This window comes from Scyliorhinus canicula, chromosome 5 (assembly GCF_902713615.1).
Source record: "Scyliorhinus canicula chromosome 5, sScyCan1.1, whole genome shotgun sequence".
NCBI classification, from domain to species: Eukaryota; Metazoa; Chordata; class Chondrichthyes; order Carcharhiniformes; family Scyliorhinidae; genus Scyliorhinus; species Scyliorhinus canicula.
Window position 1 is genome coordinate 61845336 of NC_052150.1, and position 1108761 is coordinate 62954096.

At 45.4% G+C, this 1108761-nt stretch overlaps 4 protein-coding genes and 1 non-coding gene across 12 annotated transcripts; 2 read left to right on the top strand and 3 right to left on the bottom strand.

Moving 5' to 3' along the window:
- Positions 1–17106: 17106 nt before the first annotated feature.
- LOC119966019 (inactive ubiquitin thioesterase OTULINL-like) lies at positions 17107–125790 on the bottom strand. Its single transcript, XM_038797161.1, has 8 exons — positions 125679–125790; positions 42642–42798; positions 40757–40779; positions 40569–40660; positions 27873–28022; positions 25454–25579; positions 19050–19319; positions 17107–17556 (listed from the first exon to the last, which is right to left on the bottom strand). Exons 1-8 carry the CDS (start codon positions 125722–125724, stop codon positions 17377–17379), a joined length of 1044 nt encoding a protein of 347 aa, XP_038653089.1. The 5' UTR covers positions 125725–125790; the 3' UTR covers positions 17107–17376.
- Positions 125791–206221: 80431 nt separating this feature from the next.
- On the bottom strand, positions 206222–890758 carry LOC119966020 (triple functional domain protein). Of its 8 annotated transcripts, none has more exons than XM_038797162.1 (58): positions 890477–890758; positions 677867–677941; positions 650913–651027; positions 633307–633499; positions 627229–627741; positions 613782–613904; positions 596806–596997; positions 581893–582024; positions 571203–571433; positions 558225–558347; positions 542263–542454; positions 540730–540899; positions 523454–523628; positions 520546–520581; positions 518316–518511; positions 516912–517078; positions 512357–512476; positions 508298–508489; positions 500790–500939; positions 498910–499024; positions 480221–480336; positions 477696–477818; positions 475943–476131; positions 475723–475838; positions 474468–474534; positions 470136–470245; positions 467422–467491; positions 463845–463934; positions 462452–462544; positions 462011–462122; positions 461010–461200; positions 441723–441824; positions 440868–441007; positions 416756–416855; positions 381277–381520; positions 284544–284839; positions 278295–278465; positions 276326–276421; positions 274565–274719; positions 274047–274113; positions 272965–273068; positions 267635–267704; positions 266985–267074; positions 265797–265889; positions 265431–265481; positions 261497–261574; positions 260369–260560; positions 257921–258101; positions 255486–256219; positions 250911–251158; positions 246841–246979; positions 239401–239428; positions 235706–235868; positions 235487–235608; positions 232978–233056; positions 231303–231503; positions 209923–210061; positions 206222–207742 (listed from the first exon to the last, which is right to left on the bottom strand). In XM_038797162.1, the coding sequence occupies exons 1-58, from the start codon at positions 890541–890543 to the stop codon at positions 207200–207202; spliced, it is 9180 nt and encodes a 3059-aa protein (XP_038653090.1). In that variant the 5' UTR covers positions 890544–890758; the 3' UTR covers positions 206222–207199. The 8 variants fall into 8 exon arrangements, with proteins under 8 accessions (XP_038653090.1, XP_038653091.1, XP_038653093.1 ...); XM_038797163.1 differs by lacking the exon at positions 890477–890758 and adding an exon at positions 889620–889677; XM_038797165.1 differs by lacking the exon at positions 890477–890758 and adding an exon at positions 770827–770872.
- On the bottom strand, positions 290311–290377 carry LOC119966684. The gene has a single exon (XR_005460808.1). It is a non-coding gene; the product is annotated as a small nucleolar RNA SNORD58 (small nucleolar RNA).
- Positions 890759–892947: 2189 nt separating the features above from the next.
- Positions 892948–893489, top strand: LOC119966022 (40S ribosomal protein S14-like). The gene has a single exon (XM_038797170.1). It carries the CDS (start codon positions 892983–892985, stop codon positions 893436–893438), a length of 456 nt encoding a protein of 151 aa, XP_038653098.1. The 5' UTR covers positions 892948–892982; the 3' UTR covers positions 893439–893489.
- Positions 893490–1043150: 149661 nt separating this feature from the next.
- Positions 1043151–1095790, top strand: LOC119966023 (leukocyte elastase inhibitor-like). The gene is made up of 7 exons (XM_038797171.1): positions 1043151–1043306; positions 1049017–1049193; positions 1067628–1067765; positions 1076247–1076364; positions 1083322–1083464; positions 1083549–1083716; positions 1094754–1095790. The coding sequence occupies exons 2-7, from the start codon at positions 1049026–1049028 to the stop codon at positions 1095222–1095224; spliced, it is 1206 nt and encodes a 401-aa protein (XP_038653099.1). The 5' UTR covers positions 1043151–1043306; positions 1049017–1049025; the 3' UTR covers positions 1095225–1095790.
- Positions 1095791–1108761: the final 12971 nt, after the last annotated feature.

A 1108761-nucleotide genomic window follows, 5' to 3' on the forward strand; every position in this document is an offset into this window, starting at 1 on the left:
CTCGGTTTTGAGCAATACTCAGTTTCAAATTGGACTTCCGGCTAATGGTGAAGCTACCTAACAGAGTGTTGAAAATGCTTGAAGTGATGCAACAAGGTCCTTTAGTTCATGAGCTCTGAGAAAACAGAAGGAGTTAATGCTAACAAAAATGGGTAGTCCAGCACAGCACAATGCAACCAAATTATCTTTCACAGTTAATATCTAGGCTTGTGGCTGGAGCTAAGTACACCCAGACTTGACATATTTGAATCAAGGCTCATTTTTAATGACGAAGGTAAAGCATATGGATTTGTTCAAAAACAGCATCCTTAACTCACTTTGTTTCATGGCCATTATTTCAGGAAAGTAATATTTTCCAACTAATAGGCTTTTTCCTTAAGAAATTAAAATCTGCTTATTATGAGTGATGCCTCTTTAGGTCAATAACCCATTCAAAAAAGAATGCTTGCAATATGGCATCATACTTCAATGGATTAATATTGTATGGAAGATGAAACAAGAAAGAATCTAAAGACAATTCCAGAAGTTTAATGTAAAGAATAGCTGCCGATAAACTATTTCCAAGTTGAGAAGTGTCAAGACTTGAGACTTTGGATTAGAATTTTGAGTTGTTTCAGGGAAATTTCATCTGCACACTTATATGCCTTCTGAAATGAACACCCAAGTTCATTTTGTGAGCCATGGTGGTGTGTATGAGAGGTGTGGAAGTGGGTATATTAGAATGATCTGTTCTCCAGCAATTAGTGTAGGTCCCTTAATATTCATTCCTCATTCCCCCCTTCCCGTGCCCCTTCAAATTCCCATGACTCCTCCATATCCCTTCAGTTCCCCTTGCCACCTCCATGCACCTGTGAATCTGCCACAGAGATTCTGAGATCTGAGAAACCATGCAACAGCAATGGGAATATTTTTTAACACATTAGCTATTCCAATGTAAAAATAAGTTGTGAGTGCCTAGTTGGTTTGTAATAACAAAATAATCAAATACATAAATGGCATATTTGAATATTTCAACTTCTTACAAGTTTCAATTGTTCTTGGATCAATTGGCCACCTACTGAGCTGAAGCCATTAACAGCATTGGGAACCCAGCCAAGCATTCATAATAGCTTCAGCTATCATAACTACATTGCATGAAACTCATTATCAGATAGTGCTCCATTTCCATTTCAAAATTGAGTGCAGTGGAGGGGAACTGTTGCAAAGATGTGTTTCAACATTCAAAAGCCGGAATTTTTTGAACATCCAGAATTGTCGGTCAAATTAAGTCACAGTATAAAACTTGACATCAGAGGCTGACAGGTTCTTTTTCCAGAATTTTCTTTAATGCATTCTGGTGCCTTTGTAAATTAGAAAAGCATTTTAATGCATAACAATAATGACACAATGCTGGGTTTAACTTTCAGGACAGATCCCTATGACGAATCACTGGCTCCAGATTTAAAAAAAACATCAAATGTTAAAGTACCTTTCAGAATATTCCAGATTCCCCAGCAGGCTTCTATTAAGCTTTATGGATACATTTTATGAGAAAGGTGGTCTATTAAATGTCTAGAAGACATGGTTGGACTTGTTAAATTTAGAAAGAGTGATGGTTATTTCGCAGAAGAACAAATGGAATTTAATAGATTATGTAACAAATTTCAGAAATTCAATTTCGAAATTCCTTCTTCTGTTCTCACTTTCTAATTGTTGGATTGTGCTAAAGTGTAACATGTGGGTAGGCTTTTGGACTTAAATGGATTTAGTTTGTCAGAGATACGCTGATGGATCAGTTGTCTGATCCTTTATAAAAATTTCCTGAAAGTCATTTCTAGCAACCTTCGAGAAACAAATGGGGTATTGATGGTGGCACAGAAGGTGAAGGATGACTCATTGTTGTGGCTTTCGAGATCATTCAGATATGGATGACAATGTGCAAGGATATAGGGAAAAAGCAAGGGATTGGCACCAAGTCATGGCACTCATTTGGAGAGCCGGTGAAGACATGATGGGCCAAAAGGCCTCATTCTGCTGCATAGCAATTCTGTGGTTTAGTGAAATGTCATTAGCATTTTCATTACTTTTTCCTCCAGTGGTATCTTTAAGTTTCTCACACCCTTTTGCTTTTCTTGGAATGTTTTTGTATCTTCTGCCATGAAGCAAATACTTGTTTAAAACCTATACTATTCCTTCTTTTCCCATTATTAATTCCCCAGTTTCACATTAATGCTCACATTAGTTACTCTTTTCCTCTTTACATGCCTTGTGAAAACTTTTACTGTTTGTTTTTATATTTCTTGGTCATATTCTCTCTCTCACCAATTTCTTCCACTTTTTGTAAAGTCATCCTTTGCCGGTTTCTAAAATGTTCCCATCTTCTTAGCTACTACTAATCTTTGCAGCATTGGATGCCTTTTTCAATGTGATATCACTGTTAAGAACATAGAACATACAGTGCAGAAGGAGGCCATTCAGTCTGCACCGACTTAAGCCTCCACTTCCACCCTATCCCCGTAACCAAATAACCTCTCCTAACCTTTTTGATCATTCAGGGCAATTTGTCATGGCCAATCCACCTAACCTGCATGTCTTTCGACTGTGGGAGGAAACCAGAGCACCCGGAGGAAACCTATGCAGACATGGGGAGAACGTGCAGACTCTGCACAGACAGTGACCCAGCGGGGAATCGAACCTGGAACCCTGGCGCTGTGAAGCCACAGTGCTATTCACTTGTGCTACCGTGCTGCCCCATTAACTTCAATAGTTAGCCAAAGATGATGCATCCTTCTGGTGGAAGCTTTCTTCCATACTGGAATGTATCTATGTTGAGTTATGAAATATCTCCATAAATACCTGATTATGCATATCTACCACCTTACCTTTTAATGTTTATCAAGTCACCTAAAGCAATTTTGCCTTGTGATTATCTTTATTTACATTTAACTCTAGTTGTAAACCCACATTTCTCACTTTCAAACAGAAAATGAAATTCTATCGTGTTATGATCACTCTTGCCTAAAGTATCCTTTACAGAGTTCTTCACTTAATCACATCTCATTACACATTACCAGGCCCAAAATAGCCTGGTCAGTCCTCAGACGTCCAACACAGTGTGGTTATTAGGAAGTAAGTGTAAGTCGAAACATTGCAAGCCGGAAGCATTTTTCCCATAAGAACAATGGCATATATGGCAGGTTGGTTCCTGAACCAAGGCCAGAAATCACTCATGGAGCCCCAGTAGTGTTAAATGCTCTCAACCCTTTCTCTGTCAAGTCACCGAGGCAAGTGTTGAAGCCTGCACATCTTACCACAAGTTCCATTGTTAGTGTAGGGCATACAATGTAGCAATTGATCACTATCAGTTAACTGTTTATCTTGAACTTCTGTAAGACTCAGCCCATATTAAATACAACATAAGCATATAAATGCAGTAAAATTGCAATGATTATTCCCAAAGAATGTTATCAAAATTAAACACTAATTTCCAACCTAATGAAAACGTTGCAATTGGTCCAGTCTAACAGGTGTTCAGCGCAGAACATCAATGCGTACATGACTGTGGCATTGTAAAATTGAAAACAATGTTGTAAGATCGAAATGAGGTGTCAATTTATAAACATTGTAAGTGTCATTCGTTGTAACTTGAGCATCATAAAGTCAAGGACTGCCTTTACTAAGAAACTGTCCCAAATATACTCCATGAACTCAACTATCATTGGCATTTTGATTCGTTCAATCGATAAGATGATTAAAAAGTCACCCACAATTCTTGCAAGCAACCATTATTCCTTAATATATACTATTCTACTATATAGCTACTGTTGGGTAGGCGTGGGGGAGGGAGTCTATAAGCTACTCCCGCCAGTGCCTTCTTTCTTTAGCTACTTCTTATTTCCACTCAGACTGATTCTTCGTCTTGGTGTTCAGAACCAAGATCATTTCTCACAATTGTGTTGACCTCCTCCTTTATAAACAGAGCTTCCCCACCTCTTTTCCCTTTCTTCGTGTCTTTCTGAAGTGTCAAATACCCTTGAATATTCAAGTCCTATCCATGATCACATTGAAACCATGTCTCTGTATGGTTATCCTATCATACTCATTGATTTCTATTAGTGCTATCAATTTATCCATCTATTACAAATGCTGTGAACTTTCAGCCTTTTTACTGTTTTTGCCGTCTGACAGTTTTTCTAGTGCACTCTTATGTTTGTACACTCCGTCCATTCCTGCATTATTGCCTTGTCCTTCCACTTTAATTTACCAAATCTCCTCTCACATGCCCCCCCCCCCCCCCCCCCCAATTTAGTTTAAAGCCCTCTCAACAACTCTAGCTATTCAGTTCAATAATTTACCAGGACACTGGTCCCAGCTCAGCTCAGGTAAAGGTTATCTCTCCTTCCCAAATACTAATACCGATTCTCCATGATAAACAAAATATCAATCTTTCAGCCACCAGCTCCAGCCTTATTTAACTTTTGCCAATTTGTTCATGTTTCAGGGAGTAATCCATAGATTATTACTTTTGTGTTTACACTTTTTAAAACTTAGCTCCTAGCTGGTCACACTCTATTCGTAGATCCTCTTTCTTAGTCATATCTATGCCATTAGTATCTATATGGAGCACAGCAACTGAATCTTTCCCCTCCCATTTTAAGTCCCCCCCCCCCTCAGCCCCAAAGTGATATCATAGATACTGGTATCGGACAGGGGACATAGCCTTCAGGACTCCACTCATGGCTGCAGTGAATGGTGCCTATCTTGCTAATTATACTATCCCCTACTACATTCTTTTTAATGCCCCCCCCCCACTTGAATGGCTCCCTTGAACACTATGCCATGGTCAGTTTGTTCATCGCCCTGCTCTCATCCACACAAGCTGCCAGGAACCTAGGACCTGTTGGAGCTGAGGCTCCTCCTGTGCTATCTTCTAGATCCCCATACCTTCCCCATTTTCAGTCACGTCCTGCTGTCCCCGACCACACACAAACTTCAATGTGCCCAGCCCAAGGAGTGTTACTGCCTTCAGGAACAAGATCTCCAGGTAACTTCCCCCTCTCTGATGCATCAGTGTTAAAGCTCAGACTCCAGATCATCAACCCTGAGCCAAAGTTCATCAAGTAGCAGATATTTACTGCAGGTATGGTTGCTGTGGATTACATAGGTGTTCATCAGCACCCAAGAACTGGTCAGAACAGGACCTCCTCACTGCGCCAAATTCCCTCACTTACCACATTTCCAAAACTCACTCTGTCTGGGGATGCTGCCTTCACACTTGCTTACTCTATGTACTAAGCAAGATTACCTTACTAACAAATTCTACAAAGATGAGTTAATGACTGCTGGTTAGAGAAACTAGTTATAACTTAGCTACCTAATTAACAAACTGTAGTGTCATGAAAGGGAGATATTAGGAACTTGGGTCCATAAACGTCCAAGATGTAGCAGGCAAGATATTAAAGAGTTAAACAGAGCAGCAGAGTCAGAGAGATACACCTACAGCCTGAGTTACCTTGTCTCATTCAGACTTAACCTCATTAGTGGGATTACACAAGATGCCCTGGTTCAGCTAGGATGATCCACTCAAGATGCATCATCATTCAGGACAACCTTGTTTGACCAGCCATAGCCAATCATAGAGTCTGATGACCTATTTGTCTGTCAACGGAAGTTAAGTTGTATATGAAATGCATACCTGTTCTTTGTAGAAACCGGAGTAGGAAATCAGGCAGCCAAGATAACGATAATGGATTCAAATCTGGGCACCTCAGGGAAGAACCTTCAAACCTAGCCTCCTCCGGGGAGAACCTTTGTTTGAGGAAGTGGGCAGAGCGTGTGGAGAGGGAGCTGTTCTGAACAGTTACAGCAGAAGGCTATGAAATCGACCAGAAAGATTATGAAAGTTGCCCCTCAGGCAGGCTTTGGAAAAATGTTCTGAATAAATGTCCCGAACAGAAGAAAAATTGCTTCGTAAATGAAGTATTGCCTTGGCCTGTCTGTATAACTGGTATGGTTATTTAACGTGATGTTTAATGGGAACTAGTGTGTTAAGGTTAAGACACTACACGTAATGTGTTAGTGGTAGAGCATAGGTAAAAGTTTTAAATATTGTTTTCTTTTCTTTTAATAAAGTTTGTTTATAAAATAACCAAGCTCTATTTCTTGTATTATTACACCTGGAACTAATTGATTGTTCCATATCGCTTGAGTTCCTCATATATCTCCTCATCATGACTGTAGCTACCACTCCAGCAAAGTACCAGCCTCCCTGGACAGGCGCCGGAATGTGGCGACTAGGGGCTTTTCACAGTAACTTCATTGAAGCCTACTCGTAACAATAACCGATTTTCATTTCATTTTTCATTTCAAGAGCTTGCTTATTCACAAGAATAAGGAAAGGAATTTAATAATAATTTATAGTTAAATGCTAAATGTAAACTTGATTAATGAAATTAATCCTGAAAATTCCCTTAATTACTAAATTCCCAAGCTCATACTCTGTCACGAGCTGCTACATTCATGCTTGCTTATTCCTCTATTTTTCTATTAACATGCCAACGAGATGTAATGTAAATAACACCATTATGGATATTAGTGACATTTACAGCAGTAGATCTCAAGTCAGTTTTACCTTCATCAAACAAAGGTCTAAATCAAAGTGACTTTGATATGCAAAGTTGGCTTGGGTGTGGTTGCTGGGCACCATATTTGTTTATCAGTATGTGTTGCTTTTAGATACTAATTTCAATTTATCAAATGATGGAGGGTGATGAATGAAACCGAGCCATACGATTCTACTGCCAAATCCTCAAACATAGCAAGATATATATTACAACAAACACAACATGGCACTTCCAAAATACACTTTTCTAGAAGGCTGCTCACTGCCTCAAGAAAAAATGTACAGACTGTTAAGCATAGCTTGATAATATTTATCAGATTTAGTGAATATTCAGGCAAAAGGGTAGCTCCTTGTCACTCACTGCAGGTATGGCGAGAAACATAATTCTCTGAAATCCACTGGCTGCATTGAAATAGATGGGAAGATAAATTATAGAGACATTGCACAGAAAAAAGGCAATGAATGAGGTTGGCATAATCACATTATGTTGAATATCATGTAGACATCTGACCAGGGGAGATTCAGTGTGACAGGTTTTAGGATATTGGCAGATAATGGGATTCAACATCCTTAAAGAGTAATAGGAGTTTGCAGAGTTAGTAGAGAGTGGGATTTGTAAGAAGGACAGCTGTTTTGAGGGAGTAAGATGCCTGAGGGAACTACTGTGGTAAGCAAGGGTCTAGGAAAGGTAATGGAGTGGTCAGAAGTTAGGTCAGCAAGGGACTGAAAGAAGAAGCAGGTAAGTTTCATGCATGTGATCCACTTGGGAAGTGCAGAGGGCATGCAGAATGAAAGGAGATCGAATATCAGTTGGACAGAGGAAGGGAAGAGAAAAATTACAGCAGAGACATCTACATGAATGTCTCAATAATGGGGACAAAGACATGCATTACCTCTTCACACTTGATATTGGATGTGAGAGTGAACAGATCGAAGAGTTTCAGGAGAGTGAAGCCTTGATGCGGCCAAGCTTAATCTGCCACTAAATGATTAAGGTGCCTGGTACATAACTGCTCTAAAGATTGCAGTCTTTGGATATAGGTCAGTGAATATGTCTAGAATGGGAGATGTGTGAGTAATCTGTTAGGAACAAGGGCTTTTAAAAATTCATTCAAATATAGACTTCATTAACAAGGCCAGCTTTATCGCCAAGCCAATCTGACTAGATTGTATGCCACCGTCTATCCTACCAGTTGGACAGGACATGCACTGGGATGAAGAAGAAATCTGAAATGTTGAAAGCAGAGGCAAAGGATCACTGATCACTTAATGTTGAACATGATCATAAGCTACTTTGCCTTGTAGATATCCAAGATATATTGTTTATTAAAAAGAAATAAAATGTAAAAGGATTTTAAAAACACTTTATTGCTCATGGCTGATTTCAGCATGTTAATTCCAACAAATGTTCAAATATACCAATACAAATATTTAAATCGACAATTGAATACAATTTTTAAATCAATATTTATAAAATTATTTACTCAGTTTTATATTAATGCTAAGCTGTGTCTGAGTATCATGTTTAACTACAAAAATCATTACAAATGGCTATTTTTAAGAAAAATGAATTTTGTCTCTTGCAAAACAGACAAGAGCAGCTTAAAAAGATCAGGAACGTGAATTTGATAATCCACTTGAATATCTGTGGAAATCTTTGTACGTTAAACATTCTTCAGTCATCATTTTGATGTTCAGCAACCTTTTTGAAAGATACGAAAGGTCCACAAACAAAAATATTTTTATTTATCGTAACAAAAAGCCCCATCTTATTCTCACCTTTTACAAAGCGGACAATTTAGGGTCTAATGTTTTTTGACTGGAATTGAAGGCGTTTACTTTATGAGTACAGCACCACCTGCCGCCCCTGGAATGTACTGCAGCTGAACAAACCAGCATGCTTTTAAAGGGTTGCCAGCAATTCAGTATCTTAAAATATACAAGAATATCAAATAACATTTCCAACACTTGGATCTTAAACAGAGCATACATACATTTCCATATTCCAAAACAAATAAATCTATATTGAAGCTATCGTTATTTTACAGTACCAATATCTTAATGACTCATCAACATTATAGAATGTACAATGTTTCACAATTTAACCAAAACGAAAAGATCTTAAAACTAGCAAATAATGCCTCTTTCATTATCAGTAGAAGCACAAGCTTTTGTGACCAAAATACACATAAACATTACATGCATAAATGATTTAAACTTAATTTCCCACCACATATTTCTGAGAAAGAAATAGTGGAAATTAAGTTTTACATGCTTCTAATTAATCATTTTAAAATGGCTTTCCTGTCCATTTGTGAATTACTGGAAGGATGCAACAGAATAGTGGAGTTTACATATTCTGCCCGTGTCTGCATGGGTTTCCTCCGGCCGCTCCATGTTCTTCCCACTGTCCAGAGATGTGCAGGTTAGGTCGATTGGCCATGCTAAATTGCCCCTTAGTGTCCAACGGTTAGGTGGGGTTATGGGGATGCGACGGGGGAGTGGGCCTTGGTAGGCTGGTCTTTCGGAGGGTTGATGCAGACTTGATGGGCCAAATGGCCTCCTTCTGCACTGTAGGGTTTCTATGATTCTACGAACTACTTTGTTGTCAACTAAATTTTCATACACTGTACAAAGCTCGTGACTAAATAATGTAACCATAAAAATATAAATCAGTTGTGGAAATAACAGGGGAAATTTAATGGATAAATTCATTTGAGGTGGGTTTTCCAGGGAGAGTTCCCCACCGCTATTCAAAGACACCTAGTCAATGTTTTGGGCCATGGGGAGTTTCTCACCTGTTTAGACCACACTTAGAATTTTTTCATCACTGGGGAGCTGAACATAGAAAATACAGCACAGATCAGGCCCTTCCGCCCACGATGTTGTGCCGAACTTTTGTCCGAGATTAAGAACAAATTAATCTACACCCCATCATTCTACCGTAATCCATGTACCTATCCAATAGCCGCTTGAAGGATCCCAATGTTTCCGACTCAACTACTTCCACAGGCAGTGCATTCCATGCCCCCACTACTCTCTGGGTAAAGAACCTACCTCTGACATCCCCCCTCTATCTTCCACCGTTCACCTTAAATTTATGTCCCCTTGTAATGGTTTGTTCTACCCGGGGGGGAAAGTCTCTGACTGTCTACTCTATCTATTCCCCTGATCATCTTATAAACCTCTATCAAGTCGCCCCTCATCCTTCTCCGTTCTAATGAGAAAAGGCCTAGCACCCTCAACCTTTCCTCGTAAGACCTACTCCCTATTCCAGGCAACATCCTGGTAAATCTCCTTTGCACCTTTTCCAAAGCATCCACATCCTTCCTGCCGAGCAGAAACTCATAGCCAAGTTCCACACATATGAGTGCGGCCTCAACCGGGACCTGGGATTCATGTCGCATTACATTCACACCCCCCCCCCCCCCCCCCCCCCCCCCAACCTGGGCTTGCGAAATCCTACCAACCGTCCTGGTTTGAGACAATTCACACCTCTTTAACCTAGGGTTACCCCTATCTCTGGATCTGTAAAGACTTGATTACCTGCAAATGTTTGCATTCTAAGCATTGTCTGGCATCTTTGAATTTGTCTATATATATGTTTCTGGAACATACCTCTTCATTCACCTGAGGAAGGAGCAGTGCTCCGAAAGCTAGTGTTTGAAACAAACCTGTTGGACTTAACCTGGTGTTGTAAGACTTCTTACTGTAATCTTATTGAAACATCTATAACCAGGAACCTCCAACATCCATTTCTGCCCCTCTTCTATCCAGGTTTCCGTGATGACCACCACATCGTAGTCCCAAGTACCGATCCATGCCTTAAGTTCACCCACGTTATTCCTGATGCTTCTTGCATTGAAGTAGGCACACTTCAACCCATCTCCTTGCCTGCAAGTACTTTCCTTTGTCAGTGTTACCTTCCCCACTGCCTCACTACAAGCTTTCACGTTCTGAACATCGGCTACCTTAGTTGCTGGACGACAAATCTGTTTTAAATTAGTGCCAAATTAGTTTAAACCTTCCCAAAAAGAGTACTGGAAAACATCCCTCCCAGGATATTGGTGCCCCTCTGGTTCAGATGCAACCTATCCTGCTTGTACAGGTCCCACCTTCCCCAGAATGCGCTCCAATTATCCAAATACCTGAAGCCCTCCCTCCTACACCATTCCTGCAGCCACGTGTTCAACTGCACTCTCTCCCTATTCCTAGCCTCGCTATCACGTGGCACTGGCAACAAACCAGAGATGACAACTCTGTCTGCCCTGGCTCTGCCCTGGCTTTTAACTTCCAGCCTAACTCCCTAAACTAATTTATTACCTCCACACTCCTTTTCCTACCTACGTTGTTGGTACCAATGTGTACCATGACTTCTGGCTGCTCCCCCTCCCCCTTAAGAATCCTGAAGACATGATCCGAGATGTCATGGACCCTGGCACCATCCGAGAGTCTCGCTGTTCCCACAGAACTGCCTGTCTGTACCTCTAGCTATTGAGTCCCCTATAACTAGTGCTCTCCTAATCTCCCCCCTTCCCTTCTGAGTTCCAGAGCCGGACCTCAAGTTTCCTCACCATTCAAATTTATTGGGTAATACAAACCTTCCCAGGTCTCCCCACAGACGACTTCCGGTTTCCTGCTCTGAGAAGAAAAAAAGCTCCGAAAAAGTAGGTTAAAAATCAAAAACTCAGCTTACCTTCCAGCTCTCCCTTCAAAAATCGATTCTCTCTCTGCCCACTCTGCTGGAAGAACTCCAAGATCGGGCCACCATTTTGAAAGGGTGCCTCACACACTTGGGCATCCCCCCCCCCCCCCCCCCCCCCCACTCTCATCAAGTGTGGACACCCTGCTATGAGGTCCCTGGGGGACCCCTGTCTTCAGGTCCTCCAGCCCCCATAAAGCTCCCCCTTCCAGCACCTCCACCTGTCATCCTCCCCAAAGTCCCAGAGGCTCCCACTTACTTGCCCTGCACCCGCCACCCATCATACCCCCCATTGCTCAATGCGACCGGTAAACGCGATCAACATTTTCCCAGTTCCTACCAAGAAGCGAAAAGATCCTCTGAGAGCGGAGCGTGCCACTGGTACCAATATCAGGATACCACTAAAGAGTACTCTTAGGTTACTCCTTCAAAAATATAATCCTAAATACAAAAGTATTTTTTCACACCTTTGTGGGAGGAGTGATTGTGTGTGGTTGTATGTGGAGAAGAAAGAAACGGTCTAAGGAACAGATGTATCCTCAATAAGCATAAAGAAAAAGGGAAAGGGAAAGTTACATTTATATAGTGCCACTCAAAACCCTTGGACATCCCAAAGAGCTTTACTGCCAATGAAATACTTTCGAAGTGCAGTCATTTAATCAAAGGCACAAAATTATTTATTTTTCTGTCTTGCATATTGAATCTCTGCCATGTATTATGCTATTTGAATGGACAATGCAACATTAGAAGATGTCTGTTGGTGTTAAGATTTAACATAGGAGGAAAGCCCAACACAGTTATCATTGACATTCAACTGGGTAATTTCAGGCCAACAACACCACAAATACAGAGCAAAACACGTCTTGGGGTAGAATTTTAGAACCACCTGTTGGGGAACCCAAAATTTTCCTTGAATGGCCCTCCTGCCCATTCAAAATCTATCTGCAATTTTATACGGGGGGGGGGGGGGGGGGGGGGGGTAGGTGAGCCTCTTGTCTTTGTCCCAGTCGGGCTACTTCTCAGCTTAATTTTGAGACTGGGTGGAGGAGTTTAGGGGCAGTGGGTAAGCTCAGCATGTGACCCTGCTTGGGCCTCAAGCTTAAAAAGGGGCTGGCCTCAAGGGCTCCCTTTCCATCTTAAGTGACCTGCTCACTAAGTTCTACCGCCTGGGTACTCCCTCCCCACGCCCTCTCCCAAGTTCTTCAAGCCTCACCTCACCTCCACTTCTCACTACGGGTCTCCCCGCACTTACCTCGCCTGGACTCGATGGTCTAAAATCTGGGGACAGCTTGTAGTTCCAGTCTGCGTTGCTGCTGGTACCACAGGGATTACAGAGCTGCTGGTCAATCAGATTGGCCGGCTGCTCTTTGAGGCTGAACTTCTACCCTAGTATTAAATGACTGATCGTCTGCCACAAGCAGTGGGGATGGGTTCCCCTCCAACTTTTCAGGTGACAACCCTGCCATCTGGAAAATCCTGCCCTTGAAGTTTAGTTTGTCCTCGTGGTATTAGAGGGATCAGGACATGGGTAAAAAAGGTGCTCGGAATGTACAGTGGCTGAGATTTCAGTGCAGTACTGCGGGAATGCTGAATTATTAGAATTGCCAAGCATTGGATGAGGTATTAAACCAATTATCCTGTCTGCCTCTCCCTTAAGTTCAGACGTCAAGCATTTCCTTCAAACAGTTCTGCGTTAAAGATAATGGACTCCTCCAAGAGAGACTACCCAGCTAGCAGCCAAGCAAACCTTGACATAATTAGTTTCCGACCGAATTAAAGAATTCCAGCCAATTCTCTTATAAACAATGTTGTCAGTTTTCATACTGGTCACCCTCCTGACAATTAAAAGGATTCCCTTCAAACTACAGCAACCAATTTTTAAAATCACACTTACTATGGGCGAGATCTACCGGCCACGTTACACCTGAAAGGCAGCGAGCAGTAGATACCAGAAGATTCCTATTCCAGGATCTACCCTGCTTGCCGCGCCCAACGAGATCTTGCGAGACGTCGTACTGTGAATCCTTAGCAAATCTGCATATTAGAGTTAGGCAAAGAATTAAGAACAATACAGCCCAGGAACAGGCCCTTGGCCCTAATTTAATAATTCCAGTCAACTCTCATATAAACAATGTTGTTAGTTTTCAGCTAGTCTCACTCTAATATGCATTCCCACGATTCAGCCAAGGCATGGGATCTAACTCCCTCGCCTTGGAGATCTTGGGCATGCGCCTTTCAGTGCTGGTCCTCACAAATGGGGACCAGGCGGAACGCCATTAGTGGGGGTTTCCAAGGGAATTGTAGGCCCCCAGGTGCTTGCCTTCTGGGTAGGTTGGCACCCTGGAACTGCTGATGCCACCCAGGCACACTGGCACTGCTATCCTAGATCCCTGGCTGTGCTGCCTGTGTGCCAGCCTCGCATTGCCAAGGTGGCATTGTCAGGGTACCAGTGCCAAAGTGCCAGGCTGGCATTTTTCCCATGCTGCAGATCGGGCCTGGTGGTGCCCTGTGCTGGTGCGGGGTGGGCCGAGGGGAGTTAGGGCTTGGGGGTCGAGAGATCAGGACGTTTTTTAAAAATGGCGTGCCGATCTCCTTCTGAAAACAAGTCTGTGTAGCCTCGGCTGAGTGTTACTCCTGAGGCTCCCAATCTACCTGAATGGCTGTTCGATTGTGTGGAGCACTGGGACAATCGGATAATTGCGCCACGGGACTCTGTTTGCATTCAAGTAGATCGTGCCTATCTAATATTAAAAACTCCAGAAATGTTCCTTATTTGATGCAGCCTAAATGCTTTTTCAGAAATCATCTTTCCTCCTGCCAAAATTAAAAAGTAGATGTTTGATGCAGTAAGGTTGCTAACCCACAATGTGCCACATTTAAAATATCTTAAAAAATTATACTTCAGGTATTTATTTTGGTAGTGCACAACAATTTGCACTTCACAAGCAACTCTGATGTTAAAATTAGATGGGTAATTTGATATTTCTTTTTTTTAAAAGAGCAAAAGCTGTTGGAGCGACAAATAAGTTTAAAGAGCGAATTAGAGGGGTGGTGAAGGCTCTTTCTGACATTATTACAGTAATAAATATATTCTTTGTGTTTGAGCAACTTTAATACAATATTTCCATTGTTGTATTTGAGCTTGAAAAAAGTTTCCCCGAGTCTGCCAACTCTGTAACTGAAGTGCAGTAACTTATACATCTGCAGAAGGAGTATCTGAGGCTTCAATAGCCTGTTTTACATTATTAAATATAATTATATTCTACATGTCTAGAATTCCAGAATATAGCCCTGAAACCAAATACTGCACCCACTGATATTTCATGAAACTGTCAGAAAATATCTCAATGCAAAACTTTGCTTAGTTCTGATAAGATAATTAAAATCTGTTTATTTGTTTGCTTTTTGTATCTAATTATACTATTACAAATTGGAATTATAGGTGAACATTTGATTTGAGAAGTGTCAAACAGATGATCACCAATAACTCATTTTCTTCTAATTATTATTAATATAACATTAGTTGAAAAAAATGAAAATCGCTTATTGTCACGAGTAGGCTTCAATGAAGTTACTGTGAAAAGCCCCTAGTCGCCACATTCCGGCGCCTGTCCGGGGAGGCTGGTACGGGAATCGAACCGTGCTGCTGTCCTGCTTGAAAAGCCAGCGATTTAGCCGAGTGAGCTAAACCAGCCCCTGGAACCTGGAAGTTGGAAGCTTTGCTTGTAGGGGTTACATTCTCCGAATATCATAAAGACAAAGGAGTCTTATTTTATGCATTGCCTCACATAAATATATGCTCATATTGAGTCAAAATTTTCCATTATCATACACCAGTTTTGAATTGTAATTGATGCTATTAACTTTTAAAATTAATCATTCTGGGATATCCGTGTCACTAACAAGGCTATCATTTATTACCCATTCCTAGTTGCACATGAGAAGTTAAACTACCTTCTTGAACTGCTGCAGTCTATATGGCTATATGTCCAATTTGGATGGTTTGCCACTTGGAGGGAAACTTGGAAGTGAAGGTGTCTCCATGCTGCAATTGTACTTCTGAGTGCTGGAGATTGCAGATTTGGGAAGTGTTGTTGAAAAAGCATCAAGTTGCTGCAGTGTATCCTCTAGATAGTATACGTTACAACGATGGTGTGCCGGTGCTGGAGGGTGTAGTTATTTAAGGTAGTGAACAGACTGCCATTTTTTATCCTGGACAACGTTGATCTTCTTGAATATTGTTGCAGCTGAAATGGAAAGGCAAAAAACGCCCGACTTATTTTGTTGGTTGTGGAGAGGCATTGGGAGTCAGGAGATGAATCACTCACTGTAGAATACGCAGCCTAATCTGGTATTGGCATGGCTGTTCCAGTTGAGCTCTAGTCAATTGTTACCCCAGGATATTGATGGCAATATTGAAAGGGGAGGTGATTAGACTAACCTGTTGAAAATGTTTATTGACTGGCAGTGTACAGCATTAATGATTCTTGCCCAAACTGGATATTGTCCAGGTCTCGTTGCATGGTGGCATATGCTGCTTAATACCCGAGATAATGATGCTGAATACTACACCTGAGGTAATAGTGCTGAATATGACACAATCAGTAGCAACCATCCCATTTCTAACCCTATGAAGGAAAGGCCATTAATTAAGGAGGTGAAAATAACTGGACCCCAAGGAGCTCCTACAGTAATCTCCTGCTGCTAAGATGATTGGTTTGCAACAGGACGAACCATCTTCCTTTGTGCTAGATATTACTCCAGAGGTTCCTGCCAATCTCCACTGACTTCAGTTTTATCAGGACTCTTTGATGCTACACTTAGTCCAATGTTGAGGGTAGTCATCCTTATCTCACCCCTGAAATTTAGTTATTTGTCAGAAGCAGAGAAAAAAATATAAAGGAAAGAGAATGATGTATTCTCCACCACTCCCCGTCCCCTCCACCCAGCACGATTCACCATAGTACTGTCTGAAGTTAGAGAAGACAAGTTTCCATGGTGCATCCAAAAATAGTTCAAGAACCTCTGCCTAAATTAATGCAAATCACTTTGACGGTGTTCAGTCCACTTTACTAAAGTTGGTGGGGAATCACCTCAATTGTCACTGAGTCACACTGAATAGATTTATTGGTCCTCGCTTAATAGGGTTTTCTGGAGGAGGAGCAGCAGCACATTAAACATGAAGGAGAGGGTCTCTTGGCACCACTTGCTCGGAGTGGAGCAGGTGCAGTGTAGTTTCATTTGTATAGAGGACAGACTTGCTTTTGGATGATGCGAAGCTCCAGAATACAGAGCTTTCCAGAAGTTCTGTTGTTATGACCTCTTTCCACCCCCTCCAAAAATATTCCTTGTTTACATAGAATACATAGAAACCCTGCAGTGCAGGAGGGAGCAATTCGGCCCATTGATTCTGCACCGACCCTCTGAAAAAGCACTCCACCCAAGCCCATTCTCCCACCCTACCCCTATAAACCCTTAACCGAATCTACACATCCCTGGACACTAAGGGACAATTTAGTGTGGTCAATCCACCGAACCTGCACATCTTTGGGAGGAAACCCACGCAGACATGGGTAAAATGTGCAAACTTCAGAGTTACCCAGGCCAGAATTGAACCCGGGTCATTGGCGCTATGAGGCACCAATGCTAGTCCACTGTACCACCCTGATTATCCAGTGACCTTTGCCGGCAGCATTAGGGTAACAGTGTCTAAGCTTATGTGTACCAGAGGGTGGAATGTTTCAGTAGGAGGGAGGAGGGGAGGGGACGGGACAGGGAAAAACGGCGGAAAAAAGATATAAAATATAAATTGTCTCACTCTTTATATAATGTTTGTTTTGTTTACAGGTTTGAGTTTTTCATTATTTAGGTCAAGATTTGTATTTTGCTGGATACCTTTAGACTTGCTGCATTTTGCAAAACTACAAGTATATTCAAAAATGTTTCAATAAAAGTTAAAATAATAAACTTGGTTGCTACAAAGTTGGATACAATGATTATCATAGCCGCATTAAGCCAATATAAATACCCAAAATACAGACAAATCATTCCCTCACAATCTCAGTAATGTAATTCAGATCCAGTTAATGGGAACATTGTAATGTCGGTCATCTTCAGTTAGAAGGATAACTTCATACCATTCTCTATGGCAATCTGCTTGATAACAGGATTCAAATTCTTCAGTGCCATACTTATAGAGTCTGAAGGTTCTGATCTTCAAATGAAATGTGAATCCAAGGAGAAACATTTCAATCTAGAAGATGGAGAAATAAATAAACAAACACACACACAGAAGAGAAATAATAATTTCAACTTTTAGAGAGAAGATTTTATTTAAAGTATTATTGAAATGTTAGCCTACAACAATTATCCTTCATGCATTGTTTTTTCTCTCTCTACAAATAAATTACCCATCCCTTTTTCCTCACTACTACCAACCACCCAATATTTAGCCTTCCATTTCTCTCCAAAAGTCACAAGTTCCATTCTGCAGGACAATCACCATGGTGCATTATCTCAACTCCACCTTTATGCAGCCTTCGTATTGTCAATCATATTCTCCTTCTCTAAAGCTTCCTCTCTGATGCACTATCAATTGACCACAGAAGCGAAGTTGTAGTCCGAACTGAAGGCTTTAATAGACAAGATGTTTCCCCAGCAGCTCAGGTACAGAAAGGGAGCTGTGGGGAACACACGGGCTCTTATATCCCGCCTTACAGGGCGGAGCTACCTTACAGCTCTAGCCAATGGGTGACTAGTGTTACATACAATTGGGCCAATGAGCAGCGAGCCTTCTCCACCAATGGTGTCTCGGCATTGCTAGTTACCGTAATACCTCTAGTCACACTCTCCACTTGTACAAAATAAAAACAAACTACTGCAGATGCTGTAATCGGAAATCAAAGAGAAAATGCTGGAAAATCTCAGCAGGTCTGGCAGCATCTGTAGGGAGAGAAAATAGCCAATGTTTTGAGTCCAGGTGACCCTTTGTCAAAGTAACTTGTACAGCTTGGTGTGAAATCCCTTGTTGGATTCCATGCTCACCACAGTACATCTCCCGCCATAGCTTCTGTTCATGGCCCCTCACCATCTCAGGAATATCTCAAGGATCCAATCTTAGCCGCTTAGTCATGCTGATGTAATTTCCTTCCCTCCACACAATGTTGCTTCATTTCAAATAAAGAAATACAATTTGAAGTTTCACCCCTTTCCCTGTCTACCAGCTGGTCCTGTCACTCAGTGATGAACAAATGCAAATACTTTCTTTAACATACAAATTACAAGGCAGGAACTGTGATGCTGTAAATGGAACCAGACGTTGAATCAAAAGTGAGAAAATTATATACCAGCGTGGAACAAAGATGTGCTTATTTAGTTAATCTCTTGCAAATGATCTCCAGACATCTAATATTCTACACCAATACCTCATTTGTATTGCTGACTGCTGTAAATAATTTTATTTGATTATGAATCAAATTAGCAGATCACCATGATAAAAACATGTCTGACATGGCTGATATTATTTGCCTGAAATGTGATGTTGTACTGTCCGTAATTATAGTGTTAGGCATATCAGACTATGGAATGGTCAATTAACCCCCGAGGCTCACTATTCCATTTAATACATCACCCCAATTTGTATGGTTTATCTATTGGGAAAGCAGATTCACCTTCAGAATTACGCAATAAAGAAAATGTGTGTACACAAATAAAGAAAGTTTGTGGAGAGTCCTAACCACTACATACCTGTTCCAGTCCACCTGTGTCACCAACGTTGTTGAGATGGTTCATCATGAAACTTAAAGGATCAGGTGAAGAATCACGAGCAAAGAAAAAATCACAAAAGCTGGGAACGTCTTCTCCATTTCTCATGTTCTCATGAAGCTCAACCACATCGCACAGCATCAGAAATTTCATGGCTTCGAACATCTTGTATTCATTCTCCTGCTCACTGAACAAATTCAGACACATGTCTGTTCTTTTTGCATAGTCTTTAATCCCATAAATGTTGATCCACTGGAACAAAATGAAGAGGTTTTAATCAAAGTGCAACAAATTGATTTATATGGTGACCTATCAAACAGATCTAATTGACCAACTCTATTCCCTCCTCAGTTTATTAACATGCTGGAATTTTCCAGTCCCAACAGCAGCAGGTGGACAAAGCGGCAGGAGCTGAAGAATAGGTTACCCGCCAGCATGAAATGACGATGAGAATGTGCCCTCCAACCAGTCATGGCAGATCGCCTTTCTCGCCAGAGGCGGCAAGTTCTTTTGCATTCTGTTCATGGAACACAAGTGAAGGCCCGGCCAGAATTGCGCCACCGATCCAATTATCCACACTACCAACGGGATATCATATCGGTCAGGAACACGTCTGTACCAACGTGGCATAGACGTGTTGGGACTCAGCTACAAGGAGGCCTGGACAGCTTGGAAAAAGTGAAAGATAAAGGCCTCAGGCAACGGTGGGCCGGATGTCCAGTGGTGGCATGTCGGAGGAGGACAACCGTTAGGTAGCTCCTGCAAAGTTACTTGTTTTTTGGCCGCTTTTGCCTGGTTCTTGGGGTTATTCGGTGGACAATCTCTTCATATAAGATAGTAGAGGGGTCCTAGAGGAGAATTATGTCAAAACGGTCCACAACTAAGAGGTCAGCAGTTGAAAATTCTTCAACTGACTCGGAGGTTTCCGGTTGAGATGGCAGCGGCTGGTCAGGCAGCTGGGGTCGCCCGATCATAGCAGATATGTTAATGGTGGTACTGGCCATCGAGTTCAAAAAGCAATTTGAGAAGCATTTTGAGAGTTAGGGTGATGCTCAACACTGCGCGAGTCGATTGAGGAGGTGTTTGTGAGACGTTGGAGAGGACTTCGGAGGCTGTAAAGGAGCATGGCGAGGTGTTTAAATAGGCGGTGGCTGTTGCGGCACAGTGATAAAATCATCTTGCTGGAGGCTGTGATCTCAACGGTGGCGGAAAAGAACAACAATCTGAGAGCGAAGGTAGATAACTGGAGAATTGGTCAAGGAGACAAAACCTCAGGGTTGTTGAGGTGCCAGAGGCTGTGGAGGGCCTGAATCCAACTGCATACTTTTCGCAGATGTTTTGGAAGATGGTGGCAGAGGGGTTGCTGGTGTCCCCTCCAGAGTTGGATATGGCCCATCATACACTCCGGCAGAAGCCTCAGGCGAACGAGCCACCACTGCGAGGTGTTGGGGTGGTGCAGTGACCCAGATTCCGTATGGGGGCAGATAGAGGTGAGTCAAGTATCCTGCTGTGGACTGTGGATTTTGTGCCATGTGAATGTTGCACTGCAGGTTGCCCTCTAAAGGGGCGAGCCCATGCAAATAAAAATGGCTATGAGAGCAGGTCATTAGTGGTGCTAGCTGATATTGTCAGTGCTTAATCCTTCCCTTCATCACCCCCATCCTCTCCACCTGCAGATTAGATAAACCGCCGTGGGGCTATGAGGCATTACTGTGTCACATTAGTAGCCCTTTTATGCATGGGCTCCACTGAGGCCCCATGTCCCCTCTACCATTCAGTGAGGTGAATGTGACCAGTTGAGGATTCACTTACCATGGCAGCATGGATGGTAATTTATCAATTTCTAGAACTGCAGGGTGGTCCTCCAGTGGAAGCCATGGGCACTGACCACCCTGGCGATTTCCTCCCATGCAGGGCTGGTCACACAGCTCAACCTCTTCCTTCCATCTTCAGGGTGCAGGATGCCCCTCTTGGCCTCCTCTGCATTGAGAAGCGCATTGAGGGAAGCATCACTTATCCTGGGAGCCCCCTGGGATCGCCAGGCCATCTCCTTATATGGTGGGATCGTGACAGAGGTAGATGTCAGGGTGCTGTTTAAAGATGGCGCTTGGATATGAGGGCAGGGCACGTATCATTCAGCCCGCCCCCATGAAATAGGTCGGGAAACCCATAATTGCATAATTAATTAGTCCAGCATTACACGAGCCCCCATCGGCCTCTGCAGCGCGGAACACTCCCGGTTCCCGCCCCTGCCACGGGACTTTGGTCAGGAATGGAAAGCCCCAGCTCATGATACAGAAGTAAAATCCTACTGTTAGACAGTCAAGATGAACTAATTTGAGAAATATTAATAATAATAATCGAATAATAATCTTTATTAGTGTCACAAGTAGCACTGCAATGAAGATACTGTGAAAAGCCCCTAGTCGTCACATTCCAGCGCCTGTTCGGGTACACTGAGGGAGAATTCAGAATGTCCAATTCAACTAACAAGAACGTCTTTCGAGACTTGGTAACGAGGAATGAAAGCCTTCCCATTTCAAGTAAGCTGTTGCCCGCACAGGTGTACAGTACAGCTATTTCTATCCACCCTCACCAAAGAGGCTAATCCCTGACCTCAGATGCTACTTCTCAAATGTGACATCTGTTCCATTACCCACACCTCCTGTGGTCTTTCACAGCAACACTGCTCATTACTTCGGAATTCAGAAGATAATGATGCAGCAGTCGCTTCTGCCAAAGGTTGGACCAAAAGAACTCCAAAGAAAGATTATTTGAGATTGCGTCTGGTAATGCAATTTCCTACAAGGCGGTCAACATAAAGGAAGGAATGAAAATCCCAGATTCTCATCTGGCACAGAGGACGACTTTAGGTCAGGAAAGAAAATATAAATCTACTGCTAAAGAGGACCAGGACATTACAGAAAATAAAAGGTAAGAGTGCATCTAGCAGTCTTAATTGCTTACTTATAACTGATGAACAGGCGAGGTGCCTTGGGATGTTTTCCTATGTAAAAACTGCAACGTAAATGAAAGTTGTTGCTGAGTTCAGGACAGATTTATGCTCTGCAGAGTCCCTTAGCGCCAGCAAACATTAATTACCCTGTCCTGAATTTGAACCCAAATCCTAGAGGCAGGACGATCCACTGACACAATATTTCGCAATTGGTTTGGGAAATTATCCCACAGTACTTCTAAAAAAGATGTTGATCACTATTTTGCAAACATCACTGTATATGGAAATTGTGTCAAGGACCGCAGCCAATGCAACACCTCTGTTTAAGAAGTGCTGAAAGGGTACAGAGTAACCACAAAATCAGTCAGCCTAACATCAATAATAAAAACAGAAAATACTGGAAATATCAGCAACTTCAGGACACATGTGGCTTAGTAAATTGGCCAAACAGATGCAAGATAAAATGTGTTGTGAAGAAATATAATTTTAGTTGGACGAATGGAGAAATATACAATAAATGGTGAAGCTTTAAAAGGAATAGAAAAGCAGAGTTCGTTTAGGATATAATTAAACAGATCCTAAAGTTAATAAAAAGTAAACAGCAGTCAGCTAGGGTTTAATGGAACATTACTGAAGGAAAAGGAAGCTAGTAAGACACAGATAAGACATTGAAAAACCAGTGTTAGAGGCAAATTAAGAAAAGGAGACAAAGTCAAACATCTAACAGGAAGTGATAAAGAGCTTAAATTGAATATGAATTTATTTACATACTAAAAGGAGACTATGGGATAGCACAGTGGCTAGCACTGCTTCCTCACAGCGCCAGGGATCCAGGTTCAATTCCAGCCTCGGGTGACTGTGTGGAGTTTGCACATTCTCCCCGTGTCTGCGTGGGTTTCCACCGGGTGCTCCAGTTTCCTCCCATAGTCCAAAGATGTGCAGGTTAGATGGATTGGCCATTCTGAATTGCTCCTCAGTGTTCAAAAGATGTGTAGGTTAGGTTAGGTTAAGGAGTGATTGGGATAGGGCGGGGGAGTGAGCTTGAGTGGAGTGCTCTTTCAGAGGGTCGGTGCAGATACGATAGGCCGAATTCGGTCCTCAATGTTACAGCTCGTTTTTTGAAGCGGTGACAAAAATTCTGGGGCTGGTTTAGCACAGGGCTAAATAGCTGGCTTTTAAAGCAGACCAGCAGTGTAGGTTCAATTCCCGTACCAGTCTCCCTGAACAGGCGCCAGAACATGGCGACTAAGGGCTTTTCACAATAACTTCATTTGAAGCCTACTTGTGACAATAAGCGACTTTCATTTCATTTCAATTCTCCGGAGAGAGAGAAAGTGGATCTTCAGACTTATTTCCATGCATGACCTATTCTAAACTTGGTGATCTTCTGGTGAAATAATGAGAACTACACTACTGGAACTGTCAGGTTGCTTCAACTCATTTTACAGTTTGCACAAAATGAATTCTAAACATATGCATTAACTAATCATTTATCTCATTGCTGTTAGTCTAGCTTTGTTGGCTGCCAGATTTGCCTACAAAACATCAGTGACTACACTTCAAAATTAATTGAATTCCTAAATGCAGTTAATAGGGTGCCACATCAAAGGTTATTGCGCAAAATAAAAGCACATGGTGTAGGGGGTTACATGGCATGGATTGAAGATTGGCGAACTAACAGGATACAGAGTTAGCATAAATGGGTTTTTTTCTGGTTGGCAGGATATGACAATTGTGTGCCACAGGGATCAGTGCTAAGGCCTTAACTTTTTACAAATTATATAAATGACTTGGATGAAGGAACTGAAGGTACGTTTGCTAAATTTGCTGATGACACAAAGATAGATAGGGAAGCAAGCAAGTTCTGAAGAGGATGTAAAGTGGCGACAAAAGGACATAGATAGGTTAAGTGAATGGACAAAAATCTAGCAAATGAGAGTATAATGTGCACATATGTGAAATTGTCCATTTTGGCAGGAAGAATAAAAAGTAAGTTTATTATCTAAATAATGAGAGATTGCAGAGTTCTGAGGTGCAGAGGGATCTGGGTGTCCTAGTGCATCAATCACAAAAATTGTGAGGAGAATCAATTACAAAAGTAGAGGTTATGCTCCAGCTGTACAGGGCATTGGTGATGCCACATCTGGAGTATTTTTTTGCATAGAATTTACAGTGCAGAAGGAGGTAATTCGGCCCATCGAGTCTGCACCGGCTCTTGGAAAGAGCACCCGACAAAAGGTCAACACCTCCACCCTATCCCCATAACCCAGTAGCCCCACCCAACACTAAGGGCAATTTTGGACATTAAGGGCAATTTAGTATGGCCAATCCACCTAACCTGCACATCTTTGGACTGTGGGAGGAAACCGGAGCACCCGGAGGAAACCCACGCACACACGGGAGGATGTGCAGACTCCGCACAGACAAGCAATTGTGCTATCCACAATGCTACCGTGCTGCCCCTGCACAGTATGAAGGAAATATGTAAGTGCGTTAGAAGCAGTTCAGAAAAGGTTTACTAGACTAATACCAGAATTGGGTGGGTCGTCTTCTGAGCATAAGTTGTGGAGGTTCGTGTTGTATTCACTAGAATTCAGGAGAGTAAGAGGAGAATTGATCAAAGCCTTTAAGATCCTGAGGGGTATTGACAGGATAGATGTGGATAGCATGTTTACTCTTGTAAGAGAATCTAGAACGGTAGCACAGTGGTTAGCACTGTTGCTTCACAGCGTCACGGTCCCAGATTCGATTCCTGGCTTGGGTCACTGCCTGTGCTGAGTCTGCACGTTCTCCCTGTGTCTGCGTGGGTTTCCGCCGGGTGCTCCGGTTTCCTACCACAAGTCCCGAAAGATGTGCTTGTTAGGTGAATTTGACATTCTGAATTCTCCCTCAGTGTACCCGAACAGACACCCGAGTGTGTCGACTAGAGGATTTTCACAGTAACTTCATTACTGTGTTATTGTAAGCCTACTTGTGACAATAATAAAGATTATTAGATTACTATTATTATTATTATTAAAACTAGGGGTCACTGTTTAAAAATAAGGGGTTACTCATTTCAGATGAAGATGAGGAGAATTATTTTTTCCTTCAAATGTCGTGAGTCTCTGGAACTCACTTCTCCAAAAGACAGTGGAAGCAGAGTCTTTAAATACTTTCAACGCAGATCTAGATGGATTCTTGATTAACAAGGGGCTGAAAGGTTATCAGGGGTAGGCAGGAATTTGGGATTGAAGTTGCAAGCAGAGCATCCATGATTTTATTGGAGAGGTTCGAGGGGCCGAGTGGCCTACTCCTGCTCCTAATTCATATGTTCATATAACTGATTTGTTGAAAAGCATTTTGAAGATGAAATGCACTGTATAATTGCAATTCCTTCCTTTCTTTCATTACTCTCTAGGCAATCTTTATTTGCACACAAACACTTTACCTGCTCTTTAAACAATTCCAGGTATTTGCGTAATTTTCCAAATACATTATTCCCTGTATATTTCTCAGGACCAAAACTGTACTGCTGTAACCAGTTGCAGCCTTGTGTAAATATTTTTTCAGGAATCTAGAAATGCAGTTAAACAAAAAAAAATCAACAAAAATTCTCTTTTCTTACATTTCAACTATCAAATAAATATTTTAAGACAGTTTAGGAGTAATGATTAAAATGTCAGTTTTCAAAATAGTTATACAGAAAATTTGTCGGCTGTACTTGTATTACAGACAGGACATAATCGATCATACCTCATAAATGTTTATAATATTTGTTACATACCAGCCAGGATCAAAAATACATGTGGTGCTTGACCTCTAGGGCGGAATTCTCCGACCCCCTGCAGGGTTGGGGTATCGCCCGGGGCCGGCGTAAATCCCACCCCCGCCGTGGCCAGAATTCTCTGCCACCCGGGAATCGGCAGGAGCGGGAATCACACCCCGCCGATCGGCGTGCCCCCCCCGCGGCAATCCTCCGGCCCGTGATGGGCCGAAGTCCCGCCGCTGTCAGGCCTCTCCCGCCGACGTGGTTTAAACCACCTCTGGTGCCGGCGCTTTTGGCGGCGCGAGCGGGCCCCCGGGGGGGGGGGAGAGCAGGGCGATCGGACCCCGGGGGTTGCCTCCACGGTTGCCTGGCCCGTGATCGGGGCCCACCGATCGGCGGGCAGGCCTGTGCCATGGGGGCACTCTTTTTCTTCCGCCGCTGTCACTGCCTCCACCATGGCGGAGGCGGAAGAGACCGCCCCTACGGCACATGCGCCGATGATGACGTCGGCTGATGCACCGGCACATGCGCGGACCGGTGAAGGCCTTTCGGTCAGCCCCGATGCCGGGCGGCGTAACGCCAAAGGCCGTTGGCGCCGGTTTTGGCGCCATCGGCGTAGCGGGAACCACTCCAGCGCGGGTCTAGCCCCTAAAGGTGCGGAGAATTCCGCACCTTTGGGGAGTCCCGACGCCAGAGAGGTTGGCGCCACTCCGCTAAGCCGGGACCCCCCCACCCCGCCAGGTAGGGGAGAATCCCGGCCTATGTCTAAAAGCCCTCAGGTTCATATCCCATTTTGTGCGAGTTGATATTAATGCTACTGCAGCACCACAGATTCCAAGTTCTTAATACATCGCAGATTTTATATAACTATGTTTAAAAACACCTTTACCTTATTTAATGCAGCTGACTCCCAACACGTATCTCAGATCACCAAAGGCAATCAGGTGGAAACAAACTTCAGTTCCTCACAACCAATAGGCAGAATCACTTTATTCGGGCGAGATCTACCGGCTGTTCACGCTGACGGGATCGTCTGGTCCCACCAGCAATGCACCCTCACAGGGTTTCTCGGCAGCGGGGGGGGGGGGGGGGGGGGGGGGGGGTGGGTGTGAATTTAATGGGTACTCTCATTACCAGCAGCAGGACCAGAAGATCCCATCACCGGCCAATGGCGGGCCGCCCCCCTGCCACCGAGAAACATGGCGCAGGGAGGCCTGAGAATCTGGCCTTTGTGTCAGAGCCTTGGGAAAGATGCTGAACCAGTTCAGTGCACCAACATACTTGCATCACAATACAAAGCACATTTATCAATTAAGCATTTTGATTCTTCCTAATCAACTGCATCATGGCTAACATTCCCTCTTCCCCCCCCCCCCCCCCCCCCCCCCCCTCGCCCGGGTCACTATCCATTTAGAGCTTGCACATTCTCCCTGTGTCTGCGTAGGTCTCACACCCCCACAACCCAAAGATGAGCAGGGTAGGTAGATTGGTCATGTTAAATTGCCCCTTAATTGGGAAAAAACAAATTGGGTACTTAAAAAATGTTTTTAAATTAAAAATAAGGCTGCTCAAGACATTTTATTTCTCTTGTTCAAGTTGATTCATGACCTGCCATGTGTTTCTAACATTTTGTGTGTTTAAAGTGACACATAGCTATATATAGTGCACCATATTCCACTATTACCACTGTGATTTTCTAATCCGTGGTGGCAGCCATTGATATTTCCTATTTACTTAGAGTGCTCTGAGCTTTTAGGTCCAATATTGCTAAGAAGAGGTGACTTCAACAGTGACAGATGGAAAAGAGGAAGTAAAAGGTCGAATATAAATTGATATTTGAGATAGCACAGATTTACCTCTGCACAACACTACATTACATTCTTCCACAGTACAAATGTGGTGTATTCCAAATAAAAACATTAAACAAGAAACCGGTTTAGCATCATTTAGGATGCCCAAAGGCTGCATGAAAAGTAACATTCTTTTTTGCATTCGTACAAAATGACAAAAAAATATGCATTTGACAACCCTTCAATGCTTCAACAGATTGACTGCAACAGTTGTGCACTGGCCTGCATATAGTTTACAAACATCAATTTACCTTGCTTACATCCTGTTCTCTCAACCATGATGGAAGAGGTATACCCTGGCAGAGAATCTGAAATAAAACTGCCCTCAATGCACAGTAGTTATCTCCTCTGATTATTCGCATGTTTTTAATACCATGCGCCAAATAAATATCTTCGTAAGCCTAGAACACAAACAGATTCATGCAATGAACAGTTTGCAAATCAACAGCAAACAGTTTAATTTTTAATCAGGTTTAATGCTTGTAATTTTATATTGAGTGATAAGATACTCCACATTAAGATCAAAATGTCATATTCTGGATTTGACCGGGTCAAATCAATATATAGTATTCATCATATTAAGGGATTTGAAGATCTATATCGATAATGTTACACTTACAAATGAATAAGACTTTCCTGTATACAAGACTTTCTTATATTCTAATCACATAAGCTACAAACTGGAGTGTCACTTTATAATAATAATAAATCACTGCTCACATAGATCACATCCAATATTCAGGTCAGATGTAACACCACAATCCACAGCATAATCCTTCCTGATAATTTGCATCTCTACATTTTACATAGTTGTTAGTTACACTCACTAAGAGAATCATTAAGGAATGCTCTTAATGTTAGAAAGCAATTTGTTTTATTAACAGCTCATTGTGACTTAAAGGGAGAGATTTGTTTGTGTAGCATCTCTCGAGGCACATCACAGGCTGATACCTGTGTGATGTGCGAGGGTTTCTTCAAAGATACCATCAAGGAACAGCGCACAGACAGCAACCCATTGTGCTCTCTGCCCTAGTGAACTGATGCAATTCTGCAGAGTGGAAATTATGTGAGCAAACTTTTCTCCCTATAATTTTAGGATGGGTGTGAAGACAAAACATTTTTTTTAACCAGTTCGGTTTGTTATGTGGAACACTTAGTGCAGGGACTATGAAAGAAAGATGCAATCTTACGTCTGCATGTTGTAGCCACCTGGGGTGGCCACTGCCCAACACAAAATGGAAGATTACAAGAAATGCAGGGAAAATGGACATGTTGCAAAAGCAAGCAGCTTGCAAAAGCGCTTGTGTATTCTGACTGCTGCAGAAACCAGTTCTGACTGCTGCAGAAACCAGACAGCACTGTGAAAGGAAACAAGTTAGCATACTAATGAGGCGATACCGGGTGATTCCCAGGTACAATGGAAACAAGTTAACGCACAGCGATTCATTGAATGGAAGGCCAGACTTCTCGCCGCCAAGAGAAGTCCAAAACAATAAGTCCCAAGAACCGCCCAGTGATCGAGGGATTGCCCCGTTATTGGGGAATTCAAATCAATCGATTGGGAAGAGACCCAATCGATTGAGAGTGTATAGAGGGTCTGCCCAGGTGGGCGCGAGACCCTGAGAGAGGTATAAGACAGAGACCCCGACCCCAGCTCTCTCTCTCTGCCAGCCTCTCCTTGACCAGCCAGCCCTCCCAGCAGAACACCATTGCAGCAGAAGAACCTTGAGGAGAGGCCTGGACAGCAGCCGCCATCACGTAAGTGTCATACAACGCACGCTACGAGAGTAGACACTCCTGACCCCCTTTAGTCCATAACTACTGAAAGCCTGCGGACCCAGGACAAAGCTAGAGGCCGTTGTTCCATGATCCAGCAGTCCCCTTATCCAGATAGGTATTTGGCCTATTATTGGTAGGATTAGCCTGGTCTTATAGTTTTATATGCATGATTAGTAGATAACTGTATTATAATAAACGTATCTTATTTGAACTTACTAACTGGTGTGTGGAGTTATTGATTTGAACTTGAACTTGAAACTTGTGTCGGTATCTTAACAATACCTGGCGACTCCACAGCTAAGGAACGAAACAGAGCCAAATTGAGTGTAAAGCACACTCACCCAGAACGAGCAACATTTAATGGCGACTCTGGTGGGACTCGACTAGAAGTGCCCCCCCCCCCCCCCCCCCCCCCCCCCCACTCCGAGAGAACCCAGAAATTTGAATCTGAAATCCAATTGGGAAAAGGAAAAACCACAAGTGTTCAAGTATTTCAAATCAATCCTCATAATTCGGAAGTGTGTTTTTGCGTGCGTAACTAACAGGGTTGTAAGGTAAAACCGAGAGACTTCTGTTGCGACAAACTGTCGGGAGTTTATAATTCGGAACATAGCGAAAGCCGTACCCGTATTTTATAGCATTGCCTTATTATCCCTCGTTCCAAATTTAAGAGAGCATAGGAGAAAAAGAAATGGCCATGCAGGCAATGGAACGCCTCATGAACCCAGAGCAGTTCGTGGTCACAACGACCAACAGCGGCAGAGTAGGTCAGTTTCCCGTTTGGGAGCTGGAACTCAGGAAGTACCTCAAAGGGAAAGGATGGCCCCTTTGGAGTGAGTTTTGTTTGAATGAGGAGACAGGTCCCGGGAGCATAGGGCATACTTGGTGGGAGAACCTTTCTGAAATTCACAAGAAAGGTTTAGGTAAAGCACGTAAGCCGATGGCAATTGTGTCCTGCTTGGCACAATTGCGAGGCACAGAGGAGGTCGTCAGGACGCTCCGAGCAGATTTAGAGGAGAAAAACAGAACGAGCAACAATGTCTTTCATATCAACATTTTAAACTATAAATTGCTTTGCCCATACCTATAATGGAAAACATTTAGGTAAACTTGTCATGCTGTAATTACATCCTTTAGCCAGTAGTGTTAATGCAGAACAGCACCTCTGTTGCACAAGGGTGTAATTGCAACACAACAGAGGTAGTTTATAGTATTCGTTCAACAGTCAAAAATTGAAAATCCAGCAAGTCCTGAATATTATTCTCAAGCCAGTCTTAGGCGGCGGGGATGGGAAGATCAGAGGCCTGGGTGATGGGGCTTTAGGAGAAGTTTAAATAAAACAGTGGGTTGATGGTAATAAAAATAGAAAATGCTGGATAAACCCAGCAGATCTGGCAGCAGCTGTGGAGAGAAACAGAGTTAACATTTCAGATGTAATCTAAACAATCCTGTCCTGATGGTTGGGGGGGAAAAAAACAGACCCCTGATGGTGGGGATGGAAAGAGGATATTTTGGGCCTGCTAGCAGAGGGAGGTGTGACATTATACAAATGTACAGCGTGTGAAGAGTTAATGTTATGTTAAGCCTAGCCACTAGAGGGAGCTATGGGACATTACAATAAATTGCACTGGCTCTTAAGCTAAAGGGAGGAGATTAGGCTGGAGCTGAAGAAGATAAGATTCACAGGCCCAAATGCTCCGCCACCCGGGAATCGGCGGGGGCGGGAATCACGCCGCGCCGGTTGGCGGGCCCCCCCGCGGCGATTCTCTGGCCCACGATGGGCCGAAGTCCCGCCGCTGACAGGCCGTTCCTGCCGGCGGGAATCAAAGCACGTCTTGCGCCGGCGGGATTGGCGGCGCGGGAGGGCGCCGGGGTCCTGGTGGGAGCGCGGGGTGATCTGGCCCCTGGGGGTACCCCCACGGTGGCCTGGCCCGCGATCGGGGCCCACCGATCAGCGGGCGGGCCTGTACCATGGGGGGCACTTTTTCTTCTGCCCCACCATGGCCTTCACCATGGCGGGGGCAGAAGAGAACCTCCTCCTCTGCGCATGCACCGGTATGACGTCAGCAGCCGCTGACGCACCGGCGCATGCGTGGACTTCCGCCGGCCGGCGAAGGCCTTTCGGCCTTGCCTGGTGGGGCGCCAAAGGCCGTTCACACCGGCCGGTGGAGCAGGAGCCACTCCGGCGCGGGCCTAGCCCCTAAAGGTGCGGAGAAATTCCGCACCTTTGGGGAAGCCCGACGCCGGAGTGGTTCACGCCACCCCCTACCGCCGGACCCCCCGCCCCGCCGGTAGGGGAGAATCCCGGGCATAGTCTTTGCAGAGTTAGTTAAGATATAATAGTTATAATTAGTAAATAGAGATAGTGTTAGTGAGTGTAGTTTAATTCTCACATGTATAAGTGTCAAAATCAAATTTAGTAGTGGTGATAAAATTTGTTTTGTTTTTCAAAAGAGCTTTGTGTATCTTTGTAATCACTACGCCTTCCATTCTGGAAACCCATCACAAAGGTCACCACATGGTACCAAGAGTGTATTCCAGAAAAGCAAGCAGTAAGAAAGAAAGAAAATAAATCAGCACATCGTTACACATCTCAAAATCTGCAAAGAACAAAGAAAAACAAAGACCAACATGGATGCTGTGCAAAAGCCAGATAACTTCAATATGTCGGGTAAACTAAGTTTAAATTGGAAAAACTTCAAGAGTAGTTTGAAGTCTATCTCTCTGCCTCTGCGCTTGAATCAGTTCTTGACACTAGGAAAAGAGTTCTCCTCCTAAATCTGGCAGGTCTGCAGGCATTTGAACTCTTTAACTCATTTGATTTCTCAGCAAAGAAAGCTAAAAATATGTATGCGAAAGTAATGGAAAAATTTGACTCTCATTGCAAAAGAAAACAGGTCAATGAGGTATATGAGAGATACATGTTTTAAAAAAGGGTGCAGCGAAAAGGGGAATCTTTTGACTCTTTTCTACCTGATTTGAGGCTCCGAGCGCAATCTTGCAATTATTCCTGAATTACTGAATCAATCCTGCATGACCAAATTGTGTTCAGCATATTTGAAGAGCAAATGCGGGAATGTTTACTAAGAAAACTAAACTTAACTTTAACTTAACTTTAAAAGAAGCCATCAACCTCTGTAAAGCAAGTGAGCAAGCCACCAATGAATGGTTCAGAGTGATGACATTAAAATTCCACTTGATTTTGAAATTGTGGATGACACAAAATCCTCACTTATTGGAGTAGATGCAACTCTTTCCCTGGTTCGAAAGGTTTAGGGCGCGATTCTTCGCCCCCCCACGCCGGGTGGGAGAATAGCGGGAGAGCCTCCCGACACTTTTCACGCCCGCCCGCTATTCTCCCCCCCCCCCCCCCCACGCCCGACCCACGCCACGAATCGCTGCTCGCCGTTTTTTACGGCGAGCGCCGATTCTCCGAGGCCGATGGGCCGAGCGGCCGGGCCTTCACGCCCGTTTCAACACGGCAGCAAACACACCTGCTCACTGCCGTCGTGAAACGGGCACCGTTTGGGGCATCTGGGGGCCCGATTGGCACGGTAGTACCACGGCCGTGCCAAGGGGGGCATAGACCCGGGATCGGTGCCCACCGATCGCGGGCCGTGCGTCCGTAACGGACGCACTCTTTTCCCTCTGCCGCCCCGCAAGATCAAGCCGCCACGTCTTGCAGGGCGGCTGAGGGAAAAGATGGCAACTGCGCATGCATGGGTTGGCGTTGTCCAACCTGCGCATGCGCGGCTGACGTCATCGGCCGCGTCAGCAGGCCGCGCCGCCGTGACACACGGGGCCGCGCTCCTAGCCCCGCCCGGGGGGGGAGAATCGGCCCCGGATGTGGGCGTGAAGGCTGCCGTGGGTCACGGCCTGTCCCACGGCAGCCTTTACGATTCTCCGCATTTGCGGAGAATCTCGCCTTTAGTACTTGCGGATACGTTATCCAGAGCCACAACACGGCAGCACGGTAGCATGGTGGTTAGCATAAATGCTTCACAGCTCCAGGGTCCCAGGTTCGATTCCCGGCTGGGTCACTGTCTGTGTGGAGTCTGCACGTCCTCCCCGTGTGTGCGTGGGTTTCCTCCGGGTGCTCCGGTTTCCTCCCACAGTCCAAAGATGTGCGGGTTAGGTGGATTGGCCATGCTAAATTGCCCGTAGTGTCCTAAAAAAGTAAGGTTAAGGGGGGGGTTGTTGGGTTACGGGTATAGGGTGGATACGTGGGTTTGAGTAGGGTGATCATGGCTCGGCACAACATCGAGGGCCGAAGGGCCTGTTCTGTGCTGTACTGTTCTATGTTAACACACGAGGATAGTTGTTGACGTTATAATCGTGTTATTGAAGCACAAGCCAACTTCATCACACCAATGCTACCTGTCAATGCTAAACTACAAATAATCAACGCAGAAACTCTATGAGATACGACACTTCAGCAAGTTGTCTATATACTGACTGGCCTAAAGGAAAATGTGCAAACGTTTCCAACACCAGAGAAGACCCAACAATCATAGACGACTTTCTATTGAAAGTGGACCGCATTGTAATTTCATCATGTCTTAGACAAGACATTCTCTCAGAAATCCAAGGACCTCAAGGCTGTGAGAAATGTAGAAGAAGAACACAGCAATTGGTGTATTGGCCGGGAATCAATGAGGATAGAGACAACTACATTTAGCAATATTGGATATGCCAAATGCACCAACCGGCACAATGTAAGCAGACTTTGGTGGAAAGCGAACTAACTCAACCATGAACTAAAGTCGCCATGGACATATTTTACTTTCAAGACTGATAATCATTGACCATTACTCAAATTTTCCAGAGGTTATCAAATTATCTGACTCAACAACGCATTCAGTTGTCAGGGCAACAAAAAATTTATTTGCCAGACATGGCATACCAGTTACTGTGGTCACAGACAATGGACCATGTTTTAGCAGCCTGGAGTGGTTACAATTTGCCAATGACTATAACTTCACACATGTAACATCTAGCCCACTATACCCACAGGTCAACGGGAAAGCTGAGAAAGGGGTGGGAATCGTGAAGCAGCTTCTCAAAAAGCTATGGAGGACAGAAAGGATTTTGATTTAGCATACAGGGCTACACCATTGTCATTGGGGCTTTCTCCAGCACAATTATTGATGGGACGAAGAATACCTACTACGTTACCAACTCTAATAGTTCCAAACAAAGGTGAACAAGTCGTGCATAAAAAAATGCAGCAACTGAAGAGTAAGCAAAATAAGTATTCCGATTAAAACTCCAAACCACCATCTACACTCAAAGAAGGTGATATTGTACACATTCTTAATCCTGAAGGTGGATTGATGGACATTGCAAAAGTAATTAAGGAACTCACACCAAGATCATATGTGATCAGAACAGAATCTGGAAAGATTTTTCGTAGAAACAGAAGCGACTTCTTGAAACTCAAATAAACACAGAATCAGCTACTACGAGTCAACAACTCATATTTCCTACAAATGACTTTCCAAAAGTTATATATGAAATGTACCAGATAATTCAAATAACACTGTTGTAACATTAAGATCTACAAGACATAGGCAACCTCCAAATAGATTAGATCTGTAAATCTGACATTAGTTCTTTTGATTTGATTTGATTTATTGTCATATGTATTAGTATACAGTAAAAAGTATTGTTTCTTGCATGCTATACAGACAACACATAGCGTACATAGGGAAGGAAGGAGAGACTACAGAATGTAATGTCACAGTCATAGCTAGGGTGTAGAGAAAAGATTAACTTAATACGAGGTAGGTACATTCAAAAGTCTGATGGCAGCAGGGAAGAAGCTGTTCCTGAGTCAGTTGACTCAAACTTTTGTATCTTTTTCCTGACGGTAGAAGGTGGTAGATAGTATGTCCATGGTGCGTGGGGTCCTTAAGAACATAACATAAGAACATAAGAACTAGGAGCAGGAGTAGGCCATATGGCCCCTCGAGCCTGCTCCGCTATTCAATAAGATCATGGCTGACCTTTTGTAGACTCAGCTCCACTTTCCTGCCCGAACACCATAACCCTTAATCCCTTTATTCTTCAAAAAACTATCTATCTTTACCTTAAAAACATTTAATGAAGGAGCCTCAACTGCTTCACTAGGCAAGGAATTCCATAGATTCACAACCCTTTGGGTGAAGAAGTTCCTCCTAAACCTCAGTACTAAATCTACTTCCTCTTATTTTGAGGCTATGCCCCCTAGTTCTGCTTTCACCCACCAGTGGAAACAACCTGCCCGCATCTATCCTATCTATTCCCTTCATAATTTTATATGTTTCTATAAGATCCCCCCTCATCCTTCTAAATTCCAACGAGTACAGTCCCAGTCTACTCAATCTCTCCTCGTAATCTAACTCCTTCAGCTCTGGGATGAACCTAGTGAATCTCCTCTGCACACCCTCGAGCGCCAGTACGTTCTTTCTCAGGTAAGGAGACCAAAACTGAACACAATACTCCAGGTGTGGCCTCACTAACACCTTATACAATTGCAGCATAACCTCCCTCATCTTAAACTCCATCCCTCTCGCAATGAAGGACAAAATTTCATTTGCTTTCTTAATCACCAGTTGCACCTGTAAACCAACTTTTTGAGACTTTTAATTATGTTGGTTACCTTTCCGAGGCAGTGGGAATTATAGATAGAGTCAATGGGTGGGAGGCTGATTTGCGTGATGGACTGGGCTACATTCATGATCTTTTGTAGTTTCCTGCCATCTTGGGCAGAGCAGAAACCATACCAAGCTGAGAAACAACCAGAAAGAATGCTTTCAATGATGCATCTGTAAAAGTTGGTGACAGTCGTAGCTGACATGCCAAATTTCCTTAGTCTTCTGAGAAAGTAGAGTCATTGGTGGCTTTCTTAACTATATTGTCGGCATTGGGAGACCAGGACAGGTCTATCATTGTTGATACGCTGTACAATACTGTAAACAAGAAAATGTACAGCCAACATTTTTCTTAAATAAAGGGGGATGTGACATTATACAAATGTACGCATGTGAAGAATTAATGTTATGTTAAGCCTAGCCACTAGAGGGAGCTAAAAGACAGTACTATAAATCGCACTGGCTCTTAAGCTAAGGGGAGGAGAATAGACTGGAGCTGAAGATAAGATTCATAGCATATTGTAGTTAAGATATAATAGTTATAATTAGTAAATAGAGATAGTGTTAGTGAATATAGTTTAATTCTTACATGTATGTTTACTATTCAGAATAAGTGTCAAAATCAAATTTAGTGTTAATAAAATTAGTTTAGTTCTTCAAAAGAGCTTCATATATCTTTGTTATCACTATGCCTCTCATCCTGGAAAACCCTCACAAAGATCACCACAGGCGGGAGGAATTGGGGCTGGGGCTGGGACTGGCGCTTGTTTAGCTCACTGAGCTAAATCACTGGCTTTTAAAGCAGACCAAGCTGGCCAGCAGCACGGTTCGATTCCCGTACCAGTCTCCCCGGACAGGCGCCGGAATGTGGCAACTAGGGGCTTTTCACAGTAACTTAATTGAAGCCTACTCGTGACAATAAGCGATTTCAACTGGAAGCCTCATGGTGAGATTTGAGGTTTCTGGGGGAGGGGATGGTAGGTTGTTACTAATCACAGAGGCTCCTCAGAGTTTCATCTTTGTATCCTCGTTGGCTACAGGTGAGATCCCAGAGGACTGGAGAATGGCTAATGTGGTACTGCGTTTTAAGAAAGGTAGCCGGGATAATCCAGGAAATTAAATCGGTAGATTATTGAAGGTAAATTATTGGAGAGAATTCTCAGCGATTGGATTTATACCCATTTGGAAACAAATGGGGCTCATTAGCGATAGTCAGCATGGTTTTGTGAAGGGGAGATGGTGCCTCACTAATTTGATTGGGTTTTTTGAGGAGGTGACAAAGATGATTGATGAGGTGGATGTTGTTCACATATGGACTTCTGTAAAGCCTTTGACAAGGTGTCCCATGGCAGACTGGTACAAAAGGTAAAGTCACACGGGATCAGAGGTGAGGTGGTGAGATGGATACAGAACTGGCTCGGTCACAGAAGGCAAAGGGTAGCAGGAGAAGGGTGTTTTTCTGAATGGAAGGTTGTGACTAGTGTTCCACAGGGATTGGTGCTGGGGCCTCTGTTGTTTGTAGTATACATATACGATTTGGAGGAAAGCGTAGCTGGTCTGATTAGTAAGTTCACGGATGACACCAAGATTGGTGGAGTGGCAGATAGTGTTGAGGATTGTCGGAAGATACAGCAGGATATAGATAGGTTGGAAACTTGGGCAGAGAAATAGCAAATGGAGTTTAATCCAGACAAATGTGATGTAACGCATTTTGGTAGGTCTAACATAGAGGGGAAATATACAGAAAACGGCAAAACTCTGAGGAATTTGGAAGCCAGAGAGGTCTGGGCGTGCAGGTCTACAGATCTTTGAAAGTGGCAAACTCAGTGGACAAAGTAGTCAAGAAAGCATACGGAATGCTTGCCTTCATTGGATGGAGCATCGAGTATAAAAATTGGCAAGTCATGCTACAGTTGTAAACAACCTTGGCACGGCCGCACTTGGAATATTGCGCACAATTCTGGTCGCCACACTAACAGAAGGACGTAGAGGCGTTGGAGAGGGTGCAGAGGAGGTTTACCAGGATGATGCCCAGTCTGGAGGGTGTTAGTTATGTGGAGAGGCTGAATAGACGCGAACGGTTTTCATTAGAACAGTGGAGGTTGAGCAACGACCTGATTGAAGTCTACAAGGTTATGAGGGGCATGGATAGAGTAGATGGGCAGACACTCTTTCCCAGGGTGGAAGGGTCAGTCACCAGGAGGCATAGGTTTAAGGTCCGTGGGACAAAGTTTAGAGGAGATGTGCGAGGCAGGTTTGTTTTTTTAAAAACAGAGGATGGTGAGTGCCTGGAATGCGCTGCCACGGAGGTTGTAGAAGCAGATACATTAACGACGTTCAAAGGGCAGCTCAACAAACACATGGACATGATGGGTATAGAGGGATACGGCATAAGTAAGTGCTGAGAGTTTTGGCCAAGAGTGGTATAATGATTGGTACAGGCTTGGAGGGCCGAAGGGCCTGTTCCTGTGCTGTATTGTTCTTTGTATTCAGGGGCAAGTGTAAAGCGCTTACCTCCAGGATCTGCCCTGCCACCACCTCGATGAAACTGCCAGATTTCCTGGAGGGCAGCACGGTAGCATTGTGGATAGCACAATGGCTTCACAGCTCCAGGGTCCCAGGTTCGATTCCGGCTTGGGTCACTGTCTGTGCGGAGTCTGCACATCCTCCCAGTGTGTGCGTGGGTTTCCTCCGGGTGCTCCGGTTTCCTCCCACGGTCCAAAGATGTGCAGGTTAGGTGGATTGGCCATGATAAATTGCCCTTAGTGTCCAAAATTGCCCTTAGTGTTGGATGGGGTTACTGGGTTATGGGTATAGGCTGGAGGTATTGACCTTGGGTAGGGTGCTCTTTCCAAGAGCCGGTGCAGACTCGATTGGCCGAATGGCCTCCTTCTGCACTGTAAATTCTATAAAATTCTATAAGAATGCTTACAGCATAGATGGGAGCCATTCAACACGTCATTTCTGTGCTGGCTCTCTGAAGAAGGGGCTTACTGCAGGAACAACTCACCTAGTCCCATGCCCCTGTCTTTTCTTCATTTGATGCTATCTGCCTCCACCACATTCTCTGACTATGAATTCCAGGGGCAGGATTCACCGACCCCCCGCCAGGCTGGAGAATCACCAGGGGCAACGTGAATCCCGCCCCGATGCCAGCTGCCGGATTCACCGGCGCCGGTTTTTTGGCGGGGGCGGGAACCGCGCCACGCCGGTCGGGGGCCGTTGGCAGCGGCTCACCCCAGCGATTCTCCGGCTCGTGATGGGCCGAGTGGCCGGCCATTTTCAGCGGCTCCCACCAGCTTGAAATACACCAGGTCTGTACCGGCGGGACCTGGCTCTGCGGGCGGCCTGCAGAGTCCTCAGGGGGGCACGGGGGACCCCCACGGTGGCCTGGCCCATGATTGGGGCCCACAGATCCGCAGGCGGGCCTGTGCCATGGGGGCACTCTTTCCCTCCGCGCGGTGGTGTAACGATCTGCCATGGCCAGCACGGAGAAGAACCAACCTGCGCATGCGCTGGGATATCGCCTGCGCTCCTGCGCATTTGCCAACGTGCGCCGGCCAGCAGAGGTCCATCGGCGCCAAGCCCTTCGGCGCCAGCTGGTGCGGTGCCAACCCAGCCGGCCTAGTAACCGAAGGTGTGGAGGATTCCGCACCTTCCGGGCGGCCCGACGCCGGAGCGGTTCACGACACTCCTCGGCGCTGGCACGGGCCGCCGTGCCGGTTAGGGGAGAATCCCGCTCCAGATTCTCACAATCCTCATGTTGCCAATCACCTTAAATCAGTGTTCTACGGGTTTGTGATCCTTCCTGTGTAATTCAGCAAACCTAGCCAACTAGAGTTAAAGTTGAAAAACTGAACAATGCTGAAGTTTTACTCTCATTGTAATACTTAAAATTCCATCCCACTTCCTTGGAACCACTTGGAACCCATCTTCCAGCCTGTTAAAAGGCAAAAATAGTGATGTTGAAGCTGGTGGTTAGGTCTGCAACAAAATTCTTGAAACTTTAATTCCCCCCAACCAACCCAAATCCACCCATTTTTAGGTTAAATATCAACACATTGATTAAAATCCTCAGCTCTTGCCCACCAACAGGAAAAACTGAAGAAATTGGCTGTCTACACTATATTTTCCTTGGCCAAGGAACGGTATTAGCAATTGGGCAAACAGTTAGGCAAGCAAGAGAAACCTTCTGTCCAGATATTATGTACGGGATAGTGCAAAGTTAATTACTGGTATTAATACACTTTGAAAGAAGAGATGACAATCTCAGTTGTTCTACCGGTGGGAAGTCCTGAGTGGATGAGGAAAACTAAACAGTATAGAACTTGGAAAATAGAACACAAAATTAATTGTTACATGACATTCTAACTAGAAAGTTCAAGACAATCTGGAACGGAGAGATTATTGTGCTAGGTTGCAACTATCCATTTTCATTAGGAGCAAATGCACAAATATTGTTAAATAACACATTATTTATAATAACACATTATTTATAATAGGTGTCTCAATAGTTATAACTTGCATGACTTTTACCTTTCTCATCTGTTCAGCTTGTTTGGTGTCTCCCTTCCATTCGATTTTTCCATATTCTAAAACATCTGTCAAAGGGCCAACAGCAATGTTCCCTGAACCAAAATAAGGCACAAAAATATTATTCCACTGCTTAATTTATGGAACAAAATCAACGTAAAAGTAATAAATGATTTTTAAAAATGTCTTACTTTTGTTTCTTGTCCTAAATAGCCTGTAATGGTAAAATGATAGAAAAAAAATCAAGCTTCAAAAAGTATATACAAAACATTTGCCATGATTTCAGATCAATTCAAACTTAGTGCAATAGAACCGTGTGTGGACAGGTGAATGGTCATGCAATAATGCTGACAATTCGCAACATGGCAATTTTCTGAGATCTGCTATCAAATGGCACACCCTAAATGAAGGAGGCGGATTAAAGAACTGCTATCCTTTCTAGGTCCTCCAAGAGGTATTATGCATTGCATGGAGAGCTTTATAAATATAGAATTCCAAAATTCAGAACCACCAGTTAAAAATTAGTGTACAGGATTGTGAAAAGTATTTTGGTGCAGTGAATATGTGACTAAGTATTCCAACTAAATCATACAGAACCGCCTCACAAACCTGTGATAATATGCAAAATAATAGTTGCTTTATTGCTTATATATTTAGTTAAATCTATCAAACATCATCTGCTAATTACTGTAAAAAATTCTAATCTGCTGTAAATTATGAAAAAATGATAAACACCTATTGGTGGGCAGTACAGGTTTTTTTTTAATGATGCTCAAACTTAAACCACTGATAAAATCATTCTAAACTGATGAATCAATCAATTAATAAAAGTTTGGGATTATAGTTTAAAATAGGGCAGCACTTATATTACAAGCTTAATATCCGTATCAATAATTTATTTGTTTTCACAAAAGGTTTAAAGGAATTATTCTCTTTTAATAACTTTCTAGATACAGATGTTCAAGATTGGTAGTCATAAGTTTAAAGCAATAAACTTACTCAAGTTACTGTTGTCGCCTGCCATTGTAACGGGAGGTTTACATGGTTTCAAGAAAGGTGTGTCGAATTTTGAAGCAAGAGAGGTATGAGGAGCTACACATCAATGACTTTCAGGAGCTGACACAACAGGATTACTAGATGATCTAGAGGAGTGATAGTAAAATAGATATAGATAGGGGTGAGAGTAAGGGAGAAAAAGAGAGATTATAGAGAGAACAACAGAGCGCAACAATTGGACCTGTGGAGGTGGATGTGCCAAATATGGGATCGGCGCCTGACGCTAGACCTGTTGCCATGCTCAATGGGTCGATGCCGGCAGCACCATGAAAATCCACGATGTGCATCTATTTAAAACTGATTAACAGCTCGAAATCCAAATCTTCACTCCACCTTGCTCAGCTGGGAGTCACATGGACGTGATTTGGTGCAGGTATTTACAAGTGGAGCCCAGGTACAATGGCTGTTGAGGGGGAGCAAAAAGATAAGTAAACTTTTGAAACTTTGTGGGTTTGCTGGGAGATGTATGCCTGGACCTCAGGGAGAAACAGGAAATGACTTGGTGGCAATTGCGTCGACTTGGGGTGTCCCCCTTGCGATTGGAGTGCCAGGGCTGAGATTTGCATTGCTGCAAAAGTTCATTTAAACCCACACCCTAGCTGCATATTACAGGCTCCTGGCTGTTGAAACTGCTGACCGTATCCTGCAAATGCTTGGTGGGCTTCTGGTCATGGGATATAGAATTTACAGTGCAGAAGGAGGCCATTCGGCCCATCATGTCTGCACTGGCCCTTGGAAAGAGCACCCTACTTTATGCCCATACCTCCACCCGTCCTTGTAACCTAGATACCGCTCCCCCCCTAACTTTTTGTTCACTAACGGGCAATTTATCATTGCCAATCTACCTAACCTGCACATCTTTACTGTGGGGCAAAACCGAAGCACCCGGAGGAAACCCATGCAGACACAGGGAGAAAGTGCAAACTCCACACAAACTCCAAACTCTCAACGCGAGTGGAGTCCAGTCCCGATTCTCCACAGTCGGGAAGACTTAGACGGAGATGATAGCAGTACACTTACCGTTTTAGAAGATTTCTTACTAACATGTATGGTCTTCTGATAAACCATGGACTCAGCATTATTGCGATTATTCCAACGATGAATGGATTCTGAAGTTTTTTCCAGGTAGAATCTATGATCCAGGACACCATTTCTCTTGAGGAGTGTATTTTTGCCTCTGTGAAGAGAAAATAACCAACTTTGCTCAATACAAGGGAGCAAATGCACCTTGCAAAAGCTTCACAGTAACTTAGTGAAAGAGGAAGGAAAATAAATTAACTTCATTTATTTAACAGTTTTCATGTCTTCAGGATGCCCGTAGTTATGCTACATGTCATGGAGTTATTTCTGATGTGTAATAACTATTATTGTGCAGCAGATAATTTGCAAATATAATTCTACAACAGCAATGAGAAAAATTATAATCTGTTTTAGAGCATGCGTGGATGAGAGATAAATAGGGGCTGTTTAGCACAGGGCTAAATCGCTTGCTTTGAAAGCAGACTAAGGCAGGCAGCACGGTAGCATTGTGGATAGCTCAATCGCTTCACAGCTCCAAGGTCCCAGGTTCGATTCCGGCTTGGGTTACTGTCTGTGCGAAGTCTGCACATCCTCCCCGTGTGTGCGTGGGTTTCCTCCGGGTGCTCCGGTTTCCTCCCACAGTCCAAAGATGTGCAGGTTAGGTGGATTGGCCATGATAAATTGCCCTTAGTGTCCAAAATTGCCCTTAGTGTTGGTTGGGGTTGCTGGGTTGTGGGGATGGGGTGGAGGTGTTGACCTTGGGTAGGGTGCTCTTTCCAGGAGCTGGTGCAGACTTGATGGGCCGAGTGGCCTCCTTCTGCACTGTAAATTCTATGATCTATGAATTCCCATACCAGCCTCCCCGAACAGGCGCCGGAATGTGGCGACTAGGGGCTTTTCACAGTTACTTCATTTGAAGCCTACTTGTGACAATAAGCGATTTTCATTTCATTTCATTGGCCAGGAAAACCTTCCTACTCTTCTTCACATAGTGCCACATTCACCCGAGAAGACATTTCAGTTTAATGTATCGCCTGAAAGACAGCACGTTCAAAATACCAGGTTGATTATGTGCTGGCTTCCTCCTGCAGGGTGTCAAAACATATCTTTCTGATTCCAAGAATTTCACAAATTGAGAAACCCAAGTGAAGAGTCTGGACTCTCCAGTTATGGTCGGATTTTCATATCGGAGACAGGAATCAGGTAGGACTAATCCTACCATCGTGATACTGCCTCCCTCACTTGGCTGCTAAGAAACGGGATTTCCATGGCGGAAGGCTCCACTTTACCCCGGAGTATCGCCTACTGTTTCAATCAGCAGGATGAGGTGGGACACCCCTGGAACCTCTGGTACAGATGTACAGACTCAAATGATCAGTGTTTTTTTAATATATTTTTATTTTCCTCCTTTTTCACATTTTCATCCAAATTTACACCCACAAACAAACAACGGTAACAAATACAATGAAAATCCCCTGGTCAACAATCCGTTCCTCCCACAAACCTCCAACTTCAACATTTTAAATACAAACATCAAAGAAAAGGGATCAGGAATCCACCATCACCTCATACATAGTCACCAACAACATAAACAATCCACCCCCCTCCCCCCACCGCAATGAAAATGAAAATCGCTTATTGTCACAAGTAGGCTTGAAATGAAGTTATTGCGAAAATCCCCAAGTCGCCACATTCCGGCGCCTGTTCAGGGAGGCTGGTACAGGAATTGAACCCTCCCCCTACCCCAACCCATATTTCGCCTCCAGCTCCTTGTCCTGCAAACAAGCCCTCCAGAAATAAATCCTTTAGTGCCCTGAATCCCTTCTCCTCCCATCTCAGAAAACTCCTATCCCACCTCCCTGGCTCAAATCTGTGATTTCCCTGAATCGGCATTTCCCTTGACCCCGCCCCCAGCCTCAAGTGCTGGCGCAACTGCCTCCAGCTGACCTGCCTTGGTCTGCTTTAAAAGCCAGCGATTTAGCCGTCTGCTAAACCAGCCCCTAATGTTCGATGTCATCCAATTCTTGAAAGTGCATAATAAACAAAGCCCATGAATCGTAGAACCCTTCCATCTTTCCCCTCAACTCAAATTTCTCCTTGTCGAGTATTAAAAACTCCAACAGATCCCCCACCACGCCAGGGCACAGGGTGGAGAAACTGACCTCCATCCCGGCAGGATCCGCCTTCAGGTGAAAACATCTGCCTCCCCGCACCCACGTCCAACCCCGGCCGATCCGATACCCCGAATACGGCCTCCAGAGGACCCAGCTTAAGCCTCACATGTACCATCTTCGAAATTACCCTGACGACCTCCCTCCAAAACTCCTCCAGCTTTGGACCGGCCCAAAACATATGAATGCGGTTTGCAGTACACCCCTCCCGCAATGCTCACAAACATCCTCTACCTCCTCAAAGTCGGTTCATCCTCTCCTTTGTGAGGTGTGCCCTACACACCACCTTCAGCTGCATCAGCCCCAACCTCGCACACAAAGTTGAGGCATTCACCCTTTGGAGCACCTCACACCACAACCCCTCCCAACTCTCTCCCACTAACTGCCGTTCACCCCCCCCCCCCCATATAAACAAGGTAATCATCCTTTTGATCTCCCTGAAAAATGCTCTCTCCCAACTCCTCCTCCCACTTTGTCTTAATTCCCTCCAGTGGTGCCTTCTCTTCTCCCAGAAAAGCCCCATGACTCGCCAACATCCCCTACTCCATTCCCCGTCATCAGCACCTCCTCCAACAGTGTGGAGGCCAGTGCCACCAGAAAGCTTTGTATCTCCTTCCTAGTGAAATCTCCGACCTGCATATACCTAAACATCTCCCCCTACCCCAACCCATATTTCGCCTCCAGCTCCTTGTCCTGCAAACAAGCATGCTCATACTCCTAAAGGATTGTGGGATTGCCATTAGTCCCCAGCCAGTGGTAAGCGGGGAGAACGTGCAAATTCCACACGGACAGTGACCCAGAGCCGTGATCGAACCTGGGACCTCGGCGCATGGGACAGCAGTGCTAACCACTGCGTCACCCTGCTGTCATGCATTATACTCTGTTACAACTTACAAACACATGGTGTGGTCAGCAGGTATTGAGAAAAACATTTTTTGTGGAATAGTGAGCACTTTACCTGACATTCATTGTGGCAGAGATTATTTCTGGGATTGAAAGCAAAGCTCTGGATTTTTTTTCATGAAACCTCTTTGCCTTTCTTTCTCTCCATCCTTCTTTACAACGTTCTGTAAAACCTGCCTCTTTGATCAAAGTTAAAGTTATGGTCTTTGGCCCTAATATATCCTCATTATGGACCGATGTCATAATATTTTTGCTCACACTCCTGTGAAGCGCCTTGATCCTTTTAACTCATTAAGGATGCTATAAAAATGGGATTTATTGTTGCATGGTCCAGTCCCTCGGGGCTAGAACAGTTTCGCTGCTTCTAAGGATGCTGATTAAAGAACTCCCCATTCTACTGAAAGGTTTCTAACAGGATGCAAATGACCATTTTGAAAATAAGAACACCTGCAAAACAGGACAGCTGATACCATAGCCCAAGATGTCTGTAATTTCCAGATTTTACTATAGATGCATGGAATGTAAGCACATGTAGCTCAAAGGTAACTGGAAGTAAAGGAACTGAAAACAGACCCTTAAAATTAAAATACAATTTTGGCAGGCAGTGGCAAATGAACACGGGATGTATCGATGCGGATAAATGCAGTGCCAATGTTTTCTTTCCAAATGCTTTTGTGTTAATTGTCCATCTATGGGATCAGTTTACGAGCTAACAACCTAAATTTAAACAGAGCTGAACTACCCTACTTCACAGGACACAAAGTTAATAGGGCCAGCTCGCTCTACAATCTATTCTATGGAAACGCTGTACAAATTTACTTTCCACTAGTACATATAGCTACTTACATTAGGTATAATTGCATAAATGAGAACATATCACTCAAGTTCACAAGTTTGGTTTGTATCTTAATAAGGACATTTCAGATAATTTCTTCCAGAATTCTGTTCCAAATATTTGAACATTATTGCAGAAGAACAGAGTCTCTTCTTTCATAATTTGCTATTTCCTTTCGAAAGCGACTGTTGTAACCTCTGACGCATTGGAAACAGATTTACCAGGATGTTGCCTGCTATGGAGGGAATACAGTAGTCCCCCATTATACCGCGCTCCGCAATACCGCGGTTCGCGATATACCGCGGGGGGGCTGATGGACCCCAACTGTCAGTTGTGTCAATTTCAGCGGCCGGCTGATTATTTCAGTGAGAGCAGCTTCCCTCTCTGGATCAAAGTGAGCCGGCCGCTGAAGTTGACACTGCCGGCTGCTCTCTCCCTCCAATCAGAAACATTAAAACTTAAAAGTTGGATTGGAGGGAGAGAGCAGCCAGAAGTGTCAATTTCAGCGGCCGGCTCACTTTGATCCGGAGAGGGAAGCTGCTCTCACTGAAACAATCAGCCGGTTGCTGAAATTGACACTGCCGAGGGGGGGGCGGGTGTTGGGGGGGGGGGAGGGGGGGCGGGTGTTGGGGGGGGGGGTGGGTGTTGGGGGGGGAGAAGAGGGGGGGCGGGTGTTGGGGGGGAGAAGAGGGGGGGCGGGTGTTGGGGGGGGAGAAGAGGGGGGGCGGGTGTTGGGGGGGGAGAAGAGGGGGGGCGGGTGTGGGGGAGACCCCCTGTGGGTGTGGGGGAGACCCCCCTGGGGGTGTGGGGGAGACCCCCCTGGGGGTGTGGGGGAGACCCCCCCTGGGGGTGTGGGGGAGACCCCCCTGGGGGTGTGGGGGAGACCCCCCTGGGGGTGTGGGGGAGAGAGGGGGGCCCTGCGGGTGTTGCGGGAGAGGGGGGCCCTGCGGGTGTTGGGGGGGGGAGAGGAGGGGGGCGGGTGTGGGGGGACCCCCCTGTGGGTGTGGGGGAGACCCCCCCTGGAGGTGTGGGGGAGAGAGGGGGGCCCTGCGGGTGTTGCGGGAGAGAGGGGGGCCCTGCGGGTGTTGGGGGGGGGGGGGGGGAGAGGTGGGGGGGGCGGGTGTTGGGGGGGAGCGGGTGTGGGCGGGTGTGGGGGAGACCCCCCTGTGGGTGTGGGGGAGACCCCCCTGGGGGTGTTGGGGGAGAGAGGAGGGCCCTGCGGGTGTTGGGGGAGAGAGGGGGGCCCTGCGGGTGTTGGGGGACGGGGGAGGAGAGGGGGGGGACAGGGGGCGAGCTGGACGCTGTGGGGGAGGGCAGGAGGGTGTGGGGGAGAGGGGGAGAGGGAGCGAGCCGGAAGGTGTGGGGGGAGAGGGGGCGAGCTGGACGCTGTGGGGGAGAGCAGGAGGGTGTGGGGGAGAGGGGGAGAGGGAGCGAGCCGGAGGGTGTGGGGGAGAGGGGGCGAGCCGGAGGGTGTTGGGGGGGGGGAGAGGGGGCAAGCCGGAGGGTGTGGGGGAGAGGGGGCGAGCCGGAGGGTGTTGGGGGGGGAGAGGGGGCGAGCCGGAGGGTGTTGGGGGGAGAGGGGGCAAGCCGGAGGGTGTTGGGGGGGGGGGAGAGGGGGGCGAGCCGGAGGGTGTGGGGGAGAGGGGGCGAGCCGGAGGGTGTTGGGGGGGAGAGGGGGCGAGCCGGAGGGTGTGGGGTGGGGGCGAGCCGGAGGATGTGGGGGGAGAGGGGGCGAGCCGGAGGATGTGGGGGGAGAGGGGGCGAGCCGGAGGGTGTGGGGGGAGAGGGGGCGAGCCGGAGGGTGTGGGGGGAGAGGGGGCGAGCCGGAGGGTGTTGGGGGGGAGAGGGGGCGAGCCGGAGGGTGTTGGGGGGGAGAGGGGGCGAGCCGGAGGGTGTGGGGGGAGAGGGGGCGAGCCGGAGGTTGTTGGGGGGGGGAGAGGGGGCGAGCCGGAGGGTGTTGGGGGGGGAGAGGGGGCGAGTCGGAGGGTGTGGGGGGAGAGGGGTCTAGTTGGAGGATGTGGGGGGAGAGGGGGCAAGCCGGAGGAAAAAAAAAGAAATTGACACTGCCGGTTGCTCTCTCCCTCCAATCAGAAACATTAAAACTTAAAAGTTGGATTGGAGGGAGAGAGCAGTGGGCAGTGTCAATTTCAGCGGCCGGCTGATTTCACTGAGAGCAGCTTCCCTCTCCGGATCAAAGTGAGCCGGCCGCTGAAATTTTAATTGGATCCACGATTGGGGTTTTAAATTTATTTAAAAATCTATGCTAGCGCTTCCCATTGTGAGTCTACGGGGGTCTGACCTCTCCCCCCGCCCCCCCGTAGACTCACAATGGGAAGCGCTAGCATAGATTTTTAAATAAATTTAAAACCCCCATCATGGATATCCGCGGCTCGGATACAACGCGGGTGGCTGTCTTGGACCCCAACACCCGCGTTATAAAGGGGGACTACTGTATCTTGTGAGGAAAGGCTGAGGGACTTGAGGCTGTTTTCGTTAGAGAAGAAGGTTGAGAGGTGCCTTAACTGAGGCATACAAGATGATCAGAGGATTAGATAGGGTGAACAGTGAGAGCCTTTTTCCTCGGATGGTGATGGCAAGCATGAGGGGACATAGCTTTAAATTGAGGGGAGATAGATATAGGACAGATGTCAGAGGTAGGTTCTTTACTGAGAGTAGTAAGGGTGTGGAATGCCCTGCCTGCAACAGTAGTGGACTTGCCGACAGCAAACGCATTCAAATGGTCATTGGATAAACATATGGATGATAAGGGAATAGTGTAGATGATGGGCTTTAGAATGGTTTCACAGGTCAGCGCAACATCGAGGGCCGAAGGGCCTGTACTGCGCTGTTATACATAGATACATAGAATTTACAGTGCAGAAGGAGGCCATTCGGCCCATCAAGTCTGCACCGGCTCCTGGAAAGAGCACCCTACCCAAGGTTAACACCTCCACCCTCTCCCCATAACCCAGTAACCCCACCCAACACTAAGGGCAATTCTGGACACTAAGGGCAATTTATCATGGCCAATCCACCTAACCTGCACATCTTTGTGACTGTGGGAGGAAACCGGAGCACCCGGAGGAAACCCACGCACGCACGGGGAAGATGTGCAGACTCCGCACAGACAGTGACCCAAGCCGGAATCGAACCTGGGACCCTGGAGCTGTTAATTGTGCTATCCACAATGCTGCCGTGTTCTATGTACATTTAGAATGAACCAAGTGCTTTGGAAGTGGGAAAAAAGTACACCTATTTGATAATAATTATCTTTATTGTCACAAGTAGGCTTACATTAACATCGCAATTAAGTTACTGTGAAAAGCCCCTAGTCACCACATTCCAGCGCCTGTTCACCGAGGGAGAATTCAGAATGTCCAAACTACCTAACAGCATGTCTTTCGGGACTTGTGGGAGGAAACTGGAGCACTCAAAGGAAACCCACGCAGACACAGGGAGAACTTGCAGACTCCATACAGACAGTGACCCAAGCCGGGAAACTAACCCGCCGTGCCACCCACATTTAAAGATGGGCAAATTTAATAAAGAGATTATATTGCAACATATATAGGCCATCGCAACAACTTGGAAAGGGATGTAAAACATCCCGGAGGCAGTCTGAGCTGAGAGACTGATAAACGTTCAACAATGAAACCTTAGTAGGAGATGAACCTTAGTCCCCAGTTATGCTTGGTAGTCAGGGGCTGGTTTAGCACAGCGGGCTAAACAGCTGGCTTGTAATGCAGAACAAGGCCAGCAGCGCGGGTTCAATTCCGTACCGGCCTCCCCGAACAGGCGCCGGAATGTAACGACTAGGGGCTTTTCACAGTAACTTTATTAAAGCCTACTTGTAACAATAAGGGATTATTAATTATTAATGATTAGACAAAGCCTGTATACTTTTTGCCTATGTTGCTATTGTGTTCCTACATTGCTCTGGTTTATACCTGCCTTTTGTTGAACAAAACTACTTGAAGTGAGACTTTTTAACATGGAAATAGAGGTCAGCGGGGAAGTATTTGAAGTTCTCCGTCCCAACACTATCCATTGAAATACTACAAACTGAGCTAATAAATAAAAAACTCTATTCACAATGATGGGGTTATATAATACATCGAGAAAGCCTCATGTGGTCTTTCAAGTTTTCAATTTTATTCTCCAACATTTTAACAATTTACAAAAGGTAGTGTAGCTTACCTTCCACTGATCAATCTGATCAATAAAAAAGTGAGAACAGTACAAATACTAATAGAAGTGGGTTTAGTTTTCTGTTTAGATCCTTGTGGTGATATGCCTGTGCACTGTTCTGTATATAGTCAGCAATGCGACCTCCAACCAGCAGGTGGTGTTAGAGATCTATCACGTGACCTTCATTAAATGTTTTTAAAATAGAGATAGATAGTTTTTTGAAGAATAAAGGGATTAAGGGTAATGGTGTTCGGGCCGGAAAGTGGAGCTGAGTCCACAAAAGATCAGCCATGATCTCATTGAATGGAGGAGCAGGCCTGAGGGGACAAATGGCCTACTCCTGCTCCTAGTTCTTATGACTCACCCACCAGTTGGTAGTGAGACGTACAAGAGGATAGTCGCTGTTAAGAGTAGTTCCAGGAGAATTCACTGAATTCAGTTAGTAGACATCGTCTGTATCATAGATTGTTTGTTATCTTTCCATGTGTTGTTTATAAATCATCTTTCTAGTTAAACAATTAGATGTTCAGTGTGCATCATTACAACGATCCTGGGAAGACTTAACGATGGAACAATTTGGTTAATTATCAGATGTAAATGAAAATACTGTCGTAAAGTGGAGGGACTTGCTGCATTGAGTTATTTTAGTGAATTTTTACTTTCATCAACAGGATTAGAATGCAACCAAAATGCACGGCGAGAGATGAAAGATTAAAGTTCTTTCTCTTTGCAGGCTGCAAGAACCATAGAATTTACAGTGCAGAAGGAGGCCATTCGGCCCATCGGGTCTGCACTGGCTGCTGGAAAGAGCACCCTACCCAAGGTTAACACCTCCACCCTATCCCCATAACCCAGTAACCCCACCCAACACGGAGGGCAATTTTGGACACTAAGGGCAATTTATCATGGCCAATCCACCGAACCTGCATATCTTTGGACTGTGGGAGGAAACCGGAGCACCCGGAGGAAACCCACGCACACACGGGGAGGATGTGCAGACTCCACACAGACAGTGACCCAAGCCGGAATCGAACCTGGGACCCTGGAGCTGTGAAGCGATTGTGCTATCCACAATGCTACCGTGCTGCCCTTCCACAATGCTAACATGCTGCCCTTCCACAATGCTACCATGCTGCCCTTAAGAAGCCATAGAACAGTTCCCAAACTGTGGGTCAAAGCCCCAGATGGGGTCTCAAGCTCCCCCTCCCCCAAGGCAGCAAGAAAGATCAATAATGGCGACTGTGGAGGGAAGGTTATCCAGTCTAGAAGCACTGGCGAGACAGCTCTGGATTTACTGGACTGATGCTGGCAAATTGCAAGGGGAGGATGGTAATCCCAAAGCCCCCTTTAACATTAAAAAACACTTTTAGTGGCAAGTGCCGACCAGGCCCAGGTATTTATCCACTGACTTGGTGCAGGCAAGTGTCACTTAGATGTGCCCACTTTTTGCACGGGCACCAAATTGGACAAAGCTTTTGAGTGCAGGAAAAACCAGGAGCCAGGCAGGTGAGTGTCGGTTTCAAGCTTGACTGTACTATGTTCCTATCTGCTATTTTTACAGACTCCTTAAAGGCTAGCAACTCTGCTTTTGGCAGCTAAACCAAACTGTGGGACGAGGGGCTGATTACAGTATGCCTGTTGTGTTTCGGTGGGGGGGCAGGAAAGGAAGGGGTTTCTTAGTGTGTGCGGGTGCTGTTTACACAGTGCATCTGTGGTGGCGAGGGAGAAAGAGGGACTGGTTACACAGTGTATGCAGCTGGGAAAAGGGGCTGATTACAGTGTGCATGCGTATATTTCAAGGAAGCCAGGAGAGAAGGAGCTGCTTAGTGTGCGTGGGGGGGGGTCTGTGTGGGGCGGAGAGGGGGGTTGAAAGAGAGGAAAGACAACTGATTTCTAATTACACTGTGTGTGTTTCGGGGGGGGGGGGGGGGGAGGAGGGACTGGTTACACATTGTGCGCGGGAGGAATGGAGAAATGGGCTGATTACAGTGTGTGGGCAATGGGAGAGGGGCTGATTACAGTGTGTGTGGGGAATGGGGGAGGGGCAGATTATAGTGTGTGGGCAATGGGAGAGGGGCTGATTACTGTGTGTGTGGAATGGGGGAGGGGCTGATTACAGTGTGTGTGGGGAATGGGGGATGGGCTGATTACAGTGTGTGGGGAATGGGGGAGGGGCTGATTACAGTATGTGTGGGGAATGGGGGAGGGGCTGATTACAGTGTGTGTGGGGAATGAGGGAGGGGCTGATTACAGTGTGTGTGGGGAATGGGGGAGGGGCTGATTACAGTGTATGTGGGGAATGGGGAGGGGCTGATTACAGTGTGTGGGGAATGGGGGAGGGGATGATTACAGTGTGTGGGGAATGGGGAGGGGCTGATTACAGTGTGTGGGGAATAGGGAGGGGGAGGGGCTGATTACAGTGTATGTGGGGAATGGGGGAGGGGCTGATTACAGTGTGTGGGGAATGGGGGAGGGGATGATTACAGTGTATGTGTGGAATGGGGGAGGGGCTGATTACAGTGTGTGGGGAATGGGGAGGGGCTGATTACAGTGTGTGGGGAATGGGGAGGGGCTGATTACAGTGTGAGGGGAATAGGGAGGGGCTGATTACAGTGTGTGTGTGGAATGGGGAGGGGCTGATTACAGTGTGTGGGGAATGGGGGAGGGGCTGATTACAGTGTGTGGGGAATGGGGGAGGGGCTGATTACAGTGTGAGGGGAATAGGGAGGGGCTGATTACAGTGTGTGGGGAATGGGGAGGGGCTGATTACAGTGTGAGGGGAATAGGGAGGGGCTGATTACAGTGTGTGGGGAATGGGGGAGGGGCTGATTACAGTGTGTGTGGGGAATGGGGGAGGGGCAGATTATAGTGTGTGGGCAATGGGAGAGGGGCTGATTACTGTGTGTGTGGAATGGGGGAGGGGCTGATTACAGTGTGTGTGGGGAATGGGGGATGGGCTGATTACAGTGTGTGGGGAATGGGGGAGGGGCTGATTACAGTGTATGTGGGGAATGGGGAGGGGCTGATTACAGTGTGTGGGGAATGGGGGAGGGGATGATTACAGTGTGTGGGGAATGGGGAGGGGCTGATTACAGTGTGTGGGGAATAGGGAGGGGCTGATTACAGTGTATGTGGGGAATGGGGGAGGGGCTGATTACAGTGTGTGGGGAATGGGGGAGGGGATGATTACAGTGTATGTGTGGAATGGGGGAGGGGCTGATTACAGTGTGTGGGGAATGGGGAGGGGCTGATTACAGTGTGTGGGGAATGGGGAGGGGCTGATTACAGTGTGAGGGGAATAGGGAGGGGCTGATTACAGTGTGTGTGTGGAATGGGGAGGGGCTGATTAGTGTGTGGGGAATGGGGAGGGGCTGATTACAGTGTGTGGGGAATGGGGGAGGGGCTGATTACAGTGTGTGGGGAATGGGGGAGGGGCTGATTACAGTGTGAGGGGAATAGGGAGGGGCTGATTACAGTGTGTGGGGAATGGGGGAGGGGCTGATTACAGTGTGAGGGGAATAGGGAGGGGCTGATTACAGTGTGTGGGGAATGGGGGAGGGGCTGATTACAGTGTGTGTGTGGAATGGGGAGGGGCTGATTACAGTGTGTGGAGAATGTGGGAGGGGCTGATTACAGTGTGTGTGGAATGGGAACTGATGACAAATTTAACAACAAATATTGGCATATAACAATCATCCTCATATCAGGAGTCAAAATTGTATTTTTTTGAGGACATTATTTAGATTTTCTCTAGGGCTACTTGTTTTTTGGGAGCCCCAACGTGATCTCAGCATTTCAAAATGTAGCTTTTCATGCAGCTAGTACAACAGAACATAGCCTTGCAGGATCTCTTTCTTTTCTCCTTTTGACGACATAGTAAACATCAGCTTTAAATTCCTTAGATCCAGCTAATCCAAGGGGTCTTTGACCACCGGAGCTGACTTGCACCTGATTTGCGCTGATACAAATCCGGAAATGATTTCCAATCCTTAGGCATTCCCCGCGAACGAATTACTGTAAAATTGAACACTAATTGAAGTACAATCTCAAGCAAAATTTCTGAAGGCCAGAACCGTACCTTATGCCTATGACCAAAGGTGGAAGCTGACCTGGAGCTTTTGGTCAAGATAGGATTCTTGGTACCAGCCCCATTGTGAATGGGCAACACCTATCCTTTCAGTGCTCAAGAAAGACGGCTCCAAATCTATCTGTGAGGATTTTAAGGGTACTGTTAACCCAATGTTGTGTGAACAACATCCACTTCTCCATAGTGAAGACCTTTTTGGTGGCCTGGCCCAAGACGCTGAAGCCAAGACAAGATCTTACGTTTCATGTCAGCACGGTAGCATTGTGGATAGCACAATTTCTTCACAGCTCCAGGGTCCCAGGTTCGATTCCTACTTGGGTCACTGTCTGTGCGGAGTCTGCACATCCTCCCCGTGTGTGCGTGGGTTTCCTCCGGGTGCACCGGTTTCCCCCCACAGTCCAAAGATGTGCAGGTTAGGTGGATTGGCCATGATAAATTGCTCTTAGTGTACAAAATTACCCTTAGTGTTGGGTGGGGTTACTGGGTTATGGGATAGGGTGGAGGTGTTGACCTTGGGTAGGGTTTTCTTTCCAAGAGCTGGTGCAGACTCGATGGGCCGAATAGCCTCCTTCTGCACTGTAAATTCTATGATAAATTCTATGATGCCACCCTTGGGATTAGCCAGAAAGCCCTTGGCAGCACATTAACATCGATTTTGATGGTCTATTTGGTTGTGGATGCTCATTCCAAATGGTCAGATTTTTCACTGATGTCCTCTACTACTGCTAGGCGCATAATTCAAATAGTAAGAAAAATGTACAGTGATTCTGTGTTATCACAGCAACTTGGACTGACAATGGATCTTGTTTGTCTTGCAGAGTCGGAGAATTTTTTGAGAAGTAATGGATTCATCACATCACCTCAGCATCCTGCCATCCATCCACCAATGGATTAGCAGAGAGATTTGTTCAAACCATGAAACATGCTTTACGATCATCACAAGGACATCCCTCCATTCAAAAACGTTTGGACACAACTTTCATTGGCGGCTATGGAGTGAGTGGTCGCTATTTGGTAGCTCCCGCTCGTGGTGGACACTGGAGACCTTTTTCCCCGATTTATGGGTGATTTGATCGGCAAAATAGGGATTGGTGAAGTACAGGAAAAGGATTCCTCACCAGTTTATGGATTCGCAGACCAGAAGTGATCTGAAAAGGAGAGATTGTTGGTCAAAGAAGGGAGTGGAGTCTGCAGCACAGACAAATATGGGGCAGGCTCTGGGACTGGGATTAATGGCCTGGTGGTCAACGGAGCAGCTGATGGACTTCCTCCAGGAGAGCTTTGCCAAGCAAAGACAAGAGTACCTGGACCCGATTAAGACGAGGATTGACCAGGCGGATCAAACATTGGAAGCCCACGGCCAGACGATCCAGAAGGTGGAAGGGGCGGTTGCTGAGCACGATCAGCTAACCGCGATGGCGGCAGAGATGGAGCTGATGAAGGACCAGGAAAGACTGCAAGAGAAGGTGGAGGACAGGTCACGTAGGCAGAACCCGAGGATCGTTGGCCTCCCGGAGGTCAGCGAGAGATCAGACGCAGGGGCATATGTGGTGGGTATGTTAGAGAAACTGCTGGGGGAAGGTACATGTAGTAATCCACAGGAGGCAGGAGTTCCGTCACCACACCAATATTTATTTACAATAACGAAATTACAGGAGCAGCTACAAACAGTGCTGCTAGCAGTCCAGTCAACTTAAGACTGGCTCACAAAGCCTACACAGGTGCTTATATGGGCCCCCTCAATGAGCTATCATTGAGGGAGCTCATACTCCAATTGGCCAACCAATAAAGCCAATTGGAGTTCATTACAGTACGTTTACTCGGCCCGTGGAGGTGGACAGGGCTAACAGAGCGCTTATGAGGAAGGCGTTGAAGAATGAGCCGCCGATGGCGATGGTGGTACAAATGCACTGGTTCCTGTACAAGGAACAGATCTTCAGGTGGGCTAGGCGGACGAAGAGCTGCAAATGGGAAGATAACGAGTTGCACATTGGGTGCGGAACTGGCCAAAAGAAGGGCGAGCTCAATAAAGTTGAATCCGCCCTCTTTAAGAAGGGGGTGAAGTTTGGCATGCTGTACCCAGCTCGTTTGTGGGTCTCTTCTGAGGTCCAAGAGGCAATGAACTTTGTTAATGACATGGGACTGGCAGGTGATGGAGGATATTGAACTTGGGGGCAACTAATTCTGTGCTTATGCTGCTAAATTTATTTTCTCTTTGGGTTCTGTGTGTATTGTTCTTGTACTAATTATTGTGCCGTTGCTCCGTTTTGTATGCTGGTGAATTTTGTTCTTCAATGGGGAATGGTGGGTGGAGTTTTCTTCTTTGTATTTGGAAGGGATTGTGATGTTTTGCATATGTAAGTTCGAGCGGGGAAGGGGAAAATCAGTGGGGGGGGGGGTGGGGGGTAAGATGCATGGTGCCATGGGCTGGGGCAACCAGACTAGCTGGGCGTGCTAGCTCACGGAAGCGCAGCGGAGGGCGAGCAGGTGATAAGTTTATTGGAGTGGAGGGGGAGAAGTTTTTTGGAGGGGAGGGGGAGGGAGAATTGCAGCTCTGAGAGTTTGGGGGCAGTGTGGAAGCATATGGAAGTGGAGGGAGCGTTGGTGGGGGCTCCAATTTGTTGTAATCACCGGTTTGTGCGGGGTAGGCTGGATGGGGGCTTTCAGAGGAGGCAGAGAGCAGGTACTGAGAGGATCTGTTTATTGATGGGAGCTTTCCCTGAAGAGTTTGAATTGCCGGGAACGAATGGGTTTTATTATCTGCAGATGCGTAAATTTTGTGCAATGGCACATTTCGACGTTTCCGCTTCTACAGCCGTAGGGGATACAGGACAAGGTAGTTTCTAGAACAGGAGTGGGGGAGGGGAAGGTACCGTAAATCTATAAAGAATTTATGGAGTGGGAGGAAACCCAGATAGGTGAACTAAAGCGTAAATTGGAAGACGAGTTGGGAAAGAAGTTAGAGGCGGATCTGTGGGAGGATGCCCTGAGCAGAGTCAACACATCCTCATCTTGTGCCAGGCTCAGCCTGATACAATTCAAGGTGGTTCACCGAGCACACATGACGGTGGCCCGGATGAGCAGGTTTTTTGGAGTGGAAGACAGGTGTGTGAGGTGTGCAGGAGGGCTCGCAAATCATGTCCACGTGTTTTGGGCATGTCCGAAGCTTAGGGATGCTGGCAGAGATTTGCTGATGCCATGTCCACGGTGCTAAAAATGAGGGTGGAGTCAAGTCGAGGTGGCGATTTTTGGAGTGTCGGACGAACAGACCCTGGGAGTCCAGGGGGAACGGGAGGCTGTTTTTTGGCCTTTGCCTACTTGGTAGCCTGGAGACAGACCTTATTAGAGTGGAGGGACTCAGAGCCTCCGAAATCAGGGGCATGGGTTAGTGACATGGCTGAGTTTCTGAGGCTTGAGAAAATTAAGTTCGCCCTGAGTGGATCAGTGTTAAGGTCCGTTCGTAGGTGGCAGCCATTCATCGACTTCTTCGGGTAAACTAAACTGTTAGCAGATTCAATAAGGGGGGGTAGGGATTAAGGGGGGTAGGGGGAGTTAGGTAAGTTTAGTTTAGTTTAGGCGGGAAGAGATGGAGGGGGGCGTTATGCCCCAAATTATATTTTCATTTGTATTTCTATCTTTTGTTGTTATAAATCCATAAATACCTTAATAAAATGTTTGTTAAAGAAAAAAGTGTGTGGACACATTTCTGCTGACATACCAAAATACACATGTTACAACTAAACCATCTTCAGCATTCCACTCATGGAACGGCATCTGCACAATTGCTTTGATTTGCTGCAACCAACAAAAACACGACAAGTTGCGCAAGATCAACAGCACAACCACGTGGAGAGAAGAGCACAAAGATCAAAGCCAAGAATGTTTTGATCTGGACAAGAGATGCTAGCTTTTAACCATGCAACCAGAGCTAAATGGGTTTCTGCTACTGTAATTGCAGACAGGACCAGTTTCAAACACGGTCCAAATGGTGAATGATCTCACCTGGCAGAGAGAGACTTGTTGACCAACAGTTGCCAAGTCAAGCTGCATCTAAAGATGTACCTTTAACCAAAGAGCCCGATTTCACCACTTTGTGTGAACCATCTGCAAGTGAAGGAATGCCAACTCTAGTCTCACCACCTGTCGAGCTCGACGAAATTGAGGGCATCTCACCTTAACCAGACACAACGCAAGACTCTACTACAATTCCTAAATTATCATCAGTCTCCAATGAACATTCCTCTGCAAAGCACCAGAGGTCCACCGTAACCCTCCTAAGCGTCTGCGTTATAGTTAAGGCAAACCCATGAGTTTTTTTAAAACAAAACTGTCTACCCTCTTTCCCTCGTTCAGAAAATGTTTCATTAAAATTACAGTTCCAATAAGGGGGAAGGAATATGTTATGTACTGTGTGTCTGGTGTAGTTTGCCATACTTTGCAAACTAGTGCATTATCGGATCACAGAATCCATGTTGTTAGTTCAGTTGCTGAAACAAAATAAACAGATGGTGAATTGTTGAATCACCTTACTACCTTCATGTGTATTAATGAATCTACCAGTGTTAAAAGGTAACATGTTGTTTGTTACCTTCTCAGTTTCTGGTCTCTTTCGGTGCCTCTAAACGACGATTGATTTAGATCTGTGGGACCACTCTGTGAAGTGCTGTGAAAGTTGAGCCGAGCTTCAGAAGGATAATGGTCTGATTGCTCTCAACATTGTCTTGGGAAAGTCATGACACAGGATGCTAACTGCTTAGTTAGTAGTTGAAGGTTTTCGTAAAACAGTTCAGTTGTATGAGTGGTAGGCATTGCTGCATGGTTGCCAAAGAGAGTTGAAAAACAATTTTGACAAGTGGGTGGTGGTTGTGGGGGGGGGGGGGGGGGGGGGGGGGTGGATGCAACAACACCCAATTCTGTTCAACCTTCATCAGATTGGATTGTTTAAATTAGCAATTACAAGAACGCAATTGTCATGAGTGGAGAGATTACAGGAGAGGAACATGAGCCAAAGGTCCATTAAATGTCCAGATGCTGTGCTTGGAAATTGCAGGCGACAGAGTCAGAGTGCGGACGAACTGTCAATTATTTTCTATTCCCTCCCAAAGTCTAAAATATCAATTATGATAAAATAGAGACAGTTTACTCTTGAAGAAACTTGTTTTTTTAAAATAAACTGAAGCACAGTAAAACAGAACACTTAAAAGATTGCCACCACCTTTTCGGAGTGAATATTGCAGGTCTGCGGAACACTTGAGATTGTAAAACGCTTTTGAAACTGTTCTCCTGACTGTAGTGATATGCATCACTGTACATACACAAGGGGTTAATGTAAATACACTACAACTAAGTAACCACTAGAGGGAGCACCAGAGATGTCATGATATGCAGACACTCAACCAACGTGTCATTAGAACAGGACACCACCAATGGGTAATCAGGGGCGAAATTCTCCCCTACCTGGCGGGGCAGGGGGGTCCCGGCGTAGCGGAGTGGCGCCAACCACTCCGGGGTCAGGCCTCCCCAAAGGTGCGGAATTCTCCACACCTTTAGGGGCTAGGCCCGCGACGGAGTGGCTCCCGCTCCGCCGACTGTCAGTGGCGCCACGCCGACCGGCGTCGGGGCTGGCCGAAAGGCCTTCGCCGGTCGGCGTGAGTCCGCGCATGCCACTGACGTCACCACCGGCGCATGCGCGGTGGAGGGGGTCTCTTCTGCCTCCACCATAGTGGAGGCCGTGGCGGCGGCGGAAGAAAAAGAGTGCCCCCACGGCACAGGCCCGCCCGCCGATCGGTGGGCCCTATCGCGGGCCAGGCCACCATGGGGGCACCCCCCCGGGGTCCGATCGCCCCGCGTCCCCCCTTGACACCGGGGCCCCACTCCCGCCGGCACAGAGGTGATTTAAACCACGTCGGCGGGAGAGGCCTGACAGCGGCGGGACTTCGGCCCATCGCGGGCCGAGGGGCCCACCGATCGGCAGGGCACGATTCCCATTCCCGCCGATTCCTGGGTTGCGGAGAATTCCGGCCACGGCGAGGGCGGGATTTACGCCGGCCCCGGGCGATTCCCCGACCCTGCAGGGGGTCGGAGAATTCCACCCCAGTACACCCAGAGGTGGCATTACCACAAGGGGGCACTACACGACCCATATAAAACAGGACAAGGCACACAGGCTCTGCCTCTTCCACCGTCAGAGACCTAGGGAGTAGGACAGGGTTGATTACAACAACATCACACCCCAGCACGTGGTCAAGAGCAAGCATGTATAGTTAGCGGAATAGACTGAGTTACTAGAGGCAGATTAGTAGAGCATTGAACTCATTTAAAGAGCATGTTAATCGTTCAATAAATACGTTAAACTTATCTCCGAGTCTGGAGCATCTTTCAGCAGAGCCTACATCAAGTGGCAGCTTATGTTACGAGCAATAACATAACACAACACTGACTTTGGCAGTGAGTGTACAGGTCTTGATTGCTAATGGTTTAAAATCTCAAAACTTATTTTCAAAAGATCGCCCGTCTGCTTTATTGATATTGCATTATATTTAGAAACATGGCAAATATGGTGACTTGATCACAAGTTTGGCAGGCACCCAAAAATGCTATTAGTCTCGACAAAGTAGATACTCTTCCCATTGGCAGAAAGTTGGAGAACCAGACTATGCCAATTTACATCCCTAAGCACAATAAATTGATCAACTGATAGGGATTTCAGAAATTTACTTCCAAGAATGTTTTAGATATACACTTCTAGAATGTTAGTCAGTGGAAAAGATAAAAGATACACTGCCACCATTGATAGGCACTTGATGGAAACTTTGGTGCTGAAAGAGCAGTTGGTTGTATTTTTTAAACTGAATCCAAGTAACCTATAACAAACAGTACTCAGCTACAGCAAACATTGTATAGAACAGGGGAGAATGATAATGTACAACCAACTCTCAAAAAGTCTATATCCTGTATGAAGACAAGTATAATGAATCCTAGGAATATCTACAGTGCATGAACATTAATAAAAGGGTTGTATTTCTGGATATAACACGACAAAAGCTTCCACTACCCACACACAATGTGAATGCGCCTGAAATTTGGAGTTTCAATCTAGGAGTCTTCTGCTGGTATATTCTTCTAATATTTCCATAATGGGAAGTTCTATTTGCAATTGTATATATGTTTACATTACAAGTGACTGCACTTCAAAAGTCCTTCATTCGCAGCAAAACTCACATCCTGAGACCGTGAAAGAGGATAATACAAATACAAGTCTCTTAATAATAATCTTTATTGTCATAAGTAGGCTTACATTAACACTGCAATGAAGTTACTGTGAAAAGCCCCTAGTCGCCACATTCCGGCGCCTGTTCGTGTACACAAGGGAGAATTCAGAATGTCCAAATTACCTAACAGAACGTCTTTCGGGACTTGTGGGAGGAAACTGGAGCACCCGAAGGAAACCCACGCAGACACGGGGAGAACGTGCAAACTCCGCACAGTGATCCAAGCTGGGAATCGAACCTGGGACCCTGGCGCTGTTAAGTCATAGTTCTAAACGCTGTGCTACGGTGCTGCCCATTCTTTGTCCTTCTTTATTGCTAAAGCAAACTCTTGCATTGAAATTAACTCAGTACAATTTAGTGCTAGTAGCTGTGTCATGCAGTATCATAGAGATGGGGAAGGAATCCGAAATTGGATCCAACTATATATAAAAATTAATGTTGGGCAGCACGGTGGCGCAGTGGTTAGCCCTGCAGCCTCACGGCGCTGAGGTCCCAGGTTCGATCCCGGCTCTGGGTCACTGTCCGTGTGGAGTTTGCACATTCTCCCTGCGTTTGCATGGATTTCGCTCCCACAACCCAAAAATGTGCAGGCTAGGTGGATTGGCCACGCTAAATTGCCTCTTAATAGGAAAAGATTAATTGAGTACACTAAATTTATTTTTTTAAATGTTAACCGATTCCAATGCTTAGTGAAATTAATTTAAGGCTAGTGTTGGATGCTGCCAGTTTTAGCCAAGAACCAGACGGAGGATGCTAATTTGGTTTCTGTGCATAATCACTCAGTTCATCCTTAGGACCCATGGATGCAGAAACACTTCTGGAGCTGGATAGTGCTGGTGAGTTGTCCATGGTAGCATGGTGGTTAGCGTAAATGCTTCACAGCTCCAGGGTCCCAGGTTCGGTTCCCGGCTGGGTCACTGTGCGGAGTCTACACGTCCTCCCAGTGTGTGCGTGGGTTTCCTCCGGGTGCTCCGGTTTCCTCCCACAGTCCAAAGATGTGCGGGTTAGGTGGATTGGCCATGCTAAATTGCCCGTAGTGTCCTAAAAGTAAGGTTAAGGGGGGGTTGTTTGGGTTACGGGTATAGGGTGGATACGTGGGTTTGAGTAGGGTGATCATTGCTCGGCACAACATCGAGGGCCGAAGGGCCTGTTCTGTGCTGTACTGTTCTATGTTCTATGTTTAAATGGTAGCAGGAGCTCAAGTGCCAGTGGCCTCCATGACAGCCTTTCTTCGTTGCGCTCATTTTTCTTGTCAGTTTTAGTTTTCTGGTTTATTGTGCTGCAATCATGTCAGGTGCACTGCCCAGCTCTTGCAAATACAATTAGAGAACCCAAGACATACAGTGCAATTAATTGCATCATTATCAGACAAAACATTTCAAATGCATTGGTTGCCGAGAATGGACTAGAATCTTTACAAAACTTGAAGTTATACATTCAAAAAAAAATTAGAAAACAGAGGACAGAAGGCATTGCCTTACCTAACTATTTTCTACCTCTTACCTTTTCTAAAAGAACAGCTGTAATGGGCAAAATAAGCAAAAACTTTGGCTGAAACTTGGTTTACACAAGGGAAAGGGTTGCCCTAATTACTTCTTGCAGTCAGCTTAAGAGTCGATGCAATGAACTTTGTTATCTTCTGTTTTGCTGCATGCTGGATTCAAATAATTTGGCATCGGCTTCTGTGGTGGTATGGCTAGCAGACCTTGCAGCACCTTAAGAGGTGTGCTACTATTGGGGCAGAGGACTCGCTGCCCATTGGCTCTGGCTGGTCATGTGCCTCTGCCAATTGGCTGACGAGAGGCTGGTGGCTCCTCCCACGGGGAGGGGTATAAGTACCATTGCACCTGGCAGTCGGCCATTCTGTGTAAGTCGACTGCAGGGTTAACATCTAGCTTATTAAAGCCAAAGTTTTGGACTCACTCTACAGCTCGTGTCTGAATTGATGGTATATCAATTTAATGAGCTAGTTTTTTTTAAATGGAGCTTCGCATCAGGCCAGACTGCCTCCGCATCAGCCCGCATGCTCCGAACGCCGCTGCAACATTTAGAAACTGGCTCGCGTGTCTAAACAGCTACCTCGCCACCTCAGACGCCCGACCTACGAAGGAGCAAAAACTCCACATCCTCCACTCGTGCGTGGGCACCACCCTGTTCTCTCTCATCGAGGATGAAGAAGATTATGACTTCGCGATGGATTTGCTCAAATAACACTTCGTCAGGCCAGTGAACCAGGTTTACGCGCGGCATTTATTCGCAACGAGGCAACAGTTCCCCGGGGAGTCACTTGACGAATTTTATGAGGCTCTCACTGTCCTAGGGAGAAATTGTGCCTGCCCACAGGTCACAGCGGCTGAGCACACTTTTGATTCGGGATGCCTTTGTTGCAGGCATGCAATCTGCGCAAATTCACCAAAGACTTTTAGAAAAGGACACCCTCAGTCTTACCGAAGCACGGACACTCGCATCTTCACTAGCGGTCGCCGATCGAAACGCCCGCACTTATGCCCCCGGCCACGCGGCGACCCCCTGGACTCAGTGGCCCCGCTCGCCCCCGCCGACTCTGACCCCCCCCCCCCCCCCAGGCCTGCGCTGCGGGGCGCCCCGATCAGCCCACGGGGCCCCGGTGATAGTTCTGCGGCCTGGCCAAGCACCCCCGCCCCCGCTGCCCAGCCCGCACCGCAGTGTGCAAGAACTGCGGAAAGAAGGGCCATTATGAATCTGTCTGCCAGTCCAAGTCGGTCGTTGCTGTCCCGCGCAGCGGCCGCGGATTGCCCCCCCCCCTGCACCCCCCTCGGGCCCCGGATCGTCCACGGACCTAGTTGCCGCCGCTCCCAGTTACCACGAGTGTCCCGTGGACGCCGTCGTTTTGGGGTCCTGACGCCACGTGCGAGCCCTGGGCGCCGCCATCTTGGGGCCCCGCCATCTTGGGGCCCCGACTCCACGTGCGGGCCACGGGCGCCGCCATCTTGGGGCCCCACCAACAATTACTTCACAGGAGAGGAAGATTCAGAGCTCCTGCCACGACTCGCTGCAGTCCAGCCCGAGCTCCTGCCACGACTCGCTGCAGTCCAGCCCGAGCTCCTGCCACGACTCGCTGCAGTCCAGCCCGAGCTCCTGCCACGACTCGCTGCAGTCCAGCCCGAGCTCCTGCCACGACTCGCTGCAGTCCAGCCCGAGCTCCTGCCACGACTCGCTGCAGTCCAGCCCGAGCTCCTGCCACGACTCGCTGCAGTCCAGCCCGAGCTCCTGCCACGACTCGCTGCAGTCCAGCCCGAGCTCCTGCCACGACTCGCTGCAGTCCAGCCCGAGCTCCTGCCACGACTCGCTGCAGTCCAGCCCGAGCTCCTGCCACGACTCGCTGCAGTCCAGCCCGAGCTCCTGCCACGACTCGCTGCAGTCCAGCCCGAGCTCCTGCCACGACTCGCTGCAGTCCAGCCCGAGCTCCTGCCACGACTCGCTGCAGTCCAGCCCGAGCTCCTGCCACGACTCGCTGCAGTCCAGCCCGAGCTCCTGCCACGACTCGCTGCAGTCCAGCCCGAGCTCCTGCCACGACTCGCTGCAGTCCAGCCCGAGCTCCTGCCACGACTCGCTGCAGTCCAGCCCGAGCTCCTGCCACGACTCGCTGCAGTCCAGCCCGAGCTCCTGCCACGACTCGCTGCAGTCCAGCCCGAGCTCCTGCCACGACTCGCTGCAGTCCAGCCCGAGCTCCTGCCACGACTCGCTGCAGTCCAGCCCGAGCTCCTGCCACGACTCGCTGCAGTCCAGCCCGAGCTCCTGCCACGACTCGCTGCAGTCCAGCCCGAGCTCCTGCCACGACTCGCTGCAGTCCAGCCCGAGCTCCTGCCACGACTCGCTGCAGTCCAGCCCGAGCTCCTGCCACGACTCGCTGCAGTCCAGCCCGAGCTCCTGCCACGACTCGCTGCAGTCCAGCCCGAGCTCCTGCCACGACTCGCTGCAGTCCAGCCCGAGCTCCTGCCACGACTCGCTGCAGTCCAGCCCGAGCTCCTGCCACGACTCGCTGCAGTCCAGCCCGAGCTCCTGCCACGACTCGCTGCAGTCCAGCCCGAGCTCCTGCCACGACTCGCTGCAGTCCAGCCCGAGCTCCTGCCACGACTCGCTGCAGTCCAGCCCGAGCTCCTGCCACGACTCGCTGCAGTCCAGCCCGAGCTCCTGCCACGACTCGCTGCAGTCCAGCCCGAGCTCCTGCCACGACTCGCTGCAGTCCAGCCCGAGCTCCTGCCACGACTCGCTGCAGTCCAGCCCGAGCTCCTGCCACGACTCGCTGCAGTCCAGCCCGAGCTCCTGCCACGACTCGCTGCAGTCCAGCCCGAGCTCCTGCCACGACTCGCTGCAGTCCAGCCCGAGCTCCTGCCACGACTCGCTGCAGTCCAGCCCGAGCTCCTGCCACGACTCGCTGCAGTCCAGCCCGAGCTCCTGCCACGACTCGCTGCAGTCCAGCCCGAGCTCCTGCCACGACTCGCTGCAGTCCAGCCCGAGCTCCTGCCACGACTCGCTGCAGTCCAGCCCGAGCTCCTGCCACGACTCGCTGCAGTCCAGCCCGAGCTCCTGCCACGACTCGCTGCAGTCCAGCCCGAGCTCCTGCCACGACTCGCTGCAGTCCAGCCCGAGCTCCTGCCACGACTCGCTGCAGTCCAGCCCGAGCTCCTGCCACGACTCGCTGCAGTCCAGCCCGAGCTCCTGCCACGACTCGCTGCAGTCCAGCCCGAGCTCCTGCCACGACTCGCTGCAGTCCAGCCCGAGCTCCTGCCACGACTCGCTGCAGTCCAGCCCGAGCTCCTGCCACGACTCGCTGCAGTCCAGCCCGAGCTCCTGCCACGACTCGCTGCAGTCCAGCCCGAGCTCCTGCCACGACTCGCTGCAGTCCAGCCCGAGCTCCTGCCACGACTCGCTGCAGTCCAGCCCGAGCTCCTGCCACGACTCGGTGCAGTCCAGCCCGAGCTCCTGCCACGACTCGCTGCAGTCCAGCCCGAGCTCCTGCCACGACTCGCTGCAGTCCAGCCCGAGCTCCTGCCACGACTCGCTGCAGTCCAGCCCGAGCTCCTGCCACGACTCGGTGCAGTCCAGCCCGAGCTCCTGCCACGACTCGCTGCAGTCCAGCCCGAGCTCCTGCCACGACTCGCTGCAGTCCAGCCCGAGCTCCTGCCACGACTCGCTGCAGTCCAGCCCGAGCTCCTGCCACGACTCGCTGCAGTCCAGCCCGAGCTCCTGCCACGACTCGCTGCAGTCCAGCCCGAGCTCCTGCCACGACTCGCTGCAGTCCAGCCCGAGCTCCTGCCACGACTCGCTGCAGTCCAGCCCGAGCTCCTGCCACGACTCGCTGCAGTCCAGCTGGACCAGTCGCGGCCCCGCTGCTCTCCACGGCGACGACGCAGATCCTGTTGAACGGCTACGAGACAGACTGCCTACTGAACTCCGGGAGCACAGAAAGTTTTGTCAACCCCGAAACGGTAAGACACTGCACACTCCCCGTTCATCCAGTCCAACACCGAATCGCGCTAGCCTCAGGTTCGCATTCTGTCCAGATCACCAGGGCTGCGTGGCGGACCTCACGGTCCAGGGGAGAGTTTTCAAAAATTACAAACTCCTCATCCTTCCCCGCCTCTGCGCACCAGCATTGTTGTCACTGGACTTCCAGTGCAACCTGCAGAGCTTAACTTTTAAATTCGGCGGCCCTATTCCCCCCATTACTGTCTGCGGCCTCACGTCCCTTAAAGTGGACCTTGTTTGTTTGTTTGCGAATCTCACCCCAGATTGCAAACCCGTCGCCACAAAGAGCAGACAATATAGTGCCCAGGATAGGACCTTCATCAGATCCGAAGTCTAAAGGCTGCTGAAGGAAGGAGTCATTGAGGCCAGAAAAAGTCCCGTGGTCCAGACCAGGGAGGAAAATTGCACGGTCATTGACTACAGTCAGGACATCAACAGGTTTACGCAGCTGGACGCGTACCCCCTCCCCCGTATTTCCGAACTGGTCAACAGGATCGCGAAATACAAAGTCTTTTCCAGGGTGGACCTCAAGTCCGCTTATCACCAGCTGCCCATCCGCGCGAGTGACTGAAAGTACACTGCGTTTGAAGCGGATGGGCGCCTCTACCACTTCCTTAGGGTTCCGTTCGGTGTCACAAATGGGGTCTCGGTCTTCCAAAGGGAGATGGACCGAATGGTGGACCAGTACGGGTTACGAGCAACCTTCCCGTACCTAGACAACGTCACCATCTGCGGCCACAACCAGCAGGACCATGACACCAATCTGCAAAGATTCCTCCGTACCGCAAAACACCTTAACCTAACTTACGATGAGGATAAGTGCGTGTTTAGCACCGACCGTCTAGCCATCCTCGGCTACGTAGTGCGTAACGGAGTGATAGGCCCCGATCCCAAGTGCATGCGCCCCCTTATGGAACTTCCCATCCCCAACACTCAAATCCATCAAACGCTGTCTGGGCTTTTTCTCCTATTACGCCCAGTGGGTCCAGAATTATGCCGACAAAGCCTGCCCCCTTATCCAATCCACGTCCTTCCCACTGTCGATGGAGGCCCGCCAGTCCTTTAGCCGCGTCAAAGCGGATATCGCAACGGCCACGATGCATGCTGTTGATGAGTCCCTCCCTTTCCAGGTCGAGAACGACGCGTCTGAAGTAGCTCTGGCGGCCACCCTGAACCAAGCGGGCAGATCCGTGGCCTTTTTCTCCCGGACCCGCGACGCTTCCGAACTCCGCCACTCCTCGGTGGAAAAGGAGGCACAGGCCATAGTCAAAGCTGTGCGACACTGGAGGCACTATCTGGCCGGCAAGAGGTTTACCCTCCTCACAGACCAACGGTCAGTGGCCTTCATGTTTGACAACGCACAGAGGGGCAAGATCAAGAACAACAAGATCTTGCGGTGGCGGATCGAGTTGTCCACGTACAGCTACGATATCTTGTATCGTCCTGGGAAACTTAATGAGTCTCCTGATGCCCTGTCCCGCGGTACCTGCGCCAGCGCGCAGATAGACCACCTCCGTACCCTCAACGCGGACCTCTGCCATCCAGGAGTAACCCGTTTTTATCACTTTATCAAGACCCGCAACCTGCCCTACTCCATCAAGGAGGTCAGGACCGTGACCAGGGACTTCCACATTTGCGCTGAGTGCAAACCGCACTTTTACCGCCCCGAGCAAGCGCACCTCGTAAAGGCGTCCCGACCCTTCGAACGTCTCAGTATGGACTTCAAGGGTCCTCTCCCCTCCAACAACCGCAATATCTACTTTCTTAACGTCATTGACGAATACTCCCGCTTCCCTTTTGCCATTCCCTGTCCCGACATGACCACAATGACCTACATCAAGGCCCTCCTCTCCATCTTCTCCCTGTTCGGTTACCCTTCGTATATCCACAGCGATCGGGGTCCTCATTTATGAGTGACGAACTGCGTCAATTCCTGCTCAGCAGGGGCATCGCCTCTAACAGGACGACCAGTTACAACCCCAGGGGTAACGGGCAGGTCGAGAGGGAGAACGGAACGGTCTGGAAGACCGTCCTACTGGCCCTATGGTCCAGTAATCTCCCTATATCCCGTTGGCAAGGGGTACTCCCAGACGCCCTCCATTCAATTCGGTCACTCCTCTGCACTGCCACTAACCAAACACCTCACGAACGTCTTCTTATCTTCCCTAGGAAGTTGTCTTCAGGATCCCCGCTCCCGACCTGGCTGGCCACCCCCGGGCCCATCTTGCTCTGGAAGCATGTGTGGGCATGCAGTGGGGCAGCATTAGGGGGCAGCAGGGTAGCATGGTGGTTAGCATAAATGCTTCACAGCTCCAGGGTCCCAGGTTCGATTCCCGGCTGGGTCACTGTCTGTGTGGAGTCTGCACGTCCTCCCCCTGTGTGCGTGGGTTTCCTCCGGGTGCTCCGGTTTCCTCCCACAGTCCAAAGATGTGCGGGTTAGGTGGATTGGCCATGCTAAATTGCCCGTAGTGTCCTAATAAAAGTAAGGTTAAGGGGGGGTTTGTTGGGTTACGGGTATAGGGTGGATGAGTAGGGTGATCATTGTTCGGCACAACATTGAGGGCCGAAGGGCGTGTTCTGTGCTGTACTGTTCTGTGTTCTATGTTCTATGGGTGCACAAGTCCGACCCGCTGGTTGAACATGTCCAGCTGCTCCACGTGAACCTGCAGTACGCATAAGTGGAGTACCCAGACGGGCGGCGGGACACGGTCTCCCTTCGAGACCTGGCACCCGCCGGCGTGCAGCCACAGCCCCCACCATCAACACCGCCCCTCCCGCCCCAACCGCCCCCAGCGCCCCCGCGACCCAGCGCACAGGAACCCCCTCCCCCGGCCAGAGCATCACTAGCACCGACCAGGGGTACGGACGAAGGATCAAGACCGCTGCTCCCGGAGTACCGGACCACCGTCGACTCTGCTTCACTGGCACCGCTGCGACGGTCCGGCAGGACACCGAGGGCACCCGCCAGACTGATAGAGTCCATCTGATACCTCACTGGACTTGGCCTTCATTGGACTCCTGTGCTGAACTGGACTCTTGTGCTGCGGTAGTGTTTTTCACGTTTGTTAGACTGTTTTAAAGTTTTTTTCTCCTTTTGACAATTTGTATGACCCACTACGGGCCTCTGGGCAGCGACCTGACATCCCAGTGCACCTCACACTCTAGTCATACCACCGATGACCCCCCCCCCCCCCTTTTCCTTACCCCCCTGGCTTCTTTCTCCACAAGGGGTGAATGTGGTGGTATGGCTAGCAGACCTTAAGAGGTGTGCTACTATTGGGGCAGAGAACTCGCTGCCCATTGGCTCTGGCTGGTCATGTGCCTCTCTGCCAATTGGCTGACGAGAGGCTGATGGCTCCTCCCACGGGGAGGGGTATAAGTACCATCGCACCTGGCAGTTGGCCATTTTGTGTAAGTCGACTGCAGAGTTAACATCTAGCTCATTAAAGCCAAAGTTTTGGACTCGCTCTACAGCTCGTGTCTGAATTGATGGTATATCAGCTTCATTGTTCACAAACTCACCTGACACACTATTTTAGGCAATTGAAATAAAATTATACAAAAAATGATTGCTACAACTAGACCAATGTCAGAATAAATGTAGATAGATGCAGCCTTATTAAAATGTTCCTTCATCCTTCCCTCAACCTTGAAACATTTTGTGGTCATTCAGCTGGACAGGCAATAGTGAAACAAGCCTCTCGACAGCAACTCTTCACAGACCACTCTGGTGATCCACCCTGACCGCTCTGGTGATCCACCCTGACCGCTCTGGTGATCCACCCTGACCAGACCTGCTCTGTACCCAGCAGGAAAATTTCTGATAGGGAATTATATCCGTGAGTAGCGCGGGACAGGGGTGTGGATCCGTGCCTCAACAGTCTGGACCAGGAGGAGACCTTTGGCAGAATATCGCACACCTACATAGTGGCTGTGGCTCCAAAATGGGGTTTGGGAAGGGAATCCAAAATTGGATCCAACTGCTCTACACAAACATCAATAGCACAGTGTCAATCAACGGGTGTGAATCAGAAAGCTTTCCAATTAAATCTGGAGTCAGACAGGGCTGTCCTTTATCGCCCGTCCTGTCTGTATATTGCTCAGTCCATTACGAAGGATGCTGGCATAAGCAGAGTGACAATCCCAGGCAGTGGGGGCACTCAAGTCAAAGCCTCCCTGTACATGACGTCAGCGTCTTCTGCTCGAATTCACTGCCAGTGCACAGACTGATCAATATTCCTGACCAGTCTGAACTGGGTTCGGGTGCCAAGATAGATTGTGTCAAGAACGTGGCCATGTTCTTTGGGAACAGGGCTGACCAATTCCTTGTCCACTTCACCATCAGCTCAGACAGCCTGAGGGTGCTGGAGATATGGTTCGGAAGGACCAGGACATGCAACAGAAACTGGAAGAGGTGAGTAGGTATAAATGTACCAATGACTGGGTACTTGGGAACAATGGTCTCTCTCCATTGCAGGCGAGACCATGGTCATCAGGTGAGAGGCAGCACGGTAGCATGGTGGTTAGCATAAATGCTTCACAGCTCCAGGGTCCCAGGTTCCAGGTCCCAGGTTCGATTCCCGGCTGGGTCACTGTCTGTGTGGAGTCTGCACGTCCTCCCCCTGTGTGCGTGGGTTTCCTCCGGGTGCTCCGGTTTCCTCCCACAGTCCAAAGATGTGCGGGTTAGGTGGATTGGCCATGCTAAATTGCCCGTAGTGTCCTAAAAAGTAAGGTTAAGGGGGGGGGGGGGGTTGTTGGGTTACGGGTATAGGGTGGATACGTGGGTTTGAGTAGGGTGATCATGGCTCGGCACAACATTGAGGGCCGAATGGCCTGTTCTGTGCTGTACTGTTCTATGTTCTATGTTCTATGAGAGGTCTCGGTGTTGCTGCATGTGGCGCAGGTCTGGCCCATTACTCACTCCTGCGCTGCAGCGATTACCACAGCCATTTTCCACATCATCTGGGGGTTAAAAATGGACCTGTTCAAAAGGACATGATGTACAAACATCTAGATAGGTGGGGGGGGGGGGGGGGGGGGCGGCGGCGGAGGAGTGCCAATGGCACCCTAATCCTGATGGCCACCTTTGTGTGCGGCAGCATCAAGCTGTGCATAGGTCCTCGGTACGCAAACACCAAATGTTACTATGTGCTGAGGTTCTATCTGTCGGCAGAATGGGTCTGGCCATGCTGCCACGGAATGCTGGAAGAAGTGAGTAGTTGGACATACTACCTGTCTCTCATAGAAAAACTTATGCAGAGAAACACCTTTGATCCACAAATCCATCAGGCAGTGGTCTGATGGCCTAGAGGCCCTTCGGGAAAAGGAGATGGTGGATTCTGTCAGATGGTTCCCTCAGCAGGCTGTCAAAGTAATTTGGCAGAATGCCTCAACACCAGAACTTTCCAACAAGCATCATGCTTGGCTCATGACAAGTGTAAGAGTCCTTCCTGTTTGTTCCCTCTTGCTTTTATTTTGCCATTATATTTTTGAGCATGTCTTTTTAAGGCAAGAAGCCTGTATCTTTATCAAGCATTAAGATTCCAGAAGGCTGTGCCGGTTTAGATAGGAGGTGCAAACTGGCCATCATCAATGACAGAGAGATGGTTGGGACTCCATTCGATTGATTTGGCTGGTGACCAATGGATTGACTCAAAAGGGTGTGCCCTGCCCAGGAACAGACGGTGATTGGCTCTTCTTCCACTGGGATGTTTTTCAGAGACCAGAGGTTTGAGTTTGGTTTCAGTTTCGATTCTGGCAGCATGGTGAAGGGTTCCAGCTAATCTCTCCAGAAAGATCCAGCTAGTACTCTACAGAATGCCATTGAGAGGGGTGACTCTCTCTCCAGGAAACCTCTGGGTCCTGCTTTCCTGGAATTACAGAGGCCTGAAAACAAAGTTTGAACAGAAATACGGTCTCTCTCCAGGAAAAGCTGTGAGTAATGCATTTTTAAACTAGAGTACGTAAATGAATGAATCTACAAAGAAAATCATTACAGACTGTAAACCAAAGACTTTAATCAACAAGCCTGCTGTGAAGCAAAGAGTACAAAAACCATCATCTGTAACAAAGACTCTTTCCACCCTCCACTTATGATTTTTACCCCTTTCCACCTCTGCTTTTGTCGGTCGTGTTTCGGAGTATAGTATATATATGTTTGAGGGTGGTAGAAAGTTAAAGTGGGTAGTAGGTTGTTTACCAGTTGTATTTACTACATATTTCATGATGGTTCTTGCTTGAAATAAACAGAAATCATCTTTACATTTACAAACCTGGCAACTGATTATTGGGCAGCCAAGGGCAAAAGACTTTGGGTTATTTTTATCAGAATTATTGGTTAATTTGCTGGTGTTGTAACTCTGGGGTACCTGGGACTGGAAGTGACCGTGCACTAGCCCAGGGCGTCATAACATAACAATGGCCCTCTCTGTCAAATCCTTCCTACACGCCCAGAGTCCCAACCTATCCGCACATTGCCCAAGAGGTGACTGTGTTGGGGAAGAGGCCATTGTCCAACTCCCTGTGGAATGTGCCTTTGCAAAGAAGGTCTGGAGAGAGATGATGGTTTTTGTTGAGGTTCATCCCGAGCAGCTCCAGGATGCAGGCCTCTGTGCTCTATGGGCTATTCCCAGGGACGCACACCGAAACACATCAACTGTTGTTCGAGGATACTCTTTGGTCCACTCAAAACCTGTTGATTGTCCATGCAAAGAGTTGTCCCTGACGGAATGTTGTCTACTGACACATTTACTCCCCAGGCCACATGCTAATGTGGCTTGGACATGGAGATAGTACAGTTGAACATGTGGCTAAAGACCTGGTTTAAGAGGGAGGGCTTTAGATATATGGATCACTGGGATGTCTTCTGGGGAAGATGAGACCTGTACAAGAAGGACGTTGCACTGGAGGGGCACCAATATCCTGGGTGGGTGGTTTGCCAGTGCTGTTCGGGAGGGTTTAAACTAGTGTGGCAAGGGGTTGGGAACCAGAACAGCAGGTCAGTGGCTGTAAAGGCCTGAAGACAAACCTTGATCTGAAAGCAAAGCTTGAACAGAAATAAGCTCCCTCTCCAGGACCTGAGTCTCCAGTGAGGCGGAGATAAACATAGCACAGAGTAAGAGCAGGCAGATGGAAGCCGCAGGACTCAGCAGGACTGTAGGTCTGGAATGCATTTGCTTCAATGCAAGAAATATGAAAATGAAAAATGAAAATGAAAATCGCTTATTGTCACGAGCAGGCTTCAATGAAGTTACTGTGAAAAGTCCCTAGTCGCCACATTCCGGCGCCTGTCCGGAGAGGCTGGTACGGGAATCGAACCGTGCTGCTGGCCTGCTTGGACTGCTTTAAAAGCCAGCGATTTAGCCCAGTGAGCGAAACCAGCCCCTATTATATTAAATATAAAGGTAAGACAGATGAACTGAGAGCCTAGATTACTGCATGGAACTATGCTGGCATTGCTATTGCGGGGCCATGGTTAAAGGAGTGACAGGACTGGCAGCTTAACATTCTGGGATATCATTGTTTTAGACAGGACAGAAGGGGAAACAAGAGAGTTGGGGGATGTTAAGACACATTGGAGGGATCTTGTAGCGAAGCATTATGGGTGGAGCTCAAGAATAAGAAGCGTGAAATCACAATGTTGGGGGTATGCTATAGACCTTCCAATAGCCCGCAGGAGACACAGGAGCAGTTGTGCAGTCAGATACTGAAAAGGTGAAAAAAGCAGGGTAGTTGTGATCGGTGACTTTAACTTCCCAGATACTGACTGGGAATCCCTTACAGCCAGGGGCTCGGATGGAGAGCAATTTGTTAGATGTGTCCAGGAGAGCTTTTTGATACAGTATGTTGACAATCCAACCAGGGGGGCCTTACTAGACTTGGTAATCGGGAATGCCCAGGGTGTCATAACAGTTGCTTCACAGCTCCAGGGTCCCAGGTTCGATTCCGGCTTGGGTCACTGTCTGTGTGGAGTCTGCACATCCTCCCCGTGTGTGCGCGAGTTTCCTCCGGGTGCTCCGGTTTCCTCCCACAGTCCTAAAATATGCGGGTTAGGTGGATTGGCCATGCTAAATTGCCTTTAGTGTCCAAAAAGGCTAATTGGGGTTACTGGGTTAAGGGGATGGGGTGGAGGAGGTGTGTGCTTGAGTGGGGTGCTCTTTCCAAGGTCCAGTGCAGACTCGATGGGCTGAATGGCCTCCTTCTGCATTGTAAATTCTATGATTCTATGAATGAGCTAGGCCAGGTGATTGATGTTTCAGTGGGAGAGTATTTTGGGCTTAACAACCATAATTCCATACGATTTCGGGTAGTCATGGATAAGGACAAGAGTGGCCCGCGAGGGTGCTTAATTGGGCGAGGGCCAATTGCATCCAGATCAGACAGGATCTGGGGAAAGTGAATTTGGAGCAGCTATTTGCGGACAAATCCACGTCTGACATGTGGGAAACTTTTAAAAGGCCAGTTGATTGAAGTGCAGGACAGGCATGTCTAGGCAAAAATGAAGGATAGAAATGGCAAGATTCGGGAACCATGGACAACAAGAGAAATTGTAAGCTTAGTCAAACGAATAAAGGAAGCATACAATAGGCATCTAAAAACTGACGATGCCCTTGAGGAGTACAGTGAATGTAGGAAGGTATTTACACGTAGAATTAGGAGGACTATAAGAGGCCATGAAATGTCTTTAGCAAACATGTTCAAGGAGAATCCCAAGGCTTTTTATGCCTATATTAGGAGCAAGAGGGTAGCAAGAGAAAGAGTAGGCCCACTCAAGGACAATGGAGTGAAGTTATGTGTGGACCCACAGGAAGTGGGTGAAATCCTTAATGAGCACTTTGTATCGGTATTCACCAGGGAGAAGGATATGATGGATGTTGAGGTCAGGAATAGGTGCATGAACGCTCTTGAGAACATCAATATATCAGAGGAAGAGTTGAGTATCCTAAATTACATTAAGGTAGACAAGTCCCGGGGCTGGATGGGATCTATCCCAGGTTACTGCGGGAGGCAAGAGAGAAGTAGCTGGGGCCTGAGCAGATATCTTCGCATCCTCTTTGACCAAAGGCAAGGTTCCAGAGGACTGGAGAATAACCAATGTTGTTCCCTTGTATAAGAAAGGAAATCGGATAATCCAGAAAATTATAGGCCGATGAGTCTGACATGTGGTGGGAAAATATGCTGAGGAACAGGATATATGCACATTTGGAGGAAAATGGACTAGTTAGTGACAGGCAGCATAGATTTATATGGGAACGGTCATGTCTCGCCAACTTGATTTGAGTTTTTTGAAGAGGTGACAAAGAAAATTGATGAGTGAAGGGCTGTGGATGTAGTTTATATGGGTTTTTAAGGCGTTTGACTAGATCCCACATGGCAGATTGGTACAAAACTAAAATCACATGGAATTTGGGGTGCACTGGCTAGATGGATACAGAACTGGCATGGCTATAGAAGACAGAGAATAGCGATGGAAAGGTATTTTTCTGAATGGCGATCTGTAGCTAATGGCATTCGCAGCGATCGGTGCTGGGACCTCTTTTATTTGTATTATATATAAATGATCTGGAGGAAAATGTGGTTAGTAAGTTTGCGGATGACACAAAGATTGGCGGAGCTGCTGATTGTCAGAGGACAGAACAGGATATAGATAGATTGGAGATTTGGGCACAGAAATGGCAGATGATTGTCAGAGGATACAACAGGATGTAGATAGATTGGGGACAGAGGCACAGAAATGGCAGATGGACTTTAATCCGGACAAATGCGAGGTGATGCATTTTGAAGGATCAAATCTGGGTATGAATTACACTGTAAATGGCAGAACCCTTAAGAACATTAACATACAGAGGAATGGGCATGCAGGTCCCCAGTTCACCAAAAGTGGCAACACAGGTGGCTAAGGTGGTTAAGGCATATGGCATGCTTGCTTTCATCAGCCAGGGCATTAAGTATAGGAGTTGGGAAATCATGTTGCAGCTATATAAAACCTTGATTAGGGCACATTTGGAGTATTACACACAGTTCTGGTCACCACATTGGAAGGACCTGGAAGCTTTGGAGAGAGTGCAAAGAAAGTTCACCAGAATGTTGCTTGGTCTCGAGGGTTATGAGGAGAGGTTGAATAAACTAAGATTATTTTCACTGGAAAGACGGAGGCTGAGTGGAGACCTGATAGAGGTTTACAAAATTATGAGAGGCATCGACAGAGTAGATAGTCAAAGGCTTTTTCCAAGGGTGGAAGTGTCAATTATAAGGTGGCACAGGTTCAAGGTGAGAGAGGGAAAGTTTAAGGGAGCTGTGCGGGGCCCATTTTTGATGCAGAGAGTGGTGGGTGCCTGGAATATGCTGCCAGAGGATGGGGTGGAAACAGGCACATTAGAAACATTTAAGAGGCATCTGGATAGGTACTTGAATAGGGAGGAAATAGTGGATAAGGACCGAGTGAGGACAGAAGTTTTTTTTAGTTAGGGCATCAAGATCGGGACAGGCATGGAGGAGCGAAGGGCCTGTTCCTGTGCTGTACTTTCCTTTGTTCTTTACACCATCCTGGTGTTACTCCATAGCAACGGAGACAAAATCATGATGATAGGGGAACATTAACATACAATGTTAACCACACTGTACGAGTACCCTCACCACAGAAACTTTCGTGGTTCAAGAAGGCACGTCACTAAATACTGATTACGGGCAATAAGGAATGGTCAATGATAACTGGCCTGCCCATGATGTGCATATCCTCTTAGAAGAATAAAAACAAAATGTTTCTCTTGAAATGAATGAAAATCACGAGTAGGCTTCAAATAAAGTTACTGTGAAAAGCCCCTAGTCGCCACATTCCGGCGCCTGTTCGGGGAGGCTGTTACGGGAATCGAACCATGCTGCTGGCCTGCTTTCAAAGCCAGCGATTTAGCTGTGTGCTTATAGGAAAACCATTCAGTCCATCCTAGTTTATCCAAAGAAGAAAAACTCAAAATGTTCCAATTTCTGCAGTTCAATGATCCCAAGATCTCATCCCAACTACTCTATTTGGAGGGACATTCCATTTATCTTTCTTTTAAAATATTTTTATTAAAGGCATTTTCATATATATGCAAACCAGAGAGAGAGAGAGAACAGCACATCAACACACATGAAGTAACCGTACCCGAATCCCCCACTCTCCTCCCTCCAGCCCACGCCCCCCCCCTTTCGCTTATCAGAACAGACCCCAAACAAAAGAAAGGTAACACCCCCTCCCCCCCCATATTCCTGCCCCAGCCCACTGTCGTTTCACAGCTCCTTAAAGAAGTTGATGAAAAAAAAGCCGCAACCTTGAGAAGAATCCCTCATCCGAATCCCTGATAGCGAACTTTATTTTCTCTAGGTGCTGAAACTCTGCCAAATCGCTCACCCATGCCCCTGCCTAGGCAGCTCTGACTCCCGCCACCTGAGCAATATCCGCCTCTGGGCCATCAGGGAGGCAAAGGCCAGCACGTCAACCTCTCTCCCCACCTGCACGCCCAGATCCTCCGACACTCCAAATATTGCCACCAGTGAGCTCAGAGCCACGTTCACGCCCAGAACTCCTCCAGCCTTGGACATGGTTCGCCAGCCCCTCTACACACTGGCCACACCTATCGTCTACCCCTCATCTCTCATCATGGTCACCTTCATGTGTGCCCTATACACCACCTTGAGACTCAATGGATGAGACTCAGTCTCGCACACAATGAGGATGCATTCACCCTCCGCAATGCCTCACTCCATACCCAGCCTCAAAAAACCCCTAAAATCCTCTTCCCACCTGTGCCTTACTTTCTCCACTGAAGCTCTCTCTTTCCATCAACTTCGCATATGGGTCCAACAGCCTGCCCTCCCCCATCTCCTCCTCGGACAGAATTGTATCCTGTAGCGTGGGCAGCAGCTACAGGAATGAGGTTAATTCTTTACTCATGAAGTGCCTAACTTCCAGGTACTGGAACCCATTCCACTAACTCCACAAACCTTCCTCCAATAAATAAGTCCTTGAAATGCTCTCTCCCCATCCTCCGCCACCCACTCCCTAAACCTCACATCTAACCCAGCTGGGTCAAACTTGTGCTTGCTGCAAATCAGCACCCACAGGGACATGCCTTCTATTTTGAAGTGCTGCCAACACATCCTCAGCGCTGACATCACCATAGGGTTCTGGTTAGCGAGAACAGAAGAGGTGCCAGCAATAATGTCCTCAAACTGATCCCCCTACATGAGGCCTCCTCCATCTGTCCCCACACAAATGTCTCCTACACTCCCTTTCACTTCCTAATTCTTGTGATCTTTGCTGCCTACTAGCTGCAGATTTAGTAACGCTAGCCCCCTCTCTGCCTATCCCACTCTAAGAACCAGCTCTTAGGTCGGATAACCTTGCACGCCCAGATAAACTCCGAAATCATGCTATTGACCCTCCTAAAAAAGGAATTGAGCACAAAGATTGCAAGGTTCTGGAGGACGAACAAAAGGTTCGACAACACCGTCATCTACGTTTCCAGTGGTGGCATGTAGAGGGGAAGTCAGACGTTGAGTGGCTCCCGCCTGAGGTATATGATTAAGAGGTTTAAAGTCCGGTCCCGGGGGTAATTTTTGGAGGATTGAAGGAAGGGAGCTAAAAAGTTGCTAAAAGATGTCAAAAGGACTGCAAACACCAGTTGTGAAAAAGGGAAGGAGCGAGGGCTTGCCGTCGAGTGAGAGGGCCAGCAAAGGTTCTGGCAAGATGGCAGAGGCAGACCACAAGGTGGGGCTGCACTGCTTACGGTAGAGATGATGACTGAGGTGATGGCTTTAGAGCTGGAGAAGCAGTTTGCAAGGCACATTGAGGAAGGAGATGGCGGTCGCACTGAAATTGTTGGCGGAGGAGGCAAATGCACCGGTGAGAGTAGCTGTGGCAAAGACATCGGCCGAGGTGAGAGAGCAGGGCAGAAAGATAAAGGAAGTGGGGGAGGCCATGTTGCAGCACAGCGACCAGCTCACCTCGATGGGGGACGAGCTGCGGAGTGTGGTGGAGGCTAACAAAGGGCTTTGAGCAAAGCTTGGAGATTTGGAGAACCGCTTGAGGCGGCACAATTTGAAGATTGAGAGTTTGTCCGAAGGGGTAGAGGCCCGGGGTCAACGGAGTTCTTCATCAAAATGCTGGTGGAGTTGATGGGGGAGGGGGAGGAGTCCTCTCGGTATGAACTGGACCGAGCTGATCGGTTGTTAAGGCCAAAGCCAAAATTAAAATGAGCCACCAAGAGCAGTAATCATCTGCTTCCATAGATACCACACGAAGGAGAGGGTGTTAAGCTGGATGAAGCAGAAGCAGGAGATGCTAGAGTTCGGATATACCAGGGCTTGACGGTGGAGTTGGCAAAGAGGTGAGCGGCGTTCGGCTAAGTAAAGACTGCACAGTACAACACTGGGGTGCGATTTGGTGTGGTGTATCGGGCAAAGCGGAGGGTGACATACAACACCAAAGATTTTTTATTTTGAGACAGTGGAGGTGGCTGAGGCGTTCATGAAGGCAGAAGGTTTGGGACAGAAGTGAGGAGTGGAACTGGAGAGGGGTCATGGACTGTGATTGTGGAGCTGGGGAATGTATAAATGTTATAACTTTTGGTTCATTAACCTGTATTGTAACTTACTTCACTCACATTGTTAGAGTTTAAGTTTTTGTTTTGTTTGATTGGCATTCTTTGTTGCGACGGTTATATGTTATTTTATTGAGTTGTATGGGTTGGATTTTGGGACTGGGTGGGAGGGGAGGGGACGGAATGCCTTGGGCAAGGGGGGGGGGGTGCACTAGCTAACTAAAGTCGGCGAGTGAACGGAGGTGAGGCGGGAGGAGGGGATGCCGACATTGGAGCCTGGTGAGCAGGTTTCGATGGGCCTAAGCGGTTTGGGGGGGGGGAAAATCGATACTGGGTGAGGTTTTTTCAAGAGGAAGTACAGGGCGGATTCTGGAGGGAGGGAATTCAATGTTAACAATGGATAGGGGCGCGTCAGGCTCTTGGGGCAGGGCCCGGTGGTATGATATCCCGATGGATATGAAAGGAGGGGGGTGTGAGAGACCCCTGGTTAGTCCAATCATGAAGTCAAGGGTGCTTGCAAATCTTAAAAGCTTGAAGGCCGATGTATCAATGCTGCAGGAGACTCACTTGAGGGTGAAGAACAAGGAGAGATTTAAAAAGGGCTGGGTTAGCCAGGGGTTTCATTCTGGATGTGATGGAAGGGCTCGAGTGGTAGCAGAAATGCTCAGCAAAAGGGTACGGTTCCAGATGGAGAAGGTGGTTGCAGATCGGGGGGGTAGGTATGTGATTGTGACAGGGGCCCTGGAGGGGAGGTTAGTGGCACTGGTAAGTGTGAATGGTCCCAATTGGGAGGATGTAGGATTTGTGAGGAAGGTGTGTGGGGCCATCCCCAATTTGGATTCACACAAACTGAGAGTTGGGGGGGGGGTGGGGGAGACTGGAATTTGGTGCAGGAGCCAAGGTTGGACAGGTCACGGCCACGCTCGCTGGTCCTGTCCAGGGGAGGGGGGGCGAAGGCGTTGGCTGGGCTAATGGTGGAAATGGGAGGAGTGGACCCTTGGAGGTTTCTGCACCCGAGGGAGAGGGAGTACTCGTTTTTCTCAGCGTCTATTGAGGCGAGTAAGGGCTGCGATCAAGGGGTGCAGTTTACGAGCATGGAGAAAGTATACGGTATACTGCGGATCGACTTTTTTGTGGTGGGGACGGTGCTGTTGGCTTGGGTTAAGGGGTCGGAGTACTCAGAAATTGCAATATCAGATCATGCTCCGCATTGGGTGGATATGGTATTGGAGAAGTGGGTAGCGCAGAGGCCGGGGTGGAAATTAGATGTGGGACTGTGGGGGACCGCGGGTTCTGTGATAAAATTGAGAAAGTAATTGAGAAATATGTAGGTTTCAACTGCACGGGGGAGGTGTTGAAGGCGATTGTCTGGGAGGCTCTAAAGGCGGTGGAGAGGAGTGAGGTGATCTTGTTTAAGGCTAGGGTGGACAAAGAGGAGAGGTTGGAGCGGCAGACGGTAATAGATGAGATGTTGGAGGTAATTTGGAGTTATGCAGAAGATGGGGACCCAGCGAAGTTGGAAAAGAGGAAGGAATTGAAAGGCGAGCTTTGACTGACTATCTGCCAGGAAGGCGGAGCGCCAATTGAGGTGAGTGAGGGCTGCGAACCAGGGATGCAGTTTACGAGCATGGAGAGAAGTATGTTAGAGGGTCAGCTTCGGAGGGAAGCGGCGGCAAGGGAAGTTGTTAAGGTGCGGAACAGGACAGGGAAGCTGGTGGTTGCTCTGGATCAGATTAATAAGGGCTTTGAGGAATTTTATGAGAGGTTGTACAGGTCAGAGTCACCTGGGGGAGACCGGGAGAAGCAGGAATTTCTAGATGGGCTGGAGTACCCGAGGTTAGGGGAGGCGATAGTGGAGCAGGAGATAAAAGATGCGATAAGGAGGATGCAGTCGGTGAAGGTGGCAGGGTCAGGTTGGTTTCCAGAACATAATAAAAAATTCAAGGATAAGCTGGCACCGCTGATGGTGGGATGTTTGAGGAGGCGATAGGGAGGGAGGTATTACCACAAACTTCTGGGGCTCACATCGATTTCCTTGTTGCTTTAGAAGGATAAGGATCTGATGGAGTGTGGGTCTTATAGGCTCATACCACTTTTAAATGTGGACGCAAAGGTGTTGGCAGGTAGGCTGGAGGAGTGCCTCCCGGAGGTGATAGGTGAGGATCAGACGGGGTTTGTGAGAGTGAGGCAGCTCTTTTCAAACATTAGGAAGGTATTGAACGTGGTTATGGCACCGACGGAGGGGAGGTAAACAGGTGGTTGTGACATTGGACGCCGAGAAAGCGTTTGATCTGGTAGAATGGGGGTACTAGAGTTCTGGAGCGGTTTGGGACTGGACCAGGATTTGTGGACTGGGTAAGACTGCCGTTCCGTAGGGCAGGAACTCACTTTTGCATCAGTATTCACCAAAGACAAGGAATTGGTGGATGTTGAGTCTGGAGAAGGATGTGTAGATAGCCTGGGTCACATTGAGATCCAAAAAGACGAGGTGTTGGGCGTCTTGAAAACTATTAAGGTGGATAAGTCCCCAAGGCCTCATGGGATCTACCCCAGAATACTGAAGGAGGCAAGAGAGGAAATTGCTGAGGCTTTGAATCTTTGGATCCTCACTGTCTTCAGGTGATGTCCTAGAGGACTGGAGAATAGCCAATGTTGTTCCTTTGTTTAAGAAGGGTAGCAAGGATAATCCAGGGAACTACAGGCCAGTGAGCCTTACATCAGTGGTAGGGAAATTACTGAAGAGAATTCATCGAGACAGGATCTACTCCCATTTGGAAGCAAGTGGTCGTATTAACGAGAGGCAGCACGGTTTTGTGAAGGGGAGGTCGTGTCTCACTAACATGATGAGTTTTTCCAGGAGGTCACAAAGATGATCGATGCAGGTAGGGCAGTGGGTGTTGTCTATATGGACTTCAGTTAGGCCTTTGACAAGGCTCCACATGGCAGAGTGGTACAAAAGGTGAAGTCACACGGGATTGGAGGTGAGCTGGCAAGGTGGATACAGGAGTAGGTGGCGCTTTTCTGATTGGAGGGCTGTGACTAGTGGTGTTCCGCAGGGATCAGTGCTGGAACCTTTGCTGTTCTTAGTATATATAAATGATTTGGAGGAAAATGTAACTGGTCTGATTGGTAAGTTTGCGGACGACACAAAGGTTGGTGGAATTGCGGATAGCGATGAGAACTGTCAGAGGATACAGCAGGATTTAGATCATTTGGAGACTTGGGCAGCGAAATGGCAGATGGAGTTTAATTCGGACAAATGTGAGGTAATGGATTTTGGAAGGTCTAATACAGGTGGGGAATATACAGTGAATGGTAGAACCTTCAAGCATATTGACAGTCAGAGAGATCTTGGTGTACCGGTCCACAGGTCACCAAAAGGGGCAACACAGGTGGAGAAGGTAGTCGAGAAGGCATACGGCATGCTTGCCTTCATTGGCCGGGGCATTGAGTATAAGAATTGGCAAGTCATGTTGCAACTGCTTAGAATCTTAGTTAGGCCACACTTGGAGTAATAGTGTTCAATTCTGGTCGCCACACTACCAGAAGGATGTGGAGGCTTTAGAGAGAGTGCAGAAGAAATTTACCAGGATGTTGCCTGGTATAGAGGGCATTAGCTATGAGGAGAGGTTGAATAAACTTGGTTTGTTCTCACTGGAACGAAGGAGGTTGGAGGGGTGACCTGATATAGGTCTACAAAATTATGAGGAGCATAGATAAGAGTGGATAGTCAGAGACTTTTTCCCAGGGTGGAAGGGCCAATTACTAGAGGGCATAGGTTTAAGATGCAAGGGGCAAGGTTTAGAGGAGATGTACAAGGTAAGTTTTTTTACACAGAGGGTAGTGGGTGCCTGGAACTCGCTGCCGGAGGAGGTGGTGGAAGCAGGGACGATAGTGAATTTAAGGGGCATCTTGACAAATACATGAATAGGATGGGCATAGAGGGATATTGACCCAGGAGGTGTAGAAGATTTTAGTTTAGAAGGGCAGCATGGTGGGCAGAGGCTTGTAGGGCCGAAGGGCCTGTTCCTGTGCTGTACTTTTCTTTGTTCTTTTATCTGGGGGTGCAGGTACAACATTTCTAGTTTGGTGGAGAGGGTGAAAGCTGATCTGGCAAGGTGGGATGGTCTCCCTCTGCCACTGGCGGGTCGGGTATAGGCGGTTAAAATGAATGTGTTGCCGCAATTTTTTTTTTTTCAATGCCTGCCGATCTTCCTGCCTAAAGGCATTTTTTAGAGAGATTAAAGGAATGATTGGCTCGTTCATATGGGGCGGGAAGTTGGCTAGAGTTGAAGGCTGTCGGGGGAATTGGGTCTTCCAAACCTGATGTATTATTACTGGGCGACGAACTTGGAGAAGATGCGGAGCTGGGTCAGAGGGACGGATTCCCAATTAGTCAGAATGGAGGACAGTTTGTGTAGGGGGTTGAGATTGAAGGCGCTAGCAACAGCGCCACTCCCGCTGGCCCCAGGGAAATACTCAGGAAGTCCGATAGTAATAGCTTCATTGAGAATTTGGAGGCAGTTTCTCCAACACTTTAGGTTGGGGGCAGGGTCAAGGGAAATGCCGATTCGGGGAAATCACAGATTTGAGCCAGGGAAGTGGGATGGGAATTTTCGGAAATGGGAGGAAAAGGGAGTTAGGGCACTAAAAGATTTGTTTTTTGGGAGCCGGTTTACAGGATTAATGGAGCTGGGAGCGAAATATGGGTTGGAGCAGGGGGAAATGTTTAGACACTTGCAGGTTCAAGACTTTTGCCAAGAAGGAGATACCAGAGCTTCCCGTTGAAGAGGGCCTCCACATTGCTGGAGGAGGTGCTGACGACCGGGTGACTTGCAAAGGGGATAGTGTCGGCGGTTTACGGGGTTATTTTGGAAGAGGAGAAGGCGCCGCTGGAAGGGATCAAAGCAAAGTGGAAGGAAGAGTTGGGAGAGAGTATGGAGGAGGGGTTCTGGTGTGAGGTGCTCCGGAAAATGCATGCCTCCACCTCAGGGGTAAAGTTGGAGCTGATACAGCTGGAGGTGGTATCTAGAACACACCTTACAAGGGCGAGGATGAGCCGGCTCTCTGAGGGGGTAGAAGATGTGTGAAAACATTGCGGGGAGGGGACCCGCAAACTACGTTCATATGATTTGGTCCTGTCCAAAGCTGGCGGATTACTGGAGGGAGCTTTTTAGGGTAATCTCTAAAGTGGTGCACATGAAACTTGACCCGGGCCCTCTGGGGTCCATATTCGGGGTGTCAGATCAGCCGGGGTTGGAAGTGGCTGTGGAGGCAGATATTGTAGCCTGTGCCTTGTTGATCGCCCAAACGCGGATCCTGTTGGGGTGGAGGTCAACCTCTCCACCCTGTGCCCTGGCGTGGCGGGGGGACCTGTTAGAATTCCTAACTTTTGAAAAGGTGACGTTTGAACTGAGGGAAAGGATGGAGGGGTTCTGCAATTCATGGGCGTTATTCCTTATGCACTTTTAAGAATTAGATGACATCGAACATTAGTGGTGTTGGTTGGGGGGGGGGAGTTGGGACTGTGTGTGTTGATGTTGAATATGGGTGATTCCTGATTTCTTTTTCATTTGATGTTTGTGTTGACATGTGGGTTGTTGTTTGGAGGTTGATTGTTGTTGTTGATAAGGGGATTGACATTGTACTTATTACCGTTGATGGTTTATTGGTGGTTGTAAATTTTGAAGAAAATGTGAAGGAGAATTAAAAATATATATGTTTTAAAAACACCGTCATCTCCACTGTCTGGACCCTCCCAGCTAATGAAAATGGTAAAACATCCCACCTCTTAAAATACTGCTACATGTAGTGTTTAATTCTGGTTGCCACACTACCAGAAGGATGTGGAGGCTTAGGAGAGGGTACAGAAGAGATTTACCAGGATGCTGTCCGGTACAGACTGCTTTAGCTATGAGGAGAGATTGGATAAACTTGGTTTATTCTTACTGGGATGAGGAAGGTTGAGGGGCGACCTGATACAAGTCTACAAAATTATGAGGGGCATGGACAGAAAGCATATCAGGAGCTTTTTCCCAGGTTGAAAGAGTCGCTTACTAGGGGACATAGATTTAAGGTGCGAGGGACAAAGTTTAGAGGAGGTGTGCGAGGGATTTTTTTCTTTTACACAGAGGGTATGGTGGGATGCCTGGAACTCGCTGACGGAGGAGTTGGTGGCAGCAGGGACGATAGTGACGTTTAAGGGGTGTCGTAACAAATACATGAATAGGATGGGAATGGAAGGATATGAACCCCGGAAGGGCAGAGGTTTTAGGTTAGACAGGCAGCATGGTCGACAGAGGTCTGGAAGGCCGAAGGGACTGTGCTGTGCTGTACTTTTCTTTGTTCTTTATTCCCTCAACCAAACTCGGCAAGTTAAACTTGTGCAACTTCCGGTGGCAGCCATGATGCGAGTGGTCGAACTCAGGGCAGCTCCTGCTTGAAGGCACAGGAAAAGGCTCCTTTTAACCAATTCGGAGTGGAATTTTGATGAAAAGGTGCAGGTGAAGGTCGGAGGAGAGGTTTCCTCCCGAGAGTGGTATGTCCGCTGGTTACCAAACCCAGCAGAAGATGGTAAGAGACCTAGCCAAAGAGTTGGAGGAAACTCGTGCTGCAGCAGCCAGTGTAAGGATGGCTGAGGGGGAAGGGGTGCTGCATGGTGGAAGACTCCAGCTGGAGCAGTTGATGGCTTTTATTAAGGAGGAATTCCATCAACAGAGGAAAGAAATATGGGAGGATCGCTCGGAGGTCATCGAAGGAGCTGTGGCACTCCTGAAGAGTTCTCTGGAACGGGTGGAGAGGTGTTTGGAGGTGCAAGGGGTCGCAGATTCGGGAGATGGAAGGAGTGATCTTGGACCACAGTGATCGTGTGGTAGCTCTGGAGGCGGAGGTGGGGCTCCTAGGAGACCTCTGTAAAACATTGAGGGCAAAGTTGGAGGAGCAGGAGGCTACCTCGAGAAGACAGAACTGGGAATAGTGGACTTGCCTGAAGGAGTGGAAGGTGTGAGAGCCACGAGGTAAGTCACGAAGGTGCTGGCGGGGCTGGTGGCAGAAGGGGTGCTAGATAAGGCCCCTGAAGTGGACCGAACGATAGGTCCCTGAGGCAGAAGCCTGGAGCTAGGGAACTGCCAAGGCTGGTGATCGTGAAACTCCACAAATCTGTGGAGAAAGAGAAAATTTTGTGTTGGGCCAGGGAGAAGCGTACCTGCGAATGGGAGGGGAATAAGGTCTGAATTTTTCAGGACATCGGAGTTGAGTTGGCAAAGCAGAGGGCAGGGTTTAACAAGGCCAAGGCGGTGCTGTACCTGCGGCGGATTAGGTTCGGGGTGCTTTACCCAGCAAAATGATGGGTGACGTTCGAAGGCCGATAGGCATTATTGAGACCCCAGAAGTGGCCGAAGACTTCATTAAGGAACATAAACTGGGGGAGAACTGAGTGGATACTGCTTGGGAACTGGTGTGCTGGCACTTTGTAATGGTTTGGAAAATATTCAAAACGGACGTAGGGATTGGGAGATTTTAAGTCCCCTACAGTTTGGGTTTGCGGTTTACTGTTGGGATTGTAAGGGGTTGCAGGGGTGAAGAGTTTATGTGGGGTTGGATGTTCCCATCCCCCCTCATGTTTTATGGGTCTGTTTGGGTTTAGCATTTGTTTGTTTGCTTTTGGGAAAGGCAGCCTGAAGTTCAGGACGAGTCTTTGTTTGGGTGGGGAGGGTAAGGTCAGCAGGGAGCCTTCCTCCTTGAGCTGAGGAGTGGGGGGAGAAGGGTGGTCATTGGGAGGATCCTTTGAGCAGGGGCTGCCATGCTAGCAAGTAATGCTGGCGATCAGAAGTGAGGTGGTGGGGGAGAAGGCCAAGAGGGATGGGGAGGGGGGGGTTTGTTGCAATCCGGCAGGGAGTGAGAACAAAGAACAATACAGCACAGGAACAGGCCCTTCGGCCCTCCAAGCCTGTACCATCACGATACCACCCTTGACCAAAACCCTCAGCACTTCCTTGGGCCGTATCCCTCTATACCCTCCTATCCATGTATTGTCGAGATGCCTTTTGAACACCATTAATGTATCTGCTTCCATAACCTCCCCTGGCAGCACGTTCCAGGCACTCACCACCCTCAGTGTAAAAAAACCAGCCTCGCACATCTCCTCTAAACCTTGCCCCATGGACCTCAAGTCTATGCCCCCTAGTGATTGACCCCTCCACCCTGGGAAAAAGTGCCTGCCCATCCACTCTGTCCATGCCCCTCATAATCTTGTAGACCTCAATCAGGTCGCCCCTCAACCTCCGGCGTTCTAATGAAAACAGTCCGAGTCTATCCAGCCTTTCCGCATATCTAATACCCTCCAGAGCAGGCAACATCCTGGTAAACCTCCTCTGCATAAATAGTTTGATTGGTAACCCAAACATTTTCAGGTTCATTTAAATTATATTCATTGTAATCAAAGATTAAAACACCATTTTGTGCTAACACAGATTAAAAAGCCATTTTGAACTAATCTAGAGGGACATTCTAAAAGCTAAGCCTGTTATTGCTTTATTGGAAACAGCCAGATTAGTCAAATAAATAGCCTTAGTAACCCAAACATTTTCAGGTTCATTTAAGTTATATTCATTGTAATGAAAGATTAAAATACCATTTTGTGCTAACACAGATTTAAAAGCCATTTTGAACTAATCTAGAGGACATACTAAAAGCTAAATCGGTTATTGCATTATTTGAAACAGCCAGATTAGTCAAATAAAGAGCCTTAGTAACCCAAACATTTTCGGGTTCCTTTGTTATATTCATTGCAATGAAAGATTAAAACACCATTTTGTGCTAACACAGATTAAAAAGCCATTTTGAATTAATCTAGAGGACATTCTAAAAGCTAAACCTGTTACTGCATTATCGGAAATCAACCAGATTAGTCAAATAAAGAGCCTTAGTTGTGAGACGATTAAAGAATAAGCAATGAATCAATTGATCTATTAGAAAGGCTGGTAATATAACCTGTAACACATAGTTTGTAATGTTTATGTTTTATATTTATACATAATTAACACTTGATTTTAAAGTTCACTGTCATAAAAATCATGAGATTTATAAAATGGTGTCATCCCAGACAGTCTGGAAAGACAAGATGGAGGTCAGGGAGGGGGAGAGGTCAGGGAGGGTGGTCAGAGAGGGCGGTCAGTGAGGGTGGACGGAAGGTGCAGATGGATGAGGCCTGATTTAAGTTGTCTCATTTCTTTCAGTAAGCCTTTGATTTAGGCATCAGCAGTGTTAGGAGGTGGCAAAAGCCAATTGTAAATGAGCAGACAGTTGTGTTAGCCAATTATTGTTCAACACTTTTAAAAATAAATTTAGAGTACCCAATTAATTTTTTTTCCAATGAAGGGGCAATTTAGCGTGTCCAATCCACCTAGCCTGCACATCTTTGGGTTGTGGGAGCAGAACCCACGCAAACACGGGGAGAATATTCAAACTCCACACGGTCAGTGACCCAGAGCCGGGATCGAACCTGGGACCTCCGTGCTGTGAGGCTACAGGGCTAACCCACTGTGCCACCGTGTTGCCCTATTGTTCGACACTTCAGCCATATCTCTTATCTTGAGTTAGCCTAAGAGAAGCCACTGGCAAAGTTTTCAGGGCCCCTTCACTGTGGGCGCAAATCCCGTCATGGCCGCTAACTCTCTAACGCCGGCCGGAATCTCGACTGGTTTCCCAAAAAACTGAAATGATAACTACACTGGAGACACGGAGGTAAGTGTAGCTCCCGGGTGGAGAGAGACATGGCCGAGCAGCCCTGGCAGTGCCAACTTGGCAGGTGCATGGCCTCACGGGAACCCTGTTGAGGGGGCTCCTATTATGTTGGGGAAGATGGTGGGACGGTTGGGTGGAGTTGTATCTGGCCCTCCTTGTTGGATGGCTGGGGGTGTTCCCCTTCTCTGCTGGGGGTCCCAATGTCTGGGCGGGGAGGGAGCGGATGCTATGACCTCTGAATCCCAGCGTTGCGGATGAGTTAAGGCCTCGACCTCCCTAGCTGGCTGTGTAATCGTCGCCAGCACTTTGAAATTGCACTGAGTGCCGTTTGATCTGGCTAGAAACGGCATCTATGAATCCAACAATCCAATCCAATTGGCTATTTCCAATGACCTGGCTAAAGTGGGTAAACAAAAATTTTTAGGTATATAATGAAGGTCTTGAGAAGCCAATTTCCAAAGCAGGCTATCCACGTTTTGGGATTATCACGACTTTTCAGTGAGGAAGTTATGAGATCTGTTCAATTGTTAAAGTTTCTCCTCTTACTATCAATTACTGCTAATTGAAACTTTGCTTTACATCTTTCTGACTTGTTGTCTCTCTACCATTTAATACTATACAACCTTTTGAATTCACCATTTAAAGTGTTCATTCTTGCTCGATGAAGTCCTGTAGAATCCAATTTGATTTGCAATTGAGTAATTAATGCAAACAATTTGAACCATTTAAATCAGCTTATAGTGGAGCCAAATGATTTGCTTCTGTGCTGTAAATTAAACGTAGCTCATAGTATTGAGGTATAGAACGACATGCCACACAACTCCAGAAGTTAGGTTCCAGTTCATCGTCTCGGACGTATGACACGCACGTGAAAAATAGCAAAAGATAAAAACCAGCAATTCAAAAGTTTCCAACCCAGCCCTAAGAATTAAATTCCTTTCTTCCTTCTCTTTAGTAAAGATCATGCAAGGCAAATTACATCCTTGTATCAGTTTAAATGCACTTCGAACATTTATTCCATCGACGCGAGAATGTTTGCCCTAACATCTTGCCACAGTAACCTTGCTGAGACCATGGGCTAAATTTTCGCTCCCAAGTCGAGAACAAAGAACAATACAGCACACGAATAGGCCCTTCGGCCCTCCAAGTCATGATACCACCCTTGGCCAAAACCCTCAGCACATCCTTGTGCAGTATCCCTCTATATCCATGTATTGGTCAAGATGCCTTTGAAATGCCATTAATGCCATTCCCTGGCAACATGTTCCAATCACTCACCACCCTCCATGGAAAAACCTGCCTTGCACATCTCCTCTAAACTTTGCCCTATGGACCTTAAATCTATATCCCCTGATGACTGCACCCTCCTCCCTTGGAAAGAGTGCCTGCCCATCCACTCTATCCATGCCCCTCATAATCTTGTAGACCTCCATCAGGTCACCCCTCAACCTCCGTCATTCCCAAGATCATGAACCCAACTCAGCAGAAAGTGCCATGGATGTTATTTTGTTGGGGGGGGTGTGGGCGCTGAAGAGTCAGGCCCGCCAAACGGCAACTAGTGAGAAGGCAGACAAAGCAGCTCTGCTGGGTGCAGAGACTAGCTGTTTCAAAGGCCTGGTTCCTTCCTGAGCGATCGGAGATTTCAACCCAGTAGGAAAAATAAAACACCACTAAAACAAAAACAGTCCTCGAGCCCTCACTCCTCACATCCATGCCAACTCATGTCACTTCATGCCCCATCCACCCGCCAAACGTTGACCCCCCCCCCCCCCCCCCCCCGATCACCACCCTTACACCCACCATGCTAACTCACCTGGACGCTCCCATGGACAGATGTCAGGAGCCATGCTGAGATAAAATAAAATAAAGTTCTAAATGTCTATTTATCTTTCCACTATTTATTTAAAAAAATACGCTTGTTGATAACTCCCATTCAATACATTTAAATTGCTTCAAATATTTAATCCGCAATTCAAACAAGTATTTACGTTCACACTCTCGCATCAATCATACTGTGAATTTGCAAACCCCTCACTATAATAATAATATCTTGTGGAATCAGTCATGCAGCACTAATCCTAGAATTTTAACCGCCAGGCTTATATCAATTGACAGTTTAGTGAGATTGCAACCACTGATGTTTTTCAACTGGTTTTCTCCCCAAAGATTTAAAGGGCTTGGGGATTTAAATATGTTGAGAGCTTAACAGTTCCGCTGAGCCCATTTTTATGCCATTCATGCCTATCTTTAACAATCACACGGGGCACTTGGCCTCTCCCAAAGGGCACATAGACCTCTCCAAATAACTCCTGCAGATTTAGACCATTTGCTCAAATATCTAAACACCACTGGTTGGGTTTTGGACATCCCAATAATGAAAATTGGATCTGTCTGAAATGCCTCTGTAAACCATGGGTGTGCAAGCTACAAACTGACCCTGCCTCTCCCCTCCCCCCACCCTCTTCAACACCCACAGCAAAAATAGTGGCCGCAAGGTTTGAGTCAGAGACCTTTCCATCTCCACAAAAATTCAGCACTAGCAATGTAAATAGGTGCTAAAGTTTGTACACTTGCACTTGTTAGACTGGAGTGCAGCTTTAAAGTATTTGCATCTGCATGGAAACACAAGCAGACCAGCTTGCACGGTTCAAAGCATTTTACCAAATCCCAGAACTCTCTTTTCAGATGGAAAATCACAATTGAGGTCACCTGGGAAACAGGACTGACGACTAAAAGAAATCAGGCTGCTGGTCACTCTCCAGCAGTATATTGCATTGGAGTTTCCAGACCCCCGGATGGTCCACCAGGGAATCTCAATACCGTAACCAAAGTTCTGTCCATGGGAGACCTGGGTATACCACACACCAGGAGTGCAGAGGAATTTGCATTCTACAGGGTGGTCTTTCACCTTTGAACAACCTTTGGGTGTTTGGCTTGTGGTGTATACTCCACCCAGTTCAGTCTAAAAATGGCAATCAGTCAAAAATAGTGCTTCTCTTTTGAGTAGCTGATACCGTTTGGAATACATGAGGTCCCTCAGAGCAAATCCATTAATACAGTATTCGCCCATTACTGATGCATCAGAAGGAGGAGATAAACGGGAAAGGTGTGAACTGTGCTTCAAAGTTCAAAATAGAAAATTAAGTTTCAATTGACTGAGAACTGAATTTTTCAGTGTAGTCTAAGGTTATTCATAAAGGCCCTGCCTTCATAACCTTTCCCCTCGCCTGAGGTGTGGTGATCCTCAGGTTAAATCACCACCAGTCAGCTCTCCTCCCCGCCGCCACCTCCCCCCCCCCCCCCCCTCCCCCCAATCAAAGGGGAAAGCAGCCTATGGTCATCTGGGACTCTGGCGACTTTATCTTTACCGTACTCACATCAATTCAAACTTAGTTAAAATTTTCTATTACTGCATTATTTAAATTGCTTAATTTGAATTACTGGGAGAAGTTTGTTTCATGATCTCAGTATCAGGCACCCAAAAAACTGGCTTTTGGAAAAACAATTACTTAAGAAAAACAATGGGAACTTTCAAACTTTACATCCTTTTCCAAAAATTGGCAACATGTTGCCTGAAAATATTTTGTTTTATTTCCCCAGCTAAATTGCAACAATAGCCTTGCTTGCAATAATGCTTGCTTGTGGAGATGGAAAGGTCTCTGACTCAAACCTTGCGGCCACTGTGCAGTAAATCCAACTCATTGTATCAAAAGCATATACAGCTCGCAATGAACATTCTGCTCCAAATAATAATAATCCGTATTAGTGTCACAAGTAGGCTTACTTTAACAGTGCAATGAAGTTACTGTGGAAATCCCCTAGTCGCCACACCATGGCGCCTGTTTGGGTACACTGAGGGAGAATTCAGAATGTCCAATTCACCTAACAGCACGTCTTTCAGGACTAGTGGGAGGAAACTGGAGCACCCGGAGGAAACCCAAGCAGACACGGGGAGAACGTGCAGACTCCGCACAGACAGGTCCCTGGTGATGTGAAGTCACAGTGCTAACCACTGTGCTACCGGGCCACCCACTGCCTGGCTTCCAAAACAATTCCAATGATGTTATAGAAATCAAAGCTTTTAGCAATAACATTATAATCAACCATCTTAAGAGATCCAAACCTATATGGTACTACGTCCTGCAGGTTTTATTGCCTCTGTAAAAATTGTTAAAACAATTTACCGGAAGAGTCCTTAGTACTTGCACAGCTCCAGGTGTCAGCAGCTGGTTCTATTCCCAGAGTATTGTTGATCCCTGGAACAGATAGCCATCTTGTGCGTTTGACACCGGATGTGGAGAGTCATTTAAACCACCATTCAGTTTGGCGGGACCGTAATATCCAGCTGGGCAAGAGCAGCCATAAAAGCCTGGTCTGGGAAAACAAAAGCTGTGTGCCTCTCTTCAACAAACAGGAGCTACTTGCATGATGACACGTGGAGTTTCATTTCAATGCAATGTTGAATTATTCCATTGACTAGCAAGTACCAGAACTTCAGTGACAGAGCAGAAATGGCTCTGACGTGTCCAATATCATCACCGAAAGGTGGCATTACTACTCTCGCATTGCCAGTTTACACTATTTACACTTCATGCAATCTTTATAATCTGACAAATATTGTAACAGGTGCACGGTGATCCTTAAAAAGTGTGATGTGGAGATGCGGCATTGGACTGGAGTGAGCACAGTAAGAAGTCTTACAACACCAGGTTAAAGTCCAACAGGTTTGTTTCAAACACGAGCTTTCGGAGTGCTCAGAAAGCTCGTGTTTGAAACAAACCTGTTGGACTTTAAAAAGTGTAGGATTAAAATTTTTGAAATTGATAAAACAGTTCAGTGTGCACTATTTAAGACTAGCCTCAATTTCCAGTACCACACCAAAGCAAAGGGCCTCACACTCAGCCAGCTGTGAGACGGTCGTAACATGCCCTCCCCACCAAGCTACACAGCTTCAATTAGAAACTCAACAGAATGAAAAAGGGGGAAACACAAGTCAGTAAGATGTCTTGCAACACTCAGTCCATCGCTGGCATCTCCACATCTTAAAAATATTCAGCGATCCCACTTTCACAGCTTACAAAGGCAGTGAATTTCAAAGTCACACAAGCCTCAGGGAAAAGCAATTCTCCTCATCTCTGAGTGTACCCCTTTTAACAACAGTGCTCCTTAGTTCTGGACTTCTCCATTTGTGATCACTCTTTGTGTTCCAATCCACTGCAGCACATCTGTCGTAACTAATCTATTCCAAGTTTAATTTACTGGAGTAGGTCAAAAGTCTACTAGTTAATTATATTATCAGTCCCATGTCATTATATGATAATTAGACAAATACGAGGAAATAGCCACGTTCTAATTATAAAATATAGAACAACAGATGGCAGAGAGTAATACAAAGAACAAGGAACAAAGAAAATTACAGCACAGGAACAAACCCTTCGGCCCTCCCAGCCTGCGCCGATCCAGATCCTTTATCTAAACCTGTCTCCTATTTTCCAAGGCCTACTTCCCTCTGTTCCCGCCCATTCATATACCTGTCTAGATGCCTCTTAAATGATGCTATCGTGCCCGCCTCTACCACCGCCGCTGGTAAAGCGTTCCAGGCACCCATACAGCAACAATTAATCAACATGGCTCTGCGTTTTGTATAAAGCACAAAATTAATCATACAAACATACGAAATAGGACCAGAAGTAGGCCATTCGGCCCATCGAGTCTGCTCCGCCATTCAATAAGATCACGGCTGATCTATTTGTGCTTTCAGTTTCACATTCCCATCTACTCCTGGTAACCTTTGATTCCCAAGAATCTATCTACCTCTGCCTTAAAAATATTCACAGTAAGAAGTCTTACAACACCAGGTTAAAGTCCAACATGTTTGTTTCAAACACTAGCTTTCGGAGCACTGCTCCTTCCTCAGTCCAACGCTGGCATCTCCACATCTTAAAAATATTCAGCGATCCCACTTTCACCGCTTACAAAGGCAGTGAATTCCAAAGTCACACAAGCCTCAAGGAAAAGCAATTCTCCTCATCTCTGAGTGTACCCCTTTTAAAAACAGTGCCCCGTTAGTTCTGGACTCACTCACAAGAGGAAACACCTTTCCATGTCCACCTTGTCCCAAAGTCCAAAGATGTGTAGGTCAGGTGGATTGGCCATGATAAATTGCCCTTAGTGTCCAAAATTGCCCTTAGTGTTGGGTGGGGTTACTGGTTTATGGGGATAGGGTGGAATTGTTGACCTTGGGTAGGGTGCTCTTTCCAGGAGCCAGTGCAGACTCTATGGGCCAAATGGCCTCCTTCTGCACTGTAAATTCTATGATCTATGATTGTCAAGACCATTCAGGACCTTACATAGAATCCCTACAGTGCAGAAGGAGGCCATTTGGCCCATCGAGTCCGCATCGACCAGTCAAATCACCCCTCACTCTTCTAAACTCTAGTATAATCAAGCTCAGTCTGTCCAACCTTGCCTCAAAAGACAAACTTCTCATTCCAGGTATCAATCTAGTAAGCTTCCTCTGAACTGCCTCCAATGCATATCCTTCCTTAAATACGGGGAGGAAAACTGCATACACAGTATTCAAGATGTGGTCTCACCATTGCCCTATGTAACTGAAGCATAGCATCCTTACTTTTATATTCAATACCTCTTGTAATAAAGGATGGCATTCCATTAGCCTTCTTAATTACTTGCTGTACCTCCATACTAACCCTTTCTGACTCCAACACGAGAACACTTAGATCTCTCTGCACCTTAGAATTCCGCAGTTATTGTGTTAAATAATACACTGCTTTTCTATTCTTCGTGCCACATTATACTCCACCTACTAGATTTTTGCCCACTCAGTCAACCTATATCAGTCTTCAAATTTTGTGTTGTCTTATTCACAACATACAGTTGGCTGCAAATTTAACTACCATGCCTTTGCTTCCCTCACAGCGACATGGTGCCACAGTGGTTAGCACTGTTGCCTCAGTGCCAGGGACCCGGGTTCAATTTCAGTTTTGAGTAACTGTGTAGAGTTTGCACATTTTCCCTGTAGCTGATGGGTTTCTTCCGGGTGCTCCGGTTTCCTCCGACAGTTAGGTTTGTGCAGTTAGGTTTAGTCAACCATGGATGGTGGGTTCCCTCTTAAAATTTTACTTTACAGCACGAATATGCTTATTCTGAGTATTGGGAAATATCCCCTGAAATGTCTACTACTGCTTCTCTATTGAGGTATCCCTTAGTATCGCAGAGCTGTTATGCCCACATAGATGCCCTTATTCAAGTTTAAAATAGGAGTGAGACCCACATCTCCCTTCCAAACTGGATGTAAAATCCAATCATATTGTCATTGTGGGATGGCAGCACAGTGGCGTAGTTAGCACTGCTGTCTCACGGCGCCGAGGATCCAGGTAGATCCCGGCCCCAGGTCACTACCTATGTGGAGTTTGCACATTCTCCCCGTCTCTGCGTGAGTCTCACCCCCCCATGACTCAGGAAGATGAGCAGGATGGGTGGATTGGCCTTGCTAAAATTGACCGTTAATTGGGGAAATATTGTCCTTGTGGCTACCAAAGGGTGCTTTCACTCGGATGTCACTAATTAATCCGTTCACATTAATATAACCTGCTCTCTGGTTGGTTCCAGAAAGTGCTTCTCTAAGAAACTACCTCAAAAGCATTCCGTGAACTGCTAAACCAGGCAACCACTGACAATCTGATTTTTCCAATTTAAATGTAGTTCGAAGTTACCCATGATTATTGCCATCCCTTTATCACAGGCACTCAATATTTCTTCTTATATACTTTGTCCTACATTGTGGTTACTATTAGGAGGCCTGTATATCACTCCCACTGGTGCCTTCTTTCCCCTTCTATTTCTCATCTCCACCCAAATCAATTCTATATCCTGATCTCCTGAAAACAAGATCATCTCTAACTATTGCACCAATCTAATCCTTGATCAACAGTGTTACCTCTCCATCTTTACCTAGCATCCGATTCTTATTGGATGTTATATACCCCTGGATATTCAGGACCCAAACCTTGTATCATGGAGCACAAGGGCCTACTTTCCAGATGTTATGCAACGGAGACCTTAAGTATTTTTAAACAAAACAATGTTCATTCTATGAATTCAGTTAACATTTTATAAACACACAGTAAACATTTTCTCAACTACCAACACAACTATCCCCCACAGATACAGTAGTTTATATGTAACCCTTAATAACTTTCCCAACAACATCCATAAGCCAAACACCCTTTTTTTTAAAAAAAGCAGTAGGTATAAATTCTTTACACAAGACAGTTATCACTTTTAAATTATCAAATGATCTGGAAACCTTTTAACATACAGAGAGAGAGACAAAATGAACCTTCCTTGTCTGAATTCAGCTTTTCAACTGCCTAAAACGCAAGTAAAACACAAAGCCATAAACAGCTTCCAGCTCAAAACAAAAGTAAAAACCAGACACAACCCAACTCCATCCACACAAAGGCATCACTGCAGCTATTTGATAAACACCCATATCTTAAAGGTACACTCCCATAACAACAGGTATGTATATATATATATATATATATATTTGTAAGGATAGTGGTAGCAATAAAATCCATCTTGTACTATAATAGTCACAGTAAGTACACAGTCCATGTAAACCAAGCAGCAACCTGTAGTCAGCTGCAACACACTCTGAAACCAAGTGCCAGATGCCACCCAAAACTACTACTACAGATTTCTCATCAATCCCCCCCCCCCTCGAAGAACACTCCCTCTATTCCTTGCCCCTGGTCACCACATGCATTCCAACTTTACCTTCCATGCAACCTCTCAGATACCCAGCTGTGCTAACAGAACTCTATTGCTTCACCGGCCCATAGTAAGGAATCATCAACCTTTAGGTCTCCTTGTATCACTAGCTTCTAGCGAGCCCACATTATCCCAGGTTTGCAACTTGCAATTCTGTCTTTTAACTTGGAGCCTCTGCCCTTCACTATGAAGAGGACCATTTCCAGGTTCCTGTTCTTTCCCTTGGACCAGGTCTTCTTGGAACTTCTGTCCATCGCCTTGGTTTTGGGACTCTTCTGTTCTTTAGTTTTGGGTCTGCTCTCTGCAGTCTCCCCTCATTCCTGCTAGAGAGATTTAAAATATTCCCTGTACCTCAGAGCATAATCAGTTGAATCTCAAACTGTTTTCTGTTCTCCTTTGGCTTCTCTGTTGCGAGGCAACGGCCCAGTTTTTTATACATTTTGTTTGCTTTAGGTCTGTAAAATCTCATTAAAATGCAGGCGTCTTTAAAACAAAACTAAAACAGAAATTAACAAACAACTGCAGAAATATAAATTAAGCTTAAAGCCATCTCTTATTCCTAATACCCGCAAATATAAATATAACTTAAAACTCTCTCTATTTCCTAACTCTACTTAGATTTAAGTAAGAACCACAAGTAAGAACCGCAAGCAATAAGGAAGTAAAGTTAAGTCACGGCCAAGCAAAATAAAATAATTAAACCAAAGTAAAATAAAGTCAACATAAGGGGAGTATATCAAAACCATGGTAGGACAGCTCAGTTGTGTGGTTTGCGTGTCCTGTAGTATGTGAAAGTCGTGGTTGCTACTGGTGTCCTAGATAATCACATGTGCAGGCAGTGTCACCAGCTGCAGAAACAAAGCTCCAAATTTCAGAGCTCGAGCGGCAGCTGGAGTCACTGTGGCATATCCGCAAGGCTAACATCTGTGCGGATAGAATGTTCAGAGAGGCAGTCACACCGAAACTTAGGAGTCTGGAGATAGAAAGGGAATGGCTGACCGCCTGGCAGTCCCAGAGAACTAGGCAGGTAGTGCAGGAGTCCCCTGGGGTTCCATCAGTTTTTTGCCATTGGCTTTCCATTTTGGATCCTGTTGAGGGCTTTGGTTCCTTCCTTCCTCGTGGCACCACGTGCAGCTTCAGCTGTGCAGGAGGGGAAGACGACAAAAGGAAGAGCAGTAGTGGTAGGAAATCCCCTAGTTAGGGGAACAGACTGGTGTGTCTGTGGCTGTAGATGTGAGTCCAGGATGATATGTTACCTCCAGGATGGTATGTTACCAGGGTCAAGAATGTCACAGGGCAGCTAGGGTGATCAACCAGAGGTCATGGTCCACATCAGTAGGAAAGGGGATGAGGTCCTGAAAACAGACTTTAGGGACCTCTAAAGCAATAATCACAGGATTACTCACAGTTCCACAGCCTAGTGAGCATCTCATAGAAATAGGAGAGTTGAGCGATTGAACGCATGGCTGGGAAGCTGGTGTAGGAGGAGGGAGGACATTCTGATTCCTGAGGCATTGGGACCACTTTTGGAGAAGGTGGAACTGTTACAAATTGGATAATCTACACCCGAATAGGATTGGGGCCAATATCCTCGCAGGGAGGTTTGCCACTGGTTTTGGTGGAGGTTTAAACTAGGTTGGCAGAAAAATGGGACGCGGAGGACAAACTCAGAAGAGAGAATCAGAGATAAAAAATTAGCGAGTGACTCTGACAGGCAAAGAAAGCACTGGTTAAAATGGGAATTTGGAGACAGGAATTTGGCAAAGCTTGTCAGTGCAAGGAATAGCAACAAAAAAAAAATCAATGAGCTAAAGGCGCAGGTAGACACATGGCAGCATGATATCATGGCTATAATGGAAACTTGGCTGAAAGGGGGGGCAAAAATGGCAACTCAACATCCCTCATTAAGAGTTTTCAGCTAGGAGAGGGGAATTTAAAAAAAAGTGGGGGTGTATCAGAATTGGTTAAATAATTAAATACAGCTGTGAGGAGGAATGCTATACTAAATAAAGCATCAAAGTGAGGCCCTGTGGGTGGAGCTCAGAAATAAATAAAAAATGGGGCAGCAGCAGTGTGAGGACTGTTCTCTAGAGCCCCAAATACTGGAAGGAAGTTAGAACAGCAAATATTTAAGCATATTCTTGAGTGTAAAAACACCAAGGCAGTAATAGTTGGAGACTGGGGCGGCACAGTGGTTAGCACTTCTGCCTTATGGCGCGGAGGATCCGGGTTTGATCCCGGCCCCAGGTCACTGTCTGTGTGGAGTTTGTACATTCTTCCCTTGTCTGTGTGGGTCTCACCCCCACAAACCAAAGATGTGCAGGGTAAGTGGATTGGCCATGCTAAATTGCCCCTTAATTGGAAAAAAAAAATTGGGTACTCTAAATTTTAATAAAAGTAATGGTTGGAGACTTCAACTCCTTCAATATCAATAGGGATATAAACTGTATGAAGGACACAGAGCACACAAAATTCTTAAAATGCATTCAAGAGAAATGTTGCAGCCGGCACATAATGATCCCAATGAGCGGGGTGCAATTCTAAATCTCTTTCTGGAATCTCCATTCCAGAGTCTAAGTGCTTCCGGCAGTGGAGAATCAGGACTGGTCTCCGCAGACCAGGTAGGGATTTGTGGGAGTCACAGTCTCTTGGCATGAAAATATATGCAGACTGGCAGGTGCATCAGATTTCCATCACTGTCTGGTTCAGGCTGGCATTTAGAATGGCTGCCCCAATTCCAAAGTCCAGGGGCAGGCCTCCCCCCCCCCCCCCCCCCCCCCCCCCCGCCGCAGCACAACTGTCAACCTCCCCGCTGACAAGGGCAGCACCCCAAGCCCCTCATCAAGGAGGGACATTCTCCCCCCCATCACAGAAGTAATGGGTAAGCCCTCCCCCCCACCACCACATCACGCACGTGACCTGACCCCCCCAGACATTATCCACCCTTCAACGCCCACTCTTCAGCCAATTCCCTCAGCCACACACCCCCCTCAGCCACCCCCTTTCATCCCAGCCCCCTGGCATTACCAATGGTACACTGCACCCTGAAACCATGGCACTGACACCCTAGCCTGATGTGATAGACCCCAAGGGGATCACCCCATTGCTAATGTGCCACTCTGCTACTACCAAGCTGCAATGGGATGTTCCCCAAGGGTCCTGGGAGTTGGGCGGGTGAGGCCTTGGCCCCGGGAGGCTCCGGGCCTGGACTGATATCTGCTTTCTTTGGTTACAAAAAAGGAAGTGAAAGCACTTTGAAGTGGTCAGGAACTGTCAATCATAACAAGAGTGTTTACAAACATTGTGGTTAGAATCAATGGAGCATGGCCTTGCCTGGTCAATCCTCCCACAATACATCACCGTACACTTTCAGGGTTACATTCCATTTGCCACGTTCTGCCCATCTGACCAGCCCATCTACAATATCCTGTAATCTATTTACCCCACCACCAATTTTAGTGTCATCTGCAAACTTACTGATCATTCCCCCACATTCACGTCTAGATCATTAATATACACTACAAACAACAAGGGACCCAGCACAAATCCCTGCGGTAAACCACCGGACACAGACTTCCAGTCACAAAAACAACCTTTGAACATTACCCTTTGCCTCTTGCCACTAAACTAATTTTGAATCCAATTTGCCAAATTGACCTGGATCCCATGGGCTTTTGCCTTCTTGACCAGTCTCCCATGCAGGATTTCGTCAAAAGCCTTACTGAAGTCCATGTAGGCTGCATCAACCGCACTGCTTTCATCTCCACACCTCGTCACTTGCTTTAAATAATAAATCAAATTTATTAGACATTATCTCCACCTACCAAAGCCATGCTGACTACATTGATTAATGCTTGCCTCTCTAAGTGAAGATAAATTCTGTCCCCGAGATTTTTTTCAAATAATTTCCCTACCACGTTGGATTCACTGGTCTGTAATTTCCTGGTTTTTCCCTACTTCCCTTCTTGAATAAGGGTCTGTATTACCTCTCCTCCAGTACTCTGGCACCTCTCCTACGATCAGAGGATTGGATGGGCTAGGGTTGTTTTCCTTAGAACAGAGGAAGCCGAATTGAGGGTACAAAATTAAGTGGGGCCTAGATAGAGTGGACAGGAAAGGCCAGTTTCACCTAGCTGAGGGGTCAATTACCAAGGGGCATAGATTTAAGGTGATTGGTAGGAGGATTAGAGGGAACATGAGGAAAAACATTTTCACCCAAAAAGAGTGGTAGCATCTGGAGCTCACTGCCCAAATTGATAGTGGAGGTTGAATTGCTCAACTCATTTACAATGTACTTGGGCTAGAATTTTACATTAAATGGGCAGGTAGATGCCTGACACAGAATCATGAGAGAAGGCATCAGGCGCATCCCAACATCATTGTAGTCAGTGTTATGGTCTGGAGTGGGAAGTGCTCCCGCTGACAATTAAATAGGCAATTAAGCCCATTAAGGAGCCAATTGTCAGCGATTTTACACGGCCCATCCACATTTAGGGTTGACGGGCGGTCCAATCAGCCAGGCAGCCTTTATGTTTTCACAACAAACTCCATCCAGGCCGACATGTCCGGACGTAAATAAAATAAAATGTTTGTTGGATGAGGCCTGCTGTCAAGTTACACAGTTTGCAGCATTGTTGGAGCTAATTGCATTTTTAACAGAACTGCAGCTCCCTGAGGCAGCGCCACAGCAGTTGCCGAGGGACCAGGGAATGCCCACCACTCCCCCACTCCGCCCGCGCTTACCCTTTTCCCGCACCCCGGCAGCTCTGAGCATCGGTGGTGTTTCACGCTGGCTACCAGTTACTTGTCCAGCCAGCATGAAATCGCAGTTGGGGGTCGGTCGAGGCTAGAAGCGCAGATCATCTTCACTTCTAGGTCGGTCGATCATTCACGCCCAGCAAGCACGTGATTCAGACCCTGGATCTGCACCTGAAGCACTGGGACTTGCAGGGCTACAGACCAGATGCTGAAAAGTTGGATTAAAATGAGCGGTTAATATCTATTTCTGTATTTTTTGGCAGCGCAGCCATAATAGGCGAATGGACCCTTTCAGTGCTGTATTTTTTCCCATGTTCCATGGTTCACGGATTACAGCATATCATGGTGGTATACAAAACATATTAGGAGATAGGACAGTAGTATAGGACTGAAGGTAAATGATTATCAATTCATAACATGGTACCAATTTGCTTTTAGGTGGATGCAAGATCATTTCATACACCATGAACAAAATTTTACATTCCCCCTATGATGGATTTATAGACAGGGGGCCCATAAAGTTCGTTGGATAGACTTCCCACCCGACTCTCAGTCACTTTGGCCTCTCCACAACTTTGTGGTGGGGCAGCTGAGGCCCAGGCCCTTCTCTCCCTTGTCCCAATTGAGGCTGACCACCAAAGTCCTCAAGGCCTCGGACCCACAGAGACACCCACCCCTCTCATCAAAGGCAACAGGCAGTGCACTGAGTAGCCTGCCTCCACCAAAGTTACTAATAACAGGGTTGCAGCAAGGCAGAGTGAGGATTAGAGAAAATTAAGACCTCATGAGAGCACAAAGGTGGTACGGTTGTGATAAAAAAAGTTCAATTTGTCATATGCTAATTTGGGACTACCTTAACCAGAGAGATAAATGTACTGGCGCCCCCTAATGGTTGGCATGCACTTGTAGCAACAGGGGAGTTAGGGTTACTTCCTTTATTGGGAAGGAAACCACGTTGTGTTGATGCTCAGCCTTTATTGAATGTTCATGTTATTGTCCAGTTTTGCACTCACCAGTCTGCGGGACATGGCTGTACATGCAAGTTCAGCTGGTCATCAGGGAGATAATCCAAGGTCACTAACAGGAATGCAACTGTTACAGGTGCACTCAAGGTCCTGTAACAATGATGCAGGATCTAAATTGTCAGTCATGGTCTGTTGATAAACATATGTCCAAGAGTGCAGCAGATGTGCAAGGGACCAGTATTCACTAGTAAATATGTGTTACAAAGATCTGTTTACCTTGTGTTCACACGGCAAGGGGCGCACATTCAGAGGTAGCACCTGGAGGGTGATTGGTTGATATCCCAAACAGGCAGTGGAGTTCCAGTGTGCGTGTGTGGTTGTTCCTGACATTATTTACACATTTTCCCATGGTCCTGACATCCAGTAAAGGGCCACAAACATTATCTCCTCAAGTATATTCATTTCAGCCTCATCCTGTTATAATTTTCTCTGCAATGCATGTCCAGGTTGTGCAGAGCACATATCAATTATTCATGAAATCCTGTGGGCGCGATTCTCCGCTCCCCATGCTGGGTGGGAGAATCACGGGAGGGCCGAGCGAATCACGACACGCCGCACTGGCACCCCCGCGATTCTCCCACCCCACCGCTCGGAGAATCGCCGCTCGCCGTTTTTCACGGCGAGTGGCGATTCTCCGGCCCAGATGGGCCGAGCGGCCTGACGTTCCCAACCTGTTCACGCCGGCGGCAACCACACCTGGTCGCTGCCGGCGTGAACATAGCTCGAAAGGTAAGTTTGGGGCCTGTGGGGGGGGGGGGGGGGGGGGGGGGGCGGAGAGGGGATTGAGCACCACGGCCGTGCTCGGGAGGGTACTGGCCCGCAATCGGTGCCCACCAATCGTCGGGCCGCCGTCTCCAAGAGACGCACTCTTTCCCCTCCGCCGCCCCGCAAAATCAAGCCGCCACGTCTTGCGGGGCAGCGGAGGGGAAGACGGCAACCGCGCATGCGCGGGTTGGAGCCGGCCAACCTGCGCATGCGCGGCTGACATCACTTAGGCGCTGCCGTCGCATCATTCTCGGCACGCCGCTTTGACGCAAGCGTCAAGGCCCGGCGGCCGAGTTTCTCACAACGCCGCTCCTAGCCCCCTGGGGGGGGGGGAGGGGGTGAATAGGGTGCGAGGTGCGGCCTTCGACGCCGTCGTGAAACTCGGCCAAGTCCACGACGGCCTTCCCAATGCCGCGCGGGAGCGGAGAATCGCGCCCTATGTGTGTACTGCAGACCCTCTCCAGACTGGTCCAAACAATTGGTATGGCAATTGCTCGGCCCACCACCGCAAGAAACTGCAGAGTGTGGTGAACTCAGTCCAATGCATTAGACAAGCTTGCCACCCTCCCATTGATTCTGTATGCATCTCCCATTGCCTCCGGAAGGCAGAGAGCATTGTCAGAGACCCCTTGCACCAAGGCCTTGCCCTCATCCAGTCCCTTCCATCAGGCAGAAGATACAGAAGTCTGAAGACCTGTACATCCAGACTTAGGAACAGCTTCTTCCCCACAGTTGCCAGACTCCTCAACGACTCTCCCTCGGACTAATCTGTTCCCGATAAGACACTATTCACAACGCTCTATGCTGTTCTTGCTTATGTCATATTTGCTTTGTTATTTTGCCTTGTTCCACACTGTAACAAATTACTTATTTGTCGATGTACTGTGTACTTTTTTTGTATTCACTGTAGCTATCTACTTTTTTTGTCTATTGTGTACATACTGTGTACGTTTCCTTGGCCACAGAAAAATACTTTTCCCTGTGCTCGGTACATGGGACAATAAATAAATCAAATTGAACAACAGAAATACATTTTCAGAAAGCTAATGGTTTGCTCAATTATGCCTGCGGTTGAGGGGTGAGTTATATTTTTTACTGCTCTTCTGCTGCATCATAGGCATGCCTCACTGGATCCTGGGATCCTGGCTAGGGAGGAATGCCAAAAGTTGGTAGATGACAACTTCTATACCTGGTTGATGACACCAGTGAGGCATGCCTATGATCCTTGTAACTCAGGATCCAGCCCTCAAAAAGCTCTTGGATCTGCAAACTATGCAAAATGTATGAGTTATGAGAGTTCCATGGGAACAAGCACAGGCAGAATGATTTATTTTCTGTGGTGGCAGACCAGTTGCAGGTGCTCAGTATGAATTCATCAATTCATAGATGAGGACAATCATGTGGTAAGCGCATTGGGCTTTGCCCCATCAAGAGTGAAAGACCTTGCAATTCACAAATATCGCTGGCTGGTCGTAGGGAGCTCTAATGGTTATGGGTGCAGTTGATGACCTTGTCCACTCGAGGGAAACCAGTGATGGCACAAAACCCAATGCACTTACCAGAACCTCCTACAGGCACCTGTGATGCCATATGGCACCCAAAGAGCATTGGAAACCACCACTGCCGAAATAAACTGAACGCCACATTAATCTCGAGAGCCACCAGTATGGGGTTCCCACCAAATCCACATGTCTGTAGGTCTTGCTGAACAACCCCACATATTTCAGTGACCACTTCATGAGATGGCCTCAGCCATCTCTGTCATTGCCTCTCAGACATGTGCATGTAGTTAGTTCTTGTCATGAGGATGTGGTGACTGTAAAGGGGTAATGTTAAATATGTAAATAGACAGTCCAGTGTAACATTGCATGACAACACAGCATCCTATGTGAAACTGTGTGATGAGTCTTGTCCTGTCTATAGTTAGAAGAATGTATAATAAAAGTTAACGTTTGCCACGATCTGAACTAAGGAGAATAGGAGTTATGACCTACAATGACGATAACAGATCGTGGCAGCAGTAAAGACAGTGGAAAAGGCATGCAGTAAACTGCTCAGTGACTGAAAAAACAGCAATCAAAATAACTGCAATGGAAGGACACCCATGGGAAGAAATGGCAACAGAATTCAAAATAAAGAAAAGTCATGGAGAAAATCCTACCCCTGCCAGACTACTTAGACAAGTGGAAGATCCAAATCAAGCCAAAATTGGGAAACTGGTGTCGATGGCAGGTACAGAACTGGTTTGAGACGAGCAGGAAGCCTAGTAAGCAACAGGTCAGCAATCTTCTCTATAATGGGCATAATGGGCAGACAGGGCATCATTGAAGAAATAGAAAGCTATTAAGATGTTAGAAAAGCTTTTGATACATATTTCATCCTTAGAATTGAAGAGGTTGATTTAGATATAATGCCTATATGCCAGGTTTAAATAAAGCCTAAGGTTTAACATCAGTTCCTGCTTGCAGAGGCCAGTAGCTTCCCATAGACAAGCTGTTGCTGTGTCAACAGATAAAACTTCCAAGTTTTGGCAAGGATGTCTGTACCTATAAAGGATAATTGGTACTAGGCAGCTGCCGCTCACGTGACACAGGACAATGGAAGGGAGTCTGGGGGCTAAAGCTCAGGGATATGCTTAATCTAACAACTGTTTGCATGTGTGTTATGTATGCTGGTTTTCTTTTTGCTCTGTTTTTTTTTTTTTTTTTAAATAATTTTTATTGAAAGAGTTTTTCCATACAGACATTTACCCCTACTAATTTTTAAATTATTTACAACACAATCCCTCTAGGCAAATGTCCCTCCCTCGCCCGCCCTCTCGCGCGCACCAGTCCTCCCCCCCCCCCCCCCCCCCCCCCCGGCAACCTTAACAACCAAGGCAGCCCACAGTTTCAGACATGAGCAGCGAGCAGGCTTGCCCGCGTTACAGTCGTGCGTGCCCCCCCACGACCCTTGCTGCCCCCCCCCTCCCTCCCCCCCTCCCCCCCCCCCCCCCCCCCCGGGTTGCTGCTGCCACGACCCCGAACGTCTATCTCTGATCTAAAAAGTCAAGGAAAGGTTGCCACCCGCCTGGCGAATCCCTGTACCGACCCTCTCAGGGCAAATTTGATCCTTTCTAGCTGAATATAGCTAGCCATATCGTTAATCCAAGTTTCAACGCTTGGAGGCCTCGCGTCCTTCCATTGAATTAATATCCTTCGTCGAGCCACTAGGGACGCAAAGGCCAGTATTCCGGCCTCCCTAGCCTCCTGTACCCCCGGTTCTACCCCGACCCCAAAGATCGCAAGCCCCCATCCTGGTTTGACCCTGGACCCCACCACCTTCGACACCGTCCTTGCCACCCCCTTCCAGAACCCTTCCAGCACCGGACATGCCCAGAACATATGCACATGGTTCGCTGGGCTTCCCAGACATCTGACACACCTGTCCTCACCCCCAAAGAACCGGCTCATCCTTGTCCCCGTCATGTGAGCTCTATGCAGCACCTTAAATTGAATGAGGCTCAGTCTCGCACACGAGGAGGAAGAGTTGACCTTCTCCAGTGCATCCGCCCACGTCCCGTCTTCTATCTGCTCTCCCAGCTCCCCTTCCCACTTGGCTTTCAGCTCCTCCCCCGATGCTGCTTCCGCCTCCTGCATTATCTTGTAGATGTCTGATATCTTCCCCCCTCCGACCCAGACCCCCGAGAGCACCCTATCACTCGCCCCCTTACTGGGGAGCAGGGGAAACCCCTCCACCTGCCGCCTAGCAAATGCCTTCACTTGTAAATATCTGAACATGTTTCCCGGGGGGAGCTCAAACTTCTCCTCCAGCCCTCCCAGGCTCGCAAACCTCCCCTCTATAAACAGGTCCTTCAGCTGCCGTATGCCCACCCTGTACCAGCTCTGAAATCCCCCGTCGATGTTCCCCGGGATGAATCTATGGTTCCCTCTTATTGGCGCCGCCAACAGACCTCCCATTTCACCCCTATGTCGCCTCCACTGCCCCCATATCTTGAGGGTGGCCGCCACCACCGGGCTCGTGGTGTACCTCGTGGGGGGGAGCGGCCATGGTGCCGTTACTAGGGCCCCCAGGCTTGTGTTGCCACAGGACGCCCTCTCCATTCGTTTCCAAGCTGCCCCCTCCCCTTCCATCATCCACTTGCGCACCATTGACACATTTGCCGCCCAGTAGTACCCCGAGAGATTGGGCAGTGCCAGCCCTCCACTGTCCCTACTCCGCTCCAAAAAGACCCTCCTCACCCTTGGGGTGCCATGCGCCCACACGTAGCTCATGATGCTACTCGTCACCTTTTTGAAGAAGGCCCTAGGGAGGAAGATGGGCAAGCACTGAAATAAAAACAAGAACCTTGGGAGGACCGTCATTTTGATTGACTGCACCCTCCCCGCCAGCGACAACGGTACCATGTCCCACCTCTTAAACTCCTCCTCCATCTGTTCCACCAGCCTGGAAAAGTTCAACTTATGGAGGGTCCCCCAGTTCCTTGCCACCTGCACCCCTAAGTACCTAAAGCTCTTTCCTGCTCGCTTGAAGGGGAGTCTCCCAATACCCTCTCCCTGGTCCCCCGGGTGTATCACAAAAACCTCGCTTTTGCCCAAATTTAATTTGTACCCCGAAAAGTCCCCAAACTCTGCTAATAGTTCCATTATCTCCGGCATTCCCCCTTCTGGGTCTGCCACGTACAGCAGTAGATCATCCGCATACAGCGATACTCGATGTTCCTCCCCTCCCCTAGTCAGTCCTCTCCACCCCCCTGAACCCCTCAGTGCCATCGCCAACGGTTCAATCGCCAGTGCGAAAAGTAGGGGGGATAGGGGACATCCCTGCCTGGTCCCTCGGTGGAGCCCGAAATACTCCGACCTCCTCCCGTTTGTCACTACACTCGCCGTCGGGGCCGAGTAGAGCAACTTCACCCACTTAATAAACCCTTCCCCAAACCCAAACCGTTTCAACGTCTCCCACAGGTACTCCCACTCCACCCTATCGAATGCCTTCTCCGCGTCCAGCGCTACCACTATCTCAGCCTCCCCCTCCACTGCCGGCATCATAATTACATTCAGCAATCTCCGCACGTTCGTGTTGAGCTGCCGCCCCTTCACGACTCATGGATTACCCCTGGCACACAATCCTCTATTCTAGCTGCCAGGATCTTTGCCAGCAACTTGGCATCCACGTTCAGAAGCGAGATAGGCCTGTAGGACCCGCACTGCACGGGGTCTTTATCCCGCTTCAATATCAGGGAGATCAGAGCCTGCGACATTGTCGGGGGCAGAACCCCCCCCTCTCGCGCCTCATTAAAGGCTCGTACCAGTACCGGTCCCACCAAGTCCACATTTTTCTTATAGAATTCCACCGGGAACCCATCTGGCCCCGGCGCCTTCCCCGCTTGCATCTGACCTATTCCCTTGACTAGCTCCTCTAGCCCTATTGGCGCCCCCAGCCCTTCTACCAGCCCCTCCTGGACCCTTGGGAACCTCAATTTGTTTAGGAAGTCCTCCATTCCCCCTCTCCTTGTCGGCGGCTCAGACCGATACAACTCCTTGTAAAAATCCCTGAAGACCCCGTTCACTTCTTGCCCCTTCTGCACTACCTTCCCGCCCCTCTCCTTCACTCCCCCAATCTCCCTAGCCGCATCTCGTTTGCGAAGCTGGTGTGCCAGCATCCTGCTCGCCTTTTCCCCATACTCATAGACCGCGCCCTGTGCCCTTCTCCACTGCGTCTCTGCCTTCCTGGTGGTCAGCAGGTCGAACTTGACCTGCAGGCTGCGCCGTTCTTCCAGCAGCCCCTCCTCTGGTGCCTCCGCATATCTCCTATCCACTTCCAATAGCTCCCCCACCAGCCTCTCCCTCTCCTGCCTCTCCTTTCTTTCTCTATGCGCCCTTATGGAGATCAGCTCTCCCCTGATCACTGCCTTCAGGGCCTCCCAGACCATCCCCACCTGCACCTCACCCGTGTCATTCAAGTCCAGATAGCTCTCAATGCTCTTCCGGACCCTTTTACACACCTCGTCGTCCGCTAACAGCCCCACATCCAGCCGCCACAGCGGGCGCTGGTCCCGCGCCTCCCCCATTTCCACATCCACCCAATGCGGTGCATGATCAGAGATCGCAATGGCCGAGTACTCAGCTTCCCGTACCCTCGGGATCAGCCCCCTGCTCAACACGAAGAAATCGATTCTGGAGTACACTCTATGGACGTGGGAGAAAAAGGAATACTCCCTCGCCCTCGGCCTACCAAACCTCCATGGGTCTACTCCTCCCATCTGTTCCATGTACCCCCTCAGCACTTCTGCCGCTGCCGGCCTCCTATTGGTCCTTGCGCTCGATCTGTCTAGCCCGGGGTCCAGCACTGTGTTAAAGTCCCCCCCCATGATCAAGCCCCCTGCCTCCAGTCCCGGAATGAGGCCCAATAGGCGCCTCATAAAACCCGCGTCATCCCAGTTCGGGGCATATACGTTGACCATCACCACTTTCTCCCCCTGCAGCTTACCCTTCACCATCACATACCTACCCTCCTTATCCGCCACCACCTCCTCCGCCACGAACGACACCCTCTTTCCCACCAGAATCGCCACCCCCCGGTTCTTTGCGTCCAATCCAGAGTGGAACACCTGTCCCACCCACCCCCTTCTCAGGCGAACCTGGTCCACTACCTTCAAATGGGTCTCCTGTAACATTGCTACATCAGCCTTCAGTCCCTTCAGGTGTGAGAATACCCTTGATCTCTTGACCGGCCCATTCAACCCCCTCACGTTCCAAGTGATCAGCCGGGTCGCGGAACGACCCGCCCCCTTCCCCTGCCGATTAGCCATGTCCTGTTCCCTGCTCGCCCCGGGTCGACCCTCCCCTTCTGACCCGCTCTCCATGGCGATGTCCCCCTCCCCCCACCTCTCCAGTCCTCCACTTCCCGTTTCTGGTCTTTTCAGCAGCAACCCGGTGTCCCTCCCTAACCCCCCTCCCCCCCCCCCAGGCTAGGACCCCTCCTAGCCGCGATGTACCCTCCATCGTACTCCCGTAAGTCAGCTGGTTCACGCTGACCCGGCTGCTCCTGCCCCACTCCGACTCCCCCCGGCTCGGGGGGGGGGGGCCTCCCCCCCCCTTGCCACTCCTCCCTGGCCCCGCTCCAGCGCGGGAAAGGTCGCCATTGCTAGCCACGCCCCGCACTCCTCCCCTCCCCCCTCCTCTGCCCCGCGCGCGGGAAAACAGGGGAAAGCCCGCGCTTTCGCCCTGCCACACCCCACCCCGCCATCCTCAGTTCCACCCCCGTCCCCGTCCATGCCTGTAAAAGAACCCCCCCTAGGAGCCCATATCCCCGATCTGCTCTCCCCCCCGTCCCACCTCCCCAACTTAACATTATAAATAACAGATAAATAACAAATAACAATGTACTTAACAGTCGCCCTCTACCAAACAGCATAAATAACCATAAATAACCCTGAATAACCGCAATAACAATAACTAAGGGAAGTTGGCAAAGGGGGAAAAAACATCAGAAGAAAAACCACAGCAAGAGTTCAAAATCCAAACAAAGAATTCAGCTGAAAGTACCCGAGCGGCTACGGCCGCCAAGTATCCCCTGGGTCTAATTCGAGTCCAGTTTCTCTTCCTGTACAAAGGCCCACGCCTCCTCTGGGGACTCAAAATAGTGGTGTTGGTTCCTGTAGGTGACCCACAAGCGCGCTGGCTGCAGCATTCCGAACCTGATCCGTTTTGCATGTAGCACCGCCTTCGTCCGGTTGTACCGGGCCCGCCGCTTTGCCACCTCCGCACTCCAGTCCTGGTAGACCCTCACCGTCGAATTCTCCCACTTGCTGCTCCTTTCCCTCTTGGCCCACTCCAGCACTCTCTCACGGTCGCTGAGTCGCTGGAACCGCACCAGCACCGCCCTCGGGGGCTCATTTGCTCTTGGCCTCCTAGCCATGACCCTGTAGGCCTCTTCCAGCTCCAGGGGCGAAGGGACGGCCCCTGCCCCCATCAGGGAGCTCAGCATTTCTGCTACATATCCCGGGAGGTCTGACCCCTCCAGGCCTTCTGCCAGGCCCAAGATCCTCAGGTTCTTCCGCCTCATTCGGGTATCCAGCTCCTCAAAACGGCTCTGCCATTTCAGGTGGAGTGCCTCGTGCACCTCTACCTTTCCCACGAGGACCGTGGCCTCCTCCTCCCTCACAGTCATCTCCTGTTGCAGCTCCCGAATCGACGCCTCTTGGGTCGCCTGGGCTCCCATCAGCCTGGTGGTCGTCGCATTCATTGACTCCAAGAGCTCCATTTTCAGCTCCGTAAAGAAGCGCAGGAGAGCGGCCTGCTGCTCCTCCGCCCATTTCCTCCATTCCTCGGGTGCTCCACCGGCCGCCATTTTGGTCTTCTTCCCCCGCTTTTTTTTGGGAGCTGCTGTTGCTTTCTTTACCACCCCACTCCGGGTACCGACCATAAAGTTGGTCTGGTTCTCTTCAGGGAGCCTTCCCCCACCGGGATTTGTCCTTACAGCGCCGTTGGGGCCCTCCAATCGGCCCGAAAACACCTTTGTAGCAGGAGCAGCCAAACGTGCGACTTAGCTGGTCATAGCCGCAACCGGAAGTCCTTTTTGCTCTGTTTACGGGTGGGTTTGTCTGTTGGGTATGGTTGTGGGGTAGGTGGGGAGTGTTGGGGGTTTGTGTTCTATATGTTCTCTTCTGTACGGGGCTGGGGATTGAGGGGAAACTGGATTTTGGGGAACTGCGTCAGAAGGGTGGGGTGTGGCAGTGTGAAAGCGCGGGCTTTCCTCTGGTCTCCCGCGCTGCGGGGCAGGGGGGTGGAGCTTGCGATGGGGGCAGGGCCTCTACGGGTCTTCTTTCCCGCGCTGCAGTAATGCCAAGGAGGTGTGGCAAGAGGGGGATGACCCCAAGCCGGGAGGGGATAGGTTTTGGCGGGAGCTGCCGGGGTCAGCAGAAGTCAGCTGACTCACGGAAGTACCATGGAGGGTGCGTCGCGGCTAGGAGGGGTCCTAGCCTGGGGGGGGGGGGGGGGGGGGGGGGGGGGGGGGGGGATATCGGGTTGCTGCTGGAACGACTAGGAAGGAGCTGATGAGGGCCGGGGGGGAAGAGGAGAGGCGCTTTCGCCATGGGGAACGGGTCGAGCGGGGTGTGCTGGCCTGGGGCAAACATCTGCCAAGCTATGGCTAGTCGGCAGGGGAGGGGGGCGGGTTGCCCTCTGATCCGGCTGATTACCTGGAACGTGAGGGGGCTGAACGGGCCGGTTAAGAGAACCAGGGTGGTCTCCCATCTAAGGGGGTTGAAGGCGGACGTGGCTATGCTCCAGGAGACCCACCTGAAGGTGGCGGACCAGGTCTGTCTGAGGAAGGGGTGGGTGGGGCAGGTTTATCATTCAGGATTGGACGCAAAGAACCGGGGGGTGGCGATTCTAGTGGGGAAGAGGGTGGCGTTTGAGGCGGCTGAGGTGGTGTCGGACAAGGAGGGCAGATATATCATGGTGAGGGGTAGGCTGCAGGGAGAGACGGTGGTGCTGGTGAACGTATATGCCCCGAATTGGGATGATGCTGGCTTCATGAGGCGCTTGTTGGGCCGCATCCCGGACCTGGAGGCAGGGGGCCTGATCATGGGGGGAGATTTTAACACAGTGCTGGATCCCACACTGGACCGGTCCAGTTCAAGGACGGGTAGGAGACCGGCGGCGGCCAAAGTGCTGAGGGGATACATGGACCAGATGGGAGGGGTGGATCCCTGGAGGTTTGGGAGACCGAGAGCGCGGGAGTATTCCTTTTTCTCTCACGTCCATAGGGTTTATTCCCGGATAGACTTTTTTGGCCTGAGCAGGGGGTTGATCCCGAGGGTGCAGGATGCCGAGTATTCGGCCATAGCGATTTCGGACCATGCCCCGCACTGGATTGATCTGGAGATGGGGGAGGCACGGGACCAGCGCCCACTCTGGCGCCTGGATGTGGGGATGCTGGCGGAGGAGGAGGTGTGTAAGAGGGTTCGGAGAAGCATTGAGGGGTATCTGGATACCAATGATACGGGGGAGGTCCAGGTGGGGATGGTCTGGGAGGCTCTGAAAGCAGTGATCCGGGGGGAGCTGATCTCCATCCGGGCCCACAGGGAAAGGAGGGAGGGGAAGGAGAGGGAGAGACTGGTGGGAGAGCTTCTGGAGGTGGACAGGAGATATGCGGAGGCACCGGAGGAAGGGTTGCTGGGAGAACGGCGCAGGTTGCAGGCCAATTTTGACTTGTTGACCACCAGAAAGGCGGAGACACAGTGGAAGAGGGCGCAGGGCGCGGTATATGAGTATGGAGAGAAGGCGAGCAGGATGTTGGCGCATCAGCTCCGTAGGCGAGATGCGGCTAGGGAAATTGGGGGAGTGAAGGATGGGGGTGGAAATGTAGTGCAGAAGGGGACAGAAGTAAACGGGGTCTTTAGGGACTTTTACGAGGGATTGTACCGGTCGGAACCTCCGAGGGGGAGAGAGGGGATGGAGAGCTTCATGAACAGGCTATGTTTCCCAAGGGTTCAAGAGAGGCTGGTTGAGGGGCTGGGGGCGCCGATAGAGTTGGAGGAGCTAGTCAGGGGGATCGGGCAAATGCAGTCAGGTAAGGCCCTGGGGCCGGACGGGTTCCCGGCAGAATTTTACGAAAAATATGCGGACCTGGTGGGTCCCCTGCTGGTGCGAACTTTCAATGAGGCGTGGGAGGGGGGGGCTTTGCCCCCGACTATGTCGCGGGCACTGATCTCTTTGATCCTAAAACGGGATAAGGACCCCTTGCAGTGCGGATCATATAGGCCTATCTCACTCCTTAACGTAGATGCTAAGTTGCTGGCGAAGATCCTGGCTACCAGGATAGAGGATTGTGTGCCAGAGGTAATTCATGAAGATCAGACAGGGTTTGTCAAGGGGCGGCAGCTCAACACGAATGTGCGGAGACTGCTCAATGCTATCATGATGCCGGCAGTGGAGGGGGAGGCGGAGATAGTTGTGGCGCTGGATGCAGAGAAGGCGTTTGATAGAGTTGAGTGGGGGTACCTATGGGAGGTGCTGGAGAGGTTTGGATTTGGGGAGGGATTCATCAAATGGGTGAGCCTGCTTTACGCGGCGCCGATGGCGAGTGTAGTCACAAATGGAAGGAGATCGGAGTATTTTAGGCTTTATCGTGGGACCAGGCAGGGGTGTCCCCTGTCCCCCCTGCTCTTTGCACTGGCGATTGAACCGCTGGCCATGGCGTTGAGGGAGTCAGGGAAGTGGAGGGGTCTGGTGCGGGGGGGGGGGGGGGGGGAGGAGCACCGGGTATCGCTGTATGCGGACGACCTGCTGTTATATGTGGCGGACCCAGAGGGGGGAATGCCGGGGGTGATGGAACTGTTAGCGGAATTTGGGGGCTTCTCGGGCTATAAGCTGAACTTAGGAAAGAGCGAGGTATTTGTAGTGCACCCGGGAGATCAGGAGGAGGGAATTGGGAGGCTCCCCTTCAGGAGGGCAGTGAAGAGTTTCAGGTACCTGGGGGTGCAGGTGGCCAGGAGTTGGGGGGCTCTTCATAAGCTTAACTTCACCAGACTAGTGGAACAGATGGAGGAGGAATTTAAAAGGTGGGACATGGTGCCGCTATCGCTGGCGGGCAGAGTGCAATCCGTCAAAATGACGGTTCTCCCGAGGTTCTTGTTCCTCTTCCAGTGCTTGCCCATCTTTATCCCTAGGGCCTTTTTTAAAAGGGTGACCAGCAGCATCATGGGATTTGTTTGGGCGCATGGCACCCCGAGGGTGAAGAGGGTCTTCTTGGAGCGGAGTAGGGATGGGGGGGGCTGGCGTTGCCCAACCTCTCGGGGTACTACTGGGCGGCCAACGTGTCGATGGTGCGTAAGTGGGTGATGGAGGGGGAGGGGGCAGCATGGAAACGGATGGAGAGAGCGTCCTGTGGGGATACAAGCCTGGGGGCCCTGGTAACGGCGCCGTGGCCGCTCCCTCCCACGAGGTATACCACGAGTCCGGTGGTGGCGGCTACCCTCAAGATTTGGGGGCAGTGGAGGCGACATAGGGGAGAAGTGGGGGGATCGATGGAGGCTCCGTTAAGGGGGAACCATAGGTTCGTCCCGGGGAACATGGATGGGGGATTTCAGGGATGGTATAGAGTGGGCATTAGACAGCTGAAGGACCTGTTCATTGATGGGAGGTTTGCGAGCCTGGGGGAGTTGGAGGAGAAATTTGGACTCCCGCCGGGAAACATGTTTAGATATCTGCAGGTAAAGGCATTTGCTAGGCGGCAGGTGGAGGGATTCCCTTCGCTTCCCGCGAAGGGGGTGAGTGACAGGGTGCTTTCGGGGGTCTGGGTCGGAGAGGGGAAGATATCTGATATCTACAAGCTTATGCAGGAGGTGGAAGAGGCGTCAGTAGAGGAGCTGAAAACGAAGTGGGAGGGGGAACTGGGGGAACAGATCGAAGACGGGACATGGGCTGATGCCCTGGAGAGGGTAAATTCTTCCTCCTCGTGTGCGCGGCTTAGCCTCATCCAATTCAAGGTGCTGCATAGGGCCCACATGACTGGGACGAGGATGAGTAGGTTCTTTGGGGGTGAAGATAGGTGTGCCAGGTGCTCGGGGAGTCCAGCGAACCATGCCCATATGTTCTGGGCATGCCCGGCATTGGAGGAGTTCTGGAAGGGGGTGGCGAGGACGGTGTCAAGGGTGGTGGGATCCAGGGTCAAGCCAGGATGGGGACTCGCGATCTTTGGGGTTGGGGTAGAGCCGGGAGTGCAGGAGGCGAAAGAGGCCGGTGTGCTGGCCTTTGCGTCCCTAGTAGCCCGGCGAAGGATTTTGCTACAGTGGAAGGACGCGAGGCCCCCAAGCGTGGAGACCTGGATCAATGACATGGCGGGCTTCATTAAGCTTGAGAAGGTTAAATTCGCCCTGAGAGGATCGGTGCAAGGGTTCTTTAAACGGTGGCAACCTTTCCTCGACTTTCTGGCTCAACGATAGGGTACTGGGACAGTAGCAGCAGCAACCCGGGGGGGTGGGGGGGGGGGACGTTGATTATGTTGGCTTATTTTATTTAAATTTGATTTATCTAATTTTAATTTATGGTTAAGTTCTCTTGTTTTGGGGGGGGGGGGGGTGGGGGAATGTGATACATGTGATGTTACGGTATGGGGGGAATTGTGGGTGTTATGGGGCTGTTAGTTGCATATTACTGCTTTTTGCTATACTTGTTGTTATATTTTATGTAAAAAATTCCAATAAAAATTATTTTTAAAAAAAAAATCTAACAACTGTTTGGAAGTTTGTAGACAAGTAATGCCACCAACGTGCCTGTCGATATTATACTATCTACGCACTTCAATTATGATTGGAAACTATACTCGTATGTAATGCATTACGTAATCCTAATTATTAATTGGGAATGGACATGGATAATTTTTGAACAAATGTATTCATCTGAAGAATTTAAAGGCCGACATGGTGCTTCCGCAGGAGACCCACCTGCAGGTGAGGGATCGGACTAGGCTCCGAAAGGGCTGGGTGAGCCAGGTGTCCAACTTGTGAATGGGGGGGAGGGGCAGATTTGGGCGGTTTATGCAGCCTGGGCGGAAGGAATTTTCCTTTTCCTCCCCAGTACATAAAGTATATTCGAATTTCAATATTTTTATGATGGGAAGTCTCCCTGCCTGGGGTGAGGAAAGCTGAATACTCAGCGAAAGCCACCTTAGACCATGCTCCACATCTAGTAGATTTGGTATTAGAAGTAGGTTCGGTAGAGCGTCCAGCATGGAGGCTGGATATGGGGTTATTGGCGGATTTGGGGTTCTGTACATGGATATGGAGGGCGATAGATGAGTACGTGGGATTTAATGGGAACGGGTCTGTCTCACCCTTGGTTATGTGGGAGGCTATTTCACACAAAGCACAATTAGATAGGGAGGCTAGGGACGAATGCCAAAAGTTGGTAGATGACATCTTGGAGTACATCTTGGTACTCAAATGACTCAAACCCCAAGCTCTTGGCGAGCAGGTGCAGTTTGACCTGTTATCTACGGATAAGGTGGTGAGCCAGTTGCAGCGCTCAATGGGGGTTATGTGACAGTATGGGGAGAAGGCTTGCCAGTTGAGGCGACAGGCAGTCTCCCGAGAGATTATCCAGCTCAGAGGTTCAAGTGGTGTCCTCCCCGGACACAGTTAATGGAGCGTTTGAAACATTTTAAAACCTCGATAAATAGGAGCCGCCGGCGGGGGGTGCCCAGATAGGTTCGCAGTGGAGTCTGCAGGACAGCTGGCGCTATTACTCAGGATGTTTGAGAAGTCGGTAACTTCTGCCACGATGCTGATGCAAGCATCAATTTCACTTCTTTTTTTCTAACAAACAATTTTATTGAGGTAGTTTTTCGGCATTGTAAACAATTACAGACATCAACAAAAAGAAAGCAAAAAAGGCAAAAATGTGCAAACATCCACGTACATTCAATACTTCAATCGTAACATACTGCACACGCCCGCTCCTCTCCCATCGGCACTACCCGCCAATTTATCCCTCCTACTCTACTCTCTCCTCCTCCCCCCCACCCCCCAATGCTGATGCTCACTCTCTCCTGCAAAGAAGTCAATGAATGGTTGCCACCTTCGGGCAAACCCCTGTACAGATCCCATCAATTTCACTTCTATTAAAAAAGGATGAGGACTATGGAATGTGGGTTGTATCGCCCCATTTCTCTACTTAATGCGGACGCCAAGATACTGGCCAAGGTGTTAGAACTGAGGCTGGAACCATTTTTCTGCAGGTTATTGGGGAAGATCAGATGGATTTTGTCAAAGGCCCGCAATTGTCTAATGTGCAGTGATTGCTAAAATTGGTGTCCCGTCTAAGGGCCTGATCCAGAGATAATCGTCGCTTTAGATTCCGAGAAGGTATACGATAGGGTCGAATGGGGTATCCTTTTGTAGTCTTGGAGCGATTCGGGTTGGGACCCCAAGTTTGTGTCTTGGATATGACTGTTGTACAAGGCTCCAACACTTTATGCCGCCCCAATACCATGAGCCCAGGGCACTTCCAATTAAATAGAGGAAGGAGGCAGGGGTACATTATGACCCCCTCTTGTTTGCATTAGTGATTGAGTCTTTGGCCATCGCCTGGAAGAATTCAGGTAAGTGGAGGGGATGGAGCATAGGGTGTCCCTGTATGTGAACTATCTTTTATGTTATGTGAAGGACCCGATCACACCATGGGCAATATAATGGAGCTGCTGAGGTATTTTAGCTCTTTTTCATGATGCAAGCTGAACTTGGGAAAAAGTGAGTGTTCCCAATAAATCCCCCTGGGATGGGAGTTAATCTGGGGGCACTACCTTTTCGAATGGCTGGTTCCAGATTTCGGAATCTGGGGTCCCTGGGATTGGGCCCCCCTCTGTAAACTGAACTGTAGGAGCTTTGTAGGTTGGGTGAAGACTGATTTGCAAAGGTGGGATAATCATCCCCAGTCTTTGGCGGGCAGGGTCCAATTAATTAAGATGACCCCTTTGCTAAGATTTTTGATTTTGTTCCAGTGTTTGCCGCTCTTTCTCCCTGAACCTCTTTTGGGGAGTCAAAAAGTTGCTTATCTCTTTTATGTGGTCCGCAAGACTGCGAGAATTCGTGGGGCAGTCCTTCAAAGCGATACACAGGGGGCATAGCGTTGTCGAGCCTGATACTTTATTACTGGGCAGCTAATGCAAAGGTGGTGTTGGGTTGATGTAGTAACCTGGGAGCCATGTTGTTGCAGACAGAATTAAAGTCGTGTAGAGGGTCTGGTCTGGGGTCATTCACGACGGCCTCGCTCCCATTCTCACCAACAAAGTATCGGCAAATCCAGTGGTTGTTTCCACTTTGAAGATATGGAGACAATTCTGACAGCATTTTAAATTGGGATCAGTGTTGAAGCTGGCTCCCATTTCTGTGAATCATCTGTTAGAGCCTGTGGATGCCACTTTTGGGGGGGCTGGGAGGGGAAGGGGCTGGAGAGAACGGGTGATCTATCCCTGGAAGGACGTTTGCCAGTCTAGAGGAACTGGCGGAAGTTTGGGCTCTCGCGTTCAGATTTTTTCAGATATTTACAAGTTCGTAAATTTGCAAAACGGATTTTCTCGATATTCCCCATGGCGCCACCAGCCTCTCCAATGGAGAGGGTTTTTCCACTCCCAGGGTCGGAGGAAGGGAGCACGTCCAGTATTTATGGACCGATCATGTCAGAGAATTCAGTGTCGGTGGAGGTGGTTCAGGCTAGGTGGGAGGAAGAGTTAGGGCCCAAATTAGATGATGAGGTGTGGAGTGAGGCCCTGTGTAGGGTGAACTCCACGTTGCTGTGCGCGAGGCTTGGTTTGATCCAACTCAACGCAGTTTATAGGCCGCATCTGACTAATTCCTGAATGAGTTGCTTCTTTGCAAGGATGGAAGACAGGTGTGATCGCTGTTCAAGAGATGGGGGGAAGAGAAGGGAAGGGTGGAAGGGTTAGGCTACATTTTTAGGGTTTTATGTTTGTATTTGTGTTTTAGTCTGTTCTGTCATTTTGTATTATCTAAAATTTGAATTAAAATATATATTTTTTAAACCGAGGACTGAAAGAATTTCCACCACCTCGCAACATCACAGTTTCAGTGCTTCATGGAAATGATCAATCAAGTAGGAACATTCTTACTTAATTTGGCACCTGTAAATGAACCACTGTGACAATTACTTAGACAAGGCCAAGCATGGTGTTGGGAAGAAAATCAATATATTTTGTTTGAAAGATAAAAGTGATGCTCATTTCACCAGGCACAGTGGCTCACTATGATCCTGAACTGCCTGTAACAGTTGCCGTAGATCCATCATCTACTGGACTAGGAGCAGAACTCTTCAGATTCAGAGAGATGGTAAACATGGACCAGTGTACAAAATAGCTCGATCATTGGCTAAACTGGAACATTGACTGAAATGGAACAAATATACACTGTAATTCAAAAAGAAGCATTCACTTGTGAGAAATTTGCCGACTACATTTAAGCCTAAAGTTTACCATTGAGACAGAGCACAGGCCATTGGTTACATTATTAAATTCTCAGTAAATAACAAAAATGCTGCCAAGAATCCAGAGATCTCATTTGCGATTGATGAGATTCCATTCTGCAAGCAAACCTGCGAAGGAAAACAGTCATCTAAAAGGGACGCATTGTCATGCATTCCTGTCGACAAGCCTGAACAAAAGGATCTAAATTTTGCTGAATGTGTAGAGTCCTGTACCTCACTAACCACAACATTTCTACCAAGAACAACACAGAAGCTAAATTAAATTCAAACGGCACAGAAAGGCAGATGAAGTATGCAGGACTTCTACAGCAGCATTGCCAGACTGATTGATGACAACGGGGCATTCTCTGGCTGTGTAGCGCGGTGCAAACCCACTTTGTCGGGAAAATTGCCGGGAAGAAGTGTTCCAAAATGGGATTTGTGCTGGGCACATATCAGTTTCGGATTCTCCCATCCCGCTCTAGCTTTCTGGGCAGGAAACTAATCACAGCTAGTTTGCATTAATTTCAATCTCATTAGTCGATTGCAGCGGCGTTGCAGTATTCTCCCACCCCCAGTGGAAGGTCACCCGAGTGTGATTCACTACTGGTCCCTAAAATTGGCAGCCAGGCTCCATGGACTCTTAAGGGGGAACAAGGAGATGAGTACTCCTTTCCATTTACATCCAGAGAGCACAGGTTGGCATTGTCAAGGGGCAGAGCCTTAAGGGGGGCTGGAAAGGGGGAGGGGGGCTGGAAAGGGGGAGGGGGCAGGGCTGGAAAGGGGGAGGGGGCGGGGGTGGAATGGGGGGTGGGGTGGTGCCTGGAAAGGGAGGCCTTTGACGACCACATAGCGGGCCGTCACTCACTTTGGGGGATGGGGGGAAAGAGCGGTGGGATGACACTGATGGGGGGGAGGGGGGGTGGGGCTTTGCCAGCGAGAAGGGGTTGTCTTTGCCAGCGAGATGCAGGGGGTGGCGTCTCTGAGGATCCGACCTTGCCACTATTTTCTGGTCTTTCAGCTCGATACACCCCTGCTCCAAACAAATTTCTTAGTGTGAGTGGATTGCGATCTGGATCACGCTGATCTACCCCGCGGGAATTGCACCCCGTTTCCCATCAGAGACCGCACTTAAACACCTTTTGGGAGAATGCCGTCCAGTATGTAAGCTGGTTTCTGTCTCAACTTCCAAGGCAGCTGAGGTAAGGTCCTGCATTTTAAAAACGAGGTGCTGCTTGACCTGCAAATACGTGGGTGATAGATGAATGGTCAAGGTACAAGTAAGGACACGGACAGGTCCAAGGTACAAGTAAGGACATGGGCAGCAGAGTTTTGGATGTCCTCAAGTTTACAGAATATAGAAACGGGGCGATGTGGTAGTCACCACTGATGTATATATTGTATAGAGGATGTCGATGTAGGTGCTTTATGGTAAGGCCCTGTTCTACATGTACGGGGGTAGTTCCCTGCCTGCTGGCTCCGCCCAGTAGGCAGAGTATAAATATGTGTGCTCCCAGTACAGCAGCCACTTCGCCAGCTGCTGTAGGAGGCCACACATCTTAGTGTAATAAAGCCTCGGTTGCATCCAACACTCGTCTTTGTGTAATTGATCATACATCAGGCGGTCAGCCATGGAATAGTTTATTTCAATCTGAGCAGGAAGACACTACCTTCCTTGGTTTGTTTAAGAGATCAGATTCAGAGGAGCAATGAGTTTGGAATTAGGGAGTTTACAACACTGGAGCAATTCTGGAAATCGGAACAAGTCTTGAGGGATCATGTTCACAACTAAAACTGCTCCGGGCACCTATAAAACCATAAAGAATCAACAACTTAATGGGGGGAAAGAAAACCAGCAACAAAATAAAGCGGATAAATATAAATAGGATAATTTAGAAACATATTTATCAAAAGAGGCAATGACCTTTAAGAATCTAAATGGTGCTAAAAGATATTTGGCGGAGTTCCTTTGAATAAACTGAAAGATTCCCAAGAAATAAAAGGTCATATTTAATGATTGGTGCCAACCCACTTACCCGTGCATTACTGGATTACATCCTCTGGATCACTAGATAGTCTCCTTCATAATCGACTCACTGAAGTTTAACTCTTTGTCCTTGCACCCCACTTACTTGCCGAATACAACATCCACCATCAAGAGGCACACTCTCAGTGCATATGAAGTGCATTTGCTTACAAACAACCCACCATCACCACCACCACCCCCCCCCCCCCCCCACCCCCCCCACCACAAAGCAGCAATACACAGGGAAAGCGTGTTCCTCTTCAAAGGATTTCCCAGAGACGCCTAGGTTGCGGAATCTTCCTCTTTCACACAGCCTGACGAAAGCTCGTGGGGCTGAATAATACGGGGGTGGGCCCTTGCCCTGTCAGTGAGCAGAAAGATGAAAGATTTACCTGAAGCAGTGGAGTTGATGTTTGGGTTGGAGACGAAAGTTCCCATCCTGCTGACTCTCCGTGTCAGTCGCTCCCGCAGCTTTCACTTTGCAGCAACAACACTACCGTGTTCTGATGGACAGCTCACACGGCCAACCAGCTGTGGGCGGGGGCGAGCGCTGAGCCAACGACAACCTGCGCTGTGACGGGCCAGCCCTGGCGGCCCGAGTTCGAGCTCAACTTTAGTGAAATAGGAACTGAAGCAGGACGAGGCAGTAAACACTGCCCACAGCAATAAAGGGAGCAATCAACTTGAAGCTGAGCACAGGGCCCTTAAATCCCCCACTATGAAAGTGTAATATGGAATGGAACATTTATTCAGCAGTTTTTTTTCTTTTACTTTCATATTGATAGTGTAGATTGCTGAAAAACGGTTGCCAAACAATGACATTTAGAGAAATGCTCCAAATCTCTCGGTGACAAGTCAAAATCTGAGGGGGGGAGGAGCAAACAATAAAACCACATCCCCAGATGACTATTACCAAAACGTGGAATCAATAGTTAAGGTATTTTGATTAATTCTGGTATTTGATAAAGAATCTTCTCCCACCCTCCCTCTCCCATAATTAATAGGAACAGGAGTAGGTCATTCGGCCCTGCTAGCTTTGTTAATGTTGAGAGCGAAGGCAGAAAATGCCTTGGTAAATCCTCCCCTTTAAATATGGATGTTATGGAATATGAGGTAAGGTATGTTTATATTTAAATGTATGAACCTAATTTCATCTTTTAAAAAATTACATTAATTATTAGGTGTAATAATTGAGATGGTGCTCAGTGCAAACTTGCAGCTGATCCAGATCCATTCCGGATTTGGTGACTTGGAGCAAGAAGGAAATTGGAGTCCACCTCAGCCTTGACCTTATTGAATGGTAGAGCAGGCTAGCAGGGCTGAATGACCTACTCCTGTTCCTATTAATTATGGGGGGGGGGGGGGGGGAGAGAAGAGAAAGTCTCCTGGTTCATAAGAATTAGGAGCAGGCGTAGGCTATCTGGCCCCTCGAGCCTACTCCGCCATTCAATGAGATCATGGCTGATCTTTTGTGGACTCAGCTCCACTTTCCGGCCTGAACCCTTAATCCCTTTATTCTTCAAAAAACTATCTATTTTTATCTTAAAATACCTTTATCAAATACCAGAATTAATCAAAATACTTCAATTATTGATTCCACGTTTTGTAAATAGTCATCTGGGGATGTGGGTTTGTCGTTTGCTGAACCGGGATTTTGACTTGTCACCAAGAGATTTGGAGCATTTCCCTAAATGCCATTGTTTGGAAACAGTTTTTCAGCAATCTACACAGTCAATATGAAAGTAAAAGAAAAAACACTGCTGAATAAATGTTCTATTCCATATTACACTTTCATAGTGGGGGATTTAGGGGCCCTGTGCTCAGCTTCAAGTTGGCCTCTGTCCACCCCATCCTCCTTCCCCCCCGATTCTCCTCCCCCCCATTCTCCTCCCCCCCTATTCTCCTCCCCCCCATTCTTCTCCTCCCCCCCATTCTCGCCTCCCCCCCATTCTCCTCCTCCCCCCATTCTCCTCCCCATTCTCCTCCTCCCCCCATTCTCCTCCTCCCCCATTCTCCTCCCCCCCCATTCTCCTCCCCCCATTCTCCTCCTCCCCCATTCTTCTCCTCCCCCCCATTCTTCTCCTCCCCATCCCCCTCCCCCCTCCAGCCCCCTCCTCCCCATCCCCCTCCCCCCATCCCCCTCCTTCACCCCCATCCTCCCCCCCCCATCCTTTGCCATCCCATGCCCTGATGCCCTGACATGACCTCTGCCACCATCATCAAGGCCCTGCACAGTCTTTTCACCTTGTTCGGGTTCCCCACCTACATCCATAGCGATCGGGGTTCCTCCTTCATGAGCGACGAGTTGCATCAGTTCCTGCTCAGCAAGGCCATCGCCTCCAGCAGGATGACCAGCTACAGCCCCCGGGGCAACGGACTGGTGGAGAGGAATAACGCGATGGTCTGGAAGGCCGTACTCCTGGCCTTACGGTCTGGAAGTCTCCCAGTCTTCTGCTGGCAGGAGGTCCTCTCCGATGCGCTGCACTCCATCCGGTTTCTCCTGTGTACTGCCACCAACGAGACTCCTCACGAGCGTATGTTTGCCTTCCCCAGGAAGTCCACCTCCGGGGTCTCACTCCTGATGTGTTGGGTAAGCTGGGTCTGTGAGGACTGTGTTTACTGCAGTGGTGAGAGAGACAGGCTTCCAACACTTGAAGAAATGCAACTCGATTTTATTGAACACTTAACAACAATACATGCTTTAACTGTGGGTTGACACTATGCTGGCTTGACTGGAGACCTGAGGCTAACCTGACCAGACTATTTTACTACCACATGGTGTTTGTTCTAGTTGCTGCTCACGAGCACTGACTGTCTCAGAGGCTGGATCCCAAGAGAGCGGGAAAACTAGTGCCCTCTGGCTTTTGTAGTGGTTGTTTCCTGTCTGATGATTGGTTGCTGTGTTCTGTGTGTTCACTGGTCATCCTGTGTGTCAATCACTGCCTGTCTGCACTCCATCCTATACCTGGATGTATATTATGACAGCTCCCGTCCTGGCTGACAGTTCCCAGGGCCTGCCCTCCTCCGGAAGCATGCGAGGAGCCATAAATCAGATCCTCTCGTCGAGAAGGTCCTGCTCCTCCATGCCTATCCACAATATGCCTATGTGGCACACCAGGACAGGCAGCAGGACACAGTGTCCCTTCGAGATTTGGCACCTGCAGGTTCCCCAGTGACCATCACCACCACCTCCGACCCTACACTGTCTCCCTCCACCACTACCCAGCTACTTCAAGGTCTGGCACCCGCAGGCCCACCGGCGGCCATCACCACCACCCCTGCCCACACACCGTCCCCCACTCCACCGACTCAACAACTGCGTGAAGGAATCTACATTGGGAAATAATAATAATGTTTATTATTGTCAGAAGTAGGCTTACATTAACATTGCAATGAAGTTACTGTGAAAATCCCCAAGTCATCATACTTCGGCTCCTGTTCGGGTACACTGAGGGAGAATTCAGAATGTCCAATTCACCGAACAAGCACGTCTTTCGGGACTTGTTGGAGGAAACCGGAGCACCCGGAGGAGACCCACGCAGACACAGGGAGAACATGCAGACTCCGGACAGACAGTGACCGAAGTGGGAGTCGAACCTGGGACCCTGCTGCTGTGAAGCAGCAGTGGTGCTACGTCTCCAAAAGTCCAAGTGGTGCCTGTCTCTTTCTTGTTCCAGAGGCACAGTCCAATTTATCAACATTTCCTCTGATTAGAATTCCCATGAATTAAGCAGCAATGTTCTGTACTATCCCCAGTAAATTCTACAGACTAAGGCTCAATAGGAAGAAGATAAATATCTGGTAGAGCCCATATTCTCCAAGAAAAGCTGCGGTTTCATTGTAATCTCATATTTTCGTGACAAAGGAAAGACTGGCAGCTAATTTCCTTTGTAAAACTGCAGAACTTTGCCATTGAAGGGCAGAGCGGAACTGCAGCCTTGAGTAATTTCAACCTCTAATTAAATCAATCATTTCCACTATATATACTAATCCAATCTTCATCTGGCCAATTGAAACTCAATTATTGTGGGCCCTCCCTGTCATTTAGGGCCCATACCATGTCTGTGTTTCACTGTCAATCCCCTCTTGCACCTTCAACCGCGAAGGTGGTCCAAGATGCTTTACAGAGTGGATGCGTGGGAGGATAAATAATAGGAACCAAAATTCACAATGGAGAACCGACACCTACTTTCATTTACATAGGCCTGGATTTTCTGCAGACGCACGCAGATGCCACAACCCCCCCACCCCTCACTTGAGGCAGGTTTTCTAGCGGTGGAGGCAGTTCGCCATTGGCCACCGACATGACCTCCCAGTGCCACTGAAGCCGTGTTGCTTGCCTACCACACCATTGGGGGACTCGCCATGGTGGGGGGTTGACTTCTGCAGAATCCGAAGATCCTGCCAGTCGGAAGAGCTGCAAAATCCCAGCTATAGTGTCTTTCCGATAGAAACATTACCAGGTACTTCACAGACGTGAGTAAAAGGGGAAAATAGCAGGTGAATTTTCAAAGCAAAGGTTTTCAGGAGACTTAAAGAAAATAATGTTTAGCAAGAGAGTTCAAAAGTATGGAGACAAAGTGATTGAAGGCATTGCCGCCAATAGTAGAGATCAGGGGCAGCACGGTGGTGCAGTGGGTTAGCCCTGTAACCTCACGGCGCCGAGGTCCCAGGTTCGATCCCGGCTCTGGGTCACTGTCCGTGTGGAGTTTGCACATTCTCCCCGTGTTTGCGTGGGTTTCACCCCCACAACCCAAAGATGTGCAGAGTAGGTGGATTGGCCACACTATAAATTGCCCCTTAATTGGAAAAAATTAATTGGGTATTCTAAATTTAAAAAAAAATAGTAGAGATCAGAATGCAGAGTGAATTGTGGTTGGAAGAATGAAGGGTGAAAGTAGGTCTATATGGGCTGAAGGTGGTTATCATGGTAGTCTGGAACAAAGTTGTGGAAGGACTTCCCAAAAAGAAATATGAAATTGAGGAGTAAGGAGCCAAATATCATTCCACTCGGAAAAGAAGATGGCAGAGTGAGATTTTGAGTGTGGTTAAGATGATAATGGTGGACTTTCGGTGGCTGTGATGGATCAGTAAGCCACACATCTGGGAGCTCCCGTTTTAAAGAGATTTTTCGGCTCTTTTGAGAGCCCAAAACGGAAATTTTTCGACGTCTCCCGGTGGGGGAAGGTGTGCTGAACGACTTTCCCTGCAGTCCATGACTCGAACTCGGAGTGGAAAGGGGGAAAAAACAGCAGCAGCTCCTCAGAAAAAACGGGGGAAGGGATCCAAGATGGCCGCCGACAGAGCTCCAGAGGAATGGAGACTCTGGGCCCAGGAACAACAAACTGATCTCCTGCGCTGCTTTAAAGAATTCAAGGATGAAGTACTGAGCTCGCTGCAGGAAACGAACAGAAGGCTGTCAGAGATTCAGTCCACCCAGGGTGCTGCCATCAAGAAGTTGCAGACACAGGCCATTGAACGAGAGGAGGAGGCCGTGGTCCTCGTGAGTAAGGTGGAGGGGCACGAAGCACTCCACAAGAAGTGGCAGGAACGCTTTGAGGAGCTGGATCACCGCATGAGGCGGAAAAACCTGCGGATCTTGGGCCTTGCAGAGGGGCTGGAGGGATCGGACCTGACAGCCTATGTGGCTGTAATGCTGAATTCGCTAGTGGGGGCCGGATCTCTCCATCTGCCCTTGGAGCTGGAGGGAGCGCACAGGGTGCTGGTCAGGAGGCCCAAGGAAGATGAACCCCCGCGTGCGGTGCTGGTGAGGTTCCACCGGTTCAGTGGTCGGGGGTGCGTGCTGCGCTGGGCCAAGAAGGTGAAGAGCAGCAATTGGGAGAATGGGGTAGTGCGGATCTACCAGGACTGGAGTGCGGAGGTGGCTAAGCGGCGGTCCGGATTTAATCGGACGAAAGACGTGCTTTATAGAAAAAAGATAAAGTTTGGAATGTTGCCGCCCGCGCGCCTGTGGGTAACTTATTCGGACCGGCATTATTATTTCGATTCCCCGGAGGAGGCGTGGGCCTTCGTGCGGACGGAGAAACTGGACTTGAACTAGGGGTTGGGGGTTGCGAGGTCGGCTGTAAGATATTAGTGCTGGATTCTGCTGTTGCTGTGTTCTCTTTTTCTTCTGTTGTTTTCTTCTTGTTTTAGTACTTTTGCAATTTTGATATGGTTATTTACGGAGGGGTTGTTCTGCTATGTTTTTGTTTTTGTGCTGTGGGACATTGTCTGGGCTGTGTATCTTGAGGGGAGGGTCGGGGGGGTATGTTGTATTCTATGTCGGGTTGGGGGTATGGAGTGGGGCTGGTATTTGGGAGCTGCGTCAGAAGGGTGTGGTGGGGCAGTGCAAAAGCGCGGGCTTTCCTCTGGTTTCCCGTGCTGCGGGGCTGGGGGGTGGAGATGGTGACGGGGGAGGCGGGGCCTTAACTGGTTCTTCCCCGCGCTGGAGCGGTGCCAGGAGGAGGGATAGATTGGGGGATGATCCCACTTCGGGAGGGGTCGGGCTATTGGCGGGAGTTTCCGGGGTCAGCAGAAGTTAGCTGACCCACGGAAGTACAATGGAGGACGGTTCGCGGCTGGGAGGGTTCCTAGCCTGGGGGGGAAGGGAGGGGGGGAAAGGGGAATACCGGGTTGCTGCTGGTAGGGTCAAGAAGGAGCTGGGGGGGGCTGGGGGGACAGAGGTGAGGGGTTGTCGCTATGGGGACGGGGTCGAGCAGGGGGTGCTGGCCTGGGGCGGGCAGTTAACGGGCTATGGCTAGCCGACGGGGGAGGGGGCCGGGACGCCCTCTGATCCGGTTGGTCACCTGGAATGTGAGAGAGTTGAATGGGCCGGTGAAGCGGTCGAGGGTATTGGTTCACCTGAAGGGGCTAAAGGCGGATGTGGCAATGCTTCAGGAGACCCACCTGAGGGTGGCGGACCAGGTCCGCCTGAGGAAGGGATGGGTGGGGCAGGTTTTCCACTCGGGGTTGGATGTGAGGAACCGGGGAGTGGCGATTCTGGTGGGGAAAAATGTGTTGTTTGAGGCATCGGAGGTGGTGGCGGATAAGGGGGGTAGGTATGTGATGGTTAGGGGCAGGCTACAAGGAGAGAAGGTGGTACTGGCTAGTGTGTATGCCCCAAATTGGGACGATGCGGGCTTTATGAGGCGTATGCTGGGACGGATCCCGGATCTGGAGGCGGGAGGTCTGATCATAGGGGGGGACTTTAATACGGTGTTGGATCCTTCACTGGATCGGTCCAGCTCTAGGACGGGTAGGAGGCCGGCGGCGGCCAAGGTACTGAGAGGGTTTATGGACCAGATGGGTGGGGTGGATCCATGGAGGTTTGTAAGGCCGAGGGCACGCGAGTACTCTTTCTTCTTCCACGTACATAGGGTCTACTCTCGGATAGATTTCTTCGTGGTGAGTAGGGGACTGATTCCGAGAGTGGAGGAGGCCGAGTATTCGGCCATTGCAATCTCCGACCACGCTCCGCATTGGATAGAGTTGGAGATGGGAGAGGTGCGAGACCAACGTCCGTTGTGGCGGTTGGATGTGGGGTTGTTGGCGGAGGAGGAGGTGTGTAGGAGGGTCCGGGCAAGTATTGAGGGGTACCTTGAGGTGAATGATACGGGGGAGGTTCAGGTGGGGATGGTCTGGGAAGCCCTGAAGGCAGTAATTCGTGGGGAGCTGATATCCATCCGGGCACACAGGGAGAGGAGCGAGAGGAGTGAGAGGGATAGACTGGTGGGAAAGATGCTGGAGGTGGACAGGAGGTATGCAGAGGCACCAGAGGAGGGACTGTTGGGGGAGAGGCGCAGCCTGCAGGCTAAATTTGATTTGCTGACCACTAGAAAGGCGGAGGCACAGTGGAGGAAGGCACAAGGGGCAGTGTACGAACACGGTGAAAAGGCGAGTAGGATGCTGGCTCATCAGCTGCGTAAGCGGGATGCGGCTAAGGAGATTGCTGGAGTGAGAGATAAGAGTGGGAATGTGGTGCGGAAGGGGGTAGAGGTGAATGAGGTCTTCAAGGATTTTTATGGGGAACTGTACCGGTCGGAGCCAACGGGGGAGAGGAGGGGAATGGAGAGGTTCCTTGACGGGCTTTCTTACCCGAAGGTGCAGGAGGAGAAGGTGGAGGGGTTGGGTGCGCCGATTGAGCTGGAGGAGCTAGTTAAGGGGATCGGGCAGATGCAGTCAGGGAAGGCACCGGGGCCGGATGGGTTCCCGGTGGAATTTTATAAAATGTTTGTGGATCTAGTGGGCCCCTTGCTGGTGCGAACACTCAATGAAGCGTGGGAGGGGGGGACTTTGCCCCCGACGATGTCACGGGCGCTGATCTCGTTAATTTTAAAGAAGGACAAGGACCCCCAGCAGTGTGGTTCATACAGGCCCATATCTCTCCTCAACGTGGACGCTAAGGTGCTGGCAAAAATCCTGGCCACCAGGATAGAGGACTGTGTGCCAGGGGTTGTGCACGAGGACCAGACAGGTTTTGTGAAGGGAAGGCAGCTGAACACGAATGTGCGGAGATTGCTGAATGTCATTATGATGCCGGCGATTGAGGGGGAGGCAGAGATAGTGGTGGCACTGGATGCGGAGAAGGCCTTCGATAGAGTGGAGTGGGGGTACCTATGGGAGGTGTTGGGGAGGTTTGGATTTGGTGAAGGGTTCATTAGATGGGTAAGGCTGTTATATGAGGCCCCGATGGCGTGCGTGGCAACGAATAGGAGGAGGTCGGAGTACTTCCGGCTTTACCGAGGGACCAGGCAGGGTTGCCCCTTGTCCCCCTTGTTGTTTGCACTGGCAATCGAGCCGCTGGCGATGGCATTGAGAGATTCAGAGAGGTGGAGAGGCTTGGTGCGAGGTGGAGAGGAACATAGGGTGTCGTTGTATGCCGACGACCTGTTACTGTATGTGGCGGACCCGGTGGGAGGGATGCCGGGAGTGATGGAGTTACTAGCCGAGTTTGGGACCTTCTCAGGTTATAAATTAAACTTAGGCAAGAGCGAGGTGTTTGTGGTGCACCCTGGAGACCAGGAGGAAGGAATTGGTAGGCTCCCGCTTAGGCGGGCAGGGGAGAGCTTTAGGTACCTGGGGGTGCAAGTGGCCAGGGACTGGGGGACTCTCCACAAGCATAACTTTACCAGGCTGGTAGATCAGATGGAGGAGGAGTTCAGGAGGTGGGACATGCTGCCATTGTCGTTGGCGGGGAGGGTGCAGTCCGTCAAAATGACAGTGCTTCCGAGGTTCTTGTTCCTTTTTCAGTGCCTGCCCATATTTATCCCCAGGGCCTTCTTTAGGAGAGTGACTAGCAGTATTCTGAGTTTTGTGTGGGCACATGGGACTCCGAGAGTGAGGAGGGTGTTCCTGGAGCGAGGAAGGGACGGAGGTGGGCTGTCACTGCCCAACCTTCTGGGGTACTACTGGGCAGCCAATGTGTCAATGGTGCGTAAATGGGTGATGGAGGGGGGAGGGGCGGCGTGGAAAAGAATGGAGATGGCGTCATGTAGAGGTACGAGCCTGGGTGCCATGGTAGCGGCACCGTTGCCGCTCTCCCCTAAGAGGTTTACCACGAGCCCGGTGGTGGCGGCGACCCTAAGAATCTGGGAACAATGGAGACGGCATCGGGGGGAAACAGGGGCCTCGATGGAGGCACTACTGGGTGGCTACCATCGGTTCATCCCGGGGAACACGGATGGGGGATTCAGGGGGTGGCAAAGGGCGGGCATCAGCAAATTGAGGGACCTGTTTATTGGCGGGAGGTTTGCGGGCCTGGGGGAACTGGAAGATAAATTTGGCCTTCCCCAGGGGAACATGTTCAGATACCTGCAGGTAAAGGCGTTTGCTAGGCGACAGGTAGAGGGATTCCCTTTGCTGCCCTCGCAGGGGGCGATGGACAGAGTGCTTTCGGGGGTGTGGGTAGGAGAGGGGAAGGTGTCTGACATCTATAAGGTAATGCAGGAGGTGGAGGAGTCGTCAGTGGAGGAGCTGAAGGCTAAATGGGAGGAGGAACTCGGGGAGCAGATAGAGGACGGGACTTGGGCGGATGCCTTGGAGAGAGTCAACTCTTCCTCCTCATGTGCGAGGCTTAGTCTCATCCAATTTAAGGTGCTGCACCGGGCCCACATGTCCGGGACTAGGATGAGTAGGTTCTTCGGGAGTGAGGACAGGTGCACCAGATGTTCGGGGAGTCCTGCGAACCACGCCCATATGTTCTGGGCATGCCCAGCACTGGAAGAATTCTGGAAGGGGGGTGGCGGGGACGGTGTCGAGGGTGGTTGGATCCAGGGTCAAACCAGGGTGGGGACTCGCGATTTTTGGAGTTGCGGTAGAGCCGGGAGTGCAGGAGGCGAAAGAGGCCGGTGTCCTGGCCTTTGCGTCCCTAGTAGCCCGTCGAAGGATTCTGTTACAATGGAAGGATGCAAGGCCCCCAAGTGTGGAGATCTGGATCAGTGACATGGCGGGATTTATAAAATTGGAAAAGGTCAAATTTGCCCTGAGAGGATCAATACAAAGGTTCTATAAACGATGGCAGCCTTTTTTGGACTTCCTGGCTCAGAGATAGGTAACTGGGTCAATAGCAGCAGCAACCCGCGGGGGGGGGGGGGTGGGGGGGTGGGGTGCATTATTGTAGTGTTTATTCTGTAACTTTATAGTGTGTTAATATGCGTTGTTGTTAAAATGCTGGGTTGTTCATGGGGATGGGGCGAATGTATGATTGTTAATATTATTGTTATTTTCGGTATTTTACTAAGGTGCGTCAATGGTGTATAAAATCAAAATTTCTCAATAAAAATGATTAAAAAAAAAAAAAAAGATGATAATGGTGGACGTCTAAATTAATTGAAGTTTATGTAGATGATCTATCATCAGAACGTTCAGCTCTGCTCTGCTGAACGTTCTTCACCCGGAACCATTAAGAAAGGATGGCAGAGAATGTCTTGGACAGAGAGCATGGCGAACATTGGGCAGGTGAACCTTTTGTTTTCTATCACCTTGATCATAATGCTACTTTGAAAATAGCCAGTGGGCAGTTTATTCTACTGGTGTATTGGTATAAATTACTTATTTGCAACTTTCTTAAGCCTAGGGTCAGCTCATTCATGGCACAAAGTAATCCCCGTAAGGTCTTTATATATCTTCTTACATAGCCCTTAATCAGTCACAAAGCAAGTTTAATCCATGTGTTTCAAAAGTAATTGAAAAAATAGTTGCAGCACAGAGTGGCATTAATGTGTTAGCAAGTATTCAAAGAAATGGGCAGCATGGTAGCAGAAGCGCATAGTACTGTGGCTTCACAGCGCCAGGGTCCCAGGTTCGATTCCCCGTTGGGTCACTGTCTGTCGGAGTCTGCACATTCTCCCCATTTCTGCGTGGGTTTCCTCCGGGTGCTCCGGTTTCCTCCCACAGTCCAAAGACGTGCAGGTGAGGTGGATTGGCCATGATAAATTTCCCTTAGTGACCAAAAATGTTAGGAGGGTTATTGGGTTATGGGGATAGGGCGGAAGTGAAGGCTTAAGTGGGTTGGTGCAGACTCGATGGGCCGAATGGCCTCCTTCTGCACTTTATGTTCTCTGTTAAAAGTTAAAGATTGAGACTGGAATTAACGGGAGTTAACTGTAAATGGAGAAAAGAGTACTGACAGGAAATATAGTCCAGGGATTTAAAATGTTGAGAAGCATTACTGATGTATAAGCAAACTTGGGACATGGATGCAAAATTTTTATTCTCGGCCAAACTCTGGGTAAAGAGGGGAAAGAGTTTTTTTTTAACTCCCCAGCAGCGGCTGATGAGTTTGTTAGAGCGAACAAACTGGGGGGGGGGGGGGGGGGGGGGGGAACAGATGCAATCGCAATGAAAGGCACGGGGACGGAAAAGGAAGGGAAAACCAGAACAAAGAGCGGAGGACAGACTGCAAACAAGGACAATGGGATCATGAACTGTGCACATGTGTTTTATGTCTTGTGCGGGACTGTGCTGCCTCGTTTCAGAGCTTGTCTCCTCCATCAATGCAATGGGGGGGGGGGGGGAATGGAGTGAGGGAAATGAGGGTGAAAAAAGCAAAAAGGAGGGCGAGAAAAAGGCTAGTAGCAGGAAGGTTAAACAGGGCCAGAACTGGGCGAATACTGGGTGGAGGGCCACCGTACTAGTGAGGAGGACCAGCACGGGAGGGCAGGAAGGAGGGCCTCTCTCCTTCAGGGGAGAGGGAGCGCCTAGCACAAGGGGAGGGGGGGGGGGGCAGAGGGACAGGGGCTGGTGGGGAGGGGGGGGGGGGAGAGGAGTCTGGGGGAGAGCACAGAACCAAAGAGAAGGGTGAGATAGTGAAGCAGTACAACCATAGGCCTCGGCAGGCATGGAGCAGGGCGAGGAACCAAGAGGGTGCCACAAACAGCCGGAGCACAGGGGCACACCCACGTGGCGTACACACAGCTGGTAGCCACATTAGATGCCCCCTGGGCAAAGGGAAACCTCGGAGCGCTGGGGCCCGACCCCATGGTGAGAGCGGTGAGAGCCATTTTGGACGTCCCCCTAGCAAAAGGAACCCCGGAGTGCAGGGGCGAATCCCAGGTAAGTATGGGTGATCCCACAGGACTGGGGTCAGAAACCCCCCATCAGGATTGTTGTGTGGAATGTAAGGGGACTCAACGGCCCAGTGAAAGGATTGAGTCCTCGCCCACCTAAGAAGCCCAAAAGCAGACATAATCTACTTACAAGAGACACATCTGAGGGAGAAGGATCAACTGCTGGTAAGGAAGGGCTGTGTGGGACACACGTACCATTCATGCTACAAGACGAGGGCTAGGGGGTAGAAATATTAATTAACAAAAGGACGAGGTTTACAGAAACCAAGAGAGTTACGGACCAAGGTACGTCATGTCAGCGGTGTCCTGGAAGGGGCACCTGTCGTACTGGTAAATGTGTACGCTCCCAACTGGGACGACTCGGAATTCATAAAGAAGGCCATGGCGGAAATCCCCGACCTTGACACATACCGATTGATTATAGGGGGGGCGACTTTAACTGCGTACTGGACTCACTGACCAATTGATCAAACCCCAGAACGGGGAAAAAGCCCAGCACAGCTAGGGAGCTAGGGGCCTTCATGGAACAGATGGGGGTGGTGGACCCATGGAGGTTCCTGCACCCGGGATAAAAGGAGTTCTCGTTCTTTTCGCAGGTGCACAAGGTATACACCTGTATTGACTTCTTTGCAGTGGGGAAATGGATGTTTCCAGGGATCACGGGAACTGACTACTCCGCGATCATTATCTCCGACCACGCTCCACATTATATGGATGTGAGGTTGGGGACAGGCTGGGCCCAGAGCCCCACATGGAGACTAGACACGGACCTCCTGGCCGACAAGATTTTCTGTCAAAAGATATCGCAGGCCATAGGAGACCACGTTAGTAACAACCTGATGGAACCATCAATTCACGAGACACGTGCTTTCAGATATGAACAGTGGTTTTAATCTACTTACTTCAGAGCCAGCCTGTTACCCGTTGAACTCCTCGATGAAACCAGGCTGGCTCTAGACACGGTTATTTATACAGCAGTCTAGGGGGAGGTGTCATGGGCGGAGCCACGGGTGGAGCCCTGTACAAACTCCTAAGCATTCCCAGAGCTACTCCCCCTGGTGGTCGGATAACGCTACTGCGCTTACAATAGTACAATAGTAAATACAGTGTGAATTACTGAGTGACATTCACCACACAACCAAAAAGGGGAGGTCTCACCTTCCATGTTTTGGGAGGCACTGAAGGCCGTGATCAGAGGAGAGATCATAGCCTACAAGACAAGTAGGAGATAGGGGAAGAGAGCGTGGCCAAGCAACAGCTAGTGGACTCCTTCTGGAAGTTGATAGAAAATAATCCGAGGCTCTGACCGTACAGCTGTGGTGGAGAGGAAGAAGCTGCCTGTGCGGAGTCTGCACATCTCCCCGTGTCTGCGTGGGTTTCTCGGCGTGCTCCGGTTTCCTCCCACAGTCCCAAAGATTTGCAGGTTAGGTGGATTGGCCATGATAAATGCCCCTAGTGTCCAAAATTGCCCTTAGTGTTGGGTGGGGTTACTGGGTTATGGGGATAGGGTGGAGGTGTTAACCTTGGGTGGGGTGCTGTTTCCAGGAGCCGGTGCAGACTCGATGGGCCGAATGGTCTCCTTCTGCACTGTAAATTCTATGTAAATTCTATGACAGAGTCGAATGGAGCTACCTCCTCAAGGTGCTGGAACGGTTTGGGCTAGTTGCAGGATTCACACGCCTACGTGGGCTCCTGTACAACGCTACCAATGCGAGTGTCTGAACTAATACCACCAGCTCTGAATACTTCCAGCTACAGAGAGGAACAAGCCAGGACTGTTCCCTGTCCTCACTCTTGTTCGTGCTAGCGATCGAACCCCTGGCAATAGCCCTGTGGAATATCACCTCAAAATCCAGATATCACCTTCAAAAGATGGAGGCAGGATGGGGGCACACTGACGGTCGGAACTTCTACATAGGGCGCAGACTGGTGACACTGGACGAACTGATGAGGAAGTGGAAACTAGTAAAAGGACAGGAATTGATTCACCTCCAAATAAACCACTTCCTCCGCAAAGAGACAGTAGGGTACCCCGGGGCCCCAGAAAGCACACTACTAGAGGACCTGACAGGCACAAGCAGTGAGATGTCTGGGACTATGGGAAAATATACGGACAGGTACTGGACAGATCTCGAACACCACTGGACGGGACCAGACAAAAATAGGAGGATGAACTGGGGACAGAGGTAGGATGGGGACTTTGGAGCGAAGCACTGAGCAGGTAACTCCACCTCCTCCTGCTCAAGGCTGGCAATAGTCCTGTAGGATGCAAAAAGCTGGAAGGGATCCGGAGAGGAGACAAAGACCACAGAGTCTCACTCTATGCAGATGGCCTGCTCCTCTGTGTCTCGAAGCCAGGAGGGCTGAAGGCAACACTGCAGATCCTGAAAGAGTTTGGACCCTTCTCGGGCTACAAACTTAACATGGGCAAAAGCTAATGCAACTCAAAGTGCACAGAGTGCACCTGACCAGACAGGTTCTTCCGGAGGTGGAGGACCAATTTGAACGGTGCCTGAGGGGATCGGCCAACCACACCCCACATATTTTAGGCTTGCCCCAAGCTTGCTGGGTTCTGGAAAGCCTTCTCGAGGCAATGTCCAAGGTTGTGGGGGTGAGGGTGAAGCCATGCCCAATAGTGGCAATCTTCAGGGTATCGGAGCAGCCAGAGCTACACATGGGGAAGGGGGCCAACGCCCTCGCTTTCGCTTCCTTAATCGCACATCGGAGAATCCTGCTCAGCTGGCGATCGGCAGCACCGCCCAAAGTTGCAGACTGGCTTGCTGACCTTTCGGAATTTCTCCACCTGGAGAAGATTAAGTACACCATCCGAGGGTCAGAGGCAGGGCCGGCTCAAGGTACCGGCAACTCGGGCAGTCGCCCGGGGCCATGTGCTAGGGGGCGCCATCACGAGTGCGTGACCGGTGTCAGAGACCTGCCGACAGAGAGACCGGCCCGCCGATCGGTGAGTCCCGATCATATACCAGGTCACTCCGGCCACCCCCCCACCCGACCCGACCCCCCCCCCCCCCCCCCGACCGACACCCCCCCACCCCCCCCCCCCCCGCCCCCCCCCGCCCCCCCCGCCCCCGACCCGACCCCCCCGCCCCCGACCCGACCCCCCCGCCCCCGACCCCCCCCCCCCCCCCGACCCGACCCCCCCGCCTCCGACCAGACTCCCCCCGCCCCCGACCCGACCCCCCCGCCCCGACCCACCCCCCCCCGCCCCCGACCCGACCCCCGCCTCCGACCAGACTCCCCCCGCCCCCGACCCGACCCCCCCCACCTGACCCGACCCGATCCCCCGACCTGACCCGACCCTGACCCTCCCGACCCCCCCCACCCGACCACCCGACCCCCCCGACACGACCCGACCCCCCCTACCCGACCCACCCCCCCGACCCGACCAACCCCCCCGACCCGACCCCCCCGACCCGACCCGACACCCCCCCCCGACCACCCCCCCCCGACCCGACCCCCCCGACCCGACCCCCCCACCCGACCCCCTACCCGACCCCTCTCCCGACCCGACCACCCCCCGACCCACCACCCCCCCACCCACCCCCCCGACCCGACCCCCCCCGACCCACCCCCCCCGACCGACCCCCCACCTGACCCCGACCCCCCCCGACCCCGACCCACCCCCCGACCCGACCTGACCCACCCGACCTGACACCCCCCGACCCGACCCCCCCCCCCACCCGACCCGACCTGACCCCCCGACCGAACCGACCCCCCTGACCCGACCCGACCCGACTCGACCCCCCCCACCCGACCCCCCCCGACCCACCCCCGACCCCCTCCCGACCCGACCACCCCCCCCCGACCCCACCCGACCCCACCCCCCCCCCTACCCACCCCCCCCCCGACCCCCCCCCCCCCCCCCCCCCCGAAGGGCGCCGAAGTTCAACTTGCCCGGGGCGCCAGCAACCCTAGGGCCGGCGGTGGTCAGAGGAAGGCTTCCTGGATATTTGGGAGCAGTTCGTCGGCCTGTTCCAAAACCTATTTGAGGCCAGCAACGAGGAGTAAGCCAGGGAAAAAAAAAGATGAGGAAAAGGACTGCGCAACCTGGGGGGAGGGGGGGGGGGGGGGGGGGGAGGAAAATGGAGATACCACATGAGAAGAGGACGGGTACTGAAACCATTGGGGGGGGGGGGGGGGAGGAGGAGAGGGGGATATCACAGACCGATCCAGAGGGCAACAAAATGTACATACAGTAAGTTAAATGAAGGACAAAACAAACCTCTGTAAAATAAAGCAAATTAGCGCGGGCCAGAAAAATGTAATGTATATAAGCAACAACTGTTTATCAATATAAGAAAAGCCAATGAAAAGATTTTCAAAAAAGAAACAGATGTCAAATTTAAAAAAATATATAAGGTTAATTCCGAACAATAGATTCATCCTCTCCACCTGGGCACAAGTCAGGCTGAATAATAATAATCTTTATTAGCGCCGCAAGTAGGCTTACATTAACACTGCAATGAAGTTACTGTGAAAAACCCCTAGTCGCCACTCTCTGGCACTTGTTCAGGTACACAGAGGGAGAATTCAGAATGTCCAATTCACCCAATAGCACGTCTTTTAGGACTTGTGGGAGGAAACGGGAGCACCCGCAGGAAACCTACGCAGACAGAGTGAGAACGTGCAGACTCCGCACAGACAGTGACTCGAGTCGGGAATCAAACCCGGGTCCCTGGCACTATGAAGCAGCAGTGCTAACCACTGTGCTACCGTGACTGCAACTGAAATGTGCTACATCTGTATTTGCAGCTTCAGCTCATGAAAGGCGGATACGCCTCAGGCACAGGCACACCCTGCAAGTATATTGCTGGAAATGGGAGCAAAAATACCTACTCCTTGCATGCTTACGAGACCTCAGGTGCAGACCTGCATTGTTGCAACCTCTTCAACAGCCAACTCGTCCTGCAAATGTGTTTTTTATTCTTTGTTAATTATAGCCTCAGGTGGATCTCTTTCTGCTAAATTCAAATGAATTAAGTCACCTTGAAGAGGTTAGATTTATTAGCAATTAAAATGTTCAAACTAAGAGTAATTGTCTAAAGAATGCCAGTTTACACATTGGGCGGAATTTCCCAAAATTGCACAGAGTGATGGATCAGGTGAGAAAAGCTGTGAACCTCGCTGGCTTCACAGATGCCTTTTCTCCCCTGATTAAACTGCACTCTGCAGTTTCAAAATGCTGGTGAGGACCACACAGCCAGCTGGCCTAAACCCGCTGGCAAGGCCGGGATTCTGAGATCGGGATGCCCATTTCAAAGTTACAGGGGTAATCCAATTGCCACCCTGTTTCTGAAAGCCAGCTCACTGCAGCGAAGAGTGGACAATAAAAGCCGGGAATCCCTGCTCCTGGGATCTATCCGGCTTACAACACCTCACAAGATCTAATGCGCTCTCGTAAGATGTTGCGATGTAAACACCGCCTATTGTGGGTGAATCACTTTTCACAAATCCTCAAATTAAAGCGAGGCAGTTAGAGCTAGGGTTTTCAAACTCAGGGTCATGGCCCGTGAGTGGGTGGCGGGGCGGGTGTGTGGGGCGGGGGGTGGGGGGCATGGAATGATTGGTTGTGGCGTTCCGATTGCGGGACGAAGACCCCAATGGCGGCAACCGGTTTTAGGAATGGCAGCTGCTGACAGTCCCCAATTGGTTGCGGGTTTGAGGGGGCAGGGCGGCACGAGGCTGTGTTGTGTGCTGGTCACCACGCGGAGGGGGATGAGGACAGGGACAGGGGCTGCCGGGGATCCACAATGGTGCACGATGCTAACAGTGGTGGCCCCAGCTTGGAGCTCCGCTCTGGTGCTCATCCTCTGCACGCTGCTCAGCTCACCCCCTACCACCAATCGGCAGTATACGAACTGCGGCTCCGTGGGCAGGCTGTTCAATGGCTGGCACAACGTCCTCTTGCACTCCCACAACAGGAAATACTGGGCGGGAAGTGGCCAGAAGTCTGTGACTGAGCTGGGTGCAGCTACTGGACAGTGAGAGGGAAACCAGGTCAGGTGTGTCGGCAAGGAATACCGAGCAAACGGGGCCAGTCAATATGGCTGACACATGTCAACACTGTAAGAAACCCATATAGTCATCACCTTGTGTCACCACTCTCTGGAAACTAGGAAGTAAGTGCTTTTGGTGAGAATGGAGAAGGAGATGACTTGGATGTTAGGATAGCGCAATACATTGGAACAGTAACAAATATTGTGACATTGTATGTGTTTGACAAGTTGCTTCATCGCCTCAAAAGTCATAGTTTGTAAAGTCAAAACGAGATTGTTCTTTTTTCTGAACTTGTTTAAATTTGTAAGACATGGGAAAACATTTAAAACAAAGTTTGTGTGTAAATATACGGATGCACATGCTCAACTGAAGTTGCTTTAATTTTCAGTAATACAAAGTCATAAACTTGGAAAAATCAGGTATTGGAAATAAAGTTTCAAAATAAAAAAATATGTTGACAACGACCAGTCTTTAAATTTGAACAATGGAGTCTTTCCGCCGAGGCACTGGTAGAAAGGAGGTCACGTGCCCAGCACTCACATTGACGCCACGCACCCTGTATGTCGGTGCTTAGGGCGCAAAATCATGGAGAAGCTGCCAGTAAACAAACAACAGGACCTTGTGAGAACTGAAGTTGGATTATTCTGTAAGAAGGAAGAGAGGACCAGGGACACAAACTGATACCCCGAATATGACTTCCAGGGGACCGGGTTCGAGTTTCATATGTACCATATTCAAGATTACCCTGAAGATCTCCCTCCAATACCCCTTGAGTTTTGGACAAGACCAACACATATGAACGGGATTTGCGAGGCGTCCGCCACAGCGCTGACAAGCATCCTCTACCCCTCAAAGAGTTGGCTCATCCTTGCCTTTGTGAGGTGCGCTCTATACACTACCGTCAGCTGCATCATCCACAACCTTGCGCACAAAGTTGAAGCATTCACCCTCTGGAGCACCTCACACCACAATCCCCCCTCCATACCCTCCCCAACTCTTCCTCACACTTTGTCTTAATCCCCTTCCGCGATGCTTTATCTTCTCCCAGAATCGCGCCATAAATCGCCGACACCACCCCCCTCTCCAGTCCCCCTGCCACCAGCACCTCTTCCAACAATGTGAGAGCCGGCGCCACTGAAAAGCTCTGTATCTCCTTCCTAGCAAAATCTCGGACCTGCATATACCTAAACATCTCCCCCTACCCCAACCCATTTTTCGTCCCCAGCTCCTTCAGCTGTAGTGATCTCTGTATGTGCATGTACATAAGGGGTTAATGTGTAATCAGTAGCACCACATGATCGCTCGAGGGCGGACCAACAAGGGTATTAAGAAACCACATTGGGTCTCTCTCCCTCTCTTTTTGGTGTGGCTGTACTGTGACCAGGACAGGAGTATCAGATTAATTCAGATGGTCAGTGGAGTTACTGTAGTCACTTTAGTTAGATTTTGTTAACCTTATCACTAGTATTAATGTTAAAGTAAAGAACTCATGCAATTATTGTTACTACTGGATGAGTTTGAGTCTTCTTCTTTGAGATTCAAAAGACCTCATCAGTAACCTAGGTTTGAGTAACACATATTACACTCCGTAGTATATAAAGACACACAGAGAAGTGTAATAAAAGATAATACAGGAGTGAAATAAAAGATGGTACCAGGCGTATTGGCTTTAACTAGTTAGATTAGGTTAGGCAAAAAGAGAAGAAAATTCAGACCGGATATTCGACTGTGGAAGACTTCGCAGCAGATGGATCCTCAACGACCTAAACGATTCGATGGACCACGTTCAAGTATCAATACAGCTGAAAACTGACGGTAACTTAAGTAATAAGTGGAAAATGTTTATACAAAAGTTCCAATGGCAGCTAATGATTTAAACATGGTCTCTGAAAAAAAGAAAATAGCACTACTACTCAGAATAGCAGGACATGAAGCTATCAAGATCTATACCTCCTTTAATTTCTTGGAAGGTGAAGACAAAAACTAAATTTAAAGTGATTATTGCAAAATTTGAAGAACACTGTAAAAGTCAGTCTGGTGAGATGCTGGAGAGATTTAACTTTTGTCATAGGTGCCACTGAAACGGAGAGCCCATCACTGATTTTATTACAGATCTCAAGTTAATAGCCACAATGCTGTAACGATGCTGATTTCTGAGACACTATGATAATGGATCAATTAATTTCTGGACTATCTGATAAAAATTTGAGAGAAAAACTTTCACAAAATAAGTATCTAACTCTAGAAGTCGCTATACAAAAATGCCTTGCTATTGAACAAAAACAAAATCAATACTTTGAGTCTTTACAAGCAAAGAATCAGCATCTAGAAAACAAAATCGGTAAAAATGGCGTGAATACTCACCACAAGGCAGAGGCAGGGTTGAAACAGAAGAAGGCCGAAGTTCTGAGCGGCAGCTATCTTGCGCATGTGCAGTCTGACCTGTCCGTACATGCGCATTTCCCTAAAAGACTCAAACCGGCAAGTGTTCTGCGCATGCGCAAGATGCCGTGCATGCATAGTTGCGAAAAGAGCACACAGTAAAGGAAATTTGGATTGTGCATGCGCAATCGAGTCCTACGCATGATGTCATAGGACCCGGGCCACAGCCACTTAAAGGGGAAATGCCCGAAAATTGAAATAAAGAGTTTTAAAGCTACAGAACCCATGTTTCTTCGAAAGACCGAACAATGCCTGAACTTCTACCAGCAGTTAACAATAACCTCCGCCGCACACTGGCACAAACAGTTTGCACCACCCAATGACAAATCCGAAGCCAAAGAAGATGATTGGTTCATTGAACATGAAGAGCACAATAATGAATGCGAAACAAAAAGAGATGATTTGTATATTGAAGAATACTACTCAGACATGGCTGAGTTCTTCGGATATGATGATCATAGCATCAGCAACATGGTTGAAAAGCTCAATACGAATCTACTCATGGTAGATGAATTCAATACCATGATGCAATGGCAGATCGTTGAAACATTGGATGACAGTATCCTATCGATAAGCCAAGAAGAAAACGATGCCACACAGAGAGCACAGAACGACTCCATTGAGATAGCACAGATCGACTCCAAAGAGAGAACACTGCACGACTCCACAGAGAGCGCGATTGAAAGACTCCACAGAGAGCGCGGCGCAAGCCTCCACTGAGAGCTCATTGACAGACTCCAGAATGGAAGCAATTAAAGACTCCAAACTGACAACCGTGCATGAAGAAGACTATGAAAGTCTATCCACCTTATCTGAGCAACCAGCAGCAGACTATGAAAGTCTACCCAGCTCATTTGAACAACAAGAAGACACTGAATGTCTGTCCACTGTATGTGAGAATAGTGACAATGTGATCACGATCAACATACAAGATGTGCAAGGTTCCAGCAAGACTGACAGATCTCAGCTCGTATGTACAGAAACACTCAACAATCAAAGTGAAACTACTCTTGAGTCCAGTGAGAACACGTCAATTAAAACTTCATCTACTCTAAACTACCCACGAGAAAATGAAATCTTGAAGGTTTTGACTCGAGAAGAGGAGCATCAAAAAACCAAAGATGATTCAAATGAACCAGAAATGAATCCAGAAGAGGAGCACCAAGAAATCAATGATGATGATTCAAGTGAACCTGAAATGACTCTAGAAGAGGAGCACCAAGGAATCAAAGAGGAATCACATCAACCACAAATGACTGATGTTATCAAGATCAATGCAACATCAGATCATTCTCACAATCCTCAAGAAGAAACGTTCAATGAAACATCAGATAACAAAAAGGACACTGACACAAATAACTTTGAGAATGACTCGAATTCTCCACATGGCACAGTCATTGAGCCCAACAAGAACAACAAAAACCACGAGAAACACAACAGAAACAAGAACAACAGTAGCAACAACAAAAACAACAAGAAGCACAACAAGCACAACAAAAGCTACAAGCACAACAACAAAAACTACAAGCACAACAACAAAAACAAAAAGCACAACAACAAGCACGACAACAAAAACAACAACAAGAAGCATAACAAAAACCACAACAGCAACAACATGCATGACAAAAACAACAAGACCAACAACGAAGACAACAAAAAGAGAAACAACAAGCGCGACAAAATCAACAACGGAAACAACAAAGACAGAAACAACAAAAACAACAGCAATGAAGCAACAACCTGTACAACATGGCACACCTCTGCACATGAAGGACAATGTAACAGCACAGTTTAAAACAATGGCAAGAGTACAAACATAACATGGCAAGACAATGAATCTCGTGAATTCATATCTGCCCCACAGCAAGCAACCAAACCAGCTTTCAAGAAAGATGACATACAGAATCAATACCGCAAGCACAGGAAAAAATCCAGGTCAGACAAGGCAGATGACGTACAGATTCAATACTGCAAGCACAGGAAAAAGTCCAGGTCAGACAACAAAGATGACATACAGAATCCATACCGCAAGCACAGGAAAAAGTCCAGGTCAGACAACGGTGCAGCACAGAATTGCTACCAAAAGCATAGCGATAAAGAAAGTCTAAATCAGACAACAAAGTGATACAACCATACGAACACCTCATGATGACTTGTTGGTCACTTAAACACAAGAACACTGACGACGTTCACAAAGAATTAATGACATCAACATCACCAACATCACCTTCTGCAATCTCCTCCTCCACTATCGCCCTCTCCAATATTGTCCTATCCACCTCCCCCAACCTGGGGTATTCCAAACCATCCAGGAATTCCAGCATCTCCTGATCCTCCCCCAGTGGCTGCGACCTACACAACCTCTCATATAACTCCTCAAACATCCTATTAATCTGATCTGGAACCACCACCAACATCCTGCCCTTTCCCACTGCCTTCGAACTTGGCCTGCCAACATACACCCTGCCTTCTCTCCATATTCGTGGACTGCTCCACTTGCCTGCCTCAGTTGGCACATCGCCTTCCTTGTGGACAGCTGATCAAAACTCGCCTGCAACTCCTTCCTCTTTTCCAACACCGCTGGATCCCCGTCTTCTGCCTAACTCCTGTCTACCTCCAACATCTCATCTATCCATTGCCACTCCACCCTCTCCTTCTTATCCACTTTTGCGTTAAACAGGATCACCTTCCCCTCACGACCGCCTTCAGAGCTTCCCATACAACCACCTGCGAAACCTCCCCCATACAATTAAATCCCATGTACTCCACAATTACGTTCCCAATCTTATCACAAAACCCTTGGTCCCCCAACAGCCAGACATCCAATCTCCACCCTGGCCTCTGCACAGCCCCCTTCTCCAACACCATATTCATCCAATGTGGCGCATGATCTGATATCGCAATTGCCGAATATTCCGACCCCTTGAGCCCTGCTAACAGCACCTTCCCCACCACACAAAAGTCAATCCGTGAATAGACCTTATGAACTGAAGAGAAAAATGAATATTCCTGCTCCCCTGGTGCAAAAACCTCCAAGGGTCCACTCCTCCATTTCCACCATTAGTCCAGCCAACGCCTTTGACCCCCCCCCCCCCCCCCCCCCCCCCCCCCCCCCCCAACGGACAAGCGATAGCGATCGTGACCTGTCCAATCTCGGCTCTTGCACCAAGTTCCAGTCTCCATACATTATCAATTCATGTGAATCTAAGTCGGGGATGGCCCCACACACCTATTTTACAAACCCTATATAATCCCAGTTGGGACCATAACACTTACCAATGCCACCAGTCTCCCCTCCAATGCCCCTGTCACTATCACATACCTACCTCCCTGGTCTGCAACCACTTTCTCCATCTGGAACCATACTCCTTTAGTGAGTCTCCTGCAGCATCGTCATATCGGCCTTCAAACCTTTCAGATGCGCAAGCACCCTTGATCTCTTGACTGGGCCTCCCAACCCCCTCACATTTCACGTAATTATCCTAACCAGGAGTCTCTCACCCACCTCCCTTCTTATCCACCACCATCATAACTCTGGGGCCTACCCCATGAGCCTGACCCGCCCCTATTCACTGTTAACATCGAACCCCCTCCCAGATTCCTAACCCCCCTGCACTTCCTCTCGAAAAAACCTCACCCAGTTTTGATCCCCTACCCCACTTTATACACCTCCTCAGCCCATCGAAACCTGCTCACCAGGCCCCAATGTCCCCAGTCCCTCCCTCTACCACACATCCGTTCGCTAACCGACTTCAGGTAGCTAGCACGGGGGACCCCGCCCAGGCCTTCCCTTCCTTCCCAACACACCTAGTCCCAGGAAAAACAATCAAACACAAACATCTCAGCAAAATAAAACCGCCGCATCCAAGAATAACAAAAAACTGAAACTCTAAAACAGCGTGAAGTTAAAAAAAATCACAATATGGATCAAACCTACATTTATACACTCCCAACTCCCCTCTCACAGTGCACAACCCCTCTTCAGGCCTATTCTTCACTTTTGTCCCAAGCCTTCTCCCTTCACAATGCCACCACCCACTCCACCGTCTCGAAGTAGGACTCTGTAGCGTTGTAGGTCACCCTCAACTTCGCTGCATACACCAACCAAATTGCACCCACTGTTGTACAATGCTGTCTTCACTCGACTGAAAGCTGCCCGCCTCTTTGCCAGTTCCACCCTAAGTCCTGGTAAATGCGAACACCAGCAGCAGCCCACTGCACCTCCCGCTTCTGCTTTGCCCAGTTCAAAAACTTCTCCTTCATGTGGTACTTGTGGAAGCAGATCATCACTGCCCTTGGCGGTTCATTCAACTTTAGCTTCGGCCTCAGCAACTATGAGCTCGGTCTAGTTCATACCGAGAGGGTTCCTCTCCCTCCCCCATCAGTTCCGCCAACGTCTTGGCAAAGTACTCCGTCAGCCTCAAGCCCTCCACCCCCTCAGGCAGACCAACAATCCTCAAATTTTACCAGCTCAAACAGTTTTCCAAGTCCTCCAGCTTTGCTTAAAGCCCCTTATTGGCCTCAACCACCCTCCGCAGCTCATCCCGCATCGAGGTGAGCTGATCGCTGTGCTGCAACGTGGCCTCCTCCACTCCCTTCATCTTCTCACCCTGCTCCCTTACCTCGGCCGATGTCTTCGCCACAGCCACCCTCACCAGGGCAAATGCCTCCTCCACCAACTCCTTCAAAGCCACCACCATCTCCTTTCTCAGCACCTCCAGATGTTTTGTAAACTGCTTCACCAGCTCAAAGACATCATCTCAGTCAGTTTTTACTCTTATGTGAGAAATAAAAGAATGACCAGGGTGAGGTTAGGGCCAGTCAAGGACAGTAGTGGAAACCTGTGCATGGAGTCAGAAGAAATAGGAGAGGCGTTGAATTAATACTTTTCTTCAGTGTTCACCAAGGAGAGGGGCCATGTTTTTGAGGATGAGAGTGTGATACAGACGGGTAGGCTGGAGGAGGTAGATGTTCTAAGGAAGGATGTATTAGCAATTTTGAAAAAACCTTAGGGTTGACAAGTCCCCTGGGCCAGATGGGATATATCCAAGGATTCTTTGGGAGGCAAGGAATGAGATTGCAGAGCCTTTGGCTTTGATCTTTGGGTCCTCACTGTCCACGGGGATAGTGCCAGAGGACTGGAGAGTGGCGAATGTTGGTCCTCTATTCAAGGAAGGGAATAGGAATGAAACTGGTAATTATAGGCCAGTTAGTCTTACTTCGGTGGTCGGTAAGTTAATGGAAAAGGTTCTGAAGGATAGGATACATGAACATTTGGAAAGATGCAGCTTAATCCGGGATAGTCAACATGGATTCTTGAAGGGTAAGTCTTGCCTCACAAATTTGATTGAATTCTTTGAGGAGGTAACTAAGTGTGTAGATGAAGGTAGAGCAGTTGATGTTGTATACATGGATTTTAGTAAGGCGTTTGATAAGGTTCCCCATGGTCGGCTTATGAAGAAAGTGAGGAGGTGTGGGATAGAAGGAAATTTGGCCAATTGGATAAGTAACTGGCTATCACATAGAAGACAGGGGGTGGTGGTGGATTGAAAATTTTCAGACTGGAGACCAGTTTCCAGCGGTGTAACACAGGAATCAGTGCTGAGACCTCTGGTATTTGTGATTTTATCAATGACTTGGAGGAGGGGGCTGAAGGGTGGGTCACTAAATTTGCTGATGACACCAAGATTGGTGGCGTAGTGGATGAGTTGGAGGGCTGTTGTAGACTGCAAAGAGACTTTGATAGGATGCAGAGCTGGGCCTAAAAATGGCAGATGGAGTTTAACCCTGATAAGTGCGAGGTGATTCACTTTGGTTGGGCAAATTTGAATGCGGAGTACAGGGTCAACGGCAGGGTTCTGAGGAATGTGGAGGAACAGAGAGATCTTGGGGTTCATGTCCACAGATCTCTGAAGGTTGCCATTCAAGTGGATAGAGCCGTGAAGAAGGCCTATAGTGTATTAGGGTTTATTAACAGCGGGCTTGAGTTTAAGAGCCGTGGGGTTATGCTGCAACTGTACATGACCCTGGTGAGACCACATTTGGAGTATTGTGTGCAGTTCTGGTCACCTCACTGTAGGAAGGATGTGGAAGCATTGGAAAGGGTGCAAAGGATTACCAGGATACTGCCTGATTTGCAGGATAGGTCTTTTGAGGAAAGGTTGAGGGAGCTAGGGCTTTTCTCTTTGGAGCGGAGGAGGATGAGAGGCGACTTAATAGAGGTTTATAAGATGATGAGGGGGATAGATAGAATGGACGTTCAGAGACTTTTTCCACGGGTGGATGTAGCTGTTAAAAGAGTACATAACTATAAGGTTCAGGGTGGGAAATATAGGAGAGATGTCCGAGGTAGATTCTTTACTCAGAGAGTGATTAGCGTGTGGAATGGACTGCCTGCTGTGATAGTCGGGCACTTTAGGAACTTTCAAGCGGTTATTGGATAGGCTCGTGGAGAACACTAGAATGACAGGGAGTGGGATAGCTTGATCTTGGTTTCGGACAAAGCTTGGCACAACATTGAGGGCCGAAGGGCCTGTTCTGTGCTGTACTGTTCTATGTTCTATGTTCATCTTCTCTGCCATAAGCAGTGTGGCCCCACCCAGCAGCCCAGCCTCTGCCATCTTGCCAGCTCCCTGGCTGGCCCTCTTGCTCGACGGTGAATACTCACTCTCTCCCTTCTACATGGCTGTTTTCCTCAAACCTTTTCACATTCTTTGCCTTCTTTATATCTTCCGACACCCAATCATTCACAAATTGCCCCCAGGGCCGGACATTAAAACTCCTAAAAACATGCCTCAGTGAAGAGCCACCCAAAATGCAACTTCCCCTCTATATGCCGCCATCAGAAATTAAATGTGCAGATTCCCAAGGTATCTGAGGCTCTAGTATCTATCCCCTTTGTCTCGGAGACCTTGGGTAAGTGCCGTTTGGTACTGGTCTCCAGAAATGGGAACCAGATGGGACTTGGAGATCTAGCAGGGAATCAGAGGCTCCCAGCTGAAGACATTTGGGCAGGTTGGTGCCGTGGCACTGCTGGTGCCACCTGAGTACCCTGGCAGTGTCAGCATGGCATCTTGGCATTGCCAGCATCACACCTTGGCAATGCCACCTGGGTGCCAGCCTGGCACTGCCAAGGGGCTCATTCAGCACTGCCAGCTGGCACGGGGACTGCCAAGGTGCCAAGCTGGCATTTTTTGTGTGCACGCGATCGGGCCTGTGCAATGTCATAGATGGGTCCTCGGGTGCATGGATTGCCCCTTGAGGACGTGGAAGCTGATGTCAGTGAAGAATGCTTGCACCACAGACAAATGTCAGACATTGTGATGTATCAGGGACGGAGCAAGTTACGTGGACACTTATTTTTCCAGGAAGCAGTTACACACCTTAGATTAGGCACTTCAGATTCAGTCAGTGGTCAGTGACACGACGGTGTGATTCCAGGCGAAGTATGCATGAGGATCTAGAAGGAGGTAGCCCTGGAGGAGTCAAAGCCTTTAGACTTGTCCAACAGGCTTGAGGTTCTTGCTGCTTGTGTGGACCATATTAGGGACTGCATGGAGAATAAGCAAACTGACCATAGCATGTGCAACCATTCAAATGGGGGGAGTAAAAGGGGATGTAGTATGGTTCGGAGAATAGATACACTTCTCTGCAGCTGGGGGCCTGATTTCCCAAGATTGCATTTGCTGCCTGGTACCATGGTTGAGGACATCTCCTCAAGGCTGGGGAGGAATTTGGAGTGAGGAGGGAAGGATCCAGTAGTTGTGATCCATGTGGATACCAAAGAGATAGGTATGACTACAAACAAAGTTCTGCTGAGGTTGTGTGAGCAGATAAGGACTAAAATAAAAAGCAGAATTACAAAGGTAATTATTTCTCAATTATTACCTAGGCCACGAGCAAATGGAAAGGGCAAAAAGGACCAAATATTTGAACACTTAGCTCAAAGATTGGTGTGGGAGAAATGGGTTTCAATTCATGGGCCATTGTCACCAGTTCTGAAGGAAGAGGGAGCTGCACTGTTGGGTTGGCCTTCATTTGAGCCGTGCTGTGGCGCATCCTATAACTAGGGCACAGTGGTTAGCACTGCTTCCTCACAGTGCCAGGGACCCATGTTCAATTCTGACCCTGGGTGACTCTCTAGGTGGAGTTTACATGCTCTACCTGTGTCTGTGTGGATTTTCTCCGGGTGCTCCGGCTCCTTCCACAGCCCAAAGATGTGCCGGTTAGGAGGATAAGCCATGTTAAATTTCCCCTCAGTGTCCAATCGAGTAGGCAAAGTTACGGGATAGGGTGGGGTGTGGGTCTAGGTAGGGTGCTCCATCAGAGAGTTACTGCAGACGGGATGGCCCAAGTTACCTCCTTCTGCACTATGATTCTAACTTTGCGATATGGGTAATGGTAACCAAAGTGTGACAGGAAAGGATAGAGTTTATCAACATAAGATTACACTAGTAAAAATGATCAGAGTTGGGAAAAATATGAAAAAGACAGAATTAAAGGTTCTTTAACTGAATACAAGCACTATTTGTAACAAGCTGGATGAATGTAACTCATGGTATTGCAGGTGCCTGTAGAGGATTAGCTAACTAACAGGAAAAGAGTCGGGAGAAATCAGTCCTTTTCAGGCTGGCAAGCTGAAACCCGTGGAGTGCCAGAGGGATCAGTGCTGGGGCCTCAATTATTTACAATCTATATTAATGACTTTCAGCCAAAGTTTCTGATGATACAAAGATAGGTAAGTTGTGAGGAGATGCAACACCTTATTTAAGGAAGAATATACTTGTATTAGAGACTGTTCAGAGAAGGTTTACTGTGTTGATTCCTGAGGATTTCTAAGGAATATTTTGGGCACGACTTAATGCCCTAAATATGGAGTCACTTGTTCATAGTCATACGTATCTCTTTCGTAGCCACATGGATCACAACTACTGGATTCTTCCCTTCTCACTCCAAATTCCTCCCCAGCCTTGAAGAGACGTCCTCAACCATGGTACCAGGCAGCAAACACATGTAGCACCAAGAACGACCTCGCTAGCAAACTGGACTGCTTTTATTTGGCCTCGGTAAGAATGCCTCACCTAGGCCGCACTCACCTCACTTCCTGCACTGACAAACTAATTTTTAAATTAGTGGACATGCGCTTCCAAAATTTTATCTGCTGACAATGTTGTGTCTAATCTCCAGGGTGGAAGTTGGGTGGGACCAGACTCTCGTGACAAATCAATAGGGTGTGGGGCATGATCCAAAATAATGATGGCCGAGTACTCAGCCACTGAAGGGAGGTGGGTCCTATCTAAAACAAAAAACTCAGTGCGCAAATATACTTGTGGAAGAGCCGACTTCCCACCGCGGCCTCTGGACCCTCCACCCCCACCCCTCCCCCCACCCCCAATGCCCCAACATACCTCTTAAGAGAGCCCTTGAATCTGCCCTGAGGCACTCCGGGCCCGATCCTTGGCATGGGCATCCTGGCAGTGCCACACAGATGGCACTGCCAAGGTGTCAGGCTGGCAATGCCCAGGTGACAGGAGTGCCAGTGTAACACCCTGCCCTGAGCCCAACCAGCAGGGGGCCTGCAATAGGATGGGAACCCCCCCCCCCCCCCCCCCCACCGGGGCTATTACGCCTGGTCCATATTTGTGTGGGAAATGCTAAACACCACCGTGGCGACGTTTCCCAGGCACTGCATTCATTCCTAGGCCTCAGGAATATCGGGCAAATACATATTGAAATGAGCCGAATGACTCGCTTAATTATGTTAATCTGGACTTCGCACAGCGAAGGTGATATCCAGATCACGGCTGGAGTTTAAAAGAATGAGAGGTATTGAAATGTATAAGATCCTGAGGGGGCAGGATAGAATGCTGAGATGATGATTGCCCTCATAGAGGAATCTAGAACGAGGGAGCACAGTTTCAAAATAAGGTGGCATCCACTTAAAATGGAGGGATTTTCTGATGAATACACCATGAGGAGAGGTTGAGTAGTTTGGGCCTATACTCATTGGCGTTTAGAAGAATGAGAGGCAAACCTTGTTGATACATGTAGGATTCTTAGGGGACTTAGGGTAAATGCTGAGTGGCTGTTCCCCTTGTGGGAGAATCGAGGACCAGAGGGCATAATCTCAGAGTAAGGAGGTTTCCATTTCAGACAGGGATGAGGAGGAATTTTGTCTCTCAGAGGTCGATAAATCTATAAAATTCTTTACTGCAAGGAGCTGTCTAAGCGGGATTGTTAAATATATTCAAGGCTGAGATTTGACAGATCTGCAGAGCTTTGCCCTGGCCTGTTGGTTATGGGACTGTTTGGCTGCCTACACCATGGTGCTTCTGTTGTTTAGCATTCATGTGTTGTGGCTTCATGAGGTTGGTACCTCATTTTTAATGCATCTCATACTGCCCCTGTCATGCTTTTTTTGTACTCTTCATTGAGCCAGGGCTGGTCCCCTGGCTTGCTGGTAATAGTAGAGCAAGGAACATGCTAGACCTTGAGACACGGATTATGGTTGATTACAATTCTGCTGCTGTTGATCATCCACATGGCTCATCAATACCCAGTTTTGAGTGGCTGGATCTGTTCTGAATCTATACTATTTAGCACAACTGTAGGACCACACAACACGATGGGAGGTGAAAGGGTTGTTTCATGAGGAAAGGTTGGACAGGTTCGGCCTATGTCCATTGGAGTTTCGAAGAATAAGAAATATATTAAAACATAGAACATCTGAGGAGACTTGTCAGGGTTGATGCTGAAAGAATGTTTCCCTCATGGAAGAGATTAGAACTAGGGGACACAATATAAAAATGATTGATCTTCCATTTAAGATTGGGATGAGGAGTATTGTTTTCTCTCAGAGGGTCATTAATCTGTGAAATTATCTTCCTCAGAGATCAGTGCAAGGCTGGTTCATATTCAGAGTTAGATAGATTTGTGACTGAGAAGAGAGTCAAAAGGTATCGGGGTCAGGCAAGAAAGTAGAAACCACAATCAGATCAGCCATGGTATTGTCGAATGGTGGAGAAGGCTCACAGGGCCAAAGGCTTATCACAGCTCCTGGTTCATATGTAAAGGAAAGCTTCTTCAGTGTGACTTAATCTCCACACTACCTCCCAATGTTCACTCCTACCAGTGCAATCATGGACAGATGCATCTTTGACAGGTTCATTGCTGAAGACAGGGTCAAGTAGGTTTTTCTCTCTTCAGCTTACTGCAAGTCCTGGAAGCTATGTCCTTTAGGAGTAAGCTAGTTGACAGGATAGTGGTGCTACCAAGCCACTCTTGATGGTGGACATTGGTGGAAAACCATCACCTGCAGGTTCCCCTCCAAGCCATATGTCACCCTTATTTGGAACTATATCATCGCTCTTCCACAAGTATATTTGCGCACTGAGTTTTTTGTTTTAGATAGGACCCACCTCCCTTCAGTGGCTGAGTACTCGGCCATCATTATTTTGGATCATGCCCCACGCCCTATTGATTTGTCACGAGAGTCTGGTCCCACCCAACTTCCACCCTGGAGATTAGACACAACATTGTCAGCAGATAAACTTTGGAAGCGCATGTCCACTGCCATAGAGGACTATATAAAATTTAACCCCGACCCTCACTCAAGCCTCTATTTCCCTGCTTCTTAAGAGGGGCAAAAACCTGACAGAGTGTGGTTCATAGTGTCTTATTTAGCTTTTGAATGAAGATGTCAAGCTACTCGCCAAGGTATTGGCGCTTCAGCTGGAACCTTGCTCCCAAATATAATCTTGGAGGATCAAACAGGCTTCGTGTAGAGCCATCAATTGTCAGCAAATATTCATTGCCTGTTAAATGCTGTCCGTTTCCCCTCCTCAGTGCCCAACCCTGAGGTGGTAGTATCTCTTAATGCTGAAAAGGCATTTGATAGAGTGGAATAGGAGTATTTATTTGAGATTCTTGAAATGGCCACAAATTTATATCTTGGATTCATCTGTTATATGAGGCCTCACTTCAATAGGGGCACAAGGCAAGGCTGTCCACTGTTCCCACTCCTGTTTGCTCTGACAATAGAGCCGCTCACTATAGTGCTGAGGTAAGTGGAGGGACATTAGTCGGGAGGGGTGGAGTTTAGAGTGTCCCTATATGCGGGTGACCTATTACTTTATAATGATGATACCGCCCCTTCCATAGACGACATAATGAAGTTGCTTAACACCTTTGGCTCCTTCTCTGGGTACAAATTAAAATTAGGCAAGCGTGAATGTTTCCCAGTTAACCTGGGAGGCAAAACCAACTGGGGATGTAACCTCTTCGCCTCACTAAGACAAATGTCCACTATCTGGGGTCCGGGTGGCCCACAACTGGGCCTCACTTCATAAGTTAAATTACGGCAGTCTGGTTAACAGTATCAAAGCAGATTTGCAGAGGTGGAACAACCTCCCCCTATCCTTGGGGGGTACGGTTCAAACTATCATAATGTGCTCACAAGGTTTTTCTTTTTCTTTCAGTGTGTCCCCGTTTTCCATTTCCATTTCCCAGGTCCATTTGGGGACAAATGTAAGCTCGTTCCTGCACTATATCTACTTTTCTTGCAATGATTATTGCAGCGCAGCCCTTTTCCCAGTTAGATTTTCCTCAAATCCACAGGTGGTCTCCTCCGTTAGAATTCGGCAACAGTTTAGACAGCATTTCAAACTCCCTTCCCTGTCTTCACTTGCTCCTATTTGCAATAATCACCTTCTCCTACCTGTTGGTTTGCATTCGACATTTAAATCTTGGGAGGGGAAGAGTCTGATGCGGTTTGGGCCTGATCGTGGAGGGGAGGTTTGTCAGTTTTAGGAAGTTCGCTGAGAAATCCCAGCTGCTCAATTCCAATCTTTTTAGCTATTTCCAAGTTTCCAATTTTTCACGTAAAGCTTTTCCTTCCTTTCCTTTGGGGTCACCCTCTTCCCTGATGAAGAAAATTCCTTCTCTGGCTAGGCCTGGGAGAGAGTGCGGGGTCTATTTCAGACTTATATGGTCATATCTGTTGCACGTTTTACTATGGGCGTAAAACGCGTTTATTGGGGTGTATTAACTTCCAAGTGCTTAACACCGCTAGGCTCTGTTGTATGTATTTATTCAGCTTTAGGAGTCGCCAGTTGCCGTATAGACAACGTCACTAGTATTCCAAGGTCAAGTTCAAAGTAATAAAGACGATACACCGATTAGTAAGGTCCAAACGATAATATTTATTATGCAGTAATAATAAATATTCATGCACACACTAAGAGACTAAGCTATGACTAAACTAAAGTAATCAGAATACTTATCTAACAGGAACAGGCAAGGTCAGGGAGCGAGGCCTTCGTCCTGGTCTTGGGGCTGCAACCTTCAGCAAGCGTTCTGGTCACTGGGGGTTCTAGCGGGCTTAGTTCGCGTAGCGAGCGTCGTACTGGCACTTACGGTTCGGCGGCTGGTGCTCAACGGCTGGAGTCAGTGGATCTTCAAAGTCTTGGTCAGAGCCGGAGCACGGAAAAAACAGACCGGACAACACGAGGTCCCTATCTTTTATAGGGGTTCCATTGTCCTTCCCTCTTCTCGGGCGGGCTCTACCTATTGGATCAATTTCTTATCGATACTGGATTAATTCCCCAATGCGAGGGGGTCTCCGTGATGGAGGGGGCGTTTCTTATGTCCTTTTGTTTGGAGGTTTCTGGTGCCTCGATGTCTGGGCCTTGATTAGAATGTGTCCATTCAGAACCAAATGTATCTATTGTGTGGGTGTTCAAGTCTGATGGCCTCATTAGCATGCAAAGCGTTTTGCCATTTGCACCTAGCTAAGGTCTTCTCACCTGAGCCCAAACTGGTTTCTGCTGCTGCAGAATGCAAACTGCTCTTTGCAGACTGCTGTTCTGGCTAAACTGTCTGTTTCCCAGCAGTCTTAGCGGTTGACCTATTTTGTAGCTCAGCATCCATTTTAGGTGGCTACATTCCCTCCTTGTGATCCTCACAATCAAAATATTGTGAAGGATCACAATGTACGTCGCCTTGAGTGCATCTGGGTTGCCTTCTTTGTGTCCCCTGACCTCTTGCCAGTTCCTGGGCTACTCTATCTTAAACTATGGGAAGAAAAAAATTTTACCTAACATTCTACTTGGCGCTATGTCAAAGGGGACATGCATTACCGTAAACTGGGAACCTCTACCTATCACAATTATCCCTAACTTTACTTAAACATTTCCTCACACTCTAAAACCTTAACCATTCACACCACAACATCACATTTCCTAACTCGGCAGTCGAGTATAGGACAATACAATACAGGGTCGAATTTTTATTCATTCTTTACACAGTGCTTTATTCATCATGGGGCAGAGGGGATTGATGAAATCGGAAAATCGGAGATCGAACTCCATAGACGGAAGGGCAAGAACGGGAGGCTCTCCTCTTCCACTTCCTCAACCTGAGGGTCTGTACAAGGATAACGAGGATCGCAATCACCAGTAGTGATTCGATTACGTATGACATGGAGTACCATGTCATAAATTTAGTGCACCAGGTCTGAACCTCACTGATCAGAGCTGAGCACTGGGGAGTGGTTGTAAGGGAAACATTTACGGTGGGGGTTGTGGGGGAAACGTGTCTTGTTTCCACACAAACAAATACAACAGTCAACAACAGTAGGTGAGCTTCCATCATCTTTATCTTGGTATTCTTCTTTCTTCCTCCTGTATGGACAATCCTTGCTTCGATCCCTGTCTCGACCTTCGAAAGCTATGGGATCAAGCACAGTATCTGTCAATACACAGTTTAAGATCTTTACTTGTTATTGCATCTGTCTTTTATATTCCGATTGACCCTTTAAAAATGACTGGCCAAGTCACACCCTGTGACTCCCCTCATTTTTTTTCTTTATCAAAAGCGAATTTGAAGACCAGAATACACCTAACAATCCTTCTCCTGCGAGCCGTCTCGCAGGCTTTGCTCATTTACCATCCGAATGTTCCTGGATGTAAATAGCATGTGGGATGGCGGCCGAAGGGCTGCCTAACGAAAAATGAAAACAAAATTTTGAAAGAAACGTCCGAATGAGTTGCGTATGGGCCGCTACGGGTACGAGTTGGATGGGATCCCCGGGTAGGGCGTGCTGTGCCATACCCGAGCTTGGCTGACCAAAGTGGGTTCTCAGACAGGGCGGGTCCTCAGTGCCGTTTGTCCACTGCCTGAGTAACCTGGATTAAAACGGGTACGAATGTGGTTACCGTGACTTGCAGCCTCTATTCGCCGAATAGAGGGGCACCTAAAAACAAGGGAGCCAAGATGCTCCGTTCTGAAAACAAGGAACAAGTCGTGAACCATGTCGGTTCACCAGAGGATACAACTGAAGTTCTCAGAAGTTTCGGCAGACAAACTATTGGGTGTGTTGGAACCGAAGTTCTCAAAGGTATCTGCGGACAAGCTAACGTGTATGTGAGGTGGTCACAATCTTTTCAGCTGAAAAGAAGATGTCCATCCTCCAACTGAAACATTTACATTCCTGAAACAAAACAAACATAAAACGAAGACAAACATACGTGTAGGTTCCATCAGAAAGGACATCGTTTCCCTCAAACGATTCCTATTTTACATCATCTGGACACCTCACTTTTCCTCTGCCTCTGTGAACAGGGTCACAAAGGGGTTGCCGTGTCGGGATTCAGACACCGTGTCGTCCTGCTCTCCCGGATCCCACACCCTTGTGTGGATCAGGCATGCTATTTTCGAATTGTGTGACCGGGGGTCACTCTCGTCATTGCGGACAAGTCTGTATGAATTGTCCCTGTGCCATAGTGTTGTGTCAAGTGTGTTGTCGGGGTAGTCGGGGTCGGGTGGTGGTTCTGGGTTTTTAAGGTAAGTGACTTCCATGGGGTCACTGGAGTCGGGGTCGTAGTTGGTGCAGTGTGGGCTGTATGGCTGTGTGCTGTCGCTGTCCTCAGAGTCAGTGTCTGTCCTGCTGTCTCTGCTGTGGCAGCTTGTGGGCGTGTCAGGGCGTGGTCTGTTGTGGTCTGGGGGCGGAGTCGTGGGCGAGTCCGTTGATGAACTGGTCTGTGAGGGGGATGGTGGAAAAGTGTCTCTAGTGGGCGGGGTGAAGTGTTCTGCTGCATCTAGCAGGACATGGTGAGCATGGTTAGACTGTGTCCCATATGCTTTAAGCTGGTTAATATGGAACCACGCGGTCTTCCCATTAGGATATTTTATCCTGTAAACTGAGGGGCTAATTTTATCCGAAATTGAGTAGGGACCGGAATATTTTGGAGCCAAAAAACTGCTGGGGTTGTAAACAGATAACATTACCTGTTGCCCAACCTGGAATTCTGTGGGGTGTACGGTCTTATTAAAACAAGCGGTGCATTGTTGACGGCGTTTTCCAAGCTGAACTGCGGCTGCAATCTGTGCAGACCTCACAGTCTCAACCAAGTCTTTAACCGTCTTTTCGTGTGTGAGGGCTGTCACCTCGGGGCTGGTCATGTCCAGTCCTAAAAGGAATTCTGTCCCTTTCATAGGGCGTCCGGTCATGAGTGTGTGTGGTGTGTAGCCTGTGGAAGTGGAAACAGTGTTCCTTATGAACATGAGTGCAAATGGGAGCACTGAATCCCATGTGGAGTTATTCTCCTGAACCATTTTTCTAAGGGTAGTTTTTAGAGTCCGATTCATGCGCTCCACAATCCCGCTGGACTGTGGATGATACGCAATATGGAAATTTTGTTTTATCCCAAATATTGTCAGGACGTTCCTCATGACCCGTCCTGTAAAGTGAGATCCCTGGTCCGAATCGATACTTCGGGGTAAACCCCATCTCGTGAAGATGTGGTGGGTCAGGATCTTTGCAGCTGTCTTTGCTGTATTTGTTCGAGAGGGGAATGCCTCTACCCATTTGGTAAAGGTGTCGATGACCACCAGAACGTATTTATAGCCATTCCTGCAAGGGGGCAATGGTCCTATGAAATCGATCTGGAGGTTTGTCCAGGGGCCGTTTACTGGGCGAGTATGCCGAAGTTGTGCTTTCTTAGAATACCGCTCCGGGTTATTCTGTGCACAAATAAGGCAATTCTCTATGTAATGTGTGACATCAGTCCTGAGATTAGGCCACCAATAGAGTTGCCTGAGGTGCCTCGTTGTTGCATCAATTCCCTGATGCCCGTGGTTATCATGGAATAAAGCAATCATTGCATTCCTGTCCTGCTGCGGGACCACATAAAGTTGTTCCTTAATGATCACACCCTCATGTGTGGTCAGTGCGTGTTTAAATTTCTCGTACTCTGGCACAAAATTGCCTTTAAAAACCTCCCGGAGGTCCTTATCCTGTTTTTGTGCTGCTACAAGATCTTTAATATCCGTCTGTGAGATTTGGACTGCGCTCACAGGGGCGCTAGCTGGTGCGCTAGCTGGGGGGGTCCATAAGTGTCCTCGCCTGGAACCTGCCTTAGCCAGTGCGTCGGCCTTTACATTCCCAGGGGGTGATGACCTATGGTGACTTCTTACTTTTATTATTCCGAAGGACCTGTCCTTCGCTTTTTCTAAAATATGCTGGAGTAGAGGGGCTGATGGAAGGGGTTTCCCGTCTGCGGAGACAAAACCTCGTGTCCTCCACAGGGGCAGAAAATCGGTCAAATTGTTACAGACATATAAGCTGTCTGAATATATGTCTGCTGGGCTGGGGAAAGAATCGGGGTGGTCCACTATATACGCTATGGCTGCGAGCTCTGCTGCCTGCGCGCCTAAGTGACCTGGTAACTTAAGAGCTATCTCTTCGAGAGCGCGCCCCTGCGCGTCCTCTACATAGATGCCGCATCCTGTGATACGCTCACCATTTAAAACTGTGGAGGAACCGTCTACATAAATCCTCAGTGGTCCACACGTGTCTGTGGGTTGGGGACTTTGTTTTGGGTTCCCTATCTTCCTGGGGGGTGTTTTTGCTATGAAGGGTCCTGTGTTATGCAGGGGAGCTACAATTTCACAGTCATGGGGCTGTCCTGGGTATTGGAGGTTGTCTGCTAAATATGTGTGTGTGCGGGTCCGTTTTACTGTAATGTCCCGTCCTTGTAAAAGTAGTGTCCATCTAGCTGCCCTAATCTGGCTAACTGAACCGTCCTTCAGTCGACCGTCTAGGAGTAACTGTGTGGGTGTGTGTTCGGTCAGAATAGTAATGGGGTTGAGTCCGGTGATGTATGAGAAATACTGAACTGCCCAGAAGACAGCAAGGAGGTGCCTCTCACAGGCAGAGAATCCTTGTTCTACCGGGTCTAACAGTCGGGAGGCATAAGCCATTGGTCTTAGCTGCTCGTGCCGTTCCTGAAGCAACACGGCCGAGAGGGTCAGATCGGTGCTCGCTACCTCTATTGCGTAGGGTGAAAGTTGGTCTGGGACTAGCAGCGCGGGTGCTGCACGAAGGGCTCGTTTTAACTCCTCCACAGCGCCTGTATGCTGCGGAAGCCATTCCCAGGGGGCTCCTTTCTTAAGGAGGTCTGAGAGTGGGGCGGCTTTTGTCGCGAATCCGTCGATGTGGTTCCGACAATAGCCAACCAGTCCTAAAAACGACCGGAGGGCTGATACATTTTGGGGAAGGGGCAATTTGACAATCGAATCAATTCTTTTGAATTCGATCTCGCGTTTGCCGTGTGTGATGACTGTTCCCAAATACATCACTTTAGGTTCCAAAATCTGGGCCTTTCTTGGGTTAACTTTACATCCAATTGAAGTCAACAGTTCCAGGAGTTCGGCCAGAAGCGTAATGTGCTCTGCCTTTGTGTCTGTCTGCAGTAGTAGGTCGTCTACATACTGTACCAGACATTCGGGTCGGGAGAATTTCTCTAAACCACTTGCCAACTGTCGGTGGAAAATGGAGGGGGAATTGTGGAATCCTTGTGGAAGGCATGTCCACGTATACTGCTGCGATTTAAAAGTGAAGGCAAATTTGTACTGGCACGCTTTTGCCAATGGTATTGACCAGAATCCGTTACTGATGTCCAATACCGTGAAGTATTTGGAGTTGAGTCCCTGCTTGAGCATGGTCTCGGGACTAGTAGCTACCGTTGGGGCTACTGCGGGGGTGACTTTGTTGAGTTCCCGATAATCGATGGTCAGACGCCATGATCCATCGGGCTTCCTCACTGGCCAAATAGGGGCATTATTGGTCGAGGCTACCGTTCTGAGTACACCTTGCTCCAATAAGCTTCCTATCACCTTTTCTATTTCCACCTCTGCTTCCAGGGGAAATCTATACTGTTTCTGTGGTCGGGGGTCCTGTCCGGTAACGTGAACTGGTCCAGTCATTCTGCCACAGTCATGACGGTGACTTGCAAATGCTGTCCTGTGTTTGTTCAGTAGGGCTTTTATTTGTCTGTCGGTGTGGAGTGTAGTCAGGTCGAATGAGTACTCTCCCACTGCGCTAATCCGATTAGCGTAGTCTCCTACTGTGAGGGTGGCTGGTGCTCTGCCTGATCTAGCCATTCGCCAGACACACTGGTTCACTGGGTCGAACGACAAGCTGTGAGCGTTCATAAAATCTATCCCCAGGATGTGTTCTGCTGTCCGGGGAAGATTTACTAGAACTGCGGAGTGTTTGGTTGTGATGTTCCCTAGCTGGATCACTACGGGTGCTGTGATGTGTCCCTGCTGCGAGTGTCCGGTGAACCCGCTAAGTGTAATGGTGGAGGTGGTCGGCCACGTGTCTGCGTGTGCCGTGGTCGTAGAGTTAATGGTGGTGCGGGAGCCTCCTGTGTCCCACAGTAACTCTATGGGCTTCCCTTTTACTCTTGCTGTGACTACGGGTCTCCCTGATGAGTCCCATAGTGTGTCACAGACCCAAGTGGGGGAGCCCGAACACCGTCAGTTCGTCTCGTCCACATTGGTGGGTCCTGACTGTACTGCTACATTGTGGATGGGTTTTGCCTTACTGCGGTTCAGAGTGCCTGTCTGCTGGCCTCTCTGAGATCGCTGGGGTGCTTGGCATTCTTTTGCCCAATGCCCTAACTGTCCACAGTTATAGCATTCCTGGCCTTTCTGTTGTGGGCTGTTCTTCCCTTCATTTACCCATGCGGGTTTCTGATGCTCTCTCACTGCCTGAATATCTGCGGCAGCCTGAGCCTCTTCTGGGGATTGAACCTTACTTTTTGCCTGAATTGATTGCTCCCAAGCGCGGGACAACCTTTTCAGGACCCATTTCTCATTATGGGCCTCTTCTGAGGGGTCATAACTGTTGCAAGCGCTCTGTCCTGCCTCTGTTGCGTGTGAGATAATGGTGCGCGTCCATTTGACCATATTTTCCCGGTTCAAATGCGCCCTATTTAAGTCGCCGAAAACTGCATTGAAGTGAATCCACAGCCTTCCTGCGAATGCTGTGGGGTGTTCGGATCTTTTCTGCCGGCACTTATTCAGTCCTTCCACGGGGTCACCTCGATTATACCCGATGGCATCTAAAATGGAGGTGTGCATCTCTTCTAGGGTGCCTCCTGCAACGTTCTGTGGGTCGGGGAGGGCTGCTACTACTGACTGGTCTAAGCTCAGCACGGTGAGCTTAACCTGCTCTCTCTCATCCAGGCCGTACATGGTAGCCTGCTGTTTTACTTTAGCGAAGAACTGGTGGGGGTCTGCGGTGGGGAGGAACGGAGTGATCTTCTCACATGCGTCCCTGAGCTGGGTTACAGTTAAGGGGGTGGTGTAGGTTATATCTGGTGCGCCTTCTGTTATGGCTTTTCTCTGCGTGGTTACTGGGTTCATGGGTGCGGATATGATCTGATCTGTGGGGGGTGGGGGTGCCTGCCTTTTCTGTTGCGCTGGTGGCGCACATGTTCCCTGAACATATCGCTGTGCTGTTTCACTTAGTTCTTGCCAATCTGGGGCATTTTCTCCATCTAACTGGGTTCCAAAGGTGCTTTGGAACCCGTTTTGCACCGAAAGCAGCGATTGCAGCTCTGCAATCTGTTTCCTGCATTTCGCGTGATCCACAGTACTTTGCCTTTGCTCTGTGGTTGCAGCATGGAGTGCTCTCAAAGCTGCTTTGAGATCAGAGCATTGCCTCTGCAATGCCTCCACCTGCTTCTCTGATTCCTCTCTTATCAGAACGGCACGTTGCACGTCCTGATAAGCCTTTTCTTACTGGGTCTGGGAACTGCTGAGATGGGCTAGACAAGACTGATGTGCCCTCTTGGCATCATCCACCTCTCTACCTTTCTCCATCAACTTCCCTCTTAGATCCAGATTTTCCTTCTCAATGTCCCTGACATCGACCTTACTCATGCGGTTCCTTTCCTCTAATTCTGCCCGGAGCGTCCTGACGACCTCCTCTGTGCCTCGCAATTGTGCCAAACAGGACACAATCGCCATCGGCTTGCGTGCTTTACTGAGGTTCTTTTTGTGAATTTGAGAGAGGTTCTCCCACCAAGTATGTCCTATACTTCCGGGACCTGTCTCCTCATTCAAACAAAACTCTTTCCAAAGGGGCCATCCCTTTCCTTGTAAATATTTGCGGAGTTCCAGCTCCCACGTGGGACACTGGCCTACCCTGCTACTGTTGCTGGTCGCTGCGACCACAAACCTTTCTGGATCCATCAGACGTTCCATTGCCTGCATGGCCATTTTCTCTGACTCTCTTTTATTTAATTTGGAACAGGGGGTTGCTGGGGTTATGTTTCAAGAAACGGGTACGGCTTACGCTATGTTCCGTTCAAAAACTGCCGAAAGTTTGTCGCAACAAAATGCTTTCAGTTTTACCTTACAGCCCTGTTAGTACGCATGCACTAAACACACTTCCGAATTACGCTTATTAGTTTGAACACCTTGAATACTCGTGATTTTCTTTACTTTCTTACTTTCTCTGTAATTTGGAGTTCCAATTCAAATTTCAGGGTCCTGGACGGTGTGGGGTTTCCACTTACAACCGTGTCCCGCCAGGGAGTCGCCACTAAATGTTGCACGTTTTACTATGGGCGTAAAACGCGTTTATTGGGGTGTATTAACTTCCAAGTGCTTAACACCGCTAGGCTCTGTTGTATGTATTTATTCAGCTTTAGGAGTCGCCAGTTGCCGTATAGACAACGTCACTAGTATTCCAAGGTCAAGTTCAAAGTAATAAAGACGATACACCGATTAGTAAGGTCCAAACGATAATATTTATTATGCAGTAATAATAAATATTCATGCACACACTAAGAGACTAAGCTATGACTAAACTAAAGTAATCAGAATACTTATCTAACAGGAACAGGCAAGGTCAGGGAGCGAGGCCTTCGTCCTGGTCTTGGGGCTGCAACCTTCAGCAAGCGTTCTGGTCACTGGGGGTTCTAGCGGGCTTAGTTCGCGTAGCGAGCGTCGTACTGGCACTTACGGTTCGGCGGCTGGTGCTCAACGGCTGGAGTCAGTGGATCTTCAAGTTCTTGGTCAGAGCCGGAGCACGGAAAAACAGACCGGACAACACGAGGTCCCTATCTTTTATAGGGGTTCCATTGTCCTTCCCTCTTCTCGGGCGGGCTCTACCTATTGGATCAATTTCTTATCGATACTGGATTAATTCCCCAATGCGAGGGGGTCTCCGTGATGGAGGGGGCGTTTCTTATGTCCTTTTGTTTGGAGGTTTCTGGTGCCTCGATGTCTGGGCCTTGATTAGAATGTGTCCATTCAGAACCAAATGTATCTATTGTGTGGGTGTTCAAGTCTGATGGCCTCATTAGCATGCAAAGCGTTTTGCCATTTGCACCTAGCTAAGGTCTTCTCACCTGAGCCCAAACTGGTTTCTGCTGCTGCAGAATGCAAACTGCTCTTTGCAGACTGCTGTTCTGGATAAACTGTCTGTTTCCCAGCAGTCTTAGCGGTTGACCTATTTTGTAGCTCAGCATCCATTTTAGGTGGCTACATATCCTTTCCACGGATTCTGCTCATTTGAGTGGTGTGAGGATGAAATGGGAGGGTGAATTGGATCCCATTCTTCATGTGCTGGGCTGAGCTTGATTCAGTTTAAGGTATTGCTTAGGATGCACTTGATCAGGGCATGGATGAGCAGGTTTTTCCCTGATTTCGATGATAGATGTGAGTCCTGTTCTCTTGGGTCGGCAACCATACGCATATGTTCTGGTCCTGCCTATAATCTTCTGTGCTTCATTTTTAACACCATGTAGGAGATACTCCATGTAGGTTTGGCTCCGTGTCTGCTAGTGACCATATTTGGGGTGTCAGATTCGCCGGTGATACAAGTCTGAGGTGAAGGCGAATGTTGTCACCTTTGCCTCAATGATAGCTTGGTTGGAGGTCTCCCACTCCGCCTCTGCTTGGCTAATATCATTTCTATATTTGGAGAAGGTCAAGTTCACCATCAAGAGGTCAGTGGAGATGTTCTACCTAAGATGGCAACCATTCATTTCCTTTTTTGAGGAGTTAGTCACCAATCAGTTGTTAGGGTGTGGTGAATGTACTTCACTTAATGCATGAACTGTCTGTACTGTTTGTATAATAATGTGACCCATGGCCTGGAAGTGATGATACGAGCTACTTCCAGGTACTGTACTGGAACCCCGGTGGGCTCCGCCCTCACCGGGGCCATATATAGTCTGGCCACCTGTGGGTGGCACTCATTCGTACAGCCAACTCTGGCAGGAGAGTTCATGAATATTAAAGCCACATGTTCACTCGCTCTCACGGTTTCACAGTGAATTGACGGTATCACAATTTAATATCATCGACAGCATCATGGAAGCCACTCTAAAGCCATATAAGCTCGAACTCGATGCCAAGGAGATCTTTGAACATTGGCTCCGCTGCTTCGAGGCCTACCTCGACTCCTTCACAACGCCTCCCACTTAAACTATCAAGCTGCGACTCCTCCACGCTCGGGTGAGCCATCGAATTTCTGTGATGATCGAGAGAGCGGCCATGTACGATGCAGCGGTCGCAACTATCAAGGCGCATTTCGTAAAGCCTGTAAACAAGGTGTACACCTGACATCTCCTCACGACTCGCCATCAACACGCTGGGGAATCGCTAGATGAGTATCTGGAAAAACTAACCCTACTCGTGAGGAACAGCAGCTACCGGGATGTGACCGCGGAGGAACACATGAACCTACAGATCCGGGACACCTACGTGGCTGAGGTTCGATCGAACTACATCAGGCAGTGCTTGCTGGAAAATGGGACCACTGACCTGCAGAACACGGTAAAGCTAGCTACCTTGTTAGCGGTGGCCTACCAGAACCTCAGTGCATTCCCCGAGGACCCGGCGAACTCATCATGGACGCCATCGTCGCGACCCCCATCGGACCCGACTACGTCGCAGGCCTGAGCCACGCAGCTGCCAGTCCAGCCCAGTCCAGTCCAGCTACATCTGCGGCCAGGGTCAACACCCCCAGCAGCATTGCCTGGTCCGCACAGCGTCGTGCAGCGACTGTGGGGAAAAAAGGGACACTTCGCCAGAGTCTGCCTGGCCGACCTAAAGCCCAGAAATTGAACACTCACCAAGCCCGACCCGTGGACTCACAGGCCCACAGACCCCGCAACGTGGCTGCCTGTCTGCCCGGAACGCCCCCTTCAGCCGCGTCATCAGCCTTGTGCGACTTGTGGGGGCCGCCATTTAGCCTGCCTACTCCAACACCGACCGACACGTGCAACCGATGGGGGCGGCCATCTTGGTCACCATCTTTGACCCAGCCCAACACGCGCGACTCATGGGGGCCCCGACACTGCCGTCGACGCTGGCTACCCGCAGCTGGGCGCAGTTACCCTCGACCAGTCGCAGCCGAAGCACTTGAAAAACTCAATGATGATTGTCCGGATCAACAGGAAGGAGACCCCCTGCCTTTTCGACTTCGGGAGCATGGAGAGCTTTGTCCACCCCGACACGATAAGGCGCTGCTCCCTTCCCATATACTCCGCATCCCAAACCATCTCCCTTGTCTCTGGAACCCATTCGGTCCAGATCCGGGGGTACTGCATTGCTAACCTCGCAATGCAGGGCGCCAAGTACGGCCGTTTTAAGTTGTCCTTGGATTAGACTTCCAATGCAGTCACCGAAGCCTGACCCTACAGTTTGGCAGACCCTTATCCCACCTCACGACCCTCAAGGACTCTCCCCCTTCGCTTTTGCGAACCTCACTCCCGACTGTCAGCCCATCGCCACCAGGAGTAGTCGGTACAGTTCCCAAGATATGGCTTTTATCAAGTCAGAGGTCCAGCGACTGTTGAGTGAAGGGATTATCGAGGCCAGCAACAGCCCCTGGAGAGCGCAATTGATGGACCAGGGAAAAGAACCGGATGGTTGTAGACCACAGCCAGACTATTAACGGGTTCACGCAACTGGATGTGTACACCCTCCCCCGCATCGCGGAGATGGTCAACCAGATCGCGCAGTACCGTGTGTTCTCAACGGTTGATCTGAGGACGGTCTACCACCAGCTTCCAATCCGCCCGGAAGAGCACCACTACACTGCTTTTGAAGCAGCCGGCCGACTCTTCCACTTCCTCAGGGTCCCCTTTGGCGTCACTGACGGTGTCTCGGTTTTTCAGAGAACAATGGACCGAATGGTGGACCAGTATGGTTTGTGGGCTACATGCCCGTATTTGGACAATGTCACCACCTGCGGCCATGATCAACAGGCCCATGACGCCAACCTTCAGAGGTTCCTCCAGGCCGCCTACTCCCTCAACCTCACGTACAACAAAGAGAAGTGCGATTTCCTCAAAACATGACTGGCCATACTCGGCTACGTCGTTGAGAACGGAGTCCTAGGGCCCGACCCCGACGTATGTGTCCTCTCACGGAACTCCCCCGCTTCCCCACAGCCTCAAGGCCCTCAAATGATGGCTCTTCTCCTACTATGCCCAGTGGATCTCCAACTATGCGGACAAAGCCTGCCCACTTATTCAAACCACCACTTTTCCCCTGACGGCTGACGCCCGCTCGGCCTTCAGCCGCATCAAGGCCGACATCACTAAGGCCGCTATGCATGCGGTGGACGAGTCCGGTAGAGAGCGATGCTTCAGACTTTGCACTAGCCACACTCAACTAGGCAGGCAGGCCAGTAGCATTCTTTTCTAGAACCCTCCACGCTTCCGAGACCTGACACTCCTCGATCGAGAAGGAAGCACAAGCCATAGTGGAAGCCGTGCGGCACTGGAGGCACTACCGAGCCAGTAGGAGGTTTACCCTCGTCACCGACCAGCAGTCGGTCGCCTTCATGTTTGACCACGCACAACGGGGCAAAATAAAAAATGACAAAATTGTGAGGTGGAGGATCGAACTCTGTACCTCCAATTACGATATCAAGTATCGTCCTGGGAAGCTCAATGAGGCCCCAGATGCCCTGTCCCGCGGCACACGCGCCAGCGCACAAGGTGACTGACTTTGGGCTATCCATAATGACCTCTGCCACCCGGGAGTCACCCGGCTTACCCACTTTATTAAGGCCCGCAATCTGCCTTTCTCCACCGAGGAGGTCAAGGCCATGACCAGGGACTGCCAGGTCTGCGCGGAGTGTAAACCGCACTTCTCCTGGCCAGACAAGGCCCGCCTGATAAAGGCCTCCCGGCCCTTTGAGCACCTGAGCATGGACTTAAAAGGGCTCCTCCCCTCCACCAACCATAATATATACTTTCTAACCGTTGTCGATGAGTACTCCCGCTTCCCCTTCGCAGTCCCCTGCCCCGACATGACCTCAGCCACTGTGATAAAGGCACTGCACAGCATCTTCACACTGTTCGGTTTCCCTGCTTACGTCCACAGTGACTGGGGCACATCGTTCATGACCGATGAGCTGCGTCAGTACTTGCTCAGCAAAGGCATCGCCTCAAGCAGGATGACGAGCTATAACCCGCAGGGAAATGGACAGGTGGAGAGGGAGAATGCGACGGTATGGAAGGCCGTCCTTCTGGCCCTCTGGTCAAGAAGTCTCCTGACCCCCCGCTGGCAGGAGGTCCTCCCGACGCCCTCCACTCCATCAGATCACTCCTCTGCACAGCCTCTCACACCTCTGGAGTCACAAAAGCTGAAATCTCCTTCGCCCTTTCGGATAAAGGTACCTGCCTTCAAGCAATAAAAGCTGATTGTCCCACTTTCTCAATACAATCCTCCAAATGTGGATAGGATAAGAGTCTGTTCTTGTAACTGCATTAACCTTCCAATAGTCCACACACAACCGTTGAGTACTGTCCGGTTTCGGTACCATCACTATGGGTGAGCTCCATTGGCTGCAACCCACTTCAATTATGCCATTTTTAAGCGTACTCTCATTTGCCTTGTTAACCTGTGCCAATTCTAAAGGGTTAAGTCTATATGGATGTTGTTTAATTCAGACAGAATTTATCATCTACATCATGTATAGCCATTTTAGTCCTTCCCAAATTATCTCCACAAATTTGCCCATCTGATATCAATAACTCTTTCAGGTCAGTTTGTTTTTCCTCTGGAAGGTAACTCAACAATTTATCCCAATTTTTAAGAGCATCCTCGTTTTCCAATTTAATGTGAGGGATGTCAAATTCAAAGTCATCTGGATTTAGTTCTTCACTTTGAGTTAGAATCATTAAAACCGACTCCTTTGCTCTCCTACCCTTTCAAAGTAGCTTTTAAGCATATTCACAAGACACACTCAGTGAGTTTTCCTTCTATCTGGTGTTCTTACCACATAATTGAACTTACTTAATTTCCTTTCAATCTGATAAGGTCCACAAAACCTTGCTTTTAAAGGTTCACCTACCACTGGTAACAATAGTAAAACTTTATCTCCACTGGCAAAACTACGAACCTTTGCTTTCTTGTCCGCTACCCATTTCATCACATGTTGTGCAATTTTTAAATGTTGTCAATTCCCCTGCTCTATTTAATCATTCCCTAAAATTTGATACGTAATCCAGTAATGTAAGTTCCGACTGCTCACTCACCAATTTTTCCTTAATCAATTTAAGTGGTCCTCTTACCTCATGACCAAAAATTAGTTCAAAAAGACTGAATTTGGTTGACTCATTAGGTGCATCCCTAATTGTAAACCGTGCGAATGGAATTCCTTTATCCCAATCCTCTGGATAATCTTGACAATAAGCCCTCAAAATTGTCTTTAACGTCTGATGCCACCTTTCTAACACTCCCTATGATTCTGGATGGTACGCAGTTGATTTAAATTGTTTTATTCCTAAACTATCCATAACTTCTTTGAATAAGAATAGATTTTGGTTATGAGGAGTACAAGGGCCTATTTTCCAGGTGTTATGCAACAGAAATCTTAAGTATTTTTAAACAAAATAATGTTTATTCTTTGAATCCAGGAAACATTTTATAAACACACAGTAAACATCTTATCAATGACCAACACTGATACCCCTCCCCGCAAAGATACATTACTCTATAGGTAACCCTTAGTAACTTTCCTAACAACATCCATAAGCCAAACACCCTTTTTTCCTACAAAAACAGTAGGTTTGCATTCCTTACAGATACAGGTATTACTTTGAAATTATCAAGTGATCTGGTCATGTTTGCCTGATGAGTCCGTTTGAAACGGAGATATGGGGCGAAATTCTCTGCGGACCGACGTGACGCCCATTTCCGGCGGGGAAAAGCGGTGCGGATGACTCCGGCGTCCGGGCCTTCTTTTAAGCTGGCAATCTCCGTTCCCGAAAGGGCCAGCAGCGGACTGACGCGATACGCGTCAGTTTCACCAGCTGCGGAAGTGGCGAGTCCCGGCGTTGTTTGGGGGGGGAAGGAGAGAGAGACCCGGCGTTGTTGGGGGGGGGGGGAAGAGAGAGACCCGGCGTTGTTGGGGGGGGGGAGAGAGAGACCCGGCGTTGTTGGGGGGGGGGGGGGAAGAGAGAGACCCGGCGTTGTTTGGGGGGGGAGGAAGAGAGACCCGGCGTTGGGGGGAGGGAGAGGGGGAGAGGGGGAGAGGGAGGGGGGGAGAGGGGGAGAGGGAGGGAGGGGGGTGGTTGCGGTGTTGAGTTGAGAGGAGAGGGGAGAAGGGGGTTACCTGCGTTGAGAGGAGAGGGGGGGAGGGGGTTACGGTGTTGAGTTGAGAGGAGGGAGGGAGGGAGGGAGGGGGTTGCGGTGTTGAGTTGAGAGGAGAGGAGAGGGTGGGTTACCTGCGTTGAGAGGAGAGGGGGGGGGGTACCGGCGTTGAGAGAGAGGGGGGCGGCATTGGAGGGGGGTAGGGGTGGTGGGGAGGGGGGTAGGAGTGGGGGGGAGGGGGCTGGGGGCGTTGGAGGGGGTAGGGGTGGTGAGGGGGTAGGGGTGGTGAGGGGGTAGGGGCATTGGAGGGAGGTAGGGGTGGTGAGGGGGGTGGTTGGGGTAGGTGGCAGCGGCGTGCAGAGGGGGGGCGATGGTGCGTTGGCCCCGGGCATCCGTCGCCCCCCCCTCTCTGCACGCTGCTGCCCCAACCCCCCCCCACCACCCCTACCCCCTCCAACGCCCCTACCCCCCCACCGCACCTACCCCCCTCCCCGCCACCCCTACCCCCCTCCAACGCCGCAACCCCCCTCCAACGCCGCAACCCCCCCCATGCCGCAACCCCCCCACTCGCAACCCCCCCCCGCCCCACTCGCAACCCTCCCCCATTCGCAACCCCCCCCCACTCGCAACCCGCCCCCCCACTCGCATCCCCCCCACTCGCCCTCGGACACTGAACGGCGTCAACCATCATCAATGGTTGACGCCGTTTTAAAGCTACTCTGTTTTTCGCCGACGTGACCCGTGGCCACGTCGGCCATCCGGGCCAGAGATTTGGTGAAAGAAAAAAATAATGAAATCCCGCCGGCGCCAGCTGTTTTCAGAGGCTGCCGGCGGGATTTGCACAACGCCGGTTTTTGGCCGGTCGGAGATTTAAAATCCCGGCGGGAGCGGGAATAACGCCGCTGCTGGCCGATTCTCCAACCCTGCGTGGGGTCGGAGAATTTCGCCCATGGTCATTATTAATCTGCTGACCTCCCTATCAGAGCTGGAAACTGATATGACAGCTTAAATATTTTACAAACTGCTCACCCCTTTCGTGGCCGGAGGCCAGCCTATCAGTTGTGCCGGGAAACGGGAATTCAGGACTCCAAACCCAAAACAGGCAGAAGCTTGACTCTGCCAATTGGAATCCTACCTGGGTTTTAGGACCCAATTTGCAATATCCAGTGGCACTTGGAGATGTGTATGCAAGCTACTGCCTTTGGCAATAAGATCTGAGAGACATAACAGGCAGACATCAAAGAGACTGTCGGGAGCGGCCCACAAACAACCATTAAAATCCCCTGGAACAGAGAACAATGCAGCACAGGAAGTAATTTGTCCCATATTTTCTGTACTGATTCTTTAAAGAGTCAATTAGTTCCAAACCCCTGCCGTGCAAATTTTCCCCCTTGATGTATTTATTCAATTCCCTTTCAGTCAACATATTTCAGACACTTGCTGTGTAACAACATTCCTCATCAACCCCGCACTGATTATTTTGCCAATCACCTTAAATATGTGTCCTCTGGGCTCCTACCCTACTGTGCTGTAAACAGTTTCTCATACTTATTCTATCAAAACCATTCATAATTTAAAACACCGCTACTGTTTTTCTTTCTTTTCTAAGAAGAACAATCCCAGTCACTTGTCACACTCACAGAGAGGAGTGCCTCTCTCTCTAACAAGTATACCGTTTTGGATAATATTGGGGGGGTGGGGGCTATCAGGGGAAAACAGCAACAACAGTCAGAGCAGTGGCACCACTGCTGGCTCTGTTGTTAAGCCAAAAGGGACAAAGTGCTTCCACCAATATGGTTGGGGATTTGATCCTCCATATATATTGAGGGGACACCTGGGGTTACATTTTGACATTGCAATCTTCTCATAGTGGGCACTGGACCAGTGTCTGAACTACCTAAGAGTCAGCTTTGTCACAGTTTTTCAACTCAGTCACAGCATTATCATTCTACTTCTGGGCCTTCTGACTGTCAAAGGATTTCTAGTTGAAGGGACCATGACAGGAGATACAATTTATTAAAATTCATTCGTGGGACATGGGCATCGCAGGCTGGTTTCATGGTCATCACTAGATTTTTAAAAAAAATTCCACACTTCCATTGAATTCAAAATTCACCATCTGCAGTGGCAGGATTTGAATGTGGGACCCCAGAACAATACTCTGGGTCTCTGGGTCACTAGTTCAGTAACAATACCACTACACCACTGTCTCCCCAAGGATTGCAAGGTACTTTTATGCAGGTATTGGAGGCACACAAGGAGGTTTTTGTACTTGAGAGAGCGTGATGAAAGCAAAAGCTGAGGTTAAAACAGGGTCAACGAGCATGCTCCATGATTTTACAAGGATTCCACCAATGGAAGCACAAGGCGCCTTTACTTCCACCTTGGGCCTGGATGAGGGTTCTATTGTATTTTGGATTCACTTGTATCTTCCCCTTAGAGTTGGGGTTCTCGTGGCCTTCCTTTGTTTTTTTGTTGTTGTGCTGAGTATAATATATCTATTCTTGGCTTTTGCACAGGTGCAGTTGGGTCTAATATCTGAGAGCGATAATTATGTTGGATCGCTCATTCCTCTAGTGCTGACAGAGCCGAGGGGTTTGTGCGCATGATCTGGCTGCGAGTGGTATGGTGTGTGAGGGTGCGCACTGTCCTGCCATGTCATGTTTCTATGACTTTATCCTGTTCTTCCCTTGGTTTCTGATGGGGGTTACAGGAATATTTATTTCACCCAATGATTTTACCGAGCCAGTTGTGATGTTTGTTGAGCCCTTTTTTCCTCTGCTCGCCTTATGTGCGGCATTAATCTGTAACTTCTAAAAAATATACTTTTTTAAAAATGCAGCATTCACCAATGAAACTATGTGAGTCTTTTGTCTCACATCCACCAGGTGGCAGCCATCTTTTCCATTACACTGCGAGTATTATGCAATCTCATAAAAAACAAACTTCTGCCTAATATATTCATCACCAGCTGTCAGATACCAGTGTTAGCATGCCTTTTAAAATATACAAATATATAAGAAAAATCATTGCTTTGTGTGTAGAAGTTTTGTGTGGAATTAAACCATACAAATCAGATAGAATCTGTATTAAATCCTTGGGCCGTACTGAAGGTTTCAGTGAGGACAGTAGAAAAGGGTCCAAAAACAGTTCAAGAAAAAGGCACATCTTAACATTCTAGGAATACAGTATAAGAGAAATGGCTGTTCAGCCACTCCAGTCTGTTCCACTATACAATGAGAGCAGTACTGATTTGCATATTAACTCTATCCAGCCACCGTTGCTCCATATATCTTAATACCCATAGCTAATCAAAAATATCTATCAATTTATTTCAAGCAAATATAAAACCATGGTTCCCAGAGCTGTCCTTGACCTCACCTCCTCTGGAGATCTTCCATCCACAGCCCCCAACCTCATAGCTCCCAACTCTGTCCAGCCCACATCAACCTTCTTCCCAAAATCCACAAACAGAGCTGTCCTGGTAGAATTATTGTTTCCGCCTGTTCCTGCCCACCAAACTGATCTTAACTCTTTTCCTTCCCTTTTCCTGTCTTCTCCCACCTTCAACTATTATTTTTTCCATACCCTCAGCCAATTTAACAGCTTCTTGTTTCCTGGCGCTAATTATAGTCTAAGGGTGTTCGGCAGACCAAGGCATAATATGAGACTGGCTTTTCAAACTACGGGTCGCGACCCTGGGGTGCATCACAGGGGAATATTGGGAAAGCCACAGAGCAATCGGTCACAGCGTTCCCAATCATGGGAGAAGTGTCCAACAGCCGCGGCCGACTTTCAAGAATATCGGCCGTGACCGGCGTTTAAATTGAGAATGCCGGCCACGATAACCTTTAAATAGGAACAATGGAATCTTCCCACCAGAAGCGGCAGAGAGCAGATCACGTGACGGGAACGTATACTGAAATGAAATGAAAATCGCTTATTGTCACAAGTAGGCTTCGAATGAAGTTACTGTGAAAAGCCTCTAGTCGCCACATTCCGGCACCCGTTCGGGGAGGCTGGTATGGGAATTGAATCGCTCTGCTGGCCTGCCTTCAAAGCCAGCGATTTAGCCCTGTGCTAAACCAGCCCCTGACATGACATGCCCTGTATGCCCATGCTTTGGGCAACCAGCAAGCAAGGCAACAGGACTGCAAAGAACTGAAGATGGATCAGTTTTTAATAAGGAAGAGAGAACCAGAGACACAAACATGCCAAGATCTCACAACCAAAATCTGCTGGAAACAGCTGATCGGGAGAGCCCACAGCAGGACAAAGCAGTGCTGATGTGAGTTGTGTACAAAGCTCCAGGGCCTCCGGTGAACAACCCAGGAAGAAGAAATTGAAATTTGGGACAAAGCAGTATAAAGATGATTTCTTGAGGTATGGCTTTGTTAATTGTGCCAATGCAAATCAGGAAGCAAAGCCCATGTGTGTTATATGCAGGGAAGTACAAGCAAATTAGACTTGGATTCTAACTACGGATGCGATTTAATGGCCATGCTGCACCCGAAAAGCAGCTTGCTGCAGCACAGCATGACCAATAAAAACTGGGAGAACCTGCTCCCCAGATCTACATGACTCGTAACGCCTTACAAGATTTAATGCAATCTCATGGGACATTGCGATGTGACTCCTACCCAGCTTGTCTCACTTTAAAATGCAGATTCCTGAGTTACCCAAGGCGTGGGATCAATCTCCACTGCGAGTGCCGGGAAACAGGTGGCTAAATGGACTCGCCATAGGATTTTGTTCACATTTAGTCAGATCGTGCCCTACTCGGATGGGGAGAGAATCTTTTACCGGTACATGGCTGACTGCATTGGTGCTGTTTCCTGCTCTTACCCTGAACTGGAAAATGTTTCCAATTCCAGTTACCTTCACATGGTCCATCTGTGATTCTTCCCTTTCTGGACTTGTGGAAGCTTTGCCAGCCAGAATGGCAATGCAGTCATCCCACCCAACACCTGGTCAGATTAACTACCTGACTGGCAGTTGGGAGGCAGAATGTTCAGCAACAGGACGCAGCCAGGGACCTCGTCAAAGAGATCCCAACAGTTAGTGTGTAGCTCGGCCATGATCTTAGACGGAGTGAGGCTCAGCTGCAACCAGCAACAATTTGTATTCAGATAGTCCCAGGCGCTTCATGGCAATGTTATCAAACAAAATTTGACAAAGTGCATTTGGGTGGATGGTGGGTCTAAAACGTTGCCCGGGCTGATGGGGGTGGTGGTGTGTGGCTGGTGTGCCCCACGGGGGAAGGAGGGGGGGAGCTCATGACAGATAGAAGGGGAGTGGGGAGGGGGTGAGAGAGACCCCAGTCTGAATGGTAACGCGGAACGTGAAGGGGTAGGGCGAACCGGTGAAGAGGGCATTTACTTTTTGCATTTACACATCTTGAGAGCTAATTTGGTGCTGCAGAGACCTATCTGAGGGTGAACGACAAGGTAAGGTTTCGGAAGGGTTGGGTGAGTCAGGTGTTTTACTCGGGCTTTGATACTGGTGGGTAAGAGAGTTAGGTTTCAGATGGAGACGGTGGAGCAGATACATTATAGTAAAGGGTGCTTTGGTCGGGAGAATTGGGATAATGTAGGGTTTCTGAACTGGATGTTGGTCCCATTCTAAGCCTGGATACATCAGTTAATTTTAGGCAGGGATTTAGGTGTTGGCAGCATTCATGAAGGAGATGGGGGAGCAGATTCGTGGCATTTCTTGCATCCAGGAGGTAGAGAGTATTCCTTTTTTCCGCCAGTGCGTAATGTATATTCGAGGATTGATTTATTATTATGGGGAGGTCATTGTTGTCGGGGGTGAGGAAAGCGGACTACTTTTGGTGGATATGGTCCTTGAGATGGGATCTGCACAGAGGCCGGTGTGGAGGTTGGATATGGGGCTGCTTGCGGATCTGAGTTTTTGTGTGAGGATGGCAAAGGTGATTGACAGTCACGTGGGGTTCAATAAAAATGGGGAGATCTCACCGTCGGTGGTTTGGGAGGCATGAAGGCGGTGGTAAGTATATTATTTCTTATGCCCGAATAATGCTCGTAGTCTTCCAGTTGAAGTAAATGCTTTATTGAGTAAGTTTGTTCTCTCTCCAGAGCTTAAACTAGACATTACATGAACATGATTGATGAAGATGTAGACCTGTGCTAAGCTGTCTGTCTGTGTCTTGTCACTAGCTGCTGTTCCTGTGAAGAGAGCTGATACTGGCTTCAGTCTGTCCATTTATACATCTCTAGTGCTCCCTCTAGTGATTACTTAGTTGTAGTGTATTTACATTAACCTCTTGTATACATGCGCAGATGACTACATCCCCCTTTTGTCTTTTTACATATTTTCTGTACGGTGTTAAAAGAAAATTGTACTAAAACAGGTAGATAAATGATTATATGTATATCTGTACAAGTTGTGATGATATTGATACTTATACAAAGCCAATTAATATTTTGAAGTGGTGATGTTGATTTTTAAAAAAAAAATAAATTTAGATTACCCAATTATTTTTTCCAATTAAGGGGCAATTTAGCGTGGCCAATACACCTACCCTGCACATTTTTGGGTTGTGGGGGTGAAACCCACGCAGACACGGGGAGAATGTACAAACTCCACATGGACAGTGATGTTGATATTTTAATGTCTTTGTGAACGTCATCGGTGTTCTTGTGCTTAAGTAATCACCAAGTCATTATGAGGTGTTCGATTGGTTCAATAACTTTTGTTGTCTGACCTGGACTTTTTCCTGTGCTTGTGGTATCAATTCTGTATCTCATCTTTGTTGTCTGACCTGGACATTTTCCTGTGCTTGAGGTATTGATTCGGTATGTCATCTGCCTTGCCTGACCTATACTTTTTCCTGTGATTGCGGTATTGATCCTGTATGTCATCTGCCTTGTCTGACCTAGACTTTTTCCTGTGATTGCGGTATTGATCCTGTATGTCATCTGCCTTGAAAACTGGTTTGCTCGTTTGTTGTGGAGCAATTCTGAATTTGTGAGATTTGTTGTCATGCCATGTTATGTTTGTACACTTGCCATTGTTTTGGACTGTGCTGCTACATTGTCATTCATGTGTAGAATTGTACCGTGTTCAGCCAAATTCAGATAGTTGTGCCACTGATTAAGGATTTCTCCATGAAAGATAAACAGGAGCTGTTTACTCAGGGTGAAATTTTGGTGGATACAAGCAGGCACATTCAATATTTTGATCATTTGATTTTTGTTAACTTGCATGAAGCAGTTATCAATCTTGCTTTCATTTTGTTTCATTGTTGTTGTTTTTGTTGTTTCTGTCGTTTCTGTCTTTGTTGTTTTTGTTGCTTTTCTTGTTGTTGTTTTTGTCATGCCTGTTGTTTCTATTGTTGTCTTTGTTGTGCTTCTTGTTGTTTTTGATGTGCTTCTTGTTGTTGTTTTTGTTGTGCTTCTTGGTGTTGTTTTTGTTGTTCTTGTTGTGCTCAATGACTGCTCCTTGTGGATAATTTGAGTCATTCTCAAAGTTATTGGTATCAGTATCCTTTGTGGTATCTGATGGTTCATTGAGTGTTTCGACTTGAGGTTTGTGAAAATGATCTAATGTTGCATTAATCCTGGTGACATCAGTCATTTGAGGTTTATTTGATTAATCTTTGATCTCTTGGTGCTCCTCTTCTGGAGTCATTTCTGGTTGATTTGCTTTATCTTTGATCTCTTGATGCTCCTCTTCTGGAGTCAACATTATCAAGATTTCAGTTTCTTATGGGTTGTCAAGAGTGGATGAGGTTTTAATTGATGTGGTTTCACTGGACTCAAGAGTAGTTTTACTTTGAAAGTTGAGTGCTGTACAGACGAGCTGAGATCTGTTAGTCTCGCTGTGATCTTGCACATCGTGTATGGTGATTGTGATCTCTGTGTCACTATTCGTACATACAGTGTTCAGACATTCATCGTCATCTTGTTCATCAAATAACGTAGATAGACTTTCAATGTCGTCTTTTTGTTGTTCAAATGAGCTGGGTAGACTTTCATAGTCTACTTCTGGTTGCTCAAATAAGGTGGATAGACTTTCATAGTCTTCTTCGTGCATGGTTGTCGCTCTGGAGTCTTTAATTGCTTCCGTTCTGGAGCCTGTCAATGAGCTCTCTGTGGAGGCTTGCACCGCTCTTCTGTGGAGTCTTTCATTGCTCTCTGTGTGGAGTCGTGCAGTGTTCTCTCTGTGGAGTCGATCTGTGCTCTCTCAACAGATTCAGTCAGTACTCTCTGTGTGGAGTCGTTTTCTTCTTGGCTATTCAGCAGGTTGCTGTCATCCAATGTATCAACGATGTGCCATTGCATCATGGTGTTGGATTCATCTACCATAAGGAGAGTCGTGTTGAGTTTTGCAACAGTGTTGCTGATGCTATGACGATCATATCCGAATAACTCAGCCATGTCTGAGTAGTATTCTTTGATAAACAAATGATCTTCTGTGGTTTTGGATTTGTTAATGTGCTATTCACTTTGGATGCTGAAAACTGCTTGTTCCAGGGTGCTGCGGAAGATATTTTCTGGTTGAAGTTCAGGCAATGTTGTGCCTTTTGAGTTTAAACTTTTTGGTTTTGTACCTTTAAGAGTCTTGTTTGTGATTTTCAGGCATTTTCCCTTTAAGCGGGCGTGGTCTGCCACTTCTGACGTCATTACGCATACTAATCGATTGCGCATGTGCAAATCGATCATCGGGCATTGTCTTCAACTACGCATGTGTGTCTTGCACATGCGCAAATCAATCTTCAAGCGATGTGCAATTTTCTTTCCAGCTGCACATACGTGGCTTGCGCATGCGCAGAACGATCTTCGCTAAATGCGTCTTTTCTGAACTGCGCATGCGCGGCTTCGGTTGCCTGCGCATGCACAGAATGAAATTTTGCCAGTTTGCGTCTTTTGTTGATATGCGCATGTGCGGACAGTTTTGAATCAGAGGCGCCACGATGAGGAAGCTGTTTTGGACACAGAGACACCATTTTAAGTTTCTCAGCCTCGTGGAGAACTTTTTTGGCATTCTTTGTTTGTGAAAACTCAAGGTACTGATTATTAATTTTTTTCTTGCGATTTGCACTTTTCAATCGAGATTTCCAGCATTAAACCTTTCTGTTTTAATAATGATTATTTGAGTTTCGCATCACTTATTCCCTGTGCAATTTGGTCTCTGAGCATTAAATGTCTTAAAGCAGCATAGTTGCAGGTGTTACAGTGATATTCAAATTTTTCGAGTATCACTTCCAAGTAATTAACAGAGTTATAGATCTCTCTAGCTTGATGTCCTGCTATTGTTAGTAGCAGTGCTTTTTTTTGTCTTCAGAGGCCGTGCTCAAATCATTAGCTACCAAATATATTTGGAACATTTGTTGAAAATTTTTCCAGTTATCACGTAAGTTGCCAGTTGTTTTCAGCTACCGCGTAGGTCATAGATCATAGAGATCATAGATCATAGAGCAGTACAGCACAGAACAGGCCCTTCGGCCCTCGATGTTGTGCCGAGCAATGATCACCCTACTTAAACCCACGTAACCCGTATCCCAACAATCCCCCCATTAACCTTACACTACGGGCAATTTAGAACGGCCAATCCACCTAACCCGCACATCTTTGGACTGTGGGAGGAAACCGGAGCACCCGGAGGAAACCCACGCACACACAGGGAGGACATGCAGACTCCACACAGACAGTGACCCAGCCGGGAATCGAACCTGGGACCCTGGAGCTGTGAAGCATTGATGCTAACCACCATGCTACCGTGAGGCCCCCCATGCTACCGTGAGGCCGTCAACATGTTCCATCGAATCGGTCGGTCGTCGAGGATTCATATGCTGCAAGGCCTTTCCAAGTCAAATGTCCGGTACGAGTTTTCTTCTCTTTTCGATCTTTCTTTCTGTAATCTGTCCTGAAATCACGTCCTGGTACCATATATTATTTCTTATGCCCGAATAATGCTCGCAGTCTTCCAGTTGAAGTAAATGCTTTATTGAGTAAGTTCGTTCCCTCTCCACAGCTTAAACTAGACGTTACATGAACATGATTGATTAAGAAGTACAGTGACCTGTGCTGAGCTGTCTATCTGTGTCTTGTCATTGGATGCTGTTCCTGTGAAGAGGGTGAATCCCGGCTTTCGTCTGTCTATTTATACATCTCTAGTGCTCCCTCTAGTGATTACTTAATTGTAGTGTATTTACATTAACCCCTTGTATACAGGCAGATGTGCAGTTAGGGTTGAGATCATCTGATAAAAGGCGTAGGGGGAAAGGGAAGCAAGAGAGGTGCGGCAGTGGCTGGTAGGCAAAATGTTGGAAGTAGATGGGAAGTATGGGGAAGATCCCACTCCGGAACCTTTAGCCAGTAGAAAGGAACTGCAGATGCAGTTTTACTTTTAGTCCACAGGGAAAGCGGTACGGTAGTTGAGGCAGGCAAAGGGTGTGGTGTACGAGTATGTGGAGAAGGCCAGCTGCTTGCTGAAAGGACAGCTTCACTGGCAGCAGGCCTCCTGGGAGATTGTTCAAGTCTGGGTTGGGGTGAGGGGCCTGGTGACTGTGGTGCAGATAGTGAATGGGACATTTGAGGAGTTTTATGAGAGGTTGTGTAGGTTGTAACTCCCAGGGGACGAGTTGGATATCAGGCAGGTTTTGGAGGGGCTGGAGTGTCCCACAGTGGAAGAGGAGGATAGAGGATAGGTAGGGTCAGAGGAGGCAGTGGGGATTGACAAGGTTCAGAAGGCGATAGGGAATATGCAACCAGGAAAAGCACCATGGCCGGATAGGTTCCCTGTGGAATTTTATAAGAGATTTTTGGACAGATGGACATAGCTGTTGGTGGAGATGTTTGAAGATGCGGTAGGTGGGGGTTACACTTCCGAAGATGATGGAACATACAATTACTTTGCTTTTGTTAAACAAAGATAAGGGCCCAGTGGAGTTTGATCTTATCGCCCACTATCCCTGTTAAATGTGGATGTCAAGATTCTATCCAAGGTGTTGGCTTTTAGGCTGGAGGAGTGCCTCCCGTAGGTTTTTGGCGAGGCTCAGACAGGGCTTGTAAAGCGTAGGTAGTTGTCCTCGAATGTGCGGTGCTTGTTAAACGTGTGCTTTCCCCATCAGAAGAGTATGAGCAGGAGCTGATGGTGGTGCTCAATGTGGAGAAGGCGTTTGGCCTGGTAGAGTGGAGTTATTTGTTTGTGGTGTTGGAACGGGTTGGGATTGGGCCTAAGTTTGTGGCGTGGATCAAATTGTTGTATAAGGACCCAAAGGCGAGTGTTCGTACGAATGAGAATAACTGGGGAAATTTTCACCTGAATAGGGGAATGAGACAGGGGTACTCCATGTCTCCTTTTTCGTTTGCGCTGGCGATAGAGCCCTTGGCCATTGCGCTGAGGAGCTCGGATAAGCGGAGGGGGATAGCGGAGGGATAGGGGGGGCGGGGATGCTGCTGGTGGAGCATAGGGTACCCTGTATGCCGACGAGCTTTTGTTGTATATGTCCTACCGATTCTCACGGTGGGGAACATAATGGGGCTGCTCAAGCTATTTGAGGCTTTTTTGGGATACAAATTGAATTTGGAGAAGAGTGAGTGCTTTTTGGTCTCCCCACTGGGGACGGAAGCTGCCTTGAGAGGCTTGCCATTTCATGGGGCGACTAATCAATTCAGGTGGCGTGAGATTGGATCCGGCTCTGTAAATTGAATTTGATGAGCTTGGTGGGCAGTGCTCAAACGGATCTGTTGAGTGGTCGGGAACAGTTGGTATAGATATAGAGAAGTACAGCACAGAACAGGCCCTTCGGCCCACGATGTTGCGCCGAACTTTTGTCCTAGGTTAATCATAGAATTTTGGACAATTTTTCATGGCCAATCCACCCAACCTGCACATCTTTGGACTGTGGGAGGAAACCGGAGTACCCGGAGGAAACCCACGCAGTCACGGGGAGGATGTGCAGACTCCACACAGACAGTGACCCAAGTCGAAATCGAACTTGGGACCCTGGAGCTGTGAAGCAATTGTGCTATCCACAATGCTACCGTGCTGCCCTTAAGAAGTTAACCTACACTCCCTTATTCTACCCTAATCCAAGTACCTATCCAATAGCCGCTTGAAGGTCCATAAATTTTCCGACTCAACTACTACCACAGGCAGTGCATTCCATGCCCCCACTACTCTCTGGGTAAAGAACCTACCTCTGACATCCCCTCTATATCTTCCACCATTTATCTTAAATTTATGTCCCCTTGTAATGGTGTGTTCCACCTGGGGAAAAAGTCTCTGACTGTCTACTCTATCTATTCCCCTGATCATCTTATAAACCTCTATCAAGTCGCCCCTCATCCTTCTCCGTTCTAATGAGAAAAGGCCTAGCACCCTCAACCTTTCCTCGTATGACCTACTCTCCATTCCAGGCAACATCCTGGTAAATCTCCTTTGCACCTTTTCCAAAGCTTCCACATCCTTCCTAAAATGAGGTGACCAGAACTGCACACAGTACTCCAAATGTGGCCTGACCAAGGTTTTGTACAGCTGCATCATCACCTCACGGCTCTTAAATTCAATCCCTCTGCTAATGAACGCTAGCACACCATAGGCCTTCTTCACAGCTCTATCCACTTGAGTGGCAACTTTCAAAGAACTATGAACATAGACCCCAAGATCTCTCTGCTCCTCCACATTGCCAAGAACCCTACCATTAACCCTGTATTCCGCATTCAGATTTGTCCTTCCAAAATGGACAACCTCACACTTGTCAGGGTTAAACTCCATCTGCCACTTCTCAGCCCAGCTCTGCATTCTATCTATGTCTCTTTGAAGCCGACAACAGCCCTCCTCACTATCCACAACTCCACCAATCTTCGTATCATCTGCAAATTTACTGACCCACCCTTCAACTCCCTCATCCAAGTCGTTAATGAAAATCACAAACAGCAGAGGACCCAGAACTGATCCCTGCGGTACGCCACTGATAACTGGGCTCCAGGCTGAATATTTGCCATCCACCACAACTCTCTGTCTTCTATCGGTTAGCCAGTTTGTTATCCAACTGGCCAAATTTCCCACTATCCCATGCCTCCTTACTTTCTGCATAAGCTTACCATGGGAACCTTATCAAATGCCTTACTAAAATCCATGTACACTACATCCACTGCTTTACCTTCATCCACATGCTTGGTCACCTCCTCAAAGAATTCAATAAGACTTGTAAGGCAAGACCTACCCCTCACAAATCCGTGCTGACTATCCCTAATCAAGCAATGCCTTTCCAGGTGCTCAGAAATCCTATCCCTCAGTACCCTTTCCATTACTTTGCCTACCACCGAAGTAAGACTAACTGGCCTGTAATTCCCAGGGTTATCCCTATTCCCTTTTTTGAACAGGGGCACGACATTCGCCACTCTCCAATCCTCTGGTACCACCCCTGTTGACAGCGAGGACGAAAAGATCATTGCCCACGGATCTGCAATTTCATTTCTTGCTTCCCATAGAATCCTTGGATATATCCCGTCAGGCCCGGGGGACTTGTCTATCCTCAAGTTTTTCAAAACGCGCAACACATCTTCCTTCCTGACAAGTATCTCCTCAAGCTTATCAGTCTGCTTCACGCTGTCCTCTCCAACAATATGGCCCCTCTCGTTTGTAAATACTGAAGAAAAATACTTGTTCAAGACCTCTCCTATCTCTTCAGACTCAATACACAATCTCCCGCTACTGTCCTTAATCGGACCTACCCTCGCTCTAGTCATTCTCATATTTCTCACATATGTGTAAAAGGCCTTGGGGTTTTCCTTGATCCTACCCGCCAAAGATTTTTCATGCCCTCTCTTAGCTCTCCTAATCCCTTTCTTCAGTTCCCTCCTGGCTATCTTGCATCCCTCCAGCGCCCTGTCTGAACCTTGTTTCTTCAGCCTTACATAAGTCTCCTTCTTCCTCTTAACAAGACATTCAACCTCTCTTGTCAACCATGGTTCCCTCACTCGACCATCTCTTCCCTGCCTGACAGGGACATACATATCAAAGACACGCAGTACCTGTTCCTTGAACAAGTTCCACATTTCACTTGTGTCCTTCCCTGACAGCCTATGTTCCCAACTTCTGCACTTCAATTCTTGTCTGACAGCATTGTATTTACCCTTCCCCCAATTATAAACCTTGCCCTGTTGCTCGCACCTATCCCTCTCCATTACTAAAGTGAAAGTCACAGAATTGTGGTGACTACCTCCAAAATGCTCCCCCACTAACAAATCTATCACCTGCCCTGGTTCATTACCAAGTACTAAATCCAATATGGCCTCCCCTCTGGTCGGACAATCTACATACTGTGTTAGAAAAGCTTCCTGGACACACTGCACAAACACTACCCCATCCAAACTATTTGATCTAAAGAGTTTCCACTCAATGTTTGGGAAGTTGAAGTCGCCCATGACTACTACCCTGTGACTTCTGCACCTTTCCAAAATCTGTTTCCCAATCTGTTCCTCCACATCTCTGCTGCTATTGGGGGGCCTATAGAAAACTCCCAACAAGGTGACTGCTCCTTTCCTATTTCTAACTTCAACCCATATTACCTCAGTAGGCACATCCCCCTTGAACTGCCTTTCTGCAGCTGTTATACTATCTCTAATTAACAATGCCACCCCCCACCTCTTTTACCATCCTCCCTAATCTTGTTGAAACATCTAAGCTGGAGTAAGCCATTCAAATGTTCATTGACTTTGGTGGGACAATAAATACCACTGACATAAAATTCCACACAGCATTTCTAGTCAAGCTGAAGGCAATGGCTTTAGTTTTCTGAACATTTAGTTGTAGAAAATTTCTATTCATCCAGTGCTGAATGTTGGTCAAGCAGTCTGACAATTTAGAGACGGTGGAGAGAGGTGGAAGTGGATATCAGTAGCGTATCTGTGGAAACTGATGAATTTATATGGGGTACAATCTTTCCAAAATTGCACAAGATTGCTGGATCAGGCGAGAAAAGCTGTGTGAAACTTACTGGCTTCACAGCCATCTTCTCTTGCCTGACTTAACAGCTCTGAGCAATTTCAGAGTGCTGGCAAAGATCACACAGCCAGCTGGAGGGACAGGGCCTGCAAACATGGGCAACATTGATAATCTGAGATTCGATCTCAAAGTTACATTTAAAGACCACCCCCTCCCATGGATGTCGGGACCTCCACCCCCTTACAGACCGTACAGACTGTAAAGTCTTACAGGCCTTACAGACATCGGGACCCCTGGCGGATAAGGGGAATACCTCCCAAACCCCACCCAAAAAGACCCCCATCGACCAGTGAAGGAAGGGGGGGGGGGGGGGGGGGGGCAATTTCAAATCTTATGGAAGCACTGGAGGTAACCGTGTGAGAATGGGAAGACTTTTAAAAAAGTTTAGTGTACTCAATTCGTGGCAGCAGGGTAGCATGGTGGTTAGCATAAATGCTTCACAGCTCCAGGGTCCCAGGTTCGATTCCCGGCTGGGTCACTGTCTGTGTGGAGTCTGCACGTCCTCCCCCTGTGTGCGTGGGTTTCCTCCTGGTGCTCCGGTTTCCTCCCACAGTCCAAAGATGTGCGGGTTAGGTGGATTGGCCATGCTAAATTGCCTGTAGTGTCCTTATAAAAGTAAGGCTAAGGGGGAGGTTGTTGGGTTACGGGTATAGGGTGGATACGTGGGTTTGAGTAGGGTGATCATGGCTCGGCACAACATTGAGGGCCGAAGGGCCTGTTCTGTGCTGTACTGTTCTAATTCATTTTTTTCCAATTAAGGGGCAATTTTGCGTGGCCAATCCACCTATCCTGCACATCTTTGGGTTGTGGGAGCGAAACCCACGCAAACACGGGGAGAATGTGCAAACTCCACAGGGACAGTTACCCAGAGTCGAACCTGGACCTCAGCGCTGTGAGGCAGCAGGGCTAACCCACTGTGTCACCGTGCTACCCCGAGAATGGAAAGATTAACATAGAACATAGAGTGCAGAAGGAAGCCATTCGGCCCATTGAGTCTGCACCGACGCACTTAAGCCTTCACTTCCACCCTATCCCCATAACCCAATAACATTCCTAACCTTTTTAGTCACTAAGGACAATTTATCATGGCCAATCCACCTAACCTGCTCGTCTTTGGACTGTGGGAGGGAACCGGAGCACCCGGAGGAAACCCACTCATACACGGGGAGAACATGCAGACTATGCACAGACAGTAGCCCAGCGGGGAATCGAACCTGGGACCCTGACGCCGTGAAGCCACAGTGCTATCCACTTGTGCTACCGTGCTGCCCATTGCAGGTAATTCTCTGATTACGACTGGATTGAAATGGAATAATTCAATTGCAATCCCATCCATTTTGGCAATGGTGGAAAGGCATTGGAGGAAGACAGTGTGATCAACAGTGTCAAAGGCTGAAAACAGGTAGACAAGGGTGTGGAAAGATCGTTTACCGTTATCATAGTCACTAAATAATTTGTAACTTTAACAGTTATTTTGGTACCATGGCTGGGGGCAGACATCTAATTGAAGGGATTCAAAAAGAGAGTTCTGGGAATAATGGGCATGGATTTGAAGCAGCAGTACTTTTAAGGACTTTGAAGAAAGGAGGTTGGCAATGGGCTGGTAGTTTGAAGGATTGAGGAATCAAGGATATTGTTTGAAGAGGTGATGATGACGCCAAATTTGAGGGAATGGTATAAGAACGCAAGACAGAGAAATAGAAAAAGGAGTAGGCCATTAGGATTATTAAGAAGGCGTACGGTGTGTTAGCTTTTATTGGTAGAGGAATCGAGTTTCGGAGCCATGAGGTCATGTTGCAGTTGTACAAAACTCTGGTGCGGCCGCATTTGGAGTATTGCGTGCAGTTCTGGTCGCCGCATTATAGGGAGGATGTGGAAGCATAGGAAAGGGAACAGAGGAGATTTACAAGGATGTTGCCTGGTATGGAGGGAAGATCTTACGAGGAAAGGCTGAAGGACTTGAGGCTGTTTTCGTTAGAGAGAAGAAGGTTAAGAGGTCACTTAATTGAGGCATACAAGATGATCAGAGGATTAGATAGGGTGGGCATTGAGAGCCTTTTTCCTCGGATGGTGATATCCAGCACGAGGGGACATAGCTTTAAATTGAGGGGAGATAGATATAGGACAGATGTCAGAGGTAGGCTCTTTACTCAGAGAGTAGTAAGGGCGTGGAATGCCCTGCCTGCAGCAGTAGTGGACTCGCCAACACTAAACGCATTCAAATGGTCATTGGATAGATAAGGGAATAGTATAGATGGGCTTTAGAGTGGTTTTATAGGTCGGCGCAACATCAAGGGCCTGTACTGCGCTGTAATGTTCTATGTTCTATTTGGCACTTTGAGCCTGTTTGAGATTCAATAAGATCATGGCACTTAACTCCCTTCTAGATTAAAAATATATTTAACTCAGCATTCAATGACCCAGCCTCTATCGCTCTGCAGGTAGCGAATTCTCCTCAGATAGGAGAAATTTCTCTTCCTCTGAGTCTTAAATGAGAGACCTCTTATTTTGAACCTGTGCCTCCTGGTTCTAGAGTCTCCCATGAGGGGAAACATACTCTTTGCATCTATTCAGGCAAGCTCTCTCAGAACCATACGTGTTTCAATAAGATCACCTGGCATCCTTTTAAACTCTTATTAGTTTAGGACCAAACTACTCAATCTTTCCTCAAAAGCAACCCTTTATCACAGGAATCAACCTGGTAAACCTTCTTTGAACTGCCTCCAATGCAAACCTATTAAATGAGGTAAACTGTATACAGTATTCTAGTTAGGGTCTCACCAATGCCTTCTACAATGTAGCAAGACTTCCATAAAACCATAAGTGCTGGACCTCCGGTGGCAGCCATTGAGGAGTAGGTCGCACATTTGATAGCTCCTGCCAGTGCCGGACGTTTGGACCCTTTTCTCCCGTTTTTTCCCGGATTTTATTGGATGAATTGGTGGAGAGTGAGACGGTGCGAAATCCCCCTCCAGTGTATGGAGAATTGGACCAGATGCGGCCGTGTAAGAAGACAAAGTTCTACAAGAAAGACGCGAGCAGAGCTAGCAACACGGGAAAGCATGGCGGAGAAGCAGGGCCGCGGGGAGACGGCATAGTGGTTGACGGAGGAGCTGGTGAAGTTTTTTGAAGATTGCTTCGCCAAGCTTAAGAAGGACACGTGGGACCCAATCAAAGCTTCGATAGATCAGGTGGTGCAGAATCAAGAAATCCACAGACATGCGATCCAGGAGGTGGAGAAAAAGGTGTCCGAGCATGAGAAATACCTAACCATGCTGGAGACCAAGGTGGAGATGTTGAATGACCATCAGAAAAGAATGCAGGAGAAGCTGGAGTACTTGGAGAGCAGGTCCAGGAGGTAGAACCTGAGAATCGTCGGCCTCCTTGAGGGCAGCGAGGGATCGGATGCGAGGGCCTATGTGACGGGCGTGTTGGAGACGTTGATGGGGCCTGAGGCATTCCCTCGGCCCCTGGAAGTGGATAGAGCGCACGGAGCCCTCGCGAAGAAGCCCCAAGCGAATGTGCCGCCGAGAGCTATGGTGGTACGTATGTACTGGTTCCTGGACAAGGAACACATTCCGGGGTGGGCCAAGAAAGGACGAAGCAGCAGGTGGGAGAACTGCAAGCTGCGCATTTATCAAGACCTGGGCACGGATTTGGCCAAGAGGCGAGCCGGGTTTAATCGGACAAAATCGGGCCTCTTTAAGAAGGGGGAGAAGTTCAGAATGTTGTACCCAGCGCATCTGTGGGTCACATATGAGGACAGGGTTGGAGGGCATGCAGTTGGGCAAGGCCCCAGGGCCGCACGGCTACCCGGTGGAATTCTATAAGAAGTTTTCAGAGATTTTGAGCTCACTGCTGGTGAGGACATGTAATGAAGCAAGAAAGAAGGGAGTCCTCTCCCCAACAATGTCGCAGGCCTCGATTTCATTGATCCTGAAACGGGAGAAGGATCCGGAGCATTGCGGGTCATACAGGCCAATTTCTCTACTGAATGAGGATGCCATACTGCTGGCTAAGATATTGGCAAGAAGGAAAAGAGGATTGTGTCCCGGGGATGATAGGGGAAAACCAGACGGGATTTGCAAAGGGCAGGCAACTCATGGCCAATATTTGAAGGCTTTTAAATGTTATTATGGTGCCCTCAGAAGGAGGGGAGATGGAGGTGTTGGTAGCGATGGATGTGGAGAAGGCTTTTGATCGGGTGGAGTGGGATTACCTGTGGGAGGTGCTGGGAAGGTTTGGGTTTGGTGAGGGCTTCATTGACTGTGTGCGGTTGCTCTATCAGCACCAGTAGCGAGTGTGCGTACGAACTGGTTGAGGTTGGGGTATTTTAAACTACATGGTGGGACAAGACAAAGGTGACCCCTCCCCCCGCTATTGTTTGCTCTGGCCATAGAGCCACTGGCCATGGCATGAAGAGCCTCCAGAAACTGGAAAGGACTTTCAGGTGGGGTGGGGGGGGGGGGGGGGGGGGGGGGGGGGTATGGAGCACCGGGTCTCGCTTTATGCAGGTGACCTGCTCTTGTATATTTCAGACCAGTTGGAGGGGATGGGGGAAGTTATGCGCATCCTAGGGGAATTTGGTAATTTTTCAGGGTATAAATTGAACATGCCCATGGGAGAGAAGCGAGATGTTCGCGATACAGGCGAGAGGGAAGGAGAAGAGACTGGGCGAGATGCCGTTTAGAATCGTAGGAAGGAGCTTTCGATATCTGGGAATCCAGGTGGCCCTGGAGTGGGAGGCACTGCACAAGTTAAACCTACCCCGGCTGGTAGAAATTAAAGAGGACTTTAAGAGATGGGACATAATCCCGCTATCACTGGCGGGGAGGGTACAGACCATGAAAATGATGGTACTCCCCAGATTTCTGTTTGTCTTTCAGTGCCTCCCCATCTACATCCCAAGGTCCTTTTTTAAGCGGGTAAATAAGGTTATTTTGGGCTTTGTGTGGCCGGGTAAAACCCCGCGAGTGAAGTAAGTGTTGCTGGAGCGCAGGCGGGGGGGGGGGGGGGGGGGGGGGGGGGGGGGGGGTGGCGGCGCTGCTGAATTTTTGTAATTACTACTGGGTGGCTAATATAGCCATGATTAGGAAGTGGGTCGTGTTGGGGGAGGGGTCGGTGTGGGAGCAGATGGAGGCGCCGTCATGTAAAGACACAAGTTTGCAAGCACTGATAACGGCATCTCTTCCATTCTTGTCGGCCCGATACTCCACAAGTCCGGTGGTGGTGGTGGCTCTGAGAACTGGGGGCAATGGAGGAGATATGAGATTGGAGGAAGCATCGGTTTGGACCGCGATTTATAATAATTATCGGTTTGTACCTTGTAGGCTGGATGGTGGATCTGGAGATGACAAAGGGCAGGAATTAGGATGGGGGATCTATTTATAGACGGGAGCTTCTCCAGCTTGAAAGCCTCGGAGGATAAATTTGAATTGCCAGCAGGGAATGGGTTCAGGTATCTGCAGGTGGGAGACGTCTTGAGAAAGCAGGTTCTGGCCTTTCAGCTGCTGCCGCCATGAGTAGTCTCCAGTACCTGGGTGGGAGAGGGGAAGGTGTTAGATATCTACCAGGAACTTTTGGAATCAGAGGAAACTCCGGTGGAGGAGCTTCAGGGCAAGTGGGAAGGCGAGCTGTGGGGAGAGATAGAACATAGAACAGTACAGCACAGAACAGGCCCTTCGGCCCTCGATGTTGTGCCGAGCAATGATCACCCTACTCAACCCCACGTATCCACCCTATACCCGTAACCCAACAACCCCCCCCTTAACCTTACTTTTAAGGACACTACGGGCAATTTAGCATGGCCAATCCACCTAACCCGCACATCTTTGGACTGTGGGAGGAAACCGGAGCACCTGGAGGAAACCCACGCACACATGGGGAGGACGTGCAGACTCCGCACAGACAGTGACCCAGCTGGGAACCGAATCTGGGACCCTGGAGCTGTGAAGCATTTATGCTAACCACCATGCTACCGTGCTGCCAGTACTGACATAGATAGATAGAGGCTGGTCTGTGGGCAGATGCCCTAAGCAGGGTTAATACCTCCTCATCATGTGCCAGACTTGGCCTGATACAATTTAAGGTAGTCCACCGGGCACACAGGACGGTGGCTAGGGGGAGCAGATTTTTCAGGGTAGAGGACAGGTGTGCGGGGTGCGCAGGAAGCCCAGCAAATCATGTCCACATGTTTTGGGCATGCCCGAAGCTTAGAGAGTTCTGGCAGGGTTTCGCTAAGGCGATGTCAACGGTACTCAAAACACGGGTGGTGCAGAGTCCGGAGGTAGCGATCTTTGGAGTGTCAGAAGAGCCGGGAGTCCAGGGGGCGAAAGAGGCCGACATCTTGGCCTTTGCCTCCCTGGTAGCCCGGAGACGGATCTTATTAATGTGTAGGGACTCGAAGCCCCCCCCTGTGTGTAAAGACCTGGGTTAGTGACATGGCTGGGTTTCTCAGTCTCGAGAAAATAAAGTTCGTTTTAAGAGGGTCAATGGTCGGGTTCACAAATGTGGACTTGGTGGGACCGGTACTGGTACGAGCCTTTAATGAGGCGCGAGAGGGGGGGGGTTCTGCCCCCGACAATGTCGCAGGCTCTGATCTCCCTGATATTGAAGCGGGATAAAGACCCCGTGCAGTGCGGGTCCTACAGGCCTATCTCGCTTCTGAACGTGGATGCCAAGTTGCTGGCAAAGACCCTGGCAGCTAGAATAGAGGATTGTGTGCCAGGGGTAATCCATGAGGACCAGACGGGGTTCGTGAAGGGGCGGCAGCTCAACACGAACGTGCGGAGATTGCTGAATGTAATTATGATGCCGGCAGTGGAGGGGGAGGCTGAGATAGTGATAGCGCTGGACGCGGAGAAGGCATTCGATAGGGTGGAGTGGGAGTACCTGTGGGAGACGTTGGAACGGTTTGGGTTTGGGGAAGGGTTTATTAAGTGGGTGAAGTTGCTCTACTCGGCCCCGACGGCGAGTGTAGTGACAAACGGGAGGAGGTTGGAGTATTTCGGGCTCCACCGAGGGACCAGGCAGGGATGTCCCCTATCCCCCCTACTTTTCGCACTGGCGATTGAACCGTTGGCGATGGCACTGAGGGGTTCAGGGGGGTGGAGAGGACTGACTAGGGGAGGGGAGGAACATCGGGTATCGCTGTATGCGGATGATCTACTGCTGTACGTGGCAGACCCAGAAGGGGGAATGCCGGAGATAATGGAACTATTAGCAGAGTTTGGGGACTTTTCGGGGTACAAACTAAATTTGGGCAAAAGCGAGGTTTTTGTGATACACCCGGGGGACCAGGGAGAGAGTATTGGGAGACTCCCCTTCAAGCAAGCAGGAAAGAGCTTTAGGTACTTAGGGGTGCAGGTGGCAAGGAACTGGGGGACCCTCCACAAGTTGAACTTTTCCAGGCTGGTGGAACAGATGGAGGAGGAATTTAAGAGGTGGGACATGGTACCGCTGTCGCTGGCGGGGAGGGTGCAGTCAATCAAAATGACGGTCCTCCCAAGGTTCTTGTTTTTATTTCAGTGCTTGCCCATCTTCCTCCCTAGGGCCTTCTTCAAAAAGGTGACGAGTAGCATCATGAGCTACGTGTGGGCGCACGGCACCCCAAGGGTGAGGAGGGTCTTTTTGGAGCGGGGTAGGGGCAGTGGAGGGCTGGCACTACCCAATCTCTCGGGGTATTACTGGGCGGCAAATGTGTAGATGGTGCGCAAGTGGATGATGGAAGGGGAGGGGGCAGCTTGGAAACGAATGGAGAGGGCGTCCTGTGGCAACACAAGCCTGGGGGCCCTAGTAACGGCACCATGGCCGCTCCCCCCCACGAGGTACACCACGAGCCCGGTGGTGGCGGCCACCCTCAAGATATGGGGGCAGTGGAGGCGACACAGGGGGGAAATGGGAGGTCTGTTGGCGGCGCCAATAAGAGGGAACCATAGATTCATCCCGGGGAACATCGACGGGGGATTTCAGAGCTGGTACAGGGTGGGCATACGGCAGCTGAAGGACCTGTTTATAGAGGGGAGGTTTGCGAGCCTGGGAGGGCTGGAGGAGAAGTTTGAGCTCCCCCCGGGAAACATGTTCAGATATTTACAAGTGAAGGCATTTGCTAGGCGGCAGGTGGAGGGGTTCCCCCTGCTCCCCAGTAAGGGGGCGAGTGATAGGGTGCTCTCGGGGGTCTGGGTCGGAGGGGGGAGGATATCGGACATCTACAAGATAATGCAGGAGGCGGAGGAAGCATCAGGGGAGGAGCTGAAAGCCAAGTGGGAAGGGGAGCTGGGAGAGCAGATAGAAGACGGGACGTGGGCGGATGCACTGGAGAAGGTCAATTCTTCCTCCTCGTGTGCGAGGCTGAGCCTCATTCAATTTAAGGTGCTGCATAGAGCTCACATGACGGGGACAAGGATGAGCCGGTTCTTTGGGGGTGAGGACAGGTGTGTCAGATGTCTGGGAAGCCCAGCGAACCATGTGCATATGTTCTGGGCATGTCCGGTGCTGGAAGGGTTCTGGAAGGGGGTGGCAAGGACGGTGTCGAAGGTGGTGGGGTCCAGGGTCAAACCAGGATGGGGGCTTGCGATCTTTGGGGTCGGGGTAGAACCGGGGGTACAGGAGGCTAGGGAGGCCGGAATACTGGCCTTTGCGTCCCTAGTGGCTCGACGAAGGATATTAATTCAATGGAAGGACGCGAGGCCTCCAAGCGTTGAAACTTGGATTAACGATATGGCTAGCTATATTCAGCTAGAAAGGATCAAATTCGCCCTGAGAGGGTCGGTACAGGGATTCTCCAGGCGGTGGCAACCTTTCCTTGACTTTTAGATCAGAGATAGGCGTTCGGGGTCGTGGCAGCAGCAACCCGGGGGGGGGGGGGGGAGGGGAGGGGGGGGGAGGGGAGGGGGGGGAGGGGGGGGGAGGGGGGGGGCAGCAATGGTCGTGGGGGGACATGCACGACTGTAACGCGGGCAAGTCTGCTCGCTGCTCATGTCTAAAACTGTAGGCTGCCTTGTTTGTTAAGTTGTTGCTTGGGGGGGGGGGGGGGGGGAGGACTGGTGCGGGCGAGAGGGCGGGCGAGGGAGGGATATTTGCCTAGAGGGATTGTGTTGTAAATAATTTAAAAATTAGTAGGGGTAAATGTCTGTATGGAAAAACTCTTTCAATAAAAATTATTATTAAAAAAAAATGGTCGGGTTCACCCGGAGGTGGCAGCCGTTCGTCGACTTTCTTGGGGAAAATTAAAATGTCAGCAGAAGCAGAATTCTAAAGGGGGGGGGGGGGGATCAGACCGTTGTTTTATGGTTGGGGTATGTGAAGATTGTGATGTGGATGTAAATGTTTATTGTACCATGTTAATGCACTGTTATTGGTATTATTATAAAAATTGCAGCGCGGACACAGCTGCCGGACAAGCGGCCTTCAGATTTTCGGCGGGGGCTGTGGCCAGGGGTCTGTCCAGAAGAATGACATCACAGCGAAGCAGTGTCCTGATTGGCTGGAAAGGAAAGTGCTCCAATTAGCAGTAGCTGGGAGAAATTCAACTCTTCGTGTGTTGGTAAGTATTGTGATTGGTGAGTAAAATCTTTCATTTATTCATTATTTGATATTATATTTGTACTCCGTTAAGGTAAAGTGTAAAAATGGCAGGAGATCCCAGACCCGTGTTATGCTCCTCGTGCTCAATGTGGGAGTTCAGGGACGCGGCCGATGCCCCTGACTCCTTCATGTGCGGGAAGTGTGTCCAGCTGCAGCGCCTGTTTGACCGCATGACGGCTCTGGAGCTGCGGATGGACTTACTTTGGAGCATCCGCGATGCTGAGGAGGTCGTGGATAGCACGTTCAGTGAGTTGGTCACACCGCAGATTAGGATTGGTGAAGGAGATAGGGAATGGGTGACCAAAACGCAGAGAAAGCGCAGGAAGGCAGTGCAGGTGTTCCCTGCAGTCATCTCCCTCCAAAACAGGTATACCGTTTTGGATACTGTTTGGGGAGATGACTCACCAGGGGAAGGCAGTAGTAGCCAGGCTCATGGCACCATGGCTGGCTCTGCAGCACAGAAGGGCGGGAAAAAAGACTGGCAGGGCTATAGTCATAGGGGATTCAATCGTAAGGGGAGTAGACAGGCGTTTCTGTGGTCGAAAACGAGACACTCGAATGGTATGTTGCCTCCCGGGTGCATGGGTCAGGGATGTCTCAGATCGGCGGCAGGACATACTGAAGGGGGAGGGTGAACAGCCAGTTGTCGTGGTGCACATAGGCACCAACGATATAGGTAACAAATTTGATGAGGACCTACAATCAGAATTTAGGGAGTTCGGAGATAAGTTAAAAAGGACCTCAAAGGTAGTAATCTCAGGATTGCCACCTGTGCCACGAGACAGTCAGAGTAGAAATTCAAGAATAGTCAGAATGAATACATGGCTTGAGAGATGGTGCAGGAGGGAGGGGTTCAGATTTTTGGGACATTGGAACCGGTTCTGGGGGCGGTGGGACCATTACAAATCGGACGGCCTACACCTGGGCAGGACTGGAACAAATGTCCTAGGGGGTGCTTTTTCTAACACTGTTGGGGAGGTTTTAAACTAATGTGGCAGGGGGATGGGAACCAGATTAGGGAGTTAGAGGTCAGTAAAGAGGCAGCAACGAAAGCCAGTAAGGTACTAGATAATAAACTCAATGTGACTAAGGGGAAGAGTAGACAGGGAAGAAATGATGAACGCAAATGGATAGATGGTCTGAGGTGCATTTGTTTTAATTTGTTTGGATTAGTACCTGGGAATATGATGTTACTGGTATTACTGAGACTTGGGTGAGGGCAGGGCAAGGCTGGCAACTAAATATCCCAGGGTATAGATGCTTCAGGAGGGATACAGAGGGAGGTAAAAGGGGTGGAGGAGTTGCATTACTGGTTAGAGATGATATCACAGCTGTGATTAAGGAACACACGATGGAGGATTCGAGCACTGAGGCAATATGGGTAGAGCTAAGAAATAGGAAGGGTGCAGTAACATTGTTGGGACTTTACTACAGGACTCCCAAAAGCGAGCGTGAAGTAGAGGTACAAATATGTAGACAGATTACATAACAATGTAGGAGCAATAGGGTGGTTGTGAGGGGAGATTTTAACTTCCCCAACATTGAATGGGACTCTTGTAGTGTTGGAGGCGTAGATGGAGCAGAATTTGTAAGGAGCATCCAGGAGAGTTTTTTTTTTAGAGCAGTATGCAAATAGTCCAACTCGGGAAGGGGCCATACTGGACCTGGAATTGGGGAATGATCCCGGCCAGGTGGTTGATGTGTCAGTCGGTGATTACTTTGGGAATAGCAATCACAATTCCGTAAGTTTTAGAATACTCATGGACAAGGACAAGAGTGGTCCGAAAGGAAGAGTGCTAAATTGGGGAAAGGCAGAGTATAACAAAATTCGGCAGGAGCTAGGGAATGTGGATTGGGAGCAGCTGTTTAAGGGGAAATCCACATTTGAAATGTGGGAGTCTTTTAAGGAAAGGTTGATTAGAGTGCAGGACAGACATGTCCCTGTGCAAATGAGAGATAGAAATGGCAAGATTAGGGAACCATGGATGACGGGTGGAATTGTGAGACTAGCTAAAATGAAAAAGGAAGCATACATAAGATCGAGGCGACTTAAAACTGATAAAGCTTTGGAGGAATATCGGGAAAGTAATAAAGAGGGCTAAAAGGGGTAATGGAATATCTTTGGCGAACAGGGTTAAGGAAAATCCCAAAGCCTTTTATTCGTATATAAAGAGCAAGAGGGTAACTAGAGAAAGGATTGGCCCACTCAAAGACAAAAGAGGGAATTTATGTGTGGAGTCAGAGGAAATGGGTGAGATTCTTAATGAGTACTTTGCATTGGTATTCACCAAGGAGAGGAACATGTTGAGGCTAGGGATGAATGTTTAAATACTCTGGGTCAAGTTGTCATACGGAAGGGGGAGGTTTTGGGTATTCTTAAAGTCAGTACCCAGGTCCGGATGGTATCTATCCCAGGTTACTGAGGGAAGCGAGGGACGAAATAGCTGGGGCCTTAACAGATATCTTTGCAGCATCCTTGAGCACGGGTGAGGTCCCGGATGACTGGAGAATTGCTAATGTTGTCCCTTTGTTTAAGAAGGGTAGCGGGATAATCCAGGGAATTATAGACCTGTGAGCTTGACGTCAGTGGTAGGCAAACTGTTGGAGAAGATACTGAGGGATAGGATCTATTCACATTTGGAAGAAAATAGACTTATCAGTGATAGGCAGCATGGTTTTGTGCAGGGAAGGTCATGTCTTACAAACCTAATAGAATTCTTTGAGGAAGCGACAAAGTTAATTGATGGAGGAAGGGCTGTTGATGTCATATACATGGACTTCAGTAAGGCGTTTGATAAAGTTTCCCATGGCAGTTTGATGGAAAAAGTGAAGTCGTATGGGGTTCAGGGTGTATTAGCTAGATGGATAAAGAACTGGCTGGGCAACAGGAGACAGAGAGTAGTGGTGGAAAGGAGTGTCTCAAAATGGAGAAAGGTGACTAGTGGTGTTCCACAGGAACTGTGCTCGGACCACTGTTGTTTGTGATATACATAAATGATCTTGACGAAGGTATAGGTGGTCTGATTAGCAAGTTTGCAGATGATACTAAGATTGGTGGAGTTGCAGATAGCGAGGGGGACTGTCAGAGAATACAGCGAAAAATAGATAGATTGGAGAGTTGGGCAGAGAAATGGCAGATGGAGTTCAATCCAGGCAAATGCGAGGTGATGCATTTTGGAAGATCAAATTCAAGAGCGGACTGTATGGTCAATGGAAGGGTCCTGGGGAAAATTGATGTACAGAGAGATCTGGGAGTTCAGGCCCATTGTACCCTGAAGGTGGCAACGCAGGTTGATAGAGTGGTCAAGAAGGCATACAGCATGCTTGCCTTCATTGGATGGGGTATTGAGTACAAGAGTCGGCAGGTCATGTTACAGTTGTATATGACTTTGGTTAGGCCACATTTGGAATACTACGTGCAGTTCTGGTCGCCACATTACCAGAAGGATGTGGATGCTTTAGAGAGGGTGCAGAGGAGGTTCACCAGGATGTTGCCTGGTATGGAGGGTGCTAGCTGTGAAGAAAGGTTGAGAAGATTAGGATTGTTTTCGTTGGAAAGACGGAGGTTGAGGGGGGACCTGATTGAGGTCGACAAAATTATGAGAGGTATGGACAGGGTGGATAGCAACAAGCTTTTTCCAAGAGTGGGGGTGTCAATTACAAGGGGTCACGATTTCAAGGTGAGAGGGGAGGAAGGTTTAAGGGAGATGTGCGTGGGAAGTTTTTTAAGCAGAGGGTCGTGGGTGCCTGGAACGTTTTGCCAGCGGAGGTAGTAGAGGCGGGCATGAAAGCATCATTTAAGATGCATCTAGACAGATATATGAGCGGGCGGGGAACAGAGGGAAGTAGATCCTTGGAAAATAGGCGACAGGTTTAGATAAAGGATCTGGATCGGCACAGGCTGGGAGGGCCGAAGGGTCCGTTCCTGTGCTGTAATTTTCTTTGTTCTTGTTCTTTGTCTATAAGTGTAAGCAGAAGTAGGCTATTCGGCCCGTCAAGTCTGTGCTACCATTCACTGAGATCATGACAGATCTGATATAGTAAGCCTTTTCCCACCTTATCTCCATAACCATTGATTCCTTTACTTTATTAAAAATCTGACTATCTCAGCCTTGAACATACTTTTATTTAATTTAGAGTACCCAATTTCTTTTTCCCAATTAAGGGAAATTTAGCATGGCCAGTCCACCTTAGGGCAGCACAAGTGGATAGCACTGTGGCTTCACAGCACCAGGGTCCCAGGTTCGACCCGCTGGGTCACTGTCTGTACGGAGTCTACACCTTCTCCCTGTGTCTGTGTGGGTATCCTCCGGATGCTCCGGTTTTCTCCCACAGTCAAAAGACGGGCAGGGTAGGTGGATTGGCTATGATAAATTGCCCTTAGTGACCAAAAAGATTGGGAGGGGTTATTGGGATAGGGGGAAGTGAGGCCTTAAGTGGGTCGGTGCAGATTCGATGGGCCGAATGGCCTCTTTCTGCACTGTATGTTCTATGCTCTATGTACTCTGCACATCTTTGGGTTGTGGGGGTGAAATCCAAGCAGACATGGGAGAATGTGCAAACTCCACGCAGCCAGTGACACGGGGCCAGGATCAAACCCGGGTTCTCGATGCCGTGAGGCAGCAGCGCTAACCAATGTGCTACCATGTCGCCCTAGTCTTGAACATATTTAATGACCCAGCCTGACAGCTCTCTGCAGTAAAGAATTCCACAAACTCACTATCCTCTGAGACGAAATTCTTCCTCATCTGTCTTAAATGGACATCCCCTTACTCTTGATGTACTCCGAGACTCTCCCACAGGAGTAAACATCCTTTCAACGCCTACTCTGTCAACTCCCCTAAGAATCCAATGTCTCAATGAGGTTGCCTCTCATTCCCTACTTTTATACGCTAACCCCCAGCAATTAAAAGCCAGCATTCCATTCCTTCCTAATTACCTGCTGAGCCTGCATGCTAACTTTGCCATTCATGCACAAAGACACCCAGATTCCCTCTGTACTACAGGATTTGGTGGCCTCTCTCTGTTTAAAAAATGTTCTGCTTTTCTATTCTTCCCACTAAATTGTCCAACCTCACATTTTTACATTAATGCATCTGCCACTTAATCCATTTACCTCGTTGTAGATGGTTTGCATCCTCCTCACAACTTGATTTTCTCCCTACCTCTGCATCATCAGTAAATGTGGCTACAATGCTCTTGTTCCCTTCATCCAAGTCATTGATATAAATACTTGAGACCCAGGCCCCAGTATTGACCCCTGTGGCACTCCACCAGTTACAGTCGGCCAAACTAAAAACTATCCATCTATTCCAATTCTGTTAGGTAGCCAATTCTCTATCCTGGTTGTTACCCCAATATCATGGGATCTTAGCTATTGAAATAACCTTTTACGTGCAAGATTATTGAATGCCGTTTAAAAATACAGATACACCATATCTATGGTTCCTTCTTTATCCATCCAGCTACATATATGGTTCTCTCTTCATCCATCCAGCTTGTTGCATTTTCAAAGAACTCTAATAAATTTGTTGAACACAATCGCCCGTTCTGAGAGTCTGAGAGGGGAAGGAACCATTAAAAATATCAGCTAACATGAGAGCCAGGCAAGGAAGTTGATGGTCAGCCGTTTGGAGGGACAAGTGAGCGGGAGTCGGGTCTCATAGATAAATGAGCTTGAAAAGGAAAGGTGAGAAGATAGGAGAGAAATTAAAGATGAGGTCAGGGCGAGGAGTGGGAGGAACCTTGCAGGAAGTCTGGTTCAGTGGGCTAAGAGGGAGGGAAGATGCAAAGGCAGCTCATTGAATGGTCTCAATACTAGTAACAAAGAAGACAAAGTAACTCAGGACTTGTTAAGAGTTGAGGAGACAAATCAAAGTTTACCTTTCCTGAGGGTCATTTTAAAAATGATGCTGCACGGCTTTTATCATTATTTTGTCAGTGGTTCCAATTAATAGCCTTCTTTTTACTGGAACCACAAGGAACAGACAAACTGAAACTGATGCAGTAAAATAAACATCTGTGTTGCATTGGTTTAATTTTAACAAACAGATGGCAGAAAAATATATTTACAGCACATATTTGGGGAAACACTTAATGGATGCTGTACAAAAGAATATACATGCAAAATCAGAGTTCAACTTAAAAAGGACACTAACAGGCTATATATATAATACATTAAAAATAATAATGTGAGGTTGACGTGACAATACATCCAGTTTTGAGTTCCCATTTTCCTTCTCTCATAGGTTTATTTCTTGAGGCCCTACAGTACACGTTTTTGTTTGATATAAACATACTGCGTAGCTGAAAAAATACTGGGTTTGGTTCATTGTTTGTGCATGTTCCACAATGATTAGTTTGTGATGCAGGTCCTAGTAGTCAAATACTTTTTCAAAAGATCAATGCGATAAAGAAATCAAACGACCGTGTAGCTTGCAGTACAAAGTACGTGCTTTTCTTTAATATTTATTACAGGTACAACAGAAGTCTTCATAAATAGAGTTGCATAAAATGTTAAAGCCACAACATTGCACATGATATGAATTAAAACATAAAATACAATGAGTGCATTTACAGTACATATTCCTCCTTAACTGCTCTGCAATCAGATTGGCAGGTGCAATTCCAAAATCCCCCTGCAGAAATAAAAGAGCATTTACCTTTCCACCTGGGGGTGTTTGTGGAAAAGGTATCAGAATGGCATACCAGCATTAAAAATACAGACTGAAGGCAGATAACGGTCTTTATACAAGTAAGGCTTATATATAATCAGAGCAACACAATTTATTTCTATTATACGCAAAAGGTCCATGGTTCAACTGCAGCAGTAAAAATCTGAGCCATATCTGGCTAAATGCAAGGGATTATAATTTAAATACATTGGTGACGCAATTGGAAAGCTTTATGACCAGTAAAAATCAGACATTTCACTGGAGATCATATTCAGTGGCTGTCTTGATTAAAATCAGTCAAGGAGGAAAGAATAAAAAAAAAACCTTGTTCTTTGTTGGCTAATTTTTAAATCACATAATTAAATGTTTCAAAGTCCAGCGAGTTTAATTAAATACAATAACAACAATTATTCTTCTCTAAATTTTCCTAGGCAATGTGTGAAAAATGGTTTCCTGTGATCAGAACCGAAATACTGTCAAAATAGTGAGAATCCAGCTGGTTGTGCAGAGCTTGTGCAGTCCTCCCCACCAGCTTTGCATTGCATGGATGGCACTGAATCCCAAGTACTGTTTGTGCATGGTTCCTTGGCATGCAATTCCATACAATAACACACGTCTGAAGCAGCTGATCTGCTGTCAGTTTTATTTCTCGTCAACAGCTGACTGGCTGAAGACACAGTCTCCAAACTTATTGGCAGGTGAAAGAGAATGAGCAAAATAATCTCCACGTTAGGGTCACACTCTTGATAAGAGTCTACTTTGTAAGAAGTTCTTGATACTACCAACTGGCCGAACATCATTCTGGTGTTTGCGCCGTTCAATAAATGAAGTCAGTCTTGTCGTGTTTAGAGTTTCAGTATCCCTGTTGACACCTGGCTGCAGCCAAGGATCCTGAAGGCACATTGCAGCTGAGGGACGTTTATTTGGATCTCCCTGGAGTAAGAAACAAACAAAATCTTTGGCAGCTTGACTGACCCCTCTGAAGTAGTCGTCAGGAAAGCTGAAGTCCAATCGACAAATGTTCAAACAGGTTTCTTCTACACTCTCGTCCAAAAAAGGAGACACGCCACTGAGAAGGACATAGGCAAGTACCCCAACACTCCATGTATCTGATGCAAGACAGGCAGAATTTCCCAAAATAATTTCTGGAGCTGCAAACTCAGGGTTTCCCAGCAACTGATGGGTGTAATATGTTGTGGTTAGCTGCATGGTATCCCCAAAATCAGCAAGCTTGATGAGTGGTTTGGCTTTGCTGTGATCCACCAGCACATTTTCTGGCTTTAAGTGATGGAAACATAGAACAGATTAGTAATTGATAACTCACAAACACACCAATAACTCACTAAAGGAATCATTTAACAAGTGTTACTATTATGAGATGTGATATCATTAGCGCTAACAAAATATAGTTTTAATTTTTAACTATATAAATAGTACTGACGGAGAAGGGAAAATGCAGTAATACTGGATTACCAGCTGCTCCATTAAATGGTAGGATTCAAAATGGAAATACTAGACCAGATTTTGCTGTGAGCAATGAACTTTGATTAGAGTTCCACCTGACTATAGATTTTGTATGGATGTTTTGCACAGCAAATTGGTGTCAGCAGAACAGAGAAATGGTGCAGCAACCTCTACAGGGCACCTGGGACCTGTGTAAACAGGGCAAGCTCCTTGACCAATCTGCCGTGAAGCCATGCTTTAAATCAAAAGTTGATTTTTGAATTTACCAGCTGGAAATCCCCAACTGATTTAAAAAAAAGACTAATGCCACATTCCAGTTACTTAGGATCACAGTGTGGAGTTTGCACTTTCTCCCCGTGTCAGCAAGGGTGCTCCGATTTCCTCCCACAGTCCAAAGATGTGCAGGTTAGGTGGATTGGACATGCTAAATTGCCCCTTAGGGTGAGGCTCAGGTCAGGGGATTGGGCCGAGGTAGAGTGGTCTTCCAAAGGGTTGGTGCAGACCCGATGGGCCAAATGGTCTCTTTCTGTACTGTAGGGATTCTATATCCATTTAGTTTTATAAAAGCCTATTGTGGTCAAAGAGGGGAGTCTTTCAATCTCTCCTCACCTGGTCATAACAAATCAGAATAAAGAATTGTTAAGTGTAGCATCAGAACCAAGAAGTGTAAGTTTGAACGGTGAATTCAATGTCAAATTAGACAAGTAAGGCAAAATGGAGGGAAAGGAATACTGAATTGAAAGTGAGAGAGAGACAAAAGCTCACAGAGAAAAAGTTGAATAAAATGTTCATTTAAAATCTCCACGATAACTACAAGCTTAAGGAATTAAGCTCCACACTTCTAAAAGTTAATTTTCAGTGCCAGGGAAGTAGTCTGGTATTAAGACTTACTGAAGAGTAAAAAGAAAAAGTAATTACTTTAGCGGTGAGTTTAGTCTGTATATACAATATGAGCCAGTTAGTGAGATGCCATTTTTTTGCAATTCACTTAGGAGCACTGCAGCTTGGGCATCAATTTCCAGATTTAACTTTTATCTCTGTTGTGCGCATCCGCTAGATGTTGCGGCTCGATTTGCACATAAATAACCATAAATGTTGTTGGGTTTCAACATTGTGAAATACAGCCTGAATAGGAAGTCTAAATACCATATTTTCAATTGCTTTAATGATATTGTTATTTCAGTAAATTTTGCAATTGGATTACAAAACATAGATCAGATATTAATTTTTTTGTAATCCATTTATTATTTTCGTGCATTTTTCACTGGCTTACTGTGCCATGTAGTATTTCTAAATGAGATCATAGAATTTCCAGTGCAGAAGGAAATCATTTGGCCCATCGAGTCTGCACTGGCCCTTGGAAAGAGCACCCTCCTTAAGCCCATGCCTCCACCCTACCCCCGGAACCCCACCTAACATGGGGCAATTTAACATGGCCAATCCACCTAACCTGCACATCTTTGGACTGTGGGTGGAAACCAGAGCACAGGGATGAAACCCACGCAGGCACGGGGAGAAAGTGCAAACTCCACACAGACAGTCACCCGAGGCCGGAATTGAACCTGGGTCTCTGGAGCTGTGAAGCAGCAGTGCTAACTACTGTGCCACCATGCCGCCCGATGGAACACAAGTCACCGCCATTGCCTCTCCAAATTAGTTACCGGCAGGTAGTCCAGATTGATTTGAGAGATGCTTCTTCTGGTTTCCCTTTTTTCTTGCAAGAAGCACCTGGCCTCCACTTAATATTTATGCATAATTTATGGTTGAGGTTAACAACTAAAAGTGTTACCCTATATCCTACCAGTCCACAGCATGTTCCAATATGCTTTATACAAATCTGACACATTATAAAAATTCAAAGTGAAAGAATTAAGTTTTTCTTATTATTCGCAACATATGTCAGTAATGGCAGTGTGATGTGTTAGTAAAAACACACCACTCTTTCAGAAGTATGAATTTTACAAAGTTGTTAAGAGTGAGCTAGTCTCACCAACCTTTATATCTAGGTGAGCTATTCTGCAGTGGTGTAAATACTGCACAGCTTCCAGAGTTTCTCTGAGATACGATGTCACCTTCTCTTCAGTCAAATTCCCCCACTCTATTATGTAGTTGAGAAGGCGACCGTGGTCTGCTCTGAAAAATAAAACTTTTGTGAGCATGGTGATAGAATCATTTAAAAACAAAATGTCTTTCCCCTCAATTGATCCTGATTTATTACACCTCAACATGTCTCTCCAGTTTCTAAACTCGTTTAAGTAAGGCATTTTAAACAAAATAATAAAATAGCAAACTAGCATTTCTACAGTGCCTTTCAGGGCATCAAAATGTCCCAAAATACATTAGAGCCAGTGAAGTACTTCTGAAGTGGAGTCACTGTTGTAGTGAAATATGGCTGACAACTTATGCACAGCAAGGTCTACTGACAGCAGCAATGAGATGTGATCAAATAACCTTAAGGACATTTAGCTGCAGTTTGCATAAGCTACCATATTACCTCAATTATAACATGCAAATTTATAATAAAAACAAAATTCTAGACTTAATCTGTTCTATACACCTCGTTTTATAACTTTTTATTGAACATCACATTTTTTGTATTTGTGATTTCCTAATATTTTTACCTTCTCAATTAAACTGAGACAGTGCAAATATGAGCAAACTTTCACAACTATTATTTAAAACCAATAATCATAAATAAGTTAAGAAAATGTAATAGAAAAATACACAGTACAGTCTTGAGTTGAGAGTACCACACTCCAACATTTGGCATCAACATCTACAGCTTGAAGGAAGATCAGCAATGGCTCAGCAGATGATACACAGGTCTCAGGGACATGATTATAAAAAGAGACTGGATAAATTTGGGTTATATTGCCTATTGATGAAGGAATTATCTGAGCTTAAAATAGTGAAAGGAATTGACATGACAGGTAGGAAATAACTTTTTTCCATGTCCATGACAAGATAATATAACCGTAAAATTCGAACAAATCTGCAGTTAAAAGTGAATCCAGGAAAAGATTTTTCACACAGAACGTTGTGAGAATGTGGAATGTTTTACCTCAAATCTTGTTCAAAAGGGAGGTAGATAGTTACGAAGGAAATAAGGGAATTAAAGTAATTGCTGAAACAGTAGGAAAGTTGGAATTAGAAGATGAAGTGCTGTTACATTTAACAAAATGGCACAGCCAACTTGAAAAGTTACATCTAAGAGTTACTGCTGACATAAAAACATCATAATCTTTTCCTCACACCATACACTGTACATATGACACCAGTGTTAGAATTTAGGAATAACCCATACAGACTGCAAACTGCATAAGGTCTAGCTACTTTTATCCGTGCAATTGTTATTCTTAGATGATGACAGCTGTCCCAAGCTCGAGAAGGGGCCCATGCCAGACAATGCTTCAGTGATTGAGAGGGAGCAACTGGTACGTCACACAAACAACCACATTACAAAGCTACACTGGGCTTTTCATTCAACCTTTCTTAATTAGGACCCTGCTGGGACATAAGTTAATTAGTGTGTGGAAGGAGAATACAAATTACTTTATTGAACAATACTGTGGTTCAACAGCCTGATAAGGAATTGGAATATATAGATTGAATAGCCATTATATATAGTTCATTCACAGCTATTATGAGCAGCTTTGGACATAAATAAATGGTGAAAGGCCAGAAACAAATTGATGATATTTCTACAAGTTAGCTTTGAAGGCCGATGGCGGAATGTTTCTTCGGGCAATGAAACTGGCTTTGGGGAACAGCCTTGGGTGAGATAAGGAAATGATAATGGAAAGCCATGGCCTGATTGATCTAGAGCAGAAGGTACATCTCAAGGTTTAAGAAACTAATGGTAGGTGAATGCCATTAAAGATGAGCTTCTCAATCCCAGGTTTAGATGAAGAACTCAACATTTTATAGGCTATTGTGCAATCAAGTAAATCTTGTTGGGATGAAAAGGCCTTGCCAATAATCCATTCAGGTCTACCCCTGAAAAAGGGTAGGAAGTAAGAGACTTTGGAGGACGTCAGTGCTGTTAGGCAGAGGAGAAGAACTCTTAAGGAAAATTGTGATCCAATACTCGAGTGGTTCAAGAAGTTGCGAAAAGTTGGGACACGGAGAAGAAGAAAAAGAAGAAAGAAAGCATATGCCAAACCTCCTGCCCGATCTGGACCAGAAACTCACTATCTGTCAAAGTTGTATGTTGTTTTGGTTAAAAAGTGTGTTTGATTCCATCTCAAAACTCCGATTAAGCTCAACATCCAGCCACATAATGATAACATCAACTATTTTTGGAAGTTTAAAATCATGGCAGCAGGAATTCAGATGATGGTAATAAGCTGCTCAAACCAAGTTTACAGATTTATTATCTGTGTTGCATTACTGGATTACAGTAGTCTTGCAGTTTGTTCCTAGGTATTTACTGCACTGTATGGAATTGGTAACATTGTGTTCATGTTACTTCACTGAAAACACACTTCTAAAGCTAATGTAAATTAGTGTTTCTTTTAATTTAAAGGCTACATAATATATATAAACAAAATACTTATATATTTTTCCTGAATAGAATCATTGAAAGCAATTGTGTTTTTATCACAGATGTGTTTTTAGTAATCAGACACGAAATCTGTATTAAACAGAAAATGCTGTAATTACTCAGCAAGTCTGACAGTTCACGAGGAAAGGTCACAAAACTGAAATGTTTACTCAGTTTCTCTGTCCAAAGATGCTGCTTGACTTGCTGGGTATTTCTAGCATTTTCTTTTTTTATTTCACATTTCCAGCACCTGCAATATTTTGCTTTGGCAAATAAAAATATGAATTGCTTTGCATGCAGACACAGGTTTTTACTTTACCGGATATCTATTTGGGATAAAATGTAAAACAATTAATAATCAAACCGGTTATTTTGGCAGATAGTTGTTGCTTCCATCTAAAATATACACACTTCCTTGTGATGCAGCTACCATCTGTTATTTTCACATGCACAAGATCCAACTGAGTATTAGACACTTCGCAACAGAATAACGGGGTAGTGTATTTTGCTCAATTACTGAACAATGCAAAATGTTATCAATCCAAACCCTAATTACTGTGTCTCAATCTAATTTCTGCTTCAGAATTGTGCGAGGCAATTGGCAGACACGTATGTCAAGGGCAGAAACTTTACTGCATTAAATGTGATATCTAAATCCAAGTTATTGTTGTTGCTGAAAGAGATGCCTTCATATCAACTTATGGGTGCTGAATTAAATTATTTCCTCCAGACTCCTACGAATCAGTCAGTTTTGATACACATATTTACAAATGCCTGTATTGTTTCCGTTATGGGACTGTGTCTTTAATTTAGGATCATGTGACCTGTTTTCAAGTCTGCGTAATAACCGGCCTGTGAGACGTCGCTGCTAAAAGAATAAGGTGCAAGATGTTCACACTGTGCTTACAGTGGTTAGACTGGTAGTCTCCGAAGTCACAGGAAGGTGTTGAGAATATTGGGTCATAAACAGTTACGCTTTAGGGGCTGTTTAGCACAGGGCTAAGTCGCTGGCTTTGAAAGCAGACCAAGGCAGGCTAGCAGCACGGTTCAATTCCCGTACCAGCCTCCCCAAACAGGCGCCGGAATGTGGCGACTAGGGGCTTTTCACAGTAACTTCATTTGAAGCCTACTTGTGACAATAAGCGATTTTCATTTCATTTAAACTGTCCGTTAACTTTCAAGATAAACGAGGGTAAGGTCTCAAAGATAGCTGAAAGACTGGTAAATTGACAATAATTTGTTTTTGTTTCAGACAAAGCCTTCACAGCAACATGGGATCAGCTTATGCAGCTCCATCTTAGACCCCTGCTGAGGAACAGACCAGCATCAGCAACACCACCAGCAGCAAGAGTAACATGAGCAGGAACAGCAGCAACTCTTCAATCAACTGCCCCTTCACATGATAGAGGGGATGAACACAGAGCTCCAGTTTGCAGGATATATTTACCCTAACTCAGGGTGTACAGGCAGAAGCGAAGCATCAATGCCTCAGGTTGATTTTTATAACAGGTCAATGCTGAAATTTGCAGTCTCCTGGATCAAGACTTTCTGCCAAGTACACATGCCATGCCAGAAGCCCTCAACCTCTGGCTCCTTATACTGGTGAAAGCTGCAGAACACCTCAATCTGCTGCGTACAAATGTACCCTGAGAATATTGATCATAGAATTTACAGTGCAGAAGGAGGCCATTCGGCCCATCGAGTCTGCACCGGCTTTTGGAAAGAGCACCCTACCCAAGGTCAACACCTCCACCCTATCCCCATAAACCAGCAGCCCCACCCAACACTAAGGGCAATTTATCATGGCCAATCCACCTAACCTGCACATCTTTGGGCTATGGGAGGAAACCGGAGCACCCGGATGAAACCCACGCACACACAGGGAGGATGTGCAGACTCCGCACAGACAGTGACCCAAGCCGGAATTGAACCTGGGACCCTAGAGCTGTGAAGCAATTGTGCTATCCACAATGCTACCGTGCTGCCCGATGTCACGTTTGCCCAGGTTACCAATTACATCTGCTTGGCTACTGATGAGAGTCGGATTCAGAGGCCATCTACCGCTGCAGGAAACAAATGCTGCATACATATGATATTCAAGGCATCTTCAGATTAACCAGCTGTATTTATCAATTGACGAGGACTCTACTCCATTAATGTTCAGCAGATGTGCAACCATCATGCACATTTGTGCAAGATACTCATGAAGTTACCATGAAACCTTAATTCTGTGGTGGTTAAGTCTGACGCAGATATTTGTACCTCCAAGGCAGAGTTAGGGGGTAATTTCTTGGAGGCAAGTGTTATACCTCTAAGGACATGGCTGATAACAGTCACATGAATACAAGAATGGTCATTGAGCAAGTGATCATGATGCTGAAGATGTGCCGGATCAGATCTGGGGAATGCCCTTCTGTATGCACCTCTCAGGGTGTTCAGGAACACAGTGGTCGGCAGTGACTCGCACAGCACAGGAGAGGATTGGAGCTACAGGATGAGAAATGTGCATCTTCAGAGGAGAACAAAGAGAGAGAGCCTAATGTGACCTAGGTACTAGCAGCTGCAAATTGGCTAGGGATGTATGGGACAGAATCACTCAGGAACCTTTCGGCAAATTTGAGGCACATTCATTCTAAATCTACTGTGCCGACACCTAGCCCCCAGCACAAAGCAGTCCCACAGTCAACAATCCATCTCTCTCATTGATACCCACCGCTGGTCTTTTATGTCATACCATTCCCCTCAAGACTGAAGGCCACTTGACAGGTGACAGTTAACAATGGGTATGACTCGACAATGGAGCTTTGAAATAAAGTGGAGAGTCCAAAAACATTAACTCCCTTCCCTTATGAAAGTACAGAGACTTTGGCTGGATCTTTGTCTCCCAATACAGGTTAAGGAAACCTGAAATTCGGACTTATTTTGACGGCATAAGCAAATTTCCTTTGTCTCCCCACGTTCGCACTATTTTGATTTGGCCTTTTCATGAGTTGGGCAGGCCTAGGATGCAAATCACACATGCATCTCTTCTGAAGTTGGATCGCTATTGCAAAGACCACGGTAAATTTAAATTTCCTTCCCCATGTTACTTTTGTGTGCTGGTGGAGTTTAGGAAGCTCAAACAATGTAACTCCATGGAGAGCTTGTGACCAATGGGAGAAGCCTGCTATTAATAGTCTTTCAAGTTCAGTGGAGTCTGGAGCTGAAAGCTTATGTTGATAGCTCTGACCATTATGAAGCTTGGGGGCATTCCAAAATCTGTTACTGCACTAGCTTTGTTGACAAAGCTACTCAGGGGAGTGATTGCTCATTTTAAGAGGTTGATGTGGTTCCTGAATACATGGCTGTTTGTTTGCACAACTTAATGAACACTTAAGGGATTAAACTTTTTCTACAGGACTACAGTTTTGATTGGCCACCAGGCCATTGGTTTTGTGACCAATTTTGATGGCCATCAGGTTTGAAACAAACCTGTTGGACTTTAACCTGGTGTTAGAAGAACAACAAAGAAAATTACAGCACAGGAACAGGCCCTTCGGCCCTCCCAGCCTGCGCCGATCTAGATCCTTTATCTAAACCTGTTGCCTATTTTCCAAGGTCTACTTCTCTCTGTTCCCCACCCGTTCATATATCTGTCCAGATGCATCTTAAATGATGCTACAGTAGTCCCCCGTTATACCGCGCTCCGCAATACCGAGGTTCGCGATATACGGCGGGGGGGCTTATGGACCCCAACTGTCAGCTTCCCTCTCCGGATCAAAGTGAGCCGGCCACTGAAATTGACACTGCCGGCTGATTGGAGGGAGATTCAGTGAGAGAGGAGCAGCGTTCCTGGTAAGTTTCTGTGGGTTAGAAACTTACTTTAGTCGACTGCAGAATTATTACATTATGCTACCATAAGTTAAATATAAGTTAAAGTAAGAAAGTAGCACTTCTTTTTTTTTTAAAATTTAGATTAGCCAATTATTTTTTCTAATTAAGGGGCAATTTAGCGTGGCCAATCCACCTACTCTGCACATTTTTGGGTTGTGGGGGCGAAACCCACGCAGACACGGGGAGAATGTGCAAACTCCACATGGACAGTGACCCAGAGCCGGGATCGAACCTGGGACCTCAGCGCCGTGAGGCGGTTGTGCTAACCACTAGGCCACCGTGCTGCCCTAGAAAGTAGCACTTCTAAATTTATTTAAAAATCTATGCATTTATTTCAAAATCTATCTCTCCCCCCGCCTCCCCGTAGACTCACAATGGGAGGCGCATGCATAGATTTTTAAATAAATTTAGAAGTGCTACTTTCTTACTTTAACTTATATTTAACTTATGGTAGCATAATGTAAGTTAAAGTAAGAAAGTAGCACTTCTAAATTTATTTAAAAATCTATGCATTTATTTCAAAATCTATCTCTCCCCCCCGCCTCCCCGTAGACTCACAATGGGAGGCGCATGCATAGATTTTTAAATAAATTTAGAAGTGCTACTTTCTTACTTTAACTTATATTTAACTTATGGTAGCATAATGTAAGTTAAAGTAAGAAAGTAGCACTTCTAAATTTATTTAAAAATCTATGCATGCGCCTCCCATTGTGAGTCTATGGGGAGGCGGGGGGAGAGATAGATTTTGAAATAAATGCATAGATTTTTAAATAAATTTAGAAGTGCTACTTTCTTACTTTAACTTATATTTAACTTATGGTAGCATAATGTAAGTTAAAGTAAGAAAGTAGCACTTCTAAATTTATTTAAAAATCTATAGTGAGCCGGCTGCTGAAATTGACACTGCCGGCTGATTGGAGGGTGATTCAGTGAGAGAGGAGTGTTCCTGGTAAGTTTCTGTGGGTTAGAAACTTACTTTAGTTGACTGCAGAATTATTACATTATGCTACCATAAGTTAAATATAAGTTAAAGTAAGAAAGTAGCACTTCTAAATTTATTTAAAAATCTATGCATGCGCTTCCCATTGTGAGTCTACGGGGGTCTGATCTCTCCCCCCGCCCCCTGTAGACTCACAATGGGAAGCGCATGCATAATTTTTAAATAAATTTAGAAGTGCTACTTTCTTGCTTTAACTTATATTTAACTTATGGTAGCATAATATAATAATTCTGCAGTCAACTAAAGTAAGTTCTTATCAGAACTCTGATCGAAGGTTTTATCCAATGCTTCCGATCCAAAAAAAAAGTTGCAGAGCCAAAAAACCCCCATCGTGGATATCCGCGGCTCGGATGCAACGCGGGTGGCTGTCTTGGACCCCAACACCCGCGTTAAAACGGGGGACTACTGTATCGTACCTGCCTCTACCACCTCCGCTGGCAAAGCATTCCAGGCACCCACCACCCTCTGCGTAAAAAACTTTCCATGCAAATCTCCCTTAAGCTTTTCCCCTCTCACTCTTGGAAAAAGCTTGTTGCTATCCATACCTCTCATAATTTTGTAGACCTCAATCAGGTCTCCCCTCAACCTCTGTCTTTCCAATGAAAACAATCCTAATCTACTCAACCTTTCTTCATAGCTAGCACCCTCCATACCAGGCAACATCCTGGTGAACCTCCTCTGCACCCTCTCTAAAGCATCCACATCTTTCTGGTAATGTGGCGACCAGAACTGCACGCAGTATTCCAAATTAGGCCTAACCAAAGTCCGATACAACTGCAACATGACCTGCTGACTCTTGAGCAAGTGCCTCGAGAGTGAGGGATGAGGTGGATCTGCAAAGTATGTTGCTCTGAGGAGTCCTCTGTGTGAGAAGGCTGGTGAAGTCAGAACGAGAGGGTTTGACACTTGAATATGACATATTGTTCACTTTTTCAGCTTTTTAAAAAAATGTACACTTATTGAGATTTTGCATTTTAGAGAATAATGCAACAAAGTTACAAGATATATTGCCATAAGCAAGGATGGGAACAAAACGGGGGGGGGGGGGGGGGGGGGGGGGGAGGAGCACGGTGGCACAGTGGTTAGTACTGCTGTCTCACAGCGCTGAGGCCCCAGGTTCGATCCTGGCCCCGGGTCACTGTCTGTGTGGAGTTTGCACATTCTCCCCATGTTTGTGTGGGTCTCAGCCCAAAGATGTGCAGGTGTACAGGCTAGGTGGGTTGGCCATGCTAAATTACCTCTTAATTGGGAAAAAAAGTTGGGTATTCTTAAATTTATAAAAAAACGAAAAAAATACTTTGGCCTACATGGGTACAGAATGGAACAGGAGAACAACATCACAACTAGCTGAATTCAATCCACTTTTCCAGCTTTGATAATATAATTGAACATCTTGTGGCATTGCATCTATAATGTATCATAGAATTTACAGTGCAGAAGGAGACCATTTGGCCCATCGAGTCAGCACCGGCTCTTGGAAAGAGCACCCTACCCAAGGTCAACACCTCCACCCTATCCCCATAACCCCACCCAACACTAAGGGCAATTTATCATGGCCAAATCACCTAACCTGCACATCTTTGAACTGTGGGAGGAAACCGGAGCACCCGGAGGAACCCCATGCACACACGGGGAGGATGTGCAGACTCCACACAGACAGTGACCCAAGCCGGAATCGAACCCGGGACCCAGGAGCTGTGAAGCAATTGTGCTATTCACAATGCTACCGTGCTGCCCATGAACGAGGGAACAGCTTTTCAGCTCCTCAGCCACCTGCCTGCCTGACTTCAGAGTCAGGTTTCTTCCTCCTAACCTCTCACAACAATATTTCTGGCTGCGGAATGATCTCCAGGGATGCCTCAGTGAAGCTAGGGTAGAGAGTAGTCTCTTCGAGATTCCATCAATCCAGTTGTTGTCTTTCAGTTGCCAATTGAAGAATACTTCTATTCTGTTCCTCACCTTGATCCCTACTGAGACTTCAACAGTCAGACAGGGCCTTTGATCATGTTAATGCCACTCTCCCCTGCTGCAAATGGTCCAAACATTAACATTCAGTTAATGTGACTCTTTGGTAGCACAAGTGGGTAGCACTGTGTCTTCACAGCGCCACGGTCCCAAGTTCGATTCCCCGCTGAGTAACTGTCTGTGCGGAGTCTGCATATTCTCCCCGTGTCTGCGTGGGTTTCCTCCGGGTGCTCCTGTTTCCTCCCACAGTCCAAAGACATGCAGGTTAGGTGGATTGGCCATGCTAAATTTCCCATAGTGTCCAAAAAGGTTAGGAGGGGTTATTGGGTTACGGGGATAGGGTGGTAGTGAGGGCTTAAGAGGGCTGGTGCAGACTCGATGGGCTGAATGGCCTCCTTCTGCATTGTATGTTCTATGTTACTATGTAAATTCTATGATTCAATTGACCATGATAAAATGGAGAATGGCAAATAAAACATGATTAAATATCATCAAAGGGCATTTAGGAAGATTTTAGTAATCTAGTTTTACTGGGCATATAAATTTCAGCCTTCTCCTGTTCTTCTTGCAATATGCGGCGATATGGCCTAGAGATCAGACTGTTCTCAATGACTGTTTTCCGTGGCTGAACAAACCCATTCTTTTGATGAAGATATAAGTGGCACTAGAAGAAATCTTTACTTTAAAAAAATAAACAGATGGTGATTATATCATACCAATAGCAAACTAAATGAAAAAACCTGGCTGAAAGACCAAACTGTGAATGCATCCGGGATGATGTATTTTTGGAAAGCTTAAAAGAATTTGAAAAATTTCCAATGCAAGCAGGATTTTGTTTTGTTGAGTACACTTCTGTGGATTTTCTTGCAGCAATTCCACACTGCAGCAAAAGTCCTGGAGGTATAGAGATATAGATAAATACAGCACTGAACAGGCCCTTTGGCCCACGATACTGTGCTGAACTTTTGTCCTAGGTATATTACAAGTTCAAAATCTTTACTGGTGGGTTTTTCTTACTATTGTAAGGAACCTCTTTTAAACCCTTGTCTGACCCTTGTTTCCCTTTTTGATTCCTGTTTTAATGGTTGCTTCAATACTGCAGGCTTTAGGTTTAAACTGAAACACCCACCCCCTGTCTAATGTGTCATTTGAATTGACCCAAGCACTCCCCTCGATCAAGTGTGCTATGTGGCAGGGTCCCATGATGCCATTTTGATGGACTTGACTAGCAGCCAATCAGTTCTTCTGGAATTCCACACTTATCCAATTCTCGATGTTGATTGGTAGAGCCTTCAGAAGGTTCTGGAAGGACATCAATCTCCATTTTAATTCAGTTAAACCTTGGAGTGGGCAGGTTCTACGAGGGAAATCTGGCGATTAAAACCCTCTCCAGCCCGGCGTACGAAGGTTTACCTTCTGATTGAAAGACTACAAGCAGTACCCAGGCCTCTGAAAGTAACTTGTGATTGAACTGTTGCAGGCAGTCTCTCCAGCCAGACCTGCAAAGGTAATTTGTGGTTGAATGACTGCAAGCAGTAGCCAGGCCTGTGAAAGTTTAATCCTTTGTCTGAAAGGCTGGGAAAGGCACAGTCTGATATCTCTCCTGAAGACCAGGCCCTTCTCTCTCTCTCTATACCACAGCCAGAAACCCTGCATAAAGGTTCCATCAGAAGGTAAACCTTTGTACGCCGGGCTGGAGGGGGTTTTAATCGCCAGACAAGCAGTTGAAAGGCAGAGTGGACGGTGAACATTCTGTAAACTCTCATGTAGAGAATTCTAATATTATCTCAGTGAGACTGAGAATCCATCTGGTGAGGGCCTGTACAAGTAAAGGTGACATAAGAACTAGGAGCAGGAGTAGGCCATCTGGCCCCTCGAACCTGCTCCGCCATTCAATGGGATCATGGCTGATCTTTTGTGGACTCAGCTACACTTTCCGGCCCAAACACCATAACCCTTAATTCTTCAAACTATCTATCTTTACCTTAAAAACATTTAATGAAGAAGCCTCAACTGCTTCACTGACTCTCCAGAAAAAATCCTGCAACCTGTGAGGTTTAATTGAAGGTGGATACTAAAAGATAAAAACAACCAATGGTTTTCAACTCCTCACATTCTGAGAAGATCGCCACCTACAAAGACCACCAACTCAGTGACAAAGATAATCATCTTCGCAGGGTAGCACAGAGGTTAGCACAATTGCTTCACAGCTCCAGGGTCCCAGGTTCGATTCCTGGCTTGGGTCACTATGCGGAGTTTGCACATTCTCCCCGTGTCTGTGTGGGTTTCCTCCGGGTGCTCCGATTTCCTCCCACATGCCAAAGATGCAGGTTAGGTGGATTGGCCGTGCTAAATTGGCCTTACTGTCCAAAAAGGTTAAGTGGGGTTACTGGGATAGGGTGGAGGCATGGGCTTGAGTAGGGTGCTCTTTCCAAGAGCTGGTGCAGACTCGATGGGCCAAATGGCCTCCTTCTGCACTGTAAATTCTATGATCTACGATGATCTTTCATTCCCAGTTTAATCCCCATTATTTTGATCCTTTCCTACCCCTACCGAGTGTCTGTCTTGTGTATGTCTGGGTGGAGGGTGGGATGGGGTCAAGGGAGTAATTAGATTAGCAGACTGTTGTAAACTGGAGAGGCATAAATATCCTGGCCACGAGGTTTGCTAGTGTCACACGGGAGAGTTTAAACTAGTATGGCAGGCAATGGGTACTGGAGCAATAGGTCAGATGGTGAAAAAATTGAGGGAGAACTGGGAAATAGGGCCACTATGGCTCTGAGGAAGAGCAGACAGGGAGATGTTGCTGAAAACAGCGGGACTCGTGGCCTGAAGTGCATATGTTTTAATGCAAGTATAACAGGTAAGGCAGATGAACTTAGAGCTTGGATTAGTACTTGGAACTATGATGTTGTGCTATTACAGAGACCTGGTTGAAGGAAGGACAGGATTGGCAGCTAAACATACCAGGATTTAAATGTTCCAGATATATGTTTCAGGATAGAGGGGGAGGTAAAAGGGGCGGAGGAGTTGCGCTACTGGTTAGGGAGAATATCCCAGCTGTACTGCGGGATAACACCTCAGAGGGCAGCAAGGCTATATGGGTAGAGATCAGGAATAAGAAGGGTGCAGTCACAATGTTGGGGGTTTACTATAGGCCACACAACAGCTAGCAGGAGATAGAGGTACAGATAGGTAGACAGATTTTGAAAAGGAGTAAAAGCAACAGGATTGTTGTGATGGGAGACTTTAATTTCCCCAGTATTGACTGGGTTTCACTTAGTGCTAAGGGCTTGGACAGGGCAGAGTTTGTAAGGAGCATCCAGGAGGGCTTCTTAAAACAATATGTAGATAGTCCAATTAGGGAAGGGGCTGTATTGGACCTGGTATTGGGGAATGAGCCCGACCAGGTGGTAGAAGTTTCAGTAGGGGAGCATTTCGGGAACAGTGACCACAATTCAGTAAGTTTTAAAGTGCTGGTGGACAAGGATAAGAGTGGTCCGAGGGTGAATGTGCTAAATTGGGGGAAAGCTAATTTATAACAATATTAGGCGGTAACTGAAGAACATAGATCGGGGGCGGATGTTTGAGGGTAAATCAACATCTGACATGTGGGAGGCTTTCAAATGTCTGTTGAAAGGAATTCAGGACCGGCATGTTCCTGTGTGGATGAAGGATAAATACGGCAAATTTCGCGATCCTTGGATAACAAGAGATATTGTAGGCCTCGTCAAAAAGAAAAAGGAAGCATTTGTCAGGGCTAGAAGGCTGGGAACAGACCAAGCTTATGTGAAATACAAGGAAAGAAGGAAGGAACTTAAACAAGGAGTCAGGAGAGCTAAAAGGGGTCACGAAAAGTCATTGGCAAATAGGGTTAAGGAAAATCCCAAGGCTTTTTACACGTACATAAAAAGCAAGAGGGTAGCCAGGGAGAGGGTTGGCCCACTGAAGGACAGGAGGGGGTGGGGGAGAGAATCTATGTGTGGAGCCAGAGGAAATGGGTGAGGTACTAAATGAATACTTTGCATCAGTATTCATCAAAGAGAAGGAATTGGTGGATGTTGAGTCTGGCGAAGGGTGTGTAGATAGCCTGGGTCACATTGAGATCCAAAAAGACGAGGTGTTGGGCGTCTTGAAAAATATTAAGGTGGATAAGTCCCCAGGGTCTGTTGGGATCTACCCCAGAATACTGAAGGAGGCAAGAGAGGATATTGCTGAGGCCTTGACAGAAATCTTTGGATCCTCACTGTCTTCAGGTGATGTCCCGGAGGACTGGAGAATAGCCAATGTTGTTCCTTTGTTTAAGAAGGGTAGCAAGGATAATCCAGGGAACTCCAGGCCAGTGAGCCTTACATCAGTGGTAGGGAAATTACTGGAGAGAATTCTTCGAGACAGTATCTACTCCCATTTGGAAGCAAATGGACGTATTAGCGAGAGGCAGCATGGTTTTGTGAACGGGAGGTCGTGTCTCACTAACTTGATAGAGTTTTTCAAGGAGGTCACAAAGATGATTGATGCAGGTAGGTCAGTGGATGTTGTCTATATGGGCTTCAGTAAGGCCTTTGACAAGGTCCCTCATGGCAGACTGGTACAAAAGGTGAAGTCACACAGGATCAGAGGTGAGCTGGCAGGATGGATACAGAACTGGCTGGGTCATAGAAGGCAGAGAGTAGCAATGGAAGGGTGCTTTTCTGATTGGAGGGTTGTGACTAGTGGTGTTCCGCAGGGATCAGTGTTGGGACCTTTGCTGTTCGTAATATATATATATATATATAAAGGATTTGGAGGAAAATGTAACTGGTCTGATTAGTAAGTTTGCGGACGACACAAAGGTTGGTGGAATTGCGGATAGCGATGAGGACTGTCCGAGGATACAGCAGGATTTAGATCGTTTAGAGACTTGGGCGGCGAGATGGCAGATGGAGTTTAATTCGGACAAATGTGAGGTAATGCATTTTGGAAGGTCTAATACAGGGCGGGAATATACAGTGAATGGTAGAACCCTCAAGAGTATTGACAGCCAGAGACATCTTGGTGTACAGGTCCACAGGTCACTGAAAGGAGCAACACAGGTGGAGAAGGTAGTCAAGAAGGCATATGGCATGCTTGCTTCATTGGCCGCGGCATTGAGTATAAGAATTGGCAAGTCATGTTGCAGCTGTATAGAACCTTAGTTAGGCCATACTTGGAGTATAGTGTTCAATTCTGGTTGCCACACTACCAGAAGAATGTGGAGGCTTTCGAGAGCCTGCAGATGAGATTTACCAGGATGATGCCTGGTATGGAAGGCATAGCTATGAGGAGCGGTTGAATAAACTCGGTTTGTTCTCACTGGAACGAAGAAGGTTGAGGGGCGACCTGATAGAGGTTTACAAAATTATGAGGGGCATAGACAGAATGGATAGTCAGAAACTTTTTCCCAGGATAGAGGGGTCAATTACTAGGGGCATAGGTTTAAGGTGCGAGGGGCAAGGTTTAGAGGAGATGTGCAACGCAAGTCTTTTTACACAGAGGGTAGTGGGTGCCTGGAACTCACTACCGGAGGAGGTGGTGGAAGCAGGGACGATAATGATGTTTAAGGGGCATCTTGACAAATACATGAATAGGATGGGAATAGAAGGATGCGGACCCCGGAAGTGTAGAAGATTTTAGTTTAGACGGGCAGCATGGTCAGTGCAGGCTTGGAGGGCCAAAGGGCCTGTTCCTGTGCTGAACTTTTCTTTGTTCATTGTTACCATTGCATATTAATTTCCTATTGTTATAAAGAAACAGTTGTTTTTTTTTTGTTTTACTTCAAAATCTGGTAACTGTAAGTCATTGGAGCAGTCATGGGTGAAAGGTCTCAGAAAAGATACAAATTATTGGTCAATTTACTTCTGTTGGGTTCTTGAAGAGGGTGCAAGTGCATGAGGGGCTGGAACAGACAGTTTAGTTTAGGAATTACAATGCACCATTGATGATGGTGCAGAGAAGACAGTTTATTAAGATTAACAGCTACAGCTCTGAAGTGAAATGGAGAATGGAGGATAAAAGGTAATGACAATCATCTGTTCTGAAAACAAAGGTAGTTTTCAGGGATTTATTTTTGTATTGGTAAACATTAGAAAGTGGGTTTAATTTAAGTTTTTTTCTGTGCTGGAAGAGTAAAACTAACCATCTGGGGGCTTTGCCAATGTTGGGAGAGCTGTCTCAGACGAGTTGACCAACAGCCCGACATAGTGATACTTATAGAATCATATCTTACAGACAATGTCCCAGACACCTCTATCACCATTCCTGACAGACCCAGCAGAGGTGGCAGCACAGTGGTATACAGTCGGGAGGGAGTTGCACTGGAAGTACTCAACATCAACTCTGGACTCCATGAAGTCTCATGGCTTCAGGTTAAACATGGGTAAGGAAACCTCTTGCTGATTACCACGTATCGGCCACCATCAGCTGATGAATCAGTACTCCACCACGTTGAACACCACTTGGAGGAAACATGGTGGGTGGCAAGTGTGGGGGACTTCAATATCCATCATCAAGAGTGGCTCAGTAGTACCACCACAGTCCGAGCTGGCCGGTTCTAAATAACATGGCTATGAGACTGGGATTGCAGTAGGTGGGGAGGCAACCAACAAGACCACATTCTCACCAACCTGCCTGCATCTGTTCATGACAGTACGAGCAGAAATGTCCACCGCACAGTATTTGTGGAGACGAAGTCCCGTCTTCACATTGGAGATAACCTCTATCTTGTTGTGTAGCACTACCACCATGTTAAATGGATAGACTTCGAACAGATCTAGCAACTCAAGACTGGGCATCTGTGAGGCGCTGTGGGCCATCAGCAGCAGAATTTTATTCAACCACAATCTGCAACCTCATGGCCAAGCATATCCCCACTCTACCATTACCACCAAGCCAGGGGATCAACCCTGGTCAAAAGAAGAGTGCAGGAGAACGTGCCAGGAACAACACCAGGCATACTGGTGAAGCTACAACACAGTACTACATATTTGTCAAACAGCATAAGCAGCGAGTAATAGAGCTAAGTGATTCTACAACAAACACATCAGATCTAAGCTCTGCAGTCTTGCCATATCCAGCCGCGAATGGTGGTTGACAATTTAACTCACTGGGGGAGGAGGCACCACAATGTTGGAGGAGCCCAGCACATCTGTGCAAAAGTCAAGGCTGAAGCATTCGCAACAATCTTCATCCAGAAGTGCCGAATGGATGATCCATCTCGGCTTCCTCCAGAACTCCCCAGCATCACAGATGTCAATCTTCAGCCAATATGATTCACTCCATGTGAAGTCAAGAAATGGATGAAAGCACTAGATACTGCAAACTCCATGGGCCCTGATAATATTCCAGCAATAGTACTGAAGATTTGTGCTCCAGAATGTGCCGCACCCCTAGCTAAGCTGTTTCAGTACTATTATAATATCTATCTGGCAATGTGGAAAATTGTTCAGGTGTGTCCTGCACACAAGAAACAGGACAAATTCAACCCAAAAAAGGCAACTTACCACCACCTTCTGGAGGGCAACTCCTGTTGGGAAATAAATGCTGGCCTAACCAACGACATCTACATTCCGCAGATTAAGTTCTACAAAACCTTATAGTTTGATTCATGCTGGATAAAGGTGTTTTAATGTGTGCGGTTGGTTAAGTTCAAACTATGTTTCTGTTGTGCTTAGAGGGGGCTACAGCATGAAGAATAAATGAACTTGCAGCGGCTGCTTAGCAACTGGGGCCTTGCAAGCTAGAGACGCTTTCAAGATTTATTTAGCTAATTTTATTGCAATTGGAGATAGGAAGTGAGAGAGAAGGCAGCTGTCACAGCTATGCTAGAAGTCTAGAGAGAGAACATTTGATTTTTTTTGATTGATTTTTGATTTGATTTGATTTATTGTCACATGTACCGAAGTACAGTGAAAAGTATTTTTCAGCAGCCAAGGGAATGTACACAGTACGTACATAGTGACAAAAGAATAATCAACAGAGAACATTGAGAAATGGCACATCGACAAACAATGCTTGATTACAGTGCAGAAAAAGGGGCCAAACAAAGCTTTGCTGGCAGAAAAGCCATACCATGGAGTTAATGGTTAAGAAAACAAATGCAGAGTTCAGAATAGCAGATAGTTGAGGAAAATGGAAAATTTCTGAGAAGTCTGAGGTTAAAGGTACTAGAATAGAGCACTGTTCAGTAAAGATAGACCGAGGTGAGAAGAAGGCTGAAATGCCAGAAAGGTATCTGAAGTGTTTTTTTAGCTTATACGACAGCCTGTGGAACATGAGTTGAAATATCTATGGAAATTGATGGCTGGATCTTGGGAGTTTCTGGAAAAGCATTTAAAACAAAGGAAACCTAAGAGGGGATGGTGTAAAATTCTGGATTGGATTCGCTGTTAAAAGTGGAATGGAAGCTTTGTTTAAAAGTGTAGTTTGGAAAACTGGTCAGGGTTTCGGAATGCAAATCGCTAGGGGAAATCATTATTGTTATGAGAGAAGATTTAAAAGTGTGTTTTTGGGAGTGAAGTTTGGAAACTCGCATGTGATAATCATCTGGAGAATTCTGAGGAGAAAGCCACAGGCACTACCCTGGGTTTAGAGTGGTGTGGGCATTTGACCACTGTCATCTTGTGTGCTTAAAAGGGACTGTGTTAATCAGGCCATTGTAGATTAAGATGTATGTATTGTTAAGCGAAAGGGGGAGTTAAAGCGTTTACATAGATATATAGAAGATAGGAGCAGGAGGGCCTTTTGGCCCTTCGAGCCTGCTCCGCCATTCATCACAGTCATGGATGATCATCCAACTCAATAGCCTAATCCTGATTTCTCCCCATAGCCTTTGATCCTATTCTCCCCAAGTGCTATATCCAGCCGCCTCTTGAATATATTAAAAGTTATAGCATCAACTACTTCCTGTGGGAATGAATTCCACAGACTCACCACACTTTGTGTGAAGAAATATATCCTTATCTTTGTCCGAAATGGTTTACCCTGAATCCTCAGACTGTAACCCTGGACACACCCATCCCCCTTTCGCTTAACAATACACACCGGGTTTTAGGATTAACATGGATTACAAAGTACATCTTAGTCTACAATCTACCCTGTCTAGTCCTGTTAGAATTTGATAAGAATCTCTGAGATCCCCCCTCATTCTTCTGAATTCCAGTGAGAACAATCCCAACCTCGTCAATCTCTCCTCATATGGCAGTCCCGCTATCCCTAGAATCAGTCTGGTAAACCTCCGCTGCACTCCCTCAAGAGCAAGAACATCCTTCCTCAGAGAAGGAGACCAAAACTGCACACAATACTCCAAGTGTGGCCTCACCAAGGCCCTGAACAATTGCAGCAACACATCCTTGCTTCTATACTCGAAACTTCTTGCAATGAAGGCCAACGTACCATTAGCCTTCTTTACCGCCTGCTGCACCTGCATGCTTACCTTCAGTGAATGGTGCACAAGGACACCCAGGTCCCGCTGCACACTCCCCACTCCCAATTTACAACAATTCAGGCAGTAATCTGCCTTCCTGTTTTTGCTTCCAAAATGAATAACCTCACACTTATCCAAATTATACTGCATCTGCCATTGGTTTGCCCACTTGCCCAACCTGTCCAGATCTTGCTGTAAGCTCCCTGCATCCTCGTCACAATTCACCCTCCCACCTAATTTGGTGTCATCTGCAAACTTTGAGATGTTACATTTTGTCCCTCATCCAAATCATTAATATATATTGTGAATAGCTGAGGTCCCAGCACCAATCCCTGTGGGACCCCACTGGATACTGCCTGCCAATTTGAAAAGGAACCATTAATCCCAACTCTTTGTTTCATCTCTGCCAACCAGTTTTCTATCCACCTCAATACATTTCCCCCAATCCTATGCGCTTTAATTTTGCACAATAATCTCTGATGAGGGACTTTGTCAAACGCCTTCTGAAAGTCCAAATATACCACATCGACTAGCTCCCCCTTGTCGACTGTACTGGTTACCTCTTCAAAGAATTCCAACAGATTTGACAAGCGTGATTTTCCCTTCATAAATCCATGCTGACTCTGACTGATCCTGCCACTGCTTTCTAAATATTCCGCTATAAAGCCCTTGATAATGGATTCAAGCATTTTCCCCACTACCAATGTTAGGCTTACTGGTCTTCTTCCCTGCTTTCTCTCTACCTCCCTTTTTGAATAGCGGAGTGAGGTGAGCTACCCTCCAATCTGCAGGGACAATTCCACAGTCTATAGAATCCCGGAAGATGACCACCAATGCATCCACTATTTCCAGAGCCACCTCCTTAAGGACTCTGGGATGCAGATTCTCAGGCTCTGGGGATTTATCTGCCTTCCATCCCATCAGTTTTCTCAGCACCATTTCTCTACTAATGTTGATCTCCCTCAGTTCTTCCCTCTCACTAAATATTTTATTCTCCAACATTTCTGGGATCTGATTTGCGTCCTCATTTGTGAAGACAGAACCAAAGTATGCATTCAATTGCTCAGCCAATTCTTTGTCCCTTATTATGCATTCCCCTGTTTCTGTCTGTAGTGGGCCTACATTTCTCTTTACAATCCCTTTCTCTTCACATATCTTAGTGTCAGTCTTTATGTTCGCTGCAAGCTTCCTTTCGTACTGTACTTTCCCCTTCTTAATCAATCCCTTCGTCCTTCTTTGCTGAATTCTAAACTCCTCCCAATCCTCAGACCTATTATTTTTCTTGGCCAATCAGTATGCTTCTTCCTTGTATTGGATACTACTTCTAATTTCCTTTGTAAGTCATTGATTAGCCCTCTTACCCCCTTTGCTTTTGTGCTGGACAGGAATGAACAGTTGTTGTAGTTCCTCCATGCGTTCCTTGAATGTTTGCCATTGTCTATCCACTGTCATCCCTTTAAGTAACTCTCCCCAATCTATCAAGGCCAACTCAAGCCTCAGATCCTCATAGTTCCCTTTATTAAGATTCAGCACCCTAATCTCCGAATTAACTACTTAACTCTCCACCGTGATAAAAAATTCTATCATGTTATGGTCGCTCATCCCCAAGGGGTCTCGTCCAGCCAGATTGGCAATGATTCCCTTCTCATTACACAGTACCCAGTCTAAGATGGCCTTCTCTCTCGTTGGTTCCTCCACATATCGGTCAAGAAAACCATCCCGTATACACTCCAGGAATTCCTCCTCTATGGCATTGTGGCCAATTTGATTTGCCCAATCTATGTGAAGATTAAAATCACCCATGATCATCGATATTCCCTTATTACATGCATCTCTAATTTCTTGTTTAATGCCATTCCCAACCTCACCAGTGCAGTTTGGGGGTCTATATATGATACCCACTAATGTTTTTTGTCCCTTGTTATTTCTCAACTCGACCCATACAGATTCCACATTGTCAGAGCTAATATCCTTTCTCACTATTGTGTTAATTTCCTCTTTAACCAGCAGTGCCACGCCACCACCTTTTCTTTTATGCCTGTCCTTCCTAAATACTGAGAACCCTGGGACATACAGTTCCCATCCCTGTTCACCCTGCAGCCATGTCTCCGTAATCCCAATTATATCATACCCATTTATATCTATCTGTGCAATTAGTTCATCCACTTTATTCATCATCTTCCAATTTTTTCATGTTAAATAAATGTTTTTTTCTTTTATTTAATGTTTCTTAAAATAAATTTAGAGTACCCAATTCATTTTTCCCCAAATAAGGGACCAATTAGCATAGCCAATGAACCGACCCTGCACGGGGAGAATGTGCAAACTGCACATGGACGACCCAGGTCCTCGGCACCGTGAGGCAGCAATTCTAACCACTGTGCAGCCTGCTGCCCCAAATATTTTTGGTGTTAAACTATTTAGCAGTCCTGTGACTCTGTTTCCTCCATATTTAATAAAAAAGAAATAAAAGTTATGGTCTTGAGAGCCACGGTTCCATTCTGGAATCTTCCATCCAGTTGTAACTTCACTGGAATCGTAACATATCACTTACAATTCTAGTATGACTATGTAGCTGGATGAAGTTTCAAAGGTATCCAGAAGGCTAATGAGCTGGGGATGCTGGAGGTTCTGCATAATTCCAAGTTCATGTATAACCTGATCCCGTTTCATCATTTTTTTGTTGATGAACTTTGCAGCTACCTCTCGTTTAGTTCCATTTTGGTCACATCTTTTAACCACAGAGAACCTTCCTCTGAAACAAAAACAAGTCATTGTTAATTTAATAGTCTTCCATAGCTCTCTGCATATTATCCAAATAGAGACATAGAAAACCATTGTGTTTATCAATCTTTTTTTTAAAAAACTGCTGGATGTTGAATAGTGGATATATTATAATTCACAGAGTTGGGGTCAAATTCCAAACCAGAACATATATAATCTAAGATGACATTTCAGTGCACTCTTGAGAGGGTCCTGCATTGTGAGGTGATAATTTTTGAACAAAATGTTAAACAGAGGTACTGTCTCGTCTGTCTGTTCAGGTACAGATTAAAGTTCCCATTCAGGAATTTTTGTAGTGTCGCGGCCAACATTTATTTAACTCATTGCGGCTGTGGGATTTTTGATTTCACAAATTGGCTGTTATGTTGTTCTACATAACAGTTACTTCACCTTAAAAATAACATGTGAAGCACAATGAGAATTTTCTCAGATAAATAACCATATAAATATATGCCTTTATTTCCACCTAGAAAGAAAATTAGAACAGAGCAGAACTATCAAGAAAATTAACAGTGAATTTGTTGTTCATCCTGCTGTTGAAGCAAACTCTAATGAAGAAAGATTCCTAATTACTGCTTCACAGTTTCTTCCAGCAATTCCACCAAAATAATTAATTATGTGGTCTACATGCAGCCACACATAGGACTGATTATTACACCCGTAACAGCATAACTGCAAAGGTTTTTTTTCATTTGTTCATGGAGTGTGGGCATCATTGTCAATGCTAGAATTTAATGCCGATCCTCAATTCCACTTCAGCAGGTGGTGGTGAGCAGCGTTCCTTAACTTCTACAGTCCAAATGGTGGTGACGCACACACAGAGCTGTTACGGTAGGGAGTTCCAAGATTTTGCCCAAGTGAGAAAGAACAAACTGTGATATATTTCACAGCCAGGGTAATGTGTGACTTGGAAGGGAATTTGCATGTGATGGCTCTTTACAAGGTCTCACGTGTCTCACACGGGTTTAAATAAGGAAGATGTCAATGGACTGGTTAGATGGGCAGAAAAGTGGGAAATGAAATTCAACTTGGAGATGTGTATTGTAATGCATCTGGGAAGGACAAACACACAAATGTCACTCATTCAGCAATGAGCGGAGGAGAAACCTATTCACTCAAAATATTATGAATCGTTGAAATTCTCCACCCTAAATCGTTTTGGATACTCATTGAGTATATTTCAGACTGAAATCAACACATTTTTGGTCTATCATGGAATCAAGAAATATGGGGAGTGGGTGGGAAAAGTGGAGCAGAGATAGATCAGCCATGATTGTACTGAATGGTGGGACCGGTTTGAAGAACTATCTGATCTACTCTTGTTCCTATTTCCTATGTCCTTAAACAGGACCACTCAAGAGTTTTGAGGGAACAAAATGAGACTCAGGTGACTTCTCAATTAAAAAAAATAAAACTAATGGCAATGATAAGAATTAAAATGTTACCTGCCAATTTCTGCTAGTTCAGTATAAATAGAATCAAAGTTGTCCTTCCAGATTACCCTTACTCCGTCACTTCCAGGTCCTGCAGGATGAAAAAAGAAAACTCTTATCACATTAATAAAATGGAATTAATAAAAAAAGTTCAATCTCTGCTTTTTAAATGAAAGCAGTGAGAATGGCTTGGGGATGGGGATGAGTTTATTTTCAAAACGCAGATTGGGGGGCCAATCAGGCCCCATCCCGCCTCGTGACGGTGTCAAAGACTCAGATGCCTGTAGCACTTTTTTTCTCCGTAGTGCTGCAGAATCTGGTGAGAAAACCCAGCTGTGCGCTGGTTTTCTCACCAGAGCCAGCACATGTAGCCAAAAAAAATCATAAAATATTGCCCGTGGTCTTTGAATGGGAGGGGACTGATGGCGGGGAGGAAGGTGAACTGGGGGTGGAGGAGAGGGGGTGAAAAGCAGTCCCCCTCCTGGACAATACAAAATGCTGTAAATTAATTTGCCTTTTCATGAAGCAGTCCATGCCTCCCCTGAGCTACTGGGTTATACCTGGAAGACAAATCGGGACAGGATGCGGCCAATAGATCCTGCAAGAGTCCTCACCTGGGATTCTCGACGATCGTTACGCCCTGCAGGATCTAATGAGATCTCACGAGACGTCGTGATCTGGACCCCGCCCAGACTTGCATAGTTAAATGAGCTGTTAATTATGTCCACGCCGGATACAACCAACTCCTGCCAAGGCGACCCCAGCTGTTTCCAACACTGGTCCCCACAAATGGTGACCAGGCGGAATAGCAGTCTGGCAGTGCCACTGCTAGAGTGCTAGGCTGGCAGTGCCACAGCTTCCAGGTGGCATTCTGCCCGGGTCGGGATCGGGGACTGGTTGGGGTCAGGTTTGAAGTTTTACATTTCTCCTGACCCCAACTCACCTGTTTTTGATTGAAAATTACCACTACAATCTAAACCAGGAAATAAACTTTAAATTAACTTAAAGATTTAAATTGTGTACAGAAAAAATGTAGGTTGAGAAAGAAAGATGGGATTAAGAAGACAGAAAAACGTTGGAGTTACATAATGTAACTTTAGTTTTTTATTTTAAAAAATAAATTTAATTGTTTCAGGATCATTGCAAAAACAAATTACAATTTGAAGGAATGTGACTGCACTTATAAAATTAAATTTTCAGGGCTGGAGATGTTGTCTGTGTAATTATCAGTTAGCCATGCATGGACAAGTCCTTACTTTCTCTGGTGTGTTTAGTGGGTAACCGTTTTATTACTTTCAATGCTGAGTCTATTGGTGAGGACTGATACATTGCAGCTTGTGGAGTGCATCTCTGAAAGCAAATTCTGAACTCGTGCTTAAATTTGCACATGCTGACCTCAAAGGTTGCTGTCTGGTTCACTCCATTACAACGCTGTGTGCTGTTAGGTTAACTATTAGCAATGCAAAAATTATGTAAATGTCCATCGTTAATTTCTATTATTTTCTGATTCTAGAGTGTGGGCATTTACATCAAGATTGGCATTTATTTCCGATCTCTTTCTGCCCTGAACCTAAGTAGTGATGCTGGATCTTCTTGAACCGCGGTTGTTTGATACAGGAGACCGTTGAGGGTATTTCATGAGTCAACCAAGTTGGTGTGAGTTTGGAGGAACCTCTAAACTGGAACAGGACAGAAGCTTTCTTCCCCTAAAGAACAACAGTCTATCCGTTTGATTTTTATAGCAATCAGACAGTTGCATGATCAATTTTGTTGATAGCAAGGTAATATTTTCAGATTTAAATAAAAAAACTAAATTTACACTCTGCAACTCTCATGGTCTGACTTGCATTGCTCAGTAGTATAGTGTTCTGTATTATTAGTCTAACCACTATACTACCAGAGTCCCACACTACTCATACCGGGCCATATCAACAAGGAGTCTGGGATCTGCCAAAAGGCTAGATTTGAACTCCTAGACTTATCTACACTTGGTAAAAATAAAACAACCAATGTACTTGAATCATAGAATCCCTAAAGTGCAACAGTGCAGAGGGAGGTAATCGGCCCATCGAGTACCGACACCGCTCCTCTGAAAGAGCATCTTACCTAGGCCCACTTCCCTGCAACCCCACCTTACCGTTGGATATGAAGGGATAATTTAGCATTCTCAATCCACCTAACCTGCTCATTTTCAGACCATGGGAGGCAACCTACGCAGACATGTGGAAAATATGCAAACTCTACACGGAATTGACACTGGGTCTCTGGCTTTGAAGTGGCAGCCATGCTAACCACTGTGCCACCATGGCACCCCTTCTTATTTATTCAAATAAACACTGCGAATGTAAACATTCAAGAACAGACAAAGTCAATGGCTAGAGAGCAATGCAACAAATGAAATATTGTGGAACAACCCATCAAAAGACTTCCTAAGGAATCGACAACATAAAGCTTTTATGATAATAATTTAGATGAATCCGATTCTAAGATTATTAAAACAATAAAATGTCAAAACTCTCACCTAGAACTCGCAGGATTGCAGAAGAGGAGGCTGATCCCACATCATTTACGGCTACACAAGTGTAAGTTCCATCATCATCAGTGGTCACATTTAGTATTTTAAGTGTAGCTTCGCCAGAATCGCTGAAATCACCATCACATGACAAAATCATATGTTAGTCGTGATACAATCCCGAAAACCAGCAACATACTTTCTCATAACAAATTATTTGATCCCTACCTGTACATAATGTTGTTATGGCTATCATTGCTCAAAATGCTGTGGTCTGGGGCCTTCCATGTGATTGTAGCCTTGGGACGACCACAGACTTTGCATTTCAGTGTAACAGTCTCTCCTGTCTCACAGGCCACATCAGTCAGTGGGTTGATGAACTCAGGAGGAACTGGAGGAAAAGTGTTGTTTACAGAATTAGTCAGTAAATTTATAATATGAAAGGCTGCAAGAAGCCATGAAGTACTTTACAAAATACATATTACTGTGTTTTATGGATGACACACTCACTCTTCTATGAATATGGTAAGTACAGACCAGTTACATTACAATGAGCTACAATTTTTCAATTAACCTAGGTAGGCATGACTCCCCTGTTAAAATAACATGTGTCCCATGTTAAATAGCAAGCAAGGACAGGAGTTGAAGCAGTGGAGAGCACAGAGCTGACAAGACAGGAGAATAGAGACAATGCAGCTAAAATGGCAATTAACCTGTTGATACTCTGCACTCCATGACACTTCCTCTGAACTGTCTGATCCAAGGTTATTTTATGATAGAAACAAGTCAAAGTACAAAATTTCCTTTATTTTTCGAACTAAAGCCCAGATTTAAGATGCACCACATTTCTAAGAGTATAAACAAGTATAAAGTATAAAGAGTATAAACCCACATGAGTGTGACTATATCCATATTTCAAATGAAATCCCCTGTTATAGATTCTTTATTTGTATGTGATTCTGCTGTATTATCAAAGATCATTACATAGCAAGCCCAAAGAAAAGCTTACACTTTTGGCACAGACTACACCATGCAATTGGATATACCTTATAGACTGGACACACAGTTTGCAGAAAGAGCTGAGTGAATTGTAAACAGAGTGGAAGCTGAGAATTTGGTGGTAGGAATTTGATAATGACGAGGAATTTGTGATTCTGCTTGTGATCAACTCAAAAGGACTGGAGCTACAGAATCCCAGGATTCAAAGGTATGTATCTTGGTTCAATAGCTAGAAGTCTATAGTTATGTTTTTGTGTTTAGCATCTTATAAGTTCTTGTCAAGATTGAATAACTAATTTGGTATTTTCTTATTTCTGAAGAACTGTTTCTCTCTCCATTAATGTTACCGGACCTGCTTCAGTATTTCCAGCACTTTGTTTTTATTTCAGATTTCCAGCATCCACAGTATTTTGCTTTAGGTATAGAAAAAAAGTCACGTGGTTTAAACCTAATTAAAAGCAATAATAAAAATGTTCAGCTTGTAGCTCAGGAGTTTATTTTAAGTTTCTAATTAAAATGAAGGGACAAAACCCAGCCCAGATGCTGCAACTTCCGCACAATGTAGCAACTACAGTATGCTTCATGTGCCTTTGAAGCCCATGTCTTCAGCAAGTGCCACCAACATGTTTCTGCCCAATAAGGGAGACATTACTGGATTTAGTCCTGGGGAATGAAATGGATCAACAACAAACAACTTTTATTTATGTAGTTTCCTTAATATAATTAAACCGCTCAAGCCGCTTCACAGGAGCATTATGAAACAATGAGGAGATATTATGACAAAATCTTTGGTCAAAGTTAGGGTTCACGGAGTGTAATAAAGGAGGAGAATGTGTAGAGGGGGAAAGCAGTATAGGGAGGGAATTCCAGAACTTAAGGACTAGGCAACTGAAGGTACAGCCACCAATGGTGGAGCAATTATAATTTGGAATGCCCAAAAGGACAGAATTAGAGGAGAGAAGATATCTCAGAGGATTGTAGGGCTGGAGGAGATCACAGATATAGGGAACAGCAAGGCCATGGAGTGATTTGAAAACAAGAATGAGAACTTTAAAAGAAAAACATTGCTTGACAGGGAGCCAGTGAGCTCAGGAGGTGATAAGGAATGGCAAGACATGAGCAGCAGAGTTTTGGATGACCCCAAGTTTACAGAAGATAGAATAGGGGAGACCAGCCTGGTGTGCCCTGGTGTAAATAGTCACGTCTGGAGGCAATGTTGGAATGGATGACCATTTCAGCAGTAGATGAGCAGAGGAGGAGCAAAGTCAGGTGATGTTACGAACGTATAAATGGGTGGTTTTGGTGCTGGGACAAATATGAGGTTGTAAGCTCATCTCAGGATCAAATGTGACATCAAGTTTGCAAGCAGACTGGCTTAAACGCAGAGTGTTGCCAGGGAGAGAGATGTAGTTGATAGCCAGGAGTCTGGAGTGGGGACCAAACTAACGGCTTCAATTTGGAAGCCAGCCTCAATTTGTTCAGGGAAATCTTTTCTGACTCGTCTGATAGAGCTTTTTAACAAGGTACCCAGGGTGGATAAGAGCAGTACAGTTGATGTGTATGTGGATTTTCAAAAGACGTTTGATGAAATGCTACATATTAGACTTCTTAATAAAATTGAGGCCAATGTGATAAAAGGGAATAGTAGCAGTGTGGATACGGAATTGGCTAAGGGAGGGAAACAGAAAATTGTGGTGAATGGGTGTTTTTTTGGAAGCTCAGTACTAGGACAAGTGTTGTTTTTGATATACATTAATGTCTTGGACTTGAGGGTGCGGGGCACTATCTTGAATTTGCAGATGACAAAAAACTTGGTAGCACAGTCAACATTGAGGAAGATTGTAATATTTCAAGAGGATATAGATAGGCTTGTGGAATGGGCGGATGAGATACTTTTTAGCAAGAAGAATTCTAAATTCTATAAATTTTGAGGGGGTACAAGAGAGAGAGAAATGGGTGGTTGTCAAGGTGACAGGAGAATTAGCAAAGCAGTTAATAAAGCATGGGATCCTCGGCTTTATAAATAGATACCGAAGTACAGGAAGTAAAAGCTATGTAAAACACTAGTACTAGTATAGTGTCCAATTTTGGGCACACCACTTTAGAAAGGAGATGAAGGCTTTGAAGAGGGTAGAAAAGAGTAGATTGGTTTCAGGGGTGAGGGATTATGGTCCCATGGATAAACTGGAGAAATTGGGGTTCTTCTGTTTGGGGCAGAGAAGGTTCAGAGAAGATTTTGTAGAGGTGATTAAAATCATGCCAGGTTTAGATAAGAGAAACGTTTGTACAAGGGTTGAGAACCGGGGGCGACACAAGGAAAACAAAACCTATGAAATTCATGATTCGGATTTGGAATGCAGTGTCTGATAGGATAGTGGATAAAAAATCAATAAATGCCTTTGAAAGGAAATATACTTGGATAAATACTTGAAGGTGAAAGAATTGCAGCGGGATCGGGGGAAGAGCGGGGCAAGTGGGACTGACTAACTGGATCTTCAACATAGCCAATGCATACTCGATGGGCTGAATGGCTTCCTTCAGTACTGTACTGTTCTGTGATCCTATGATAATGCTTTTCACACTATCGTCACCCAAGAAACATGTTATAATATGTTCTGCTTTTAATGGCTGTTGTACTGAAACAACTCTATTCTACTCTGTACCTTCCTGACTGGAGAACATCTGATGTGAACTCCTGTCCCACAAATCCATAATAGTGTCTGGGAGCAACAAAAGCAGGAAATACTAAACAATCTGAGCAGGTCTGACAGCATCCGTGGAGAGAGAAGGGAGCTAACGTTCCGAATTTGGATGACTTTTTGTCGAAGACATGGGAGCACCAACGTGCTGTACGAAATCCCAACCTTTAAAACAAAGTTGTTTATTTGTGCTTTATAAAATTTGAAGTTATTTTGACAACTTACCATCATAGATATAATTAGGGTTCAAGAGCTGAAAGGAAAGAAATGAGAATTATTTAATATAACAGGCATCTTGTTATTTGCCTCAACAGCCCAAGCAATATAGCAAGTTCTATTGTCAGCACCCAGTGAAGAGGTTTCCTCTGGATTCCTTAACAGATCAGCATTACCATACATTGGGTAATGGATTACCAAATGTAATAACTATAAATAAAAGTAAAGCTAAAACTTGTAATAGTTACATAATTATTACAATCCGATACTTAAAACTGGCTTTTCAGAATGTTAAGTTGAACCAGTTTATATCAAATGTATTTGAAAGGCTGAATGGCCTTTTCTGCAGTCTAAGCAATAATAATAATCTTTATTAGTGTCACAAGTAGGCTTATATTAACACTGCAATGAAGTTACTGGGAAAATCTCCGAAAATTCGGAATGTCCAATTTACCTAACAGGTGAGTTGTGGGAGGAAACCGGAGAGCCTAGAGGAAACCCACGCAGACACGGGGAGAGCATGCAGACTCCGCACAGGCAGTGACCCAAGGCGGAAATCGAACCCGTGACCGGGGCGCTAACCACTGTGTCCCGTGCCGCCCAGTCTATGATTCTATGAACTGTGTCCTGCCTACCCAGCACAGTGTGAGCAGGCAGCAGAAATGTTGTTTCCTTCTACTATTCTAAAAATGCCACTTGTATGAAAACTGCAGCACAAGGCCTGCAATTAATTTTTATTAAGTAATTATCAGAATATTATAGTGTGACACTTGGCAATAACTGTTAATTAAGATATTTCAAAAGCAGATGGCATAATTGTGGCTACTTCACATGGTCTCTAGCTACTGCAGCACAATACTCGCACTACTAACTCAGTTAAAGGGTCAATAACCTTATTTACTGGTGCTAATGAGGTAATATTTAACCAAGTATATGCATTTCTTGCTGCTATTTACTAATAAAAGTAGTCGGTCTACTGTGGATGCTGGATTATTTTATTGTCACTTAAATCATGACATTAGCCTCAATCTGAGACAAAATGGAAAGCCAAGTTCAAGTACATGGCACAAGGTAGGGGTAAATTGACAAGAGAAGGCCCACAGCTGCTTTCTTTGGTCATTGTGCCAGTTCAAGAATACACAAACGGAGGTCTCATCGTAGATTGCCAACCAGCTTAAATGTGAATGATGCATCAACAAGCAAGGGAGATAAATGTAGCTTGGCCTCATTTCTGAGAAGTAAAATAAAAAGTAAATAAATGATGGGCAGTCCAATTACGAGATTTCCAAATGTAAAGTCGGTTCAGGATATGTTAAATTAACTGAAAGTGGCAATGTTGTTATACTTTTACTTATAGTGTGAAACTGGTCAAACAGTGCAAGAAACAACATTAGTTGTTGGTTAAAGGTTGTGAGTTTAGTGGAAGTTAATGAATAAAAGCACAGGTCAAAGTGAATTTGACCTAATTGACTGAATGGTCAAACGTTTAAAACAAAACAACTAGCTTTCTTGACGCCACAAATCTAACTTAGAAAATTGCTCAAGATAATGGGTTGTAAAGTGTTCCAAGTATTGAACATTACAAACAAATCTGCGTACACTTAAGCCAAATTATAAAAACCAGTAATATTTTTGCAGTCATCACTTATTTTACATTATTTTTCTATTTTAACATTATGCACATTTCCGACTAATCATATACAATATGGGAGACATTTCATCTGAAAAAAACAAGACTATTGAATGCATAATGAAGCAAAGTAATTCATCATCCCAGCAACACTCAGATTCACAGACAGTACATGAACTTCTTTAAAAATGCAAGAATCAGATGAAATATTAGCAGGTGCAGAAATATTAAAATAATTCCGTATGGGTCTCATACAAATTCTATAGAATCCAAATTTCATTGGTGACACTGCATAAGCAACATTTTCATCTGGGCATTAGTTAAGACTTGGTCTCAGTTCATAGAATAGGATCCCTCCTGTGCAAAAGAAGGCCATTCAGCCCATCAAGTCTGCAACGACCATCTGAAAGAGCACCCTACCTCGGTCCACTCCCCCACAACCCTGTAACTCCAACCATTGGAGACTAAGGGGTAAATTTATCATGGCCAATCCACCTAACCTGCACATCTTTGGACTGTGGGAGGAAAACGGAGCAACTGGAGACACGCAGACACGGGGAGAATGTGCAAACTCCACACAGTCACCCAATGCCGGAATTGAATCCAGGTCCCTGGCTCCGTGAGGCAGCAGGGAGTTGTGAAATAATTGGGGTTTAGGATGGATTATAATTAGTAAATGGTTACTTGAGTTTCAATCCAGACTCCTACTCTTCCTTCCCTCTTTAACTGCCTGTACACTACATAGCGACTTTATCTGACTTAAGACCGTAAGACATAGGAGCAGAATTAGGCCACTCGGCCCATCGAGTCTGTTCCGCATTTCAATCGTGGCTGATGTTTTTCTCATCCCCATTCTCCTGCCTTCTCCCCATAACCCCTGATCCCCTTATTGATCAAAAACCTATCTATCTCTGTCTTAAAGACACTCGGTGATTTGGCCTCCACAGCCTTCTGCAGCAAAGAGTTCCACAGATTCACCACACTCTGGCTGAAGAAATTCCTTCTCATCTCTGTTTTAAAGGATCATCCCTTTAGTCTGAGATTGTTTCCTCCAAGTGGAAACATCCTCTCCACGTCCAATCTATCAAGGCCTTTCGGTATTCTGTAAGTTTCAATAAGATCCCCCGTCAACCTTCTAAACTCCAATGTGTATAGACCCAGAGTCCTCAGCCATTCCTCATACGACAAGCTCTTCATTCTAGGGATCATTCTTGTGAACCACCTCTGGACCGTCTCCAAGACTAGAACATCCTTCCTTAGATACGGGGCCCAAAACTGCTCACAATACTCCAAATGGGGTCTAACCAGAGCCTTGTCTAGCCTCCAAGTACAACCCTGGTCTTGTATTCTAGCCCTCTCGACATGATATCTTTGCATTAACAGATATCTTTGCAGCATCCTTGAGCACGGGTGAGGTCCCGGAGGACTGGAGAATTGCTAATGTTGTCCCTTTGTTTAAGAAGGGTAGCAGGGAAAATCCAGGGAATTACAGACCTGTGAACTTGACGTCAGTGGTAGGCAAACTGTTGGAGAAGATACTGAGGGATAGGATCTATTCACATCTGGAAGAAAATAGACTTCTCAGTGATAGGCAGCATGGTTTTGTGCAGGGAAGGTCATGTCTTACAAACCTAATAGAATTCTTTGAGGAAGTGACAAAGTTAATTGATGAGGGAAGGGCTGTAGATGTCATATACATGGACTTTAGTAAGGCGTTTGATAAAGTTTCCCATGGCAGGTTGATGGCAAAAGTGAAGTCGTATGGGGTTCAGGGTGTACTAGCTAGATGGATAAGAACTGGCTGGGCAAAGGGAGTGTCTCAAAATGGAGAAGGGTGACTACTGGTGTTCCACAGCGTTCCGTTCTCGGACCACTGTTGTTTGTGATCTACATAAATGACCTGGAGGAAGGTATAGGTGGTCTGATTAGCACGTTTGCAGATGATACTAAGATTGGTGGAGTTGCATAGCGAGGAGGACTGTCAGAGAATACAACAAAATATAGATAGATTGGAGAGTTGGGCAGAGAAATGGCAGATGGAGTTCAATGCAGGCAAATGCGAGGTGATGCATTTTGGAAGATCAAATTCAAGAGCGGACTATATGGTCAATGGAAGGGTCCTGGGGAAAATTGATGTACAGAGAGATCTGGGAGTTCAGGTCAGTGTACCCTGAAGGTGGCAACGCAGGTTGATAGAGTGGTCAAGGAGGCATACAGCATGCGTGCCTTCATCGGACGGGGTATTGAGTACAAGAGTAGGCAGGTCATGTTACAGTTGTATAGGACTTTAGTTAGGCTACATTTGGAATACTGCGTGTAGTTCTGGTCGCCACATTACCAGAAGGATGTGGATGCTTTGGAGAGGGTGCAGAGGAGGTTCACCAGGATGTTGCCTGGTATGGTGGGTGCTAGCTATGAAGAAAGGTTGAGTAGATTAGGATTATTTTCGTTGGAAAGACGGAGGTTGAGGGGGGACCTGATTGAGGTATACAAAATTATGAGAGGTATGGACAGGGTGGATAGCAACAAGCTTTTTCCAAGAGTGGGGGTGTCAGTTACAAGGGGTCACGATTTCAGGTGAGAGGGGGAAAGTTTAAGGGAGATGTGCGTGGAAAGTTTTTTACGCAGAGGGTGGTGGGTGCCTGGAACGCTTTACCAGCGGAGATGGTAGAGGCGGGCACGATAGCATCATTTAAGAGGCATCTAGACAGGTATATGAGCAGGCGGCAACAGAGGGAAGTAGACCTTGGAAAATAGGAGACGGGTTTAGATAAAGGATCTGGATCGGCGCAGGCTGGGAGGGCCGAATGGCCTGTTCCTGTGCTGTAATTTTGTTTGTTCTTTGAATGCTAACATTGCGTTTGCCTTCCTAACTGCCGACTGAACCTGCACGTTAACCTTAAGAGAATCATGAATAAGGACTCGCAAGTCCCTTTGTGCTTCTGATTTCCAAAGCATTTCCCCATTCAGAAAATAGTCTATGCCTCCATTTCTCCATCCAAAGTGCATAACCAAAGTGCACACGTTTCCACATTGTATTCCATCTGCCACTTCTTTGCCCACTCTCCTAGCCTCTCCAAGTCCTTCTGCAGCCCGTCTGCTTCCTCAATACTACCTGTTCCGCTAAATATCTTTGTGTCATCTGCAAATTTAGCAACAGTGCCTTCAGTTCCTTCTTCCAGGTCATTAATGTATATTGTGAAAAGTTGTGGTCCCAGCATCGACCCTGAGGCACACCACTAGTCACCGGCTGCCATCCTGAAAAAGACCTCTTCATCCCCACTCTCTGCCTTCTGCCAGTCAGCCAATACTCTATCCATGCCAGGATCTTACCCTTAACATCATGGGCTCTTAACTTATTTGACAGTCTCCTATGCGGCACCTTGTCAAAGGCCTTCTGGAAATCTAAATAAGTCATGTCCACTGGTTCTCCTTTGTCTAACTTCCTTGTTACTTCCTCAAAGAACTCTAACAGATTTGTCAGACACAACCTCCCTTTGACGAAGCCATGCTGACTTGGTCCTATTTTACATGCACTTCCAAGTACTTCGCGATCTCATCTTTAATAATGGAGTCTAAAATCTTACCAATTACCGAAGTCAGGCTAACCGGCCTATAATTTCCCGTCTTCTGCCTCTCTCTCTCTTCTTAAACAGCGGTGTTACATTAGCCACTTTCCAGTCCTCTGGGACCCTTCCTGCCTCCAGTGATCTCTGGAAGATTATCACCAATGCCTCCACAATTTCCTCAGCTATCTTTTTTAGAACTCTGGGGTGTAGTCCATTCGGTCCAGGTGATTTATCCACCTTCAGACCTTTCAGTTTCCCCAGAATCTTCTACTTAGTAATGGTCACTGCACTCACCTCTGCCCCCTGGTTCTCCTGGAGCTCTGGCATCCCACTGGTGTCTTCCACCGTGAAGACTGATGTAAAGTAACTATTCAGTTTATTTGTCATGTCTTTGTTTCCTATTATTACTTCCACAGCCACATTTTCCAATGGTCCATTGTCTTCCTATCTTCCTTTATATTACTAGCTAGCTTGCACTCATATTTCATCTTCTCCCGCCTTATTACTTTTTTAGTTGTCCTCTGCTCGCTTTTAAAGGCTTCCCAGTCCTCTGGCTTCTCACTAATCCGTGCCATTTTGTGTGCTTTTTCTTTTATGCTGTCCTTGACTTCCCCCATCAGCCAATAATGCCTTGTCCTCCCCTTAGCATGTTTCCTCCTCTTTGGGATGAATTTCTGTTGCGCCTCTCGAATAACCACCAAAAACTCCTGCCATTGCTGTTCCACTGTCTTCTCTGCTAGGCTCCTTCTCCAATCAGCTCCTCCCTCATGTCTTTGTAGTTACCCTTATTTAATTGTAATACCGTTACATCTGATTGCAGCTTCTCCCTCTCAACTGCATGGTAAATTCTATCATATTGTGGTCACTGCTCCCTAAGGGTTCCTTCACCTTAAGTTCCCTAATCAAGTCTGCCTCATTACACATCATTAAATCCAGAATTGCCTGTTCCCTAGTAGGCTCTCTTCACAAGCTGCTCCAAAAAACCATCTCTTAGACATTCCACAAATTCCTTTTTTTGGGATCCATTACCAACCTGATTTTCCCAGTCCACCTGCATATTGAAGTCCCCTATGATTATTGTAATATTGCCTTTTTTACATGCCTTTTCTATCTCGATTTATTTTCTGCCCCACATCCTGACCTGCTAGGGAGCCTGTACATAACTTCCATCAGGGGCTGGTTTAGCTCACTGAGCTAAAATCGCTGGCTTTTAAAGCAGACCAAGCAGGCCAGCAGCACGGTTCGATTCCCGTACCAGCCTCCCCGGATAGGCGCCGGAATGTGGCGACTAGGGGCTTTTCACAGTACCTTCATTGAAGCCTACTCGTGACAATAAGCGATTTTCATTTCATTTCAGGGTTTTTTTACCGTTGCGATTCCTCAACTCTACCCACAGAGATTCTATGCCTTCTGACCCTGTATCGCTCCTTGCTATCTATTTAACGTAATTCTTCACTAACAATGCAACCCTGCTCCCTTTGCCCATCTGTCTGTCCTTTCGATAGGACACATATTCTTGGATATTTAGATCCCAGCCCTGATCCCCTTGCAGCCATGTCTCTGTGATGCTCACAACATCGTACCGGCCAATTTCAATGTGCGCAACAAGCTCATTAACTTGTTCCATATACTGCGCGTATTCAGGTACAACGCCTTCAGTCCTGGACTTAACTGGAAGGAATGTGCAGTTAATAAAGAATATTAATTTGTATGTTATTACATTTGTAAGTGGATAATAATTTTTAATTCTGCTTCACATTTCATAGTTTAGTTAATTGCTTGGTTGGCCAATTGGGTTGGGAAACGTTGGAATACTACAACTGGTTACAAGATGATTATGAATGAGTCGAAATTGGTAATGAATCCATCTTTCCTCAGTAAAGCGTGAGGTCAGGTGTAATGCCTGGATCTGGTATGTCTCTCTTGTGGGGACCATGAATTGGATTCAATTTGAATTCGTTTTTGGAGCAGGCAAGGAGCTGGATTAGGGGTTTGCCCCTGTCCACACTCTGAACTCTGGCTTTGTAACTCTTATTTTTTAATTTAGAAAAAAATTACTTTATCATTTAACAAAGAAACGAACATACATTTTATCAGCGGTAACTGTTTGCTCATGAATATTTTGGTGGAATTATCATCTCACTATCTGTACATTTATTGTTTAAATTCAAAGGATGCTAAATGACATGTGGGTAATTGTGGAGAATATCCAAACAAGTACTTTAACTAATGGCTGCTGCTTGGACCTACCTTAACTGATACCTTATTGGGTAATCCTTCTCGTGACTTTCGGAAGCCATTCTCTAGCTTTCCTTCCTTCTTGCATTCTTTATCCTTCTTTTCATTTTTCTTTCTTAAACGGAGTGCAGTGTGCCAAGATGTTGACTTTCTAATGTTGCCAAATTATCATACAGAGGACAGGAGAAAGAACACGTCCCATTTAGAAAATTAGAAGTAAAAAAATTGATAATCATGGCATATGAAGCACACACTATAACTGATCAATTCAATTTACATAAGGTGCATCACATTGACCCAGAATGATGCACTGTGGGTTCTTCCAATCACAGGCAATGACTGGCGGCTAAGCACATCTGTAACAATTGGGGGGGGGGGGGGGGGGGGGGGGGGGGCAAATCAAACAGTACTTCTCCAAGGAATGCTCATGTAGTCCTAGCAGCCAACTTCAAATCAGCAATGTCAGAGGTATGAAAACTTTGGTCTCTTTCTCGGTCATATGTTGTATGCTGTTGACAGACCAGGAGGCAAGTTACGAATAAATATGCAACTTCACCCACTCCCAAAATACAATAACTTTAATCATCTCTGCACATTTTCGTTGAAAACAGCGATCACAGGCTTTCTACCATCCAGTTCATTTATGACTAATTACTTATATATCAAGAGTGATTTAGTTAAGCATATAAATTTTTCCCCAGTTCATGGGACCTGGGTGTCGCAGGCTGTGACAGCATTTATTGCCCATCCCTAATTGCCCTTGAGGGGGCAGGTAAGAGTCAACCATATTGCTATGGGTCTGGAGTCACATGTAGGCCAGAACGGGTAAGGATGGCAGATTTCCTTCCCTAAAGGACATTGGTGAATCAGATGGGTTTTTACAACAATCGACAATGGTTTTGTGGTCAACATTTAAAAAAAAATTCCACATTAAAAAAAATTGAATTTAAATTTCACCGCTGCAATGGCGGGATTTGAACCTTGGTCACCAGAGCATTACTCTGGGTCTCTGGTTTACCAGTCCAACGCCAATACCACTATAACTACCAGCTATTTAAACCAGGCACAGAAAAGACGCTTATTTCTCGAAAAGAGGCCTGAACAATTCCCATCCACCACTCTCCCCTGCCTGGCTGAACTCGTTCTATCTCTCAACAACTTCTCCTTTAACTCATCCCACTTTCTCCAAATAAAGGTGTAGCAATGGGCACCCGCATGGGTCCTAGCTACGCTTGCCTTTTTACAGGGTATGTGGAACAGTCCTTGGTCCAGGCCTACCCGGGTACCCTCCCACAACTCCTTGACTGGTACATCGATGACTATTTTGGTGCCGCTTCATGCTCTTGTCCAGACCTGGAAAAATTCAGCAACTTCGCTTCCAGTTTCCACCCCTCCATCACTTTCAGTTGGTCCATCACAGACGCTTCTGTTCCCTTCCTTGACCGTTCCGTCTCCATTTCGGGCAAAAGACTATCTAATAAGATTTATTCCAAGCCCACTGACTGTCACAGCTATCTGGACTATAGCTCTTCGCACCCTACACCCTGTAAGGACTCCATCCCTTTCTCTTAGCTCTTTCGCCTCCGTCCCAATTGTTCCGATGATGCCACTTTTCAAAGTGCTGCTTCGAAAATGTGTTCCTTCTTCCTCAACCGTGATTTCCCACCTACAGTTGTTGACAGGGCCCTCAAAAGCGTGCGGTCCATCGCCTGTGCCACTACCCTCCTCCCCTCCCAGAACAAGGATAGAATCCCCCTCGTTCTCACATTTCACCCCACCAGCCTCTGTATGCAAAGCATAATCCTTTGCCATATTCACCAACTCCAACGTGATGCCACCACCGAACACATCTTCTCTTCACTCCCTGTCAGCATTCCGCAGAGACCGTTCCCTCCGAGATAATCCACTCCTTCACAATACCCAGTACCTCTCCCATCACCCATGGCACCTTCCCATGTAATCGCAGAAGGTGTACACCTGCCCCTTTACCTCTTCAATGCTTAACATTCCAGGCCCAAAACACTCATTCCAGGTTAAGCAGCGTTTCCCTAGCATCTCTTTCAATTTGGTCCATTGCATTCGCTGCTCCCAATGTGGTCTCCTCTATATCAGAGAGATCAAACGTAGACTGGGTGATCATTTTGCTGAGCACCTTTGGTCTGTGTGCATTCAGGATCCTGACTTTCTCATTGCTTGCCATTTTAACACAGGACCCTGCTCCCATGCCCACATGTCTGTCCTTAGCCTGCTGCAATGTTCCAGTGAAGCTCAATGTAAACTGGAGGAACAACACTTCATTGTCTGGTTCGGCACGCTACAGCCTTCCGGCCTCAGCAGCAAATTCAACAACCTCAGATGATTAGCTCTACTCCATCTTGACCCCGTTGTTTTCATTCCATTTCATTTTAAATGTTTTTTACTTTTTATTTATTTCTTTATATATATATATATATATATATATATATATCCCCACACTTTCTTCCTATCTTATCCCCTCCTTTCCTTACCTTTTCTCGCCTTTGTTTCCCCCTTTTTCTCATTTTATCTCTCTCCTACCCATTTCCCCTCTCCCCCCACATCTGCATCTGTCACAGCTTATCCTGATTTTAGTTTCTCTGCTGTTTTGCTTTTCACACTTTTTAGTCTCTCTGGGACTGCATTTTTTCCCCTTGGTTTTTGTAGTTGTGACTCATCTTTCATTCCCTCACCCTACAGTATAAATATTTCCCACCTTCTATGCCTTTTAGCTTAGACAAAGGGTCACCTGGACTCACAACATTAGCTCCTTTCTCTCCTTCCAGATGTTGCCAGATCTGCTGAGATTTTACAGCATTTTCCCTTTTAGTTACAGAATTATAGTAGTATAGCTTTTTGTTGGCCTCACTGAGCTTACTTCTACTTTGAAAATCAATTAAATCACATAATAAAACTGCTTCACTGGAAATATACAAATAAAGGCTGCACGGTAGCATTGTGGACAGCACAATTGCTTCACAGCTCCAGGGTCCCAGGTTCGATTCCGGCTTGGGTCACTGTCTGTGCAGAGTCTGCACATCCTCCCTGTGTGTGCGTGGGTTTCCTCCGGATGCTCCGGTTTCCTCCCACAGTCCAAAAATGTGCAGGTTAGGTGGATTGGCCATGATAAATTGCCCTTAGTGTCCAAAATTGCCCTTAGCGTTGGGTGGGGTTACTGGGTTATGGGGATAGGGTGGAGGTCTGGGCTTGGGTAGGGTGCTCTTTCCAAGAGACGGTGCAGACTCGATGAGCTGAATGGCCTCCTTCTGCACTGTAAATTCTATGGTAATCTATGAAATGTACCTTTCTTAGAATAATGGGTACCATATGGGTACCAAGCCTGGGCTTGGCTAGGGTGCTCTTAACAAGAGTCGGTGTAGACTTGATGGGCCGAATGGCCTCCTTCTGCACTGTAAATTCTATGACTGTCTATGACATATCATCAGCGTGTAAATGTACCACCAGGTTGGGTCGTAAGACACATGGACCAGGGAATTTCCAAGTACAATTCCCTGTGTGCTGAGATAGTTATTTTCAGTTGGACTACTTAGTGTTCCTGGATGAAAGCTAGGGTAATGGGAAGTCAATCAGTGTTCCTGTTTCTGATTGTTATCCAATAATCTCAGTTGGAAAGTGTGCACAGAATCATAGAATTTACAGTGCAGAAGGAGGCTATTCGGCCCATCGAGTCTGCACCAGCTCTTTGAAAGAGCACCCTACCCAAGGTCAACACCTCCACCCTACCCCCATAACCCAGTAACCCCACCCAACACTAAGGGAAATTTTGGATACTAAGGGCAATTTATCATGGCCAATCCTCCTAACCTGCACATCTTTGGACTGTAGGAGGAAACCCACGCACACACGGAGAGGATGTGCAGACTCCACACAGACAGTGACCCAAGCCGGAATCGAACCTGGGACCCTGGAGCTGTGAAGGGAAAAGAATTCCTGCCCATCAGATGTAAAGAAGAGAAAAGAGAATATTTGGATGATTAAGAAGGAATTGCCTGAATGATTGACAATTTAGAGTTATGCAACCAAACTATAAATGAAAGCAGACTAACTTTAATGTTCCTTCAGGGTTGTCTGGGATTATAATAGTTGTGTGACCTAGTACATAGCCAGGAATCCATCCCTCAGCTGCAGGGCATTGGTCAGTGGCTGCCCGAAACACCAAAAACATGTTCTGTTGGTTGCTGGCCAGGATCTGCACCACCTCGCCCTGGCAGACATTGATCTCATCCTCTTTCACGGCGGTGTAATCATGTGTTACCAGCATGGTGGAGATATTACTGCTGCTGCTACTTTCACTCTACAGGGGAGGAAAAAAACAAGGTTGCAAAAATAAAATGTGTTTCTGAAGCAATTCACATAACAATGCATAAATAGGTCATTTAAACATGGCTTGCTGCTTTAATTTCATAAAGGTGTCGCTTCCCCTCCCTCCATCAATTAAACATGATCCTAATTTTATTGGCTTTCAACAATTCAATTAATGTAATACTCTTGTTTTTATTAAGGCTTACACAAATACACAGATACAACAAACTGACAAGTAAAACATTAAAAATGGTCACAGCATATTGCAGAATAACTGTTTAGAATTCTAAATGTTTAAACAATAAAATAAAATGTTTCTATCAGATAATACTTCATTTGGGAGGAGTTTGCACTAATGTTCTAATACCTACCTCTCCAGCATAACTGTAATCAGCTGTTACATTAACCATTTGCAGGTTAAATATACAGTTTTAACAAAGATGAGAAAAAAAAACTGGAGACTGGACTCTTAGCAAGTTTTGGATTTTTATCCAATTTTGATAAAACAAATACTTTTTAAGAAAAAAATCTGTCACATTTCAGTTTTTAAAAAAAAATTCACTTTACTTATTTCCCCCATTAATGTTCTTTCTTCCTTTCCACCTTTTGTAGTATTGGCTCTTTGCTGATATATGGTTCCAGAGGTCACGAACACCTCACTTATTTGGTACAAGCGACCAGACTTCATTTATGAATCTGGACAGGCTATTCAACTATGGGGACTATCACAGCTAACCTCACACAGGCTCACTTCGAGCAAGAGTTGGTGGATAGTGGTCAAGTATAGGCAAATAGGCCGACTATCCCTGTACTGCATTTACTGCTGCCCTCGCTAAGATCACTAACTCAGCATATGCTGTGGGACACTGGTGTCATCTTCCTGCTCATATGGGTTTACATATCCAATGTGTTTGAAAACAAATGCTAGGCTATTGAGAGCCCTTCAGAATAATAAACCTTCTTATTTATGAATAAAACAACTTGTGAAAGAGTGATGAGTAGTCCGTAGTTTAGTAATAGCAGGCCAGCTCCTGAAAATAATATTTAAAAAGCACAGTTTAATGCTTCACAAACAAGGCCCATCTAATTTAAATGTGACACTTCTCCATACATTTGCAGTACGAACAGAATTTGGACAAATGGCTTGAAGTTAATTTCCTTTTTAAAAAATAAATTTAGAGTACCTAATTCCACCCCCCCCCCCCCAATTTAGGGGCAATTTAGCACGGTCACTTCATCTACCCTGCACATTGCTTTGGGTTGTGGGGGTGTGACCAACGCAGACATGGGGAGAATGTGTAAACTCCACACAGACAGTGCCCCAGGCTGGGATCGAACCTGGGTCCTTGGTGCCATGAGGCAGCAGTGCTACCCACTGTGCCACCGTGCTGCCCTGAAGATCATTTTTAACTGTGCTTTAGTATGAAAGTAGAGCATTTTGAAATCCATTCATTTAAACTAGAAACTGTTGGAAACACTTAGCAGGTCTGGTAGCATCTGTGATGAAAGAATTAGAGTTAACATCTCAGGTCGATGATCTTTCATTGGAACGGGAACAAGTTAGAGATGTAACAGGTTTTAAACAAATACAGAAGCAGGAGATAGGGGATGCTATGATATGGTGGAAGACAGGAGTCATTAAATGACATTTGGCAGCACGGTGGCATTGCTGCCTCACAGCTCCAGGGACCTGGGTTCAATTCCGGCCTCGGGTTACTGTCTGTGTGAAGTTTGCACTTTCTCCCCGTGTTTGTGTGGGTTTTCTCCGGGTGCTCCAGTTTCCTCCCACTATCCAAGGATATGCAGGTTAGGTGGATTGGCCATGGTAAATTGTCCCTTAGTGTCCAACGGTTAGGTGGGGTTACTGGGTTATTGGGATAGGGTGGAGGTGTGGACTGAGGTATACTGCTCTTTCAAGGGCCGGTGTAGACTCGATGGGCCGAATGCCTCCTTTTGCACTGTAAATTTTATAATTCTATGACATGGGATGCTGGTTCGAGCCCAAAGGAAATGGTAACAGGATAAGCAAAGAACAAAAGGTGGGTCCAGAAGAAATGTAATGGGAAAAGCAGAACCATCGACAAATGCCATGAGGCACTTTAAAGCCTTCTGACCTCAATATTGAATTCCACAATTTAAGGTCATACATAACCTTTTACACCTTTTATTGTCTTCGGATGGAAGGTATTAGTGACATGCTGGTTTTCCCATTTACATGCCTTCTACCCTAATGCAGACTTCCCTTTTATTATTTCCAACCATCTCACTTTCTTTGCCTTTGTACTTGCTTAAAACCTGTTACATCTTTAACTTTTCCAGTTATCACTAAAGGTCATCGACCTGAAGCGATTACTCTGTTTCTCGCGCAGATGTTTTTGGCCATGCTGAGTATTTCTAGAATTTTCTGATTTTATTTCAGATTTCCAGAACTCTCAGTATTTTGTTTTTGTATTAGCTTGTTTCATCTGTTCCATTATTGTTTACAACCAATGGGGCTTGCAAGGACTTATCAATACTCATCGAGGAACATTTAATGCATCGGATCCAGAGTGTGCGGATACACATGGACAGAAAGTGAATAATTCAGTCACAAATTACAACTGTCACTAGGGAAGGGAGGGGGAATAATATTGAATATCCTCGCTTCTTTACAATGTATATTTCCTCAGTCAAAAAGATTGGCAGACAATCTGCTTTGAACCCTTTGCAACTACCATTCGTTAAGTAGCTGCTAGAAAGTGAAAAAATTCAGACACGTTATCTTCTTATGTGCCAGAATTGTTTCACCTCTGCTTTCCTGCACCATTCCAAATAGCCCAAGCTGCCATTTATGGCACTTTCCCATGTCTGTGATACAGTACATTAGTAATACCAATATTCTGTTCTTTTGTACTGCCTGGAGGATCAACGAAAATATTGTTTTTCTAAAGCATACTCTTATACAAGAGAAATACCTGCCTCAAATTTTCGATGCTTAATGCATGAATTCAAGCCATTTATTACATAAAACACCCACATAACATTGGCTTTTAGGGATCATCAAATTGACATCCAGTTTTTGACCATAGTGTTTCAGAATCTCACTCCCACCTACATGACAACTCTGCACCACAAGTACTCTGCACATTTTAATTGTGGATTACATAAGACCATTTTTGACATACAAAATACAACAAGAATCTTTTTTTGACATAACTGGTACAAAGTTGCTCCCTTAATTGAGACAGAAAAACATACAAATTGAAACAAAGATGAAGGGAAAAAGAAAGTTAAAGACTAGAACATAGAAAGTAAACAGCAGAATGTCATAGTGTACATATTATTGTAGCATTTGCTAATGCAGCAAAAAGCACATGCTTTCAAGCAAATTGGATCAATACAGTGGAACTTAATAACCTATCCAAAATGCTGTGCTTGGAAACTGAGGGACATGCAATGCATAGTGAGCATGCAAGAGTTTAAAAGAAAATAAGCTAGGCTAAAATTAAGTAATAATGTTTTTGTGAGTTTGTTACACTGTTCAGTGAAACATTTTCATCCTGATTATTTGCATTATAATTGACACAATGATTTCCAAGCAAATAAATAATGGGGAAAAAGAAACTAATCTTGGAAAGACATTTGATAAAATTGCTTTTTCTTTGGAAGGGAATACTGTCTCCCATACCATAAAGTAAAGCATTACAGATTTGCAAGATACTGAAAAACAAAATATGCTTGCGAAGAATTCTGTGATGAAAAGTTTTTTAATTAATCTGAGACGGTTAGTGCATTTAAACCTTCAGATGTTATGGCACCCTTAAGCGGTTTCAATGTCTTACGTTGTAAGCTGGACAGCTTCTTGAACAGAGGACTCCATATGTCAGCTGCAGAAACTGGGCTGAACAAGATGGGGAATGATGCATTGAGTCAGCAACTGGCAATGAAAAAAAAAGTTGCAACTAGCAAATTTAAAGTAGCGCGACCAGTCCATAGAAATGCCCCGTTAATATATGCGGTATGCTGGTCTATAAAGGGAAAGGGTGAAGATGCAGGTGTTTTTTGCTGAAAGTTGCGTTAGCTGTTATTTGCCTTCTGCAAGGGAGGCAGTTGCAGGAGCAGTGGTTAGTAGATGTTTAGGCTGATAAGTTTTTTTTAAAAGATCTTGACAGGTAGACAGTCACAGCGATGAGTAGTTAGGCAAGTTTTTAAGTTTCAGAACAGAGCAGTTTGTTTTGCAGAGCCAGGAGAAATTAGTACGGAGAGTGATACTGACGCACAGAAGGAGAGCGTGGGAAGGTTTTAGAGGAGCTCACAGGACAGACGTGCTCCGCTCTTACCCCGTTGCTCTGGGTGGAATGCACCGACTGCTCGCTGGTCGAGGAGCACGTGCTCATACGATCAGTGTCCTTGCTGTGCGTGGAGTGGCGGTGGACCTGGCGCTGCAGGGAGTCCATGTCCCCTGGGAAGGTGAAGGAGCCAGGGCGGCTGGCAGGTGAAGCTGGGTGTGAGCTCCAGAAGGAGCCCTTAAGAACAGGACTGCTAGGAGGGAAGGGTTCTTTGTTGAAGGGAGTGGAAGGGAAGGTTGTTGACAGCGGTGAACTCAAGGGTGAAGTAGTGCCTGGCCGTTGCTTCCCTATTGTCAGAGTGCCCACACTCCCTCTCGGTGACCGGTTCTCTTCTAGGCTACCTCGTAATTCCTTTTGGCTTCCATCTCCTGTGTTGTTGAGTGGTCCTAATGTTTTCCTGGGACTCTCAAGGACTTTTTTCCTAGGAATCTGTTCCAAGTTCCTTTCGCTGCCTTCTCGTTCCAGGTGCCTGTCAGATTGGCTGCAGCCAGAATCTAAGGTGTTGTTGAGTGTCGTCAGGGTAGGGTTTCGAGCGGACATACCTGTCAATCTGTCTGCCTCTGACTGGGCCGAGGCCGCAGAGGAGACCAGGACTGGGGAATGGTGCCGGATGGGTTGGGGGATCCGAGATGGTCTGGAACGGCTTGTGCTGCTCATTCCACTACAGCTATTGGGTCCACTAGGGCCGACATGGTTCTTCTGGTACTCAATCGGAGATGTCAAAGCTGAAGCCAAAAAAAGTTTAATTAGACAAATTGAACACTGTAAGGTTGGGATGAATGAAAAGTGTGGATTAAAGAAAGCAGGTTGGGTGAATGACAAGTGGGGATTAGAACGGTCCTCTCAAGGGTCAGTTATACTCAGCTATTGTTAAATATTCCCTGATTATATGAATGGCATACATTTTGTGAGTTTATCATGGATGTCCGTTACTGATATGGATTCCACAAACAATTTAATCATGACAGGTTAAATTTTATTTTGAGGACTGCCTATGGATAGGGTTTAATTATTACTCTAATCATACATACCATGTATGATGAGAATGCTACAACAAATTTCCATAGGGAACTCTTATGATATAGTAGGAACAGAAGTAGCCTACTCAGTCCCTCAAACCTGATCTGTAATTTATTGAGATCATGGTTGATCTGTTCCTTTGTTTCATAGAATCATAGAATTTACAGTGCAGAAAGAGGCTATTCAGCCCATTGAATCTGCAATGGCCCTTGGAAAGAGCACCCCACCTAAGGCCACACCCCCACCCTATCCCTGTAACCCAGTAACCCCAATCAACCCAACCTTTTTGGGCACTAAGGACAATTTAGCACGGGCAATCCACCTAACATGCGCATTTTTGGACTGTGGGAGGAAACCGGAGCACCCGGAGGAAACCGACGCAGATACAGGGAGAAAGTGCAAACTCAGCACAGACTGTGACCCAAGCCGGGAATCGAACCTGGGACCCTGGAGCTGCAAAGCAATTGTGCTAACCACTATGCTACCGTGTCCCCCTCATGTCGTCGACACCATTACCTGATAATTAGTTATAGGCTCCACTATGCAGGTGACTTTGAAAAATTCAATTGCTGAAGCTGAAACACTAGAGCACATTTGTGCACTTGAAATGATTTTCCAGTGCTACAGTTTCCAGTGCTAAATTGGAGTAATTCGTAATATTAACTGCCTAAATGTCGAATGTTAAATTTCCATTTGGGAAATTACTACAATGTCAAATGCTTTTGAGTTAAAAAATACTAATGCTAAGTGATCCATGGAATGATGGGATGCAGGCTTAATCTTTCACTCTGTCAAGTTTTCAATTTTAGCCAAGTTTCTATGGGGGATATGATTCCTCAAAATGAAGTTATTCCAACTGGGGAAGATGGTAATTGGGAAATTATTTTTAATTTCTTGGGGTGCACCTCATAGTAGCTAACTTCAAAGATCACTTCCCTTTCCCTAGGCCACAATCGCTACATCTGTCAGGGAAATCAGGACAGAAAATTATGGTGAGGAGAGAGGGGGGGGGGGGGGGGGGGGGAAATAAAACTGAACCATCTTCATTCATTACATTTTTAAAAAAAATTATATTTTACAAAAACATTAAATATTCTAACATCAAGACAAGAAAAATAAACTAAAAATAATTTTGCCTATACAAATACACCTATGCATGATTTAAGGACAATAAAAAAGCTAATTTAATTAAAAATATAATCTCCATTACTTTCATAGAAGCCATAAAGTAAAGAGGAAAGGTCAATCTGTAGCTTCCAAGACAGTTGCATTATAGCCCAACTTCAAACAATTCAATGAGGTACTGACTTGGCTATAGTTAATTTCTGATATGCAATTAATAGTGTAGATACACATGTAAACCTTTGAAGGGTTAATGTATTCATCAAAAGTAAATCTTAAAGTACCATTTAAAAAATTGCGCTGGTTTTCCAGAATTTGGTTGATTTCATAAATCCACATTTGGCGTACTGTGGGATTTGATGCTTGGAGAATGTAGATTTCCACACTGCCTTCAGCTGATCGTGAGGTAAGTGCAAATTTACATGGATCGTTCTCCACATTCTCTTCCAGGCCAAGGCAACTCACCTGAAACACAAACCAAAAAGCCCGAAAGTATTAAATGGTCTGCCTTCTAAGACCATAAAATCAAATTTCACCTAGCCAATATGCCACTTGTCAGATTATCCATACAGAGATAAAAATTCCACTTGTGTGCTTCATGACATATTGCAAAATTGCAAGCCCAGGGACAATTAAAATCAATAGACAGAGAATAGTGGATTCTGTAGCAAAATGCTCATGGCCTGTTTCTGGAGCACAGCAGAACAATCACCTCATTATATAGCCACATTTATACCTTGTGCTTCAGAGTGAACTATTTTTAATGTGGCATATTCATTAAGCTGGTTATATAAAGAACACCTCAACAACACTATTTTTAAACAATGAGAAAATTATTTTTATAATGATATACTAAATCTGAGAAATTATGCAGACCAACATGTAGTCAGGAGAGATGGTCAAGGGAGAAGTATTCGCATTAAAGGGTAAAATGCTAAAACAATTTCTAAATATTACATGAATCCTGAAATTAAGAGTAGCACCTGAATAACTCTCACCATTTAAAGCACTATTTTCTATTAAAAATGGTGCAACGCTGGATAATGCATCAGCCAACATCCCATCTTTTTTTTTTAAGTGCATGGGTAATTTATTTAAGTACCGTTAAATTATTTCACACAGTACCTTAGGATTGGGTACAGCTTGCTGCATGGATGCATAACTTATTGGGAATACTGGCTCCAGCGATGATGAAAGAGTTCAGTGATGTAATTGCTGCAAGTTTGACTGATGACCAGAAAATAAAGGATATTACCAATTCTCTGAAAATACCACTGTCTAAGCAGGAGCTGGCAGATGTATGATAGTAGTGTGGATTGATTTGTTCTCTGATTTATTTCTCCCCAGGCTAACTGTCTCACCTCAGCAGCCTTCTGAGGTCTGAAATTAGAGAAATCCTGAGACTGACTTTGGAGAGGGTGCAGAGGAGATTTACTAGACTGGAGCGCATGTCTTATGAAGAAAGGCTGAGGGAGCTAGAACTTTTCTCACTGGAGCAAAGAAGGAAGAGAGGTGACTTGATAGAGGTGTACAAGGTGATGAGAGGCATGGATCGAATGGAAAGCCAGAGACTTTTCCTCAGGGCGGAAATGGCTGTTACGAGGGGACATAATTTTAATGTGATTGGAGGAAAGTATAAGGGAGATGTCAGAGGTAGGTTCTTTACACAGAGAGTGGTGGGTGCGTGGAATGCACTGCCAGCAGAGGTGGTGGAATCAAAGTCATTAGGGACATTTAAACGACTCTTGGACAGGCACATGGACAGCAGTAAATTGAAGGGGTGTAGGTTAGATTGATCTTAGATTAGGATAAATGGTCAGCACAACATCGTGGGCCAAAAGGCCTGTGCTGTGCTGTACTGTTCTATGCCACGAGGCTATATCATAATGATACATCAACACCTTGTGCTAGACTATGATTGTGACATATCAGGAATTACATAATAGTTTGTGTACAGTGGGTGGAATTTAATTCCCTCCCACTGGAGGTTGGCAGGTGGGGGTGCCATAGAATTAAGAGGGTGGAGTGTTGTCCCCTTCCCGATTCCCCCCATTACAGAGGTGAGGAAAAGTGGGGGAGGCCTTCGCACTTGGATGCCAATTGAAGCCTTTAAGTGACCAACTAATGGCCACTTAAGGGACTCGTCCCATTACTACCAGCAGCTGACCCTACTTGCCTGCACTCTGGTCCTCCTGCATCACTGCTGAAATGGTACCTGCTGCAGTCCCAAAAATGCCACCATCACAGTGGCACCACTGACAGTGAAGAGCTGCCAGCCATCTGATTGGTTGGAGGCAGCATCTTAACCTTTAAAAGCATGGAAGCCCTGATGCCAGGCAGTAGACACCTGAATGACGCGGAATTCCATTGGAACTTCAGAAAATTACTGCAGTGCAGCTGCCCCCAGCTTTCTGACCGGTTGATGGAGCCATTACTGGGCCTTTGACTTTAGACCGGCATATCATCGATGGTAAAATCGCAAATTTCACAGAATCACTGATCTGTGAACGGATTACATCATACATCCCATTGACCTGCTTCTTGATGAAACTACAATAGATTTACCCACCCAAAAGGGAATCCAAATCCTTTGTAGATTTCAAAGTCAGATATCAACTGGGGCAAAAAATTGGTGAATAATTAAAATTAAAAAAATTATGAGGTAATGCATTATTCTTGGGTATTTATAATAAAAGGTTTCCAAGAATTCTACAAGCAAAATATGTGATTACCTTGACACTGTTTTTAAATAAATAACCAGGCACGGAGAAGCCTTTTTTCTTATCTAAAGGTTCGCTGAATATTGCAATCTGTTCAAACAGGAAGACTCTTCGCTCTTTACTGCGTGAAAGAAGCCCGGCATCCTGATCTGCAACAAAGAACGTGTCCTGGAGAAGCAATCTTCCCTGGGCTATAATTTTGCCCTGAAAACAGAGGGGAAAACATTATCTATATTTGCAGTTCCACTGGGAATTTAATATGTATAATAATAATCTTTATTAGTGCCACAAGTATGCTTACATTAACACTGCAATGAAGTTACTGTGAAATTCCCTTAGTCGCCACACTATGGCGCCTGTTCAGGTACATTGAGGGAGAATTCAGAATGTCCAATTCACCTAACAAGCACGTCTTTCGGGACTTGTGGGAGGAAAATGGAGCACCCGGAGGAAACCCACACAGACATTGGGAGAACGTGCAGGCTCCGGGCAGACAGTGACCCAAGCTGGGAATCGAACCCAGGTCCCTGGCACTGAGAAGCAACAATGCTAACCACTGTGCTACTGTGCCGCCATAAAGATTTAAAAACATGCCATAATCATCTATGGATCTATACAACTCAAAAATGGAATGCTTTAATGCCAAAGGGGTGTCTTGCCTATCTAACTAGAATGGCTACAATTTTCAGTCAATAAATAAACTGTTAGTCTTCCTGGTCTGAGTTGAGATCACAGACCTGTTTGTTAGTAAACCATATGTTTCCCATACATAGAAAAGATAAATTCTAATTCATACTACAACTTTTTCTTCAACTGATAACTATGGCACATCAAAACTGATTAAAAAAAAGGGAAACTCTTCTGTTTTAATCCTGTTTTGAACATGGCTGCATTATTTGTTATTGTGAAGTACTTGATATCTTGAAAACGTTTATATCTTTACAAAATACCAAGCATTCTAATATAAAATAAAGAATTCTAATTTAATTTTATCTTGCAGTTTTGCTTTGACACATGGAATAGTAAGCATTAAAACAATCCACGTCAGATTTAGAAAATGAAACCAGGCTACTGTAATTAACAATATGGTAGCCTTTCCTAAAACAGAACGATTGAGAGAAATCAAACTGTCAAAATTACATCGAATCCTTGAAGACGTCCAACATTCATCATATCGTTGCATCGTTTTGGTACAACACTCATGACCTCCACAGCTTTCTATATATAGAAGACAGAGGAAAGAATGCATCAGCATTTAATATTCTTAGCTATTGTAAGGTTTAAGGATTTTAGTATATAAAAAATATATTCTCATCCATTTGTGAGCATCTTTCTTAATTACATTATTTCGATTGCTGCAGCACATGAAAAGTAAAGGTGGAAATCTCGATGGTGTCAGATCACTATTGCTTATATTTTAAGTTCATACAGAATTTTATCCTTCTGTCAGTGTTTTCCAATGTTCAACTTTCTCACCTCCAAACCTGCACACTCCAAATTGCACAGAGCAACTGTCAATTATATTTTATAATTGGCTGTTGGGGTGGCATTCAGGCAAAGTATCATAGCTCCAACTTTAACTGGAGGGTAAAGCTGAGATATAAACCCCTACAGGGACCTCAGCATGAGGCCCTGGCCATTTTAACTTCCACGGCATATTTAAATAATGACACATTGGGCGCGATCTTCCGCTCCCCCACGCCGGGTGGGAGAATAGCGGGAGGGCCTCCCGACATTTTTCACACCCTCCCGTTATTCTCCCCCCCCCCGCCCCCACGCCCGACCCACGCCACGAATCGGCGCTCGCCGTTTTTTTACGGCGAGTGGCGATTCTCCGAGGCCGATGGGCCGAGTGGCCGGCCCTTCACCCCCGTTTCACCACGGCGGCAAACACACCTGCTCGCTGCCGTCGTGAAATGGGCGCCAGATGCCCGTTTGGGGCATCTCGAGGCCCAATTGGCATGGGAGCACCACGACTGTGCTCGGGAGGGGACAGGCCCACGATCGGTGCCCACCGATCGTCGGGCCAGCGTCCAAAACAGACACTCTTTCCCCTCCGCCGCCCGGCATGATCAAGCCGCCACGTTTTGCCGGGTGGCTGAGGAGAAAGACGCCAACTGCGCATGCGCGGGTGGCGTCATCGGCCGCGTCAGTCGCCGTGATGCTTGACGTGCGGCTTTGACGACTGTCGTCAAGGCCACGCCGCCGTGACGCACGGGGCCGCGCTCCTAGCCCCGCCCGGGGGGGGGGGGGGGGGGGGAGAGAATCGGCCCCGGAAGTGGCCGTGAAGGCTGCCGTGGGTCATGGCCTGTCCCACGGCAGCTTTTACGATTCTCCGCATTTGCGGAGAATCGCGCCCATTGTCTCCTTCCTGAGAGAACAGTAACATCAAGATTGGTGGGTAGCAGTGAGAAATTGGCTTGGGAGTCTTAGGATGTAAGGGGGCCAAAGCAGAAGATTCCAGTCAACGTCTTTCCCCATGATTTGTGCAAAACTCAGTCCTATCACTTTATGGAACTCAGCAACAATATTAATTGTGATGAATATAGAAAATGTTAAATATTGCATTTTATATTTTGTAACAGCACTGTCATTAAAAATCCTGGTTTGAAATACATACAGGCAGTGTGTCTATTAAAGCTGTAATTGAGGTGTCATAAAAGTGTGGTCACTATTGCTCCTAACCACTTATTTGGTTACAGATAAAGGGCTAATGGAATATTGTTATGATTGCTGGCGATTCCCTGGAATGTAGATAATTTATAAGGGATTGTATTTGTCCTAGCTAAGCAGGTCATGGAACTTAGTGGAATACGGATGATGTAATTAATGGGAAGAGCCAGGTCTGTCTTAGTTTTGCAGTCTGTTCTTTTAAAGTTGAACAGCAGTTTGCCATAGGATTTGAGTCTGACTAACAAATGTATACAGAATCTGCTCTTGAAAGGGTCTCTCTTTAGACGTATCTACAAAGAACACCGCAAGTATCGTGTTAACTTTATTTATAAGTAGCATGTAAACTGGATTGGGCTGCTTAATTGGAATTTGCAGCAGGTGTCAATAGTAAGTTAAGGTTTTCCTTTTATTTAAGAACTGTTTAACTGCTAAATGTAAAATTATTTCTTTGATGTTAATGTAGTTAATTCTGTGTTTAAATTATAAAGTTTGTTTTAACATAACAATACCTATTGGTCAGAGTCATCACCCTTGGGGCGAAGTATCCTTTCCTCAGTTTTATAAATTAAAAAAGATTGTTTAGGGTTCTTGTCTGGTATCCTAACCAAAGTTGGGTCTCATCCAGTATCCTAACAAAATTCTTAATCTGTACAATATAATCTTTTGCTGGTAAATAGGAAATTACATACCATCTCAAATTATTTATCTGTCTTGGAAAAAAGTAACTATATGTATTACACTGTTATCTAAACGACCTATAATATGCTTAGTCTCTACTCAGTATGCTCAAGATTCAGCTTTCTATATGTGCATTTAGTCAATTATATTTGTGATGAATGTCGGAATTTCAGATATATTGAGTTAGAATCATTGAATTCCCACAGCGCAGAAGGAGTCCATTCGGCCCACCAAATTTACACAGGCCCTCTGAAAGAGTACCCACGTAGGCCAACTCCCCCAGGGACATTTAGTATGGTCGATCCACCACTTTGGACTTTGGAGGAAACTAGAGCACTCAAAGAAAACCGACGCAGACATGGGGAGAATGTGCAAACTCCACAGTTACCCAAGACCAGAATTGAAGCCAGCTGCTTGGCACTGTGAGGTAGCAGTGCTAACCACTGTGCAATCGTACCACCCTTTGATTTAATAGGAATAAAAGCATAAGTATTTGGTTAAGTAAAGGTTAAAAGCTTGGTTAGAGTGTGTTTGACTGCTGAAATCATGCTTTAAAAGATTCTTAGCTTGATTGAGAAAGCATTTTCAGTTCAGTTCTGTATGAAGCCGTTTTATTTCTCTGCAGTTTAGTTAAAAAGAGATTAACAGTCTTTAAAACTGCAGATTTTTCTGAGGACAAGGGGGAGCTGAAATAAGCCAATTGAAACAGCTTTTGAAGACCTACAGCCAGAGATTCTGATGGGAGTCAGATCTTTTCTGTATAGCAGTGTCAAGAGATAGTTTTCTCAAAGAATAACTATGTAAAGCAAGTATTCCTCTGTGCCATTGGTATTTAAGGTCGATTGAGCGCTGAGATGGTTGTTTTCTTGTTGTTTAAGTGGGAATAAAGACAGCAATTAAGGGCATTGTATTGAGTACTATCATTAAGGGGCAATTGTAAGTTATTTTCTAGTGTGATGTTCAAGATTTTAATACGGTATTAGTAATAAAATTTGCTATAATATACCATATCTGTATTTCTTTGTGCAATCACGCCTGGAGTTAAGTATCCTTTCCTCACAGTTTTACAAAATTAAAATAAAATATTGGGCTTTCTGTCCAATATCCTAGCCACTGTTGTGGTCTCGTCTGGGATCGTAATATATTATCTATTAGATATTTTGCTCAATGTGCACAATCAGGAGAAAGAAATGTACATATACATTTGCAAATAAATGTAAAGTGAATTCATAGCACACCAAATAGAGAACAAATTACATTTAGTTTCCAAAATCACTTGCCGAATTAATATGTCCATATATCAAAACATTGACAAGCTAAGTTAGCAAAAGAATACATTTTTTTTAAAAAAGCCGTTATAAAATTGAATGTTCATGATTTGGGTTGGCTGTGAGGTAACTATCCAAAACTCTGCAGTGAAGTCTGACTGTATAACACGAACACTCATGTCCATAGAGAAAACAAAATTGTATATCTTTCAAAAATGCAACATATGTAAGAAGCAGCAATGTTCACACTTTGTTGCAGCAAAGCTCTTTCTGATCAAGGCTCTAAGTGCTTTGGAAGCTTTTTTTATGTAGAAGGTATGATATAAAAGCTTGCTTTAGGTAGAGAATAACATGATGCCCTCTAGGTAGAATAGAACAGCCCTAATTTGTTTATTGACAATGTTTACATGACATGGTTAAGTATTCATTTTGGCACTGATGTGTTAAGACAATACCTCCAGCTCTGTTGTGTCCACAACAGCCTTCCTCGAGTATTTAAGGAAGTCCTGTACACAGAAAAATAATAGAATTATGTCAATGTTTTGTCACTAATCCAAAAAGCTAATTTCAGGTAATTGTATTATAGATGTATATATATATTCAGATAATAATTATAGATATTCAGATACTTTAATATTAATTAAAACTCAAGATTAAATTTTCTAACATTGCATGAACAGCTTTCCCCTCATTATAAGCAGATTACAAAACTTATCTGCAATTTTTATTGTCAAATTATTATTTTTAAGTATTCAGAGCTACTCCACATATTTTCCTGAACGTACTAAATAGTTTTTTAATTCCAGGTTTAAAGTGCTAACCTTCAGCAGGAGTTGATATTTCATTATCCGCTGCACTGGTTTTATTAGCAGGTCCGTCAGTTGCAGTCGATGACCAAGTCGCTGTTTTACATCCTTAAGATTACATTAAAAAGTATAATTTAAATCTGTTTTTTAAAAATGTAAGCATAGTAAAGATGTTTATTTTGCTGCTCATGTCCTATTCTTCTTCTCCGCCTCAATTGCATTACATTAAGTACTATACATACTGGACTATTTTCTTTGAAGCCTCAAATACAATTGGTGGAATGTAAAGCAAACATAGTCATGAAAATGTCACAGATGTGATACTTAGAAGCTTTTTGTCGATATTACAATGCAAAGCAGTGATATAGTTTATTTTGCATGTTAGAATGCCAAAAGATGGGCATCAAGTTGGACACACTCACTGGGTGAGTTCCTCAACTAAGTTATGCTATTGTGGGAAGGAAATGCCTGAAGGACATTGTTCCAAGGCTGATCAAGCACTGCATAGTTGTTCAAACACTGGAAGTGGTCGGAAAGAAAACCACATCTACTTGAATTGAGTCAGTGCTGTGGATTGGGAAAGAAAGGGTAATTGGTAACAAACGAGGGACTTCATACACTCAATACAAAGTGATAATTTTTGTCTTACAACAGAAAAGCACAGAATAAAAAAATAATGGTCCAAATCTTAGTTGCCGGATCATTGGAGATGGGACAGAAGTTGGGAGATGTATGTCACGACCCTACAGAAGTACTAATGTACAGAAAATGCCCACCTACCCATGCACTCGCTCATCCATTCACTAACTCACTTACTTACTGAAAGACTTGGACCTATAAAACCTTATCTGAATATGGCAGCTACTGTTGTGAAGAGGGGGTATATGTCCTCTCTTCTTCCATCTCTTCTTACACCCCACAGTATTCCCTGGAAAGGCTGCACTGACCCTTCAGCTGCATCACAAGGTATGATTGAAAAATTGTAAAAGGGCTGGGCCGCAGATGTATTTGAGGGCAGTGTCAATGCGCTTAGCATTGACCCCGACTGGAAGATTTGGGCCAATATTTCACACATGCCACTTAAAAAATATTATATTAAATCTGAGCTTGTCCAAGTTTTAGAAATATCAAGTATCAATATCAAAGCTCACATACATAATATTTAATTAAAACTTAAAAGTAAAATATTTCCAAAGTTCTCACCTCAAAATAGGTGTCAATGTATTCAGATACAATGTACTCAGATTTGGGCTTGTTTTGACAGTAAACTATATACATATGCAATCTTCTCTCCTTTGTGGTTTGTGGAGAAATAGAAAAAAATTGTTAGTAACAGCATTACTGGAAAAGTACATTTTAAAAAGAAAATCAAAAATTACTCTTTCCTTAGCTATCCTAATTTGAGGAAAGATTTCCAGTTTGGATACATGCTATCATTAGGGCTTTTGCTAAATTTCTAGGAATTGCATGCTGGCGAATATCATATGCGAGTATTCATACAACATGCTTGTCCTGCTACATATTTTGGTGTGTAAGAAGCACTTAAAAGAAGGAATCTAAAATCTTGCCTTGTTAAAATCTGTGTAAATCTATCATATGGTGTCAAAAATACACTGAACATTATGTTCTCTTCATAATAAATACTTTACTAGTAATAATGGTTTGACTTTGTGGCATCAATCAGGTTAAAGGAAACTTCCCTGCAGGAATGAAAAGCCATCTAAATTTGCAATGTTTTATGAAGACTGAAATTATTTTCCTGTAGCTATTAAGAGATTTCTGCACTTTATCCTTTAAAAATTGAAAGAGGGGAAGGAAGAAAATATTTTCTGTTTGCAGAAAATGCAACGTACGTGTTTCACAAAGAGAGAAGCCAACTTATCAGGATCCTCAAGGCACTTCTCCAGCTCGCCAAGAAAGAAGCTAAAAATCAAAACATACATAAAGAAAAAATAAATGACAATTGGTCAGACTTTGCTGCCAAAATAACGGTGAAATATGTGTTCTTATTTAAGTGTAAATACTTCAGGAGAGGTGCAGATATGTGGTTAAATGACAATATCAAAAGGGCATGCTCGGGTTGCGCCACTCTGCTGTTTTGCAATAATTCATTTTCGGGGGAAGATGTTGGTGTAGTGGTATTGTCACTAGACCAGAGACCTAGGGAAAAATCTGCAGATCAACCATGGCAGATGGTTAAACTTGAATTCCGTAAAACTATAATGATGACCATGAAACCATCTGTCGTAAAATCACATCTGCTTCACTAAACACTAATGCCCTTTAGGGAAGAAAACCATCTGCTGTCCTCACCTGGTCTGGCCTACGTGTGACTCTCGATCCACAGCAATGTGGTTGACTCTCAAATTCACTAGCTTTCTCCCCGCTGTTACCAGACTCCTAAATGACCCCCTTATGGACTGAACTGATCTCTTCACACATCTTCCCTACTGAGTAGTACTACACTCCATATGCTCACCTGATGCCTGTGCCCATGTATTTACATTGTGTGTTTATGTATGTCCTATATTTTTCATGTATGGAACGCTCTGTCTGGACTGTACGCAGAACAATGCTTTCCACCGTACCTTGGTGCACGTGACAATAAATCAAATTCAATTCAATTCAGTGTAATCCACTCTGATAAGAAGAATTGCATTTTGAGTAAAGATGACTAAATACCGATAACTTGAAGATGCAATGGAAAGGCTAAAATGCTTTCGTTGGGACCACTGTTTTGAAAAAGGCCATAGATTATTACTTTTTACACATATAATATTTTAATAGTTTTAAATAAGATGTGTTACATCCATTTTGCTCTCTTATGCTTTGGTGGATAAATGAGCTATTAAGTGTGGGATGACAACATTTGATCAAAAACGTTCTGGGTCTAATGGTATCACCTGAGGTTAAGGTGTTTTTCATCTTCAACTGTCAAGTGAAGAAATAATGTTTGGTTAAATCTATGTTACTCAACAGAGGGCTTTTTATGTTAAGAGAAATCCAATACATGGTGATCAGGATATGTACATTGCACAAGTGTAATGGGTTTTAATTCTTGCTGATCCTAATTGCAGTGAAACAGCAGAGGGAGTTTATTTTACAATCAATATGCGACCCGGCATTCATTGCTTCACTGAAGCTTAATTAATTGAACAACTGTTTAGATTAGCAGTGATTCATAACTGGTCAGTCACTCTGAACCAGAAAGTACACATTCGCTCTGTGCAAAAATCATTGGGTAAATGGTAAAACTTCAGCACTAAACAAATAATTGAAACGGAGGTCAATTTCAGCAGTGAATAGTGGATGCAGTTTAATTATAATGCCAAGCATAAATTTTATTAACTCTCTGGATTGATACAAGATCAAATTTGAAATAAAGAATCTTTATGTTATGAACATAAGTGCATCATACGCATTTGATGTATTCCATGAACACAAATCAAATGTACTAATGGAGTATAATAGGCTGAAACAGTGGCCACATAAACACTGAATAAACCGCCAAATTGGTATAAGTAATAACTGAAAGTGCATTATAATAGTAATACTATTACAACACATTCAGAGTCTAACCTCCCCTTCCATCCTGACCTCCCATTTTGTTTTTTGTTTCCTTGGTTTGAACCAATGCAAACACAGCCCCTGCCTCCCCAGGGCCACCTGCCCCTTGTTTTACAGTATTTCTTTCACTGAGCACTGACCTTTGTTCTCCTATTAACACATTCTGCTATCTTGACTTTATGCAACTTTTGGCACTTCTTTAGTCTTTAATGTCATCATTAATACTCCCTTTGTCTTATGTCATTGATACCTTTGTCAATCTCTACTTAGCTTTGGCCTATCCAGGGCAGCACGGTGGCTCAGTGGATAGCATTGCTGCTTCACGGCGCCGAGGTCCCAGGTTCGATCCCAGCTCTGGGTCACTGTCCGTGTGGAGTTTGCACATTCTCCCCGTCTTTGCATGAGTTTCGCCCCCACAACCCAAAGATGTGCAGGTTAGGTGCATTGACCACGCTAAATTGCCCCTTAATTGGAAAAAATTTATTGGGTATTCTAAATTTAAAAAAAAGAAAAAAAAAGCTTTGGCCTATCCTTGACATAGACATAGAACAGTACAGCACAGAACAGGCCCTTCGGCCCTCGATGTTGTGCCGAGCAATGATCACCCTACTTAAACCCACGTAACCCACGTAACCCGTATACCCGTAACCCAACAATCCCCCCATTAACCTTACACTACGGGCAATTTAGCGTGGCCAATCCACCTAACCCGCACATCTTTGGACTGTGGGAGGAAACCGGAGAACCCGGAGGAAACCCACGCACACACGGGGAGGACGTGCAGACTCCACACAGACAGTGACCCAGCCGGGAATCGAACCTGGGACCCTGGAGCTGTGAAGCATTGATGCTAACCACCATGCTACCGTGTTGACCTTCTATTCCGCCCCACCTCCTCCAAATCCTGACCTTCTATTCCGCCCCACCTCCTCAAAATCCAAGAATATTACATTTCTATCCCTCTTCAGTTCTGAAGAAGTCCTATGGACTCAAAAGGTTAACTGTTTCGCTCTCAACAGATGCTGCCAGACCTTCCGGGTTTATCCAGCATTTTCGGGTTTTAGTTACACTTTGACACTAACGTATATATTTTTTTGCCTGCAACATTTTACGTTGGAAGCTTTTTGAGACTTTATTGTATACACCACAGAATTAATTTTAAAGTAGTAAAACATCTCAAGGCACATTACAGGAGGGATGATCAAACAAAATTTTACACCAAGCCACAGGAGGAGATAGCTGTTCAAAGAAGTGTAGCCACCTGGGTTGGCCACTTCCCGAGTTTAAAATGGAGATTCGCAAAGAACGCAGGGAAAAATGGACAGGCTCAGAGAAGCAAGCAGCTTGCAAAGTTTTCCTGTATATTCGACTCGCAGAAAGCAGACAGCATTGAAACCAGCAATCTGAATATTAATGAGCGATTCCCAGGCACAATAGCACCAGTTAGGATAATCGAGGTAAAACCAGACTTCTCGGCGCCAGCAGGAGTCCAAGACAAAAAAGACTAACGAGCACCCAAGGACCGCCCAGTGATCAGGAAACAGCCCAGTATTGGGGAATTCAAACCGATCGATTGGTACGTGATCCAATCGATTGAAGTCAGGTATGGGGTCCGCCCAAAAGGGTGCGAAGCCCCTGGGGCCTATAAAAGACAGGTCCCAATTCAATTCGCTCTCTTGGCAGTTTCTCTCGACAGACTTCTCGGCAGGGTCACGCAGCAGACCGAAACAACACTTGACCCTGAACTGCCTTGCAGCTGCACCACCAAGTAAGTGTCCAGTCAACGCACGCTACGAGATAGGCGCTCCTGACCCCTAGTCCATACCAGTTGGAAGCCTGCAGCCCAGGATTGAACAAGAGGCCATTCTTCCCTGACCCAGTGGGTTCTTTTCCAAAGATAAGTATTGTCCTGTAGTGGTAGAGGTAGTCTAGTTTCGTAGTGTTTATGCATGAGTAGCAATTGACTGTGTATATAATAAATGTGTTTTGATTTGAACCTTACTAACTGGTGTATTGAGTTATTGATCAACACTTGAACTTGAACCTCGTGGTGGTATCATAAAGATACCTGGCGACTCTAGAGCAAGGGAATAAAACAGAGCCAATTGAGTGTAAAGCACACTCACCAGAACGAGCAACAGAAGTAGGTTTTAAGGAGCATCTTAAAGAGGAGGGGTGGAAAGATGGAGATGTTTTGGGAGGAAATTTCAGAACATAGAACTAGACATTTGAAGGCACAGCCAACGATGACCCATGACAATAAATTATATTTGTAAGAGTTTAGAGCACCAAACAGTTCTCAGAATTAAGGTTTTAAGCCTGAGAGTCAAGTTTTCCTCAGTCAGAAAGGAACTCAGATGATTGTGGATCTTCTGCTTGGGTCTGGAAAAGAAATGAAGTGGCAAGAACACCCTTTTCGGGAGACTAAGAGACTGTTTAATTTCACAACTTGATTATCCTGCCCTTCTACAACTAACCACCAGAAATTTCTCATTCTTAAAGAATGATTTTATGAAAGGGTGATTGAGGAAAGACAAACTCCTCTGTGAAAGTGATAATAGGAGACCATCAATTTAAAATAGTCAAAAAGAGAACAGCAGTAAGTTCACATGTATTTTTTTGTCATAGCATTGTTAGAGTGTGGAATGTTTCAGCACAGGAAACTGATGGAAATGTGGATAAATGTTTGAAACTGAGGAAGATGCTGGGCTACAGGCAAAGAGTGGGGCAGTAAGATTAGTCTTGGATAATTTCAGCATGGAACTGTAAACCACCATAAGATATATTTCAGAGCAATTTTATCATTTGAAGATTTAAAACTTATGATAGAAAGTAAATGTTTTAATGGGTAAACCTTTGTTTCATTAAGGACATCCATTGTGACACTCAGTGTCGTGTGACATGATTGAACGGTCTAGGTTGTGACATTTTGCTGACATCAGTTGTCATAGCATTTATGGTAGCCTAGACATCCTCTGAAATGAGGTCTCACGTGTCTATGAGTGTTCTCATACGGTGCTCCAACATAAGCCTTACTAGCAGCATTACTGGAGACGGAAGCAGTTAGGTCTACTTCCTTTTTGGATCCTGCCTGCTTTTATGTCTGACTTTGAATATAATGCCCACTTTGACACAAAGGGATCTTTCTGTGCATTCAAAAGCAGGATTTCAAGCTATATGTGAAATGATCCAAAACTTTACAAAGTTTCCCAATGTTCTTTTGACTTGGTTGCTAAACAGACTTTTCGTCAGTGAAAAAATTGTTAAAAGTTCGAAATGTTGAACAGCAAAATCTGATGTCTTGATACAGTGGTAACAACTAACATTAGGTAAGAATGGGTAAGAAGGTTAACAAAACGTTCTGCACTGGCTGGCTTGAGTCATGATTGGCTCTAGAAATAAAAGCAAATTACTGCAGATGCTGGAATCTGAAACAAAAACTACTGGACAATCTCAGCAGGTCTGACAGCATCTGAAGAGAGAACGGAGCTAACATTTTGAGTCTGGATGGCTTTGCAAAGCTCTAGAAATGTTTAAAGTGGTGGAGAACTAATTAGGAATCTTTTTCATTTCCCTTTAATAAGCACAAAGAAATTAAAATAAAATCTCTACATACTCTCTGTGCCAGTCGTAGATCTGATGTATGTTACCAAACACAATCTTATCTTTTCCCTTCATGTCATCAGGGACACCATCCTCTTTCATCACTGTTATGTAGCCCTAAAGAGAGAAACCATTGCCGGAATTAACACCCTTTGGTCTCTTAAACGTCAGACTTCAGATAATGCAAACGTACATACAGCTATTATGGAAAATAGTAATGACATTCACAATTGTATTGGTGTACAATTGATGAATTGGTGATGTATTACTGCTGTTTTTACACTGATGGTGAAACAATATTTTTCCCACTCTCTGTGCAATGAAGTGTGGATCAAGCACACTAACATTCTTGGGTGGCACGGCAGCACAGTGGTTAGCACTGTTGCTTCACAGCTCCAGGGTCGGTTCCTGGCTTCGGTCACTGTCTGTGTGGAGTCTGCACGCTCTCCATGCGTCTGTGTGGGTTTCCACCGGGTGCTCTAGTTTCCTCCCACAGTCCAAAGAGGTGCCGGTTAGGTGAACTGGCCATGCTAAATTACCCTTAGAGAAAACAATTAGGTGGGGTTACTGGGTTATGGGGATAGGGTGGAGGCATGGGCTTGGGTAGGGTGCTCTTTCCAAGGGCCTGTGCAGACTCGATGGGCCAAACGGCCTCCTTCTGCACTGTAAATTCTATGATAACATTCTTCAAATGGGGTGAGGGTAAGCAGTGATATATTTTCCGTTGATTGAAAAAGAGCCGATGGTTTTGACTGTTGTTTATTACTAAAAGCATGGAGTCAAAACTTACAATAAGATAGAGATGTGAGCTTGCACCAGATGCAGCTTTATTACAGCTGGTGTGAAGCAACGCCTCTGGGAGGTAGTTTAATTTAAGCTGATACATTCAAGATAAAGTCGGCATATTTCAGTACCATTGTGTGCTGCATGTTTGCCACCTAGACAGTTCAAAATTCTCACCACAGAGCACCTGCCAGATATCTTACATAATTATGCCATCTGTTGCTTTTAAAATGTGGACATCACGATTTGTTATAAGGAACAGGCTACGCAGGTAAAACCAGTAATTTCTTACGAATCATATGCAAAACGTACCTCTACTACGCACCCCAGGTCCCGTACATAATCACGCTCAGTTTCCACCAACTCCTGTAAGACATAGCTAGAAGAAAAGACCAAGATTATAAAATGAGGTGGTCATAAAAAATAAGCGACATATTCTCACATCAAATATATCTATCTCATAGAGATAATGTCATAGTATGAAGCATCTAAATTTAGTTTCATAAGATTATATTTTACAAATTTGTGAATGACATTTAAATACATTAAAACTCACCTAATGGCATTAAAATGGCACTAATATAAAATAATTTTTTAAAAATGGATAACTATGTTCCACTATAACTATTCACTGCAATCACACTGGATGTAGCCCACACTACAAACAGCTTGTCAAATAACTGCATCTATGCTTCAATCTACAATGAAGTACTGAAAATTGCACCTTCAACAATGATTGGCTTATTGTCTGAAATTGATTTCCCTGTAATGCATTTCCTATACCAAGATCAATGAAATAGTGCTTTATGGTTAATCCACGGATGACTTACTGGCGCCTTTTTAAAGAACTAGATTTCCTTTCTTCCATTTCATCAATGGGAGAAGAGGAAGAAGTACACAGCAGAGAGTTATCAGATGGGTTGAAAGATGGACTGCTGCTGTCTGCCTGATCAACAGAGAGAGACGTTGGACGATCCTCCAGTGCCTATATGGTTTTTTTTGGGTGGATAGGGGAAAAAAGTATTAAACATTTTTAATAGCTCTAACATAAGGAAAAATAATTAAAGCAAAAACGTTAAAATAGCTCAGATCATAACCTGTTGGATTACTGTCACCTTATTTGTCAAGTTAAATTTAAAAAATATTTTCCTGTTGCGGCAGTGAAGGTATTCAGGTATTCCCACAGTGCTAGTTTCCAGCATTTTGACCGAGCAACAATGAATCATTGGGTGCTAGATATAGTGGGAGATTTCACACTAGGTGCCCTTTCATGAGTAAAACCAGAATTTAAATTCAATCCTGATTAATAAAGTGAAAGTCATCTTTGTCATATATTGTGAGCCAAGGACCACATTATTAAAATGCTTGCAATTTGGCAGAAATTAGTGAAAATTGACAATCACACTTTGAATCACCATGAGAATAACTAATATGGGAAATATAAAATTCACAACACAATAGGGTGCACGATTCAGCCACTGTGTTGGGCTCGGCACGGGTGAATCTTGCGAGAGCCCTAAATCGTGCACGGCGCTGGGCTCGAAACCGCGCGCTAGTCACCCTACTTGTTCTTCCTGGCCCTCGCTGGGCTTGATCCAGATAATTATATTTAAACGAGCCTAATCCCGAACTCCGCTTTCACCAGGCGCCTGCGAGACCGCGACAGGGTGCATGTTAGCACTGGTTTCCTCAAGCGTGGACCAGGCGTGATGGCACCTCCGGGGGTCTTGCAGGCCATTAGCAACCCCGGTTGGTCGCATTTCGAGTAACCAATTGCTGAACTTTACTTTTTTTTTGAAAGAGGAGTCAAGGATCACCATTTCTTCTTTTAAAATTTTTTTTTAGAGTACTCAATTATTTTTTCCCCAATTAAGGGGCAATTTAGAATGGCCAATTCACCTATCCTACACATCTTTTGGGTTGTGGGAGTGAGACCCACGCAAACACGGGTAGATTGTGCAAACTCCATACGGACAGTGACCCGGGGCCGGGATCTAACCCAGGTCCTCAGCGCCATGAGGCAGCAGTGCTAACCAATGCAACACCATGCCATTATAGGCTCAGCATTTCTGAGATATCTAGTTGGATGTATGGATTTGTTTCCAGAACAGGAGTGCTTGTATTTAGGAGATATCTGGTCTCAAAACCAATCTGGCATGGTAGCACCCTGCTACTCCCCATTGGCACCTAGACACTTTGGCACTGCCAGCCTGTTCCCCAGTAGCACTGCCAGGGTGCCACACTGGCAGCGTTGGGATGCCCAGGTGCCAAGTTGGCACTGCCAGGAGGCCTTGCGCATTACAGGGTTGGTGAGGATGGGGGTTCCATGGTTCTCGAGAAGGTTGGGAAGGGGGTTGCTCATCGGTCAAACTGCCAGTCAAAATGGCGCCCTGATCTGTGAGGGGCTGGAATCAACTGAAGTATGGCCAGATATCATGAATTGTCAACTTTTCTGGATCATTTACATGAAGAAATAGCATACACACAGTAGGACTATGTATTCAAAGGGAATATTAAGTGGTAATAAAGCATTCCGATTTGTACAGTCTGACTGAGGTTTTTCTGTGACAATAAATGATACTGTATCTCACCATTTTACTTTTCACAAGTTCTTCAATAGCACTAACAAGCTCTGCTGCGCTGGGGGTCTCTGAGCTTGTAGGGCGGACTGATAAACGAGAGGATGTCTGAGAAAAAGATACAGAAAATGTTTGTTGACAAAATAATATTGCGTTTGGGAACTCTTGCATTGATGACAAAAAATAATTAGAGCATTACAAAAGTACTATATATAATTGTTTATGCAGGGTATCCAGGCATTTCTAGTAAACAATTGTTGAGCGTTACTTTTTTTTTTAAAGGGGTCAAGGCTCACCATTTCTGAGGTATCCTCAAAGTATATTCGGATGTTTGGATTTGTTTCCAGAACAGGACTGCTGGAATTTAGGAGATCTCTGGCCTCAAAAGCAATTTGACGTCAAATTATGTCTAGTTGTATGGAATTGCATGCAGTTGGTAGAATATTATGGGAACCGACAATAAGGATTTCTGGGTAGGGACACTTAACCAATCAGAGTAAAGTACAAGTACATGGCCTCTATACGCTTCATGTACCATGAAGGGCACAACAGACTGGATTTCCACGTACTGGCTTTTAATAGAAAAGGAAGGGTATTTGCGACACAGGAGGTTCATTAAACAACCAAACAACTTCCAACATTCTTTTTTTTTAGAAAAAAAGATTGACATGGTTCAGTTGAACCTTGCAACAAAGCAAGCTTCACACAAATTTTGGCCAATGTGATTTGGAAACAACAAAAGCAATCAAAGTACAAAAGGGCTATGACTGGGGAAGAATAATGATTTAAATGGAAAGATAAGCAAACTGAGAAAATACAGAGACAGAACACAAATCAACATAATGCTGTGAGAAGAGTACATTAAAAAAAAGAGAAAACAAAGCAATTAGTTACAGCATATAAGCATTTTTCTCACATTGTGAACAGACTTCATGTGATACACCTCACATTAATTATTAAGCAATTACAAAGTTCTGTGAAGCTCTAAAACAGACTGCAGGATAATTAGTTAGGAAACATCTAGCAACACAAGTCAAAACTACTGATGTAAACTTCAATTTGAGATACAATGAAAATAATCCATCTTTCATTGTATAACATCAGTCATAGCACCGAGTATTCAACATTTATGCAGGCATCATATATATATATATGGTCAGTAATTTGTCAATTATGCAACTTAGGGAGAAATTTATTCTGATGTGGTTAGATTTCCATTATTTCTTTACATAGGCGAATAAAACATTCACAATTACCTTTTGATGTGGTTTACCTGGTTGAAAATGAATCAGGGATTTAGAATAATAGAAACCCCACTGTGCAGAAGGCGGCCATTCGGCCCATTGAGTCTACACCGATCCTCTGAAAGAGCACCCTACCAAGGGGTTACCACACTATCTCCATAACTCCATCTAGGGCCAATTTAGCATAGCCAGTCCACCTACCCTGCACATCTTTGGACTGTGAGAGGAAACTGGAACACCCGGAGGAAACTCACGCAGACATGGAAAGTACAAACTCCACCCGAGGTCGGAATCAAACCCGGGTCCCTGGCGCTGTGAGGCAGCAGTGCTAACCACTGTATCACCGTGCTGCCCATTTAATTTACTTCATATTAAACTTTACAGGGAAATAAACATTAAGAAAATCTTTTTAAATTATTTAAATTAGAAACTTGGATTTGTGAAAGAAATGTCCCTTTAAAAATGGTGCCCTGATCTCTGTGACACCAGATGTGAGGGAGTGTTTATGCCCCACCCCTCTCAGTGCTGGTGCAAATCACCTCCCCTCCAAAAAATTGACTTCCGTGCAGGAAGATCACGAGGCGAATCGTGCCGGAACAGCTGGTGAGATTCACACCAATTTCTCCGCCCAAAATGACACTTGGTCATTTATTGGGAAAATGTCGTCCATTATCTCAGAACTATTACAATTCTATTTTTATTCGTTAAATATGTAGGATGTGATGGTGATGTCTTACCTTATCATCCTGTGAGTCAGGCTGGAGAAGACTGTGCTGCTGAATTGCCATTGGAGGTGGAAGGGGCACTGCTTCTGCTCCCTCTTCACCTTCCTCTTCCCCACAGCTCTGCATTCCTGAGGAAGAGGATTTTGACAGTGTTCCACTACTGAGTCCTTCATTCCGTCCCCTCTGAGGAAAAAATAACAATGCAAATAAAACGCTGGATCACCAATGCAAACCTAGAATTTTAATGCTGTATAATGTAAGCAGTTCTGCAAAAAGACATACAAGCTATGTGTGCTCACATTGTGTTGAGTTCTGACCTGCAGGTGAAGGCATTTTACAATTTTATTGGCAAATTTTTTTTTTGTTCATGGGATGTGAGCATTGCTAGCAGTCTAGCATTTATTGCCCTTCCCTAATTGCCTTTGAGAAAGTGGTGGTTGCTGCCTTCTTGAAGTGCTGCAGTCCATGTGGTATTGGTACACTCATAGCCCTAATAGGATGGGAGTTCCAGGATTGTGACCCAGCGACAGTGAACAAACAACTAATTCCAATAGTTGGAAGTCAGATAGTGACTGACTTGGAGGGTGACTTTTAGTTAGTGATGTTCCCATGCATCAGCTGTTCTCGTCCTCAGAGGTGGTAGAGGTTCCAGATTAGGAAGGTGCTGTCGAAGGACCTTTGGTGAGTTGCTCCAGTGCCTCTTGTAGATGGTTCACAATGCTGCCACTGTGTATTGGTGGTGAAGGAAGTGAATGTTTAAGGTTGCGGATGGGGTGCCAGTCCAGTGAGCTGCTTTGGCCTGGATGATCTCGATCTTCATGTTGTTGGAGCTGCACTTATCAGGCAAGTGGAGACTATTCCATTACACTCCTTATTTGTGCCTTGTAGATGTTGTTAGGCTTTGGGGAGTCAGCATGTGAGTTACCAACTGCAGAATTCCCAGCCTCTGACCTGCTCTTGCAGCCACATTGTTTATATGGCTAGTTCAGTTCAGTTTCTGATCAAAGCTAACTCCTAGGATGGTGATAGAGGGGGATTCAGCCAAGGAGAGATAGTTTGGATCCCTTTTATTGGAGATAGTAATTGCTTGGCACTGCAAGATTGAATATTGTCCAGGTCTTGCTTCAATATTTGAAGGGCAGCACAGTGGTTAGCACAGTTGCTTCATAGATCCTGAGTTCGATTCCCAGCTTGGGTCACTGTCTGTGTGGAGTTTGCATGTTCTCCCCGTGTCTGCGTGGGTTTCCTCCGGGTGCTCCAGTTTCCTCCCACAGTCCAAAGATTTGCAGGTTAGGTGGATTGGCCATGATAAATTGCCCTTAGTCTCCAAAATGGTTGGGTGGGGTTACTGGGTTAAGGGGACAGCGTGGAGGCGTGGGCTTAAGTGGGGTGCTCTTTCCAAGGGCCGGTGCAGACTCGATGGGCTGAATGGCCTCCTTCTGCATTGTAAATTCTATGAGGAATTGCGAATGGTTCTGAATATCTGTGAACACTGCTACTTCCGACCTAATGATGGAGGAAAGGTCATCAATGAAGCAGCTGAAGATGGTCGTGCTGAGAGCACGGCCTTGAGGAGCTCCTGCAGTGATGTCCCAGGACTGAAATGGTTGATTTCCAACAACCACAACCATCTTCCTTAATAATAATAATAATAATAATAATAATCGCTTATTGTCACAAGTAGGCTTCAATGAAGTTACTGTGAAAAGCCCCTAGTCGCCACATTCCGGCGCCTGTTCGGGGAGGCCGTGCTGCTGGCCTTGTTCTGCATTACAAGCCAGGTGTTTAGCCCACTGTGGTAAACCAGCCCCTTTGTGCTATGTATGACTCCAAGCAGTGGAGAGTATCCCTCCAATTTCCACTGACTTCGACTTTGCTAGGGCTCCTTGATGTCACACTCGGTCAAATGTTGCCTTGGTGTCAAGGACAATCACTCTCACTTTGCTTCGAGTTTCAGCTCTTTTGGGCTGTAATGAGATCAGGAGATGCTGAGTGGCCCTGGCAGAACCAAAATGAGCATCAGTGAGCAGGTTTTTGCTGGCTAAGTGCTGCCTGATAGCACTGCCAACGACACCCTCCATCACTTTGCAGGTGATCAAGGGTAGACTGATGGGATAGTAATTGGCTCTGTTGGATTTGACCTTTTTCTTGTGGAAAGGACATACCTGCCGAGTGGATCTGTAGTTATATTGGAACAGCTTGGTTAGGGATGTGGCCAGTCCTGGAGCACAAGTCGTCATTACTATTTCAAGAATCTTGTCAGGACCCAAGCCTTTGCTGTATCAAGCCTTCAACCATCCCTTAATATGACGTGGAGAGAACCGATTGGTTAGAGGCTGACATCTCTGTTGTTGGGGGCCTTTGGAGGAGGCTGAGATGGGTTATCCACATAGCCCTTCTGGCTGAAGATGGCTTCAAATGCTTCAGCATTGATGTGCTGGGCTCCCCAATCATTGAGGATGGGTATCTTTGCAGAACCCTCTCCTCCTGTTAGTTAGTTGTCCACAACCATTCGCGACTGGATGTGGCAGGACTTCAGTGCTTAGATCTGATCCATTAGTTGTGGAACTGTGGCTATTGCTGCTTCTCTTGTTTGACATGAAAGTAGTCCTGTGTTGATGCTTCACTGGGTTGATACCTAATTTTTCGGTATGCCCGGTGTTGCTCCTGATTTGCCCCCCTGCACTTTTTATTGCACAAATGTTTATCCCCGGCTTGATGGGAATGATAGAGTGGGGGATATGCCAGGCCATGAGGTTACAGATTCTGGATGTATACAATTCTTCCGCTGCTGATGGCCCACACTGCCTCATGGCTCCCAGCTTTAAGTTGCTAGATCTGCTCAAAATATATCCCATTTGGCACACAACACAATGGAGGGTACCCTCAATATGAAGATGGGACGTCATCTCCACAAGGAACGATGTGGTCACTCCTACCAATTCTGACATGGAAGAGGCATCTGTGACAGGTAGATTGGTGAGGATTATGTCAAGTTGGTTTCTCCTTTTGTTGGATTGTTCAGCATCAGTCTAGCAGTTATGTCCTTAAGGCCCGGGCAGTAATGGTGTTATTAAAACACTCTTGGTGATGGATCTTGAAATCTCCACCCAGAGCACATTGTGCCCTAGCCACCCTCACTGCTTTCTCCAAGTGGTGTTCAACATGAAAGAGTACTGATTCATCAGCTGGGCGGTTCGGGGGTGGGGGGGGGGGAGACAAGTGGTAACCAGCAGGAGGTTGCCTTGCCCATATTTGATCTAATGCCATGAGAGTACACCACTGTGCCACCACCTCTGGTGTTTCTGCCCTATCAGTGGGACAGGAAATACTCAGGAATGGTGATGGTGGTGTCTGTAAGGTATGTACGTTTGTGAGTATGGCGATGTCAGGGTGTTGTATGACTGGTCTCTGGACCAATTTTGGCACAAATCCCCAGGTGTTAATCAAGAGGACTTTGCAGTGTTGACAGGGTTGGGTGAGCTAGTATCGTTTCCAGTGCCTTGGTCAATGCTGGGTGGTTCTTCCAGTTTCATTCTTTTTAGATTTTCTAGTGGTTTGATATAACTGTGGCCATTTCAGAGTGCATTTAAGAGTCAATCACTTCGTTGTGGGCCTGGAGTCACATGGAGACTAGACCAGGTAAGGGCAGCAGGTTTCTTTCCATAGAGTAGAATTTTGAATTCATATAATAGAATTGCCCCAGTGCAGAAAGAGGCCATTCAGCCCATTGGGTCTTCACCAACTCTCCGAAAGGCCACCCCACCCAGGCCCACTCTCCTGTCTACCTCTGTAGGCCCTTACCTCCACATCTTTTGACACTGAGGAAACTTAGCCAATCCACTTAGCCTGCACATCTTTGGACTGTGGGAGGAAACCGGAGCATCCAGTCACGGGGAGAAAGTGCAAACCCTGCACAGACAGTCAAGCAAGGCTGAAATTGAACTCGGACCCCTGGTGCTGTGAGGCAGCAGTGCTAACCACTGTGCCACCATGCCCCCTAATATCCCTAAAGGTAATTCGTGAACCAGATGGGTTTTTACCATAATCGATAATGTTTTCATGGTCACCATCAAAAAGCCATAGAGGTCTATAGCACAGAAAGGTCCTTCGGCCCATCATGTCTGCGCCAGTCAAAAAACAAGCCCCTAACTATTCTAATCCCATTTTCTAGCACTTGGTCCAAAGCCTTGAATGCCTTGGCATTGCAAGTGCACATCAAAATACTTCTTAAATGAATGTCTCTGCCTGCCTCCACCACCCTTTCAGGCAGTGAGTTACAGACTCCAACCACCCTCAGAGTTAAAAAGGTTTTCCTCTCTAACCCCAGTCTGTCCAATCTCTCTTCATAACTAAAACTCTCCAGCCCAGGCAACGTCCTGGTCAATCTCCTCTGCACCGTTTCCAGTGCTATCACATCCCTCCTATACTGTGGATTCCAGAACTCTACACAATACTCTGGTTGTGGCCTTGCCAACATCTTATACAGTTATTAGATCAGCTTTTAATTCCAGATTGATTGTTTAGATTTAAGTTCCACCAGCCAAATCGCTGGCTTTGAAAGCAGACCAAGGCAGGCTAGCAGCACGGTTCGATTCCCGTAACAGCCTCCCCAAACAGGCGCCGGAATGTGGCGACTAGGGGCTTTTCACAGTAACTTCATTGAAGCCTACTCGTGACAATAAGCGACTTTCATTTTCATTTCATTTCATTTGAACCCATGACCTCAGAGCATTAGCCTGGGCCTCTGGATTACTAAACTAGTGAGATTACTACTACATCACTGCTATTTTTGCTCCTCCAATTCTAAATTTGATGATTTAGATAAATATCCCCATAGTTTAATAACTGTGCAGAAATCTTTAGTTTGCAATTTGTTGTCTGCACTGACTGTCGCTTCAAAGCCTTTACTTTTCGAGACAGTCCTTAAGTGAAGCAGAAACCTAGTTTCCAGGCTTCTCAGTTGTAAATTGGAATTCCTGGCTGTGACATCAGACATTGGATAAATCAGCCTGTGCCCTTGGGTTGCAAGAGAAAGTTTATTTCTTTCATTTCATTAGTCTCGATGGGCATCGTAATATTACAATCAGGATTGTTTGATTCTCTGCTTTTTGGACTATGGTTATGATGGCATCTCTTCCATTACCGATGAGACTTTACCAGCTAATGCTAGCCAAATGCTGTTTTTACATTCCTAGTCTACGAATTCACCTTTTTGGAGATCTTCCAGGGTTCACTCTGTCCTCAAGAGTAATGATCTGCTCAAAACTTAAATGTCTCTATTACTCTATATTAGAACATTATAAGATTGTGAAATTTGTGTTAACTAACAAATTAAGCAATATTTGAAAGTTTTGATCATTGGTAAGATTATCAGCAATAATATACATTTGTGGAGCTCAGCTCTTCAATATTTTGGGTCATAGGACATATTTTATAGTGTCTATCATCGTGCACTTTCAAACAAGTAACCTTAAGCATTCCATCAAAACCATTTTTATGACCAGTTTCTCCCACAGCTTCAGTAAGTAGCTCGTCCTTCAATTTGTTTCTAACAACCTCTCCAATCTATCCATATAGCCACAGTACTTTATCCCTGGAATCATTCTTGTGGATCACATCTGCACTTTCTCCAATGCCTTCACATCCTTCCTTTCTACTATTTTGTAAGTTATTCAACAGAGCAAGATGTTTCAGTTAAGTCAACAGTGCACAAAAGTAACTGCAAAAAAATTCCCTAAAATGTTCACATTACATATAGGCTTTCACACATTTTACTCATTCTCCCTGAACTGTGAAATATGGTATATTTAGATGGTTTAAAATAGTGAAAGTAGCCTTATAATGTTTCTGTTTAAATGTTGATCAGATTAAATATTTTTTAAAAATAAATTTAGGCTGCCCAATTCACTTTTTCCAATTAAGGGGAAATTTAGCGTGGCCAATCCACCTATCCTGCACATCTTTGGGTTGTGGGGGTGAAACCCATGCAAACACAGGGAGAATTTGCAAACTCCACAGGGACAGTGACCCAGAGCCGGGATCGAACCTGGGATCCCGGCGCCGTGAGGCAGCAGTGCTAACCACTACACCACCGTGCTGCCCAGGACCAGGCTGAATATGAATGTTAAATATTTTATTGGATTTAAAAAGTAAAGTCCAATGCTTTTTTGGGCTTCTGGGTATCTAAATCATATCTGCTTTTCACTTGTTTAAATTATGCCAAGTTTCAACCAAATGTTTAAGTTCTCTGCTACTGACCTCATCCACAGTTTCTTCCTGGGGTGTAGCAGCACTCTCATCAGAATCTTTTTGAGCGCCGGTATCAGCACTTTTCCGGACATCCCTGCTCTTTTTATGCTTGTGCGCCAGTTTTTTCACATGGCCATCTGCTTTTCCACTGCTGAGGCGCCTTACAGGGCTGGTGAGCCACTTCCGTAGAGTGTTACCTGGACGCTTTGGGCCTGGTGAGCTTTGCGTTGTGCTCACAGAGTGGGGTTGAAGTGAAGTCACTGAAGCGGGAGGACTTGCATCATTGCTGGATACTGAAAGCGAGTCTGTGGATGAAAAACATATGATAATGATAACACTGGATATATAAGTGGCAAGGTACTACTAGATTTACTTCTTCAACAAATTAGTCAGTGAATTACAAAAACATGAAACATTCACAAATGCAAACTATTTGAAATTTGCACAATCCTATTTTAGATTCCCTCTGCTTCACTCCTTTCCTCAGCGTATCAGCAGCCACAGCCTATGTTACTTTGCCATCTCCCACAAGTATGATTACTATTTGACTGAATCACTTTACCATTTCCCCTTCCTATAGGAAGCATTAAATCTATAATCAGCTCTTCCCTTTAACAGACAAGATACGAGTGGAAACTCGACGAGTTGCTCAGATGGAAGTGCAAGAGTACTATAGATGGATATGGGTTGAATGATTTTTTTTTACATCTTTGCTATTTCTTGTGTGGGAATAAAAAGGGTTAAAATATAGATGAGCGGATCTAAATCTTTGGATATAATGTCTGGTGAAGTAAACACTTTTTGCTAGTCCATAAAAGGTCCTTTATTGCAACACCTTTATCGAAATTCTTGCTCAATGTCCTAGACATGCTCACTGTAGCAACAGCAACCGTCTGTCATCTCTTCAAACATCATAATAATAATCTTTATTATAGAACAGTACAGCACAGAACAGGCCCTTCGGCCCTCGATGTTGTGCCGAGCAATGATCACCCTACTTAAACCCACGTAACCCGTATACCCGTAACCCAACAATCCCCCCATTAACCTTACACTACGGGCAATTTTAGCATGGCCAATCCACCTAACCCGCACATTTTTGGACTGTGGGAGGAAACCGGAGCACCCGGAGGAAACCCACGCACACACGGGGAGGACGTGCAGACTCCACACAGACAGTGACCCAGCCGGGAATCGAACCTGGGACCCTGGAGCTGTGAAGCATTGATGCTAACCACCATGCTACCGTGAGGCCCCAAAGTAGGCCACAAGTAGGCTTACATTTACACTGCAATGAAGTTACTGTGAAAAGCCCCTAGTCTCCACATTCCAGCACCTGTTCAGGTACACAGATGGAGGATTCACAATATCCAATTCACCTGACAGCATGTCTTTCAGGATTTGGGGGAGGAAACCGGAGCACCCGGAGGAAAGCCTTTACTTTTCGAGACAGTCCTTAAATGAAGCAGAAACCGAGTTTCCAGGCTTCTCAGCGGAGTTGTAAATTTGGTCAGCATGGTAGCACAGTTGCTCACAGCTCCAAGGTCCCAGGTTCGATTCCCAGCTGGATCACTGTTTGTGCGGAGTCTGCACGTTCTCCCCGTGTCTGTGTGGGTTTCCTCCGGGTGCTCCAGTTTCCTCCCACAGTCCAAAGATGTGTGGGTTAGGTAGATTGGCCATGCTAAATTGCCCTTAGTGTCCAAAAAAGGTTAAGTGGGGGTTACTGGGTTATAGGGATAGGGTAGATACGTGGGCTTGAGTAGGGTGCTCTTTGTAAGGGCCGGTGCAGACTCGAAGGGCCAAATGGCCTCCTTCTGCACTGTAAATTCTATGATTCTATGAAACCCAGATCCAAACGCAGACACAGGGAGACCGTGCAGACTCCACACGGACAGTGATCCAAGCCAGGAATCGAACCTGGGACCCTGGAGCTGTGAAGCAACAGTGCTACCCAATGTGCTACCGTGCCGCCCATCTACCTGATAGTTAGAATCATATAGAACAGAAAGGAACCATTTGACCCACTGTGCTGTGCTAGCACTTTGAAAGAGCTATTCAATGAATCCTACAATTTCCTCATAATCTTTGCAAACTTTTTCATGCAAATTATTTATCCATTTCCTTTTGCACGTTACTGCTGACTCTGCTTCATTCACCCTTTTCAGGAAGTCTATTCCAGGTCATAAAAAGCTGCATATAAAAATGCTTCCTTATTTCCCCACTGATTATTTTATTAATATTCTTAAATCCTCTAGCTATTGACCCTTTTGGCACAGAAAGCAGTTTCTCCTTGTATACTGACATAGAACATAGAACATAGAACAGTACAGCACAGAACAGGCCCTTCGGCCCTCGATGTTGTGCCGAACAATGATCACCCCACTTAAACCCACGTAACCCGTATACCTGTAACCCAACAATCCCCCCATTAACCTTACACTACGGGCAATTTAGCATGGCCAATCCACCTAACCCGCACATCTTTGGACTGTGGGAGGAAACCGGAGCACCCGGAGGAAACCCACGCACACACGGGGAGGACGTGCAGACTCCACACAGTGACCCAGCCGGGAATCGAACCTGGGACCCTGGAGCTGTGAAGCATTGATGCTAACCACCATGCTACCGTGAGGCCCAGACTGTTCATAATTTTGAATTGGATACAGCAAAGGCAATGGGCCCAACAACATCCCAGCTATAATGCTCAAAGTTTGTGCTCCAGTGTTCTGCTACTGACTAGAACAATATTTTTCCAAACATTTCTTTCAACACCCACTTTAACCAAATGGCTTTCGCAACCCACACAACATTCACTTACTACTTAGGTGATTTGGTAACACTGTATCAACATAGATATGTGAATTCAGCTTTAAAGAAATACAATAAACCTTATTCTTCTCATCCACATATAAATTCAAAATACACTCATTTACTGTGCATCAACCATCCATGTTTTTCAGACGTCATATCATTTTGAAATTGCTTCTAAAACAATACATTTCAATGCACATGGGGAAAAATAATGATTTGGATTGTGAGATAATGACGCTACTTGTCAACCGAAGCATTCATGGCAGAAATTTCGAGACACAGGCAGAGTCCACTGACCAAGCAAGCTCCAGTACTGCAATCTAAACGGAATTCACTGTATATTTGAAAATATACCTCCTGAACTACACAAATTCACGAGGCACGACTAAGCTTTTCCTCTACATCAAAAGTCCTCATGCTGGCCATGTCATTGTCCTAGAGGTCCTCATTATAATACCGCCTTTTACAAAATGCACATCATAAACAGAACAGAACCAGACCGATATGTAATGCTACACCAGTGTTGATCCCAACCCATTTCATATTGAGTTTATAATGAAACATTGTATTTGTGTATTGCCTAGGTATTAAATTTAACCTTATGAATGTGCACGTTTTTCTTTTAAACAGGATCAGTTTAGAGGCAGCAAAAGCTTTCCCAGATAGAAAATGGGAAAAAAAGATCAGTTGATCTTTGGGGATCATTTTTGGTGACCCATTTTTCAACACCCGCGACCCACCCACAGGTTACGACCCCCACTTTGAAAAACATTGGACCAGAAGAAAGACTAAATGAGCTATTTTCTAAACAACTGAAAGAGGTGACCTGATGACCTCCAGCCAAACTGTTCTAGTATACCTACAATGTTGGCATCAACCTGACAAAAGTGGAAAAATACCCAGGTAACTCTTGTCCACAAAAATAGGACAAAGCCAATCCAGCCAATTACTGTCCCATCACCGATTCGATTAATGGTACTGTTTATTATGTTAACAGACGGCATTTGTTCAGCAATACTGGGTTTCATCTGCGCACAGTACTCCAGGTGTGGTCTCTCCAATGCCCTTCCAGTTGTAGTTAGGCCTGCGTATATTTAAACTCCACCCACTTATAATAAAGACCAACATTTTGTTTACCTTTGAAATTACTTGCACCTGAATGCTGACAGTTTATTATTAATGTACCAAGACACCCAGATCCATCGGTGCTGTAGCATTCTGCAGTCTCTCACTATTTAAATAACATTCATTTTCTGTTCATCCTGTCTACTTTAGGGTAGCATGGTGGTTAGCATAAATGCTTCACAGCTCCAGGGTCCCAGGTTCGATTCCCGGCTGGGTCACTGTCTGTGTGGAGTCTGCACGTCCTCCCCCTGTGTGCGTGGGTTTCCTCCGGGTGCTCCGGTTTCCTCCCACAGTCCAAAGATGTGCGGGTTAGGTGGATTGGCCATGCTAAATTGCCCGTAGTGTCCTAATAAAAGTAAGGTTAAGGGGGGGGGGGTTGTTGGGGTTACGGGTATAGGGTGGATACGTGGGTTTGAGTAGGGTGATCATGGCCCGGCACAACATTGAGGGCCGAAGGGCCTGTTCTGTGCTGTACTGTTCTATGTTCTATGTTCTAAGAAGCAACCCTTTATTTTCCCATGTCATTCTCCATCTGCCAAATTTTATTTTACTTACCTAACCTAACTGGATCACTTTGCAGAGTGTTTGTATCCTCATAATTTGCTTTTTATTCATATCAGCAGCAAATTTGTCTACAGTCTAGCCAGTCTCTTCATCCATGTCATTAATATAGATCATAAGCAGTTGAAGCCCCAGCACTGATCCCCATAACACTCCATTAGTTATAGTTTGTTTTCCTGAAAAGACCCATATTTATTCCTACTCTCTGTTTCCTATTGGTTGGTCAATCTCTATCCATGCTAACGTATCAACCTCTGGGCCATAAGCTTTTATCTTGTGTAGTAACCTTTTATGTGGCACCGTACCAAAAACACTACATCTACAAGTTCCCCTTTATCCAGCCTGCTTGTTAAACCATTATAGAACTCTAAGACATTTGTCAAATGTGATTTCCCTTTCACAAACCCTGTCGATTGACTATAAGACCCACATTATTTATTCAAACTGAACATAAAAGTTTCACATTACGATCACTTTTGTTTAGAAAATCCTTTATCATGAGACCATTAATCAATCCCGTGAAGGGCAGCATGGTGGCTTAGTGGTTAGCACAGCTGCCTCACGCGCTGAGGTCCCAGGTTCGAATCCCGGCTCTGGGTCACTGTCTGTGTGGAGTTTGCACATTCTCCCTGTGTCTGCATGGGTTTCGCCCCCACAACCCAAAAAGATGTGCAGAGTAGGTGGATTGGCTACGCTAAATTGCCCCTTAATTGGAAAAAATAATTGGGTAATCTAAATTTTTTTTTCAAAAATCAATCCCGTGAGGACTGACAGACTCATCATTGTTACTATCGCAGTTTTCAGGTCACTATTCTCTTGTGTGCGTGCACATTTTTGCTTGGGACAGTTAATGCCACCCTCTCCACATTAATCTGAGATTAATTCAACAGCCACAAGATAGGAACTCTTTAAGTGGCATCCTATACATAGGAACATACAGTGCAGAAGGAGGCCATTCGGCCCATTGAGACTGCACCGACCCACCTAAGCCCTCACTTCCACCCTATCACGTAAATCAATAACCCCACCTAACCTTTTTTTTGGACACGAAGGGCAATTTAGCATGGCCAATCCACCTAACCTGCAAGTCTTTGGACTGTGGGAGGAAACCGGAGCACCCGGAGGAAATCCACACAGACACAGGAAGAAGGTGCAGACTCTGCACAGACAGTGACCAGTGACTATGATCAAACGTGTTTCTCAACCAATGGTCCCATGCAGATAATTAAAATAAAATAAAATTTTTTAGAGTACCCAATTCTGCAAAGACTCATACGTAGAAGCTCAAAATTGTAGTACATTTTCATGATTATTCCAAAGGTGTCCTAAGAAAGTCATCATTGCTAGCACATAGAGCCTCATTTAAAGGTCTTTTAGAATAATCTTAGGGCCAGGTTGGGCCTCAGCCTGGAGGAAAATTGAATCCGGGCTGTCTGCGTCGCTCCCCATCAGAATATCGCAGAAGCAGCCGTCAGGACAACTGGGTTAAACACCCTATAGATTCTGATGATGCTGTTAAAGTTATCGGGCAAGATTCCCCGTTGGTCGACACCAGTATCGGGAAAGCCAATTGGGAGGAGAATCACGTTTGAGGCGAAAATCGTGGCTGGCGGCGGGCACCTGACAGAATGCCATGCTCAGATGCCTCAACAGCGTTTCACAATTAAGGGGCAATTTTGCGTGACCAATCCACCTAGTTTGCACATTTTTGGGTTGTTGGGGCGAAACCTCCTCAAACACGGGGAGAATGTGCAAACTCCACATGAACAGTGACCCAGAGCCGGGATCGAACCTGGGACCTCAGCGTCGTGAGGCTGCAGTGCTAATCCACTGCACCACCGTGCTGCCCTACCAAACAGATAAAATAATGTATTCTGGAACATTCACAGATGGGAAAACAGATGGTTTATCGCATTCACTATCATGTGTTACCGTATAAGTGACCACATAAGTGCTTATTTCTTTCCTTTGGCCGTAAAATATTCCACATTTCCACTACTCCGAGTAAAGCTTTTTGCAAATTCCTTGTTGGATTTATTATTTATTGACCTAATTTGGACTCTTTCACGAGTGGAAGCACCTTCTTTATGTCTACCTTGCCAAATCCATACATAGTTTTGAAGAACTCTATCAGGTCACTCGATTGGTTATTTAGAAAATAGCCCGTTCAGTCTTTCTTGATACAGTAGTTGTACCCTCTCATTTCCGATATCATCCGTGATAATATTTTTCCCATTTTCTTCAGTCTCCAACTTTCTATATAAGATTAACATAACTCCTCAGGTTTTGAATTCTACTCTTCTAGAAATGGACTCCAGTGTTTTTTAAAAATTTGTTTTGTGCCTTAGTTAACTTATGTTCCCACTTTTAAACATTTGCGATTCTGTATCTCATATAATGGTTATAGTGCAGAAGGAGCTCTGCGAGGGCAACCCAGCTGGCCCCTCTCCTCCTAAATCTCATCGTGTCACCACCCCTTATTTTGCAAGGATTGTGCAGCCACATTATTCTTTCTACCAAAATGCAGAAACTCACACTTACTTATACTGAAATCTATTTGACATTTACACAGCCATTACATGCGGCTCCTCACTATAATGTGACGTGAACTGAAATAGTTGGGTGCTAGCACCTATAATAATGACCTTGTGGTGATACTGTGGGAATCACACATTTTTGTTTGAAACCAAATCATCACTGTCTCTAGCACTCGTGTTTGGCTGAATAGGGGTTCAGAAAGGGGGCATTGGTGGAGCCTTCTCCTCTCATTATTTCCCTGCTTATCTAATATCATTCTTGACAGGATAGAGAAGGACAATGGAGCTGTTCTACTGACTGTGGAACTGCACAACTCTGTCCATCGCCTTCCGCTGTTAATAACCCTGTGATGTCCCTCTTTAATCGTCACACTAAGGGACTACATTCTAAGGTATACCAAGGTCATACTAAAGTTATACCAATGTACTACATTCTGAAGTATGACTCGTGCTGTTCCTTAAACACTCTACACTTCATATTGAGCCAGGTTGATGTCCTGGCAGAACTATGAGGAGGAGCGAGTCATTTCTTAAAATACAAGATTATGGATTGTAGTGATATGGCCTACAGCTGCATGATGCCCAGTTTTGGGGTGCTAGATATATTCTTAGTCTGTCCCACTTAGCATGATGGTAGTGTCACAAAACATGGTGGGTGGTGTTGATTGCTACTCCATAGGCCTAGTCTGGCAGATTAAGCCTGGAACAATTGAGCCATTCTTAAAGAGAACAGTTCAGGGGCAGCACTGTGGCGCAGTGGTTAGCACTGCTGCCTCACAGTGCCAAGGTCCCAGGTTCGATCCCACTCTGGGTCACCGTCCATGTGAAGTTTGCACTTTCTCCCCGTGTTTACGTGGGTTTCGCCCCCACAACCCAAAGATGTGCAGGCGAGGTGGATTGGCCACGCTAAATTGCTCCTTAATTGGAAAAAATAAATTGGGTACTCTAAATTTTTTTTTTTTAAAAGAACAGTTAAGTACACCACCCAGGGTATAGTTTGTGCCCTTGCCTAGAGTTAAAATAATGGAATTTAAAAAAAATCTTCAATGCTCCTCAGATTGATTCAGAAGCTGCAGGCAGCCCTTCAGTATCTTGTTCAGATCATTTAAGTCAGCAGAGACTACTAGTGGTGAAACGTGGGATCTTCCTAGTCTGAAGGACTCAATAAGATCATGCCACACTCATTTTTTTTAACCTCTGCAGAAGGGTCATTTTTGATTGAAAAGTATTTAATTGCAGATTGTGTGATCTCACTTCCCTTTGCATCAGCGCTGACTGTATTATCTTAAAATGTTCTTGAGAACATGAGTAAAATCTATCCACTAGTTGAGTTTCTTAACAGACTATACCAGGGGTGGGCAAACTACGGCCCGCCAAAGGTCTTTATGCGGCCCACCAAGTCATAAAAAAAAAAAAAAAAATTTTTTTTTTTTAAATTAAATTTTTTTTAAAATGTTAATTGAGGGGGGGGGGGGCTGTTGGGTTACTTACTGGTATAGGGTGGATACGTTGACTTGAGTAGGGTGATCATTGCTCGGCACAACATCGAGGGCCGAAGGGCCTGTTCTGTGCTGTTCTATGTTCTATATGAGGCGCCCAGAATCATAACCGGGTGAAGTAATTATTTTACTTAATATACTATGCGGCCCTTTAAAATTGTGAATTTCTGAATGTGGCCCTTGCACGGAAAAGTTTGCCCACCCCTGGACTATACTGAATAACATAGCTAGAAAATAAATTTTACTCCCTTATTACAAAGATTACATCTGGAGAGAAAAAAATCTAATAAGTAAACACTAAAACGTTGCGATTTTTAAAATTACTTTATCAGAGTTACAAAGACAGAGCTCAGAGTGCGGACAGGGGCAAACCTCTAATCCAGCTCCTTGCCTGCTCCCAAAACTAATTCAAATTGAATCCAATTCAAGGTCCCCACAAGAGAGACATACCAGATCCAGGCATTACACCTGACCTCACACTCAACTTAGCCAAAAGGCCGAGAGGCGATTGAAAACTTACAAAGTTAATCTATATCTAAATATGAAAGATGGTTAATATATTAACCATACTTTTTGTTTCCAGACATACATTAAGGGCGGCACAGTAGCACAGTGGTTAGCACTGCTGCCTCACAGCGCCAGGGACCCAGGTTCAATTCCGGCTTGGGTGCTTGTGTGGAGTTTGTATGTTTCCCCCTGTGCCTGCAGGGGTTTCCTCCAGTCCAAAGATGTGCAGGTTCGGTGAGGTTATGGGGATTGAATAGGCGAGTGGGCCCTCGGTAGGGTTCTCTTTCAGACCCCAATGGGCCGAATGGCTTCCTTCTGCACTGTAGGGATTCTATAACATCGTAATGAACAGACAAGGATTATAGGTCAAATATTCTGCTTTGTACGCTTTTTGATGTGTGTCTTTTTTCTTCTTATCCCAAAGAAGTGTGTTTGGTCATTGTGCAGTAGGAAATTCAAATATGTGATTACTCCTCATATTTAAGTACAAAGAGAAGCTAAACTACAATTTTCTACTTTATGTTACTGTGCATTCATGTCCTCCTGTAAAATAAGAATTAGTAGCCAGTGAACGACAAACAAACTTTAAAAAAGAATCATATAAGGTTACACTGCGACAAAAGTAGCTACCATTTGGAGAATAATTCTGTCATAATATCTCTGCATTTTATAACCAAGAGTGAATCTTGTGTCCTCCCCTGTGGCAAGTTTGGTGGCAGGGTGCATTTTATCAGGTGAATGGCAATGTGTCGGGACCTCGCCTCCACCTTGATTAAGTCAGTGATGGGAAGGTAATTAATGCCTACTTAAGGGTCTGATCCCACAATCGCTGGCAGGTCCATCTCAGCCTTCTCCTGAGCTCTCCAGCATCACAGATGCCAGTCTTTAGCAAATTCAATTCACTCTATATGACATCAAGAAACAGCTGAAGACACCAAAGGTTACAAATCACAAATCCTGACAACATAACAGCAGTAGTACAAAGAACAAAGAACAGTGCAACACAGGAACAGGCCCTTCGGCCCTCCAAGCATGCGCCGATCATGATGCCTGTCTAAACTAAAATCCCCTGCACTTCTGGGGTCCACATCCCAAGTCTATTCCCATCCTATTAATGTATTTGTCATGATGCTTCTTTTTTTCCCTCTTTTTTAAAAATATAAATTTAGAGTATCCAATTCATTTTTCCCAATTAAGGGGCAATTTAGCGTGGCAAATCCACCTACCCTGCACATCTTTGGGTTGTGGGGATGTAACCCATGCAAACACGGGGAGAATGTGCAAACTCCACACGGACAGTGATCCAGAGCCAGGATAGAACCTGGGACCCTCGGCGCCGTGAGGCAGCAGGGCTAACACACTGCGCCACCGTGCTGCACTAGTCACGATGCCTCTTAAACACCGCTATCATATCTGCTTCCACCACCTCCCACGGCAGCACGTTCCAGGCACTCACCACCCTCTCTGCAAAAAACATACCTCGCACATCTCCTCTAAACCACCCCCTTGAACCGTAAACCTATTCTCCATGTAATTGACTTTTCCATCCTGGGAAAAAGCGTCTAATTATCCACTCTGTTCATGCCACTCATAAATTTGTACACCCCTCAACCTCCATCGTTCCAGTGGAAGCAATCTGAGTTTATTCAAGCTCTCCTCATAATACTGAACGCATGTCCTCCAGAACAAGCCGTGCCCTAGCCAAGCTGTTTCAATACAATTACAACACTGAAATCTAGGTGGCAATGTGGGAAAAGGCCCAGGTATGCTCTGTTCACAAAAATCAGGACAACTCCAACCCAGCCAATTACCCACCCCTACTCTTGATCATCAGCAAAACGGTGGAAAGTATCAATGACAGTGCTATCAAGCGGCACTTGCTGAGCAATAACCTGCTCACTGATGATCAATTTGGTTTTTGTCAGGGCCACTCAGCTTCTGACCTCATTACAGCTTTGGTCCAAACATTGTCAAAAGAACTGAACTCAAGAGATGAGGTGAGAGTGAACATCCTTGACATCAAGGTAGCATTTGACCGAGTTTGGCATCAAGGAGCACAAGCAAATTTAATGTCAATTGGAATCGAGGAAAACTCTCCATTGGTTGGAGTCATACTTGCACAATACTGTTCTAGGACCAACCATCATCAGCTGCTTTATCAATGGTTTTGTCTTCATCATAAGATCAGAAGTGGGGATGTTTGCTGATGATTGCACAATGCCCAACACCATTCATAACTCCTCGGATACTACGGTGGCACGGTGGTTAGCACTGCTGCCTACAGCGCTGAGGACCAGGGTTCGATCCCGTCCCTGGGTCACTGTCTGTGGGAGTTTGCACATTCTCCCAGCGTCTATGTGGGTTTTACCCCTCAACCCAAAGATGTGCAGGTTAGGCAGATTGGCCACACTAAATTTCCCCTTAATTGGGAAAAAATAATTGGGTATTCTAAATTTATTCTCAGAAAAAGAAATTACTCCTTAGATACTAAAGCAGTCTGTGTCCATATTCAGTTAAGACCTGGATGACTTTTAGCCTTGGGCTGAGAAATGGAATATAACATCCGCACCATACAGTGCCAGCAATGACCATCTCCAACAAGAGGGAATATAACAATTTCCTTTTGACATTCAATGGCATTACCATCACTGAAACTACCTACTATCAACATTCTGGGGGATTTCCATTGACCTGCCATATAAATACTGAGGCTGCAAGAGCAGGTCAGAGGCCAAGAATTTTGTCGTGAGAAACTAATTTGCTGACTCTCCAAAGCTTGCCCAGTATACACACGGAACAAGTCAGGAGTGTGATGGAATGCTCTCCACCTACCAGGGTCAGTGCAGCGCCAACAACACTCAAGAGGCTTGATACCATCAAGTCTTCCCATCCATATTAAACATTCACTTCCTTCACCATCAATGCACAGCAGCAATTCACCAAGGTTCCTTCAACGGCACAAACCGTGCTTCCAGATCCATGACCTCTACCACCTAGAAGGACAAGGGTCATAATTGCACGGGAACACCATCACCTGCAAACTGTCATCCAAGTCACTTACCATCCTGACTTGCAACTATATTGCCATTCCTTCACTGTCATTGGGTCACAATTCTGGAACTCCCTTCCTAACAGTACCTACATTACATGGACTATAGCAGTTCAAGAAAGTGATTCAGCACCATCTTCTCTAGGGAAATTAGGAATGGGTAATACATGATGTTCTAGCCAGCAATGTCCACACCTGTTGAATTAAAAAAAGGAACACCCAGAAGGGGCAGCAGGGTAGCATGGTGGTTAGCATAAATGCTTCACAGCTCCAGGGTCCCAGGTTCGATTGTCTGTGTGTCACTGTCTGTGTGGAGTCTGCACGTCCTCCCCCTGTGTGCGTGGGTTTCCTCCGGGTGCTCCGGTTTCCTCCCACAGTCCAAAGGTGTGCGGGTTAGGTGGATTGGCCATGCTAAATTGCCCGTAGTGTCCTAATAAAAGTAAGGTTAAGGGGGGGGTTGTTGGGTTACGGGTATAGGGTGGATACGGGGTTTGAGTAGGGTGATCATGGCTCGGCACAACATTGAGGGCCGAAGGGCCTGTTCTGTGCTGTACTGTTCTATGTTCTATGTTCTAAGTAAAACACTGGGTAGCAGTGACATGTTTACTTATGAGTTCTCAGAGGACCTTCTTCAATGGCATGCAAAGCCTGATTTAGGAACTTGGCATTGGAAAAAGCGATCATGGGCTCTGTGAGGCACTCCTTTGTCCTTGATGTCAATCCCCTTCCTCATCTCATCTCGCAACACCTTTTCTGCCATCTTTCACCTATGCCTGGGTCCCTCCTCAATCCGAGACCTCTGGTGGGCAAAGTGCTGGCAGCAGCTACCACCTCCTGGTGGCGCTGACTTCAGTAGAGCTACCAACCTCTGATAGGCTGGCAGCTGTCAGAACCCACCACTGGCCTTCTAAGTGCCTGAGTGGCACAAGATGTGGTGGGCCTTCTCAAAAATAGGCGATACAGGAGTCTGCCCCAAGATTCGGAAACTGAAAAAAGTCTTTCCATTTTAAAACTAATCCTAAAAATCCCCATGTCCAAATACTTGCTTAGCTCGAAATGCAAATATTTAAAAGTTATACTTAATTTATGTGCTTGTTTCTCTTTGTTTGCTCGACATGTTCACTCACACTGCCAACACTCTAAATCATCTTCGAGCAGTTAATGGCATTCCCCTGCAAATCACTGGTCCTGTTTCATATGGACCATGAAACCTTTTTTCCCTTTTATGTAATTTAGTGCTTCGTCTTTCACCCGTTACAAGAAGACAGCAAAAGGACTAGGTTATTTTGTTTGTAACACAGTGTCTAACTCTCAACTATGGCAAAAGGTCAACATATTCAGTGACAACATACATATGGTACTGTTTAAATGAAAGGAGGGTGGGAGTAAGAAGCTCCATAGGCATGTATGCTGCTCCCCATTCTCCTCCCTTTCACATCTGGTTATTCAGTTCCTAAGACATAATTTGATGAAGTCACAGTTCATACAAAGTCCACAATGGACATTTGAGTTTTAATGTCGTGATCACTTTATCACATGCCAAAGTCATCAGTGCTTCATAAAATATGAAGCACATGCAGCTAACCTTTACCCAAAACCTTCACTGTTCTTGAACAGAGTCAGTTAATATAATTATTACTTATTAAGCATATGAGGACTCAACAGGCCATCGTAAAGCATTGTCATCACCCTTATGCAAAGTGTGTAGGCCTCTAGATTGCCAAGACAGTGGACAAGGTTCAGTGATGTGAGCCAGGATTTGTATTTTCCTGCATGGACATTTGGTGTGAAGGCCAGAGGTTAAGATTTGAGATTAATTATTTTTGTCCAGTTCACAAGCAATTAAGAGACGGTCAACGTAGGAGCACTGGGGCTTTGCACCAGCGTTCTTGTCACACCCATTGTGAGTAATCACTTTAACGGTGGAACTAATGATGAAATCTAGCAGAGTGAATGAAAGACTCTTCGAATCCTGGTCATTTGACCAGAAATGATCATTAATTAATAAATAAATGGAGATAGGGAGGAGAAAAGATCAGCGAAAACAATATGAAATGATTCCTCAATCAGTTCACATAACAGTTAGAGAATAATTCAAACAGATTCAACTCTGGTCACCTTGGCCATTTATATTGTCTGAAAACAGTGATGCAAAGTTTCTAAAACTTGTAACCTCATAGCTTTGTCCGCTGAACTCTGGTTACATCCCAACAAGATCACTGGCACTCATTACAAAAACCATAAACACAGGAAGTGTTTCCAGAGTTGAATTCATCAGTTGACTCATTTTTAAAAAAATACTTAGAATATATACAATCGATGTACTGCAAAAACATTCAAATAAAACTTTATCACCACTTCCATAAAGATAATAAGTACTGTTCTTTTGTTGACACATCAGATAATATGATCCAGCAATCGGTGAAGCTACCATTTCCTGCACTTGATTTTCTTTCCAATGAAAGGCTTCCAGAAAACCTTTGGTGTGAAAACAGTTGAAACATTTATTTTGATTTCTAGTTAAGATGCAATTCTATTTTGGCTACAAGCGTCCCTCAAAATTTTTTATACCCACAAGTTACTCCTCCTTTATGACATTTTTATTAGATTGACTCTTAAGATACTGTAATTCACTGATGAGCAAATCTCATAATAAAAGGCTACTTTACATAAAAATCAATAGAAATCCAAAAAATATATTTGTCCTCAATGACACAAGTCAAGGTTAAGAATGCAAACTGGTAAATAATTACCTCCTGAACAAACTTTAAATCTGTTTAAAACATTTAAAATACAGTTTTCTCGGTCTTTCCTCCCTCTCCTCATCAGAGTTGCAGTAAAGGTTATATATTATTCTTTACATAATTCAATGACTAGATTTGGAAAACATAAAAGAAATCTGATTCTTCATAAGGTAGAGTAATTTTTTCATTAGTTGGAAGTGACTATGCATTGTAGTGCTCTCAGAAAAGGTTGCCGTAAAAGTTCAGCGACACATGCTGGGGTCTTGAGAGACCATATCCTGTTGAGCTTTGCCTTTCATACCCATCATATTAATGCTTGTTCCAGTCTGTGCAAGGCACTGTGCAGACTACAACTATTAAATAAATTCACAAAATAGAACCATCTGACCGTCAATGGATTGTAAATGCTGTCTTCAAAGATTTTATTCTTTTAGATATTTTTAGAAGCAGCTCAATCTCTGGGAATAACTGACTTCCTGTTGTCTGCTGTGAAGTGAGCTTGCCTGAGTCTTGAATCTTGAGTGACTTAAATACACCAAATACACTTAAGTAATGATGACAAGAGCCACCACGTTCTCACATTATGCACAGCCACCACGTTCTCACATTATGCAAACTACCAGTAAATATGACAAAATTACAATTGAGTACAAGCACTACCGAAAACTTTTTGACCAAATAATTGATTAATTAAATTAGCTCAAATGGAGATGAACTCCACCATCCTTATAAATTGCGGAAGGCATGCAAAAGAGGCAGCTGAGTCAAATTTAACAAGTGCCAATGCCAGTGTTTACCTGGGACAGAATAGGTGAGTGCTTTATTTAACTGCCATTATCATCACATGGAACTTAATACTGTTTAGGAATGGCATAGGTGAGTAAAGGTCATGCTCTTTTTTATGTTAGACAGATCTTCTTTCAACAACACTGATCGAGGAGAACGCCGTGTAGAAACAAAAGCCCTTGAAAGAGACATTTGCTCACTTGAATAATCTTGAAAGACAGATCATAAAAGAAAGACTCATATCTTAGAAGTATGGACAAGTCAGCAAAGTAAACAAGTGTTAAGTCATGCAATGCCAATGGTGCATAATTCGACTTGTTGCATGGGTGATTCACATATCAACTTTTAAAGTCATATTGGAATTGAACTGCTAAGTGAAGTTATCTTTAAATTCACCATTGCGAATTATTCTGGACGAGTGTGAATAAAAACTGAAAGAAGGGTGGAGGAAATAAAGAAATTCTCACTGATGAGGCAAGTTATTAATGTTTTGTTCAAGCACATAAACAACTCAGAACTCAAAAGTGGCAGAAAATCAAATGAATTGTGATGTTCTAGTGCAAGAGTCAAACAAGACATAGAACTTCACGTCACTACTGAACTGTTTGGTTTATTCTGCAGATGTCAATAAACCCTAGAATGATGGCATATTCCATAAGTGAGTTCAAGAACTTGCCAAGCTGCCTGCCTGTAACTCTAAATAAATGATACGGCATTTGTGTGTTACCTTGTTTTTCATGAATTGATGAAAGATCATCAATCTGAAACATTAACTCAATTTTTCTCTATCAGAGATGCTGCCTGACTGTTAAATATTTTCCTGAATTTTCTGTAGACCAAGGTCGGACTTTTCTAGCCCCCCCTGGCAGATTTTTCTGCAGCGAAGGTGGCTTAACAATGGCCATTGCTGGCATCTTTCAGTCCCACCGAAGTCTGCGGTGTTTTTCAATGCTCCCCCTGTCCCGTTGCTGGGAAACCCACGGCGGGGATCGACTTCAGCAGGACAGGAAGATCCTGCTGCGAGAAGGGCTAGAAAATCTCGCCCCTTCAGTCTAGCTTTATCTGTAATAATCTCATCTGCTTGCCAAAGAGCCTCTGATAATATTCAACAAACAATATAGTAGTTCCCGCAGGCAATATTCTTTCCTCAATCACCACCAACACCAGATCAACTGTACATTTACCAATTCTTGCTTGCGTTATTTCACTTGTACAAATCAGCTTCATTGCAAGCCACTGCACTTCAGAATATATGAAGTGATATGGAATACCTTGGTGAGACACGATAAGCCACTTTATAAATACAAGTCTTTATTCCATTACTAAATTCTCTGCAATTGGACGGCTTAGCATTTTATAAATCTTAGCCTACCCTTGTGTACCAGTAATCATTAATCACGCCCGACGTATTTACACAAAATGTGCACCAACAGAGAAAAGCAATAAAGCACTATATGCAAATACATCAATGTGATGAACATTCCCTCTCCTCCCTCTTCAACAACTTACTGTTGTTCACAGAACACACTACTATTTTATTTCATGGATGTGGTTCAAACAAACATGGCCCAGTACCGAATACCAACTATGCTGCTATTATATGAATTTAATTCTTGAACCAAACACACAAATGGAAGTCCAATTACAGGAGAGAAGCATATCATTTGAATGTTGTTCCATCAATGTTACAATGTTTTATATGTAACCTTTTTAGCACAAATTCACTTGATTTAAATAAAATGCCCAACAATCACTTGCATCAGCATCCTGCTATGAAAATCAATCAGAATGCTTAGTTAGGTTCTTCTGAAATAAGCACCACTTGAACATTTATATAAATTTTGGAATGATACATTAAACAACTAGCAGCGTTGTAACAAACAGAATCCCAGACTGTAACAGAGCAAACCTACATTAAATGAAATATGCGGCTTCACAGGAGCGCAGTGGTTAGCACTGCTACCTCAAGGCGCCGAGGACCGGGTTTGATCCTGACCCCAGGTCACTGTCCGAGTGGAGTTTGCACATTATCCTCGTGTCTGCGTGGGCCTCACCCCCACAACCCAAGATGTACAGGGTAGGTGGATTGGCCATGTTAGATTGCCCCTTAACTGGAAAATTTAAAAAATGTAATACGAATGGGGTAAATCGGTGACTCAATCAAAGGCCAGGACAAAGTTGCCAAAGTATTCCTGGTTCAACAAACCCACAGAAATGGATTTTTAGGTTGTGGAGTTGGAGACGGCTGTCCCTTACCTCTGTCACATGGACAGTACAAATTTCATTAAGAGATAAAGATATGTACAGAGTTAAAATTGGCAAGATTAAGTATGGAAGTAGAGCAAATTTAGCAATACAGTGTTTTTTTTTTTGGAGTTATATATCCAGGATGGGTGAAATGTAAGTCAGTCTGTACTAAGGAAATTTTTTAATTCACATTCATATACTAACAATCCATATCGGGGCAGCACGGTAGCATGGTGGTTAGCATAAATGCTTCACAGCTCCAGGGTCCCAGGTTCGGTTCCCGGCTGGGTCACTGTCTGTGCGGAGTCTGCACGTCCTCCCCGTGTGTGCGTGGGTTTCCTCCGGGTGCTCCGGTTTCCTCCCACAGTCCAAAGATGTGCGGGTTAGATGGATTGGCCATGCTAAATTGCCCGTAGTGTCCTAATAAAAGTAAGGTTAAGGGGGGGGTTGTTGGGTTACGGGTATAGGGTGGATACGTGGGTTTGAGTAGGGTGATCATGGCTCGGCACAACATTGAGGGCCGAAGGGCCTGTTCTGTGCTGTACTGTTCTATGTTCTATTAATATACTAAAAATCCATATCAACAATATAGAAGATTATATCAGTGCAATTCTGACTACTGGGTACAACTGGTTCTTGATAAAAAAAGTAACCACTAATCTGACTGTTCTATTTCATTAGTAGTGACCAAATGGGCGCAGGATCTACATCAAAAAATAGTAAGGATGATATCAATCAACTGCAACAGGGCATAGATCAGCTTGCAGAATCGGCAGACAAGTGACAGATGGAATCTAATGCACACAGTGTGAAGTAATGGATTTCAGAAGAAGGGATAGGGAGCGGGCATACAAACTTAATGGCATAGTTCTGAAGAGTGTGCAGGAACAGAGCAACCTAAGAAATTGTGTGCAGAGATTCTTGAAGCTAGTGGGGCATTTGGGATCTAGGGCTTCATAAACTGAGGCACTGAATGTAAAAGTAGGAGAGTTATGCTGAACTTTTATCAAACTTTGCTTTGGACACAATTAGAGTATTATATCCAGTTCTAGGGGCAGCACAAGTGGATAGCACTGTGACTTCACAGTGCCAGGGTCCCAGGTTCGATTCCCCGCTGGGTCACGGTCTGTGCGGAGTCTGCATGTTCTCCCCGTGTGTACTCCGGTTTCCTCCCACAGTCCAAAGACATGCAGGTTAGGTCATGATAAATTGCCCTTAGTGACCAAATAGGTTAGAAGGGGGTTATTGGGTTACGGGGATAGGGTGGAAGTGAGGGCTTAAGTGGGTCGGTGCAGACTCGATGGGCCTCCTTCTGCACTGTATGTTCTATGGTCTCCACACTTCAGCAAGGGTGTAAGGGTCCTTAAGAGGGTGGAGCGGAGATTTACCAGAAGAGTTCTCGGGATGAGCGATTTTAGGTACAAGATTAGGTACTAACACGACAGCCAGCATTGTTATTTTACCTCACTTCAACCCCGCCTGTGTTCCCAACTTTGGGGAGGGGCCTTGAGAATTCGATGCCATGACTCTATTGCCTGATCCTCAGTACAGAGAGAGACTCAACAAGCTCTCCTGCTGCTATCCAAAGCCTCTGGTTGCTGGTTTCTCTTTAGCTTCTTCTCACAATCCCTATCATCTGCTCTAAGCTTCACTGCCATTCCCAAAGCCTTAATCGAAGACATCTCAAGCAGTGGTGACTGAGGGAGCGCATGAGCCTGGCAACCTGGAGAAATGCAGGGAAAAAACTAAGATTGCAGGAGTTGTGGATAGTGATGAAGATCGTCAGAGAATACAGCAGGATACAGATAGGCTGCAAAATTGGGCAGAGAAATGGCAGATGGAATTTAACCCGGACAAATGCGAGGTGATGCATTTTGGTAGATCAAATTCAGGTGGGAGCTACAAAATAAATGGCAGAACCATCAGGTGCATAGAGACACAGAGAGATCTGGGCGTGCAGGTCCACAGATCCTTAAAAGTGGCAGCACAGGTGGAAAAGAAGTTAAAGAGAGCATATGGCATGCTTGCCTTCATTGGACTGGGTATCGAGTATAAAAGCTCGAAAATTATGTTAACAGTTATATAGAACATAGGTTAGGCCACATTTGGAATACTGTGTCCAATTCTGGTCACCAGAATGACGTGGAGGCTTTGGAGAGAGTACAGAAAAGGTTTACCAGGATGTTGCCTGGTATGGAGGGTATTGGCTATGAGGAGAGATTGAATAAACTGGGATTGTTCTCCCGAGGGAGTCAGAGGCTGAGGGGCGACCTGATAGAAGTTAAAAAATTATGAGGAGTATAGATAGGGTGAACAGTTGGGAGACATTTTCCCAGGGTGGAAATTACAATTACAAGGGGGCTTTTCACAGTGACTTAATTGCAGTGTTAATGTAAGCCTACTTGTGACAATATAGATTATTATTATTCAAGGTGGGGGGGGGGGGGGGGGGGGGAGGTTCAGTGGAGATGTGTGGGGGAGGTTTTTTCACAGAGGGTGGTAGTGGTCTGGAATGCACTGCCAAGTGAGGTGGTTGAGGCAGATACGTTAGCGACCGTTAAGACTTATCTGAATAGACACATGAACAGACAGGGTATAGAAGGATACAGGCGGTTGGTCTAGATAGAACATGTGATCAGCACAGTCGTGGAGGGCCGAAGGGCTTGTTCCTGTGCTGCGTTGTTCTTTGTTCTAAACAGGCTACATTCTATCTACAAACAATGCCAGCGGCTTTCACTAAATTTTACAACAATATGTTACTACTCATTGTTTAATTTAGTGAACCAACACCAAGGCTCGTGAAAGACAAACTGAAAATACCGGAAATACTCAGCATCTGGTTCTGATAAAACGTTACAACCTCAAATATTGGGCCACTTAACCAAATGGGAACTGTGTCCCATAACGAGCACGTTTAGTCACGTGTTTCCCAGTGCTCACAGCGGCGAGAAACACAATGCTATCTAACGTGACTGGTTAGATACGAGGTCGCACTTAGTCTTGTTTCCTGCACTGAGGAACCCCGCTCGCCAAAACACCTCAGTGCAGGGAGAGATTCGGATGCCATTTAAAAATGAGCCTCCAATCCCCTGGAAGACCCCAATGAGTGCTGTTCCGATTGATCCCATTTGTGGAGACCAGTACTGAACAGAGCTCGCCTGAAGTCTCCAAGGTGAAGAGGATAGATCGCCTTGGTTACCTCAGGGAACTGCATATTAAAGTGAGACTAGCTGTCTTGCAATATGGAGATTTGCCAAAAAGCAATCCCACCCACAATGGGCAGGCTTCACATTGCGATGTCTCACGACATTGTGTTAGATCTCGCGAGGCATGGGAATCTGGGCACGTTGTACCACGACGCGCTGGCTTTCAGGCGCAGTGTGGCCGGTAGATCACGCCCATTAACTCTGTTTCTCCCTCCACAGATGCTGCCAGACCTGATGAGTATTTCCAGCATTTCCTGATTTAATTTCAGATTTCCAGCATCTGTGATATTTTGCTTTTGTCTAAGACTAATCCACCTGGGTAACCCCAGGTAACCAATGAAATTAGAAATAGAATTTACTTGGAACAATAAAATCCAACCTACCATACCATTTGACCTTAGGTAATGGCAGAGATGAATTAAATTACAACATTTTTGAAGTATGAGCTAGATCTAACTTGCTGTTCCAGAGCTATGCAATTAGTATACAGTACTATGACCAGGGCCCCTGGTTTATGGTAACAGTAAATCAGAGTTTGTTTTTATTGCGTGGGATTCCAGGATTATTAATAGTGTCCGAGGACTGCATTCACAATTCCATCTGTTCTCCTGTGAAAAGCAAATAAATAGGCCACGACTATGTACCAGTTTGCAAATTTATAGAAAACATAAAACATTAGTTACATTTATCAAATTCTTGCTATTGTGACAAAACAAATGCATTATTGGAGTTTTTCCATTAATTCGAATTGTGTATAAATGCAGGGAAACAAAGGATTTATTTTGAAGGCATTGGAGAAAGGATTTGTGATAGTCACGATAAAACCAACAAAAATACAGCTGTGAATTTGCCACAGTGGAATACTGCACCAGATAATATCTATCACTCAGACAGACATACGACCTCTTTTGTTCTGGGCAGACCAGCCTGACCACACCATAAATCTTTGGAAGACTGACCTTTTCCGTACAGATCTTCACTCACTCTTATACAGAAGTTGCTAACCTACCCTTTTCCCCCTCCCTATGTCTGGACTTATTTTGGTCAGTATACATTTAATATTTCCTGGAAGTAGGAAATGGAAAAGGTAGATGTACTGAACAGAAAAGCACAACCATCATCCATCTGTCCAGTCAGCGGTTTAAAGATTTTGTCCCGTTTTAGAAATTAAAAACAAGCTGCAAGGGGTGAGTGGTGGTCAACAAAAATGAAGAGCTTATTGCAGTGAAGCACTTTCAATCAAAATAATTCTCTCAACTATTGGCAAACCAATACTGCAGAAATGTAGAATAACATCTCAAGCAGATGATTATCCAGCAATCCTGGCTCCGCTTGGGCCCAAGGAACCTTGAGAAAATTCCAAACAAAAAACTAGTTACACAGGCCTCTTCTGGCTGGATGCCAGATGTGGAGTGGGTAAGGAATAAGAGGGGATGGCTGAGGGTAAGATGGGATGAGCAAGGGGAAGGAGGTAAGAAGTCAAGGAATAAAAGAGAGGGGAAGGTAAGGAGCAAAATGAGGGGCTCTGGAGTGGGACTAAGAGTGGGATAAGGGGAGAGAAGATTTGGGCATAAGCATGGTAAGTGAGGAGGTAAGAGGGATTAAGAGTAAGGGTGATGGGGAGAGAGAATGTCGGGTAGAGACAGTAGGGGTAAGAGGAAAGGGGATGCAGGAGGTTATCCGAGAGGATGTAGGGGAGTAAAGGGGCTAGGGTGGGATGGAGAGGGGGATAGCTGGATAAGATCATGGCGGCATGGTGGTTGGCACTGCGGCCTTGCAGTGCTGGGGACTCAGGTTCGGTCCTGGTCTTGGGTGGCTGTCTGTGGGGTTTGCGTGTTCTTCCTGTTTCTGCATCAGTTTCTCCAGCAGCTCCGGTTTCCTTCCATGGTCCAGGGATGTGTAGGTTAGGTGGATTGGCCTTGATGGGTTGCTCCTTGGTGTCCAAAAGATTGGGTGGGGTTACGGGGACGGGGTGCTCTGTTGGAGGGTTGGTGCAGAATTGATGGGCTGAATGGCTTCCTTCTGCAGTGTTGGATTCTATGATTCTATCAGCATTTGCCACTCATAAATCTTGCAGTCCTGAGAATTAAAATTGCATCATGCCCCTGATGGTGTTATCAAGGCTATGATTGTCCCGTTTTAATTAGGTCATCATCAGATAGCCAGCATACAGCCGGAATACCAGTGGTTAGAATTGCAAGGAGTGGGAAAATGACAGAAATGCAGGGAAAACACACTCCACAACCCACTCCTCACCCTGCCTGCTTAGTAATTGCTGGATGGGTTAGATTAAAATCTGCTTTCAGATGTGTAATAATAATAAACTTTATTGTCACAAGTGAATGAAAAATGAAATGAAATGAAAATCGCTTATTGTCACAAGTAGGCTTCAATGAAGTTACTGTGAAAGGCCCCTAGTCGCCACATTCCGGCGCCTGTCCGGGGTAGGCTTAGATTAACACTGCAATGATGTTACTGTGAAGAGCCCCCAGTCGCGGCTGTTCGGGTACACAGAGGGAGCATTCAGAATGTCCAAATTACCTCACAGCACGCCTTTTGAGACTTGTGGGAGGAAACCGGAGCACCCGCAAGAAACCCACGCAGACACGGGCGGAACGTGCAGACTCCACTCAGATAGTGACCAGGAATTGAATCAGGGACCCAGGCGCGGTGAAGCAACAGTGCTGCCCAGAGTAGGCACTTGCAGATATAAACTTGCACCCAACATCATGCTAAAAAAAATCGTACTAAAATGGCAGGATCATTGCTAAGAATTTGAATGAACATTTTAGTATTATTCATTGTTTTCCTTTTATTGCAAGTCTGGAATATTTTTATTCAAACTTTACGCCCACATAAGCAGCTATAGTTATTAGGCCAAGATCCTTCAGCCATATTCCAATTTAAACTGCGATGTCAATTCAATTACCCCGGCGTTTCGCTAGCAGCGGCGCCGTGAGAAACGCGGTGGGCGTTGCGCAGGACCAGCGGCGTCATCGCGCGACACCAGGATGACGCCACGCTGCGTGTAAGTTAGTGCGCGGATCGGCAAACAGACCGAGGTCAGACATGGATGAGCCACGTCGCGCCGCTCTCCGCTTCCGGGACAGCGACCTGGAGGCAGTTCTTGAGGCTGTGGAGGAGCACCGACCGGGCCATCCTCTTCCCCAGACGTGGACACTGGGAGCCATGCAGCACCCTGAGGTGTGGATGGCGAGAGGTCGGGACGGCCATCGGTGCTGTGGGGCACATTCCCCACATGGGAGACCAGTGCAGGAAGAAACTGCACGACCTCACGAGGTCAGTGAGGATAAGTACCCTGACACTCCCCGTGTGGCGTTGCCCGTGGCCCCACGTTGCACCCAGGACACATGTGGAACCCCCCCCACCCCACCCAGTGGCAGGTCCCATGGCGTGGGTTGGAGTGTCCCACCTTGTGATAATGTTGCGTTCATGTGTGTGTCCTGCTAATGTCTGCCTAAACGTGAGGTTCATTCCTCCCCCCCAGGGCAAGACAGTTCACAATCAGAGGGAGCGTACAAGAATCGGAGGGTGATCACCGCAGCTCCACCCCCTTACCGTCTATGAGCAAAGGGCACTGGACCTTGCTGGGGGAGCCGCCAGCCGGGAGGTAGCGCCGTGCCAGGTCGGAGGCGAAGCTCCTAGTGAGAATCCACTGGACGCGTGCAGTCCTTCAGTTTCCCCACCCCCCCTCACACCCCACCGTCTGACACTGCACCACCCCCACAGTCCACCCCCTCACACCCCACCGCTTGACACTGCACCAGCCCTACAGTTCACACCCTCACACTGCCCCTCCACTCTCTCACCACGCGTGTCTAGCGAAACGTGCCTTACTGTGTTCTCCAAGGCCACAGGAGCACCGCCGTGGAACTGCACGGTCACCCTGCCGCCGTCCAGCTCCAACCTCTTCCGGCCACAGGGACGAACGGAACAGAGGCAAAGGATCATGGGCAGGAGGGCCACCCTTTGAGGCCGGGCTATTGAGGTGTGATGCACAGAGGACAGACAGAGATGTCAGGATGGACATTAATGACTCATATGACAGTGAGACGGACGAGGAGGGAACAGCAAGACAGGACAGTGACGGCAACAGGACAGCCCCTCAGGACAGCGACGCACAGAGGACTTTGTCACATATGAGGCACAGGGGCATGGCACCTGGCATGGGCCGTGGTCTCAATGCACCGGGCCAAGGTTCCAGCCAGGAGACCCCAGAGCTGGGGACAGACGAGGACCTAGCGGCCGCGATGCTGCTGTCACCCACCACCTCAGCCATCGCAGATACACTCACCTCGGTTGGGCAAGTAAGTGACGAGGCTTCTGGTTCACAGACTGGGGCGCACCACACAGCCGAACCGGTACAGCAGGTGGAGGTAGGAGCAGCCGAGGGGCTGGACGGTCGGAGGGCAGGCAAGGCCCAGCACCCAGCTGCTGCGCAGACGGCTCCCAGGTTCCTGGGAATTCCAGGCCCACCCACAGACCCGATGCATTTTCAACCCCAGGGACCAGACGATGGGATGCCGGCTGTATTCTGGCAACTGCAGACGCAGCTGGAGGAGTCCATCCGCATCCACGAGCAAGGAGTGGTGCCGGTCATGGCTGCAACCCAGGCCGACACCACATGGGTGGTGTCCGCGATGGAGGCAATGGGGGAAACGGTTTCGGCCATGGGTCAGGTTCTTCAGGGTGTGGGACTTAGTGTGCACGCGACATCCATGGCCCATGACAGGGCTGCCCACTCACAGGCAGCCATGCTCCAGAGCCACATGGACATTGCCGCTGCGCTCCGGGGTCTGGCCCAGTCTCAGCAGGCCACCGCTGAGAGCATTGGCAGCCTTGTCCATGTGATAGATGGCGTCGCACAGACCCAGTGAGAGGTAGCGCTGTCCCTCACAGGGATGTCGCACTCCCTCAGCTCCATCGCCGGGAACGTTCCGACCCTGGTCGATTCCACAGCGGGCCTCCAGGACTGGCAGCGCCAGTTGTCGGTGGTGCAAGGGGCTTGCCTCTGTGCGCACCACCATCCCTTAGAGAGGCCTGGGGACCAACGGGCTCTCCAAGGGAGGAGGTGGGTCTGGTGCCTGTCCCGGTTACCCCAGTAGGGGAAAGACCAGAACACTCGCACCCCCCTGTCCCTGGTGCATCTGGTGGGCAGCGGGCAGAGGAGGGTGGCATCATGCCATCCAGCACGCCTGCCAAGCAGCCTGGCCCATCCAGGCTGGGCTGACCCAGGAAGTGTGCGCCGACGGGGAGCCATGTCGAAGGATAGGATTCTCAGCTGTCCACCTCCACTCCTGATGTACCGCCTCGGGAAACACCAAGACATAGTGGTAGGGCCCGTAAGGCAAAAAAGTTAGACACGTAGTAAGTTGGCACGGGTGCAGGGCACAGATTAGTTATGGGGTCTGGGGCACGTCTCTTTCAATGTCACAATTAAAGTTGTTACACCAAACCTACATGCGCCTGTCCTATTTCCGGTGCCTGGGGGGGAACGTGGGGATGCCCGGTGATGATGGTGTTCGAAAATCATTGCAAGGGTGAGGCCGGGTGTGGCCCCCCCCCCCCCCCTTCCTCCCCCCTCCCCCCTCCAACACGCCATCGTCCCCAGTGCTCCCACGCTCGCTGCCCCACATGGACATGTGATGGATTGTCTGTGACGCATTGAGGCAACACCGAGGTGGTGGTGTTCAGATATGGCCATGAGTCAGACATTCAGTAGCGATCTGTAGCGCACAGTTCATCGCAGAGCGGCTTGTTATCAGCCAACATGGCACTGGTCATGCCCGCTTACGGAAGAAAACGTTTACTGACAGTAACGAGGTGCCGCAGGTGTAGTGCTGCTTGTGAGTGGTGCGGTGTGTGGTTGGGTTGTGCGATGGTGCGGGAGGTAGGTGAAGGGGGTGCTGGGTGGTGCCAGTGCGCGTGGTTAATGGTGCGAGTGCCCTGAACAACGATGCTCTCCCCCTAGTGTGCGAATCATGTGCCGATCAACGCATCGTGTGCTCGCTGTCCCAAACGGTGGCGTCGTGCGGCCTCCTGGCCATATGTACCCCGCTGCCCTCCCATCCTCCTCCTCCTCATGTTTAGAGTCGATGCCCTCATCGGGCTCACCTGCCTCTTCCTCCTCCATTACATCGCCCCTCTGTTGGGCCATGTTGTGCAATACGCAACAGGCAACGACGATTCTTCCGACCCTGTCGGGGTCGTGCTGTAGAACACCTCCAGAGCGGTCCAGGCACCAGAACCTCATTTAAAGGAGGCCGAAGCACCTCTCCACTACACCCCTGGTTGCTGCATTGGCCTCATTGTAGCGGGTCTCCGCGTTGGTCTGTGGCCTCCGTCTGGGTATCATCAGCCACGGCCGCAACGGATAACCCCTGTCGCCCAGCAACCAGCCCCTCATTCAGGGCGACTGTCACCTTCACTCTCACTGGGATGGCATGTCCTCCCCCAGTTCCACGTGATGCTAGGTGCGCCATTAGGTGGCATATATAGCTGACTGTCTCACGGCTCACTCGAAGTCGCCTCCTGCATGGGGCCTCCGTTAGGTCCTCGAAGGAAATGTGGCCCTGTAGACACGGTGACGCATGGTACGCCTCCGCCGCCTTGACACGACCACCTGCTCGTCCTCATCCCTTGGTGCCCCATCAGGATCGGAGGCGTCGCCCTCTTCCTGGCGGATGACGTAGAGGTGGTCCGCATCCTCCGCCTCCTCTTGGACCTGTCGGGCGCGATGGCCTGCAGCAGGAGTGCCTGGCACGAGGCCCTCCGCAGCCACTCCCTCTGCAGCAGCCGCCTCTGCAGCACCCTCTCTGAGCCGCCTTGCTGTCCCGTGACAAATGCCAATCTGCATGGCTGCCGCTATGGCGGCGAACATCGATGGCTACTGTGAACACATCATGAACTTGAAGGTGGTGGGGGGGGAGGGGGGAGAGGTTTGGGAGGGATAGGCAACAAAATTTGTTAGGAGGGCGCTTTGGCACGTAGGCAGCCAGGGCCCTTTCGATGTATGGGTGCCTGGCTGCCTGGTCACTGTTCATTCAGGCACGCACCGTGCAACCTGCCCACAGTATCCGTTTCCCGCACAGTTCAACCCGTCCCTCCTCATCGCAGCGCCAGTGGACACAGCCCTTCACCATGCCCTTGAATTGGAAGGGTGTCTCCGCCACCTTCCTGCCACGGCACCCTAGCTGGGGGTCCTGGTCCCGCGGGGGAACCGTGGAGACCCCCCCTCCAAGCCCACAGGATGGTGGCATCATTCTCCCTCTCCCTCCTCCTTCCCCTTTCTCAATACCTCACCCCCGCCCCCTTCTCCAACTCCATCCCCCCTTCCCTGTACTCCTTTTACACAACCCATCCTCCTTAGCCTTGTCGTCGTCCATCCCAACCCAATCCCCAACCAACCACATCCCCCCCCAACCAGCCCCCTCACCCCCCACCATGGGGGATCGCGGCAAACGCTTCAGACAGCCCTCTCCCACCAGCCCCCACCCGCCATCACCGGCTGTGGACGCTACTTCCTGGTTCCTGGGATGGGCCTGCCTACTCACCCCCCTCATCCGCTTCGTCAGCCAGCACGAATGACTTCAGCCAGCGTGACCGGACTTCGGCCCATGCGGGCCGGAGAATAGCGGGGGGCTGGGAGAATCGCCTCTACTGCCTGCTCGGCAGATTCTCCGGCATGCGCGGCACCGACCTCAATGACGCCGTTCTCGCCGGTTGGGAGAATGGTGGAACGGCGTCGGACCTGCATCACGTGAAAAACTGGCGTGCATAGCGATTCTTCCAGACGACGCGGCATGGGAGAATCGCCCCCAATATGTCAGGATTGGCTCTGTAACCAGCTGATTTTTGATGAAATAATGCTTTTTTTCCCAAAGTATCATGGGATTGCTTGGCATATTTTCAGGCTCAAATATGATTAAATCCACAGATACAAAAAACAGTTTAATGGAATGCTAGCCTTTACCTCAAAGGGGGATGAACTCCTAAGTGAGGAAGCGATGTTTCAGTTGTACAAAATGCTGCAGACAGGATTGGGATTGGGAGTGAACTCAAACCCTTGTACCCATTTCCCTTACTGCTCGTATTGATCCTGCGGTTTTTGAAAAGGAAGATGTTTGTGTTTCTCAGCCCCTTGAGTGTGTGGTCAATTTAAATAACAGCAGTGAGCTTTCATAGGTTTAAATAGAGGATTATTTATTTTGTGTTAACCCCAGAAGTGGAAATGCTATGCCAATCACTCAGCACTCACACACACGCTCAAGGAAAAATTACATTGAGAGAGAATAGTGTACTTTTACAAGTTGAAAACAAAGGAGTTTATACGTCTGGCTCATTGCAAGAGAACAGTTGCCCGGTAAAGAAAGGAGTCTTCTCCACTTTTGAATTGTAGTTTCGATGAATTTAATAGCTAAAGTTGGATATCAGGTTATTGCAGGGTTGAGTGTTCAGCAGGACACAAGGCACTTCTGGTTTTCACATCAGGAACTCTAATTTCTTGACAGGCCAGGAGGAGCCTTTTTAAGTTTTACAGCATTTAATTTGTAAAATAGAATACAAGGTTTCTGTGAATACTGTTTATTTCAATGGAAGAAAAATATAGATGCTCTTTTAGAATGAGGTGAAATGCTGCTCTTGTCAGCTTTATTATCCTGTACAGGCTGGAGCAGAATTTTGCTCGAGAGTTTTGAAGTTACTTTGGTTTGAATAAACTATCTCCAAATGTTTATCTTTGACCTTGGGATACGCATAGATCATATTGCCCAGACATTCTGACTACTTGATACTCTCCTGAATTTGCAGGTGCATGGCTACCCAATATTCAAACAATTACTGCCCCACTCCAGTCTTACATTTTATTGCTGTTCTTTGGTCACAGTCTTGTAACTGGACTGAATTTTAATGAAAATATTGAGTGGTGTACTTTTGTATGGATTGGCCATTTGGAAAAATGGAACAACAACTACAAATGAGTGAGTAGGAAATAAAATAGGAAAGGCCTTTTGCCACAACACAAAAAAGTCACTTGGGCAAAGTACAGAAGAATAGTCAAAGCACGTGGAGCGAGAGAAGCCGGGGAAATAAAAGATGAAAAATATATATACCCTGAGTCTTGAAAGTCTCCCAATGCACTGGAGTCAGAGCTGACGCTGAATTTGAACAATATTGAAGAAGGGTTTCCCATGAAGACAGTTTCAGGAGATGGTGATCACAACACAAAAAAACTGAATAGATTTACACAACTGTTCAGACAACTGAAACTTCTGGAATTGATCAAACTGAAGAGGTGCACTGCAAGCTTCAGAAGTTGGATAGTCGAGCCTAACTATAGGTGGTAAATCAATGTCATGGAGCTATGCTATTCTGTGACCAGTTGCTCTCATTTTGTTTTCCTTTGTTCTTGACACTGTTTAGGTAACTCAGTCACCATGAAATCCAAAAACAAAACCTGCAAACCTTCACACAGAGATAATAAAAGAAAGCCTGAGAAAGAAATACTACTAGTTTTTCCTGTGATTGATCAGTCAAGTCAAACCAAATCTGCCTTTCGTATAAAATCCTCCCCAACTCTTAGAATGAAATATTTCATTTGTGGCACTGGAGAAATAATACCCCCAAAATAATGTACAAAAGCTGCAACATGATCATCTACCCTCCATTCTCTATTCATGGACAAACGTTTCTTTGAAGAATATAAAGTGACGAGCCCACAACATGTTTTTGGAGCTTCCATCAGACAACTGTATGAACAAATGAAAGGACAGCGTAAGGCAGGCATTGCCAAATTCGGGGGCACGATCCGCAGGTGGGTCATGGGCGGGTGTTGGGAGGGTCGCGGAGCCGTCCGTCGTGGCGCTCCCGATCACGCAAATCTGTGCGCAACATCCGCAGCAGCCGGCTGTTAATAACGCCGGCTGCAAGCGGCCTTCAATATGGCCACGAACATATAAAAGAATTCGGCCGCACTGAGCATGCGTGCCCAATCACCGGTGCGCATGCGCACTGATGATCGGGCACGCATGTGCAGTGCAGCCGCATTTCTTTTTCTCAGGTGGCAGCCTTTTTTTACAAGCTCGGGGGGGCCAAAGGGACCATTGGGGTCAAAGGGAGCCAAAACCATTTCCTCCAATCTTGTCAGCAACAAACAAGGTAAGAGAAAATGGTGGGTCACACAGGTCAGCCGGTGTGGGCCGTTAAAGTCAGCCTGTGTGGGTCAGGAAGATCGGCTGGCATGGGTCGCAAAGGTCGGCCGGCGTGGGCCACGAATGTCGGCTAGCATGGGCCTTGAGGGTCGGCCGGCGTGGGTCGCGAAGGTCGGCCGGCGTGGGTCGCAAAGGTCGGCCGGCGCGGGTCGCAAAGGATGGCCGTTTGGTAAAAATGGGTCGCTGGAAAAAAAGTTTGAAAAACAATGGCGTAAGGCCAGCTTATCCAACAGACTGGTCCCATCCTGGCAACCTCTGCATAGAACCAGCCCAATGCAATGTGTCATTGTCCTGTATTTTTCCCATATAAACCCACAATTCTTTGAATATTTTCCAAGATTTCTATATGGAAGGGATCAAAACTGCATATTGGATTCTGAAAGTGGCCTAGTTATGATCTTATACATTGAACATACAGCATTTCTTGAATGTCACTGCATTCAACTACCTTATTTCCTTTCAATAGTATCTTCACAACACTGGTCATGGACCTTCAATGACTCCTGACATAAGGGGTCAGTGGTGGTCGACAAAAAGGAAGAGTGTATTGCAGTGCGGTACTTTCAATCAAAATTATTCACCCACTGAGCAGTCTTGATTTCATGATCCTGCATGGAACCCAGCACATAATTTTACAACAAAATATTAAAAAACACTACCAGAAATGGATCCGCCCTTCAATCACACCTGAATCCACCCATGACTCATCTTTTTAATCTACGAAGCAATAATCGCACACATCAGGTTATTTGCAAACGAAAGGGAAAATGCTGGAAAATCTCAGCAAGTCTGGCAGCATCTGTAGGGAGAGAAAAGAGCTCACGTTTCGAGGCCGATGACTCCTGCAAACCTAAATTCTCCTGAAGCCTGCATTCAGATTGTCAATAAAGGAGAACAACAACCTCAATTCCAATGGGACTCCATTAGTTACATAACAGAATGCCTCCTATTACTAACTAATTTGTTAATGAGAGTGCGATCAGTTTTTTGTCCAGCTAAATTTGGCAACAATTCACAAGATACAACCTTGCTATATAAGTCTTTGTGAAGCACTTTGGCAAAGGCTTATTGAAAGTCTATAAGACTGCAGTGTCGACAAGTCTTCCAACTTTCACCAACTTTGTGACCTCCTCATAAAATTGATGAAATATCACCTTGTATCTCCACTCACTTCCTATACCACAGGGACTGCTGTGGTTCAAGAAGTAGTCAGTTCACCCCGTGTCTGCATGGGTTTCCTCCGGGTGCTCCAGTTTCCTCCCACAGTCCAAAGACATGCAGGTTAGGTGGATTGACCATGCTAAATTACCCTAAGTGTTCAAAAAGGTTAAGAGGGATTATTGGATTATGGGGATAGGTGGAATTGAGGGCTTAAATGGGTCGGTGTAGACTCGATGGGCTGAATGGCCTCCTGCACTATATGTTCTATGTTTAGAATAAGTCAACATGGTATTACTAATGGGAAATCCTGTTTAACAAATGTATTAGAAAATTTTGAGGATGTAACTAGCATAGATAAAGGAGAACCACAAGCTGGAGGATACATTATTAAAGGTGTGTTTGCTGCCGTGAAAAAACGGGAGTAAAGGCCCGGCTGCTCGGCCCATCGGCCGCGGAGAATCGGCGCTCGCCGTAAAAAAAGGCGAGTGGCGATTCGTGACGTGGGTCGGGCGAGAATAGCGGGAGGGCACAAAAAATGTCGGGAGGCCCTCCCGCTATTCTCCCAACCGGCGTGGGCAGTGGAGAATCGCGCCCACTATCTATCCCCACCAGCTCAAACCCATGATTCTTGCACTGCGGCGGTAGCACTGACATCCTTCCACCCTAAAATGCCTCAACTGATTCCATATCTTTACTGTGGACTGCACGACTGGGCTCCCCGAATACCTACTCAGAGCCATTGGCAACGCTGCCGGCACCATAGCCCTCAAACTAGACCCATTACAAGATTCCTCCTCCATCCTAACCCACTCTACCCCTTCTTCCCACCACCGCCGCATCTTGCCCACATTATTTGCCGCCCAATAATAATGAAGCAAGTTTGGCAACGTCAACCCCCCTGCTGCCGCAGGCTCCTTGCCGCCCTCGGCACCTTCCCCGCCCATACAAAGACCAAAATGACAGTGTCCACTTTCTAAAAATAGGCCTTTGGTATAAAGATCGGGAGAGCCTGAAAGATAAACAAGAACCTCGGCAGAATATTCATTTTCACTACTTGGACCCTCCCCGCCAATGTTAGGTGCAGTGTATCCCACCTATTAAGAGCCTCCCTGGCCTCTTAAACCAGCTTCGTTAAGAACATAAGAACATAAGAACATAAGAACTAGGAGCAGGAGTAGGCCATCTGGCCCCTCGAGCCTGCTCCGCCATTCAATTAGATCATGGCTGATCTTTTGTGGACTCAGCTCCACTTTCCGGCCCGAACACCATAACCCTTAATCCCTTTATTCTTCAAAAAACTATCTATCTTTACCTTAAAAACATGTAATGAAGGAGCCTCAACTGCTTCACTGGGCAAGGAATTCCATAGATTCACAACCCTTTGGGTGAAGAAGTTCCTCCTAAACTCAGTTAAGTTCCACTTATGGAGCCCCATCCATTCCCTTGCTACCTGAATCCTCAAATACCTATCCCTTGCTACTGTAAATGGCATTCCCCCTAAATTATCCCGTTATCCCAGCTCATTCACCGGGAATACGTTGTTTTTCCCTACATTCAGTTTGTACCCTGAGAACCCCTCCAAACCTCCCCAGCAGGCCCATAATCCTTCCCATACTCTCCAACGGATCCAAAACATACAGCAAGAGGTCATCGGCATAGAGCGACACCCGATGCTCCCTCTGTCCCCTCATAATCCCTCGCCACTCCTCCGACCCCCTAAGAGTTATCGCCAATGGCTCTATGGCCAGGGCAAATAGCAACGGCGACAGCGGGCACCCCTGCAACGTACACCTGTGTAAGTCAAAGCTTCATGAGCTCATATCATTTGTCCTCGCCCTCGGTGTCACAACCAGCCAGCGCACCCATGCCATAAATCTCGGCCCAAGCCTTCCCAAAACCGAAAACAAATACCACCACTGCACCCGATCAATTGCCTTCTGCACGTACATTGATACCACCACTGCCGGCACCACAGCTTGTGACAGATTCATCACCCCATTCAACAGCTGTCTTCTATTACTTGTGAGCTGCCTTCATGAAGCCTGTTTGATCTTCTGCAGCTACCACCGGGACACAAACCTCCACCCTCCCCGCCAACAACATAGAATCCATGTTCAATAGTGATATGAGTCTATATGACTCACATTCTATTGAGTCCTTCTCCTTTTTTGGGATTAGTGCGATCACTGCCTGCGTCATCATCTCCGGCAACTCCCCCTTCTCCAGTGCTTCATTAAACGCCCCCAACAAACATGGTGTCAGGTCCGTTGCAAATTCCTTATAAAATAATTTAATTTTAGCTAATTGAATTTCCCCACTTCGATAAGCACTGGGTCTGTATGACGCCTGTATATTTAAATGGGTTGCTATGCTTTCAATGAATTCAGCTTTCTTAGCCCCTGCAGATAATCATCCCAATTCCACCAATTCCACTTTAGGTACACTTTCAAATTTGATAAGTTGTTTTGTCTACTTCCAAATAAGCCTGGGCTAGAGCAAGAGCCATCTTTGCAGTGTCCTTATTTTAAATAACATATTCTCAATTGGTTCCACATGCTCCTCACTCCCATTACATTTAAAATGTCATAAATTCCCTACACCCAAAAGGAATTAAGCTTTTTAAAATCCTGGTCAAGAGCTCCAGTTTTGTTAAGAACCCGGCTGATGTTATCTCAACACCCCAAAGGATATCAAACATTGGTTCTTCGTAGTGTATACTGGTTTCGAATAATGTGAGGAATAATGTACAACCCAGTGAGGAACCAGGCCAGTTATTGTGTAAACAATTAATAAAGAATATTTATTAAAGCAAAGAAAATAACAGCGTATGCACTATGTCTTTCATTTGTGTATATTAATAACTAAACACACCATTTTACCTTAGGATACCTATTTTTCCCAAAATATTCCCAACTTCACTGAGATACCCCTTTTCCCAAGTAATATCCAATTTTGGTAATCTCTATAGGTTAGATTCCAGATAATGGTTACCAATCAATACCGCTTAGATGACCAAGTCTGGGAAACATTTCTTCCTGGTTCGGCAAAGACAGGACACTGTGTCTTTTAGAGGAGAATATCTGCAATCTGCCGTGGATTCTAAATGTTAGATGGAACAGGCCTCTGTGGCTCGGATCATAGATGGAACTAGCCTGTCTAACTGTTGAATGGAGAAGCAGCCTGCTTCCCCAATGAGGGTGCTAGCAGTTATACTGTTCAGTGTCTTTGATATCCCGCCCTGTGGATTCAGCTGCCTACATCTCTCAAATTCCTTGCCTTTAGAAGTTATACATAAGATAAGTAACATAAAAACTAGGAGCAGGAGTAGGCCATCTGGCCCCTCGAGCCTGCTCCACCATTCAATGAGATCACGGCTGATCTTTTGTGGACTCAGCTGCACTTTCCGGCCCGAACACCATAACCCTTAATCACTTTATTCTTCAAAAAACTATCTATCTTTACCTTAAAAACATTTAATGAAGGAGCCTCAACTGCTTCACTGGGCAAGGAATTCCATAGATTCACAACCCTTTAGGTGAAGAAGTTCCTCCTAAACTCAGTACTAAATCTACTTCCACTTATTTTGAGGCTATGCCCCCTAGTTCTGCTTTCACCCGCCAGTGGAAACAATTGTCTAGTCCCATTGAACCTTGTTAAACAATGTTTCTGATATTTTTTGGATATGGTCACCCGCACCTCAGATGCCTGCTAATCACGTCACTAATCCCATCGCACTGTTGCTCTAGATAACTGCTATTCTTGTTACTTGTCTGTTATTGTTTTCATCTCAAATTCACTGTTAACCTAGTTAATTTCCCAAATTCCTAACACCGCGATATTCCTCATGACACACTGGTTAATCACCTAGGTATGCAGTATCAGGAAAAGAACAGCACTAAAACTGGACTCAATGCCCTCAGGGCAGGATTTCACAATTTGAGTGCCAATTAGCACCCTCTACTGGCAAGTGCACCTGCGTGGATGTAGGGTGAGGGCATAAATCGGTGTGACATCCTTTTTCAAAACAAATAGCTGCCCTGATTCAGACGAGAAGAGTAGCCACTTGACTGATGTGCTGCAGGGTTGGTTGAGAGTACAGAATTATACCTCAGCACGGCTGAATTTGAGGAGAGAATGAGAGTAAGAAAAAGATATTTGTAATGGGTATCTCTCGATGACTATGTTCTCTTTGATCTATTTGTTCAAGTTGTCTCTGTGATCTACTGGTAATAAAGACAGGAATTATTTTCTACTGCGTGGCAGTTAGAACCTGTTGTGCATCGTGACGTTTTCTAAACATTGCAGTTGTATTAAAAGTCTCTCTTTCATGTCTCTTTTCCTGAAAAAGATCGTTAGCTAATTTCAAAAGTGCTTTGCGATGTCTCAACCGTATAGGTTGCCTCAGGCATGCTCTGAACAAGGAGGCTTTTCAAACTCCACATAATTTAGTTAATGTTTAGAATATTCAGCTTTAGTGAGAAAATTTAGTTACTCTTTACTTTTGGTCCAATGTTAAGCAAAATGAAGCAAACACACAAGCATCACTGTTTATCACATTTGTACTGTCTGTGCAGAGTCTGCACGTTCTCCCCGTGTCTGCGTGGGTTTCCTCCAAGTGCTCCAGTTTCCTCCCACAGTCCAAAGATGTGCAGGTTAGATGGATTGGCCATAATAAATTGCCCTTAGTGTTCAAAATTGCCCTTAGCGTTGGGTGGGGTTGCAGGGTTATGGGGATAGGGTGGAGGTGTGGACTTGGGTAGGGTGTTCTTTCCAAGAGCCGGTGCAGACTCGATGGGCTGAATGGCCTCCTTCTGCATTGTAAATTCTATAACTAATTAAACAAGCTCCCACATATTTGGCATTAAACAAATAGCACCATAAAAGTAGATTATTTGTACTATAAACATCTCTGCTTCTGGCTGTGGGGTAAATATGTTTGCAATATTTCTTGAACTATCTGAAGATGCATAAATTCTTCAAATTGTTTCTACGATACCTGCTATAATAACCTGTTAAATATATTTCCGCTCAGGTACAATGAATGCTTGGCTGGCCCAAAAGACTGTACACACACAACTTTGAGAAAGAACACAGATGGCATGTACCTGCTCTACTCTACTTCATGGTTGCTTAAAAGACAATGGTGGGACTCATTGAATCCTCCCACATCATCACTACTACTAACTGAATCAATTTGTTTTGGTGAGATGGGAGTGCATTTCCTGGTAGAACAGTGGTTAGCACTGTTACTTCACAGCTCCAGGATTCCAAGTTTGATTCCCGGCTTGGGTCACTGTCTGTGCGGAGTCTGCATGCTCTCCCGTGCTGTTAGGTAATTTGGACCTTCTGTCTCTCCCTCCATGTACCCGAACAGGTGCCGGAATGTGGTGACGAGGAGCTTTTCACAGTAACTTCATGGCAGGGTTAATGCAAGCTTACTTGCGGCAATAAAGATTATTTCTTTTTATTACAAATTTGTGGAAATTAGCTCTGCCTGTGTTGTTTCCTTGAGAAATCACAACCTGACAGACAAAGCACACAATGGTGCTGGATCTTCTTTTCTGAAATGGGGTACAGATTTTCTTGGGCAGGATACATAAGGGGTGGGATTCACGCTGCCCCTGCCGGCTGCCGATTTCTCTGGCGCTGGAGATTTGGCGGGGCGGGAATCGCGCCGGTCGGCGGGCTCCCCCCAGCGATTCTCCGGCCCGTGATGGGCCGAAGTCCCGCCCGTTCTATGCAGGTCCCGCCGGCGTAAATTGGGGTTGGTCCCTTATCGGTGGGACCTGGCGGCGTGGCAGGGTTCCTGGATCCTCAGGGGGGGGGGGATTCCGCATCATTGGGGCGGCCTGATGCCGGAGTGGTTCCCGCCACTCCACCGTGCCGTTTCTGCCCGCCCCGCCGATTCCCGAAGAATCCCGCCCATGGCTCTTATGTTTTGCAGAATGTGATTAGTTGCTTTTTGGGGGGGTTTAAACTAATTCAGCAGGGGCATGGGAACCTGGATTGTAGTTTTGGGGTACGGGAGATTGAGAGTATGGAGGTCAGGAGCACAGATTTGACTTCGCAGGAGGGTGCCAATGTTCAGGTAGGTGGTTTGAAGTGTGTCTACTTCAATGCCAGGAGTATACGAAATAAGGTAGGGGAACTGGCAGCATGGGTTGGTACCTGGGACTTCGACGTTGTGGCCATTTCAGAGACATGGATAGAGCAGGGACAGGAATGGTTGTTGCAGGTTCCGGGGTTTAGGTGTTTTAGTAAGCTCAGAGAAGGGGGCAAAAGAGGGGGAGGTGTGGCGCTGCTAGTCAAGGACAGTATTACGGTGGCGGAAAGGATGCTAGATGGGGACTCTCCTTCTGAGGTAGTATGGGCTGAGGTTAGAAACAGGAAAGGAGAGGTCACCCTGTTGGGAGTTTTCTATAGGCCACCTAATAGTTCTAGGGATGTAGAGGAAAGGATGGCGAAGATGATTCTGGAAAAGAGCGAAAGTAACAGGGTAGTTGTTATGGGAGACTTTAACTTTCCAAATATTGACTGGAAAAGATATAGTTCGAGTACATTAGATGGGTCGTTCTTTGTACAATGTGTGCAGGAGGGTTTCCTGACACAATATGTTGACAGGCCAACAAGAGGCGAGGCCACATTGGATTTGGTTTTGGGTAATGAACCAGGCCAGGTGTTAGATCTGGAGGTAGGTGAGCACTTTGGAAACAGTGACCACAATTCGGTGACCTTTACGTTAGTGATGGAAAGGGATAAGTATACCCCGCAGGGCAAGAGTTATAGCTGGGGGAAGGGCAATTATGATGCCATTAGACATGACTTAGGATGTGTTGGTTGGAGAAGTAGGCTGCAAGGGTTGGGCACACTGGATATGTGGAGCTTGTTCAAGGAACAGCTATTGCATGTTCTTGATAAGTACGTACCAGTCAGGCAGGGAGGAAGGGGTCGAGCGAGGGAACCGTGGTATACCAAAGAAGTGGAATCTCTTGTTAAGAGGAAGAAGGAGGCCTATGTGAAGATGAGGCATGAAGTTTCAGTTGGGGCGCTTGATAGTTACAAGGAAGCGAGGAAGGATCTAAAGAGAGAGCTGAGACGAGCAAGGAGGGGACATGAGAAGTCTTTGGCAGGTAGGATCAAGGAAAACCCAAAAGCTTTCTATAGGTATGTCAGGAATAAAAGAATGGCTAGGGTAAGAGTAGGGCCAGTCAAGGACAGTGGTGGGAAGTTGTGTGTGGAGGCTGAGGAGATAAGCGAGATACTAAATGAATACTTTTCGTCAGTATTCACTCAAGAAAAAGATAATATTGTGGAGGAGAATGCTGAGACCCAGGCTATTAGAATAGATGGCATTGAGGTGCGTAGGGAAGAAGTGTTGGCAATTCTGGACAAGGTGAAAATAGATAAGTCCCTGGGGCCGGATGGGATTTATCCTAGGATTCTCTGGGAAGCCAGGGAAGAGATTGCTGAGCCTTTGGCTTTGATTTTTAGGTCATCATTGGCTACAGGAATAGTGCCAGAGGACTGGAGGATAGCAAATGTGGTCCCTTTGTTCAAGAAGGGGAGTAGGGATAACCCCGGTAACTATAGGCCGGTGAGCCTAACGTCTGTGGTGGGTAAGGTCTTGGAGAGGATTATAAAAGATACGATTTATAATCATCTAGATAGGAATAATATGATTAGGGATAGTCAGCATGGTTTTGTGAAGGGTAGGTCATGCCTCACAAACCTTATCGAGTTCTTTGAGAAGGTGACTGAACAGGTAGACGAGGGTAGAGCAGTTGATGTGGTGTATATGGATTTCAGTAAAGCATTTGATAAGGTTCCCCACGGTCGGCTATTGCAGAAAATACGGAGGCTGGGGATTGAGGGTGATTTAGAGATGTGGATCAGAAATTGGCTAGTTGAAAGAAGACAGAGAGTGGTAGTTGATGGGAAATGTTCAGAATGGAGTTCAGTTACGAGTGGCGTACCACAAGGATCTGTTCTGGGGCCGTTGCTGTTTGTCATTTTATAAATGACCTAGAGGAGGGCGCAGAAGGATGGGTGAGTAAATTTGCAGACGACACTAAAGTCGGTGGAGTTGTAGACAGTGCAGAAGGATGTTGCAGGTTACAGAGGGACATAGATAAGCTGCAGAGCTGGGCTGAGAGGTGGCAAATGGAGTTTAATGTGGAGAAGTGTGAGGTGATTCACTTTGGAAAGAATAACAGGAATGCGGAATATTTGGCTAATGGTAAAATTCTTGGTAGTGTGGATGAGCAGAGGGATCTCGGTGTCCATGTACATAGATCCCTGAAAGTTGCCACCCAGGTTGATAGGGTTGTGAAGAAGGCCTATGGTGTGTTGGCCTTTATTGGTAGAGGGATTGAGTTCCGGAGCCATGAGGTCATGTTGCAGTTGTACAAAACTCTAGTACGGCCGCATTTGGAGTATTGCGTACAGTTCTGGTCGCCTCATTATAGGAAGGACGTGGAAGCTTTGGAACGGGTGCAGAGGAGATTTACCAGGATGTTGCCTGGTATGGAGGGAAAATCTTATGAGGAAAGGCTGATGGACTTGAGGTTGTTTTCGTTAGAGAGAAGAAGGTTAAGAGGTGACTTAATCGAGGCATACAAAATGATCAGAGGGTTAGATAGGGTGGACAGCGAGAGCCTTCTCCCGCGGATGGAGGTGGCTAGCACGAGGGGACATAGCCTTAAATTGAGGGGTAATAGATATAGGACAGAGGTCAGAGGTGGGTTTTTTACGCAAAGAGTGGTGAGGCCATGGAATGCCCTACCTGCAACAGTAGTGAACTCGCCAACATTGAGGGCATTTAAAAATTTATTGGATAAGCATATGGATGATAAGGGCATAGTGTAGGTTAGATGGCCTTTAGTTTTTTTTTTCCATGCCGGTGCAACATCGAGGGCCGAAGGGCCTGTACTGCGCTGTATCGTTCTATGTTCTATGATAGAATGTGATCAGCGATCACGAAAAAAACACAAATCGTCTGAACAATTATCCAACTAGAAAGCAAAACATTAGACGATATCGGCAACAAAATTGAAATAAATAATGGAAGAACAAAATAACTTAGAGAAAATTTCAGAGTAAAACAGGTAAGCAGTCAAAAATGTTGAAGGTAATCCAGAATTAAAAGTCAAGAGAAAGAAGAAAAAGTCTTCCTACAGTGTGTGAAGCTGAGATCAGAATTACACTGCTTGTGAGGATAGGTTGGTGTTTAACGGAACTAGCTTTCTACAGATGCTCTTCATGTGTCCCAGCCTTTCTAATATTGAGACCTGACTATTCCAATGTACTCCTAACCTACCTCCTAGACTTTACCCCCTGTGAACCCATGGTGGTTCAAGACACAGCTGGCTGTATTCTGATGTGCACAAAATCCTGGTCACACATCACCAGTGTGCTCACTGACTACATGGGCTGCTGGTTAAACAATGCATCAATATTGAATTTTTCATCCTTATTTTGAAATGCGTCCTTACCCTCACTATTCCCTACCTCTGCAATCTCCACCAGTCTTGCAAACCTCTGCGATCTCTTGAGCACCTCTATTCTGGCATCTTGAGCACCCTCGATTTTAATTGCTGCTTTATTGACAGCTATGCCATTAGCTGCCAAGGCCCTAAAACTCTGAAATTTGCTCCCTAAACATCTCCATCTCACTACCTCATTTCCTCCTTCAAGACTCTTCTTAAAACTTTGAGCTTTTACAAAGCTTTGCCCATCTCTCCTATTATCTCCTGATATGCCTGGGAATCAAATGGTGTTTTGATAATATTTCTGTAAAGCAACTTTGAGATTTTACTATGTTAAAGGCACTATACAAACACAATTGGTTATTTTTGTTATGAAATTTGGTCTTCCAATCTTCTCAACTCACTTTTTCAACAAGGAAACAACTTGGGTTGGGGTGCAGGTGGATGCATGACCAGATACGCTAACTGGTGACTTGCAAACAGTCTATTATCTAAGGTCAAAGGTCACTAAAAACTCGAAATCTGAAATAAACAGAAAATGCTGGAAAAACTCAGTAGGTCTGGCGGCATTTGTGGAGAGAGAAACAAGTGTTAACATTTCTATTGGACTTGAAACATAAACTCTGTTTCTCTCTCTACAGATGCTGCCTGACTTGGGAAATATTTTCCAGTTTTTCTGTGTACATCATTTTCAAGCTTTATTTTTGTTTCATGCATCTGCAAAACTCTAATTTGGTTTCAGGCCATTTTTCATATTACATTGTTCATGCACTCCTCAAATGTGCGATTTATCACAATTAAGACCAAGTCTGATGTCACCCAGTGTACTCGGATGTGAATTTCTCAAATGGATCACTGAATATTATTCAGAAATAAAAAGTCTGCCTATATTTCCTAATCCCTGATCCATATGGAGCTAGAGCCAATTATTTATTTGAAAAAAATTCCAATTAAGGAGCAATTTAGCATGGCCAATCCACCTAGCCTGCATATCTTTGGGTTGTGGTGGTGAGAGCCACACAGACACGAAGAGAATATGCAAACACCACACAGACTGTGGCCCGGGGCAGGGATTGAATCCTTGCCCTTGGCTGGTGGGGCAACAGTGCTAGCCACTGCGCCATCATGTCGCTCTCTAAAGCCAATTATAGCAGTGTTATTTTTGCTGCAGAATCTGGGATTCAAGTCGAGAACTTTCCTTGCTAATGTGACTCTTTGACATATCATCTGATGGTCATTACATCCTGTGAGTCATTTGAAGGGATTGAAGTTTAAACGTTGAAGAAAAGCAGCTACTAATAAAGTTATGTTCATATAGCACCTCTAACATAATGAAGTATCAGAAGGTTCCTCAGCAGCATTATAAAGGAAAATATGATACCCTTCTTCATAAGGAGATATCATGTCAGATGACTAAAATCTGCCTTTTTGACTAGATTTTGAAGAGTGTCTTAAAGAAGGAGAGTAAGTAGAGTGGTGAAGCGTCTGGGGGGCGGGGGGGGGGGGGGGGGGGGGGGGGGGCTACTGCAGAGCTTAAGGCGATTGAAGACAGCGTCACCAAAGATAGAGCAATTAAACTTGAAGATGCTCGAAAGCACAGAATTAGAGGATTGCAAACATTTCAGAGGATTGTGGGTTTGGAGGAGACTACAGAGACACAGGAGGTCATGGAGGGATTTGAAGAGGGTTTTAAGAATTTTTAAATCAAGACATCTCTTGTCCTGGAGCCAGTGTAGGCTAGCCAGCTCAAGGGTGATAGGTAAATGGGACTTTGGCCATTTGGCCATTTGAAGACACAGGCAGCAGAGTTTTAGATGACCTAGAGTTTATGGAAGGTAGAATGTGCTGTGTGATGTAATTTGGAATAGCACAAGCTGCCACTTGATGCAGTTTTGAGTAAAAGATGCTCCAGACTTTGAAGTGAGTTCAATATGTTTTATTGAACTATTAGCACAGTTCTCAATGAGTTTGACTCTCTGCTGATCTAAATGTAGTAACTCAGTCCAACTGAACCAGCCTTGCTCTAAGCCACGTGCTGGGGTGTAATGCTGAGGATACATCCTGTCTCACTCTGTAGATGTTGGTCTGTGGAACGAGGCAGGGTGTGAGTACCTCATCCCTTTTATAGTGAGATACCACCCCTGAGTGTCCTGACCGCTCATTGGTCGTGTCCTATTCTATGTGTTCATTAGCTGCATGTTTGCATATCATGACAGAATGTTGAGGACCAGGCAGGGGTGTGTACTCAAGTCTAGAGAAAGGGAGGATATGGATGAAGGAGTTTTTTAGCAGCAGGTAGCTAAGTAAGACAAAGTAACAGAGTGAGGTGGAAATAGGCAGTCTTAGGCATGGCTTGCATGAGGTTGGAAGCCCATCTCAGGATCAAATGACACCTAGGTTGTGAACAGACTGGCTGAATCTTAGACTGTTGCCAGGAAAGGGCTGGAGTTGGTCAAAAATGTTAAACAATGAAAGCATTTTTATGAAGAGCTTGAAGACATTAGTGTAATGTAAAGGGGAGTCAATCTTCTTGACATTTAACTGAGGTGCTGTCAGCTCCTGAGCCCTAAACATGCCAAAAGGCAAGGAAGAGATCTAGGGAACAAAGAGCGATAAAACGATATATCTTGTAATCTTCAGAAAAAAAGTCTTAATGGATAATTACCATTTTTACAACTCGTGTTTATTGACATTAAATCTGGCATGTAACATGCATTATTGTTATTAATGTTGTTTAAAGTGATGTACACAACATACAACTTTGCCCATGTTTACTAAAATAGTAACACTAAGACGGGAAGTAACGTCTGAGCTGGTTTAATACATAAATCAGTTCTCTGATTTCCTGAAATCATCACTAAATGGAACTGCTACAAATATGAAAAATTGACCATTATCATACCAGTTTATTCCTCATATATCATACACAAAGTACAGCTAATTTATTTATTTAGTTACAGGAACAAAGATTGCACAAAATTCACTGTTACAAAGTCAAAACTGCAAATGATAAGGATATATTAAATATTCCACTGCCAAGTTACAAAACGCTTAAATTACTTTCCACACTTGTTATATCACCTCCTTCTTTGTTATTTTACAAAATTAATTTCTTCAACACAAAAAATATGAAGCTCTATTTTAGCAAAGGAGGCAGCCAATTAAGTAAAACCACTGCCAGTAAATAATGTATCTAAAGTGTTAACAGGACAAAGACTCGGTTCCTTATCACAAATATATCTTGAATAATTAATTTTCCCACAGTCCATTTTTGAAAAGTCCAAAACCGATTCTACCAGGGTGTTCATCATTATTTAAAAAACACAAAAGTATAAAACTTGAGAAAATCTAAAAATTGCCACTGACTTACCTAAATCAAGAATCCAGAATTTGCAGTTGCTGGAGGTTCTGGGGCTATAAGAAGAGTTCAGTGAACAAACAGGCTGCAGCGCATGGATCTCTTCCTTGCCTTTTGGCATGTTTAGGGCTCAGGAGCTGACAGCACCTAAGTTAAATGTCGAGGAGATTGTACTCCCCTTTACATTACACTAATGTCTTCAAGCTCTTCATAAAAATGCTTTCATTGTTTAACATTTTTGACCCATTGTCATGACTTCATCAAGCAGCAATTCACTCCTGGGGGATCCTATCCAGAGTGACTCAGACACAGCTCGGGAGGCTAAGCTTTTATCAGGGGATAGTTACATATGCATGATTCACAACTACCGTAATTACTTTAGTTACAGCTCCAACTTTATAGTATTTGGTTGCATTCAGAATGAAAATCAAGAAAGATGTGCAATATTAGTGTTTTATATCAAGTCTACTGAGGTTTACACTATTAATTCTGGTTTACTGATTGCATCCGGTTCAGGCTGGACTTTAGAGGGGTGTTAGCATTTAGAATCAACTTGTAAACCTCAACACTTACAAATTTATTATGAATAGCAACAGCTATTTGTATTTATATGTTGTTGGTTATGAAAAACACAAATGTTCTTCTTTTAAAAAAATTAAAATAAATAAATCATAAAGGGTTGAGGAAAGCACCACACTATCCTGATCAGAATGGCTTCTAGAATGCGTAACATAACAAATGTAGAAACAATTTGCTGTACAGCACAGAATTGCAGTTTGATTAAGTAAACCAAATAAGTTGATTGGTTTGGCGTGGGGGGGGGGGGGGGGGGGGTGAAGATAAGTGACAACAAATTGGGGAAGGGAATGGTATAGTCAGTTCTGGGAGGAATGCAGACAATAATAGCAGGATATTCATAGACTTGCAGAATGGGCAAGTAATTGGCAAATTATGTTCAACACAGATAAATGTGAGATAAATACATTTTGGTTGGAAGAACAGGGAGATCTTTGTTACTTGGAAAGTACAAATCTGGGTGCGGTGGAGGAGAATAGGGATTTTGGCGAACAAATACACCAATCACTAAAAGCGGCATCATAGGTTAGGAAGGCCAAAAAAAAATCAAACAAAGCACTATACTTTATTTCGAGAGGAATAGAATTGAAAAAGAGGGAGGTTATACTAAACCTTTATTGATACTTGGTTAGGCCATACTTAAGATTTCTGTTTGTAATTATGGTTGCCATATTCTATAAAGGATATTGAGGCAATGAAGAAAGTGCAGAGGTTTACAAGGATGACAGCAGAAATAAGTGTGCATACATATCAGAAAAAGATTCATAGGCTAGTGGTGCGATTTCACAAAAAAAAACGTCCGATTTGGACGGGAATCGATGGGTCATTCCCAGTGATTATAGACCCGGGAACAATCCTGCTATCTAACGGCACTCTGTTTTTGGGTCCCCAGAGGGGAACATCCTGTCAAGGCCGCACAACTGCATATCCAGCACTATCAGCACAGGAATAGATCGGGGCACCATCGATCTCTCGACCCCCACCCCCGGACGCGATGGCCGGAAGCACCCCCGACCCAACGCGACACTTGTACTCCCCCAATGCCTCAACTCATCTGTTGGGAGTTTCTTGAGCCTCCCCTCACCCCACCACATACCAGCAGGGCACTCACGAGCTTGATCCCTGTCGCAGACAAGATCCTGTCGCAGACAAGATGCCAGCCTGGCACCTCGGCACTGCCACCCTGGCAGTGCCTCATGCCAGGGTGCCCAGGTGGTGCGGCGGCCAGAATGCCAGTCTGGTGCAAACAGTGCCAGGGTGCCAGCCTGCCCAGGGTCCAACCGATCACCTGGGAGAACCCCCCCCCCCCCAATAAGTGCCGATCCGCCTGGTCCCCGATTGTGGGCACCAGCACTAAATGGCGCCCAGCTGGGGTCTCCTCGGCGAGGCCGGTAGATGCTGGGTGACCAATCGATAAGGCGGCCGCATAGCTGTGTGTTTTTAAGCTCTTTTAGCTGTACGACATTTCACCAGGCATAATAATGTTGGGAATCCAGGGAGAGGCCTCTCCCAGGATCTATTGGCCAGGTCCTGTTCCGTTTCCGATGGGATGTGGCTGGTAAATCACGCCCTAGGTCTCTTTTCTCTTACAAAAGGTTGAGAGGACCTAATAGAGGTCCTTAAAATGATGAAAGGCTTTGATAGCGTGCATGCAGCGAGAATGTTTCCACTTGTGGGGAAGAGCATAATGGGGACCAGCAATATAATATAGTCACCAAGAAATTTAATAGGGAATTCAAAATGGGTTTATCCAAAGAGCAGTGAGAATGTGCATCTTGTCTGAAGTGAATAGCATAGATGCATTGAAGGGGTAGCAATTGAGGGAGAATGTTGAGGGCTGCATCAACAGATTTAGGTAACAGAGGTGAGAGGAGGCTTGAGTGGAGTATAGACACTGACATAGGCTGGTTGGGCTGAATGGCTTCATTGTGTCTCATTTTAGTAATCCTATGTAATTTTAAAAGTAGAAATACTTCTTGTTTGATCTTATTTTTATGGCAAAGATCTCTGAAATAATCTAATTTAGCTGGTACTTAATTCAAGTTCGCAGGAACCCATTAAAAAAATTCTAATGTATGAAACAAATGACGTAGAAAATAAGAGAGATCAATTTAGTTTTTTAAAAATTGAACAGTCTTTCCATTCAGTATTATCAGCAGAAGCCAGAAAAAAGGAATTCTTTATTCAGCAGTGATGGGCTGCTCAGACTTCAAATTTAATGAATGGGTTTGCTGAAGATGCTCAATGAACATACATTAGCACCATTCCTTTTCAAAATCATCTAAAGTTACATTATTTCACAAAATAATTCCATAACTGGTAAGATCCTTAGCTTGTCAAAGGATCGACGGTATAATGTTAGATTGTCATTGTTGATTAATTCAATTACAAAGACTTCAGCCATTTTTCAAAATTCTTCACAACAAAATCAGTGGTAATGCGAACAGATTGTCATTTAAAGAAAAAAAATAAGTAGCTTCACGGTGCAAATGGAAACGAACAGACAGTATAAAATATTCACAAATATTATGTACTCAGACCAATAAATGGCTTTTAAACTGGACTACTGGTAGCAGGAATTCACTAAATTATTGCATTTTGTGCGACACAGCAACTTTGTAGATTAATTACTTGAAACATATCCACGAGCAATAAGATTATTTTTCAACAATTCACTTTTTTAAAAACTTTTCGTAGACGTGGTTTTGTATATATCTACTAAGTACAAATAGTATAATTTGTAAAACAACACATTTCTATTCCTTCAGATCTTTGTTGAAACTGCTGCAATAACTTGACTACAACTTAGGAATTATTATTTTGACCCAATACCTGATTATTTGAATTCTAAGAATTTGCATACGTGCAGGTCAGCATGCCTAAACTGCAGTAAAGGTTGAGACTGACAAAGTAGTGTCAATTATGATAGGGTGAGAATCTATTTGACTTGTGCATAGAAAATGACAGATCTATAACTCAGGATAAATCTTTTGGGACCACAGTACAATATTTTATTGTGGATGACTTGAACCTATTTTTACTATTTACCATGTAGAAGACATAAAAAAAAAATCATTTATGTGGGTGTTGCTGGCTAGGTCAGCATTTCTTGCCCATCCCGAGTTACCACTGAGAAGGTTATGGCGAGGTGCCTTCTTGAACCACTGCTGCCTTGAGATATAGGTGCACTCACAGTGCTCCCAAGGAAGGAGTTTCAGGATTTTGACCCAGAGGCAGTGAAGGAACTGTGGTATATTTTCAAGTCAGTATGTTGAATGACTTGGAGGGGAATCTCCAAGTTGTGGTGTTCACAGGTATTTGCTGCCTTGTCCTTTGAGATGGTAGTGGTCCTGGGTTTTCAAGGTGCTGCCTAAGAAGCCAAGTTGAGTTCCTGCAGTGCATTTTGTAGACGGTACACACCGCTGCTACTTCATGATGGAAGGAGTGAATGTTTGTGGGAAGGGTTGCTTTGTTCTGGATGGTGTTGAGTTTCTTGGGTGTTATGAGCTACACTCATCCCGGCAAGTGGAGAGAATTCCATCACACTCCATCAAAGTTAAAGATGGATTGGTCATGTTAAATTGCCCCTTAGTGTCCAAAGGTTAGATGAGGTTGCGGGGATAGGGCGGGGTAGTGGGTGCTCTTTTGGAGAGTCGCCGCAGACTTGATGGGCCGAAAGGCTCCTTCTGCACTGTAGGGATTCTAGGATTCTCTAACAATCTATGCTCTCCAGAGGTTCTGCACAGTGTAACTCCAATAGACATTCCATTGTACAAACGTAGATTCAAGGAAATCCTAAACAAGTATTTTGTCATGGAACGAGATTAGTAGTCAGGAAACTGTTTCCGTTGAGGATCGATGCTGAAATTGTAACAGGCAGATTTCAAGAAGATAAGAATGTTAATTCACAAATAATATTGAACCTTTGGATACAAACTGCCTTTTCCACGCATTGTGCAAAGTTTTGATTCTGTTAAAGTCTTTGGTGAAAGAATAACTAGAAATCTAGTATTTTAAGAAGTACTGTTGCAATAATTTGACTGTAAATGTCTGTGGGTCTATTAGTTCACTCTGGGATATATGCTTGAATGGAAATATTATCAACATTTGAGCCAATCAAGAAGACAAAATAATATAAGTATTCAGAGACAATGCACAGCAACCTCGCTGGTATTATTGTACCAGAAATGTCTCACCTCTGATCACAATTTGCTAACTAAATATTTAATGCAAGCTGTAATTTTATATTTGCTGTATTGCAAATTATATTTGAAGTAAGGAAATGCCCTGTAGATTAGTCATAGAGTTAATAAGAAATACTTCCAACCACTCATCTAAACTAGCACAGATGTCCGCATTAAACCTTGGCTGCAGTGAAGATAATTCATCTTCCACATACTGATTTGTTATGCTGAATTAAACCAAACTCCCTGACAGAGATTGTTAATTGATTCCATGCCCAAATACATAAGAATCAGCAGATCTGATTTTAGTCTGTTCTAGCTTGTTCTGCTGAAACACCAGATTAACCCTCAAGTGAACATAGGAAAATAGGGCTTGGGTGTGGAGTAGACTATTCGACCCTTTGATCCTGCAGCATCCGTTATGCAAGAAGATCATGGCTGAACTGTTTGTGGTCTCAACTTCACCTTCCTATCTGTGCCCCCCCCCCCCCCCCCCCCCCCCCCCCATATCTCGGGTCTCCCTTGTCTATCAAAAATCTATCTAACGCTACATTGAAAATGTTCCATCATCCAGCCTCTGCTGCTCTTTGGGGAAGAGAATTTTCATACTAATGACCCTCTGGGGCTCCGGATCGACCTGGATGGGCATTAAGACAGCGGGGTATTTCTCGGTGCTCCGAGTGCTGGGAACACCCGGCAAATCTCACGCTACGGGATTCTGTCTCCAGGAATATACTGAAGCTGAAAGATGGACCAGCTAGATGACACTGAAGCTGGAAGATCCACCTGATAGATGCTCTCCCTCATCCACTGTTGTGGTTTTTCAGGGGCCAGGGTCACTCAAAATCCCGTGGCGGGAGTGGGGATGGGGAGTGTTTCCCACTAAGGAGGCCTGCAGGAAATCATGAAATATCTTCTGGTCTCAAAATCATTAATTACGCACCTGGAAGTTTAGTGCTGGGCTGACCTTGATTGCGTGTATGTTGACCCGTCGTTGAAGAAAGAAGATGGGACCTCCTAAAAATGATATATCTCCAGGAACATACTGAAGCTGAAAGATGGACCAGCTCGATGACACTGAAGCTGGAAGATCCACCTGATAGATGCTCTCCCTCATCCACTGTTGTTTTTCAGGGTCCAGGGTCACTGGCAGCCTTCATCCTGAACACCGGGCGCAGCCCCAGGCATTCTTCTGTTAAATCCTGACCTCTGCACAGCACGTTTTTGCAGACGTGTTCTGGACCGGCGTGTTTACCCGCTGATGTAGCAGAGAATCGGCACGAAAGGGGAAGATTCCGGTCGGGCCTTCATCTACATCTCAATCGCAGGATGCAAACCAGTTTCACGCCAATCACTAGCCGGTTTCCCATGGAAGGCACCAACAGAAGATCCAGCAGGAAATTCACCCTGGCGTAAAGTGATTTTTGGGCCTTTTGCTGACTTTTCTCCCCTGCCCACGACTGAACCAATTGACTGGGGCATGGGAGAATTCCACCACTTATTTCAAGATAAATTCAAGTGTGAATTGAATCGCAAATGAAGAATGTAGAATAAAAAGATTGACACATGGCACCCATGCCGCAGAAACCTGGCTTCAATATCACATCTAGTGCATAATGTTTGCGGTATAATGATTGCCCTGAAAACATGCTTTAATATATGCTTCAAAAAACGTTGGTGGCACACTATTATTGTGATTGCTTGGCCAAAATTTTCTCTGATCTATTTCACATATAAGTGCACTGAAGAGCTGCTTCCTTTTCAAAAATAAAATCTCATTTGCTTGCTTTCAGTCTCTTTCCATATCATAGACCGTTTCATGGGGCAGCAGTATACCAATGCTGTTTTAGAACTAAGTTCACTTATCCTCCAAGAAAGGATAATGACTCCATAGTGCCCGGTGACTGCCTCTGCCAATTAAGATTGTGAATTTGCTAATTGGGCAATCACATAATTTTTCAATGACAATCAAAGTTTTTTTAAAGTCATGTATCCAGCGTAAACAACATTGGGATTGGTTCTACTGTCCTTCATGGATTTCTGAACTGAGATACAACATTGGGCAAGACAATGAATCCAAAAGCTCCGGATATGGTCTATATTGTAGTTTTAGTGAATTAATTCTTTTGCAACATAATTGCTATGCATGGTCTTACCAAAAATAATTCAAAAAGTCTTTATTCTGCAGGTCCATCAGGTAGTATGCCTTCAAATTGTTCAAATGAGGCAAGATTCAAACCAGAGATTTTTTTATTTGACATTCTGCAGGAAATAAATGTAAAACTTCAGAGATGACTATGCAGAAAACAGTTTATAGATTTCATAGAATTTACAGTGTAGAAGGAGGCCATTCGGCCCATCGAGTCTGCACTGGCTCTTGGAATGAGCACCCTACCCAAACCCATACCTCCACCTAACACTAAGGGCAATTTGGACCCTGAGGGCAATTTAGCATGGCCAATTCACCTAACCTGCACATCTTTGGACTGTGGGAGGAAACCGGAGCACCCGGAGGAAACCCACGCACACACGGGGAGGATGTGCAGGCCCCACACAGACAGTGACCCGGGATTTGAACCTGGGGCCCTGGAGCTGTGAAGCATTTGTGCTAACCACTATGCTACCGTGCTGCTTAGTTAATGCTAAGTATTTTACCCATGACAAAGCAAAGGTGCAACATAGTTGGGTTATTCATTTTTAAGGCAGGGATGCTGCAAATGGGATTCTTCAGGGTTTGTTCATGTCATCCTCACAATGCCACTATTACAAATATGTTGCTTCTTTAGGAGGTAGTTTTTACTGAATTTACTTTTTCTGTAGAAGAGATATAGGGCAGATTCTTCTTAAGTAATTGGCATACCGTATTACTTCCTCGCATTTCTTCATTTAGTTCAGCCAAAAATAAAGAAAGCCTTTTGAACAATTCTTCGTAAAATGTCATACTTTCCCAGACTTTCAACTGACTAACCATTAGCACAGCAATCAACAATAATATTGTGGACTTCCGGTGGCGGCGATGCGGAGCTAAGCCGCACGTTCGGCAGCTCCCGCTTTTTGTGGACTTTAGGGCACTTTTAAGAGCCCGCAACGGCGCTTTTTTTACCTTTTCCCCGGGGGGAAACACAGCCAGTGTACCCAGCGACTGGTGGATAGACTGGACTCGCAGTGCAGCGGTCCAAAAGTCGGCTCTACAGCAGAGGAAGGCGAGAGGCAGAAAAGGCAAGATGGCGGCGGGCGGGGAGGCAGCAGCAGCATGGCAGCAGTGGGCGCGGGAGCAGCAGGAGCTGCTTCAGTGGTCCTTCAAGGAACTTAAAGCTGAGATCCTGGAGCTGTTTAAGGCCTTGCTGGACAAGCTGGTGGCGACTCAGACGGCCCAGGCCGTGGAGATTCGGGAGCTGCAGCAAAAGGCTTCGGACAACGAGGATGAGCTTTTGGGCCTGGCAGTGAAAGTGGACTCGCACGAGGTGCTGCACAAGAAATGGCTGGCGAGGATGGAGTAGATGGAGAACCGCTCCCGCCGGAAGAATCTGCGGATTTTGGGCCTCTCGAAGGGGCTTGAAGGCTCGGATTTGGGGGCCTATGTGGTCCTAATGTTGAACTCGCTGATGGGTGCGGGGCTGTTTCGTGGTCCCCTGGAGCTGGAGAGCGCCCATCGAGAGCTGCAGCGGAAGCCGAACGAGCCGCCCAGGGCGGTGCTGGTCCGTTTTCACCGCTTGGTCGACCGGGAGTGCGTGTTGAGATGGGCGAAGGAGAGGAGCAGCAGGTGGGAGAACACGGATGTTAGGATTTATCAGGACTGGAGCGCAGAGGTGGCGAAGAGAAGGGCTGGCTTCAATCGAGCGAAGGGAGTGCTTCATAGGAAGGGGGTGAAGTTTGGCCTTCTACAGCCGGCTTGCCTCTGGGTCACTTACAAGGACCGCCAACTCTATTTTGACTCTCCGGAGGAGGCCTGGGCTTTTGTCCAGGCAGAGAACTTGGACTCGAACTGAGGAAAAATGTACTTTGTTTGGAGGCTTGGCCCTCCTGGGTATCCTGTCGTTTATATTGGCTATGTTTGCTGATTGATGTTGCCTGTTCGTTTTTGCTGTTTTGGTTTTTGCGGGGTTGTTTTCTGGGCTGTTGTTTATTTACTGTGGTGTTTTGTTTTGTCCACTGGTGGGTTAGGGAGTAGTTTGGGGTCCCGATGGGTCATGTGTCCGTCTTTTTCCCGCGTGTTGGGTTGAGGGGCGGAGCTCTGGTTGGAAGCGCGGGCTTTCTTCCCGCGCCGGAGGAATTGGGAGTGGGGCCGGCGCTGGTAGGGAGGGATTGGTGGCTGTGTTGCGTCGGGGGGGGGGGGGGGGGGGGGGTTCGTGGTTATGGCGGGAGTAGCCGGGGTCAGCAGAAGTCAGCTGACTCACGGAAGCATAATGTTAGGGGTAACGCAGTTAGGGGGGGCCCTAGCTTGGGGGGGGGGGGGGTGGGGTGGGGAAGAAGGGGGAGGGGGTACCGGGTTGTTGCTGCAGGGACTGTGAGGGAATGGATGGTGAAGGGGGGGGGGGGGTTTGGGGGGGGGGTCTGCCGCCATGGGGAGCGGGGCTTGGGGGGTTCCCTGGGCGCATGGCGGGTTGAGGAAGAGCTATGGCTGATTGGCGTAGGGGGAGGGGGAAGGCCCCTCGGGTTCGGCTGGTCACATGGAACGTGAGGGGGCTGAATGGTCCGGTGAAGAGATCACGGGTCTTGGCTCACTTGAGGGGGTTGGGAGCGGATGTGGCTATGCTCCAGGAGACGCACCTCAGGGTTACGGATCAGGTGAGGCTAAGAAAAAGTTGGGTGGGACAGGTGTTTCACTCGGGGCTTGATGCGAAGAACCGTGGGGTGGCAATTTTGGTCGGTAAGAGCCTGTCGGATAGTGCAGGTAGATATGTGATGGTGAGTGGGAGACTTCAGGGGGAGCGGGTGGTCTTGGTTAATGTTTATGCTCCCAACTGGGACGATGCGGGCTTCATGCGGCGAATGCTGGGCCTGAACCCGGACCTGGAGACAGGGGATTGATTCTGGGTGGGGACTTTAACACGGTGCTGGATCTGGTTCTGGATCGCTCGAAGTCTAGGACGGGCAGGAGGCCGGCAGCGGCCTCAGTGCTGAGGGGGTTCATGGATCAGATGGGGGGGTGGACCCTTGGAGATTTTTGGAGCCGGGGGGTAGGGAGTTCTCCTTTTTCTCCCATGTTCATAAGGCGTACTCCTGGATTGATTTTTTTGTGCTTAGCAGGGCGCTAATCCCGAGGGTAGTGGGGGCGGAGTATTCGGCGATAGACATTTCTGATCATGCCCCACATTTGGTGGACCTGGAGCTGGGGGAGGGGAAGGATCTGCACCCGCTGTGGAGGCTGGATGTGGGGCTTTTGGCAGAGGAGGAAGTGTGCGGGTGGATCCGTAGGGGCATAGAGGGGTATCTAGAAACCAATGATAATGGGGAGGTGCAAGTTGGGGTGGTTTGGGAAGCGCTAAAGGCAGTAGTCAGAGGGGAGCTGATATCTATTTAGGCGCACAGGGAGAGGGGGGAGAGGCTGGTGGAGGAAATGGTGAGGGTGGATAGGAGATATGCAGACACCCTGGAGGAGGGTCTTCTGAGGGAGCGGCGCAGTCTCCAGGCGGAGTTTGACATTTTAACCACCCGGAAGGCGGAGGCGCAGTGGAGGAGGGAACAGGGGGTGGTATATGAGTACGGGGAGAAGGCAAGTCGGATGTAGGCTCACCAGCTCCGGAAGCGGGAGGCAGCTAGAGAAATTGGGGGAGACACGGATGCAGGAGGGAACTTGGTGCGGGGTGGAAAGGACATCAATGGGGTGTTCAGATCCTTTTACAAGGGGCTGTACCGGGCGGTGCCCCCCAGGGAAGCAGGTGGGATGGACCGCTTTTTGGATAGGCTGGAGTTCCCAAGAGTAGGGGACGAGCGGGTGGAGGGTTTGGGGGCCCCAATCGAGTTGGAGGAGCTGGTGGAGGCATTGGGAAGTATGCAGACAGGGAAAGCGCCGGGGCCTGACGGGTTCCCGGTGGAATTTTACAAGAAATTTTCAGATTGGGGGGGTGGGCTCTGCCCCCAACGATGTCCAGGGCAATTTTCTCTTTGCTCCTGAAGCGGGACAAGGACCCCCTTCAGGAGAGGATCTCGCTCCTTAATGTAGATGTCAAGTTGTTGGCAAAGGTGCTGTCCAGGAGGGTGGAGGATGTGGTCCCGACGGTGATTCATGAGGATCAAACAGGGTTTGTAAAGGGGAGAGAACTGAATGCCAACGTGCGGAGGCTCCTTAATGTCATGATGATGGCGCCAGCGGCTGGGGAGTCAGAAATAGTGACGTCCATGGATGCAGAGAAAGCTTTTGATAGGGTGGAGTGTAGTTACCTGTGGGAGGTGTTGCGGAGGTTTGGGTTTGGTGAGAGGTTCATTAGCTGGGTGAGGTTGCTGTACAGCTCCCCAGTGGCGAGTGTGGTGACGAATGGGAGGAGGTCGGCGGACTTTCGGCTTTCCAGGGGGATGAGGCAGGGGTGCCCCTTGCCTCCCCTGCTCTTCGCGTTAGCGATTGAGCCCCTGGCCATGGCGCTGAGGGACTCGAAGAGTTGGAGGGTTGTGCGGGGGGGGGGGGGGGGGGGGGGGGGGGGGGGGGGGGGCTTGTCGCTGTACGCAGATGATCTGTTGATGTATGTCACGGATCCGGCTGAGGGCTGAGGGGATGCCAGAGGTGCTGAAGATACTTGAGGAGTTTGGGGACTTTTCGGGCTACAAGCTCAATGTGGGGAAAAGCGAGCTGTTTGTCCTGCACCCAGGGGGTCAGGAGAGGGAGATAGGGGAACTCCCGTTGAGGAGGGCTGAGAGGAGCTTTAGGTATTTTGGTATTTAGGTATTTTAGGTATCTTGGGGTCCAGGTGGCTAGGACCTGGGGGGCCATGCATAGGCTTAACTTTTCAAGGCTGGTGGGGCAGATGGAGGAGGAGTTTAGGAGGTGGGACGCGCTACCGCTTTCGTTGGCGGGCAGGGTCCAGTCGGTTAAAATGACGGTGCTCCTGAGGTTTTTGTTTATTTTCCAGTGCCTCCCCATATTGATCCTAAAGGCTTTTTTCAGAAGGGTGAATTGGGGTTTGTGTGGGGGCGGAAGGCCCTGATAGTAAGGAGGGTATTTTGGAGCGAGGAAGGGAGGTAGGGGGCCTGGCGCTGCCCAACCTGTGTGGATATTATTGGGCGGCGATGATTCACAGGTGGGTGACGGAAGGGGAGGGTGACGCATGGAAGAGATTGGAGGTGGCGTCCTGTGCGGGTACGAGTCTGGAGGCTTTGGTGACAGCCCAACTTCCACTCCCCCCCGGCAAAGTACTCTACGAGTCCTGTGTGGTTGCGTCCCTTAAAATCTGGGGACAGTGGAGGCGACATAGGGGGGAAGTGAAGGCCTCAGTTTGGGCCCCGATATGGGGCAATCACCGTTTTGCGCCGGGGAGAACGGGTGGGGGATTTGGGAGTTGGCACAGGGCAGGCATCAGACAGTTTGGGGACCTCTTCCTGGATGGGAAGTTCGCGACTCTGGAGGAGCTGGTGGGGAAGTGGAACCTCCCCCCTAGGAACGCTTTTAGGTATATGCAGGTCAGGGACTTTGTTAAAAGGCAGGTGACTGGGTTTCCCTGGCTGCCGCCAAGGGGGGTGCAGGACAGGGTGCTTTCGGGGACGTGGGTCGGTGAAGGAAAGATCTCGGCTATTTACCAGCTGATGCAGGAGGAGGAGGAGGCCTCAGTAGAAGAGCTCAAAGCGAAGTGGGAGGAAGAGCTAGGGGAAGAGATTGAAGATGGAACGTGGTCGGACGCCCTGGAGAGGGTGAATTCCTCCTCCTCTTGCGCACGGCTCAGCCTAATTCAGCTGAAGGTGCTGCATAGGGCTCACATGACAGGGGCAAGGATGAGCCGGTTCTTCGGAGGGGAAGACAGGTGCGGGAGGTGTTCGGGAGGCCCGGCGAACCACACCCATATGTTCTGGGCTTGTCCGGCCTTGGAGAGGTTTTGGAAGGGGGTGGCGGGGACTTTGTTGGAAGTGGTCGGGTCTAGGGTCAAGCTGGGCTGGGGGCTCGCGATCTTTGGGGTAGCTTCGGAGCTGGGAGTGCAGGAGGCGAGAGAAGCCGGCATTCTGGCCTTTGCGTCCCTAGTAGCTCGGCGCAGGATTCTGTTACAGTGGAGGGATACGCGGCCCCCGAGTTCGGAGGCCTGGATCAACGACATGGCTGGGTTCATCAAGTTGGAGAGGATGAAGTTTGCCCTGAGGGGGTCGGTACAGGGGTTCTTTCGGTGGTGGCAGCCCTTTCTCGACTTCCTGGCAAAGGGGTAGAGAGTGGTCGGTCTCAGCAGCAACTTGGGGGGGGGTTTGGGGATGGTTAGGGGGTTTGTTTTTGTGGCGGTGGATTTGCTATTTTGTTATTTTCTTCTTTCTTGTATTGCTGTTGGTTTTTTGTTATTATTTATTTTAGGGGGGTGAGTTATTTTCTTGTGTTGGTGTGGAAACACGCCTTGTTTGTTTTAAATTGATGGAAGAAAATTTGTTATTGAAAAACTTGAATAAAAATTATTTTAAAAAAAAACCCAATAATATTGTGGATAAGTTGGAGAGGATATCCGAGAGTGGAGGAGGCTGAGTATTCGGCCATTGCAATCTCCGACCACGCTCTGCATTGGATAGAGTTGGAGATGGGGGCGGTGCGGGACCAACGTCCGTTGTGGCGGTTGGATGTGGGGTTGTTGGCGGAGGAGGAGGTGTGTAGGAGGGTCCGGGCAAGTATTGAGGGGTACCTCGAAGTGAATGATATGGGGGAGGTTCAGGTGGGGATGGTCTGGGAAGCCCTGAAGGCAGTGATTCGTGGGGAGCTGATATCCATCCGGGCACACAGGGAGAGGAGCGAGAGGAGTGAGAGGGATAGACTGGTGGGAAAGATGCTGGAGGTGGACAGGAGGTATGCAGAGGCACCAGAGGAGGGACTGTTGGGGGAGAGGCGCAGCCTGCAGGCTAAATTTGATTTGCTGACCACTAGAAAGGCGGAGGCACAGTGGAGGAAGGCACAAGGGGCAGTGTACGAACATGGTGAAAAGGCGAGTAGGATGCTGGCTCATCAGCTCCGCAAGCGGGATGCGGCTAAGGAAATTGCTGGAGTGAGAGACAAGAGTGGGAATGTGGTGCGGAAGGGGGTAGAGGTGAATGAGGTCTTCAAGGACTTTTACGGGGAACTGTACCGGTCGGAGTCAACGGGGGAGAGGAGGGGAATGGAGAGGTTCCTTGACGGGCTTTCTTTCCCGAAGGTGCAGGGGTGCAGGAGGAGAAGGTGGAGGGGTTGGGTGCGCCGATTGAGCTGGAGGAGCTAGTTAAGGGGATCGGGCAGATGCAGTCAGGGAAGGCACCGGGGCCGGATGGGTTCCCGGTGGAATTTTATAAAAAGTTTGTGGACCTAGTGGGCCCCTTGCTGGTGCGGACACTCAATGAAGCGTGGGAAGGGGGGACTTTGCCCCCGACTATGTCGCGGGCGCTGATCTCGTTAATTTTAAAGAGGGATAAGGACCCCCAGCAGTGTGGTTCATACAGGCCCATATCTCTCCTCAACGTGGATGCTAAGGTCCTGGCAAAAATCCTGGCCACCAGGATAGAGGACTGTGTGCCAGGGGTTGTGCACGAGGACCAGACAGGTTTCGTGAAGGGAAGGCAGCTGAACACGAATGTGCGGAGATTGTTGAATGTCATTATGATGCCGGCGATTGAGGGGGAGGCTGAGATAGTGGTGGCGCTGGATGCGGAGAAGGCCTTCGATAGAGGGAGTGGGGGTACCTATGGGAGGTGTTGGGGAGGTTTGGATTTGGTGAAGGGTTCATTAGATGGGTAAGGCTGCTATATGAGGCCCCAATGGCGTGTGTGGCCACGAATAGAAGGAGGTTGGAGTACTTCCGGCTTTACCGAGGGACCAGGCAGGGTTGCCCCGTCCCCCTTGTTGTTTGCACTGGCAATCGAGCCGCTGGCGATGAGGGTGTTGAGGAATTCAGAGAGGTGGAGAGGCTTGGTGCGAGGTGGAGAGGAACATAGGGTGTCGTTGTATGCCGATGACCTGTTACTGTATGTGGCGGACCCGGTGGGAGGGATGCCGGGAGTGATGGAGTTGCTGGCTGAGTTTGGGACCTTTTCAGGTTATAAATTAAATTTAGGCAAGAGCGAGGTGTTTGTGCTGCACCCTGGAGACCAGGAGGAAGGAATTGGTAGGCTCCCGCTTAGGCGGGCAGGGGAGAGCTTTAGGTACCTGGGGGTGCAGGTGGCCAGGGACTGGGGCACTCTTCACAAGCATAACTTCACCAGACTTGTAGATCAGATGGAGGAGGAGTTCAAGAGGTGGGACATGCTGCCATTATCGTTGGCGGGGAGGGTACAGTCCGTCAAAATGACGGTGCTTCCGAGGTTCCTGTTCCTCTTTCAGTGCCTGCCCATCTTTATCCCCAGGGCCTTCTTTAGGAGAGTGACTAGCAGTATTTTGAGCTTTGTGTGGGCACATGGGACTCCGAGAGTGAAGAGGGTGTTCCTGGAGCGAGGGAGGGAGAGAGGCGGGCTGGCGCTGCCCAACCTTCTGGGGTACTATTGGGCAGCCAATGTGTCAATGGTGCGTAAATGGGTGATGGAGGGGGGAGGGGCGGCGTGGAAAAGAATGGAGATGGCGTCATGTAGAGGTACGAGCCTGGGTGCCATGGTAAAGGCACCGTTGCCGCTCTCCCCTAAGAGGTTTACCACGAGCCCGGTGGTGGCGGCGACCCTAAGAATCTGGGGACAGTGGAGACGGCATCGGGGGGAAACAGGGGGCTCGATGGAGGCTCCACTGGGTGGCAACCATCGGTTCATCCCGGGGAATAAGGATGGGGGATTTAGGGGGTGGCAAAGGGCGGGCATCAACAAATTGAGAGACCTGTTTATTGGCGGGAGGTTTGCAGGCCTGGGGGAACAGGCAGATAAATTTGGCCTTCCCCAAGGGAACATGTTCAGATACTTGCAGGTGAAGGCGTTTGCTAGGCGACAGGTAGAGGGATTCCCTCAGCTGCCGTCGCGGGGGACGACGGACAGAGTGCTTTCGAGGGTGTGGGTCGGAGAGGGGAAGGGGGTCTGACATCTATAAGGTAATGCAGTAGGTGGAGTCGTCGTCAGTGGAGGAGCTGAAGGCTAAATGGGAGGAAGAACTCGGGGAGCAGATAGAGGACGGGACTTGGGCGGAGGCCTTGGAGAGAGTCAACTCTTCCTCCTCATGTGCGAGGCTTAATCTCACCAATTTAAGGTGCTGCACCGGGCCCACATGTCCGGGACTAGGATGAGTAGAACATAGAACATAGAACAGTACAGCACAGAACAGGCCCTTCGGCCCTCAATGTTGTGCCGAGCCATGATCACCCTACTCAAACGCACGTATCCACCCTATACCCGGAACCCAACAACCCCCCCCTTAACCTTACTTTTATTAGGACACTACGGGCAATTTAGCATGGCCAATCCACCTAACCCGCACATCTTTGGACTGTGGGAGGAAACCGGAGCACCCGGAGGAAACCCACGCACACAGGGGGAGGACGTGCAGACTCCACACAGACAGTGACCCAGCCGGGAATCGAACCTGGGACCCTGGAGCTGTGAAGCATTTATGCTAACCACCATGCTACCCTGCTGCCCCAAGTAGGTTCTTTGGGGGTGAGGACAGGTGCACCAGATGTTCGGGGAGTCCAGCGAACCACGCCCATATGTTCTGGGCATGCCCAGCACTGGAAGAATTCTGGAAGGGGGTGGCGGGGACGGTGTCGAGGGTGGTTGGATCCAGGGTCAAACCAGGGTGAGGACTTGCGTTTTTTGGAGTTGCGGAAGAGCCGGGAGTGCAGGAGGCGAAAGAGGCCGGTGTCCTGGCCTTTGCGTCCCTAGTAGCCCGACGAAGGATTCTGCTACAGTGGAAGGATGCAAGGCCCCCAAGTGTGGAGACCTGGATCAGTGACATGGCGGGATTTATAAAATTGGAAAGGGTATTTTACTATGGTGATTTATTGTTGTATAAATTCAAAATTTTTCAATAAAATTATTTCAAAAAAAATAGTTGGAGAGGATATGTATACTTGGTAAGAATGCGAATGTGACACCACCCTAAACTACTGGTACTCCATAGAGTCATAATTATTATGGCACAAGTTATTGCCCATCGAGTGCATACCTGTACAGCAATCCAGTCAGTTCCATTTCACCACTCTATCTCTGTATATTTTAGTTCCTTTAAGTGCTCACCCAATTTCCTTTTGAAATGATTCATCGTCTCCGCTGCCACCACTTCCACATCATTGCAGCTTAGCTGCGTAAAAATGTTCTTCCTCACAGTAACCTGCATCTCTTGCCCAAAAGCTTAAAAGTTGTGCCTTCTAGTCTTTGTAACTTCAGGTAATGGGGACAGCTTTTCTTGTCCATAAAATAGTCATACTCTCTGTCAAATCTCCCCTCAATCTTCTTTGCTCCAAAGAGAACAACCCCAGCTTTGCAAACATAACATTGCATTTAAAATCCCTCATCCCTGGAACCATTCTGTTCAACCTCCTCTGCACAATCTTAAGGACCTTCACATCCTTCTTAAAATGTGGTCACCAGAACCAGATGCAATACTCTAGTCGTGGTCAATCAGAGCTTTATAAACATATTCTGTTACTTCATTAAAACATTCAATTCGGAAAGCATGAGCTGCATTTTACAAATCCTTGCTGGCTCTCCTTAACTGAAACCGCTCCAAGTGCCTGCTGATTTTTTCTCCTGGTGATTGTTTCCAAATGTGTATCTACTGCTGATGTTAAAGTGATCATCTGGTAATTAAAAGAATGTCCTTACACACTTTCTTGAATAAGAGCATTACTTATGCCACTCTCCAATCCTCTGGCCCCATGTCTAGGAAATATTGCAAGATCACAGCAAGGCCTTCCATCATTTGCATTCCCCCTTCCTTTCACAACTTGGGATACAAACGTTCAGGACCAGGCGACTTATCTTTTGTAGGTATTGCCAGCCATTGCATCCTTCCTATTAATTTTTACCCAATCCATTAACTCTACCCATCAACACTTCTACCCCTATTTTGTCAGCATCCTCTTCCTTTGTAAACACCAACAAAAAGTACTCAGAGTATTCTAGTCTTACCAGGTGCCTCAAAGCATTTTACACTCTCTTTGCCCTTAACAGACCCCACTCCTGTTCTTACTATCATATGGTTGAAGATTTTTGGATTTCCTTTTACGTTAATGCCATTCTATTCTCCTATTCTTTTTTTGTCAGTCTTATGTTCCTCTTCATTTCCCCTCACCAACTTATTATATTTGGCCTGGTTTTGTTTGAAGAATTTACCTGGCTTGTAAAATACATCCTCTTTTATTATGTTTTATCATATTCGCCACCTCCCTCGTCATTTAAGGAGTCCTGGCTTTGGTTCCCCTACCTTTTTCTCTTGTTGGAATGGACCTATCCTGAACATGAAACATCATTTCCTTAAAGATTGTCTACTGTTTCCTTACAGTTTTTCCTGTCATGTTTTGGCCTCATTTCATACTGGCAAGATCTAATAACATTCCACTGAAGTTAACTCATTTAAATAGGTGAAAATGCATCAAGTATTTGATCACCACAAAAATAAATTTATTGTTTTGTTTCACTTTTCAGACCATCATAAGATTTGCATTCCTCCCTTCACAACATAAGGTCAAGCTGAATCACATGATTCTTTAAATTATATAGAAAGGGTAAATTCACCAATAAATACATATTTTGTAAATACCGACTGAAAATCACCATGCATTGGCAATCAGTAGTTTTCAGGTACCAAAGTTTGAATTTCATACCCTTACACTGTCTGAATCTGAGAATACCAAAGCTCAGTGTCCCATTTTGTATGCTAGAGTGTGAGATTTCAGAATGGCAAAAAATAGAAATGTTGCTAATTTGGTTAAAGTTACAGAGTTTACACAGATTTTATAGTGTGGGAACGTGCTTTAGTACATCATTTAGAATGGGAGGAAAGTGTAGAGGGACTACTTTTTGTTCACTGTACCTCTAGACAAAAGGTTTGATAAATAAATATATTGGGTATAATTTAACATGCAAAAACAGTCCCGTTTTGCACGAGTATAATGGGGTGTTTCTTGGTGCTTGCATTTTAAAATGCCGCCCAGATCTCGCGACCCCCCCCCCCCCACTGCCCCAATTTATCTCTTACAGAGCCCTCAAGAATCCCCCTCACCCCAAGCCTAATCCCTGGCACAGGCAACCTGAAGACTGCCAGTCTGGCAGTGTCACCAGGCATCCTGGCAGTGTCAGTGGGAATACCAGGGTGACACCCTGCCCAGAGCCCTTGCACCAATACCCATTGCTGATATTACTAGCCTGGCTTTGGAGGGTGATAGTCCCAATATCACACATGTTTGTCAACCCAATTTAATGATATTGTACTACTAATAGTTTGAAAATTATTATGATACATATAACATATAAATGTATATACACACACATACATGGACACATATATGCACATACATTTAAAATGCCACTAAAGATGCTCTGTCTAAATGGTCCCTTTAAGAAGTGAGCCTTTTTGATCTTTATCCACTCTGTGAGAAGGGCGCCAGAATATGGATCATGATTAAATGATTACTAATGCAAGCTTGGGCGAAGAGTAAACTTCAGATTTTAATCAGTTTCCAAGGAACTGCAAAAGATGTTCTTCAAAGTGGAGATTACATAGTGATAATCAAGTGTTTATTAATAGTGAATGTGCCTTCTTGGTAAATTTCAAAAGAACTGAAAGGAAATAGAAAACTGTTAAAATATAATCAGATTGGGTGAGCAGAGGAAGGGAGAGTATTCTAAAATTATACTGTTGGTAGCTGAAGCAAATAAAGACAAAACAAACTCCTTTGTCTAACAAGTTGACCGCCGAAGCTCTTTGAAAGACTTTTACTATCTTTATATTTGTGGATACAGGAAGAACTACCTTAAAAATACCATGGAGAGTAAATGTTTGTCTTTTGTGCTGCTGTTGTCGAGTTTTGTTTGCTGACACGACATATTGGTATTTTAGCGAAGTGCCAAGGAGAGGGCCCATACTTTTTTAACCATAAAAATTATAACAAAAATTATGGGTCTGTAAATTGGGCATGTCCGCAACTTTCCAATATATGATGCCAGCATGCAAAGCTCTGTCAGTAATGTTAAGGAGGAATTTTGTACATAAATTAAAAGTGCACTGAATTTTTCAGAAAACAACCTGCCAAAAACATACAACTGAACTCAATCCCAAAAATGAATTCCAGAGACAGGGTTTTATTCCAGCGAACATTTTGGTTTGATTCCAATCTAATTGCGGAAATCATTTCAGTAATGATTCTTTCTTTGGACAGAGGTCTGGATCATCCTCAAGGTGGATAGCGGGAGTCGGGAAAAATTCCCAGCCCAGCCTGCCAGCATTTGGAGAAAGGACATTTTTCAGCGGGGGAACTTGTACTCCATGAGGCTGACGGGGAGACTAATCGGGTCATCCCCGTGGGTCTCGTGGGGGTTATAACACTGCTTCTTGACTGGTATTGATGAAGGGAGAAGGGTTTGTATATGGGACAGGCTTGGGGTGAGGGAGATTCTTGAGGGCCCTGTAAGAGATAAATTGGGGCAAATTGGCTGTCAAATGAAAAATCTGGCAATGGAATACTGAAACTGAGCTAATTCTCTATGGTAAGCTCGGTAGTCCATTATTTTTGCAACGCAGGTATGCTGCAACTCCAGGGAATTTGTTGGTTGATAATCAGTCGTTTTTTTATAAGGTGGTTTTGTAAATTACATACATCTACTGGGCTCTGAAACTGTTTCCATGCAGCTCCAGAGAGGCCAGCCAGTGCCTCAGTGTATAGAATGGTCTAGTCTGGACAAACAGCGATGAGCAGATCTGTGGTGATCTGCTGTTCTATGACTGAGGAGCAGAAGTAGGCCCCTCATGCCTGCTCTGCTAAGACGATGGCTGATCTGATTTTGACCCCCACTCCACATTCCTGCCTACCCCTGATAGAATCTATCTACCTCTGCCGTAAAGATATTCAAGGGCCCTGCTTCAACTACCTTTTGAGGAAGAGAATTTGAATGTCTCACAACCCTCTGAAAGAAAAGATTCTTCCCCATCTCTGTTCTAAATATGATGTGGAGATGCCGGCGTTGGACTGGGTGAGCACAGTAAGAAGTCTTGCAACACCAGGTTAAAGTCCAACATGTTTGTTTCAAACACTAGCTTTCGGAGCACTGCTCCTTCCTCACCTGAGGAAGGAGCAGTGCTCCGAAAGTTAGTGTTTGAAACAAACATGTTGGACTTTAACCTGGTGTTGTAAGACTTCTTACTCTGTTCTAAATAGACAGTGCCTTATTTTGAAACAATAACCCCAAGTTGGGGTCTGAGCACTGATCCCTGTGACACACCTCCTCTCACATCCTGCCAACCAGAAAATGGCCCATTTATGCCTAATCTGCTTCCTGTTAGCTAGCCAATCAAATGTCAATGCCAATACATTGCCCACGACACCATGAGCTTTTATTTTCCATCATAACCTTTCATGGTAGCACAGTGGTTAGCACAGGGTCCAGGGTCCCAGGTTCGATTCCCGGCTTGGGTGACTGTCTGCGCAGAGTCTGCATGTTCTCCCCGTGTCGGCATGGGTTTCCTCCGGGTGCTCTGGTTTCCTCCCACAGTCCAAAGATGTGCAGGTTAGGTGGATTGGCCATACTAAATTGCCCATCATGTTCAAAAAAAGGTTGGTGGGGTTATTGGGTTGTGGGGATAGGGTGGAGGTGTGGGCTTAGGTGGGTTTGTCTTTCCGGTGCGGACTCGATGGGCCAAATGGCCTCCTTCTACACTGTAAATTCTATGTCTATGAGGCTTCTTATGAAATGACTTTTAAAAGTTAAGTACAGTACAATCCTTTATCCACAACATGTTATTTCTTCAAAGAACACTAATGAATTGGTTATACAAGATTCCCCTTTCACCATTTTGGGCAGGACTTTCCTCCCCCTCCTCAGTGTGTTCTTCAGCGGTGGAGGGTGGCTCGCTAATAGCCCGTGGCGGGATCTTCTGGTCCAGCCGTTGTCAATGGAGTTTCCCATTGGTCGCATCTCTCACTGCTGTAGAACCCACAGTTGGTGGGACTGTAAGATTCCGCCAGTGCGAACGGCCAGAAAATCCTGCCTGTTGACTCTGCCTGATTAGCTTGAACTTACTCAAGTGCCCTGTTATAATATCTTTAATAATTGCTTCTAACATTTTCCCTATGACGATGTTAAGCTGACTGGCCTACAGTTAGTTACCTGCCTTCTGTCTCCCTCCATTTTTGAATACAGGATTGCATTTGCTCTCTTGCAATCAAATGGAACCTTCCCAACCGAGGGAATTTTGGAAAATTAAAGCAAACGCATCGACTATCGCACTAGCAATTTCCTTGAGTTTCTCTCTTCACTGTCTGTGTGGAGTCTGCACATTCTCCGGTGTCTGCGTGGGTTTCTTCATCGTGGATGCTGCTCGCGGACATGGCACGCGCCCCGAACTGCCCCACCACAGTGCCTACATACATGTTTAACTTAAATTCAGTGCACTTAAGTGTAAGGTGTGTTTTAGTACCACTTACGTGAATTAAAGGGAAAGATTGTTTAATTAATTGAGCAGCTGGATTGTGTTTAATAATGTACATGAACAATGCAATCTCTAAACAGATTATAAATTAGCCACTTGTTAAAATCAACAAGTGATGTTAGAGATGTGGGGAGGTGCAACCAAAGCTCAAAACTAAAACCACGAGGTGAATCTGCCACAGTTACTCGGAATGGTTTCAGATCTATTACAAATAGATTTTATGCAGACAATCTGTAAAACTATTACTTGAATCATATGCATCACAAAAAAGTGCAAGTTGTGATGTAACAGACAGGGTGAAAACTCTGGGCTTTTGTCAGGTGCAATGGGAGGATGGATTAGGTAAAGAGGAAATTTATTTGCATTTCTGTTGGGCAGGTTATATTAAAATTTGTCCAAACTAGTATTTGGGAGCTATCTGACTGCAATTACACACAGAGATGAACAAATTTGTAATTTGTAATTAAATGGTCCTCGCTGTTTCTGAATGTTCTGGAATTCATTTAAAGCAAACATATAACCAAAATACTGTCTGCAAAAGCAAATGTCTGACCTGCTGAATATTTCCAGAATTTTGTTTTTATTTCAGATTTCCAACATCCAGTATTTTGCTTTTGGTTAGATGTTTGTTTTAAATAGATTCCAGAACATTTCAAACAGCAATAGCCATTTTGTTACAAAATTGTCAACATTGGGGCAGCACGGTAGCATAGTGGTTAGCATAAATGCTTCACAGCTCCAGGGTCCCAGGTTCGGTTCCCGGCTGGGTCACTGTCTGTGCGGAGTCTGCACGTCCTCCCCGTGTGTGCGTGGGTTTCCTCCGGGTGCTCCGGTTTCCTCCCACAGTCCAAAGATGTGCGGGTTAGGTGGATTGGCCATGCTAAATTGCCCGTAGTGTCCTTAAAAGTAAGGTTGGGGGGGGTTGTTGGGTTACAGGTATAGGGTGGATACGTGGGTTTGAGTAGGGTGATCATTGCTCGGCACAACATCGAGGGCCGAAGGGCCTGTTCTGTGCTGTACTGTTCTATGTTCTATCTGTGTGTAATTACAGTCTGAAATAACACCTAAATATGAAGATTCTTACTCATGATCACTGAATCAATAACACATTTTTAATCTGATCTGGTTATAACAGATTTATTCCGTGGGTATTCAATTATGTATTCAGAAATTTCTGCTAGCTTCATTTAAGGATAAAAATTTAGTTTACTGTACTATTGAATAATTGATTTTGTTATTAAGTGTTGGGATCATTGTACTAGAGCTATAAAGGAAGAGTGCTATCAAGTCCAGCAAAGTAGTAACTGGCTAGAACTGGCCAGATTTTAATTCTTTCAGTTAGAATCATTGAAATGCAAATTGGGAGGGCAAAAGACTAAGGGCGCGATTCTCCCAGCCCCGCACCGGGCCGGAGAATCGCCGCAACCGCACCACGATTCTCCGAGGTGCGGAGAATCGGCGACATTTGTGCCGGCATGTTGGCGCATCGCCAGTGCGTTTGGCAAGGCCGACCCGCCGATTCTCCGGCCCGAATGGGCCGAGCGTCCGGCCTGTTAAGGGTCGGTGGGGGGCCTCCGTACCTGTGCGGGGCCTCCAATGGGGTCTGGCCTGTGATCGGGGCCCACCAATCGGCGGGCTGGCCTCTCCCCCCCCCGGGCCTACATTGTTGCGCATCCGGCCCCAGAACCCCCGCACCATGTTGCGTTGAGGCCGGAGCATTCAGCAAGACCACCGCGCATGCGCGGGTTGGCGCCGCTCCCAGTGCGCGCCAGGATGTGAAGCTGGAGCGGCGTGAAGCGCTCCAGCGCCGTGCTGACCCCTGTGGGGGCCAGAGTCGCTACTACCACGTCCGTTTTGCGCCATCATGAAACGCAATCGGAGAATAGCACCCTAAGAATCTATAAAATATTAAATTCACTAATTTCAACTCAGGTTATGTTTCCTTGTTTATCCCGAGGGGTGGGGCTGGAACGGTAGTGAGCCATTCAAAACTCCACTGACTTTGGTGGGACCGGAAGATCGTGCTGGTAAGAGAGGCTGTAAAATACCACACAATGTTTGAACTCTGTTTCAAAGTAATCTCCTGAGGCAACAGCATAACTCAGTAATAAGGCATGAATCTATCAAGGGAGACAAACTGAAATCTGTCCTAAAAGGCAGGCACCATGGACAGACTTAGACAGAAAAATGCAAGAGTTTGGAACCTGTGGTTGACTTCTCCCTGGTTTCAAATAAAGACATCATTAAAATGATTAGTTTTGCAGCTTATAGTGCTTGACATTAATAGCCAACACATTAGTTCTGCATCATGTGAATGGAATTATTGCCAAGTCCATCACATGAATGCTTAACAATGTTCAAAACTCTGACCCAGTTCTCCACTGAGAAATTGACAAAGAAGCTAGATATACAGCTGAAATGAAACACTGTAACTAACGAGATGGGTGTGTAACAATGTTAAGCTACTGACGTACCCATCTCTGCTATCATTTTGGGCCAATTCTTGGAATAGTTCTGTAATTTACTTTTGCTCCTCACAACCCTTCAATTGCCATCATGCAGGGCTGGATTTTATGGGGCATCATGGTCCCTAGTCACCTGTTTAAAATGTCAGGACTAACCCTGCTGATCACACTGATGGCTGTCTGCCCCTCAGCAATTTAACACTGGGCTTTGTTGCCAGCTTTTAAGATGAGATATCTGCCCTTATCTTGGATTCGACTGGCCTTAGAGAGCTAGCAGGCCAATCAGATGGCCCGCAGCTCTTTAGTCCCAACTGTGCGATCTGGGAGCAATGGCCACTACTGGGATTACAGACAGTCCATGCAAAGAGAGGTCTGGATGTGAGATAAGCCTGGGGTACCACCAGGCCTGGCAGGCAGGCTCCAGCAAGGAGTCTTGGTTTGGAGAGGCCAGACAAAAGTGTAAAGGAGGAAGTATGACCTTGGAGGGGGCTGCCTCCATTGAGCTTAAGAGACTCACAAAGGAGGTCCCCCATCATGTCCGAAACCAGTTCATACAGCTGAAGTGGGAAGGGTGGTTTGGGAAGGCCCCTACAATGCGGAATAGTGGCAGGGTTGTGACTTCCAAAGTCACAATATTTAAATGGCATTGTGATTAATGATTTTGGAAGTGACAATATTTTATAGAGATTTGGACAGGCTGAGTGAGTGGGCACGTGTATGACAGATGCAGTATAATGTGGATAAATGTGAGGTTATCCACTTCGGTAGCAAAAATAGGAAGGCAGATTATTATTTGAATGGGTGTAAATGAGAAGTGGATACTCAGTATGACCTTGATGTCCTTGTGTATTGTGAAAGTAAATGCACAGGTACAGCAGGAGTAAAGAAGGCAAATGGTATGCTGGCCATCATAGCGAGAGGATTTGACTATAGGAATAGAGATGTTTTATTGCAATTGTGTAGGGCATTGGTGAGGCCACACATGGAGTATTGTGTGCAGTTGGTGTCCTTATCTGAGGAAGGATGTTCTTGCTATGGAGGGAGTGCAGCAAAGGTTTACCAGGTCATATGAGGAGAGACTAAATCATTTAGGATTATATTTATTGCGGTTTAGAAGGGGATCTCACAGAAACTTACAACATTCTAACAGGATTAGACAGGGTAGATTCAGAAAGAATGTTCCCGATGGTGGGGGAGTCCAGAACTAGGGGTCATAGTTTGAGGAGAAGAATGATTTATCCTCACCTTTTAGGACTGAGGTGAGGAGAAATTTCTTCACCCAGAGAGTGGTGAATCACTGGAATTCGCTACGACAGAAAGTAGTTGAGGCCAAAACGTTGTGTAATTTTAAGAAGGGATTAGATGTAGCTCATGAGGCTAAAGGGATCAAGGGATATGGGGGTGGGGGGGGAAGAGAGAGATCAGGGTATTGAACTGAATGATCAGTCATGATCATAGTGAATGGCAGAGCATGCTCGAGGGGCCTTCCCCTGCTTATATTTTCTATGTTAATGGATTCATTTCAGCGTTATTCTTTTATCTCATTAGCAGATAAATATAAAGCCTGCAAGAACGTCGGCACCTCAGCTTTGAAAATTGATGAACACTTGACATTTAGAAAGAGTTATTTATTCTGTCAACTTAACAACCATCACTTCCTTTCACTTCAGCAGGATGCTTTATTTCCCCAGCATTCAAGAGGAAGGTGAGTTAAGGCAAATATTTTTTGTGGAAAGTATTATTTCATTTTATAGTAAAAATCTGGTCAATTATTTTCTTTGTCAATTTTATGCCCACCTTTAGAGGGTCTCAAATCATTTTTTATCATCATAGTTTGTTCTGGTAATAAGAACATAAGAACATAAGAACTAGGAGCAGGAGTAGGCCATCTGGCCCCTCGAGCCTGCTCCGCCATTCAATTAGATCATGGCTGATCTTTTGTGGACTCAGCTCCACTTTCCGGCCCGAACACCATAACCCTTAATCCCTTTATTCTTCAAAAAACTATCTATCTTTACCTTAAAAACATGTAATGAAGGAGCCTCAACTGCTTCACTGGGCAAGGAATTCCATAGATTCACAACCCTTTGGGTGAAGAAGTTCCTCCTAAACTCAGTCCTAAATCTACTTCCCCTTATTTTGAGGCTATGCCCCCTAGTTCTGCTGTCACCCGCCAGTGGAAACAACCTGCCCGCATCTATCCTATCTATTCCCTTCATAATTTTAAATGTTTCTATAAGATCCCCCCTCATCCTTCTAAATTCCAACGAGTACAGTCCCAGTCTACTCAACCTCTCCTCATAATCCAACCCCTTCAGCTCTGGGATTAACCTAGTGAATCTCCTCTGCACACCCTCCAGCGCCAGTACGTCCTTTCTCAAGTAAGGAGACCAAAACTGAACACAATACTCCAGGTGTGGCCGCACTAACACCTTATACAATTGCAACATAACCTCCCTAGTCTTAAACTCCATCCCTCTAGCAATGAAGGACAAAATTCCATTTGCCTTCTTAATCACCTGTTGCACTTGTAAACCAACCTTCTGTGACTCATGCACTAGCACACCCAAGTCTCTCTGAACAGCGGCATGCTTTAATATTTTATTGTTTAAATAATAATCCCGTTTGCTGTTATTCCTACCAAAATGGATAACCTCACATTTGTCAACATTGTATTCCATCTGCCAGACCCGAGCCCATTCACTTAACCTATCCAAATCCCTCTGCAGACTTCCAGTATCCTCTGCACTTTTCGCTTTACCACTCATCTTAGTGTCATCTGCAAACTTGGACACATTGCCCTTGGTCCCCAACTCCAAATCATCAATGTAAATTGTGAACAATTGTGGGCCCAACACGGATCCCTGAGGGACACCACTAGCTACTGATTGCCAACCAGAGAAACACCCATTTATCCCAACTCTTTGCTTTCTATTAATTAACCAATCCTCTATCCATGCTACTACTTTACCCTTAATGCCATGCATCTTTATCTTATGCAGCAACCTTTTGTGTGGCACCTTGTCAAAGGCTTTCTGGAAATCCAGATATACCACATCCATCGGCTCCCCGTTATCTACTGCACTGGTAATGTCCTCAAAAAATTCCACTAAATTAGTTAGGCATGACCTGCCTTTAACGAACCCATGCTGCGTCTGCCCAATGGGACAATTTCTATCCAGATGCCTCGCAATTTCTTCCTTGATGATAGATTCCAGCATCTTCCCTATTACCGAAGTTAAACTCACTGGCCTATAATTTCCTGCTTTCTGCCTACCTCCTTTTTTAAACAGTGGCGTCACGTTTGCTAATTTCCAATCCACCGGGACCACCCCAGAGTCTAGTGAATTTCGGTAAATTATCACTAGTGCATCTGCAATTTCCCTAGCCATCTCTTTTAGCACTCTGGGATGCATTCCATCAGGGCCAGGAGACTTGTCTACCTTTAGCCCCATTAGCTTGCCCATCACTCCCTCCTTAGTGATAACAATCCTCTCAAGGTCCTCACCTGTCATAGCCTCATTTCTATCAGTCGCTGGCATGTTATTTGTGTCTTCCACTGTGAAGACCGACCCAAAAAACCTGTTCAGTTCCTCAGCCATTTCCTCATTTCCCATTATTAAAACTCCCTTCTCATCCTCTAAAGGACCAATATTTACCTTAGCCACTCTTTTTTGTCTTATATATTTGTAAAAACTTTTACTGTCTGTTTTTATATTCTGAGCAAGTTTACTCTCATACTCTATCTTACTCTTCTATATAGCTTTTTTAGTAGCTTTCTGTTGCCCCCTAAAGATTTCCCAGTCCTCTAATCTCCCAGCAATCTTTGCCACTTTATATGCTTTTTCCTTCAATTTGATACTCTCCCTTATTTCCTTAGATATCCACGGTCGATTTTCCCTCTTTCTTCCGTCCTTCCTTTTTGTTGGTATAAACCTTTGCTGAGCACTGTGAAAAATCGCGTGGAAGGTTCTCCACTGTTCCTCAACTGTTCCACCATAAAGTCTTAGCTCCCAGTCTACCTTAGCTAGTTCTTCTCTCATCCCCTTGTAATCTCCTTTGTTTAAACACAAAACACTAGTATTTGATTTTACTTTCTCACCCTCCATCTGTATTTTAAATTCCACCATATTGTGATCGCTCCTTCCGAGAGGATCCCTAACTATGAGATCATGAATCAATCCTGTCTCATTACACAGGACAAGATCTAGGACCGCTTGTTCCCTCGTAGGTTCCATTACATACTGTTCTAGGAAACTATCGCGGATACATTCTATAAACTCCTCCTCACGGTTGCCTTGACCGACCTGGTTAAACCAATCGACATGTAGATTAAAATCCCCCATGATAACTGCTGTACCATTTCTACATGCATCAGTTATTTCTTTGTTTATTGCCTGCCCCACCATCTCGTTACTATTTGGTGGCCGATAGACTACTCCTATCAGTGACTTTTTCGCCTTACTATTCCTGATTTCCACCCAAATGGATTCAACCTTGTCCTCCATAGCACCGATGTCATCCCTTACTATTGCCCGGATGTCATCCTTAAATAACAGAGCAACACCACCTCCCTTACCATCCACTCTGTCCTTCCGAATAGTTTGATACCCTCGGATATTTAACTCCCAGTCGTGACCATCCTTTAACCATGTTTCAGTAATGGCCACTAAATCATAGTCATTTACGATGATTTGTGCCACCAACTCATTTACTTTATTCCGAATACTACGAGCATTCAGGTAAAGTACACTTATGTTAGTTTTTTTTACCTCTGTTTTGAATCTTAACATCTCCAGTTTTATTCCTTTTGTTATTACTGGGCCTATTCACTGTGCTCCCCTCAGTCACTGTGCCTTGTACTGTCGCCCTTATGGATTTCTGACTATGTCTTCTCTGCCTTGCACTTTTCCCCTTACTTCCTTTTGTTTCTGTCCCTGTTTTACTACCTTCCAACTTCCAGCATTGGTTCCCATCCCCCTGCCACATTAGTTTAATCCCTCCCCAACAGCTCTAGAAAACACCCCCCCTCGGACATCGGTTCCAGTCCTGCCCAAGTGCAGACCGTCCGGTTTGTACTGGTCCCACCTCCCCCAGAACCGGTCCCAATGCCCCAGGAATTTGAATCCCTCCCTCTTGCACCATCTCTCGAGCCACGCATTCATCCTATCTATCCTGACATTCCTACTCTGACTAGCTCGTGGCACTGGTAGCAATCCTGAGATTACTACCTTTGAGGTCCTACTTTTTAGTTTAACTCCTAACTCCCTGAATTCCGCTTGTAGGACCTCATCCCATTTTTTACCTATATCGTTGGTGCCTATGTGCACCACGACAGCTTGCTGTTCACCCTCCCCCCCCAGAATGTCCTGCAGCCGCTCCGAGACATCCTTGACCCTTGCACCAGGGAGGCAACATACCATCCTGGAGTCTCGATTGCGTCCACAGAACCGCCTGTCTATTCCCCTTACGATCGAGTCCCCTATCACTATAGCCCTGCCATTTTTCTTCCTGCCCTGCTGTGCAGCAGAGCCAGCCACGGTGCCATGAACCTGGCTGCTGCTGCCTTCCCCTGGTGAGCCATCTCCCTCAACAGTATCCAAAGCGGTATATCTGTTTTGCAGGGAGATGACCGCAGGGGACACCTGCACTGCCTTCCTACTCTTGCTCTTTCTTTTGGTCACCCATTTTCTATCTCCCTCAGTAACCTTCACCTGTGGTGTGACCAACTCGCTAAACGTGCTATCCACGACCTCCTCAGCATCGCGGATGCTCCAAAGTGAGTCCATCCGCAGCTCCAGAGCCGTCAAGCGGTCTAACAAGAGCTGCAACTGAACACACTTCTTGCACGTGAAGGAGCCATGGACAGTGGACGTGTCCCTGAGCTCCCACATCGCACACGAGGAGCATGACACGGGTCTGGGATCTCCTGCCATGTCTTAAACCCTTGGTAAACTTAAACAACTAGAATTTCAAAATAAAAATAAATAAATTAGACAATGAAAAGAAAAAGAGGGACTACTTACCAGTCACTTACCAGAGTTAAAAAGCACCTCCTCACACTCTGTACCGAATTACCTCACTGCACCAAATTACCAAGTTTAAATCTCCCACTCTGTACGAGTCTCACTCCGGATGTGTCTCCTGGAAAAGTGCTCGCTTTTTATAGTCACCCTTCAGCTATATCAGATATCACTCTACAGGCCAGGTACTCTGATCTCTTACCAGTCATCAGAGGGACAGAGCCAAATTGAGAGTCTCTTTGTTCAAAGTATGCCCTAATTTTATAGTGAAAAAATAATATACTCAATAGATTGCTGAGCCTTTGGCTTTGATTTTTAGGTCATCATTGGCTACAGGAATAGTGCCAGAGGACTGGAGGATAGCAAATGTGGTCCCTTTGTTCAAGAAGGGGAGTAGAGATAACCCCGGTAACTATAGGCCGGTGAGCCTAACGTCTGTGGTGGGTAAGGTCTTGGAGAGGATTATAAAAAATACGATTTATAATCATTTAGATAGGAATAATATGATTAGGGATAGGCAGCATGGTTTTGTGAAGGGTAGGTCATGCCTCACAAACCTTATTGAGTTCTTTGAGAAGGTGACTGAACAGGTGGACGAGGGTAGAGCAGTTGATGTGGTGTATATGGATTTCAGTAAAGCATTTGATAAGGTTCCCCACGGTCGGCTATTGCAGAAAATACGGAGGCTGGAGATTGAGGGTGATTTAGAGATGTGGATCAGAAATTGGCTAGTTGAAAGAAGACAGAGAGTGTGGTTGATGGGAAATGCTCAGAATGGAGTTCAGTTACGAGTGGCGTACCACAAGGATCTGTTCTGGGGCCGTTGCTGTTTGTCATTTTTATAAATGACCTAGAGGAGGGCGCAGAAGGATGGGTGAGTAAATTTGCAGACGACACTAAAGTCGGTGGAGTTGTAGACAGTGCGGAAGGATGTTGCAGGTTACAGAGGGACATAGATAAGCTGCAGAGCTGGGCTGAGAGGTGGTAAATGGAGTTTAATGTGGAGAAGTGTGAGGTGATTCACTTTGGAAAGAATAACAGAACGAGGAATATTTGGCTAATGGTAAAATTCTTGGTAATGTGGATGAGCAGAGGGATCTCGGTGTCCATGTACATAGATCCCTGAAAGTTGCCACCCAGGTTGATAGGGTTGTGAAGAAGGCCTATGGTGTGATGGCCTTTATTGGTAGAGGGATTGAGTTCCGGAGCCATGAGGTCATGTTGCAGTTGTACAAAACTCTAGTACGGCCGCATTTGGAGTATTGCGTACAGTTCTGGTCGCCTCATTATAGGAAGGATGTGGAAGCTTTGGAACGGGTGCAGAGGAGATTTACCAGGATGTTGCCTGGTATGGAGGGAAAATCTTATGAGGAAAGGCTGATGGACTTGAGGTTGTTTTCATTAGAGAGAAGAAGGTTAAGAGGTGACTTAATAGAGGCATACAAAATGATCAGAGGGTTAGATAGGGTGGACAGCGAGAGCCTTCTCCCGCGGATGGAGGTGGCTAGCACGAGGGGACATAGCCTTAAATTGAGGGGTAATAGATATAGGACAGAGGTCAGAGGTGGGTTTTTTATGCAAAGAGTGGTGGGGCCGTGGAATGCCCTACCTGCAACATTGAGGGCATTTAAAAGTTTATTGGATAAGCATATGGATGATAAGGGCATAGTGTAGGTTAGATGGCCTTTAGTTTTTTCCATGTCGGTGCAACATCGAGGGCCGAAGGGCCTGTACTGCGCTGTATCGTTCTATGTTCTAATAGAATTTACTCACAAAAAGTATCTCCCTAGATTTGGCTTACGCTTTCAGCACCAGGTAGGGCAGCACGGTGGCACAGTGGGTTAGCCCTGCTGCCACACGGCGCCAAGGTCCCAGGTTCGGGCGCCAAGGTCCCAGGTTCGATCCCGGCTCTGGGACACTGTCTATGTGGAGTTTGCACATTCTCCCCATGTTTGTGTGGGTTTCACCCCCACAGCCTACAGATGTGCAGGATAGGTGGATTGGCCATGCTAAATTGCCACTTATTTGGAAAAAATGAATTGGGTACTCTAAATTTTTTTTTTAACTACCAGGTAAACAATATTTGAATCTATTTGAACACCATTTTTTAAATGCTGAGTAGTTAGAAACTGTAAAGGTCCAAGTACAGAAATGATTAAAAATGAGCAGAAATGTTCAAAAAACATTTAAAAGGCAAATGGAATGTTGGCGTTTAGCTGAATGGGACTGGAACGCACAAGAGTTGAAGTTATGCTACAACTGAATAGACTGTATTTGTATTACTGTGTTCAGTTCTGGGCACCAGTTCTGCTTTGGAGGGGATGCAGTTTAGATTCACTAGAATGATATCAGGGCTAAAAGTTAAATTATGACAACAGTTTCATAGTAAAAATTAAGGAACAAACCAATTTAGGTGTTAAAGATGATAGATGGCTGCTAGACAGAGATGAATGATTTCCTCTGGTGGGGTGTCTAGCATCAGGAGGCATAACATTACAATTAGAGCTAGGCCGTTCAGGAGTGATATTCACAGAGAGGATAGTGGAAATCGGGAACTGACTCACCAAAAAGCAGTTGAGGCTTGGGGTCAATTAGAAATTTCAAAACTGAGATTGATCTATCTTTGTTGTGTAAAGGTATTAAGAGGTATGGGACAAAGATTTGAAAATTGATGAACTCTTGACATTTAGACAGACCAGGTAGTCCAAAGGCATGCAGATTAGGTGGGCTGGCCGTGTTGAAATTGCTCCTTCATGTCCAAAGATGTGCGGGTTAGGTGAGGTTGCGGGGCAGCACGGTAGCACAAGTGGCTAGCATTGTGGCTTCACAGCACCAGGGTCCCAGGTTCGATTTGCCGCTGGGTCACTGTCTGTGCGGAGTCTGCACGTTCTCCCCGTGCCTGCGTGGGTTTCCTCCGGATGCTCCGGTTTCCTCCCACAGTCCAAGTTAGGTGGATTGGCCATGCTAAATTGCCCTTAGTGACCAAAAAGGTAAGGAGGGGTTATTGGGGATAGGGTGGAAGTAAAGGTTTAAGTGGGTCGATGCAGACTCGATGGGCTGAATGGCCTCCTTCTGCACTGTATGTTCTATGATAGGGCGGGAAAGTGGGCTTTGTTAGGGTGCTCTTTCAGGGGGTTGGTGCAGACTCGATGGGTTGATTGACCTCCTTCTGCACTGTAGGAATTCTATGGCAAGATGGGCAGATGGGAGATATGATACAGATCAACAATAATCAAATTGAATGGAGGAACAAGCTTAGGGGATTGAATGGCTTACTCCTGATCTCAACCTATTATTTGTTAATTTGTAAAATTATATTTAAATCCATTATCTTTACATCCAGATGCAGATCAAACTGACAACTTGCAGCATACTCAGAGCTGAACTTTGTCTAAATATCATGACCTTAAATGCCTGTTTTATAAATCAGCTTCACATAGCAATCAATTTACTCAGCTGTGCAAATACAGATGCTAGTTCAGAATAACTTTGCTGTACAAACATAGAAAATGCTGGAGAAATTAAGATGGAAAATGTCTTAAAACAGTTTTCAAGAACTAGCAGGGAAGCAAGGTTAATTCTGGAGAGGAAGTATGGAGAAGGGGGAAAAGGATTTAATTTGTGTGGAACCAGAGCAATAGAGATTTACTGTGTAAAACTTTCCAAGCCTCCTAATTTTTAAGCTATCTTATTGTCAATGATGTCGATCTTCCGAGCCTCGAGAGATTGGGAGGTAACTGTTCCCAAATGTCTGTCAAAGCTTCCTTCACCCAATAAATTCCTCATCTTTTTTAAGGAAAAACATCAGGCTGCAAGTTTGTTTTATTGCTTTAAATTGGGACAGATTTTCCCCTTGGAGACAGGAAACAGGATCTGGGTCTGTTTGTGTGTCACATACCCATCTCCGGTGGGAAGCTGGCTGAGTTTTGGATTTTCCCTTGGGTAAGTCTTTAATTGATATGGACATGGATTTCCTGTCCATTTAAAGTTACTGAGGGCAGGAATGGAGGCTGGTTCCAGACTCCCATGGCAGCCATCACTGGGGCTGCTGGTTGTACTGAGGAAGAGAGTCTGTACCAAAGCCTGCACTGCACACAGAGACCTGAAAGGGCACAGGGGAGCTGGAGGCCTGGCACCCATGAAGGGGATGGGGTGGCAAGAGTAGGCTACCTCATTAATTAGCAAGGGCACTTCTCTGTGTAGCTCATGTCCCTTCACCCCCAACTCCTCTTCCTCTCTAACCTCTCGCTCCCCCGCTGATGGGCTGCTCCCTTCCAGAACCTCACTATCCCAAGGTCGACACCTCTCAGGAGCAGACCACCACAATAATTAGGACCCTTGCAAGGGAGGATTTGCAGAGCATTAGCTCGGAGTCCATGATTCCACATCAGTTGTGATTCTGATCTGTTGTCCAGCATTGATAAAGAGGACATCTGTCACCTGGGTGAACACTGCAATGCAGTGCCTCAGGGATCTGCACTGACGTGGACAGATATGTCTGTACCCATCCACCTACCAAATCGCAGTCTTTTTTGGCACCGATTCCCAGTCATCCCCAGATATCTTCATCTCTGCCTGTTGATCATGTCTAAGAGTAGTTCCTCCTTCATGCCACCTATTCTTCTCATCTGCTTCCTGATGCGTAATGCTCTGCCCTTCCTGTGCAAACTGCTGCTCCTCAAATCCAATTAATTGCCTTGGCTTATGAGGGTTCAGCATCCATTTCCATCTGCACCCATCCTGGTGCTCAGGTGGAACCCTTGCAGCTAAGCCCGGTGCTTTAATGACGAAGAGATGGTGCAAAGATGTCAATCACCTGACCTGGCAAAGTTCTTAATGCTTACTCCTCCTCTGACCTGTGATGGGCTGCTGCTACTTTAACTTCAGCAGGGTGAACCTATTAACCTTGAACAACAACTCTTTCAGCCTCTGTGAATTGCCCCAGGACAGTCCTTGCCTCCAACCAGCTGGTCTGATACATATAGCTGCTAAATTCTCACTCTCAATCACTCGGAAAATTCAAAAAGGTTGTGGGAGAAGGGCTTTTCGTAAATCCAGAATTAGTTTAATTGGCCTCATAACATGTGTGGGTCAGCCACAGGTCAGCCAGTGCCGCCTGGGAGGCACCCCTACCCACGGGAATCAATTTGGGAGCTGTGAAGTGCTTACACTAGAATTGCCAATTCCCTATTAGCGATGGCCTTCTGCTACGCGGCCTGCAGCTGCCATGGTTGGTGGGGGTTAAAGTGACTTGAACTACATTACCATGGATGGGCCTATCCTGGGGGTGCTCGGCGGGATGGACAGCCAGCAGCCAGAGGTGTCCCATATCGGACCCATGGGCGCTGGACCACAGCCAGGGGTCCGACCCTCCCGAACCGGGTTCCCCCCACCCAAGGATAGATCCTCCTGACAGCGCTCCCCCCACTCAAGGCTGCTTATTGGGGAGTCAGATAGATCATGGGAGGCCTTTAGATAGGGGTTCCTGCTCATCGATAGGTTGCAGATTGGTCGTAACTAGTGATTATTGGTTTCTTGCCACTCAGTGGTGGGATCGGATCTCGCCCACGAGAGCGGGCCAGTTAGATCGGAAACCGACTGGCGTCTGATGTGGTTCCCGATTTCAGCTTCTACCGCGATCTAACCGGCTCGTGTGGATTTGTGCCAGGCGCAACATGGGTGTTAAATCATGTCCCTTAGTTCTGAATAACAGTTTGGAGTACAAAGTCTGCGGCTTTCCAAAAATATTGGTAAAAATTTTCACCTGATTTAAAAAATAAATCCAGAGATGTTTTAATGAAAGAAATAGATATCTCCTAGCTGGAGAGTGTTATTTTCTGATCTCCTTCAGTTGTCAAAACCAAATCGCTGTTTCCCCCCCTTGCTCCCAATTCCTGCTCGAACCATAAACTTGACAAAAGTAAAACCTCTTGAAAAACACAGATATCCAACATGTCCAGGAATACCTGTCTGAGTTATGATGCTATCCAAATATAGCTTCAAACTTTATTACGTTAAAAATCCAACAACAAAAGTAAATTTATCAAGCCCCTTCTACACCCAAATGTTTATTGAGAAAGCATGGAAGCCACTGGACAGCCTATTTTTGATGAAAAGGAACATACAAACTTTTCACTGTCATTTTCTTCACATAATCAATTGGTGCAATACAGTTATTAAAAAAATAAAATGGAGCATTTGAATCCATTCTAACTATGCAGACAAAATATTGAAATTGATGCCCTGTTTTGAATATTCGGTGCGATTGGGACAAGTATTCCTTGGTACAAGGCACAATGCTTGGACTGTGAGAGACTTTACTATCAGTTTGCCTTGTGCATCTGAGGAGACAGGGCCATAACCAAACTACAGAACATTTCACTGGTATTAAGGACATTTTTGAATTTCAAGTGCTGATCTTTGCAGTGGAATGTATGAACAGTTTCTTGGGTACTAATACTCAAAAGGAATTTCTGCAATGTATGAAGGTCATTAATTACAGCAGAGATATTTGTAAATGGTTCTCCCTGCTCCTTGTGTCGATGGGGCCCCTTCTTAGCTATGAGATATTGCCATATCCAGGATTCAGTCTGTACCCATCTGGGATGGCCACTTACAACTAGGTACAGAGAAACTTGTCAAGCCTAGTGGGTAAAATGGACCAGCCAAGACTCGGGCAGGCTCAGAGCCTGAAATGCATATTTGCAAGCAAGAAGTCCAGATGGTATCGAAACCCCGACCAATTAGCATTTTGATGGGCCGATTAGCATTTGATGGCCCATCTTCACCAAAACAAAGGACTGGTACTCGAGCAACCGGTACAGTCCCAGACATTTCGGCGCCACGCCCTGTTCAACGGAAATGCAAACAACGGGGTCAGTGACCGCTTGGGACACGCTCAGCCATCCAGATCTCCGCCCACTTATTGGGTAGGAATCGAACAGTGATCAGGGATCACACAATTAGTAGGGCCCAAACTGAAGGACCGCCCGAAAGAGCGTGAAAACCCCCAAGTATAAGAAGATGGGTTCGCCACATGTTTGTCCTCTCTTGGACCTGGTACCCCGGTCATGGCCATCTCCAATTGCAGCAACACCAGAAGCAAGTCCAAGTTCAATGCTCGCTACCAGACGGATGAGCCTAGCTGAGCAGCAGTTACTCCTTCGGACTCGATAGATCCAGAATCGAATAGCGGCCACTGTTTCTCTGACCTAAACCGGGTGCCTGAAGTTAAGTACAGGTTGTCTTAGTCGACAGGTGTAGTTAACTAGTAATGTTTATGTTGCATGACTAATTGTATGTAAATAAAGTACCCTTGACCTTGAACTAACTAACTGGTGTTTGGATCTTTAATTGATAGCCGGTTGAACCTTGTGGTGGTACCATTTGATACCTGGTGATTCTGAGCATTAGAACATAGATATCAAAAGAAAGGAGGGCAACCTCACTGATTGCCGTAATTGGAACAGAGCCACTGAAAGGACCGAGTAAAAGAAAAGGCAAAAAGTCCATTACCTCTTTTGTAATTAAAGGGGAAGAACCAATTAACAATTAGGAAGTAGGAGTTTCCCAAAATCCACAATAGAACAAAGAACAACGAAAATTACAGCACAGGAACAGGCCCTTCGGCCTTCCCAGCCTGCGCCGATCCAGATCCATTATCTAAACCTGTCGCCCATTTTCCAAAGATCTACTTCCCTCTGTTCGCCGCCCCTTCGTATATCTGTCTAGATGCATCTTAAATGATGCTATCGTGCCCGCCTCTACCACCTTTGCTGGCAAAGCGTTCCAGGCACCCACCACCCTCTGCGTAAAAAACTTTCCATGCACATCTCCCTTAAACTTTCCCCTTCTCACCTTGAAATCGTGACCCCTTGTAATTGACATCCCCAGTCTTGGAAAAAGCTTGTTGCTATCCACCCTGTCCATACCTGTCATAAGTTTGTAGACCTCAATCAGGTCCCCCCTCAACCTCCGTCTTTCTAACAAAAACAATCCTAATCTACTCAACCGTTCTTGATAGCTAGCACCCGCCATACCAGGCAACATCCTGGTGAACGTCCTCTGCACCCTCTCTAAAGCATCCACATCCTTCTGGTAATGTGGCGACCAGAACTGCACATAGTATTCCAAATAGGTCCTATAGTTTTAAGAGAAAAGTTCATCCTCGGCCCCTCACCCACATGGATGAGGCAACGGAGCATGTTACAGTGTGGAGATGGTCTTTGAGCAAGTTGTTAAAATTGTGACAAAACATATTGCAGCAAACTGAATAATAGACAGGAGAACGATTTACTGGCCCTGATTGTTGTGGATCGAAATCCTGTTATGGCCGCTAAATCACACCAGCGGCCAAATTCGGGATATACGCCATCAAGATCTCAGTTTGAAATCTTCCCCGCCCCCATTGGTGTCATGATCAGCTTCATGTCCAGCGAGGGCATGATTTGCATGCATTTAAATAAATGTTGATATAATTACCCAGTGGTTGGGAACTATTTTTACAACTCAGATCCGGGTGCCCTTTAAATATGGCACCTTGATGTTCTGTGTATCATGTGCCAGAAAATCTGTTCTGAAAACGCGGCTGTGGTTCTGGAGGGAAACACGCCTAACACTGACAAATTTGGGGAGTATTGCACCAGGGTATTTGATTTATTACAATTGTGAAATTTAATGCATGTTAATTTCTCCTTGGATTGCTTTATATAATTAGGAATTAATTCTTTAAATCATAGACTCTCGCCTTCCTCCACTAGCATACTAATTTTACCAAGGGGTAACTGATAGTGCTGGAGATTGCTTATTACTGGGATTCAATTTTAAGATGTGCAAGTACTTGAATTGACAATGGCCAAACCAAAGTATGATTTGAATAAGGGAAGATCAGGATAATCCTATACACAATAGAGAAATCATAGAATGATAAGCACAGTGAGAGGCTACTTGGCCAATTGTGCCTGCACCAGCTCTTTGAAAAGGTATCCAATTGGTCCCAATTCCTTTCTTCAAAGTTCTGCTATTTCCTTTCCATTCATGTATTTACCCAATTCCCTTCAAAAAGTTATTACTGAATCTGTTTCCACCACTGCGCCACTGTACTGCCCGACTGAAGGAAGCTAATAATGAGAAGGTGAGAATGGAACCAGGAAAGATAAAACGTGCAAGAGGTTTTACACTGAGATAGAATAGTTTTCTTCAAAAAAATATGGACAAATATTTGAAGAGATCAAACCTGCATTGGAAATACCTGGCTTAACTGGATAGCTCTACAAATGAGCAGCACAGGAATGATGGCTGATTGCCCTCTTCCTGTGCTCTTCACAGAATGTAGTTACATTAAGTGTAACATTAAGCGAGTACATCGATTGAGTAGGAAATTGAGAATTTGGTGAGCAGTAATTTGGTTAGTTCAACAGTTTAAAAGGAACCAAGGGAATTAATAAAGAAGAGTAAGTGTATAAAATAAGAGTAGATGGCAATGGTATTGCAGTATGTCTTCTGCATCTGCAGTATGTCGGAGCTTGTGGAGAGCAGTGTGAACCCAGGCAACATGAAGTGTCCCCAACTTGAGGAACTTTCGCTCAGAGTTGGTGAGGTGATGTCTGGGATGCAGACATAGCAATGCACCAGGAAGGGGAGAGTTACCCCAACATCTTGAGGCAGGAGGCAATCACACGCCTACCAAGAAGGATCATTTCAAACTTCTGTGTTACATTTCACCTATCATCTGTCTCTCAATTTTTATGTTGTCTTTTGAAACACCTTTTCAAAGTCCATATATACAAAACATGAGGAAGGATGTTCTTGCTCTCGAGGCTGTGCAGCAAAGGTTTACCAGACTGATTCCAGGGATGGCGGGACTGTCGTATGAGGAGAGATTGACTAGGTTGGGATTGTTCTCGCTGGGGTTCAGAAGAATGAGGGTGGATCTCATAGAGACTTATAAAATTATAAAACGACTAGACAGGATTGATGCAGGGAAGATGTTACCAATGATGGGTGTGTCCAGAACCAGGGGTCACAGTCTGAGGATTCAGGGTAAACCATTTCGGACAGAGATAAGGAGACATTTCTTCACACGAAGAGTGGTGAGCTTGTGGAATTCACTACACAGGAAGTAGTTGATGCTAAAACTTTGAATATATTCAAGAGGCGGCTGGATATAGCACTTGTGGAGAATGGGATCAAAGGTTATGGGGAGAAAGCAGGATTAGGCTATTGAGTTGGATGATCAGCCATGATTGTGATGAATGGCGGAGCAGGCTAGAAGGGCCAAAAAGCCTCCTCCTGCTCCTATCTTCTATGTATGTAACATCAACCACCTTAACTTGGTCAATTATCTCCATTACTTTATCAAAAAACTCCAATAGCCGAACACAATTTTCCATTAACAATCCATGCTGTCATTTATTAGTTCCCATTTTTCCACATGTCAATGAATATTGTCTCAAATTATTGTCTCTAAAAGTTACCCAACTACCGGTATTAGGCTGACTGACTTGTAGTTGGCGTATTCATCCCTCTCTTCCTTTCTGAACAGGATGCAACATTGGCAATCCTCCAGTCCTCTGGTACCACTCACTCATTTAAAATTAAAATGCCTGAATCACTGCTCTCTCCATCCTTACTTCTCTTGAGCATCCTAAAATGCATTCCATCCAGAATGTGGATACTTTAGCACTGTCCATCTTTTAAGTACTGCCTCTTTATCTATTTTATCCTATCCAAATTCTCTACTACCTCTTCCTTTACTGTGACAGCATCTTCCCTTTTAGTGAAGACAAGTAGAAAGTATTATTTCTTTCTTCAGCTTTGCCCTCCTGCAGTTCACTATTTATACAAAAGATTTTCAGTTCCCTTTTATGCTACCCATTAATCTATTTTCATTTATCATCTATTTTTTGTTGTTTTTCAGTTCACCTCTGTACTCAGTTTTGCTCCCTTACTGTAACTTGAGTCTGACTGTTATCTTCAGCCTCCATATTCTACTTCTTTCTAATGTCCAAGTCTTTAGTTGTCCAGAGTATTTTTGTTTTGGATGCTAGTCCTCCCTCCCTTTTGGAATGTGTCTGCTCTTTACCCGAACTTCCAGCTCTTTGAAGACCTCCCATTACAGATTTACTGCTCATCTGTAATCCAGAGAGAAAAAAAAATTTGCAGCCAATAATTTATCAGTTATAATCTTTCAGCTTTTTAAATTGTGAATATAGAATTTTTCCCCAGAATTCACTAAGGAGGTTACACGACTATATTGAAATGAGTGAAATGGTCAACATAGCGGCACAGAAAGCCAAGGAGGAATGAGGTCATCGTAAATTTTGTTAAATTTACACATAAATTGTGGGAAACAGTAAATATGTTGGTCAAGGGCCCGAACAGCTTAAATAGGTGACATGAGTTAATATTTTCCGAATTTAAACAACAGCAATGATATTAATCAGCTTTAAGAATATGATTGAATCTGTATGATTTCACATGTAATGACATTACAGATAATTAAAATGAGGTGGCCACTCATTGGACTGTTCCTTTTCATCTTGTGCACTCAAGTATCACATGCCAATCCACAAGGTGCCAGCACTACTGCCTCTACAATGACTGAACTGTGACTGAATGACTTGTATACGCAGGGAATTAACACAATGTTAATCTTCTCATGTTGCATTTGAAATGTTCCGATTAATAGAACATAGAAAATACAGCACAAAACAGGCCCTTTGGCCCACGATGTTGTGCCAAACTTTTGTCCCAGATTAAGAACAAATCAATCTACACCCCATCATTCTACCGTAATCCACGTATCTATCCAATAGCCACCTGAAGGTCCCGAATGTTTCCGACTCAACTACTTCCACAGGCAGTGCATTCCATGCCCCCACTACTCTCTGGGTAAAGAACCTGACATTTCTTCAGGCATCTGACATCCCCCCATATCTTCCACCATTCACCTTAAATTCATGTCCCCTTGTAATGGTTTGTTCCACCCAAGGAAAAAGTATTTGACAGTCTACTCTATCTATTCCCCTGATCATCTTATAAACCTTAAAATAATAATTATTCCAAACTGTTAACAGTGCAACAAAAACAAATAAGAGCAACATTTCACTTTTTATCTTGAACAGCAAAATCAGAAGTCTGAACATTAAACAAACACAGTGAAATCGTTCTATGTCAGTGGCATGGAAAAGGTCCGAAGTGAATCAGAAGTCTGTTTAAAATGTCTGAATTTCTTTTCCACTGACTTCATTGGAAAGCAATTCACTCCCATGATACCTCATTTATGATTACTTTGTAAATAGTAAACATTCAGTAAATAAATCAAAAATGTTCAGCAGAACAATGAATATGTAAACATCCTTGCGAAAATTAAAAACTTGAATTCAAAACCAATGTCACATTAAAATAACAGGTTTGTTTCGTTAGCTGATACCCAGACTCCCGCAACCATGGATAAAAATCTCCAGACTACTGGGAAATCCATTCATGTAAAAATTGTGTTTGCCCAATATGAAATGCACTCTCTCTTTCTGTAGCGAAGCAGCTGACTCATTTATATGCAGTCGTCTAGAAGTTGGCAACAGTCAAGGCTTAAGGTCACGCAATTGTGGATAGATGTATTGCTGGGGTGGAACCAGTTAAAACTAGTATGGAGCAACTTGTTCACTTGCAAGAACCCTGTAACCCACCCAAAACAGCTTCCACTAGCTGCATTCCATCAATGAGCCAGACTGGCCAGTCAACTATCAATGACTTTCTGGAGTACTGTGGTTTTGGTTGGTTCGGAGTATTGGATAGTCTAAAGTGCCACAAAAGATTGAGTGAATTCAAAACTTTCACCGGTCATGCCATCCTTCACCCGAAAAGAACCAGCTTACCTCAAATTCCAAGGAGAGCCACTGGTTTGTCATTAAAATATAAGATAACGAAGCTTAGCTGCACTTGATTCTTTGGGAATGCTATTCTATTGCAATTCTAAAAGTGCAACAAAGCACAAAGAATTCTGAGAGACCTTCCATGATTTAAGTGACCGACGAGAATAAGATTTTAGGGTTTTTCTTTAACAAAGCCTCAGCCAGTCCCCTTCCTTGTAATGATTACCTGGCAAAACCTTGCCACTGTGGGAATCACAGGTGTGTGAATGTCAAGGAATACAAAGATTTACATTCAATTTTAAATTTTAAACAGCTTCAAAACTGTCCACTTACCCAGAACTGCCAACATTAGTGTTATGACAACCACAAAGGACATGGGGGACTGTCAATTTATCTCCGTGTGGGGTTGTGGAATAGGAGTTCTCCTAGTGAGCGGGTGGAAGCTCGCCAATAGGAACCATTCAACGGGGGTTTAAAACTCAAGCCCGGAGCGGTGTTCCTGGGCTGAAACGCAAGCATTGTATATCGCAGCGACGGTTCTTTCGTTTGCATAAACAATAATTTTGTATGAAGCATAGCCTTGGTAGAGTTATTACATTGGCAACGAGGAGTAAAAACAAAATTCTCGAGCAGCCTTCAGTGTGAAACAAATAGCCCTCGAGTAAGCAACAAAGAAACTGCCTGTTTTCAGTAAATTCGGGCTGTACGATATTAACGGGGAAGACTGATCATTATGCATGCTCTATTTCTTCTGAGCGAACAACATTGTTGGCGATGAGAGACACAAGGTAATTCTACTGACAGCATGTGGAGCCCCAACAATCACCGCAATAATACGCCCAACTTTCCCTGATGCCCTGACTCAAAAAACTTTTGATGAGCTCGTAAACGCAGTGCGAAACCACTATGACCTGAAACTTTCAATCATCCTCCAGGGGTAATGTTTTAATATGGCAGGGAGGAACCCGGGGGAACCCATCACTGAATTCCTCAGTAGGCTACGTATACTTGCAGAATACCATGAAAGCCTTTGAAAGAGTCAATCGGCTGCTATTATTGTCTAATTTATTGGCCCATTACGATCTCAAGAAGGAGCTCATATTGACGTTATGGAGTTGTGGTGGTACGGTACTCTTACATCATTGGAAAGACAACAAAGAACGACCCATTGCCTACACATCAAGGACACTTTTGAATACTTGCAAATAGAGAGGGAAGGCTTGACAGTTATATTTGGTGTAAAGAAATTTCAACAGTACATCCATGTTAGGCGTTTTGCGATAGTGATGGACCTTTATTTGGTCTTTTTAAAGAACATAGGGCAATTCCTCCTATCGCCTCTGTCCGGATACAGCCTTGGGCCTGCTTCCCGGCAGCCTACAAATATCCCTAAGAACATCACCCTGGAACGCGAATAGCCAACGCTAATGCTTTGAGTTGTCGCCTGCTGCCCACAGGCCTGGCTTGCTTGTCTGCGTGAGAAGAGGTAACAATGGTCTTGAATTTTTCAGAAGCTCTCATGGTATCTGCAGACCAAATCAAGGTTTGGACACAGGAGGGTGAAACATTATCAAAATTAAAACACATCGTCTTGAACGGCAGGATCTGAGGACAACCCTATTATGACATGAATCCATACTTACCTAAGAGAGAAGAACTGTCGGGGATGGTACAATCTTGTGAGGATCCTGGGAATTTGTTCCCCACCCAGGGCTGTGTCCAATCCCAATTACATAATGGCCACACTGGGGTGTGCAAATTGAAGAATGAGGATGCTTGCCAGGAGCTACGTTTGGTGGCCCGGACTCGATAAGGACATCACAAACCTGTTTAAACAATGTAACCTATGCCAGGAAAACCACAACACCCCCCCCCCCCCCCCCCCCCCCCCCTTGGGCTCCCTACACCCGTGGGAGTGGCCAGTTAGGCCACAGGGTGTGGGTGCATGTAGAATTCACCAAGCCTTTCTTGGAGTCTATGTTCCTAATCTTCGTGTATGTGCATTCCAAGTGGAATGAGGTACATCGCATGGATTCTTCAACCTCCCATGCCACCATTGAGAAACTACAGCTAGGTTTTAGCACACCTGGCATACCAGAGGTCTTAGCCTCCGATATTGGCACGGCCTTCCCTAGTAGGTAGTTCCAGGCCTTCCTGAAGTCAAATGGCATCAAAGGCATTAGGACAGCGCCACATCACCCGTCATCCAATGGACTGGCAGAGTGAGCACTACAGACCTTCAAGAACTGCATGAAGAAGCAGTCGGCCACATCTATAGAGGCTAGGTTGGCACAGTTCGTATTTGATTACAAGACCAATCCCCATACCATGACAGCAGTCACCCCTGCAGAAATACTCATGGGCAGACAGCTTGGCACCAGGTTAAGCTTGTTAGTTCAAAACTTGGTAGGGAGGGTGGAGTCCCATCAGGAAAATCAAAAAAAAAATCACAATACCATAAGATCATTGAATAATCGGATTTACAGTGCAGAAGGAGGCTATTCGGCCCATCGAGTCTGCACCAGCCCTTAGAAACAGCACCCTAACCAAGCCCACACCTCCACCACATCCCCCTAACCCCAGCTAACCTTTTTTGGACACTAAAGGGCAATTCAGCATGGCCAATCCATCTAACCCGCACATCTTTGGACTGTGGGAGGAAGCTCAAGGCTATCGCTCGGAGAGGACCCGGAGGAAACCCACACAGACACGGGGAGAACGTGCTGACTCTGCACAGACAGTGACCCAAGCCGGGAATCGAATCTGGGACCCTGGAGCTGTGAAGCAACTGTGCTAACCACTGTGCTACCGTGTTGCCCTCCACTGTGCTACTGTGTTGCACTGAGATAAGATCTGAGATTGTATACCAGACCGGTGACCCAGTCTACGCACAGAGTTTTGGAAATGGCTCCATTTGGGACCCTGGAGTCATATAGGATACAGGCCCCGTTTTCTCAAATTAGATCAACGTCCAAGATAAATTTCTGAGGGAGCATCTAGACCATCTCAGAAGTAGGGAGCCTCCCCCTGTTGAAGCCTCGTCCCCGATTCCAGCGGTGGCAGTCCCTGGCTCAGGGTTATCACTCGTAGAGGACCCTATGCCCATCTCCCCGATTGTGAAGACTGGTTCTGACAGGGAGGCTGAGGACATTCCCCCAATTGCGAATGCTATTGAATCCAATGTAAATGGTGTCCTCCTGTTAACAAAATGTGCTCAGCATGGCTTCATCATAACAAATACACTCTTCTGCCAGAAGGACAAAACAAAACAATGTGGGGGCATCTCAAAGCATTGGCACCTCCTGGATTATGTCATTGCTTGGGTGTAAGTGATGGCTGTATTAAACCAGCCATGGGACTGAGGCCTGCTGGGCAGGCCATCGACCTGTTCAATCGGTAATGAATATTCACCTAGCACCAAGACATCGTAAGAACCAAACGTTTAACAGGAAGAAGAGAGGTATACCTCACAACCAATTTGGAAAATCTTCACACATACAAATGTCGCTTTAAACCCTCCAGGGGAACTTATGAAATGGTTTTTGTTGGTAAATTCAAGAAAAATGTCGAGAACAACACAAGGAGCTTTGGATCGCATTCATCAACCTGACCAACAAATTTGACTCAGTAAATCACAAGACTTTGTGGACTATGCTCCAAAGATTTGAATGTCTAAGAAACATCGTCACAATCCTGCAATTGCTTCATGATGATGGAATTAGAGATGACTTGAGTGGGAGGTCTGTACTGGATCATGGTCAAAAAAGATTGTGTGATAGCCCCCATATTGTTTATAATCTACCTGACAGTGGCTATTCGCCTAATCAAAGTTCAGCTCTGATGTGTGTTAAATACTGTCTGGATGGAAATCTCTTTAACCTCAGTTTCCTCTGTGCCAAAACTAACCTGACCACCACAGAATGACATAAGAACTAGGAGCAGGAGCAGGCCATCTGGCCCCTCGAGCCTGCTCCGCCATTCAATGAGATCATGGCTGATCTTTTGTGGACTCAGCTCCACTTTCCGGCCTGAACACCATAACCCTTAATCCCTTTATTCTTCAAAAAACTATCTATCATTATCTTAAAAACATTTAATGAAGGAGCCTCTACTGCTTCATTGGGCAAGGAATTCCATAGATTCACAACCCTTTGGGTGAAGAAGTTCCTCCTAAACTCAGTCCTAAATCTACTTCCCCTTATTTTGAGGCTATGCCCCCTAGTTCTATGTTGAAGGTGAGACTCTGGAATATGTTGAGCACTTCCCATACCGTGACAGTCACTTCTCTCAAAAAGCACTACTGACGAGGAGGTCTAACACTCAATAAGCTGCCCCTACAAACTACAGCAGTGAGTATTTGACAACTAAGTAGTTGACAAAAGTCTGAGTGCGCAAAGCAATTCCAGTCACCATACTCCTGTAACGCAGTGAGGTCTGGACTGTGTATCAGTGGTACGCAAGAATGGAATACCTCCACCACATCTCCCTCGTTCAATGTGAGGACCGAAAACAAATGCTACTGTCCTTTTTGAAGCCAACCTCCACAAGCATTCAGGCAAAACTCTAACAGGATCAACTATGAATTACTGGACAATCTGCCTGAATGGCTTTTTATAGGTCTGCTCCCCAGCTCCATCTGGTGGTAGGAAATAACATTACACTAACTATTAGAAAGCAAAGAGTGGGGATTAATGGGTGTTTCTCTGGTTGGCAATCAGTAGCTAGTGGTGTCCCTCAGGGATCCGCGTTGGGCCCACAATTGTTCACAATTTACATAGATGATTTGGAGTTGGGGACCAAGGGCAATGTGTCCAAGTTTGCAGATGACACTAAGAGGAGTGGTAAAGCGAAAAGTGCAGAGGATACTGGAAGTCTGCAGAGGGAGTTGGATAGGTTAAGTGAATGGGCTAGGGTCTGGCAGATGGAATACAATGTTGACAAATGTGAGGTTATCCATTTTGGTAGGAATAACAGCAAACGGGATTATTATTTAAACGATAAAATAGTAAAGCATGCCGCTGTGCAGAGAGACCTGGGTGTGCTAGTGCATGAGTCACAGAAAGTTGGTTTAGAGGTGCAACAGGTGATTAAGAAGGCAAATGGAATTTAGTCCTTCATTGCTAGAGGGGTGGAGTTTAAGACTAGGGAGGTTATGTTGCAATTGTATAAGGTGTTAGCGAGGCCACACCTGGAGTATTATGTTCAGTTTTGGTCTCCTTACTTGAGAAAGGACATACTGGCACTGGAGGGTATTCAGAGGAGATTCACTAGGTTAATCCCAGAGTTGAAGGGGTTGGATTATGAGGAGAGGTTGAGTAGACTGGGACTGTACTCGTTGGAATTTAGAAGGAGGAGGGGGGATCTTATAGAAACAGTTAAAATTATGAAGGGAATAGGATAGATGCGGGCAGGTTGTTTCCACTGGCGGGTGAAAGCAGAACTAGGGGACATAGCCTCAAAATAAGGGGAAGTAGATTTAGGACTGAGTTTAGGAGGAACTTCTTCACCCAAAGGGTTGTAAATCTATGGAATTCCTTGCCCAGTGAAGCAGTTGAGGCTCCTTCATTACATGTTTTTAAGGTAAAGATAGATAGTTTTTTGAAGAATAAAGGGATTAAGGGTTATGGTGTTCGGGCCGGAAAGTGGAGCTGAGTCCACAAAAGATCAGCCATGATCTCACTGAATGGCGGTGCAGGCTTGAGGGGCCAGATGGCCTACTCCTAGTTCTTATGTTCTAACTCTTAATGTGTTAGACATTATACATAATGTCACACATCTGAAAGGAATGAGATTGTGATTTGCATGGAGGTTGTTGGATTTCTAAATGCATAGATAGTTTGCAATTCATTCATCATCAATATTTTGACAGAACTAAATGGACCACAATCTTTATCTGCCATACTTGAGTGGCCCTCCTGCTATCACACATTAGTAATGACAATTGAGATGGTCAAATTACAATACAGATTACAGATGACATTTTAATGTGTTTCTTTACCTCATTCCCTTGCTTCAATCTACTCTAGCAGTGTTCCCCAATGTTACTGTGCTTCTGCACACATGATCACAGCTGACACCGGAAAGGTTGAACCATCAGCTCAAATTTCTCCTATGCACTTACTTGTGGTTTCAGCCACTGGATCTGTGCATCAATACCAATTATAGGCATACAGAGGTTCAGTGGTGAGTGCTAAAAACAACGCACTCACCTCCAGTAAAGCAGGCAGTAACCTACACAAACATCAGTGTAGCTGAAAAATACTCCACACAGTCTTATTTCTACACTTGTGCGACAGTGAATGGCTTAAAAGGAGCAGTTATGGCTGTCTATGGTCTCTGGGAAGTGTAGTTGCTGAATTTTCAGTTGGGTGCCAATGGGAGAGAACGGAGACACCCATTTGGCAGTCCCAATAAATTATTGGGACTGCCAAATGTAAAAACAGGGCTGAGGTGGAAATGGGGGCAGATCGATGCTGAGGCTGTCAAGTTCGAAGGTCTGCCTCTATTCACTAGGACATTGGATAATTTCTGTAAATGAGTGTTTGGCACCCTAGCCCTCACCCAACCCTCATGCCTCCTCCATATGTCCTTAAATCTCCAATGCTCCCTCCGTACCCCTCATGGATCACAGACACCCACTCATCCATGATTGATTGTGGACATAACTCATGATTCCCTTACTAACACTGTGAGGTCTTCAAAATGCACACATAACTGTCAAAATACATGAACAGCCATTCAAAATTCTCTTTAAAACATTAATAAAACTAACAAGGCACACAGTCTCCTTCACAACTGTGTAAATAACACCTGCTGAGCAAAATTCATTTGTAGTTTATAGCTCAGCCAAGCATTCATAATCAGATTTCACGCACAACTGAATAATGGATGGACTTTTAACCAAAGCAGCCAGACATCTGTTCATCTATTTCAAGGGCTCAACAGAAGTCTGTACTTTAAACAAATGTAAAAATCAAAGCACATGTTGCGATAGCAAATTAAAATCTTAATTTCAATCCTATTGAGCACTTTATTAACTAAATGCACCCAAACACTTTCACAATGCTGCTCAATTTAATGATAACTTAGCTTTTCTAAACAAAGACCAACTGCTCATCATATGTTATAAACATTTTAAAACTATTATACAGTATTATATTATGACATGTAAAGTTGTCAGCACTTTTTGAATTTATCTGTTAAAATATTCCAAACTCCAGACTAGGCTTCCCATGGTTCACGCCTCCTCTGAGGTGCTGTGCACCATGTCTCTTAACAAAATGAGCCCGACTGCATGGAAACAATGGGGGGACCTAAACTTCCCACCCTGTAATGAAGTAGGCAGGTTCTGCCCGCCATTTTTAAATACCTCCCGCTTCCGTTCTGACACTGGCAGAATCATTAAAATCTGGCCCTAAAAATCTGGCTAATTTTGTTTCACTTGCAATCCAAACAAGCAAGCACTAAATGGAATTACTGTAACCTGTTTGGCTTCCTGACTTCAAAACAACACAGTTCGCTAAAGATAGATCCTGCATTATGTTTTTCCAATGTAACTCAGAATCAAAGATAAATACAATATAAACCAGAATCATAATTAATGACCTTACCTTTATGGTTGAAAATGCCTTCCATTTCCATACTGCTGCGTGAATGCGCAATACATAGAACACTGCTAGGAACAACTCCTTCTGCAGCAGGGGACCGATCAGTTGTCCGGACCAGGCACCAGTCTGGTTTATCATGAGGCCTCTCTAAAACCTCCACAGTCTGACCCCGGCGAATGCTTAGTTCATTGCTGTTGGTTGCAGAGAAATCGTGGATGACAACTGTTAACTCGCAACCACCGGACAGCTGTGAAGGAGAGAAAAGAAACACAAAAATGATGCAACATATTGACCAAATATAAAATCTTCCAAGCAGAACAATACCTTTAAAATCCGTCTTGTTGTAAAATTGTCTAACAAAATAATCAGGTGCCAATAAATATTAAAGATTGCATTGAGCAAACCATACAATTTATTTCAAATAAATTCATACAAAATAGCTCAAGTCAGAAATCTAAAAACTAGTTTTACTGATTTCTACAAGTACATCTTGTCAAAGTGGCATCTGGTTTGAAGAGGAGACTGGCCTGTCCATGCAGTGGTCTTAGGTGCGCAGACGTTGGGTCTCTGTGGAAGGACCTCTCTGATCAGTTGCTGATGCCACTAGTGATTCCTCTAAAGCAACAGCGATTGTACTTCAACGAAGTTCTGCCTTGCCTCTAAGTACTTTGGGATGTCCTGAGGCCACAAAATTGGCACAATGGTTAGCACTGCTGCCTCACAGCACCAGAGACCCAGGTTCAATTCTGGCCTCAGGTGACTTGTGGGTGTGGAGTTTGCACATTCTCCCTGTGTTGGCGTGGGTTTCCTCTGGGTACTTTGGTTTCCTCCCACAGTCCAAAGATGTGCAGGTTAGGTGGATTGGCTATGCTAAATTGCCCCTTAGTGTCTAGGGATGTGCAGGTTTGTGAGGTTATGAGGTTAGAGCAGGGGTGGGTACTCTTTTAGATGACCGGTATAGACACAATGGGCCGGATGGCCTCCCCCTGCATTGTAGGGAATCTGTGGAAAAGGGGCTATTTAAATTCATGCCATTCTTTTGTTCTCAATCCCTTGCTGACACCTCATTTATGCAAGTTCCCAACTTTTCTATTTTTGGGTCATTCATCACTGCCAGGTAATATCATTGGCTCTTGCAATTGAGAAGGGTTTGGATTCCTTTTATTTAAAAAAAATAATCTTTATTGTCACAAGTAGGCTTATATTAGCACTCCAATGAAGTTACTGTGAAAAGCCCCTAGTTGCCACATTTCGTCACCTGTTCAGGTACACAGAGGGAGAATTCAGAATGTCCAATTCATTTAACAGCACGTCTTTTGGGACTTGTGGGAAGAAACCGGAGCACCCAGAGGAAATCCACGCAGACACGGGGAGAACGTGCATACTCCGGACAGACAGTGACCCAAGCTGGGAATCGAATCTGGGGCCCTGGCACTGTGAAGCAACAATGCTAACCACTACGCTACCATGCCGCCGCCAACTCTCGCTCTGGGGATTTAAGCACATTATCAAAGCTGAAACTTCCGGGTGTTAGTGAGAGTCTGCTACACTGTGGGGAGATGTAGATGAGATTTTAAAGAGGCCAGTCTATATATGCTCAGTGAATATGAGATCACATGACACCATTCGAAGAATGTTGGAGCTCTCGATTGTGTCCTGGTCCATGTTTCTCTCTCATCTAACATCATTAAACAGATTACCTGGCCATTATTTCATTGCTGGTTGTAGAACCTTGCTGCCTATGTTCCCTATATTGCATTTGGATGTTCAGGTGAAACTTTGATTAGAGAGAGATCATTTCCACATGGTGTGTTCAGACAAGTAACATAGAGGGAAAGCTAGATATATATGGTGAAGAAATAAAAAGGATATATCAATAGGGTGAGATGAAGTATAGTGGAGAGAGCATAAACACTGGCACAAACCTCCTGCCCTGTCAATTTTATAAAATACAACTTAAAAATGAAGTACTTAATTGACTGCAAGGTGCTTTGGCTATCTGGATGTTGTGAAGGGTATTATATAAATAAATATTTCCAAAATGATCCTTTCCTTCCCAAATAAGAGCTAAGGGAGACAGGAACCCAGTGGACTAAGGTGAGACGGAGCTACAGAGAAAAGGAATCCGAGACCTGGAGTTTCAAAGTAGTAGAGACCTCAATGTGGGATAATGTGGGCCAGCGCTGAGAGCAGAGTTGTGGTGCTTTCTGGACTAGAGTGGATCCTATAGTGCACGTTAAGACAATGGGAAGTTTAATAGAGAGGTCTGGAAAGTTGGGGCCCAGGGTCACTGGCTAGGGAGTTAAATAACAGCTGGTAAATATTTTATCTTGGGACATATATTTAACAGAAATAGGGACAGATTTGGAATGTGTGCAGCACATACAGGCCTATATCTCTGCCAATTTACTATCATCCATTTCAAACTATTGTGCATGCCATAATCCTTCAATTCAAACTACTGAGCATCCCTATACACACACACACACACACTGTATTAACTATTTATATTGTTCTTTTAATTAAATGACTTGCAGCTCCTTTAATTGTTCTCACAAAAGAGTCCAAACAGTGGAAATATTTATTTTTGAAGTAGCTGGTAGCCAATCCCCGGGGCCGAATCAAGAGATCTTATGTTTCTCTGTTCATCAATTGTTTCTGATGAAAACTGCTTTATTGCAGATGCGACAGTCAATGATGCATGTATGGATGGACAGAAGACTCTCTTTGCAAGTTTTACACAAAATACTTTGTGGGCGGCACAGTGGTTAGCACTGCTGCCTCACAGCGCCAGAAACACAGGTTCAATTCCAGCCTTGGGTGACTGTGTGGAGTTTGTACATTCTCCCTGTATCTGCGTGGGTTTCCTCCGGGTGCTCAGTCCAAAGATGTGCAGGTTAGGTGACTGGCTATGCAAACTTGCCCCCTAGTGTCCAAAAGGTTAGGTGCGGTTACTGGGATATGGTGGGGGCTTGGGTCTAGGTGGGATGCTCTTTCTGAGGGTATGCAGACTCGATGAGTCGAATAGCGTCCTTCTGGACTGTAAGCATTCTACTTGTCGCAAATTTGAATTAGTCTTATACAGCATCTCAAGGACATAGGTATTGGTTACTCCTGTAAATGGTGCAAGCGTCTTTCTACAGTGTCCTGTAACTAATTGTGGAAGCGTATAACTCAGGGGAGTAACAGTAATATCCCTTGTGATCTCAACATGCCTTTAATGTGTTCACCTCCAAACTTTCGGAGTACAACTAAAACAATGTGAAAGAAGACCAATTATGAATTAATTTATATTTATAGTATTTATGATTTCTTTTATAAATGGCAATTGAATATACAGAAAAACTGATGTAATCAAATTTTACCTTAATTCAACTAACTACAGAAATCTCAAGAACAATTAAACTAAGAAAAAATATACACACCCTCCCTCATTGTGGGCTTGCTTAATTTTTCCTGGTTACCCTTCCAATTCTGATAATTTCTGGGCTTCTGATGAATGAGTTTTCGCTTACTTAGCCAAATTCTTTTCCCCAGACCAGCTGGGTGCTAACGTACCATGTGCCCCTTTGTCCTCAATTGTCTCCCCGGTCAGAGAATACCATTTCTCTGACACCTTCGCCCAGCAGAATTTCACCAGTAAGTAGACCTTGCTAATAAAGATGGTTACGTCTCCTCCAAATCGGAATCCTGAATTCTTTCCATGAAAGAAATAATTTAAAAAACAAGCTCCAAAACATGACATCAACATTGTCTTTGCTAAAAGTGGTGCTCAGAAACTGTGCCAATCATTCTTTACACACATCGGGAATCGAACCTTGGACCCTGGTGCTGTGAAGCCGCAGTGCTAGCCACTTGTGCTACTGTGCTGCCCAGATGCTGGGAACCACAATGCCTTGGTAGTGATGCACTTAAAATTACGTGCAAGTAAGGTAAAGTATTTTAAACATGAGAATATTTGAGGTGCTTAATGTGACCACAGTGATGGTTTTTATTTGAAGCACAGACTGATTTTTGAAATAATAGCTAAAGCCAAAAGTCAGCAAGTTAAAAACTAAACCTCTCATACTGCATCATAGATGTCCTTTGTTAATGACTGCTTATTTGCCTGAATACTCTGTTCCTCATTGCTGCTATAGCAACAATAGGTGTTAGAACGTTAGAATGTCAATGATTTATTTTAGACTTCTACTGTATCTCATTTGCAGTATTAGGTAACTATCGACAAAATTGCTGCTCCTCACAACCTCTTTCACGTATCTGTTCCTAATAATACACCAATTTAATTAATTCTTCTTCGAATTTTTCTGCAATACTCTTTTTAAGATACAGATCATTCAGGCCACATAAGTTATAATAGAAAATACTCAACATTTTAACATATGGAAACTTCTACAACAAACAGGGATTGTAGCACATCCAGTTAAATAGGGAAAGAAAAACAGCATTCTTAATGGAATAAACCTGAACATTTTATTTGTACATTTGGAACAAGACAGAAGAGCAGTGACAATCTGATTTCTGAGCGGCATTTCAATAAACAATCAGGATTACAGCTCCAGTACGTTTCCAGTATGAGTCATTAAGAAAAAAATATTCCCAACGTTCCTGCCTAATAGAGGAGGTTGTAAGGAGCAGCACTTTTATCAATAGTTACCTAATACTGCAAATGACATACAGTACGTAGAAGTCAAGTCTAAAAGAAATCATTGACATTCCAACGTTCTAACACCTATTGTTGCTATGGCAACAATGAGGAACAGAGTATTCAGGCAAATGAGCAGTCATTAACAAAGAACATCCATGATACACTGAGAGGTTTCATTTTTAACTTGCTGACTTTTGGTTTTACCTATTCTTTCAAAAATCAAGGTTTAAAACACTGGTATTGGAATGGTTGGATGGTGTGAAAGGTAAAGCGGATAGAGTAGAAATTGCACAGGTTGCCACATATTATTACAGAGACAGCGCAGCAGATTTTTCTGTATGTAGTGACAGATCTTGTATGCCATTAACACAAATCAGGAAGTTGTAATCTCACTGTATGTGAAATGCTTTCTACTAAGCTCACAGTTCATGATAATACATGAATGTACATAACTAACGTACAAAGCAATGATTATCATGTAAAGTAGTAATTATTCAGCATTCGTTAATGCATGAAGCAATCAATCGGCACCAAGGATTTATTAAAGTCAAGCTATGCCTGAATTTTGCGATGAAACCTAAACTCATCATCTTTTACTGGTGATTGGGAATTCCAAGTCCCAATGATTTTCAGACCATTCGAGCATGTGCCCTGACTGCACATGCTCAGTACTACCGTTATACATTTTTCAGGCTGAGGATCACCCCTACGCAGAAGATGAAGAACGGCACGGGAAAGGCAGGACAGAGGAGCTAATTATGAGCGCCATTATCAAATAGATTTCCAGGGAGGAACAGAGGAGGGGGAAAGGAAATGGAAGCCCCGAGTGAGTGATTTAAAGAAGGGACCAAATATAGGTCTCGTTAAGTTAAAGGAAAGGAGCAGAGAAATAGACTCCAAATTAAAGAAGGAGCTTCTGAGAGCAGACTTTAAACAAAGTGGACATGAGAGAAGCCCTGAAAGACCAAGAAGGCAACCAAAGGCTGATGAATCATGTGAGCGATTGGGGCAAATATATCCTTTGGAGCAGTGTTTTGCTTGGCATGGCCGAAGATCTGAAAATTGTGCTTGGATAGTGACATGTGAGTGCACTTGGAAATCTAGGGGAATGAAATTTCAGAAAGTGAGATTTAAACCCTGTGTGGCAGGTTAAGGTTAGCTGAGGCTGTCTGAGTGGGAGTGACCTTTGGAGAGAATTCCAAGACAAGATCTTCAAATGTGGAAACTGGTTATCCTCGTGAGAAAGACGAAGTTTCAGTGAGATTGGTTGGCTCGCAATGTGACAAACGTCTGGGTGGGTTGTTGGGATCTCCATGGAATCTGTTTTGGTCACATGTCATCTATTGTGTTTTGTGGTGTGCCTATTAATCCACATGCACCTCTGAATATTCGAGTATAAGTTAGATATTGTAAATTCTTTATCTTTCTGAACTTGTTTAGTAAAGTTTACTTTTGTTTGTTCAAAACCTATGGAATATTATGGCTTTATCCACGTAGTAAGCATCTTGACTCTCAAACTTTATCTATTTAAAACACACGTTGTTGGTCCCGAACCATGTCCCCCAATGGCCGGGGTCTGGCCAAGGATTATATTTTTTGGGAAAAACAAGGGAGGGACCAATTAGATAGATCAAGGAACACAAAGCTAGCTATGAATGTTGGTTTTCAAAACGTGTTTGATAAAATGCCTATAGATGGTTTTTTATATTAAATTAGGTCACATGGTACAAGAGGAATCGTAGCAATATCGAAAGAAAATTGGTTTGTAGATAGGAAGTGAAGGGTTAGGGTTAATTGATGATACTAGTAGTGGAAAAAAGGTTTAAGTAGAATCCCAGCAGTCAACATCATTAACAACCTGCTTCTACCATCGGAACACATTCCACAAGTGTAATCAGACAAAATTTGATACTGAACCAAAGGAAGAGATATTAGGATGGGTAATCAGCAGTTTGGTTAAATACGTTTTCAGGAGGGTTTTAGAGGTAGCGACGTTTACAGAGGAATGCCACAGCTTTGGGCTTTATGATTGAAAGCACAGCTAGCAATGATGACGCAAAGGAATTGAGGGCCTCATAAGATGCCAACGTTGAAAGAACATAATTATTAACAGGTTGCAGATCACAGAGATAGGGAGAGGAAAGGCTTTGGAGGGATTTGAATACATTGATGAGAATTTTAAAATCAAGGTCGATGATGACCGATTGTAGGTCAGCAAAATCATGAATGATTGTTGAGTAGGATTTGGTGTCAAGTTTTGGATGAGTTTAAATTTATGGCAGGTGCAAATGGGAAGACAGCCAGGGGAAAAGTTAATTAGTTGAGCGTGTGGAAAGAGAACAGTTGATGTTTCAGGTCAATGGGCTTCGGTCAGAATTGGAAACAATTAAGGGATTTAAATTGTTTCAATCAGTAAAGATGGGAAAGGTTGGGGAACAACTAAGGGGAAAGTCTGTGATAGGTTGAAATGTAGGAGAGATTAAATGGCAAAGAGGGTTGATGGCTTAAAGGTGATCGTAATGGGGCAAGTATAAAAACAAAAGATGGGTCGAGAGAAAGGAAATAGCAGAATCATCACCAACAGTTGCCGCTATTCAAAAACACGGGGACAGAGGTTATGAACTGAAATTTTTGACCTCTGTCCAGATGGCTTGAAAGCACCGACCAAGAAAATTAGGTATTATTCTTCAAGCTGATATTCAATTTCATTGGAATAGTGCAGGAGATGGAGATCAGAGAGATCAATAACAGGGTGGGACTGAAAATTAAAGTAACAAGAGATATGAAGTGTGGAGTCCTAACTGAACGGTGGCATTCCACAAAACGGTCTAGTCTGCATTTGGTGCCTGCAAAGGGGATGGTTTAGCACAGTGGGCTAAACAGCTGGCTTGTAATTCAATTCCTGTACCAGCCTCCCCGAACAGGCGCCGGAATGTGGCGACTATGGGCTTTTCACAGTAATTTCATTGAAGCCTACTTGTGGCAATAATCGATTCTTATTATTAAAAGAGAAATGAGCAGTCTACTAAATTGAAAGATATATAAATAGTTGTTTCACCGGGAAGGAATAGTTGGGCTTTGAATGGCTGGGATAGGAGGTGGTAGCGGCGAGAGGCTTGTGATTAAGGATCAGCACATAGGATACTATCCCTTCAGAATGCTGAAAGGGGAGGTGAGGAAGTGTTTGGTGGATGCATCACACAGGAGGTGGCAATAATGGCTATTTTTCTTCACAACTGTTGATATTTTGTTTTGCATTTATGCCCCATGGTACATCTTTTGCTTCTTTATCTGTCCCACTCTGACTTTTACTTTGCACAATCACCCCTTTGCATTTAGTGTCTCCTGCCTTCCACTCCATCCCAGATCTTTCCTTTTGTTCTTTGCCTCCCATTTCTCTGCTTCATAAGTTATGAAAACTTATTACATTTCTTCTTTTTTTCCAATTCTGACAGCAGGTCCTTGACCTGAAATAACGATTTCTCTCTCCACAGGTATTGTCTGACCTGCTTTGTTTTTATTAGAATAGTTAAGCCTGGAGTTGATAAAGCCATGGATGAGGGTTTCAGGAGCAGGCAAGTTAAGGCAAAGGCAAAGATGGACAACATTACAAAGGTGGAATAAGTCTTTGTGGCAGCGAGGATATGTTGTTGAAAGCTCAGCTCAGAGTAGAGCTCCGACAAGTGTATAACATTTCAAAAGTTGGTTGTAAATGAATAATTTAGACAAAGATATAGTGAAATGATACTGAAATAATATTGAAAAACAGGGCTGGTTTAGCTCAGTGGGCTAGACAGCTGGTTTGTGATGCAGAACAAAGCCAGCGATGCGGGTTCAGTTCCCGTACCAGCTTACCAGAACAGGCGCCGAGTGTGGCGACTAGGAGCTTTTCACAGTAACTTCATACTTGTGACAATAAAAGGTCATTATTAGAAATTTGATGACATAAAAGTGGAAGCATGAGTGATGGGGTAGGCAGGAAAGTGGAGTTAAGACCACAATCAGATCAGCTATGATCTTACTGAATGGCAGAGCATGCTACAGGGACTAATTAACTACTCCTACTTCCTTTGCTTTTCCAGAAGGGTTGACAAACAACATGATGCACTGCAAAAATACTTTTCTTGGGCGTAGACATATTGGCTGAATAGATAGACAGCTGGCACATGAAACTTTATGTGAATGAGGGAAAATATCTTATGGAATTTGATAAGGGTACAAGTTGGCAGATTTTGGGCCAGATAAGGAATTGGTTGCATTCTTGTAGACACAATTGTTATCAGTGACAATGGCTTCGCATAGGGACTGGTTACGAGTGAACTCCTGTTGGGTATCAGGGCCAGTTCGCTTCACCATCTTTTTCTGTGATTTAGTTTCTGTGCAGGTTAGGTGGGTTAGCTATGCTAAATTGGGGTTACGGGGATAGGGTGGAGAATAGTGTCTAGATAGGATGCTCTTTCAGAGGCCGGTGCAAACTCAATGGGCCGAAAGGCCTCTTTCTGCATTGTAGGGATTCTATGATACTATGCTATGATCAGTTGAAAGCAATAGGGGAACTGCCTGCAAGTTCATTTATTGTACAAAGATCTGGTCGGGGGTATGACGTTAGATGAGAAAAACTTAATATTAGCAAATCTAGATGCTACAGGGGAATGATCCTGGAACTGAAAGCCTCAAGCAAGTTGGTACAGCCAAGCCTATGCCTTGCAATGTGCAAGATTATGACTGTACAACATGATGAAGTTTTGTGTGCTACATTGCCAGGATGCACTGCGAGGCAAGAAAAGCCACACAATCTTGTTAAGACATTAGTCGGGCCACATTTAGAATACTGGTGGGGGTATTTTCAATTTTGGAGGTGTAAAACTAGTGCAATTAGACAAGCCTATGCTTGACACTCTGCTGCATCATTATTTTCCACTGATTTCAATGCAAGGGAAGTATAGTGGGAAGTGATCTAAAACATCCAAAGTTCAATGTGAACATGCTATTTTGCCTTCACTCTATCCACCCCTCCCCACAACCTAATCCCTCATCTATTGCTGATATATAGCCTCTGGAAAAGCCTTTAGTTACCAATGGTCCTTCAATGTTTCCATATGTGTGTCATATATATCATCCCAAAATATATCTTCTAGGCTTTTCTGGTGGGATTTGAAAGTGTGTTTTTTTACATTTATTATGGTTTCAGCAATGCAAAATCTTTTGTTGTAATTCAGCAGATTTTAGGAAGAAATACCTCGTGACTAATAAGTAAAAATGACACAATTTAAAGGTACAGTTCCTCTGATATATTTGAAATACAATTTTATTTGCTTACAGCTTTACAAAACATGTTTAAGATACAAGTAACTTTGTTCTTTCTCCAAACCTCTCACTCAGCTGTTTTTCATGATGTTTATTATTTGTCCCACAACCCATGATGGGTTTGTTGAATTTTGAGATACTTATTTATTTAATTTCCTCCTTCTCCAGAAAGATACTTCTCAGGTGGATTTGTAGATTTTATTAAAGCAGTTGTCAGTGTGGTGCTATACATGGTGGTCTTCCTAAAGTCATGACTCCAATGAACAGCAATTTGAACAAATAGTAATTGGCTATAGTCTAGGCCCGCCTGACTGTTGCAGCCACAATATCCAAGTTCAGCATTAAAGCTTTTCTGACCCAAGTGCAAACATGTCAACCTATTCCAAAGTGACATTTATTCACAAATGATTTTATTTAATGTCTTATATTGAATAAAATAACTAAAAAAATGTTTTATTCCCCCCTCCTCCCTGTATCTCAAGGATGTTTTGTTGAATATTTTGTATGGTTGACTGAGATTGTTAGAAAACTGGATGGTTCTAAGGATAAAAACTCCAATTATGGAACTCATTTTCTCTCTCTCATGTACACTAAAAATGTTCCAACCAAAGCTAGAACTGTGATCCATGTAAAGTATTCAAGATCTGGGGACAGACTGGAACTCTAAACCTCTAGCTCCCAAAAGAGAGCAAACTTGAGTTCTTGAATCTCTTCTGGGGATATGGGGAAGGATTACATTCTTTGTCCATCTCTAGGCAACCTAAGATGAGTTTTCCTTTGCAACTCCTGCAGTCATTGTGGTGATGGCACTTCCACAATGGTGTTAGCTTGAGATTTCAGAATAGAGACCCAGAGGCAGTTTGGAAAATAGCAAGTCAGGATGGTGTACAGCTTGAAGGGGAATGTGGAGATAATTCCGTACCAGCCTCCCCAAACAGGCGCCGGAATATGGCGACTAGGGGCTTTTCACAGTAACTTCATTGAAGCCTACTCGTGACAATAAGCGATTTTCATTTCATTTCATTAATGTTCAAACGATTTTTCTTCTTCATGGTAGAGGTCATAGAGGAGGGAGGTGCTGTTGTAGTGCTGTCAGTGAGCATCTGAAATGCATCCTGTAGATCGTACATAGTGCAGCCACAGTAAGCTGGTGCTGGATGGGTGAATATTGAGTCCAATGACGGCGTGCCCATCAAGTGAACTGCCCTGTTCTGGGTGATGCTGACTTTCTTGAGCGTTGCTGTGGTTGCACCTATCCAAGCGAGTGGTGAGTATTCCATCACACTCTTGAGCTTTGTAGATGGCGGAAAGGCACTGAAGGAAGTGAGCCACTTGTTGCAGAGTACCCAGTAAGGGAATAATATTATAGCATAGAAATTTAATTTCTAAAAGGTAATAACAATGTATTTATACAGCAGCTTCAATGTACAGAAATGTTGCAAAGTGCTTATAAAGGCATAATCCAGAAGACGAAAACTGAGCCAAAGGATCAGATACCACAAGGAATGGCCAAAAGCTTGTTTGAAGGAGGAAAGGTAGGTAAGAGGCTGAAGTAGTTAGGAAATTCTGTTGTGTGGAATCTAGGCAATTGGAAGGCACATCCATCATGGTTGGGGTGGCAGGAGGGAGAAGGACAAACAAAAGGCTAGAGTCCAGAGAATCAGTGTTCCTGGGGCAAGGGTGTTGGTTGTACGGCAGGTGGAGGTCACAGGATAGGGATGAGTAAGGCCATAAAGGGATTTAACCATGAGAATGAGAACTTGAAAAAATGTAGTCCACTAAACAAACCAATAATGTGTGACTGGGATTTGGTGCAGGATAAAATACAGGCATCAGAGCCAAGGGTGAGCTATAGCAGTAACTATAGTATGGGCGGCACGGCAGCACAGTGGTTAGCATTGTTGCTTCACAGCACCAGGGACCCAGGTTTGATTACTGGCTTGGGTCACTGTCTGTGCGTTCTCCATGTGCTGCGTGGGTTTCCTCCGGGTGCTCTGGTTTCCTTCCACAAATGCCGAAAGATGTGTTTGTTAGCTGAATTAGACATTCTGAATTCTCCTGCAGTGTACCTGAACAGGCGCCAATATGTGGCGACTAGGGGATTTTCAAAGTAACTTCATTGCAGTGTTAATGTAAGTCTACTTGTGACACTAATAAAGATTATTATTATTAGAGGAATGATGGGAGTGTGGTTAGGGGGATATTAGAACAGTATTGATAATGGACAGGAAATGGTGTCAGAAACTCAGCTTCGGGTTGAAGTGAGCATCAAGGTTGCGAACAGAGTAGCTTACCTAACAGTGGCAGTCGAATAGCTGAGGGAAGAGAGTCAGTTAAAATGTCAGCTGGTATGGGGACTAGGGAAGCTTGACTGATTAATGATCTAGTTTTAATGGGTTGAGAGAGCGATAGGTGGATCTGAAAGGTAAGAAGACAGAAGAGACACATGGGGAGGTGGGAGAAAAACTAGAGAGGGATAGGATTCGGGACTAATTGGCCTATGTTTCTCTTGACTGCTGATTGGATGAGTAAGAAGCAGAGAAGACAATTGAATGGATGATCTCAGTCTTAGTGATAAATCAAATGCATAAGCCCTTGTACTTGTTGGGGGTTCGAAGGAGACAGGGGAGGGGGGAAAGAGACGTGGGGGGGGGGGGGGGAGGAGAGAGAGCACCGGGCGGGTGTACAGGTGTAAGGAGAAGGTGGCAATGTGGGAAATAAGGCCCGGTTATCATTGGTCTCCAAGCCATTCCTGAAGTAGTGGCCAATTTGGCAGAGGTGAGTGAGCTGTGATTTGATCCTACCAGGTTTGGGATGGATGGAAAGTCAACTGAATGTCAAATCCAGTTAAATATACCTGTTCCACACGGATCAGTACTGGAACCTCTGTTCTTTGTAATATATATAAATGACTTGGAAGAAAACATAGCAGGTCTGATTAGCAAGTTTGGGCATGATACTAAGATTGCAGGAGTTGCGGATAGTGATGAAGATTGTCAGAGAATACAGCAGGATACAGATAGGTTGCAAAATTAGGCAGAGAAATAGCAGATGGAATTTAAACCGGACAAATGCGAGGTGATGCATTTTGGTAGATCCAATCCAGGTGGGAGCTATAAATTAAATGGCAGAACCACCAGGAGCAGAGAGACATAGAGAGATCTGAGGGTGCAGGTCCACAGATCCTTAAAAGTGGCAGCACAGGTGGAAATGGTGGTAAAGGAAGCATATGGCATGATAGCCTTCATAAGAGTTGGTATCGACTATAAAAGCTTGAAAATTATGTTTGTTATATCGGACATTGGTTTGGCCACATTTGGAATACTGTGTCCAATTCTGGTCACCACACTACCAGAAGGACATGGAGGCTTTGGAGAGAGTACAGAAAAAGTTTACCAGGATGTTGTCTGGTTTGGAGGGTATTAGCTATGAGGAGAGATTGAATAAGCTGGGATTCTTCTCTCTAGAGAGACAGAGGCTGAGGCGCGACCTGATAGAAGTTTAGAAAATTATGAGGAGTATAGATAGGGTGAACAGTTGGAGGCTTTTCCCATGGCGGAATTTAAAATTACAAGGGGACATAAGTGAGGGGGGACAGGCTCAGTGGAGATGTGCGGGGAAACTTTTTTTTACATAGAGGGTGGTGGTGGCCTGGAATGCACTGTCAAATGAGGTGATTGAGGCAGATACGTCAGCAACATTTGAGACTTATCTGGATAGGCACATGAACAGATGGGGTATAGAAGGATACAGGCAGTTGGTCTAGATGAGACTTGTGATCGGCGCAGGCTTGGAGGGCCGAAGGGCCTGTTCCTGGGCTGTATTGTTCTTTGCATACATCTTAGATTTGCAAGAGAAAACATGGAACCATACCAAGTGACAAATGCAACAGGGTGAGGGAATAATTAAACAATTTGATGGTTACAAAAGCATTGTACCAAATAGAGAGCCAAAGGTGAGACATTTGGGATTTTGAAAGTGCAATTGTAAGCGATTTAGGATAAGATTATTGTGGGTTGTGTAGGAAATGGGCTGCTTAAAGGACAAGGAACCATTAGCTACTTTTTAAAATATTGTTAATTTTTGAACAGCAGCTTTCTATAGCTTTTAAGTTAATATAAATATTCAGAATATAGGGACATGTTAAAATGATAGTGATTTCTGGTCCATACATATTTAGTGACTAGAGTGCTTTAGTTAATCAGCATCGTTTGCCTATGATGAAATTTGCTTGATTATTGTGCATTAGAATTAAACAGAACTTTCTCCCTTTCAGAGACTTTGGGGTAAGATCTTATAGACAAATTTTCTCATTCCCGATACTTTGTCATTAATTAGACGCAAACTCAATGCCATTGCTGCAAAAAGCAACATCTGACTTCCAGCGCTCTGAGTAACAATAAAGATCAAACTGTAAGACACATGTACTTGCACACTTGTTAATCTGCACACTGATATGCAAGACCCAAAAAACCCTTTGATAAATAGGTTACTACTCTAACATTAATAAATTTCTAGTTAAATTAGTAAGCGAAAATTGTGCAAAACATTTTGAAGTGTACTGAAGGCATCTAGTGGCAGCTGGAAAGCGCTACATCCAGCTTCAGAAGTGTCAAATCACGAAGTATGACACAAATGGTTGCACAGAGTGTTTGATATATTTGACAAGCATTAGAAAATTAATATATAATTTGGATTACAGTATTAATGATTTTTAAAAAGTTATTTGATATAACATCCAAAAGGAATGGGGTAACTGCCACTGCATCACCTGAAACTGATTAGCTCATGGTCATTATGATAAAAAGTGGCTTGCACTTATGCAGCATTTTTCATGATCACCAGATGTCTCCAAGCACTTCACAGCTAATGAAGCACTTTTGATGTGGCATTACTGTTGTGTTAGAAACACAGAAGCCAATTTGTGCACAGCAAACTTCCACAAACAGCAATGTGATATTGAGCAGATAATCTGTTTACATTTGTGAACAGTTTGAGGGTAAATATTGGTCAGGACATCCGGGATAAAACTTCCCCATTATTCTTCCAAACAGTGTCAAGATCTTTTACAGCCACATGAGCAGGCACATGGAATCTCTTTTAAAGGGCAGCACCGTCAATAGTGCAGCGCTCCCCCAGAGCCATTCTGAAGTGTCAGCGATTTTTGTGTTCAGGCACTACAGTTGGACTTGGAACTGGAATCTTGTGACCAAAGAGGCGAGAGTGCCAACAAACTGAGCCATAGCTGATACTGTCATTGTTAGATTATCAAAGCTTTTAAAAAATATTTTCTCAACATACTTCTCGATTGTTGTTATTAAAGCAATCAACAATTTATATTGGTCAACTATATACAATTATAACCCCAAAACAGAGGTTACACAAAAGCTTTAAATATCGATCAGAAAAATACAAATTGTAGTCTCAAGATCAATGGGCCAGAAACAATTTTATTTTGCTTTTCAATAAGAAGTGAAACCACCACTATAAAAGATATTTTTTATATCTTGGCAGTCTAATCCTTCAGTCGATTATAGAAAATGACTGTTTTAATCTGCAAGCTAATCAGTAGTTTCTGACCTTATCTATTGCTTATCTCAGGCTGTGAAGCATGCACTCTGAAGCAAGTATTCAAATAAGTTGAATTCAAATCATATTCAATCCTTGCTGTTGAGACCACGGTCAAGAACAAAACAACAGATATGGATTGATTGAGAAAAGGTACTGAGGAGCATGAGATAGTTAAATAAAATTGCGGCTCGTCTCAAAAATCTCAGGTGTATACTTAATGAACATGGAACAGTGCAAGCAGCCAAAGCACAGACGTTTTCGAGCTGTCATGCAAGGAATGTTGGAAATATTCTATATTTGTTGTGTTGAAACGATAATAGATAAGTGGCGATAAAAATACTTTCACAGATTCTACAAATGGAGTACATGCCATATTTCTAAGAATTTGTAATGAATAGGATCACATCTTTAGGTTCCTTCTTCCAAGTCTTGCAATTGCTTTGTGGAATGCACGTGCACTGACAAAATCAGTTAAAAGGTCCTCTTAGATTTTTTTATTTCCTGTCATTGACATCAATATGTTTGGATTGTTTTGAGGCTTTAATATTCTTCTTGGGGTTATGTTGAGTTTTTAAACCACATTTAAAAAAAACATCTGCAGCAACATCAACTTAAAGATCACAGTCACAACCATTCTACACTTCCTAAGGAAACTACGGAAATTCAGCATTTCAACATTAACTCTTACCAACTTTTACAGATGCATTATAGAAAGCTCATCCTATCTGACTGCAAGAAACTTCAGAGTTGTGAACACAGTCCAGTCTATCACACAAACTTGCCTCTCATCCATTGACTCCATCTACACCTCTCGCTGCCTGGGAAAAGCGGGCAGCATAATCAAAGACCCCTCCCACCCGGCTTACTCACTCTTCCAACTTCTTCCATCGGGCAGGAGATACAAAAGTCTGAGAACACGCACGAACAGACTCAAAAACAGCTTCTTCCCCGTTGTTACCAGACTCCTAAACGACCCTTTTATGGATTGACCTGATTAACACTACACCCTGTATGCTTCACCCGATGCTGGTGTTTACGTAGTTACATTGCGTACCTTGTATTGCCCTATTAAGTATTTTTGTTTCTTTTTAATGATCTGTTGAGCTGCTCGCAGAAAAAACTTTTTGCTGTATCTCGGTACACGTGACAATAAATAAATCCATCCAAATCCAATTTTTTTTAAATGATTCAGTAATTCACTATATTCCTGGGGTGGCTCAGTGGTGAGCACTGCTGCATCACAGCACCGAGGATCCGGGTTCGATTCCAGCCCCGGGTCACTGTCCGTGTGCATTCTCCCCATGTCTACGTGGGGCTCACTCCCACAACCCAAAAAGATGTGCAGGGTAGGTGAATTGGCCACGCTAAATTGTCTCTTAATTGGAAAAATAATTGGGTAGTCTAAATTTAAAAAATAAACAGCTCACTATATTCCAGCTCTTATAAAATTTCTGCAATTACATAATTTAAAAACAAAGACTACTTTGGGGATTCTTTTATAAAACGAAAGGTCATTCAGATTTGCTTTAATTGAAATAAAAATGGAGATAAAAATAGAAAGACAAGGTACTAGAAAGACTGGCAGGAATGAAAGTGAATAGGTGGGCCATTCCCAATGGAATGCATTCTAGGTTGTTGAGAGAAGAGTTGAAATTGCAGGTATGTCGTCCACAATCTTCTAATCCTCGTTTGGTACTGTGTCAGAACACTACAAATATTACAGCCTTGTTCAAAAAGGGAAGATGGATAAGCCAGGCAATTATAGACCAGTCAGCTTAACCTTGGTGGTGGGGAAGCTGTTCAAAACTATTATCTGGGAAAAGATTAACAGCCACATGGACAAGCATGAACTTATACAGGAGAATCTGCATTCATTTGTTTAACTAACCAAATTTTCACAAGTTGCAGAAATGGTGGACAAAGCCTGCCCCTTAAATATTGTGTACATGGACTTTCAAAATATGTTTGATAAAGTACTGTATATTAGGCATGTGCGCCCATGGGATAAAAGGGGCAGTATCAACATGGACAAAATTGTTAAGTAGTAGAAAGTTGTAACAAATTACTGTTTTTCAGATTGGAGAGAGCTATCACTTGTTTCTCAGGATTCAATACTTGGGCGGTTCAGGGCACAACTTCAAAAGTTGCAGATTATAAGAAACTTGGAAGGGTAGTAAATAGTGAGAAAGATAGCACGATTTCAAGAGGATTCAGGCTACTGGAATGGGTAGACACATGACAGATGAAAAACATGAAGTGCTACATTTGGGTTGGAAGAATGAAGAAAGACAATCTATGTTAAATGGGTCAATTTTAAAGGTGGTGTAAGAGACGATAATCCTGGGGGGAATTGTGGCAAATCTTTAAAGGTGGCAGGATACGTTAACAAAGCAGTTAATGACATATATGGGATTCTGGGATTTATAATCAGGGGGATTGCATATAAAAATCAGTATGTTATGCTAAACCTAGATAAAACACTGATTCGGCTCCAGCTGAAAAAAATGAAATGAAAATCGCTTATTGTCACGAGTAGGCTTCAATGACGTTACTGTGAAAATCCCCTAGTCGCCACATTCCGACGCCTGTTCGGGAAGGCTGTTACGGGAATCGAACCGTGCTGCTGGCCTGCAATGATCTGCTTTAAAAGCCAGCGATTTAGCCCAGTGTGCTAAACAGCCCCTGGAGACTTTTGTCCAATTTTTTGTGTGAATTAACATTAAAATATGTGATGATCAGAACAAAAGGCTTCCCTGGATTGTAGTTCAATATAACTTACGACCAATTACAACTGCATTCTCCACGCTAGCAAATATTGATAAAGCACCCATTTAATAAAATCAAATTTTAATACTATATCTCTTTGCCACTTGTGAAGTGAATTAACAAATGAAGAAATTGTGCTATTTTCAGAGTTGTAAAGCATGTTGAACAATGTTTCATTATAAATAGATTGTCTTCTGGAAACAGAATAAGGGGGCAATTTACACTGAAGGATACATAATGCCAGGAATTACAAATTTCCAGAGAAGAAAATCCGATTAAAGGCAATATATAACCCCGTAAGAGAGCCCTCTCTCTTATTTTTATCTTGCAGGAAAATACAATGACCGTTAAAGTGCTAAAATCACCATTTATTAATTTTAGAAGATAAATTGCTTACTTTTATAGTTACCTTTTAAAAAACCATCGGAGTTAGAGGGTTGTAGTACAAATTCTAGGGCAAAATATTGCAAAACAAACAACTGAACTATTTAACTATTTTTTTGAGAACTGAAAATGGTGAAATTTCCTGCTTGTAACGATAATGACAGAAATTGAGTGAACAGCTTCCTTGCTGTTGGATGCATAAGGAAAGGAAAACCAAAGGTTTTATTCTTTGTATTTGGATTCTAGACAAAGGGAGTTTAACTGGCCATTTTCACATTATGCTATTCTTACAAAGTTGCAAAACTCAAAACAGTGTGGAAACAAGATAGTCAATATAAAAATATTTACAGGCATCACTATGTGGACAGGAAGCTGACTATTTTTGTGTACTGGAAAAAACATTGTTACTCAGATGAATATGAATTCTTTCCAGTTTTCCAGAAAACATTCACCCAGTAATCAATATTTACAAAAGAACATGTTAACATTTTCCAGATATTTTTAATGACCAATAACTTCTGCAAATGCCAGGTGAAATCTAATACTTTATATCCATCCCATACTTGAAAAAAAAATTGAGAAAGATTGTCACATTTATTTTTCATAAAAAAAACTCTAAAACATTTCATTATATTCAACACTCGGTCAAATGACAGTAGTTATTAATATGGAAACAGAAATTTTAGATCTAATTTTTTAAAAGTTCAACTGATGACCTAATTGTATTGATGATTCAGGCAATATATTTGGATTATATAATGTTTCTGGAATAATATCAAAAATACCACCAGGAAAATTCACAACAAGGAAAATGAGTGCAATTTGCTGTGACCTTTGCAAACTGGACAACAACGTCAAAATAAAATAAAATAATTCAACTTGATTAAGATAAAAGGATTCAAACAGCTCTGGACTTTTACGTTTATAAATAAGAATGGAAAAGCTTTCCTTTACTTACTTTAAATATTCACAATGCATTTTACCTGAACACATAAATGGTTGAAATTGCTTCTATTGAATGCGGCAATCACCAGTTTACAAATGATCTTACAAAAGAAAGATTGTTTTGTTCCCCCACCCACTGTTATTTTTCACTTGCTCATTACAATTTGCACTTACCTCTGGGTGAGTTTGTGACCTTTTATAATGACTGACCCTTACTCCAATTAGATAAAGTGGAAAAAAATGCAACCAAACTCCCAAAGCTTTCTGGTGACTCATTATTAAGCTTATGGTGAATGTTTTGCTTTGGCTTTTGCAAAATTATCATGACAAATTACTGCACTTAGGCATATATAACTCAATGTGTGACATTTCAGAATCCATAGTCAATTCATACCACAGTACCACATAATTGACAGTAAGTGTTTATCAAATAATACATTTTAATTGTGCATGGCATGAAAACCATAGGTGGTTTCTAATTATAGTAATTAATACATTTTGTCTGTCAACAAGCTGATGATCTTTTAAGTTATCTTAATTTCTAAGTTCTTTGCCATCCAGGGAGCTCTGGATTTGTTTGCCCTTCCTTCCCCTTTTGAGGGAACATACCTTGACTGTGCCTGAATTATCGCTTCTTTCAAAGGAGCCCATTGTTCAGCTACCATTTCTTCTGCCAACCTTTGACTTCAGTGTATTTTGCCCAGATCTTTTCTTATCCCATTGAAGTTGGCTTTCCCCCAGGTAATTCTTCTTACTTTGGACTGTTCTTTGTCCTTTTCTACAGTCAGCTTAAACTTTATGATACAATGATTGCTGTCTCCTAAATATTCGCAAACTGATACTTAATCCACCTCAGTTTCAAGAACCAGGTCCAAAAGTGCCTCCTTCCCCATTGGACTGGAAATGTACTGAAGAAAATTTTCCTGAGCACACACTAGGAACTCTCGACCCTCTCTGTCCTTTACACGAATACTATCCCGGTCTAAATTTGGATATTTAGAGTCCCCATTATATATACGCGATAATTTTTGTACTACTCTGTAGTTTCCTTTCAAATTTGTTCCTCTACATTCTTCCCACTAATTTGTGGTCTATAGACTACACCAAGCAATGTAACTGCATCATTTTTGTTCCTTAAGTTCCTTCAATATTAAAAGTCATCCATTTGTTCAGATAATAAGTTTAGTTACCTTAACATTTTTATTTTCAATTAATTATTAAGCAGTTTATTTTATGAAGAAATTATTTTCATAAAAATATTAAAAAACTTCCTTTAAACTCCATACATCTACATTTTTATTTCCCTACATTAAAGTAAAAAAATCTGAGGGCAACAGGTGGCAAAGTGGTTAGCACTGCTGCCTCACAGCACCGAGGTCCCAGGTTTGATCCCGGCCCCGGATCACTGTCAGTGTGGAGTTTGCATATTCTCCCCGTGTCTGCATGAGTTTCACCCTCAAAATCCAAAGATGTGCAGGGTTGGCCACGCCAAATCGCCCTTAATTGGAAAAAAATATTTGGGTACTCTAAATTTATTAAGAAAAAAAAAGTAAAAATATCTGTTTCGTGCTGTTTGAAATTAATATAAGTGTTACAACTTAGGCTTGGCAAATATTGGCGTTTTAAAAGTGGACATTTTACTCGATTAAATCTATAAATACAAACTATTTACCATTTTGGATCAAAATGGATTCAAATAATTGTTATAACCCACTAACTACACAATCCTGGATGTCAATACTCAAAATTTTATGAAGTAACAGAATATTTTTATTTTATTAAAGGATAACATTTGAATTGTGCAATCTAGAACATGTCATGCAGAATAAAAGGGAGACGTCGGGAAAGCTTTCTTAGTTCTTCCAGACTATTTCAATTGCACTGAAATGAAAGTCAGACTGTTTGCAGGAGGAAGCCTGCACTCAGAAAAAGAGCAGCTAACATTTAGATATCTTGGCCTTCAGTAATTTCCTGATTTTAATGTTTAACATGACAGTATATAACATTTAAATCATCAATCAGCCGAATGGCATTATAAGGCCATCATAGGACATACATGAATATGTTGAGTTTTGTTTCCCTATTTTTTATAATTTTGGCACAGGGCAGTGAGTCTCTCAAAACAAAAGGAAAACTCCTCTTTACTTAACTATTTGAAGTGGCAAAAGATCTAAGCAATTACATGTGACATCAAATCCTAGTGCTGTGATGTAGCCTCTCACAAAATAACATCACATTGCTTGATTATGGAGTCAGACCAGAACCTGATTCTGGAATCATACTGGCACCCTTGATTTTGTTTCAAATAGCAGCATATCAAATAATTTTAAAGAAAAACTGCCGACCATCAACCATGCACAGACATTGTAATCATTATTGATCCTGTTTTCTTCAAGGCACAAATGCCTTTTTTAACACAATGTCTATTTTTTTGTGTGGTGCATCGGCTAGAATACCTGTGGATCTCTGCATGAATAATAACTGAGGAGACAAATCCCACAGATAAAATTCTTCTTTCATCAATTATATCAAAAGTACATGAGGCAGAATGACCTTTTCTACAATTTATGACGACTTTTCACTAACACAGATTTCATTGGGCACTGTGTGTCTGAGGTGGAAAACCATTGCTGGGAAGTAGATTTTTGGGTGCTTGTTTTTGCAATGGCTGAAATGCAATAAATAAATTAAATTCTTCACCTTTTCTTGATATTGGCTCAGAAAGTATACAATTTAATTCAATGATTAATTTATGTTGGGTCTAAACTTGGGTTTACATAAAATTTGAACATCACAAATAAAATAAATCTAATTAGAAGATCAACAAACATTTCATAATTTATTTTGCTGTGCAAAGTTTATCTATAAATTAAATTGCAATTTTAAAATATGTATTTTCATCAATTTTTATGGGTTATCATTCGACGGTAGTTGTGTTGCTGGATTGGTAACCGACATCAACTAATGTAATAATGCAGAAAATGGTGGAAATAATCAGGTATGAAAATGAAAATCGCTTATTGTCACGAGTAGGCTTCAATGAAGTTACTGTGAAAAGCCCCTAGTCGCCATATTCCGGCGCCTGTCCGGGGACGCTGGTACGGGAATCGAACCGTGCTGCTGGCCTGCTTGGTCTGCTTTAAAAGCCAGCGATTTAGCCTGGTGAGCTAAACCAGCCCCTATGGAGGGATCTATGGAGAAAGAACGGGTGCAGAGGAGATTTACCAGGATGTTGCCTGGTATGGAGGGAAAATCTTATGAGGAAAGGCTGATGGACTTGAGGTTGTTTTCGTTAGAGAGAAGAAGGTTAAGAGGTGACTTAATAGAGGCATACAAAATGATCAGAGGGTTAGATAGGGTGGACAGTGAGATGGAGGTGGCTAGCACGAGGGGACATAGCCTTAAATTGAGGGGTAATAGATATAGGACAGACGTCAGAGGTAGGTTTTTTACGCAAAGAGTGGTGAGGCCGTGGAATGCCCTACCTGCAACAGTAGTGAACTCGCCAACATTGAGGGCATTTAAAAGTTTATTGGATAAGCATATGGATGTTAATGGCATAGTGTAGGTTAGATGGCCTTTAGTTTTTGACTTCCCATGTCGGTGCAACATCGTGGGCCGAAGGGCCTGTACTGCGCTGTATCGTTCTATGTTCTAAAGAAACAAGAGTTAAGGTTTCAGGTCGCTGATATTCCATCACAACTGGAAAACGTTTGAAATGCCATTTGCCCAGGTTTGATGAAAGTAATTGACCCGAAACATTAACTCTGCTTCCCTCTCCACAGATCCTGCTAGACCTGCTGAGTATTTTCAACAATTTCTCTTTCTATTTCAGATTTCAAGCATCAACAATATTTGGCTTTTAACATAAACTAATGATGCTGAGGTACGAGTTCAAATCCCACAATAGCATCTGGGAATTTAAATTCACTTAATTCAGTAAATCTGGAATAAAAAGGCTGGTAATCAGTAATAGCAATGATGAGGGATTGTCATTAAAAAACCATCTGGCGCACTAATACTCCTTAATCCTTTAGAGAAGGAAATCTGCCATCTTTACCCAATCTGACCTCTATGTGACCCACAGGAATACAGTTGACTTTTAACGGCCCTCCAATATGGCCAAAAAACCCAGCACATGGTTGTATTCAAGACTCACCACCACCTTCTCAAGAGCATTGGAATATGGGCAATACATGCTGGCCTTGCCAGCGACATCCACATCCTGTGGATGAATTAAAGAAATCTCTTATCTAAGAATAAATAAGTGACAGAGAAGTAACAAAATGAGGTTTATACACTAGACAAATGCAGTCTAATCTAGCAAGCTCTAGTATTAAAACCAGAACACAATCTCAGGAGCTCTGGTATTCTCTAGCTCTAGTAGAATAAGCTCTCGTATTAGATCACTCTCTTTCTCTGACTATTTTGTGGTCCGTTTTCTGGTTTAAAAAATCATGGTTTAGGGTTTTGTGCTGTGTCTAAAATAATGATGAGCATTATATTAAATGCATTGCATATTGCATTTCATCCAACAAATGGGTTCTAATATGCTGGCACTGTCCATAAATCAATCACTTAATTTATACAGCCCTTAAACATCCATTACTGATTAGGTTATTTTATTAGAATATCCAACTAATCAGAACAATTTTGATACAGTAACAGTATGTTGTAGCAATTCGGAAATGACACTAAATATACAATTGTAATAATTAAAAATGTGGCAAGTAACACAAAATCATGAAGAACTATCATTTCTGTAAACCAAATTGGAATTGATGAAACAATTAGGGTCAAGCAAATTACTACTTTTCTGTGAGCTGGGACATGGATAAAACTAACATTAAAAGAGGCATGTATTGTCAATATTGTAAAAAGAACAGAAAGGCTTGCATTTATGTATCCTCTTTCACAACCTGAAGATAGCTCAAAAGTGTTTTACAGCAAATGAAGCCCTTCTAAAGTATGATTCACTGTTGTAGTGTGAGAAATCAAGCAACCAATATCTTCGCACCAAGCTCCCCCAAACAGCAATGGGGTAATAACCAGGAAATCTGTTTTAATGATGACAGCTGAGGGATAGATATTGGTCAGGGCCTCATGCTGTACTTCAAAATAATGCCTTGGGATCTGTTCCGTCCACCTGAGAAGGCAGACAGGGCTTCGGTTTAATGTCTCATCTGAAAGACAGCTAATTCAAAATTACAGCACGCCCCTGGACGGCATTGCTTTCTCAGGATAGTGATATTACTGAGACCGTATAGTCATATACGCATGATATCAAAGTAAAACTCCTTCATATTGCTCCACAAATATGTAGCAAAAGAATGCAAATTCCAGACCAGCTCCAGTTATGCAGCCATTCTAACTGGAAGTTGATGCACTGCTGACACGGATTCTGATGGTAACATGGAGACTCTGAGTATTGAAACACACTGAGATATTAAGCTCAATTTGATTCAATGAAATGTGCCATGTGAATTGCAAAATTAAAATCCTGAATCTGAACTAAATTGAATTAGTAAAAAAAGGAAACTCTTAATACAGAGACAAAAACTGAAGTTCTCATTGCAGGGTACCAGTTTCTACCTGAGAGTCATATAACCACTGCTTTTGATCTGAATTGCAGATTACCACTTGGACTTTCCTTGTGAGTGCTGCTTCCTTATATCAGAAGAATTATCATCTCACACTCATACTTATATAAATTGTAAAGATGAATGAATCAGTGAAAGATCATCGAAATATAAAAGCTGGGCTTTGTCCTCCTAACACTGTGGTTGCACCTACAAATTGTTGCATGTTTACGTAAACTGATTTTTTTTGAAACTACTGTAAATTACAATAAATCACAAAAGTAAAATGGAGACATGATTACACCATAAATTGTTTCCATTGTAAAATTACAGTACATTTTATTCCATTATTCCTCACAGAGTTTCCAACTAGGCTAAGATTGAACCTATTTAAATTTCAAAACAATGGAATTTCAGCCTGGAGGATATGGAATTAATTTAGGATCAAGGCAAACAACTGTCATAAATAGAATGAAAACATAAATTGACGAGGAAGAAATGTTTCAATTATGTTACTTTGTACAATCATACAGAGATTATGCTATTAATCAGAAGCAGGCTCCATTGGGAAAGTCTTTCATTAATTCATTCATTAGTCTGATCATTCACTAAATCATTACCAATAACCCACAGCATAAAGTATAGCTGAGAATGCAATTCCGTACGTTAGCAAAACTAGTTGTTTGAGGACATTCAATTTTTAGCTATATGATAAATATCTGCTTTATTCACACACAACTATGATAAATTCTAGCCAGCTGAAAAACAATGTTTTGTGCAAATTTGTTAACTGGATATTATATGTACTTGCTTTTTGATATGCATGTTGCACATGATGTAGGTTAAACAAAAATTTCAAGAATAAGAATTTATCTCATAAATTGAAGAACAAAATGAGCTGATTAAGGTTGAATTATTCTCTTTTGCACAACTCTATTCAATTCCGTAGGCCACATAATTAATGCAGAATTATTTGATTATGGGAATTAGATTGGGTAACATTCTGACCATCAAACAATGTTGCAAATACAAGCATAGGAAATGAAGACCACAAGTGCATTTATACATTTTATTTAATTGTAAAGGCATGCATGCGTACCCTGCAAGTATAAACTGTGGTACAAAAAAACTTACCCAATTTTGATGAGGCATAGCTAATGAGCTTAGAAGCTGTGAAACAGACTCCATACTTCTACTTATACTTCCAGCTGAGCTGTTTCAATCCTTTATTGTTCTCTCATATTACTTCAAAAACTGAGATTGTCTCAAAGGTAGGTTTTCACCCAGACTGGTTAGGATTCTTTGCTTATTTTGGAGCAAAGAAGAACTATATCTATGCCTGAAAATTCTGGGCACAATAGGTACTCTTTTCAATTCGCTTTACATTAAAGGTAAAATATCCTAATTAAAGAGCTCTCTATTGATCCAATTTCTAACTGAGGGCACCTATAGTCAGACAATAACAGTGCTAGAAGAATACGCTTAACTGCTGCACCAATAACTGCAGAACAGCATTTCCTACCTTCAGCTTATGGGTCTGCATTAAAAGCAGTGAGTGGGTAGTGGTTGCTTCCTGTCATTATAAGGGACTGCCCATTTAACATATTATTCGCCACAGTTTCTCCCCCAGCTACAGACATATGCAGACAAATTTAACAACAGAAAAAGGGTGATGAAAGAAATTATTTTAAAAATCATCCTGATTTGGGTGCGACACAGTGCAGTGCATGTTGCAGGTACCTAATGAGGCCATTGGCACAACAATAGCAAATTGGCCTATTAGCCTCATTGGGATAATAATGGTGAGCTGGAGTTTCCATTTGCACCCCAGCGGCAACACTTTAGGCCTATTCTGATGCTGGATCAGGTTCTCAGGTCAAGTTCAGGTGAGGAAGAAAAAAGATCAGGAAAGGAGCAACTGGTAGCCATCTCAGAGACGTGGTTACAGGGTCATTGAAGAGTATATAACATTTCAAAAAGATAGGAAGCTTGGAGAAGATGGTAACTAGTAATTTAGAAAAATGTAAGGTGACCTGATTTAAACATATAAGTTCCTGCGGAGACTTCACAGGGTAGATAATTGGAGCCCAGATGGAAAACCGGCGTGTAGCTCTCTAGTTGCACAGATCATTTTTCACTTGAGCCTCTCTCGAGTAAAAAAAATGGCCATGGTTTATGGCGTCAATCTGGCAGAGTGGGGCCTGATAGAGCCGGTATTTCGGCGCCATCTTTAAAGGGCACCCCGATCACCACCCCACCAATTGCCTGCAAGTTCCCCCTCACTGCACGCTCCTCCATTCCCCGCTCAATGGCCTTGGTGCTCCCCCCCCTCCCCAAATGTGGCTCCCAGAGGACCAGCCCTGGCACTGTACCAAGGGCCGGGTATATCCCTCTCCCCCCAGGGCATACTTAACTTTGCAACCTCAGGGGGTTCCCTTTGACTGATTCATGACTTCAAATAGCTGTTGTAAACTTTGTTTGCAAGCTTTGAATATTCAGTGAGGGGGAATCATGTGGCAGGGGCAGGGTAATTACATCAAAATGTATGGGAAAACATTAAAATGAGGTCCTCGATCTTTGTGGGTGTGACCCTCATGATGTCACTGGCGAGCGGCGTGGAAAATCGGGAAACACGATCTTTCTGGAGAGAATAGTGTTTTGCATTTGAAATCCCGCACATGGCTAAAAGGGGCTGAAAATCACCCCTAGATGTTTCCACTTGTGGGGGAGATTAGAACTAGAGACACAATTTAAGAATAAGATGTCTCCTTTCTAACATGGAGATGTGGAGATTTATTTTCTTTCAACAGGTCGTTAACATGCAAAATCCTCTTCCCAGGAAAGCAAAGATATACAGGTAAGGTTGATTTGGCCTTGCTAAATTTCCCCTTAGTGTCCAAGGATGTATAGGTGAAGTGGAGTTACAGGGATAAGCCAGATTACGGTCCTCTTTCAGAGGGTCAAATGGCCTCCTTCTGTGCTGTGGCAATTCTATGGTTCAGTGGAGGCTGGGCCATTAAATTTATTCAAGGCGGAGTTGGACAGATTTCTGCTAAATAAGGGAGTCAAGGGTTATTGGGGGGGGGGGGGGGGGCAACAGGGGAGTGAGTTGAAGCCACGACCAGATCAGTCATGATCTTATTGAATGGCAGAGAAGGTTTGAAGTGACAAATGGCCCACCCCTGTTTAAATCCTTTGTTTCCATGTTCCTGCTTCCGCTGGTTGCACAAAAAGTAAAATTAGAAAGCTCAGAACTTTCCTTTCCAGTGAATGTCTCCAGCAGTCCCTTCAAGAACTGCCTGGTTGGCTGTTGTGCACCTGAAGGAACTGCTGCAATGTGCATGGCACATGCTGTGACCATCTACAGCACAATTTTGGAAAGAGTCCTGAAGCAGGTATTAGGCCCCAAATTTTGACATGCAATGAGCCTACTGGTTTTAGCTACCCATGTGTATACCTAAGCAATAGAGCCAGCCATTCATTTATGGCACATAATAAATATGTGCATGGAAGCCTGAAAAACAGGCTAAAAATCATATTTTTTCTTATTATTTTCAACTCCATGCAGTTAGATTTCCTAATTTGCAACAAACTAATTTACAGCCTCCAAGCTCATATTTCAACAATTCATATGGTAACAGTTTCCCATTCTAGTGACCAAAATTGTAATAACGTGATTTTAAATAGGATTCCAAAATGTATGGTCTTCCACTAAAGAGGGAGCATTCTTTTAACCAGTATCATTAACTACTGCCAATGCAGGAAAAATAATTCAGTGAATCTACATTATTTCATGAGATGGGTACAATATCTTAAGTCATTCCTATGACTGATTTGTGATGTGCAACACAAGTTATGCAACAGAGTTACGCACTGCACCTTCAATTTTTATCTAAATTTTACTGCTCTTCTATAAGATAATACAGGTGATTTCAACTGGGCGACCAGGCTGAATATTGTCCAGAGCTGAGATATCTAGTCACCGAGAGAATCAAAGAATGAATAAGCACAAGATGCCATTCAACTAATCTTGCACATGCCAGCTCGCCTGCCTTTTCTCAATTGCCCTGCAATAATTTTCCCTTTAATTATTTCTTGAATTCTTTATTAAATGATGCTATTCAACCTGCTTCAATCATCACTCTTTCAGATTGTGCATTCTAGATCATACAACCTGCTGTGTAAAAATGCCATGTCATCTCTAGTTCTTTTGCCAATACTGCTTTTCTCTAGTTGTTGATCCTGCCACTGGATGGTAACATTCCTTGACTGCCTTGCCCTTTTCTTTAACCTTTCTGAACAATGTACTGAGATGGTTACAGTATAGCCATTCACACTGGATACCATCTTTGTTTCTTTACTATGTCCATTACCATTCTCTTTGGTTTTTGCACAATTAAATATTTTGTTATTTAATCTCTCCTGCCCTTTTTTGTTCTTCCTGTCCCCTTTCCCCTTCCACTGGCTTAATAACCCGTACATTTCTATCTCCCTTCTGTTCTGATGGCAGGTCATTGACCACAGATACAGTCTGACCTGCCGAGCATTTCCAGCATTTTAAAAATTTTTATTGCTGCTGTCACTGGCAGTGGAGGACTTTTAAAAAAACTACGTAATGTTATTTTCTGAATATCCACAAAGCATCCATCAGAAACTCTATAATCTCTGAAAGCGGTGGAGCATTCAGTATAGCACGTGATTCCACTGCAATTTCATCAAGGGCAGGCAAAGCTCATTTTAAGTAGTGACAGAATTAGACAAATGTAACATTGAATTAAACCAAATAGCAGAAGGTAGATTTCATTTGCATTTTACACAGTTTTTTCTAACAAGCCCTTTTCCCAGGCTCTATTGGAATGGGGTGGTGCATTTCTTTGTCATTTTTGAGTCTAAACTTAGTGGAGAATGATGGGATGAATTTTTTTTTGGTGGCCGCAAATTATCTAAATGAAACTGATTATGTAGTTGCAATTCATTTTGCAGTCAGCAAATCCTACTCAGAATCTAGCATTAGCCAGAAGTCTCCCTCAAAAATGATAATCTTTATTGTCACAAATAGGCTTACATTAACACTGCAATGAAACCACTGTGAAAAAGCCCTAGTCGCCACATTCCGGTGCCTGTTCAGGTACACAGAGGGAGAATTTAGAATGTCCAAATTACTTAATAGCACGTCTTTTGGAACTTGTGGGAGGAAACCAGAGTACCCGAAGGAAACCCTATGCAGACACGAGGAGAACGTGCAGACTCCACACAGACAGGAATCGAACCTGGGACCCTGCTACCGTGCCACCCAGTATCACACAGTATATTGCTCGTGCAATATACTGTCTCACCCATGTTTATTTTTTTCTGCAGTCATGGTTAGGAAGTAAGGGGGGGGGGGGGGGGGGGAAGAGATACTCGGCACATATTCGGAATACAGCTCATATCGTCTAGTTGTTCCCATCCACCCACATATAGGTACCAGTAAGTAAAACAGTCAATTGTGGAGTGGATAATTGAAGCCAACTACTAATGTGAGTACAGCACATCATGGTGGAAAAAGGGGGGTTTGACCTATATGTCAGGTATTGCAAAATCATGATTTGCAGGAATGGAAAATGGGGTTGTATTATGCCAAATCAATTTAGACACAGCAAATTATATTACTTATTAGACAAAAGGTAATGTAAACATCGTTGTTCCTAAGGGTCACGGTCCGGACCAAATCAGCAAATATCAACAAAAGCATATAAAATGTTTGAAATAGAAGACTGCTGTTGACAGATTGTGAATGTAACATAGATTGAGTCTTTGATTTAGAATTGGAAACTCCACTGGTTGTAGATTCAATATTCTTAACATTGGAACACTGAACATCCAAAATGGTATTACAGCTTTACCAGATATTATCCATAAACTAAACAATTGGTCAAGGAGGGTGTGATAGATTGAAGATGTTTCTGATTGTTTGATATTTGTCCAAATCTTGCTGGAGCTGGGCACCTTGTTATGAATCCTGGTAGGCTGACTTTTTGCTTATACCCTTCAGCTCATAAATTTTGCCATGCAAGTGTGAGCTGATATCAATGAAGCACTGGAAACTTGGCTAATAATCGAACCAAAAGTATATCTCCTTAGCAAAGGAGATTTTTGAATTAAGAAAGAAAGATGAATAATTTGGAATATGGGTAAATTAAAATAGATGAATTAGAGTCAATATAGGTACAGAATTAAAGTGAAAAGAAACTGAATGAAGGGAAAGAAAATAAAGACATAAGATGGAAAATAAAGAAAAAGAAAATGTATCTTAAGTTCTTGGAGAAGAATTTACTATTTGCAGGAATGAGATTCAGCAATTCAAGTAATTCTGGGCTGGAGAGAACGTTCATGTCATCAAAAGATACTTATGCTCTTAAGTATCAATTTGGATTTTTTTTTGTTGTGAAGTAGTTTTATCTGTAATTCCGACATAATGGGATGCTGAGGAGGAGGTGCTGTATGTGCAAGGCAAGCTGAAAAGCTATGGACAAAATTTTCTGTCCTCGTTTGCGGCTGGGATTTTCCAGTGCTGATGAGAGTGAATGGAAACAGAGCTGGGTGTCATCAATATACATGTGAAAGCCACGCTGTATTTTGCACGGTGTATTCAGGAGGCAGCATGTAGAAGAGTAACAGGAGAGGCCAAGGGTAGGTTCTTGGGGAGCACCAGTCACAACAGGGCAAGAGCACAAAAGAAACCACTGCAGGTGATACTCTTAGATAGATACGAATGGAACCAAATGTAGACACACCCAGCTGGATGACGGTGGAAGGACTGGATTATGGCATGGTTAAACTTGTCAAAGGCTGCAGGTATGTCCAGAGGACAAGGAGTCATAGCTTGCACTTGTCACACCTGTCTATAATGTCATTTGTGACTTTAAGAGCCATTTCAGTACTGTGGCAGGGATGAAAACCTGAATGGTGGCATTCAAGCGTGTATTCCTGGCAAAATGGGAATAGATTAGTGGGGAGGGGCGGGGAGGAATAGGAGGGGTCTAAGTTTCCAAGTGCGGTGGGGTAAAAGGATGGTTTTTTGAAAGCAGTGATAAAAGAGAGTGTCTATGTAGAGAACCATTAATATCAACAGACCAGGAGGGGAAATTGGGCATCCAGGAGTTTAATGTGAATAAGATTGAGGGAGCAGGAGATGGGTTGTCCGAACAACGTGATGTTGAAGGGGACATAAGAGAGGGCTTAAGTGGGGCACTCTTTCCAAGGGCTGGTGTAGACTCGATGGGCCGAATGGCCTCCTTCTGCACTGTAAATTTTATGAAATTCTATGAAAGAGAAAGATGCGAGTTCAGGGTGAGGGGCAGGCAGGAGGCTTCAGAGGAAGTTTGGCCCAGTGAACTATTGGAAGCAAGGGAAGAGGCAGAGGCTGCTGATCAGCTGATCTTTATCTAAGTGACAAAGAAGTCTGTGAGCTTCCTGTACTTATTGTTGGGAGGTGAGACTGGAGAAGATAGTGGAGAGGTGTTTCAGAAGATGGTTTGCAGTAGAGAAAAGAAGCGGGAGTTTTTTTTAAATTTCAAGATTATTCTGAAATATTGAGCAGTCTTATTACATAAGAGGAGCACCAATGGTTTTTTTGTGTGATCCAACCACATTTGGCAGTGGACAGCTAAACCAGTTGTCTGTCATATCCCTTCAAACCTACATTCTCTAAACTGAAGGGGCAAAGATAAGGGTTATATAGGGGCTGGTTTAGCACACTGGGCTAAATTGCTGGCTTTTAAAGCAGACCAAGGCAGGCCAGCAGCACGGTTCAATTCCCGTACCAGCCTCCCTAAACAGGCGCCGGAATGTGGCGACATGGGGCTTTTCACAGTAACTTCATTGAAGCCTCCTCGTGACAATAAGCGATTTTCATTTCATATAGGGGAAATGGCAAGGGTAAGAGAGAGTAACGGTTTCATTGGGTGTAGGGTATCAAAAGTGAAGAGGGTGTGGTTGAGCAAATCAGTCATTGCAGAACTGTTGTGATGAATGGAGTGTCAAATGCTGGATAGTTGGAATCATGAAAGTGCAATTGTCGGTGAATGGGGTGGAAACCTTTTTTTCAAGGGGTGGACACAGGAGGAAGGCAGGTTAGGGGGATGTGGGAGGAAATTGGTACAAACAAGTGGTCGAGCGGAGGCCGTATCTGTGATTGATACAACATGGGTAGTGAGACCACGTGTGATGACAACGTCAAGGGGATGATTGTTAATATGGATCTAAGAGTTTACATGGGAAGAGATTTAGGGAGGATAAAAGAAAAAGAAACATGATGAGTTGAGGTGAAGGCTGAGAAGTCAATCTGTACATAGGCTCTGGAAGAATAGCAGTGAAGACACCTCAGAGAAAAGTTTTTGAAATGAGGGGAGAGACTTGGGAGGTTGGCAAAGAACAAATTCTTGGGAGGTCGATTGAGAATGAACACAAGATTACAAGAAAATTAGGCTCCCCCCCAGCCTTCTCCGTGATCAATATGATCATGGCTGATTTTTTGCCTCAATTACTCTTTCTCACCCACTCCCTATTTTTCTAGGAATTAAGAACAGGAGTAGGCCACTCGGCCATTTGAACCTGCTCCACCATTTAATAAGATCATTGTTGATCCGATTGTAACTTCAACCCCACATTCTCACCTACTCATTAAGAATCTATCTAACGCTGCCTTAAAAATATTCAAAGGCTGCTTCCACTGTCTTTTGAGGAAGAGAGCTCCAGGGACTCATGACCCTCAGATACAAGGTAATTGAGCTGAAGAAAAAACAGTGCAATTAAGTGGAAACTCCAGACCATAGTGTTGATGGGAGTCATCACTGGCACTCAGTTTTGGAAAAAGATTTCTCATGGTGTTTTCAATGTACTGTTTAAAAATGTACTTCTCTGGAATGTTGGCGATGCCAAGTTTAGCCCTAAACATTTATACTCTGCCAGTAGTTAAGCTCAAATGGGAATTAAAGACCTTCTTATAGATAGAACAGTACAGCACAGAACAGGCCCTTCGGCCCTCGATGTTGTGCCGAACAATGATCACCCTACTCAAGCCAACGTATCCACCCTATACCAGTAACCCCCGCCCCATTAACCGTATTTATTTAGGACACTAAGGGCAATTTAGCATGGCCAATCCACCTAACCTGCACATCTTTGGACTGTGGGAGGAAACCGGAGCACCCGGAGGAAACCCACGCACACACGGGGAGGACGTGCAGATTCCGCACAGACAGTGACCCAGCCGGGAATTGAACCTGGGACCCTGGAGCTGTGAAGCATTTATGCTAACCACCATGCTACCGTGCTGCCCCAAACTTGAACTGCTTGGGAGTTTTTCTGACCACTGGAAAATTACAGCAGTTGATCAATGTGTCCTCACCCAATGTCCAGATGTAAGCACTCTTCGCTTTAGTTCAATGGGTAAAGATCAATAAGCCAGAACCATGATTTGCTTTTGCTTTCTCTAGCCAATTATGGTGTTTCAACCAACACTCCATTTAACCCAATACAAATTAAAAATCAAACCTGTTACTTTCCTCATTCATATGGTTCAATATCAAAGCAAACAGTATTCTTGTTGTTCATTTTCCAGTTGTTTCTGAAGTACTTTGATGCTTTTAAAGCTTCAGTGTCACTTCCAACTGGAACACTTTGAAATTGTGAGCCATAAGAGGGCTTAAGGAAATATGATGCATGTCGAAATTGGAGGCCTGGCTTTCAACCATTTAAATATCATTCACTTCTGGTTATAGGCCATGACAATGAATTCATAGCCAGCCTTCTTTGTTTTCTTACAAGCAGTATTTTTCTCTGTGAATAGCACTGAAGGCACAAGAGTGTGATCAGCATGAGTAACTTTTTTTTGACTTACAGCTTTTCAGCACGAGCACAAAAATTATAAACTACAATTTGTAATTATTATTTTTGTTGCTGCAAGCAATACTTGCCAGTTCTTTGCAAGAAACATGCTTCACTTTCCTCTTTGCAGCACATCAATTTGCACATTCATATTTAAACTTTCAAGGTTTGTAGTGGCACTTTGGCAGCAAAATAAAACATAAATAAGTTTAACGTCCTTCAGTTTCTGATCACAAATTCATCCATGTGAAACAAATAGGTTCTAATTTCAAAAGATTAAGAAATCCCAACCTTGGCTAGCAGCTGTATTTTTACTTGTGAAGAGGACTATTTCTGCAGCCAAATCATTGCAATGAGGTCAAACTGTGAAAGTTTAATGTTGTTTGGTTGAAAATGACAGAATATCACCTACCTTGTCACTGTCCAGAGTGTTCTGTGAGGTCCGTGATGCAATGGAAATTGTGTCGGGCTGGCTGCTAGCATCTCCCTGACTGTCTACATCTTCTCCATCCCTGAAATAAAATAAGATGTCTCACTGTCTTTACCACTGCAGATGAATGTTAACAAAGCCTGTGGTCCTTATTCATTAATTATTATGGTGAGACAGAGGCATAGTGGTAATGTCAATGAAGTGGACCAACACCTCCACCGAGAGAAGAACATGTTCATCATTTTGATATGTGCTGATTGGTTATCATTCTTGACTCATTCATGCAACTATTGAAATTCCTATCCTTCCTTGCGTTTTTTAAAATAAATTTAGTGTACCCAATAATTTTTCCAATTAAGGGGCAATTTAGCGTGGCCAATCCACCTAGCTTGCACGTTTTTGGGTTGTGGGGCGAAACCCACGCAGACACGGGAGAATGTGCAAACTCCACACGGACAGTGACCCAGAGCCGGGATCGAACCTGGGACCTCAGCGCCGTGAGGCGGTTGTGCTAACCACTAGGCCACCGTGCTGCCCCTTCCTTGCGTTCTTGACCTTATTGTTGCCTCCCTGTTCCATATCCATTTCTAACAAATGCTTTTGTTCTGCTTCTATACTACTCATCATTTTGGGATTGCCCTGACCAAACTTCCAAATGTGACTGCAACTATGATGTGTCATCCATCCTTGTCCTCTTTGACTGCTCTGTAGGATATAACAACATAGTTAGCTTATGCTTTTATTGCCACTTCTGTTATTCTATTCCATGTTCTGACCTTACTGGTGACACAATCCAGACAAACATTACAGCACAATCCTGAGGCTGTCAGATAAGATGAGAAACTGATGTCCTACATTCCTGCTCAAGCAGGGCATGATTTTAAGAACAGTCTACATACAACATAGAACATTACAGCGCAGTACAGGCCCTTCGATGTTGCGCCGACCTGTGAAACCACACTAAAGCCCATCTACACTATTCCCTTATCATCCATATGTTTATCCAATGACGATTTGAATGCCCTTAGTGTTGGCGCGTCCACTACTGTTGCAGGCAGGGCATTCCACACCCTTACTACTCTCCGAGTAAAGAACCTACCTCTGACATCTGTCCTATATCTATCTCCCCTCAATTTAAAGCTATGTCCCCTCGTGCTAGACATCACCATCCGAGGAAAAAGGCTCTCACTGTCCACCCTATCTAATCCTCTGATCATCTTGTATGCCCCAATTAAGTCACCTCTTAACCTTCTTCTCTCTAACGAAAACAGCCTCAAGTCCCTCAGCCTTCCCTCATAAGACCGTCCCTCCATACCAGGCAACATCCTGGTAAATCTCCTCTGCACCTTTTCCAATGCTTCCCCATCCTTCCTATAATGCGGCGACCAGAATTGCACGCAATACTCCAAATGCGGCCGCACGAGAGTTTTGTACAGCTGCAACATGACCTCATGGCTCTGAAACTCAATCCCTCTACCAATAAAAGCTAACACACCGTATGCCTTCTTAACAACCCTCTCAACCTGGGTGGCAACTTTCAGGGATCTATGTACATGGACACTGAGATTTCTCTGCTCATCCACACTAGCAAGAATCTTACCATTAGCCCAGTACTCTGTCTTCCTGTTATTCCTTCCAAAATGAATCACCTCACACTTTTCCGCATTAAACTCCATTTGCCACCTCTCAGCCCAACTCTGCAGCTTATCTATGTCCCTCTGTAACTTGTAACATCCACTGTCCACAACTCCACCGACTTTAGTGTCATCTGCAAATTTACTCGCCCATCCTTCTACACCCTCCTCCAGGTCATTTATAAAAATGACAAACAGCAGTGGTCCCAAAACAGATCCTTGTGGTACGCCACTAGTAACTGGACTCCAGTCTGAACATCTCCCATCAACCACCACCCTTTGTCTTCTTCCAGCTGGCCAATTTCTGATCCAAACTGCTAAATCAACCTGAATCCCATGCCTCCGTATTTTCTGCAATAGCCTACCGTGGGGAACCTTATCAAACGCTTTACTGAAATCCATATACACCACTGCTTTACCCTCGTCCACCTGTTTGGTCACCTTCTCAAAGAACTCAATAAGGTTGTGAGGCACGACCTACCCTTCACAAAACCGTGTTGACTATCTCTAATCAAATTATTCCTTTCCAGATGATTATACATCCTATCTCTTATAAACCTTTCCAAGACTTTTCTCACAACAGAAGTAAGGCTCACTGGTCTATAGTTATCAGGGTTGGCTCTACTCCCCTTCTTGAACAAGGGGACAACATTTGCCATCCTCCAGTCTTTTGGCACTATTCGTGTAGACAATGATGACATAAAGATCAAAGCCAAAGGCTCAGCTTCCTCCCTCGCTTCCCAGAGAATCCTAGGATAAATCCCATCCGGCCCAGGGGACTTATCTATTTTCACACTTTCCAGAATTGCTAACACCTCCTCCTTATGAACCTCAAGCCCTTCTAGTCTAGTAGCCTGTATCTCAGTATTCACCTCGACAACATTGTCTTTTTTTTTGAAGTTGACCTTTTGGTCATTGAGGAACCACATTTAGATGAGATTGTGGAGGATGCTGAGGATAGATCCATGCAAAAACGAGAGGTGACAAAGAACAAAGAAAAGAACAAAGAAAAATTACAGCACAGGAACAGGCCCTTCGGTCCTCCAAGCCTGCGCCGATCCAGATCCTCTATCTAAAATAAAAAATCGTCTATTTTCTAAGGATCTGGATCCCTCTGCTATCCTGCCCATTCATGTATCTGTCTAGATACATCTTAAATGACGCTATTGTGCCCGCCTCTACCACCTTCGCCGGCAATGCATTCCAGGCACCCACCACACTCTGCGTAAAGAACTTTCCACGTATATCTCCCTTAAATTTTCCCCTCTCACCTTGAACTCGTGACCCCTAGTAATTGAGTCCCGCACTCTGGGAAAGAGCTTCTTGCTATCCACCCTGTCTATACCGCTCATGATTTTGTAGACCTCAATGAGGTCCCCCCTCAACCTCCGTCTTTCTAATGAAAATAATCTGAATCTACTCAACCTCTCTTCATAGCTAGCACCCTCCATACCAGGCAACATCCTGGTGAACCTCCTCTGCACCTTCTCCAAAGCATCCACCGGAACTGTTCGCGGTATTTCAAATGTGGCCGAACCAAAGTCTTATACAACTTCAACATGACCTGCCAACTCTTGTACTCAATACCCCTTCCAATGAAGGAAAGCATACCGTATGCCTTCTTGACCACTCTATCGACCTGCGCAGCCACCTTCAGGGTACAATGGACCTGACCACCCAGATCTCTCTGTACATCAATTTTCCCAGGGCTTTTTCATTTACCGTATAGTTTGCTCTTGAATTGGATCTTCAACACTGCAGGACAAGAAGAGAATGCACGTCCTGAAATACTGTTTTGGAAAACATGTATTTGAAGATGTGCAGAATTTTTCATGTCCTCAGTGTATCCTCAAGTGCTTTACAGTAAATTAATTGGTTTTTAAATAGTGGTTTGTAATGATCCCCATTGAGACCAATAACATTTGCAAAGAAATTTGAACTTCCAGTTAATAGGTGAAAAGATGACACAACAAGGTTTCGCAAACACTTTTGCTGTAAGAAGCAAACTAGAAGCAACATTTGCCTAAATGTTATTATGTAGTCAGTTTAAGCTAAAGAACAGAATTTTGCCTTTTGCTTTTAAGACAACCGAAAATCCCACTGTCCCTTAAGTAGTAATTTGATTTTCCCAGATCCAATCCTAACACGATTCCGAGGGCACGAGGGTTTATTTCCGTTCCCTTCTTCTTTCAACCTGGTAGCTTTTAATCCCAGAAATGCCTTTCATGCTGAGAGTTTTTCTCTGCCACTAGTACGAACTAGGCGAATCTTCCTGCCTTATTTAAATCCTCAAATTTGATCTTTTCCATGCGCTCACCTTCCTTCCTGCACAGTGAGCCATAAAGACTTTCAACCTCTAGCTGCTCTTCTTTCCCAAATCCTGGCAAACTGTCCATGTTCATGTGTTTTCAGGGATATCTTAAAAACCCTCCCCTCGAAACCCATCTCCATGACAACGTGAATCGCGTGTCTTTGGTATCCATGTAGAAATCCTGATTTGTTATCTTTGAAACTCCAACTGTCTCCAGCATTGTGGATAGCACAACCGCTTCACAGCTCCAGGGTCCCAGGTTCGATTCCAGCTTGGGTCACTGTCTGTGCGGAGTCTGCACATCCTCCCTGTGTGTGCGTGGGTTTCCTCCGGGTGCTCCGGTTTCCTCCCACAGTCCAAAGATGTGCAGGTTAGGGTGGATTGGCCATGATAAATCGCCCTTAGTGTCCAAAATTGCCCTTAGTGTTGGGTGGGGTTACTGGGTTATGGGGATAGGGTGGAGTTGTTGACCTTGGGTAGGGTGCTCTTTCCAAGAGCCGGTGCAGACTCAATGGGCTGAATGGCCTCCTTCTGCACTGTAAATTCTATGATCTATGATCTTGGTGGTAAATGGAGGGTTTAAAGCATAATTGGCCAACATTCTCAATACCTTCCTGGAACTTTGAAGACTAGCAGTTTAAAAACTGGAAGCATGGATGCTGCTGCCATTGTCTCCAAATGTCATCACCTTACACTTTCTTTCCAACAAACAACCATATCCTATATCCTATGCAGACTCCGCACAGACAGTGACCCAGCGGGGAATCGAACCTGGGACCCTGGAGCAGTGAAGCGACTGTGCTAATCACTATGCTAACGTGCTGCCCGTTGGCCTCTCTCCAGACTTGGACTCTCGGATTTTCGGACACACCGAACATTGCCACCTCCGCACCCGGAATCTCAGGCATCATGACGCATTCACCCTCCGTAGGGCCTCTTTACACGTCTCGGCCCATACTCCCCACCCAGCTCCTCCTCCCATTTACTCTTAATCTCCTCCACCAGAGCATCTCGCTCCCCATCACCTCACTGTAGATATTTGACACTCTCCCCTCCCTGATATCCTCCTCCGACAACAGCTTGTCCTGCAACACTGGAGGAAGCAGCCCCAGGAAAGATGGCAGCTCTCTCCTCACAAAATCCCTCACCTGCAGATACCCGAAACCGCTCCCTCGTGGCAAATCATACATTTCCTCCAACTCCTCCAGACCTGCAAACTTTCCCCCGATGAACAAGTCCCTAAAGTACTCTATCTCCATCTCACACCGCGCCCGAAACCTCGTATCCAGCCCCACCGGCACAAACCCGTGATTATCACTTATCGGCGCCCACAATGACATGCCCTCTAACCCAAAATGCTCCACAGCCGCAATGCCGAAACCACCACTGGGCTCACGGAGTACCAGACTGGTAAGAACAGAAAGGATGCCAACAACAATGCCCTCATACTCATCTCCCTACACAATGCTTCCTCCATTCACCTCACACCGAGCCCTCCTCGAACACCCATTTCCTCACCATTGCTATTTGCCGCCCAATAATAATTTATCAAATATGGCAGCGCCAGCACCCCCCCTCTCCAGAAACACCCTCCTTACCCGAAATTTCCCGTTCACCTTCCTAAAAAAGGACTTGAGGACAAAGATGTGGAGGTTCTGGAACACAAAGAAGAACCTGCACAGCCCTGCCATTTTAACCATCTGTACACGGCCAGCCAGTGATAGCAGCAACACACCCCACCTCTTGAAATCCGCCTTCATCCCCTCCACCAGCCGTGCCAAATTCAATTTGTGTAACTGCACCTAACTCTGCGTTTCCTGGAATCCTAGATACCGAAAACTCGCCCCCACCACCTGGAATTGCAACTCCTTTAATCTCCTCTCCTGCATTAATTGGAAACACCTCACTTTTCCCCATATCCAATTTATATTTGAGAACTGACTAACTTCCTTCAAGATCTCCATGATCCTTTTGAAGCTGCCCACCGGGTCCGAAATATACAATAGATCGTTCGCATACAGCGAGACTCTGTGCTCCGCCCTCTCCCCGATCAATCCCTTTCCAACCCCTCAACTCCCTAAGTGCCATCGCCAGCGGCTCTATCGCCAAGGCGAAAAGTAAAGGGGAGAGTGGGCGCATCGCCTCGTCCCCTGGCGTAGCCCAAAGTACCCCAAACTCGTCCTGTTTGCCTGAACACTTGTCATCAGTGCCCTGTATAGCAGCTGAACACACCCCACAAACCTCTGGCCAAACCCGAATCAACCCAGCACCTCCAACAAATACGCCCACTCCACCCGATCAAAGGCCTTCTCCGTATCAATTGCCACCACTACTTCTACCTCCTGCCCCTCCAAGGGACTGGCCTCAAATTCATTATCTAGGTTTTCAGATTGTCAGACATGGAACCGAGGATAAGATAAAAATTCCTCCAACTGACTATTCAGACAACCTCCAGCTGAAACCTCCCTCCTTTGCCACTTATTGTACCAATTCTGTGGTTACTCATCAGGTAAAATAGGTTGTGCAACAGCAAGGTATCCTTCTGCATTCAGGATGGATTTTTGAATCGCCAACCTATCCATTACAAAGGCTGCCTACATCCACATCTGCAGCATGAACGTCTCTCACCTTTAACCCCACTGCCAACAAAACCCTTATCTGTGGTTTTTGCCACAACCAGATTTAATTCCCCAACATCCACCTTGCCCACTTTTCAACCTCCTCCATTCCTAAACTGCAAATTATACAAAAGTAAGTTGTAGACTATCCCATATTAAGGTTCACATGTCCATCACCACCACCCTTGTACCCCGATGCATCAAGTTTAAATATTTGTTCTAATCTTCAAACCTTTCTATGAGCTATGTTTCATCCTACCCTTTAACTTTGGTCTTTGAAACATTTTAATTCCCTTTGGACCATTGCTGGGGGTGCCATTGGTCACCATTACCTGACTCTCTGGAACTCGCTTAAGACCCCACAGTATTCTTCTGTTCCATCCAATGTGAAAACCCTTCCTACCATCTGTATTTTCAAACAAGCATTAGCCACCTCTTTTCAAAATGGCTTGGCATATATTCCTTATTTTCCCCTCTGTAAAGTTCCTTGAAATAATTTTCTACATTAAAGATGCCAAATAAATGCAAGTTGTTCCTATACTGACAAACCCCAAAATAAGATATTTTCCTTTTAAAGACTCAGTTAAAAATATTTATAAGTGCCCAGATTTGTACAAAAAGCAACCCAACCAATAACTGCACATGAAATAACAATGAAGTTTTGCTTACCTGTGCAAAGAACACCCAAAATATAATAAAGCAGGACTCTCTGGCTATTAGTGCACTGTAATTATTCACAGCTACTTTATTTCACTCACAAGTCAGCCCATTGTATTTGATATCTGAACAATTGCTAGCCAACACCATTTGTATGACACATGGAAACCTAATTTTCATACACCTGTTTTAGTTCGACTCCTCCCCCCAACGTTGCAAGAAATATTATGCCAATATAGTGGGCACATTAAATTTTTTAATGGATGGGCCAGAGCATATAGAATAGACTGTCCTCAATGGTTGAGGGGTCTAGAACAACAAATTAAATCCAAGACATTTGGGACAGAGAACAATCATAACATATAGTACAAAAGATTGATACAAAAATATACACTGTAATTGAAGCAGATATCAAACTAACTTCTACGAATAGATTAGCACGGAGCTGTAGGATAGAATAAAGAAATGTAGGAACAGGGGCCGGGATTCTCCCCGACCCGGCGGGGCGGGGGGTCCCGGCGTAGCGGAGTGGCGCCAACCACTCCGGCGTCGGGCCTCCCCACAGGTGCGGAATTCTCCGCACCTTTGGGGGCTAGGCCCGCGCCAGAGTGGTTGGCGCCACGCCGACTGCCGCCAAAACCGACGCCAATGGCCTTTGACGCCCGCCGGCCGGCGTCGGAGCTGGCCGAAAGGCCTTCGCCGGTTCTCGCATGCGCCGGTGCGTCAGCTGGCGCTGACGTCACCACCGGCGCATGTGCGGTAGGGGGTTCTCTTCCGCCTCCGCCATGGTGGAGGCCGTGGCGGAAGAAAAAGAGTGCCTCCACGGCACTGGCCCGCCCGCCAATCGGTGGGCCCCGATCGCGGGCCAGGCCACCGTGGGGGAAACCCCCCGGGGTCCGATCGCCCCCCCCCCCCCCCAGGGGCCCGCTCGTGCCGCCAATCCCGCCGCCACCAGAGGTGGTTGAAACCACGGCGGCAGGAGAGGCCTGACAGCGGCGGGAGTTCGGCGCATCGCGGGCCGGAGAATCGCTGCAGTGGGCTCGCCGATCGGTGCGGAGGGCTCGCCGATCGGTGGGGCGTGATTCCCGCTCTCGTCGATTCCCGGGTGGCGGAGAATTCCGGCCACGGCAGGGGCGGGATTTTCGCCGGCCCCGGGCGATTCTCTGACCCTGCGGTGGGTCGGAGAATTTCGCCCAGGGTTTTTCATATGGAGTTAGAACTACTGCTCGGGTAAATGATAAACAAAAAATACATATTTGTTGGGTTGATTGACCTGTTTTCATGTTGCAATATCGATGCAAAATCATTTCATGAAGTTAAATACAGACAAAGTGTACAGAACTAGAATATAAAGTACTCCAAGAAATTGGAATAGTTAGGTAAGAAATTGACAGGCATTAACGTATCTAACACTCAACATGTCCAATCACGGAGGATTAATAACTGGCAAAACAAACTGAAGGGTCAAGAGAAAATTATGCACAAAATTATGCCAAAACTTTACAGTGCTCCGATCAGACCATAAAGTGCTATGTCCAGTGCTGCTCAGTGAACCACAACAGAGACATGTTATCTGTGAAGACAATGCTGAGAAAAACCATGCGACTGATTAATAACATCAAGCACTGACATAAGACTGAAGAGACGTGGGCTCTTCCACTTCAAAGGTGGAGCCACAACAACTTGTATTTGTTTAATGCCATTAAAATATTAAAATATCAAGGCATTTTCTCAGAGGCATTAGGACAAAATAAAATATGACACCGAGCCACACAAAGATATGTTAGGTCAGGTAACCAAAAGCTTGGTCAAGAGATAGGTTTTAAATAATGTCTTCAATTAGGTAGAAAGGTAGAGAGATTTAGGGAATTCCAGAGTTTAGGGTCGAGGCAGTTGAAGGCACGGCCACCAATAGTGGAGCAATTAAAATCAGGGATGCACAAAGGGCAGACATTAGAGGAGAGTAGATATCTAAAGGTTGTAGGGCCGGATGAGATTGGTGAGATAAGAGGCAAGACCACAGAGGGATTTGAAAACAAGGCTGACGATTGTAAAATTGAGGCGCTGCTTAACTGGAAGTCACAATTGGCTAGTGAGCAGAGAGATGATCGACAAATGGGATTTGGTGCAAGTTAGTATATGGGCAGTAGAATTTCAAGGAAAATGTGGGAGACCAGCCAAGAATTCGGTAGAATAGTTAAGAAAGGCACGTGCGAGGATATCAACAGCAGCTAAGGCAGGGGAAGAATTGGGCAATGCTTCAGAGATGAAAATAGGTCTTAATGATAATGCAGATGTAGTTGAAAGCTCATCTCGGGGTTAATTATGACACTGAGGTTGCACACAGGTTCAGAGTTACACTGTTGCCAGGGAGAGAGATGGTGTCGGTGGCAAGGTAGCAGAGTTTGGAGTAACTAAAGACAATGGCTTCAGTATTCTCAATATTTAATTGGCGGAAATTTCTGCTCATTCAGTTCTGCATGTCAGAAAAGCAGTTTGATAATTTACAGACGGTGGAAGGTTTGAGAGGGATATTAGTGCTAAAACGCTGGGGTGCATCATTGCATACGTGGAAACTGGCGTGTTTTCAGATGATACCAATGGGTGGCAGCACAAAAATTAGCAATATGAGGGGACCAAGGACAAATCTTTGGTGGACACCAGATGGTACATGTACTGGCATGGAAAGAGAAGTCATTGATGGAGATTCTTTGGCCAAGATCAGATAGATACAAATGGAACCACATGAAAGCAGATGATGTTGGAGGAGGATCATGCGCGCAATTGTTTCAAAGGCCACAGACAGGTCATGAAGGATCAGAAGCAATAGTTGTCTTTGCCGTAGCCATTTGTGACATTGGTAAGGGCCATTTTGGCAGGGGTAGAAACCTCGTTGGAGCAATTTAAACATGGACTTCTGGAGAAAATGGACACAGGTTTGTGAGACTACAAATGCTCAAGAACTTTAGAGAGAGGGGAGATTGAAGATGGGGTAATAGTTTGCAAGGAGGGTCAAGGGTTTGTTTTTTTTGAGGAGAGGGATGATAGTGGCAAATTTGGAGGAGAGAGAGATAGAACATGAGGAGAGGGAACTATTAAAAATGAGATTGTGTAATTTGTTAGCTTGGATGGAAAACTGACTAACTGACAGAAGGCTGGGTCGGGATAAATGGGTCTTTTTCTAGTTGGCAAAATGCAACTAGTGAGGTGCCACAGGGTTCGGACATTGGGTCCCAACTATTTACAATATATACCAATGACTTGGATGCAGGGATAAAAGGGAATATAGCCAAATTTGCAGATGACACTAAAATAGATGGGATAGTAAGTTGCAACAAGGAGATGATAAATTTATAAATGGATATAGATTGGTTAGGTGAGTGGGCCAAAATTTGGCTCATCGCGTTTAACGTGGATAAGTATGAGTTATCCATTTTGGTCGGAAAAATGGGAAGGCAACTTATTATCTAAATGGGGAGAACCTTCAGAGTGCTTCAAAGTGCAGAGGGATTTGGATGTCCTTGTGCATGAATCGCAGAAACCTAGCATGCAGGTAATAAGTAAATTGAATCTTGGCATTTATAGCTAAAGGAATATAGTGTAAAAGTAAGGAAGTTCTGCTGCAACTTTACAAGTAATTGTACCTGTAAATAGATGTACAAGTAAATAGATTGCACCTGGAGTATTGTGCATAGTTTTGGTCCCCTCATTTGAGGAGGGATGTAGATTCATTAGACGCAGTTCAGAGGAGGTTCACTAGATTTGATTCCAGAGATGAGGAGTCTGTACAATGAAGAGAGGTTGCACAGTTCAGGCTTATCCTCTCTTGAGTTTAGAAGAATGAGACGAGATCTAATGGAGGTATATAAGATGATAAAAGATATTGACAAAGTAAACGTGGAGCGGATGCTTCCTCTTGTGGGGTAATCTAGAATTAGGTAATTAGGATAAGGGGCAGCAGATTTAAAACAGAAATGAGGAGAAGTTATTTCTCCCAAAGTTTTGTGAATCTATGCAATGCATTACCCGAGTGCGGTGGATGGAATACATTTAAGAAGGAGATAGACAAATTTTTAATTAGTAATGGGTTGAAGGGTTATGGAGAACGGGCAGGAAACTGAGTTGAGACCAAGAAGAGATCAGCCATGATTGAATTGAGTGGCGGAGCGGGCTCGAAGGGCTGAATTGCCTACTCCTGCTCCTAGCTCCTAAATTTATTGATAAAAATACAAATAAATAATGACTCAAAAGCAATGCCCATGTGGTCATCTCAAATTCAAATGAAATATTTACTGTTATTAGCTGGTTTCCGAAAAGGAGTCAAAGAAATTACTAAAAATCTCTTTGAACAACATCAATTCTTCTGGCATAAAACAGGGGCAGTACATTTTGTTCCCTCTACACTAAAATATTTAAAAGTTGAACATCAATATGAAAGTAACAATAAAAATTAAACAAAATAATGACTCAGAGAAAAAGATATGTTTAAAGTCCAGATGTTGAGTTGTGAGTCAAGATTAACCTATTTTTGCCTCACAGCACCAGGGACCCAGGTCCAATTCCAGGATAGTGTGACTGCCTGTGGGGAGTTTGCACATTCTCTGCGTCGTGAATTTCCTCCGGGTGCTCCAATCTTCCCACACAGTCCAAAGATGTGCAGGTTAGATGGATTAAACATGCTAAATTTCCCCTTAGTGTCCAAAGATGTGGAGGTTAGGCAGATTGGCCATGATCAATGCGTGGGGGAGTGGAGCGAGGTGGAGTATTTTTTCAGTGGGTCAGCACAGACTTGAAGGGCTGAATGGCTGCCTTCTGCACTGTAGGGATTCCATGTATTCTTCTATCTTTCCTCTTACACAGCGCACAAAAATAGCTCTGTAAATGTCAGGAAAATCAGTTGTTGCTGCAGTCAAATTGCTCTCATTTTGGTGGTTGCTATGGAAACCCATGACATTTGTGATATCCAGTATTTTTCAGCAATATTTACTGAAAATTACTTCCTTCAATTTGCAAGACAAACAGATTTTCTGAACCGCAAATGTTGCGTTGTGGACATCAAAATCTTTTGAAATTTCACTTTTAACAAATGGTTTCTTTCTCCTCATAGCACATTGATAAAGTTCTTGGTAATTCTCAAATAAGAAATCAAATGTGTGGGTAACAATATTTCTTGTAGGCCTGACATTCAATTTTTGTGTAATATTTGATACCCAGTGTAATCAGAAGAAATAGAATACCATTGGTTCTGTAGTAGATAGCCCTTTTAATGGAGGTTCTCGGAGGGAGGGTTCATGTGAGTCCATTCAGGGACAGGGGCTGCGAATTCACTGGGATCTGTTGATACTTGTCCCAGCAATTGGACCCCAGAGCTGAATTTTAAAGCACTCTATAAATAGTTGTTTATAGTTGAAATAAATCGCTGTTCCTCATAGGTTAACTGGTGGACACAATTCTTATTGGCGACAAGGTCAAGACCAGAGACTCAGAGTGCACAAATTTGTGGAGAAAATCTGACTGCATGAGCTGCAGAACAAGTCCAGACAAGTCCAACATGCAAGGAAGAGAACAGCCAAAATGCTTCTTTTTGGGAAACTCAAGCTGGTCAATCCTGCTACAGAAGATTGGGGACAATATGTGGAACGCTTAAAATTAATTTTCCGTGCGACTGAAATAGAAGCGGGGGAGAAGCAGAGTTAACTGTGTGTGAGGCATAGACATACAGTCTGCTTCGAAGCTTTACTACCCCAGATGCACCCAAAACCAAAACATTCAAAGAGATCATACAGTTACTCTACCACCTCAAACCCTCAATAACTTTACAATGTTACAAGTTTAATCAACTAATAGAGCCCCAGGGAAGACCATCGCAGCCTTCTTGGCAAGGCTCAAGAAGATTGCAGAACATTATGATTTTGGGACTACGTTAAATGAAGATGATAAGAGGTCGTTTAGTATGTGGCGTTAACGATGATGCCACATAAAAGTAGCTTTGGCAGAATTGTTAGCAGATTTAAAAAGGCACTGGAGATAGCTTTACCTATGGAGAGCACGGAGAAGAGCACCGCAGTCCACTAGTTAGGGCAGGAAACAGTAAGCAGCAGTGGCGCCAGTGAAGGTGCTGGTCCAAGCAAGGGAATAAATGTGGGAACTGAATAGAGCCAGAATGTATAGAAGATTAAACCCACTGTCTAGGATGGACCCAGAGTATGTAGAGTGTTACAGATGTGGGGATGCCACCCCCTAGGCATATGCTGATTTAAGGAATGTTTCAGATGGGAATAAAGGGCATGTGAGACTTAAGTGCAAATATAAGCAAAGCCTGCCTTGCACTAGGAGATCGAACAGTACAGCACACCATATGGAAGATGCTCCTGAGGCAGAGTTGAAGGTTATGTCTGTCAATAATGTGAAAAAAAGGCAGAGTGGCCCTGCTCGCAGTGGAGTTAGTGGTAAATGGAAGGATGTTATGGATGGAAGCGGACACTGGGGTCTCAGCCGTATACCATAGATTCATGGGTGGGTGGGGGTGTGGGGCGGGGGGGGGGGGGGGGGGGGGGGAAAAGAGAGAAGATGACCGACCGGTACCTTCAAGAACGGGTCCCCTTCCTGAGGTTGAAGAACACTGGGACCAGGCTGACAACATATAATGGGGAGACCGTAAAGATAATAGGCACAACAATGACCCCAGTGAGCTTTTGACAGCAATCCACTCATCTGCATTTACTCAGTCCGAGTTTAATGGGATGTGACTGGCTCCAGGAGATGAAACTAAATTAGTTAGAGATTTTGAGCATCAAAGAAGGGGGCCATGCTCAAGATCATCAGCAAGTACCAAGAAGTTTCAAGGAAGAACTGGGAAAAATAAAAGGAGTCAAGGCGAGGATTAATTAATTAATTAAGTTAAGGCTGGAAGCCACCCATGATTTTTCAGGGCTAGATCTATGTCCTATGCGTTACTGGAGTAGGTCAAAACAGAGTTGAAAAGGCTGGAAGATTTAGGCATCATTCAATCAGTACGATTTGCAGAATGGGCAGCACCCATTGTGTCAGTAATGAAACTGGATAAAACCATTCGCCTCTGCAGGGATTACAAGGCTAAAGATGAACCAGGCCGTGAAGCTGGACAAATACCCCATACCCAAAATGGAAGATCTAGATGAAAAATGGGTTGGAGGTCAAACTATCACCAAGTTCGACATAAGTCATGACAGGAGCTGGCAGTTTAGCTTTTAGTTTTGCTGTGAGCTGTGAGCTGAGCAGCAACTTTTGCCAAAGGCTGTCAGGTTAAGAAATAGTTTGACACATAGGCTGTTTCTGACAGGATCTCTCTCTCTCTCTCTCTCCTTTCAAGCAGCATTTCCAAAAAATCTCTATTCAAGTGTACCACACATATCCGTGTTTGCTAACTATATTTACAAGTGGCATTTGCCCTGTGATGGATTTGGCTTGATTAGAGATAGAGAAGGTAGCAGTTAGAAGTTAAAGTGTTTCCTTTTATTGTTACAAATTGTTTAATTATTAATTGTAAGCTATTTTGTGTGATGCTAATGTAGTTTCAATCTGTGTTAACAATAACGTTTGTTTTAATATAACATAGCCCAGTTTGTCAGTGGAATCACTCTTGTAGAACTGTGAGGAAAAGGATATTTCACTGCATTTAAAAAAAAAATTTGGGTTCTTGTCTGAAATCCCAACAAATGTTAAGATTCCAGACCAATCCCAACAAATGTTGGGATTGGTCTGGAATCTTAACACTGGCTATCAGCATGTATTTGATTAACGTATTAGTAGCATAACCTAAAGAAGAAGAACACTTGTCGAATTTGTGATAAGTATTAAGGAGATTCCAGGAAGCAGGAGTGCGCTTCAAGGAATAGAAAAGTATACCTTCCAGGTTCTTTCCCTGGATTAATCGGGTGGAAGCACAAGTGCTTGACTCCATGGAGGACAAGGTGAAAGCAATCAAGAATGCACAGGTCACTAGGAATAACCAGAACTCAAATCCTTTCTGGGGATGGTTAACTATTATTAGTGATTCTCCCAAACCTGTCAACAACGTGAGCTCCACTACATGCATTATTAAAGAAACGCCAGAGAAGGGTCTGGAAGGCACCACAAAAAGAGGCATTTAGCCAGGTCAAGCAGTGTTACAGTTGTTGTGTTTACTGGTGCACTTCAATCCTGCCAAAAAGATAACAGTAACATGTAATGCAACACCATATGGTATTAGGGCAGTTTTATCCCACAGAAGGATGGTGGGTCAGAGGGACCGTGGGATATGCATAGATAACCCTTACAGACATGGAGTAGAACTATTCACAAATTGAGAGGGAGGGCCTAGCTGCTATCTGTTCCACTAATATCTACACAGGAGACATTCACAGGATTTATCCTAGGATTCTCTGGGAAGCCAGGGAGGAGATTGCAGAGCCTTTGTCCTTGATCTTTATGTCGTCTTTGTCGACAGGAATAGTGCCGGAAGACTGGAGGACAGCAAATGTTGTCCCCTTGTTCAAGAAGGGGAGTAGAGACAACCCTGGTAATTATAGACCTGTGAGCCTTACTTCGGTTGTGGGTAAAATGTTGGAAAAGGTTATCAGTAATTGGCTAGCTGAAAGAAGACAGATGGTGGTGGTTGATGGTAAATGTTCATCCTGGAGTTCAGTTACTAATGGTGTAGCGCAAGGATCTGTTTTGGTGCCACTGCTGTTTGTCATTTTTATAAATGACCTGGAAGAGGGTGTAGAAGGATGGGTTAGTAAATTTGCAGATGACACGAAGGTCGGTGGAGTTGTGGATAGTGCTGAAGGATGTTATAGGATACAGAGGGACATAGATAAGCTGCAGAGCTGGGCTGAGAGGTGGCAGATGGAGTTTAATGCGGAAAGGTGTGAGGTGGTTCACTTTGGAAGGAGTAACAGGAATGCAGAGTACTGGGCTAATGGCAAGATTCTTGGTAGTGTAGATGAACAGAGAGATCTCGGCATCCAGGCACATAAATCCCTGAAAGTTGCCACCCAGGTTAATAGGGCTGTTAAGAAGGCATATGGTGTGCTAGCCTTTATCAGTAGGGGGATTGAGTTTCGGAGCCACAAGGTCATGCTGCAGCTGTACATAACTCTGGTGCGGCCGCACCTGGAGTACTGCGTGCAGTTCTGGTCACCACATTATAGGAAGGATGTGGAAGCTTTGGAAAGGGTTCAGAGGAGATTTACTAGGATGTTGCCTGGTATGGAGGGGAAGGTCTTACGAGGAAAGGCTCAGGGACTTGAGGTTGTTTTCGTTAGAGAGGAGAAGGCTGAGAGGTGACTTAATAGAGACATACAAGATAGTCAGAGGGTTAGATAGGGTGGACAGTGAGAGTCTTTTTCCTCGGATGGTGATGACCAACACGAGGGGACATAGCTTTAAATTGAGGGATGGTAGATATAGGACAGATGTCAGAGGCAGTTTCTTTACTCAGAGAGTAGTAGGGGTGTGGAACGCCCTGCCTGCAACAGTAGTGGACTCGCCAACTTTAAGGGCATTTAAGTGGTCACTGGATAGACATATGGATGAAAATGGAATAGTGCAGGTCAGATAGGCTTCAGATGGTTTCACAGGTCGGCGCAACATCGAGGGCCGAAGGGCCCGTACTGCGCTGTAATGTTCTATGTTCTATTTCACTTTAGTGATAGACCACAAGCCACTGTTGGATTTATTCAAGAACGATAAGGCGATTGTACCAATAGCTTTGGCCCAGATAATGGTGGACATTCTTCTTGTCGTATTAGGAGTACACAATTGAACATCTTCCAGGGATGTAAATAGCCAATGCAGAGCCAGGAATTGTATTCCTTTGCCAGAGATGGATGCACCCCCACACCAGCAGAAAAGATACGAATGGCCAGGAATTTTCTAGACACTTTTCCAGTGTTGGCTCAACAGATTAAGTACTGGACTGGCAGAGACATGGGCGGGATTTTCTGACCCCCCCCCCACCGCCATGTGGGAGAATCGCCGGGGGTCTGCGTGAATCCGGCCCCTGCCGTCCTCCCAATTCTCCCGCCCCCCCCAAAATCCGGCCCGGCGTGAGTCGTGCCGCCCACCTCGGAGAATGGCGGGGTTTGACACGACTCAATGGGCGCCGGGGCCACCTGAATTCTCCAGCCTGCAATGGACGGAAGTCCCACCTGCCTGTAGCCAGTCCCGCCGGCGTAAATCAGAGTAGGTCCCTTACCGGCGTGAGTGATTCCACTGACAAAACGGCGGCGCGGGCGGGCTCTGGGGTTCCTGGGGTGTCACGGTAGGATCTTGCCCCGGGAGATGCCCCCACGGTGGCTTGGCCCGCGGTCGGGGTCCACCGATCCGCGGGCGGGCCTGTGCCGTGGGGGCACTCTATTCGTTCCGATTCGGCCATCACGGAGGACCACAACGGCCGATGCGGAAGGAATAGAGTGCCCCCACAGCACAGTGAACCCCATTGCGCCTGTGCGGGGAGCACTCCCGCGCATGCGACGACTCGCGCCGGCTGGCGGAGGCCCTTCGCCGCAGGTTGGCATGGCGCCAGGCCCCTATCCCGCTACCCGGCGCGGCGCCAACCACTCCTGGGCGGGCCTAGCCCCTGAAGGTGCGGAGGATCTGCACCTTTGGGGCGGCCCGATGATGGAGTGGTTCACGCCAATCCGTCCCGCCGGGACTCCCGGCCCGCCGGGTACGGGAGAATCCCGCCCCCAGTGTTCTCAAAGGTGAAACAGATGACATTGTATGGATGGTGGAACAAGAGGAATTGAAGCCGTACCAGATCAGAAAAGGCGAGCTTAGTTGTGAGGATAGCATCTTTCTCTGGGGACCCACAGTTGAAAAGCTGCGTCAGTGTTTCGCAATCCATGGGATAAATGAGATTCTTATTTCGGACAATTGAGTGGCTTTTACCAGTGCCGAGTTTCAGAAGTTTCTGATTTTTAATGGAATAAACCATACCAGAATGGCACTGTACCATCCATCATCCTATGGATTGGCTGAGAGTGCAGTGCAGGCTTTCAAGGCTGGATTGAAGAAGCAACCACCCACATCCTTAATACCTAGTTGATTAAGTTCCTCCTATCATATACGATCACCTCACATCCAACTACTGGAGTCTCTCCAGCTGAGCTGACAGGTTGACAGTTGAGGACTAGATTAAGCCAGTTATTCCCAAATTTAGCAGGGAGGAAGAGACAAGCCAAAAGAACGAGAAGTGGAACCAGGATTCATTTAAAAGTGCAAAAGCATTCAAGATAGAGGATCCAGTGTTTGTGAAAATTCTGCTCACAAGCCAAATTAGGTTCCAAGAGTTGTTGTGGCCAGAACGGTTTCGGTGTCCTATGAAGTTACAGTACAGGACAATATCTTAAAGAAGCATGTAGACCACTTGCGTGGACGAGAGCCATCCCAAGGTCCAATATGCCAGCAGTGGGCATTGTGGTTTGTCCGAGGAGTGAACGGTCAGATCAGCAAGTACCAGGCCAGAGTGTTATCCCCAGGAAACAGCGGAAACAGAGCAAAGTGAAACGTCGGTATAAGGAGCAAGTCCTTGGGAAATAAGGCCAACAGTAACAATCTCAATAGAAGAGCCTCAGTCACTGGAGCTACATTGATCCACGAGAAAAGTTGTCATCACTGGACAGGCTGAGATTTTGATGGATCAGCGTATAAGTGTTTACGGTTGTTACTGTTTGGCAATTGTGTCATTTGTTTATTCCCATGTGCAAAAAGGGACTTAAAGAGGGAGGGATGTAGTAGCTAACCCTTTAAGGGACGTTCATTGAGGGATCGATCATATGACCTGCTAATCCAATCAGGGACCAGAGTTGTTAATTCACTGGGACATGTTGGGACTTGTCCCAGCAATTGGACCCAAGAGCTGAGTATGGAAAGGCAGTTTTAAAGCACTCTGCAAATAGTTGTTGATGGCTGAATAAATCATTATTTTTTTTCCACAGTTAACTGGTGAGCCAATTCTTGAAGTTATTACAGGTTCACTATTTAAAATATGACATTTAGAAGAAGTGAAATACTGCAACAGTGCTAAGGTATGCATCATATTCCCCTGAACCTTGTGTCCGTAATTATCTTCTTGCACATCCAATATTATTATTACTAATGCATGATGCTGCTGAACGTTACCTGTAGATTTGAGGCTACCGATATGTCAAAACATAATTTTACAAACTTTCAATTGAGCGGCACGATGGCACAGTGGTTCGCATTGCTGCCTCATAGCGCCAGGGACCCAGGTTTGATTCCGGCCTTGAGTGACTGCCTGTGGAGTTTGCATGATCTCACTGTGTCTGTGCTAGTTTCCTCTGGCTAATCCGGTTCCCTCCCAATTTCCATGCAGGTTAGGTGGATTAAACATGCTAAATTACCCCTTGGTGTCCAAGATGCGTAGGTTAGGTGGATTGGCCATGATCAATGCGCGGGATTAGAGTTAGGACAGGAGAATGGGCTGAGGTGGAGTGTTCTTTTGGAGGATCAGTGCAGACCCGAATGGTCTCCTTCTGTGCTGTAGGGATTCTACCGACTTAACAGTATTTTCTGATAATATTTCTGCAAGCTATGTGCCTATTAGATCCTGCGGACTCTTCTACGGGTATTAATCTATGTGTGGTGATATAACCACTGTAGTGATGTGTACTTGCAATAGGGGGATGTATGCCTGTACCTGTAATACAGGTTCCTCTGGTAAGCCCCTGCCGACTAGCTCCGCCCACAGGGAGCTTGTGTAGCCCACCCGTCCTACCCCTCGTGGACCCTGCAAACGGCCCTCCCAGCAGCCGCCCCCGCGCACTACGCCTGCGCTGCTCGCCACATTGCGCTCCCTGGGGGTCCCCACTGTTACTTCTGCGGTCAGCAGAAGCACCCCCACCAGCGCTGCAACCTGCAAAGCTTGTGGCAAGAAAGGCCACTTTGCAGCGGTGTCTCCGGGCCCAGTACTTCTCCGTAGGCATGTCCGGCACCACAAGGCGGAACCCCTGTTGGACAAAATACACCTTCTCCACGCCAACCCTCAGTATGCCTATGTGGAGTTCCCCGACAGCCGCCAGGACACAGTCTCGCTCCGGGACCTGGCTCCCTCAGGTGCCGATCCCATGCCCACGCCCCTTTTTCCCTCCACGCCACCCTCCTTTTCTCCGGCGCCCCCCTATTCGTCCCCACCAGGTCCATCCCACGTCCCCCTGCCCACACTGGAGGACACGGAAGATTTCGGCTCGCTCTCGGAGTCATCCCGCCAGCAGCCAGCACCTGCAACATCGTTGCCATCACCGCCTGAGCCGACGTCACCACCACAGCTACGCCGATCACAGTGGAACGTTCGACCGCTGATTCGGCTCAACCTGTAACCTGCTAACCGGATGGACTCTTGGTTTTCTTTGTTTGGACCCTCTTGTAAATAGCTCATCCTTTGTATTATAGTTACACGTCACCCCCGCCGGACTCATTTTTTTTACAGGGGGTGAATGTGGTGATATAACCACTGTAGTGATGTGTACTTGCAGTAGGGGGATGTATGGCTGTACCTGTAATACAGGTACCTCCGGTAAGCCCCTGCCGGCTAGCTCCGCCCACAGGGAGCTTGTGTATAAATATGCGTGTGAGTCACTCAGATCCTAGTCTACAGTTGCAGATGGAGGAATAGCATCGCACAGCAATAAAGCCTCGATTGTACATGTCTCTCGTCTTTGAGTATAATTGTTAGCGCTACACTATGGTACAAGGCATTAAATGTTTTCCATGCCTGCAATGTTGTTCCACAAGATCAGCAGTCAGATTATACAATGTAAATCTGTTCCTGTGGTAGTTCAGTTTACCTTTAGGTGATTTTTCTTCCACTACGTTACACTGTGCAGCTGGATATTTATTTGCATTGTTAACACTAAAATTACCTTACATACTTATGCAATAGTTGAATTTTTGAGACGATGTTTAGGCCATAAATCACGGGGGTCCACTTTCATATGGATAATAATTTTGAGGGGATTGATGTATGTGCTTTATTTGGACCCAAGTCAAAATCAAAAAAGACCATCACAATGGAATAAAGTAAAAATTCACAACATTAAAGAATTCATGTTAATTATCATTCATAGTCTGATCAGTTCAATAATTTGAACAAATAAAAATAAAACTTAAACATATAAATGTTTGAAGCCCTTATTTACTGATATCATTTTCATTATTATTATTTGCACTTTAATAATTAATTTGAATTGTTAACTTTTTAAAATTCAGTTTACGGAATATGGGCTGGTTAGGCCAGCATTTATTGCCTATCCCTAGTGGCCCTTCAAAAGATTGTGGGGAGTTGCCTTCTTGAACCACGGCAGGCCCTGAGGTGTAGGTACACCCACAGTGTTGTTAGGGAGGGAGTTCCAGGATTTTGACCCAGCAACAGTGAAGGAATGGTGATATATTTCCAAGTCGGGGTGGTGAGTGACTGGAAGGGGAAACCTCCAAGTGGTGGGATTCCCAGATATCTGCTGCTATTGTCCTTCTAGATGGTAGTGGTTGTGGGTATGGAAGGTGCTGCCTAAGGAACCTTGGTGAATTCCAGCAGAGCATCTTGTAGATGGTACACACAGTTGCCACTGTTTGTTGGTGCTGGAAGGATTGAATGTTTGTGGAATGGGGAACAATTAAGTGGGCTTCTTTGTCCTGGATGGTGTCGAGCTTCTTCACTGCTGTTGGAGCTGCACTCATCCAGGCAACTGGGGAGTACTGCATTACACTCCTGACTTGTGCCTTGCAGATGGTGGACAGGCTTCCGGGGTCAGGAGCTGAGTTACTCACCATAGGATTCCTAGCCTTTGACCTGCCCTGGTAGCCACAGTATTGATACGGGTCTGGTTCAGATCAGTTTCTGATCAATGGTAAAACCCAGGATGATGATTGTGGGAGACTCAGCGATGGTAATCCCATTGAATGTCAATGAGTGAAGGTTAGATCATCTCTTGTAGAACATGGTCATGGCCTGGCATTTGCGTGGCATGAATGTAACTTGCCACTTGTCAGCCCAAGCCTGGATATTGTCCAGGTCTTGCTGCATTTGGACACAGACTGCTTCATTATCTGAGAACTTGCGAATGGTGCTGAACATTGTGGAGGCATCTGCAAAAATCCCACTTCTGACTTTATGAAGGAAGGGAGGTCATTGATGAAGCATCTGAGAGACGGATGGGCCAAGGACACTAACCTGAGGAACTCCTGCATGGATGTTCTGGAGTTGAGATGATCGACGTCTAACTACCCCAATCATCTTCCTTTGTGCCAGGTATGACTCCGACCAACAAGAGCTTCCCCCTGATTCCCATTTATTCCAGTTTTGTGCGTACTCCTTGATGCCATACTTAATCAAATGCTGTCTTGATGTCAAGGGCAGTTACTCTCATGTCACATCTGACATTCAGCTCTTTTGTTCATGTTTGAACCAAGGCAATAATGAGGTCAGAAACTGAGTGACCCTGGCGGAACCCAAATTGAGCATCTGTGAGCAGATTATTGCTGACTAAGTGCCCTTTGATAGCACTGTTGATGACTCCTTCTATCACTTTGCTGATAGGGCGGTAATTGGCTGGGTTGGATTTGACCTATTTCTTGGCAATTTTCCACATTGCCAGGCAGATGTCAGTGTTGTAGCTGTACAGCAACAGCTTGGCTAGGGGTGTGGCAAGTTCTGGAGCACAAGTCTTCAGTACTATTGCCAGAATATTGTCAAGGCCTGTAGCCTTTGCAGTATCCAGTGCCTTCAGCCGTTTCTTGATATCACGTGGAGTGAATCATATTGGCTGAAGACTGGCATTTGTGATGTCCGAGACCTCCGAAGGAGACCAAGATGGATCATCCACTCGGCACTTCTGGCTGAAGATTGTTGCGAATGCTTCAGCCTTGTCTTTTGCACAGATGTGCTGGGCTCCTCCATCATTGAGGATAGAGATATTTGTGGAGTCTCCTCCTCCAGTGAGTTATTTGATTGTCCAGCACCATTCAAGGCTGAAACAAAAGAGAAAATGCTGGAAAATCTCAGCTGGTATGGCAGCATCTGTAGGGAGAGAAAAGAGCAAACGTTTCGAGTCCAGATGACCCTTTGTCAAAGGTGCTGCCAGAGCTGCTGAGATTTTCCAGCATTTTCTCTTTTGTTTCATATTCCAGCATCCGCAGTAATTTGCTTTCATCCATTCAAAGCTGGATGTGGCAGGACTGCACACATTAGATCTGATGCGTTCATTGTGGAATTGCTTTGCTCTATTTATTACTTGCTGCTTATGTTGTTTGAAACGTATCTTTAGGATTACCCTGCGGTTCTGAAATTTCTGGTGTTTGATCTTTGAAAATCTAGTGTTGACTTTTACACAACTGTATGTTCAAACGTGTGTGGGGTCGGGGGGTGAGGGGGGGGCGGGGGAGGGGAGAGAGAGAGAGAGAGAGAGAGAGAGCGAGAGATAGAGAAAAGAAATGTACCTATTGCAGAGCACTTCATTCTGATTCCTCATTTGTCACTCCCTCACCTTTGGAGTTAGCCAATTCACACTGACTGCAGATGCAGCCAATGTAAGTTAACTAGTCAAGGGTGGAAAATTGAGTCCAACATCCTATTGAGTAAATAGATTGGTAAATTTGGCTTTAGTTTTCACTGTTCAACATGCCTATAACCAATTCTGGCATTTACATTGGAAGACATATTTAAACCGTGTCAAAAGATCTCTGAAAGATACATGCACCCACTTGCATAATTTTTGAAAAGGATTTGCGTAAAATTCAATGCACACTAAGGACTGATGTTATCTTAGTTTACCAGCACAATATGCAAAACAAGTAGCATACTGCAGTGTTATGCAGCAATACGCAGGACTCACCTTCTCCCTTTATGTTTGTGAGATGTAGGTTTGGGCAGGTGGATTGCTTCTTTCAGGGCACCTTTCAGATGAATAGTCCTTTCCTGTATAACCTCTCGTATATGCTTGATCCAATCTTGTTTATTTTCAATGCTAGAAGCCTTCAACATAAATAGAAACATTCAAGACAAAAATGTACACACAAGAAAGTAATCAAGACAAAATATTTCCTCTGCAGAATGAACACTATGGAATTGTAAAGCAATTGTTTTTAAAATGGCTTTCATTTATAAATTTAATTCTTATGTGAAGCATATAGAGGAACATTGCCCAGGTTAAAAAAAATTATATCTTGCAAACATATGTACATTATTTCCAAAGATTCATAGAACTAAATTAGGGTGGACAATTATATAACAGAATTTGGCTTTACTACAACAAATTACTATTTATTCATCGATTTAGTCGACTGTGTCACTATTGTATTGTTGAAGTCCACAATCTCAAACGGATGTCTGGATCAAAGGCTAATCTTATGAATGGTGTAATACAATGTGGGCTTCTCCAGATAAATGTTTGGCTTTCATCCTGCTCATGAGGACAGCTGAAGTGTGGAAGCTAGATAATTTCCGAAAGAAGAGAAATAAATAAAAATAGGATGCACAGTTCTGTTTTGAGCCTCTTTTGCTTGCTACATGGAAGGGTCTTAATCTCGATCCATATTATTATTTTTTTCGTGAAGAACAAGGAGATGGAACGGTGCTGAATCTCAGTTAACTTCTCACAACGGAGCAGGGCGTGACTGGAGCTAGGCCAGAAATGACTGTGTAATTTAACTGAAATATCTCATATTCTGAAAAAAACAAACAAAATTACCTTTAAAACAATTTTGTTGTCTGATGTCGGAGTCCGTCCAACCCACAACGCAAATTTACAATGATCTCCTTCAACATGCTCTGTGACCCCAAGTTCTGAGGTCTATAAAAGAGAAAATATTTGCTCAGCTCTCACTTGTTTTCCAACTGATAATGCATTCATGGGCAACAAATTCTTATATTTTACATGTCAATTTTCTAGAGTATCCTTGCTATATTAATTAAATTTCTCAATTATCTATAGCAGATTATAAGACACAGTTGTACATATACAAAACCAACAAAATAACACACAAAACCAGTATCAAAATAATAGCTGACTGGATGAAGAAGTATATTTGATGCTTTACTGTGTTCAATGATTTTCACAAAACAGCCAAATAATTTAAGTGCTTCAGTGTCTGCACCAAAATACAACATTTTTGTTTCATTTGGAGGGGCTGTTTAGCACAGGGCTTAATCGCTAGCTTTGAAAGCAGACCAAGCAGGCCAGCAGCACGGTTCGATTCCCGTAACAGCCTCCCCGAACAGGCGGCGGAATGTGACGACTAGGGGCTTTTCACAATAACTTCATTTGAAGCCTACTTGTGACAATAAGCGATTTTCATTTCATTTTTTTCATTTCATTCTAAATAACGTATAGCGGAGGAAATATAACGCCATGTAAAGTTCACACATGGGTGCATGTCAAATTATATTTTTAAAATATTGTTATTCAAGGCATTTTCAAATTATTTACCGAACACAAGAAATGCCCCATCCACAAACCATGGTCCCAATACAAAACCCCTCCATGTCCCAACCCGATTCACTTTCCAATTATAATAAACCACAAAAATAACACACTAACACAATAGAACAACCCAAACCGTGCCCCCCCCCCCCCTCCCCAGCTGACATTTACAATTCCTTAAAGTGGTGACGAACAACCTTCACCTCGAAAAGAACCTCTCCTCTGACCCCGTAATGGCAAATTGAATCTTTTCCAGATATAAGAATTCCACCAGGTCACTCACCCAACCCACCACCTTAGGTGACTCCGGATCCTGCCACCCTAATAAGATCCATCTCTGGACTATCAGGGAGGCAACAGCCAACCCTTCAGCTTCTCTCCCGGATCCTTCATCACCCCAAACATCACCACCCACAGGCCTTCCTCACCACCAGAATCTCCGTCATAGTCCCGCAAAGGACCACCAGAACTCCTCCAACTTTGGGCAGGCCAAGAACATATGCGTGTGATTAGCCGGTCCCCTAGAGTCCGCCCTCATCTATCCTCTACCCCCAGAAACAACCGACTCATCCGCGACATGTCATGTGCGCTCTGTGCACCACTTTAAACTGAATGAGGATTAGTCTCTCACATGAGGTGGTCGGATTTACCTTTCGCAAGGCTTCATTCCATAACCCCGCCTCAAATACCACTCCGCCATCTCTTCCTCCCACTCCATGTATGTCAAATTTTATTCATTTTTCCAAGGGTTTGTACTGATGACATACAGTCAAATATATTCCAGAAAGTAAACGCGATAACATAAAGCACTGTTTTAAAAAATGTATTCTTTCATGGGATGTGGCAGTCACTGGCAAGTCCAGTATTTGCCCTTGAACTGAGTGACTTTCTAGACCATTTCGGTGGGAGGTTCAGAGTCAACCACATTGCTGTGGGTCTGGACTCACATGTAGGCCAGGTAAGGACGACAGATTTCCTTCCCTAAAGAACATCAGTGAACCAGATGGGGTTTTACAAGACGTGATGATAGTTTTGTGGTCACCATTAATGGGACTCAATTTTAATTCCAGATGTATTAATTGAATTTAAATTCCACCGGTGACCATGTTTGGATTTTACCCATGTAATAGCCATGTGCTTCTTGATTGCTAGTCCAGTGAGCATCACCGCCTACCCCCCAATTACCATCCCTTTTTTGTGGAATGGACAACAGATAATTACCAAATGCTGACATATCTTCAATAGGGCAAAAAATTTGAAATGAGAGTTGAAATGGAGGGGCCTGCAGTGGGTTGGGAAACCATTGGGAACTTCTGTGGACGTTGTCATGGCTCTTTAATTGAACCACAACATTAGTAGCCTGCTTCTACATTTCCTGACCAGAGAGTGTGGATGGAATGGTTTGTTGAATCCATCAAAGAAAGGATTTCTAGTTCAAGGGACCAAGTTAGAGTTCTGAATAGATGGACTGCATATGGATTCTTGAGGTTTCAACATTTACTGGAATAGAAAGGATACCGGGGAAGTCTGCTCCTCAAGCTCTTGGACTTCTGTCCGAAACAAGAACTGAAACTGGTATTTGCCAAGGATGGGAGGAAAAGGACAGTTTCTCAAAACAAGCAGCCATAGATTGAAGTGTCGCAGAAAATGAGCAGGAGGGTAGTTGCTTGATCCTGCAGACTGTGTCCCCAGAGATTCAAAGATATCAGGAAGACATGACAGGTGAGTGGCACAACACATCCAGATGCCAAGCTACACCTTCAGACTTCCCCAGCCTTCTCCTGCACAACACTCCTCAGACTAAAGCACTTGCACCTACAGTCATTCCTCTCTCTTCAGCCACCTCCTCACATATCCATCTGAACAGCCAAAAATCTCACATCCTTAATTCTGAGTCATCTCACACATTAGCCTCGCAGTCACACTCAAAAAATGCTGTCCTTCTTTTCACATAATCCATTTCTCACACTCTCATCACTCTGCTTTCTTTCCATATTGAATAGAAGAGGATGAGGCAGAGAACTGGGGAGTGGGCTCGTCCTTCCCTGGTATTTGCCTTCACAGGCACAGGTACTGTAGGTCCACCTGGTCCATTGGGAAGTGGGTCTTGTTCCAGGAGGCTGTAAATATTGGCAATGATCTGCTGGAAGAGCCCGAGTATTCTGAGGCAATTGAGTTCACACATGTCAAGAGAATTAATCCTCTGCTGTAAGGTACTCTGTTGGGATTCACCCCCTCCTTTGAGCACGATCTCGGTGACCCCCCCCCCCCCCCCCCCCCCCCCCCCACCGGTCCTATATAGCAGCAGGTGTCCTCCCTGGCAGTGAGGGTGAAGTCCCAGCATGAAAATCAGAAAATAAATTCTGATTCCTGAGATTCGAAAGAATATTCAAGACAAGTGGCCGAGTCTACATGAGGAACTTTGGAGATGTCTCCAGTTGGGTCCACGGAGTCATATTGGATAAAATGGGGCCCATACCCCACAAAGTGATGCTCCAAGATAAGGTCTTCACCACCTAGACAAATGCGCCCGTCCATGTACAAGCCTCACCACCGGCCACAAAGATATCCGTCGGCTGTGTAGGGCTACCTCCCACAGAGAACCATGTGTCCAACTCCCCTGATGACGAGGATTCAGGTTCCAAAAAAGAAACCGAGGAAGGCGTTTCATCGGTAGCAGACAACGAGGAGGAATCCACATTGGTAACTCATGAATCCGGTTCACACCTCCAGATCTCATTCCACCCTCATTGGACCTCATGCTGACTGTGAAGAGGCAGAAGAGAACTGCTTGCCACGGGAGTGCTGAGCAAGAATAGGACTTGAGGGCGGGGAGTGGGGTATTTTATGATGACCACGACGGACACGAGGGATCGGCAATAGGTCTCCCCATGGTCTTAATGGAATATGAATTTCCCTTTTGAGCAGGCAGAGACTTGCCTAATAAGAGGTGCATGGCGGAAGCTAAAACCCGATGTTCCAACCTAGACTGGCAGTTCTGTAGGTCTCTGGGCTGGGACACAAGTGTTGTAAGCTGCCGTAGCGGCCCTTTTTGTCACTTTAATAAAGGAAGTTCTTGCCCTTGGTGAAGGTATTACACTGTATTTGCTGGAAAACGCAGTGTGACTCCAATTCGTGTTACTTCTGGTGCTGTTGATAGTGCTGATCCTTTAGTTGATCAGAAGTGCAAGGTGGAATTACATGAGCTGCTCCAATGCCAGTGAAGACTGATGCTTTCACCTGATGAAGAAGCTGTGCTCCTAAAGCTAATGATTCGAAACAAACCTGTTGGACTTTAACCTGGTGTTGTATGACATCTTACTGTGCCAACCCTAGTCCAACGCCGGCATCTCCACATCACAATGAAGACTGACAGTCGGCAAGCACAGGTGAAAGTGAGCGAAGATCAAGGTGAATAAACTGATATCCAAGAAGTTTGAAATCACTTGTGAAAAGAGCAATGGGCACCATCCTTTCACCAGGGAAGAGCTACAACTCCTCAGTTTCAATGCTCTTGCCTGGTTGCACTTGGGATGTTTCACACAGCTCATAAAACCCAAACTCTCGCTATTAAAACCAGAGCTCTGGCTTAAATCAACAATCAAATGCCTGAAATCCTAGCGTCATAGAGTCATTGGGGTCGACAGCACAAAAAAGACCCTTCGGCCCATTGTGTCGGCTCCGGTCAAAAATTAACCACCAACTATTCAAATCCCATTTTCCAGCACTTGGCCCATAGCCTTGTATGCCTTGGCATCACAAGAGCACACCTAAATACTTGTTAAATGTTATCAGGATCCGTGTCTCCACCACCCTTTCAGGCAGTGAGTTCTGGACCCCTATCACTCTCTGGCTGAAAAAGTTTCCCCTCACATCCCATTTAAACCTCCTGGCCCTTACCATAAACTTATGTCCCTGATCATGATGCCTCCAAGGGAAACGGTTCCTTCCCGTCTACTCCATCTATGCCCCTCATAATTTTATACATCTCACTCATATTCCTCCAAGTCTCCTCTGCTCCAAGGAAAGCAACCCGAGTCTATCCAATCTCTCTTCATAACTAAAACTCTCCAGCGCAGGCAACAACCTGATAAATCTCCTCTGCACCCTTTCCAGTGCTATCACATCCCTCCTATATTGCGGATTGCAGAACTGCATACAATATTATATGCTGTTGCTTAACCAATGCTTAACACAGTTCCAGCATAATCTCCCTGCTCTTAAACTCTATACCTCAGTTAATAAAGGCAATTATACCATATGCCTCCATTTTATTCACCCGCCCTGCTACCTAAATGGACTGGTATACATGCACACCAGTCCCTCTGACCTTTGGTGCTTCCCAGAGTCCTGCTGTTCATCATGTATTTCCTTGCCTTGTTTGTCCTACCCTAGTGCATTACCTCACACTTATCAGGATTTAATTCCATTTGCCACTGATCAGCCCGTCTATATCATAGAACATAACAGCGCAGTATGGGCCCTTCGGCCCTCGATGTTGTGCCGACCCGTGAAACCATCTGAAGCCTATCTGACCTACACTATTCCATTTTCATCCATATGTCTATCCAGCGACCACTTAAATGCCCTTAAAGTTGGCGAGTCTACTACTGTTGCAGGCAGGGCGTTCCACACCCCTACTACTCTGTGAGTAAAGAAACTGCCTTTGACATCTGTCCTATATCTACTACCCCTCAATTTCAAGCTATGTCCCCTCGTGTTGGTCATCACCATCCGAGGAAAGAGACTCTCACTGTCCACCCTATCTAACCCTCAGACTATCTTATATGTCTCTATTAAGTCACCTCTCAGCCTTCTCCTCTCTAACGAAAACAACCTCAAGTCCCTGAGCCTTTCCTCGTAAGACCTTCCCTCCATACCAGGCAACATCCTAGTAAATCTACTCTGAACCCTTTCCAAAGCTTCCACATCCTTCCTATAATGCGGTGACCAGAACTGCACGCAGTACTCCAGGAGCGGCCGCACCAGAGTTATGTACAGCTGCAGCATGACCTTGTGGCTCTGAAACTCAATCCCCCTACTGATAAAGGCTAGCACACCATATGCCTTCTTAACAGCCCTATTAACCTGGGTGGCAACTTTCAGGGATTTATGTACCTGGATGCCGAGATCTCTCTGTTCATCTACACTACCAAGAATCTTGCCATTAGCCCAGTACTCTGCATTCCTGTTACTCCTTCCAAAGTGAACCACCTCACACTTTTCCGCATTAAACTCCATCTGCTACCTCTCAGCCCAGCTCTGCAGCTTATCTATATCCTTCTATAATCTGAGGCTATCCTCCTCACTATTTACCACCTCACCAATTTTCATATCATCCACAAACTTACTGATCAACATCCTACAATCATGTCTAAATCATTTATGTAAACAAACTATTGGAAGCAATTCAGCAAGGGTTCCAACACTGATCCTTGCGGGACACCACTGGACACAGGTGTCTGGTCAGAAAAACACGCCTTGGCCATCACTCCCTGCTTCCTGTCACTCAGCCAGTTTTCGATCCAATTTGCCAAATTTACTTGGATCCCCTGGGCTCTTACCTTCGCTATTAATCTCCCATGTGGAACTTTAATCAAAAGCCTTGCTGAAATCCAAGTAGACGACATCAAATGCATTGTCCTCATCCACACACCTGGTCACCTCTTTGTAAAGTTCAATCAAATTGGTCAGACATGGCTTTCCCTTATTAACAACAGATGAATGGACATCGCGCGACAATCGCTAGGCAGGAATGTTCCCTTCCAGAAGGGGAACACTTCAGCAGTCAAGGGCATTCAGCTTCTGGTCTTCGGCGAAGCGTTCTCCAAGGCAGCCTTCAGGACGCGCGACAACGCAGAATTGCCGAGCAGAAACTTAGAGCCACGTTCTGCACACATTATTACGCCCTCGACCTGGACCTTGGATTCATATTGCATTACATTCACCCCCACCATCTGGCCTGGGCTTGCAAAATCCTACCAACTGTCCTGGCTTCAGACAATTCACACCTCTTTAACCTGGGATTACCCCTCTCTTTTGATCTGTAAAGACTTAATTCCCTGCAAAGACTCACAGTCAAAGTATTGTCTTGCATCTTTGACTTTGTCTCTACATATGTTTCTGGAATCCACCTCTTATTTCACCTGAGGAAGGAGCTGTGCTCCGAAAGCTAGTGATTAACAACAAACCTGTTGGACTGTAACCTGGTGTTCTAAGACTTATTACTGTGCTTACCCCAGTCTAACGCCGGCATCTCCACAACCTTATTGACAAAACCATGCTGATTGTTCTCGATTAATCACTGCCTCTCTGAACGCAGATCAATTCTATCTCTCAGAATTGCTTCCAATAGTTTCTCCACCACAGAGGTTAGACTGACTGGCCTGTACTTTCCTTGTTTATCCCTTCATCCCGGAGTCATGGTATTCCTCTTGGATTGTTCAAATAACTTACCCGACAGATCCACAGCGGTTTGCTGTTCACCTCCAATCCTGTTCCGGTGAAACCTGGAAGTGGGCAGAATCATGTCGGATTTCCGACCTGCTGCCACTTTTTAGTGCTATAATCCACCACCAAACACACCCCCTTTCCAGCAGTTACAATCCCACCCATATTGTCTTGCAATAGCCATGGAATATCAACTTTTCTCAGCAAATTCATCCTTTTGCAGTCGCAGGAGGTGGAAAATTACGTTTTAATGTTCAATTCGGTGTTCAATATAATATATGCCAGAAAACATTTACTGTGATTTAAAAACAGAATTTTATAAGAATATCAACATTCTAATTACTGAAAATATAGATACCATGCTCAAAGTGTAAAATAAATGATATATTGTCTCCTCGCCTAATACAAAGTAGAAAATAAAATTGGAGGTGGGTGTCTTGAGAATCTGAATGTTATCTCGTATAATTAAGTACAATGTTATGAATCACTCCATTCACACAGATAGTTTTAACTCTCAAGTACGTTAATAGTAATTATGTTTCTGTTTCATAGAATTTACAGTGCAGAAGGAGGCCATTCGGCCCACCGAGTCTGCACCGGCTCTTGGAAAGAGCACCCGACCCAAGCCCATACCTCCACCCTGTCCCCATAACCCAGTAACCCCACCCTACACTAAAGGCAATTTTGGACACTAAGGGCAATTCAACATGGCCAATCCACCTAACCTGCACATCTTTGGACTGTGGGAGGAAACCGGAGCACCCAGAGGAAACCTACGCACACACGGGGAGAACGTGCAGACTCCGCACAGTGACCCAAGCCAGGAATCGAACCTGGGACCCTGGAACTGTGAAGCAATTGTGCTAACCACTATCCTACCATGCTGTTTGATCTTTAAATGTCAAGAAATGTTGCCATGGGACTAATTTGGAACTCAGAATTACATAGTTGTTACAGCACAGGTCATCAGTTAGTCCGTCATGTATGCACCAACTCTCTGAATAAGCAATACACCTAATGCCATTCCCCAACTCTCTCCCTGAACTTTCTCCCTGTAAGCCTGCATATTTTCCCTTACCCGATAGCAATCCAATCCCCTCTTGCATGCTTCAAGTGAACCTACTGTGACGACACTCTCAGGCAGCACATTCCAGATTTTAACCATTCTTAACCACTAGTTTCTCACATGTCACCGCTGCTTAAATCTGTGCCCGCCCATTCCCAATCTTTCCACCGATGGAAACAGTTTTCCCTATCTACTCTGTCCAGACCTTCCATGATTTTGAATACCTCGATAAAATAACCCTCAACCTACCTTTCTCCAAAGAAAATAGTCCCATCTTCTCCAATATAACCACGTACCTGAAATTCCTCATAGTATCATAGAATCCCTACAGTGTGGGAGGAGGCCATTCGGCCCATTGAGTCTGCATCGACCTTCCAAAAGAGCAGCCTACCTAGGCTCCCCCGCCCTATCCCCATAACCCCAACTAGCCTGTTCTTTGGACAGTAAGGGGTAATTTAGCATGGCCAATCCACCTAACCTGCACATCTTTGGACTGTGGGAAGAAATCGGAGCACCCGGAGGAAACCCACGCAGACACAGGGAGAATCTACATGTGAATCTAGACCCAGACCAGTGTGGTTGACTCTTTACTGCCCTATGAAACGGTTTGGCAAGCCACTCAGTTCTAATGCTGGCCTTGTTAGTGGTACCTGCACTCCATGGAAAGAACAAAGAAAAAACTCTTGACTTGTTCTGTCACCTTCATTGACTTATGTTCCTCTGTTCTTGCACCCACTTAAAAATTATAGTCTTTATTTTATATGTCTTTTTGTGTCCTTCCTACTAAAATTTTCACATATCTCTGCATTAAATTTCATCTTCCACTTGTCCGCCCACTCTACCAACTTGTCTATCTATGTTCTTTTTAAAGTCTACAGCATCCTTCAAACTTTCACATCATCTGCGAATTTTGAAATTGTGCCCTGTGTACCAAGACCTAGGTCATTAAAATATATGAGGAAAAGGGACCCAACACTAATCTTAGAGCAACTACACCACAAACCTTTCTCCAGTCTGCGAAACATCAATTCACCATTACTCTGTTTCCTGCCACTCAGCCAACTTTGTATCCGTGCTACTACTGTCCCTTTTATTCCATGAGCTAGACAAATCTGCGTGTGGCACTGTATCAAATGCCCTTTGGAAGTCTATGTAAACCACATCAACAGCATTAACCGCTTCAAAAGATTCCAGCAAGTTAGTTGAACATGATTTGCCCTTAACAAATCAATGCTGGATTCCCTTAATTAACCCGCATTTGCTCAAGTGACCATTAACTTTGTTCCAAATTATGTTTCTAGAAGCTTCCCACAACTAAAGTTAAACTGACTGGCCTGTAGTTGCTGGGTTGACTTCGCACCCTTTTCTGAACAAGGGTGCAACATTTGTAAATTTCTAATCCTCTGACGCCAGCCTGGGCCTAAGGAAAACTGTAAAATTATGGCCAATGCCTCTGCAATTTCCACACTCACTTCCCTCAGTACTCTTTGAGGCATCTCATATGGTGTCTTTTCAACTTTAAGTGTAGACAGCCTATCCAATAACTGCTTTATTAATTTTAAACTGTTCAACTGTTTAATTGCCTCGTCTTTCACCAAAACCTGAGCAGTAATCTTCTTCCTTGGTAAAGTCAGATGCAAAGTATTAATTAATTTAAAAATTTTTTTTTTTTTTAAATTTAGAGTATCCAATTCTTTTTTTTTCCAATTAAGGGGCAATTTAGCGTGGCCAATCCACCTACCCTGCACATCTTTTGGGTTGTGGGGGCGAAACCCAAATGATAGCGTCATTTAAGATGTATCTAGACAGATACATGAATGGGCATGGAGCAGAGGGATTCAGATCCTTAGAAAATAGGCGCAGGCTTGGAGGGCCGAAGTGCCTGTTCCTGTGCTGTAATTTTTCTTTGTTCTTTGTATCTAAGACCCTACTTTCTGCACCATCTTTCTAGCAATGCATTAATCTGCTTTATCCTCCTATTTCTATACTTCTTTGCATGTGCTACTGTGAATAACCTGGAGCTTACTACCTTTGTGGTCATGCTTGCTAATTTCCTACCTAGTTCCCTAAATTCTGACTGCAGGACCACATTCTTCTCCTGCCTTTGTCATTTTTACCAATATGGAACACGACTTCTGGCTGTTAACCCTAATTCCCCCTCCCCTGGTTCCCTGTAGCAGGTGACATCGTGACCCTGGCACCAGGATGGCATCACAGCATCTGATTCTTGTTTGTGTCCGCATAAATGTCTGCCTATTCCTGTTACTATTGTATCACCAACCACTATTGCTCTTCCAGTCTTACTTGTGCCTTCCTGCCTCGCTGAGCCACCAGCGGTGTCATGGACTTGTTTCTGGCTGCACTCCCCAGATGAACCATCACTCTCATCAGTATTCGGAACAGAATACTGGCTGGAGTGTGGGATACACTCAGGGAACTCCTGCATTACCAGCCTGATTCTTCTTGACCATCACCCATGCCCTCTCTCCCTGCATACTCTTAAGCCATTGGGTGACCACATCTATAAACATGTTGTTCATGTAGCTCTCAATCTCACATATGCACCGCAGTGATGCCAGCTGCTGCAAGCTCTGAAACCCAGAGCTCAAGCTGCTGGAACTGATGACACATCCTGCACAAATGGTTATCGAGGAAGCATCCTGAAGTTCTTGCATAGCACCCAATGTGCACTCCAGACCTTAGATCAACCTTGACATCACTATTAGTTAATAAACCTTGATACTACTAGACAATTCTCAGGCCAGGAGACAAGCAACTTCCATTGCTGCTGTAGAGAGTAAAGACAATTCCTACTTAATTAAATACTGAGTCACCATATAACATCCAGAAGTCGATTTTAATGCAAAACCATACCCCAACTCTTCAGCATTCTATTGACCCTTCTACTCTCCTGCTGCTCTCCCAGGTCTGACTCACATTTAGGTCTTCACCTTTCTTGACATCACCCCACTGGGGCATTATCCCAGCCCTTTTAACTTTCCAGATTGCCCTATCTTATTTTCTTGCAAAAAGTCCCACCCAGCTTTTCCACTGGGGCTGTTCTTTCCAACCTTCTTCCCATCTCACTCATCACTCTTAGTGTTGTCTGTGTGGGCTCTGCCAGCAGATCAGCTATCACGGGCCCTTTCCACATCACCCTCCACAATGCCTCAGTCACTTCTGAACAAGGCCCAAGCCATCCGTGGGCTTCTTGTGGATGATTGCAACTACATTATTGCCTTATCTGAAACCTGGTTGAGGTGTGGTGATACCTTGCCCCATAAGATGTGTCATCAGTTGCCCCCATAAGACCCCAATGCCTGTCCCTATTTATCACCTGCTCAAACTGCCAGTGTGTTGGGCGTAGCTATAATCACCAAATTACGGGACTTCCGCTTGTGACCATGGAGTGATTGGTCACATAGAGGGCTGTTCCTGTTCAAAGTCACAGAAAAGGGCTCTTTTTACCCAGATCCGGGTGGAATTTTGATGAAAAGGCGAAGGTGAATGTTAGAGGAGTAGTTTACCCCTGGAATGGTGAGTCGACTGATCACCGGACCCGGCAGAAAACAGTGAGAGGTTTGGCTGGAAAGTTGAAACAGTCTTGTGCTTCACAGACAGTCTCTTCCAGCATGCAGGCAGGGGAGGGGCAAGCTGTAAGGCCCCAGATACAGGAACTGATTACTTTTATTAAGGAGTAATTCCATAAACAGAGGAAAGAAATGCATGAGGGCCATACAAAGGCCATTGTGGCCAAAGAAACTGTGGCACCGCTGAAGAGCACTTTGGAGTGGATGGAGAAGTGTTTGGAGGTTCAGGGATCACAGAATCGGGAGGTTGGAGGAGTGATCTCGGACCACAGCGATTGTGTGGTGGCTCTGGAGGCGGAGGTCCTAGGAGACCTTTGTAAAACGCTGAGGGCAAAGGTTGAGGAGCAGGAGACTACCTCGAGAAGGCAGAACCTGTGAATAGTGGGCCTGCCTGAAGGAGTGGAAGGTGTGAGTGCCACGAGGTCTCGAGGATATGCTGGTGATACTGGTGGCAGAAGGGGTGCTAGATAAGGCACCTGAAGTGGACCGAGCGCATAGGTCTGTGAGGCAGAAGCCTAGAGCTGGGGAGCCGCCGCGGGCGGTGATTGCGAGACTCCATAAATTTGTGGAGAAAGAGAAAATTCTACGGTGGGCCAGGGAGATGCCTAGCTGCGACTGGGAGGGAAATAACATCCGGATTTATCAGGACATCGGAGCAGAGTTGGCAAAACGGTGGGCAGATTTGAACAAGGCCAAGGTGGTGCTGTACCGGCGGCAAATCAGGTTTGGGGTGCTCTACCCGGCGAAATTATGGTGACGTTCGGAGGCCGGGAGTATTATTTCGAGACTCAAGAAGCAGCCGAAGACTTCATGAAGGAGCATAAACTGGGGGAGAACCGAGTGGACAATGCTTGGGAACTGGGGTGCTGGCACTATGTAATGGTCAGGAGCATGTTTGAAGTGGGTGTAGGGATTGGGGAATTTTTGTCTTTTTTTGTGTGGGGTTTCTAATCAATGTTGAGCTTGTAAGGAGTTTTAGGGTGAAAGGTTTAAGTGGGGATGGATGATCCCATCCCCTTTCCTGTTTTATGGGACTACGGTAGTCCCCCGTTATACCGCGCTCCGCAATATCGCGATATACCGCGGGGGGGCTTATGGACCCCAACTGTCAGTTGTGTCAATTTCAGCGGCCGGCTCACTTTGATCTGGAGAGGGAAGCTGCTCTCTCACTGAAACAATCAGCCGGCCGCTGAAATTGACACTGCCGGCTGCTCTCTCCCTCCAATCCAACTTTTAAGTTTTAATGTTTCTGATTGGAGGGAGAGAGCAGCGGGCAGTGTCAATTTCAGCGGCCGGCTGATTGTTTCAGTGAGAGAGCAGCTTCCCTCTCCGGCCGCTGAAATTGACACTCTTTTAATTAGATCCACGATAGGGGTTTTAAATTTATTTAAAAAGCTATGCTAGCGCTTCCCATTGTGAGTCTACGGGGGTCTGACCTCTCCCCCCGCCCCCCGTAGACTCACAATGGGAAGCGCTAGCATAGATTTTAAAATAAATTTAAAACCCCCATCATGGATATCCGCGGCTCGGTTGCAACGCGGGTGGCTGTCTTGGACCCCAACACCCGCGTTATAAAGGGGGACTACTGTATTTGTGTTTAACATCTGTTTGTTTGCTTTTGGAGAAGGCTATCTAGAGTTCAGGAGAAGTCCTTGTTTGGTTGGGGGAGGGTAAGGCCAGCAGGAGGCCGCCACCTTTGAGCTGAGTGGGGTGGGGGGGGGGAGGGGGGGGTCATTAGGATGTGCCTTTTGGCAGGGGCAGTCACGCGAGCAGGTTATGCTGGTGAACAGAAGTGAGGTGGTGGGAGAGAAGGCCAAGAGGGGTGGCCGGAGGCAGGGGAGAAAGAGGAAGTGAGGGGGGGAGAAGGCCAGGGGGGGGGAGGAGAAGGCCGGGGGGGGGGCTTCTGCGACGCAGCAGGGGTGAGAGATGACATGGTCAAGGGCGAAGAAAGGGGCCATTTGGGATGGGTTAGGTACAGAGTGTAATTAAAGGGGCAGGAGTTAAGTGGGAAAGATGACAGACGGTATAGGGGATTGGAGGCGCAAGTAAGGTTGGTAATGTGGAATGTCCGGGGACTGAATGGGCTGGTTAAAAGATCGCGGATGTTCGCGCACCTTAGGAGCTTGAAAGTGGGGATTGTCTTTTTGCAGGAGACACACCTCCGTGTGAAGGACCAGGTTAGGTTAACGAAGGGGTGGGTCGAGCAGGTTTTTCCACTCGTGGTTTGATTTAAAATCGAGGGGTGTGGCAATTTTAATGAGCAAAAAAATGGGATTCGTGAGTGCGAAGGAGGTGAGGGATCCAGGTGGGAGATATGTGATTGTGAGTGGGGTATTGGAAGAGGCACTGGTACTCTTGGTAAATGTGTATGCCCCAAATTGGGATGATGTGGGTTTTATGAGGGGCTTGCTGGCAGCAATCCCGGATTGGGCCACGTACCAGTTGATCATGGGTGGAGATTTTAACTTTGTCCTGGAGCTGAGGGTGGATAGATCGAGCCCCAGGTCGATGGGTATGGTACGAATGGCAAGAGAGCTGGGAGGGTTTATGGAGAGCATGAGTATGGTGGATCCATGGTGCTTTCAGAACCCAGGGGGAAGGGAGTATTCCTTCTTTTCACACTTCTATAAGGTGTATTCAAGGATTGATTACTTTGTAGTGAGTCGAGAGATTTTGGTTGGGGTGGAGGGGGCAGAGTATGCGGGGATAGTTATCTCGGACCATGCACCCCACTGGCTGGATATTCGGTTCAGTACGGGATGAGAGCAGAGGCCGGGGTGGAGGTCTGACTCGGAGTTGCCGGTGGATGGAAGTTTTTGTGATAAGGTGCGGTTGGCGATTAGGGATTATGTGGAGTTCAATCAGAATGGGGAGGTGTTGGCGGGCATTTTTTGGGAAGCACTGAAGGCAGTGGTCCGGGGAGGAATTATCTCATTTACGGTTCGTGCGAATAAGGAAAGGAGGGCAGAACATGACCGTCTAGTGAGCGAGATAGTGGAGGTGGACAGGGAATATTCGAGGGTGCCCACCGTGGAGGGATTGGAGAGGAGGGAAAAAGTTGCAGGGGCAATTTGACAGGCTGACAACGGGGAGGGCAGTAGGGCAACTGCGTAGGGCAAGAGGGGTGCAATACGAGTATGGGGAGAAGGCAAGTCGCATGCTGGCGCACCAGCTGCGGAGGCAGGCTGCGTCCAGGGAAATATTGAAGATCCTGACTGGGGCTGGGGATATAGTGTCGGAGCCAGGGAAGATAAATGAGGCATTTAGGGAGTATTACCAGGGACTTCATGAGGCAGACCCAGGAGGCGAGGATTGGGACATGGGGTGGTTTCTGGACAAGCTGGAATTTCCCCAGGTGGAGGAAGCAAAGAGACAGGCATTGGAGGAGTCCCTGGGGCTGAGGGAGGTGCTGGACAGTATCGGCATAATGAAGTCGGGGAAGGACCCTGGGCCGGATGGGTACCAGGCAGAATTTTATAAGGAATTTGCGGCAGACCTGGCAGCACATCTGTTGGAGGCGTTTAATGAAGCACTGGAGAAGGGGGAGTTGCTGAAGACGATGAAGCAGGCAGTAATCACACTAATCCGAAAAAAAGGGGAGGATCCGGTGGAATGTGGGTCGCATAGACCCATATCACTATTGAACACGGATGTGAAAGTATTGGCTAAGTTGTTGGCGGGTAGAAAGGAGGATTGTGTCCCGGGGGTGGTTGCAGAAGATCAAACAGGCTTCGTGAAGGGCAGGCAGCTTGCGAGTAATACAAGACGGCTGTTGAATGTGATGATGAATCCGTCGAGAGCTCTGGTACCGGAGATGGTGGTGTCCATGGACGCAGAGAAAGCATTTGATCGGGTGGATTGGCGGTACTTGTTCGAAGTTTTGGGAAGGTTTGGGCCGAGATTTGTGGCATGGGTGCGGTTGCTGTATGTGGCGCCAAGAGTGAGGGTGAGGACGAATTATATGAGCTCACGAAGCTTTGACTGACACAGGGGTACGAGGCAGGGGTGTCCGCTGTCGTCGCTGCTGTTTGCGCTGGCCATAGAGCCATTGGCGATGCCTCTCAGGGGGTCGGCAGAGTGGCAGGGGATAATGAGGGGATAGAGGGAGCATCGGGTATCGCTCTAAGCCAATGACCTCTTGCTGTATGTTTCGGATCCGTTGGAGAGTATGGGAAGGATTATGGGCCTGTTGGGGAGGTTTGGAGGGTCCTTGGGATACAAGCTGAATGTAGGGAAAAGCAAGGAATTCCCGGTCAATGAGCTGGCACAGCGGGCTACTTTAAAGGGGATGCCATTTACGGTAGCGAGGGATAGGTTTCGGTATTTGGGGATTCAGGTAGCGAGAGAATGGACGGGACTCCATAAGTGGAACTTAACAATGCTGGTGGAGGATGCCAGGGAGGGTCTTAAGAGGTGGGATACACTGCACTTAACGTTGGCGGGGTGGGTCCAAGTGGTGAAAATTAGTATTCTGCCGAGGTTCTTATTTATCTTTCAGGCTCTCCCAATCTTTATACCAAAGGCCTATTTTTGGAAAGTTGACACAATCATCTCTGACTTTGTATGGGCAAAGAAGGTGCCGAGGGTGAGGAGGACCCTGCTACAGAGGCAGAGGCAGCAGGGGGGGTTGACGTTGCCAAACTTGCTTCATTATTATTGGGCGGCGAATGTGGACAAGGTGCAGCGGTGGTGGGAAGGAGAAGGGGCAGAGTGGGTTAGGATGGCGGAGGAATCTTGTAAGGGGTCTAGTTTGAGGGCTATGGTGACGGCAGCATTGCCAATGGCTCTGAGTAGGTATTCGGGGAGCCCAGTGGTGCAGTCCATGGTGAAGATATTGAATCAGCTGAGGAGGCATTTTAGGATGGAAAGGATGTCAGTGCTACCGCAGCAGTGCGAGAATCATGGGTTTCAGCCGGGGGGGGGGGGGAGGGAGATGGATAGTGTATACAGGAGGTGGAGGGAAGTGGTGCTGGTCAAGGTGAAGGATTTGTATTTGAAGAAAGGGTTCGCCAGTCTGGAGGAACCAAGGAGAGGGCAGAGCTGCCGAGGGGTAATGAGTTCTGGTATCTACAGGTTAGGGACTTCGCACGAAAAGTCTGGAAGTCCTAGGTTGCTGGGATACACCCTGCTGGAGCGACTGCTGCTTCAGGATGTGGAAGGGAAGAATTGGGGATATATAAGTGACTGGGGGAGCAGGGAGGCAAGTGGGTGCTGAAGATCAAGGAGAAATGGGAAGCGGAGTTGGGAATGGACATCAATTGGGGAGTATGGAGTGAGGCACTGCGAAGGGTAAACAGGACCTCCTCTTATGCAAGGATGAGCCTGATACAGATTAAGGTGGTGCACAGGGTGCATGTGACTCAGGCGAGAATGAGTGGGTTCTTTCAGGGGGTAGCAGATGAGTGTGAGAGGTGTAGGCGGGGGCCAACAAATCATGTGCACACGTTTTGGGGCTGTGAAAAATTGGGAAGATTCTGGGCGGGAGTGTTCGCGGTCTTAGCCAGGATAGCGGAGGAGGGAATGGGCTCGGACACTTTAGTGGCAATATTTGGGGTTTTAGAGAAGCCGGAACCCATGGAGAGGAGGAAGGCCGATGTCTTGGCCTTTGCCTCTCTGATTGCACGGCGACAAATTTTGCTGGAGTGGTGGTCGGCATCACCACCGGGGGTAGCAGCAGGGTTGGGTGACCTGTACGACTTCCTGCGGTTAGAGAAGATAAAGTATGAGTTAAGGGGTTCAGCAGGGGAGTTTGAGAAAAGGTGGGGGATGTTTGTGACCGTGTTTGAGGAGCTGTTCGTCGCAGGGGGGCCGGGGGGGGGGGGGGGGGGGGGGGGGGGGGGGGTGGAAAAGGAGGGAAATCTGTACAAACTGTATAGTTGATCGTTGGGAAGAATGTTTCACGGGGTGTTTATTTGCTGTAACCTACTTTGATACAAGTTTGAATAAAATGCGTTTGATTGAAAAAAAACACCAAATCACAGCTTGATCTGTCCCCCTGCTCCTCTAGCACTTCATCTTTCGAACATTTCACCTCCTCAACAAACTACCCCACCTTGTGCTTCTGAATATACTTGCAAGAATTTGACACAGCTGAATACAGCATTCTCCAATCACTGTCCACATTTGTCCGTTTGGATGGGACTGGCCTTGCCTGGCTCCATTCGCATCCAGTGACAGCCAGAGTATCACCTAAAATGTAATTTCTCACTCCTGTGGCATGAACCCTGCAGTCTCCTAAGGATCAATCCGTGGCTCCTTCTATTTCTCATCTATTTTCCTTGATGACATCATCCAAAATCATATGAAGTTCCACATGCACACTGATGACATACATGTTACCTTGCTACCACCTCTCTCAAACACTCCACTGTCTAAATTACCAAACTCTTTATCCTACATTCAGTACTGAAACTTCAGAGATTTGACAATTTAATATTGTGAAGATTCAGCATCTTTGGTTTCCTGACACCAACAACAATTCCTTCTGCTGGCAACCACTTGAGACTAACCAGTCTGCCGCTCTACCTTAATTGACCTCAGGATGAGCTTCTGGCACCATACCAAATCTACACTATCTCGAAGACTGACTATTTCCATCTCGAAGGCATCCCTTGGCTCTGCTTTGCCTTAGCTCATCTGCTGCCAAAATCTCATCCTTATTACCTCAGGGCCTGACTAGTCCAAAGCACTACTAGCTGTCCTGTCTTTCATCCTTCATAAACTTAACTCATCCAAAACTCTGTGGTTGGTATCCTAACTTGCACAAAAGTCCCATCTCCCAATCACCTGGTGTGCACTGATGTTCACTGGATTCCAGTTGAGCAATGCCTTGATTTAAAAATTCCCTAAATCTTCAAATTCCTCCAAGGCCTCACCCCTCCTAATATTGTCACCTCCTTCAGCCTTGCAATCCTTTGAGAAATCTGTGTTTCTCCAATTCTGGTCGATTTCACATGGCTGAATTTAACTGGTCTACCATTGGCAGACATGCCATCAGCTCGCGAGGCCTCGATCTCTGGATTTGCTTCCTGAATACTCATTGAAAATGCTCTTTCAAACCTACCTCATTGGCCAAGCTTTTGGTCAGCAGCCTCCACCTTTTTATATGGTTTGGTGCTCAGTTTTATTGTTCATGGCTCCTGTGAAGCGCCCTGTGATTTCTAACTATGTTAAAGGTGCTATATAAATGCTCGTAGTCCAAAAATAATGGAGAAGTTTAATGATAAGGCTGTTTTTAAATTTATATTAAATACTTATATAGAAACGGATGAAAATTAATGATTAATCAGAAAGTGTAAGTGAATGCTAAGTTTGTTCTGAAACCTTTCATGAGTTTAAATTTCTACACTTGTTGAATAGTCACACTGGAAATGCTTTCTGATCAGCCACATGCCTAACTGCACAAAACTTAATTTCCAACTTCATTATGAAGCACCAGCATGAACTTACAAGAAGTTTGTGTTTGTAGATATATTTACTTCTCCCATTGGAATCTTTGATTTCTTTGCTGAAGACAAGTGACATTTCAAACAGGAAGAGGTGTCGCTCTCGGCCTTTGCGGATCAAAGACTTGGGGTCCCACACTTGAAAGGATTCTTGAAGGATCAGCTCTCCTTGCGATTCCAGATTCTCATCAAAGCCTAATGACAATAATAACTCTTATATATTTGTTCTTTCAGATGCAAGTGCAAGTTTATTTCCTTCCCATTCTGATTTTATTTAAAAGGCCCTAATGCAAATGTTCAATCAAATAAAAATGTATTACTTCAGATTTTTCTGAACATGCCTTCGAAGCACAATGAACAGGTTCCACACAGCATGTTTATTCTAACATTTGCTTCTAAATGACAAGTCGGTCTGTTTGCATTTCAATGAATAATTTTGCTTCGATTTTTCATGCTTTATGACCTTTATTAATTATTTCAAGATTAAAATCTGGTTAAATAAACCAACTTCCAAGAATTTCACAAACAATTCCATAGAATCCCTACAATGCAGATGGAGGTGATTAGACCCATCGAGTCTGCACCGAATCTCTGAAAGAGCACCCTACCTAGGTCCACTCTCTCTCCCTATCCCCGTGACCCCGCACATTGATCATGACTAATCCACCTAACCTGCACATCTTGGACACGAAGGGGCAATTTAGCATGACCAATCCACCTAACCAGCACATCTTTGGACTGTGGGAGGAAACTGAAGCACTCGGAGGGAACCCATGCAGACAAGGGGAGAATATGCAAACTCCACACAGTCACCCAAGGCCGGAATCGAACCCAGGTACCTGACGCTGTGAAGCAGCAGTGCTGACCACTGTGCCACGCATTTATTACTTTGCGCTATTAATCAAGTACAGACGACTGAACATAAAATGATAAATATATGACATCTTACGACCAATTTCATAATAATTCTGAACCTTGGTGTTCAGGTACAATAAAAGGTTGTACCTTCCAGCATGCTGAGATGCATAGCATCGTTGGCTCGCTTTGGCACGCTCAGCATCACTTCCAGGCCATCTTTAATTTCTCCCTTTCCTTCTTCACAGCATGTTAACAGTTCCTTCAAGTTAACAAAGTCATGCAGAACTCAGTTTTGTTATTTAGAATCTTTCGTGGAGACACAGAATTTCTAAACGAACTAGTTCCAGTGAAATTATACTTTTCCTGATTTATTGAAAGGATAGACAACAATACAAAAACGTAGCATGCAGATTTGACCACATAGGGCATTTAGTTCTGAAGTCCATTCTAATAAATCACAGCTATGCACTTGTAGATGAAATATGCAGATCCATTATTCTTATAAACCATTAGACACGTAATATTTTAAGTTCTTCAAAACAACTAGTTAGTCCCGTCTTATATATTCCAAAGGTCATTTTCTCCTACCTTTAAAAGCAGCTGATATTTAGTTATTCGCTGGACAGGTTTGATAAGATAGGAAGAGATTGAGTTGGCCAGTCCATGACGATGTTGTATTTCCTATTTAAAAAAAAACATATTTTTAGACTGAATAATTATACAGGAGCTAATACTTCTAACGTAGAAAAATATAGTAATTCACAGTGAAAGAAAATTTCTGAGCTGCAAACAGCTCTCATGAATTCCAAATGTTTCGTAGCTGAAAATGTGCATTGCGAAAACCTGCATTCCTGTTGATATATTTTCTGGATACATTGGGGCTTAAATTTAATTTTACTGCTCCCAACTTCCAGGTACAAAATTGGCACAATGATAACCAATTTAGCAGGTTAAAGAGGTCTGCCATCTCATTTGCATGAGCTTTTGAGGCAGTGATAAATTGGTATGGGATCATTCTATTGTTCAGGCAGTTTTTTCAATCTGGCATTGCTACTCAAATGCTGCAATCATAACCAATTTTGGCATCCTCCAATTTCTACCCCGTTGTTTTTTGATGATTTCTAGTAAGTTTTTCACTGATGTGTTTTTCATTTTTAAAATTATTTTTTAAAATTATATTTTAAATTATTCTATATTTATATTATACTATATTCTATATTAGAACATAGAACAGTACAGCACAGAACAGGCCCTTCGGCCCTCGATGTTGTGCCGAGCCATGATCACCCTACTCAAACCCACGTATCCACCCTATACCCGTAACCCAACAACCCCCCCTTAACCTTACTTTTTAGGACACTACGGGCAATTTAGCATGGCCAATCCATCTAACCCGCACATCTTTGGACTGTGGGAGGAAACCGGAGCACCCGGAGGAAACCCACACACACACGGGGAGGACGTGCAGACTTATATTAGTCTATAATTTTCTTAAGGGTGGTAAGGAAATTGTGTATAGGCCATATTGAAATGCATGGATAAAAGATTAATTTCCCAATTTCTGTGAGCCTTCCTTCCCTACCTTGTGGTACCGAGTTTCCAATCTAAATGAAGCCACTTTGAGAAAGTGATAACTAACTAGAAGCAAGTTTTTCTCCAAAAGAGGAAAAAAGAATGTTTACCTGTAAGCAGCATTAGTAAACCAGAGAGGAGGTTGCTTCCTGTCTAGAAAGTACTAACGCCAGTAGGTTCTCAGCACAGAGCCTGTTATCATCCTCCATGCAATGAGATCACAATTGATCTACATCTTAGCTCCACCTACCCAACTTGGTTCTGTAACCCTCAATACATATGCCTAACACAAATCTGTCTCTCAGCGTTGAAATTTTGCTGAAAGGAAGTTACAATATTTTTGTCAAGAATGATCATCCTAAGCAAAGGGTTAAGGAAATGTTAAAAAGCACCAAGCCTATATACTGACATCGAAATATGCTCCTGCATGCTCCAGTATGAGTTGGGTGGAGTCTGGCTTGTTCCTGCAGTATGTTACGTACATCTGGAACTTATCAGCCTGTTTAGGAGAAAACAAAAACAACAAAGTCACAAACCACATTCTCACTACTTCATTAGTCAAACTATGAAGGAATGGCAACATCTGGAGAATTTGTTTATGTGAGAAGAAGAAAACTTAACAAAAATTATTTGTTGCTAACTGCCTTGAGACAACAAAATGCAGAGACAAGCTTAGCATTTTGATGAAAAAAGTAATGATTTTTAAATACGACTTAATGGTGAGATAAGAATCGAGGGACAGAGTTATGATATGTACACCTACACACTGGTCATTTTTACATAGGAGATTAATTTGTTTGGATAGGGAGACAGAAGAGCAAATACAGATTTTTTTCAAAAACAACTTGCACTGCCTTGTATTTTTGGCAAGTTTGCTTTGCAGAAGATATGTAAGCAGCTAATGTCAGCAACTAACACACACCACCCCCTTTTATTCCCACATAAACATCACAGCATAAGACAGTAGATGCCAGCCGTGAGTCACTGGTAACACTCTTGCCTCTGAGCCAGAAGATTGAGGGTTGGAGGCATCAGAGCATAATCTAGACTGACATTCTGTTGAGCGATTGTTGCACTGTTGGAGGTGCTCTTGGATGAGATGCCAAAGGTTTGTTTGGCCCACTCAGGTGAAGAACAGAAGGGGAGTTCTCTCATGGCTAATATATACCCCTCAGCCACAGTTATTAAAAAAGATTATCCTGTCATTATTACATTGCCATTTCAGCTGTGAAATGTTTTAGTGCATCCTGAGGATGTGAAACACACCATTTAAATACAAGTTATTCTGTTGTAAATCACCATAGATGGTGCGTACAAGTCAGCCCAGCATGTCATTAGACTCAATACTACTAGCCCCAAAAGTCATGTGTTTGCATACACTCAGGTTAAAGCTACTGCCCGCTCAGCTTCTAGTTACAACATGCTATATTTGCATTCGTAGTCTGCCGCCATTTTTCATGATGCGGAGATGTCGGCGTTAGACTGGGGTGAGCACAGTAAGAAGTCTTACAACACCAGGTTAAAGTCCAAAAGGTTTGTTTCAAACACGAGCTTTCGGAGCACTGCTCCTTCACTCATTCCTCACCTGAGGAAGGAGCAGTGCTCCGAAAGCTAGTGTTTGAAATAAACCTGCTGGACTTTAACCTGGTGTTGTAAGACTTCTTACTGTCCATTTATCATCTCATGAGATATTTAATTACTGGCACCTTAGTACTCGGGTGCAAGGAATCAAGCAGATAATATGAGCTGTGTGTGCAATAATGATGTGCAAGTTGACAGGCTCACATAGAGCAAACCCCATATGGTAAAACAAAAGGATGGGGACTGCCCACACTCGTACTTCACTTTTATAGTTGGTGTATAAATCAACACACGTTTTTGGAGGAATCTAATTAAGCTTCAACGGTTGACTTATACGTCAACATCTACGGTACAGTACCAAACTAAACATCCTTGACAGGACATTAAAAAAAAATGGAACCAAGTGTGTTAGGGGAGAACTGGAGGAAATGAGTATTTCCCACAATTTTTTAGTTAAAAACAAACTTAGTAGTGTATTGGAGCAAACAATGTTGGCTATGACATGCAGTGGTAAACAGCTCACTTAGCACACCTCAATGTTTTGTTTGTGTGATCCTGGTACAGCAATTTTAATTTATTTAGCAGCTTTAACATAGTAAAATATCCGAAGACACTTCATAGGATCAATTATCAAGCAAAATAGGATGTTTGGCAAAATGAGGCAACATTATGATAGGTGGCAAAATACTGGTCAAAAAGATAAGTTTTAGGAAGCAACATAATGGATTGAGAGACTGAGATGTTCAGCAAGGGAATTCCAGAGCTTTAGGCAGCTGAAGGCATGGCTACCAATGGTGTAGAGAAGACAATCAAGGATGTGGGAGAGGTCAGAATTGAAAAAGCAGTGATCTGAAGGTAAGAGAGCTGGGACGTTTAAATTGAAAGGGACGGGCAAGTCTATAAAGAGAATGAGAATTTTACAATTAAGACTTGCTGGACAGGAGTAAATATGGGTCAGTCAGCACAGGATAATGGGTGATCGGAACTTGCTGGGTGTTAGGATATGGGCAGCAGTGTTTTGGATAAGTTTTGTATGGGTCTGAGGTGGGAAGTCAGCCAAGGGAGCATTGGAATATTAAATTCTAGCAGTAACAAAGGCATGGCCAGAGGTTTCAGCAACAGATGAGCTGAGGTCGAGAGGTGTCAGGTTTCGGCGGCCGAAGTAAGCAGTCTAAATGATGGAGAGAATATGTGGGACAAATGCTCAGCTCGTGATCAAATAAAATCTAGAAACAGCAGAAATAGGCACAGGAGTAGGCCCTTATGCTTATGAGCATGTTCAGTCTTCAATAAGATCATAGCTGATCTTGAATCTCAACTCCACTTTCCCAATTGATTTATTGGTTCATTTAGAGACCAAAAATCCATCAACTCCAGCCTGGAATATTTCAAGAACTGAACATCCACAGTCCTCCAGGATAAAGAATTCAAAGATTCACAACTGTCTGAATGAAGAAATTTCCCCATGTCGACATATTTATTTACCATGGTTTGTGCATTCACACAAATGTACTTGTAATTCGTTTTTTTTTTTAAGAAGTTGAAAACGTTAAGAGAGTTCACATTTATATTTAAATTAGGCGATCATAATAGGTTCGATATGCTGATCTCAAGAAATACGATGTAACCATTTTTAAAAAAAATCTATAAATCCCAATTAACTTTGATCACATTTCTATTGGCCCAAAGAAAATATTTTCGACAACATAAAATACAAATTTTTGATGATAGTAAGGATACAGTATACACCTTTATTCAGTTGATAATGAAAAATAATTAATTTTTGCTGTCTAAGCAGAAATGTTAATGGAAAAGACTTCACAGGGTGGCAAGACAAGCTGACTGTGAGGTATGACAGCTAAGCACAATCCTGTCTTCATCTGATGTCCTTATCTGCAAACTGGAGGTTGTTACCTTGCGATTAGGAGTGCGAACCCTGGCTGAATTTTCCCTTCCTGAGACCACAGCGCATAGGCTATTTCTTTCACCCTTACGACTGACCAAAGCTCAGCTAACTAGGGCGCGTGGAAAGTTCAGTTACATCCGCCGTAACCAATTAATCATTCAGGGAACTTCACAGGGTATCTTAACTTATTCAGGCAATAGAGGAGGATTTTGGGTACAAGGACGCGTTAATTGAGAACTTTTGGAAAACCAATTTTCAACTGCAACATAGAATCTGAATCATGGCTTGATGAAAATTCAATTTTTAATATACTGACCATCAAATTTTGGTTTTAAGTGGTGGACTTGAATATGCTTGCACTTCAAAAACAAATAGTTTAAAGTAATAAATAGTTTAGTATAGTTTTAATAATTTGAAGTGATATGCTGCACCAACTGTTGCCATAATTCTTCTAATTCGCTGGGTGCCAAAGGTCTCCTGAAAGCAACAAGTAACTTACCCAGGTGACAAAACAATGCCCCACATCTTCTGGCAGCTGTTCATACTTCTCCAGCTCTTTGAGAAATAAACTGCAAAGATATTTTGAAATATGCAAAGTCAAACAATTGAAAAGTATAGTTTTAATTATGGCTTCGCTTCAAACCAGGGTGGCCCGCATTGAGATAAATATGATGAAGCTATCTTGTCAGTAATTTTACAGATGACATGCAAAGGAGTTGGATAATGTGATAAAGGTTTCAAAATAAAATCCTCAATTTATAATGCAGTTTTTCTTAAAAAATGTTTATTCTAAAGTTAGACTAGTTCACTTTTATTTATCTATATAATCTATCTCTGCCCACATTCTTTACTGTACGATTCATTCTCCTTGTCTAGTTTGTTGCATTGTAAACTAACCATGTCGCTGCAAGCTTATACACAAAACAGGTAATCCTATCCCAATCAATGATATCATGGGAAATAGGATATGTATGCTCATTTCATTTAGCAGCAGCTACAGAAAAAAACTGTTGAAGCATTCACTTTGGGAAAACCTCAGATGTGTCCTGATAAAACTGGAAATGTGGGAACATTCAGGAATCTTCCTTGAAAGTAGTTAACTGAGTAATGCTGGAGATAGTTCAATTAAATGCAAACACACTCATGTCATTTTGAGAAAACAGAAAAATCTTCTTGTTAGTCAATTTGCTTCATTTCTGCATTTCCGGCACTCTCCCCTTTATCATTTGCTGTTACCAGGCTCCATTAGTATTCAGAATATTCAATTAATTCAAATTTCTCATTTACAAATCCTTCCAGTGCCTCACCACATTCTGTCTCTGGAACTTCCTTTAGCCCCATAAATGGTTTCTTCTGCATTTCCAACTCCGATTTCCTAGTATTTGTCTCTCTTTTACTTTTATTGCAGAATTTTCAGACAACTTGGCAATACATTCTGGAACTCTCACCTTAAACTAGCTATTTTCCCACATTCAAAAACATGCACAAACCTATCCCCTTTGACTCTGTGATGAATTACTTCTCCGATTACTGCTCACTGCTCAGTATTAATTTCCATCCCTGTTATGTGCTTTAAATGTTGAAGACAAGTTGTTGATTATAATTTGAAAACATGCATTTTGCACCACCATTATATAATAGGTGGTATTTCAATTACGCTTTAGTCCAGGAGAATGTTGAAGGTGTTTACAATCATAGATGGAAAGTTCCTTCTAATTCATTATTTTTAATTAACCCAATATTATAGATGATGGGTAAATATTGGATTACAATATATCATGCCTTCAACTTGCTGGATGTTAGAAGTCATTGGGCTGTATTTTCTCAGCCCTGTGGACACAAGGTTAGGGATGACAGTCCGAGGGCAGCACGGTGACACAGTGGTTAGCATTGCTGCCTACGGCGCTGAGGACCCGGGTTCGAATCCCGGACCTGGGGCACTGTCCGTGTGGAGTTTGCATATTCTCCTCATGTCTGTGTGGGGTTCACTCCCACAACCCAAAGATGTGCAGGATAGACAGATTGACCGTGCTAAATTGCCCCGTAATTGGAAAAAATAATTGGATCCTCTAAATTTATTTTTAAAAAGGGGACTGGCAGTCTGGGAAAATATGGAGCAGCCACGTCAGGATTGTCCCCCACGCATGGCTGCCACTTTGGGAACTTGCCTGAGGTTGGTTGCGAAAAGGATTGGCTGCCTGCTACACAAAGGAAAGCAGCCAATTAGGGTGGGTAAAGCCTCCATTCTGGGCAATTTTGCTGCATCGCAAAAACCTTCCTACCAATGGAGCAGCCGCTCCATCCGATTGCTGCATGTGGAGATTGCCAGCTTATTGGGGGTGGCAAAGCTGCAGTGTTGAAAGGCAGCAATTGTGACTGTGTTTGATTCCAGGGGGGATCTCGGGATGGCTTCAGGATCCTTTAACCGTTATCTTCTCTGGATGCTAGCGAAAACAACATGTTGAGGTTATTTTGGGGCTGCCAGCCTTACGATTGGGCTTGTAGCCTTGAAGAGTCAGCTACTTTCATTAGTAGGATGCTGAGCATGGAAGCTGCCAATTAGGAGGTTGTCTCCCTGAAGATTTCACTGCTGGTCTCACTGCCAGCATGTGTGGGCTTGGGGCCCTCATATGGTCTGGATGTTAGTGGTCCCAAGGCCCTGCAATAAGATTCAACTGATTATATCTATGAGAAGAGACCCCAAGTGGCTCGATGAACAAGATCCTTATCAGTTTGGCGATAATACCCTTGAGACTACAAATTTATTTTCAAGTACAGAATGTTTCCAAACAACTCAACTGGCATAAGGTTCAGAATAGTTTTGAAAGTCTTCTATGTTGCTGAGTGTGTTAGCATATTGAGAAATTATTCCACCTGGCCTTGGATTTTCACAGCACGATTGCTATCAGGTGACTCAGTGATATGGCATCTACATGACCTTTTACCATTTCATGTGGCATGCAACAGTATTATATATTGTATTACAACATTTGTCAGTGTTTGACAAAGCACTTTTGTGGCCTTTGAAGTGAGGATTTACTATTCTTGAATTGAGTGACAACACAAAAACATAAGTTTCTTCTGATTTTCACCCCCAGCAAAAGAAACATTTTGAAAAACAGATTGCTTCTGGTTAATGCTGAAATATGTTGATAACATTTGCAAATGTAAGCTATGCACTAAACTGTTAAGTCATATAGTAGGCTTACTTACTTATTATGGAACTCATAGATTTCCTGCATGTTGCCAAATATTATATGTTCTTTATTTACAATCCCAGGTGGAATTTCATCCACACCGCTCGTCATTTCCCAGAGATATGTCTGGTTTGGAAAGAAAAAAATAATTTGGAGGACTGTGCACTGAACACATTAATTGTTAGCAATCATGTCTTTATAAGAATGAAACATTCTTAACTATTTTACAACTAAGAATTTTAGCAGCTTCTAATGAAAATGCTCTCTCTCCCTCTCTGAAATGGGTGAAAGAAAATTATCTTGCAAAAATATCATCTTTCCGATTAAAGGACGGAGGATTACTCTTTAGTAATCTCATAGCTAAATCTGTTCAGGTTTAAAGCATGTCAATTCCAATAATTCACACTTTAGCAATAGTTATAAGTTTCTAAGCAAGATCTTTTTTTAGCCAAATGCAGGAATTTCTGGTTCTGGCCAGCCAGACAGCCTGGATTATTCACAGTAAAATGGACAAATGTCAAGAAAAAAATTCTTCCAGAAAATTACAGTAACCATAGCTGACTTCCGGTGGCGTGGGCGAGCAGGGCGGCCGCAGTACGAGGAACTCCCACCGGTGGCCACGATTTGCGGCGAATTCGGGGATTTCCCCGGGTCTTCACTCACCCCCCCTGACTATCGTCGGCCTTTGGGGCCGTCATGGGCAGCTAGCGGGACTGGTTTAAAAACTGGCGAAGAACCCTGCGCGGGTATCGGGTGGCGGGGGCTGAGGCGCTGAGCCCAGCACTGCGTGGATTCAAAGCAGCGAGGGCGGAGCTACAAGGAGGCCGAGGCGGCAGGCCCGAGACCAGGGCACGATGTAGGTGGGGTGTCCCACATCGGATGGCTCCCACCTACGATGAAGAAAGAATGCTGAAGTCCGTTTCCAGAGGAGCTCTGGGGGAATGTAGAGGAGAAACAAAGAAGGTTTAAAGAAGTTTGGTGAAAGTTTTTTTTCTCTCCCGTTTTTCCCTTTTGTGTGAAGGAAGAAAAATTGTTTTCTTTCCAAAAAAAAAAGAATAATTCAAATTGATGAAGGACAGGAGGGTGGAAGGGGATAGAAGAGAAAAGAAAGAAAAAACAATAAGCCGCTAAAGGATGCGAAGAGCAGCGTCGAAGGAGGAAACGCCGCTAAATGCTGACAGTATGGCGGAAGCCGAACCGCAAGGCGGGGCTGCACTACTTACGGTGGAGAAGGTGACGGAGGTGATGGCGTGGAGCTGGAAAAGAAGTTCGCGAGGCACATGGAGGCCTTGAGGAAGGAGACAGTTGTCGCATTGAAGTCATTGGTGGAGGAAGCAATCGCCCCGGTGAGGGTGGCGGTGGCAAAGGCATCAGCCGAGGTGAGAGAGCAGGTCGAGAAGATGAAGGAAGTGGAGGAGGCCGTGTCACGACACAGCGGCCAGGTCAGCTCGATGAGGGATGAGCTGCAGTGGGTGGTGGAGGTCAACAGAGGACTCCGAGCAAAGCTCGAAGACTTGGAGAACCGTTCAAGGCGGCACAATTTGAGAATTGTGGGCTTGCCCGAAGGAACAGAGGGCCCAAGGCCAACACAATACTTCGCTAAGAAGTTGGCGGAGCTGATGATTTAAGGCCAGGGTGGACAAAGAGAGGTTGGAGCGGCAGAGGGTAATAGATGAGATGTTGGAGGTAGATAGGAGTTCTGCAGAAGATGGGGACCCAGCGAAGCTGGAAAAGAGGAAGGAACTACAGGCAAGCTTCGACCGACTGTCCACCAGGAAGGCGGTGTGCCAACTGATACGAGCAAGTGGTGCAGTTTATGAACATGGAGATAAAGTATGTTAGCAGGTCAGCTCCGGAGAGAGGCAGCGGCAAGTGAAATTCTTCAGGTGAGGGATGGGGCAGGAAAGTTGGTGGTGGCGCCGGAGCTGATTAACAAGGTTTTTGAGGAGTTTTATGAGACGTTGTACAGGTCAGAGCCACCCGGGGGAGACCGTGAGATGCAGGAATTTCTAGATGGGTTGGAGTACCTGAGGCTCGGGGAGGGGAACAGGGCTACATGAGAAGGAGCGATAGTGGAGCAGGAGATAAAGGATGCGATTGGGAGGATGCAGTCGGCGAAGGTGGCAGGGCCGGATGGGTTTCCGGTGGAATATTATAAAAAATTCAAGGATAAGTTGGCACCACTGATGGTGGGGATGTTTGAAGAGGTGATAGGGAAAGGGGTGCTGCCACAAACCTTGGGGCAGGCATCAATTTCACTGTTGCTAAAAAAGATAAGGATCTGACAGAGTGTGCGTCGTATAGGCCCATATCACTTCTGAATGTGGACGCAAAAGTATTGGCAAAGGTACTGGCGGGTAGGCTGGAGGAGTGCCTCCCGCAGGTGATAGGTGTTGATCAGACAGGGTTCGTGAAAGGGAGGCAGTTGTTTTCGAACATTAGGAGGGTCTTGAACGTTGTTATGGCACCGGCGGAAGGGAAGCAAACAGAGGTGGTTGTGGCATTGGATGCCGAGAAGGCGTTTGACCGGATAGAATGGCAGTTCTGGAGCGGTTTGGGATTGGACCAAGATTTGTGAGCTGGGTAAAGCTATTATATAAGGAGCTGATAGCGAGTGTCCGCACAAACAATATCAGCTCGAGACACTTTTCTCTCCACTGTGGGACGAGGCAGTGATGTCCTATGTTCCCCCTGCCAAAGACTTGCTGCTGTATGTGTCGGAACCGAGTGGGTCGATAGGGGGAATATTGGAGCTACTGCGAGTATTTGGGTCGTTCTCGGGGTACAAGCTGAACCTGGACAAGAGTGAGTATTTTGTGGTGTCTCGGGTGGGGGCAGGGGTGTGGGGGCTTCCATTCCCTAGAGCAGGGACTCACTTTAGGTATCTGGGGGTGCAGGTTTCCCGGGAGTAGGGGAGGCTTCGCAGGTACAACATCACTAGTTTGGTGGGGAGAGTGAAAGCCGATCTGGCAAGGTGGGATGGTCTCTCTCTGTCACTGGCGGGTCGGGTGCAGGCGATTAAAATGAATGTGTTTCCGCAATGTCTGTTTATTTTTCAATGCCTACCGATTTTCCTGCCAAAGGCTTTTTTCAGGGAGATTGAGGGAAGGATTACCTCGTTTATGTGGGGAGGGAAGGTGGCCAGAGTGGGAAAGGTGCTGCTACAATGGGGGTTTGAGTCTCCCGAACCTGATGTACTACTACTGGGCAGCGAATGTGGAGAAGGTGCGGAGCTGGGTCAGAGGGGTTGATTCCCAGTGGGTCAGAATGGAAGGGAGTTTGTGCAGTGGGTCAGGACTGAAAGCACCAGAGATACAGAGCTTCCCGGAGGAGCCGGCCTCCACATTGCTGGAGCAGGTGCTGACGACAAGGGGACTGGAGAAGGGGGCAGTGTCAGCGGTGTACGGAGCTATTTTGGAAGAGGATAATGCACCACTGGAAGGGATCAAAGCAAAGTGGGAGGAAGAGTTAGGAGAGGATATGGAGGAGGGGTTCTGGTGTGAGGTGCCCCGGAGAGTAAATGCCTCCACCTCATGTGCGAGGTTGGGGCAGATACAGCTGAAGGTTGTATACAGACCCGGGTCACCGGGAGGCCATATTCGGGGTGTCGAACCATCCAGGGTTGGAAACGTGTGCGGAGGCAGATATCGTAGCCTTCGCCTCGTTGATCGCCCGAAGGTGGATCCTGCTGGGATGGAGAGCAGCCTCTCCACCGTGACCTGTTGGAATACTTGACCCTTGAGAAAGTTAAGTTTGAACTGAGGGGAAGCTTGGAGGAGTTCTACAAGTCATGGGCATTACTCATTGTGCACTTTCAAGAACTGGATAACATCGACATTAGTTGGGAGGGGGGTAGGTGGAAGGGTTGGGGGGAGGGGGGCTCTGTATATTAAGGATGACTATGGGTAATCCCTGATTCCTTTTGTCATTTGTTTATGTAAACATAAACAGGCTGATGTTTGGGGGTTGGTGGGAGGATGGGATCGTTGTTATTGTTATGGGGATTGACGTATCTGTTGCTGATTATTATTTATTGTTGGTGGGTGTAAATTCGGGAGAAAATGTGAAAAAGGAGAATAAAAATATTTCTTAAAAAAACCCACAGCTAAAAGCATATTGTATAGAAATTTTGAGAAATAGTGCATGTGTGTGTGCAGTATTTTAGATTTAACTGTTTCTCGCAAAATGAAAAATGGGGATAATATACACAAATCTCACATTTTTATCAAACCAATTTTTAATATTGACCCTATTTTTAAAAATCATTCAATGTACCAATCAATTAATAACCGGTAAAGAATTTCTGCAACATAAGTCTATCCAATCATATTTAATGAGAGAAACTTACTTCCAAACACTCACGAAGATCTCGTACATAAGCTTTTTCAGTTTGGATCAGTTCAGCCATAATAAATCTGAGAACAAGGCAATAGAATGCTGTGTCAGAATTTATAATTATTTACGTTATTGAGCTGTTCAAAAGCAACCAAAATCAATTTCGATCTACCCACCTTAGAGAAACTAGAGAACTTAGAAGACTCAAGAGAAACCAAACCTGTGTTTGGGTATTTAACAGTATTACAGTTTCATTATTTCACAAATTATACATAATTTCAAGCATAAAAGACAAGATAATAAATTTGTTAGCAATTGTGCCCAAACTATCATTTCTTCCTCATGGAATATCCTTCCCATTTTATAAAAAAGTTAATTTACAGCGTTTTCAAACAATCATATGGCTACACACATGACTATAGATTGGTGAAAATGTAAAAGGAGCAAGTTCTGTCTAACAACTCTATGGGCGGGATTCTCCGACCCCCTGCCCAAACCCCCACTGCGTGAGTTGCGCCACCTGCCCGGAGAATGGCGGGGATCGGAGCGACTCAATGGGCCCCAGGGCTGCCCGACGTCTCCGGCCCACGATGGGCCGAAGTCCTGCTGGTTTTTTGCTGGTCCCGCCGGGGTGGATCAGATTAGGTCCCTTACCGGCGGGACCTGGCGGCGTGGGCGGGCTTCGGAGTCCTGGAGGGGGTGCGGGGCGATCTGGCCCCGGGGTGTGCCCCCACGGTGACCTGTCCTGCAATCGGGGCCCACCAATCGGCGGGTGGGCCTGTGCCGTGGGGGCACTCTTTTACTATGCGTCGGCCGTGTCAGCCTCCGCAATGGCTGACGCATAGGTGACCCCCGCCCTGCGCATGCACGGGGATGACGTCAGCATAGGCGACCCCCGCCCTGCACATGCACGAGGATGACGTCAGCATAGGTGACCCCCGCCCTGCACATGCACGAGGATGACGTCAGCATAGGCGACCCCCGCCCTGCGCATTCGCAGACTCTCGCTGGCCTGCGGAGTCCCTTTGGCCCCGGCTGGTGTTGCGCTAAAGGCCTTCCACGCCAGCCGGCGGGGCGCAAACCACTCCGGCGCCGGCCTAGCACCTGAAGGCGAGGAGGATTCCGCACCTTTGGGGCGGGCTGACACCGGAGTGGTTCACCGGGACTCCCTGCCCGCCGGGTACGGAAGAATCCCGCCCAATATAATTAATTCTCTTAAATCAGAACTAGAAAAAATCCATTACAACTCGAAGGACGTAAAAACATACTCTTTCCTGCGAGCTGATTTACGCCTTTCTTCGTTAAGCTCATGTGCGGCATCACGGAGTTTCACCTCTGAACCAGGAGCACTTGCTGGGATGATGTCCAATTGTAAGTCTTTGCTCTACATTGGAAAGCGCAGAAAACAGTTCAAGGAAATCTCTATTCATGCGAGTAAGATGGTGGTAGTAAAAGAACATAATATACCGAGCTGCCATGTTAGCTTACCCCTTTGGAGTCCGAGATTCCAAGTGCTTTTTCTAACGCTATACGATACTTTTCCATACGAAGGGAGAAATCCCGATAACGCTTATCTACTGCTGTGACCCAATTTTTGATTTCCACTGCATGGGAATGCCCTTTGTCACAAAAGCCATCAGCCAGTTGTATCAACAGTTTCACCCGATCTTTGGTTTGCTGTAAAGCAGGACAGACCAAATTTAAGATGCTGGCTTCGACAAACAACGTTGTTATATGTTCAGTAAGACTCAGAGAGGTTGGGCGTGTTGTATGGTTGAACATCAAGTGTTTATTGATCAAACACGCCTATGTTCATATATACAGGGTATAGTCCAAGCTACGAACTGACTCCAGGCTTGCTTCTGCACCGGTCTCTGTTCAGTCCACACAACTAACTCTAGTCTCAGATCATGTGTCTCTTTACATCACATCGTGGGCAGTACTGAATCCCAGTCCCACATTAACCCTTGCTATTCTAGATACCCATAAACTACAGCCATGAGAACTCGAGCATGAATATCAGGTCACCCTTTGTAAGAGTACCATATGTCATTGATATCATAAGCTGCGCAAAGATATTATTTTTATACAAGGTCATTGAAAAAAACAATGCCAAGATGGGAGCAAGTTGTATGCCACTTAACAAGTATAATCTTGCGCATAAAGCACAGTGAGAGCAGAATTGAGCAACAAAAAAGCAGAAGTAAATAAGGACCGGTATTCTTCGGCTGTTGGGATTCTCTTATCCCGCTGCCAGCACACCTCCACCGGTGCGTTTTCCGACGGTGTGGGGTGACTTCAATGGGAATGCCCACTGACAAGAAGAGAGAATTCAGCCGCCAACGCACAGCATGCCGCCGAGAAACACGCAGTTGGGGGAAAGGGAGAATTCTGCCCAAGGTATGATGTTATTTCCTTAAATATCATTAAATCTGTGATACTACATCCACACAAAAATGCAATGAGACATAAATGCCCTTGAAACTTTCCATTATCTTGGCTTCTGACTGCTCAAAATCCTAGAATTATTGAAATGAAATTCAGGCACTCAAAGTCTAATTTTTAAAATGGAAGTCATTTTTCAACATTTAACATCTGCACTTTATGTGGCAACTCCTCTATGAGTTTCAATATATTTTTAACGTTAATATATTAAATGTCAAAACTCATGCTATGATCTTACCCTCTGTTAGGGGCTATGGTTCTATTCTACTTCTTACACTATTTTGGGCTCAGCAGAAATTGGCAACATTGCTAAAAATACTCTTCAAACCATTTATGGCATAGTAGAATTCCAGGCTTTGCTCCATATGTGGATTGAATGTACATCATTCTTTCAGTAAGAAGTCTTACAACACCAGGTTAAAGTCCAACAGGTTTGTTTCAAACATGAGCTTTCGGAGCGCAGCTCCTTCCTCAGGTGAATGCAGAGGTATGTTCCAGAAACATTTACACAGACAAAGTCAGAGATGCCAGACAATGCTTGGAATGCGAGCATTTGCGGGTAATCAAATCATTACAGATCTGATTTGATTACCCTCAAATCCTCGCATTCCAAGCTTTGTCTGGCATCTCTGACTTTGTCTATATAAATGTTCTGTGACATCTGTCATCTAATTAGGTCTTGTTCGACCCCTCTTTCTGCTGCTCTCCAGAAGAGATCTCAACTTTTCAGTTCTGATCTAAAGGCTAAAATGCTGACATTCCTTTTTGGGTGTCACTTTTTAGAATTCTTGCTTACCTTTGCAGTAATTTGGAACTCTTCATGTTCTTTTAAAAGCTCTTGAGTGTGTGGAATGCTGGAGCCTGTGGATGTGTGTGTGGACAGATAAAACTCCCCAGTATCATGGATCCACTCCAGAGCCTGCGAATAATTGAAGCATAGGGTGTCACGAGCAGGACCATTTAGCAAGTAGATTTACATCACAATAATATGAGAACCAATGTCCAATAACACTTTTTAAAACTGTTGGATGTAAAGTACTGGAGGCTAAGTATTCCGCCTCCAGTGCAGGCCCCTCAGACATGCATCCTTCTATTTCTAAACACATACATAGAATTATCACATTACATTTTGAAATACTGAATGAAGCATGTAATTTGTTAGAATGAACAATACGAACAATTTGGAGTATATTAAAAGTAGTTGCAACTTTTTGAATCAACCGTCTTGAATTTTTTCAGTCAAAAATCAAATCTTTACTTATTGTCCAGGTTTCTGAGGTATATAGAGAAGTAGATACACAAGTTATGAGTTTTTCCTTGTTACAAGCTTGAGTGCTTTTGACACACACCTCATTTTCACAAAATTATTTATGGCTATCTCTACCCTTCCTCTGCTTTGGCATTCATCTACTATCTTCTGTTATAATTTGTCCTCAACAGACAAACCTATCCACCTTCAAACAAGTCATATTGGACTTAATTTCGAGCTCTCTTTCACTCTCCACAAGTGTCGCTAGATCTTCTGAGATTTTCCAGAATTTTCTGGTTTTAGTTCAGATTGCCAGCATCTGCAGTATTTTGAGTTTAGCATAACTACATATTCCAGCGTTGCACCATCCACTTCAATTTTCACTCTAGTTTCTCCTGATGCATTCCTTCTAAGTATCATTGTTTTAGTTGTTTTGCTGTTCATATCAATCCATATTCTAAATTTTATTTGATCCATGATATTTTGATTCTGCAAATAGCACTGTGTTGTTGGCGTACTATATGTTTATGCCCTTGCCTCCAATTTTTACCCCTGGAGTACATAGAATTCCCCGAATATTTGTTCTACGTCCAGATTAAATATCTGCCTCGCCGTATGCCTCTCTTCACTTGATTACATCTTATTCTCCAACTTCTAGTTTGATGCTCGCTATTTCATCCCAATAGAGTCTGGATGAATCTCACATCTTTACTGTCAATGTCACATCTCAGCAACACATCTATTGCTTTTTGGTGCTAAACACAATCACTTTTTTTTAGTCTATGAAGCATGTGCAAATGTTCTTTTTTATTTCTAGATATTTGTTCAAGATTATTCTTAGGTTAAATATTCCGTTTCTTGTTTCTACTCCAGGTCGAAATCCAGACTGTGTTTCACCAATTTCTGCTTCAAATATGTTTTTATTTCTTTCTATTAATGAGTCGGTCCATTAAGCTTATAATTCTAAAATGGTGGCACTCCATTGGTTTAAGTTTCTTGGGTAACAAAGAATGTCTCAAATTACCAGAAATGTTTCCTTACGTATGTAATTGATCACAAATATCTGTTATTAACCTGTTTCTCCAAGAGATTTTAGATTGTATCAGAAGAGAAAAAAAACTGCCGGATCTATCGCATTTACTAGGCGAGAAAGTGTTACAGGTCTTTAGGAGTTACAAAATTCTAACTTGTACATTATTTTCTGACAGAATCTTCAAGCAATGAACATGAAACAATTAAGCCAAGAATATAGAAGTTAGCAGTTCAAAATTAATCTAAATGCAAATGCCAGAGGTTGGTGCAAATCACATCTGGATTGTGCACTTTACATTTCAAACATTATTTTGCTGTTTTACTGAGTCTAGTCCATATTGCTCACTGAGAGGTATATTTTCAGAGTTAGGATTAGTTTACTAGAATAACCAGAACAAGTCATTGAAGTTAAAAGTTACAGAGAATTAAATTTCCCTCCAAGTAGCATATTTTCCATATTACCTGCCTGACATGAATATTTTGATATCAATTTAACAAATTCTGCATAATATAAAAGCAATCTAACCATGTGAAATAGAAAGTATATTTGTTGACTCATTATTTCCCATTTTATTTTCAGGTAAAATATTTTATTGCTGGCACATCTCGGTCTTCTCCACAATGGAACATGTCATGGCAGTTTGAACAACTGAGCATTTCAACTTGTTTGTGGCAATACCTTCATTGAGCCTGTGCTATACCCGTAAAAATTATATTTGTTGTTAAGTCAGAAATATAAAACAGCATGAGTATGAAAGAAGAAATGAGAAATACACTCCTCATTGCGATTCCATCCAACTAACTTCAGGAATTTCAAATAAAAATGAAAATTTAGAAATGTTGGAAAGTCAATTTTTTAAAAAGTACTGGAGGACTGATAGAATGTATAAAGGGAAAACCAGTTTGTAACCAGCTTCCCTTTTGCTTCATAAATGGTTCATTTAACTAATAGTGAAAAAATATTTTCGAATATTATGAATTCAAGATGGCAATCTATGAAGTAGCTAGCTACAAAGCGACAAACTAAGTACAGTACTTACTTGTTTAGCACTCCTCTCAAAGACCACATATTGCTGACACTGGTCCAATCTCTTCTTTCTCATGGTCCAAAAATGTAATACCCGGTTTTCCCTTTGTAATAACTCATTAAGAATATCTGTGACAGGCAACAATTTTACCACATTAATATCCATTAATCAGTAACACATCTGACTACACCAACTTAAGTTCAAATGTGATAAATAAATCTGAAAGAGTTAACACACACAGAGGACGTGATGAACTGTAGGTGTGTGCTACAGAGTATGAAATATTGAAAAACATTTACTTGAAAGAGGGATAATAAAACGTTAACAAGTTAAATTGTAAGGAGCATGTTAAAGGAGGAAATGATTTAGAGAATTAGAAAATAAATTCCAGAGCACTGGACCTAGGCAGCTGAAGGCATGCAATGAGGGGAAAAGGGAAGATACACAAGAGGCCAGAGTCAGACGAATGCTAAACTCAAGGGGTAAGGTTAAAGGGCTGGGAGGGTTCATAGAGACAAGGATGAGACCAACAGAATGGGCACAGCTAATCTTTCGTCCCTGACCCCAACACAGTAAACAGGAAGCAAGCTGTGGAGATAGCTAGTGCATACAGATATTGAAATTGCTCATAAGATAAAGATGTATCCAATAAACAAAAACAGAAAATATTCGACAATCTCAGCAGGTTTGACAGCATCTGTGGAGAGAGAAGGGATCTAATGTTTCGATCAAGATGACTCTTTGTCAAAGCTGTCAATGTGCTTTGAACTGTATCACTTTCACTCTATCACAATCCTGATTTGTATTTTGCAGGTAGCAGAGGGCAAGTCATGGCCATAGAACATTGAAAGCTTCTGGCCTGTTTTATTAGGAACCAGCTTGGTCCAGTTGAATTTCTGATCAATGGTGATCTCCAGGATGTTACTGGTGGGGGTTTTCAGACATACGTCTCAGCTGTCTCTCAGCTTAAAGCTTCTCCCAAGCACTCGGAGTTGTGGTGTTTCTTTTGAAGGTCCTGCTTTGACTCTACCTTCCCACTTGGAGTTGGAACTTCAGGCTCAGGCGGCCTCTGTGGTCATGTACTTTCGAGATGCTGTGACGAGCTGTAATTGGAGGTATGCCTGGCTTATACCAGTTTTGTGAATGAGTGGCCCCTGCTACCTTTGCATACAGATCCTCAACACGTGGCATGAGATATTGGTCCAGACGGGAGACCCTGTTCACGGTCATTTTATGATCGCCGTAGAGGTGAACTGAAGTATCCATTTTCAACACCAGGACCACTGATGTAGCCCACTCTGAAAATCGGACTGGGCATATGATGCCCAAGCTCTCTAGACGCCGTAACTTAATTCCTATTTTCACGACTAAGCCATAGTGGACCGGTCGTGCTCTGAAGTATTTGCGTCGGGCATCCAGGTCGAAGTAACCCCTCGTCCTTGCCCTTTTTATTTTACCTAAACTCTCCTGGAAAACCTCTAGATATTTCCCTCAGAGTTCATAGAGGCTGCCAGTGCCCATCCGGATGATTTTCTACCAGTGCAGATGAACTGCGCTAATCATGCTCAAACAGATTGGGCCTCAGCCCCTGTACCACGATTAGCAGCAGTCTGACTGTCTGCTGCCTGTGGGTTACTGGGGCCACAGTGGTTCCTATAATGTTCAGCGGTTCCACAGCATATGTCATCAACCTGGCCTTGGTAACGCGCAAGCTCAAAGGCAGGATTCCCGTGCAAAGCAAGCAGAATGTCTGCTGATCGATTATGGAGAGTTGGTCTCCATTACCAGGGGGTGCTCGTTGACTTGAAGTCTAATACGAATTGGTGCCATTTTAGGGGATGTGATGCAATTCAGCTGCATAAGGTAATTCTCCTCAGACTGGGCCACGTGTAAGGCCCTGGCTCGAGTCAATCTTATTGTCTGCGTAGTCTGCGAGCGCAGGCCTGGCAATATCACTGGTACACCCTGTCGCCCTCCACGGAGGTGTCGCACTGATCTGTGATGGCCCTTAACCATTGAGTCCGGATGTGAACTTGCGCAGTTGGTTACTGCTTTGGTGAAGACTTGATCATGCGAGCTCTACACTGAGGGAGGCACTGCATTCATATATGGAGGTCGTCCAACGTTATGGGCGCTGTCGTCAATGGAACCCTGGAGTTCCTGATCCCCCTTCTCAGTCTTCTCAAGGGACAGGGCCAGCTTGATGGCTCTTTTCAAGTCGAGTGTTGGTTCTGCCAACAACTTCCTCAGAGTTGTCACACTGTTAATCCCGCGCAACCAAACGGCCCCTTAACATCTCAGAGAGGGTTGCACTGAACTCACAATGTTCAGCCAGCATTTGGGAGTGATGTCAGAAAATACTTTATTGACTCTCCCGGATTCCACACAGCAATATTAAATTTGTATCGTTGTATAATCGTGGACGGTTTTGGGTCATAACGATTGGATACCAACTCATCAATGGACTTTGAATCCGGGACTGCTGGGTATATCAGGCTTTTAATTATGTCGAAGATTGGAGTTCGCCGCAGGCAGTCAGAAGGATTACCTTCTGTCAATTCTCTCCACTGATGCCAATAGCCCAAAAGTATCACCATCGCTCAGTGTATTGGGCCCAGTCTTCCAGGCCTGCACCGAAGGCCTCTAGCATTCTGAAGAGCGGTATTTTCAAACTCTATCGAACACATTGCTGCGTGGCAACATCTTGATGGCGCTGGGATGTCCAGAATCATAACCACTGCTTTTACCTCGTCACCAGTCGGAAGACCCAGGAGGCCCGAATAGATAAGTAAAAAGGTGATTTATTTAAGCACAAAGGAAGCAGCCGCTACAGCGGCTTAGACACACAATAAGTCCCAGTTGGGACTACCAGGATGCTGGTCCCCTTTTGGACGGGCTTTTATACAGTCTAATACCAAGCCCAGCTGGGCAGCCCTCTGCCCACTGGTTCATATTCCACCAGTTCCACAGGGAAGTCAATTAGTGTATCATCGTGGGTCCTGTGAGAGTTATTACATACCATGTCCATCTTCCTTTGTGCCAGGTATGACTTCAATCGGAGGAGAGCTTAACCCCAGTTTTGTACTGACATAAACTTTACGTGCGTCCATTGGTACCACACCGGATCTAATGCTCCCTTGTTGTCAAGGCAGCTTGTCACTCTCATTTTATCACTGGAATTCAGTTCTTTTGTTCATCTTTAGGCCAAGACTATAACGATTCTTGGTACTGAATAGTCCGGACAGAACTGAAACTGAGCATTAACGATCAGGTCATTTGTAAATGCTGTTCAATGGTGCTGCTGTCAATTAATTCCAATTATGTTTCTGGTGTTTAAGAGGAGATTGCTGGAGTGAAAATTGTCGAGTTGGATTTATCCTGTCTTATGCGCACAGAACCTTCCCAGGCAATTTTCCACACTGTAAGATAAATGCCAATTTTGTACATATAGAAGAACAGCTTGACTAGAGACAGGGCTAGTTCTGGAGCACAAGTCTTCAACAGCACAGCTTAATTTGATTTTTAATTTTGGCAATAATACACAATTTCTCAGGTACTTGCATTGGAATATACAATGAACAAATGTGAAGAAATTTACGATATGCCATAAGTCATTGGTAACTAAATTTGACTCTGCTTTGATATATAAAATATGCTGACATGATACAAATTCTAAATGTTGTCATTGATGACAAAATCAAATATCTACGGCAGACTTTCTTCTGATGCAGACTAGCTCAGATTATTACCCCTCTTATGTAATACAAAACATTACTTAAAAAGAGAAGGAAGAGAACAAGCTTAAGAGGAATCAACATGAAAATGAAATGAAAATCGCTTATTGTCACTAGTAGGCTTCAATGAAGTTACTGTGAAAAGCCCCTAGTCGCCACATTCCGGCGCCTGTCCGGGGAGGCTGGTACGGGAATCGAACCGTAGTGCTGGCCTGCTTGGTCTGCTTTCAAAGCCAGCAATTTAGCCCATTGTGCTAAACCAGACGGACCAACAGATAAAAGAGAGTCAATGAAAGCAGAGAGAGCAATCTGAAGGAAACACTGCAAAGTTCAGTGAGAGCACGAGTCTGAAGAAGAGTGTGGGAGTCAGCAAGAGTGGTACACGAGTGTCTGAAAGGAACAGCATGACAGTCAGTGAGAGTGGAGAAAGGGGAAAGAGCGTGAGAGTCAGTGAGAGTGAAAGAGCCCATCTGAGAAAAAACAGTGCGAAAGTCAGTCAGAGCAGAGTGTGGGTCTGAGAAGAAGAAATTCAAGTGTTAGGAAAAACGAAAGGAGCAAGCTTGAGGAGAGACACTTAGAGAGTCCGTGAAAGCAAGAAAGCATGGCTGAGAGGAAATTGTGCAAAAGTCAGTAAGAATGGAGAGTGAGTCTGAGGAGAAATGTGGCAACAGTCAGTGAGAGCAGAGAAAGCACCTATGAAGGGGAAAAGAGTGCAAGTGTCAATGAGAGCAGGCCAGAGGGAAAAGAGTACAAGAGGACAAAGTCAGAGGTCAAACTGACTATGGAAAGCTGAGAAAGAAATTCAAAAATTATGCCACTGCCACAGAGGTAGTGCATTTATGGACAATCCATTAGTGCTAAGTTTGTTTTATTAAATTGCTTGTTTTTTTTTCACTGTTTAAATTCACCTCATCATAGTTTCCAATGCGTTCTGGCTTTATTAGATACAATTTCCAGTGTTTTTAGTTATCATTTTACTATTTTAGAGTCTGAGAGATCAGTGTTTTAGATTTTTATAGGTTAGTGCCTCAATGTCTTAGACATCAGTTTAAAGATTTTAGGAGTTCAGTATCAAGTGTTTCAACAGTAAGGGCATCAATGATTTTAGGTTTGTGGATTGCCTAGTAGCTAGCAGGGAACTGCTGTTCTATCTGGGAACTGCAGGACGCAGAGGGAAACAAGAATAAGAACAAGAGACAGAAAAGGGAAAGAGAAAGCAAGGGCCAGAATGAAACAAGGCCACTGTGAAAACTAATGGGAACAGGATAATGAACGTTCAAAAAAACAGTTTTAAAGCTCGGCGCCTCAACGTGCAAAGCATTCACAAAATTCACTCAAATAGATGCAAATGAGTTTGATAAAGTCGGGATTACGGAGACATGGCTGCAGAGTAACCAGGGATAGGAACTAAACATCCAGGGATATTCAGTATTTAGGAAGGACAGACAAAATAGAAAAAGTGGTGGAGTTGCAGAGAAATTGGTTAAAGAGTAAATTAAAGCAATCATAAAAAGTATTATGACGTGGATTCTGTAAGGGTAGAGCAAGAAAACCAAGGAACTAAAAATGTTAGTGAGGGATATATATAGACCCCTGAACTGCAGTGGTGATGTTGGTGGTGGCAGTAAGCAGGAAATTAGAGACATATGATAAAGAAACATCTGTAATTACGGTAACTTTAATCTGCACATAGATTGGGCAAATCAACTTGCTAACAATACCACAGAGGAAGAATTCTGGAGCGTGTACAGACGATTTTCTGGACCAATACGCGAAAAAATCAACTAGTGAACAGGCCATCCTAGACTGGAGATGGGGTAATGAGAAAGGAATAATTGGCAATCTAGTTGTGCAAGACCCCTTGGTGATGAGTGTACATAATATGATAGAATTCTTTATCAAAATGGAGAGTGACGTAGTTGATTCTGAGACTAGGGTCCTGAATCTTAATAAAGTAAACTACGATGGTATGATGCTATGATGGATTGGGGAATGTTACTAAATGGTATGACAGTGAATAGGCAATGGCAAACATTCAAAGAGCTCATGGGTGAAGTGTAACAATTGTTCATTCCTGTCTGGCGCAAAACCAAAACGGGAAAGGTGGCTAAACCATGGCTCTCAAGGGAATTAAAGATAGTATTAGATCCAAGGAAGAGGAAAACAAATTGGCCAGAAATAACAGCAGACTTGAGGATTGGGAACAGCTTAGAATTAAGCCAAGCAAGACAGAGTGATTGATTAAGCAGGGGGGAAATAGGAGTATAAATGGAAGCATGCGGAGATCATAAAAACTTTTTTTTTTAAATAATTTTTATTGGAATTTTTTGAAAAATATACAGCAACAGAACAATAATAATAATAACAATAAACGCCCCCCAGCACCCGTAACAACGCATGTAACGAACCCCCCCACCTCCCCCAAACCCAATAAACAACAAAATAAATTAACAATAAGCAAATTAACTTAAACAATACCCCCCCGAGTTGCTGCTGCTGCTGACCTAGGTCCTTATCGTTGAGCCAGAAAGTCGAGGAAAGGCTGCCACCTCCTAAAGAACCCTTGTACCGACCCCCTCAGGGCGAATTTGACCCTCTCCAGCTTAATGAATCCCACCATGTCATTGATCCAGTTCTCCACGCTTGGAGGTCTCGCATCTTTCCACTGCAGCAAGATCCTCCGACGGGCTACTAGGGACGCAAAGGCCAAAACATCGGCCTCTTTTGCCTCCTGCACTCCCAGCTCCACCCCAACCCCAAATATCGCGAGTCCCCAGCCTAGCTTGACCCTGGCCTCTACCACCCTCGACACCGTCCTTGCCACCCCCTGCCAGAATTCCCCCAGTGCCGGGCATGCATAAAACATATGGGCATGGTTCGCTGTGCTCCCCGAACACCTAATGCACCTGACCTCACCCCCAAAAAACTTGCTCATCCTCGTCCCGGACATATGAGCCGTGTGCAGTACCTTGAACTGGATGAGGCTAAGCCTCACACATGAAGTGTTCACCCTCTCCAGGGCGTCCGCCCATGTCCCCTCCTCAATCTGCTCCCCCAGCTCCACTTCCCACTTAGCCTTCAGCTCCTCTACCGACGCCTCCTCCACCTCCTGGTAGATGTCAGATAACTTCCCATCCCCGACCCATACCCCCGAAAGCACCCCATCCCTTACCCCCTGCGGGGGCAGCAAAGGGAACCCCTCCACCAAACGCTTTAACCTGAAGGTACCTGAACAAATTCCCCGGGGGAGCTCAAACTTCTCCTCCAGTTCACCCAGGCTCGCAAACCTCCCGTTAATGAACAGGTCCCCCAACTTCCTAATGCCCACCCTGTGCCACCCCAGGAACCCGCCATCAATGTTCCCTGGGACAAACCGGTGGTTCCCCCGCAGCGGGGCCTCCACCGAGCCCCCCACTTCCCCCGTGTCGCCTCCACTGCCCCCAAATTTTAGGGCAGCCGCCACCACCGGACTCGTAGTGTACCACATAGGAGGGAGCGGCAACGGCGCCGTTACCAGTGCCTTCAGGCTTGTGCCTTCACAGGACGCCATCACCAGCCGTTTCCATGCTGCCCCCTCCCCATCCATTACCCACTTGCGTACCATCGAGACATTAGCCGCCCAATAGTATCCAGAGAGTTTGGGCAGCGCCAGCCCCACTCTATCCCTGGCCCGCTCCAAAAAGACCTTCCTCACCCTCGGAGTCCCGTGCGCCCAAACAAATCCCAGAATGCTGCTGTTCACCCTCCTAATAAAGGCCCTCGGAATGAAAATGGGGAGGCACTGAAACAAAAACCTCGGGAGCACCGTCATTTTAACGGACTGTACTCTACCCGCCAACGACAGCGGCAGCATGTCCCACCTTTTAAACTCCTCCTCCATCTGCTCCACCAACCTAGTAAAATTAAGCTTGTGCAGAGTCCCCCAACTCCTAGCCACCTGAACCCCCAGGTACCTAAAACTCCTGACTGCCCTCTTTAGCGGTAGCCTACCAATCTCCTCCTCCTGATCTCCCGGGTGTACAACAAACAGTTCACTCTTTCCCAGGTTCAATTTATATCCCGAGAAACTCCCAAACCCAGCAAGAATCTCCATCACCTCCGGCATTCCCCCCACCGGATCTGCTACATACAACAGCAAGTCATCTGCATACAGTGACACTCGGTGCTCCTCCCCACCCCGCACCAGACCCCTCCACCTCCCGGACTCCCTGAGAGCCATGGCAAGAGGCTCAATTGCCAACACAAAAAGCAAGGGGGACAGGGGGCACCCCTGCCTCGTCCCATGGTGGAGCCTTAAGTACTCGGACCTCCTCCCATTTGTCGCTACACTCGCCATCGGGGCCTCGTACAGCAACCTCACCCATTTAATAAACCCCACCCCAAACCCGAATCTCTCTAACACCTCCCACAAGTACCCCCACTCAACCCTATCAAAGGCCTTCTCCGCATCCAATGCCACCACAATCTCCGCCTCTCCTTCTGCCGCCGGCATCAGTATCACATTTAGCAGCCTTCACACGTTAGTGTTCAGCTGCCTCCCCTTCACAAAACCCGTCTGATCTTCATGTATCACCCCCGGCACACAGTCCTCTATTCTAGTGGCCACGATCTTCGCCAGCAACTTGGAGTCCACATTCAGCAGTGAAATTGGCCTATATGATCCACACTGCAAGGGTCAGGGAAATCAGCGCCCGTGACATCGTCGGGGGCAAAACACCCCCCTCCCATGCCCCGTTAAATGTCCGAACCAACAGGGGGCCCAACAGGTCCGCGTATTTTTTATAAAATTAAACCGGGAACCCATCCGGTCCCGGCGCCTTCCCCGACTGCATGTGGCCAATCACTCTGACCAGCTCCTCCAACTCGATCGCCGCCCCCAGTCCCTCCACCTGCGCCTCCTGCACCCTTGGAAATCGCAGCCTGTCCAAAAAGCTCTCCATTCCCCCTCCCACCACCGGCGGCTCCGACCGGTACAGTTCCCTGTAGAAGTCCCTAAAGACCCCATTGACCTCTGCCCCCTGCCGCACCACATTCCCACCCCTATCCTTCACTCCACCAATCTCCCTAGCCGCGTCCCGCTTGCGAAGCTGATGCGCCAGCATCCTGCTCGCCTTCTCTCCATACTCGTAGACCGTTCCCTGCGCCTTCCTCCATTGTGTCTCCGCCTTTCTGGTGGTCAATAAATCAAACTTGGCCTGCAGGCTACGCCGCTCCCCCAGCAATCCCCCCTCCGGGGCCTCCGCATACCTCCTATCTACACTCAACAGCTCCCCCACCAGTCTCTCCCTCTCCCTCCTCTCCCCCCTCTCCCTATGGGCTCGGATGGAGATCAGCTCCCCCCTAATCACTGCCTTCAGAGCCTCCCACACCATCCCCATCCGGACCTCCCCAGTATCATTGACCTCGAGGTACCTCTCGATACATCCCCGGACCCTCCTACACACCTCCTCATCAGCCAACAACCCCACGTCCAGAAGCCAAAGCAGGCGCTGGTCCCGCACCTCCCCCATCTCCAGACACCCAATGCGGAGCATGGTCCGAAATTGCTATAGCCGAATATTCAGCCTCCTCCACCCTCGGGACCAGTCCCCTACTCAGGACAAAGAAATCAATACGGGAAAAAACCCTGTGCACATGGGAGAAAAAAAAAGAGTACTCCCAAGCCTCCACTCTCCACTCCTCCCATCTGGTCCATAAACCCCCTCAACACCTTGGCCGCCGCCGGCCTCCTGCCTGTCCTTGAACTAGAACGATCCAGTAGGGGATCCAGCACCGTATTGAAGTCCCCCCCCATGATCAGGCCCCCCACCTCCAGGTCAGGAATGCGGCCCAACATATGCCTCATGAAACCAACATCGTCCCAATTTAGGTTGTACACATTTACCAACACCACCCGCTCCCCCTGCAGCTTACCGCTCACCATCACATATCTGCCGCCACTATCAGCCACCACCTCAGACGCCTCAAACACCACCCTCTTTCCCACCAGGATCGCCACCCCCCGGTTCTTCGCGTCGAGCCCTGAATGGAAAACCTGCCCCACCCACCCCTTCCTCAGACGGACCTGGTCCGCCACCTTCAGGTGAGTCTCCTGGAGCATGGCCATGTCCGCCTTCAGCCCCATCAGATGCGAAAACACCCGGGCCTGCTTAACCGGACCATTCAACCCCTTCACGTTCCACGTGATCAGCCGGATCAGGGGGCACCCCGCCCTCCTCGACTAGCCATGGCCCATCGACTGCTCGCCACTGGCCAGCACCCATTCAGCCCGTTTTTCACGGCGATAGAACCTCACCCAGACACCCCCGACCCACACCAGCTCCTCCCTGGCCAATCCAGCAGCAACCCGGTATCCCCCCCTCCCCCCCCCCCCCCCCCCCCCCCCCCGGGCTAGGACCCCTCCTAGCCGCGACGCTCCCTCCATAGTACTCCCGTGTCAGCTGACTTCTGCTGACCCCGGCAGCTCCCGCCCTAACTCCGACCCCTCCCGATATGGGGTCACCCCTCCCCACCTGCATCAGCTCCTTGGCACCGCTTCAGCGCGGGAAAATGGATCTGATATCCACACCCCTTGCCACCAGCTCCACCCCCCTCGTACCGCGGTGCGGGAAACCAGAGGAAAGCCCGCGCTTTCACACTGCCCCCCCCCCCACCCCCCCAACGCAGCTCCCAAATAGCAGTCCCAACCCATCCACCAACCCCGTACAAACAAAAACAGATGAACCACAAACCCCAACACCCATAACCCCGACACAAAACCATAACCAACATCATCCGAAAGCGAGAAAAAAAACCAAACAGAATAACCAGCAACAGCATACACAGTGATACAAAAATAAAACTCCCACAGCCCCCAATCCCTAGTTCGAGGCCAACGTTTCAGCCTGCACAAAGGCCCACGCCTCCTCCGGGGACTCAAAATAGTAATGTCGGTCCTTGTAGGTGACCCACAGGCGCGCAGGCGGCAGCATGCCGAACTTCACCTGCTTTCCGTGGAGCACCGCCTTCGTCCGGTTGAACCCGGCCCTCCGCTTAGCCACCTCCGCACTCCAGTCCTGGTAGACGCGCATTACCGAATTTTCCCACTTGCTGCTCCTCACCTTCTTGGCCCATCGCAGCACACACTCCCGGCCACTGAACCGATGGAACTGCACCAGCACCGCCCGCGGGGGTTCATTCGCCTTAGGCCACCTGGCCAGTACTCTGTGGGCCCCCTCCAGCTCCAGGGGCAGATTGAAGGATCCTGCCCCCACCAGCGAGTTCAGCATCACGGCCACATAGGCCGGCAGGTCCGACCCCTCCAGCCCCTCCGCGAGGCCCAGGATCCGCAAGTTCTTCCTCCTTGATTGAAACTCCATCTCCTCGAAATGATCTTGCCCCTTTTTGTGGAGCGCCTCGTGCATCTCCACCTTCCCCACGAGGGCTGAAACCTCATCCTCGCGCTCAGAGGCCTGCTGCTGCAACTCAAGTATCGCTGCACCCTGAGTTGTCTGGGTCTCCAGCAGCTTACTTGTCGTTACCTTCAGGGATTCCAGCAACTCTCCTTTCAGCTCCGTAAAATAGCGCAGAAGGGCCGCCTGCTGCTCCTCCACCCACTGCCTCCACTCCTCAGGGGCTCCACCGGCCGCCATTTTGTCCACCTTCCCCCGCTTTTCCAGGGGAGCTGCTGCCGTTTTTCTCCTCGCCCCACTCCGGGTCCGCACCATAAATCCCAGGGGGTTTTGCTCCAGACCCCTTTATCCACCGGGAATCGTCGAATCAGCGCCATTTGGGGCCCTTAAAAGAGCCCACAAGTCATATTAAAGCGGGAGCTGCCGAACGTGCGGCTTAGCTCCGCATAGCCGTAACCAGAAGTCCCGGAGAGCATAAAAACTGACCGTAAAAGCTTCTATAGGTATGCGAAGAGAAAAAGATTGGCAAAGACAAATGGTCCCTTACAGTCAGAAACAGGGGAATTCATAATGGAGACAAAGAAATGGCTGACCAACTTTGGTCTGTCTTCACAAAGAAGAACGCAAATAATGCACCAGAAGTGTTGGGGAAGACAGGATTTAGTGAGAGGGAGGAACTGAAGGAAATCAGTATTAGTAGGGGAATGGTGTTGGGGAAATTGATCGGATTGAAGATTGATAAATCCCCCGGACCTGATAATCAACATCCCAGAATATTTAAGGAAGTAGACCTAGAAATAGTGGATGCATCGGTGGTCATCTTCCAAGATTCTATGGACAACGGACAGTTCCTACAGGTTGGAGGGTAGCTAATGTAACCCCACTATTGAAAAAGGGAGGTAGGGAGAAAACATGGAATCATCAACCAGTCAGCCTGATGTCAGTAGTGGGGAAAATACTAGAGTCGATTATAGAAAATTTAATAGCAGAGTACTTGGAGAACGGTCGCAGGATTGGACAGAGTCAGCATAGAGTTGCGAATGGGAAATCATGCTCGACAAATGTACTGTATTGGAATTCTTCAAGGATCCAATTGATAAAGTTGCCAAGGGGAGAAAGTAGATGTGGTTATTTGGACTTTCAGAAGGCTTTCAACAAGGTCCCACATAAAGAGATTAATGTGTAAAATTAAAGCACATGGGATCGGGGCAGTGTATTGAGATGGATAGAAAGCTGGTTGGTAGCGAGGAAACAAAGCAGGAATAAATAAGTATTTTTCTGAATGACAGGCAGTGACAAGTGGGAGACCACAGGGAACAGTGCTAGGACCCCTCAACTAACTAGTTGACAATTTGGGATACCGAGGAGGGTGATGACTCTTTGGAGGAAAATATGAAGAATCAAACCATCAGCACCATGGAAGGTTTGATTGCACAAGGAAAAGAGTAAAAATTGAGTTGTTATATAGAATTCAACAGCAACACAAACACATGGTTCAGTAACCGTACAAAGCTAGGACCAATGCTCTTGCTGCGAGGTTGACTCAATGTTGGGGAGAATTTAAAAGAATTTGTCAGGGAAAGGAAAACCAGAAGAAGCAGAAATTAGATCAGAGAAAAGAGAGATATAAATAACAGTAAAATAAGGGGGGGGGGGACATTGCAGGAACAAAATAGAGGAAAATATCAAAACTGGCAAAGGAGGTATTAGATTATAAGTACATTGATGTTTGTAGTGCATCATGCACAAATTGCCACATGGAATTATGAAGTGGTTGCATTAATAGAGAGATAAAGATGGCTCAAAAAAGTCCAGGTTCTTAATATTCCTAGTTACCAAGTAGACAGGAATGATAAAGATGGAAAAACAAGAGACGTATGGTAGTATCAGTCAGTGGTAATACAGTTCTAAATAAAAATGATAAGTTTTCAGACTGAATTCATTTTGTTTGAGCTAAGGAACAGGGTGAGAGGTTTGACCTTCTTAAGAAGATAGCTAAAAATGGTGCTCCAAACATCAAGAAGTTCGGTGAGCACTTTTGTTGGTAAATTTTCAATGTACGTAACAAAAGTGGAGTTCTAACATTAGAAGACTTTTAACTACCAAAATATAAGCTGGGAAAAACATAGTGCTAATAATGAAACAAGAGGAATTTTCTTGCTCAAAATGTCTCCAGTCCACAAGGAAGGAAGCATCTGGTTCTGGGAAGGAAGTAGGACAAATGGAGTTTGTTACAGTAGGACATTACCTCGCTAACAGTGACAATAACACAATTTGGTTTAAAGCATTTTATTTAGGGAAAGAGACCAATAAGATACAAAAAGTAAAATGCTCAACTGGGAATTTGTCAGGCGGCAAGTTGGCACAGTGGTTAGCACTGCTGCTTCAGGGCGCCGAGGACCCGGTTCGATCCTGGCTACAGGTCACGGTCCGTGTGGAGCTTGCACATTCTCCCCGTGATGCGTGGGTCTCACCCCCAGAACCCAAAGATGTTCAGGGTAGGTGAATTGGCCCTTAATTGGAAAAAAAGAATTGGATACTCCAAATTAAAAAGAAAACTGGGAATTTATAAATTCCTGTGATCTAGCCCAGGCAGATTGAAAAAGAAGATTGCAGGGTAAAGCAGCTATGGAGCAATGGGTTGCATTAAGGAAACATAGGACATACAGTGCAGAAGGAGGCTATTCGGCCCATCAAGTCTGCACTGACCCACTTAAATCCCCACCTCCACCCTATCCCTGTAACCCAATAATCCCTCCTAATCTTTTTTAGTCACTAAGGGCAATTGATCATGTCCAATCCACTTACTCTACATGTCTTTGGACTGTGGGAGGAAACCGTAGCACCCAGAGGAAACCCACGCAGACATGGGGAGAACGTGCAGACTCTGCTCAGACAGTGACCCAGCAGGGAATCAAACCTAGGGTCCTGGCGCTGTGAAGCCACAATGCAAAAAAGGTAGATATATATATATATTCCTTTGAAGGGAATAGGTGGAACATCCATAGTTAATATGCCCTGAATGACAAAGGGAATAAAGTTTAAAATAGAATAGAAAAACGAATCTCATTACCAAAATCAGGCAAAAGATTCAATTAATAAGCAGAAAAATTATGGAAAGTACAGGTTTGAATTGAAAAGGAGACATGGAGAGATTTTGAGAAAAGATTAGGAAGAAATGTTAAATTGAATTCAAAAATAGTTTCTCAACATATGATGCATGAGCAATTAGTTAGGGAAAATGTTGGCCTGTTGAGGACCCATGGGAAATCTCCATGTTGAAACAAAAGATGTGGCTAATTATTAAATGAGAAGTTTGCAGATGTCTTCACAAAGGAAGTGGATGACCTAAAGATTACATTAAAAAAGTTGGTAGCTATGCACAGGATAGAGACAGATAGAAAAGACACATTGAAATGATGAACATTACCAAAAGTTGATCAGGCACCTAACCTGGATGGAATAGCTTCTACTGGATGTATTCAATAGTTCACCAAATAGTGGAAAACATGGAGGAACAAACTAGCAAGGAAATTACAGAGGTGCAAAACTATAGAGTAGTGAAATTGGACACTTTACTTATCCAAATATAGACTAGGATTGCGATAGGGTAAAGAGCAGAAGGGGGAGGAGTTTTGATGTATGCTCAGGAGAACTATTTTCATCAGTAGGTTTCAGGCCCAATGGATAATGAGGTAATTTTGGACCTGGTTCTGAGGAATGTGATGGGTCAATTGGATCAAGTGTCAGGAAGAAAACATTTGGGGAACAGTGATCATTGTATCATAAAATTTTGATGAGCTAAGTACAAGAACAAGGAGCACTTGAGTAATAGTATTTAATTGGAGGAGAGCGAATTTCAGCAGCATGAAAACAGATTGGTCCCAAGTATATTAAAATCAAAGAATGGCTGGCAAAGCTGCAAGGATCTATGAGATTAAAGAGGAGATGGTTCAGGGACAGTTGAAGTAAATTCCCATGAGTGGGATAATTAGGGCAACCAAAGCTCCCTGGATATGACAAAGCTAATGAGTAAATTGAAGTTGAAAAAAGTGCATGGTAATTCAAGAGAAAACTAAGTTGGATATAGAAAGTTCAGATTGAAATTGAAAATTGAAAATCGCTTATTGTCACGAGTAGGCTTCAATGAAGTTACTGTGAAAAGCCCCTAGTCGCCATATTCCGGCGCCTGTCCGGGGAGGCTGATTGGAAGTGAAAAAGGAAATAAGATAGGCAAAGAGAAAGTCTGAGAAGAGCTATCATAAAGGAGAATTTACAAGTCTTCTAAATGCACATAAATAGTAATAAAACATAGTAAGAGGAGGAGTACTGTCAATTCTGGACCCCAAAAAGTGCCCGGAGGCATAGGACATGGCTGAGGTACTAAATGTGTACTTTGCATTTCTCTGCAAGAAGATGCAGCCAAAGTCATTGTGAAAGAGGAGATGATGAGATAACAGATGAGTTAAAATTGATGGAAGAGATATTAGAAAGGCTTTACTGCAAGTTAATAAGTCACCAGGACCAGATGGGATTCACTGGAGGATGTTGATGATCGCAAGGATGGAAACAGGTGAAGATACTGGCTATAATCTTCCAATCCTCCTTGGATACAGGATGTTGCCAGAAGATTAGAGACTTGCAAATGTTACTCCCTTGTGCAAAAGCGGTGTAATAATACACCAGGCAAATCAGATCTAAACTTGGTAATAGAAAGCCTTTACAAATGATCATTTGAAATAACATTGACAGTCAGTTGGATATTGGGGATTAATTAAGGAAAGCCAGAACAGATTTGTAAAAGGCAAATTGCTTTTGTCATTTGATCAAGTCAAATTTAATTTAATGCAGGGAAGTGTGAAGTGATATATTGTTAGGAAGAGTGAGGGTAAGCAACATAAAATACAGGGTAACATTCTAAAGGGGGGTGCGAGAATAAATAAATCTTTGTGTAGATGTGGTATGAATATGTGGGGTATAAGCTTTTGAAGGTGGCACATCAAGTTCATAAAATGTTTAAACAGGCTTCTGGGATCCTGCAGGTTTAATGAACAGAGGGATAGAGTGGCAAAAGCAAGGAAGTTCTGAACATTTATAAAACAGTCATTTAGCCTCAACTGGTCCTTAATTCTGAGTACCATACTTTATGAATGATATCAAGGCTTTAGAGATGGTACAGAGAGAGATTGATGAGGATGATTCCAGGGACGAGAGACTCCAAATACATGGACAGGATGGAGAAGCTGGAGTTACCCTCCTTGGAGAAGAGAATGCTGAGAAAAGCTTTGCTAGAAGTGTTCAAAATCATGAGTGGTGCGGACAGAGTAGATGGAGAGAAAACTTTTGCCATTGGCGAAAGGCTTGAGAAACAGAAGACACCAATTGAATGTCTTTGGGAAAGATAGCAACGGTAACGTGAGAGAAACGTATTTTATGTATTAAGTGGTTAGGCCCATGCTTTATTGTGTGGGGATGGTGAAGTTAATCATGACTTCTCAAAAAGGGTCTGGAAAAGCACCCAAAGAGGGCTGTGTGAATAGGATATGGGACAAATTTGGTTGCTGTTGCAGAGAACGGGCGTGGACTTAATGAGCTGAATGGCCTTTTTCTGTGCTGGAATCATTCTGTGATGCAGAGGCACTAATCACAATCTTTTAACCCTCATTGGCCCTTACCAATGTTAAACCACTACTGAAGAAATGGGAGAGGCAAACTACAGGGCAGTGCTGGGGATGTTATTGGAAACTACTATCGGTGATAAAATAAACATTCATTTGGAAAAGCACAAGTTAACTGAGCAAAGCCAACATGGATTTCTTAAATGAAAATTATGCATGACTAACTTTTGTGAATTATTTGATTAAGATAGTGCAGTAGATGTTCATATAGACTTTGAAAGGCATTCAATAAAGTGCCATACAAAAGTTTTTTTTTAAAAGAAGGTGGACACTCTTGGAATTAAGAGGAAAGTGGCAATATGGTTGTAAAATTTGCCAAGTGACAGTGGTGGTCGAGTTTTTCAGACTCGAGCGTAATTTGCAGTGGTATTCCCCAAGAGTCAATTTTGGATCTATTATTTTCATTTTTTAATAAACGAGTTTAAACTGTGTTAGAGAGTAGCATTATAAAGTTTGCATATATATATACATATATATATATATATATATATAGTGAGCAGGTTGGCTCTGAGCTCCCGGGTGGCATAAACATCATGGTGAAATGGTCAGGAGCATGGCAGATGAAATGTGAAGTAAAGTGCTTTGGGACGCCTAATAGTGAAAACAAGAGAGTACACTAAAAATGGCATTATTTTGAAAAGTCAAGTTGAGCAGAGAGACTTTCATGTTCATATAGATAAATTCTTAAATACAACAAGGCAGATTCATAAATCAGATGATTCAAAAGGTCTGTGTGTTATTTGAGTTTATCAAGAGGAGTAGAATACAAAAAGCAAAAGCGTGATAGAACATAGAACATAGAACAGTACAGCACAGAACAGGCCCTTCGGCCCTCAATGTTGTGCCGAGCCATGATCACCCTACTCAAACCCACGTATCCACCCTATACCCGTAACCCAACAACACCCCCCTTAACTAGGGGGCATAGCCTCAAAATAAGGGGAAGTAGATTTAGGACTGAGTTTAGGAGGAACTTCTTCACCCAAAGGGTTGTGAATCTATGGAATTCCTTGCCCAGTGAAGCAGTTGAGGCTCCTTCATTACATGTTTTTAAGGTAAAGATAGATAGTTTTTTGAAGAATAAAGGGATTAAGGGTTATGGTGTTCGGGCCGGAAAGTGGAGCTGAGTCCACAAAAGATCAGCCATGATCTAATTGAATGGCGGAGCAGGCTCGAGGGGCCAGATGGCCTACTCCTGCTCCTAGTTCTTATGTTAACCCTACTTTCATTAGGACACTACGGGCAATTTAGCATGGTCAATCCACCTAACCCGCACATCTTTGGACTGTGGGAGGAAACCGGAGCACCCGGAGGAAACCCACGCACACAGGGGGAGGACGTGCAGACTCCACACAGACAGTGACCCAGCCGGGAATCGAACCTGGGACCCTGGAGCTGTGAAGCATTTATGCTAACCACCATGCTACCCTGCTGCCCCAAGCAATAACTTTATAAATCACTGGTTAAATCTCAGCTGGAGTACTGTGGACTATTCTGAGCACCACCAGGCTTAAGAAAAGACAAAAAGCCCTAAGAAAAGGTAGAGAGGAGGTTTAATAGGTTTTTCCCCATAGAGAATAGACTTAAACTGTGAGGTCACATATTCAAAAGATTTAGAGGAGAGAATAACAGAATTGTTTTATTCAGTTGATGGAATCTGGACCATTCTACCCAAAATAGTGGTAGAATATGATTCCATAAATAATTCTAAGAGGGAATTGAGAGACAGGTACTTAAGAATTAAGAACTTACAGGATTTTAAACAAAAAATGGAGGTGAGGGACTAAGCACAACAGCTCTGTCGAAGAGCCAGCAGAGGCGCAATGATTCAAATGGCCTTGTTCTTTGATTCTATGATAAAGCCCTAGTTTTCTATTTTCAGTAAAAAAAAGTCTTACTTTTTACTTGTTGCTCAGGTGCTTTGACATGACTCATCATTCCTGGCATATTGACACTGTTTCTATGGAGATACTTCAGGAAAACATCAGCGTTCCTCCTTGCTAAAGTACAGGCCTATAAAAAAGGTTAATTAAAATTAAACATAAATTAAATGCTACTTCTTTAGCTCAAATTTTGTATACAAACATACTTTTACTCTTGTCCACATATATCGTCTCAAACAATACATTCTCACAGGACATTTAATTACAAATTTTTTTTAAATTGCTAATAGCATCAACAAAATTCAGGAGGTGATGTAAAATACTCATTCATAATACCATGGAAGAGAAGGCAGCCTCAAGGTAAGTAGGGTTCTTTATCAAAGATTCTCACATAGGGATCTTAATTTCAATAAGTATTATACATGGCATTCCTCCCTGCTAAGCAGAATAAGGTGACTGATACAACATAGGGCACCGTTTTTAGATCCTTCCGATATGCTAAAAGATGATTGTCCATTTTTTGAATGATGGGGTAGAGAAAATGAAAAATTGAAATTTTTTTAAAAAGAGAGAAAAATGGTTGGCAAGATCGGAAGAGTGGGTGCAAAACAACAATAACAGCGTAGGATCGACCCCGCCTCGCCGCATTTTTAATGTGGAGCGGTGTCCCTCAATCTACATAACCAATGGCGAGAGATGCCTATGGTCCTTTGTGGACTATAGCTAATTACCTTGGGATCTTTGCTAATCTGCAGCTCGAAGTTCATTAAGGATAGAGCAGTCTGCTGGATGAGCAGCAGGAATTTTATTGGGATTTGTGCTGGTAACCTCTCCCTTTGTATACCGTGCACATTTACTTATTTCTTCCAGCTCGTACTTGAGGCTTCTGCTGTAAATTTTCATATCATCCTTTTACATTTCTGATTTTTAGTTATAATTATTTTGTAAGGGATCTCAGTACTTTCGTCGTTTCCAAATGATGCTTCTAATGTTCTCGCATAATATTTCTATTTCCCACCCCAGGCAAACTTGTGGCTTCTCTGATCCATTGATATACAATTGTATTTGTCATGAATTTACAGTCATTGTGATATAAGATGACAGAACTGCTAAATTGCATTTAGCTGTGCTAGCTCCACCAAGATCAGTTTAGGTGCTAGTCTGGAAATTAAATAATATTATGTGGCTAACAGTATACAATCAGATGCTGATGCAAAATCCTCAAATCCAGGTTAAGTTATGACACATTGACCCTGTTCTAGATCAGCTTATCATGTTAAATCCAAGCTTGTCAGTACATAGATTTATGATACAGGTAGATATAATTGGTGTATAGATGGGTTATTTTCCATAAAATTGCACGATTTGGCATCCTTCGATGTTCATAGCACCACTGCACATGTGTATGTATATATGCTGTGACATTATTTACATCTTATTTGAGTTTTCCCTATGAGTGTAACAATGTAGTCAGTACCAGATGCGTATATGTATATATATCACTACTCAACATGTGTAATCATGTAATTAGTGCACTGCGCATGTAAATTGTGATCCATAAAGAGCAGGAGAATTTAGGCAAAAACAAAGTTTTAAAAATATTATTTCAACCCATAAATATCCTGAAACCTATTGGCTCAATTCAGCGTAAAAGCAATTAGAAAGATCTCTTACCCACCTGTATCATTAATTTCTGAAACCACCCCCCACTAATTTTGAAATATACTTTTTCAGAGCTGCAAGTGGAGCTGCCTTGTGTAAGTATTGAACATTTTATCTCATATATTTTACAAATTAAAGATGTGCTGGTAGAATTACACATTCTCCTTCACCTGGTGAATGTCTACTTGGAAATGACTGGTAATGAGCAAACGGACACTTGTATTTCGGCTTACTTTGAGAAAGGCTTCCTTTTGTTCTAGATGCTTGCTGATCATGGGTGTTACATGATCACACTCTGAATTTGGACCAAGTTTATCAAGGCCTCCGCACCAGTCCTCTTCTCGTTTGTACTCCTGCTCCAGACTCTCCAGAACACTGCAGACCTGCAAACCAAATAAACAGTTGCTAATTTAATTCAAGTCTTTCAGTGGAGGCGGAAAGCAACAACAGTAAATTTACTGTGCCTGTGATCTGCGATAAGTAAAAGGAATTTTATGGATATGTTTCCAATGTACCAATATTGCTTGTATTAAAAAGAAATTTTCATCTTAATATGAATAGTACTCGTTATTTTGGCTTCAGATTAAACAAAAAGAAAATGTAATTTTACATCTAGGCCATGGTTGATATGTTCACAGGCCCCAACGTTAATATTTTACTCCATCAGGAGTACAAAGATGTAGCAGTTCACATCAAGTGTCATGTTAAAGAATATTTCCATCTTCAGTCCAGCGAAAGTCATATAATAACAAGATCAGAAGCACAAGATCAAAGTTCAATTCGTCTGCAACTTAGCCTCCGAGGTTAGGTGATCCGGACATTCTGATAGCCAATTCTGAAGATGCAATCCTGCAAGTTTTTGTAAGTCTCCCTGGGTAGAGAACTGCATGCTCATCTTCACACAGTCATTTAACTAAGGCATGAGGCTAACCAATCAGCGGGTCAAACAGCTAAGGATTATCAATGTTACTATGCCGTCACAATATTAGCATGAAAGGAAACCAGAAGTGTGCAAACATTGCTAAGAATCCAATTATGCATAATAAACAGGGGGATACGTATTTGGATTTGGGTATTGGGAAAATTAGTTCTCATCCATTCAAAATGACCTCCTGTTAGGTTTAATAAGAATGCAATGGTTCAGCTCCAGATATATTTGGCAGCTCATTACTTGCTGCCGGTCATGAAAATCTATGTTGCCATGTGTACCTAAACAGGATAACATTCATGCAAAAGAGAGAGTTCTAATTGATCATCAGGATTAAGCAATCCTTTAGGAATGTGCATTTGTGCATGCACACCTAAATATTATGAGGACATGAATGCTCAACCAACAAAGCCTGTCTAAACACACCAAAGCTTCAACTTGAATAATTAATTGGATGAGCTATTGACGACGATATGGCATTTGTAGAACAAAAGTTCAGTGAGCAGTCAACACTCAAGAAAAAGAAGGTTGAGCACAAAAAGGTGGAAAATGTTGATCAAAAGAATAAATTTGAAAAAAAAGCAAAACAACAATTTTTATGAGACAATTCTATGTGTGCAGATTCAAGAATTAAGAAATTGGGTCAATGGAATGGAATTTTTCCTTCTTACAAAACTTCATTGACCTGAAACATCGGGCTGAATCCAGGGAAGCTCCCGGGAGTAGGAAAGTAGGTAGGCTGGGGTGTTTAATTGGAGGCAAAATGCCAGTTTCCCAAAAGTGGAAGGAAAGTTGGATATTGAATTGGCAGCAGGTTAAAAGTGGGTTGTGGTTCCTTTTGGCAAGTGACGGGAATTTATTTTGACTCCACGATCATTTAGTGCATATTCATCAAGATATATGTCCACCAGATTATACTGTACTTTGCAATTAAGCTGGCAGCAAATGAGAATCAAGTGGTTTCAGATTCATGACTGGTTAAAGGTGGAGTGCAGCAGGCCGTGTAGTCTTCCTGGTGGGTGCTGCTTTTCCTGTAAGGGGAAGTTTGTTGCACCAGGAGAGAGGAGGCTGAGTTGTTGCCCTGAGCTCAGTTGGCCGCTATCAAGGGAGGATGAGGCATGGGTGCCCATGGAAGGGAGGGTTGGTGGCTGTCAAGGAAGGTCGGGAATGGCTGTCTGTGTAAGAGAGTCCTGCACCTAGGACTTTTAAATAATGATGAGGCAGAGGAGGAGAGAAACCAGCAGAGGGTGGCCCCAAGCCAGACATTGTAATGGCCAGAAGGACAACTAATGACATCAGTAGAGGGTCAAGAAACTCAGGCTGCTGGCAACCAGTGGTCAGTGTAACATTGAGCAATGATACATAACAATGTACCGCACATGGAGTAACCACCTACAAATGTCGGAGAAACAATGTCAAAGACATCTGAGGATAACATGGCAGTCAGCCTTTAACTTCCCCAGGAAGACCTACTGCCTCATGGAATGAGAAGCAATCGGATGCCAGAAGTCACCACCTTCAAAGCCTCACACATTTCTGACTTGGAGGGAATCACACATGACTCAGTTACACATGCTCCAATCCTAGCAAGGCGTCGCTAAGAACGCTACATGTTCACCTGCAAAATATGATTTCCCTCTTCTGAGGGGTAAGGGACTGGCTCTGCTGAAATTGGCTCTCCATGGCAGTGGCCATACTCTTCACGTTGAAGCCATCTGCTCATATGCCAGAGCCATGACAGAACCCATAACTTGGATGGACATCTCTACCATTCACTCAAGGCTGTTCAGAGTATCTGGCACTTCTGCCAGATGTTTCCCTGCCTATTACTGCACTGCCAGCAAATTTCTTGTGGCCATTCCCAGAGGCATGTCATCAGTATGGGACTCAGCTTGGGCCTAGTCTCCAGTCCTCTGAGTGTTAGAGATCTTGGCTGTCACATCCTCCATCAGCTGCTGGGATGTGCCTGTGATATGTTCACCAGACTGTGACGCTGAGCCTATTTGTGAACCGACTCCCATTGAGGTGACTGTCCCTGCGCTGGTGGAAAGTGCATGGGCTTGATGTAATGGTGCATCCTCTATGTGTTCTGTAACATTATCCTCAAAGGTGGAATTCTGGATTTCAGGACTGTTGACTGAGAGGATCTGAATTGGAGGTCACAAAGAATTAGCTTGAGGTAATGTACAATCCCATTTCCCAGAGCAGAGCCATGCTCCAGGTTGGAGACATCCTCATTCTGATGGCTTGACAATCGACTCAACATCCTCGGTTATTGAGCATTGTCCGTGCTCTCTAGCCTATTTAATCACCTCTGCAGGAGTCAGTGCCACGGACTGTCATCTCAATAACCAGCAATCCGCTTTATGAGTTTACAGCTAATGTCACCTCCGTGGAAGTGTTCCACACATGCACTGAGATTTTACTCAAAAGCAGCAGGTGGTTGCAACTGTAGTTGCAGCTTTCTAGGTTGTGGGCTGGTCGTTGCGGGGTGGGGGGGGGGGGGGGGGGGGGGGAGAGGAGAGAGAGAGAGACAGAGTAAAGAGAATAGGGAGACTCAAACCAGCCATTTGCAGCAGCATTGAACTTTCAAAATGTCCACTCATACAGCCAGACGGATGCTGTCGGATTGCGGGGAGTAGATGACTGTCCGAATATCTTTTAAATGTGGTGCCTGGACCTCCAGCCGAGTAATGGATTGGCAGGGTTCCCGACAATGACGATAATTTTCAATTCCACTCTGGCCACGGGAGAGGTGGTGGTGGACTGGAGGATAGCCAATGTGGTACCATTATTAAAGAAGAGAGGAAGGGATAAACCAGGAAACTGCAGACCAGTCAGTCTAACCTCAGTGGTGGACAAACTATTGGAGGCAATTCTGAGAGTCAGAATTAATCTGCATTTGAAAAATGAAAATGAAAATCGCTTATTGTCACGAGTAGGCTTCAATGAAGTTACTGTGAAAAGCCCCTCGTCGCCACATTCTGGCGCTTGTCCGGGGAGGCTGGTACGGGAAGGCTGGTATTTGGAGAGGCAGGGAGCAATAAAGTCAGCATGGTTTTTTTTACTGGTTAAGTCACATCTAGAGTATTGTGAGCAGTTCTGGAATCCACATTACATAGCACTGGAAAGGGGGCAGAGGAGGTTTAGATCATAGATCATAGAATTTACAGGATGTGGCTAGGCTGGTGAGTTTTAGTTATGAAGAGGGATTGGATATATTGGGGCTGTTTTCCTTGGAGCAGAGGAGACTGAGAGGGGGTGGGGGGGGGGGGGATTGTGATGTATAAAATTATGAGGGGCACAGATGGAGTAGACAGGAAGAAACCTTTCCCCTTTGTGGAGGGATCAATGACCAGGGGCTATAGATTTCAGGTAAGTGGCAGGAGGTTTCCTGGGAATGTGAGGAAATGCTTTTTCAGCCAGAGGGTGGTGGAAATCTGGAACTCATTGCCTGAAAGGATGATGGAGGCAGAGACCCTCACAACATTTAAGTAGTATTTAGATCGCACTTGCAATCCCCGGGACATACAAGGCTAGAAAATGGCATCAGAAGATTAGAAGTAGTTAGGTGATCAATTTTGACTGGCACAGATAGGCTGAAGGGCCTTTTCTGTGCGATAAACCTCTATGCCTGCAACATTATTTTCTGCAGTCTCTCCTTCCTTCTCTATGTATGGTATGTGTTGTTTTATAGCATGCCTGCCTGCTCCTACTACATGATTGGCTGGACTCCTTCTCAGCTCGGTATATAATTGCCTGACCATTTTGTGGATAGTCATTTCTCCTCAAGTGGACATCCTGATGTCAGGACACTCAAAACTATTGCAAGATTCCTCCAATTAACTTGGTTTCTCTCTCCCCAGCTGCTGGCTGATCTGTTAAGTATTTTCAGCATTTTATGTTATTACTTCAGTTTTCCAGTATTTGCAGCATTTTGCTTTGAGTGTTTCTATACTTTATTTTTTGTATTTACTTCCAATAAAGGCACTCATAATCCACAGATAACATATATAGATCCACAATCATCCAGAGAATAATGGAATTGCCTCATTAATTATGACATCTACAGAGAGCAACAGTATAACAGATACAAATGTGTTTCCCTGGCTTATTCAAATCAGTACTATATCAGTGATATTTTTAAAGCGGTCTTATTTCTTGAACAAATCACCCCTAACTAAAACTAAATGTGTTATTTTTGTTTGTTCTCGGTGTCAGCCCTTCCCCTTCCTCCACAATAATGGAGTCTGCTACTTAGTATTAACTGTTCAATTTTAACCTTCTTCATTAAAAGTGCTGTTTTTAATGTTCATGAGCAACAATACCAAATGCCCCAAATACCTAATCTATGCTATCAATCCAAAACAACTTTACACAATAATAGAGTAGATCAAATCATGGTTCATATTTTAATTCAGCATAATTATTCCTTTCTATAAGGTCATATTTGAAATTTGATTTGATTAATTATTGTCTCATGTATTAGTATACAGTGAAAAGTATTGTTTCTTGCTGCTATACAGGCAACACTTACCGTACATAGGGAAAGGAGAGACTACAGAATGTAATGTTACAGTCATAGTTAGGGTGTAGACAAAAGATCAACTGATATGAGGTAGGTCCATTCAAAAGTCTGATGGCAGCAGGGAAGAAGCTGTTCTTCAGTCAGTTGGTATGTGACCTCAAACTTTTGTATCGTTTTCCTGACGGAAGAAGGTGGAAGAGAGTATGTCCGGGGTGTGTGTTAATTATGTTGGCTGCCTTTCCGAGGCAGCGGGAATTGTAGGCAGAGTCAATGAATGGGAGGCTGGTTTGCGTGATGGACTGAGCTACATTCACGACCTTTTGCAGTTTCCTGCGGTCTTGGGCAGAGCAAGCTCCATACCAAGCTGTGATACAACCAGAAAGAATGCTTTCTAAAGTGCATCTGTAAAAGTTGGTGAGAGTCATAGCTGACATGCCAAATTTCCTTAGTCTTCTGAGAAAGTAGTGTCATTGGTGGGCTTTCTTAACTATAGTGTCGGCATGGGGGGACCACGACAGGTTGTTGGTGATCTAGACACCTAAAAACCTGAAGCTCTCGAACCTTTCTACTTCGTTCCAATTGATGTCGATAGGAGCATGTTCTCCGGTACACTTCCTGAAGTCGATGAGAATCTCCTTCGTTTTGTTGACATTGACGGAGATTATTGTCAGCGCACCAGTTCACTAGATTCTCTATCTCATTCCTGTACTCTGCCTCGTCATTGTTTGAGATCACCACTACTGTGGTGTCATCAGCAAATTTGAAAATCAAGTTGATGGGGAATTTGGCCATACAATCATAGGTGTATAAGGAGTATAGTAGGGGGCTGAAGACACAGCCTTGTGGGCACCGGTGTTGAGGATGATCGTGGAGGAGGTGTTGTTGCTATTCGTATTGATTGTGGCCTGTGGGTTAGGAAGTTCAGGATCCAGTCGCAGAGGTAGGAGCCAAGGCCCACACCACGGTGTTTGGAGATAGGTTTGTAAGAATAACGGTAATGGTGTTGAAGGCTGAGCTGTAGTCAATAAATAGGAGTCTGACATAGGTGTCTTTGTTACCTAGGTGTCCAGGTTTGAGTGTAGGACCAGGGAGATGGTGTCTGCTGTGCACCTGTTGTAGTGGTGGGCGGACTATATTAGATTAAGGCAATCGGGAGGCTGATGTTGATCAGTGCCATGACTAACCTTTCGAAGCACTTTATAATGATGGATGTCAGAGCCATTGGACGATAGTTATTAAGGCACGCTGCTCAGCTTTTCTTGGGTACAGGAATGATGGTCATCTTCTTGAAGCAGATGGGTACCTCAGATTGTTGTAAAAAGAGGTTGAAGATATCTGTGAATACCCCCGCCAGCTGAACCGCGCAAGACCCGAGTACTCGTCCGGGTACCCCATCCGGGCCAGTGGCTTTCTTTGGGTTGACCTTCAAGAAGGCTGCTCTGTCATCTGCAATGGTGACTTTGGATACAAGTTCATCTGAGGCTTCTGGAGTGGAGGACGTGCTCTTGTTGACCTCTTGCTCAAAGTGTGCATAGAATGCATTCAGCTCATCAGGGAGGGTGCATTGGAGCCGCCGATTTTACATGCCTGCACCTTGTAGCCCATTATGTCTTGCAGACCTAGCCATAGTTGGCAGGGGTCCGTGTGGCTAGCCTGGGACTTGAGCTTGGTCTGGTGCTGTCTTTTTGCATCTTTGATGGATCTCCTCAGATCACATCTGGCTTTCTTGTATAGGTCAGGGTCGCCCGACTTGAACGCCTCAGGTCTAGACTTCAGCGAACAGTTCATCCAGAGTTTCCGGTTGGGAAACACACGGATTTGTTTCTTTGGCACACAGTCTTCTACACACTTACGAATGAAGTCAGTTACTGTCGTGGCGTACTTGTTCAGGCTGGTTGCAGAATTTTTTAAAAACTGACCAGTCCATGACTCTAAGCAGCCCTGTAGGAAATCATCCGATTCCTCAGACCAACTTGGCCATACAATCCCTCGCATTTTAATATACTGCAGTTATAAGATAGTATCACTCTCATTCTTCTTTTGTAAATTCGTAACAATAGCTGAAGCTGACTATTTGTTATGATTCACATGTTTATGCTATTTTATGCATGTCAGTATCATTCAGCCTCACTTATTACATTTGCCTCATTAGGCAATGTACTTACTGAAGTACCCAATTAATGAAAGACAGTGTGTCATTATTACTTGCACTGTGTAGCTATACACTGAAAATGTGAGCCAAGATAAAACACCAATTATACAGGCTTTTAGAATAATTTGTTTACCTGTTCAGAGGTTTTATAGAATGCAACAGAGGCATTGACAAGTTTCAAACGATCTTCCATCTTTAGCATGAGCTGTTGCCAGTTGGAAGCCACCTTCTCTGCGCATTCCCGAATCATTTCCATATCATAGTGATTGGCCTGCAGCATGCCTTCTGCTTTCTGCTGCACTTGAAGTGCACTTTGATGTGTTTTCTATTACAAAGAAATGATAGGAAAGTCAGAAATAATTTCAAACTTCAAGTCCATCCATTAAATTTATGCAAGCAGAACTAAACAGTATAATAGTTCAAAAAAATTTGCTGTTTAAATGTATCTTATCAATTACTACAATAGCTTCTGTGCTTAACTAACTACATCTGTCTCCAAACTCAGACAAGTTTGTTGATGTTCCATCCTGTCCAGATCATCGTTATCTCGCGTTTACTTTGGACTCCTTCCTTTTACCTCCTATTTACCATCAAGTATTTATGACTCAAAATGTTTACAGAACCAGACCGATGTAATTTGAGCTTTTCCTGAATCCATTTGTAATGCTCCTGCGAAGTGCCTCGGGACATTTTATTTTAAACAGGGTACTATACAAATAGGTTGCTCCTGTTGTTATTTTTGAGATATTACAATTAACATGTTGCAGACATGCTTTCAAATAATTAAAGGCATAACTCCCATTTTGGAGAAAATTTGGTAATACTGCAAACAATGTTTGAAAACAAATATTTCAAGTACTAATACAAAGCAAATCCAACTCACCAAATTTACTTTATGTATATTTAAGTAGTTACTGGTAATTTATAAAATGACTAAAAGTCAGCAACTTTTATTTTGGGTGACAGATTTTAGTAACTAACTGTCACAAATTAATTTGAATATCTTATGGTTCATTACTGATACCTTGTTAGAAGAGCCAAGGGGCCACATGGCTCTTTGGTCCTCAAGATTGGCAAAGTGCAATGTTGAGTGTACTCTGCTGTAATGTAGAAAGTGCATGCTCGATGAGATCGGTCAGTACAGTGTGTGCGTGTGTGGTGGTGGTGGGGGGAGAACAGTAGACCAAAATGCTTATCCAGTGCATTTCACATTGTATTGCCAACTTTTATCAGCTGGTGCCAGAATTTTGCACCCATTTATCTGAAAATGTGAGAATCAATAGAATATTTCCCATTATTCCCTAGATGATGGGTCAATGAGCTTCTCAGTTCAGCTGTAAGTTGCATAAATGTGCAATAAATAAATATCAGAAGGCAAGTCATCAAACGATACGAAAATGTGCCTCCTAACTTAGGGAGCAAAATGTGCATCAGCAAAAATCTTGTAGTTGGCCACTGGTCTGCTCTCAGCCAGATGTGTACTGTGAAAAACGTAGGAAAAAGGATGGAAAGAAAAAAAAATGAGGAAAGAGTGAAGACCACTGTGGTGGAGGTAATGCTAACTTCCAGTTCCAGGGCAGCACGGTAGCGCAGTGGGTTAGCCCTGCAGCCTCACGGCGCCGAGGTCCCAGGTTCGATCCTGGCTCTGGGTCACTGTCCGTATGGAGTTTGCACATTCTCCCCGTGTTTGCATGGGTTTCGCCCCCACAACCCAAAGATGTGCAGGCTAGGTGGATTGGCCACGCTAAATTGCCCCTTAATTAGAGAAAATGAATTGGGTACTCTAAGTTCATTATAAAAAACTTCCAGGTCCAAGCTGTTAACAAGCATTCCCACAGCCATGGAAAATTAAACCAGTGTACTCTCTAACACATCATCAGATAATCTGCATTGCGCAAATAAAAATAACTTGTTTGTTCTGCTCCAAATATCCAGCAGCCTGAGCTGTTTATTGAATTACAATGAATGCTCTTAACGAGAGCTTGAACCAGGTAAAGAATAAATAAATAAAAAATGTTTCAGAGATTAGGAAAACCAAGTTTCTGATATTGATTTCCTTGGAAGAATCCCCAATCTATCGATGGCTAAACAAGCAATTAAATTTATTGTGCAAAATATTTCTATTTCTTTCATTACAGACACATGTGTACCTGAGTTAAAATGGAATTCAATATTTAAGGTTTCGCTGCACTTAATAAATATCTCCTTTTGATCATTTTAACCCACTGAGTAGCTAGAAAATGGAAATTGCTACCACAGAGTATAGATGCACTTAAGGGTAATCGAGATAAACATGAGCAGGGAAGGAACAAAATAGTATTTTGAAAGGGTGAGCTGAAGTAGAGTGAGAAAAGGTTCATATGAACATAATCACCAGTGTGGGCCAGTTGGGGTGAACACAATACACAGCAATGAAACAGTTTATGTAAGTGTTTCTATTATATAGCAAATATATTTTTATTGCTTTTAGTACTCTTCAGGAGGGAAATGAGACAATGATAACAAGAAAAAGCTCTCCAGCAGAATGAATCCTGTGAACAAATACAACCCACTGAGGAATAAGTAGGATCAATGGAGTTCCATTTACCCGAGTAAAAACAGCAAAGTTTGCTCTTGGTACTAACCCCGCCTTGAAAGTTATTTATAAGAGTGATAGAATGTCTAAACTATTTCTCATAATTTCCCACTTGCAGTCCTCATTTCAAGGCATATCAAGGCTCTGAAGGAATGCTTTGCACCACAGTGCCACACGCTGTTCTCAGTATTGATAATCCCACCAGTCATCAAGCACATCTTCACAGTAACAGGGTGTAGGGCGGGAATAAAAAAGTTGGTCACTGGAACTGAACTCATACATTCACTGATCCGCAGCTCAGAATGGCCTGGTAGTTCTTCAGAGGTCTCGTCTGCCATATTGCATACAATACAAGGGGCCCAAAAAGAATGAGAGCAAAATACAAGTAACTTGCAATCCACAAACCACAGCTATTTATCTTTGAAAGCTTTCCTATTAAATTAAATATATCTCATAAAAAGTTTCTACAATAGCTAATTCAGTTGCTTAATAAAATGCTGAAGTCTCATTGTTTAACTTATCTCCATAAAAGTTCCCAACAGGAATATACAATTTGTGAATCCATTGATATTTAAATTAGGTTTCAGATAATGAGTAAGATTTTAAATATTGACTGGAAACATGTATAAACACAGCTGCCTAATGAGAATTAGGTAAATGATCTTGTTAATGGGATAGTTCTTGTCATAAGAGGTATTTTTGCACAATATTGTTTTCCTCACTGCTCATCACCAACCTTCACAGAATACCTCTATTTGCCCTAAGACCTTTATTAGATACCAAGACCAAGAAAGAGAGATTTGAGAGATGATGAAAGATGAAAGAGAGGAGCTTTGAGGAGAATCTGAGAAAGGGGAAAAGTGAAATTGTTTGGGGGGACATTTAGAGACTGGAACATAGATGTCTGAAAGCACATGTCATGTTAAAGAGATATTAGGAACTTGGATCAAGAAATGGGGTCCAAGATGCAGTAGGCAATTTAGCGGTTAAAAAGACTGCTAGCAGCAGAGTTAGAGGGGTACACCAACAGCCTGAGTTACCTTGTCCCATTCAGACTTAATCTCTTTAGTGGGAATATACAGGATGTGTTCAATCAGGATGATCCACTCAAGATCCATTGTCATTCGGGACAACCGTGTTTGACCAGTCATCAGCCCATCACAGACTCTGATGAACTATTTGTCCATCAATGGAAGGATGGTTGCACATAAATAGCAGAGCTCTGTTCCTTTGTATAAACTGGAGTGGGCAATCAGCCAAGATAACGAGAACAGAGGCTGGAACCAGAGTAACTGCATTTCAGAGGATGGGGTGGGGAGGAGAATACAGAATACAAAGGGACAAGGTCATTTAAAAGCAAGAACACAAATCCAAATTAAATCTTGGTGAACTGGAAGATAGATGGATGTTGTGTCAAATTCACATCAGAACTTAGCCATTCTCTTTTGCTTTGACAAGAGCTAAAACTTGGAGAAAAAGATCATTTTAAACCATGTGAGACAAAAAACGTTTTTTGACAAAAAAAGTTTAACGAGCTAAGTCTCTAAATTGCTCTGAGACACATTTAAAGCTCTTCAAAATACTATAACAGCATATTATTGCAAGAAACTACTGTACCTCAATAGCATGTTGGAACTGCTCATGCTCACGCTGTAGCTGCTCAGCTTCCTGAAGTGAGCTGGCAGTGATGAGGCCTGCATTTAGCATGGATTCTCCATTCCGAATCCAACCCAGTACCTGCAACAACAAATATTGTTAATAATATACATTGAGGTTTCAAGTTGTCAAAGAGCTGGGCTTTAAGGAGGGACCTAAAGCAGGAGCAGGAGCCGGAGCGATTTAGGGAGGACATTTCTGAGCAAGCGGTTTAGATCGCTGAATACACACTCACTTAAGGAAAAGGAAGAGAGGATGAATGTACAAGACAATATTGGGAAGGTCAGTGTAATGAACTCCAATTGGCTTTATTGGTTGGCCAATTGGAGTATGAGCTCCCTCAATGATAGCTCATTGAGGGGGCCCATATATGCACCTGTGTAGGCTTTGTGAGCAGTCTTACGTTGACTGGACTGCTAGTAGCACTGTTTGTAGCTGCTCCTGTAATATCGTTATTGTAAATAAATATTGGTGTGGTGACGGAACTCCTGCCTCCCGTGGATTACTACATTGTCGACGAAGTAAACTAAGAATTTTGCGGAGACCAGCTGCCGCACTCGGAGGGTAAGCCTTGCCATTTTAAAAATGCTGTTTTTTGGGAGGTTAGAGGCATTCGACCCAGCTATTGAGGACTGGTCCCAGTATGTGGAGAGAATGTGTTACTTCTTCCGGACAAATGATATACTGACGAACGAAATGAGACGGCTTATCCTGCTGTCGGCGTGCGGACCCTCAGCTTTCGCCATTATACGTAGTCTGACTTATCCCAATGAGCCGGACACGAAAACATTCAAAGAAGTAACGGAATTGGTGAAAGAGCACTACGACCCATTTTGCGTAGGTACAGATTCTACACAGCGAAGATGGAAGACATGGAGTCAGTCACAAATTTCTTGACCCGCCTGAGAAGGCTGGTGGAAAAATGTGAGTTCGGCCTGACGCCGCTCTCAGGAAAAGCATGAGGAATAGAGGGAAAAAGGAAAACCCCAGAACTGCCCCCAAGTCTGCCAGGACTAACTGGAGACAGAGGGAAGTACCGGCTGAGGCTCCCCCAACAGAGACGGACCGTTTCTGGCACCAGACAGAGTGGGGTAACAGCGACAGAAACCCTAGAACGAAGCGGCTGCGAACGAGGCTGAGTCTCCGTTTCCCAAATTTAACGGGGAAAGTGGAGAAACAACAGGAGGCCCAACACAGGCGGCATGATAATAGTCGGCAGCAGAGACATTTCCAGGTGGGGGCACCGGTTTGGGTCAAGAATTATGGGAATGGACCAACGTGGGTCAAAGGCACGGTAGAGTCCCAAACAGGGCCATCTCCTATGAGGTTTCGATAGGAGGTAAGCTGCTGAAGAAACACCTAGACCGGCAGCACGGTAGCAACGGGCAGCACGGTAGCATGGTGGTTAGCATAAATGCTTCACAGCTCCAGGGTCCCAGGTTCGATTCCCGGCTGGGTTACTGTCTGTGCGGAGTCTGCACGTCCTCCCCGTGTGTGCGTGGGTTTCCTCCGGGTGCTCCGGTTTCCTCCCACAGTCCAAAGATGTGCGGGTTAGGTGGATTGGCCATGCTAAATTGCCCGTAGTGTCCTAAAATGTAAGGTTAAGGGGGGGGTTGTTGGGTTACGGGTATAGGGTGGATACGTGGGTTTGAGTAGGGTGATCATGGCTCGGCACAACATCGAGGGCCGAAGGGCCTGTTCTGTGCTGTACTGTTCTATAAGGGCAGCGGAACTACACCTGGAGGCAGGCAAAGCAGGACCCTTCAGAGTCGGAGATGGACACGTTGACGAGGCCGCCGCGACACCTCTCCCCAAGGAGGAGGAAGAACAACTTCCAAGGAGGTCGTCAAGGTAAAGACGGGCACCTATAAGGTACACCCCGCCCACGTCGGAGAACGACCCGGCGGACGACACAGAGGTGACAGACCCAGACATGAGGAGCAGGAAGAAGCTCAGAGGAATGGCAGCTGGCAGGAATCCCTCGGACCTTTGGGAGGGGGGGGGGGGGGGGGGGGGGGGGGGGGGGGGGGGGTGTAATGAACTCCAATTGGCTTTATTGGTTAGCTAATTGGAGTATGAGCTCCCTCAATGATAGCTCATTGAGGGGGCCCATATAATGAAAAATGAAATTAAAATCGCTTATTGTCACGAGTAGGCTTCAATTAAGTTACTGTGAAAAGCCCCTAGTCGCCACATTCCGGCGGCTGTCCGGGTAGGCTGGTACGGGAATCGAACCGTGCTGCTGGCCTGCTTGGTCTGCTTTAAAAGCTAGCGATTTAGCTGAATTAGCTAAACCAGCCCCATATAAGCACCTGTGTAGGCTTTGTGAGCCAGTCTTAAGTTGACTGGACTGCAAGCAGCACTGTTTGTAGCTGCTCCTGTAATATAGTTATTGTAAATAAATATTGGTGTGGTGACGGAACTCCTGCCTCCCGTGGATTACTAGTCAGCATCAAACTGGGCGGAATTCTCTGCAAGGCCCGACGCCGTTGTGAAACCCGGAGAGGTTCACGACGGCGTCGGAGGCCGCTCCTTGCCCCCTATTCTCCCCCCCCCCCGGGGGACTAGGAGGGCCGTGCCGTGAATCTCGCCGGCGGGGCCTTGTTGCTGGCGTCAAGGCCCGGCGTGCCAAGAAAGACGCGTCCGGCACGCCTAAGGACGTCAGCCGCGCAGGCTGGCCGGCTCCAACCCGCGCATGCGCCGCTGACGTCACGACGGCTCAAACCCACGCATGCGCGGTGCCGTCTTCACCTCCGCTGCCCCGCAAGACGTGGCGGCTTGGTCTTGCGGGGCGGCGGAGGGGAAAGAGTGCGTCCCGTTGAGACGCCGGCCTGACAATCAGTGGGCACCGATCGCGGGCCAGTCACCTCCCGAGGACGGTCGTGGTGCTCACTCCCCTCTCCGCCCCCCACAAGCCACAAAACAGCTGCTGGCGCCATGTTCACGCCAGCAGCGACCAGGTGTGGTTGCCGCCGGCGTGAACCGGTCGGGAACGGCCGGCCTATCGGCCCATCCGGGTCGGAGAATCGCGGGTCGCCGTGAAAAACGGCGGCTCGCGATTCTCCGAGCGGAATGTCGCAAAATGCGACACACCATTTGGGAGGGGGAAACGCGGGGGGTGCCAGAGCGACCCTCCCGCGATTCTCCCACCCGGCGTGGGAGCGGAGAACCAAGATGTATTGCTTTAAGTTAAGCTTCAGAATAATGTAGATCACTTTAATTAAATGTTAAACTGCATGACAAATTTTAAACTGCTGATCCTCCACTTTAGTATCAGCATGAAGTATGCCATATTTACCATTATGACCTGTGAATAAAATGAAAATTCACAACAAGAAAACATTTCCAGCTGCTAGTCCCTCTATTGCAAAACTCTAATATAAATGGGAGCCTATGTTTAGAAGTATGTGAGCCTACACACAGAATACATTACACTAAAATTTAAAGTGCACCAGTTCAGGTAATATAAAATGACTACGAGCTGCTCACAGCATTGTTCCACCTGCGGCACCCAGGTTTGAAAATCCCTCCAGCTCAAATGCAGCAGAGCAGAAAGGTTTTTCAGAGAATAAGTTCAGGCAGTCTCAATTGAGTTGCTTAGGAGTTTTGGATCTGAATGTCCAGAGCTGTCCATGATTTTGCAATAAATGAGCAATCACATTCATACCACTGGAATGGTTGCTTTGAGAAACATGCGGTGAACTCAATCATTAAAAACCTCATTGCAGCCTTGGTCTGGACATAGGGAAAAGAAGAGTTCAATTTCAGAAATAAGTTAAAAGTGACTGCCTTTGACATCATGGTAGCATTTGATCGGAGCTCTAGCAGAATTGAGGTCAATGGGAATCGGGGGAAGACTCTCCACTGGTTGGAGTCATACCTAGCATAAAAGATGGCATTTGTGTTTGTTGGAGGCCAATCATCCCAACACTTGGACATCACTGCAGGTGTCCCTCTGGGCTGTGTCCTTGGACCAACCATTGTGTTTTTCTTTCACAGGATGAGTGCGTCAGGACCAAGGCCAACATTTACCCTTGATAGTGCGATAATAAGCTTCCTCCTTGACGCTCTGCAGTAGGTACAGGGGCAGTGGTGTTAGGGAGGGACTTTCAGGGTTTTGACCAAGCAATAGTGAAGAAATGCCAATATAGTTTTAAGTTAGGATGGGGGATTGTGACTTGGAGGGAAAGTGTAGCTTGTGTTGTTTCCATGTGTCTACTTCTGTCCCATGGAAGAATAAAAAGAACATACAACACTTCTAATTTTTCAAGTTGTTTTGGTGAGTGTATTAGCATTAAGCAACAAACATTGCCATTTTTCAGTGATGGTTGCCCAATGTTAGCATCATGATTTCCCAGGTACGAAGGTGTGCAACTGTTGCCATCACAGAACAACAGCTCCTAATCTAAGACAATGTGCAATTTCCAGTATCATCCCACGTGAATGCTGCACTCTCATCAAAATCAATTATGGCATTTTGGTCATAATAATCATGCAAAGAACCCTCAATTCGAACCTGTTTAACCTCGGCTTGTAAGTGCCTCAGTTGCACACATTGCTCTAAATGCCGACGATGCTGCTCCGCAGTGAGGTCCAGTTCCTGCTGTTTCTCGTGAAGAAACTCCAACAGGTCCTGCACACGGGTTGCCATATCGACATCTCGGTCACAGGTTAACTCAACACCTAAAAGATAACAGTAAATACAAAACATATTTGAACGTTTTATTTATTCCCTCCTCACCTCAAAGCACTGACCCCTTAACTAATTACAGTATTAATCATTTAGGTTTCTAGTTCATCTTCTCCAAATTATTAAATTGTTCTTTGACCTAGAGGAAGTATATATAATCTAATGGCTTTAAAGGTTTTTATCATCACTTTTGTGCTCAGTGTTAACAGGCTCACAAGAGCAATCCAGTATTATGCTCTGATCCTGCCAAGAAGCCGAGTTACTTATTATCTATCCCAAACAATCTGCTGAGATAAAGAATTCACAGCTAAAATGCTGGCCTTTTAAAAAAAATTAATTTAGAGTACCCAATTTTTTTTCCAATTAAGGGGCAATTTAGCGTGGCCAATCCGCCTACCCTGCACATCTTTGGGTTGTGGGGGTGAAACCCACGCAGACACGGGGAGAATGTGCAAACTCCACACGGACAGTGACCCAGGGCCAGGATTCGAACCCAGATCCTCAGCGCCGTAGGCAGCAATGCTAACCACTGTGCCACCGTGCTGCCCTAAATGCTGGCCTTTTATGGAGAACTAATTTCTATCTGTGTCAGGAAGTGCAGGTTAATACTGTGCTCACTGAAAATCCTATAAGCCTTTTTAACTTGCGCACCTTCCAATACGTTATGCCATGGCATCTGGATGGAAGCTGACACCAATAAATTGGGGCAATTTCTGAGTCTCAACAATACATAAGCTGTTTTTCTCCAAGGAGGGAAAATCTAAGGGACAGGCATTCTGACCACCTTTCTGTATTTTCTAGTGGCCAGGTAAAAACCGGAGTTGTGCTGGAGGTCATCCTTCCAGTTGGGAAAATACATAATACCTTTAACCTATGATAAAATATAAAATATTAAAACAAAATAAATGAGCATTGCTGTTTTCTTCATTAAGTAGAAGCTTGAGTCATAATCAGGTACTGGTTTAACATAAACTAAGAAATCCTCATGTCGGTCTTTGTCATCTCTAGACGTGCCGATTCTAAGGCTCTCCTGGCCTGCCTACCAGCTCCATAAGCTTCAGCTCATCCAACTATATACAAGTATCCAATTGAAAACATTGGTCAGTGTGGATACAATCTAATCCCTTCATTATTTTATAGCTCTCAATCTATAGTTCCTATGCTGTATTGTTCTTTGTTCAATGAAATAGTCTCTGAGTTTGGAGTTAAAACACACTCAGTGGTGCATACCTGAGGCCTGTACTTCATTCACATACTGGAGTAATTCCTGCCCCTGATGGATGACGTCAAAAGTCAAGTTATTCATGGTTAGAGCTTTATCAGCGTGGTGCTGCAACCTCTGTTCGGCAAGGGTCAAATCTTCGGTGTCAAAGTCATTCATCTGTTGGGACAGCTCATCATTCCAAGACTCGAGGTCTGAAATGATCTGAAAGAAGCAAGCCATCATAATTTATGGAAAACTATGCTGAACTGGTGCACTGATGTAATGAAATCTCCATCAGGAAGGAACACTTCCAACATGAACATCGTCAGTTTAGCATTAAAAACTTTGTCACGGAGACTCAGGTTTATATACAGTATCAATACATAATGTTGGAAATGCAATATTCTGTATTAAAACAAAATAATAAACGAACACTGAGTTTCAATACACAATATTTTTAGGCAAAAACAGAAAAAAGATTCAGTTAAAAAAAACACCAATTACTGCAGCTTTCATTTATACACTTGCTCAGTCTCAAGATAATCAAGTCAAATTGGATAATTTATCAGTTCTTAGTTGAAACAACTTAAATTGCACTAATGTCCATTTATGAAGGTCAACATTAAGATTATCGGTTGTTAATAGAAGTTACATTTTCAAAGTAACCACTTAATTATCGAGATTTGGCATTATCTAAATTATAAAAATGTTATTTTATTTAAACTACCGTAATTTCACAAAATAACCTTCACTACAATGGAGACATAACTTCAAATTTCAATTCTATTATGTATATAATATTTTAAATTCCCAATCCTGGCATGTACAAGCATGCACTCTGGCCTAAACTTTGCGGCACAAGATGCAGATGCTCACATTTTTCCATTAGCTATGTAGCCAACTTGTGGTAAAACCTAACGGCTTGGGTCTTATACCTACTCCAGCATTTTTTCTAACAAAATTTATTTTATGAACTCTGCAAATATGTGGCAAAAAGAAAATTACTGGGTTTGAAACCTAGGGCTACAGAAAATAATTGAACATAAAGGTGGGGGGTCATTTTCCACCTCACATCCTATCGGTTACCTGACGTAGACCTGACCACTGTCCAATGAAAAGCGAGAAATCTGAATCCCAGGTTAGACCACAAGACAGTGGTGCAGTAGGCCATTTGGCCAATCGGGTCTGCTCTGCCATTCAATGAGACCATGACAGATCTGATACGATAATCCTCAATACCACTTTCCTGCCTTCGCCCCAAAACCATTGATTCCCTTACTGATTAAAAATCTGTCTATCGCAGCCTTGAACATACTTAATGGTTCAACATCTACAGCCCTCTATGGCAAACATTTCCACAGGTTCACTACCCTCAGTGAAGAAATTTCTCCTCATCTCTGTTTTAAATGGGCAATCTCTTACTCTGAGATTATGCCCTCTGGTCCTCCTCTCTACCCTGTTAAGCCCCCTGAGGGTCCTATATGACTCAATGAGGTCGCCTCTCAGTCTTCTAAGCTCCAATTAGTACAGGTTCAACCTATGCAACCTCTCCTCAGAAGAAAATCCCTCCATACCCAGGATCAATTTAGTGAACCTTCTCTGGACTGCCTGCGACATCAGCGTATTTTTCCTTAGATAAGGGGGCAAAAACTGTTCACAGCTGCGGCCTTGTATAGTTTTAGCAAGACTTCCCTATTTTAATACTCTATTCTCTTTGAAATAAAGGTCAACATTACATTTGCTTTTCCTATTATCTGCTGAACTTGCATGCTAGCTTTTTGTGATTTATGTAACAGAAGCTCCAAATTCCTTTGTGCTGCATCTTCCTCCATTTAAATAACATTCACTTCCATTATTTTCTTACCAAACTGCATAACTTCAAATTTTCTTGCATTATATTCCATCTGCCAACTTCTTGTCCACTCATTTAACCTGTCTATATCCCTCTGCAGATTCTGTGCCATCCTCACCACTTCCTTTCCCACCTATTTTTGTGCATCTACAAGGTTGCTGCAGTAAAGTTGAAAAATTGACCTCTAAATGTCAAAAAGGAAAGTTAGCCCAATGCCACTCTATGAATTAAGTTCAATTATCCATAATTTTCTATAAATACTAGAAATAGACACTGACTGCTAATTCATATTTACATACTCACGATAAACACTGATTCACTCACCCTTACAGATGAACTTCACAATCACCTGATTACACATACAACACACAGTCCAATCCATTGCCACGCTTACAAATTCTTACCTGTAAACTGCAGGGAAATTGGAACTGGCCAACCTTCTGCAAAAAGAGTCACATTTATAACCCAGACACAGATGTAACATGAATTACAGCCAGATGGTTCATTTTGTATAACCTATGAGAGTTAGTTTTGTGAAATTACGGTACTATTCTGAAAGGCAGTACAATTGATTGAAAATATTTTTGATTGGCATTGATTCTAACATATACAGAGTAGTTGGTGTGTTAAATTATTACTGTATTTCATCTTGCTTTCCAATTTTTCCCCATCTTTTGCTGCAACTATTAACTCTTATTGCAGCATAGATCCTCACAATTTGAGTGTCCTGTAGCTGTCCTGTCACCCATTATCAACATTCTTCTCATGTCAGTAGATGCATGTGCCTATTGGTAAACTATTTGATGGTAGAGGACACGTGAACCGAATTTTGGCACCGCCCAGCATTCAAACATGTATTTTCTCAGAAAAATCACCATTGGGTCTGGAAACCGTAACTAAGATATTAAAGCCAGTTATAATTGGCATAAATCAGGGGTTAAACCTGTGGTTTTCTGGTCAGAATACTTCTATAACATCAGGGTCATATTTCCTTATTACACTATTAGCAACATTACATTATTTTGAACAACATTAAAAAAATGCCCTTCATTTGCAAATAATTGCTCCTAAAAATGTCATGCAATCTGTTCTCTATTCCGTTAAGTTTGAAGGCAAAGTTGTAGCCATTGTTTTGTTTTTGTGCAGTTATGGCATTGAGGAGGGAAGGGCAAGGACAAAGAAAAGAGTAATAGTTAAAACAGATATTGGCCATCCTCTCTTCAAAGCCATTTCCTGACCAACTGCAGAAAGCAACGTTCCACAGGCGACTAGGAATAATACATGAAATGCGTTGACTCGATATTTCTACAAGGACAAATAAAACTGATTCTCTTTTCGACTTGTTTTGTTTCTACTGGGGATCATTAATTGCACATCATTACACTTGCACGTGTAGTTCCAAACTCGATTGTTGAAAATGTGCAAAACAAAATATATAAAAGTTTCACAGCATTAATGTCGGAGTATATCAACCCACAACAATCTTAATGGAAATATGAACTTGGCCATCAGATAAAAATCCATGCTGACAATTCATTCTCATGAACTAAGAAATTGTCTGATTGAAATTTGATCAGTCAGTTGCCCAGCAACAGTTCATCAGAACCTTTAAAACAGTAATCGGAGAAACCTATGCTTTTAGAAAGAGTGCAGATTATTATCTCATCCATGTGAGATGTTTGTTTATTAATAAAACCATATTATGATTGGTCATTCCAGTAATCAAAGTTTACCAATAAAGTTGGGAGAAATTCCTTTCAGTATCAAAAGTTGTTGAATCCCTTAGCTGTAATTTTTGTGAAACCGTTTATTATTGCCAGGGCTGGATGTATATAGAATAAAGTTGAGAGAAAATTTAAAGCAGATAAAGTTTTAAAGATTAGACCCAGGGCACACAAGGCTATGGGCCAAGTGCTAGAAAATGAAATTAAACTGGTTCGGTGGTTGTTTTTGACCGCCACAGATGCGATGGGCTGGAGGGCCTTTTCTGTGCTGTATAATTCTATGACTCTATGACTACTAGAATTTGTCTGCAGCTGCTTCTGATGTAAAAAGTTATCACTACAGTTTCCTTCGGCGTGCAGAAGATAACGGTTTGAGGGATATATCAGAAAATAACATCTCCAAATGTTACTCTGGTTTAATATGAATCTAAATTGGATTAATTCCATATTTTAAAAAATTTTTATTTGCCCAATGTTCAATCAATTTGGATAAAGTCTTTAAAAAGAAACCACTAATCTAAGAATTCACAAACCAGGTTAACGATGGACTCCTTTACATATTTGGGAAGCCAAACACATATATGCAAATATTATATGCTAAACACCCATTTGATTTCTCTTTGCATTTCCTGAGACATGCACAGAAGGGGCTCAGAGGTGAAATAGAGATGGCACAGGAAATAATAGTTATTGTTGTTGATTGATGCATAGGAGAACTGAAATTAAAGCAGGCTGAAAATTATTTGAGGCAACGCACACTTGGGACTGAGAAAATGTTGATAAACAGCTAACTCTAGAGTAAAGGCAGATAAATGAAACAAAGCAAGAACAATTATGCTTACACGCATCTTGCACATGCTAGCATTAAGAGTTAGAAGTCTGACAGCTGGGAGTACAAGCAAAGCCAAAAATCTACATTGATCTCTCTGTCCTTTTGATAGTGTTATTTAAGAAGTTAAAATTATTTTTTTAGCGCAACGGTAATCAAGAAACCATTTCACTGAATTTAGCAACTACAGTGTCATCAGTTCTGCATTTTGTCACAATAGTCATGATTCAGAGAAACAATATCACAAAGTTTCCAGTATTAGAACTCTCAACTTGTATTTGTTGTATTAACAAGTGGAAATGTGAGAGACAAAATTAACAGGCTTTCACCCCAAAATTGACAGCCAATTAAATATTTAGGATTAACCACTTGACAATAAAAGCGACTCAAAATAAGGCAAGTATTTGAGGTACTGGTAAATGTGACTGCAATCCTGTTGAACTTTTGATCACTATGTCATTTGAAGGGAGCTGAGAGAATTTTACCTAATTGGTGCGATAAATAGCGACAATGGTGCTGTGTGTCTGCGTTTTCCTAAAATGCAGCAAGGGCTTGGGATCATCAGTGCCCTGCACCTGCCTTGTGATGTAGGGGGGTGGCATGTGCAGCAGAGTAAATGCATTGTACCTCTCTACCGATGAAGGAAAGAAGAAAACCGAAGAGATACAAGCATGAAAATAATTACCCCAAGAACTTCAGACATCGGTAAGTTAAATCAGATGTTAAGAAAACCTATATTTTCCTCTACATGACACCTACATCTATTGCATCCCGTTCAAATACTCGGAGCTGAAGGAAGAGATCCAGTTTGATCTTGCGCTCCTGAAAAAGATCTTCCATCTGAGCCTGGGCTTCATCCAGCTGCTGAAGGACACTCTCTATATGATTAATGGAACTGTTGTGTGGAGTCTTGTTGCTTGAAATGGCAGAATCCCTAACAAGAAGATGACAGTAAAGTAACTGCAGCAGGTAATAGCACAATGATTGAATTCATGATACGTTTTGCAAACAAAACTCTTTAAATCCTTTGAAGTCGTTACTTAGAAGTAAATTAGCTTGTTGACTTTTCCATTTTGCATCCTTTACCCTATCAGTATGATACAAGTATAAACATATTTCAAGTGAGAGACAAACTATAAGTTCTGACGACAAATACAGAAAGGAGAGGACAAAAAAAGGATAATGGGTGCAAAGACAATTGCAGCTCTTATTTGTTGCTCTCATCTCCACTGGATCGTTCTGTTCAAAATAATCTTTTCGTAGCAGTTCCTGCTTGGGTTTTAGCAACCCCTGAAGAATCCTGAGGGATGAAAGCCCAGTACTTGTTCTGATTCTCAGAGTGCCAGCTATGGTTCAGTTATCTGAAGCTTAAGTGTTTGCTTCCTGCTCCAGGAAACGGAACACAGAGATGTGAGCTGGCTCACCAGGGTACTGCAACACTCCCCTAGCACTATCAAAGGTGCTGCCTTTCAAATGAAGCGCTCAACTGGGAGCTTGTCTAACCTCTCAAATGCACAAGGAAAATCCCATGGCATTATTTTGGAAAAGAGCAGGAGATATGCCTGTCTTCAGGATAATCTCTCAAAACAACATCATCAGCTATTGCAATGCCACTAAATTACAGCAGTGTTTGCCTGTCAAGTGTTTCATTCACTGTAAAGCAGTTGGGGACATCCAGAAATTGCAAAAGACGCTATTCAAGTACGGGTCTTTCTTTACTAATTTATTGGTAGGCTCCTCAAACAGTTGTTACGTCTTTGATTCAGATATGCAAAAGAGCTAAAATTTGTTCTAATCAAAAGCCTGAGCATCTGTCTGTGCTGATTGACAGTGTCTGTACTCCTGATGTGAATCTGGTGTGTGATGTTGCTCCAAAGAATGGCCCTTGTTGCAACTATGTTTAGTTTAGGGGCTGTTTAGCACAGGGCTAAGTTGCTGGCTTTGAAAACAGACCAAGGCAGGCCAGCAGCACGGTTCAATTCCCGTAACAGCCTCCCCAAACAGGCACCGGAATGTGGCGACTAGGGGCTTTTCGCGGTAACTTCATTTGAAGCCTACATGTGACAATAAGCGATTTTCATTTCATTTCATTTTCATGTTACATCTGTATAACAACGGAACAATGTCCAACGTCCACCCCTCAGGTTTCCTGCTGAAATTGTGAATGGTTATATTTCCTGTTATGCAATGCACTGTTAGGTGGGGTTATGGGATAGGGTGAGGGAGTGAGCATAGATGGGTTGTTCTCTCAGAGGGTCGATGCAAACTCGATGGGTCAAATGGCCTCCTTCTATGACTTGGATTGTTTTCCTTGGAGCAGAGAAGACTGAGGGGAGACATGATAGAGATGTATAGAATTATGAGGGGCACAAACAGAGGAGACAGGAAGAAACCCTTCCCCCTGGTGGAGGGATCAATGACCAGTAGGCATAGATACAAGTTAAGGGGCAAGAGATTTCTTTTTATTATTCATTTACGGGTTGTAGGCATCGCTGGTTAGGCCAGAATTTACTGTCCATCCCTAGTTGCCCTTCAGAAGGTGGTGATGAGTTGCCTTCTTGAACCATTGCAGTCCTTGTGGTGTAGGTAAAACCACTGGGGGATGTTAATTGTAGGGTATTCAGCGAGTATAATGCCATTGAATGTCATGGGGCGGTGATTAGATCATCTCTTGTAGGAGATGGTTACTGGCACTCTGTACTGAGGCAGTTCCAGGATTTTAACCCAGCGAAAGTGAAGGAACGGAGATATATTTCCAAGTCAGGGTGGTGAGTGACTTGGACGAGAACCTCCAGGTGGTGGGATTCCCAGGTATCAGCTGCTCTTGTCCTTCTAGGTGGTAGTAGTCGTGGGTTTGGAAAGTGTTGTCTTAGGAAACTTGGTGAGTTACTGCAGTGCATCTTGTAGATGGTACACATGGCTGCCACTGTTTGCCGGTGGTGGAGGGTTTGAATGTTTGTGGAAGGGGAAGCTATCAAGGAGGATGCTTTGCCCTGGATGGTGTCCAGCTTCTTGAATGTTGTTGGAGCTGCACTCATCCAGACAAGTGGAGAGTATTCCATTACATTCCTGACTTGTGTCTCGTAGATGGCGGACAGGCTTTGGGGGGCGGGGGACTACTCACCGTACAATTCCTAGCCTTTGACTTGCCCTAATAGCCACAGTAATAATGTGGCTAGTCCAGTTCAGTTTCTGATCAATGGTAACCCCCTTTCCAAACAGCAGGTTTGAATTCCTTCCAGAAAACAATTATCGCTTTTAAGTTATCAAGCAGTCTGGAAACAGTTTTAAAATGAAGATAGAGAAACCCTCCTTTCAACTTGTGCAGTTGAACCAGTCTAAACGTAAAGTGAAAGTAACAGTCAAAAGCGAAAGTCAACTCGGAGCGCCTCAGCCCAGCCACCCACATAGTGACATCACTGAAGCCATGTGATAAGACAAAAACATTTCTTAAAAGGGACCCTCACATGACTCCTTCCTAGCATGAACATGCTTCAGCAGATCAGGGGGCAAAACTATTCCAGGTGTACTCTCCACAAGGCCCTGTATAACCGCAGCAAGACATCCCTGCTCCTGTACTCAAATCCTTTCACTGTGAAGGCCAGCATACCATTTGCCTTCTTCACTGCCTGTTGCACCTGCCCGCTTAATCGTGAAACAGTTTCCAGTGGTTGAAGGGTCAATGACCAGACCATAGGGAATCATTTTAAGATGACTGGCAAAAAAACAGAAGCAACCAGAGTAAAATGCCTTTTTTGCACAACAAGCGATTAGAATTTGGAATGGACTGATAGGGTGGTGCTTATATAAGCATTAGCAGCCTTCAAAATGGATAAAGGAGAGACTCGGAAAGAGAAAACAATTTAGGGAAATGGATAGAGTAAGATTAAGTGGATTGTTCTTTGAAAAATTTCAGACTGCTTGACAACTTAAAAGAGATAATTGTTTTCTGGAAGGAATTCAAACCTGCTGTTTGGAAAGGAAACAAGAGTATCCATACCAAGTTATCTACCAGTAAGAGACTTGATGGTTGAATAGCCACTTTCTGCACTATTCTCTACAACTGAGACAGCGAGCTTCTTCGATTCAAGTATGGCAAGTGAAATGCAGAGTCATATTCTCTCAACTCTGCCCTAATTAGGTGACTCAGCCCTAACAGAGCACCTTCAATTGCATCAGTGTACAATTTTAATTTCCAATATCAGCTGTCCAATGACAAATGGAAGTGCAAAATTAGGGATTGTATTGTGCTATAGGCCCATTCCTATTAAGAAGTGGAATGATACTGGCCACATTCATTGAATGCAAGACACTCAGAACAATGAGCCACTGATTTCAGATTACTTAAGTCGCATCCCATTTTCATTACATAGGATCCAGGGATTTCTTTTAACCAGCATTTTAACTCCGAGATCCTGAGGTATCATTGTTGCTGCACTGGTCGAGACAACTGACTCAGCAAGACCCAAATCCCGAAAGAATACTGTTTGTGTGTGTGTCATTTTTAAAATGGAAATCATGTGCTTCTTCAGATCATTCCTGGGTGACATTGTAAAATAATGGTACAGAGATAAAGACAAATCTCCTGTGCTTGAACAGAGGAGGTATGATATGAAAGAGAGCAAGATTTACATTTTAATATTTTGAAAAGGAAAAAATTCTTGATGGTAATATTATTAATGAGGTACACAAAATTTACTGCCCATGAAACCTTATGGATTTTTATATAACTGCATTTGCTCCAAACAATAATTTATCCCATATTCTCATATGCCACAATTTAACTGCCATCTGGTTACTGTTAGGGTGAGCTTTCATATATCAGCGGGAACAGTGGCTTCAAATTGGAATTAAAATCAAAGCATTCAGATCACATCTGTAACTAAATGCATGAAAGCAATCGAGATTTCAGAAATCTGATGAGTGGTTTAACTTGCTTCACGTTTTAACATTTATGGCGGGGATGTGCTGAGCAGTCGCATGAAAGGGGAACAATAATTTTCACTGTACCTCGGTACACGTGACAATAAATAAATCAAATCAAGGTGGCTCTTCCCTTAGAGACTACAACCTAGGTACTTTTGAGCCGAAGATCAGTCACTAAGCAAACAAACCCCCCCCTAACCTCACCCTGAAACATTAAGCACCTGAAGAAACCACTCAAACCAGCAAAGGAACCAAAAGGACAACAAAAACAGTAAGATCCAGGAGAGGGAGGCCAAGGCTGCAGACACAATGAACGAGGCAGAGGAGGACATGGCGGGTCGACCGGAGTCACCGACACAACCTGGTCCTCCCCCTGAGAGGGCAATAGATGGAGCTCCTGACACGAGAACTTCTAAAATTTAGGGACTCCATTGAGGGGGACCACATGGCAACAGTGAAGTCGCCTGCTCAAGGAGGCGCTGGCGATCACAGGATGGCAACTGAAGATGCAAGAGGCGATGGTGCGGGAACTGCAGAAGGCGACCACCGACCAGAGTGAGCGGATCACCTCACTTGAAGCAGAGGTGGCGAGGTTGGTGGCGGACCAGGGAGTGCTCAAAAGGAAGGTTAAAGATCAAGAAAGCAGGTCTCGCTGCCAGAACCTTAGGACTGTTGGGCTGCCGGAGGATACGGAGGACAGGAACCCAACGGACTACATGGCGCAGATGTTAGGAAAGCTGGTCGGGGCGGCACGGTGGCTCAGTGGTTAGCACTGCTGCCTCACGGCGCTGCGGACTCGGGTTCGAATCTCGGCCCTGGGTCACTGTCCATGTGGAGTTTGCACGTTCTCCCCGTGTCTGCGTGGGTTTCACCTCCACAACACAAAAATGTGCAGGGTAGGTGGATTGGCCATGCTAAATTGCCCCTTAATTGGAAAAAATAATTGGGTACCCTAAATTTACATTGAAAAAAAAGGAAAGCTGGTCCAGGGAGGGGGGGGGAGGGGGGGGGGGGGGGGGGGGGGGGGGGGGGGAGAAGGTTCCCCAAGCCTCCGGAGGTGGGACAGGGCCCACAAGGCACATCAGCAGAGGCCCAGAGCAGGGGAACCTCCACAGGCGATTTATTGCAAAGCTCCACCGATTCCAGGACAAGGTACAGATCTTGAACTGGACAAGGAACACAAGGCCCTGCACATGGGAAGGGCCGTATTTAGCAAGACAATGGGGCTGACCTGGGCAAAGTGCCGGGCCGAGTTTAATGGAGCCAAGGCAGCTCTATTCAGGAGCAAGATACAGTTCAGGATGCTGTACCCAGCAAGACTTTTGGTGACATACAAAAGTAGGGAACACTACTTCACCATGCCGGGAGAGCTAGAAGAGTTTATCTGCAAGAATGGGCTGGGAAAACAGCAACAGTAATGGATACAAATGGACCATTGACGATGATACAATTCCTTCATTTACTACAGAACGGATGAGGGAGTTGCTCCCGGGGCACAGAGAATTAAGAAGAGATGGGGGCCGTGGCACAGCTCCCGAAAGAGAGGGAGCGGGGGGTCGAGGGGAGAGGGGAACGCTCGGGCAGAGGGTGGATCAGGGACCAGATTGGAGAGTAGAATGCGGGTTACAGCACGTTGCACATGGGGATGGCTGGAACAAAGAAGTTAACAGTGGCCATCTTGGATAGCTCCCAAACACAGAGAAACCCCAGAGTATGGCTGACCCCACAGGAGGGGGAGGGGGAAAAGAAACTCAACATCAGGATAGTCACCTGGAACGTCAGGGGACTTAAGACCCAGTGAAGAGATCTAGAGTCTTTGTCCACCTGAAAAGCCTGAGGGCCAATGTCAGCTTCCTCCAAAAGACATACCTGAGGGAGAAGGACCGACTTAGGGCAGGAAAGAGTTGGATAGGACAGTTGTACCAAGCCTGCTACGAGAGGAGGGTTAGGGGGTGGGTTTGGGCCAGGGTTCACCTCGTGGGTGAAACTATTGTACAGCGCTCTCAAAGCGAGTGTACAGAAAAACGCCACCAGCACTGGATTATAGAAGCCGTACAGTGCAAAAGGAGGCCATTCAGCCCATTGAGTCTGCAACGGTTCTTGGAAAGAGCACCCTATCTCGTCCCAGAACCACACCCTATCCCCACAACCGAGTAACCCCACCTAGCCTTTTGGACATTAAGGGGCTACTGAGCACGGCCAATCCACCTCACCTGCACATCTTTGAATTGAGAGAGGAAACCGGAGCACCCTGAGGAAACCCTTGCTGTAGGATGGAGAAAGTGCAAACTCCACACAGACAATCAATTTTTCTTGCAGCATAACGATATCCGCACTGTTATTTGCCCTGGCATTCGAGCCATGGGCTATCGCTCCCGGGTCAGCGAAAGGGTGGAGAGGAATCCAGAGGGGAGACAAGGAGAACATAGTCTCACTGTCTGCGGATTGCCTGCTCCTCTACGTCTCAAACCCCCTATCTAGCATAGGAGGATCAATGAAATAGTGGAACTTGTCAATTATAGTGGAAGAGGTAAAGAGAGACCTGCTGAGGTGGGACTCGGTCCTGCTCTCCCTGATGGGACGCCCGAACTAAAAAAAAAACCCTTCTGCCCTTACTCGGCCCGTGTCCCTCTATTTCCTCCCTATTCATGTACCCATCCAGATGCCTCTTAAATGTTGCTAATATACCTGCATCCTCTGACAGCGCATCCCAGGCACACATTACTCTCTGTGTGAAAACATACCCGGCACAGCTCCCTTAAACTTTCCCCCTCTCACCTGAACCTGTGTGCCCTTGTAATTGACACTTCCACCCTTGGAAAAAGCCTCTGACGATCCCACCCTGTCTATGCCTCTTATAATTTTGTCGACCTCTATCAGGTCCCTTCAGCCTCCATCTTTCCAGTGAAAACAATCCTAGTTTATTCAACCTCTCCCCATAGCCAATACCCGCGAGACCAGGCAACATCCTTGTGAACCTTCTTTGCAATCTCTCCAAAGCTTCCATGTCCTTCTTTTTTTTTTTTTAAATAATTTTTATTGAAAGAGTTTTTCCATACAACATTACCCCTACTAATTTTTAAATTATTTACAACACAATCCCTCTAGGCAAATGCCCTCCCTCGCCCCGCCCTCTCGCGCGCACCAGTCCTCCCCCCCCCCCCCCCCCCAGGCAACCTTAACAAACAAGGCAGCCCACAGTTTCAGACACGAGCAGCGAGCAGACTTGCCCGCGCTACAGTCGTGCATGTCCCCCCACGACCCTTGCTGCCCCCCTCCCCTCCCCCCCCCCCCTCCCCCCCCATACCCCTCCCTCCTCCCCTCCCCCCTCCCCCCCCCCCTCCCCCCCCCTCCCCCCCCATCCTCCCCTCCCCCCCCCCCCCTCCTCCCCTCCCCCCCCCCCCTCCTCCCCTCCCTCCCCTCCCCCCCCCCCCCTCCTCCCCTCCCCCCCCCCCTCCTCCCCCCCTCCCCCCCTCCCCCCTCCCCCTCCTCCCCTCCCCCCCCCCCCCTCCCCCTCCCCCCCTCCTCCCCCTCCCCCTCCCCCCCTCCCCCCCCCCCCCCCCGGGTTGCTGCTGCCACGACCCCGAACGTCTATCTCTGATCTAAAAGTCAAGGAAAGGTTGCCACCGCCTGGAGAATCCCTGTACCGACCCTCTCAGGGCAAATTTGATTCTTTCTAGCTGAATATAGCTAGCCATATCGTTAATCCAAGTTTCAACGCTTGGAGGCCTCACGTCCTTCCATTGAATTAATATCCTTCGTCGAGCCACTAAGGACGCAAAGGCCAGTATTCCGGCCTCCCTAGCCTCCTGTACCCCCGGTTCTACCCCGACCCCAAAGATCGCAAGCCCCCATCCTGGTTTGACCCTGGACCCCACCACCTTCGACACCGTCCTTGCCACCCCCTTCCAGAACCCTTCCAGCACCGGACATGCCCAGAACATATGCACATGGTTCGCTGGGCTTCCCAGACATCTGACACACCTGTCCTCGCCCCCAAAGAACCGGCTCATCCTTGTCCCCGTCATGTGAGCTCTATGCAGCACCTTAAATTGAATGAGGCTCAGCCTCGCACACGAGGAGGAAGAATTGACCTTCTCCAGTGCATCCGCCCACGTCCCGTCTTCTATCTGCTCTCCCAGCTCCCCTTCCCACTTGGCTTTCAGCTCCTCCCCTGATGCTTCTTCCGCCTCCTGCATTATCTTGTAGATGTCTGATATCTTCCCCCCTCCGACCCAGACCCCCGAGAGCACCCTATCACTCGCCCCCTTACTGGGGAGCAGGGGAAACCCCTCCACCTGCCGCCTAGCAAATGCCTTCACTTGTAAATATCTGAACATGTTTCCCGGGGGGAGCTCAAACTTCTCCTCCAGCCCTCCCAGGCTCGCAAACCTCCCCTCTATAAATAGGTCCTTCAGCTGCCGTATGCCCACCCTGTACCAGCTCTGAAATCCCCCGTCGATGTTCCCCGGGATGAATCTATGGTTCCCTCTTATTGGCGCCGCCAACAGACCTCCCATTTCCCCCCTATGTCGCCTCCACTGCCCCCATATCTTGAGGGTGGCCGCCACCACCGGGCTCGTGGTGTACCTCGTGGGGGGGAGCGGCCATGGTGCCGTTACTAGGGCCCCCAGGCTTGTGTTGCCACAGGACGCCCTCTCCATTCGTTTCCAAGCTGCCTCCTCCCCTTCCATCATCCACTTGCGCACCATTGACACATTTGCCGCCCAGTAGTACCCCGAGAGATTGGGTAGTGCCAGCCCTCCACTGTCCCTACTCCGCTCCAAAAAGACCCTCCTCACCCTTGGGGTACCATGCGCCCACACGTAGCTCATGATGCTACTCGTCACCTTTTTGAAGAAGGCCCTAGGGAGGAAGATGGGCAAGCACTGAAATAAAAACAAGAACCTTGGGAGGACCGTCATTTTGATTGACTGCACCCTCCCCGCCAGCGACAACGGTACCATGTCCCACCTCTTAAATTCCTCCTCCATCTGTTCCACCAGCCTGGAAAAGTTCAACTTGTGGAGGGTCCCCCAGTTCCTTGCCACCTGCACCCCTAAGTACCTAAAGCTCTTTCCTGCTCGCTTGAAGGGGAGTCCCCCAATACCCTCTCCCTGGTCCCCCGGGTGTATCACAAAAACCTCGCTTTTGCCCAAATTTAGTTTGTACCCCGAAAAGTCCCCAAACTCTGCTAATAGTTCCATTATCTCCGGCATTCCCCCTTCTGGGTCTGCCACGTACAGCAGTAGATCATCCGCATACAGCGATACTCGATGTTCCTCCCCTCCCCTAGTCAGTCCTCTCCACCCCCCTGAACCCCTCAGTGCCATCGCCAACGGTTCAATCGCCAGTGCGAAAAGTAGGGGGGATAGGGGACATCCCTGCCTGGTCCCTCGGTGGAGCCCGAAATACTCCGACCTCCTCCCGTTTGTCACTACACTCGCCGTCGGGGCCGAGTAGAGCAACTTCACCCACTTAATAAACCCTTCCCCAAACCCAAACCGTTCCAACGTCTCCCACAGGTACTCCCACTCCACCCTATCGAATGCCTTCTCCGCGTCCAGCGCTACCACTATCTCAGCCTCCCCCTCCACTGCCGGCATCATAATTACATTCAGCAATCTCCGCACGTTCGTGTTGAGCTGCCGCCCCTTCACGAACCCCGTCTGGTCCTCATGGATTACCCCCGGCACACAATCCTCTATTCTAGCTGCCAGGATCTTTGCCAGCAACTTGGCATCCACGTTCAGAAGCGAGATAGGCCTGTAGGACCCGCACTGCACGGGGTCTTTATCCCGCTTCAATATCAGGGAGATCAGAGCCTGCGACATTGTCGGGGGCAGAACCCCCCCCTCTCGCGCCTCATTAAAGGCTCGTACCAGTACCGGTCCCACCAAGTCCACATTTTTCTTATAGAATTCCACCGGGAACCCATCTGGCCCCGGCGCCTTCCCCGCTTGCATCTGACCTATTCCCTTGACTAGCTCCTCTAGCCCTATTGGCGCCCCCAGCCCTTCTACCAGCCCCTCCTGGACCCTTGGGAACCTCAATTTGTTTAGGAAGTCCTCCATTCCCCCTCTCCTCGTCGGCGGCTCAGACTGATACAACTCCTTGTAAAAATCCCTGAAGACCCCGTTCACTTCTTGCCCCTTCTGCACTACCTTCCCGCCCCTCTCCTTCACTCCCCCAATCTCCCTAGCCGCATCTCGTTTGCGAAGCTGGTGTGCCAGCATCCTGCTCGCCTTTTCCCCATACTCATAGACCGCGCCCTGTGCCCTTCTCCACTGCGTCTCTGCCTTCCTGGTGGTCAGCAGGTCGAACTTGACCTGCAGGCTGCGCCGTTCTCCCAGCAGCCCCTCCTCTGGTGCCTCCGCATATCTCCTATCCACTTCCAATAGCTCCCCCACCAGCCTCTCCCTCTCCTGCCTCTCCTTTCTTTCTCTGTGCGCCCTTATGGAGATCAGCTCTCCCCTGATCACTGCCTTCAGGGCCTCCCAGACCATCCCCACCTGCACCTCACCCGTGTCATTCAAGTCCAGATAGCTCTCAATGCTCTTCCGGACCCTTTTACACACCTCGTCGTCCGCTAACAGCCCCACATCCAGCCGCCACAGCGGGCGCTGGTCCCGCGCCTCCCCCATTTCCACATCCACCCAATGTGGTGCATGATCGGAGATCGCAATGGCCGAGTACTCAGTTTCCCGTACCCTCGGGATCAGCCCCCTGCTCAACACGAAGAAATCGATTCTGGAGTACACTCTATGGACGTGGGAGAAAAAGGAATACTCCCTCGCCCTCGGCCTACCAAACCTCCATGGGTCTACTCCTCCCATCTGCTCCATGTACCCCCTCAGCACTTCTGCCGCTGCCGGCCTCCTATTGGTCCTTGAGCTCGATCTGTCTAGCCCGGGGTCCAGCACTGTGTTAAAGTCCCCCCCCATGATCAAGCCCCCTGCCTCCAGTCCCGGAATGAGGCCCAATAGGCGCCTCATAAAACCCGCGTCATCCCAGTTCGGGGCATATACGTTGACCATCACCACTTTCTCCCCCTGCAGCTTACCCTTCACCATCACATACCTACCCTCCTTATCCGCCACCACCTCCTCCGCCACGAACGACACCCTCTTTCCCACCAGAATCGCCACCCCCCGGTTCTTTGCGTCCAATCCAGAGTGGAACACCTGTCCCACCCACCCCCTTCTCAGGCGAACCTGGTCCACTACCTTCAAATGGGTCTCCTGTAACATTGCTACATCAGCCTTCAGTCCCTTCAGGTGTGAGAATACCCTTGATCTCTTGACCGGCCCATTCAACCCCCTCACGTTCCAAGTGATCAGCCGGGTCGCGGGACGACCCGCCCCCTTCCCCTGCCGATTAGCCATGTCCCGTTCCCTGCTCGCCCCGGGTCGGCCCTCCCCTTCTGACCCGCTCCCCATGGCGATGTCCCCCTCCCCCCACCTCTCCAGTCCTCCACTTCCCGTTTCTGGTCTTTTCAGCAGCAACCCGGTATCCCTCCCTAACCCCCCTCCCCCCCCACCCCCAGGCTAGGACCCCTCCTAGCCGCGATGTACCCTCCATCGTACTCCCGTAAGTCAGCTGGTTCACGCTGACCCGGCTGCTCCTGCCACACTCCGACTCCCCCCGGCTCGGGGGGGGGGCCTCCCCCCCCTTGCCACTCCTCCCTGGCCCCGCTCCAGCGCGGGAAAGGTCGCCATTGCTAGCCACGCCCCGCACTCCTCCCCTCCCCCCTCCTCTGCCCCGCGCGCGGGAAAACAGAGGAAAGCCCGCGCTTTCGCCCTGCCACACCCCACCCCGCCATCTTCAGTTCCACCCCCGTCCCCGTCCATGCCTGTAAAGAACCCCCCCTAGGAGCCCATATCCCCGATCTGCTCTCCCCCCCCCCGTCCCGCCTCCCCAACTTAACATCATAAATAACAGATAAATAACAAATAACAATGTACTTAACAGTCGCCCTCTACCAAACAGCATAAATAACCATAAATAACCATGAATAACCACAATAACAATAACTAAGGGAAGTTGGCAAAGGGGGAAAAAACATCAGAAGAAAAACCACAGCAAGAGTTCAAAATCCAAACAAAGAATTCAGCTGAAAGTACCCGAGCGGCTACGGCCGCCAAGTATCCCCTGGGTCTAATTCGAGTCCAGTTTCTCCTCCTGTACAAAGGCCCACGCCTCCTCTGGGGACTCAAAATAGTGGTGTTGGTTCCTGTAGGTGACCCACAAGCGCGCTGGCTGCAGCATTCCGAACCTGATCCGTTTTGCATGTAGCACCGCCTTCGTCCGGTTGTACCGGGCCCGCCGCTTTGCCACCTCCGCACTCCAGTCCTGGTAGACCCTCACCGTCGAATTCTCCCACTTGCTGCTCCTTTCCCTCTTGGCCCACTCCAGCACTCTCTCACGGTCGCTGAGTCGCTGGAACCGCACCAGCACCGCCCTCGGGGGCTCATTTGCTCTTGGCCTCCTAGCCATGACCCTGTAGGCCTCTTCCAGCTCCAGGGGCGAAGGGACGGCCCCTGCCCCCATCAGGGAGCTCAGCATTTCTGCTACATATCCCGGGAGGTCTGACCCCTCCAGGCCTTCTGCCAGGCCCAAGATCCTCAGGTTCTTCCGCCTCATTCGGGTATCCAGCTCCTCAAAACGGCTCTGCCATTTCAGGTGGAGTGCCTCGTGCACCTCTACCTTTCCCACGAGGACCGTGGCCTCCTCCTCCCTCGCAGTCATCTCCTGTTGCAGCTCCCGAATCGACGCCTCTTGGGTCGCCTGGGCTCCCATCAGCCTGGTGGTCGTCGCATTCATTGACTCCAAGAGCTCCATTTTCAGCTCCGTAAAGAAGCGCAGGAGAGCGGCCTGCTGCTCCTCCGCCCATTTCCTCCATTCCTCGGGTGCGCCACCGGCCGCCATTTTGGTCTTCTTCCCCCGCTTTTTTTTGGGAGCTGCTGTTGCTTTCTTTACCACCCCACTCCGGGTACCGACCATAAAGTTGGTCTGGTTCTCTTCAGGGAGCCTTCCCCCACCGGGATTTGTCCTTACAGCGCCGTTGGGGCCCTCCAATCGGCCCGAAAACACCTTTATAGCAGGAGCAGCCAAACGTGCGACTTAGCTGGTCATAGCCGCAACCGGCCAGCCTTCCATGTCCTTCTGATAATGTGGTGAGCAGAACTGCACACAATACTCCAAATGCAACCTAACCAAGGTTTTGTATAGTTGCAACATGGATTTCCCAACTCCTGTACTCACTGCCCTGGCTGATGAGGCAAGCAAGTCAACAAACTGCTCATGGCGTCTCTGTGTGTGTGTGTGTGGGGGGGTGGGGGGGACACAAACTTCCTAGTCTACCACTGGGCAGGTGCCGCAGAAAAGAACACAGGAATGGGTAAAGGAGCCGAGAGCAGTGTGAGTCAAAATGGAGGAACATTCCTGCATGGCAACATCCCTCCTAGCACTGGCCACGGCCCTACTCCCATTTCCACAAGCCAGATACTCAAGGAGCGCAGTACTAGTAGCCACACTGAGAACATAGAACCGACTGAGTTTGGGCTGATCGCAATGTCCACCATGGTCCCCATGTGCAAGAACCGCCCTGGCAACTATTGCCTCTCTCTTTTGTGAAAAAAGGCAAAGTATTCACTGAGAGCCATACCAACGTCCGCTGCTTCCACACTCAGGTACTCTGTGATTCCTAATAGGCCCGGCCCTTTGTTTAGTCATCTTCTTGCTCGTTATTCTATTTACAAATAAAACTTTGGATTTTTCTTGATTTTAGTTGACAATTTTTTATCGTGCCCTCTCATTGCTTTTCTACTTTCCTTTTTAATTTTGTCCCCAACACTTTAATTATATGTTTTCTGCAGTATAGAGACCTTGGTATCTGTCATAAACATCCTTATTTTTCCTCCCCCTCTCCTTTAAACTCCATGACATCCAGAGGTCCATGGATTAGTTACTTTCAACCTTTTTTAGGGAACAACTTGCTCTGAATCCTCACCAACTCCCCACAGTGAATACTTCCAACTGATCTCGCAGACTGATGTTGGTCTTGCCAGTAATGTTCACACCCCACGAAAGATAAGAAAAACCTCAATTATCACTTCTACCAAAGTGCTCTCTAACTGATGCCTCTTCCATCTACACAGCTTCATTTTTTTATAAATCCAGAACCACCCCCTTTCTTGTTGGGCTTGCTACATACCATTTACCAGCTAAAAAGATTCTCCTGAATACATTTTACAAATTCTGCACCCTCTGTGCCTTTCCATCGCTGTTAATATTAGGTTGTTCGAAATTCCACATCATGACTTTCCTATTGTTTTAGAAATTCTCAAAGAGATTTGCCTATATATTTGCTCTTCTATCTCTGTCTGGCGTTTGGTTGTCCATGGTCCTAGTAGCGTTATTACCTTTTCTTCTCCTTAACTTTAATCCATATGGACTCATTTGATGATCTTTTTACCAAGTCATTCCTCCTCACAGCTACAATTATTTCTTGAATCACTATTGTGACCCCACCCTTTTTTTAAATCCCCCCACTCTATCTTGTTAAAAGGCCCTGTAGCCAAGAATTCAGCATGGTAGCAGTGGTTAGCACAGTTGCTTCCCGCTCCAGGGTCCCCAGGTTCGATTCCCGGCCGGGTCACTGTCTGTGCGGAGTCTGCACGCTCTCCCTGTGTCTGCGTGGATTTCTTCCGGGTGCTCCAGTTTCCTCCCACAGTCCAAAGATGTGCGGGTTAGGTGGATTGGCCATGCTAAATCTTGCCCTTAATGTCCAAAAAAGGTTAAGTGGGGGTTACGGGGATAGCGTGGATACGTGGGCTTGAGTAGGGTGCTTTTTGTAAGGGCCAGTTCAGACCCGATGGGCTAAATGGCCTCCTTCTGCACTGTAAATTCTATGATCTATTCTCTGATCTAATGTGAGTTACCATTTCTTCTTTTCTTTCAGCCATGTCTCAATAATAACTACAACATAATACTCCTATGTGCCAATCTGTGCTCTCAGCTCATTTGGTTTATTCGTCCACTGACGAAAGTATATCATTTAATCCTGTCAGCCTCCAATAGTGTTTCATTTTCTTGCCTTTGGTTACAGTTTTCCAAGTTGCTTATTAATTTTATGTTTTCCATTTCCAACTTTTTGCCTCTCCTTCAGAATCTACTGTTAGGTTTCCATTTCCTTGTCAAACAAATTTATATCTTCCCAATAGCGCGAGCAACAGGATGTGTCCCAGCTTTTTTGAGGTACAGTCATTAGCAGCACCAGACATACTTGAAAATAAGGTACCAGCCTGGTGAAACTACAAAAAATGTTTACACGCATGTTAAACAGTGGAAGCAGCACACAAAGCTGAATGATCTCAAAATCAACAGATTGGATCTAAATTCTGCAGTCCCGTCACATCTAGTCATGAATGGTGGTGGACAATTAAACAACTAACAAGAGAAAGGGGCTCCAGGAACATTCCAAAACTCAAAGACGGCAGAATCCAACAAATCAGCACAAAAGACAAGATAGAAGTATTTAGAACCATCATCGTCAAGAAATGCCAAGTGGATGATGGAGGGGTCCAGTACATTGAATGTAAGGGATGATTCAATGTGCGTGACTATTTAAGGCTGTTGCGTGACTCATCTGTAGGATAGCTCTCCCAATTTTATATAAGACCCTAGATGCTAGGGCAAACGATTCTGTCGGATCAACTAGACAAGGTGCATCTTTAACGTTTCTAGAGCCGAGATCAATGTCAGATGGTCCATGCAGTTTTATTCTTAAACTTGTCAGTAGTGGTTTATACAACTGAGTGGCTTGCTAGATCATTTCAAAGGGAAGTTAAGGGTCAACCTGTGCTGTCTGGAATCATATCTAGGTCAAACTAGGTAAGGATGACAGATTTCTTTCTCTGAAGAATATTGGCAAACCAGATGAATTTTAATGGCAATCCTGGGTGCAATCTAACTGAAAATAATGAGAGTCTGTTCTGGCGTTGTTCCCATAGTTTGTGTTGCCATTTCGGGCCCCAGCAGGGAACGCCACCCATGAGGCCGCACATAGCGTCATTTCCTGCACAGCGGAGCTCTGACGAGCGGAGCACATCAGTGCAGGAAGAGATCGGAGCGCCATTTTGAAATGGTGCCCAATCTCCCACCCTCCGACGAGACCCTCAGATCCCTCCCCAATGCCCCAACTCACCTATAAAGGGGTCCTTGAGCCCCACACACCCACCCTCGGGCCCAATCCCGACGTGGGCAAAAGCCAACCTGGCGCCTTAACACTGTCATCCTGACAATCTGGCAGTGTCCTTGCCAGCACCCTATGGGCTCCTGGCAGTGCCAGGCTGGCACAAGTGCCACCCTGCCCGGAAGCTGACCGCCCGGGGCCTCCAATCACCAGAGAGACAACCTTCCCCCCTCTATGTGCCATTCCGCTTGGCCTCCATTTGTGGGGACCAGTGCTAAACGACGCTCAGCTAGTATCTCCTCAGCAAGGATGATAGATGCAGAGTGGGCTTTCCATTGGGTGCGAGCATTGTTTAAAATGATTTTAAGCTCTTTTAGCTATGTGGGTCTGGATTCTCGCGACGTCTTGTGAGATGTGGTTAGGTCTCGCAAGGACCGTTAGAAATTGCAGGAAAGGCTTCTCCCGATTCTGACATGACATGGACGGTAGATTCCGCCCCAGTAGTTACACGATCATCATTACTATGGCCAGCTTTTTAATCCAGGTTTAATAATTGAATTAAAATTTCCTCTGCTATCATGGTGGGATTTGTTTTTAAACGCATCCCAAAGAAAGAAGACGTAACCACATTTCTCACTCCCATGCTGCAGTTCAGTCTCAAAAAGAATATACTTAACTTCAGCAATAAGCTATATTTTTACTGTTGCTTATTTATCAAAACTTTTAAGAGACTCCTCCTCATGTTTACACGACTGTCACAGCCTCATTATCCCAGTGACGTACGGCTGTTTATTCACCCATCTACAAACCTGCCACTAGGAAAAGAGGAGGGAATTTCAGCATGCAGGCTCCAGGAATTCAAACTAAATGAGACAGGGACAAACCTAAAATTTGTAATAATCTGATTGCCAACCTCAACTGTTGGATTAGATCCTCCCCTTCTTTGATGACATTCACTGTCACTTGCAGGGTGGTCTGCTGCTGCTGTCCAAAGCGCTTGATCAAATCCTGCACTGCCTCCACAGATTCAGCGTACACATCGTCCAGAAGCTCCTTCTGTAATTCTTCCAGCCATGTCCAGAGCTGCAACAAAGTAAACAGGCAAAACATTAGCTATGTGATTGAGGTCAGAGTTCAGAGGAAAAATACTCTGCTGCGCACATCTTCGTAAAGTTCCAGTTGAAGTGAGTTCCTACCACATAGGATTCAGATTTTTTTTCATATGGACCAGAGACCAGTCACCAGGTTTCTGAAAACTCAGACCTATGCTGTTGTATTTCCTGCTTTTCTATCAGCCAAACACAATGAGCAATGGCTTACCACTTAAAATTTATTGCAAAGTGATCTAGGAGTGGACTTTTTACAGCACCTAGAATTGAATTGCTGCTGCTATTTAATCAATACATTCACCTTATGAGGTTCAGACTTATGGTCAGGGTTAAACTGTTGAGATTATAGAATTAACAAAGGGAGAAGCTTTAAAAAGAAATCTCAACAAGAAAAAAAATAAATTAAAATGTAAAACTCCACACTACTCTTGTGTATTTAAAATGTGAGCAGCCCGGTCAAAATATAATGCATCAACTTGCAGCATTATTGAATGGAAAAGCCCAGGCTCCCATCCTGACAAGTTCCTGGTAAATATCAATGCAACGTGCAAAGTCCGTGATAAGAGAAGGGTGTTTCTTCAGTGTACTCTTAATTTCCTGCTAACTGATGGCCAACGGTCCCATTACCTGTGACGTGGGAGAAAGGCTACTTTTATTTTACTCACTCAAGGGATGTGGGCTTCATTGGCTAGGTCAGCATTTATTGTCCATCTCTAATTGCTCTTGAGAAGGTAGTAGTGAGCTGCTTTCTTGAACTGCTGCAGTTCATGTGGTTAGGGATTGCTGTTAGGGAGAGCATTTCAGGATTTTGGCCCAGTGACAGTGAAGGAACGGCGATATGTTTCAAGTCAGGATGGTGGGTGACTTGGAAGGGACCTTCCAGGTCCTGGTGTTCCCATGTATCTGCTGCCCTTGTCCAGCAAACGTCTACATGATAGTAGTCCCCCAGATAACTTTAACACTTCTAGCATGATAAAGAGATGAGCATTCTTCAGGAAACATCCCTTCTTTGTTCGTGATAATCAATGCCAATGCGTAAAAAGCCTGGTCCCACCAATTTCTCATCCTGGCGATCTATATTCTTGCTTCACAAAGACTTCAAAATATTGCCGAAGATCTTAGTCAACAGACTGGATGCAGTTCAGTGGCCATTAGCAACACCAACCAAACAGTGTCATCATTCATGTCCGCAGGATATGTTTCCAGAGACAATTTCCATTATAAATGTGGTCACAGAAATTTCTAATGGAAAATTTTGACAGGACTTGCGTGCAGAAATGGGACTTTCAATATATTAAACAAATATGCTTAAAAGGGAAAATAAAATGTTATCTCACCTCCTTGACATGGGTATGAAAAGAAACCGACATATCCAATAGGATCTTCCTCTGTTCCACTCTTCTCACAAAGTCCTGAATCCGATCTTCGAGTTGATGGGCTGCCTGGTAAATTTCTTCAGGGTCACACTCTCCAGTCTGAGCCAATTGCTCTGCTGCTTCCAGGAGTTTATCTGCATTGGTATATGTGTTCTAAAGAAAAAAAGAATGTTTCTATATTTCCTGGTATTCATTCAACTGAACACTGCAATGCAATATCAATTGGACAAAATGTTGCTAACTCTCAACAGGAGCTGCTGGTTTTATTCAAAATGTTAACTTTCAATATTTAATTAGCAATTTGTTATAGAAGCTTGGAGAATCTACAAGAACATTTGACAGTTTTTGCTAAAGAACATTCATGTTTCACATTAAATGCAGGAAGTTTTCACCTCCGTTTAATTCTGGATTGAATATTCCATTTTCCCAAAATGTTTGGACTCTACAGAATGACCGGGTCAAGTGTGCACTATTCCTTACAAATTAAGGTCCTAATTAAGGACAGCACGGTAGCATTGTGGATAGCACAATCGCTTCACAGCTCCAGGGTCCCAGGTTCAATTCCGGCTTGGGTCACTATCTGTGCGGAGTCTGCACATCCTCCCCGTGTGTGCGTGGGTTTCCTCCGGGTGCTCCGGTTTCCTCCCACAGTCCAAAGATGTGCAGGTTAGGTGGATTGGCCATGATAAATTGCCCTTAGTGTCCAAAATTGCCCTTAGTGTTGGGTGGGGTTACTGGGTTATGGGGATAGGGTTGGGTGCTCTTTCCAAGACTCGATGGGCTGAATGGCCTCCTTCTGCACTGTAAATTCTATGAAAATAATTTAAATTTTGCCACAAAAGGAATGAAGTGCATGAAAACTAGGCTTGGAGACAGGAAAAAAGAGCAAACATATGAATAAACACACCTTCAATTAGTTTACACAAGAGCAAAATACTGCAGCTGTTGGAAATCCAAAATAAAAATCGAAAATGCAAGAAATACTCAGCAGGTCAGGCAGCATCTTTGCAGAGAAAGAATGTTAATGTTTCACGTCAATAGTTCTGTGATTGCAAACTTGGGAGAGATCAAGTCTAGGAGTCCATTAATTCCATGTTTGGAGTAGGGCAGCACGGTGGCCTAGTGGTTAGCACAACCGCCTCACGGCGCTGAGGTCCCAGGTTCGATCCCGGCCCTGGGTCACTGTCCGTGTGGAGTTTGCACGTTCTCCCCGTGTCTGCGTGGGTTTCGCCCCCAAAAATGTGCAGAGTAGGTGGATTGGCCACGCTAAATTGCCCCTTAATTGGAAAAAATGATTGGGTAATCTAAATTTAAAAAAAAAAAATTCCATGTTTGGAGGGTGAATTCCAGTGGCGGCCATGGTGTGAGTGATCGCACATTTGGTAGCTCCTGCTTGTGGCGTGTTTTTGGACCTTTTCCCCGATTAACGGGCAAATGTTTTAGTGGAAAAAGGTGCAGGAGTGGTGGGGGAAGAGTTTGTTCCACTGGTGGATGGATTCGTGGACCAGAAGTGGTTTTAGGCGAAAGGAATTGTTGGAGTGAGAAACATTTCCTGCGATGCAGGGGAAAAGGGACCAGCCCTACCATCTCAGTGGTCTGTGGAACAGCTGGTGGACTTCTTGAATGAGAAGTTCACCTAGCAGTGGAAGACCTGGCGAGGAGGGATCGACCGTGTGAAGATGAGGTTGGAGTTTCAAAGGCAGGCAAACCAGAAGATGGAGGGGCTCAAGTGAGCAGGTGGTTAGAGTGTTGATGGGGGTTGGGATTGTTGCTCTGTGGGGTGGGAGGGGGGTGACTGCTGACAGGGGAGGGGTTTTTGAAATGTGTTATGAGGGGGGTCGATGACGGTGGACATCTGAGAGCGGGCCTGTGGCGATGCGAGACGGAGGCTGGCCCAGGAGGGGCCATGGTTGATGAAAATGAAATGAAATGAAAATCGCTTATTGTCACAAGTAGGCTTCAAATGTGAAAAGTCTCTAGTCGCCACATTCCGGTGCCTGTTTGGGGAGGCTGGTACAGGAATTGAACGCGCGCTGCTGGCCTGCCTAGGTCTGCTTTCAAAGCCAGCGATTTAGCCCTGTGCTAAACCAACCCCTGGTTGATTGAGGGGGGTTCCCTGACCAGGCTGATCACATGAAATGAGCGAGGGCTGAATGGGCCAGTCAAGAGGGTTTGTGTGTTTGCGCATTTGGGGAGCTTAAAGGCGGCTGTGGCATTCTTACACTTGAAGATCGGGGATCAGACTAGGCTCAGGAAATGGTGGGAAGGGCAGGTCTTTCATTCGTACTGGATCTGAAGGCAAGGGGGTGGCAGTCTTGATAAATAAATGGGTAGCTTTTGAAGTGGGGAGCATAGAGTGGGTTCTGGGTGGAGATTCGTCATGGTGAGTGGGAAATTGGAGGGGATGCCAGTGGTGTTGGTGAATGTTTACGCCCCGAACTGGGAGTTTATGAGACAGGTGCTGGGGAAGATCCCAGATCTGGACTCACACTGTTTGATAATGGGGAGATGCTTAACACGGTTCTGGAACCAAAATTGGAGCCCGAGGTTTTGGGGGGTTGGGGGGGTGTCGGTGGTGGCAAGGGAACTGAGGGGGTTAATGGAGTGCATGGGAGAGGGGGGACCATTGGAGGTTTGGTCGGCTGGGGACAAAGGAATTCTTGTTTTTCTCCCATGTGCATAGGGTGTACTCTGCAATCGACTATTGTGTGTTAGATAGGACGTAGTTGTCGAGTTGGTCGGTTCGGAGTACTTGGCAATTGTGGTTTTGGATCATGCGCCACATTGGGTGGACGGGCAGGTTTATATGGGGAGGGGGGGAGTTAGCGCCCCCAGTGGGGGTTAGATATGGGGCTGTTGACAGATTGGCATATGAGGATATTTGTGAGCGGGTGAGGGCTGCTATTGTGGGATATGTTGAGCTGAGGTTTCGGCCACCAAGCTATGGGAGGCACTGAAGGCAGTGCCCCCAGTAAGGGGGCAGTTTATTTCAATACGGGACACAGAGATGAGGTGGAGCAGGCAGGGTTGGCGGGGTTAGTGGAGGAGATTTTGCAGGTGGATAGGATGTATTTGGAAGGCACGGAGGCGTGTTTGCTGAGGGGCAACAGAAATATCAGATGGAGTTTGGGCTGATACCCACGGGTAGGGCGGTAGCAGTTGAAGAGAGCTAAAGGGGCGGTCTATGAGTACGGGGAAAAGACGTGTAAGATGTTGGCGCATCAATTGAGAAAGCAGGAGGCAGCAAGGGACATTGGAAAGGTGAAGGATGGAGGGGCCCACAGTCTTAGATCTGGTGGGGGTGAATGGGGTGTTTGGGGACTTTTATAAGAGATTGTATGAGTCGGAACCCCCGGCCGGGGTGGAGGGAATGAGACGATTTTGCAGGGGTTGGAATTCCCTAGGGTGGAGGAGGACCTGGTGGAGGAAGTGCAAGCCCCATTCGGAGGGTATGGGGCGGTGCAGGCGGGGAAGGCCCTGGGCCCGGAAGGGTTCCTGGTGGAATTGTACAAAAGGTTTTCAGGGTACTTGGGCCCTTGCTGGGGAGGACGTTTAATGAGGTGAGGGAGTGGTGGGGTGCTCCCCGCTACATTATCGCAGGCCGCGACCTCCTTAATTTTAAAGAGGGTTAAGGTTCCGGAGCAGTTGCTGTTTAATATGCACGCCAAGTTGATGTCCAAGATATTGGCCTCAAAGTTTGAGGACTGTGCGCCGGGGGTGTTAGGGGAGGACCAGATGGGGTTTGTTAAGGGGAGGCATTGTTGACCAACAGCAGATGGCTGTTAAATGTTATAATGATGTTCCCGGAGGGTGGTGGTCGCCATGGATGTGGAGAAGGCCTTCAACCGGGTGGAGTGGGACTATCTGTGGGAGATGCTGGGGCGGTTTGGGTTTGGGCAGAGGTTTGTGGATTGGGTCTGGTTGTTGAACCGGGAGCCGGTAGTGAGTGTACGAACGGACCGGTTGAGTTCGGAATATTTAAGGCTGCAACGGGGAATGAGGCATTGTTGGCCACTCTCCCCACTGCTCTTTGCCTTGGCTATAGAGCCATTGGCAATGGCGCTGAGAGCATCAGGGGACTGGTGGGGGATAGTGTGTGTGGTGGTGGTTGGGGGGGGGGGGGGGTGGGGGTGGTGGTGAAGTATAGAGTCACGTTGTACGCGGACAATCTGTGTTCCACATTTCAAACCCTTTGGAAGGGATTATGGGTATGTTGGAGGAGTTTGGCCGTTTTTCAGGATATAAACTGAATATGGGGAAGAGCGAGGTTTTTCACGATTCAAGTGAGGGGGATAGAAGAGGCTGGGGGAGTTGCCATTCAGAGTAGTGGGGGAGAACTTTCGATATTCTGGTGGCACAGGTTAGGAGCAGTTGCACAAGCCGAATCTGGCGTGGCTGGTGGAACAGATGAAAGGGGATTTCAGGAGGTGGAACGTGCTGAAGTAGGTAGTGTGAGAATGGATGGAGACAACCTCTTCTAAAGACACGAGTTTGTGGGCACTGTTGACAGCACATTTACCATTCTCACCGGCCAGGTACTCCACAAGCCCGGTGGTAGTGGCAGCTCAGAGGGTGTGGGGGCAGTGGCCGCAGCATTTGAGGTTGCAGGGGGCCTCGGTTTGGGCACCGATATGCGGGAATCATATGTTTGCTCCAGGGGGGCTGGACAGGGGGTATCAGGTGTGCAAAGGACGTGTATTGAGCCGTTTGGGTACAGCTTTCCAAGCTTCAAGGAGGAATCTGAATTGCACGTCAGGAATGGGTTCCGGTATTTGCAGGTGAGGGATTTAGTCCGGGAGCAAGTACCATCCTTCCTTCATCTGCCTCCCCAGGGGCTACAGGACAAGGTGGTGTCAAAAACAGGGGTAGATGAGGAAATTTACAAGTGTTGGAAATTGATAAGGAGTTGTTGGATTGGTAGGGAGCTCAGATAGGGGTAGTGAAGCGTAAGTGGGTGGAAGAGTTGGGAAGGGAGGTGGAGGCTGTGGTGTGGGAGGAAGCTTTGAGGAGGGTGAACGTGTCCTCATCGTGTGCAAGTTCAAGGTGGTCCACAGTTCAAGGTCCACTGGGCACATATGACTGTGGCCCGGATGAGCAGGTTTTTTTAAGGGGTGGAGGATAGGTGTGGGCGTTGCGCAGGTGGGCCCGCGAATCATGTCCACATGTTTGGGGCCTGTCTGAAGCCTGGGGGATTCTGGCAGGAGTTTGCTGACGTTATGTCGGAGGTCTTGAGGGTGAAGATGGTCCTGAGTCCGGAAGTGGCGATCTTTAGAGTGTCAGAAGACCCAGAGGAGGCCGATGTCTTGGCCTTTGCCTCCCTAGTAGCCCGGGGACGATCTTATTGGAATGGAGGGACGAGGGGCCACTGAAACCGGGGTGTGGGTGAGTGATCTGGCAGTTTCTTTGGCTGGAGAAGATAAAGTTCTCCTTGAGAGGGTCAGTGGGTGGGTTTGCCTGGAGGTGGCAGCCGTTCTTTGAGAACATGTAAGGAAGGGAGAGGGGTTAAAAAAGGAGGGAGGAGAGTTGGAAGCGTGAGGTGGGTGTTAGGTATTTAGTTGGTTAGATTATTTACAGCCCTGTTGGCTTGTTTTGTTTTATGGTTGTGTTTGATGTATAAATATATATAAATGCCTCAATAAAATATTTTCCCAAAATATTCCATGTTTGGATAAGTTTCAAACAATAAGTAGGTGTGAATTCCACTGAGGGGTGCTGTCTGGATATCTGAAATCCAGGAGGTGGCTGCACACCCACGATGATTTAATTAGAATTTTGCAGAAGCTTGTGATAGTCTGTTGAACAAGCAACGGTCACCTGACCTCTCAGGAGCCAACTTGGCTACCTATGTGAGTGCAGTCCATTTAAATTCCAGAAGCTTCCACAGTCCATGTTTGAAGTTACAAATAGGACATACCTTCACTGAGCATGACACAGAGAAGGTGCAGCATATATATTCTTTATATTTAGAAAATACATAAGGAACCATATACATTGGAAGTTAGTGACAAAGACCTTTAACATCAATTCTGCATTGGGTCCCGACTATAACACAGTTCTCTGTGGTATGGAACTCTGTATAACATGAGTCTGTCTTGGACTCTGGAATTGTTTTAAATAAAACTTGTTCATTGTGGTATTAAACCTAGCTTGGCATGAATGCTTCCAGCTCAGTGACTGAACTCTGATGATGCAGCAGCAAAGAACTGCCTGTGATTGTTCACACAGCATGTGTATAAGGTTCCACAAAAGAAACAGCACAAAAGTTTGGAGTTGCTGAATACTGACACAGAGAAACTAACACATTGGCTTGGATAGAAAATTGGTTCGGAGATAGGAAACAGAGAGTGGGTATAGAATGGTCCGGTACTCAAACCGACAGATGTGACGAGTGATGTCCACCAGGGATCTGGACTAAGGCAATATCTTTATTTATCTATATTTCATGTATCATAGTGTGGTTACAGTACAGAAAAGGTCCTTCAGCCTAGCATGTCAATGCCAGCTCTCTGCAAGAGTAACTCAGCTCGCTCCACTCCCCTATTCTTGCCTAGTAGCCCTACAAATTTTCTTCCTTCGGGAACTTCTCCAATTCCCTTTTGAAAGTCATGATTGAAATTGCCTCCACCACACTCACAGGCACTGCATTCCAGGTCCATAATTTTCTTGTTTTACACTGATCAAATTGCCATATCAAAAGAAAACCCAATCAAATTAGCCAAACAGAATTTGCCATTAAAAAGTCTATAGACATAGAACAGTACAGCACAGAACAGGCCCTTCGGCCCTCGATGTCGTGCCGAGCCATGATCACCCTACTCAAACCCACGTATCCACCCTATACCCGTAACCCAACAACAGACTTTACCCAAACAGCCCATGCTTAAAGAACTCAAAACAGTGTCCAACATTAGATGTGATTCTGCGAGAGGACAACATTTGCTAAATAATCCTCAGTGTGCTACAAGTTGCACTGACAACCAATTTGCAAATTAAGTGAGAGCATTCGCTGGTTCATTCTTCAGCCCAATGCCTTGACCAATCAGAGTCAAGTTGCCTGGTTTAAATTTTCAAACAATGCTTGGCATTTAACTGTCAGTCAACATTAACTAGTGCATTCTCCCTGGCAATGCCTCCAATTTAAACTAGGACCATCCCACCAATCAGATTCCACCTGCCAACCAATCAGCACTCTTCTCATACAGTATAAAGTTGTTGTTCACCCTGACATTGATATTCTAGTGACTGGCCTGATGAAAATCTTCACCAAAATGTATTTTTCAGCAATACTCAAGTGGTGTAATATCTGCAATTTTACAGTCCTCTGGCAGCACCCGCACATCTAAGAAAGATTGGAAGATTACAGTCAGTACCTCAACAATTTTCCACCTTTACTTCCCTCAGCATTCTTGAATGTTTTCCAACTGCTCTTACTGACCTTTTATTTCTAAGTGCAGGTAGCCTTTCTAATACACCTCGATCAATTTTTAGCTCAACCAGTTCAACAGATGGATGTGATGCATCTAATTTGTGGATGAAGAGAGCTAACCTGCTTTCCACTTCTGTGTGTTAGTTTGCTTCTCCTCGTCAGCCTACTACTGGCTACCAGCAATGCATAAAAGAGAGCCCAATGTGTTAGTTTCTCTGTGTCAGTACTCAACAACTTCATTGGCAAGTCCTCAGCTATTCCTCCTTGTGATAACACAGGAAAATTAGGACCATCTCACCTAAAGTATCAGAGGAACTCAGAGGAGGCTACAAATATTAAACTGCTGGAAGGACACATTAGCATCTGAAAATATTGGTCAATAGTTTTGGTCTAGACTCTTTTAAAAAAAAATTTAAGATCATTAGTAAGTGTGGTTTTAGAGTCTTGGTCGGGGTGACTGAAAATAAATCTTTTTTTTAGTCAATTACAGAATTCTAATTCAATTAGTCATGGCTAATGGCCACCAGGTGGTGCTGTAGTAGCAAAGCACCTTTTGCAAAAATGGAAGACTTCTAAGAAAGGTTTTGGTCGTTATTACTTCAGTAGCAAATGTGACTATTTTTCATCAGTGTCTTTAAATACATGGGGAAAATACCGCCAGGTTCAATCCCAGCCTTGGATCACAGTCCGTGTGGAGTTCGCACATTCTCCCCATGACTGTGTGGGTCTCATCTCCACAACCTACCATGTGCAGGTTAGGTGATTGGCCATCCTAAATTGCTCCTTTATTGGAAAAAAAATGGAATACTCTAAATTTATTTAAAAAGACAAAGGAAAAATACTGTGCCGACACAGAGAGATACAGAGACAAGAGACTAGAGTGAGAGAGAGACTTACGGTAATATCTTATTTTTAATGACCAGGGGACATCATGGTGTTTTGGAGTCAGTTAAGTACTTTTTGAAGTGTAGTAATTGTTGTACTGTAGTGATCTAATGTAGGAAACATGGCAGCTAATGTGCATTCAGCAAATTCTCACAAACAGCAATATGACAACGACCATTGATGTTATTTGAAAGATAAATATTGGCCAAGATGGACAGCACAGTAGCATAGTGGTTAGCAAAATTGCTCACAGCTCTAGGGTCCCAGGTTCGATTCCCGGCTTGGGTCACTGTCTGTGCGGAGTCTGCACGTTCTCCCAGTGTGTGCGTGGGTTTCCTCCGGGTGCTCCGGTTTTATCCCACAGTCCAAAGATGTGCAGGTTAGGTGGATTGGCCATGCTAAATTGCCCTTAGTGTCCAAAATTGCCTTTAGTGTTTTAGAATTTAGAACAGTACAGCACAGAACAGGCCCTTCGGCCCTCGATGTTGTGCCGAGCAATGATCACCCTACTCAAACTCACGTATCCACCCTATACCCGTAACCCAACAACTCCCCCTTAACCTTACTTTTTAGGACACTACGGGCAATTTAGCATGGCCAATCCACCTAACCCGCACATCTTTGGACTGTGGGAGGAAACCGGAGCACCCGGAGGAAACCCACGCACACACGGGGAGGACGTGCAGACTCCGCACAGACAGTGACCCAGCCGGGAATCGAACCTGGGACCCTGGAGCTGTGAAGCATTGATGCTAACCACTATGCTACCGTGCTGCCCACCGTGTTGGGTAGGGTTACTGGGTTATGGGGATAGGGTGGGGGTCTGGGTTTGGGTAGGGTGCTCTTTCAAAGAGCTGGTGCAGACTCAATGGGCCGAATGGCCTCCTTCTGTACTGTAAATTCTATGATTCTATGAAGGCACGGGGGAAACTTTTCTGCTCTCCTTCGAAATACTGCCTTGGGATCTTTTACATCAACCCGAGCATGCAGATGGGTCGTCTATTTAGAATCGCATCTAAAAGTCGGAGCATGCAACAGTGCAAACTTCTCAGTACCGCACTGCAGGGTCAGCTTTGAATTTTGTGCTCTAGTCATAAAGTGCATCTTGAAGCCAGAGGCAAGAGTGGTATTAACTGGCCCACAGCTGACGCCTGGGAAAAAAAGGATAATGTTTCCGATCAATAATGTTTCTTCAAAACTGGAGAAAATGGGATGGAACAGATTTTCGACAAGTGTAGAGGAAAGAGGTGACAGGGGGTAAAGCAGTTAAAACAACATCCCTCCAATTCTGAGGAGTTTTTGAGCATTGCCAGCACAGGCAATGTCTTTTTCTTCTCTATCTTTGAAGTGATCTCGAACTGGGTCTATAAGAATCATACGCCAGAAGCTTGGTAACACTGTGCCAACAAGGTTTCCAACTTTTATCCCTCATTCACTTACAGGGTGCAAGTCATCTCGTGTCACATCACCTCTACAACTAGAGCCATATAGACTAAACACAAATGTTCATCCCTTATTTCCTTGGGGCCCTCAAGTGTTTACATTCCACTGCAAACAAATAATTCATTTCTTCTAGATAGAATAGTGCAAGGGTCCTTCCTGTTTATTCCCTTACTTCCCTTTTTATTTTCGTTGTTACATTTTTGACCCATGGAGGTTTTTACGGCAGCCTGGATCTTTAACTCAAGCAGAAGAAAACAGCAGCCCGTGTCTTAAATTCAAGTAGAGGATTTAAGCAACAGGAGTGTCCTTTGCGTTAGTCTGTGCTGGTTCAAACCACATTGTGAACTTTGTGGCACCAATGACAGAGATTGGCTAGGGCTCGATTTGATTGATGGCCAATGAATTTGCCCAAAAGGCTGTGCTCTGCCTGATAATGGATGGTGATTGGATCTGATCCTACTGGTATGTTTTCAGAGTCACAAGGGTTCCAGTTTCATTTCAGTTTTTGATTCTGGCAAACTGATGGACGAATCAAACTAACTACCTCCCAACAGATCCAGCTAAACTCTCTTCTGAAGGGCCTACTGTGAGGGCTGACTCTCTCTCCAGCATGTCTGGGTGCTGTTCTCTTGAGACTGCAGAGGCCGGAAGTCAAACCACGAGCTGGGAGCAAGGTTTGATGTGAAATAAAGTGTCTTTCCAGAAAGGTACAGGCCTGAATGTGAACCTCGAACTGAAGGCCCAGTTTGATAACTAAAGTATCTCCAGAAAGCCTGCTAACAAAAAGTACTGAATTTTCTAGCTTGAATGAATGATTCTGCAAAGACGACCATTACCAGCTGTGAACTAGAGACTTTAATCAGCAATTGTGTGTTTAAGAACCACCATTTACAACATACATAGAAAATACAAGCACGAGTAGGCCACTTGGCCCCCTCGAGCCTGCTCCGCCACTCATTATGATCATGACTGATCATCAAATTCAATACCCTGATCCCACCTTCCCCCCATATTCCTTGATCCTTTTAGCCACAAGGGCTATAACTAATTCACACCTAAACTGCTTTGCAGAAGTGACTTGACTCACCACTCTCTGGACGAAGACATTTCTTCTCACCACAGTCCTAAAAGGTTTACCCCTTATAAGCAAAGAGTCGTATCTATTGATCCTCAACCTTATTTTTTGTTACCCCTTTCCACCCTTGTCAGTCTTGTGTGTGTAGGTAGAGGGTAGGGCATTTAAAGGGGGTACTAGGAATTATCTTGTTGTTATCAGATAGTATTTACTGCATATTTCATGATCGTTCTTTGTATAAATAAACAGTAATTATGTTTCAACTTACAAACCTGGTGACTGTAATTAGTGGGCAGCCAAAGATCAAAGACTTTGGGAATTTTTATAAGAATTATTGGTTAATTCATTTATGTTATGACTCCGGGGTACTTGGGGCTGGAATTGACCGCGTACTTACCCAGGGTGGCAGAACAATGGTCATAAAACAAACTCACATTCTCTTGCCATCATATTTTAATCCATTCCCACAAATACTAAAACCATTAAGAAATGATAAAAACACTTCCCATCATAATACCGGAAAATAAAGGTTTCCTTCTGGTCTAGAGAACGGTGGTGGACACCAGTACCTTTCCTACAGGAACGGGCAATTCAGAGGTAATAGAAAGGGAGGAAGAGGTAATACAAAGGGAGGAACTTAGAACAATCAACATCAATAGGGAAACAGTACTCAACAAACGACTGCGATTGAGGGCAGACAAGTCTCCCGGGCCTGATGGCCTACATCCTAGGGTGTTAAAGGAAGCGAAGATAGGGGATCCATTGGTTTAAAAATTCCAAAATTCCCTGGACATGGGAACGGTTCCAGGGGATTGGAAAAAATGCTAACATAACGCTCATATTCAAAAAGGGAGGGAGGCAGAATGTGAGAAATTACAGACCGGTTAGTTTAACATCTGTTTTTGGGAAATCGTTAGAATCAATTGTCAAGGAAGTGATATCAGGACAGTTGGAAAGTCAAAACGCTATCCATCAGAGTCAGCATGATTTTATAACGGGCATATCCTGTTCGACTAATTTGCTAGAGTTCTTTAAATATGTATAATGGGATCCTGTAAATGTCGTATATATCTGGACTTCTGGAAAGCGTTTGATGAGGTGCCGCACAGAGGATTAATTCACAAGGTCAGATCACAAGGGATATGGTTAATTTATTAGTTTGAGGGCAGCACGGTGGCACAGTGGTTAGCATTGCTGCCTACGGCACTGAGGACCCGGGTTTGAATCCCGGCTCTGGCTCACTGTCCGTGAGGAGTTTGCACATTCTCCCCGTGTCTGCGTGGGTTTCACCCCAACAACCCAAAGATGTGCAGGATAGGTGGATTGGCCACGCTAAATTTCCCCTTAATTGGAAAAAATAATTGGGTGCTCTAAATTTATTTTAAAAAAATAAAAAATATTAGTTTGGATAGAAGACTGACTAACAGACAGAAGAGAGAGAGTTGGGATAAATTGTCTTTTTCTAGATAGCAAGATGTAACAAGTGGGGTGCCACAGGGTTTGGTCCTTGGGCCTCAGTTATTTACAATCTATATAAATGACTTAGATACAGGGATAGAAGATTCTATAGCCAAATTTGCAAACAACACAAAAGTAGGTTGGACAGTAAGTTACATTAAGGAAATACGAACCTTAAAAATGGATATATCGGTTAGGAGAGTGGGCCAAGATGTGGCCGATGGAGTTTAACGTGGATAAGTGTGAAGTCATGCATTTTGGTCGGAGAAATGAGAAGGCAACTTATCCAAATGGGGAGAGGTGGTCCGACGCAGAGGGATCTGGGGGTCCTTGTTCATGAGTCACAGAAAACGAGCATGCAGTCAAAGCAGATAATTAAGAAAGTGAATGGAATGTCGCCATTTATAGCTAAAGGAAAAGAGTATAATGGTAAGGAAGTGTTGTTGCAACTATACAAGGCATAGGTGAGACCACACCTGGAGTATCATGCAGTTTTGGTCCCCTTATTTGAGGAAAGATGTAATGGCATTGGAGGCAGTTCAGAGGAGGCACACTAGGTTGATTCCGGGATGAGGGGTTTGTCGTATGAGGAGAGATTGAACAGTTTAGGCCTATACTCTCTAGAGTTTAGAAGAATGAAGGGAGATCAAATTAAGATATACAAGATGATAAAAGATATGGATAAAGTAGACATGGAGCAGATGCTTCCTCTTGAAGGGTATTGAGTTCGGGAAGTCATAGTCTTAGGATAAAAGGTAGCAAATTTAAAACAGAGTTGAGGAGAAACTACTTCTCCCAAAGGGTTGTGAATCTGTGGAATTCCCTACCCCAGAGTGTGGTGGATGCTGGGACTGAGAGGAGTTAGACAGATGTTTAATTGGTAACAGGTTGAAGGGTTATGGAGAACGGGCAGGATGGTGGAGTTAAGGCCAGGATGAGATCGGACATGATCAAATGGTAGAGCAGACTCGATTGGCCAAATTGCCTAATTCTGCTCTTATATCTTATAAACTTAAAACAATGCATGGTTTATTTAATCATCAGTCATCCTAAGAACAAACTACTTCTCACCATTTCTTTAAATAGAGCTGGTGAATACAACTCTTAGGGAACTCAAGTCATGAAACAATTAAATGTTGTTTCCCAATTGCCTTAACTGTTCATTATCTCACCAGACGAAATTCAAACTGAACTGTTTCATTTACAATGTGGTTAAAGAATAAAATCCAAAATGTGTTACAGATCAAACAATAAATTCAAAAAATTAGTAGAATTATCAAAATTGTACATAACTTTACTTTAAATTCTTATTCAAATGCTTGACCGACTGATTTTTTCATAAGCAGGTCTGGATCAGAGTCTTTTTTGGGAGGTCAATATTTCTAAACCAGAGAGATCAAAATAGTGGGAGAGTTTCTGTAGGAGGGATTGGGGTGGGGAGGGTGAGGGCCCAAAAACTTAATTCCATCTATAAATTATTATGCTTCATGAAAGTATTTTCCCCAAGGGTAGAAAAATTCACACAAAATGTATTGGGAGCTCGATATAAGTAGAAATAAGGAGAATAATTCACGAGTAAGAAGGTTTCTTCAAAAACATACAACTGAATTGATTTCTGAGATGGGAATAATTTGCTTCTGTGCCTTATGCTAGATGTACTTTTAGCTTCCTCTCATGTGCAAGGCTGGCATTTTTTGAAGCAGTTTTTTAATAAAGCTTGCAACTTGTAACTTCCTGTTGACAAAAATTTTATTTAAAGAAAACAAATTTATCACAAACTAATAACATCTGAGCAGCGAAATGACAGAATAAAAAAAGTTTCAAAGTTACCAAAACTGTAAAACTGTGACAACTGTAAGTTCATTCATATCAACTTGGCTGTGGCGGCACTCTCACCTCGAATCTAGTGGGAACTGGTGACCTTTTTTTTAAACATGCTATATGCATGTTAATCAAGTCAGCTTAGTACCCTGTTGTGTTTGCAAAGCAAAAGCGTGTACCTTATAACTCAAGCATAGAATTGAACACAGACTTCCATTGTACATTCAGCTGTGACCCAAATCACTCTCTCAACACTAAGTATTTGTTTTCCTGTCCATAGATGTATGGAAATATCAGTCTCTGATTGTCCTATTGGGGTAAGTTATAATGCAGTTAAATAAGTTGCCGATCACTGCCCAGCTACAGCCCATCTGATGCTGAAACTGCATTTTTCACCTGCAGACACCATTTGCCAATGCTTTCTCTGCCAACCTCCTTCCAGCACTCTCCACAAACATCAGCTGATCCAAAGCTCAGCTTTCCATATCCTAACCTGCACCAAATCACCAATTACCCGAGAGCTCACAAGCTTACATCGGCTCCCAGTTATATAGTATTATCTCACTGCCTAAACTACTGCAGGCGTTAAATACCATAAACGGTTTGAAAAACATCCTTTTATGGTATCCTAATCAGCCATAAATATCATGTTTCTGATTAAGGAGAATAGTCATAGCACATAATGTGAAAGATTTGCTTCTTTAGGGTAATGTTGATTTATCCCTTATGCAAATTTGCAAACACTACCAAAGTGTTAAAAATTGGAGATAACTACACCAGTGAAGTAGAAATAGAAACACTCGCATTAGCTCCGCACCAATCACTAAAATTTCGTAATAAAACCATTTCTTGTTTCTGTGTAACTGTAAAATCAATAAAAATGAAATATGAAGTCAAAGGAAGTATAAACAGCTGAGCTAGGGATCAAAGAATTATACAAATTAAACACTTGACATAGCATGTGGACTCAAAAGATTTAATAACAAACTTAACAAACTCTCAGAAAATGTGTAAAATAAAACCAGCATTTACATCTGTTCCCCTCAGATATTTAATTGGAGAATTAATATGCACTGAACAACTGCAATGTCAAAAGTAGAAGTGCAGTTGAATTTGAGGTGACGGGGGGAAAAGCACTGAAAAATAGATAACTCTGTAACACGCACCTGTTCCAATTTGTTTTGCGTATCTTCATACACACACTTTTTTAGCTTTTGGGGAATAGTGGGGAAAGTGGTGAAAAGATTTCAGAGCTGATTATCAGCCCGTTGAGCCACGTTATGAACATTCTTTCCCAGGTTAACACATCCTGGCATTGGAACAAACCGGGAGTGGCTACTCTTTCAATAGGGGTGTTACAGCTGCACCACAAGGGCTCCTATAGTTGCGTCAATAACATTTCAGGATAAAACATTTTTTAAAAAAATTCAGAGTACCCAATTTTCTTTCCAATTAAGGTGCAATTTAGCATGGCCAATCCGCCTAACCGGCACATCTTTGGGTTGTGGAGATGAAACTCACAGAGACACGGAATGTGCAAACTCCACATGGACAATGACCGAGAGCCAGGATAAAACCTGGGTCCTCAGCGCCATAGGCAGCAGTGCTAACCACTGACTGCCCTCAGGATAAAAAAAATTTTGTTTTCAGATATGTTTGGGCTCGTGTGCATTTCCAGCATTCATTGCTGATTTCAGCTGGAAATGCAATCACCAATAACCTTGTGCATCGTTTTCAAAAATTCAAACACTTAGCTCTTCTTCCCCCAAACCTGCCTAAGTAGGGATATTTAATACAGGCTGTTTGCATCTTCACCTGTGCAACTTCTTCAAAATCCTCATGTCGTTTCTGTAAAGCCCTAGCTCTGTGTAGCGACTTCCCAACTCCAGTGTGTTTGCTGAGAAAGGCTTCTCCATGGTTTTCAATCCAGTCCAATACCTGCAAAATGTAATGACAGCACCGGATTAGGAACATACTACTTGATATTTTCACCAAAGCAATGATCATAAAATGAAAGCAAAATACTGCATGTGCAGAAACTTTGAAATAAAAACAGGAAATGCTGGTAAAACTAAACAGGTCTGGCAGCATCTGTGGAGAGAGAAACATATCATAAACTGAGTTCTATGGAAGATCAATATTTGTAATAAGTGCAAAGACTAAGAAAAAGAACAATCTTAGTCAGATTAACATCTTTTCACATTCATCAACCACAGTTGACATGCTTTTTGCTGCTGTAATGAAAAGACCAAAACAATGACAATGATGGTACAACTTGCACTCACTGGACTGAGCGTAATACTGATAGCGGTTGTCCCGATGTTGGATTAGAAAGTCGTTAGCAACGCCACCTCAGTTGTTCCTGGGGGCCCCTCCACCCCAACATCAAACCCATCTCTCGAGCCAGCAGGGAGATTGCCTTCTTTTACTGGGCTGTCTCCCTGCATGGAGGAGGGTCCCCTCCCTTTCCTGGCAGTGACAGGAAGAGACACTAAAGTGACCCTTAAATTGGCCATCCGCGAGCCTCACGTGGCCGCTGGGTGGGAAGGCCATCCTCGATCTTCCCTGCTTCTGACTTGACTACACAGAGTTGGGAAGGGGCAGGCAATCCAAACATGCCTTCCTTTCCGATTCTACAAACCACCTTCACCCATCTCTGGCCGATTTCCACAGGCCAGATTAAATTTCACCCATATGACATATAAAAAAAGTCCCAAAGATACTGCTTGTTTGACTTGGGTATTACAGCTCGAATATTTGCTGAATGCTGGTCAGTCCATTGGTTTGTCAGAAGCATCATGTTCTTGAAAATAACAACTCAACGTGCTACGAAACAGCCAAACCACAAAGGGAGCTTGATGTAACTATTCTAAAAGAAATAGCCCTGAGACAGGAACTGGAACAAAAACATTGAAGCTTCTTGGAAGAGGTTAAGGGATATCACTCATATCATGGCAACTGAGGTCCTTGGGTTAAACAAACAGAAACACCAAGATTGGTTCAACAAGTATGACCAGAATGAAGCTAAGATTTAAGGGGATGGGGGGATGGGGGATTGGGGGGGGGGGGTGCGGTTAATGATGTACCAATTAGCTGGATTGGCCATGATCAGTGACCGGGATAGGGCGAGGAATGGTCATAGGCCGAATGCTCTTTCGGAGGACCATCATGGCACACTCGATGGTTTGAACGGCTGCCTTCTGCACTGTGAGGATCTTATGGATACGAGATTATGTACACAATATTCACAGATAAAAGAATCACCAGCAAGAAGAGGCAGATACCATCAGGCAAAATATCATCACACACTGTAAATCAATCGAAGAGATGAAGAACTGATTGTAGGAGAACAAGACTGCAGGAGCTTCACGAAGCAGGAGAAGCACAAGCTGAAGGCTCTCCATGAAGGTCTCCAATCTATGGCCCCAAAACCAATAACATAACACCTGTCTCTCATCAGATGGAAATCAGTGTCTAACAAACAGGCATGAATTCTCTCCCATTGGGCGCAGCACTTCAATAATCTCCTGAAGCAAGAATCCATAGATTGCAATGACACCAAAGAATCACTTCAACAGCACAGTTTGGGCAACCTTGCCATTGTTCTATGTAATATATATTGCTTCTCCCTATTCTTTCTGCCAAAATGCATCACCTCACACATCTTTGAATTAAATTCCATGTGACACTTATTTGGCATTCTGTTAACCTATCCATTTTTTATTCATTGACGGGATGAGAGCATTGCTGGCTGGGCCAATATTGACTACTTATCCCTAACCCTTGAGAAGGTGGTGGTGTCGCTTTCTTGAATCACTGCAGTCCATGTGGTTTAAGTACACACAGTGGTGTTAGGGAAGAGGTTGCAGAATTTCGACCCAGCGACAGTGAAGGAACAGTGATATTGTTCCAAGTCAAGATGGTGTGAGGCTTGGATTGGGTTTGTTTATTGTCACGTGTACTGAGGTACAGTGAAAAGTATTTTTCTGCGAGCAGCTCAAACAGATCATTAAGTACATGAAAATAAAATAAAATAAAAAGAAAATACATAATAGGGCAACGCAAGGTACACAATGTAAATACATAGACACCGGGATCGGGTGAAGCATACAGGAGTGTAGTATTAATCAGGTCAGTCCATAAGAGGGTCGTTGAGGAGTCTGGTAACAGCGGTGAAGAAGCTGTTTTTGACTCTTGCACGGGAACTTGCAGATGGTGGTGCTCCCATGCTTCCGCTGCCCTTGTCCTTCCAGGTGGCAGAGGTCATGGGTATGGAAGGTGCTGTCAAAGGAGCTTTGGTGAGTTGCTGCAGTGCACTTTGTAGATTGTACACACTTCTGCCACTGTGCATCGATGACAGAGGGAGTGAATGTTGAAAGTGGCAGATAGGGTGCCAACCAAGTGGGCTGCTTTGTCTTGAATTGTATCGAGCTTGAGTGTTGTTGGAGCTGGACTCATCCAGGCGAGTGGAGTTCATCCCATCATTCCATCCTGACCTTGTGCCTTGTGGACAAAAAAGAAGCAACGAGAGATCTACAAAGGGCATACAAAACCTCTGGTTTAACTTCAAGAAGCTGACTTTGTGAAAATTCAGAATCCAGAAGGTAGCTGGCAAAGTGTTGCAATGGTTCTGAAACAGGTAGCACCTAGGTCCTACTTAGTACAAACAGAACAGTGATCGCTGTTCAGGAGAAACAGACGAGTATTGCTGCGTGTCAAGCACAAGGTGCAAACTCAACGTGCAAATGTTGTACCAACTGATGACATATTTAAAGGACATTGTCTTTCCAGATCCATACTGAGCGCAGACACAGCTAGAAGAGGTCACAAAGCCATCCAACACATTGAACATTCCACTAAGGTGGTGGTGAAGACGACTTCCAGCGAGACTGAATTTGTGATTGTATAATGAACCTGTACTCATTTAAGTGATGTAATATCTATTACAAATTATTGTATTGTGTGATAATAAGTTGGTGATAGTTACTAGCCATTAGTCAGAATTACACCTGTAATGGCAGGGTTAAAGAAAATATTACAACCAATGTCATAATAATTTTCTTTTACGGTATTATCATAACTATCTGCATTACAAGGGTTAATGTAGTGTCAAGCGAAGCCACTAGAGGGAGCTACAGATACAACTACATAAGGCAGTGATGCTAGACCTTAGGGGAGGAGTGTATGCAGGAGATAGCTAGTGAAGGCCATAAGAGCAGATAGTGTGAGCAAGGTTAGATTATAGTTTATACCAGTAGAGATTAGCAGTAGATGTTATTGATCAGTTACGTCCATAGAAGATAGGAGCAGGCTAAAGCTTTTTGGCTTTTTGAGCCTGTTCCACCATTTATCACGATCATGGTTGATCATCCAACTCAATAGCCTAATCCTGCTTTCTCCTTATAACCTTTGATCCCAGTCGCCCAATGCTATATCTAGCCGCCTCTTGAATATATTCAATGTTTTAGCATCAACTACAATAGAGTTCTGTATCCTTGAGGACTAAGTGTCGAATCCCAGTTTAGTAATTTAAATAAAATCATTGCTTTGTTTAAGTAACTATACTGTGGTCTTTGTGAACACTACGCCAACCATCGTGAAATAAGCTACACAAAGAACACCACCACCCAAAAAGATGTGCACTGTAGGGGGACTGGCCATACTAAATTGCCCCTTAATTGGAAAAAAAGAAATTGGGGACGTCAAATTTATGATAAATAAATGAATGGATCTTTGCCTGATTGTAGGGTGCGACGTATAGAGTGTGTGCTGGGGCCTCAACCTTTTACAGTTTATACCAATGACTTGAATGAGGGGAGCAAAGGCATTTGCAGCTACATTTGCAGATGACACAAAGATAGGTAGGAATGTATGCTGTAAAGAAGACATAAGGAGTTGCAGACAGATATAAATAGATGGGCAAACATTTGACAGACAGAGCATAAGGCGGGGAAATGTAACTTTGTTCACTTTGGCAGGAAGAATAGAATGGCAGACTATCTCTTAAAATGAGAACTGCAGAATTCCGACATGCAAAAGGGATCTAGGCGTTCTTGAGCATAAGTCTCAAAACATTAGTATGTAGGTACAGCAATTGTTAAGGCGGCTAATGGAATGCTATCCTTTATTAAGAGAGGAATTGATTATAAAAGTAAGGATGTTATGCTTCAGTTACATGGGGCTTTCGTGAGACCATATCTAGAATACTGTGTATAGTTTTGGTCTCCTTATTTAAGGAAGGATGTAAATGCATTTGAGGCAGTTCAAAGTAGGTTTATTTGACTGATACCTGGAATGAATATAGGGGGGGGGGGGGGGGTTGTTGGGTTACGGGTATACGGGTTACGTGGGTTAAGTAGGGTGATCATTGCTCGGCACAACATCGAGGGCCGAAGGGCCTGTTCTGTGCTGTACTGTTCTATGTTCTGAACGGGTTGTCTTATGAGAAAAGATTGGGTGGACAGGGCTTATTTCCACTAAAGTTTAGAAGAGTGAGGGGTGGCTTGATTAAAGTATGCCAGATGGTCTTGACAAGGTGGACATGGAAAAGATGTTTCCCCTTATGGGTGAGCCCAGAGCTAAAGGACACTGTTTTAAAATTAAGGGTGACCCTTATAGGACAAAGATGAGGTTTTTTTAAATCCTCTCTGAGGGCTGTGGACTTTGGAACTCTGCCTTAGGTGGTGGTGAGGCAGGGTCATTGAATATTTTTATTTTGTTGGGCAATTGTCCTTGCGAGACTCCATTCATCACATCCAGTCAATCAAAGGTTAACCGGGCTGGATGAGAATGTGGAAAACAGAGATCAGCCATGATCTTATTCAATGGCGGAGCAGGCACAAGGGGCCGAATGGCCTACTTCTGCTCTTATTTCATATGCTTATATATCGGGTGGAATCTGAAGGTGCTGTGAAAGAAGTTACTTAATGCCATGGTTTATTCAAATATTAGAGCACCAAACACAAGCACTGCTATAGTAACATTAGATTTGAACTTGCCTTACACAATATTTAAAGTTCAGCCAACTGATTTGTAACTATGCACCAGTGTGATACCGAACCAATTCTCTATTCTTCTCCATCCTGATAAGTTCAAGATATTTGCAGCAAATTGATTAATACTGATCCTGTTAAATCTTCTTTCACAATAACATGTCCAGCGCAGACTCCGCAGTTGTTACTCTGGCTTTAATATTGACATGAATCTTCTGGGCAGCGTGTGCAAAGATTCTCCTAACACAAGATTATTGCACATTTCTAATGGGATCTTCTAATTCTGGCTATCAAAGAAATGTGCAGCACAGCGTCACCTGGGGAACCTGTAGATGATTAGATGAATAGGTAGGTGGGCAATCGGGCAGGCAGGTGAGGTTGGGGATTTGGTACGTGGATGAGATGAAAAGGCGGTTTTGTGGACAAAGTGGTACCGCAGATCAGTTCAAAATCTCCAACTCAAACTCAGGGCCAGTCATTTCAACAGGTGCCCAAGGAGCAGGAAATTGCCCAATGTAATTTTAAACTTCCTGGGCAATTCCAAAGTAGGTCCACCAGTCAGGGGGCTTGCAACGGCTCCTGACGCGCATTTTCAGTTATACATGCGGTCTCCAGCGATTTGGAGACCAGATGATTTGGACTATAATGTGGTTGATAGTTCCACATTCCAAATAGATTGCTCCACTCCTACCATGGCAGTATAGGAACAGCATTTGCTGAGGCAGCAGTTTGAGTAGGCAAACAACAAAGTGGAATGGAAAGATTGATTGATTTGCTTTCCTCATTCTTCTCTCCCATCACACTCTTGCTGCTCAGACTCCGCCAATATTGGTCTGTTGGAAATCTCTCTGACCCATGCTAGGAATCAAGTAGGCTGGCTCCCGAATGAATTCAGCTGCCACATAAACTTAAATAATCCAAGCAGCATATAGCTCTTTGAATGTAACTGATTTACGCTCATGTTTTTAATCTCTGTCTCACAATTAAGTAAATCATAAATTTTTAGAGGCTTGTGGGAAGAGGGGAGATTATAATTGTTCCCCTGTCGATCTAAATAAGCAGGGAAATAGGTCAGGTCTGTGAAGGACAGGAGCAAATTGCTACTCCGTCAAATTTTCCTCCTGTCTTAAAACACTAAACATAACCAAAATGAGCATGGTGATTGTCTAAATCTTCAACAGTTCAAAAAGGAAAAACACAAATAGATCTCACTGATTTCCAAGGCACAGAATATTATCTTGGTGACTATAAATATAAAAATAGTGTACATATTTTGGTGTTTTTATAAAATGTACTAAACTATAATAAGATTGTCTTTATAAATATTACAAAAATAGACTGCTAAAACAAAATACTCTGACGGTTTTATTATTATATCATTTGGAAGATCAATCACTAGACAGTGATCTTTTAGAGGAACTCTACTTCTCAAGAACCATAGAATTTACAGTGCAGAAAGAGGCCATTCGGGCAATTGGGTCTGCACCAGCCCTTGGAAAGAGCACCCCACACCTCAACCCTATCCCCGTAACCCAGTAATCCCACCTAACCTTTTTTGACACTAAGGGCAATTTAGCATGATCAATCTACTTAACCTGCACATCTATGGACTGGGGGAGGAAACCGAAACACCCGGAGGAAACCCACGCAGACACATGGAGAATGTGCAGACCCCAAGTCGGGAATCAAACCTGGGACCCTGGAGCTGTGAAGCACAGTGCTAACCACTGTGCGACCGTGCCCCCCACGCAGGGTGCTAACTTTAAATGGAATATGGGAGGATGCAGGTGACCTCAATTTCATACTATGCTACAGCTTTTAAAAATCCCCAAATCAAAAACCAGTAGCCAATCAGTGTCCAAATGCTTGGATATTTTTATTCTCGGAGATGACAATGTTACGTGTGCCTGGGACAGTTTGACTTCTAATAGTTTTTACTCATTCAAAATTCACCAGATACCAGTAAAGTATCATTAATTTAGAGTAAAATCTGATATGTTTCCAAAAATATTATTAAAATCTTAACAAGGACAAAATAGAAATGCATTTTGCTCTCACTAATGTTTCTCCCTCATTTCCTGAAAGTTCCTTTGTGAGAAGTGAGGACTTGGGTGATTTCCCTAATCCTGATGTGCGAAGTCCAACATTAGGAACATTGCCAGCAATCCAATTCATATCAAATAACTCAGCCCTCAGTCAAGAATCAAACGTAACACATAGACTGGTTTTAATTGCCAGTTTGGGGGGAGGGGGGGGGAAAAGAGAGAAGGGCGTGTAATGTCAAACATGCCATCTTTCAGGTGAGACGATACACAGTTAGACATCTGACCTCTCAGGTGGACAGAACAGAGCCCATTGCACTCAGATGAAGATGATGAATTATCCCTTGCATACTAGCCAATCTTTATCCCTCTATCAACATCACAAAAATAAATTATCTGATCATTACCACTTTGTCGCATGTGGGAGCTGCTGCATTTCCCTCATTACAACAGTAGCTACACTTCAGAAGTATTTTATTGGCTGTCAAGTTGACTTTGACAAACAGTCATCCAGACTTGAAACGTTAGCTCCCTTCTCTCTCCACAGATGCTGTTAGATCTGCTGAGAATGCCCACTATTTTCTGTTTTGGTTTCAGATTCCAGCATCCTTGGTAATTTGCTTATATTTTAAGGACATTGGGAGTTGCCTGCGCTATGTAAATAATCTTTCCTTTTTCATAAGAGTTAACAACAATAAAATAGGCATTTAGCCTAACAGTTCATGTTGGTGGTTATGCTTGACGCAAGCATTTTTGCCTAATCACAAACCTTGTTCCCAAATCCTTTTTATCTCCCTTTAATTTATCCAATTATTCAATCTAATCTTGAATTGCTGACATAGTTTCTGCTTCAACTATTAACCTTAGGACCAAATTATCTTGCTCCACATTTAAAATCTTACATTTAATCTTCTATTAGCCCTCATTCTAGACCCCACAATAAGTGCAGTTTTTTTAACTACCCATTGTTCCACAATTTTAAATGTTTCCATATTATTGTTCTGTAACCTTGTCTTCATGGCTCAACTGACATTGACTAAAGGTAGTCTATTTCCAATAATCAATTATATATGCCCAAACCAGATCCAATAGATTGTACAGTAAAAATTTGAAGGGTTCATAGATCAATAAACATAGATGAATTAAAACCAACCAAGTGCCCTTCATATTCCTTAAAATAGAGATATGTAGGCATATGTATTAATTTATCCACAGGCTTCAATATCTGAAAAAGTGCTAAATTGAGTCATGAATTATTATGAATGGTTCCCATTTGCTGAAGCATCACAAAGTAAGAGTTATGTGCTGTAATGGGATCCATATCCTTGAGTTAAAGTGCTTTTTCTAATGCATAATTTTGCAAATGCAGCATCCATAATCACAAGCTAGTTCTTCTTGTCAGCAATTTGTTGAAGACAACTCTTTCTGTCTTAATCATATCTGACAGAAAGTGAACGCACAAAGAACATAATATGGTCTTCATTTTGTATACAGTTAGGCAAATGACTGTCTGTCTGCAAAGTTATTTTACTGACAACAGCAAATTGCTACCACAGCTAATATGCTAGAAAGCACAGCACAACTACAGCAGACCATGTGCCATTTCCCCAACCTTAATTAATGGTAAATTTTAAGTTCCGCGAATCAATGTTCTCATTTGGAAATTAACAACCACGTGAAGTAAACAAAGTTCCTTCAGCGAATGTGTAAAAAAGTCCAATGCCTTTAATGAATCAATGAAAAAGTGTGGGTTTATAAATGAAGCTTCAACAAAATGATTTGAGAAAAGGATCATTAATATAGCAAAAATATCCCAGGATATTTCAAATAGAGGATAAGTTTACCACGAATGCATACCACAAGGGCAGCACTGTAGCATAGTGGTTAGCACAGTTGCTTCACAGCTCCAGGGTCCCAGGTTCGATTCCCAGCTTGGGACATTGTCTGTGTGGAGTCTCCACGTTCTCCCCATGTGTGCGTGGGTTTCCTCCAGGTGCTCCGGTTTCATCTCACAGTCCAAAGATGTGCAGATTAGGTGGATTGGCCATGCTAAATTGGCCATAGTGTCCAAAATTGCCCTTAGTGTTGGGTGGGGTTCCTGGGTTATGGGGATAGGGTGGAGGTGTGGGCTTGGGCAGGGTGCTCTTTCAAAGAGCCGGTGCAGACTCGATGGGCCGAATGGCCTCCTTCTGCACTGTAAATTCTATGAAATAAGTTCACCAATTCTCTGTGCTAACAAGAGCTAGCGAAGTATCTGTTGAAGCATTGTTCAATATGCACAGTAAAGTACAAATTATTGCTATCTACTGGCAAGGAAGTAATAACAGTATACATTTTGGGGAGGAAGTAGTACTTTGAAATTTAGTTCAGAATAGTTGTTCAGAGCTCCAGTCTTGTATGCCTGAAAAATAATTGGAGAGATATTGCGAGAGAAGAAAAACAAAGCTTATAGCAACCCACAAATTAAAAAAGTTCTGAACAAATTCTGCTTAGATACAAGCTGGATGAAAGGAAATCACACGGCAAAATTATCTTCCATAAATTAGGACTCGATTGTAGTTTACACTAAATTTTGACTCTGGAAAATACAGTAATCTATAAATTCACTGTAATGCACTGTAAATTTGATGATTCGATAAACAGAATGCTTAGCCAACTTGGAAACCATCTCTGATGAACCACAATTTTCCATTTGAACTGACCCAATGTAGAGGCTTGCTTGGGACAAGCAATTGTAATAGATTACAGGCGCAGAGAAAGCTGCCCAGAAAATGTAATCTGTGGCACAGAAGGTCCAGTGAGGTAGCAATTAGCCAATTATAATGCAGTGGTGATGTGCACTAAAAAATAGAGTAACAGATTTCAATAGCACAACAGAAACATAGAAAATCACAAGAAATAGAAGTAGGTCAATAGGGCCCCATTATGCCCGTTCTGCCATTCAATAGGATTATTGGTTGATCTGATTGTGGCCTTAACTCCACTTTCCTGCCTGATCTCAATACCCTTTGATTGCCTTGTAGGTCAGCTATCTAACTCAATCTGAATATATTCAATGACCCAGTCTCCACCATTCTGTGGGAGAGAATTCCAAAGCTTAAGAGAAGAAATTCCTCTTAATCTTCATTTTAAATTGGAAAACCCTTATATTTAAATTGTGTCCCAAAGATCTAGATTTCATCACAAGGGAAGCATCCGCTCAGAATGTACCCTGTCAAGCTGCCTCAGTATCTTAATGTTTCAATTAGATCACTTCTTATTAATCTAAACTTCAATGAGTATAGGCTTAACCTTTTCTCGGAAGACAATGCCTTCATCCTGGGAATCAGTCCAGTGAACCTTCTCTGAATTAATACCAATGCAAGTACACCCTTCCTTGGAGACCAAAACTGCACACAGTACTCTAGGTGTGTGATTTCATGAATGCCCTATACAGTTGTACCGAGGCTTACTACTTTTATACTCCATCCCTCTCACAATAAAGGTAAACATTATATTTGTCTTTGAATTACTTGCTATACTGCATGCTAACTTTTTGTGATTCATTTACAAGAGTACCCAGATCCCTCTGCAACACAACATTCTACAGTCTCTCTTCATTTATATAATATTGCTTTTCCATTCTTCCTGTCAAAGTGAACAACTTCACATTTTCCCACATTCTGCTCCACCTGCCAATTTTTTGCCTACTCACTGAATTTATCGACATCCCTTTGCAGAGTGTTTGTATCCTCTTCACCACTTGGTTTCCTACCAATCTTTACATCATGAGAAAATTTAGTTACAAAACAGTTAGTCCTTTCAACCAAGTCATTGATATAAATTGTAAATAGTTGAGGCCCTAGCATTGGTCACTGTGGCACTCCGTTCATTATTGTTTTCCAACCTGCAAAAAAACTATTTATCCTGACTCTTTTGTCTGTTAGTTAGCCAATCTTCTATCCATGCTAATATATTACCCCCGACACAGTGATTTGTATGTACTTCTTTTAAATTAGTATATTTATTGCTCACAATGCAGTCAGGCTCTGAACTGGCAAGACCAAACGCCAATTGTGTAACAATTTTGTGGAACAGCTCCTTTCGGTCCACAAGCATGACCTTGATCTGCAAAATGAAGCTCAACACCAGCTCGAGAAGCAAAACCTCATCATTTGATTAGTGCATTACAGCTTTCAAGACTCAATTTTGAGTTCAAGAATTTCAGACCATAAACTCTGCCCCCATTTTGTTTCCTTTTCTTTGCAGATTTCAGTTAACCACTTTTTACTCTGGTTTCTGTCATTCAGACCTCTCCTGGACACACCTCTTATTTTTTCACTTGACCCATTACCACTCCATTTGCACCACCAACTTGTTTTTTAATTTCTCATGTCTTTCATCTTATCGCAGACTTTCCCTTTTCTTATTTTTTCATTCTCCTCCTTTTCACTTATTTACAACCCATATTTCTAACTTTTTCCATCAATCCGAAACATTACCTCAGTTTCTCCCTCTGCAGATGCTGCCTAACCTGCTAAGTACTTCCAGAATGTTCTGTTTTTGTTCAGATTTCCAACATTCACAGTATTTTGCTTTTGCATAATTAGAGAGATTTCATTGCCCATGTTTGACCAGATGCCTTCGAGACTTCATGGGGTCTAGAGTAAATATTGAGGACTTCCAGACACCTCACTACATACCACACAGCTGCCATCTCTGGTGGATCTGTCCTGCCGGTGGGAGAGAACATATCACAGGAGAATGGCAGCAGGTCTGACAGCATCTGTGGAGAGAGAAGGGAGCTAACACTTAGAGTCTGGATGGTCCTTTCGAAGTCATCCGAAACGTTAGCTTCCTTCTCTCTCCACAGATGTTGTCAGACCTGCTGCGATTTTCCAGTATTTTCTGTTTTTGTTTCAGATTCCATCATCCATAGTAATTTGATTTTATTATCACAGGAGAATGGTGTTGGTTTAATTTATGATACTGTGAGCGTGACTTTGTCAGGCTGTTTTTTGACTAGTTCATGGACAGTTCTCCTGATTCTGTCACAAGTCCCCAGATGTCAGTGAAGAGGATGCAGGATCGCTGGGTTGTGCATGTCTTTTCTGTGTTCAGTGTCTAGATTGATGTCAAGAGATCCATTCAGTTTTATTCTTATTAAACTTGTCTTATAGTGGTTTGATTTAACTGGCTTGCAAGGCAATTTCAGAGGGTAGTTAAGAGTCAACCATATTATTGTGGGTCTGGAGTCATATGGAGGCCATTCTGGGTCAGGGCAGCAGATTTCCTTCTCTGAAGGACATTTTTATGACAATCTTTTAATTAACTAAATTTGAATTCCCCAGGTGCCATGGTGGGGTTTGAGCTCAAGTGGTTGGGCCATTTGTCTAGACCACTGGAGTACTAGCCCAGTGACATAACCACTATACTACCATATCCTTCAAGTCATACACTTTAAAATCAGCAGCTCTGGCTAACATTTCAACATAATGTAGAGGAATCAGCTTTTCACAAATATGAAAGAGACATTCAAAATAAATAACCTGTTTTACAATTCAATATTGCATTTCTATTTTATCAGCCCTAACAGGACAACAATATACAAATAATTTCTTGCTAATTGTCTGCTAATTTCTTTTAGAAATTATTGAACATGTAACTATGAAAGAAAAACACATAATTGAGTGGAAATAAACACGTAATTCTTGAAGTCTCGTTATAAGCATTCCATTGCTTTCATTATACAACAAGAGCTGCAAAGCCTTTGCACCCACCTGGTGCACATCCTGTTGAAAAACGCAAAGCTGAAGCCGCTGGTGAAGTCGAACCTTTCGATGTTGCCAGATGTTCTCAAGCTGTCGCTGATGATGGAGGACTTCATGAATGATATCCAAAACATGATGAACAGCCTTTGAATAATTGGCTGTTGCCATCAATGAGTCTGCACTGCCAGGGGTCAGGGGTCGCTGAAGTTTATCCAGCAGAGCTTTTCCATCTTGACTCACCTGCACAAGTTAAAACATCATGAATGTGAACTAAAATTTAAACTAGATATATTTTTTTTAAATCTAAAGTGAAATTTATTTCCCTTCCTGTTCAGAAGGCTGTACTGAGCAAGATACAGTTCTACATTTATGAACCATGACAATGAGTACTAGAAAATTAGTTGACTGTCAGCCACTGGCTCGGTTGGTAGCACTCTCATTTCTGAGTCAGTGGGTTGTGGGTTCAAATCCCATTCCAGGACCCCAGTACAAAAATCTACGGTTGACAATCTAATGCAGTACTGAGGAAGTGCTGCATTGTCAGAAGTGTCACCTTTCAGATGAAACATTAAAACGAGGCTGTGTGTGTCCTCTCAGGTAGAAGTAAAAGATCCCATGGTGCTACTTTGAAAGCGAGAAGGGGAGTTATCGCTGGTGTCCAGGCCAATATTTATCCCTCAATCCAAATCATTAGCAGATTTGAGTCTGTGGGTACATGCTGCACACATCACAGCAACGATGACACTTCAAAAGTACTTCATTGGCGACATAGCATTTTGAGACGGCCTTTGGTCAAGAAAGGCATTGTATAAATGTAAATCTTCCATGGAGAATATCACAGCTGAGTTTGATCCAATGTCCATAAATCACATGCTCTTTGACAAAGCTTTGACAAAGGGTCATCTGGACTCGAAACGTTAGCTCTTTTCTCTCCCTACAGATGCTGCCAGACCTGCTGAGATTTTCCAGCATTTTCTCTTTGGTCTCAGATTCCAGCATCCACAGTAATTTGCTTTTATCCATAAATCCCATGTTCCAGCAGATAACACAAGTGTTTGGCTGATTTCCCCACTGAACAGGTACTCTGATGCACCTCGACAAAGCCTGGCTAACCCAGCAGTCCAGGAATCCAGTTTGAGATTTTCTGTGCTGTACTTTTAATGCTACAACAGGCAGTGCCTTTACTGACATGTTAAAAGGGAACTAATATTTAAATTTTCAGCAAGAATTAAAATATATTCATGTCCTGCTTTGTGGTACTGTTCCAGAAACAAATTTATAAGTGCATTCATAAACTATTGTGCAGCACAGTACCAACTAAGGTGCTCCAAAAAAAATTTCAAGTCGCAGGATTCGATTAGATGAGGCTAAAGCTTGGACAAAGAGTTAGGTTTTAAGTTGGGTCTTAACGCAGAGGCAGTCAGTAAGATCATGCTTGATCAATCTGATATTGTCCTCAACTCCACTTGCATGTCTGCACCCGATAATCCTTGATTCCAATATAGTTCACAAATCTGTCCATCTCAGCCTTGATTCAATGATTCAGCTTCCACAGTTCTCTGGGGTAGAGAAGTGGGAAGATTCATAAACATCAGAAGAAAGTCCTTTTCATGTCTGCCTTAAATGGGCAACCCATTATTCAGAAATTTGCTCCCTAGTTCTAGATTCCCTACAAGGAGCAACTCTCTCTCAGCTCTGCCATGCCCCCTGAGAATCGTATATGTTTCAATAACATATGAACAAGGAGCAGGATCAGGCCATTCTGCCCCTCAAGCCTACTCCACTATTTAATAAGATCATGGCTGATCTGATAGTAATCTCAAATCTGCATCCAACCTGTAATGTTCTTGTTGGATGGCTAATTTATATTTCAAGAACACTTGTAGCTGAAGCTATAAACAATTTATTAACATTAACTGTGGCTTAACTATATACAAAACAACAGATGAATAACAGTATGATCGTGCACAAGCAACCTCCCTCTTCCAGCTCCATAGTCAGTCTGAAGTTACCCGACTCTAACCTTCACTTATATACTAATGAGACTCCTGGTGGTCTGTTGGTGAATTACAACACAAACATGATATCACCACACCGCCTACCCCCGATAACCTATCATCCCTTTCTTACCAAGAACCTCTGCCTTAAAAATATTCAAAGACTCAGGAAGAGAGTTCCAAAGACTCATGGCCCTAAGGAAAAATTTCATCTCATCTCCATATTTAAACGGCGACCTCTTACTTTCAAACAGTGCCCCTAGTTCTAGGTTCTCCTACATGAAGGAAACATCCTCTCCACAAACACCCTGTCAAGATCCCTCAGGATCTTGTATATTTCAATCAAATCAACAAGGTCAACTCCCATTCTTCTAAACACCAGTGAGCATATTCCCAACCTGCTAAACCTTGGTCCCAGGAATCAACCAAGTGAACCTTCTCTGAACTGCCTCCAATGCAAGTATATTACTCCTGAAATAAGCTGACCAAAACTGTATGCAGCACTCTGGTTGTGGTCTCACCAATGTCCTAAACAGTTGTAGCAAGACTTCTCTACTTTTATGCTATATCCCCCCGGCAATAAAAGGCCAAGATTGCATTTTCCTAATTGCTTGCTATACCTGCATGTCAACATTTTGTTTTTCACATGCAAGGAAACCCAAATCCACTGACACGGCTGTATTCTCTACTTTATCTCCATTTAAATTATATTTGCTTTTCTATTCTTCCTACCAATTATGGAGGCCAGCTCTACAGGATACTATTTCTGCAGAATTTTGCAGATGGAGAGAAGTGTTGACATTTTAATAAAAACAAGGGCAGATCCAAAAAGGGAAAGCTGGAGACCACAAGACCTGAGAGTTGACATTCATTAAATTTAATAGTTTTAACAAGGTACTAATTATATTCTAAAAGAGAGTAGAATTTGTTTTCTTTACATTATGGATGGGCAATGAGGCCTGCTGCTTGCCATTCCATGTGCAAACTTCAGGACACATGATGTGCATTCATAGAATCATAGAATTTACAGTGCAGAAGGAGGCCATTCGACCCATCAAGTCTGCACCAGCCCTTGGAAAGAGCACCCTACTTAAGCCCACACCTCCACCCTATCCCTGTAACCCAGTAACCCCACCTAACATTTTTGGACACCAAGGACAATTTATCATGGCCAATACACCTACCTGCACATCTTTGGACTGTGGGAGGAAACCCATGCAAACATGGGGAGAATGTACAGACACCGCACAGACAGTGACCCGAGCTGGGAATCGAACCTGGGACCCTGGGGCTGTGAAGCAACTGTGCTAACCACTGTGCAACTGTGCTGTCCGTCTTGGAGGGCCTTCTGTCCAGGAAGTGTCACCAATTACTTGAACGAAGCTCTGACTTGGATCTCAAGGGGCAGCTGGAGTCACTGCAGAACATCAGGGAGGCCGAGAGTTTGCCGGATTGTACGATCCAAGAAGTGACCATCTCACAGGCAGTGCGTGTTCAGGATAGGAGACAAGTGGCCATCCAGAAGAGCAGGAAGAGACATGAAGCACAGGAGTCTTCACGGGTATGCCATTATCAAACCAGTACTCAGTATTGGAGACTGCTGGTAATAACGACCCCTCAAAGCCCATGGTATCAGTGGGCAAGGGCTGCACTCAAGAAACAGCGAAGCTTTGAAATGCAGCTGTTACACTGAATTTGTTGGCCAGGAGGTTAAGACAGGCATTTCTACAATAATCACAGTGAATCTTGTGAGGTGTATTGCCTCCCTGGTGCCAGATTAATGACACCATGGAGACGGTTCTGAATATTTTACACGGAGAAGGCAGTGATCCAGAAACTGTCCTAAGCATCAGTACCAGCAACACAGGAAATGTATGGAGGTTCTAGGTCAGATTAGCTAGGAAGAAAGTTAAAAACTAGGACCTGGAAGATGGTAATTTCCAGATTACCTCCAGTGTCATGTAACAGTGAGAATAGAAATAGGAAGATATAGAGGATCAATACGTGGCTTGCGTGGTGCAGGAGGGAGGGCTACAGTTTGGAGCAATGGAACCAGCTTTTGTGGTAGGTGGTACCTATTTAAAAGAGATGGGTTGCACTAAACAGGATTGGGACCAATGCCCTCCAGTAGAGGCTCACAAATGGTTGGGGAGGGTTTAAAGTAAATTGCAAGGAGATGGGAGCCATCATATACAAGTAGAAAATAATAAGGTGCATAAGAGAGGGATGCTTGATTGCACAAAAGAAGGAAGCAGTGTGATATTAGATAGGAACAGACTAAGTAGGACTACAAGGATTACAATCACAGGTTTAGATTGCATGTATGTAAACACAGGTTGATGAGCTGCAAGCACAAATAACCCCGTGGGAATGGAATGTAGTGGCATTTGACAAAGTACCACATAAAAAGCTGCCTAACAAAATTGAGGCTCATAAAATAAAAGGGCCAGCGACAATTGATAAAACAATGGCTTAAATTCTGAAAACAGCAAGTCAGGAGTGGTTGAATAAACTCGGTTTATTCTCACTGGAACGTCGGAGGTTGAGGGGCGACCTGATAGAGGTCTACAAAATTATGAGGGGCATAAACAGAGTGGATAGTCAGAGGCTTTTCCCCAGGGCAGAGGGGTCAATTACATGGGGGCATAGGTTTAAGGTGCGAGGGGCAAGATATAGAGTAGATGTCCAAGGCAAGCTTTTTTACACAGAGGGTAGTGGGTGCCTGGAACCCGCTGTCAGAGGAGGTGGTGGAAGCAGGGACGATAGTGACATTTATGGGGCATCTTGACAAATACATGAATAGGATGGGAATAGAGGGATACAGACCCAGGATGTGCAGAAGATTTTAGGTTAGATGGGCAGCATGGTTGGCGAAGCGTGGAGGGCCGAAGGGCCTGTTCCTGTGCTGTACTTTTCTTTGTTCTTTGTTTTTCAGACTGAGGGATGGTAGACAGGGTTCTTAGACCCAAGAGCTAGTATTAGGAGCACCACTTTTTTGATATATGTATGTGGACTTGGATACTGAAGTAAACTATCAGAGTAAAATTTTGAAATTTGACATTGAAACATGATTTGGAGGTGTGGCAAACAGCAAGGAAGAAACTAAGTGACTGTAACTGAACACAGACTAGTAGAATGGGTAGAAATGGGACATGATGCATTTCGCAGAAAGGATGGGGAGAGGAAATCAAATCTTACTGGCACAGTTTTGAAGAATGTGCATGAGCAGAGAGACCGGAGGTTTCATTGATCTTTGAAGGTGGCAGAACACTTTGACAGAATGGCTAGCAAAGCATATTAGATCTTGGGTTTCATAGAGTTATTGATTGCAAAACTGGGGAGGTTATGCTGAAGCTTATAAAGATCTGGATAAGCCACAACTAGAGTACTGTATCCAGTTTTGGTCACCACACTTTGTCCTCGAGAGGGTGCAGAGAAGGTTCCTGGGATGAGGGAATTTAGCAATAAAGTTAAGTTGGAGAAGCTTGGAGCAAAGGAGGTGAAGGGCGATTTGACAGAGGTATACAAGATAATGAAAGTTTAGCTAAGTTAGACAAAGAACGCTGTTCTTATCAACTGACGGTACAAGGACTGAGGGAGACAGATTTAAGGGAGACAGATTAAAGGGAAAGATGTGAGGAAGAGTGTTTTTACGCAGTGAGCGTTAATGAAACAATTAATAATCCAAAAAGGAACCTGTGCAGACACTCGAGGGAGATAAACTTGCAGGGCTATGGAAATAGAGCAAGGAAATGAAGCAATCTGACATTTTACCCATATTAAATATTTCAAATTCATGTCCACTTACTTAACCTACCTATATCACTTTTTAGATTCTTTGTCATAACTTGCTTTCCCACATATCTTTGCATCATCATCAAAATTAACTGTAACACACTAGCTCCTTATAAATTGTTCAGGCCCCAGTTTTGATCCCTCTGGTGCCCTACTAGTTTGAGTCTGCTAACCTGAAAAAGATCCAACAAACAACTTCTGGTTTTCTGCTAGTTAGCAAATATTAATATTACTACCAGACCATGATATTTTGTCTTCTGTAGTAACCTTCCAGCATTTTCCCAAGGCTGGTTTATTTGTAACATAACACTAGGTGGAGCACTTCCTGCACTTAAACAGATGCAGTGTCAGAGTCAACCTGTGACTGTTAAATGTGAGATGCTTTTAAGTGCAACTCTGCTTTTTGATGCTTAATTCTTTTTTTTTGTTGCAAGGTGATGTTTTATAATGGTCACCTTTACAACAAAAACTGGGGAAAAAAGTTTAACTTTATTTATTAAAGCTTTGTTAATGATGGAAAGTTTATTTAATAAGAATAATCTTTATTATTGTCACGAACACTGCAATGAAGTCACTGTGAAAATCACCTCGTCGCAACACTCCGGCGCCTGTTCGGGTACACTGAGGGAAAATTCAGAATATCCAATTCACCTAGCAAACACGTTTTTTGGGGACTTGTGGGAGGAAACCAGAGCACTTGGAGGAAACTCACGCAGATACAGGGAGAACGTGTAGACTCTGCCAGGAATCAAACCTCGGAACCTGGCGTTGTGAAGCAACAGTGCTTCACTGTACTACCATGTCGGTAAAGGCTTGCAAATTAAATAAAGCAATACTGTTTATTAGTCATGAATACTTGATACATGTGAGTGAAATGTAGATATTATTTCCCAACAACCCAGGCCCTGGAATTTAGAATCCTATGATCAATCAACTGAGCTAGCCAGGCTGGCTAGAAAATCCCTGCACTTGTCCAATATATAAATATATATAAATAAATGAAATTTAATAAAACAGGAAAGATGACATGGAGTTAAGACATTTCCACAAGTGACCGGCCCCTTTTAAATATTTCAAAATAATTGTGACTCCTGCTGCCTGCCAACCCAAAAGGTGCAAGTGCGGGCAAGTGTACCTGAGAAATGGTTTGAGACACCTTCCCAGTGAGCGGCAGGAGTTAGTGATTTTCGAATGACAGAAATCACTCTAATGGACTTATAATTTCTGGGTTGCTCTCTCCCTTCTTGAGTAGTGGCGTTACAATTCATTTGGACCTTTCCGGAATCTGGGGGATTTTGTAAAGTTTTTTCTTTAATTCTTACATGGGATGTATGTATCATTGGCAGGGCTAGCATTTAATGCCCATCCTTAATAACCCTTGGACTAAGTGGTTTGCTCGGCCATTTCAGAGGGCATTTAAGAGTCAACCACATTGCTGTGGGTCTGGAGTCACATGTAGGTCAGACCAGGGAAAGTCATCAGTGAACTAGGTGGTTTTTATAACAATCATGATTAATTCCAGACTTGTTTTACGAATTCAAATTTCATGATCTGCCATTTACCATTCAAACTTGGGTCTCCAGAGCATTATGCTGGGACTTTGGATTACTAGTCCTGTGACAATTCCACTATGCCACTGCCTCCCCTATAGTTACAAACAATTAATGAACAATCCCTGCAGCCACTTCTTTTATGACCTTAAGATGCAGGCCATCAAGTCATGGGCATTTGATAATATTTCTTCCCATTAGTTTACTTGGTATCTTTTCTCAAGTGATAATGATTGTTTAACTTGCTCTCTTATAGCTTTTGATTTCCTGTTAATGGAATTATTTTACTGTCTTCAACCAAAGACACCATGGTCATGAACAGTCTGGGGCACCATACAACAGTAGTTGGGGAAGTGGATGTTGTTAATGGGGAGGGTACAGAATTAATGGTTTTGTATTTTCCATTGTACAGCTGAAGGAATGCTGGTCTCCATGAAGACTGGATGATGAACAAGCAGTCAGACAGCACATAAAGGGATATAAGGTGGCTGTAGAGTGTTATATAGAGTGTGTTATATGGAGTATATAGACCGTAATAAAAGGAGAAATGGTGGAAATGCTTAGCAGGTAAGGCAGCATATGTGCAGAGGAAATAAGTTAATGGTCCAGAATTTACAGTCAGCGGTTAAGAAAGGATGCTTGCAGGGCAGCATGGTGGCATAGTGGGTTAGCCCTGTTGCCTCACGGCGCCAAGGTCCCAGTTCGATACCGGCTCCAGGTCACTGTCCATGTGGAGTTTGCACATTCTCACCGTGTTTGCGTGGGTTTCACCCCCACAACCCAAAAGATGTGCAGAGTAGGTGAATTGGCCACGCTAAATTGCCCTTTAATTGGAAAAAATGAGTTGGGTAATCTAAATTTACTTAAAAATAAAGGATCTTTGCTGACAGATCTGGCAATCTATCAGGCAAGAATTGCACTTCAATCACAATGTAGTGATTCAGCACCTCAATACAATATTCTGAACTGGGGAATTCCTAGTGTTGTGTCGATTGATGTTATAATGCTATCCAAGCAGTCAACCATTTGAGGGTTTTCTCAACCAAGAAACAAATGGCAGTGAAGTAAAATTAGTTTGCCATTTTTATTTTTGCTCTTTCAGTGTAAATGAAAGATTGGGAAATAAACATGGGCGAAAGTAGATTCTTAAATCATAGGATGGCCGTAACTCCAATGGAAGCCATTCATCCTGTCAAGTCCACACATGTTCTCTGCAAGAGCAACTCATCTAGTCCTACTTCCTTGCACATTTCCTCTAACTCTGTAAATTCTGCTTGTCAAGTTATCTGCCTGCAGTACACTCTCAGACTTTGCATTCTAGAATGAAATCACTCGCTGCACAAAAAAGGCTTTCTGTTGTATCACCATTGTTGCTTTTGCCATTCCTCTTAAGTCTGCCCCCTCTGGTTCTTGACCCCTTCACCAATGGGACAATTTTTCTCCCCTCCAGATCCCTGATGATTTTGAGAACTGTGATCCTCTCAACCTTCTCTTCTCAAAGGAGAACAACCCCAGCTTCACCAATCTGTTCACATAATTAATGTCCTTCCTCCATGGAATCGTCATGTAAATCTTTTTCACACTGAAAACACACTGAAGTGGACACAAGGCTACAGCTGAAGCTGAACCAGTGTTTTATAAAGGCTATTTTTTATTTCTTTGTTTTTGGACTCTGTGTCTTCATTTATGTAGCCCAGGATTGCTGTAACTATTTTCTCAACCTGCCTTGACATCTTCAAGAATTTCTGAACACATAACCCCATGCCTCTTCATGCCTGCATCCACTTTAGAATAAGCCCTTTTGTTTTATATTGCTCCTCAATGGTCTTCCTACAAAAATGCACCAATTTGCATTCCTCCCCATGGAATTTTCCCCACAGTGGGAAACCCCATTGACCAGCCGGCGTAACGGAGTATCCCGCTGGCAGGGTGAAACAGAAATGTGGCACGGCTGGGCGGTAAATCCAGCCCTCTATCTCTAAAATATATAAACTACATAGACTCCAATATCCCAAACAAGCTTCTGGTTTGTAAGGAGACCAGTAATAGGTTGCTCCAATTGCCTCATGTCCCTCGATTAAATAAGTGGGAAAATAAAAACCAGCCAAACCTTGTGTTCTTATTCATTTTCCACAGGTCCATGTTGGAAGGTGCATAAATACATGTTAATCAAGAACAGGATTTGGCTTTGCTCTGATATCCTCACTATCGAGTCAGCTAATAACTTGTTACATTTTTTTTATTCAGTAGCCACTGTTCAAACCATAGAATCACAAAAAAATCCAGAGTTCCTGTTTTCTGAAAAGGGTAGAAAAGGTTTTAGAAATCATTCTAAGCATACCAGCCTTTCCAAAAGTGCTGGCTATGGTAAATTAGGTTTTGTTGGACTATTTTAATTCACTTTCTGATCATTTTTTAAAATTTCATTCTTCATAAGAAACTTGATAAGAAATCTACACACAAATTGTATTTGCTTTTTCACAAATCGGAGAGGACTCAAATTTAGAGAATAAATTTGTTCATTAAGTGTTAACTTTTCTCTATATAAAAGAACTATGATGAAGTTTATAATTCGACAAATTAAAAAACAACCAGTTCCAACAAAATACTGTTTTGGAAGTCCCAAAAAGGATTCTTCATTTAAAATCACCACAGATCTCACAGGGAAATGTTCTAAATTTCCTCAAAAGGTGTGCAAAAACAACAGCCTATGCGTGGCATAATGCTGATCTGTAACACAGAAGACTGAGTAAATCTGTATGTAAATGACTTAAGACAGTTATATTATGCCCAGTTTCCCTTACGCAGCAATGCAGCAAAACCGCTACAAAAACCTCCTGCCTCAGAATAATAAAGCTGTCACATGTGTAAAAATTCAGGAGAATGTCAGTTGAGTGGCCTGTAAGTTTACGTCCAAATTGTTATGTGCAAATTTGTAGTGCTTAATGGGATTTTATTAATTGCTTGCAGAGATCTCGGTTATATTTTCTGTATCTGTGAATGCATTTTTATGGCATCAGAATGAGTTACATTAAAAAATAAAAACGTTGTGTTGTATTTTCTTAAATATAATGTGCATAATACGCATAAACGTTGGTTTGATACTACAAACTTTGAACGTGCATAAATTGGGTCTTAAAGAAAATGTCACAAGTTCCAGACTTTCCTTGTGCTCGGATTGGTTATGCACATTTCCACTAGTTTATTTTTATATTCTGCTGTACGTAAATTAGTTGTTCTGTAAACTTCAGTGCATAAACTAATCACCAAAACGGTCATAGAACCCGCCATTAAATATGGCATAACTAGTCCTAATTCCCCAATACCTTGCCATCTGCTCAGTAGTAAATCACTTACCTCAGAGTAAGCCAATGTTATTTGTTCGTATAAACCTTGATGGTGGTGAATGGAATCTTCCAGATCTTGCAGCTCTGAGGGAAGCTCGACCTCTCCACAGGCCTTACACCATGAATCCACATTGCTCATGTACTGGGGAATAGAAATCCATGGTCAATGTTGTACACTTTAGTTCTTCAGTTTAGAGCATCTGAAAAAGTTTCTGGGGCAGAGATTTGTTTGCTTGGAGCCATCTCTTTATGCAGACCAGGCTGATTAACCGGAGGAAGGCATAAACCGTGTGGCATTCTTCAATGATGTCAAACATTGCTAGAAGTGGCACTATGCAAACACAACCCCCAAACCCTCCCCAATATAGTTTGTTTTTTTGTAATGATATAGAAATTTCAGCAAACAAAGAAGTGAACACTGCATCTTACTGCTTTTATTAAAGTTGAATATTCTCTTATGGTGTTACTTATAGCGAGTTAGGATATACATTGTTTTATAATGTCAGGCATAATAGATTCAACGTTGTGCAGGTGGAGCCCTTTAAGAGGCTGCTATTTTTAAGTAAACAATGGATGAATTCATGGGGATATCAAGTAAGAGGTTCCAGTATTTTGCATTCCTGGAGGGTCCCTTTGTTTATACCTTATTTTGATGTTATGACATCCATTGACTCACTCCTACCTTTAAAGAATGACACTGCTCCTGCTTTCCTCCACAAAGCCCTATAACATTATCAATTTGAAATATCTGCCCAATTTTTCTTTTCAGGATACAATGATTTCTGTTTTAATTACTCCGTGGGAATGCATTCCATAGTCAAACTCTCTATATTTAAGATGTTCTCCTCACTCAGTGATAATTTTACATCAATTCAAATCAGAGAAAATAATTTTGTTTACATATCCCACTACCAAAATTCTTCATAATATAAAAGAAATCTGATTAATCTGCTCTTAGTCTTCCCTGCTGCAGTGGAAATGTTCCGAGCATCTCATTAGTAATAAATTTCTTATTTATTTGTTTATTATTACGATCTCTATGTTTTGTGATAATCTTATGTAGTTGTTTTATTCACTAGCCAACAAGTGGAAATAATCCTTTTGTAATTTACTTAGTCAAACCCCAAACAGATTTAATTTCTTTTATCTTTCCTATCACTGGCATTATTTCAGTGAATTTCTTCTCGACCCTCTTAGCACCTTCTTAAACTAGGGTATCTAAAATTAGATTGGCCCATCTAGTAATGACTCCAAAACTCTCATCGCTCACCATTGTAATTTCTGCAAAACTGACAGCAACTTTTGAAATCCGCATACTCGGAATCCAAAGGTCGCTGTTACTGATTCTACACCGCTCCATAGGATGTGCTGTTAAAGCTTCCACCGGGCTGCAATCAAGTACAAATTACTCAATTGACGAGAACTTGCCCTTTTACGCTATGGTCCCCATTGTAAAAATTCTTGAAAAAGTGAAGCGTCTGTGAATGAAGTGTAACTGGGTTTTCTAAACTAATACTGAGCTGATAACTACTGGTGAGCAACCTCGCTGCCTACTGTAAACAGAGTGACCAACCATCCTACATTTTTCAGGATTGTTCACTATCTGATCCAATTTGCACGTGTCCCATTGTGTTTGCTACTGGAATGGTCTCCATTCTGCTCCACTCCTTTTGAAAAATGAAATGAAAATGAAAATCGCTTATTGTCATGAGTAGGCTTCAATGAAGTTACTGTGAAAAGCCCCTAGTCGCCACATTACGGCGCCTGTCCGGGGAGGCTGGTACGGGAATTGAACCGTGCTGCTGGCCTGCTTTAAAAGCCAGCGATTTAGCTGAGTGAGCTAACCCAGCCCCTTTTAATTAATTACTTATATTAGTGTGTCTCCATTCGACCACTATCCAAATAGCGTTTGAAAATCATATAACCAACAGCCACTGCACTTCATTTATCGACCAACCTAGTTCTGTTGTCTCAGAAACCCTTGTATTTTATCGGATATAATTTGTCGTTTATAAATACTAGTTGGGTGCTCTTTCTAGGAAGGTATGAACTTTATCCTTTACTTTGGCCTCTAAAAATCAACCTACCAATGTTAGACTTCTGGTCTATAGTTAGCTGGCTCATCACTTTTTCACTTTCTTAATACCGTTGGTAAAGAACTTTCCCTCGAAGATGTGTGCTTATCGTACATTGAAATAAACAGGTTACTCATAATTTTGTATGTTTGTCAGGAGAAACTTTGAGCACAATGTAAATCATGGCATTTAAAATGTAAACAGCCCTTGGACAAAAGTAGTGCTCATTTGTAGCCTGCTGTGTACAAAGAAAATTTAGAGCGAACATTGCTAGCAAACCTCCAGTTTACTGCCACAGGATATATTTTTTGAGGTGACTGCAAGACTTTGGACACAGCCTCCTTTCTGACATCCCTTCACATTCTACTTTTTCACCTTCAATTATCCTATCTGACAGTCCCAATTCTCTCATTGTACCCTTTTCTTGTCACAGCACACTCTTCCATGAAGTAAACTACTTCATGAAGTAAACTCCTTCCTCCTCCATAAAATCATTTTCATTTTTCACTTCTAGCTGGTCCTAACCTTTCTTTTGATTGTGTTTCACTTTTACTTTGTGTGCAGAAATTCCTGCACTATTTCTGTTTATGTTGTCTCGCAGTTTTTCTTCTTCTTCTGGTCTTGTCATAATAAACAGGACATTGAAACAACTACAAACAAAAGCATCTTCAAGCTATTTTCAATACCAACTCCAGGAAAATATAGTTGTACAGATTTTACGTGGAAAGACCACTCTATTAGGCTATACCAGAACAGTGCCTGCTGGTCTCTCTTTGTCATCACCCCCAAAAACCTTCCAGAGGCCCCTTCTTACCTGTCCTGCCCCACCCTTCATACTCCACCCTCCTTTCCATGGGCATGGCCCCCCTCAGGCCCTGACCCTTGACACTGCCACTCTGGCAGCCTTGCAATGCCAAGGTGCCAATGTTCAAGCGGGAAGGCCAGCGGGCCACCCTACACCATCCCTGGCCACCCAGGGCCTCCAATACCCTGGGAGCCCCCCCCCCCGGTGCCATTCCGCCTGGTCCACATTTGTGGACCAGTACTGAATAGCACCCTGCTGCGGTCTCCCGGGGAGGCTGGCAGATCCCGGGAGACCGGTAGATACCGGATAACCTCGCCTAACTAGGTTTAGACCTTACTTCGACACACACCGCTTGGTCACACCAATTTTGGCCGGGATTCTGATTCCAATGCCTCACGAGATCTGGATAGACCTCAAAACATAAAGGCTGCTGGGACGTCTGTGGGAGGGCTCTCCCTGCATTTACCGGGCGCACCACGCCCTCCCTCGACCACAATTCAGCCGGTAGATCGTACCCATTGTTTTTTTGCAAGCCTCAGACCAGGCTATGCAAAGGATGGGTTGGGCAAGCTTTCCATTCTAGTTTCAATAGTAGGGCCAGGGACACGGTGATTTCAATTAATAAAGGAGTCCAATTCTCTTCATCCGAGATTGTGGCTGACTTGAACAGTTGATATAGTCGTTCGCGGCTCCCTGTCAAACACCCCAGTTGTTCTGGTCAATATTTTTGCCCCTAACTTAGTCATACGAATATAATTAACTCACTGTTGGCTTCCCTACCCAACCTCGACTCATACCATCTTATTTTAGGAGGCGATCGGAACTGTGACCTGGACCCTAAATTGGTCAGGGCCTTGTTTGCTTTCATGGCTCAGATGTGGGGGGAGGCGGAGGGATAGATCCCTGGCATTGTTGAACCTGAATGACAGGGATTTCTCCCTTTTTTTCTCAAGTTCACCAGGCATACTCGCGCATTGACCTTTTCATTTTAGTTTGGATTCAGCTCCCATCGGTAGTAGCGGATGAGTATTCAGCAATTGTAATCTCTGACCATATTTTATTGAACTGTTGCAGGCCCTACCCAATGCCCATTGGAGGTTAAGTACTACTTTGCTGACCAATAAAAAAAGTTTGCGAGTGTCTATCCACCTCTATTGACGACTATATAAAATTAAATAGGTCCGACTCGATCTCCCCTACCACGTTGTGGGAGCTCTTAAGGCTGTCCTCAGGGGGTAAATTATTTTGTACAGCGAACATGTGCTAAAGACGAATTAGTTAGAACAGCAGAGGCAGGGGGACTCCATTTTAGATGTGCATCACCAGTACTCACTTAATCCTACTCCAGAGCTATGTGCAAGCAGGAAAACATTGCAGACCCAATTTGAGCCACTGACCACCAATAAGGCTATATGTCAGATAGAATGTTCTCGGGGTACTTTTTACCAATATGGGGAGAAGGTGAGTCATCTTCTGGCTCAACAGCTTAAACGCCAAGCGGCCTCCAATGAGATCCCCCAGATACTCAACCTTGTTTCCGCTCCTGAGGTTATTGCAGCTTTTAAGTGTTATTACTGTAACCTGTATAAATCCAAACCTCCCGCAGACAAGTTGATCATGTCTGATTTTCTGGATAACCTGCCTATCGCAGCTGTTGAAAGTTGGACTCCGTGTTATGCCCCAACAAGATTTTAGAATGTATTGATCTGATGTAGGCTGGCAAGGCCTCTGTCCGGATGGCTTCCCAATCGAATTTTAGAAGAAGTTCTCGGAACAGCGTGTGCCTTTGTTGCTAGATTTGTTTAATGACTCCCTACCCCACGGTTCATTGCCTCCAACATTTACTCAACCTGCTATTTCCTTGCTCCTCAAGAAGGACAAAAAACCGACCGAATGCGGTTCATACCAACTCATGGCGCTTTTAAACGCTCCAGTTGGAGCCTTGCCTTCCAAGTATAATTTCTGAGGACCAAACAGGCTTTGTAAAGGGCCAGCAATTATCATCCAATATATGTCACCATTTAAATGTTGTACTTTTCCCCCGCCCCTGCATCCGAGCCAGAGGTTATTGTATATCAACGCAGTGAAAGCATGTGATGGTAGAACAGGACTATTTATTTGAGATTCTCGGAAGATTTGGATTTGGCCATAAATTTGTCTCTTATCGCCGCTTATCATACAATACCCCTATGGCCAGCATTCACACGAGCACTTTATACTCAGACTATTTCCCCTTGAATAGGGGCACAAGACAGGGCTGCCCACTTATTCGCCCTGGCAATAGTCTCTCTCTATAACCTTGAGAGCTTCCAATCAATGGAGAGGTATTAATCGGGACGGGGTGGAACATTGAATATTTCTTTATGCAGATGACCTACTTTTATACATTACGGACCCAATTCCCTCCATCAGTGGCAGAATTGAGACACTTCATAAATTTGGCTCCTTCTTTGGCTGTAAATTAAATCTAGGCAAGACTGAATGTTTTCCGATCAACCCCCCTGGAAGCCCAGCCCATTAAGGCAGGTTACCTTTCCGCCTCTCTAATACAAATTTTCATTCCTTGGGGGTCAGGATGGCCCATAATTGGGATTTACTTCACAAACTGAATTACTCAAGCCTGGTCAACAATGTCAAAACGGACACACACGAGGTCGAACAACCTTCCTCTATCTTTGGCGGGCAGGGGTCAAACAATAAACACGAAAATACTCCCTAGATTTTTCTTTTTCTTTCAATACCTCCCCATTATCCTGCCCAAATCCCTTTTTACTAAAGTTAATAAATTGGTACCTGTCTTTATTTGGGTGGGTAAGAATTTCAGAATCCGCAGCATTCTGCTCCAGAGGGACAGGCAGATTGGCCCTCCAAAACGTAGTATTATTTTATTATAGGGCCGCTAATATCCAAAAAACCTTACTGTGGATCAGCAATCCCAGTTCAATCTGGGGCCAAATGGAGGCTCACCACTGTTTTGCGTGCAAAAGTTCTCGTTATCTCTGTCCGAAATGAATCCTCAGGCTGTGATCCCTGGTTCTGGACACACCCACCATTGGTAACATCTTCCCTGCATCTACCCCGTCTAGTCCTGTTAGAATTTTAGAAGTCTCTATGAGATTCCCCCATCATTCTTCTGAACTCCAGCAAGAACAATCCCAACCTAATCAATCTCTCCTCATGTAACAGTCCCGCCATCCCTGGAATCAGTCTGGTAAACCTTCGCTGCACTCCCTCGAGAGCAAGAACATCCTTCCTCAGAGAAGGAGACCAAAACTGCACACAGGTGTGGCCTCACCAAGGCCCTGTATAATTGCAGCAACACATCCCTGCTTCTATACTGAAACCTCTTGCAATGAAGGCCAATATACCATTAGCCTTCTTTACCGCCTGCTGCCCCTGCATGCTTACCTTCAGCAAATAGTGCACAAGACATCCAGGTCCTACTGCACACTCCCCTCTCCTAATTTACAACCATTCAGGTAGTAATCTGCCTTCCTGTTTTTGCTTCCAAAATGAATAACCTCACACTTATCCAAATTATATTGCATCTGCCATTGATTTGCTCACTCGCCCAACCTGTCCAGATCTTGCTGCAGGATCCCTGGCATCCTAGTCACAGTTCACCCTCTCACCTAATTTGGTATCATCTGCAAACTTTGAGATGTTACATTTTGTTCCCTCATCCAAATCATTAATATATATTGTGAATAGCTGGGATCCTAGCACCAATCCTTCTGTACCCCATTGGTTACTGCCTGCCAATTTGAAAAGGACCCATTAATCCCTACTCTTTGTGTCCTCTCTGCCAACCAGTTTTCTATCCACCTTAATACTTTTCCCCCAATCCCATGTGCTTTAATTTTGCACAATAATCTCTGATGAGGGACTTTGTCAAACGCCTTCTGAAAGTCCAAATATATATCGACTGGCTCCCCTTGTCGACTGTACTGGTTACCTCTTCAAAGAATTCCAACAGATTTCTCAAACATTATTTTCCCTTCATAAATCCACGCTGACTCGGACTGATCCTGTCACGCTTTCTGAATGTTCCGCTATAAAGTCCTTGATAATGGATTCAAGCATTTTCCCCACTACCGATGTTAGGCTTACTGGTCTATAATTCCCTGCTTTCTCTCTACCTCCCTTTTTGAATATCCAGGTGATGTGAGCTACCCTCCAATCTGCAGGGACAATTCCAGTGTCTATAGAATCCCGGAAGATGACCACCAATGCATCCACTATTTCCAGAGCCACCTCCTTAAGCACTCTGGGATGCAGATTCTCAGGCTCTGGGGATTTATCCGCCTTCAATCCCATCAGTTTTCCCAGTGCCATTTCTCTAATAATGTTGATCTCCCTCAGTTCTTCCCTATCACTAAACCTTTCATTCTCCAACATTTCTGGGATCTGATTTGCGTCCTCATTTGTGAAGACAGAACCAAAGTATGTATTCAATTGCTCAGCCATTTCTTTGTCCCTTATTATGCATTCCCCTGTTTCTGTCTGTAGGGGGCCTACATTTCTCTTTACCAATCTCTTTCTCTTCACATATCTGTAGAAACTCTTAGTGTCAGTCTTTATGTCCCCTGCAAGCTTCCTTTCGTACTGTACTTTCCCCTTCTTAGTCAATCCCTTCGTCCTTCTTTGCTGAATTCTAAACTGCTCCCAATCCTCAGACCTATTATTTCTCTTGGCCAATCTGTATGCTTCTTCCTTGGATCAGATACTATTTCGAAGTTCCTTTGTAAGCCATGGATTAGCCCCTTTACCCACTTTGCTTTTGTGCCAGACAGGAATGAACAGTTGCTGTAGTTCCTCCATGCATTCCTTGAATGTTTGCCATTGTCTATCCACTGTCATCCCTTTAAGTAACTCTCCCCAATCTTTCAAGGCCAACTCACGCCTCAGATCCTCATAGTTCCCTTTATTAAGATTCAGCACCCTAGTCTCCGAATCTACTACTTCATTATCTATCTTGATAAAAAATTTGATCACGTTATGGTTGCTCATCCCCAAGGGGTCTCGTACAGCCAGATTGACAGATTCCTTTTTCATTACACAGTACCCAGTCGTAGATGGCCTGCTCTCATATTGGTCAAGAAAACAATCCCGTAAAAACGTCAGGAAGTCCTCCTCTGCGGCATTGTGGCTAATTTGATTTGCCCAATCTACGTGAAGATTAAAATCACCCATGATCACCGATATTCTCTTGTTACATGCATTTCTAATTTCTTGTTTAATGCCATTCAAAACCTCACCAGTGCAGTTTGGGGGTCTATATATGACACCCACTAATGTTTTTTGTCCCTTGTTATTTCTCAACTCTACCCATACAGATTTCACATTGTCAGAGCTAATATCCTTTCTCACTATTGTGTCAATTTCCTCTTTAACCAGCAGTGCCATTCAGTTCCCAGCCCTGTTCACCCTGCAGCCATGTCTCCGTAATCCCAATTATATCACACCTATTTATATCTATCTGCGTGATTAGCTCATCCACTTTATTGCAAATGCTCCGGCACAGAGCCTGTAAGTTTGTCTTTTTCACAACGCTTGTCGTGCTCCCAATATTTTTCTCTACTGCCCTGTTTGAATTTTGTCCTTGGTTTCTCTACCTATCATTTTTCTACCTTTTGCTTTTGTCCTTGCTCCCTCTTTCTCTGACTCCTTGCGCAGGTTCCCATCCCCCTGGCGTATTAGTTTAAATCCTCCCCAACCACGCTAGGACATCAGTTCCAGTCCTGCCCAGGTGTAACCCGTCCGGTTAGTACAGGTCCCACCTCCCCCAGAACCGGTCCCAATGCCCCAGGAATCTGAAACCCTCCCCCGACACCATCCCCTCAGCCATGTATTCATCCTATATGTCCTGTCATTTCTACTCTGACTATCACATGGCACCGGTAGTAATCCTGAGATCACTACCTTTGTGGTCAAATTTCTTAATTTCCTTCCTATCTCCCTGTATTCTGCTTTTAGGACCTCATCCCCTTTTTTACCTATGTTGTTTGTACCAATGTGTACCACGACCACTGGCTGTTCACCCTCCCATTCCAGAATGTCCTGTACCCGCTCATCGTTGACCCTAGCACCAGGGAGGCAACATACCATCCTGGAGTCTCGTTTGCGGCCACAGAAACGCCTGTCTATTCCCCTTACAATTGAATCCCCTATAACTATTGCACTGTCACACTTATTACTCCTCCCCTCTGCAGCAGAACCAACCGCGGTGCCACGAGTTTGGCTGTTGCCGTTTCCCCCGAGAGGCCATTCCCCTTAACAGTATTCAAAATGGTATATCTGTTCGGCAGGGGAATGGCCACAGGAGATTCCTGCACTACCTGCCTCGCCCACTTGCTCTGTCTGGTGGTCACCCAATCCCTTCCTGCCTGCGGAGCCTGAGCCTGCGGTGTGACCACCTCTCTGTACGTGCTATCCACAATGCTCTCCGACTTGCAGATGCTCCACAGTGTCTCCAGCTGCCGCTCCAGCTTTGAAACTCAAGCTTCCAGGAGCTGTAACTGGAGACACTTCCTGCACACAGGCTGACCCTGGGGACGGGAACTGTCCCCAGCCTGCCACATGAAGCATTTTCTGTCTTCAATCAGATTTCAAGCATCCACAATAATTTGCTTTTATTTTAGACAAAAGACAGAAACCGGGACAGACTATAGAGAGCTTTTTGAGACGGGAAGACAATCAAATTTGTTAAAGGAAAACAATTCATTGATGTCAACAGAGTTCAAATATTGGAGAATAGTTAGAAGCGAACCGAGTTAAGTCAAATAAGCTAAGCTAAGGCAGCATGGTGGCGCAGTGGGTTAGGCCTGCTGCCTCATGGCACCGAGGTCCCAGGTTCGATCCCGGCCTTGGGTCACTGTCCGTGTGGAGTTTGCATATTCTCCCCGTGTTTGCATGGTTTTCACCCCCACAACCCAAAGATGTGCAGGGCAGGTGGATTGGCCACGCTAAATTGCCCCTTAATTGGAAAAAATGAATTGGGTACTCTAAATTTATTTTTAAAAAGGTAAACTAAGCTAAGCTGGAATAGCATTATTTATTTTGTACTGTTTACACTGCTTGTCCTGCTTTGTACTGCTTGTCCACTGGTTACGTGCGGAGAGCCACGTTTCCATTTTTCTCACAATCAGGTGGGGGGATGAACAATTTTAGGAAAGTGGTTGAGCAAAAAAAATTAACAAAAAATTAACAATCAAAAAGTGAAGAATAAATGAAGGCAGCCATTAGAGTGTGAAACGGTGAGAATGTGTGTGACCAGCTCACTCCCAGTTTCAGTGAACTCACTCGCCCACTCTCACCCATGCTGAATGTGCCTGTTGGTGTGTGGGGGTGAGGGTGAATGAGAACCCTGACACTGGGAGTCAGCCAGAAACACACCCTCCTCTCCATCTCATCATCCTTTCACACTCTCCCTCACACATTCAGCCTCCCACTCACTCAGCCACCCACTGTCACATGCACACGCTCCGCCAGCTGCCTTCACGCTCACTCTCTCGCTCAGCCGCCCTGATTCACTCACTCCCTCAGCCGCCCTCACACTCACTCACTCCCTCAGCCGCCCTCAGACTCACTCACTCCCTCAGTCGCAGTCACACTCATTCACTCCCTCAGCCGCCCTCACCCTCATTCACTCCCTCAGCCGCCCTCACCCTCATTCACTCCCTCAGCCGCCCTCACCATCACTCACTCCCTCAGCCGCCCTCACACTCACTCACTCCCTCAGCCGCCCTCACACTCACTCACTCCCTCAGCCGCCCTCACACTCACTCACTCCCTCAGCCGCCCTCACACTCACTCACTCCCTCAGCCGCCCTCACACTCACTCACTTGGCCGCACTCACACTCACTCACTTGGCCGCCCTCACACTCACTCACTCAGTCATCCTCATTGTCACTGGGTATTTGTGATGGACTGAACTGCCTCGTTTTAAATTCTGGAGTTATGCCTCAGAAAGGAGGGGGAAAGAGCAGCAAAGTGCATGAGGGGGTGAGAATGGAGGAAGGGGGAACTGACATACATCAGCCAGAGGAGAGGCCACAAGCTCTGCCAGACAGGTGGTAACTTTTACCAACATGGATACAAAGCCAGCCGTCAGAGGCTCACCAGCTGAGAAAGTAGGCAGCCATGAGGGAAATAGCTCAGATTAGTGACAGGCAACAGCAGGATGGTCACCATGCCGGAAAATGTCAACAAAATCTTCAAGACCTTTTACGCGGGGCTATACACCTCCAAGTTCACCAAGGGGGACTCGGGGATCAAGCAGTTCCTCGACTGACTGGTCATGCCAGCTGTGGGGGAAGATAGGAGACAGAGCCCAGAAGCTACATTAGTACTGGGAGAGATGGTCATGGAGAGAATCAACTCTGTGCAGGCAGGGAAGGCACCGGGGCCAGATGGATTCCCGGCGGACCTCTACAAAAGAGTCACGACAGCACTGACCCTGCACTTGCAGGGGATGTTCACAAATTCACTGGTAAGGGCTTCCTGACGTCAACACATGCACAAGCCTCAATATCGCTGATAGCCAAACAGGACAAAGACCCAACTGAGTGCAGGCCCTATAGGCCCATCTTGCTACTCAATATAGATACAAAAATCCTGGCAAAAACCCTGCCTAAACAGCTGGAGAGTTGCCTGCTAGAGGTGGTCGCAGAGGACTACACGGGCTTTGTCAAGGGCAGGCAGGTGACATCTAACATTCGTCACCTGCTGAAAGTAATAATGACCCCATCCGGGGAGAGAGCACCAGAAGTAATCACCTCCTTGTACCCAGAAAAAGCCTTCAGCAGAGTACAGTATAAGTACCCATGCGGTACTGGAATGGTTTGGGCTTGGTACAGTGTTCATCTCCTAAGTGAAACTACTGTACAGCTCTCCCATGGCGAGTATACAGACTAACACCACCAGCTCCAAATACTTCGTGATGAGTCTGGTGGAGGAAATCATAATGAACCTGCAGAGGTGGGGCCCACACCCACTCTCGCTGGCAGGGAGAGTGCAGACGATCAAAATGAACATACTGCCCAGATTTCTCTTCCTGTTCAGATCCCTCCCGATCTACATCCAAACGGCCTTCTTCAACATGGTCGCCAAACTAATCATGATGTTTGTGTTTTGGTGGGGGGGGTGGGGCGGCCACTGCAGAAAGAGTGAAGGGATGGGTGAAAGAACCGGGAGCGGAATGGGTGAAGATGGAGGAGAGTTCCTGCATAGGGACATCCCTCCAAGCCCTAGTCACAACGCACTTCTATCCATCCGCCCCCATGCAAAAATACTCAAGAAGCCCAGAGGTGGCAGCCATGCTCCGAGCATAATATCAGATGACACAGCACTTCGGACTAACCAAAACGTCCACAATGGCTCCCATCTGGAACAACCACAGGTTTGCGCCTGCAACAATTGACACCACGTTCAAAAGGTGGAGGCAGGAAGAGGGGACACAGACATGTACGCAGACAACAAAATAGCGACCCTGGAGGAACTCACGGAGAGGTTTCAACTACCAAAAGGAAATTAACTGACACACACAGAGGGAAAAAATCTTCCTCGAAGGGAACCGACGATGTATCCCAAGATATCAGGACACTCGCTTGTTCAGGAACTGTTGGACACGGGCCAACTAGGGAGGGGGAACGGTGGGGACATGTATGTGCAACTGTTGGAGGTACACTACCTCCTGGATGAGACAAGGGAAAGGAAGAACTAGGTATAGAAGTGTGACAGGTGGGCACTGGATTGAAGCACTGCACAGGGCGAACTCCACCTGCACATGTGCAGGACTGAGTGTAATGCAACTAAAGGTGGAGCACTGAGCGCACCTAACCAGAAACCGAATGAGCAGGTTCTTCCCAGAGGTGGAGGACAATTGGGAACGGTGCCAGGGAGACCCAACCAACCACACCCACATGTTCTGGGCCTGCCCCAGGCTTGTTGGGTTCTGAACAACCTTCTTTGAGGCCATGTCCAAGGTTGTGGGGGTGAGGGTGGAGCCATGCCCAAAAGTGGCAGTTTCGGGGTCTCAGAGCAGCTGGAACTCTTTATGGGGAGAGGACCGACGCACTAGCCTTTTCCTCCCTAATCGCCGCTGAAGAATCCTGCTCAGCTGGCTATTGGCAGCACCACCCAAAGCTGCAGACTGGCTGTCCGACTTGGTAGAATTCCTCCAACTGGAGAAGATAAAATTTGCCATCCAGGTTTGGAAGGGGGCTGTGGAAGCCGTTCACCAACTTGTTCAGAGGCCTGCTCGTAGCCATCAACCAGAAGAGCGGCGCACAGATGAGCCACGGCACATAAAGGAAAAGGAAAGGTGTGAGGGAGTGAGGGGGAGAAGGCCCACAAAAAAAGAGAGTCCGAGGGGCAAAAAATAAAGCCTCGGAGGACATGCCCGAGTGCACGTGGAAAACCAGAATGAACAACAAGAACACGCTGGTTAATACACATATTCGTGTCACACTGGGGAGTACAACAGAGGCAGATCGGCCTAAGGGGGATCACGGCCACAGAGGGAGGGGAGACAATGTTGTAAATATAGATAATGATCTGTGTTTGTTTCTGTTTTCCTCTTCTCTCTCTGGTTTTTCTGTTTTTAAATTTTAATTTTTCCTTGGTTGTTTTGCTCTGTATCATGCACGGTTACGCAACTTGTAATTTAACTTACAAACTGAAATGTGAAACATAAACTGTGAAAAACAATAAAAACATTTTTTAAAAAATATCCATGACTAGGCATCCAGTCACATTAAAATTAATTTTTGGTATTCTTTAAATGTATCAATTAAAATATAGGCTTAGCAGAGCAAAACAGCCATTCATTTCATTGCTTCACCCTATTTTAATTAATGTTTTATCTCTAATTTTGCTGTCTTTTAAGTTACAATTACGCAATGGATTTTGCTGTCAACTAAAAAAAGATACTTGACACAGCAGTTTTCATAGTAACAGGTAGTTGTTAAATAGACAGGGCAGACTGGTGGCTCTGCTACACATGTCAGACTTTAGTTTGATCATAAGCCTCCAGGCTAAACCATTGTATCAGACTACAACTAAAGGATGGATAACAGACTTCTCTACAAATACTATATAATGCTACTTCTCTCTCTCTCTCTCTCCCCCCCACCCCCGAGGTCATTTTTAGCAGAAGCTCAAGTCTTTATAAAATGATCTCAAGTTAGTGACATTACTTTCTATACAGAATAGCTAATTCCAGTCATAAGATGTGACTAGACAAGCCAATCTTGCTTACCTCTTGATACAAAGATCCATTAGTTATAGTAAAAAACTTAGAAGCAATCTAAAAACTGAACACCCCAATCTCATTCTGGTCATTGAAGACTAATATGTTATGTCTTATTATAGAGTTCGTTACAAGGTAGCCATTAGGTACGAAAGAAAAGTCAGTCAAAAGTAGGGGTAGAATTCTCTGTAAGGTAACCACTTCAATCAAAAGCTTTTTTTTCAAAGTACTTAAATTTTCGATGAAAGTCAAGAAGCTGAAACAGACTGCTGCTTCCGCAGACAATTATTGACTGCATCTAGTTGATTGAACTGATGGAGATCTCCCTGAATGACAATAACCCAATGCAGTCACTCTGTTGTTTTATGAACAAAACGCACTACGGGCACAAAATCATCACCAGCATTCTATTACCAGCAGTTAATGTCTTCTTTAGTCAATTCCTAAAGTACAATTTTAAAGGATATTTCTGAGGCGCATTAACCGTTTTAGGTGCTTTGCAAGGCTGGGGTCCTCTGCTGTAGATCATGCCATCAAAAAGTGGGCAGCAGATTTGAAATAAGATTGTTTTTAGAATAGTAGAATTTGTAAGGAATCAGCTATCCCTGAATCATATTTATTCATTACAGAAGTGTGTCAATATCAGTCCGATTTGCCCAGTTGAAATGTTTTGACTTTACAAGAAACGTATTCATAGAATAAAACACCTTAAAAAATCCACAGATGGTTCACATATTAATTACCTGTGCTGCACTGTCCAGCAATTACATATATAGTGAGTATTTACTAACCTGTTCAGCCTTCTGATGAAAGACAGCAGACATGTCAAGCAAAGTGCTGCGCTCATCTAGTGCTGCTGCAAATGCCTTCCACTCCAGCTCCAGCTGACTGGCAATCTGCTTGATTTGCTGAGATGCATAATGATTAGATTCCAGTAAACGATTGGCCACTGACATTATGCGGTTGATGTTGACATATACATTCTGTGGAAAAGCACATAACACAAACAACTGTTAGTCTTTGTCAAATAAGCAACGTAATATTTAAATGATAGACAGCTGGAATAATGTATTATTAGACTTTTGCTGTGATGGTGCAAAGTGACATGGAATGAATCTTCTCAGTAATGTGTTTAGGCATTCCAAAAGAATTTAAACGTAATTCTGTTTTTTCTTAAAACAAAGGCATGGATTTAAATTATCAAATTAAACTTTTTTTGTTTAACTGAAATTTGAATCAAGATAGATAGGAGGTTACTGACACATATAAATGCATAGCCCAAATAACATATCATCAGATTAAAAATTAACCAAGTTTATGTGGCAATATAACAAACTTTCTATGAACATCTTTATGAAGGCAGCTGTTTTTACAGTGAAGATCAATATCAGGAACACCTGGTGAGAGTAATCATCCCAATGATGCCTGACCATCAAAAACAACCAGTGTTTCTTCAAATATCACAGCAAGACCAGAGGGGCAAATATTAGGGGTTACTGCCGTCCATTCTTGAAACAGGTCTCTGCTGAGAAAATTCAAATCATAGAAACTACAATGCAGAAGGAGGTCATTCAGCCCATCGAGTCTGCACCGGCCCTCGGAAAGAGCACCCTACCCAAGCCCACAATTCCACCCCTATCCCTGTAACCCAGTAACCCCACTCAAACTTTTTGAACACTAAGGGCAATTTAGCATAGCCAGTCCACCTAACCTGCACATTTTTGTACTGTGGGAGAAAACCGGAGCACCCGGAGGAAATCCACACACACACGGGGAGAAAGTGCAGTCTCCACACAGACAGGTTTGCACAAAAATATTTGCAGAAGAGCTGTTACTATCTAAAAATATTTGTAACGAGCATGCCTCCCAAGTTTCTAGATATAAATTAAAACAGAAACTATCATATAAAAATAGCAAGTCACCACAAAGGTTCCAAAAGCCTTGCAGCAGTAGGTAGTGAAAGTAAAAAGAACATGATGATAGCTTGAAAACAATGCTGAACAATATGGGCAGCACCAAACATTACCCTGAGAGATCAATTGGCGTTGTCTCCTACATAAGAATAGTCACAAGTAGTACCTCCCAGAAATTAGTAAGATAAATGCGCAGGAAGGGAAAGCATGCATGTCTAAACACAATAGCCACAGTTGAAAGCACAGTGTGGGTCTCTTAAAGACTTAAATAAGAAGCCAAAGAGCCATGTTAAGAAGTGGAAGTAGAATTTCCTGAGCATGCAAAATGAAGCAGTTAACAAAACAGTTTCATGGTAAACAAGGTGATAAGACAGTTAGAAAAAAAAATCAAACTGAAATATTTCAAACAGCCCCTTAGCAGCAGAACCAAAATCATATTAATATCACCCTCCTTGCAGCACTGCAAATATACCACACCCCCACATTAGATATCGCTCTGCAATGGAGCACAGATATTGCACCATCCTGCCTCCCAAATCACTGAACCCCCCCCCCTTCTCTGTTCTTTCATTCTACCTCCATTCTCTCCTTTCCTATCTCGTCTTTTAATTTAATAATCTTTATTGTCACAAGTAGGCTTACAATGCAATGAAGTTACTGTGAAAAGCTCCTAGTCACCACATTCCGGTGTCTGTTCGGGTACAGAGAGGGAGAATTCAGAATGTCCAAACTACCTAACATCACGTCTTTCGGGACTTGCGGGAGGAAACCGGAGCACCCGGAGGAAACCAACGCAGACACGGGTAGAATGTGCAGACTCCGCAAAGACAGTGACCCAAGCCGGGAATTGAACCTGCACCCTGGCGCTGTGAAGCCAGTGCTAAACACTGTGCTACTGTGCTGCCCGCCTCTTCATCTCTGCTTCATCTCTCCAATCCACTTTCGCCACTGCTCATACATCCTTCCTCCAACCTCGCCTCCTACACTTTCTTCCACTACCTCAACTCCCTCTTGGCTCCTTTTTCTACTCTCGAACTATCACCCCCACCATTCTTTAGCTCCAATTCAATTATCATCACACTGCATTACATAGCTGATCATCTCAGATAATTTTCCCGCTATAGAGAAGTCAAACGTGCCCCATTGTATCAAAGATAACATCACAGGAATTAGCTCATCCAGTGTTAAACGCAATCAGTATTTTTGTTCAATTGAGGCAATTAATGTTGATCTCTTCCTTGCCAAAAGGTTATTAACTCATTGATTTTTGGCTGCTTATTTTCTCATACATGAAAATGAAATGAAATGAAAATCGCTTATTGTCACGAGTAGGCTTCAATTAAGTTACTATGAAAAGCCCCTAGTCGCCACATTCCGGCGCCTGTCCAGGGAGGCTGGTATGGGAATCGAACCGTGCTGCTGGCCTGCTTGGTTTGCTTTAAAAGCCAGTGATTTAGGTGAGTGAGCTAAACCAGCCCCTGCATCTGCACCTACATCTGCACAACTCCAGCATCCAACAGCAAATCTCTCCCATGAATGTATTTCAGCTTCACAAGTACTGCATGAAGCAAAGCCTTTGGAACTCTGTATGGAACAAAGCCTTACGGGCCTCATAGCACAAAATTAACATTGCTAACCAGCATTCATTACAAAGGTCCATGGTAGCTATATCAAAATAGGGCTGTACCAATGTTTAACTTCAATGTTAATAGTGTTATCGGTTCTTCCATCGATAAGATCCTTGCCACATAAAACTTTTCTATTCAGACAGTGTAACAATTATCAAGAACAAATATCTCAAAGTAACATGCAGCTAAAAGTAAAAGTTAATGTATAAAAATGATACGTAGCATTTCAGGAAACTGAAGTTGACTTTCCATTCATTAAATATATTTTAACCCTCATTACAATGTGGTGCTTGAGGCCCAGTCTTGACAGTTGTGTAGCCATCTAAGATGGCCACCTGCAAAGGACCATGGGAATTATGGCTAATCCAGGACTCGGACAGATACAGAGCTTGTGTATCTGAAATGCAGGTAACCAAGCCTGATCGAAATCCCCCCTCATTTGCATTTTAATGGCCCCTTTTCCCAGGACAATAGAACTCCAATCAAGAAACCGATACAGCCACTGACTGATCGGCTCCACTCCCTTTACTCAGAGAGCCCAACTGCCACGGTCAATGACCTCTAAAGACCCGCCCAGCTACCAAGGCGCCCGCCCCTTATTGGCCGAAATCGAAGACAGTGATCAGAGCCCTGTCGAACTACTGGGTCCAAGGTTAAGGACCACCTCAAAGAGCGCAAAATCCCAGGGGGATAAAAGAGAACACAGCCATGTGTTCTGTCTCTTTTGGATCTGGCCTGTGCCAGCCAACTATAGCAGGAACAGCCAGCCAAGTTCAAGACCAATGATCACTACCTGACAGATGAGCCCAGCAGAAACAGAGCCACTTTCTTCGAACCAGCCAAGTAAAATCCAGATAAAGGCCTTATCCATTTGCACAGTGCTGGTCGCCCTGAAGTTAAGTATAGGTTACTGTAGTTGATAGGTGTGGTTTAACTCGTAGTAGATACAGTATTGTGCTTGCATGTCGAGGTAATCCTTGTGTATATAAATAAACCATCGTTTGAATGAACTAACTGGTTGCGTGGTCACTTGATCGATACAAGGGAAGGCTTGTCGTTCACCTACATTATCATTAATATTAGCAACAGCATTGGCGATGCTGCTGGGATCAAAACGAGCAACAGTTGCATGCAATAATCTCTTGCAACACCATTCAAGGCATGATGGAGGCTGTGTTGCTTTAGAACAACGGGTGTTAGGGTCCATTTTCAGTGTCACTATTCTACAGTAACTAAATAAAGGGTTTCCCAAGAGCAGAATAGAGAAACAGAAGCTTAAACAAAAGAAGGATCAGAGGAAATAGTCTTAGACAAATGGCAAGATACAGAGGTAGCAAGAATAAGAGTCAAGAAGTCAGAAATAGAAAACATGAAATAGGAGGCAAGCGGAAAAATAGCATCAGCCAAAAAAAGTGAGTGAAAGACGGAATGAGAAAGAAAACAAGTTAAGGAGCAATGCAAGAAATAAAAGGAGAAAAGGATGGATAGAGAAAGAGAGCCAAACAGAAAAGAGAGAAGAAATGAACAGAAGGAGAAGGACAGGGAGAAACAGCATTGACAGAGATATAGAAAGGTAGATTCAGACAAGGAAACATTTAAAAAGTCAAAGATAAACAAAAATACAGAAATAATCAAATAGTGCATTGAGATATACAAAGAGAAAATGAGGGGAGAGCAAGTGTGGAAAACCAAAGAGGACGATAAAATATAGAAAGGAGATAACAGTTGAAAACAATGACAAATACAGAGTTACATTAACAGCATTAAGAAGAACAAATAGTAAACCTAAAATTCGTAAAGCAAAGCTAATTTTCTATTATCTCATTTGTATATTTGCATTAATTAAGCACAATCTACTTATGACATCCAAGTGCCTAATTACTACAAAACGTTTTGATATAGTGACAGCCCATCCCATTTCTGATACATGCTTTCTCCTGTCTAATTAAAATGTCAACCACGATTGGACACTTGCGCATGTGTCTCAATTTAACACAATCTTGCTGTGGTAATTATCCATTACAACACCATTTAAGATATGCTACTTTAGTGAGAACCAAAGATTTAAACAAAAGCACAGGCATTTAATTTGATGTTGAAATTGATGCAAACGTATATCACTTTATACGTTCCCACCTAATATTTTATTTTGATTTGCAATTAAATATACCTATGCCAAAAAAATCAATAAAGTTTTATTTTACTCTTTGGTTTGAAAGCAACACCGTTTATTTCATTGGAAAAAAAAAATTAATGAAAAAAAACTTAAAGGCAGCTTAAAAGTTTTACCTTTTAAAGGTTCCCATGCCTCTTTTATTCTCTCCTAACTAAAACATATTTCCCATTAAATTTTATCTGACCAATCTATTTACCTACGTCCTCCTGAACATGCTTATAATCTGCTTCACAAGTTAATCATGTTCTCCACAAATATAAGCACGAGAGAGAGAGGGCCAGACAGAGAATTGGCTTAAAAAACAGTGATCTTTGGGAGACCCCACTATTAACATCTCACAGATCCAAAAAAATATTAACTTCTGCCCTCTATTTTCTTCTTAGTCAAATTCCTATTCATTCCGTTGCTCCTATTCATGCGGCTATATTACATTTAATACTATTTTACCAGCAAGCCTGCTAAATGGCACTCAAAACCTACTGCTTTTGCTTCAACTCAGTTACTTGTTCAATGAATTCTATCACCTGCCAGATATAACTTGCCTTTACAAGTCCATGTTGGCTATCTTTAATTAACCTTTCTAATCTGACTATTAATTTCATCCAAATAACAGCCACTTGAACCTTCACCATTCCAGAGGTTAAGCTGGGTGATGCCCATTTCATTCCTTTCGTGGTCAAAACCATCCTCTCCAACTGCTAATAGCATTTTATAATACGTTTCATTAAGATCTCGTGCTATAAAACCAGACTCGCTTACAGAACAGAAATAGATTATCCAACGCAAGGTTCATGTCAGCTCCGTCCTACAGCAAAAGAAAACTACTCCCATTGCCCCATGCTGCTCCCAAACCACCATTTATCCAAATTATTTATGATGCAGTGGTGTCTGCCATAAATATTTCTCTGACAAATCACTCCAGGAATGCTATATCCTAATCTCTCCTCACAGTTTGACAATTTCAAGGAAGAAGGGTGGCTGTAATTTGTTTTTTTTGAAGATAGAATTTACAGTACAGAAGGAGACCATTCAGTCCATCGAGTGTGCACCGGCCCTTGGAAAGAGCACCCTACTTAAGCCCATGCCTCCACCCTATCTCTGTAACCTTTTTGGATACTAAGGGCAATTTAACGTGGCCAATCCACCTAACCTGCACATCTTTGAACTGTGGGAGGAAACCGGAGCACGCGGAGGAAGCCAATGCAGACACGGGAAGAATGTGCAGACTCCGCACAGACAGTGACCCAAGCCGGAATCGAATCTGGGACCCTGGAGCTCTGAAGCAACGGTGCTAACCACTGTGCTACCGTGCCACCTGGAGTGAAGTGAGACAATGTCTTGGAGGGGAAGAGGACTGAATGAAATTGGTTAGAATTAAGAAACAGCAGAGCTACCATTACACAACTGGGTGTATTCTATGTTACCAACTAGTGGAAAAGGTATACAGGAGAAATTTTGGAGGTAAAGTACATAGGGGTATGAAAACTATAGAGTGGAATAATGATGTTTTTAATTATCCTGATATAGATTGTGACAGCAATAGTGAAAAGGGCAGAGAGGAGGAAGTTTATGAAGTGTATTAAGAAGAATTTTCTTAATCAGTATGTTTACAGCCCAGCAAGGAAGGAGGCATTGCTGGGTCTGATTCTCAGAAATTAAGTGATTTAAGTGGATCAAGTTTCAGTCGAGGACCTTTTAGGGAATAGTGATCAGAAACATATTAAGCTTTAGGTTAGACACAAAAAAGTTGAGGAGCAATCTTATTTTTTTAATATTAATTTAGAATACCCAATTATTTTTTTCCCCCATTAAGGGGCAGTTTAGCGTGGCCAATCCACCTACCCTGCACATTTTTTTGGGTTGTGGGGCCGAGACCCACGTAGACATGGGGAGAATGTGCAAACTCCACATTGACAGTGACCTGGGCCGGGATCGAACCTGGGTCCTCGGTGCCGTGGGACAGCAGTGCTAACCACTACACCCCCGTGCCGCCTGACAAGGAGCAATCTAAAGTAAAAATACTTAACTATAGGAGGTTCAATTTCAGTGTGGAATAGGAAATGTGTCCCTGGTCAATTGGAATCAAAGATCGGCAGGCAAAACTGTAACACAACCAAGGGTTGCCTTTAAAGAAGAGATGGTGTAAGTACAGTTAAGATCCATTCTCATGAGGGGGCAAAGTAGGGTGGCCAAAGTTAGAGCTCCACGTGACCAGAGAGATGGAGAGTAAGGTTAAGCAGAAAAGCCTGACAAATGTGAGGTTATTAAATTAAAATGAGAACAAGGTTCAAAGTGGAAAGAAAAAGGGCATCAGAGTCAAACAGAGTATATAAAGAGACAGCTAACATAAAAGGGAATTTAGAGGTTTCACATAAGCATATTAATAGTAAAAGACTAGAGGAGTGGTTTGAAATTTATAAACTGTCAATTAGGAACCAAAACGGGGATTTACAATGGAGGCAGAGCACATGACTGAGGTACTAAACGTTCTACATTACATCTGTTTTTTTTTTAACCAAGATTCTACCAACGCAATAGCGTAAGAAGTGAGGTACTGAATGGACTAAAAAGGGACAATGGCACCATTGCTGTAAGTTGGGTGGGTGACAGGAAACAAGAGTAGTGACGAATTATTGTTCTTTCAGACGAGATGAAGGTATATAGTGGGGTTATCCAGGAATCAATATTATGACCACTGCTTTCTTGAGATATATTAATGACCTACAATTTGATGTTCAGCATACAATTTGAAAATTTACACATGATACAAAACTTTAAAGTTTATAAACTGTGAGGAGGATAGTGATATTCTTCAAGGGACTGAAAGAGGCTGCTGGAGTGGGCAGACAAGCAGCAGATAAAGCTTAACACAAAGTGTGAAGTTGTCTGTTTCGTTGTTTCAAACAAAGAAAGGCAATATAAAACAAAGGTACAATACTGAAGGGGGGGCAGGGACAATGTTAGCTTGCAAGCGAAGGAAGTGCAAGTTCACATCCAGTCTATGTGCTGCTTCCAAGGGCATGAAATATCAAACCAACCTATCATGTCTAGTGGTACTATATTTAATTCGTGTTGAAGCGGGATATTTGCTTCTTATTCATATTAGTATTTCTCCCCTGCTTTGTTCTGAAAACCATTAATGCAAGGGAAGTGAGCACCAGATGAAAGGTCACAGGTCTGTTTCCACACGACTAAAAGACATAGGAGCAGAATTAGGCCATTCAACCCATCAGGTCTGCTCCGCCATTCAATCATGGCCTGATAATGTTTCTCATCCCCATTCTCCTGCCTTCTCCCCATAACCCCTAATCCCCCTATTTTGTTTTATGTATAAATTTAGAGGACCCAATTCATGTTTCTTCTAATTAAGGGGCAATTTAGCGTGGCCAATGCACCTACCCTGCACATCTTTGGGTTGTGGAGGCGAAACCCATGCAAACACGGGGAGAATGTGCAAACTCCACACGGACAGTGACCCAGAGCCAGGATCGAACCTGGGACCTCGGCGCCATGAGGCAGCAATGCTAACCACTGCGCCGCCGTGCTGCCCCTAAACCCCCTATCATTCAAGAACTTATCTGTTTTTTTTTCATCTCCATTGATGCTGCCAGATTGAGGTATTTCCAGCATTTTCTGTTTTATTGCAATTGTATGGCACCTTTACAGAAATACAGCCCAAGTCATTATCAAAACTTGACACGGGGGTCACATGAGATATTAGGAAACTAACCAAAAAGCTTGGTTGAAGAAGTTATTGTCTTAAAAGGAACAGAGTTGGAGCAGAGGGGTTTAGGGAAAGAATTCAGGAGCTTTGGACCTAGGCAACTGAAAGCATGACTGCAAACAGTGAAGTGTTTAAGAAATTGAAGATCAGAACTGGAGGAGTGCAGAGACCTATGGACTCCTCCATAGGTAGAGCTGCAGGGAGATTATCAGGATAGAGAGGGCACGATCCTCCATGGGATTTGTAAGCAAGGATATAAATATTAAAGACAGTAATTGTTGGACTGAGTGTACCGTGGGAGCGATTCTCCCAGTCCTGCGCCGGGCCGGAGAAGTGCCACAACTGCGACACGCCTCCTCTCTTCCGAGGTGCAGAGAAACGGTGCCATTTGCGCTGGCGCGTTTTGGCGCGCCGCTGGTCGCGGGCCACTGTACGAGGCCGGGCCACCGATTCTCCGGCCTGGGTGGGCCCCGAGCAGAAAAAGCAGAGTCCCGCCGGCGCCGTCCACACTTTGTCGCTTGCCGGCGTGAACTCTGCGTGAAATGTCAGGGGGGGGCGCGGCCTGTGGGGCGGAGGGGGCTCCGTTGGGGTCTGCCCAGCGATTGGGGCCCACCCATGTGCGGGTTGGCGGCGCCCCAAGTGCACGCCAGGAAGTAAGGCTGGAGCATCCTGTGGGGGACAGAATCGCTAGTGCCCACGCCCGTTTCGCGCCGTGGTGAAATGCAACGCCGTTCACGATGGCGCGGACACTCTGTCCCGCGATCGAACAATTGCGCCCCTTGTTCTTGGAGATCATGCAGCCACTGCCAAGAAACACACTCCAATTTTGTGAATAATTTTACTTAGTTATTAGAAGTTTATTGATGTATCAAACATCAATGAAAAATTTAAATGTTAAAATGTAACATGCTAGTGGATCTTTTTTAAGGTCTTGAAATAACTTCCTTCAGTATATTAGTAATGTAGGAATAGCTTTGGAGATCTGCAGCTTCTGGAACTTGCAAAGGCCCATCTAATGGTTGAAGTGTGACATTGCAAGTATGAATGCAAGGGTCAAAACAGTTTGCACAATCAATTGCTGGGGCGAAAAACCTGACACGGTGTGAAGAACTGTCCAAAAAGCTTAAACACAGGTCATCATATCAGGAAAATATCTTAACAGGCATTTGAAGTGACTAGAAAGCTCTAAAGGGTGGAATATGACTGCATAGGGTAGCAGAGGGATTAACAGCCCACAGAATCAAAATCTCAAGAGGAAAAAATACAATTTGTAAACCTTTATTTCAAGATATGTAGAATAATGACAAAGATGAATAATTATATAAATTTACTATTAATCAGGAGAAGGTTGTGAATGTTGGCAGTGTCTTGATAGTTGTGAGGCTTCCTGAATGATGTTGCTTTAAATACAGGCTTGAGAATCTTCAACTTCTTAAAATGCATATTGGTAAAAGTGTTTGGCTACAGAAATGACTATGTGAGTCACATTGGCAATGCTCAAATGTAGTGCGTGCCATATATCTCAAATGTAATATAATATAAATTGAGGTAAAACAGAACATCAATTGAACTGGTTGCAATAGTGGGAATAATGTGTGATTAAAAAAACATTCTAAGTATTCATTATCTAGTGGAAAAAAAAATGCATGCCCTATTGGTTAAATATGCAGATATATCCTCCTTTCGACAAAAACATCTCTGATTATTCTTAATTAAAATAACATCTACCTTGTAGTGATTTGCAAAGTGTTTAATTTGCACTGTGTTGTGTTTCACTACAGTATTTTATTTTGTAGTGTACATGCTACATTTGTGTTATTAGTTGAATCTTCACTTCAACTATTTTTAGGATTTCTTGACATGAAATTGAAACTGTCTCAATTTTAGTGGCATGTGAATGGTACTAAGCTCATTGCACCATAAGATTAAACATAAGGGAACAGCCTCTCCTGTGGCATAGGCCAGGTTTATTGGAAAATATCTTGCAGCTAATTATAAGGAAAACTCAAAAACTTACAAAACAGAGGCAGCAGGGTAGTAGAGGCAGCAGGGTAGCATGGTGGTTAGCATAAATGCTTCACAGCTCCAGGGTCCCAGGTTCGATTCCCAGCTGGGTCACTGTCTGTGTGGAGTCTGCACGTCCTCCCCCTGTGTGCGTGGGTTTCCTCGGGTGCTCCGGTTTCCTCCCACAGTCCAAAGATGTGCGGGTTAGGTGGATTGGCCATGCTAAATTGCCCGTAGTGTCCTAATAAAGTAAGGTTAAGGTTAAAAGTAAGGGTTGTTGGGTTACGGGTATAGGGTGGATACGTGGGTTTGAGTAGGGTGATCATGGCTCGGCACAACATTGAGGGCCGAAGGGCCTGTTCTGTGCTGTACTGTTCTATGTTCTAGATACTTACTGATTAAGTGGACATGGATAAATGATAGGAACAATCCTGATTCAGTCCAAAGAAAAGAGGTACAATGTCAAATTTGGCAGGTCTAGCAGTTCAGGGATGTGCACATTAGGTTATGGCATTTTGGGGATAGGGGGTGCAGGCATGGGTAGAGCGCTCATTTGAAGGGTTGGTGCAGACTTGATGGGACGGCTGGTCTCCTTCTGCACTGTTGGGATTCTATGATCTTGAAGAGTCATTCAACTCAAAATGTTAACTTGTTTCTCTTTCCACAGATGCTGTCAGATCCGCGTACCCCCTGCATTTTGTATTTATTTCAGATTTCCAACATCCACTGTATTTTGCTTTAGTGTCACTATATCAAATTTGTTCCAGTTTTTGCAGCTGAATAGTCATATTCCCTATGGTAGCAACTCAAAATGGCTTTATAGCCTGTCAAATATATTTACAGGGTGAAGCAGCTTTCACTCTATGCATCACAACCAACATCAAACATATTTCTTCATGACGTGAACTAGATGATTTACATCATCATGCATAGTAACAGCACTAATTAACAAGAGGATATTAAATTAAATAGGGCAAAATAAATCTACATTTAACCATTTTAATTAAATCAGCTGCATGCTTTTAATTTTTCAAAATGTATAAACTTAGCACATCTTCTCTCATGAGAGCAGTTTCAAAAATAGAGTTCAAAAATCGCTGTTGAATTTAAATAATCAGGGAATCATACAGCTGGCCTGCTCGCTCTTCAGATGAGCTGCAGTGAGAGTGAGCCGTTCGTTCTGCCAAGTAACATTAGGGAAATAGGTCAGGCAGCCTTAGCATAGGCACTGAAAGCATTAGTAGAGGAAGAAGTTACTGAAGGACTCATCTTGCATTGCAAATAGATTTAAAAGAAGAAAATAAATATTTTCTAAGAAATCAATCTTCTATTTAAAATGCAAACTGCTATGTGGCAGTGTGCCCAGCAGGAACACACTTCCCTATAGTTAATGAAGCTGCAGCTCAGCTCTCATTGCATGTCCAAAGATAAGCCCAATGGAGCCATTCTGGAGGACCAATCATTGGTTGTATGGTACAAAATAAACAATTGGTCTCAACTGGAGGATAGATAATTAATTTTAAAAGCAAATATATTGTACATGTTATTTTATATTTTGAACAAAAAGCACTGCCAATAAATTTTCATTTTTTCCTTAAATCATCACATTTCTGTAACATGGTAAGGATGGTGGGAATTCAGGATTGCTACTCTTATTTTACTTCCATCTTTTTGAGTTATATCTTATTTGGCTATTTCTAGTGGTGAAATTGAAATATTAAAAGTTCTATTACCAACAATTGACAATTTTATCTTATGTATTACGCACAGTTCTTTTTTTTAAATATAGAGTATCCAATTATTTTTTTTCCTCAGTTAAGGGCCAATTTAGTGTGGCCAATCCACCTAATATGCACATCTTTGGGTTGTGGGGGTGAAATCCACGCAGGCACAGGGAGAATGTGCAAACTCCACACAGTCAGTGACCCGGGTCCAGGATCAAACACGGGTCCTCAGGCCGTAGTCAGTAGTGCTAAGGACTATGGCATTTTCAATTCCCTCTAAAAATGGCATGGTGATCTCCCTATGTTCCCAAATTATCTAAGCACTTAGTCAGCACCTGACACCACAAAAAATCTGCATTTCTATCACACCCGAATGTAGGAAATTTGCAAAAACTAAAAGGGATAGGAGAAAGGAAAGCCAAAAATTTGGGTCAAAAATATGATGAGGTTAGTTGCTCAGATTGGAATCAAATAGGATCCTGAGGCTGTAAACAATTTAGTTGGGTCTGAAGCACTGGTTAAGCCATGGAGAAGAATTGATGGTAATTTCCCAAATACAGCACCACTAATGACAAAATCCAAATGTGTGGAAACTAAACCCATGTTCTTCATACCATCAAACCTATCTGCCAATATATTGGCAGGGGAGGTGGTGGCATAGCATTAATGTCACTTGATTAGTAATCCAGGGGCCCAGGTTAATGCCATGGGGATGGGTTCAAATCCCAACCATGTCATCTGGTGGAATTTAAATTCAAATTTAGAAAATCTGGAATCCAAAGTTAGTCCAAGTAATGGTGACACGTGACCATCATCGATTATTATGAAAACCAATCTGATTAAATGATGCCCTTCAGTGAAAGAAGTCTGCCTGGCCAACATGTGACTCCAGATCTACAACAATGTGGTCGACTCTTACCTCTGAATAGCCTAGCAAGCCATTCAGTTCAGAGAAACAAGCACTGGGCAAAAATTTACATCCATAATTAAATGCTTCAACATACTAAGCCATCTATTGCTTCGTATGCTAATAAATACATGTAGTTTAAACAGCATAATAGGTGCAAATCTGGATTAAAACGTTCCATATAATGTGAACCCTCCATTAATGCCATAGTAAAGTTCATTCATAAGACATAAGAACATAAGAACTAGGAGCAGGAGTAGGCCATCTGGCCCCTCGAGCCTGCTCCGCCATTCATTAGATCATGGCTGATCTTTTGTGGACTCAGCTCCACTTTCCGGCCCCGAACACCATAACCCTTAATCCCTTTATTCTTCAAAAAACTATCTATCTTACCTTAAAACATGTAATGAAGGAGCCTCAACGCTTCACTGGGCAAGGAATTCCATAGATTCACAACCCTTTGGGTGAAGAAGTTCCTCTACACTCAGTCCTAAATCTACTATCCCTTATTTTGAGGCTATGCCCCCTAGTTCTGCTGTCCCCCGCCAGTGGAAACAACCTGCCCGCATCTATCCTATCTATTCCCTTCATAATTTTAAATGTTTCTATAAGATCCCCCCTCATCCTTCTAAATTCCAACGAGTACAGTCCCAGTCTACTCAACCTCTCCTCATAATCCAACCCCTTCAGCTCTGGGATTAACCTAGTGAATCTCCTCTGCACACCCTCCAGTGCCAGTCCGTCCTTTCTCAAGTAAGGAGACCAAAATTGAACACAATACTCCAGGGGTGGCCGCACTAACACCTTATACAATTGCAACATAACCTCCCTAGTCTTAAACTCCATCCCTCTAGCAATGAAGGACAAAATTCCATTGCCTTCTAATCACCTGTTGCACTTGTAAACCAACCTTCTGTGACTCTGCACTAGCACACCCAAGTCTCTCTGAACAGCGGCATGCTTTAATATTTTATTGTTTAAATAATAATCCCGTTTGCTGTTATTCCTACCAAAATGGATAACCTCACATTTGTCAACATTGTATTCCATCTGCCAGACCCGAGCCCATTCACTTAACCTATCCAAATCCCTCTGCAGACTTCCCGTATCCTCTGCACTTTTCGCTTTACCACTCATCTTAGTGTCATCTGCAAACTTGGACACATTGCCCTTGGTCCCCAACTCCAAATCATCAATGTAAATTGTGAACAATTGTGGGCCCAACACGGATCCCTGAGGGACACCACTAGCTACTGATTGCCAACCAGAGAAACACCCATTTATCCCAACTCTTTGCTTTCTATTAATTAACCAATCCTCTATCCATGCTACTACTTTACCCTTAATGCCATGCATCTTTATCTTATGCAGCAACCTTTTGTGTGGCACCTTGTCAAAGGCTTTCTGGAAATCCAGATATACCACATCCATCGGCTCCCCGTTATCTACTGCACTGGAGATGTCCTCAAAAAATTCCACTAAATTAGTTAGGCATGACCTGCCTTTGACGAACCCATGCTGCGTCTGCCCAATGGGACAATTTCTATCCAGATGCCTCGCAATTTCCTTCCTTGATGATAGATTCCAGCATCTTCCCTATTACCGAAGTTAAACTCACTGGCCTATAATTTCCTGCTTTCTGCCTACCTCCTTTTTTAAACAGTGGCGTCACGTTTGCTAATTTCCAATCCACCGGGACCACCCCAGAGTCTAGTGAATTTCGGTAAATTATCACTAGTGCATCTGCAATTTCCCTAGCCATCTCTTTTAGCACTCTGGGATGCATTCCATCAGGCCAGGAGACTTGTCTATCTTTAGCCCCATTAGCTTGCCCATCACTCCCTCCTTAGTGATAACAATCCTCTCAAGGTCCTCACCTGTCATAGCCTCATTTCTATCAGTCGCTGGCATGTTATTTGTGTCTTCCACTGTGAAGACCGACCCAAAAAACCTGTTCAGTTCCTCAGCCATTTCCTCATTTCCCATTATTAAAACTCCCTTCTCATCCTCTAAAGGACCAATATTTACCTTAGCCACTCTTTTTTGTCTTATATATTTGTAAAAACTTTTACTGTCTGTTTTTATATTCTGAGCAAGTTTACTCTCATACTCTATCTTACTCTTCTTTATAGCTTTTTAGTAGCCTTCTGTTGCCCCCCTAAAGATTTCCCAGTCCTCTAATCTCCCAGCAATCTTTGCCACTTTATATGCTTTTTCCTTCATTTGATACTCTCCCTTATTTCCTTAGATATCCACGGTCATTTTCCCTCTTTCTTCCGTCCTTCCTTTTTTCTTGGTATAAACCTTTGCTGAGCACTGTGAAAAATCGCTTGGAAGGTTCTCCACTGTTCCTCAACTGTTCCACCATAAAAGTCTTAGCTCCCAGTTTACCTTAGCTAGTTCTTCTCTCATCCCCTTGTAATCTCCTTTGTGTAAACACAAAACACTAGTATTTGATTTTACTTTCTCAGCCTCCATCTGTATTTTAAATTCCACCATATTGTGATCGCTCCTTCCGAGAAGATCCCTAACTATGAGATCATGAATCAATCCTGTCTCATTACACAGGACAAGATCTAGGACCCGCTTGTTCCCTCGTAGGTTCCATTGCATACTGTTCTAGGAAACTATCGCGGATACATTCTATAAACTCCTCCTCACGGTTGCCTTGACCGACCTGGTTAAACCAAGCGACATGTAGATTAAAATCCCCCATGATACTGCTGTACCATTTCTACATGCATCAGTTATTTCTTTGTTTATTTGTCTGCCCCACCATCTCATTACTATTTGGTGGCCGATAGACTACTCCTATCAGTGACTTTTTCGCCTTACTATTCCTGATTTCCACCCAAATGGATTCAACCTTACTCCTCCATAGCACCGATGTCATCCTTACTATGCCCGGATGTCATCCTTAAATAACAGAGCAACACCACCTCCCTTACCATCCACTCTGTCCTCCGAATAGTTTGATACCCTCGGATATTTAACTCCCAGTCGTGACCATCCTTTAACCATGTTTCAGTAATGGCCACTAAATCATAGTCATTTACGATGATTGTGCCACCAACTCATTTACTTTATTCCGAATACTACGAGCATTCAGGTAAAGTACACTTATGTTAGTTTTTTTTACCTCTGTTTTGAATCTTAACATCTCCAGTTTTATTCCTTTTGTTATTACTGGGCCTATTCACTGTGCTCCCCTCAGTCACTGTGCCTTGTACTGTCGCCCTTATGGATTTCTGACTATGTCTTCTCTGCCTTGCACTTTTCCCCTTACTTCCTTTTGTTTCTGTCCCTGTTTTACTACCTTCCAACTTCCAGCATTGGTTCCCATCCCCCTGCCACATTAGTTTAAACCCTCCCCAACAGCTCTAGCAAACACCCCCCCCTATTCATTAGCAAAGTTAGTAATTTGCCAGAATACAGCATCCTTTGCTAAATCCCACAATTGTCTACCACATGCTTGCAATGTGCGGCTAGAATGCTATTAATTTTGCATGAACATGCCAGAGTTGGGAAAACCCTGCTTGAAGGAATCTAAGTAACAAGTTATTCGCTTTATTCATTACTGAAACACATCACAGTTCTTTACCAAAAACGTCTCTTTTTGCTCCACCTGAAAAGTAGAAACTCCATACTTACTGCATCAATTTTTGTCTGTTTCTCATCTATAGACCCTTACCATGCAGTTCATTGCAAAGTGATTGTGCTGTGTTTGAAGTTCCATCGCATGCTGATGAGTAGCTCCAATCTCTGTGTAGCTATTCAAAAAGAGTCCTTTGTTGTGAGAGATCCAGTCAAACATCTGAATAGAAGTAGGAGATTTATTAAACACATTGAATCTCAATTAGATTTATGAAACGACACATCATGATAGACATTGAGCTATTTGTAATTTATTACACACCAGTGACTGAAAACAAAAAAGGCACAGCGTGCAAGATGGACCAGTCTAATTTAACACAGGCTGCATCGTCTTCGGCTTCATTTTTTCTTTGTACTCAACTTGCTTGAGTAGCAACAGGCAATGTAACAGGCACTTTGGGCACACTTTTCTGCTGGAGATTTGGCAGCAGCACTACACGTACATAGTAACAGCAGAATACTTTGAGAATTTAAAAGGACCTGACATGCAGCAAACTGTTTTTCAAAAGTACAAGGAATCAGTGTTGCAATTGTATTACATTAATTAATTACCTGACAAACACACTGCAAATTTATGTTGGAGCATATGTACCGGAACTACTACTAGTCACTGTGCATCATAAAGCTGAACCATTTTAAAATATTTGAGATGACATGCGTCCTCACTGCAGTATTGCCTAATTTGATCAATTCTGGGGAAACTGTGCACTGAACACGCATAGAAATTAGAATTAGAATTAGAATTAGAACAGTACAGCACAGAACAGGCCCTTCGGCCCTCGATGTTGTGCCGAGCAATGATCACCCTACTCAAGCCCACATATACCTATACCAGTAACCCAACAACCCCCATTAACCTTATTTTTTTTTTAGGACACTAAGGGCAATTTAGCCTGGCCAATCCACCTAACCCGCACATCTTTGGACTGTGGGAGGAAACCGGAGCACCCGGAGGAAACCCACGCACACACGGGGAGGATGTGCAGACTCCGCACAGCGGTTCTTTCGGTAGTACTCTTGCTTCAGAAGATGGATTGAAGAGGAATTGCAGGACTTGAGCACATAAAGTAGGATGACACATCAATGAAATGAATATATTCCAGATTGCCAAAAGTTCAGCTGGGTTTTAAACTGCTGCCTGATCACATGGATGTTAAGAATCATTATCATCGTGCTGGATCTTGTGGTCAGCAGCACAGTAAGGGCAGGAATTAAGTCTCATTGAGAGATATGGAGATCGCCCTAGCGAGAATTTCAGTCTAGTGGCATGCAGAAGCACTATAACTGATTGCAACATTCTTTAAAGAGGATTCACAGCCTGCAACTGAAGTGATGTCACCAAATCCACAAAGCAGCCAATCACCGATTATGGCATTATTGTTTCAGGGCCAATTCTGTTAATCAGCAAAATTTGTTAATTCACATCAGCATTAAAAAACAAGTTAAGATGCAACTTTTTAAGGATACTTAAACAAATACAGCACCCCCTGCAAATCCCAGTGGATTATTCAGCTGGCATGTATTTGTGTGTTAAGAAATCCGGATATTGCACATATAATAGAGACCACCTTATTAGATAGGTATTCTGATGTTTCTTCTTTACTTAGCATCTCTCGTATGCCATAGGTACACAAAACAGCAAGGGACAGGAGTCATTGCACTATAATGACAATTCTGTTAGACATGATGTGGAGATTAACCTGGTGTTGTAAGGCTTCTTACTGAACTCTGTTAGAGGCATTGTATGCTACAGCTAAATTTAAACAATAATTAGAAACATGTTTTATATCAGTGAGAATGTGAACAGGACCTCAGTTTCATGCCTAATTTGAAAGATTGCACCTCAGGAATTACTCAATACCGCTCAGTATTAATCAATACTGCACAGAACTGTCAGTCTAGGTTTTGGGCTCAAATCTTGAGTGACCCATAACTTTCTGTCTCAGAGTGAGAGTGCTCTACCATTAAGCCAAGGCTGAAACTTCAAGGCAAGTATTTCCAAATACATACAAATAATGATCTTAACAGGAGAGTAATACCTATAAATAAATATTTATGCATTTCTTGTACACGTGCATATTGTAGAGTATTTTAAATAATTGTGGGAAGTAACTTTTCTGGTGATTATGGTGAACAACGCAGGATTATGCCAATACTCCTATCCTCCATCCAATCTGCTCTTTTCTACTACTTAAAAGTTGCTGCCAAAATACTGGAAACATTAAAACAGCAGACTACACGTTCAAAACTAGACATTTAAAGTGAACTGCTAATCCCATGTTCTTATTAAGTTATTTTCAACACCTTGAAATCTGCTCAAATTTGACTTCCCCGACTCCTGGGTTGCTCTGCGATCAGGGCCACTACAGCTTTCTTGGACCACACTCCAAGACTCAAAAGTCATGATTCTGCTGCTCAGTCATTTAAAGCTTTATAGTAACCTTTTCAAGTGTACAGTACACCCCCTCCAACCACTGCTGTTCTTGGTGAGCTTTTGACTGCAATTCTGTTTTTGTTTTCAATTTGTTCAGATTTGCAACATTTACTGTATTTGTTTCTTTCCTGCAAATATACTGGTGCAAAATTTGGTTGCCTTGAAAGACAAATACCAAACTAAAGTTGCTGTTGGACGATGAGTAATATAACAAGTGATCAACATGATTCAGGTTCTTTACATCATGAGTTAATTAGTGCATGGAGCAAGAGAGAGAATACATTGGAGACACTACAACATCGTTGCTGGCAAGAGGATGCAATTAGATTCATGGAATGATACATCACAGGAGGCGGCCATTTGGACTACCTTTAAGTGTTGGTTCTTTGAGATTTATCTAATAATTCCCACTCCTCAACTCAAACAGCATAAATCTTTTTGAACCGTTCCCATTAAAAATGCAAACAAAAGCATTTATAATGCAAGTTTAAAAATAAGGACAGAATGTATGACTTTAAAATGGTGACTCAAACATGACTGCATGCTCTGGTTTAAATATCCCCTACCTTCTAGTCTTGCTTCTCCATGGTCTTGACTCCACAGGACAGCTACTGGTAATATATTAAAACTACTATGTGGTATTCCATATCCTATTAGAAAATTCCAGCTAAACATTTCCTAACCCATGTTAAAATGTCTGAATGTTTCCTTGTGATCCAATAAATGGTACTATATTAGAGTGAGAAGGTCATACTTGACTCTCACATTTCAATCAGTATTCTCTGGGTACTTGATCTGTTCCAAAAGATTCAGTGCAGCAGCATCTCCTTTTTCTGAAGCGATAAATTTAAAATATATTTTTAAACATTTTGATTGTTTTATATTTTCAATTAAAATCTTAATTGGGTTAGGGGTTAGGAGACAGAGTAGAGATAATAGGTATGTACTCAAATCGATAGGATGTGACTTGTGGTGCCCAACCCCTCCACCCCAGGATCTGTACAGGGGTTTCACCCTTTCACTACATTTATAAATAATTTCAATGAAGGAATGGAGATCTATGTATCCAAGTTTGCTCTCAATGCCATGTTAAGTGACACAGTAAATAGTGTAGATACAAGGAGATACTGCAAAGGGATATTGTCAGATTGAATGAATGGATAAAACTATAGCAGAAGGAGTTCATTTTGAAGACCGCAAAAAGATATATACAGTATTTTCTAAAAGGTGAAAAGCTGGGAACTGTGGAGACGCAGCGACTGAAGGGTCTAAGTACAGCAATCGCTAAAAGCTAATCAACAGGTGCAAAATATAATTAAGGCTAATGGATGAAACACAAAGCCATGAAAAGTTTAGATGGGAGCCCATTTAAAGTAACACATTCAGTCCAGCACATTGCATTTCAGGAAAGATAACATAATGGCCTTACAGGAAGTACAGCAGAGATTCGCCATAACGATGGATTAGACCTTTCCTCCCTGTAGTGCAGAAGATTAAGGATAATACACCTAACTGAGGCTTTTAAGATGGTTAAAAGAATCAAAAAAATAACTCATGATTGGACTATTTCTTCTAGTGGGGACATCCAGAATAAACCTTAAAAGTTATAGCTAGGCTGTTCAGGGGTAATTATCTGGAAGCACATCTTCATAAAAAGGGAATAGTAAATCTGGAAAGATTTAGGCTAGGTCAATTGAAAACTTCAAGTTAAATTAATAGGTTTTGATTGGGCTTATGGAAGCAAGGCAGGTAGATGGGAGTTAAGATACAGACCAGCCATGTTCTAACTGAATGGCAGAGTGGGTTTGAAGAGCTGAATGTCATACTCCTGTTCCTATGTTGTGTTTAGACTAGCTGAAGGTCTGCCGCCACTATATATATATATATATATATATAAAATCTTTATCGTCACAAGTAGGCTTACATTAAGACCGCAATGAAGTTACTGCGAAAAGCCCCTAGTCGCCACATTCCGGCACCTGTTTGGGACTTCTGCGAGGAAACCGGAGCACCTGGAGGAAACCCACACAGTCACAGAGAGAATGTGCCGACTCCGCACAGACAGTAGCCCTGGCGCTGCAAAGCAACAGTGCTAATAGCACAAAACACTAAATTGCTAAGAATTGTCCCTCTGTGGACCCGGGTTCGATTAAGGCCCCGGATCACTATCCGTGTTGAGTTCGCACATTCTCCCCGTGTCTGCATAGGTTTCATCTCCACGGCTTAGGAATGTGCAGGTTGGGTGGATTGGTCATGCTGGATTGCCCCTTGGTTGGAGGGAAATAGTTAGGTACTCTAAATTTATTTGCGGCCCAGTTTTGGGTTGCCAGTTGGCACCCCACTGGCAACATTAAAACCCTGCTTACCCAATCTACCCACCATCCTGAAGAGATCATTGAAAAGTACATCATTTTTATTTTCATGTGTACATATTTATATTTAGAATTAAGAGGAAACGAATAATTTGCTTTTATATAAAGAGCCCACACAAGAAATCCCAAAGCCCTTTAAAGTCAGTGAACTGGCAATAATAATTAATAACATAGTCATATCTCACGAAAGCAAATTATATAAATGACCAGTTAATCTACTTTAATGATGTAGAGCACACACCCACTCTGTTTTAAGTAATAAGAATCATCTTTATTGTCACAAGTAGGCTTACATTAACAGTGCAATGAAGTTACTGTGAAAATCCCCGAGTCGCCACATTCCGGCGCCTGTTCGCGTACACAGATGGAGAATTCAGAATGGCCAAATTACCGAACAGCATGTCTTTTGGGACTTGTGGGAGGAAACCGGAGCACCCAGAGGAAACCCACGCAGACACAGCGAGAGCGTGCAGACTCCGCACAAACAGTGAGACCCAAGCCGGGAATCGAACCTGGAACCAGGCGCTGTGAAGAACATTTCTAACAACTGTGCTACTGTGCAGTCCATATAGTGCCTGAATAGGCAACAGGACATCAGTTTAATATCTCATTCAAAAGACACAATTCTGACAACTTAGCACTGCCCCAGTACTGTATTGAAGTGTCAGTCTACATAAAACACTGAAGTTCATAAACGAACCTCTGACTCACAGGCAAGAGTGCTACTAAGCAAGCAGACAATTAGCAGTTTGTGTGCATTTTATTCTCCCATAATGTTCTGCTTGCTGCAAATTATTGCCTTGTTGCAACTCAGCTCAACATTTGCATCTGCTTCCCAAACAATTTTGATCGGACCTGGGCCTTAGGATTGGCAGCGTGACATCCCCTGTTCTTCACCGATGTGTGTCTGTCCTTTTCCCACGGACCTGTCTTTGTAGATCTAATATCCCTTGTTCATGTCTCTACCCATTTCTGTGGATTCCTCTTTCCAATACTGCCTTTAGTTCCAATTATGCCTCAGTATTAAAAACGGAAAAGCAAGTTTTAGTGAGTTCTACAATAATTTCTCAACCAACAACACTGTGCCACCTGTATCCCCTTTATATATATTTATATGTGCAGTCTATCAAACATGCAGTGTGGTCTATTAAACAGTTAAAGCTCCAATTCTGATTTAAGCATTGGGGAACATGAATATTTTCCTGACAGATTCTCCTTTTAAAGAAAAAAAATAATATTTGATGTAAATTACCATTAGACAAATGTATATGTTTTCTAATAAACGCAAATTACTGCGGATGCTGGAATCTGAAACGAAAGGGAAATTGCTGGAAAATCTGAGCAAGTCTGGCAGCATCTGTAGGGAGAGAAAAGAGCTAACGTTTCGAGTCCGATGACTTTGTCAAAGCTGCTTTGACATATGTTTTCTTATCCACATTGTATATGTTTTCTTATCCACAACAAATTCTATTCCCTCCTTTTTAAAAAAAAAATATCCACCCTTATATTCTCTTCCTTATAGGAAAAGATGCCCCTCTTTCACAATTTATAATAATTTATTTGAACTTGCACCTTTTTTCATTAGACAATCAGATTATGGGCAACTGCTATCAATCCGCATAATCTGGTCAATCTCCCTGTTCTCCAGCATTTGTTTCAGGCTCACAATGTCAATCCATAGTCTCTTTTCATGAATACTTTCTGTGGAGTGGACATTCTCCCAAAGGGAGCTATAGGGCGGGATTCTGGCCATGTCTACTGCCTCCACCAGGGCAGGTGTCCCTGCTACCAATGTACCTTTTTACCACTTTTTGTATCTTTTTAGTTTCCCATGCCAATCTTGAACTCCATTCTAATTCTGTTAATAACAGTATTTTCAAATTCGCTAATATCACCCAAAAAAAAATCAATCATCTACATATATCATGAAGATGCCGAACATTTCCTTCCATGGTACCAATAAAACTTCTCAGGGTCTGCTTTCAACTGAACACAGCCCAACTTTAACAAAACTGACCTCACTGAGAGATACCAAACTCATTCAACCTGAATACACATTTATTTAACTTCCAGACCACCCTGTGTTTGGTACCTCCTTCGGAGGATGATTAAAAATGTATCTTTGAAGCTGACGTCCCTGTAAGAAAGCCGCTTTAATATGTCGACTGGCAGTTCCAAACATTTGTAGCTAACAGAGCCACAAAGATCTTCAAAATAACCTTTTGTGTCATCAGTGAATCTACCCATACATCTTGGTCACAAGTTTTCTCCAAAGCCTCATACCACCAACCAGCCTGGCTTTGGCCTCAAGTGCCATCAGCAAGCCCCTTTCTGTGAATATTCATCCATGAGATGCAACTCGTTGTCCCCTATCTTGGACCTCCATGTACCCCCAAATTCTTTCCAACTTTGCAGTTCTTGCTGTTTTATATCTTTTATAAATTTATCATCTAATTTTTGGATGCCACTAAGACCCCTTGGATGATATGCTTCTTGTAGCATTCCTAATCTGTACTATATTTCTTGACCTTGTTAAGCTGGGTTCTCAATCCTATCTTAGATCTCGTTCCGGACTGTTACTGCTTGATTTTCCCCTCCTGTTATGAGATGTTCTTTCAACGGTTCTTGGTCTCTCCCTGTGGGTATAATCACTACCAGACATACGGTCCGACAGACACTATGTTTCTGTGCTCTCCATTTTTGTACTTCACGTTCCCAAGCCATGAACCAAACCTCCTCCAATTAACCTTGTACATTCAACCAGTGTTTATATTTTCCGGTGGCCTTCCCTACTCTACCAACAATAGTGGGGTCCTTTCACTGACTGGCTCCTTCTGGCAAGTCTGTCACCAACGCCAATGATTGGCAGCTGTCTTTTGGGACAAATAGCCTCATTCGGTTAAAAGAAAATTACTACAGATGGAATCTGAAACAAAAACAGAAAATATTGAACAACCTTAGCAGATCTGACAGCATCTGTGGAGAGAGAATGGGGCTAATGTTTCGAGTCTGGATGACTGTTTGTCAAAGCTGGAGAGAACTGGAAATAGGGTCAGATTTACACTCTTGTGGGGTGGGTGAGGAGCAGTGGGGCTGGATAGAGGGCCAACGATACTTGGAGATTGACAAAGGAGTCGTGGACAGAAAGACAAAGGGAATGTAAATTAGGGTGATTAAGGCTAAGAAGGATGCTGATAGTGGCACGTTCATCTCTGGATTGAAATCTCGTCTCATCAGGACAATGCCTTCGCTTTGGTCAATACCCCACTTCTTCTTCGGAGTCTTCTGTCTCATGTTTGGTTTCAAATACCCTATCATATCTCTGGACAGTTTATTCCAGAATGGAATTTCGAATCACACCTAAAACACCGATTAACTACACCCATAGGCATTTCTGAGGTCATTTTTCTGTTAACATTTTACATTCATTCCTCCTGCCATAATCGTTAAACGTGCTTCTGTCCTCATTATATTTAGTTATAAATCTTTTCTCATTGACACTTGGGGCCAGTTTCTAGACCATCCTTCGCAATCCCATTAACATCGAGTCTTCCTGAGACTGTCTTATTGTTGATCATTCATTTGTGTCATGAAGGCTACCAGGAAGGAATGTTTGCCCAATAACTTTTTTTTTAAAAAGAGCCTGACATTTGTTCTAACAAGGTGTATCTTTCTGCAAATTTAGCTCCCGTCAAAACCAGAAACCTATCCATATTTGTAACTTTAGCACAGTCTAACTTGTACACCAGCACTGATTTCTACAACTGATTTTTTGCAGCTTAGCATACAGTCTGCTAAATTCTATTATGTATTCTTCCATGGAGGTTGCCACTGACTTTCTAAACTTGTCAAAATCTGACCAGGCCTCATTCGCAGCTAATAAGTAATCCTTTCTATAAGTCCTATCCATGAAAGTTAATAATTTATCCAAACCCTTCATTTGCGTTCAAATTCTCGGGCACCAATTCTGAGACTAACTTGCATCTTATTTTACTTTCATACAGTATCAGACGTGCCACAGCCATTCGTTATTTTGTCTTGGGCAAGGGTGTAACCATTGTGCACATGGTGACTTCATTCTTCCATTGGTCAGAGGGTTGTGTTCAGAAAATAATGATGGGTAGGCATACCCTTGGATTCAGCCATTTTTTTCTAAGTCACTCTTCAAAGTTGGAATTCAGAACACAGTCATTCAGCCAAAGAAATCTTAGGTTGCAATATGCCATCTATCAAACAATCAGTGTGGTCCACTAAACAATTAAGCTCCAATTCTGGCTTCAGCTTGGGGAAAAAGTATTTATGAACACATACAACTCCTCCTCAACAATTCCTTAATTTGCTCCCGTTATTTTAGGCCTTTTTCCTTTACTATCTGATTATAGCTTCCCTCTAATGCAAATCCTTGCTTCCTGTTCTAGATCTTCCCTGCTTGCTAATCTTGGTGCGCCAATGCACATCTCACCTCCTTCATTGTTGTGGATCTTCCAATCCCCTCAGCTGTAGTAACAATTTCTGTCATTAAGTTTGCCAAAAGATGGCAATGCTTGATGACTGATTAAAGAGTCCCACATAAAAGGAATGCCCAATGAATACAAAATCAGGCTGCAGAAAAGTAAAGGTTCGTCATCGGACTCGGGAACTTTGAAAGCTTCATCTCCTGAGAAAATGGCGGAGGCTCCTGCTGGTTCTTTGGCCACTTCACTAACAGTTCAGATTCTTACAGGCATCTTGGTGGGGGAACTGAAGAAACTGCAGCAGGTTGTCTCGGAGGACCTCGACAGAGTAATCAAAGGAGTCCTGTCCCTTATTCATACGCCCTTGGATAAAACAGATCTTATGGCAAAAGCGCACGTCATGGTGCTACATGATAAGGAGTCAGCCCTTTCGAGGCAGTAACCAGGTCACCTCCCTGGACATGGCAGGGGTGGCCGATGACAACAAGATGCTATGGGCCAAGGTCAATGATCTGGAGAATCATTCCAGAAGGCAGAATTTGAGAGTCATTAAGCTGCTGTAGGGTCCAAACCCACAAAATATATGTCACAGCTGTTTGGAGAGATGGTGGGGGAGGGTGGAATGGATTCCGTTCATAGTTTGATCGGGCCAACAGGTTGCTCAAGCAAAAGCCCCATTCTGGTGAACCACAATTAGAACAGAAAGGGTCCTGCGGTGGGCGAAGGGCCAATGGGATGGGAGGGCCACACCATTAGCCTCGAACAGGATGTTGGCGTGGAACTGGCTAAGAGGCAGACAGCTTGATAGACTCAATTTTACTGGACTACTGAATGGAGTTAAGTCGGATTTGAAGAAGTGGGACAACCTCCCTCTGTCCTTGGCAGGCTGGGTCCAGTCGGTAAAAATTAATGTACGTTCAAGGTTTTTATTTTTGTTTCAGTGTCTCCCTGTATTCCTTCCAAAATTTTTCTTTGTGAAGGTGAATGAATTAATTTCTTCCTTTACTTGGGCGGGCAAGACCTCACGAATTTGCAGGTTGTTTCTGCAGAGTGAGAGGCATTAGAGGGGAGCTAGCGCTACCTAATTTGTTATTTTACTATTAGGCAGTGAACAGGGCTTCCATATGGGGGCGGATGGAGGCAAGTGTTTGTAGGGGTACTAGTTTGAGGACCTTGGTTACTGCTCCGCTTTCATTTTCCCCTGCAAAATTTCCTTCAAGCCTAGTTGTGGTGGGCATTGAGGATATGGAGACAGTTCACGCAAAACTGAACTGTCTCCATAGACAGCTGTCAACACTTGCATTGGTGGTTAAGGGAGTGAATATTTAAGGTGATGGATGGGCTGCTTCATCTGAGTTGATGCTAAGGTTCCCGAGTGTTATTAGAACTGCACTCATCCAGGCAAGTGGACGGTAGTCCATCACACTACTGACTTGTGCCTTGCAGATGATGGACAGGCTTTGAGAATTACAAGATAAGTTACTTGTAACAGAATTCCCAGCCTTTGGCCTGCTCCCATAGCCACAGTATTTATATGGCTGGTCCAGTACAGATTCTGGTCACCAGGATGTTGATGGAATTTAGAAATTGTAATGCCATTGAATGTCATGGGGAATTGGTTAGATTCTCTCCTGAAGATAGTCATTGCCTGGCACTTGTGTGACACAAATGTTACTTGCCACTTACCAGCACAAGCCTGAATCTCGTCCAGATAACTTTGGTATGAAGAGTCATGAATGGTAGTGAATATATTGCAATCATCTCCTCTTCTAACCTTATGATGGAGGGAACCTCATTGAATGAGTAGCTAAAGGTGATTGGGCCTCAGACACTATCCTGAGGAAATCCTGGGACTAAGATGATTGCCTCCAACACCCACAACCATCTTCCTCTGTGCTAGGTATGACTCCAACTATTAGCGAGTCGTCCCCCCCCCCCCCCCCCCCCCCCCCGTCGTCCCCCCCCCCCCCCCCGCTCCGGATTTCCACTGACTTCAGTTTTGCTAGCGCTCTTTGATGCCAAATTCAGTCAAATGCTGCCTTGATGTAAAGACAGTCACTCCCACCTCACCTTTTGACTTCAGCTCTATTGCAAATGTTTGGATCATGGTTGTAATGAGATCAGTAGTGGAGGGGCCTGGGTGGAATCCCAACTGAGCATTAATGAGCAAGTTAGTGCTGACTAAGTGCCACTTAATAAGCCATTCCATCACTTTGCTGATGGCATGGTAGCACAGTAATTTGCACTGCTGCTTCACAGCGCCAGGGACCCTGGTTTGATTCCCGGTTTGGGTCACTGTCTGTGCAGAGCCTGCACGTTCTCCAAGTGTGTGTGTGTGTTTCCTCCAGGTGCTCATGTTTCCTCCCACAAGTCCCAAAAAACGTGCTTGTTAGGTGAATTGGACATACTGAATTCTCCCTTAGTGCACCCGAACAGACGCAACAGTGTGGCGACTCAGGGATTTTCACAGTAACTTCACTGCAGTGTTAATGTAAGCCTACTTGTGACACTAATAAAGATTATTATGTTGAAAGTCGACTGTTGGGGTGGTAATTTGGCCTGCTTTTTGTGGGCTGGACATAGTTGGGCAATTTTCTACATTTCCGAGCAGATGAAAAATGAAATGAAAATCGCTTATTGTCACGAGTAGTCTTCAATGAAGTTACTGTGAAAAGCCCCTAGTCGCCATATTCCGGCGCCTGTCCGGGGAGGCTGGTACGGGAAGATGCCAGTATTGTATCTGTACTGGAAGAGCTTGAGGGGTGCTAGAATGTTGTCATAGCCCACAGCCTTTGCAGTATCTAATGCCTACAGGCATTTGTTTATATCACGCGGAATGACTCAAATTGATTGTAGACTGGCATCTATGATGATGTTAGGAGACGGCCAAAATAGATCATCCACTCGACACTTTTTAAAATAAATTTACGCTATAGAATTTACAGTGCAGGAGGCCATTCGGACCATCGAGTCAGCACCGGCCCTTGGAAAGAGCACCCTACCAAAGCCCACACCTCCAACCTATCCCCGTAACCCAATAACCCCACCCAACCTTTTTGGACTCTTAAGGGCAATTTAGCATGGCCAATCCACCTAATCTGCACATTATAGGACTGCACATGTGGGAGGAAACCTTGAGCAACCAGAAGAAACCCATGCAGACACGGGGAGAACGTGCACACTCCGCACAGACAGTGACCCAAGCCAGGAATCGAACCTGGGACCCTGGCGCTGTGAAGCAACACTGTGCTAACGTGTTGCCCCGCTGGGCCAGCATTTATTACCCATCCCCAAAAGCTCTTGAGAGCGTGGTAACAAGCTGCCTTCTGCAGACCCTGTGGTGTAGGTATACTCTAAGTGCTGTTAAGAAGGTGATTCCAGGATTTTGACCCAACAGTGAAGGAACAACAAAATATTTCAAAGTCAGGACAGTGAGTTGCTTGGAAAGAGTGAATGTTTGTAGAAGGGGTGCCAATCGATCAAGCTGCAAGTATGGATAGCAGATTTCCTTCCCTAAACGACATCAATGAAATGGATTGTTTCTTTATGATACCTGGCGATGGTTTCACAGCCACCATTAGTGAGAACAGCTTTATTCATGGAATTTAAATTGCACCAGCTGCCGCGGTGGGATTTGAACCCTTGTCTCCAAAGCATCAACCTGGATCTCTGGATTACTAATCCAGTGACAATGTCATTACGCCATCACCTCCTCCCTAGTATATAAATTTTAAAAATAACTTTATTTTGGGACTTCATTTAATTTACCTTCCTCTGGTCTCCATTTTCTAATAAAGTATGCGAACATTGTGCCTGAAGCATACTTGGCCCACAATGCAGAGATCAAAACCATTCTCTGCAATGTCAAGTCTTGGCTCTATATTATTCTATACCAGGGGAATGGGTTGACTGGATTTTCCCACAAATAGCCGATATGGACTCAATTGGCTGGAATGAGTCTATCACTAAATCTGATTACAAAAGAATCTAAAGCCCAACGCACTCATTCATAGTACAGCACTGGCATAATTACCCTGCAGCATCAATTAAAAAGATGTTCAGCTTATACAGTTATGTTTTAAAGTGCCCACAAATAAAGTTTACATACTAAACTTACAATGTATGAATTCAAACTAAATCCATGAATATAGACCAGGAATACCATAAGAGCCTCAAGACTAATAAGAGCTGTTTATGTATTCTGAACAATTCACATAACCTCACCTTTTCTGCATCTTGTTCAAAGAGCCTGAGCTGAAAGCACTGATCCAGTTTCAGCTTGCGAATATGCCACATCTGATGCAGATGCTGCCTGGTTGAGTGCAGTCTGTCCAACATACTGGACACTTTTGGTACAAGACCCTGAAAGTCAGCATTCCCTGATATAGAGTTCTTATGGGGAAAACTTTCGCTACTTTGAATTCTCTGCAGCAATCTTTGCCCTTCTAGGTCCACCTCTTCAATTGGAGCTTTGATTACTTTCTTTTTCAGTAGTGTATGCTCATCAATCATCTTTCTAGCTCCTTCCAAGTCCTGAGGGAAGTCCTTTTTTGCTAGCATCTCCTGGAGTTCTTCCAGTCTGGACAACATGTGCGATGCATTGCTTATGAAGTCTTCGAAGGCCACATGGATTTCAATCCACTCCTCATGGTTATATTCCAGACAGCCATCAAACTCAGGAGTGAGCTGGGATGGATCAACAACTTTGGTAAGACCTTCTATGGACACCATGGTGGTCTAAAAACAAGACAGAACAAAAAGTATATTTTATTCTCGTGAGTTAGTCATTATTAAAAATTACACTTTAGTGGTACATGTAATATAGACCCTTGTGTCACTTGTCGATCAACTTCCATTCATTCCAGCATAGCTCTTGCTTTATGCTTTTCATAGCTGGGATTCTGAGTTTTTTCCTCTCTGCAGTACAGCGACAGAAACAAGAGAATACATTTACGAAACAAGATTATCAACATAAGTTAATAATTATTGGACCTATGGTTGAAAAATGCCAATTCTAAAGCTTCACTCCCAATTCTGTGGGAAATGCCTGTACGGGTGGGCAGCACGGTAGCACTGTGGCTTCACAGTGCCAGGGTCCCAGGTTTGATTCCCTGCTGGGTCACTATCTGTGCGGAGTCTGCACGGGTTTCCTCCGGGTGCTCTGGTTTCCTCCCACGGTCCAAAGACATGCAGGTTAGATGGATTGGCCGTGATAAATTGCCCTTAGTGACTAAAAAAAGGTGAGATGGGGTTATTGGGTTACGGGGATAGGGAGGAAGTGAGGGATTAAGTGGGTTGGTGCAGACTCAATGGGCTGAATGGCCTCCTTCTGCACTGTATGTTTTATGTTCTATGTTCACTTTGCAAATATACAGGATAGTTTATTTTGAAACAGGAATACACTGCATAATGTTGGTTGTGGAAACCCATGTCCTGTGCAGCATTCTGGAGCATTCCCATAGATTGCAGCAAAACAGTCCTTACGGCACTGCAATAAAGGGTTTCGTACTTGTAGATTTTTTAGAAAACAATTAACTGGCAATTAAAGTTTTCATGATTCTTATTTGTTTGGAAAATGAAGCAACATTGAAGATTTTTGTGTTACTTAACAACCGGTGCTCATTTTAAACTTTAACCTCATGTCTCTTTTCTGTAAGAAGCTCATAATTCATTTAATTCAAAACATCAGGCCAGCAAAAGGAACACAGATTTTAAGAATGTGATTTCAGAGGAATAATTTTTACATTATCCTTATTCCAGCAAGTAAATGTATTAACATTGCTACATTAATATACTGAACATCAAATTGTTCACCAATACAAGTTGAAACCTTCAGAAGGAAAGAGATAATTAAAACAGGCAGTGGAGGGTTAGGGTGCCAGGACTAAATTCTGACTTTATTTGCTGACATTACTTCTAGATGTCCCTGCAATATTTAATAAGGTGAATCTTAACATTTTCTTAATTTGCTTCTCCTCCATTCTTAGCTCTATGAAACTGGCTATGTACAGTTCCATTACTATTTATCTAATTGCAGCCAACAAATCTCAAACAGCACCTCAGCCTCACCTTAAGAGTCACTATAGGTTTCATAATGAGCTCCACTTCTTCCTCAGCTTCATGCTCTGGCCCTTGACACCATCATTTCCATATGTGTGCCAATTATACCCAGTTCTATTCTTCCACCATCTCTCTCTACCACCTCCATAAATTCACACTGCCATCCAATGAGCAACGATGCAACAAGTAGGAAGATCAAAGCCATTATTTTTCAGTTACAGCATTAACTCCACCCTCCTACATCTGCCATCTACTCAGATCATAGAAATATAACAGCACAGAAGGAGTTCATTCAGTCCGTCAAATGTCAGTTTAGACTTGGGTGTGCCGGCTGAATACAAGAGCAATTTAGCTAATCCAACCTTTTCCCAAAGCCTTGGAATTATTCTCTCTTCAGGTTGTTTATCCAGTTCCTTTTGAAATTCATGGTTGAATCTGCCCCACCATCCACTCAGGCAGTGTATTCTAGGCCGCTGCTTAAAAATGTTTTTCCTATACTCAGCGTAGAATGATTTCACTTTGGTTGAGATTAGCTACTGCAGTGCAGAATAGGCAGCAAACACAACACTTTTGCCGAGAGTCTCGAGGCTGAGATGATTTTTGAATTAAAATGTTATACTCAAACTGAAAGTGAAGCATCAGGAGAAATTCATTAGTTTGTCCTCCAGTAATTAGCATAACTGGGGGATGGGAACCAAATGAGGAGGTTAGTGGACAGTAAGGAGGTAGTAAAGCCTGTAAGGAACTAGATCATGAAGTCAGCATGACTAAGGGGAAGAGTAGGCAGGGAGCAGATGATGAACACAAAGGGACTGGTGGTCTGAGGTGCATTTGTTTTAATGCAAGAAGTGTAGTAGGTAAGGCAGATGAACTTAGGGTTTAGATTAGTACCTGGGAGTATGATGTTATTGTGATTACTGAGACTTGGTTGAGGAAAGGGCATCATTGGCAACTAAATATCCCAGGATATCGACGCTTCAGGCGGGATAGAGAGGGAGGTAAAAGGGGTGGAGGAGTTGCATTACTGGTCAGAGAGGATATCACAGCTGTGCTGAAGGAGGGCACTATTGAGGACTCAAGCAGTGAGGCGATATGGGCAGAGCGCAGAAATAGGAAGGGTGCGGTAACAATGTTGGGGCTATACTACAGACCTCCCAACAGCGAGCGTGACATAGAGGTACAAATATGTAAACAGATTATGGAAAGATGTAGGAGCAACAGGGTGGTGGTGATAGATTTTAATTTTCCCAACATTGACTGGGATACACTTAGTGCCAGAGGTCTAGATGGAGCAGAATGTGCAAGGAGCATCCAGGAGGGTTTTCTAGAGCAGTATGTAAATAGTCCAACTCGGGAAGGGGCCATACTGGACCTGGTGTTGGGGAATGAGCCCGACCAGGTAATTGAAGTTTCAGTAGGGATTACTTTGGGAATAGTGATCACATAGAACAGTACAGCACAGACCATGCCCTTCGGCCCTCGATGTTGTGCCGAGCATTGTCCAAAACCAAGATCAAGCTATCCCACTACCTGTCATTCTGGTGTGCTCCATGTGCCTATCCAATAACCACTTGAAAGTTCCTAAAGTGTTCGACTTCACTATCACAGCAGGCAGTCCATTCCACACCCTAACCACTCTCTGAGTAAAGGACCTACCTCAGATATCCCTCCTATATCTCCCACCCTGAACCTTATAGTTATGCCTCCTTGTAACAGCTACATCCACCTTTCACAATTCCCTAAGTTTTAGAATACTCATGGACAAAGACAAGAGTGGTCCTAAAGGAAGAGTACTAAATTGGGGGAAGGCCAACTATGCCAAAATTCAGCAGGAGTTGGGGAATGTGGATTGGGAGCAGCTGTTTGAAAGTAAATCCACATTTGATATGTGGGAGGCTTTGAAAGAGAAGTTGATTAGAGTGCAGGACAGACATGGCCCTGTGAAAATGAGGGATAGAAATGGCAAGATTAGGGAACCATGGATGACAGGTGAAATTGTGAGATTAGCTAAGAGGAAGCATACATGAGGTTGAGGCGACTGAAGACCGACGAAGCTTTGGAAGAATATCGGGAATGTAGAACCAATCTGAAACAAGGAATCAGGAGGGCTAAAAGGGGTCATGAAATATCTTTAACAAACAGGATTAAGGAAAATCCCAAAGCCTTTTATTCATACATAAGGAGCAAGAGGGTAACTAGAGAAAGGGTTGGCCCACTCAAGGACAAAGGAGGAAAGGTATGCGTGGAGTCAGAGAAAATGGGTGAGGTTCTTAATGAGTACTTTGCATCGGTATTCACCGAGGAGAGGGACATGACGGATGTTGAGGTTACGAATAGATGTCTGATTACTCTCGGTTAAGTCGGCATAAGGAGGGAGGATGTGTTGGGTATTCTAAAAGCCATTAAAGTGGACAAGTCTCCAGGTCCGGATGGGATCTATCCCAGGTTGCTGAGGGAAGTGAGAGAGGAAATAGCTGGGGCCTTAACAGATAGCTTTGCAGCATCCTTGAACACGGGTGGGGTACCGGAGGACTGGAGAATTGCTAATGTTGTCCCCTTGCTTAAGAAGGGTAGCAGAGATAATCCAGGTAATTATAGACTGGTGAGCCTGACGTCAGTGGTAGGGAAGCTGCTGCAGAAGATACTGAGGGACAGGATCTATTCCCATTTGGAAGAAAATGGGCTTATCAGTGATAGGCAGCATGGTTTTGTGCAGGGAAGGTCATGTCTTACCAACTTAATAGAATTCTTTGAGGAAGTGACAAAGTTGATTGATGAGGGAAGGGCTGTAGATGTCACATACATGGACTTCAGCAAGGCGTTTGATAAGGTTTCCCATGGAAGGCCGATGGAGAAAGTGAAGTCTCATGGGGTCCAGGGTGTACTAGCTAGACGGATAAAGAATGCAACAGGAGACAGAGTAGTAGTGGAAGGGAGTTTCTCAAAATGGAGAACTGTGACCAGTGGTGTTTCACAGGGATCCATGCTGGGACCACTGTTGTTTGTGATATACATAAATGATCTGGAGGACGGTATAGGTGGTCTGATTAGAAAGTTTGCAGATGATACTAAGATTGGTGGAGTAGCAGATAGTGAAGGTGACTGTCAGAAAATACAGCAGAATATAGATAGATTGCAGTTGGGCAGAGAAATGGCAGATGGAGTTCAATCCGGGCAAATGTGAGGTGATGCATTTTGGAAGATCCAATTCAAGAGCGAACTATATGGTAAATGAAAAAGCCCTAGGGAAAATTGATGTAGAGAGATCTGGGTGTTCAGGTCCATTGTACCCTGAAGGTGGCTGCGCAGGTCGATAGAGTGGTTAAGAAGGCATACGGCATGCTTTCCTTCATTGGAAGGGGTATTGAGTTGGTACAAGAGTTGGCAGGTCATGTTACAGTTGTATAAGACTTTGGTTCGGCCACATTTGGAATACTGAGTACAGTTCTGGTCGCCACATTACCAAAAGGATGTGGATGCTTTGGAGAAGGTGCAGAGGAGGTTCACCAGGATGTTGCCTGGTATGGAGGGTGCTAGCTATGAAGAGAGGTTGAGTAGATTAGGATTATTTTCATCAGAAAGGACGAGGATGAGGGGAGGACCTTATTGAGGTCTACAAAATCATGAAAGGTATAGGCAGGGTGAATAGCAAGAAGCTTTTTCCCCCAGAGTGGGGACTCAATTACTAGGGGTCACGAGTTCAAGGTGAGAGGGGAAAAGTTTCAGGGAGATATACGTGGAAAGTTCTTTACGCAGAGGGTGGTGGGTGCCTGGAACGCATTGCCGGCGAAGGTGGTGGAGGCGGGCACGATAGCATCTTTAAGATGTATCTAGACAGATAAATAAATGGACAGGGAGCAGAGGGATACAGATCCTTAGAAAATAGGCAACAGTTTTAGATAGAGGATCTGGATCAGCGCAGGCTTGGAGGGCCGAAGGGCCTGTTCCTGTGCTGTAATTTTTCTTTGTTCTTCTTTATAACAGCTCATGAGACTGGTTTCTTAAACTTCCTCTGAGCACTGCTTAACTGGGTTGAACAATTATATCACAATCTGACAATAACGTATGTGTTTTCACAAAATGTACAGAGAAATTTTGTAATTTTCCCACATTATTAATATTGCTTTGTTCTGTGTAACATGGTTTTCAAACATTAATATGTAGGAAGAAAACACAGTGTAGCCAAAAAGGTTACTTGAGAGGCAGCGGAACATTAGTCTAATACTTAAGTTTTGGAAGTACCTCAAATTCGAACTTAGAACTGCCAAAGTTAGTCCTTTGCTTCTGCCAGAAGTTGTCTGGCTTGATGATCAGTGCAACGTGAATACAGCCAGGAAAAGACTCCTGGAGAATCTTCAGCAGCGGTTTAATGGAGTCCCATTTGGATCCACGCATGTCAACTATCACAGTGAACCCTCGCTTACATACTTCCTCACTGCAGAAAAGAAACACAAGTTACATCCTGAAAATAAATATGTACAAGGCAAAGCAAATAGCATAACAACAGCAACAGCGCTTCAACAGTGACATGGTTTAGATTTTGGCTAACATTTTGCAAAGTGTTAGCTTCAGGAGTTCAGAGAAAGACTACAAATTAGATTTGTTCAAATAAATAACCTGAAACAACTTTTGCTTTCCCTTTCCTTTTTTCAAGCTTTGGCTCTCAGGAACACTTTACTGAAATATAATTCAATAAACGCTGAGCACCCTCCATCATCCAGTACTCAGCCCAGTGTGAACCCAAACAGTCAAGAGTCAGCAGGTTATATGAGCCTCACAAATAAGTCTGATGCTGCTCCCACCAAATGTCCAGATAAGTATGTATAGCAGGATGAATGGATAATGATTAGGTGTTGGAATCAACTTAATTTTTCTCTTTGCTAATGCAGTGTGCCAAATCAATTTCAGCAGATTTATCACCACTCTGCTTGAAATTAGCTGCTGCAGCACAGAATAGGACTAAAAACAATTCTTTTGCATCTATATCTTCATCTGGTAGCACAACAATCAGAGACTAAAGATCTAATTGGTGACTCTCCATACAGGATGCAGAAGTGCAGAGAGAAATAAGAGCAGGTGACTCCATTGGAGTATGTCAAAGAAGGACCTCTCAGACCTGGGCCCGAACCATTTCAAATCAGTATGAATATCTTAACACAGGGCTTAAATCAATTTAGTTAGTCATAATCCAGTTCCAAACAACAAGCACAAAATTACAAATTACAACAGCTTATATTTCTTAACCAGCTTAGCTCAGAAGAAGCAAGGATAGTTCAGTCACGTTGTTAGAGAAGAATAAAATAAATATTTCTCTAAATCCGGTTATACTTGCCTATGGAATATTTGACGTTGGCATGGAATGCTGAAAACAGGAAAATATCCATTGTCTTTAACATTAACAGTTGTCAATTTGATGAGTACAAAAAAAGTTTACTGACATGTAAAACAGAAAATTCTGGACATATGTTTGTATGCAGAGCTGGATCTGATGGAAACATGAAGGATTTCTAACTCCCATAATAAGCTCAGCGGTGCTGCTTTGTGATTGGATGAACTTGATGAATAACTGGAAGTAGAAGCCCTGCCAATTTAAACTTTCCTAGTTTTATTTCTACTTAATAATTCAATAGAATTCATACCTTCTCTTAGTTATTCACTATTACAGGTGATTAAAATAATATAGGTGTTAAATCTGAATCTAGCCAGTAATTAAAGTTCTTGGAACAAGGATGTTAAAGACAAAAGAAAGGAAGTATATTTGCAGGTTGCAACAGCAGAGGTATTGTGGCAAGTGAAAACAGTTGTCGTGGCAGAAGGAAGGGAGCTGAGAGTTTGAAAATTAATCTGAGAGCTAAATTTCTTTCCAGAGGATGATGGAGAGGGTGGTGAAATTCGAGATGGGGATAATGTAAGAGATGCATCTTATAATTGGGATGAGGTCAAAGATCGCCTCATCAGTGCTCAAAACATCAAGAGTTGTAGGGTCCTTCCTGTTTGTTCTTGTTTATTCTCTTATTTCCCCTTTCTTTTATTTTTCTGTTATAATTTTAATCCATGGATGTGTTATGGACATGCGTCTTTAAGGCAGCCTGTATCCTTAACTCAAGCAGAAGGAAGTAGTGGCCTGGTCTCTTTAATTCCAACAGACAGCTGGGCTGTTTTAGACAGGTGATTGCCGACTGGCCAGCATCAAGAATGTCTCAGTTTGATTGACTTGGCTGATGGCCAATGAATTGTTCCAAAAGGCTGTGCTGTGCCCGGTAATAGGTGGGGATTGGATTTTATCCCATTGGAATGTTTCTCAGAGCCACGAAGTTCCATTTGCTTTCACTCTTGATTTTGGCAGTACAGATCCAGCTAAATCCTCTCCAGAAAGCTGTTGCTCAGCCTCTTCCAAAAAAATTCAACTAAATCTCTCTCCAATAAACCTGTGAGTGTTGGATTTCTGAAATAAGGGCCTGAAATGCAAGTCACAAACGGAGAGTATATTGTGATAAAACAGGGTAACTGTCTCTCCAGGAAAATTGTTAGTACAGGCTTCAAAATGAGGACTGTGCACATTCTCCCTGCGTCTGAGTGGGTCTCACCCCCACAACCCAAAGATGTGCAGGGTAGGTAGACTGGCCACACTAAATTGCCTCTTAATTGGGCACTCTAAATTTCTTTAAAAACACAAGGATTGTGGATTTACAATCTTAATGTGGAGAAAGCCTGCAAGGAACTATCAGTTACATTCCTTCCTTCTTCCCCCCCGACCCCGCGCCCTCCCGTGTTTGTCTGTTTTGTGTGTGTATAGAGGGGTGGGAGGTAAGTTAAAGTAGAAGTTAAGTACTTATTAATATTTAACCAACTGTATCGGCTGCATGTTTCACCATTATTCTTGTTATAAATAAACAGTAATTGTGTTTCAACTTACAAAGCTGGTGACTAATTATTGGGCAGCCAAGAGCCCAAGACTTCAGGAATTTTTATAAGAATTATTGGTTAATCCACTTGTACTGTGGCTCCGGGGCACGTGTGGGTGGAATTGACTGTGCAGATGCCCAGGGTGGCATCAAAATAAGTGTATCTGCAGCATATAAACAAATTGCATCCCTTTCAATACAGCTGCACAAATCTGACTTTTGAACCCACATGGCAGCACTTGTTCTCAACATAAGTAGGCCATTGTGTGCTTTGATCGGAAAATTACTTCCAGAGCATTCCCTATCTCTGATTTATCAGACTTGTATCACTTTTTTGTTATTCGTTCATGAAATGTCAGTGTCACTGGCATGGCCAGCATTTATTGTCCACCCCTAATTGCCCTTGATTAGTGATGAGTTGCCTTCTGAATCACTACAGTCAGTATGATGCAGGTACATCCATAATGCTATGCAGGAGGTCTTTGATGCAGAAACTGTGAAGGAATGTAATATAGTTCCAAGTGAGAATGGTGCGTGGCTTGCAGGATAACTTGCAGATGATGGCGTTCACTACCCTCATCCTTATAGGTGGTGCAACTCTCAGGTTTCAACGGAAGGTCTGATCATTTGCTTTAGGGATCTTGTAGAAGGTACACATCTACCTCGAGGAACTTGTGCAGCAATGTCCTGGGGCTACAATTCTGCGACAGGTGTTCACTATGTTTCAACAGAACTTGTTAAACTCAGTGTTAACTCAGTGTTAAACAAATGGGATCCTTAATTGCAGGATGAGCATGCACACGTTTTAAGGAATCGGGTACAAGTATAAACCATGTTATATGGAAAATGTATTGTGTGAATATTTCAGTAGCCTGGAGTTAAACAAATTCCATAAACATAGTATTAACGGTTACTATTTATTTTGGCACATCAAGAAGCACTGCTGTTCACTTTACTTTTCTAGCAAAACATTAGTGCAGACCACAGTAAGATACTGAACTTTTCCTTCCATTAAAGAAGCAACTACAATTTAAAAAGTACTCATATAATCATCGAACCCGTACATTGCAGAAGGAGGCTATTCGACCCATCGAGCCTGCACCGGCCCTCCAAAAGAGCATTCTACCCAGGGCCACTGCCCTGCCCACCCCACCCTATCCCCGCAACCTAATCTGCACTTTGAATCCGATGGGAATAGAGGTATATGGTCCCTGGAAGGGAAGGGAGTTTTAGTACATACAGGTAGCATGGTCAGTGCAGGCTTGGAGGGCCAAAGGGCCTGTTCCTGCGCTGTAATTTTCTTTGTTCTTTGTTCCTACCAGAAGCGGCAGCATAGAGCAGGTCGCGTGCCCAACATGTACACTGATGTCACGCGTCCTGTACATCCATGCTTTGGATTCTTCCATTTTGTAGCTGCTGGCAAGTTAGGCAATAGGACTGTGAAGATGGATCATTTTGTTATAAGGAAGAGAGGGCCAGAGACACAAACAGGCCAGGATCTCACAACGGAATTTGCTGGGGAGAACTGTACAGGAGAGTCCACGGCAGAGAAAGCAGTGCTAGTCTGAGCTGCATACATAACTCTAGGGCCTCTGGTGAACAACCCATTAAGAAATTGAAATAGGGAAAAAAGCAGTATAAAGATGATTTCTTGAGGTTTGGCTGTGTTCATTGTGCCAATGCGGCACGGTAGGACAACGGTTAGCACTGTTGCTTCACAGCGCCAGGGTCCCAGATTCGATTCCCGGTTTGGTTCACTGCCTCTGCAGAGTCTGAACGGGTTTCCTCCGGGTGCTCCGGTTTCCTCCCACAAGTCCCAAAAGGCGTGCTGTTAGGTGAATTGGACGTTCTGAATTCTCCCTCAGTGTACCTGAACAGGCACCAAAGGGATTTTTACAGTAACATCATTGCAGTGTTAATATAAGCCTACTTGTGACAATAATAAAGATTACTATGCAAATCAGGATGCAAAGCCCATGTGTGTTATATGCAGGGAGTACTGGCAAATGAGAGTTAGATGCCAACTTGTGTTACCTTCACAGAATAACGCAGCAAAGCGACCCTTCAGCCCATAAAGTCTGCACCTGACCTGGCTACCTAATCCCATTTGCCAGCACTTGGTCCATGGTCTTGAATGTTATGGTGTGCCAAGTGTTCATCCAAGTACTTTTTGAAGGATTTGAGGCAACCCGCCTTGACCACACTCCCAGGCAGCACATTTCAGACCGTCTCTTCAAATCTCCACTAAACTTCCTGCCCTTCACCTTGAATTTGTGTCCCCTTGTAATTGAAACTTCAACTAAGGGAAACAGCTGCTCCCCAACCACCCTATCCATGCCCCTCAAAATCTTTTCCACTTTGAACAGTTCACCCCTCAATCTTCTCTGCTCCAGTAAAAACAACCCAAGCCTATCCAACCTTCCTTTGTAACGCAAATGTTCCATCCCAGGCAACATCCTGGTGAATCCCCTCTACACCCCCTCCAGTGCAATCACATCATTCCTATAATGTAGCGACCAGAATTGCACACAGTACTCCAGCTGTGGCCTCACATAACTCCAACATGACCTCCCTGTTTTTGTGATCTAATTATAATAATCATCTGCATTAGTGTCACAGGTAGGCTTACACTAACACTGCAATGAAGTTACTGAAAAAATCCCCTTGTCGCAACATCCGGCGCCTATTCACGTACTGAGGGAGAATTCAGAATGTCCAATTCACCTAACAAGCACGTCTTCGGGACTTTCTATGCCTCGATTGTTGTCTTTTCACCACCATATTAACCTGCCCTTCTGTCTCCAGTGATTTCGACAAACACATCAAGGTCCCTTTGTTCCTCAGAACTTCCCAGTGTCATGCCATTCATTGAATACATTCTTGTAACAGTGCTCCTTTCAAAGTGCATCACCTCATAATTTTCAGGGTTAAATTCCATCTGCTACTTTTCTGCCCATTTGATCATCCCATCTATATCTTCCTGCAACCCAAGACACTCAACCTCCCCGACAATCTATGTGTCATCCGCAAACTTATTGATCTTACCCCCACATGGTCATCTGTGTTGTCCATGTAAATAACAAACAATAGGGGACGCAGCACAGATCCCTGTGGTACGTCACTGGACCCTGGCTTCTAGTCACTAAAGCAAACATCTTTTCAATTCTAAAGGAACTGAACCTCAAATTGTAAAGGAAGGATGATGATTGCTTTCGGCACAGTGAAGAAATAGATGCTTTCCAAAAGTAATTAAAAGTTTGGCAAGTGCAAATACAAAGCCAAAACTACTACATGTTCATCACACTGCTACAACACATCGAAGAAAAGAGTGTTAAGTAAGGGGATTGTCAATACTTATGTCACTACTTTACAAAGAAGAAGTTTCAGATTTGGAAAAAGAGGTGGATGAAAAATTATTTTGAGTTTGAGACCCCTGGTTAATTATTAACTTACAGCTGACTCCAAACGACGAGACTGAACATCTGAGCCTCACCTGCGGCAGTACAGTAAAAACCGGCCATAAGTCCATAAGGTTGTCAAAATTCGGGAGTAGCGTCTCCAAAGAGTATCCAATGTCCCAGGACCAAATTTCTTTTTAAAAAACTATGATGTCTTCACGCTGGAAGCAGCATCAGACAGCATGTGACGTGCCCGGCAGGTACATTGACGCCACACACACTGTATGTCCGTGATTTGGGCGCAAAATCACAGAGGAAATATTTTTCTTTAGGTGTGGCTTTGTTAATTGTGCCAATTCAAATCAGAATGTAAAGCCCATATGTGTTATAGGTAGGGAAGTACCGGTAAATGAAAGTTTTAAACCTTCAAAACTGCAAAGACATTTGTAAACTACGCATGGCAAGTTTGAGGACAAACCTCTGTTGTTTTTCAAAGGATGCAGCAAGAACTTTAATGGTCAGCTGAAGTACTTAGCAGAAATATAACATTGAATGGCAAACCAAGTGAGATTGTGAAGGCCAGGCAAGCTCACCTGTCACATTATAGGTAAGAAATAATGGTGGTACGTGAAGGTCAGCCGGTGTGGGTCGCGTAAATCGGCCGGCATGGGTCGTGAATGTTGGCCAGTTGGTATCAGTGGGTTCCAGGGAAGAAAAAGTTTGAAAAACACTGGTCTAGAGGTCAGATGGCAGAATGTGTTCACAGAACAAGGATCAGTGCTCTTTGAAAGCAGAGTTGGGGAGAAAAGAAGAGAGAGATAATATACAAATGGAGGAGAGAGCTATAGAATCTATAGAACAGTACAGCACAGAACAGGCCCTTCGGCCCTCGATGTTGTGCCGAGCAATGATCACCCTACTCAAACTCACGTAACCTGTATACCCGCAACCCAACAATCCCCCCATTAACCTTACACTACGGGCAATTTAGCATGGCCAATCCACCTAACCCGCACATCTTTGGACTGTGGGAGGAAACCGGAGCACCCGGAGGAAACCCACGCACACACGGGGAGGACGTGCAGACTCCACACAGACAGTGACCCAGCCGGGAATCGAACCTGGGACCCTGGAGCTGTGAAGCATTGATGCTAACCACCATGCTACCGTGAGGCCCCTCATGGCCTGAAACAGCTCAATTCAATGTTAGGTCCAGAAAGCTGTAAAGTGCCTAATCAGAATGTACGGTGTTGCTCCTCCAGTTTGCATTGACTTCATTTTAGCACGCCAAAGACAGGGATGTAAACATGAGAGAAAGATAGGAAATTGAAATTGCAGGCGACAAAAATATCGAGATTATGTGATGAAAAGTGGAATTTCAGATATATTGTATATGAATTTGGTGCAGTAAAGGTTAAAAGCCTGGGTTAGTGCAGTTTTGAAAAATAATCCTGGTTTAAAAGCCAACTATGTTTTTGGGACAATTAAAGCATCATAAAAGATTGGGTTTATGAATTTTGTTTGCATTAAGGGTTCCCTATGGAGTAGTTAATTAGATAGTTAATTAGTTAATCAGTAGTTAGTTAGTTAATCAGTTGGTAAGATTATCTAACTAATGAGAGGAGCTAGAGGACCAGGCTTTTTGCAGAAAAGCAGGCATGCAGTTCTGGAGGTGGAAGTGAAACTATGAAAACAGTTTCTGAAGACTTCAGCTAGAGGTCCTGCATTGTCTTGGTATGATTTGGGTCCATCTCTGAAAACATTCTCAAAGGCCATCTCTTAAGCAAGTAGGCCTGAGTGCTAACTATTTAAAAGTGCATTTAAAAGTGGATTAACAGCTGAGATGGAATAAAGATAGGAGTTAAAGGTTATTGTGTCACTGTATTAACTAGCATTGTTTAAGGAGTAACTGTAAACTACTTTCTCGTGTGATCTTAAAGATATTTTAATACTGTGCTCGTAGTAACATTTGTTTTTGTACACTCTGTCCCTCTTCTGCTTGAAATCGGTCCTGGAGTGAGGTATCCTTTCCTCAAGATCTTACAAATTAAAATAAAATATTTGAGTTTCTGTCCAGTATCCTTGTTGAGGTCTGGTCTGGGATCGTAATGATTATGCTTGAAGACTACTCCACAATGTTCGGAATTGAGCAAATTCATTATTTCAATCACGGGGCACTATTTTGAATCTAAACTAAGGAAATTTGAAATGCAATCTTCATAATAACATTTCTAAATACTGACAAAGGAGAACATTTGATGGGTTTCAAGAACTATGTTTGAATCCTGGAGACATGATATTTATTTGCGTAAGACATTTATTGAAGAGCAACATGTTGGTAAACACTACGGGCCAAATTAATAAACAGCCTCGAAGGTGGGAACAGTAGGGGACAGAACAGCAAGTTCCCGGCAATGGCTAGCATCGTTGAACCATCGGTTCATTTTGAAAGCAGATGGATGATAGGTGGTGGGTAGACAATGAAGGTCTTTAAATTAATTAATGATACAGTAGACACTGACAGGAATTTTCCAGCTAGTATTCGGCTCCCCGCTGATGTTGGCTCCAGGAATAAGGCAACTTCCCAGCTTCAGACAAGGGGCCAGAACTCCATCCAACATTTCTGATCTACCGCCCGCAAGTGATGTTTCTGAGATGGTCACAGCTACAGCCACAGGCCATCCTCTTGCCGCCTCGCCTCTCCTCCCTCTTGCCGCCTCGCCTCTTCTCCCTCTTGCCGCCTCGCCTCTCCGCCCACTTGCCGCCTCGCCTCTCCCCCCTCTTGCCGCCTCGCCACTATCTCTCTCGCGCGCATGCATTGGCAGTTTCAAATTCTGGTAATGGGGGCTGCTGATTTTCCAGGACTAAAGGGTCTCCTATTGACCCTTCCATCCTCAGGAGCCTGTCCGCCGTCCTTAACTGGATGGTGAGTACCCTCCTTGGCCACTTATTGACCATCGCTTCAAAAATTGCATTTTTGCCAACTCAATGCACAGATGCAACCACATTGTGGCTCTGACACGAGAAAAGAAATTCAACGGTACGTTGGCAATAAAGCCAAATCAAACCAATACGAACTACAGAATAATCTTTCTATAATTGTGATATACAAAGTAGTTTCTGTTACACACACAGTAGCTCCTTAAATCTAGCTATGGTGAAAATGTTATTTTTCACAAAATAATGATGTTTTAAAAAAGCAATAATTAATTCTTTTTCAACTTTGAAAATTTAGTGTAATTCTGCTCATAGAAAGTGGAAGATCAAATTCAATGCTTTCACTAAATATACATCATGAGTGGCTGTGAGAAATATTCTAGCATGTAATTGTAAATGTAAGTTAAGAAGAGAAGCCATTGAAAATGAAAAATGAAAATGAAAAATTGTCACAAGTAACTGACAAATTCCCAAATACACAAAGTTTTGTAAAAGTGATTTAAGTATCACAGCAGGCAGACTGTCTCTACATTATCACTTTCTTTAGTGTGGGTACAATTGAAGGAGGTTGGCTAGCTTTTAAGCCAGTTGGTGAAGTAGAAGACCAGAAAACAATCTTTACTCAGGTTTTCTTTTCCCCGATTAAGGGGCAATTTAGTATGGTCAATCCACCTACCCTGCACACCTTTGGGTTGTGGGGTGAGACCCACGCAGACATATGGAGAATGAGCAAACTCCATACGGACAGTGACCCAGAGCCGGGATCGAATCTGGGACCTTGGCGGTGTGAAATATTATAACTCCACTCTTGCCCCAGTGTCAATAAATGTCTCTTTAATATCCTAAAGCAATCACCCACTCAATGTATATAGTCAATCTTAATTCATATAAATAACATAGCACATTACTTAATGGAGAAAGATCGGGAAAAGGGTATATCAAATAACAGTACCCACCATTCCTGGTTGGTGTGCCTCATTAAAAGTAATTTATGACCACAGTTTAAACATACTGAGCACTTAAGGCTTTCGGACAGATGACTGGTTTGGAATAGCTCTTTCAATTTTATATAGTGGAATATGGTGTCTAACTAATGATAATAATAATCTTTCCTTGTCACAAGTATGAAATTGCTATGAAAAGCCCCCAGTCGCCACATTCCGGCACCTGTTCAGGTAAGCTGGTACGGAATTGAACCTGCGCTGCTGGCCTTGTTCTGCATTAGAAACCAGCTGTCTAGCCCACTGAGCTAAACCAGCTCATGATTTACTGATTTGCAAACACATTTTCGACACAAAGGAAACAGCTAAAGTGAATATACAGTACACCCACCACATGTCCGTTTCATTTTTGGATATAACTGAATCACCTACCAGCAACCAATGCTGTGAAGAACATCTATTTGTGCAAAAGCAAGGTTATATTTTAAAAACACTGACATAACCACATTTAAAATAGTCAAAAGGACAGAGCGTTTTTGGAGGGCACTTATAAAAGGAAAATTCTGGCACTGAAATCTCAAAATTAGCACAAAAAATGTAGAGAGTCCTGCTTGGTCACCATCCCTTTACTGACCTACATTGGCTTCTTGGCCCCCAACACCCCCTCATATTTTAGCTCTTTCCTATTTCCAAATTTTCCTCAAACTCATGGTCTTTAACTCTAGCTGTTATGCATCCTCGCTTCATCGGACCTTGATGGTTGTGCCTTCAGCTTCCCGAGTCTCCCAAAAAACTAGAATTCCCTCCATAAATCTCAATTCTTTCCCATTTACTCCTCTCAGATCTTGCTTCAAATTATCTTCCATGACCATTCTTCACATCTCTTTCAGATGGTATCTATTTCATTCTTCATGCCTTCGTGAAGTGCCGGGGACACATTTTTCACATGAAAGGCGCTAGAGTAATGTAATTTGCTTTTACTTTAGTTGCAATTGGCAAACTTCACAGTTTGTACAGATTTGAGTGTGTAGAAATAAGCATTTGGGTAAGAAAACTAAATTCAGCATTTTGGTACTCCAACAATGTCACCAGTTTGACAAATTTTTAATAATCAATTGGAAGTATTTTATGTTTTAAATTTTCATATATTAGTAGGATGGCAAGATTAATATTACAATTATATGAATATTACTATTATGATTATGGGAATTAGTTCTCCCTAATTAGAAACCTTACTTTCCTCGATAATATCTTTCTTTCAAGGTTTAGAAATCCTTTACTGACCACTACTCAGTTGCCTTGAAAGTCATCAACAGCTTTATATATTTCAGTCTAGTGCATTAAATGAAATTCCTTAATAAATCATCAAGTTTCATGAAGATCCTCTTTCTGATAGGATCTGGGCAGCACGGTAGCATTGTGGGTAGCACAACTGTTTCACAGCTCCAGGGTCCCAGGTTCGATTCCGGCTTGGGGCACTGTCTGTGCGGAGTCTGCACATCCTCCCCGTGTGTGCGTGGGTTTCCTCCGGGTGCTCCGGTTTCCTCCCACAGTCCAAAGATGTGCAGGTTAGGTGGATTGGCCCTGATAAATTGCCCTTAGTGTCCAAAATTGCCCTTAGTGTTGGGTGGGGTGCTCTTTCCAAGAGCCGATGCAGACTCGATGGGCCGAATGGCCTCCTTCTGCACTGTAAATTCTGTGAGATACATATAATTTTAATTCCTTATTACAATCAGTAAGACCAAATATTCTACCTCACTTTGGATTAGGCTTTATAAATGAATCCAAATTAGGTCACCAAAAAGTGATGCATCTAGTTTTCATCACAAGATACCTAAAAATCGTTCTAGTTTCTATAATTGTCAAAATATGTTGAAATGAATCTATATTTATTATCGTCTATCAAGAAACATATCTGTTAATTGTTATTCTTTTTTCAGATAAGCTGTATTACTCAAATGAGAAACAATAAAGCAGAGGCTATCGTCTATTCGAAGGATAACCGCTGGTTGCAATTTTACTTTAAAAGGGCTAATTCATGGCAGGAGAACTCAATGCCGTGGTGTGCTCTTCCTGATCTATGAAGGGGCAGTCAGGAACATTTTCCATGCCAGGGCCAGCATGTGTGCAGGAAGCGTCTCCAGCTGCAGATCCTGGAAGCTGGGTTTCAGAGCTGGAGCGATGGCTGGGGATACTGTGGAGAATCTGCGAGGCAGAGAACATCATGGCTAGCAAGTATAGAAAGGTGGTCACACCACAGGATACGATTCCACAGGCAGGAAGGGAATGGGTGACCACCAGGCATAACAGGAGGACTAAGCAGGCACTGCAGGAATCTCCTGTCGCTATTTCTCTGCAAAACAGATATACTGCTTTGGATACTGTTTTGGGAGAGGTGGGGGGGGGGGGGGGGGGGGGGGGGGGGGGGGGGGGGCGGCGGGAGAATAACATCCCGAGGAAAGTAGCAACAGCCAAATTCATTGCACCACGGTTATCTTTGCTGCACAGAAAGGAGTAAAAAGTGTGGGAATGCAATAGTTGTCGGGGATTCAATTGTAAGTGGAATAGACATGCATTTCCGGGGCCGCAAACAAGACTCCAGGGTAGTACGTTAGCTCCCTGGTGCTAGGATCAAGGATGTCTCTTAGCAGCTACAGGACATTCTGGAGGGGGAGGATGAACAGCAAATGGTTGTGGTACACATTGGTATGAACCGTATTGGTAAAAAAAGGGATGAAGTCCTAAAAGCAGAATACTGTATAAGGACTTCAGGAGCAAGTTGAAAAGTAGGACTCAAAGGTAGGGATATCAGGATTACTACCAGTACCATGTGCTAATCAAAGTAGAAATAGCAGGATATATCAGATGAACATGTGGCTGAAGAGATGGTACGAGGGGCAGGGTTTCAGATTTCTGGGACATTGGGACTGGTTCTGGGGAATGTGGGACGAGTACAAACTGGACGGTTACACCTGAGCAAGAATGGGAGTGATGTCCATGGGAAGTATTTGCTAGCTTAGTTGGGGAGGGTTTAAACTAAAATGTCAGGGGGATGAAGAGTCTGAGCAAGAGGAAACACAGAGAAGAACAAAAGGCAGAAAGGGGAATAAGAAAAGTCAGGCCGGAATCAAACAGGGCCACATTGAAAAATAATGGGAACGGGACAAGGAATGTTAAAAAGACAAGCCTTGTGGCTTTGTGCCTTAATGCGCAACACATTTACAATAAAGTGGTGACTTAATCACTAGATGTAAACGGGTATGATACAGGCGGGATTACAGAGGCATGGCTGCAGGGTAACCTGCGATGGGAATTGAACATTCAAGGATATTCAGCATTTAAGGAGGACAGGCAAAAAGGAAAAAGCGGTGGGCTTGCATGGCTGGTTAAAGGAAACATTAATCCCCTAGCAAGGAAATATATGAGCTCTGATGATGTGGAATCTGTGTGGGCAGAGCTGAGAAACACAAAGGAGAAAGAAAGGTTAGTGGGGGTTGTATATCGACCCCCAAACAGTAGTAGTGATGTTGGGATAGCCATTAAACGGGAAATTAGGGACGTCTCCGATAAAGGAATATGTGCAATTATGGATGACTTTCATTTGTATGTAGATTGGGCAAATTAAATTAGTAACAATACCGTAAAGGAGGAATTCCTGGAGTGTATACGGAATGGTCTTCTGGACCAAGACTTGAAGAATAGGCTGTCGTAGAAAGGATATTGTGAAATGAGAAAGTAATAATTGGCAATCTAGTTGAGCAAGGCTGCACAGTGGTTGGAACTGCTGTCTCACAGCGCCCGATTTCAATTCCGGCCTTGGGTGACTGTCTGCATGGAGTTTGCATGTTCTCCCAGTATCTCTGTGGGTTTCCTCTGGGTGCTCTGGTTTCCTCCCACTGTCCACGGATGTGCAGATTGGGTCGGGTTGCGGGTATAGGGTGGAGGAGTGGACCTAGTTAGGGTCCTCTTTCAGAGGGCTGGTGCAGCGTCGATGGGCTGAATGGCCTCCTTCTGCACTGTAGGGATTTTTATTCTATGGAGCCCCTTGAAGATGAGCAACCATAATATAATAGAATTTGTCATCAAAATGGAGAGTGACGTAGTTGATTCTGAAACTATGGTCCTGAATCTAAATAAATGAAACTGAAATTCTATGAGGCATGAATTGGCTATAATGGATTGGGGAACATTGCTTAAAGGAATGGAGATGGATAGGCTATGGTACATATTCAAAGAACTAATGGGTGAATTGCAACAAGTGCTCATTCCTGTCAGGTGCAAAAATGAAATGGGAAAGGTTTGCAAGCGGAATTAGAGATAATACTAGATCCAAGAAAGAGGCATACAAATTGGCCCAAAGAAAAACAACAGACACGAGGGTTGGAAGACATTTTGAATTCAACAAAGAAGGAGAAAGGGATTGATTAAGAAGGTGAAAATAGAGTAAACTTGCGGGGAACATAAATACTGACTGTAAAAGTTTCTATAGGTATGTGAAAAGAAGAGTAGTAGTGGATGTCCCTTAGTCAGAAACAGGGGATTTTATAATATTGAACAAAGAAAGGATACAAAGATTTTTTTTAAATGGCTGACCTACTAAATACATACTCTGGTTCTGTATTCACAAGGGAGGACACAAATAACATACCAGAAATGTTGGGAACACAAGGTTTAGCGAAAGAGTGGATCTGAAGGAAATCAATATTAGTAGTGAAGTGGGGAAATTGATGAGATTGAAGGTCGATAAATCCTCAGGGCCTGATAATCTACTTCCCAGAGTACTTCAGGAAGTGGCTCTAGAAATAGTGGATGCACTGGTGGTCATCTTCCAAGATTTTATAGACTCTGGAACAATTCTGAGAGATAATAATCTTTAGTATCACAAGTACGCTTACATTAACACTACAATGAAGTCGCCACACTCCAGCACCTGTTCAGGTACACTGAGGAAGAATTCAGAATGTCCAAATACACCTAACAAGCACGTCTTTCGGGACTTTTGGGAGGAAACCGGAGCACCCGGAGGAATCCCACGCAGACACGGGGAGAACGTGCAGACTCCGTGCAGACAGTGACCCAAGCCAGGAATCGAACCAGAGTTCCTGACACTGTGAAGCAACAGTGCTAACCACTGTGTTACTGTGCTGCATTGGAGGCTAGCTAATGTAATCCAGCTATTTAAAAAGGGAGGTAGAGAGAAAACAGGGAACTTATAGGCCAGTCAGCCTGACAGTTGGGAAAATTCTAGAGTCCATTACAAAAGATAATAATAGCAGAGCACTTGGGAAACAGTGGCAAGATCTGACAGAATCAGCATGGATTTACAAAGGGAAATCATACTTGACAAATCTATTGGAATTCTTTGAGGATGTTACTAGCAGAGTTAATGAGGGAGAGCCAATGGATGGAGTGCATTTGGGCTTTCGACAAGGTCGCACATAAGAGGTTAGCATATAAAATTAAAGCACATTGGATTGGGGTTAATGTACTGAGATGGATAGAAAATTGGTTGGCAAACAGGAACAAAGAGTAGGAATAAACGGGTCTTTTTCCAAATGGCAGCCAGTGACTAATCGGGTACCGCAGGGATTAGTGCTCAGACCCCACAATATATATATTAACATTTTAGATGAGGGAGTTGAATGTAATATCTCCAAATTTGCAGGTGATGCAAAGCTGGATGGGAGGGTGAGCTGTGAGGAGGATGCAGAGATGCTTCAATCTGATTTGGACAAGTTGAGTGAGTGGTTAAATACATGGCAGTTACAATATATGTGGATAAATGTAAGGTTATCTACTTTGGTAGCAAAAAACAGGAAGGCAGATATTATCTGAATGGCTATAGATTGAAAGGCGAATGTACAACAAGACCTGGGTGTCGTCATACAGCAGTCGCTGAAAGTAAGCATGCAGGTCCAGCAAACTGTTAAAAAGGCAAGTTGTGTGTTGGACTTCGTAGCAAGAGGATTCGCGTACAGGAGCAGGGACATCTTGCTGCAATCATATAGGGCCTTGGTGAGACCACACCTGTGTGGAGGTTTGGTCTCCTTATCCAAGAAAGGATGTTCTCGCTATCGATAGAGTGCAGCAAAGGTTTACCAGACTGATTCTTGGGTTGGCGGGCATGACATATGAGGAGCGATTGAGTCGGTTAGGGTTACATTGGCTAGAAGAATGAAGACAGATCTCATAGAAGCCTATAAAATTCTAACAGGACTAGATAGGGCAGATCCAGGAAGGATGTTCCCGATGGTGGGGGAGTCCAGAATTAGGGGTCACAGTCTAAGGATACGAGGTAAACCATTTAGGACTGAGTTAAGGAAACATTTCTTCACCCAGAGTGATCTGTGAAATTTGTTACTACAGAAAGCAGTTGAGGCCAAAATATTATATATTTTCAAGGAGTTAATTATAGCTCTTGGGGCTAAAGAGGTCAAAGGATATGTGGGAAAGCAGGCACAGGTTAGGGAGTTGGATGATCAGCCATGATCTTTATGAATCTATGTTTCTATAAATCAAAGCTAGGGAATCCAAAATCAAAGACAAATGGGATAAATATGGGCTCATAGAAATGAAAATAAAGTTCCTGTTTTTCCTTTCTTCTATCCCTCACTTCAGTCCTAAGATAACTTTCAAATATTCAGCTTTCAAACCTCTTGGAACAAAAGCATTTGTTATATAAATTGCACTTATAAAACACAACCAAGACTTTTTCTCAACTATAAAAAATAATACTAAGAACACAGTAGGATGCTACTAATCAAATTTAGTGTTTCTAAAGCTTTCCAACTGCAAACCAGGTAAGCCAAACAATTAAGAGCAAAAACATCACCATCTTCCAGTCGTGCCCTACAATTTACATTGCAAAAGAGGAGATGGTAGTGGTAATGTTGCTGGACTAGTAAACCAGAGGTCCAGGTTAATGCCCTGAAGATATCGGTTCAAATTCCATCCTGGCAGCTGGTGGAATTTAAATTCAGGTAATCAAATCAGGAATTTGATAGCTAGTCTTAGTAATGGTGAAAGTTATATCAGTTTTACTGCACAGAAAGAGGCCCTTCGACTCATTGTGTCTGAGCAAGCCATGATGTTCTAATCCCATTTTCCAGTACTTGCTCCATAGCCTTGAGTGCTATGGCGGTTCAAGTCCTCATTTACCACCCTTTCAAGCAGTGAGTTCCAGATTCCCGCAACCCTCTTGGTGAAAAGGTTTTGCCTTAAATCCTTATCATCGATTGTCATAAAACCCACCTGGTTCACTTATGTCCTTTAGAAAAATAAATCTGCCATTATGTGATTCCAGACCGACAGCAATGTGGTTGACACGGATCGGGCCTCCGAAATGACCTCGCGAGGGCAGTTAGTGATGGGTAACAAATGCTGGTCTTGCCAGCGACACCCACATCCCATAAAATAAATTTTAAGTCCTTGCATTCTGGCATTATCAATCACAAAGAACTACTTGCCAATGTTCTCTACATACTTATCATCCTTTATTTTGCACTGAGTAAAATTCAATGACATATATGTTTAGTAAAATATTTATGTTTTCATTATTAGCTCACAATTTGAAGACAGCAAATTAAGAACTCCGGAGGAAAAATAGAGCTATAAAATTCCTACACAGCTACATTTTTCAGAATAAATAAATGCAGTGAATGTCATACCTGGGGATATTAGCTAAATAAGAGATAAGCCGCCTAAGATCTTCTTGCCTTATTCTGTCATGGTTGCTACGTGCTGGAAATGTCAAGACAGGACCTCCACGCTTATCTCGTCCACCTGGAGAAAACAAGTCCATGGACAAATAAAGACAAGTAAGTAATAGCAAGTGTAATTTCTTCAGTCTTTTCCAAAAAATGTCCATTAAATCCAATAATGAGTTTCCTTACCAGTTTATGTGCAAGAAAATTCTCTCTTTTACAAGAGATTACGTTATAAAAATGCAGCAAACCCAAACAGAGCAAGAGACCAGTAAATATTGATTGTAATCATTATATAATATCTAAAGATCTAACATTTGTGTAATTCTGACTTGATCAACGGACAAGGAGCCAAGTAAGGCTGCATTGACTATTCTAATGCACTCTGACTGGTCTCCCAAATTCTATACTTCCTGGTCATCCCAAACGCGACTGCCTGTGCCTTAACTTGCATCATGTTGTGTTCATCTGTCTTCCCTGTGCTCACTGACCTACCCTGGAACCAGATCAAACAGCATTTTGATTTAAAAGTTCTCATCCTGGCTTTCAAATTCCTCCATGGGCTCGCCCCTCCCTATCTCAGTAATCTTCTCGAGCTCCACATCTTTCCACGGCACTTTCACTCATCTCATTGCAGCCTCTTGAGCATCCCAATTTTAGTCACTCCACAATCTTCAGTGGATTAGGACCTACAGCTCTGGAATTCCTTTCATACAAGTCTCGAAAGTGATCACTAGGTGCTGTCACATCATCTTTATTTAAAGTATAATATTATGTGTGATGCAGCCTCACAGAAATATCAGTGATGGATCCAAAATCTGTCCATGTTTTAGTACAAAATCAATTTAATGTAATTGTACATTTTATCTTTTTGCTCTCACCACTGTGAAGACCCCATGGGCTAGTGCAAGGTCAATTCCAGCCCCACTTATCAGAGTTGCAACACAATTGAAATTAAGAATTCTGAGAAAAGGCACCCAAAATCCTTGTCCGTTGGTTGTCCATTAAGTCCAGTCACCAGGTTTGTAAATTTAAACTCAATTACGTTTATTAATAACTATAATTAAATAGGCAGCAAATACAACAGGTTAACTATTATCCAATTCATAAACCCCCCCCCCCCCCCCCCCACACCCCCAATTAAACTCCTCCCACCTTGTACACACACACAAGACAGAAAGACAGAGGGGGGTAAGCACAAGGGATAAAAGTCTTTGTTTCAGATGATTGTCTTATATTGCACACCTTCCTTCAATTTAGGCTTTCAGTACACGCTTTTACTGCTTTTGGTCTGTAATGGTTTTCAGTGCAGATTCATTCAGATTCCCTGTACAACCATGCAACTTGTCTGGAGAAAACACAAGAGGGAGAGAGCGAGAGGTTGTGCTGTCCAAAAGTTGGCAGTGTTTTCTTTTGAATTCTTCACTTTCCCTGCTTGACTTAAATGTATATGTCCATTAAGCATCCATGGAACAAAATGGTAACAAAAGTAAAGAAAGGGGGGAAAAGGGGCACAACAAGGAAGGGCCCTTACATACATCCCTCCCTAAAAGAAATTAAACATTAGGATGCGGATGTTTCATTGTGAGCTATGCACGACATAAATTACAAACATATATCCAATCATCTATTTCCATCATATAAGTGCCTCGCCCAGTCTCTGCATTGGTAACTAGTAAGCTCTTAAACCTGTGACAAAGCACCCGCAATCACATTAACCTTTCCAGGGAGGTGGACAATTTTAATATTGAGCTATTCTAATAACAAACTCCAATGGAATAATTTTGCATTCGGGTTTTAAGCATTTCTATAAACTAAGTGGATTGTGGTCTGTATAAAGAAAGCTTTGTTTATTGTAATGCCAGACATATAGGGGCTGGTTTAGCTCACTCGGCTAAATCACTGGCTTTTAAAGCAGACCAAGCAGGCCAGCAGAACGGTTCGATTCCCGTACCAGCCTCCCCGGATAGGCGCCGGAATGTGGCGACTAGGGGCTTTTCACAGTAACTTCATTGAAGCCTACTCGTGACAATAAGCCATTTCATTTCATATATTATAAAGTGTTGAAGGGCGAGTAGCAGGGCTTCTTCTTCAATGTCTGAAGACTTACTTGGACACAGACTTCATTATTTTGAAAAATATCCCAGTGGCTTCTCTGTTCCTGCATCATCATCTTGTTGTAGCACTGCCCCTATACCCATGCCACAGGCGTCTGTGGCCATTTTAAATTGTCTGGAACGGTCCAGGGCTGCCAGCGCTGGTTTGCTTATCAAGATGGCCTTCAATCCCCCAACCTCTACTTGGTGTTCTGTGGACAACAACGTTTTCGCTCGTTTCGACAACATTTCTAACATGCACTGTATTTCAGTCTCTTACTGAGCCAGACTCCGTGGTTTCCGTCGAGACAGATGTGGCTTTATTGGTTCAGAGTTTCTTATGTCTAACTCTTAATTAATTAACATAGTGCACCCTGGTGAGTCCCTAAAAATCTGTCTATATTCTATCAGACCCTTTATTAAATCGTCTCTCTGTACCTTGTGCCTTCCAAATTTAAACTTTCCATCTTTACTTTCAGATATATCAAGGTGAAGCCTGCAGCTATCAGCGTCCGTGATGGATGTGCTGAATTGAAGAGACATTGTTCCTTTAAATGGTGGTGACCTGCATCTACTTTTTGCATAACTATCAGAATCAGAGTATAGCACGTTCTTGGTTCCATTAACTTTCTGCTTTTTGTTAACTGATGTGGTTGCAGAATCACTGCATGGTCCTTCAACCACTTTAATCTTCATTTTCAAAAGGAATTGATCACTAATTACTTCATCTCCTTTGCCATTTCCTTTCTATACCTTGAAGATGCACTGTGGGCATTTAAAGGGAGGTGGGTTAATCGGCTGTTTGCTTGGTGTAATTTCACAGTTATTGCTGTCCTCATCCCGAATAGCTGATGTCCTGCTATTATATATATTGTCCTTCAAGACAGGCATGCTCTGGGAAATATGTGTACTTTGTGAATGGCAGTAGCTGTACTGCAAGAGGCTGTAACAAGTTAGACAGTCAAGATGAGGCAGTCAAGATGACCGTTTGTCAAAGCCTAAACAAAGGGTCACCCGGACTCGAAACGTGAGCTCTTTTCTCTCCCTACAGATGCTAAGACCTGCTTAGACTTTCCAGCATTTTCTCTTTGGTTTCAGGACCTCATCACTGCCTGTTAACAGCAGAATACTGCCTTTTAGCCACTTCATTGGCAACCAGCCAACCAATGGTCTATGAAATAATGAGAGGGAAAGATAAGTCAACATTTCTTCCCAAATGTAGGGGAGTCTTACTTCCTCTGCAGAAAATTGCATTTCTTGTTTATAATTAACCCAAAAATTCCAATGTTTCAGAATTAATGTTAAAACACCCCTTACTTTATTTGATAATGAACTGAATACCTCACAGAAACAGAATTTCCATAAAGATACACTTGCATTTTATTTTTACAGAAACTCTTACAGTTTACGGGAAATGATTAATGGCCGAAATAATGCTTCAGTTTTGATAAGCTCCATTGTTGAGAACAAAGAACAAAGAAAAGTACAGCACAGGAACAGGCCCTTCAGCCCTCCAAGCACATGCCGACCATGCTGCCCGTCTAAACTAAAATCTTCTACACTTCCTGGGTCTGTATCCCTCTATTCCCATCCTATTCATGTATTTGTCAAGATGCCCCTTAAATGTCACTATCGTCCCTGCTTCCACCACCTCCTCCGGCAGCAAGTTCCAGGCACCTACTACCCTCTGTGTAAAAGACTTGCCTCGTACATCGCCTCGAAACCTTGCCCCTCGCTCCTTAAACCTATGCCACCTAGTAATTGACCCCTCTACCCTGGGGAAAAGCCTCTGACTATCCACTCTGTCTAGGCCCCTCATAATTTTGTAGACTTCTATCAGGTCGCCCCTCAACCTCCGTCGTTCCAGTGAGAACAAACCGAGTTTATTCAACCGCTCCCCATAGCTAATGCCATCCATAGCAGCCAACATCCTGGTAAATCTCTTCTGCACCCTCTCTAAAGCCTCCACATCCTTCTGGTAGTGTGGCGACCAGAATTGAACACTATACTCCCAAGTATGGCCTAACTAAGGTTCTATACAGCTGCAACATGACTTGACAATTCTCATACTCAACGCCCCAGCCAATGAAGGAAAGCATGCCGTATGCCTTCTTGACTACCTTCCTCACCTGTGTTGCCCCTTTCAGTGACCTGTGGACCTGTACACCGAGATCTCTCTGACTTTCAATACTCCTGAGGGTTCTAACATTCACTGTATATTCCCTAGCTGTATTAGACCTTCCAAAATGCATTACCTCACATTTGGAGGAGAATGCTGAGACCCAGGCTATTAGAATAGATGGCATTGAGGTGCGTAGGGAAGAAGTGTTGGCAATTCTGGACAAGGTGAAAATAGATAAGTCCCCGGGGCCGGATGGGATTTATCCTAGGATTCTCTGGGAAGCCAGGGAAGAGATTGCTGAGCCTTTGGCTTTGATTTTTAGGTCATCATTGGCTACAGGAATAGTGGCAGAGGACTGGAGGATAGCAAATGTGGTCCCTTTGTTCAAGAAGGGGAGTAGAGATAACCCCGGTAACTATAGGCCGGTGAGCCTTTCGTCTGTGGTGGGTAAAGTCTTGGAGAGGATTATAAAAGATACGATTTAAAATCATCTAGATAGGAATAATATGATTAGGGACAGTCAGCATGGTTTTGTGAAGGGTAGGTCATGCCTCACAAACCTTATCGAGTTCTTTGAGAAGGTGACTGAACAGGTAGACGAGGGTAGAGCAGTTGATGTGGTGTATATGGATTTCAGTAAAGCGTTTGATAAGGTTCCCCACGGTCGGCTATTGCAGAAAATACGGAGGCTGGGGATTGAGGGTGATTTAGAGATGTGGATCAGAAATTGGCTAGTTGAAAGAAGACAGAGAGTGGTAGTTGATGGGAAATGTTCAGAATGGAGTTCAATTACGAGTGGCGTACCACAAGGATCTGTTCTGGGGCCGTTGCTGTTTGTCATTTTTATAAATGACCTAGAGGAGGGCGCAGAAGGATGGGTGAGTAAATTTGCAGACGACACTAAAGTCGGTGGAGTTGTAGACAGTGCGGAAGGATGTTGCAGGGTACAGAGGGACATAGATAAGCTGCAGAGCTGGGCTGAGAGGTGGCAAATGGAGTTTAATGTGGAGAAGTGTGAGGTGATTCACTTTGGAAAGAATAACAGGAATGCGGAATATTTGGCTAATGGTAAAATTCTTGGTAGTGTGGATGAGCAGAGGGATCTCGGTGTCCATGTACATAGATCCCTGAAAGTTGCCACACAGGTTGATAGGGTTGTGAAGAAGGCCTATGGTGTGTTGGCCTTTATTGGTAGAGGGATTGAGTTCCGGAGCCATGAGGTCATGTTGCAGTTGTACAAAACTCTAGTACGGCCGCATTTGGAGTATTGCGTACAGTTCTGGTCGCCTCATTATAGGAAGGACGTGGAAGCTTTGGAACGGGTGCAGAGGAGATTTACCAGGATGTTGCCTGGTATGGAGGGAAAATCTTATGAGGAAAGGCTGATGGACTTGAGGTTGTTTTCGTTAGAGAGAAGAAGGTTAAGAGGTGACTTAATAGAGGCATACAAAATGATCAGAGGGTTAGATAGGGTGGACAGCGAGAGCCTTCTCCCGCGGATGGAGGTGGCTAGCACGAGGGGACATAGCCTTAAATTGAGGGGTAATAGATATAGGACAGAGGTCAGAGGTGGGTTTTTTACGCAAAGAGTGGTGAGGCCGTGGAATGCCCTACCTGCAACAGTAGTGAACACGCCAACATTGAGGGCATTAAAAAATTTATTGGATAAGCATATGGATGATAAGGGCATAGTGTAGGTTAGATGGCCTTTAGATTTTTTCCATGTCGGTGCAACATCGAGGGCCGAAGGGCCTGTACTGCGCTGTATCGTTCTATGTTCTATGTTCTATGTCCGGATTAAACTCCATCTGCCATCTCTCCGCCCAAATCTCCAAACGATCTAAATCTTGTTGTATCCTCTGACAGTCCTCATCGCTATCCACAATTCCACCAACCTTTGTGTTGTCTGCAAACTTTCTAATCAGACCAGTTACATTTTCCTCCAAATCATTAATATATACTACGAACAGCAAAGGTCCCAGCACTGATCCCTGCGGAACACCACTAGTCACAGCCCTCCAATTAGAAAAGCACCCGTCCATTGCTATTCTCTGCCTTCTATGACCTAGCCAGTTCTGTATCCACCTTGCCAGCTCACCCCTGATGATCCTGTGTGAATTCACCTTTTGTCCCAGTCTACCATGAGGGATCTTGTCAAATGCCTTGCTGAAGTCCATATAGTAAGAAGTCTTACAACACCAGGTTAAAGTCCAACAGGTTTGTTTCAAACACGAGCTTTCGGAGCACGGCTCCTTCTTCAGGCGAATGGAAAGGCTTGTTCCAGAAATGTTTATATAGACACAGTCAGAGATGCCCCGGAATGCGAGCACCTGCAGGCAATCAAATCATCAAAGATGCAGAGAGAGAGGTAACTCCAGGTTAAAGAGGTGTGAATTGTCCCAAGCCAGTTCAGTCGGTAGGCCTCTGCAAGTCCAGGCTTGTTGGTGGGGGCCGAATGTAATGCGACATGAATCCCAGATCCCGGTTGAGTCCGCATTCATGCGTGCGGAACTTAGCTATAAGTTTTTGCTCAGCAATTTTGCGTTGTCGCGTCTCCTGAAGGCCTCCTTGTAGAATGCTGACCCGGAGATCAGAGGCTGAATGTCCTTGACTGCTGAAGTGTTCCCCAACTGGAAGGGAACAGTCCTGCCTGTTGATAGTCGCACGATGCCCGTTTATTCGTTGTCGCAGTGTCTGCATGGTCTCGCCAATGTACCACGCTTCGGGACATCCTTTCCTGCAGCGTATGAGGTAGACTACATTGGTCGAGTCGCACGAGTATGCGCCGCGTGCCTGGTGGGTGGTGTTTCCACGTGTAATGGTGGTGTCCATGTCGATGATCTGGCATGTCTTGCAGAGATTACCCTGGCAGGGTTTTGTGGTGTTGTGGTTGCTGTTCTGAAGGCTGGGTAATTTGCTGCAAACAATGGTTTGTTTGAGGTTGCGCGGTTGTTTGAAGGCCAGTAGTGGGGGTGTGGGGATGACCTTGGCAAGATGTCCATCCTCGCTGATGATGTGTTGGAGGCTGCGAAGAAGATGTCGTAGTTTCTCCGCCCCAGGAAAGTACTGGACGACGAAGGGTACTCTGTCAGTGGTGTCCCGTGTTTGTCTTCTGAGGAGGTCGGTGCGGTTTTTTGCTGTGGCGCGGTGGAACTGTCGATCAATGAGTCGAGCGCCATATCCCGTTCGTACGAGGGCATCTTTCAGCATCTGTAGGTGTCTGTTGCGCTCCTCCTTGTCTGAGCAGATCCTGTGTATACGGAGGGCTTGTCCATAGGGGATGGCTTCTTTAATGTGTTTCGGGTGAAAGCTGGAGAAGTGGAGCATCGTGAGATTATCTGTGGGCTTGCGGTAAAGCGAGGTGCTGAGGTGACCGTCCTTGATGGAGACGAGTGTGTCCAAGAATGGAACTGAATTTGGAGAATAGTCCATGGTGAGTTTGATGGTGGGATGGAACTTATTGATGTCATCGTGTAGTCGTTTCAGTGATGTCTCGCCGTGGGTCCAAAGGAAAAAAATGTCATCGATGTATCTGGTGTATAGCATCGGTTGAAAGTCCTGTGTGGTGAGGAAGTCCTGTTCAAACTTGTGCATGAAGATGTTGGCATATTGAGGTGCAAATTTGGTCCCCATGGCTGTTCCGTGCGTCTGGATGAAGAATTTGTTGTCGAAGGTGAAGACGTTGTGGTCTAGAATGAAACGGATGAGTTGCAGAATTGCGTCTGGAGATTGGCAGTTGTCGGTGTTGAGGACTGAGGCTGTTGCAGCAATGCCGTCGTCATGGGGGATGCTGGTGTAGAGTGCCGAGACATCCATTGTGACGAGGAATGTTCCTGGTTCAACTGGTCCATGGGTGCTGAGTTTCTGTAGGAAGTCCGTCGTGTCGCGACAGAAGTACGCGGTGTACGAGGTGTCCTCAAACACCTCGTACACCAACTCTACAGCAGTCGACGCAACCTGGAAACCAAGAGAGAGGCCATATTCTCAACTTGCGCTTAGGACACAGCAGACCAGCTGCGGAACACCGCCAAACAGATGAGACAGCAATACTATGCCACCTACATGCACACCAAGAACAGGAAGCTTGAGAAACTTGGCATCACCACCAGCAGCAATCAAGCTTCTCCCGGTACAACAGTCGAAAACAATACAGGGAAATCCATTGTCAACTTGTCAGACTACACCCTTCAACCAGACGAAATCGAAGTCCTCAGCAGAGGGCTCAATTTCTGCACCACCACCAAAATGGACCCCATCAGTCTCGCGGCAGATACGGAGGAATTCATCAGGCGAATGAGGCTCCGGGAATTCTTCCACAGACCCCAAGAGGCCGACAGCGAACCCACGGACACGACCAATGAACCGGAACAGCAGACCGCGAGATCTGCAGTGCAGCAACCGAAAAGGAAAGAGTCAAATTGGACCCCTCCGGAAGGCCGCTGCCCTAGACTCGACATGTATGCTCAAGCCGTCAGAAGTCGTGTCAATGCCAGATTCATCACTCGCAATCACAAGGCAGCCTCAAACGTCACCCAAGCACAACGCAACGCCATCCGCACTCTCAAGACCAACCGCAACATCGTCATCAAACCAGCAGACAAAGGAGGGGCCACCGTCATACTGAACAGAACAGACTACTGCAAAGAAGCATACCGACAACTCGACAACCAGGAACACTACAGGCAGTTACCCGCAGATCCAACCAAGGAACACATCCGCCAACTCAGCAGACTGATCAAGACCTTAGATCCAGACCTTCAGAACACCCTACGTGCTCTCATCCCACGTAATCCCCGCATTGGAGATCTCTACTGCCTCCCGAAAATACACAAGGCCAACACACCAGGCCGTCCTATCGTTTCAGGCAATGGGACCCTGTGTGAGAACCTCTCTGGCCACATCGAGGGCATCTTAAAACCCATCGTACAAGGTACACCCAGCTTCTGTCGCGACACGACGGACTTCCTACAGAAACTCAGCACCCATGGACCAGTTGAACCAGGAACATTCCTCGTCACAATGGATGTCTCGGCACTCTACACCAGCATCCCCCATGACGACGGCATTGCTGCAACAGCCTCAGTCCTCAACACCGACAACTGCCAATCTCCAGACGCAATTCTGCAACTCATCCGTTTCATTCTAGACCACAACGTCTTCACCTTCGACAACAAATTCTTCATCCAGACGCACGGAACAGCCATGGGGACCAAATTTGCACCTCAATATGCCAACATCTTCATGCACAAGTTTGAACAGGACTTCCTCACCACACAGGACTTTCAACCGATGCTATACACCAGATACATCGATGACATTTTTTTCCTTTGGACCCACGGCGAGACATCACTGAAACGACTACACGATGACATCAATAAGTTCCATCCCACCATCAAACTCACCATGGACTATTCTCCAAATTCAGTTCCATTCTTGGACACACTCGTCTCCATCAAGGACGGTCACCTCAGCACCTCGCTTTACCGCAAGCCCACAGATAATCTCACGATGCTCCACTTCTCCAGCTTTCACCCGAAACACATTAAAGAAGCCATCCCCTATGGACAAGCCCTCCGTATACACAGGATCTGCTCAGACAAGGAGGAGCGCAACAGACACCTACAGATGCTGAAAGATGCCCTCGTACGAACGGGATATGGCGCTCGACTCATTGATCGACAGTTCCACCGCGCCACAGCAAAAAACCGCACCGACCTCCTCAGAAGACAAACACGGGACACCACTGACAGAGTACCCTTCGTCGTCCAGTACTTTCCTGGGGCGGAGAAACTACGACATCTTCTTCGCAGCCTCCAACACATCATCAGCGAGGATGGACATCTTGCCAAGGTCATCCCCACACCCCCACTACTGGCCTTCAAACAACCAGCGCAACCTCAAACAAACCATTGTTTGCAGCAAATTACCCAGCCTTCAGAACAGCAACCACAACACCACAAAACCCTGCCAGGGTAATCTCTGCAAGACATGCCAGATCATCGACATGGACACCACCATTACACGTGGAAACACCACCCACCAGGCACGCGGCGCATACTCGTGCGACTCGACCAATGTAGTCTACCTCATACGCTGCAGGAAAGGATGTCCCGAAGCGTGGTACATTGGCGAGGCCATGCAGACACTGCGACAACGAATAAACGGGCATCGTGCGACTATCAACAGGCAGGACTGTTCCCTTCCAGTTGGGGAACACTTCAGCAGTCAAGGACATTCAGCCTCTGATCTCCGGGTCAGCATTCTACAAGGAGGCCTTCAGGAGACGCGACAACGCAAAATTGCTGAGCAAAAACTTATAGCTAAGTTCCGCACGCATGAATGCGGACTCAACCGGGATCTGGGATTCATGTCGCATTACATTCGGCCCCCACCAACAAGCCTGGACTTGCAGAGGCCTACCAACTGAACTGGCTTGGGACAATTCACACCTCTTTAACCTGGAGTTACCTCTCTCTCTGCATCTTTGATGATTTGATTGCCTGCAGGTGCTCGCATTCCGGGGCATCTCTGACTGTGTCTATATAAACATTTCTGGAACAAGCCTTTCCATTCACCTGAAGAAGGAGCCGTGCTCCGAAAGCTCGTGTTTGAAACAAACCTGTTGGACTTTAACCTGGTGTTGTAAGACTTCTTACTGTGCTCACCCCAGTCCAACGCCGGCATCTCCACATCATGAAGTCCATATAGACAACACCCACTGCCCTACCTGCATCAATCATCCCTGTGACCTCTTCGAAAAACTCTATAAAGTTAGTGAGACATGACCTCCCCTTCACAAAACCATACATACATTTAAGAAAGTGTTTTGAGAATTCTGGAATTACTTAAAATTCAAAGTTCCACATGCTACAACACCAAGGGTGATCCAGAGATTTAATTGGTATAAAATCCCCTCATTTCCATACAATCCTGAGAAAGTCTATGGACCCTATTACATTGAAGAAAATGGAAGAATCATAAGGGCAGCCAATGATGACATGTGGACAATTCAACAGATCATTCAATATTTGATCAAAACAGTGGTTACTCTAAATTTCAAAAGTCAGGACAAGTTTGTTCAAGCATATTTCAAAACACCATAACAGTGTTAAGTGTTGTCTAATTAATGAAAGTCACCAAAGTCCCCAAGGACCACAGGCTGGTCTCCCATTTTAAGAGAGAGCTCACTGGTGGCGATTTAACCTGAGGGTCACCACACCTCAGGCAAGTGGCAAGGCTGAGAAGGTGAGGCCTTGAAGAATAACCTCAGCCAGTACGGGGCATCTCTCCGCATCACAAACCAGCCAACCAACCAACCATTTCTCCTCAATCGAAAGTGAAAGAAGCAAAAAGATAATGAACAGTATAGGATGTACTTAATGTTAAATTAAACATTTGAAAAGGAAACATGAAAGTACAAGAACATTTTTTAATGCTTTTGTGAAGATGTAATCCTGAGGCCAGAATGAGCATAATGCAGAAGATGGAACTGTTCTGGGTCTAGCAAATAAGCTACACATTATCTGCATTTTTACATAAGCATGATCTAAATATAGACAAAGAGGAAGTGGAAATTAGCTATTACTTAAACAAACTGAAAATAAATTTGACAAGCATGTGGTGTTATTATTAGAACTGGACATTACTGTCAGACCTTGCTAAGCTGGACCAAGCCAAGGTTGTGACACTGTAATTCAGAACTGAACTACTCTATTAAATTGAATTCACCTGAGATTGTGTTGTAAGTCCAAAAATAATTATTTTCCTATCTGTGATTGTCGCAAATTTTTACTACCATTCACTGCACAGTAGGAAATTGTTACTACCATTCACTGTTCGAGCAGGAAACCATCAAACCACTGTCGACTGCCCCAGCAGCCCCGGACACACGATACCCACCGTCACAGCTTCCGCAGTCAGATCGGCCTTCCTAAAAGTGAACCCTCGGAAGGCAACGGGTCCTGACGGAGTCCCTGGTCGTGCACTCAGATCCTGCGCGGACCAGCTTGCAGGTGTATTCACGGACATCTTCAACCTCTCCCTACTCCATTCCAAGGTCCCCACCTGCTTCAAGAAGACCAGCATCATACCGATGCCAAAACCAGGCAATGTGCCTCAATGACTACCGTCCGGTGGCCCGGACATCAATTGCAATGAAGTGCTTCAAGAGGTTGGTCATGAGGCACATCAACTCCATACTCCCAGAATGCCTAGATCCACTGCAATTCGCATACCGCCACAACCAGGCCACAGCAGATGCCATCTCGCTGGCCCAACACTCATTCCTGGAGCATCTCGACAACAAGGACTCCTGCATCAAACTCCTATTTATTGACTCCATCTTCAACACCATAATCCCAGCCAAGCTCATATCCAAACTCCAAAACCTAGGACTTGGCTCCTCACTTGGCAACTGGATCCTCAACTTTCTGACCCACAGTCCACAATCAGTAAGAATTAGCAACAGCATCTCCTCCACAATAGTCCTCAATACTAGGCCCCAAAAGTCTGCATACTTTGCCCCCTACTATACTCCATATACACACATGACTGTGTGGCAAAATTTGGCTCCAACTCCATCTACAAGTTTGCTGATTACACAACCATAGTGTGTCGAATCTTGAACAACGATGATTCAGAATACAGGAGGGAGATAGAAAACCTAGTGGAGTGGTGTAATGACAACAATCTCTCCCTCAATGTCAGCAAAACTAAAGAGCTGGTCATTAACTTCAGAAAGCAAAGTACTATACACACCCCTGCCTGCATCAACGGGGCCGAGGTGGAGATGATCGACAGCTTCAAATTCCTAGGTGCACATCACCAACAATCTGTCCTGGTCCACCCACATCAACGCTACAACCAAGAAAGCACAACAGCGCCTATACCTCCTCAGTGAACTAAGGAAATTCAGCATGTCCACACTGACTCTTACCAACCTTTACAGATGCACCACAGAAAGCATCCTATCTGGCTGCATCACAGCCTGGTATGGCAACTGCTCGGCCCAAGACAAGAAGAAAGCATTCATAAGATCGAGGGTGAACTCACTTTGGAGCATCCGCGATGCTGAGGAGTCGTGGATAGCACGTTCAGCGAGTTGGTCACACCGCAGGTTAGGATTGCTGAGGGAGATAGGGAATGGGTGACCAAAAGGCAGAGAAAGAGCAGGAAGGCAGTGCAGGTGTCCCCTGCGGTCATCTCCCTCCAAAACAGGTATACTGTTTTGGATACAGTTGGGGGAGATGACTCATCAGGGGAAGGCAGTAGTAGCCAGGCTCATGGCACCGTGGCTGGCTCTGCTGCACGGAAGGGCGGGAAAAAGACTGGCAGGGCTATAGTCATAGGGGATTCAATTGTAAGGGGAGCAGACAGGCGTTTCTGTGGTCGAAAACGAGACTCCCGAATGGTATGTTGCCTCCCGGGTGCTCGGGTCAGGGATGTCTCTGATCGGCTGCAGGACATACTGAAGGGGGAGGGTGAACGGCCAGTTGTCGTGGTGCATATAGGCACCAACGATATAGGTAAAAAAAAAGGATGAAGTCCTACAATCAGAATTTAGGGAGTTAGGAGATAAGTTAAAAAGTAGGACCTCAAAGGTAGTAATCTCAGGATTGCTACCAGTGCCACGGGACAGTCAGAGTAGAAATTCAAGAATAGTCAGAATTAATACGTGGCTTGAGAGATGGTGCAGGAGGGAGGGGGTTCAGATTTTTGGGACATTGGAACCGGTTCTGGGGGTCGGTGGGACCATTACAAACCGGATGGTCTACAACTGGGCAGGACTGGAACCAATGTCCTAGGGGGTGCTTTTGCTAACACTGCTGGGGAGGTTTTAAACTAATGTGGCAGGGGGATGGGAACCAGATTAGGAAGTTAGAGGTCAGTAACGAAGCAACAACTAATGCCAGTAAGGTACAAGATAATAAACTCAATGTGACTAGGGGGAAGAGTAGACAGGGAAGAATTGATGAACGCAAAGGGACAGGTGGTCTGAGGTGCATTTGTTTTAATGCGAGAAGTGTAGCAGGTAAGGCAGATGAACTTAGGGCTTGGATCAGTACCTGGGAATATGATGTTATTGGTATTACTGAGACTTGGTTGAGGGAAGGGCAGGACTGGCAACTGAATAGCCCAGGGTATAGATGCTTCAGGAGGAATAGAGAGGGAGGTAGAAGGGGGGAGGAGTTGCATTACTCGTCAGAGATGATATCACAGCTGTGATTAAGGAGGGCACGATGGAGGATTCGAGCACTGAGGCAATATGGATGGAGCTAAGAAATAGGAAGGGTGCAGTAACATTGTTGGGACTTTACTACAGGCCTCCCAAAAGCGAGCAAGAAGTAGAGGTACAAATATGCAGACAGATTATAGAAAAATGTCGGAGCAATAGGGTGCTTGTGATGGGAGATTTTAACTTCCCCAACATTGAATGGGATTCGTGTAGTGTTGGAGGTGTAGATGGAGCAGAGTTTGTAAGGAGCATCCAGGAGAGTTTTTTAGAGCCGTATGTAAATAGTCCAACTCGGGAGGGGGCCATACTGGACCTGGTATTGGGGAATGATCCCGGCCAGGTGGTTGATGTTTCAGTTGGTGATTACTTTGGGAATAGCGATCACAATTCTGTAAGTTTTAGAATACTCATGGACAAGGACAAGAGTGGTCCGAAAGGAAGAGTGCTAAATTGGGGAAAGGCAGAGTATAACAAAATTCGGCAGGAGCTCGGGAATGTGGATTGGGAGCAGCTGTTTAAGGGTAAATCCACATTTGAAATGTGGGAGTCTTTTAAGGAAAGGTTGATGAGAGTGCAGGACAGACATGTCCCTGTGAAAATGAGAGATAGAAATGGCAAGATTAGGGAACCATGGAATACGGGTGAAATTGTGAGACTAGCTAAGATGAAAAAGGAAGCATTCATAAGATCGAGGCAACTCAAAACTGATGAAGCTTTGGAGGAATATCGGGAAAGTAGGACGAATCTCAAACGCGTAATAAAGAGGGCTAAAAGGGGTCATGAAATATCTTTGGCTAACAGGGTTAAGGAAAATCCCAAAGCCTTTTATTCGTATGTAAGGAGCAAGAGGGTAACTAGAGAAAGGATTGGCCCACTCAAAGACAAAAGAGGGAATTTATGCGTGGACTCAGAGGAAATGGGTGAGATTCTTAATGAGTACTTGCATCAGTATTCACAAAGGAGAGGGACAAGACGGATGTTGAGGCTAGGGATGGATGTTTAAATACTCTAGGTCAAGTTGTCATACGGAAGGGGGAAATTTTGGATATTCTAAAAGACATTAAGGTGGACAAGTCCCCAGGACCGGATGGGATCTATCCCAGGTTACTGAGGGAAGCGAGGGTCGAAATAGCTGGGGCCTTAACAGATATCTTTACAGCATCCTTGAGCATGGGTGAGGTCCCGGAGGACTGGAGAATTGCTAATGTTGTCCCTTTGTTTAAGAAGGGTAGCAGGGAAAATCCAGGGAATCATAGACCTGTGAGCTTGACGTCAGTGGTAGGCAAACTGTTGGAGAAGATACTGAGGGATAGGATCTATTCACATATGGAAGAAAATAGACTTATCAGTGACAGGCAGCATTGTTTTGTGCAGGGAAGGTCATGCCTTACAAACCTAATAGAATTCTTTGAGGAAGTGACAAAGTTAATTGATGAGGGAAGGGCTGGAGATGTCAGATACATTGACTTTAGTAAGGCGTTTGATAAGGTTTCCCATGGCAGGTTGATGGAAAAAGTGAAGTCGTATGGGGTTCAGGGTGTATTAGCAAGATGGATAAAGAACTGGCTGGGTAACAGGAGACAGAGAGTAGTGGTGGAAGGGTGTGTCTCAAAATGGAGAAGGGTGACTAGTGGTGTTCCACAGGGATCCGTGCTCGGACCACTGTTGTTTGTGATCTACATAAATGACCTGGAGGAAGGTATAGGTGGTCTGATTAGCAGGTTTTCAGATGATACAAAGATTGGTGGAGTTGCAGATAGCGAGGAGGACTGTCAGAGAATACAACAAAATATAGATAGATTGGAGAGTTGGGCAGAGAAATGGCAGTAGGAGTTCAATCCAGGCAAATGCGAGGTGATGCATTTTGGAAGATCAAATTCAAGAGCGGACTGTATGGTCAATGGAAGGGTCCTGGGGAAAATTGATGTACAGAGACATCTGGGAGTTCAGGTCCATTGTACCCTGAAGGTGGCAACGCAGGTTGATAGAGTGGTCAAGAAGGCATACAGCATGCTTGCCTTCATCGGACGGGGTATTGAGTCGGCAGGTCATGTTACAGGTGTATAGGACTTTGGTTAGGCCACATTAGGAATACTGCGTACAGTTCTGGTCGCCACATCACCAGAAGGATGTGGATGCCTTGGAGAGGGTGCAGAGGAGGTTCACCGGGATGTTGCCTGGTATGGAGGGTGCAAGCTATGAAGAAAGGTTGAGAAGATTAGGATTGTTTTCATTGGAAAGACGGAGGTTATGGGGGGACCTGATTGAGGTCTACAAAATTATGAGAGTTATGGACAGGGTGGATAGCAACAAGCTTTTTCCAAGAGTGGGGGTGTCAGTTACAAGGGGTCACGATTTCAAAGTGAGAGGAGGAAAGTTTCAGGGAGATGTGCGTGGAAAGATTTTTACACAGAGGGTGGTGGGTGCCTGGAACGCTTTACCAGCGGAGGTGGTAGAGGCGGGCATGATAGCATCATTTAAGAGGCATCTAGGCGGGTATATGAACGGGCGGGAACAGAGGGACCTTGGAAAATAGGAGACAGGTATTGAGTGATTAGGAATTCGAGCTTCCAATTATACCAAATTTTTTGCTAGAACTACTGTTCTTTAAATACAGACTGGTGACTGTTGGATGTTGCAGTGGTAATGTGTCCGCATTATCCCAAAAACTATTATTCTTAGGAGAGAGGAAAGAGAACAGCATGACACCCATCTCTTTTACTTCTGCAGGAATTCACTGAGAACTCCTGACATTCTTTTCAAATATAATCCTTTATTACTACTATTCAGTTTTAAGCTTTGCTAGATTGCTGATTAATATTAAGATCATTCATCTACAGTTTTATTACTTTTGTTTTGTTTTTCAGTCCAAGTAATGAAAAAGGAAATATCTGATTCTGGTTCATTAAGTATGTGATCAAATTATGCGATTAAATTCAACATCTTAATATTCAAATGTTTTGGTTATGAATTGGACATGCTCTCACCAGACTGCTTTTCCTGACACCACAGCCACAAACTGTCAAAATGTTGCGATAAAGGAGGATGGCAAGTGCAAAAATAAAAACCAGCTCTTGAGGTGACTAAGAAAGCATATGGCATGCTTGCCTTCATCAGCCGGTGAATTCAGTACAGGAGTTGGGAAATCATATTGCAGCTATATAAAACCTTAGTTAGGCCGCATTTGGAATATTGCATGCAGTTCTGGTCACCACATTGCCAGAAGGACGTGGAAGCTTTGGAGCGAGTGCAAAGAAGGTTCACCAGGATGTTGCCTGGTCCAGAGGCCTGGTTAGGAGGAGAGTTTAAATCAACTAGGATTGTTTTCACTGGAAAGACAAAGGCTAAGGGGAGACCTGATAGAGGTCTACAAAATTATGAGAAGCATAGACTGGGTGGATAGTCAGAGGCTTTTTCCAAGGGTGGAAGTGTCAATTAGAAGGGCGGCACAGGTTCAAGGTGAGAGGGAGAAAGTTCAAGCTATATGTGTGAGCTAAGTTTTTCACACAGAGAGTGGTGGATACCTGGAACGCACTGCCAGAGAATGTAGTGGAAGCAGTTATATTAGCAACATTTTAGAGGCATCTGGATGGGTACGTGAATAGGGAGGAAATAGAGGGATATGGACCAAGGAAGGGCAGGATGTTTCTTTTTTAAGTTAGGGCATCATGATCAGCACAGGCTTGAAGGGCCGAAGGACCTGTTCCTGTGCTGTACTTTTCTTTGTTAACATGTGTGGTCATTGTAAAGAAGTTGGGGCAGCATGATAGCATAGGGGTTAGCACAACTGCTTCACAACTCCAGGGTCCCAGGTTTGATTCCCGGCTTGTGTCACTGTGCGTGGGTTTCCTCCGGGTGCTCCGGTTTCCTCCCACAGTCCAAAGATATGCAGGTAGGTGAATTGGCCAGGCTAAATTGCCCTTGGTGTCCAAAATTGTTGGGTGGGGTTACTGGGTTATGGGGATAGGGTGGAAGTGTGGGCTTGGTAGGGTGCTCTTTCCAAGAGCCGGTGCAGACTCGATGGGCCGAATGGCCTCCTTCTGCAACTGTAAATTCTATGAAATCTGATCCAGAGACAAATTTCCCACAAAGCTGCTAGCCATTCAACTTCCCTTCCTGGACTCCCAAGTTAGTTGATATCATTCCCCATTCCCTCTCCTTTAGTAGAGTCCTTCTCCTTTTCCTCAAAGCTGCCATCATCAACCCCCTTCAAAAAATCCACACTCAACTACTCTGTTATTGCAAACTCGTGTTCCATCTCAAACCTCCCTTCTCCTCCAAAGTCTGTGAACATGTTGTTGTCACTTTTTAATTATTCACTGTTAAATAAGTTCTTCACTCTGGTCACTCATGCAAATTGGAAGGAAAAAGATTTTTCTCAACGTCATTAGAATTTCAGCAATATGTACCAATGCCTGTGTGAAATGGTCATACTGTGAAGCACATTAAAGTTCAGCTTTCTAAACTAGGGTTGTCCCATAGTTTGGGTTTTGAGATCTAAAGCTGTGCCCCTTCTTTTCCACAATTCCATGTATAAATCCCTCCACTCAAGTTTTCATTCCACGTCAGCAGTAATGTTGCCCTTCTCAAAATCACAAATTACATCCTCTGTGAGAAAGACCATGGTGAACTAGCCCACCTTGTCCTTCACAACCTGTCTGTAGCTTTTAACTCAGTTAACCATACCATACAAATGCCTCTGCTCCGCTGTAAAGCTGGGTCTATTTGCACTCTCATCTATCCAATTGTAGCCATAGACTCATGTGCGCTGGCTTAAGGGGCTGGTTTAGCACAGGGCTAAATCGCTGGCTTTGAAAGCAGACCAATGCAGGCAGCAGCACGGTTCAATTCCCGTACCAGCCTTCCCGAACAGGCGCCAGAATATGGCGACTAGGGGCTTTTCACAGTAACTTCATTTGAAGCCTACTTGTGGCAATAAGTGATTTTCATTTTTCATTTCATTTCTCTTCCCACTTCTGTATTGTTAGGGGAGTCCCCCAAGGGTCCATTATTAGCACCCACCCTTTTCCCATCAACATGCTGTCTCCATGTGTCATTGTCCAGAAACATGTCAGTTTCTAAGTGTACACTGTTGACACTGCCTCTCACCATCTCTTCTCTCAATTCCTCCAGTGACTCGAATTTGGCACACTGTTTGCCTCACATCCAGTAGTGGATGAGCAGAAATTTCATCCAACCAAATATTGGCAAGGCCAAAATCATTGGGGCTAAATACAAACTATAGAAAGAGAAAATACGGTGAACTTTTGATGAGCCAACGTCTGGTGCCCACACTAACCTCTTTCTGTAGCCAACTGTAACTGTTCGAACCTGAGCCAGACTGTTTTCATCTTGGTGTCATAGTTGATCACAAGATAGACTTCCAGCCACATATCTGTGCCTGCACCAAAACTCCTTAAAACACACTTTTGACCAAATTCTTGGTTATTGGCCTTAGTATCTCTTTGAGACTTGGTGTCAAATTTTGATTGATAACACACAGCCTTGGGACTTCCGAATGTTAAAATAATTCTATAAATGGTAGCTGATGTTGATGGTGGTGGGATACAAAGACAAGAGGTCCACGGTTCAATTCCGTAACTAAATTGAGATTTTTGATATCACCTTTTTAAATAGGCTTAGCATCCATGGGTGGGATAGACAAAAATTAGGCAGGATTCATCTCCTGATCATTATCTATGCTTCCTTTTATATCCATAGGCGCCTGCTGAAAAACAGACATCAAGTGAGGAAATCAGCTATGATCCCCTTCAAGATCACGCATTCTACCAAAAGTCAGATTTTAAAAATATACTTCTTTTAGTTAGAGCGCATTCAGTTTCTGTGCGTCTTAACACACTAAGAACCAGCAGCTGCAGGAGAAAAAGGAACAAATAAATAAATATAGAGCTTGATTTAAGGAACATCTCAGAATGATGGGAGGGAAGTCTTCTCTTTCGAAAAGCTGTACAACTCCAAAATTATGTTAGTCTCAAAATAAGAAACTGTCAAAGCAAGCCCAGAGGTCAAAACCTGCATATGTTTAGACGTTTATGGTTAGCCACTGCAACCACAATACTGTACTCAAAGATGTCTTTCTCAGTTTAATGTAATGAAACATTGTTGGAGTACAGTGGTACAAGCTTCACTTTTTTATGACCTGGACTACATCCAAACTTGATTTGTCTGCAATGTCAGGTGCCTAAAGTGGAGACATGTGCATCCAACTAAACATCCTGTGAACCAAAAAAATTATTCTTTCAGCATAGTCTTTGTTTGATGTCTACTTTGAAGCTTCATTTTTTACATAGAATTTACAGTGCAGAAGGAGGCCATTCGGCCCATCGAGTCTGCACCAGCTCTTGGAAAGAGCATCCTACCCAAGGTCAACACCTCCACCCTATCCCCATAACCCAGTAACCCCACCCAACACCAAGGGCAATTTTGGACACTGAGGGCAATTTATCATGGCCAATCCACCTAACCTGCACATCTTTGGACTGTGGGAGGAAACCGGAGCACCCGGAGGAAACTCACGCACACACGGGGAGGATGTGCAGACTCCGCACAGTGACCCAAGCCGGAATCGAACCTGGGACCCTGGAGCTGTGAAGCGATTGTGCTATCCACAATGCTACCGTGCTGCCTAATAATTCAAACTTTTGAACAACCCACTTTAAATATTGGCAAAGTCCTTTGTCAGGATCCTTTTCCTGTTCATTTTCTTATTTCTGATGCTTAATGGAAATGTATCCTTAAGTCAAGCAGCAGAAGCATGAGGAATTCGAGAAGTTGCAACATAGTATTTGGTGCTAGTGTTCAAACAGGAGAACTCCGACTTTGTGTCACCCAAGAGATGGGATGGGACTCTGTTCGATTAGTTGGCTGGTGGCCAATGAACTGGCCAAAGGGCCATATTCTGCACGGTATTTGCATCTTGCCTGAGTGGGATGATTTTCAGAGACCTAAGGAAAGCAGAGTTTGAATTCTGGATGCTGAAAGGAAAGGGCTCTCTCTCTCTCATATTCTCTCTAGAAAAGCTGCTGTATTTCTGAAACTCCAGAGACCTGAATTAATTTACAGCGAAAACCACGATCTGAACGCAAAGTGTGAAGAAGAAAGGTGCTAGAAACAATTATTTTGGGTCAAGGGGGACTGGATATGACTGCGCCCTAGCCGAGGATGTCAAAGCATAATTTGGAGCCCGGGTTTGGGATCTTTAGAACAGTAAATTGTGACGTTTGGGTTACAGGATCAATTAAAGAGACACCAGGTTCATAGCAATATAACAGGATGGCTCTGGAAGCAGCTTTGAAAAGACAAGCTACTCGAATTGGCAGGCAAATTAAAAATAGGGTTCCAGCTAAAGGTAGGAAAGTAGAAATAACTGAAGTGATTTCTCAGCATTGAAACTTGAAAGAAATACCAGAAACATTGCCTGGGTCAAGGCAACAATCAGTAGAATTGGGGGCAGCATAGTGGCACAGTGGTTAGCACTGCTGCCTCACAGTGCTGAGGACCCGGGTTTGATCCCGGCCCCGTGTCAGTGTGTGTGGAGTTTGCACATTCTCTGGGTCTCTGCATGGGTCTCGCTCTCCCTCTCCCCACCCCCGCCCAAACCCAAAGATGTGCATGTTAGGTGAATCGGGCACGCTAAAATTGCCCCTTAATTGGAAAAAAATAATTGGGTATTCTACATTTATTTGTTTTTTTTAAACAATCAATAGAATTAGCTGAAATCCAGTTACAAATGAAACAATTAGAGATGCAGGAAAAAGAGAAAGGAATCGATAGCATGGTGGCACAGTGGTTAGCACTGCTGCCTCACAGTTCCAGGAACCCAGGTTCAATTCTGACCTCTGTGGAGTTTGTACTTTCTCCCCGTGTCTGAGTGGGTTTCACCGGGTGCCCCGGTTTGCTCCCACAGTGCAAAAATGTGCAGGTTAGGTGGATTGCCCATGCTAAATTGCCCCTTTTGTGTTCAAAAGGTTTGGTAGGGTTACTGGGTTGCAGGGATAGGGTGGGCATGGGCTTGAGTAGGGTGCTTTTTTCAGGGGGTGGTGCGGTCTCGATGGGCCAAATAGCCTCCTTCTGCACTGTAGGGATTCTATGATTCTATGAAATGGAGATGCAGCAAAAAGGAAAAGAAATGGAGATGGAAATGTGGAGGTTGGAATTAGAGAGAGGAAAGAGAGAGTTCCAGCTTACAGTACTGGAAATTCAAGGGAGGGAAAACTTAATCTTAGAATGGAACCCAATGGCAATATGTTTAAATTTATACAGGCCCTCCCAAAATTCAAAGAGAAGGAGATAGAAACCATTTTTGGGGCTTTTGAGAAAACTGCAATCAAAATGGGGTGGCTAAAGGAAAAGTGCAAAGTAACTGGACAGGGCAGGCAAAGGACATTTATGCTTCCCTGTCAGAGGGGTGTCTAAGAATTATGACATGGTAAAAAAGACTATTCTGCGTGAATATGAATTGGTTCCCAAAGCATATAGGCAAAAGTTTTTGAATCTAAGGAGCGAGCCGGGACAGACATGTGCCAAATTCGAAGCGGTTAAGCAAAACAATTTTGATAGATGGGTACGAACATTGGGAATTGCAACTACCTATGAGAGAGGCCATTCTCTTACAGGAATTTCCTACCTTCTATGATAAGAACCCATGTTGAAAACCAACAGGTGAAGACTGCTAGACAAACAGCAACTATGGCTGATGATCATGAGCTAATCCATAAATTTAAACCATTGTTCGATCACCTCATAATTTTGGAAAGGATAGGAAGTGGGAGAGTGAAAAGAAGGCAGGGAGCCAAGTTAAGGAATACATAGCTAGGAACGCTCCGAGATTTCCTCCTCAGTGCAGGAAGGAAGGTACTGAGAGTGAAGGTGAGACTTGAAAGCCTTGGTGTTACCATTGTAATAAGGTGGTACATGTTGTTCAGCATGTGTGAAGTTACCAAGAAAGTCAGTGGGACTTGTTGAAGTTCATAAGGAGAATTTGGAAAGGGGAACAAAAGTGGAGAATACTTCAGGACAGACTGCAGCTTTAACTGATGTAGGAGACCGGAGGTAAACATTGTTGTGGGAGCAGGTATGATGAATGAGGGAGAAGAGAGATATGCAGGGTTTTTGTCAAAGGGGAAGATCACCCCATTTTCCTCAACTGATGCCAAACCCATAACTATCTTAAGGGACACAGGTGCTACTCAAACTCTCTTACTGGAGAAGGATTTGATTTTCCCTCAGTTCAATGAAAGCCAAGGTGTTAGCAAATGGGATAGGTGGAGATTATATCCCAGTTCCATTGTGTAAAGTACAATTGGAGTGTGATTTAGCATCAGGTCCAGTGGTTGTGGGTTGGTTAAGAAATCCAGAGTGGTCTGTGAAATGACACTTTTGAGGAATGATGTGGAAATAGTGAAGGTTGTAGTTTCACCGAGAGTCAGATGGAAGTACTGCGGAAAATGCACGAGATGCCAATCACAGGGCATGTGGGAATTAGGAAAACTCATTGGGCATTAAATGACTCACAGAAAGAAATGTTGAAAGACATTAATCACATATCAAATGGTAATGGTAATGAATCTGATTCTGCTGATACTGATGACATTATCTCGCTGAAAATGATTCCTTACAGAAGCTTGTCAATGATAACATTTCGTAGAGAACCAGATTCCGAGAACTCCAAGACTGAAGGTGACGCAGAGGAGTCCGAATCTAATAGTCAAAACAGCGATGAAGATTCAAACAAAAGTGCTGAATCCGATTTGAGTTCAGAGTATGAAGAAATGATAAATAACTGTCAACTAATAGACCTGTCACTAACTGATCTTGAATAGATGCAAAGTAATTCTTCCAAAGCTCGCAAGACAACAGCAAATCAGAAGAAGAAAGTGAATTGGGCTTTTCTAAGAGTAATTTGCCACAGCCTTTTGTAGTAAACCCATTTCCATTCACCTCAGGTGCAACTATGTCCCAGAGCATGCCTGTTTTGAAGGAAAATATACATAATAACATGGCATCAGAGTCAGGATGAGAACAGCAATGACTGAAATGACACCAAGCAAACAGCTGATTAATCTTTTACCTTGAAGGGGCATACAATGCCCTTTCAGGGTAAAGGAAGCAAATAGCAATGACGATTAAATAATCAGTGATCAATTCCTTTTGAAAATGAGGAGGAAGGTGGATGAAGAACCATGCTGTGATTCTTCAACCACATCTGTTCACAAAAGACAGAACGTTCATGGAACCAACAATGTGTTATCCTCTGATTCTGAAAGTAAAGAACAATTGAAATCTGGAAAGCACAAATTGTATCAGTCCGTATTACTAAATGGAGATAAGACCTCTGATTACGAAAACTCCGATGAGGAGATAAAAGCTGTAAAACAAAGATTAGTGCATATAAAGCCAACCAACTTTTTGAAGTTGAACCCTCGGTTTTATTTGTCACTGAAAGTAACCATATGAAGAAAAAGAGAGAATGTAAAGTTGGAGGGGTTGAAGAGTGTTGATTGATTAAATATGACCCAAATATTTGCCTCAGTATTGACAACTGGTAGTTTGGCTGCAGAAGATCATCAAAATTTGGATAAACATTCTTTGGGCTAGTTGCAGGGGCAGCACGGTTGTGCAGTGGTCAGCATTACTGCCTCACGATGCCGAGGACCCAGGTTCGATCCTGGCCCTGAGTCACTGTCCATATGGAGTTTGCACATCTTACTCTCTATCATCATCTGGGGAGCTTTGACTTTGATTGTTCTACCTTACCACCTTGTGGAAAAGCACTTCAACAGTACCTGGACGATCTACTCTTTAATGACAGCCCATTGTTCCATTCCAATTTTATCTGCAATTTATCAACCGATTGACCTGGGCGAGATTTGAACTCATCCCATTAGAATTGGCTTTGCTGGCAGCAAGGTGGTGCAGTGGGTTAGCCCTGCTGCCTCACGGTACTGAGGTCCCAGGTTCGATCCCAGCTCTGGGTCACTTCCGTGTGGAGTTTGCACATTCTCCCCATGTGTGTGTGGGTTTCGCCCCCACTACCCAAAGATGTGCAGGGTAGGTAGAATGGCCATGCTAAATTGCCCCACAATCGGAAAAACTGAATTGGGTACTCTAAATTTATTTTAAAAAATAATTGGCTTTGCTTCAGTTAAGTAGCTTTACTCTAGATTGTTTATTTCCCTTTACCATAGCTAATCTAAACATTATGATGCTATGACCAGTGTGTGCAAAATGTTCCCCTACTACCACTTGGCCCACTTGAGCCACCTCATTCCTCAGAACCAGATCCAGTAGTCCTTCCCTTCATGCTGGGCTGGAAATAAACTGATCTGGAAATTTCTACTATACGCACTTAAGAAACCTTCCCATCTTTGCCTCTACATTATTACTATACTCTGTCTGTATACTAGGATAATTGAAGTCTCCCATTATATGTACTCTATAGCTTTTGCAACTCTATAATTTCCTTGCAAATTTGCTTCTCTTTCGCACTGGTTTATGACCCAGAGTATAAAAGGCAGTAGTGTGACGATATAGAATAAAGGCAGTAGCGTGAGGATGTAGAATTAAAACAGTAGTGTGACGATATAGAATAAAAGCAGTAGTGTAATGATATAGAATAAACCCAGTAGTGTAATGATATAGAATAAATTCAGTCGTCAAATGTTATCTCCAATATTTCTTAGTTCCAACAAAACAGATACTATCCTTGACCCTTGTAGCATATCTTATTTTTCCAGTACTGTAATATTCACTTTGCCTGCTTGCTTTCTTCCCCTATCTTTGCATAACACCCTGCATGCAGTAATCTTTAGTGCCTTTTTTATTGAGCTAAGTTTCTACTATCGCCACATCATATTCCTTTGTGTCTCTGTACCTGCTGGGTAACAACCAGATTTACCATGCTCCATACATTCACGTGACTACACAGTAAATTAAATTGATATCTTATTGCATTCCCTCCTATTATGGTCACACCTATTATATTAAAATAATCAGAGGTCACTATGAGAATGGAGATTTTTCAATCATGTATTGGCACACATGAAAATGAAAATCACTTATTGTCACGAGTAGGCTTCAATTAAGTTACTGTGAAAAGCCCCTAGTCGCCACATTCCGGCGCCTGTTCGGGGAGGCTGTTACAGGAATCGAACCGTGCTGCTGGCCTGCCTTGGTCTTTCAAAGCCAGTGATTTAGCTCAGTGTGCTAAACAGCCCCTAAACATTCCATAGCCAATAAGATTGCCAACATTCAATAATTCATCTGCAGCACGTATAGCACCATACTTTTCTTTTAAAAAGTTATCCCTGCTGAATCAAATTGTTTTTTTAGGCAATTTAATCAGATTTTTCATTACTCTCTCTGCAATTGTAAATTAAGACAATCACAGCAGCACAAAATGCAATATGTAACGGTATTGTTTAAAATTGAAACGGGTTTGCCTTACCCGAGAGAAATGCAACCTTCTCCTTCAGTATTGGAAGGACTTCCATCGCCTTCATCTCATCATTTTTACGAAAACCTGAAATGGAATTAGATTAAAATTAGTTAAAAATCATTCCCATCAATTTATTTCAGGGGTTCAACGCACATCCTTAGAAAGTCGATATGTAACTGTAAATGCTACATTACAATACCAGTTGGTAATATTTATTGATGTCATATCCATAAGACATAAAAGAGATCATAAACTGTGTAAATTCCTTTCTGCTTCCTTACAAATGGACATTGCTGAATCAAAATCATGGCTGCTAATTCTGGAAACTTGCAACAGTAATTACCGAACAAAGATCAGCCCCCATCCTTGTGGATCTCACACCTACCATTGCATGGATCCATTACAATCAATGAAACAAGGGAGTAGCAGACAATCTGTCTCCCAAACCTGGGCTTATAATGAAGAGAGAATCAGCTATCAAATAACTTGTTATACCTGCGGAAGCACTTTCCTCCACCATCTTTAAACTAATTCAGCAGGGGCATGGGAACCTGGATTGTAGTTTTTGGGTACGGGAGATTGAGAGTATAGAGGTCAGGAGCACAGATTTGACTTCGCAGGAGGGTGCCAGTGTTCAGGTAGGTGGTTTGAAGTGTGTCTACTTCAATGCCAGGAGTATACGAAATAAGGTAGGGGAACTGGCAGCATGGGTTGGTACCTGGGACTTCGACGTTGTGGCCATTTCAGAGACATGGATAGAGCAGGGACAGGAATGGTTGTTGCAGGTTCCGGGGTTTAGGTGTTTTAGTAAGCTCAGAGAAGGGGGCAAAAGAGGGGGAGGTGTGGCGCTGCTAGTCAAGGACAGTATTACGGTGGCGGAAAGGATGCTAGATGGGGACTCTTCTTCCGAGGTAGTATGGGATGAGGTTAGAAACAGGAAAGGAGAGGTCACCCTGTTGGGAGTTTTCTATAGGCCACCTAATAGTTCTAGGGATGTAGAGGAAAGGATGGCGAAGATGATTCTGGAAAAGAGCGAAAGTAACAGGGTAGTTGTTATGGGAGACTTTAACTTTCCAAATATTGACTGGAAAAGATATAGTTCGAGTACATTAGATGGGTCGTTCTTTGTACAATGTGTGCAGGAGGGTTTCCTGACACAATATGTTGACAGGCCAACAAGAGGCGAGGCCACATTGGATTTGGTTTTGGGTAATGAACCAGGCCAGGTGTTAGATCTGGAGGTAGGTGAGCACTTTGGAAACAGTGACCACAATTCGGTGACCTTTACGTTAGTGATGGAAAGGGATAAGTATACCTCGCAGGGCAAGAGTTATAGATATAGATATAGAACAGTACAGCACAGAACAGGCCCTTCGGCCCTCGATGTTGTGCCGAGCAATGATCACCCTACTTAAACCCACGTAACCCGTATCCCAACAATCCCCCCATTAACCTTACACTACGGGCAATTCAGAATGGCCAATCCACCTAACCCGCACATCTTTGGACTGTGCTGAGGGAAGGGCAATTATGATGCCATTAGACATGACTTAGGAGGTGTTGGTTGGAGAAGTAGGCTGCAAGGGTTGGGCACACTGGATATGTGGAGCTTGTTCAAGGAACAGCTATTGCATGTTCTTGATAAGTACGTACCAGTCAGGCAGGGAGGAAGGGGTCGAGCGAGGGAACCGTGGTTTACCAAAGAAGTGGAATATCTTGTTAAGAGGAAGAAGGAGGCCTATGTGAAGATGAGGCATGAAGTTTCAGTTGGGGCGCTTGATAGTTACAAGGAAGCGAGGAAGGATCTAAAGAGAGAGCTGAGACGAGCAAGGAGGGGACATGAGAAGTCTTTGGCAGGTAGGATCAAGGAAAACCCAAAAGCTTTCTATAGGTATGTCAGGAATAAAAGAATGACTAGGGTAAGAGTAGGGCCAGTCAAGGACAGTGGTGGGAAGTTGTGTGTGGAGGCTGAGGAGATAAGCGAGATACTAAATGAATACTTTTCGTCAGTATTCACTCAAGAAAAAGATAATATTGTGGAGGAGAATGCTGAGACCCAGGCTATTAGAATAGATGGCATTGAGGTGCGTAGGGAAGAAGTGTTGGCAATTCTGGACAAGGTGAAAATAGATAAGTCCCCGGGGCCGGATGGGATTTATTCTAGGATTCTCTGGGAAGCCAGGGAAGAGATTGCTGAGCCTTTGGTTTAGGTCATCATTGGCTACAGGAATAGTGCCAGAGGACTGGAGGATAGCAAATGTGGTCCCTTTGTTCAAGAAGGGGAGTAGAGATAACTATAGAGGTAACTATAGGCCGGTGAGCCTAACGTCTGTGGTGGGTAAGGTCTTGGAGAGGATTATAAAAGATACGATTTATAATCATCTAGATAGGAATAATATGATTAGGGATAGTCAGCATGGTTTTGTGAAGGGTAGGTCATGCCTCACAAACCTTATCGAGTTCTTTGAGAAGGTGACTGAACAGGTAGACGCAGGTAGAGCAGTTGATGTGGTGTATATGGATTTCAGTAAACCATTTGATAAGGTTCCCCACGGTCGGCTATTGCAGAAAATACGGAGGCTGGGGATTGAGGGTGATTTAGAGATGTGGATCAGAAATTGGCTAGTTGAAAGAAGACAGAGAGTGGTAGTTGATGGGAAACGTTCAGAATGGAGTTCAGTTACGAGTGGCGTACCACAAGGATCTGTTCTGGGGCCGTTGCTGTTTGTCATTTTTATAAATGACCTAGAGGAGGGCGCAGAAGGATGGGTGAGTAAATTTGCAGATGACACTAAAGTCGGTGGAGTTGTAGACAGTGCGGAAGGATGTTGCAGGTTACAGAGGGACATAGATAAGCTGCAGAGCTGGGCTGAGAGGTGGCAAATGGAGTTTAATGTGGAGAAGTGTGAGGTGATTCACTTTGGAAAGAATAACAGGAATGCGGAATATTTGGCTAATGGTAAAATTCTTGGTAGTGTGGATGAGCAGAGGGATCTCGGTGTCCATGTACATAGATCCCTGAAAGTTGCCACCCAGGTTGATAGGGTTGTGAAGAAGGCCTATGGTGTGTTGGCCTTTATTGGTAGAGGGATTGAGTTCCGGAGCCATGAGGTCACGTTGCAGTTGTACAAAACTCTAGTACGGCCGCATTTGGAGTATTGCGTACAGTTCTGGTCGCCTCATTATAGGAAGGACGTGGAAGCTTTGGAACGGGTGCAGAGGAGATTTACCAGGATGTTGCCTGGTATGGAGGGAAAATCTTGTGAGGAAAGGCTGATGGACTTGAGGTTGTTTTCGTTAGAGAGAAGGTTAAGAGGTGACCTAATAGAGGCATACAAAATGATCAGAGGGTTAGATAGGGTGGACAGCGAGAGCCTTCTCCCGTGGATGGGGGTGGCTAGCACGAGGGGACATAGCCTTAAATTGAGGGGTAATAGATATAGGACAGAGGTCAGAGGTGGGTTTTTTACGCAAAGAGTGGTGAGGCCGTGGAATGCCCTACCTGCAACAGTAGTGAACTCGCCAACATTGAGGGCATTTAAAAGTTTATTGGATAAGCATATGGATGATAAGGGCATAGTGTAGGTTAGATGGCCTTTAGTTTTTTTCCATGCCGGTGCAACATCGAGGGCCGAAGGGCCTGTACTGCGCTGTATCGTTCTATGTTCTATCTATCTCCAAAGGTGAAAAATAATTTTGACCAGACATAGAAACTGATTATTAACCTGAAACTGACTCATCAATGGGCAATACCACACAACCTCATCTCCTTTGGCCTTTGGAAAGTTTTAATGGACTCCCCAGGGCAGTCTATTGTTAACATCCAGCCAGTCAACACTAAAGCTGGACTCCAGGCTGACAACAAAGCCTGCCTCAAGTCTAAATCCCTTGAAGCATGCATGCAGTTATGAATTCCATCCCCGGGTTTGAATGTATGAATAAGCCATACTTCTGATTTAACCCTAGAGTTTGTTGTGAATTATTTTAATATTGACTCAAGAGCTTGAGTTTGGAGAAACAGACCACAAAAATTAAAACATCTCTGCTTCTGGTCAGGCGATGAGAAAAATAAAGTTCTGTTTGCCTCACTCCTCTGTCCATAACACTATTTTAAATGAGGAAGTTATTATCTGTTAGTATTAGCCGTGTGCCTGTAAGTATTATGTCAATCTTAATAAAAATACAAATAGTCTGCAATGAATAGAATAAATCCAGATTAATAACTGAAATCAATACCAAGATTTTAGCTATTGAAACTATGTAGAAGGCTAATGTCTCAATCATTGATTGGAACAATTACCATTTTTAAGTCTATGACTTGAACACTGCATCCATTGACTCTATCTACACTTCCCGCTGCCTAGGGAAAGCGGGCAGCATAATCAAAGACCCCTTCCACCCGGCTTACTCACTCTTCCAACTTCCTCCATCGGGCAGGAGATACAAAATTCTGAGAACAAGCACGAACAGTTTTAAAAACCAGTCTGCGTTTGGTCTCTCCGATATAGAGACCACATTGGGAGCAGCGAATGCAATAGACCAAATTGGAAGAGATGCAAGTGAAACGCTGCTTAACCTGGAATGAGTGTTTTGGGCCTGGAATGTTAAGCATGGAAGAGGTAAAGGGGCAGGTGTTACACCTTCTGCGATTGTATGGGAAGGTGCCATGGGTGATGGGAGAGGTACTGGGTATGGTGGAGGAGTGGACTAGATTGTCTCAGAGGGAACGGTCTCTGCGGAATGCTGACAGAGGGAGTGAAGGGAAGATGTGTTTGGTGGTGGCATCACGCTGGAGTTGGCAAAAATGGCGGAGGTTTATGCTTTCCATACGGAGGCTGGTGGGATGAAATGTGAGAACGAGGGGGACTCTATCCTTGTTCTGGGAGTGGAGGGGGCGAGGGTAGTGGCGCGGGAGATGAACCGCACACTGTAGGTGGGAAATCACGGTCGAGGAAGAAGGAACACATTTTCGAAGCACCATTATGGACTGACCTGATTAACACTACACTCCTGTATGCTTCACCCAATGCCGGTGTCCATGTATTTACATTGTGGACCCTAGTGTTGCCCTATTATGTATTTTCTTTTTAATTTCTTTTCTTTTCATGTACTAAATGATCTGTTTGAGCTGCTCGCAGAAAAATACTTTCACTGTACCTCGGTAAGCATGACAATAAACAAATCCAATCAAGCTCAAAGATTTTAAGATTAATTCCACCCCCCCTCCCAAGTCCAATAAAATGTATGCCTGATGACACCCTCAAAAGAAAATGCAAAATACTGCAAATGCTGGAAATCTGAAATAAAAACAGAAAATGCTGGAAATATTTAGCAAATCTGGCAGCATCCTTACAGATGACACAAATTAACATTTCAGGTATTCAGAACTCTCAAAAGAAACACTATTGTCCTTTAGGGAAGAAAATCTGCTGTCCTTACCTGGTCTGTCTTACATGCAACACAACAATGTGGCTGACTCTTAAATTGCCACTCAGTTTGAGGGCAACTGGGATGGGAAACAAATGCTGGCTTTGCCTGTGATGCCCATATCCCATGAAATATTAAAAACATGACATTTATGGAATATGTGTAGACAAGATAATTACCCCAAAGATCAACACTGAGATCGATAAAAATGTGGCCTTTAAGAGAATCAAGGGTGAGAAAACAGAGTTGATGCACATGTCCAGCTATGATCTTACTGAACTACAAGATCAGGCTTGAGGGACCATATGGTCTACTTCGGCTCCTTTTTTGTGGTTTTGCATCAAGTTTCAGGAGTTTTCAGCCTATTGATAGACACATACCTGCATTACAACACTTACTCCACTTCAACAGCACTTCATTGGCTGTAAAACAATATGGGATGTCATGAAAAGCACTATATAAATGCAAGTCTTTCCCTTTTTCTCTCATCCTCACCTACATGTTGCCCTTGGTGTAATTATCCACAGATATCAGATTATGTGCATTGCTGATTATTATGTCCATTTCTCAACCTCTTCTCTTAAAGTTCTCCACTAGTTCCACGCTATTGAAACACCTAGCTGTCAGTCTTGGGCGAGCCACAATTTCTTCCAGCTTAACAATGTACGGGCTGAAGCCACTATTACCAACTCCCAATATAAACAACTTACCCTAAAGATCCTCGCCTCTGGCCGCTAGCTCCAACCAACACAGAATATTCACAACCTCAGTCTTCTATTCAACCTTGGTCTGGGCTTCAAATCCCTGACCCTGTACATGATAAAGTCTCCCTCCTTGCACTGCCAAAAGATCACCTCAGCTCATCTTCCACAGAAACACAGAATAAAGCATTTTAAAGACAGACTATCTCCAGGGAATTGGTGTTAGCCTGATTCACTTAGTAGTACTGTCGGTCCTGGTCAGAATATTATGGGTTGAAAATTGTGTTAAGTCCACACCAGATTTTGAGTACATTAGCTAGGCTGATACTGCACTGAATTACTGAGGGAATGCTGTATTGTCAGAGGTGTCATTTTTGGGTGCCCATTCCTAGGAACGTTGAAACTACTTTGTGGTACTCAAAGAGAGGATGGAGTTTTTCCAGTATAGAGTCATACAGTACAGAAGAGGCCCTCCGGCCCATCAAGTCTGCACAGACAAAACTACACTAAATCTACACTAATCCCATTTTCCAGCACTTGGCCCATAGCCTGGAATGTCATTCATTTCAAGTGCTCATCCAAGTACTTTTTAAAGTTCGTGAGTTTTCCTTCCTCTACTACCCTCCCAGTCTGTGCAGTCGAGACTCCGACCACGCTTCGGGTGAAAATTGTTTTCCTCAAATCCCCTCTAAATCTCCTGTCCCTTAAAATTCTACCCCCTCGTTATTGACCCTTCAACTAAGGGGTACAGCTGCTTCCTATCCACCCTGTCCATACCCCGTCATAATCTTACACACCAGTCAGGTCCCCCCCACTCAGCCTGCTCTGTTCCAAAGAAAACAACCCCGGCTTATCTCGCCTCTCTTCGAAGTCCAAATGCTCCATCCCAGGCAACATCCTGGTGAATTACCTTTGCACCTCTTCCAGTGCAATCACATCCTTTCTATAGTGAGGCGACCACAACTACACACACTACTCCAGCTACAGCCGAACCAAAGTTTTGCACAGTCCCAACATAATCTCCGTGCTTTAATAATCTCTGCCACAACTGATAAAGGCAAGTCCCATATGCCTTCTTAACTACCCTATTAGCCTCCAGGGATCTGTGCATCAGCATCCCAGGATCCCTCTGAGTTTCCTAGTGTCCTGCCATTCATTGAGTACTCCCTTCTCTGGTTACCACATCACCTCGCATTTTTCCAAGGTTAAATTCCATATGCCAGTGACCTTCCCATCTGACCAACACGTCTATACCTTCCTACAACCCAAGACTTTCTTCCTCACTATTAACCATCCTGCCAATCTTCCGAAAACTTATCATCTGCATCAATATTCTTCCCCAACTAGAAACAAATTCATTGGTCATATATCTAATTTATTTTTGTGGAAAGTTACCACTGCAGTCCTGTTATCACACAGACCAACATTCAAGCATTCCAAAATATTCACTGTTGAAGTATGCGGAGGCAGTTTGACACCATTATAAAATGCTGGAATCAATGCAATTGCTTTTCTTTCAGTATTGTGCAGCTCCTAGTATATGCTGCAGAGTGGCACTGACAGAGGCCTGGGAGTTAGTCAGCTGTTCCCCTATCTCAGCTATGAGTGGTCTAGGAAGACACATTAAATATTTCAGTTCCCCAAATGACCTTTGAATATTTCTGGAATAACCTTGCCCGGGTTTGAGCAAAAATTTGGTTTTAAAATCCCTTTTATAAAACAAATATCACTGAAAATATATTTATTTGATATTAATACTAGGGACATTTTAACAAGTCATGTCCTGATACAGTCCAGCTGTTTCAGCCGGATAGAACCAGACGTATGTGAACTAGATTCTAAATCTCGACAGAGCTGGCACCACAAATAACTGTACTAGTCCACCCATGTACTGTATGCCCTATCAATTACTGAGCCATCATCCTCAGCACAAAACATTCAAACGCAAGATTCAATTGCAATAAGTTAGTCAGCATTGTCTAAGGACAGTTAAGAGATTTACAAAAATCTACAGGACTGATTGTAACAATTAAGTACTTACCACAAAGGCTTTTCTGCTGTTGTGCAAGACAATAAGCTACTGACCCAGTCAACCAACAGTTGGAATGAAGTGATGGTGGGTGCCTGCTCTTGAACTGAAATCTCAAATTACAGTTAACACAAGAGCCTTTAGGAATAAAGGGTGTACATACATAAGCCCAGCTGCAATGTTTTGTTCCACTTGAAAGATACTAGGGCATCGACGGTCAAATTATGGAAACACGTTGAATGAACTCTGCTTGCCTTCCCTCTAATTTAAAAGATTGAGAGTTGCTCTAATCGAAGTTTAAAAATGAAAATTTAAAAAAAGAATTGGCATGGGGAGATTTAGAGAAGTTAATTTATCTGGTGGGGGAAATTCTGAACGGGGGTGGGGGGGTTGACTTGAAATTAGTGCTGGGTCATTTCAGAAATCCAATCAGGAAGCATTTTTTCATTCAGAGGGTGGTGAAATTCTCTGAATCGCCACTTCAAAAGACTTTGGTTGCTGTATAAATTCATATTTTCAAGACCACATTATTCGGTAAGAGTACAGATGAATATGGATCAACGACAAGTAAATGGATTGTGATACAGACTGTCAGAATCTACTCAGGGAATCAAAAGGCTACACCTATTCATGTAATGGAACACACGTGGGAACGCACAAAAAGATTCATTCAAAGTTCTACAAATAGAACAAAGAAGAAAGAAAATTACAGCACAGGAACAGGCCCTTCAGCCCTCCCAGCCTGCGCCGATCCAGATCCTTTATCTAAACCTGTCTCCTATTTTCCAAGGTCTACTTCCCTCTGTTCCCGCCCATTCATATACCTGTCTAGATGCTTCTTAAATGATGCTATCGTGCCCGCCTCTACCACCTCCGCTGGTAAAGTGTTCCAGGCACCCACCACCCTCTGCGTAAAAAAATTTCCACGCACATCTCCTTTAAACTTTCCCCCTCTCACTTTGAAATCGTGACCCCTTGTAACTGACACCCCCACTCTTGGGAAAAGCTTGTTGCTATCCACCCTGTCCATACCTCTCATAATTATGTACACCTCAATCAGGTCCCCCCTCAACCTCCGTCTTTCCAACAAAAACAATCCTAATCTACTCAACCTTTCTTCATAGCTAGCACCCTCCATACCAGGCAACATCCTGGTGAACCTCCTCTGCACCCTCTCCAAGGCATCCACATCCCTTGTGGCGACCAGAACTGCACGCAGTATTCCAAATGTGGCCGAACCAAAGTCCTATACAACTGTAACATGACCTGCCAACTCTTGTACTCAATACCCCGTCCGATGAAGGCAAGCATGCTGTATGCCTTCTTGACCACTCTATCAACCTGCGTTGCCACCTTCAGGGTACAATGGACCTGAACTCCCAGATCTCTCTGCACATCAATTTTCCCCAAGACCCTTCCATTAACCATATAGTCCGCTCTTGAATTTGATATTCCAAAATGCCTTCCTGACAAATACCCACCGTCACAGGTTCCAAAGGCAGATCAGCCTTCTTGAAAGTGAACCCTCGGAAGGCGACGGGTCCTGACGGGGTCCCTAATTGTGCACTCAGATCCTGCGCAAAACAGCTGGCAGATGTGTTCACGGACATCTTCAATCTCTCCCTACTCCGTTCTGAGGTCCTCACCTGCTTCAAGAAGACCATGATCATACTGGTGCCAAAGACGAACAAGGCAATGTGCCTCAACAACTATCATCCAGTGGCCTTGACACTGATCATAATGAAGTGCCTCAAGAGGTTGGCCATGAGGCACATCAACTCCATAGTCTCAGAATGCCTAGATCCACTGCAATTCGCATACCTCCACAACCAGCCCAAAGCAGACGCCATCTCCATGGCCCTACACTCATCCCTGGAGCATTTCGACAACAAGGAATCCTACATCAGACTCTTGTTTATTGACTACAGCTCCACCTTCAACACCAGAATTCCAGCCAAGCTCATCTCAAAGCTCCAAAACCCAGGACATGGCTCCTCACCCTGCAACTGGATCTTTGACTTTCTGACCCAGCGACCACAATCATTAAGGATAAACAACAACACCTCCTGCCACGATAGTCCTCAATAAAGGGGTCCCGCAGGTCTGCGTACCCAGCCCCCTATGATACTCCTTGTACACACACGATTTTGTGGCAAAATTTGGTTCCAACTCCATCTACAAGTTTGCTGACTGCACGACCATTGTGGGTCAGATCTCGAACAAGGATGAGTCAGAATACAAGAGGGAGAGAGAACCTAGTGGAGTGATATAAAGACAACAATCTCTCCCTCAATGTAAGCAAAGCTAAAGAGTTGGTCATTGACTTCCGGAAGCAAAGTATCGTACACACCCCTGTCTGCATTGTAGCCATCTAAGATGGACACTGGGCTACAAAATGGAGAACTGCTAAGGCTGCAGGGAAAAACAGTCTTAGCAAGGACAAGCAGTTTGCAGAAGACTAATTAGCATTCTGCACGTACAGAAACCAGTTTTTGGCCAGGTGCAGAGTTTCAGCCAAAGGTGTAAATGGCAACAGATCTACATAGTAATGAGGTGATCCAGATCCAGACCCCACACAATAGAAACATTTAAGTATCAATGGATACTTTTGAGTAGACGCCCAGACAGAACGGCACCACAGTATCCAACACAAAGAACCATAGGGACAGCCCACCCATCGAGGGACGACCCTCAGATTGGGGGGTTTAGAAGATATCGATTGGGAAAGGCCCAATCGATACATGGCAGGTAAAAGGACCGCCCCGAAGGGGCACGGACTTCTAGGAACTATAAGAGTAGACCCCGCACATGGTTCGGTCTGCTTTGCTCCGGTTCATGTCTGTTGCTTCCAGACTCCGGCCCAGACTTGTTACATCGCATCCTGACTCCAGTTTCAGCACCGGCCGTTGAGCATCAGCCATCGAACTGTAAGTGCCAATACAACGATCGCTACGTGATCCAGACCTTGCTAGATCCTGACAACTTTAAGTACCTGAGAGTTGCAGACCAAGAACGGGACGAAGGCCTTGTCCCCTGACCTTGCCTGTTCCAGTCTAGATAAGTATTTTAGTTGTTTAGTATTAGAAGTAAGTTAGTCTCTTTAGCGTATGCATGTGTATTTATTATATTTGTCATAATAAATATCAATCGTTTGGACTTACTAATCGGTGTACAGATTTATTACTTTGAACCTGACCTTGATATACTTGTGAGGTGTCTAAATACGGCACCTGACGACTCCTGAGCATAATTACATACACAGAGCTATAGTAGTGTTAAGCACATGGCCTTTAAACGGAGGCGTGTTAATACACTCCAGTAAAACGAGCAACAGCATCAACGAGGCCAAGGCGGAGACGATTGACAGCTTTAAATTCCGAGGTGTGCACATCACAACAAACTGTCTTGGTTCATCCAAGTTGACGATACGATCAAGAAAGCACAACAGTGTCTATACTTCCTCAGGAAACTAAGGAAATTCTGCATGTCCACACTGACACTTACCAACTTTTACAGATGCACCACAGAAAGCATCCTATCTGGCTTTCCCAACAGTCTGGTATGGCAACTGCTCGGCCCAAGACCTTAAGAAACTACAAAGAGTCTTGAATACCGCCCAGTCTATCACATGAGCCCGCCTCACATCCACTGACTGTGTCTACATCTCCCTCAGCCTTGGGTAAGCGGACAGCATAATCAAAGACCCCTCCCGCCAGGTTTATTCACTCTTCCAACTTCTTCCATCGGGCAGGAGATACAAAAGTCTGAGAACACACACTAACAGATTCAAAAACAGCTTCTACTCCGCTGTTACTAGACTCCTAAACGGAGGGGGAAGGGGGGGACGCGGAAAGGGGGGATTGATGGGAGCCTCCAAGGTTGTTGTTGTGGAACTGACCCCGAGGTGGGGATGGGGGTTACAAAGGGCCAAAAGGAGAGACCTTGCTGCGTGTTGGATCACTGGTTGCCAGCAGAAAATGCTGACAGGCGAGGCGGCCTAATCCTCAATGGAAAAATATCCAGTGAGAACCTGCGGCTGTTCCTCTGCTTCTTGCGAGTCATCGCCTGTCATTTTTATTACAGGATACTACCAGAAAAAAACTCTACAATAAGATAAGTTTACGGCTTCTCGCAGCCTCATTTCCCAACTGCATAATATCAAATATAATAAATGTTGATTTTTTTTTCATGTCCTGAACTATCTGATCCAAGTTAGTTCACATATTGATGTGTTGGGTACTCTGGATCCGTGGAGACTGTGTTTACCTCAGCAGTAACACATACAGGCTACCAACACTTGAAATAGTACAACACTGTTTTATTAAGCTAGAAACTGTTGAAAATACTTTCACTGTGGGTCGACACTATGTTAGATTAAACTAAAGACCTATGCCTATCCTAACCAGTCTATGCACTCAACACATGGTGAAGATCTGTGCTGTAAGCTATGAGCTCTGTCCTTCTGAGAGGCTGCATCCCGAATGAGCGGGAAAACTGATGCCCTCTATCTTTATAGTGAGTGTGCTCTAACTCGTGATTGGCTGCGGTGTTGTGTGTCTTGATTGGTCTTCCTGTGTGTCAATCAGTGTGTGTGTCTGCACCATGATATATTGGCGTATATGACACATAGTAGGTTAATTTTAGGTGTGGAGCTCTTCATTTCAAATATCTGTTGAACATTGCAGTCTCAATCTATCTTCTTGAAGCAACGGAAAATGCAGTTCATGATATGATCGTGTTGTATATTATTGACAGAGTATTGCATTTAGGCATCATAAATTGACAAAAAGAAACATTTCCATCTAATACGAACAGTAATTGTAGCCACCTGGGGTGGCCACGTCCTGTTTACAAAATGGACACTTGCAGAGAATGAAGGGAAAATTGGACAATGCTAAGAAAACAAGCAGGCACAAGGTTTGTCTGTGGATTGAAGTTTGTAGCTCCCAGACAAGACCGATACTGCAAAGCCATTAGCATACTAATGAGCTATCTCCAGGGACAAAAGAGAAACATTTAAACAAATGATACCAAAGCAGACTCCCCGGCGCCAGTGGAGACTAAAACAAAGGCAGGCCAACGGTCACCTAGGGCCCGCCTAGCGATCAGGCAGCTACCCCTTTATTGGAGAAAATCAATACAGATGATTAGGATATGGTCCAATTAATTGGGGCCAAGTTCAAGGCCCGCTCAAAAGAGCGCAAAGCCCCTTTGGGGTATAAAGAGGAGCCCCCAAGACAGATCGGTCTCTTCTTCTTATCTTGGCCTTGGCTCTCAGCGACGAGAGACCCGCCAAGCACCAGACAAGTTTAGACTTAGACTTAGAACAGTACAGCACAGAACAGGCCCTTCGGCCCTCGATGTTGTGCCGAGCAATGATCACCCTACTTAAACCCACGTAACCCGTATACCCGTAACCCAACAATCCCCCCATTAACCTTTCACTACGGGCAATTTAGCATGGCCAATCCACCTAACCCGCACATCTTTGGACTGTGGGAGGAAACCGGAGCACCCGGAGGAAACCCACGCACACACGGGGAGGATGTGCAGACTCCACACAGACAGTGACCCAGCCGGGAATCGAACCTGGGACCCTGGAGCTGTGAAGCATTGATGCTAACCACCATGCTACCGTGAGACTTTAGTAAGTCTAAAGTCAACGCACGCTACGAGATAGGCGCTCCTATTCGATACAAGTTCGATCAGCAGCCTCAGAATGGGACAGACTTACATTGCAGAACACATCAGACCGCTAGCAATAACATTAAATATTATTCCATTACATGTCAAACATTTTTTAATGTGGAGACAATACCATCATTGTAACATCGAATGCACGGAAGCATGGTCTTTTTCAAAACATTCTAAACATCTACCAGGCACTTTACAGATGATTTTTTTTCCAAACGTTCACATCCATGACTTACTCTATTAAATAAGATTTGAAGGATAAAAAAAGTCAAATGTGCCTATACAGCAAAACTACTGTGCTTCTCTAATAATAACGGTTATCACATGATTCTTTTACAATTCAGTGCACCCTTTTAAACAGTGACCTTGTCTGTGTCTCTTTCAATCAGCAAACTAATCACTATTGTTTTCAATTGACTGAATGGGCACATTTGGTTTCAATGTATTCTGGTGACAGCTGAATAACCATTCTGCCTGTTCATAACCACCTCAAAGTACTCTTACTAACAGTTCAACTGCTTTCAGCTCAACCAAAAGGTGTTTGGAGAAGTTATTCCAAGTCAATTAGCATACCATTTAATTACCAACATCACAATTTCTTCATTCTAGTTGAGTTAAGATTAATTATCAATATTTTTCAACAGATTAATTCAAATTCAGCATCTAAACTGCCAAAGAATTTTCAACATTGATCTTGTAATCTTCATTTTAGTTTTAATTATTTAAATGTAAAGTTGGCATGATGAATCACGGTCAGTGGAACAATGTCAGGTTCAAAAGAGAGACCTTAATTTGGGTTATCTAAAGGTTAATGTTCCATATATAATTCATAGATCATAGATTTTACAGTGCAGAAGGAGGCCATTCGGCCCATCGAGTCTGCACCGGCTCCTGGAAAGAGCACCCTACCCAAGGTTAACACCTCCACCCTACCCCCATAACCCAGTAACCCCACAACCCAGTAACCCCACCCAACACTAAGGGCAATTTTGGACACTAAGGGCAATTTATCATGGCCAATTCACCTAACCGTCACATCTTTGGACTGTGGGAGGAAACCGGAGCACCCGGAGGAAACCCACGCACACACGGGGAGGATGTGCAGAAGCCGGAATCGAACCTGGGACCCTAAAGCTGTGAAGCGATTGTGCTATCCACAATGCTACCGTGCTGCCCTAAGTAATTGGTTTTACTGTTGCTATTAAAGCGAATATCAATTTAGTCACAAAGCTGATGTTTATGTCATTGAGTTTGTGATGACTAATGTTAACCTGAATGTTTCTAATGATCGTGCATTTTTGAATTGCTATTGTTTCACAAAAGTAAGAACCCTTGGTTTGGAAGACACTTGTGTAAATTTATTTTACTATCAATAGTGATTTGAATCTTGTTCCGCATGAAAATGTGGTTATATCATAATTCATCTGGATATGTTTAGTGACATATTTGTGAGATCACAGTCTGAACATGGAGTTTGGAGATTGGATGAAGGAGACACCTAACTTTTAATTGACTTTAATATTGCTATTAAAATAAATATCAACTAAGGTAACATATCTCTCTTTTCAGCAGTATTCAAGTTCTGTACTACCAATCGACTGTTTGCATACAGATTTACAATGTCTGGAAACTGTGGACATATATCCTCATCCGTTGTTTTTCTGCAGCATACTAATAGCTGAAGTAATTTTCTCTTCATTGAACTATTGTTTATAAAATGATTTAAATGTTTTTAAAGATGTTTCTCGATTTAAAGTATTTGAAAGGGGAGGGGGGAGGGGAGGGGGGGAGGGGTTGTTGGGTTACGGGTATAGGGTGGATACGTGGGTTTGAGCAGGGTGATCATTGCTCGGCACAACATCGAGGGCTGAAGGGCCTGTTCTGTGCTGTACTGTTCTAATGTTCTAATGTTCTAATAGACAGTATTTCCATTTTTGGAGCAGAATAAAACTGTAGGCCATCGTGAACAAATAAATACCAAGAAATACATAGGAAATCAGAAGAAACCTCCTTGTCCAAAGAATGGTGAAATGTGGAACTTGCTAGCACAGCAAGCTGTTAAGGTGAATAGCTCAGGTCATTTAAAGGGGGTCGCAATATTAGTTGACAGGATCTCAGGGTTGTGCTGACGGAGTTAGATGAGGAAAGATGGGAAGATGCTCAAGTGGAGTATAGATGCTGGCATTGACTGGTTGGGCCAAATAGAAAATACAGCACAGAAACAGGCTAGTTATTTGTACAATATCAACAAAGTTGACAAAGCCCACATGACCAATCTCCTTGCCCTTATTAAGAATGTAATATCCCATTTAAACTGTAGCAAGCTTTCAAGTGTTTGTCCCTAAATGTATACAAGGCATCCAAAAGGATATTAGATAAAGATCAAAGCTGTAGGATTCAGGATAAACCTCGGATATGGAAAATAAATTGGCTGAAAACAAGCACTTAATGGGGGGGGGGGGGGGGGGGGGGGGGGGGGGGTGAATTGGGCTGTAGAGTGCACAGAATGGAGTGTCCCGGCGATGATTCAAGGCACATCAGCACAATCATTCAATGATTTGAACTCAGATACCCAATACAAATTTACAGATGATGCCAACTGAGGAATGCTGCTCAGAAATGGCAGATGAAATTATAAAACAAGAACATTTTTCAAAATTCCTTCTTAGAAAAACAGCCCAGCCCTTTCTGTTGAGAGAAGATGGCAATGGGCCACCTTCTTGAATCATTGCAATCCACACGCTGAAAGTGCTCCCACAATACTCTTATATGTGGCGAGTTTAGTCTTCGTACTGAGTTAATACCACTTGCTTGGGCACTTCAGAGAGCAATTAGTAGTCAAGCACAGTGGTATGGGACTGGAGTCATACATAAACCAGACTGGATTCAGACATCACCTTTCCTTCCCTAAAATTGTATTAGTTGACTTCAAGCCAACTCTGCTCTGCTACCTCTGCTACCCGTGTCTCAACTTGTCATACCAAAATCTTTCTCCTATCAGAAGTATTATAAGACAACATTTGACATGGTGTCACATAAAGAGACATTGGGTAATTTGACCAAAAACCTAGTTCCAGAACTACCTTTTAAGGAGTGGCTTAAATAAGGTAAGTTCTAGTTCTTGTTGACCGATATTGGCTCCGGGTCAAGCAAAATTTTGATTTAAAATTCTCACCCTAATTTTCAAATCCCTGCATGACCTTGGCACCCCCATCTCTGCAATCTCCTCCAGCCCCACAATCCTCGGAGGTATCTGGTGTTCATCTAATTCAGACCTTTGAGCATCTTTAATTTTAATTGTTCATCTTTAATGACCACACCTTAGGTTTCCTAGTACCTAAGCTCTGTAATTTTCTCCCTTCCATTTCTCTGCCTTTCCACCTCGCTTACCTTCTTTAAGCCACTCCTTAAAAACTACTTCTGGAACTAGGTTTTTGGTCAAATGACCTAATGTCTCCTTGCGTGACACCATGTCAAATGTTGTTTTATAATGCTAATGTGAGACACCTGAAGATGTTTTATTGCATGGCGCTACATTAATTATTGTTATTGTTGACCATTTGGGTTTCTAAGTCAGTCCAACAGCTTCATGCTCATGTTTACTGATATCAGTTTTTAATTTTATTTAATACAAATTCTCTATCATGGAGAGATTTAAACTCATGTCCTCTTAAAAAAGACAGCAATGTAGTATATTTATACAGCGTCTTTTTCAACAGCAAGGTGTCCCAAAGTGTTTTACAGCTACTTAAGCACTTTTGAAGAGTAGTCACTGTAAAAATGTAGCAATGCAAAAATAAACCCCTGGATTATTAGTCCAGGTCCTTGGAATTACATGAATTACCGTTTTATCAGTAATATATCCACGACACTACCATACCGGTTGTGGACAGAATAATGGCAGATGAAGTCCAATTCAGACAAGTATAAAGAATTGCATGCTTGACTGAAAAGTACATTAGTATTTCATCATGAGTTGTTTTGAAATAACTCTGGAAGAAATTGAAACAACGCGTCAGTAGAGTTATGTTCAAAAAGTTCAACTAATGCCGAGCAGCAGTCAGCGAAACCAAATAGAATGTTAAATTAGGTAGTCAAAGTAATGCACCAAAATAAGTTATGATCTCACTTTACAGTGCACTGGTTAGTCCACATTTCTGAGCAGGTGACTACTCATCCTGAGCCATCCATGGCCGGATGTTTGCTTTATGATCTTGCTCTGCACTAGCTCCAGCTAGTGCAGAGCAGGACCAGAAAGCAAATATCCGGTCTTTCTGGTCTCTTTCGGCTTGAAAGTATATGTCTGATGAATTATATTATAACGGTACACAAGAGTTGTTATGATACAGTATGGAAAGGTTCAAACCAGAAAACTGTCTGTAATTAAACAGAGTAGAATAAATGATTTCTAATTTAAAGTAGCAAAAAGGTAAATTTAGGACTAATGACAATATTCTTCTGCACAGAGATTAATCAATATGGAAGAGACTTAGAGAATTGTGAAAGTAAAAACATTGGAATAATACAAGAACTATTTGGGCATTGCAGCAAGAGAATCTTTTAGGATCTTTCTGAATGAATGAAGTGAACTGAGCTGAATGTATACCTTTCACTTTGCAATCTTATGATGATAATAATACGGATTCATCTACACTATCATGACATCAATCTCCAAATTCTTGAACACAATTTCCTGAGAATCCTTACGATAGCTCCAATTTAATGTTTATTGCTTATTAAAAAGTTTATAAATCATTACTTCCCCATATCTACTGACATCCCACGACATATTAACTTCTATCTGAATACATAACATATATTATAACTCGTGTATAGAAATTAGGTGGAATTCAATGGAACAATTTCCAAGTTCATTTTTGGCGGGTCTTTTGGGGAGTTTCCCGCTGGTTCTGCTAGCGAGTTCCTCACCGCTATCCAATGACACTTAGTCACTTTCCTGGGTCCCGGGGAGTTTCTAACCAAATTAGCCCACGCTTAGAATTTTTTTCAGCACTAGGGTGCTGAACACATAGATCAGGCTGCCATTTTAAAAGGGTGCCCCAATCTCGAAGTGAGCTTGTGGGTCCCTCACGCACCCCCACCCATGGGAAATGTCACCCGCAGATACATGCGCTCTACTCCCCCCCCAAGTGAGGACACCCCACTATGGGGTCATTGGGGACTTCCCTCTTCAGGCCTCCCCAAGCCCCCTTACAGCACCCAACACCCCCCCCCCAAACCTCCTAGAGGCCCCCACTTGCATGCCCTGCAGCCCCCAACCTTCACCGCCCCCCCCCCCTCCCCAACCCTCCTTGGGCCTCAGGACCCAGACAGTACTCCTGCCACCTGGACACTTTGACAGTGCCAGGGTGCATTCAGGGTCAGGGGACCACCCTGTACTATCCCTGACCAGTCAATGGCCCAGGGGACCACTCTCGCCCACCCCACCCAGGGGTCATTCCACCTGGTCCAAAGTTTTGTGGACCTGTGCTGACGAGAGCCTGGCTGCAGCCTCACTGGTTTAAAACATACTTTAACAGGCACGTTTGATTCCACCCCTTTTGGGCGGAGTTCCAATCCGACACCACACGGCACTTGGGTGTGCCCTGCGAGGCACGAAGGCTGCTGGGAAACCCCTCCCGGGATACATCTTCCTGCTCTCGCTCGATCACAACGTGGCCACTGGATCGCGCCCATAATATCCAATGACTAAAAGACCAATTTTCACTTCTCTCCATCCCACTAAAATATAAAATCATCGCACTCCCCACAAGAAATTTAAATACATGAATTGGAATGCCACTTAAAAAGCTGAAATTGGGACCCAGGTAGTGGCCATGGGAGTCTGTCACTCTTCCACTGGAGCGTTTATTCTCAAGTACAGCATATTTAACAGCTCAATGACCCAAAGTTATGTTCACCTTTCACAGGCACAAAGGCTCACTTGTTACCTCTCACATCCTAATAGAATCTTTCTGCAACAGGAAGTAAAGGTTACTTGACGTTTCAAAAGAAAACTTGAAAGCTGATCAAGCTACTTCATAATCTCACCCCAATCTCACCCCAACTAAAGAGGAATGTAGGTTTATCTCAAGAACAGCAGAAAATGAACCATTAACTTAAAATTCCTCAACTACAGTCATGAAATCTATACACACGAACAATTAAAGGGGTGTTGCTGCATTGATGATTTCAAGTAGGCATGGGTGCGATTCTCTGTCCTCGTTACGCTCTCGCGCAAACGAAACAAGGCTGGTGAAAAGCGGGAGAGGCCTAAAACAAAAACTGCGGCAAGTGCAAGGGCAAGGTTGCTCCCGTAGGCAAAATCAGGATCTCGTCGTAGCATGGCGAGAAACCAATTATCACCACTTAAGGCCTATTTTGATGCATTTAATGGGCGCCACACCTTATCCAGTGGCCTTCCCAGCAAGTGGTCATGCTGGCACCGATTAGTACTCTTTTTGAAAAAGGTGAACCTGCGGAAAGGCTTCTGTAGCCATCTTTGCTCACAGGCAAAGAGCCCAGGGGTGCTGGGCTTGCTACCCTAATGCTCGATGGGGGGGGGGGGGGGGGGGGGGGACCCTCCGCAGGGGTGGGCCACCATGGGTGGGGAGGCGCTGGGAGGCAACTAGGGGCGGCAACCGCTCGCAGCAGCACCATGCCAACCCTTGGATAGTGTGCATCTGTTCTCGGGGCAACCCTTGTCCCTACCCGCATGCCCCATCGACGACTCATAAACCACGCCGACTGCCAATGCCCCTGGCCATCTGGCTGAACGCTACTGCTAATAGGATATTGGCAATCGTGGTTAAGTGAGCACTTCACATATCCCACGTGGGTGGACGGGCGATGTAGCAAGTGGGAGTCATTGCCTAGCATCCCAATCACACCTTGATGCCTGGACACTATGCTTGAACACTGCGGGAGGAAACACCACACACGCATCCAACATCCGAACACCCAGGGGTAGATGCCTGGAGATGCTCGGATTGCAAAAGAAAGTGACAGAGGCGTCATAATGGTTATGCACAAGGGTGTTTAATGTGTAATACAAGTCCTCACTCTCCTGATGGTACCGCCCCCCCAGCCCCTCCCCCGGTGCTCTCAGTGACCCTCGATGTGCTTTGCTCTCCTAGCTCTATCGCTATGTCTAGGTGGCTCCACAGGATGCACATCTGAGGTCAGCCAGCTGCTTGCCACGTCCCGTGCCCTTCAATGCCCCTAGCAGGCATCCTCTGGAGGCTCTAAGGCTAGAGGGCCCCACTTCCTAATTCTGCTCCTATGTCTTATGGTCTCTTGTCAGCAGCACATGCCATGCCGTGCACCCCTGTCCCATGTACTGACTTTGAGATGTGGCCTCATCAGAGGGGTGGAACTCGGGGGAGTTGGTGGCCACTGTCGCCACTCCATAGGATGGGTCCAGGATGGCACCCAGCATCCCCTCCTCATGGTCAGTAGAGCCCTGGGGTTCATCTTGGGACAGAAGGGCAGCTGGTTCGAGCCCGTGCTGTCCCTGCACCATCTGGCTTGAGCCCGTGCTGTCCCTGCACCATCTGGCTCTGCCAGCCCCGGGGGTTCCCCATAGTTTGCACCATCATGATAATGCCCTCGACGATACTCCTCAGTGACTCGGACATATCTCCAAGTGACTGGGTCATATTCTGCAGTGCCTCAGCCATGCCCACCTGCGATTGAGATAAGCGCCGCAGCACCTCGGCCATTCCCATCTGAGAGCAGGACATCAAGGTCAGCCTGGTACTGAGTGACATACCCCAGCGAGCGTCAGTCATGGCCATTAACCACTGCGCGACGCCTTGGACACCTTCACTAATGGTGCCGATATCCTGCAGCAGGCTTCCCACTGCGGTCACCTCAGTAGCAGTGTTGGCCTCGGTGCCACGCATTGCCGACGACAACTCCTGCGCCCGTAGCCTTTGGGACTCCTCCAAGCAGCTATGTATTTGCTGGAGTGACGCTGACATCTCCCTCTGAATGTCCCAGCTGCTCCCTATCGTCTCCATCAGCTCTGGGTGCCACTGTACCTCAGGCTCAGCATCAGACTGGGACCCAGTTGGGTCCTGGGATCCAGGTGGATCCTGGGACACAGCAGCCCTCCGACTGCCGTCTCATCTGGGGGTTCCTGCCTCCATTTGATGTGCATCAGCAGCAGTGTGGTGCTCACCAAATTGTGCACCCAAAGCCTGTCCACCAACATGTCCCACCGAGGTGTTTGCATCTGCACTGGTGGAGGATGGGGATGACAGCTGTGCCATGACTGTAATGGTTGCACCTTTGGAGCTTTCCTCCGAGATGGCCTCGTGGGAAGGAGTCGGTGCCTCGTGGGATGGGCCGGTGCTGTCGGCTGGAGGATCTGCGGGAGAATGGACACGTGGTCAGTGGGAGGGATAGGTCAGTCAGTAAGGCAATAACAACTCACGTTGGACAGGTCCCCTGGGTGGAGCCTGGTGGTTCCTCAACTGTGCAGCGTCCGCCAGCTTCCTTGTGGCTGACCGATCGGTCCTCGGCCACACCAGTCACCTCCAGGGCATGCTCCTCGAAGGAGGTGACAATTCCAAAGCCCAGCACCCCTCAGCCAGTCTGGGACCTCTCCCGATGATTATGGAAGAGAGCTTTTACTGAGGAGACTCAACATGTGGGAGTCACTGCCTGGCATCATTGCCACATGTGTGGTTTACAGTGGTGGGAGGACGTGTGGTGGGAGATTTGTTGGGGTGGAGGGGGTGGGGGGGTCCAGATGGGAAGTGGGTGTTGGTGTCTACTCATTTGTGCTGCCCAGTGTAGGTCGCTGACCCTTTTTTCAGCGCTGGAGGCCAGTCCACCTGGTCACACTCCCCAAGCACACAGCTGCCATCAACTCATCCTAGGCAGCACTGGCTGCCCTATGGCTCACCCTCCAGGACCCTCGGCACAACAGTACAGTCCTCCTGGTCTCCATCGTGTCTAGGAGCCCAGGTCAACATACCCGAATCTTGGGGCCGATCACCTCGGCGCCATTATTGCGAGCTGGCCGGGGTTGGCTGAGCAAGTGCAGCTCAAGTGCTGCTCGACCTTGTTAGTGGGGTGGGTGGGGGGGGGGCTGTTGAGCGCAGTCCCGGCGAATCAGCTGGCGAGCCTTCATTTGCGCCGAGATGCCCGTGAGACCGTATTAAGTGGACCAATTAACGTTGAATTGCGTTGCCGACCTTACTGGGCTGAGTGTCAAGAAGCAATTCCGCTCGCTACCACACTTCGAAATTTTTTCGGAAAATCGCGCACAATTTCTGACACACATTTCTCCAAATCAACAGGGTAAAATGATTGATACCTTGATCCTTATTCAAATTTATGCCACAGTAAAGGCTTTATCTGCCTCACACAAACCTCTGCTATGTCCACCTTGGAGTCAATTCCTATTGAAATAATTTTGAAAACTGCTATTTTATAAAAGTGTCGGGATATATTCTTCTGTTTGATAAAAGACATGACACCATAGCAACAATATATCTGAAAGGAAAACATTAATTTAGTTATATAACGAACATGTATTTCCCCGGATATTTAATAATTCTCCAAGGTTCACAGACTAGCAATGATTTTACAGCACAGAATGTGACTTAATGCTTGGTATTGCAGCATACAAATTTTGTGAGATAGTGGGCAGCAAAAAGAGAGAAGCCTCAAAAGGCTTAAATGAAAAATTGGTATGTAAAACGGAGCCATTTAGCAGAACCAGTCACCATGTTAAAAATATATATGTAAAACTGTGAAAACTAACCCAAGGGTAAAACTAGTTTAATATGGGTCACAGTGAACAGAGGTCGCACTGCGTATGATTTGCAGCTGTTCTACCTTGCACTCATGGAGAAGGTGGTTAGATAGACAAAACATCTAGATGTAGTTTAATTGAATACTTCTTCGATAGTTCCAGCTATACTTAAAAAGATTTCACTTGGTACTTTGGTCCGAATTTTATATTGTTAAGAACTGTGAGACTATCTGTGCTCAGTTATGAAAGAGCGAATCAGGCAAAAACTCCTAGTGACAGGACATGTGTAGCTAAATGTGGGAATCAGGAAGTTGGTCTCCAAGTAAGCCTGCTCCAGAAGCTTCGCTTGTCAACACATGGAAGGGGATGCAGCTGTACTATTTAGCCAATAGTTACCCACTAAACATGCCAGAAATGTTACGGCATGTCCATTCCACTGAAAATAAATTTTCTTAATAACCTAATAAGTCCCAATTACTGTCAAACAACTTCCCTGGCACTAAAAATAAACTTTGAACATGCAGTATCATTTCTTCAGACTAATTAATGTTGGAGATTAAAACAAACAAAAATACAATTTTATTTTTTTTTTTCCCTATTTCGCATCAGTTTCCCCTAATCCACACTCTACTTCAATTTAGGTACATGATTTAGCACTGTATTCACTGCTCTAGCTTACATGTCATGGCTCAGACAAATTTCAGGCCATTGCAGTAACACACCAAGTCTATGTACTGGAAAAAAGAAAGAGTTCAGGTCAATTAAATTAGCAATTCAACCAAAAGACAATTCTAGCATTTTATTTTAGAGTCATAATGGTACAGAAGGTCCAGAGTCTATGCTGTTTCTCCTTGCAGCAATCCAATCAGTCCCATTGCCCTGTTCTATCGCCTTAGTCCTATAACTTTATTTCCTTCAACTGTCCTGGTCATTCTGACTTACTGCGTAAAAAGTATCTGGCAGTTTCTATTACAGTATCCACACATATTGTGCTTAATATTCAAGTCTTATAAGAGTTATGAAACAGTAGTCAACCCTTTCAATTCACTTAACTTCTGCAATCATTTGCCAAACAATGCTTTTTTATTATTATACTAAAAAATCAGATACGAAACATTCAAGTTTTGCAGTACCATGCACATATTCCAGACGGGTAGTACGTTGAGTAATGGTTCAGCATTCATGTTTAATTTAGTGATGAAAGTGTTTCTGTTTTATACAGTCACACTTACATCAATGTAGAATTACTCAGGAATAAGAGCAGCTCAAAAGCTAACTTCGTTTTTTTCTACCCTAAAGAAATACTATGCGGGTACATACAAGATTATGTAATTATCCTGCATTTATCATTGGCAAATTCACATTAACCTTCCTCTTTTTGCTAAAAACATATTTCTCTGCAGCATAAAATCTCAGAATACAAGCGTGTGGTAATTTAAATGCCTTGCAATCAAAAAGCTGGTAATTCAGAATCCTCAAAGGCAGTGATGAGATACAATAATGAAATACCTTTACTGAAGATCACCTTAATCTGATTTTAATAGTCACAAGCATCACCACACACATGCAACTAAAACAGCACATACAGCATCACAATAGGAACATCTCAATTACACATTCTTACGAACAGTTCAGATGAAGAGAGAAAATTGAGTTCTTCTCCTTGTCCTCAAACAAGAAATCTGAACTCAAATAGGTCACTTCGATTCCATGCAACAGAAGCCATGACGTATCTTCTGCTTTTACACAACAGTGGCCTGACGTTTCCTGAGGGAGAACTCAATTTAGTTCAAACACTGGTGCCTGTGGAGTGATACTGATTTAAGCTGCGTCATGCAGGTGTCCTTTAAAAATTCAATATATAATCAATTGCAAACAGAAGGATTACTAGTATAGAAGTGGTTTTCTGTATTATCTGTAACCTGCAATCATAAAAGTAATCAAATCATTACAGATCAAGTTGTCTATGAGGCAATTGCATACTGCAATTCTGATAGTGATGAGGCCAGTATAAACCTCAGGATGACAGAAGAGATTGGGAGCAGGAGTAGATCATACATCCCGTCAAGCCTGTTCTGACATAGGCATGATGGTGAAATGGACAGCGCATGAAGTTCTGTGCAGATAAGGGTGAAGTGATGCACAGAGGTCTAATATGAAAGGGCACAATTTTGAGAAGGGTAGATGAGCCAAGAGACCTTAGTGCCTTTATTCACAAATCCTTAAAAGGTAGTATAGCAAGTTGATAAGGTGGTTAATATGCCTATGAGTTACTTGGGTTTTAAAAAACAGAAGCACAGACAATAGCAACAACTTGCACTTATGGTTGGCAGCCTTCCGTATTCTAAGACGATGGTTTGCACCTCTCTATTAAGTATCCCCTGGTGTGGGACAGGAACCCCACTCTGGCCCAGCAGTTTCATCGCATTCACTACAAAGGAAAGCAATGGGCCAAGAAGATGCAAAATCTGCTGGTCTTCCTTTTCTCTGGGCCTTCTTATCAGCCACCTGAGCTTTTCATTTCTATTCACCCCTTCCAAACAGTCAGCCTCCAGAGGTTACATCCATCAGTAACTGTCTCCAGTTGTCAGTGTCAATGTCTGCCATCTTCATACTTTGTAGCGAAGGTATAGGCACGCAGGAGGCTATAACTCTGTGGCTTGTTTACCATTCCGAAGGTCTTTGGGTTTTTGCCGTCGTCCATCCGATGTTGCTAAGCCAGCGCAGATGTCTTAGCTTAGCAATGAGCGGATGCTGCGGAATTAGCACTAATATAGTGTTACTATAACATGCACATGAGCACTGGCAAACAAAAAGACTGAGCCCGATAAGGAGCTATTGACACAGATTACCAAAAGTTAAGGAGTGTTTTAAAAGAAAAGAGAGCTAACAAGGCATCAAGGTTAATCTAGAGACTTGCAGAGTTTAGGACTTCGCTCGCTAAAAGCATGACTGTCAATAGTAAAGCGATTAAGAGATTCACAAGGTACCAGGATTGAAGAAAAAGAGTTCTTGGTTGCAGAATTAGAGGAGATTACAGAGCAAGGAAAACTTGGAACTTCATAAAGCAGTGCTTCGAGCTCAGCTGGAGTACTGTGCACAATTCTGTACACCACATTTCAGGAAAGTTGCAAATATCTTTGAGAGGGCAAGTTTACCAAGAGGTTATCAGGCATGAAGAACTTTAGTTATGAGGCAAGGCAGTAAAAGTTAGGATTATTCTCCTAAGAACAGAGCTGTCCCAGGAGAGAAGTTTTAACTGTTAAAGAGGTTTTGGTAGCATTGATGGACGAAAAGCTATGTCTGTTGATGAGTGGTGAGTAATGAGATGCTATACATTCAAGATCATTGGCAAATGATACAGAGAGGAAATCAGGAAAAACTTTCAAAGATGTCAGGATCTGAAATGCTATACCTGAAAAGATGGCAGTGGAATGTGGTTCTATAAATAAGCATCCCAAGTGGCTTCAGAGGACCGTTACAAAGCAAAATTTGATAACAAGCCACATAAGTAATATTAGGACAGGCGGCCAAAAGCTTGAATCAAGGAAGTACGTTTTTAGAAACTATTTAAAAGAGGAAAGAAAGATAGAGAGACACACACAGAGTGGTTTGGATGGGAATTCCAGAACTTAGAGCCAGGGCTGCTGAAGGTGCATCCACCGATAGAGAAATTAGCATCAGGAATGCCGAAGAAGTCGAAATAATAATAATCTTAATAATAATCCTTATTAGTTGTTGATGATATGGGGATTGACATTGTATTCGTTATTGTTTATTGTTGGTGGGTGTAAATTTGGGAGAAAATGTGAAATAGGAGAATAAAAATATATATTTTTAAAAAATAATCTTTATTAGTGTCTCAAGTAGCTTATATTAACACTGCAGTGAAGTTACTGTGAAAATCTCCAAGTCTCCACATTCCGGCACCTGTTCAGGTACACTGTTCAGGTATGTTCAGCATGTCCAATTCACCTAACAGCACGTCTTTCGGGACTTGTAGAAGGAAACCGGAGCACCCAGAAACCCTCGCAGACACGGGGAGAACATGCAGACAATTAGAGCACATAGCTCAGAAACCGCTCTGATTCTTTTTTGCACTTCCTCACACAAAGCAATTTAAAGGGGATGTTTGGATTCATAGCTGTGAGCCAGAATAAATTACAAAGTGAGGGAGGGATGAGGCCACAGAAGGATTTGAGAGCAAGAATGAGAATTTTAGACATCAAGACCTTGCTTATACAGAGCTAGTGTAGATCAGGAAGAGCGGCAGTCATGAGTAAACGGGATTTGGTGCGAAGAAGGACACAGGCAGTAAAGTTTTGGATGACCTCACGTTTATGGAGGATAAAAATTTAGGCTAGCGACTGGAATAATGAAGTCCAGAGAAGGATTGTCATATGACGAATCAGTCACAAACATGTGGCAAATTACAATCCCAGAGCAGACCTCAACAGTGGCTAGGATACTGGAAATAATTCCCAATATTTTATTTTCAATTTTGTAAGACGGAGGAAAGTATACCTTGTGCCAGGGATGATTTCACACAAAATAGGAATATGGAATATTAAAACAAACTTTATTACTAATACTGTATTAAAATATTTTATCACACATGAAAATAGCTTACAATTATCCCTTGAACAATGCTAATCAATAGTGACACAATAACCCTTAAATGTTATCTTTACTCCCCACTCAAACAACAGAACCACCTCTGATCCCAATACACTTTTAAAATGCAGTTAGCACTCTGGAATACTTGCTGTATAGAAATGTCTTGAAACTCCACTTTGAAAAGAGAAATCTCTTGAGACTGGAAAGAGACCTGACTCCGTCACAACGATGCAGGATCTCTCTGATTGTATTTCTTCAGAAGCCACTCTCGGCTTTTTCAGTTTGTCTTCCAGCCACAAAACTAACTTGCTGAACTCTATGGTAAGAAACGGCTAGTCTGTCTGCAGACAGATCTTGAACTGAACTATATCAAGAGCCGATACTCGACTTAGAATCTCTACACTGCAGAAGGAGGCCATTCGGCCCATCGTGTCTGCACCAACCTTTGGAAACAGCACCCTACCTAGGCCCACATCCCAACCCTATACCAGTAGCCCCACCTAACCTTTTGGACACTAAGGGGCAATTTAGCATGGCCATTCCACCTAACCTGCATATCTCCCGACTGTGGGAGGAAACCCACACTGACACGGGGGGAAAAGTGCAAACTCCACAAGGACAGTCGCCCAAAGCTGGAATTAAACCCGGGTCTCTGGCGCTGTGAGGCAGCAGTGCTACCACTATGCCACCTTGCCGCCCATTTCTTCTGTTCATATCCCAATCTAAAACTAAACTGGATAAAAGAAAATTACTGCGGATGCTAGAATCTGAAATGAAAGGGACAATGCTGGAAAATCTCAGCAAGTCTGGCAGCATCTGTAGGGAGAGTAAAGAGCTAACGTTTCGAATCCGATGACTCTTTGTCAAAGCTAACAGAGAGAGTGGAAATATTTATACTGTGGAGTGAGAATGAAAGATGAGTCATAGCCACAGAAACCCAGGAAAACCGGGTGCTAATGGCCACAGAAACCAAGAGGAAAGAGTGCTAATGGCAGGCCCCAGAGAGGACAAAAGATGTGAAAGGTCAAACAGCAGGGAAACTAACATCAGAGAATGAACTGTAGGTATGGGGGGAGGGGAAGGGGGAAGCAAAGAGGAGAAAGGTGCAGGAAAGATGCAGGAAAGCAAGAAATGGGAAAAGACAGTTAAAATGAAATGAAAACAAATGGGGCAAGGTGGGGCTAATCATCTGAAGTTGTTGAATTCGATGTTCAGGCCGGAAGGCTGTAGCGTGCCTAACCGGAAGATGAGATGTTGTTCCTCCAGTTTGCGTTGCGCTTCACTGGAACATTGCAGCAGGCCAAGAACAGACATGTGGGCGTGGGAGCAGGGTCTTTTGTTAAAATGGCAAGCAACAGGAAGGTCAGGATCCTGAATGTGCACAGACCGAAGATGCTCAGCAAAGCGATCACCCAGTCTGCGTTTGGTCTCTCCGATATAGAGGAGACCGGAGAATATTAGCCTGAACTTCTAACCTAGTAACATTACCACCTATGTTACCCTAACTTCTGGCACGACAATGCAGCATTTTAAATCTGAACTGTGCTCCCCCATGCAACATGAACTTCTGCTCTGCACTCAAGTCAATGTCAGTCAGTTGACAAGAGAATTAGCAGATCTACTAACCAAACAGGTCAGCCTGCTAGGAAACAAATAATAGGTTTCCTCAATAACTGCTTTTTGACCAGTAAAGCAGAACACCTTGACAAGATATTCTTAATAATTTGCACCTTTCTTGAGAGCATCAAATTTAAAACTAATTCTTGCCCAATCCCCTGCATTGTGTTTTTTAAAAAAGAAAGTAGTTTTGAAAAGTAAGTTATCTTCTATACAAAATAACCTTTCATTGACATTAAACTTGCCATCTAAACTCGTTGGAATATTAAGTCATATAGCTCAGTGTTTTTCTAACTATTTTTCCCGGGACCCACTTTTGCTAACTGGTTGATCCTCACGACCCACGCCAGCCGAACTTTACGACCTATGCTGGCCAACCCCCGTGACACATGCCACCTTCGCTTATCTTTAGTGCAAAAGGAGAGCCTGCTTGCTCCTCACAATCTCACTCCGATCAGGTTCTCAAGAAGAGAGGGCAATGTGCATATCAGATGAAAACTTTAGCCAGTTCCTTCATGCTGTCCTCATCTGTGAAAACGGAAAATCCCACCTCGCACATGTAGGACACCGTGAAGGGCAATTGTAACAATGTTCTTGTTTTACTCGGCACTGGGTACTCCTTGGAAACGCTACTCCAGAACGCTGACAGCCTCATGTACTCTTGGTGTTCCTAATGTGCTATCACAGTTCAGGTACAGCAGCATAGTCACATCATTACTTTGGAGTCAGCTATGAGTTAATAATTGACTCTGGGGTCTCAAACTTCTCATTTGTTAGTACTTAATATAACACTTACAGGCTTTGCATTCTTATTTGCATTGACACAATTAACAAAACCATAACTCAAGAAATCATAAGAACACAAGAACATAAGAACTAGGAGCAGGAGCAGGCCATATGGCCCCTCGAGCCTACTCCGCCATTCAATGAGATCATGGCTGATCTTTTGTGGACTCAGCTCCTCTTTCCGGCCCGAACACCATAACCCTTAATCCCTTTATTCTTCAAAATCATCGTTATACTGCTTTATTTCCATGTTAATTAGGCTGTTAAGGAGAGGCCCGGGAGCTCTATACAGCACCAACACCAGCAATGTCCGACCCTGGATTCCCCTGAGCAGCTCTCTTCAACAGATTCAGATGCGAGAACCTGGCATGTAGGTACTCTGCCTATTTATGTCTCTGGCCTTCTTACTTGTAAGAAAACAATTTATCTGGGCTACATGCCTTACCTTGCCTTGCTTGCCAGCAGCTAAGAAATGGAAGAAGCTCCCGTCCATGACTTGGAGCCAAAAGCAAGTATACAGAAGACACTGGACGTCAAGTGTACATGCAAGGTGTGCTGACCTGCTCACTGCTGCCGCTTCCGGCCGAAAGACTGCACACATTTTTCTCATTTAAAAAAAAGAGGACAGTGGCCATCATTCTCAATAAAAATACTGGTAGCAGTCGTTGGGCACTCCTCCCGCAATTGGGAACACTGCGTGTTCACGTGACCAATCGCTCCACAACCCTCCCAACACCTATCCACAGGTCTTGACCTGCACTTTGAAAAACCCTGATGTAGATTATAGTGCACCCGTGAAAAAGACTTGCGAACTCCTTGGATATCAGTGGTACTGATGAGAGCGCTAATAGAACCATTCACAAGTTTGCAAATAATAGCGTGCAAGGGGGTGGAACTGGAATCAAATAAGTCAGTAACAAAACAATTTAAATAATTCAGAGAATTGGCCTTGCACGTGGCAGACATCTGAGTGAATACAATATGATGTTTTTGGAGTGGAAAACTCCAGGCATTGCAATATTACAGAACTGAACTGTCATTTGGTCATCATTCGGCCCATCATGCCTGCATCAGCTCTCCAAACGAGCAATTCATTTTGTGCAATTCTGCCTTCTTCTCCCCATAACCCTGCAATTCTTCCTTTTCAGATAATAGTTTGATTCATTTTTGAATGCAACTGCAGCAATGTTAAAAACATATATAATTCCGATAACTTAAGGGGCAAATGAGGCAGCTGGGAGTCATTGTGGGTAAACTACTGAGTGTGTACAAGCAGTAAAAGCTTTTGGAAGGCAAATAAGGTTTCAAGTTTAAAATTGCATAAGAAGAAGAAAGAAGAAGAAAGTCGCTTATTGTCACGAGTAGGCTTCAATGAAGTTACTGTGAAAAGCCCCTAGTCGCCACATTCCGCCGCCTGTCCAGGGAGGCTGGTACAGGAATCAAACCGTGCTGCTGGCCTGCTTTAAAAGCCAGCGATTTAGCCCAGTGAGCTAAACCAGGAATAGATACTGACCAGTTGAATAGGAAACTTGGCTGTCTGGAATTCTCTCCCTAACATCTCCATCTCTCTCTCCCCCATCCTCCTTTAAGACACTCCTTAAAACTACATCTGCAACCAAACTTTGGGTCATCTGTCAAAATGGCTTCTTCTTTGCTTGTGTCAATTTGTGACTGATCATATTCCTACGAAATGTCTCGGGATATTTTACTATGTAATGGCACTTTATTAATACAAATTGCTGTTACTGAGATGAATTGGAATTGCTGAAGTAGAAGATATAAATATAAAGTTAAAAAGGTAGGTTAGGTGTGTGGTGTTCCTTTGCACAAGAGGGTCATCAACATCTACTAAATATTCTGGAGCATGTGGCATAGAGATTGCCTAAAGTTCTCAAGAAAATAATTAGGAATGTTACTGACAGAGGAGTATATATTTCTCTCTCTCTCTCTCTCTCAAGTGATTGCATGTCCAAGAAAGTAGGCCAATGGTGCATGAGGCTGCACCATTTCTGTAAGGAGTAAATTGATGGACCAGTTGCTCTTTCACATCACTCTTCCTCATATGTACTTTACTTTCCAACCCAAGTAACTAATGATATGGGGCAAGTATATTTGAAAATTCTACCTCCACTGTCAGTGCAAAGGCCAACTAAGCACTAGAAACAGGTTGAAAAATTCCACTAGCAGATTCAATGGTCTCAACAGAAGAAAAGCATCACAATGCTCATTATGAAGAATGGCTAACAATAGTTTCTCTTGACACAAATGTATAAAGTGGCCATTTTGTACACAGCAATGAAATAAACAATCAACTACCATTATTAAACCATGATCTTGCAAAACAATTCTTTGATGAACCAGATACTCATGTAGCCCAAACCCATTGTCATAATTTTATCAATTATTAAAACTAAAATTATTTTGGTCACAAATGATGATATTCTGATAAACAATCTCTTCATTGCACACAGTATCTGTAGGCTTTTTTTAATAAAGGCATTGATTTTGAGCAGGGATCAATAACATTGCTTTCTTTATAAATGACACACTAGTGTCAGCATGATTCAAATAACCCTAATTCTTGGATGGCAAGCGAAGAACTGAGAGCCATGAGTAATGTCCAATCTAAGTTGCACATGTACTGTGCAGGTCACTCAATCTGTCTCCTTTAAGTTCGCCACATAAATAATATATAATCTTTATTATTGTCACAAGTAAAGGCAGCACGGTGGCGCAGTGGTTAGTACTGCTGCCTCACAGCGCCAAGGTCCCAGGTTCGATCCCAGCTCTGGGTCACTGTCCATGTAGAGTTTGCACATTCTCCCCGTGTCTGTGTGGGTTTCGCCCCACAACCCAAAGGTGTGCAGGGTAGGTGAATTGACCACACTAAATTGCCCCTTAATTGGAAAAAATGAATTGGGTACTCCAAATATATGTTTTTTAAAAACAAAAAAATGATTGTCACAAGTAGGCTTACATCAACACTGCAATGAGGTTACTGTGAAAATACCCTAGTCGCCTGTTCGGGTACACGCAGGGAGAATTCAGAATGTTCAATTTACCTAACAGCACATCTTTTGGGACTTGTGGGAGGAAACGGGAGCACGCGGAGGAAACTCACACAGATACAGGGAGAATGTACAGACTCCGCACAGAGAGTGACCCAAGCGGGAATCAAACCTGGGATCTTGGCGCTGTGGAGCAACAGTGCGAACCACTGTTTTACCATACCGCCCCTACATATGCAGCAATGCTAAAATATTTTAGGTACTACATAGGCTGCCAAGCAGGAAAATAATTTAGCGGGGACATTGGCCAGAAGACGGATTCGGCTAGGAGTGGCATGCCATTCGTACGGTACTGCACAATCAACAATCACTTAAGGTGAAATAAACTGGTCAGAGATCTCAGTCGGTAAAACACTAAAATTAACTTTGATCATTTGGCCAAGCCACTTTATTTGAGATCATTCTTTACTGACAGGAAAGGTATTCCAAGCATGCGCAATCCCATCAAGGTTAATATTTTAAATCTGCAACAAGTCCCAACCTATATTCACTATTAATCTGAACTGAGGCACCTTGGAGCATCAACATCTCATGAAAAACATTGAAAGAGGCCGCTGCGCGAATAGATTGTTGCACTGCAGATCCAGGTGGAACACAGATTTCATTGCATTTGTACTCCCTTTAAAGGTTCAAGTATTTTTGTTCAATGGCCTCAAGAATTTGAAATACATGGTATATTGGCCTGAAGATTTGGGGTTAAGATGTAGCCACCTGGGTTGGCCACTTCCCGATCCCAAAATGGAGGTTCGCTAAGAATGAAGGGAAATTCAGCCAGGAACAGGGAAACAAGCAGGTACAAGGTTTCCTGTGTATTAGGAATTGCAGAAACCCAGACAGAACTGAAACCAGCAACTATCTGGGGCTGGTTTAGCTCACAGGGGCTGGTTTAGCTCACAAGGCTAAATCGCTGGCTTATAAAGCAGACCAAGCAGGCCAGCAGCACGGTTCGATTCCCGTACCAGCCTCCCCGGACAGGCGCCGGAATGTGGCGACTAGGGGCTTTTCACAGTAACTTCATTGAAGCCTACTCGTGACAATAAGCGATTTTCATATTAATAAGCGATCCCCGGGACCAATTGGAAACATTAAGAGTAATCGAGACCAAACCAGACTCCCCGGCGCCAGTGGGAGCCAGGACAAAGGAAGGCCAACGGACACCTGGGAACCGCCCAGCGATCAGGGAACAGCTCCAGTATTGGAGAAATCGATTCAAATGATCAGAACTTAGTCCAATCAGTTAGAACCAAGTTCGGGGGTCCGCCCAAAAGGGCGCAAAACCCCTGGGGGCTATAAAATAGAGCCCCCAAGTTCAGTTCGTCCTTCTTCGTCCTTCTTGGCAGGGTCTCTCAGCAGCTTGAAACAACTCTTGACCGTGAACAACGAGAGGCCTGCCTAGCAGCTGCACCAACCAAGTAAGTCTCCAGTCAACGCACGCTACGAGATAGGCGCTCCTAGCTACTAGTCCATACCAGCTTGAAGCCTGCAGACTCAGAATCGAACGAGAGGCCATTGTTCCCCTGACCTGGTGGGCCCTTTCCAAAGCTAAGTATAGGCCTTTTAGTGTTAGAGATAGTCTAGTATGTAGTGTTTTATGCATGAGTAGCGATTGACTGTGTATTTAATAAATGTGATTTGATTTGAAACTTACTAACTGGTGTGTTGAGTTATTGATCAGCACTTGAACTTGAACCTCGTGGTGGTATCATAAAGATACCTGGCGACTCTCGAGCAAGGTGATTAAACAGAGCAAATTAAGTAAAGCACAATTAGCAACAAGATTAATTATGATTTACTTCTTAGGAGCTGGTAACTTGAAAAACAAAATCCTATTTGTGGTAACATGATTTGGATTTGTTCGTCCAATAAGGTTATTATCTTAATTTGTTTTTACTTAACACCCCAGCTGGAAGCTATCAATACTTTCGAAAAATGTTACCAACAAGTGCTAGAAAGCTACCAACAATACAGCCCAAGAGGAGTTTAAAAGGCTCTCAGAATATTTCACAAGGGAAATAATCAGCTAATTAAGTGAAAAAGACATAAATGTGGGAAAAAGACAATCATTTTCATAACATAAATCACCTCAGGCACTCAACAATTCTGGGCTTTTCACTCAACTGCACAGCACATGGGAAACAACTGAAAATATCACCACTGTTTTACAATTCTTTGTGAGCAATAAGATTTATAGAGAGGCTCTGACAGGTAAAACCCACCTAAACATTTTTTACTGAAGATAAATTGGCAGGTGCTTGCTCGAGGCAACACTCAACTAAAGCACTGCGTGTAGAGTGGCACATGACCAAATTGACTGCACCCAAGACATTACGGTTCATCAGTGATGCGCAAGAAAAACACTTATGCATATGTTCAGGTGGGAAAACAAATTTTTGGGACCCACTATATACAAATGCTGCTGCTTTATACAGTTCTCAAGATGATGATGCCTGACTATCAGTGCGACTGCCAATTACAATGTATCTAATCACATGATCAATGGGATGTGGAACCGAGCAGATGATGTCATCCTCTCTTCTCACCATCCTCTGGGAGCCACAGATTCTGAATATTATCCAATCATTCCACCACAAGCATAGCAATCGCTCGTGCTGTTTATTTCAGTCAGGCTTTGGTCACAGCTGCAACTTGCAACACCTAATCCACTGAAAAATGAAATGCTGCCACTGCTAATTGTAAACTGCCATCAGAGTCCCACAACAAGGCTTTCAGTCTACCAGTACAGCAGAGCAAACCAACATGATGTGTTTCAAACCATTAATGCTGATTTTACATTACAAAACTGTTTCGAATTTTAATTGCTTTGTAATATACTACGGCTCCTAGCACTTGGAATTTTTGCTGGGCTTGCTCCATAGTACTACTGGCAATACCAAAAACAATTTTGCACAGCTAAGCTGCAGAGATGTGATGAACTTCAGACTTGCTGAAACAGAAACAAAATGGGAGGTGGTGTCACTGGTGGCTTGCTGCTTATGTTTTTCTGCTGATAGCACAGTGAAAAATTCCCTTGAGGTGAGTCTCTAACCCCCCCCCCCCTCAAAAAGGCAACAGCACTCCACGATTTACCTTTGCAGGACTATCACCAGATCAGCACTACAATGTGATTGCAATAGAATAAGCTCAATATTATGGATTGTTTTCCTTGATATTCATTGAATTTACAGTGCAGAAGGAGGCCATTCAGCCCATCGAGTCTGCACCAACTCTTGGAAAGAGCACCCTACCCAAGCCCACACCACCCTATCCCCATAACCCAGTAACCCCACTCAACCAACACTAAGGGCAATTTTGAACACTAAGGGCAATTTATCATGGCCAATCCACCTAACCTGCACATCTTTGGACAGTGGGAGGAAACCGGAGCACCCGGAGGAAACCCACGCACACACGGGGAGAACGTGCAGACTCCACACAGACAGTGACCCAGCCGGGAATCGAATCTGGGACCCTGGAGCTGTGAAGCAATTGTGTTAACCACTATGATACCGTGCTGCCCATATATTAATTTTATTTACATTTTTTCTTTAGTAATTTTTTCCAGCTCTCCAAAAACAGGGCTGTTGGATACTAATACGGTGTAGGAACAATTTCCCTCATCAATACCGAGATCCAAATATCACCTAACCTGGGATAAGATCCCACTGGCAGCAATGATCTGCCATTACAATGCCGAAGTAGCAACTAATCAGATGTGAGCTGAAACAGTAACCAATGGTGGATTATGAACATCACATCAAGCTTGAAGATATTTTTACCTCATACATTCACACTTCAAGCTGGGATTTCTGAGTACCGTTCAGGAGTAATAACCCTGAACAATTCTCCCTTCTCTAAAACAGTAAGACGTCTTACAACACCAGGTTAAAGTCCAACAGGTTTGTTTCAAACACGAGCTTTCGGAGCACAGCTCCTTCCTCAGGCTCCGAAAACTCGTATTTGAAACAAACCTGTTGGACTTTAACCTGGTGTTGTAAGACTTCTTACTGTGCTCACCCCAGTCCAACGCCGGCATCTCCACATCTTCTCTAAAACAGGACAATGAGACAAACTGCAGTCCTCCTTCCAAGATCCTGGGTGGAGCTAACTCAGACTTAGCACTAAACTAGGACCTCTTTGGTATGGTTCGGCTACTCACTAGCTAAACTCACTTTTACTTTCCTTGCATACATACACGGTACGGCAGCACGGTAGCATGGTGGTTAGCATAGATGCTTCACAGCTCCAGGGTCCCAGGTTCGATTCCCGGCTGGGTCACTGTCTGTGCGGAGTCTGCACGTCCTCCCCGTGTGTGCGTGGGTTTCCTCCGGGTGCTCCAGTTTCCTCCCACAGTCCAAAGATGTGCGGGTTAGGTGGATTGGCCATGCTAAATTGCCCGTAGTGTCCTAAAAACTAAGGTTAAGGGGGGGTTGTTGGGTTACGGGTATAGGGTGGATACGTTAGGCTTGAGTAGGGTGATCATTGCTCGGCACAACATCGAGGGCTGAAGGGCCTGTTCTGTGCTGTACTGTTCTATGTTCTATGTTCTATAGATTAATCTAAATTAATTCAAATTATTAATAGATTAAAAGCAGATTATTAGTTCAAATTGCAGCTCAGATTTTTCTCTGAGTAGTGAAGCTGCAGCGCTTGCCCCTGACTGCCCAGAAGAAACCAAGATTAGCTTATACATATGCTGCAGCAAAAACGTGCACTGCTGGCTGCAACATGGCTCCAGTGGCAAACTGGTGCCCAAGGCTTAGCGGCGAGGCATATTCTTGGCAAAGCAATACTCCATGGACATCATCAGAGGTTGTCACACCCCTTGATGCCAATCAATCCATCACTGTTCAGCTTGGTGCTTTATAATGACTTTAAGTAGTTAGTTTTCAATACTTGTAAATAATTTGAATCCCTTTCAAATACTTTTAATCGAGAAACATCTTTAAAAACATATAAATCATTTTATAAAAAATAGTTCAATGAAGAGAAAATTACTTCAGCTATTAGTATGCTGCAGAAAAACAACGGATGAGGATATATGTCCACAGTTTCCAGACATTGTAAATCTGTATGCAAACAGTCGATTGGTAGTACAGAACTTGAATACTGCTGAAAAGAGAGATATGTTACCTTAGTTGATATTTGTTTTAATAGCAATATTAAAGTCAATAAAAGTTAGGTATCTCCTTCATCCAATCTCCATGTTCAGACTGTGATCTCACAAATATGTCACTAAACATATCCAGATGAATTATGATATAACCACATTTTCATGCGGAACAAGATTCAAATCACTATTGATAGTAAAATAAATTTACACAAGTGTCTTCCAAACCAAGGGTTCTTACTTTTGTGACACAATAGCAATTCAAAAATGCACGATCATTAGAAACATTCAGGTTAACATTAGTCATCACAAACTCAATGACATAAACATCAGCTTTGTGACTAAATTGATATTCACTTTAATAGCAACAGTAAAACCAATTACTTAGGGCAGCACGGTAGCATTGTGGATAGCACAATCGCTTCACAGCTCCAGGGTCCCAGGTTCGATTCCGGTTTGGGTCACTGTCTGTGCGGAGTCTGCACATCCTCCCCGTGTGTGCGTGGGTTTCCTCCGGGTGCTCCGGTTTCCTCCCACAGTCCAAAGATGTGCAGGTTAGGTGGATTGGCCATGATAAATTGCCCTTAGTGTCCAAAATTGCCCTTAGTGTTGGGTGGGGTTACTGGGTTGTGGGGTTACTGGGTTATGGGGGTAGGGTGGAGGTGTTAACCTTGGGTAGGGTGCTCTATCCAGGAGCCGGTGCAGACTCGATGGGCCGAATGGCCTCCTTCTGCACTGTAAATTCTATGTCTATGTCTAATTGAAAGCTAATTTCTCCTCCATTGAATCTCCGAATTCTATGTTCAGATGCAACCCCACAATATGTCACTAAACAGCAAAAAAACGCATTTTAGACTATTTGAGCAAGTAACAATAAAAAAAAGTGACAAATGTATGATAGAAACAGATTACATTAGGTATCTGTAGTTGATAAAAAATAAACCACTTGCCTATATAACGCTCATAAATAAGAAAATGCTGGAAATACTCAATAGATCAGCAGTCTCTGTGGAGACAGAAATAGGTCTATATCTTTCATCAGAACTCGAAAAAGTCAGAGATGTAACATGTTTTAAACAGGAACAGAGGCAGGTTAAAGGAGGAAAAACAAAAAAAAAAGGAATATCGGTGATGGAGAGCAGGAGAAATTAAATGGTAAAATGAGGTGACAGTGCAAGGCAAAAGGAGATGGTAATGGGATAAATTAATGGATGCGGCCTCACTGTTTTTCCAGAATGAATAAGGCAGGAATGATTCTGAACATTTATATCTAATGTCAACCAAATTAAAGCATGCATTCTTGTAAAAAAAAAAGACGTCTACAGAAGTTACCAAAATGAGGGTTTGCTTTTGATCTAGAACCAATATGAAATCTTTGCATAAGTTCAAAAATGGCCCAGATCGGTCTATGCAGCATCAAGTCACAAAACTACAACAAATATGCAGCCCCCTAATTCCTGCTCCATACATTCAAGAGTCATCCAGAATGATTCTGCATGGTTCTTCCACACCATTCCGCCAAATTAGCAGCATGCCAACTATTTCTTCAGCTGAATATACCATAGCATTGCTGATGACTATTTAATTCACTTTAATACCAAGGTGCAACTTGCGAGTTGACAGCAGATTTTGATTGGTGGAGATTCATTAATACCAAACATAGACAAATCTATATTCAGTAAAAATGGATACGTCCAGTTCCTTGAGGCACTGCATTCTTCTAGTACAATATAAACCCAGGGCTTACCCTCTTGCATCAACCCCCATTTCCCAAAATATAATCACTAAATTAAGTAATGGTAGTTTTGATTCTCCACAGACTTGACAATTGTGATGAAAATTAAGTTTAACATGAATAATGGCCACTTGAGCACTGCACTAGTTGTATAAGGCATCCATTTTTCCAAAGGAGTCAGTAACTCCAGGAAAAGAAGAATGAAAACTGGCAAACAATAATTAGAGCCTTTTGCTTTTCTGTCTGTTTTGGCTTATTAGAGTAAGTATTTAAACAGTGAACTTAACTGGTTATAGGGATTTAATGAGCTAGTAAACCAAATTGATGTACTTCAAAGTGACAATTATTGAAGCACCACTTAGTCAATGATTATATTTCACAACTCCCTTATATCGTCGAGCACAGTAGTCCCTCAAAACTCAAAATGAATTCCCACGGTGATTACCTCATCAAAGAAATACGAGAAATGAGAAATAACGGTAAGACTACAGCTGGCAGAAAATAATACGATTAGTTATCAACTTTGAGCGCTGCAGCTTTTCTACATTATACATTTTAGACTTAGTGAAAAAAACACAGATCTAAGCAAGCAATATTTCATACATTCAGGTATCTTAGATTTCAATGCAGATGGTGTTCAGTGAATCCGGAGTGTCCTTCTACACAAATCATAGCAAGTTAATATACATGTACAGCAAGCAATTAGGAAAGGAAATGGTGTGTTAGTCTTCATTACAAAGCATTTGGAGAATGAGTAACGAGCTCTTACTGTAATGTCATGGTAATACCACACAGAGCACTGTTTAGTTTTGGTCTCTTGACTGAAAGACGGGTATTTTGTCTTAGATTGCAACACAGTTTCACTGGACTGAAGGTTGAGGGAATGCCCTTTGAAGAGAGATCGAGTAGACCAGCGATTTTCAAAGTGGGGGTCACAACCCGCAGATAGATCGGCGGATGGTGTCGAATGGGTCGCTAAAAGTTCACCAAACGATCCCCAAATATTGCCTGACCATGTTTGCCATTTTCGCTCCAGGTAAATTCTCACAGCAGTACAGTGTATGGGCATGCGGCGCTGATTTGGAAGCCGGTGTTGTCAACTTCCTTGCCTCTCTGGGCCAGATGTAGTTGGGTGGTTTGCTGTCAGAGACCTGTAAAATTCTCTTTGGGTGGCATATCCTGCTACTGTGTTCAGCATCAAGATCTGTATTATTTCTTGAGTCCAGTGTGGTATTATTTTTTATAATCTTTAATCTTTATTATTGACACAAGTAGGCTTACATTAACACTGCAATGAAGTTACTGTGAAAATCCCCATATCTATCCCCTACACTTCTGTTAATTCAAAAATAAAGGCACAATGCCAGGACATCTTCCTTTCGCCTGCAGGGTCAGTTCCCTGTGCATGAAAATATTTTGACACTGCAAGCCTTTTCATTAATGTACTGTTCAAAGAAGACATTGATATGTTTGTCATGTCACTACATCATGGCAATCTAGACATGTTGCCATTTTCTGAATCTGCATTCATTGAATTTATGAATTTAGCAACTTGCACAATTGAGTTCAATTTTAATGATATCCATGTGTGCTTAAATAAATGGTGTTGCACAGCCCCCCCCCCCCCCCCCCCTCCCTAAGCCCAGCTTACACTAACACTTGGGCTGGTTTCCACGAGAAACCAGTTTTCAACAGAATGACCTCCGACCCCTTGCATATTTCGAATATGTAGTTGATGCGTTTGCTATATTTGCATCTGCAGCTGCATGTAAGAATTTCCTTACAGATCTGAATACTCTTCATCCCGCACTTCACATTTCAAATGGAACAGTCCAATGAGCTCCCATTTCTCAAAGTGCCAGTTTAGAAATCCACTTTTGCAGACTTATCCAAACATTTCATAGCAGGAACCATATGGCAATTTATTCTCACTCAAAATGGATGAACAAATCTCAGCAAAATGAACTTTGGCACAACATTAAACATGATGTTTTGAAAACAAAATCAATATTAAAGCTACAAATTGATTATTTAAAAACAGACACTCTAGGTCCCCAGACCTGGTATCAGGGAATGGATAGGGACTGGGATCAAGCTAAGAAGTTGGGTTTAATTAGCCCCGACTTTGTGATCATCTTGGTGTGGCACATACTCCATTGTGGCCATGGCAGAATTCATACAAAACCAAGGGTTGGAAATGGGTTACCTTTCAGCCTGGGTGTTCCTCCTCTCCAGGCCTGCTTTGTGGATAGGTTTTTGGGGAGGAAAAAGGTGGAGGGCAGAGTATGTGCGTCAGACTCACTCCCAGTCTCAGGTTTCACGCTCCCACCCAGGCTCATTGCTCGCATACTTTGCTCAGACGCACCCTCACGTCCTCGGACTCAGGTTCGCCCAAACTCACCCAGACCCACCCAGGGACACCCAGACATATCCAGGGACACCCAGATCCACCCAAGGACGCCCAGTCACACCCATGCCCATCCAGGGACACCCAGACACATCCAGGGACACCCAGACACATCCAGGGATTGTGATTGGAGGAACAGCTACTTGTAAAATCTTTTGAGTGAGTTTACTCGTAGATTGAACACTAGCTCCATGGGCCAGGTACAGGGGCACAGGAGGCTGATTTGTGGCCAACAGGCCATGGGTTGGACATGGCTACTCTAATACTTTCTCTGCCACTGTCTGCAGCAAGCTACTTTCACTCGTCAATATATACAGCTCCACATGCTAGAAGATAGACCTGATCCACAAACTCATAAATAGGGCACACGGCATTTGTTTGCCATGCAAACTTGATGCCAAGGTAGTGCACATCAAAGAATAATAGCTTACCCGAAGAGATCATTGCTTGTTGCACATGCATAAAATGGGACCTGAAAAATGCCCGTCAACCTCAAATTGTTATGTTACAAACAAGGATGAGAGAAAACTAAAACCCCTATTCCCTTCTCTTACTGTCTGTAATTAGTGTGCTTCTGAAAATAAAGAAGTGTAGGTTTCTTAATTTGAATATGTAGACAATTTAAATAACTAGCAGCATGCTTTTTCTGAGTTTAAATAAAGAGGATTATATATTCATGGATTCACCCCAAAATCTAATTGCAATAACCTATACCCATGCGCAACTTATGGGATTGGGCGAGCATATTCCCAGAGTCCTTTTACGGAATATGCACTTGCCCGCGAATGGGGCAGGGCAGCTTAATCATTTCCTGTATAAAACCGACAGGTCAGGGACCGGCAAGCAACTCACCCGGTTGGGTATCGCTGAGAGCAGTGTATCTGAAGCTTGGGAGTAAACATTTTGTCTTTCATAGTGGACTCCCCTTTTTGTATGCACAAACCTAATGCTATGTCACATGCACACATGCTTGAACAAAATACAGTTAGAGGGAACAGTGCACTTTAACAAGTTAGGAACAAAAGAATAGCTGTAATTCACGTGATTCGCTCGTCTTGGAAAACTTATGGTGCACCTCTGATGAAGAAGGTTTTCATTACTGTAGTGCAGTTAAGTGAATTCAATAGCCAAAACCGTATACCAGAGTTGTTGTAAAATTATTAAAGTTCATTTTTAAAATAATGAGCTGCAGAAGACCTTTTAATATCAATCCCATGGTTAGCAGGAAGACTCCCAACTGGAGAGTAAAAACATATTTAACTTGGAGCACCACGAGGGTGACTGAAATAGTGATAATGAAAAGAAAGAAAATAGGCTATCATAGATCATAGAATTTACAGTGCAGAAGGAGGCCATTCGGCCCATCGAGTCTGCACCGGCTCCTGGAAAGAGCACCCTACCCAAGGTTAACACCTCCACCCTATCCCCATAACCCAGTAACCCTACCCAACACTAAGGGCAATTTTGGTCACTAAGGGCAATTTATCATGTCCAATCCACCTAACTTGCACATCTTTGGACTGTGGGAGGAAACCGGAGCACCCGGAGGAAACCCACGCACACACGGGGAGGATGTGCAGACTCCACACAGACAGTGACCCAAGCCGGAATCAAACCTGGGACCCTGGAGCTGTGAAGAGATTGTGGTATCCACAATGCTACCGTGCTGCCCACAGGTTGCTGCTATTGTAAAGAACGAACAGTAGAAATCCCTCATATATAACTACGGTAATAAAGAACACACCCAAACAACAGACATGCAAAGTGCCCATACAACAAGCCATAGATCAGACTAAACGGAGCATAAATTGTGCTTCTGGACAAAGGAGTCTGCATCTTCCAGGGAGTCAAAAAAAAGTCTTTTTCACAGAATGTTACCGGTAGGTGGGCTAGATAAATCATCCCAAAGTTGTCTCCATTCTTCTACAGGGAAGATTTCTTGGGTAGGTCTGCACATATCATGGTATAATCTAATGGAGTGGCCTGCTCATGTAAAATCCCAGCTCTCTTGCCCATCAAAGTAGTAACTCCTTCTCCTTAAAGCTGTGAAACCTTGCAATTACTGCGTGAGGAGGATCTCCAGAGTGAGGTTGGGTCGAAATGAATGGTGGGCCCGGTCTAATTCTTGGAGGGGGGGCGAAAATAAAAATACATTCTAACCCACCATTTTGTAGAACAAGTCTGAGAAATACTGGGTAGGGGTGTGGCTTTCAATCCCCTCTATTAACCACACAACATGAACATTTTGTCTTTTAGATTTGTTTTCTAGGTAGTTCAGCTTGGATGATAATGCCCCATTATCCTTGATCACAACAGCACGGTCGAACTCCAATAATAATAATCGCTTATTGTCATAAGTAGGCTTCAATTAAGTTAGTGAAAAGCCCCTAATCGCCACATTCCGGCGCCTGTTCGGGGAGGCTGGTACGGGAATTGAACCCGTGCTGCTGGCTTTGTTCTGCATTAGCAAGTCCACTGTGCTAAACCAGCCCACAAGGAGGTCATCCTATCATTATGGTCAGACAATGGAGTCTCAATGTCCTTGATTGTGCCTCCTTGTGCTTTGACAGTCTGGCTGGTGATCTTAAGAACTGAACGAATGGGGGCCGAGGCCTCCTTTATTGATCTTTTATGATCCAAGTCAAGGTGGAGGGCAAAGTTTTGCTCAGTGCTTTGCCATTGATGGAATGGGGGGGGGGTGCATTAGTGCCAATGCATCTGCAGCATTTTGCTTTTCGTCGTGCTGTCTGATACTGAGAGGAATACAGATGCGATCGTATCCTTCAAAAGAACATTAAATAAATATTGGGGGGGGAAAAACGTCAGGAATATAGAGAAAGAGCAGGGAAATGGAACTAATTAGACTCCTCTTCCAAACAGCCTGCACAAAATTGAAAAACTGAAAGGAATCCTATGCTCTAATATCCCAGGATCGGCACTTCTTATTTTTATGTTGAAGTAAACCTCTTCCATGTTGAAAGTTAGGTTACTATAAATCTTTATGTAACACTTAAACGCTTACATGGTGAAATCCTCCCAATCCAAATTCAATTTGGGTCAGATAACATTTTGAACCATCTATATTATTTAAATAAGTGATAAGTGTACCAGCCCGTACCAGCCTCCCCGAACAGGCGCCGGAATGTGGCGACTAGGGGCTTTTCACAGTAACTTCATTGAAGCCTACTCGTGACAATAAGCAATTTTCATTTTTCATTTCAAGTGGAAGGGAATAGTGATAATAATAATAATAATAATAATAATAATAATAATAACCTTTATTATTGTCACAAGTAGGCTACATTAAGACTGCAATGAAGTTACTGTGAAATGTCCCCAGTCACCACACTAGAGTGATTGTTCAGGTACACAAAGGGAGAATTCAGAATGTCCAATTCACCTAACAAGCACGTCTTTCGGGACTTGTGGAAGGAAACCGGAGCACCCGGAGGAAATCCACTCAGACAAGGGGAGAATGTGCAGACTCCGCACAGACAGTGAGCCAAGCCGGAATCGAACCTGGCGCTGTGAAGCAACAATGCTAACCACTGTGCTACCAGAGGCTTGTGGAGTATAGGATGTCTTTGAACACCGATTATTTGTTGTTGTGCATCTCAAACCGAGGTTCTACAGTGGGGGATATAATGGGGCCGCTCAGGAGATTTGGGGCTTTTTCAGGTTATAAGCTGAAACTGGAAACGAGTGAGTATTTTTTGCTGTCTTCTCCGGGGCGGCAGCTGATTTTTGGGGGGGGGGGGGGGGGGGGGGGGCTTGCCGTTTCGGGTGGCAACTACCCATTTTATGTATTTGGGGGTGTATTTCGAGACTGGGCCAGGCTCCTTAAATTTAAGTGGGTGGGGTCACGGTGGATTTGCGGAGATGGGACACCCTTCCCCTATCATTGGCAGGCCGGGTGCAGGTGATAAAGATGAACATCTTGCCACGGTTTTTATTTTTGGTTCAGTGCATGTCGGTCTTTTTGCCAAAAATGTTTTTTATGAGGGTGGAACGGTTGATTTTGTTGTCAGGTAAGGTAGCAAAGATATGGAAGATGGTGCTTCTTCAGAGAGGAGCGGCGGAGTATGGGAGGATTTTGGAAGAGGATATGGCGATGTTAGAGGGGGTTACGGCCATGTGGGAGGAGGAGCTGGGGATGGTGCTGGAGGAGGAAGTGTGGTGGGAGGTGCTGTGGAGGGTGAATGCTTCAACCACATGTGCGGGTCAGGAGTTGATTCAGCAAGAAATGATGCAATGAGCGCACCTGACGAAGTCGAGAATGACCCAGTTGTTTGAGGGGGTGGAAGACATTTGCGTGCGGTGTGGGAGAGATATGGCCAATCATGTACATGTGTTCTGGTCCTGCCTGAAGTTGAAGAAATTGTGGAGGTCGTTTTTCAGCACCATGATGGCAATCACGCACGTGGAGTTGGAGCCCAGTCCCCTGGAGGCCACATCTGGGGTGTCGGAAGTAAAGTTGCTGCAGATGGGAGCGGGAGCAAATGTTTTAGCCTTCATCTTGCTGATTGTTCGCAGGCGGATCCTGTTGGGGTGGAAGTCAGCCTCTCTGCCCTGTGCCTCAATACGGTTGGGGGACTTGATGGAGTTCCTGTCCTCGAAGGAGGTTGCGTTCATTTTGAGGAGGGCGAGTGAGGGGCTTCCACAAGAAATGGAGTCTTCTTATATTACACCTTAAAGAGCTTCTTAAATCAGCTGCTGAGGAGGGAGCACAGGATGAGGGGGGGCTTTCGCTCTCAGTTACTGGGGTGTTGAAGGATTCGGGGGGGGGGGGGGAGTTTTTTTTGTCATTTTACGTTGTGTTCTCTATTTAAAATGTTACAAATTGAATAAAAATATTTTCCAAAAAAATTTAAACAAATGGAATATCGTTCAATCATGGCTTTATTTTACAGACGAAGGGTAAAATCTAGGGTCATCTAAATTCATAGTACGTAAAAATGTGATCCTCGATTTGTCAAGTTAAAAAGGTGTCTGTCGATTTGTTTAGCACTGAGCCAAATGACTACAATAATTCTTGAACATTTTTTAAGAAGTCACCATTAGCAAATACAAGAAAAGGGTTTAATAAAAATCAAATGATCAAATAACCTGCTACGCTGAATGTTAACTGCAGTAATAATTATTTAAGGTTTTTGAAAAGCATAAATTATTAATAGTGTGTCTTCAAATAATTCATACCAGTTTGTGGGATGACAGTATAGATGCTATTTACACAAGATTCTAACTCAATGAAATAAGTTCCCTTCAGGCCAGTTTATTCAATTATAGAAAGTTTGAGATTGCTCTGTGTTATTCCACACTTTGCTTATCTACGTTGAACAATTTAAATTCTCCAACTCACACAATTCCCCATGCCAAAGACCAAACAGGTAACCTAGTTCCAGGTTTCTAAATATGCCACTCAGTAACTGGTCATTAGAAGTGTAAATGAGGTTAGCTCTTCCTCTGCTACTGCTGGCACAGCAAATCAGTCACATGCATAATTCTTAAAGATTTCACCTCGCCTTTGTATCTGGTTTCAGATCACCAGAAAAGGAAACATGGAGCAGGTTGCTTACTCATCTTCTCGTCCGATAAAGAACACAGGGAGATCCACAATGTTATAAAAGCGGGGAAAATGCAATAAAAAGAACTGGCCTGACAAAAAATATTTGTTTTTGTCCTCGGTAGCTTCAAGGAAATTACATGGTCTCGATTACATATATTTTTCCCCAGTCTTAATGATGCACACGTACAAGGCAACTGCATTTGAGAAACGTAAATCCGAGGGATAACCTCAAAAACGTAAAACTGGGCTGGGATCAATGTCCTGGCAAAGTTGTGCCATTAGGGCTGTGAATAGGGTTTCACCAAAAAGGGAGGGAGTGGGCTAGGGAATGTTTCAGATGTAGGGAGATTTGGGAATCTGAAGAGAAGGGCAGAGTCACAATTTGAATCAAGCCAACTAGAAGAAACAGAGTGTTGAACGATAAACAGTATGTCAGAAAATTAGATAATGCGAAAAACAGTGGTTAAAAATAAAATTAAAGGCTGAATGCACAAAGCATTTGTAACATCAAAAATAAATTGCAGCACAAATAGGGATAAATGGATTTGATGTAATCACAAGTAGTGACATGATTGCATGGTGACCCAAGTTGGGAATAAACATTCCAGGGTACAAAACCTTTCAAAAGGACAGACAGAATGGAAAAGGAGTACCTTTGATAATAAAAGATGGCTATTGACAGTAGTAGGAAAGGATCTTGGCTCAGAAGATCAACAAATCAGTTTGTGTGGGTATTAGGAATAAGGAGAGTTTGTAAAAAAGCTGATGAATGATTTCTAGGCACAAAAAAGCAGTTATACCATTGGACAGAGCATTGCACAAAATTTATTGAAGCTCGCAATAAAGGCAATGTACATATGTGTGACTTTATTCTTCATATCTACTGAACAAATCAAATTAGCAAATGTAGTCTGGAAGACGACAGCTTTCCAGAACAATATTGTAGAACCAACTAGAGAAGAAGCTATTTTGAAGCTAGTATTGTGTAATGACGCAGAGTTAATTCGTACTGCACTACAAGATCCTCCTCTGGGGGAAAAGTCATCATAATATGATTGAATTTCATAATAAGTTTGGGAGTGACATGCTCCGGTCCCAAACAAATCTTAAATTTAAGCAAAGTCAATTACATGGTTATAAGGGGAGAGTTACATTAAGTTAATTGATTAAATAGGTTTAAACGGTATGGTAGTGGGAAAAATGGGAAACATATAAACAAATGATTCAGAATGTTCAAATATATGTTCCATTAACAAATAAAACTCTGACAAAAATCCATTCAAGGTTTTCTAAACCGGTTAAAGATGTTATTAGATTAAAAGGGGCTCATAGTGTTGCCAGGGATTGGAGGAAACCTGAAGATTGGGAGAGTTACAAAAACCAGAAAGAGCAATCCAAAAGTTGACAAAAGGGGAAAAAAATAGAAAGAAAGTAAACTAGCCAGGAACATGAAAAAATGATTTTGAGAACATTTACAAGGATATAAAAAAGATTAGCTAGAGGAGACATTAGTCCCTTTATGGCAAAGGCAACAAAATTATCATAGGGAATAACGAAATGTCAGAGATGTTAAATAAATATTTTACATCTGTCTTCACAGTACAAGATGCATATTACATATCAGAAACAGAGGGCAAATATGGAGTTAACAAGAATGAAGAGTTTAAAATAATTCATATCAGCAGAGAAAAGGCATTCAAAAATCTTAAGGGACTTAAACCTGACAAATCCCCAGGACCTGATGGCCTACATCCTCTAAAAGAGGTAGCTGCAGAGATAATAGATGCACAGGTTACACGTTTTTAAAATTTCCGTTATTCCAGAATGGTCCAGTAGATTAGAATTCAACAAATGTAACACTACTATTCAATAAAGGAGCAAGAAATCAAGAACTACTTACCAGTTAGCCTGTGCTATAAATACAAAGTTTATAAGATTATGATGGTTTGGACTGTCTCCTTAATTGAAGGGAAAGAGGAATGAGGGGTCAAAAGGTCAAAAGCTAGCACTTTTCCAGGAGACTCATCCGGAGTGAGACTCATCCAGAGTGGGGATTGAAACTTGGTAATTTGGTGCAATGAGGTAATTCGGTGCAGAAAGTGAGGAGGTGCTTTTTAACCCTGGTAAGTGACTGGTAAGTAGTCTCTCTTTTTCTTTTCATTGTCTAATTTATTTATTTTTATTTTGAAATTCTAGTTGTTTAAGTTTACCAAGGGTTTAAGACATGGCAGGAGATCCCAGACCCGTGTCATGCTCCTCGTGTGCGATGTGGGAGCTCAGGGACACGTCCACTGTCCCTGGCTCCTTCACGTGCAAGAAGTGTGTTCAGTTGCGGCTCTTGTTAGACCGCTTGACGGCTCTGGAGCTGCGGATGGACTCACTTTGGAGCATCCGCGATGCTGAGGAGGTCGTGGATAGCACGTTTAGCGAGTTGGTCACACCGCAGGTGAAGGTTACTGAGGGAGATAGAAAATGGGTGACCAAAAGAAAGAGCAAGAGTAGGAAGGCAGTGCAGGTGTCCCCGCGGTCATCTCCCTGCAAAACAGATATACCGCTTTGGATACTGTTGAGGGAGATGGCTCACCAGGGGAAGGTAGCAGCAGCCAGGTTCATGGCACCGTGGCTGGCTCTGCTGCACAGCAGGGCAGGAAGAAAAATGGCAGGGCTATAGTGATAGGGGACTCGATCGTAAGGGGAATAGACAGGCGGTTCTGTGGACGCAATCGAGACTCCAGGATGGTATGTTGCCTCCCTGGTGCAAGGGTCAAGGATGTCTCGGAGCGGCTGCAGGACATTCTGGGGGGGGGGGGGGGGGGGGGGAACAGCCAGCTGTCGTGGTGCACATAGGCACCAACGATATAGGTAAAAAACGGGATGAGGTCCTACAAGCGGAATTCAGGGAGTTAGGAGTTAAACTAAAAAGTAGGACCTCAAAGGTAGTAATCTCAGGATTGCTACCAGTGCCACGAGCTAGTCAGAGTAGGAATGTCAGGAGAGATAGGATAAATGCGTGGCTCGAGAGATGGTGCAAGAGGGAGGGATTCAAATTCCTGGGGCATTGGGACCGGTTCTGGGGAGGTGGGACCAGTACAAACTGGACGGTCTGCACCTGGGCAGGACTGGAACCGATGTCCTAGGGGGGGGGGGTGTTTTCTAGAGCTGTTGGGGAGGGTTTAAACTAATGTGGCAGGGGGATGGGAACCGATGCAGGAAGTTGGAAGGTAGTAAAACAGGGGCAGAAGCAAAAGGAAGTAAGGGGAAAAGTGCAAGGCAGAGAAGACATAGTCAAAAATCTAAAAGGGCGACAGTACAAGGTACAGTGACTGAGGGGAGCTAAGTGAATAGGCCCAGTAATACTAAAAGGAGTAAAACTGGAGATGTTAAGATTCAAAACAGAGATAAAAAAACCAACATAAGTGTACTTTACCTGAATGCTCGTAGTATTCGGAATAAAGTAAATGAGTTGATGGCACAAATCATCGTAAATGACTATGATTTAGTGGCCATTACTGAAACATGGTTAAAGGATGGTCACGACTGGGAGTTAAATATCCGAGGGTATCAAACTATTCGGAAGGACAGAGTGGATGATAAGGGAGGTGGTGTTGCTCTGTTATTTAAGGATGACATCCGGGCAATAGTAAGGGATGACATCGGTGCTATGGAGGATAAGGTTGAATCCATTTGGGTGGAAATCAGGAATAGTAAGGCGAAAAAGTCACCGATAGGAGTAGTCTATCGGCCACCAAATAGTAACGAGATGGTGGGGCAGGCAATAAACAAAGAAATAACTGATGCATGTAGAAATGGTACAGCAGTTATCATGGGGGATTTTAATCTACATTTCGATTGGTTTAACCAGGTCGGTCAAGGCAACCTTGAGGAGGAGTTTATAGAATGTATCCGCGATAGTTTCCTAGAACAGTATGTAATGGAACCTACGAGGGAACAAACGGTCCTAGATCTTGTCCTGTGTAATGAGACAGGATTGATTCATGATCTCATAGTTAGGGATCCTCTCGGAAGGAGCGATCACAATATGGTGGAATTTAAAATACAGATGGAGGGTGAGAAAGTAAAATCAAATACTAGTGTTTTGTGTTTAAACAAAGGAGATTACAAGGGGATGAGAGAAGAACTAGCTAAGGTAGACTGGGAGCTAAGACTTTATGGTGGAACAGTTGAGGAACAGTGGAGAACCTTCCAAGCGATTTTTCACAGTGCTCAGCAAAGGTTTATACCAACAAAAAGGAAGGATGGAAGAAAGAGGGAAAATCGACCGTGGATATCTAAGGAAATAAGGGAGAGTATCAAATTGAAGGAAAAAGCATATAAAGTGGTAAAGATTGCTGGGAGATTAGAGGACTCGGAAATCTTTAGGGGGCAACAGAAAGCTACTAAAAAAGCTATAAAGAAGAGTAAGATAGAGTATGAGAGTAAACTTGCTCAGAATATAAAAACAGACAGTAAAAGTTTTTACAAATATATAAGACAAAAAAGAGTGGCTAAGGTAAATATTGGTCCTTTAGAGGATGAGAAGGGAGTTTTAATAATGGGAAATGAGGAACTGGCTGAGGAACTGAACAGGTTTTTTGGGTCGGTCTTCACAGTGGAAGACACAAATAACATGCCAGCGACTGATAGAAATGAGGCTATGACAGGTGAGGACCTTGAGAGGATTGTTATCACTAAGGAGGGAGTGATGGGCAAGCTAATGGGGCTAAAGGTAGACAAGTCTCCTGGCCCTGATGGAATGCATCCCAGAGTGCTAAAAGAGATGGCTAGGGAAATTGCAGATGCACTAGTGATAATTTACCGAAATTCACTAGACTCTGGGGTGGTCCCGGTGGATTGGAAATTAGCAAACGTGACGCCACTGTTTAAAAAAGGAGGTAGGCAGAAAGCAGGAAATTATAGGCCAGTGAGCTTAACTTCGGTAGTAGGGAAGATGTGGGAATCTATCATCAAGGAAGAAATTGCGAGGCATCTGGATAGAAATTGTCCCATTGGGCAGACGCAGCATGGGTTCGTAAAAGGCAGGTCATGCCTAACTAACTTAGTGGAATTTTTTGAGGACATTACCAGTGCAGTAGATAACGGGGAGCCGATGGATGTGGTATATCTGGATTTCCAGAAAGCCTTTGACAAGGTGCCACACAACAGGTTGCTGCATAATTTAAAGATGCATGGCATTAAGGGTAAAGTAGTAGCATGGATAGAGGATTGGTTAATTAATAGAAAGCAAAGAGTTGGGATAAATGGGTGTTTCTCTGGTTGGCAATCAGTAGCTAGTGGTGTCCCTCAGGGATCCGTGTTGGGCCCACAATTGTTCACAATTTACATTGATGATTTGGAGTTGGGGACCAAGGGCAATGTGTCCAAGTTTGCAGATGACACTAAGATGAGTGGTAAAGCGAAAAGTGCAGAGGATACTGGAAGTCTGCAGAGGGATTTGGATAGGTTAAGTGAATGGGCTCGGGTCTGGCAGATGGAATACAATGTTGACAAATGTGAGGTTATCCATTTTGGTAGGAATAACAGCAAACGGGATTATTATTTAAACGATAAAATATTAAAGCATGCCGCTGTTCAGAGAGACCTGGGTGTGCTAGTGCATGAGTCACAGAAAGTTGGTTTAGAGGTGCAACAGGTGATTAAGAAGGCAAATGGAATTTTGTCCTTCATTGCTAGAGGGATGGAGTTTAAGACTAGGGAGGTTATGTTGCAATTGTATAAGGTGTTAGTGCGGCCACACCTGGAGTATTGTGTTCAGTTTTGGTCTCCTTACTTGAGAAAGGACGTACTGGCGCTGGAGGGTGTGCAGAGGAGATTCACTAGGTTAATCCCAGAGCTGAAGGGGTTGGATTATGAGGAGAGGTTGAGTAGACTGGGACTGTACTCATTGGAATTTAGAAGGATGAGGGGGGATCTTATAGAAACATTTAAAATTATGAAGGGAATAGATAGGATAGATGCGGGCAGGTTGTTTCCACTGGTGGGTGACAGCAGAACTAGGGGACATAGCCTCAAAATAAGGGGAAGTAGATTTAGGACTGAGTTTAGGAGGAACTTTTTCATCCAAAGGGTTGTGAATCTATGGAATTCCTTGCCCAGTGAAGCAGTTGAGGCTCCTTCATTACATGTTTTTAAGGTAAAGATAGATAGTTTTTTGAAGAATAAAGGGATTAAGGGTTATGGTATTCGGGCCGGAAAGTGGAGCTGAGTCCACAAAAGATCAGCCATGATCTCATTGAATGGCGGAGCAGGCTCGAGGGGCCAGATGGCCTACTCCTGCTCCTAGTTCTTATGTTCTTATGTGTACTGTTCTGAATTCAGCCCGACAACAAGCTGGGTTGGCTTGGTTTTTCAAATTTAAACAGTACCTCAAGATTGTTTTATTGGGGTGAAGGTGCAAGATATTGACATCTGTAGACAATGGTAAGAGCATCCATGCCAACTATGGATGTGTGGTTAGTCTCCAAGTCTCATGCGGATGTGTTAGGAAAACCAAGCTTTATCAATGGCTCCTCTTTAAAGTGTCTATTTAATTCCATTATAGAATGGATTTGAGGGTCTAACGGATAGCTAATTAGCATTTCTAACTGGGCACAATGCTCATATGAATCATGTTGCCATGTGAATAGGCTTTAAGGGGGAAAGAGTCCAACAGGAGCCAAAAGTTAGGTTAGGCTACAAGTTTTCTTTAAGAGATCCCTGCACCTAATTGGCAGTCAGTCAATGAGAGTGAGAGCAAATGCGAGCGAGTAAGAGGCACATAGAACCAGTCTCTATTGTTCCTCAAATAGAATGCAGAAAGGAACTTGCGCTCAGATTAAAGATATCAAGATGGGGGTGGCACGGTGCCAAAGTGGTTAGCACTGCTGCCTCACGGTACCGAGGACCCGAGTTTGATCCCGGCCCTGGGTCACTGTCCATGTGGAGTTTGCACATTCTCCCCGTGTCTGCGTGGGTCTCACCCCCACAACCCAAAGATGTGCAGGACAGGTGAATTGGCCATGCTAAATTGCCGCTTAATTGGAGAAAGATAATTGGTACTCAAAATTTCTTTTTGAAAAGATATCAAGCTCATGAGGATTTAATCAAGGCCGAATGATTCTCTGAGCTTCAGGCCGAGGCAAGAAATCTCCAGCGTATCCCTCACCATGAAAGTCCGCTGGGGATTAGAAGTCATCTGTCTGGAGAAGAAAAGGGGAGAAAGCCACTGCAATACCGTTGGACTACTTCCTTAAAAGAGAAATGCCCACTTAACGTACAACCATGGAGGAGAATTTTTGGTTGTTTTAGAAGTTAAATGGGAGACCTTTTCTACAGTTTAGTGTACCTACTTTATGCTGCTTTTAGTTTGTTACAGCAAAACTCTTGACTTGAAATCATGTCATGCAATAGTCAGTCATTCTAACTATAAATATCTTTGTAAAAGTTAATAGTCTCTACAAGGATTATAGTATCTAACATCAGCTATCAAGTAAATGTTGAAATCTATTATTATGAAAATTTTAGCAAAATGAATTGGATAACGTTTTTTAATTTATCCCAGGGATGTGGGCTTCGCTGGCTAGGCTAGCATTTATTGCCCATCCCTAATTGCCTTTGAGAAAGTGGTGGTGAGCTGCCTTCGTGAACTGTTACAATTCATATGGTGTAGATACACACACACTGCTATTTGAGGGGGAACTTCAGAATTTTGAGTCAGCAGTGAAGGAACGGCAATATTTTCCAAGTCAGGGTGGTGAGTGGCTTGGAGAGAAATTCTAGGTGGCGGTCCCATGTATCTGCTGCCTAGATTAAAGTGGTCGGGGGATTGGAAGATGCTGTCCAAGGTGTTTGCAAGTTCCTGCAGAGCATCTTTGAGGGTACACACTGTTGCTACTCTACGTCGGTGGTGGAGGGAGTGTATGTTTATGGATGGGGTGCCAATCAAGTGGGCTGCTTTGTCCTGGATGGTGTCAAGCTTCTTAAGTGTTCCTGGAGCTGCAGTGATAGAACATACAACAGTACAACACAGAACAGGCCCTTCAGCCCTCGATGTTGTGCCGAGCATTGTCCGCAACCAAGATCAAGCTATCCCACTCCCTGTCATTCTGGTGTGCTCCATGTGCCTATCCAATAACCACTTGAACGTTTCTAAAGTGCCCGACTATCACAGCAGGCAGTCCATTCCACACCTTAACCACTCTCCGAGTAAAGAACCTACCTCGGACATCCCTCCAATATCTCCCACCCTGAACCTTATAGTTATGCCCCCTTGTAACAGCTACATCCACCCGAGGAAATAGTCTCTGAACGTCCACTCTATCTATCCCCCTCATCATCTTGTAAACCTCTATTAAGTCGCCTCTCATCCTCCTCCGCTCCAAAGAGAAAAGCCCTAGCTCCCTCAACCTTTCCTCATAAGACCTATCCTGCAAACAGGCAGCATCCTGGTAAATTTCCTTTGCACCCTTTCCAATGCTTCCACATCCTTCCTATAGTGAGGTGACCAGAACTGCACACAATACTCCAAATGTGGTCTCATCAGGGCCATGTACAGTTGCAGCATAACCCCGTGGCTCTTAAACTCAAGCCCCCTATAGGCCTTCTTCACAGCTCTATTCACTTGAGTGGCAACCTTCAGAGATCTGTGGACGAACCCCAAGATCTCGCTGTTCCTCCAAATTCCTCAGAACCCTGCCGTTGACCCTGTAATCCGCATTCAAATTTGCCCAACCAAAATGAATCACCTCGCACTTATCATGGTTAAACTCCATCTGCCATTTTTCGGCCAAGCTCTGCATCCTATCAATGTCTCTTTGCAGCCGACAACAGCCCTCCACCCTTCATCCACTACTCCACCAATCTTGGTGTCATCAGAAAAGTTACTGACCCATCCTTCAACCCCTCCTCCAAGTCATAGATAAAAATCACAAATAGCAGAGGACCCAGCACTGATCCCTGTGGTACACTGCTGGTAACTGGTCTCCAGTCTGAAACTTTTCCATCCACCACCATCCTCTGTCTTCTATGTGATAGCCAGTTACTTATCCAATTGGCCAAATTTCCCTCTATACCACACCTCCTTACTTTTTTCATAAGCCATGATGTGGAGATGCTGGCGTTGGACTGGGGTGAGCGCAGTAAGAAGTCTTACAACACCAGATTAAAGTCCAACATATTTGTTTCAAACACTAGCTTTCGGAGCACTGCTCCTTCCTTAGGTGAATGAAGAGGTATGTTCCAGAAATATAGACAAATTCAAAGATTCCAGACAATGCTTAGAATGCGAGCATTTGCAGGTAATCAAGTCTTTACAGATCTAGAGATAGGGGGTAACCCCAGGTTAAAGTGATGTGAATTGTCTCAAGCCAGGACAGTTGGTAGGATTTCACAAGCCCAGGCCAGATGGTGGGGGATGAATGTAATGTGACATAAATCCCAGGTCCTGGTTGAGACCGTACTCATGTGTGCGGAACTTGGCTATAAGTTTCTGCTTGGCGATTCTGCGTTGTCGCGGGTCCTGAAGGCTGCCTTGGAGAACGCTTACCCTGGAGATCAGAGGCTGAATGCCCTTGACTGCTGAAGTGTTCCCCGAATTCATAAACCGACCATGGGGAACCTTATCAAACGCCTTACTAAAATCCATGTATACGACATCAACTGCTCTACATTCATCTACACACTTAGTTACCTCCTCAAAGAGGTCAATCAAATTTGTGAGGCAAGACTTACCCTTCACGAATCCGTGTTGACTATCCCGGATTAAGCTGCATCTTTCCAAATGGTCGTAAATCCTATCCTTCAGGACCTTTTCCATTAACTTACCAACCAACGAAGTAAGACTAACCGCCCTATAATTACCAGGGTCAATCCAGGCAAATTTCATCACACTCCTGACTTGGGTGGCATGGTTGCACAGTGGGTAACACTGTTGCTTCACAGCGCCAGGGTCCCATGTTCGATTCCCGACTTGGGTGTCTGACTGTGCAGAGTCTGAACGTTCTCCCAGTGTCTGTGTGGGTTTTCTCCGGGTGCTCCGGTTTCCTCCCACAAGTCCCGAAAGACATGCTGTTAGGTAATTTGGACATTCTGAATTCTCACTCCGTGTACCCGAACAGGCTCCGGAATGTGGCGACTAGGGACTTTTCACAGTAACTTTATTGCAGTGTTAATATAAGCCTACTTGTGACAATAAAGATTATATTATTATTACTTGTGCCTTGGGGAGTCAGGTGACGAGTTTCTCACCACAGGATTCCCAGCCTCTGACTTGCCCTTATAGCCACAGTATTTATAGGCTAGGTTCTGGTCAATGGTAACTCCCAGGATGAGGATAGTGGGGATGCAGCGATGGGAATGCCATTGAATGTGAAGCGGTGATGGTTAGATCCTCTCTTGATGGAGATGGTCATTGCCTGGCACTTGTGGTGTAAATGTTAATTACTTGGGGGCACGGTAGCACAGTGGTTAGCACTGTCATTTCACTGCCCCAGGGACCCGGGTTCAATTCCCAGCTTGGGTCACTGTCTGTGTTGAGTCTACTTGTTCTCCTCGTGCCTAAGTGTTTTTCCTCCGGTTTCCTGCCACAAGTCCCGAAAGGTACACTTGTTAGGTAATTGGACATTCTGAATTCTCCCTCAGTGTACCCGAACAGGTACCAACTAGTTTTCATAGTAACTTCATTGCAGTGTTAATGTAAGCCTACTTGTGACACTAATAAAGATTATTATTACTTGTCAGCCCACGTCTGGATATTGTCCAGGACTTGCTGCATTGGGGCGTAAACTACTTCAGTATCTGAGGAGTCGCAAATCGTGCTTAACACTATAACCCCATCCCCCCATTGACTCCAGTTTTGCTAAGACTCTTTGATGCCATACTCGCTCAAATGCTGCCCTGATGTCAAGGGCAGTCACACGCACTCACCTCTGGCATTGAGCTCCTTTGTCCGTGTTTGAACCAAGGCTGTAATGTGGTCAGGAGCAGAGTGGTCCTGGCAGAACCCAAACTGAGTATCAGTGAGTTAAGTGCCGCTTGATCGCACTGTTGATGACCACTTCCATCACTTTCTAATGACCGAGAGTAGGCTAACTGGGTGGTAGTTGGTTAGGTTGGTTTTACCCTGCTTTTTGTGGACAGGATATACCTGGGCTATTTTCCACATTCCTGAGTAGATGCCATTTTTGTCACTGTACCGGAACAGCTTGGCTCGGGGTGTAGTAAGTTCTGGAGCACAAAGTTTTCAGTACTACTGCCAGAATATTGTCAGGGTCAATAGTCTTTGCAGTATCGAGTGCCTTCCGCCCTTTGTTGCTATCAAATGAAGTGAAGTGAATTGAATTGAATTAGCTAAAAACTGGCATCTATCATGTTGGGGACCTCTGGAGATGGCCAAAGTGGATCATCCATTTGCTACAATCTTCAGCCACAAGTGCCAAATCCTTCCACCTAACCTTCCACACAGATGTGCTGGGCTCCCTCACTTTTGAGGATGGGGATATTTGCGGAGCTTCCTCCTCCAGTGAGTTGTTTAATCGCCCCATTTGGTTGTGGGATCACTTAGCTCGGTCTATCACTTGCTGTTTATGCTGTTTGGCACACAAGCAGGACTGTGTTAGTTTCACCAGGTTAACACATTCTGAATTCTCCCTCTGTGAACCAGAACAGGCACCAGAGTGCAGCAACTAGGGGATTTTCACAGTAACTTCATTGCAGTGTTAATGTAAGCCTAATTGTCACAATAATAAAGATTCTTATTATTCAGGGTAGAACATACAACATAGAACAGTACAGCGCAGAACAGGCCCTTCGGCCCTCAATGTTGTGCCGAGCCATGATCACCCTACTCAAACCCACGTATCCACCCTATACCCTTAACCTTACTTTTTTTTAGGACACTACGGGCAATTTAGCATGGCCAATCCACCTAATCCGCACATCTTTGGACTGTGGGAGGAAACCGGAGCACCCGGAGGAAACCCACGCACACAGGGGGAGGACGTGCAGACTCCACACAGACAGTGACCCAGCCGGGAATCGAACCTGGGACCCTGGAGCTGTGAAGCATTTATGCTAACCACCATGCTACCCTGCTGCCCCTGGGTAAGGGGTTGGAAATTTGGTACTGATTTGGTATTTCATTCTCAAAGGGTTATACATCTTTGGCATTATCTTTTCTTGAACATATTCAAGGATGGCGGAGATAGGATTTTTGCTCTCTTAAGGAATCAAGGGACATGGAGAGTGGGCAAGAAACTGGAGAATAGATAAATCAGCAATAATTGTCCTGAATGGTGGAACAGACTCAGGGATCATACAGTCTATTCCTGCTCTTATTCTGATCTTATGTTATTCAAAAGGGCGGCATGGTGGCACAGTGGTTAGCACTGCTGTCTCGCAGCATTGGGGACCCAGGTTCACTTCTGGTCTTGGGTGAATGTGTGGAGTTTGTTCTTTCTCCCCGTGTTTCTCCCAGTGTTTCTCCCAGTGTCTGCATGAGTTTCCTTCAGGTGCTCCGGTTTCCTCTCACAGTCCAAAATATGCAGGTTGGGCGGGTTGCCCATGCTAAAATTGCCCCTTAGTGTCCAAAGATCTGCCGGTCAGGTGAGATTATGGGGATATGGCACAGGAATGAAGCTATGTATGGTGCTCCTTCAGAGGGTAGGTGCAGATCCGATGGGCCGAATGGTCTCCTTCTGCACTGTAGGAATTCTATGATTCTATGAAAAGATATTTTGTTAAGCACTAATATTTATACCGGTGAAAGCATTAAAAGGCATTGCTTACGGTTATTTTGTTCCAACTCTAAAACCCTGATCATATCTTTTGCTGCTCTTTCAGTTTAATTCAATAGTTTTGGTCACTTTTGAAGATGCTGCTTGCAAGAGTAGTGAAACCAATTCTACTTATTGTTCATCTTTTAACTGTATATTTTTTTTAAAACTCTAATTGATGTTTTTCTTAAATTGTAGTCACTTAATGCGATCGCCTTACTATACACAGACATTCGCTAACTATCCTCTCAAACCCCATTTCCAAACTCTAAGCTAAGCTAAATTTCTCTCCTTTCAGTGAAGCTTGTAGAACACATCAATGCGGGCACTTCACTGACCTACATGACTATTTGTGCAAGGAGCAAACAATTTCCCATTTTCCTCTCTACCCAATATTCACTGAATCTATGATTAGTATATCATGGACTTTCTCTTCCTCCATTATCATCTCCTCACCGCTTCCCCTACCTCCCCTGAAAAATATATAGAACATAGAACAGTACAGCACAGAACAGGCCCTTCAGCCCTCGATGTTGTGCCGAGCAATGATCACCCTACTTAAACCCACGTAACCCGTATACCCGTAACCCAACAATCCCCCCATTAACCTTACACTACGGGCAATTTAGCATGGCCAATCCACCTAACCCGCACATCTTTGGACTGTGGGAGGAAACCGGAGCACCCGGGGGAAACCCACGCACACACGGGGAAGACGTGCAGACTCCACACAGACAGTGACCCAGCCGGGAATCGAACCTGGGACCCTGGAGCTGTGAAGCATTGATGCTAACTACCATGCTACCGTGAGGCCCCTGGCCTATATAACAGATAATATATCTGTTATTAACTCTGTAAATTTCATTCCCCCTTTCCAAAATAGATTGACCTGGTTTTTTTCTGGGTGCAGGGTTGGGGGCAATTGATCCAACATCACTTAACCTTCAATGAAAATATGTTCCAATACTTAAATACAATTAAAATCTAAAATGTACCACTAACCAAATAGTACACTCCTAAATCCTCAAACAAATGGCATATTTGCTTTCATCTAGAAATAAAAATAAACAAGATCTTGGCAAGAAGTTTTCAATGTTTGCACCAAACTGCATAATGATACGACAATAACAATTATGTTTTATTTTGCCCACTGACTTTTGATGCACCTCAGTGAATAATGTCACTCATATTGAATGAAGTGACGCACAAGGTGTTCACCTTTAGAATGAGAGGGAAAGACTGAAAGACTGCAAGCAACAACTACAGTCTTCACTCGAGTCTATACATAGAGAGCTCCCATACTATAAGCATTTCTATTCCTGACAGTCAACATCTTCTTCCAACTGTTTCAAAGCAAAGTTTTCCATACAACAGCTAGGCTAAGGGCAACAGGGGAAGAAATGGAGAAAGAATGCCCCAGATTAAACAGAATTACTAAGGCAGACCCAAAATACCATTAACTGTTGAGCTTTCAAATGTGTAAAAATCTCAAACGACTGAGTAAAGCTTCCTACTCACAAGGATTTTTTGTAAATCACGTTATTTAAGCATAATTTTAAACAGGTTAAAAAAAAAACTTGTTTTGGGTGCATTCACCCACACTCAAGTTCTTCGCCAACATAAAAAACAGTAATCGTCAACTCCAACACATTAAAATAAAATTTATATTCACTCTATACTGTTCCAACAAAAAGTAATAACTGCAATGCACTGCAGTAAATTACCTAGCTGTGCTGGATCTTACCAAACTGAAAATAAGTTGAACTTGAAGCATTCATAAAGATGAATAAGTAGCTAGCCACTATTAATTACGGCAACTAAAAATATTCATTTGATTAAAGCACCATGGCCAAAGATATTCTGACTTTGAAATAAAGTAATACATTTCTTTAGAAAAACTGTGTCTTGATGTTTGCTTCAAAACTGCTTTTGATAACATATCTTATGATAATTCCCCTCAACCTCAAACAAATGCTGCTCCTATCCTCCTGTGTCAACCATGGTTCAGTTGGTAGAACTCTTCCCTCTGAGCCACTAAGCTGAAAGTTCAAGTCCAAAACTCAATGTTGGCAACCCAGTATGGTAGTAAATGAGTGCTGCACTGTTGAAGGTACCAGGGGGCTGGTTTAGCACATTGGGCTAAATAGCTGGCTTGCAATGCAGAACAATGCCAGCAGCGCAGGTTCAATTCCCCTCCCCGAACAGGCGCAGGAATGTGGCAACTAGGGGGCTTTTCACAGTAAATTCATTGAAGCCTACTTGTGATAATAAGCGATTATTATTATTACTATGTCTATAAGGCATTTAAACCTGCCCTGTCAGGAGGATGAGAAAGATCTCATTGTACTATTTCAAAGAAGAGCACAGTAAGAAGTCTTACAACACCAGGTTAAAGTCTGACAGGTTTGTTTCAAATCACTAGCTTTCGGAACACTGCTCCTTCCTCAGGTGAATGAAGAGATATGTTCCAGAAACATATATATATATATATATATGATATAGATAAAGTCAAAGATGCAAGACAAAGCTTTAAATGCGAGCATTTGCAGGTAATTAAGAGTTTACAGATCCAGCGATAGGGGTAACCCCAGGTTAAAGAGGTGTGAACTGTCTCAAGCCAGGACAGTTAGAACATAGAACATAACAGCGCAGTACAGGCCCTTCGGCCCACGATGTTGTACCGTCCTGTGAAACCCTTCTAAAGTCCCTCTACACTATTCCCTTAGTAGGATTTCGCAAGCCCAGGCCAGATGGTGGGGGATGAATGTAATGCAACATGAATCCAAGGTCCCGATTGAGGCCGTACTCATGTGTGCGGCATTTGGCTATAAGTTTCTGCTCGGCGATTTTGCACTGTCGCGCGTCCGTTCAGGCTGGTCTTGCATCTTTCAGCATTGTCTTGCATCTTTGACTTTATCTGACTTTATCCAGAGGCTGGTTTAGCGCACTGGGCTAAATCGCTGGCTTTTAAAGCAGTCCAAGCAGGCCAGCAGCACGGTTCGATTCCCGTACCAGCCTCCCCGGACAGGCGTCGGAATGTGGCGACTAGGGGCTTTTCACAGTACTTCATTGAAACCTACTCGTGACAATAAGCGATTTTCATTTTTTTCATTTCATCTATATATATGTTTCTGGAACATACCACTTCATTCACCTGAGGAAGGAGCAGTGCTCCGAAAGCTAGTGATTTGAAATAAACCTGTTGGACTTTAACCTAGTGTTGTAAGACTTCTTACTGTGCTCACCCCAGTCCAACGCCGGCATCTCCACATCAAAGAAGAGCAAGTGAGCTATCCCCTTTGTCTGGCAAATATTTATTCATCAACAAATTCACAAATAATCAGATCTGTTTGTGGAATTTCAACACTGAGTACATCATTGGCTGCTAAGCATTTGTAGGTCATGAAAGGCACTTTATAAATGCAAGTCTTTCTTTGTCAAAGTGTTGATGACTTACTAACATTTGGCTCCACAGGCACTAATCGTCCTCTGACATCTTGACCAAGCTAGCACTATTGATGCAATAATAGAGGTTTCATTTTCATTTTGAAATGAACAACGGCCATGACAGCAAGCCTTGGCCATTAGTATCACCAAGTTATTTCACTGTTCAGGGCATCACTGCCAGCCCAATCCTATTCTTACCATACATCTGCACAAGTACATTTCCAACAGACATCATTGGTCCACGATCAGTAGTTGAAATCTTCTCAACACACAAGGTATCAAGCAAATTGTGCCACATCTGCCCACCTACTCAGCTGAGATCAACTAACACAGCAGAGACTTGAAATTGAACCAAAGACTTTCTCACACTCATTTGCTCCAAAATGGGCAAGCGCTGAGTCATTGAAAAAGCTCAATGTTTTTCTATTACAGTTCTCTACCTACTTTTTTTTTTACGGTAGATGCTTTCGGTGCCGGTTTTCCCTTTTTACATTGACATCAAATAATAGCCTTCGTTCAAAAATAGCCAATTACAAATTCCCATTAAAAGTTTCAGTCTTTATCATTCTTTAAAAAGCTGCTATGCTTCTGCATTAAATCTCCTGTTCGCAGGACGGCACGATGGCATAGTGGGTTAGCACTGCTTCCTCACGGTACCGAGGACCCAGGTTTGACCTTGACCCCAGGTCACTGTACGTGTGGAGTTTGCACATTCTCCCCGTGCCTGCGTTGGTCTCACCCTTACAACCCAAAGATGTGCAGAGTAGATGGATTGGCCACACTAAATTTCCCCTTAATTGGAATTTTGTTTTAAAAATCTCCTGTTCCTGATTCACATTTTTAAGACTTTCAGATATTAGCATTTTATCACCCTCAATTAAGTGATACACTTCTGCCGGAAACAGCGAACTTCTGATTTTATACATCAAAGAATTGTTGAGAGCCAGATGGATAGATTCAGTTAAGATTCAGGACAACCATGATCTCATTGATTGGTGGAACAGACTCGAAGGGTTGAATTGGCTCCTTGGTATAAACTGTACCCTCAAATTGGAAGGAGATATGTTCTGTAACAATATCGATTTTATTATTTTTGACGTGAACAGTCTCTATAACTGACAGACTGGTTCACCATAACACAAAAGTTATCACCATTGTCCATTAACAATTTTATCTATTTAGTACTTAATAACTTCTATCAGTTAATACTTTCCAGAATGCCAACTGATACATCCATACAAAGAATGAATTTCAGGCAAACGCCTGAATTCTATAGAAGCCATTCTTAGGTATGTCGCTGTGCTTTAGCAATGCAAGCAACACAACACTTAACCAACAGCTGCAACAAAATGCACCCAAGCTATTTACAGTAGATCAATCATTTGTACCAATATTAAGACTCACTGCAAAGTGTTTATATATTGGATTTCATCCCGAGGCTTTTCTCATGCTCAATTGTTCTGTTGCAGGGGACATCAAACCAGACTTCAAGAGGAAGAACAAAGTAAAATTAACATCTGTTCTTCTTTGTTGAGAAGTTGTTCCTATACTACACCATAGCTCAGTTCTGTTGAGTGCCCTTTTTTTAAGTCCACATTGCAATCCTGATTTCTAACACTTGGTAATCTGGATTCTAAAATGTTTGCTTTCACTGCTCTGCTTTATATTTCCCATTACATACTTGGACTCGATATTTTATTGAGTAAAGAAAGGGATAGAATTAATGACGAACAACCCAGCGCAATGCTGAAGGAGTGCTGCACTCCAGAGACATCTATACTCAAGGTTAGACATAATATTAGACATTACACCAAAGCCATCTATCTGCCTGTTCGATGGATTTAAGATCCCATGGCACTATGAAACTATTATTTGTTGAGCACATAATGGCTACCATTTTAAAAAATTAACTCAAGGGATCTGGGTTTAGCTGGCTAGGCCAGCATTTATTGCCCATCCCTAACTGCCCTTGAGAAGGTGGTGGTGATGAGCTGCCTTCTTGAACCGCTGCCATCCATATGGTGCAGTTAAACCCACAGTGATGCTAGGAAGGGGGCACCAGGACTTTGACCCAGCGACAGTAAAGGAACAACAATATATTTCCAAATCAAGATTGTAAGCGCCTTGGAACAAACTTCCAACGTGGTGATGTTCCCATATATCTGTTGACCTAGTCCTTCCAGATGGTAGTAGTTGTGGGTTTGGAAAGCACATCATCAGGAACTGTACTTTATGGGTTCAATTCAGCGAGGCACGGATCGGGGTTGCACCAGGTGAATAGCGGGAGAACGCAAAAATCGAGATTTGCACCGGGCATGAACCAGCTTGCGATTCACCAGGCCCGACTAACCCCCTTTGACTGTGAACAGCCTCAAGCTTCATGGCTGAAGGCTATTTCAAATGACAAATTAGCCTGGTTAGTTGTGAGAGCACTTCACAGCTGCAGGTGATGTTTGCTGCTTGTGGCTACAAATGTCTGGAGGCTGTTGTTGTTTCCTTCCTTTCCTGTAGCAGGAAAGGAGGACAAGTTTTTCTAAGATACCTGGGTCCTGGAACACCGGGCTCAGGGGGACGTATGTCTCCAGAAGGCAATCCGGTTTGAAGAAAGATGCTGCAGGACCTGGCGAGCGACTTTGATCCAAATGAGCCAGCTGATGATGCCATTGAAGAAATCCTTTCACAAATTGCTGATGCTTTTGTTACTGGTGTGGTGAGTGCTGCATGTAACTGGTAGGTCACCATGGGTTACACACGCTGGAATTCAAGGGTGCACAACTGTACCTTGAGCGCCAGTGAAATATGCGGATGCCAGAATTTGGTTCTGAAGAGGTTGGGCCGTAGGGTGTGCACAACTGCAGCTTCTAGACGGAGAATGTCACTGATAGGTGGAACAAGTCACAGCATGACAACAACATGCTGAGGCATTCGGAGATCCCCGGTGTCTTCGAGGGCCACCCCAGGATGGCTGGTTGGCTTGTAGGGGACGTGGGATACCCGCTGAGGACATGATTGATGACGCCAGTGCGGCGGCCTGAGAACGAGGCAGAGGCCCGATACAATGTGGCCCACGTTGCCACCAGTGATGTTGTTGAGCGGTGCACTGGGCTGCTGAAAATGTGGTTCACTTTGGAGGTGCCCAGCAGTACATCCCCCAGAATGTCCCCCGCTTTGTGATGATCTGCTGTGCTCTCTAAAATATGGCACAGCAGTGGGACAACATGCTGGAGGAGGCAACAGCGAAGGGGCATGCAGCCTCAGGAGAAGAGGCTCACAAGGGGCTAGTTGAGCACACTGGGCTAAATTGCTGGCTTTTAAAGCAGACCAAGGCAGGCCAACAGCACGATTCAATTCCCGTACCAGCTTCCCCGAACAGATCCTGGAATGTGGCGACTAGGGGCTTTTCACAGTAACTTCATTTGAAGCCCACTTGTGACAATAAGCGATTTTCATTTCATATTTTCATTGCAGGAGGAGCTGAATCAGGAAGGCTAGCCCGATGAGAAGTCGGAAGATGGAAGACAGGCTGCGGCGACAGTCCAACATGCCAGGAGGACTAGGAAGGTTCTCACTGTCTCCAGATTCTCCTAGGATGAGGCCGTGCCCATCAGCTCAACACCTCCCTCCCCCACCCCACCCCCCAGGAATCCCATTCCACATTTCCCTCCCCCCCCCGCCTCCTTAACACCTCCCCGTCCTCGACCACCCTGTCTCCCCCCACCTCCAAAGGTCTGTTTATCATCACCCCAGGGTGATGGGCTTGTGTCGGCACTGCCCGCAGGTCAATATACAAGGCAGGAGAGTGATGATCACTCACTGTGTGGAAAGCTGTGGTGATACACATTCTCTGCTAAAGTCTGACTCCTGCCTTTCTGCTGACAGCACGCTCACACCCATCCCCTTAAAGGGGTCAGCCTCGAGGGCTTTTGATCTTGCACCACTGTACCCGAGAGGTGGGGGAGCGGAGGGGGTCAAAGGGCTGTGGTGCAGGCAGGCCCACTGTGAACATTAACGTGACAGAAGCTTCACATATATGAGGTGTGACATGTTTTAATAGTAAACATTTTGCTGTGGCAGATGTCCATTCCCCTGAGCTACAGATAGTGACCCCCTCAGGGGTTACTTTTCATGGCCCCGTGCTATGTCTAGGTGTGTCCCCAGGATGCACATCAGGAGGCAGCCTGTTGCTTTCTGGGCTCTGTGGCATCTAATGCCCTCAGCGGACGTCCTCTGGAGGGCCTGGGGCCGGGAGGCTCTGGCTGATTTATCTGTGCCACTGGCTTTGCTGTGCCACCCTGTTCTCTTTTTTTTCATCAGTTTAAAGTACCCAAGTTTTTTTTCCCCCAATTAAGGGGAAATTTAGCATGGTCAATCCACCTACCCTGTACATCCTTGGGTTTTGGGGTGAGACTCACCTAGACATGGGGAGAATGTGCAAATTGCACATGGGCAGTGACCCAGAGCCGGGATCGAACTCAGGAACTCGTCGTTGTGATGCAGCAGTGCTAATCACTGCACTACCATGCCGTCCTGTGCCGTGTTCTGCCTGCTGCCTTAGAGATGCACCAGTGTCATTCGGATGAATCTCTGAAATTGCACCCCATTGATAATTAATTGGCTGTGAATTGCTACAGAACCTAAAAGTCTGAAAGGGCCCATGCCCCTAATTCAGCAGGGGCATGGGAACCTGGATTGTAGGTTTGGGGTACAGGAGATTGAGAGTATAGAGGTCAGGAGCACAGATTTGACTTCGCAGGAGGGTGCCAGTGTTCAGGTAGGTGGTTTGAAGTGTGTCTACTTCAATGCCAGGAGTATACGAAATAAGGTAGGGGAACTGGCAGCATGGGTTGGTACCTGGGACTTCGATGTTGTGGCCATTTCAGAGACATGGATAGAGCAGGGACAGGAATGGTTGTTGCAGGTTCCGGGGTTTAGGTGTTTTAGTAAGCTCAGAGAAGGGGGCAAAAGAGGGGGAGGTGTGGCGCTGCTAGTCAAGGACAGTATTACGGTGGCGGAAAGGATGCTAGATGGGGACTCTTCTTCCGAGGTAGTATGGGATGAGGTTAGAAACAGGAAAGGAGAGGTCACCCTGTTGGGAGTTTTCTATAGGCCACCTAATAGTTCTAGGGATGTAGAGGAAAGGATGGCGAAGATGATTCTGGAAAACAGCGAAAGTAACAGGGTAGTTGTTATGGGAGACTTTAACTTTCCAAATATTGACTGGAAAAGATATAGTTCGAGTACATTAGATGGGTCGTTCTTTGTACAATGTGTGCAGGAGGGTTTCCTGACACAATGTGTTGACAGGCCAACAAGAGGCGAGGCCACATTGGATTTGGTTTTGGGTAATGAACCAGGCCAGGTGTTAGATCTGGAGGTAGGTGAGCACTTTGGAAACAGTGACCACAATTCGGTGACCTTTACGTTAGTGATGGAAAGAGATAAGTATACCCCGCAGGGCAAGAGTTATAGCTGGGGGAAGGGCAATTATGATGCCATTAGACATGACTTAGGATGTGTAGGTTGGAGAAGTAGGCTGCAAGGGTTGGGCACACTGGATATGTGGAGCTTGTTCAAGGAACAGCTATTGCATGTTCTTGATAAGTACGTACCAGTCAGGCAGGGAGGAAGGGGTCGAGCGAGGGAACCGTGGTTTACCAAAGAAGTGGAATCTCTTGTTAAGAGGAAGAAGGAGGCCTATGTGAAGATGAGGCGTGAAGTTTCAGTTGGGGCGCTTGATAGTTATAAGGAAGCGAGGAAGGATCTAAAGAGAGAGCTGAGACGAGCAAGGAATAGTGCCAGAGGACTGGAGGATAGCAAATGTGGTCCCGTTGTTTAAGAAGGGGAGTAGAGATAACCCCGGTAACTATAGGCTGGTGAGCCTAACGTCTGTGGTGGGTAAAGTCTTGGAGAGGATTATAAAAGATACGATTTATAATCATCTAGATAGGAATAATATGATTAGGGATAGTCAGCATGGTTTTGTGAAGGGTAGGTCATGCCTCACAAACCTTATCGAGTTCTTTGAGAAGGTGACTGATCAGGTAGACGAGGGTAGAGCAGTTGATGTGGTGTATATGGATTTCAGTAAAGCGTTTGATAAGGTTCCCCACGGTCGGCTATTGCAGAAAATACGGAGTCTGGGGATTGAGGGTGATTTAGAGATGTGGATCAGAAATTGGCTAGTTGAAAGAAGACAGAGAGTGGTAGTTGATGGGAAATGTTCAGAATGGAGTTCAGTTACGAGTGGCGTACCACAAGGATCTGTTCTGGGGCCGTTGCTGTTTGTCATTTTTATCAATGACCTAGAGGAGGGCGCAGAAGGATGGGTGAGTAAATTTGCAGACGACACTAAAGTCGGTGGAGTTGTAGACAGTGCGGAAGGATGTTGCAGGTTACAGAGGGACATAGATAAGCTGCAGAGCTGGGCTGAGAGGTGGCAAATGGAGTTTAATGTGGAGAAGTGTGAGGTGATTCACTTTGGAAAGAATAACAGGAATGCGGAATATTTGGCTAATGGTAAAATTCTTGGTAGTGTGGATGAGCAGAGGGATCTCGGTGTCCATGTACATAGATCCCTGAAAGTTGCCACCCAGGTTGATAGGGTTGTGAAGAAGGCCTATGGTGTGTTGGCCTTTATTGGTAGAGGGATTGAGTTCCGGAGCCATGAGGTCATGTTGCAGTTGTACAAAACTCTAGTACGGCCGCATTTGGAGTATTGCGTACAGTTCTGGTCGCCTCATTATAGGAAGGACGTGGAAGCTTTGGAGCGGGTGCAGAGGAGATTTACCAGGATGTTGCCTGGTATGGAGGGAAAGTCTTATGAGGAAAGGCTGATGGACTTGAGGTTGCTTTCGTTAGAGAGAAGAAGGTTAAGAGGTGACTTAATAGAGGCATACAAAATGATCAGAGGGTTAGATAGGGTGAACAGCGAGAGCCTTCTCCCGTGGATGGAGGTGGCTAGCACGAGGGGACTTAGCCTTAAATTGAGGGGTAATAGATATAGGACAGAGGTCAGAGGTGGGTTTTTTACGCAAAGAGTGGTGAGGCCGTGGAATGCCCTACCTGCAACAGTAGTGAACTCGCCAACATTGAGGGCATTTAAAAGTTTATTGGATAAGCATATGGATGATAATGGCATAGTGTAGGTTAGATGGCCTTTAGTTTTTTTTCCATGTCGGTGCAACATCGAGGGCCGAAGGGCCTGTACTGCGCTGTATCGTTCTATCTATGTTCTATGTTCTAAAGGTGTTACTGAAATGCAGGTTTTCCATCTTTTTGCCCAACTACAACATTGAGCACCATATTGTTATACTCACGGATCCTTATTACATTTCTTGTCACAGTCACAGATACCAAAAGCTTATTGATTGTCACAGTCGGAAGCTCAATATTTCTGTACACTCACGGCCCCACAACACATTCTCCATTTCAGTGCAAATCATCTACAAAAGCGCTAAATGAAATAGAAATTTACAAACTGCAAAATAAATTCAAATGATGTCAAATGCAAACTATAAGCACGTGCACATCGTTATCACAGAATTTTAGCTATATAATTAACTCAGAGGGTTCTTTTAACTTGTTACCCTCACTGTGTGGTTACGGCATGTGCACATAGTGCATTATTTCCCCTTCCCCACCATAGTCATTCAAAATGATAATATTAAATTGGACTTTGAGATTTTGGTCGCGATTTAGCAACTTCACCACGCCCGACTTGGTGTCGGGACGAGGCCATTGAACCTTGCAAGAAGCCTCTTACGAGATGTGCTATGCTCGAAACGCCTTGCGACAATTAAAGAGATCTCCCCACACGTCATGATCTGGATCTCGCCCTCATTGGGCATGTTCCAGATCTGCATATTTAAGTGGTCCATAAGGCTCATTTAAATATGCGTTTGTGGGATTTTCCCAGCACACGGGACCGGACAGCCATGCCTGGGAGAACTCGCCACGGCATCATTTAATACTGGTTTCCACAAACGTGGATGTTGTAATGGCACCCGGGGGGGCCGGGGGGGCCGGGGGGGGGGGGGGGGGGGGGGGGGGGGGGGGGGCAGGCCATTGGAGGCCCCGGGTGGTCATACACAGTGCAGGGTGAAACCCTGGCACTACCAAGGTGGCTGTGCCAGGCTGGCAGCACCAGTGTGCCCATGTGTTGGTTTAACACCATCAGGGATTGAGCCCAGGGCCTCCCTCAATGTCCGGTGGATGGGCGTGCTGAAAGTGGGGAGGGTGTGGGTGTGTGTTGTGTTTCTTGGCACTGCTGCCACCAAGGAACATCCTGCTAAGCTAACCCAAAACCAGACATCACATGTTTTTCCGTTGAATCGCATATCCCAAACATCCTGAGTGATTGAAGTGCAACTTTTATAAATGACAGGAGACTACTGTTCATCAATTCCGCATTCAGATATTTCTGAATGCTTCCATGCCAAAATGCCATGTTGTGATTATATCAGAACTGCATTTTCACACAGCTGCACAAGTGCTTTAAAAAAACCATTTCAGCATTACAGGTCGAAAGGAGCTGAACAGAGGTCTACAATCAATCAAGAGCATAACTTCCAAAACTACTCGATGCCCATCTTGTGTTATGTAAACAGCAAGAACCCGGGTCCTCGGCTCCGTGAGGCAGCAATGCTAACCACCGCGCCACCGTGCCGCCCCATATAAATAGCAAGTTGTAGGAATAATGTACTTGTCTGATAGCAGATCTCAGTGAAGTCTTTTAGTGCAACTGTGATTGGCAGTCATTTGCTTCTCATTTACTTCTTGTTTTCTGGAAGGTACATTACTAACAATGCAGAATCAACCACCTCAGATTGCACTCAATTGCACATTCCAAAATTCTAATTATACAGTCCTGAATTTGAGGAATGGCAAATGCACACGACATCTGACAATACCATGTCTCAACACTGTGGCATGGACAGGAGCCACCAGTTAGTGCAAAAATCATTTCCATTCTGCTGTGAAGCACTGTTCAAATGTTAAAATATACTGTGTATCGCAAGAAACTGTAAAGATGTACATTGAAGAATGGCCTGAAAGATTTCCATTTACGCACAAGCTTTTAAATCCACACATCAGTGTGAAAAGCACAGAGATAAGTATTTCATATATCACTGTAGGCTACCTTGTCATTTAAAGTATCAGTCTCATTTTTCAAATAGGAATTATAACAACAAATTTAGTTCATTTTTTTAAATAATGTTTTTATTCTCCATTTTCACATTTTCCTTCAAAATTTACACCCCAGTAAACGGTAACAAATACAAAATCAATCCCCTTAACAATAACAACGATCCCATCCTCCCACCACCCCAAACAACGGCCCACCTGTCCATACATGCATCCAATAAAACAAACCCTCCCACGGTGGAAACAAAAAACAAAGGCGAAAAAGAAAAAGGAGTCCAGGACCGCCCATGGTCACCATAGAGTCTGCTCCCCCCCCCCCTTCACACTCAACGCCATCCAACCTCTGAAAGAGTACCATACATGATACCCAAGAGTTGTAAACACCTCCCCCCCTCTCCAACTCCTCCCGTCCACTGCCTCTTGTAAAACTCCTTCCCCCAACCTCAGTTCCGTCCCCCCAACTTTCCACGCCGGCTAGACCACTCGGACCCTGTTCTACCAAGCTCCGGTGGCCACAGCCCCTCCCCCACCTCACTCCCGTTCACTGGCTAGCTTAAACCGGCCAGTGTGGAGGCCCCCGCCCGGGTCCCTTTCCCCCTTGCCTGGTCCTAGGAAAGCCCAGAAATCCCCTTTTAACACACAAACCACGCATATCCACCTACACCCAAAAGAACCCTCACTTCGAGTGAAAGTCCCATCATTTCCCTTGTCCAAATATATACAACATTGGCTCCTTTAACCCATATACCCACACGCAGTGAAACAAAAAATAAGAAAATACAGTCACGAGGGTACATCGGCACATGGCCATTTCTCAATTTCTCAGTTCTGCCACAGTCCTTCTGCCTTCGCAAACTCCTCCTTTGCTTCCGCCGTTCCAAAATAAAAGTCCTTGATCTTGTAAGTCACCCTCAGCTTCGCTGGATATACAATGTCGCACTGCACCTTGTTAATGTACAGTGCCCTCTTCACCCGGTTGAAAGCAGCCCACCTTCTCGCCAGCTCCACCGTAAAGTCCTGGTATACACGTATACCAGCTCCAGCCCACTGCACCACCCGCTGCTGTTTGGCCCAGCACAGGACCTTCTCTTTCACACTGTACCTACGGTAGCACAGAGTCACTACCCTTGGCGGCTCACTTGCCTTTGGTACAGGCCTCCACGACCGATGAGCCCGATCCAGTTCATACCGGGAGGGATCCTCCCCCTCCCCCAATAGTTTCGCCAGCATCGCAGCAAAATACTCAGTTGGCCTCAGCCCATCCAACTCCTTCGGGCAGCCCCACAATCCTCAAATTCTGTCGCCTGGATCTGTTTTCCAGGTCTTCCATTTTTCCTCACAGATCCATGTTAATCTCCATCACCTTCCGCATCTCCTTCCCCATCGAGGTAAGTTGATCACTGTGCTGCAATAATGTCTCCTCCACTTTCTTCAGCGCCTCCCCTTACTCCCGCACCTCCGCTCGCCACCGCCGTCATCACTGGGGAAATCGCCTCCTCCGCCAGCACACTCAAAACCTCCCTCATCTCCTTCCTCATTGTCTCCATGTATTTTGTAAACTGCCTTTCGCATTCCGCAGCCATCCCTTAGTTATTTCTTCAGCCGGAAGCAATGCGGCCTCCCCTGGTGCTCCAGCCTCCATTTTCCTTGGTGACCTTTCCACTCCCCGACGGACCTTCAGCTGTTTTTTTAACGGCCGTTTTTTTGCTCACCCTCGACATTTTCCTTTACTGTGTCTTCACCGTGCCTCCTCCCTGCTTTTGCCGCCTCCTTGGACCCTGGGACCGGGCTTAAAGCCTCAAAAATGCTGTTCCTGAATGGGAGCCCTCCATTGTGTGGCTGCCTCCCGCCCGCTGTCACCGGAATTTCCCAAATTTAGTTCATTTAATACTTACTTTGAAACAGATACTGTGGCTACATTCTCAAATGATAAATCAAAGATTATGTTATTTGGTTCAGTTTAACGTCAATAGATTTTATCTGTAGCTTGACCCAAGATAGACTCATGGGTAAAAAAATAGACCTGCTTGACATGAGTCGCCCGAACTCATTCTAACGTGCATCAAAGGGGGTAAATTTTACTTGTCTGCGCTGCTGATGAGGAGCCTTGTCTGGTAGTGAATATTAGATATTTAGGCGTGCATGCTGTTCACTATTTCTGGCTGATTTTCCAAAACAGGACTGCCAGCTGCTGAGACTTTCGCCTGTCAGTGCAGGCTTGCGAAATCCTCTCCACCTGTGTCTGTCATCAGATAGCACCAATAAAAACTTGATCCTGCAAACTCCCTGGGAAAAATCTAAAGAGAAAATAAATTTTACAACAGGAGGGGGAGCGAAATTGGACTGAAGAAAATGTTGTTGCTGAAAATAACATATTTTAAAGAAAGCATCAAAAAGTTGCGTAGTGCCGAGGAAAGTATCAGCACACAGTCGGACAGCATCAATGTTTTCTGTACAAAAATACCTGATGTTGGAAATCTGCAAATTACTCTCCTACTGACACAAGTAAATTAGTCAAATTTAAGGGATTACCTGGTGGCAGGGAAATCTAAACTTGGTCTCACTTCTGACTGAAAATTGTTTCGATAAAGTGAAGAGGGCATGAAGTATAGCACATACCTCCACCACATTGTGTTAACACATTATTTTGTTAGGTGAATTGGACATCCTGAATTCTCTCAGTGTAATCGAGCACTCGCCGGAATTTGGCATCTAGGGGATTTTAACAGTAACTTCATTGCACTGTTAATGTCAGCCTACTTGTGACACCAATAAAGATTATTATTTTTACAATTACGCAGCTCTTCCTCAAGGCTTTCCCTACCTGGCTGATGCTCTGCAACTACAAACCACAAAAAAATTGTTTTATTAAGACCTCCCATCTCACGGAGGTGGCTTCAGGCTAACCAACATCAAATAACCTGCTCCGAAAACTCTGCTCACATCTTGACTGCTGTGACAAATGTAGTCACAACAGCTGAGGCAATCCACAACATTTTAAAACAATCAATAACATTCCACATTAAACGACCCACCATATTCTCAAAGAAAAAGTCAAGTTGCCCTATATCCCAATGTTAACACGTGGGTCCTTTAAATAATTCCTGGATTCGGATGTACATCTTCACCAAAAAGTAATCAGCGTTTCTCTGGATAATACCCTATCTGTATTTCAAGTTCCATTGAAATTCATCCATTAGGTTTTGAGATCTACTGGGCTGGATTCTCCGCCAGCGGGTTGCTCCGTTTTGCCGGCAGCCCGGGGGGTTCCCGATGGCGTGGGGCAGCCCAACAATGGGAAACCCCATTGACCGGCCAGTGTAGCGGAGCGCCCCGCTGGCGGGGTGAAATGGAAATGTGGTGCGGCTGGGCAGAAAATCCAGCCCATTGTTTACAGACGAGCAGTCTAACAGAGGTGAAAACATTACCTCTGTGCAACTTCAGTGGCGGGCCGAAGTAATTACTAGCACATTGGATTTGCTGATACAGTGGTGTGTCACTTGACTGACTATATTAACTTTTATTCCCCCCCCCCCTCCTCCCCCCAGCTCCCATCACCGGAACACTTCATAAAATACCTTCCCTCCAGAATATAGGCAGACTTACCGCTTAGATTCAAACAAAAAACGATTTGCAGCATAAATTATGAAGAGTAGCACTTTTTTAAAACACTTTAATCTTTATACACTTAGTCCCGAGGCTCTGTTAGTCAAACCCATTCATTTTGTCATGTTTAGGAAGTTCTCTAATTGTCCGAATAATTTTGCACTGCGCAGCACATCCACAACCCCATGAAATACAGATGTTGAAATGTGATTCATAAATAAATTCCACTAGAAGTTAAAGAACTACAGCTGGAGTGGCTGATATGGATATTTTACTTTCAATTCTTACATTAAAACCATTTGAGGCAAAATGTTTAATGTCAGATTGTATTTCTGGGATTCTAGATTTGCTGCATTTTCAGACAGGCAGCTGGAGAAATAAAATATCCACAGTTAAACTAACAATTATGGTTATGTTCTGACATAAAGAGCACACTGTGAAGGAATCTAGCTGAGCAAATAATCAGGCATTCAGAAATGTGGTTTTAGATACACGGCACATGTATTTAATATATGGTTAGACCTGGCTTCATGGAAGGAATGTGTTACACAAGTGAGTTGTATTGAGTTAGAATTGTATCCCTTTCTCTGGTCTCCAAAAGAGAATGATTTCAGCTTTAAGCCACTTCTTCATACCAACCTTAAGGAGATATGTGATATCTGACAATGTGCGAGATTCTCCGAAATTGAGGCCAAGTGTTCGCGCCGTCGTGAACGCGACCGCGAACAGGGCCCGGGCACGACCTATTCTGGCCCCCACGGGGGGGGGCCAGCAAGGCGCTGGAGCAGTGCACGCCGCTCCAGCCTCCTTACATGGCGCCAAATGCGCGCCGCGCCATCCCGCACATGCGCAGTTGGGGCAGCTCATTCCCGCGCATGCTCGGGGGAACGTCTTACGCACGCCGGCCCCACACCAACATTGCGCCGGGGTTCTGGGGCCGGCCACAGAAGGAAGTAGGCGGGGGGGGGGGGGGATCGGTGGGCCCCGATTGCAGGCCAGACCCCTTCGGAGGCCCCACCCCCGGTGAAGGAACCCCCCCTGCCCCCACAGGCCACCCCCCAGCGTACCTGCACAGTTCCCGCCGGCAGCGACCAGGGGTGAATGGCGCTGGCGGGACTGTCATTTTTTTTCGCCGGCCGCTCGGCCCATCCGGGCCAGAGAATCGCTGCTTGCTGTTTGCGGCGATTCTCCGAGCGGCCCAGCGCAATTCTCCGAAACCAGCCCTGGTTTCGGGGGGGTGGGAGAATCGCTTGCGGGTGTCGGGGCGGCGTGGCGCGACGAGCGCGGCGCCCCAGTGATTCTCCCACCCGGGGTTGGAGGGGGTGGGGGGGGATACCGCCCAATGTCTTTAGCCTCACCAAATTCCCCTCATCTTTACGTTATGAGATTGATGAATTTTGGTTCCCCTCCAGTAACTTGCCTGAACAGCCTAATTTGTGCGAGACACATAGAAAATAGGAACTGGAGTAGGCTATTTGGCCCTTCGAGGAAGCTCCACTATTCATTATAATAATGGCTACCTCAACACCACTCTCCCCATACCTCTTGACATCTTTAGAGTCGAGAAATCTATTTCCTTCTTAAATAGTTTCAGTGACTTGGCCTTCTGTGGTAGAGTCCCACAGGTTCACCACCCTCTGGGTGAAGACATTTCTCCTCACCTCAGTCCTAAATTGCCAACCCCATATTCTGAGACCGTAACTCCTAGTTATAGACCATCGCTCCCCACCCTATTCCCTTCCCCCGATCCAGAGAACATAACACACCTGCATCCAGTCTGTCCAGCCTGTCAGAATTTTATATGTTTCAATTAGATCCCCTCTCATTTTTCTAAATTCTAATAAACACAGGCCCAGTTGACTCATTACGACAATCCTGCCATCTCAGGAATCAGTCTGGTGAACCTCCAATGCACTCCCTCTATGGCACGTATATATTTTCTTAGATAAGGAGACCAAAACTGCATACTACTCCAGGTGTGATCTCACCAAGGCCTAGTACAGCTGCAGTAAGAGCCTTGCGTCTGTACTCAAAAGGAGGCCAACATACTATTTGCCTTCCTAACTCTATCTGCCATTCTGTTTTTCCATCCAAAGTAGATAACTTTACATTTATTTACTTTTTACTGCAACTTGTATTTGCCCAGTCACACACCTGAAGCCTCTTAGCATTCTCCTCATCACTCACATTTCCACCCAAGTTGTGTCATCAGGAACTTGAAATATTTCATTTGGTTCACTCTTCCAAATCATTGAGGTATGCTGTGAATAGCTGGGGCCCAAGCACTGATCCCAGCAGGACCCCACTCACGAGTCACTGGGTGCCAATTTTAAAAATACCTATTTATCCCTGTTTCCTGTCTGTAAACCAACTCGGAATCCATGCCAATATGTTACCCCAATCCCATGTGCTTTAATTTTAGCACACTAACCTTGGATATGGGACATTAACAAAATCTAAATACACCACACCCACTGGTTCTCCCTTATCTATTCTACTAGTTACGTCCTCAAGCAAACTCCAGGAGGTTTATAAGACATGGTTTCCCTTTCATAAATCCATGTGACTTTGCTAATCCCATTGATATTTTCCAAGTGTCTTGTTATCGTAGGATTGATAATACACTATTATCCCTACTACTGATGTTAGGCTAGCTAGTCTGTAATTCCTGGTTTTCTCCCTCCTGCTTTTTCTAAATATGGGGGTTACATTTGCCACCCTCCAATCTGCCAGGCCTACAGAATTTAGAATTTTGGAAGGTGACAACCAACACATCGACTGTTTTGAATGGCCACCTGTACGAATATCAACAGATTAATCAGATCCTCACCCAACATAGGCTGTCATATCATTATCAGAAGGAAGTCCTTTAGGGAATATAGAGCAGGTATAGAAACCAATGCAGGGCAGGGCCGCCATGACAAACAAAATCCACACAGGTCAACAACTCACCCTGGATCTTCTTAGTCCACTGGCTATCCTAATTACCACCAAATCGCATTAATCCAGAGATCTTCGCGCTCCTTGTTGAGCAATGCCTGGGTTTTAAAATTCCCATCCTTGCTTTCAGATCCCTCTTTGGCTTTACTGTGCAATCTCCTACAACTCTCAAGATACCTGCTTCCCATCTTCAATTCTGGTTTCTTGCATATCCCTGGCTTCAGTCACTCCCTGGTGGCTGTGCCTTCAGCTGTCAAAGCACTATGTCCAGAATTGCCTCACTAAAGCTAAGGCACTCCTAAATCCTACCTCTTTGATTATGTTTTTGGTATTCTGCTTGAAAATCTAATACGGCTCAGTATCAGATTTTTTCAAAATGCGCCTTGGGATGTTTTATAATGGTAAAGTCACAATATCAATTCAAGTTGTTTAAAATTCAGATATTCTCAACCGTTGGGGGGAACGTCTAGCACAGTTATAGAAGCCCTCCTCTATCACTTATGATGCACTATTAGGAAGGATTTCAACTCTTAAGTCAACTATCACAATGTAAATGCTTTTCTTGCCTACTTGCCTTGGCCCTAAGCTTAGGAATTCCAAACACCTCTTTACTTCACTTTCCTCTTTTAAGACTTTTCTTTGCCCAAATCTTTGGTCAAAGAGCCTAATATGTTCCTATGCAGCTACGTGTCATATTTTGTTACATAATACTCCTGTGAATCAACTTGGGACCTTTTATAATATTAATGGAATTATATACATTGTCCAAATAGAACCAAAATAAATCTGCAATATTGTCCTTTATTAGGTACATTTGAAGAGCATTTCTGTATTGTATGAAAGTTATCGTTGCATGGTATAAGCACTCGCAGTTTTCTGTTATAATCATAATCTTTTTATTGTCACAAGTGGGCTAACATTAACACTACAATGGAGTTACTGTGAAAATCCCCTAGTCGCCAACACTCTGGCGCCTGTTCGGGTACACAGAGGTAGAATTCAGAATGTCCAAATTACCTAACCACACGTCGTTGAGACTTATGGGTGAAAACCAGAGCACCCAGAGGAAACCCACGCAGACACGGGGAGAACGTGCAGACTCCGCACAGACAATGACCCAACAGGGAATCGAACCTGGGACCCTTGCGCTGTGAACCCACAGTGCTATCCACTTGTGCTACGGCACTGCCCTACCGTGCTGGTCTGATGAATCCAGAATTTTAAAAGTCTTTCATAGCAGAAATTGTTACATTACTTTTTCAACTTGGCTTGTGAATGACTCTTTTGCCCAATGTAATTCAAATGCCATGGAGATTGTTGTGTAATAGACGGGTGTGGTCGGAGAGGTTGTGGAAAAACAGCAAATTACTGAGGAGCCAAGAGTTGCAATTTTAGTTCCCACACTAAAATATATATATATATAATATATATATATATAAAATATTAACTTCAATAGAACAGCTAAAATCATGATGGGGCAATTTTTTATGCATGTGAGGCAGCAGTCTGGTTTAGTAGACTCCTAATAAATCGCTTCCACTACAGCTTTCTTGTACTTCTCATAGATTTATCTTTTCTCTACATAAAATGCAATTCATCAACTACTTTCTGAAAATACAAGGCAATACTAAACAAAATTTGGGTAAGAATAGAAAATGCTGACAGGTAAGGTTCTTAAGGCACATACACAAGAAGACTCCTACTGATTCGGAAATAGTTGAAATAATACAGCACACTCAGTGAAGAACAACTTGAAATGAAATGAAAAGAAAATCGCTTATTGTCACAAGTAGGCTTCAATTAAATTACTGTGAAAAGCCCCTAGTCGCCACATTCCGCCGCCTGTTCGGAAGGCTGGTACGGGAATTGAACCCGTGCTGCTGGCCTTGCTCTGCTTTACAAGCCAGCTGTTTAGCCCCCTATTTTGCACACTTCCAAGGTTTTGCACAGAAACAAAGGAAAAGTAGTAACTGACTCAAAATAAATTATATTAAGTATGGTAGACCAACGAATTAAGCAGAGGTAGATTTTAATCCAAGTTGAAAGGGGCGACGAAAGTTAAGGGGCGACAGAATTTAACAAAGGAATTCCTGAGCCCGAAATCTAGGCAGTTGAAGGCAAAGCAGCCAATAGTGGGGTGAAGGGTGGAGACGCCAGAATCAGAAGAATGTAACATTCTGTGGGAGGACAGTTACACAAGACTTCCTGACCCATAGACCAAAATAAGGAAGAATAAATAAAAACACCTCATCCACGATAGTCTTCAATACCGGGGCCCCGCAAAGCTGCGTACTTAGCCCCCTACTATACACACATGACTGTGGCAAAATTAGTCTCCAGCTCCATCTACAAGTTTGCTGATGACGCAACCATAGTGGGTCGAATCTCAAACAACGATGAGTCAGAGTACAGGAGAGACTTGGAAAACCTGATGGAGTGGTGTAACAACAACCATCTCTCCCTCAATGCCAGCAAAACTAAGGAACTGGTCATTAACTTCAGGAAGCAAAGTATCGTGTAAACCTCTTGTCTGCATCAATGGTGCCACGGTGGAGATGGTTGACAGCTTCAAACAGCACATCACCAACAATCTGTCGTGGTCCACTCTCCTCGATGCCGAGACCACAAAAACACAACAGCGCCTATACTTCCTCAGGAAATTAAGGAAATTTGGCATGTTCACATTCACTCTTACCAATTTTTACAGATGCACCAGAGAAAGCATCCTATTTGGCTGTATCACAGCTTGATATGGCAACCTTTTGGCCCAAAACCGTAAGAAACTTAACACAGCCCAGACCATCACCCGAACCCGCCTCCCATCCATTGACTCCATCTACACCTCCCGCTGCTTTGGGAAAGCGGGCAGCATAATCAAAGACCCCTCCCATCCGCTTAATTTCTCTTCCCACCTCTTCCATCATGCAGGATAAACAAAAGTCTGAGAACACGTACTAACAGATTCAAAACCAGCTTCTGCCTGCTGTTCCAGACTCCTGAATGAACCTCTGATGGACAGAACTGATCTCTCCAACCTATGTCTATGTATTTACATTGTGTATTTATCGTATGTCCCATGTTTTTCATGTATAGAACGATATTCTGGACAGTACATAGAACAATACGTTTCCATGTGACAATAAATCAAATCAAATCGAAAAGATCAGAGATAGGGAGAAGTGAGGCCAGAGAGTATTTAATTAAAGGATCGGAATTTTAAATTTGATGCACTGTGGTCAGAATCATAGAATTTACAGTGAAGGAGGCCATTCGGCCCATCGAGTCTGCACCAGTCCTTAAAAAGAACACCCTACCGAAGCCCACGTATCTACCCTATCCCTGTAACCCAGTAACCCCCATTTAACATTTCTTTGGACAGCAAGGGCAATTTAACATGGCCAATCCACCTAACCTGCACATCTTTGGACTGTGGGAGGAAACCGGAGCACCCGGAGGAAACACACGCAGACACAGGGAGAACGTGCAGACTCCGCACAGATAGTGACCCAACCGGGAATCGAACCTGGGACCCTGGAGCTGTGAAGCAACTGTGCTAACCAATGTAATACCTTGCCGCCCACTGTTGAAAGGTCAATCCTGAGGAAATTGGAATAGAACTCCAATGTGACAATAGTGCAGCATGAGGCTTCAGTGACAATAGTGCAGCATGAGGCTTCAGTGACAATAGTGCAGCATGAGGCTTCAGTGACAATAGTGCAGCATGAGGCTTCAGTGACAATAGTGCAGCATGAGGCTTCAGTGACAATAGTGCAGCATGAGGCTTCATTGACAATAGTGCAGTATGAGGCTTCAGTGACAATAGTGCAGCATGAGGCTTCAGTGACAATAGTGCAGCATGAGGCTTCATTGACAATAGTGCAGTATGAGGCTTCAGTGACAATAGTGCAGCATGAGGCTTCAGTGACAATAGTGCAGCATGAGGCTTCAGTGACAATAGTGCAGCATGAGGCTTCATTGACAATAGTGCAGTATGAGGCTTCAGTGACAATAGTGCAGCATGAGGCTTCAGTGACAATAGTGCAGCATGAGGCTTCAGTGACAATAGTACAGCATGAGGCTTCAGTGACAATAGTGCAGCATGAGGCTTCATTGACAATAGTGCAGCATGAGGCTTCAGTGACAATAGTGCAGCATGAGGCTTCATTGACAATAGTGCAGTATGAGGCTTCAGTGACAATAGTGCAGCATGAGGCTTCAGTGACAATAGTGCAGCATGAGGCTTCAGTGACAATAGTGCAGCATGACGCTTCAGTGACAATAGTACAGCATGAGGCTTCAGTGACAATAGTGTAGCATGAGGCTTCAGTGACAATAGTGCAGCATGAGGCTTCATTGACAATAGTGCAGCATGAGGCTTCAGTGACAATAGTGCAGCATGAGGCTTCATTGACAATAGTGCAGTATGAGGCTTCAGTGACAATAGTGCAGCATGAGGCTTCATTGACAATAGTGCAGCATGAGGCTTCAGTGACAATAGTGCAGCATGAGGCTTCAGTGACAATAGTGCAGCATGACGCTTCAGCAGTAGATGTTTCGAAGTTGGGGTGAAGGTGGGCAATGTTATGGAGGTGGGGATAGACAGCCTAGGTGATGGAAAGATATGAGCCAACAATCAGCTTCGGGTTCAATTGGACATTAAGGTTGCAAACAGTCTGCTTCAGCCTAGGCAAATGGCGAAGGAGAGTTATGAAGTCAGTGAGTAAACCAACAAGAAATATAAAGCCAGCTGATGTTACAACTGGACAAGTCAGATCCCAGGATGGAACCCTGCTTGATAGATCCTAACTTTTATTTTTTATTTAGATACATGGATGAAGTACACGATCCATGTAAACCAATAGGCAATCTGTGGTCAGACACACCACACTCTGAAATCAAGTGAAATCATCCAAAACAACCCCTGTGGATTTCTCATCAAATCGCGCCTCGCGCACCCCCCCCCCCCCCCACCCCGCCCTGCAGTGGTTAGCACTGCTGCTTCACGGCACCAAGTGTCCGGGTTTGATCCCAGCCCCGGGTCACTATCCGTGTGGAGTTTGCACATTCTCCTCGTGCCTGCGTGGGTCTAACCTCCACAACCTAAAGATGTGCAGGGTAGGTGGATTGGCCATGCTTAATTGCCCCTTAATTGGGTACTCTAAATTCATCAAGAGAAAAACAAAATCCTTCTCAGAAATCATAGAACTCTAACTTTCACACAAGGGGTTCCAAACCCCTCTCTTGAAGAACACGCCTTGGAACCGTCTTCCGAACAATGCTTTCTCTCGGATACCTTCACCAAGGATTCACCTTCAGGATTGCAATCTCTCCTTTTGGATTCCTCTGCCATAGATCGCTAGGTGTGTTCAAGCTTCCACACAGTCTCTCAGGAGCCCAGCCACGTCAACAGAACACCATGACTTCACAGACTATATTAAGGTGTCACCAATTTTTTATCACCTTGGATATCTGGCTTCTCGCTAGTCAATGTCTCCAGGTCTGCACTTTGCAACCCTGTCTTTAACTGGGAGCCACTCTCTTTTTTCTCATCTTCACTGAACAGAACCCTCTTTTCCATATATCTGTTGTTTTTCCTTTAATTTCCTGGAACTCTCTTCTGTTCCGTTCCCTGTTTTTTTTGAGACTCTGTTCTTTAGCTTATGTGGCTTATTTTCTGTCCCTCTGTATTGTACTGCCTGTGCCTCTGGAATGCTCTTACTTCTGGATTACCTTGTTCCAAATAAACTCTCAAGTGTCCTTGGCTTTCCCAGTGTGTGCCTCTGGTTGCTTAGCAACAGCTTAGTTTTTTTTAAATAATGTGTTTGTTTTAAAGGTCATAAAGCGTTACTGCAAAGCAGGCAAAGTATGAAGTGAAACTTCGATCTGAACCAAACCAAATTTACTAGCCCTTTCTTACCATACAAATACAGAAACACAAATAAAGCTTACATTTATACATTATACCTAACACATTCAATACAAAGACATATTACTTAAACTATCTTTATTTCCAAATACCAGAGAGTAAGAGTATCTACAAGTACATAAAAAGAGTGGTCAGAGAAAACATTAAGTGGCTGAGGATGAGATTGGGGAATTAATAATAAGGAATTAATAATGGAAAATAAGAAAATGGCAGAGGCTTTGAACAAATACTTTGAATGTGTCTTTGTAGTAGTAGACACTAAAAACATTCCAATATTAGAAAATCAGGGGACAAAAGAGTGGACCTTAAAACAATCACTGGAGGAAACCTACTGGGCAACCTAATGGAACTAAAGTTTGACGGATAGCAGATATTTAGCAACACCATCACCTGGAGGTTTCCCTCCAAGTCACTAATGGGGACTGCTCCTTGTCCGAGCAGTAGTTCCCATTGGCTCTGCTGGGACTACAGAGCTGCCAGCCAATCGCTTGAAAACAATTAATGCTGCTCCCAGTAACAAACTACTGTGAGCCAACCATCCGTTCTTTGGAGGTTTCCCTGCCTTTTAGTCGGGGGCACAGGGATCATGGTGTCCCATGAAATCCCGCCCATTTTTCCCAAAACTCGACAACTCATTGTTTTTCACCTTGAATATGGTCCTCAACAGCCGCTATGGATGCTGGTTAATTAGTTTTGTTGCCAATCTGAAAGCACCAGAATGAAAGCATCCACACAAGGAGCATCGAATGTTCTGTGCATTGTCACCTCAAGATAGCCAAGATGCACCAACAATGGTCAGGTTCACACCAGGTATTCTGCTACCACTTTATCAATTCATACGCCAAAGTTCCAAGTCTATTACAGCCATATCAGCCCATGGAATTGATTGGTATAAATTAAGTAAACTCGGCCTTCATTAGATAAATTATTAATTGTTTTCAAATAAATCAAACATTAATTCCCCTATCCAACTGCTTCTTCCACCTCTTAACAAGGTAAATGTAAGGGCCAAGACACAAAACTGAGATGGGTGCATCAATAAATGCACTACAGGTTGGGCATCCCTTATCCAAAATTCCAAAAAATTCCGAAATTCATACTTTTCTTCCCCTAGCGCCGTGACATTATGAGCGTGAAATTCCACAAGACTCTACGACGGTTCCCGGGTGACACACAGGACCCAACATGTCGCACATGCACAGTTCCCAATGCGTGCCACACATGCGCAATTCCCAACGCGCCATGGCTGCGCATTATATTCCAAAGTCGAATACACACACCCCCAAATATTTCGGAATCAGGATGCTCAACCTGCATATGCATTCACCGTCAAATAGTAGTTCTCTTCTATCTTTTGTACACAGCGCTAGAGTTCCACATTTCTTGCCCAAAATTCTGAAGAAAGCCTCTTCAAAAATACGAAGCCTGCTTGTCCTGGGAGACCTTCGTCGTAGTACAGGATCATCAGGGAAGCCAAGTCATGCCCCCTTTTTACAGCACTGGATACTGCATTTTGGTAGTCTTCATTCACTAATACAGTGAAAGACTTTGGACAATAAAATAACTTTTCACTGTATTAGTAAATCAGTGTGAAGAGGGTAGAGTGCCAGTGGGTAGGGCGACACCATTGGTATGGTGGCAGGGCATGCAGCAAAGTTGGCAAAGTCCAGTTAGGTTGAGTGTGGGAGTCAGAGCATTGGGCCCATGTGGGAGGGAAGAGGGAGAGCCATAGGCTCGGGTGGAGGGGGGGGAAAGAGAGAGAGAGAGAGAGAGAGAACGAGATAGAGTTTGAAGGTCCGGTGCCTGGAAGAGGGGTAAGTGCAGCAGTCTGTGGATTAACAGTGGGGTGCTGCTGAACCCAGGAAGAGGGATAGTGAAGAGGGGTCACTGGGGAGACGAGAGTAGATGGTGGTAAGTAAGTGGGGTGGGGGGGGGGGGGGGGGGGGGGGGGGGGGTTTAAAATATGCAATTACCCACAGATGGTGCATGGTTTTTCGCTGTCAAATATTTCCTGAGTAACTATCAAGGTAAGAGAATTGGAACTCTCCAAAGTCAAACTCTGTTACTAACTCAGTGAGTTGAAGACTTTTTCAGAGGGTTCCCGATGCTGGGAAATTGCCCATTGGATGTTGAAACTACTCGGCTAATTCCCATCGAGTCCCTGCACTGGAACCTTCAAGGGATCCAATAGTGGATCCTCTGGGGTACATTTGGTCTCCAACAATCTAGAGACAGAAAAATCCAAGCCATGGTTACCGGTGCGATATCCAGATGCCAATCTCCCCAAGCCTAAACTGAAACAGCAGGATTTATTTTAAAAATTGGAGCCAAACTACTGACTTGGGCTATTCTCAAGGCACCAGTAAAACAATCCAACAGTCCAATTACAAAACATGGAAGAGGTACATTGGTTCCTCCGAAGATGAAAGACCAAAACTTTATGATTCTATGTTACATCCTTTGCCATTCATCCAATCACTGCTAAGCAAATTAACAAAATTAGGCATAGCTAGACTATGCATGCTTCACAAATTCAAGGAAAAGCTTTTGTCACACTGACATCTTGGCTCTTAACCATTTGTTATTTTATTCTGGACAAATTCAGCAAGTTTATAAATATGAGGAAAATGACCAAATGGCTCCTGCTAATCCATCAGCTAAGTACCCACTTTATGATCAATGCATTGTCAGCACTCTTTATTCGACTCAAGAGGACAGACATGAAGAAAATAAAATCCCTTAGGAATGGGGTAGCTCCATATGGTGCACATTTGCTAACAGCTGAAGAGACCAATCCATGACAGCCAGCTTTGCCACAAATGCTGCATATGAAGTGGTTGTCAGGTGTTGTTATGGGTTGTTGTTGCCTGTGCCGAATCGCTATAGGTTGTCATGCTGGAGCACAAAGGACCACAGGTAATGTTGAAATGTCCCTCCATCGTCAGATAGTTTCTCACAAGTGTGAAAATTTATATTTAAAGCCTTCATGGCATCCTTGAAAACATCATTGAAGCACAGCTGGTCATTTGGGCCAAATACCAAACCATAGAGAAAATTCCTGGGTACACTTCAGACTTCCATCTGTGCCCAGGTTGGCAAAGTCACACCTGCTTGCTGAGTGCCAACACACTTACGAGATTTACCTTGAGAGGATTTCTACATTCATGATTTTGTCCTTCTACAAGATGCCTAGAACATACCTCAGTAGCGAAGAAGAAAGTTGCTGAACTTCCTTTCTTGATAGCTGCAAGTCCTCCATGTTGCAGAGTCATGCTGCGAACGCAGACCTCATAATGCAGCATTTTGGTTCCAAGCGTCAGCATGTTATTTTGTGACAGAACATTCTGTGAGTCAGCCAAAGGTGATAATTGCTTTCCCTATACGTGCATGAAGCTCTGCTTAAAGGGACAGATTCTCACTGTGCACCCACGGTAACAGAATTTGCTAACCACTTCTAGTTGGTTATTTAGAGCAGACATGTGATATCACAGTTTTCTTTACGCTTACAGTAAAGGGCGAACACGTTGCAGGCATGGGAGGGACAGTCCATGAATTTTTGCAGTGTAGTTTCTATGCGAGTAACTAGCATGACATCATCAGCACAGAGTTCTCGATCAAGGCGTGCTGATCAAATGGATAATGCCTTCTTGAGCTTTGTGCCCTGAATGAATTCTGCATCACCAACATTTTCTTTCGAGCAAACATCGCCACAACTTATGATGACATTGTCCAAGTTCTGACTATGGACATCAACTTGACCTGATTATCACAAGAAGATGTGATGTGCCCAGTGTTCCCCATGCCTGTACCTACCACAGTGCAAATTGCAACACTGATCACTTTTGTCAGCAGCAGAGTGAAGGCACAACCCTGAAATTTCACAGCTCCAAACAGGACAGTCCATCACACATCAATGCCTCTAGGACAAGTGATGTCAAATATAAGCATTTTGCACTGTTGCTCAACTGATAGGTACCCACTAAAGGTTTACCAGGAATCGCCGATGTCTGTATTTATGAAGTTTGGAGATCACTGAATTCATTTATAACATAGCAGCAGCAATATTTGGTAAAGATCGAACCCACAAGAAAGACTGGTTTGGGACCAACTCAGCACAGATGATATCTCGCAATGATGAAAAAAGTCAAAGCTACCTGATGCTTATTGCTTGACTTGAAAGTAACCATTACAATTGTGCAAAAGACAGGGAGATGCTGCACCAACATTGGATCAACATACGTCAAGAGATCCACACTGCCTGTGACATGGGAAATCTATGAGCCATGCATGATGGGATCAAGAAATCCCATTTCTAGAAAGTTGTTCATCTCTGACTGTGTCTATATAAACATTTCTGGAACAAGCCTTTCCATTCACCTGAAGAAGGAGCCGTGCTCCGAAAGCTCGTGTTTGAAACAAACCTGTTGGACTTTAACCTGGTGTTGTAAGACTTCTTACTGTGCTCACCCCAGTCCAACGCCGGCATCTCCATATCAGGGATCAAGAGAGCCCTTGATCCTACCATCACTAAATTTGCACCCTTAAAATGAGAAGATTGTGAAGTGCTCACTAACAGAAGCTGGGTTGATTACTACTGTGAGCTGTACTCCCATGAGATGGGCATCTTCCAGTCTGCTTTTAATACTCAACCATAGTTTCCTGCTATGGTTGAATTAAACAAGAACATTCATCATCACTTGAGCTTGTAAATTAGCAAGTAGAAAGGCACCCAGCAAGGAAAGTCACACCTTCTCAACTTCACAGTTGTTCACAGCATGTCTTGATTAGTTACATTGTTATGCAGTTCTGCATTATGAAGAAGGAAACAATATAAAGAGCCATTGCCAGTTGACAAACTTAGTTACAGGTGGACTTAGAAACAATGTCTTCTTACATTATTTAAATCTGTATAAAATAATTCATAAGCCTATAAAGAAATAGAAAATTGCTGCTGAATTAACAGTGAGGTACAGCAAACATTTTAAAATAAGCAAGTGCATAAATACCCCATTGTCACTCAAATCACTATAAAAGAATAAAATATTGTTTGAATTGGTATTTTTCATTGATTATAAGATCTTTTGGGGATATATATTTATATTCCACTGAACAGCACAACAAACAGAAAATCTGACAGGTCAGAACGCTGCATCAGTCTCAGCTGTTGCGAATGATCAAATATTATTAAATAATACTTTGCACTTTTAGAGTAAAACTAACATCCAATTCACAAAATATATATTTTACTTAACCATTTTGTTTATTAATATGCTAATTGTTACCATTTTTACAACCACCACCATTTCAATTATATGTTTTTCTTAAATATATATATATATTATATATAAAGCATTTAAGGTTCCAAAACAGGTTTTCTTTTTTTTAAACTTGTCTGCGATGCCAAACATGTAAATTTGGAAATGCATATTCAAAAACATCTGCAGCATAGTGATTTACCAACTATCACTTTGTAATGGTTTACTGATATGAGTGCTGAATAATCAAACAAGGTTTATGTCTCAGTATAAACACAAGAATTTCTCTACTTCAGCAATGACATTATAAACATGTGTAAAGATTGATATCATTGGTCATTGTTGGCAGAAGAAAATTAGAATTATGATAAAAACAATGTTTAAAAGTAATCAATTGCAAAGAATAATTTTGAAAGTGATTTCAAGATCATTCTAAAATGCTGGGGCTTCATCGTGTTTAATGGTACCTGATGCCTTTAATTAAAGGTTTATAAACAGGTAATAATTATTCAATATGATATCATCCAACAAAAAAGATATAAAACACCCAAGATCATTTCTAGCATTTTCCGTGCCAGCAATGCTTGATGCATGGCAACAATTACAGAAGATAGTTTATGACATCATTGTTGCAGACACTTTGAAAGGCAATGTGCAGGAGAAAAACAGGAAATGTTTAACCCTCCATATGGTGGATGGAATCGGCTGTGGGTCCTTTTATTTATTTACAGAATTCTTGGAAATACTGAATAATCACTCTTCTGATTGACTGCTCATTTGGTGCAAAACTCCTGTGGTTTTCTTAATTTTCTAGCCTTCCAGATCTTTGAAATATCATGGAAACCAAATATCTTATTAGAAAACTCATTCACATTAATTCTTCTGGCAGGAGATGTGATAAAATATCATACCACTCATCACATCTGTTCCATACAGTTGATTCACTTAGATTTATTGGAGTCCAAGAAAAAAGAAAATTACTATCCCCTCTCCCATTAAATTGAACTGACCAAAGCTTGGCTCAATGCGGCTACTGTTCAGAAGATAACCCTGGATTCAGAATATAAATTAACTAAATTGCAGGAAAGATCTGAGATAATTATATTACGTTGAGATATTACAATGTTTGCTTTTATTACCCTTTCATAAATTAAAAGAAAATTAGGACTGCTAGTAAACCACAACATTTCATCTGCGGTCAAAGGTAAGATTTCATCCATCGGACAACAGTTTCCAGTTGTCAAATGGCTTAGTCTGTGCCAAACATGGAGACAGTCCGACTCCTCCTTCACCATCAAAGCACAGCTGCGACAAGCACAGACCTCCCTTGAGGTATATATTATTAATAAAATTGCCCAACTCACAGATCAATGTGGTGCACGCAGCTGAGTTCATTTGAGATGAGTAGACTGACCAGTGGCTTATTCACTGGAACAGAAAGCTACCAGCAGGCTAAAAGCTGAGCCCAACATTGAAGTCAGATACCGGAGTTACGCTGCAAGTTAGATACAGAACAACTTATATTAATAAACAGATTTCATGGAAATTCCCCCATCTGTACAATTACATACTCTTTCAAAATTGTACAAAATTCTGCTCATGCATTTATAAAATAAATACACAATATTATCATCAGTTACCCCAACTCAATGCAAATGCCACAAAAGCCAGGACAGCAATGTGGTCACTGCAACAAGGCTCAATATCCCAAGTTAGGAAGGAAAATATCAACTAGGATCCCTGGTCACTACTCAACAATCATTGTTCAAACAGTTGTGTGGGGGCAATAGCTCACCAATAACATTACTGCAGTCAGACAGTCTACTAAATGACTGCCTAGGCTAAATGATGGAAGAGGTAAGCCACTTGAGTGGGGGTAATGGGCAATAACCAATGCAGATTGAACCGCACCCCTTCAAGGAGTCAGTAGCATCAAAATTAAAGACAGCAGGGAGATGAATTGATGGATACCGAGTTTTTAAAAATTTGGGGACAGACCGAAATATGGAAATCGGCAATAAAAACTGAAAATGTTGAAAATACTCAGCAGATCTGGCAGGTAGGGTGTTCTTTCAAAAGGAGGGTGCAGACTTGAAGGACCGAATGGCCTCCTTCTGCACTGTGGGGATTCTATGATCTGTGGAGTGGGAAACAGCGATAACATTTCAAGTCAATGACCTTACATTAAAATTGGAATGGAAATCAGCACAGCCTTGAAAAAATTCATGGCTGTGGCAAGTATGAATGGTACATAGGAACATAGGAATTAAGAGCAGAAGTAGGCAGTTTCAGCCCTTCGAGTCTTCTCCGCCATTCAATTAGATCATCTCTACCTGCCACCTCCCCATTTATTCCCCATATCCCTTTAACCTGTTTTTTTAAAACAGAAATATATCTATCTCTTTCTTGAAACCATTTACTGACTCCGATTCCACCGCACTATGGGGCAGCGAGTTCCACAAATTCACCACCCTCTGCAAGAAGTAGTTTCTCCTCATCTCAGTTCTAAATCTACCGCCTCTCAACCTCTATCCATGAATCCTCATTCTAGATTGCCCCACAAGGGGGGACATTTGGTCTATGTTGACTTCATCAATCCTTTTTGTATTTTATGTACCTCGATCAAATTCCCTCTCATCCTTCTAAACTCCAGCGAGTATAAGCCAGATTGTTGAATCTCTCCTCATATGTCAACCTTTTTAACCCCGGAATCTATCTGGTGAACCTCCTCTGAACTGCCTCCAATGGCACCACATCATTCCTCAAATAAGGAGACCAAAACTGGATACAATACTTCAGATGGGGTCTCACGAACACTCTTTACAATTGCAACAACACTTCTCTACTTTTATACCCTCGCCCTTTTGCAATAAACGCTAACATTCCATTTGTTTTTTCAATTGCATGAACAATGATACTGAGTGTGGGAAGAAAAATATACATAAGAAAGCAAGGGATGTGAAAAATATATGTACCAGTCAAAACTACTGCTATTGCAAACCGCCAATAATTTATCCCATCTCTTAATTTTTCAAATCAACTATACAAAGGATCTGCAAAAGGTACTCCACAAGTTCCAATTAACCAAAACTCCAAAATCATTAAATCACTTGTGGCACTTTTATTTAAGATTGGCCAGTTACTTGGCACAATTAACATTTCTATGGTCACATCATATGAATTGATATAAAAGCAAACCATCTGGACTCGAAATGTTAGCTCTTTTCTCTATCTACAATCTACAGATGCTGCCAGACCTGTTGAGATTTTCCAGCATTTTCTCTTTGGTACATGAATTGATATGTTTCATAATGTATTATAGTCAATAAACAATTTATGAGGGCAGCACTAACTCACTCTCTTTGCATCTTTCTATCTCTCTTCCCCTCCCCCCCCCCCCCCCCCCACTCATCCCTACAACTGTACACCCCCTACTACATTTTCAGCCAAGCTATTAAAAATGTTGTAAATTTATATAGTTTTGTTAAGAGCATTACTTTGCTGCTTTGTTGCACAGACTAGCAGACTCCATTCTAATCTCAGGCTTAATTAGCACTTGCACCCACTTCCCCGCAGACAGTAAATCGTTGATCTCAGCTGGATCATCAATTGCAGCATTGAACAAAGCATAGGCAACGTGCCTAGACAACTGGTTGTGCTTAAGTACCTACCTCCCTTTAGTGACATGCCACAGATGGCATCGCCAGAGACTCTGCAAATATATGCAGTTATTCATTCATTCCAACAGTCAGGGTCTAGGTTACATAACCCTTGGAAGCAACAATGAGAAATATTCTCATTTTTCTCATTTCCAATTTCTCAAAGGAAAGTGTCCAATTGGTTTAATGGTTACACACTGGCAGAGATATATATATCTTGGCACAAAATTGAGCATTGAACTTCGGTCAGTTTCTCTTTTCCAATACACTGCTTTAGAGTAAACTCGAACTAACTTTATGAGAGGACAGTAAACATAGACCTCGTCTTTGACAAAATCATCCACATTTGAAAAAAGGGCAGTACGGTAGCATTGTGGATAGCACAATTGCTTCACAGCTCCAGGGTCCCAGGTTCGATTCCGGCTTGGGTCACTGCCTGTGCGGAGTCTGCACATCCTCCCCGTTTGTGCGTGGGTTTCCTCCCACAGTCCAAAGATGTGCAGGTTAGGTGGATTGGCCATGATAAATTGCCCTTAGTGTCCAAAATTGCCCTTAGTGTTGGGTGGGGTTACTGGGTTATGGGGATACGGTGGAGGTGTTGACCTCGGGTAGGGTGCTCTTTCCAAGAGCCGGTGCAGACTCGATGGGCCGAATGGCCTCCTTCTGCACTGTAAATTCTATGATAAACTATGAAACGTTACCTCTGTTCTCTCTCCACAGATGCTGTCAGACCTGCTGAGTTTGTTCTGTTTTTGTTTCAGATTCCAACGTCCACAGTAATTTGCTGTTACCTTTTTAAATGTTTTGTACAGATATAATCATCATTCGATATTAAATGTTTTGTACAGATATAATCACCATTCGATAAAATTAGATGAAGAGAACTTCTCATTTTGATTACTGATACTCTCCGTATACAACCATTGTACATTACTGTGGGGGGAGGCCAAAAAAAGTGTTCAGTGAATCATATAACCATTCAGCAAAGCCACTGGCAGATAACAGAATTCAGTGATCATGCCCAGTGCAAAGAAAACTAGAATGTTAAGAAATTCCTTTTCCCCTCCTACCTAAGGTGCACTGCTCTGCCGCCCCTTCTCCCTCAGGCCCTGCACAGTACAAACTAACTGCTCTTTCATTATTCACATAATATTGACCAGCACTGCTGCATTCTATATCCCAGCATCAAATAAATTTATGTGCATCAAAAATGTAAAACTGGACAGTAACATGTTCTTAACAAACCAGTGTAGGGCGGCACGGTGATGCAGTGGTTAGCACTGCTGCCTCACGTTGCCAAGGACCCCAGGTAACTGTCTGTGTGGAGTTTGCACATTCTCCCCGTGTCTGCGTGGGTCTCGCCCTCACAACCCAAAGATGTGCAGGGTAGGTGGATTGGCCAAGATAATTGTTCCTTAATTGGGAAAAAAAGAATTGTGTACTCTAAATTAAAAAAGAAAAACAAACAAGTATAGGAACACAAAGCAACCAATTCATGCTTGTGGCAGATACTCTTAAAAAGACTAAACAAATAATAGAGACCAAAGCTAGACAAATTATTAAATTGAGTTATTGCCAAACATCTAAACAGCAGCTCATTTACTTAACAAATATAAATTCACTCTGCCAGTCACTGAGGCGAAACAATTTGCCTCTCTTAACCTGCATCATCAGTCGGAGCTTCCACTCCTAACTGCTATCGCCTGTATAAAGTGCATTTAGAATTGCACAGAATTTTACAACACAGAAAAACCCAACAGGTCTATGCCAATGTGGGAAGATGAATAGCAAGGAATTGGAGTAATCCTTGATAGATCACTCTTCTTCAGTCAAATAGCTTGCTGCAAGTCACTGACCAAACACACCCATCAAAAAGTCAGGAGAGGCGAGGGAAAACTAGCAATAATGTAATTATTAATTTAAAGTTTATTTAAACGGTTGACAACTTAAAACTGAAGGAGATGGGACGGCATGTGGCAATGGCTAGCACTGGGACTGCGGCGCTGAGGACTCGGGTTTGAATCCCAGCCCTGGGTCACTGTCCATGTGGAGTTTACACATTAGAACATAGAACTGTACGACACAGTACAGGCTCTGCGGTCCACGATGTTGTGCCGAACTAGTCTGAAATCAAGATCAAAGCAACCTACTCCCAATCATTCTAGTGCACTCCATATGCCTATCCAATAACCGCTTGAAAGTTCCTAAAGTGTCTGACTCCACTACCATAGCTGGGAACGCGTTCCACACCCCAACCACTCTCTGAGTAAAGAGCCTACCTCTGATATCCCTCCTTTATCTTCCACCATGAACCTTATAATTATGCCCCCTTGTAACAGCTACATCCACCCGAGGAAAAAGTCGCTGAACGTCCACTCTATCTATCCCTCTCATCATCTTATACACCTCAATTAAGTCACCTCTCATCTTCCTTCGCTCCAATGAGAAAAGCCCTAGCTCCTCAACCTTTCCTCATAAGACCTACCCTCCATTCCAGGTAGCATCCTGGTAAATCTCCTTTGCACCCTTTCCGATGCTTCCACATCCTTCCTATAATGAAGTGACCAGAACTGCACACAATACTTCAAATGTGATCTAACCAAGGTCTTGTACAGTTGCAGCATAACCTCACGGCTCTTAAACTCAATCCCCGTTAAAAAATGCTAACACACTATAGGCTTTCTTCACGGCTCTATCCACTTCCCGTACCAGCCTCTCCAAACAGGCGCCAGAATGCGGCGACTAGGGGCTTTTCATAGTAACTTCATTTGAAGCCTACTTGTGGCAATAAGCAACTTTCAGAGATCTATGAACATGAACTCTGAGATCGCTCTGCTCCTCCATATTCTTCAGAACCCTGCCGTTAACCCTGTAATCCGCATTCAAATTTGTCCTACCAAAATGAATCACCTCGCACTTATCAGGGTTAAACTCCATCTGCCATTTTTCAGCCCAGCTCTGCATCCTATCAATGTCTCTTTGCAGCCTACAACAGCCCTCCACATTATCCACTACTCCATCAATCCTGGTGTCATCAGCAAATTTACTAACCCAACCTTCAACTCCATCATCCAAGTCATTGATAAAAATCACAAACAGCAGAGGACCCAGCACTGATCCCTGTGGTGCACCGCTAGTGACTGGGCTCCAGGATGAAAATTTACCATCTACCACCACCCTCTGTCTTCTATGTGATAGCCAGTTACTGATCCAATCAGCCAAATTTCCCTCTATGCTGTGTCTCCTTACTTTCTGCATGAGCTGACCATGGGGCGGCTTATCAAATGCTATACTAAAATCTATGTATACAACATCAGCTGCTCTACCTTCATCTATGTACTTAGTTACCTCCTCAAAGAATACAATTAAACCTGTGAGGCAAGACTTACCCCTCACAAATCCATGCTGACTATCCTGGATTGAGCTGTATCTTACCAAATGATCATAAATCCTATCCCTCAGGACCCTTTCCAATAATTTACCTATGACCGAAGTGAGACTAACCGGCCTATAATTCCCAGGGTTGTAGCTATTCCCTTTCCTGAACAAGGGGACAACATGCGCCTCTCTCCAGTCTTCTGGCACTATTCCTGAAGACAGTGAGGACATAAAGATCAAAGCCTAAGGCTCTGCAATCTCATCTCATCCTAGGATATATCCCATCAGGCCCAGGGGACTTATCTATCCTCAGGCTTCTCAAACGTTCTAACACATCTTCCTTCCGAATATCTACCTCCTCCAGCCTACCAGCCTGTATCGCACTGTCCTCCTCAACAACATGGCCCCTCTCCTTTGTGAACACTGAAGAAAAGTATTCATTTAGGGCCTCTCCGAGATCTTCAGACCCATGCACACATTCCCACTACTGTCCTTGACCGGCCCTAACTTCATCGTGGTCATTCTTTTATTCCTCACAAAAGTGTAAAAAGCATTTTCACATTTTCCTAATTTCCTAATCACATTTTCCTTGATCCTACCTGCCAAGGACTTCTCATGCCCCCGCCTAGCTCTCCTAAGCCCTTTCTTGAGCTCCTTCCTAGCTATCTTGTATCCCTCAAGTGCCCTAACTGAACCTTGTTCTCTAATCCTTACATAAGCCCCCTTCATCCTCTTGACAAGACATTCAACCTCTTTTTGTAAACCATGGTTCCCTCACTCAACCATTTCCTCCCTGCCTGACAGGGACACATATATATATATATATATATATATAAAAGATACACAGTATTTGCTGCTTGAACAAGCTCCACATCTCAATTGTGCCGATCCCCGACAGTTCCTGTTTCCATCTTATGCTCCCCAATTCTTGCCTAATCACATCGTAATTCTCCCCATGTCTGCGTGGGTTTCACCCCCACAACCCAAAAATGTGCAGGTTAGGTGGATTGGCCACGCCAAATTGTCCCTTAATTGGAAAAAAAATAAAAATAATTGGGTACTCTAAATTCTAAAAAAAATGTGAAGGAGATAATGTGACCACTTTGGTTTTCAAAAATAAAAGGCCTCTATCCATCAGGGGTAAAAGTCCATGTTGTGGGTAGGTTAAATGATCCCAAATGTGCAAGGTTTCACTTGCTGGCAACAAGACACACTCAGCACAGCAAGTTGTCCAAGTTCTGTGCAATCTATTCAGTCTGAGAGAACACCCCAGAAAGCCATTAAGTACTTAAAACCAACCAGCGAATACAGTGAGAACCAATGTCTTAATAAATAACCGGGATTTCTACATGATTGCAATGTCATGGAGGCAATGCTTAGAAAGCCAAGAAACTAACAGTGGTGACATACAGACCAGTGTAAAATAAATGTGTGTTTTATTCAAAGAAATGTCTGCATCATATTGTAAATATTTGGAAAATATTTTCTTGAAGATGTCAACTTCTGTCAAGAGTCTATGACTCTTAAGGGCAGCACGTTTGCGCAGTCGGTTAGCCCTGCTGCCTCACGGCGCCGAGGTCCCAGGTTCGATCCAGGCTCTGGGTCGCTGTCTGTGTGGAGTTTACACAGTCTCCGTGTTTGCGTGTGTTTCGCCCCCACAACCCAAAAGATGTGCAAGGTAGATGGATTGAACATGCTAAATTGCCCCTCAATTGGAAAAAAATGAATTGGGTACACTAAATAAAAGAATCTGGGACTCAATTTAAAATGCTTGACGAGAGATCCAAGCGGTCGTTTTTCCTTTGTCTAATGTTTGTTCGGATAAATGCTTGCTTTCTCAAATTTGCTGTATGGTACTGCACCTGCCAAGTCAGAAAACTCCCTTTTCTCCACATTGATACCATCCCTAAGCTCTACTTGTTGCAATTACTTCAACTTGCTCATGACCCCCTCAGCAATGATGGCTCTGGATGGGTGGAGGCAGATTGGGAACAACTTCTAGCAAAGCAGATCAGACTGGACAGGTTTCTTGCCCACTCCAAGTACTTCTTGGCTGTTCTGCAAGCTTGATTCCCCAGCCAAAAGTACTCTCTAGCTCAGGGGTGGGCAAACTACGGCCCGCCAAAGGTCTTTATGCGGCCCACCAAGGTCAAGTCATAAAAAATTAAAAAAAATTTTTAAAGTTTTTTTTGAAAGAACATTTTTTTTTTTAAATAAGGTTAATGGGGGGGGGGGGGGGCTGTTGGGTTACTGGTATAGGGTGGATACGTTGACTTGAGTAGGGTGATCATTGCTTGGCACAACATCAAGGGCCGAAGGACCTGTTCTGTGCTGTACTGTTCTATGTTCTATATGAGGCGCCCAGAATCATAACCGGGTGAAGAGCCATTTTTGAAAAGTAGAGAAAAAGAGGGCTAAAGGCAGGATGCCGCCGGGGGAAGCGCTGAGGTATATGCCGCACGCTAATTGGTTACAACCGGGACTATTAATTTACTATGCGGCCCTTTAAAATTGTGAATTTCTGAATGTGGCCCTTGCACGGAAAAGTTTGCCCACCCCTGCTCTAGCTGATCAAGTCCATCTCAGCCAGAAAAGGTGAAGGAAAGAAAATAGAGCAGAAGGGAAATGTACAGTAAAAGGATCAAGAGGGGAAGGAGTCAGAAAGAAAGAAAAAAGACTGGCATTTATATAATACTTTCCATGGTCACCTGACATCTCAAAACGCTTTACAGCCAATGAAGTACATTGAAGCGTAGTCACATTAGTAATGCAGAAAATACAGCCGCCAATTTCCATAGAGCAAGCTCCCACAAACCATAATGTAGTAATGACCAAACATTCTACTTTCGCGATGCTGATTGAGGGATGAATATTGTCCAGGACAGCAGGGATTACTCCCCTGCTCTGAAATGAAATAGTGGCATGGGATCTATCACACCACCTGAGGGGGCAGACATAACCTGAAGTTAACACTTCACCTGAAAGTTGGCACCTCTTACAGCACAACATTCTCTCAGTAGTATCATTCCTCTGACGTGCCAGCCTTGACTTTTATGCTCAAATCCTAGAGTAATCTGAACTCAGAACCATCCGAGAGGGACAGGAGGCACAAAATGAGAACAGACTGAGGTGAAGGAGAAAGAGATGCGCATAAAATGAAAGAGGAGGAGTGGAAAAGAAAGATGCAAGTGCAGGATGAGCAAGAGAGATTTTGTGGAAGACTTACCACAACGGTACCCCTTTTATTTAAGCAACAGTGACATGAAGATTTTCATTGGTGGGCTTTGCAATCTATTGCTTTATTGTATTTCCTTCTGTTCTGTATTGTTCAATAAACACAAGGTACTTTGTGAATTCTAGTTTCTGCCATTCTGCATGGATCATGACTTGGTACGAAATTAATTCCTAACACTGGATCTTCATACTAGTAAGAGAGCACAGAGGTCTAGGAACCAAATAACTGAAGTAAACAAGACTTTAACCCTCCAAATAGTAATTTACTACTATAACCCGTATCAGCAATCAAGATTTGAATGGTATAATTTTAAGATTTAAGTAATTTTACTTATAATTATTCATCCAAGCTTCATACATCAGATAAAAATAAACATAAAATCTGTTTAGGAGGGACAAAGTGCTGATTTGAACGGGTGAGTGGACATGGGTAGAGTGCTCATTCGAAGGGTCGGTGCAGACCTGATGAGCCAAATGATAGCCTTCTGCACTGTATGATTCTATGATTTGAGTAAAGATGTATGTGAGTATTAAATGATTTTGATTTTGAAGATTGACTAAACAAGCTTAGTGTATACAACAAAGCTGATTTACAATTTTTATTACAAAATTATTTTCAGGTTTTATACGTCACAATTTTTATCCAGCATCTTGATCATTGCTCAAGACAAGTTCTAATTTCAAAGACAAAAAGAATGAATATTTACAATCCATTTAGGAATCTATTCTCTTGAACAGTTGTTAAACTTTAGGTGGGTTCAACATTCAGCATTATCACAAACAAATTCTATCCTTGCAGGCACAAAAAGCAACTGACGCAATTTGCTGCTCACATTGCCCGCCAGCTTTGCAGAGATCGACATGTAGCAGTGCGATTTCCTGCCAGCTGCAATCCTTACAATGATACGAATGCGTGCGTTTTGGGCAGACTTCACTGAGAGAGTGATGTAGCTTTTCCTGCATGCAACATGAGCTTTTAAACAGTTCAAAAATTTGGGGGGTGAAATAAAGTGACGGAATGTTCCACAATGCAAAGCTAAGTGTAAAACTGAGAAACACGCTTCAACAATTATTACCTTACATCATACAGAGGACAAACATTCACAAAGGTTAGCTCACACAATCTTAATGATTTATCCAACTGTGAAACAAAGACGTTTAGCTCAATAGGCACCATGAATTTCAAAGCCAAAACAATAGCAGTAATAAAGTAAAATCTGAAATATTAAACGACAATAAGAGAGTATTAAAACATTCAATCATTGCTAAAATTGGACAAAACAGCCACGGGCAAGCAGTTTGAATAATTAGTTATCCTCAGGTTAAGGATTAGCCAATTGAAGAAAAGGTAACACACAAATGGAGCTTTATACAGGAACATATCATCCACCATTTACTAAAACTATTTATGAGGCCCTTTCATGATCTCATTGTCTCCCAAACTACTTCACAGCCACTGAAATACTTTTGATTAGCAGTAGTGTCACCATTGTTTCATGGTTTTACAATGTTTAAAATGTACACTAGATTTATCAGCCATCTCAGAGCCCATCAAACCAGAGTAACCCCAATCCAAAAGAGCTGCCTAAAATGAAGAATGTTGGGATACAAAGAAGTGCAAAAAACACCACCACCAGACAATGTTGGGGAAACCACCTCAACTTTCACTCAATGCAAAATGTCAAAGTAAACGTTTTACTGAATATCATGCTCAATAATACATTAACATAAATGGCAGAGTAATATACAAGTACCCTTTTCAGGGAAACATAGCAACAGATATTTAAATTCATAAAATCTGATAATTGAAAATAATGAAACAGAGGAACTCTGTGCAAGCAGTAATACATTAAAAATTAAAAATTAATTTCACAAGTACATATTAATTGATACAGAGGAAGTACAATCAAGAGAGAACACCAGTGAGAAGGTGTAGGTGAATCACAAAAGGGAAGTAAGTCTAAGCTGTTCCTAGCATCTGAACCATTCAAGTACAATATACTGTCCAGAAATCACTCAAATGATTGGGTGAGAAAAATTGACAACATTTTCGAAAGTGGCAGTGGGAAAACACGGAGCTGTGACTTTGCTCAGTATTTTGGTGGCTTTTTTTAAAAAGGATAAGTTAACTTATTTCTACACATATCTGTGGTGACTTATTGGCTCAAAACACCGCAGGATGACTTTCATGGACGGTAATTAGTGAGGTCATCACTGAACTTTTCCAGAGCGAGACAATCAGCACTGATTGGAGAGAGTCAGTGTGGTGCAGTGTTTGATTTTAAAATAGTCTTCTAACCAGATAATTCCCATGATAATATCTTATCTTGCGCATTACTTTTAGATATATAGAGCAAATCACACCCCAAAATTGTTGCATCAGAGGTAATAAAAAGTGTTTGTGTTACTGTATGAGCTCAAACAGATACTTAATATTTGAGAAGTTAAAAGAGGACCTGAATGCTCAAATAAGGCTACTGCTAGAGCAGAAAAAGGAACAGCAACCTCCAGCTTCTCCCTATATTTTGTCTGGGGAATTCACCAAACCATCAAAATTCCAAACCATCCAAGGAACATGCTTGCTTGCAGCACTCACCATTATTATGGATTAAATAAGAGTTTTCAGAGTATGTATATGGACAAGGACATCCAGAAATTGTGGTCTGAGATACCATACACCTCCACAGAATGTGCTACCAAACCTGCCGATAGCCTCATCATTGAAATGGATGCAATGACATGAAGTTGGGAGTATTTACCGACTTGTTACCCATTAAACACAGCCAAAAAAGTTAGGTCTATTGTATTTAGTAATAGATTTTAAACAGCATGATGAGCAATCACAATTTATAAACAACCTCTCTGGCCCTGGAAATTTAATTTTATAAAAATGTGTGGACTCCTATTCTTTGGAAATTGTTTGTGCTGGATATTTTATAAAAATCAAAAGACATTTTTCTGTTTCTTTTCTCTCTTCATCTGATCTTCCTTCCCCAATCTTATAATTTGGGAAAGAGGGCAACTAGGGATTGGCAATAAATGCTGGCCTTACCAGCGACGCCCACTTCTCATAAGTTTTTTAAAAATCTACTTTCTGTACATAATTTAAAACTAATCCTGGTTCTGGCTCCGTGGTCAAGGTTTTCCCTCTACAGGCAGGAAGCTTAAGACCATAAAACAAAGGAGCAGAATTAGACCATTCGGTCCAACGAGTCTGCACCGCCGTTCAATCATGGCTGATATGTTTCTCACCCCCATTTTCCTGCCTTCTCCACATAACCCGCATAGGGCAGCACGGTAGCATGGTGGTTAGCATAAATGCTTCACAGGGGGGGGGGGGGGGGGGGAGGAGGGGAGGGGGGGGAGGGGGGGAGGGGGGGGGGGAGAGGGGGGGAGGGGGGAGGGGGGGAGGGGGGGGGAGGGGGGGGTTGGGTTACAGGTATAGGGTAGATATGTGGGTTTGAGTAGGGTGATCATTGCTCGGCACAACATCGAGGGCCGAAGGGCCTGTTCTGTGCTGTAATGTTCTATGTTCTATGTTCTAACCCCTGGTCCACTTATTAATCAAGAACCTATCTATTTCTTAAAGACATTCTGTGACTTGGCCTCCACAGACTTCTGTGGCAATGAGATTCACAGATTCACCACCCTATGGATGAAGAAATGCCTCCTCATCTCTGTTTTAAAGGATCGCCCCTTCAGGATGAGCTTGTGTGAGGTTCTAGTTTCTCCTATTAGTGGAAACATCCTCTCCACGTTCACTCTATCAAGGCCTGTATTCTGTAAGTTTCAATGAGATTCCCCCTTCATCCTTCTAAACTCCATCGAGTATAAACCCAGACTCCTCAACAGCTCCTCATATGACAAGTCCTTAATTCTGGGAATCATTCTTGTGAACCTCCTCTGGACCCTCCCCTAAGACAGCACATCATTCCTTAGATATGGGGCCCAAAACTGCTCACAATACTCCAAATGGGGTCTGACCAGAGCCTTGTACAGCCTCAACAATACATCCCTGCTCTTGTATTCTAGCCCTCTCACCAAGAATGCTAACATTGCATTTACCTTCCTAACTGCCAACTGAACCTGCAGTTGAGAGAATCCTGAACTAGGACTCCTTTGTCCCTTTGTGCTTCTGATTTTATAAAGCCTTTTCCCATTTAGACACTAGTCTATGCATCTATATTTCCTACCAAAGTGCATGACCTCATACTTTTCCACATTGTATTCCATCTTCTTTGCCCACTCTCATAGCCTCTCCAGGTCCTTCTGCAGGCGTCGTGCTTCCTCAGCACAACCTGTTCCACTACATATCTTTGTATATTCTGCAAACTTAGCAACAATGCCCCGAGTTCCTTCTTCCAGATCATTCATATATATCTTGACTAGCTGTGGTCCCAACTGACTTTTGTGGAACACCACTAGTCGGCGGCTACCATCCTGAAAAAGAATTACTTATCCCTACTCTCCTCCTTCTGCCAGTCAGCCAATCCTCTACCCAGACCAGTATCTTGCCCCTCACACCTTGGCTCTAATCTTATTTAGCAGCCTCCTATATGGCACCTTAAATAATAATCTTTATTATTGTCGCAAGTAGGCTTACATTAACACTGTAATGTAACTGTGAAAACTTCCTAGTCGCCACACTCTGACGTCTGTCCGAGTACACAGGAGAATACAGAATGCCCAATTCACCTAACATGCACATCTTTCAGGACTTGTGGGAGAAAACCGGAGCACCAGGAGGAAACCAATGCAGACACAGGGAGAATGTGCAGACTTCGCAAAGACAGTGACCCAAGCCGAAAATCGAACCTGGGTCCCTGGTGCTGTGAAGCAACAGTGCTACCCACTGTGCTACCATGAGGCCCCCACTGTGTTACCTGAGGTTCAAAGGCCTTTTGGAAATCCAAATAGATCATGTCCACTGTTTCTCCTTTGTCTAACTTTGTCGTTACTTCCTCAATGAATTCTAACAGATTCATCAGGCATGACCTCCCCTTGACGAATCCGTGCTGACTCAGCCCTATTTTACCATGTACTTCTCAGTACCCCGCAATCTCATCCTTAATTTTCTGCTTGGTTATCCTCTGCTTGCTATTAAAGGCTTCCCAATCCTCTGGCTACCCACTAATCCTCGCTTTTATGCCGTCCTTGACTTCTCTTGTCAGCCATGGTTGCCTTGTCCTCCCCTTAGCATGCTTCCTCTTTCTTGGGAAGAATTTCTGTTGTGCCTCCCGAATAATCCCAAAAACTCCTGCCATTGCTGTTTAACTGTCTTCCCTGCTAAGCTCCCCTTCCAGTCAACTCTGGCCAACTCCTCCCTTGTGTCTTTTTAGTTATCTTTATTCAATTGTAAATTATTCCAGCTTCTCCTTCTCAAAGTGCAGGGTGAATTCTTTCATATTGTGGTCACTGACCCCTAAAGGTTCCTTCACCTTAAGTTCCCTAATCAAGTCTGCCTTATTACACATCACCAAATCCAGAATTTGCATGTTACCTCGTGGCCTCTACCACAAACTGCTCCAAAAAACCAAAAAAATCTCAGACACGTGGTCAGGAATGTTTCCAGGTCCTGAACATGCACTCGGAGGAGAATCAGTCATTGCTATTTTTATGGGGTCCTCCCTAATTGGCCTGGGCACAGGCTCGCTGTTCAATTAAGGATAGCAGGCAGCTGTCGAAGCTGAAGGGCCAATTAGAATCTTTCCAACTTGAAAGAAGCAACAGCCTGTGGCAGAGGGTAAGTGATGAAGAGGACGCTTAAAGATTCCAACTTCTTAAAATGTTATTTAGCCAGGCCGCCACTGCAATAGGGTTTGGGGGTGGACCATGTACATGGTGGATTGTGACTGTTTCTGCATTGAGGTAGGCATAGAGGGCCTCTAGGTCTGCCTGGAATACTAGACCTGCCACAGGAAGGCCACTTCTGCTGGTTCCTGCCACTTACAGGATAGCCTCAGTTGGCCACTTTTAATTAGTCTCAATAGGTTCTTAATCAGTTGCAATGGTTACTTAGTGTGTGGACGAATTGCCCTACTGTTACCCCAAGCCCACATGCACAAAAATAGCCCAGAGATGGGATGGAGCCATAGAAACAGCACACCATCTGTCAGGGCTAGATTTAACTCCCACCTGCCTGTGTTCCCAGCTCGAGCAGAAACTCAAAATCATACTCATCTTTCTGGGGATTCTTCAATCTAACTGGTTCAAGAGGGGGCGGCACAGTGGTTAGCACTGCTGCCTCACAGCACCAGGGACATAGTTTCAATTCCAACCTTGGTGACTCTCTGTGTGGAGTTTGTATGCTTTATTTTCGGTTTGCGTGGGTTTCCTCCCACAGTCCAAAAATGTGCAGGTTCTGTGGATTGGCTATGTTAAATTGTCCCTTAGTGTCCAGGTTAGGTTACGGGGATCGGGAGGGGGAGTGGACATAGGTAGGGTGCTCTTTCGGAGCGGTTCGATAGGCCAAATGGCCACCTTCTACACTGTAGGGACTCTCTGATTCCATGAAGTGCCCTGCTCACACATGTCCGAAATGGTTGGTTTATGGTGCCGAAATGGCCCTGAAGGGGCTGGTTTAGCACAGGGCTAAATCGCTGGCTTTGAAAGCAGACCAAGGCAGACCAGCAGCATGGGTTCAATTCCCTTACCAGCCTCCCTGAACAGGCACCGGAATGTGGCGACTAAGAGCTTTTCACAGTAAGTTCATTTGAAGCCTACTTGTGACAATAAGCGATTTTCATTTAATTTCATTTCAAATGCTGTTCAGAGGACACGACACTGGATCAGACACAAGTCTCCATTCAAATGGCCACCAAAACTTTGTGAACAGCTGTCAACATCAGAATGTCAAGTGTCGTTCCTTCTCTGGAAACCACAAATACAGGTCATTGCCTTTCCACAGGAAGTCTCAGCAAATTAACATTAATCTCTGAGCGGCAAACTCCAAAATATACACTTTACATTAGTGCATACAAATTGCTATATTGTCAGAGGTAGCATTTTCAGATGAAATATTAAAGGAAGGTCGCCATCCACCAGCACAGATCGATTGCATGACACCATTCAGAGAAATACGACGCACTCATATCTTAGCTGAAATGTTTCCCAAAGATAGATTACCTTGTCTATGTAACTAATTTGTTGATTGTGTACAAACAAACAATAACGGCACATCAAAAACAATTAATTGGCTGTGAAGCATTTTGGAAGACATAAAAGGCACCATAAAAACAAATAGTTATTTTTATAGATTTAGCTTTAATACAAGAAAGGGAAACACTGTTAAGTGGGTTAAATTGTTAAATTAGCAGGCCCATATTGACTGCACAGTATTAAACTGAGCTAAGGTTTGCAAGGAAATAATAATGGTACTAAATCATAATTTTCCAAAATGTGCTCTAAACAGAAATGCAACTAAGATACTGGAAGGAGATGATCCCTATTCCTCTAAAGAATAAAACAAGCCAGTTGTGTCACATGGGTAGCAGTAAAGCAGTTAGAATTATAACAAGATAAAATGTTAATGAGCACTTAGAAAGGTATGGATTAATCAAAAACTGTCAACATGGAGCTGAAAAGGTCAAGGCATGCTTGCCTAATTTAATTGAATTCTTCAACAAAACAATTGAGTGGATGGACAAAGGAAATGAAGTAGATATACCTGCATTTCAAAAAAGGGTTTGATAAAGTGCCACACAGAGATTGGTAATAAACATTAAGGTCGATGAGATTAGAGGCAAGGTGGTAGCATGGACATAGGAACAATTGAAGATCAAGAGAATGGGAAATTAAATGGATTTTCCTCAGATGACGGAGCGAGTAGCATCCCCCTGAGACCTATATATTTCTCAGCTCACAAATTATTTGGACATGGCACAGTCCTTGTATGGCACAGTCCTTGTATGTCTCATCTCAAAATGTGCTCAAGACATACAAAAAAGAGCAGTCTTAATCCAGGATAATCCAGAACAGGTTTGCCAGCAACATTAACAGCCAGATAATAAAAGGAACAGTGGTAGCATGAATATGAAACTCACTGTATTACAGAGAACTAGTGAATGGTTGCTTTTCAAACTAGAGGAATATCATTGGGTCTCCAGGGGTTGATGTTAGGACTATTCCTCTCTTGATCTAAATTAATGATTTAGGACATGCAGGGCAGAATTTCACAATTTGAAGACGACAGAAAACTTGAAAGCATTGTGAACTATGAGGAGGATAGTGATAGACTCCAGGAGGAAGAATGGTGGAATGGATAGACATATGGTAAATTAAATTTAATGCAAAGTAATGTTGAGAAACCATACGGGTTTTATAAAGAGATGCATGGATACATAAGCAAGGAAGTTATGATGAGCCTTTATAAAACACTGGTTCAACCTCAACTGGAGCAGTGTGTCCAATCAGGGCGCCACACTTTAGAAAGGATATGAAGAAGGCATTAGAGGAGCTGCACAAAATGATTCACAACAATGGCCCCAGGGTTGAGACATTCCAGTTACGCAGACAGATGGGAGAAACTAGGGTTAGTTCTCCTTTAGAGAAGAGAAAATTAAAAGGAGATTTGATAGAAATTTTCAAAAGCATGAGGGATCTGGACAGAGTAGTAAAGGAGAAACTGTTTCTGTTGGCAGACAGGTTGAGGAGACATCAAAGGTGACTGACAAAAGAAAAAATGTATTGCACATTGCGTGATTAAGATCTGGAACGCACTGCCTGAGTGACAGAGACAGATTCAATCATGGCTTTCAAAAAGAGAATTGGATAATTATCCAGAGAAACTATTTGCAGGGCAATGAGGAAAAGACAGCGGAGTGGGAATAGTTGAATTGCTATTAGAGAGCCAACACAGACACCACAGGCCTTCATCTATGCTGCAACCATTCTAAGATTCTAAAACTACCAATAAAAACAGCCCAATATGAGGCCTGCAGAGGGCAGCACAGTGGTGAAGTGGTTATCATGCTGCCTCACGGCACCGAGGTTCCAGGCTCGGGGTCACTGTCCATGTGGAATTTGCACATTCTCCCCATGTTTGCGTGGGTTTCGCCCCAACAACCCAAATATGCGCAGAGTAGGTAGATTGGCCACGCTAAATTGCCCCTTAATTGGAAAAAAATGAATTGGTACTCTAAATTTAAACAAAATAATAGGCCTTCATGCACTGAGGTCAACCTGAAATGACATTATTGCCCATCTGTGATAACAAACTCCAACAAAAGTCATTCAAAATATGTCTCCATAGCTGATCAAGTAATTCCTGTTGACATTCTCACATTTGTAACACAATTTACTAAAAGCTATGGAAGTTACTCGCCCACATGTTAGACAAATATGTTAAAATCTATGTAATTTTGGGGACGGGGAAGGGTTGATAATTGATTTACAATTTTCCAGCTCAACCAGGTGGTTAACGCTTATCCAAACTAAATGTACAGAAATGCAATATGTTGAGTATCACAAATACTTGGACTGGAGCACTAAATACACACAGATGTACGAGCAGACAGTTCACAGCAGGGTTTTTTCAAAAGGAACCCAGGGTCTGTTTATAGACCATTTATTAAAGTTTGAACAAAATCTAAACACTTTTTACAAGTTATTAAGCTAGCAAAATTAACTGCTCGATATTTGGTTACAATCATTAAATAAATTCCAGGTCTAGTTTTCGCACTACAAAATGATATTAATGCAATGCAATTGTTAAATATCAATAAAAAAGAACATAACAAAAAAAGCATACCAAAATAAGGAAAATCTGTCATTCGTTAGGAAACAGCCTGAATAGACAACTAGCAAGGAAAGTAACATGACTACTGCAATATGAAAATGAAAATCACTTATTGTCATAAGTAGGCTCCAAATGAAGTTACTGTGAAAAGCCCCTAGTCGCCACATTCCGGTGCCTGTTCGGGGAGGTTGGTACGGGAATTGAACCATGCTGCTGGCCTGCCTTGGTCTGCTTTAAAAACCAGCGATTTAGCCCAGTGTGCTAAACCAGCCCCTATTACATCTTGCAAGCCACTGTTCAGAATGTTAAGCTGAGTTGACACTCCTACATCATCCAACACCCAAGATGTGAGAAAAAGCATATTAGCAGCATACGGTAATGCAGTAAATGCATCATTGGCATCCCAACTACCGTTCTCAACCCTTTCACCAACAGGAACAGTTTCACCTGATCTACTCTATCCAAACCCTTGCGTTTCCGCATCTTGAACAAATCTCTTCTAAGCTTTATCTTCCCTAAGGAAAACAGTCCTAACTTCACCAATCTATCCACATAGTTGAAATTTCTCATCCGTCTCAACACAACCATTCTCTTAAATCCTTTCTGCATCCTCTCCACCATGTCTTCACATTCTTCCTAAATTATGGTGCCCAGATTTGGACACAATACTCCAATTAAAAGGCTAACCTAGAAATTCATATGCCTCGGTAAAGTCAGGCTTTGCTCCTAATTTATATCACCAGAATCGCTTGATTAGCTAAGACCAAACCAGCTATTGGTCATCTGCACTTTTGTCGATATAAGGTGTGTCCAAACTTTGTTCTCTTATTCTTGAAAACAAGACATAAATAACAAGTGACAATGCACAAGGGGATACAAGTTCAAAGAACACTACATTTATATATTTGTATAAAAGCCAATTTTTCAGGTGAATCTTTTTAGACCAAATATCCCATGGTTGACTTTTACATGGGTAATGTTTTAGAGGTGTCAAGCTTACCTGGTTTGTGTCCAAGTAGTCCTCCGGGTCTCAAACTCTACACTTGTTTTGATCCCCATCTTCAAACTGCCTTTATCCATCCCACCTTTCTCAGGAACATGGATGACAACATTTTTATGAAATTTCTCTTTTGAGAATTGTTTTATTTGAACCGTCACCATTGTCTTGCATTTTGTGCAAGATGGACAAGATAGAACCACTGTGGTCATGAGTTCTCATGGACAGTCGCCTTTACTCATGCTTTTTTATAAACTAAGCAAGTCAATGAGGACAAATCAATTTAATTTGTATGTAACCCCAACCTCCTTAATAAACACTGCTGATGGCTAGTAGTGTGTGATATTCAGCCTCCCCCACATGATTCAGATATTCAGGCTCCCCCACATGAATCACAGCCTTTAAAAAAGCACGAGGGAAACCTGGGTTGCGGGGAGGTTTGTGCATTCAGTTTCATGAGCTACTTTAATGAGTGATCGGGAGGAAAATAACTCTTGATGAACTGATTTTTTTTTTAAATGTGACTGTGATTCCAGAGACAAAGCGCACAAAGGTATGTTACAAACAAACTACAGCCTCTGTAGTGTATCCTGTCAGTCTGGTGTAGCCTCCACAATGAAAAAAAATTAAGGTTTTAAATTTCTGGTCCGTTTCTAGAATTTCACTCGAAGAGCATGTCAAACATATTGCTTGCGTGAGAAACTCTGTGTGAGCTGCTTCTGTCATTAATGCTGTCTCATGGCCACAATTAGCATGACAAAGCACGCAAGCTAACATCAGCATGATGTCATTTTAAATCATCAAGAAATACCTGGGGCCAGATTTCTGTGACTCGAAAGGGAGGCAAGCATCCAGGACACATGGCTGGGTAGTCCCTCCTTGATTCTGTACTTCAGCAATATTTGAGAGGGGGCAGGGGAGGAGCCAAACTGACTTGTGTTCCTAAACAGGCCAAGTAAAGTAGTTAAAGGCTTTTTGAACGCCTGCCTCAAACCTTTTGAATTTTCCCATGGTGGTTGCTGTTCAGCAGCTGTCTGCCTCAAACCTCCTGAAAGAAGGATACAGCCAAACTGGGGGTAATTCATGGATGTCAGAAAAGTTTAAAAAGGTACTTGTTCAATTTTTTCACAGTTTAAGGGGCTTAACCGCCTCGGAATTAAAGCTGCAGCAGCCCAGAGATCAGGGGAAGAAGCATCAAGAACTTTGAGAAGGCTGTCAGCATCAAGTGGTCATCAGAGCAGTGAGCCAGGCTATTTGGGCTCCATCTGAACACAAGGAGTGGTACAGCATGTACAGGAAGAGCAAAACACCAGGCATTAGAGGCCAGGAAGAGAAATGAGTGGTACGAAGAAGACACCACCCTAACAAAGATCCACAAACAGAGTTAAAAAGATTTGGAGATGACCGAGAAACAATGCCTAATGAGACTGCAACTCTCTAGGCAAAGGGCCACAGACCTTAGTGCCCTGATCAGTTTGGAATTCTGAGGCACCTCATTGGCAGATCCAGAGCAGTGCATCATCCAGGTGGGCAATATCCTCTTCACCAAAGTTGGACAACGTATCAGATTTACAACTGATGGGGCAGATCAGGAATGAGGCACTAGGTCCAGGGCCTGGATAGGTCGGTTGATGTCTTGTAATACCCTCTTGTAAGTGCCTTGATCAATGTGATGATCTGCTGCATGAATGTAACTTGTCACTTATCAGCCCAAACCTGAATGTTATCCAGGTCAAGCTGTATATGAACATGGACTGCTTCTGAGGAATCACAAATTGAGCTGAATACTGTGCAATCATCACTGAACGTATATACTTCTGATCTTATGATGGAGGAAAGTTCCTTGATAGTTGGTCCTAGGACACTACCCTGGGAAACTCCTACAGTGATATCTTGGGACTGAGACGATTGACTTCCAACAACCACAAACATCAGGGCGGTACAGTGGTTAGCACTGCTGCTCACGGCACTGAGGATGTTCAATCCCAGCCCTGGGTCACTGTCCGTGTGGAGTCTGCACATTCTCCCTGTGCCTGTGTGGCCTTCAACCATTTGTTATTAGGTGGAGTGAACTGACATGGCTGAAAACTAATATCTATGATGCTGGGGACCTTAGGGGGCCGAGATGGATCATCCACTCAACACTTTTGGCTGAAGATTTTTGTAAATGAATGGTGTACCGAAAACAACCTCTCTCCAAATGCAAGAAAGACCAAGGAACTGACCATCGACTTCAGGAAGCGTAGGACGACACACACTCCCGCCTGCATCAATGGCTCCGAAGTGGAGATGGTCGATGGCTTTAAGTTCCTGAGGGTCACCATCACCACCAGTCTGTCCTGGTCCACTAACATTGATGCAAGTCAAGAAAGCCCAACAAGGTCTCTACTTCCCACGGAGGCCAAATAAATTTGACATGCCTGCATCGACTCACAAACTTCTACAGATGTGCGATCAAAAGCATCCTATCCAGCTGCATCACAGCCTGGTATGGCAACTGCTCGGCCGAAGATCACAAGAAACTGCAGAGTGTGGTGAACTCAGCCCAGCGCATCACACAAGTTTGCCACCCCCACATTGATTCTGTATACACCTCCCACTCCCTCAGGAAGGCAGACAGCATTATCAGAGACCCCTCCCATACAGGCATTGCCTTCTTCCAGACCCTTCCATCAGGCAGAAGGTCCAGAAGTCTGAATATCCGCATATCCAGACATAGGAACAGCTTCTTCCCCATAGCCACAAGACTCCTCAACAACTCCCCCTCAGACTAATCTATTCCCTGTAAGAACACTATTCACAACGCTCTATGCTGCTCTTGCTCATATATTTGCTTTGTTTGGTCCCTTGTTCCGCACTGTAACCAGTCGATATATAATTTGTCAATGTTCTCTGTTGTTTATTCTCTTTGTCTACTATGTACGTACTGTGTACGTTCCCTCGGCTGCAGAAAAATACTTTTCACTGTACTTCAATACATGTGACAATAAATCAAATCAGTCAATCAATCAAATTCGTCAGCCTTGTCATTTGCATTCTTGTGCTGGGCTCCCCCATAATTGAAGGTGGGGATATTTTTGGAACCGCTTCCTCCTGTTTGTTATTTACGACTGGATGTGGCAAGAATGCAAAGCTAAGATCTGATCCGTTGGTGTCGATTGCTTCGTTGTCTATCGCATGCTGCTTTCACAAAGCCACTTATGGTGCTGCCACCTTGGGTGTACAGTGTACAGAGGAGGAATGATTTCTCACAGAGGGTGGTAAATCTGTGGAACTCGCTGCCTCATAATGAGGTGGAATCGGAGTCATTAAATGTTTCAAGAAGGAGCTGATATATTTCTAATAAAAACAGGTTAAATGATATAGATGGTGAGGTGGATTTGAGACCAGGGAAAGGTCAGCCATGATGTGATTGAATGGCTGAGAAGGCTCAAAGTGCTGACTTGCCTTCTTCTGCTCCTAATTCCCCTGTTCCTATGTCTCCCTCACCTGTATTCGGAATTGAGCAGGGAAGGCCATTGGAAAGTATAAACATTGGTTTAATGTAGAGCATTCAGGGGAGGGAGTCAAGACAATGGATTGGGAACACGAAGTTCCAAAATGGAGGGCACAGAAACGCAGTGCTAGTACAGATAGTACATCGGATAGTGAACAGGTCCGCAGGAAAAGGTCGAAAACTATTGAAAGAGCATCCCACAGCAGATGGGAAAGATCAAGCAGTAGCAGTACAGAACGAGATACCAGGCGGGAGAGGGGACGTAGTTTATCAAGATCTCAGAACATGAGTAAGACTACAAATACTAATCGGAGTAGAAGCCCACATGCACGTGGGATTTTGGTGGCTTCCAATAAATTAGATGAAAAAACTATCAATGATGCCAAACAGCAAGAACTGCATAGTTAGAGTGAATTTGGGGTATACACGCAAGTACCGGATAGGGGACAAAGAGCTCTATCTCACAGATGGATTTGCACGGAAAAGGTTCTTCTGGATGGAACTTATAAGGCAAAGGCCAGGCTTGTGGCAAGGGGATTTGAAGAAAACGAAGATCATCAAGATTTAAGGGTAGATTCACCTACAGCAAGAAAGGTTATTTTAAAGATCTTCTTGGCTCTATTAGCCACAAAGGCATGGGAATGCTATAGATATAAAAGCTGCCTTTTTGCAAGGGCATAAGCGCCAGAGAGACCTTTTTCTCCGTCCTCCGAAAGAGGCAGCTGACACAGAAGGGGTAGTCTGGAAGTTGAACAAATGTGTATATGGATTGAATGATGCGTCTAGAGTCTGGTACTTTTCGGGTCAGTTTTGTTAAAGTTCGGCTGTTGCCAGTTGAAAGCAGATCCGGCAATGTTTTACTAGCACGATGAAGGAAAGCATTCTGGCATCTTTATGATGCATGTCAATGATTTTTTTCTGTGGGCTGCGACTAGTGCTTTCGAAGCTATTGTACTCTCTGATTTGAGGAAAGAATTTGGGGTTGAAAGTCAGGCTTCCGGTGCATCAGACTAAGTTTAGGGGTAACTTTACGTCAGCAATCTTATTTGGAAAGCATCATCCCAATAGCAATTAGTCGTGGCCGGGTTTCACAAAAAGACACAATCATTTCAAAGATGGAAAAAGAGCAACTGCGAAGTTTAATTGGGCAACTGAATTGGTTGGTAGACAGACTTGACCAGACGTCAGTTTTGATGTCTTAGAGTTGAGTACAAAAATGAATGATCCCAAAGTGGAATAATAAAAGCAAATATAAGCGTTGGTCAAACTTAAAATGCAGGAGTGTGTTTTGAGGTTCCCGGTTTTAGGTGACCTTAGGCACTTGAAACTCATAGTTTATAGTGATGCGTCCTATGCAAATTTTATGTGATTGGGTTTCAAGTCCAGGGGGTTTTATAACTTTCTTTTTGGGGGACAATGGTAATTGTTGCCCTCTTGTGTGGGAAACAAAGAAAATAAGGAGAGTGGTCAAAAGCACTTTGGCTGCTGAGACGTTAAGCCTTGTAGAGGCAGTGGATATGGCCTTTTTATGTATCTCCGATATTGACAGAAATTTGGGGATTTGGGTAATATACCTATTGAATGTCACATTGACAATAAATCCCTGTGGGGAAAATATGCACTCTACAAAAAATTTGAGCATAGACATCGCAAGTTTGAAGCAGAAGTTGGACAGAGGGGAGATAGCTACTGTCAACCCATTTAATTTTTGCTATCAATCGTCAGACTGTTTTACAAAAAGAGAGGCTAGCTCACAGAAACTTTTAGATATTGTTAATGAAGGGCGCATGTTTCTGTGACTTTTTTTTTCCAAAACTGAAAAAAAAGGGCGGGGGGAAAATGAGTGTCTGTTTTTGAGTTTCTTGTAATTTTGTTTTCACCTAATGTTTTTTTCTCCAAGGATGGGGAGACTGTTAAGTAATGGGTTAAGAATACTACTGGCCGGCCAATATAGCTATGATTAGGAAGTGGGCAATTGGGGGAGGGGGGGGGGGGAGGGCGGCGTAGGAGCAGCTGGAGGTGGCGCCATGTCAAGGTACTAGTCTGGGAGCTTATGAAAATTCTGCAAAACAATAATAAAAATACTTTTATTTTAAAAAGTAATGGGTTAGGAGACATTCCAATTAGTGGTCTCATTTATGTTAAATATCCAATAATTAACACTGATATGTAAAGGGGTTTCAGGTGGCCTGTGTGTCAGGTGATGTGATGATAGAGTTTTGTGCAACGTCTGTTGAAGTAAAATAAAGGTGTTTGTGGGAAACAGCAGAACCTTTTACTCTTTATACAACAGCAGCTAAACATCTAACAGACTTAACTCTATTTATTTTTTGCTTTTGGATTTGCTCCACGATGCTCCGCAATCTCTCCTTGGTCTTCTCTACTGCTTTATTTATGAGTAGCTTACAGTTGTAGGTAGATTTTAAGGCTTATCTGTAACATGAACCACCATAAATATTAGAGGCAGAAGACAGCATATCCTTCTCTCTCTGCACCAAAAGCTCAACCTGTTGCATTCTGTTTGGGATGGCTTTTGTTCTGCGATCATGCTATGTCAACTATTTTCACTCAAAGCAGTCCACGGTGTCTGTCACTGACCTCAATATCCTATCTCTCCATATGTCTTTCACAGTGTGGCTGGAGAAGGTTGTAGCCACAGAATGGAGTTGCCTTGTTGATTAAAGAAGATATTGATACAATATTGAGGAAAGATATAATATAAAGGACAGATCAATCTGTCTGGGGCGAGTTAAGAAATATCAAGGGGCAAAAAACAAACTGCAGTGGTAATGTCGGGAACAGCATTAGACAGGAAATCCAAGATGCTGTGACAAAGGAATATCTGTGATTATGGGTGACTTTAATCTGCATATAGACTGAGTAACTCAAATTAGTCAATAGGAGAGGAATTTATGGAGTGTGTACGGGATGGTTTTCTGGACCAATACGTTGAGGAACCAGTAACAGGCCATCTTGGACTGGGTGTTATGCAATGAGAAAGGATTAGTTGGCAATCTAGCTGTGAGAGAACCCTTGGTAATGTGTGACTATAATATGCCAGAATTCTTTATCAAGGTGAACAGTGACTTAGTTGACTCTGAGACCAGGGTCCTGAACCTCAATAAAGGTAACTGTGATGGTATGAGGTATGAGCTGGCTATGATGGACGGGAGACATTACTGAAAGGAAGGAAAATCAATGGTGGGCAACGAATTCCAGGAACGAATAGGTGAACTCCAAAAGTTGTCTATTTCCATTTGGCGCAATCCATGGCTTGCACGGAAAATTAGAACCAGTGCTAGATTCAAAGAAGGGGCATACAAATTATCAAGAAAAAGCAATAGACCTGAGGATTGGGAACAGTTTAAAATTCAGCAAAGGCAGACCAAGGGATTGATTAAGAAGGGGAAAGTACAATTTGAAAATAAACTAGCAGGGAACATAAAAATGGACTGTAAAACTTTCTATAAGTATGTAAAGAGAAAAGGCTTGATTAAAAACTAATGTAGGCCCTTAGTCAGAAATGTAGGAATTCGTAACAGAGAACAAAGAACTAACTGAGGAACGAAATTCGTACTTTTTTTCTGTCTTCACAAAGGAAGACAGGAATGTACCAGACGTTCTGAGAAGCACACGTTTCAGTGAGGAGCTGAAGGAAATTAGTATCAGTAAATTAATCATAGATCATAGAATTTACAGTGCAAGAGGCCATTCGGCCCTTCGAGTCTGCAGCGGCCCTTGGAAAGAGCACCTGACTTAAGCCCACACCTCCGCCCTATCCCCGTAGCCCAGTACCCCCACCTAACCTTTTTGGACACTAAGGACAATTTAGCATGGCCAATCCACCTAACCTGCACACCTTTGGATCGTGGGAGGAAACCCACACAATCACATGGAGAAAGTGTAAACTCCACACAGATAAGTCACCCGAGGCCAGAATTCAACCCAGGTCCCTGGAGCTCTGAGATAGCAGTGCTAGCCACTGTGCCACCATGCACCCCATGGTTTTGGGGAAATTAACGGGATTGAAGGTTGACAAAACTCCAGGGCCTGATTATCTTCATTCCTTCCAGGAAGCGGCTCTAGAAATAGATCCATTGGTGGTCATTTTCCAAAATTCTTTGGACTCTGAAATGGTTCCTATAAATTGGAGGGTAGTGAATGTAACTTCGCTGTTCAAAAAGGAAGGTAGAGAGAAAACAGGGAACTATAGACAAGTGGGAGCCTAATGTCAGTAGTAGGGAAGTTGCTGGAGTCCATTATCAAGGATTTAGAACATAGATGTTGTGCCGACCATTTATTCTAATCTAAGATCGACCTAACCTACACCCCTTCAGCAATTTTCTGCTGTCCATATGCCTATCCAAGAGTCGCTAAAATGTCTCTAATGACTCTGACTCCACCACCTTTGCTGGCAGTGCATTCCACGCACCCACCACTCTCTGTGTAAAGAACCTATCTCTGACATCTCCCCTATACCTTCCTCCTATCACCTTAACATTACGTCCCCTCGCGACAGCCAATTCAGCCCTGGGGAAAAGTCTCTGGCTATCCACTCTATCCATGCCTCTCATCACCTTGTACACCTCTATCAAGTCACCTCTCTGCCTCCTTCGCTCCAGTGAGAAAAGCCCTTGCTCCTTCAACCTTTCTTCATAAGACATGTCCTCCAGTCCAGGCAGCATGATGATAAATCTCCTCTGCACCCTCTCCAAAGCATTCACAAAACATCCACAATCCCCCTGTTGAATGAAAGCCAATACACCACACGCCTTCTTAATAACTTTATCAACCTGAGTGACAACATTGAGGATCTATGTATGTGGACCCCAAGATCCCTCTGTTCTAAGAATCCTGCCTTTAACCCAGTATTCAGCGTTCAAATTCGACCTTCCAAAATGAATCACTTCACATTTATCTAGGTTGAACTCCATCTGCCAATTAACAGCCCAGCTCTGCATCCTGTCAATGTCCTGTTGTATCCTGCAACAGCCCTCAACATTATCTACAATCCACTAATCTTTGTGTCATTGGGAAACCTATTAACCCACCCTTCCACTTCCTCATTCAAGTCATTTATAAAAACCACAAAGAGCAGAGGTCCCAGAACAGATCCTTGCGGGACACCACTGGTCACCGACCTCCAGGCGGAATACTTTCCATCCACTACCACTCGCTGTCTTCTTTTGGCCAGCTACTTCTGTGTCCAGATATTTCCCTGTAACCCATGCTCCCTGACTTTCCGAATGAGCTTACCATGGGGAACCTTGTCAAATGCCTTACTGAAATCCATGTACACTACATCCACTGCCCGACCTTCATCAATGTATCTCATTGCATCCGCAAAGAATTCAATGAGGCTTGTGAGGCATGACCTGCCCCTCACAAAGCCATGCTGTCTATCTTTAATCAAACTATGTTTTTCCAAATAATCATAAATATTATCTCTCCGAATCCTTTCCAGTATTTTGCTCACCACAACTGTAAGACTGACTAGTCTAATTCCCAGGGATTTTCCTATTCCCATTCTTGAACAGGGGAACAACATTCGCCTCCCTCCAATCATCCAATACTACTCCAGTTAAGTGAGGACGCAAAGATCATCGCCAATGGTGCAGCAATCTCCTCTCTCGCTTCTCGTAGAAACCTTGGGTATATCCCGTCTGGCCTGGGTGACATATCTATCCTGATGCTTTTCAAAATTTCCAGCACATCCTCCTCATTTAATATCAACCTGTTTGGGCCTATTAAACTGGTTCACGCTGTTCTCATGAGCAACAAGGTCCCTCTAATTCGGGAATACTGAAGCAAATTATTCATTTAGGGCCTCCTCTACAGTCCTCAGACTGCTAGGCACAAGTTCCCTTCACTACCCCTGATTGGCCCAACTCTCGCTCTGATCATCCTCTTATTTCTCATATAACTATAGAACGCCTTAGGGTTTTCCCTAATCCTTCCCGCCAGGGGTTTTTCATGGCCCCTTCTTGCTCTTCAAAGCTTATTTCTGAGTTCCTTCCTGGCTACCTTGTAACCCTCTAGAGCTGTGCCACATCCTTGCTTCTTCAACCTTACATAAGCCTCCTTCTTCCTCTTGACTAGAAGCTCTACTTCTCTCGTCATCCAAGGCTCCTTCACTTTACCATTCCTTCCGTGTCTCAGTGGGACAAAACTATCCAGCACTCGCAGCAAGTGTTCCTTAAACAACCCCGACATTACTGTTGTACATTTCCCGGAGAACATCTGTTCCCAATTTATGCTCCTCAACTCCTGTCTAATAGCTGTATAATTTCCCCTCCCCCAATCAAATACCTTCCCATACTGTCTGTTCCTATCCCTCTCCATGACTATGGTAAATGTCAAGGAGTTGTGGTCATGGTCACCAAAATGCTCTCCCGAGACATCTGACACCTGGCCTGGTTCGTTGCCAAGCACCAAATCCAATATGGCCTTCCCTCTAGGAAGGATAATCCAAGGAAATACAGGCCTGTGAGCCTCCCATCAGTGGTAGGGAAATTACTGGAGAGAATTCTTCGAGACAGGATCGACTCCCATTTGGAAGCAAGTGGCCGTATTAGCGTGAGGCAGAACGGTTTTGTGAAGGGGAGGTAGTGTCTCACTAACTTTATAGAGTTTTTAAAAGAGGTCACAAAGATGATTGATGCAGGTAGGGCAGCGGATGTTGTCTATATGGACTTCAGTAATGCCTTTGACAAGGTCCCTCATGGAAGACGGGTACCAAAGGTGAAGTCACACGGGATCAGAGGTGAGCTGGCAAGATGGATACAGAACTGGCTAGGTCATAGAAGGCAAACAGTAGCAATGGAGGGGTGGTTTTCTGATTGGAGGGCAGTGACTAGTGGTGTTCCGCTGGGATCAGTGCTGGCACCTTTGCTGTTCGTAGTATATATAAATGATTTGGAGGAAAATGTAACTGGTCTGATTGGTAAGTTTGCGGATGATACAAAGGTTGGTGGAACTACGGATAGCGATGAGGACTATCGGAGGATATAGCAGGATTTAAATCATTTGGAGACTTGGGCGGTGAGATGGGAGATGGAGTTTAATCCGGACAAATGTGAGGTAATTCATTTTGGAAGGTCTAATACAGGTAGGGAATATACAGTGAATGGTAGAACCCTCAAGAGTATTGACAGTCAGAGATATCTTGGTGTACAGGTCCACAGGTCACTGAAAGGGGCAACACAGGTGGAGAAGGTAGTCAAGAAGGCATACGGCATGCTTGCCTTCATTGGCCAGGATATTGAGTATAAAAATTGGCACGTCCATGTTGCAGCTGTATAGAACCTTAGTTAGGACACACTTGGAGTATAGTGTTCAATTTTGGTCGCCACACTACCAGAAGGATATGGAGGCTTTAGAGAGGGTGCAGAAGAGATTTACCAGGATGTTGCCTGATATGGAGGGCATTAGCTATCAGGAGCGGTTGAATAAACTCGGTTTGTTCTCACTGGAACAAAGGATGTTGAGGGGCGACCTGATAGAGGTCTACAAAATTATGAGGGGCATTGACAGAGTGGATAGGTGGATTGGCCTTGATAAATTGCCTCTTAGCTTCCAACTGTTAGATGGGGTTATGGGGATAGGATGGGGGGTTGGCCCTCGGCAGGGTGCTCTTTCAGAGGGTCGGTGAGACTCGATGGGCTGAATGGCGTCCTATCTGCACTGTAGTGATTCCACGTGTGTTATGACCTTTGACAGATAAATGCACTCTGCTGTGGACTGTGATAGGGCTGAGTGTTGTGGCAGCAGTATCCCACATAGATCCAGCAAGTTTGGTTAGTTGGTTGCTTCTGGTTTTGACCTTTGCTGCTTTTTTCTTCAAATGTTCCCAGAGGGACAGAGTCCCACTTCGAGTCACTCCCAAGTATGTTTGATTGGCATCATGCTTTAATCTCTGGTTTTCCAGATAGATACGCAATTCTTTTAGATATGCAATTAGCCATGATGAGAGGTTGAATAAACTCGGTTTGTTGTCACTGGAACGATGGAGGTTGAGGAGCGACCTGATAGAGGTCTACAAAATTATTAGGGGCATAGACAGAGTGGATAGTCAGAGGCTTTTTTCCCAGGGTAGAGGGGTCAATTACTAGGGCGCATAGGTTTAAGGTGCGAGGGGCAAGGTTTAGAGGCAAGTTTTTTTACACAGAGGGTAGTGGATGCCTGGAACCCGCTGCCAGAGGAGGTGGTGGAAGCAGGGACAATAGTGACGTTTAAGGGGCATTTTGACAATTACATAAATAGGATGGGAATAGAGGGATATGGACCCTGGATGTGTAGAAGATTTTAGTTTAGACAGGTAGCATAGTCGGCGCAGACGTGGAGGGGCGAAGGGCCTGTTCCTGTGCTGTACTTTTTTATTCTTTGTTCTTTTGTTCTAGTTGGCCTATCTGCATATTAAGTCAGGAATCCTTCCTGGACACACCTGACAAAATATGCTCCATCCAAACCATTTGCACTAAGGAGGTTCCAGTCAATATTAGGGAAGTTGAAGTCACCCATGACAACAACTCTGTTACTTCTACACCTTTCCAAGATCTGCTGCCCAATCTGTTCCTCCGTCTCTCTGCTGCTATTGGAAGGTCTATAGAAAATTCCCAATAAAGTGACTGATTTCATAGCACAGCATTTGAAAAGCAGTGGTAATCAGGCAAAGTTGGCATGGATTTACGAAAGGAAAATCATGTTTGACAAATCTACTAGAGATGTTTTCCAGCAATTGTATAGAGAATTTTTGAGGCCACATCTGGTGTATTGTGTGCAGTTTTGGTGTCCTTATCTGAGGACGGATGTGCTTGCTATGGAGGGAGTGCAGCAGAGGCTTACCAGGCTGATTCCTGGGATGGCGGGACTGTCATATGAGAGACGGTTAAGATGATATTTATTGGAGTTCCGAAGAGTGAGAGGGGATCTCATAGAAACTTTAAAAATTCGAACAGGATTATTAGACAGGGTAGATTTAGAAAGAACGTTTCCGATGGTGGAGGAGTCCAGAACTAGGGGTCATAGTTTGAGGATAAGGGGTAAACCTTTTAGGACTGAGGTGAGGACAAGTTTCTTCAGTGGCGAATCCATGGAATCCGCAACCACAGAAAGTTGCTAAGGCCAAATGTTGTGTAATTTCAAGGAGGAATTAGATGTAGCTCTTGGGGCTAAAGGGATAGGGGGGGGGGGGGGGGGGGGGGGGGGATCGGGGGGATCAGAGTATTGCATTTGATCAGCCATGATCCTAATGAATGGCGGAGCAGGCCGGAAGTGGCGCATGTTCTCCTGCTTCTATTTCAATCATAGAATTTACAGTGCAGAAGGAGGCCATTCGGCCCATCGAGTCTGCACCGGCTCCTGGAAAGAGCACCCTACCCAAGTTCAACACCTCCACCCTATCCCCATAACCCAGTAACCCTACCCAACACCAAGGGCAATTTTGGACGCTAAGGGCAATTTATCATGGCCAATCCACCTAACCTGCACATCTTTGGACTGTGGGAGGAAACCGGAGCACCCGGAGGAAACCCACGCATACACGGGGAGGATGTGCAGACTCCGCAGACAGTGACCCAAGCTGGAATCGAACCTGGGACCCTGGAGCTGTGAAGCATTTGTGCTATCCACAATGCTACCGTGCTGCCCCACGGTATGTTTCTACATATTGGAGCAATTCATTGTTATTTAAACACCACCTCTAATGACCACAACCTCTACATTGGGACGAGCAAGAGCTACAGAATTGCAAAACCATGATCACCTCCAGCTTTGCATCATGTTACACATCTTGGATACATACTTCTTCATTGTCATTGAGCGAAGTCCTGGAATTCCCTCCTAACACCACGATGAGACAACCATCAGAACAAGGACTGCTAACAGTTCAAGGAAAAGGATAGCCACCAATTTCTCAGCACCTTTCCAGCAAAATCCACACCTTAAGAACACAAGAATAAAAAAAATTGCTAACAGCGCTAAAAGGCCTCCTTTTAACATTCAACGGTGACAGTTGAGATTTAACGGTGACAGTTGAAATTTAAATGGAAGTACACAGCCCACATAGTTTTGTTTGTTAATTTTAAAACATGTTCTCTTTGCAGATTTTCTCAATTTCTGATTCTATACACATTGCTATTAGTGTAACATTACTTGTATAAATCCCAGCACCGATGCGAGATAAATATTTCTGTTGCATTGGATGGGGGCCAAGTGGTCTAAACACGTGATAACTATGAAATCAAAGCAGCATTAAGGACCCTGCTGTTTTGGCTAACAACTTAACTATTGACAAGCACGCGTGCATATTTTAACCATGTCTACACGACACCAAACCACTTCTTCAAATAACTATTTTTTAAAAACATGTTACATCATGTTTCAAGTTACATCATGGCATTTATTGTTCAAATAAATATTTTTATTTTCCCCCAAATTAAAGTTAAAGGCAATTTGGCAAATTTCTGCAAAAATATGAAATCTCAAATAATCTGTGGAATTCTTTCCCACAGAGAGCTGGTGAGGCTGGTCTGTTGGATATGTTCACAGTTGAGATAGACAGCTTTTTAATCAGTATTGGAATCAAGGGCTATGGGGATACAGTAGGAATGGATAATTGAGTTGAGGATTATAATATCAGATCGGTCATAAATTCATTGAACGGTGGAGCAGAACCAATGGGCTGAATGGCTGCTCATATGTTTTATGGTCTATGGTCCAAAAAAGGAGTGTTTGAATCATAATCAAGTCAGTTATTCATCTATCTTTACAAGTAACTAGCTGTTGCTTCTCAGAAATAAAAAAAATCTCAATTCTCTTGCACACACACACTGTCAAATCAACTGCGTTCAGACTTCCATCATTGCTGTGTATAATCAGCTACTACATGATTGACAAGAGCAATGCGGGTGGCCCAGATTCTCCAACCCTCCAAAGAGCAACCTTGCCTTGATAAGATCAGTAATGTGCATTATAGGTATTCAAAGTGAAAACTCGGATGTTCGTATTCTATTGAGAAGCATATTAATACACTGCATTACACATCAAAATAATATGAGCACAAGTATTTTTTATACATTGTCGCCTAAGATCAAAAGAAATCCTCAGAATTCAGATCAATTGGAACATTTTCAACGCCCTTCGTATAAAGCCACAAGAATCACAAAAGAGTTCGGCCTTCCTTGCTTGACTGCAGTAGTGGTCTTTGATACTTGCGTACAGGTAGCACTGTACATCTTCAAAAAGTCTCGATATGCTTCACACAATGAGTTATTTTCGAAGTGCAGTTACTGTTGTAGACAAATAAAAAGGGCATAATCCTGTATCAAACACTCAACTAATTAATCAGAATAATCCAACATGTTTAAAGATCATGTGCAAAAATTAATATGGGAAACCTATAGAACTCCAATTACAAAACTGAATTATTCTGATATTACACACATTGTAATAGTGCAACAGGCTACATTTCCCGAGAGCAAACTGAATGACTTGTATTGAATTGAGCTTTTTTCTATATATCTGGAAGTTCCAAGCAGATATTAATGAGATTTGGTCTTTCTCAACTTTCTGCAAAGAACTCCCTGAAGCTGTACACACACAAATAAATCACTAATTGTATACGTGTACTGTACATGTATTAGTCAATGCAACTCAAATGGAGTTTGTTTATTACAGTTGGATGTTAAGTAATATGCTATAAATCTCTTCAGAGGTGGTGTTCCTTAACTTCACAGTAATAAGAACAAAAATGTGTGTACCAGTTGCAAAATGTATTTCAACTTTGAACACAGAAATATGGCCAGTTCAAATATGCAGCTGTAACAGTTATCTGAGGGCGATCAACTTCCAAACATTAAGTCAATTTCCAAAACTAGAGTATGTTTAAGTAGATTTTCTACACTTTTACTGCAACAAAAATACTAAAATCATGGTTCACTAAACACTCTTTTTGCAGGCAACTTTTATTTTAAAAACAGTCCTTGAGTGACTGTGGAATTTGCGCGTTCTCCCCATGTCTGCGTGGCTTCTTCCAGGTGCACTGGTTTCCACCCACAGTCCAAAGTTGTGCAGATTAGGTGACAATATGGGGATAGGGCCTGGGTGGGGTGCTCTTTCAAAGGATTGGTGCAAACTTAGTGGGCCAAATGGCCTTCTTCTGCACTGTAGGGATTCTATGATAATTCCCTTTTTTACTTCAAATACAACGGAAAAATCCACTTCACAGATATATTTTACTGTCCCTTAAATCGTCATTCAACTTTCAAGCATTCACTTCCGGTGGCGGCGATGATGTAGGAAGCCGCACATTTGGGAGCTCCCGATACAAACTGATTTTTCGGCTCTTTTTAGAGCCCAAAACGGAAATTTTTCGACGTCTCCCGGTGGGAGATGGTGTGCTGATCGACTTTCCCCGCAGTTCATGACTCGAACTCGGAGTGGAAAGGGGGAAAAAACGGCAGCAGCTCCCCAGAAAAAACGGGGGAAGGAATCCAAGATGGCGGCCGGCAGAGCTCCAGAGGAGTGGAAGCAGTGGCCCTGGAGCATCAAGCTGCTCTCCTGCGCTGGTTTGCAGATTTCAAGGCTGAGGTACTGAGCTCTCTGCAGGAAATGAACAAAAGGCTCTCGGAGATTCAGACGACCCAGGGTGCTGCCATCAAGGAGTTGCAGACGCAGGCCACTGAACGAGAGGAGGAGGCCGGGATCCTCGTGAGTAAGGTGGAGGGGCATGAGGCGCTCCACAAGAAGTGGCAGGACCGCTTCGAGGAGCTTGATCACCGCATGAGGCGGAAAAATCTGCGGATCTTGGGCCTTGCGGAGGGGTCGGACCTGACAACCTACGTGGCTGCGATGCTGAACTCACTAGTGGGGGCCGGGTCTTTCCATCTGCCCTTGGAGCTGGAGGGAGCACACAGAGTACTGGCCAGGAGGCCCAAGGAGAATGAACCGCCGCGTGTGGTGCTGGTGAGGTTCCACCGGTTCAGTGATCGGGAGTGTGTGCTGCGCTGGGCCAAGAAGGTGAAGAGCAGCAACTGGGAGAATGGGGTAGTACGGATCTACCAGGATTGGAGTGCGGAGGTGGCTAAGCGGCGGACCGGGTTTAATCGGACGAAAGAGGTGCTTTACAAGAAGAAGATTAAGTTCAGAATGTTGCAGCCTGCGCGCCTGTGGGTAACTTATTCGGACCGGCATTATTATTTTGATTCCCCCGAGGAGGCGTGGGCCTTCGTGCGGACGGAGAAACTGGACTTGAACTAGGGGTTAGGGGTTGCGGGGTCGGTTGTAATACTTTATTGCTGGATTCTGCTGTTACTGTGTTCTCTTTTTCTGTACTTTTACAATTTTGATATGGTTATTTATGGGGGTGTTGTTCTGTTATGTTTTTTGCTGTGGGGCATTGTTTGAGTTGTGTATCTTGCGGGGAGGGTTGGGGGGGTTTGTTGTATTCTATGTCGGGTTGGGGGTATGGAGTGGGGCTGGTATTTGGGCGCTGCGTCAGAAGGGTGTGGTGGGGCAGTGTGAAAGCGCGGGCTTTCCTCTGGTTTCCCGTGCTGCGGGGCTGGGGGGGTGGAGACAATGACGGGGGGGGGGGGGGGGGGGGGGGGCTTAACTGGTTCTTCCCCGCGCTGGAGCGGTGCCTGGAGGAGGGATAGGATGGGGGATGATCCCACTTTGGGAGGGGTCGGGTTATTGGCGGGAGTTTCCGGGGTCAGCAGAAGTTAGCTGACCCATGGAAGTACAATGGAGGACGGTTCGCGGCTAGGAGGGTTCCTAGCCTGGGGGCGAGGGGGGGGGGGGGGGGGGGGGGGGGGGGGGAAGGGGAATACCGGGTTGCTGCTGGCAGGGTCAGGAAGGAGCTGGTGGGGGCGCAGAGGTGAGGTGTTGTCGCTGTGGGGACTGGGTCGGGCAGGGGGTGCTGGCCTGGGGTGGGCAGTCGACGGGCTATGGCTAGTCGACGGGGGAGGGGGGGGCGGGACGCCCTCTGATCTGGTTGGTCACCTGGAATACGAGAGGATTGAATGGGCCGGTGAAGCGGCCGAGGGTACTTGCTCATCTGAGGGGGCTAAAGGCAGACGTGGCAATGCTTCAGGAGACCCACCTGAAGGTGGCGGACCAGGTCCATCTGAGGAAGGGATGGGTGGGGCAGGTTTTCCACTCTGGGTTGGATGTGAAGAACCGGGGAGTGGCGATTCTGGTGGGGAAAAATGTGTCGTTTGAGGCATCGGAGGTGGTGGCGGATAAGGGGGGTAGGTATGTTATGGTTAGGGGCAGGCTACAAGGAGAGAAGGTGGTACTGGCTAGTGTGTATGCCCCAAATTGGGACGACGCGGGCTTTATGAGGCGTATGTTGGGACGGGTCCCGGATCTAGAGGCGGGAGGTCTGATCATGGGGGGGACGGGACTTCAATACGGTGTTGGATCCTTCACTGGATCGGTCAAGCTCTAGGACAGGTAGGAGGCCGGCGGCGGCCAAGGTACTGAGAGGGTTTATGGACCAGATGGGTGGGGTGGATCCATGGAGGTTTGTGAGGCCGAGGGCACGGGAGTACATTTTCTTCGCCCACGTACATAGGGTCTACTCTCGGATAGACTTCTTCGTGGTGAGTAGGGGACTGATTCCGAGAGTGGAGGAGGCCGAGTATTCGGCCATTGCAATGTCCGACCACGCTCCATATTGGATGGAGTTGGAGATGAGGTAGGTGCGGGACCAGCGCCCGTTGTGGCGGTTGGATGTGGGGTTGTTGGCGGAGGAGGAGGTGTGTAGGAGGGTCCGGGCAAGTATTAAGGGGTACCTCGAGGTGAATGATACAGGGGAGGTTCAGGTGGGGGTGGTCTGGGAAGCCCTGAAAGCAGTGATTCGTGGGGAGCTGATATCCATCCGGGCACACAGGGAGAGGAGCGAGAGGAGTGAGAGGGACAGACTGGTGGGAAGGATGCTGGAGGTAGACAGGAGGTACGCAGAGGCACCAGAGGAGGGACTGTTGGGGGAGAGGCGCAGCCTGCAGGCTAAATTTGATTTGCTGACCACTAGAAAGGCGGGGGCACAGTGGAGGAAGGCACAAGGGGCAGTATACGAACATGGTGAAAAGGCGAGTAGGATGCTGGCTCATCAGCTCCGCAAGCAGGATGCGGCAAAGGAAATTGCTGGAGTGAGAGACAAGAGTGGGAATGTGGTGCGGAAGGGGGTAGAGGTGAATGACGTCTTCAAGGACTTTTACGGGGAACTGTACCGGTCGGAGCCAACCGGGGAGAGGAGGGGAATGAAGAGGTTTCTCGACGGGCTTTCTTTCCCGAAGGTGCAGGAGGAGAAGGTGGAGGGGTTGGGTGCGCCGATTGAGCTGGAGGAGCTAGTTAAGGGGATCGGACAGATGCAGTCAGGGAAGGCATCGGGGCCGGATGGGTTCCCGGTGGAATTTTATAAAAAGTTTGCGGACCTAGTGGGCCCCTTGCTGGTGCGGACACTTAATGAAGCGTGGGAAGGGGGGACTTTGCCCCCGACGATGTCGCGGGCGCTGATCTCGTTAATCTTAAAGAGGGACAAGGACCCCCAGCAGTGTGGTTCATACAGGCCCATATCTCTCCTCAACGTAGATGCCAATGTGCTGGCAAAAATCCTGGCCACCAGGATAGAGGAGTGTGTGCCAAGGGTTGTACACGAGGACCAGACAGGGTTTGTGAAGGGAAGGCAGCTGAACACAAATGTGCGGAGATTGTTGAATGTCATCATGATGCCGGCGATTGAGGGGGAGGCAGAGATAGTGGTGGCGCTGGATGCGGAGAAGGCCTTCGATAGAGTGGAGTGGGGGTACTTATGGGAGGTGTTGGGGAGGTTTGGATTTGGTGCAGGGTTTATTACATGGGTGAGGCTGCTATATGAGGCCCCGATGGGGTGCGTGGCCACGAATGGGAGGAGGTCGGAGTACTTCCGGCTTTACCGAGGGACCAGGCAGGGTTGCCCCCTGTCCCCCTTGCTGTTTGCATTGGCAATCGAGCCGCTGGCGATGGCGTTGAGGGATTCAGAGAGGTGGAGAGGTTTAGTGCGAGGTGGGGAGGAACATAGGGTGTCATTGTATGCCGATGACCTGTTACTGTATGTGGCCGGGGGTGATGGAGCTGCTAGCTGAGTTTGGGACCTTTTCAGGTTATAAACTAAATTTAGGCAAGAGTGAGGTGTTTGTGGTGCACCCTGGAGACCAGGAGGAAGGAATTGGTATGCTCCCGCTTAGGCGGGCAGGGGAGAGCTTTAGGTACCTGGGGGTGCAGGTGGCCAGGGACTGGGGGACTCTTCACAAACATAATTTCACCAGACTTGTAGATCAAATGGAGGAGTTCAAGAGGTGGGACATGCTGCTATTGTCGTTGGCGGGAATGGTGCAGTCCGTCAAAATGACGGTGCTTCCGAGGTTCTTGTTCCTCTTTCAGTGCCTGCCCATCTTTATCCGCAGGGCCTTCTTTAGGAGAGTGACTAGCAGTATCTTGAGCTTTGTGTGGGCACATGGGACCCCGAGAGTGAAGAGGGTTTTCCTGGAGCGAGGGAGGGATAGAAGCGGGCTGGCGCTGCCCAACCTTTTGGGGTACTATTGGGCAGCCAATGTGTCAATGGTGCGTAAATGGGTGATGGAGGGGGGAGGGGCGGCGTGGAAAAGAATGGAGATGGTGTCATGTAGAGGTACGAGCCTGGGTGCCATGGTAACGGCGCCGTTGCTGCTTTCCCCTAAGAGGTTAACCACGAGCCCGGTGGTGGCGGCGACCCTAAGAATCTGGGGACAGTGGAGACGGCATAGGGGGGAAACAGGGGGCTCAATGGAGGCTCCACTGGGTGGCAATCATCGGTTCATCCCGGGCAACAAGGATGGGGGATTTAGGGGGTGGCAAAGGGTGGGCATCAGTAAATTGAGGGACCTGTTTATTGGCGGGAGGTTTGCGGGCCTGGGTGAACTGGAAGATAAATTTGGCCTTCCCCAAGGGAACATGTTCAGAAACTTGCAGGTAAAGGCGTTTGCTAGGCGACAGGTAGAGGGATTCCCTTTGCTGCCCTCGCGGGGGACGATGGACAGAGTGCTTTCGGGGGTGTGGGTCGGAGAGGGGAATGTGTCTGACATCTATAAGGTAATGCAGGAGGTGGAGGAGCGTCAGTGGAGGAGCTGAAGGCTAAATGGGAGGGGGAACTTGGGGAGCAGATAGAGGACGGGACTTGGGCGGATGCCTTGGAGAGAGTCAACTCTTCCTCTTCATATGCGAGGCTTAGCCTCATCCAATTTAAGGTGTTGCACTGGGCCCACATGTCCAGGTCTAGGATGAGTAGGTTCTTTGGGGGTGAGGACAGGTGCACCAGGTGTTCGGGGAGTCCAACGAATCATGCCCATCTGTTCTGGGCATGTCCGGCACTGGAAGAATTCTGGAAGGGGGTGGCGGAGACGGTGTTGAGGGTGATTGGATCCAGGGTCAAACCAGGATGGGGACTCGCAATTTTTGGAGTTGCGGTGGAGCCGGGAGTGCAGGAGGCGAAAGAGGCCGGTGTTCTGGCCTTTGTGTCCCTAGTAGCCCGGCGGAGGATCTTGCTACATGGAAGGATGCGAGGCCCCCAAGTGTGGAGACCTGGGTCAATGACATGGCGAGATTTATAAAGTTAGAAAGGGTTAAATTTGCCCTGAGAGGATCAGTACAAGGGTTCTATAAACGGTGGCAGCCTTTTCTGGACTTCCTGGCTCAAAGATAGGTATCTTGGTCAATAGCAGCAGCAACCCGGGCAAAGGGGGGTGTTCCTAACTATAGTTTGTATATTTTTTTTTTCGCTACGGTTATGTAACTTAACACTGGGTTAACTTAAGTTGTTGTTAATATGTTGGGTTGTTCATTGAGGAGGGGCGGAGGTTTATGATTGTTGTTATTACTGTTATCGTTGGTATTTTAGTATGGTTTGATGTTGTTGTGTAAATTCAAAATTTTTCAATAAAAATTATTTTTTTTTTAAACTTTCCAGCATCCAGTCCAAAATTATTCTTAAATCCCAAAAGGTTTACTTTTTGCCCCTTTTCTTTCCCAGCCTGGTACCTTTATAGCTCCAGAATTGTCTTTCACAGGGCAATTCTCCCTCTAGCGAGGCAAATCATCCAGACTTGTTTCAAATCCTCATGAATTTGGACTTTTCAATCTGAACATTAGCTCTGACTCGCATTCCAACATGGTGCATCAATTGCACCGTAATGACGAAGTCATTATTACTTGCTACATAAAATCTTTCTGACTCACATACACCCACCCCTCAACACTTTCCAAAAACCTTAATCTGAGTCTCCAGTCTTTTTCCCAACATTTAATGGGAGGTTTTTCTTTAGTATACCCTATCTAAACCTGTCATAGTCCTCTACAGCTCTATCAAATCTCCCTCAATATTCTTTGATCTAAGAATAACATCCTCAGCTTCTCAAGTTCATCTTGTAGATAAATGTCCTCATCCCTGGCACCATTATAGTAACTCTCTTCAACTGAATAGTCTCTTTCTGTGTGGTTATGACTCCATGATCTAGCTGCTCCCTCTTGGATCCTGGCACACTGCCTGCGTCTGTTAATTCTCAGGGCTACCTTAGAAACCCTTCACCACTCAAAGCCCATCTCCATAGCAATATGAAGCACAGGTAGAAATGCTGATTGGCATCACTTGAGACCCTAATTCTCATTCATCTTGGAACTAAATGGACAGTTTGAAGCCAAACTTTTTACAACTCAAAACAGAAACATAGAAAATAGAAGCAGAAGGAGGATATTCAGGCCTTAGAGCCTGCTCCGCATTCATCTGATCATCAACTTGATCCCGCCTTCCCCCTTCTTTTATTCCCTTTTCTTCCCATGTACTTAATGATCTGTTGAGCTGCTCGCAGCAAAATACTTTTCACTGTACCTCGGTACACATGATAAGAAAAAAAAACATTCCTATCCCTCTATCCCTTGATCCTTTTAGCCCCAAGAACAATATCTAATTCTCAATACTCAATACCTTCCCAGGACTTGAGACTAGCAGTCTAATTAATGTAAACACAGATAGTACACCACTGTCTCCAAGTCTGTTCGTCTTACACATTCTATCCAGCAAAACAACCCAAGCTTCCCCTTCATATGTAACAGTCATGTCATCAAAGTATGCTGTTCAATAGACTTCAGGACTGATTCACTTGACCCTCTCCACTTTATACGAAATTAAAGACAACAGTCCCAAAACATAATTCCCATTTGTAACACACAAAATCCAAAGAATGCCTTCATGTACCAAATCTTTTTTTGATTTCCTTCTTCCCACTTATTTCAGTTACGCAGGTTTCTTTCTCCATTTAAAAAAAAACGTGTCTGCCCATATTTGCTCACGAGTCTCGTAGCTGGCAAGATAATAATAATCTTTATCGTTGTCACAAGTAGGTTTACATTAACACTGCAATGAAGTTACTGTGAAAATCCCCTATTCACCACATTCCGGCACCTGTTCGGATACACAGAAGGAGAATTCAGAATGTCTTTTGGAAATTGTGGGAGGAAACCAGAGCACCCGGAGGAAACCCACGCAGACACAGGGGACAAGTGCAGACTCCGCACAGGCAGTGACCCAAGCTGGAAATTGAACCTGGGATCTGGGGCTGTGAAGCAACAGTGCTAGCCACTGTGCTAGTGTGGTGCCCACTGTGCTAACAGTGTGTTTGGTTTATATAAAGCATTCACTTATGGTAGCTGTCAGCTTATGAAACTCAGCCTAACTGTGGTAGATGGTTTAAGCCTGGAGATTGTTTATCCATCCCATCCCTGACTACACAACATTTCACCTCTTCGGAGCTCCGGACTTTCAAATTCTGGGTCTGAAGAAAGAATAATTAGTGCGGAAACCAGCAATGTGAAAAAATGTTGCCTCTTAAACAAAATCACCTCCATCAAACAACTTGCATGTTGTTGAAATTCATTAACTCCTACACACATAACAGCTTTGAAGGGTTCTTAGCGACCACATCACAGCTAAGTATAACACAATTTACATTCACCAAATGTTGGACTAAACCCTTGAGAGGACAGAGTTAGGTGGAAACTACAATGAAGAGAGAAAACGCCAAGTCTATGACCCCTAGTTACAGACTCTCCAGCCATTGGAAACAGTTTCTACGCTGATATCCAAACTTAGAATCAATCTAAAAACTGAACACCCAATCTCATTCTGATCATTGAAGACTAATATGTTATGTTTGCAGCACACAATATCAGATGTTTGCAGTATTAGATATGACACTGCAGCTAAAACCTCCATATCAATTACTAAATATTATGTTCCCATAAAGTTCGTCATAATAAAGAAATGTGGTTCAACTCTGCAAACATCACTCAACACTCAAATCCCAAAAGTTGGACCTTTTACATAAGAATATTAAAACTCTGATAATTTGAGATAAGATCCTTAATCCAAATCTGAACTAGAAAATTCATGGTAAAGGTGCTCTTTGATTACAGTGCAAATTTGCATCTTACTTTCAATTTTTTTGTTTGTACTTCTACTACATGAACAAATGCGATGTTTCGGACAACTTTCCTATTTTGATCATTTTGCTTAATCAATGGACAGAAATCAAGGTTGGCAGAATCAGATGTGATCACCAAAGGAGAAATAACTGTACTTTGCTCAACTTCAACCAATTAGTACACTTCAATGGGATACAAATGTAATCTAATTTACAGTGGTGTGGAGGTTAGAAAGTCAAAGCCAGGTGACTCACCACATTGAATTAAGGAAACTGAAAGCAGATCATTATGGATTTAGAACAAAGAAAAGTACAGCACAGGAACAGGCCCTTCGGCCCTCCAAGCCCGTGCCGATCATGCTGCGTGTCTAAACTAAAATCTTCTACATTTCCTGGGTCGTATCCCTCTATTCCTATCCTATTCATGTATTTGTCAAGATGCCCCTTACCTGTCACTATCGTCCCTGCTCCCAGCACCTCCTCCAGCAGCGAGTTCCAGGCACCCACTACCCTCTGTGTGAAAACAACTTGCCTCGTACATCTCCTCTAAACATTGTCCCTCGCACCTTAAACCTCTGCCCCCTAGTAATTGACCCCTGTACCCTGGGGAAAAGCCTCTGACTATCCACTCTGTCAATGCCCCTCATAATTTTGTAGACCTCTATCAGGTCGCCCCTCAACCTCCGTCGTTCCAGTGAGAACAAACCGAGTTTATTCAACCGCTCCTCATAGCTAATGCCCTCCATACTAGGCAACATCCTGGTAAATCTCTTCTGCACCCTCTCTAAAGCCTCCACATCCTTGTGGTAGTGTGGTGACCCAGAATTGAACACAATACTCCAAGTGTGTCCTAACTAAGGTTCTACACAGCTGCAACATGGACTTGCCAATTTTTATACTCAGTACCCCGGCCAATTTTTATACTCAATGCCACGGCCAATGAAGGCAAGCATGCCGTATGCCTTCTTGACTACTTCTCCACCTGTGATGCCCCTTTCAGTGACCTGTGGACCTGTATACCTAGATCTCTCTGACTTTCAATACTCTTGAGGGTTCTATCATTCACTGTATATTCCTTACCTGCATTAGACCTTCCAAAATGCATTACCTCACATTTGTCCAGATTAAACTCCATCTGCCATCTCTCCGCCCAAGTCTACAAACGATCTAAATCCTGCTGTATCTCGGACAGTCCTCATCGCTATCCACAATTCCACCAACCTTTGTGTCGTCTGCAAACTTACTAATCAGACCAGTTACATTTTCCTCCAAATCATTTATATATACTACGAACAGCAACGGTCCCAGCGCTGATCCCTGCGGAACACCACTGGTCACAGCCCTCCAATTAGAAAAGCACCCTTCCATTGCTACTCTCTGCCTTCTATGACCTAGCCAGTTCTGTATCCACCTTGCCAGCTCACCCCTGATCCCGTGTGACTTCACCTTTTGTACCAGTCTACCATGAGGGACCTTGTCAAAGGCCTTGCTGAAGTCCATATAGACAACATCCACCATCTCTGTGACCTCTTCGAAAAACTCTATCAAGTTAGTGAGACATGACCTCTCCTTCACAAAACCATACATACATACATTTAAGAAAGTGTTTGAGAATTCTGGAATTACTTAAAATTCAAAGTTCCACATGCTACAACACCAAGGGTGATCCAGAGATTTAATTGGTATAAAATCCCCTCATTTCCATACAATCCTGAGAGTCTATGGACCCTATTACTTTGAAGAAAATTGAAGAATCATCAGGGCGCCAATGATGTGTGGACAATTCCTTTACTTTTTGAGTGACTATTGCTTTTTTTTAACATTTTTCTCCATTCAGAACACTGGGTTTTATTTTCAGAATATTTTACTAACGAATGTAAAATTCCAAACTGGAAACTGACAACAACTGTTCACATACACAAGTGTGGCACAATGGCTAAGCACAGCTGCATCACAGCGCCAGGGACCCGGGTTCAATTCCAAGCTCGGGTGACTGTCTGCGTGCAGTTTGGACATTCTCCCCAGGTCTGTGTGGATTTCCCCAGGTGCTCAGGTTTCCTCCTACAGTCAAAAGATGTGTCTGCTAGATGTATTGGCCATTCTAAATTGTCCTAGGTGGAATTCCAATGTTACAGAGGAGTGGGCCCAGGTAGGTTCTCTTTCAGACGGTCGGTGCAGATCCAATGGGCCGAATGACCTCCTTCTGCACTGTAGATATTCTATGTTGCTACTGGGAATTGGTACCATTGTACAAAAGGAGTGAGTTGGTAATCGCAAGAAAACGTCTACCCAAGAGCCTATTTCCAGCCTGACAGTAAGATGACACTGGAGTGCAATTCTGTCCCAGATGCTGTCCCAAATGTTGCCCCAGATCTCCCGAATGTTTTTCTTTGAAACAAATACCCTGAATACTTCACCGGCAGTAAAGTGATTGCCAAAATACTCATTATCAAAGCTTTTGAACTTAAAATGGATTTCATCATTCAAATTTTCATTCGGACCTGAACTATAGGAACTTGTTTTTGTTTTAACTGGGCCTCAGGAATGTACATGTTTTATTAAGCCATTATACATGCAGATGTAAAATTTATACATATATTGTATGAGGTTATTAGTGAAGTCATATAGCTTGCATATAATTAAGGGAGCAGACACATTTTTATGATGTCATAATATATGTAGGTATATAATTGTACATGTTTTATGTAAGTTTACACCCCCATTCATAGTTTATGAATTGATGGCATTCTGACTGAACTGTGCCTCCTACAGAAATATATTGTCGCAGCCAGGAGCCATGCAGGCCAGGGCAAAGGCAGCTTACCCTAGTGGTTAGTTAGGCTTGTACCAGCCTATTCATGCCAATGACTCCCATGTTTTGGGATCTTTACAAATAAGAACAAAGAACAATACAGCACAGGAACAGGCCCTTCTGCCCTCCAAGCATTTAGGCTGTTGTATTTTAGATTATTCTCTTGAGCATGAATATGTTTATCTTTGTCTGAATCACTAAGAGAAGCTTTCATGACATACACCATACATAACGCAAACCAGCAGCACATCTTATTCAGCACTAATGGCTGAGTTGTTGAAGTTAGCAAAAAATATACTATTTAATTTTCAAATTGTAAATTCACAATAGAAAAAATGTTGAAAATACAAAAACACAAAGCAATTGATATAAAATTAACAGTTCCTTCACCTTCAAAAGCTCAATGTAGATGAACTTGAAATAAAACATTTTCTTAAACAAGGAGGTTCAGTTTCTTAGTGGCCCACAGCCAACTGACTGCATTCAGAGGAAGCTCTACTTTGTATATCTGGAAATGAACACCCTGCAATTTGAATAGCCAGCCTCTCAAATTTAACAAAGTGTTTTCCATAAAATATCAACTGAACAAACCAGAAATTTACATTTCTGAAAACGGAGTCCAATATTTGTTACTGGCGTAACATCCTCTGGTACACATTGTACAGCTGAAGCAATAGATAGTAGTCAGCTTTAATCATAGTGCCTCTCAAGGCCTGTGAATGGATTTCTGTACCAAGGGAGTATTTTGACTTGAATTAGTTTCAAGAATGAGACCGCCTGGAACTGATACAGTTTCAGGCAGAGGTCAAACTTTTAATCATCTTAGTACAGCATTTTGGAGCAGAATCGCAAAACATTAGAGAGTAATGAGACACCCCCTCAAGTTTCTAACCTCTATTACACTGATGTGAGATGGCGGGATGCAGAAGCCAGGTGACTCACCACAAGGGAGAGGGAAACCAAAGGCAATCACTTGCTTTTAGGCAGTTACTTCCACCAATCCATTGTGGTACTGTTCAGGGCCCGGGATCAAATGACACACCCATCCTCTCAGCTACAGTCACAAACACACCATAAGGAGAAAATAAAGTGTTTACATGTCCTGAATTTTAAAAATTACACTAAAACGTTTTTAGTATTCTCCAATAGATATGGAGTGTTAGTTCAAGGAGGTTAGTTAATGGTTAGTTAACCATTTCAAGTGTTAGTTCAAGGAGGAGGAAGATTTTCACACATTCTTCAGTTGTTTTACTCCCCACCATAAATGCATCATTTTCAAAATAAGATTTGCAGTGGACTCATGATCAATGCCACTTTACAACTGGCACTAAAACAGAGCCACACATGTGCCATAGAGGGACCCATCCTCTGAGATCCTATTTTGCAAGAAATTATTGCCCTCCACACATCATTTTGATGGTCTACTTTGTGGGTTCACAGACTTCCAATAATAAGTAGATTTTAAGCACTGATGAAGACGAACAGCAGAGTAATGGTATATTATTTTGCAATGAAGAAAAATGTTAACCATCACATCAATTCCAATTCAATTTGTGCACTGCTCTGCACTAATCAATGAGTTTAAGAACTCTCCCTTTCTGAAGGCAAACAACAAACTGAAGAAATAAACATAAAATTTGACGAAACACATCAGAATAGGAATATCTACATCATAACCAGATCCCCACTACATGCTTTCAAAGCTACTGACACCATCACGATGGCTTGGGCAAGCAACACCACATTTTTGCTTCATCACAGGTCAAACTGTTGATTATTGAACAAAATCTTTCTCACCTTCCAAATGGCTTATTATGGAACTGGAACATCAATTGCCCTATTTACAGAATAACTTCTGATGAGCCCAAATGAATTTTACTTCTACAGCTTCCAAACACAGTATGTTGACAGATATCTAGTTTTATGTTAGCGATTCCAGTAAAATCTCCACTTTTGAGTCATCCTGCCAACATAATGTTCTCACCACCCCAGTTCTTTAAACCCAATGATTGTGGATTCCACGCAAAGTCATTTTTATAACAAAACAGCAAAGATGTTGGTTTGTTAAAATGCTAAATCTGTAAGCTTTAAACTTCATATGGATCCCCAAATTAATTAGCACTGCACGGACTACTATTTAGTGTAAATTTAGTTTCAGGTGTGGTTACTAGTTTGCACCTTTACATCTCTGTCATTGCCAGCTTTGAGTCCCACTTCTCAAAATTGCTACACCATTACACTGGAAATATTCCACGTCATCTCAAATAATCACTTTTATAGAATTATATTATGTATCAAAATACATCTGTAATTTATGTTGCAGTAATTAGCCCTGGTGTGACCATGGAACATTGTCAATTAAATGACAGTCTACATATAGTGGTATTGATTTCCCCACACACTTTCTAAATATAAATGATCATGTTATTAGTAGCTCAAAGCAATCACCTTTATGACAGCCTAAAAATAAATTTACAAATCACAAAAATGCAATTAACCTACTTAACTACAACTATACAATTCAAAAATCTAAAATTCCCAGGTAGTTTAATATGTTGGAAGACCGCACCATCCATTGGTGAAACATGGATTTGAACCTGCAATTCCGCTAAGAATGTTTACAAGTACGTTGCCAGGGCTAGAAAAGCGTAGCCACGAGGAGAGATTGGATAGGGTGGGATTATTTTCCTTGGAACAAAGAAGGCTAAGGGATGACTTGATTGAGGTGTGCAAAATGATGTAGGGAAGAGATATAGTAGACAGAATAAAATTGTTTCCCTTGGTGGAGAATTTTGGAAGCAAGGGACATAGATTCAAATTAAGTGGTAGAAGGTGTAGAGGGGAGATGAAGAAGAACTTTTTTATGCAGAGGGTAGCGGGTGGCTGGAATTTCCTGCCTGGGTTGGTGGTGGAGGCAGAGACCCTAAATTCTTTTTTTTTAAAGTACTTGGATCAGCACCATAAGTACTGTAAGATACAGGGCTATGGATCGGTTGCTGGAAGGTGGGATTAGAAAGGGCACCTGGATGTACTCGGGCTGGCATAGACAAGATGGGCCAAATAGTCTCCTTCTGTGCTGTAACCTTTCTATGGTTCTATAAGCTGATTTACCAATCATTCGGTTGTGGGAAACGGTCAAAGAAATATATTTAGTACATACAAGACAGGGTTAATTGCATTCAGGCGCTTGCCATTAATTTGGGACTCAAAGGGCAGCACGGTGGCTCCGTGGTTAGCACTGCAGTCTCACGGCGGTGAGGTCCTAGGTTCAATCCCGGCTCTGGGTCACTATCCGTGTGGAGTTTGCACATTCTCCCTATGTCTGCGTGGGTTTCGCCCCCACAACGCAAAGATGTTCTAGGTAGCTGGATTGAACACACTAAATTGCCCTTAATTGGAAGAAATGAATTGGGTACTCTAAATTTATTTATTTTTTTAATACAAAATTTGGGACTCAAATACATATATGTGCGAGTATGTATTTTTTATATCTACACACACATAGATATAGAATGAAAGAGGTGTTGATGGTTGTAGATATCATAGAATAGAATATCATAGAATCTTTACAGTGCAGGAGGAGGTCACTCGGTCTGTAGAGTCTGCACCGACCCTCAGAAAGAGCACTCTATCTCGGCCCACTCCTTCACCCTATCCCCACAACCCCACACATTGATCATGGCCAATCCACCTAACCTGCACATCTTTGGACAATGGGAGGAAACCAGAGCACCTGGAAGAAACCCACGCACAAGGAGAGAACGTGCAGACTCCACACAGTCACCCAAAGCCGAATTGAACCAGGGTCCTTGCCGCTCTGAGCAGCAGTGCTAACCACTGTGCCACCACGCGTCCCCATTTAAATGCACAATACGTCGCTGTGAATGTGCTTGCCTGAGCTACAAGGTTCTGGGTTCAAGTCCTATTCAAGGACATGAGAACAAAAATTAAAGCCAATGTACAGTTCAAGGGAGTGCTGCACTGTCAGAGGTACCACCTTTCAGATGAGACGTTGACTGGAGGCCCCATCTGCATGTTCGGGTGGATGTAAAAGATCTCATGGCACTGTTGTTTTTTAGACGTACGTGGGAGTCATCCAAGGTGTCCTGGTAAATATTTATCCCTCAATCAACATCACAAAAACAGATGATTAAGTCATTATCACAGTGCTGCTTTTGGGGTTTACTGTGTGCAAACTGCACTACATTTTAACAGTGGCTACATTGAAAAGTACTTAATTGACTGTAATGAATTTTGAGACATCCAGAGATTGCAAAAGGTACGATAAATGCTCGTGTTTTTTTCTTTAAATGAAAACTTTTAAGTGTAGCAAGACTCCAGTTTTATTCTTCGCTGCTTGCAGATCTGAGTTGTGACACCAGACACTGGACTATGGCAAGGAAGGAGAGACCGACGTAGAAAAGTCATCCTGGGTTGCTTTTTCTAGTCGATTACTAAATAACACTTCAACAAGCCATTAAGTTGCATTCTTGTTCTCCCAGCTGTGAAAGATGCAGACTGACGGGAAAGAAAGTTCTTTCCCTGATGGCTCAATACTCATTATGGCGATGAGCCAATGGGGTGGAAATGGTGCTACTACAATTGTACCTCAGTGTACTTGGACTCGGATGAGAAAGTAACAACACATTTGAGCCAGGGTTCCTCTTTTCTATTCAGCAACTTCAGCAAGAGATCTTATGCAAATATAATCTGGGTAATTAATTATGCTTCTCATACTAAATTGAAAACTCTACTGACACTCGGCGCAGATTTTCCTCTTTGAATTTAGATGGGCAGAGTGCAGAGGGAAAAACTGGGCAGGGCAGATTACACACCCATAATAACTCAACGAGCATGTAGTTCAGATTGATGTCAACAACGCGGGTTTGATTCCATTCCGGTTGAGACAGATTTACCTCCTCGCCCTTCCCCAAGAGTGGAAGGCAATGGCAATCCACTGCAGACAAAAACTGGCAATAAAAAACAGCTCTGGGTGAAACATCAGCAGACAATGAACCAAGGAATTGTACTTGGACAGAGCACAAGATGAATGAACAAACAAATTAATGGATAAATCAAATCTGCCTAATATTCTGCTCATTTAATCTAAACCTGACCCTGAATTATCGACAATCAGAATAAAGAATTGTACCAGAAAGATGGCACCAAAGATAGAACCACAAGGAATGTCATTAGGACAGAAAAAGGAAGGGAAGATGAGAGAGGAAAGGGCGTTTTAACTGAAAGCAAATAAACTGCAACTGGATCTACATAAGCTTCAGGGCCCTCACCTTTCATCTGGCCCAGACACATGCTTCTAGAGACAGTCAGTTCTAATTTCATCTCAACTCTTATGGTGTATATTCCATGGACTCATCCCCTTCTTGATTTACTGAAATAAATCCAACAATAGCTGTGTTTAGCACTTTTGGTGGATTCCCCCCCTGTCCATCACAGCTAAGACCCTGGCCATTCTCCTTAACCGCTTTCCTCTGTCATTTGAAGAGACTCTCCCGGAAACCCAGTATGGCTTCCGATCATCCCAGGGTACTGCAGCCATTGGGGAGGGGGGCCTCTTCAACCTTAGTTGCTTCGAGGCTAAAACGGAATTGACCACCATGGCCTTCAGTTTGACTGCTGCATGATGGCTCACTCTGTACAAGACATGCAATGGACAATTGACCTCTTCAACAACTCCTATAAGAGGCTTGGCCTATCTTTAAACATTGCCAAGGAACTTCACCAACCCTCCCCAGACCAGGTGAGCATCCCTCGCACCATCCATAAGGATGGGCTGGCTCTGGAATTTGTGTACTTCCCATAGTTCATCAGCCACTACCTCTCCCCAAGGGGCCAACATCGATGTGGAAGTCCAGCACTGAGTACACTGTGCCAGTGTTGCCTTCCTCAAGCTGCACCATTATATCTTTGACAACAGAGACCTTTGGAAGTCAACAAGTGTCCTGGTTTATAGAGCTGTTGTGTTGACCACCCTCCTCTATTGTAGCTAAACCTGAGCTGTCTATTGACGCCACATTAAGATCCTTGAGAGCTTCCATCAGCAGTTAAATTCTGGGAACAAAACGGGAGGACCACCGGGCCAACGCTAATGTCCTCCATGAAGCTGTGCCTACCAGCATTGAAGCTCCACTGCTGTGGACCAGCTCCAATGGTCAGACCATGCATCCGGATGCCCAGAAACCAGCCCCCTCAGCAGAGTCTTTTCTCCCAGCCTTCTGTTGGCCATAGCTCGAAAGATACATACAAGGCCGCAGTAAAACATGGGCGACGCTAGCACACGGAGGCTTTGACACCATTGACTGGGAGAAGGCTGCGGACCACTTGGCATGGCTCCCCCTTGGTCATCAAGGTGCAAGCCACTTTGATGTTCAACAAACTTACAGAAAGGCATAGGCAGAGGAAGAAGAGGGAAGTCAACTCAAGGCAGCAAATTCCACACCCCTCACAACAACATGCCCTCACTGCAGAAGAATTTGTGCACCCAGAATCGGGCTCCTAAGTAATCTGAAGACTCACCAAGCTAGATGGATGTCGTGCTTGATTTCAAACGATTTTTGCCAGTGGACGTTATATAAGCAAACTAAGTGATTCCATGAGAACAGGGAACGATTACTGGTCCTCCACCCTGATATGATTAGTTATTCACAGCACATACATGGTCCACAAGTGACAGGAATAGGAACAGTGTGACGCATTGATGACCAGTCTCACTGCATACTGCTCTAAAATATGATTCAACACTAGGCGCTTTGTACTAGTCAGATCTGCATGAGGGTAATAAGACAGCAGATGTAGAAAATCTTATCTCTTTTCAATGCAGCTCTACAAGATGTATATCCAAATGAGAAAAAGGACATCTCTGGACAACCTCTAGCTTTACAGAGAAAAGATTATCAAGGCACCTCACTTTGTAGTCATCTCCAAGAAACCTTCTGTCAATGGTTCAATCTTCCAATTTAATTCAACTTCTACAAGAAATTGAATATAACATGGCCTTAATTCATTAAATCTCATTTTAAAAACTTTTTTTCATCTATAGTTGAATAAATCCCTACTGTTTCTTTCTCCTGAAGAGAAAATCCTTTTAGTAAAACCAAACTCAATTTTTCTTTGGCATTTAGCAACAGAAAATATAATTTTTTAAGTTGATACTAAAATCTTGCCCCTTGGTAAAATCTAATGAGACAAATTCAAGTACAAAAATGCCAACTGCTTCATAAGAAAAATGCTTTGCTGAAAACCCTGCAAGGCAGTCCAGAAAGATGATGATGATGATGATAATAATAATAGCTTATTGTCACAAGTAGGCTTCAATTAAGTTACTGTGAAAAGCCCCTAGTCGCCACATTCTGGCGCCTGTTCGGAGAGGTCGGTACGGGAATTGCACCTGCGCTGTTGGTCTTGTTCTGCATTACAAGCCAGCTGTTTAGCCCACTGTGCTAAACCAGCCCCTGTAGAAAGATAAAACAGGTTGGCATTTTGTTCTATAAAAGGGTGGTATTAGCAGTGAATGCTAAATGAAACATTTTCTAACAGCTGTCTATTCATAGGTGCACACACGTGCACAGGCGCAAGCAGTTCAGTATTCAATTTTATAGGTATGTCTATGATTGCTCACCAACATCAGTATTACTTTCAAGCTTCATCAAAATAAAGCCTGCAATATTTCAGTGTTGAGATTCCTCGCAGGCATAGTTCAGCCTTTATAATCATTATACGATAAGCACTGTACATTTAACAAATGATACATTTAAAAAATGTATCTTGTCTCTACCCTAAATAATGAAAGGATCAGTACATATAACACTCTAGATACTGCTATGGAGAAATACCTCTGTTTCTTTGAATCCTAATTCTGCGGAGATACTGCAATAATGTAAACAGTCTTCGCAAAAGTCATTAAAAGCAGACAAGATGGTTTGAAGCATCTTCTTAAAGCAACACCCCCCCACAACCCATGACAGGGAATGCGCAAGACATAACACAAAGGGAAAGAAATAGTCATGTCTTTCGAAAGATTGCTCATTAGAAATTCACTGTCGTCGTTGAAATTCTTCTAATCTAGCTTGCAACAGTGCATGTCTGAATCAATGGATTATTGCTTATTTTTCACATAAAAAATTATTTTAGCCAGCTTGTGTTCAACCGCTAGACCATAAAACACCACATCCTTGTTTAAATATTTCCAAATAAATTTGGCTCCTGACAGAAAAAATGTGCTTACATGCCAAATTTTCGGAGACGTTTTATAGCACGCCTACATGGTGCAGGTTGGCAAAATAAGCACATATAAGAAATGGGAACACGAGTTGACCATACTGCTGAGCCTGCTCTATCACTCAGTACGAACATAAGAACTAGGAGCAGGAGTAGGACATCTGGCCCCTCAAGCCTGCTCCGCCATTCAATGAGATCATGGCTGATCTTTTGTGGACTCAGCTCCACTTTCCGGTCCGAACACCATAACCCTTAATTCCTTTATTCTTCAAAAAACTATCTATCTTTATCTTAAAAACATTTAATGAAGGAGCCTCAACTGCTTCACAGGGCAAAGAATTCCACAGATTCACAACCCTGTGGGTGAAGAAGCTCAGTCCTAAATATACTTCCCCTTATTTTGAGGCTATGCCCCCTAGTACTGCTTTTACCCGCCAGTGGAAACAACCTGCCCGCATCTATCCTATCTATTCCCTTCATCATTTTATATGTTTCTACAAGATCCCCCTGCATCCTTCTAAATTCCAACGAGTACAGTCCCAGTCTACTCAACCTCTCCTCATAATCCAACCCCATCAGCTCTGGGATTAACCTAGTGAATCTGCTCTGCATACCCTCCAGCGCCAGTACGCCCTTTCTCAGGTAAGGAGACCAAAACTTAACACAATACTCTAGGTGTGGCCTCACTAACACCTTATACAATTGCAGAATAACCTCCCTAGTCTTAAACTCCATTCCCCTTCTGTGACAGTTGACGAGTATTCTATCTAAGATCTTCCCGATTAGTCGAGGTTGTAAGCTACCAGATAAGATCTTGTGAAGATCTAAAATAAGGATACTAATTATAGTATCCACAATGTACCTTGCGTTCACTACCTTCAGTGTACAGGATAGACTGTGACTTAGATAGCTATCTTTTCCTTAACGTCGACTAAATATTTCTAATTATTGAGAGCCAGGCATGGGCAAGTGACCCTTCAGATAGGGCAGCACAGTAGCACAAGTGATTAACACTGTGGCTTCACGGTGCCAAGGTCCCAGGTTTGATTCCCTGCTGGGTCACTGTCTGTGTGGAGTCTGCACGTTCTCCCCGTGTCTGGGTGAGTTTCCTCCTGGTGCTCCAGTTTCCTCCCACAATCCAAAGATGTGCAGGTTAGGTGGATTGGCCATGATAAATAGCCCTTAGTGGCCAAAAAATGTTAGGAGGATGGTTATTGGGTTACGGGGATAGGGTGGAAATGAGGGCTTAAGTGGGTCGGTGCAGACTCGATGGGCCGAATGGCCTCCTTCTACACTGTATGTTCTATGTATATGTCTATGTAATAGCCTTAGAGAATATGATGAATCTTAGTTAAATGTCACTCTTATTTATTAAAATAGACACGGATCTGTATGGTAAAATATATACACAATTTATTTAAAGAAAAAGGGTAATACAAGTGTTTTTGATAAATGATAAATGTTTGACAAATACAGGATATGTGATGAGTTAGCCTGTGACCTCCCTAACTACAGAATTGCTCAAGCTATAAATATCTCATACTTACATCGACTAGTAGTCTCGGAGCTCGATACTCAATCAAGAGCAGAACTCTACGAGTCGAGATAGCACCTTGGTCAAATTAACACCCAGCAATCTCCTAAACAGATCTCCAAGCGAAACTCTAACTTTCGCTGCCTTTTCTTAAACATTTATATCTTTTTTTATAGTTAGGGAGTTCTAAGGAGTCTTTTACAGAGCATCAGCTCTGATAGTTTGACTCTCCAGTTATTTCGAGACAAAGAACAGTCTCTCTCTTGGTCGGCAAGCCTTGGTTTCTAGGGAGGTCTCGCAGGGCACTTATTTCTAAAGATACGAGGTTGATACCTCCGGTAGCTGTCTCCAGAAAAACATCAGCCTCACTTCTTGGCAAGGTCTCTTGCCAAGCAGTAGCCCCCCCATAGTGGCAAGGCCACTAGACAAGTGAGATCCTCCCTTAGTTGGCAGAGCTTATTTCCAGACAAGGCCACAAGACTTAATGAGTTCACTGCATCTGGACTCTTACAAAGATGTCTGTAATACATATTAAAAAACATTATTGCAATAAGTAATGGTTTACAAGAGTTAACTGGCTACATCAGTCATCTGTTTTTAATATAGGGTTAAATACATGATTTAATATAACATCAGCTCTGATCAGTTTTTAATATAAAGTGAATATATGATTTAATATAAAATCAGTTCTGATCAGCCTTTAATATAGGATACCGCCACACTTCTTAATCACCTGTTGCACCTGTAAACCAACTTTTTGCAACTCATGCACTAGCATACCCAGGGTCTCTGTACAGCAGCATGGTTTAATATTATCATTTAAATAATAATCCCTTTTGCTGTTATTCCTACCAAAATGGATAACCTCACATTTGACAACACTGTATTCCATCTGCCAGACCCTAGCCCATTCACTTAACCTATCCAAATTCCTCTGCAGACTTCCGGTATCCTCTGCACTTTTTGCTTTACCACTCATCTTCGTGTCGTCTGCAAACCTGAACACATTGCACTTGGTCCCCAACTCCAAATCATCTATGTAAATTAAATGGCTAATCTGCTATCTCTACACCACTTTCCAACCTCCTTCCCATATCCCGTCATTCTGAGAACTCTAAAATTTGTCTATCTCAACCTTGAATATAATAATAATCTTTATTATTGTCTCAAGTATGTTTACATTAACACTGCAATGAATTTACTGTAAAACTCCTTTAGTTCCACATTCCAGCGCCTGTTTTGGTACACCGAGGGAGAATTCAGAACGTCCAATTCACTCAACAGCACGTTGTTCAGGACTTGTGGGAGGAAACCGGAGCACCCAGAGGAAACCCACGCAGACATGGAGAACATGCAACCTGTGCACAGACAGTGACCCAAGCAGGAATCGAACTTGGGATCCTGGTACTGTGAAGCAACCCTTTGAGAGCAGAAATTTCTCCTTTTCTCAGTCCAAAATGAATGATCCCTTTTACTAAGACTGTGTCCCCTTGTTCTAGGTTTGCTAGCAGGGAAACAACCACTCCATGCCTAACATGCCTAGCCCCTACAAAATCTTGTAGGTTTTAAGGTGATCACCTTTCATTCTTGATTTGATTTAGATTTATCTTGTCTACAGAGGTACACCGAAAAGTATTGTTCTCTGTAGTCCAGGCAGATGGTTCCATACATGAAAATCATAGGACATACGATAAATACACAATGTAAATACATAAACATAGACATCGGGTGAAGCATATGGAGTACAATGCTACACCAGTAAAGATGAAATGAAATGAAAATCGCTTATTGTCACGAGTAGGCTTCAATGAAGTTACTGTGAAAAGCCCCTAGTCGCCACATTCATAGAGAGATCAGTTCGGTCCATAAGATGGCCATTCAGGAGTCTGGTGACAGCGGGGAAGAAGCTGTTTTTGAATCTGTTAGTGCGTGTTCTCAGACCTTTGTATTTTCTGCCCAATGGAAGAGAGAATAAGCCAGGTGGGAGAGGTCTTTCATTATGCTGCCCGCTTTCTCAGGCAGCAGGAGGTGTAGACAGAGTCAATGGATGGGAGGCCGGTTCGGGTGATGGATTGGGCTGTGTTCGCGACTCTCTGTAGTTTCTTACGGTCTTGGGACGAACAGTTACCGTAACAAGCTGTGATGCAGCAAATAGGATGCCTTATGTGGTGCATCTGGAAAAATTGTACGAGTCAATGCCGAATCCAGAGATTATAGCCCTAAATTACTCACTCTCTTATCCCAGGGACAAATCAAATTAACTTTAGTGTATTAACTTAAGTGTATCCTTCCTAAATATAGAGACCAAAACTGCGCACAGTACTCCAGGTGTAGTCACGCCAAGCACTGTGCAACTGCATTTGGTCACAACCCACTTGGAATATTGTGAGTAGCTTGCTTCTAAGGAAGGATGTGCTGGCCTTGGAAAGGGTCCAGAGGAGGTTTACAAGAACGATCCCCGGTTTGAAGGACTTGAGGAGAGGTTGAGGACTCTGGGTCTGTACTCAATGAGAGTTTGGAATGATGAGTGAGATCTCATTAAAGCTTATAGAATACCGAGAGGTCTAGATAGAGTGGATGTGGAGAGGATGTTTCCACCAGTAGAAGAAACTAGAATCCAGCCTCAGACTGAAGGGACGGTCCTTTAAAACAGAGAAGAGGAAAATTTCTTCAGAGGGTGGTTAATTTATGGAACTCATTGCCACTGAAAGCTGTGGAGGCCAAATCACTGAGTGTCTTTAAGACAGAGATAGACAGGTTCTTGATTAATAAGGGGATATGGAGTTATGTGGAGAAGGGAGGAGAATAGGGATGAGAAACATATCAGCCATGTTTGAATGGCGAAGCAGACCCGATGGGCCGAGTGGCCTAATTCTGCTCCTATGTCTTATGGTCTTACATTAGCAAGACTTTCTTATTCATACACAAATCTCCTTGCATTAAAGGCCAATGTGCCATATGCTTTTATAATTGCTTGCCAAATTCAAGCTAACTTTGTGTGATCCAAGTTATGAGTACATGGTGACAAACACCAACATGAAGGTGATCAACATTTCAAATTTAATAATAATAATAATCTTTATTGTCACAAGTAAGCTTACATTAACACTGCAATAAGTTACTGTGAAAGGCCCCGAGTTGCCACATTCCGGCGCCCATTCGGGTACATAGGGGGAGAATTCAGAATGTTCAAGTTACCTAACAGCACGTCTTTCGGGACTTGTGGAAGGAAATCGGAGCACCCAGAGAAAACCCACCCAGACACAGGGAGAACGCGCAGTCTCCGCACAGAGTGACCCAAGCTAGGAATCAAACCTGGGACCCTGGCGCTGTGAAGCAACAATGCTAACCACTGTGCTATAATGAAATTACCTATTCAAATAAAAACCTACAAGAGTTCTGGATAAAGTATTCACAATACTGACAGGTTTTCTGGCTCGTGTTATTGCTGAGTCTCAAACATCAATTCACAGGAATTAGGAGCAGGATGAGACCAGACAGCCCTTTGATAATGCTCTGTCAGGTAACAGTATGCAATGATTTAGAACCTGTGCAAGCCATTTGTTCAAACTCTTGTCCAGTGTGTACGCTACTAAGATTCTGAGCTCTTTCATAACATCCTGAGCCCATTCAACAATTTCAACACCTCCAAAATGCTTAGTGCAATAGGTCAGCACTATGAGCATTTATTGGTAATTGTCACCAGGATGGCCAGCAGCTCAGAGAAGCTTACAGAGTAATTGAGCAACTTTAATATTTTCTATAGAAAGCTGGAGATCACATTAACTGTATATTATTACTAAAAATAAACCGTTTTTACAAAATAGGTAATTATCATATGCAGACTAAATAAAAAGCAAAACATATCTGGAACATTTTTTGTTTTGACAGCCAGAGTCAGCATGGAGGTCAAGTGAAGTACAAAGCAAAACACCTGTATATTATCCTGGTCAGGTCAGTGGAACTACGGGACACCAACTTCTTACCCTTCATTTGGCTGATGCTACTGTTGTACTGTGAATATCCCATGAATCACTCAGTAATATATTCCTTGTGTTTGAACATTGAAGCACACAATAGACATCAACTGCGTCTGGAAAAACTGAGGAGACGGCACTTAATTTTAAAAACACATGGGCATCCAGTAATTTAAAGAGCTGCGAGGCAACAAAATTTCCCAGCCTGAATTCGCCCAGACAAGATGCACAATTATGTCAGCGAATATCATTAACTCCTGCTACATTTTGAACAACATCTTAGCTGTAAAAATCTGTTGGTAAGAGAACTTTATTATCCTACACGGCAGCATGAAGATAAGCTTTGGTTCCTGTGTAAATCTCAAAGTTTTTTTTTGAAAAATAATTTTCTTGAAAATTTTCATTTATAACAAACATGACATCAACATCAAACAGCCCAGAAAACAAATCTTCTGTAGTGCAATATCGTAAAAAAAGAAAAACACCCAACCGAATGTATAAATCCCACCCAAAGGAAGACAAAAATAACCTACCCCCAATAATACTGACTCCCCCACCCTCCCCTATTAACAGCTGATGCTGACTAACTCTTTAAAATAGGAAATTAATGCTTCTCACCTCAGGTAGAACCCCACCAGTAGCCCCTAACGGTGTATTTGACCTTTTCCAGATTTAAAATTCTATGAGGTTACCCAACCACTGGGCGGTGTGGACAATTTCCATCCCAGCAAATCTCACCTCCGTGCTATCAATGAGGCAATGGCAAGAACATCTGCCTTCACCTAGGTCTGCAGCCCCAGCGACTCCGACATCCCGAAAACAGCCACCAATGGTCAAGGCTCCAGGTCAATGTTAAGAATCACTAACTTGGCGCGAAAGAAGGAGAACCAAAAGCCCGCCATCCTTGGACATGATGAGAACATGTGGGATGTCGTCAGCGGTGCCACGAGAGTACCGTTCACACCTGTCCTCTACTCCTGCAAAGAACTCACTTGTCCTAGCCTAAGTTAGGTGAGCCCTATGTACCACCTTGAGCTGAGTCAGGCTGGGCCGCGTGCAGGCAGAAGTGGAGTTCAACCTACAAAGGGCCTCACACCACACGTCCTCATCCAAAATATGTCCCGACTCTCCCTTCCACTTCTCTCTCACCCGGCCCAGCGAGACAGCTTCCACTGATATGATCTGCCCAGAAATATTTGAAATGCTCCACCCCACCCCTAGACCCGGCCAGCAATAAGATTCTCCCCAGCAGGGAGGGTTGTGGCGCTAAGGGAAATATAGAGCAGGCCTTCCGGACAAAATCAAGTAACTGGAAGTAGCGGAACACGTGTGCCCCTGACAGCTGAAATTTCACCAAAAGCTCCTCCAAAGTAGCAAACCGTCCCTCCATGAACAGATCCCTAAAACACCCACTGCTCTTTCCTTCCCACAACTTAAACGTTGCATCCAAACCCAACGGCACAAACAAATGACTGCCGCAGATGGGGGCCAGCAATGACATGTCGCTCAGCTTGTAATGTTGCCTAAACTACTTCCAATATCCTTAAAGTAGATATCCCAACCAGGTTCAAGGAATACCTCGCTGGGGAGAATGGAAGCAAAGTTGTTACCAAAACCTGCAACCTTGAGCCCCTAGATGATCCTGCCTCCACCCACCCCCATATGGAATCTGACCCCCCCCCCCCCCCCCCCCCCCCCCCCCCCAAACACCTTCTCAATATTGGCTGCCCAGTAATAAGCGAGCGAATTGAACAATAAATTACAGAGTCGTGAACACTGTCCATCACACGAACCCCCCTCCCATGAATTGACTCTGTCTACACCTCCTTCTGCCTTGGGGAAGCAGCCAGCACAATCAAACACCCCTCCCACTCAGGTTATTCTCGCTTCCAACTTCTTCCATCGGGCAGGAGATACAGAGGTCTGAGAACATGCAGTAATAGGTTCAAAAACAGCTTCTTCCCCGCTGTTACCAGACTCCTGAATGACCCTCTGATGGACTGAACTGATCTCTTCACACATCTTCTCTACTGAGTAGTACTACATCCGTATGCTCACCCGATGCCCGCGCTTATGTATTTATATTGTGTATTTATGTATGTACCAAGTTTTTGTGTATGGTACTATCTTTCTGGACTGTACGCAGGACAATGCTCGTCACTTTACCTCATTACACACGACAATAAATCAAATCAAAAACTTCAGGCCTCCCGACTGCCAGTCCCTCTGAAAGAATACCCTACGAATTCTTGGTGACTTTCACCCCGAAATAAAAAAGTCATGAACTTGTTAACCTCTTGCAAACATTACTAACCCAATCTGTCTACTCCAGCTAAGTGCCATACATGCCAACTCTCGCACATGTATTGCAACGGACAATTTCCCAGTAAAATGACCTCAATTTCCCTCACGCATGACCTCACGAGAGCGCTCTGAAATCTTGAGGGTTTTTTTTCTACAGATGTTCAAAAGCTTACCTTTTATAACCTGCTCTGCTCTGGAAGGATCGTGGAAATTGAGTCCCAGATTGTCAATGTTCTGGTGCAAGTATAGACAAATCACTACCACTCACAAAAATGTATAGTGCCAGCTTCCTTGTTGCGGACTAGAATTTTAATGAGACCTACAGTAGAAAGAGGGTGGTGCCACACGTCCAGGGACATGGCAAATGGCAATGAGCTGGAACGCACAGCCCACGAGGGTGGTAGAAGCAGAGATGATTAATGATTTCAAAAAGAAACTGAATAGGCATTTGATCAAAATAAACTTGCAGGGTTATGGGATAGGACCAGGCAAATGGATTGACCGGATTGCTCTACAATGAGCCAGCACGAACCTGACTGACCAAATGGCCTCCTTCAGTGTCATAGTCAATCTATGACACTGATGTCATTAGGTTTTCTGGTACTTTCCATTGTGCAAATCTAACTGAAGACAGTCACAGGTACTAGGGCTGCATTTTTAAGGTCTTTGACAAATTTCCAACATTTCTGGTGATTGTGGAAATGTCTTCAGCAAACATGGTCAAGAAGAATCTCAAAGTTTTTTATGCATAAATTAGGAGCAAGAGGGCAACAAGGGAAAGAGTAGGCCCACTGAAGGATTGAAAGGGTTTTGGAAAAGATACTGAGGGACAGGATATATGCACATTTGGAGGAAAATGGATTAGTTAATGACAGGCAGCATGGTTTTGTACAGGGAAGAATATATCTCACCAACTTAATTGAGTTTATTGAGAAGGTGACAAAGAAAATTGATGAGGGAAGGGCTCTGGATGCAGTTCATCTGGATGGCCTCAGTAAGGCGTTTGGCAAGGTCCCACATGGCAGACTGGTACAAAACTAAAATCACATGGGATTCGGGGTGGGTTGGCTTGATGGAAACAGAACTGGCTTGGCTATAGAAGGCAGATGAATACTTTGAATATATTCAAGAGGCGGCTGGATGTAGCATTATCATAGATTATCACAGAATTTACAGTGCAGAAGGAGGCCAATCAGCCCATCGAGTCTGCACCGACTCTTGGAAAGAGCACCCCACCCATGGTCAACACCTCCACCCTATCCCCATAACCCAGTAACCCTACCCAACACGAAGGGCAATTTTGGACACTAAGGGCAATTTATCATGGCCAATCCACCTAACCTGTACATCTTTGGACTGTGGTAGGAAACTGGAGCACCCGGAGTAAACCCACGCACACACGAGGAGAATGTGCAGACTCCGCACAGACAGTGACCCAAGCCAGAATCGAACCTGGGACCCTGGAGCTATGAAGCAATTGTGCTATCCACAATGCTACTGTGCTGCCCCATGGGGAGAATGGGATCACAAGCTATGGGGAGAAGGCAGGATTAGGCTATTGAGTTGGATGATCAGCCATGATCGTGAGAATGGCAGAGCAGGCTCGAAGGGCCAAAAGGCCTCCTCCTGCTCCTATCTTCTATGTATGTATCTATGTATGACAGAGAATAGGGTGTTTTTCAGAATGAATATCTGTAGCTAGTGGAGTTCCGCCGGGATCAGTGCTGGGACCTCTGTTGTTTGTAGTATATATAAATGGTCTGGAGGAAAATGTGGGTGGTCTGATTAGTTTGCGGATGACATGAAGATTTGTGGAGTTGCTGATAGTGCCAAGGATTGCCAGAGGACACATCACCAAAAATCTGTCCTGGTCCACTCACGTCGACGCTATCACCAAGAAAGCACAACAGCGCCTATACTTCCTCAGGAAACTAAGGAAATTCGGCATGTCCACATTAACCCTTACCAACTTTTACAGATGCACTATAGAAAGCATCCTTTTGGGCTACATCACAGCCTGGTATGGCAACTGCTCGGCCCAGGACCGCAAGGAACTTCAGAGAGTCGTGAATACCGCCCAGTCCATCACATGAACCTGCCTCCCATCCATGGACTCCATCTACACCTCCCGCTGCCGGGGGAAAGCAGGCAGCATAATCAAGGATCCCTCCCACCCGGCTTACTCACTTTTCCAACTTCTTCCATCGGGCAGGAGATACAGAAGTCTGAGAACACGCACGAACAGACTCAAAAACAGCTTCTTCCCCACTGTCACCAGACTCCTAAATGACCCTCTTATGGACTGACCTCATTAACACTACACCCTGTATATCTTGTATACATTGTATATCTTGTGTTGCCCTATTATGTATTCTCATGTATTTTCTTAAGGGGCCTCACGGTAGCATGGTGGTTAGCATCAATGCTTCACAGCTCCAGGGTCCCAGGTTCGATTCCCGGCTGGGTCACTGTCTGTGTGGAGTCTGCACGTCCTCCCCGTGTGTGCGTGGGTTTCCTCCGGGTGCTCCGGTTTCCTCCCACAGTCCAAAGATGTGCGGGTTAGGTGGAGTGGCTATGCTAAATTGTGTAGTGTAAGGTTAATGGGGGATTATTGGGTTACAGGTATACGGGTTACGTGGGTTTAAGTAGGGTGATCATTGCTCGGCACAACATCGAGGGCCGAAGGGCCTGTTCTGTGCTGTACTGTTCTATGTTCTATGTTCTTGTATTTTCTTGAATTTTGTTTAATTCCCTTTTCTTCCATGTTCTGAATGATCTGTTGGGCTGCTTGCAGAAAAATACTTTTCACTGTACCTCGGTACACGTGACAATAAACAAATCCAATCCAACAGGATGTAGATAGATTGGAGACTTGGGCACAGAAATGGCAGATTAAATTTAATCTGGACAAATGCGAGGTGATGCATTTTGGAGCATCAAATCTAGGTATAAATTGTACTGTAAATGGCAGATCCCTTAGGAACATTAACATACAGAGGGATCTGGACATGCATGTCCATAGTTCCCTAAAAGTGGCAACACAGGTGGCCAAGGTGATTAAGAATGCATATGGCACACTTGAATTTATCATCCGGGGCATTTGAGTACAGGAGTTGGGAAATCATGTTGCAGCAATATAAAATCTTGGTTGGGCCGCATTTGGAGTTTTGCATGCAGTTCTGGTTACCACATTATCAGAAGGACTGGAAGCTTTGGAGAGATTGCAAAGAAGGTTCACCAGGATGTCGCCTGGTTTCAGAAGAGTTGGTTATGAGGAGAGGTTTGAATAAACTAGGATTGTTTTCACTGGAAAGACGGAGGCCGAAGGGAGACCTGATAAAGGTCTACAAAATTATGAGAGGCAGAGACAGGGTGGATAATCAAGAGGCTTTTTCCAACGGTGGATGTGTCATTTATAAGGGGGCATAGGTTCAAGATGAGAAAGGGAATAGTTTAAGGGAGATACGTGGATTAAGTTTTTCCACACAGAGAGTGGTGGGTGCCTAGAACGGTCTGCCAGAGCAAGTGGTGGAAGCAGGCACATTAGCAACATTTAAGAGGCATCTGGATGGGTACATGAATAGGGAAGAAAATAGAGGGATACGGACCGAGTAAGGGCAGAGGTTACTTCAAGCATCATGATCAGCACAGGCTTGGAGGCCCAAAGGACCTGTTCCTGTGCTGTACTTTTCTTTGTTCTCTGTCATAGGGAAAATATTAGAATCTATTAAGGGGGTTACAGCAAGGGACTGCTATCAGGTAGAGTCAACATGGTTTTGTGAAAGGGAAGTAATGTTTTTATAAATGTTTTTGTTCTCCATTTTCACACTTTCCTTCAAAATTTACACCCCACCCACAGACAGTAAATGGTAACAAATACAAAATCAATCCCCTTAACAATAACAACGATCCCATCCTCCCACCACCCCAAACAATGGCCCAGCTGTCAATATATGCATCCAATAAAACAAACCCTCCCACGGTGGAAACAAAAAACAAAGTAGAAAAAGAAAAAGAAAAAAGGAGTCCGGGACCGCCCATGGTCACCGTAGAGGAAAGGGAAGTAATGTTTGGCTAATTTATTCTTTGAGGAAGTAAGGAGCAAGGTGGCTAAAAATTAGCTTGTAGATACAGTGTACTTGGATTTCCAAAAGGCATCTGATATGGTGCCAAATCAAAGGTTACCACACCAAATAAGAGCCCATGGTGTAGACAGTAACGTATTCGAGGACTGGTTTGCTAACAGGAAGCAGAGAGTAGGGTTAAATGGGTCATGTTCGGTTTGGCTAGTGGTAATGGAATGGAAAAGTGAGGAAGTTTTGCTACAGTTGCAAAGAACATTGGTGAGACCACATCTGAAGTAATGTGTACAGTTATGGTCTCCTTATTTCATATATTCATTTCATGTATGTGGGCATCAATGGCATTTGTTGCCCTTCCCTAATTGGCTTGCCACATCATTTCAGAGGGCAGTTCAGGGGCAACTACGCTGCTATGAGTCTGTAGTCACATGTAGGCCAGAACAGGTAAGGATGGCAGATTTCCTTTCCTAAAGGGCATTAGTGAACCAGGTGGGTTTTTAATGTCAATCAACAATGGTTTCAAGGTCACCACTGTTGAGACTAGCTTCGTAAGAAGTCTTACAACACCAGGTTAAAGCCCAACAGGTTTGTTTGTAGTCACTAGCTTTCAGAGCGCAGCTCCTTCATCAGGTGAGTGCAGCTTCTTCATCAACTGATGAAGGAGCTTCACTCCGAAAGCTAGTGACTCCAAACAAACCTGTTGGACTTTAACCTGGTCTTGTAAGACTTCTTATTGTACCCACCTCAGTCCAATGTCAGCATCTCCACATCGAGACTAGCTTAAGAGGAGAAATTGCATACAAAACAGTTCAGAGTAGGTTCACTTGACTGAATCCTGGGATGATGGGGTTCTCCCTCATGAGGAAATGCTGGACAGATTGGGCCTTTATTCGCTGCAGTTTAGAAAAGTGAGAGGTGACCTTTTTGAAACATAAAAAATCCTGAGGGGACTTGACTGGCTGGATGCTGAGAGACTGTAGAAAAATAATGGGTCTACCATTTAAAATAGAGATGAGAGGAGACATTTTTTTTCTAAAAGGATTATTAGTCTATGGAATTCTCTTCCCCAGAGAACAGTGAAGACAAGGTCAACAAATGCTTTACAGCCAACTTAGAAAGATTCTTATTGACAAGAAGTCGACGGTTTACAAGGATTAGAGAGGAAAGTAAGGTTGAGGCCACAATTAGCTTAGCCGCAATCTTATCAGGCTCAACGGGCTGGCTGGACTACTCCTGCTCCTAATTCTTGTGAGAAGCAGCCTCCCAGCATCTATGTTGTCGTTAAGAATTGTATATGTAGCAATGGAATTACCTTTAATTCTTCTAAACTCTTATACTCCAATCCCTTTTGGATTCAATGGTAATATACCATTTGCTTTCTTAATTGATTGATGTTACTGCATGTTAACTTTGTGATTCGTGGTCCCTCTGAATATTAACATTTCCTACTCCCTGACCATGAAAATAATATTCTGCTTTTCTACTTTTCCAACCTAATTGGATAACATCACATTTCTCCACATTATGCAGCAGCGTTTACTTACATAACACCTATAAAGTCATTATCATAAAATAGGTTGGGAATTCCAAAGTTTGAGGCCTTAGGTCCTAAAGGCATGCCACCATTTGTAGAGCAATTAACCTTGGGGATGCAGAAAAAAGTAGAACTGAAGGGGCAGAGTCATCTCGGAGGGTTATGCAGCTGAGGATGAAGACAGGGAGGGATGAGCATGAAGAAGGATTTCCCAGCTGGATGATGGTGGAGAGGCATGGGATGAGGATGGTGTGTTCAAAGACTGCATACAGGTTGATAAATAAGATAGTTTACCTTCATCACAATCACATAAGATGCCATTTGAAACTTTGATAAGACCAATTTTGGAACTGAAACGAGGGTAGAAACCTGATGGGAGGGATTCAAACACAGAGTACCATGAAAGATGGATACAGATTTGAGGGGCAACAAGACACTCCGAGTTTGGAGAGGAAAGGATGGGTGGTGATTAGGCAGTAGTTTTTTTGAGGAAAAGATGTAGTATAGGTGGATTTGAAGGAGAGGGTTGCAGTAGTTGGAGAGAGAAAACCATATCAGTTAACATCTGATCCTGGATGAGAAGCTGCTGGTCAGCAATGAGAGGGAATTGGGTTGAGGAAGCAGACAACAGGTTTTGTGGACAAGATGGACTCAGAGGGCAGAATGAGAGGTAGGAGAGAAACTAATCTTCTGGAAAGCTTGTCACAATTGACAGGAAATAAGAGGGAAGGAGCAACGGCAGCTGATTGTTGCTCTCAATCTTAGTGACAAAGATGTTAATGAGCTTCTCGTACTTATATTTGATTTATTATATTCCATCTGTCACATTCTTTCCCACTCATTTAACCCAAATCCATTTGCAGATTTTTTGCGTTTCCTCACTGCTCATTTTCGCACTCAACATTGTATCAACAAACCTGATCACATATACTTGGGCTCTTGTGAAAGTCATTGATTTAGATTATAAATAGCCATGGGCCAAGCACTGATCTTGCGATTCCCCACTAGTTACAGCCTGCCAAACCATAAATAGCTAGCCTATTCCTATTTGCTGTTTTCTAGCCATTAACCAATTCTCAAATCTATACTAATTTATCACCCAAATCCCAAGAGTGCTAATTTTATACACTCTCTTGTGCGGCACCTTGTCAAATAGGAAGAAACACAGGAAATAAGAGGAGTATACCACTTGGCCCCGCAAGCCTGCTCTGCCACTTAATTAGATTATAGTCAATCTTCTATCACAATGCCATTTTCCCCATATCCTTTGATATCTGTAATATCTAGAAATCAATCAATTGCTGTTTTGAATGTAATCAATGACAGAGCCTCTGCAGTCCTCTGGGGTGGAGAATTCCAAAGATTCACTATCATCTCAGTGAATAAGTTTCTCTTCATCTATATCCTAAATGGCCGACTTCTTATTCTGAGACAAAACGTCCCCAACCAGGGACAACACCTTCCTGCATCTATCCTTGTTAAGCCCCGTAAGAATTTTGTATGTTGGAATTAAATTGCCTTTCTTCTTTCCAAACTCTAGAGAATATAATAATATAATAATCTTTTATTGTCACGAGTATGAAGTTACTGTGAGTACAGGCCCAATCACCTCTTGGACAATCCTGCCATACAAGGGATTAGTTCAGCAAAATGGAAGGTATGGAATAGGTGGAAGCTAGGAGAGATTGGACAAACTAGTCATGGTGTAGCCACCAAAGTTGGCCACTTCCCGACCCAAAATGACGATTTACAAAGGTTGCAGGGAAAACTGGACAATTATAAAGAGACAAGCAGTTTGCAGAAGCTCATATGTATTCTGGCTGCAAAGAAAGCAGACAGCACCGAAACCAGCAGTTTGCATATAAATGAAGCGATCCCCGGGAACAATGGATACAACGATTAGCTACAATTGGGACATTCTATGGCAGGTCAGACATCCCGGCGCCAACGGGGTCTGAAACAAAAGGAAACAAACCAGTTAGGAAGAACCGCCCCACGATCGAGGGACAGCCTCAGTATTGAGGGATTCGTACCAATCGATTGGGATGAGACCCTATCGATTGACAGTAGGATCGGGGTACGCCCAAAAGGGCGCGAAGCCCCTGGGACCTATAAAAGTCAGGTCCCAAGTTTAGCTCGCTCTCTTAGCCGGCCCTCCCAGCAGAACACCTTTGCAGCAGCTCTCTAAAAACTTGACCGCGAGAAGGAGAGGCCTAGCCAACAGCTACACCGACAAGTAAGTGTCCAACCAACGCACGCTACAAGAATAGACACTCCTGACCCCTTAGCCCGTACCAACTGGGAAGCCTGCAGTCTCAGGACAGAACGAGAGGCCATTGTTCCCTGATCCAGTGGGTTCCCTTATCGAAGATAAGTATTGGCTTATGTGGTAGGAATAGTTTAGTCCGCTAGTATTAGTTGCATGAGTATCGATTTACTGTGTTTGATTGAACCTTACTAACTGGTGTATTGAGTCATTGATCTGAACTTGAACGAACCTCGTGGCGGTATCATAAGGATACCTGGCGACTCTAGAGCTAAGGAATAAAACAGAGCCAATTGAGTGTTAAGCACACTCACCAGAACGAGCAACAATGGGCACAAGTGTTAAAAGCTAAATAAGGTACTGATAGTGGCATGACCCCAACCTTCCAGCAGCTTACCATTGGAACTCATCATCTTGCTCTCATGCACCTGACTGTCCTTGACTTTCAGCAGTGTTCCAGTGAAGCCCAATGCAAACTAGAAGAACAGCACCTCATCATCCAATTATGCACTTTCCAGCCTTCTGGGTTCAACATTGAGTTCAGCATCTTCAGAGCATGAAATCTCTTGTCCATCATGACCCCCTTCTTTAATCCATTTTTTTGTTTCAATTCCTCTTCCACGTGTCCCATCCACCCCCAGCCATCACTTGTTCTTAAGTTTTGCTTTCACAGACCACCGACCCGCTACCCTACCTTAATGCTACTATCGGCACTAAGTTTTTAACACTACCATCAACAATCCCTTTGTCTTGCATGATATGCTTGTCCAACCTCTCCTTGCTCCCACTTATAACCTAACCATCTATGTTGCTCCATCTGCTCTCTTCTCCCTTAAACAGTACAAAGACCATCACATTTCTCCCTCTCTTTAGCTCTGAAGTGTCACAGACTCAAAATGTTAACTCTGTTTCTCACTCCACAGATGGTGCCACACCTGACTTTTCCTGAATTTTCAGTTTTTATTTCTTTAACTTTTCTGGTCACCCATAGTTGGACTACTTTTCATATTTTTTATGTGTTTTTCATTTGTTCCTTCAATGAATGCATAAAGAAATTATGAATTAATCCTTTAACTGTTTGCCATGCTTATATGCTTATATATTATCATAGCTTTAAACCTAGTTTCCCAATTTATCTTTGCTAACTTGTCCATCATACCTCGATAGTTTGCTTTGTTTATATTTAAGATATGATTTTGAGACTTAACTCAAACACCCATAAACCCGGGATCAAATTCTATAATATTACACCTACCCAGGTTTCTTTACTGCAAGGTTAACAATTAACCCAGTCTCATTTCGCAAGGCTGGATCTAAAATAGCCTGTTCAAATACAATACGATACAAATCGAAACTACCAGGAATACAAGCAGTGATTAGCGTCACCACATATTACGAAGAGTCACATTCTAGCACACATTATCCGCCATGCCTTAGAAAGCAAGCATCTTGCACAAAATAATAAATGCATACTTGACGATCATCATAGTTTGTCATTTCTTCTCATAACTTTTTAGATGATCATTAATGATTAAAGTTCCAATTGCTAATATGATTCAAAAATCTGATATACAAGGTCCTGTCTAAAGTACACAATGCACTATGTTCTACAAAATCTTGTAATTGTTCACTACGATACTTCAGAATTGTAGATCTGATTATACTGCGAGTCCATCAATCATCAGCAAATCTCTTAACCCAAGGGAGCGATGTTCTCTTAAATCCGCATTTCAATTAGAATATAGGAGGTGGCACAGTGGCGCAGTGAAATGGATCAAACCTACACATTCAATCAAATTCTGCTCAAAAGTTACCAAGTTAAAAGTTAACATTACAAACACTGATCTGTTCAATGCATTATGTTTGACAAATGGTCAATTTATCCATCAGCCTATATCATAGAATCATAGAATCCAAAAACATTTGGAGGAGATCATAGAATCCCTAGAGTGCAGAAGGAAGCCATTCAACCCATCGAGTCTGCTCCAACCCTTCGAAAGAGCACTCCTACGAGGCCCAATCCCCCACTCCAAGCCCTTGAACTGTGGGAGGAAACAAGAGCACTCGTAGGAAACCCACACAGACAGAGGGAAAGGATGCAAACTCCACACAGACAATCACCCAAGGCCGGAAATGAACCCGGGTCCCTGGCACTACGAGGCAGCAGTATTAACCTAAATTAGTTTTTGGTGAGGATTGGGACAATGGCTTCAGAGTTCCCAATATTTATTTGGAGGAAGTTTCTGCTCATCCATTGAAACAGTGTTTTCAAACATTTTTCCCGGGACCCAGCTTCACCAACCAGCCGACCTTCACAACGCATACCAGATGACCTTCGTGACACACAATTATTACTTACCTTTACTGTGACAGATGAGCCTGCTTGGCTCTCACAATCTCACTTGCTTTGTCATTCAATGCTACATTTCTGCTACGAACTTCAGCTGACGATTTAAGTTCTCGCCGCATCCTTTGAAAAAAATCAAGAAGTTTGTCCTCGAACTCGCCATGCTTAGTCTTCAAATGCCTTTGAAGTTTTGGCGGTTCTAAACTTTCATTTGCCAGTGCTTGCCTGCATACAAGACACATGGGCTTTGCATCCGGATTTACACCGGCACAATTAAAGCCGTACCTCAAGACATCATCTTTGTACTGCTTTGTTCCTGATTTCAGTTTCTCCTTAATGGGTTGTTCACCAGAGGTCCTGAAGCTCTGTACATAGCTATCCCTAGTGCTGCTTTGTCCAGCCATAGACTCTCTTCAGCAGATTCAGCTGTGAGATCCTGGCTTGTTTGTGTCTTTGGCTCTCTCTTCCTATTACAAAATAATCCATCTTCAGTTATTCTTACAGTCTTGTTGCTTGCTTGCTGGCAGCTACAACTCGGGGGAAACTCTCCTCCGTGATTTCGCGACGAAAGCAGACTTACAGGGTGCGTGACGTTAGTGTACATGCCACCGCTTCCGGCAGAAAGACTCCATTTTTTGTATTTTAATAATAATAATCTTTACTGGTGTCATAAGTAGGTTTACATTAACAATGCAGTGAAGTTATTGTGAAAATACCCTCGTCGCCACACTCCAGTGCGTGTTCAGGTAAACAGAGAGAATTTAGAATGTCCAACTCACCTAACAAGCATGTCTTCGGGACTTAAAGGTCGGTGCGGCTAGCATTCTTCTTTTCTGACTTTGAAGCTTTATTTCCTATACCTGATTTTTCCAAGTTTATGAATATTCAAACATCCAAGTCATCTCCTTCTCCATTCTCACCAAAAGTACTTACTTCCTGCTTTCCAGAGAGTGGTGACACAATGTGACGACTGTTTAGATTTCTTCCAGTGTTGACATGTGTCAGCCATATTGGCCGGCCTCATTTGATCGGTCTTCCTCACTGATGACCCTGGCCTGGCTTCCCTCTCACTGTCCAGTAGCTGTTACTGTCATCAGATGCATTCACCCCAGTCGCAGACTGTTGATCACTTTCCAACCCATACTTCATGTTGTGGAAGTGTAAGCAAATGTTGTGCCAGCCTTTAGCAGCTTGACCATAGAGCCGCAGGTCACATACTGCCAACTGGTGGCGGGGACAAGCCAAGCAGCATGACGTCGAGCACAAGAGCAAAGTTCCAAGCTGGGACCACCACCGTTAATTGCATGCCCATCTGGCCATCCACCAGCCCCTCCCCCCACGCATGCAGTGACCGGCACACAGCCCGCCTCACGCCGCCCGTACCCAACAGCTAATCGGATTCTGTCCGCGGCCGGTATTCTTAAAAAACAGTCATGGCCGTTGGCCACATCTTCCCGCAATTGGGAACACCAAGACCGATCACTCCACAACCCATACTCATCCGCGGGTTGCAACCCTGAGCTTGAAAAACCCTGCATTCAAAGATCATAACATCATAAGAATTAGGAGTCGGCCAGTTTTCCCTCCAAGCCTGCTCCACCATTCAATAAGATCATGGTTGATCTGATTGTGACATTAACTCCACTCCCCTGCTTACCCTCCGCTATGCCCCTTGACTCCCTTGCAGATCAAAAATCTGACTAATGGTTGTTGGTCAAGCAGTGCCTATTTAAAGGAAGTAGCTAGGTGGTCATGGATAGAGTCTTGGGAGACTTCAGATGTCACACTACAATAACAAAAGCCAAATCACGTGATTGTCTAGTTACATCCCCAAAGCTAAGAATGGAACCATGAGAGGGCAGTCCCACACAGCTGAAGTGGAGAAGAGACGTTGAAAGACAGTTTGGTTAACCAAGTTGAAGCCACCAGACAATTCAAGAAGAATTATGAGTTTGTCACTGCTAAAGTCAACAGGATATCATTTATAAGGCCCTTTCAGTGGCAGGGCCAGATGCTTGAATGGAGGGTTTCAAGTATGGAATTGCAGGAATATTGGGTGCGGACTTTGGAAGCAAAAACATGGTGATAGTAGATTTGAAGAGGTTTAGGATTAGGGTCCAGCACCTGACAAGTTAACAATATTAACTAACATGGGGGTCATATTAGGAAAATTGATGGTCAACAGTTTGTAGGAACAGGGTAAAGGGAGCAGGGGGTGGGTCTCATGTGCAAGATGAGCTCGGAGATGAAATATGGGGGGATAGGCGAGAAACTAGAGAAAGTTTTGAATTCAGGGTGAGATTGGGTGTGAACAAACAGATCAGTAACTACAGAAATGTGGTGGTGAACAGAGGGTTAAAGCCTAACCAGTTGGGATTTTAAAGTGCATTGGTAAATGATTTAGCACCCCCTCATCTTCCTTCAAAGGCAATCCCAGGAGGTAAGAATGAGGGAGTGGTGGTTTGGTGGAGAACAATACAGGTAAACAGAGATGGCTTTATCTGTGATTGACAAGATGGGTTTACAGGGCCACAGTACATGGCATGGTCGAGGTATTAGCTGTGAAAATGGCGTAGAGATTAAGGGAGGATAGGAAGGCAGTGAACTTGGTGGAAGTAGAGCATGATGAATTGAGAGAGAGGTTAAAACACCAAGATGACAGTTTGGTGGAAAATGTGAGGGAGGAAGGCAGTGAAGATATCTCAGTAAGAACCTAGGCGTGGTACTTGGGTGGGTGGTTGAGAACGAAAGCCAAGAACAAGATGAAATGCTCAAAGGAGAAAGCGCCAGAAGAGTAAGGCGACAAAGCAAGGCATGATTTGGTGTTGTGTCACTCAGTAGATTTGCCATAAATACCAGGCACAATACGCTATTGAGAAAGGAAAGGTTACAAATTGGGAATCTGTATAATGGTCAATGCAGATTGTTGTAAAACTTGCTGGCTAATATGTAGGTGGGTAACAGTTACGCTTCACGATGAGGTAATTGCCTGAAGGGACAATGGTCACGATTTTACAATCTATGACTAGTCAAAATAATTCTAAAGGAAGACATCACACAAAATGCTTCTAAATACAGACAAGCAAATAACTAACTGACGGACATACTTTGCTTTTCAGTTGCTGTGCAAGAATTGATTTTGCTATGGCGCTGAGGGTGTAGTTTTTTAAAATACCAATACTGAGCATCACCTCATCTTTTTCCGGTACTGCATGTATATCATGAATTCAGAACACAATGCGGTATAAATAAGCACATTTAAATATATCAATTAATTCAGAAATAGTATATCCTGCTAATCATGCAAGATTACTTACTTGAATTATTGCATAAATACTCACTTTCATGGGCAGCACGGTGGTGCAGTGGTTAGCACTGCTGCCTCACAGTGCCGAGGACCCGGGTTCAATCCCGGCCCGTGTGCAGTTTGCACATTCTCTCAGTGTCTGCATGGGTCTCATTCCCACAACCCAAAAAGATCTGCAGAGTAGGTGAATTGGCCACGCTAAATTGCCCCTTAACTGGAAAGAAAGAATTGGGTCTAAATTTATAATTTTTTTTAAATATTCACTTTCATTAAAGCCAATTGAGGAAAGGCAAGGAAGATATGTTGTGTCACCGTGGATCAGTTTCACCCCATCCTTATTTTAAAAATCCTATTTTAAAATATTCCCCTTTTTTAATGATATTCAACGTTAGAAAGTAATGTGCCATCATAGGCCACTAGTCATGGAATCGCTTAAAAAAAACTATGCAATATTTTAAAATGCATACTTCCTGTTCTCACGTCTCCCCCTAGATTCTCCAGCTTGTTTCTCCAGTAAATGTTTCGCTCTGCAGGAGACATGTTTGCCTCTCATCCTGTTTCAGGTAGCTGGGACAGTTTTCGCACGAAAAGTCAGAATCAAACATGCCTAAAAATATTCATGTAGAGGGGCTGTACCACAGGCTTAATGGTTAAAGAAATTCACTATGGAGCCATATTGAGCAGAAAGGTCAGTCTGTGCCGACTTTGGCCTGCTTAGCGGACGCAGAATTGGCCACAGCTGTCTTGTGCTGGTGGAATAGAAACATTGCACAGCTAGGCTTCTCAATTACGATCAGGATCCAATGATTCTACCAGAAAATATCTGTCTCTTTCTTTTTCAAACATGATGCAAAGGACTCAACCATAATATCGTAATTTTACATTCACCTCCTTACTACCCATACCCCTCTAACTACCCCCGAAAAACCCCAGCACTCCAGTCAAAGGCGAAGGTGTAGGTCTGAAAATAAAATGAACCTCAATCAAGGGCACAAAAGATTGGGAGTTCATAAAACTGTAGTTCACCATGCATAAATCAGTCAAATGGAAAATAAATTGGTGCAACCTAGCAATTAATTTCTATTGATATATTCTCTGAAGTATGGGCAAAATTAAAATGGTGTTATTTGAACATAGGAGGACAGCTTTTGAAACAAGATATTTGAATGAAAATCACTGATACCAACCAAGTGTTTGCAATCTGTGCCAAGGAACTATTCTTTTTAAACACCTTCCTTTCTTGAAATCAATAAAGGTTTTCATTTCATGCCTCATTTGCTGAGCAAGAAAATGTTCTCTCCCTCAAAGCTCCTGGGACTGTCCCGAAGGTATTGTGTGTAAACACTGCAGGTTGGCTCATCATATGATGTTTCCCCATTCCCTAATTCATGTAGAATACCTTCAAGGAAGTACAGCTCTCTAGCCTGGAGACAAAAAGAGAACCTGCTTGATCAATGTTTCTTGTAGAAAGTCTGGAAAATAACAGCATTCAGAATCTTTATGCCTGTATTCAGTTTAACAAACTTTCTGCAACCATATTCTCTTCAGGAGCTAACCCCCCCCCCCAGTTTTTATTAATCAAATAATCAGGAATATTTACTAAGTTGCCAAAGATTCAAACTGCTGACTTGACTCTCCACTTTCCAATCAAAAAAGGACATCCAAGATGGACTATTATTCATATTATTGATGATTTTTTACCAAACCAGTTTTAATTTAGAGTAAATCTAAGACCAATAAAGCAATATAACTGGGCACTATACTGCACCAACATGTGTTTATGATGAGCAAATGAGCACTAGTGAAGAAAAGCTCCCACAACTTCTCAAGTTAGAAAATCAACTTTAAGATTCTATACCTCAAATTCAAATTCCTTCATGGCATTGAATCTGTCTACCAGTATGGTCTACTATGGTCATCCAATCTACTCCTGTTTCCACTTCTTGTTTGTCACTCCTTATCCAAGCATCTACCACTGCATCCCTCAAAATCTCGACCCTACTGTTTTCCTGCCCTGCCTTCAAAGCCCTACAAAGATCATGCTCTTCAACCACATTGAAGTTACAATGAAACTTCATAAAACACTAAGAAAGTTATGATGAACCTTAACAAAAATACTGATTCAGCCTCATCTGGAGTATTGTGTCCAATTTTGGGCACTGCACTTTAGGAAGGATGTGAAGGCTTTAAAGATACAGAAAAGATTTAAAAGAATAGTTCCAGGAATGAGGAAGGTTGAGAGAAGATTTGATAGAATGCTTAAAATCATGACAAGAGTAGTTCAAAAGAACCTGTCCCCATTAGTATAAGGGTCAAGAACCAGAGGACACAGATTTAACCGATTGGCAAAAGAGCAAGAGACAATGCGAGGAAAAATTCTTATGCAGCGAGTGGTTACTGACAAGAACACACAAGTAGGAGCAGGAGTGGTATGATCATAGCTGATATTGGGCCTCAACCTCATTTTCCCACTTGTTTCCCATATCACTTACTTCCCTGAGACACCAAAGATCAGTCTATCCTAGCCTTAAACGTATTCAACGATGGAGCATCCACAACCCTCTGGAGCAGAGAACTTCAAGGGTTCGCAATCCATTCGGTGAAGTAATTTCTCCTCATTTCAGTCCTAAATGATTGTCCCCGTAGCTTGTGTTTTAGACTTCCTGACCAGTGGGAACAATCACTTACCTTCTACACTATCAAGCTCCTTCATAATGTTGTAGATTTCAATGAGATTGCCTCTCATTCTTCTAAATTCCAGAAAATATAAGCCCAACCTACTTAGCACCTCACATGGGACAAATTTATTCAAACTTTGTTGTACCATCTCCAAGGAGAGTACCGGTTTTCTTAAATGTGGGGACAGAAATTGCACACAGTATTCCAGATGTGAGCTCACCAAAACCGTGCACTATCATCCTGAAAGGTGATGGAGGAAATTGTGGCTTTAAAAAATTGAATTAGGTAAGCATCTGAAGGAAGAAAATGCAGGAACATGGGGAAAGGGTTCAGTGGAATTAGCTAAATTATTACTACAGAGAACCATCATAGTTGAACGGTCTCCTTCGCCGATGCAATTGTTCTACGATTCTATATTTTGTGATCTCTTCCTCCCCTCTCCATTCACTATCTGCTGTTCCAAACATTAGTGATATGGAAGTGGAACCAACATCAATATCACTTGGTATAAAACAAAATACAAAGTTGTTGGGGGAATTTAGCAAACCCTGAAATTAATTAATTAACATACCATTATAATTATTAAGTGCAGCGGATAACAGGGAGCCAATGGATGTGGTATATCTGGATTTCCAGAAAGCTTTTGACAAGGTGCCACACAAAAGGATGCTGCATAAGATAAAGATGCATGGCATTAAGGGTAAAGTAGTAGCATGGATAGAGGATTGGTTAATTAATAGAAAGCAAAGAGTGAGGATTAATGGGTGCGTCTCTGGTTGGCGATCAGTAGATAGTGGCATCCCTCAGGGATCCGTGTTGGGCCCACAATTGTTCACAATCTACATAGATGATTTGGAGTTGGGGACCAAGGGAAATGTGTCCAAGTTTGCAGATGACACTAAGATGAGTGGTTAAGCAAAAAGTACAGAGGATACTGAAAGTCTGCAGAGGGATTTGGATAGGTTAAGTGAATGGGCTAGGGTCTGGCAGATGGAATACAATGTTGACAAATGTGAGGTTATCCATTTTGGTAGGAATAACAGCAAACGGGATTATTATTTAAACAATAAAATATTAAAGCATGCTGCTGTGCAGAGAGACCTGGGTGTGCTAGTGCATGAGTCACAGAAAGTTGGTTTACAGGTGCAACAGGTGATTAAGAAGGCAAATGGAATTTTGTCCTTCATTGCTAGAGGGATGGAGTTTAAGACTAGGGAGGTTATGCTGCAATTGTATAAGGTGTTAGTGAGGCCACACCTGGAGTATTGTGTTCAGTTTTGGTCTCCTTACTTGAGAAAGGATGTACTGGCACTGGAGGGTGTGCAGAGGAGATTCACGAGGTTAATCCCAGAGCTGAAGGGGTTGGATTACGAGGAGAGGTTGAGTAGACTGGGACTGTACTCGTTGGAATTTAGATGGATGAGGGGGGATCTTATCGAAACATTTAAAATTATGAGGGGAATAGATAGGATAGATGCGGGCAGATTGTTTCCACTGGCGGGTGACAGCAGAACTAGGGGACATAGCCTCAAAATAAGGGGAAGTAGAATTAGGACTGAGTTTAGGAGGAACCTCTTCACCCAAAGGGTTGTGAATCTATGGAATTCCTTGCCCAGTGAAGCAGTTGAGGCTCCTTCATTAAATGTTTTTAAGATAAAGATAGATAGTTTTTTGAAGAAAAAAGGGATTAAGGGTTATGGTGTTCGGGCCGGAAAGTGGAGCTGAGTCCACAAAAGATCAGCCATGATCTCATTGAATGGCAGAGCAGGCTCGAGGGGCCAGATGGCCTACTCCTGCTCCCAGTTCTTATGTTCTTAAACACCAAATTGTTTTGTTGATCATGGACAAGTAGTGGAGAGGCCGCCTTGAAACTATGGAGCATCGATGTGCATCCTACTGCTCAATCATATATATGATTTCCCACACAGCAACTCTGCAGTTTGTATTTCTTATTTTGGGCCACCTGTTCCACAGGTCGATGGTGCAAAGCCCACACTGGTTAAAATTTAGACTTACTACTTTCTTCTTCATACTTCCAAGCAGACATGGCAATCCCCTACCCCATTAATCATTGGCAAGTGAAAAAGGGCATTTCCACAAACTGACTCTTCAGAATATTTTATTCCATATATCTCCAAATTCATTTTTGATCACTAAATTCTCCTTGAGCAACTATGCTATGCCAGGCTTTTGTTTTAAATTATTACAGATATTTGTAAAGTTACTTATTTGTAAGAACCATATCATACCATATCCCTATGATAAATTGACCCTTAATTGGAAAACAAATCCTGCAAGATAGAAAATCAAGCCCTTCAGATGTGAAGTAGTTAAATACAGCACCACAGTAAGGATTTTATTCAAATGGCCTCTGTTCTTTTGTGCCAATTGGGAATACCTCGCTTCCTCAAAACCAGCTTGAGAGTTTTTGTTTTCTATTTCCAAAATGACGCCACCAACAAAAATGCAGGAATAAAGAAATAGCATAAACCAGATACCACATACAGAAAAATATTGAATCCCAATTAAAATGACACATTCATCATCATGCATTAAATGACTAACCTCAAAGATAAATATCCTTGCTTTGAAAGGAAATTTCAATTCTTGCCCCCAAGATTCCAGTACATGACTGACTCATGAAGACATTTCTCGTGATTAAAACAACCACTTCCAAAACCTATTTTATGGTTCACATCCAGTAATTAACAAGTAATTTACCACTTCCATGAGAAATATACCGCATATTATTCAAATTTATATGCTACTAGACAGTCCAGAAATACCATGCACATTTATTAAGGCAGATAATATGCAATGCCTAGAGAACAAAGCATAAGCAATGCTCATTGTGCCCAAAAAGGTTATTACCTCCCCTTCTTCTCCTAACTTCACCCATTTCATGCTTGTCAGCTTAAAAGAGATGAGATAAATTAATTCTTCGGAATGCATCCAATAAATATCTAATCATTCTAAAAATACTGGGGGAGATGAGGTGAGATAACGAAAGCCAGGCAGGGAGGAGAGTAATGGATGGGCAGATCATGGAGGCTGGAGGGAGGCAGGATAGTCATAGATGGCCCCAATCATAGATATCAATGAGTGGGAGGAGAGGTTGGGAATTCAGAAATTAAAGATGGGACTGGGGAGTCAAAGATCATTGGGTGAGGTGGGTAAGGGTGGACAGTGAGAGCCTTTTTCCTCAGTTCTGGTCGCCACATTATAGGAAGGATGTGGAAGCATTGGAAAGGGTACAGAGGAGATTTACAAGAATGTTGCCTGGTATGGAGGGAAGATCATATGAGGAAAGGCTGAAGGACTTGAGGCTGTTTTTGTTAGAGAGAAGAAGGTTAAGAGGGGACTTAATTGAGGCATACAAGATGATCAGAGGATTAGATAGGATGAACAGTGAGAGCCTTTTTCCTCGGATTGTGATGTCTAGCACGAGGGGACATAGCTTTAAATTGAGTGGAGATAGATATAGGATAGATGTCAGAGGTAGGTTCTTTACTCAGAGAGTAGTAAGGGTGTGGAATGCCCTGCCTGCAACAGTAGTGGAATCGCCAACACTAAGGACATTCAAATGGTCATTGCATAGACATATGGACGATAAGGGAATAGTATAGATGGGCTTTAGAGTGGTTTCACAGGTCGGCGCAACATCGAGGGCCGAAGGGCCTGTACTGCGCTGTAATGTTCTACGTTCTATGTTCTAACTGGTCATTCACTGCACCTGCAAAGAGGTAAACGTATTGAGCCTGGAGGAAACACTCCTGCTCCTCCCAGCCCACAAGCAGTGCTGTAAATGTACTGACCTTATGGACCTCACCCTTGCTTCCTCCTTTTTCCTGCCAGGTTTTCCAAGCCCTAGAAAACCCTGTTTCCGTGGATTAAACTGGATTAAAAGTTTTATTTGACACACCTGCCTTCTGAGAGTGAATTGGTCACCTGCCCCCAACTTGCCTCCCTTAAAACTAGAAGTAGGCAAGTTGGAGGTCCAGTTTAAAATTATAAAAAATCTCTCCTTCCCATCTGGGCCCAATTTACCCATTTGTCCTTGGGGATTAAAGTTCCTCCCTATCCTGGGGCACTTGGGTAAAGAGAGCTGTGATGACCTCCTGGTCACACAAGCCAGTCGAAGCTCATAAATAATGACAATTTTGACACTGTACCAGGGGTAAATTCACCAATATAAAATTACCATATTAAAGAATCAGTCCTTTCAGAAAAGATAAGAAAATCAGAAAGAGAAAAACAATGTTGCAGCACTTCATGTTCCCACTTATGACTGGGAACCCGTACCAGCCTCCCCGGACAGGCGCCAGAATGTGGCAACTAGGGGCTTTTCACAGTAACTTCATTGAAGCCTACTCGTGACAATAAAGCGATTTTCATTTTCATGATCAATGTAAGAAGTCCAAGTCATTCCCACATACACTTCACTTCCTAACCAAGTGCACCAAGAAACAGGTGGACATTTGATAATTCAATTGTCTTTGTTATGCAGGAAACAAAATAATGCAGCTACAAAAGCACATAACAACCCCTTTACCATGGAATCCAATGGTATTTCACCACAACTGAAGATACATGGCATATGAACAGACAAACATAGCAAATACAAAGATTTGGAATAGATTACCATCTATAGATGGGGTATTTAAAACTATAAAATACAACAAAGAACAAAGAAAATTGTATGCAACATGGGTCAATAATGTTCATATAAATTGTTGAACATGGAAGATCATGCTCAACAACCAAGGATCATAATCCGTGTTTTTGCCAGAGGCAATTTTGCAAAGCACATCCATGTGTTGTAGCTAATGGAACATTATGCTGACTGACCGTACAAAAACATACATTGGGATTTTATTTACCAGTTTCACTTGCAGAGTGATCCCTTAAAATTATGTTATGTATGGATCATTCAACGGGTTTTTGAAATCCCATAAAGTTCTTTAAATGGTAAATGCTGCATAGCTGATTCTCCTGGCTGAAGAGTATGAAACAAGGGGTCAATCTCAAATTAAAGGGTACACATACATGTACATACAACACACACACCATCCAATATTTACTCAAAACTGAAATTCTCCAGTCCAGGCAAAACTCTTGTAAATCTTCTGTACACCCTCTGGAGATATAGGAATAAGGTACAAAAGCGGAGTTGATGCGGTAGAAGGTCAGTCATGATTTAACCAAATGCCAAAGGAGCCACCTGGCTTACTCCTGCGCCAATTCCTTATGTGTTATGTTTTTATTTTCACTAATTATTTGGGGCAGCAGGAGGAGAATTCAAAATATTTTGTTAATTTTTATTTTTCAAAAGAACTCAGGAAATCAAGAGATGCATAGAGCACTTGTAAACCAAAAGGGTGTGCCATGGAAAATAGAATGTAGGCTCACAGCCAAAAGTTGTCATACTATCGCTATCAACAGGAGCCACCAAGAGGGGTCATTCCCAGGCTACTCTGAAGTCAAAACAGCAACACAAGATGTCCGCCTTATGTATAAGCTCGTAGCCATGGGACAGGACTAGTCAGAAAAAATATAACGTTCATTCATCCGTGAGCAGATTATAGATAGCATGACATTTGTGCTTTGCATCATTTATAGTTTCACAAAGATAAGTCCAATTCTTAATAAATATGCATTAAGGGCATTTGGCCTAGGTACCAGTGGGAGCTGGTACAAATGGGATATGCTGTCTAGAGAAATTAGCACCTTTGGGCAAGGAAGGCAGAACACTAGAGTTGGGGGCAAAGAAACAAAAGTCACCAACTCCTCTTATTGCTCAGTACATATGATTGATGAGCCTTTCGCCAATGTATATATTCATCCAAGTATTTTTTTCATTTTCGCTCCTCTTCTTTCCCAATAGTGGAGAGACATGCTTTCAAAAAGTTATAAACTCTTTCCAGCTGGCGATGAGACAGCAGGCCAATCTAACTGGGCCTGGGCTGGGCAGCGGGAGTGAAGTGATCAGAGAGCTGATCGAGCATTTCTCCAAACACCAGTACCGAGCCACAGATGCCAACAAGGGAATCGCACCAGCTCTTCCTCTTCCTAACTGACATCAGGCACAAAAAACAACAGGCTACAGCTGGATTTTTTTTGATTTTTTTTTCCAAGGTGGCACCAGAGCGTAGCGACTCTGCAAGCTCTCCCCTACAGTTCATCCTACTACATCTTTTATAACCATTATTATAGTATGTTCTATAATTATTAATGATAGTATGTTCTGTGTATTAAATGTATGGAGCGATCTGCCAGGACTGCAGCAGAACAATAATTTTTGCTGTACCTCGATACATGTGACAATAAATAAATAAATCAAATCAGTAAAGTATCAAACTAGGCATTACTCTTACCAAGTGAACCACAAGGCAGCACCTCCACATTGTTGTCAGGAAGAGTATTAATTTCACCATTTTAGTCTTTTGCTTTATTTAAACAAATGAGCTCAACACAGTTTTTGTCAATAACTACATTAAAATTTGCACGGTTTACAAAACACAATACTCGGTTCATTATATTAAAATGGGTGAAATAATTAAACATTGGACAAAATTCTGCTGTTGGTTACTGGAACCCAAGCGGATTTTTATACTGCACATGTAATGCTGGGTTCCTCAAGCACAGTTCCCACACAACCAGTTGTAAACCAAATATAAAAGTTGTCAAACAGGTCTAACTAGCTTTAGCAAATAAGGAAGTTTTGAAGGACTTGCATTTCTACACCATCTTTCAAAGAACAATACAGCACAGGAACAGGCCCTTCGGCCCTCCAAGCTTGCGTCAACGATGGTACCTGCCTAAACGAAAACCATATCCTTCCATTCCCACCCTATTCATATATCTGTCTAGATGCCCCTTAAATACCGCTATCGTACCTGCTCCCACCACCTCCCCAGACAGCCGTTCCAAATATTTACCACCCTCTTGTGTAAAAAACGTGCCTCGCACATCTGTTCTAAACTTTTCCCCAAGCACTATGAATCTATGTCCCTTAGTACTTGACTCTTCTCCCCTAGAGCATCGGACTATCTACTCTGTCCATGCCATTCATAATCTTGCAGACTTCTATCAGGTTGCCTCTCAACTTCCGTTGCTCCAGTGAGAACAGACCGAGTTTATCTAGCCTCTCCTCATCGCTAATACCCTCCATACCGGGCAACATCCTAGTACACAGCTTCTGTACCCTCTCCAAAGCATCCACATCCTTTTGGTAGTGTGGCGACCAGAATTGTATACACTATTCCAAATGAGGCCTAACTAAGGTTCTATAAAGCTGCAACATGACTTGCCAATTTTTAAACTCAATGCCCCGACCGATGAAGGCCAGCATGCTGTATGCCTTCTTCACCACCATATTTACATGCGTAAATGATCGGTGGACATACACGCCCAGATCTCTCTGCCTGTCAATACTCACAAGAATTCTACCAGGGGCTTTTCAAAGTAACTTCATTGCAGTGTTAATGTAAGCCTACCTGTGACAATAAAAATTATTATTATTATTTACTGTATAATTCCCACATGCATTGGACCTTCCAAAGTGTACTCCCTCACACTTGGCCGGATTAAACTCCATCTGCCATTTCTCCAACCAAGATGCCAACCAGTTTATAACCTGCTGTATCCTCTGACAATCCTCTTCACTATCTGCAACTCCACCAATTTTTGTGTCGTCTGCAAACTTACTAATCAGTCCAGCTACATTTTCTTCCAAATCATTTATATACATTATGAACAACAAAGGTCCCAGAACTGATCCCTGTGGAATGCCGCTAGTCACAGCTTTCCATTCAGAAAAGCACCCTTTTACTACTACCCTCTGTCTTCTGTGTCCAAGCCAGTTCTGTATCCAACTTGCCAGCTCACCTTTGATCCCATGTGACTTCACCTTTTGAACCAGACTACCATGAGGTACATTGTCAAAGGTTTTACTGAAGTCCATGTATACAACATCTGCTGTCTTTCCCTCATCTATCATCTTTGTCACTTTCTCGAAAAACTCGATCAAATTAGTGAGGCATGACCTCCCCTTCACAAAACCATGTTGTCCATCACTAATAAGTCCATTTGTTTGCAAATATGAGTAAATCCGGTCTCCAAGAATCTTTTCCAATAATTTCCCACCACTGACGTAAACTTCACTGGCCTATAATTTCCTGGATTATCCCTGCTGCCCTTCTTAAACAATGGAACAACATTGGCTACTCTCCAGTCCTCTGGAACTTCACCTGCAGCCAATGAGGATGCAAAGATTACTGTCAAGGCCCCAGCAATTTCCTCCCTTGCCTCCTGAAGTATTCTGGGGTAGATGCCATCAGGCCTTGTTATGTACTTTAATACTTTTTAAGATACCCAACACCTCTTCTTTATTATCAACATGACTCAGAATAGCTACAGAATCTGCCCTATACTCCTCATTCACCAAATGCTTCTCTTTTGTGAATACCGTACTAAGGAAAAGTATTAATTTAGTATCTCGCCCATTTCCTCTGGTTCCGTACACAGATTCCCTCCAATATCCTTGAATGGATCAAACCCTTTCTCTGGCTACCCTCTTGCTCTTTAAATATGTAAAAAAACGCTTTTGGATTTTCCTTAATCCTGTTTGCTAACAACATTTCATGATCACTTTTAGCCTTCCTAACTCCTATCTTCCTACTTTCTTTACATTCTTCAAGGGCTTTATCTGTCCTAAGCCTTTTAGACCTTAAAATGCTTCCTTTTTGTAGTGTTACAAAGCACAGTTATTGATGTGTAGGTAATCATGGTAAATGATTTGCAAACTAAGTTGGCACGAAGACCAATAAGTAGGAATGGGAATAGGCCACTCCGTCACCTTGTGCCTGCTCTGCCATTCAATTAGCTCATGTCCTGGACTTCCCAACCAAAGAAAATAGTTTCTATCTACCCAATCAACTTATTTAGCCACAATAAGCAACTCAATTGACCCACTATTCTCAAGGGAACACAAGAACAGTCCATGCAAGTATTTCCCAAATTATATATTTGAGCCTTACATCTTCACTGAATGCAGTACTCTAGATATAGTCTAACCAGACTGTACAATTGTTGCATAATTTATACCATTTGCATTCCAGCCTGCGTGAGATCAAATCTAATAATTCATCAGCCTTATGGAAAATATAAATAATCAGGTAATCTGCTTTGGTCATGTTGGTTGAGGGATAAACGTTGATTACAGTTGAGTTGCAGCCGAAGCATGAAGAGCAGGGCAGCACCAATACAAGTGTTACATATTATAAAAGTATCTTAAAAATAAATCAAAGAAATCGAACTCTGGTAATATGCTGCTCGATTTAAAGGTAAACACCAAGAGGAATTTGCACCTCAAACTTCAATAAGGAAAATCTGAGCAGCAAAAATGGAGAATATGAGTTAACCCATATTAATGATAATATGGGTAGCACGGTAGCACAGTGGTTATCACTATTGCTTCACAGCGCCAGGGTCCCAGGTTCAATTCCCGGCTTGGGTCACTATCTGTGCGGAGTCTGTAAGTTCTCCCAATGTCTGCGTGAGTTTCTTCCGGGTGCTCCAGTTTCCTTCCACAAGTCCTGCAAAGACGTGCTGTTAGATTATTTGGACATTCTGAGTTCTCCCTCTGTGTACCCGAACAGACGCCAGAATGTGTTGATTAGGGGCTTTTCACAGTAACTTCATTGGAAGTGTTACTGTAAGCCTACTTGTAACAAGAAAGATTGTTGTTATGAACCTGGATTTAAAATATCTGTTAATGTTTTTGGTAATTGTTATATAATTTTCTTTCCGTGGCTAGCTGTGCATTTGCTAGAGCTGGTTTTAATTTTATATTTCTCACTCTCGTAATTTTCTACTGTTACACACTTATCGCCCAGACCTACACATGAAGAATGATCTGTGAAGTCTATTTTTCATTCATTCATCTGGTGTAAGCCTTGTTGGCTAGGCCAGCATTTGTTTGCTCATCCCTAATTGCCCTTGTGAAGATGGTGCCGAGCCGTCTTACTGAGCCATTGCAATCCATGTGCTGTAGGTACACTCACAGTGCCATTGGGGAGGGTGTTCCTGGATTCTGACCTAGCGACAGTGAAGGAACGGATTTCCAGTCAAGATGGTAAGTGACTTGGAGGGAACTTCCAGGTAGTGATGTTCCCATGTGCCTGTTGTCCTTGCCCTTCTAGATAGTAACAGTCGTAGGTTTGGAAGGTGCTGTCTCAGGAGCCTTGGTGAGTTCCTGCGGGGCATCCTGTAGCTGGTATAGACAGCTGCCAATGTTCGTCAGTGGTGGAGGGAGTGACGTTCTGTGGATGTGGTGCCAATCAAATGGTCGTTTGGTCCTGGATGGTGTCAAGCTTCTTGAGTGTTGTTGGAGATGCACTCACCCATGCAAGTGAAGAGAATTCAATCACACCTCTGACCTGTGCCTAGCAGATGATGGACAGGCTTTGTGGAGTCGGGATGTGGGATCTTGACCACAGGATTTCTAGCCTCTGACCTGTTCTTGTAGCCACATATATATGGTGACCATTTAAAGCCCAACACAGATCTTTAAAAAAAATAAATTTAGAGTACCCAATTATTTTTCTCCAATTAAAGGGCAATTTTAGCATGGCCAATTCATCGACCCTACACATCTTTTTGAGTTGTGGGGGTGAGACCTACGCAGGCATGGGGAGAATGTGCAAACTACACACGGACAGTGCCCCGGGGCCGCGATCGAACCCAGGTCATCTGTGGCATGAGGCAGCTGTGCTAACAAATGGGCTGCCCTCAACACAGATCATTGCTGGACAGTACCACTCAGCCTAACCAGTTCAATTATTTGCTGTCAATTAAATCAGCTTCAACTTTAAAACAGCAGCCTATTTTAAGGGACGTTATCAATGCCAGAAGGGAAGTCCATATAAATAACATTCAAAGACATTCCCCTATCTAACATTTCAGTCACTTCATCAAAAAAAAATCAATCCAATTCATCGGGTACAACCTACACTTTGCAAACCCATGCTGGCTCTCTCTCATCAACTGAACGTTTTCAAGGCAGTCACCCTATTCTTAATTACAGATGTTCGGATAAGTGGTTTATAATTCTCTGGTTTCCCTCACTCATATTTCTTAAATAGCAGAGTGACTGGCACAATTTTCCAAACTAAAGGAATGATTTCCAAATCATGAAAACGTTGGAAGATTATAATTCGGCATCTGCAATGTGCTTACCTGCTTCCTTTAGAACCCTGGGATGGATACCAGCTAGCCCTGAGGATTTGTCACTCTTTAGTGGCATTGTGTTCTTATTGTTATTCTTTTGATAAATTTGGCAAGTCCTCAACCCTGATAATATTAGCTCCACTGGGATGTCTGGCATGCCGAGCTCTTCCTCTACCATAAGTACCAATGTAATTATTCAGCAATGCCACCTCATCTTTATTTTCACTGGCAATAGAACATAGAACATAGAACAGTACAGCACAGAACAGGCCCTTCGGCCCTCAATGTTGTGCCGAGCCATGATCACCCTACTCAAACCCACGTATCACCCTATACCTGTAACCCAACAACCTGCCCCCCCTTAACCTTACTTTTTATTAGGACACTACGGGCAATTTAGCATGGCCAATCCACCTAACCCGCACATCTTTGGACTGTGGGAGGAAACCGGAGCACCCGGAGGAAACCCACGCACACAGGGGGAGGACGTGCAGACTCCACACAGACAGTGACCCAGCCGGGAATCGAACCTGGGACCCTGGAGCTGTGAAGCATTTATGCTAACCACCATGCTACCCTGCTGCCCCAATGTCACTGTTACAAGCTTACAAGGGGCCCACATTGCTCCCAACCACCCTGTTTATCTTAATGTAATTCTAAAAATTTGGTATGTGATTAATATCCCTTGCAAGTTTCTTTCCATATTCCATTTCTGCAGTTCTGGTTCTGACAATTTGCTTTAGCAACTTTCATACCTTTCCCATTCACCAGAATCGGTGCTGCTTTATGCATTTTCACATGTCTTCCTTTTTAATTTTATTTGTCTCTTACTTCTTCAGTTGTGCAAAGCTGTCGTTTCTGGAAAATGGAGTTCCTGCCCTTGCCGGGTATAAACTGGTTTGTTCACCTTACATTATTTTTAGAACACCTCCTAGTGATTTGTTATTTTAACCAAAAACAGATTTGTCCAGTTTACGAAGGACAGTTTCTATCTTATCCCATTGAAGTCAGCCTTAACGATATCTGGAATCTTTACAGCTCATCTGTATTTCTCCCTTTTAAACACTACTCAATTACATGCCAATTGTTATTAAGTAAATGCTCGTGCACAGTTAAGCTCCTAACTGCATCTGCCTCATTGCTACATTTCAGTTTGGGAAATACCCACCTCTGCTTCCCAGAGTTTCCACTCTCATCAAAGGATCGTTCCATTCATTCAGCCCGAAAGCATGACCCTGACATTCCAGTTGCCTCGCATTTTAATTTGTTTCCCAGGCTCCCATTCTGGCCACTCTGTGCCTGGCCTCCTGCACTATTCAAGTTAAACTCAAAGAAACTCAAGGTACAGCGATTCAAAATTAGACACTTTCCAGCTTTCTGGATTCAATGCCAAGTTCAGCAATTTCAATCATAACTATCAGCCCCGTTTTTTTCAGACAGCAGCTATCGATCATGTATGCTATAACAATTTATAACTTCTCAAAACCCATCTTTTGTTTATTCATTTATCCCATCCCATTTTGTCTTGCACCATCATCTTTTTTATCATTTAATCTTGCCTGCCTTCCACCCTACATTCTCAACACTTTGTTGCTTGGCTGTGAAGCACGGACAACTTGCAGGTATTAAGAATGGAAGCTCAACAATTTTCATTTTCATTGCTTGTGATGGATGCATTCTGGGCATCTCATGGAAGGCAAAATCATAAAGGCAAATCTCCCAGGTATACTCACACTCATCAAACCGAGATAACTTTGATGGCTTGGGCACATTTGCAGGATGAAAGACAGACACTTCTGAAATTTGTGTGTGGTGAAATAACAGCCAGAAAACCAGCAAGATGCCCAAAACTGCACTTCAAGGATACATGCAAGCATGACACGAAGGCCCCAACCATTGATTGTCACACCTGGGGGATGGTAGCCAACTGCAGAGGGAAATGGCATCATCACCGATGAGCTGACATCCACAACCATAACAATCAGTGGCTAGCTTCAGCAGCTTTTCAGGCACCAACAACCCACAGTGACACCTTATAACCACCTCAAATGCAGCACATGTGGCAGAACCTATTTCTTATGGATGGGTCTCATCAGTCATCAGTAAAAGTTCACCATGTAAAACTGTCTTATCGCCAATGGATTTGCTGCATGTCCACCCATCTTACACAAAAGGAAATATGCTGTCAACCCTCCATCCTACCAGAGACCTTCCCTTCTGTTTTAGGAACATAGGAACCAGAGTAGGCCATTCAGCCCCTCGAGCCTGCTCCTTCATTTAGTGAGATCATGGCTGATTTGTGGTCTAACTTCATATACCTGCCTTTGGCCCATATCCCTTAATACCTTTGCTTAATGAAAATGTATCTATCACAGATGTAAAATTAACAACTGATCTAGCGTTAATTACTGTTTGTGGAAGTGAGTTCCAAACCTCCATCACCCTTTCTCAGTAAAATTGCTTCCTACCATTTCTCCTGAATGGTCTGGCCCTAATGTTGAGACTATGCCCCCTACTTCTAGAATCTCCAACCAGTGGAAACAGTTTATCTTTATCGACCCGGTCTTTTCCTGTTAATATCTTGAAGACTTCAATCAGATCACCCCTTAACCTTTTAAATTCTACAGAAAACAGGCAAAGTTTTGAAAATCTCTCCTCATAACTTACCCCTGAAGTCCAGGTATCATTCTTGTAAACCTACATTGCACTCCCTCCAAGGCAAAATCTCCCTCCTACGGTGTGTTGTCCATATCTGCTCACAGTACTCCCAACCAGGGTTTTGTAAAGCTGCAGCATGACATCTCCTTATACTCCTCTAGTCCTCTAGATATAAAAGGCAGCATTCCATAATTTTTCTTGATTCCTTTCTGCACTAGTTTGTGACATTTTAAGGATGTATGTACCCGAACCCCGACAGGCCATTTTGGACATCCACTGAATTTAGTTTCATACCATCCAGAAAGTACCCTAATCGATCCTTTTTTGGTCCAAAATGGATAACGTCACATTTGCTTACCTTGAAATCCATCTGCCATAGTTTTGCCCATTCACTTAGTCTATCAATATCCCTTTGTAAATTTTACGCTGTCATTCATACTGTCTACAATGCCACCCAACTTTGTGTCATCAGCAATTTGAATCTATGACTTTCTATGCCATTATCCAAGTCGCTAATGAATAATGGCCCTACAACAAACAGATCCTTGTGAGACACCACTAGTCAAATCCGGCCAATTTTTCTTCTCCCCCTTTCCTGGTCTCTGTACTTACTCAATGTTGCATTCCAATTCTTTCCATTTTTAACAAATCACATGAACATGAAATGTTTTTATTATTTTAATTTTTTTAATAATTCCCCCCCCCCAAATTAACGAGCAATTTAGCGTGGCCAATCCATCTACCTTGCATATCTTTGGGTTGTGGGGGTAAGACCCACGCAGACACATGGAGAATGTGCAAACTCCACACGGACAGTGACCCGGGCAGGATTGAACCCTGGTCCTCGGTGCCGTGAGGCAGCAGTGCTAACCACTGCACTTGTCACCCAACCTGAAATGCTCACTTTGTTTATCTCTCCACAAATCTGCAGAGTATTTCCAGCATTTTTTGTTTTTGTAGCAAATCCAGCAAGAGGTAGCAATAATAAGAACCTTATTAAAAAGCAATATTTATTGTGTTGCATATGCAGGCAGTTTTGTACCTCTAGTTGAGCTATATCATCAGCTTAGTTTCAAGCTAATTATACAATATTCTGTATTTAATCACAAATCACCAAACTGAGCAAATCAACATATTCTGCAATTCAATTTATGAGCAACGATGCATGTCTGGCATTGCACACAATCACATTACAGAAACTGCTACACAAAGACACGAGAAACAAGTTAAGGAATGAACGTAGTGTTCAATGAGCCAATAAATAGCAACAGAGTGGTTTGATTGTTACTGTAATTTGGTAACAAACAATGAAATCTTTAATCTTTCAATTTCTCTCTTTCTCTCTGAAAACTCCATAAATGTACTGGATAGGGTTCAGTGGATATAAAAGGCTACTTCGTAAAATAAGAGCCCATGGTTTCAGGACTTGTAAATTAGCAAGGATAGAGGATTGGTTAACCAATAGAAAATAGAAAGTTGGAATAAGAGGGGGATTTTCAGGATGGCAACCTCTAACTAGTGGAGTGCCACAGGGATCCGTGCTGGGGCAGAATTATTTAAAATATATATTAATGACTCGGACGAGGAAAGTGAATAAACTATTGCCAAGTTTACAAATTATACAAAAATAGGTGGGAAGGCAAGTGGTGAGAATGACACAGAGTCTACAGAGGGATATTGATAAGTTAGGTGAGTGGGCAACAAAATTGGCAGATGGAATATAATGTAGGAAAATGAGAAGTTAAAATCGTAGAATCATAGAATTTACAGTGCAGAAGGAGGCGATTCAGCCCACCGAGTCTGCACCGACCCTTGGAAAGAGCACCCTATCTAAACCCACACCTCCTCCATATCCCCGTAACCCAGTAACCCCACCTGATCGTTTTTGCACACTAAGGGCAATTTAGCATGGCCAAACCACCTAACCTGCACATCTTTGGACTGTGGGAGGAAACCAGAGCACCCAGAGGAAACCCAAGCAGATATGGGGAGAACGTTCAGACTCCGCACAGATAGTGACCCAAGCCGGGAATCAAACCTGGGACCGTGGAGCTGTAAAGCAACTGTGCTAACCACTGTGCTACCGTACTGCCCAAAGTTATGCACTTTGGTCGGAAGAACAAACTAACTGAATATTATTTAAATGGACAAAGACTGCAGAAATATACAGCACAGGGGAATTTGGGGGTCCTCATGCATAAATTACATAAAGCTAGTATGCAAGTTCAGCGGGTAATAGGGAAGGCAAATGGAATGCTGGCCTTGATCGCAAAGGGAATGGAGTATAACAATAGGGAAGTCTTGCTCAAACTATACAAGGCAATAGTCAGACCACACCTGGAACACTATGAACAGTTTTGATCCCCTTATCCAAGGTAAGATATACTGGCATCGCAGGTTCACTAGTTTGATCCCGGATATGAAGGGATTTCCTTTTGAGAAGAAGTTGAGTAGGTTGGGCCTGTACTCATTGGAGTTTAAGAAAATGAGAGACAACCTTATTGAGACATATAGGATTATCAGGAGGCTTGATAGGGTAGATGCGGAGAGGTTGTTATCCCTTGTGGAAGAACCTGAGACCACAAAGCATAATCTCAGAGTAAGGGGTCACCATTTAACACAGAGATAATGAGGAATTTCTTCTACCAGAAGGTTGTGAATTCTTTACTGCAGAGAGCTGCACAGATTGGGTTATTAAGTAAATTCAAGGCTGTGATAGACATTTTTAATTAGTAACAAAATCAAATGTTATGCGGAGAAGGCAGGAAAGTGGAGTTGAAAATGATCGGATCAGTCATGATCTAATTGAATGGCGGAGCAGAACCGATGGGCTGAATGGCCTACTTTTGCTCCTGTGTCTTATGAGCATTGGGAGTCCTTTACTGCCTCACTCACATGCGACAAACTTCATCCCAGAGTCTAACCAGACTGAGCCAAACAGGCCCCAAGGGGTCTAAGTTACTGTGACAATGTGCAGTTTTACATGCATATTGTGTGGAGCTATGAACAGTGTTGGGAGAGACTCCAATTTTCTTTCCATTATATGGCTGGCCAAGAATCACTCTTTCTCTTACTGTCTGCCACTGGCACATGTTGGAAAGATTTTCAGATTGATACTCAGCCTGTTTGGCCACCTTACGAACGCACCTTCTTTGGCCATCAAATCTTGGAGTGGGGCTTGCTTCTCGCTCAGAGGTAGGGACGCTACTAATTTTGTCGTGATAACACAATTAAGCATGACTGAAGCACACCCTCCACTGTCATCCAGCCGACTGACACTGCTCCCAACTGGATCCATTCTTTTTTTTAAATAAATTTAGAGTACCCAATTCATTTTTTCTAATTAAGGAGCAATTTAGCATGGCCAATCCACCAATCCATCAATGAATTTCCCCTGTCCAAAACTGGAGGATTACTGGAAGAAGGTTTTTAGGGTGATCTCTAAAGTGGTGCACGTGAAACTGTACCCGGGCCGTCGGGAGGCCATAATCGGGGTGTCGGACAAGCCGGGGTTAGAAACAGGTGCGGAGTCAGATGTTGTAGCCTTCGCCTCATTTATCACCCTGTTCCCTGGCGTGGTGAGGGACATGGAATTCTTGACTCTTGAGAAGGTTACGTTTGAACTGAGCGGCAGGATTGAGGGGTTCTACAATTCGTGGGCATTATTCATTATGCACTTTCAAGAATTGGATAACATCGAACATTAGTGGGGGGGGGGCTGTATGTGTTAATGGTGACAGTGGGTGAATCCTGATTCCTTTTTAAAATTTGTTTATGTGAACATGCGGGCTGTTGTTTGCCGGCTGGTGGGAGGATGGGGTTACTGTTGTTGGTATGGGGATTGACATTATATTTGTTGCTGCTTATTGTTTATTGTTGGTGGGTGTAAATTTGGGAGAAAATGTGAAAAAGGAGGAGAATAAAAATATTTTTATACCGGCTGAGATTTTCCAGCATTTTCTTTTTGGTTACCTCCGTAACATTGCCCAATTTCACCCATCTCAGTTCATCTGCTGCTGAAGCCCTCATTCATACCTTAGTTACCTTCTAACTAAGGGGCAGCAGGGTAGCATGGTGGTTAGCATAAATGCTTCACAGCTCCAGGGTCCCTGGTTCGATTCCCGGCTGGGTCACTGTCTGTGTGGAGTCTGCACGTCCTCCCCCTGTGTGCGTGGGTTTCCTCCGGGTGCTCCGGTTTCCTCCCACAGTCCAAAGATGTGCGGGTTAGGTGGATTGGCCATGCTAAATTGCCCGTAGTGTCCTAATAAAAGTAAGGTTAAGGGGGGGTTGTTGGGTTACGGGTATAGGGTGGATACGTGGGTTTGAGTAGGGTGATCATGGCTCGGCACAACATTGAGGGCCGAAGGGCCTGTTCTGTGCTGTACTGTTCTATGTTCTATGTTCTTCTAACCTATCCCTGGCTGGTCATCCACATTCTACCCACCATAAACCTGAGGTCATCCAAACCTGTTGTCTGTGTCAAGTTCCTTTTCCTTATTCCCCATGCTCACTGGTCCATATGGGCTCCTGGTCAACCGATGCCTTGATTTTAAAATGATCCTAGTTTTCAAATACCTCCATGGCTTGCCCCTCTCCAACTCTCCACCAGCCCCACTACCCTCCAAGAAATCTGCTCTCTTCGAATTTTCGCCTCTTGTGAATCCCTGATTTCAAGTGCTCACCACTGATGGCCATGCCTTTGGTTGCCTTGGCCCAAAGCTCTGGAATACCCTCACAAATCCTTTCCACCTCTCAACCACATTTTCTTCCTTGAACACGCTCTTTAATACCTACATTTTTGCCAAAACGTTTGGTGATCTGACCTAATATTTCATGCGGTTCGGTACTTTTTTTTTAATCCTCTTGTGAAGCACCTTGGCACGTTTCATTACATTAAAGACTTCATGTAAATGTAAGTTCTTGTTATTGATACTGACCAAATTTAATGACTTCATCTAGTAGTGGCCTCTGTACTGTATTCAAGAGAAGGAACCCTGGCCAATTCAGTCCTTGCCAACCCAGCTATACTCGAGGCCAACTGAGCACTCTGACTAATTCAACACAGTTGGGGACCAACTCTGGAAATTTATTTTTTGGTGTAACTCAGTAATTCACTGGTTAGGCTCATTAAGCTACTTACGCTAATTTTTTCTTTGACATTTCCCTCTTCCATTTTGCCTATTAAAGTGAATTTTGCTTCCAACTTCTCACTGAAATAATAGCAGCACAAAATATCTTTGTTTATTGAAAACAGCTGTGCAACATTCAGGTATGGGAGGTGGAAAGCCAATATTTTTCTCTTATTTTCAGCTGATGCTTGGTTTTTGTTATTTGCTCTGCTTTCCCCAAAATAGGAAAGAAAAATCTTTCTTCCAGCACTTAGTCATAGCCCTTACCAAATTCCGTTCTTCCAAAAAAATGTCTTCATTAAACAACTGCTGTATCATTTCCTGTCTGAATCACAGCTTTTCATCCCCAAAATGGAAATATCACAACCGATCACAAGCAATATGATTCACTTCAATTTGTAAACTTTTTAAAAATTGACTATCAGTCAATACTAAGGAATTCCAATTAGAATAATTAAATTTCATTGTTTGTGTCTCTTGAAACACAGAAGTTTAATAGAATAGCTGTTAATTTGCTGAATATTTTTAAGTTAAAAAATGCATCATGGTTAACGGCAATGAATTGATTTAGAATCATCACACAAGGTACTAATCCACCAATTACTAAATTAAATGTTCCTCATTTTCACTTTTGTCAAAATAAGACAACTTTCTTTTCCTAAGCACTTGGGAGTTCAAACTAAGACCATGGGCACAAATCACCTGGAAAATAGTTAAATTCATGGTCATGAACCAAGTAATTGATGTCAGTAACATCATTTATTAATGAAATTTTGAGAGTGCTTGTGCCAGATGAAGGGGAAATACAATGCAAGGAAGGCACCAATTGATTCATTTTTTTAAAAATAATTTTTATTGGAATTTTTTGAAAAATATATATCAACAAAACAATACAATAATAATAAACACCCCCCGGCACCCGTAACAACACGTATAACAAACCCCCTCCCCCTCCCAACCCCAATAAACAACAGAATAAATTCACAATAAGCAAATTAACTTAAATACTATCCCCCAAACCCCCCCCCCCCCCCCCCTCCTCCCCCCCGGGTTGCTGCTGCTGCTGCTGACCTAGTACCTTATCGTTGAGCCAGAAAGTCGAGGAAAGGCTGCCACCTCCTAAAGAACCCTTGTATCGACCCCCTCAGGGCGAACTTGACCCTTTCCAACTTAATGAATCCCTCCATGTCATTAATCCAGGTCTCCACACTCGGAGGTCTCGCATCTTTCCACTGCAGCAAGATCCTCCGCCGGGCTACTAGGGACGCAAAGGCCAAGACATTGGCCTCTTCCGCCTCCTGTACTCCCGGCTCCACCCCAACCCCAAATATCACGAGTCCCCAACCTGGCTTGACCCTGGATCCCACCACCCTCGACACCGTCCCCACCACCCCCTTCCAGAACTCCTCCAGTGCCGGGCATGCCCAGAACATATGGGCATGATTCGCTGGACTCCCCGAACACCTGACGCACCTGTCTTCGCCCCCAAAGAACCTACTCATCCTAGATCCGGACATGTGGGCCCGGTGCAGCACCTTGAACTGGATGAGACTAAGCCTCGCACATGAAGATGAGGAGTTCACCCTCTCCAGGGCGTCCGCCCATGTCCCCTCCTCAATCTGCTCCCCCAGCTCCACCTCCCACTTAGCCTTCAGCTCCTCTACCGACGGCCCCCCCACCTCCTGCATTACCTGGTAGATGTCAGACACCTTCCCATCCCCGACCCACACCCCCGAAAGCACCCTATCCCTTACCCCCCGCGGGGGCAGCAAAGGGAACATCTCCACCTGTCGCCTAGCAAACGCCTTGACCTGAAGGTACCTGAACATATTCCTCGAGGGAGCTCAAACTTCTCCTCCAGTTCAGGTTTATTGAACCTCCCGTCAATAAACAGGTCTCCCAACTTCCTAATGCCCGCCCTGTGCCACCCCAGGAACCCGCCATCCATGTTCCCTGGGACAAACCGGTGGTTCCCCCGCAGCGGGGCCTCCACCGAGCCCCCCACTTCCCCCTTGTGTCGCCTCCACTGCCCCCAAATTTTGAAGGTGGCCGCCACCACCGGGCTCGTGGTGTACCTCGTTGGAGGGAGCGGCAACGGAGCCATTACCAGTGCCTTCAGGCTCGTGCCTCCGCAAGACGCCATCTTCATCCTTTTCCATGCTGCCCCCTCCCCCTCCATTACCCACTTGCGTACCATCGAGACATTAGCCGCCCAATAGTACCCAGAGAGGTTGGGCAGCGCCAGCCCCCCTCTATCCCTGCCCCGCTCCAAAAAGACCCTCCTTACCCTCGGAGTCCCGTGCGCCCAAACAAATCCCAGAATGCTGCTGTTCACCCTCCTAAAAAAGGCCCTCGGAACAAAAATGGGGAGGCACTGAAGCAGAAACAAAAACCTTGGGAGCACCGTCATTTTAACGGACTGTACTCTACCCGCCAACGACAACGGCAGCATGTCCCACCGTTTAAATTCCTCCTCCATCTGCTCCACCAACCTAGTAAAATTGAGCTTGTGCAGAGTCCCCCAGCTCCTAGCCACCTGAACCCCCAGGTACTTAAAACTCCTCACTGCCCTCTTTAGTGGGAGCCTACCAATCCCCTCCTCCTGATCTCCCGGGTGCACGACAAACAGCTCACTCTTGCCCAGGTTCAATTTATATCCCGAGAAACTCCCGAACTCAGCAAGAATCTCCATCACCTCCGGCATTCCCCCCACCGGGTCTGCTACATACAACAGCAAGTCGTCCGCATACAGCGACACTCGGTGCTCCTCCCCCCCTCGCACCAAACCCCTCCACCTCCTCGACTCCCTGAGAGCCATGGCAAGAGGCTCTGTTGCCAGCGCAAAAAGCATGGGGACAGGGGGCACCCCTGCCTCGTCCCACGGTGGAGCCTGAAGTACTCGGACCTCCTCCCATTTGTCGCTACACTCGCCATCGGGGCCTCGTACAGCAACCTCACCCATTTAATAAACCCCACCCCAAACCCGAACCTTTCCTCCCACAAGTACCCCCACTCAACCCTGTCAAAGGCCTTCTCCGCATCCAATGTCACCACAATCTCCGCCTCTCCTTCTGCTGCCGGCATCATTATCACATTTAGCAGCCTTCGCACGTTAGTGTTCAGCTGCCTCCCCTTCACAAAACCCGTCTGATCTTCATGTATCACCCCCGGCACACAGTCCTCTATTCTAGTGGCCAAGATCTTCGCCAGCAACTTGGCGTCTACATTCAGCAGTGAAATCGGCCTGTATAAACCGCACTGCAAGGGGTCCTTATCACGCTTCAGGATCAGGGAGATTAGTGCCTGAGACATCGTCGTGGGCAGAACACCCCCCTCCCATGCCTCGTTGAACCCGCAACAGGGGGCCCAGCAGGTCCGCATATTTCTTATAAAATTCAACCGGGAACCCATCCGGTCCCGGCGCCTTCCCCGACTGCATCTGGCCAATCCCACTGACCAGCTCCTCCAACGCGATCGGCGCCCCCAGTCCCTCCACCTGCTCCTCCTGCACCCTTGGAAATCGGAGCCTGTCCAAAAAATTCTCCATTCCCCCTCCCACCGCCGGCGGACACCAATTGATTCATACAACTAGCTCACAGGGTATTAAGAAAAAGATTCTGGACTCAGAAAAAGTCATTTGGTATTTTACATTTTTCACAAAATAACACATCTACCAAACCAAATACCTTTGGCCATAATTTACCATTACTGGAGCACAAGACATGCGGGAGAAAGCTAGGATCATTGACATAGATGAGCAATAAAAATAGAAAATGCAGAGCAAGCTTATCTGGAAGAGGCAAAAATATTAATGTCTTGTATGTTTCCCTTGTTCATTATTTATTTGGTCTGTAAGTTGTGCATTTCTAGCATACAGGACTTTTATTTCCGATTTTAAGCACCAACATAAAATGCTGTATGAACACAGCAGGTCCACCAGCTCCTGAAAAGACTAATAATGGTCTGGTGTAGAAACCTCATCAACTCAGTTTTCAATTCAGGTTTCCAACAATTACTAATTTGCTTTTCATTTGATTGTTATTCATTTACGGTTTTAAATTGAGACAACGAGTTGTCTTTCATACAGCCCCTTTAACATACTAAAACATCCTATGGCACTTTGCAGGAGCACAGCCAAACAAAACTTGCCACCAAATTACTTCACAAAAATTAAGGACAAATAACCAAAAGCTTGGACATAGGTAAATTTGAGCAGCATCTTAAAAAGAGAGAGAGGTGAAGCAACTTAGGGAGGAAATTCCAGAGTTTAGTATCTCAGCAGTTAATAGGATGGCCGCCAATGGGGGACCAATTAAAATGTGCAAGAGGCCAGAATAAAGGCGCTGGTGCACGTTTCCAACAGCTGGCAGCAAACTGAAGGTAAACTACATCAGCTTCAATATAGATCGACAGCTGAAAAACATAAAATAACACTAAAAAGAGGAAGTGAAATAAATCTTACACGATTAGCTGTAGGCAAAAGAAAAACGTGGATCTATATCGCACTTTTATGACCTCAGGATGTCTCAGGGCGTTTTACAACCGAGAGTACATTTTTAGAACTATCGTCACTGTTGTAAAGTTGGAATTGAGGCAGCCACTTTGTGAACAGCACAAACAGCAGATGTGATAATGTCCAGGGAATCTATTTTTTGTGATATTGTTTGTGGGATTGATATTGGCGAGTTCACTGATGATTACTCCCTACTCTTCTTCGAAATAATGCCATGAGGCCTTTTACGCCCTCCTAAGAATAGCTAGGGTCGTATTTTAATATTTCATCTGAGAAATAGCACCTAACTCTGCAGCATTCCCTGAGCACTGCAAATGAGCGTCAGCCAAGGTTTTCGTGATCATGTCTCTGGAAGGGGCTTCTGACTCTGGGACGAGTGCTGCCAACGAACGATCCTCAGATGAACTGCATCTCTGAATATCAAGCACGCAGATGCAGGCAAATCAGAGCAGTTAAGACAACCCATCAAAAAGAAAGAAAGGCATTTCTATAGCGCCTTTCACAACCTCCAAAAGACTTTACATCCAACAAAATACTTATGAAGACCAGTCATTGTTGCACTCTAGGAAGCACACTTTGAAATCATCCTGTTTTACCATCAGCAACACAACTAATCATAAAACAGTGCAAAGAGAGGCCATTCAGCCCACTATGTCTGTATCATGTATGCAGGCTTGCCCATTTTCTTTTCACGGGACATGGACATTGCTGGCTCGGCCAGCACTTTTATTGCCCATCCTTAATTGCCCTTGAGAAGGTAGCAATGAGCTACCTCCCTGAACTGCTGCAGTCCATGTGGCACAGGTAGATGCACAGTGCTGTTTGGGAGGGTGTTCCTGGATTTTGACCCAGCAACGGTGAAGGAACGGTGTTCTAGCTCCAATTTTATTACAATATTTCGGTGGATCTTAATCAGCACATTTTCTTGGACAGCAGATACGAGTAATGGAGAATGGCTGAACCAGAGCAAGTGGGAGTGGAGTTGGTGTGAGTTGGTTCTTGGGGTGGAGTGCGCATCAGTGCACATTCATAGTTCTGCGTGCTTCTCTTCTGCCATTTTTCTGGACATAGGAGGCTTTCCCTTTGCAAGACATTTTATGTGTTTTGTGTCGCCTCTGCAATTTTGTAAGCGTTTATACTTCATTGAATCATAGATTCTCTGCAGTGCAGAAGGACGCCATTTAGCTTATCGAGTCAGCACTGACCCTCTGAAAGAGCACCCTACTCATCATCCACTTAGAATATGGCTGAGCCGCAATCCTCCATGTGTATGTACACGGTTATTTCCTTGTCTCACGCTTTATTAAAGGGCATAATTACTATTCCCCTCTGAATATTAAATAAATTCTGTATGCTATTAGTAAATTTTGAATAAAATGGATTAAAATGGGGCGGCATGCGACACAGTATTTAGCACTGCTGCTTCTCAACGCTGAGGACCCAGGTTCAATTCCAGCCCCAGGTCACTCACTGTCTGTGTGGAATTTGCATTAACCCCGTGTCTCACCCCCTCAACCCAAAAACGTGCAATGTAGGTGGATTGGGCACGCTAAATTGCACTTGATTGGAAAAAAAAAGAATTGGGTACTCTAAACTTTAAAAAAAACCTTAAGAGTCCATAGAATCTCTACAGTGCAGAAGGAGGCCATTGGACCCGTTCATTCTGCTTCCGAAATAGCACTCTATCTGTGCCCATTGCCCTGTAACCCCGTGCATTGATCACAGCCAATTCACGTAACCTGTCCATTTTTGGACACTAATGTGCAATTTAGCAAGGCCAATCCACCTAACCTGCACATCTTTGGACTGTGGGAAGAAACTCATGGGAGAACACACAAATTCTACAAAGATCCAATCCAATCTCCATTCTTTAAACAATAATCTCTATTTCTTGCCACTCAGCCAATTTTGTATCCATGTTGTATCCTTTTATTCTAGGAGCTATAACTTTGTTCACAAGTCTATTGTGTGGCACTGTATCAAATGCCTTTTGGATATCTACATTAACCACATCAACAGCACTCTCTGTAAGCTTTTCTAAAAACACTCCAGTAAGTTAGTAAAACATGATTTCCCCTTAACAAATCATTAATTAAACCAAATCTGTCCATGTGACTGTTAATTTTGCCCAAAATGATTGTTTCTAGAAGTTTCTATCAAGAGGCCATCATCTTTAAATAAAACAATGCTATTTGCCAGCAAGCTCCACAGACCATGGAATAAAAATGCAAAAAAGGAAGGGGTGGGGAGAGCTGAAATCAATAAGAATCACACGCACATTGTTACATGCATTCCTGTGAATAATGGCCTCAAAGCAGCAAGAGTGAAAGCTTGGGAGCAAGTTAGCTGCACATTTTAATGGCTTGGAGGGGAAAAAAACAATGGAAAGTTATACACAACAATCTGGAGTTTTAAAAAAATCCTCAAGTATTATATTATATTGCTCTGTTGATCCAGATTCTTTGCCTGCATACTGGAAACCAAGCATGAAATGTATTCCACTTAAACCATCTAAATTACAAAAGCATTTCTGAGGTTACATTTGTTAAAATAATGTAACCACAATAAAATTACTACAGATAACCTCATAATGCAAATATAAAGAACTAAATTAATTCTTGCTGACACATTACAATTTGAATGTACCAAATCCCTTTTATGGTTAGGACTGACAGAAATCCAACAACGACAACAACTTGCAACTTTAACGGTAGAACAATGTTCCAAAGCACTTCCAGGAGTGCAATGACCCAAAAATTGACAAGCAGGTATTGGGAAGTGCAGCTGCAAGCTTGGTAAAACAGGTAGGTTTTAATAAGGGTCTTAAAAGAAGGAGAGGCAGAGTTGCAGAGGTCAAGGAATGGAATTTCAAGCTTCAGGTCTATACAACTGAAGACGTGGCCACCAACTGTGCAGCAAAAGGGAGGCAGAATGTTCAGGAGGCCAGAATTGGAGGGTTATGTGGCTGCAGGAGGTTAAAAGATAGGGATGGGTACGGCCATGTAGGCATTTGAAAACAAAGGGGATAATTCTAAAATTAAAGTGTAAATGTAGGTCAGTGAACACAGGGGTGATGGGTGAATGGGATTTGATGCGAAATAGCAATTGGACTGCAGAGTTTTAAATGAGCGAAAGTTTCCTGTGCGTGCATTGTAATAATTGAAACTACAGTTAACCTTGACATAGGTGAAAGTTTCATCAATATTTCAGCACATGGCAGCATGGTGGCACAATGGTTAGCACTGCTGCCTCAGTGCCAAAGACCCAGGTTCAACCCTGGCCCCAAGTCACTGTCCATGTGCAGTTTGCACATTCTCCCCGTATCCGAGTGGGTCTCATCCCCTCAACCCAAAAAGATGTGCAGGGTAGGTGAATTAGCCCGATAAATTGCCCCTTAATTGGAAAAAAAAAGAATTGGGTACTCTAAATTTATTTATTTTTTAATCAATGTTTCAGCAGCAGGTGAGCAGAGGCAGGGTAGGGATGGGCAATGCAATAGAAGTGGAAATAGACAATCTTGGTGGAGGAAGGTAAGGGAGCAGAAGCTCAGCTCGGGGTCAAGTAGAACACCCATTTGTTTTGTTTATGCACATCCAGTGCCTTAAGGTGAATGTGCTCTGAAAATCCAATGTTATTCTGGTAAACATTCATAATTTAACGAGACGAAAAGATGTGAAAAATCACTAAATACACAAATAACCAAGAAAACTTGGTTTTTAACATTCTATAATGCAAAAAAATATTTTGTTGAATTACTGAAAACTGCACTCTCTTCAGGATTGATCATGATTATAAACAAAAATGTTATTGTACTCAGAATAACAATTTTCTTGGTGCTATGTTTAAGCCCCTCCTACCATTGGGGAGGCTTGTAAAAACAATGGGAGGGAAAAATAAATATTTGTCACTGGCTTTTCAAAACAACATTAAATGATTTTACCTTGCAGAAACTGAACACAAGGGAAAACTGCCTGCTGAAGCATTAGCATGAGTAGCCAGAATTGCTCTTGCGATTATATATACTTCCCTGTCTGAATTAGAGAAATGTGGTTGCATTGGTCATTTTTACGAAATGGATCAAAGCCAGGTAGTCTTATTTACAGGGTGCAACAAATCCCAGTGAACTCTCTTAAATTGTGTTCTCAGTTCTTAATCAAACAATGCCCATCACCTGTGTAGCTTTAACAACATTAACAAACCATTAACAATTTTCACACGTTAAAGAGGATGCAGATAGCTACCGTAATACAAATATTGAAGGAGGAGGGAAGGAAAATGACCAGGGAATTAAGATCAGTCATTTTATCATTATTATCGGTTGGAAAATAATAGAATCCCTAAGAGAGGAGAGAATAGATGAACATCTAGAAATTAAAAATGTAATAATGAATAGTCCAACAGGGTTTTAAATATACTTAAGTTTCATTTTCTTCTTTTTTTAAAAAATATATTTACTTTCAGAAATTTCATATTGAACAAAACAATTAACCAAAAATACACAATAGAAGAGACAAACAAACACAGGTAATAACTTTAAGCCCCCCAAAAACTAAACTAAACCCCATAACAGCTGACGGTGACTAGCTTATTATGAAAGGAAACAAATGGCTACCATCTTAGGTAGAACCCTTCCACCTACCCTCTAATGGTGTACTTAACCTTCTCAAAATGTAGAAAAGACATAAGACCACCCAACCAAGCCGAGGCACTAGGCAGAGTAGGAGACCTCCACCCAAGCAGAACTCGCCTCCAGGCTATCAAAGAGCCGAAAGGGAGGGCATCCGCCTTCATCCCCGAAGGAAGCACCGGCGAGCCCGACGCCCCAAATGTGGCCACCAGCGGACACGGATCCAAATCTATATTGAATATCTCTGACATAGTGTTAAAGAAAGAGGCCCAGAAGCTTCCCAAATTAGGACAAGACCAGGACATGTATGTGTGGTTAGCCGACCCCTGATAGTAGCACTCACACTTATCTTCCACCCCAAAGAAGCATCTGCTCATCCTCGCTTTAGTCAGATGCGCCCTGTGCATCACCTTAAATTGGACCAGACTTAGCTAAGCACAGGATGACGTGGTGTTGCCTGTGAAGGGCCTATCTCCATACCTCACCATCTAGAATGGGACCCAATTCTCCCACCCATTTCATCCTCACCTCACTCAATGGAGCTGACTCCACTGAAATGATATTACCACAGATGCCCCAAATAGTCCTCCATCAGAACCAGCCAAAGACAAAGTCCTCTTCAACAGTAAAGACTGTGGTGCCAAGGGAACTTACACTAAAAATCACAGATCTGAAAATACCTCAAAAGACTCGAACAAGACACTTGGAATTTCTCCACCAATCCTTAAAGCTAGAAACCCTCCCCTCCACGAACAGGTCTCCAAAACTTCCAGATCCTTCCCCTCCCATGACTTAAACATCAAGTCCAAGCCCGCCGGCAGAAAAAAGTGGTTATTGCAGATGGGGGCTAGCAAAGACAGGGAACAGAGCTTGAAATGCTGCCAAAATTGCTTCCAAGTTCTCAGGGTGCACGGGATTAAGCAACTATTGCGCAAAGACTAGAAGCAGTGCAGGAGCTCACTTCCGGTTGTCCCCAGAAGGCACCAGGATCGCTGAACCACATCAATATCTTCTGAATATTGGCTGCCCAATAGTGAAACAATAAATTGGGTCAGGCCAAGCCCCCTGATTGTCTATCTCTTTGGAGAAAAGCCCCACAGACCCTTGGTCTTACCCGCCCAAATAAAGGAGCTATACTGCAGGAGGACACTTCGGAGGGCTCATACAGCGAGGCAATATGGGTAGATCTCAGGAATAGGAAGGGTGTAGTCATAATGTTGGAGGTTTACTACAGGCCTCCCAACAGCCAATGGGAGATAGAGGAACAGATATGTAGGCAGATTTTGGCAAGATGTAAAAGTAACAGGGTTGCTGTGGTGGGTGATTTTAACTTTCCCTATATTGACTGGGACTCACTTAGTGCTAGGGGCGTGGCTGGGGCAGAAGCTTCTTGAAATAGTATGCAGATAATCCACTAGGGAAGGGGCTGAACTCGGCCAGCTGGTCGACGTTTCAGTAGGGGAGCAGTTCGGGAACTGTGACCACAATTCAGTAAATTTTAAGGTACAGATGGATAAAGTCCTCAGGTGAAGGTGATAAATTGGGGGAAGGCTAATTACAACAATATTAGGCAGGAACTGAAGAATGTAGATTGGGGGCAGATGTTTGAGGACAAATCAACATCTGGCATTTGGGAGGCTTTCAAGTGTAAGTTCATTGGAATTCAGGACCGACATGTAACTGTAAGGATGAAGGTTAAGTATGGCAAGTTTTGGGAACCTTGGATAACAGAGATATTGTGAGCCTAGTCAAAAAGAAAACCGAAGCATTTGTCAAGGCTAGGAGGATGGGAACACACAAAGCAAGTGTGGAATACAAGGAAAGTAGAAAGAAACTTAAGCAAGGCATCAGGAGGGCTAAAACATTAAAGCCTACTTGTGACAATAAGCGATTATTATTATAAAAGGGGTCATGAAAAGTCATTGGCCAGCAGGATTAATAAAAATCCCAAGGCTTTTTATACATATATAAAGAGCAAGAGGATAGCCAGGGAAATGGTTGGCCCACTCAAGGACAGGGGAGGGAATCTATGCATGGAGCTGGAGGAACTGGGCGGGGTATTAAATAAGTACTTTGCGTCAGCATTCACCAAAGAAAAGGGCTTGGCGGATGATGAGTCTGGGGAAGGATGTGAAGATAGTTTGGATGATGTTGAGATCAAAAAGGAGATGGTATTGGGGGTCTTGAAAAACATTAAGGCAGATAAGTCCCCAGGGCCTGCTGGGATATACCCCAGAATACTGAGAGAGGCAAGGGAGGAAATTGCTGGGGCCTTGAGAAATCTTTGTGTCTCGCTCCAGGGGAGGTCCCAGAGGACTGGAGAATAGCCAATATTGTTCCTTTGTTTAAGAAGATAATCCAGGTACTTACAGGCCGGTGAGACTTACGTCAGTGGTAGGGAAATTATTGGAGAGGATTCTTCGAGACAGATTTTACTCCCACTTGGAAATAAGTGGACATATTAGCAAGAGGCAACATGGTTTTGTGAAGGGGAGGTCATGTCTCACTAACTTGATAGAGTTTTTCGAGGAAGTAACGAAGATGATTGATAAGGGTAGGGCAGTGGATGTTGTCAACATGGACTTCAGTACGGCCTTTGATGATGTCCCTCATGGCAGACTGGTACAGAAGGTGAAGTCGTACGGGATCAGAGATGAGCTGGCAAGATAGATACAGAACTGGCTCGGTCATACAAGAAAGAGGATAGCAGTGAAAGGTGCGCTTCTGAATGGAGGGCTGTGACTTGTGGCGTTCCGCAGGATTCCGTGCTGGGACCTTTCCTATTGGTAACATATATATATGTGTGTGTGTGTATATATATATATATATATATATATAAACGATTTGGAGGAAAATGTAACTGGTTTGATTAGTAGGTTTACAGACGACACAAAGCTTGATGGAATTGTGGATAGCGATGAGGACTGTCGGAGGACACAGCAGGATATAGATCCGTTGGAGACTTGTGCGGAGAGTTGGCAGATGGAGTTTAATCCGGACAAATGTGAGCTAATGCATTTTGGAAGATCTAATGTAATTTATGAAGCGAGGCCCAATTGTGGGCCACCCAGACAAAAGTTAGTCTATGCAGGACAATCTTGATTTTTAAAATGATACTGTTGATAAGGTCACTTTTATTCCTGTCATGGGATGTGGGCAACGCTGGTAAGGCAAGGATTTGTAGCCATTCCTCCCGGCCCTTCAACTGAGTGTCTTGCTGGGCCATCTCAGAGGGCCGTACAGCGTCAAACAAATTACTGTGGAGTTTGAGTCACATGGGGACAGCAGATTTCCTTCCCAATAGGGCATTAGTGAGCCGGGTCAGGTAGGCACCGTCACCGAGTCTGCCTCTTTCCATCTCTGCAACAATACCCGACTTTGCCCCAATCTCAGCTCATCTGTTCTTGAAACCTTCTTTCATGCCTTCGTTATTGATTGACTTGAATATTCTAATGCACTCCTGGCTGGTCTCCCACATTCCAACCTCGGTAAATTTGAGGTTTACCCAAAACTTGGCTGCCCCTGTCCTAATTCTCACCAAATCCCATTCACCCATCACCTCGGAGATGCTGACCTACATTCGCTACCATTCAAACAACGTTTTGATTTCAAAATTTGCATTCTTGCAGAAATTTCCTTTATCATATTTGATTACTGAGCCCTGGAGAGTCTGGCCAGCACAATAATCACTAAAGGGATGCAATGACTGTCTGTCAGCTTGTGATAATGGACGTTTTCAATTAACAAGGCCTCACAATACATCCTTGCATCTATTAAACTTCTAGCTGACCGCCTGTTTACCAACAGAAAACTGTTCTACAGTAATATATCTAGCCATTGCAATGCTAATATCACCTCCACTGGTGAAAATATGACCTGCAGCAGTGTTCTTCAAAGTCAGGGGCGCGACCTGGGGGGTAGATCGCGGGCAGGTGTCCGGAGGGTCGCGGAGCCGTTGTCCGCAGCGCTCCCGTTCGCACAGATCCCCGCGCTGCAGCCAGCTTTTCATAACGCCGGCTGCAAGCGGCCAGGAACATGTTGCCGACTTTTTTGAACATGTTCGCAGAATGCACATGCGTGCCAATAATTGGGCACGCATGCGCAGTGCGGCCGCTATTTTTTTTTTTAAACGGTTGCAGCTTTTTGGTTTACAAGTTCTGTAGTGGTTTTTATTCATTTATTTTATTCATTTAATTTTTATTTTTTCATTTATTTTATTAATTTTTTTTGCAAGGCGGGGGGGTTTTATTCATTTTTTCCATTATTTTATTCATTTTTTACAATTTCGGGGGGGGGGGGTTTATTTGATAAAAATTTACAGGAAAAATATGCAGAACTTTGGACAGATGGAGACTCCATGCTTTCCGACACCGGAAGGCTTCACCTTCATCCAACAGGTTCCATTGGAGGAGCGTGTACGAGGGCCAAAGGGACCCAAAACTATTTCCTCCATTTTTGTCAGCAGCAAACAAAGTAAGAGAAAATGGTGGGTCGCGCAGGTCGGCCGGCGTGGGTCGCGAAGGTCAGCTGGGTTGGGTCCTGAAGGTTGGTCGGTTGGTAAAAATGGGTCTCCGGAAAAATAGTTTGAAGAACACTGACCTACAGCATATTGGCACGAAGGCAATTGCACACAATTATGCTAAGATTAGTAGGAACAGAGGGCATTCACCCCCTTGGGCCATTCAGTTAATCTATACTTCAATTTCATCCATCCACCTTGCCCCCCTAACCGTAATATCCTTGCCTAACAAAAACGGATCAAACTCAGTTTTAAGATTTGCAGTTGACTGAGCCTCAACGGGTTTAGTGGGAGTTCCCAATTCTTTTTTTCCAATTAAGGGGCAATTTTAGCATGGCCATTCCACCTAGCCTGCACATCTTTGGGTTGTGGGGGCGAAACACACGCAAACACGGGAGAATGTACAAACTCCGCACGGACAGTTGCCCAGAGCCGGGATCAAACCTAGGACTTCGGCGTCGTGAGGCAGAGTGCTAACCACTGCAACACTGTGCTGCCCCTTTAGCAAGCTTCTCGACAGGCAAATTTAAGCAACAGCGGCAGGACCTGGAGAAGGCAATGGAGGGGGCTTTGGCCCCTATTCAGGTGGCCTTGGAGAAGATGGCAGAGCTGTATAATGTGCAGGGTCCTGTCTTCCAGCAGCCGTCGCTAAGGAAACCAATCAAAGTGGCTCGGGAGGAATGCATTAATTGCGGCTTGCCAATCAGCACCTCTTCCCACCTTCCCAGGAGCGCAGTGTACAAGAGCATTATGAGATTTGATGTGGTTTTCCTGGCTCATCTTCGGGGGAGCTTCAGGGAGCGAGATTATTACTTTGACGCACCAGAGGATGCAAATGAGTTTTTCATAAAGCATGGACTGGGGGTGCTCAAGGACTAAGAAGTTTTATATATTTGTTCACGGTTAGGTTCATCTGTATTTGTATATATTGTGGGATTTTTGTATGGTGGGGGAGGACATGGTTGTTATGGGGCTTTGTTGTTGGATATTTTATTCTGGGTGAAAATGGGGTTTGTATATTGTACTATTGGAGTTGTTTGTGCAATGAGGGTTGAGTGTTTAATACAGAGTGGAGGAAAATAATGTTTGGTGTGGGCGGGGGCTGATTGCTGGCATATTGTTTTGTCTAGTTATCCTTGATTTTTACCCCGTGGGGGGACGGAGTCACCCTGCTAGCTGCAGTTAGTTAATGGGAGCGGAGATGCAGCTTGTTACCGTTGGGGTAGGGTTTTTAAGGTAATGAGATTAGGTTTTTCGTTTCTGTTTTATTTGGTATTGGGGATAGGGGAGCGGGAGTTCGTTACTCTGTTGGCTGTCTGTTTGGTAATCGGGGTGGCTTTCCTTTTGGGTGGCTGAGGCGGGTGGACTTAGTTCAGTGGATGTAGTTAATGTTGTATTGGGGTTTGCTGTATTGTTGTTATTTTATTATAATAATTAAAAATATATATTTTTTCATGAAAACAATGAGCTTGTGCACTTTTTATTGCTCGTTTCCAAGGACAGCATGGTGGCGCAGTGGTTAGCACTGCTGCCTCACAACATTGAGGACCCGGTTCGATTCCGGCCCCGGGTCACTGCGCATGTGGAGTTTGCACATTCTCCCTGTGTGTGTGGGTCTCACCCCATAACCCAAAGATGTGCAGGATAGGTGGATTGGCCACATTAAATTGGTCCTTAAATGGAAAAAAAAAGAATTGGGTACTCTAAATTTAAAATGTTTTAAAAAGGACAATGTTTCTCAATCAAGTCAGGGTTCACCAGGTCTTTTACATGCACAACATGAAAGACCCTTTATTAGTTATCACCACTGGATTCTAGTTCAGGTTATATCAACCAAAAAAATCTAACATTGCCTTTACCTATAATTAAAAATGTGACAGAAGAACATGGAGATAAAAAAAACAAAAGATAGTCAACATGGATTCCAAAAGATTCAGTCATGCTTAGCTAATGAGAAGGAAATGCCGATTAGTTGGCAAGTGGACTCTGAGCCAGGGACCTGGCTTCAATTCCAGCCTTGTGTGACTGTGTGGAGTTTGTCCATTCTCCCCTTGTCTGCATGGATTTCCTACGAGTGCTCCAGTTTTCTCTCAGTCAAAAGATGTGCAGGTTAGGTGGATTGGCCACGCTAAATTGCCCCTTAGTGTCCAAAAGGTTAGGGGGGGGTTATTGGGATAGGGTGGGGCCTAAGTCTAGTTAGAGTGCTCTTTCAGAGGGTCAGTGTAGACCTGGTGGGCCGAATAGCCTCTTTTCTGCACTGTAGTGATATTCAGAAAGCACACAAGCCAGTTTCCAACCACCAAGCCCGAAGGCCAATGTTTTTCAGCTAGAAGCCTAAGAGGACACGTTGACATTAATAATCATAATAATAATCTTTTATTGTCACAAATATGAAGTCACTGTTGAAAAGCCCCTAGTTGCCACATTCCGGTGCCTGTTTGGGTAAGCCCAACCCGCGCTGCTGGCCTTGTTCTGCATTACAAACCAGCTGTGTAGCCCACTGAGCTAAACCGGCCCAGAGCATTAAACAAGCCTTTAAGTGTTAGAACCAAGGCAGTGCAGAAAACTTTCGTAATGGCAGTTTGAAATATCTTTGCTGGACCAGGAAAAGACTTCTCCAGATTTGAGTATCATCCCTTTATTGTGCGGTAACTATAAGCTGGTTATTTAATTTGGATGTTGTTTGGGGAAATCTTATCGAGTTCAGGTATTGTTGATATATTTTTGAACAAAAGGTGCGTTCCACACAAACAGTTTGTCTTTAGTAATTCATAAATCTTAATTACATGAGAGTCAAGTAGTCCTGTTTGTGTGTAATTGTCTTTTCTTTACTTTAATAAATAGTCTTTAATAATCGTTACACGACGACTGGGTTGTTTTTTCTCACTGGGCTCACTTGTCTCCTCACAACAAAACAAAAAACTAAACACCCCCACGAACCGGTGCTCCAAGTTGGGATACCCTCGCAGATAACGTCAGCATGCTTTGTGACAACCGCAACATCTCTACCAATCAAAGTGTAATTGTCAACTGATCAGCACTTTCTTCTCATGCAGTATTAAACTGTTGTTCCCCCTCATATAGGTATTCTTGCAAAGTGTCCTGATGAGTGCAAGACAAAAAACTTTGACACATCACTTTTTTCAGATGTCATACACTTGGAATTCCAAAAGGTCTTTGACAAGGTATGACATGCCCAATTTAGGGCATGTGGAGTCAAGGACAGATTTCTCAATGGATAGCAGACTAGCTAAAAAATAAAGTAGAGAGTGGTGGTAAAGGATAGTTCTTCAGGTTGGAGAAAGACAGAAAGCAGTATTCACAAGGATCAATGCAGTGACCATGATTATTCATAACTTATATTGATGATTTAGACTTGGGTAAAAGTAACATATCAACTTACAGACATTACCAAATTGAGTGAGTATAGCTAACAATGAGTAAGAAATTAACGTGATACAAGACACGAGATAACTTGCAGGCTAAATGGGAAGTGATCCACTTTGACTGGAGAAACAGAATAATCACCTGAACCATAGAAAATAGGAAACTAATAATAAAATGGTAGAGAAAATAAAAGTTGACTATTGTTGGTCAGCTAAACAGTTAGAAATGCTCACAGAGTCCTGGAATTTATTTCTGGGAACATAGATTTCAAAAGTAGGGAAGTATGCTAAACGTTTAAAGGTCTCTGGTCAAGCTGCATACTGCGCATAGTTCTAGTCTCCATACCATAGAAAAGGACAGATGAGCATTAGAGAAAGCGCAAAAATGGTTTGCACGTACTGTAACAGCACTGTGGGAATACAGATTACAGCTATTGGGAAAGATTGAACGGCTGGTCAAGATACATGTGGAGAGAATGTCCCAAATTTTGAAGTTAAAAAGAATGGTGAGGTTATCTTTAAAGATTAATGAAACATGTGCAGATAAATATAGAAACCTGGAAGTTAATGTCCAAATTGCCTTGTTCCTCAGAACTTACCTACACCAGTATCTTGCAGAGAGACTTGCCATTCCAAACCATGGATTGGGGGAAACAGGTCGGGCCTTCTATCCCAGTGTATATAAATGTTTAAACAGGCGTGGTAAGTCTTAATCAATGCCAAACAACTTCTCTGGCACTGAAAATTAACGTATACAATTGTGGACCTCGTCCTAGATGTCCGAGAGAAGAAATGCTGAAATGCTGAGATAAGGTGAATTAAATTGGAGGAGACTTGTTTGGACTACAAACACCCGCACAGACTAGCTGAGCCAAATGGCCTCTTTCTGTGCTTCTATCTCTGCAAAACTCTTCGGAATTACTAATCCAGTAGCAAATTTCCTGTTCTGAGACAACTTTAGACAAAATTCAAAAACCGAGAGTTCAAAACATAACTCGAAAAATGTAATTGAATCAGGGTGCACCAAATAGGCTGAAAACCCTTTTCTTAGACCTTATCTTCAGTAAATAACCTAATGTCGCTAATTCAGCAGCATGAACTTCTGACTTCTATGAGCAGGCTTGTTTCTACTTCAGAAACAAAAGGATTTAAATGGAAGTACAATTAACACGTTTTTAAACTCCACATTAATTGCAGCTGTACTGTTCAACTAAACTAACAGTGTCACATAATAAGAAGTTGCGGCAATTTTCATTACAAATTGAGACAATGATGGACAATGGAAAGGAAGCTTGAAATGAAATGAAATGAAATGAAAAATCGCTTATTGTCACGAGTAGACTTCAATTAAGTTACTGTGAAAAGCCCCTAGTCGCCACATTCCGGCACCTGTCCCGGGAGGCTGGTACGGCATAGCTATACAGAAGCTGCAGTGCCAGGCCTGTCAACCTACCAGAGTGATGGAGGAGGGAAATAAGTTTGTGTATTTTTGCGCCATTCTGAATTCCAAGGGTTGGTGCAGAATAAAACATATAAACATTTTTTTTAAATATAAATTTAGAGTAGCCAATTAATTTTCCAATTAAGGAGCAATTTAGCGTGGCCAATCCACCTACCCTGCACATCTTTTGGGTTGTGGAGGCGAAGCCCACGCAAACACGGGAAGAATGTGTAAACTCCACAGGGACAGGGTCGAACCTGGGACCTCGGCGCTGTGAGGCAGCAGTGGTAACCACTGCGCCACCGTGCTGCCCAGGTGCAGAATAAAACATGCAGGAAGAAACTATTTACAATTCAAGCTTAGGGGCACTGTTGATAGCGCCTGTCGTTCTTGCTAGCCAGGTACTCCACAAACCCTTTAGTGGTCTCGGGGCCACCAAAACAGGGGTTTGGGTGAGCGACCTAGCAGTGTTCCTGAGGCTGGAAAAGATTAAGTTTGACTTCAGAGGGATTTGCCTGGAGATGGCAGCCATTCATCAACTACTTCAAAAATAGTTAGGATAGGATAGTTTAGGGGGGGGGGGTAGTAAGAGGGAGTGGGAAGGAGAGAGAGAGAGATTTGGGGGTTAAAAAGGAGGTAGGGGAGGTGGAGAGTTGGAGGTGGGATGGTGGGATATTAGATATTTATTTTCTTTGGTTATTTGTATTCTTGTTTGCTTGCTATTGTTTGTATGGTTGTGTTTGATGTGTATGTATAAATGCCTCAATAAAAATATTTTGAAAAATGAAACTACTTACAAAATATAAATTTCACATCAGCCAGTAACGAAAACACCATTTTTTAAAATAAAAGGTACTTATGCCCAGGTGAAAATACAGATGCCGTTATTGATGTCAAGGATTACACATCCTACTATATAACTTTAATTAAATATTAATCTAAATTATTACTTTTCTTGTCTCCATAAAGGGTCAAGTACAAATAAGACTTCCCTATGACACAGACCAAACACAACAAATTTGTTCAGAACATTTAGCCAATATGGTTTCATAGATGCAGTCGCAAGAATATCGTTTGAGAAGTGTTAACAAAGCAATGTTAGAAACCTTTCACTTATCACAAGGTTTCACACGTATATATAATCTACAATCAGCAGCAAGCAGGAAGATTTGTGTTACATTTCACGACAGTCAAATTAAACTGCAAGAATGAGACAAATAAACATATCTGGAACGATACTAAATTCAAGGGTATCTGATCCAGAAACCAAGAAAACTGAAGTGTCTTTGTCTTGAAATTATCAGAATTCAAATGACTGTTAACACTATCCAGTTTATGGTGACATACGTCTTCTGTATGTGCAGACAGTAAATTTGTACAATACCATAGGTTCAAGGATATTTGTCACAAAGCTGCAGCAATTGAAGCCAAAAAAACCTTTTTGTTCAGATGATGAGACTTTCAATTTAGTGAGATGAAGAAGAATTTCAACAGAAGCTAAATCAATCGGGCTACTTACATTTTACAAACAACATCGTAAAATCTGATTCTCTCCTTCAGAAGATTAACTTTGACAAGTGTATCATAAATCAGACTCTCAAAGATGTCTAAAACATAAAAGATTCATCTTTGTGATGGTGTATGACACATTTTGACAATAAAACTAAATTAGCAACATAATTCCAATGTCCACACAAGCAGAAAACTCTTGTTTGCTTTTAAGTTTCATGAAGCATTTTATTTAAGGGTCATTCACACCTTTACCACCCTCCTATGGATGATTGACAAAAAGGAGACTTCTTTGCTCCCTTTTGAAAAAGATAACAACTGTGTGTGGATGCTTGAACCTAATCGATAATAGAATTATCCCCAAACAAAAATAACTGCTACTCATTTCAAATGGAGGAAAATAGACAAATATGTTTGTCCATGCATCTTCTGTATTACCCAGCCCAATTTCTACAACAATATCAATGACTGTTGCGAATTATTGTGGCTTATAGCTAGACAGGAAATCCTGTATATTCAACCAGAAGCCTCAGTGATTCAGACCAATCTGTAGATGCTATTTCTGGTCAGTCTTCCAGTAACGGCTGTACTCAGAAATTATTCTTTGGAACTAAATTCAAAAATTAAACAATCAGAAAAGCATCTCTAGTTACAATGAAGTCCCCTGCAGTTCCCACTATTAATTTTTAAATCCAGACTGGTCTCTCCTAAATTTCAAACATTTTTATTTTGCCACAATTACCATCTTTTAACAAAGGGAACTTTCTTTCTTGATATGCATGTTGCTTCCAGCTCTACTCACTACATGCCCTTCAACTCTCCTCCAATGTGTAAGAAAAGTCAGCAGTTTCCACAAAAGTCCCCACATTCAGTTTGAAATTTATATTATAAATATATACATATCTATGTAAAATAAAGGAGTCACATATCCTGTTCTATCCTCCCTCTAACTCCCCATTTCACTATTCCTTCCCCAATTTGTATCTCTCATCTCAATCCACTTCTCGGTTCTGCTCCACAATTCTATTTCAATTCCCACATAATCTGCTCCCATTTGTTTGCCATTTCTCTCACCTTTCTCCCATTCCAATTTGGACTCTCTCCCTCCAAGTACCATATTTTTTCTTGAATTACTCATAACATCTAAACAGTGAAATCTCCTCCAATATTTCAATAAATTCGATCACTGCCCATTTTATCCCTGAGCCAAAAAATCCAGCTTCAATTCCAAGTTGGAAGCATTCCCTCAAACCAGCAGGAAGAGCATTTATAATTGGCTAGAGAATCTGCGGGCTGGTGATGGGGAAATATAAAATCAACCCTCACCCTAATCATTGTTCAGTGACCAGCTGAAAAGTACACATGGGTACAGGTACGATCAGAATCAAGCTCAGGTTTGATGCCTGCTGACATTGTCGCGAGTCACATATGATTTAAAAGGTTCAACTCAAAAGTTACCCACTGAAGTTGAATTCTAAAGTTATCCTAGTTCCCCAACTTCTTTTGTATCCCTCTCTCCCTTTTCAACAGCCAGTCCCAACGCCCCTTCCATTCCCTCACTGACCCCCCTCCATGCATCCAGGTTTTCCATTCTCCCTCTGCTAATTTCAATATTTCACCTATTCCTTATTTATTTTTCTGCCTATTCGCTTCTTCCACACTTGCGCCCCCTCCCCTCCCCCGCACGAGCATCTTCGTCATTCTTTCAGTGGAGCCTCCCATTCCCTTTTCCCCTCCTTGTCTCTTCTCCTTCCCCATCCCCCGCTCCGTTTCGTCCTGGTCTCTTTCTCATTTCCTTATCTCCTCTGGTAAATCCTCCATTTCCTCCTCTCCCCATTCCCATCTGCCACAATGTGTGTTCCCAGGCCCGGCCTGGCCCATCCCCGAGCTCCCGGAGCCGGGCTGCAGCCCCACGGCTCCCACTCACTCACCAGATCGGAAAAACGCGGCGATGTCGGCGTCCCCGGCCGCGTCCTCCGCCCCCTCTGCAGAGCTCATGTCGGCGGCAGCGGCCTTCTTCTCCACGCCGGGCTGTGCGGTTACAATCCTCCCGTGAAGCGGCGATCCCGATCCTGACTGGCAGCCACCAAGCGGAAGGAGGGAGCGAGCGAGCAGCGAAACGCTGCCACCTCTACCAGCTCTCCTCCATCTTGGAGCCGTGAGTCACCGTCCGGCAAACATCGGCAAACCTCGGCAACTTCCGGAGCTCCAGCCATCCTATCCCCATCCCAAGGTCACTGCTCCTCCAGCAGCAAGGAGCCGCTCGGCGAACAGCAGAGCGAATGCCTGCAACAGCACCACGCAATGTTCAGACAAATACAAAGGTACAACGATGCGCTCGAGATACAGACATCAACAATATACAAATTGATCCTTTCGCACATTCAGAGAGATACAAACTCCAGCAGGTTTGTGGTATATGCAAAGGCAAAAATAGATACAGTTCACGAAGGCAATACATTACCAGTAATCAAAGATACCAGCATAAGGAGAGCATGCAGATAAATGTATCATAAACAGAGATTGAAACATAACCGAATAGGAAACATTCACAAAGCAACAAAAGTCACAAAGGTGCATCATCAACAGATACATATAAGTATTGTGCTGGATATATCAATAATGTACAAAATAGACGCATTCTGAATATGGAAAGGTACGGCATACATGTTGCAAAACGTACGAATATATGTATAGAAAAGGATGGGTGCGTACGCAATTTACGAACTAGAATACATTGACAATAGCCAAGGTTACAAAAAAGCGTGGTTACATCAAGATTCATCGAAAACAGAAATGTATAATTTATAAATATTACGTACATACAGAACATATTTTATTCGCAAAATAGATCTGCAAACAGTTTAATATCATGTAACTGCTTCATTTTATCGGTTGCTGCTTTATAACTGAATAAGGACACATCGAATGTGCGAATTAAATGAGGTTTCTATATAGAAATAATAAAGAAATCGCATAATTGCAATTAAATTGTACCGAAACATACAAATATTCACATTGGACAGATTGGCAATATGCAGATTGATGCAAAACACATAGAATATTTCTATAGCACAGAAATAGATTTACAATTTATATGTCCATACATTGTACAAAATAAGACACAGCATGCACAATATATGAATTGGATATTGAATATACAAATACAGGTTAGGTGGCCAAAATAATAGAAAGGTAAATGCGGAACAAATTCAAAGTGGAGTCATTAATCTTAACTTCAGTTGAAATGAAATATGAGAGCCCTGGGAAACTTGAACCAGTCAGCCTTGGAAGGAAATGACAGAAGTGAGTCTATAGTAGTGTGTAAGATAACAACAACTTATGGTTACAAACGGCTTTAATATAATGAAACATCCCAAGGTGCTTCATAGGAGCATTATAAAACAGAGTATGATACCGAACCACATAAGTGGATACCAGGTTGGATGACCACAATCCTGATCAAAGAGATAGTTCTTAAGAAATGGCTGAAAGGAAGACAGTGAGGTAGAGAGGGAATTCCTGAGCTTGGGGCTCCAGTAGTTAAAGGTACGACTACCAATGGCAGAGCAATTATGATTGACAATACAGAAATATGGGCAGCATGGTAGCACAGTGGCTAGCACTGTAGCTTCACAGTGCCAGGGTCCCAGTTTTGATTCTCTGTTGGGTCACTGTCTGTGCGAAGTCTGCACGTTCTCCCCGTGTCTGCATGGGTTTCCTCCGGGTGCTCCGGTTTCTTCCCACAGTCCAAAGACGTGCAGGTTAGGTGGATTAGCCATGCTAAATTGCCCTTAGTGTCGAAAAAGGTTTGGAAGGGTTATTGGGTTATGGGATAGGGTGGAAGTGAGGCCTTAAGTGGGCTGAATAACCTCCTTCTGCACTGTATGTTCTATGTTCTGTTTTAAATTATGTCGAAAGATTCAGGAAATTATTTAAAATAAATGCTGGGTGTTAACAGCAGACAAACTTAGGATAGATGTCAAGTTTTTTCATGAAGTGTCCAGCACATGGATTTTTTATTAAAAATGCATCCATAAATTAAGAAGCAGTTAAACGCCATGATGGAGAATAGTAAAGACTTTCGAGAAGGATGAGTTAAAATGCGTCCAATCTTCATCAAACTTCTGATCTTGTGACCTGAATTGATCCTTTCACAAATATACACAGAAGTGTTAAGAATACAGACATGAGTGCAGGATAAGTTACGTCGCGGCTGCTCAGTGCTGTCGATGTCGTTCCCCCTGCAGAAAGGAACACGTTTCATACTATCCTTGTCAGTCCAGCACCCCCAGCTTACAGGGACACTTGGTCACGTACAAACCTGTTAATTCATGTGGGAACTGTTCAGTTTAGCGTGGGGAGTTAGTCTCTCTCTCATTGCTGTTATCCCTCACCAGCATCACCTGAGCTGGTAAATGGATGGCACTTGGTTGAATGGCTCCTCATAAGGGCAAGGAAAAGAAAGAGGAGCAGGTGATTAGCCTGGGACCCCAGGTGGCCGAGGGAGAGAATGTATTCGGAGTTTGCCACATCTTTGCTTCCTTCAACGATACCTTTGTTCACGTAACAGATCTGTCCGGCAAGGAAACCATCTGCCGCGTCACTGGGGGTATGAAGGTGAAGGCAGACAGAGACGAGTCCTCCCCCTACGCTGCCATGTTGGCTGCTCAGGACGTCTCTCAGAGATGCAAGGAGTTGGGCATCACCGCACTACACATCAAACTGTGCGCCATTGGAGGCAACAGGACTAAGACCCCTGGACCCGGTGCCCAGTCAGCCCTGAGAGCCCTGGCTCGATCTGGGATGAAAATTGGCCAGATCGAGGATGTCACCCCCATTCCGTCAGACAGCACTCGCAGAAAGGGAGGTTGCAGAGGTCGCCGTTTGTAAATGTTTTCTGTATGTGCCAGTATAACTAATAAAAAGAGTTCTACTGATAAAGAATACAGACATGAATTTGGAACAGAATTAAACCATTCAGTCCCTCATGCTTATACTGCTATTCTGTTAGATCATGGCTGTTGTGTATCTTAACTCCAGCCACCCACCTTGGTCTTGTAAGCCTTCACATCGCTGTGACCAATAAGAATATTTTAATCTCAGTTTTGAAATTACCAATTGTTCTCACCTCACCAGCTTTTTGGGAGAAGGTTTGCCAGATTTTCACTACCTTTGTGGGAAGAATTGTTTACTGATATCACTCTGCGATATCCCTGGCTCTAATTTTTAAGTGATGTCCAGTTCTCCATCCGATGGGTGAAAAGAACCTGGTGTGATTAAGGACATCGGCAACAGAGTTTTGGGATGGCACGGTTACAGAGGAAATCAAAATGAGAATTATTTTCCTGCAAACCACTGGCACTTGAAAAGAAATCAAACAAAATTACATTCACTCTTAGCATCAGTGAGCATCAGCCAAGAACTTAGACTTATCCTGTATGACAACCGATTTGTACTTTTTGTGACATTAATAACAGAAACAAAGAATGCTTGCTCTATATAACTAACTCAAAATAAAAATTGAACATCTTCATACTGGCTTTCAGTGTCCTTGAGTATCTTACCTGTTACCATGCCAACAAACCACATATGCCTTTAGAACCCTTTATCACGGCTTCCCCATTACCCTTACTACTCATTAAGAAAGAGACTTGCACAGTGAGACTAATATATATTGCCTTTATTGGTACTACATTGAATTACAGTATTTCACTTAATAGCCCACTGCTCTCCAGATTCTTTTCTAATTTAATTTATTGTCATTACATAAACCAACGACCAAAATAAAATCAAATAATCAAAGCCTCCCCAGCATGTTGTAATAACTAGCTGGCATACATTAACTTCTTAATGCCAACCCTTTCTTATACCATTTACCGACTGGTCATGTCACACAAAACACAAAAAATAATTGCTGCAAAATATCCTGGAGTACTCTTTCAAACTACTTCAACTCTGCACAAGAACAAAACACAACAACGTTGAATCAAAGTGTTCAAAATGAAAATGACATTTTGTTTAACATTTTAAGAAAATAACATGAGCCTTAAATGTATAATCATAAATGCAACAAGAGAACACGTTGTTAACTTAGCTGACAATTACTCTATCTATTTTAGATTTGCACAATTTAGACCAGGAAGGTCCAGGTTCAATTCTTGGTCAGTCCTGAATTCACAAACAAGTGTAAAAGTAGTGTTTGTTTATTTATTTATCTATTTATGTATTTACTTACTTATTTATTTATGGACAGTGAAAAGTTTTGTTCCAGCTTACAGTCCAGGAAGGTCGCTCCATATATGAATACATATAACATATCATAATAATTACAGGGTGGCATGGTGATGCAGTGGTTAGCACTGCTGCCTCACGGCACTGGGAACCCAGGTTCGATCCCAGCCCCAAAGCACTAGCCCTGTGGAGTTTGCGCGTTCTCCCCGTGTCTGTGTGGGTCTCACCCCTGCGACCCAAAAAGATGTGCAGGGAGGTGGATTGGCCATGCTAAATTGCCCCTCAATAGTGTAGCCATCTGGGATGGCCACTTACAATCAGGAACAGGGAAGCTCGCAAAGCATAGCGGGTAAAATGGACAGAGCAAGATTCAGGCAGGCTGAGAACCTGAAATGTATATTTGCAAGTGAGGAATCCAGACGGTATCGAAACCCTGACCAATTAGCATTTTAATGGGGCCGATGAGCATTTGATGGCCCATCTTCACCAAAACAAAGGACTGATACTCAAGTGACCAGTACAGTCCCAGACATTTCAGCGCCACTCCCTGTTCAAGGGAAATGCAAACAACGGGGTCAGTGACCTTTTGGGACACGCTCAGCCATCCAGATCCCCGCCCACTTATTGGGTAGGAATCGAACAGAGTGATCAGGGATCACCCAATTAGTGGGGTCCAAACTGAAGGACCACCCGAAAGAGCGCAAAAACCCTCAAGCATAAGAAGAGAATCCCCCATGTGTTCATCCTCTTTTGGACCTGGTGCCCCGGCAACATCCATAGAACATAGAACATTACAGCGCAGTACGGGCCCTTCGGCCCTCAATGTTGCGCCGACCTGTGAAACCATCTGAAGCCTATCTGACCTACACTATTCCATTTTCATCCATATGTCTATCCAGTGACCACTTAAATGCCCTTAAAGTTGGCGAGTCTACTACTGCTGCAGGCAGGGCGTTCCACACCCCTACTACTCTCTGAGTAAAGAAACTGCCTCTGATATCTGTCCTATATCTATCACCCCTCAATTTAAAGCTATGTCCCCTCGTGTTGGTCATCACCATCCGAGGAAAAAGACTCTCACTGTCCACCCTATCTAACCCTCTGACTATCTTATATGTCTCTATTAAGTCACCTCTCAGCCTTCTCCTCTCTAACGAAAACAACCTCAATTCCCTGAGCCTTTCCTCGTAAGACCTTCCCTCCATACCAGGCAACATCCTAGTAAATCTCCTCTGAACCCTTTCCAAAGCTTCCACATCCTTCCTATAATGTGGTGACCAGAACTGCACGCAGTACTCCAGGTGCGGCCGCACCAGAGTTATATACAGCTGCAGCATGACCTTGTGGTTCCGAAACTCAATCCCCCTGCTTATAAAGGCTAGCACACCATATGCCTTCTTAACAGCCCTATTAACCTGGGTGGCAACTTTCAGGGATTTATGTACCTGGATGTCGAGATCTCTCTGTTCATCTACACTACCAAGAATCTTGCCATTAGCCCAGTACTCTGCATTCCTGTTACTCCTTCCAAAGTGAACCACCTCACACTTTTCCGCATTAAACTCCATCTGCCACCTCTCAGCCCAGCTCTGCAGCTTATCTATGTCCCTCTGTATCCTATAACATCCTTCAGCACTATCCACAACTCCACCGACCTTCGTGTCATCTGCAAATTTACTAACCCATCCTTCTACACCCTCTTCCAGGTCATTTATAAAAATGACAAACAGCAGTGGCCCCAAAACAGATCCTTGCGGTACACCACTAGTAACTGAACTCCAGGATGAACATTTGCCATCAACCACCACCCTCTGTCTTCTTTCAGCTAGCCAATTACTGATCCAAACCGCTAAATTCCATACTTCCTTATTTTCTGCAATAGCCTACCGTGGGGAACCTTATCAAACGCCTTACTGAAATCCATATACACCACATCAACAGCTTTACCCTGATCCACTAATCTCCAATCGCAGCAACAGCAGAAGCAAGTTCAAGTTCAACATCCGCTATCAGACGGATGAGCCCAGCTGATTAGCAGTTACTTCTCTAGACTCAATAGATCCAGAATTGAACAACAGCCACTGTTCCTCTGACCTAAGCCGGGTGCCTGAAGTTAAGTACAGGTTGTCTTAGTCAATAGGTGTAGTTAATTTGGAGTGTATGTTGCGTGACTAATTGTGTGTGCAAATAAAGTACCCTTGACCTTGAACTAACTAACTGGTGTTTGGCTCTTTGATCGATAGCCGGTTGAACCTTGTGGTGGGATCATTTGATACCAGGCGATTCTGAGGATTAGAATATAGATATCAAAAGAAAGGAGGGCAACCTCACTGATTGCCACAGTTACAGCAGAGCCACAGAAAAGGCAACAGTTATTGGCGACTCTGGTGGGACTCGATCCAGAAGTAACCGTGTCACTCCGAGAGAACCCACAAAAAGCGTTTGATTTAGAAATCCAAATTGGCAAAGTAAAAGAAACCACAAGCAAAACCAGTATCGATCAAACCTCCAAAATTCGGAAGTGTGTAATTTGCATGCATACAAACAAAGTGATATATGGTAACCACGATAGATTTTGTTACGTGAAACTTTCGAGAGTTGCGTAAACCGGAAAATAGCTTGAGCTGTACCCGTGTTTGCACCACTGCTTTATTCCCCCTTGTTCCAAATTCCCGGTAGAGACAGAAATAATTGTAGGGATGGCCATGAAGGCAATGGAACACCTTATGCATCCACAAGAGCCTGAGGTCGCAATGACCAACAGATCAGTACAGTGTCCCGTATGGGAAGAAAAGATTAGGAGACACCTAAAGGGGAAAGGATGGCCCCTATGGCCGAAATTTTGTGCAAATGAGGAAACAGGCCCTGGCAGCATGGGACAAACTTGGAAGGACAGCCTGACCGAGATCCACAAGAAGAGTTTGAGTAGAGTTCGTAAGCCGATGGCAATCATGACCTGCTTGGCACAATTGCGAGGCAATTGCTAGAGAAGTAGAGAGGGAGACATTAGTGAAAGTGAGAGATTAAATGTGCAACTCCGGGAGCAGCTGGTGGCGAAGGACAAGGAAATGGATGATGTCAAGAGGGCACACCAATCTTGTCTCGCCCACCTCAGCAACTTCCAGATTCAATATGATAAGGCCGACCAGGATACGCAACATGCGGTACTGGTAAGAGAAGAAGGAACAGAGAACCAGGTAGAACAGTTGAGGAACCAATGTGAAGATTTGAAGGCAGCCCTCCGAGCACTCCACAGTTCCACCACGGAACAGAGGCAGAGTTTGGTGGATCATGCCAAGTGCAGGCAGCAAATTGCAAGATTGCAATCACTGCTATTCATCCAGAATGGGTTCAAAGATACCTTTGGCCCACAGTTAGATCAGGAAGATGGCCCCAATTGGCAGGAACTCAGTGAAACGGCCCAACGGTACGTGAACGAGACAGAAAGTCAGAATAGAGCCACCCAGGCCCCAAAAAGGAAAGCACCCGCACTACCGACTGCACAGGCAGCACCCAACCCAATGTATCCCATCACCACGCAGCCTAGGATAACAACAGAAGACCAACCTGATTTTGTGTACACCAACCCACTAACCATCACCCAGTTAAGAGATGCCCGCGATAAGATATAGACTTTCCACCCCACATCAGACCTGCACCACTTTTTCAAACTCGTGAAGCAACAGATCCTCATGTACGGTTTAGACGAGCAGGAAGAAGTAAAGTTCATAGTGATGAGCCTTGACCCGTCAGTTAGTTCAGCCCTTCCCGGCCCACAAAATGTAGAGGAGGTAGCCTCCAAGATATGAAAACAGCCATTTTAGAAGCCATTGGCTACAATAGAGGAGATCCGGTAGAAGGACTCAGCCAGTGCCGACAGAAAAAGGGAGAGCATCCAACAGCGTTTGCTGGAAGCCTTTGGATCCACTATACTGCTGTATTTGGCAAGTTAGCCCGCGCCCGTTTGTCAGCAGACGATACTGCCAAATGGAACCGTACTCTAGTGTCCCACGCCACAGAGGCAGGACAAAAGGCATGTGCCAGTTATGACCCCTCAGATCCGGCACACAATGAAGTGTGGTACTGAAGCGCTTATCAAGGGCTTGGGAACAGTCCCTACACAGAAAGTCAGAGCAGGAGAGAGTAGGCGCCACAATGAATCCAGTAAGGGCACACCAAGACCCCACATGGGTAAATGAAGGCAGATGTAACGCACAGCACCCTAGAGCGCAGGAATGTTATAATTGCAGACAGAAAGGACATGACACATGAGAATGTCAAGCCCCCCCCTGCGGCAGCAATGGAATCAGCACACAAAAGCCCCCCCTAGAAACAATGCCAGACCCATCCACAGTGTTAGCGCTCGAGCAGATAATTTGGCCATAAATGGCACCGATTGACGGTGTTCGGGCTCCCCAACTTGGGTCTGCGATACCCTTTGGGAGAAGTCCGGAAGACCGCTAGTTGCAGGCACAGTCCGGGGACACCCAGTAGAGTTCCTTTGGGACACAGGAGGGTCCCAAACCACGTTAAACTCCTCCACGATGTACCAGAGAGAGATATGGCCCACTACGGACACGATTACCCTTAGTGGCTTTATAGGTCACCTCCAGCATGGACACATTACAGCCCCTGTGGATGTTCAGATTGGAAACATTAAAACGAAACACTCGGTCATTTTAGTAGATTTACCCCAGGCAGCAGAACACATCCTGGGCATAGATTTCATGAGTACACACAATCTTTCATTCGACAATGTTAATAGATGTGTACGAAAAATGGCTGGAGCAGCACGCGCCCCCACCACGCTCACAGTAGGAGACTATGCACACAGAATTAGCTCAGTGGGAGAGTACTGTTTGATCCACAAAGCATTACCACAGCCAAAATGGTTCGAGAAGTCTTGAAAAGCCATAAAGCATCGTTTGCCCAGGACGACTGCGGCAAAATCCCAGGAGTGATTAACATTACAGATCCTGATCCAAAGCTACAGAAACATACGGCTTCCCCCAGCAAGCCGAGGGAGAGATAGCCAAGGTAATCCAAAGTTTATTGAACAAAGGAGTGATTCGACCCATAGCATCGACGAACAATGCCCCGATTTGGCCAGGAAGGAAACCAGATTGTTCATGGCAACTGACCATCGATTACAGGGAATTGAACAAAGTGACTCCACTAGCAGCCACCACTGTTGCCACGTGTCCTGAGACCATGTTAAAATAGGGACTCCAGTCAAAATCTTTCACGGTATTGGATATTAGCAATGGCTTTTGGTCCATATCACTGGACAAAGCATGCCAGTACAATTTGCGTACACTTTCCAGGGACAGCAGTACACGTGGACATGCCTTCCACAAGGCTACTACAACTCCCCTTCCATTTTTCACAGACAATTGGCAAACGGCCTATCTAAATTTTCCTGTCCTGAATCCCTTGTTCAGTATATGGATGACTTACTCCAACAGACTGACACCAAGGAAGAGCACATTTCTCTTCTTTCGGAATTATTAGAACTACTCACAACAATTGGATGCAAAATTAACCCCAAGAAGGTCCAAATCCTCCAAGAAAAAGTCACATATTTAGGTACGGTCATCACGCATGGTAAGCGTGAAATGGAACATAAACACAGAGACTCAATTGTAAAATTGGCCTTGCCCCAAAACGTTACAGCACTCCGGTCATTTTTAAGACTGGTTGGTTATTGTAGAAACCACATAGACGGTTTTGCCACAAAAGCAACCCCACTTTCCGAGCTCCTTAAGAAACACGCCCCATGGAAATGGCTTCCACAGCACACGGATGCAGTGGATGCGGTGAAACACGCTCTGAGCACAGCGTCCATTTTGCAAGACCCAGATCCACACTCCCCATACACGATAGAGGTAGCGACCACCGACCGAACCCTTTCAGCAATAATCTTGCAGGAAAGGCACGATCATTTAGGACCCTTAACCTATGCATCACAAGTTTTAGATTACATATTTACAGTGCAGAAGGAGGCCATTTGGCCCATCGAGTCTGCACCGGCTCCTGGAAAGAGCACCCTACCCAAGGTTAACACCTCCACCCTATCCCCATAACCCAGTAACCCCACCCAACACTAAGGGCAATTTTGGACACTAAGGGCAATTTATCATGGCCAATCCACCTAACCTGCACACCTTTGGACTGTGGGAGGAAACCGGAGCACCCGGAGGAAACCCACGCACACACGGGGAGGATGCGCAGACTCCGCACAGACAGTGACCCAAGCCGGAATCGAACCTGGGACCCTGGAGCTGTGAAGCGATTGTGCTATCCACAATGCTATCGTGCTGCCCAGTAGAGCAGGGATTTTCAGCCTGTTTTCTGGGCGGTTCAGTACTTCTCGTACATAACCGGACTCAACCCTGAGGGGCACCAATATCCTGGGGGGGAGATTTGTTAGTGCTCTTTGGGGGGGTTTAAACTAATTCAGCAGGGGCATGGGAACCTGGATTGTAGTTTTGGGGTACGGGAGATTGAGAGTATAGAGGTCAGGAGCACAGATTTGACTTCGCAGGAGGGTGCCAGTGTTCAGGTAGGTAGTTTGAAGTGTGTCTCCTTCAATGCCAGGAGTATACGAAATAAGGTAGGGGAACTGGCAGCATGGGTTGGTACCTGGGACTTCGATGTTGTGGCCATTTCAGAGACATGGATAGAGCAGGGACAGGAATGATTGTTGCAGGTTCCGGGGTTTAGGTGTTGTAGTAAGCTCAGAGAAGAGGGCAAAAGAGGGGGAGGTGTGGCGCTGCTAGTCAAGGACAGTATTATGGTGGCGGAAAGGATGCTAGATGGAGACTCTTCTTCCGAGGTAGTATGGGCTGAGGTTAGAAACAGGAAAGGAGAGGTCACCCTGTTGGGAGTTTTCTATAGGCCACCTAATAGTTCTAGGGATGTAGAGGAAAGGATGGCGAAGATGATTCTGGAAAAGAGCGAAAGTAACAGGGTAGTTGTTATGGGAGACTTTAACTTTCCAAATATTGACTGGAAAAGATATAGTTCGAGTACATTAGATGGGTCGTTCTTTGTACAATGTGTGCAGGAGGGTTTCCTGACACAATATGTTGACAGGCCAACAAGAGGCGAGGCCACATTGGATTTGGTTTTGGGTAATGAACCAGGCCAGGTGTTAGATCTGGAGGTAGGTGAGCACTTTGGAGACAGTGACCACAATTCGGTGACCTTTACGTTAGTGATGGAAAGGGATAAGTATACCCCGCAGGGCAAGAGTTATAGCTGGGGGAAGGGCAATTATGATGCCATTAGACATGACTTAGGATGTGTAGGTTGGAGAAGTAGGCTGCAAGGGTTTGGCACACTGGATATGTGGAGCTTGTTCAAGGAACAGCTATTGCGTGTTCTTGATAAGTACGTACCAGTCAGGCAGGGAGGAAGGGGTAGAGCGAGGGAACCGTGGTTTACCAAAGAAGTGGAATCTCTTGTTAAGAGGAAGAATGAGGCCTATGTGAAGATGAGGCGTGAAGTTTCAGTTGGGGCGCTTGATATTTACAAGGAAGCGAGGAAGGATCTAAAGAGAGAGCTAAGACGAGCAAGGAGGGGACATGAGAAGTCTTTGGCAGGTAGGATCAAGGAAAACCCAAAAGCTTTCTATAGGTATGTCAGGAATAAAAGAATGACTAGGGTAAGAGTTGGGCCAGTCAAGGACAGTGGTGGGAAGTTGTGTGTGGAGGCTGAGGAGATAAACGAGATACTAAATGAATACTTTTCGTCAGTATTCACTCAGGAAAAAGATAATGTTGTGGAGGAGAATGCTGAGGCCCAGGCTATTAGAATAGATGGCATTGAGGTGCGTAGGGAAGAAGTGATGGCAATTCTGGACAAGCTGAAAATAGATAATTCCCCGGGGCCTGATGGGATTTATCCTAGGATTCTCTGGGAAGCCAGGGAAGAGATTGCTGAGCCTTTGGCTTTGATTTTTATTTCATCATTGGCTACAGGAATAGTGCCAGAGGACTGGAGGATAGCAAATGTGGTCCCTTTGTTCAAGAAGGGGAGTAGAGATAACCCCGGTAACTATAGGCCGGTGAGCCTCACGTCTGTTGTGGGTAAAGTCTTGGAGAGGATTATAAAAGATACGATTTATAATCATCTAGATAGGAATAATATGATTAGGGATAGTCAGCATGGTTTTGTGAAGGGTAGGTCATGCCCCACAAACTTTATCGAGTTCTTTGAGAAGGTGACTGAACAGGTAGACGAGGGTAGAGCAGTTGATGTGGTGTATATGGATTTCAGTAAAGCGTTTGATAAGGTTCCCCACGGTCGGCTATTGCAGAAAATACGGAGGCTGGGGATTGAGGGTGATTTAGAGATGTGGATCAGAAATTGGCTAGTTGAAAGAAGACAGAGGGTGGTGGTTGATGGCAAATGTTCAGAATGGAGTTCAGTTACGAATGGCGTACCACAAGGATCTGTTCTGGGGCCGTTGCTGTTTGTCATTTTTATAAATGACCTAGAGGAGGACACAGAAGGTTGGGTGAGTAAATTTGCAGACGACACTAAAGTCGGTGGAGTTGTAGACAGTGTGGAAGGATGTTGCAGGTTACAGAGGGACATAGATAAGCTGCTGAGCTGGGCTGAGAGGTGGCAAATGGAGTTTAATGTAGAGAAGTGTGAGGTGATTCACTTTGGAAAGAATAACAGGAATGCGGAATATTTGGCTAATGGTAAAATTCTTGGTAGTGTGGATGAGCAGAGGGATCTCGGTGTCCATGTACATAGATCCCTGAAAGTTGCCACCCATGTTAATAAGGTTGTGAAGAAGGCCTATGGTGTGTTGGCCTTTATTGGTAGAGGGATTGAGTTCCGGAGCCATGAGGTCATGTTGCAGCTGTACAAAACTCTGGTACGGCCGCATTTGGAGTATTGCGTACAGTTCTGGTCGCCTCATTATAGGAAGGACGTGGAAGCTTTTGAACGTGTGCAGAGGAGATTTACCAGGATGTTGCCTGGTATGGAGGGAAAATCTTATGAGGAAAGGCTGATGGACTTGAGGTTGTTTTCGTTAAAGAGAAGAAGGTTAAGAGGTGACTTAATAGAGGCATACAAAATGATCAGAGGGTTTGATAGGGTGGACAGTGAGAGCCTTCTCCCGCGGATGGAGGTGGCTAGCACGAGGGGACATAGCCTTAAATTGAGGGGTAATAGATATAGGACAGAGGTCAGAGGTAGGTTTTTTACGCAAAGAGTGGTGAGGCCGTGGAATGCCCTACCTGCAACAGTAGTGAACTCGCCAACATTGAGGGCATTTAAAAGTTTATTGGATAAGCATATGGATGATAATGGTATAGTGTAGGTTAGATGGCCTTTAGTTTTTGACTTCCCATGTCGGTGCAACATCGTGGGCCGAAGGGCCTGTACTGCGCTGTATCGTTCTATGTTCTATGTTCTAACCCAGTAACCATTCTGACCGAGCACACCCCGACACAGCTTTTATTGGACGGCAGACTAAAAGACGGCTCAGTAAGCCAAATTTGAACTGCGCGATGGACCCTACTCCTCCAAGGACGCGACATTACTGTAAAATGGACAAAAACGCTATTTCTGGCCGACAATTTACACTATGCAGGAACACCACGAGTGCGAGATCATAGCACCCAAGCACAGCACAGGCCCCTTTGTTCCTAAGTTGCTCCGAAAAAGACCGCCATCCGACCACAGACGACCCAGGCCACAGACAAAGCTTTGAGAATTTATGTAGATGCCCTCCTCTACAGTCCTTGATGGGAAATGAATCACAGGATGTGGGATTTATGTAGAGGACGCGCAGGGACGTGCTTTAGAAGGGATCGCATTAAAGTTGCCTGGACACTTAGGTTCGCAGGCAGCCGAGTTAGCAGCCATCACTTACATTGTCCAGCACTCCGATTCATTCCCGACCCCAGCAGACATATATTCAGACTGTTTGTACGTCTGCAACAGCCTGACAGAATTCCTACTCCTGTGGGAATCTGGAGGATTTATTTAGTCCAACGGAAAACCTCTACCCTCAGCACCATTACTCAAACATATCCTCCAGAGAGCGAAAGGCAGAAAATACGGCATAGTTAAAGTTAGAAGTCACCATTGTTCCTCCCCATCCGGTAACATGAAAGCTGATGCCCTAGCGAAGGCAGGCTCACGACATGGCCACTTTTGGCAACCCCCCCCCCCCCCCCCCCCCCCCCCAAGACTTCACCAGTACACGCAGTTCAGGTCTCACAGACCAACATTGAAGACTTAGCCCAAGCACAGAAGGGAGACAAGACATTAAAGGAAATTTTAAAAGGAAACTTCCCAGCTCCCTACGAAAAGTTTAGGTATTCTTTAATAATCCATGAGGGAATTGTTTTAAAAGATGGCATTTATGTAGTCCCCACCCAGGACATGAATGAGATAATTTGTAAATTCCATAACGGACATGGACACCAAGGGATAAAATCCATCCTTGCCCACCTCAGACATCTCTGCTGGTGGCCTGATTTGAAAACCAATGTATGCCATTATGTTGAAAACTACTTGATTTGTGCACAAAACAACCTGGACAGATATGCGATAAAAGCCCAGCTACGACACACCCGCCCTGTAAATGGCCCGTGGGCAAACTTACAGATAGACTATATTGGTCCCCTCCCCCCTTGCAGAAATGGATACAAATACGTGTTGGTTGTCATCGATATATTTACGAAATGTGTCGAAGCTTTCCCCTCGAGAACAAATACGGCCAAGGCCACGGCAAAGATCAGAACCGAGCAAATTGTTACCAAATGGGGACTCGACCGTAGTATTGATTCGGACCAAGGTTCGCACTTCACAGGCAGGGTCATCAAAAATGTCATGACGATTTTTGGTATAAAGCGAAAGTTTCACATTGTGGTGATATGCATCACTGTAAATACACAAGGAGTTAATGCAAATACACTAAGACTAAATAAACACTAGAGGGAGCACCAGAGACATCATGACACACAGACATTCAACCAATAGGTCAGTAAGATAGGACACGACCAATGGGCAGTCAAGACACACCCAGAGGTGACACTACCACAAGAGGGTTACCCATATAAAAGGGTAGTGCACACATGCTCTTCCACTTTCCACCAGCGACACTCAGAGAGACAGGGGCAGATCCGGAAGCATCACACCCACCGCATGGATTAGAGCAGACTGGTTAGTTAGATTGAGTTACAATAGCAAGATCAGCAGGAGAGTCGAACTCAAGTAGGAGAATTGTTAACTGTTCAAAGAACAAAGAACAAAGAAAAGTACAGCACAGGAACAGGCCCTTCGGCCCTCCAAGCCCGTGCCGACCATGCGGCCCGACTAAACTACAATCTTCTACACTTCCTGGGTCCATATCCCTCTATTCCCATCTTATTCATGTATTTGTCAAGATGCCCCTTAAATGTCACTAACGACCCTGCTTCCACCACCTCCTCCGGCAGCGAGTTCCAGTCGCCCACTACCCTCTGTGTAAAAAACTTGCCTCGTACATCTACTCTAAACATTGCCCCTCGCACCTTAAACCTATGCCCCCTAGTAATTGACCCCTCTACCCCGGGGAAAAGCCTCTTACTATGTACTCTGTCTATACACCTCATAATTTTGTAGACTTGCATCAGGTCGCCCCTCAACCTCCGTCGTTCCAGTGAGAACAAATTGAGCTTATTCAACCGCTCCTCATAGCTAATGCCCTACATACCAGGCAACATCCTGGTAAATCTCTTCTGCACCCTCTCTAAAGCCTCCACATCCTTCTGGTAGTGTGGCGACCAGAATTGAACACTATACTCCAAGTGTGGCCTAACTAAGGTTCTATACAGCTGCAACATGACTTAGCAAATCTTATACTCAATGCCCCGGCCAATGAAGGCAAGCATGCCGTATGCCTTCTTGACTACCTTCTCCACCTGTGTTGCCCCTTTCAGTGACTTGTTGACCTGTAAACCTAGATCTCTCTGACTTTCAATACTCTTGAGGGTTCTACCATTCAATGTATATTCCCTACCTGCATTAGACGTTCCAAAATGCATTACCTCACATTTGTCTGGATTAAACTCCATCTGCCATCTCTCTACCCAAGTCTCCAAACTATCTAAATCCTGCTGTATCCTCTGACAGTCCTCATCACTATCCGCAATTCCACCAACCTTTGTGTCGTCTACAAACTTACTAATCAGATCAGTTACATTTTCCTCCAAATCATTTATATATACTACGAACAGCAAAGGTCCCAGTACTGATCCCTGCAGAACACCACTAGTCACAGCCCTCCAATTAGAAAAGCACCCTTCCATTGCTACTCGCTGCCTTCTATGACCTAGCCAGTTCTGTATCCACCTTGCCAGCTCACCCCTGATCCCTTGTGACTTCACCTTTTGTACCAGTCTACCATGAGGGACCTTGTCAAAGGCCTTACTGAAGTCCATATATACAACATCCACTGCCCTACCTGCATCAATCATCTTTGTGACCTGTTCGAAAAACTCTATCAAGTTAGTGAGACACGACCTCCCCTTCATGCTGCCTCTCACTAATACGCTCATTTGCTTCCAAATGGGAGTAGATCCTATCTCGAAGAATTCTCTCCAGTAATTTCCCTACCACTGACGTAAGGCTCACCGGCCTGTAGTTCCCTGGATTATGCTTGCTACCCTTCTTAAACAAAGGAACAACATTGGCTATTCTCCAGTCCTCTGGGCCATCACCTGAAGACAGTGAGGATCCAAAGATTTTTTTCAAGGCCTCAGCAATTTCCTCTCTAGCCTCCTTCAGTATTCTGGGGTAGATCCCATCAGGCCCTGGGGACTTATCTACCTTAATGTTTTTCAAGACGCCCAACACTTCGTCTTTTTGGATCTCAATGTGACCCAGGCTATCTACACACCCTTCTCCAGACTCAACATCCACCAATTCCTTCTCTTTGGTGAATACTGATGCAAAGTATTCATTTAGTACCTCACCCATTTCCTCTGGCTCCACACATAGATTCCCTTGCCTATCCTTCAGTGGGCCAACCCTTTCCCTGCCTACCCTCTTGCTTTTTATGTACATGTAAAAAGCCTTGGGATTTTCCTTAACCCGATTTGCCAATGACTTTTCGTGACCCCTTTTAGCTCTCCTGACTCCTTGCTTAAGTTCCTTCCTACTTTCTTTATATTCTACACAGGCTTTGTCTGTTCCCAGCCTTCTAGCCCTGACAAATGCCTCCTTTTTCTTTTTGACGAGGCCTACAATATCTCTCGTTATCCAAGGTGCCCGCAATTTGCCGTATTTATCCTTCTTCCTCACAGGAACATGCCAGTCCTGAATTCCTTTCAACTGACACTTGAAAGCCTCCCACATGTCATATGTTGATTTACCCTCAAACATCCGCCCCCAATCTAGGTTCTTCAGTTCCCGCCTAATATTGTTATTATTAGCCTTCCCCCAATTTAGCACATTCACCCCAGGAACACTCTTATCCTTGTCCACCAGCACTTTAAAACTTACTGAATTGTGGTCACTGTTCCCGAAATGCTCCCCTACTGAATCTTCTACCACGTGGCCGGGCTCATTCCCCAATACCAGTTCTAGTACAGCCCCTTCCTTTGTTGGACTGTCTACATATTGTTTTAAGAAGCTCTCCTGGATGCTCCTTACAAACTCTGCCCCATCTAAGCCCCTAGCACTAAGTGAGTCCCAGTCAATATTGGGGAAGTTGAAGTCCCCCATCACAACAACCCTGTTGTTTTTACTCGTTTTCAAAATCTGTCTACCTATCTGCTCCTCTATGTCCCGCTGGCTGTTGGGAGGCCTGTAGTAAACCCCCAACATTGTGACTGCACCCTTCTTATTCCTGATCTCTACCCATATAGCCTCACTGCACTCTAAGGTGTCCTCCTGTCGTACAGCTGTTATATTCTCCCTTATCAGTAGCGCAACTCCGCCACCCCTTCTACATCCCCCTCTATCCCGCCTGAAACATCTAAATCCTGGAACGTTTAGCTGCCAATCCTGTCCATCCCTCAACCAGTTCTCTGTAATGGCAACAACCTCATAATTCCAAGTACTACTAGTTTAAACCCTCCCGTGTGACACGAGCAAACTTCACGGCAAGGATATTTATGCCTCTCCAGTTTAGATGCAACCCATCCTTCTTATGCAGGTCACACCTGCCCCAGAAGAGCTCCCAGTGGTCCAGATAACGGAAACCCTCCCTTCTACACCAGCTGTTTAGCCCCGTGTTTAGCTGCTCTATCCTCCTATTTCTAGCCTCACTGTCACGTGGCACAGGGAGTAATCCTGAGATTACAACCCTAGAGGTCCTGTCTTTTAACTTTCTGCCTAGCTCCCTGAACTCCTGCTGCAGGACCTCATGCCCCTTCCTGCCTATGTCGTTAGTACCAATATGTACAACGACCTCTGCCTGTTTGCCCTCCCCCTTCAAGATGCCCGCTACCTGTTCAGAGACATCCTGGACCCTGGCATCAGGGACGCAACATACCATCCTGGAGTCTCTTTCACGTCCACAGAAGCGCCTATCTGTGCCCTGACTATAGAGTCCACTATGACTATTGCTCTTCTGCTCTTTGACCCTCCCTTCTGAACATCGGAGCCAGCCATGGTGCCACTGCTCTGGCTGCTGCTGTTTTTAACTGTGTTAAATCTATCTCCAAGTCTGAACCTTCCTTTGTCAGAGTATACATCAAGAAATCAGCTTATGCTACATGAAGAAGCAAAACACAACATGGTACCAGTTAGTGCAGCGGCATTGTAGAACACAAGAATCAGACACTAAAGGCCACACTTCGAAAAATGGTGCAGCAGCTCAACACGACATGGGACACAGTGCTCGCATTCGCACTGATGTTTATTAGAAACATGGTGTTGAGTTCAACAGGTTACCCCCCCCCCCCATGCCCTCATGACCGGATGACCCGTGAAGGGTACCGAGTATATATTTGGACTTGATTTGGCCAGCCCCACAGTCACCGCCCTTACCCGTAACAAAGTGGTCCAAAACATAATGGAGAATATTAAAGCAGCAAAGCGCACTGCAGCTGTTCGACTAGGCGTTAGGAGAAAGCAGAGTAAGGCCTGCTTTGATAAGACTGTACACCCGATAGAGTATACAGTCGGACAAGTCATGATCTCCCTCGACAACCCCAGCTCATTCCTCCCCCCTAAATTTGAAGGACTCTATTCAATCTCTTACAAAGTAAGCCCCACAGTTTATAAAATCACATATCCGAATGGAAAGTCAGGATGGTTCCATGTAAACCAGCTTAAAGTTTATGGAACGCAGAGCAGCCACTCGCACCACCTCTCATTGGCAATAGCAGACAGCGGAGACCCACCCACTGACAACCCAATCCTGCCCTCCCCCAGCAGCAACAGCATGTCCACAGACATGACCTTGACCCCGCCCCCAGGATCACATTTCACCCTCACGCTTGATTCGGCTGCTAGCGACAGTGACAGCGATTCTAAATGGGAAATTGACAATAAGGAGAAACAGACAGGCAAATGAGATATTAAGCAACAAGATCATAACATATTTTATGCTTGTTCCCCCAGGAAGATACGAAGATACTTAAAGACAGAGAAAAGCACAAACAAGATGAAGACGAGCCTGATGATCTGCATCATGATCGTCACTGGCACAATACAATTTTGCGCGTTACCCACCCCTACCTCCCTCACCACACCGGCCCCGAACATGACTCCCCAACACAGCATCCCCAGAACAGACACTACACCACACATAGACACAGCCACTGATACCCCCACACGGTGTGAGAATCTCATAAAATGGTACTCCCTGTCATGCACAGTAGAAGCCTTACTGATGATAGCTTTATTGTACAGTGTCATCCAGACAATCAGACTGCAGAAATGGAGAAGTAGAGCCTCCCGCCTCCGGTATACACATTTAGAGCCCCTTTCCTCCGACTCCAGCAAACCCCACACTCTTTCTGAACACTTCCTCCCTGACAAATTCCGCAGTTGTTGTTTCTTTAATAAAGTTACTTCTTTGTACATAAGTAGGAATATGATGTTGCTATTGGTTATATTATTTGTATTGTAAGATTGTTAAATAGCAGCATGAGTTCCCTGATAGCCCGGCGACGAATATTATTGGCGTGGAGGGACTCAAAGCCCCCGAAGACTGAGTGGTGGCTTGCGGACATGTCAAGTTTCCTGGGGATGGAAAAAATTAAGTTCGCCTTGAGGGGATCTGTGCAGGGGTTCACCCGGAGGTGGCAACCATTTATTGACTTCTTTGCGGGAGAGTGAGCGTCAGCAGGGGGGTGGGGGGAGGGGGGGGGGGGTAGAGTAGAGTAGGAGGGAAAATATGGCGGGTAGTACGGGTGGGAGGGGAGCGGGCTTGTGCAATACGGTATGATGGAAGTATTGAAAGTACGTGGATGTTTGCACATTTTTGCCTTTTTTGCTTCCTTTCTGATGATGTCTGTAACTGTTTATAAAGCCAAAAACTACCTCAATAAAATTGTTTATTAAAAAAAAAAAAAAAAAAAAAATAGCAGCATGAGTGTAGCCTAGTTAGAGACAGTTAGAGGTTCCCCTTTTTGTGTAAGGGGACTGGAATATAGGTTTGAATGTTAAATGCCCCCTTAGGAATTTTTAGAATATGTGTTGTGTTAGGGAAATTTAGGTAAATATTTTGACCCATAGGACAGAGCAGGATAGAACCTGTCCTTGATTCAGGGTACCCGGCATGTCAGAGAACAGGAGAAGATCCAGCAGTGTGATCCTTCACGCTTCGCGTTGAGGATCAAGAGGACAGAGTGTAGCCATCTGGGATGGCCACTTACAATCAGGAACAGGGAAGCTCACAAAGCCGAGCGGGTAAAATGGACAGAGCAAGATTCAGGCAGGCTCAGAGCCTGAAATGTATATTTGCAAGCAAGGAATCCAGACGGTATCGAAACCCTGACCAATTAGCATTTTGATGGGCCGAATATCATTTGATGGCCCATCTCCACCAAGACAAAGGACTGGTACTCGAGCGACCGGTACAGTCCCAGACATTTCGGCGCCACTCCCTATACTAGGGAAGCGTAAACAATGGGGTCAGTGACCGCTTGGGACATGCCCAGCCATCCAGATCCCCGCCCATTTATTGGGTAGGAATCGAACAGAGTGATCAGGGATCACCCAATTAGTGGGGTCCAAACTGAAGGACCGCCCAAAAGAGCGCAAAAACCACCAAGTATAAGAAGGGAGTCCACCATGTGTTCATCCTCTTTTGGACCTGGCGCCCCGGCAATGTCCATCTCCAATTGCAGCAACACCAGAAGCAAGTTCAAGTTCAACACCCGCTATCAGATGGATGAGCCCAGCTGAACAGCAGTTACCCCTTCGGACTCGATAGATCCAGAATTGAACAACAGCCACTGTTCATCTGACCTAAGCCGGGTGCCTGAAGTTAAGTACAGGTTGTCTTAGTCAATAGGTGTAGTTTACTAGTAGTATATGTTGCATGACTAAGTGTAAATAAAGTACCCTTGACCTTGAACTAACTAACTGGTGTTTGGCTCTTTGATCGATAGCTGGTTGAACCTTGTGGTGGTATCATTTGATACCTGGTGACTCTGAGCATCAGAATATTGATATCAAACGAAAGGAGGGCAACCTCACTGATTGCCATAGTTACAGCAGAGCCACAGAAAAGGCAACAATAGGGAAAAAATAACTGTGTACTCTAAATTTATTTTTAAAAATAATTAATAATTATAGGGCATACTAAAGTAACAGTTATAAAAGATGTAGGAAGAGGTTCTGTAGGGGAGAACTTGCAGAGCATCGCCCAGGGAAAATTGGTTGACAAACCCGGCCCTTAAATGTACTTTATAAGGTGATGTCGAAAGCTGTGAAAAAGGGTGTTAGAAAGAAGGGTATGAGTGGTAGTCCTTCAGTGGACATGGAGAAGGTGCGAAGCTCATTGGGAGGAAAGATAGAACATAGAACAGTAGAGCATAGCACAGGCCCTTCGGCCCATGATGTTGTGCCGACCATTTATCCTAATCTAAGATCAATCTAACCTGCACCCCTTCAATTTACTGCTGTCCATGTGCCTGTCCAAGAGTCGCTTAAATGTCCCAAATGGCTCTGACTCCACCACCTCTGCTAGCAGTGCATTCCACGCACCCACCACTCTCTGTGTAAAGAACCTACCTCTGACATCTCCCCTATACCTTCCTCTAATCACCTTAAAGTTATGTCCCCTCGTGACAGCCATTTCCGCCCTGGGGAAAAGTCTCTGGCTATCCACGCTATCCATGCCTGTCATCACCTTGTACACCTCTATCATGTCACCTCTCTTCCTTCTTCGCTCCAGTGAGAAAAGCCCTAGCTCCCTCAACCTTACTTCATAAGATATGCCCTCCAGTCCAGGCAGCATCCTGGTAAATCTCCTCTACACCCTCTCCAAAGCATCCATATTCAGGAAACCTGAACTGGAAACAATACGAGTGTGGTCTAACCAGGGTTTTATAAAGCTGCAGCAAAACCTCGCGGCTCTTAAATTCTTAAGATGGCGGAGGAAACCTCGACACTCCTATCACAGTAGAAACTGAGGTCATGCCTCTTGCATTCAAGTGACAATTCAACAAGCACTTTGAGAGGCAAGAAAGGGAGATGATGGAGACCCTCAAAAAGTCTGTTGAGAACGCGTTGGGCCCGATAAAAGAGAGATTGGGAAGGACTTCGGAGACAGTGGAGAGGTGCTGAAGAGGTGGAGGAGACTTTGTCACATCATAGCGACCAAATAGTCTCACTGGAAGCTGACATGCTGGTGGTGAAGGAGAGGAACAAGGTCCTGAGGGTGAGCGTCAAGGACTGGAGAACAGGTCGAGGAGGCAGAACCTCAGGATTGTAGGGTTGCCAGAAGAGGTGGAGGACCCGAGGCCGGCGAATACTTTGCCCCGATGTTTTCAAAGTTGTTGGGGGAGGGGGGGAATGAACAGGTACTCCTTTCTGAGCTGGATAAGGCTCACCAAACATGTGGCCCTCACTCTGGCGGGATTTGAGGACCTGGTTCCCCGGTGTTGCCGGACTGCGGCGTGCTGGAAAGATGGCCAAGGAGGTGCTGAGGAATGGGCAGAGCTGCATAGAACCGCGGGAGAGCAGAAAGCAGCGAAAACGGGAAAGGAAGGGACAAAGGCAAAGTGCAGTGGAAGCTGACCCGGGAACAAAGATGGCGAACCTACGGACCTTGGACCCGGCGATCCAGCTAGCCCTGGAAAACATGCTACAGGTGATAAAAAGCAGTTTTGAATCGTTGAAGCTGGATCCCACTTCAGAAGGCAGTGGATCAACTGAACCAGAGATTGGATGCCCAGGACGAAAAAGTTAAGGAGCTGGGGGAGGCGATGGAGGAGCAGGCCGATGCGCAGGCGATTGCTGCGTGAGAAGTCGATGGGTTGAAGGAGAGACAGAGAAGACTGCTGGACAGAGTGGAGGAGCTGGAAAATAGAGCCCGCAGTCAAAATCTGAGGATCATCGGCCTCCCGGAGGGGTCTGAGGGAGCAGATGCCACAGCGCTGGTGGCGGACCTGTTGATGCAGCTGATGGGAGCTGATGCCTTTCCGCAGCCGCCGGAGCTGGAGGGGGCACATAGAGTACATGCGAGACAGATGCGTCCGGGGGGGTCCCCCCCGTCCGATGGTGATCGGGCTCTACAGGTTTGCGGAGAAGGAGCGGGTGTTGCAGTGGACAAAGAGCGCTAAGAGCAGCACATGGATTAACAGTGTTCTTTGCATTTATCAGGACCTAAGCCAGGAGATGGCCAGGCATCGAGCAGCCTTTAAACAAGTTAAGGAGGTTTTATTTAAAAAGCATGTGAAGTTTGGTCAGCTCTTCCCGGCTCATATTTGGGTTATGCATCAGGGCCAACACCACTACATTTCTGAGCCCGAAGAAGCGATGGACTTCGCGAAGGATCAGGAGCTGGTCCCGAAAAAAAGGACAAACGGACGCAAGTTAGGGTCCGAGAGTTATTGTTTGGGGGGATGCCTACTGTGCCTGGACTGACAGTCGACTGTTTACTGCTGTAAAGGTGCCATGTGTTGTATATTTGGCAGCTTTTGCCTATGGGGGGTGCGGGGGGGGGGGGATCCCCGGGGGAGGGGATCCCCCTCTCGTATGCTCTTTTTCTTTCTTTTTTTTTGTAGTCGTTGGTACCTTTCGTCGTGTTCTTTGGGTGTGTTGGAGCCTTCAATGTAACATAAAGGTGGCCGATAAGCAATGGGGATTAAAGATGTTGGTTGGGGGTTTTTATGTCCATTGTTTTTATGTTTGTTTCGGGTGGGTTATATACAGCTACTGTGTTACTGTGCTGCTATTTTATTAATGCCCAGAAAGGGACGTGGGTTAACACTTATCTGTGTACACAGCTGGAGATATATTGCACCCGGAGCAGCCTCACGGTGCTGTTTGATGTTTCCATTTCGTTTGATCTTTCCAATTTTAGTGAGACTGCTCCAGTGGGTTGGAGTGGGGGATGGTGTGCTGGGGAGTGGGGAGATGAGGTCGGGGAAACAATGGGAGTGAGACAAGTGGGCGCCGGAGGGATGAGTCACCGGGCTAGCAGATTGGCTAGTCAAGCGAGTCAGGTGGGGGGTGTGAATACAGCCAGTAGATGCCAGGGGTGGGGTTATCGGGAGATGTTGCTAGGGGGAGAAGGGGGAGAGGGGGGGAAGTTATTCTGCTGTTGTGGGAGGGGTCTGAAGTAGATTATGGAGAGGAGGTCGGGGATGGAAGCGGCCAAGAGGCGAGCCAAGAGCTGCGCAGTGCATTGGCCGGGGGTGGGCCCAAGAAAGGTTATGGCTGACCGGCGTGGGGGGGGACCATATTAAAGCCCCGAAAATCACCACCTCTGGACTCAGCGCTACCCTTGTTTTTAACACCATGGACATCACACCTGCAAACCCCTGCCAGAATCCCCTAAGCTTCGGGCATGCCCAGAACATATGGATATGGTTCACTGGTCCTCCTGCACATTTTGCACATCTGTCTTCCACCCCAAAGAATCTGCTTATCCGGGCCACTGTCATGTGAGCCCGATGAACGACCTTAAATTGTATCAGGCTGAGCCTGGCAAATGTTGCGGACACGTTGACTCTACTCAACGCGTCCACCCATAGACCATCCTCTATCTCTCCTCCCAGCCCCTCCTCCCACTTGCGCTTCAGCTCCTCAGTCTGAGTCTCCTCTGACCCCATAATTTCCTTGTAAATGTCCGAGACTCTCCCTTCTCCTACCCACCCTCTGGAAACTACCCTGTCCTGAATCCCCCTTAGTGGTAGGAGCGGGAAGGTTGACACCTGTTTACATAGGAAGTCCTGCATCTGCAGATACCTGAATTTGTTTCCCCTCGCCAACCCAAACTTCTCCTCCAGCTCCCTCATACTTGGAAAGCTCCCCTCTATAAACATATCCCCCATCCTCTCAATCCCTGCTCTCCACCATATCCAGAACTCCCCATCCATACTTCCCAGGGCAAACTGGTGATTATTACAGATTGGGGACCAGACTGATGCTCCCTCTGCTCCCACATGTCTCCTCCATTGCCCCCAGACTCTCAGGGCCGCCACCACCACGGGGCTGGTGGAGTACCGTGCCGGCGGGAACGGCAGAGACGCAGTTACCAACGCCCCCAAACTTGTGCCATTGCATGAAGCCGCCTCCATACGTTCCCATGCCGACCCCTCCCCCACCACCCACTTCCTGATCATGGCTATATTCGCCACCCAGTAATAGTTACTAAAATTTGGCAGCGCCAGCCCGCCCTCTCCCCGACTCTGCTCAAGCATTACCTTCCTTACTCGCGGGGTCTTGCCCACCCAAACGAAGCCAATGATCACTTTGTTGACCCGTTTAAAAAAGATCAGCAGAATAAAGATGGGGAGACACTGAAATACAAACAGGAATCTCGGGAGGACCGTCATCTTCACTGTCTGCACCCTCCCAGCCAGTGACAACGGAAGCACATCCCAACTCCTAAAATCGTCCTTCATTTGGTCTACTAGCCAGCCAAGATTTAATTTATGCAGCTGGTCCCATTCCCACGCCACTTGAATGCCTAGGTACCTAAAGCTTCCCCCTACCACTCTAAACGGCAGCTCTCCCAATCGCCTCTCCTGCCCCCTCGCCTGGACCGCAAACATCTCACTTTTCCCAATATTTAGCTTATACCCCAAAAACCGGCCAAATTCCCCAAGAATCCTCATGATTTCTTCCATACGACTTACAGACATTTTAGAATAATGAAGCTGTCCTGCAAAAAGCCTGCAACAAAATGACTGGAAGCAGCCAGACGGAGATATACACATCACAAAATCATCCCAGAGAAGAACAAAGTGGACAATGGGCCAGGGGAGGGCCAACAGAAAAAGTATGCCAGGTATGTGGATGGCTCAGAATGAGTTGAGGAAGACAGTTACTATAGATAAAAGCAAATTACTGCTGATGCTGGAATCTGAAACGAAAGGGACAATGCTGGAAAATCTCAGCAGGTCTGGCAGCATCTGTAGGGAGAGAAAAGAGCTACGTTTCGAGTCCGATAACTCTTTGTCAAAGCTTTGACAAAGAGTCATCGGACTCGAAACGTTAGCACAGTTACTATGGAAATGTGTTTCTGCCCAAATAGACAGAAACCTATTCCACTAATGGCAAACTAATTCAAACTGTCCCAGTATCTCCGAGGAGCCATTTGTGAGCAATCAGGCAATCTCCAGAGACGTCATCAGCTATTGGGAAGAAACTGATCAGGTTAACTTCTTCCTGAGGGTGATTAGCGTGCCTTTTGTCTTTGAAATCGATCAGTGGGAGGAGCCAGCCGGCTTCATTGAAAAATGTGCGCTTAAAGACACAGGACAAGTGAGAGAGCGATCTTGGGTAGATTTTACTCAGAAGTTCCAAGTGAGAGGTTTTGCACAGAAGTTTGGGCTGGAGGTGATTTGAGAACTAAGAAGAAGAAACTCTAAAAACCTACCAAGGGACCACCACAGGGTAGAACTACGGGCCCACCAGAAGAAGCAAGTCTCCACGAACCACGTGCAGATGCAGACCGTAACAAACTAGGCTCCAAGAAGCCAGAGGGGAGCCTGACGATTTTGTGTGTTTTTAAACACACCCATTCAGCTAGGAAGTGGTGAGTATATTTTGTCAGTTTACAGAAACCCCCAATTAGGCTTGTTGAGGAGGGGTGGGATGCGCTAACAATTGCACACAAAGATTCGAATCGGTACAAGAGAGGCTTTATTACCGTGAGATGTTATTCCTTCGACTGCAGCTGTAGATGTCAGCTCAGGAGAACTCATGATATTTATACTGCTCCCTGTGGGCGGAGCCAGCCGGCAGGGGCTTACCGGCAAACCTGTAATAGCAGTACTGCTGTACATCCCCTAATACAGGCACACACATATATATACAGTGGTGGATCACCACATTCACCCGCTGTTAAGAATGAGTCTGGCGCGGGGGTGACGTGAAACTATTATACATAATCCGTGGTTTATTTACAGAGGGGGAGGGGGAAAAAAAATCAAGTGTCCATCTTGCAACCCGGTGCCCGTCATAGGTTGAGTCTGACCGGCGGTCTGACGGTTCGTTGAGAGCGATGCAGCAGTGGTGGCGATGTCTGCACAGGCGGTGTCGGCGTCAACGGCATCGGTGGTGGCGGTGTTGGTGCTGGCTGGTGGCTGGACGACTCCGGGAGCGTGCCGAAATCTTCCATGTCCTCTAGTGTGGGCAGGGGAACGAGGGATGGACCTGGTGGGGCTGATGTTGGGGGCGCCGGGGAAAGGGAGGGTGGCGAGTGGGTGGGAGGTGTGTGGGCGTGGGATCGGCACCCGAGGGAGCCAGGTCCCTGAGCGAGACTGTATCCTGGCGGCCGTCGGGGAACTCCACGTAGGCATACTGGGGGTTCACATGGAGCAGGTGTACCCTGTCCACCAGGGGGTCAGCCTTGTGGAGTCTGACATGCCTACGTAGTAGGACCGGCCCTGGAGCTGCGAGCCAAGTCGGGAGCGACACCCCGGATGTAGACTTCCTAGAGAAAGTAAAAAACGTTCAAGGGGTGTGTTGTTAGTCACGGTGCACAGCAGTGACCGAATGGAGTAGAGTGCATCAGGGAGGACCTGCTGCCAGCGAGCGGCTGGGAGGTTTCTGGACCATAGGGTCAGCTGGATGGCCCTCCATACCGTCCGTTCTCCCTCTCTACCTGTCCGTTTCCCCGGTGGTTGTGGCTGGTCGTCCTGCTGGAGGCGATACCCCTGCTGAGCAGGAACTGACGCAGCTCATCACTTATGAATGAGGATCCCCTGTCACTGTGGATGTAGTCGGGGAAACCGAACAGAGCGAATATGAAATCGAGAGCCTTGATGACGGTGGCAGACATCATATCCGGGCATAGGATGGCAAAGGGGAACCCAGAGAATTCATCGACCACACTAAGGATGTAGGTGTTGCGGTCGGTGGAGGGGAGGGGCCCTTTGAAATCCACGCTGAGGCGTTCAAAGGGTCGGGACGCTTTCACCAGGCGTGCGCGGTCTGGCCGGTAGAAGTGCGGCTTGCACTCCGCACAGACCTGACAGTCTCTGGTGACTGTCCGTACTTCCTCGACGGAGTAGGGCAAATTGCGGGCTTTGACTAGGTGGTACAACCGAGTGACCCCCGTATGGCAAAAGCTCTTGTGCAAGGCACGGAGCTGGTTCACTTGTGCGCTGGCACATGTACCTCGGGAGAGGGCATCTGGGGGCTCGTTGAGCTTGCTGGGGTGATACAAGATCTCGTAATTATAGGTGGAGAGCTCGATTCTCCACCGCAAGATTTTGTCATTTTTGATCTTGCCCCGCTGCGTGTTGTTGAACATGAAGGCTACCGACCGTTGGTCAGTGAGGAGGGTGAACCTCCTGCCGGCCAGGTAATGCCTCCAGTGCCGCACCGCTTCAACGATAGCCTGGGCCTCCTTTTCAACAGAGGAATGTCGAATTTCGGAGGCATGAAGGGTGCGGGAAAAGAATGCCACGGGTCTGCCAGCCTGGTTTAGAGTGGCGGCAAGGGCAACATCTGAAGCGTCGCTCTCTACTTGGAAGGGCAGTGTCTCGTCTACTGTGTGTATCCTGGCCTTGGCTATGTCTGAGCGAATACGGGTGAAGGCCCGTTGTGCCTCGTCCGTGAGGGGAAATTGCGTGGACTGGATCAGTGGGCGGGCCTTGTCCGCGTGTTGTGGGACCCACTGGGCGTTGTAAGAAAAGAACTCCAGGCATCGTTTGAGAGCCTTGGGGCAGTGGGGGAGGGGAAGCTCCATGAGGGGGCGCATGCGGTCGGGATCGGGCCCCAGTAGTCCATTTTGGACTACGTAGCCAAGGATGGCTAAGCGGTCTGTGCTGAATATGCACTTCTCCTTGTTATAAGTGAGGTTGAGAAGTGATGCGGTGTGGAGAAATTTGGCAAGGTTGGCTTCATGGTCCTGCTGGTCATGGCCGTAGATGGTGACATTGTCTAAGTATGGAAACGTGGCCCGCAGTCTGTCCCGGTCAAGCATTCGGTCCATTTCTCGTTGAAATACCGAGGCCCCCGTTAGGGACGCCGAAGAAATTGATAGAGACGACCGTACGCCTCGAAGGCAGTGTAGGGACGGTCCGATTTACGGATGGGGAGCTGGTGGTAGGCGGATTTCAGGTCAATTGTTGAGAAGACCCGGTACTGTGCAATCTGATTGACCATATCAGATATGCGAGGGAGGGGGTTCGCGTCGAGCTGCGTGTACCGGTTGATGGTCTGGCTGTAGTCCACGACCATCCTGTGTTTCTCCCCAGTTTTAACCACCACCACTTGGGCTCTCCAGGGACTGTTGCTGGCCTCGATAATACCCTCCCAAAGCAGCTGCTTGACTTCGGACCTGATGAAGGTCTTGTCCTGGGTGCTGTACCGTCTGCTCCTGGTGGCGATGGGTTTGCGATCTGCAGTCAGATTGGCAAAGAGGGAGGGAGGGTCAACCTTGAGGGTCGTGAGGCTGCAATCGGTGAGTGGGGGTATTTGAGGGTGAGGCTCTGGAGGTTACATTGGAAGTCCAGGCCCAGTAAAAGTGTCGCACAGAGGTTGGCAAGAACGTACAGGCGGAAACGGCTGAATTCAACGCCTTGTACGGTGAGTTTGACCAGACAGAAACCCCGGATCGGGACAGAGTGGGATCCGGAGGCCAAGAGATCCGCTGGTTGGCGGGATGGACCGCGAGGGAGCAGCGCCTTACCGTGTCTGGATGGATGAAGCTATCGGAGTCAAGTAGGCAGGAGGCCGCGTGGCCATTGATGAGCACCGTCGTTGAAGCGGTAGCCAGGTCGTGGGGATGGGATTGGTCGAGCGTCATGGAGGCGAGTAGCGGGCGATCGTCCGAAGAGTAGCGGCAATGACCCGGGTCCCTTGGTCCAGTCCCGAGGGGAGGACAAAATGGCGGCGTCCTGAGTACCTGTGGGGAAGAAGATGGCGGCGCCCATTCAGCGCATATTGTGGGGGTGGGGCAAGATGGTGGTGACCATGGAGCGCATGTTGCAGGGGCGGGCCAAGATGGTGGCGCCCACTGATCGCACGTGGAGTCGGGGAGGAAGATGGCGGTGTCCATAGTGCACACATTACGGGGGCGGCGAAAGATGGCGGCACTCACTGATCGCGCGTGGACCTGGGGGGAGAAGATGGCGGCGCCCACTGGTCGCACATGGCCCCGGGAGCAGCAGACGGCAGGGCCCATTGCGCGATCGGCTGAGGCGAGGGGGAGAGGTCGGGCACGATAGCGGCAACTGCGCGGGCCTGACACACCGCCGCAAAGTGGCCTTTCTTGCCACAGGATTTACAGGTCGCGGCACGGGCCGGGCAGCGCTAGCGGGCTGCTTCTACTGGCCGCAGAAGTAGCAGCGGGGACCCCCAGGGTGCACGGTGTGGCGAGCAGCGCAGGCATACTGCGCGGGAGCGGCCCCAGTCAGGGGGGTCGGTTGCGGGGTCCATGAGGGGTAGGATGGGTGGGCCGTGTGGCGGGCGGGGTAGGATTGTACGTTATGGGAAGCGACCGTCATAGAGAGCGCTAAAGTCTTTGTCGCTGCAGGATCGAGCGTAGCCCCTTCCAGCAGTCGTTGCCGGATGGGGTCCGATGCAATACCCGTCACAAAGGCATCTCGCATGAGGAGACTGGAATGTTCCGTGGCCGTGATGGCCTGGCACTCGCAGTCCCGTACTAGAGGGATAAGGCCCGCCAGAAGACCTCAATCGACTCACCCGGTTGCTGGACGCGAGTGGCGAGTACATGCCTCGCAAAAGAGTGTTCGTCGACTGGTGAACTTCTTTGAGAAGTTCCATGGCCCGGGCGTAGTTCGGCGCATCCTGTATCAGCGGGAACACGCTGGAGCTCAACCTTGAGTAGAGGAGTTGAATTTTCTGAGCTTCCGATGGTGTAGGGTCCGCTGAGGTGATGTAGGCTTCGAAGACAGCAAGCCAGTAGTTAAAGTCTTTTCTGGCGTTCGGCGATTGCGGATCCAGCTGCAGGCGGTCGGGTTTGATTCTGATGTCCATGATGCGGAAAATCTCACGGTAATAAATTGATGCGCTAACAATTGCACACAAAGACTCGAATCGGTACAAGAGAGGCTTTATTACTGTGAGATGTTATTCCTTCGACTGCAGCTGTAGAATGGCAGCTCAGGAGAAATCATGAATATTTATACTGCTCCCTGTGGGTGGAGCTAGCCGGCAGGGGCTTACCGGCAAACCTGTAATAGCAGGTATTGCTGTACATCCCTTAATACAGGCACACACATATATATACAGTGGTGGATCACCACAGGGTGGTAAGGGACGGTATATAACAACCTCTCGTAAAACATTGCTAAAACTGTTTAAAGTAAGGATTTTTCGTTGTGCCGTTAGTCCTAGTTCTCATAGACATAATTGCAAGTGTGTGTGTAGATTTCAATTGGGTTGTGGATTTCATAAACTGGATTTCCTTTTGGTCGAATAAATTACTCAAGTTTAATTCACCTTGGTTGTGGTCTCTCCTGTTCCCTTATCGCTCGCCCTGGCCAAGTCACACTCAAGTGCCAGGATATAATTCCGCAGTCGAGACTCTTTTAGGGGGTCTGGGCGCCTCGAAACGCTCACCCAGGAGGAACCAGCTGGTTAGGGATAAACAGGGATTCCTCCTCCTCTCTCTCTTGTGAAGCAGCCTGAGCGAGGCACTTACAGGGAGGTAGTTTTCGCCATCGACAAGAGAGAGAGTCACACAGATGTAGATGGCGGTCATGAAAGCTGGGAGACTTGAAGTGTGCCTTGAACCCGAAACTGGACCGGTCTAAACCAAAGAAGTTGGCCCCTTCGGGGCTCGTAAAGATGTTGCTGGCATTTATGGAGGAGACGGGGGTTGGGGGGCAGATCCGTGGTGGTTTCTGCACTCTGTGGGTAAGAAATTTTCTTTTTTCTCCCCAGCACATAAACTATAGTCGAGGATAGATTTTTTTAATGATCGGAAGGTTTTTTCTGCTTGGGGTGAGAAAAGCTGAATTCTCAACAATAGTCACCTTCAGGGCAAGCTCTACATCTAATAGATTTGATATAACATTTAGGTTTGGTTCAGCGTCGAGCATGGAGGCTGGATGTGGGTTACTGGCAGATTTGGAGTTCTGTATATAGATATCGAGGGCAACAGACGAGCACGTGGGATTTAATGTCTCACCCTCTGTTCTTTGGGAGGCCCTGAAAGCAGTGATTAAAGGGGTAATCACTGGGGCAGCACATGGCACAGTGCTTAGCACTGCTGCCTATGGCTATGAGGATCCCGGTTCGAATCCTGGCCCTGGGTCACTGTCCGTGTGGTTTGCACATTCTCCCGTGTCTGCATGGGTCTCACCCCCACAACTCAAAGGTGGATTGGCCATGTTAAATTGCCCCTTAATTGGAAAAGAAATAATTGGGTACTCTAAATTTATTTAATAAAAATAAAAAATAAAAAAAGAAGAGGGGAGATAATTTTGCACAAAGCAGAATTAGATAGGGAGGCTTGGGAGGAATGCCAAAAGTTGGTAGATGACATTTTGGAAGTGAACTGCAAGTACTTGAATGGCCCATTCCAGAGCTCCTGGCGAGCAGGAAGAAGCTGCAGGTGCAGTTTGGCCTGTTATCCACAGATAAGGCAGTGCACCAGCTGCGCCACTCAAGGGGGGGTTACGTATAAGTGTGTCAAAGTTTTCTGAGGACTTAGAGTTTTCTGAGGTGGGGAGGAAGAGCATAAAAGGCTGGAAGAGCCGTTCGGCATGGAAAATCATGACGGCAATTGGACAGATGCAGGCAGGTAAGGCCCTGGGGCCAGATGGGTTCCCGATGGAGTTTTAAAGAGGTATGCGGGACAGTTGGTGCCATTATTAGCGGGGATGTTTGAGGACTCAGTAACATGGGGTTCCCTGCCTGAGACGCTCATGCAAGCATACATCTCACTCCTATTAAAAAAGGATAATGACCATTCTCTACTTAATGTGGTCACCAAGATACTGGCCAAAGTATTAGAACATAGGGCTGCATGTGGTGCAGTGGATAGCACTGGGATTGCGGCGCTGAGGACCCGGGTTCGAATCACGGCCCTGGGTCACTGTCTGTGTGGAGTTTGCACATTCTCCCCGTATCTGCGTGGGTTTCACCCCCACAACCCAAAAGATGTGCTGGTTAGGTGGATTGGCCATGCTAAATTGCCCCTTATTTGGAAAAAGATAAATAATTGGCTACTCAAAATTTTTTTAAAAGGTATTAGAACTGATGCTGGAGCCATGTTTTCCTCAGGTGATTGGGGAAGATCAGACCGATTTTGTCAAAGGCCAGCAATTGTCGTCTAATGTGCGGTGACTGCTAAAGTGGTGTCCCATCTGAGGGGCCTGATCCAGAGGTAAACATTGCATTTGATGCCGAGAAGGCATACGATAGGGTGGAATGGAGTATCTTTTTGAGGTCTTGGAGAGATTCGGGTTGGGGCCCAAGTTTGTGTGTTGGATACGACTGTTGTACAAGGCTCCAACAGTTAGTGTCCCCACCAATACCATGAGCCTGGGGTACTTCAATAAATAGGGAAACGAGGCAGGGGTGTCCTATGTCCTCCCTCTTGTTTCCATTGGCGATAAAGCCTTTGGCCATAGGCTTGAGGGCTTCAGATAAGTGGAGGGGGATAGTGAGGGGGGAGGGGGGGGGGCGTGGTGGAGCATAGGGTGTCCCTGTATGTGGACTATCTTTTAGTTTCTGTGGCGGACCCAATCCCACCATGGGCAATATGGGCGATGGAGCTGCTGAGGTGTTTCAGCTATTTTTCAGGATACAAGCTGAACTTGAAAAACAATGAGTGCTTTCTCTTAAATCCTCCAGGGGTGGGAGATAATCTGGGGGTGCTACCTTTCCATATGGCTGGTTCCAGCTTTAGGTATCTGGGGGTCCAAGTAGCCTGAGATTGGGCCTCTCTCCATAAACTGAACTATGTGAGCTTTGTAGGTTAGGTCAAGAACTGGTCTGCGGACGTCCGGTGGAGGCTATGGTGTGAGTGGTGGCACATTTGGGGGCTCCTGCTCATGGTGGTATTTTGGACCTTTTCCCTAACGGGTGGTTGTGTTGATCAAAAAGGTGCAAGAGGGGAGGAAGGGGAGAGTGTCCCTCCGGTGGATGGATTCGTGGACCAGGAGTGATCTAAAAAGAAAGGAGCCGTTGGAGCTGTACTTGCGACACAGGAGAAGATGGCGGAGGGCCAGGGATCGGTCCTACACTCTCAGTGGTCAATGGAGCAACTGGTGGGCTTCCTGAACGAGAAGTTCATCCAGTGGAGGGAGAAGAATCTGGAAGGCCTGGCTTGGGTGGTGGACCTGATAAAGGCGGGGATCGATCGCCTCGAAATGAAGATGGAGGCCCAGAGCCTGGCAAACCAGAAGGTGGAGGAGATGGTGGGGAGCACAAGGAACAGTTGGCCTTGATGGTGGCCGAGTTGGGGGTGATGAGGGATAATCAGAGGCGGCTGCAGGAGAAAGTGGAGGATTTGGAGAACCAGTCCTGGAGGCAGAATTTGAGGATCGTGCAGCTGCCGGAGGGCAGTGAGGGAGTGGACACCGGCTTGTATGTGGCTCGGATGTTTGAGAAGTTGCTGGGAGAGGGGGCCTTTGAATGGCCTTTGGAAGTGGACCAGGCGCACAGGGCACTGATGAGGAAGCCGCAGGGGAACGAGCCGCTGAGAGCGATGGTGATGCGCCTGCACCGGTTCCTGGACAAGGAGCCGATCCTGAGGCGGGCCAGGCAGATGAGGCGATGTACCTGGAAGGGTAGTGAGCTGCGTGTGTATCAGGACCTGGGTGCTGATAAGACACTGCTGGCGGGGTTGGTCGATGTAGAGTATTCAGCAATTGTGGTGTTGGATCATGCTCCGCATTGGGTGAACTTGCGGGTAAATAAGAAAGGGGGCAGTGCCCGCAATACAGGCTAAATGTGGGGCTTTTGTCGGATGAGGAGGTATGTGGGCGGGCGAGTGCAGCCATTCGGGGGTATGTGTAGCAGAACGATACAAGAGAGGCTTCGGTGGCCACGTTGTGGGAAACATTGAAGGTAGTAGTGAAGGGGGAGATTATATCGATATGGGCACACAGGGAGAACGCAGAGCGAGTAGAGATGGAAAGGAGGAGATCTTGCCGGTGGACAGGAGGTATTTGGAGGACCTGGAGGCGGGGTTGTTGAAGGAGCAGCAGAAGCTGCAGATGGAGTTTGGGTTGTTATACACGGGGAAAGCAGTTGGGCAGCTGAGGAGGGCAAAGGGAGTGGTTTACGAATATGGGGAGAAGGTGAGCAGGATGTTGGCGTACCAGTTGAGGAAGTAAGAGGCAGGGAGGGAGGTCGAGAAAGTGAAGGACAGGGGGGGGGGGACACAGTTTTGAACCCGGTGGGAGTGAATGGGGCGTTTAGGGATTTATACAGTAGCCTGTATGAGTCAGAACCCCCAGCTGGAGTGGAGGGGATGAGGCGGTTTTTGGAGGGTTTGGAGTTCCCGAGGGTGGAGGAGGGCCTGGTGGAGGGATGGGAGCCCTCATTGAGCTGGTAGAAGTGGTGGAGGGACTGAAGGCGATGTAGCCGGGCAAGGCCCCGGGTCCGGATGGATATCCAGTGGAGTTCTATAAAACGTTTCGAAGGTCCTGGGCCCTTGTTGGTGAGGGTGATGCACAATCAATGACTACTAAAGCGAGGTTGTAGCACAACTGAAGACTTTAATAAGCTAGATGTTTCCCCCAGCAGCTCAGATACAGAAAGGAAGCTGCTGGGGCGGCACGGGCTCTTATACCCCGCCTTGCTGGGCGGAACTACTGTACAGGCTCGACCAATAAAAAACATACATTATCTACCAATGGTGTTCCAGCATTACTAGGTACCGTAATCCCTCTACACAGACTACCACAGAGGGCTTTCAACGAGGCGAGGGAGTGGGGGGTGCTCCCCTCAATGCTATCCCAGGTCACGATTTCCTTGATTTTAAAATGGGATAAAGATCCGGAGCAGTGTGGGTCATATAGGCTGATCTTACTATTAAATTGTATATTTCAGACCCGTTGGATGGTATTGGGGGGATTATGGGGATCTTAGAGGAATTCAGCCGGTTTTCGGGATATAAACGGAACATGGGGAAGAGTGAAGTCGTTCCGATCCAGGAGAGGGGCTATGAGATGAGATTGGGGGAGATGCCATTTAAGGTGGTGGGGGAGAGCTTTTGGTTCTTTGGTATCCAGGTGACGCGGGAGTGGGAGCGGATGGAGGCAGCCTCGTGTAGGGACATGACTTTGGGGTCACTGCTAACGGCGCCTGTGCCGTTTTCGCCAGCCAGGTACTCCACAAACCCGGTAGTGGTGGTGGCCCCGAGGGTGTGGGGACAGTGACAGCAGCACATGGGGCTGGAGTGGGCTTCGGTGTGAGTGCCGATATGCGGCAATCACCGGTTTGCTCCGGGGGGGCTGGATGGGGGGTTTCGGGGGTGACAGCGTGTAGGGATCGAGCGATTTGGGGATCCGTTCATAGACGGGGGCTTTCCGTGCTTGAAAGAGCAGGAGGAAGAATTTGAGTTGCCCAGTAGGAATGGGTTCCGTTATTTGTAGTTAAGGGAGGCAGGTATCGACTTTTCCACACCTGCCGCCCCAGGGGTTACATGATCAGGTGGTGTCCAAAACGGGAGTAGGAGAGGGGAAGGTATTGGAAATTTATAAGGAGCTGCTGGGCTGGGAGGGTGCCCTGTTAGGGGAGGTGAAGCGGAAGTGGGAGGAAGAGTTGGGTAGGGGACTGGAGGCTGGGCTGTGGGAGGGTGTCCTGAGGAGAGCAAATGCATCCTCGTCGTGTGCCAGGCTTAGCCTTATACAATTTAAGGTGGTCCACAGGGCATATATGACCGTGGCCCAGATGAGCAGGTTTTTTTGAAACGGTGGAGGATACGTGTGGGCGGTGCTCTAGTGGGCCCACGAATCATGTCCACATGTTTTGAGCTTGTCCGAAACCTGGGGGATTCTGGCAGGGGTTTGCTGACGTTATGACGGAGGTTCTGAAAGTAAGCGTGGTCCCGAGTCCAGAGGTGGCGGTTTTTGGTGTGTCAGAAGACCCAGGAGTCCAGGTGGCGAGAGAGGCCGATGTTTTGGCCTTTGCCTCTCTGGTAGCCCAGAGACGGATCTTGCTCGCATGGAGGGACTCGGAACCACCAGAATAGGGGGTGTGGGTGAGTGACATGGCTGGGTTTCTCAAGCTTGAGAAAATTAAGTTCGCCACAGGGGCTCGATGGTTGGGTTTGCCCGGAAGTGGCAGCTGTTTATTGACTTCTTTGGAGGGAACTAAGCTGTCAGCGAAGGAGGGGTGGGGGGGGGGGGGGGGGGGGGGGGGTTAAAAAGAGGAGGGGGGTTAAAAGGAGGAGGCAGGGAGAGGTCGACAAGGTTGGGGCGGGTTGGTGTGTTGGGGTGTTGTTTATGTAAGCCATGTTGGCTGTTTTTTTTGGTGTGCAGTTGTCCATTGTGTTAAAATTTATAATATAAATGCCACAATAAATATTTTTTAAAAAAAGAACTGATCTGCAATGATGGCATAATCATCCCGTGTCTTTGGTGGGCAGAGTCCAGTCAATTAAGATGAACATGCCAAGATTTTTGTTCTTGTTCCAGTGTTTGCCGGTCTTTCTCCTTAAATCCTTTTTTGTGTGTGTCAAAAAATTGATTACATCCTTTATGTGGGTGGGCAAGACAGCGAGGATTCGTAGGACAGTCCTTCAAAGCGATAGACAGAGAGGGGCTTGGCGTTGTCAAACCTGATATTTTGTTACTGGCCAACCAATGCGGAGAAGGTGTTGGGTTGATGTAGTGACCCGGGAGCCACGTGGGTGCAGATGGAATCAAAGTCATGTAGAGGGTCTGGTCTGGGGGCATTCACGATGGCCTCACTCCCATTCTCACCGACAATGTATCGGCAAATCCAGTGGTTGTTTCCACTTTGAAGATATGGAGACAAGTCTGACGCATTTTAAATTGGGATCAGTGTCAAAGCTGGCTCCGATTTGTATGAATCATCTCTTCGAGTCTGCGAGATTGGATGCCACTTTTGGGGGGGGTTGGGAAGAGATGGGGCTGGATTAATGGGTGACCTGTTCCTGGAGAGGTGGTTTGCCAGTCTAGAGGAACTAATGGAAACGTTTGGGCTCTCTCGTTCAGATTTATTCAGATAATTACAAGTTCACAATCTTTTTCACCCACAGGGTTGGAGGAAGGGACCACTTCCGGAATTTATGAATGGATCATGTTGGAAGATTCAATGTCGGTGGAGGGGGTTCAGGCTGGGTGGGAGGAGGAGTTAGGGCCCATATTAGATGATGAGGTGTGGAGTGAGGCCCTGTGCAGGGTGAACTCCACAATCCCGTGCGCGAGGCTTGGTTTAATCCAACTCAGTGTAGTTTATCGGACGCACCAGAATGAGTCATTTCTTTGCAGCGGTGGGACAAGTGCTGTTCAAGAGGCCCAGCTAACCATGTAAACAAGTTCTGTTCTTGCCCAAGCTTATGGGTTTCTGGCTCTCCTTTTGCACCATGTCGGCGATTCTGAAAATGAGTGCCTATATTTGGGGTGTCAGACCTGCTGGAGCTGCAGACGGGTGTGGAGGTCGATGTCCTGGCCTTAGTCTTGCTGATTGTCCAGAGGCGAGTACTGCTGGGGTCAAGATCTGCTTCTCCGCCCAGTGCCTCAGTGTGGCTGGGAGATCTGATGGAGTTCCTATACCTCAAGAACGTCAAGTACACAGTGAAGGGAGCAGTTGAGGGATTTTTTTTTTAAATTTAGGGTACCCCATTTTTTTTCCAATTAAGGGGCAATTTAGTGTGGCCAATCCAACTACCCTGCACATCTTTGGGTTGTGGGGGTGAAACCCATGCAGACACAGGGAGAATGTGCAAACTCCATACGGACAGTGACCCAGGGCCGGAATTTGAACCCAGGTTCTCAGCGCCGCAGTCCCAGTCGGGGCTGATTTAGCACAGTGGAGTAAATCGCTGGCTTTTAAAGCAGACCCAGGCAGGCCAGCAGCACGGTTCAATTCCCGTATCAGTCTCCCTGAACAGGCGCCGGAATGTGGCAACTGGGGGCTTTTCACAGTAACTTTGTTTGAAGCCTACTTGTGACAATAAGAGATTTTTATTTCATTTTCAGTGCTATCCACTGCGCCACATTCCGTCCCCCAGTTGAGGGATTTTACCGAAGATGCAGCCAATTAATGTTTATTGCAAGGATTATGTCACTGTTCGTTGCTAAGGGGGATGAGGTAGAAGGGAAGAGGGGAGGGGTTACGTTGTGTGAGGGGTAGGCTATGTTGTGGGGGTTTAATGTTTGTATTTGTGCTTTATTCTGTTCTGTTATTTGGTATCATTTTTTATTGCATAAAATGAAAAATTGGAGTAAAAATGTATTTTTTAAATGATCTTTTGAAGACCTCGATTGAATCTGCCTTCAACACATTCTGAGACAGTACATTGCAGATTTTAAACACTCGATATGTAAAAAAGCTGCCCTCCCATGTCATCATTGCTTCTTTTGCCAATAACCTTAAATCGGTGTCCACTGGTTCTCAATCATAGATTCATAGAATCTCTACAGTGCAGAAGGAGCCAATTCAGCGCATTGAGTCTGCACCAATCCTCTGAAAGAGGACCCTACCTAGGCCCACTCCCCCACCCAACCAGCCCTATCCCCTGTCACCTAACCGACACATCCCTGGCCACTAAGGGACAATTTAGCATTGCCAATCCACCCAACATCCATATCTTTGGAGTGCGGGAGGAAACCAGAGCACCAATGGCGGAAGTCCACGCAGACCCATGCAGAATATGCTAACTCCACACAGTTACCCAAGACAGGAATTGAACCCAGCCTCTGGTGCTGTAAGCCAGCAGTGCTAACCACTGTGCCACCAAGCCAGCCCTTTTAGGGAACACTTTCTCCCTATCTAGTCTGTCCTTCATTATTTTGAATATCTCTCGAGTCTTCACTCAATCTTCCCCAAGGACAAATAACTGAACTGAAATAACAGAACTGAAGTTCCTCAACCCTGAAACCATTGACCATGAATCCTTTCTGCACCCTTTTTAATGCTTTCACATTCTTTCTTAAGTGCGGTGCCTAGAACTGGACACAATACTCCAGTTGAGACGGAACAGTTGTTATTCAGGTTTATCATAACTTCCTTGCATTTCATTTAAGATTTATCAAGTATTTGGGCAGCACGGTGGCCTAGTGATTAGCACAACCGCCTCACGGCGCTGAGGTCCCAGGTTCGATCCCGGCCCCGGGTCACTGTCCATGTGGAGTTTGCACATTCTCCCCATGTCTGCGTGGGTTTCGCCCACACAACCCAAAAAAAATGTGCAGAGTAGGTGGTTTAGCCACATTAAATTGCCCCTTAATTGGAAAAAATAATTGGGTAATCTAAATTTATTTAAAAAAAAGATTTATCAAGTATTTTATATTTTCCCTTCTTGTTCTTTCTACCAAAATGAATTACTTTGTACTTCTCTGAATTAATATTCATCTGCCACTTGTCCGTCCATTCCACCTATGTGCTCTTGAGGTTTCTCAGTATCTTCCTTGTTGCTCCCAATTCTTCCAAGGGCCTATTTTTAACTTTCTGATTTTCTTGCGACATTTGTTCTCTGGACAGTACTTCTCAAATTAATAATATTGGCCCCAGGCAAATTCTTTGATTACAGTTTTTCTCACTGGATATCCATGGCAAGGAAGGCTGACCTTCCACATATGTTCCATTTCTCACAGTAAGCACTCTCATCATCAGTGCAGGGGGCACCTATTCCAACTGGGATTGTGCCCGTTATGACTTCTCCAATTGATCCTGCCAGGATGTGCATAGTCAGATGAGGTCATTTGCATGGCATTGATAGGCACCTACATCTCTGTTTGGCGCTCCAAGGGGCTGTAGGGGCTAACTCCAGAGATGACTGAATGGGATCAAAAGTGTTTAAGATAAATGTTTTTGTCAAACTTCCTCTTTGGGTGTTCAGAATAGAACCCAGGCTGTGAGCCCTGAAGTTGCTCTGTCATGTCCTCCTGGGAATATTGGCAGCTAAATCCTCCATCAGCATTTCCCAGTTTGGAGCCATGGTCATGGGAACTTTCAGAATTGGGAGTTACTACCTTCATACCATTTTCCACAACAATATCTTATTCAGAGTGGGTGGAAGCTTTGCTCTAACATTGTCAATGAAAATGCCTGGCCACTTTGTGGCCCATTTGCCACAGTTCTGTTGGAAATTTCATTTAAACTGTTTAGAAGGTACACTCAATGTGCGATGAAGGTGAGAAAATGTTATATTTTATCTTTGTTGCTGTATGTTATTAAAAAACAGGTTAGCGATGCATACAGCCAGTATGTTTGCTAAAGTTGAAAACAAGGGGGTGTAAACATAGAACATTACAGCACAGTACAGGCCCTTCGGCCCTCGATGTTGCGCCGTCCTGTGAAACCCCTCTAAAGTCCCTCTACACTATTCCCTTATCGTCCATATGTCTATCCAATGACCATTTGAATGCGTTTAGTGTTGGCGAGTCCACTACTGTTGCAGGCAGGGCGTTCCACGCCCTTACTACTCTCTGAGTAAAGAACCTACCTCTGACATCTGTCCTATATCTATCGCCCCTCAATTTAAAGCTATGTCCCCTCGTGCTGGACATCACCATCCGAGGAAAAAGGCTCTCAATGTCCACCCTATCTAATCCTCTGATCATCTTGTATGCCTCAATTAAGTCACCTCTTAACCTTCTTCTCTCGAACGAAAACAGCCTCAAGTCCTTCAGCCTTTACTCATATGATCTTCCCTCCATACCAGGCAACATCCTTGTAAATCTCCTCTGTACCCTTTCCAATGCTTCCACATCCTTCCTATAATGTGGCGACCAGAACTGCACGCAATACTCCAAATGCGGCCGCACCAGAGTTTTGTACAACTGCAACATGACCTCATGGCTCCGAAACTCAATTCCTCTACCAATAAAAGCTAACACACCGTACGCCTTCTTAACAACCCTCTCAACCTGGGTGACAACTTTCAGGGATCTATGGACATGGACACCGAGATCTCTCTGCTCGTCCACACTACCAAGAATCTTACCATTAGCCCAGTACTCTGTCTTCCTGTCATTCCTTCCAAAATGAATCACCTCACACGTTTCTGCATTAAACTCCATTTGCCACCTGTCAGCCCAGCTCTGCAGCTTATCTATGTCCCTCCGTAACTTGTAACATCCTTCTGCACTGTCCACAACTCCACCGACTTTAGTATCATCTGCAAATTTACTCACCCATCCGTCTACACCCCCTCCAGGTCATTTATAAAAATGACAACAGCAGCGGCCCCAAAACAGATCCTTGTGGTACACCACTAGTAACTGGACACCAGTCAGAACATTTCCCATCAACCACCACCCTTTGTCTTCTATCTGCCAATTTCTGATCCAAACTGCTAAATAACCCTGAATCCCATGCCTCTGTATTTTCTGCAATAGCCTACCGTGGGGAACCTTATCAAACGCTTTACTGAAATCCATATACACCACATCAACTGTTTTACCCTCATCCACCTGTTTGGTCACCTTTTCGAAGAACTCAATGAGGTTTGTGAGGCACGACCTACCCTTCACAAAACCATGTTGACTATCTCTAATCAAATTATTCCTTTCCAGATGATTATACATCCTATCTCTTATAAACCTTTCCAAGACTTTTCCCACAACAGAAGTAAGGCTCACTGGTCTATAGTTACCGGGGTTATCGCTACTCCCCTTCTTGAACAAGGGGACAACATTTGCTATCGTCCAGTCTTCTGGCATTATTCCTGTAGACAAAGATGACTTAAAGATCAAAGCCAAAGGCTCAGCAATCTCCTCTCTAGCTTCCCAGAAAATCCTAGGATAAATCCCATCCTGCCCAGGGGACTTATCTATTTTCACACTTTCCAGAATCGCTAACACCTCCTCCTTATGAACCTCAAGCCCTTCTAGTCTAATAGCCTGTAACTCAGTATTGTCCTCGACAACTTTGTCTTTTTCCTGTGTGAATACAGACCAAAAATACTCATTTAGCACCTCTCCTATCTCCTCGGACTCCACGCACAACTTCCCACTACTGTCCTTGACTGGCCCTACTCTTACCTTAGTCATTCTTTTGTTCCTGACATATCTATAGAAAACTTTAGGGTTATCCTTGATCCTACCTGCCAAAGACTTCTCATGTTCTCGCTTGGCTCTTCTTAGCTCTCTCTTTAGAGCCTTCCTAGCTAACTTGTAACTCTCAAGCGCCCTAACTGAACCATCACGTCTCATCTTTACATAAGCCTCCTTCTTCCTCTTGACAAGTGTTTCAACTGTTTTAGTAACCCATGGTTCCCTTGCTTGACCACTTCCTCCCTGCCTAACAGGTACATACTTATCAAGGACACGCAGTAGCTGTTCCTTGAACATGCTCCACATTTCCATTGTGTCCAACCCCTGGAGTTTTCCTCTCCAGCCGATACATCCTAAGTCTTGCCTCATCGCATCATAATTGCCTTTCCCCCAGCTATAACTCTTGCCCTGCGGTGTATACCTATCCCTTTCCATCGCTAAAGTAAATGTAATCAAATTGTGGTCACTATCACCAAAGTGCTCACCTACCTCCAAATCTAACACCTGTCCTGGTTCATTACCCAGTACCAAATCCAATACGGCCTCGCCTCTTGTTGGTCTATCTACATCGTGTCGCGTCTTTTCGTCCGACGTCACTTCGTCCAACGACACTTCGTCCACGTCGTTTGGTCCAACGTCTTTTTGTCCGCACGTCTTTTGGTCCAACGTCTTTTTGTCCAATTATCCAATTACAAATTTAGCTGGACTTACCTGGTGATTTTTCTTAACTAGAAATAACTGCAAATTATCTTCGATGTAGTGCAGTAACACAGACAATATGGAAAACATTGCAAACATTGTTAGAAATACTTGTTTAGAGTTCGAATGCTCTTATTTGACTGTTAAGTGCATGAAACTAGAAAGTATTTGCGCGAAGATTATTAGTTTCTCCATTTCCCACACTAAAATTCATGGCTTCTTGGAATGAGCTGCCAATTAGTGCCCAATTAGAGACAGTTTTGTGGTACACGTCTGTGCCAACTGGATACTGAATGGAGACTGCCCAAACTCTCTTTAGCCTGGCCCCTTACAAGCTCATTACATCTGACAGCACTGGGGTTGCGTTTAGGTGAAAGGCCAATGTCTGATCAACGGGACCAACCCTTTCCCACAAAACTTCATAAAATGTAGCCGATTTAATTTATTTTTAAAAATCTGCGAGGGACATGCAGAGCGTTGTCACTCACGCCTGTGAACTTCTGTTAAATGAATGTTTGATAGTTCATTAAGGGAGGCATATGCAGGGTGACACCGAAATGTCAATTCTGGTGATTGACATTTTAAAATATATCCATCATTTGGGGCACTGGCGCCTGGCATATTTTAATGCAAAGGTCTTTGCAAAATGTGAAATGACAGGTTTGCGATTCGCAGATATTAAACTGATTGTCGGAAGGAACTTGGTTCCCGTAAGTACACTAACACAGCAAAATCTGAATCAATCCGTACATGATCGGAATATACATTATTCAATATAAGATTTCAACCCTCTGCTAGGTAAAGTGCAAACACCCCTCTTGTAGAAAACACATACGAAAGGTGTATCACAAGGAATGGTGTGATTATGACAAATTGCAGCATCGGTTTTCAGTGATGTCCCCACTGCTAGTTACAGAGCCGGATCAAATTTAGACTGATTAAATGTTCTGTTTATATAATCCCTATTTCAATAATCCACGCAGAGATCAACTCTGGCAATATAAATCAAGTTACAAAAAGTCTTTGACAAAAAAAATCATCCGACAAAAAAACGTAACAAGTCACAAAAAGTCTTTGACGAAAAAAATCATCGGACAAAATGACGTTGGACCAAAAGACGTGCGGACAAAAAGACGTTGGACCAAAAGATGTGGACGAAGTGTCGTTGGACGAAATGACGTCGGACGAAAAGACATAGCACCATCTACATACTGCATCAGGAAACCCTCCTGCACACATTGGACAAAAACGGACCCATCTAAAGTACTCGAACTATAGTGTTTCCAGTCAATATTTGGAAAGTTAAAGTCCCCCATAACAACTACCCTGTTACTTTTGCTCCTATCCAGAATCATCTTTGCAATCCTTTCCTCTACATCTCTGGAACTTTTCGGAGGCCTATAGAAAAGTCCTAACATGGTGACCTCTCCTTTCCTGTTTCTAACCTCAGCCCATACTACCTCAGTATTCGAGTCCTCATCAAATGTCCTCTCAGCCACCGTAATACTGTCCTTGACTAACAATGCCACCCCTCCCCCTCTTACCACCTTCCCTGAGCTTACTGAAATATCTAAACGGGTGGTAATAATTTATTTAAACCATTTACTTGACGACAGATAATGGGCAAATGGAATATTGTTTTGGGTTTGGAGAATCCCGGATAATTTATGGATTGTGGGCGGGATTCTCTGATCCGCGTTTTACGACAGTGTCAATAGGCCCCTCGGAGCAGCGATCCTGCCCTGCACAGGGGGCCAGCACGGCACTGGAGCACTTCATGCCGCTCCAGATGCTGATACAGGCGTCAGAACGGGCGCCGCGGGTCCACGCATGTGTGCTACAGCCAGCACGAATTCGCGCATGCGCACTACGGCCGGCACAAAGTCACGCATCCACGCTAATTGCCTTCTTCGCACCGGCCCCGATGCAACATGGCGGAGAGATACAGGGGCCCGGCACGGAGGAACATAGGCCCCCACCAGGAGAAGCCCGCCCGCCAATCGGTAGGCCCCGATTGCGGGCCAGGCTATCGTGGAGGCCCCCCCGGGGTCGGATTCCCACTCTTCCCCACCCCCACCAGGCCACCCCCTGCAACATGAACAACGAGGTCCCGCTGGGTAGGACCACACGTGAACGGCACTGGCGGGTCTCGGCCTAACTCAGCGGGCACTCGGCCCATCACGCGCGGAGAATCGCTGGGGGGCGTGTAGAGTGGCCCCCGACCGGCGCAGCGCCAATCGTGCCGGTGTCAATGGCGCCGATTCTCTGGTGACCGGAGAATCGGTGGACCGGCCCAGGGTCGGAGAATCCCGCCCTGTGTTTTGGTCCTGGGGCTAACTAGATCACGGGACATCTTATGGGAGGAGACCCTTGTTTGAGTTCACTCCTGAAAGATTCTCTCCAAGATCTTGATGCAGAGAAAAGCAAGTAAACCTGATTGTTAACTTTATTTATAATTGGTCTTTGAACTATATTCGTTTGCTTAATTGGGAATTCCTTTTATTTAAGGACTGTTTTAACTGTTGCAACATAAAAAATAGCTATTGTTCACTGTTTTCGCTCCTATGATGCAGTCATTTCGCCCCACAATTTTACAAATTGCAAATAATTGGGGTCTCATCCTAACAAATGTAAGTGACTGGATTCTCCATCTCACAACGGTAGGAATGTGAATCGCAATCAGGCGATTGGGAGAATCGGGCAACATGCGCAAATTGCGGTTTGCACGAGGCACCAATTCCGGTTCCTCCTTGGCGGCAATAACGAAATTTGCGCCTATGCTGGCAGGAGCATGCTAATCGGCATTTGCCTGCATTTAAATGTGATTAATGGGTTGGACACAGTATGCTGTCTCCTTCCAAGTGCTCTGCGGGGCCTGGGTACCATAGCTGTGGAGGGGGAGCAGGAGGCTAGCAAACTGTGAAAAACCCTCAAACACTGTCAGGCTTGCTGGTGGTGGTTGCCACGGCCGGGACCAGTAGCAGGGAGTGACTTGGTGTCACGCCCATGGACCTGGGATGTCCCCCTTGCGATCGGGGTGACCTGGCTCAGACAGCATTGCTGTAGTCCGTCTTTTAAACATACCCCTTTTGTGTTACTTACAGGCCCCTGTCTGTTCGCACTGCTGAGTGCTGCCTGTGCCTTTTAAATGCTTATGAAGCCTCTGGTCATCTGGGAGCCTACCCAGGCTGCCTCTCTGGACATCCTCATACTCCAGCTGTATCATCAAGGGGATGGGCATGGCTCCTTAGAAGCACTGCCCGATTGCAGAGGGAATAAGGGACCAGCAGAACTCACCCCAACCAGAGGACACCTGCACCGTGGCCTTTGGAATCCTCCCTGGTTAGCTGCTCCTTTCAGGGCAGAGGCTCACAGTGACCCTACCCCTCCGAATCACCAGATGTCTCCTCTCGGTGAGGCTCACAGTGATGACTGTCTCCGCCATCACCTTCAGGCAGGCCCACGCTGGGAAAGAGGGTGTCCCTCCTTGCCTCACTGGCATGGAACTGTGGGTGTATTTCGGACTCCCAACCTCGGAGGCGGGTCTTCTTTGAACCATCTTTATGGCTGCAGTGAGTGCGTGGTAAGTGGAGCACTTAAAAACAGCTCCAGCTGCCAAACGCTTTAGCACTAGCTCTGCACCCAGCGGATTGCCAGGAATTGTTCTCAATTTGTGCCGGCAGAGTGCTGGCCCTATTGCATGCCCTGAATTGCTTACCGAATAACAACCCCAACGGAAACATGAATCACACACAATTCAGTCCTGATGGTGGGTGACACAGTGGCGCAGTGGTTAGCACTGCTGCCTACGGCGCTGAGAACCCTAGTTCGATCCCAGTCCCAGGCCACTGTCTGCGTGGAATTCTGCACATTCTCCCCGCGCCTGCGTGGGTTTCACCCCCACGACTAAAAGATTTTAAAAAAAATTAGAGTGCCCAATTCATTTTTTCCAATTAAGGGGCAATTTATTGTGGCTAATCCGCCAACCCTGCACATCTTTGGGTTGTGGGGGTGAAACCCACGCAAACACGGGGAAAATGTGCAAACTCCACACGGACAGTGACCCAGAGCTGGGATCGAGCCTAGGACTGCGGCGCCGTGAGACTGCAGTGCTAACCACTGCGCCACCGTGCTGCCCTCATAACCCAAAGATGTGCGGTTTAGGTGGATTGGCCCTTAACTGCCCAAATAATTGGGTACGCTAGATTTTTTTTTAAATTCCATCCTGATGGCAATACTTAGGCTCCCAAATTAAAATCTTGCTCAAAGTGTGCCAGATGTACAGCATCACAAAGCTTTTCATGGAAACGTTTTCATAAAGGATGCTCCGTCAATGATAGTTAATGGGCGGCACTGTGGCACAGTGTTTAGCACTGCTGCCTCACAGTGCCACGGACCCAGGTTCAATTCCAGCCTCAGGTGAATGTGTGGAGTTTGTATATTCTCTCCTTGTCTGCGTGGGTTTTCTCCAGGTGCGCCGGTTTCCTCCCACAGTCCAAAGATGTGCAAGTTAGGTGGATTGGCCATGACAAATTTCCCCTTAAGGTCTAGGAATGTGCAGGTTTTGTTATGGAATTACAGGGATAGGGCAGGTGGACATGGGGAGAAAGCTCATTCGAAGGGTCAGTGCAGACTTGATGGGCCGAATGGCTGCTTCTGCACTGTAGGGATTCTATAATGCATTGCAGACTTAATAATAATAATTGCTTATTGTCACAAATAGGCTTCAATTAAGTTACCTTGAAAAGCCCCTAGTCGCCACATTCCGGTGCCTGTTCGGGGAGGCCGGTACAGGAATTGAACCCGCGCTGCTGGCCTTGTTCTGCATTACAAGCCAGCTGTTCAGCCCACTGTGCTAAACCAGCCCCATGACTTGGGACCAAAACCTAATAATGCTTGAGAATGGGCATTGGGATCGCAATGTGAACAAAGAACAAAGAAAGGTACAGCACAGGAACAGGCCTTCGGCCCTCCAAGCCTGTGCCGACCATGCTGCCCATCTAAACTAAAATCTTCTACACTTCCTGGGTCCATTTCCCTCTATTCCCATCCTATTCATGTATTAGTCAAGATGCCCCTTAAATGTCACTATCGTCCCTGCTTCCACCACCTCTTCCGGCAGCGAGTTCCAGGCACCCACTACCCTCTGTGTAAAAATTCTTGCCTCGTACATCTCCTCTAAACATTGCCCCTCGCACCTTAAACCTCTGCCCCCTAGTAGTTGACCCCTCTACCCTAGGGAAAAGCCCCTGACTATCCACTCTGTCTATGCCCCTCATAATTTTGTAGACCTCTATCAGGTCGCCCCTCAACCTCCATCGTTACAGTGAGAACAAACCAAGTTTATTCAACCTCTCCTCATAGCCCTCCATACCAGGCAACATCCTGGTAAATCTCCTCTGCACCCTCTCTAAAGCCTCCACATCCTCTGGTAGTATGGCGACCAGAATTGAACACTGTACTCCAAGTGTGGCCTAACTAAGGTTCTATACAGCTGCAACATGACTTGCCAATTCTTATACTCAATGCCCCGGCCAATGAAGGCAAGCATGCCGTATGCCTTCTTGGCCACCCTCTCCACCTGTGTTGCCCCTTTCAGTGACCTGTGGACCTGTACACCTAGATCTCTCTGACTGTAGGCAGCGCCGGCCCTAGGGTTGCTGGCGCCCCGGGCAAGCTGAACTTCGGCGCCCTTGGGGGGGGGGGGGGTTGGGGCCGGGGGGTAGGGGGGGCGGGCCGGGGGGCCGAGGGGGGCGGAACCGGGGGGGCGGGGTGGCCGAGGGGGCGGGGCCGAGGGGGCGGGGGGGCCGAGGCGGGGGGGGGGCCCGAGGCGGGGGGGCGGGCCCGAGGCGGGGGGGCGGGCCCGAGGCGGGGGGGGAGCGGGCCCGAGGCGGGGGGGGGGGGCCCGAGGCGGGGGGGGGGGGGCGGGCCCGGGGCGGGGGAGCGGGGCGGGCCCGAGGCGGGGGGGCGCGGGGGGTGGCAGGGGGGGCGGGGGGGGTGGGCCCGAGGCAGGGGGGGGCGGGCCCGAGGCGGGGGGGCGGGCCCGAGGCAGGGGGGCGGGGCCGACGGGCGGGGGCGGGGCTGTCGGGGGGGGGGACGGAGGGGGGTGGGAGGGGGGGGCGGAGGGGGCCGCCCTGGGGGAGGGCGGCCACTGCGCATGCGCTGGTTGGCACCTGCCCAACTGCGCATGCGCGGGACCCGAGTCTCTGGCGCCCCCTAGCACATGGCGCCCCGGGCGACTGCCCGAGTTGCCGGTGCCTTGGGCCGGCCCTGACTGTAGGTACTCTTGAGGGTTCTACCATTCTACCATGTGTGATAAAAGAGTATTTGTTCTTTCTTACCTGGACAACACATGAATGCTGCCTGCTAATTTAAATGATAGCAGCAGAGTGCAGCCACTGCTAAAGGTGCACGCCTCAGCAGACATCCAAGTTGATGTGAGGCTAACACCACTTAAAGCTAGTCTGTACCACTGATAATCAGTTTGCACCTCTTTAATGAGAGGTGCAGTCTGGCTGCAGCAGGTGCTGGAGGTAGCTGGGTTAATGGATTTACAAGAAGAGTGAATATGGTGCTCATAGGATTATAGAATTTACAGTGCAGAAGGAGACCATTCGGCCCATCAAGTCTGCACCGGCTCTTTGAAAGAGCACCCTACCCAAGCCCACCCTATCCCCATAACCCAGTAACCCCACCCAACACTAAGGGCAAATTTGGACACTAAGGGCAACTTAGCATGGCTAATCCACCTAACCTGCACATCTTTGGACTGTGGGAGGAAACCGGAACACCCGGAGGAAACCCACGTACACCTGGGGAGAATGTGCAGATTCCGCACAGACAGTGACCCAAGCCGGGAATCGAACCTGGGACCCTGGAGCTGTGAAGCAATTATCCAGGCAGGTGGCACATTCCAAGATTTCCTGAGGCAGCATTGGAATCCCTGATGCTTGAGGTAAATAGGAGCAGAGGGATCCTCTATCCACAGGCTGCAGAAAGCCCTGCAGACAAACTTTCCAAAGGCCAGCGAGACAACATAACAATCATTGTCAATGCAAGCAGTGTTGCTCTGAAAGCCTGGATGACGTGCCTGAAGAAGTTTAACAAGTGTTCAAGGTCAGTGAATCCTCAAATGCCTAATTCACAAATCTCACACACTGCCTAATTTACAATAAACCCTCACACTTACTTTCTGCAGTTTCTACAAAGAGTGAGTCATCCCTCACATTCATAGCCTTACCCTACCCTCACACTGGTTCATCTCACAGTTTATAGTCATTGTCAGCCTTGCCACATTCACCCACAGCAGCCACGTCACCCAGATAGATGACATCAAAGGGATGGGCTTGGCTGCATGTCTTTGCCATGGTGGAGGAGACATTTACCATCATCAATTCAGCAACTATGACTTGGACTGTCGGCAACGATGGAGCTGAAGCAAATAAAGATGATGATATGCTCAAACCTAATCCTCTTTCTCACATCTTTGCGTTGCTGCCACCCCCACCCCATCAATGCCACAACCTCTTCTGATTTACAAGCTGCAGATGGTTTAAAGATGCTTTGCCTTCATTCCTTCCCTAGCCACAACCCAACACTTGTGCATTTCTCCTTTCAGATATTCAAGAATTTTCCCTTGCAGAGTGTGGGAGCAAGAAAAGGGTCAAAGATGAGATTGCTGATGCGGAAACACTGCCACTCTCTCTCGCAGCTCAGATAATGGCACAGCACATACTTTAGAGGATAGTTCAGAGGCAGCATCAACGCATGGTGAGACAACAGCCAGAGTAGAGGAGAGGGTAGTGCAGGTGACAGCACCCTGAAGGGTGAGATCACATATGCTGCAGTGAACTCATTAGAGGACTTCAGTTATGTCGCCTACAGAAAAAGGCTGATGGGTATGTAAAAAGAAATGCTTAGTGCATTGGCAGACCAAGCCTGTGGTCACTGCCAAGGAAACATATAGATTTCCAGCATCCTCTTGCACTGGGCTTTGTGTAGAGCTTGGTGTCCATCCTTTCCAGTGTGTAAGTGATGGCCAACTCCATAAGAACATTGGATGCAACCATGATACATCATCTAATGACCAATATCTCAGCTTCCATTGCAGCACAAACAGAAGCCATGCAACATATGAACATTGCAGTGGGCACTCAGACTGAAATTGTGCAAGCTCAGCTAGCTGCCTTGCAGACTTAGGCTGCTTCCATCTTGGCAGAGTGGCAGTGAGTATGTGGAGCATGAGGACATGTGTCCTCTCTCATAGCATTTGTTCTCCCACCCCAACTACTCAGCCAATGCCCTTGTTCTTGCTTGTCAGCAGCCAGCACAGACTTCTGCTGCCCATGGCACGGTAGTGCAGTCTAAGACCAGGCCTTCTTGGGCCAGCGCTACAGGTCAACCTGCAAAGTCATCTGCAGCCTCCCCCACTGAAAGTTAGCAGCCTTCCACCATTCACATTGTAGCACTGGGGGTTGCATTATGTTGCAACATCAGGACAGACAAAGGCACATGAAAGACCGGCACTAAGAGAATGGGCAAAGGGGATTATTTAACTGTTGTAAGGAATAGTGGATGATTTGTTTGATAAAGTTGATTTGGAATGTTTGCTTTGTTGGTTTGTATTGCAGCATTGTGACCAAGAAGATGCTCTGGTAGGATGGTACGGCTGTTGTTGGATGGAGAACTGGGTTTGCATTCCCTGATAACACATTCAGATGAGCCAGTCATAGGCAGCCTGCCTGAGGAGATACAGTTGCCACCTCCCTTCCTCCTTCCTCTCGTCTTCCTCCTCCTCTTCAAGTATTTGTCACATTTCTGGTGGCAGGATCTATGCCCTCACCATGCTGAGGTTGTACAGGATGCAGCAGGCTATGACAAATTGTGGCATGAGTTCTGCAAGGCTACTCCAGAATATCCAAGCAATGGGAGTGTTGTGTCAGCACATCGATTTTCTTTTTTGGAAATGATTTTCATTTAATCTTTAACATTTTTTACAGAAGTTACAAAAGACATAAACAAACACTTTTTTGCCAAATACCAACCCCACTTCCCCGCCCCTCCCAAACCAACAAAACTAACCCCACAAAAGGCAAATTCGCTAAAGTACTATATAAATGGCCACCATCTTTGACAGAACCCCTCAGTCGACCCGCTCACGATGTATTTGACCTTCTCGAGTTGCAAAAACTCCATCAAGTCCCCTAGCCATGCTGAAGCACTTGGCAGTGTTGCCAACCTCCAGCCCAATAGGATTCGCCCCCATGCCACCAAAGCGAAGGCCAGGACTTCTGCCCCTGCCCCCGTCTGCAGTTCCGGCATATCAGAGACCCCAAAAAATCGTCGCCACTGGGCAGGGTTCCAACCCCACATTCAGGATCGCCAACATGATGTCAAAGAAGGACCACCAGAACCCACCAGTTTGGGACACGACCAGAACATGGTATGTGGGCGCCCCTCAAGCAGCGTTCACACCGGTCCTCCACCCCTTCGGAAAAGCAGCTCATTCTTGCTTTAGTGAGGTGCGCTCGAAATACCTTCAACTGAATGATGCTCAGTCTTGTGCAATATGATGTTGCGTTCACCCTCTTCAGTGCCTCATTCCACATCTCTTCCTACAGTATAGGCCCCAACTCCTGTCCCCCCCCTCCGAGCTCAACTTCTCCCTGGCTATTCGCTGGACATGCTGGACATACTGCCTCCTCTGATCCTGAGCAGGATAGAATCAGCTTCACCAAGGTGGATGGTTGTACCACCGGGAAAGCAGGAATAAACTCCTGAACACAACTCCGCACCTGGAGGTATCTAAACCTGATGTGTTCACTAGCCCAAATTTCTCCTTTAACTCCTCCAAGCTGGCAAACCGCCGCTCCAAAAATAGATCCACTGCCTTCTTCAAACCTCTCTCCCTCCATGTACCAAATGTGGCATCTAGCTTCCGCGGCATCTGAGCATAGTCTCCCTATGGTTCCCGGCAGAGGTTAGGGGTCTGGGACTAGGGGCTTCTGATGTGGCCGGGGATGAGTGTGCAGAGCAAGCTTTGCTAGCACAACTGACTCGCTGGATGGCATTCTGAAAGAACAGTGAGAAGTCTTACGACACCAGGTTAAAGGTCCAACATGTTTGCTTCAAACATTAGCTTTCGGAGCACTGCTCCTTCCTCAGGTCTGATTTTTCGAGGAATCTCTGGAGTAAAACTCAAGCGTTTTTACGCAGGTGGGGACATAGTCCCATTTTGGGAGAATCAGCCCCTGATTTGTAAAAAATATATAAATTTAGAATACCCAATTTTTTTTTTCCAATTAAGGGACAATTTAGCATGTTCAATCCACCTAACTTGCACATCTTTGGGCTGTGGGGATGAGACCCATGCAGACACGGGGAGATTGTGCAAACGAGAACCTGGTTTGAATGCATTTGGATGTCATAAGTGAGGTTACAGTCAAATCCTCAGGCCTCATTGAATCTACCCATCCACCAGCATGATGTCACATGGATGAGAATTACTACTGCTGTTTGAAAACTGCCGCCAAGTGCCATGGGTTCTAAGAGGGAGGAAGGAGGTAAGTACTGCTCTCGTTGTACCTCGATTAACAGGGGGAATGTATCTGCTGGCCAGCTGTGGAGAGGCGGTTGTTCAAGGGTACAAAGTGTTGGGGGGGGGGGGGGGGGGGTCGTTGGGGGTGAGGGGGGGCAGGTTGGGGATCTCCCCAGGGACATGGGCCGCAGTTGGTGTGTGTTGTCATGAAGACTGGCTATTTTAAAACTCTTTCATGCCCAGAGTGAATGAAAGGGCTTTCTGTTTACAGCTCCTGACTGCCCTGAGAGATTCTAGAGGAATTTCAGTTTCTGAAAACCTTTTTCACTGCCATAATGAATCTGCAATCTGTGTGCTAAATAAGTGAGAGTTGGCTCACAGATAGCAGTTGCCAATAGTCTGGGAATATGGGCTGACTGGGGGAGCGGGATTTGTTATGTGGGAGGAGGGAATGAGGAGACTGAATGTTGCCCAGCCTAAAGTGTTGGCTGGATGAGACCCTGAGAGAGAAGTAGGACAGTAATGATTATGCAGGGGGTCACAATTGTACATTTATTCAGAGATAATGCCATGGCTGCCCAGAAGTCTTAACTGTTAAGGCATGACAGCAATTAGATCATTGCATGACAAAGACTGAATATGAATTGTGCAAATTCGTGTGAGGATGAGTGGGTTCTTCCAAGGGGTGGCAGATGAGTGTGAGAAGTGTGGGCGAGGACCAGCAAATCATGCACATATGATCTGGGGTTGTGAGAACTTGGAGAGATACTGGGAGGGGGTGTTTAGGGAGTTATTGAAGAATGTGGGGACCGGGCCAGACCTTATGGTGATGGTTTTTGGGGTGTCATGGAGGGGAGGAAGGCCGACATTGTGGCCCTCGCCTCTCTAGTTGCCCAGTGAAGGATTCTCCTGGAGGCGGGTGACAATGTCGCTGGTGGTGGCGGCCTGGCTGGGGGACTTGTACGGCTTTATGTTTTTTTACCTTTGAATATATATGGAATAAAATACATTTTAAAAAATCAGCCCACAAATGCATCTATGAGGTTACGGATACTTTGTATGCTTGGGCCTTGGATTAAGTCAACTTCAAACTGGGTAAGGCCCACCAGGATAGGATGGCTGCTGGCTTTGCAGCCATTGCTGGAGTCCCACAGGTCCAATGGAACTCATAAGGTGTTGAGAGCAGTCTGGCATCATGGAGACCCCTTTATCAATTGGATGGGGTTCCACTCCCTTAATGTACAATGACCTCATGAACATTATGCATGTCTGTGTCCATTTCCCTGGGAGTGTGCATGACAGTTTAGTCCTGGGGCAATCGTAGATACCAGATTTCTTCAAGGACCACGGACTGGCTCATGGGGAACATGGATTGTCCGCTGAAGTCTCGGATGATGACGCCAGAGCGAATGCTTGAAACCGACGTGAAGTACTGATAAAATGAGGCCCACTGTGCCACCCAGTCAATTATAGAGTGGTGCACTGGCATCCTAAAGATGCGCTTCCGCTGCCTGGAGTAGTCCGATGGGGCCCTTCAGTACAGTCCCCAGAGGGTCTCTTACATAAGTTCATAAGATATAGGAGTAGAATTAGGCCATTTGGCCCATTGAGTCTGCTCCGCCATTCTATCATGGATGATATGTTCCTCATCTATTATTTACAATGCGACAGACCAAGAGCTGGATTGCGAAATCAGCCAGAGCATCTCCTCCCTAGAACACATGACCTAGGAGCAGGAGTAGGCAATTTAGCTTCCGAAGCCTAAACACCTTCAATGTGATCATGGCTGACCCCATCCTGGCCTCGACTCCACCGTCCTGCCCGTTCTCCATAACCCTTCAACCCATTACCAATTAAATATCTGTGTAACTCCTCCTTAGGTTTACTCATTGTCCCAGCATCCACTGCACTCTGGGGTAGCGAATTCCACAGATTCACAACGGTTTGGGAGAAGTAGGGTGGGATTCTCCGGTGCCATTTTTTGGGCGGGGCGGGATTCCTGCCACGCCAGTCAGGGGCCGTTGGCAGCGGCACCCCTGCTGATTCTCTGGGCCTTGATGGGCCGAGTGGCCGTCCGTTTTTGGCCAATCCCGCCGGCTTGGGTTATGTATGGTCTCACACGGCGGGATCTGACAGATAGGTCGGCATCGGCGGTCCTCGGGGGGGGCGTGGGGATCTAACCCCGGGGAGGCCCCCACGGTGACTTGGCCCGCGATCGGGGCCCACCAATCTGCAGGCGGGCCTGTTCCGTGGGGGTACTTCTTCCATCTGCGCCTGCCCCTATAGGGTTCCGCCATTGCTGTTGCAGAGAAGAGAACCCCCCCGGCATGTGCCAAAATACGACGGCTGGTCTGCGCACGCTGGTGGTTCTGCGCATGCACATGCACGAGATCACGACTGCCGTTCCGCACATGCGCGAACCCGCACAGTCCCTTCGGCGCCGGCTGAATTGGCGCCAACCCCTCCGGCGTCCACCTGGACCCCTAGACAGGTGAGAATTTCTCTCCTTGGGGGCTTGTTGACACCGGAGTCATTGGCGCCGGTTTTCCCGCTGGCCTGAGGACTTAGTCTCCGGAAGGGAGAATCCCGGCTGTAGTTTCTCCTCAAAACTGTTTTGAATTTGTTACCTCTTATCCTAAGATTATGGCCTCTTATTTTAGAATGTCCCACAAGAGGAAGCATCTGCTCCACGTCTACTTTTTCCATACCTTGTATACCACGATTTGATCTCCCCTCAATCTTCTAAACTCTGGAGTGTATAGGCCTAAACTGTTCAATCTCTCCTCATATGACAAACCCCTCATCTCTGGAATCGATCTAGTGAACCTCCTCTGAACTGTCTCCAATGCCACTACATCTTTCCTCAAATAAGGGGACCAAAACTCTGCACAATAGTCCAGGTGGGGTCTTACCAATGCCTTGTACAGTTGCTACAACAATTCCTTACCTTGCCATGGTAGCTGTACCCTCCATAATTGGCACACCATCAAGACGATATCATGGAGTGAACTAGGTGGAATGAGTCACTTCCTCTGATGAGGAGGAGGACTAGGAGGGAGTGGAGGGTGAGCCTGTGGATGACTCGGAGGATTGAGGACTGGTGACAGCAAGGGTGCGCATGGGCAGGAGGACATAATAATAATCTTTATTGTCACAAGAAGGCTTACATTAACACTTGTGGTGAATCACAATCTAGTAATTCACACTGTGTTATATTGTATGTGTTGTGTTCTTGTAAGCTCGGTATATGAGCAGTTGCGCGGCTCTGCCCATAGGGGGAGATGAGGAGTTTGTACTGGGCTCCACCCTTGGCTCCACCCATGGTTCCGCTCATGGCTCCTCCCACTAACCGGAAGTATAAAGCTTCGCAGTCGTGAGCCTGCCAGTTCATCTCGCCGCAGGCAGGCTCTGTTGTAAGACTATTAAAACCACTGTTCACTTCCAACCACGTGTCTTGTAAATTGATGGTCACGTCAATACTGCAATGAAGTTGCTGTGAAAATCCCCTAGTTGCCACATTCCGGCCCCTATTCAGGTACACAGAGGGAGAATTCAGAATGTCCAAATTACCTAACAGCACATCTTTCGGGACTTGTGGGAGGAAACCGGAGGACTCGGAGGAAACCCACGGAGACACAGGGAGAACGTGCAGACTCTGCACAGACAGTGACCCAAGCTGGGAATCGAACCTGGGACTCTGGTGCTGTGAAGCAACAGTGCTCACCACTGTGCTACCGTGCCACCCTCCAGGTTCTTCCAATCGGAAGATTGTTGTTCGACAGCTCCATAAATCCCACTCTGCCTCAAAGATTGTGAAACACCCCCCACCCTCACCAAAAGTTTAATTAACATCTGATCACAGTGTTGAGCCTGAGTTGTCCATATTCATAAGCCTCATGTCAAGACAGGAGGGTGATGATTATTCGTAGTGAGGAAAGCTGCAATGCTCCTCAGGTTCTGCTTATCTCTGACTTCTGTTACTGAACACTGACTCACAGTCTCATGTCAGAACATAAGATATAGGAGCAGGAGTAGGCCATCTGGCCCCTTGAGCCTGCTGCGCCATTCATTAAGATCATGGATGAGTGAGGGTCAGGGATATATTCTTGGTGTTGCATCTCCAAAGGGAGAAAAGGGGCAAGATGAAAGCTTTACTGAGTGATGGCACAGTAATGCTTGGAAATCTGTCACTGTGTGTGTCATTGGGTCTTAGCATTCGCTCACCTTTGAGGGCCTGTGGGAAGAGCTGAGTTCAAATGGGGTGATGGCTTTTGAAACTGGGAGAAGGGTTAAAGACAGTGAGGCATTAAGTCTTTGAAGTTTAACAGATTTTATTTTGGTGACAAGTGATAGCGACACATCGTTTAAACCCGAACTACCGGCATCTGACTTCATCGGGGCTCACTCTGTGTGAGCCCTACTGTTACATCAATATATTTCCAGGACACACATCAGAGGTGGAGGCAGCCAGCTGCTTTCCACATCCTGTTGCTTGAGATGCCCTTGGCGGTTGACTCTGCAGGGCCTGGATCTGGAGGGACTCGGCCGACTTTTAGGTGTCATGGTGTTGCCACGTCACCCTGTTCTACCTGATACCCCTGAGATGCATCGGTGTCAGGAAGGAGGGATTCAGAAAGGCTGTAAACTGCCAAAGTTTCCTTTGTGGAAGGCCCTGGGATGGTTTCCAGCACTTGCTCCTCCTCCAGGGTTCACGTGGACTCCTGGATGACACCTTGGGAGAAGAGGGGCAGCTGGAGTGACCTCAAGAAGCCTCTGCATCATCCGGCACTGCCAAACCTAGAGGTCCGCCATGGTGTGCACCATGGTGTCCAAGCCCTCAGCAATGGTTCACTGTGTCTGGACCATGCTCTCGTGGCCCACAGCCATGGGGCTGGATTCTCCACCGGCGGGATGCTCCATTTTGCTGGCAGCCTGGGGGTTTCCCGACGGCATGGGGGCTGCCCCACAATGGGAAACCCCATTGACCGGCCGGCCTAATGGAACATCCCGCCGGCGGGGTGAAACAGAAATGTGGCGCGGCGGGGCGGAGAATCCAGCCCATGGTCTTCAGAGACTGAGCCAAACCTTGGACCCACCAGTCATGGCACTGACATCTTGACCCAGGCTTTCCATTGCAGTTGCCACCCTTTCAGTCTTGGCCTGGGTGCAACACAAGGCAACATCTCCTGCGACCAATCGGCCTGACAGTTGCAGGAATGTCACTGACACTCCCTCTTGGTATTCCCAACTCTGTATTTACATCTCCATCAGCTGAGGAAGGAACTTACCCAGAGGCATGGCACCTAGTTGGGACACAGCTGAGGACACAGCACATCAGGTGGAGGCAGGATTAACCTGGGGATACAACAGTCGGAGATCTGCTGGGTCCCAGGACACAGCTGAATCCCAGTCAGATGCTGAGCCTCTGGACCAGGTTTACCCAAAGCTGCAGGAGTCAATAGGGTGAGATTCAGAGAGGTAGGTCAGTGACACTCCAGCAGGTCCATAGTTGATCAGAGAACTCCCTCAGGCTATATGCACAGGAGATGGTACCGGCAATGTGTGGCACCGCGGCTAACACTGCTAGTGTTGCGACCGCAATGGAGAGCCTGGTGCATGATGTCGGCAGCATGAATGGAGATGTCCAAGGCGTGGCTCAGTCAGTGGCTCAGTCAGTGACAGCCATGGCTGAGGACCTCGGCTGTATGTCCGAGTTGCTGCGGGACATGTTCGAGCCCTAGATGATCCTTTCTGAGGTGCAGCAGAGCGTGTCCTAGTCTCAAGTGGGCATTGCCGACGCATGCCAGAGCATTTCCTGGGACGTGTTCCAGTCTCAGGTGGACCTTGCCGAGCTGCTGCAGAGCTGTCACTGAGGAGCATCACCGAGGGTGTTGCCGCCATGACGCAGGGAGCCGCCAGGGCTGGCAGAGTCAGATGAGGCAGTGGCATCCGGAGTTCAATCCTGCTGCCCCTCCGTCCCTAGGTTACCCCAGGGACCTTCAGGCATGGAACAGGAAGAGGGCCTGCTGGGTGCCAACCTGGAGTCACCCTACGGAGTGGCGACGGCGGCCTCCCTGACAACGACGCTTCTTGGAGTCAGCCTCCGGAACAGGGTGGTACAGCGAGGCATGTGCTGACAGCAAGTGGGCTGGGGTCCTCCGCCAGGGGCCAGGGACCTCAGAGGATGCCTGCCAAGGACATCGAAGGCCACAGGACGCAATAAGCAGCAGGCTGCCTCCATCTCTGATGTGCATCCTGGGGACACACCTAGAGAATGCAGTTGTAGAGAGTGGAAGGTCAAGGATCAATGAGAGGGCACTGGGGAAATGGGGGGAAAGGGAAGAGTAAGCTGGGGGGTAAGGTTGGGGAAGGTGTGGAGGGGAAGGGGAAGATGTGGTGTGGGGCGGCGCGGCACCATGGGCAGTTGACAGTTGTGGTCATAAATGTACAGCATTAAAGCACGTTGCACCTGAGAAATATGACCCCTCTGGCACATTATTCCACAGTGCCGGCCAATCTCCAATCCCCTGCCCCAAATCCCCGGGCATAATGGTCCTGGATTCCCCCTCCCCCCTTCCCATTCTCTGCTGCTGTTCCAGGTTGTGGAGAGCACAGCACTCCATCACAAAGTGGGCAGCCCTCTGGGGAGTGCACCGAAGTGCACCACCAGAGCTGGCGAGGCATTGGAACCACATTTTGAGAATTCCGATGCACCGCTCAATGACTGCCCAGGTGGCCGCATGGGCCTTGTTATATCGGTCTTACCATAGGCACAGCCTCCGTACTGGCAGGGGCTGGTTTAGCTCACTCGGCTAAATCGTTGGGTTTTAAAGCAGACCCAGGCAGGCCAGCGCACGGTTCGATTCCCGTACCAGCCTTCCCGGACAGGCGCCGGAATGTGGCGACTAGGGGCTTTTCACAGTAACTTCATTGAAGCCTACTCGTGACAATAAGCGATTTTCATTTCATTTTTTCATTTAATTTCATTTCATTTCATTAGCCAGTCCCTCAGCAGGTACCCCTTATCCCCCAAGAGCCAACTAGCCCTTCCTGGGTGGTCCTTGAAGAGGCGGGGGATCTCTGACTGCTGCATGATGTAATTGTTGTGCACACTCCCTGGGAAGCGTGCACACACGTGCATGATCCATATGTAGTGGCCATATATGAGTTGGACATTCAGGGAGTGGGCAGCCCGTAGCACAGTGGTTAGCACAGTTGCTTCACAGCACCAGGGACCAGGGTTTGATTCCCAGCTTGGTTCACTGTCTGTGTGGAGTCTGTACGTTCTCCCCATGTCTACGTGGGTTTCCTCCGGGTGCTCCAGTTTCCTCCCACATGTCCTGAAAGACATGGAGTGCGATTCTCCGCTGCCCACGCCGGTTGGGAGAATAGCGGGAGAGTCTCCCGACATTTTTGACGCCCTCCCGCTATTCTCCCCCCCCCCCCCCCCCCCCCCCGCCCGACCCACATCACGAATCGCCGGTCGCCGTTTTTTACGGCGAGCGGCGATTCTCCGTGGCCGATGGGCCGAGCGGCCGGGCCTTTACGCCCGTTTTTTCACAGCAGCAAACACACCTGCTTGCCGTTTGGGGCGGGAGCACCACCGTTGTGCTCGGGAGGGGACAGGACCGCGATCGGTGCCCACCGATCGTCAGGCCTGCGTCCAAAAGGGACGCATTATTTCCCCTCCGCCGCCCTACAAGATCAAGCCGCCACATCTTGTCGGGTGGCGGGGGACAAATGCGGAACCGCGCATGCTCGGGTTCCGTCAATGGCGTGATGACGTCACCCGCGCATGCGCGGGTTGGAGCCGGCCGCGCGTCACCTTGGCGCGCGGCCTTAACGACGGTCGTTAAGGCCGCGACGCCGTGATTCCCGGGGTCCCGCTCCTAGCCCCGATTGTGGGGGGGTTAGAATCGGGTCCCGGGAACGGGCGTGAAGGCTGCCGTGAAACATGGCCGGTTTCACGGCAGCCTTTACGACTCTCCGCATTTGCGGAGAATCTCGCCCATGCTGTTAGGTAATTTGGACATTCTGAATTCTCCTCTGTGTACTCGAACAGGCGCCGGAGTGTGGCAATAAGGGGATTTTCACAGTAACTTCACAGTAACCTCATGATGTAACCAGTACAGTCGACAAGGGGGAGCAGTCGATGTGGTATATTTGGACTTTCAGAAGGCGTTTGACAAAGTCCCACATAAGAGATTATTGTGCAAAATTAAAGCGCATGGGATTAGGGGAAATGTATTGAGGTGGATAGAAAATTGGTTGGCAGAGAGGAAACAAAGAGTAGGGATTAATGGGTCCTTTTCAAATTGGCAGGCAGTAACCAGTGGGGTACCACAGGGATCGGTGATGGGACTCCAGCTATTCACAAAATACATTAATGATTTGGATGAAGGAACAAAATGTAACATCTCAAAGTTTGCAGATGGTACCAAATTAGGTGGGAGGGTGAATTGTGACGAGGATGCAGAGATCCTACAGCAAGATCTGGACAGGTTGGGCGAGTGGGCAAATAAATGGCAGATGCAGTATAATTTGGATAATGAGGTTATTCTCTTTGGAAACAAAAACAGGAAGGCAGACTACTACCTGAACTGTTGTCAATTGGGAGAAGGGAGTGTGCCGAGATACCTGGGTGTCCTTGTAGCTGAAGGTAAGCATGCAGGTGCAGCAGGCGGTAAAGAAGGCTAATGGTATGTTGGCCTTCATTGCGAGAGGTTTTGAGTATAGAAGCAGGGATGTGTTGCTGCAAGTGTACAGTGCCTTGGTGAGGCCACACTTGGAGTATTGTGTGCAGTTTGGTCTCCTTCTCTGAGGAAGGAGGTTCTTGCTCTCGAGCGAGTGCAGTGAAGGTTTACCAGACTGATTCCAGGGATGGCGGGACTGTCAAAGGAGGAGGTATTGTATAGGTTGGGATTGTTCTTGCTGGAGTTCAGAAGAATGAGGGGGGATCTCATAGAGACTTATAAAATTTTAACGGAACTAGACAGGGTAGATGCAGGGAAGATGTCATCAATGATGGGTGTGTCCAGAACCAGGATTACAGTCTGAGGATTTAGGGTAAACCATTTCTGACAGACAGGAGACATTTCTTCACACAAAGAGTGGTGAGCCTGTGGAATTCATTCCCACAGGAAGTAGTTGATGCTAAAACTTTGAATATATTCAAGAGGCGGCTGGATATAGCACTTGAAGAGACTGGAATCAAAGGCTATGGGGAGAAAGCAGCATTAGGCTATTGAGTTGGATGATCAGCCATGATCGTGATGAATGGCAGAGCAGGCTAGAAGGGTCAAAAGACCTCCTCCTGCTCCTGTCTTCTATGTATTTATTGCAGTGTTAATGTAAGCGCGCAAGGTGACATGCATGAATGTATTACCCCCTGGACCTGGAGCATCCCATTGTGTTGCTACTCGTGTCTTAATAAAGCTCGTAGTCTCAAGTGTGGAGAAGATGCTTTATTGCGAGTTCGTTCAGTTTCCAGAGCTCGACCTAGAACGACCTTCCAGTGCTAACTACCAGCTTTGCTTGCTGTGTGTGTCCTGCTTACCAGCCCGCCTGCTGTGAAGTGTGTCCTCACTTCCTGTCCTGATCTATTTATATGGCTCTCCCGTGCTCCCTCTAGTGGTTGCTCAGTTGTGTTGCATCTGGTTAACTTGTGATCACCACACCCATCAATGGTGGAGAATCCTGCTACCTCGGCATCTTGTTGGGCCTAGCCCAGGTCAAAGTTTATATAGTAGCTGCCTGGGTAAACAGGGCAGTGCCTCTTGTGGCACATGCTGTCCGTCATCTGTTCGAACGACCAGCGATGCCTGTAAACCCTGGACCGTCGCAAGCCTTCTCCTCTGGGTCCCTCTCCAGCTTGATGGGCGGCTGGATCCTCAGACCCCAGAGCCTGTATCCTAGACTCCCACCCGTAATGTTACCTGGACCGGGGGCTTGTCCCCTCCCTGGTGCACACACCCATCCTCTGGTCACGGAAATGTCCCCGGTGTTATAATTTATACCCTAACTCCTCAAATGTTCTCAGCAGAATATCATCCTTCACTCTACCTATGTCAGCTTGGGCCTGCTGCGAATTAAGCCTGCAACCTCTTATGTTTGAGGCATAAGAGGCAGCACGTGGCGCAGTGGTTAGCACTGTAACTATGGCGCTGAGGACTCGGGTTCGATTCCCGGCCCTGGGCCACTGTCCATGTGGAGTTTGCACATTCTCCCCTTGTCTGCGTGGGTTTCACTTCCACGACCCAAAGATGTGCTGGTTAGGTGGACTGGCCATGCTAAATTGCCCCCCAATTGGAAAAAAAAACAATTGGGTACTCTAAATTTAAAAAAAATGTATGAGGCGTATAACTATCATCCGTGGGTCTCAGCATTCTTTTCAATATCTTTATATATTTAAATCTGAGAGTCAAAATGATTCACTTGATTCATCACTTGACTTCAAGGGAAGATTAAGAGGGCGACATGTGGCGCAGTGGATAGCACTGGGACTATGGCACTGAGGACTTGGGTTCGAATCCCGGCCCTGGGTCACTGTCCGTGTGGAGTTTGCACATTCTTCCCATGTCTGCATGGGTTTCATCCACACAACCCAAAAAAGATTAGGTGGATTGGCCACGCTAAATTGCCCCTTAATTGGAAAATAAAATAATTGGGTACTCTAAATTTATATTTTAAAAAAGGGACGATTAAGAAGTTGACCCTCAGAGAACAACTGGACAGTGCATAATGATCCTGGAACTTTGTGCCCAGATGAACACAGATTCAATCCCTGAATCATTCTGAATGAACTCAATCAGGACAATGGTGGAAATCCTACAATCAGCTTCAATGCCCTGGGCTTGGTGAATGGAAAAATCAACCAGTGGTCCTGCTCCTGGCAGCTATCCCGAGTCCTTACTGAAAACATGTGTGTAATTACATGGGGATAGCGTTAGGTTTGGCTATAAAACTTTTCACAATTGAACAGCCTGCAACATTTTCTGCTCACGTCATGTATAAAGAGTAATTACTGGGATGGGGTGCACACTAGAACCTCTGCCAACATGAGTCATCACCTTATGGAAAGTTGGAGAGAAGTTAGAGGGAGAAAAATAATAATTGAGAATTTAGTTATTATTTATTTTTTTATTTTTCCAATGAAGGGGCAATTTAACTTGGCTAATCCACCTATCCTGCACATCTTTAAGAAGTTTTACAACACCAGGTTAAAGTCCAACAGGTTTGTTTCAAATCACTAGCTTTCGGAACACTGCTCCTTCCTCAGGTGAATGACTTTGTACTGTGCTCACCCCAGTCCAACGCCGGCATCTCCACATCGTGGCACGTCTTTAAGTTGTGGGAGTGAGACCCATGCAGACCACGGGGAGAAGGTGTAAAGTCCTCACAGGCAGTGTCCCAGGGCCGGGATTGAACCCTCACTCCCTCAACGGCATTAGGCAGCAGCGCTAACCACAGCACCACCGTGCCACCCATTGCCGAGAATTTAGTTATTGTAAATTAATTACTTTTAAACAAACAAATGACTACTAAGAAATTCAACAAAGGTGTTTCTGCAAATGTGTCTACATATTTACATCTGAAAGGTATATATGGATAAAAAGTGAGTATGTTTGTGCGAGAATGCTTCATAAAATTTCTTCTTCCAGTCAACTGCAATGAAATGTTTGCCAGCAATCAAAATTGTATCTCAAAAACAACTTGGTAAGTACATAGCACTAATATAGCAAAATGTCCTAAGGTTCTTTAAAGAACTTTGGACAAAAATTAACAGTGAGCCATGGAGAGAGGGAGAGAAGAGCGGCATGGTGATGCAGTGGTAAGCACTTCTGCCTCCGACGCTGAGGATCCGTGCTCAATCCCAGCTCCTGTTTGTGTGGAGTTTGCATATTCTCCCCGTCTATGTGGGTTTCACCCCCGCAACACAAAGATGTGCAGGTAAGGATTAGCCACGCTAAATTGCCTCTTAATTGGAAATAAATAAATAATTGGATACTCTAAATTTACAAAAAAAGAGAGAGAGAGCGAGGGAGATAATGACCATCTTAAAAGAGGAGAGCAAGGTAGAGACACAGCAAAGTTTAGGAATGGAATTCTAGAGTTGGAGTATAGGTAGCTGAAGGCATGTCTACCAACAATGGAATGGAAGGACTGTTGGATGCACAAGATGCTTGAGTTGGAGGAGTACAGAAACTTCAAAGGGCTGTAGAGATGGCCAAGGTTCAGACAGGAAGGCGCAAGGCCCTGGAAGTCTGAACATAAATATGAGGAATTTTAAAAATGAGGCATTGGTGAGCTGGAAGCCAATGTAGGTCAGCGCTGATAGGACTTTGTGCAAATCAGAATACAGGTTTTGAATGCACTGTCTTTTATTGAAGCTGGACTATGGGATGTTGGCCAGGAGAGGGATGAGTCTGGAGGGGCTCGATGAGGAGTTTGACAGCAGGTGGATTCAAGTCCGGCTGACACGAGTGACATATTTAAAAAAAGATTTAGAGTACCCAATTCGTTTTTTCCAATTCAGGGGCAATTTAGCATGGCCAATCCACCTAGCCTGCACATAAGAACATAAGAACTAGGAGCAGGAGTAGGCCATCTGGCCCCTCGAGCCTGCTCCGCCATTCAATGAGATCATGGCTGATCTTTTCTGGACTCAGCTCCACTTTCCGGCCCGAACATCATAACATCATAACATTGTCCAGTCGTTTTGCAAATAATGTCTTCACAGGTTAAGCGGTTTATGGCTATGTGGTTAAGTCTCTGAGATTTTTTTTTCTGAAAAAGGTCTACTTATACAGCTTTTTGCATACGGACTGAAAATTAAATGCAAACAGTGTGTACAAGAATTCAAAAAAGGAAATAAATACATTAATTACTGCAAATACATACATCATAAAGGGACTAATCCCTTTAGTCTTCAAAAAAACTATATAGCTTTATCTTTAAAACATTTAATGAAGGAGCCTCAGCTGCATCACTGGGCAAGGAATTCCATAGATTCACAATACTTTGGGTGAAGAAGTTCCTCCTAAACTCAGTCCTAAATCTACTTCCCCTTATTTTGAGGCTATGCCCCCTAGTTCTGCTTTCACCCGCCAGTGGAAACAACCTGCCCGCATCGATTCTCTTCATAATTTTGTATGTTTCTACAAGATCCACCCTCATCCTTCTAAATTCCAATGAGTACAGTCCCAGTCTACTCAACCACTCCTCGTAATCCAACCCCTTCAGCTCTGGGATTAACCTAGTGAATCTCCTCTGCACACCCTCCAGCGCCAATATGTCCTTTCTCAGGTAAGAAGACCAAAACTGAACACAATACTGAACACAGGTGTGGCCTCACTAACATTTGAAAATGAAAATGGCTTATTGTCACGAGTAGGCTTCAATGAAGTTACTGTGAAAAGCCCCTGGTCACCACATTCCGGCACCTGTTCGGGAAGGCTGTTACGGGAATTGAACCGTACTGCTGGCCTGCCTTGGTCTGCTTTCAAAGCCAGCGATTTAGCCCAGTGTGCTAAACAGCCCCTTATACAATTGCAGCATAACCTCCCTAGTCTTAAACTCCACCCCTCCAGCAATGAAGGACAAAATTCCATGTGCCTTCTTAATCACCTGTTGCACCTGTAAACCAACTTTTTGTGACTCATGCACTGGCACACCCAGGTCTCTCTGCACAGCAGCATGTTTTAATATTTTATCATTTAAATAATAATCCCTTTTGCTGTTATTCCTCCCAAAATGGATAACCTCACATTTATCAACATTGTATTCTATCAGCCATTCACGTAACCTATCCAAATCCCTCTGCAGACTTCCAGTATCCTCTGCACTTTTTGCTTTACCGCTCATCTTAGTGTCATCTGCAAACTTGGACACATTGCCCTTGGTCCCCAACTCCAAATCATCTATGTAAATTGTGAACAATTGTGGGCCCAACGCGGATCCCGGAGGGACACCACTAGCTACTGATTGCCAACCAGAGAAACACCCATTAATCCCCACTCTTTGCTTTCTATTAATTAACCAATCCTCTATCCATGCTACTACTTTACCCTTAATGCCATGCATCTTTATCTTATGCAGCAACCTTTTGTGTGGCACCTTGTCAAAGGCTTTCTGGAAATCCAGATATACCACATCCATTGGCTCCCCGTTATCTACCGCACTGGTAATGTCCTCAAAAAATTCCACTAAATTAGTTAGGCACGACCTGCCCTTTATGAACCCATGCTGCGTCTGCCCAATGCGACAATTTCCAACCAGATGCCTCGCTATTTCTTCCTTGATGATAGATTCCAACATCTTCCCTACTACTGAAGTTAAGCTCACTGGCCTATAATTGTCCGATTTCTGCCTACCTCCTTTTTTAAACAGTGGTGTCATGTTTGCTAATTTCCAATCCGCCGGGATCACCCTAGAGTCTAGTGAATTTTGGTAAATTATCACTAGTGCATTTACAATTTCCCTAGCCATCTCTTTTAGCACTCTGGGATGCATTCCACCAGGGCCAGGAGACTTGTCTACCTTTAGTCCCATTAGCTTGCCCATCACTACCTCCTCAGTGATAACAATCATCTCAAGGTCATCACCTTATAGCCTCATTTCTATCAATCACTGGCATGTTATTTGTGATTCCACTGTGAAGACCGACCCAAAAAACCTGTTCAGTTCCTCAGCCATTACCTCATCTCCCATTATTAAATCTCCCTTCTCATCCTCTAAAGGACCAATATTTACCTGAGTCACTCTTTTTTGTTTGATATATTCGGAGAAACTTTTACGATCTGTTTTTATATTCTGAGCAAGTTTACTCTCATAATCTATCTTACTCTTCTTGGGTGGGCCCCGATCGCGGGCCAGGTCACCCTGGGGGCACCCCCCGGGGCCAGATCGCCCGCGCCCCCCCCCCCAAGACCCCGGAGCCCGCCCGTGCCGCCTGTTCCCACCGGTAAGGTAGGTGGTTTGATCCACGCCGGCAGGAGAGGGTTGACAGCGGCGGGACTTCGGCCCGAAGTGGGCCGGAGAATCGCCGGGGGGGGGGGGCCGCTGACCGGCGCGATTCAAGCCCCCGCTGAATCTCTGGTGGCGGAGAATTTTGGACACGGTGGGGGCGTGTCATGGGGCACAATTTTAAGCTCCCACACCAATGAGTTTACAGGTAGGGTAGCCTACAAACCTCTGTCATTGTCGATCCTGCTGCCTACCCTCACCAAAGTAGGCCAAAGGGGGCAGGGTGTGATTACCACAGGCACAATGCACGAATCTGGTGGTCCTTTCCAAATTAGTTGAGAGTTGAAACAGACCACACTTTGGCTTTTACAAGGGACCGAACTCACAGTGTAGGAATCACAAATTGATGGAATAGGTGTAAACGCTCTTGAACGGCAGATAAAGTCTGCACAACTGTCATGCTCTGAAGTTTTGTAAATTGCCCACTCTAAACTTTAAAAAGGCTGCAGCTGTCACTAAGAGTTTTTAAAAAAGCATTGATCGATAGCCATTGGTCAAAAAAAAAAACCTCTGTCATGCCAGAGCTCTTTGTTGATGTTTCTCCAAAGTCTGTCATTATGTCATTCTGAATGCTTGGCTGATTCTCAAAAGTTACCATTCTCTCAGCAGGTATTCTGAGTTCACAGTATGATTGACAGCTTATATATGCTATTAAAGGATTAACCTTATTTTATGTGGTTAGTGAAATAGATGTTTGTGAATGGGAATTTTCTTTTCACTACCAAGTATGTAGGAGGGAGAGCTATATTAGATTCTTAGAAGTTTATTTTTTTCAGCTCCAAATGGCTCCTGTGTTCTGTCCATGGGTGACTATTTCATAGAATCATAGAATTTACAGTGCAGAAGGAGGCCATTCGGCCCATCGAGTCTGCACCGGCTCTTGGAAAGAGCACCCCACCCACGCTCACACCTCCACCCTCTCCCAGTAACCCAGTAAGCCCACCCAATTTAGCATGATCAATCCATCTAACCTGCACATCTTTGGACTGTGGGAGGAAACCGGAGCACCTGGAGGAAACCCATGCACACACGGGGAGAACGTGCAGACTCCACACAGGCAGTGACCCAAGCCGGGAATCGAACCTGGGACCCTGGATCTGTGAAGCAACTATGCTAACCACTGTGCTACCGTGCTGCCCAACTCTGCATTAACTTTAGTATGTTATGTGGCTGCCATTCCACTAGCCTGTCTATGTTGCCTTGACTTGGCATCACTATCCGCAAACAGTTCACAATGAACGCGATTTAACACACAATAAAAACAGAGTTTATTTTGGGCGTGTATAGTGGGGACTTTCTCAATGCCTGCAGTGCCGAGAACAACCCCGCTATCGAAAGGGATCTGGCATTTTGTTTGGCCTTGGTCAGCAGTGCCGCGCCAAGGCCATATTTACCTCATTTTTAAATGCCGCCCTGATCTCTCGACCACCCTCAGATACCCCATCGCGGCCTCTGGACCTCCCCACTGCCCCACCTTCCTCTCAGGGGTCCTCATGTCCCCCTCCTCACTCCACCTCTTAAAGGCAGGGCACCCCTGGGCCCGGTCCCTGGCATGGGCAACCTGGCACCTGGGCACTGCCAGTCTGGCACCTTGGCACCACGCCTGGCAGCCTGGTGTGCCGCTGAGGCACACAGGCAACACAGTCAGGATGCTTTGGTGGCAGTGCCAGGTGGGCAGTGCCACAGTTTCTGGGTGCCAGCGGGAGCGACAGGTATCACCCTGGCCACAGCCTGACCACCCGGGAGTCTCCGGTAGCCTGGGAGACCCTCCCAGGTGCCGTTATGTCTGATCGACATTTGTGTGCATCAATGCTAAACGATGCCAAGGCGAGGTGTCCTAGGCATTGGCATTCATTCCCGGGCCTTGGGAGAATTGGATGGCAACATATTTAAATGAGTCGAATGGCTCATGGTATGTTAATCTGGATCTCACCCATTGAGAGAGAGATCCAGATTGCAACATCTCGGGAGATCTTGTTAGATCTTGTGAGGCATTCCGAGTATTGCAAATCTCGCGAGAGGCCTTCGTGAGATTTAACGGCCTCGTCGCATCACCAAGTCGGGAATGGTGAGGCAGTTCAATTCCGCCGAATTTTTACATGTTTAGTGTCATCTGCAAATTTTTCCCCAAACTTAATGTGAGGCGAAGGTTTATCTTATTAATATTTATGACAAAAACCAGTGGTGTGTGCACCGACCATTGGGGAACCCTGCTATATACCTTCCTCTGACCTAAGAAACATTCATCACTACTCCTTGTCCACTGAAATGAAAGCTAGAAAATGTAGCATTATTATTCAATAAAGGAGGGAGAGGAAAAACAGAGACCTACCAGGCAATTTCAGAAATTGGGAAAGTGCTGGAATCCATTATTAAGGAAGTCTTAACAATGTACTTTGAAAATTATGGTGAAAGCAGACCAAGTTGATGCAGTTTTATGAAAAGGAAATCATGTTTTACAAGCTTATTAAGAGTTTTTTGAGGAATGGTAGAAAAGAGGAACTAGTAGATTTAGTACCATTGGATTTCCACAAAGCATTCAATAAGGTGCCACACAAAAGGATAAGAGCCAGACGTTGAGTGTGGGGACAATATAATTGCATGGATAAACAATTTGTGAATGAACAGGGAGGAAAGAGTAGTGATAAATGGAATGCTTTCAGGTTGGCGTGTTGTAATTCGTGGAGTGCAGCAAGCATCAGTGCTGGGTCTCTGCTATTTACGTCTGTGTTAGTGACTTAGATGAAGATATAGAGAGTGATATATTGAAGTTTGCTGATGATACCGGGTGGGAAAGCTATGAGGAGAATACAAGTGGCTACAAAGAGATACAGACAGTTGAAGTGGGTGGACAACAATGTGGCATATGCACAATGATGTGGTTAAGTGAGGTTATTCATTTCTGCAGGAAGAACAGTAAAGTAGAAAACTTTGAAAAGATGTGAAACTTGTAAATGTTGATGTTCACAGGGTCTTTGACTTACCATACAATGAACATAGGCAGCACGGTGGTCGGCACTGTTGCTTCACAGCGCTAGGGACCGGGGTTCGATACCTAGCTCAGGTCACTACCTGTGCGGAGTTTGCACGTTCTCCCTGTGTCTGTGTGGGTTTCTGCTGGGTGCTCCGATTTCCTTCCACAAGTCCCAGAGATGTGCTTGTTAGGTGAATTGGACATTCTGAATTCTCCCGAGCAGGCGCCGGAGTGTGGTGGCTAGGGGATTTTCGCAGTAATTTCATTGCAGTGTGTATATACTCGTGACATGAATAAAGATGGTTAAAAATGTTTAGCTTATGGTCATGGAAAAGGAATTCTCGACCAATCGACAAAAGCGGAGGAAGGGAAGGGGACGACACTGCAAACATCTAAATTGCAGATATCTGCCGATTGCACAATAAGCATCCCAGGAAAGGACCCTGAATCAACAAATAGAGGTGGGCGGGGAGACCAGGTGGGTGGGAGGGAGGGGGATACAGAGAGAAAATTACTTATATATTGTAATCAACGTATATAGCATTACCAAATGTATAATGTATAAAATGTAAAAACTTCAATAAAAACATTTCAAAATTAAATTTTGACCACTTGCACTCTCTCCACTCCTGGGTTGGTGGAAGGGGACTTGCCCCTGTAATTCAGCTGGTGGACTTGGCCACAACATTTGCTTAAAATCCACTCCATAGTGTCATAGTGTGGTATTTTTCCTTGGCATACTGTTCCCAATGGTAAGAAGTCTTACAACACCAGGTTAATGACCAACAGGTTTGTTTCAAACACGAGCTTTCGGAGCACTGCTCCTTCCTTAGGTGGCCTCTGTTGTTGACTAGCAAAGGCCCTACTTTGTGGAATCCTCTCCTTCTACTCCAAGGTTTGCTGGAATATTGGCTGTTTGAGACCAGCTGAACTGGGTGAAGAAGGCACACATTGATATGAGAAAATGTGTGTCCATGGATTACACCCATCAAACTGCTGGGCAGTGAGATTTTCACTTCCTTACATTGCACACACCCAAAACTCCAGCCACCTCACACTGCGCTTTTCCCATTTTGATCTCCAATCATGACAGCCACACATGCTTTTGGAGACATAGAGAATATAAACGTGGATAGCACGTTTAGCGAGTTGGTCACACCGCAGGTGAAAGTTAATGAGGAAGATAGAAAATGGGTGATGAAAAGAAAGAGCAAGAGTAGGAAGGCAGTGCAGGTGTCCCCTGCAGTCGTCTCCATGCAAAACAGATATACCACTTTGGATACTGTTGACGGAGATGGCTTACCAGGGGAAGGCAGCAGCAGCCAGGTTCATGGCACCGTGGCTGGCTCTGCTGCGCAGCAGGGCAGGAAGAAAAATGGCAGGGCTATAGTGATAGGGGACTCGATCGTAAGGGGAATAGACAGGCGGTTCTGTGGACGCAATCGAGACTCCAGGATGGTATGTTGCCTCCCCAGTGCAACGGTCAAGGATGTCTCGGAGCGGCTGCAGAACATTCTGGGGGGGGGGGGGGGGGGGTGGGGAGTGTGAACAGCCAGCTGTCGTGGTGCACATAGGCACCAACGATATAGGTAAAAAACGGGATGAGGTCCTACAAGCTGAATTCAGGGAGTTAGGAGTTAAACTAAAAAGTAGGACCTCAAAGGTAGTAATCTCAGGATTTCTACCAGTGCCACGAGCTAGTCAGAGTAGGAATGTCAGGATAGATAGGATGAATGCGTGGCTCGAGAGATGGTGCAAGAGGGAGGGATTCAAATTCCTGGGGCATTGGGACCAGTTCTGGGGGAGGTGGGACCAGTACAAACCGGACGGTCTGCACCTGGGCAGGACTGGAACCGATGTGTTTGCTAGAGCTGTTGGGGAGGGTTTAAACTAATGTGGCAGGGGGATGCAGGAAGTTGGAAGGTAGTAAAACAGGGACAGAAGCAAAAGGAAGTAAGGGGGAAAGTGCAAGACAGAGAAGACACAGTCAAAATTCAAAAAGGGCGACAGTACAAGGTACAGTGACTGAGGTGTGCTCAGTGAATAGGCCCAGTAATACTAAAAGGAGTAAAACTGGAGATGTTAAGATTCAAAACAGAGGTAAAAAAACCAACATAAGTGTACTTTACCTGAATGCTCGTAGTATTCGGAATAAAGTAAATGGGTTGATGGCGCAAATCATCGTGAATGACTATGATTTAGTGGCCATTACTGAAACATGGTTAAAGGATGGTCATGACTGGGAGTTAAATATCCGAGGGTATCAAACTATTTGGAAGGACAGAGTGGATGGTAAGGGAGGTGGTGTAGCTCTGTTATTTAAGGATGACATCCGGGCAATAGTTAGGGATGATATCGGTGCTATGGAGGATAAGGTTGAATCTATTTGGGTGGAAATCAGGAATAGTAAGGCGAAAAAGTCACTGATAGGAGTAGTCTATCGGCCACCAAATAGTAACATTATGGTGGGGCAGGCAATAAACAAAGAGATAACTGATGCATGTAGAAATGGTACAGCAGTTATCATGGGGGATTTTAATCTACATGTCGATTGGTTTAACCAGGTCGGTCAAGGCAACCTTGAGGAGGAGTTTATAGAATATATCCGTGATAGTTTCCTAGAACAGTATGTAATGGAACCTATGAGGGAACAAGTGGTCCTAGATCTTGTCCTGTGTAATGAAACAGGATTGATTCACGATCTCATAGTTAGGGATCCTCTCGGAAGGAACGATCACAATATGGTGGAATTTAAAATACAGATGGAGGGTGAGAAGGTAAAATCAAATACTAGTGTTTTGTGTTTAAACAAAGGAGATTACAATGGGATGAGAGAAGAACTAGCTAAGGTAGACTGGGAGCAAAGACTTTATGGTGGAACAGTTGAGGAACAGTGGAGAAACTTCCAAGCGATTTTTCACAGTGCTTAGCAAAGATTTATACCCACAAAAAGGAAGGACGGTAGAAAGAGGGAAAATCGACCGTGGATATCTAAGGAAATAAGGGAGAGTATCAAATTGAAGGAAAGTGCATACAAAGTGGCAAAGATCGGTGGGAGACTAGAGGACTGGGAAATATTTAAGGGGCAACAGAAAGCTACTAAAAAAGCTATAAAGAAGAGTAAGATAGAGTATGAAAGTAAACTTGCTCAGAATATAAAAACAGACAGCAAAAGTTTTTACAAATATATAAAGCAAAAAAGAGTGGCTAAGGTAAATATTGGTCCTTTAGAGGATGAGAAGGGAGTTTTAATAATGGGAGATGAGGAAATGGCTGAGGAACTGAACAGGTTTTTTGGGTCGGTCTTCACAGTAGAAGACACAAATAACATGCCAGTGACTGATAGAAATGAGGTTATGACAGGTGATGACCTTGAGAGGATTGTTATCACTAAGGAGGTAGTGATGGGCAAGCTAATGGGGATAAAGGTAAACATGTCTTCTGGCCCTGATGGAATGCATCCCAGAATGCTAAAAGAGATGGCTAGGGAAATTGCAGATGCACTAGTGATGATTTACCAAAATTCACTAGACTCTGGGGTGGTCCCGGTGGATTGGAAATTAGCAAACGTGACACCACTGTTTAAAAAAGGAGGTAGGCAGAGAGCAGGAAATTATAGGCCAGTGAGCTTAACGTCGGTAGTAGGGAAGATGCTGGAATCTATCATCAAGGAAGAAATAGTGAGGCATCTGGATAGAAATTGTCCCATTGGGCAGACACAGCATGGGTTCATAAAGGGCAGGTTGTGCCTAACTAATTTAGTGGAATTTTTTGAGGACATTACCAGTGCAATAGATAATGGGGAGCCAATGGATGTGGTATATCTGGATTTCCAGAAAGCTTTTGACAAGGTGCCACACAAAAGGCTGCTGCATAAGATAAAGATGCATGGCATTAACGGTAAAGTAGTAGCATGGATAGAAGATTGGTTAATTAATAGAAAGCAAGAGTGGGGATTAATGGGTGCTTCTCTGGTTGGCGATCAGTAGCTTGTGGTGTCCCTCAGGATTCCGTGTTGGGCCCACAATTATTCACAATCTACATAGATGATTTAGAGTTGATGACCAAGGGCAATGTATCCAAGTTTGCAGATGACACCAAGATGAGTGGTAAAGCGGAAAGTGCAGAGGATACTGGAAGTCTGCAGAGGGAGTTGGATAGGTTACGTGAATGGGCTAGGGTCTGGCAAATGGAATACAATGTTGACAAATGTGAGGTTATCCATTTTGGTAGGAATAACAGCAAACGGGATTATTATTTAAACAATAAAATATTAAAGCATGCTGCTGTGCAGAGAGACCTGGGTGTGCTAGTACATGAGTCACAGAAAGTTAGTTTACAGGTGCAACAGGTGATTTAGAAGGCAAATGGAATTTTGTCCTTCATTGCTAGAGGGATGGAGTTTAAGACTAGGGAGGTTATGCTGCAATTGTATAAGGTGTTAGTGACGCCACACCTGGAGTATTGTGTTCAGTTTTGATCTCCTTACTTGAGAAAGGACGTATTGGCACTGGAGTGTGTGCAGAGGAGATTCACGAGGTTAATCCCAGAAGCTGAAGGGGTTGGATTACGAGGAGAGGTTGAGTAGACTGTGACTGTACTCGTTGGAATTTAGAAGGATGAGGGGGGATCTTATAGAAACATTTAAAATTATGAAGGGAATAGATAGGATAGATGCGGGCAGGTTGTTTCCACTGGCGGGTGGAAGCAGAACTAGGGGGCATAGCCTCAAAATAAGGGGAAGTAGATTTAGGACTGAGTTTAGGAGGAACTTCTTCACCCAAAGGGTTGTGAATCTATGGAATTCCTTGCCCAGTGAAGCAGTTGAGGCTCCTTCATTACATGTTTTTAAGGTAAAGATAGATACTTTTTGAAAGAATAAAGGGATTAAGGGTTATGGTGTTCGGGCCGGAAAGTGGAGCTGAGTCCACAAAAGATCAGCCATGATCTCATTGAATGGCGGAGCAGGCTCGAGGGGCCAGATGGCCTACTCCTGCTCCTAGTTCTTATGTTCTTATGGTGCTAGTCAGGTTTGCATTAGGGCTGCATGGTGGCGCAGTGGTTAGCGCTGCTGCTTCACAGCGCTGAGGGCCCAGGTTCAGTCACTGTCTGTTGGGAGTTTGTACATTCTCCTTGTGTCTGCGTGGGTCTCACCCCCACAAACCAAAGATGTGCAGGGTAGGTGAATTGGCCAGGCTAAATTGCCCCTTAATTGGAAAGACAAAAATGATTTGCATTAGAAATCGTTTTCCTTGTCCTGTCACGTTCTCACTTGTCCCCGCCACACTTGGCCCTCCCAAAATAAATCTACACCTTCCCTCTAAAATCCTACAACAACCCTCCCCCCATTGGCCTGGACCCTGTCACCCTCCAAGTGGAAATGTTATCTCTCCTTCCTGAGCCTACACAAATCCCCATTGACATTCAGCCTCTGCTCCTGCACCCTTCCGTATCATCCTTAGAGTTTTTGTTGGATCCCATGACCTGCCATATGAGACCTTCATTTATCCCAACATCAGACTGGATCCGCAACCTCTACTCATGCCACTATCTATTGAATCAACCGCACATGATTGTCAATGTTCCTGAACACTGAGATGGACCCACATGTGAACAGTGCTGACCCCATATCTGACTCGTCCTTGCTGGTCCTAACCCTTCAGGCAGACTGCCATTCTACCGTTCCCTCCCATGTGTTGCAGAGTTCAACAAAGAAAACCAGTGACTTCAGACACAAATGCACAAAGCTGACCATTGCACAACACCTTTAAACAAACGTGAATCAGATGCCATGAGATTTCCATGCGCCGCTGGCTTAATGTTGAAGATAGGACGTATTTCAAAAATGTTTAAATTTTTAAAAATTTAGTGAATGCAAATCCCCAAAGTCAAGCGATAGCCTCCTCATTTGCTGAGTTTAAGGAGACTTTCCACCACTTAGTCTGCAGAGGGGTAATGTGTCGCATTATTTGTTTTTCAACAAGGGTGTATTGAGGTCCCAGTAGTGGATTTGTTTGTATAGGGCCCTGGCTTGAAACTATTTAACAAGGACCACTTCAAAGGTACCTGGCACTTCAAACCCTGCAATTTGACAGATGGGATTTGTCACAAGGAACTTGTTAGTAACTTCCCATGTTTTCTATTCCTTGATCGGAAGGATGTCTGCTGCTCGATCTTGTTCAGGAAGGCTGCTCCATAACAGGTGGGTTTAATGGGTCATCATACAATGGTAAGTGAGGTGTAGCATGACCAGCTTGTGGGCTTTCATCTATCGGCGGATGAGTAGCAGAAAATTGTTTACAGGGACAAGAAACTAGTTATGATGCAAATTGTTACATTCAACTAAACGTTAACAAGATGTTAACAAGATGGGAGGCATGGTGGCACAGTGGTTAACATTGCTTCCTCACAGTGCCAGGGCCCTGTGTTCGATTCCAATTTTGGGTCACTGTCTGTGTGGAGTCTGACCGTTCTCCCAGTGTCTGCGTGGGTATCCTCCGGGTGCTCCAGTTTCCTCCCACAGTCCAAAGATATACAGGTTAGGTGGATTGGCCGTGATAAATTGTCTCTTAGTGTCCAACGGTTAGATGGGGTTATGGGGATAGGGTGGGGGGAGGGGTTGGAGGGTGGCCCTAGGCAGGGTGCTCTTTCAGAGACTCGATGGGCTGAATGGCATCCTATCTGCACTGTAGTGATTCTATGGGTGTTTTGTGACCTTTGACAGATAGATGCACTCTGCTGTGGACTGTGATAGGGCTGACATCCAGTGTGTTGCGGCAGCAGTATCCCACATAGATCCAGCAAGTTTGGTTAGTTGGTTGTTTCTGGTTTTGACCTTTGCTGCTGTTTTCATCAAATGTTCCCAGAGGGACAGAGTCCCACTTAGAGTCACTCCCAAGTTTGATTGGCATCATGCTTTAGTCTCTGGTTTTCCAGATAGAATCGCAATTCTTTTATATATGCAATTAGCTATGATGAGAGGTTGAATAAACTCGGTTTGTTGTCACTGGAGCGATGGAGGTTGAGGTGCGACCTGATAGAGGTCTACAAAATTATGAGGGGCATAGACAGAGTGGATAGTCAGAGACTTTTCCCCAGGGTAGAGGGGTCAATTACTAGGGGGCATAGGTTTAAGGTGCGAGGGGCAAGGTTTAGTGGAGATTTACGAAGTAAGTTTTTTTACACAGAGGGTAGTGGGTGCCTGGAACCCGCTGCCAAAGGGGGTGGTGGAAGCAGCGAGATAGTGATGTTTAAGGGGCATCTTGACAAATACATGAATAGGATGGGAAGAGAGGGATACGGACCCTGGAAGTGTAGAAGATTTTAGTTTAAACAGGCAGCATGGTCGGCATGGGCTTGGAGGGCCGAAGGGCCTGTTCCTGTGCTGTACTTCTCTTTGTTCTTTTTTGGCACAGGCATTATGGAGGTGGGAATTCACTGGGTATGGTTTTTGAGGGATTAAATGTGAGACACCTTGGGCGGGATTCTCCGACCCTCTGCCGGGTCGGAGTATCGCCGAGGGACGGCATGAATCCCGCCCCGCTGCCCAGACGGCAGCTGCCGAGTTTTTCGGCGCCGGTTTTTTGGCGGGGGAGGGGATCGCGCCGTGCTGGTCGGGGGCCGTTGCCAACGGCTCCCCCCCCCAAAGCGATTCTCCACTCAGCGATTGGCTGAGCGGCCGTCCAATTAGTTCAAACTTAGTTTTAGAATGTCTTCGTCCAACTATTCGTTTCAAACTGCACTTCCTCTTAAAAGATGCTTACTTACTGGGGCAGAATCATTTGGATGTGTGCTAGCTTCTCAGGGGATTTGGCACTCCCAGACCAAATGTGCAGCCACTACTTTGTTGGACATTACAATCATGTAATGGTTCAAGCAGCATGAGGTTTTTGTGCTTCCCGCGTTGGAAGTAATTTCCAAAGGTTAATCGGCATTTTAAAAATTCTTTCATGGAATGCAAGTTTTGTTGTCAAGGTTAGCATCTGCTGCTCAACTCTAATCATCCTTCAGAAGGTGGTGGTGAGCCACCTTATTGAACTGCTGTAGTCTGTCTGGCGTAGATGCGCACATAACGCTGCTAGGATGTGACTTCTAGCATTTTAATCCAGTGATAGTGAAGGAATGGTGATATAGATCCAAATCAAGATGAGGCGTGGAGGGGAACTTGTTTATATTCCTAGGTGGTAGAAGTCACAGGTTTGGAAGGTGGTGTCACCTTCTGACCACATTTGGAATGTTGTGTGCAGTTCTAGTCACCTCATTATAGTGTTGGTAGTTCTGGGTGAGTGTGCTTAACACTCAATTTGGCTGTTTCTTTTCTAAGCTCTGGAGTCGCCAGGTGTCGTTAAGACACCGCCACAAGCTTCAAGGTGAAGTTCAAAGCAATAAAACCATACACCATTTAGTAAGTCCAAACAACTGAGTTTATTATAATACAATTATAATAACTACCCATGCACACACTAAAAGGATTAAACTTATTCCTACCGCTAAATAACTAATACTTATCTCGAAGGAACTGCTGGGTCAGGGAACAAGGCCTCTTGCTCTGCTCTGGTCTGCAGACTTCAGGTTGCTATGAGTAAAAAGGGGTCAGGAGTGCCTATCTCTGGTAGCGATCGTTGTGAGGCACTTACTTGTCGGTTGCTGTCCGAAGGCTGGATCATAAGACGGAACCATGTGTGGGACCTGTCTTTTATAGGTCCCAGGGGATCCGCGCCCCTTTGGGCGGACTCTCTTACCTGCTTGGAATCGATTGGGTCTCTTCCCAATCGATATGTTTGAACCTCCCAATAATGGGGCAGTTCCTCGGTCACTGGGGCGGTTCTTGGGACTTATTGTTTTGGGCTTCTCTGGCGTCGAAAGGTCTGGCCTTCCATTCAATGTATCGATCTGTGTTTAACTTATTTCCATTGTATCTGGGGATCGCCCAGTATCGCCTCATTAGTATGTTAACTGTTTCTTTTCACAGTGCTGTCTGGTTTCTGCAGCAGTCAAAACTGGTTTCTGCAGCCGTCCTAATATACAAGTGCTTTGCAAGCTGCTTGCTTTACAACATGTCCATTTTTCCTGCCTTCCTTGCAATCTTCCATTTTGTGTTGGGCAGTGGCCACCCCAGGTGGCTACAATAGGAAGGATCTGGAAGCATTGGAAAGGGTGCAAAGGAGATTTACCAGGATGCTGCCTGGATTGGAGGGTAGGTCTTATGAGGAAAGGTTGAGGGAGCTAGGGCTTTTCTCATTGGAGCGAAGGAGGATGAGAGGCGACTTAATAAAGGTTTATAAGATGATGAGGGGACATTCAGAGACTATTTCCTCGGGTGGATGTAGCTGTTACAAGGGGACATAACTATAAGGTTCAGTGTGGGAGATTTAGGAGGGATGTCCGAGGTAGGTTCTTTAGTCAGAGAGTGGTTAAGGTGTGGAATGGACTGCCTGCTGTGATAGTGGAGTCGGACCCTTTAGGAACTTTCAAGCGGTTATTGGATAGGCACATGGAGCACACCAGACTGACAGGGAGTGGGAAAGCTTGATCTTAGTTTCGGACAAAGCTCGGCACAACATTGTGGGCCGAAGCGCCTGTTCTGTGCTGTACTGTTCTACTGTTCTATGTTTCTAACTATGCTGATGTAACAGACTCCATCATTAGGGATCAATTAATCTATGGTCTCTCAGGTGAAAATTTAAGGGAATCATTAAAGCAGCAAAATGATTTGACTTTGAAAACTACCATAGCAAAATGCTTACAGCAAGAACAGAAAAAACAGCAGTACCTAGAGTTTCTGGAGAAAAAACACGTGGAGAAAATCCTCCATGAGGTTGAAGACGTTAAAATGGTGGCCTCTCCTCACAGGCATTCTTTTCCGGCCGCCGGCTCCCATTCCAGCATGTCTGCGCATGCGCACAGTCAACAGAAACGCGATCTGGCGAGATCCCGGTATGCGGATGCGCACAAAGCTGCACATGCGCAGTATGCAAAGTTCCGAACCCAGCCAGAAGAGCGAGACACGCATGCGCGATCGCTGCCGACGCGTGACGTCATGAATGTCACGACGTGTTACTGTTGTGGCAACTCCCACTCAAAAGGGAAATGTCCTGCACTAGGGAAATGATGTCTAAAGTGCTCCAAAATGAATCATCTTTTCTCCCAGTGTCAGTCCACAGCAAAATATTACTCTCCAACCCAAAGACATAGAAACTTCAAGGTTCGCACAGGAGATGAAATGGACACTCAGACACTCAAAGAAAATTTTCCGGCCACAAAGATTTCCACTCCTGGGAGAACACATACGGTGTTTGAAAAATAAATGCCACGGAGGAACTGCATGAGCTGACCACACAGCCTCAATACGTACATACCATTGACTCCACAAGTGAATGGAGTGCCAAGGTGCAAGTGAACAACTCTTCAATTACGTTCAAGCTGGACACGGGAGCATCTGTGAACTTGATGACAGGCAAAGATCTCGCATCTATCCCAGGGACACACGAGATGATACCTGCTGCATGCAAGTTAACAGACTACAATGGCAACCAGATCAGCTTGAGGGGATCAAGCCACCTACAAGTAGTTAATAAGAAAGTCACGAAAGGATAACGCTTTGAGATCGCGGACGACAAACGATCGTCGCTGTTAGGCGTTCAAGCCTGCAAGGATTTGTGACCGATACAGAGGATTTTCATGAACACGATTCATTCATCATGACTGGCTGATGCCATCCAGCTGCTTCTCAGTGAGTATCCTGACGTCTTTTGTGGCATGGGTACGTTACCCTACAAATACAAAATGCTGCTCAAAGACGATGCAACACTGGTCATTCATGCACCAAGGAGGGTACCAGCTCTGTTGCAGGACAAGCTAAAAGCAGAACTCCAACGCCTCCAATCTCAAGGCATCATATCAAAGGTCACACATCCGACTGACTGGGTCAGCTCGTTGGTGTGTGTCAAGAAGACGTCCGGTGAACTCAGAATCTGTTTAGATCCCAAAGATTTGAACAAAAAAATTTGCAGGGAAAACTATCCCATTCCCAAGCGAGAGGAGATAACGAGTGAAATGGCGAAGGCTCACATATTCACCAAAATCGATGCCTCACAAAGCTTCCGGCAGATGCAACTCGATGATTCCAGCCGGCTGTTGTGTACCTTCAACACACCGTTTGGACGATACTGCTATAATCGTATGCCTTTCGGGATTATCTCTGCATCCGAAATATTTCACAGAATTATGGAACAGATGACAGAGGACATTGACGGCGTTCAAGTATATGTTGATTGTCATAATATCCACTCATGTATATAATGAGATGCAGACAGGCAGTGATTGACACATAGGATGACCAATGAACACACAACACAGAACAACTAATCACCAGACAAGACACCAGCACTATAAAGCTCACAGGGCATTAAAACTCCCCCTCTTTTCGGGACCCAGACACTGAGACAGTCAGAGTGCACAAGTCAGTGAACATTATTGCCATGTGGTAGCTAGTAGGTCTGGTCGAGCCAGTAAGAGGTTGTCAGTAGGATTAGTAGAGTGTCAACCCACAGCTGAACATGTACAGCTGTCCATTGTTTAAATAAAACCGTGTTGGATCATCTCCGGCGTTAGACGTTTGATTCTAGCTTCCCTGCATCCAGTTGCAGTCAATGTCAAACCAACCCGCCTAACACATCATTGATGACATCATAATATGGTCAACGACAGGAGGAAGACCACATTGCTCGGTTAAAGCAAGTCTTCAAAAGAATCCACCAATTTGGGGTGAAGCTCAACCAATCCAAGTGCACCTTCGCACGTTCATCTCTGACCTTCCTGGGTGACACGATATCAGAGCACAGGGTGAGGCCTGACACTGAGAAGATCGCAGCAATTCAGAACATGCAGCGGCCACGTGACAAGAAAGTGGTGCTCAGGTTTCTTGGATTCATCAACTTCCTGACGTGTTATGTACTCTGGGATAACACAGGCTGCAACTGGACGCAGCTTTAACCAATAGATACTCCAGACCTTGAAGTTAGTTCAATCTGATTTATTGAACCAGTAGCGCAGTTAGCACAGTTCTCTTTGAGTTCGACTCTCTGCTAACCTAAGTGTGGTTACTCTGTCTGACTGAACTAGACTAGCTCTTAGCCACGTGCTGGAGGTGTGATACTGTACATATACCCTGACTCACACTGTAGATGTTCATCAGTGGAAAGAGGTGGAGTGTGAGTGCCTCGTGTCTTTTATAGTGAAATACCACCCCTGAGTGTCCTGCCTGCTCATTGGTCATGTCCTGTTCTCTGTGTTCATTTTCTGCTTGTCTGTGCCTCTCTGTATATCATTATCTGCATGTCTGCATATCATGACACTTCCTAGGCAAGTTCATATCGAACCTTGCAGCACGGACGACAGCATTACGAAATGTGATAAGGAAGGACACGGAGTTTGACTGGACTCCATGCCACCAAGACGAATGGGTGGATCTGAAGCATCAATTGATGGCAGCTCCAATGCTGGCATTCTTCGACACTACAAACCCACAAAGATCTCCACCGATGCCAGTCAACATGGAATTGGTTCAGTGCTATTTCAACAGAGGGACCAATTGGACTGGGTCCCAGTGGCTTGTGCTTCTCGAGCGACAACTGCCACAGAGTGCAGGTATGCACAGATAGAGAAGGAGGGCCTGGGATTGATCACGGGTATAACAAAATTCAACTACTATGTGTATAGCCGTCCCACGTTTCTAGTGGAGACTGATCATAGGCCACTGGTCATCATTATCAACAAAAATCTCAATGACATGACGCCACGCCTACAAAGCATGATGATGAAGTTGAGGAGGTACGACTTCACGCTGGTCTATACTCTAGGGAAGGACCTAATAATCGCTGACACCTTGTCCTGAGCCATTGGCGATGTAGAAGCTCATGCACAGTTGTGCAGGGAGACACTCCCGGCAACGGACTAGAGGCTGCAGCTAATTTGTCAGGCATCACAAGAAGGTGCGACCGTGCTCCAGATCATGCACAACCTTCAGCATGGCTGGCCAAGAGGGTGGTGCCCACAGTTCCAAAACGTCCAAACTGAACTGTCCGTGGTGGATGGCATCGTACTGTGAAATGACAGAATCGTCATTCCACTGGCGCTCCGGGCGGACGTGCTCTGCAGGATTCATGAGGGGCACCTTGGTGTCAAAAAGTGCAAAAGCAGAGCATGCAATCCGTGTACTGCCCTGGGATAAACGAGGACATAACAAACATGGTGCTCACATGTGACACGTGTCAAAAACATCGGCCGGCACAATGCAAGGAGCCACTCCGACAGCATGAGATGGCTACGCTTCTGTGGGACAAAGTTGGTATTGACTTGTTTCACTCCATGGGTCGACACTATGTTCTTCTCATCGATTATTACTCCAACTTTCCAGAAGTAATGAAACTCCCGGATCTCACATCGGCATCAGTTATCAAAGCCTGCATGAAAACCTTCTCGAGGCATGGCACCCCACAGACGGTCATGTCCGACAATGGTCCTTGCTTTGCAAGCGGGGAGTGGATGGAATTCTCAACAAAATATAACTACAAGCACGTGACATCTAGTCCACACTTTCCTCAATCGAACGGCAGGGTGGAGAAAGGTGCACTGCACACATTATTAAGCAACTACTCAGCAAGGCCACTGACTCGAATTCCGACATACACTTGGCTCTGTTATCATATCGTTCATCACCAGCGAGCTCTGGGCTGTCACAGGCTCAAATGCTCTTCAATCAAGATGTGAGGACAACGCTACCAGCGTTACACTTCACCGATCCAGATCACGCGCAACTGCTGGGCAAGTTGTGTCACCAACGTCACAAACAAAAGCAGCACTATGACCGACATGCGAAAGTGCTGTATCCGTTAACGATCAACGACATGGTTAGACTGTGACACCCTGGTGGAGGATGGTCTAACATGACAATGGTGCTCCGACAAGTATTCCCACAATCGTACGTTGTGAAGTCTGATGGTGGTATGCTGTTTTGACGCAATCGACGAGACCTACTGAAGGTTCCACCTCGTCAACCTGTATTTCCGATGTTGGATCTGCAGGACGCTATTATGCAACATCCCAGGACACCACCAGCAACTGGTGCGCAGCTGGATGTAAAAACCTCAGGGTCACCATGCCCACTCAGAAGGTCTACCCGAATCAGACGTGCACCCAACCGTCTGAACTTGTGAACATGGGACTGATACAATTATTGCTCTCTGTTCTGTATTTGTGCATGAAGCTAACTGTGTTTGTTCCATTGTAGTTACAGCTGTGCAACGATAAAGAAAAAAAAAGTGAAAAAGGACGATGTAGTGATCTTTACATGTGTATATACAAAAGGGGCTGATGGGAAATGAAAATACCACTAGGGGGCAGCACTGGGAGAGATAAAGGGGGAAGCAAGCAGCTCTCAAGGCTCTTTGGGCTGATTAGACTGTGAGGAAAACAAAGGCAGAGATTTAGCTCAGGGCTGCTAGTGTGGTCAGGCCTAGTTGTAGTGTATAGAAAAGTTGTAACCTTTCTACTAGTACAATTCTTAAAGTAAGAGCTCATGCAGTTATTTAAGTTGTGTTACTCAATAAACGTTATGTAAAACTTCTGGACAACTTCGAGCCTTCTTCCGAAAGCCATTGCTGTAACTGAATTGAGTAGCACATGTTACCTGCCATACGGGTAACAAAACAGATGATACTTCAGCGTAAATACAAGGAACACACTTAACTAGCATGCTTCCTTTTCTCTTACATGTGGAATAGCTTGTCAAGAACACCGCCTGGGCTCTCACAGGCAAAGTGGTCATTTGGGTGATAGAGGGCTTCTGTTCCCTATAGCTCAGTAAGATGATAGCTGGGGTCATTTTCAACTTTTCACCCAGGCTCTTAGCTGTTGGCACAGATTGCAAACCTACCGTATAATCCATTGCACCCTATGAACCCGCTCCAACATGTAGGACTTCCTATTTTCAGCTGCAATTTAGGGTTTTCCATTGCTTCGCTGCTTTTTGTTTAATGAACAAAAGAAGTAATAATTATGAAAATTATGGTACTCATCTCCGAAACTCCATTATAATCTATAGCAGGTTTTGAAATGTAACTAATTTAGCAGCAAAGCTTGCCATGTACAGTTGATGAATTTCACACTCTGGATTGGCTGTTTGCTTTTGACAGACCATGTCAGGCATTGAGGTGAGTGGGCCTTTCAGGATCTGTTTGTTTGTTTTTCTTTATTGGGCGTGTATATTTGCTTTCATGTTAATTATTTCTGTTAATTTATTATCTGTGTATGGGGGGGGGGGGGGGGGGGGGGGGAGTTGCTGTTCTTATTTCTTTCTGTTCTTGTTGGTTAAAATTTGTGAAAACTTGAATTAAAATTATTTATTTTTTAAATAAAGGGTGAGTGGAATTTATGACCATGATGGCTTTAGTCTCCCCAATGTTCAATTGAGGAACTGTTGTTTCATCCACACAGGGGCTGGTTTAGCTCACTCAGCTAAATCGCTGGCTTTTAAAGCAGACCAAGCAGGCCAGCAGCACGGTTCGATTCCCGTACCAGCCTCCCCGAACAGGCGCCGTAATGTGGCGACTGGGGGCTTTTCACAGTAACTTCATTGAAGCCTATTCGTGACAATAAGCGATTTTCATTTCATTTTTCATTTTCATTTTAGCTAGAGACCGGCAGAAGAGTTTGTCAATGTGAAACTCAGAATAGATTCTGGAGAAATAGCCAGTGAAAAATGAATTCATAAATAATAGAGCATCAAATTCTGTGTGAAACACAATTATCCCTGAGCTGTTTGGGCTAACCCTATACTACAGTTTTGCTCAATTATGGCTTGAATTGATTGCACTTGAATTACCAAAATGTGCTCCCAGCGGTGGAGCGCTACACAAACTTTGTAATATGTAGCTTTCAGATTCTATCACATTACTCTTCATTACGTGACTGTTAAAACAGCCATTTTCATTGCTCGGAATGTGTGGTGCATTAACCCAAAGCCGTTGTCATAGTGATGCCATCTGCAGGATTTCATACTTATTACTGGTGGATCAATTACTAACCTCTCTCCCTTCAAAGACAAATGGCTGGAAGAAGTGCAAGGGAGGAAGGGTTGGACTGCTGCTTGTACAAAGTGCACACCATCAGCAATAAGCACTGGGATCATTAAAATAAAGCTTAAAGAGGTTAATGAAAGGAAATTTACAAATGAGAAAACTCAACTAAATATTAAATGTGGAGTCAAAATAAAGGTTGTAAGAAAAGCAATTGAAACAAAGGATTTTGTATGAAAGCAAAGATTGCAAAAGCAGAGCAAAAATACAAAAAAGATTCCTTTGTACAGTGCAGAGTAATGAGTTAACGGTTATGTTAATAAGACCATGGTGATGGAAATGATGTAATCATAACTTCAAGAGTCAGATGACCAAGATGCTCCAAAAGAGCAGACTGGGTCCTGAAAATCATGTACTTAACATGGTCTTGCAAATAGTACTTAATAAATAGTTCCAAGAAAAACAATATACCAACTATCTCATGTCCGTCATAGAATAAGCAAAGCGTTATCAAGCCATGGAGACAGGTAACGGTAAAACCTCACCAAAACATGGTGACAGACTGAAGCATAGAAGCATAGAAAATAGGAGCAGGAGAAGGCCATTCGGCCCATTGAGCCTGCTCCACCATTCATTATGACCATGGCAGATCATCCAACTCTGCAACTTGTTCCCGTTTTCCTCTCAAATCCTTTGATCCCTTTAGCCACAAGAGCTATATCTAACTGGGGGCAGTTGGGGGCAGCACGGTAGCACAATTGGATAGCACTGTGGCTTCACAGTGCCAGGGTCCCAGGTTCGATTCCCCGTTCGGTTACTGTCTGTGCGGAGTCTGCACGTTCTCCCCGTATCTGCGTGGGTTTCCTCCGGGTGCTCCGGTTTCCTCCCATAGCCCAAAGACGTGAAGGTTAGGTGGATTGTCAATGATAAATTGCTCTTAGTGACCAAAAAGGTTAGAAGGTGTTATTGGGCTACGGGAATAGGGTGGAAATGAGGGCTTGGGTGGGTCGGTGCAGACTCAATGGGCCGAATGGCTTCCTTCTGCACTGTGTGTCCTATGTTCTATGTAACTCCTTCTTGAAAACATACAGGGCTGAACAGGTGCCGTCCTTTCCTGACCTGCCACGCCCGGGGTTACAGGACAAAGTGAGTGGTGTCGAAATCAGGGGTTGGTGAGGGCAGAGTGTCAGAGATTTACAAAGAAATAATGACTAGGAGGGCGCCCTGATAGGAGACGTTAAGCGGAAGTGAGTGGAAGAGCTGGAGAGGGTGCTGGAGGCTGGGTTATGGGAGGAGGCTCTGAGAAGGGTGAATGCCTCCTCCTCGTGCGCAAGGCTTAGACCTATCCATTTTAAAGTGGTTCACAGGGCGCATATGACGGTGGCCAGAATGAGCAGGTGTGGGCGTGCGCAGGGGGGGGGGCCCGCAAACCATGTTTTGGGCCTCTCTGAAGCTGGAGGGATTCTGGTGGGGGTTTGCTGATGTGAAGTCTGAGGTGCTGAGGGTGAAGGTGGTCCCGAGTCCAGAAGTGGCAATTTTTGGAGTGTCGGAAGACCCGGGAGTCCATGGGGTAAGAGAGGCCAACGTTTTGGCCTTTTCCTCTTTGGTAGCCTGGAGACTCATCTTGTTGGGATGGAGGAACTCGGGGCCGCCGAGCCTGGGGTGTGGGTGAGCATCATTGCGGAATTTTAACGGGCAGCACGGTAGCACAAGTGATTAACACTGTGGCTTCACAGTGCCAGGTTCCCAGGTTCAATTCCTGGCTTGGATCACTGTCTGTGCGGAGTTTGCACGTTCTCCCCGTGTCTGCGGGGTTTCCTTCGGATGCTCCGGTTTCCTCCCACAGTCCAAAGACGTGCAGGTTAGGTGGATTGGCCATGCTAAATTGCCCTTAGTGTCCAAAAGGTTAGGGGGGGGGGTATTGTGTTATGGGGATAGGGTGGAAGTGGGAGCTTAAGTGGGTTGGTGCAGACTCAATGGGCCGAATGGCCTCCTTCTGCACTGTATGTTCTATGTTCTATGTTCTAATTCCTCAGGTGGAAAAAAAATCATGTTCGCCTTGAGAGGGTCTGTGGAGGGGTTTTACCAACATTTCAGGTAGATTATTTATGTCCTCCTTTGTGAAGACAGAACGCAAGTATGTATTATGGACGACATGGTAGCACAGTGATTAGTACTGTTGCGTCACAGCGCCTGGGACCGAGGTTCGATTCCAATCGTGTGGAGTCTGCACGTTCTCCCCATACCTGCATGGGTTTCCTACGGGTGCTCCAGTTTCCTCCCACAAAATCCCAAAAGACGTGCTTGTTAGGTGATTGGGGCATTCTGAATTCTTCCTCAGTACACCCAAATAGGCGCCGGAGTCGGAGGTGCAGATCTGCACAGAGCAGCATAATGGCCAAGCTTCTTGCAGTTGAGGCATCGCCCACCTCTCGCAGGGCATTACCGCTTTAAATGGGCGCTGCTGCAGTTGGGGCATATCATTACGTCGACGTCGTGACGTTCGGCGCATCATCGCACCTGTGCAGTGCGGTCAGCCGCCACTCGCACCTGCGCAGTGTAGTCTTCGGCCGCTTCGTTTTCCCGTCTCTGATGCACATGCGTGGGACCCGTGGAAAAGTGCGCAAAATGAAGCTCAGGCCCCGCATTCAGGCGGTGGCCTGTACACTTTCAGCCTCGTGAGAGGCGGGTTGGTCCTGCTCTGCCAACTTCAGACGGGAGTAGCGACTTTTCGCCAGTTCGTGGACTTTGCATGTCTCGATGGCCACTGGCAGTTTCATATTTTTAATTTTTTGGAGCTGCTCCCGCAGGCGTCGGAATGGACGCCAAACACAATCTGATCCCTGATAAGGGAGTCAGCGGTGTCTCTGTCGTTGCAGGACTGCGCTAGAATGCGAAGCTGAGTAAAAAAAGACTGAAAAGGCTCGTCCTTACCCTGAAGGCGCCGCTGGAATACATAACGCTCAAAGCTTTCGTTTGTCTCAATCTCGCAGTGACTGTCGAATTTACAGAGGACAATCTGGAACTTGGCCTTGTCGTCGGTGAAGGTGAGCGAATTGAAGATTTGGAAGGCCTGGTCCCCTGCAGTAGACAGCAGCAGGGCAATTTTTCACGCATCGGAGGCACTTTCGAGGCCCGAGGCCTCAAGGTATAGGCTGAATTTCTGCTTGAAGACCCGCCAGTTGGTGCCAAGGTTCCCAGAGATGTGGAGCTGCAGAGGTGCCTGGAACTTTTCCATGCCACAAGAAGGCAGTTGCTGGTCTTCAGAGAAACTTCGAAGGTAAATTACTTAGAGGAAGTAGCCACTTCTGGTATCATGTCGTGTTGCTCTCACCAGGGAGGTGATTAAGTTTGGGTACCAGGTAGATCGGGATGGACTACACCCAGTGGAAAAGAAGGTGTGAGCGATCCAACAGACCGCCACACGAGAGAACGTAACTGAGCTGCGCTCATTTCTGGGCCTCATGAATTATTACGGAAAATTATTACCAGCACGTCCTACTGAAGAAAAACAAGCCATAGGCATGGAGAGCACCACAGCCCCGCGAAGAAGTCGATGAATGATTGCCACCTCCGGGCGAACCCCGATAGTGATCCTCGTAAGGCGAACTTGATTTTTTCCAAGCCGAGAAAGCTTGCCATGTCCGACAGCCATACTTCGGTCTTTGGGGGCTTTGAGTCCCTCCAGGCCAACAGTATTCGTCGGCAGGCTATCAGGGAAGCAAAGGCCACAACGTCGGCCTCTATCCCCTCCTGTACGCCCGGGTCTTCCGACACCCCAAAATCGCCACCTCTGGACTCATTGTCACCCTTGTTTTCAGTCCCCGGGATATGACGTCCGCAAATCCCTGCCAGTATCCCCTGAGTTTTGGACACACCCAGAACATGTGGGCATGGTTCGCTGGTCCTCCCTCACATCTAGCACACTTGTCCTCCAGCCCAAAGAATTTGCTCATCCGGGCCACCGTCATGTGGGCCCAGTGAACCACCTTGAACTGAATCAGACCGAGCCTGGCACATGTTGCGGTTGCATTTACCCTCCTCAGAGCGTCTGCCCATACGCCTCCCTCCAACTCCCCACCAAGCTCCTCCTCCCACATAAGTTTCAGTTCCTCGGTCCCTGTGTCCTCTGCTCCCATAAGCTCCTTAGAAATATCTGAGACTCTCCCCTCTCCTACCTCACCGCTGGAAATTACCCTGTCCTGGATCCCCCTTGGTGGAAGGCGTGCAAAGGACCGGACCTGTCTACGTACAAAATCCCGCACCTGCAAGTACCGAAAGTCATTCCCATTCGCCAGCCTGAACGCCGGCAGAGTTTTTAATGGGTCGAAGACTCCAGACCCGCCTCAGACTTGCGTTCCCAGGTTTTGCTGGGAAAGTATGCTGCAGTCAGCAGCAGCAGGGACATTGCCCAGACAGGCAGCAGCGGACCAGACAGTTCTGACCAGGTGACACAGTTTACATTCGAAACATCGGCAACAGCGCCAAATGGGTCACAGGAATAGTAGTTTGACAGACCGGGCCTGTTTCATAGCAGGTTCGAGCTCAGGGCTGAGTGATGAAGAAGCACATAGACCACCTCAGATGCGAAAGGTCAGCTCTACGCGAAGCTGCAACAGAAGTACCGGGTTCAAGTTAGACAGCCACTGCTACTGTACCACTGAACCTGAGGCCTTTTCCCCTGTGGACACAGAGGTGGGGGAGGCTGAGAGCTAGGATTCCGATATGGAGACCCAGGGATCACAAGTTTCTGACAGTGAAATGGCCGGACAGCAGTCGCCAGTGGTGGTGCCACGCCCGACACCCCCCCCCCCCCCCCCCCCCCACCGCCCTCAGCGATGAGCAAGAAAAGATTCTAGATACATGCATCCTGATCCAGCCCCGCAGATGCAAAACACACAACCACGGGTGAAAAAGAGCAGATGTCCTTCTGCTCCACATTCCTCTGACGGCTCTTCAGACTTTGGGGGGGGGGGGAGGGATGTTATAACCCGCACTACACCTACGGGGATAGACTAATTAGCCTCACTGTGAGCCTTGTTGAATATGAGCTTCCATGCTGAGGAGTGGGGAGTCCAGCCCATCAGCAGAGTAAATGGATTAGCATAAAAGACAGTCAAGCTGAGAGTTGGGTATGTGTAGTCCCGGCTGAGTCCTGAAGTGTTCTGTGAATATTGTTTACTTTGAAATAAAACAGCTTTCTTGACATCTCTCGTTTGGACTCCTCTAAGGCCACTACATTCACCGTATTTTGAGGCTGCATTCCCATCATCTCTCGTAAATGGAAGGATGGCCATCATTAACTGATGTTTGAATGTCTCCTGCAAGTTATTTCGGTGTGAGGTTTTTGTAGGCCACAAACGAGAGTCTGAACCAAGGTGGTAAAAAATCTTCATTTACTGCAATGCAATTATATTTCCAATGTACATCAGATCCCAGCGAGTCTGCTCTGTAGGGTCCATACCTGGCCAACTGTATACAAATCTCAATCACAACAGTCCTCAGGCTCCTCGCCCCCTTAGCAGGGGAGCTCGTACTTGGCGAGACTCACAGAGAGACTGATTGCTCCAAGCCCGTAGGTCTCGTGCAGGTTACAACAGAGGCCAATACAATCTGCTAGAGAAATGAGGCTGCATTGATGAATTCTGCTGTGCAGCTGGGCCGAGTTGAGGGGAATTGTTATTTGGCACGAGGCCTGGGCACTTGTGGTGGAAAGGAAAACTATTCATAAAATGTTTGGACAGTTACATCTTAATTGATGCCAGCAACAGTGTCAGCAGCTCATTCAACTGTTCTCTTGTGCTCATTTTCTCTCAGCTTTCCTTCCCCAATTGCTCGGTTGTTAAAGCCCTTTGCAGCTTAACATTGTGGAGGACACAGCAGGCAAGAATAATCCTACAGGCCTCATCCAGACTATACAGTGAATTCACATTGCTTCGTTCAGCTAATGGAATTGCTGATTCAGGGTGCTATGATACAATGATCCAAATAAATGTACGAACCACATTGTGGCCGACCTTTCCTCAGCTCTTGGCCTTGTGTAATATCCTTATAGCATGATCTATTGCTGCAAGAAATAGCCGTGGTAACTAAAAGCTGTCTTGGGAATTTCTTTGGCCTTTCAAATAAGCCTCATACTGCTGACTGTCACAGAATGAATGAATCTGGGAATCTGCCAGCCTAATGTGGATCTACGAATACAATTCTGCTTTTGTGCTTGCAGACCACCTCTGCATTGATAGAATAGTTGTTTTTCTCTTTTGATGAATAGTACAGTGTTTGGACGAGGGTTATGTCTGACCACAAGAGATCAGTCAGTGATACCTTACACTCATCGGAATCCTATCACATGGCAATTCTAGATTGGGTGATGTGTAATGAGGCAGATCTGATTAGGGAACTTAAGGTGAAGGAACCCTTAGGGAGCAGTGACCACAATATGGTAGAATTTACCCTGCAGTTTGAGAGAGCGAAGCTACAATCAGATGTAACGGTATTACAATTGAATAGGGGTAACTGCAAAGACATGAGGGAGGAGCTATCCAGAGTTGATTGGAAAAGGAGCCTAGCAGGGAAGTCAGTGGAAGACAGCAATGGCAGGAGTTTTGGCGTTTTATTTGGGAAGCACAAAATAAATTCATCCCAAGAAGGAGGAAACATGCTGAGGGGAGGACAAGGCATCCATGGCTGATAAGGGAAGTCAAGGACAGCATAAAAGCTAAATCATTCAAAAGCGAGCGGCGGGCAACTAAAAAAGCAATAAGGGGGGGAGAAGATGAAGTATGAGTGCAAGCTAGCTAGTAATATAAAGGAAGATAGGAAGTTTTTTATCAATATATAAAAGGTAAGAGAGAGGCAAGAATAGATATTGGACCACTGGAAAATGAAGCTGGAGAAGTAATAATAAGAAACAATGAAATGGCAGAGGAACTGAATAGTTACTTTGCATCAGTCTTCATGGTGGAAGACACCAGTGGGATGCCAGAGTGGGGATAAAGGGGTCTTTTTCGGGATGGCAGCCGGTAACCAGTGGTGTGCCTCAGGAGTCTGTGCTGGGACCACAACTTTTCACAATATACATTAATGATCTGGAAGAAGGAACTGAAGGCACTGTTGCTAAATTTGCTGATGATGCAAAGATTTGTAGAGGGACAGGTAGTATTGAGGAAGCAAGGGGGCTGCAGAAGGACTTGGACAGGCTAGGAGAGTGGGCAAAGAAGTGGCAGATGGAATACAATGTAGAAAAGTGTGAGGTTTTGCACTTTGGAAGGAGAAATGGAGGCATAGACTATTTTCTAAATGGGGAAATGCTTAGGAAATCAGAAGCACAAAAAGACTTGGGAGTCCTTGTTCACAATTCTCTTAAGGTTAACGTGCAGGTTCAGTCGGCAGTTAGGTAGGCAAATGCAATGTTAACATTCATGTCGAGAGGGCTAGAATATAAGACAGTGGATGTACTTCTGAGTCTATATAGGGATCTGGTCAGACCCCATTTGGAGTATTGTGAGCAGTTTTGGGTCCCATATGTAAGGAAGGATGTAATGGCCTTGGAAAGTGTCCAGAGAAGGTTCACAAGAATGATCCCTGGAATGAAGAGCTTGTCATATGAGGAATGGTTCAGGACTCTAGGTCTGTACTCGTTGGAATTCAGAAGGATGAGGGGGGAATCTTATTGAAACTTACAGGATACTGCGAGGCCTGGATAGAGTGGACGTGGAGAGGATGTTTCCACTTGGAGGAAACAATCTCAGACTAAAGGGACGATCCTTTAAAACAAAGATGAGGAGGAATTTCTTCAGCCAGAGGGTGGTAAATCTGTGGAACTCTTCGCTGCAGAAGGCTGTGGAGGCCAAATCACTGAGTATCTTTGAGACAGAGATAGATAGGTTCTTGATTTTTTTTTAACAGTTTTATTGAGGTAGTTTTCGGCATTGTAAACAGTTACAGGCATCAACAAAAAGAAAGCAAAAAAGGCAAAAATGTGCAAACATCCACGTACAATCAATACTTCAATCGTACCCTACTGCACAAGCCCGTTCCTCTCCCATCGGCACTCTTGATTTTTTTTTAACATAAGTTTTATTAAGGCATTTATGGTTTTATAACAAAAGATACAAATACAAATGTAAACATAATTCAGTGCATAACACTTCCCCAACCAACAACCATACCCCGCCTACATAGCTGATACACACAATCCCCAAGTCCCTCCATCTCCTCATACTGATCCCGCCTAAACTGAACTAAACTAGACTAACTCCCCCTGCTCCCCTTATTCCCTAATCCCCCCTCCTTATTGTATCTGCTAACAGCTTAGTTTTCCCCGAAGAAGTCGATAAACGGCTGCCACCTCCGGACGAACCCGAACATTTATCCTCTCAGGGCAAACTTAATTTTCTCAAGTCTGAGAAACCCAGCCATGTCACTAACCAGCGCCGGCCCTAGGGTTGCTGGCGCCCGGGCAAGCTGAACTTCGGCGCCCTTCGGGGGGGGGGTGTGTCGGGGGGGGGGTGTCGGGGGGGGGGTGTCAGGGGGTCGGGGGGTCGGGGGGGGGTCGGGGGGGGGTTGGGGGTGGGTCGGGGGGGGGGGTCGGGGGGGGGGTCGGGGGGGGTCGGGGGGTGGGGGAGTGGGGGTCGGGGGGGGTCAGGGTCGGGTCGGGGGGGGTCGGGGTCGGGGGGATCGGGTCGGGGGGGGATCGGGGGGGGGGTCGGGTCGGGGTCGGGGGGGGTCGGGGGCGGGGGGGGTCGGGTCGGGGCGGGGGGGTCGGGTCGGGGGGGGGGTCGGGTCGGGGGGGGTCAGGTCGGGTCGGGTCGGGGAGTGACCGGAGTGACCTGGTATATGATCGGGACTCACCGATCGGCGGGCCGGTCTCTCTGTCGGCAGGTCTCTGACGCCGGTTACGCAGTCGTTGATGGCGCCCCCAGCACATGGCGCCCCGGGCGACTGCCCGAGTTGCCGGTACCTTGAGCCGGCCAGGTCACTAACCCATACCCCCGATTTCGGAGGCTCTGAGTCCATCCATGCTAATAAGACCCGTCTCCGGGCTACCAGGGAGGCAAAGGCCAAAATGTCAGCCTCTCTCGCCTCCTGGACTCCCGGTCTTTCGACACTCCAAAGATTGGCAACTCCGGACTCGGCGCCACCCTCGTTTTTAGCACGTGGGCATGACATCGGCAAATCCCTGCCAGAACCTCTAAGCTTCGGACATGCCCAAAACATGTGGACATGATTTGAGTGCCTTCCTGCACACCTCACAGACCTGTCCTCTACCCCAAAAAACCTGCTCACCTGGGCCACCGTCATGTGGCCCAGTGAACCACCTTGAATTGTATCAGGCTGAGCCTGGCACATGATGAGGATGTGTTGACTCTACTCCGAGCATCCTCCCACAGACCTGCATCTAGCTCCTTACCCAGTTCATCTTCCCACTTGCGCTTCACCTTCCCAGATAGGGTTGCCTCCCACTTCATGAGCTCTTTATAAATTTTCGAGAACTTCCCTTCCCCACTCCTGCTTTAGAAACTACCTTGTCCTGTATCCCCTGTGGCGGTAGAAGCGGAAAGGTCGAAACCTGCCCTTGCACAAAGTCCCTCACCTGCAGATAGCAAAACGCATTTCCTCCCGGCAATTCAAACTTCTCCTCCAGATCCTCCAGATCCTCCAGCTCCTCCAAACAAGGAAAGCTCCCATCAATAAACAGATCTCCCAATCTCTCAATACCTGCTCTCTGCCACCTCCGAAACCCCCCATCCCATTGCTGCCTAAACCTTGCCTGTGTCATTTATCTCCAAATAATTCTGGATGGCCTCCCTCACCTGCCCACACACCTCTTCATCCGCTAACAGTCCCACATCTAATCTCCATTGCGGGTGCTGACCCCCCTCCTTGCTCACCTGTAAATCCACCCAGTGTGGGGCATGGTCCGACATAACAATCACCGAATACTCGGCATCTACCAGCCCTGCCAGCAAAGCCCTGCTCAAAACAAAACAATCAATCCGGGAGTACCCTTTGTGTACATGGGAGAAAAAAGAAAATTCCTTCGCCCTTGGTCATCCGAACCTCCATGGATCTACCGCCTGTTCCATAAACCCCTTTAGGTCCTTCGCCGTGGCTGGCACCCTCCCTGTTCTTGAACTGACCGATCCAACTTCGGATCAATGACCACATTAAAGTGCCCGCCCCATGATCAGCCTATGTCAGTCCAAGTCCAGGATCCTCCTTAACACCCACCTCATAAACTCCACGTCGACCCAGTTTGGTGCATAGATATTCACTAATACCACCGGCATCCCCTCCAGCTTCCCAGTTACCATAACGTACCTATCCCCTGAGTCTGTCACTATGCTCCCTCCCTCAAATGACACCCGCTTATTGATCAAGATCTCAACTCCCCTAGTTTTAGAGTCTAGCCCCGAATGAAATACCTGCCCAACCCACCCCTTCCCCAACCTAGTCTGATCCACTATCTCAGGTCTCCTGTAACATTGCCACGTCCGCCTTCAAACACTTCAAATGCTCGCGAACACGCGAGCCCTCTTGGCCGACCCATTCAGCCCTCTCACGTTCCATGTGATCAGCCTGGTCAGGGGGGACCCTGCTCCCCCCCCCCCTCTGCTGATTAACCATAACCGTTCTCAGGCCAGCCTCCACCCCGCGTCCCGCGCCTCCTCAGGCCTGCCCTAGGTTGTCCACCATCATCCACCCCAATTTATCTCCAAGTGCCAGTCCCTCCCCTGTCAGCAGAATAATTTCTCCCTCTCTCCCCCTTCCCCCATCACAAAATAACAATCCCAACCCCCCCTCAACAAACTGATCACCTGCTCGCCCCCCACTGTGCTTCTGTGAGCTAGCCCTCCCAGCTGGCCTGGTAACCTCAGCCCATGGCGCCAAGCATCCTATCCCCTATTGTTCTCCCTGCCCCTGCTCGAACATACATATGCAAAACATCATAATCCCCAACAAACACAAAGAAGAAAATTACACACACCATCCCCCACAAGAACAAATTTAACCAGCAATTCGGAGCAACGGCCCCAAATCTAGTGCAAAAGAACATACAAAGTCAAAGAGAAAAGACATTAGCAGCATATCAAGAACACAACTACTCACCCCCAAGTTCAATGTCCTCCATCACCTGCCCCTCCCCTGTCCTTAACAAAGTTAATCGTCTCATTTAGCGATCCAAAATAAAGTTCCTGGCCCTCTTAAGTAACCTACAAACGCACTGGGTACAGCATGCCGAACTTCACCCCCTTATTAAAGAGGGCCAATTTCACCTTGTTGAACTCATCCTTATTTTGGCCAGTTCCGTACCCAAGTCCTGGTAAATACACAGCTCATTGCCTTCCCATTTGCAGCTCCTGGTCTGCCTGGCCCACCTCAAAATCTGTTCCTTGTCCAGGAACCGGTGCATTTATACAACCATCACCCTCGGCAGATCACTCCTCAGCAGCTTCCTCATCAGCGCTCTGTGCGCCCTGTCTATCTCCAAGGATCGAGCGAACCCACCTTCCCCCAGCAGCTTCTCGATCATATGTGCCACATATGCCCCTGCGTCCGATCCCTCGCTGCCCTCTGGGAGGCCAACTATCCTCAGGTTCTGCCTGCGTGACCTATTCTCCAAATCCTCCACGTTCTCTTGTAGCCTCCTCTGGTGGTCCCTCATCAGCCCCATTTCTGCCGCCATCGCGGTTAGCTGCTCATTGTGCTCGGCAACTGCCTCTTCCACCTTCTGGATCGCCTGGCCTTGGGCTTCCAATCTCTGCTCCACCCGGTCAATCCCCATCTTAATCGGATCCAGGTATTCCATTCTTTGCTGAGCAAAGCTCTCCTGGAGAAAGACCATCAATTGCTCCGTTGACCACTGGGCCGGCAGTTTCGTCCCCTCACACTCCGCCATATTCTCCTGTGCTGCAGACTCCAGTTCCCTTCTTCCACCAACGTTCTCTCCTTTTCAGACCACTTCTGGTCCATGAATCCATACACTGGTGGGGAATCCTTCTCCTCTACCTCACCAGTCACCTATTTTGGCGATCAAATCCACTGTAAATTGGGGAAAAAGGTCCCAAAGGTCTACCACGAGCGGGAACTATCAAATAAGCAACCACTCACTCCATGGCCACCACAAGTCGATAGGTTCTTGATTAACAAGGGGATCGGGCATTGTGGGGAGAAGGCAGGAGAATGGGGATGAGAAAAATATCAGCCATGATTGAATGGCGGAGCAGACGCGATGGGCCAAGTGGCCTAATTCTGCTTCTATGTCTTTTGGTTCCTGTTGGTTCTGACTCTCTCCACCAAAATTGTGATGAAGCCCTTCTGAACAATGTCAATTTGACAGCTGACACAGTTACAGGGGCTGTTTAGCACAGGGCTAAATCGCTGGCTTTGAAAGCAGACCAAGGCAGGCCAGCAGCACGGTTCAATTCCCGTACCAGCCTCCCCGAACAGGTGCCGGAATGTGGCGACTAGGGGTTTCTCACAGTAACTTAATTTGAAGCCTACTTGTGACAATCAGCGATTTTCATTGTAAAATAACAATAAGAATAATCTTTATTAGTGCCACAAGTAGGCTTACATTAACATTGCAATGAAACTACTGTGTAAATCCCCTAGTCCCCCCCGGGGATCTCCAGAGGTGATCGGCTGTCTGGACGTAGGAAAGGCCTGGAACGGTTTGGGCTAGAAGCGGGGTTCACCGCCTGAGTGAAACTCCTGTACAACGCTCCCAAAGTGAGCATCCAAACTAACACCACCAGCTCTGATACTTCCAGCTACAAGAGAGGAACAAGACAGGCCTGTCCCCCGTCTCCACTCTTGTTCGTGCTCGTGATCAAACCACTGCCGATAGCCCTACGTGACACGATAAGCTGGAAGGGCATCCGGAGAGGAGACAGAGAGCAGAGTTTCACTCTATGCAGATAACCTGCTCCTCTATGTCTCAAAGCCACAGGAGGGACTGAAGGCAATACTGCAGATCCTGAAAGAGCTTGGAACCTTTACGGGCTATAAACCTAACCTGGGAAAAAGTGTGGCATTCCCAGTGAACCCAATTGCGGGAGGGGCAGAGCTGTGGGAGCTCCCGTTTAAAATGGCCCAAAACAGATCTGTCACCTGGGGGTCCAGATAGCCAGAGACTGGACACAGATCCAGAAGTGGAACATGACCAGCCTGGTGGAGGAAGTAAAAAAGGACCGACAGAGGTGGGGCTCTCTCCCACTCTCCCTGGTGGGAAGAGTGCAGACGATCAAGATGTTCCTCTTCCTGTTTAGATCCATTCCGATCTTCATTCCCAAAACCTTTTTCCAAAATGTAGGCAGTCTAATCATGGCGTTTGTGTGTGTGTGTGTGTGTGTGGGGGGGGGGGGGGGGGGGGGGGGGGGACAGTGAGTAATAACCCGAGAATTCCCAAACCGACATTGCAAAGAAGGAAATTTAAAGGGGGCTTGGCATTACCGAACCTACAATACTAGCACTGGACAGGAACAGCAGAAAGAGTGAGGGGATGGGTACACAAATCTGGCACAGAGTGGGTGCAGATGGAGGAGGCCTCCTGTAAAGGTATGACCTTCTGGGTCCTGGCTACAGCAGCACTCCCGTCCCCCTCAACAAAACACACAACAAGCCCAGTGGTATCGGCCATGTTGAGAACGTGGGGCCCTACTGAGACAGCACTTCGGGCTGACTAAGATGTCCCCCATTGCCCCCATCACAGACTCAGCCCAGCCATGCCAGACACCACCTTCAAAAGATGGAGGCCAGTTGGGGGCACACTGACGGTCAGGACATAGGACACAGACTGGCCACACTGGACAAACTGACCAGGAAGTGGAAACTAACAAAAGGACAGGAAATGAGACACCTCCAAATAAAGTACTTCCTACGCAAAGAGACAGTAGACTAAGCTGACCCTCAGAAAGCACGCTACTAGAGGATCTGATAGGCACAAGCAGCAAGGAGGGAGGGCAATGTGGGAAAATATACCGACAGTTACTGGACAGAGCCCGAACACCACTGGATGGGACTAGACAGAAATGGGAGGACGAACTGGGGACAGAGGTAGGGTGGGGACTTTGGACCGAAGCACTGAGCAGGGCTAACTCCACCTCCTCCTGCCCAAGGCTCAGCCTGATGCAGCTCAAAGTGGTGCACAGAGCGCACCTGACCAGAACAGGTTGTTCCCAGAGGTGGAGGATAAATGTGAGCAGTGCCAGAGGGGCCCGGCCAACCACACCCACATGTTCTGGGCTTGTCGCAATCTTGCTGGGTTCTGGACAGCCTTCTCCAAGGCAATGTCCAAGGTTGGCTACAAAATTATGAGGGGCAGAGGCAGAATGGATAGTCAGAGGCTTTTCCCCAGGGTAGAGGGGTCAATTACTAGGGGGCATAGGTTTAAGGTGCGAGGGGCAAGGTTTAGAGGAGATGTATGAGGCAAGTTTTCTACACAGAGGGTAGTGGGTGCCTGGAACTCGCTGCCGGAGGAGGTGGTGGAAGCAGGGACGATAGTGACATTTAAGGGGCATCTTGACAAATACATGAAAAGGAGGGGAATAGAGGGATATGGACCCAGGAAGTGTAGAGGATTTTGGTTTAGTCGGGCAGCATGGTCGGCACGGGCTTGGAGGACCAAAGGGCCTGTTCCTGTGCTGTACTTTTCTTTGTTCTTTGTTGTGGGGGTGAGTGTGAAGCCATGCCCGATAGTGGCAATCTTTGGGGTACTGGAGCAGCCAGAACTACACATGGGGAAGGGGGCCAACACCCTTGCTTTCGCTTCCCTAATCGCACATCGGAGAATCCTGCTCAGCTGGCAATCAGCAGCACCACCCAAAGCTGCAGACTGGCTCGCTGATCTCTCGGAATTTCTCCACCTGGAGATGATTAAGTACGTGATCCGAGGGTCGGAGGAGGCTTCCTGGATACTTGGGGGCAGTTTGTTGGCCTGCTCCAAAACCTGTTTGAGGCCAGCAACAAGGTGTAAGTTAGTAATAAAAAAACAAGATAGATGAGGAACCAAAGGACTGCGCAACCCGGGGTGGGGGTGGAGGTGGGGGGGCTCAAGGTTTTACATTTCTGATAGAGCTGTTCATGACCAGCAGACATCCCAAAGCATTTTACAGCCAGTGAATTATTTTTAAGTCCAGTGAGTGTGATAATGTCAGAAATGTGCCCTAAATGAGTCTATGGCTCGAATCTGCCGTGGAATGGTAAGCAGAGTTTGATTGCGACTCGATTCTTAGTTACTTCCCTGGAAATGGAACCGCTCCTATCTCACCTGACACCTGACCTTCCCACTCAGGCAGGGTGAGAACAGCATGGTGCAGCAGGTTCCTGAAGCCTTATGTCAAGCGCAGGAGAGTCGGTAGGTGGTAAGGAAGATCCCCTGCCCTGTTTACAGCACTAGCTGCTGTATAGGTGGTAATTTAAAGCAACAACCACTTTGAGTAGCTCGGGAGAAAGTAAGTGCACAAGATAAGTGTGGTCTATCATCGGAAGGATGTAGTTAGGGATTGTAGTCAGGGGTGAGATGGCAGTCAGGGATTGGTCGGCTAGTGGGGGTTAGTTGGATAGTTGTCGGGGGGGGGGGGGTGTAGCTGGGGCATGAGGGCATTGGGATGTCCCAAGGGGTGGAGTTGGTGGTAGTCTAGTGCTGGAGATCAGGGTTGGGGAGTACAGTTGGGGGGAGGGTGTGTAGTCGGGTGGGGGGGATGGTAGTCGGGAGAGCAGTTGGGGGAGGATGGGCAAACAGGGAGGGGATTCATTCAGGGAGTAGTTGGGGGTGGGGAGAGCAGTTGGGAGTCACATGGCAGGGTGTAAGGGGGTAGTTGGACATTACGGGGGGCGTTAGTGAGGTACATGGAAGGTAGTCAGAAAAATATCATGGGGAGGGGGTTCGAGGGGATCATTGTGCTGAGTCTCATGGAGGGGCATCAGTAAGGTAGTCCAGGCCTCGGGCACTGGGGGGAAATCCTGTTGGGGGTCAGGGAAGTTGGGACAGTCTCATGGCATATGGTGGGGGGGGGGGGGGGGGTTCAGTACTATAATTACCAGGAGTTAATTCTTCTCACATTTCCTGTCAGACAGTTAGAATCATCCAAGGTTTGGGATTTATATTGTTGTTTTGGATGTTTTCCATTGCAGGACAATTGTCCACTGGATATTCATGTTGGATTTTCATGGGATCCCCCCCAATCCATCTTTGAGACATTCCCCAGGTAAAATGTCGCAGAGCTCAGAAATTATGGATGTCTGATTCGTGGCCTCATCCTCATATACTTGCAACTGCTACAATCTCACCCACATCTCACAGTTTCCACACCCTGATGTGGAGATGCCGGCGTTGGACTGGGTACAGTAAGAAGTCTTCCAACACCAGGTTAATGTCCAACAGGTTTGTTTCGAATCACTTGTTTTCAGAGCGCAGTTCCTTCCTTAGGTGAATGAAGAGGTGGGTTCCAGAAACACATATATAGACAAAGTCAAACACGTTGAATGCGAGTCTTTGCAGGTAATTAAGTATTTACAGGTTCAGATAGAGCAACTGGAGAGAGGGATAATCACAGATTAAAGAGGTGTGAATTGTCTCAAGCCAGGACAGTTGGTAGGATTCCGCAAGCCCAGGCCAGATGATGGGGGGGTGAATGTAATGCAACATGAATCCAAGGTCCTGGTTGAAGCCGTACTTATGTGTACAGGACTTGGCTATAAGTTTCTGCTTGGTGATTCTGCATTGTCGGTACATCCTGAAGGCTGCCTTGGAGAACGCTTACCCGAAGATCAGAAGCTGAATGCCCTTTGACTGCTGAAGTGTTCCCCGACTGGAAGGAAACATTTCTGCCTGGCGTGTGCTCACCCCAGCCCAATGCTAACATCTCTACATCATGCCTATTTTCTTAGGCAGCTGATGCTGGTAATGGTTCTGATGTTGCTATTTACACCTCCGATGGGTCCATTTTTTGATTCTTCTTGTCCCATTAGTTTCTTTATTGCTCCTTTAGCCTTGCATCAACATTCCTTTTGTAATTTAATCACTTCCGCTCTCCACCCTCACAGACCTTCCCTTTTGTTCATTCCCTTATCACTGCAGCCCACTTTCCCCATCTCGTCTCCCCAGCCTTTTGTATTTGCTGATATGTTTTTTTTTAATTCAAAATTTAGAGTACCCAAAAATGTTTCAATCCCTTTTCGCTGCCAATGAAATCGCGGCAGAAGGCAGGCAAAAAAGTTACATTACTCATAGTTTGCGGCCCACAAACATATAACCTCGTGAGAAGGCTAACATCTTTGCAGGCTTCGGACACCAAGTCATTTGATCAGTTAGTTAGTGCAACTAGTGAGAGACCACTAAAATCCTCAGTACACCTTTATTATGCAGTGCTATCAATTTGATTCAGCCATTAGGGGTCCTGCAGAAACATAGAGCTGGATTTTCCATTTGGGAGACGAGGGGCTGGATTCTCTGGTCGCCGAAATCGCGATATTTCCCGGACGAATTGGGGTTGGCGGCGCTTTCGCAATGCTCCGCCCCCTCCAAAGCAAGTGCGCCATGCACCGTATCGACAGCCTCAGGCCATTGCCTGAGGCCTGCCCCCCCAATGCTCTGCCGCGACCAATGGTGTTCCTGACGGAGTGGGACACGTGTGGTCTCATCCGTCGGGAACTCAGCATGGCGGATGTCCAGCACCGCCACAGTCGGAGGAGGGCCGATCCGCAGATAGGGGAGACATTATTCGGGGCTGAGGGCATTGTGGTGGGGTAGTCCGGGCGCGTGAGCTGGTCAAAGGGGGGACTATTTTGCGGGCCGGGTCCGCGAGCGGCCTCCGCCATGAAGCACAGTGTGGCCGCTGTAGGCCGCCGCCGTGCGCATGCGTGGCCACGGACCTGGCAATTCTCAGGGGTATATCGGCATCTAGAGCCAGGTTCTCTACGCTGCCGTCTTGCTAGCCCCCAGCAGAATGGGGAATCGGTGGTCGTTTTACGCCAGTTTTCCTGGCGTAAAACGCCACCTTTTCCATGCCGGCGTGGGGACATAGCCCCAGAATTGGAGAATCCAGCCCTAAGTGTTCCTGCTGGAAGCGTTGTTTGAACAAAATTTAGGAGATGCAAATGGGCCAGCACTCTGCCCGCGTGAATTGCCAACAATTCCCACCCCAACTGGTGGCTGATTCGCTGGGGCCGGAAATCACATTAAAGAGTCTGACAAGCTGGAGCTGCTTAAAAATGCTCCACTCACCACACACTCATTCCAATGGCTCATGGAAGATCTGTCCCCTGATTTTGGGAGCCTGAAGTGGACCGACTGCTTGCTGCCATTGAGGAGAGACGGGACAGCCTCTTCCTCAGGGTGGGCTGCAGACTCAAGCTCGCCCTCTCTGACAATGCATGGTAGGAGGTGGCAGAAGCAGTCAGTGCTGCCAGCCTCACCAAGAGAACTGGCAGCTTGGGTGAGTCACCACCTCTGTGCCCTTGGCATCACTCCTGTCCCTCACTCCTCACATCACCCCCCCCCCCCCCCTCCCATTGTCCTAGAGGCCAATCAAAATCCTGCACCAAATCCCAACACCTGTATAAACTTCTTTGGCCAGGAGCCTTTTGCACACATGCCCCCAGCTCCAGACACCGCATAGAACCACCTCAAAGCATCTCACTGTGTCCTTTCTGTGTCCCCTGGGATAAGTTGGCCCTTAACTGGTGCTGAGGTGTTCTTTGTGATTCTGTCATCAGGATGAATGTGGTAGTGTTTACAAAGACCACAGAGGTTAAGTTCAATAACAAAGCTAACTTTTATTTACGCTACTTATTAAAGCTCGACTACTTACTATTTTAGTGAACAATCTAGTAATCTACTAACACTAGTCTCCACACTATCTATAACTGTACTTAACCCTCTCTCACTGCTCCTCTCCAACCATCTCCCAGAAGCCTGTGAGTCAGTGCTTCATATAGTTCTGCATCTAGGTCCATCTAGTGGTTAATTATGATATGACATTAACCCTCTGCATTCTTTTTTTAAAACCCTTTATTGGCATTTTCACAATTTCAAAAACAGTTATGCACATTGTTGGCCGTGTTGATTTACTGTATTATACAGAATGGTTTGTCTACTCTAGTCCTTCCCTTAATTTCCCCTATTTACATTCTGCCGCCCTCTGGCTCGGCGTGTGGTCCCACCCGCCCGCCCCTCCCCCCCCTTGTGCCCCCTGGTCGTTTATTTTTGGGGGGGTGTCCCCCCCCCCTTCCTCACACCCCCTTTCTTTTCTCCCCCCGTCAACTTCGGCTGTGTTTCCCCTGTGATGGGGCAGAGGGGTTGCCCCCTCCCTCCCACATTGTCCCTTTTGTGTCCCTCCAGTCTTTTCTCCTCCCCCCCCCCACCCCGGGTTGCGCGCTCCTATGGGTCCCCACGCCTTTATTTTTTATTTTCCCTCTCAATTTGTTGCTGGCCTCAAACAGGTTTTGGAACAGGTCAACAAACTTCCCCCATGTGTTCAGGAAGCCTTCCTCTGACCCTCGGATGGTGTACTTAATCTTCTCCAGGTGGAGAAATTCCGAAAGGTCAGCGAGCCAGTCTGCAGCTGTGGGTGGTGCTGCCGATCGCCAGCCGAGCAGGATTCTCCGATGTGCGATTAGGGAAGCGAAAGCCAGGGTGTTGGCCCCCTTCCCCATGTGTAACTCTGGCTGCTCCGATACCCTGAAGATTGGCATGGCTTCACCCTCACCCCCACAACCTTGGACATTGCCTCAGAGGAGGCTGTCCAGAACCCAGCAAGCTTGGGGCAAGCCCAAAACATGTGGGTGTGGTTGGCCGGGCCCCTCTGGCACCGCTCACATTTGTCTTCCACCTCCGGGAAGAACCTGCTCATTCGGGTTCTGGTCAGGTACACTCTGTGCACCACTTTGAGCTGCATGAGGCTGAGCCTTGCACAGGAGGTGGAGTTGGCCCTGCTCACTGCTTCGCTCCAGAGTCCCCACCCTACCTCTGTCCCCAGTTCGTCCTCCCATTTCCATCTCATCTCGTCCAGTGGTGTTCGGGCTCTGTCCATACATTGTCCCCCATATTCCCCCTTCTTTCCTGTCCGTATTTATCGGATCCTCTAATAGTGTAGTTTCTGGTGCCTCGTGGTACCCTACTGTCTCTTTGCGGAGGAAGTGCTTTACTTGCAGGTGTCTCATTTCCTGTCCTGTCGGCAGTTCGTTCGCACTCCTCCTTCAGTTCGTCCAGTTTCGCTAGTCGAGCCCTACCCATAGGTCCCCGACCGTCAGTGTGCCCCAATGCCTCTCCATTTCCTTAAGGTGGGTTTAGCATGGCTGGAGGGAATTTGTAATTGCTGCAGACGGGAGCTATGGGGGACATTCTAGTCAGCCCAATGTGCTGCCTTAATTGGGCCCACGTTTTCAGTGTGGCCGCTACCTGTGGGCTTGATGTGTATTTTGACGAGGGAGATGGGAGTGCTGCTGTAGCCTGAGCTCAGAGGGTCATCCCCTTGCAGGAGGCCTCCTCCATCTGCACCCACTCTGTACCCATTCCTTCACTCTTTGCGCTGTTGCTGCCCAGTGGTAGTACTGCAGGTTTGGTAATGCCAAGCCACCTTTAATTTTACTCTTTTGGAGTGTTGGTTTGGGAACTCTCGGGTTCTTATCCCCACACAAAAAGGCCATAATTAGACTGTCCATGTTTTGGAAAAAGGCCTTGGGGATGAAGATCGGTATGGATCGAAACAGGAAGAGGAACCTCGGCAGTACGTTCATCTTGATCGTCTGCATTCTCCCTGCCAAGGCACCTCATCTCTATAGGTCCTTTTTATCTTCCTCCACCAAGCTGGTCAGATTCCACTTGTGGATCTGTGTCCAGTCTCTGGCTATTTGAATCCCCAGGTATTGGAATCTGTTCTGGGCTGTTTTAAACGGGAGCCCCTCCAGCTCTCCCCCGCCACCATTAGGGTTCATTGGGAATGCCACACATTTGCCCAGGTTGAGTTTGTAACTCGAGAAGAACTCTTTTCAGGATCTGCAGTATTGCCTTCAGTCCTTCCTGCTGCTTTGAGACATACAGGAGCAGGTTATTCGTATCGAGTGAGACTCTGTGCTCTCTGTCTCCTCTCCGGAATCCCTTCCAGCTTTTCGCTTCCCGCAGGGCTACCACCAGGGGTTTGATTGCTAGCCTTGTGCCTCTTTGTAGCTGGAAGTATTCCGATCTGGTGGTGTTGGTTCGAACGCTGGCCTTGGGAGTGTTGTATTTTAATGAATTGAAAGTAGTACACGTAATGCTACAGATTCCATTTCTGAACCAAAATAACATTGTGTGCTGTGTGTACAAACTTCAGTTGCGGACTGCGCTGGAAGCTATCTGTACAGGAGTCTCCCCCAGACGGTGAATCCCGCTACGAGCCCAAATCGGTCCAGTACCTCGAGGAGGTATTTCCATTCGACTCTGTCGAAGGCTTTTTCTGCGTCCAGGGAGATGATCACCTCTGGTGTTCTCTCCCCGGAGGGGGTCATTATCACATTCAGCAGCTGCCTGATGTTCGCAGTGAGTTGCTACTCTTGACAAAGCCCTGTTTAGTCCTCTGCGACCACCTCTGGTACGCAGCCCCCCCAGCCTTTTGGCCACAAACTTTGCAGGTATTTTCACATTCAGTGGCGAATTGGGTCTATGTGATCCGCATTCCGTTGGGTCTTCATCCTTTTTGGGCATCAGTGAGATTGTGGCCTGCGCTAGTACCCCTTACCAGCGTGTCCCTTAGGTGTGGGTCCAGGGCTGGTGCAAAATGTTTATTGAAGTCTGCCGGGAACCCGTCAGGTCCTGGCACCTTCCCCGTCTGCATGGAGCTGATACTCTCCATGATTTCTCCCAGATCTATTGCTGCTTCCAGCCACACCCCCCATCTGTCTTCCTCCACAATTGGTAATTGCAGTCCGTCGAGGAATCGCTTCATCCCCACGTCCCCATCGGGGGGCTTGGAGGTATACAGTACTCGGTAGAAGGTCTCGAATGCCTGATTCTGCTACCAAGCTGCCTCTGTTGTTCTTTACCTGCGCTATTTCTCTCCTGGCTGCCTGCTTTCCCAGCTGGTGAGCCAGTAGGCGGCCAGCCTTGTCCCCATGTTCATAAAAGGTTCCCTGTGTTTGGCGGAGTCGATGTACTGCTTTCCTGGTGGATAGCAGGTTAAAGTCCATTTGTAGCTTTTCCCCCTCCGGCACTAGCTCTACGGTCGGGGCCCCGGAGTGCTTTCTGTCGACTTCCAGAATGGAGTCAACCAGCTGCTGCCTGGCCATTCTCTTTACCCTATCTCTGCACGCCTTGTAGGTCAGTGAGTCCTGTCCGCATTTAAAGTCACCCCCCATAATCAGTCGGTGTGCGTCGATGTCGGGGATTATAGCCGTGGTTTTTTTAATAAATTGTGTCGACCCAGTTGGGAGCATACACATTCACCCCTTCCAGGACACCACTGACCATGACATATTGTCCCCCTGGGTCTGTAACAGTCTTGATCTCCGCACATCTCATCCTCTTGCTGATCAGTATGGCTACTCCCCGAGACCTTGTCCCGTAACATGAATGGTAAGTCTGTCCCACCCAGCCCTTCCTTACCAGCAGTCTGTCCCTCTCCCTCAGGTGTGTCTCCTGTATGTAAATTATGTCGGCCTTCAGGCTCCTTAGGTGGGCCAAGACACTGGATCTTCTCACCGAGCTGTTAAGCCCTCTTATGTTCCAGGTAATAATCCTGGTGGGGGGGTTCTGACCCCCCAGATCCTGCGGGATCAACCATATTTACCTGGTAGACCCGTCCTTGCACTCCGGAGTTTCCCTTTGTTAGGAGGCTATTCAAAATGGACACGGTCGCTGTTCTCACATGAGGTCGGACCCCTGCGCTCCGTTCCCTTCGCCAGGGGCAGCCAACATGGCCGCCAACTAGGTGTACGCCACGTGTGTGCGCCCCAGCACTCCAGGGTCTCCCTTTGCCCAGGGGCCCCCCCGAGCGTTTGCTTGCGGTGCCATCTTGGTTCCTCAACCTGCTCCATGCCTGTCGGGGTCTCATTGCCTATCCTTATGTCTTTTTGTTCCCTTTCTGTTCTGCGCGCCCCCCCCATCTCTGTTTCTCCTTGCCTTGACTGCCCCCTTTGGCCAGAAGCTCCCTCTGCCCTGAGAGGTGCACCGCGGCCTCCCTTACTGCCTGTCTTCCCGTGCTATCCCTCCTCGCTAGTACGGTGGCTCCCAGTGCTGGTCTAGCCCTGACCCTGTTCTACCTACCCATCGCCACCCCCTGTCTCACTCCCTTGCCTGCTTCCCCTATTCTCGCTCCCCTTTCCCTGTTTCCCATATTTAGACTGAGAAAACAGACGAACACTAAAACGAGGCAGCACAGTCTTGTGCAAAAACATAGTCGATATTAGAGTTTTGTTTTCGGTCCGTCCTCCAATCACATTCCCTTTCTTCCTCTATCCCTGCCGCTTTCACCTCTGCCACGTCTGCTCTCCCTCCAGGTTGTTCATTTTTACGAACTCATTGGCTTCCGCCGGGGTGCCAAAATAATGTTCCTACCCGTGGTATGTTACCCAGAGTCTGGCCAGGAATAACATGCCGAATTTCACCCCTTTTTTGTAGAGTGCTGCTTTTTCTCTATTGACTTCGGCCCTCTTTTTCGCCAGGTCGGCCCCAATGAGCTGGTAGTCCCTGATTTTGTGCCCTTCCCACGAGCATGACCATCTGTCGGGCCCACCTCGGGATTTTTTTCCCGGTCTTGAAATCAGTGCAGCTTCGCAATGATTGCCCTCAGCTGCTTCCTAGTTTTGGGTTTAGACTGGAGCGACCTGTGTGCCCTGCTTGTCTTTGGGGGGTTTAGAAAGTCTTCCCTATCAACTAGATTGCCCAGCATTTGGGCGATGTAACCCGTTGGGTCCCTTCCCTCAATCTCCTCTGGCAGGCCCACGATGCGGAAGCATTGCCATGGACCTATTCTCCTGGTCCTTGACCTTTCCTTTTAGTTTCCCCTGCGTCACCACCAACTTCTTCACCTCGGCTTCCAGAGACACGATCCTGTTGCACTGGCCCGTTGACGCCTTCGCCAGGTCCAAGATCGGCTTCTCCTGGGCCTCCAGCTTCCGTCCCAGGCCTTCTATCACGCGCTGTAGGGTGGTTATCGTTTTTGTCACCACCTCCTTCATCACCACCTGGAACTCCGTCTTAATCGCTTCCTTCATGGCGGTCAGTTCCTTTTTCAAAATGTTCCTCCATCCGTCCACCTGTGTGTGTATGTGTGTGTGTGGAGGGGTGGTGTTGTCATTGTCTGTTCCTGCTCCGCCATCCGGATCACCAATCTTTCCCTCTCCTGGTTCACCTGGGCCTCCGCCTCGCCTTGTGGGGCTGCCGGTCCATTTGCCAGTTTTTCCTGCTCCTTTCCTTCGCTGCTGCTTCTGACTTCTCGCCGTCCCCGTGATCTGTTGTTTGTAGGCATCCTCTTTCCTTCTCACGCTGTTGCTGCCTTTTGTGTTCAAGTGGGTTTTAGGAGGCATTTTGGGCCAAAAACTCAAATAGATTCACTATGTTGGGTCCAACTGAGAGGAGAGCCACCTGATGTGTGTCCACTCAGCACATCGCTGCCACCGGAAGTCAACGCTTTGTATTCTGAACATTTCAAATAATGTCACATCCCCCTTTCTTTGAGAAAAATGTTTGAAATTCTTTCTCACATTTTTTTTGCATACATTGTCAAGAGTGCGTTCATGCAGTTTGTGCATAATATTATATTACATATCATAATCGCAATTACAGAGTTGCAGTCCTCCGTGTTTTACAAGTTGAGTCTATTCGGTGCTTTTCTTGTCCTTTTTGACCTTCTCAATGCACTTGCAGTGTCATTGGAATTGTCCCTTGTCAATTCCTTATGTTTATTCGATAACAACGCTGTTGGTAAGTCAATGTTACAAAACATGGGTGGGATTCTCCACCCCGCATTTCTGTTCCGTCCCGGTCAATGGAGTTTCCCATTGTGGGGCAACCCCACACCGTCGGAAAACCCCCGGGCGCCGGCAAAACAGAGAATCATGCCGGCGGAGAATCCCGGCTATGGTGTCTGGGTTTGTTATAGTTGGCTCTGGAAACTGCAGCAAATTCTTTACTTTTAACAATGCTCCTTGATTTCTATGAAACATCAGTCCAGCCGCAGTTTGTACCACATACGATCATGGTGTAACCTCATTTAACACCTTTGCAATGTCCAACCAACCACCAGCTGGATTTTGTATCCTGAAGACATCTCCTTCTTACAGTGGCAGTAATTGTATTGCATGCCTGTCAGAGTATGCTTTTTGCTTGCAATGTCGTACAAATCTTTCTTCCCATGAGTATCTGGGCCGGCGGCAATCCTGACGACAAGGGAGTAGCTCTGTAGCTTAACAGCGCGAGCGAATAATCTTTTTTTATCATCAAATGCCTTTTTGTACAGTTGTTTTATTATTCCGACTCCTTTCTCGACAGAGGTGTGATGGAGATCAGTCTATCGGGTGCCAAGGAGCAGACCTAGGTAGTGGGGTATTATCAGAATAAGTCTGGAAGTTGAGGGAACTAGTCCTGTGTTGGAATTGTGTTTATCTGTAATAGAAAGTTCTTCCTTTGTTAATTAATCACCATTGCGATTTAACACTGCCTTGTCGTATTACCTCACGCTACAATAAATACCATCGTCGCGATGGAATGGCCTCGTTGCACTCGACTCGGTGATACGATGAGGCAGTTAAATCTCGCAAGTTCCTCAATGGGCAAGATCCAGATTAACATATTTAAGTGAGCCATTAGGCAAGGACCGAGATCGTCTGTGCAGGCCAAATGAGGTAAGCGCAGCCACGGCAGGACGTTCCTCATTGGGTCCCAATTGACAGCCCGCTCTATGCGCCCAAATCAGAATCTGTTTGTTGTGCGTTGAACCGTGCCCCATTTGTCGTAACGTTATTTCATTCCAATATGATTTAGGACTTATATATTCATGAGTATGTACATATAAGAATCCAGACTGGCAAATCACACACTAGTGCGATACAATCCATATATTGAACAAATAATGTATTCGTCTGCAGCACACAGTATGATCCACAAAATATATTCGAAGAAAGCTCCAGCTTCTATGTCTAAAAGTGTGATTATTTCGAACTGGTGGGAACCACAAGACATAACACTATATACTCCTACAAAGCCCCCATGGTGTTTGCAAAAATCTCCTAGTGATAGAAACAGTGGGAAGAAATCCAGTCTGTGTGGGTAGGATGGGAAAACAAAACAAGTATAATTCCCAGCTGCAGAAATCACCAGGCAACTTCAACATTCTAACACTCTTCAGCCTCGAAGGTTTCTCACCTTCATTTACTTCAGCTTATGTTAGCAACATCTGTGCCTTGTAATTCTTTGACACTCTGAGCTCTTTGTGACAGTAAAGGCAGGAAACTTGAACTTGAAACTTGCTTACCTTCATTATAGTATATGTAAATATTTTTTAAAAATAAATTTAGAGTACCCAATTATTTTTTCCAATTAAGGGGCAATTTAACGTGGCCAATCCACCTATCCTGCACATCTTTGGGTTGTGGGGGTGAAACCCACGCAGACACGGGGAGAATGTGCAAACTCCTCACAGACAGTGACCCAGGGCCGGGATTCGAACCCGGGTCCTCAGCGCCGTAGGCACCAATGCTAACCACTGTGCCACCGTGCTGCCCTTAGTATATGTAAATATACTCACTTGGCAATCAGTGGGGTGAATTCTGCTAGCCTTCATGAAGTGGTATCATGGCGGGGGTGGGACGAGAGGAAGGTGGTGGTGTGAGGAGGGGGGGGGAGGGGGGGGGGGGGGGGTTGGCCGCAGTAAACACGATCATGTCTACCCGTCTGAGAATTTTACCATCAGCGGGACTGGGTTCAGACAGGCTTCAATTGTTTACATTGAACCAAATAAACTAAATTACACAAACGGAGGGACGAATTAAAAAGGGGCAGTTCCATAAAGGGATAGAATCATAGAATTTACAGTGCAGAGGTCATTCAGCCCATCAAATCTGCACCGGCCCTCAGAAAGAGCACCCGAACTAAGCCCACCCTATCCCTGTAAGCCAGTAACCCCACCAATGTAAGTGGGGTGCTCTTTTAGAGGGTCGGTGCAGACTCGATGGGCTGAATGCCCTGCTGGGATTCTGTGATTAAAATAGACAGTTCCAATATATGCTTTTGCTAGTTTCAAAACATACCTAAATATATAAATCATCTTCAAGCTGTTATCTTGTTGGTAATACTTCAGGAATAGAAAATAAATCTTGCCAAAAGAACACAGTCTGAAGTATCTTATCACAACAAGCTTTTTAAGAGTTTATTTGGCAATAGTGCCTTCTAGTGGTGATAACCACTACATAACAACAACAATGAAAATGCAGGTAGGAGAAGGAAAGGGACCTACATTCCTGTTCTTTGAAACTAACATTTAAAAATTCACGAGCAGATAGGGATGGGAAACAAATTCTGGCCGCGAAGCTGACACCAACATCCTGTAAGGCAGTGTTCTTCAAACTTTTTTTCGGGGACCCATTTTTACCAACCGGCCAACCTTCGGGACCCAACCCGGCCGACCTTCGCGAACCACACCGGCCGACCTTCGCGACGCACGAGGGAGACATTACAACTGGAGGAAATTGTTTTGGGTCCCTTTGGCCTTCGTACACGCTCCTCCAATGGAACCTGTTGGATGAAGGTGAAGCCTTCCGGTGTCGGAAAGCATGGAGTCTCCATTTGTCCAAAGTTCTGAATTATTTTCCTGTAAAATTTTATCAAATAACCGCCCCCCCCCCGAACTTGTAAAAAAAATAAAAAATAAAATGAGCAAAATAAATGAAAAAAATGAATGAAACCCCCCCAAACTTGTAAAAAAAAAATGAGTAAAATAAATGAAAAAAATGAATAAAACCCTCCCGAACTTGTAAAAAAAAGAAAATGAATAAAATAAATGAAAAAAATAAAATTTAAATGAATTAAATAAATGACATGACCTCCCCGACGTGCTGACTCAGTCCTATTTTATTATGCACTTCATCTACTCCGCAATTTCATTTTTAATAATGGACTCTAAAATCCTACCAATGACCGAAGTCTGGCGAAACGGCCTATAATTTCCCATCTTCTGACTCCCTCCCTTCTTAAACAGTGGTGTTACATTAGCCACTTTCCAGTCCTCTGGGACCCTTCCTGCCTCCAGTGATTCCTGAAAGATCATCATTAATGCTTCCAGAACCAGAAGTCTCCTACTGCGCTAATCCTGTGTGCATAGTCTCCAACTGTGTGCGTGGTGAGGGCTCGTGCTGCCTTTGCCATTCTCCACACACATTTGTTTACGGGGTCAAATAAAAGGTTGTGGGAGCTCATAAAGTCTATCCCCCAAATGTGTTCGGCTGTCTGGGGTAGGTCGACGAGAACAACAGGGTGTTTGGTTTTAATGTTTCCTATCTGGATCGCTACAGGGGCTGTACTGTGTCCGTGCTGCAAGTGTCCATTGAAACCGCTGAGGGTAATGGTGTCTGTGGTGGGCCTTGTATCCCGTTGGAACATTGTGGAGGAATTGAGTGTGGTGCGGGACCCTCCTGTGTCCCAAAGAAATTCTACGGGGTGTCCCTGAACTGTGCCTGCTACTACCGGTCTTCCGGACTTGTCCCAAAGGGTGTCGCAGACCCAAGTTGGGGAGTCCGAACACCGTCAATCGGTGCCGTTCATGTCTGTGTTCTCGGAACGGGCGCTAACACTATGAATGGGCGTGGCTCTATTCTTATTCAGGGTATTTGCCTGCTGGTTTCGCTGTTGTTTCTGGAGGGCACTGCACTCTCGTGTGTAATGTCCTAATTGTCCGCAATTGTAACACTCGTGGGATTTAGGCTGCTGTGGGCTATATCTTCCCTCGTTTACCCATGCGGGGTTCTGATGCATCCTGACTGGATGCATGTTAGCATCTGCCTGCTCTTCCTCTGCTTTGCTGTAATCTGATTTTCCTTCAATGGACTGTTCCCAAGCTCGGGATAATTTCTTTAATACCCATTTCTCATTGTGGGTCTCATCTGAGGGGTCATAATTGGCGCAAGCTCTCTGTCCTGCTTCGGTCGCGTGAGAGACTAGGATTCGAGTCCATTTGGCCATATTGTCTGGTGTCAAATGGGCGCGGGCTAACTCTCCAAATACCGCTGTGAAATGAGTCCACAGGCGTCCAGCAAACGCTGTTGGGTGCTCGGTCTTTTTCTGCCAACATTTATTGAGGCCATCTATGGGATCTCCCTTATTGTAGCTGATTGCATCTAGGATCGCTACATGCATTTCTTGGAGGGTGCCTCATCCTTCATTTTGTGCATTGGGAAGGGCTGCCACGACTGAGGGGTCGAGGCTCAAAACTGTGAGCATGACTTGCTCTCTTTCGTCCAGGCCGTACATGACCGCCTGTTGTTTAACCTTTGCAAAGTAATGGTGCGGTCCGTTGTGGGTTGGAACGGTGTTATCTTATCATACGCGTCCCTTAATTGAGTGACGGTTAATGGGGTGGTGTACAGAAAATCGGGGTCTCCGTCTGTTGTGGCCCTGCGCTGTGTGGTGACAGGGTTCATGGGGTTGTGCTCTACCTGTGCAGTCGGGGGTGGGGATGCTTTTCTTTTCTGAGTTTTATCCTGAGTACATGTTCCATGTACATATCTATGGGCAGTCTCATTTAACTCCTGCCAATCAGGGCCATTTTCTTGGTCTAATTGGGGTCCAAACGTGCTCTGGAATCCATTTTGTACTGAGAGCAGGGATTGCAGGTCTGCAATTTGCTTTCGGCATTTAGCTTTGTCTACCGAGCTCTGCCTTTGTTCCGTCGTAGAACTGTGGTGTGCTCGTACGACTGCTTTTAAATTGTTACATTGTTTCTTTAATTGCTCGACTTGGTGTTCTGTCTCTTCTCGTACCAACACCGTGCGTTGCGTGTCTTGGTAGGCCTTATCATATTGTGACTGAAAGCTGCTTATGTGAGCGATACAAGATTGGTGTGCCCGTTTGACATTTGCCATCTCCTTGTCCTTCACCGCTAACTGCTCTCTTAAGTTGCCTGTCAACTTTTTCGCACTCGCTAATGTCTCCCTCACTATTCTTCTCTTTCTCTTCAAGCTGTCTGCGGAGTGTCTTCACAACCTCCTCTGTGCCTTGCAATTGTGCCAAGCAGGGCACGATTGCCATCGGCTTACGAACTTTACCTCAGCTTTTCTTATGAATCTCGGTCAGGTTCTCCCACCAAGTATGCCCTATTCTTCCGGGACCTGTTTCGTCATTTGAACAAAATTAGCTCCAAAGGGGCCATCCTTTCTCTTTTAGATATTTCCGAATTGCCTCTTCCCATATGGGACACTCCCTGCTCTACTGGTCGCTGCGACCTCAAATTCTTGGGGCCCCATAAGGCGTTCCATTGCTTCATTGCCATCTCTACTGTTATCTCTGGGTTTCTACCAAATTTGGAACTGTGGGGGATAAAGTGGTGATGCAAACACGGGTGCAGCTTACACTATTTGCTGGTCTACAAAACTCCCGACAGTTTTACGCAACAAGATCTATCGAGGTTACCTTATATCCCTTGTTAGTACGCATGCAAATAACACACTTCCGAATTTTGGTGGTTTGATCAGTATTGGTCTTACGCTTGTGGTTTTTCTTTTTCCAATTGGATTCTAATTCAAATTTGGGTTCTCTCGGAGTGACAAAGCCACTTCTAGGTTGAGTCCCGTCAGATGTCGCCAGTAATGTTGCTCTGTTTACTTGCTATAAATATGGCAGTTAATAAGGTCGCCTTTCTTAATCCTAATTGTGAGTATGCTTTCAGAGTCGCCAGGTATCTCTCGATACTGCCACAAGGTTCAACCCGAATACTGATCGAAGGGCCAAAACACCAGTTAGTTCAAAGTCAATACTACTTTATTTACACACAGTATGATCTACTTATGCACAATAACACTACAGGCTAAACTATATGTATCGCTAACACCTATACTTAACTTCGGGTGCCCACTTAGATCAGAGGAACAATGGCCGTTGTTCGGATCTGAGGCTGTTGGGTTCAAAGAGGTAACAGGAGTCCAGCTAAGGTCGTCCATCTGATAGCGAGCGTTGAACTTGAACTTACTTGCTTCTGGTGGTGCTGGTGGAAGGGTCTCTCCGCTAGAGAGCCGAATCCAAGAGGCTGAACCTTTCGCGGGGGTTCCTTCTTATACTTGGAGGGGCTTTGCGTGCTTTTATGCAGGCCTTAAACTTGGTCCCAATTAATTGGGCAGCATTTTGATCATTGTCATTGGTCGAAACCAATAAAGGGGTGGGTGCCTTGATGGCTGGGCGTGTCCTAGGTGGCCGTTGGCCTTGCTTTGTTTGTGTCTTTTGGTTGGGGTATTGGCACCGGACTGTCTGGAACAGTATTGGCTACCTGAGTACTCAAAGAACAAAGAACAAAGAAAATTACAGCACAGGAACAGGCCCTTCGACCCTCCCAGCCTGCGCTGATCCACATCCTTTATCTAAACCTGTCGCCTATTTTCCAAGGATCTACTTCTCTCTGTTCCCCGCCCGTTCATATACCTGTCTAGATACATCATAAATGATGCTATCGTGCCAGCCTCTACCACCTCCGCTGGCAAAGCGTTCCAGGCACCCACCACTCTCTGCATAAAAAAACTTCCCACGCGCATCTCCCTTAAACTTTCCCCCTCGTTCTTTGTTTCCCGGAGATGGGCCATCAATATGTAAATCCACTCAGAGTTTCGATTCCACCTGCTGACTGCCTTCCAAATATACATTCAGATTCTGTGCCTGCTTGTTGCTTAGTATTGTCCATATTTCCCTATAGCCTCTGCCAGTGTCCATTTTGTATACTGAAAGTGGCCATCCCAGATGGCTACACCCCAAAGCGCAAGCACTTTCAGTTTATTTGTGAGTTTGCTGATGCCTTCGTTCAGTGTTCTGCCAGATTTTCTTTTGAATGCTGTTGCTTTTTGTTGCTCCTAAATGTATTTGTGGATCCTATCTTCTCTGGAAGCATTGTCCAAGGATTTCAGTACAGTGTACCTTTAATTGGAAGACACGGGTCCTTGTGCACCTTGTTTAATGGGGCTAGTATACTCAGCTGATGGGACTTCCTTTGAAGAGGACATAGGCCAGGTGAGTGTGGGCAGCATCCCAGGGCGAGACCTTTGAGAGGAGAGGCATGGCCTCAGTTGGTGCAGGCCAAGCAAGGATGCCATTACCTTGCAGCTAGAGTCCACAGGCTGTTCCCCACCTACCGGAACATGTCCGAGGTCCAATGCAGATGAAGGCTCTGCCTCTCTCGGGACACAGTGACAGCAATATGCCAGATGATTGGTCCCCATGTCAGTGGCTTTGAAGGTTACAGTGGCCCTCGACCTCTACTCCACCATTTATTTCCCAGGGTTGTGTGGGGGATCTGTATAGTGTGTCTCCATCAGCTGCACACAGTCGTGTCAAGTTACTCACTGACGTTGTCTTCAGACACATTCCCACATTTATCCATTATCGGACAGACGAGGAAAGCCAGTAGGAGCGAGCTAGAGGTTTTGCAGCAATTGCTGGTTTCCCAGCATTCGAGGATGTCATAGATCGCCCTCATGTGGCTATCAAGGCACCAGCAGGTGAGCCAGAAGCCTTTGTGACCAAAAAGGGCTCCCATTCAATGAATGTGCAGATCATCTACCACTACAGGACACAGATTCTCCGAGTCTGTGCCCGTTACCCTGGCAGCTCACATGATGCTTACGTCTTACGACACTCACATAGGCTGTTTGTGGCTCCTGCTTGATTGAAAGGATGGCTCCTGGGTGATAAGGGTTAGTCCTTGATAAAATTGTTCATGGCTCCAGAGAGATACAACAGGAGCCATGTCTCCACAATGACGGTGTTGGAGAGGACCATAGGGTTGCTCTAGATGCGCTTTAGATGCCTGGACCGATCAGGGGAAGCATTGTGATATCTTCTAGAGTGTATCTTGCTTATAGTCGTAGCATGCTGCGCTCTGTACACCCTGGTTCTGGCAAGGGGGGATCTAGTGGAGGCTGAGATAAATGAGGCAGCTCCACAGGCCATGGAGGATGAGTCCAGTGATGGGTCGCATGGGGAGCCACAGGGTGATCACAAGGAGGAATACGTGAGGGACCCTCTGGGTGGCTAGGACACGAGGGATGCCTTGATCTTGCACTCCTTCAGTTCGGCCTCCATGGCATCGATACTCCCGCATGCCAATGGCCCTGTTTCCTTTAAAAACAACCATGACATGCGGCACCAACTCCAAACTCCAGCTGCAGAATACACAATACAGTTACAAGTCTGTGCTGCATCTGGCACTTATTGCAACTATCAAGCCAACTCAGGCCATTAAAGCAAAATCAAACTTTCTGTCATTTTCAACCCAATAGAAGAGAAAATATATTCGGTCGCACCGTACAGAAAATTCAAAATATTTACAACAAATAAAGTCACTCATGACAAGCCCGTGTTGTGTTCAAGGCACCATAGGCTTACACTTGTGAGAGCTGTGTCTTGCTGCCTCCTTTTAGCTGGCAGCGGCATTGGAGGCAGCCTGCTGACTCTGCTGGCCAGGATTACCTTGGAGGTCGCCCTCTGGGTGGGGGAGCCGGAGTAGGTTCTGCCTGGGAGGGTGAATCCACTCCCTAGTTGCCTCATCAAATGCAGCAGTCACAGAAGAGGGACAGAGGTGCCCTTGTCTGGACCGGGCTGAGAGGAGCCCACAGAGACAATGGTGGCTTTCCTGCCAGCATGAGGTGTATTTGGACCATCCTGCTCACCATTGATGTATGGGCACCGAGCAGACAGACTAGGTGCCTCATCCATCTCTCACACTGTCATTGATCCCCAGAGGTCACAGCCAATGGGGTGGCTTGTAGATCCGAGTGCGCTGCCGGAATCCCAGAGAGTGTCCCTGAATCAGCCCTTCCGTGAGGCTCTTCACTCTCTTAATGGTGGAAGCTGGGCACATGCTGCTCAGCACGGTCAATACAGTGCACAGGCTCCACATGGACACCTCCATGAGAGAGACCATGGTACACAGATCCTCAGGGACCTTTGCTTGATCTCCCCACGCATCCCGCTGGACATCCAGCAGCTGCTACCTGTTTGACAACTCCATTCCTGGCCTTCAACAGTCCTCGACTTTCAACATCCTGGGATTTTCTGATTCTACTAATTCCTCTTACGAGTGTGATGTGCCCTCACCATTATGCAAATCCACGGAGCTGATGATCTAATGTCCACCAGCCAGCTAGTACCTGAACTGGTGCGTGCTTCAGACAAGGGGTCTGATGCTGTTGCAGGCATCAGTGCATCGTCGTCAGAGGTTAGCGGTGGGGGGGGTCACCGGGTGTCACTGGAGATTCTTGTGGTATTTGCTGGGGGAAGACAACAACTGCATCACAGTTGAAGGTGTGCTGCAGACTAGGATGATGCTGAGGCCGAGGCAGATGATGAGGTTTTAGAGTTGTCCAGCAATCTTCCTGGATGTCCTATTGGATGTGTGGGGGGCCTGGCAGTGAGCACCGAGGGTTTATGTGCATTGATGTCTGTCTTCGAGGAGCCCATGTGGAGTGTGACCACTACATTAGCGCAGAGCACAGAATGCACAGCCTCCTCCAAAGACAGAGTGGCGGTTCTCATGTAGCTCCAAGAACTCAGTCAGGAGTTTCTGGGCTTGTGTTCAGGCCTGCAAGCCCACTCACTGGCAGTGACCTCAGCAGGTCACTGACAGTGTGAGAGAGGGATTATGGACGTAATATCTCTGCCAGCTGCCCGTTCACCCATGCTTAGCAGGAAGGTTCAAAGCAATCTCATGTTAGCAGACGAGCTGCAACTCGCTTTTGCGGGCTTCTCTCAGAGCTCTTCTGCCCAGAAGGTGCCTGCACAGGTCATGTGACCATCGCCAAGGACGACGGGGCATCAGAGTCAGCAGTCTGCCTGCAGTCCAGCTGCCAGTGAGGTGAGGGCACCAAGACTTAGCAGTCACCAACCAGCGTTTAAGTCACTTTAGCAAATAAGTGGGTGCCATGGACGATTTATGTTTCCTTGGCACGTGGGGGCAGTACTGCGGCACAGTGGCTGTCGCTGCTCTCACAGCGCCAGGGACGCGGGTTCAATTCCAGCCTTGGGTGACTGTGTGGAGTTTGCACTTTCTCTCCACGTCTGTGTGGGTTTCCGCCGGGTGCTCTGGTTTCCTCCCACAGTCCAAAGATGTGCAGGTTAGGGGAATTGGCCATGATAAATGGCCCCTTAGTGTCCAGGGATGTGCAGGTTAAGTTATGGGGATAGGGGGGAGTGGGCATGGGTACAGTACCCATTTGAAGGGTCGGTGCAGACTCAGTGGGCTGAATGGCTTCCTTCTGCACTGTAGTGGATTCTATAATTCTATGTAAGCTGGTTCATTTGTATATTTGCCTTCATTAGAAACATGACTCACTGGGCAGAATTTTCCCATAATCCGTCAGAGTATCCGCTCTGACTGAAAACATGCGTGTATCTCTCCAGGTGTACAGCCGAGATTTCTGACCAGATTTATGACAACTCTGAACAAAAGACATCCGGGGTTATGGTTTCTGCAGTCACTTTGACAGGGTGGGCTTGATACAGCCAGCAAGCCCGGCTCCACAAATATCGAGGTGCCATCTTTAAAGACTGCCCCAGTCAACGCTGAAAATAAACTCCCCCCCACAATCTTCACGGAGATGGAGGACACTCCACCCCCCATCCCGCCATGGAGGTATCAGTGTCTCTCCTACGAACCACACAAGTTTCGCAGGCTCTCTTTCCATCCTTTGCCCCTAATACCTTAATAGTATCGTGGGCACTCTATCCCTCACAATTAGATCCCCCCATTACAGGCAAGTCCCCCCATCCATTCACAGCCAAATCCCCTCACCCCACCCCCCACTGCCTTCATGGGCAAGTCACTCCCCCCCCCTTCGCAGTCAAACATCCCCACCACTCCTTCACAGGAAAGTACCTCACCCCTTCACTGCCTAGTCCCCCCACTTCACTGCCATGTCCTCCCTTCACAGGCATTGGGCCTGCCCCCCACTACACATAGGGGGAATCCCCCCCATGGGGCTCCCCAGAGGGCCTGCCCTGGCACAGATTGGCACTGCAAGTTGGCACTGCCAGTTGACAGTGCCAACTTGTGCCAGAGGTGGTGCCAAGGCACTGTCCTGGCATCTCCTGGGGGCTAAACGTACCTTGGCGCCCCAGGCGAGATCCCCTCGACTGAATCCCGTTACAAAATACCTGTTGTAAACCTCACTCACCTGACATCATGTCGGCGAGGTTTGAATATTTAATGAGGGGGAGATGACGTGCTGGGGAGGCCCGTTAATAATATGAAAATGTCGTCAAATGTATTTAAATGAGGTTCCCACCATTTGCGGCGGCAACCTTGTTATGCCATCGGTGAGGCATTGGGAAAATCGGGAAATGAGAGCTGACTGGCGAGAATCTAACTGCCTGGCCTGTGTGGAATTTTGTGCCCGTGTCGCTATTTACACTTGCAACGGGTGCAAAATGACCCCACTATGTGCAATGGCCTTGGTTTCCTGCTTCAAAAAGGAATAGGTGTGGGAGTTGCGTATGACACAGAGGAAGTGCTGCAAACTTTACTTCAGAGGCCAGATCTTGACTTAAGGGTGACAGGATTGCCCCATTAGGAGAGATGCGCAAGATGTTGTACCCCTTACCATCATCTGACTCCTTGAGTTGGATCTTTAACTGAAAGTCCTCTGAATCAAGGCCTCCCTGGTCTCCTTATCTCCCATATTGATCCTCATACTGGGATCCTGCTGCTCCCCTGGGGTTCCTCAGATCCAGTGACTTGAGTCATCCACTGTGGCCTATGGAGCAGCGTTGCTTTCTTCATCCTCCAATGGGACCCCCCGTGACAGAACCAGACTGTGCAGTGCACTGCAAACAACAACAGTCAGGGAAACATGCTCAGGAGGATATTGAAGCTATTTCCTTGAGTGATCCAGGCAGCGGAACCTCATCTTGAGGGGGCCTTAGTCTTCTCGATTACAACCTGGTCACCTGGGAGTGACAGAAGATGTAGATATCATGACAGCTTCCAGAATATCTGGCGTATACCTGAAGTATCTGATTCTTGTGGTCACACATCTTGGGCCTTAAGAGAGTGGAAGATCTTTATATTGGTGAAGACACCCATATCACCCGCTGTCAACTTCATGGACACATGCATATAGCCAATGACTCCCAGGAAATCCTGCAATTGCAGTGAAGCCTCTAACTTGCTCAGACTGGCAGGCCTCATTTTTGCAGAAATGAATGAAGGTGCTGATCCTTCAGAACAGGGCGTCAGTGACCAGCTTGATGCATCTGTGGGCAGCTGATTGGGAGACACCACATAGATCTCCCACTGACCCCTGGAAAGAAACTGAAGCCTAAAAATGGGGGTCCACAGGGATTAGTGCTGGGACCACAACTGTTTACAATATATATGAATGACATGGAGGAAGTAAATGAATGTATTGTAGCCAAATTTGCTGAAAACACAAAAATAGGTGGAAAGGCAAGTTATGAGAGGGATACAGACCATTTGTAAAGAGATACAGATAGGTTAAGGAAGTGGGCATAAAGTTGGCAAATGGAGAATAATGTGGGAAAAGTTGGCAAATGGAGTATAATGTGGGAAAATGTGAAATTGTTTATTTTGGAAGGAAGAATAAAAGAACAGAGTATTATTTAAATGATGAAAAACTTAAGGAAGCTGCAACACAAGGGGACTTGTGGATATTTTTTGCATGAAACACAGAAAGCTAGCACACAGGTGCAGCCGGCAATCAAGAAGGCGAATGGAACGTTGGGCCTTATTTCAAGGGAGTTGGAGTATAAGAGCAGGGAAGTCTTGCGGCAACTGTACAAGGTACTTGTGAGATCACATCTGGAGTACTGTGGGCAGCTTTGATCCCCTTATTTAAAGAAGTAAATTATTTCATTGGCATTGGTTCAAAGAAGGTTCACTAGGATGATCCCCGGCTCGGAGGGATTGTCTTAAGAGCAAAGGTTAAACATGTTGGGACTCTATTCATTGGAATTTAGAAGAATGAGAGGTGATTTCATTGAAACATATAGAATTCTTAAGGGGTTTGACAGGATGAGAGGATGTTTCCCCTCATGGGAGAGTCTAGGACCAGAGGGCTTAATCTCAGAATAAAGGGTGCCAATTTAAGAATGGGCACAGTAAGAATTAAGAATGAGATAAGGAGGGATTTTCTTTTCTCTCAGAGTGTTGTGAGTCTTTGGAACTCCTTGCCAGAGAGAGCTGTGGGGGAAAGAGCTGTGTGCATATTTAATATATTCTTGATCAGTAAGGGAATCCAGGGCAAAGAGGAGAGGGCAGGAAAGTAGACGTGAGGAATGGTGGATCAGCCATGATCCTATTGAATGGGGGAGCGAGCTAAAGGGTCTGAACAGCCTATTTCATATGGTCTTATTATAACCCGTACGAGACCTACGGGGTGGAAATAATTAACCTCCCTGTGAGCCTTGTTGAGTACGAGCTACCCCGCTGAGGGGCAGGGTGCCCATGGAAATCTAATGGCCTGCAATATAAAGTTCGGCCAGCTTTGGAACCAACTTCTCAGATCTGGCTGGAATCTGGAGACTATTGTGCATACCATTACTTCGTACTAAAACTAGTTTCTCTTATCCACTTGCCTCAGACTCATTTGTGGTCACTAAATTGGTCACGAGAATAAAAGTGGAGCTACTGTCAATGTGGCTAACCATCAGACAAAGATGCAGGCATTGAGGATTGGACACAGTACGCTGTATGTGTGCATTACTTTTTTTGGGAAAATGCTATCACCGGTGCCAATTGACAGATAGTAATCCTTTCAACTGCTTGTGGGGCCTACACTTATGGGGTGATAAAATGCCTGACATATCTCGCAGCCCGTGGCACCAAGACTTTGGAAGAACAGGTGACCTTGGTTGTACAGCATTATAACCTCAGTCATTGTGCAGAGATTAACACGGCAGAGAGGAGCCCAGGAGAGTCTGTGACCGAGTTCCTAACATGGTTGATAAAAGTAACCGGGTTTTGTGAGTATGTCACTTCACCCTCGGAAATGCTAGGAGACCAGTAATATGGAAACGCAAAGGAAATCGCTGGCCGAGCCATCTTTGGACCTCCAACAAGCCATGCCAATTTTGCTATCAATTTTGCAAAGTGCCAACAAGAGGGTGCAGGAACTCCAGGGTATGGAGGTGAACACTCTTGGACGACCCTCACCCAGCAAACAGCACCCCCCTGGGATGGAAACGCCACCCTGGGCCGATTACCGTAGTGGCTCTGTCACATTGGTGTAGGACTGAGGCACCCAGGCATGACACCTCCCCGGAGTTGGTAGAAGGGGAGCCCCGGTGATTTGGAACGTGCAGGCGTAGGTACCGCAGGGAACACAATTCCCAAAGCAGCCAGCAGCCCTGCTGCCCCAACAGAGGCTGGCGCCAACCCAAAGCCCATACCTTTCACATTGCCCGGCAGGATGGGGAATGTATGCAGTTAGATTGCATTGTGGTACCCAGAGTGGTCCCCATCAGGAACACCATATGAGTCAACGGTCACCTTTTAGAGATGGAACTCAATACAGGTGCTGCAGTTACAGTCATAGAGCGGCAGACATCCAACAGCGTAAAACCTGGGATTCAATAATTGAATGTACAGAGCACAAAGGCGAGATTGGCCACTTATACAGTAGGGGCTGGTTCAGCACAGATCTAAATCGCTGGCTTTTAAAGCAGACCAAGGGAGGCCAGCAGCACGGTTCAATTCCCGTACCAGCTTCCCCGAACAGGCACCGGAATGTGGCGACTAGGGGCTTTTCACAGTAACTTCATTTGAAGCCTACTTGTGACAATAAGCGAATTTCATTTAATTCATTTTCATTTCCTCAAAAAATTCCACTAAATTAGTTAGGCACAACCTGCCCTTTATGAACCCATGCTGCGTCTGCCCAATGGGACAATTTCCATCCAGATGCTTTGCTATTTCTTCCTTGTTGATAGATTCCAGCATCTTCCCTACTACCGAAGTTAAGCTAACTGGCCTATAATTACCCGCTTTCTGCCGACCTCCTTTTTAAAACAGCGGTGTCACGTTTGCTAATTTCCAATCCACCGGGACCACCGACTTTACCAAAGTCTAGTGAATTTTGGTAAATTATCACTAATGCATTTGCAATTTCCTTAGCCATCTCTTTTAGCACTCTGGGATGCATTCCATCAGGGCCAGAAGACTTGTCTACCTTTAGCCCCATTAGCTTGCCCATCACTACCTCCGTAGTGATAACAATCCTCTCAAGGTCCTCACCTGTCATAGCCTCATTTCCATCAGTCACTGGCATGTTATTTGTGTCTTCCACTGTGAAGACCGACCCAAAAAACCTGTTCAGTTCCTCAGTCATTTCCTCATCTCCCATTATTAAATCTCCCTTCTCATCCTCTAAAGGACCAATATTTACCTTAGCCACTCTTTTTTGTTTTATATATTTGTAGAAACATTTACTATCTGTTTTTATATTCTGAGCAAGTTTATTCTCATACTCTATCTTACTCTTCTTTATAGCTTTTTTAGTAGCTTTCTGTTGCCCCCTAAAGATTTCCCAGTCCTCTTTGCCACTTTGTATGCTTTTTCCTTCAATTTGATACTCTCCCTTATTTCCTGAGATATCCATGATCAATTTTTCCTCTTTCTACCGTCCTTCCTTTTTGTCGGTATAAACCTTTGCTGGTCACTGTGAAAAATCACTTGGAAGGTTCTCCAGTGTTCCTCAACTGTTTCACCATAAAGTCTTTGCTCCCAGTCTACCTTAGCTAGCTCTTCTCTTATCCCATTGTAACCTCCTTTGTTTCAGCACAAAACACTGGTGTTTGATTTTACTTTCCCATCCTCCATCTGTATTTTAAATTCCACCATATTGTGATCGCTCCTTCTGAGAGGATCCCTAACTATGAGATCATTAATCAATCCTGTCTCATTACACAGGACCAGATCTAGGACCGCTTCTTCCCTTGTAGGATCCATTACATACTGTTCTAGGACACTATCATGGATACATTCTATAAACTCCTCCTCAAGGCTGCCTTGACCGACCTGGTTAAACCAATCGACATCTAGATTAAAATCCCCCATGATAACTGCTGAACCATTTCTACATACATCCATTATTTCTTTGTTTATTGCCTGCCCCACCATAATGTTACTATTTGGTGGCCTGTAGACTACTCCTATCAGTTACTTTTTCGCCTTACTATTCCTGATTTCCACCCAAATGGATTCAACCTTATCCTCCATAGCACCGATGTCATCCCTTACTATTTCCTGGATGTCATCCTTAAATAACAGAGCTACACCATCTCCCTTACCATCCACTCTGTCCTTCCGAATAGTTTGATAACCTCGGATATTTAATTCCCAGTCGTGACCACCCTTTAACCATGTTTCAGTAATGGCCACTAAATCATAGTCATTCACGATGATTTGTGCCATCAACTCATTTACCTTATTCCGAATACTGCGCGCATTCAGGTAAAGTGCACTTATGTTGGCTTTTATACCTCTGTTTTGAATCTTAACACTTTGATCAGTAACGTCTACTAAGTTATTTTTTCTCTTAACTTTTCTCCTAATTTTCCTTGTCGTTGAACCCATATCTTTATGTAACAACCCGCCGCATCGCTTTCCATTTATGTTTTTACTTCCCGTTTTATTCCTTTTAGTATTACTGGGCCTATTCACTGAGCTCCCCTCAGTCTCTGTACCTTGTACTGTCGCCCTTTTTGATTTTTGACTATGGCTTCTCTGCCTTAAACTTTCCCCCTTACTGCCTTTTGTTTCTGTCCCTGTTTTACTACCTTCCGACTTCCTGCATCGGTTCCCATTCCCCTGCCACATTAGTTTAAACACTCCCCAACCGCTCGAGCAAATAGTTCCAGTCCTGCCCAGGTGTAACCCGTCCAGTTTGTACAGGTCCAACCTCCCCCAGAACCGGTCCCAATGCCTCAGGAATCTGAAACCCTCCCCCTGACACCATCCCTTCAGCCACATATTCATCCTATATATCCTGTCATTTCTACTCTGACTAGCACGTGGCACCGGTAGTAATCCTGAGATCACTACCTTTGAGGTCCGATTTCTTGACTTTGTTTTCCTGAAGCCACAACTGTTCATGGGATCTGATGTTGACGGTCACATTCATCTGACTGTGGAATGGGGCATTCAGAGGTGATAGAAAACCATAAGACATAGGAGCAGAATTAGACCACTCAGTCCATCGAGTCTGCTCCGCCATTCAATCATGGTTGATATGTTTCTCATCCCCATTCTCCTGCCTTGTCCCCATAAATAAGACCATAAGACAGACAGATGGTTACTAACAGATGGTTGCTGACAGACTGAAATCTGTGAGTCCAATTACATCAGGCTACTGTTTGACTAGAACGTGTCCCAACTTGGTCACCTCACATATGCACCATTTTACCGCAAAGCCAGAACTGCAGAAGATTGGCAAGTGGAAATCTCACCTCTGGGTGCAGTACCAGTATAAATAGGCATTGTGTCTTTAAGGCCAATATGATTTAGCAATGTTTCTTATTTTGGGATTTGACGTTTGAAAAATTTGAAATTTTCCTGATTTTTCCTATATCAGCGAGTGTGTGAGAGAGAGAGAGAGAGACGAACAGAAAGAGATAGCGAGATTAAGTCCCAAACTACTCCCAGCTTTCAGCAGGCTCACCTCTAACTGCCATGCCAGATCAAGTCTTCTGATGTTCTTCAAAAATCGTTCCACTCAGCTGGAATACTCTAACACTGACCTTCTCCAGCAAGGTCCACCTGGGAAATTCCTTGTTCCTCAAACATTGAATTGTCCCTTCAGTCCTGTGGCCTTCCTTTCAAACAGAAAAACAACTTTTTCTTGGCTGTTAACAGTGAAACAGTTTCCCCCGGCTCTTCACAACTGCTGTTTCTCCTGCATAGCAGTAACTCCCTTATCTCTCTCTCTCTGTCTCTTTGTTCTAGAAGGTTCTATTCCTCTTTCTGTGGAAAGATGTGAAAACAGTCACTTGATTTTCAATCATTTTTGGTTTCCCCCCCATGATGACAAAGTTATGAGGCTACATTCCCATCACCTCTCACAGATAGAGGATGTCCATCACTAACTGATATTTGAATGTCTCCTGCAAGTTATTTGGATGTGAGTCTAATACAATCTGCTAGAGAAATGAGGCTGCATTGATGAATTCTGTTGTGCAGCTGGGCCGAGTTGAGGGGAATTGTTATTTGGCACGAGGCCTGGGCACTTGTGGTGGAAAGGAAAACTATTCATAAAATGTTTGGACAGTTACATCTTAATTGATGCCAGCAACAGTGTCAGCAGCTCATTCAACTGTTCTCTTGTGCTCATTTTCTCTCAGCTTTCCTTCCCCAATTGCTCAGTTGTTAAAGCCCTTTGCAGCTTAACATTGTGGAGGTCACAGCAGGCAAGAATAATCCTACAGGCCTCATCCAGACTATACAGTGAATTCACATTGCTTCGTTCAGATAATGGAATTGCTGATTCATGGTGCTATGACATTATGACGCTAGTGATTTCCCCGCCCTCCTCACTGGGCGAGCTCATAATCGCTAAGTGTGAGGAGTGGAGGTGTTGCTTTTGCTGCTCCTGCTTTTTTTGTTTCTGCTGTGTCTGTTCCGGATTCATCACTACTGACTGGAGATACAGGGAGGACTTAAGGAAGTGAGGAAGAAAGGCAGGCCTTGCTGCCTCCAACTGGGGAAGGAAAAAGGGGGATTGCTGTCTTGTTACCCCCATCCCCCCCCTTCCTTTTCCTAGGCCTGCCATTTTCCAACTAGACCCCTTCCTGGGCTGGAGGCCTCCTCTCCCTCTCTCCTCTCTCTCTGCCCCACCCTCTCTGTCCTCCAACTCAGTTATCCCTGGTGGGAGTGGGATAGGCAGAGTCTTGCTGCCGTGCCCCTTCCTGGGGTAAAGACTCTGCTACGCCCTCGTCCTCCCACCCCGGTGCCTGAGGGGCGGGTGGGACTCCTGCTGCCCCCCCCCCTCCCCCAGGCCCGAAGATCCTGCCCCGCCCTCAGTCCTCTGACCCCAACAACTGAGGTGGGAGTGGAACTCCTTTTGGGCCCTCCCAGGCTGATGATCTTGCCCTGCCCTTGGTCCTCCCATCCGCCAGACTAAGTGGGAGTGGGGCCCCTCAAGGACTTTTGTTGGGGCCACTCCAGGGCCGAAGATCGCCGCCAAACCTCTTTCCATCGGCGGTGGATGTGGAGCAGATTGGGACATTGTTGGGCCCCTCCTGGGTTGAAGACTCTGCCCCACCTGTTTCCGCCCCCTTCCCCTCCCAAACGCTGTCACACGACCGAGACCACACCAGGGTGGCCATGGCCAGTACCCCGAAGGCGTCATCCACCCCGCCGGCGGTGGGGCCAGCCATAACCACCTATGCCAGGGGGTGGCAGCCTCTAGATATCCCGCTGCCCCCGTGGCCCCGTTGCCCTTCCGCCTGCTAACCAGGTGGTTAGGGCCCAAATGTTATGCCCGCCCCACCATGACCGTCAAGGCGTGCATGCGCGTAATGGCCGGGGTCGTTGGCCCCTCGGCCATTGTGGCCGCCTCGCGAATGTACGGTAAGGTTGTGTTTATCCTGCGGGCCGAGCAAACCGTCCACCTCGCCCTGGAGAAGGGGCTCATGGTGGGTGGGACGCAGGTGGTGGTGGACCCGTTGGAGGCCACTACCAAAAGGGTCATCATGTCATATGACCCGCCCCACCTCCCTACTGAGCTCCTCCTCCCCCATCTCCACCTACTGGGGGAGTTTAGGTCTGGGGTGGCACTACTCAAGCTTGCCCTGAGGGAACCCCCCACTCCTTCCGGTGCCAGTTTTTTGTCTGCCTGGCCTGGGAGGAGGTCACAGAGGGGAGTTTTGAGGTCTCCCACCAAGGAGAGTGTGGTGGTATGATTAGCATAGCTGCCTGCCATTGGTGCAGAACACCAGCTTACCATTGGCCCTGGTCGGTCACGTGCCTCTCGACCAGTTGGTTGAGACCAGTCATGTGACGGCTCCCCGATTGGTCGAGAGGCTGAGTTAACCCCGCTTCCAGGGCGGGGTATAAATACCCAGTACTCCCGGCGGTCGTCCTTCTACTGTAATCGACCGCAGGGCTAACATCTAGTATATTAAAGCCATACTTTTGTTCAGCAACTCGTCTCGCGTTCAATTGATGGTACATAAGAGAGACCTTCAAAGTCTTCTGGCCTGCGGACGGCATGGGGTGCCACGCCTGTAAAGGGGAGAGGCACATCCTCCGCAGCTTTCCTGCCCTCGCAGTCACCGCTGCCAGTGAGACCACGGCAGCAGCTGCTGGTATTGCCGCCCCCTCTTTGTCCCCCCCCCACCCCACCACGGGAGTTGCCCAGCAGCCGGCACCTGCTAACATCGCGGCTGCAGGCGAGGGGGGGGAGGAAGCCTCCGGGCGACCAGAGGCCTCCTAAGAAGGCCAGAAAGAAGATGGCAAGGTGTTTGGGCCGGATCACTCCTGGCCTGGTCACGCCCAAAGACCCCATGCCTGTCCAGACTGACTCGGGGGCTGTTACCCCACCTCGCGCCATCGCCATCATCCCGAAACATCCAGTGCCTGGCAAAGCAACCACGCGAGCTCCAGAGGGCGGCGGGCATGCGGTGTGCGTCTCCGAGCCAGCGGGTGCTATGGCCCCACCACAAGCCCAGGGGCTGGGCGATGAGGACGGGGGAACGGTGCGGAGGGCCCTCCAGCAGTGGAAGCGCCGCAGACTGGTGACCCCACCTCTGCAAGTGCCTCATTTCTGGATGGGGAGGGGAGGTAGACATCGTTACCCCATCCCAGACAAGGGGTGGGTGTCTCACAAGTACATCCCCCTCGACAACACTGCCGAGCTCCATGAGGAAGAAAATCAAGATTGCCGTCAGGGATGCCAAGATACCTGAGTCGTCTCTGGAGGGTCCGGGGCCCGTGCAGCGACGTGACCCCCCGAAGGCTCGTTCCGCCCGGTGCGGTTTTGCATCCCAGACACCTTTTCTTTTTCGCGCCGAGGGGCAACGGCGACTTGTTTATTTTTGGGTCGTGGGTAGGTGGCAGCCAGAGAGTTAACCCCGCCCCTCCGTCCCAACTTTCTACGCCAGGATATCCAGCTACCATTCCGGAGCTTTTTCCAGGGATTTTACCGGATCTGCCCGGTATCCCGGCATCGGGGGCAGAGACGGGTTCGGAGCCGCAGCCACCTACAGACACAGAACCCTGGGAGGTGCTGATGGAAAACCTGCCCGCTGTCGATCTTGGGGTGGGATTGACTCAGGCCAAGGGCTAGTTGCTGGGTCCATGCCGCCCGCCAAACTCCATGTGGCGGGGGACTCGGGCCCAGGCGGTCACCGCTTGGAGAAGGACGACTGCTCCTCCGTGAGGAGGAGGATTTTGACACTCTCTGCAGCGAGGCAGTGGGCATTGTCCTGCCCAGCACTGAGTCTTCCCTCATCCCCTCGGGGAAATTCCGGGCCTTTTTAAAACAACATCGCGGTCACCGAGACTGCATGCGGCTGGCCCTGGACAGTGGTCCAATCTGTCCTCTTCCTCGCAGGGCTTCTGAGGGAGTGGAGGGGCAGGCATCCCTCTGCTCACTCCGAGCACTGAGTTATGGGTGATGGACACACACTGCAACTGACATGGAGGTAACCATATTCAGCCTCAACATCCACGGCAGCAAGGACGCAGATCCCGCATTCCAGTGCTTCTCTGTCCTCCGGGACGGAAATCACGGGGTGTGCTTCCTGCAAGAAACCCCCACCGCCCCGGGAGGTGAAGCTAAGTGGACCCTGGAGTGGCGAGGGGGAGACTTCATGAGTCACTTGGCCCCACATTTGGGCGGGGTGGCTGTCTTGTTGGCTTCGCAATTTCAACCAGAGATCTTTGGGGTCAAGTAGCCAGTGCCAGGCCGTCTGCTGCATGTAACGGTCCGCGACAAGATTTTAATTGCACCCTCCTGGACAAGGACCGTTATGGAGTCCAGCTAAACCGTCGGCGGTGGTGAAGTTGAGGAACCTGGTCAGGTGCCTCGACTTGGTGAACGTCTGGCGAACTCTCCATGCTGACTCGAGAGTCAGAGCGTCCAGAATCGACCTTCTTTACATTTCTAAGACGTACTGGCCCAGCATTCCGACGGCCTCTGGAGAGCAGGTGCCATGCTCGGATCACCATCTGGTGTGGGCGGGTCTCGCCCCGTACCGCGCTCAGACACGGTCCGCGTACTGACACTTTAATAACCTGCTGCTGGAGGACGAGCGGTTCCTGATCTCGTTTCGCCACTTCTGGGCCGGCTGGAGAAGGAAGCGGGGTGGCTTCCCCCCCTCGAGACTATGGTGGGACATGGGCAAGACTCACACCTGTTCCTTCTGTCAGGGGTAAACAGGGGTTGACAGCGAGGCGGAAATCCAAGATCGGCAAATTGGCCAGAGAGATCTTCGATCTGGAGTTACATCTCGCGGATAAGGACCCGGCCCAGGAGCTGGTGTACAGAGAGAAGAAGGGCGCGCTGCGGGGCCCGCAGCTTGTCGGGACCTGCGGCACGTTCATTAGGTCGCGGATCTGTCTCCTGACGGACATGGACTGTGGCTCCCTCTTCTACTCGCTGGAAAGGGGACGTGGGGCCCGTCGGCAGATGTCTTCACTGCTGGCCGACGACGGGTTCCTCATAACGGATCTGGAGGGGGTCAGGACCCTAATTCAGGACTTTTATTCCAAACTCTTTTCTCCAGATCCATCCAGCGAGGACACTTGCAGAGGTCTGTGCGAGGTCCTGCCGCAGGTCGGCCTGGAGGGCGCCGGGAGACTTGATCAACCAATCAACGTCCAAGAGCAGATCGGCGCCCCAGGGCTGGACAACCGATGAGTTCTTCAGGGCATTCTGGGACATTACTGTCATAATATACACACAGGTATATGATGGTGTGCAGACAGGCAGTGATTGACACACAGGATGACCAGTGAACACACAGAACACAGCAGCCAATCACCAGATAGGACACGACCACTGTAAAGCCAGAGGGCACTAGTTTTCCCGCTCGCTCGGGATCCAGCCTCTGAGACAGTCAGAGCTCATGAGCAACAACTAGAACAAACACCATGTGGTGGTAAGATAGTCTGGTCAGGTTCGCCTCAGGTCTCCAGTCAAGTCAGCATAGTGTCAACCCACAGTTAAAGTATGTATTATAGTTAAGAGTTCAATAAAATCGAGTTGCATTTCTTCAAGTGTTGGAAGCCTGTCTCTCTCACCACTGCAGTAAACGCAGTCCTCGCAGACCCAGCTTACCCAACACATCATGGTACCAGTGAGTTATGCTCGGGTTTGACGGACCTACCTTGAGATAATCTGCCTTTGACCAGCGATCAGCCATCCGGTAACATGGACAGCGTCCGCCCTCCTCCGCAGCTCCGCATCGCCGGCAACCTCGGTGCTAACTGGAAGATTTTCAAGCAGAAGTTCCAGCTGTATCTTGAAGCAACCGACCTCGAAGCCGCATCGGATGCCAGGAAGATCGCTCTCTTTCTCTCTGCAGCCAGGGACCACGTTATCCACATCTTCAACTCCCTCACCTTAGCTGAAGGCGAGGTCAAGACAAAGTTTAAAACAGTCCTGCTGAAGTTCGACAGCCACTGTGACATCGAGGTCAATGAGAGCTTTGAACGCTGTGTGTTCCAGCAGAGGCTTCAGGGTAAGGATGAACTTTTTCAGTTCTTCTTAACCCATCTCCGTATCCTCGCGCAGTCCAGCAACTACGGCTCCACTTCCGACTCCATGATCCGGGAAAAGATAGTTTTCGGGGTCCCCTCCGATCCTCTCCGCCACCAGCTCCTTAAAGTTAAGCAGCTCACCCTTACCATCGCCATCGAAACCTGCGTCCTCCACGAGCACGCTAACAACCGGTACTCCCATATCAAGGCGGCAGAAATGGCACGGCAAAACCCCCACGATGCAGAACGGGTGCAAGCCATCAAACAAATGCAGGGCCTGAGTCTGGAGGAGGGCGGCCATTTCGCATGCTTTTCCCGGGCTCCTGCGCATGCACGCCATGACTGAGGGGACGGCGAGGCCGACGACCGAACTGCGCAAGTCCGCACATCGTTGGACCGCACTGTGCATGCGCGGTGGCGCTCGGAACGTCCTGACATCGGCGCCATGACGTGCAACAACTGTGGCTCCGCCCATTTCAAGCGGCAATGTTCCGCGAAATCTCGACGCTGTCTCCAGTGTGGCAAGCTTGGCCATTATGCAGCCCTTTGCAGATCTGCTCCACTGCCCAACACACAGCGATCCCAGCCGCAGGGCAGGAACGTCTGGTCAGTACAGCAACCCGTTGCAGACTCCGACTCTGACATGGTTCCAGATCCCGACACCAAGGGCCTCACATCCCCATTCCGGGTGGGCATCATCACCAAGCATACGATGCTTTCAGCGAAGAAGGTGAAACAACTCCCAGTGATGAGCATTGATCTGGACGACGAGTGGTGTGCCACCCTTACGGTCAACAAGGCTCGCATACGCTTCAGGCTGGACACCGGCGCTTTAGCAAACCTCATTTCCAAGTCTGACCTTGACACCATCTGCGTCAAGCCAAGCATTCTTCCACCGGCCTGCCAGATCCTCGACTACAGTGGCAATGCCATTGCTGCCAGTGGCTCATGCCAGCTTGTGGTATCCCATCGTTCTTCAAAACCAACCCTGCGTTTTGAAATTGTTGGATCCAACAGAGCTTCCCTGCTCGGTGCTCAGGCCTGTAAACTCCTGAACCTTGTGCAGTGGGTTCACACCATGTCATCCGCAGAGGCAACGGCCTCGCCAGATGTCAACTTCCAAGCCCAACTCAATGACATCATAGCACAATACCACAGCGTCTTCGAAGGTATGGGCACACTCCCTTACCGATACAAGATACTGCTGAAACCGAATGCCACACCTGTGATTCATGCACCGTGTCGGGTGCCGGCACCCCTTAAGGACCGCCTCAAGCAGCAGCTGCAAGACCTCCAGGACCAGGACGTCATTTCTAAGGTCACGGAACCCATGGACTGGGTTAGCTCCATGGTTTGCGTCAAAAAACCGTCAGGGGAACTTCGCATTTGTATCGACCCCAAAGATTTGAACCGTAACATCATGAGGGAACACTACCCAATACTGAAACGAGAAGCGCTGACCAGCGAAATGGCTCATGCCAAATTCTTCACGAAGCTGGATGCCTCCAAGGGGTTTTGGCAAATACAGCTGGACACGTCCAGTCGAAAGCTGTGCACATTCAACACCTCGTTCGGTCGCTACTGTTACAACCGAATGCCCTTTGGCATCATCTCCGCCTCAGAGGTGTTCCACCGCATAATGGAACAAATGATGGAGGGCATCGAGGTGGTGCGAGTGTACGTCGATGATATCATTATCTGCTCCACAACTCCTCAGGAGCACATCAATCACCTCTAGCGAGTGTTCCACAGGATTCACGAGCATGGCCTCCGACTCAATAGGGCCAAATGCTCGTTCGGTCAATCAGAAATCAAGTTCCTTGGCGACCATATTTCGCAGTTCGGTGTGCAGCCAGATGCAGACAAGGTGTCGGCGATCAATGCCATGAAGACCCTGGAGGACAAGAAGGCGGTCCTCCGCTTCCTAGGGATGGTCAACTTCCTTGGGAAGTTTATCCCCAACCTTGCATCACACACCACAGCTCTCCGCCATCTTGTTAAAAAAACTACGGACTTCTAGTGGCTCATTGTGGCCGACGCACTCTCTAGATCCATCACCACGCCGTGTGAGCAGTCGGATTTTGTCTGTCAGATAGACGTGCAGGTGAGGTTTTGTGCCTCCAACTTTCCGGCCACTGATGAAAGGGTCGTGCAAATTCGTCAGGAGATGGCCAGGGATCCTTTACTCCAGTGGGTCATGCGACATTTCACGGATGGTTGGCAAAAGCTGGTCCTCGGCCAAATCCACGAGGGTCACCTGGGGATCGAAAAGTGTCGCCGTTGAGTCCGAGAGGTAGTATATTGGCCAGGCGCCAGCCAAGATACCGCCAACACGGTCCTCAATGGCTCAATATGTCAAAGGTTCCAGTCGGCTCAGCCTAAAGAGACTCTACAGCCGCATGAACTGGTGTCCTCCCCATGGTCCAAAGTTGGTGTGGACCTCTCATACAAAGGGCCGAGACTATGTCCTCCTAGTGGACTACTTTTCCAACTACCCCGAGGTGGTCAGACTGACTGACCTCACATCAGCAACAGTCATCAAGGCATGCAAAGAGACTTTCGCCCGGCATGGCATTCCACTTACAGTTATGACTGATAATGGCCCGTGCTTCTTCAGCCAGGAGTGAACGGATTTTGCCCGGCTGTACAATTTTAGGCACGTCACTTCAAGCCCCCACTACCCCCAGTCGAATGGGAAGGCTGAAAAATGGGTCCACATCGTTAAAAGACTGTTGTGCAAAGCTGCTGACTTGGGTTCGGATTTCAACATGGCACTGTTAACCTACAGGGCAACTCCTTTATCCGCTGGCCTGTCCCCAGCCCAGCTGCTAATGAACCGCCCACTACGGACGACGGTGCCGGCTATCCACATCCCGGACCTTGACAATTTTCCGGTCCTGCAGAGGATGCGACAGTCTCGGGCCCAATGCAAGTCGGCGTACGCCGCCCACGCCACAGCTCTCCCTGCTCTGGTCCCTGCTGACCGAGTTCGTGTTCAGCTACCTGACAGTGGCTGGTCTGCCACAGCTGTGGTGGTCAAGCAAGTGGCCCCAAGATCGTTCCTCGTTCGCATGCCTGATGGCTCCTTTCTTCGGCGTAATAGGCGGGCACTGCGGCTACTTCCATGCCCGCCACCTGAACGTGACGTCCCGCCTCGCCTGCTGATTCCTCGGGAAGCACCCTTCCACGAGGCCACCGATCTGCCAGTTATTCTACCGACCTCTACACTGGAGGCAGTTCCGCCCGTTCAAGTGCAGGCGGCCCCTGACCCACCCTTGAGGCGGTCAACCAGAATTCGCCACCCGCCACAGAGACTGAATTTATAGACTGAATGTTGCATTACCTTGTTATCTCATCGTTTACACATCTGTACATATCGTTTTTCCCCCAATTTGTTATCTGCCCTCTATCTGCTCTAGACACCTTCCCATGTAAATACGTTAGCTTATTCTGTATATAGTCAGACTCCTGTACACACACACTCACTTTGTATTGATCGACACACGTTTTTTTGGAAACAAAAAAAAAAGGGGAGATGTCATAATATACATCCAGGTATATGATGGTGTGCAGACAGGCAATGATTGGCACACAGGATGACCAGTGAACACACAGAACACAGCAACCAATCATCAGACAGGACACGGCCACTATAAAGCCAGAGGGCACTAGTTTTCCCGCTCTCTCGGGATCCAGTCTCTGAGACAGTCAGACCTCATGAGCAGCAACTAGAACAAATACCATGTGGTAGTTAGATAGTCTGGTCAGGTTAGCCTCAGGTCTCCAGTCAAGTCAGCATAGTGTCAACCCACAGTTAAAGCATGTATTATAGTTAAGAGTTGAATAAAATCGAGTTGCATTTCTTCAAGTGTTGGAAGCCTGTCTCTCTCACCACTGCAGTAAACGCAGTCCTCACAGACCCAGCTTACCCAACACATCAATTACGTGGAGGTCCTGGGGGAATGTATCGCGAACAGGGAGATGCTCCTTTCGTGGTGCAGGGCCATTATTGCCCTGCTGCCCAAGAAGAGGCATCTCCACCTCCTTAAAAACTGGTGACCGGTCTCCCTCCTCAGCATGGACTATATAATCTTCACCAAGCTGATGTCTTTGCGCCTTGGCTCCATGCTGGACCACATGATCCACACTGACCAGTCCGACATGGTCCCGAGCCGAATAATTTACGATAACATCCATCTGGTCCGGGACCATCCATTATCCATTATTCTCAGAGGGCTGGAGTGTCGAATGCCTTTCTTTCTCCTGACCAGGAGAAGGCGTTCGACAGGGTAGGGCACGAGTATTTGCTCGGAACTCTGCCCGGCTGAGGAATCCTGGCTGGCGAACTGGCAGAAACTGGAGGCCATGGTCACCGCTTGCCTGGGACGCTGGACTGATTGCTCCGAGTGTTGTCCTACAAGGATCGAGTTCTCATCATAAAACAGCTGCTCGCTTCCATGTTGTGGTACCGGCTGGTCACTTTGACACCTACCCCTGACTTTGTGACACACATCCAGAGAACTCTGATTCGGTTCTTCTGGAACAAAGGATTGCACTGGGTCACTGCGGATGTCTTGAGTCTCCCGATTGCGGAGGGCGGTTTGGGGTTGGTGTGCCTTCGCCCCCAGATTGCGACTTTCCGTCTTCAGAATCTTTGGCGATACCTGTACGTTGAGCCTCCTCCACGCTGGTGTGCCCTGGCAATGTATTTTTTCCGCCAGGTGCACAGCCTGAACTATGACGTGCAACCCCTGTTCGTTGACCAACAGCGTCTTCGGAATTCTTTGCTGGCATGGCCCGTCTTGTACCAGGAGCTTCTCAAAGTCTGGAAAACGGTCGCCACGCGTGCAGCTCTCCCCTGTCAGGAGTAGTGGCTGTCATGAGGGAGCCGCTGCTCAGGAATCTGCATCTCCGCCAATATCCATTCAGGTGCCTGGTGGAACGGAGGGCTATGGATGCTGGGGTGATCAGGATCGGGGACGTGCTGGATGGTAGAGGAGTGGGCTGGATGATGCCCTACGAGCTCAACGGGCGTGGAGCAATGTCCGTCCAGCTCCCGACCAAAGCTATTCAAGGCCTCAAATGGTCGTGCTCGGCCCTGAGGGAACACTCGGTCTTGAGGCGGCACAGGTGTGCGGTGGCAACCCGTCTGAGCAAATCCCTGCTTGGACGGAATTCCACATTGGTCCCAAGCCCCGTAACCCATCCCTGGCGCCGGTACCCACAACTCGAGCCGCCTCGCGAAAATACCCTCCGTGCCTTTTCGCACTGCGTGGATGGGGTTTCCTGTACAGCCTGCTGCTGCACACTTTCCACCTCTTTGTCCTCGCCCGCAGTCCGAACACGCCTTGGCGTGCCTCATTGCCGCCCGGCGGCAGAGCTCCCCGCTGGAGGTCCCGCTACGGGGGTGTCCTCTCCACAACACTTGGGGACCTGAGGTGGGGGGTGATGCACGTGGCTGGTCCGTGCAATCTGCGTCTGCACCACTTCACAAACTCCCCATTTTGCGGCCGGGTGGAGTCCGTGCACCATGTTTATGTTGTGTGTCCTAGGTTGCATTCCCTTTTTGGTTTCTTGACAATGTTTTGTTGAGGTTTTGTTTGCGCTCCAGCCCAACGCTCCTGATCCAAGGGCATCCAGTGCAGAGGGGGTGGGAAAGGAGAAGGACCTCCTCATGAACCTGCTCCTGGGCCTGGCCAAACGTGCCAAAAATAGGTCCAGGCAGCAGGCGACCGAGGGGGTCATCCGGCCGGACTACCTGCCTCTCTTCTGCCTCATTTGCAGCCGGGTGTCCCTGAAAATGGAGCATGCGGTGTCCTCAGACACACTCGGCCTTCCGTGCTCGGTGGGCACCACAGGGGTTGGACTGCTTTATCGACGCCGATTTTCACATCTTGGTTTGATTGTTTTTAAGTTTCCGTTTCCTCTTTATTACTTTTGGGTTGGACTCCGTTTGTTGTTTGGGAGCGGCCCCTTTTAATTTGTCCATCTGTTCATTTGTGTTCTTCTATTTAGTTGATTGGGCCCTATAAAAGGTACCCAATAGTGCCCAGCCAATAGTATTCAGGCAGGTCATAACCCTTAGCTGCCACCAAAGCCTGCCTTACATTTGCATCACTCTTCTCCTACGTGTTTCAGCAGGGGCATGGGAATCTGGATTGTAGTTTTGGGGTGCGAGAGATTGAGAGTAGAGAGGTCAGGAGCACAGATTTGACTTCGCAGGAGGGCGGCAGTGTTCAGGTCTGTGGTTTGAAGTGTGTCTATTTCAATGCCAGGAGTATACGAAATAAGGTAGGGGAACTGGCAGCATGGGTTGGTACCTTGGACTTCGATGTTGTGGCCATTTCAGAGACATGGATAGAGCAGGGACAGGAATGGTTGTTGCAGGTTCCGGGGTTTAGGTGCTTTAGTAAGGTCAGAGAAGGGGGCAAAAGAGGGGGAGGTGTGGCGCTGCTAGTCAAGGACAGTATTACGGTGGCAGAAAGGATGCAAGATGGGGACTCTTCTTCCGAGGTAGTATGGGCTGAGGTTAGAAACAGGAAAGGAGAGGTCACACTGCTGGGAGTTTTCTATAGGCCACCTAATAGTTCTAGAGATGTAGAGGAAAGGATGGCGAAGATGATTCTGGAAAAGAGCGAAAGTAACAGGGTAGTTGTTATGGGAGACTTTAACTTTCCTAATATTGACTGGAAAATATATAGTTCGAGTACATTGGATGGGTCGTTCTTTGTACAATGTGTGCAGGAGGGTTTTCTGACACAATATGTTGACAGGCCAACAAGAGGTGAGGCCACTTTGGATTTGGTTTTGGGTAATGAACCAGGCCAGGTGTTAGATCTGGAGGTAGGTGAACACTTTGGAGACAGTGACCACAATTCGGTGACCTTTACGTTAGTGATGGAAAGGGATAAGTATACCCCGCAGGGCAAGAGTTATAGCTGGGGGAAGGGCAATTATGATGCCATTAGACATGACTTAGGATGTGTTGGTTGGAGAAGTAGGCTGCAAGGGTTGGGCACACTGGATATGTGGAGCTTGTTCAAGGAACAGCTATTGCATGTTCTTGATAAGTACGTACCAGTCAGGCAGGGAGGAAAGGGTCGAGCGAGGGAACCGTGGTTTACCAAAGAAGTGGAATCTCTTGTTAAGAGGAAGAAGGAGGCCTATGTGAAGATGAGGCGTGAAGTTTCAGTTGGGGCGCTTGATAGTTACAAGGAAGCGAGGAAGGATCTAAAGAGAGAGCTGAGACGAGCAAGGAGGGGACATGAGAAGTCTTTGGCAGGTAGGATCAAAGAAAACCCAAAAGCTTTCTATAGGTATGTCAGGAATAAAAGAATGACTAGGGTAAGAGTAGGGCCAGTCAAGGACAGTGGTGGGAAGTTGTGTGTGGAGGCTGAGGAGATAAGCGAGATACTAAATGAATACTTTTCGTCAGTATTCACTCAAGAAAAAGATAATATTGTGGAGGAGAATGCTGAGACCCAGGCTATTAGAATAGATGGCATTGAGGTGCGTAGGGAAGAAGTGTTGGCAATTCTGGACAAGGTGAAAATAGATAAGTCCCCGGGGCCGGATGGGATTTATCCTAGGATTCTCTGGGAAGCCAGGGAAGAGATTGCTGAGCCTTTGGCTTTGATTTTTAGGTCATCATTGGCTACAGGAATAGTGCCAGAGGACTGGAGGATAGCAAATGTGGTCCCTTTGTTCAAGAAGGGGAGTAGAGATAACCCCGGTAACTATAGGCCGGTGAGCCTAACGTCTGTGGTGGGTAAAGTCTTGGAGAGGATTATAAAAGATACGATTTATAATCATCTAGATAGGAATAATATGATTAGGGATAGTCAGCATGGTTTTGTGAAGGGTAGGTCATGCCTCACAAACCTTATCGAGTTCTTTGAGAAGGTGACTGAACAGGTAGACGAGGGTAGAGCAGTTGATGTGGTGTATATGGATTTCAGTAAAGCGTTTGATAAGGTTCCCCACGGTCGGCTATTGCAGAAAATACGGAGGCTGGGGATTGAGGGTGATTTAGAGATGTGGATCAGAAATTGGCTAGTTGAAAGAAGACAGAGAGTGGTAGTTGATGGGAAATGTTCAGAATGGAGTTCAGTTACGAGTGACGTACCACAAGGATCTGTTCTGGGGCCGTTGCTGTTTGTCATTTTTATAAATGACCTAGAGGAGGGCGCAGAAGGATGGGTGAGTAAATTTGCAGACGACACTAAAGTCGGTGGAGTTGTAGACAGTGCGGAAGGATGTTGCAGGTTACAGAGGGACATAGATAAGCTGCAGAGCTGGGCTGAGAGGTGGCAAATGGAGTTTAATGTGGAGAAGTGTGAGGTGATTCACTTTGGAAAGAATAACAGGAATGCGGAATATTTGGCTAATGGTAAAATTCTTGGTAGTGTGGATGAGCAGAGGGATCTCGGTGTCCATGTACATAGATCCCTGAAAGTTGCCACCCAGGTTGATAGGGTTGTGAAGAAGGCCTATGGTGTGTTGGCCTTTATTGGTAGAGGGATTGAGTTCCGGAGCCATGAGGTCATGTTGCAGTTGTACAAAACTCTGGTACGGCCGCATTTGGAGTATTGCGTACAGTTCTGGTCGCCTCATTATAGGAAGGACGTGGAAGCTTTGGAACGGGTGCAGAGGAGATTTACTAGGATGTTGCCTGGTATGGAGGGAAAATCTTATGAGGAAAGGCTGATGGACTTGAGGTTGTTTTCGTTAGAGAGAAGAAGGTTAAGAGGTGACTTAATAGAGGCATACAAAATGATCAGAGGGTTAGATAGGGTGGACAGCGAGAGCCTTCTCCCGCGGATGGAGGTGGCTAGCACGAGGGGACATAACCTTAAATTGAGGGGTAATAGATATAGGACAGAGGTCAGAGGTGGGTTTTTTACGCAAAGAGTGGTGAGGCCGTGGAATGCCCTACCTGCAACAGTAGTGAACTCGCCAACATTGAGGGCATTTAAAAATTTATTGGATAAGCATATGGATGATAAGGGCATAGTGTAGGTTAGATGGCCTTTAGTTTTTTTTTTCCATGTCGGTGCAACATCGAGGGCCGAAGGGCCTGTACTGCGCTGTATCGTTCTATGTTCTATGTTCTATGTTCTATGTGTTGACTTTACATTGCTAGCAGATAGTAAGCACGTGATGGAAGGGGGGGGGGGGGGTGAGAATGGTGAACAGCAACTCTGTAAGGGGACGTGGCATCAAGGGGCGTGGGGTCAGGGGGCAGACAACTCTGCAAGTGGAGTTTCGGGATGAGAAGCTCTGCAGAGGGCCAGGGGATGGACAACTCTATAAGTGGGTGTCAGGATGGAAAGCCCTGCAGGCGGTTGGGTGTCAGGGAAATGACAACGCTGCAAGGGTTGGGGTATCCAGGCGCTTTTAAATATGGGGCCCGGACATGACGGCAAGCCGACTGACTTCCTGCCTGCCCTTCTACGAGATTCGACTTGAACCCTGCGGCTACGTAATTAATTAGCCAAACATCATATGATTTGGAGGGTTTACACAATGTGTTCTGTGTCAGGAGGCCCTCTGACTTCCCCACCCCTACCACAGGACTTTGTCCTGGAGTAGAAGATTCTGCCAATGTTCCTATAGCCACTGCAACACGGAGCACACCTTAATTTGTAAAGTTTCCATTTTATTTCTCCTTTCCCTTCCTCGGAATTCTGAGTGTCATCACAGTCAAAAGTTCGACGTTATTCCAAACAGGCATATTAGGATAACTTTAACTTTTATTGTGTTCAGAAAATAGGTTTCACTGAATCAACAACCTGCTTGACAACTTTTGCACTCCCATAAATGAACAATAGGCAATTGTCAAGAGGAGGTTAACTTGACCTTGTTTTCCTGAAGCCACAACAGTTCATGGGATCTGATGTTGACGGTCACATTCATCTGACTGTGGAACGGGGCATTCAGAGGTGATAGAAAACCATAAGACATAGGAGCAGAATTAGACCACTCGGCCCATCGAGTATGCTCCGCCATTCAGGCTACTGTTTGACTTAGATAGAACAGTACAGCACAGAACAGGCCCTTCGGCCCTCGATGTTGTGCCGAACAATGATCACCCTACGTAACCCGTATACCCATAACCCAACAATCCCCCATTAACCTTACACTACGGGCAATTTAGCATGGCCAATCCACCTAACCCGCACATCTTTGGACTGTGGGAGGAAACCGGAGCACCCGGAGGAAACCCACGCACACACGGGGAGGACGTGCAGACTCCACACAGACAGTGACCCAGCCGAGAATCGAACCTGGGACCCTGGAGCTGTGAAGCATTGATGCTAACCACCATGCTACCGTGAGGCCCCTTGAATGTGTCCCAACTTGGACACCTCATGTATGCACCATTTTACCACAGGGCCAGTACTACAGAAGATTGGCAAGTGGAAATCTCACCTCTGGGTGCAGTACCAGTATAAGTAGGCCTTGTGTCTTTAAGGCCAATATGATTTAGCAATGTTTCTTGTTTTTAGATTTGCCGTTTGCAAAATTTGCAATTTTCCTGACTTTTTATCGAGCAGTGAGTGTGTGAGAGAGAGACAAACAGAGAGAGATAGCAAGAAATGAGTCAGAAATGCTTCATATGTGAATAGCTATCCCAGTTTTTCATTGAGCCATATTCTTATATCACAATGCTATTAGTATTGACTATTAAGCACTAATAAATATTTCAGCTCTAGGTTCCTTATGATTGTGCGTTGTTGGGATTGATAACTTAAAAAAAATGAATAACCAAGTGACTGATGGAAAAGACCAAAGGACAAGATTTTATGTTGTAAGACTTTTACTGTATCAAACAAAATGTAATCAACACAGATCAAACATTTCTTAACAGGCGACTCGTACACCAAACGAAAGGAAAGATACTTCCTCATTAAGTAATTAACTCAAAAATGTTACCTCCTTCAAATCATTTTATTGTACACCACACTTCTGACAGATGGGTAAAAATACAAGATTAAGTCCCAAGGTACTCCCAGCTTCCTGCAGGCTCACCTCCATTAGATTTACCATTTACCTCTTTAATTAACACACTGTTCAAATTACTAAATTTCAATCCCACACTGGCTGCCTCACTCAGGCTGTCTCCCACTTCAGGTGCGCAAAGCTTACATGTTGGAAACAAGTCAGCCAATTTGTGCACGGCAAACCTGCACAAATAGCAATGTGACAAGGAGCATATTGTCTGTTTTTGTGTTGTTGATTGAGGGATGAACATTGGAACGACAAGCATAACAACGCCCCTAGTCTTTGACAAACTGCCATATGGCATCTTTTACATTAATCAGAGCCTTGGTTTAACATCTCATCTGATCATACCAAGGAGGTTGCACACCTTGGTTACCGCATGGATCAGCAGTCTTCACCCGGTCGAGGACATAGTACGGGTGATCGGCAGGCCCCATTCCGAACGGACCAACGGAGCGCCCTTACAATGATTGTTGAAGAAGGGCCAACATGGGAATGGTGTCCACCTCAGTGGGCGGCTTTTGCGGAGGTGAAGAAGCAACTCTTGCCCTCACAGTAACTGACCTATCCGACCCCGCCAAGCGACCTATAAAATGTGGTAGAACACAACCCCGGGGTGAGGATCCCTTATGCTGATGTGTTAAGTCATCATTCCCTCCCAACCACGCCGCGATGTCTGCTTCCGCCGACAAAGTTATAGCTGCCTTGCATTTATTGGATGTGTTGCCCATCGTGTCGTCCTGGGTCTGGGCCTGGACCAGATGGATCCGCAGTTAGCCCATGTCTGGCATATCATCTTATATGGAGCTCAGCGTTGCGCTTTGCGTGAATAACCTTGTAGTAAACACCACTAGTGATATATTGCATGTATTACGGCACTGCCCGTGTCTTACAGGTATTACGGTAAATCCCTGCCTGCTGACTCCTGCCAGCAGGCGGTGTATAAAAGTGAATGCTCTCCTGCGCTGCTCCCATTCTGGTTCCAGCTGCAGGAGGCACAACATCTTGTGCAATAAAGTCTCGATTGTTTCACCATTCTCGTCTCGTGGTAATTGACGGTACATCAATTTATTGCACAATATTTTAAAAGATGGACTTCCTAATGAGGCCTGATCGCCTGCAGCTGAGTCCTCACGCAGCCAACGCCACGTCTACCTTCGACCACTGGCTAGCCTGCCTCGAAGGCTACCTCAGAGCAGCCACTGAAGAACTTTCATAAGAACATAAGAACATAAGAACATAAGAACTAGGAGCAGGAGTAGGCCATCTGGCCCCTCGAGCCTGCTCCGCCATTCAATGAGATCACGGCTGATCTTTTGTGGACTCAGCTCCACTTTCTGGCCCGAACACCATAACCCTTAATCCCTTTATTCTTCAAAAAACTATCTATCTTTACCTTAAAAACATTTAATGAAGGAGCCTCAACTGCTTCACTGGGCAAGGAATTCCATAGATTCACAACCCTTTGAGTGAAGAAGTTCCTCCTAAACTCAGTCCTAAATCTACTTCCCCTTATTTTGAGGCTATGTCCCCTAGTTCTGTTTTCACCCGCCAGTGGAAACAACCTGCCCGCATCTATCCTATCAATCCCTTCATAATTTTATATGTTTCTATAAGATCCCCCCTCATCCTTCTAAATTCCAACGAGTACAGTCCCAGTCTACTCAACCTCTCCTCATAATCCAACCCCTTCAGCTCTGGGATTAACCTAGTGAATCTCCTCTGCACACCCTCCAGTGCCAGTACGTCCTTTCTCAGGTAAGGAGACCAAAACTGAACACAATACTCCAGGTGTGGCCTCACTAACACCTTATACAATTACAGCATAACCTCCCTAGTCTTAAACTCCATCCCTCTAGCAATGAAGGACAAAATTCCATTTGCCTTCTTAATCACCTGTTGCACTTGTAAACCAACCTTCTGTGACTCATGCACTAGCACACCCAGGTCCCTCTGCACAGCGGCATGCTTTAATATTTTATTGTTTAAATAATAATCCCGTTTGCTGTTATTCCTACCAAAATGGATAACCTCACATTTGTCAACATTGTATTCCATCTGCCAGACCCTAGCCCATTCACTTAACCTATCCAAATCCCTCTGCAGACTTCCAGTATCCTCTGTACTTTTTGCTTTACCACTCATCTTAGTGTCATCTGCAAACTTTCAGACCCACAGAAGCTCCAAGTACTCTACTCACCGGTGAGCCCGGAAATGTTTTGCCTCATCCGGGATGCGCCCACCAACACAGAAGCGATGACGCTCCTAAAGGGACATTACGTTAAACCGGTGAATCAGGTGTACGCCAGGCACCTCCTGGCCATGAGACGGCAACTCCCGGGGGAGACTCTGGATGATTTCTTGCGAGCCCTACAGATTCACGGTAGGAACTTTGACTGCCAGGCAATTTCGGCAGTCCAACACACCGAACTATTAATCAGAGACACTTATGTCACAGGCATGAAGTCCACGTATGTTCGCCGGAGACTATTGGAAGGGGGTACGCTCGATCTTGCGGAGACTAGGCAGCTTGCTAATTCACTAGAAGTGGCTTCCCGTAATCTGGAGGCCTACACCCCCAACCGCGCGGCTCCCTCGTGGGCATCGTGGGCCCCACCAGCTGCCGACTCCAGCTCACTGCAAGCCTGCGGCGGCCAGCCAACACCGGGGTGGGCCCAAGTGTTATTTTTGTGGACAGAGCAAACACCCCAGGCAGTGCTGCCCAGCGCGGAGTGCGACCTGCAACGGGTGTGGGAAGAAGGGACACTTTGTTTCAGTTTGCCAGGCCCGGTCGGTCGCCGCTGTTTCCAGGCCCGGCATTTCTACACCCACCATGTGCGACCCAGGGGCGCCGCCATCTTCTCCACTGCCAGCCACGTGTGGCGTGTATGATTAACCCGTTCTTATTTCCTCCAAACATTCGTTCCTTGTGGTCACTCTGCTCAGATCCAACACTGGCCGAGATAGCGCCACCCACATCCCGCAAATAATTTTATTTTTAAATCCTGACTTTGCCTTTCTTATTGACAGAGAGAGAGAGAGAGAAAAATATGTCTGGGAATGCAAGGGAGTGGCTACTCCAGTTCTAATTGTGAAATTGTTTGAACTTCACTACAAAGAATGAAGGATTTACCGCAGTTTGAAAAGAAGAATGAAAAAGTACATTGATCTGCCAAGTTCTTTGTTTCTTGAACTTAATCGGAGAACATTTCAAAAATACTTCATTTACTAAAATTATGATTGCTATAAAATTACTTAGCTGGGAGGGCTAATCCAATATAAAATACCAGTCATCTGAACATTAATCACATTTTCTTCAAATCTGTGCATGACTGAACAAATGGGGCAGTACTTTCACAGGGACCATTGGGGGAGTAATCAAAAGAGTATTGACTCAGGTTTCACCAGAGAGATCATTGAGCTCGCCCCAAAATCTCATTGTTAGTTAAGAAACACACCCTCAGAGCAAGAATACTTAAGAGAGGTACAGGAAATAATTCCGAGAGTACCAGCAGGAAAACTGATCGTGTAATCTTCTCTCTTTGCAGTGTGTAAACAGGTAAATAACCAATGTTTTTACAATAATTTTACTGCATTATTGTTAAATATTTAGATTTAGTGTAATAAATAAGCACAATTCTCTAAAATAAGCAGAATGGGGACCAAATAAATAGGATGCATCAAACAAATGCTTTATCTATGCCATGGCTTACATATTGTCAATCAGGTAAATCCGTTGATTAGAAAAGTCCAGAGATTGTATTGTGTTCAGTTTTGGTCTCCTTACCTGAGAAAGGACGTACTGGCACTAGAGGGTGTGCCGGGGAGATTCACTAGGTTAATCCCAGAGCTGAAGGGGTTGGATTACGAGGAGAGGTTGAGTAGACTGGGACTGTACTCGTTGGAATTTAGAAGGATGAGGGGGGATCTTATAGAAACAGTTAAAATTATGAAGGGAATAGATAGGATAGATGCGGGCAGGTTGTTTCCACTGGTGGGTGAAAGCAGAACTAGGGGACATAGCCTCAAAATAAGGGGAAGTAGATTTAGGACTGAGTTTAGGAGGAACTTCTTCACCCAAATGGTTGTGAATCTATGGAATTCCTTGCCCAGTGAAACAGTTGGGGCTCCTTCATTAAATGTTTTTAAGGTAAAGATAGATAGTTTTTTGAAGAATAAAGGGATTAAGGGTTATGGTGTTTGGGCCGGAAAGTGGAGCTGAGTCCACAAAAGATCAGCCATGATCTCATTGAATGGCGGAGCAAGCTCGAGGGGCCAGATGGCCTACTCCTGCTCCTAGTTCTTATGTTCTTATATGCAGATTAGGTGGATTGGCCATGCTAAATTGCCACATTATGTTCAAAGAGGTGCAGGTTAACTGGGGTTATAGGGGTAGGATGGGGGAGTGGGCTGAGGTGGAATGCCCTTTCAGAGGGTCTGTGCAGGCTCGTTGGGCCGAATGGCCTCCTGTACTGTAGAGATTCTATGGATATGGATTCAATTAAGACTTTATGATGTGCTGAAGTGCTTTATAGCTAATGAGGCAGTGTGGTCACTGTACGATACAATAAAGGTGTTCATTTTGTTGCTTGTGATGCATTGAATATTGGGGATTTAAATAGGATATTTCTCTACTTGTCTCAATTTTCATCTTTCCTCCAGATTTGTATATAAACACACATGCAAAGGCAATCCAGCTTATTATTATCAGAAGGTCTAAAGCTCCCTCTTTTATGAGACAGTTTCCTACCTGAGGCTACTGGACTGGATGGGGGTGTGGAACTGACTAGATTGCTCCTCCAGGAACTGGAATAGACTTGATAGGCTGAATGGCCTTCTTTGCTGCCCAAAATTACTTGGTGTCGAGACAGAGCCATTGAATGTCCAAGAGGCCTCTTGCGTCATTTGCAATGCCAGAAACACCTCACAAGACTGAATAAAATCTCATGAGATATCACGATCTGGATCTTGCCTCACTGGCCGTATTCCAGATCAGCATATTTAAATGAACCATTAGACTAATTTATGTATGCATTTTTGGGATTTTTCCGGCAACCGAGACCTGATAGCCGAGCTTGGGACATAGCGCCAGGGCGCCATTTAATACTGGTTTCCACAAACATGAACCAGACGTAATGGCAGTTGCAGGTTCTCCTTGGCTTTTAGAGACCCCTGGGTGGTTGGGGACAGGGCAGGGTGACACCCTGGCATTTCCTCTGGCACTTGGGGACTGTGCCACCCTGGCACTTTCAGGGTGCCCAGGTGGCACTGCCAGGCTGGCTGGGGTACTGCCAGGGTGCCAGGTTGGCACTGCCAGTGATCAGACCTGTGGGGAGGGCCTGACCAAGTGCGGGGGGGGGGGGGGGGGGGACGACGTTCCTGGGAGCATCCCCGAGGTTGGGGTGGGAGAGAATGAAAGGAGGGCCGGGGGGGGGGGTGAAGATCGGGGCAGCTAGAAAAAATGGCAGTCCGGGCTCGAAATTCATCTAAGTGCGGCCTCGGCGAAGAGAAACTCCCAATGGCAAAGCACTGTTGAATAGCGGACTGTTTCTCAGCACCGTAACTATTGAGAAACCCACCGTTAAATGTGCCAAAAACTGGACATTGATTTGTTTCCGGTTAAATCGGGCATTGTGACTTTGTCTCAGATTGTAATTCCTGAACATCCCACAGGTGTCATGCCCCTCAAAAGAACTCATCAAAGCCAGAGCAGATTGAACATAGAACAAAGAACATACAGTGCGGAAGGAGGCCATTCAGCCCATCGAGTCTGCATTGACCCACTTAAGCCCTCACTGCCACCCAATCCCCCTAACCCAATAACCCCCCCCCCCCCAAAACCTTTTTGGACACGAAGGGCAATTTATCGTGGCCAATCCACCTAACCTGCACGTCTTTGGGCTGTGGGAGGAAACCGGAGCACCCGGAGGAAACCCACGCCGACACGGGGAGAACGTGCAGACTCCGCACAGACAGTGCGGACCCTGGGACCCTGGCGCTGTGAAGCCACAGTGCTAACCACTGTGCTACCATGCTGCCCCAAGATTTGTAATAAATCTGACTCTTCTGGGTGCCGGATAGGGCTTCTTCATTCACATAGTGAAAAGCTCTATTGTTATATTTAGGGATTTGTTTGACATTTGTATCAATTTTAATTTTAAATGGTTTGAATCAATGTAGCCCATTGTTAGATAAAACAGTTGTAACACAAATGCAGAGGATAAACGCTTCTTGAATGAAACAAAGTTTGTTTAATTTGGAAATTAGATAAGTATAATTTGTGGGCCAATTTCTAGTCACAGGTGCACACCCAAATAAGAGTTAGATTCAAAATAATCCTGCCTTTAAATATACCTCAACCTCAGATGAATCGTGGTAAACCGACCATTCTTTTGGTCTCTTTCAATCAGGATGGTAATTTAGTTCGAATTTCTGTTAGATTGTGGATAGTTTTGCACTGTTAGCCCACTAACACAGGAAAGTGTGCGGAGATTGTAATGTGCGGAGATTGTATTTTCGAAATTTGGCTGATTTAAAACCCACGATCCTAATCGTAAAAGAGGATTTTCTCCCCCAAATAATTTCTTGCTCCGAAAGCAACTTGGTAGAATAGAATAGAAGCATATAATCCTGATGGTGCAGGAGGCAATTCAGCCCATCATGTCTGTACTAACCCCCTGAAAGTGCACCCTAAGCAGCACGGTAGCGTTGTGGATAGCACAAATGCTTGACAGCTCCAGGGTCCCAGGTTCGATTCCAGCTTGGGTCACTGTCTGTGCGGATTCTGCACATCCTCCCCATGTGTGCTTGGGTTTCCTCCGGGTGCTCGGGTTTCCTCCCACAGTCCAAAGATGTGCAGGTTAGGTGGATTGGCCATGATAAATTGCCCACAGGGTCCAAAATGCCCTTAGTGTTGGGTGGGGTTACTGGGTTATGGGGATAGGGTGGAGGTATGGGCTTGGGTAGGGTGCTCTTTCCAAGAGCCGGTGCAGACTTGATGGGCCGAATGGCCTCCTTCTGCACTGTAAATTCTATGTCTATGTCTAACCAGGCCCCTGCCCTGTCCCTGCAACCTAACCCGCACATCCCTTAGGAATAATGTAGCCTGGCCAATCCACCTTACCTGCACACAGGTCTGTGGAGGAAGCCCGGGCACCCGGACGTTTTACGTCCTTTAAATTAAAAACAGAAAATGGTGAAAATGCTTAAGTAACATCAGTGGAGAGATATCAAGGACAGGATTGTCACGATGTTTGGCTGGACTGTTGAACGTTCTGCGTCGAGTCCTGCCACGAAAGGACTGGAAAATCCTGGCTAGAGTTAACCTTTCTTGTCAGTGACCCTGAGAAATGTTGGTCTGGATTTTACTTTCCCCTGCCAGTGTGTTTGAAGGTGGGAGCAATGTAAATCCAGCGGATAGCCTTCCTGCTGCTTACCTGCTTTCCCCTAACTATCTGAAATTTTATGGGGGTGGAAGAGGTGTTGGACAGGCATTTAAGGGCCACATCCCACCCGCACAGTATTTTACCCATTGGAGGGGAGGCCCGAACCGTGCAGAAATCCTGGTGGCTTCAGCTGCACAGGTTGGTGTTGGGCAAGGGATGGGATAGCTTTTTGGGGGGCTCCTTTAGTGGCACAACCAGGTCAACCCCCCTTTTAACTCCCTCCCCGGCTTCGCCTCTGCCCCCTTCCCCGCATCTTTCCCCTCATCCACCTCGCAATGACCCCAACTCTGGTTTTATCTGTCAGTATGGGCACCTCAGCATTGGAGACTGTTAATATCCCCAGCAGTGGCTCCTGATGGTGCTGCTGGACAATCTGATTAGAACAAAGAACAAAGAAAATTACAGCACAGGAACAGGCCCTTTGCCCTCCCAGCCTGCGCTGATTCAAATCCTTTATCTAAACCTATTTTCCAAGGGTCTACTTCCCTCTGTTCCCCGCCCGTTCATATATCTGTCTAGATGCATCATAAATGTTCTATCGTGCCCGCCTCTACTACCTCTGCTGGCAAAGCATTCCAGGCACCCACAATCCTCTGCGTAAAAAACTTTCCACGCACATCTCCCTTAAACTTTTCCCCTCTCACCTTGAAATCGTGACCCCTTGTATTGACACCCCCCACTCTTGGAAAAAGCTTGTTGCTATCCACCCTGTCCATACCTCTCATAATTTTGTAGACCTCAATCAGGTCCCCTCTCAACCTCCGTCTTTCCAATGAAAACAATTCTAATCTACTCAACCTTTCTTCATAGCTAGCACCCTCCATACCAGGCAACATCCTGGTGAACCTCCTCTGCACCCTCTCTAAAGCATCCACATCCTTCTGATAGTGTGGCGACCAGAACTACACGCAGTATTCCAAATGTGGCCTAACCAAAGTCCTATACAACTGTAACATGACCTGCCGACTCTTGTACTCAATACCCCGTCCGATGAAGGCAAGCATGCTGTATGCCTTCTTGACTACTCTATCAACCTGCGTTGCTGCCTTCAGGGTACAATGGACCTGAACTCCCAGATCTCTCTGTACATCAATTTTCCCCAGGACTCTTCCATTGACCATATAGTCCGCTCTTGAATTAGATCTTCCAAAATGCATCACCTCGCATTTGCCTGGATTGAACTCCATCTGCCATTTCTCTGCCCAACTCTCCAATCTATCTATATTTTGCTGTATTCTCTGACAGTCCGCCTCGCTATCTGCAACTCCACCAATCTTAGTATCATCTGCAAGCTGGCAGCTAGCTGAGGTGGGACTGTGGGGCAGCTGTTGGGATCATGGATGGGTTCCCCCTTGATTTTATCTGGGGGAAGGGTGGGCAGGGCAGGACCACTGCACCCAGTACAATCCGGCCCATTAAATTTATCTCTCTCTCTATGGATGATACCTGGCCAGCTGAATGCTTGCAGCATTTTCTGTTTTTATTTCAGATTTTCAGCATCCACAATATATTGTTTTTCTATTAGTTTACTTTATTCATAATTTTTCTACATGGGCCTTTCTGTGTACTGGAGCTATTGGCTGAAAGAATAGTTTGAAACATTCAGTGGGAGACATGCGAGTGCAGCCTGAGAAACTTTGCTTTAGATTTCTTCCCCTCCAATAGGGAAGTGTCTGAAATTTGGTTGATGCTTTTTCACAAACAAACGACTGAGGTCAGTATCTCAGTTTCAGGAGATTGTGGAACTAAATCTGCTGTCCACCACATCATTGCCTTAGCACACTTCACACCCTTAATTTTCAAACATGTTTTGTTTTCTCCAAGATTTTCTCAATGGATTCTCTGACTGCTGCAAATACCAGATTTGTCATTGATCTCTTCAAAAAGATAAGCGAAGGAAGAAGTAATGAGAGCATATTCCTGTCTCCATTAAGTATCTCAGCTGCTCTAGCCATGGTGTATCTCGGTGCTAAAAACAACACTGCAGCTGAGATGGCTGAGGTGAGTGAGGGTTAAATACATCGCTAAATCATGAATGGTGACGTTGTATGGCAAATTTTGCATGCCTCCACACCTGGTACGGGCTTAGCTGGGCACAAACACGGAATTTGTTCTTTAGTGTCAAGTGACCTATCAGTGTCCTGTGCTGTTAGAGTGGTTTGGGGATCAGGAGGTTAGTTGGGTACAGATAGAGCAGGGTGATGTGGAGGGATGAGTCTGGTGATGGCATCGCTGGTGTTTACGCCAGCGATATATTCTGTGAATCCGGTGGTATTCTCCACGTTGAAAATATGGCAGTAACTCCATCAGCATTTTAAGCTGAGGGCAGTGTTAAGGTGGGCCCAAATCTGGTTGAGCTGGTGAAATTGGATTTTACATTCAGGCGGTGGAATGGCAAGGGGCTTGAGAGGGTGAGGGATTTGTTTCTGGAAGGGCAGTTTGCGAGCTGCGGGGTGTTAAAGGAGAAAGCAGGGCTAGGGGAACCAGATAGGTTCAGATATTTCAGATATTTCCAAGTGCAGAACTTTGTTCGTCGACCATTTCCAACTTTCCCAGAGGCACTGCCGTCTACCTTGCTGGAAAGGATACTCTCGTGTGAGGGGTTGGAGGAGGACAGCAAGTATGAGTGCAGATCATGGGCGAAGAGCAGGTATCAGTGGATGAGGTGAAGGCTTGGTGTGAAGAGGAGCTAGGACACATTGTGGAGGAGGAGGTGTGAGTCCCATTGTAGGGTGAATGCTATGTTATCCTGCATGAGGCTGAGCTTGATACAGCTAAAAGTGGTGTTTAGGGCGCACCTCACTGTGGCCAGGTGAGTGTATTTTTTGAGGGAGTTGAGGATAAGTGTGAGCGGTGCTCGAGAGGGCCTCCTCACCAGAAGCACATGTTCGGGTCCTGTCCCAAACTGGTGGATTTTTGGGATTCCTTTTTCCACAATATATCTGCAATCCTGAATGTTGACTCAGTCGCTGTGTTTGGGATGTCGGACCAACCAGAGTTGAGGGCAGGGGCGAGGCGGATGTTTTAGCATTTTCACTGTTGTTGGCCCGGCAACGGACACTGTTGAACTGGAGGCAGGCAACGCCACCCAGTGCCGAAGCATGGCTGGGTGATTTGATAGAATTCTTGTCCCTCGAGAAGGTCAAGTTCACAGTGAGGGGGTCGATCTATGGGTTCTATCGTAGATGGTGGCCGTTTATTTTGCACTTTAAAGATCTGAAGCTCCGCCCCACCGCGCCACGTTTCTGCCTCAATCCACCGGCGGGATTCTCCGTTATGCCGGAAAGTGTATGGGGTTTCCCATTGTGGGGATGCCCACGCCGTTGGGAAACCTCCAGGCTGCCGGCAAAACGGAGCATCCCGCCGGTGGAGAATCCCACCCCTTGTCTTGTTTAAGCATATAAAGTGGCAAAGATTGCTGGGAGATTAGAGGACTGGGAAATCTTTAGGGGGCAACAGAAAGCTACTAAAAAAGCTATAAAGAAGAGTAAGATAGAGTATGAGAGTAAACTTGCTCAGAATATAAAAACAGACAGTAAATGTTTTTACAAATATATAAGACAAAAAAGAGTGGCTAAGGTAAATATTGGTCCTTTAGAGGATGAGAAGGGAGTTTTAATAATGGGAAATGAGGAAATGGCTGAGGAACTGAACAGGTTTTTTGGGTCGGTCTTCACAGTGAAAGACACAAATAACATGCCAGCGACTGATAGAAATGAGGCTATGGCAGGTGAGGACCTTGAGAGGATTGTTATCACTAAGGAGGGAGTGATGGGTAAGCTAATGGGGCTAAAGGTAGACAAGTCTCCTGGCCCTGATGGAATGCATCCCAGAGTGCTAAAAGACAGAGCTAGGGAAATTGCAGATGCACTAGTGATAATTTACCGAAATTCACTAGACTCTGGGGTGGTCCCGGTGGATTGGAAATTAGCAAACGTGACGCCACTGTTTAAAAAAGGAGGTAGGCAGAAAGCAGGAAATTATAGGCCAGTGAGCTTAACTTCGGTAGTAGGGAAGATGCTGGAATCTATCATCAAGGAAGAAATTGCGAGGCATCTGGATAGAAATTGTCCCATTGGGCAGATGCAGCATGGGGTCGTAAAGGGCAGGTCATGCCTAACTAATTTAGTGGAATTTTTTGAGGACATTACCAGTGCAGTGGATAACGGGGAGCCAATGGATGTGGTATATCTGGATTTCCAGAAAGCCTTTGACAAGGTGCCACACAAAAGGTTGCTGCATAAGATAAAGATGCATGGCATTAAGGGTAAAGTAGTAGCATGGATAGAGGATTGGTTAATTAATAGAAAACAAAGAGTTGGGATAAATGGGTGTTTCTCTGGTTGGCAATCAGTAGCTAGTGGTGTCCCTCAGGGATCCGTGTTGGGGCCACAATTGTTCACAATTTACATAGATGATTTGGAGTTGGGGACCAAGGGCAATGTGACCAAATTTGCAGATGACACTAAGATGAGCGGTAAAGCGAAAAGTGCAGAGGATACTGGAAGTCTGCAGAGGGATTTGGATAGGTTAAGTGAATGGGCTAGGGTCTGGCAGATGGAATACAATGTTGACAAATGTGAGGTTATCCATTTTGGTAGGAATAACAGCAAACGGGATTATTATTTAAACGATAAAATATTAAAGCATGCCGCTGTTCAGAGAGACTTGGGTGTGCTAGTGCATGAGTCACAGAAGGTTGGTTTACAAGTGCAACAGGTGATTAAGAAGGCAAATGGAATTTTGTCCTTCATTGCTAGAGGGATGGAGTTTAAGACTAGGGAGGTTATGTTGCAATTGTATAAGGTGTTAGTGCGGCCACACCTGGAGTATTGTGTTCAGTTTTGGTCTCCTTACTTGAGAAAGGACGTACTGGCACTGGAGGGTGTGCAGAGGAGATTCACTAGGTTAATCCCAGAGCTGAAGGGGTTGGATTATGAGGAGAGGTTGAGTAGACTGGGACTGTACTCGTTGGAATTTAGAAGGATGAGGGGGGATCTTATAGAAACATTTAAAATTATGAAGGGAATAGATAGGATAGATGCGGGCAGGTTGTTTCCACTGGCGGGTGACAGCAGAACTAGGGGACATAGCCTCAAAATAAGGGGAAGTAGATTTAGGACTGAGTTTAGGAGGAGCTTCTTCACCCAAAGGGTTGTGAATCTATGGAATTCCTTGCCCAGTGAAGCAGTTGCGGCTCCTTCATTACATGTTTTTAAGGTAAAGATAGATAGTTTTTTGAAGAATAAAGGGATTAAGGGTTATGGTGTTCGGGCAGGAAAGTGGAGCTGAGTCCACAAAAGATCAGCCATGATCTAATTGAATGGCGGAGCAGGCTCGAGGGGCCAGATGGCCTACTCCTGCTCCTAGTTCTTATGTTCTTATATTCTTATGTTGTCACTGTTATTGGGAGAAAGGGGAGGAGGTAAGGAGGAGGGGGGATAGTTCGGATGGACATTTCTGTTATTGGGGTTCCTGTTACTGTTGTTGATTCTATTTTTTCTGATATATATGTGTTGGTACTGTTGTGTTTTCTGATATAACCGTCTGATATAAAATGTTAAAATTTCAATAAAAATATTAGTTACATATTTATTTAAAACAATGCCCTATGCTCATTGAAGAGCTTCACAAAGTCCTCATGGCTAAGGTCGATTAAACAGACCGTTCAACTTTTAATCACTGACAAATTTATATTGAGACTTTTCGGCTACATTCACGTATCATTCACGTTCATTAAGCCTGCTTTGTTTGGGATTATCTGTTATTAGCTCTTCAGCTTTTGGGGACAGTTGCTCTTTATGTACTGAATCTGGACCCTTCATGATTTCAAATGTTTGTATCAAATCTTCTCTTAGTCTTTTCTGCTCCAAGGAGAACAATCCCTAGTTCTCCAGTTTACACATCTAACTGTAATTCCTGATCCCTGGAACCATCTAGTAAATATCTTCTGTGTTCACTCCAAAGCCTTTACAGCCTTGCAAAAGTGTGGTGCCCGGATCTGGACTCCAGCTGGGCACAAATTGTGTTTGATATCGATTTAGCATAACTTCTCAGCTTTCGTACTCTATGCTTCTAATCACAAAGCTCAAAATCCCATATACTGTATTAACCTTTCCTGCCATTTTCAAGGTTTCTCAGAACTTGCATCTCTCTAATATAGTACAATTAGATGCAGGATTAGAGATTAAGAACAAAGGGCAGGAGAGTTGTGAGGCTATGCTAATGTCTTCTGAGGAATGTTTAAGATTATATTGGATATGACAGGAAATGGGATAAGGGGAAATGAAGCAGGATACGGGCAATCCTCAAATTTATGAGACAACTGGTTCGAGAAAACAATGTTGGGAAGTCAAAAGGTTGTAAGTTGGAACCAATTTCCCATAGGAATAATGGTATAAATGGGGATTGATTCCTGAATCAAGGACAGAAACCCCTCAAGCCTACTTGTGATGTCTGGCAGTGATAAATGCTCTCAACTCTTGCCCTGACAAGTTGCTGAGGCAACTGTTGATGTTTGCACTTTGGGCAAGTTCCTCAGTAAGGAGGATACAATAAAGCCATTGATGACTGTAAGTTGCCTGTTCAATCTTGTACTTCTGTGAGTCTCAGCACATATTAACTAAAACATAAGCATTAAAATTGTGATGGTTATGCCAAAAAGGTTGAACAGATAAAACACTTGTTTCCAACCTAATAAAGACGTTTCGACCTGTCTAGTCATACAGATGGGCAGCGCAGAATGTCAGTATGCATGTATGAACTTGCTGGTGCGGCGGCCTTAAAGTTGTAAAGTTCAAATGGAGTGTCAATTTATAAACATTTTAAGTGCTGTTCATCGTAACCCGAACATCATAAAGTCACGGACTGCCTGCATATAAATATAATTGACACTATTTGCTTGTGTGGAGGATAGATGTGGACAGAGGCTGGTTGAGACAAATGACCTGTTTAAGTAGTATAAACTTCAGTGTGTATGAAATGTACACCCAGTGTACTGTACATGGTATACCTCTCACAATCTTTGAATAAATATTAACAATGCATGTCACAAACACAGTAGCATTTTACTTGCTGTTAAAATACTTTGGAAAAGTATTATTCAAAAAACATCTGAAAGAACATTGGAAAGGTTTCAAAATGGCCATCACACAAAGTGCAATAATATTCAGGCTCTCTGCATACATCATGTTGCCCTCTTGACGTGCTTTAATCGTTAAAGAAATGTTACAGATACTTCAAAATAGTCATTACAAATGGGGAAAGGTATTTGTCATAATATCCACTCATGTATATCATGAGATGCAGACATGAGGGCATTAAGGCTCTCTCACTCTCACAGGACACGGCTAGGGAGATAGTCATAGTGCACAGGCCAATGAACATCATTACCATGTGGTAGAGAGCTAGTCTGGTCAAGCCAATAGGAGGTTATCAGTTAGGTCAATGGAGTGTCAACCCACAGCAGATTATGTACAGGAATCAACAGGTTCAATAAAACAGTGTTGGACCATCTCCTGTGTCGGAAGCCTGTTTTTAGTTTTACTGCATCCAGTTGCAGTCAATGTTAGACTAGCACAGATAACACATCAGTATTTAAGTTGTCCACATAGATCAAGTTGCACTCTGAGGTGCTTCAATACAATTGTGTCACATGTAATATTCATTGTATATATTCAATGTAAGTTATCTAGCCTGACAATGTTCTATACAATTCCCAGCGCCTCAGTTCACTGTGGCTGAAATGTCCTAGACAGCGACCGTCCCCCATTGCACCTCGTCCTGGGCTTTGGAATGTGTCGGTCCGCAACGCTCGGTCAGGGACAACTCTTTGCGCTGGAGGATCAACAGGTTTTGGGTGGACCAAAGAGAATCTTTCACCGAGTTGATGATCCTCAAGCAACAGCTGATGTTTATTTCAGTGTGCGTCCCTAGGAACAGCCCATAGAGTACAGAGGCCTGCATCCTGGAGCTGCTCGGGATGACCCTCAACAAAAACCACCTCATCTCTCTCCAGACCTTCTTTGCAAAGGTACATTCAATAAGGAGTTGGAAAATGGCCTCTTCCTCACCAAAGTCACCTCGAGGGCAATGTGCGAATGGAGTGAGACTTTGGGCATATCAGAAGGATTTAACGGGAAGGCCTTTCTCACCAACAGCCAAGCTAGGTCTTCTGTTGGCTTCTGCCAGGTAGGCTTTAAAACATCTCAGCCAGTGGGAAAAAAATTCCTTAGCCTCTGCATCCTCTGGGTCGAGTTCTAGGCATCTGGGCTGCTTCCATGATTTCTTCGACTGTTTCCTGAGTATATTAAATTGTTGGAACCAACAATTCTACGGACATGTGCTTGTAGGATTAGAATAGCGGTTTTAATATACTCACAACAGAGCCAGCCGGTTAGCCATTGAACTTTCGGTGAACTGGCTGGCTGACCACGTGGCACTGAGCTTTTATACAGGAGCTTCCGGGGGAGGAGTCCTGGGCAGAGCCAAGGGAGAAGCCCCATACAACTCGAGCATTCCCAGAGCTACTCCCCCTGGAGGACAGGTAGTGCAACTGCACTTACAATACAGACACATGTATATACAGATTACAATCCGGTGTGAATCACATTCACCACAGTGCTTCTCTGAAAGTTTTGGTGGTGAGGCATTCTGCCAAACGACTGTGACAGTCTGCTGAGGGCACCATCTGACAGGAACCACCATCTCCTTTTCTCAAAGACCTCTAGGACTTTACACGCAGCCTAACTGGCTGATGGAGTTGTAGATCAAAGGTGTTTCTCTGCATAATCTTTTCCATGAGCATCAGGTGGTATGGCACTGTCCAACTATTTGGAGCATTCCATGGCAGCATGGCCAGACCCATTCTGCCGACAGATAGAACCTCAGCACATAGTGACATTTGGTGTTTGCGTACTGAGGATCTATGCACAGCTTGATGCTGCCGCACACAAAGGTGGCCATCAGGATTAGGGTGCTGTTGGACACATTTTCTTCCTCCTTGTTTGTACATTGTGCCCTTTCAAATGTGGTCCATTTTTAACCCCCAGATAAAGTGGAAAATGGCTCTGGTAATCATCACAATGCAAGAGTGAGGAATGGACCAGACTTGCAGCAACACCAAGTGTGTGGCACCTTATGATTAGGTTCTTATCTGCAATGGAGAGGGAGCGTTGCTCCCATGTATCCAGTTCTTGGTTCATTATACCTACTTCCATTTTAAGTTGCATGTCCTGGTCCTTCCAAACCATATGCCCAGCACCTTCAGGCTGTCTGACCTGACGGTGAAGGGGGACAAGGGATTGGTCAGCCTTGCTCTTGCCACAATTTACCTTGGAACCCAGTCTAACTGGTCAAGAATCAGACTGTGCACTGACAGTGAATTCGAGCAGAAGGTGCTGACATCGTCCATGTACAGCGAGGCTTTGACTTGAGTGCCCCCATTGCCTAGGATCATCACTCTGCTTATGCCACCATCCTTCCTGATGGACTCAGCAATACACAAACAGGACGGGTGATAAAGGACAGCCCTGCCTGACTCCAGATTTAATTGGAAAGCTTTCTGATTCACACCCGTTGATTGACACTGTGCTATTGATGTTTGTGTAGAGCAGTTGGATCCAATTTTGGATTCCCTCCCCAAACCCCATTTTGGAGAGCACAACCACTATGTAGGTGTGCGATATTCTGCCAAAGGTCTCCTCCTGGTCCAGGCTGTTGAGGCACGGATCCACACCCCTGTCCCACGCTACTCAAGGATATAATTGCCCAGGGCAGCACGGTGGCGCAGTGGGTTAGCCCTGCAGCCTCACGGCGCCGAGGTCCCAGGTTCGCTCCCGGCTCTGGGTCACTGTCCGTGTGGAGTTTGCACATTCTCCCCGTGTTTGCGTGGGTTTCACCCCCACAACCCAAAAGATGTGCAGGATAGGTGGATTGACCATGCTAAATTGCCCCTTAATTGGAAAAAATTAATTGGGTGCTCTAATTTTTTTTTAAAAGGATATAATTGCCTTTTTGAAATCTTCCTGCTGGGTACAGAGCAGGTCTGTTCAGGGTGGATCACTGACTTCAGAGTAGACCTGACCCAAGTGATGATGACCTTGGACAGAATTTTATCGTCCACATTCAACGGTGAAATGGGTCAATAATTTCTCATTTCTTCTCTTTCCCCCTTTGCTTGTAGGTGAGGGTAATGATGCCAGGCTTCATGGATACTGACATACTGGCCAGAAGCATACTCTCATATATAATAATAATAATTGCTTATTGTCACAAGTAGGCTTCATTGAAGTTACTGTGAAAAGCCCCTAGTCGCCACATTCCGGCGCCTGTTCGGGGATATCCAGCAGGTCGGGGCCTTCTTCTGCACTGATCCAGCCCCATAGAGCCGAATACAATTCAGCCGGTAAGCCATTGCTTCCGGGGGCTTTACTCTTCTCGAAGGGCTCAGGGGCCTTAGTTAACTTATTATCCAGAGTTAGCTGTGTGTCCAGACTCTTCCCCTCACAGTCCTCTAAGACCTCCGTGATAGAGGACAGGAAGGACTGGGAGGCCGTATAGTCCATGGGCTCCACGTCATACAGTCCGGTACAAAAGGATTTGCTGATCCTCAAAATTCCAGATTTCAATGTCTTTACTGAGCCATCTGCCTCCTTCAGGCTGCTGATTACAGAGCTCTCTCTGTGTACCTTTGGAAGAAGAAATGTGAGCACGTCTCATCCTGCTCCATGGAGCGGACTCTGGACTGGAAGATTACCTTGGAAGCCTTCGTGGTGAAGAGGGGGGCTTGCTGGCTCTTCACCTCCTGGAGATCATCCTTGACATTGACTCCCATCGACTGCAGCCTGAACCGATTCTGCATGTCTTTCTGGAGTCCCGACATTCCCCCTATCTCTCTCTCGCCTTCAGAACGTGTTTGAGGATGAAAACCCTCTTGATGTTCTCCTTTGTTGCCTCCTACCAGTGTGTCAGGGACTCAAAGAGGGGTTTCTTGGTTCTCCAACCTTTGTAATCCCTCTTGAGTTCCTCAATGTTCTCTGGGGTCAACAGTTTCATATTCAGTTTCATTGGCCCTCTTGCCAAATCTCTGGTCCTCTTGTAAGTGACAGTCAGCCAGTAGGAGGCAGTGGGCAGAGGGAAACATCAGCTTCACGTTGGTGGATCCGACTGTGAAAGCTCGGAATGCAAACAGGAAGTCTATCCTGGAGTGGCAAACCCATCTGGCCGTGACCAGGTATATCTAGGCAGCGCTCCATCGACAGGGTTACTGAAGGTGCCATGCAGCTTGGCATCTTTAACTGTTTCCGCCAGGTGTCTGGATGAGGAGTCCAGTCTGCTGTGGACTCTTCTGGCTTGTCCCGTGCATCGATGATGCAGTTGAAGTTACCGCCCAGAATGAGCTGCCTGGAAGTCACCAGCAGCAATGGAAGCTGCCAAAGGACAGCCAGGCGCTTGCTGTTATTAGATGGGAATACATGTTAATTAACCAGAGTGGAGCATTCTGGAACAGTACGTCTGCAATGAGGATGGTGCCAGGCTGGAGGAAAGTGAGTCATTTTCTCCTGACCAGATTGATGGCCCCTGGGACCACCTTTGCCTGTAGGAGCTGAGGTGTACTATCACACACTCCTGCAGAAACAGCAGGTCGACTTTGACAAGGTAATCCAAAATGGCGAACAGTCGGGGAGTGGTGTTTGGGGAGCGGTGATGTTGTTTGCCTTCTGCTGCCTCCCCCTTGATTTTTTGCTTTGTCCTCCTGTGTTGCATTCTGCTGGCTGAAGACTTTGTTGGCTGGAGGGTCTACGTTTCCTTGGCAGCAGTCAGGGCGTTTAATCTGCTGGCCCCTCCTTGGCTTTTGCTACCTGTGCGAAAGTAAGGCCACATTCGGGGCAGGTCTTTTAGAGATGTTCTGCTCCACCAAACAGGTTGCAGCACTTAGTCTGCTTGCAGTTCTTTGTCAGATGTCCTTCCTGCTTGCACTTCCTGTCAATGAGAGTGTTGCAGTTGGCCACTATATGGCCAGATTTCCAGCAGGAGTGACAAACTTTGGGCTGTCCGGCATAGATGAGATAGCTACGGTTTCCCCCGATGGCAAAGCAGGAGGGAGGGTGGAGGATTACTCCTGTTCCACCTGCCTTGTGTGCCACCTTGACCTGTTGTTTGCTGATCCAGATTCTGTACATGTCCTTGACCTCCGAGCAGTTGCTCACCTTGTCGACATATCTGGCAAAGAAGGTGAGCAGATCTACGACTGGAGCACGGGGATTGTAGAGGTGCATAGTCACCACATGGTCGTGTTGAGATGGCAGAGTAAAGAGGGATCCTGCTTCAAGGATTCTCAGATGTGGCATGTCTCTCTTCTCCTTAAATACTTTCAGGAAATTCATGCAGACAGAGACATTCTTGAAGGTCACGTCAAAGTATCCAGTGCTGGCGAAGTCCAGCAGACAGCAGATTAGGGGGTTATTGTTTGGCCTCTGTCCCAATTGTCTCTGAGTCCAAAATCAGACCCACATCATCTATCATATTTGATCCATTGAGGACAAAATTCAGGTCATTCTTTGTGAATACAATGCAACTCATGCAACTCTTTCAGTGCAGAAGGAGGCCATTCAGGCCATCTCTTCTGCACTCACTCTCCGAAAGAGCACCCTACCTAGGTCCACTCCCTGAGCTATCCCCAGTTAACCTTCACGTCTTTGGACACGAAAGGGAAATTTAGCACGGCCAATCCACCTAACCTGCACATCTTTGGACTGTGAGAAGAAACCGGAGCACCCACACAGATACGGGGAAAACATGCAAACTCCACACAGATGGTGACCCAAGATCGGAATTGAACCCGGATCCCTGGTGCTGTGAGGCAGCAATGCTAACCACTGTACCACCATGTGAATAATAGAGCAAAGTTTGTCTTGACCAATAATACACTCTATGCAATAGTGAATTGACAACCTGTTTTACATTCTGCCTGACTTCTGTGTTAATTGAAATCAATGGATTTTCCCACCACCCATTTTACATTAGGGCCCGAGATGAATCAGCATAAATTACGTTTGATTTGAAAGCCAGTACTGGGACTTTTAAGTCCTCATCTGTACGATGGATAATTAATGAAGTTTTGAGTGCATAGTTAGTGAATCTGGTTCTCTGAACAGGAACGCAATCTTACAATCACTTTCACACAGGTTTCAATGTAACTGATAAAGCTGGACTAACCTGAAAGTGGTGCATCACCGGGGCGAAGATTTGGAAAATCATTTGTGATGTTTTGTGGACATTAAAACAACTGTTGCAAGAACATACTGAGGAATGTAGGGAGAGGAGAAAATTAAACTGGATTTCCCAGCACTTCAAATTACTGTAACTCTCATTCACCAATCAACATTGAAAATTACTTTAAAAACACTGTTCCAATATTCAAATACTTGATGGCCAAGCCAGGTGTCTGCCCAATATAAAATTCTACCTACAGTATTGTGGTTAAAATAATCAGCCCTATTCAGAGCAAAACATGCCAAGCCCACAATTTGCCAAACTTTTACTTGTAACTGATACGTTTCTTGTTCTACCTTGTGACATAGGGGATGGGCTGTTGCCAAACAGGTTTTTTTTGAGAGAACATTTTATCGTGTAAGTGCAAAAATATTTTGGGTGCAACTGCAAATATTTGAGAGCAAGGGCATAGAGTCTGCACTGGCCCTAAAGAGCACCCTACCCAGACCTACTCCCTGCCCTATCCCTGTAATCCCATCTAACCTGCACATCTTTAGACACTAAGGGGCAATTTAGCTTGGCAATCCACCTAACCTGCATATCTTTGAACTGTGGGAGGAAACCAGAGCACCCGGAGGAAACCCACGCAGATACAGGGAGAAAGTGCAAACTGCACACAGGCAGTCACCCAAGGCTGGAATTAAACCGGGTCCCTGGTGCTGTGAGGCAGCAGTGCTAACCACTGTGCCACCTTTTCTAATTCGTCTTCTAAATTTTACACACACAATAGCTGCACACATGTACAAATGTAAACTCATGTCACTGAGTTAGAAAGCAACATGGACCATTGGCACTAAGCCAGGGGACCAACTCTGGTTCAATGAAGAGTGCAGGAGGGCATGGCAGGAACAGCACGAGGCATACCTAGAAATGAAACGTTAACCAGATGAAGCTATAACACAAGACTACTTGTGTGCCAAACAGCATAATCAGCAAGTGAGAGCTAAGCAGCTCCACAATCACCAAATCATATCTATGCTCTGCAGCCTTGCCACATCCAGTTGTAAATGGTGGTGAACAATTAACCAACTAACAGGAGGAGCCTCTACAAACACCCTCATCCTTAATGACGAGGCAGCGCAGCTCATCAGTGCTAATGGTAGTACCCAGAGGATGAGCCATCTCGGCTTCCCCCTGAGGCCCTCAGCATCATTGATGTCAGTCTTCAGCCAATTGGATTCACTCCATTTGATATCAAGAAATAGCTGAAGGCACTGGATACTGCAAAGGCTATGGGCCCTGTTCTAATATCCAGCAATAGTACTGTAGACTTGTACTTCAGAACTAGCCCCTGGCTAAGCTGTTTCAGTACAGCTGCAACACTGGCATCCACCTGGTGATGTGGAACATTGCCCAGGTACATCCTGTACACAAAAGGAAAGACAAATACAACCTAGTCAATTACCACCCAACCATTCTTCTCTCAATCATCCGGAAAATGATGTAACGTGTTGTCGACAGTGCCATCAAATGATACTTAGTCAGCAAGAACCTGCTCATTAATGCTCAGTTTGGGTTCTGCCAGGGCTACTCAACTCCTGATCTCATTGCTGCTTTGATCCAAACATGGACAAAAGAGCTGAACTCCGGAGGTGAGGTGAGAGTGACTGTCCTTGACATCAAGGCAGCATTTGACCGAATGTGGCATCAAGAAGCCCTAGCAAAGCTAAGTCAATGTGAATTGGGTGGAAATTCTCCTCTGGTTAGAGTTATACCTCGTACAAAGGAAGATGGTTATGGTTGTTGGAGGTCAATCATCTGAGTGCTGGGACATCAGTACAGAGATGCTCAGGGTAGTGTCCTACACTCAACTATCTTCAGCTTTTGTCAGCAATGACCTCCCTTCCATCGTGAGGTCAGAAGTGGGGATGTTCACTGCTGATAGCACAATGTTCAGCACAATTTGCGATTCTTCAGATACTGAAGCAGCCCGTGCCCATCCTGTACCCACACCACATGAACTGCATTGGTTCAGGAAGGTAGTATATCACCACCTACTCAAGGGCAATTAAGGAAGGGCAATAAATGCTGGCCTTGCCACTCCCTTGAACACATCTTTAAAAAAAGCTAATTTAAATCATTATTGTGAATAACTCAGCATTAAACACATAGATGAGTGCTGCATGTCTCAGCAGAGGCCCAAGCCTGTGTGAAGCTAGCACCACTTAAACCTAGTCTGGAGTACTTAAAGACAGTCCCTTAAAGGGAATGGTTATTCTGACTGCAGCACATGCTGGAATGTTTGTGAAGAGTCACTGATTTGGAAAAACATTGCAAATGGTTGGTGCATCATGGCAGAAAGTGTGCTCCAAGGTTCTCTGACAAAACCATTAGATGCATAGAGAGATCATCTTCCCACAGGGAGAGGAAAGATCCTCCACACAGACATTGAGAGAGCATGTAGAGAAGAGAGTGCTTGCTGTCAATGCCGTGACGATCTGGATGGATCTGGTTGCAGTGCTGAAAGATGTTTAATGACCTTGCAAGATTAGTCAAAGTTAGTGAATATCTGATCAAATAATCATTTCCTTCCAAGCCACACTACCTACCTACCAACATTATCAAACAGTGACTCATATCCAATATTCAGAACCTCACCTCATCCCCAAGCCCTTTGCACAGCTGCAAGCCTCAGCTTAAACCTTGCCGCTTTCACACACTGCCACACTTCCCTCGGGACAGGGCAGCAAAAAGCTGCAGGCAGCAGCACCTAGCTGGCAGGGGACAGGCACAGCTGAATGCATTCACCGGCAATAATGAAATAGCGAATGCAGTTATTGGTGTTTTTGATTAAGGCCATGGCCAGGGCAGGGCTCAAACCATATAACTGGTTCCTACCTAATCCTCCTCTTTACATCTTATTACCCCCTTATCCCAGAATGTCCTCTAATATACACATTATAGATGGGGGAAGCATCTGCCTATTAATTTCTACCAATTCCCTCACTACAACCATACCGTTGCGCCTTTCCCCTTTGGCTCAGATACCCCAAAACAGGTCCTTCTCTGTATATGGCTGATTTATTTTACCACAACACTAAATGGAATTTTAATGTGGGTGTAAACCTGGTTTGATGATTTGTAGAGTAAGTATTTGAGTATTGAACATTATTACAAAGCAATTGTTCTATCTGCAACATTAATTGGTGAATGTTGGCATTGTATTGGGGTATGTGGGACGTGTGTATACCAGATGTGTTGTACTTCAATAGGGCTGGGACAAATGTTCTCACAGAACCATTTGCTCATGCTCCGGGAGAGGTTTTAAACTAATTTGCCAGAGTGCAGAACTAGGATGTAGCATTAGAAAGGCGAAACAAGCAGTGCGAAGGATTGGGAGAGAGGGATAGTTCTGGAGAAAGAAATGGTAAGATATTGGCTGGGATTCTCCAGCTGCTCCCCTCGGTCCCGCCTACAGTGAAGCACCCCGTCCCGCATTGGGTGTGAACAACAAGAAACACCCATTGACTATTTTTTTCAAATATATTTTATTACAAACATGCATCAACGTGCGGAACTTAGCTATAAGTTTTTGCTCAACAACGAATGAACGGGCATCGTGCAACAAACACCAGGCAGGAATGTTCCCTTCCAGTCGGGGAACACTTCAGCAGTCAAGGGCATTCAGCCTCTGATCTCACAGTAAGCGTTCTCCAAGGTGGTCTTCAGGACACGCGACAATGCAGAATTGCCGAGCAAAAACTTCCACACGCATGAGTGCGGCCTCAACAGGGATCTTGGATTCATGTCGCATTACATCCACCCCCCACCATCAGGCCTGGACTTGCAAAATCCTACCAACTGTTCGGGCTCGAGACAATTCACACCTCTTTAACCTGTGATTATCCCTCTCCCTGGATCTGTAATGATTTGATTACCTGCAAATGCCTGCATTCCAAGCATTGTCCAGCATCTCTGACTTTGTCTATATAAATGTTTCTGGAACATACCTCTGCATTCACCTGAGGAAGGAGCCGCGCTCCGAAAGCTCGTGTTTGAATCAAACCTGTTGGACTTTAACCTGGTGTTGTAAGACTTCTTACTGTGCTCACCCCAGTCCAACGCCGGCATCGCCACATCAAACTAACCTACAACAAGGAGAAGTGTGTGTTCAGCATGAACCGATTAGCCATCCTCGGCTATGTGGTTGAAAACGGAGTTCTAGGGCCCAACCCTGATCGCATGCGCCCCCTCATGGAACTCCCTCTTCCCCACTGCCCCAAGGCCCTCAAACGATGCCTGGGGTTCTTCTCGTACTACGCCAATGGGTCCTAACTATGCAGACAAAGCCCGCCCACTCATTCACTCCATCGCTTTCCTCCTGACGGCTGAGGCTCACCAGGCCTTCAACCGTATCAAGGCCGACATCGCCAAGGTCGCGATGCACGCGGTAGACGAGACGCTCCCCTTTCAAGTCGAGAGCGATGCATCAGACGTCGCTCTGGCCGCCATCCTCAACCAGGCAGGCAGACCTGTGCCATTCTTCTCCCGCACCCTTCATGCCTCAGAAATCTGGCACTCCTCCATCGAGAAGGAGGCCCAGGCCATAGTAGAAGCTGTGTGGCATTGGAGGCATTACCTGGCCAGCAGGAGATTCACTCTCCTCACTGACCAACGGTCGGTTGCCTTCATGTTCAATAACACACAGCGGGGTAAGATCAAAAATGATAAAATCTTGAAGTGGAGGATCGAGCTCTCCACCTACAATTACGAGATTTTGTATTGCCCCGGTAAGCTCAACGAGCCCCCCGGTGCCCTATCCCGAGGTCCATGTGCCAGCGCACAAGTGAACCGACTCCGGACTCTGTACAACAATCTCTGTCACCCAGGAGTCACCCGTTTTTATCATTTCATACAGACCCACAACCTGCCCTACTCCATCGATGAAGTCAGGGCAACCACCTGAGACTGCCAGGTTTGTGCGGAGTGCAAACCGCACTTCTACCAGCCAGATCGAGCGCGCCTGGTGAAGGCCTCCCGCCCCTTTGAACGCCTCAGCGTGGATTTCAAAGGGCCACTCCCCTCCTCCGATCGAAACATGTACTTTCTTAACGTGATCGACGAATATTCCAGCTTTCCCTTCGCCATCCCATGCCCCGATATGACGTCTGCCACCGTCATCAAAGCCCTCAACACCATCTTCGCTCTGTTCGGTTTCCCCACCTATGTCCACAGTGACCAGGGTTCCTCATTTATGAGCGAGGAGCTGTGCCAGTACCTGCTCAGCAAGGGCATTGCCTCGAGCAGGAGGACCAGCTACAACCCCCGGGAAACGGGCAGGTGGAGCGGGAGAATGGGACGGTCTGGCAGGAGGTCCTCCCCGACGCCCTCCACTCCATTCGGTCGCTCCTTTGCAAGGCGACTAACGAAACTCTCCATGAACGCCTCTTTGCCTTCCCCAGGAAGTCCACCTCCGGGGTTTCCCTCCCAACGTGGCTGGCAGCTCCAGGACCTGTTCTCCTCCGCAAGCACGTGCGGCTCCACAAGGCGGACCCATTGGTTGAGAGGGTACAGCTACTCCATGTGAACCCGCAGTACGCCTACGTAGCATACCCCGACGGCTGCCAAGACATGGTCTCCCTCAGGGACCTGGCACCAGCTGGGTCCCCACACACCCCACTCTGCCCCGGCGCCAGCCTCCCTCCCCCCAGGGCACGCCACCACAGCACCCACTCCAGGACGATCCGTCATCCCCTTAGTCCCACCCGGGGATGAAAATGAGGTCAACACACTCCTGGAGTCACCGGCGACCGAACCGACGCCTGAATCACCACCCAGACTGCAGCGCTAGCAACGACGGATCAAGACGCCCGATCGTCTGAATTTATGAACTGTTCCTAAAATTTTAAATGCCTACATGTAAACAGCATTCCACCACCCCCGCCGGACTCTTTTTTTTAATAGGGGGTGAATGTGGTAGTCACCACTGTTGTATTGTATTGTATTGTGTGCCGCATAGGAGGTGTATTACGGTAAGGCCCTGTAGTACAGGTACGGGGGTAGATCCCTGCCTGCCTGCTCCGCCCAATAGGCAGAGTATAAATGTGTGGGCTCACCGAACTGCAGCCATTCCGGCAGCAGCTGTAGGAGGCTCCACATCTCTGTGTAATAAAGCCTCGATTACACTCTCCTCTCGTCTCGTCGTAATTGATAGTGCATCAGAGATATGATGTAATGAGACGTGACTGTGACGAGGTTAGGATTTGACCCTCACAGGCGAACTGATCCATTTTGCGATGCTTTGTATGATATGTCTCTGGCCACATCGGTTACCTGACTTGTCCCCGGGAGGCTGCCATGCCACCAATAAGCTCCAGCTACTTTTGGAGGTCCAGCGCCGTCTGGACAATGCAGACGGTGTATGAAGAGGTCCCTCAAATGACACCTTATTTGGCCTAATTTTCTATCCATCACTTGGGAGGGGGCAGGTCATTGCCATATCCCAGAAGCAATCTTCCTGAAAATAGGCTGGAGGAAAGTGCGCGTTGGTTCAGAGCCATGCAGGCTGGAAGTGTAAAATTGGTTAAATCTTGGGCTTGGGGAGAACATGCCTTCTTCACAAATGTCACCTTATGTGCCCTGGTGTCAATTCTCTTGCTTTTTAAAGTGAAGCGTAGTGCCTCGGAATGTTTTATCAGTTTAAAGGTGCTATAAATACAAGCTGCTTTTGCTGTTTGGCAGCTTTCTTCAAAGTTAGTAGCATGTGCCATCACTTTGCATGAACCGTAAAATCCAGATCCCTTTCCTGTAGGAACACGTCAGCTTGGTGTAGAAAACCAAATGGATTTTGTAATAATATTTAAAGCAGTTTGATTCCTTTTTATTCAGTTGCTGACAGATTTTGCTGACTGCTTATGACTGATTTAATTGATTTCCTATTTAATACATTGTTTCTCTTCACTGTTTTCCTCCTTGCCCGTGGTTTTCTTCACATTTGATTTGTGCATTCACTAACCCTTTGAGCAAATTGGTTGTTCATGAATATATTTTTCCCGATAAGCTTCAAGAAATTTGCACAAACGACATGCAATCCAAAACAGCCGAGCACAAGAGCAGATTAATCTGCCCATTTTTTGCTGGCTTTTTAGCTGTGTACATGATTAGGGGATTAAATTTTGGTTTACGCTTTCTTGATCCTTATCTTACATATTTCATAACAGGTTCTGCATTTTGACCCAGAATGGGAAGTTCATCCAAGGTTCAAGACATTGATGGCTGAAATCAACAGACCGGACAAACCTTACATGTTGAAGGTGGCCAACCGTCTATTTGGAGAAAAAACATTCGATTTTCTCGAGGTAAAATCAGATTGATGAAAAACAGTCACACCCACTGGACGTAGAAACTGTGCGGTACAAAGTTATTGCAAAGGAACATAAATCCAATAACATTGAAATGAAGTGTACAGTTTTAACACAAGCTTTGTAAAATAACACAAATCATACAAATGAGAGAAATCAGCTTGATTAGGTTTTACTCCTGCATTTGCAGCAAGTACTGCATCCATAGTAAAAATGCTTTCCATTATTTTATACCTTCAGATATTGAATTATATATTTTTTCCAATTCTATGCTTCTGATATTCTTGCTTCATACGTCTGATTTGATTTGATGTATTGTCACGTGTACCGCGGTACAGTGAGAAGTAATGTTCTGCATACAGTCCAGAAGATCGTTCCATACATGAAAAAAACATAGGACAGACGATAAATATACATTGTAAATACATAGACACAGACATCGGGTGACCAAATGGAGTGTAGTACTACTCAGTTGAGATGATGTGTGAAGAGATCAGTTCAGTCCATAAGAGGGCTATTCAGGAGTCTGGTAACAGTGGGAAGCAGTTGTTTTTGAATCTGTTAGTGCGTGTACTCAGACTTTTGTATCTTCTGCCCGATGGAAGAGGCTGAAAGAGCCAGCAGGGAACATAACATAGGCATACTTTGGGTGTCTGGTTCATTTTGCTTGGGAACATAGGAACTGAAGTAGGTGAGGGCGGCATGTGATGCTGGTGGTTAGCACTGGGACTGTGGCGCTGAGGACCCGGGTTCGAATCCCGGTCCTGGGTCACTGTGGAGTTTGCACATTCTCCCCATATCAGCGTGGGTTTCACCCCCACAACCCAAAGATGGGCAGGTTAGGTGGATAGGCCGTGCTAAATTGCCCCTTAATTGGAAAAAAAATAATAGGGTACTCTAAATTTTAAAAAAAGGAACAGGAGTAGGTCATTCAGCCCTCATTTAATGAGATCATGGCTGATCTGTGACCTAACTCCATGGGCGGGATTCTCTGTTCCTGAGGCTAAGTGTTGACGCCGCCGTAAACGCCGTTGCGTTTCCCAAAGGCGCCAACATGACCTCAGGATCAGCAATTCTGGCCCCTACATAGGGCCAACACGGCACAGGAGGGACCCACGCTGCTCTAGCTGCTGATCCCGGAGTCAACTGGGCGCCGCGGGGTCCGCGTAGGCGCAGTGATACCGGCACCAACACGCGCATGCGCAGTGGTACCGGCACCAACACGCGCATGCGCAGTGGCTCCCTTCTCCGTGCCGGCTGACGCAACATGGCGTAGGGCTACAGGGGCCGGCGTGGACGAAAGGAGGCCCCCCGACCGAGAGGCCGCCCCGCCGATCGGTGGGCCCCAATTGTGGGCCAGGCCACAATGGAGCCCCCCCCCCCCCCCTCCCCCCCCCCCCCTGCCCAAGCCAAGGTCCTGCGGGCTAAGAGCCGGTGGGACTCGGGTTTTTTGATACGGCCATCCCAGGCCAAGAATCGCCGGCGGGAGGGGGGCTGTAGAGCAGCCCCCAGCCGGCACCGCGCCGATCGCACTGGCGCCAATGGTGCCAATTCTCCGCTCTGCAGAGACTGGCGTCGGGGCGGCATGGCGCGATTTGCGCCGGCCGCAGTGATTCACAGACCCGGCCACCTTCAACATGTAAGGTTTGTCCGGTCTGTTGATTTCAGCCATCAATGTCTTGAACCTTGTCTTAAAGCTAACAACTGTTCTAGCTTCAACTGCTGTTTGTCGGAGAGAGTTCCAAACCTCTACCACCCTTTGTGTGAAGATGTTCTTCCTAATATCTATGTATATGTAATATCTGTCCTGAACAGTGTGGCCCTAGTTTTAGAATCTCCAACCACTGGAAATTGTTTATCTTTATCTACACTGACTTTCCCTGTTAATATCATGAAGACCTCGATCAGATCACCCTTAACCGTCTAAATTCTAGCGAAAACAATTCTAATTTGAGTAACTACTCCTCATAACTCAACTCCTGTAGTCCAGGTATAATTTTTGTAAACCTACGTTGCACTCCCTCCAAGGCCAAAATATCCTTCATGAGGTGAGGTGCCCAGCACTGCTCACAGTACTCCGAGTGGGGTCTAAAGAGGATTTTTGTATAGCTGCAGCATAACTTCCTGGTTTAGCTCACTGGCTAAATCGCTGGCTTTTAAAGCAGACCAAGCAGGCCAGCAGCACGGTTCGATTCCCGTACCAGCCTCCCCGGACAGGCGCCGGAATGTGGCGACTAGGGGCTTTTCACAGTAACTTCATTGAAGCCTACTCGTGACAATAAGCGATTTTCATTTCATTTTTCATTTCATGTCTTTATATTCCAATCCTCGTGATATAAATGCTAACATTCCATTACCTTTTTGATTATTTTATAATACTAATAATATTTATTATTGTCACAAATAGGCTTATATTAACACTGCAATGAAGTCCCTGTGAAAATTCCCTATTCGCCACACTTCGGCGCCTGTTCGGGTACGCTGAGGGACAATTCAGAATGTTCAATTCACCTAACAGCACGTCTTTCAGGACTTGTAGGAGGAAACTGGAGCACCCGGAGGAAACCCTCGCAGACATGGGGAAAAGGTGCGGGCTCAGCACAGACAGTGACCCAAGCCAAGAAGCGAACTCGGGTCCCTGGTGATATGACGCAACAGTGCTAACCAATGTGCTACTGTGCCACCCACGATTATACTGGCTGAATCATGAAAACACATCATTAAGGTTTGAATGATTCAAAAATATTTTTGGTGACAAGTAGAGGCCTGCTTTCTTTCCAGGGGACTTACTTGCTGACACCTACAATTCTGAGCAAATGGCAAGATCCCTGCCAGAAACTGTCCCTGTTTAAATATGCAAATGTTTAATGATGTTATCAAGGGTTGATTACTGGTGGAGAACCTGTTGTAGCTTTCTCACCATGTTAACCCAACACGATGAAGGGTTGTTATATACTGCACAGAGAAAATACTCAGCCTTTATTTACATCTCTCCAACTTAGAGGGCAATAGAACAGCATACTTCACTCCCTTCCCACTTGAAAAACATAGGCCTCAATTTTAGGCTTGTTGGGAACACATGATCAGCAGGCGTGGAAGCAGACGAGCTGTGAACTTCCAGCGATGGTTGGCCCCTGACTTTGATTTCACGCTGGCTTCCAGTTAATTGGCCAGCACACATGAGAAAGGTTCAGCGCTGCCAGGGGGTTGGGGGTGGGATTCAGCAAGACCACATATGAGAGAAATAAGGGGCGGGTAGGCACTTCCTGAACGCAGCAGTTGCCAGGAGGCTGCCTCAAGAAGTTGTGAAAATGAAATTAGTTCAATAAAACGCTGCAGACAGAGTCAATACTACAAACCTGACAGCAAACCACTTGTGGTAGTGGCATAGTGTGTTATCACTTGTCTAGTAATCCAGTGACCCAGGGTAATGTTCTGGGAATCTGAGTTTATATCCCGCCAGATTAATTTGAATTCAATAAAAATCTGAAATTGTCATAAAAACACATCTGGTTCACTAATAACTAAGGAAGGAAATTTGCTGTACTTATCTGGTTTGGCTTACATGCGATTCCAGACCCATAGCAATGTGGTTGACTCTTAAATTCCCTCTGAAATGAAGCCACTCGGGGGTATAACATTATAGCATGTGAAGAGTTAATGTTGAGCCTAGCCACTAGAGGGAGCTAAGGGGCAATACTATAAATTGCACTGGCTCTTGGGCTCAGGGAGGAACTAGGGGCGGGTTCTCCGCCGGCGTGATTCTCCGTTTTGCCGGCGCCGAGGGTTTCCCAACAGCGTGGGGCTGCCCCACAGTGGGAAACGGACAATCCTGCCGGCGGGTCGGGGCAGAAACTTGGCGCGGCAGGGCGGAGAATCCAGCCCGAGGTTTGGAGTTGACAGAAATAAGATTCATAGTGTATTGCAGAGTTAGTTAATATATAATTGTTATAGTTAATAGATAGAGATAGTGTTAGTGAGTGTAGTTTGATTCTGACGTGTATGTTTGCTATTCAGAATAAGTGTCAAACTCAAATTTAGTAGTGTTAATAAAATTAGTTTAGTTATTCAAAAGAGCTTCGTGTATCTTTGTGATTACTACACCTTCCATCCTGGAAACCCCTCACTAAGGTCACCGCGGGGCAATTAGAGATAGACAATAAGTGATTGCCTTGGCCAGTGACGTCCACATCCCATGAAAGAATACAACAAAAACCTCAGTTTTGATTCTCCGATCCCCAACTCCGAAATCGCTTTCGGCAACGGGGCGGAGAATCCCTGATGACGACAAAATCGGGCTCAGCGCCGCTTTCGCAAAGCTCTGCCCCCTGAAAAGCGGTGTACTCTAGAAGTACGCCATTGCCTGAGGCCCACCCCGCGATGCTCCGTCGCCGACCGGCCGATGTTCCCGACGGCGGGGCTGTCTCATGGTCTCATCCATCAGGAACTCAGTGTGCAGCTGTGGCTCAGTCCAGCACCACCACAGTCGGGGGGAGGGCCAATCCATGGCCAGGGGGGGCTTTATTCGGGGCTGGAGGTACTGTGGGGGGGTGGGGGGGGCGATCTGGGGCGCGTGAGCTGGCCAAAGGGGGTACGTGGGCTGCATCTGCCATGAAGCACAGCACGGCTGCTGCAGGCCACCACCGTGCGCATGCCCGGTCAAGGACCCGGCAATGCTCCGGGCCATATCGGCAGCTAGAGCTGGGAGCTCTATGCTGCCTGGCTGCTAGCCCCCCTCCAGAGCAGGGAATCGGTGGCCATTTTTTCCAGTTTTCCTGGTGTAAAACACCACCGTTTTCACGCCGGCGAGGGGATATAGTCTCCCAAACGGAGATACCAGGCCCTCATCTCTAAAATGGCTCTTTTACTTTATCCAACTCTGGACATTTTACACCACTCTGGAGGAATTTGTAGTGAAAACGTAAAGGCCGCCTGGCCAATTGGCCTGCCCACCAACTTTAAAAGTGGCCAGACCACTTTAAATCACTGACAATTGGCGCCTTAAGGGGCTGAATTGTCCTTTAATTGTCAGCAGTCACACTTCCAGCATCGGGGTATCTCGCCTGCTGGCCGGTGAGAGCCCTTGCTGCCTCTTTTTGGGAATATTGTCGACCACAAGCCAATCAGGCAGTGGCGAGGCCAATGGCGGGCCTTTCCCTGGAATGAAGACCCCGGGGACTTATGCTGGAATGAAGCCTAACCAACCGAGAGCTACAAGCTAATCAGGGAGCAGTAGCTTTGGTGTTCAGCAGCACCATTGGGGAGGCCATGGCTGCCAATGGAAGACAGTAAGAAGTCTCACAACACCAGGTTAAAGTCCAACAGGTTTGTTTCGAATCACTAGTTTTCAGAGCGCAGCTCCTTCATCAGGTGAGTTGTGCTCCAAAAGCTAGTGATTCGAAACAAACCTGTTGGACTTTAACCTGGTGTTGTGAGACTTCTTACTGTGCTCACCACAGCCCAACGCTGGCATCTCCACATAATGGAAGAACAGATAAGCCACAAAGACCACAGGGAAGTAATGTTGGGGGGAAGGACGCTGGTTCTTGGTGACCTGTCTGCAACTGGGTTACTCCCAGTAATGGTAGGTTTAGGCCTTAAGTAGTCAATAATAGACCATTGAAGATCCTCAATTAGCAGCCGGGTGGAAAGGTCACCCATGGGCCTTCCTGCCCAGAAGTTAATTTGGGGTAGGAAGGCAGTGGAGTTCTGGTATGCTGACCTCCAAATTCACCAACAGTAGGAGCATAAGTTTCTCTCCTTGAACCCAGTTGTTTTAGAAAATTTTAGGCAACGTAACCCTGAATCCTCAACGAAAGGGAAAATGCTGGAAAATCTCAGCAAGTCTGGCAGCATCTGTAGGGAGAGAAAAGAGCTCACGTTTCGAGTCCGATGACTCTTTGTCAAAGCTTAATCCTCACATCCCCTCATAACCTTAGCTAACTCCATGCCAACTCATCCAATATTCTCCATGGGAAGTCATCAGGAGCCAGGTGGAGATGGAAAAATATGAACCTCTAAAAATCTAATACAGGTCTCACTATACAGACTTGATTTTTGTTTTTATACCTATCATGTATGCATTTTAGGACTTCCAGGCTCTTGAATTAACTTTAGATCCACCATGACCTTGATCTGGTACGTTGCTGCAACCAAGTGCTTGACTGCACGGAGCAATATTGTTTCCTCTCTTCCTGCATGTCATCTGGGTACTATCGACATTCCCACAGGCATAGCACGTCGAATGGGAATGGGAGTATTTAGATGGTGCCTTCCATAGCAATGGCAACATCTAAATTTCTGACCCTGAGACTGTGAAATTGGCTGTTGTAGATTGGATCCCACCAACATCTGGTGGAAAGAATTCCCTTGCAAACTGCAACCAGCTCTGCTATTTCCATGGCTGTGGTTTCATCAGATCTCTTACCTTGTCAATCAGCTTGTTGCCTTTACTGTTGGTGTGGGTGGCACGGTGGCACAGTGGTTAGCACTGTCGCTTCACAGAGCCAGGGTCTGGGGTTCGATTCTCAGCTTGGGTCACTATCTGTACGGAATCGGCACGTTCTCCCCGTGTCTGCGTGGGTTTCCTCCGGGTGCTCCGGTTTCCTCCCACAAGTCCTGAAAGACGTGCTTGTTAGGTAATTTGGACATTCTGAATTCTCCCTCCGTGTACCCGAGCAGGTACCAGAATGTATCGACTAGCAGCTTTTCACAGTAACTTCATTGCACTGTTAATGTAAGCCTACTTTTGACAATAATAAAGATTATTAGATTATTATTACTCAAAAATTTGGCCTAGATTTCTTGTCATTTAGGTCTCCTACAAAAGTGTCTCCAAGTTAATGCCATACTCACATAGTGAGTTTTTTTTAGTCAGAACTTATGTTTGTGTGTGTGATGCAGTGTTGTAACACACAAGGGTAATATATGGGCGGGATTCTCCAACAGCGGGCCGGTGAATCGCCGGGGGTCGGCGTGAATCCCGCCCTGCCACCCCAACGCTGGCTGCCGAATTCTCTGACGCCGGATTTTTGGTGGGGATGGGAATCGCATCGCGCTGGTCGGGGGCCGTTGACAGCGCCCCCCCCCCCCCCACCCCCGGTAGGTCCTCGGCGTACTCCCTGAGTACGGCGTTTCGGGGGCCTGCAGAAGTGGGGAGCCTGTGCCGGTCCCGATTCCTTGTGGGAAAATGGATTCTCCGCCCCCGTTCTAGCCTCGATATCGCCGTCGGGGTTCAGAGAATCCAGCCCTTTACCTTTAAAATTAACATTACTTAAAGTCAAAAAAGTCATTATATAGGTTTTAGGAATAAAAGTCACACATTATAAAGACAGATATTTATGAATATATAGTTATCTCTCTTAAATGTAAACAAGCAGGGTGCAGTGGTTAGCACTGCTGCCTTTTGGCATCAAGGACCCGGGTTCGATCCTAGCCCCATGTCACTGTCCGTGTGGCGTTTGCACATTCTGCATGGGTCTCAGCCCAACAACCCAAGATGTGCAGGATAGCTGACTTGGCCACGCTAAATTACCCTTTAATTAGAAATATTGGGAAAACAATCTAAACAAGCATTCATCCAATAGTGTCTGAGTTGTGTTGAATTATACAGAATATATAGCACAGAGACAGGCCATTCAGAACAATTGGTCCTTCTTAAGGTTGATGCTGCACATAAGCCCTGTTTTTGCCATCTCACCCTAGCAGCACAACCTTTTTTGTTCTCCTTCACAAATTTCCGTCTGATCTAATGGCCTGAATTTTACTTTACCGCCCACCTCCTGGAGGGTTTTGATGGGGAGTGTTAAAGTGTATGAATGGCATTCTCTCCATATTCCATCCACCTTGAGGTGGGGTATGCAGAGCTTTGGACAGGAAGCCCACCGTTGGCCCACTTAAGACCCTTGAGTGACCACTTGATGGTTACTTCAGGACGCTTTACAACCCTGTTTCAAATATTAGGCTGTAAGGCACCAGATAGGTCAGGGAAGTGGAAATAGAAAAATTTGAAATTCAAAATCTCGGGAGGGAAGGTGGCAGCAGGTTGGGAGGGAGGGGGGGTGCTTTCTGACTTGGATCAGACACCTCCGGATCTCTCTTCCCCCCACCTCCCACCTCCCCTCACGTGGCCTGCGCACTAATATTACAATCACCCCTCTTTGACTCCTCCAATAGTCCCCTACCCTTCCCACTTCTCCTACCACTTAACTGGCCTAGAAGCTCGAAGAGCTGTCAGCCAAACTGATTGGCTCTTAGCTCTGCAAGGCGGGATTTCTATCCAAATAAGGCAGAGGTTCTGCCTGCCACCAATCAACACTTATTGGAGTGTAAAATTACAGCGGGCCTGTCAGAGTCAGCAGTGATGTGTTACCCACCAACGCTCTGGAAATTCAGCCCAATATTTCCCTTGCCAGGAAGTGAACTTTCTTCCATTTGCACTTAAAGGGTTACTTAACATTTTTGTTCATTCTTTTTCAGGAATTCCAAAGTCAGATCTCAAAGTTTTATGATGCAGAATTGGCTACTGTTAGTTTTCAAAGTCAGCCAGGAGCTGCCATAAAAGAGATCAATGCTTGGGTAGAGAACAAGACAGAAGGTAAGATGTATTTGACATTTGCACTTCTACTGGGATTGAATCAGGAGAAAAGTAGTTCTTCCCGTAATAAAATGAAAGATAATTCTGAATTAACATTTCTCTGACTGCTGCTTACAATGAAAACAAACTGAATGGTACTGATGGGTTACAGACAGATACTAATGGGAAATAAAGTTATTGCCCAGCAGGACTTCACTTTATAATAATCTTAAGGTTTGATGTTGTTTCTGCTTGAAGGAATCCTTGAGACCAACATTTTAATTGCCTTGTTGGATAGATGGTATTAAGGATACAGGTTCACCATAAGAAATGGGAGCAGCAATAGACAACTCACCACTCAGCCTCTCAACCTATTCCACCATTCAGTAAGATGATGGTTGATGTGACGGTGGTGTTAACTCCACTTTCCTCCCTGCCCTCAATAACCCTAGACTCCTTTGTCAGTCAAAGATCAGCCTTGAATAGGTTGGGTGGGGTAACTGGGTTACGGGAATAGGGTGGAGGCGTGGGCTTAAATGGGGTGCTCTTTTCAAGGGCCGGTGCAGACTCAATGGGCCAAATGGCCTTCTTCTGCACTGTAAATTCTATGATTTTATGATTATCTTCCATGACCCACCCTCTGATGCTCACTGCAGAAGGGAATTCCAAACACTAAAAACCATCTGAGAGAAGAAATGCCCATCATTTTGGTCGTAAATAGGAGGCTCCATTTTTTGAAATGTTGTACCTTAGTACTTGATTGCCTCATAAGAAGAAAGATTGCCTCAGAATCTACCCTGTCAATCCCTCTCAGAATCATGATCTAATTGACTGGCAGAACAGGGTCAAAGGACTGAATGGCCGATTTTCTTTCTTTTGTTCCTATGATGCAGGAACCTTACTGAATCTTAAGCCAAATGAAGTGGTGACAGCCAGGGATGTTTGAACCAGTACACCAGAGAATTGCTGTTCAGTTCATCCATCCTGCAACTGAAAGGGTGTTACCTGTGGAGATCCACAGTGTTCAGTACTGGGTCTCTTTCTTGTAGCTCATATTGATAATTTGGACTCAACTGAAAGTGGCATGATAAAGAAGTCTGCAGATACAAAATTGACCATGTGGTTGACGGCGAAGAGGAAACCTTTACACTGCGGGAAGATAAAAATGGTCTGGTCAGTTAGTAAAAAAGTGGAAAATGGGAAAATGGAATTCAATCTAGAGAAGTGTGAGGTAATGCATTTTGGGAGGGGCAAAAAAGCAAGGGAATACATAATAAATGGAAGGATACTGAACAGCTGGAGGAACAGAAATACCTTGGAGTGTATGTTGGAGTTTCTTAAGGCAGCAGGACAGACGGTTAAGAAGGCAGATGGAGGGTGGCATGGTGGTGCAGTGGTTAACATTGCTGCCTCACGGCGCCGAGGTCCCAGGTTCGATCCCGGCTCTGGGTCACTGTTCATGTGGAGATTGCACATTCTCCCCGTGTTTGCGTGGGTTTCGCCCCACAACCAAAAGATGTGCAGGGTAGGTGAATTGGCCATGCTAAATTGCCCCTTCATTGGAAAAAATGAATTGGGTACTCTAAATTTATATTAAAAAAAGAAGGCAGATGGCCTGCTTTCCTTTATTAGCTGAGGCTGAGAATAAAAGAGCAATTAAGTTATGTTAGAACTGTATGCAGCACAATTGGAGTACTATATACAGTTCTGGTCACTACATTACAAGAAATGTATGACTGCACTGGAAAAGGTGCAGAGGAAATTTCCATAGAACCTTAAAATGCAGAAGGAGGCCATTCGGCCCATCGAGTCTGCACCTGCCATCCGAAAGAGCACCCTGCCTGGGCCCACTGCTCCGCCTCAGCCCCATAGACCCATCTAACCTGTACATCTTTGGATACTAAGGGGCAATTTTTAGCATAGCCAATATACCTAACCTGCACACCTTTTGACTGTGGGAGGAAACCGGAGCACCCGGAGGAATCTCACGCAGACATGGGGAAATGTGCAAACTCTACACAGTCACCCAAGGCTGGAATTGAACCCAGGTCCCTGGTGCTATGAGGCAGGAGTGCGAACCACTGTGCAACAAGGATGTTGCCAGGCTGGATAATTTTAGCTATGAGGAGCGTTTTCCTTGAAACCAAGGAAATTGAGGGGTAACTTAATAGAAGTATATAAAATTACGAGGGACCTGGATAAAAAATACAGGAATTACATAGTTACCTTAGTATAGGGATCAAAAACAAGCTATAGATTTAAAGTAATTAGTGTAGAATTTACAGGGGAGATGAGCAAATATTCTTTTACGAGAGGCTGAAGCCCTTGCCTGAAAGGATGATGGAGACAGAAACTCTCACTATATTTAAAATGTCTACTTCAAGAGGTGTGACCTTCAGGGCTCCAAACAATATAGGAAAGAGAAATTAGGCTGGGTTACTCTTCGCTGACCTGCACAGAGATGATGGTTTGAATAACCTCCTTCTGAATATTACATTTTCTATGGTTCTTTGCTTCTTATCCAAATGGCAGTCGCATACTTTTGAAACTGACTTCCATCACAGACCCACATCAGACAGATTGACAATGAAAATTGATTAGAGCAAATCACTCAGTGTTCAAGGCTGAGAATTTGGCTTCCATCTGTAGAGAGGTACCGTGTTATAATTTTCTTACATTCGTGACCACCCATCCCAGGTAAGTTTCCCCAAAGTTGTTGGTCTGGGCGTGACCCGTCAATGTGGCACCATCGGGCTTCGATACCCCCAAAATTGTTACAATCCTGGTGCGAAGGAATGAACTGGTTCCCTGTCTTTATTCATCGTGGGCAGCACGGTAGCACAGTGGTTAGCACAGTTGCTTCACAGTTCCAGGGTCCTAGGTTGGATTCCCAGATTGGGTAACTTTCTGTGCGGAGTCCGCATGTTCTCTCTGCATGGGTTTCCTCCGGGTGCTCCGGTTTCCTCCCACTGTCTAAAGATGTGCAGGTTAGGTGGATTGGCCATGCTAAATTGCCCTTAGTGTCCAAAAGGTTTGGGTGGGGTTACTGAGTTACGGGGATAGGTTGGAAGTGTGGGTTTAAGTGGGGTGCTCTTTCAAAGGGCTGTGCAGACCCGATGGGCCCAATGGCCTCCTTCTACATTGTAAATTCTATGATCTATGAACCCCCTCTGTTGGTCGATTTTCGCGAATACCAACAGGTATGTTTTAAAAGGAGATAGTTTAACCAGTCTCTCTTGAGTTAAAAATAGTAAGAAGTCTTACAACACCATGTTAAAGTCCAACAGATTTGTTTCAAACACGAGCTTTCGGAGCACTGCTCCTTCCTCAGGTGAATTCACCGGAGGAAGGAGCAGTGCTCCGAAAGCTGGTGTTTGAAACAAACCTGTTGGACTTTAACCTGGTGTTGTAAGACTTCTTACTGTGCTCACCTCAGTCTAACGCCGGCATCTTCACATCTTGAGTTAAAAATAGAGTGAGTTTATTAATTGCTAAATGCAAGAAAATGGTAAAACACATGCATATATATTCATACAGGTTAGAAGGGAGAATCAAGTTCAAAGTCATTAAATAAAAAATGATATACGTAACAGTCCTTAACGTGTGAGGAGTAGATGATTGAGTGTTGCGGCTGTCGCAATTCGAGATCTGGGGAATTGGCTTGAGTCAGCGAATAGTCAGTTTTGAGGTTCCAGGAGAGTCGACTTCAGCAGGCGAATAATCAGTTTTGTGATTCCAGGCTTCCCTACTTTGGTAGAGAAGCTTCCAGTTCTCGTTTCAGCTGTGGTGCTTGCTAACTTGACTGACTTCCACAATCAGAAAGAGAGAGATTAAGAATATACCTGCAAAGAGCAATTTACAGGGGTATTGTGTGTGCTTGCTGCATTTTACTTCTGTGTCAAACTTCCAGCACTTATTCTCACAGAACACACACACCAACAGATAACTTAGTGCAGCTTTCAGCTGGCTTTTAACCCATTCTTTGCATATTCCAAGTGGGAGAGCGAATCCACAAAATCTATGTGGGCATTTCACAGGGAATCTCATGATCAGGTAACCATTATGTCCCTTTGTCTCTACTGGATATGGCAGTTAGCTTCTGGATGCTTTTTGTCTTGTCTGGTAACAGGGTGAGTTCCCATCCTCTCTTAGAGCAGGGGTTCCAAAACTGTGTTCCACAGAACCGTGGGGTTCCAGAGGACCCCTACAGGGGATCAATGGTCGCTTTTGCCATGGATCCCAAGAGGAGCCGGGAGGGGGGGGGGAGTGAGAAGAGCCAGGAGGAGATGGTGATAAAGGCCTGGGTGAAGGTGGTTGATGCACTATCAATTACGACGAGATGAGAGTAGAGAGTAATCAAGGTCACCATCTTGAAGAAAGGAGACAAAGCATACTTTCGGAACTACCAAGGAATCTCCCTGCTCTCCATTGCCGGGAGGATCATCATTCTAATCGTCACTAGCTGCCTTCTGCTAGTCGCTAAAAAAATCTTTCCGGAAAGCCAGTGTGACGTCCGACCAAACCATGGAACAATGGACTTGGGGCGGACTCTGTGACCTGGGGCCGGCTCGGAAAATTGCTGGTTGGAGGGAGCGCGATTCGCGCGACACTGGTCCGCCGATTCTCCGGTCACTGGAGAATTGGCGCCATTGGCGCTGGCACGGCCACCCCCGGCGATCCTCCACGCGGGATGGGCCGAGTAGCCACTGAGATAGGCCGAGTCCCGCCGACGCCGTTCACATGTGGTCCTACCTGGCGGGACCTCGCCGTACATCCTGTGGGGTGCGGCCTGGTTGGGGGGGGGGGGGGGGGTTGCAACCACCGGGGGGGGGGGGGGGGGGGCTTCCACAGATCGGCGGATCGGCTTTTCCTGGTGGGGACCTCTTTTACTTCGTGCCGGGCCCCTGTAGCTCTATGTTGCCTTAACCTCAAGAAGATTCAAGTACTTTACCAATCTGACCCAACACAAGATCAAGTCTCTCCCTCAATCAAGATCAACAGAGATATCCTACAAAACATAGAATATTTCCCCTACTCTGCTCTAAATCTGACATCAATGCAGAGATCCAACATCATATCCAAGCTGCAAGTGCCGCCTTCAGGCACCTAAGTCTGAGAGCCTTTAATGACTGCGATATCCGTGCTGACACCAACATCCTTGTGTATAAGACAGTCATCCTCCCAACTCTTTTATGCAGCTTAGAAACCTGAACTATGTACAGATGCCACTTCAATTCCTTGGAGAGGGGCCATCAATGCTTTCTGAGACGGATTCTCTGCATCAGCTGATAAGACAGGTGCACTAACATGAGCATTTGGGAAGGAGCCAAGGACACCAGCATTGAGGCTATGATCATCCAAAACCAACTCCCCTGGCTGGTCTCGTCGTAAGGATCCCAGAGTCCCGACTGCCAAAATAAATCTTTGCACAATGTTGGCTCCCAAACGAGAGGAGGACAAAATAAGTGATTCAAAGACATCCTGAAGTCTTACCTCAAGAAATGCAACATAGACATCAAACGTCTGGGAGACCCTTGTTCAGAAGAGACCTACTAAGAGGAATCTGCTGTTTGAATTCTTTGAGAACACCCGATGGCAAGAGAAGGTCCGGAAAAGGAGCCTGGCGAAATTAATACCAGCGATCACGAGTCCAGGGACGAATCTCACCTTCTGGAAACATCTGCTAAGTGAGCGGTTGTAGATACGGCTCTAGGACTGGGCTCACCAGCCACGTAAGGACCACAGAACCCATGACCAGTGACATGGAGTATCTTTGGTGGACAATCATACTCGTTAACAAGTGATCGCCCAAGAGAAGAAAATTTGTTGAATGACAGGACTTTTTTATTACAATAAATGTATACATATAAGGCATAGAAACATGTTCTAAATTTGTTTTTCTATGTTTGTATCTGTTGCACAATGATAATTTTTTGTGGTTTAATCCTTCAACACAATAAGAATGTTTCTCAATGTTTCAGTTCTCTTAGGAGGCCAAAAGGGCTCTGTGACTGGAAAAATTTGGGAAACCGCGTCTTAAAAAATCACCCTGCAGCATTTCAGCCAGTAGCTTGTATGTTCATTTAAAAAAACACTTGAGTCCTATTTAAAGTCCAATATTTTCAGATGTACTTTCGTGTTTTTTTCCCTTCTTTATTATAACAGATAGCAGCCCATCGTGCAAAACATTACTTTAATTAGACTTGCTTATGAAAGTATGTATGGGGCAGCACGGTGGCCCAGTAGTTAGCACTGCTGCCTCACAGCCCCAGAGACCCAGGTTCAATTCCGGCCTTAGACGACTGTGCGGAGTCTGCACTTTCTCCCCGTGTCAGCGTGGGCTTCCTCCGGGTGCTCCGGTTTCCTCCCACACTCCAAAGATGTGCAGGTTAGGTGGATTGGCCATGCTAAATTGCCCCTTAGTTTCCAAAACGTTAGGTGGGGTTACTGGGTTACAGGCATTGGGTGGAGGTGTGGCCTTAAGTATGGTGCTCTTTCCAAGGGCCAGTGCAGACCCGATGGGCCGAATGATCTCCTTCTGCACTGTATGGATTCTATGATTCTATTGTATCTATGGTAGCCACCAGAAAATTGGGTGAAATCAATCTCCCATTTACTGGGATCTATGGCTGGAATGTATTTAAAATCTATTATGCGAACCATCTCAGTAAAAGAGATTGTTGAAATGTGAAGAGAGGAAATCTGCATGAACTCACTGCTGCAACCTATTCAAATAAATTCTCCAGTACAACTTGTTGTGTTCCGCCAAAAAGCAATCACCCAGGAAAATCTGAACTTATCTGACGGATCTGAGCAAAACAGAAGACTCTGAAATTTACTGTTCGCAAATTGAACAATGCTGTGAAACGTAGTGTAATAGTACCCTAATTGTCAACTGCAAATATATTTTTGTCCTAAATATTAATTAGTCTGTCATCGCGTTCAATTGAAGCAACTCATTTGTGTGCTTTCATTTAGGTACAATCCAAAACTTACTATCGGCGGATAGCATTGCAAGTCTCACAAAACTTGTTCTTGTAAATGCCATCTACTTTAAAGGGAACTGGAACAGCCAATTTACTGAAAATAACACATATGTAAAATCGTTCTGGCTAAACAAGGTATGATGCGCTGGTGATAAAATACTTCTTGGTGAGTTTTTACTTTTTTTGCTCAGTCAAGTTTATATTGAACTTTCTTTGCAGGTGGAATCCAAGCCAATAAATATGATGCAACAGAAAAATAAATTTCAGTTTGGCTATGTCGAGGAACTCCAAACCAATGTTCTGGAACTACCATACGTGCACAAGGAGCTGAGTATGATTGTCCTGCTGCCTGATGACATCAATGATAACTCCACTGGACTGGAAAAGGTAACTGAAAGAAGAAAACAAAAGGAAAATGGGGATGTTTACATTCAAACAGAGAGATTTAAAATTTACGATTGCTGATTAAATTTGCCTCGGAAATTCTTAGTTTTCCATTCGCCTACAACAGTATGAAAGCACGGCAAATCATAGAATTTATAGGGCAGAAGGAGGCCATTCAGCCCATCAGGTCTGCACCGGCCCTTGGTAAGAGCACCTTACTTAAGCCCATGTCTCCACCCTATTCCCATAACCCAGTAAAGCCACCTAACCTTTTGGACACTCAGGGGCAATATAGCATGGCCAATCCACTTAACCTGCGCATCTTTGGACTGTGGGAGGAAACCGGAGAACCCGGAGGAAACCCACACCGACATGGGGAGAAAGTGCAAACTCCATACAGACAGTCACCGGAGGCTGGAATTGAACCTGGGTCCTTGGAGCTGTGAAGCAGCAGTGCTAACCATTGTGCCACCATGCCACCCAAGTAATCATCAGACCGCATTAACCAGCACCCCACCTCCTATCCCCTGCCCCCCAACTAAAATGGAACAAGCACAATCAAACGGTGACGGGAGAGACCCTTGAGTCTGTTCTGCCATTCAGTCAGGTTATGGCTGATTGTTGTCCTATCTACATATCCCTACTTTTTCTGAATATCCCTTAATACCTTTGGGTTATCTATCTTGGTGTGTGTCAGGGGTACCAAAACCTCCCACCCGCAGCCTTTCTTCATCCCTGGGAATGGCCAGGATGTCCCTGAGTAAGACTACATGCTGATTTTGCTGGGCCTTTTGGGTCCATGTTTCTCATTCTTATGGATACTCATTCCAAATGGCTTGTTGAACATAAGATGGTGTTATGAGCCAGGGTTTAGAGAACCCCAAAGTGTATCATGGAGTTCACCTGACCCACAACTATAATAGATTGTGGTATGAGGATCACACGGCCCACTCTACAGGTGTGGTTCAGCAGAAATGGAAAAGTATTTTTTCAAAGCAAAACAATGTTTATTCTATGAACTCAAGTTAACCTTTTTAAAACATACAGTGAACATCTTAGCAACCATCAATTCAAATACATCCCCCAAAGAATACAACACTAAGTAACCCTTAATAACTTCCCAAACAACATCCAGAAGACAAAAGAAACACCTTTCAACAGAAGCACATCAGGTTAAAGTCACTACTGAAAACATTTATAATTCTGAATTCACTAAATGATCAAGAGATAATCTTTTGATGGCAGAGAGAATAGCAGTACACCTGCTTTGTCTGGCTTCAGCTCCAACACTGAAAACAAAACTGAAACACACCCTGCAGCAAACAGCCTAAAACAAAAGTAAAAAGCTGACAGCTCAGCTCCACCCACTCTCTGACATCACTGCAGTAATAAACACCTATTTATTAAAGGTACTCTCACTACAGATATTTACATACACACCCATTTATAAACACCCATTTCTTAAAGGTACTCTTACATGACAATGGCCTCTACCACATCAGGAAATTGAGGAGCTCGTTCAGCACTCACGGGACCCCTGAAGTCCTGGTCACAATAACGGACACCATTCACAAGTGAAGAATTTTCTATGTTCACACTGTTGAACGGCAGCAGACAGATCCGAACCAGCCTCTACCACCCGTCATCTAACGGCCTGGCCAAATGGGTGGCTCAGGCATTTGAGAAAGGCATGAGGAAGATGAACATAGGATCCTTGGACATGTGACTCGTAAGATTCCCTTTTAACTATAGCACCATGCCACATGTTACAACAGCCAGGAACCGCTCCTTAGCCTGGGAGTGCCTCCAACCGTGACCCAACACCCAGACTATCAGAACAAAGATGACTCTGGCTCAGAAATGGACACTGAGTCCATACAGACAGACAATGCCATGTCCAGTCCAGGATTCCGGCAATTGCTCTCCAGAGATTGTCTAGAAAAAGGCAGTCGACAACCGTTACACACCATCCGACCCAAACCTGCCTCAGGCAGAAGCACAGCCTCATGTGAAGCGGTGCAGGAGGCCTCCTCAGATGGTTGCATAGGGGAAGTTTTTGGACTTGGGGGCGGGGGTGGAAGAGTATAATAACCCACACGTAAAACTTAAGTCACGAGAGTCCCAGATGACCATAGACTGCTTTCCCCTTTGAGCTGACTGGTGATGAATTAACTGGAGGACCACCACACAGCAGGTACAGTTGAGAAGGCAGGCCTTCATGAATAACCAAAGGATGGGTAACCCGCACGAGCCCATGGGGAAACCGTAATTGATCTCCCCTTGGGGCGTGTAAAATATAAGCTTCCCCGGAAGTGTGCGGAGGCCCGCCCAGCTGTGGCTCGTAAGATTGTATTAATCAAATTAACGAATTTACCTGCCTGAATGTCTCTTTATATATGCACACATCATTACCCAATGAGTGTCCCCAACGTATATAAATTTAACTTCATGGGCAAATGCGGAGAATCGTAAAGGCTGCCGTGGGACAGGCCATGACCCACGGCAGCCTTCACGCCCACTTCCGGGGCCGATTCTCCCCCCCGGGCGTGGCTAGGAGCGCAGCCCCGTGCGTCACGATGGTCATCAAGGCCGCACGTCAAGCATCACGCCGGCTGACTCGGCCGATGATGTCGGCCGCGCATGCGCAGGTTGGACAACGCCAACATGAGGCTGTGCATCAAACGGGCATCTGGCGCCCGTTTCACGACGGCAGCGAGCAGGTGTGTTTGCTGCCGTGTTGAAATGGGCGTGAAGGCCCGGCCGCTTGGCCCATCGGCCTTGGAGAATCGCCGCTCGCCATTTTTCACGGCGATTCGTGGCGTGGGTCGGGCGTGGGGGGGGGGAGAATAGCGGGAGGGCGTGAAAAATGTCGGGAGGCCCTCCCGCTATTCTCCCACCCGGCGTGAGGGGCGGAGAATCGCGCCCCATATCATTCAATTAACAGATTCCATTTTTTCTTTAAATTAAACTTAACAAATAATTTTCACAAACAATTTTTCAAAAGAAATTGACAAAGAAAAGTGAATTTCCATATTCTCTATAAAGTATTACATTTAATGGCTCTTCTAGGATTCCAACAATCTGTTGGTGGTCAGTCCACTTTTGTGGTCAGTCAGTTAATTGATGATTTCATCAACCCACTTAATCTTGCAGATTTCCTTTTCTTCTAACATTTGTTGCACACTAGCAATGTCAATCCATATTCTTTTCACACTTGCAGTTTTTGTAGTGTGCACATTATCCCACAAGTAAAAATTAGTGGGAAAATTATTTCCAGTGAACTCCTTCACAGAAATTCCACTAATTAAAAAATTTTTTTTTAAGGGAGCCACCATTGATTGTTCATCCCCAATAGCATTGAGAAGGTGGTGTGAGCTCTTGTGCCGCTGAAGTCCATGTGGTGTAGGTACCGCTGTTCGGGAGGGAATTCCAGGATTTTAACCCAGCAACAGTGAAGGAACAGTGATTTATTTCCAAGTCAGGATGGTCTGTATCTTGAAGGGGAACTTTCAGGTAATGGTGTTCCCATGTATTTGCTGCCCTAATTCTTCTAGATGGTTGTGGTTGTGGGTTTAGAAAGTGTTGCCTAAGGACCCTTGGTGAGTTCCTGTAATGCATCTAGTCGATGGTACACACTGCTGCTACTATGCATCGGTGGCAGTGGGAGTGAATGCTTGTGGATGGGTGCCAATCAAGCAGGGTTCCAATCAAGTGGGCTGCTCTGTCCTGGATGGTGTCAACCTTCTTGAGTGTTGTTGGAGCTGCACACATCCAGGCAAGTGAGGAGTATCCCATTACACTCCTAACTTGTGCCTTGTAGATTGTGAACATGCTTTGGGGAGTCAGGAAGTGAGTTACTGCTCTTGTAGCGACAGCATTTATATGGCTAGTCCAGGTGGATTTCTGGTCAATAGTCAATGGTTGATAGTCGGGGGTTCGGTGACGGCAATGCCTTTGAATGTCGAGGGCAATGCTTAGATTCCATCTTGTTGGAGATGGTTATTGCCTGGCACTTATGTAGCATGAATGTTACTTGCTACTTCACAGTCCAAGCCGAGATATTGTCCAGGTCTTGGTGCATTTCGACATGGAAGGCTTCAGTATCTGAGGAGTTGTGAATGGTGCTGAATATGGTGCAATCATAAATCAACATCCCCACTTCTGACTTTATGTTGGATGGAAGGTCATTGATGAAGCAGCTGAAGATAGTTGGGCCTATTTGACAAACAGAATCCCATATCCACCCAAGTTGATAGGGTTGTTAAGAAGGCGTATGGTGTGTTGGCTTTCATTAAACGGGGGATTGAGTTTAAGAGCCGCAAGGTTTTTCCTGCAGCTTTATAAAACCCTGGTTAGACCACACTTGGAATATTGTGTCCAGTTCTGATTACATCTTTATAGGAAGGATGTGGATGCTTTGGAGATGGTGCAGAGGAGATTTACCAGGATGCTGCCTGGACTGGAGGGTTTGTCTTAGGAAGAAAGGTTGAGGGAGCTCGGACTTTTCTCACTGCAACGAAGAAGGAAGAGAGGTGACTTGATAGAAGTGCACAAAGTGATGTGAGGCATGGATAGAGTGGATAGCCAGAGACTTTTCCCCAAGGCTGAAATGGCTGTCATGAGGGCACCTAATTTTAAGGTGATTGGAGGAAGGTATAGGGGAGATGTCAGAGGTAGGTTCTTTAGATAGAGAATGGTGGGTGCGTGGAATGCACAGCCAGCAGAGGTGGTGGAGTCAGAGTCATTAGGGACATTTAAGTGACTCTTGGACAGGCACATAGTTAGCAGTAAATTGAAGGGGTCTAGGTTAGGTTGATCTTAGATTAGGATAAATGGTCGGCACAGCATCGTGGGCCGAAGGGCCTGAAACTGTGCTATATTATTCTATGTTCTATATCCACTGCTTCCATAAGAGCCAGTGTTTCTGCAACTAAACTACTTTTTGCAATCCTTTTTATTTCCTTGGCTTCTCAGGCTAAAGGGCAACATTTCCGATTTTTACCCGCCAAAAAATATTATGAATCCAGCTGCATTCAAATATCCATCAGAATATAATTAATTTAGTTACGAAATATAACTAATTTAATGTTCTTTAGGTTGCCCAAAAATTAAGCCCGCATTTCTTCATATTTAATTTTTAAAATATTTTATTTACATAGAACAAACAGTGCAGAAGGAGGCCATTCGGCCCATCGGGTCTGCACAGACCCACTTAAGCCCTCACTTCCACCCTATCCCCGTAACCCAATATACCCTCCTAACATTTTTTGGTCACTAAGGGCAATTTATTATTGCCAATCCACCTAACTGCACGTCTTTGGACTGTGGATGGAAACCGGAGAACCCGGAGGAAACCCACGCAGACACGGGGAGAACATGCCTGTACAGACAGTGACCCAGCGGGGAATTGAACCTGGGACCCTGGCGCTTGAAGCCACAGTGCTATCCACTTGTGCTACCGTGCTTCCCTAATATGCCCTCAACTTTAGCATGCTTTATTATCGTAATCAGTTGTAATACATCGAAACTTGCATCAAGACTTGTCTGAATTCATAACTAATTCAACTGGCAATCAAGCTTTGCAACTGCTCTGTTTCTTGTTTAGATACAATACCATCTTTCTGTGATGACCGAGCCTGTTTAATCAGGAGTAATATTCTGAGTAAAACTGCTGATTCAAAGTTACTTAAGATTTTTTTCTACTTAATGTCAGAACAAATATATTGAAAAACCCTGAAGCCTGACTTTGAATTTTAAATTTCATTTCTCAAATTCCACAGTTCTACCCCATAAGAAATCATAGACATGCAATATGAAGATACCTGAAAATTTCCCTTTTTGATACCAGTAAAACATTGTGGCTTCTACTTTCAGCAAAACAGATCTCACCAAAAATCATCACACCCTCAAGTCCAAAAATGCATTTATGACTATCATTCAGGCAAGAAGTGCATATGGTGAACCACTGTGCACCTGTATTAGGGGATGTATGGTAGGACCTGCACTACAGGTTCGCCGGTAGCCAGTGCTGGCTAGCTCCGCCCACAAGGAGCTGTATAAATCGTGTCGCGTCTTTTCGTCCGACGTCACTTCGTCCAACGACACTTCGTCCACGTCTTTTGGTCCAACGTCTTTTTGTCCGCCCGTCTTTTGGTCCAACGTCACTTCGTCCAATTATCCAATTACAAATTAACTCCGTATAAAACCATTTAATTGATAAAATGCAAGTACAATACAGCAAGTGAATTTAATTGCTAAAATTCAAGTAATTGATAAAATGCAAGTAAAATGCAAGTTGAAAAATGCAGTTAAAAAGTTAAAAAATCTAAAAATGCAGTTAAAAAATCTAAAAGTTTACTAATTACTTAAAATTCCCGAAATTACTTAAAATTGATGTAAATTGTAAATTCCCGAAATTCCCTAAAAGTTAGATTTCCAGAACTGTACCCGAGAGAGAATAATGGGGAGAGGACAAGATGATTTGATATTCTACAATTCCGACAGACAGGGAGTCTAATTGGATTTAGACAATGAGTGCAGTTCTGAAAGAAGCAGGTTTAAACTCGATTTTCGTCGAGTGATTAAAACCTCTGGTTGGCAGTGGGTTCTGACATTACAGGTCTGAAATGATCAAATATTCCATCAGATACAATGGCTCTCATCACGCTGGAGCATACATGGGTGAATATCCTGCAGCTTATTTTAATAATGTCTGGAGATCAAGCAGCACAAATGCAGAACTCAACCTCAAGAGGCGAAATAGGTGGAGAGGATCCTTGAGCAGTAACATTGAAAAACTAAATTAAACTATTTGTAATTGGATAATTGGACGAAGTGACGTTGGACCAAAAGACGGGCGGACAAAAAGACGTTGGACCAAAAGACGTGGACGAAGTGTCGTTGGACGAAATGACGTCGGACGAAAAGACATAGCACCGTATAAATATGCATGACCTCCTCCTGATCAGCCATTTCGCCAGCTGCAGTAGGAGGCCACGCATCTGACTGTAATAAAGCCACAGTTGTACCAATCTGAGTCTTTCGTGCAATTGATCGTGCATCAGTGCATTTGTTTAGTTTCCAGAGTTTCCCTTCTAACTTTTCACTCTGCAGAGATACAGGGCGCGATTCTCCACCCCCACGACGGGTCGGAGAATAGCGGGAGGGCCTTTCCGACATTTTTCCCGACCTCCCGCTATTCTCCCCTCCCCCCACGGCCGCCCCACGACACGAATCGCTGCTCGCCGTTTTTTTACGGCGAACAGCGATTCTCCCCTAGGCGATGGGCCGAGTTCCCAGGCCTTTACGGCCATTTTCACGAACGCAAACACACCTGCTCTCACCGTTCGTGAAAACGGCCACAAAGTTCCGTTCCCGACAACCATGGCACCGATTGGCACGGCCGCAGCGGGTCCGAAACCCGCGGACTCTGGATCAGTCCGCGGGGAGGCTGAGGGGCATGACGGCCCGCGCATGCGCGGGTTTGACGCATATGTGTGATGACGTCATCCGCGCATGCGCGGGTTGGAGCCGTCCAATCTGCGCATGCGCGGCTGACGTCATCGTGCGCGTCAGCCGCCGTGACCCTTGGCGCGCGGGTTTAGCGATGGTCACTAAGCCTGCGATGCCATGGTTCACGGGGCCGTGCTGCTAGCCCCGACCAGGGAGGAGAATCGGGTCCCGGGAGGGGGTGCGGAGGCTGCCGTGAAACACGGCCAGTTTCACGGCAGCCTTTACGACTCTCCGCATTTGCGGAGAATTGCGCCCACAGCTTTTACATCAACACTCCCACAAATATGACTAACAAAGCTATAAGACTTTCAGGATTAATTTCCTGCTGTGGGAGAGCCCACACACACATCGATATTGCTCAGTTGTTCTTCAAAACCCATGAGCTAGCGTTAGACCTTTAGGTCCCCTCTGCAAGGACCTTTTCTGTACAAATCAATCTATGGAACAAGTTTGGCTGTCTCCTATCTGGTACTTCAGAATAAACTCCAAATTCCTTCTTTAATCCCTTTTGTTTTCCTTCTCTGATTTGTTTCCCGTTAGTTTATTGACAAACGTCATGGTCATAAGGACTTTATTTTTCCAGTCCTACCTCAAGACTGTTTGTTCTGTAGCGCTCTTTGAATGTGAAATCTGTTGAAGCTGTGGCCTCTACTTGCACTTTGAGTCTTTTGGAACTATTACTGTGAGAAGTTCCACAGAAGAGATTATTGTGTAAAATTAAAACTCATGAGATTGGAGATAATGTATTGAGATGGATAAAAAGCTGGTTGAGAGACAGAAAACAAAGAGTAGCAATAAAGGGTTATTTTTCCAAGTGGCAGGCAGTGACTAGTGGGGTCCCACAGGGATCAGTGTTAAGACACCAGCTATTCATAATATATATTAATTATTTAGATGAGGAAACAAAATTAAATCTACAAATTTGAAGATGACACAAATATGGCAGGAGGGTAAGCTGTGAAGAGGATGCAGAGATCCTTCAGTGTGATTTGGAAAATTGAATAAGTGGACAAATGCATGGCAATGTGGATAGATGTGATGTTATTCACTTTGGTAGCAAAACCAGGAAGACAGACTATTATCTGATCTATATATTGGGAGAGGGAAATGTGCAATGAGGCCTGGCTGTCCTTGTACACGTCACTGAAAGAAAACATGCAGGTGAAGCAGGCAGTAAAGAAGGATTCAAGTACAGGAACAGGGCTGTGTTGCTGCAATTATACAGGACCTTGGTGAGATTACATCTGGAGTATTGTGTGCAGTTTTGGTCTCCTTATATGAGGAAGGATTTTCTTGCTCTGAAGGGAGTGCAGCGAAGGTTTCTCAGACTGATTCCTGATATAGCGGGATTGATGTATGAGGAGATATTGAGTTGCTTAAAATGACATTAGCTAGAGTTTAGAAGAATGAGGGGATCTCATAGAAACCTATAAAATTTGAACAGGACTAGAAAAGATAGATGCAGGAAGGATGTTCCTGATGCCGGGGGAATCGAGAACCAAGGTCATAATCAAAGGATATGAGGGAAAACAATTTCTTATGCAAATGGTGTTTATGTGCGTTCTGACCGCATTGACGCCGCTGTTGAGGTGACAGAGAATTGTCTGTCAGCACCCACTGCGATTTTGGTGTCAGAACCTATTCTCCGCCAATCACGCTTCCCAATTTTGGCGTCAGCCAAAGGAGAATCCCGCCCTGGGTCAGGCCCACTAATGATATGCCAATGGCGTTTACTGTGCCAGCAGAGTGGAATGCATTGACGCGCTGCCGAGGCACTGGAGAATTGCGATTTGATGGATACAAAGTTGGCAGAGTGACAGGAGCCAGAGATTTCTGTTGAACAACAGGAGGAATACACAGAACGGAGTTCTCCAAGGATCATTATTTGAACCATTGCTTTTCTTGATCTATATTCATGACACAGTGTCTTGGGTGTACAGGACACAATTCCAAAATATGCTGGTGACACAAAGCTTGGATGCATTGTGAACTGTGAGGTGGATTGTGATAGACTTCAAGACAACATAGACAGGCTGGTAGTATGGGTGAACATGCGGCAGATGGAATTCTCCCTAATCATACGCAGTGACAGAAAGGCTAGATTGTAACAGAGACCAGCATAGTATGGTTCACCCAGAATCTGTGCAATTACATATTTGTGTCTTTTCAGGCAAATGTTTTCACTTTCATTGTGTTTTGATTTAAAACATTGCTTATCAGCAGGCAAGGATGGGCTTGGAAATGGGCCCTGACTTACATTGGGCCCTTGCATTTCCTTTTCCTGTCAAAGTTAGTGGCTCATTTGGTGTTGAGAGCATAATAGCCCAGTCCCAAAAGGGTACGTTGAGATTACACTCATGGTGTAATTCCTTCTCAGCCTCTAAGGCAGGCACCCCAGGTAAATTACATTTTTTATCCCTATGACCGGGGAAGCAGTTATAGTTCAATGCTGAACAGTACATTAAATGGCTTCAGTTGACACAGTGCGGATGGCTATGATCCCACCAAGAATGGATCTCTCAGGGCAGAAATCAACATTTTGGCAATGGTCTGCTTTGGCAGACACAATTTGTGTTGTTCCCTGTGGAACAAGTCTTCCCTGGCCTCTCCTCAAGTGGTTGACGGTTGTCCAGATTTTTCATGGAACATTGAAACCTGGGACTTGACTACTCGAGTCAGTTGCCAGGTTACCACCTAATTTGGTGATGTTTGCAGTCAACTGAGAGGTGCGGCTGGTGTCAATTTGTAGGATGTGCAGTGTTTTTCAGGTAAATGACTAAAAAATGATGGATACTGTGAATTGTTGAGTTTGCAATGGGTTTTAGGGGTGCATTAATAGGGCAGGCCTCCTACAAATTCAGCCCCAAATTTATCAATGGAAAAGGTGTGAGTTGGGGGTGGCACGGCGACACAGTGGTTAGCACTGCTGCCTCACAGCTCCAGGGACCCGGGTTAAATTCTAGCCTCGGGTGACTGTCTGTGTGGAGTTTGCACTTTCTCCCGTCTGCCTGGGTTTCCTCCGGGTGCTCCGGTTTCCTCCCACAGTCCAAAATGTGCAGATTTGGTGGATTGGCCATGGTAAATAGTCCCTTAGTGTTCAAAAGGTTAGGTGGGGCTACTGGGTTACAGGGAAGGGTAGAGGTGTGGGCTTAAGTAGGGTGTACTTCGCAAGGGCCAGTGCAGACTCGATGGGCCAAATGGCCTCCTTCTGCAGATTCTATGATTTCATTTGAATTGAAAGGAGATAGTGTGGGCAAAAATGTTGATAGATGGATATGAACTATGGATGGAGAGACTAAAGGACAGAGGGTGAAACAGTCAAGGAGAAACAGTCGATTAGGGTTAAGAGAGACTTACTATAATCAGTGTAATGATAGGCCTGACTTGGGCGACATTTGTGCTGATGAAATGGTGAAACTGATTTGCATTGATGTAAAATTGGCAGTAAATCTTCCTGATCAGAGATGATTCAATATTGCCAAGTAAATACCATTTTATATTCATGAACTTATGTTTCTTTTCTGATAGCTTGAGCAGGCACTCACATACAAAAACCTGCTCATTTGGACCAATGAGGAAAACATGATGGAAATTACGGTTGAAGTTCATCTGCCCAGATTTAAGCTAGAAGACCAATTTGACCTTGAAGACATACTTCCAGCGATGGGGATGAGTGATGTCTTTGATCAGTCGAAGGTCAATTTGACTGGAATGTCGAAAACAAATAGCCTTTTTTTGTCAAAGGTCATTCACAAGTCCTTTGTGGAAGTTAATGAAGAAGGCACAGAAGCAGCCGGTGTCACTGCAAGCATAATTTCCCGTCGAAGTCTAGAATTGAAAAGAAAATTTGTAGCTGATCACCCTTTTCTGTTTTTCATCAGACACAACAAAACACAGAGCATTCTATTCTTTGGCCGATTCTCTTCACCAGGGAATGAGGTCAGGGAAAGTGGAGATGCAGGCAACATGATGCAGCAGCAGGTGCAATGCCACAAATAAAAAGTTGATAGGTGGAGAAAGATATAATTTTGATTGAAATAATTGCTTTGCCCACAATAATACAAAAGATCTCCCAGTGATTCTCAATTAATGAATGATGCCAATCTGGCAAATGGGAAAGGTTGAAACTGCACAAGGGGACTCGATGAATAACTTTCAGCTTTCCCTGCCAGTCATATTATGCTTGTGTAATAATGGTACCATTTAGGGTTTCAGTTTTCAACATTGCCTTTAAGATTACATGTTTTGAAGCAGATATTGCTTTCATTAAATTGCAAAATTGTATTCTGGAACGGCATATTCCTATTAATCAAGCTATTTTTGGTTACAAAATTTCAAATGATCTGATGTTGAAATAAAATGACAGAAAAGGCATTTTTGACACTGAAATAAAATTAAATAATCTGTAATTCAAATGAACTAATTAACAGGAATAACCTATTTAGCATTTTTGTTACTTTTAACACATTCATGTTTATCGGGAGAAATTACAAATGTAAGCATTTGGCAATACTTTGATTGTACCATTTTTTTCTTTCCAAAAAATAAATTCCTTCAACAGTGGCCAACATTTGAATTCTATCTTGAAAATGCCACAAAAATACACTTTTCAAAAAAGGTTCACTGCAGTTTACGGACATGCACACATTTGCACATGTCTAGAAGTCATTTGTACATCATTGTATCCCAGTGAGATAGTCTGCAAGAGGTTGATCACTTTCCTTAGTACAATCAGTTGGCAGCCAGAATAAGAGATAGAGCAAGTGGTGGCTTTGATAGAACTGGAACCTGATTGCTCATGCTCAAATCCTGTTCCCTTCCATTCACTGGCCACAGAGTGACATGTGATGTGTTGGGTAAGCTGGGTCTACGAGGACTGCGTTTACTGCAGTGGTGAGAGAGACAGGCTTCCAACACTTGAAGAAATGCAACTCGATTTTATTGAACACTTAACTATAATACATGCTGTAACTGTGGGTTGACACTATGCTGACTTGACTGGAGACCTGAGGCTAACCTGACCAGACTATCTAACTACCACATGGTGTTTTTTCTAGTTGCTGCTCACGAGTTCTGACTGTCTCAGAGGCTGGATCCCGAGAGAGCGGAAAACTAGTGCCCTCTGACTTTATAGTGATTGTGTCCTGTCTGATGATTGGCTGCTGTGTTCTGTGTGTTCACTGGTCATCCCGTGTCAATCACTGCCTGTCTGCACACCATCATATACCTGGATGTATATTATGACATCTTCCCTCGTTTAAAAAAGAAATGTGTTCAGGTCAATAAATAGTGAATGTGTGTACAGGAGTCTGATTATATACAGAATATGCGAACGTATTTACATGGGAAGGTGTCTATTGCAGATAGAGGGCAGATAACACATGATAAAAAACAATATGTACAGATGTGTAAACGATGAGATAACAAGGTAATGCAACATTCAGTCAACAAATTCAGTCTCTGTGGCGGGTGACGAATTCTGGTTGACGGAACGAGCATTTGGCTCTGTTGAGTCGGAGGCCATGCTCGTGGATCCTGTGGAACACCCGCTTGAGGCGATTGATGTGCTCCTGAGGAGTTGTGGACCAGATAATGATATCATCGACGTACACTCGCACCCCCTCGATGCCCTCCATCATTTGTTCCATTATGCGGTGGAACACCTCTGAGGCGGAGGTGATGCCAAAGGACATTCGGTTGTAACAGTAGCGACCGAACGAGGTGTTGAATGTGCTCAGCTTTCGACTGGACGCGTCCAGCTGTATTTGCCAAAACCCCTTGGAGGCATCCAGCTTCGTGAAGAATTTGGCATGAGCCATCTCGCTAGTTAGCTCTTCTCATTTAGGTATTGGGTAGTGTTCCCTCATTATGTTACAATTCAAATCTTTGGGGTCGATACAGATTTGAAGTTCCCCTGACGGTTTTTTGACACAAACCATGGAACTAACCCAGTCCGTGGGTTCCGTGACCTTATAAATGACACCCTGGTGCTGGAGGTCTTGCAGCTGCTGCTTGAGGCGGTCCTTAAGGGGTGCTGGTACCCGACGCGGTGCGTGAACCACAGGGGTGGCATTTGGCTTCAACAGGATTTTGTATCGGTAAGGGAGTGTGCCATACCTTCTAACATGCTATGATGCCATCGAGTTGGGCCTGGAAGTTAACATCTGGCAAGGCCGTTGCCTCTGCAGACGACATGGTGTGAACCCGCTGCACAAGGTTCAGGAGTTTGCAGGCCAAAGCACCGAGCAGGGAAGCTCTGTTGGTTCCTACAATTTCAAAACGCAGTTTTGCTTTTGAAGAACGATGGGACACCGCAAGCTGGCATGAGCCACTGTAGTCGAGGAGCTGGCAGGCCGGTGGAAGAATGCCTGGCTTGACGCAGATGATGTCAAGGTCAGACTTTGAAATGAGGTTTGCTGAAGCGCTGGTGTCCAGCCTGAAGCGTATGCGAGCCTTTTTGACCGTAAGGGTGGCACACCACTCGTCGTCCGGATCAATGCTCATTATTGGGAGTTGTTTAACCATCGTTGAGAAAGGCAGTGTATGCTTGGTGATGATGCCCACCGGGAATGGGGATGTGAGGCCCTCAGTGTTGGGATCTGGTAGACTATCGGGGTCGGAGTCTGTCACGGGTTGCTGGACTGACCGGACGTTCCTGCGCTGCGGCTGGGATCGCTGTGGGTTGGGCAGTGGAGCAGATCTGCAAAGGGCTGCGTAGTGGCCAAGCTTGCCACACCGGAGACAGCGTCGAGATTTTGCGGGACATTGCCGCTTTAAATGGGCGGAGCCACAGTTGGAACACGTCATGGCGCCGCCATCAGGATGTTCCGTGCGTCACCGCGCATGCACAGCCTTGTCGTCCCCTCGGTCGTGGCACGCATGCACTGGAGCCCGGGAAAAGCGTGCAAAATGGCCACCCTCATCCAGACTTAGGCCCTGCATTTGTTTGATGGCTTGCATCCGTTCTGCATCATTGGGGTTTTGCCGTGCTATTTCTGCCGCCTTGATATGGGAGTACCGGTTGTTAGCGTGCTCGTGGAGGACGCAGGTCTCGATGGTGATGGTAAGGGTGAGCTGCTTAACTTTTAGGAGCTACTGGCGAAGGGGATCGGAGTGGACCCCGAAAACGATCTGATTCCGCATCATGGAATCAGAAGTGGAGCCATAGTTGCATGACTGTGCGAGGATGCGGAGATGGGTTAAAAAGGACTGAAAAGGTTCATCCTTAACCTGAAGCCTCTGCTGGAACACATAGCGTTCAAAGCTCTCATTGACCTCGATGTCACAGTGGCTGTCGAACTTCAGCAGGACTGTTTTAAACTTTGTCTTGTCCTCGCCTTCAGCAAAGGTGAGGGAGTTGAAGATGTGGATAGCGTGGTCCCCGGCTGTGGAAAGGAAAAGAGCGATGTTCCTGGCATCCGATGCGGCTTCGAGGTCAGTTGCTTCAAGATATAGCTGGAACTTCTGCTTGAAAACCAGTTAGCACTGAGGTTGCCGGCGATGCGGAGCTGCGGAGGAGGGCGGACGCTGTCCATGTTACCGGATGGCTGATCGCTGGTCAAAGGCAGATTATCTCAAGATAGGTCCGTCAAACCCGAGCATAACTCACTGGTACTATGATGTGTTGGGTAAGCTGGGTCTGCGAGGACTGCATTTACTGCAGTGGTGAGAGAGACAGGCTTCCAACACTTGAAGAAATGCAACTCGATTTTATTGAACACTTAACTATAAGCTTTAACTGTGGGTTGACACTATGCTGAGTTGACTGGAGACCTGAGGCTAACCTGACCAGACTATCTTACTAACACATGGTGTTTGTTCTAGTTGCTGCTCACGGGCTCTGACTGTCTCAAAGGCTGGATCCCTAGAGAGCAGGAAAACTAGTGCCCTCTGGCTTTATAGTGGTCGTGTCCTGTCTGGTGATTGGCTGCTGTGTTCTGTGTGTTCACTGGTTATCCTGTGTGTCAATCACTGCCTGTCTACACACTATCATATACCTGGATGTATATTATGACAACATGGACAGCAAATACAAAAAAATACAGTCCATCTCATTTCAGAGGGTGACGTTCAGTTTGTAAAATGGATAAAACCCGGAAAGGCCTATTTTTGTCTCTGTAGCATGCATTCAGTCAGGTCATTTCAGGGCAGTTACATAGCGGAAATGTGTACTGCAAATTCAGGCACAGTAGCTAGAATCTTGTCTTTGTAATGGTAGTGGAAAATGAGATGAGCGACTGCACTTAATTGCATGGGAGGTGAAATATCAGGTTCCTGATAGCAGATGATAGATGAAAGTATGGAATGCAGTTGTACCGGAATGAAGGGTGTAGAATCCACTAAAGCAGCACTCATTGACCCTGCAGGAAGAAAACAAAGATTATTTTTATTTCCAGTATTACACTCTCCATTCCCTGAAGGGTCTCCCTTCTCGATGCCTCCGGGTCGGGGTTTTTATACTGGAGGTCTGAATACCTCAGTTAAGGGGAAAACTTTGAATTTGTCTATATATGTGTGTTTCTGGAACATACCTCTTCATTCACCTGAGGAAGGAGCTGTGCTCCGAAAGCTCGAGTTTGAAACAAACATGTTGGATTTTAACCTGGTGTTGTAAGACTTCTTACCATTATGAAATGGGCCTGGCACCACTCCCAACACTGACCTTTCTTTAGCAGACGGCGGGGGGGGGGGGCAAAATTGTGCTAAGGTTTGGAATAGATTTTCCGTAGTAATTTACCAGACCCAAAAACGAGCGTAATTCGGTCGGTCCAAGTGGCACCGGAGCCTGACAAATGGCCTGCACTTTGTCCTCCATGGGTTGCAACCCATGGCGGCCTACACAAAAGCCTATGGATCTTGGACGGGCTGACGGAGGACTTGCCGACGGGACAGGAGCTCAGGGCACCTTCAAATTAAACACTCTCTCCACAAGGTACCCCAAGGGCCCGAGAGACACGCTACTAGAGGAACTAATCAACACAGACAGTACGGAGTGGGGGGGACTGTGGGAACACATACGGATGGTTGCTGGACATGGCAAGGCTAACACTGGATGAAGCTAGATGGAACTGGGAGGACAAGTTGGGGACGGAAGTGGATTGTGGACTTTGGAGCGAAGCATGAGCAGGCCCAACTCCACCTCCTCCTGCGTTAGGCTCAGCCACATGCAGTTTAAAGTGGTGCACAGAGCCAACCTGACTAGAGCCTGAATGAACAGGTTTGTCCCAGAGGTGGAGGACAAATGTGAACAGTGCCAGGGAGGCCCAGCCAACCACACCCAAATGCTCTGGACAGTCTTCTCCGAGGCGACGTCCAAGGTTGTGAGGGTGAGAGTGTAACCACGCCTGAGAGTGGCAGTCTTCAGAGTAGCGGACCAGCCAAATCTTCATATGGGGAAGAGGGCCGACGCCAGAGCTTTCGCTTCTGTAATTGCACGTCGGAGAATCCTGCTTGGCTGGCGATCAGCAGCACCACATATAGCTGCAGACTGGCTAGTAGACCTGTCGGACTATCTCCACCTGGAGAAGATCAAGTACACCATACGAGGGTCAGACGAGGGCTTCCACAAAGCGTGGGGGCCATTCATCAACCTACTCAAGGCCAGCAGAGACTAGGAAGAGGGAGGGGAAGGAAGACAAGGGAAGGCACATACAAGAGCAAGGGGCAGGAGGTGAGAGGAGGGAAGGGAACTCAGGGAAGCACAAAAAGAAGCACGGGGACAAGGGGAAGGACAATACAGCCGCAACCCCCCCACCCCCCCCTCCCCCGCCCCCTCAACACTAAATAATAAAAAATAAAACCCAAGCAGAACACAACACGTGGCACCCAGGGGAGATGGCAACACAAAGTGGGGAACGGAGCTACCAACAAGGGAAGGGGAGAGGGAACGGGACGGGAGGGGGGAGAAACCTCATGGGAAAACCGTTGTAAATAAGACACAACCTGTTTGTAAATATCATATACACTTGAGCTGTTATTATGCAAAAACTGGAAATACTAATAAAAATATATTTTTTTAAAAGTAGAAACGAGGAATCAAGCGCACAGTGTTGGATTGTTCCAGTGAAGGGAAAAGTACCGTATTAGATTGAAACAGACTAGGAAGAACTACAAGGATTAAAAAGAGAGATGGGGTTGTGGGGTTGCAGTATTCTTTAAGGAACACATTGCAGTGTTGGAAAGAGAGGATGTCCTTGATGCAGAAAGACCACCACCTTCTTAAGGGTAATTTGGGATTGGCTGGGCTGGATTCTCCGATTCTGGGCTAGGTCCCCACGCCAGCCGGCCAGCGATTCCCTGTTTCTCTGGGGGCTAGCAGGACAGCAGCGTAGAGCACCCGGCTCTAGCTGCTGATAAGCCCCGGAGAATCTCCGGCTCCGTGGCCAGGCATGCGCAAGGTGGCGGCCTGCAGCGGCTGCGCCGTGGTACATGGCGGCAGCTGCTCGTGGACCCGGCCCGCGAAATAGTCCTCCCTTCAGCTGGCTCGCACAACCTGGACCACACCCCCCACAGTGCCCCAAGCCCCGAATAAATTCCCACCCTACCCACGGATCGGCTCTCCCCCAAATGTGGCAGAGCTGGACTGAGCCCGCAGCCGGCACACCGAGTTCCCAATGGGTGAGATCATGAGAGTCCCACACCGTCGGGAACTCAGCCAGTCGGGGGCAGAGCATCGAGAGGCTGGCCTGAGGCAATGTCCTGAGGCTGTCGATACGTGGTGTGGTTGGAGGGGGCGGAGCATCGCAAAAGCGGCGTTGCCCCTGATTTTGTCAGAAACTTGGATTCTCCGGCCAGTCGCCGAACGCGATTTCGGCATCGGCGAACGGAGAATTCAGCCCACTGCCTTTGCCACCAACATTTACATGCATGAAAGAATAATAAAAAAGCATTGAGAAGCTAAACGGGAATGAGCTTGCCCCCTGGGGTGTTCTTTAGGCCTCCAAACAGCAAGAGAGTGAGAGATGCAGAGGGGAAAATCTGCAGGGAAATCCCACAGAAGTACAAGAACTATAGAGCGGTGATATAAGGGAATGTCAATTGCCCAAAAAATGATTGGGACAATTTTAGAGTAAAGAGTAAGGAGCAGAAGGAATTCCTAAATGTCTTCAGGAGAATTTCCTTGAGCAATCTGTTCTCGGTCCAAATAGGAAGGTGGCAATGCTGGATTATTTGCTGGGAAATAAGGTGGGCGTTGTGGACCAAATGGAGTGGAGTAGAACTTATATATTAGAAGAGGGTTCACAAGAACATAAGAATTAGGAGCAAGAGTAGGCCATTCGGCCCCTCAAGCCTTCTCCACCATAGAATAAGATCATAGCTGATCTGAATGTTGCCTCAACTCCACTTTCCTGTCACCCTCCATAATGTTGAGTCCCTTTTCGATCAAATATCTATCTAACTCAGCCTCAAATATGTTCACTGACCCTGCTTCAACTTCCCTCTGTCAACGAGAGTTCCAAAGACTAACGATCCTCTGAGGGAGGAAATTCATCCTCGTCTCCATCCTAAATGGGAGACCCTATGGGCGGGATTCTCCACTTCAGAAACTAGGGGTGCGATTTTATGGCCACACTGCACCCCTAAAACAGCTTGCTGCAGCACAGCATGGCCAATAGAAGCCAGGAGATCCGTTGTCACCTCGCGAAATCTAATATGATCTCGAGAGACATTGAGATGAAAATCCTACCCTTTGTGGCCGGGATCGTGTTTTGGCAAAACTGCACACTAAAGTGAGACAGCGAGTCTCATTTTAATGTGCAGATTCCCGGGTTACCCAAGGCGTTGAGATCAATCTCCTTCACTTCAGTGACCTCAGGCAAGCGCCGTTCAGTATTGGTCTCCAGAAAGGCGGACCAGACACAACGACACTCGTGGGGGATCTCCCAGGGGATTGGAGGCCTCCAGGTGCATGTCCTTTGGGCAGGGTGACACCATGGCATGGACACTGCCAGAATGCCAGGTTGGCACTGCCAAGATTCCCAGCTGTCATTTTTTGTGCGGGTGCGATTGGGCCGTGGGTGCCCTGCATTGGGGCTTTGGGGGCAGTTAGGGGTCAATTCAGGGGCTTCATTTTAAAATCCGACTGGCGGAGTTCCTCAGTGTACAATATGGGGCTGTGAGCGTCCTCGGCCGCGTGTTCCCTGTCGAGGCCCCTTATCAAACGCGAGATGAATGTTATTACCTTGTGTTTCTCAGTGCTGCGAGCGCCGGGAAACACGCGGCTAAACTCACTCACTATGGGACTTATTTCCCATTCAGTAACATTGTGACATAAGTGTTGATGCCGGGACTGAATTGGTAGACTTTTACGAGAACTAAATTGTTGCCGGTTCCAGAGCAACTCAGGATCTGTTAATGGGCTAGCACCAGCACCACGTGGAACGATTGATTCCCAATAAAATACGATGACTGATACACCGGGGTTGGGATTGTCACTCGAGAGGCTGACAAGCTGCAGCCGCATATTAGCACTCTACACCCCACACACATACATCCCAGTCAACAAGACGGCAGCCCGAAGAGCGGCACCCCATGTTCTAACCTGGGATTACGTAGGTCATGGGTCACTAATGAAACCTCAAACCGATCATTGGATACTAACAAAACCTTAGGGAGGTCATGGGGACACTGAAGAGACTGCAGGATTGATATTTCCAAAGGAGCATGTGGAATATGCACTCCTCCACTGAGGGCTGGGGCCCCCTTCTACACCCTGTATAAAACTGGAGGGCCATGAACTGCGAGCTGGCTCCTGTAGTAGATTAACTGCTCTGAAATCTTATTCTGTTACATCAAATCTTTTTCCTTTTGATTCAACCTGTTTGGCTCAGTGTGGACTCCTTTCCAGACCTTATAATACCCCGGTTTGCAGATGCAGAGCTGGACACGCTGCTGGATGCCGTGGCGGAGAGACGGGCCATCCTGTTCCCCGGGATGGGAAGGAGGCTGCCACTGACCACTCTACACCGGGTCTGGGCGCAGGTGGCGACCAAACCCCGCCTGCAGGCAGCGTGTGTGCTCCACACCATATGCCAGCACCTATACCCACTGCCATGGCCTGGTGCCCTGGCCATAAAGGCCACCAGCTGGTCACCCCTGTGTTGTCCGCGTCAGACTGTTTAACACTGTGCTCTCTGTCTCTCCCCCCACTCCCAGGAGAAGGTGGCCTACAACCTCCGGGAGAAAGAGAAGACCGGAGGAGGACTAGCGGACCTGCGGCCCCTCACTGCAGCAGAGCGGTGGGGACTGGACCTGGTCAGTGGGCCCAGAGAGTGGGCAGTCGCCGAGGCAGAGGTCGCCGTCAGCCAACCATGTGAAACACTGCAGCATTGGGTCTTCCCATGGCTTGTGTGGCAGGATCCCCACTCCCCTCCACACCACCCCCCACAGCACCCCCTCATCACTCCCACACCACCCCTACACCATTCCCTCACCACCCCATATTGCCCCCTAACCACCCCACCCCACCCCCCCACTCCACACCAGCCCCCACATCACTCCCTCACCTCCTCACAACCACCCACCACCCCAATCACGACCCTGGTCGCGGCATGGGCTGTGCTGTAGCGGGACTACTTAACCGGAGACCCAGGATAATGCTCTGGAGATCCAGGTCCAAATCCCGCCACTGCAGATGGTGAAATTTGAATTCAATGAGAAAGAATCTGGAATTAGAAGTCTAATAATGATCATGAAACTATTGTCGATTGTCATAAAAACCCACCTGCTTCGGGCGGATGGTGGAGTTGAGGCCAGGATGGGATCAGCCATGAACATTGGGCTCGGGAGGCTAAATTGCCGACCCCTGCTCCTTGGTCATGTGTTCTGGGGAGGAGATGCTCTGGCTGATTTCGCAATCCAGCTTTGCAACATTGTAGGTAGCAGATGAGGAACATATCAGCCATGATAGAATGGCGGAGCAAACTAGATGGGCAAAATGGTCTAATTCTGCTCCTATATCTTATGAACTTATGAACTCATGGATCTCCGCATTGGTCTGTGGCCTTCGAATAGGCATCATCAGCCACGACTGCAGTGGTAACCCCTGCCACCCAAGAGCCAACCCCTCACCCGAGGGTGTGCCTCAAAGGCGTTAGGAACCGTCGAGTGTGCCAGGATCACAGCATTGTGCACATTGCCCGGATAGTAGACTCAGATGGGCATGATGTGCAGGCTATGGTCACATATCAGTTGCATATTCATCCATTTGAGGGCAGCACGGTAGCATTGTGGATAGCACAATGGCTTCACAGCTCCAGGGTCCCAGGTTCGATTCCGGCTTGGGTCACTGTCTGTGCGGAGTCTGCACATCCTCCCCGTGTGTGCGTGGGTTTCCTCCATGTGCTCTGTGTTCCTCCCACAGTCCAAAGATGTGCAGGTTAGGTGGATTGGCCATGTTAAATTGCCCTTAGTGTCCAAAATTGCCCTTAGTGTTGGGTGGGGTTAGCGGGTTATTGGGACAGGGGGAGGTGTTGACCTTGGGTAGGGTGCTCTTTCCAAGAGCCGGTACAGACTCGATGGGCCGAATGGCCTCCTTCTGCACTATGATTCTATGATTAAATTCTATGATAAATTCTATGAATTGAAATCCCTTTTGGTTTGTGAAGATTGGTCCATCATGAGCCGGTGCTCGTAGGGGGACATGCATCCCGTCAATCATCCCCTGGACCTGGGCTAGCCCAACAATGGCAGCCTGGGCATCCTGGCGGGTTCGGTCCACATTGAATTTGATATATTGTGCCGAGTGGACATACAGGATCTCCGTTATGCCATGGATGCCCCTGTGCACCGAGGTCTGTGAGATCCTGGACAGGTCCCCATTTGGAGCTTGGAAGGACCACATTGTGTAAAACGTCAGGGCGACTGTCACCTTGACGGCCACCTGGAACGGGTGTCCTCCCCCATACCCTCGCAGTTCCAGATGTGCCATGATCGGCAGATATGTCACACGCTCCCCCTTTCAGGAGTCTGCGACGGCATGCCCGGTCCGACAGGTCCTTAAATGATAGACGCTGCTGGTACACCCAAGGCCTCATGTGGCATCTCCTTCCCACCTCCTCCTCGGTCCGTTGGCGGCCGGCTCTCCATCCTCACCGGATGCCTCCTGTTCCTCTGGGGCAGGCTCTGCTGCTGCAGGTTCCTCACTGAGCAGCTCCTGCTTTGACAGCCTCAGTGTATCTCCCACGGATGTGGCGGCCAGGATGAAGGCCACCATTCCTGGTTGGATTCCGAAGCCTACTGTCTGCAGGGGGTGAAAGGCAGACATATGAGCATGGTGCCTACCACCGTACCCAACCAGGTCCAACGGCACTGCAGCCCCTGCTCTCGCATGTTCCTGTCCACCTCTCCCTCCTCTCCCATCCCCACCCCCGATGTTTGCCCTGGTACTCTGTCCTCTGCACCACACCCCTGACTCCATCAGTGCCCGGCACAGTGGATGTCTCTGGCCCCCGGCACCCGTCCCTGCCGGCAGGGGTACTGGTGACTGGCCCTAACCATGCCAGCAGTATGTTCTGCGGCCCCTTTCTGGTGCCTTCATTTCGAGACTACTGTGGTCATTGGCCTTGGGTGGGCCGCATGATGTCCCGCTGGTGGTGGCGTCCAGTTGTGGGTGGGGGTGAGAGTTGATGGGGTGGAGGTGGATGAAGGGAGGGGTTTGAGAGAAAGGCGATGATGGGGTTGGGGATGTGTTAGATGGAGGGGTTACAGGGAGGATTGGTGTGTTGGAGGTGAGGTTGAGGGAGGGGTTGCGGGGCAGATTGGTGGGGTGGAGGTGGGATGCAGGGAGGGGTTGCGAGGGAGGTTGGTAAGGTGGAGGTAGGGTGGGGTCTGGATGCACGCGTATGGCCAGTGTTACTCTGCACAACCACGGGCCACGGTCAGCAGTCAGTGGTGTGCGTAGCGAGATGGCTGCTCTGCAGGTTGCACCAATGGCAGTCCTTGCCTGTACACCACCCCGGTCCTGGGAGTCACCCTGATGCCACGGTCCATCCCCTGGTCACCTTCGACATCTCCCGCTACATCCCGTCGATCCTGGCAAACACCGCCAGCCAACCCCATCCAGCCCTGCCAGTGACAGGACCGGCAGCCCACGGACGTGCCTTTGGGAACATGTCCTACTTCCTCTCTCGCGGCGCATGTTCCCTGAATTTTAAAACCACAAGTGAAATGCCTCATCGGTAATAATTGTAATATTTATTATTGTCACAAGTAGGCATACATTAACACTGCAATGAAGTTACTATGAAAAGCCCCTCGTCGCCACATCCCTCTGTACTGCAATATTCCATAACCTCTCTGCATTTAAATAATATTCTGCTTTCCGATTCTTCCTTCAAAGTAGACCTCACACTTTCCCACATTATACTCCATCGAGCAGATTTCTGCGTACACACTTAACCTATCTATATCTCTTTTGCGGACTCTTTATATCTGCCTCACAACTTGCTTTCCTACTTATCTTTGTATCATCTGCAAATCTGGCTACAATACAGTCGTTGCCTTGCTTTTCCTGACATATATTAATTTATATATTTATATTATTTTATTGTCACAAGTATGAAGTTACTGTGAAAAGCCCCTAGTCGCCACATTCCGGCGCCTGTTCGGGTAAGCTGGTACGGGAATTGATCCCACACTGCTGGCCCTGTTCTGCATTACAAACCAGCTGCCTAGCCCACTGAGCTAAACCAGCCCTTAATGATCTAGACCTTGTTGCGCAGGGAACAATTTCAAAGTTTGTAGATGATATAAAACTTGGCAGTATTGTAAACTGTGAGGAGGGCAATGTAGAACTGCAACAGGATATAGACAAATTGGTGGAGTGCGCAGATGTGGTTCAATGCGGACGAGTATGAGCTTTTGGATTTTGGTTCAGAAGAACATGGGTGACCATGTAAAATAAGGGTAAAATTCTTAAAGGGCTGCAGGAACAAAAGGACTTGAGTGTATATATGCATAGAGCATTGAAGGTACAGGACAGGTGGAGAGAGGTTAACAAAGCATATAGTATCCTGAGCTTTATTAATAGGGGCTTAGAGTATAAGAGTAAGAAGGTTAGGTTGAACCTATGCAAGACACTAGTTAGACCTCAGCTGGTGTACTGTTGGAAGAATATGAATGCATTGGAGTGCAGAGGAGGTTTACAAGGATGGTTCAGGGATGAGAAACTTCAGTTATAATAGATTGGGGAGGTTGACACTGTTTTCCTTGGAGAGAAGAAAGCTAAGAAGAGATTTGATAGAGAAGTAAAAAAAAATGAGCTGAACTGGGTAGAATAATCAAGAGCAGGAGGGTACAGATTTAGTGTGGTTTGCAAAAGAAACAAATGTGATGTGAGAAAAATCGTTTTCACAGGGCGAGTGGTTTTAGTCTCCAATGCACTGCCTGGAAGTGTGGTGGAGCCAGGTACAATTGAGGCATTAAATGATTATTTGAATAGAAACAATGTGCAGCGGTGTGGGGATAAAGCTGACATAAGTCATAGTGCTCATTTGGAGAGCTGGTGCATGCACAACAGGCTGAATGCTTCCTTCTA

Bases quoted from the DNA above. Each gene is read 5' to 3' on its own strand.
- LOC119966019 (XM_038797161.1), bottom strand. From the start codon at position 125,724: ATGGGAACTTTCGTCTCCAACCCAAACATCAACTCCACTGCTTCAG. The intron at 28,023-40,568 runs GTAAAAGTCATG...TTTGTGTTCTAG, and splicing joins AAGCTGAACAGATGAGAAAG to GCTTACGAAGATATTTATTT. The intron at 25,580-27,872 runs GTAAATTGATGT...CTGCATTTCTAG, and splicing joins GAGAACAGGATGTAAGCAAG to ATTCCTGAAAAAATATTTAC.
- LOC119966020 (XM_038797162.1), bottom strand. From the start codon at position 890,543: ATGAGCTCTGCAGAGGGGGCGGAGGACGCGGCCGGGGACGCCGACATC. The intron at 677,942-890,476 runs GTGAGTGAGTGG...ATTCCATTTCAG, and splicing joins CGCCGCGTTTTTCCGATCTG to GTTTTCGTAAAAATGATGAG. The intron at 251,159-255,485 runs GTAAGAGCGGAG...CCTCCCCTGTAG, and splicing joins ATTCCACCCAGAGCAACGGG to AGTGAAAGTAGCAGCAGCAG.
- LOC119966022 (XM_038797170.1), top strand. From the start codon at position 892,983: ATGGCTCCTCATAAGGGCAAGGAAAAGAAAGAGGAGCAGGTGATTAGC.
- LOC119966023 (XM_038797171.1), top strand. From the start codon at position 1,049,026: ATGGATTCTCTGACTGCTGCAAATACCAGATTTGTCATTGATCTCTTC. The intron at 1,049,194-1,067,627 runs GTGAGTGAGGGT...ATTTCATAACAG, and splicing joins CTGCAGCTGAGATGGCTGAG to GTTCTGCATTTTGACCCAGA. The intron at 1,083,717-1,094,753 runs GTAACTGAAAGA...CTTTTCTGATAG, and splicing joins ACTCCACTGGACTGGAAAAG to CTTGAGCAGGCACTCACATA.